We start from the raw sequence: 1150000 nt of genomic DNA on the forward strand, positions 1-1150000 counted from the left end.
GGGATGGTTTTGCTGGCCACTTCCCAGAACCCTCCTCATCTTCCTCAGGGGGCAGTTGGGTGCATGGTGTCCTGAAGAAAGACTACATTCCACATTTCTCAGTCTCCCTTGCAGAATGAAGGTGTACCCATTTCTGGCTGCTGTGACATGGGTGTACCCATTACCCAAAGGAAGTGTCTCCCCCACTGACCCCCATACCCCTATGCACCCTGTGGATCCTGGCTGAAAGGCCAACAATGAAATGTATTTGGCAAAACAAAAGTCATCTGGGAGAGACTGGGATGCAAAGAAAGGATGGTGGGCACAGAGAGGGCAACAATGCATGCCTACACCAAATTCACACTGAGTTGCAAAAACCACCTTTTTTTTTTTTTTTAAGTTGATCAATGTGGAATTGAAACTCAGCAACAAGAGTAAGAGTGAAATAAGTCAAGCAGAGAGAGTCAATTATCATATGGTTTCACTTATTTGTGGAGCATAACAAATAACACAGAGAACATGGGGAGTTAGAGAAGAGAAGGGAGTTGGGGGAAATTGGAAGGGGAGGTGAACCATGAGAGACTATGGACTCTGAAAAACAATCTGAGGGGTTTTAAGTGGTGGGGGGGTGGGAGGTTGGGGGAATGAGGTGGTGGGTATCAGAGAGGGCACGGATTGCATGGAGCACTGGGTGTGGTACAAAAACAATGAACACTGTTATGCTGAAAATAAATAAAAAATAAATAAAAAAAAGAGTAAGAGAAAATCACCTTCGTTGTATGAAGGGATGTGGTAGAGCTACTGAAATAGGAAAGACTAATCCTTATACTCTGTTAGAGTTAAAATGAAATTTCATTGTTAAAAATTTTATTTTATCATCTATATTAAACCCATTCTATGGTTTTACTAAATCTCATAAACTAATAGCTTAATTCTATGCCTAACTCTTTTTGTGAGTTTCATAGAAAAAGTCACATGGTCTCTGGATTACCTAAATTATTCCTTTCTTCAAAGAACTCAGAGGTTTTAGTATGGGTACAGACTCAAGGCACTCCATTACTGCTCATAGAAACACACACACACACAAAGCAGAGAGAGTCTGATTGTTTTCTTTATAGAAGAATTGCATAATTTCAGCTAACACAGTGAACATACATTATACTTTTCCTAAATAATATTTTTGCTAATGGAAAAATCTCAGTGGAAATTATGAAGTAGTTAGAACAAGAGAACTCTACTTGATATGATTGGCAGAATGCAGCTAAAGCAGTATGTAGGTGAACATTCATAGCCTTAAATACTTATATTGAAAATAAGACCAATAAACATGAATGAAGTATTCAATTAAAGAAGCTAGACAAAGAAAAACAAAGAAAAATAAATAAGTAAAATAGAGAACATTTTGATTACTAGGAAGGCCTAGGTGGTTTTAGTTAATGGAAATCTCCACTGCCATAGTGGGTACTGAATTAAACAAATGCAATCTGAAGATTAATATAAATAAAGTGCTATATGTCAAAGGCAGTGATTGCCACACACTATTCTGTATTCCTCCGTTCATCTACAGTTAATATATTGGCTCATGAAGAATGGTGAATTGTTTGGGAATTACCATGGAAACTGGGAATGTTTAACCTGGATAAAAGATCTATGGGAGAATTTGTAGGAGGGTGATTAGACTCAACTTGTTCAGTAGGTTACAAATAATTTCATTGTTCAGAAGTACAGAAAGTCAAATGTCAGGTTGTTGTAAGTAAAGAGGTCCATCTAACAATCAGGAGTGTTCAAAGTGGTGTAGGTTGCTATATCTAGAGCTGCTCTTCTTGGTTATTTTCTGAAGGAGCTCAAGAGGGCTGGACACCCTTTGAGTAATGGAGAGAAGCAGGGTGGGGTGGTCTCTCATTTGTGGGAGAGATGGGGTCATTCTCAGTCCAAAGAGTTTATTAACCTAGAATAATAATTGCATGCTGGTGTGGAGGCAACTCTGGTATTTAAATACTGCTTTCTTCCAACAACACTCTTGTTAATTATAAAAATTAGACAACTCTCCTATCATAGCATGTTCCTAGGACATGAGTCACCTAGGAGTGGGTGACTTTCTTAAGCACCCATCATGATCATAAGTGACCTTGTTTCTTAGTTGTTTACCCATGTACTGTCCTTGTTCTCCTCCCTGAAGGTAGGGACCACTTTATCCCAGACTTTGGAATACTTAGCACCTGGAAATGGATTGGGACATGGTAGGTATTTGATAAATGTTTGACCAAAGAATAAGTCTAGGATTCCTAACCCTCTAAATTATCAGTGGATCGGCTTTAAGGGATTCACAAACTCACAGACTTTCCAAATTTGTGCCTGAATTGGGTTTATGGGAAGAGGGCTCATAGATTTTACAAGATGCTCACATGGGTCCCAGATTCAAGCAAGGTTGAGAACTAGGACTTTAGTGAGGCCAAGAAGAGATAAGGAGAGGTTAATTTGTTTTCTATAGCATTGTGAAGAATTTAGATTTCATGGAGTTACAGCTGAATGTTAATGTGCTTACATTATTGGAAAATCATATGAATTTTCTAAAAGTTGATAATTTTATAGGGTGTAAATTTGATAACTCATCCTTTACCACAATACTTGACTAGATAAATTCCTTCTCCTGCCACATCAGATTTGTTGTAGATTCTTTCCAGTTTTCAGGAATATTTGTATAACATATTTGTTTAGCATATTAATAACATAAAAAATTTAAAGATGTCTGGAGAACATGAATTACCTTTTTCTTTAAAACACTCAAAGATTTTAGCCTGGATTCACTCATGGGAGAGAATTGCTGCTCAGAGAAACACACACACACACACACACACACACACACACACACACACACAGAAAACACACATGCCTACACAGAGTCAATGTACAAAAAAGGGAAAGAAAGTGACTTTGGGCAGTTTTAGACAGCTAATCTGCATCATTTCTATTCCTGAATAGATAATTTATCATAATGTGATTATGGGGATGATTATGGCAAACCCCACTCTGTTAGCAGTTAAATACACACTAACAATGAATCCTAACAACAGTTGTGATTGGCATATAAAATAAATTATTGTATTTATACCTTATTATTATCAATATTGGCATTATTATCATACAATAATATTTATAAGACAGCATACAATCTTAAGGACTTTTTCTCTGCCCAGACCTTAAATGACTCACTCTATGTCTGAGGGTCTCTCACTCTCTCTCCCCTCACACCTATTATTTCCATTACTATAAAATCATGGATAATTGCAATTCAACTCAAGAATATTGTATTAGCCCTAAAAGGCTCAGCTTTTTCCTTCCCGGCACCCTGTTTTCTTCTTAGAAAGTTGTGGGCTCTTTGACACACAACAAAATCAGTCAGGCACACCTCACCTTTCTTCCTAAATATAAGCCCTTGTCTAAACTTGAATTGTAAATATAAAAACCCCACCTGAGATGCTTCTGCATAGTCTCATAGTCTCATGCAGACAGGAAAGAAGGAGTGCTCCCCTACCTGTCCACACAGGTGAGTGTGGGAACCTCCTTACTGTCCAGCATGACATTCATTCAAGAGGGGTAAGAATTAAAAAAAAATGTGAAAATATAATCTCGTAACACCCTTTCCATTTTGTCCTTTGACCAGAGCCAGGAAATTAGTAAAAGTGACTTGTTTTTATTATTCAGAGTGTAGGGTGAAGTGGGGAGTGGGGCGAACATCCTCATTTCTGCTTCCAACTTGGAGAGCTGTTTCCCTACTGGTTAGAAGAACAAACTCTGTTTAACTCAAGGACGCAGCCTATGAATTAGAGGGAGATCGCTTTTCCGCAGACCGTGTCCCTCTCACCCCCCCACAACCATATGTGAATCTCTTTATACGTGGAACATCTGAGGTTTTCAACAGGCTCAGAGCCAGATACTTCCTTGAGGAGCCCAAAGAGACTGAGGCTGCAGGTTCTGTGCTCTCGTTTCCAGTACACTGTCTTAACTCTGGCTTTTTAGGTTTATTCAGTGGTGAGGACTAGCAAGACAAATGCAAGAGGAATACATAAGTAAGGTGCAAGTGAGAAGGGGTTGGCAGGTCTCAGGCACTCTCACCCGGGGACTATGTTTCTTGCAGTCATTTGCACAAACAACCAGAGGACTGCTAGTCAAGCATCTAGCTCCATCACTTGTTCTGGTTGGCCCCTCTGCTGCTTCCCCTGCCCCTGCTGCTGTACCTTCCTCAGTAAGACCCAGATGGCATTGTTTGACCTCACACAGGGATGAACTTCACCAGTGCCTGCTACCTCCCCTCTCTGCCTTTGCAACTAAACAGGCACTTTAACTTGTAGCCTTCCTTTTTTTTCCTATAGGGTCCAAATCTTCTTGCCCCCTAACACTTCTAATAAATGAAGTTTGTGAGTTCATGATCTTCCGGAGCAAGTGGAAATTCCTCTTCCACTCCCAACATCACATTTGAAGGGTAGACTTTCTTCTCCCAGTTCTAATTCATAGAATGGACTTGACTTTTATAGCTGGCCTGTCTGCTGCATTTCAAAGTCTCCTAGTGTGAAAAGGCAGCAAGTGATGGTCGTTCAGAAACCGAGCTACAGGATAGTATATGCATAACATTGCACCAATGCACCACAGCAAAATGGCACCTCAAGTGGGCAGGGCCATCCAGTAGTGTTGCACCCATGGTTGATAAGCAGTTATACCCCAAATCCATTATTATTCCTAGAATTAGGCCCCAGATTCTATGTCGTGTTATGCCACTTAATTACAGAAAGAATCAGGTGGGGAGCAAGCGTGCTGCAAAGCTATCCCTGTGCATGTCAATCATACTTCCCCCAGGAAGTTCTCCCTGCAGGCTCCAGGGGCAGGGGTTCCCGCCCCCTCACACCAGGCTTCCTTCAGAACTAACCAGCTGGGAGTGTCAGACAAGGACAGCCAGAGACCCTCCACTTTGGGTCTTCCTGTTGTTTTCATCTTTATTTCCCAACGAGCATATACTACGTCCCCTTTCTCGTACGAAAACAAGGCAGCTAGTCAACCTGACTAAAGGCAGGTTAAGGCAAAGAGGTAAAATAATGAGCACAGGAAACATTCTTCAGAGCCCAAAGCAAGGAACATATTTACTGTTTGCATTTCTAGAGACATTCAAAACAATTTGTGAATGTTAAATATCCTGCACCCGTTTGGAATAATTGAAATTGAAATGTGGAAGGCGTTACGTTGCACGAATCCATTTACAGTGGTGTGAATTGCTTCTCCGAGCCAACTGCCAGCCGGGCTGCTTTATTTAATAACTTGAATGCTAAGTCCCCTCGGGCAAGGAGGCAGTTTTGCCACCAGCTGTGGCATTCTTCCCCTTTTCCCTTTGTCCTGAGGTGGCCTGGCTGCGGTCCAGACTCTCCCGAGATCTCAGCCCCCAGGAGCAATACCTGCTCAGACGCTTCCCAGCAAGGCCCAGGCTTCGTCCTGCACCCGATGAGGGTTGAGGAGACAAAAAGGGGATAAAGAACACATCCTGTTTTGCGATGGCTCTATTCTCATAATTTGTGGGGATAAAATATGCACGGCTGTGATACCTGAAGAGGAGGAACATGAATCATTAGCAACTTCTCCTCAGTAGAATCATCAGAGAAAGCTTCTGAACCAAGGCCCCCTGCGGGACCTGATGTCAGGAAGACAACTGAGTCTGCGCAGCACCAGGCTCTGGGAATGGCTTCTCCGAAGCACTCAGGGACCCAGCCAGGATGGTCCTCCTGTCTCCTTCTCCCAAATTCCAATCTCCTCCTGCTGATCAGGTTTGATAGTAAGTCCATTTATCTGTCTTGTCCTGAAGGTTTGAGACTATAGAGAAGTTGGGGGGAAGGTATGAGAACAGCAGTTCTCCAGGTGTGGGCTATGGACCTCTGGGAATAGCAGAACCCCAAATACTTTCACAGTACGGTATCACACCATCAGAAGGACTTTCTTAATGCAACACAAAGATGCTATTTGCCTTTTTTCACCGAGTTGACTTTAATGATCCAGAAGCATTAATAGGCATATTAATGCCTCCAGAGAAACAGAACCAATAGGGTATGTGTGCATGTGAGTGAGTGAGTATGTGTGTGTGTGTGTGTGTGTGTGTGTGCATGTGTGCAGAGAGAAAAAGGGAGAAGCAGTGCTGTTTGGTGGGATAGCACAAGTATATGTAATATAGATTAGATAGATGCATATAGAGAACACACACACACACACACACACAGAGCTATTTTAAGGAATTGGCTTACATGATTGTGGGAACTAACATGTTCAAAATCTGTAGGTCAGATCAGTAGGCTGGAGACCCAGAGAAGAGTGAATGTTGCAGCTTGTGTCTGAATGCTGTCTGGAGGCAGAATTTCCTCTTCCTCAGGGGATTGCAGTCTTCTCTCTTATAAACCTTCAACTGATTGGATAAGGCCCACCCACATCATAGAGGGTAAAGTGCTTTACTCATTGTTCACCAATTTAACATTAATCTCATTTAAATACCCTCTTGGGGAGTCTGGGTGGCTCAGTCAGTTAAGCATCTGCCTTTGGTTTAGGTCATGGTCTCAGGATCCTGGGATCAAGCCCTGTGTCGGGCTCCCTGCTCAGCAGGGAGTCTACTTCTCTCTTTCCCTCTTTGCTCTCTCTCAAATAAATAAAATCTTGAGAAAAATAATCTCTAGACTGGTGTTTGATGGGGCAACTGGGAAACATAGTTTAGCCAAGTTGACACATAAAATTAACCATCACAGGTGGGTAAAACTACTGGTGCCTGAGCTGAGTCAAGATCATGATGTCAAACTGGCCAGGAGTCCTTGGCTCCTTCTGTATTGTGCACTCACAGGAAAGAAAGAAAGAAAGAGAGAAAAAGAGAAAGAAAGAAAGAAAGAAAGAAAGAAAGAAAGAAAGAAAGAAAGAAAGAAAGAAAGAGAGTTTCATTTAAGAATATCCTTGATGGAATAATGACAATACTTAATTTTATTAAATCCCAACATTGGAGTTCACGTCTCTTATTGTTCTGTGGGACAGGGTGGGTAGAACATACAGAAACCTCCCTGCTACATGCCCAAGCATGATGCTTGTCTCCAGAACAGCATTTGTGTGATCGAGCTTCGAGCTGGAACAGCAAGCTTGGCTTTTCTCTGGATGCTATTTCCGGCTGAAGGAACACCTGCCAGGCACAAGTCTTTCAGACTTGGGTGTTCAGAAAACCCTGTCATAAAAATGGACACACTGAGCCTTGTCATTCCAAAGAAAAACTGACAGTATTTGTTGCTAATCATAAAATTCACTTTTGAGTAAAAAGTGAGCATGAAAAAAAATGGGAGCTTAACACTTTCCCAATATATAAAAACTTTCCTAATGTTATATTAGCACTTGTGATTTTTTAATGTCTAATGCATCCTTTGGGGAAGTGGCATTTTCTTAGTGACCAGTGCATGATGTTGCAAGAGCGTGTAGGAGGTCCATGGATTTCGGTGTAACTGAGCACAGCAAGGCCACTGCTTCTGATCGCAGCCCTGCAGGGAAGGGATGGCATCACTCCTGGGACAGGACTGTAGTGTGAAGAGTCCCTCGCAGGAGAAGATCAATCAGGTCCTAAGATGTACCACTCAGGACTGTCACAAGAAGCATAATGTGAATGAGACGTGGTTCAGGCCAGGGAGAATGTTCTCAGAGAGGATGTTGGGTTGTCTTTTATCAGATCCCAGGAAAGGCCAGAGAACATCTGAGTCTCCGGGAGCCATGGAAATGATGTCTCACACAGCCACCGGCTCCTGTGTGTTGTCTCTGCCTCTCCCTGTGCACAGTGTCATCTTCCTGCCGGTCTTCCTTCCCTGCTGGCTTTCTTCACACTGTGCCCACATGGCTGCTGACAGCCCATCACTCACCATGCTAGAAAATGCTTCCATAGCTCTAGTTTGAAAAATTCTAGAGAAAAATTAGATTTGCCCTGTTTAGGTCTGATGGCAATCCCTGGATGGATCATTTAAAGACAAAGGTGTGGGGGGATAAGATCGTGGGGTATGGACATCGTCTCTGGGGTGCATTTGTGTCTCAGCATCCTTTCCGGAGAAGGGAGACTCTCAGAGGGCAAGGCTGTGCCTACTTGCTTTGGGCTAAGTATGGTACAGGGTCTCTGAGCCTCAGGGAGCTGGTCTGCCTCGTAAGACAGATTTGGTGTCCTATTACTTCCTGTGACCGTCCCTTTGTGTTTCTCTTGTTACTGAGTTTCAGTTTGTAATCAACTGAGCTATGTGGAATCACGCAGAAGACTCTGTGTCCATGTGAAGTGGGAGGATGGTGGGGGTACACTTGTGTCCCTTGAGAGCCAGTGCAAGGGTTGCAGTGGCTATTAGAGAGTGACCCCACTGAAAGGTCAAGGATAAGTGTCCATGGTTCAGTTGACCTCCATCCTGCATCCACCCAGGGCATCGCTCTACATAGCCCATCTTTCATTTTGGTATGGAATAATGAGGGAGGAGGGGTTCCTTTACTTGGGCATGGGTAGGCATGGTTGGAAGACCCTTCACAGTCTGCCTTGGTAGAGCTTGGAAGCCAGCTGATAGTGAATGATAGGTAGGGAAGGAATGTGTGTCTTAGTGGTCCCCGATTCCTGCATGGACTCACGTGCTGGCTAGTTGGTGGCTCCATGGCATGAATAATGGAGGAAGAGACATGTTTGAGGGGGAAATTATAAGTTCAACATAGGGCAAGTTTCGTCTCAGGGGTGTGTGATATCCATGCAGAGATGTCCTGTGTTCAGCTGGAAATTTGAGGGGATGTTCCAAAAAAGGTCTTCCTGGAGATCAGGTCGCAACAGCGGCATATGCCGGGAGCTGAAGTCACTGCCGAGACGGTGCTTCCCATGCCAGTCAGTGGCGCTTGTCCACCCGACACTGACGGGCAGGCAGGAAGATTCCAGAATCCTTTCCATCCTTGCCACAGAGCTCTATAATCAATATAAAGCATCTGCATTTTATGTCCCTCCTACCTCTTTCTAGCCACACTTACCTGGGAATCTCCTGGATTTATTTTTTTTTAAATATTTTATTTATTTATTTGACAGACAGAGATCACAAGTAGGCAGAGAGGCAGGCAGAGAGAGAGGAGAAAGCAGGTCCCTGCGGAGCAGAGAGCCCCATGTGGGGCTCGATCCCAGGACCCTGAGATCATGACGTGAGCTGAAGGCAGAGGCTTTAACCCGCTGAGCCACCCAGGTGCCCCCCTCCTGGATTTCTTACTTTAGCTCCCACAACAACTCACTTTGCCCCATCGGCAGCCCTACTCTTGGAGGCTGTACCTTCTTTGCCCGGCTGGTTGCAATCAACATATGCCATGCCACATCTGTGGCACCTTCCCACCATGCCTCATACCCTAGGTCCCTTTCCTGGACAGCCTCATTCTTTCCTATTCTTTTCTTTTTTCTTTTTTAAGATTTTATTTATTTATTTGACAGAGAGAGATCACAAGTAGGCAAAGAGGCAGGCAGAGAGAGAGGAAGGGAAGCAGGCCCCCCGCTGAGCAGAGAGCCCGATGTGGGACCTGATCCCAGGACCCTGAGATCATGACCTGAGCCGAAGGCTTAACCCACTGAGCTACCCAGGCGCCCTCCTATTCTTTCCATCATCACCTCTCTGCTGACCATGCTGGGATCTCTAGTCCCAGGCCAGCCTGCCCTGCAGGCCCTCCAGACCTCTAACAAGCCTTCCTCGGGCTGGACACACGTGAATCCAGCTCAGGACCTTCCCGCTTGTTTCATCTGCTAGGACCATCCTGTCCCTGCACGGCTCAGGCTCTCACTCCCGTCCCCATGTGTCCCCATCTCTGAGACCTTCCCTGACCCCCGTGTAAGGGACACATGGCCATTTGCTATTTGCTCTCGCCTCCTTTCATAGAGTCCTTGCGTGTCGTCAGGCTTCCCATGCATTTTCCTGATTCATTCTCTCCCTCCTCCACTAGAGGGTGAGCCCAGTGAGTGCAGGCATTTGCCTGTTTCATTCATAGCTTCCTCTGCTTAGTGTCTGGTGCAGAGTAGGGGCTCAGGAAATGCTTGTTGAATCTGAATTTGCTCACATGGTCTACTCTTTCCTCTCCATGTACAAGCGTGGGTCTTTTGAACATGCCTTTTACAGTGAAGGAAGAAAAAGAACTCTCTCATGTGTAGATGGCCACCTTCCCCCTTTCTCTCCCAACCGGCACAACCCCACTGGACTGATTCCTGTCTCTTTGCGGGGAGGTAGAGAGGGGGTCAGCACATTTGACTGTTTTATTTCAGGGTGACATGGACTCAAGTTCATTCATTCAAGTCCGAGACAACCCCAGTTCCTGCATTTGGAAATTCTCAGGTCGGTGCCTGCGGAGGAAGCAGGGAAGGGAGGGGGCAGGAGGTGTTTTATAATTTATCAGGATTTTAATTCCAAAGTTTAAGCAATTATTTTTATTTTAAGGATGACAGCAATGCAGGCATATCTCAGAAACTTTGGGAAATAATTTAATTTTAATTTTATGACTGATTTTATCCGAAAAGCACTTAAGTAATGCTTACCCTGTGCTGGACACTATGTTAAGAGGTTTCTTCCTAACAACCGCATAAATAAATACTGTTATTAATCTCCTTTTTCTTTTTTTTTTTTTTTTTTATGATGGGGAAATGCAGACACAGAGAAGTTAAGTCATTTGCCTGAGCTCACACAGCCAACCAGGCAGAGGTGGGATGTGAGCCTGAATTTCGGCTCCAGAGTCTGTGCTCTTCACATGACCTGGCAGTAAGAGCGCAGGTCGGGGAGTCAGTTCCGGCGCACGATCTTTAGGGCACTTCCCCACGGATGTATCGCGGCTCCCTGGCTGCTCCGAACCCCTCCCTGGCCCTCCGCGTGGAACCTCGCGGCGCGAGCCCACCCCCGGGCCTCCACAGAAGCCCCCACCTCCGCGCTCCAGCTCCACGGGGACGGGGACGGGGACGGGGACGGGGACGGGGACGGGGACGGGGACGGGGACGGGGCGCGGAGGAGCAGCACGCGGCTCTGACCCGCAGCCCCGACGGCCTCCGTGCCTTTGCTCTTTCTGGGCCGCTGTTAGAGCCCCGTGCGCGTAGGAGCGCGCGCCAGCACCGACGGCCGCGAAGCCAGAGCTCGTTCCCTCGCCGTCGGGCAGCGGCCGCGCAGCGCCGACCCCCCCCCAGGTCTGAACAGCCCCACGGGTGAGGGTGAGGCGCAGAGGCCCCGGAAGGCGGGAGATGCTACTTCGGTCCCCGCCCCCTTCGGAAGAGCATGCGCACTATGACCTCGCTGGTTGCGCAACCTCCAGGACCGGCGTGGGCTGTGCGCGTGCGCGTTGCAGGTAGCGGCCGCGCGCGCCTTTGGCTGCCCTCACCTAGAGCACGTGTGGCCACTTCGGATGGGAAATGTGCTCCAATTCAACTTCTGCAGGGCAGGGATTTGGTCGTCCCAATATCCCCAGGGTCTCGAAGAGCACATGGCTTATGGTTGGGCACCTTGTGAATTTAACAAATACACGAAAATGGTTAAGTTTGCCTCAAACTTCTGCAAAGCGATGCTGCCTTAAGCTTTTTGCATGGTTCCGGGCGACACTTCTCCACCCAGCTGTGCTTCCTCGGGTTTGCTCCTGCAGTTTGTGGTTCGCCCGCCTCCCCCCGTGCCCTCGGCTGCCTCCTTCCCAGTGCTTGTGTCTCGTCAGCGGCAGCTTCCAATCCGATGTGAGATCATCGTTACCAACGAATGTTCCTGAAGAGTACAGTTGGCAAAGCGCTTCTCGCATACCCAGCGGAAAAGAACGGGCCAGAAAACCTATTAGCATTGTAAGGGCATTTCCTGTGATGTCTGAGGAGCACTTGGGCCCACCAAGGACAAACCTGTGCCTGGAGGTGGGGGGGTGCGTGGCCAAGCCACAGGTGCGGTGAGGACCGGCCGAGGACTGTCCATCTGACTCCATCCTCATGGTTATTCATCAGCTGCACATAAATCTTTGCTTTAATTCATACCGAGCCTTGAATGGCGGTATTGGCATTTTCAAAGAAAGAGCGCCTTTATCAGAACGGGAACAGGAGAGGAACAGCAGCCAGAAAGGAAGATGGTCTCAAACATTGCCAGGGGAGGGGATGGCTTCTGGGAGCCTGACGTCTACATCGAGAAAGAGCGGCCTCTCTGTTTTAGGCGAAGTGCGGATCCCACCTGCGGGGTGCTTGGCACAGCTGGACGCCCCGAAGCATCCAATCCTCCCTAGTCCTTGTATGGTTCGTGTTCCTCCAGGAAGCTGTGTCTAGCGAAGTTAGAAGAGCAAAAGGCTTGCTGGGGGACGCCGGTGGGGGGATGAGTGGGAGAAGGAGCACAGACAGACAGGGTGGGCCTCCCCGATGTAGGGCAGGGCTGACCCCTGTGCACACAAAGCAGGAGGACAGAGGGCTGTGTGGGAAGGGCCTCACACTGAGACATGGCACCAAGCAAGTCTTGGCCAGGCTGACAGAGCAGCCCTGTATTTGGGCAGAAATGGCCTGGCTTTCGCCCTTGACTGGGGCTGCCCCAGGGAACCCTTGGGGCCAGCACCACAGCTGACCCCAAATTTGGGGTGGCTGAGCTTTGCGAGGCACCTACACTCCTTGCTGTCCTCGCTGTCAGTTTCTCCTAAAGGCTGAGCTGAGTGGGGCATGCCTGTGGCATCCCCCCCCCACCCCTGTGGCCCTGTGTCCCCTTACAGGCATAGGTGCCCTGGGCAGGTGGAGCTCAGCAGTGACCCTCCCTCCCTCCCCTCTGACTCCTCCTGAGCTGTCATCATATGCCGGCCCTCTGGGTGTGTGCAGATTCTGTCCAGCCTCTCCCAGGAGTGTTCTGGACCAGATCAGAGAAGGGAGAGAAAGGGTGAGAAAGAAGAGGTGGCTGAGGGAGAAGTAGAATCACCAGAAAGGTGCCAGGGAGGAAAGCTTGTTATCGTGACATTATTTTCAAACACTCTGTTACCGGAGAAGGACCTCAGACCATAAATGAGTGACTGAGGGAGAGTGAGTCCTTGGAAACAAGCCGTAACAGGGCTGGCAAACGAGACACATGGAGGAGGGGACACGAAACCCCAGGTGGGTAGACCTGGCATGATTGAACATCCACTGCTGGGTGAATCATTATATATGGCTAATAGCTTTTGTTGGTTTTCTTCTTCAAGGGCACTGGTCAGATTTTTACTGCCTTGCACAGAAAGGCAGTTCTTCAATGCTGGCTGGGCTGAGGCATGGCCCACCACTTTATACTGTACTTCCTGCTGCAATTGTGCAGTGTACTACCTGAAGCACTGTGCCCTGCTGTACCAGGCCATGGGCAGCTGGGGCCGGAGCTGAGGTTAGCAGTCGCAGCTATGGGCACATCTTTAGCTAGGAAGGTGAGGACACATACTGAGAGCCATGACAGCTTCTGGATCTTTCTAGAAAAGGGAGGTAGCCTTACACAGGTAAACCTACAGTGTTTACATACACTGGGCTGTCCTCTGCCCTTGACTCTTAGCTCCTGGGCTTTCATCTATTTTGGGGTCCTGGATGCTACCATTACCTTCGGCCCTACTGGGCTCTACATTCCCACCTGGACTTTGCCCTTGCATCTGGCTCTGCCCTGGTTCATGGACCACCTGGATCTTCCCTCACCTGTGGCAATCTTTATATAGCCTTTCCCGTAGATTTCTCTGTCATTTGCTGCAGATATATAATCCTCAGAGATATCTCTGTAAATCTCCATCTAGCTCTCTTTCTAAATACATATATATTCAATATATGTTCACTTATGTATTTACCTAAAGATGTGTATTTATTCAGCTCAAATTTATTTATTTAAATTTACTGAGGCTCCAATGTTTACTTAATTTGCATTTGAAACATAATTTCACCTTAAGACAGGTTTGCTGTTTCCTAGGAATGTTCTGAGCACATCCGCTCTCCCGATGCAGCACAGAGTGCTTCCTACAGTGGCTGTAGGGTTTGAGCCTGGGAGGGTTCTAGAACCAAAATGTGCATTGTGAAGCTTACTTACCCGATGGTGGCATATCTTTTTCTTGCAAGCTGGAGGTAAGCTGTTTATCACGACGAGCGACCTTTGATGTGCATGTCTCTCACAGTTCCACTACTGGGGTTAAATCATGGTGCGGGGGACGGAGGGGACTCCTGGCTAAACACCTCTCCATAGAGTCTCTGTGATCAGGAACAAATGGGAACTGAAAATGTTCCAGGAAGATTTTCATCCCCCAGATGCCTACAGCTTGGTCAGTGGGGAGACACAAGGATTACGAAATATATAGACCAACTAGATGCAAAATGAGAGGCAATGACATTAAACTCAGTGCAAGAGGGGTGAGTCTCCGGCAACGTTACATCTGGCTTGTGGATCCTCCTCACGTAGCAGAAATTGCACTAATGATATTTAATTACTGTGACAGTGTCTGAGTGGAGGATTGTGGGCAAGGGCTCCCTGTGAGGAAGCGAGAAGGAGCAACATGAAACTCTGCAGGGAACCACACAGAGAGGGGCCGGGTGGCCGAGGATGGGGCTCCGGCCCATCTGGTGAAAGCAAAAGGTTCATTAAGGTGGGGTGGTGAGAAATGAATCTGGAAACTAAGACAGATGCCTCAGAGCTGCTAGTTCTAAGATGAACAATAAATTCTCCAGGTAGTGTGCTGCATTTCAGCAAAGGTGGCCATATTCCGTGACTTTTTAGGGTCTCTGCCATAATTTTATGCAAAAAGTTATAATCCGATGTGCCCACTGCTCCTTTGATTTGGAGTTACAGTGACCCACGTTTTCAGCCAAAAATGAGAGGTGGTGGCTAATGGGAAAACATGCTTGTCCTAGAGGCGTGTACAGCCTGAGCCCGGGACACTCAGGGCTCAAAAGGATTAATACACGCTGGGCATGAGCTTCCGTTCTATAAGGATCTTCTGAAGTCCGTGTCTTAGTCCGTTCAGACTGTGGTGAGAGACTAGAAGAGCGTGGGGGCTTACATCAACAGAGGTCTACTGCCCTCAGTGCTGGAGGTGGGAGGTGGGGGATCCGGGTGCCCGTGTGGAGGGATGAGGGCGCTCTCGGGTGATCCACTCCTCTGTGTGCTCACAGAGCAGGAGAGGGAGGGGAATCTGCGGGACGTCTTTTGTAAGAGCTTGCATCCCCCCAAGGCTCCACCCCCGTGACCTGACCATGCCTCAGAGACACCACCCCCAGAAACCACCACACTGAGCAGAGAGAGGGACGGCAGCTACAAATTTTGTCTGGACACAAATGTCTGGATGAAAGCAGACCGAGCTGGCTATGATTGCCGAGCTTGTGGTTCTCGTCCTGCCACGGGTTAAGGTGATTTCCTTTCCTGAACTCTTCCACTTCCTCTGATTCTCATTTTGACCATATCAGAATTCAAGCGAGTCGCCGGAAAAGCCATTTTGTTTGGCAGATTGGTTTTATTTCCTACAAGGTCTTGCCTCACGACAATTTGATGAGGAAGTGGATGCAACACTGTGAGAAGCTCAGGTGTGGCACCTGCTCCTCTGATCACGTCCAGCTGGGGAGTGAGAGTGCATCCATGTGCCCCGAGGCCGTGACTGGAGATGGGCGCTCTTTGCTCTGTTGCATCCAGAGGCTGACCTCCATGGTGCATCTCCCCAGCACCCTTGCCCTCTGGCTTCTGAGGGGGTCACAGTGGGAAGCAGGGTGAGGGACTTGAAGGTAGAAGGAGAGAGTTGGAAATGGCTTCCAGTGTACTCATCCTCCACCTTGGTTGGCTGCATCTCAGAAGCTGGTTCTTCTATTGAACCCTCTTCCAAGAGACCTAAGAGAAATGGAAGACCCTCAGTCTTGAGCAGGGAGGGACTTCCAATAGAAAGAGCCAATCCTTTCCATGTGCCACAGCTTGGGTTCCAAGCAGTAAGCTCTTCAGCATCACTCACATCGCCTTATTTCCTTCTCTTAGCTACCCCTTGGGTCCTGAGGCCATTTGGTTAAGACGGCAGCAGACCCCAAAACCCAGGATCTCGGGTTCTGGAGATCCCACCCAGCTATATCTGCGCTTCCCTCTACAGTCCTTTCTTGTCCTGAGTTTTCTTGGTTTCCTCCATGAGATTTCCCATTTTCTTCATATCCAGTAATAGCTATGTGGACATCATTTTGAAATATTGACGTATTTATTCCAGTTCAGATATGTGGAACAAAAATACCACTTTGATCCTTTATTCACGAGTTTCTCAATTCTGTTAACTTTCATGTTAAATTGTTCAAAGGACTCTGCCTCATTTGTCACAGTAGCAGACTTCCTTCTGTGATGTTGCAAACAAATAGCAAGGTAGCGTTTCTAAATCTCATGGAGGCATTTGATGAAAAGTTGTTACATGAAGTTAACTAAACAGATTCAAAATATGATATCAAATGAAATACATGCATACTAGGACACACATGTGGGCAATCTTGTAAACTGACTTACGCATACAATTTGTTGGTATAATTTATTTATGAAAATTATTTTTATCAATAAATTGGTCAGTCATTAATGTTTTTAACACTGGGTTCCCTTTTTGGTTTAAACAAAAGATATTTATTTCTATTCTTTCATATTAAAAGATGACACTATTTTTGGGTAATATTGGGTTCTTACTTGAAAGGGTTATTTCTATTGAAATGATGGTTCACATTTCCCTTTTCACAGGTCACCTCCCGAGAACTTGAAACCAACATAAAGAGGAAATGAAATCTCCCTAATACCTTCTCTAAATGTGTCCTTGTTTTCAAACCCATCATGACTGAAAGGACACTTACCACCAAAAATCTGTCACAGCATGGCGAAAGGTGCAGCACTGTACCTTGGCTTTTGACTCGGCCAACAAAACGAATTTACATGTAATAAGCCTGTTTGACTTCACCGTCAACCTTTCTGTTTTTTTGTCTTGCATTATTTACTGTGGTGAAATATACGTAATAAAAATATGTCCTTTTGTGGAGCATAACAAATAGCATGGAGGACATGGGGAGTTAGAGAGGAGAAGGGAGTTGGAAGAAATTGGAAGGGGAGGTGAACAGTGAGAGACTATGGACTTTGAAAAGCAATCTGAGGGATTTGAAGAGGCAGGGGGTGGGGGGGTGGGAGCTTGGGGAACCAGGTGGTGGGTATTATAGAGGGCACGGATTGCATGGAGCACTGGGTGTGGTGAAAAAATAATGAATACTGTTATGCTGAAAATAAATAAAAAAATAAATTAAAAAATCTAAAAAAAGATGTCCTTTTAAAAGATAAAAAAAAAATATATATATATATATATATACAATAAAAAGAGTAAAAAAAATATGCCCTTGTAACCACTTTGGGTGAACAGGTCCATGGGATTAAGTATATGCCCTCTGCCCTGTGACCAACAGCACTGCCCACCTGCAGACCTCCCTCTGCCCCTGCTGAAGCTCCACCCCTGGGGGGCAGCAGCCCTTTAAAAGCTTGATTCTGCGTTCAGCGCAGGGTCACCTGTAACAGCACGTGTCAAGTTGACAGCACACTGTTCTCGTCCAACCTGCTGATGAAATATGAGTGTGGGAAGTCAAAATGATGGTCCTTTAATATGTCGGTAGAGAATCCGCCCTTCCCTGTGACAACCTGTAACGCAGCCCTCCAGAGCCCGTGGACACCTGGCTACCTTTGAACTGGTCAAGGCGTCTTTCTGTTCATAGAGCTCTGCTGTGTCACAAGAATATCATGTCTTTGTCAAAGGACTTGCTGAAATCCACCGAACATCCCCTTGTGATCTTGATCCCTGAGATCCAACAGTGTCTCCTGATCTAATAGACAAGTAATCTTACTTTTTTTTTTTTTTTTCTTAAAGCTGTTTTTGGGGCACCTGGGTGGCTCAGCTGTTTAAGTATCTGCCTTCAGCTCAGATCATGATCCCGGGGTCCTGGGACTGAGTCCCGTGTTGGGCTCCCTGCTCGGTGGAGAGCCTGTTTCTCCGTCTGCTCCTCCCCTCATTCGTTCTTTCAATCTCTTTCTCTCCCTCCCTCAAATAATAAATAAATACAATCTTTTTATTTTTTTAAAGATGCTTTTGGCCAGACTTCCTCTTCGTGACTCCATGCTGGCTCTTAATCACTGTCTTTTGCTTACACACATCTGCAGGGTCTCTCATGCAGCCTGCTCAGTTGTTTTCGTCGGGGAATTAGAGGGGAATCATTTGTGCGTGCTGGAAAATGACAGGTCTGATGTCATCTTCATTACTAGAGACAGGGTCTGGGCCGGACACCTCCTCCAGCACTGCCCACGGCCTGCCACTTTCTGAGACACGCCCCCCCCCCCACCCCTGTCACTGCCCATCACCCCCTCTGCACCCCGGTACTGCCCGACACTCCCTGGGCCACCTGCAAGACCATTAGGCATCTTGGGACCCTCCCAGATGCCACCTCCCCTGCCTTTCTCCTGTGATAGCGTTCCTTCTGAATTTCCTGGGTAGCTCAGATTCAGCACCCTTTGGCCAGATTTGTGTCTGCTTAGTCTCCCAGAACCTGCCACTTGGCAGACACTTGAAAACTTTCAATCGTCCTAGCAATCTTTTGGACTAAGTACTATTCATAACCTTCCTCTTCAGGTGAGGCATTGATGGCGGGAAGACTGAGAACTGCCCAAGAACTGGGACCATGTGAGGCTCCAGTGTCCCTGCCCCAGCCTGCGCTCTGCCGGGACTCCCGAACAGACCAGTTCTCTGCTGGTGTTTGAATTCCATGTCTCCTGTCTCTTCTTACGGCTTCTGAGATACAGTTTTTAGCCTTCCTGGCAAGCCAAGGATGTGGGTGATGCTGTCACTTAGGTGAATGGGACTTCCTTCAGATGCTCACGTGATGGAAACCCCCAGCACTGTGGTCACACAGTAGTACGGACGGTGCTTTCCTCTGACCCTTTTCAGGGGGGTCCCTCCTGGCTCCTCGGCAACAAGCTCTTCACTGTAGAATCACACTTGGATCCTTCAGATAGTCAGTTGTCCTCTGGGCAGAGAGTGCCGCAACTTGATCTTCTCAATAAAATACTGAGTTTGGAAAGGAATAAAGTGCCAGCAAGAGTCACAAGACCCCAAGGAGAAGCAGTCACATCTTTGGTCTAAAATTGTAAGTGCTCCTGATGTAGTGCCTGGAGCTGCTCCCATCTGTCTGCCCTACACTTCCACCTCGGACGCAGGCTGGTGGAAGTAACGGAGCTACATCACGGGATTGCCGTGGATACAATCTGTAACTCTCAACTCATCTGTAAAGTTGTAGCAACAACTGAGGCATAAACCCTCTCACTATTATTTTTTTTCCCCTAGAAATTATTCCCCAGAGAATTTTAACTTATACCAGGTGCATTTTTTTTTTAGCAATTTATTTTTTCTTCAATAAGTTTAAATGGCTGCTTAAGTCAAAAGGCTCTGAAATCCAGTCTCTTTAAGAAGTGATCCCAGTAAAAAGAAGATCGGCGTAGATGCTTACTGCATAAATGCAACAATCCAGAGAGATTTTTAGTGAGTTAAAATTACTCAAGTTTTAAAAACCTCGTAAGTCTTTCAGTCTTGGCTCTGAGAAAGCCTGGACCGAAACACAAAGCTTCAGGAAACCAGCCACTTCTTGATAATAAGGTATTTCCTGTCTTTATAACATGAGTAGCTTAAATTTTTATTACTCATGTTCGTGCACTCAGAAGCCACTATTAGAATGAATGTGGCCCTTCTGATTTCCTTTATGTGAGATTTGTCATAAATGGATGCTTCCTGAAGAATGTTTACCTGCCTTGGACTTCCCCCAAAAGAGAATTCCTGGAACAGAAGAGATTCTTGTGGAGTAGAGCTTTATGAACCCTGAAACTTGTTAATTGCACTCCCAGCAGCTCGGAGAGTTGAGTGTCACCATGGCCCTTTCAGGATTCAAAAATGAAGGTTAGAGATGTTCGTCCAAAGGGGGATCTTACCAAAGTAGACTTTTTCATCGGCCAGGGGCTCAGAGGGGTTGGGGAGCTCTGGATCACTCTCGTTATACTTTGGGAAAATCACGAGTCTCCACCAGACGTGGTCTCTTCATGCAGCTGGAGGTTTCTATGAATGATCTGTGAGTTCACTTCTTGGATCAGTAATCTATGCTTTTAAGCTGCCAGAATGAAAATATTCATGTGTACCACATGGATTAACCTCTTTGCCATTCTGGGTTGTTGTATTCCACTTATCTTTTAAAAAGTTGGGTTTCAAGCGTCTCAGAAACAAGTTCTGCCAGATCTTCTGTGGTTGGATTCAAAGAGGGTGAGACTGACCTCCTGTCCCCAGCCCTCTCAGACACACCGATGTGGGTTTTTTCTCCCCATAAGAAACTATTTTTAAGAACGGTTTTAGGGGGGCACCTGGGTGGCTCAGTGGGTTAAAGCCTCTGCCTTTGGCTCAGGTCGTGGTTCCAGGGTCCTGAGATCGAGCCCTGCATAGGGTTCCTTGCTCAGCGGGAAGCCTGCTTCCTCCCCTCTCTCTCTGCCTACTTGTGATCTCTCTCTCTGTCAAATAAATAAAGTCTTAAAAAAAAAAAAAGAACGGTTTTAGGTTCACAAAAATTTTTGAGCGGGAGGTTCATAAAGTTCCCCCACACCCCCTGCCCCCACACAGGTGCAGCATCCTCCACGGTCATCGTCCCACCCCAGGTGTTTGTTTCAGTCGATGAACCCACTTGTCTTTGTCACCCAGAGTTCATCATTATTTATACTGGAAATCCCTCCGGGTGGCGCATCTTCCTCTAGTTTTGAGAAATGCATAATGCCGTGATTCTTATCATACAGAATTCTTTCCCTGTCCTAAAACCTCTCTGTGTTCCGCCTCATTGTTCCTCCTTCCCCCAACCCCTGCAACCACTGATCTTTTCCTGTCTCCATAGTCTTGCCTCTTCTAGAATGTTGTGTAGCTGGAGTCACACGGTATGTGGCATTTTCAGACTGGCTTTGTTCACGGAGTGACATGGATTTGGTTCCTCCATGTCTTCTCATGGCTTGATAGCTCATTTCTTTCTAGTACTGAGTACTTTTCTGTTGCCTGGAATTACTGGTTTGCTTGTCCCTTCACCTACCGAAGGACATGGTGGTTGCTTGCAAGTGTGACGGTTATAAATACAACTTCTATAAATGCTGTGTGCAAGTTTTTGCATGGACCCAAGTTTTCAGCTCCTCTGGATAAATATCAAGGAGCAGTAGATGTGGTTTTTAATGCCTGGTGATAAATGTTTGGCTCAGCACTGGGCAGAGTTCCTTGAGAAGTGAGAGCCTGTCAGCATCATTGTCTTACCCCTGGGCCATGCTGCTCGGTGGGTATGACAGAACGAGCCCGTACCATGGAAACAGGGCTGTTTAGTGTTGTGGGAGAAAAAAAAAAGTTGTCCCACGGGGAGATCGCTTCTAAGGACCTCAAAGTTTGGACTAGGAAACGAGATGTGGACTCCGTCGGGTACAAAAGCAACAGAGAGTGGCCAACCCAGAGGGCTCTAGGCTGGAGAGGTGCGATGGGCTCGGCTGGAGTGAGCTGGAAGGCTCTGAAAGAACCTGATGTGTGGCTGTGGTCTGAGCATGGGAGCGACGAGGTCTTCATCGTGGAGGATGGAGCACACGGCGAAGGTGTGCTGGGCCATGGGTGACCAGTAGGGAGCCTCGTGGGGAGAATTTTTAAAGGAAACAAGGTGGGAAGGTTGAAGACATCAGCCTGGACCTCCTGAGTGTCCACTTCCCTCCCGGAGTCATCCTCTGGATGCTGGTGTCCGTGGGCTGCAGGCATCACGGTCCTGCCAATGGCATTCAGCCTGATGAGGGGGCTGAAACTACTTGAGTGAGAGGGAGCAGCGCTGGGGAGGGGGATCAGGGAGTGCAAGCAAAATGACAAGAAAGGAAGCAGAACCAAGGGGATAGGAAAACTATCAGAATTGCAGGCACATTTAACACCTGACATTCAGCCACAGTATGAGGGATCCTAGTTTCCTGTCTCATCACCATCCCCCCACATTATTTCTTTTTTTATATTAAATGTTTTCTTTCTTGTTCAGTATTATACATCAAAATGCTAAGACACAGTCCTGTATGGCCCTGGTACAAGGAACGCATTTTGAAGACTCATCTTTGGATAGCTCTCATAACCATGCAGAAGGCGTGATTTCCCTGTTGCACAAAGCCCGATTTAGGACATTGGTTACTTTGTCATCGTCTTCTTTTTCAGATTTAGCCAACAGTGAATGGTCTATTGGTACTGGTCTTGGCAATGCCTTATGTGCCTTGGCAAGGTTCAATCCTAGCCCCATTGGCAGGAGGAGATAAGCCCTGTCCCCGGGGACAGAGCACAGGAGAGAATCCGATCTGGTATCTCTCCTTAGCTGTCTTCATCAGCACTTCCTGGAAACTCTGCCTCCAGGCCCAGGGATGAATGCACCGTGGAAAAAACCCATATTTGTGTAAAACCAAAAAGCTTCCCAGTCACCATTGATGAGGAAGTGACTGCTCAGACAATCTGATGGGATCAGCTGGACTTCGTGGGCTGCCGTGGACATCACGTGATTCCCAAATGCTGCGGGGACAGGAACATCAGAGCCCAGTTTGGGAGCAGGTCAAGTTGCTGGCAGTCTTGGTGTTTGGAGCTAGCATTGGGTCAACTTTTTTGGATTTGTACTTTCTGATAGTTCTGTATCCCCATTACCCTGTTCTGTCTTATATGCTGCTCTCCGAACATTGTGCTTCCTACCTGGTCTGAACTGGCCAACCCCCCCAAGTGATGGCAGCCTGAGGTCTTCCTTGGGGATCCTACCACAAAGTCACCTTAAATCATTTTTGTCTATCTATTTATTTGTGTTTTCTCTACCAGCAAAGGAGAGCCACAAGAGCAGAAACCTCTCTTTCTGGTTGACCGTGGCATGTCCAGGACCCAGGAAGGGCTCTGTGCAGGCGGGATGAAGGAATGATATAATCACTGGCAGGTACTCCCATGTCCCTGAATGAAAGAAGGCAGGACAAGCTGTCACCCCACCAGCTACTGCTACACAAAAATTAGCAGAAAAAACATGCCAGTGATTGTCCTGTCTTTGGTCCAGCTCTTGGATTTGAATGTCTGGAGTTTGAATCTTTTGTTTCTACTCTGGGCTTGGCCTTCTTTCCCAGAACAACACATACACATACCTTGTATTCTTTCTGGTTTCCTGCACTTTGAATACAGGTGGGTTAGACAGTGGAATGGAAATCTCTGAACAAAGACAGGTAAAAAGGAAATCATACCTATCTTTAGAGGGGAAAAACAGAATATTTACACACACACACACACTTTGCACATTTACGTTACTTTTCTCAAGCATTCAACTAGTGAACCCACAGCCTTTTCATCCTATCCTAAAAACCTAGAGAGATGAGGGAGGGAAGAATTCCAGTTGCTGTCAAATCACTTGTGATGGTTAAGCTGCGTGTCTTCATGGGGAAAAAAAGCACGAGACACGATGGACCCCTGTGCCTGGCGACTAAGGAGGCATCCGTTTCCTGGAGATGGTAATTCTGGAGAGGGAGCAGCCTCTGTGGCTGTGAGCCCTTGTCACGCCTGGGGCTGAAGGGGGCGATGACCTAGATCACTTACACACAGAGAGATCATTAGAGGGACCAGAAGGGTGTACAAAAAATAAAAAGGATTATTTTGATTCTAGTTTTAGAGATCAGGAGGGAGGCTGTTGTAACAATATATAGGAGACGTTAGGGAGAGAAGACACAAAGCCCAGATGGTTTAGGGCCCCAAGAGGAAGCTCTGATATATCAATGGGACTCCCAGTTTGGAGGGCGGACCCTAGACGAACTTCATTGACAAGAGCCCTTCTTTTCTCTGCCAGCGGAAATACCCAGGTGGCGCGAAAGGCTTTGTGTCTGATTGTTTGTTCTTCCTTCTAGTCTCGCCTTTATGTGGGTTTGTCCTCTTACAGGTGCAAACAAATATGTAATCACCACGGCGCTCAAATAGACATCCTTTGAAGGCTCCCTGCGAGCAGAAGTAAATGCGATCGGTTTGGGGTTTTGCAAGCCATGCGGCCGGCAAACGCTCTGGTGTCCTGTCCTGGCCACGAAGGCAGGAGCAGCTGGACCTTGAGCCCAGAGTCGGTGACCACAGCAGCTCTTGGAGCCTGGCTCTGCGTTGGCTGGAGTCACCTGATTTCACCCGGACGTCTCTATTTTTGCCAATGTACAGTGACTTCCGATTAAATCTCAGACGCGTTTCAACAGCACGCTGATTTTGGACCCTTGCCCCCCATGCGCGTGTCTGTTTGGGTATGAAATGCTGAGGGGTCTTCGGAAATGGCCCTCTGCCTTTGGTGACTGACCTTCCCTCTCGAGCAGCTGAAGTGAGACAGACAAGGTGAATCTCTGCTGACTTTTCTGTGGCTGCATCTGTGCACAGCGCACGTAGTCCTGCTGTGACCCTCCACCCGCCGCGCCTGGGTGAGCGTCCGCAGGGCCTGCCATGCCCCTGAGCAGGTGGGGTGGGCACAGCAGCCTCAGTCCAGACCTTGGGGAGGCTGCGCTGCTTTGACAGCTCTTCCACTGGTGAGTGCGAAGCCGTGGTGGAGTGTCCTGCACTCACTGACCAGCCGAGCTGAGGACCCTGACGAGTAGATCCTCGCCGCTGGCGTGCACCAGGCACCAACTGTGCGCAGAGCTGTGCCTAGCGCTGCTGCGTGCAGGGTCACTTCATCATCACAGCAGCCCCGGGAGGCCAGTAGCCGGTGGGGGTTGGCCAGGATGGTGGAGAGCTCTCACATGCCTGCCTCAGTGAAGGGCCTAATTCTCGGAGGGATGAGTGGCGGCTGCTGACCGGCCTCCATGCCAGATGTAGCTGCCCTGGCTTGGGCCCCCTTTCGGTTCCGGACAGCCTCTCCGGGGCAGCATCTAACAGGAACCCCCAGGCAGAGCAGGTGGAGAGGGACTCTCTAGGCTTCGTCCCTAGGGAGAAGGGGAGAATTCTGAGGGCATCCTGGTACTAAATGTCAGCACGGAACGTCCAGGTCCCGGTGGGACTGCTGTGGTCTCCGTGGACGGATGTGAAACTCAGGCACAGAGAGATCAACTCTCTTGTAACTTGTCCAAGGTGTATAATCAGGAAGTGGCAGCCACACCCAGGGACCCAGCTGTGTGGCCCGTGTCCTTAGCCACCCTGACCATGCTGTCTTTCCGCTAGATGCCACGTGAGCAGCTGCTGTGGCCAGGACGTCCGCGGCCTCTTCATGTCATCCTCAGAGCAGCCGATGAGGGGACAGCATAAGACAGAACCTGTGGCTGTCCCCACTGAAGAGGTCAGGAGATACCCCTGGAGGCGTGGGCTCACCTGAGCGTGCGGCGGCTTCCTGACAGCGATGGCAGGAGCCCATCCGTGTCCTTCTCCTCTCTAGGCTGACGCTCCAGAAGGAGGCTGGGCCAAGGCTGCGAAGAAAGGGCTTTTGCTGTCATGGAGAGGGCTGGTGTGGCTCGAGCAGCCCCAGAGGAGGTAAGCCATGGTGTGTCGGTCACAGCGGGTGTGAGGCACATTCCTGAAAAACCCGCAAGAGTGGCAGCAAGGGAAAGACCTGGCCGTGGAGTGTCTGCCCTCATGCAGAGCTGCGGACGGCACCAGCAGACTTGAGAGACAGGCTTGTGTCTCCAACCCTCATGCTTCCCTCTTGCCCAGTCCCGGAGGCCTCAGGGAGGCGGTGGTGGGAGAATGTTCAAGGAGGGATGAAGAGACACCCTGCAGATTCCTGGCCAACTTTCAAACTGAAGTTGCGGCTGTACTGGGGGAAAATCAGGAAGATACTAGGATTAAGGAGTTAGATGAGGCTGATCTTTTTTTTTTTTTTTTTTTTTGGATATTATTTATTTATTTGACAGACAGAGAGGCAGGCAGAGGGGGTGGGAGAAGCAGGCTCCCCGTGGAGCAGGGAGCCCGATGTGGGACTCTATCCTGGGACCCTGGGATCATGACCTGAGCCAAAGGCAGAGGCTTAACCCACTGAGCCACCCAGGTGCCCCAAGGCTGACTCTTTAGTATCTGGAAACTAAGCCTTATGAATACGTGAAGAGAATGGAGAAGCTGCGGACTTCCCAGGGGCATCACCCTCTGTGCGGAATAGGGGTCTGGAAGTGGGTTCAAGGATGATGATGCCACGGAAGCTGTAGGACTATTTCCTGATGACCCCCAACCCTCCCAGTTCACCCCCTTTCCATACGCCGGTTGTGTGGACATCATCACCTCAAGCCCCAAAACATTTGGAGGTGTGACATTGTTATTCCCAGTTTGCAGACGAGAAAACCAAGGTTTAGAGCCTTAACTGACTGGACTGAGACACAGGTGAGCCCCTGGATTTGCAGGGTTCAGCTGGACAGAGGCTGCCTGAAGTCGTGAGTGCTGATGTCTCCTGAGAGAGTTCGTTCCTGGCTCGATGCCGGACCCCTGGTGATGGTGTTGAATAAAGCCTCGTGGAAGCCGTCAGACCCCTCCTTACGGTAACACTGGTGTGTAGTTAATGGATCCTTAATATTCTGGTGAAGCAGCCACTCATTGTGGTATTTGGTAAAGAACCAAGTCTAAGGAACTATTAATGCCCCATCTGACGTGGATTTATTCAGAAGGGCATTACAGAGGTGTTTTATTACTTGGCATGAGAGGAACCCGGCCTACGTGACTGACATGGGCAGCCAAGAATGCTTGGGGATCAGTGATTGGCGGGGGAAGAAGAGGAATTGCGGGGAGCACAAGAGGGGAGAGATACTCACGGCAGACTCAGGGTCATGCGGGAGGGTGCCCAGGTGGGAACCGGCCACTCCTGAATGCTGATGCTTCAGGTCACAGACAGGAAGCCGCCCAGTGAAGTCCTTGCCGCCACTGAGGGCCGTGACAGCCCTCGCTTTCCAGCATCTGCTGACGAGTGACTCGGGCATACTCCTCAAGCCAGCGGGGGGTCCCCTCATGCCCAGCTGCCTGCGTGCCTTAGTTTCCCCTCTCTGCCTTCAGCAGTTTTCCTGTTTGCATTTCTAATCACCCTAAAAGTTCACACCCCAGGTTCCAGTTGTCACTACTGCTAACCACTACATTGTAAGTGACCCCAGCCACCAGAGTGTCTGAGCTTCTCTCCCGATCAGATCCCTGCTGGAAATCTCATGACTTCATCCCACAGAACCAGCCCACGACCCTAAGTACAGCAACCATGTGGGTGTGCTAAAAAGCCCACAACTTGAACGTATAAGAAAACACAATACGGTATAAAATAAACCAGCGTGCGTCAGAGCTTTGTCAGAATGAAATACGGGAAAGAGAGTATGGAAGCGCAGAATGGAAGACCGACTATGAGCATCAAGTTCCCTTATCCTGTTTCTTTTTCATTCGGGCTCATATACGTGAGTCCACATGCCCGCAAGAAAGATAAAATAAAAGGTTCATGTCTTTGAGCAAAACTTCCTGACTAGAGCAAAATGGAACAAATTACTACTAAGTGTATCAGTGAATAACCAAAGTTTCAAGGTAACATGAGAATGGCATCTTCCATGATCTAACCCAGAGTGTCGGGGTGCGGTCCTGGAGCCCTGGTCGCATACTGGCCAGGGAGGTGGCTGGCCTCACACCCCAGAGAGCTCCGGGGAGCTCTGCCCCAGGGGATGGAGCCCACAGCTGACAGCCGGATTTGACATTCCTCACCCTTGGGCATGAGTTTCAGGAAGGAGTGGCAGCCTAGAAGTCACTTTCAAAGGTAGCTCGTAAAGATGTGTTAGGAGATTGAGAGCCTGGGGTGTGTCTCAGCATGCTGATGACAGTTGCTGTTAGGAGAAGCCTGTGAACTCCACACTCGGCTGCTGGAGAGGTCGGCCATTCTGTGGCTTATGGGTTTGAGCCCGCTTTGCTTCCAAATCAAATAGAAGCCGTGTGCGATTCTTTGTGCAACTCTTTCTGCTTTAGAAACAGACCGCTTCCAGATGGAGGGTGCTGTGACCCGAAATGAATGGGATCATGGAAGGAGAATCTAGAATACTGATTGAGACAGCAAGACGCTAAGCACCCTATTTCCAGGATATATTTAAGGCTAATTACTGAGCAATGGATGAGTTTAAGATGATTTTCATAATCAGCTTGGGTAGGGACAGGGTACAAATCTTTCCTGTTAATATTATGTCATTCAGGAGCCTAAAATATCTTATTCAATCACTTAATATAGAAGTCAGTAATCTTAATTACATGTCCAATTATGAGTGCTTTGAGCTAAATATTTTTAGGTTTGAGAATCACGGATAATGAATCAATTATTTCAAATAATTTAGATAGGATTTTAAATTTTTGTCATGAGACCCCCAAATCTCCAGCCTTGGCTTTATGAAGCACTGGAGTTTTAAACTCCTATCCAACACCCTTTTATCTAGAATTCTGTTAGCTTAAAAAAAACCATGAATCTCTCCATATGAAAATTAATGTCCAGAGTAATGACCTTGGAGGGGGACAGGTGATGTGGGTTGAATTTGACTTGGAGGGCTCTGGCCTGACCTTCTGGAGTTTTCAGGATGGTGTTTCATTTTTCCCCCCTCTCCTCAGAACTTAAGACTTTTTTTCTTTCCCAGTGAAGTTCTGGTTTTATATCAGTGGGTACACATACTTAAGGAGACACTATGTGCCCCTGCTTTCTGGTGTCACCAAGATCTATCTGCTAGCAGGCGCTCAAATCACAGAAATGAAATACTGACGGAAAATAAAATTCTACATGCTGAATGGTTGGAAACCTATTTGGCGGGGTTGGGTGGGGGCAACCCAGAAATACAATCTGGCATCCCTGAAACTATTCCGAGACTGCTGTCCCATTTGAAAATGCCCTTGGACTCAGGAAGACCAAATTCTATCCGGTGGTTGCGATGTAAGGTACTTAAGCACAGTTTCCTGCGTTTATAAAAAACATCATCCACTTATACAAGATTCCAAGGTTTTTAAGAGTCTGAATCCATGGAGTTGAAGGCATCATGCTGCGTCTTTGCACATGTGTTGTCTCATGCAACTCTGGCACCTCTGGCACCTCCTCAGACCTAAGCACTCCCCTCCCAACTCCCTCTGGACCTTCAGTGACCCTTTTCCTGACCTCTCCTGCCCCCGTGATCCTCAGTGCCACGGATAGCATGCCACTTGTGGTTTCGTATGTTAGTCCAAGGCTTAGCAAACCACTGCCCCTGGGCCAAATCCAGCCAGCCACTAGAAGGACTTTAAGATCTTCAACCGGTTTAGAAAACCCAAAGAGACATATTTGTGACATGTGAAAATTGTGTGAAATTTAGATTTGTGTCTGTGAATGACGTTTCGTTGGAACAGCGTCATATTCATTCACGTCGTGGTCTGTGTCTGCTTTTATATTGAATTATTGAGACGGGGACAGTGTGGCCCTTAAACCTGACATATTTACTCTCAGATCCTTCCCAAAGGAGTGTGCGGATCCCGGCCCTGGACCTTCACTCCCCTAGGCCCTCAACCTCTCAGTTCACACCTTGAATTCTTACTGACTTTCTCACACACTGAGAAGCATAAAAAGGAACATGTGCTTTGGCCTGGGTTCACAGGAGGCATTACAAGAGAAATGCACGATTCAGAGTGGATGGTCAGGATCCGCGTCAATACTGGAATGTGTGCCAAAGTGGTTCATAAAACTGGCTGCATTTACTTCGTGCAGCCTAGGACCTAAACTCTCTACAACTATCTCATTTAATCATCACTTGGGTCCTGCTCTGAAAGTCTTATTGTAACCATTTTACAGATGAGAAAGTTCAGGCACAGACTGGGTAAGCAATTTCCAGAGGTTAGCTAGGCAGTTGTGGAGGTTGACTTTGGAATCAAATCAACCGGCTCTAGAGACTGCAATCCAAGCCTCTTTGCCCTGTTGTTTCAAAACTTTGTTGCAAAATCTAACACAAGCTCAAATCCTTGCTCCCCCAGGGATTAGCTGTGCGACCTTGGACAAGTCCTCAACCTTTTTGGGGGCATGAGAAGAGTTTCCACATAAGCTTGGTGTGTCTGGTGGATCTCATGTACAATGTGATGGTCAAATTTCAATGAGTTATGGGCTTTATAACACGTCCCAGTGCCCAGCGATGTTTATTCTTGATTTTAAATGAACTATCTCCACTAGTTACAGTGTTTAGTTATATCACAGTTTTCACAGTGATGTGTCCAGCAGCTTTGATGTTGGTCTACACTGTTAGGAGAGGCACCTGCTGCAGACCCCAGGCCGTGAGTCTGGTGTCTTGTACCAGCTCCCATGAACCAGGAGCAGGTTGGGGTGTTGGCTTGCAAGTGGGGTCCTGGGTTTTCTCCTTCACAGTGCCTGGTCTTCACGTGCTGCTGGTTCATCAGCATACAGGTGGTGGTTCATAAGTTACAGGGTGGACCTTTCATTAGTTGGCTGTACTCACAGAACAGTTTTCTGGGGGCACAAGTGTGTAATGATAATAATAATCATTATGGTATGTAGATTGTATGGACTGAGTCAAGGACTGTTCCATGAGCTCTGTCTAGATCTCCTTTATGGCTAAAAGCATCCCTTTGAGGTAGGGGTCATCACTACCACTGTTCTGCAGAGGAGGGGACTGGGGCCGAGGAGCTCGGTCAGGGGGACACAGTCCTGCAGCTAGTGGGTGGTAGAAGTGGGATCAAACCCCACTCTCCTATCAGGGGCCTGGGCTCCTGCCCCTGAGCAATGCTGCTGGGCAGCTCTGCACATGTCGAGAAACCAGAGTGAGGGGGAGGGCTGGGTGGCTCAGTGGGTAAAAGCCTCTGTCTTTGGCTCAGGTCATGGTTCCAGGGTTCTGGGATCAAGCCCCACATCAGACTCTCTGCTCAGAGGGGAGACTGCTTCTCTTCCTCTCTCTCTCTGCCTACTTGTGATCTCTGTCTGTCAAATAAATAAATAAAATCTAAAAAAAAAAAAAAAAGAAAGAAAAGAAAAATAAATAAATAAATAAATAAATAAATAAAGAAAGAAAGAAAGAAAGAAAGAAAGAAAGAAAGAACGAACAGAGTGCTGGACCCCAGAGAGACACAGGCAGAAAGTTTGGAGATTTGGGCTCTGGTCGGGCTTTGAGTCCCAACTGTGCCAGGACCTTCTGAAGCCCTGACCTCGCCCAGCCTCCCTGAAGATCCCCCAATTCTTCCCTGGCTCTGGATTCTACAACTTTCGAAAAAGTGTTCCTTGTAACCGTGTGCACACACAACAGTTTTACATATGGAATAGAACCAAGATCTTAAAAAAAAGAGAGAAGAAAAGAGATCTACTGGAAAGAAACTTGAAAAAAAAATCTAAAAACAAAACGGAGTGCAAAATACAGATTTTTACCAACAGTGCCCAGAATGGTTTGACTGGACGAGGAAGAAAAAGTTAAATTCAGTAACACTGTCAGACACGTGGCTCAGTGAAATGGTTTATACTGTCCTTTGGTGGTATTGGTATTATAGATGTAGCATGGGAGAAGGTCTAGCCTGACCAGAAGGGGTCTGGGATGGAACTGAGTCACTCCCTCCACCGACCCTGCAAAGGGGCCACTTCCTGCTCATGGGGGCTTCCAGCAAGTGGGGGTCGGATCCACCCTTTCCAATAATGGGCAAACATTCCCAGGCTGTTGGGATTGGCAGCCCCAAAGGGCATGGGCAGGCTTGAAGTTCGGGCCAGAGGAATCAAGCAAAATGCCTAAGATCTGAGACAAGATTATCCAAGCAGAAAGTGTACGTGGATTGTGACGCTGAGGAGAAGATCGACAGGAGACTTGAACACTGTCCCCGGGGGCATCAAGGGCATTTTATGGACAATGGTGCCTATTTTAGAATCTTGCTGAGTAAATGAAAGCAGATTGTGACAAGGAGCTAAGGGAAGAAAAGAGACAAAACATTTTTTTTTTTTCTGTAAGAAAAAATTTGTTCTAACTGGTGTAAGGCGGTATCTCAATGTGGTTTTGATTTGAATCTCCCTGAGGGCTAGTGATGATGAGCATTTTTCCATGTGTCTGATAGCCATTTGATTGTCTTCATGGGAGAAGTGTCTGTTCATGTCCTCTGCCCATTTTTTGACGTGATACCTGTTTTGTGTGTGTTGAGTTTGAGGAGTTCTTTATAGATCTTAGATACCAGCCTTTTGTCTGTTATTGTCATTTGCAAATATCTTTTCCCATTCTGTGGGTTGCCTCTTTGTTTTTTGTTGTTGTTGTTGTTTGTTTGTTTTTTAAGATTTTATTTATTTATTTGACAGAGATCACAAGTAGGCAGAGAAGCAGGCATAGAGAGAGGAGGAAGCAGGCTCCCCGCCCAGGAGAGAGCCCAGTGTGGGCGGGGCTCGATCCCAGGACCCTGAGATCATGACCTGAGCCGAAGGCAGAGGCTTTAACCCACTGAGCCACTCAGACGCCCAAGTTTTATTATTTTTTATTATTTTAAGAAGTAATGCAGTTACTGTGAGTCGTTTAAAGTGAAAATGGTAATCCTCCTGTTGTGTGCTAGCAGTGAAGAGTGATTATAGAAAATTCAGATATGACGGGAGTGGTGGGCAACCCTGATTGCCTGTCCCTTGGAGGAAGGACTGGGGGGGAAGGTTGAGGCCAGGAGGGAAAATGTCAGGACACCTCAATTAAAAAGTGGGAAGGTAACGGATGGGCCACCTCATTCCCAGGGTTTTCCTTGCTCACCTTCCTTGGATCAAACTCCATTAAGCATGTGACTAGTCACCAGGAGAACCCGGGGATTCCTGCTACTTTCCTGGGAGTCCTGAAGAACGCTGCAAACCCCAGCTGTCCAGTCAGTAGGCAGTCCTGTGCAGACATTGGCCACCGGGTGGTGCCCAACCGCTCAGAGGACCAGCATGGATCTGGCCACGTGCCCAGAAACCCTGGACAGGTGAGCTGGCCTTGGTTACTCATCAGCCCTGAAAGAATGCCACCCCGAGTTGACACCATTGATTTATTTTAAGTACCATTTTTTTAAAAAATGGCATATTACTCTGGCATTCCTGGATTTAAAATATTGTGCTTTCTCCATTTTGTTCTGGAGTAGAGATTGTTTATTGACTTCCTTACTATGGATAACAGGGTTTGGGTTCTCCAACACCTCCTTCTTCCACCTAAGGGACACTTTCTTTCTCTGCTTCCTTGCAGTAGGCTGGGTGATGATTTCGGGTAATTCAGTTCCACAGTTCACGTACCTGCTGTGGACATCACAGTTGAGCCCATCCAAGGCCACGATTACATTTCCTTTCTTCTATCAGTTTGGTTATTCCTGGAGATAAGGGGTGCTCCGTTTCTCCCATTGGCATTTTTTTTCCCCCTCACTGTCATTAATCAGTCCCAGACCTTCAAACAGAACAAATTCTCTCCATGCGCACAGAACCGTCTGGCATGTGTAACTGTTTCTCCCCGGAACCTTGCTCTGGAATGTTGTGTGCCCTACTCCAGGATGGATGGGCTGTACTCACCAGCACTTAACACTTTTGTCCCCGGGTTTCCCTATCAGTCTTTCCCCGGGCCACCTTGTTCTCTGTCTTGTAGGGATCTTGCCTTCTTGCCGAAGGCTCAGGAGGGTGCGGGGGATATCTCTCTCTTCCATGCTTCACTCCCTGGTTTTGGTGGAGAAAGGCTCAAATAAATAAATAAGATCTTTTTTTTTAAAAAAAAGAATTTATTTGTTTATTTGACAGAGAGATACAGCAAGAGTAGGAACACGAGCAGGGAGAGTGGGAGAGGGAAAGCAGGCCTTCTGCCAAGTAGGGAGCCCGATGCGGGGCTCTATCCCAGGACTCTGGGATCATGACCTGAGCCAAAGGCAGATGCTTAATGACTGAGCCACCCATGCACTCAGATGCTTAATGACTGAGCCACCCATGCACTCTAGAGAGAGCATCTTAAGCAGGATCCACATCTAGTGGGCTTCCCAATGTGGGATTCAATCCCATGACTCTGAACCGAAATCAGGAGTCAGACATTTAACTGACTGAGCCATGCAGGTGCCCCTCTCCTCAGATTTTTAGACATCGATCTTCTGTTAGGGGGCGTGCCCTTCTGAACTACTATCCTTTAATGTGGATGATTGTAGGACATTTTATTATATTCTCTTTATCCCTAGCGGTCAGAAATCTGATAATGAGTATTTTGGAATTATTTATTTATTTTCTATATATTTATTTCTGTATGTATGTTCAGGGTACTCGGAGTGCCTTTTTATTCCAAAAGGTCCCATGCTTCAGTGCTGGGACACTTTCTTGGATAATTTCCTTGATAATATTCTTACTTCTAAATTCTTTATTTCTTTTTTGGGAAATTCCTATGATTCAGATATTGGATCTCCCTGATCCATTTTCTAAGTATCTGTTTTCCTCCCCCATTTTCTATCCTTTTCATTTTTGTTCTGCTTTCTGGGAAATTTCCTCACAACTTTTTATCTTCTGATCATCGTATCGACCTTGTGAAAACATTTCTCCATCATAGTTCAGTCCTCAGGAGCTCATTTTTACTTTTTAAGAATTTTTCTCACAACACGGTATTCTTGTTTTATGGCTGAAAATGTTTTGGTTATTTCTCTGGGGTCATTCATTGTAGAATTTTGTTTTGGTTTTACATTCCCTTCTGGTCCATTTTTTGTTTCTGTTTCTTTCCACTTGTCTGTCTTTTGTGCTGGAAATCGCCTAAAAATATCTGTTAACCCTCTGGTGTATATTTATATTTCAGAAAGAGAATCTAGATGTCGAGAGGAAACTCTGTGTATCAGGTGTATGGGGTGGGATGGAGGGTCCTGCTCGTTAGTGGACTTCTCTCTCGAGGCACACGTTGGCTTTACCACTGGGAGCTGTAACGCCAATATCTGTGGGTCTTCGCAACTGTGAAGGTTACTTCCCCAAAGAGTGGTCTGAGTCTCGTGCAGGGAGTGGAGGCGGCAGGCAGGGATGCTCTAAATTTTGCTGCCTGCATTCTGGAGCCTGGGCAAGCAGAACGGAGGATCCCAGATTACAGATTTGGATTTCAAATGAATTTCCTCTTTCTAGAGGGAAGAACCACCTTGGTCCACAGGATTCCTGGTGACTTCCAGAGGCTCTCTAGAGGTCAGCCCGAGTTTCTGTCAGCCTCTGGGAGACACCTACATCAGGCTGCCTGGAGAAGGGGGTCCCTGGGATATCATCTGATCCCTGAAGACTCTACCTCAGGGCATCTGAGTCTCCAGGCCCCTCAGTCATTCGGGGGCCCTAGAGCAGAACCGCCTTGCCTCGTGTTGACCCCCTCCCGCACAGACAAAAGAGCCAAGCCAGCTTCTTCTGGTGCCATCAGCACACAAACCTGCCCTTCCATGCCTGTTCCAATTATATGGGCATCTTTTGCCCATGGACGTCTCTTTCCATTCATTTTGCCCTTTTGAATTCTTCGTTTGTGTACTGTCATTGGAGTGGGGTTCCTGGAGGTGCTTGTGTCCAGCTCTCCACGGTTACTGGAAATCCCTTAGCGTCCATCATAATGCACGTTTTTAGGCCTTTAGAGAGTGAATCCACAAAGAATTTATAGGAGATGCTCCTTAAAAAAGTGAGGGAACACGAGGACAATGTAAGCAAGCCACAGAACACTAGTCAACATTTGGAGAGGCTGAACTTTGCTTGTCAACCACTTGCTTATTTGTGAACAAGTCCCGTTTCTCCGAGTCTGTTTCATCCTCTGGAAAATGAGACTGATCTACTAGTACCTGCATTATGCAGCTACCCTCGGGGATGAGGAGAAACCGGGAATGCTAATGCTCTCTGAAAAATCAGAAGTGTTTTAGCATAAGCAGCCCATTGGATCTTTATCTTTTATCTTAAAGATGGGATGCTTATGAGTGCAATATAGTATTTGCAATATAGAAACAATGATGTAAGGCTAGATTGTGGTAATGATCCCGGACTGCACATAGGAGCAGACGTGCACTTCTAAATTTTTCTAGATTGAGCCTACAGCTCCCAGCTGTTCAGGCCTTCCGGGCGCCCTGGGTTCTGGGTGGCTGCTTTAAGACTGCAGAGCGCCCCGGCGGCCAGAGGCAGGGGAGGGGGTCCCCGCTCGCCTCCGCGCCGCTCGCTCGCTCGCTCGCTCGCCCCGCGCCCGCCCGCCCGCCTCCCAGGCAGGGAAGGTTAGCGAGGATCACTGCGACTCGGGCCGCGCCAGAGGAAAGATGAGCCTGCCCGCCCGCCTGCTGCCTGGATGTGGAGGCTGAGGGCTGGCGCACGGGAGGCCGCTTGCTGCGCATTCGGGGCGCCGGGTGCCCGGGATGAGCTCACGCCCGCGTCTGCGGCTCTGTCCACCTGCCGACCTGCCGGCGGCCCCCTGAGCTGACGGCGCACCTGGGCTGCAGCCCCGCCGGCCCGCTCTGGCCGCAGCGTTGGGCGCGGCGCCCGGGAGCAGGTGTGCAGGAGCGCAGCGCGCGGCGAGCGCAGCCCTCGCCCCGGAGCCCGGCCGCGCCGCGTGCCGGGGCAGGTGGCGAGTGAGCGAGCGGGGCTGGGCAGAGCGTGGGGGGCGAGGTCGGGGGTGGAGGAGGGGGAGTGTGGACACTGGCTCTCGTCCAGAGCTTCGCCCCTGTGAGCCGCGATCTCCCTGCTGGTGTGGCTCGGTTTCAGTTTTCCCGAAATTCAGGAGTGTCCTAAAATGGACAGCGACCTTCGAAACAGCTTTGCCCGTATTTGCCCTGTTTTGTGTTACCAGCTGAGAGACAGCAAAGGGCTGTGTCCCCTTTCAAGCTAGACTCCTAGCAAAGCCGCAGCGAATCTAACTTTCTGTGAATGGCCCTTTGACTTTCCCAACACTGCTGCCCTTCGCCCCCAACCGCACCTGTCCCCTCTCTTTCCTAACATTTCGGAGGAGTCTCGGTTACCTGCCAGGTTCCTTCTCGCGGTGGCTCTATAGGGACAGACTCTGGAGTTGTGCTCAATAGACGCGCTCTGGTATATGTTGTTGAAACAGCTTGGGGTAGAATCCCGTTAAGGGACCAGCCCGATGCTGATGTTTTCACTCGTGTTGGGCTTGAATTAGGACTGACACCGCCTATTGCTGATTTAACTCATTTTTTGGTTGTGTTATTCAGCTGGCCTGGGAGCATCTTTCCCGGACAGAACAGGAAGTGCAAGGGGCTATTTCTGGTCATTCTCCACTAATGCTGATTTTTATGAAAAACACAATGCCACCAGTTTGGGGTCTTTGCTGTCTTAACGCCAAGTCTGGGAAAGGCACCCTGATGAACCAGGTGTTTCCAGGTGTGCCAGAGAACTCCCTCTCTGGTCCCCCTCCTGGTACAGTTGTCCTTTGCGGACAGTTTTCCCTATGCTCTTTCCCTCACTGATATCTATGGACAAACTTGCCATTCCTAAATGACTCACGCTGTTCCCTTCATGTGCCTGGTTCTGAGAAGAGAAGCAGGTTCTTGTCCTCATCCAGAAGCTGCTTCTGTCTGACCACCCCCTGTCTGCCCTAACTTCCTGATACTCTGACAGTGGACCTGACCTCTTGTAGTTATGGATAACGATGAGTGTCTTGTGATTCATATGTTTTGTTTACTTTGGTTGTCTTCCTACTGATGACCAGCCATGGCAGGCCTGCAGGCTCTGCTTGAGCACCTGCTGTGTACTCTGAGCCCCGGGCTGGTATGCTGAAGGGATCAGTTTGGTTGATCCACACATGGACCATATTAGGCAGACACTATTCTCCCCAAGGTCTGGATCCAGCACTGCTGTTGGCAAGTAACATGCCCAAGATCACAGAGCTGTAGGTTCTGAACATATGTAATCTCAGAGAGGGGCTTACCGATGTTCAAAAATCAGCCCTGACCCTCATACCTTGTAGGTGGAAATGTGCAATGGTGTAGCCAGTGGTTTGGGAAGTCTTTGGGGTCCCGAAAAGGTTAGAAAAAGCGTTACCCTATGACCTGGCACTTCCATTCCTGGATATCCACCAAAGATATAAAAAAGTCTCTGCTCTGAATCTTGCATGTGAATGTTCAGAGCAGTGTTCTCGAGAGCAGCTCTAAGTGGAAACAACTCCAGTGTCCATCAACTGATAAACAGATAAACCAAATGTGGACCATCAAAACAATGGAACATTATAGAGCCATCAAGAGGATGAAGAACTAGTACACCTTACAACACGGGGGGTCCTGGAAGTCACTGTGCTAAATGAAAGGAGCTGGTCACAAAAGCACATCCTGTCTGGTTCTACTTACATGAAATGCCCTCATAGGCAAATCCATAGAGAAAGCAAATAGAATGGGGCTTGTCTATGGCTGGGTGGGGAGGGGGGATGGGGAGAGGTGGCTCCTGGGGGCAAGGCTTCTTTCTGGGGTGACAAATATCTTCTAAAATTAGATTTGATGATGTTTGCTCAACTCTATCTATGTACCAAATTACTGAATTGTCTAGCGTAAGTGGGTCAAGTGTAAGATATGAATTATCTCTCAATAATGCAGCTACATAAAATACCAGCTCTGTGGGTCACAGTCATTTGGGTGTAGGGTCCCCCCTTATCGGTGGGGATCTGTTCCAAGACCCCCAGCTGTTGCCCGAAACTGCAAGTAGTACTGAACCATACATAGACCATGTTCTTCCCTATCCATACATTCCTGAGAAGGCGGGGTGGTTCCCAGGAAGAAGACAGAAGAAGGGGAGAAACAACTGTGAATGACTTACGGCTTGGGGGGAAAAAAAAAAGTCCTTGTCCTGAAAAGGGAGGGGCAGAAAAGTGTCGCCCTTTTGGAATTTCAGATGTATTTTGTGGATTTATTGACATAGGAATACGGATTTTGTTTCCTGAGTAAAATATTAATCCGTGTTTGCTTGAACAAATGGGCAATAATCAAGCCACACTATTTGCTTCTTGATTTGGTTCAATGAGGAAACAGCTGCTCCTGGAACGCCATGGAATGAGAAACACCTTCCGTGTTTGAAGAAAACGTTAACCCGCAGAATTTAAATTTAATAGGTAAAACATATTCCCTGCTTTCTGTTTCTTCATTCATAGAAATAAAAGTAGAGAGTTAATAACACTAATCTGACATTTCTATAGGCTTTCATAGGTTCTTGAACATTTTTAATATTCAATTTTTTAACTTTAAAAATATATGAGATATTCATTTAAAAATATATGAGAAAAATAGCACGAGCGATATTATTCCCCTTTGACAGGTGGTTAATATCGAGGGCTAGAGAGGTTGAGTGATGTATGCTTAGTCAGTTTGCCGAGGTGAGCCTAAAATCCAGGGTACCACTCCCCTGCTCTATCAAACTGGGCTGCGTCATTTTAACGCAGAGGGGTGACTTTGTTTCCTCATCCTTATGGCCAGTGAGCCTTACAGGGAGATTGCTTTATATTGCAAGTCCCCTCTCTGATCCTAGTCCTCAATTTATATATGCATTCCTGCTCCTAAAAATCAAGTGCTCCTGGATAAAGTAGGTCCCTGTGGAACACCCTGGCCCTGCCCCATTTCTGAGCCTGGTGAATAGGTTGCCTCTGCGGGATCCTAAGGGTCTGAGATGACAAAGAGAAGAACTTTAAAAGGGAATAAGCAACGTCAGACCCCGTCTCTGTTCATGAGCATGTTGGGCCGTAAGCCCCACATGCAGAGAGGAGGTTCTGTGTGTGTGTGTGTCGGGGGGGTGTGCTCTGGGGTCAAGACACCTCAATTTGATCTGAGCCCCCTTGCCATCTGGCTGTCATCTCAAGCGAACCCCTGTTGGTTCGCGGGTTGTTTGCGCCTACCAGGGAGAGCTGGCTTGCCGAGGGTCTGACCGGAGGCAGGGCCCGGGAAGGTGGTTCGTTAACTCTAAAGCAAAACATACCCAACAGACATTCTGGCTAGTGAACCCGGGGTTGGCATTTTCTGTGATTTGAATAATGTGCACAGCCTGGGGCTAACCAGAGTGGTGGAGGGGCGAGGCTTACCCTGGATGTCCCTGTGTCCGTGTCCTTCTGGTACACAGTGACCTACCCAGCCTCCCACATCCAGCTTCCTTCCTTCTGACTTGGGGAAGAAGGAAGGCATGTGGCGAGTCTACTGAGTTTCCGGCACTCGGCTGACATCTGGTCACCGTGGCTACGGGGTTGATAATGGAGGGTACATCAGGTAACTTGGTCAGGGATTCAGCTTTATTAAACCAAGTGGCAGTCCTGCCAGCTCCCTGGGGGGCCCAGAGATAAGAGGCTCAGACTGTGAGTCTCGTGAGCAGTGCATGATTTAATGCCAGCCTCCCAGGGTGAGTGTGGGCACCCCAGCTGGCCGGCAGGGTCAGTGCCTTGGCTCCGGGGACCACTAGCCATGTGACTTTGGGCAAATTCTGTAACTTTTCTGCATTTTGGGTTCTTGGTCAGTACAATGGGGAGGGGGTTTTCTCTACCTCCTAGGGCATGAGCGTGTTTGTAAAAAGCTTTACATGGGAGGGGCCAGGAGGGCTCAGTAAAGAGCTGACTGACACCTTGATGACCCCCCAGACATGTGGTGGGCACGCAGCCAGCTGTGTAGAAGATGTGGGAGACCAGAGAGGGCGCTAGATCTCAGTCTGGGGGACAGGCGGTGACATTTGACTGGGTCCAGAAGGGTTAAGGGTGGTCTCTCCCCAGAACAGGAAAGAAGGGAATTTTTGGCAGAGAGACCAGCATGATGCGTTTGGTGTGTTTGGAGAGCTCTGGATATCTGGTGATGCTGACTCCTAGCGTTCCTGTGCACATGCGACATGAGAAAGCCTAGTGTCCAGGCCGAGTGAGCCGTCCAAGGGCCTTTGATGCTATGCGAGGGAGCCTGGACTTTGTCAGTGGGAAATGGGTTTAAAGCAGAATTCCCAAAATGTGTTCCCAGCAAACTAATTCTATAGGACTGCTTTTTACCTTATAAATGCTTGGTATTAAATGTCTTAAAATAAGGGTGCCTGGGTGGCTCAGTGGGTTAAAGCCTCTGCCTTCGGCTCAGGTTATGATCCCAGGGTCCTGGGATAAAGCCCCACATCAGTCTCTCTGCTCCGCAGAGAGCCTGCTTCCTCCTCACTCTCCACCTGCCTCTCTGCCTACTTGTGATCTCTGTCAAATAAATAAATAAAATATTAAAACAAAACAAAACAAAACAAATCACTTAAGTAGTACCTCTTGAGGCAACAAGTAAAATGATGTACAATGTTCATAATCTCTCCCCTGCCCAGTCCCCTTCAGCTTCTTCCTCTGAGATCACAGATGTGGTCAGCTTGCCGGTGTCCTGCACACTCATGCACGTGTGGACACACACTTGGAGAAACCCCTGATCAGAGGGATGACCCTTTCATAGCAGAGTGACCGGTGGGGCGGGAGTTGCTCTTCTCAGATAAGGGCTCTTCCTTGAGGCCCCTTGATTACACTGTGCCCTTACTGGCTTCTCTTAAAGTCAGCCTTTGCGGAGGTCACAGTTAGAACCTTTCGGTGGCTCTAGAGAAAAAGCTTCTGAATACATCTTTAGCCAGCATGTTAATGATGAGATCTGCTACTATACAACCTGGAGGAAAAGGGGCACATGGACCATATTTCCAGTTCATTCATTTGGGAGGAAAAACCGGACTTTTAAAATACAATTCTGCTGTTTATAAGAGCAGCTCTCATGGCAGACTCGAAGGGAAGGCCGGCAGGTGGAACCCCATTACACCACATCCTGGTCGGCCAATGTGAATCTGCGAGGCCAAGGGCAACTTGGTGTTTGCAGTCACACAAGTGCCAAAGGCCAGATGTGATGTTATGTGTCTGAACGGTGGAACTAATTCTTCCTTTGACAACCCAGAGGGTTCATGTGGAGGAAGGAAGGGCTGTGATGTGTCCTGTCTCCACTGAGGCACCAGTGGGAAAAAGCAGGCAGGCACCGTGAAGGACAGGGGACTTAGGAGGGGGCCCCAATGGAGGATGCAGACATGACTAAGACATGGCCCCAGTGTAAAACTTTTGCTCTTCTAAGAATGAAGGGGCCAGGGAGCTAGCGGGTGTGATAGGACCCCGAGACAGAACTGTGGAGGACAAGATGGTGGGGAACAGAGGTTCTGGTCACAAGGAACTCCACTATGGAAAAATCATGGTGGGGCAGGGAGGAGGATGCCGAATCAGACCTCTCACTCCCTTTTGTCTCCTCCTGTCTCTGCTGGCTGAGCCCATGGAGTCTGGATGGTTTAGTCCACCATGGTTACCTGCTTGAGGCACAGGGGGTGGGAAGGCTGAAGGAGTAAGTGGAGACCAACCAACATACGCACTACCTGGGAGACGGTCATCAAATCTGGATCCTCATTACATATTTAAAGTTTTAAATAAAAATGAGAACTACATTTTAATTATATTTCTTTTTTTAAATTTCCCAATTAAAGTTTATTTATTTTTTTTGTTATTTTTTAAATTTATTTTTTATTTTCAGCATAACAGTATTCATTATTTTTGCACCACACCCAGTGCTCCATGCAATCCGTGCCCTCTATAATACCCACCACCTGGTACCCTGACCTCCCGCCCCCTGCCCCTTCAAAACCCTCAGATTGTTTTTCAGAGTCCATAGTCTTTTTTTTTTATTCATTTATTTGAGAGAGAGAAAAATCACAAGTAGGCAGAAAGGCAGGCAGAGAGAGAGAGGGGGAAGCAGGCTCCCTGCTGAGCAGAGTGCCCGATGCAGGGCTTGATTCCAGAACCCTGAGATAGTGACCTGAGCTGAAGGCAGAGGCTTAACACACTGAGCTACCCAGGTCCCCACATTTAAATTATATTTCTAAGCTTGTATCTTTTTGAGGTTTAATTTATAAATTTTTAAATTTTTAAAAATTTTTAATTTTTTAAATTTAAAATTTTATTTATTTATTTATTTATTTAATTAATTTATTTTTTATTTTCAGCATAACAGTATTCATGGTTTCACTTAAATTTAAAATTTTAATTTTTAATTTTTTAGTCTCTACACTCAACTAGGGCTTGTTTGAACTTATAGCCCTGAGATCAAGAGTTGCATGCTTTACCAACTGAGCCAGCCAAGTGCCCCATTATTTCTTTAATGTTTACTTTTTTTTTTTTTAATAATCTCGACACCAAATGTGGGGCTCGAAATCATGACCCCAAGATTGAGAGTCACATGCTCTACTGATTGAGACAGCCAGGCCCCCTGTTAAATTTGTATTTTTAAGAGATAATGAGCTATTTTTATGAAACATTTCATAATTCTCTCATGAAGAATATCATGACTTCAAGGTGAAAAAATAAAATACATGTAATAAGCAAAGAGTATTTACTCTCACTGAGAAATTCTGGTAAAAATAGTCTGAAGCAGTTTACCTGACTCCTACTTATGAATTAAAAAATATATATATATAATGACGTATAAACCACATACCATGCCATCTACACACATAAGGTGTAAAATTCAATGGCTTTTAGGATATTTACAGAAATACACATCCATTATCTTATCTAATTTCAGGACATTTTTGTCACTCCCAAAAGAAACAACTTACCCATTACAAGTCAGTCCCCCTTTCCTTACAACACCTCCCCAGCCAGAGGCAACCACTCACTTATTCTCTTTCCAGGAAGAGACATTTTACAGAAATGGAATCATACAGCACGTAGTCCTTTGTGTTAGGCTTCTCTCACTTAGCCCAGTGTTTTTTCACCTATGTTGTAGCATGCATCAGTGGTTCGTGCCTTTTTATTTTTGAGTAATATTTTATCAAATGGATATACCATATTTTATCTATCTATTCATTAGGGTAATTATAAGTGATTATGAATAACATCTCTGAAATGTTTATGTACAAGTTCTTGTGTGGACTTAAGTTTGCATGTCTGTTGAGGAGATACCTAGGAGTGGAATTTCTAGGTCAGACGGTAACTCTGTTTATTTTATTTTATTTTTATTTTTTATTTTTTATTTTTTTTTTTTAAGGAACTCACAGACTGTTTTCCAAAGTGGCTGTACAATTTTACATTTCTAGCAACAGTGAATGAGGGTTTCATTTTCTTGAAATTTGCTTTTGTTATTGAAACTTTTGTTATTATCTCTTTCTGATACTTAGTGAAATGGTTTCTCATTGAGGTTTTGATTTCTATTTTCTTGATAACTAATGATGTTGACTGTATTTTCATGTGTTATTGTCTTTCTGCATATCTTCTTTGGAAGAACATCTAATTAAGATCTCATTAATTTAATTGGGTTATTTATTTTTAAATTATGGTGTTGTAAGAGGTTTCTTTTTTTAAAATCTATTTTGGTTATAAGTACCTTATCAGCTATATGATTTGGAAATATTCTCCCATTCCATGGCTTGTGTTTTCAGTTTTTTGATGGTATCATTTGCAGAACAAAACCTTTTAGTTTTGATATAGTCTGACTTACGAATTTTTCTTTTGTCCATTGTGCTTTTCATGGTGTATCTAATAAGGCTTTGCCTAGTGCATGGTCACAAAGATTTATTCTTCTGTTTTCTTCTAAGAGTTTATAGTTGTAGCTCCTGCATTTATTTTGGACTGTGATTATTTTGAGTTAGTTTTTGTGTGTGATGTGAGGTAGGGGTCCAGTTTTATTCTTTTATATGGAGATATCCAGTTGTCTCATACCATTTGTTGAAAAGATGATTCTTTTCCCCTTGAATTGTCTTAGCATCCCTGTTGAAAATGCAAGAGTTTATTTCTGGACTCAGTTCCATTCCACTGATTTCCAGACCACAATGCCTTCATAACTGAAACTTTGTTATAAGCTCCTCCCCCCAGTTTTATTGCAACATAATTGATATATAGACATTGTATAAGTTAAAGTATATAACAAAATGATTTGACATATATGTATATTGTAAAGTGACAACCCCAATAATTTTAGTTAACCTCCATTACTTTACATAGTTACAGTATTTTTCCCCTTGTGATAAGAACTTTTTTTTTTTATTTACTTAAGTTTTATTTAAATAACTTCTAAATAGATTTTTCTTTTTTTTTTTTTAACTTTTTATTTTTTATAAACATATATTTTTATCCCCAGGGGTACAGGTCTGTGAATCACCAGGTTTACACACTTCACAGCACTCACCAAAGCACATACCCTCCCCAATGTCCATAATCCCACCCTCTTCTCCCAAACCCCCTCACCCCAGCAACCCTCAGTTTGTTTTGTGAGATTAAGAGTCACTTATGGTTTGTCTCCCTCCCAATCCCATCTTGTTTCATTTATTCTTCTCCTACCCACTTAAGCCTCCATGTTGCATCACCACTTCCTCATATCAGGGAGATCATATGATAGTTGTCTTTCTCTGCTTGACTTATTTCGCTAAGCATGATACGCTCTAGTTCCATCCATGTTGTCGCAAATGGCAAGATTTCATTTCTTTTGATGGCTGCATAGTATTCCATTGTGTATATATACCACATCTTCTTGATCCATTCATCTGTGGATGGACATCTAGGTTCTTTCCATAGTTTGGCTATTGTGGACATTGCTGCTATAAACATTCGGGTGCATGTGCCCCTTTGGATCACTACATTTGTATCTTTAGGGTAAATACCCAATAGTGCAATTGCTGGGTCATAGGGCAGTTCTATTTTCAACATTCTGAGGAACCTCCATGCTGTTTTCCAGAGTGGCTGCACCAGCTTGCATTCCCACCAACAGTGTAGGAGGGTTCCCCTTTCTCCACATCCTCGCCAGCATCTGTCATTTCCTGACTTGTTGATTTTAGCCATTCTGACTGGTGTGAGGTGATATCTCATTGTGGTTTTGATTTGTATTTCCCTGATGCCGAGTGATATGGAGCACTTTTTCATGTGTCTGTTGGCCATCTGGATGTCTTCTTTGCAGAAATGTCTGTTCATGTCCTCTGCCCATTTCTTGATTGTTTTATTTGTTCTTTGGGTGTTGAGTTTGCTAAGTTCTTTATAGATTCTGGATACTAGTCCTTTATCTGATATGTCGTTTGCAAATATCTTCTCCCATTCTGTCAGTTGTCTTTTGATTTTGTTAACTGTTTCCTTTGCTGTGCAAAAGCTTTTGATCTTGATGAAATCCCAATAGTTCATTTTTTCCCTTGCTTCCCTTGCCTTTTGCGTTGTTCCTAGGAAGATGTTGCTGCGGCAGAGGTCGAAGAGGTTGCTGCCTGTGTTCTCCTCAAGGATTTTGATGGATTCCTTTCGCACATTGAGGTCCTTCATCCATTTTGAGTCTATTTTTGTGTGTGGTGTAAGGAAATGGTCCAATTTCATTTTTCTGCATGTGGCTGTCCAATTTTCCCAGCACCATTTATTGAAGAGGCTGTCTTTTTTCCATTGGACATTCTTTCCTGCTTTGTCGAAGATGAGTTGACCATAGATTTGAGGGTCTATTTCTGGGCTCTCTATTCTGTTCCATTGATCTATGTGTCTGTTTTTGTGCCAGTACCATGCTGTCTTGATGATGACAGCTTTGTAATAGAGCTTGAAGTCCGGAATTGTGATGCCACCAACGTTGGCTTTCTTTTTCAATATCCCTTTGGCTATTCGAGGTCTTTTCTGGTTCCATATAAATTTTAGCATTATTTGTTCCATTTCTTTGAAAAAGATGGATGGTACTTTGATAGGAATTGCATTAAATGTGTAGATTGCTTTAGGTAGCATAGACATTTTCACAATATTTATTCTTCCAATCCAGGAGCATGGAACATTTTTCCATTTCTTTGTGTCTTCCTCAATTTCTTTCATGAGTACTTTATAGTTTTCTGAGTATAGATTCTGTGTCTCTTTGGTTAGGTTTATTCCTAGGTATCTTATGGTTTTGGATGCAATTGTAAATGGGATTGATTCCTTAATATCTCTTTCTTCTGTCTTGCTGTTGGTGTAGAGAAATGCAACTGATTTCTGTGCATTGATTTTATATCCTGACACTTTACTGAATTCCTGTATAAGTTCTAGCAGTTTTGGAGTGGAGTCTTTTGGGTTTTCCACATATAGTATCATATCATCTGCGAAGAGTGATAATTTGACTTCTTCTTTGCTGATTTGGATGCCTTTAATTTCCTTTTGTTGTCTGATTGCTGAGGCTAGGACCTCTAGTACTATGTTGAATAGCAGTGGTGATAATGGACATCCCTGCCGTGTTCCTGACCTTAGTGGAAAAGCTTTCAGTTTTTCTCCCTTGAGAATGATATTTGCGGTGGGTTTTTCATAGATGGCTTTGATGATATTGAGGTATGTGCCCTCTATCCCTACACTTTGAAGAGTTTTGATCAGGAAGGGATGCTGTACTTTGTCAAATGCTTTTTCAGCATCTATTGAAAGTATCATATGGTTCTTGTTCTTTCTTTTATTGATGTGTTGTATCACATTGACTGATTTGCGGATGTTGAACCAACCTTGCAGCCCTGGAATAAATCCCACTTGGTCGTGGTGAATAATCTTTTTAATGTACTGTCAGCTCTACAGGAAATATTGAAAGGGGTCCTCTAAGCAAAGAGAGAGCCCACAAGTGGTAGATCAGAAAGGAACAGAGACCATATACAGTAACAGTCACCTTACAGGCAATACAATGGCACTAAATTCATATCTCTCAATAGTTACCCTGAATGTGAATGGGCTAAATGCCCCTGTCAAAAGACACAGGGTATCAGAATGGATAAAAAAACAAAACCCATCTAGATGTTGCCTCCAAGAAACTCATTTTAAGCCCGAAGACACCTCCAGATTTAAAGTGAGGGGGTGGAAAAGAATTTACCATGCTAATGGACATCAGAAGAAAGCAGGAGTGGCAATCCTTATATCAGATCAATTAGATTTTAAGCCAAAGACTATAATAAGAGATGAGGAAGGACACTATATCATACTCAAAGGGTCTGTCCAACAAGAAGATTTAACAATTTTAAATATCTATGCCCCCAACGTGGGAGCAGCCAACTATATAAACCAATTAATAACAAAATCAAAGAAACACATCAACAACAATACAATAATAGTAGGGGACTTTAACACTCCCCTCACTGAAATGGACAGGTCATCCAAGCAAAAGATCAGCAAGGAAATAAAGGCCTTAAACGACACACTGGACCAGATGGACATCACAGATATATTCAGAACATTTCATCCCAAAGCAACAGAATACACATTCTTCTCTAGTGCACATGGAACATTCTCCAGAATAGATCACATCCTCGGTCCTAAATCAGGACTCAACCGGTATCAAAAGATTGGGATCATTCCCTGCATATTTTCAGACCACAATGCTCTAAAGCTAGAACTCAACCACAAAAGGAAGTTTGGAAAGAACCCAAATACATGGAGACTAAACAGTATCCTTCTAAAGAATGAATGGGTCAACCGGGAAATTAAAGAAGAATTGAAAAAAATCATGGAAACAAATGATAATGAAAATACAACGGTTCAAAATCTGTGGGACACAATAAAGGCAGTCCTGAGAGGAAAATATATAGCGGTACAAGCCTTTCTCAAGAAACAAGAAAGGTCTCAGGTACACAACCTAACCCTACACCTAAAGGAGCTGGAGAGAGAACAAGAAAGAAACCCTAAGCCCAGCAGGAGAAGAGAAATCATAAAGATCAGAGCAGAAATCAATGAAATAGAAACCAAAAAAACAATAGAACAAATCAACGAAACTAGGAGCTGGTTCTTTGAAAGAATTAATAAAATTGATAAACCCCTGGCCCGACTTATCAAAAAGAAAAGAGAAAGGACCCAAATAAATAAAATCATGAATGAAAGAGGAGAGATCACAACCAACACCAAAGAAATACAAACTATTATAAGAACATACTATGAGCAACTCTACGGCAATAAATTTGACAATCTGGAAGAAATGGATGCATTCCTAGAAACATATAAACTACCACAACTGAACCAGGAAGAAATAGAAAGCCTGAACAGACCCATAACCAGTAAGGAGATTGAAACAGTCATTAAAAATCTCCAAACAAACAAAAGCCCAGGGCCAGACGGCTTCCCGGGGGAATTCTACCAAACATTTAAAGAAGAACTAATTCCTATTCTCCTGAAACTGTTCCAAAAAATAGAAATGGAAGGAAAACTTCCAAACTCATTTTATGAGGCCAGCATCACCTTGATCCCAAAACCAGACAAGGATCCCACCAAAAAAGAGAGCTATAGACCGATATCCTTGATGAACACAGATGCGAAAGAACTTTTTTTTTTTTTAAAGATTTTATTTATTTATTTGACAGTGAGAGAAGAAACACAAGCAGGGGAAGTGGGAGAGGGAGAAGCAGGCTCTCCGCTGAGCACGGAGCCTGATTGGGGCTGGATGTGGGGCTAGATCCCAGGACCCTGGGGTCATGACCTGAGCCAAAGGCAGACACTTAATGACTGAGCCATGCAGGTGCCCCAGTGATAAGAACTTTTAAGATCTACTCTCTTTGTAGTAAGTCTTTGAATTGGAAATGTGACTCCTCCAACTTATTCTTAGTAAGATTATTTTGGCTATACATTTACATATAAATTTTAGGGTTAGTTTGTTAATTTCTGCAAAAAAGCCAGCATCTTGATAGAGATTACCTTGACATTGTCTTCTGGGCACCTTGTTGGCTCAGTGGATTATAGCCTCTGCCTTCAGCTCAGGTCATGATCCCAGGGTCCTGGGATCAAGCGCTACATTGGGCTCTCTGTTCCATGGGGAGCCTGCTCCCCCCCACCCCCCACCGCCTGCCTCTCTGCCTATGTGTGATTTCTGTTGGATAAATAAATAAAATCTTTTAAAAATATTATCTTCTGATTTATGAACATGGGATATTTTCTTCTTTACCTTTTTAAACAATATTTTATAGTTTTCAGAATGAACGTTTTACTTTTCATTTTAAAATGACATTTTAGTTTTTACTTTTAATTAAAAAAAAAAAAAAGAAGCTCTATGCCAACGTGAGGTTTGAACTCAAGATCTCAAAATCTAGAGTAGTGTGTTCCACTGACTGAGCCAGCCAGACACCTCAGCATTTCTTTTAAATACATTACCAAGTATTTCATTCTTTTTGATGCTATTGTAAATCTAATTGTTTTCTTTATTTCATGTTCAGATTGTTTATTGAAATTATATAGAACTCAGTTGATTTTTGTATAATGACCCCCTATCCTGAAACTTGCTCAAACTGTTTACTTTTTCTAATAGTTTTTTTTAGTGGATTCATCAGGATTTTATCTATATAAGGTTATGCAACTTGTAAATAGAGGTAGTTTTATTATTTTCCTTTATAGCCTGGATGCCTTGTGTTTCTTCTCTTGCTCAGTTTCATGAGTAGAATTTCCAAAACTTCATTGAACAACAGTGGTGAGAACATATATCCTTGCCATGTTGATCTTGGAGGAAAAGTATTCAATATTTCACATTTAATTATGATGTTAAACTGTGGTTTTTATAGGTGTACTTTATCAGACTAAGAAAGCTCACTTTTGTTCCTAGTTTGCTAAGTGCTTTCATCATGGAATGGTGTTGAATTTTGTCATATGCTTTCTCTGCATCTGTTGAGGTGATCCTGTGGTTTTTGTCCTTTATTCTATTGACATGTGTTACATTAGTTGATTTTCAGATGTTAAACCAACCTTGCATTCCTGGGATAAATGCTGTTTGGTTATGGTGTATAGTTCATTTTATATGTTGCTGGATTCAGTGTCTGGCATTTGGATATGCTCTTTCTTTCTTTCTTTTTTTTGGATCTGCAGCTTCTTTTCTTGTAATATTTTTGGCTGTTTTTAACATCAGTTTAATATTGGCCTAATATGAGTTGAAAATGCCTCTTCTATATTTTGGAAGACTTTATGAAAAGTTAGTATTATTTATTTTTTAGATGCTTGGTAGAATTAACCAGTAAAGCCACCTGGGTCCAAGCATTTTTTGTAGTATACTGGCTCAGTCTCTTTGTTATAGTTCTCTTCAGATTTTCTCTTCCTTTTTGAGAGTGTCATGGATTGTTTTTCTAGGAATTTGTCCATTTGGTATAAGTTATATAATTTATTGCTATATATTTGTTCATTGTAACCCATCACAATAATTTTTAGATCAATAATTTCCCATTTACTTCCTAATTTTAGTAATTTGAATCATTTCTCTTTTTCTCTTAGTCAATCTAAAAAAAGCATGTCAATTTTGTTGATCTTTTCAGGGAATTTTTGTTTTATCCACTTTAATGTTTTTCAATTTTCTATTTCATTATTTTCTCTCTAATCTTTAATTATTTCCTTCCATCTGCTTGAGTTAGGTTTGCTTAGTTTTTTTTTTTTTTTTCCTCCTTAGTGGTGTGTTTTTAACTGTTATAATTATTGTGGAATTGATATTTTATCATTATAAAATTTGCCTCTTTATCTCTAGAAACACTTTTACACTTTTTAATATTATATTTATATAGCAGCTCCATTTCTATTATGGTTGTTGTACATCTTTTCAACCCTCTTACTATCAACCTGTTCCCATCTGTGCATTTAAAGTGTGACTTCTATAGATATCATGTACTTAGGCCTTGTTTCTGTTTTGTTTAGTCTAATAATATCTGCCTTTGGTTAGATTGCTTAATCCACTCACATTTAGTGTTATTATTGATATGGTTGAATTTATCTGCCCTTTTACTTTGTTTTCTATATATCTCCTGTCTTTTTTTTTTCTTTTTCAGTTTCTTTTTTCCTTATTTGCTGATTTCTTTTGCATTAACTGAACATTTTCTTATGTTCTTTCTTTAACAACTTTTATTATATATTATCTTAGATTTTTTTCTTATTGATTGCTTTAGGTTTACAATACACATCTTATCAGAGTGTAGTTTAGATTTAGACTAATGCAATTCAAGTGAGATTATAGAAATGGTATTCCTACATAACTCCATTTCTTGCTCCTCTTCTTTATGTAATTAGAGGTTTGTTATGTCAACCTTCTTAGTCACTATTCCTGGTTTTCTTCATTTGTTTATACGGCTTTCAGTTATATCATCTTGTGTCATTTTATTCCTCCCATAAAATTTTATTTTCTCCTGTCTCCTTTGTGTTGCTATTGTCAAATGCATTATAATTTTATAGGTTATAAGAACAACAATGCAATTATATGCATAATATTTCATGAAATTGATTTTTAACCAGTTAGGAGAAGAAAGGAGAAGACATAGGAAATTAAAAAATATATACATATACATATATATGTATATATAAAACATTTAACATAAATGATTACCTTTATTGGTACTCTTGTTTCCTCAAATTACTTGTGTCAATTTTTCTCAGTCTGAAGAACTTCTTTTAGTATTATTTCTTATAAGTCAAGTCTGATAGCAATAAATTTTCTGTTTTTTTTTTTCCTTTTCTTTCTAGGAATGTAATTTCAGCACTATCACTTTAGAAAGATAGACTTGGTGGATATAAGATCTTTGATTGACAATAGTTTTTTCCCACTTAGCAATTTGAATACGTCATCCCACTGCTTTGACCTCTATGGTAGCTGATAATCAGCTGCTAATATTTTGGGGGTTCCTTTAGGTGTGATTTTTCTCTTGTTATTTTCAATATTTATCTTTTTTTTGGCACTCAGAATCTTCTGTATAACAGATAGGGGTTTAGATCTCTAGAATTTATCTTGGAGTTCACTGAACTTCTGAAATATGTAGATTAAAAATTTTCGTCAAATCTGAACATGTTCAGCCATTTTTTCCCTTATTTTTTCTCTTAAAATATTTATTTATGTATTTATTTATTATTTTATTGTGTTATGTTAGTCACCATACAGTACATCATTAGTTTTTCTTTTCCAGTGAAACTTTTATTTACTTATTTATTTTATTTAAATTCAATTAATTAACATATAAGGTATTATTTATTTCATAGGTATAGGTCTATAATTCATCAATCTTTTTTTTTAAATTTTAAAAACTTTTTCAGTGTTCCAAGATTCATTGTTTATGCACCACACCCCGTCAACATTGTTTTTAAATATCTTTTTTGTGTTCCTTTCTCTCTCTTCTTCTGTTGTATTAACTACCCTTACATTTGTGGGCTTAATAATTTATCACATTTATGGAGGCTCTGTTTATTTTTCTCATTCTTTTTTCTCCATTCTTCAAATTGTATGATCTCTATTGACCTGTGCTTAAATTCATTGGTACTTTCTTCTGCCAACTCATATCTACTGTTGAGCAACTCTAGTGAGGTTTTTGATTATTAAAGTTTTTGACTCAAGAATGCTCAGTTTGTTTGTTTTTATGATTTCCGTCTCTTTGTTAATATTCTCTATTTGATGAGACATTGTTATCATACCATCTTTTGATCCTTGAAGCAAGGCAACCTTTAACTCTTTGAACATATTTATAAGACATGCTTTGAAGTCATTATCTGCTAAATCCAAAATTGGGGTGGGAAACGTGAGCATCATGTTCTTGGCTGTACCTGCCTGGAGTAGAGCTTCTATCACACTGATGTAAGTGGGGTGGGGAGTGAGCAAATTGTGGCTCAGATGCTACAGACATTCACTGGTTCCACATCTCGGTAAAAACATTATTTTCTTAAATAAGTGTTTCTTCATTTCATATATGTCTGCTGTAGTGCTTTAAGGACAATTTCCAAAGACTTGCTTTTTAAAAATAATGTTTGGCAATTAAGCTTATTTCACTGGGGAGAGAGTATATGTAGCTCCTCATGTCACCATTCCAGAGGTGTTCCTTTATATGTTATTTGTCTATTTTTGTTTTGATTTTTAAATATTTAATATTTTTTCTCAGACTTATACATGTATGAAATTTGAAGAGTCATATAATTTACAGGGTTTGCTACAATAACACTATCCCCATCCCTTTCTTTTCTTCTCCCTAGAGAAAATCATTCAACTCTTTTTAATTCACTTAAAAAAATTATCTCCTTGTTTAGAAGTAACATGTTTATAGACCAACTTTAAAAGATATTCCAGTTTTATTTTCCCAAAGGATACAAACATAGTGATCTAAAGGGGTACCTGCATCCCAATGTTTATAGAAGCAGAGTCCACAATAGCCAAAATATGGCAAGATCCCAGATGTCTTTTGATAGATGAATGGATAAAGAAGATAGGATATAGATTCATATATGTATATGTATACATATATGTATATGTGGAATGGAATATTACTCAACCATCAAGAAATGAAATCTTACATTTATAACAACATGGATGGAACTAGAGGGTATTATGCTAAGCAAAATAAGTCAATCAGAGAAAAGCAAATATCATATGATTTCATATGGAATTTGAGAAACAAAACAGGAGCATAAGAGGAGGGAGGGAAAAATAAAATAAGACAAAATCAGAGAGGTCAACAAACCATAAGAGACTCTCAACTCTAGGAAACAGACTGAGGGTTGCTGGAGGGAAGAAGGTATATTATATACAACCCCTTGTATCATATACAAAGTTGTACTATATACAACCAATGAATCACTAAACTCTACCTCTGAAACTAATAATGTTAATTACTTGAATTTAAATTTGAAAAAATCCAGTTTAAGGCATTATCTATTAACTTCCCGTGATAGATGAGGACTGAACTCTGACATTGGAAATACATGTGTTCTTCCATCACGCCTCTTTCAAGATAGTTATAATGTTGATTAGACCGACATTCCATGTTTATGTTTTCAATATCCACGATCTTGAAGTGCCATCAATATTCACAACTGAGTTACACAGGACACTGCTTTTAGTTTCCTGCCCATTTTTAAACATATTTTCCCCTTAGAATTAATATTCCTTAGGGTCTTTTGTTTGCTTGGTTTCCCATGTGCTTACTACTGACTCCAAACCCTCTTCCATTTGTGTAATTCTCCTCTTAGTACATTCAAACACCCGGAAGTTCTACCAGTTTTATCTCTCTAAGACGTCTCTCCAAGAGCCTCTGACCAGATACTGTCTGAGCTCTTTGCTCTTCAGGCTTGGATATGGCTGCTTCCTAGGGCTCTCACCATCATCGTGGAGACTGCCTGCATCTCTGTCTTGTTTTATACCTCCTATTTCCTGTATGTCATGTCTTCTTTCTTGGTTTCCAATTTTATTTTAGTGGACCTCATCCTTCAGTATCTTATTGATAAAGAGTGAAGGAGAGGTGTATTTTTTGAAGCCTTGTATTATGAAAACCTATTGGTGCTAGTTATTAATAGCTGGTTTACCTGGATATGGGATTGTAGATTGGAAATTATTTTATCTATGGTTTTGTGTGACATATGCTTCTGTTTGCTAACTTCTAACACTAGTTTTGAGAAATCCAATGCTGTGCTGATTCTTAACCCTATGTGTTAAACCTGATGATTTTCTTGTTTTGTTTTGTTTTGACTTGGAGTTTATAGTATCTTTAGTACCATGCTCTAAAATTTTACAGTGTGCTTAGGTATAGGTCTGTTTTTATCTCTTGTGCTGAATATTTGATGGTTCCCTTCAGTCTAGAAGATCATGTCTTGTCCTTTGGATCTAAAAAATATTCCTGAATTATATCTTTGATGACTTTCTTCCTTCCATATGATTTTCCTCCCTCTATATCTCCTTAATTCAGATGTCAGTCTCTATGGACCAGTACTCTAAGTTACAAAAATCTCTCTTTTTCTCTAAGTTTTTGTTTTGCTTTCTACATCATGCTTTCTAGCTCCTCTATTTAGTTTTTTAATTCTCTATCATATTTTAATTTCTAAGAACTTTCAAAGAAGAAATAACACCTATTCTCCTGAAGTTGTTTCAAAAAATTGAAGCAGAAGGAAAACTTCCAGACTCTTTCTATGAAGCCAGCATTACCCTGATCCCCAAACCAGGCAAAGACCCTACCAAAAAGGAGAATTTCAGACCAATATCACTGATGAATATGATGCTAAGATTCTCAACAAGATCCTAGCAAACAGAATCCATCAGCACATTAAAAAGTTTATCCACCATGACCAGGTGGGATTCATTCCTGGGTTACAAGGATGGTTCAACATTCACAAATCAATCAATGTGATAGAACAAATTAATATGAGAAGAGAGAAGAACCACATGGTCTTCTCAATTGATGCAGAAAAAGCATTTGACAAAATCCAGCATCCGTTCCTGATTAAAATGCTTCAAAGTATAGGGATAGAGGGAACATTCCTGAACTTCATCAAATCTATCTATGAAAGACCCACAGCAAATATCATCCTCAATGAGAAAAAGCTTGCAGCCTTCCCGTTGAGATCAGGAACACGACAAGGATGCCCACTCTCACCACTCTTGTTCAACATAGTATTAGAAGTCCTAGCAACAGCAATCAGACAACAAAGAGAAATAAAAGGTATCCAAATTGGCATTGAAGAAGGCAAACTCTCTCTCTTCGCAGATGACATGATTCTTTATATGGAAAACCAAAAAGACTCCACCCCCAAACTACTAGAACTCATACAGCAATTCAGTAACGTGGCAGGATACAAAGTCAATGTACAGAAATCAATGGCTTTCTTATACACTAACAATGAAAATACAGAAAGGTAAATTAGAGAATCGATTCCATTTACTATAGCATCAAGAACCATAAGATACCTGGGAATAAACCTAACCAAAGAGGTAAAGGATCTGTACTTGAGGAACTACAGAACACTCATGAAAGAAATTGAAGAAACAAAAAGATGGAAGACCATTCCATGCTCTTGGATGGGAAGAATAAACATTGTTAAGAACTTTGGTTTTGACTTTCCCTTCTTTTACTCTCTTAAAGATCTATTTATTTATTTATTTATTTATTTGAGAGAGAGCACAAGTGAGGGGAACAGAGAAAGAATCCCAAGAAGACTCCCCACTGAGTACAGAGCTGGATTCCAGGCTGGATCACACAACCCTGAGATCAGGACCTCAACCCAAACCAAAAATCGAGTGCTCAACTGACTGTACCACTCAGGCACCCCAACTTTCCTTTTTGAAAAAACAGCACTTCAGGGCACCTGGATGGCTCAGTTGGTTAAATATCTGACTTGGGTTTCGACTCAGGTTGTGATATCATGGGTCATGGGATCCAGCCCCTCACTGGGCTCTGTGCTCAGCAGGGAGTCTGCTTGAGATTCTCTCTCTCCTTCTCCCTTTTCCTCTCCACCCCTACTCTTTCTCTCTCCACCCCTACTCTTTCTGAATTGTATTTAAGGGCAGAATTCTAAAATGTCAGTTGGAAATTCATCAACTCTCATCTAGAGCTATGATGCTCCAAGTGTGGTCGGTGGACCAGAAGTGCCAACATTCCCAGATGCTTGTTAGACATACAGGTCCTTGAGCCTCTGCAATACCTAGGAGTATAGTCCCAGCCATACTCCTAAATTTCTGGTGGCAGGGCCAGGAGTCTGTATTTTAATGCCCTCCCCCTAGTTTTTATTCATGTTGAAGTTTGAGAAGCACTGAATAGTGTTGGGTGGTCAGGCTGGATGATTTCATTGGAGGAATTCTGCATGTCAGTGTCTTTATGCCCTTTTTCTTAGACTGACCAACAATCCCAGGCTGATCTTTCGGTGCCAAACTTTGGAAAGCCTGAGTAGGGAGAAGCTTGGGAAGTCATCATTCAGGGCACCAACAGTTTTTTAATTCCCAATTTATTCCCAATTTGTACCTAGTTCTCCAACAGAGTGTTTGCTGCCACCCAGCCCAGAGAGGCTGTATCCTTCTCTAGAATTAAGCCTCCAGTCTCCACTTGAATGGCAGAAGGGCTTGTCCCTCTATCCTGTCTTGCTGGTTCTGCTACACTTCACCTTCCATGACCCTGGTTTCCAACTTCCCATCTTGGCTCCCACATTCCAAATAAAGCCAGAGCCTTATAGGACTGGGCTGCTCCCCACCCCCATCCCTCTTCCCCATGCTCACCGCATGCCTGCACCAGCGGCTTCCAGCTGTTCTGCCATCATAGCACCCTCCTGGCCAGGAGCCTTGGCATAAGCTTCTTCTCTACTGATACTTTCTCTCTCCATCCTTCTTCACCTAGTCTAACTGCTTGCCACATGTAATGGGTTCAAATATGAACCCCCCAAAGATATCAAGGTCCTAACCCTCAGCATCTGTGAATGTGACTTAATTAGAAATAAGGTCTTTGCAGATGATAAAGTTAAGATGAAATCATTTGGGTGGCCCGAATCAATAATCCAATAAAATGGGGCAATTTGGTCAGAGACAGGATTGCACATAGAGAGATCACCATGTGAACATGAAGGTAGACATTCGAGTAATGCTTCTCCAAGCCAAGGAACATCGAGGATCACCAGAAAACTATTAAAAGCTGGGAGAGAGACCTGGAACACAGACTCCCTCATGTCCCTCAGAGAGAACCAACCCTGCTGACACCTTGACCTTGGACGTCTGGCCTCTAGCACTGGGGGAGAACAAGTTTCTGTTGTCTGTGTTGCCCAGGTTGTGGTACTTTCTCACAATAGTCCTAGTGACTGATGTGCTACTCTGTGGTCCTCCTCAGCAATGCCTGTTCAGCAATCCCACCCTTAGTTAAGGAATCCTTTGGTATATCTCCAACGTAGGCTTTTTCACCAAAGTACTTCCCTTAGTACAATTATTTAATTGTGATTGAGTTAAATATTCAATTACTTAATTTTTTGTGCAGTTATTGGTTTTATTTGCTCCACATGGGTCTCTTGCATAGAGGAGATGGAGGCAACATCTGTCCTAGTCACTAACATGTCCCAAGTGTCCACCAGCACACGGTAACCTTGGCGAGTGCTGGATAAAGGACTGAATTTGTCTTTTTTCTACCTTCTGCCTCCCCTGGGAGTCTGTGACCATGGCCCGTCTGTTGGATGGGATGACCTGAACCTGCTCTCCGAACACCCTTACTGCAGGTGGGTCAGTCCTCTACTGCACCTGCTGGGCTGCCAACAGCGAAGGAGGGAACTGACCTTCTCTGACACAGCGAGCTCCACTGGCCCATTGGCCTCCTCTGGGCAACTTATGTTGGGGTTGCTGGAGCCTCGATCCCATTCCCGACCAACCTTCTATCAATGAGAACCATTGACTGAGAACCAAGACTGTTTACAACTGCCTTAAGAAGAATAGTAATGTATTTGGTCCCCTGGATTCCTGTCTCATAGCAGATTGAAATAAATGAGTATGGAAGGGGAGATTTACCAGAAACTGGCCCCAAACACCAAACAACGTGAAGTTCCCCAAATGCAACAGGATCGCCAAGTATAGGGACACACAGACCTCTGACCTACATGATGGGGTTCATAATGATGAGTTTAAGTCATCAGGAAAAATGTTATACCTCCACATGTGTTCCATAAGAAGTCAGGATGTGGGGCACCTGGGTGGCTCAGTGGGTTGTCTGCCTTTGGCTCAGGTCATGATCCTGGAGTCCTGGGATCAAGTCCCACATTGGACTTCCTACTCAGCGGGGAGTATGCTTTTCCCTCTGCCTCTCACCCCATGCATGTTGTCTCTCACAGACATGCTTTCTCTCTCAAGTAAATAAATAAAAAATCTTAAAAAAAAAGTCAGGATGCAACAAATCACCATCACCATATTGCCATGTCAAGCATTTCTGACATTTCAAGCACACCTCTGAGCAGCGAGGATGCTCTGTTTAAACCTCAAAAGAACCTTACAGATGAACCTTACAGATTATGTTCTGTTGATGTTCCCACTTTACAGATGAGGTAGCTGAGCCCTTGAGAGATGGAGTGAGCTGCTTAAGGTCCTTTTGAAGAAGTTCCTTTTGCTCATATAAAAGACCAAATTTGTTAAGAAAATTAATTTATGAAGAACATGTCATGACTTAACAGCATCATGTTAATGAACCATTATTACGTTTACTTAAAAATTACCCATAGGAATGGATTGGATAATGGTTGAGAAACATGCAGTGTTCAGCCCTTATTTAACTTACAATCAGAGCAGTTTGGTAGATGAAGAGAAGCCTAGAACGCTCATGTTTCACTCCTTTGCACATTCTACATTGTGGCAGATCCACACCGGGGGTCTGTTCGAAGTCTGAGTCACACTGAACCTCAGAGAAGTGCTGGTTTACTGCATCTTCCATCTGCTGGGCTGTCCCATGTGGTGAGCTCAGAGCAGGTTGCTGTGATAAGCTAACTCTCATGAAAGCAGAAAGGAGAACTTCCAGCACTGGGAGATTTGCATTCTTCTCCTGGTAGTGAGAAGCTCGTTCTGGGAACCTGTGTTCAGGGAAGTCCATGGCTTTGGGTTTTCTCTGCAGCTTCCAAGTTCTGTCCTCTGAGAGAGGTCACCACAGTTTCTAATAGGAAGTCCAAGGGTAGAAAAAGAAAACTGAGTGAAAGAGCATTTTGTATTCATCACCACTTCCTTCCCTGGTGCTTGATTATGGAAACTCCCAGCCAAACAGACGGTTGGGTGTGGGGCTGTATTAAAGATACTGTTAATAATGGATGTTATTAATGGATGCATTAAAGATACTGTTATTAACACATGGCCTCTGTAGAGAGTCCTAGGAAGCCAGTTCTTCAGCCAGATGATGCTCTGATATTTTATTATCCAGAACTAAGGCAGCTCTGCACAGAGGAGAGAGTTCTAGAGTAAGCTGCGTTCTCTCTGAAGGGCAAGGATAAGAACTGATTCTGCACTTACCTTTTCCCTAAGCGGACGAACACTTTTAACGTCTTAAATGTTGCTTCCTTGGCATTTGACCGACCAAGATGCCAGTGTGATTAGCTAGAAGATATTTAAATTCTTACTGGGCTGATTAAGAAGCACAAATGCAGTTTTCAGAGTAGACATGGGTGGGCAATCTCTTCCTGATTTGTTGGCTCTCTGTGTTTTATTGAACCAGATATACTAACAACCCTTAGGGATCCATCTTGACTCAAGATTAACCTTAAGCTGGGAGAAGTTGGGCTTCTCAGAGTGGGGAGGGTCCTCAGAAGCCTAAACAAGTATGAAAGATCCGAGAAGGGGAAAAGGTTCTATAGTTAATACAGTAGTGAAAAAATAGGATAAATTTGGGCTGTCATTTCTTTGTGTTACTTTGTACTTGCAAATAACATCCATAAATATTGACTCATTTAGGTTTCCAGGGGGCAAAAACATCCAGACATTGTGATACTTCATGACACTGTAAAAAGTTGAAGAGATGAGTTTCTCAAGTTCAAGCTTTTTAGCAAGGGGTGAGAGGGGGAGAGATGCACATCAATGCCTGTTTTTTTTTTTTTTTTTCTATAATGCAAAACCTTTTCTGTATTTCTCCTTTGCATCAATTCTACTAGGAAGAGCAAAGGCCGAGATATTTCAGGATCAATTCTCTGGCTTGAGCTCTGTGAAGAGTATCCAGCACTCTCCAATATAACTGTCTGTGATAATGGAAATGTTCTTTTTTTATTTTAAAGATTTTATTTATTTATTTGACAGAGACACGAGGAGAGAGGGAACACAAGCAGGGGAGCAGCAGAGGGAGAAGCAGGCTGCCCGGTGAGCAGGGAGCCTGCTATTGGGCTCCATCCCAGGACCCTGGGATCATGACCTGAGCTGAAGGCAGGTGCTTAATGGCTGAGCCCTCCAGGCATCCCTGCAATAATGGAAATGTTCTATATTTTACCATCAGTGGACTAGCCACCCGCCACACACGACTACTTGAAACATGGGCAGTGCAACTGAGAAAGTAAAATTTTGTTTTATTTTAATTAATTCACCTTTAAATATAAATAGCTAGTGGCTGAGATATTGGTTTTGGCATATTGGACAGAGGTATAGAGAATAATTTCCTAATGCTCATTTATATCTTTTTTATGCTAATGACTTCTAATTGATAAAGTACAAAGATGCGTGGTAGGATGATATAAAATGAATAGGAAAGCATTTGTTTGATACGAAGAGAGGGCTTCGTGAAATTACGTATCCCGTGTTTTACTTCAGTTCCCCGCTCTGAGAAGCAACTATGGACAAAAGCCTCTTTCATCACTCTCTGTTACTTGTCTAAGCACGTATAAACATGTAAATGTTTACACATTTCATTATGGAAGTGAGAGTACGCAGTACCCACTATTTTCCCCACCCTACCTCTTTTACTTCAAAACATCGTAATCTTGGTGTATGGGCTGTAAAGTTGCCTCGACTTTTTTTAACGGCTGCCTAGTATTTCATTAGCTAGTTGTACCATATTTAACTGAACCCAATAACGGATATTTTATTTTATTTTATTTCCCATTGCCATTGCAAGTATCAATTTGACGACCATACATCCTTACATCTTTGCACCTGTGTGTTGGCTGGTCTTTTCTGTGATAGCAAATTGCTTGAGAAGAAAAGCCTCGAAGACAACAACAGGTCAGTGAGGGTTTAAGAAGTGATCATCCTTGTGTCACTCTCCAAGATAAACCAGAGTGAGCATAGTTTTCAAGTGATGGGTGTCATGCTGATTGTCACATTGTCGTCGTGACGCTCTACTGATGGGAAGCGGTTGCTGCCTGTTTTGTTCACTTGTGCCCACAGTCCTAGCCCCCAGCAGGAGCTCAGCAGATCTTTGTCAAATGAGTGAGGAGATGCTCCAGGTGTAAATCATACTCCGAGGTCTTTCTTCTACTTTGGAAAACATTGACTGAAGATTGAACGGGTTCCCTTTGTCATAGAGAGCCTAGGCTATCCATAGCTCTGGCCATCGAATGTTATTTATTTTTTAATTACTTCATACCCATTCCTGGAATAATAACCCCTAAAGAAAGGAATAAAGGAGCTGAAATACTGAGAGTTGTTCTTCAGAAATTTGCTTAACATTTGGTAAAATCCTATGAACATTGGTATGGATGAAGATGTCATTGCCCATTTGTGGACGACGAGTTCTGCTCAGATGCTCCCTTGGGTCTCCCTTGGCTGAAAGGGCCCTGCCCTTTCAGGGAAGCCCAGGCCATGTTCCTGCAAGGCGGTGAACAGGAGCCGTGGCAAAGAAGAGGAAGCTGAGGTTGCATGGTTGCTCTTGGGTGTGATTTCCAAGATCTGGCTTCTCCTTTGCAGCTTTCCCCAGCAAGGAGCTCCACGAGCCCTCCGCTGTCCTTCCATAAGCACCCAGGCTCCTTCCCGTTCCCCAGAGCCACTCGCCTGTGCAGAGGCTTGTGCCAGGGGAGCCCTGGAGACAGACCACCTTTCCTCTGTCACCTTCTCTGGCTGTTGCCTTCTGACGCCTCTTCGACCCTGTGGCTCAGCCTGCCTGGGGAGCAGGGAAGTGAACCTCATTCATGGATTCGAGGCTGTGGAAAACAAGAAGAAGAAGGACCAACAAAACAGGCAGAAGAGACTCCTGACTCCACAATTCGGTTCGAGGCAGGACCAGAAAGGTCAGGCGAGAAGGAGACCAGCAAATTTTGACCTTTACGGTCAGCATGTGTCCTCCCCATGAGCCCCTCATATTAGGCTTCCTAGCTGACTTTATTTTCTTTCATTATCGTCTTTTAATTCCAGATATTCTTCTTAAAATTTAATTTATTTGAGAGAGAGAGAGAGAGAGAGAGAGAGAGCACGAGTGCGGAGAAGAGCAGAGCGGAGGGTGAGAGACAAGCGACTGCACTGAGGGCAGAGCCCGCCAGGGTCCTCGAACCGCTGACCCCGAGATCACAACCTGAGTTGAAACGGAGAGTCCCCTCAGATTGTTTTTCAGAGTCTATAGTCTCTCATGGTTCACCTCCCCTTCCAATTTCCCTCAACAATCTGAGGGGTTTGAAGGGGCGGGGGGCGGGAGGTCGGGGTACCAGGGGGTGGGTATTATAGAGGGCACGGATTGCATGGAGCACTGGGTGTGGTACAAAAACAATGAAATTAAAAATTAAAAAAAAATAATGGAGAGTCCATGCTTTACCAACAACGCCACCCAGGCGCCCCTCAGTGTTCTTATCAAGAAAATGTAAAGTATCATGGAGCACTGGGTGTGGTGCATAAACCATGAATTCTGTTACGCTGAAAAGAAATAAATAAAAAAAAAAGAAAGAAAGAAAATGAAAAGTATCAAACAGCCCAGAAAAGGTCAGAAAACATGGATCTCCTGCTACGTAGATGACTACCGTTACTACTTTCACTGTAACGTATTTCACATAAAAGGGCTTCTGTTAGACGTCGTTGTACGTGCTGGGTTTTTCTAGGTCAGCCTTTAGTTCTCACCGTAACTTTCTCCCTCTCTCTCCCTGGCTCACTTCCTCCCTCAGCCCCTTCAGGTGACCGATGTCTACCTTTGCTCTGTAATATTTCCCCACCCTTATGAGGTTGCTTGCACACATGCATACCTTACATTCACACAGATATGGGATATTTTATTTTGTTAAAAAAAACTTTAAAAATATCTTGTTTATTTGAGAGAGAGAGAATGAGTGAGGGGAGAGGCAGAGAGAGAAGCAGGCTTTCCACGGAGCAGGGAGCCCGATGAGGGACTCGATCCCAGGAACCCTTGGATCATGACCTGTGTGGAAGGCGGATGCTTAACTGACTCAGCCACCCAGGAGCCCCCCAAATGAGATATTTTCTGTATTCCTCTGTATCTTTCTTTTCTCAATTAAACGTGATGGAAATGTCCTCACATCACTGCTCTGTTTCCTTATTTTTTGACTGTGACCTTCCAACATTTGCATGTTCCAAAATTTATTCAGCATCCCTCCTTGATGGGCACTCCAGTGATTTTATTTCTTCTTCATTTTTTCTTTTTTTTTTCTGTCTATTGTCTCAGCAAACAACGCTGCAGTGGATAACATTGTACAAATCGCTTTAAGTACTGGTTGTTTTTCACGTCAATGGGAGAGATTCCCAGGAGTAGGATAGCTAGGTTGAAGGGAAATGCATTTTTTTTTTTTTAGATACTTATCACCAGAGTCTGTTAACAGTAAAGAAAGTTACAAACACATCACATGGCCACCAGCAGTGTCTTCCTCCCTGCAACCTGCCGACCTTAGAATCCCGCTTGCTCACTTTTCCATTTTGTGGTGAGAAGCGATATCTGATTGCTATTTACATTCATGTTTTGTGGCTGTGAACGTGGCTGGGCCTCTCCTCAGGTTTACTGGCTGCATCGTTTGTTTCTTTCTTCTGTGAATGGTCATATTCCAGTCCTGCTTGATGGTCCTTTTGCTCCTGAGCAGTCAGTGTTCTGTCCTCTGTTGATGCCAGGGCCTGAGCTGTACCATGGGGGGTGACTGTGCCCCTGCCCCAGCCTGCATCTGTCTTCCACATGGCTTCGTTCTCTTACGCTGTCCCACGAATGCTTACAGCTGATTCTCTTTTATTCTATAGCTTCTGGGCTTTCTGTCATGTTTACAGGTGTCTCCCAGGTCCCCCAGACACATACGCTCTCCAGGATATTCTACTATCTGAGCTGCTTAGTTCAAAAAACATTTTTTTTTTTAACCTTTCAAATATGGAGACTTTTTTGGTTTGTTTGTTTTGTATTTAAATCAAGCATTGAAATATGCCTGAAATGAGGTAAAAGTCTAATTTTATGGTATCCTGTTTGACTTCTCTAAAGACATTCAGTTTTGGGGTACCTGGCTGGCTCAGTGGGTTGAGGATCTGACTCTGGATTGCAACGTGGGTCATGACCTTGGGGTCCTGTGTCGGGCTCTGTGCTCAGCAGAGAGTTTGCTTGAGATTTTTTTCTCCCTTCCTCTCCCTCTGTCCACCCCAAGTCATGCTCTCTCTGCCCCTCTCTCTCAAATAAATTAATAAATAAATCTTTTGGAAGAAATCAGTTTTGGTTCTTGTAATTCCACCCACTCGTGCTTTCTGTATCTCCCTTTTGCCCGTGTTCCTGACCTGTCCTGTGGCTGGCACTTAACCTTTTTTTCTGCCTCAAGCAAAAATACCAGCGGTGCTTACGCTGACCGGATTGTTTGCTCTCTGCATGCCAGGCACTGTTCTCGGCACTTTGCTGGTTTTATCTCCCTCCGTTGCCGTGGCAGCCCCATGGCATAGGGAAGCCACTTCCCCGGGTCACATTTCATTTGCACTGCATGGGGTCCGACACCACAGTCCCCATCTTAACACACCCCAAGAAGCCAGGCTTGTCCCCTCGCGCTTCCCACTTGTGGTTGGCTCCTGCTCACCCCTGTCCTGTCCCCCCAGTAATGATGGTGGCTCTTAGACCTTCCATCAGCACCTGTCCAGTGTTGTCTGATGTGCTGAAGCCACAGAGCTGAGCTGTGGCTGGGGACGGGGCGTGGGGGGGGGCACCCGATGGCCCAGCCATGGGCTAACCCCACGTCTGATTCCTTCTCTTCACCCAGAACTGAGACATTGCCTGCAGTGAGGTCCAAACCCAGGTGCCCTGAACTTTTCATGTCTCCCGGAATTTTGTGTGAGCGTCCCCTGGTTCTGGACCCAGGCCAGCTCGTAGGGGCTCCGTCCCCCTGGCGGATTCAGTTCTGCTCTCCCATCTCCCCCTCCTCCCAGCCGGCACCCTCCCCACAGATGGGGTGGCTCGGGGAGCTGCTCCCACGGGCCCATGCCTCCCTGTGCGGTGGTCTCCACGTCCCAGATGCTCCTGGTGTGCACCTGCTTTGACCTTCTCTTAACAATTCACATCCCCAGCTCCAGAACGCCCTCTGAAAAATAACCTAGAGCACCGTCAGCAAGCCACCTGCCTGGTGGGGAGTAAAGAAATGCTTGTTTGGATGACTGTTTATGCGGGTGGGAGCTATGGGGCACCGTTCCCTCTGGGTGTCCTTTTCCACTCTTGTCATCCGCCCTCTGCCTCCTGGCAAGTGGTGTGGAAGGGATACACCGAAGGGCTCCTGGGGCGTGCCTCCTGGGCACTTTCTCTCAAAAACCCAGTCTCTGTCGTCATTCAGCGGGTGCTCGTGAGCTCTTCCCACACGCTTAGCTTTTCTGCCGGCATGCTGAGTGCAACAGGGAAGACAAAGACAGGGTGCCAGCCGTCACGGAGGTGGACACACCAGTAATCAATACCTACAGTTATGGGTAACTACGGGCGATGAAGACAGACGGGCCAGGAAAGCTGTGGCATGGGGGTTGTCAGATAAGGCCTGTCTAAGGAGAGGACATTTGAGGAGAGAGTGAGCCCTGGGGGCAGGTGACTGAGCAGTGTCTATATGGAGGGTGGGGGCTTGCAGGTGTGTTTGAGGAAGGTCAAGGACCCACGGGGAGGGTGGGTGTGGGGATGCAGCCAGAGACCTGTACGCCAGAGGAGGGAGGTGGTGGTTGCGGACAGCTCAGGGTCTGCAGCCATGGTGCGCATTGCGTGAAAGATCAGAAGGCAGTGGGGGTTGTGAGCAGAGCTTCCTGGGATCCGGGGATGGGATCTCCCTCACCACTTCCTCCCTGTGTTTAAAAGACCCCCTGCCTGCTTTACAGAGAACAGGCCGTGGGTGCAAGGGTGGAAGACAAGAGAAACATTAAAAGTTCCCGAAAGATGATGGTGGCCCTATTTTTGGGCGGTGGATTTACTGCCCACACAGGCATCCCAGATGTAACCCTGAGAGTCATCTTGGTGTCTTTCTAGTCCTTGCCTCTCCCTCACCACTTCCTCATCTCTCCCTCACCACTTCCTCATCTCTCCGTCACCACTTCCTCCCTCTCTCCCCACCACTTCCTCATCTTTCCCTCACCACTTCCTCCCTCTCTCCCTCACCACTTCCTCCCTGTCTCCCTCACCACTTCCTCCCTGTCCCCTCACCACTTCCTCATCTCTCCCTCACCACTTCCTCCCTCTCTCCCGCACCACTTCCTCCCTCTCTCCCTCACCACTTCCTCATCTCTCCGCCACCTCCTCCCTCTCTCCCTCACCACTTCCTCATCTTTCCCTCACCACTTCCTCCCTCTCTCCCTCACCACTTCCTCATCTCTCCCTCACCACTTCCTCCCTGTCCCCTCACCACTTCCTCCCTCTCTCCCCACCACTTCCTCATCTTTCCCTCACCACTTCCTCCCTGTCTCCCTCACCACTTCCTCATCTCTCCCTCACCACTTCCTCCCTGTCTCCCTCACCACTTCCTCCCTGTCTCCCTCACCACTTCCTCCCTGTCTCCCTCACCACTTCCTCCCTGTCCCCTCACCACTTCCTCATCTCTCCCTCACCACTTCCTCCCTCTCTCCCGCACCACTTCCTCCCTCTCTCCCTCACCACTTCCTCATCTCTCCGCCACCTCCTCCCTCTCTCCCTCACCACTTCCTCATCTTTCCCTCACCACTTCCTCCCTCTCTCCCTCACCACTTCCTCATCTCTCCCTCACCACTTCCTCCCTGTCCCCTCACCACTTCCTCCCTCTCTCCCCACCACTTCCTCATCTTTCCCTCACCACTTCCTCCCTGTCTCCCTCACCACTTCCTCATCTCTCCCTCACCACTTCCTCCCTGTCTCCCTCACCACTTCCTCCCTGTCTCCCTCACCACTTCCTCCCTGTCCCCTCACCACTTCCTCATCTCTCCCTCACCACTTCCTCATCTCTCCCTCACCACTTCCTCCCTCTCTCCCGCACCACTTCCTCCCTCTCTCCCTCACCACTTCCTCATCTCTCCGCCACCTCCTCCCTCTCTCCCTCACCACTTCCTCATCTTTCCCTCACCACTTCCTCCCTCTCTCCCTCACCACTTCCTCATCTCTCCCTCACCACTTCCTCCCTGTCTCCCTCACCACTTCCTCCCTGTCTCCCTCACCACTTCCTCATCTCTCCCTCACCACTTCCTCCCTGTCTCCCTCACCACTTTCTCATCTCTCCCTCACCACTTCCTCCCTGTCTCCCTCACCACTTCCTCATCTCTCCCTCACCACTTCCTCCCTGTCTCCCTCACCACTTCCTCATCTCTCCCTCACCACTTCCTCATCTCTCCCTCACCACTTCCTCCCTGTCTCCCTCACCACTTCCTCCCTCTCTCCCGCACCACTTCCTCCCTGTCTCCCTCACCACTTCCTCATCTCTCCCTCACCACTTCCTCCCTGTCTCCCTCACCACTTCCTCATCTCTCCCTCACCACTTCCTCCCTGTCTCCCTCACCACTTCCTCATCTCTCCCTCACCACTTCCTCATCTCTCCCTCACCACTTCCTCCCTCTCTCCCTCACCACTTCCTCATCTCTCCCTCACCACTTCCTCCCTGTCTCCCTCACCACTTCCTCATCTCTCCCTACCACTTCCTCATCTCTCCCTCACCACTTCCTCCCTCTCTCCCTCACCACTTCCTCCTCTCTCCCTCACCACTTCCTCTTCTCTCTCTTACCACTTCCTCCCACCAGCCCTCACTACTTCCTCCTTCTGTCTCTCTTACCACTTCCTGCCATCTCTTCCCTGCTCAGGGAGACTGATCCTTACCAGACCTCTGGGGGTTGTGCTTCAGTTCCAGCTCTGTCCCTAGCTGACCGGCTGGGCACTACAGTGCACATTTCCGGACGTTCTGAGTGGTGGCTTCCCCATCTGAAAAATGGGAACGACAGTAATAGCACTTCTCACTGACGAGAACTGAATTTGGTAAGCATCCACAGCACATGCCAGGGCTGACTAAAGGTCAGTGATGAAGTAGAGGACCCCCCACGGACGGTGACCGCAGCTGTCATCACTGTTAGTGGTATTACTAGTTCCCTTGGTCTCACCGTCCTACTATCTCCCAATATTATAAGATGCAAACATCTCCATGGCTTTCCTCGGGTCTCAGTTGTTTTCCATCTGGACTCAGGCTAATTTTCTAATAGTCTCCCTGTGACCTTCTCAAATCCCCTGGTCATTCTCCACTGTGTCCCTGGCAGGGAATGTTTCCAAAACATAAATCTGATCATATCACTTCCTGCTTACCATACGTCAGTGGCTTCCTTGTACCTTCAGGATGAAGTCCAAACACCTCCTTGCTCCAGTTCTTCTGTTCCTGTCCTGCTTCCTGCACACCTGTTCCCAGCACACACACACACAAACACGCACACACGCACACACACACACATACCCCCCCCCCACTGGCTGACTTAGATGTGCCGCCCCCCAATTAAGGGGTTTATTTCATCAAATTACTGCAACTCTTATTTGAATCCCCTACTGAACTGTGAGGTCAGTAGGGACTGTCTAGCCACTTTTTTTTTTTTTTTTTTGGTAAATACACAGTGAAGTGTATAAATGCAGTAATCATAAGTGTACAGCTTGATGAATTTCTATATGTGTATGTGTCCTTGTGACTTTTACCCGGATCCAAATAGAGAACACGTCAAGCAGCCCAGAGGCTTCTGAGCGCCCCCCACCTCCTGGTCCATACTTAATCCTCTTTAAGCTCCGGGAGGACTATCATAGCTGCCCTTGGTACAGCAGACCTGGTCTGAATATTTGTGGATGGTCTCCATCAGTTCACTAGAGGAGAAAAGGGATGGTCCACTGACACTCTTGACCATCTATGCCCTTTGCAGTTCTCAGACCAGAGGTATAATAATGCCCAACTTCAATTTAATCAAAGTAATGGCCACCATGATAATGAGTTTATTCAAAATGTTTCCACAGGTCCAGCTGCAGACCGTAGCGATGGCAGATGTGGTTCTCTGCGCAATCCTTGTCACACCAGCTCCATGCTTCATTTTATCACCTCAATGATCTGTAAGGTAAGAAGAGCAGGCATGATTTTTCATGTTCCAAGGGAAGAAACTGAGATGCCAGATAGTCTGAACTCCTCTGGGCATACCAGCCCCAGAGGGGCTTTTGGTGCCTATAGTGCTCGGCCATTTCTGTTGGGACACGTTGCCCATGCCTTCTGTTTTTTGATTTCAGGCTTCTTGGGTCCTGTTATGGGGTCACTTGTGTCTCCCCCAAACCACGTGTTGAACCTCTAACCCCCAGTATATCTGAATGCAGCCTTGTTCAGCAGCAAGGTCATTACAAGTTGCAGATGTGAGTAAGATGAGGCCATACTGGGTCATGGTGAGTTCCTCATTGAATATGACTGGTGTGCTTATAAGAACAGCAGGAGAGACACACATATGCAGAGGGAGAAGCCACGTGAAGCTATAGATTGCAGTGGGGCATCTACAAGCTAAGGAGACTGAGGACTGGGGGCCACTAGAGGCTGGAGAGGCAGGAAGGATTCTCCTATGTGCTTCGAAGGATGGCCCTACCAATGCTGTGATTTTGGACTTCTGGCCTCTAGGACCGTGAGGTAGAAAATTTCCGTGGTTTTACATCATCTGCTTTGTGGTACTTGTTTCAACAGCCTGAGGAGGACCCCAGGTCCCATTTGGGCAACTACTTGTCCTCTTGGTCAGGAAGGAGGAGTAAGCCTTGGTTGACATTTGCACGTGAAGTTCCTCTTCAGCCATCCCATCTATGGGCAACCCAATCCGTCCTTTAGAACATGGCTCAAATGCCACCAATTCAGAGATGCTCTTCTTGATCCCAGAGAACATGGAAGAGTAGACCTCAGAATTCAGATGCTGCTGCTCCACGGATATCTGTTGTTTCTTACTTAGCATAATTCAAGGGGGGCGGAGAGTAGCCTCCTTGACTTTGCTTCTCTTCTGCTGGGGAGGCTGACCCAGATCAATAGGAAGACAGTGGGGGGCCAGGGATCCCCCTTTCTTCTGTTTCTTCTGCCCCTCCACCTGCTTAGGGCCAGTTTCAAATTTTACCTGCAGAATCCCCAGAACTTCTGAGGGAGTTTTAAAATTAGAGCTAAAACCTAAATGTATTTGATAAAGTTCCTGGTGTCTGCTTGATCAGAGGGGAACTTCCCCTTGCCTTGACTCAGTTTTGTACATTGATATATTTTTTTAAAGATTTTATGTATTTATTTGAGAGAGAGAGAGAGAGAGAAGGAGAGAGCTCGCACAAACAGTCAGGGGACAGTGGGAAAGGGAGAATCAGGCTCCCCCCTGAGCAAGGAGCCCGATGCAGGATTCCCCCCCAGGATCCTGGGATCATGACCTGAGCCAAAGGCAGCTGCCTCATCAACTGAGCCACCCAGGTGCCCCAACATCTTTTTAAAAATATTTTGTTTATTTATTTGTCAGAAATAGAGAGAAGGGGACAGGGGGAGCAGCAGGCATAGGGAGAAGCAGACTCTCCGCTGAGCAAGGAGCCCGACACATGGTATTCAATTCCAGGATTCCAGGATCATGACCTGAACCAAAGGCAGATGCTTGACTGATTGAGCCCCCCAGGGACCCCTGCGTGTTGACACCTTAACTGAACCCGAAGGCTCAGCTAGGCTGCGATTTCCTCCAAAGTCTTCTCTGAGGGTGGGTGGGAAGCACTCTCTTTCTCTGAATTTCCCCATGATGTTCTGTGCACACACCCTAGAGTGGGTTTTGCTTTCTCCCCACATTACAGACCCACGTTCCACTCCCCAGCTGTTTACTGAGAGTGCCCGCAGGCCAGGCACTGTGCCAGATCTCGGGGGCCGCTTTTTGAGCAGGACAGATAGAGTGCCTGACTTCATGGAGCCCACAGTTTTGTGTGCTTTTATATTGGAATTTGCGCTGGAAGTATCTGTGAAAAGAGTACCATGTTAAGCACATTCTAGGTCATTGTTAACCTCCTCAGTCTGCGGCAGATGCGTTAGGCTGGCTTCATGGGGTTTGCCCTGGGATCCTGCCTCCTGGAAGGACCTGCCTTTGGGGTCAAAAGTTCTGCTGCTGCCATCTTGAAAATTTTATTACTTTTAAAAATTTAAAAACTTACTACTTTTAAAAATTACTTTCATTCCTTAAAAAAAAAAATCCTGCGTTTGTGGTTCCTGCACTGTCCTGCCTTCTGCCAGCTTCTCAGGAAGGGTTCTTGCCTGCCCCCTCCCTCCGTGGTGCCCTGGGTCATGACCAGGCCACCCCTACCCGCGTCCTGCAATCACGCCACTCTCCCATTAGGCAGCATCTAGGTAATGTTGGAAGAAGAGGCCCGGATTCTGCTGTTGCCCTCAGTCGGCCTGGTAGGGGCCCGGGTGTGCTCACAATGAGTGTTGAGATTCCATATGCACATGGCCTGGTGTTGTAGTGCAGGGCCGAGTCTCCACGGTTCCTGCCCTAGGATGCCCTTGCGGTGGTGATCTATTCTTCGAGAGACTTGAGTAGGGCCAGACCCTTACCCTTTCTGATCCGAGTGCAACTGCTTCCCAGCTTGGAGATGGAAAACCCTGGCCCGTGTGCATTGCCTTAGAAGCCTGTGGGGAAGGGGAAGCCGGGTGGAGGCGCAGTGCATTGGCCCATGGAGGGGGTCATATGCGACCTCTTGGTGCTGTATTGAGTCTCAGGCATTTGCTGGGAACCATTCCCATGCCCAGGGGAGTGTGGCATTAAATAGGGAATAAAAACCACCATGACGGGTTGAGACAAACTGAGCATGAAAGGGCAAAGTTTCATATTTTAGGAGCTTTAAAAGTGCTTTTTCCTTTTGGAGCTCCCCATTCTCATTTTGCTCAGGATCCTGTGGCCAGCCCTGCTTCCGGACAGGTCGACAGCCATGCGGGGGCTGATCACAGTGACCGCACGTGCTAGGGATTTGCCATCAGATCTTCCCAACCACACCGGTGAGGAACCTTGATCATTTCCATCCTGCCTATGAGGCCCGGTAAGTGACCAAATGGAGCCCTGATGTGAGTGTTGTCTGACCCTGGTCCTCGAGCCCCTGGCCATGAAGGCTGAGAGGAGCCTGGCGCAGGCCGGCGTGCAGTTAAGATTCTGTGGACTGAATGCACGGGTGGAGAAGCTGGATGTGGGAGCAGAAATCACGCCATCACCTGCCTTCCGGGACTGCATTCAGGAAAGAGCCGGGCGTGAGCGCCGGACTCGAGCAGGGCCAGAGGACACGGGGGTACGTGGTCTGGCAGGGCTGGGCCTGCGGTCCTGAGTGGGCGGCAGCACGTGACCACCTGCCGCTGCAGAGCAGTGGCGAGCGCAGCCTCCCCGGCTCAGCTGGCCCTTCCTCCCACGCAGGGCCTGGCCATCTTGTGCCCAACTCTGGTAAAGCACCATTTTGTTTCTGCCTCACCATTTGCTTTTCCTGTTCTTTTGCGAGCTGTTGTAGGTGGGCATATTCCCCTTTGGCTCCGGAGGGAAACAGGGGGCCAATGCCCGGGAAGCCCTCTCACATTTCCCACGAGACCGCCCCAGATGCTTCTCCTCAGTCTTTCTTGCCCTGTCTCTGAGCATTCTACCTTGGATCCTAAATTGGGGTGCCTTCCAGCTTTTTTTTTTTTTTTCAAAGTGATAAAATATGGATGCGTGCCCTTTTTAAAGCCTTTATTTTAATATTATTATGACTTCCAGAACCATACAGAACATTCAGGAAATATAATCATGCTGACTTTTCACAGTAATGTGGCAGGGGTTATATGTTTGGAATTAACTCAAATTATCAGCAATTTTAATCAGGTTTTTTTTTTTTTTCACCATTCAGAGAGCAAAATTAGAATTGCCTGTGTTTCTGTTTGACAGTGTATTTGAGATAATTAAAAATTAGCCTGTGAAACCATAGAGATCTTTAGAGGAGCAGGAAGGATTTGGAGGCAGCCTTTCCCTCCAGGCAAATGAACTGGACTTTTATGAGAGTAAATACGAAATCTGAATCCAGCTGCACATTTTATTAAAACTGCTAACGTTTCATGGTCACCTCTGCTTAGCCGGCCGCCTTCCGGAATAGTCACCCCTGGCCGTATCTTATTAGCAACCTGCAAGAAAATAACTAAAAATAATCGGCTGTTGAAATGATTATTTAAGCCTCTAAGAAATGCATCCTGATGACTGTGCGTGACTGTGTGCTGGCTGCGCTCTCCTCCGTCCTGCCTCCAGCCCGGCTCCACTTCTCGGCTGCTGCTTTAAGACCGCAGAGCGCCCCAGCGGCCAGAGGCAGGGGAGGGGGTCCCCGCTCGCCTCCGCGCCGCTCGCTCGCTCGCTCGCTCGCCCCGCGCCCGCCCGCCCGCCTCCCAGGCAGGGAAGGTTAGCGAGGATCACTGCGACTCGGGCCGCGCCAGAGGAAAGATGAGCCTGCCCGCCCGCCTGCTGCCTGGATGTGGAGGCTGAGGGCTGGCGCACGGGAGGCCGCTTGCTGCGCATTCGGGGCGCCGGGTGCCCGGGATGAGCTCACGCCCGCGTCTGCGGCTCTGTCCACCTGCCGACCTGCCGGCGGCCCCCTGAGCTGACGGCGCACCTGGGCTGCAGCCCCGCCGGCCCGCTCTGGCCGCAGCGTTGGGCGCGGCGCCCGGGAGCAGGTGTGCAGGAGCGCAGCGCGCGGCGAGCGCAGCCCTCGCCCCGGAGCCCGGCCGCGCCGCGTGCCCGGGCGGCTCGGCAGCAGCGGCGGCGGCGGCGGCGGCGGCGGCGGCGGCGGCGGGCGGGCGGCGGCCCCCGGGCAGGTGGCGAGCGAGCGGAGCCGGGCGGAGCGCGGGGGGCGAGGCCGGCGCGTCGCTCGCGGGAGGCCGGGGAGCAGCAGGGGCATGTGGATACTGGCTCTCTCCTTGTTCCAGAGCTTCGCGAATGGTGAGCCTTTCGGTTTGTGCTGAATTTCATGGCTTGTACGGACCGGAGTGTGGGGGCATTGGGTGCATGGGTGAAGTCATTCCCTTCTGCGCCCCCCATCTGGGCTTAAATTGTCATGCGTTTCTTTCTGCCTTTTTTTTTTTTTTTTTTAAATATTATTTTTATTTCTTTGGGGAGGACAGGAGGCAATGTAGAGAGGCCGGGAGGGAAAAATTGCTCTGTAATCATTTAAAGGAGCTTACCTAGCAAAGTGACGGCTCGGAGCTAACTCCAGTACTAGACAGCTACCTCATTCAGAATAAACCAGGTTTGGCGAGAGGAGGAGAAACCGGGGAGATCGCCGCTTGCTTTGACACATTACAACCTCAAAGGGACACGACATTCCGAGTGTGGGCAGGTGGAGGGTCAATTAAGAACACTTGCTTTCGCATTCAGAGCTTTGTGGGCTTATAAAAGCTGGGCTTTAAATCTGCTACAATTCATCCCCGGCAGCAATGAAGCCTTCAAGAAAGCTCACTCCTTTCCCCCCTCCCCTCTCCCCAGCCTTCCGGGGTACTACATATTCCTCACAGTCATTTATGTAAAAATATGCACTCCTAAGCATGACATCATCTGAGATGTTGACAAATTTTTAAAAACACCTGTACAGTTGTACAGATGACATCAGTGACTATCGTAAATAGCATTCCTTTCGTCGCGCCTGTCAATATTGCATTTTGAAATGCTTTCTTCCTGGGGATGTGGAAAGCTATCGCTCTTGCCTGAGTCAGACCCAATTAGTAAGTGTGATTGCACCTTAGGTCGCCTGTCACGGCGTACATATGAACTCACATGTATGAATGGCTTCTTCTCATTTGGGAACTGGAGGGGGGAATTGTCATCATTCGGCATTGCCTGGGAGTAGCTAGCTGCAGCCTAAATTCCCAATTCAAATTTTGGATCACCAATCTGCATGAAATTTATGACTTGCTGACAGTTAAAATTAAACCATTAAGCAGAATCCCCTACCCAGGAGAGAGAGAGAGAGAGAGAGGGAGAGAGGGAGAGCGCGTGTGTGGGTGGGGGTGGGAAGGAGGAACTCTCGCCCTGGTGAGAAAATGCCAGAAGCCAAGGGGAGGCTCTGAGATTTTCTTGGAAGATGCACAGGGAAGCTCTGAGTGTTAGCTTCACAGGGGTGCATTTTCTTTGCCTATCTAGATAGCATCCTCAGAATCATCACACTGACAGGCCAAAGGAAACGCATAAACTTTGTAAAATTCAAAAAAAAAATGATGACTAAGAAAAGGTGGAGCTGAAAGGAGGCGCTCCTGAAATTAGCATGGCAGTGATGCTTCGCTCTCTAATATAACCTAAAGGGAGTGTTCAGAACTTTCATTTGGAGGTTTCCCAGCAGGAGAGATTCGCAACAAGTTCTGACATGACCCCATCTTTCCCAGAGGGCACTCTACCTCTTCCGCAGCCTCCTGGGGATTTACCTTGGGGGAGAGATCTGCCGTAGCTAATGGGTGGCGATGCACCAGGAAGGTTGGCCCTTTACGCTGCTCTGCTAATGTGAGCTTGGAGAAGACGCAAAAATCACATCCATCTCTCCCGTGCCCCCAAGCCTTCATGGCCTGTCTCACCTGTCAGGGCATACGTCTCTGGACTCCTTGGAAAGGCCGGGATCACAGGAGGAAATGAAATCTCCATCCTGTTGGGAAGTCCGTGTTTCAGGATGATGGAATCAGTTCCCATTTTACAGTTTTACGGTTAGAGGTGACAAAAATCGTATGGGAGAATTTCTGGTACTGTCTCTGATCCAGGATGCTGTGAGTGTGTGTGACTTAAAAAAAAAAAAATAATTTTCATACTAAAAGAATCATAAGGGAATCAGAGAGTGAGAAATTGTGTAAAACCTCAAATATTCTACATGGAAAATATATGCAAAGAATATGTCTGTGCATATTTATGAGCACTCTCTCCTTTTTTCCCTTGAGCATCATCTTCTTACACCTTTTTCAAGACCTTGAAAGTTGATTGATAAGCACTATTATTGGGACTGCAATGAACACAGGTAGATGTTACAGTATAAGCTGATATGCAAATGCATATTTTACGTGGCTGTGTTGTGTGGCCTGATGCTATCTAACAGAAGGCTATGGAACTCTTTTATATAAAAATGGCCCTCTCTTTATATGACCAAGCGTTAAAAAAAAAAAAAAAATTAAAAAAAGAAAGGCTTGACTGTAGAGCTCTGGGCTCTTTCATTTTGGAGGGGAGGGAATTAGCTTTAAAGAGTTTCTCAATGAATGATGTTCAATGCCTGCCGTGCAAAGGATCATAAAATATATGGTCATGTGAAAATAGACTAAGGGTCCAATTTGGAATGCTGTCTGTTCATAGGACCACATTTCAAAAATGTGAAATCAGATGGTTCTTACCTATCTGAATGGGAAAAAATATTTCAACAACTGTCTTAGTTTGGTCTACCTTAATTTTGAAAAATTCCCGAATGTGTGTGATGAAAGATCTATGAGTTCTAATACCTAAGCTGATGACCGCTAGGCCTCAAACAGCAAAAATGTCTGACATGATTTAAAAAAAAAAAATCTATTTGTAACAGATTAGGCAGTTTGATATCTGGGGGTGCTAACAAAATAAGAACCACACTTGGGCATCTGCGTTTTCATAGTGCGCAAGAGCATTTTTTCCCAGTGATGTAAGGGGATGTACATTTATTTCTTAATAAGAGCATGGTTGCTGGACAGGCTAGAGACAGGGTTTTGGGTGACAAATAGAAGTGAGAAGACCGTCCCTTCATGGGTTAAACCCTTGAATGAATTACCTCACCTGATCAGGTCCTGTCATCATGTTTAAAGCAGTCAACGTGTTCTGCAGCGTTCTGGAAATATTCACGGGAGACCTTCAGTTACAGTGCAAGGAATCGGGGTCCATGAATGTAGAGACACATATCCACACTCATGTCCCTGGATGGCTCTTCAGGGCAGGATCAGGCTGCATTGTGTTTAAGCACAATTTCTCCTGGTTTTGACCCCACTGAGCACATTCGAGTCTAAGATTCTGTTAAAAGCGTAGACAGGCCTCTGGATAAGCAGAATGAGGAACAATAAGCATATTTGTTACACGGAATACATTTTTTGATGGCATCTTTGCATCTCTATGTACGCACGTGTCCCCGACCTCTTCTCCTGAGCCATGGGATCGTGACCTTCGCTGCTTTGCTGTTTTCCTGAAGCTCGTGGGGCTTAGTGAAGGTGGGAGGTGGGAGGGAGACAGGTGTTCCTCAGGGTGGAGGTGGGGTGTCAGCCCCTTTCAGGCCTCACCAGTTCATCTCGGCAGGGTGTCCCACACTGCAAACTGGATGTTTTATTTAAATTTAGGAGTAGACCTTGGTGGGTACAAATGCACCTTGAGGGCTTTTAAAATGACTTATTTTATTCCTGTACATACACACAAGTGAACAGGATCATGAGGCGAATAATTTCAGGGCCTCCTGCCCTCCTCTCCCTCCCCTGTTTTTATTAAGCAGATTCCAATTCTATCTCAACATTTCAGAGCTCACCTGAAATTTCTAGCTCTCTTAAGCTGTGTGCCCCTGCCAGATGCCCTCTGTAGGAAAACAAAATGCCACGCAGACCTTTAATAAATGCCAAGAAGAGCTCTACTTCTTGACTCCCTCCTGTAGGCTCCTTGGCATGACCACCGTTCAGTGCTGCCTCGGGGAATCAGGGACCCGCTGGGCAGAATGGGGACAATACACGGCGTGCTGGTGGGGGAAGCAATTTTGACCCCCACAAATTGCCAATCTAAATGCCTAATTCCTGGGCCTCCACGTAGCTCTCCAAGTGTTTTATCAAGGACGTGTCTGGGATGAGATGCGATCACGATTTCCTGAAGGGACTCATGCAGTGTGCCCTGAGACTCGGTGTCGAATTTTGGGCTAAGAGAGAGAAGAAGAGAAAGAGAGAGATGGAGAAGGTCGTTTTATAAGGAAAGACCTATGAGCACTGCAGGAGGCGAGGTATTTCTGTCTGAAAAATTAAAGGTTGGATTTCTCAGTGGCTGCATTTGCAAAATCGATGGCATTGAAGTTTCCCCAAATTAGCTGAATTCTAGGGGTGAGGTTTGAACGTGCCTCATCAGTAAGGGACAGGCGGGGGAACGAGACATTGAGGCTTGGCTCAGGCAGGGTATTGAGTAGCATTTCCTTGGTTTCCTTGGTTTGTCCGGGGGTCGGGTGCCCGGGCAGAGCCGGCGGGGCTCGGCGTTCTCCAGGACAGCCGCGTCGGGGCATTTTCCCGGCTGCCGGGCCGCACACTGGCCCTCGGAGGCCGGCTCCGTCGCCGGCCTAGGAGACGGAGAGGTGGTGCTACCTGCATGTCAATTGTGTCCCTGCCGTAGGACACTAGTGGGCGGCAAACCTCGCCAGACTGGTGCAGCCAGCCTTCAGCAGAGCAGGCGAGCCCCCGCCTCCGGGAAGCGCGGCTGTGCTGCGTGCGGCGACCGGAGGCTCGCCTCCCCGCGACCGCTCCAGTCCCAGGGCCCAGACTCGGCGGTGGCTCCGTGCACCGGTCCGGTGGGCAGCCCGCCGTCTTTGTTTTCAATTTTACGATGGAGGACCCGGCTCGCAGCACTGTTTTGAGACCTAGAAGGTGCACAGAAAGGAAGGTGCATTTGCATAGCCCCTTCCAAACTGGCGGGGGAGCCCGGCCCAGGCGCGTGTGCGTCTCCTCTTGGAGGTGGCAGCTCCAGGAGCAGCCCCGCGCCTGATTGGCTGACCTTCCAATGTCATTCCGAGAGGCGCTGCCGGCTTCTCCTCCTGCTGATGGTGACAGGGGTCCGCCTCCCTGCCACGCAGGGCTCTGGGCCCAGGGGTCCCCTCCCCGCTCCCCCAGGCAGATCGGCCGGCACCTGTTCCCCTGGCCGGTGTTAACGTTTCCCCTCCGGGAGTAATGGGCACAGAAATTCCCATCTTCTATGCACCCCCCCCCCCCCATATTTGTGTTCTTGTTAATGTTTCGAAAATAGAAGAAAATTCGAAGTTGGCTTTCCCTCCCTGAATTTATGGGTTAAGATAAGACGGTGGGAATGGAAGATTCCAGCAGCCCGACTTGTACTCAGTTCTGGAGCACGACTTCTGCAGGCGACACTCTGCACCAGGGGGGCCGGAGGAAGTACCGTGGGGCAGAAAGATCAGATCACTGTTCCGCGGCTCAGAGGTTAGCTAGCTTCTCCTCAGGACGCTGGGCAGGGCTGGATTCAGAGACCTGCTCCCCCAGATTAGGCCCCCGCGTTATGCTCTGTCATGGAACCGTGGCCATTGTTTGGCAGTGTCTAGGGCAGTCCATCACTGTTCATTTCTTTGGCGCTTATTTGACTGCTGGCTGCCCCCTCTCTAGAAGGGAAGGTCCACCGTTTAGACCCACTGTGCAGAGCGCATGCATGGAGTAAGGGGAGAGGGATGTTGGCTGACCCAGTGAATGAAGACGAATGAGGATGAGGGACAGGCCCCTCCTTCCTTCCCCCCCTGGGCTCCTCTCTCCCACCCCCACCTCCCCCATCCCTGAGACCATGGTGAGGAAGGAACAGAAGCGAATGTTAGATTCCTTGTCTCCTGTCGTCTTGTTCTGATTCACGAACTTGATGGCTGTACAAGCGTTTATTTGCTAGAAATGCTGCTGGGGCATTTTCCTCTCTTTCCCCAAAGGGATTCACATTTGGAATAAGCGCTGGGACTCCACACTGGGCCATGACGGTGGTACAGTCGCTTTGGGTGCTCTTCCTGATGTGGACTGGGTCAAATGTCACCGAAAGTAAGTCCACAAGCGCACCAACCCCCGTGTTCTCAAGGACGTGCTAAGCGCAGGACTCAGAAATCCTATACAATCACCACCCTGCCGTGTTCCGAAAACCAGTCAGAAACATGAAATCGACACAGAGGTTTCCCTGGGGATTCTTGGAAATTCCTTTCTTCACCAAAGAGTCACCCGGGACATCAAAACAAAGCTCAGTTTCTTAGGCCTTAATTGTCTTAAAAAAAAAAAATCGCATTACTATATTTTTTCTTAAGTATCCCATTGATTTATGAGTTTCTTAGCGTTATCTCTTTCTTTCTCATTTTGCAACAAAGTGGAACCAAATGTAAAAGTTGGTTCCTTCATCAAAGGACCATGAAAGGAATGTGTCTTATTCATCATTGAAATTTCAACTTTTGTTTCAATACAAAAATCAGATTAGGTGTCAAAATTTATAATATTTACTATCTTTTGATATTTGATGATCTGTATTTCTGTGTTGATTTTCAATAATCACGATATTTTTATTTACTTATTTATTTATTTTAAAAATAATTATGGTAGTTTTAAAAAAGTCACTTGGCTGGGTGAATTTTTGGTCTCGAAGCCCCCTGGAATGTGTAAATATATGCTTTGGTTTAGCAGCGAGGGGAGGAGCAGAGTTGACAAGATATTTGTTGACAGTAGAGGAAGGAAGGGTCTCCTGCTCAGACAGACAGAGTGACGGACATTAATAAATCTTACCCTCATCCCTATTAAAGTTATTTTTACACAGACAACAGTGAGTAAGATTTAAGAGTGAGCAAGCAGTGCTATTTATAGAACGCCGTTTTTAAATGCAGCGGTTGAGACAGTGAAAGAAAGAATGGGAAAATGCGAGAGATCACCTCCATAACGAATGCTGGCTTCCCCTAACTCCCTGGCACCATACAGAACTTTTGAAGGAGACAAAAAAGGCATACCAACCCTTCCTGAGGTCCCGGGAAATCGCTGGGGACACTGCAGAATGTTCTAGAAATACTCTCTGAGTTGAAGTCTGTGTCTGACTTGGAGGTGGGGTAGGGAGCTGATATATGTATTGTTTGGAAACTGGACCTGGGTAGGTCTGGGGAGGGTGTGGAGCGTGCTGCGTGGCCACAGAGCCTCGCTGGGTAGCACCCACCGCTGCTCTGGGAGGTCAGCCACAGACAGTGGGAGGGCCGAGGCCGCCCGCACGTTTGCAGCAGAGCAAGTACTGAGAGAGGGGTTCAGACTTAGGCTCTTGTAAGATCACAGTCTCCTCCATGTTAATCAGTGACTAAGTTCTGTAGATTTAACTTGTTCCATCCACTCTTCTAGACGGGCAGGCCAGATGGGCGGGCCAAGTCACCACAGGCTGCTTGATTGATGTAAATGCTACCGGACAAAGAAAAGAGAACACACCTGCTCTTAACAATGAACTAGTTTCCCTTCCTAGCTAGCACTGCATCTGTTCCTTGTTACACTTTGGTTTACTAGTCTCAAGTGGGCCTTATTTTCTACTAAGAGTAGGACTCTTGAATTTGTATGGAATCGAATGAATTGTATGCTGGTGTACTGGCGATCTGAACAAAAGCCATGTCCTAACCTACCTCTGAGCACAGATGCTGTGAAAAGCATTTGCCTTTCGTCTTGTGAGGATGCATCTGTAAAATGGGCCATTTTGTGGCCAGCCTCTCCAGACTGGAATGCACACGTTTGCTGAGGTGGCGGAAGGCGTTGTAAACTACTTAATTACTGAGTTTGATTGACGTGAGCCTTGCCTCTTTTTTTTTTTTTAATTTTATTTATTTATTTGCCAGAAAGAAAGAGATAGTGCACAAATAGAGGGAGAAGTAGGCTTCCCACTGAGCAGGGAGCCTGATGCAGGGCTCGAACCCAGGACCCTGGGATCATGACCTGAGCTGAAGGCAGATGTTTGAATGACTGAGCCACCCAGGTGTCCTGAACCTTACCTCTTTTCATATTGAAATGAGAGACCAGGAAATAGTTTTAGCTTCATTTTACACAGAATTTAAACAATTCTTATCTGCTGTGCACAAACACATTGAAAGTGTAGAGATCTTTTTTCTAGGCACCTGAACTCTCAAATTACTCGACATTTCTGTAAAACCTACAGCAGTGATAATACTCTCTGAAGATCCCGATGACCTCAGGGTCTCCAGGGGCCCTCCACACCCTCAGGGACCTCCGTGAGGATCACGTCCAGCTGGAACTGTAACCCCCAGCAGGCAGGATGCTTGCCGAGGTGACCTGTGTCACACACTGAGGAGCCGGGCTGTGTGAAATGGCCGATGGCAGCGGAGACCCTCACCATCCACACCTTCTCCTAACAGTGAGCAAAGCGTGGACGTTCCTCATGAAACCCCTGCTTCCTCACTCACTGATGGACCTTCAGGACAATGGCAAGATTTCTGTGATTATGTCCTAGGACAGAAACAAAGTCAGAAGATAATTAGAACCACTGCAGTCCTGTGTGTTTTATAAATTTTATCCCCCCTCCCATTTTTTTTTTTTTCTACATAAAGGACCTGAGTTATGCTGTGGAAACTTTTGAGTAAACACATTTTCTCATTAGAGAGACCCGAGATTCATCTCTTCTCTCCACTGTGGCCTGACTTGATCGTGGGTTCCCACAGGACCCCGGAAACTCCAAATCCCAGTCTGCTTAATTACACTGTTTATTTCTTAATATTGGCTGTGGAGCACTTTTAATAACCGATTTGTAGCTGCCCGCGGAAGAAAGAACAATGCTTTGTAATATTACATGTGAGACTTCAGGGGTGAGCAGAAGACCCCTGACTGCAACATGGGCAACTTGACACCTCGGGGGGGGGGGGTCCCTGAGTGATTTTCCACTTATCCTATCGCTGGTCATTGCGGTTCCTGCAAAGGGTGGTTGCTGGCCACTCTGGCCATTGAACAAGAAATGCATAGCAAATGTGAAGTGCTCCCTAAGGGAAAGAATTATTCTTTCATAAATTATTCAGTTTGGTGAAACCCAGGTTAGCAGCCCCCATCAGGTACCTTGACGTAAGCATGGAAAGCAAGTGGGATGGTTAGTTACCCGACACGTGCGTGCGTGTGCGGACTCCTCCGGATCAACACCTATTACATCTTCCGTGCCTGCTGTTTTGCATAGACCTGGTGGCTATTTACATAGAAAACTGGGAAGAAAAATTTTGACCTACACGTGACGTTGGTATTTGTCTTGGGCAATTACTTTGATCTGTGGTTCATTTGTGTCTTGTGGCGTCTCACGTCACCACCCCCCTCTTATTATTTATGGTCCCAAGAGATCTCTCATTCTCCCTTTTGCCCCATCACTGATGATGGGGGTGGGAGAAAATGCTGTGGGCTTTGGTGGTGCCAGGTGCTTGGAGGCAGTGGGAGTAGCGCCTATGGGAAGACCAAAGATGCAGAGAAAGGGGCTGCACCAGCCCCCACATCAGGGTGACAGGAACAGACGAGGAGGAAGGAGAGACCAGCCTGCCTCTAGACATAGTCCGTTGACGCCTTGGGCCCTGTTTTGGTAATGTGCCTCTTTCTGGACCTTCTCAGCTACGGATCAAGGGCACTGGTTCTCAGTGCCATGTAGGCTGGGGCAGGGGAGAAGAAGATAAGGAAATTTTTTGGAGCGTCGGTCCCCCCATGAGTCGCACACTGGAGATTCCGAGGCCGGCAGCGTTTTGGGAAAGGGCTCTACTCGGAAGAAGTTCCTCCGGCCCCTTCCACCGTGTGCCTTTGACATCTCCTTCCTGCCTCCAGAGGCCCCCAACTTTGTGCGGAAGACTGAGCTCAGAGTTGTCTAGTTTCCCGCCTCTGACCCCCAGAAGCTCTGGTTTTGCAGCTCTGAGGTCCGCACGGTTGAGGAAACAGTCTCAGTTTTCTAAGCCACCTCTGGAAACACACACATTGGAAAGGAGCTTCCTGGCCCCTGTTGGACATAGAGGGCCAGACACTGGCTAGAGAGCCAACCCGGTTTAGTTTCAAGTGGACTTCAGTTCTTGCTGAACTCTGTGCTGAGCAGCAATTTACTGGCGGGATGAACATGTGTGGGGCTAGGGAGTCCCTGACTATGGATCGTATGGGTTTGGGCAGGTTGGGGGAGGAAAAGCTGGAAACACGGAAGACCCTTACTTAGTGGGGGGGGGTGTGTGACCCCATCAGGGGCACTCCTAATTGGGATGCTAATAGCTTGGGAATCATTTGCATCTAAACATATATATGTTTGCATGTCTGTGCATGCCATTTTTTTCTTACTGGAGTTTCTTGGGTGTTCTGGTGTATTGCCAACATGTGCTTTGCTTTGGGGCCTGGTTCCCTTTTGTTTTGTCACATTGAACCCTTCCTTGCCAGCAGCCGGAGTCCTAGCAGAGAAGCCCTTGGACACCTAAATGTGGTGCCATGGCTCCCAGCAGGAAGCCGATAGCGCGGACCCGAGTGGGTGACATCTATATAGAGCGCCCATCTATCTTGGGAGATGAGCGAGGGCAGATTGAGACAGGAGAGGAAAACGGATCTGTTGGCAGCGTGAGGTTTTGCTTTGGTCCCAACCCAGGAACATGACATACGCCTTCATTCAAATATCGGTGCTCAAGCTCCTTCCAAAGTCAGATAAAACCACTTGGGGATCTTTTGCTCTTTTGGGTTTTCTTGGTCTCTGCCTCCTTCGAGGCGATGACCTCAAACTGACTGTGTTTATCACATGAAGCGAGTGCCATCCTCCCACGTTGTCACGAAAAGAGAAAATGGTGGATCAGGACATATGTGCATTTTTAGACCTTGTCACATGTATGCTAAAATCGAGGACAATTACTAGTGGCAGAATAATCCTTTCAAAACACCGTGTCCTTGATTTTTGAACTAAAATAGACTTGAATATGTGCTGGAGAGAGGCCTAAATTCAGAGCCTTAAAAAATATCCTTTTGTGTCCTGAGATCTTATTTTAGATAATATTAAAAATAACTTTCCCTCCCAGGCATCTTAAACAAGTTTGATGTTATAATGCTTTGGCGATTTTATTGTGATTCACCGCAGAGATCATCTTTCAGAGCGGCTGTTTTGATATTTAGCTTTAGAAGAAAACGGTATGAAAGGCATTGCAGGCTGAAGAAATGTGATTTCTGCTTACTCAGAACTCCAGGAATTAGGGGAGACCCCGTTTCTTTGCAACAATAGGCTCCTACTCCTACGTCCCTTTAAAAGGGGGGCATTGTGCTAGGAAGTCAGCCGCTCTGCCGAGGGAGTTCGCAGAAGAAGATCTCGTCGAAAATAGCTCCTAGTCCCTCTCTGATCTGGAGTTCTCAAAACCGCTGCAGTTTGTACAGACTGTTCTCTTTAAAATTTTGCTCCGGCGTAGGTCACTCTCTTTTGATCTCTCCCCCACGGGAAGAGCATAAATATTTCCATCATCAAGTTTAATGACCTGCAAGAGACGCTTGAGTCATTGTAAACGGTTAAACACTTTCCTTAGAAGAAATACAAATGAGAGCTCGTGTGACTCAAATTTATTATTAGAGTAAATCACCTTAACCCGTAGAAAATATTTATTACATGCTGCAGTTAAGTGTGGAGTGTTTCCCCCTTCGGTTCCTGGCACCTGCCTCCCCCGCAAGTGTGAGCATCCTTCGAGCCGGGGTGTCTAATGGCCCAGCTGCCCAGGGCCGTGTGGGGAGTCCCCCCTGCAGTGGAGATGGGTTTGCTGGGAGCACAGCGGCTTTCTGCCCTTGTCTCTTGTCATTCTTTTCACCTTCCTCTCTCTTTCCTTGGAAACCGGAGCAAATATCTGAACCTCCATGCGCTCAGGAGAGGGAAGAGAGCTGTATGGCCCCAGGGTCCGAGGCCTCCCTGGGGCGGGGGCGGGGGCGGGGGAGGGGGGTTCTTACATGGGCAGGTGGAGGCACCTGTGGTGATCCTTCAGCTGAAGTCTGGATGCAAGGGACAGGGTCCTTTCAGCCTGTGGGGGACCCCCTCGGGGGTGCCCATGGAAGTCTAGAGATCTTTGCGTCGGGGGAAGCTGGTGTTTAGATAATTGTCTGGAAGGTCCAGGCATTGGTATCCTGGGTTCTTGTGAGCTCTAAAAAGAGCCATGAGACAGAAAGGAAACACTGCAGCTATTATTTGAGGCTCATTATTTTTGGCAGATGGAAGTAAAAGACTTCCCCTCCCCCGCGCCCTCTTATGATCTGATCATTTTGAAAAAGGGTAGGATCTTGACAAATGGTGGTCTTCTGTGAATTTAGTGGTTCTAACCAAGGGCAATTTCACTGCACCCCCCCCCCACGGTGACAATGGGCCCCGTCTGCAGACATTTTCAGTTGTCACAGTTCTCGTAGGGGAGGGGTGCCGTGGGCCCTGGAGACCAGGGATATCGCCCACCGTCCCCCAATGTGCAGGACAGACACCCCTCTTCCCCAATGATAAACAGTTATCTGGTCCAAGATGTCAGTCGTGCAGGGGTTGAGTGACCCTGAATTAAATAGTGTGGGGCTCAGTTCCTACACAGGAATATCAGGTTTGTGCTTCTCTGTGGGTGCTGCAGCGGCCCGGGAGAGACGGCAGAGGAAGACGCTCTGAATCTCAGTTGTAACTCCTGGGCTGCTAAATTCATCGCTGCTGATACTTGCCGTTGATTAAGCTTGATTTACTATTTGCTTCTAATTTTTTCACACAGAAAAAGAGGAAATCCAAACCGTATCCCCTTTCAGGCCAAGTCACTGAGAACAGGAGTGCCGAGGTGTTCCTCCAGGCCTCTTCCCCCCCTCAAGTGATTATGCTAATTAGTGTTTGATCAGATGATTAAATTATAATTCGATTAATCCTGCGTGCAAAGCGCTCGGAATGCATTTCTCTCGCCTGGTTACGCTGTGCCCGGAGCGCCCTGTTCTGCGGGCTGACGGAGGCCCGCTCTTCCTGAAGATGTGGATTTCTGTTTTCAAAGCCTTGCAGAGCCTTTGTTGCATGATACCAGGCACAGGGGATATTTCTGTAACCCACTGTCCCAGGCAGGGGCTGGGCTGCAGAAGCCTCTGGGAAACATGGAAATCCTACTTAGGAAGCACCAATTATTTGAAGGCATAGGATGTGGAGGAGGGCAGGGAGCACCCCTGCCCGCCCGGAGAGGTCTATGGGGCTCTCAAGGCCACTAGGCCCGCCTTTGGCCCCAGAAGGCACCTTCCCTGCTGCCTTCCTCCCAGTCTGAGGGGCACGTGAGCTGCCTGTATGTACACTGGTCGTGGAGCCGTGTTCGCTGTGTTTATTTCAAGTGTGTATTTCCTGAAAACGGTGTTGTGTGTTTCCGTTTTTAATATGGCTTAAGGTGGTGGTGTTCATCACGGCCTGCTTTTCCATGCCCGGACTTCCGTGTAGCTGACTTGGAGGTGTGCTGAGTGAAGGCTTGCGAAATGCCCTGTGCTGGGAGGAACTTGAGATGTGTTGGAAACCGCGTGAACGGATTTCGCCTCCGGGACGAGAGGTTCTCATGGGTCGCTTTGTGGTTCCAGGAGCGCAGCGGTGGTGGGATCTCGCTTTACTTGTCCTTTCCGTCTCCCTTCACGTTTTCGTATTGCTGGTTGTCTGGTTACTAGAAACATCACTATTCAGGATATGCTTTTTTTTTTTTTCTCTTCAAAATACCTGTGTTTGGATCTGGCTGGATATTGTGACATTTGCGTTTAAGAACAGACCAGACGATGATCCCTGTGTCATCTATCCCACATACCTTGTCCTGAGAACTGCTGGGGCCACAGAACTAATAACATAGGGTCTAAACACCTACTTAGATTTTCCCATCTCCCCTACTCTGAGAAGTGGGCACTATCACTTCCAAAGGAGTTTATTTATTTATTTAATTAGAGAGCACAAGTGGGGTGAGGGGCAGAGGAAGAGGGAGAATCTCAAGCAGACACCCTCCCACCCCCAACTCCAATGAGTGTGGAGCCCAATGCAGGGCTGCATTTCCGTCATGACCCTGTGGCCACCTCACTCATGGCCCTGAGGTCATTACCTGAGCCGAAATCAGGAGCTGGACTCTCAACCGACCAAGCCACCCCGGGGCCTCGTGTGCCGAATCATTTGTAAGAGAGTACAAGCTCTTGATTTTCTTTGAAGAATAGCATTCTACTTGTAATTCTTCCCATAAAAATTCTTCCCATAAAAAATAAAAAAAATGAAAGGAAGAGGAACTCACATTTACCAAGCATCTGAGGCATGCAGGCACTTGGCTTACTGTCTTATGCACATTTGTCGTGTTGGTAATAAGAGTGATGACGATGTCGGTGGCAATCACGGGTGTTGCTGATTGCCGAGATCCGAGGTATGACTTGGAGAGTTTACGGTAGGGCCCGCAATGCCCGAAGCTGGAAGGTAGGCGTTCTTGCCTCCGTTACCACCGTCAGGTGAGGTTAGACGGTGTGCTGCGGTGCACGGTCGTCAAATGGCAGACCCGGGCCTGGGCGCTGCTTGGTGTCCCTCCTCCTCAGGTGTGCGGTGGGAAAGCGCCTCCAGCGTCAGTTTCGCAGAGTAAGACACCAGGGTTTGCGGATGTTGGACGAGGGCTGTGGTCAGATGGAGCCTGTCTTTCCGGGTCCCTGTTAAGCTGGAGCCTGTCTTTCCGGGTCCCTGTTATCTCCGCATTGTGAGCTGCTCCTGATCCTCCCGACAAAACCCCGTTGACTCGTTTAACTTTTTTTTTTTTTTTAAACTTTGAAAATGATGATGTTAAATTTACTTTAAAAGTTGAGCCATAAAAAGTTGTCTTGAGAAAGTGGAATATCATCTCTGAAGAATGAGTGTAGGAATGGGGACAATTCATTTGCTTTTCCTTGTCAGCGTGGCTTACGCACGTGTGCTGAGGTAGGCGGGTAAGGGACAGGTTAATTAACTTCCATCCACTTCGTGGCAGAGCTATTGCGTGGCATCCAGTCCTGCTGTCGGTGAGCTTAAGAGTGACATTTATATTCCGTTCATGTTTCGTGGTGGGACCTTCCTGAGCCCCCAGATTTAAATTGTGTGCCTGCTTTTCATTTATTTATTTATTTTTAAGATTTTATGTATTTATTTGAATGAGAGAGATCACAAATAGGCAGAGAGGCAGGCAGAGAGAGAGGGGGAAGCAGGCTCCCCGCTGAGCAGAGAGCCTGATGCAGGGCTCGATCCCAGGACACTGAGATCATGACCTGAGCCGAAGGCAGAGGCTTAACCCACTGAGCCACCCAGGCGCCCCTGTGTACCTGCGTTTAAGTACATCAGATTTCATTTGTCCTGAACAGACCGTCCATTCTCACAGGTCAGAATGTTGGACTGAATCTAGTTTTTGAAGCTGGCCATTGAAGACTAGTAACCAGGTGTTGGTTTAGCCTCAACTGGGCTGTTAGGAAAGAAAGATACAGATTAGTTTTGTGCCCACAAGTCTGAATCTTATCAGTGCAGCTGAATTATTTCACTGGTTTGTCCATGGGGCAAGTATCCCAAAGAGCTGAAAAAACACAAGCTGGACATTCACACTCACAGTAAGTGAGGACGGTGGATGGGTGTGCGTGCCTGTGAACACACCTGCCGTGCCGTGGCAATGGTCTTCTTGTTCAATGTTTACGTGACATTCAAACAGGACTTGTAGGAAGATCCACGGCCCAGATATGATGAAAATAGCCAGCCCCATCAGTGCTCAAAGCTTGAATGACCCAAGCGTCCCTTAGATGGGGGAACTGTTTATTGACTGCGTGGCATCTTGGGGTCACGGCTTGAGGTCATTGGTGGGAGGTGCTAATGGAGTCAAGGCCGGGATCCCCCAGTTGGACTCCTGTCACAAAGTTTGCCTGCATTTCTGTCCACTCAGCCACCACGCAAATCACAGAAGCCCTGACCACAGAGAGGTGAGAAGATATCGGGCGTTTGCCTGTAGGGTCACTGTTGGGTGGCGTGCTGACTGTACCTATTTATAGTCATCGCTGATACTTCCGGAATGCTGACCACTCAGCAGGGGCTACGCTAAGTGCTTCACTGTATCATCTCATTTAATTTTCAGTCAGGTCTTTGAGAAGTGGGCACTATCACTTGGGGGGAATCAAAGTGCATCACCTCATAGGAAGGTCGAGAGGCTTTCTGAAGTCATTTGTCCAGCTAGCGGTGAAAGCAAGATCAGAACCCGGGCAATCTCATTCCAGAAGGCCCGTGTCGACTCCCTGCCTCAGCTTGCCCATTAGGGAGCCCTGGATATCTGGGCTGGGTCCTGAGCACGCACACTGGTGGGAGTGGCGACACTTGTCTGGGGAGCTGGGAATATGGGGTATGCTGGGGGCTTGGGTTGGGCCAGACCATTTTCTTAGCATTTTCTTGGAGGAAGATGATGGAAAAATGGGGAAGTGTGGGTCCAGTTTGGGACTTTCAAGGTTGGTCTGTCCCCGTCACAACCTTTCTAGGGTCTCAGCTCTTTCCTGAACTAGGATGCTCAGTTGGTGAGGGACGGCCAAGCCCACGCTGCCTGTCCCGTGCTGCCCAGTGCCGGTCATCACCACGTCGCAGCCTGTGGCACGTGTTCCTTGCCTTCCAAGGTCTATCCCCATGGTGCTTGGGTTGAAAACTAAACCCTCCAGATTCCGGTAGACGGTGCTCGAAGTCTTGTCTGGCGCATCACCTGACAGCTGGTGCTGCTGCTTTCACTCTAACAACGGTTCCTCCGGTCCCTTTCATCCTGGTGCTTGCGCCTACCCTGAGTTCCCCTTGTCTCAGAGACTTTAGGAAACACCTGATGAGACCCAAGCCAACCACGATGCTGCCACAGCAGAGCAGCTGAGCCGGCCTGGAGAGACCCGCCCTGCTGTTCTCACAGGTCCGAGGTAGAGGCCGCACACCTCGAGTGGGCCCTTAGGTCAACCCTCAGTCCTGCATGGGCGCCTGTAGCTTCCTGTTTCTGTGGGTAAACGGTTTTCCACCTTCTCCTTCCTCTGCAAACCTCAAACTGCTCTTTGTTGTCTACTTGCAGCCAGGGAACTGCTTGGACTCCCCCACAGGGCCCCCCGTTTATCACGGTGTCCTGTCGTGGTGTCTTGCCCAGGTGTGATCATTTCCCTTCACCGCGGGAGTGAGGGAGGGGCTCAGTTATGCAGATGATGGGACCCTGACTCTGGACCCTGAACAGAGCAGGTGGACAGCCAGATTTTAGTCGTGGAGGCTCACTGCCCACGGGATGTCCACCGGTGCAAGGCCACGGTCAGGACGGAGGGAGCCACAGAGGAGGCTTCGCTTTGTTGAGGGTGAGAGCCCCTTGCTTCACACAGAGGATATGGTTGGCTTGTCGCCATAACTCTGCAGGCCCACGGGGCGGAAGGCATGGACCCTGGGCTCAAGGGTGAACGGGGACTGAGCCTGGTCCTCCGACGAGGAGGCAGATGAGGCTGGGGGTCTGTGTCTGGGGGAGCAGAGCGAGAAAGGAGGACTAGGGACCTGGCCGTTTGGAGCCCTTGCGACTTTACCGACGTGGAGGCAACACTGAACATGAGCGTCCATTTCAGGTTCAGCACCACAACCCCCATGTATGCTGCCCTCCGCCCCTGACCGCGGAGGCACCTGCCCCGCCCCTCACAGGCTGAGGCCTCCATCCACGGGCAGAAGCGCACTGCCTCCTGTCCACATAAGGGTCTGGCCTCATGTCTGTGTTCCCGCTCTCAGGCACGTCCCGATTTCCCTGTCTCGTGGGTAACGCACCACAGGACCTTCTCTCGCCCATCGGCACACCAACATGCGGACCGACACTACGAACACGTAAAGGCACGGACGTGTAGCGCACACGGACACACAGAACACGCTCCCGGCAAACCCGCCCTTCAGCGCTCCCCTCACCCCCTCCCTTCTCTGACACCGTTTAGAGCAAAACTCCTCACAAGAGTGGCGCCCAGCGGCACTGCTCACGCAGTGAGGTGAGGGTTTGTGTCCAGGGTCGTCTGCCCGGCTCCACTGACACCGCTGGACGGTGTCACCCCCATGTCCCTAGTCTTCGACTTCTTAGATCCCAGATGCTTTCGACACAGGAGGTCCGGTCACTGTCCCTCCTGAAACACCTTCCCTGGGATCCTGGGTGGCGTCGACGGTGAGCTTGTCTTCTGCCTCTCTGGCTCCTGCTTCCTGTCGTCTGTGCAGAGTCTCTTCTGCGGTCAGATGCGAAGAAGGGATGCGGCACCCCAGGGCTCAGGTCACAGACCCTCCCCTACTTACTCCTCCTGTAATTTAGTTTAGGCTGCGGCGTGAAATGCCATGTGTATGCTGATGACGTCCACATTCGTCTCTCCATCCACGGCTCCCCCTCCGCGCCCCCACTCAGACCCTTCAATCCTCTGCCGACTGCACATCTCCCCTTGGAAGCCCTGTAGGCATCCAAGAGTTTCTGGACTTTTCTCCCCACATCTGCTCCTGTCCCAGGTCTTTGTCGTCCTCGGTGAGAATTGCTGTTCACCCCCTGCTCAGGATAGAGCCTTGGCGTCACCCTTGGTGGCCCCTTTCCTTCCCGACTCAAGGACACCACCAGCAGGTCCCAGGGACCTGACTTTCAGAATATGACCGTGTCTTCCACTTCCACATCCAGCTCAGGCTGCTGTGCTCTGTGGGAGGCTCGGCAGGAACCGGACAAGGGGTCTGTCCTCGCGCGCTCCCGCCTTGCCGCGGGATTTCCATCCAGTGTCCACAGGACCTGCTTAAATTATACATGTGACCGCAGTACCTTTCTGTTTAAAGCCAGTAGGGACATCTCCCATCACCCCTAAAGTAAGCCCAGCATTCCTTCCTGTAACCCAAAGGGCCTCCAGGACATGGCTCAGGCTGGACACCCCACGCCACCTCGTCTTCAGCCACGAGGGACTTCTGGGCATTGCTCCAACAGGCTGAAGTCGTCCGTGCTCAGCGACTCGGCTTCCCACTCCCTGCCCCTTCGTCCTGGGATGACCTACTCTTGAACTTTCCACTGTCTGCTTTTCCACTTCACTCCGTCCTCTGCCCGCATGCTGTCTCCTAGGAGCGGCCTCTACGAGGTGAAGTAGAGTGGCTTTCTTTGCCTCACTCTGTTTCCTCTGAGCAGTTATGGGTGCTGGCGATAATGTGGTGATTTGTCTGTGACCTCTTTCCTCTCACCAGGGAAGCAGGGGCCTTGCCTGGGTCTTGGGCCCCAGGAGAGCTCCTGAACCCTGCAGGTGCCCAGCGAGTGTTTGCTGACTGACTGACTGAGTCAGTGAATGTTCTTTACAGGGCTCTAGCTCTAAGGGGCTTGATAGTGCTCTCTTTAATCCTATACTGTTTTTCCCCCGATGGGGTGACAGCATCTCTGCATACCAGGAGCTTCTCCCTGTGGAAGATTTGGACATGCATACTGATAGGAAGCTCAGCAAGCATCACACCCTACGATTTTCAACTCTGACCCATTCTCAGAGGCAGAAAAATAAAAAATACCTTAATTAAAAAAAAAATCATTGTCACCACCAGACTGAGTGAGAATGGTACAAGAAAGAAGACCACTTCTGTAGGTTTTCCGTGGGTCATGGCAAAATCCCAGGGAAGAGAGGATAATTCCCGACTGCGGAAAAGGCTGGTTGCGGTAATGATCACCATGTCGGACACGTGGAGAAGGTTCTGCAGGGTTTGTGGAGGCAGAAACAACTTCTGATATGACTGTTTAAAAAGTGCTTTGGGGAGAAGGAGGCTTCAAGACTCGCCTTTCAAGAAGGTGCATATTTTCACTGGACAAGGTGGGCCGGAAAGAGATGGCAGGTGCAAAGAGGGAAAGCAGGAAAGTTCTGGATGGAGGAGGGCAGTAGCTCCATTCAGCTTTTGTGCAACGTCGGAGGAGAAGACACATCTAAAATGGGACAGGATAGGGGTGCCCGAGTGCCTCAGTTGGTTGAGCATCGGCTCAGGTCATGATCTTAGGGTCCTGGGATCGAGTCCCACATTGGGCTCCGTGCTCCGTGGGGAGTCTGCTTCTCCCTCTGACCTTTCCCCTCTTCTGCTCTCTCTTTCTCTGTGAAATAAATAAATAAAAATAAAATCTTTTAAAAAAATAAAATGGGACAGGAGCAGAACATGGAGGATTGGAATCAAATTAAATTTGTATCTAAGGCTTTTGTGTAAAAATCATAGTCTGAGTCATATGACTGATCGGTGCCATGTGTTGTCTGGGGTGCCCAGGAAGGCAGAGCTGGGAACCCTGATGGAAGGGTGGCCAAGCAGCCTGTGTTGGCTGCCCAGAAAGGGGACAGTCAGGCACTGGGATGGTGGTGGGGGCTGGGTGCTGACAGAGAGGGAGGAGGGTCGAACAGGAACATTGGTAGTGAGAATCTGAGTGTGGCTGCTGGAGAGGTGGGGTCTAGATTATCCCCGTGGACCATCTCACTATGTGGAGTTGCTGGCAACCTAAAGGCATGAATGACGAGTAGGTTTGTAGTCTTGTAAAATCATTGCTGCCCAGATTCCTTCCCTTGAATATTTCTTTTTGTTTTCTTTTAGTGGGGGTACTATATGGAATTTGCCTGCCTGAGCGCTATATGTGGAGTTTTATAGTGTCCAACGAGAGGCATTGCATGATTTGGTTACAACCTGAGAGAGCCTGGAAATTGGACAGTAGTTGGTACAGGTCAAGGGTTCACCCCAAGAGAGGAACGAATACATTCGAACCAGTGAGAGACCCACAATCTTCATTTCATTTAGTTCTCCCATTTCTCCTGAAAGTAAAGCATTCGAAAGTTTAACATTGACCATGAGTCTGGGTTGCAATGTCACTGTGGCAACCACCGCCTGTTAGTTGTTGATAACTAGATACATTTTGGTTCCCTTTCTTGTGAACCTGTTTGGATTCTGTAGTCACCGGTGAAAGAAGGGTCAAGCGGAGGCGACCTCATGTTTCTGTTGTGTGACCTAACTAGATTAACCTTAAGAGGCACCAGATCAGAACGTTGGCACCCAAACATCCATTTTCTCCTATTTGTATACTGTGCGCCACAGAAATCTATGATGGGGTTAAAAAATTCTAAGTTAAAAATTTTATTCCATGTTGTGCGTTTCTCAAAATCTCTCCACTCTTAAATGAGTCAAATTTAGATCCAGCAGAATTCAACTTAGTATAACTTCAACCTCAAAATAATTTATGGCTCAGTTCATAATCCACACTCGTGGTCTCATTTCTTGTGTGACTTACAGGGTCTCTTTTTTGGTTTATCTCTTTTGTCAACTCCTTTCCTTTCTTCCTTTCTCTCCGTGCCTTCCACACGTGTTCACACTTCCTCACATATGCTCTGTGTGTCCTTAGATTAAGCAGTATTTCTTTATTTTTTTTTAACGATTTATTTATTTATTTATTTGACAGAGATCACAGGTAGGCAGCGAGGCAGGCAGGGCGGGGAGGAAGCAGGCTCCCTGATGAGCAGAGAACCATTTGCAGGGCTCGATTCCAGGACCCTGGGATCATGACCTGAGCCAAAGGCAGAGGCTTAACCCACTGAGCCACCCAGGTGTCCCATTAAGCAGTATTTCTTACAATGCATTTATTAAAAACTCCTTTGCTTTTGTATTTACTGATGAAGAGTTGTGCTTTCAGCACTGAAAATTGAAAAACTCAGTCTTAAAAAAATTATTTTATCTTTTCAGTGTTCCAAGAGTCATTGTTTATGCACCATACACAGTGCTCCATGCAATACGTGCCCTCCTTAATACCCACCACCAGGCGCACCAAACCCCCAAACCCCCTCTCCTCCAAAACCCTCAGTTTGTTTCTTAGAGTCCACAGTCTCTCATGCTTTGTCTTCCCCTCTGATTTCCTCCAACTCACTTCTCTCCATCTCCCCATGTCATCCATGTTATTCCTTATGCTCCACAAGTAAGTGAAACCGTAGGATCATTGACTCTCTCTGCTTGACTTATTTCACTCAGCATAATCTCTTCCAGTCCTGTCCATGTTGATACAAAAGTTGGGTATTCATCCTTTCTGATGGAGGCATAATACTCCATCGTGTATATGGACCACATCTTCCTTATCCATTCGTGCATTGAAGGGCATCTTGGCTCTTCCCACAGTTTGGTGACTGTGGCCATTGCTGCTATGAACATTGGGGTACAGATGACCCTTCTTTTGACTACATCTATGTCTTTGGGGTAAATATCCGGTAGTGCAATTGCAGGGTCATAGGGAAGATCTATTTTTAGTTTCTTAAGGAATCTCCACACACAAAGTGGCTGCTGAAAATCATACATATATATGATTTATGCTACAGATTGTGATGAGCTGTGATTATCTCAAGGGACTGAATGTTACTAATGTTACTAATGTTTGATCATGGAACCAACATGAACTTACCAATGGGTTTTCTTAGGAAGAGATTTCTTATGTAACCAGAAAATATATACTGTGCATATCTTATGCCCATTGGGAGTATAAAATAAGAGAAGAAAAATAGAAAAAAAGATTTCTGCCCTTGGAGAACTGGCCATTTCGTTGGGAAATCATGATATATAAATAAGGAAACAAGATCTTTTTAAAATGAAGGTATTGGGCGCCTGGGTGGCTCAGTTGGTTGAGTGACTGCCTTCGGCTCAGGTCATGGTCCTGGAGTCCCGGGATCGAGTCCCGAATTGGGCTCCCAGCTCCTTGGGGAGTCTGCTTCTCCCTCTGACCTTTTCCTCTCTCATGCTCTCTCTCAATCATTCTCTCTCAAATAAATAAATAAAATCTTTTTAAAAAAATGAAGGTATCATAAACTGATAAGAAAATTACCTGGGTAATGTAGTTTAGTCAGATTTAAAAATGAGTTGTTGATGGTCCTGAAAAGGAATGCCTTTAGTACATTTAATAAAAAGGAGGGAGCTTGCTTTGTGCGGTGAAGTCAGGGAAGGCTTCATGGAAGAAGAGCAGCATTAGCCGAGTCCCGTGGGGCATGGATCAGGGCTGGACAGCAATTTGAGGAAGGGGGACATTGGCAGCAATGGTGTGTGTGTGTGTGTGTGTGGGTGTGCGCGCGTGTGCGTGCACGTAGATTGGAGGCTTGGACGTTGGGGTGAGCATTATAAATCTGGAGACTGATTCATGGTTCTGTGGGAGGCGGAGGAGCAGACTTCAGGCTTCCACGAGAAGATCTGAAAGACTCTGGGCATAGGGCCGTGTGGGGGACCCCGAGTTCCCCACCGTAGCGAGCCATTTAGAAATGGTCTGAAGCGTGTGTGCCCGACTCAGACTTGTGGCCAACAGCTGTGGTCTGAAGGCAGCAATGGCTGCAGCTCCTTCCCGAATCCCAGAATGGGCACTAAGTTTTTGCATCATGGACAGGAGAGGGTTTTTGTTTAAGGCCGGAAAAGATGAATAGGAAGAAATAAAATAAGGAAAACGCAGGGAATTCCCCATCACTCATAAACGAAGAGCTTTACAAAAGGTAGAATTTACGACTTCTCTGTGTGCTAACACCAGCCATGTTTTATGATCTTATAATTATCTAAAATATCTTGTCTTGCTGTCTGCACACACAGACGGGTGGACGCTGTACACAGAATGAGTCAAGGCAAAGTCTGTGCTAAGATTATTTGCCCAGAAGAGGATCTTTACCACTCTATGAGGTGTGTTAGGGGAAAAAAAAAAAAAGAAGTTTAATTATTCATCAAAGTTATAACCTAGTTAAATTTAGTCTTATTTGAGACCTTCCCCTTAACCTTTTAGGATATAAATTGGATTTGTATGTTAGTTCTCTGACTCCGTTTCACGATGGGTCTTAGCTTCCCTTCAGCACATTGGAATGTCCAGGGGGCTTGCTATCATTGCCCTTTGATGAGACACCCTTCCTAAAGAGAGACTTACATTTTTAACTTCCTATTTCCCCTCTTTAAAGAGAGTGATTCTGTTTTTTAAATTGCTACTGCAGTGACTCATGGAATGGTGTCTTTGCAAGATCCTTCTGCACGTGGCGCACAGGAGGGGCAGAGTTTGGGGAGACATGGGGGGGACCGGGAGCTGGGCGTGCGTAGTGGTCCCGGGCTGAGGGGTGAGCCCTGGAGGGAGGTGGACGATGGCTCTGACAAGACCCCGGCTTCTAGTATGGGAAGAATAAAAAATTGCAGCTTGGCAAAATCAAAACTTGGTGTCGTTTTGAGAAATTAGAGTCAACATGTTTGCCATGTTGGGGAGAAGATATTTCTCCGATTATTGATAGTGGAGTTTAAAGCCATTTGCTAAGTGGAAGACAAATAGAATAAAGACGGTCATTCTACTTTGGAGAAGTTCTTGGTTTCGTGAGGCAATGGATGCTACTTCGTACATCAAAACTGCAAGGTTCCTTCTTTTCTCCTGCCTCTGGACTTCAACTTGAACGTAATGTTTTTTGTTTTTGTTTTTGTTTTTTCTCACTATACACATGTGACTCTCACCTTTTACCCAGGTGGTTTTTTTACCCTGATGGTCTCCTGCAGAAAGCCTCCATTCATAGATCCTCACGGGCACACTCTTTCTCCACAAATTTCCACCTTATCACAGTCCTGAGAGTGTCACCCTACTTCTCGAATGAGGCGTGAATGCCTCAGAGTCCTTAGAGCCCTGGACAGTGAGACACAGAAGGGACTTCGGTGGCCGCCCCTCCAGCTTCTGTTTGAGAGGCTAGAGGGGAGGGGACCGAAGGGGTGTAGTGGACCGCTCTCCTAAGACACCTTAGGGTTTGGACAGAGCTAGGATCCAGCCAGCTGACCTGCCTCCTGGTTGCAGGTAATTTTCATCATGCTGAATGCATGAAGGGGGCGGAGAGGAGAAGAAACTGGGAAGTCACGTGGAGGTCAAAGCAGATCCGAATGTAGGCACTCTGTCCTGGCTGCTTAGTCCATTATGCTCTCCTGGGGTGACTGAGATGGCTTCTTTGTACTAGAAATTCATCAGGGTTAGTAATTACTGGCATCAGCTCTGTGTTCCTACATGCATGGCTTAACGAAAGCTAAATTTGGCTATGGTGAGGAACATGTCCACGGTCACTACGTGTTTGGTCCTTGCGTTTTTCTCCCAGGACTGCCTGTCTTTTGTGAAGATCCAGAAAGAGGTTCTAGTGATGGGGACAGTCCCCCTCTTGTCTGGGAGGAATGAACACGGGGACAGAAGGCGCCCGTCCCTGGGCTCAGGCCAGTACAATGCTGTGGCTCAAGGCGATCTGTGTTCAGTTATGATACAATGTTAAATTAGCTGAAAGAGAATTTTTCTGGTTACTTGAGTTTGCCTTTTGGACTCCATTAATTATTCACTGATTAAATCGTTTACATTAACTCTTTAGTCGTCTGAAAATAATCAGCCTTTAGGCGGCTTACTGTTCTCTTATTCCTCACTCAGCCTTTTGTGGACGAGTAGCCTTGGGCTTTGGAAAAGAATCCCACATACAGGAAGGTGCTCAATGTCAAATGAATGGGTTAAAGCAAAAATGGGCCACGTACAGCTGATGAGATCCCACATTCTGATTTCTTTTCCTACTTCAGTGAGAAATAGCACAGGTGCCCTTCAGATCTAAGTGTTATTTTAAATCTTGAAGAAGCCCTTTCTTATAAAATAATTGGTCATTTTAAAGTAACAATGTCTTGGGGCGCCTGGGTGGCTCAGTGGGTTAAGCCGCTGCCTTCGGCTCAGGTCATGATCTCGGAGTCCTGGGATCGAGTCCCACATCGGGCTCTCTGCTCAGCAGGGAGCCTGCTTCCTCCTCTCTGCCTGCCTCTCTGCCTGCCTCTCTGCCTGCTTGTGATCTCTCTCTGTCAAATAAATAAATAAAATCTTTAAAAAAAAAAATAAAGTAACAATGTCTCATTGCAAAAAAACAAAAAAACCAAAAAAACAAAAAAACAAAAAAAACAAAGAAAACCAAAAACATCTGTTTTCTTTTTCATATATCCATTTCTTGTTCCCAAGGAGTTTTGGTTGTTACATAAATTTGGTGTCCTCTTAGGGATGATCATAGCACCTCAAAAGAAAGTTTTGGGATAAAGAATGTTTCCAAGGCCATGCCATCCTCGGCCCATCTGAGTGGAGAACTGGAAAGGCAGGGAGGAAGTCGGGGCTCTCCAAACGTTGAGTCACCGACCAAGAGTCCATTGGCTCTTCCAGGAGCAAATCCTTCTGCTCCTGCGTGAGCCCAGAGCGAGATGTGGGCTGTGGCTCTGTTGTATTGTTAACAGAAGAGCCACGTGTGGCCCCGGGAGGTCCGTGTGTGTGCGGGTCCGTGGGGACAACCCTCTGCCTCTCTTCCGATCTGGGGCCCGGGGAGACTTCGTCACCAGGAGGTTGTGAGTGGTGATGTGCTTGGCGTTCCAGTCCCATCACCTTCTTTCCTCTCCTGTAAATGATGACAAATTGCCTGGCTGTAAATTTGAAAGTCCTTAAATGGCATTTTTGTCAAAGCCTTTAGAACAAAATGCTTACTCAGAGAGATTTTTAAGTATTGGGAGCCGGGGTGGCTGGGAGCAGGCCTAATTATTATGCATCATGACACAATGCATTATGCATCACCCTTGCTTTTCTGCTTTTTAAACACTTGTTATGGACGATGAAACTAATTTAAATGGACAAACAGGGCACTCTCCTGCACACTACTCCTGTGATGTCATCTTCTTCTGGGGGGGTTTTGTCACTGCTTCCCACGGAAGCCCCTCAAACATGCACATTTTAATAAGACACTTTAATAATTAGCTTAGAGATAATTGTCAGTCAAGGGAAAATAACCTTTTATCAAAGGTGCCTTGAAAGTGGCATGTTCAGAGAAGAAACAAGTGCTCTCATTTGCACTTACGCTTGCTTCCTTTTCCCTCCTGGCATTTCTGCGGAATAAAATGCTACAAAAGAGAAGGACTGGGAAGGAAGGAAGAGTGTGGGTGTGCAAGGGGAAGGGAGCTGTCACATTGTTAAGACAAATGGGGCTTGGAGAATCCTAATTAAACCTCAAATTGCTTAGAAACGGGAAGTATGTATTCCTAATTGTTGGCACCAGGAAAAAAAAAATCTAATTTACTGCATATCTTTAAATAAGGGTAACCCATTCTTCTGCCGTGTGAGATTTCAAGGCTTCCCTGTTGCACAGGTGACGGGAATGACTTTGAAGGCTGTGGGACCCGCCTCCGGTGCTCAGCATCTGACGTCACAGACACACTGGAAAGGGAGCAGAGCTGGAAAGCAAGTGTAGATTTTGATTCTGAATTTTCCTTTGGAAACATTCTGCTTGTATCCTGGAAGAATTTTAGTGTGTTTGAGGCCTTGGTGATGTTATTTGAGTATGAGTATTGGACAAAGAAAATAAATATGGGTCCCTATTCTCGAGATTCAAAGTGTATGGTCTCAGGAAAATAGGTTTGTTTTGAGGACAATCCTCTTATGCTGCTTTAAAAATCATAAAATGTGGTCCCCTGGACTAGGACTTTGGTTCCTGTGGAGGTACTGATGGTCTCTGATGCAGAGGGTGACCACATTCCCTCTTGTCACTCACTTCTTGATGTGGGTCATCGCCCCTCCCTTTCCATTAGGGAGGCTGGAAGGCTTGTAGCTCTGCAGAATTTTGACTTCATCCTCACATAGTCAGGGACAGAAACCACTTTTTTTTTTTTTTTTTAAGCCTTTGCCCAAGCTTCAAACCAGACTTCTTTTTCTATAGGACTCTAGCTTCCATTTATGTAAATTACACGTGTAACACAAAGCTTCTATCCTTTAATAAAACTTGTTGATTTTTGAAAAGCTGTTTCCACGATCAGAAGGTCTTTCCATGATCTTTCTCTCCAAGATCTTTCCACCATCTTTCCAAGATCAGAAGAAGTGCTAGACTGGGAGTAAGAGCTATGGCTGTGTCTCTAACTTTTGGCTCCTTCTGTTTCTGGTGAGTCTTTGCCTCTGGGGTCTTAGAAGGATCTCAGCAAGTTCCTTATCTGTGGGGTAACAACAACCAGTGACAAATATAATAACAAGAGCGATGGTCTGCTGAGTGCTTGCTAAATATCAGGCACTGTACTAGGACGCTTGTGTTTTGCTCTCGTTGGCAATCCTTTCTTTTATTGCTCTCGGCCCTTATTCAGGAGAAAACCGAATCAAGGAAGGTTGGAACTTTGCTCAACGTCCGTTTGAGCCCGGATCTTCCAACTTAGGCCCAGGGTTAGTAACCGAGTGAAAATACTTTGAGAAAAGTGAAATACTTTGAGAAAGGGTGTTATCCTGGCATCGGCCATGCTGTTCTTAGTACCACTTTCTCTTCTGTGAAGCAGACACAATCTCAGCCGGCCCAGAAGACACTGGTGCTCATTAAGTGGAGGAGACTTGATGAGAGTTGGAAAATGTCATCTTGTAATTTTTCCAGCAGAGGTTGGTGCCAGCTGTATCCTGGGAGATAAAGGGACCTCCCTCCATTTGCTCAGATTCCCTGAATAGGTTCTTGGGTCTGCAGGAGGCACTCTCTGTGTCAGCCTGGGTTGTGGGCCCCAGGACTGGAGCCTGCAGACTGAAATCACTGAGCTCCAATTGGCGGGTAGAAAGAGCCTTACCTTGTGGTGTCTGTTCCTTCCTCTTTGTCCTGAGGAAGTTACCAAGCACCGAAGGATGGGCCCCTCACAGTGTATAGATAGTTCAGATGAGGGCTGCTTTCTAAGATGTAGACTTCTTTTTGTTTTCGGCAACCAGAAATAAACAGCATGGCAGCAGTGGGAAGGTCGAGCTTGGTGACAGTTGGTCCCTTTTCTACAGTCAGCTCTAACGTTCTGTCCCCTCACGCTGCTGTAGTGTTTGAACATTTCCTGCAGGAGCAGGTCAATTCACGTTTCAAAGATTTGATATGTGATTCTTCTCAAATGCTGGCTTTTAATTTATGCGTCTTTTAAACTTGTAAATTGCAGTGATGTTTTTAAACATTGTGATTGGGTTTTTTTTTTTGCTCCTATGAGATAAATAGGCCTTCACAGTGCCCCCTTTTACTCATAAAAGGTCAGTGTATGAAGCTCCCAGGCATTTCAGTTATCTGGTCTACCTCCTGTTAGCTGGATGGCCTAGTTGCTTCTAGTGGACGGTCAATCAGTCTCCAGTCAACATTTCTTCTTGTTCTTCTGTTATATCTTCTTCTCTCTTTACCCTAAGACTGACTAAAATCTCTCGACATCCGTGGGCTATTTGTCAATGCTGCTGCTAAGCCTTTAGCACCAGCACAGTAGAGATAAACAGTATCCTTGCTCATCATGGCCCATCTTCGTGTGAGCTTTTAAAACAGTTCTTAGATGTAACGGAGCAAAAGCAGTACTTCTTTTCATAGCAAGTCTTTTCATGAGAGATTCCAACATTCCTAACTTTGATCCTTTCTCTACTACGCTGGGAGGCGGGGCTCCCACATGGGTCAGTCTTAAGACTTCAGCGACAACTCTGGTAAACCTTCAAGTGGGATAGCCTCCGGTTGAACACTGAGCCTGTTTTCTAAAAAGGGTCTGAGAGGGGCACCTGGATGCGGACACAGCTGGAGAGGTGTCATGGTCTTGTGGCTCTCCAGGTGCAGGGAAACTGTGCACTTGGCACACCTAGACCCTGGTCTGGGGCCCAAGAAAAGCCATATTTCAGAATGTTTCAGTTGCATTCTGGTCACACAGGCTTATTAGTGCCTTTGCTTTCCACTTCCTCTTGGGTATTAATGTGGTCGCTTGGTTGGAGAAGTGGATTTCAGCTGTGTCTACGTGACCGCTGGAAAATTGCAGTGACCAGAAGATCTAGTGAATCAGGCCTGCTTCATGCCCCTGTGCTCCTGTTTTAGTTACTTAGATTGATAGCTGAGTGTTTGGTCTCATTGGCTTCTGTCCTTTTGCCCAGTGATGGTCTTTGGGTCAAAGCAATGTAGCTGCAAATTCAACCAGTTCATCCCCTAGCCTTTTGTGGGATGAAAGCCTCACCTCTTATGTTCTTGACTATATATTTGGCTGCATTTTCATGCAGATTTGCTCTTCGCTGTTTACTCCCTTTGTGCCTACCCCCTTACCTCTCCTTTCACGAGTAGCACACTTTCTCTAAGCACGTCGACACTCATTGCCTCCATGTCCTTACCTTGTACTCACTCAGCGCCCCATCTGTCAGCTCTACGCAGCCCTGTCCCTTCACTAAGACAGACTGCCCCCAGGCCCTCGGGGACTGCCGTCGTGCCACGTTCCATAGCTGGCTGACACGCAGTCCTCACAGTCCTTTTCAGCACAGGCGAGTACCCCTTCCTCACTGTGACAGCCTCTTCCCTGGCTCCCAGGCTCCCTCACTGTCTGGCTTTCTCTTTTCTCTCTAGTCTTTGCCAGCTCATGCTTGGTCTTTCAGCATTAAGATCCCTGAGTGCTCAACCACTCTGTCTTTACCCCCCTGCTCTTTTCTTAGATGATAAGATGCACGCCCATGACTTACTAATTCCTGTTCTATTCTGAGTCTCAGATCAGTGTGCTCCATTGTCAAGACACGTCCACTTGGAACTCAGAGTCACTTCTAAAGTGAATAGTCCTTCGTCCCAACCAAATGCTGTCTTCTTCCTCCATCCGCCACAGATTGCCATGCCGTAAGATGTGGGGGAAGATGGTTCAGATGTATCTGAGACGAGAAAGTAAGGCCAGACCGGAGAAGAGACTTAGAACTGACTAGCAGTCTGTCTTGGTCTCAAGGCTCACCGAGTTTTACCCTATTTCTCTTGGAGGTTGGGATTCATCCCCTGCCTGAAGATTTCCTTAATCTGCTTCCCCAACCCTGGACCACAGGCTCTGCCATCCTGGGGCTCCCTTTCCAGTGCCTGGAGGAAAGAATCTGTCCCTGGTTAGGCCCATCTTTGGGTGAATTCATATCTTTCTAACACGGTTTCTCTTCATGATGCATATTGGTGAACTTGTGGGAACAATGAAGTACATTAAAATTCAGCGATCAGGATTGAGCAGTTGGTAGGTATCTGACATGTGGCTGAGTGAAGTCAGAATTCATTCTTGGAGGGTAAAAGTTTGAAGAAGAGTGTCTCATATGAAGTGACGGCTTTCTAAAACACACAGCAGCAGGTACTAATTTTGGGGTCCTGGCTAAGACATAATCCCCCCCAAAAATCAGTCTGAGTTTCAAATATTATACAGGGCTCTCTTTCTTCCTTTCTGAGACTGTATGTTCAACACGCAAAGATGAATCAGACTCTCTCCTCTCTGGCAGACGCTTGCTGGAAAAGAGTTTTGAAACCCCAGCCAGGGGCACACCTTTGATGACTGGCTGCACCAGCGTCTCTGTTCGTTTAACTTAATGACCTGCTTTTCCCTGGGGGTTCCCAGCACCTAGCTGAATATTTCCCACATGAAACCGTTGGTCACTGTACAGCTCGTTGCCAACCAGCAATGGCCTTGTGCACAAGTGGAACAATAGGTCCAGGGAGGCTGCGGGTGGGCAGCTGGTGACTGATGGGGCCAGGACCCAAGCCCAGATCTGACACCCACAGCCTAGACACTCTATCCGCCCACCTATATTCCGATCAGAAGCTCCCCATCAGGAATAGGTGGGGCCTCCCGGGCCAACAAATCCTTCTCTTTTAGTATACGTCCCTTTGCTGAGAAAGCCCAGCAATTGATGTTCCTCTAGGAGGACTCTCCCCTCCAACCCCCAGAATATTACTGTGTGCACTCCCGGGTGCAGACTATTTGCTACTTGGGAGCCTCTGAGGGGTCAGATTCTGGGGACAGATTCATCAGGATGGAGGTTCTGTGCGTCGCTGTTGTCTGCAAGGACATGCACAGCAACCTTTAGATAAAAATGCAAAACAGCTTCAGCTGTGTTCCTTGCCCCCAAGTTCAGCTGTGTGGGCAGTAATCTGATGGTTACAGCGGATGAGCCAACAGCCTCTGGCACTGAGCATTGGCAGATGCCTGGCCGTCCCTTTTGGGGTGAGCTGGCCCAGAATCAGGAGGCAACACCGTATTCACTGCTGATGGCTGTTGGATCCCCCCCGCCAAAGACTGATTTGCTGGGTCCTTAGCTAAATGTCACGCCTGCTTCTCATGCTCACATCATTGCATTTTTCCTAGATGCAGTGAGTCACTTACAAGAGGCCATTTGGGGAAAGGATTTTGTAGAATCTTTTTTTAAAGCATTACTCCAATGTCCAGAAAAAAAAGCCTCTGCCCTGCTCCACTAGGGTTCCGTTCAACAAATAATTGTTGCGGGGTCACTATAGGCAAGGAACTCTGTGCCGAAGATAACAAAGATGAAAATGCCAGTTGACAAGGAGCCTGAAATCTCACTGGGGACCCAGACGGAGTCTGAGGTGGGGTGGGGGTGTGTGCTGGGTTACCACAGGCTCAGTTTATTTATAACTTACCTACTTCCGGATATATATATATAGATTTTTTAAAGATTTTTAAAAACATTTTATTTACCTTTTTGACAGAGAGAGAGAGATCGCAAGTAGGCAGAGAGGCAGGCAGAGAGGGGGGGTACGCAGGCTCCCTTCTGAGCAGAGAGCCTGATGCGGAGCTGGATCCCAGGACCCTGGGATCATGACCTGAGCCAAAGGCAGAGGATTTAACCCACTGAGCCACCCAGGCGCCCCTTATTTTTAACATCTTTATTGATATAATTGTATAATTTATGTGGCATAGGATTCATTTGTTTGCAGTGTGCAATCCACAGATTTTTTAGTAGGTTTATAGGGTTGTACAGATGACACCACAATACCATTTTAGAATCACCCCAGAATACTTCCACATCACCCCAGATATGCTGCGCTCTCACTTGCAGGCGTTGGCCGCTCCCACCTGTAGCCCAGCCTTGCAGCCATCTCTCCTTCGCCTTCAGTGCAGATAGGCCTTTTCTGCTCATTTCATATCAATCTCTGGTCTGCGGACTGGCCTCTGTCACTTTCCACACTGACGTTCATCCGTGTGGTGGCACATGCCACTGCTTCATTCCCTTTTACTGCCAGATAGTATCCCATCATATGGATGGGCACATTTTGTTTACGCATTCTCTAGCGGAGGGACATTCACGCGGTTTACGCTTTTGGGCCACTATGAGGAACGTGGTGCTATGAAAATCCATGTGGCAGCTTTTGTGTGCACATATGTTTCCTTTTCTCTCTGGTGTGTACTGGGCCAGGCTATCCGGGTCAAGTGGTAAACGTATGTTGAACTTTTTGGGGAAACTACCAAGCTGTTTTCCCAAATGGGTGCGCCGTTCTGTGTTCCCAGGGCCAGTGTGGGAGGGTTCAGGCCCCTCTCCCTCTTTGTCGCGCTGGTTTTGTTTATCTTTTCCGTTACAGCATCCGACTGCGTGCGAAGTGGTAGCTCGTGGTGGTTGTCGTTTGCATGTCCCCAAAGGCAGAGCGTGGAACATCTTCTCTTCTGCTCATTAGTTGCTTGTGTACACATTTGAGGTCACAGGTTCACTCAAACCAGTGGCTCATTTTTTCCTGTCGTTTTTTAAGCAAAGTGCAGAGAAAGTTGAGCAGAGGTGGGTGGTCAGATTTAGAAATCAGCACTGATAGGACTAGCCCTACCTGCCAGCATATTCTGTCTGGGTGTTGACGTCCATCATAGTACCTCCAGACTCCGACAGCCATAGAAGGGAGCTGGCTTGGTCTACACCATTGCAGGAGGGGAGGGGCACAATGGACAGGATGTGGGACACGCTGGTCATCTAAAGGGCTGCCTGCCCTAGCAGATGCTGGACTGACACCCACCCATGTGTCCAGGTCTTACTGTGTCTTACTGTGTCAATGTAGTCTGAAGATTTCCGACTGCCAGTGTCTGCTTCCTGCGGCCCATGGGCTTGGCCCGCAAGGCTGATCATCCATATAGGGCAGGCCAGGAGTTTCAGAGAATTAGCACCCACCTAGCAGCCCTGCACCAGCAAGCAATGACTTGTGCCAGGTCGTAGGCAGTTCAGGTTTCTAAAACAAAGTGCTACAGACACAGTGGCTCATCAGCAGAAAGAACCTGTTTCTTCTGGTTCTGGAGTGGGGAATCCAAGACTGGGAGGCCAGCATGGTCAGGTTCTGCTGAGGGCTCCCATATGGCAGGAGAAGAGGGAGATGGAGCTCTCTGGGGCCTCTTGTATAAGGACACTGATCCCATTCATGAGGGTCCTACCCTTATGACCTAATCACCTCCCAAAGGCCCTGCCTCCTAATGCCATCACACTGGGGGTTAGGATTTCAGCATATGAATTGGGGGGGGGCAGCTCAAATACCCAGTCCATGGCAGGTGTATAAATAATCTGATGCCCTTCAACCCCAAGTAAGAGTTCTGAGTGTGTGATTTGTACTGGCTCAGAGCTGTCCTGCAGGACAAAGCTCTAGACTCACTCTGATGGAAGACTTGACAGTATATCTCCCTGGGTGGCAGGGACGGTAGCTATGTTGCACTTGAACTCTTGAATTAGGATCTGCCTCTGGAGAACCCATACTGACACTGCCCCTTGTCTAGTCTTTTGAGCCACTGGTCCTGCCCTGGGACAAGGGGACACCTGCTTCTTTTTGCCTCTGCTATGGTAGCATTTGTGCTCTCCTGGGCCCCCTGAGCATTTTGGTCTGGATCCCAACTAACCAGAGCTGGCTGGATGCCAACAGACTGTTAGGGAGGGGCAGGGCTCTCACCAGTGAGAGAAGTAACATCAGAGATCATTCAGGGACACTCCAGTGGCCCTGGGAATGGTCAGTGGGAAAGGCGGCTAGAGCAGTCTCTGAGATGGAAGTTAGAGGCTAGACTCAGGTTGAGGAGGGTGGACTCGATGGTCTGGATGGGTAACACCACTCCACAAGGCAGAGGGCCTGCCGTCTGCGGACAGCATGGGCTCTAGGCATGATTCAGCCCACGCTGAGCAGCAGGTGAATGTGTGACCTCCCGAAAACTTTTTCAACTTTAATATTATAGCAGTTCTTGTATAAAAGCTGGGCCTGCCTGGGATCTCAAGGTCAAAAATCAGCTTTAATAAGCATATTTGGGCCTGCTGGTCTCTCTGAGGCCTGGTAAGTCGGAATGCTGATGAAGGACGATAGGACGGAGCCTCCATTGCTTCAGTCTTTTAGCAACGAGGGTTTATTTCTTAGTTCTGTTTATGTTTTAGTTCGGGTCCAGGGAGACAGATCCTGGGAAGATCTGCATGCAGGATATTTGGGGGAAATGTTCTCAGGAGCCACACCTGTGAGGAAATGGGGCCATGAGGATTGGGCAAAGGAGAAGACTGAGTAGATCCCGTGAATCAATCTGCAGCTGAGGAGACCCTCAGAGTCGTCCAGGATTGGGCTGGGCTCCTGCACTGTCTTGGACCAATCGTCGAATAAGTGATGTCTTCCTTTGGATGAGGTCAATTCCCTGAAGGGATTCTGCTGTGAGCTCTCAGGTGTTCACATCCCAGGTGATGTGCCTGGGAAGCAGGGGCCAAGCACCCAAATCCTGAAGTGTGAATCTGGGCAGCAGATCACAGCATCTACTACAGACAACAAAATCCAGTCACACAGAGTGTACGAGGGTCCCTCTTGTGGATGTGAGGGAAGCTGGATAGAATCCAGGCTTTTGTCCCCACCTCATCACCACCCCTATCTTTTCCAGCCTGTTTTTTCTCTGCCCTCTTCGCTTGTGTCCTGGTATCATGGTCACTGTGGCCCTGGTTTCACGGTCCTTCACTATCCACTGGCAAGATGGCCACTTTACTTTTGTTGTTACCTTCAGATCCTGATATGTCATGTCTGTGAGCAAGCCAAAGTTTTCCCCTTCTTGATGTGCTGGCAAAGAGTTGTGAGTGTTGTGACCACATCTCTGGAGAGAGCAGGTCTAAGGAGTGGACCAAAGATTTTTGGTAGAGAAGGGGAAAGAAGAATCATCCCCCAGAGAGGTGTGAGTGTGTGAGTGTGGGAAGACCAAGAGCCTGCAATTTGGTTGATAATTGTGATGAGTACTCAGAAGACCAGTGACAAGAATCAGTTCCTAAGAGGCCATAGAAAGGCTCATCCAAAGGTTGGCCTGGAAGAAAGCAGGTATGAGAACCTATGTTTAGCCTCCAGGTTTATAGGGCATAGATGTGTCCTTATCATGAGGAAATTTTGGACACCATATAGTTAGGTGATCATCCAGCAACAGAGCTCAATACTTATGAGTCACTAATCATATATTTCTGATGCTTTTCATTATATATTACCTGGAGTCTACTATGCAAAACTAATGGGATCCAGCCTTTAAATATGTCTGTACATATTGTAACTTTCATAAATGTTTTGGACCTCATGACAGGTCCAAAATGAAGGTTGAGTGTAATACCTCCTGGATTTAGAAGTAAAGGATGTTGCTCTTTACCCGAGGATATCCAAAGCTGTTTATGTAGCAATGCTACGTATATTCTACAAGAGCTAGAATGGAACTTTAAATATTATCAGATGTTCACCAGAGGATGGTAAACTTGGAGAGATGAGTTTGTCGGTCAACACTATTTATCGAGTTCCTAGAGGGCGCTGGGTGCCGAGTGAGTTGGGTGCCATCCACATGGTCCCTGTCCCTGTGGGGATGATGTTCAAGAGACGCTCAGGAATGGTAGTGTTTCAGAAGGCATTAGCACCAAAGTCGACTGCAGTTTGGGAGCGTGTAGTGAGGGACTTAATCTAGCCTGTGGATCAGGCAGGGCAGAAAGATCAACCCCCATTGTGGCACGGTCTCCAGGGATACGAAACATGGCATGCTAAAGGATCTGAGGAAAGGTCAGCAGGCCTGGATTCAGAGGATGAGATAGACCAGTAGGTTCCAACAGGAATGTAATGGCACTCTAAGATGAGAAAGCACCAGGAATGTTTAACAGAGGGACCACATATGAAGGTGTGGGCTGGGTCTCGGGAGTACACAAATGATGGTGGAATCCCCTGGGTCCTGCAATGGCCAACTTGTCTTGGATGCTTGGTGGGGTCAGAGCGTGATGGACCAGTTCCCAGGACCTGGAAGGAGAGGGCCCCTTTGACAGGGCAGGTGACATTTGGTTGATGGAGGTAACAAGCTTAGGAAACCCCTCGGGGAGTGAGCCAGGGATTCATAAGTGAGTCCATGCTCCTAGTGGAGCTCTGAACTCTGTGGGGGCTCCCGTTGCCCTGAGCCCATCAGAGGTCAGGTGGCATAGGCCTTTCATTGACACAGTCAATACTGTTTGGAGAACCAGGTCGGGGAGGAGATGTGCATGAACAAACAGAAGGAACCTTCCCGAGAAGGAGAGGGACGCAGATAGGAATGGAGGCGTGGGCATTGGACAAATTGTAAAGCTCATATCAAGGATGAAGTTTTGGTCAAATGCAACCAGGTAGTAACTCAAGGAGTTAGCCAAGGAAATAAGGTGATCAGGTTATTACAGGAGGTAGCGGAGTAGAGGATGGACTTGCAAGGAGCAAGAATGGATTCTAGAAGGCCATTTAGGAGGCAGTTACAACTCATGAGGAGAGACAGTGGGAGCTTGGATGAGCTGAGCAGTGCGGCTGGGGAGGAGTGAGCCAATTCGAAATGTATTTAGAAGAGTCTGGTTTGGACAGCAGGGTGGACGTCCCTGGCCCTGGTGCAGAAAACATTGGAGTCAGAGCAGTTTGGGAGTAAGGAGAGAGTGTGAGTTCCAGTGGGGTCCTGGTCAGTAGAAATGCCTATGAGTTCCTTCAAGCAGGCTGTTAAGTAGTAGCTAGAGGGGCAGGTCTGGAACTCAAGAGACACACAGGAGTGGAGTAGACAGTTGGCTTGTACATGGTAATTTAGGCAAGGGGCATGCCTGAGGTCTCCAAAGAGCACGTGTAGGGTGAACTGAGAAGAGGGCCTGGGTTAGAATCCCTAAGAGCACCAGCATTTGGGGATTGGACAGAGAAAGGTGACCCAGTAAAGAAGACTGAGAAGCAGCTTCCACAGATGTTGGAAAATCAAGAGGAATAGGACAGGTGGAGAGGGTCAGACTGTGCTGTGGAGTGACTAAGAAGTGAAGACACGGAGCCTGGGATGTTTGCATCTCCCCAGGGAATGCTTGTTGGGGATGCGGGCAAGAGAAGGCAGTCAGTAGTGGAGAGGGGTGGGGGTAGAGGGAGCACTCCACCTGGACATACTAGAAGGTGACCTGAGTCAGCAGAGAGTCAGCGGTGATGGAGAGGCGAGGAGCCAGATAGTTAAGAGAAAGGGAGAAGCCAATGTGAGACTTCATCACCCCACACTACATCTAACCCCAGGCTTTGTCAGCCTCTGTGAAGGAAGGTTTGCACACAGGGCTTCCTCCTGATTCTGAACCGAACCAAGCATCAGTAAGGCCTTGCCCACTCTCCGAATGGCAGGAGCAGGTCCCCCATCTCTGTGTGGACACAGTAGAAGGAGGTTGGCTTGTACTGGACATGTCATTCTGTCCTTCCGAACCCCCGTGAGGAAGAATGGACCAGACACTGTAGCGTCTATCGGGGGGCTTGGTGAGGCCATGAAAGGGATTTTTTTTTTAAAGATATTTCCCACTTTTCTTTTTATAGAAGGAGGGAAGACTGGTTCCTGAGAATGAGGAATTTGAGGCTTAAAGAGGTTATGGAAGGGAAAGGGGCCATTTTGGAGAGTGGGAGAGGGACCTCTCCTTGGAAACACAGAGGGGCCTGTGTAGGTTAGTGACCACATGTTTTTTATGACACAAGTCTGCCCAGTGGTGTGATTTTCTCCAGCAACACTTAGGGTCTAGATACCTACAGGTGGGAAGTTGGCTTTTTCCCTTTTTCTCTCCCTTCATTCCTTCCTACGCTGTCTAAATTGGAGTTCAGTAACAACAACCACATCACCAAACAACTCAGATGGCTGGTGATCATGGAGACACAGAGTGTTCCCTTTGTAGGGGATGAACTCATGGGGAGAAAGAGGGTAGAAGGCAGAGGCTTAAGGTCGGTTGCGGGTAAGTATTGTGAAGGCAGAAGCATCTCATGATTGGACGTCCTCCGCGTGGTGGCACCGCCATAGTGAAGAGCCTAGAGGTTTTAGATTTTTCTCTACTGGTGTTTCAGCCACTGCCATTGATTGCTTTGGTTGTCCTTGTTTTCTCCAGCTTGGGATGGGTGACTGGGGTGGCTCATGGGTGCTCACACGGCAGGGGGGCCAGACTGTGCTCTCCCAGTCTCTCTGCATCTCAGCAGAGAGGCCATCAGAAAGTCAAAGCCATCATTTGCATTTGTGAAGCCAAAGCTGCCGCTCACATCTGTATCTGCCATATGGCGAACTTGTCGTAATTGTTTTTAAAACACGGGTTTTCAGCTGTGAGGCACTCAGCAGAGATTTGGAGAAAGAGCAGGAAATTTAAGAATGAATATTCCTCTCCCTCTTAGAAACCCACTCATGTGACTTACCTTCAATTTAGTGCTTCTGAAGAGAAGCATAGTTTGTCATAATTCTAGCATTTCGATGATGCGTACCAAGCCATTCCTCTAAGAAGAGGGATTCTGTAGGTTGGGCCTTGCCTCGCTGCCAGGCAGGTGTGGCCTGAATTGTATGGCCACATCTGCCAGGACAGCTGTGTGCTGACCCCCAGAACCTGTGGTTATTATGTGGCCAAAGAGATTTTGCAAATGTATTTATTTCTTTATTTTATTTTATTTTTTTTATTTTTTATTTTTTTAGATTTTATTTATTTATTTGACAGAGAGAAATCACAAGTAGATGGAGAGGCAGGCAGAGAGAGAGGGAAGCAGGCTCTCTGCTGAGCAGAGAGCCCGATGCGGGACTCGATCCCAGGATTCTGAGATCATGACCTGAGCCGAAGGCAGCGGCTTAACCCACTGAGCCACCCAGGCACCCTATTTCTTTATTTAAAAAAAAAAAAAAAGATTTTATTTATTTATTTGCATGAGCAGAGGAGAGGGGTAGGGAGAGGGAGAAGTGACTCCCTGCTGAGCAGGGAAGCCTGATGGAGGGCTCAATCCCAGGACCCCAAGATCATGACCTAAGCTGAAGGCAGATGCTTGACTGACTGAGCCACCTAAGCACCCCTGCAAGTGTATTTAAAGTCAGGTTCCGGGCATGGGGAAGTTAGCTGGATTATCTAGAAGGTTTGATGTATTCACAAGGATCCTTTTAGGAGGGAGGCAGATAATCAGAGGGACGGGAGGAGATGTGATGGTGAAACAAGAGGGTGGAGGGATGTGAGGAGGGGCTATGAGCGAAGGCGTGCAGGCAGCCTCAGAACATGGGAGAAGTCAAGGGAATATATTCTCCCCTAGAGCTACCAGAAGAAGCACAGGTCTGTTGACACCTTCTCTTTAGCCCTGTGAAACTGATCTTGGACTTCTGGCCTCCAGCGCTATAAGAGAATAGATTTGTGTTGTGTGAAGCCACCAAATTTGTGTTGGTGTAACACATTGGTGACAAAACAATAATATTGTAGAATAAATTATTTTTAGTTTTTTTCCCCTTATGTTTCACTGATCAGTTACCCTGATGAATTTGCATGATTGGTTTTCTTGGATCAGAGGAGGTGATGTGGGCAGTGAACTTGAGTTGATGTGATAGTTCCCATCTCAACCCATCCGCAGCCTGTAGATGTAGATGTAGATCCAACATAAAGCATCAGAGGTCTGATCCCGTCAACCCAGCATGCTCCAGGCTACAACTGGTGTTCTGACAGGAGACTGATCTTGCACACACAGACTCTGAATTTAGGAAATGTAATTATCCTTTTGGTCTATCTCCATACATGTATGACTCAACTTTGTCCTCAACATAGCTGCTGATATCTAAAAATATCCATGTGGGTCAATGATATTTGTCCAAAATATACCAGTTTACACTTAAAAGGAAGATATATCAATGGTTTAGATATACTTTAATATGATTGGGAAGTATTTTCCCCATCATGTATGCTAAAATGTTTTATTCAAACTGCTTCAGTTTTAAATTCTTTTAATTTTTTAATGTTTATTATTAATTTTTTCTAACTGGAGAACAATATCTGATTAATGGGCAAAATTTGTGAAACACTTGAATACAAGCCAAAAAGGCAGGAAAACATAGTTATACTATGTGGAAATTGATTCTGTTAATATGTAGGGTACTTTACGCAGATATTAATAATCAGGTGCTTGTCTGATTATTCTATTTTCTGAATATTTCCCCACACCAATATAAATTCTTCTGTAATGTGGCGTTATAATAGCAGCATTCCATTTTATTATATGTATCTTCCACAGTTACTTAGCTAGTCCCCCTAATGGTCATTTACATTGTCCCTGGAATTTTATTTCTGCCTGTTCATGTGCATTGCCCATTTCTTTTTTGATATGTTATTTGAAAAATGGATTTGCAAGCTTTTATGGTTGTATGTATATTAATTTTTAAACATATACAAACAATTTTGAAGGTCATCATTTACATTCTATTTTTTTAATAGTGAGCACTTTTTTTTTTGACATATATGTATTTTTAAATTTTATGTACCCTAAACTATTTGGCTTCTCCTGGCTGTGTCTGTGGTGATTTTAGTTCTCTATTATTTACAGATTTATTTTCTTGAGTGATGATGGTATGTGGGAAGATGGTGCTTTTCTTCAGCAAATGCAAATTTCCTTCCTCATGGTGGAGCAGTGGTGTTTCTAATCCATAATCAACCACTTAATTCATTCTACGTTAAGGATAGTTTTTTTTTTTTTCCTTTAGCATATTTTGACCCTTAAATTCCTCTGTTGGCTAATTTGATTGTTTGACTTTGTAATCTCATATTTTAGCAGCTCTAGTCTGAGTTCAGAATACACAGGGAATCAGTGTTATGTGAGTCTGTGAATGTGCACACATTTATGTTGTGAGTTAAACACTGTGAAAAGTAATTTGCGTCTAATGATAGCCTTTTCCCCTCCAGGTAATAATGAAAGAGAAAATACCTAGTATATGGCTTCCATTTTCCACATTAAAGTGATGTCCCTACTCTTAATAACATAAACAGATAAATTAGAAAAAAAAATCAGATTTCTCCAATTGTATTAAAATTTGAAGAAAAAGAAATGATTTCTTTCTAACAAGGCAGGAAAAAACCCAAGCTGAATAAGCTCTGGGCTTCTGGAATTTCCCATTCAGCTCTTTCTCTGCTTATGTTTCAAACAATTGCATAAAAGCAATCCTAAACAAATGTTTATAGAGGCTGCACTCTGAAATACTGATAATGAATTCTACATAACAAGCACACTTTTCCCCCCGGCTGTTTGAATTTCAAGTATACATTTTGCAGTAATTTTGATGACTTCATTTTGAAACGGTTCTTAACAGACATTTTGGAAATGTCTCATGTCATGAATTTATTCATAAACCAGCCTGTCAAAACCCTTAACTTTCACCGGGGAGAACATGTCTCTGATGCATGGGTACTTGTTCTGCCTCTGTTATCCGCCATCTTGAAAGATTATTATTCATTTCCATGACTACTTGAATGTTCTGGCTCACTGCCACTGGGTTTTAGGATGTGTGGAGAAGAGATCATGGCTGAGTTTTCAGCTGTGTACCACCTGGTAAGGACTATATTCCTCTTCTGATTATTATAATAACTTGTGTTTGGGAAGCTGTGGTGTGTACTGATATGGTCAATGTCACTCATCAAAAGGGTGATAAACCAATAATGGGATCTTAGAACAGCAGAGTAAGGTAAGCACAATGTATCATTTTTTTCCTCACTTGCTAACAATCCCTAATGAGGACTAATAGGCCCTCATGTTTATTTGTTCAGTAAATAAGCCATTGAGTTGTGAAAAAGAGGTCAGCGGAGCCAGCAGTGAGGTGGGAGCTGCTCCATCCGAGAGTGTTATTTGGTGCTTGAGCAGGTACCAGAAGGTATCCAAGTGCTGTCATGCAGTTATTGCACAGACCCCTCCCCCGATCTCTAACCACAGAGGGAAATAAGGTGATGCTTCTGCCCTTTCATTTCCCGTTCATGGCCCTTTGATCTGGCCTTTTCATGAAGGGTGATATTCCTGCGGGTATATTAAACCAGCATTTCTCACACTTTAGTGTGAACATACATCACCTGATGATTTTGTTACAATGCAGATTCTGGAGAAAGAGGCCAAGAGTCTACATTTTTACCTGTCTCCCAGGTTATGTTCATACTGTTGTGGCAGACCCACGGACTGCGCTGAGTAGTATGTTCATTCCAGTTTGAGGGCAAAGGGGACAGAGTCCCACCAAATAGATTTAGGGCCTCTTCTAATAACAGGGCATGTACTTAGGGGGCAGGAGAGTGTACTGGATAATCGTGAAGACTCTGGGTATGAATCCTGGCTCTGTCACTGCTAAGTTTTGGGTAGTAACAATTATAATCAGAAAGAGGAATTGTGGAGTGCCTGGATGGCTCAGTCGGTTAAATGTCTGACTTTGGCTCAGGTCATGATCATAGAATTGTAGATACGAGCCCTATGTGGGGTTCCACTCTCAGTTGGGAGTCTGCTTTCCCTCTCCTTCTACCTTTCCCCCTGTTTGTGCTTTCTCTCTCTCTCTCTTTAATAAATAAATTTTAAAAATCTTCTAAAATAAGAGGAACTGTGATTATGAAAATGGTTTAGGTGAGGCAGGAATTTATGAATTCAATGTGGAGCATGAATCTATGTTGCCAGAGGGAGAACCAGACAAAGAGATTGAAAAAGAATTGGTGACTGTCTACAAACCAGCTAGCCAGATTAACTAGCTGAAGATCCATTGCATAATATATGTTAAAGATATTTCAGTCTCAGTGTTTAGAAGGAAGAGTGTAGACAACAGCATATGCTGTACTTGAATGCTGAAGGGAAAGATCTTTGTTAATGCAATGGCTCATCGTACCAGGTGGGTAACCCCCCGAACCCCCCGAGTTTGACTAAGAATAATAGGCACACTGTATTCAGGACTCTACTTTTGGAGCAGCATGTTGCAAAACAAAGTGTTAAATTTAACTGTGATTTAAATTGATGTTGCCTGAGTCCCTAGGGACCAATGAAACACAAGTAGGGTGGGAAAAGCAGCCACTTCTATTGTTGTCCTAATGACAGAGAAGATTTGAAAATCAAAGGCATTGGGTTAGCCTCACTGTGCAGCAAGGAACAAAACCGAATTAATTATAAATAAGATGAATAAATAATTTAAGTATATCACTTATTGCCTCTTTATTGCTCAACACTTGAAAAATTATTTCAATTAGAAACTTAAACTCAGTTTGATAGACGACGAAGAGTGTGCAGCTCAAGATAAATGTAAATCCTTTTGTGATATAAAAATTTGATTTTCAGTATGAGGTCTATTAAAAAGAAATTAATAATCTTCAGAAAAAAAAGGTAGTGCCAAGAAAGGTTGGCTTCTTCACACAGAGTATTGCTTATTTAAAGAGGAAAAAAAATCAATATGCTTATTGCAGAGATAATTAAAAAAACAAAACTACAAAATCCTAAGTACAACCTCACAACAAAACTAATAAGCATTTGTTTCTCTGGGCTTCACATTAACATCATAGAGGGGATGTGCTACTTATATTACACATGATCTTAATTTTCTTCTATGCCCAAGGAAACAATTTGTATTCTCTGTGTTTGGTGGCTTCATAAAGCACAGGAGACCACTCTTCCATTTGTTGCACCTGCCAAGCAAGAGATTTGTCTGGTTGAAGCCACTGAATCCTTATCAAGAAAAGAGTATCCTAGAAAGTTGGTTTGATTCCTGTGCTTCCATGATCTGGTGCTGCAAAGTTGTGCTTCTGCCATTCTGATAGGTATGGTGAATTGATGAAGCACTATTTTTGTATGTTCAGTCTAAACCTTAGAATTCTTCTCATCACAAGACTTAAGGCAGTTACTTCTCGTTGATCAGAATAGGCATGTGGCATGAAACCTACCTGCCATCTGTGTGAGGATCTAAGAATTTGGTAATATTTATCTAGCACATTAACAATTTGTCAGATTTGTTAACTACATGCAAACATCTGTCACCTTATGCTTTAGTTCAGCCTGTAGAGATGAGTTCTTTCTATTCTATATATGGACAGTAAGGGTTAGCAATAAACTTTGAAGACAATTGAATGATATATGTACTTTATCCTTTGTACCTACATATACATCTGAAGGAACTAAATATGTGCTAAGAATCAGCTTCTCCTCCCCACTCCAGTCCCCATTCCATAAGAAATGGAATACTCATTACTCAACAAAGAGTAAACACAAAATGAGTGAACAACCACTGGGTCACCAGTGCTAGTCCAGACAGTTTTCAACTGATTTTGAAAGTTGCCAGATGACAGTGTAGGAAGATTCTGAACTCACTTCCTTCCATGGACACAACAAATCTACAACTGCAATAATTCTCTCAGAAGGGTGTGTAGAAACTGGATGAACAGAGCTTCTATGAGAGGGGACAGAACTGAAACAGCTAAAAGAGTCAGAGATACAGACCGCCTAAGGAGAAAACTACACTCCAGACATGGTATTCCATGGCTGTGAAGGGTCTCAAAGGTATGGAACTTTTCACTGAGAAGGAAGAGATTTGATTTCTACATCAGGCATCCAATCCATAGATGCTTTGATAGAGAGGTGAGCTACCAAACACCTGGTTTGAAAACCAGGGAGTATGTTTGCAAGGGAATATGCCCAGGAGAAGTATAGAACTACAGGGAAAGGAAAGCTCACTCTTAGAGGGCTCAGTGCAGACTCAGTCAAACTGGAAATCAGCACAAAAATGCCAGAACAAAAAGCACATAGACCATAGGTTAAAAGACCTACTTAATAATGTTGGAGCTCCTTACAGAGAAGTGGGAGGAAGCCATGCCTCTGCCTGGGGACTAAGACTGTTGGCAGCCATTTTTACTATCTCTTTCTGCCAGCAGATCCCAAGGCTGGTGGACACCATTTTGGAATCCTCCCTCTAGGTTGTTCATGCCAGAGGGTGTGTCTCACTGAGATCCTAGCACAACCATGCATCTCAGTTTGGCCTCACAGCTGAAGGAACAATAACCCCACCCACCAGCACACACATAACAGTCATGTCCTTTCATGACAGGAGGCACATGCTGTCCACACAGGGGACACCTCTCAAGCTCCTGGCCATGATGGTCAGGGGAGATTGTGCTTCTGGGTTCCACAGGACATCTCCCACATAAGGCCACTTGTTTAAGATAGGAGACATAGTTGAACTACCTAATGTGTAGAAACAAACAGAGTTACACAAAATGAGTAGAAAGAAGAATATTTTCCAAGTGAAAAAACAAGGCAAAACCCCAGGAAAAGAACTGAATGAAATGGAGATAGGCAATCTATATTATAAAGAATTCAAGGTAATGGACATATAGATGCTTATTGAACTGGTATGAAGACTGGATGAACACAGTTAAAACTGCACCAAAAAGATAGAAAACATAAGAAAATACCAGTCAGAGCTGAAGAATACAAGAGCAGAAATGAAAAATACACTAGAGGGAATAAAGACCAGATTAGGTGATACAGAAGATAACGTCAGTGATCTGGAAAATAGGGTAGTGGAAATCACCCAAACTGAACAGTAAAAGGAAGGAAGAATTTTAAAAAATGAAGGTAGTTTAAGGGAATTCTGTGACAAAACTAAGTTACTAACACGGACATCATAGGTGTCTCAGAAGAAGAAGGGAGAGAGAAAAGGCAGAAAACTTATTTGAAGAAATAATAGTTGAAAACCTCCCAAACTTGGGAAAGGAAACAGACATCTAGCTCCAGGAAGCACAGAGAATCCCAAACAAGGTCAACCAAAAGAGATCCACACCAAGAAACATTACAATAATTGAAATGCCAAACTTTAAAAATAAACAAAGAATCTTAAAAGCAACAAGAGAAAGCAGTTAATTAATATAAAGGGATGCCCGTAAGAGCATAAGTGGGTTTTTCAGCAGAAACCTTACAGGATAGAAGGGCATGGAATGATGTATTCAAAGTGCCGAAAGGAAGAACCTTGCAAGCAAGAATACTCTTACCCAGAAAAGTTATCATTCAGAATTGAAGGGGAGGTGAAATATCTCGAGACAAGCCAAAGCTAAAGGAATTCACAATGAAACAAGCTTTACAAGATATATTAAAGGGGCTTCTTTAAGTGAAAAAGAAAGGACTATAACCAGGAATAAGAAAATACATGAAGGAGGGGTGCTTGGGTGGCTCAGATGGTTAAGTGCCTTTGGCTTAGGTCCTGATCTCCAGGTTCTGGAATCGAGCCCCATGTCGGTTTCCCAGCTCAGCATGTCAGAGTCCACTTCTCTCTCTTCCTCTGCCTGTCCCACTGCTTGTGTACACCCTGTCTCTCTCTCAAATGAATAGATAAAATATTTTTCTTTTTTAAAAAAGAAAATACATGAAGGAAAAACTCACCAGTAAAGACAAATATATAGTAAGTGGGGTGGATAAACCACTTATAAACATGTTATAAAGATTAAAAAAACAAAAGAAGTAAATCAACTATATCTATAATAATTAAGGTGTACATAAAGGAAAAATATCTCAAATATGATGTTAGAAACCTAGAACTTGGGGTGGGGAAAGAAAAAGAATGTAGTGCTTTTGGAAATCATTTGAATGAGCACCAACTTAAAATAGACTGATATATATATATAGGTTGTTATATATGAACCTAGTAGTAATCACAAACAAAAGCCTATAATAAATACACAAGAAGATAAGGAATCCCAAACACAACATGGAATAAAGTAATCAAATCACAAGGGAAGAGAGCAAGAGAAGAAAAAAAAAAAAACAGAGAAGAACTATAAAAACAATCAGAAAACAATTAACAAAATGGCAACAAGTACATATCTCTCAATAATTACTTTATATAAATAGACTAAATGTTCAAGTCAAAGACACAGCATGGCAGAATGGATTGCAAAACCAGATTCATTTATGTATTACTTACAAGAGACTCACTTCAGATATACACAGACTGATGATGAAGAAAAGGAAAAACATATACCATGAAAAATAAAATGTAAAGAAAGCTGGGGTAGCAATACTTATATCAGACAATGTAGACTTTAAAACAAAGTCTGTAATTATCAACAATAACCAAACTACGGAAACAGCCCGAATGTCTGTTGACTGATGAATAGATAAAGATGTGATATGTGTAGTGTGTGTGTGTGTTTGTATGTAAGGGATAGAAATTTTATGTGTGTATATATACACACACACACACACACACATATATACATATACATACATATAATATGTGTATATATACATAAAAATATATATACACATACATATATATACACACACATACATATCTATATATGATAGAATATTATTCAGCATCTAAAGGAATGGAATCTTGCCATTTGCAGTGACGTAGATGGAGCTAGATTATATTATGCTAAGCAAAATAAATCAATCAGAGAAAGACAAATACCATATGATTTCACTCACATGTGGAATTTAAGAAATGAAACAGATGAACATATGGGAAAGGGAAAAAAAAGAGAAAGACCCTTAATGATGGAGAATAAACTGACCATTGATGAGAGGAGGTGGGGGATGCTGTAAATGTGTGATGGGCATTAAGGGGGGGCACTTGTGTTGAGCACTGGGTGTTATATGTAAGGGATAAATCACTAAACTCTATTATGAAACCAATATTACCCTATGTGTTAACTAACTAGAATTTAAATAAAAATTTGAGGAAAAAAGAAAGCAAAAGAAAAAAAAACAACAATAACCCAATGATAACAACAACAAACAAACACCCCAAGAAACAATAAAAAACCCAAAGGCCATAACGAGAGATAAAAAAGGCATTGCGTGATGATAAAGGGATCAATCCAACAAAAAGGTTTAACACTTATAAATATTTATGTTGTCATCATAGGAGCACCTAAACATACAAAGCAAATATTAACAGACTTAAAGTTAGAAATTCAAATACAACAATAGCAGGATACATTAACACCCAACTTAGATCAATGGATATGCCGACAGACATAAAATCAATAAGGAAACATTGACCTTAAATGACACATTAGATGAGATGACTCAACAGATATATACAGAACATTCCATCCAAAAACAACAGAATACACATTCTTATCAAGTGCATGTGGTGCATTCTCCAGGATGGATCACATGTTGGCCCACAAAACAAGTCTCGATAAATTTAAGAAGATCGAAATCATATCAACCATCTTTTCCAGCCACAATCGTATGAAACTAGAAATCCGTAATAGGAAGAAAACTGGGGGAATGCCCCACAAACACATGAAGACTGAAACACTTTCTACTAAATAAGCAATGGGTCAAAAAAATAATTCAAAGAGGAAATAAAAAATACCCCGAGACAAATGAAAACAAAAACAAATGTTCCAACATCTTCGGGACATAGTGAAAGAGGTTCTATATGGGAAGTTCACAGTGATAAAGACCCACCTCAAGAAACAAGAAAAACCTCAATCTAACCTTACACCTAAAGTAACTAGAGAATGAAGAACAAACAAAGCCCAAAGTTAGCAGGAGGAATAAATAATAAAGATACGAGTGGGAATAAATGAGATAGAAACTAAAAAGAAAACTAGAAAGGATCACTGAAACCAAGAACTGGTTCTTTGAAAAGATAAGCACAAATCTGTGAACTTTAGCAAGACTTATCAAGAAAAAAAAAAGTGACTCAAACAAAGTTAGAAGTGAGGAGAAGTTACAGTTAATACCACAGAAATGCAAAGGATCATAAAGTACTACTACAAACAACTATATGCCAACAAATTGGACAATCTAGAAAGAAATGGATACGTTCCCAGAATCATGCAATTTTCCAAAACTGAATCGACAATAAATAGACAAGTTGAACAGATTAATTACTGGTAATGACATTGAATCAGTAATTAACACAACCCCCAAGGCAAAATAAAAGAAAAATCCCAATAAACAAAAGCCCAACACCAAGAGCTTCACAGGTGAATTCTATCAAACATTTAAAAAAGAGTTAGTACTTATTCCCTTCGGGGTGCCTGGGTGGCTCGTGGGTTAATGATCTCAGGGCCCTGGGATCGAGCCCCGCATCGGGCTTTCTGTTCAGCAGGGAGCCCACTTCCCTTCCTCTCTCTCTGCCTGCCTCTCTGCCTACTTGTGATCTCTCTCTGTCGAATAAGTCAATTAAATCTTTAAAAAAAATTTAAAATAATACTTATTCCCCTCAACTATTCCAAAAGAAAAAAAAATTGAAGAGGGAGGAATGTTTCCGAGCTTATTCTGTGAGGTCAGCATTGCTCTGATACCTAAACAAAAGATACTACAAAATAAAAAATTACAGGCCAATATGTCTGATGAACAGTGATACAAAAATCCTCAAAAATTCTCAGTATTAGTGAATATTTGAACAATATATTCAACAATACCTTGAAAGGATTATACACCATGGTTAAGTGGGATTTATTCCAGGGATGCAGGGATAGTTCAATATCCATAAGTCAATCACCATGAGACACCACATTAACAAAGCAGTGGATTAAAATCATATTATCATTTTAATAGATGCAGAAAAGGTATTTGACAAAATTCAACAGTTACCGATGATAAAAACTATCAACAAAGTGGATATAGTAGGAATGGGCCTCAATGTCATAAAGGCCATATATGATAAACCCACAGGTAACATTTCACTTAATGGTGAAAAACTGAAAACCTTTTTTCTAAAATCAGGAACAAGACAATTACAACCACTATTGCCATTTTTATTCAACACAGCATTAGAAGTCCTAACCACAGCAATTAGTCAGGAAAAAGAAATGAAAGGTATCCAAATTAGAAAGAAAAAAGTAAAACTATCACTATTTGTATATAGAAAGCCCTAAAGCTGAATGAAATAAGTCAAGCAGAGTCAATTATCATATGGTTTCACTTACTTGTGGAGCATAAGAAATAACACGGAGAACATTGGGAGAAGAAGAGGAGAAGTGAGCTGGGGGAAATTGGAGTGGGAGATGAACCATGAGAGACTGTGGACTCTGAGGAACAATCTGAAGGTTTTGGAGGGGAGGGGAGTGGGGGCTTGGGAGACCCTGGTGGTGGGTACTATGGAGGGTATGTATTGCATGGAGCACTGGGTTTGGTGCATAAACAATGAATTCTGGGACACTGAAAAGAAATTTTAAAAATAAATAAAAATTTTAAAAAAGAAAACCCTAAATCCTCCACTAAAAAACCTCTTAGATTGCATGGAGCACTGGGTGTGGTGAAAAAATAATGAATACTGTTATGCCGAAAATAAAGAAAAAACTAAATTAAAAAAAAAACCTATTAGAACTGATAAATGAATTCAGAAAGTCACAAGACAAAAAAAATGAGCATGGAAGATTGGTTGCATTTCTATACTGTAATAGTGAACTGTTAGAAATTAAGTCCCATTTACAATCACATCAAAAAGAATAAAATACCAGGGAATAAATGTAACCAGGAGGTAAAAGACCTGTACTTTGGAAATTATAAGACATTGATGAAAATAATTGAAGATGACCCAAATAAGTGATAAGATATACTGTGCTCATGGATTAAAAAAAATAATTTTGTTGAAATATTCCTACACTCAAAGAAATCTATGGATTCAATGCATTCCCGTTAAAATATCAACAGCATTTCACAGAACTAGAACAAGTAATTCTAAAATTTGTTTGGAACCACAAAAGACCACCAGTAACCAAAGTAATCTTGAGAAGGAACAAAGCTGGAGGTATCCAACCTCCAGATTTCAAATTATACTACAGATCTGTAGTAATCAGAACAGTAAGGTGCTGGCATGGGACAGACGCATGGATCTATGGGACAGATGCATGGATCTATGGGACAGAATAAAGAACCGGAAATAAGCTCACTCACACCGATATGGTCATTTAATCTATGACAAAAGAGGCAAGACTATGCAATGGGGAGAAGACACTCTCTTCTCTAAACGGTGCTGGGAAAGCTGGGCAGCTCCATGCCAAAGAATGAAACCGGACCACTTTCTCACACCATACCCAATAATAAACTCAAAATGGATTAAAGACTTAAATGGAAGACTGGAAACAGTAAAACTTCTAGAAGAAAACCATAGACAATAAACTACTTGACATTGGACCTACTGTTTTTGTTTGTTTGTTTGTTTTGTTTTGTTTTGTTTTTTTTCTGCTCCTGGATCTGTCTCCTCAGGCGAGGTTAGCAAAAGGAAAAATAAACATCCACGACTATGTCATACTGAAAGGTTTTTGCACAGTGAAAGTAACCATCAACAAAACAAAAAGGCAACCCACTGAATGAGAGAAGGTATCCATAAATGATATATTCAGTAAGGGGTTAACACCCAAAATATATAAAGAACTCATAAGACTTAGTATCAAAAAATAATCTGATTGAAAAATGGGCAGAGGACCCAAATAAACATTTTTACAAAGAGAACATACAGGTGGTCACAGGCACTTGTAAAGGTCCTCACCATCACTAAGCATAAGGGAAATACACATCAAAACCACAGTGAGAGGTCACTTCACACCAGTCAGAATGGCTAGGATCAAAAAGGCAAGAAATAGTAAGTGTTGGTGAAGATGTAGAGAAAAAGGAGCCGTTGTATACTGTTGCTGGGAATGTAAATTGCTGCGGTTATGGAAGACAGTATATTCCTCAAAAAAAACTAAAAATAGAGGTATCATATAGTCTAGCAATTCCACTTCTATGCATTTATCTGAAGAAAATGACAACACTGAAAAAATCGCAGTGTTATTTATAATAGGATTTGCAAACAAACTGCATGACTGTTGATAGCTGAATGGATAAAGAAGATGCAATATTTATGTACAATAGAATACTGTGTAGCCATATGAAGAATGAAATCCTGCCAGAAGCAATGACCTGGATGGACCTAGAGAGTATTACACAAAGTGAAATAAGACAAAGAAAGGCAAATACCATAGGATTTCACTTATATGTGGAATCTAAAAAAACAAAAAACAAAAATAAAGGAAACACACACAGAAAACAAGACAGAAATAGACTCCTAGAAACAGAGAACAAAATGGTAGTTGTCGGAGGGTAGGCAGGTGGGGGGCTGAGTAAGGTAGATGAAGGGGACTGAGAAGTAGAATCTTCTAGAGCTAAGATAAATAAGACAGAGGGATGTGAGGTACAGCAAAGGGAACCTAGCTAATAATGTTGCAATCATTTTGTGTGGTGACAGAAGGCAACTAGACTTGTCATGGTGAGCATTGTGTAATGTAGATAACTGTCACAGCACTATGTTATACACCTGAAACTAATGCAATTACTGGATGCCAATTATTCTTCAATGAAAGAAAGACAGTTGCCAGAAATTGTACAACAGGGATTGAAAACTGATTGTCTTCAGTCCACGGATGTGTTTTGTTTGGCCGATGCGATGTTTTTTGATTTGCCCTGTGTGTGGGTCCTTATCTGGTCTTGGTGCTGCCTGAAGATAACTGATCTTGTGACTCTTGGCAACAGACTCTGTCCTTCCTTTTTCTCAGTCACACATTTGTCCATGCCTCCTGTCCTGGATTGAAATGTGTCCTCCCCAGATTCATGCATCGAAGTCCTGAATCCTCTGGTGTGATCGTATTTGGATGGGGCCTTGAAAGGGGTACTGGAAGTTAAAGAGGTCATCGATGGGGTCCTAAGTCAATAGAGCTGGTGTCCTTATAAGAAGAGGATGAGATACTAGGGAGGAGTGTGCACAGAGTAGAGGCCGTGTGAGGACACGGTGAGAACTGGCCATCCACAAGGCAAGGGGGCACGGCTCAGAGGAACCCAAAGCTGCTGGCCCTTTCATCATGGACATCTGGTTTCCAGAACTGGATAAGCCAACCACTGTGTTCATTGGAGGAGACTGAGAGACCTCCCCTATTCCCGAAACTGTGGGTGGGACTGTGGTAGTCTCAGCCCAGAGCTGATTTGGGGCCCAAATCAGGTGCTCTGGCCCCAAGGAATCCCTTGGAATTCTTCATGTTTCTCTCTTTCTGTGGGTCTGAAGAACCACTTTGAGCCCTGAGCAAGCAGGGACACCAGAAAGTGCAAAACACCTCAGGGTTTCTTACAAGAAAACTGATTTTTTTTTTTTAAAGGGTGAATTTTTTTTTTTTTTTAACTTGGAAACATTGGCAAGGTAGAAGGAAAAGATAAAGACATAAAAATTAATTGCATTCTTGCCTCCTACCTCCACCTGCTGAGAAGATGCCTGTGTTGGACAGGAAGATAGTGACTTTCTAGGGAGGTATGGACAAGTGAAGCAAAAGTTAGAGAAGCCAGACAACTAAGGTGTTCTCTCGTGGGAAGGGCAGAGAGCTGTCGGGGAAAGGAGAATCCCTGTAGGAAAGGGAGAGAGGTGCACACGGTGGCTCCCCCTGGCCTAGTTAGAGACCATGTGTTTGGAGAACTTGAAGGTGATGGGAGGGGAATCTGGCAGGTCAGCCTAGGTCCATGCAGGTGTGCCTGTGTGTGCACGTGGGCATGTGTGGGTGTGTACCTGTGTGTACACACGTGTGCATGGGTGCACGTGCATAGGTATGTGTGTTTCTACTGGGGAGAATGAGAACTCTAAGTCACTTTGACTTTGCATAATGAGCTCACTTGCCCTTTGGCGTGCTCCCAGAGATTTCTTACAAATTTAATTTTACCCAAATTGTCTTTGTCAGTCAGCCTGCTGTTTTTTTTTTATTCTTTTTTTAAATTTTTTTCCCAGTATGACTGATTTTTATTCATTCACATTAAGTCACCTGAAATTATATCTGTTGCATTTAAATGCTCGTTAATGTAAATGGGTAAACAAATCCATTTAAATGGGTAGTCAATATCCCACATCGTTAAGTCAGCCTAAAATGTGTGTTGGGATTTCTCTGCTCCTCCTCATGTGATGGCATCTTAGCAGGTTACACATGTGTGTGTGTGTGTGTGTGTGTGCGTGCGCATATGTGTTTGTGCACACATACATGGCAGCATATGCACACATACATGCAAGTTTGTAACCATCTCTATACAAAGTTAAAATGTTTTTTGGCTTATGGTGCACTGTCAGTTTGTCAGGGCTGCCCTAGCAAAACACCACAGACTGAGGTTTAAATCAGACTCTGTCTCCTCCATCTGGAGGCCAAAGTCCCACATCAAGGACCAGAGCAGGGTTGGCTCTTTCCTAGGCTGGAAGGGATGATCTGTTTCAAGCCCCTCTCCCAGCTTCTGGTGGTTTGCTGGCAATTTTGGTAATCCTTGGCTTATCTTTGCATGGCTTTCTCCCTGTTTGCGTGTCTCCATGTGGAAATTTCCCCTTTTTGTAAGGATACCACTCATCCTCACCTAGGGTCCCGCCCTACTCCAGACTAATTATACTTGCAATAATCTTATGGCCAAACAAGGTCATTTCTGAGGTCCTGGGGGTCAGGACTTCAACATAAAGTTTTGAGGGGACATAATTCCACCCACAGCACAAGGTCCTCTGCCTAACAGCTGTTAAATAAGGATTTTCACATCTAAAGAAAATCAAATAGACCTCTAAGGAAATAATGAGTATTTTTTTTCCCTTTCTGATTTGTGTTCTTGAAGTATGCATCTTTCAGTTTCCTTTGCTGAGCAGTGTGAGGGGAGAAGGGACAGGATCCACATGGGAAACACGCCTCGGTCACTCCACAAGCTTGAGGAGATCCCTGTGGTTTTGGGCTTCGTGGCCCTGGTTCCTGAGCTTGGGTTTAAGACAATGTGAGCAGAAGCACGTTTATTTCTAGTGCAAAGAGTTATGTGGTCCCTTAGGAGCAGGACAAGAAACTATTTCACTATATCCTGACTCTTAAGAATGAAAATGGCATATATTGATACTTTATTGTTCCATTTATTATATAAACAACTAGCAAGACTATGACTACTTAAGAGGATATTGTCACAGTCCTGCATGTTATCTATTTCCCTCCTTGATTTATTCGGGCCTCTTAGAAGAGAGATGTAAATGCATCCCACCTTCCATCCCTCTATGCAAGTGCTTATAAAGGCTTCTGCTTCCATCAGCCAGTTGGTGTGAAACATATTTCCCTAAGATGTTCTTGCCATTACACGAAGCATCAGGTGTACGTTCTGGGCTAATGACAAAGAAGAGTGGAATATTTACTATTCATTTGTTAAAGGATCCCTAGAAACCCATCTAAGTGTTATCTATCTATCTATCTATCTATCATTTAAGTTATTTGTTATACTTTATCCTATAGCATCCCAAGCATCTTCAGTGTTCCATTGTATGAAATGCACTTAGTCAGTTGTGTACATGCACACATGTATGCATACACACACACATGATTTTCTTCAAGAACCCACCAACCCCAAATGGCCTATTCATCATATACAACAGGATGATGGGAGTGTGAGTCTCAGAAGGCCATGATGAAAATCATTTACTTGAGTTTACCCAATACAGTGTTTAAATTTCAAGCATCTGGAAGGGTGAGGAATTGTGAAAAAGAGCAACACAAGTTGTAAGGACCAGTATGGGATTCATTATGTATAAGAGAAACTGGACTTTAATCAGGGCCTAGGGGTGAGCCCACCTATGCCAAGCGCTATCAAGGTAAACATTCATCTCCTGGGGGTACTTTTTAACTATAAGGGCTGAGGGTCCTGTGAGTTCTGGACAGTGCTTTGTGAACCTCTGATATTGGGAAAAACATGAATCATGCATCCCGGTATCAAATCTTAAAAGCAAAGGCTCGGCTCCAGTTGGGAGGGACTGATAAGAACCAGTGATGCTCGGCCGACCGAGGAGCCCATCAAAGCCACGCAGACCACAGACCAAGTAGGGAGCACTGAGGCTGGGAAGGAACATCTGACTTTAAGAAGTGGAGCAGAAAAAATCAATCTACTCTTCTGCATCATGTGTGACATTTTAATTACCTAGGCAGCTTATCAGGACATAATGAAGCAGCTGCTATGATTATGAAATTTTGTCCCAATTATTTACAAAGCCACACAGCCACTTAAATGTCATTGTTGTCACATCTAGCATGTTAGGTTTTTGAGTTGGTGTTAAACCTGATTTATTGTCCACCTCAGTTAATTATTCCATTGTTTTTTTTTTTTTCTTTTTTGAGCCAAAGGACGCAGATTTGACTTGATTCTCTAGAAGTGTGATTCATTTTTATCATGAATGTCTATGGGTAATCTTCCCTCCTGTTCTGGGTTGTCTCAGTGCTTCTCTGATTTTGTTCTGTCTTTTGAAAGTATCCTCAGCCTCAGCAGGTCTGTCTGTATACTTACAGCAGGTATGGGGGTACGCAAATGATCCCCAGGGGTAAGATGAAGCATTTACAGTAAAATGCTTTTTGCGGGTTCTTTTTTTTTTTTTTTCCTTTATTTTTCTTTTTTTCTTTGCAAGTTCTTAACAATGTGTTGTTGTTTCAGATTTAATGAGTGTCAACTATGTGCCAAGCAGTGACCTTAAAGTATTAGTGTTTTTCTAGTGGGAATTCTAGATTGTTGAGTAGAAACATTCTGATTATTGAGTAGAAAATAATTCTTTTAATGGTAAAATCTCAAACTAAGGGGCTGTTGTATTGTTCCATTACACCATAAAATCATGTAAAAAAAGAGACATTTTTGATCGATGACTCATGCCTTCCTCAATAATCTGCTTTAAAAAATAAGTTGGATTATGGCTTTAGATTTAAATCATCATAGATTCCCCTCCGTATGTTTTTACAGTAAAGGGATTCTGGTATGAAAACAAAATCCACATGCAGTCTTTAGGGAGTTAGATGTATTGTTTGTGTCCAAATCGCTGAATTTATAGGACACTGCAGTTTGGAGAAAGTGTTTAAAAATAGCCATTGGCAGAAATCACTTAATGTGATGAGCTCTAGGACAGGGAAGTTGGAGACCAGAATCAGTGATTACGATTCAAAATGAAACAGGAGTGGGTTGATGTGGGTAAGAGCTGTGCTGTGTTTACAAGTACATGGTTTGACTTCTGTTGTGCCTGGGACTGCCAAGATATAGTATGTCCCCTAGAGAAGCCATGAAATGAAAGTTCTTCATGCTCCACATCAAAGTTACCCTTTTGCCCCCAAGGAGAACCATATTTATTTATAAACAGATAGGATAGGCTGTGTCACATCCCCAGTGCCTGAATTTTCATAATGTCTTTTTGGTTAAAAAGAAATGTGTGCTGGTTAAACATTTGTTTTTATTCTGAACTCAGAAATACAGATGTAGAGAAAAATTCAGATCAATTTGTGTAATGTCATTTGCTTGGGAAATTAACCTGCATTCATGTTAGAGCTAAATACATTTAGTTTATTGTGAATCTTTTAGGAATTCTTGGAGGAGAGGCGAAGGAAGGAAAAAAAAATTGATTCTGGTGTCAGATTGCTTGGTGGTACACACAGATGGACAGTCAGCTTTCTGTAGAGCAGACCCAACCCTTCACTCCGGGTTGACTCTGCTGGCTAGCGGAGGGCATCTTCCCTCCTGTTTATGAACAATAATGTCCATTTTTCGGTAACTACTTTTCCTACTTGAGGTTTTCCACTAATGATCATTTAATACTGTTGTCCTCCGTATAAAATTGGGGGTGCAGTGGAGAAGATGAAGATCATAGTCTGTTTTCCTCTGTATCTTCTGGATCCAACCTTGAATTCTGATCCCTCCACTTCCCTTAGGCTACCCACAGAGAGAATGTTGTATCACCAAGTGCTTGAGTGGCTGCTGTGGCTGAGTCACATTACTTTTGGCTTGAGAAGATCGTAATTGTACGTGCGAAGAGCTTCCTATGACAGTAAATAGCTCCTGGCACTCATCAGGGGCTCAGTATATAGGTTCAGAATGGCAGTGAGGTCATGTATGATTGTGCCATGCTGATAAACACAGATAGCTGAACAGGATGGGATCAGTGCACTGGGTCTAGAGAAAACCCTTACATAGTTTTGTGACCCCCTAAATGTCCAGAATATAAGTCTTACCTTTAAAATTGACATCACCTTTGATGGTGCCCTGGCATCATGCTGCTGGGGACTTCTGCCCCTGGAGTGTGGGTCTGAGGCACTATGGAAAATTTTGTGTCTGGGAAAGACTTTTCCAAACTGTGTTTTATGGACTAGTCATATATGATCTTAATAAAATAGAAAAAGAAACCTATAGCCACATTGGGGGAAGTTCAGTGAAAATACATAAACTGCCACAAATTTCGAATCGAGCCCTAGGGCTTTGGAATCAGGTGGGGCTAGGTTCTCAACCCAGTTGGTGAATTGCTAGTAGTGCCATCTTGGGAAAATTGATTAGCCACTTTGAGCTTCAGATTCCTAATTTGAACAATGAGAACAATAATACCTAATTTTTAGTTTCCTTTGAAGAGTAAAATGATTCTTTCTCTATATTCATATTTATAGTTCTATCTAGAGCAGAGCTTATAATAAGGACTGAACAAATACTAGTTATCATTCTTCTTCTTATTATAATTACTAGTGATTTCTTTCCTTTGAGTATTTAAAATGAGCATCAAAGACTTAGAAAATTCCCATGGTAAAGAAATTGGTGACTTGCTTTAACCAGTGGTTCTCTACAAGATTTGACCAAACGTCCCTCTTGTTAACATAGCACTGAGATGCAGAGTTCCCAGGAAAGCACTTACACTTTGGGTATAGCGTCTGAGTGCAGTGCTCACAAAGTTCAGTGGGCATATAGGTCTCCTGGGGATCTGGCTGGAGCATACACCCTGATGTATTTGGGCCGGGGAGGGGCTCAGGACTGTGTTTCTGAGAAGTTCCCTGAGATGTTGCTGCTGCTAGTTCACAAACTTCACTCAGGGGTCAAGGTCGTAGAGCCTGGGAGTGTGGCAACTGTGTGTTGGCAGTTTCCATCTAAGTGTTATCTATCTATCTATCTATCTATCTATGATCTGTCATCTATGTATTTTAATTTAAATCCACTTAGCCAACTTATAGTACCTCATTAGTTTCAGATATGGTGTTCAATGATTCATCAGTTGTGTGTAACACCCAGGGTTCATCACACCTAAGTGTTTTTTTTAGATGAGACAATCCTGTATCGGCAGTAGGGACAGGGTATCATCTCAGTGGAAGACACTGAGGAATGTGTGCACAGGAGAGAAACACCGAGCGTACTCTTTGGGTGAGGTGTGGGTGATGGGAGGTCTCTCCCTTTCCACTAAGCTCCCTGCTTCTCTTGGCATTACATGGGTAGATCATCACATATTCCATGACTGAATGAATGAATGAATGAATGGACTCTGAGTTTTATTTTCCATGGACACCTCATCAGATACCACACCCAAGAGTTTGGGGGAAGCTAGATGATGGTAATGGGAAGACACAGGTGAGACCAGGATTCAAGTGACGTATAAAAACATCAATTATGTATATCATTTACTGATAGCATGTTCTATTTTCCATCAGTTAGAGGCCTTCACTAATATTCTTCTGGTAAGTGTGCTGGCCAGGGGAGACCATTCCTTCCCCTTATTTTAGAAACTTCCGGAGTCCCAGAGGCAGGTGGGACCATAAGAGTAATTTTGTGGTGAGGCCACTGGAGGTGCATGGATGGGTCCCTTTATTTCTTCACCCCCTCGAGTCCTCTGTGCGAGAGTGCCTTCTTGCTGGTGTGTCATCACTACTGGAGGGCAGTGAGCAATCAATTGGGAAGGTGGCAGAGTTGAGGTGTCCCACGGACTTGTCCCTGTGTATGTGCTGGTTCCTGTTGACAGCTTTGAACTTCGTCAGAAATGGCTGATGTTTGAGGTTCAAAACAAAAAGCTTTGCCCTAATGTGAATTGATTTCTACTTTAATCATACTGGTCTCTACTTCCAAAAAAATTTTTTTTAGTGTGGGATCATTCATTATATTTGGAAATTTTTTGTGTTTTGAGACTTTATGAGCAAGAGGACTAGCTGGTGTATTTTAAGAGGGTAACCAAAAGCATGGAGTTAATACAGTATGCCATGGTATAGCCTTATCTAGAATGACTGTTAATACACAGGTGATGCTAATGAATATTGACTTATTTCTAGAAATGAATATGAAGATGTTTTATATATCCTCTAATAAAATATAGCACATGAATTATTAAAAAAAAAAACCCTGCCTTTAAACAAAGTTTTTCCTTACCTCCTGAAACACTGCAGGTTCATTAGATTATACAGAATCAAATTTGACTTTTCCAGTATTTTAAAGGTGGATGTGAGAAGAAAGAGGGAAATCCATTTTGGCACTACTTTGGGCTGTGACCCCAAACAGAGGTCTGTGGAAAGCAATAGGTTCTTCAAAGTAGGAATTGTCCAAGTGCAACGATCACTTGCTTTCAATAGTTTCATGCTTGTGGATATAGGGCAGACATTTTTAAGCAAGTCGAAGTGTGGTGAGTTTAAAATACCATCCAGGTTCATGCATGCATTCCATTGCTCCAACTTGAAGTATAATTGCAGTGGTTTTTTTGACAATTTGCTCTTTGTGTTTTATGTGACTCATAGTCCTAGAGGCTGGAAGTCTGAGGTCAAGTTGTCTAGTAATTCATTTTACCTTAATTACCTCTTTCAAGGCTTTATCTACAAATACAGTTACAGCCCAAGGTACTGAGGGTCAGGACTTCAATATATACACATTGGGAGAACACCGATCGGTCCATGACACTGCACCTGTCTGGCTTTCCATTGCCTGAAGTGTTAAGACAGAAGAGGGGGCTGTTGCTAAGAAGGAGCAGTTGGAGTGGTGGACCTTGCAAATTGTTGGCTTGGACTGTGACTGTCAAATTCACAGCAGTCATCTCAGGGGAAGGGTCCTCTCTCTGAAGGTCATCGTCTAAAGATAGGGATCTGAAATTTGTTCTGTCCTTGGAGGTGATATCCTTGATCCTTCTTTGGGATAATGGACATAATTCCTTGACTTTCTGATTGTGATGTCCTCCTCTGGTGGAACTCTTTAAAGGGCACCTGGTGCTACCAATATTTTACTCAGCATGCTATTCAATCAGAGCTCCCAGCCCTGGTCATCCATCTCCAGGCTGCCTCGAACTTAGCCATTCGGTAGTGATTGATAACCACCAACTCTCTCCTTGTTGTTACCCCTGAGAAGCTGGGTCCACAACAAACAGCAAATGCATAGGAAAAACAGACTGTTATAAACTCAAGTCATGCATGTAGATTCCCTCTCCCCTTCCTCCGTCCCACCCTCTCTCTGCTCTGCTCCTTAATCTCCTTTCAAAGAGAGAAAAAAAATCAACTGTGCCTCTTTCCTTTCAGTCTGCAATATTAACATGTGAAGCTAGAAACCACGGTTTTATTTTTTTCACAAGGCTAAAGAACATTTTTTGAGCTCAGTCTTTCTAAGTAAGGGAAGCCATCTATCCAAAATATTATAAAATAGAATACTCTGCTCACTGGTGCCTTTTTCCTCCAAGCAGCCCAAGTGGTGGCAGAGGAAAGATAAATCACTTGCCTGTTCACAGGGAGTTGGTAGCAAATTTGGTGATTTGATATCCTCCCATTTTGCTGTTTCTTCAACTCTATTGGGTTAATGTGGACATTTGCTATAAATAATGCATGATATAAATTTAAACTGAGGCCACTGACTTTTTACATAAGAAATGCAGATGGATGACAGAAGATGCTTGGAAGTCTTCCCAGTCTGAGCTAGAGGCAGATTACCGTATTCCACAATCATTCAATGAATGGGCCCACGGAGGACTTGAGGTAGATGGCGAGCGGAAGCTGTAGTCAGAACATGCTGAGGTCATTCTTTTAATGCCCCTCCCCCCAGTCACTCAGGAGGCATTATAGCCTAGGGGTAGAGAGCAGGCCCCTAGCTTCATGAAGATATGTAATACTTAGAATAGTACCTGGCACATAGTAAAATGTACATAAATATTGACCATTCTCACAACTGTAAGCATAATGTCTCACCTTGATGCCCAGACTTTCTGGATCATTCTAGTGCTCATATAGATAGTGTGTGACAAGTCCTTCAAGAAGGATTATTCCTATCAATGTTTCCTGACTTGTGAGGATCACCTTTTGGGATTTTATGCCCTACAAGTAATGAATCTTTGTCATTAACTTACTTCACTGAGTCTGTGCACATGGGGGACAGGCATCTTTATCCCTTGTTTGGATGAATGTGGCTGGGACGACCTTTAGAAAGGTCGAAGGCTGCATTGGAAGAATGCAGCCAGAGCTCAGTTCCAACTGTGTGTGCACACATATGCTTATTAAATTTCACTAACACTTTGAGAAATTAAACTGGAGGTGAGATCCTGGGTAAAATGGGAGTCTGGGTCACAGAACATTCTGCCCCAAAGTAAAGCATAGCAAGGTGAATGTGCACAGAAGCTAAGAATGGGGCAGGAGGTGATGTCTGACTTTCAAGAAATGGGTCTTCTCTTAGGTAACAGGAGGCAGGCAAACTCAGGAAGTAACAGCTAATCCCAGCCTTCATCCCTTGAACAGTAGGGCCAGGGAAGGAGAATAGACAAAGATTTCTGGAAAACTTCAAGAGCATACATGTCCCCACCTGATTTGGAAAGAAGCAGACTGATGGTAATATCTAGTCACCCAAATTAGCCTCCAAAAGAACTCAGGAATGGAGGAGCAGTGGCCAAAGGGGTGCTGTTGAGCTTTTAAGGCTACACAGCTACAGAGTTATGGGTATAGAATTTCAGTGTTATTAAACACGAAAATGTGGACTGATGTATATTACACTGGGGATGAGGAGGGATGAGGAAAGGTAGATAAGCGAGAGCTGATAGACTCTGCTTGAAGCCACCAAGCAAGGTAATGCATGTTTAATATTGTAATCACTAGAAGGGATAATGCTAAATATAAAACCTCAAAATTACCAAAAGTAAAATGCACACAACAAAGCACCATCCATCTATATAGAGAAAAAAATAACAGTGATGATGACTCTCACAGTTGGGGTTCTTGTAACATCCACTATGTGCTTGTAGCTTTAAAACATTCGCTCCACAAAAGAAAGAATCTGATGTAACAGGTTCTCTGCGTGTTACTACTGCACAGATGAGAACAGTAGGGGAAAGAGAGCTTTAGGAACCTACACTTGAGTAGATGCAGAAGAGCTGGGATTTAAACCAGCATCCAGGCCTTTGGGGAGAAGACAGGAAGGTTTTGTAAAAGAAGAGTGAGGTGGGCATTACATGATTGATACCTACTATTCAGCTTGTCTTAGGTGCAGAGGCAGGTGAATAGAAGAGAAACAAGTCTGGAATAGGCCTATTGATGTGTGGGGACTTACTATACGACAAAGATGGCTCAAATCAGGGAGGGAAGGGTGCTTCTATTGTGAATACAAATGGAGCAACTAGCTATTATTTAGGAAAAAAAGTAAAGCTGAGTCTGTACCTCAGTTCTGATATCCAAATCAGTAATAAATGAAATAGATATTTACAGATGTATATGAACCAAAAAGGGATAGAAAATATATTTGAATAAAAAAAAAAGTCTTGGAATGGGAAGAACTTTCTAGGCGTGATGAACATTTGAAGACTGCTTGTATTCAGTAAATGCTATAAAATCCGTAGACACTTGGAATTCTGGGAAAATATTTGTGATGGTAACAAAAAAGAAATATAACAAAAAATGATAAATATAACAAATAAAAAATATAGAAATATAACAAAAAGATATCACAAAAAAAAAGAGAACGTCTTCTCTCATAAGGAATGCTTAAAATGAGTAGGTTATGATTACTAGCCCCATAGAAAAGTGAGCAAAGCATATGAATGGGCAGATAACACCAGATGAAACTGGATGTCCAGGAAGGACATGAACATGGACTCTCACGTTAAAGAATTGCAAATTAAATCAACACCATGCCATCTTTTTATTTACCAGATGGGTAAAAATGGAAATTTGCCATTGCATTAGCATGGATATGGGGACAGGCAGTGGGAAATGGAAGCACCCAGCATGCTCTCTGCTTGGAATGCTCTGTGCTGTTCTCACACGAGAGATGTGTACAACATTATTCATGCAACAATATTGGTCACAATTAAACAGGAAGCAACAATTTGATAAAATAAAATATACTGCCTTTAAAATTAGTGGAATGAGATAGACCTATGGGCACTGATATAAAACAGTGGATCTTCAAATGACAAAAATGAGGAATGCAAAAATAAGCATTCCTTATGAGAGAAGAAGTTCTCTTTTTTTTTGTTATATCTTTTTGTTATATTTCTATATTTTTTATTTGTTATATTTATCATTTTTTGTTATATTTCTTTCTTGTTACCATCACAAATATTTTCCCAGAATTCCAAGTGTCTACGGATTTTATAGCATTTACTGAATACAAGCAGTCTTCAAATGTTCATGAATATTTTAATCTCATTTGTGTATTTCAAATGTACATGCATATTATGTACTTTTAACATACCTGTATACTTCTGATCTGGGAAGATTCATAGGAAAATATTACCTATGGTTTTCTCCTTTTGTACTTGAGGTTGGGAGTTTTGTAAAGGTAAATTCTGGCTCTTAATTTATGCCTTTCCATACTTTAAAAAATATTTTATTGTGAGCATTAAAAAAGTAAATTACCACTTTCAAAAGCATGAATGAATGCATTTTAACTGCTGCTAGTAAGAGATTTCAAGTTCATCCATACATGTTGAGGGTGATCTTAACCTTGGCTGGGGTGGCTTTTGGGGACTATGCCCCAGTGCTGCTAGGGAGAGGCAGTATGCGTCCCATCATGGCTCTGTCTCTGTTCTGTCTCCAGAATTCGTTCCAGCTGTGCCTCTATGATCCTGCAGAGTCCAAAATTCATATCTACCTCCTACAGCCAAAGACAAGGGCTGAGGAGATTTCTTTTCATTGAAATTTGCTAATTCTAGTCAATAATGGGCCCAGATCTTTGTTGAAAAATTTTCTGTTTAATTATGCAAACATTATTCCTTTAATGTGACTCCCAGTGTAGTCAACTCTGCGTTCAAAATGGAAACCTTTGCACGGCCTGATATCACATACCCGTAGTTGGTTGGAGTTTCCTTTCAGATGTTTTCTTGAGTCTTCTTTTCAAATAGTTATGGCTCCCATGTTGTGTGAGGATCCTTCAGAGTGTCGTGCACTGGTGGTCCCCACTCACTTCCCTCTTCCAGCTCATTTGAAGACATTCCAAAGCCTTTGAACTCACCCACTTTTGGCTTGTGTATCCCAGAGGGACCCCAAAGTGCTTTTATAAGCCCCATTTCCTCTTTAAAAACTTACTGTGAAATGGTCCCTACAAGTATTATCACTCTCAATTGAAAGACGAGTTGGTAATTTGTAGAATCCGAATTTATTATTACATGAGGTAGCAAGACTGTCAGACACAACAGTTTCTAGTCTGAATGTAGATGTAGCAGTGATTACTTAATTAAAATTTAATTCTTACCAGTAATGCGCTTCTTCAACATAGGATGCTGCCATACTAAATTTTCTCTGCTCTCTACTTTCTCTTAATCATTATTTTTAGCTTAGACACCTCAGTGGCTCAGGCAGTTAAGCATCTGCCTTCGGCTCAGGTCATGATCCCAGAGTCCTGGGATTGAGTCCTGCACTGGGCTCCCTGCTCCGTGCACAGCCTGCTTCTCCCTCTCCCTCTGCCTGCTGCTCCCTCTGCCTGCACCTCTCTCTCTGTCAAATAAGTAAATAAAACCTTAAAAATAATTATTTTTATCTTATATCTACGATGTGTAATAAATAATGTACATATAATTTGGGAGTAGGTGACTCAGAAAATCCTATGGTCAGTTTAAGTCATGAAAACCTTGTCCCTGTGTTAGTTTTATACACTTGCTGGAGAGGCTGCTTGTTGGTTCCTAAAGCCCCATCCCAACCTTAGTGTGCAAGTCGATGTCCCTTGGCTCATGGTGGCAAAAACAGCAGCAGTGTGGGGTTAAAGCCAGACTCTGCTTCTTGGAAACTGTAAGCTGTGTGGCTTGTCTTGCTCAGACTCTGCTCCCGAATGTGACAATGGAGGTGACGTTGTTTTCATCTGCTGTTCATTGTCATGCTCAGAGAGGTGGTGTGTATGAAGTCCAGCACACATAATGACGCTTACTCAAGGTGAGATCCCTGCCTCCTGGGTAGGAAGACACACTTACGGGTTTGACATGTTCACACTTGTCTTTGTTGCCTCTCCCTTCCCCACAGACATAGGTGTGTATGTGAGTCTGAGCGGTTTCTTTGGAAAGAGCCCACTCAGTCCCTCACTTATCATACACTGGAAGCATGGGCATCTTTCGGCCGCTGGACTGTGTCCTGGGAGTTTCTCTTCATAGCCTGCTCAAGGCCATTCCTCTACCAGGTCCCTCAAGTCCTGGCAGGGAGGTTCTTCTGCCGGGTCCCTCTAGTCCTGGCACAGGAGACCTTCACTGATGCAGACCCTGAAGTCCCTGCCCATCATTCACCTATTTTATTTTTCCCTATTTTATTTGTTGCCAGAAATGATTATTTCTTGATTTAATTTTCATGTCATCTGCCTTCTTCCCCTCCTGGTGTGGAAGGATAGATCCACCAGGACAGGAGTTTTGTCTGTGTCACTCCCTCATGTGATCCAAAACAGTGCCTGCCCTTGGTTCATATGCCACAGGGATACAGCGAGACTATTTATAAATAACGTGGTACCGTTGAAGGGAGTAGACTTCCTGGAGAGAACCTGGAACACTACCTACTGAAAATGATAAACAATGATTCCTGGAACACTGAAAAAATAAAATAAAAAAAGAGAGAGAGAGAAAATGATAAACTCTTTGGCCTCAATTTCTCTTCTTCAGAATTTGTTCCGTGGACACAGTTGAGGATGGCCTTGAAAAAACGGACTCTAGATGTGTCTGTCGTCACTCCCATAGGCCGCCATAATGACTCTTGATATTAGCCTGTGTCTCTCCATTCTCTTTTTTCATACTTAAGCCAAGACTAGTTTTTTCCTCTCCTCTCTTTTTAAATAAATAGTACTTTTATTCACTACTTAATATGGGTCAATAATCAGATTATATATTTTATATTTGTTGCTTCCTTTAACTTCTACCTATGATTTTTTTTAGAAAGCTTCTTTTTTTAAAAAATTTTTTGAAACTTTTTTTTAAGAAAAATTTTTAAAGATTTTATTTATTTATTTGAGAGAGAATGAATGAGTGAGAGCATGAGAGAGGAGAAGGTCAGAGGGAGAAGCAGACTCCCCAAGGAGCTGGGAGCCTGATGCGGGACTCGATCCTGGAAGTGTGGGATCATGACCTGAGCCAAAGGCAGTCGCTCAACCAACTGAGCCACGCAGACGCCCTTTTGAAAGTTTTTTTTTTTTTTTTAATTTAAATTCAGTTTAGTTAACATATTCTGTATTATTAGTTTCAGGGGTAGGGTTTAGTGATTCATCAGTTGAATATAACATGTGTTTATCGAAATGATCCTGGTTAAAAAGTTAAAGTCTGGTGTACTGGAAACCATTGGTTTGCTGTCCGGGTCTCCTGGGCCCTTCTAGAGAGGACTGTGCACTCTAGTTTCGTCCCATTCATTGTCACAATTGGCACATGGGACTTCTTTCTCCTACCTTACTTGTTTTTGACTTTATTGTCTCCAGACTTTCTCTTGTCTTTCTTTGTGTCATGAATTTTTGTTCTTTTTTCTCTGCTTGTTTAGGGTTTATGTTTTCTATTTCTGTATGTCTATTTTATTTTTTAATTTTATTGTTTTGATTTAGTAATTACCGTATGGTGTATCATTAGTTTCAGAGACAGAGTTCAGGGATTCATCACTTGCACACAACACCCAGGGCTCATTACATCACAAGCCTCCTTAATACCCATCATTCAGTTTATCCCATCCCCCACCCTCTCCCCTCTAGTGACCCTTAGTTTGTTTCCTAGATTTAAGACACCACGCTCCTGTCCTCCATGAAACATAGCCCAGTCTGCTTCTTCTAACATTCTCACCACGTTAACCCCTCTAGAAAGCATGCTCATTGTCCAAAGAACACAGACTAGGGTCCTTGCCTTCGTCTCTAAGGTTCTAAGTTGTTCTGCCCTCATACAGGTTTCCAGCCTCATCTGAAATCATGCTCCATCTTGATTCTACTGTTCTTTTGGCTTCCTGTGGCCTCTCAGGGATCTGCATACATCCCATTCTCTCTAAATGAAGGACCTTTCCCCTTGGGCCCTCTCGGCCCCTGACCCTCTCCTCTGACCCCTGAATAGATAAAATTGTCCTGGTGAATAGCCTCCTAGCATCACCCATCCCTGCGGATCCTTTGCGGCACTTACCAGAAGTGTAATTTTACTTCTGCTTCAATGGCCTCACCCACAGAGGCACTGTGAGGACAGTAGATACAACTGGCTTCGCTTACCAGCTTCCCCCCCAGTCTCTATCAAGTGAGCAGACACGTGAAGGAGCGGCAGGCCAGTGACAGCTGCAAGGGACTTTGGATGGGATACCTCAGCCTGTCTTTCGAGACCTTTTAGGAGGTCCAAGGTGAGCTCATTGAGGGATCATGGCAAGACGCCACCTAAACTGGACTGAGATTCGTTGGAGAAACAAGCGAGACTCGGTCAGAATCCACGCGGCTGTGGTATGAAGACACTTTACTGATGCCTAAGGTTCTTAGTAGAGTGCTGGGCATCTTCTGGGCTCTGTAGGGTACTCCACTGGTTCATTATCACACGCTGGCCCAAGACTGACTCCCGTCAATGGCGGTGTGAGGGCCATGGGTCTTCACTGTGGTTCCCACCACCAACCTCAGTGCAGTTCTGGGCGCAGCGGCTTTTGTCCGTGGGTCTCACATTTCACTGCCCGCTGGGAAGTACGTGGGTTCTTCCTGCCCGTCGCTTTGTTGCTCTTTGCCTCTGTGTTTTACATCAGACTTTCAGAGAGAAAAGATGGGTCTTAGAGCCAAGCTGTCACAGTAAGCAAGTCGCAGACTGACTGTCCTTACAGAAGGTGGTGGGCCAACCACGGGGGTCTGAAGGAACTCTGGGATCTGCCTCTGGCATTCTTGACAGTGTCTCTGCTTGTGTTTGCTCTCTGTTGCCAGTGATGGGGGGTTCAAACAAGTTTCAGCTTCCCCTGGGACGGGTGGCTTCCTTCCTATGGGGAACTCAGCTTCCAGAGGCTCGCCGAGATTCCTAGATGCTGCTGCAAACTCACACTGATGGTGGCCTGGGGGCCTAACTTTTCCCTTGCTTATAAGATCCAGTGTCACTCTTACCTTGTCAGGGAGAGCAGCACAGTGGAGGGGAATACCCCTGAAACTCACACACTTCATGTCTGTCACAGTGTCCTGGTCCTGTGTGACTTGCTGTGGGGTCGGGGCAAAGATCAGGGACCTGTGCTTTCTCTTGCTGACCCTGGCTTATAGGTACTTTGCTCAGTTGTCTGAGTGGGTGAAACGGGTTAAATAATATCCCCCCAAATTTGTGTTCACCTAGAACCTCAGGATGTGACCTGACTTGAAAATAAGGTCTCCAGATGGAGTGATGATTTAGAGAGGAAACCATCTTGGATCTTCGGTGGCCTCTAAATTCATTAACTGGTGTCCTTAGAAGAGAAAGCTGGAGGCAGGGGTGGACTTAGACAGAAACACAGGGAGAAGGCCTTGCAAAGGTGGGGGCATCTATGGGGCTGAGACACCTACAAGCCAGGGTGCACCAAGGATTGCAGACAGAACCAGAAGCCGAGAGAGAACCAGAACCAGAAGTGGGGGGATTGTTCTCAGAGCCTGCAAAACCTCAGCTCCACCTCCACCTCAGTGTCAGACTTCCAGCTCCCACGATGGTGAGAGAACAAATTCCAGCTGTTTTAAGCCACTCCCTTTGTGGGGACTTGTCATAGCTGCTGCAGGGACCCAATACCGTTGGTTTCCAAGAAGCAGAGACTGAGAAGGGGTTTCTCGTGCAGGTTACGGAAGGGCTGCTGAGCAAAGGCAGCACAAGGAGCAGGTGTGCCGGTGCTGGGGTTCCAGATGGCCTCAGCCTGACCTCCCAGGAGAGCCCTGGAGCACAAAGTGTCTGCAGCATTTGTTTGGCTGTGGCAGTGGGGTCACCCCTGAACCCCAGGTCAGCCTGCTATGGACCTCAGGCTGCCAGGGAGGAGTGGGGGGCGTCCTCCAGGGGACGCTGGTTCTCAAACCAGCACTTCTTTGGAGGTGAGGGGTGTCTGGGTGAAGTTGAGGGGGTAGTAGCTGCTGACACTCAGCTGGAAGACGGGTTCTTTGATCATGTCAACGATTACTTCCTTATCTAAATCCTGATGTGTGACAAGTGGCAACCACATTGCCTAGCAGGAGACTCCCCCAAGGGTACCATGTTGCACAGCACTTGAGATGCCCACCATTCTTCCTGGTGTCCACAGTCGGGAGGGGGACGTCGCCTTCACCTGCAACAGAGAAGTACCAGGTGCCAGGATCAGCAACAGAGACACTGGGATGGATGCAGGGGTAGCACTTGGGCACCTCCAAAAACCACTTAAGCTCCCTGCACAGCCCGGAGCAGCTGGAGGTGTAGGACCGAGGTCTGAGACACCCTTAGGACAAAGAAAAGTAAGAGGCTGTGATCATTGAATTGCTTTTTCATCTGTTACTCACAAAGCATTTAGTAACAAAAACTAGGAATCAAATTTGCTGTTGATGCAGCAGGACATTGTATCAATCCTTATTAAAAAAATTCTGTATCAATTTCTGTCCATCTTATTTTGCTGTTATCAGCACATGTAGCAAAAATGACTATTTTTCATGGCCTCTTTAATACGAACAGAGTCATAGTTTACAAAATAATAAAAAAACACTCCCATAAAGCTGACACCCTAATCTGGTCTACCAATTTTTTCCCCCTCCTCTCCACTGGGTGTAACATGTGCATTTTCCCTGGACATAAAACATACATGTGAAATGAAATTAGCTGACTATTTTCAGTGGCATTCCCTGTGTGCCCACTTAGAATGCCTTTCTAAGTCAAAAACAGTTCTAGAGGCAGTAACAAAAGCCCCACAAATCAAACAGATGGTTTCAGAGTTTTGTCTGCAGTAATTGAGAGCAAACAGTGTATTGTTCAGGGTTCCCCGTGATATCTTCATCCTTCCTGTCGCCTGTGCTTGATTCCTTAGAGGTGCAGCTTAGGCAGAAACCAGCCCCGCGCCGAGGGACAGAGAAGGCGGACTGAGCTGGTCCCGGTGTTCACTTCCACTCACTGTGCAAATATGCCATGCGGAGATGCGGTCAAGGGTTTGCCCTGTCTTACCCTGTGCAGATGCCAAGAGATAGCTTTCTCATGGGCCTAGGTAGGGACACACGTGATAAACACACTTTCAAGGAGTTCTGCTCTCAAAACTCCCCATTTAAAAAAAAAAAAAAAGCTGTCGAAGGCACAATGCTCTTTGAGATGCCCTTCATGCTTTTCCATTCCAGTAGTACTCCCCTGCACCCTGTTCCCTCCATCTCAGCAGCCTGAGCAGGACCGAAGTCCTTGGAGGACACCTAGACCTGTGTCAGCTCAAAGAGGATGCCTGGTAGAATGAACTCGCAGCCCGTCTATCCCTTCTGCACTCAGCACATCTAGCCAGGCTCTTTCCTACTACCTAGAGCCTAAACCTCTGTCTGCCCAGCCCCATTTACCACTGATGCTCTGCAGCTCCCAGCAGGTGCGTCTGAGGCTGGCCTGTCTGGGACCATATGCTAAGTTCACGGCCATGCCCCCTCCCAAGTTGCCTTATGCCCCTCGACACTTTTCAACCCACTCCCTTGCCTTCCATGGCTGCTTTTCTTCTTTCTAGACATGCTAAATCTTTCTGTGAGTTTCCAGAAGAAAAGCCTCCCTAGGTCCTGATGTGCTCCTCAACTTGGCAACTTTTGTCCTCTTCTTTTATTTTTCACACTCTCCTCATGCCCTCAATATGCTTTTGCTTTTGCTTGGGAACTGCTAAAAGGTTTCCTCCTTGGGTTAAAATATCTGAGGGTTGGAAGTTCTGTTTCTCCTCATACTAGCTGTGTGGTTCCAGCAGCTTCCCTAACTGTTCTGTGCCTCTGTTTCCTCGTCTGGATAGTGGGGATGGTGATAACATCTATCTCCCGCAAGGTTGGTGTGGCTTCGTGCACTGAGGGAAAAGTCTCCTTTAAAAAAACATGAAAGGCAACTTCTTGTATTCCAGGGATAATGAAGATCAGTTACATAATACCTCCTTTTTATTTTTAGGAGGATGTAATTTAGAGGATGTTCCTAGGTTTGACTTGAGAATGAACTCAGGGTTCTCTGGGACTGAACACAAGATGGTCTGAATGTGCTTGAATGGGAGGTGGCTTAGGATTCAGGGCTTTCTGTGGGGTCTTGCTGTGATGACATCAGTATTAGCAACTCTTACTTTGTTCTGGGGTGAGTGTTGGGGGGACTCACTTTCTCTGCCCAGTGGATGCAACACAACAGGCCAGTCTCAGTATCCGAGGTCATCTTTGAGTCTCTGGTCAGGACACCCCACATTCCCCGAGAGGAAAATAGGGTCTGGGCATCCAAGGGGTTGCCCCATCCTTTCTAGAAGACTGCTTAGAAAATCTAAACAATTGAGAATATTTTGGACCCCCAAAATATTCTGCAAGGCTCAGTCGATTAAGTGTCATAATCTCATTGTCTTGAGATGGAGCCCAGAGTTGGGCTCCCTGCCCAGCAGGGAGTCTGCTTCTCCCCCTGCCTCTCCCTCCCAACCCCCAGCTTGTGTGCACGCATGCTCTTTCTCTTGCTCACTCAGTCTCTTTCCAAATAAATAAATAAAATCTTTTTTTAAAAAAGAATAGTTATGGGGCAACAAACAGTTTATCACAGAGGTATAATTGTCACTCTGTTTCAGGAATATTCCTGGGGGGGGATCTGGAACCATAGGACCACTCAGAGCCTTGGTGGAGATTGCAGAGGACAGGGAGAAGGACCCCCAAGATTCTAAGATGTCAACTCCAGTGAGTTAATCAGATGAGCAAACATCCCCCAGCTGCCTCTAGAGATGGATATAATTTTTTAGGGCCCAAAGTACTTCACCCTGACATTGAAGGAGATCTCTAACTTCCATATTTAATTCCAACCCCCGGGGATGTCTGGGTGGCTCAGTGGGTTAAAGCCTCTGCCTTCGGCTCAGGTCATGATCTCAGGGTCCTGGGATCGAGGCCCGCATTGGGCTCTCTGCTCAGCAGGGAGTCTGCTTCCCCTTCTCTCTCTCTCTGCCTGCATCTCTGCCTACTTGTGATCTCTTTCTCTGTCAAATAAATAAATAAAATCTTTTTTTTAAAAAAAATCAACTCCCACGACAACCTTCCCATTTGGAGAAACTTCGGCCATACCCCACGAAGCCCTCACTGTCCCTTCCAAGGAGAAGCTCTACTTCGCTCCTTCGCCATAAGCCCTCCATCCCCAGGCAGTGCTGTGGTTCGGGGCTCCCCTGCTGGCTTCACTTTGATTACAATTAGCACGGATCCTGGTTCCTCGTTCCTCAGGAAGCCTGCTTCTACCTTGAAGCACTTCCAGCCTGGGTGGTCAAGGAGCAGCAGAGCTGCTGCAGCTGATGGGTTTCTACATCGAGCAGGGAAAGACTGTCCTGTGATGTTCTCTGAACCTGGCAAACGCCAGGAGGTGGAAGTTGTGTATGATGTGAATAAACCCAGTTTGAATGCATCCATTAAGCCCAAGACAGTGGCTGGGCCCTCCTTGTCCTCCCCAGGCACGTGCTGCAGGAATGGCAGGGAGGGGTGGAGAGCAACCACTTCCACTGGTGGAAGACGGGATGTCATGGTGAGCAGTGCTGGGTCAGACGATGCCCATACAACCGCGGGGAAACTTGCATAAAAATGCAGGACAAGTATGTACCATGATGCCGTTCTCAGAATGATCACACTGCAGTCCTGAAAGAGAGGGTCACCGTAAACTGATGGAGCAGGTGGGCGGTCCCCTCTAGTGGTCTGGAGCTTCAGTCTGGGGTGCAAAGTGGACCTGGGGTGACCTCATTTCCGTTAGTGGAGACACAGCCTGTGTGCCGAAAGCCGGGTTGGATTTCTAAAATCCACCTCTCTGTTGCGTGCCATCATTAGTCAGCCGCAAAATGTTCTCTGAGCCGTTTCCCCTTAGCCACATTCTTCGTTATTCTTGTTATTTTCTTCTCTGTCCCTGTCGCCAAACCTCTGCGTATGTGGGAAACATGCAATTTGATACATCTCTTGGTGGAAATACAGAGCGAGAGAGTGAGCAGGGGCGCGGGAAGAGGGAGGGAAGAGACGGCAGTGAGGAACGTACCCAAGACCACAACTGGCAAACCAGCAACGGCACGTCACTGTGGGGTCCATCGCTCGTAAGATCCCGAATGTCCCATGGGGCCGCCGCCAGCAGAACTGGCAGTTCTTCCTCTCAATTACCCATGATGTCCAGGACCAAGTATTAGCGAGGCCGGAATTAATACCCAGTGGCCATTTGCATTTGAAATGTGGTCGGGAGCCATTGTGAGATAGCCAGTCCCGAGGTCTCTGTTCTGAACCTCAGCTAGGCTGATACTCGAGAGATCGTTTATGTTCTCATATGTAGGTAGGGCACATGCTCTGTGCATTTTCCTAGCTGCAGAAGCTTGCGTCTATACGTCATCCAAAAGGGCAACACATTCAGGCCGAGGAAGACAACCGGCATGGGTGAAGCAGGCAGACGGGGCTGCTGTGTGTGGGGAGTGAGAGTCAGGGGCACCTCTGTGGGTGCAGGGAGTCGCAGTCATCCCCCGCCTGGCCACGGCTCTGGGCTTGGCTGTGCACCTGCTCTCAGGGATGTGAACCCCGAGTTACCGAGTTACTGGCAGGAGCTGTCCGCCCCCGAGTTTGGCCTGAACTCACTCCTCCCTCCGGGCTGCTGATGTGCTTGAGGTGACAGTGAAACCCCGCCGTGTGTTCCTTTCCCTTCCGTCTCCAGCACGGCCTCTACTGAAAGCCTTCATAGTCCCCGTCGAGTATCTGTGCTTTTAAGAGTGCCAAAGAATGAAGACTCTTATTTTTGTTGATATTTTCAAAAAATGAGCGATGGTGATTAAAACCTGGAAACTGTCATTTCCGTGAGGTTTTCAAGGTTATGTTTCTCTCTGTTTGATGCCTCACCAGCAATCATTTACTCGCAGTAAAGATCATATGGGAAAAGGATTTGAAATGACCTACTTTATCAATGAGATCAAGCCTTACTGCTCATACGCAGTGTTGGTGCCTGTGGTCTCACCTTCCATCAAGTATAAGCATGTGGTACAGAAGATCCTCTGTTCTGGTATTTATGGAGTTCTTTGCTGTGACCCATAAATACGAAACATAAAGAAAGTAGCGAAAGTGTCCTTCGTATTTTCATATATGGGAGAAATGCGGAGAATGTCCCCTTATCTTGTGATTTGGTCCTACCAGTTCATTATTTTTAATCAGTAGCGATCTTACCCGTAGTACTTCCCATCCTAGATTTAATTAGTCCCCCTCCCTTTCGCTAGTTGACAGAGCTGAGAGGAGGGAAGCGGCAGCAATTTGAAACCTTGTTAGAAATTTATGAAGTGCTAAAATGTTTTATTCCCAGAGGCCGGCTTGCCGGCTGTCACCGGAACGCGCTCGCTCTTGGCCTCCCCGCGGGTCTGGGAAGCAGGGTGGGGGTGGGCTGCTCTGCGAGCGGGCTTGGGGTTGGGTAAATGATGCTTTCGTAATTAGTGCAGGGTAGAGGGAAGCTAATTATTTTCCCCACAATTGGCCAGTGGTGTGTAAGATGAGAAATGAGGGGCATCTGGAGAAGAAAATGCGGAGTGAGAAATTAAGACCTTTGGCTGCCTTTAATAAAATGCGCTGGCAGGGCAGGGGGGGGCGGTCAGCTTTGGGTATGGACATCAAAGTACATAAACACCCAGCTCACTGGTGGCTTCCAGAGACTCTTTGTTAGACACACCTAGCAAAATGGTCCTGAATTAAGTGCCCCCCACCTCTGGAGAAAAAGGCTTTTTGCAAATCTCACAAGGTGTCAGGGATGGTCTTGTCAAGTGGCTGTATCCTACCTGCAATGTCTTGATACCCCCAAGTCCTCCTCCCAGCACCTGTCTTGGTGCCTCTGATTTTGTTCTCAGGAGACATTTTTGCGGTTGTTCTTAATTGGAGAGATCACTCGTGACCACGGACACCCTGGAGAGTAAAGATGCCAGGTGGGACTTGGTGGACTGGGGGTCCCAGCAGCGGGACGGCAGACCAGGCACAAGGGAGGGACCTGACTGTCCCTTCAGTTTGCCACCCGGCTGTGCTCTGTGCGGGAGGGAGCCGGGGGTCCTGAGGGCGACCGCCTTGCTGCGGGAGGGTCCGACCTTTGCTTGTCTCCGTGCACTGAGAGATGGCAAGAACGTTGGGTAGGAAGTGGTGCCCTGAGGACTCCCACGCCACCAACCTCCTCTGCATCGCCAAGGAGTGAAATACTTGTGGTGGCATAGAACTTTCTGACAAGTTTGTTTTATTTCAATCTTATTTGTGGGGCACCTGGGTGGTTCATTTGGTGGAGCGTCCGAGCTGTGATTTCAGCTCAGGTCATGATCTCAGAGTTGTGAGATGGAGCCCCGACACGGGTTCAGTGCTCAGTACTGAGGCTGCTTGTCCCTTTCCCTCTGCCCACCCCCTCTTGTGAGCTCTCGTTCTCAGATAAATTAACAAATAAGTAAATAAATAAATAAAGTCCTCAAAAAAATCCCATATGCAGTGTCCCAGGACACTCTTTAATTAGGAGCTTTACTATTGGGCATTAGTTCACTGGGACTGTTGCAGAAAAGCCCCATGGGCTGGTTGTCTTCAAGAACAGACGTTCACGGTGTCGGTTCTCTCTGCGCCCAGAGGAAAGGCTGTGGTCCGGGCCGTTCCCCTTGACTTGTCGGTGGCCATCTTCATGTTCACACGGCCTTCTCCCTGTGTGAGTGTCCAGGTCCAAATGTCCCCTTTTTATAAAGGCACCAGTCTTCTGCGATGACAGCATACCCCAAAGATCTCATTTGACCTTGATTATTTTTGTGAAGATCCTTTCTCCAAATAAGGTCACATTCTGCATTCACGGGGGTTAGGGTTTCAATATATGAATTTTGAAGGGCCACTACACTGAGCATTCAGTTGTCTAAGAATGCATATCAAGTGTCATCAAGGACAAGGAAGGCCCTTCAGGATATAAAACGTTAGAAGCTCTGGCTCCTACCCTGTGAGTCTGCACAGCTCTCCCTGGGGCCTGCGGCCTGCGGCCTGGGGCCTGGCACAGGTGGGTCCTGTTGTAGGCTGAGTGATGGTCACACAGCGTCCCAATCCTGGAGCCGGGGAGTACCAACCTACAGCACGAGGAGGACTTCGCAGATGCAGTTAAGTTAAGGATGTTGAGATGGGAAGATCATCTGGGTCCTGACGAGGCAAGCAGAAGGGAGAGAGGGATAGAGGGAAAGAGAGAAAGCTAGAGAGAGGGTGGAGGGGGCCACACCCATGCCTTACAGGCAGTCTTCTGGAGCCAGAAAAGACAGGCTGGGAGGAGGTAGGGACGCACGGAAGGGCCGTTTGGGTTCAGGCAGGCAGTGGAGATGCGGGAGGGCTAGGGCGCAGCTCCCGGAGGCCGCTGGGAGAGTCGCACCCAGCTCCCCAGGCACAGAGGACAGCCAGGCCGGGCGTCAGTCATGGGGATGGAGCGGACTCACAGGGAAACGAGCTGCCTCCACCTCTGCGGCAGCCACGCTGCGGGTGACACTGAGCATCTGGAAGTGACCTTTTCTCACTTCTTGGAGGGTCTGCTGCTGGGACTTCTGGTGAAAAGAGCATTGTCTCTGGGGTTAAGCGTGGTGGGAAGCAAATCCAGATTCTGTTCTACGTGATCTGCAGGTTTTGTGCAAGCTCAGCCCCCTTTCAGCCTCAGGTTTCCTATCTGAGAAAGGGAGTGATGCTATAATGTTTGGAGCAGGATGGAGGCAAGGATCGATGAGTGGATGGCTGTGAACTTACGGAACCTGGTGCCTGCTTTTCTGCAGGTTTCTAGAGGTGCATGCAGGCCTGGGGTGGTAGTGCTGAGATGGAGGGTGCAGGGGGAGGGGTGGTACTGAAGGCAGGGGTGCCACCCTGGGCTGCAGACTGGCCTCAGCCAGGAAGCAGGCCCACAGAGAGGCCAGGAAGGAGGAAGTGGGCTAGTTTGGGCCTCCAGTAGTAGAGGCAGGGTTTGCTGGTTCTCACCCTCATTTAGCAAGTGGCCTAGGGTCCACCAGCCTCACCAACTAAACCAGCCATCTGCAAATAGGACTGGGGTTGTGCTGAAGACAGCATAGAAGGGTCTGTGTTGGAGCACCTGGGTGGCTCAGTGGGTTGAGCCTCTGCCTTTTGCTCTCAGGTCATGATCTCGGGGTCCTGGGATTGAGTCTCGCATCAGGCTCCCTGCTCAGTGGAGAGTCTGCTTGTCCCTCTCCCGCAGTTTCTCTCCCTGCTTGTGTGTGTTTTCTTCTTAAATAAATAAATAAAATCTTAAAAAGAATAAAGAAGGACCTGTGTCCCCTGGTGTCTCTTAACTAGGGGAGGAAGAGGATGAGACAGGGCCACCAATAGGCTGCCCTCAAGAACATGGATATTTGCTAGACACCGGCAGGACAGAGAGGAGACACACAGCCTAAAGGACTCTAAGGGTTATTCAACTGGTTGTTTTACTCAGATTTCCAAAAAAAAAAGAAAGAAAGAAAGAAAGAAAAAAGAAAAGTCTAATCTAACCCATAGAGACTCCAAAGGGTGAAGAGGAGGCCAGAATGGAGTTCATTAACAGGCGTCCCTGATTTCGGAGGAATTAGGGGCAGTAGGGATACCTGACTAATGGGGTTTTAGGCAGTGGTGGGGCTGGGATGAAGGCATGGGAGAATTTGCAAGCCTGAGGAGCCTAGAACTGAGCCTGGGGTCCACCTAGGCTATTGGTTTTGGTCCCTTCCAGGAAGACTCACCGTGGAGGAAGTGGGGCAGGCTACTGCCCTGCGCTGGGGGGAGCATTTTCCCTCGACCCATCCCTCTCTCCATTCCTTTCTCTGCCCCCTTCTCTCTCCCACATGGCTCCATCCCCCACCCATTCCCAACACTGCTGTGAAAGTACTGTGTAGCCTGGACCCCGCTCCACTGAGTAATGTCCCAAATGCACATCCCGGTTCTTTGTTTGGGGTAGTTTATTCCCTAGGGTAAGTGTTTGGATGCAAGCCAGAGGGAGAGTTACAGATCCAAAGTTTTCCTTAACATCACTGGCTGGGTGGGAGAGTGTCCCAGTCAGGCCCTGTGAAGAAGCCCGTTTCTCCTGAATTTCTGCCAGGTATGTCTCGGATGGAAGGAACACCAGACAACTTGTGATGTACAGTCTTGGGGGCAAGCCTCTTTCAGGAGCTAGCTTAGCACCTTGCTCTCCGAAGGTCACCGAGCTGGTGCTCCCAGTCTTCCAAACAAGCAGCTCATAAAAGCGCAGATTTGGCTCTGAAGAATAGGTGTGACCAATATAATTCATCTGTTTTATGCCAGAAGTTACTGTCTTTCCTGCTTCCTGTGTTTTCGTTTTGGTTCCGTACTTTGTGTTTTTCTTTCTTTCTTTCCCAGAAGATATATGTACCTACCTCCCAGGGCTGTGCCAGAGTACCACAGAGTGGCTTTACACAAGAGAAATTGATGGTCTCATAGTTCTGGTGGCTGAAAATTGGAATTGAGGTGTTGGGAGGATGTGTTCCTTCTGGAGAATCAGAAGGAGAATCTGTTCTACGTGTCCCAGCTTCTGGGGTTGATGGTGGCCCATGGCTTGTGGCCACCTCAGTCTAGTGTGTGCCTCTGTCACACATGGTGTCTTCCTGGCGTCCCTGTCCCCACATTTCTGGCTCTTGGATTACATCCACAAAGACCCTAATTCTGTATAAGGACACATTCACATGTACTGAGATCAGGGCTTGAACAAACCTTTCTGGGGGACCCAGTTCTGCCCACAATGCTGTGTCTACTGAGTCTTTCACACAAACCAGTGCCAGGCACATGGGGAGGACTGGACGAATCCCACAAGACCGGCCATGAGATGGCAAAGGGAAGAGACCGTCGCAGGTCATTCTCGACCCACCGGGTTTAAATCAAGGGATTGTGAATATACTCTGTCACACGGATAGGAAAGTCACATTTGGAAAGTCTCCCTGGGTGTTCCAGTTCCCCATCCATCGCTGGGGCTGAGCCAGCCTCTCAAATGCAGCTCTCCTGTGGTTTCACTGGGTGAGCTTTGCATGCCTCTGGGTGACAATGGTGGCTTTCTCCTTGATGGGACCTTAGTGCTGCCTGCTAGTTAGCTCATATGAACGTCTTAAATACTTCAGCGAGAGTTTAGGGATGCTTCCTGTCCTTTCATTTTCAAATTAGCCTTTTCACTTAGATCTAGAAGAGGGAGCAGGTTCTAAAGCTTTCTAGGTTTTGTGTTTTTGCCTTTGAGCTGCCAGGGTGTGTCTCCTAGCATTTAATGCTCCTTTTAGACGCCAGTGCTTTGCTCAAGGCCTGAATGAACTGTTTGCCTCAAGACTCTTCTAGGTCAAGACCACAGTATTTGTTTGCACAGAGGAATGGCTGAACTCACCACAGCTATTTTTCACAAGTAATTTATCACAGAAGTTGAGTGACATGATCTTGGGCCTTTGTAGAGGAATAAAAATAATGTATATATCGGTTTGTTAACTGTTCTTACAAAGCTACGGAATATTCTAGAAATCAGTTGCACAGGCTTATGGGTTACATTGCCCAGGTTGTAATTTTAGTTCCAGGACACACAAATGGTAGGAACTTTGACCACCTTTTTTTTTTAAATTAAAAAAAAAAAATATTAACATATAATGTATTACTAGCCCCAGGGGCACAGGTTTATGAATAGCCAGGTTTACACACTTCACAGTGACCAGGTTTTCTTGCCTCAGTTTCCTTACCTGCAAAATGGGAATGGTAATACTTCCTTCCTAGGGATGCAGGTTTTAAGGATCAAATGAGTTAAAATTTGGAAAGTGTTTATCAGTATCTAGAATATTGCAACTGTTACACAGATGCCATTTGTTTAATTACTATCCTGTTTTGCTCTTAAACTTGCATGTCAGCTAATGTGCATATGGTGCATGCGCGCACGTGTGTGTGTGTGTGTGTGTGTGTGTGTTGGGTGATCCCCTATACACCACACCCAGGTCATGGCAAACTACGGTGCTACCATAACCCCCCTCTGCTGTGTCCTTCCCTTCACCATTTCCACACTGCTTTGGCCTCCCAGGAGATGGGGTTTTTCCCTTTCCTTTTGGTGTCCCCCTCCACCTACTCAGAGTGTCTGTTGTCTCAAACCACCCAGTTCTCTCTCAAGAACTTCATCTTATCCCCATGTCTCTCCTCCTCCTGCATACTGCCATTCTCACCTCTCTTCAGGATGCTGGGTCTCCATCCTGAGGTCATATCTTTGGTCTTCTCCCCACTGTGTTTTATAGCTGAACTCTATCACTGGACCTCCGAGCTCTACTTTTCCTTGCTATAGGATGAAGATTTTAGGATTTAAAAAATTCTTTTTTCTCTCAATTGCCCCATATAGCCTGGGTTTCAAACTCTTATTTCAGACTCAAGAAACAAAACCAGGAGCTCAGAGATGAATCTAGGCATATCTGTCCTCTCTGAGCCAGTGGCCACCATCTCCTTGGTGGATGAAGGAGCCATGGGGCAATTAGTAAATGAAAATGCATGGTTTTGTAGCAGATACTGTTGGTGCCTGCCCAGACCCTCTCAGACATTAGCATTTCCTGGCAGATAGTCAGATATCTGGCCACACTTTGCCTCATGGCTCCCGCAAGAATGCTTCGGGATTGACTCCTAGGAGAGGCCTTCAACGAGTGACTGTAGGAGTTAATGACACATGCCTGTGCCTCTCAGGCAGGCTAATTGTGGTGTGATTCTACTCTGGGTCTTACAGTGTCCTGAAGATGAGGTTACAGGTGCTCTGAGTGGTGGCTTGTCTGGAAACTCACCCTCCCTGGCCATCTTCCATCTTCTGAATCCTTCGGCCCATGCAGTGCCTAAGGCTCCTGAAAATGCCTCCCAAATAGACTGCTTTCACTTGAATCCCTGTCTCAGGGTCTTCTGAGGGAATCTGGGGGTAAAACACTGTAACGTGTCAGATGGGACGCTTTTGCTGCTGTACCTGTTAGTACAGTAGAGGATGGACCGGAGAGAAGCAACAAAGAGGAGACTGTTGTGGTGGTTCTGGTGGTAGGTCCTGTGCATTCAGGGGCTGGTGATGACATCAGGAGGACAGGATAGTGGTGGGGCAGCATCAGGGTGGGACATGAGTCCAAAGAGTGTGGTGATTGGGAACATGTTGTTCTCTCCAGTTGAGCTGAGCACGGCAGCATGGAGCTGGCCTGATGGCCAGAAAGTCTGGGCCACTTTTTCTTTCCATTCTTGTCCCTGCCATGTTCATGGATTCTATGCCCACACTCACACAATTCCCTTCAATTTGCAGATGGGTATTTGAAGTGTGGAGAGATCGAACAGCAAGCTCAAGGTTATAAAGTTAGCAAACTGCAGAGCCACGAACCATTAAGTGATGACTAGGGCTCTGCTCCAAGGGCAGTTCAGATTTCTGTTTGTCTTAATTCATTCTACAATGCTTCATTTTTTTCTCTTTTCACTTCTTGACTATTCTACTTATCCTTTGTGTGCATATTAGGTATGTGTCCCCCATTAGGTTGATCTATAGCATAATTTCTACAATAGGAAAGGGAGTTAAATGGGACATTTGAGATGACTGCACTCATCTTAAGGTTATTTAAAAGCAATTACTACCATTAGTTGGAAGTGCTACCTCAGGCTACTCTAATAGTAATGTCCACCTAACAATCCAATTAGTTTGTAAATGGATTAGTCTATTTCTTGACCAATGCATTTGCTTTAAACTCTGTACAATATAGGTCCAAAGAGTGTCAGTTTTATCTGTTTATCCTTTGTAAAATTGTGTTGTTTCATTTTTAAGTAGAGAATTTATTCATCCCCTTTCCCATCAAATGTTACTTCATTTATATTTTTGCTTCTTAAACTATAATTTGTGTCTCTATTATTTAATCCTTATTAAATCATTTTAGCCCTTTCTGTAGTTTTAAGGTTTTCTAAAAAAACCCTTATTCTCAGTGATCCCTGGTGAAGGTGATACTGTTAGCTTCAAATCACATGCTAGACCAGTGTTTTCCAATGTAACTTTCCATGGTGTTAGAAGTGTTCTAGAACATTAAGCCATTTAGCGGCTGATAATCACTGGGAAGATTTGACTGTGGAGAACTTGAAATGTGGATAGAATGAGTGAGGAGTGGAATTACTAATTTTGTTTAATTTTGGTGAATTTTAATTCAATAGTTATATGTGGCCAGTGGCTGCCATATTGGAGAACACAGTTCTGGAGCACAGAGAACTGTTGTGGCTGAGCTTGGAAGGTTTTGACCAACCCATAGTCTTTGTAGTCCAGAAATAAAGGTCTTATTTGCCTTGCCACATTGGACTCATCAGGTACAACCATATTTTCCATGGAGCATTGTCATTTTCTTGGACCCAACAGACCAAAGGAAACCTCCATACACTAAACTGGATGGATCTTTGTAGATACTTTCCTAAAATATATATTGATTAAGTAAAACAGCTTGTTCCTTGAGTATCTGCCATAGGACAGGAGCACAGACAGGCTGGCTTCCAAAAGAGCATAGTCCTGTCATACAGGAGACAGAAGCAAAATGTATATTTACCTGAGCTTTGCCACACAGTGGAGGCTGAAGAGCCACTTGTATAGATTCACAATCTTCTTGGTCTTCATGACAAATTATCAGATATCAGTGGAGCCACAGGTCATTTCCCTAAGGAAGATTTTGAGGGAGTCTCTGCCTCATAGATCAGTTTTTGGTTGCAGGAGCTCATGTGGGAGAGAGGCTCAGATGCCTCAGGTAGGAGGAAGATGTGCTGCCTTTTGAGACAATGTGGAGGATGCAGCAGAAAGGAAGCACCCACTCTTGACAAAGGCTTTGGAAACTCATTCTCATAACCTTCATGCTACTAAGTCATAGCTATGATTTGTATAATTAATCACTAGATTTTTTTTTTTTCACTACTGACATGTACAAGGTATTGTCGGGGGATTCAAAACAAGAGACAGCCTTCCCTTTCTTATTGTGACTCTTCTTGGAGGTCAGTCATCTGGGGTGAGATTTGTCATCCAGCTGGACTATGGAACTAAAGACAAGGAGCCTGGTTTGGTTGCACAGTGAGTTTGCATTGCAGCCCCATAAACGACAGAGCAGATCAGTGGTGGGGCCAGTTGTATTAGAATATCAGATTCCCAAGAAGTGATGTGGTTGGATGCACTCTAAATGACTTTTTTTGTCTCTTTAAAATGTGACTTAAAATTTTGTAACCCTAACAGAATGGAAGCTTGCATAGAACCAAGAAACAGGAGTGGATAGGTAATAAAAAGTTATTGAGCAAAAAACAAACAAACAAACAAACAAACAGCAGGAGTGTCCTGGAAAAGCCCCCGTGTGTCCCTCTTTGATCACTTCTCTTCCCAAGGAGGGACGCCCTCCTGAATTCGGTGTCAGTGAGCCCCTGCTTTTCTCTCTCATGGTATCACGTGTGCTCACAGCCCCAAGTGACGTCTTGTCTTGATGTGTGTGACCCTCATGCCATTGCAGTGAAAGAGGAGGTGTCTTTCTGGGACGGGGTTCGTTCTCCGCTGCATTCTTGCTCTGAAATAATGTGTGTCATTTGACCATCCATGTAACAGATAATTTTCTGGGCAATTAACACATGCTGCACATGGATTCTAGGTGCTGGGGAAATAGAACGAACACCACAGGCAAACGCCGTGTCCTGACATAGCTTCATCCTAAGGGGAGAGGTGGGGCAGGACACAAGGTCAGTAGACTATGTGGCACATAACTGGTATAAGGAGAGAGTGAAACCGTGAAGAAGGGTCATTTTAGGGACATATGGAGGCCCAGGTAGGGAGTCTAAAAGGGGGACTTCTGAGTGAGAACCTTACATTGGGGCAAGAGAGAGAATTTGGAGATATTGGGGAGAACACTGTAGGTAGAGCAAACAGCTCTTCAGCAGTCTTGGGTCTGGAGTTTCCAGTGCTATAAAGGGGAGCAGGGTAAGCTGAGGGTATAGAGGGAGGAGGTAAGGACAGAGAGGAAGCAGGACATGGATGCCACCAGAGGGGTGTGAGCCGCGATGTGGTGTCACAATGTGGGCTGGCGTTTTGACACCATGTCTGTGTTGAGAAGAGACACAGGATGACATGCAGCCAGCCCTCAGGGAGGAGGCCCTCATCGCTAATGAGAGATGGCACAACCCCATGAGAGGGGGTCACCTTGTTGGGGTACGTATATAGGGGTTGTGTGTTGGCTTGTTCTGATGGTGGGATTTGGGCTGACAGAGAAAGAAATTGCTTTTTAATTCTAATCCCATTTCTGAATGCTGCAGGCTGAGCAGTAGAATGGCAGAGGTGAGCTTGGGATGTGAATTTCCCATGTCTTTGGAGGTGGGGAAGCATGGAGGGGGCTTCATAGGAGAGGTCTGGGCTAGAATCTGAAAATGTAGGAGACACCAAGCTAGAGACACTACAGAAACCCTAAGCGTGTGTGAGCATCAGGGGAGCAGGTGTACAGATGGGAGAGAAAGGTCCAAGAGCAGAGGGCCTGGACACTCAAGTTCAGAGTCACGAAAGGAACATGAACCAGGCATCTATAGTAGTGGCCAGGATCCCTGCCAGGGGGACGGGCAGTCCCTGGTGATTTCTGAGACAGTGTCAGTGGAGTTGTGGGGACAAAACCTGCTCAGAGTGGGAGACAAAGAGGCTGGAGGGGAAAGTGAAGCCAAGATAGGAGCGAGAGGAGGAAAAACAACACTTTGCGTGTATATATGCACTTTGGAATGATCTAGTAGAGAAAGGAAATTTGATGATTTAAAAAAGAAAAGGAAAATTTGATCTATAGTATCCCTAGGTAAGAGGATATTTGATAGATAGATAGCTGGATAGATAAATGGATAGATAAATGGATAGATAAACAGATAGATATGGGTATATAATCGGTAAACAATATATTCTGTTCTTGACAGGCTGTTGTGTAGAAAACCAATTTGGGTTTTGTACAATTATATACTACAGAGACTTCTTTCCATTTCCCATTACTCAAGGTCCTGGCCAGCACGTGGCATTGTCAGATTTCCGATTTTTTTTTCCAATTTCATGTGAAATCTACACTTCCCTTTTAATTAATGAGGTTGAGAATCTTTTCACGTGTGTGGACCACACATGTTGCCGGTTCTATGAGATGCCTGCTGATGCCTTCAGACCATTTGTATTATTACTGGGTAGGTTATGTTCTTCTCCTCTCTCTCTCTCTCTCTCTCTCTCTCTCTTTTTTTGAGTTGATTATATATTGTTTATGCTAGTCCCTTCTTGGTTATATGTTTATAAGTACTTTAAGTATTTTCCCATTTGTGGCTTATATTTTACCTTTTTAGTTCTTTCCTTGAGGAATAGGTGATCTCAGAGTCATTTAACAATTTTTGATGAGTGTTTTGTACCTTAAAAAATGGCTTCCTGCTGTACTTTTTCTTTCTTTCTTTCTTTTTTTTCCCCCTAGAATGGTTTGTATTGGCTTTCATTTCATTAAGTCCTTAATTCATCTGGGTTGGATTTTTGTCTGGTGAGAGACTGAGATTCCATCTCTTTGGCCCCATTGGGGTAACACACCATCCCGGCATCATTCATGGGCATCTCCTCCTTTGGTTTTCCAAACCTCCCTCGTGCATGTTGGTATCCACATATGAGCAGGTCTTTTCTGGTGTCTCCAGTTTGTTCAAGAGGCTGACTGGTGTGGTCCTACTTCAGCACCCCTCTGACTCTGTGACTATGGCTTAATAATTAGCCTGTGTTTCTGATAGGTTGAGTCCTTTCCCTCTTGGCTCTTTAGGCTTTTGTGTAAATTGTGAAGTAAGATATCCACATTTCTCTGAAAGTGCTTTTAAAACTTTGTTGAGATATTAAAACATTGTGTAATAAGACTCTGGGGCCAATATCCTTAGTGTAGAATTATACCTCTTATTAGCTCTGTGCCTTAGTTCCCACATCTGTAAAACAGAGATGATAGAAGTAGTTCCATATAATGGGAAGAGTAAGGATTTACTATTGGTAAAAGCCTAGAATATGCCTGGTATATGAGAATTACTAAATAAGTGTAAGGTGTCATAACTATTGCTATTTTTTTGGACTTATTTTTAATGTATTAATCCACTTAGGGAACTTTTAATGTATTAATCCACTTAGAGAATTTTTACCTCTTTATATTAGAGGGACAACTACAGATTTTGAGGGGTGAGAGGGAGAGTTCCTTAGATCTAGGACTTGTGAGAGATCTTGAGAATTTTGACCACACAGAAACATTGTATCTGGGTTACCTCTCAGTGTCATGAAGAATTCTTATTTATGAAAGTGTAAATTCTGAAATAAAATTCCTGAAGCCTTACTTATTTAAAAAAAATAATTTTCTTTATCTCAGATTTTACTTCTTTATGTAAGTTACATTTTTCCCTTCTGATATGAGAAAATCCTCATTTCTTTTTGGGGAGATGTGAAATTCAACCTCTCTAGTAGGTTAATCTCCTGTATTATATGTCAGGGTAGGGAACAAGTACAGAAAGATACAGTTTGTGGAGAAAATTCTCTCATTTTCCAGGACTCGTAAAGACCTTATTTGTTCCAGGTGACAGGTCCCAAGTGGGATAAAAGGACGTTGTTTTGAGAAATGGCAACTTAGATAGAGCAAAGTTGCTGCCAGGAGTTGATGATGCAGAAACAATTTCTTCTGGGCAAGATGGTGCTGAATGGGGAGTTATTAATAGCATTTACCATGTTAATTTCTGTATGAATAGTGTCTGTGGGACCACCCATCACATTCATCTGTGGGCTGCTCTTCTCAAGTTGCTACCAGAACATCTGCTCTTTTGCTCTTCAAATGTGAGTGCTTCACTTTGCTTTCAGGCCATAAAGACCATTAATTGGTAACCTGGTATGTCCTAGTTAGAGTAGAATTTTATAACTCGATGCAAAAATATGAAATAGAAATATTGATAAATATTAATGATGATGATGTTGATGATGAAGATGAAGATGGTGGTGATGAAGTTGGTGATGATGGTGGTGATGGTGAAGATAAGATGTTGATGATTGTGGTGATGATGATGATGGTGATGGTGGTGGTGGCCGTGGTAGTGATGATGAAGATAATGATGGTGGTGGTGTGATGATGATAGTGATGATAGTGGTGATAGTGATGGTGATGATGGTAGTGATGATGGTGATGGTGATGATGGTAGTGGTGATGGTGATGATACCACCTTTCTTGTCTTGAGTTTGAGACCTAATCCACATAAAATAACCAGCACAGAACCTGGCCCACTAAAGGGGATACAATAAATTTCAGCTGCTTTGAACTTCTTTCCAAACTCTGTTCTATTCTTGTGGATTTTCTTTATTTGGGTACATATAAATATATCAGTTTTATATTGCTGCTGTATCAAATAATTATGAATTGGATGACTTAAAACATCATACATACATTTGTTCTCTTGCAGTCTGGAGGTCAGAGTTTTGAAATCAGAATCACTAGGCCAAAATCAGTGCGTTGGGGGCACCATGTTCCCTCCAGAGAATCTGTTGTCTTATTGCATGTGCTAGGGTGTGTTCTTTGGCTCCCAGCTCCCTCCTCCATCTTTCAAGTGAGCAGTGTAACATCTTGTTTCAGTGGTCACATTGTTTTGTTCTTCTATATCAAATATACCTCTGTCTCTCTTTTACAAGGATAGTTGTGATGACATCTATGGCCACCCCATCATTTTCCTAATCTCAACCTTTAACTTAATCACATCTATGAAGACTTGTCATCTTGTAAGAAAAATTTCACAGGCTCCAGGGATTAAGGCCTTTGGGGGCCATTATTCAGTCTACCACAATGAGAATAAAGTTAATTCCAATGAAAAAACTTTATATCGGTGCTGGTTTACTACAAAATAAAACCATCATGCTCAGTAAACTCATACTTCATACAATGTCCCTCCTCCATTAATAAATATAAGAGTTGTACATAGCAGAGGGAAATAAATCCTTTGGCCTTGATCCTGCTGGGACTCCCTTTGAAGACTTGGCCAGGAGTTGAGTCTAAACCTCTTGTAATTTATGTCATGTACATGTTATGGTGCCAAGATGACCTTGAGCTTCGATTTTGGATATTGTGTGTGGCTTTACAGGTTGTATATAAAGACGTGAAGGGTTCCCATCAGAGTTGTACAGTGTATAACTTGTGTGGTTGTAAATGGTGGGCTTTCTAGGGCACCAGACTCTATCTAATCTCCAGAAGTGTATGGTCCGTGTCTGTCTTGTATCCCTACTACCTGCTATAGCGCTGGGCATAGAGCAGGCATTGGTATTTAAGGAAGCAAAGGAATGAACAGGTTTGGAGTGTGAGAGCCACCAAGGCTCATTCATGGAGCCCAGAGTGATGGTTTCTCAGCATGGGCCACACATTAGGCTCACCTGAGGGAGATCTTAAAAAAGAAAGTTCTGGACCTTGATCCTATTCACAGAGATTCTGATTTATTTGGTCTGGGTGGGCCTCGGTATAAGACTCTTTTTCGAGGGATCCCAGGTGATTCTACTGTGCAACCAGCATTGTAGTTCTCAAACTTCAGTATGCATTAGAACTACCCAGGAAACTTGTAGGGCTGCAGTTTGCTGACTGCATAGGTCTGCGATGGGGGCAGGCATTTCCAACAGGGCCACAGGTAAGGCTGACACAGGTGGTCTGGGGAGCTACACTTTGAGACTCAGTGCTTTGGAAGTTAGTAGAGAAGGTAGGTCCCCTTGGTATGCACAGGAGCAAAATAGTTGGGGACATCAATTTAGAAGTGTGTGTGTGTGTGTGTGTGTGTTTTATGCAGATGTAAGATGTGTTAATCACCTACTTCAGAATTTAAAATGAGTAATATCATTCCTTCTATCCATTCCTTCTATCTAGCCTTTTAGGGTAGACATTTTTAATCTTTGTGTTTTTGTTTTGCTTTGTTTTGTTTTGTTTTTAGCTAGAAAATTAAAAAGCCAAGCAGGTGAAAAATTTTGCTCAAGCCATGCTTGGTCTTCTAGTGTGTCCCAATGTCACACCCTCTGAGAAACTGGAGGCCACTCTCACTATTTTGTGCTCACCTTTCTCCCTTTCTGATTGCTATTCCTGCTCTGACCTCAGGTGACAGGTGTAGCAGGGTCCTTGGAGCTCCTGCCCGATTTCCCTGCTAACTTCTGTGCAAGGGGAATAGCCCTGGTCCTCCTTCATGGCCCCAGGCGCCTACCTAACTGAGATAGCTTGGATTAACTTGAACAGGGAGGCTGCATGCTGATCAGTGCAGACTTGTAAAGTGACACCAGCCTGAGATTTGCCCACCTTTGCACAATTCTCCACGTCAGATATTTGGACTAGGAATTTGTACATCACATGAGACATTTTTCCACTTATTTCCAAAGCCTCCAGCTGGGATTTCAAGGGAGTTGTTCCTGGCCAGCTGTCCTCCCTGTCCCTCTGAGCCCTCCTTTTACCCTGGTGTCCCTACCACCCAGAAGTCTGTGGTCCCCAGCCTGCCTTGCTTGGGTCAAAGACACTGACTTCATCCAGATGGATCCAAAACTTCTTCCCATGTGCTTTATCAAAACTGAAATCATCCATTTTTGAAACACTCAATGCCAATCAACTAATGCAATAGATGATGGATTAAAGTAGTTTACACCGAGATGTAAGTGAGGCTTGATGCCCCGCGGACATCTCAAAGTTCAAAGAGGAGCTTGTAATGATTCTCGGGTATAGGGAAAATATTGGAGAGGCGGGCATCTGTGGACAGAAAATGCTGTGGGCAGTTTCCTGACTTTCTTCTCTGGGCTACCCCTTACCCTGGCTGGGAAGAAACACACAGCTTGAGGGTTCAGACCAAACCATCCCCACAGTGCCCTTCTGCTTTGCAAGATGCAGGCATAGCTGAGAGCTGACGGTGAATGTTTGGAACGTCACATCTCAGATCTGGAAGGACCATTCCACCCTATAAGGGCTTTCAGCTTCCTTGATAGCAACATTTATAGTGCACTATTTCAGGTGCTTCAAGCAGGTACTTTAAAGGGTTGTTGGCTGCAGTGTGACCTCTGCTCACCTACGTGGGTTACTGCTATTCTCAAGTATGAGGCTCGTAAGCGTTGGCTTAGTCATGGATTGCTGTGGTTTTGGCTCCCCCCACACCCAAGATTTATTTATTTATTTATTTATTATTATTATTTTCAAGGATTTTATTTTATTTATTTGACACAGAGAAAGAGAGATCACAAGTGAGCAGAGAGAGAAGAGAAACAGGCTCCCTGCTGAGCAGAGAGCCCGATTAGGGGCTTGATCCCAGAACCCTGAGATCATGACCTGGGCCAAAAGCAGAGGCCCAATCCATGGAGCCACCCAGGCACCCTTATTTATTTGTTTTAGAGGGATAGCTTGTGTCCATGAGTGGGGGGAAGGGTGGAGGGAGAGAGAATCCCAAGCAGACTCCCTGCTGAGCGTGGACTGTGGGGCTCGATCTTGTGACCCTGAGATCACAACTTGAGCAGAAAGCAAGATTGGTCCGATGCTTAGCTGACTGAGCCCCCAGGCACCCCAGGGTGACTGTGGCTCTTGCTTTAAATGATGGCAAGATGAGGGTACATCTCCCTCAGAGGTGATCTGCCTGATGAGTGTTTCCACCTGTGACAGTGGGCCGGCTGCTGAAAACCAGGTCTGAAAACTGTAAACTGAGGCGAAGAAAGCAAATGAGACTAACCTGTCAGATGTAGATTTTCTTTGCTGGAAAAGACTTGAATCCACATATTGAAAGGGAAGCAGTGATTGTGGGAAGTACAAGCAGTATCTTATCCTCAGCGTTATGGGCTGAGTTGTGTCTCCCCCAGATTCTTACACGGAAATCCCAATCCCCAGCACCTCAAAGTGTGACTGAATTTGGAGAGAGGCCTTGAAAGAGGCCAGTCCGTTAAAATGATGTCACTAAGCTGGGCCCTAATCTGATATGCTTTGCGTCCTTATAAGTCAAGGGGAATAGGACACAGGTACATGCAGAGCGACGAACAGATGAGGACATGGGGAGATGTCATCTACACACCTCGGAGAGAAGCCTTGGGAGTCAACAAACCTGCCAACACCTTGAAGACCGCTTGGTGTCCGACTTTTGGCCTCGAACCGTGAGAAAGAAAATCTCTGCTGCTTAAGACCCCAGTTTGTGGTGCTTTGTTATGGTGTCCTGTAAACCGATACCCTCAGCTTAACTTCATGGAAGAGAGGGAGAAGTTGCTCGTGAACATGCTTCCTTCAGTCACCATTCTCCACACAGGGTCCTCAGCGGCCAGACCCCGAACCAAGCCTTTCCTTCCCGGCATTGCTACAGACCATGGTCCTCCTGTTGGCACCTGCCTAGATTTCGAGCACTCCTTCTTTCCCTTTATCAGTGACTCCAATAAAGGAAGGTGACAAGAGGGAATCCTCAGCCTACATGTGCAAAGCAAGCACCATTGACATAAGATCTGGAAAAAGAGAACACAGCCTTCCAGAAGGACCCATAACAACAACACTAGTTCTGTAAAAGAAGGACCAGATGCTGGCAGGGATGGCCCACTCCCTGCCATGACTGATAGAGTTGGTGTTGCCCCTCGTGGGCAGGGCTTGGAGATCCCTGTGACTAGTCCCTGCAGAACTGAATTGAATTGAACTGATGTCATACCTGGGCCTCAGTTAAGTAGGAGGTGTGTTTCTCTGTGCTGTTGCTTCTCCTCAGCTGGAGTTAGGGCTCTGATTCTCAAGGTGTGACCCCTCACAGCTGTATCAGCATCACTTGGGAGCTCAGAGCCTGCTCCTGATAGACTGGATCAGATACTCTCAGGTGGGGCACAGCAGTCTCTTACCAAGCCCTCCAGGGGATTCTGATCATCCTCTAGTTTGAGAGCCACTGGATTAAGGAGTGAGGGACCATCAAGAAAATTCTGGAAAACCTGAAGAGTGTGAGACACTGTTGTTGCCTTCAAGGTGCGAATCCTTGAGGAGTGTTCTCCGGGACAAGGTGTAGAAGAGCGAGTCTGGGAGCCCAGAGTAAACATGCCAGAATTGGACAAGAACGTACCTATCCTTTGTAAACCACACTGGTTTTGAGTTTGTATTGGGTTTATGCAGAGAAACAGAACCAAGAGTGTGTGTGTATGTGATACGTGTGTGTGTGTATAGTTAGGGGTTTGTTTTAAGGAATTGGTGCATGTGATTGTGGAGCCTTGCTAAGTACATATGCAGGGTAGGTTGGCAGGCTGGAGGTCAGGGGAGAGTTGTAGTTCAATCTAAATGTCATCTGCTGATAGAATTCCTTCTTTCTTAGGGCAAGTCAGTCTTTTTGGGTGATTAAGTCTTTCAACTGATTGGATGAGGCCCATTCACATAAGGGAGTGTAATCTGCTTGATTCAAAGTCCACAGATTTAAATATTAACCTCATCCAAACAAACAAACAAACAAACAAACAAAACCCTCAAAAAACCTGCCTTAAAGAATAAAGTTTAAGCAAATATCTGGGTATTGTGGCCCAGCCAAGTTGACATGTAAAATTAGTCATCACAAGCTTCTTGTATTCTTTTTATTTCTGTTCCCTTTTTGTTGTCAAGGTGATTAAGTGAAACCTTTCCAGTAAATACAGCCTGTCTCCCTGTTATAAAAAACAGCATCTTGATGGTTGTCTTCTTGATGAAGACAAAGGACAACAGTCAGTGACCATGAGTGCCTACCTTACTGATCGCAAAGTCAGCTCTGCAGTGAGCTCGATCTCAAAGACATGGAATGAGAGGCACCCAAAGATCTTTACATTGCCTGAAGTCATGTGTTTGGAATGTGGGGGAGCCAAGTCTAATTCTGGAGTGTTCCTCACCAATCTTGTAGGAGGAATCAGGGGTGTGTGTGTGTGTGTGTTTGGGTGGCCAAAGAAAGGAACAGATGGGTAGAAAGATCCCCTGCTCTTCCAGTGAAGGGGTGGGGAAGAAACAGCTGGAAACAGATTCCTGCTGGTAAGCAACGTCCATCAACAACACTGGGCCCATTGAAATGTACTAATTTTTAACCAGGTGGCTATATAATTAGGAGCATAGTTTTCTTTATCATCGCCATTGTGTTAATGTTAATAATAGTAACTACCCTTCATTAAACATTTATTGGCCAGAAATAACACTATGTACCTAACATAAATCTAAGCCAGTTTCTATCAGTCCCATTTTCATGATAAATAAATTGAGGCTTGGATAAATTAATCTACCCCAAGTCCCACGGCTATTAAGCTAGACAGGGATCAAGCAGAGTGTGCCCTGCATATAACAGAGAAAACTCCAGAAAGCAGTTGGTGAGGGCCATAAAGGTCAGTTGAAGCAGCTGGGAAGCAGCTGCCCCAGGCTCTCTCTTCCTGGTAAGTCCTGGCTTTTCGATTCATCAGAAGGGGAGACCAGGACGATGCCATGGCAGGATCGAGCCAGGATTGTTCCTGCCTCCTCTCTGCTTACTGCCGTAGTCCTGTGATTAGGAGTTGATCCACAACATATGAATTACCCACCACTTGGATAGACTGCTGAGCTTTTAGGTACAAACGACTCCAGTAACGGGGATAAAATAGTATTTCCTTATGAAGCTATCTGTTTTTAACAAGCATCCTGTAACCCTATAATACGCCTAATTTCTGCCTTACTGTGAAATTGAAAGTTGCCTTTATAATGAAAAGTCAAAATTCAAGAAATCCATTAGTGAAGACAAGACACCAGGATAAGGGAAACTAGTTCCCATAATTCTAGAATATCTCTTACAGCATTTTTTCTACATATAAACTTATTTGTTTCAATTGAAATCCAAATGCAAACCAGTTTCTGTGTTATTTCATGGCCTTTTAAAATACAAATTTTGATCCACAGTACCCTGTTAACTGACGTTCCCGAATTAATCGTTTCCTTCTGGGGTTCATTTAGATAATTTCCAACTTTGTCAAAATTTTTTTTAAAGATTTTATTTATTTATTTATTTATTTATCTATTTATTTTTTTTTAAAGATTTTATTTATTTATTTGACAGACAGAGATCACGAGTAGGCAGAGAGGCAGGCAGAGAGAGAGAGGAGGAAGCAGGCTCCCTGCTGAGCAGAGAGCCCGATGCGGGGCTCGATCCCAGGACCCTGAGATCATGACCTGAGCCGAAGGCAGCGGCTTAACCCACTGAGCCACCCAGGCGCCCTAAAGATTTTATTTATTTATTTGACAGAGAGAGATCACAAGTAGGCAGAGAGGCAGGTAGAGAGAGAGAGAGAGAGAGAGAGAGAGAGGAAGCAGGCTTTCTGCCGAGCAGAAAGCCCGAAGTGGGGCTCAATCCCAGGACCCTGAGATCATGACCTGAGCCGAAGGCAGAGCCTTTAACCCACTGAGCCACCCAGGCGCCCAACTTTGTCAAATTTTAAGTAAGACGGAAATGATTCAGCTGGTGCAGAAAGCACATACATTATTAAAGATGGTAACGTTGCAGTGCAATATAGCAGGAAAGGCCCACAGATCTGGTCTGGGTCGTGCTCTGCTGCTCCAGCACGTGGCTGGAGACATTTCCAGAGGAGACGTTTCTAGAGTAGTCGAACCAGCTCTTTAGTGGCTATTAAAGCCAAGAGCCTCTCCTTAGGATTGGTTTCTTTGTATTTGAGATCCTCGATTTTGTCTTCAGGCCTCCTTTGGAATTCTTTTTTTTTTTTTTAAGATTTTATTTATTTATTTGACATACACAGAGAGATCACAAGTAGGCAGAGAGGCAGGCAGAGAGAGGGGGAAGCAGGCTTCCTGCTGAGCAGAGAGCCCGATGTGGGGCTCGATCCCAGGACCCTGAGATCATGACATGAGCCGAAGGCAGAGGTTTAACCCACTGAGCCACCCAGGCACCCTGCCGTACTTTGGAATTTCTGAGGCTGACTAACGTGGTCTCCTGATGACCCCACGTCTGTGTACATCTGAGTACTCACCAGGCTTCATCTACTCATCTTGTATTACACACTGACGTTTGGAGAATTTAGCAGAGGACTGTCATACATTTTAATTAATTAATCAATCAATCAATTAATTGATTCTTATATTTTTAAGATTCTTTATTTAAATTCAATTTCATTAACATACACTGCATTATTAGTTTCAGGGGTAGAATTTAGTGATTCATCTGTTGCATATAACAGGCAGCACTCAGTACATCAAGGCCCCTCCGTACATTTTAGATTCGAGGGTCACAGATAACCGAGATTTTTTCTGGTTCCCTTGCCACACCTGGAACCAATTAAGAGAGATGGTGAGGGGGCCTGGGATTTGTGGGGGAGAACTGTCAGATGGAGATCAAAATAGCATCTTCCTATGACAGTCTTCAGTGTGAACCCCAGAACCAGGCGGTTCACCATGGGGGTGACTGCAGACCCAGAGGGGTGCTCCCTGCAGGCAAACAGAGGCCAGTAGGCGGGGGAGCGAGAGGTAACACGCTCCTTTCTGCTCCCAAACTCACCACTTGTCTGATGGAGGCAGGGTCTGAAAGTCCATGGGTGTAACCCTCCACTTCGGGCTTCTTCACCTGTGGACCATGCGATCTGGGGCTGGGGAACTCTTCATTGTGGGGGCCTGTCCTGTGCTTTGTTTAGCAGCATGCCTGTCCTCTATGCTGTAGGTTCTGGAACACCACGCAGCTCCCTGCTGTGACGATCCACGGTGTCTCCACGCATGGCCAAGTTGCCCCCCGTGGAGAAGCGTTTCTGCAATGCAGGGACCCCCCAAATGGAAGAAAGGGCAGAGTATCCTCCCCAGGACTCCCCCGAATCCCAGCAGGCAGGATCTACTGCTTCCCCTCCCCCATCGGGGCTCCCTGTGTAGGCCTTCTCCCTCCCATTTTCTCCACCTGCCCCCTTCTCGTAATCACTGTCATCTATGGGTTATTGCAAGGGCAGCAGCGACCTGGCTCTGTGTCCCTTGGCACAGTGGGGCCTCGTGTGGAGAGTGGTATTGATTTTAGAGAATGTTTTTTGGATATTGGGAGAAAAATGGATGTGAACGTTTTCCATATAAATATTTAGCTGCCAGTGTTATTCCTCCAAATCATTTAATGCATTCATCTGACCTGCCCGACCCATGGATCTCACCCAGCACAAAAAGGAGAGACTCTTAAAACAGTGGAAATGATAGTAAACCTTAACCGTGGGGCTGGCCCCAAGCCCAGTCCTCGCTAGCACAGAGTACCGTTAAATAGTGATAAGAGTCACACAGATTACCTTCCTCACATGTGATTCCTCCCCAAAAGTGTTTTATAGTCATCATTCTTAATGTTTTTACCTTGGAGTCAAGCTATAATCCTCTGCTTATATGATACACTGCTGATTAGGCCTAGTTTGGGGGCAAAAAAAGTAACTTATTTTGCAAAACATGCTCACTTGAAATGGTGTCAATAATTCTATGAACTGTTTTAGGAATGAAGGCTAATATGCAACGAGTTCCAGGACCTTGTCCCCATCACTCAGAAAAGAAGCTTCTAAGGTGTTCGATAACAAAAATTCAGCTGGGTAAATGTGAAGATCTGACTGGTTTTATTAACCAATTCATGATCTGGGCATGAATTCAAGTTATACACGTGGTAGGTTTTTATAGGAAGGAGCGTGAAACAGGGAAATTATTAGCCAAAGAAAGGGTTGTTTCATTTCAGGCAGGGTCACCTTCCCTCCAGGGAAGGAGCCGGGATCTTATCCCCAGATTCCCTCCTCTTCTTTTGTGGGTAGGGAGAGGGTCCATGGGACAGGTTACCTCCTTGGTTCCCATCAGAACATCCCTCGCTGGGTGATTAGGACTGCATTTCCGGGGGAGGTTGGAACTGCAGTTAGGTTAGGGATGAAGTCCTGGCGTGGCGACTTGGTCTACGTGATTTCATTTTGGCTCATGGTTTTCTTTTTGACAGGGACCAAGTTATGGAATCAACATATCTTTTCCAAGGCAGAGGAATATGCATCTTTTAACATATTTCTTGCTTCTTAACAGAAAGGGGTAAAAATCAGGACATTGTCTAATCACCCTCCACTTCACCAAGACACCATCTCCACCTCCCACCTTCTGAAACATTGCAGCACTAACCTCAGTAGTCGACAGCTCTAATTGTCAGAACATTCCACTTTACACAGAGACAAAATCTTTGCCTCGGGCCTCCTTCTGGAGGGTCCTGGGGCCACAGAGACCATCTCATATTCTTGTTCATAGCAGTGGTTACAAAATATTTAGGATTCTTCTGTCCCATTGTCCCAAATTGTCTCTCCTCGTGCCTCCACCTGTCACAGGCTGAACTGTGACCCTTCTTTTCAAATTCAAATGCTGAAGCCTTAATGTCTAACATCTCAGAGTGTGGCTATATCAGACATATATCCTTTAAAGAGGTGGGTAAGTTGACATGAGGCCTTAATCCAATATGACTAGTGTCCTTGTAAGAGGAGGAAATTGGGACCCACAGAGAGACAGCAGGGATGAGCATGCCCAGGAAAGGCCATGTAAGGACACAGAGAAGCTGGCCATGAGCAAGCCATGGAGAGAAGCCTCAGAAGAAAGCAGGGCTGCTGACACCTTGATCTTGGACTTCCAGCCTCTGGACTCTCAGAGAATAGACGTGTGTTAGTTAAGCTGCCAAGTCTGTATTTTGCTATGGCTGCTGGAGTGACTTACACGTGCTCTTCCCCTGACCCCACTCTGAGTGTGGCCTTAGTGTCCTGCCTCCCATTCCCTCTGTCTCATCAAGACAGCAGTCGCACCCCTCCCTGGGGACTGGTGGGGGATTACGGGAGACAATGAACCCTGCCTGGCGCAGTGCTGGATGAACTTTTCTTCTTGTTAACATTATTATTCCTAGCGTTATGTTGTCTTTGTTTGTGTAATAAATATATTAAGTAAGTCAAGGTTAGGACAAATCTAGTGTCATGATAACCTCAAGATCTCTGTAAGATTGACCTCGACCCATTCCTGAACGTTTCCTCAGATGTTTATTCTCAGGGCTCCCTTCCTAGTGTCCATACATTCCCAATTGGGATTCTGACGTTTTCCCAGTTCACTGGCCTCTTCTGATTTAAAGAAGCAATTAAAAATTTTAAATGATTTTGTTTTTAGGTGTATAATATTGGTCCAAATATGCAAATATGAAAATTATTCTTGTGGTAGTTACTTAGATTTAGGATCATGGGTTTAATGGGTTTACTTTCCATTGGCTTAAATTTTCCTAGTGGTAATAGGCTCACTTTTTAATATTTCCTTATGGCACCCACATCGGGCTTCGGTAATCATGAGTGAGTTGCAGGCACCGTGTTGTAAATATACTACAGCCCTCCCCAAATAGACAAACGAAGACACTACCGACTTAGAGGCAGGAGTTTCGTCTGGGTTCTAGCTCCATCTTTTCCTCTTCTCTTGCAACTTTGAGTTGCACTGGAAACCTCCTCGCATCTCACTCCAGGTTGTTCTCATGTGGTGGCAGATGTAGCAGGATCCCGAATGTGCCAGGCTCGTGGTCCTGGGGGGGGGGGTCTTTGATAGGTTGGGTGGGTCTTATTTCTTCCATATCATACCCTCTGAGGTTAGAACCCTTGTCTTTACAGGTAAGATCTGATTTTTATCCAACCCTGGAAATGCTGGGATTGGCACTGCCCTCATGTTCCCTCTTGGAAATGAGTGAAGCTGGCTTGGTTTAATTTAAAATGTTCCAGTAATAACTTCCAGACGTTACAACTCAATTTGATCTTCTGAAATCATCATGAAGGGAATATTTTAAAAGTCTTACTCCTTTAAGTTTAAAAATGCTCTGCAGAATTAATGTGGCAACAGCCAGCCACCCAGTCCAACCCCAACCTTCTAGAAAAGATATGCCTCCAGGACATTTCTCTAAATGAAGTGTCAAATCCAAATCAAGTCAAATTTCCAGTGCAGGATAATGGACTCTATTTTATGACTTTCTTCTGTGCCCCAGGGGGTGCTTGGGCCCATTACACAGCTGGTTGGTATATATTAGGTCTATTAGCAAAGGGACTTGAGTGGCTGTGGGCTCTTTGCTTGGTGAAGCCCGAGCCGCATCGTACAGGTTCTGGGGTTATTAGCAGTGCCCTCGGTTTCCCTGAGAATGCTCAAACTCGATTCTGTGATGAATACTTAATAGCAAGTCAGATGGGATTCTGCTCTTTTTAGGAAGTTTCTGTGACTCAGCAAATCCATTCCAGGGTGATGGCAAACCATCAAAGTTAATGAATGCCAGCTGATATTTGGTCCCTACAGGGAGGACCCTGGCTCATCTGGAAATGAGCAGTAACACCCCCATGTATTCTGAACAATCTACATTGGACTATGGATTCAGGACCAGCAGATATCATTAGAGGAAACCACTCTAAAAGGCATGTTTTCTGGCTTGGTTGTTTCCATGTGTAACCACAGTTTTAACCTTGGGGAGAAGTACACCAAGGTAGATAATTCAGATTTTATAGAAACCAAATGAAAAAAGAAGAAGAAGAAGGAGAAGGAGAAGGAGAAGGAGAAGGAGAGGGAGAGGGAGAGGGAAAAGGAGAGGGAAAAGGAGAAGAAAGAAGAAGAAGAAGGAGGAGGAGGAGGAGAAGGAGAAGGAGAAGAAGAAGAAGAAGAAGAAGAAGAAGAAGAAGAAGAAGAAGAAGAAGAAGAAGAAAGAGAAAAAGGAGAAGGAGGAGAAGAAGAAAGAAGAAGAAGAAGAAAAGAAGGAAGAGCTACCATCAAAGCTCCAGGGGCCAAGGTTTGTTTGGGGTTTTTGTATGGCCCCAGGTTAAGGAGGTTATTGCTGACAGTAAGGGAATCCACAGATGGTGGGTGACCCAGGCTAAGGTGAGGAGGCTTTGGATCGAGCTCTAGCAAGTGCAGGGCACCGGGACAGGCCCACCCGATAATGTGAATTGCACATTGTTATTCTGTAGCCATCTTTGGATCAAAGGTGTCCGACTTGGGGATTTTTGGCCTTTGAAGGGCTGAACATGGATCAGTAGGTGCCTTTGCCTCCCTTCTGAAGGAAAACACCCGGAAGGTGCCCCTCCTGCTTGGAGGAGTCTGGGCCCAGCCACGGTCCCCGCTTAGATGACTCCTGAGAGCGAATCCCAGTGTGTCTTGCTGCAGAGTTCAAACTTCATATGGTTTCTCATCTCTAACGTGAAAATAGCAGCAACAGCTGCCTGTGAGATTGGTTTTGAGGATTTGTTTGTTTGTTTTTTGAAAGATTTTATTTAGTTGAGAGAGAGACAGAGAAAGAGAGCAGAGTGGGGGTGGGGGAGTAGAGGGAGCGGGAGAAGCAGACTCCCCGCTGAGCAGGGAGCCGGATGTGGAACTGGATCCCAGGACCCTGGGATCATGACCCGAGCCGAAGGCAGATGCTTAATTGACTGAGCTACCCGGGAACCCCTGTGGATCTGTTTTATACTAAAATATTCCATGTAATACATATTCAGTAAATAGCAGTCATTCAACCACACCCCAGAACGAGGGTAGTAAGAGCAGCTTTAACCAAATTTTGAAGTTTAGTTATGGACTTGGTGATTCTGTTTGGTGGAACTGAGGGTAAGAAGCCATGTTAAGTCAAGATGACCATAACGTCTCACATGGTTGCAGCCACTAAGTAAAGGGGACATGCTCTCCTCCTCGCATTGTGCCGAGCACAGATGTGAGCTTTTGTGTAATGGATGCCCTTCCTTCTCTTTGGCCTCTGTCTTCTGATCTTGTACAGTGCGGACCAGTACCCTCTCCGGTGATTTAAGGAGGCAGGGGTGGAAGAAAATGCACTGGTATAGGTGACGTGGTCTATGCATGTACAGGCAAATAATTAACCACTTATCATGAAAGCTAGTTTTAGAATGTTCTATTTCACGGAGATGTATTCCTTTATGTTTGGCGGACTTTGACCAAGCAGCCGTATGTTCAAGAAGCATTTCTCGGGGTTCTACTGCATGCTAGGAACGGTTGGAGGAATTTGAGATCTGTCAGGGAATTCAGCCAACTAAGTGTCTGCCATTTAGGAACTTAAACTTTAAGGAATGGGAGAGAAAGAAAATCCGAAAACTGTAACAAGTAAGTAAACTACGTAGGATGCTAAAAAGTGACAACTGCTGAGGGCAGTTGGGACTTCTCACTGTGGTGGAGGGCAAGCCTTATGGAGAAGGAGGGGGTCAGCAAAGACTAGAGAAGATGGGGGAAACGGCCAAGTGCATTCCGGGGAAGGGGCATCCCAGGTTGAGGGAGGAAACTGCAGGGATGCTGGAGGGGCCAAAATAACTGCAGGGATGCTGGAGTGGACGGAGCAAGGTGAGGAGTAGGAGGTGATAGCAGAGAAGGAACAGCAAGCATGGGCCACATGAAAACAATGGCTTTTATGTCAGAGAAGGGGACCTCGGAGGGTTCTCAGCAGGGGAGAGAGACAGTGTAGCATGTGTGCCTGGATTGCTCTGGGGGATGGATTAGTGGGTATGTGTGCAGGGGACGAAGGGTAGGTGGTGGATGCCAGACAGCCAGAGGGGCTTCTCTGCCCTGCGATAATCCAGGGGCATGTGGGGGTGCTTTGGACCAGGGAAATGGCTGAAGAAATGGCAAGTGGCTGACTGAGCATGTTTTGGACGTGTAGCTGATGGACTTCCTCGTGTTGTGGATGTAGAGGATGAGGAAAATGTGTGTCAAGGGGGGCCGGAAGCGTTTGGGCAGAGGGTCTGTAAGAGTGGATGGCCATTAGCTCTTCTGTTCAAACAGATATTTTATGGACACAATATTTTTGTCTGTACCTTGTGGGATTCTTATTGATCTCTTTCTGAAATGTTAACAAATATGAAAAAGAATCACATGGAAGAGGAGGGTGGTGAGAATTGCATGAATGTGACGTGTTCAGAATGCTGGATCCCAGAAAACGGGTGTCATGGAGGGGACTAGGAAATTAGAGCAACAGCTTACCGGGGTTCCAGTCAACCGATCTTTTCCTCTAAAGTCTTCAGTGTTGGAGACTCCCAAATAATGCTGTATGGATGGGATTTCTACATCCCGTGGTCCATCACCCAAAGCCCATGGGTTGCTGTTAGGCTCAATGCTGGCTGATGTGGAGTGAACACCAGGCACCCTGTGATTCAACACGTGGGGGGTGCTGCTCTACCTAAGGGTTGGTTAGAGCTGCTTCTTAGTGTGATTGGAATGAAACCCTCTCTAGAAATACACTCATCTACTGACTTTGCTTTCTCTATATATTTTTTTTTCCTTTTTAAGCTTTTTCTCTTCCTATTCACACCGATATTTTCAAATTCTCTGTTTACACAGAAAGTCTTCATTTTTGCGGGTTAGATGCCTACTTACATTAATTTTATGCACTCTGAGTGCCTTCCTTCCTTATCTGCTACTACTTTTTTCATGTAATTATATTACCATTTTGGGTTAAATCAATATTTTGGGTTTACATTATTATAATCATGTAAGTATTAGGTACAGCTGAGCCACCTAGCACATTATGAATGCTTTTCCTGTCTATAACAGCTTTGTGTTTTCCCTGGGATTAATAATCACTGACTTTTTTGTTTACTTAGTCTCCATGACATGTGTAACTAAGTCATCCCCTAAATTCTCTGACAGGACTAAGGACTCCTTTTAATACATTCAGATACATCAGGCTCTTTAAATGTTTATTTTTAATTTTTTTTTTGAAACATCTGTGGGAGCCCTCTCTCTGCACCTGCCTGGACTAGTTTCCACTCTACAGCTGTTATCTTGGAAACTTTCAGCCACTTGGAAGTTCCTTTCATGGAATCCTCACCTGTGTCTGAGTCTCTATCTCCTCTGTACGTGGTAGACTCCTCTCCCTTGGTTTGTTGCCTTATTTATTCATTCCAGTCGCTTTCTGAATAGGGTGCGTGAAAGGTAAAATTTTGCGGTTTGCGTTATTTAAAAATGTCTTTGGTTACTGGCTTGATGCTCTGGGTGTAGATTTCTAGGTCAGCCCCATGACTTTTTCTATGAAGAGCACATCAGCTTTCAGAGGTGAAATATCAGGTCTTTGGCCTTCATACTGTTGTATGTCAGATAGCGGCTTTCGAGTGTGGAGAACCCCAAGGACGATGGCACCTTTGTCCAAAGAAATGCTTTTCTATGTCCATGGACATCTGGCCTGAATTCTCTGTAAGTGTCCAATGCATTATCTGTCTACTCAGATCTGTGCAAGCAGATGATGTGCAAGGATGATAATGTGTCCATGGTATAAATGTTTGAGCAAAGAATGAATCAAGTCCCATAAATGAACAGTATCTTGATAAGCAAGGGCAAAAAAGTGAAAGACTAGATCAGTTGATACAAGAATATAGATGATGGTGGAGACAGGTGAGTTCTGTGCAATGTTCCCCAGTGTTCCAGAGAGTTGTATCATACCTGGAATGCAGAGACAGTTTCTTCCTGTCACTGCTTTGGAGACAGTGGACACTGCTGGTAAGACAAGGGACCTGAGCATCTAGACTCTGTCATTGTTCATTCATCCTGCCCCCTGAAACTCCATTCAAATGGCCGTAAAGGGCACGGATTACATGGAGCCCTGGGTGTGGTGCAAAAACAATGAATACTGTTACCCTGAAAAAAATAAATTAATAAAAAAAAACTGAAAAAAAAAATGGTAGTAAAGGCATTTGTACGTAATCTTAAGGAGAAAGAGGAAGTGGGGTAAGATGGTGTCAGCCATGAGTTGGTAATGATGGTAGATGAGTTGTCTGTGATTTAATATACTGGAGGAAGCTGAAGAAAGTCACACAAGAGGAAGCCAATGAGCAGGTCTCTCACTCAGGTTGGTGAACTGAAGGGACCAGCTTAGACTAGAGTCAATCTTCTAAGAGTCCTTTTAATTGAAAAGATTGTGTCACTTACCACTTAGGCTATTTCTGCAGTTATCCAGATGGTCACTCATTTTATTACTGAAACACAAAGGAAAATCTGTGCATTACCTGGAAAAATAAATTACTTTAAAAAGTAGGCTTGACTTATTTCACTCAGCATAATCTCTTCCAGTCCCGTCCATGTTGCTACAAAAGTTGGGTATTCATCCTTAAGCAGAGAGAGTCAACTATCATATGGTTTCACTTATTTGTGGAGCATAACAAATAGCATGGAGGACAAGGGGTGTTAGAGAGGAGAAGGGGGTTGGGGGAAATTGGAAGGGGAGGTGAATCATGAGAGACTATGGACTCTGAAAAACAATCTGAGGGGTTTGAAGTGGCGGGGGAGTGGGAGGTGGTGGGTATTATAGAGGGCACGGATTGTATGGAGCACTGGGTGTGGTGCAAAAATAATGGATACTGTTATGCTGAAAATAAATTCATAAAAAAAAGGAGGCTTATGGAAGTCCTTACGCTGGAGCAAAATGGAAAATTGAGTGCCCCTGAGCTCAGCGACGTTCTAGCAAAAGAAAATGATGCTGAACAATGAGATTAACTAAGAAACATGTGTTGTTGTTTTATCATCATTATACTTTAGTGCTTTCACTGAACACTGTAACTTAAGATTTCACTTCTGGAGTTAGACTTTACTTCTTTCTATTGGGGTCCCACTGCAACCTCATATTTCAGTTTGTTTTGCTCTTTAACCATAGGACAGGTGGTTCGGCTTCAGTTAACCTCCTTCCGCCCCTCACTTCGAGAGTCTCATTTTTTTGCTGCAGGGTTCTGTCTGTTCCTGGTTCACCTTGCTGTGTTTTTGGACATTTGTTCTTGTAATATTTTCACTCTCCCCCAGGCTTTTCATCTTCAGGAAACAATGCTGTCAACATTATGATGTTTTTAGCTTTATTTCCCACTCTCTTTTCCTGATGATTTTTTAAAATTTGAAATTTCTCATGTGAATCTGCTGCGATGCTTTTTTCATTAATTTGTCCTATTTTTGTTCCCAAATTTGTTCCCTGATGCTGCCGAACGTTAAGGAGTCATTGACATCATTTTGGTTTATTCATGTTCTTTATTGCGTGTGGTCATAATTCCCAGAGTGCCTTCTGCTCTTTCCAAATTCCCAGCCACTCTCAAGCCTTTGAATAACTTTGAACCCAAAATGTAAATGCTGGCACATAGCAAACTACATGCAGATTACTCATTACAGTGTCCGTTCGTCCCTAAAACTGTACACTTAACCGCCAGCAATGTTACTGAGAGTGACTTTCATCCATCCAAAGGGATGGAGAGACTTTATTTCTAAAATGAATTCCCTGTACACATATGGAAATAATTCTCTGAAAGGATATTGCAAACAATACTTAGACATTTTTTGAGCAAAAAACATTAACATTTTTCTTACTTTTTTTTCCTCCAGGGATTTGTAAAACACATAGCAAAATTGAACCTTTTTTCCCTTGTTGAAAAATCAGTGCAAATATTGGATGAAAAGAACATTTTTTACACATGGTAGCTAAATCTCATAAATGTGTTCTTCTTATAATATCTGAGGAATTATTCACTGTCCCTTGACATCTATATAATGGAATTTTGATTATAATAGATGATGCATATGAAATACAGATTAAATATGGTTTCTTAAAAGGATAGTTTTTGGCCATATACAGTATGAAAACCATTATATATTTTTTGAACAGTTATTCATTCAGTAAGAGTTTGAGAGCTTCTATATGTCCTAGTTGGCACACGAGGTGCCAGGAATACAGCTGTGTCATCTCTATGTAGTGTACCTCTTGTAAATTTACAATTCAGTGGGGGGTCCACACCAAAAAACTAAGAAGAGAGTTATGAATGAATCATGCAGAAAGCTGAGAGGTAGGACAAGGTGTCTAGTCAGGGAGGTGGAAGACCAGGAAGACATTTCTTTCTTTAGTTTTTTAAAATTTTATTTATTTATTTATTTATTTATTTATTTATTTATTAATTTTCAGCGTAACAGAATTCATTGTTTTTGCATCACACCCAGTGCTCCATGCAATATGTGCCCTCCCTAATACCCACCACCTGGCTCCCCCAACCTCCCACCCCGCGTCCCTTCAAAACCCTCAGATTGTTTTTCAGGAAGACATTTCTAAGATTGATGTGTTAGCTGAAATTGAGAGAGTGATTAGTAGCACATGGAACAAAGGGTGGTGAAACATTTCAGCAAAAGGCCCAGTATTTGTGCAGGCTCTGAAGTGGGAAGAGGTTTGGGGACCCAAGGCACTGGGGGGTCCAGTGTGGCTGGACTCTAGTCAACCATCAGAATGAGGTAGGATTGATTTTTTTCTATGCATAATTTACCAACATCGAAATACAAGAAGGCAGATTCCCTGTCAATCAAAAACACCGATAAATCACCCCTAGAGCAGTTAGTGCTAAAAAAGAAGCCTTTAATTTGCTTTAGCTCACGGTGATTCCAGGAGAATTCCTTCACGTATTCTGGAGTTCTCTTATTAGGTACAAAACATTGAGGATTATTATGTCATTTTGAGGAACTGACCACCTTCTCATTAGAAAATTGCCATCCTAGGAATATTCTTTATCCTGAAATCTATTTTGATATTTTGATATCAATATCCATTGATATTGTGGCCCTTTCAGGGCTTTTGTTTGTTTGTTTGTTTTTGTTTTTGTTTTTGGTAGTGTTAGCAGACAATTTTAAAAATCCTTTTACTTTTAATCTGCCTGTTTCTTTATATTTTATTTTATTTTGTTGCTGTGTGTTTAATTTTATTAGGAGTTGCCAGACTGTTTTCCAAAGTGTGTAGTTTTACATTCTCATCATTATATATGAGAGTTTCAGTTGCTCCAAATCCTACCAAAATTTTGTGTTGTCTTTTTTTTTTTTTTAAGTTTTTACTTAAATTCCAGTTAGTTAACACACAGTGTTATATTAGTTTCAGGTATACAATACAGGGATTCAACACTTCCATACCTTCCTGGTGCTCATCACCACAGGTGCCTGCCTCAATCCCCATCATCTATTCCACCCCCGACCTCCCTTCTGGGACCAGCACTGTGTTCCCTGTAGTTAAGAATCTGTTTCTTGGTTTACCTCTTTATCCTTGCATCTTTGTTTAGTTTCTTAAATTCCACATGTGATTGAGATCATATAGTATTTTTCTTTCTCTGATTTATTTCACTTAATGTAATACTCTCTAGCTCCATCCATGTTGTTGCAAATGGCAAGATTTCATTCTTTTTTATGGCTGTAATGTTCCATTGTGTATATATGCCACCTCTTCTTTATCCATTCACCTATCAATGGACAAGGGCTATTTCCATTAATTTGGCTGTTGCAGGAAATGCTGCTGTAAACATTGGGGTGCATGTATCCTTTTGAATTAGCATTTTTGTATTCTTTGGGTAAATAACCAATTGTGAAATTGCTGGGTTGTAGGGTAATTCTATTGTTAACTTTCTTTAAGTTATTTTTAAAATAAGCTCTATCCCCAACATGGGGCTGGAACCTGTGACGCCAAGAACAAAAATCACATGCTTACTGACTGAACTGGCCAGGCACCACTATTTTAAATTTTTTGAGGATCTCCATATGTTTTCCAGAGTAAAAGCTGCACCAGTTTGCATTCCCACCAACAGTGCACAAGGGTTCCCCTTTCTCTGCATCCTCACCAACACCTGTTGTTCCAGTTTTTTTGGGGGTGTGGAAATAGTGTTAGATTGGGACTTTTTTTTTTTAATCTTTTTGCTTTTAAAAAAAAAGATTTTATTTATTATTTACTTGACAGACAGAGATCACAAGTAGGCAGAGAGGCAGGCAGAGAGAGAGAGAGAGAGAAGCAGGCTCCCTGCTGAGCACAGATCCCAGCACGGGGCTCAATCCCAGGACCCTGAGATCATGACCTGAGCCGAAGGCAGAGGCTTTAACCCACCAAGCCACCCAGGTGCCCCTACCATTTTACTTTTAGTTTACCTGTTTCTTTATATTTTAAAGCAAATTTCTCCTAGATAATTATGGTTAGGTTTTGGTTTTTCACCCATTCTGACAATTTGTTCCTTTGAATTGTCATGCTCAGCCATTTACATGTGATGTGAACATCAGTTGTTTGGATTTAAATCTGCCATCTTGATGCTTGTGTCCTATTTATTCCACATAATTTTCTTTTTTTCTTTTCTTGTCTCCTTTTGGATTAGTGGAGCATTTTTTTAACGATTGATTTTCTCTACCTAAAGGGGAAAATGCCTAATTTCTGTTTTGCTTTACCTTTTTTTTTAAGTGATTACTTTAGGGTTTATAATATACATCTTTAAATTAACATGGCCTGCTTTCAAACAGTATTAGAACACTCAGTGTGTAATAGACAGAAGTTACAGCAGTAGATTGTCATTTCCCTTCTCTTGCCTGCCTTTGTGCCAATACTGTCATTCATTTTATCTCTATATATGTTATAAATCCCCAACACATTACTATCATTTTTGATGTAAACAATAAATTGTCTTTTGACAATGTTTTAAAATGGGGAAATATACCTTTTATGTTTACTTATATACATACCATGTTTTGGGACTCTCCATTTCTTTTGTGAGGTCATAAATATCTATCTTGTATTTTCTCTCTGGCCCAAAGACTTCCTTTAACACTTCTTATACTACCACTGAGTTCTCTTAGCTTATGGATGTGTGAAAAGTCATTATTATTTCACCTTCATTATGAAAGTATGCTTCTTTTTTTTGGCTATGTATAGAATTTTAGATTGGCAAGTTTTTTTCCCCTCATGCTTATTTTTTGCTCCACTCTCTTCTAGTTTGTGTTGTTTTTGAGAAGTCAGCCATTGTTTTTATCTTTATTTCTCTGTCTATAATGTGTATTTTACTTAAAAATCTGGCTGCCTTTAAGATTTTTCTTTTTATCATCAGCCTTCAGAAATGTAAATATGATGTATCATGGTGTGATTTTTTTTTTCATGTTTCTTCTGTTTGGTGTTCATTGAATTTATGGGATATTTGGAGTTCTAATACTCATTAAGTATTGAAAATTTTGGATTTAAAATTTTTCTGTCTCACTTTGTCCTTCTGGAACTCCAATTATACATATATTAGGCATGTGAGATAGCCCCCCACCATCTTGCTAATATTTTTTAAGATTTACTTTTTGAAAGAGAGATAGAGAGAGAGAGAGAGGATACATGCATGTGCATGGGCAGTGGGGAGGGGCAGAGGGAGAGAAAATATCAAGCAGAGTCCCCATGAGCATGGAAACTGACATGAGGCTTGAGCCCACAACCCTGAGATCAGGACCTGATCTGAAATTACCAGTCAGACATGTAACCAGCTGAGCCTCCTAGGCACCCCTCACTAATTTTTTGTTTACTGTCTTAGACTTTGTGTGTGTGTGTGTGTGTGTGTGTGTGAAGTTTCTACTGCTGTATCTTCTGGTTCACTGATACCTTCCTCAGCAAGGTCTAGTCTGCTGTTAATTTCATTTGCATGTTTTCATTTTGTATACTATATATTTTTTTTATCTACAAAAGTAAGCATTACTATTTATTTATTTATTTATTTATTTATTTATTTTCGACATTACAGTATTCATTATTTTTTCACCACACCTAGTGCTCCATGCAATCCGTGCCCTCTATAATACCCACCACCTGGTACCCTGACCTCCCACCCACCCATCAATTCAAACCCCTCAGATTGTTTTTTAGAGTCCATAGTCTCTCATGGTTCACCTCCCCCTCCAACTTCCCCCAACTCCCTTCTCCTCTCTAACTCCCCATGCCCTCCATGCTTTTTGTTATGCTCCACAAATAAGTGAGACCATATGATAATTGACTCTCTCTGCTTGACTTATTTCACTCAGCATAATAGTGCCTTTCTGATGGAGGCATAATACTCCATAGTGTATATGGACCACATCTTCCTTATCCATTCTTCCATTGAAGGGCATCTTGGTTCTTTCCACAGTTGGGCGACCGTGGCCATTGCTGCTATAAACATTGGGGTACAGATGGCCCTTCTTTTCACTACATCTGTATCTTTGGGGTAAATACCCAGAAGTGCAATGGCAGGGTCATAGGGAAGCTCTATTTTTAATTTCTTGAGGAATCTCCACACTGTTCTCCAAAGTGGCTGCACCAACTTTCATTCCCACCAACAGTGTAAGAGGGTCCCCCTTTCTCCACATCCCCTCCAACATATGTTGTTTCCTGTCTTGCTAATTTTGGCCATTCTAACTGGTGTAAGGTGATATCTCAATGTGGTTTTAATTTGAATCTCCCTGAGGGCTAGTGATGAGGAACATTTTTTCATGTGTCTGATAGCCACTTGTATGTCTTCATCGGAGAAGTGTCTGTTCATATCTTCTGCCCATTTTTTTATATGCTTGTCTGTTTTGTGTGTGTTGAATTTGAGGAGTTCATTATAGATCCTGGATATCAACCTTTTGTCTGTACTGTCATTTGCAAATATCTTCTCCCATTCCGTGTATACTGTATTTTTAATCTCAAGATATTCTATCTTGGTTATTTGTATGGTCTTCATTTCTTTCATCAATGTGCCTTTGCTTTTCTCTGCCCTTTTGAAGATATTGGGAGATTACTTATAATAGCTACTTAGGGTTCATGCCTGCAAAGTCTATCATCTCTCATTCTCTGTCTGTTTCTATTGAATGAATATATTCCCAATGATAGATCATATTTTCTTGTTTGTGTTCATTTTTTAATTGACTACTAGACATTGAAAATATTACATTATTGATGATTAGATTTTGTTCTTTTCCATTAACTAGTATTGAAATGTGTTTCTCTGGGCAGTTAAGTTACTTGGAATCAATTCCATTCCTTCTGAGATCCATTCTGGAATCCCTTTTAGGCTTTGTTATGATCCATTTGGCCCTCAGTGTTGTGCTGTTACACTTTGGAGTACTCTATCTGATACCTCAAGCATTGCTTCTTTCCACTCTAGCCAGCTAGAATATGAACCAGTCACTTCTCCATGGGAGCCTCAGGGATTTTCCACCTGCCCTTTTCTGGTTTTTCTTATCCAGCAGTTTCCTCACATACATGCAAATATCTGTACACAGCTAAAGACTCATCAAAGTGTCTCTTTGGGTCTTCTTTTGGTCTCTGGAGCTCCCTGGAGGAAATCTGTGCAACTTCCTTCTCTCTGCTTTGTACATCTATCAGTCTTGGCTTCCCCACAACTCACATTTGGCTCTCTCAGCTCATAAATTCCACCATGTTCTACTTGGGTTTTTCCTTTTAAAAGGCTTTGGAAACTCTCTCTGGGCAGTAAGCTGGGCACATATAGGGCCCAGCTCATTTGTCTCCTTCTTTTCACGGTTTACTGTTCTGCTTTGAAATGTTTACTTATGGGAGGATAAATCCAGTTCCTGTTTTGTTTGTTTGTTTGTTTTGTTTTATCATGGACAGAAACTGAATATCATATTTCAAAATTTTATGCCAATGAGAAGTTCTATCCAGTTGTTATTCATAAGAGGATTTGCACCATTTCTTCAGTGCTGGGGAATAGATAGAATAATTGAAATATATTAGAGTTAAATGCATAACATATGAGCATATTTTTATAGCCTGCTGTGGAATTATTTTATAGAAGTTTGGAATGCTTTCCAAGCCATTATGAGACCATTCATTTATCTGCTTTCAGATCGTCTGATCAAAATGACACTAAATTACAAAGCATTTATTCAAATATAAAAACATTTTGGAGTGTCTGAATCAGTGAAGGGTTTTGCTTTCTAGATAATATTTACTAAGGTGAAGTTATATCCCTTTTCATCTTGGAATACCTTTAGAAAAGCAATGCATTTTACTAAGCACATCCACTCACATATTCCTATAAAATCAATAAAAGTATTTTAGTCCTAAATGACATTTCCATTCAAAATGAATATACCCAATTTACAAATCGAATGGCCTGTTTTGATTCTTATGTTTTATGATCTCTCTGAAGCAATTGATACTGTTGAAAACCACTGGCTGACTTCCTCAAATGCTATGCTTTTCTTTCTAAGGCATCATTCTCTCTCAGATTTTGGCTCCTGATTTCATAATTTTCTCTTAATCTTCAGGATGGATTTTTATTTTTTCCATTTCTTTAAAATAGTTAGCTTCTTAATTGAAGTATAGAATATGTATATAAGCATGTATACATCATAGTGTATAGCTCAGTGAAATTTTCATTAGCTTAGCACATCAGTGTACACAGCCCCCAGATCAAGAAAATGAACATAGCTGGCAGCCTGGTTGCCCATATGTCTTTTCATTCTTTGTGCCCACCAACCTGTGATTCTTAACATCATTGATTAGTGTTTTCTGTTTTTATGCTTGACATCAATGGAATAATATATTATTTACTCTTGTCTTTATTTGCTTTGCTTCAACATTGTGGTTATGAGATTTATTTATTTTTTTTTGTAGTTACAGATTATTCATTCCTACAATTATATAGTGATGCAGAGTACAAATATATCATATTATTTACTACTGATGGATATTTGAGCAATTTCCAGTTGGGGGCATTTACAAACAGTACTGCTATGAATATTCTAGTATGTGTGATTTGGTGAGTGTGTGCATACATTTCTGTTGGATAAATACCTAGCAGGTGAATTGTTGAGTCATAAGATATGCATATGTGAGGCGCCTGGGTGGCTCAGTGGGTTGAAGCCTCTTCCTTTGGCTCAGGTTACGATCCCCGTGTATCAGGATTAAGCTATGCATCAGGCTCTCTTCTCAGTTGGGAGCCTGCTTCCTCCTCTCTCTCTCTGCCTGCCTCTCTGATTACTTGTGATTTCTGTCTGTCAAATAAACAAATAAAATCTTTCAAAAAAAGATATGCATATGTCCCACTTTAGAAGATACTGGTGAACAGTGTTCCATACTGATTTTATCAGTTTATACTCTCACCTGCAGCAAATGAGGTTCCTTTTGCTCCAAATCCTTGAGACACAATGGTAACTCTTTTTTTTTTTTTTTTTTTTTAAGGGTCATGTATTTTTGAGAGTGGGAGAGCAAGCATAAGCTGGAGGGGTGGAGAGGCGGAGGGAGAGGGAGAAAGACTTTCCACTGAGCAGGGAACCTGATGTGGGGCTTCATCCCAGGACCCCAGGATCATGACATGAGCTGAAGGCTGATGCTTAACTGACTGAGCCATGGAGCCATGGAGGCACCCCTCCTCATGTTTTTAATTAGACTTTTCTAATGACTAGTGTTTACATTCAGTATTTTTTCATGTGTACATTGACAACTTGTATAATGGTTTTTGTACATTTAAAAAAAATCAAGTTCTCTTTTTCTTATTAATTTGGAGGAGTCCATTATGGATTGGGGTGCCAGTCTTTGGTCAGATATCCTTTGCTCACCTTAAAAAAATTATTTATTTATTTGACAGAGAGAGAGATCTCAAGTAGGCAGAGAGGCAGGCAGAGAGAGAGAGGGAGAAGCAGACCCCCCACTGAGCAGAGAGCCTGACATGGGGCTCAATCCTAGGTCCCTGGGATCATGACCCAAGCTGAAGGCAGAGGCTTAACACATTGACCCATCCAGGCACCCCTCACTTTTTTTTTTTAAATTAACATATAATGCTGTATTTGTCCCAGGGGGACAGGTCTGTGAATCACCAGGCTTACACATTTCACAGCACTCACCATAGCACATACCCTCCTCAAATGTCTATAACCCAGCCAACCTATCTCTACTCCCCCATTCCCCAGCAATCATCAGTTTCTTTCCTGAGATTAAGGGCCTCTTATGGTTTGCCTTCCTCCCAGTCCTATTTTATTTCATTTTTTCCTTCCCTAACCCTGATGGCCCCCTACCCTGTCTCTCAAATTCCTCATATCAGAGAGATCATATGACAACTGTCTTTCTCTGATTGATTTATTTAACTTAGCATGATACCCTCTAGTTCTACCCACATCATTGCAAATGGCAAGATTACATTTATTTTGATGGCTTCATAGTATTCCATTGTATGTATAGACCACATCTTCTTTATCCATTCATCTGTGGATGTACATCTAGGTTCTTTCCATAGTTTGGCTATTGTGAACATTGCTGCTATAAATATTCAAATGCCCATGATCACTAAATTTGTATTTTTAGGGTAAATACCCAGTAGTGAGATTGCTGGGTTGTAGGGAAGCTCTATTTTCAAGTTTTTGAGGAACGTCCATACTGTTTTAGTGAGTAGTTGCACCAGCTTGCATCCCCACCAACAGTGTAGGAGGATTCCCCTTTCTCTGCATCCTCTCCAGCATCTGTCATTTCCTGACTTGTTAATTTTAGCCCTTCTGACCCATGTGAGGTGGTATCTCATTGTGGTTTTGATTTGTATTTCCCTGATGCTGAGTGATATGGAGCACTTTTTCATGTGTCTGTTGGCCATTTGGATGTCTTCTTTCCTGAAATTGTCTGTTCATGTCTTCTGTCCATTTCTTGACTGGATCATTTGTTCTTTGGGTGTCAAGTTTGATAACTTCTTTATAGTTTTTAGATACTAGCCTTTAATCTGATATGCCATTTGTGAATATCTTCTCCCATTCTGTCAGTTGTCTTTTGGTTTTATTGACTGTTTCTTTTGCTGTAAAAAAGCTTTTGATCTTGATGAAGTCCCAATAGTTCATTTTTGCTCTGTTTCCCTTGTGTTTGGCTGTATTTCTAGGAATAAGTTGCTGTGGCTGAGGTCAAACAGGCTGCTGCCTGTGTTCTCCTCAAGGATTTTGATGGATTCCTGTCTCACATTGAGGTCTCTCATCCATTTTGAGGCTATTTTCATGTGTGGTGTAAGGAAATGGTCCAGTTTCATTCCTCTGCATGTCGCTGTCCAATTTTCCTAAATAGGCAGAGGCAGGAAGGGGGGGAATCAGGCTCCCTGCAGAGCAGAGAGCCCAATGTGGGGCCCAATCCCAGGACCCCGAGACCATGACCTGAGCCGAAGGCAGAGGCCCAACCCACTGAGCCACCCAGGCACCCCTGGGCTCTCTATTCTGTTCCACTAACCTATGTGTCTGGGGGTTTTTTGCACCAGTAGCATACTGTATTGATGATGACAGCTTTGTAATAGAACTTGAAGTCTGGAACTGTGATGCCACTAATTTGGCTTTCTTTTTCAGCATTCCTCTGACTATTTGGGGACTTTTCTGGTTCCATATAAATTCTAGGATTATTTGTTCCATTTCTTTGAAAAAAGTTGATGGTATTTTGATAAGGATAATGTTAAATGCATAGTTTACTTTAGGTAGCATAGACATTTTCACAATATTTGTTCTTCCACTCAATGAGCATGTAATGCTTTTCCATTTCTTTGTGTCTTCTTCAATTTCTTTCATGAGTATTTTTGTTTTCTGAGTACAGATTCTTTGCCTCTTTGGTTAGGTTTATTCCTAGGTATCTTATGGTTTTGAGTGCAATTGTAAATGAGACCAACTCCTTAAATTATCTTTCTTCTGTCTTGCTGTTGGTGTCTAGAATTGAAACTGATTTCCATGCATTGATTTAATACTGGATTCCTGTATGAGTTCTAGCAGTTTTGGAGTGGAGACTTCAGGGTTTTCCACATAAAGTATCATATCATCTGCAAAGAGAGTTTGACTTCTTCTTTACTGATTCAGATGCATTTTATTTCTTTTTGTTGTCTGATTGCTGAGACTAGGACTTCTAGTACTATGTTGAACAACAGTGGTGATATTGGACATTCCTGCCATGTTCCTGACCTTAGCAGAAAAGCTCTCTGTTTTTCCCCATTGAGAATGATATTCACTATGGGTTTTTCATAGAAGGCTTTGATGATATTGAGGTATGTGAAGAGTTTTGATCAAGAAAGGATGCTGTACTTTGTTAAATGCTTTTTTAGCATCTATCAAGAGTATCACATGGTTCTTGTTCTTTCTTTTATTAATGTATTGTATCACAGTGATTGATTGGCAGAAGTTGAACCAACCTTGCAGCCCAGGAGCAAATCCCACTTGGTCCCGGTGAATTATCCTTATAATTCTTATAATTATTCTTATAATTCTTATAATTCTTATTTTTAATCTTTTTAAAAAATATTTTATTTATTTATTTGACAGACAGAGATCACAAGCAGGCAGAGAGGCAGGCAGAGAGAGAGAGAGAAGGGAATCAGGCTCCCTGCTGAGCAGAGAGCCTGATGTGGGGCTTGATCCCAGGACCCTGGGATCATGACCTGAGCCTAAGGCAGAGGCTTTAACCCACTGAGCCACCCAGGCGCCCCTCTTATAATTATTCTTATATTTCTTATAATTATCCTTATAATCCTTATAATAATCCTATTGGTTAGTATTTTGGTGAGAATTTTTCTTCTGTGTTCATCAAGGATATTGATCAGTAATTCTCCTTTTTGATGGGGTTTTTGTCTGGTTTTAGGATCAAGTTAGTACTGGCCTCATAAAATGAGTTTGGAAGTTTTCCTTCCATTTCTATTTTTTGGAACAGTTTCAGTTTCAGAAGAATAGACATTAATTTATTTTTAAATTTATTTTTTATTTATTTTCAGCATAACAGTATTCATTATTTTTGCACCACACCCAGTGCTCCATGCAATCTGTGCCCTCTATAATGCCTACCACCTTGTACCCCGACCTCCCCCCCCCCTTCAAAACCCTCAGATTGTTTTTCAGGGTCCATAGTCTCTCATGGTTCACCTCCCCTTCCAATTTCCCCCAACTCCCTTCTCCTCTCTAACTCCCAATGTCCTCCATGCTATTTGTTATGCTCTAAAAATAAGTGAGACCATATGATAATTGACTCTGCTTGACTTCTTTCTCTCAGTCCTGTCCATGTTGCTACAAAAGTTGGGTATTCCAATGTTTATAGCAGCAATGGCCATGGTCGCCAAATTGTGGAAAGAACCAAGATGCCCTTCAAAGGACGAATGGATAAGGAAGATGTGGTCCATATACACTATGGAGTACTATGCCTCCATCAGAATAGACATCCTTTAAATATTTGTTAGAATTCCTTTGGGAAGCCTACTGTCCCTGGGCTCTTGTTTTTGGGAGATTTTTGATGACTGCTTCAATCTCCTTACTGATTATGGGTCTGTTCAGGTTTTCTATTTCTTCCTTGTTTAGTTTTGATAGTTTATATGTCTCTAGTAATGTGTCCATTTCTTCCGGATTGCCAAATTTGCTGATGTATAGTTGCTCATAATATGTTCTTATAATTGTTTGTATTTCTTTGGTGTTAGTTGTGATCTCTCCTCTTTCATTCATGATTTTATCAATTTGGATCCTTTCTCTTTTCTTTTTGATCAGTCTGGCCAGGGGTTTATTAATCGTATTAATTCTATCAAAGAACCAGCTCCCAGTTTTGTTGATCTGTTCTACTGTTCTTTTGGTTTCCATTTCATTGATTTTTGGTCTGATCTTTATTATTTCTCTTCTCCTGCTGGGCTTAAGTTCTCTTTGCTGTTCTTTCTCCAACTCCTTTAGGTGTAGGATTAGGTGTTTTCTTAAAACCTTTCTTGTTTCTTGAGAAAGGTTTGTATTGCTATATACTTTCTTCTCAGGACTGCTTTTTTTTAAAATCCCAAAGATTTTGAACATTTGTGTTTTCATTTTCATTTGTTTCCATGATTTTTTATTTATTTATTTTTTTAATTTCCTGGTTGATCCATTCATTCTTTAGTAGGACTCTCTTTAGCTTCCATGTACTTGAGTTCTTTATAAATTTCCCCTTGTTATGCTCCACAAATATCATGGAAGACAAGGGGTGTTAGAGAGGAGAAGGGAGCTGGGGTAAATTGGAAGGGGAGGTGAATCGTGAGAGACTATGGACTCTGAAAAACAATCTGAGGGGTTTGAAGTGGCAGGGGGGGTGGGAGGTTGGGGTACTAGGTGGTGGGTATTCTAGAGGGCACAGATTGCATGGAGCACTGGGTGTGGTGAAAAAATAATGAATACTGTTTTTCTGAAAATAAATAAATTAATTAAAAAAAGTAAAGTAGATCTTGAATTTACAACTGGAAAAAACAAACCTTAATAGTGAAAAGTTTTTAGTTTGAACAATTTCACAGTTTTTAAAATTCAAATTCATTTTGAAAGTATTTTAGATTGATATTATTTAATATCACCAATTAAGAATTATACCATGTATTGCCCCCTAAATCTATATTAATAGCTTATATTAAAATATTTTGTTCAACAACAACAACAAAAAATTATCATATGGCTTCACTAACTTGGGGAGCATAAGGATTAACATGGAGGACATTAGAAGAAGGAAAGGAAAAGTGAATTGGGGGAAATCAGAGGGGGAGATGAAGCATGAGAGACTGTGGACTCTGAGAAACAAACTGAGGGTTCTGGAGGGGAGAAGGGTAAGGGGAATGGATGAGCCTGGTGGTGAGTATTAAGGAGGGCCTGTATTGCATGGAGCACTGGGTGTGGTGCATAAACAATGCATCTTGGGGGGTGCCTGGGTGGCTCAATGGGTTAAAGCTTCTGCTTCCAGCTCAGGTCATGATCCCAGGACCTGGGATCAAGCCCCACATCAGGTTCTCTGCTTAGCAGGGAGCCTGCTCCCCAACCCCTACTTGTGATCTCTCTGCCTACTTGTGATCTCTGTCTGTCAAATAAATAAATAAAATCTTTAAAACAAAACAAAACAATGTATCTTGGAACACTGAAAAAATAAAATAAATAAAAAAAATTAAAAAAAAATAAAATTTCCCTTGTGATTGAGTTCTAGTTTCAGAGCATTGTGGTCTGAAAATATGAAGGGAATAATCCCAATCTTTTGGTACCAGTTGAGACCTGATTTGTGACCCAGGATGTGATCTATTCTGGAGAATGTTCCATGTGCACTAGAGAAGAATATGTATTCTGTTGTTTTGGGATGGGATGTTCTGAATATATCTGTGATGTCCATCTGGTCCAGTGTGTCATTTAAGCCTTTATTTCTATATTGGTATTGTGCTTAGATGATCTGTCCATTTCAGTAAGAGGGGTGTTGAAGTGCCCTACTATTATTGTATTAGTGTAATATTGTTGATGTGTTTCTTTGATTTTGTTATTAATTGGTTTATATAATTGGCTGCTCCCATGTTAGGCACATATATATTTAAAATTCTTAGGACTTCTTGTTGGATAGACCCTTTAAGTACGATATGGTGTCCTTTCTCATCTCTTATTATAGTCTTTGGATTAAAATATAATTTATCTGATATAAGAATTGCCACCCCAGTTTTCTTTTGATGCCCATTAGCATGGTTTTAAATTGTTTTCCACCCCCTCACTTTAAATCTGGAGGTATCTTGGGGTCTAAAATGAGTTTCTTGTAGACAGCATATCGATGGGTCTTGTTTTTTTATCCATTCTGATACCCTTTGTCTTTTGATTGGGGGCATTTAGCCTATTTACATTCAGGTTAACTATTGAAAGATATGAATTTAGTACTATTGTATTGCCTGCAAGGTGACTATTACTGTATATTGTCTCTGTTACTTTTAGGCTCTCTCTTTGCTTTGAGGGCTGGTTTGATGTTTGCAAATTTCATTTAATTTTTGTTTGTTCTGGAAGCTTTTATATCTCTCCTTCTATTTTCAATGACAGCCTAGCTGGATATAATATTCTTGGCTGCATATTTTTCTCATTTAGTGCTCGGAATATATCATGCCAGTCCTTTCTCGCCTGCCAGGTCTCTGTGGGTAGGTATGCCAACCTAATATTTCTACCATTGTATGTTACAGACCTCTTGTCCCAAGCTGCTTTCAGGATTTTTTTCTTTGTCAGTGAGACTTGTAAGTTTTACTATTATATGATGTGGTGTGGACCTATTTTTATTGATTTTGAGGGGGGTTCTCTGTGCCTCCTGAATTTTAATGTTTGTTCCCTTCACCAAATTAGGGGTATTTTCTGCTATAATTTGCTCCAATATGCCTTCTTGTCCCTCTCTTCCTTCTTCTTCTTCTTCTGGGATCTCTTTTATTCTAATATTATTTCATCTTATGGTATCATTTATCTCTTGAATTCTTCCCTTGTGGTCCAGTAGCTGTTTATCTCTTTTTCTCGGCTTCTTTATTCTCTGTCATTTGGTCTTCTATATCACTGATTCTCTCTTCTCCCTCATTTATCCTAGCACTAAGTGCCTCCATTTTTTATTGCACCCCATTAATAGCTTTTTTAAAAATTTCAACTTGGTTAGATTTTAATTCTTTTATTTCTCTAGAAAGGGATTTTATTTCTCCAGAAAGGAATTTTTCCATGCTTTTTTTGAGCCCAGCTAGCACCTTGAGAATTGTCATTCTGAACTCTAGTTCTGACATATTACTAATGTCTGTATTGGTTAGGTCCCTAGCCTTTGGTACTCCCTCTTAGTTTTTTGTTTGTTTGTTTGTTTGTTTGTTGTGGTGAGTTTTTCTGCCTTGTCATTTTATCCAGGTAAGAATAGATGAATGACAGAAGAAAATACTAAAAATGTGTCAACAACCCCAGAAAAATATACAATAACCAAATCAGAAGAGACCCAAAACAGGGGGAAGAAGAAAGGGGGAAAAAGAAAATATATATATATTAGACTGGTGAATAGAACAGAGCCACACACTTGATTTTGGGTATATTTTGCCCTGTTAGAAGAAACTACCTCCCAAAATTTTAAAGATAGAAAAAAAAATGTGCATATATATATATATATACACACACACATACTCACCACAAAATAAAATATATATTAAATAATATTTATATAATATATATATATATTATATATATATGTATGGGTAAACATGATGAAGGGATGGAATATGAATGTGAAGATGAAAATTTAAAAATTCTAAAAAAGGTAATTGATAATATAAAAAGTTCATTAAAAAAAAGAAAAAAAAAGAGGAAAGACATGAGCATGCTGGAGACTAGAACAAGGATATGCACTAAATTTAGGGTATGTTTCGATCTATTAGGAGAAATTGTATCCCAAAATTTTAAAGGAAAAAAACTTATATGTATACAAGAAATAAGGTTAAGTACAATGAAGGGATAAAATATGACTTTAACAATGAAGATTTAAAAAAGACTTTTAAAAAGGCATTGATAAGATAAAATAGTTTAAAAAAACATTAAAATAGGAAAGAGGAAACATTTTAAAAAATAGAATAAGAAAAAAATAAAATTAAAAAATTTTAACTTTGAAAGACTAAAGAAATATGGGAAAATAGCCATGAATTCTATACGCTGCATTTCCCTTAGCTCTGGAGTTCCACAGTTCTCATTGGTGGGTGAGTTTGGTCTTGGTTGGATGTTCTTGCTGATCTTCTGGGAGATATGCCTGTTGCTGTGATTCTCAAATGTCTTTGCCTGAGGTGGAATTTCACCACCCTTGCCAGGGGCCAGGCTAAGTAATCTGCTTGGGTTCACCCTCGGGAGCTTTTGTTCCCTGAACACTTTCTGTAGAGCTCTGAAGGACGGGAATGAAAATGTTGCCTCCCAATCTCTGGCCAGTGGAGCTGAGAGCTCTGAGCCCCACTCCTCTGTGTGCCCTCAGAGAAAAGCAGTCAGTCCCTCCCATCTCCTTGGTGGTTGCACTCAGAGCTCACCTGGCCTGTGACTGAGTGTTTCTATCTCTGGTGCATGCCCTGTTTGGAGTCTCCAAACCCAGCAGATTCCTGCAGCACGCTCCCACTCTGCTCCTCCTGGAGGAGGAGGAGGGGGTCTCCCAGGATCTGCCACTTGTGGAGTCCCTGCTCGGGCACTGTGCCTCGGATCATGGTTTAAGGTATCCCCGAGCTGAGAGCTCACTCCTCGGCTCCAACTCTGTCTCTGTAGCCAATATCCCCACTCCAATACATGGGGGCTCTGCCATACTCAGGCACCCCTAGTCTTTTTGTGTCCTTGAGGGTCCTGAGACCACACTGTCCCTATGAGTGCTTCACCCCCCACTTAGCCTCTGGAGCAATTTCCCTCAGTTGAGCGAACTTCTAAAAGTTCTGATTTTGTGCTCCACTGCCCTATCACTTGCTGGGAGCCGGTCCCTCTCCCCACAAACTCTACTCCCATATATTGCCTCGGATTCACTTCTCCACATGTCTTATCTTCCGGAAAGTGGTCGATTTTCTGTTCCTAGAATTGCTACTCTTTTACTCTTTTATCTCCTGTTGACTTTGTAAGTTTTCAGAATGGTTTGATAACTATCTAGTGGAACTCCTGGGACCTGATGATATCTCAGTCTTCTACTTCTCTGCCATCTTGCTCCTTCTTTTGCTCATCTTTTATATATTAAGTATCCCTGAAGATGCATCTCTGCTTTTTTTTTTTTTTTAGATTTTTATTTATTTATTTGAGAGAGAGGGAGAGAGAGAGAGCGCAAGCATAAACAGCAGGGAAGGGCAGAGGAAAAGGGAGAAGGAGACTCCTTGCTTAGTGGGCAGCCCAATGTGGGGCCTACTCCCAGGACCCTGGGATCATGACCTGAGTAGAATCCAGCCACTTAACTGAGCCATCCAAGGCATGCCTCCATTTCTGTTTTCTTTTTAACTTTGATTTTACTTTTCAAATTTTAATTTCAGCATAATGTACAATGTTATATTAGTTTCAGATATACATTATAGTGATCCAACACTTCCATATGTTTACTCAGTGCTCAACAAGATAATTGTACTCTTAATCCCCTCACCTATTTCATCTAGTCTCCGACCTACCCCATCTCTGGTTTTTGTCTCTTCTTGTTTTTTACACTCTCCTTGGTATGTCTTACTGAATGGCAGGCTTCAGATTCCCTGATTAGGACATCTCTCTCTGGGGTCTTAGACCCTTTTTCCCACCTCACTAGTGGGTGTCCCAAAGTCAGTGCCCTCTTAACCTTAGTGAATCTGATGCTATTGTTTTCTCTGCCCAACCAGCTCTGCCTTGTATGTTCTCTATATTCATTCACATAGCAATGATACAGCCAGGCATGAAAACTATTGAATTTGACAATAATGACTTTTCCTCTTCCTCAGTCTCATTCTTTCTAAGGCCCTGCCCACACATTCCAGCAGGATCACATCAGACATGTTCATATAGTTACCCTTTTTCTTCCCTTTGCCAATGACCAGGCAGTTAGTAGTCATGCCCATATCAGCCTTATCGGAATTCCTGTCTCTAGTCTCCACTCCTTGTAAATTCATTGTTTACTTTTTTAAACTACAAATTGGGAAAGTGTCAATTTTTTTCTGCATCAAAACTTACAGATTCTCTATTTTTTTAAACAACTTTGCTGAAATATCATTTACGTACAATAAAATTTACCCATTTGTACAATTCAGTGGTTTTTAGTAAATTTATATATCTGTACAATCTTCACCATGGTCAAGTTTAGACCATTTTAATCATCTCAGGAAGAAAATCTGCATCCCTTAACTACCACCCTATAACCCCCCTCACCCTCACCCACAGTTCTAAGGAAACCATTCCTTTCTGTTCCTACAGAGTTGTCTCTTCGGGGCATTTCATGTGAATTTACATAATTGTTGAGTGTGTGGTCTTTTGTGATTGGCACTTTTTCACTTAGCACGATATTATCAAGGGTCATCTGTGTCTGTATCATGCATCAGTATTTCATTTCTCATTGCTGCTGAATACATCTCCACTCATGGGAGACACCAGATTTTGTTGGTGGGTTCTTCAGCTGATGGACGCTGCGGTTGTTTGCACATCTGACTATTGTCAATGATGCTGCTTTAAACACTGTGTACAGGCATTTTCATGGAAATGTGTATTCATTTCTCTTGGGTATATACTTATGGATGGGACTTCCTGCTGCTCGCAGAATTAAGCTCATGCTTTTTAGCTCATGCTTATAATCCAAACTTATAAGCATCTGAAATGGAAGCTTCCCGAGATCACCCTCCAAGTTTTGGTTGTTCTTGTATTTTGAGCCCTTAGCACAGTGCCAGGTCAATAGTAGGTGATGAGCAAGTGTGTCAGAATAAGTAGTATAAAGAACCTCAAGCTTCCTCTCTCAAATTATGCATCACTCTTAGTTCAGCCATGAAGTTTCTGTTACCCAGAATCTTCTTGCTTCTCTCCTGTCTTTGATGACTCCGTGTCCTAACACTTATAGGCCCTCTGCCTAGCATCTCCTTTCCTCTTCTCTCTGGAGATTTCCCCTCCTCCTCCCCAGGCTGGGGTAGTCTCTCTCCTTTATGCTCCTGTAGAATTTTGTGAATAACTCTGCAACAACACTCAGGGAAAAATTATCAGTGATCTCTTTACTGACTGTGGCACCCTCTAGACCAAAAATTCCTTGAGATCAGTACCCAGACTCATGTGAATTTTCATTCCTGGGGCCTTGCCTGAAGACTGGTATAGGGCAGATTCTCTCACATGAAGGAGAGATCATGTCATTGCATTCTCTAACATTTCTTTCATGTCTCTTCACCTGGCCAGATCTGGAATTTAAAGCAAGCAATATAGACTTATTCTATTTTTTAGTGTAATGTTCTTCTTTACGTTGTCACGGGAGCCCTGCTTATACCATCTGTTATAACAGTATAAACCATGCAGAAATCTGCTGATGAAAGAACAATTCTCCGAAGCCTCTTCCATCAGCGTCCTTAGTGTCCACACCCCAGGATTTTATATGCCACGTTGTGTGGCAAGATAATTCTGAATGTTTTGTTTAGCTTTCTATTATTAAACTGCAGTTAGTTTCAGGGAAATTTCACACACACAGAATTCACAGTGAGATTGCCCATGCCCTTACTGGAGGGAGCAAGTGTTGCTGTGTTTAAAGTGCATGCAGCATGCCATAAAATGAAGTACTATTATTTAAGCAGATGGATAGCCCCTTAGATGGAAGAAACAGAAGCTGCTGGAATGTAGTTTGGGTTTTCTCTTGCCTGTAGCCATATGATGTGTATCTTAGAGAATGAGTTTATGTTACATTATTAAACCCAGTGGTGTGAAGTAGAAAGACTAATGTGAAATACCTTTAAAAAATGTAAGGAGAAGTGACAGTAATCCCCTGTGGGTCACTTATCTTCTTAAGTACTAGGATTAAACATTTATTTTGCATTTTTCTTTCAGTCATTTAAATAATTTCACATTTATATATGAAATATTCCTTATATACATTCACGTTTTCAAAGACTTTCTATTCTTAACAAGGCCACTTTTATGAGACAAGAGAAAGAATTCAAAAATGACTGAATTTTATTTAGTTCGAATTACCCAAATCCAGTTGACAGAAGAGTCATGTGGGGAGGGAACAAAAAAGGATCTGGGTGGAATTAATTAGCCTCGAAGAGTGACAGTTACCTCACTCCTAACAATGTGTTTGGGGTGATGTCAGTTTCCTAGAAAGCTCAAATGTAAAATCATGGTGCCACTATCAGCGTTTTTATTTTAGTTGAAAGCTGTAATGTTTAACTATTAACTGTGCTTCCGATCAGAGCCAATTTCTTAGTTAGCAATAATTTTCATATTCTGATTTATGGAGCATTGCTAAAGTCTTTAGTTATGGTTGGCAGAAAAAGCCATCAAACCGTTACTACTTGATGAACACCCCTGCCTGTCTTCTTTTTGAGTAAACCTATCACTTACAAAATGGATTTTTCTTTGTCATCTTTTGACCCATGGCATCCCCTCTGTTTGTCAGCTCACAGATAGCCAGTGCTGGCCCTGGTGAGCAAACTGGTGAGTGCCTCCCGAGAGAGAGACAGAAGAGGAAGTAGGTGGATATTCATGGGAGCTGGCTAGAGGACACTGAATCACATAAACAGAGCTTCCCTGGGAATTGGCTTTGTAGAGTAAAGGCAACTGTATAATGAGGTTCGAGCTTCATCAGAAAAACTGAATCCTGTATCTGCGACCTCCTAGACCTGAATCCTTGGTCAAGTGACAACCTTTCTGAGGAGGCACATCTTTTTCTGCCAAGGGGAGCCTGTTTTACTCCTGGCAGATCTGCTGTTCACAAGAATAGAATAACAGCTTGAGTTTCATAACATGGCCTGGGATGGTACAGGTTCTCCCTAATATTCTCATCTCTGCCCAATGAGATTAAATCCAAGGATTGAGAGAGAGCTTCTTTTCTCTCTTATGTCTATGTGGTGAGGATTTGTTTTTAGGAAGTCAAATAGAAGTGGTAACATCTGAGAAGTAGGTCTTTATGACATTTTAAAATCTTTGGGTTAATTTTTGGATTCTAGAAATTGTACCCTTTGTTCACATAAATAACTCTCCGTGACTATTTGTTACTGAGTGCAACATGGGCACTCAGTCAATGAATTAAAAAGCCAAATATGTCTGAACTGGTTTGTAGATAGCTTATTGATAGCAATTAAAACAGAAACAATTTAAATAACTAAGACCACTAACTGAGGGTTTTGGAGGGGAGGGGGGCGGGTGGTTGGGTGAGCCTGGTGGTGGGTGTTGTGGAGGGCATGTATTGCATGGAGCACTGGGTGTGGTGCATGAACAATGAATTCTGGAACACTGAAAAGAAATTCAAAAAAAATTTTTAAAAATAAAATAAAAAAATAACTAAGATCAGGAGAATAGTCTAGAAAATCATTAGGGAAAATGTGGATCCAGTATTTGCTTGCAAGGTCTGTATAGAAATACGGAATTTGGTATATGAGATAATGTTAGGAGAAAGAAGCACAGCCTATAACAATTGCGTATTTTGCATGTACACGTTATTACATAAAATAATCATGTGGGTACAGCATGTAGGCCGGTGGACCAGGAGAGGAAGTATAAAAATCAGAACAGAAACTGTCATAGGCTAGTGGAATTGAGTGATACTTCCATCAAAGTTCCCTGTATTATTGCTGCATCTTTTCAATTAAAAAAAAATGCATCATTGATTGATACTGTTTTTAGAAAACTGATTGTGCTTTTAAAAATGTTTTACCTACAGGGGCGCCTGGGTGGCTCAGTCGGTTAAAGCCTCTGCCTTCAGCTCAGGTCATGATCCCAAAGTCCTGGGATTGAGCCCCGCATCGGGCTCTCTGCTCAGCCGGGAGCCTGCTTCCTCCTCTCTCTTTATCTGCCTCTCTGCCTACTTGTGATCACTCTCTGTCAAATAAATAAATAAAATCTTAAAAATAAATAAATAAAATAAAATGTTTTACCTACAAACATAGATTTAATTTTTCAAAGTTGTGACTGATTTCATTCCAGAATATCTCTCAGTGTACCTCCCAACCAGAGCCAGTTAGTCCTAGCAAGTGGACCTCATCATTGATTCCTTTAGCTTCTGTTCGCCCTACACTGGCAGGGTGTTGGGCTCTGGGCTCTGGGTTAGATCATGAACAAATCGTGACCTTGTTCTCCTGGGACTCGGGCTCTAGAGGGGGAGAAAAACAATAGATGAATACAAATTACACAGCCTAAACCCCAGTCATGGTCAGTACTGTGGAGGCAGAAGGGGATGTGGGGAACAGGCTGGTAAGTAATCCATTACAAGTTAAGGTCAGGGATGACTTATCAGTTGGTGTACAAGGTACGAAGTGAGGATGGTAGCTGATTTTTTAATACCAGCTTCTCTGTCCATAGTAGTTGAGCAATTTTGAATTATTTCATTTTAGTCAAGCCTTGTGATTGTTTTCTCAAAACAACCTTGTGGGGCCAGAGTGACTGAAGGCCAAGTTCAGAACACGAGCCTTACTGACCAGTTCTCGTCTTGTTTTCTTGTAGTTTTCAGTGAGGACCTTCACTCCAGCCTCTACTTTGTCAATGCATCTCTGCAAGAGGTAGTGTTTGCGAGCACCACGGGGACCCTGGTGCCCTGCCCCGCTGCAGGCGTCCCTCCTGTGTCTCTCAGATGGTACCTAGCGACGGGCGAGGAGATCTACGATGTCCCCGGGATCCGCCACGTCCACCCCAACGGCACTCTCCAAATTTTTCCCTTCCCTCCTTCAAGCTTTAGTACCTTAATCCATGATAATACTTATTATTGCACAGCTGAAAATCCTTCAGGGAAAATTAGAAGTCAGGATGTCCACATCAAGGCTGGTGAGTACGGTTCCTCTGCTTTGTTCCCTCTATGCCTGCTTGGGGCCGGGGTTGGGTCTGGCGTGGGAGTGGGTTACGGGGTGGACAGTGACAAATGGCAAAGTGCCATCAGCTGAGAACCAATGAAAACCCTATGGTCACTTCATTTTGACACCATCGGGGAATTCTTTGAGAAGTTCGAGCATCCCTTTACTGGGTTTCAAAATGCCTTGTGTTGCTGGAGCTAAGACATGAAATGAGTGATAGCAAGTGGGTAAGATTTAACTGTAGCCCAAATGTATTGTGTTTTGATTTAAAAAAAAAATAAGATTTTACTTATTTATTTGTCAGGGAGAAAGAGTACAAGTGCAGGGGAGGGGCAGAGGGAGAAGCAGACTCTCTGATGAACAGGGAGCCCAATGTGGGGCTGGATCCCAGGATCCTGAGATCATGACCTGAGTTGAAGGCAGGTACTTAACCAGCTGAGTCACCCAGGTGTCCCTGTATTTTGACTGATCAATACTCTAACTCAGACTTCCAGTGTCTCAAACCCAGTGTGTTTGCTTCCTGTTCTTGTTACTCCTCCACCCGACTCTTGTAACCTACCCTAGAGGCTGGCAGTGGGGGAGGAGGGAGGAGAAGGGAAGGAAGGAGGACACACAGGTCACGTGGGATACGACCCTAGCATTAAAGTGTGATGTAACTGAAACAGAATCAGTTGATATTCTTGTCTTCCTTGTGAAGTAAAAAAAAAAGGATCATTTTAACATATTATAATGTTTTGACTATGTCCCATATTGCTAGGATGTTGCCAAAGAGAAAATCCTGAGTTTATTGTGTCCCTTTTATAATGACATATTATATATTTTAAAAATTACATTCTTATATGTCAACTCAGGAACACAGTCTGAGATTCATAGACATAAAAAAAGGTATACATATAGGACATACTGTGTTATTTTACAGATTTAACAAAGCCCTGGAAAACAAGCTCACAGCTAGACTCTAGTTAGCAAACAGTGTTTTAAATTTTTTTACGTTTCACCTTGTAAGTGCTACAGTAGACTGACACAATACAATGCCAGGGCAAAGAGAATGTGACTTTGATTGTTGTCTTATGCACTAGGTAGCTGTGGGATCTTTGTAATAATTTCTGCAGCAAGCAAGTAGGTATTGCTTGAAGACTTCACAACATGAGCAAATTATGAAATGTTTCTGAATCCGTGCATATGATCTCTTTGATGTAAGCAATCAAACATTAGAGTACGGTTCATTCTGCTAGCTAGTCATTTTCCCAACTATATTTTGATCTCTGTGACACGTTCATGAATTCCAGCACCTGAGCAAGAACACACTTAAGAAAGAAAGAGAAAGATCGTCTTTAATCAAGAGCTATGAAAAGTTGATACCCCAAATAATTAAAATAAAGCAAATGAAATTTGTACAGAGACCTCTAAGCCTGACAAACAGAAAGAGTGAGTGCCTTTTACTTGGCAGGCTGGAAATGTTAATGATGTGTTATAGAAACATGTTTATAATCTACAAAGTGTCACTTACAGAAAAACCCGAAACTTCAAACAGCTATGCTTGTACATGTTAATCTGCTATTTCTTTCTTGGGTTTCCTGTCAAATAAAGGAATTCAATGCCTTCTCCTGTTTAAGTGCCATTTTGGAGATTTGTCATGGAATTGAATGCTTTTGTGTGACACTGCATGTTTTAGGGGGTGGAGATGACATCCTCTCATCTGGTGGCTGTGCCACCTTCCACGTACACATGAATATGTTCTTCTCATCAATGTTCTGGGTTTCCTGACCCCAAACCCTACCTAGTGCATGTCTAATAAACACAGGATTGCTATGTCCATGAGAATCTACAAGATGGACAGTCATGTCTTCTGTTTTAATTTTACTTCTTGTTGTGAAGATGTTATGACTAATAATCTTATAGATTTTTGATTGGATGCTTGAAAATCTGGACCATCAATGCATATCACTAAGTGAAAGAATCCAACCTTGAAAGGCTATAAACTGTATGATTACAACTCTATGACCTTCTGGAAAGAGCAAAACTATACAGAGACAATAAAAAGATTAGTGGTTTCCAGGGTCTGCGGGGGAGGAGAGGAAGAATGAATGCATGGATCACAGAACATTTTTAAGCAGTGGAACTTCTGGAGAATACCTTAATGTTGGATACAGAACACTCTTCATAGAACTGCAGAGCATGGAAGGAACCTCTAGGTAAACTGTGAGCTTTACTTCATAATAACATATAAATACTGGCTCCTTAGTTGTAAGAAAGATGTAACACTAAAGAACATGTTAATAATGAGATAGACTGCCTGGGTGGGTAAAAGGAGTGTATCCCTTTGGGGAACACTCTGTACTTTCTGCAAAAGTTTTCTGTAAACCTAAAATGGGCCTAAAAAATAAAATCTATTTCAAAGAAAATTGGAAAAAAATATGTCAAGTAGCTTGATATACAAATAGAGTCCCCAGAGGAATGGATGGTGAAACAAACAAACAAAATAAATACACAGTTGAAATACTGGTCGAAAATTTTCAAATCTGATGAATACTATGAACTCACAGATCCAAGGAGATCTGCAACTCCCAAGCACAAGACACATGAAGAAAACTACACCAAGGCACATCATAATCAGATTTCTCAGGAGCATTCTAAAGACAGAACATGAAAAAGAGCCAGAGGAAAAAGATACACTGCACAGAGAGGAACAAAAACAAGGATGACAGCAGATTTCCCTTCAGAATCAATGTCAGAAAACAGAGAGGAAACATCTTTGAAGTACTGAAAGGAAATGGAATTTGTAAATCTAGAAATGTATATCTATATCAAGTAGAATATTTTTATTTAAAAAATAAAGGTTTTTTTCGAACACACAAAAGCTGAAAGAACTTACCAGCTGTGGTCCTGCACTAGTAAAAATCTTAAAGGAAGTCCTACAATTGGAAGACAAAAGACACCTGATGGAGTGTGGGCTCTACTTGAAGAGAAGAAGAAAATGACAGTGGTAACCATGATCAGTAAATTATATTTTTCTAAAGTTAATTATATTTTTCTAAAGTTACACACACACACACACCATATAGTCTTTATCCATTTATCTATAGACCCATAAGTTGCTTCCATATCTTGGTTATCATAAATAACACTCCAGGTAATGGGGGTGCATATATCTCTTTGAATTGGTGTTTTTGTTTCAGATAAATACCCAGAAGTAGAAGTACTGGATTGTATTTAAAATTTTTGAGGCACCTCCATACGTTGTTCTCCATAGTGGCTGCACCACTTTCCATTCCCACCAACAGTATGTGAGGTTTCCCTTTTCTCTATATCTTTGCCAACACTTCTTTCTTCTTCTTTTTTTTTTTTAATAATAGCAAATCTGAGCAGTGTGAAATGATACCTTATTTCCCTGATGATTAATGATATTGAGCATTCTTGGAAAAATGTCTCTTCCAGTCCTTTGCCCAATCTTTATTCAGATTATTTTTTTGGTGTTTATTGTTGTTCTGATACTAAGTTGTGTGAGTTTGTTATGTATCTTGGATATTAACACTTATCAAATGTTTGATTTGCAAAGATCGTCTCCCATTGAATGAGTTGCCTTTTCATTTTGTTAATGGTTATTTGACTATGCAAAATTTTTTAGTTCATTGGTGTCCCATTTGTTTATTTTAGCTTTTTTCTTCCTTGTATGAGGAAACTGGTCCAAACAAGTATTGCTAAGACAAATATCAAAAAGCTTACTGCTTATGGTTTGTTTGTTTGTTTTGTTCTTTCTCTAGAAGTACTGTCTGTTTTCTTCTAGTTTTATGGTTTCAGGTCTTACATTCAAGTTTTTAATCCATTTTGAGTTGATTTCAGTTTGTTAATATTGTGTGAGAAAGTGGTCCAGTTTCATTCTTTTGCATGTGGCTCACCAGTTTTCCCAGCACCATTTATTGAAAAGACTGTTTTTTCCCCATTGTATATTCTTGCCTCCTTTATCATAGATTAATTGACCATACATGCATGGGTTTATTTCTGGGCTCTCTTTTCTGTTCCTTTGATCTATGTGTCTATTTTTATGTCATTACCATATTTTTGGATTACTATAGTGTTGTAGTATAGTTTAAAATCAGGATGCATGATACCTCTGACTCTGTTCCTCTTTCTCAAATTCCTTTGACTACTCATGGTCTTTTGTGGTTCCATAAAAGTTTTAGGATTCTGTGAAAAACGTCATTAGTTCTGTGAAAATGCCATTAGTATTTTGATGGGGTTCACATCAAATCTGTAGATTTCTTTAAACCATAATTTTTTGGTACTTATAATCTTTTAAAAGATTGTTTAAAAGACTGTTTAAACAACAACAACAAAGTGTATTGTGGGGCTTGAAACATATATATGAGTAAAGTGTATAAAAATAATAACACTTAAAGTCTGGAGTAAAGATGTGGAAGTATACTCTTATAAGGTTTATTTTTTCCTCCTTAGAGTGAGGTGCTATAATATCACCTGAATATAGATTATGATAAGTTAGAGATGTATGTTATAAAATGGAAAGCAATCACTATAGCAAAACAGAGAATTATGAATAATAAACTTCATAATAAAGGAGAAGAAATGAAATAATTAAAAAGAATCCTCAATTCTAAACAAAGAATAAAAAATAGGAAAAATGAACAAAGAATAGATGGTAAAAATAGAAGTTAAAAAAGCAAGATGATTGGGATGCCTGGGTGGACAACTGCCTTTGGCTCAGGTCATGATCCTGGAGTCCTGGGATCGAGTCCTGCATCGGGCTCCCAGCTCCATGGGGAGTCTGCTTCTCCCTCTGACCTTCTCCTTGCTCATGCTCTCTCTCTCAAATAAATAAATAAAATCTTAAAAAAAAAAAGATGATGGTTTTAAACCTAACCCTACTGATACACACATTAAATATAAATGCTCCAATTATCTGGTTTAAAAGGCAGAAATTGCTAGATTAGTTTCAAATACTGCTTAAAAAATGTACTTTAAATACAAAGATACAGGTTTGTTAAAGGTAATAGGATGGGAAAATATGTACTATGCTTAGCAAATCAAATATGTTTAATGAAAAACATCAAAAAATTGGAGTAAGTACATTAATATCAAAGTATATTTCAGAAAAAATAATAATACCAGGGCTAAGATTCATTACATAATACAAAGGAGTCATTGAATTCAGAAGATATGACTATTCAAAATATTTATTCTCCCTACAACAGCACTTCAAAATACATGAAATAAAAGCTGATAGAAATTTGAAGAGAAACAGACAAATGAAAATTTATCAATGGAGATTTCAATACTCCTTTTTTATTAATTAACAGTAGGTAAAAGTGGCAAGGATAAAGAATATTTGAACAACACTATTAAATAGTTGACCATATTAACATTTAAATAAAGAACAAAGAATCCAACAATAGCACAATACACATTATTTTCAGGAGAAAATAGAAATTTACCAATATAAACCACATTATAGGGAATGAAGAAAGTCTTAGATGAATTTTTAAAAACTAAAATTATATAAAATATGTCCTATGACTGCAATGGAGTTGAGATAATAATCACTCACTCCAGGAAATCCCCAAATAGTGAGATATTAAATAGTCTGTGCAAAAGATAAATAGAAGGAAAATTAGAAGATATTTTTTTTAAAGATTTTATTTATTTATTTGACAGAGAGAGATCACAAGCAGACAGAGAGGCAGGCAGAGAGAGGGAAGGAAGCAGGCTCCCCACTGAGTAGAGAACCCAATGTGGGGCTTGATCCCAGGACCCTGAGATCATGACCTGAGCTGAAGGCAGCAGCTTAACCCACTGAGCCACCCAGGTGCCCCTAGAAGATATTTTAAATGGAATGAAGATGAAAACACAATATCAAAGTAAGAATTTTGGGGAGGCCATTGAAACAGTGCTTGGGGGAATATTTCTAGTCTAAAAAACCCTGAATAGAAATTAAAAAATGGTCTCAAATACTGGACTCAGCTTCCATCTTAAAACTAGAAAAGAAGAACAAATTAAAACCAATATAGGTAGAAAGGAAGGAATAATAATCAGAGTAAAAATCAATAGATTATAAAACATAGGAAATCAGTGAAGCCAAAAACTTAGTTCTTTGGAAAAAACAAAACAAAACAAAACAAAACAAAATAATAAATTTGAGAAACATCTGGCCAGATTGAAGAAGATAAGAAGGAAGATAAATTACCAAGTCAAGAAAGAGGAAGGTGATATCAGTATATATTTTACAGATATCAAAATTATAATAAACTATTAAGGACAAGTGTATGTCAATAAGTTCAACAACTTAGATGAAATAAGAAACTCCTTGAAAGACATAAAATACAAATTTTTTTTCAAGAAGAAATAGATGAATTGAAGAGACTTGTATCTTTTAAATAATTTGAATTTGTAGCAAAAAAAATTTTTTTCTACAATGAAATTCCAGGCTCAAATGGATTTAGTATTGAATTCTAGCAAACACAAGGAAGAAATTATAAAAATTCTACACAAACTCCCCAGAAAGCTAACAAGGAGAAAATACTTCCCGAATTATTTTATGAGATCAACACTACCTTGCTACTAAAATAAGATAAAGACACTACAAGAGAAAAATAAAAGCACAAATATATCTAGTGAGTATAGATGTAAAAATTGTAAACAATGTTTTAGCAAACTGAGTTCAACAACAAAGAAAAAGGATAATACATCATGATCATGTTGGCCTTATCTCCAGAAGTAAGAGTACTTTCACATTTGAAAATTAATCCAGATAGTTTACCATATTAACATATTAAAAATAAAAGCCATGTGATCATTTCAATCGATGCAGAAAGCATTTACAAAATACATCATTCATGTATGATAAAATTCTCAGAAAACAAGGAATAGAAGTTAGTTTCCTTATGGTAATATAAAGCACCTATAGAAATCTTCATATGGCTAACATCTTAGTGGTAAAAAATTGCTTTTCCTCTAAAGATGAAGGACACAAGGATGTGGACTGTGTGCTTTCACCACTTCTTTTCAGCATTGAACTGGAAATGGTAGCCAGTGCAATTAGGCAAGAACAATAAATAAAAGACATTGTGATTGCAAAGAAACATGTTCATCTGTTTTTATTTGTAGATGACAATTATATATGTAGAGAATCTGATGGAATTTACAAAAAAAAGCTACTGGAAGTAATACATGAGTTTATCAAAACAGTAGTACGTAAAATAAACACACACACACACACACACACACGAATTGGTAGATAATTTAAAAATACTATTTAAAATAGCATCAAAAAATAAGAAATACTTATGGATCTATCTGATCCCAAAAGTGAAAGATCTGTACACTGGAAATGATAAAGCACTACCTAATGAAAATAAAGAAGATGAAAGTAAAAGGAGAAAATTATTTTTCATGACTTGGAGGATTGATTCAGTGTTATTTAGATGTCAGTTCTCTCTCAAATGGTCTATAGATTCAATACAATCTAAATGGAAGAGACCCCAAATCGCTAAGGAAATGTTGAAAAACAAAAATAAAACGGGGGGCATCACGTTACCTGATTTCAAGCTTTACTACAAAGCTGTGATCACCAAGACAGCATGGTACTGGCATAAAAACAGACACATAGACCAGTGGAACAGAGTAGAGAGCCCAGATATGGACCCTCAACTCTATGGTAAAGCAATCTTTGACAAAACAGGAAAAAATATACAGTGGAAAAAAGACAGTCTCTTCAATAAATGGTGCTGGGAAAACTGGACAGCTATATTTAGAAGAATGAAACTCAACCATTCTCTTACACTGTACACTGTACACTCAAGATGGATAAAAGACCTCAATGTGAGACAGGAATCCATCAGAATCCTAGAGGAGCAAATAGGCAGTAATCTCTTCGATATCCACCACAGCAACTTCTTTCAAGATATGTCTCCAAAGACAAAGGAAACAAAAGTGAAAATGAACTTTTGGGATTTCATCAAAATCAAAAGCTTCTGCACAGCAAAGGAAACAGTCAAGAAACAAAGAGGCAACCCACGGAATGGGAGAAGATATTTGCAAATGACAGTACAGACAAAAGGTTGATATCCAGGATCTATAAAGAACTCCTCAAACTCAACACACACAAAACAGACAAGCATATCAAAAAATGGGCAGAAGATATGAACAGACACTTCTCCGATGAAGACATACAAATGGCTATCAGACACATGAAAAAATGTTCATCATCACTAGCCATCAGGGAGATTCAAATTAAAACCACATTGAGATATCACATTACACCAGTTAGAATGGCCAAAATTAGCAAGACAGGAAACAACATGTGTTGGAGGGGATGTGGAAAAAGGGGGACCCTCTTACACTGTTGGTGGGAATGCAAGTTGGTGCAGCCACTTTGGAGAACAGTGTGGGGACTCCTCAAGAAATTAAAAATAGAGCTTCCCTATGACCCTACCATTGCACTACTGGGTAATTACCCCAAAGATACAGATGTAGTGAAAAGAAGGGTCATCTGTACCCCAATGTTTATAGCAGCAATGGCCACGGTCGCCCAAATGTGGAAAGAACCAAGATGCCCTTCAATGGACGAATGGATAAGGAAGATGTGGTCCATATACACTATGGAGTATTATGCCTCCATCAGAAAGGCACTATTATGCTGAGTGAAATAAGTCAAGCAGAGAGAGTCAATTATCGTATGGTCTCACTTATTTGTGGAGCATAACAAAAAGCATGGAGGACATGGGGAGATAGAGAGGAGAAGGGAGTTGGGGGAAATTGGAAGGGGAGGTGAACCATGAGAGACTATGGACTCTGAAAAATAATCTGAGGGGTTTGAAGTAGCGGGGGTGGGTGGGAGGTCGGGGTATCAGGTGGTGGGTATTACAGATTGCATGAAGCACTGGGTGTGGTGAAAAATAATGATACTGTTATGCTGAAAATAAATAAATGAAAAAGAAAAAAAAAAGGACGAATACCCAACTTTTGTAGCAACATGGACGGGACTGGAAGATATTATGCTGAGTGAAATAAGTCAAGCAGAGAGAGTCAATTATCATATGGTTTCACTTATTTGTGGAGCATAACAAATAGCATGGAGGACATGGGGAGATGGAGAGGAGAAGGGAGTTGGGGGAAATTGGAAGGGGAGGTGAACCATGAGAGACTATGGACCCTGAAAAACAATCTGAGGGTTTTGAAGGAGCAGGGGGTGGGAGGTCAGGGTACCAGGTGGTGGGTATTATAGAGGGCACGGATTGCATGGAGCACTGGGTGTGGTACAAAAACAATGAATACTGTTATGCTGAAAATAAATTAAAAAAATAAAAAATAAAAAAGAAAAGAAAACCTCAGCAGACTTTTTTTTTTTTTTTTTTGCAAATAGAAACTGATGAATTTATTCTAAAATTTATATGGAAATACAGCCATAAGAGCCCTGAAAAATGGATGGTAATTTAAGAAAACTAACACTGCTTGACTTTTAATACTTATTTAAACATAAGTAACATGAAACAGAGTCTAGAAATTGGCACACATATGGACAAAGGTGCAAAACATTTCAATGAAAGGATAGTTGTTTCAACAAATGATGCTGGAAGCACTCTATGTCCATTTTCAAAAAATTGAAAAAATAAAGTGATCTTCAATCCATACTTTGTATCATATACAAAACATAACATGGATCATAAATACAAATATAAACCTATGAACTTTTGGAAAGAAATGATAGAAAAAAAAATCTTTGCAATCTTGGATTATATAAAGATTTTTTAGGTATGATACCCAAAGCACAATCCATAAAAGAACAAATTGCTATATTGGATTTTATCAAAATTTAGAACTTTTGCTCCTCTAAAATAATTGCTACTAGCATAAAAAGGCAGGTTGCATCCTGGCAGAAAATATACCTGTTATATATATACTTGTTAAAGGGCTTTTATCCAGAAATATAATGAAATCTAAAAACTCAATCATAAGAAAATAATCTATTTAAAATTGAGTTAAAAGTTTTAAAGATTTTTATTTATTTATTTATTTATTTATTTGACAGATCACAAGTAGTCAGAGAGGCAGGCAGAGAGAGAAAGGAGGAAGCAGGCTCCCCGCTGAGCAGGGAGCCCAATGTGGGGCTCAATCCCAGGACCCTGGGATCATGACCTGAGCCGAAGGCAGAGGCTTAACCCACTGAGCCACCCAGGTGCCCCTTGAGTTAAAAGTTTTAGAGAGACACTGTAACAGAGGTGATATACAATGGCTAGGAAGCACATGAAATGACGTTTAACATCATCAACCTTTGAGGAAATGCAGATTAAAACCACAGTGAGATAGATATCTCTACCAATCTAAAAGTAAGAACAATGGCCAGAGCAAGTGTAAGTGAGGAGACACATTAGCTGGGACTCTCATGCACTTCTGGTGATAATGTAAGATAATATAGCCACTTTGGAAAATAGTTTGGCAATCTCCTTAAAACATGAATAAATATCTGCCATATATCCTAGCCATTCTATTCTTAGGTATGTAACCAAAGCATATGTCCATACAAAGACTTTTACATGGATGTTCATAGCAGCTGTTTTTGTAATAGCTAAAAATGAGTCAAAGCCCATCAACAGACAACTGAGTAAACAAATTGTGGTTTACCCATAAAATTGGATGAAAAAGAATGGACTACAGTGTCCCTCTTCTTATCCACTGGCAATGTGTTCTGACGTACACAGTGGATGCCTGAAACCATGAATAGTAATAAAGTCTACATGTACTGTGTGTTTTCCTATACATACATTCCTATGGTAAAGTTTTATTTATAAATTAGGCACAGTAAGACATCAACAAACAGCAATCATAAAATTAAAATATTGTGTTGTAATAAAAGTTATATGAATGGTGTCTCTCTCCCCAAATATCTTTATACCAAATATCAAATACCTGTAGCTTATTGCCTTCTTCTTGTGGTGATGTGAGATGATAAAATGCCTCCAGGATGAGACAAAGTGAGATGAAAGATATGTGCAATGTGATGTGGAATGAGGATAGTGTTGACCTTCTGATAGTACGGTCAGAAGGAGGATCCTGTGCTGCCAGACCGCGGCTGACTATGGGTGACTGAAACCACAAAAAGGAAAACCACAGATAAGGAGGGAATAGCGTATTGGTAAACACAGTAGCAGGGGGGAATCTCAAAATAACCATACTGAGTGAAATACGTCACATAAAAATGTATGCCCATTTATGTAAGACTCTAAAATGTGTAAATTAATCTAGAATTATGGAAAGCATGTTAGTTGTTGCCTGTGAAAGGGGGTGCAAAGGACGGGTCACAGAGGACAAGTTAACTTTTCAGCTGATGGGTCTGTTCATTATCTTGATTGTGGTGGTGACCTCATGGGGGTCTACATATGTGAAAACCACCAGTAAATGTGTTATTTTAGTGTATATCAATAGTATCTTGATAAAGTTGTCTTGAGAGAAAGCAAGTAATAATATTGGGCTGACCTAGTCACTCAAGGGTTGTCTTGATGTTCATAGAGTACAGTAGCTGCTCATCTCGCTGCCACTCTGACCAGTCCACGGCAAGCCCCTTAGCCGTCTCTTGCAGCCACATCACACAAGAGTCTGGAACCTCTGCTCCAAGTGGATGGTACTGAGGGAGAGCAACTAACCAGGTTGTTCCATCCGTTTCTCTGCTTTCTGATTTTGAAACAGAAATCTTGGAAGATCACCCATTTTTCCTCAGGATGCCTGGGAACTGTGGGTCGAGGATCCTCCCTCCTCCCACGCAGACCAGGAAAGCAGAGGAAACCTGTCTGTGGGAAAAGAGAATGTGAAGCCGCGATCAAAGAGAGAGAGGCTGCGGAGCCCTTCCCAGGGCTCTGGCTGCAGGTTCCAAAGCAACCGTGGCTTCAAAGAGGTCTCATCTTTCAGCTTCTGGTAGCTTGGATCAGCTCCTCTCGCCGGCAATCATAGAGACTCAGTGACTAAAGCGGTTATGTGCTGGACATTGTGCCAAGTACTTTAAGGCTTTCTGTATTTTAATCGGCACGTCTTGCGAGGTTGCTCTTACTTCCATTTTCAGACAAGGGAGAGGGGATTTCTGTGAACCTGTTGTTGCCTGTGCATAGGAGTTGTGGTTGGAAGCCAGTGTAGCTAAAAAGTGCTGGGTCAGTACCTCACAATCTCTGGAATATTCCCTGCTTGTGTCACCACTGTTCTTCTCTCTCTTTCCTCTCCACCTATAAGTCCTCTGGTCTTTCAGTGCCAGCTCAAGTGCCCCCTTCCATACCAGCTACTCAGGCTCGCCAGTTCCACCCCGCTTTCTCACTTGTGCCTGTCCATCTTTTATTCTTTTCTTCTACTTGTTCTGCCTCCTGAATTTTCTTTCTTCAGATGATCATTCCATAAGTGTTATGATCTCCATAGTCCCTGAGGCAGTGCTTGACATGAGGGTGTGTTCAAGATGTAATTGATTATTTGAGGCACACCTCAATTTATTAAGTTATCAGCTACAAAATGTAATAGAACAAAACCAGATTTATATAAAACGAATGTGCCTCTAGGTCACAATGTGCCTCGGATGACCATTTCCTAAACAGGAAAGACCAGCCTTAAGTCCTCTGGTGTTCCAGAGAAAGCCAACCCATGAGCATTTGCTGATGCTTTCTCACATTGGACATAGGAATCAGAGGGGTAGGCAGAATCTGAGGCTAGCCCATCAGGAGAAGAGGGCCACCCAGACATGTCTCCTCTGCAGGGCCCAATTCTTCAAACTCTCCTTTGACTTACTTCCACCCCATCATCCCCCATTGTCCAATTGCTACATGGGACTGATGTCCCGGGATGGGAGCAGTCTCACAGGGCCCAGTGCTGAGAAGGTCCCGGAGTTCTGGCTCAATGCTCTTCTGTTGCCATCTTGAAACATGAATGCTTTTCTCTTTCCACTTGCATTTCATAACTGAAGATAATGGGACAATGGAACGTGCTCTGGGAGCTCAGTGCCTCAGCTCTTGCAGGGTCCTGCCTCATGCCACCTCCCCCAGATAGGTTCTCAGTGACCCCTTCTCCAGTCTCTGGGTGCCCAGAGCCCCACTTAGCCTCCACCTCCCTAACCCCACTATGACCACTACTGGCTCTCTAATGCTGAGTGCTCTGGCCCTGCCTGGCCTCTCCTCTCTGCCCCTGTCTAGAAATGACTGGCAGCCTCCATTCTGGCCAGGGCAGGAGTGTGGGTAGGAGTGGGTGCACATGCTCTAAAGTGGGGTATGGTGGAAGCCACCCCTTTCCCAAACTAGCATGGAGGCTATAATCCCTTAGAGGTCACCTGAACATCATGGGAGGGGGAATAGGGAAGGGAGATTGCTTTCCCCCACCCCAACTATGGCATGGTTCATCATCCTGATGGTGGCAGGAGGGAGCCCTGCGGCTGGTGGGTTGTGTGTGCCTGAGGAGTGGGGTCTAGGGCACCTGTGCAAGCCTGCTGGTTGCTGACAGCTCACACAGAGAGCCCTTAGAGGATGGTTGGTATCCTGGAGCCACTTCACACACACAGAGTGGGGAGTGCCTGGGAATGCGGGGCCCTGAGACCAGCCCTGAGCCAGTGCCAGACTGCTGTAAGGATTAAGTTCCAGCTCCAGGTATGGAGTGAGAGGAGCTCAAAGTGTAACTCGCATTCACAGCTCTCCTCAGGCTCAGGTAGAGGCTGGAACTGCCCTGAAATCACACCTTGGCTTAGGTCTTGCCCTTCCCTACATCCCCAGCCTCTCCCTCTCTGGTCTTCCTGGGACCATATCTACAGTCAGCCACTTTCCCCCAGTTCCTCACCTCTGACCTGCTTCCAAAGAGAGCCCATCTTAGGACACAAGGTCCTAAGGCTTAGCTCACCCTTCCCTGTAATACAGATGTCAGTCTGTTTTAGTTTTTGCCTGGATCTTATGTCTGTAACTCAGTCTCTGTTACCCTAAGTGGTGGTAGTAAGGACTAGATGCAGCAAGTACCTTGGGGAGGCTTGCTGTGATCCTGGGAGACTTGTGTTATGAGAGGTATATTCTGTTAGAGAGCAGTGTTGGCTTCTTAAGTGGTGGGGCCTCAGGGGCCTACCTTATTTTCATCAATAAGGAAGAGATCTATAATGAAAACTCAAGTTGTTTTTTTTTTTTTAAATAATAGATAGTGTCCCAACAGTTGCACTACTGCATATTTACCCCAAAGGTACAGATGCAGTGAAAAGAAGGGCCACATGCAACCCAGTGTTTACAGCAGAATGTCCACAACAGCCAAACTGTGGAAAGAACCGAGATGCCCTTCAACAGACAAATTGATAAAGTTGTGGTCCATATATACAATGGAATATTACTCAGTCATCAAAAGGACGAATACCCAGCTTTTGCATCAACTTGGATGGGACTGGAGGAGATTATACTGAGTGAAATAAGTCAAACAGAGAAAGTTGATTATGATATGGTTTCACTTACTTGTGGAACATAAGGAATAACATGGAGGACATTAGGACAAGGGGAAAATGAAGAAGGGTGGGAATCAGAGTAGGAGATGAACCATGAGACTATGGACTCCGGAAAACAAATGGAGAGTTGTAGAAGGGAAGGAAGTGGGGGATGGGTGAGCCTGGTGGCGGGTATTAAGAAGGGCTGGGATTGAACGGAGCACTGGGTGTCGTACACAAACACTGCCTCTTGGAACACTACCTCAAAAACTAAAGATGTACTGTGTGGGGACTAACATAACACAATAAAAACATGTTTTATTCTACAGTAGGGTTAGAAGTACTTGCAACAGGGAAGCTCTGTGATTTTTATTTAGTCACCTTCCAAGCATTGATTCAGCACTTACTATGTGCCAAGCATTGTTAGAAGTTCTACAGTTAATTTTTTTCAAGGTTCCCTGAGTGGTCTCTCTTTCTAGAAGAATCTAGGGAGGGAGTGGAGTGTTTCCTTCCCTGCCCCATTCTTTCTGCACTGGGTGGGATGCAGTGCACCTAGTTGTATCCTGGCTTCAAGAAGATCTGGGCTCCTTGGGGCTGACATGGGAGATAGAGGGAGCAGGTGAGACCTATGGGCAGCTGAAGGGGAGAAGGTGCCCCATGGTATGTGTGAGAGGCCTGGACTGAGGAGTTCTGGGCGGGCAGGACTTTGGGTGCAAAAGGGCAAGTCCCCACTGGGCCCCTCTCTCTGGCTCCGGTGACCAGCACTTAGGCCCTCTGGGAAAGTGCTTCCTCTGTCACTGGATGGGCGTCGACTCTTGCCCTGGTCTTCTTTGGCTTTAATTTCCAAGAAATTCGTGTGAAGCCACCTGAGCCATTCGTGTGAGGCAGAGTGCCCTGGAAGTTTGGGGAGATGAAGCGATCTTATAGTTCCCAACCAGCATCACACAAGAGACTTCCACTGGATTCCTGCACCTGCTCCAGTGATCTTCTCCCTGTGCTGATGGAGTCTTTGGCCCTTGGCCATGTTGTCCAGCCCCTTCCTCTTCTCTTCTCGACCCCATCCTCTCATCTGTCTTCCCTCCACCACAATCCAATCCTCATTCCTGAGGGAGTTTGGCTTCTTTACCTCTTTGTCACCTCTTTCCGACCAAGAGTGTGGACCACCGCTCTTCCCGAAGTGCTACCGACTGAGTTCTTTTCCTGTGCAAAATCAGCTCCTGCCCCTGTGTTAATGGCGATGTTCCTGAGGCCAGGCTCTTGGGCACCCTGAGCTATCGCCCTGGGGAGATTTTACAAGCGGTGTGGACTCACCATTTGGCACATGGTGTCAGACTGCTAATGGGGAGTGTGGAGGTGGGGGGTCTCAGAAGAGTCCCAGACTTCCGAAAATCTCTCTGGTTTAAGACAGGAGTGAAAAAAATTCTCCAAGTGGGGAAAATGTTAAATATTGATTTTAAAAGCGGGCTTTGGGGAGCAATACTCTGAATAAGGCCACACTCTATACTAAGATATTCAGCCTGTCACAAAACCAGTGCCAATCTTAAAAATGCTTCTTCTAGAACATTCACCTCTGCCTATGAAGAGAGTTCCCTTTAGAAACTCATTCTTATTTTCGTTGGTATGCTAATTTCTTTAAAAAGTAATTCCATGGCAAGTTTTCTCAACACATCCTTGTCCAGTAAATGACTAAACCTCGAGGAAAGCTGAATGGATGGTGAGAGAAGTTGTCTCTAAGGCTATCATAGAAAACCAGGCTTCTAAAACTCAGACTGTGAGAATCTTCCTGTCTCAACCCCTTCATTTTAAGCTTGAGGAAAATAAAGCTGTGGAGAAGTGAGACTTGCATCCATATTCACCAGCTGGGGTGAGGCATGGTTTGGGTTACAGCCCTGATTTCTTCTTCTCCTGGACACAGAGGTCTTCCTCATGTCGGGTTATGGTGTGGATGCGGTTCTAGCTGCTGGTACACAGAGCCGTATCCCACCTGCTCATGGCGAGCACCACCTTGAGTGCTGTACCCACACTACCTGAGTCCTTACATTCCCCCAGTGGTAGATTTATCACCAAAATCCCTGTTGTCTAGGTCGCAAGGCTACTCACTCATTGTGTGAGTGTTTGGACTTGGCTATGAACCCAGGCAGGTGGGCTTGCAGGGTAGGCTCTGAAATCCACTGCCACCCTGCCTCTCACCCAGACAGCCAGCTCATGGATGGCTCCGCAGAGAGTTTTCAGGGATACTCCTATTTTGGGAGGTGCTGGGGTAGGCTCGCTAAGCAACATCCTTCTGAAGTCACGGGAAGAGGAACAGTTGTTTCCAAGACTGTTTTGCAACTGCCAAAAAAAAAAAAAATCACTTATGCAGAGTTACTTTGTCACGTAGTTTTAAATAAATCTCAGGAGAGGTTGCCTTTCTTGATTTTTTCCAACTCTTTCTTCATAGTCAGAAAATTCTTCCTTTGTCCTTGGGGGACAGGAAGAGCAGTATCCCATGCTCACAACTTCTTTATGAAGCTACTTTCTACCTCCAGGAGCACCGAGGAGGCAGATAGCTGTTTTTAGATATACTCTTGCCCTTTAGAAAACAGTGTCGTTTATTTGTGTATGGGATGAAAGTCTTTAAGGCATGAACCACCGATTTCTTTGATTTCTTCCCCCAATGACTATAGGTGGTACAATTCCTCATGTAAGCCACAGCACCTGTATCTGAATGAGGTTCTCCCACAATGAACTCCTGCCAGGGTGTCTTACCAAGGGTCTTCTTGCCTTCCAGTTTTACGGGAGCCCTATACAGTCCGTGTGGAGGACCAGAAAACCATGAGAGGCAATGTTGCGGTCTTCAAGTGCATTATCCCCTCCTCGGTGGAGGCGTACGTCACCGTCGTCTCCTGGGAGAAAGACACCGTGTCACTCATCTCAGGTAGGCGAGGTGTGTCCGGGGCACAGGGTGCCGGGCTCACCTTCTTCGAGGCTGTTTCAGGTGTTGAATGGGGTTGCTAGATTTTGTGGCTCGATTGCGATACTCTTCTGTGAATTGACTGATAGATAGAAATAAGTTACTGTACATACAGCCATCATGCTACTTCTCTGAGGCAATTTTGGCTTATTTCTGCTCCTGAAAATTGGGCAATAAGGTTTTTGCATCTGTGAGAATCTTCGGTGTTAATACTTAGGACTGATAGCCTGAAACCATAATCTGGAAAACAGAAGCTCTGGTTTTGTCTGCTGTGACCCTTTCAAATGTCTGAAGAGCTATGTGATGTCTCTGAACTCTTTCTTGAAGATTCTACTCAGAATATGTGTATGTGTATATATACATATATATACATACATATTTTGTATGTATATATATGTGTGTATATATGTGTGTGTGTATGTGTGTGTATAATTTATGGGTTTGTTTTCAGAACCTGGAAATGATGCAACTGATATTTTCTTCTAAGATATTATAGTTTAGTCTTATGGTGTTTAAGTAGATTTCTTGCCCCCTTGCTGTCTACCTGGAAAGGGTTCAGTGTTTTTACTTTGTTCATTTTTGGATAGTGAGTGACCTTGGGCTGCTTTTGGAGAACAGTGGTGATAAGTACCCAATGTGCTATAATAGGTTATAAATGACTGCTTTTCTAGACATCTGTGTGGATGTGTGTGCAAGTGTGCACACACACACGTGCTTTCATGCAACTCTTGAATACCACCAAAATTTTGCCCATTCATTGACATGTGAAATTGGAACTAAGCTCTCATGGTGACATAACATTTCTGTTTTTCAGTTTATTGATTCTCTAGACAGTGTAGGTTCCTGTACAGTGACCACTAAAGCAGTCATTAACCCATTTGAAAAAATTGTATCTTTGATCTTTGAAATATATCCAGTAAACTGGCATGTAACAGACATTTTCAGGTTTTCTTAACACCGTCCAGTCAGAGCCCCTTGAACTTTGGTGAATGATAGAGGCCTTGCTGTTATATAGGATAATCGTCATAATTTAAAGTATTGAGAAAATACTGAGCTCAATGACTGAAATGTGATTGCAAATAATCATAATAGACTCACCTGTACACTTGTATTTGTTGTATTTTTTCAAAAATTTTATTTATTTATTTTTAGTTATCTCTAGACCTGGTGTGGAATTTGAACTTATGACTAAGCATCGTGTGCTCTCCTGAGGGAGCCAGCTGGACACCCCTCCTTGTTGTCTCTGATTGATGGTTTTAAGGACTTGTCTTCCGAGGTCACTTTAGTTTCTTAATAGCAGATGGAGAAATCTGATGACGAGTCCCTCTGGCTGAGCCCAGGACCAGAAGGGAAGGGCATTCACACGCACGTAGTGAGGGCTTGTGGGTGCACTGAGCGGGAGGATGGGGGGCAGGATTTGCAGTCTCCCACACTCAGCAGCCTGGGCTGATGGAGGCTCGGCCATCGTAGAACAGACATCAGACAGCCTCTGGGTTTGCCGTGGAGCGGGAGAGAACAGGGGAGGATTACATTCTGCCTCCATGTGCTTCTACTTGAGGAGACCTATGTCATTCCTGTTAATATTTAATTGGCCAAGGTAGGTCACATAGTACACCTTTGTTCAGTGAGATGTTCCTGGAAGGGGAGAACCACTGGAGATCTGGGTGAGAAAAAGAAGTAGCTACTGAAGGTTTTATATACCTATCGATATGGACATCTATATCCATAGATGCTTTGTATGTTCGCAATAGAGGTTATTATATTTAAGAAATACACTGTGTGCGTTCTTATGTTTCTTAGACTTCTTTAATTACTGGTATCCCCATGCAGGTTTCATCTTGTTGCAATTGATGTGAATAAGACTTTTTTCTTCAAACATGAACCTAATTAAATAAAATAAAAGGAATTTTATATCTGGTGAGCAGAGAGGGTACAGATATGCAGACACGGAACTGGCGTCTTGCTGTTGGGTTCTGATGATGCCCACATCTCCTCAGTTATGCATGGGAGTTTTACCCTTCGGCAAAAACTTAAAAACAATGTGGGCCAGGGATAAGCACTTGGCTTTCCTTTTTTGCACAAAAGCATCCAGAAAACCAATATAGTGTAGGCTTTGATCTCATTGAGGGATACTTTAATAGGAAGCTTTTGTTGGTTTGTAAGTAGGCATTTAAGCAAGCATGCTCCATGTGGCTCACATGGTGTGTATGTGTGTGTGCATGCATGTGTGTGTGTGTCCACAGAGAGATGGAGAGAGACACAAAGAGACAGAGACAGAGAGACCGAGACACACCCAGAAAGAGTGTGAGTCCAAGCTGTTTGACTTCTCAGGAGTTTAACCTGAGAACAGTGCCCGGGTGAGGTGTTAGGATCTGAGAACAAGAAATCTTCAAATTATCCTTATAATGCAACTTAGAGTGGCTTACTGTTGAGCCCTGTTTCCAGCCCCCAAGCTCCACCCATCAGGACTGCCAAAAATGCCCAGGGAAGGAGATCAAGAAGTCATTGGAGGTGATAAAATGGTTAAGAGACACTGAGGATCTTAATTAATAAGCTGCTTCTGAATGGTTTCGGTGGAGAAAGATTGCATTTCTTGCTGGCGGCCAGGCCCTGAGTGAGGTGGGACACAGGTGACTACACATAGAAAGCTGCGAGGCTCAGAGGATGAGCCTGGCGCCTCTGTCCTGTAGACAGCAGGAGGACCTCCAGATGGGATGCACAGCAGATGGCCTTAAAAGGTCAATTTGTCTGTGACTTTAAATAAACAGATAGCCCTGGTGCCTCCTTGCTAAACTGATTTAGATATGGTGGTTGGCAGGGGACATGACCTCGTGTAAGTCTTTCTGGGATTCCAATACAGCACAGCCCTCAGTGGATCTGACTGGGAATGTTCCCAGGAAACATGTCTGGTCTGCACACGTCACTTCCTTTGATGGAAGAAGGCAGTGAATCAATCCTCCATGAAAACAGGCTGTGTGAGACTCCACTGTGGTGGGTAGAGTGGGGAGAGAAGACTGGGAGTGGGACTGATCCAAGAAAGCTGGAGCTCCCACAGGCCACACAGGGCCTTGGCCACTGTCCCTGCTCGCACAGGGCTCATGGTGAGAGGTCACTGGCTCAGGGAGAGGTATGTGCCCTGGGCCTCCACTCTTGCCCCTGCACTTAGCCTCCTAGGTCCAAGTTCCCTGGAGGGAGGCCAAAGAGGCAAGGCCTGATTCTGGTCAGCAGGCATCCACTTTCTGCAGACCTTCTAGGCCAGGGCTCTTTGGAAATCTAGGCTAAGGTGAGTGACTATCTGTCACCTAGGAAATCCTTCTAATGGAAAAAAAAAAGTAAATATCAATGAATTCCTATAAAAAGAAATGAAGGGCTTATATGGGCATGTCTTACTAATTTTTGCCCTTTACCTTGGTTGAGGAAATCAATGACTGGGCTATGTTCTTGCAGTGGTAAGAAGCACCGGTCATGTCTGTCTGGGTTTCAACATGATCTGCATGGATTCATTAGCCATTCCAACAGTTGTGTCATTAGCTTATTATACATGAGGTCATGCATTGATTTCTTTCCAGGGGAGGTTTAAGTTGGCCTTTCTCTAGACTCAGGAGTCAAGTTGTGCTTCTCTTGTCATATGAGGTCATTAGATCACCAAATTAAGAGCATAAATGAATTCATCTATTTTAAACGATCTTTGGAAAGAATCTTCCAATGGTCTTATTCTGGATTGACTGTCCATATCCCCTTAAAATTCATATGTTGAGGTCCCAACCCCCAACATGATGGTATTCGGAGGTGGAGGCATTGGAAGAATGAGGATTTGAGGAGGCCATGAAGGTGGAGCCCGCCATGATGGGATCAGTGTACTTAAAAGGAGAGATGCCATCCTTGTAGCCCAGGGATGAATCCCACCTGGTCGTGGTGGATAATCTTTTTAATGTGCTGTTGGGTCCTGTTTGCTAGGATCTTGTTGAGAATCTAAGCATTCATATTCATCAGTGATATTGGTCTAAAATTCTCCTTCTTGGTAGGGTTTTTGCCTGGTTTGGGGATCAATGTAATGCTGGCTTCATAGAAAAAGTCTGGAAATTTTCCTTCTGCTTCAATTTTTTGAAACAGCTTCAGGAGAATAGGTGTTATTTCTTTTTTGAAAGTTTGGTAGAATTCCCCGGGGAATCCATCAGGTCCTGGGCTCTTGTTTTTTGGGAGGTTTTTGATCACTGCTTCAATCTCGTTATTAGATATCAGTCTATTCAGGTTGTCAATTTCTTCCTGGTTCAATTTTGGGAGTTTATAGTTTTCCAGGAATGCATCCATTTCATCTAGGTTGCTTAGCTTATTGACATATAACTGTTGATAATAACTTCTGATGATTGTTTCTACTTCCTTGGTGTTCGTTGTGATCTCTCCCTTTGCATTCATAATTTTATTAATTTGGGTTTTCTCTCTTTTCTTTTGGATTAGTGTGGCCAATGGTTTATTGATCTTATTGATTCTTTCAAAAAACCAGCTTCTTGTTTCATTGATATGTTCTACTGTATCTCTGGTTTCTAACTCATTGATCTCAGCTCTAATATTGATTATTTCCCTTCTTATGTGTGGGTTGGTTTGATTTGTTGTTGATTCTCCAGTTCTTTAAGGTGTAGAGACAGCTGGTGTGTTCTGGATTTTTTAATTTTTTTAATTAAATTTATTTATTTTCAGCATAACAGTATTCATTATTCTTTCACCACACCCAGTGCTCCATGCAATCCGTGCCCTCTATAATACCCACCACCTGGTACCCCAACCTCCCACCCCCCCCCCGCCACTTCAAACCCCTCAGATTGTTTTTCAGAGTCCATAGTCTCTCATGATTCACCTCCCCTTCCAATTTACCCCAACTCCCTTCTCCTCTCTAACACCCCTTGTCCTCCATGATATTTGTTATGCTCCACAAATAAGTGAAACCATATGATAATTGACTCTCTCTGCTTGACTTATTTCACTCAACATAATCTCTTCCAGTCCCATCCATGTTGCTACAAAAGTTTGGTAGAACCAAGATGCCCTTCAATGGACAAATGGATAAGGAAAATGTGGTTCATATACACTATGGAGTATTATGCCTCCATCAGAAAGGATTTTTCAATTTTTTTGAGGGAGGCTTGGATGGCTCTGTATTTCCCCCTTAGGACCGCCTTTGCTGTATCCCATAGGTTTGGGGCCGAAGTGTCTTCATTCTCATTGGTCTCCATGAATTGTTTCAGTTCTTCTTTGATCTCCTGGTTGATCCAAGCATTCTTAAGCAAGGTGGTCTTTAGCTTCCAGGTGTTTGAGTTCCTTCCAAACTTTTCCTTGTGATTGAGCTTCAGTTTCAAAGCACTGTGATTTGAGAATGTGCAGGGAATAATCTCAGTCTTTTGGTATCGGTTGAGTCCTGATTTGTGACCCAGTATGTGGTCTATTCTTGAGAAGGTTCCATGTGCACTTGAGAATAATGAGTATTCTGTTGTTTTAGGGTGGAATGTTCTGTATATATCTATGAGGTCCATCTGGTCCAATGTGTCATTCAATGCTCTTGTTTCTTTATTGATTTTCTGCTTCGATGACCTGTCTATTTCTGAGAGAGGCGTGTTAAGATCTCCTACTATTAATGTATTCATATCAATAAGACTGTTTATCTTGATTAACAGTTTTCTTATGTAATTGGCTGCTCCCATATTGGGGGCATAGATATTTACAATTGTTAGATCATCTTGGTGGATAGTCCATTTAAGAATGGTGTAGTGTCCTTCTGTATCTCTGACTATAGTCTTTAGTTTAAAATCTAATTTGTCTGAAGTGAGAATTGCAAATCAATCAATGTGATAGAACAAATTAATAAGAGAAGAGAGAAGAACCACATGGTCCTCTCAACTGATGCAAAATAAAAAGCATTTGACAAAATCCAGCATCCTTTCCTGATTAAAATACTTCAAAGTATAGGGATAGAGGGAGCATTCCTGAACTTCATAAAATCTATCTATGAAAGACCCACAGCAAATATCATCCTCAATGGGAAAAAGCTTGCAGCCTTCCCTTTGAGATCAGGAACACAACAAAGATGCCCACTCTCACCACTCTTGTTCAGCATAGTATTAGAAGTCCTAGCAATAGCAATCAGACAACAAAGAGAAATAAAAGGTATCCAAATTGGCATTGAAGAAGTCAAACTCTCTCTCTTCACAGATGACATGCATGATTCTTTATATGGAAAACCCAAAAGACTCCACACCCAAACTATTAGAACTCATACAACAATTCAGCAACGTAGCAGGATACAAAGTCAATGTACAGAAATCAATGGCTTTCTTATACACTAACAATGAAAATACAGAAAGGGAAATTAGAGAATAGATTTTATTTACTATAGTACCAAGAACCATAAGATACCTGGGAATAACCCTAAACAAAGAGGTAAAGGATCTGTACTTGAGGAACTACAGAACAGTCATGAAAGAAGTTGAAGAGGACACAAAAAGACAGAAGACCATTCCATGCTCTTGGATCGGAAGAATAAACATTGTTAAAATGTCTATACTGCCTAGAGAAATCTATACTTTTAATGCTATTCTGATAAAAATTCCACTGGTATTTTTCAAAGAGCTGGAGCAAATAATCCAAAAATTTGTATGGAATCAGAGTCACTAAGGAAATGTTGAAAAACAAAAATAAAATTGGAGGCATCACGTTACCTGATTTCAGGATTTACTACAAAGCTGTGATCACCAAGACAGCATGCTACTGGCATAAAAACAGACACATAGACCAGTTGAACAGAATAGAGAGCCCAGATATGGACCTTCAACTCTATGGTCAAATAATCTTTGACAAAACAGAAAAAATATACAGTGGAAAAAAGACAGTCTCTTCAATAAATGGTGCTGGGAAAACTGGGCAGCTATATGTAGAAGAATGAAACTTGACCATTCTCTTACATTGTACACAAAGATAAACTCAAAATGGATAAATGACCTCAATGTGAGACAGGAATCCATCAGAATCCTAGAGGAGAATATAGGCAGTAATCTCTTCGATATCAGCCACAGCAACTTCTTTCAAGATATGTCTCCAAAGGCAAAGGAAACAAAAGTGAAAATGAACATTTGGGACTTCATCAAAATCAAAAGCTTCTGCACAGCAAAGGAAATAGTCAACAAAACAAAGAGGTAACCCATGGAATGGGAGAAGATATTTGCAAATGACAGTACAGACAAAAGGTATCTATATCCAGTATCTATAAAGAACTCCTCAAACTCAACACACATAAAACAGACAATCATAAAAAAATGGGCAGAAGATATGAACAGACACTTCTCCAATGAAGACATACAAATGGCTATCAGACACATGAAAAAATGTTCATCATCACTAGCCCTCAGGGAGATTCAAATTAAAACCACATTGAGATACCACCTTACACCAGTTAGAATGGCCAAAATTAGCAAGACAGGAAACAACATGTGTTGGAGGGGGTGTGGAGAAAGGGGAACCCTTTCTGTTGGTGGGAATGAAAGTTGGTGCAGCCACTTTGGAGAACAGTGTGGCAATTCCTCAAGAAATTAAAAATAGAGCTTCCCTATGACCCTGCCATTGCACTACTGAGTATTTACCCCAAAGATACAGATGTAGTGAAAAGAAGGGTCATCTGTACCCCAATGTTTATAGCAGCAATGGCCATGGTTACCCAACTGTGGAAGGAACCAAGATGCCCTTCAACAGACGAATGGATAAGGTAGATGTGGTCCATATACACTATGGAGTATTATGCCTCCATCAGAAAGGATGAATGCCCAACTTTTGTAGCAACATGGACGGGACTGGAAGAGATTATGCTGAGTGAAATAAGTCAAGCAGAGAGAGTCAGTTATCATATGGTTTCACTTGTTTGTGGAGCATAACAAATAGCATGGAGGACATGGGGAGTTAGAGAGGAGAAGGGAGTTGGGGGAAATTGGAAGGGGAGGTGAACCATGAGAGACTATGGACTCTGAAAAACAATCTGAGGGGTTTGAAGGGGCAGGGGGTGGGAGGTTGGGGGAACCAGGTTGTGGGTATTGGAGAGGGCACGGATTGCATGGAGCACTGGGCGTGGTGCAAAAACAATGAATACTGTTACGCTGAAAATAAATTTAAAAAATTAAAAAAGAAAAAAAAAAAAAAAGGAGAGACACCAGGGCTCTCCTTCTCCACTGAATGAGGACAGGGAGCAAGCAGCCATTTGAATCTCAGAAGAGGGCTGTAACCACAACCCAGTTGTTGAGGCAGCCTGTTCTTGGATGACCAGACTCCAGAACTGTGAAAAACAAATGCCTCTTGTTGAAGCCACCTGGTCTGTGACATTTTACTTACTTATTCATTTATTGCAGCCGGAGCTATGAACACAGGGTGAAAAGTAAGCATCCCATAATTCCCCCAGGGAAGGTAGAGGCACGCAATGTCTGATGCTGCCGTGTGCTCTGCTTTGTTGTCTCCCTGGGCTCTCCGCCTGACCATGGGATGCCATGTGGTCCCCCTTCACTCTCATCCTCTGGCCGATGGATATAGGAACTGGGGAATGTGTGGAGGGAACGCATCTCAGGGACAGGTGCACACTGTGCATTTACTGTCCTCCGTGAAGGGGATGAGCCTGGATCTATTGTCTTCTCACCTAACAGAAAGGAGCAGGAAAAGCAAGAGCAATGATGTTCATACTCGTTTTCCAACATCCTTATCACTTCTCTTCCTCGAAGCACAAATGAGAGCCTTTTAAATATTAGAATATTAATGTAGCCCATAAAAGTGTAGTAGTGTGGATAGCAATGTGCCTTGGGAGGTACTGCTGATAGGAGACACAGGACCCCATCCCGGCAAAGAACAATATCGACAGCTTTACATTTGGGTTTCACTCAGTGGCCCGTGGAGAGTTTCTTTCCGATTAGGGAGGCTGGCAATGAGAGAGCCCAGCATTCTGTGTCTGTTTCCTCTGATAAAATTCTGAGAATCTCACCGGGGGTTTAGCTACATTAACATCAAAGACACAGCCCAAGGGTAACTGGATTTGGAAAATGGAAACAGTGAACATTTTACTATTCCCAGAGAATCTGTCTCCCTCTTTAGCACTGGCCCAATTTTCTGTTACGATATTTCCCATCTGAACACCTCTATTAGTGATGACTCAATGAGAATTTTATCTCTTAGGATCAATGAGTTCAAGTCCACGGACGATTATTTGGTTTCCTGTATTTTGGGTAAAAGTGAACAATTTTCTGCCCACATTAAATATCAAAGGATATTAGCCCAGCACTTCACATGAAATACTCGTGGTGGTTTAGAGATGCAGTCTTTGGGTCTGGTCACCATAGATAAAGCAGGATTTGGACTTGAAGAAGCCCCCCTCCCTTCTGCCCCAAGATGGCTTCTGCTCTCAGGGAGCTAAGGGGGGAGATTACCCCATTGTGTGTGGTGTGACCATGGGGACAGGCAGAGCTGCGGCCATCACAGGAACACACACCTGCAGTGTTTTTTGCCTGGGGAGGAACAGAAGCTTTCCCAGGAGCGGTGGCCATTTAAGAAAATGCTGCTTTGCATTTTAGGATGGGGAAAGCAATTACACTGTAGATATAGTCACTCCAGGGAGGCAAGGTTTTCACGTTTCAGCAAACTTAAACTAAGATCAGGTTTGATGTGCTCTGTTGGCTTTTGGAGTGGGGGGCGCAGCTGCTGGGAGCAAGGAGGGCTGTATGTGGCTGGCTGTCTCTGTCCGTGAAACCTGTGACTCTAAGAGAGGTCACGTCCTCGCCTCTTAAGGCACTCATATTTTTATTTTACTCATAGTCACTGAGCATTTTCAAGGCGACCTGCCACTAAGCTGCTCAGGTTACCATGGTGATAAGACCCAGCTCTGCCCTCAAGGTGCTTGTGAGTAAAGAGAATGAGATCAACATCAAAATGATTTAGGGGACAGGCCTGTTGCCATCTGAAAGCCTGGTCTTGGATTTTAAAAGTATCAGGGAGGTGATGAGCCCTGGGTTCTATGCAACTGATGAATTACTGAACTCTACATCTGAAACTAATGATGTACTGTATGTTGGCAAATTAAAAAAATAAATAAATACAAGCACCAGGGAACTGCAGGAACAAAGAAGTCTTGGTTTCACAGTCAGGATAACTGAAAAATGGTGATGCACACAGGAAGGGGGGGTCCTGGTCTCTTTATTTTTTAAAAGCCATTACTTGATCATACTTTTGCCAATTAAGTCTATTCTCTTTTTTTAAAATTTATTTTTTATTTTCAGCATAAGAGTATTCATTATTTTTTTTTTTTTTGCATCACACCCAGTGCTCCATGCTTAAGTCTATTTTCATTAAATTAGTTTTTACGTGTTACTCCACTGCCCCCTGAATGTAATTAAAACCTGCCTGGGGAGTGCAGAGAAACTGCCGACTCTGGGAATGAAGGTGATGTTAGTGGTTGGTCGGATGGCTCAAGTCTGGCATTTCAGAAATAAGCCACTAGTGAGATTCTGAATGGTCCAGGGTGAACAGAAAGCCTGTGAAGTGTCAGCCTTCAGAGAGAAGACACATTCCCATTCTCATAATTGGAAATTGTATTCAAGATTATAGTGCAAAACAACAACAACAACAAAAAGTTTTTTAGTTTTGAACTTCTGAGACAAGTAGACACATGGCTAAAGACATGTTAATATAATATTTTAAAAAAGAAAGAAAGGAACATGTTAATATAATATTTTAAAAAAGAAAGAAAGGAAGAAAGAGAGAGGAAGGAAGGAGGAAGAAAGGAAAAATAAGGAAAATGTGGTAGCAGATTAATTCTGGAGCATGTCAGAGTATGTGTGTGTGCGTGTGTGTGCATGTGCGTGCGTGTGTGTGTGTGCGCGCATGCGTGTGTGTGTGTGTTTATGAAACACCCCTTCTGCCATGAAGGCATTGGGTCATTCAGTCAGCCTAACACACTGCTTCGTTTCCTATCAAGCATCACCAGGGGATTTGGGCTGCTGATTGCAGCTCCCATAGATTAGCTGGTAACTGGAGAGCGAATGTCTATTTACCCTGTCTCATCTTTATATGTGGACAGAAAATGGTTTTACTGGTCCCTCTCCTAAGAAAATGGTAGAATATTAAAATTCCAAATTGAATATTTCACTTCTCAATCCAGCTTTTTTTTTTTTTTTTGTCTTAGATTTAATCTCATAGAATTTTTAGTTTATGCATGTGCCAGAGGCTCATTGATTTGCTAGAAGACTTCCAGGACTCAGCATATAATTTTACCCCCTCTGAGATTTATTACAGTGAGAGGATACACAGCAAAATCTGCAAAGGGAAAAGGTATGTGGGGAGAAGTCTGGAGGAAACCAGGCGCAAGCTTCCAGGACATTCTTCCTCATGGAATCACATAGGTCACACTTCATCTCCATAGCAGGGAACAGTGACAACAAGTGTAAAATGTTCTCTACCAGGGAACTCATTAGACATTCAGTATTGAAGGGTTTTACTAGAGATCCATCAGGTAGGTATCCTTTGCCTGACATGTACCATAATTCCAGACTCTCAGAAGGGCGACAGTCATTTAGGTATTCAAGAAACCATATTGTTTGTATAGTTTAGACACAGTGAGATGGCAGGAATCCTCCTGAAATTCCAATTACCAGACACCAGCCAAGGGTCAGCCTTGCGAGCAGGCCTGTTAAGGAAAGCAGTTCTAGGCCTATTATGTTAATTGGTTTCTGTACAGGGCAATTTTCTCAGTGATGGTGGCCCCTTGCTTATCACCCATAGGACAATCACTTTTTGAATGTGCCTAGCACCAAATGCTAGAGAAAGCAAGTGAATAACTTCTTCCTAATCTTGCATGGTCTGGTTTCTACCACTTGCATGCTACTGAAATTTATATTTCCAAGGTCACCGAGGACTTCCTAATGTCAAATTCCAATATTCCAATGGGAAGTTCTCTGACTTCCTTGAAGAACCTACACCATTGACCTTCCTCCATTGGTTGCCCTCTTTTGGTTGACTTTCTCCTCTTCGATTATTTCTGCACTATCACTTTCCTTATCTTTTCCTCCCTGCTCAGAAATGTAAATAGACCCCCAAACTCAGTCTTCACCCCTAGGTCCTTTCATCTCCACTTTCTTTATGGGTCATCTCATTTCTTCCCTGGGGCTTTGTCCGTCATGTCTATGTAGATGATCCTAACGTTGGGCCTGTCTTCTCTCCTGGGCTTGCTAATTCTGCGCTGTCTGCTCCCTCCTGCTGCCTCCAACAGAGCATAACTAAAGCAGAATTCAGCATGCCTTCCAACTGCAAATGAATTTGCCTTTGAATTCCTCCATTTTTTTTTTCCCCTCCAGATTTTAACTATTAGTTTCCAAAGTATCACCGGATGGGTGCTAAACAGCATACCTTAAAATAACAGAAATGTGTGCCATCACAGCTCTGGAAGCTAGAAGCACAGGATCAAAATGTAGCAGGGCCGTGCTCTCCCTGAAGGCTCTGGGGGACAGTCTATTCTGTGCACTTCTCCGAGCTTCTCGCTGTTTCGCTGGTCCTTGGTATTCCTCAGCTTCTAGACACCATCACTACAGTATCTGCCTCTTTGGTCACAGGGCCTCTGTCCTGTGCATATCTCTGTGTCTCTTCTCATCTGTAAGGGCATCAGTCAGATAGGACTAAGGGCCCACCCTACTCCACTGTGATCTCATCTTAACTAATTACATTTATGATGACCCTATTTCCGAATGAGGTCATGTTTCGAGGTTCCAGGAAGGACATGAATTTTGGGAGGATGCTCCCAGTATATTAACAAATCTTTCTGATGTCTTTTGATCCTCTATTATACCTATTTTACATCTTTTTCTATCGCCTGCTTGACAGCTGACAAACATCTATCAAATGAGATCCTGAAATAAAAACCGTTTCAAAAGGAAGGAAACAAAAAACAGAGGGTTTCAGTGCAGAGCGCCCATACCTGATTGACTGTTCCCGTGCTGTCCCCTTTGCCCTGCCCAGCTGTGCTAGAACGCCAGCTGGCAGCCACACCATCAGCTGCTTCCCCCTCAGCTGTGTATAGCCTGCCCTTGTGTCAGACTGGGCTGGGAACCAGGATGGGGACAGAAGCAAGATGTTCCAGAGCCAAGACATCAGGGATTATAGGCGAACTGCATGACTTATATTTTCAGATCATGCTATGGCCTGAATTGTGTCTCTACATTCGTGAGCCCTAACCCCCAATATTTGGAGATAGGGTCTTTAAATGGTAATTAAGGTTAAATGAGGTTTTAAAGGTTGGGCTCTATTCTAGTAGGACTATTGCCTTTTAAGAAGAGGTACAGAGCCATGCAAACACCCAGTGAAAAGGGAAGAGGGCTCTCAGCAAAACCCAACTCTACCAGCACCCTAATCTCTGATTTCCATCTTCCAGAACTGGGAAGGTACGTTCTGTTATTTAAGCCCCCCAGTCCATGGTATTTTGTTATGGCAATCTGAGCTGACTAATATAGAGGAAATGCATATAAACTCACTTTCTCAACTGAATTCTGCCACTTCAAAACTCGGCATGTTACATTGCTCCCCCACCCAGCTTTCTGGGTTGCACTGACACATTAGTAGATAACATACATGAAGCCATCTGTTGCTAAAGTGAACTCTCATGCTGTTGATAAATGATCCCATTTTCAGTAGCAGTGGATATTTTTGTAATTTAGAGTCCTAGGCTTCCCTCCCCTAAGGGAAAGGGGGACATTTATTACTGGAAAAATGAATAATAAATTTCCCAAATGGCTAGCCATCTGAAAACTTATATGCAATACAAAATTTCCCATGCGAGTGAAATCATATGGTATGTGTTGTACACTTGAAACCAATGTAACCTTGTGTGTCAACTATACTAGAAAAAAAATATGTGATGAGCATTGGGTGTTATACACAACTGATGAATTATTGAATACTACATCTGAAACTAATGATGTACTATATGTTGGCTAATTGAATTTATTTATTTATTCATTTGTCAGAGAGAGAGAGAACACACACAAGCAGGCAGAGACGTAGGCAGAGGCAGCGAGAGAAGCAGGCTCTCTTCCAAGCAAGGAACTCAATGCAGGACTTGATCCCAGGACCCTGGGATCATGACCTGAGCCAAAGGCTTAATCAACTGAGCCACACAGGCATCCCGGCTAATTGAATTTAAATAAAAAACTAAAAAACAAGAAAAAAATTAAAAATTTCCCACCAGGGATGCCTGGGTGGCTCAGTTGGTTAAGCAGCTGCCTTCGGCTCAGGTCATGATCCCGGCGTCCTGGGATCGAGTCCCATATCGGGCTCCTTGCTCTGCAGGGAGCCTGCTTCTCTGTCTGACTCTGCCTTCCACTCTGTCTGCCTGTGCTCGCTCTCGCTGACTCTCTCTGACAAATAAATAAAATCTTTAAAAAAAAAAAAATTTCCCACCAAAGTATCCCAAATTCAAAAGTCAATCTGAAAGCAACTGTATTTTTGTTGGATAAGCAATGACTTAGGATTGAAACATCTACAGCTGAGCCCTGTTTGCACTGACTATCCTGTGTCGATGTGTGGGAAACGAATGAGAGTATTTGCAGGGGCCCCTGGCTGGCTCAGTTGGTAGAACATGTGATTCTTGATCTCGAAGTCTCGAGTTCAAGCCCCACATGAGTGTTGAGCTTTAAGAAGGGGGAGGTTATAGAATATTTTAGTCTGTTTGGTTTCTGGAAACATAGTGACGATGCACACTATTGACTGTCCAGATCTGGGCTGTTTGAAGAATTGAAAATCTTGCACATGCTGCTCTGTGTGAGCGTCGTCAAGATGTCTTTTGTGGAGAAGCTAAGAAGCAGGTACAGTAAGTAAACAAATATTTTTCAAAATCTCCTGACGGGGTCACTCTTCCAGGGAAGGCTTCAGGCTTCTGTTCACGTTTCATTGTTGCCAACAGTGTGGGTGACATCTTGGGTTTGAACTTAGACCTGGCTTTGGGTCCCCATGTCACAGCTGTGAGAGCGTCAACAATTGATTATCGCTCTGTAGAATTGGACACAGTGTTTTGATGAAGATTAGAAATGCCTGGGGAGGTGCTCATGAATTATAATTCCTGGTCTCTAGCCAATTCCTGGTCTCTAGCCAATTCCTGGTCTCTAGCCATGTATTTGTCTCTCTAGTCAGAAGGCACGAGGATGGGCCCCGAGCTGACGTCTAGGTCCACATCCCCAATCCACCACAGCCCCCACGGGGTCTTGAGCTGATCGCGTAACTTTTCTTTGTATCAGTTTCCTCGCCTGGAAAATGAGAGCAACAATAGCAGGAACTACCTCATAAGGTGGTTGTAATGATTAAAAGAGTTAATCTATTCACAATGCTTAGAACAGTGTTTGACAGAAATGTTGTTGTTGTTGTTGTTGTTATTCATCTTCTGTCTGAAGTACTCCTGGTCCAGAAAGCAGGCGCTCGGGATTGCATGATTTCCAAGCAAATAAGAAACTGCTTGTGTGAGCTTATTAGGGAGCAAAAGCAGAAATTGTCTTATTTAAGAAGAATTACTAAAATGCCAGGTATACTGAATGATCTGGTGTCCTGCAATTTCAATGTAAAGGCATTAGAATGCTATTGAATTAATTATCTCTGGGGTTTATCATAATAAACAATTGCTTTATTAAATGTTTACTTTTCTTAAACAGCAATCAGATAGTGATTAATGAGCCATGAACTAGACTAAGAGGCTCTTTACTTTTACCCTCAGAGAGAAATCAGAAGACCTGTTTGAGGAAAGGTTTGAGCTTCCACTGAAACACTTGGAAAACGTTTGGGTTAGTGTATGGCTGATGACCTATGTCACGTTCTACTGAACAACTTCTAACAGCCCTGTAGGTGGTTATTTTCAGCAGCTCCACTTCCCAAATAAGAATACTGAGACCAGCGTGTTTCACGCCCTCACCTGGGGTCTTCCTACCTCTTCTCCCTCTCTAGAAAGTAGAAGTTCTGCCTTTTGAAAAGTTTTGGTTTTCCATAACACCCAAGTGTCTGAGAGTCAACAAAAGTTTTCAACTGAATGACAAACAACTTATAACAGCCGTAGCTTACTTAAACAAGAAAAACACTTTAAAATATGGTATGACTTTGGATAGTTGACATATCTAGGACATTTCATGTGGTTTGGGGACAATACGCTTCATGTTTTTTGAAAGACTATTCCCCAACTAGAGAAGAATCCAAATACATGAAACTGTCTAGGATACTTTCTTGATTTTGATTTTATTTAAAATTGTACCTTCCCACTGACCTCAAGTATGACATTATAGTCCCCGGCATATAAAGGTAGCTTGATAAATGTTCATTGAAAGAATGTTGAATGAGCAACTGTTCCATTAAAATTATGGTATTTTCTTTCAAATTATTCTTAATGCTTTAAGACGAGAGGGCACAGATTGCATGGAGCACTGGGTGTGGTACAAAAACAATGAATACTGTTACACTGAAAAGAAATTTAAGAAAAAAAAAAAAGAGCTTTTACTTTCCTATCTATTTTTTTCTACTACTCTGAAGCACAACTTTACATCAACTTCTTCTCCCAGTGCAAAGTGTCTGGGCAGGTCAAATCCCATGCAACCTGGTATTTCACAGCTGATTTTCACAAAATGACAATGTTCTAAGGGAAAATGCTATTCCCAAATCCCCAATACTTGTTAGTCCTAAAGCAAAAGCTGTCTCCCATTACTTTCATGAAACGATTTTATTTTTGTCACCTTCCAGTCTTGTTCTGTGACATTTGTTAAAATTTAGCACTGAATAGTGTGGGTGAGTGTATAAGACAAAGGAGATCTGTCCACGTCAAGACTTTAAAGGGCATTTTAGAACACTTTCTAATGCACAAGGTCCACAGCCAAGCTGTTACTCCTTACCTTTTACTTTACTCACTTCTCTAAAGGGAAGTGCGCGTGCACACACACACACACACCTTCAGTAAACACAGTCATCTCTCCTATATAGCTTTTGTGTGTAGAGGCACCTGTTCCAAACATGGATCAGCGTGCTTCCCCAATTTATGATGCTACATCTGAAAACTACAGAATTTCTGTGTAGAGGAGGGTCAGAGTGTCTTTCTGATGTGGATGGTGGGGCTTTAGAAAGGTCACATGACCAACAGCAGAAATGGCAGCTGCCTAGCGGGAGGGCTTACCCATGTGAGTCTGGGTGACAATGGGAATGTTTCTTAGAGCCTCATTCATCTCTATCTCTGGCTCAGATTTTGTGTTGGAAAATTATTTCATGGAGGAAGAAGCAGTCACCTCAGTATAGGTGGCGAAGTGGGGACTCGGTGGGATTTGGGGTGGTTGTTTTGTACTACTAACTTAAAGATCTTTTATTACTTTCATTTAAGCCCTTACTGTAATAAAGCATTATTTTTATTTGTTAAAATACTTTGTTTATTTATTTGAAATAAGGAGGGAGAGCACAAGCAGGGGGAGGAGCAGAAGGAAATGGAGAAGCGGATCCCCACTGAGCAGGGAGCCCAACACCGGCTCAATCCCAGAATCCTGGGATCATGACCTGAGCCAAGGCAGATGCTTAACCCTCTGAGCCACCCTGGTGCCCCACGGCATCATATGGCACATGGGAGAGGTGCACAGACGAGACAGAGGGACCTGGTCAGGGCTTCAGATCGAAGTACTTGACTGCAGTGAAGGACCCGCCCACACCGCTGCGTGCTTGGAACCACTGATTCAAAAGGAGTTCATTGAAAATTGTGCTTCTCTGGATAAGTCACTTGGAAAAAAGACTTAAAATCACGAGTTTTTGAGTTTCATTTCAATATCGAATACTTCAAATGCATTTTCATGCAAACGAGATATTGCATATCTGGGAATGTGTGCTGGTAGCTGCTAAAATATAAATGTATTCCTCTAGAGGTAGAAATGTCCTTAGATTGATGTTTCTAGACTTTATTTTGGATCAGGGACCAGCTGAGGAGGTAATGAAACCTACGAAACAGTAGATCCCCAGGAAACACATCCCACCCAAACCTGCATGAATTCTGGAACCTTTCTGTTCCTCGTCAACCTTGCACCCACCTACACCCGCCCAATGCCACCCTTACGTGCCCTCGCCCAGACTAACTGGGTGTCCCCCCCCCCCCCGGGTGAAACCTTCTGATAGACACATCAGGTAGTGTTTTTTCTTTTTCTTTTTCTTTTTTTAATGAAGTTTGACCTTGAAATCTCCAGCCTCATCCTTTTTCTGATCTCTTCTTTGTCCCTGCTCCTTCTGCTCGCTTTGCCATGCATACATTTCCTCTGCTTCTGTGCCCACTCCATGGCACCGGTGGCTTTCACTGCAATTGTTCCCGTACCAGGAAAAGTGAGGGGCTTTTTATAAAGAGCCTTCATCAAGTCATTTTCAAACTACAGATGATATTAGGAAAGAAAGGCCGTACTGAGATTCCCCCTCCCTAATTAGATGGTGAAATTTTTAGTTCTTGGCATTGTTATCTGTTCGAATTGAAACCCTATCATTGAAAAAGCCAAATGAACTTTGAATTGAGGAGGGCCATTTCCCAAAAGGGAATGCAGCCAGACTTGAGCCCTCTGCAGAAGCCAAATCAACGCGCCATCTGGGTGCACGTGGCACGTTTCTACTGCTCTGGTTTCAAGTAATTTGTTCTTTAAAAAATCATCCTAAGATTCAGGATTAAAAAAAATATATATATCTATGTTGCAAATCCCCACCATGAATAATCGAATGTTGGAGAGGACTGTATCTCGGCCTCACATACATCCTTCAAATGATCCACAAACATTATTCACGGCCTGTACACTTTGCATTGTCTTTATTTTCTGTCCCAATCTGTGTCCCAGTGATGCCCCTCTTCTGCTGAATTCCACTCTGTCTCCTGCCACTGAGGGAGGAGAAAATATCCCAGTGCCCGTGTCACCCGTGTCCTCTTCTGCGGACTCCTGTGCCGTCCTATCAGCAAGTGCAGGGAGCCTGAGCCTCCCCATCGCTGGCCGTGACCTCAGTGACTAGCAAAAGGTTTCCACAGAACTCCGAAGTCAATTTTACACACAAGATGCGCAGAACCTCTGAATTCCTTGGGGCCTGATGAGTGACTTTCATGGGTCCCCTTACATAATTTATTTATGGTTTTGAACACATGAGCCCGGGTTTCTGTTCCTGAATCTCTGGCTCTTTGTTTACTAGATTTGATTCATTGCTGCAAAAGGTGAGTGTGTATATGCTCCTCTCTTCCTCTACCAAAATTGCCAAAACATTGATTGTAAATATCTTTAATTTTATGTTGAGGTTTTCAAAAAGAAATCCTACACGGATGGTAAGGGTGTATGTAAGGATCGTCTTCCAAGGAAAAGCAATGGAGCCAGACGGCCCCTTTCATGTACTTGCGTTCACCGCTGATAATATCAAGTTTTAGACCCGTTTGCTGTATGTGGGAGAAATATATACCCACAGTTGCTTCAGTTTTCAGTTTGGAGTCCAAGATTGAATTACTTCTTACTGATAGTGGCTATTGATTTAGAGATCTTTGGTATGTACCCTCATGAGATAGTTATTTAGAAGTAAGATCGGAAGGCCCAGGGATGTGTGATGTTGGGTATGTCTGTTTTGGAGGGTTGTTAAATTGTGATAGCATGAGTGTCCATGATCCTAAACCCCACAAGTAATAAATAGCAGGATGCTGAAAGTGATATGAGCTTGAACCTCTGTAAAGGTTCAGTAGACTTCTCTGTGTACATGAGGTTGTGACGTGGGTTGTAAAACCCAGTTTTACAGAGAAGTGTATTTGTTAATAATGATCACATGTGACCAGAATTTAAAGCAATTTAGGATGAAGTGCTTTTTTCTTTCATTTAAATTTGACTCATTTATCCTCAGTCTCAAATCCCTTTCTAAGAGAAGTATGTGACACAGAAAGTATAAATTAGGGACAGTGACTGGCGCTCTATCATTGGAGTGGACATCTCCTGTGACGGTGGGCACACCGGGCAGAAACGAGAGAAGGGCTGGGAGAGAGGAAGGCAAGTTGGCCAGATGTGTGCGTCTCAACCTGCACACCTATATTCTCCCTGACAGCCATGTGATTCATTCAAAGGCGTATTGATTTTTTTCTTCTCTGAGCTAGCCTGCTGACCGGCTTTGTTGACAGGTTTGTGTGGATCAGACCGATCTGATGGTCGAAACTGTGCTAGTGGATTAGTCCCTGTGGTCTGGGACAAATATCTTATACCTAGTAGTCCTCATCAACAGTGAGGGAGAGATCTGTGAACGCACCTTCCCGTGCCATGATGTGAATTCAGGGACAGCAGCCTACGGTCAGAAGCAGCTGGGACTGCTTGTTTAGTAAACGTGCAAAGTGTGTGCGTGTATGTGTATGTGAGTGTGTGTGTGTGGATGTGAGTGTGTGTGTGTGGATGTGGATGTGAGTGTGTGTGTGTGTGTGCATACTTGTGTATGGCTGTACAACGGAGTGAGACCTATGGCTTTCTCACTCTTTGCAACAGATATTAGTCAACATTTAACGCTTAAAAAGTACCTTTTGGATACCTGGGATCGGCTTCAAATGAACCTAGTGTGTGTGGGTGGGGGTTGGGTGTGGCAGGAGGGCATCGCTGCTGAGACAGGTGGTGGACCTGGTCCTCACCAGGACCATACGTATCTGTTGTGCACGTCTGAGATTCTCCGTAACAAGAAGTCAGAGGGAAAGCACCTGGATAACAAACCACACCACTTTTTACTTGAACCTTCAGAGTACACAGTTAAACATGACCGATTGTCGCGTCATCAAGCCACCAACAGGCAGATTGGGAACGTCATATTTTAAAAATTAATGACCCATTAAGTGAAGTGTTGTATTCCTCCTGGTTATGAGCTCTGAAATTCTGGGACAACACTAGAACCATTAAAAAAAATGTTCTTTAAGATTAGTGATGCTTCTCTTAGTTGAGAGTGTTCGTTCTCAGTTGATGAGATATTTTTGACCAGCATTTCCTAAGCTGCGTCCATGTAGAGGTTAAGAGGACAGAAGACACTCATGGGGATTCTGGGCTTTAGAGGATTAGGAAAGTACATATTAAACAATGGGAACACAGTTCTTTGCGATAGGGCTGTGCTGCGCAAATCCCAAATGATCATTGCAATTTTTATTTTTGTTTACTTTTATCTTCCAAGACCATCCATGATATTCCTCAGATTACAATTTGGGAAACAGTATGTTAGAATTTAAGGCCACTAAAGCTAATTTATATAAAAGTGGTGTTCCTTTAGACCTTAGGTTCAGTGATTAATGGTTAACTATGGGCCAGATGTTGTCCTAGGACCAAGCACCACCTACGGGTAGAACAAATCTAAGAGTTCTGCTTTTCTAGAATCTGACATATATGTGTCTCAGATTTTATTGGATTTGGATTCTATTTTGTACTTCTCTAGACATAATTTTTGTCCATTGTACTGGAAAGCAGGACACCATCGTGGTTAGCTCTGGTAGGAGAAGGAAGTCCAGTATGGAGAGGGAAAGAGAGGGTGTGTTTATGCTGGGCTGGAGGAGCATGAGAGGACCAGCCACATGGGGTCCTCAAGTGAGGCAAAGGCATCTTAGAAGGACCAGCCTGGGAGGTGAGCAGGGCCAGGGCACAAAGGGTCTTCTCAGCCCATCAAGGGGTTTGGATTTTTTATTGGGATGATGTGAACCTGTTGTAATTTGGGCAGGGGATGGTGTGACTGTGGCTGTTCTGTGCAAAAGAATCATTGGATCATTGGATGGATCATTGGATGAATGAGTGTGAGACATACTGGAGACTCAACCAGATCGGTAGACATGGGGACAGAGAGAAGAAGACAGATCTGGGAGATGTTTGGGGAGGATTTGTTATGTTGGTGGGTAGACTGCATGTGACAGATAACAGATGAAAGAAGGACCACCCTCAAGGATGACTCCGGTTCTTGGCGTAGGGAATTTAGTGGATGAACAAGGGTGAACAAGGTGGAGAGAAACTGTATTATGTAATGGCATCATTCAGAAATTGATTAGCTTTAATAATAAGGAAATCTCCTTATTGTGGGGGTGGGCGGGAAGGCCTGTTAGTCCCTTATGCTCCCCAAAAATATCTTCTGGAAGATGACTCAAAGCCTGTTGCTCACTCCTACATCTTTGTTTTGATCACACTGTGTCCTTTATTCCCTGTCCCCGTGGGCTCTACCTGACTTACTGCACCTCGACCCCATCACTGACTTTACTCTGTTCTCCTTGACGGATTCAGGTTGGTACAAATAAAGGCCAATGAATGGTTTCAGCATCGGAGACAAAAAGGGAGGTAATGGGCTTTCTTCTCAACTGCCCTGCTCCAGACCCCAGAGCTAGTTTTCTTCTTTTGTCTATTTTTCTGCTTTGTCCATAGTCATCACCATCTCTCTTCTTGTTTGTTTAGTGTGTGCAGACTTCTTCTTCTTCTTCTTCTTCTTTTTTTTTTTTTTTTTTTTTTTTTCTTTTCCAGGCTACTCTGTTAGTCTTTTCTTCTTTAGGAGACATTCTTTTACCCTCTTCTAAGTTTTACAATTTCCAACCTTTGGATCATTTTCTTCACTGCCTTTGATCTTCCTCCGAATATTCCTTCATTAAGGGCAGTGCGTAAATTTCCTGCTAGACTCATGCAGAGAGGAAAATAAAGTTCTATATCTCTCTAAGAAAGTAAATGCAGTCAAAAACTGTCCTGGTGTTTCTTTGTAGAAATTTTATGTGCTCATGTTTCTAATTAAAACATGGATATAAATCATGTCCTTTCCATGAAGAACTTGTTTCATGCCTTGTGGTGCAGACGCCCTTCTCGGCGTCCATTTTAAATCAACCGGAGGTGCTCTGTCCTAATGGGATAGCAGTGTTACTCGATGAAAACCTAGCGTTTTCTCTGGTACGAGTTACCTGAAAAACATACATTTGACTTGACCTTCTATTGGTTTGAATTGATGGTGGTTTGAGGAGACGTGCCATCTTTTGTAAAAGTGTTTGGAGACTAATTTTGGAAAGGAGACAATTCTGCACCCATACTTACAGCATAGATAGATATTGAGAGGACATTCTTTCGAATGAAATAGGCCAGTCACAACATGACAAGTACTGCAGAATTCCATTCATGTGTGCTCCCTAGAGAAGTCAAATTCTCAAAGACGCAGACAGTAGTGTGGGGGTGCAAGGGACCGGGCAGAAGGAAACAAAGGGGAGCTGTAGTTTAAAGCTTCAGTTTCGCAAGATCAGAGGTTCTGGAGACGGATGACAGTGTTGGTTTCACAGTAATGTAAATGTACTCAACACTTCTGAACTGTACTCTGAAAATGGTTACAGTGGGGCTCCTGGGTGGTTCATTCGGTTAAGCCTATGCCTTTGGCTCAGGTCATGATCCCAGGGTGCTGGGATCGAGCCCTCCACTGGGGCCCTGGATCAGCAGGGAGTCTGCTTTTCCCTCTTCCTCTGCCTTTCCCCATGACTCCTTCTTTTTCTTCTTCTCTCAAATAAATAAATAGATAAATAAAAATCTTTAAAAGTGGTTACGATTGTAAATTTGATATGACATGTATTTAAGCACAATTTAAACATTTAAAAAGTGAATTCTTGCATCTTATCCCTTTAAATAATTGCAGGGGCAAATGGGAAAATTTGTTTTGTTCATAGATGAGACCTAGGTGAGTCAACTAAGGAGGATCAATGCGTAACCCTCTATTTCACAAACAGCTTCGAAAATCATCCTAGGAATTATTTTGTTCTAGTATTTATTAAAAAGAGTGTGGTCAATGACATTGAATTTGGATTTTTAAAATTATAGCCATATGTTGAAGAAAGTCCTTAGATACCGATAAAAAAGTAAGTGGTAGACTTATAAATTGTAATAACAGTTGAAAAATACGGTAGTAATTTTACAAGTGCCTTTTTTTTTTTTTTTAAACACCATGGTTTCCTGAAGGGCATAGAAGTGGGGAATAAGCTACCAGAAAGCAGGGCTTTTGTTCTGTTTTGTTAATGTCTAGAATAGGAGCCTACACAGAGTATAAGCTCCGTTGGGTTGGTGGGTTCCTCAGCTGGTCCTATGGAACTTCCCAGATGAGGAGATTTCCTGCGTCTAGTGTGTAATTACTTATCAGTGAGCTTCAGTTGCTAAGTATCTTCTGTCTCAGAGTGAAGAAGGTAAGCAAATTATACAGATAAAAACACTAAAAAGCAGAAGGGCAGAGAGATTTGTGTATTGTCTCCAAATAGATGAGTAACAGAGGCACCCTGTCTGTTCAGGATGCTGAATCAGGTGGTATTTAATGAGCACTTCCTGTGTGCAAGCCGCATGTGTGGCTTTCTGAACGTCGCTAGGACTAAGAGAGATGCACAGCCCCCACGCTGAAGGAATGTGTAATTTGACGTGTGTGCGGAGGGGGATTGAACTACTTTCTGAGGTTGATACTGGCTACCCTCTTCTTTAGTGCTTTGTCTTAGCACCAGTTTTGTGCTTTATTTTACAGGCAGCCTCCTTCAGGGCAGTCTATTAACTCAGGGAAGTTTTACCTAAAGCTGTATCCTAGAACAATGTTTCTTAAACTGTTACGTGCACATGAATCACTGGGAAATCTTATTAAAGTTGGTTCTCATTCTCTTGATCAGGGCAGGGTCTGAGACTCTGAATTTCTTTTTTTTATTATTTTTAAAGATTTCATTTATTTATTTGACAGAATGAGAGAGCACATGCAGGAGGAGGGCAGGCAGAGGGAGAGGGAGAAGCAGACTCTCACTGAGCAGGGACCCCAATGCGGGGGCTCAATCACAGGACCCTGGGATCATGACCCGAGCTGAAGGCAGAGAAGTGACTGACTGAGCCACTGAGGTGTGCCCAGACTCTGAATTTCTAATGAACTCTCAGGTGTTGCTGAATCTGCTTGTCCAGGGACCACGTTGTGGGCAGTAGGACTGTAGGTTCTCAGCCCTAACTGTACAGGAGAACCAGCCGGGTGGCCTTTTATAAATACTGGTGCCCTGTTCTTAGAGACTCACTTTAAGTGGTCTGGACATGGCCCTAGCATCTGTAGTTTAAAAGTTTATCTAGTGACTTTAATGAGCTGCCGGTCTTGAAGATCACGGTCCTGCACAAGCCCAGGAGCCACTTGCCTGTCACCCATCTAACCAAGTCCACCGATGAGATCTGGAGCAGACCGGCATTGCCTGGGGCCTGAGGAAGGTGGGGGGTGATTATCGTAAGCCAGCACCCGGCCCAGGAACAGGTGTGCAGAAGTAGTTTTGCTGGGCAAGTGAGTGATCATTTTCAGACGTTGTAGATTACGGTGGGTGTCTTGGTCCCATGGTTGCTGTCTGGTGCTCCAGCCCCTGACTTTGTAGAGGAAGAAGGAGGTCTGGCACTCTGGGATAAACATTGGCAGACGTATTGGAAAGAAAGTGGTTGAAAAATGTTTATATTTGGGGCAGGTGGATGATGGATAGATGGGTGGGTGACGGGCGGAAGGCAGAAGGGAAGGAAGGAGGGAAAGGTGGAGAGACGGACAGACGGACAGACGGACAGACGGATAGACGGATAGACGGATAGGTGGATAGATGGATAGATTATAGGTTATAGATGAAACAAAATAAGAAAGAGACGAGACGAAGATCTACAGCTCCGGACGGAGGGCCCAGCATCCATGGCAACTTGCCAGGCCCTGAAGTCAGGAGAACAGACAGTGCAGCGGCTGCGTCCTTTCCGCAGACACTCAGCAATAGAAACACGCACTTACTTTATGGTAGTATGTTTAAGTAAAAGTAGAACCCAAGCCCGTTTCTCTGGCTAAGGGCTACTATTCAGGTCCCCTCCATTCGCTTCCCAGCTGCGACCGGGTCTCCAAGAAGCACGACCTCGCCCTGCAGGTTGGGGGCAGGGGCGTGTCCTTTTCCATCCGATCAGAACGCGCTTTCGGGCCTTGTCCTGAGCTATTACTTTGACTGCATTGTCAGATCCACGCGGGAAGTGACTTTCACGTGGTTTTATCTTCCTGATTGCGTATATCGCACTACTTTGCAGGGTCTCCCAAGGGAGTGATGACATGATTTTATGCTCTCATCCTATGTGAATAAGTAATCTGAAAAAATGAGACTATCTTCCTTGGACTATTCTGAGTGATAAATATCTCAATCTGATTGTTTTATTTCTTCCATTATTTACTTACTATGTTGTCTACCCTTATTTACCAGCCAAGGAACTTTTGCTCAGAGAATTGTCCCAGTTTTGGAAAATGGCGTAGGACACTGTCTGTTTTCACGTTGCATTCTGTCCTTTTGGGGACATTTAGAGCAGACATCTTGCTACAGCAGAGGTGCCCGTGGTCTCCTGCCCGTCCCTCCCTCCCTTCCTGCCTGATAATCCCCAATGTTTCCGTACAGTTTGAGGATATGTCCATTTTGTTAGGAAAATCTCTTGTCATTAATTATTTTACCAGCCTAAACTCCAATAAAAGCAAATAAGCAAATCAACATTGTTCCCATCTATACTCAGAAAGCTGTGTTTGTTTTCTAGATCTGAGAAGACACAGTAAATTCATATAGTTTTTCATATTAGTCGTAAAACCTTTCAAATTGGGATTTTATCTGTCTTCCCCCTCGTCCGCTCTATGTCTGACACAGGACTGGCATTCGGTGAGGACTGTTTTCGATGAGACAAACAGCGAGTGAACAAACACATTGCAACTAAACAGAAAAGAGAATAACAAAACAAGCTTTTCTGAGACAGAGGTTTATCCTCTGTCACATTTTGTTCATTCTTTTCATAAATAATAATGTTAGAACTAGGGTCCCACTGATATTTTTATGCTTATTTTCATACTGCACAATATAGTTATGAGTCTATAAACCGCAGAAGCTATTACGTGTTGGGCTTAAAAATGTGTAGAAATGCTATCACACACATGAAGACTCACCCTTAGGTTTCTTATAAATCATTTCTCTAAACCCTCTCTATTTTTTCTACAGAAACTGTGCAACCAAAATATTGTGCTTCCCAGTAGAGGGTTGGTGAGTCTGGGGGCACAAATGTAATCAGGGTCCAGAAGTGTCTGTCCTTGGGCTCAAACTACACTGGGTTATGAAATTAGCCTGGAGGGGAGAGAGGATGATGTCAGATCCTAATGCGATAACATTGCCATGAGTTCTCCTGGCAACAGAGCAGGCTCCTTCCCCCTCCCCCGCCCATCCGTTATTGAGATGTCTTCCTTCTGTCGTTAAGTTTCTGTCCTTGCTGGTTTGGCTTTGACAGCAAGTTCTTTCGTGGTCCCTCTGATCGGGAACATTTCAGGGCGGGGGCATTCTTTGGGTCACTGGACACTATGTACATGTTCTTAGCCCTGGTCCAAACCTTGGGAGCTAAATGTGTTTCAGAGTTTCTTGGATTTCAGACAGGCAACACTGTGCCCATCCCCAGTGTTTTCTACACCCCCCCCCGCCGCACCGACCCCTGGGGGAGCACGGGGCCAGACTGCCAATCCTTCTGTGCCGCGGAGCTCTGGAGTTTTCTTTCTGAGTGGGATAAACAAGGACCAAATGGAGTCTCCCGTCAATTCAGGCCCGGTTTTGCTGGCAAGTGAATCATGAGGATTCTTTTCTCCACTTTTGGAGATTTTTTCCACTGTAGAATTGAAGATGAGAGATTGTTGATGTTTGCAATTGTGATTATGATTATTTAATTATAAATTCACACCCTTTCTGGCCAGTTGATGGCCTCATGCCCTATTATTTTCAGATTCCTCCTCCCTCCCTCCCTAACCCCGCCCCCCACTCCCTACCCTTTCCTTCCTTCCTCCCTTCCCCTTTCCTTCAATCCGTCCCCTCTTGTCCTCCCTTCCCGCTCTCTGGTTATTTTATTAAGATTTGGAGAAAGGTAGCAGTGTATATGGTCTTTAAGGACTCAGGTTTGCAGTCAAAGAGCTCTGCGACCCCATTCTGTTTCTGCTACTCCTTGCCTGTGCCTCCTGAGAATGTGCTTCCTGAGATAACCATCCCAGCTCTCTCCTTGGGGGTATCGCGGAGACACAACCAGGTGACAGGTGTCTTCACGCTTAAAATGGTTCCCAGTATACAGCTGGTGCTCAGTGAATAACATTCCTGTTCTCACACCCCATGCAACATCACATCACATTTGTTTGTTCTTTTCTGTTAAGCAATGGATTTACTCACAGTTAATTTTTTTTTTTAAATTTTGAAATGAATTTGGTCTTTGCTTACATGTAAATTATTTTGAAAATATTTTCTGAAAATATTATCCATAGTGGTTATCTTTATCAGCCTTAGCTTTAAATGTGATGTGAGAGGTTATTGCAAACAGCCATGACTGACCACATAAGGGTGCAGAGCTGCCATGGCCTGAGTTATGGATGGTTGGATGGGTGGATGGATGGATGGATGGATGGATGGATAGATGTGGATAAATGATAAATAAGTGATGGGTAGAGAGAAAGATTGATGAGTGATGGTGGGTGGATAGATGGGTAGCTGGACGGAGAGATGATAGATAGGGAGGGGTGGCAGCCAGGTGATGGGTGAGTGGAGAGATGGACAGAAATTCACCTGAATCCCCACTGCTGGTGAACAGGAAATGCCAAGACATACCATGGGATTGTCTATTTCCTCTGAACTGGAGCTCACTGGAGAACCTTTCCAAAAGGGGAAAGGAAGAATCCACATTGGCAGAGGTTATTTCTTTGCTTGAAGATCGTAGTCCTGCCAGAGATTAATTGCCTCCGTTTTTGTCCAATGGTTAGACCCAGGTACGTGTTTTCAATCCTGTAGGACATGTTGGCAGATCTCTGCAGGCACGTGCTGCTGATGGCTCTTTTCCTCTCCAGCTAAAGCTTCCCCCTGCCCCCCGCCCCCCGGCTCCGTTATTTCAAGATGCTTCCTCTCCTGTCCGGAGGAGCACTTAGGATCTCGAGTTGGCTATTGCAGGGGCTTCAAGACAGAGCCTCGTTTGGCCTATTACCGAACAGACGGGGTGAGTGCGTGCAGCCTTGGCGACTCCGTAGTCATGTCTGTAACTAAAATCTGTATTATCTTTAGGACTAATGTCTTAAATTTGTGATTTTATTTGATTCTTTATTTGCCAATTTGAATGTTATGGTTGATTACAAGTACATAATAAGACCCTTTCTGTGATTGGCATTTTCATTTTTCTGGGTAAGTAGAGTGCCTCTTGATGTGTTTTTAGTTGTCTTCCCTTTCCCCCCGAATTCCCTTTCACTGGCCCTTCTGTACACACACTGCTGGGGTGTCTCAGGGGGACCGGCGTCTCCTTGTTCATGTTCCAGACTTGAAAGTAGTATTCAAATGCAGCCGTATTTTACAGATTGGCAATTTTGCTATAATTAAGCTTCATGAATATGAAGATTCTTGCAGAATTCCCACGATGCCCCATGGTGCGGATTTGCAATAAAACTCCTTCTCAGCTCACTGTGCCCTATTAGAGTGTCAGTTTGGCTCAGAGGCAATGTGATGTTTACTCCTAGGAAGGGCACACCACGTATTAGATCATTTTTAAACCTTGGCAGAAGTGGTCGGAGAGGCACATTTGTTCAGAGGGCTTGACAAAACAAAACAAAACAGCCCTCCCCGCAAACCCCCAGAAGATCAGTATCTTCACAGATCTGGGGATATTTGGAAATTCAATGTTGAAGTTATGGACCTGGGAGGAGGCGCCGTTGCGGAATAATGTAACATGGGTCATTCCGCAAACCTGTGCTGTGTTTTCTGCTGCTGGGGTTGGCTTTGCCCCTGCAAGGTCTCAGAAGAAGCCAGCTTCTCCGGAGTGTGGCAAGCCTCTTCTTGCTGCTGGATGGCTCCTTCGTGACAGCTCCCGACCAGTGTGTTCCCAGCAAGGAGCATCTCCTGACTTGGAGATCGGGGTCGGCTTGTTCCTTTATTTTATTTACTTTGCAAATAGGTGATACATTCATAACCCCAAACTCAAAAAAGTATTTTAAAACATATCTAGAGGAAATTCTAGCCCCGCTGCAGATCCTTACTCCCACTCCCAGGTGTGCACGCCCACCCTCAACTAGGTACCCCTTGTGATGCCATTCATTTGTTTTCTGTCCTTCCAGAAGTCCCCATGCACACACGGACAAATACGCGTGCATTGCTTCGTCCCACTAGAGTGTGCCCGTCAGCATGGCGCGGCTCTCAGAGGAGCGCTCCCTAGTCTAAGGGCCGCATTCGAGAAGGCCTCTTTCTGTCCGTCCGTGGGAGCTCCAGGAAGTCATGACTGTGCTGTTGGAGGTTAAATCCTCAGCCGCTTCTTTGCATCTCTCTTGTTCTCAGCCAAAAATAAAACCCTGGACTTCATCCACTTCACTTTTTTCCTTGCCATTTGAAAAGCACTTGAGCTAGCCCCCTGATGTTGCTTTTACCATCGCTTACATTGTAAAGAGAGTTGTTCTCTGGTTTCTTTGCTTTCATTGTCTGCAAAAGTGGCCCGAATAATTAGGCCAACAGAGAATTGCATCTTAAGGGCTAATTATTGATGCATTCCTTACGTCAGTCCAAAAGTAACCTCTGGGGGTAGAAGACAAGGCGGAGCATCCCCGCGGGGGACAGATGCATCTCAAGACTCTGGAGGCTTCAGTCCACCCAAGGTCATGTGGAGGTGACTTATATACCCTCCACCGTGGCTTAGAAAGATGACCACCATGTGTAGATTGCAAATCAACCCACTCCTGCACAAAACTTCCTTATATTGCAACATTTGGCTAAAATAGAGTCATTGAGAAAACTTTAAAATGTTTTATTAAGCAATACAAAGTTTTACTAATAAGATTTTATTTAATTTTTAAAATAGTAGCTTCTATTTTTTTTTTTTTTTTTGATAGGCATAGCACTTGGTGGGGGGCTATCCCTGCATTGAGGGGTGACAGAAAAAAGCATTTCCTAGGGCCCTGACACATAGTACTTTCAACTCAGCTCTACACTGGTTAGGGTAAGACAGCATAAGGGACATCCCACCCTCCCCGCCTTACGTAAACTGAGCCGAGAGGGTCCTGTTGCTTGCTTTCCTCACTGTGGGTGTGGAGTGACCAGGCTGGCCATTTTGTCCTCATGTCCCGTGTAATTAAACTCCGGCTTTTAAATTGCCAGCCCCAAAGACAGTTAGGAAGGAAAATTATATGCTTGCCTCGTCGTTGTCTCGAGGTGGGAGCCACCCCACACGCGGCAGGGGTTGCCCACAGAATGATCCGTTTTGCGCTCCCGCGGGCCTATGCCGACAGTCCTTGTATGGAAGCGTGGAGCAGCATGTTTCCGCTTTCCCTGTCAACTGGAGGCCGGGAAAGGACACCCAGAGCCCATGTGACAGCGCAGCTTCTAACAGGGCAAGTGAAAAGAGCTTTCGCTCAGGCTGTGCCAAAATAGATGGGACGTTTTCACCTTAGGATCTTCAAGAGACTTGGGAGGAACCTGGAAGTCATTGGAGTTTGTGTGTGAAAATAGAATAAAAACTCTAAAAAGGGATAGAAGGTAACCTTTGCAAGGGGGAAAGAGGACAAATGAAATGAGAGTGATATTTTACCTTCCTGACGAAGGGAGCAAGTGAGAGGCATAATCCTCAAGTGTCCGGGTCAGCAGAATGTCGACAGGCATGTGGGATGTCCGGGGTTGTGCACTGCATAAACGCAGGAGCGAGATTCTGTCCTCCTCCACCAGCTTCCAAGTCTGCTTATACTAGTGATCACATCGTATAAGCATGGATTCCTATGGTTACATCCATGTCTGGACTGAGCACCTCGGTGGCAGAGATGATGATTTCATTCCTAAGGTTGCTTCTTAACCCCTGGACCAGATTCTGGTCCTTAACTAAATGTGGTCTGCAGAGTCATTGATCCTAGAGATGCCCACGTCCTCATTTCCAAGACCTGGGACACTGTTAGGTTATACACTGAAAAGGACTTTGAAGATGGAAATAAGGCTCTTGCGATGGAGAGTGTACCCTGGAGTATCTTGGTGGTCCTGTGTAATCACAAGGGTCTGAGGAAAGAGGGAGCAGCAGGGTCAGACTCAGAGGGATCCTTGGTGAGAGGACTTTACTCCCCATTGGGGGCTCTGAAGGATGGAGAATGTGGCCACGAGCTGGGGAATGGGGACAGCCCCTTAAGATTGGGAAAGGCAGGGGACAGACTTTCCTCAGGAATCCCCAGAAGGAAGATCCCCGCCAACACCTTGATCTGAGCCGGCGAGACCCAATTACGAACCAGATCTCTAATTCTATAAGACAGTGAATGTGTGTTGTTTTAAGTCACCCAGTTTGTGGTAATTTGTTGCAGCTTCCATAGGAAACTAATAAACACAGTGAGAAACCCAGGTGGCGCGGGAGCGGATCAATGCGGGGGGTGCTGCCCTTGACCCCGAGCCCACACTGGAAAGGCAGAAACACGCATCCGCCGTCTGTCTAGAAACCCGTGTCTGCTACAGCTGTTAAATGGGCCTTTGTCTTGCTTATTGTGTTCCTTCCCTCTCCGGGGCAGCCTATGCGACGTATCTTTCCCAATCTTAGTCAAAAAACGAGCATCTCTTCATGTGTGTCCTGAGTCTGTCTGGAGCATGTGTGGCTTCCTCCTGGGGGACAGGGCATGCAGACATGGGTAAACCTCGACTAAGTACCTTCAGCTCTGCAAGGTGAGAAGCCTCCTTGCCTGTCTCGTCAAAGCACTTGGGTGGTGAGGAGTGGGAATGTGGCCTCTAGCGTCATGTGTGGTAAATGCTCAGAGAAGCTCAGATGAAAATATGGGCTCCCCCAAAGCAAAAGTTTGTTTTCGGTATTTGACCTCTGGAAGCAGCTCCAGTCAAAAGAAGAGAGAGGCCCCAGCCATGACCTTGTGGCATCACATAAGATGTTTCTTGGCCTCTCCCTTTCTCTGGGCCCCCAGTGAGTCACATTCTTTCTCCTCTGGGCCATTCATCCCTGCTGCTGGGACCTGGAGAGCTGGAAGCGGAATGAGGCTACCTCTGTAATCTCTAGGTGTGCACGTGGAAAAAATGGCGTCTCCCTTTCCAGCTCCCGCTCTGGAAGGCAGAGCCATCAGGCAGCACAGGAAGGCAAAGTGAGGTGCGAAGCGGAACAGGACTGCTCCTGCCGAGAACTCCGGGCCTGGACTGCGGTGGCCTGGGCTTCACAGCCACTCTCTTTGGAGACATAATGGTGCACACTGTTGGTGGGAAGGCAAGCTGGTGCAGCCACTCTGGAAAACAGTATGGAGGTTCCTCGAAGAGTTGAAAATAGAACTACCCTATGACCCAACAACTACACTACTGGGCATTTACCCCAAAGATACAAATGTAGTGATCTGAAGGGGCACATGCACCCGAATGTTTATAGCAGCAATGTTCACAATAGCAAACTATGGAAAGAGCCCAGATGTCCATCAACAGATGAATGGATCAAGAAGATGTGGTCCATATATACAATGGAATACTATGCAGCCATCAGAAAGGATGAATACCTACCATTTGCATCTACATGGATAGAACTGGAGGGGATTATGTCGAGAGAAATAAGTCAGTCAGAGAAAGATAATTATACGGTTTCACTCATATGTGAAATATGAGAAATAGCACAGGGAATCATAGGGGAAGGGAGGGAAAACTGAATAGGAAGTCTTCTATACGATTGAGTAAATGGAAGTAGTCTGCTTATTAGGAATATGAAGGATCTAATGGCATTGCCTTGTGGAGGCCATGGAGGTGGGGAGGACATGGCAGTGGGGATGCTTTAGATGTGGACAGAGTAGAGGTTGGAGGCAGGGGTACATGTGATGCCCCTGCTGCTTGGGGCTGGTTCAGAGACGGTGAAGACTGTGAATGGGCGAGGGGCTGAAAGTGTGGATAGGAACTGGGATTGGGGTCAAGACCAGTGTCCATTGGGGAAACCTGGGTGACTCATTGGGTTAAGCTTCTGCCTTTGGCTCAGGTCATGATCTCAGGGTCCTGGGATGGAGACCTGCATTGGGCTCTCTGCTCGGCAGGGAGCCTGCTTCCCCTCTCTCTCTGTCTGCCTCTCTGCCTACTTGTGATCTTTATCGGTCGAATAGATAAATAAAATATTTTTTAAAAAAATACGCTGATTCATGAAGTCCAGGCCATGTAGAAACTGCTGGCACCCAGCGCATGCCCCACCCAGGTACCTCCTCTGAAACCAGGGGCAGGGGCTCAAAGTCTGTCCACCCTGTGGGGAGGTCTGGAAAGTGTCTGATGCCAAATCACAGCTCATCATTCGGTTGTGACAGAAGCAGCAAACAAACTCTCGCACCAGCCATTCCTAAAATCTGAATTATAGGAACCATTTGGTGCTACAGTTTCGGTCACCAGCTGGGTAGTTGTGCTCTGTGACCAGGGTGTGCGGATATATATCGTCAGGGAAATAAGGTGGGAGAAAATGTTGAATGACATCATCTAACTAATGAGTTGTGCTGTTGGACTGGTTGTTGAGTACATTAGCATCACCCCCTGGGAATCTGAGCGGTATAGTTGTTGCTGACTCTTCGGCTCCCCTCTTTCAAAATCTTTTTTTTTTTTTTAATTGCTGCAAAGATGTGAAATATACCACTTCTGACATTGTTGTTTCTCCATTTATTATTATTTTTTCCCTCAATGCAGATATGTTCTCTTGCATGTACAGCTTAACTCATCTTACTTCTCTAGTAACGTCGATGTCTTTCCCTCCTCTCATGTAGGACATTAGTGTCCGCTGAACATCACTATTGGGCATTTTCAAGGTGCAAGACACATGGGTGGGTTGTTCCAGGGCGTCTGGGTGTTTATAGACAACTGGACGACGCCCAGTGTCTTATTTTTCATGCAGATGTGTCAGATAGTATAAGCCAGCCACATTTATGGTTGGGTTGAAAGTCCTAGTGTTTCTGAGTCGTGAAATGAAAAAAGACTGTCCCTTAGTCTAATCTGATGACTTTTGAAAGTAAAAAGTTTCAGAAGAATAATTATCAAGAGGCATGATTTGTTAAGTGACATATATGCATTCTCACTATGCCAAAGGTTCTGTCTCAGAACTAGGTTGGCACTATTCATTCTTCGTGTGGACCCTAGCAATTTTACCATTTTAGGTGAGGAAACCAGAACTTGGACAATGTACTGGGATTTCTTAGAAGTCAGTCAAATTTATTTACAAATAAAAAAAAAAAACCACTTACATAATGAGGTTGGGGTACCAGGTGGTGGGTATTATAGAGGGCACAGATTGCCTGGAGCACTGGGTATGGTGCAAAAATAATGAATACTGTTATGCTGAAAATAAATTTTAAAAAATCCACCATAATACATCACATATTACTTTATTATTAATTGAAAACTGATGTTGGATCAGATTTTTTTTTGAACTGTTAGATTGGAAACATTTAATGGGCTATGTATGGCTATTTTTTCAAATATGTCTGATAGAGAAACAGAGAAGATTCAAAATCACTTTGCAGAAAGGAGGGTATGATTATCACAGAAACAGTGCATATCCGCATAGGCACTAAGTCAAAGATTGTCGCGTTTATAATTTTGGAGCAAACTGATTGGCCTCCGTAAGCTATAATTATAGTGTATGCATCTTTATAGTAACATTTGGCTGATGTCATTCTTGTGAATTTTAAGAACTGTTACCGTGCAGAAACCAATAAAATGATAATTATAGGATTGGAAAACTTACCTTCACAATGATAAATTAACATCGCTCAGCGAATATTCAGTGGCTTGAACTTTTCCTCCTTGAAAAAGCCAGAGCAAAGTTTAAATGACTTCGTGTCTTTAAAGTGTTCTAGCGCAGAGCTAAGAGCAAAGAGAAGCTTGGAAGAAGACCCAGGGCCTGGCTGGGAGTACAGCCTCCTACCAGCAGGCTTGTGCCCAGATGCTTGCCTGCACCCAGTGGGGAGGTGGACACTGAGCTGCTCAGAAGCCCTGGTGGGGCCTATGGGACTGTCCAGTTTCACCGGGAAAGTCTGGAAGGGCGAGTCGAAGCTTTCGTGCGTTCTGGCCTTCTGAGAGGTCCTGTTCACCCCCTGAAGTTCAGCCACCTGCTAGTTTGCCATGTTCTGTGTCTGTTTCCTGTTCCATTTTCCCTGTAATCCTATCTGCTTCTTCGCCTCTTCTTGTGGATATTTTACGTTTAAGGTCACTATTTCTGTCACCTCCGAACACTTCATCTGATGAGCACAATCTAGGATGAACTCAGAGGAAAGAAGCGGAGTTTGGAGGAAGTTCAGCGGGCACAGGACCGACTCTAGACCAAGCCAATGACTCATCGTTTCTCTTTGGGAACAAGAAATCAGAAGTCAGGGTATCGGGGAAACACCTGCTGCCATCGGGGATTTGCAGGGTAGTTAAGTTCTGGCCTTCTGCCCCGCCATATGTCTCTCTCTTCGGTCGTGATGCTTTCCCAGCCGACTTCCTTCCTTGGCTGGAACGGTGCGGTGGCGCTGGATTCCTGGCCTCCTCCTTGACAAGGGTCTCTCTGTGGTGAACACGGTGAATTTCATGGCCCGGAGCACACACGGTTGTAACAGGCGTGCGGGTTTCATTACACGCTATCCACTCTGGACCCGTTATCCTCTGCAGAGGATACATATTTCATGTCGTTAGGCTGTGCAAATAATCCATGCTTTGGAATATCCCATGAACAAGACAACTTATTTTTTAGTTTAAGCGGCATTTTCTTTCCTTCTTCCCTCCACCTGTCCTCCTTCCCTGTGAATCACCTTTAGTTTACCAAGAAACCATGATAAATACATTTTCATGTTAAATTGTTCCTTTTTAAAAAAGATTTTATTTTTATTTATTTGACACACACAAAGAGATCACAAGTAGGCAGAGAGGCAGAGAGAGAGAGGGGGAAGCAGGCTCCCTGCTGAGCAGAGAGCCCGATGCGGGGCTCGATCCCAGGACCCTGAGATCACAACCAGAGCCAAAGGCAGAGACTTACCCACTGAGCCATCCAAGCGCCCCATAAATGGTTCCTTTTTTAAAAGCCAAATTGAGTGAGATGTAAAAGTGAATGGGATGAGATTCTCTTTTTTTTTTAAATTTTATGTTTTCAGTGTTCCAAAATTCATTGTTTATGCACCACTCCCAGTGCTCCATGCAATACGTGCCCTCCTTAATACCCACCACCAGGCTCACCCATCCCCCATCCCCCTACCCCACTCCCCTCCAAAACCCTCAGTTTGTTTCTCAGAGTCCACAGTCTCTCATGCTTCATCTTCCCCTCTGATTTCCCCCAATTCGCGTTTCCTTTCCTTCTCCTAATGTCTCTGTGTTATTCCTTATGCTCCACAAGTGAGTGAAACATGTGATAATTGACTCTCTCTGCTTGACTTATTTCACTCAGCATAATCTCCTCCAGACCCGTCCATGTTGGTACAAAAATTGGGTATTCGTCCTTTCTGATGGTTGAGTAATATTCCATTATAGATATGGACCACATCTTCTTTATCCATTTGTCTGTCTCTTAATCGCAGGAAACAAACTGAAGGTTGCCAGCAGGGAGGGGTGTGGGAGGGATGGGGTGGCTGGGGTGTAGACATGGGGGAGGGTGTATGCTGGTGAGTGCTGTGAATTACATAAGACTAATGATTCACAGACCTGTATCCCTGAACAGATAATACATTATATATTAATAATAATGGTAAAAAAAAAAAAAAACTGAGTGGGATAAATGACCTATGTGATCACTATGGGGTGTTTAGGCCCTTGACCTAATACCACCAACTGTGACCATGTTTTGCCTGGACCGTGACAAGGCTACACATTTACCTCATGAAAGAGGAAGGGGGGCCCTTTGTGGTCTGTCCCAGTGGCTGTGAGGTTTGGGGGTTCCTCCCTGCTACTTGTTCTCTCTGTGGGATATAAACTAGCAGAGTGAGTGCCTTCAAAGGGACAGCTTGGGAGCGTCACAGGATTCCGTGAATATGGATCTGTTTCCATCTCCACTGTTTCTCGTAATTCCGCTGATGGCCTTCTACACTCCCGCCAAATTTTGTCTTTGTGTATCACCATCTCCAATAAAATCTTTTGCTCTTGGTGCCTGATTTACATGGCTTTTAACCAGGGACTTCATATTCAGTAACTTTGTCTTTGTGGCTCTGAATGCCTGTGCCTGTATTAAATCCCCCAGTCCAGGAGAAACCATGTGGATCGTGATAGTGTCCTTAATTGCTGTAGCTTCCAGGACATCAAACAACCCACTGGTGAAGGAAGAAGGGGGAGAGATTAGGGAGAGAAGTTGTAAAAAGAGAGTACATAAATTCTTCATGAAAGACTCCATTATGTTGTTATCCTAGGCAAATGTCATTGGTTTGACAGCTCCTACCATGTGTTTCTGTGGCCCGATCCAGTAGAAAATGAAGCTTCCCCAACCAGGTATCCCTATTTGTAAAATGTAATAATAGAAAGTGAGGGCCTGGCTTTTCGTTACTTCAAAAACAATTTGAAACATCTTGAAGTTTTTTAACATTTATTTTTGAGTGAAAATATATCATTAATCCCCTCAGATTGTAAACCGTGTGCTCCATTCGTTCCAAGATTTTTGCATTTGTACATGTGCTCACGAGGGTCTTCCCTAAGACAGATTGCCTCAGTCTTGCCCCAAACACTCCTTGTTGCAGCAAGAAATGCCATAAAATCTGGGTTTGGCTTCATACTCTTGTCAGAAAGAGTTGGTTTGCTCAGATTCAGAAAGTAGTCATGGAGTGTGTGCTACGTGGTGGCTTTCTTCTCTCTGTCAGGCTGTGAGATCAAAGCAGAGGTCTGCGGCCACCCTGTTCTGAATCATGTCTTGGACCAGCTGAATCAGAACCTCTGGGCTGGGCCTTGGGAAATTGGGAGTTTAACGAAGTCGAAAGTTCACAATGATTTTTTTTTTTTACTTTTTTTTTTTCCAGTTTGACTAAGACATCATTGCCATACTTCAGTGTCTTGGTTTAAGGTGGACAGCATGTTGGTTTGAGGACATATATTGTGAAATGATCAGCACATGGGCTTTGCGAACATCCATCACCTCACACAGATGCAATAGAAGGGAAAGAAAGATGTCTCCTTGTGATGGGAACTCTTAGGCTCTCTCCACAGCTTTCTCGTATGGTGTGTAGTGGTGTTACGTAGTCTTTGCATTGTGCATTGCATCCCCTGCACACATCTGTGTCATGATTGTAAGTCTGGACCTGTGGACCACAGGTACATTGCAGGGGAACCTCCCTCCAGTTCCCCCTTCCGTACCCCCGCAACTATTCCTATGCACTGCAAGCCTCATAGTCTCAGCAGAGTGGATGTGGACCAAAGGGAGAGTGTTTTGGTTTGCTTGGGCTGTCAGAACAACACAGCACAGACTTTTTGCTTAAAGAGTGGAGTTGTACTGTCTTGTGGTCTCGAGGCTAGATGTCCAAGATCAAGTTGTTGGCAGGGCTGGTTCTTCCTGAGGGCTCTCTCCTTGGCTTGTAGACAGCCGCCTTCCTGTTGCCTCTTCCTCTGTCCACATGTCCCTGGCATCCCTCCATGTGCTCAGATTACCTCGTCTTGTAAGGATATGATCAGATTGTAATAGGGCCAACTCTAATGCCTCATTTTATTTAAAATCTTTGAAGTCTAGATCTCCACAGATCGTCACCTTCTGAGATGTTGGGGTCAGGATGTTGACATATAAATGAGGGTTTGGGGACATAGTTCAGTCCACAACAGGGCAGAAGCACCTGCCCTTGGCTGAATTGGCTGTGTTCCTAGCTTGTGTTTTCATCTGCTCTGTGGAATGCTAGTAGATGGTCTAGGGATACGGTTTTCTTACCCAAAAGCTTCAGGGTTCTGTTAAGGCTCTCAGAATTGCTCCCAGGGAGGCTTGTACAACTGAACTGAACCCAGAGTATCTCAAGCTCTCAGATCAGAAGGCTCCCGAGTTGACAAGCTTGCTGTTGGTAACACATTGCTCACTTATAAAATATGTTCTCTCTCTGAGTTAGAGAAAATAAAACAAGAAGTTGGGCCCCTGACTGAAGGCTACCCAGGTGTGAGTTAACAGTGAGACTATCAACTTGTTTTACTTAATTTAAGACATTGAAAAATGTTAAGTATCTCTTTGTAGCCGCCATGCACATCCAACTCATATAGATATGAGCTGCATTTAAGAAGAATTTTATTATATTCCTCCCTACATGTCCTCCATCTGCCCATGCATCTACTCACCATCCACTGGAAAACATTTTATTCTACTCCAGATCTTGCTACATTCCAGAAGCACAACACAGCCCTAATCTATGAACTCACAAAGCCTAGAGCAAATACAACCCCTGCTGGTTCTCTGGGTGCTTCTGGCACCGTGAACCCTAGGCTCATGGCAGGTGTACCAAGGTCACAGGAGAACTTGTGAAAAGGCTTCCTCTGGGACTCGTCATTCGCTTCCGGAACCAATGTCTCCTGTGAGTGAGGGTGGAGACTGGGGTTCTAGACTGTCACTGTTTATAATTTCAACTCTCATGGCTTCTAATGTGAGCTTTCCTCCATGGCCTGGGGGCAGTCCTTCCCCGCCATCTGCCTCTGCTGCCGTGCTGTTCTCCAGGGCATCTCTTGATCCTGCAGACTATCAGTGGCCTCTCCTCCACTGTGAAGCGCACTTAGTGGCTAAAGCCAATATAGAGGTTTTCATCTCTGAGTCCCTTCTGGGTTGTGGATCCCAACAGTTAGGGCTCAGCTGTTCATTCCAAGACCGTGTGTGACCCTGGGCAAATTATTCTACCTCTCTGAGCCTCCACATTCCCATCCAAGAGCCCAGGTGTGAATGACAATCATTATATTGTAAAGACCCCATAAAGATAACTGAGAGGGCATGTATATATTAGGATGTGCAATATTGGCACATTGTAGGCCCGTGGGAAATGGTACACTCTCCCATGGTGTATGCCTGCATTGGGTTTTGCTACCTTCTATTATTCTCTGGGTCAAAAGAACTAGAATCACCACAACAAGGATTAACAAAAAAGGAAAAAAAAAAAAAAAAGAAGGGGAATCATTTAGAAAAAACAAAAAAATAAATAAATAAAACCTGTAGAACATTGGTCTTTTTTTCTCCAAGTACACTATAAATTCATTCAAAGGAGCAACTTTGGACTTTACTAGTTTGTGTTCTCACAGGGTCTGGCAAAGCATTTGGCATATGGTAGATGGTTAATGTATGTTATCCAAGGGGCTCCTCCTAGAAGCACACCGTGATGAGTCTGACAGAGCCACGGGAATGTGTATTCCCAGGTTGCACTCACCTCTCCAGTTTCACTTCGTACAACATCCTGCATCACTTGACGCTGTGTAATATACGGGCGTGCTTTGGAAATGAAAGCTATTACTTATCCTTTTCAAGGGTCACAGTAGCGACCCAACTATATTATTGCATTTTACTACTGAGCATCCCTGAAACACATATTAACTGGCCTTTTGTGAATCTGTAAGTATCTGTTTCAGAGCGGAAAAATCTACTGAATTGGAACCAAATAAATTCTTTTGTTTTTAAGAGTTTATTTATTTATTTATTTGAGAGAGAGGAAGCATGGGGGAGGGACTAAAGCAGAGGGAGAGGGGGAATAATCTCAAGCAGACTCCAGGGTGAGTGCTGAACCCCATGTGGGGCTCAATCCCTTGAGCCGGAGACCAGGACCTGAGCCAAAATCAAGAGGCAGACACTCAACTGACTGAACCTCCCATGTACCCCAGAACCAAGTAAATTCTTTTATTTTGAAAGATTTTATTTATTTATTTGACAGAGAGAAATCACAAGTAAGTAGAGAGGCAGGCAGAGAGAGGAGGAAGCAGGCTCCCCGCGGAGCAGAGAGCCTGATGCGGGACTCGATCCCAGGACCCTGGGATCATGATCTGAGCTAAAGACAGAGGCTTTAACCCACTGAGCCACCCAGGTGTCCCGAACCAAGTAAATTCTTATCTGAATTTACTTATCTGAATTATTTTAAGATTATTCTAGAACTTCACTTCTAGATATTTTCAATTTGTATTTCATCTTCTGTGATACATTATTTAAAAGAAGGGAAGGAAGGCCAGTGGCCTCTGGTGACCGAAATGAAACACCTAAAGTGAGAGAAGAATTCTGGATGCTTCCAGTGAGTGACTGTCTCCCTGACTTAAACAGGGCCAGTCCCGTGGGTGTTAATACACGAGACGTGAGCCCCTACCGATCATCTGGAGGAAGAGGACGCATCTTTGAATACTTGATCGAGATGCCTTTTCCTCAAGTAGCTTCTGTGTCTTCTCTGTCTTCCCTTTCCTGTGTCTGGCACCTGGGGTGTTGTGGTGACATGAACATAAATGTCCAGCACACAGTCCACACTGATGCTACCACCAAGACAATAACATGGGTTCCTGGATGCATTTGACCCATGTGCCACACCCTCTGTTCATCTGATGAGGAAGGCACTTTCATGTTCCATAAAGGCAAGAGGAGAACTGGACACTGATTTACACATATACAGCTCTGTGCTGAGTTCCTTTACATATTCCTGGAGGCCAGTGTTTTAGGTGAGGATGGGCTTTCTCTCTTCCACAAGCCTAGGGGCTTCCTGCTCTCCTGCTCTAGCCACGTGAGTACAGTGGAGATGCGAACAGTGCCTATTTTTACTTCTTTCAGGGAGTGGAAGTGTTTTCCTAAATTGCTTTCATATATTGTTTGGAAACATTGTAGGAGTTCTTAACAGTTTATCCAACATTTCCTCTTCTAGATTGTGTGTGAGTGTGTGAAATGTGTCTCTTCTAGATTGTGTGTGAGTGTGTGTATGAGATGTGTGTGTGTGACATGTGTGTTCTGCGTATGTGTGTTCTCTGCGTGGTGCATGTGGGTGGCGTGGTGTATGTGTATATATTTTGTGTGTTGTGTATGTAGTGTGTATAATATGATGTAGTCTAGTGAGATGTGTGTGTGGTGTTCATGGTGTGTATGTTTATAGTGCATGTGTGATATGCACATACTGTGTATGTGAGATGTGTGTGGGTGGTGCATATTTTGTGTGTGTGTGTGTGGCATGCATGCACTGTGTGTGTTTTGTGCATGGTGTGGGGTGTGGCATGTATGTGTGTGGGGTGGTGTGTGTATTTTGTGTGCGTTGTATGTGTAGTATGTGTGTGAGAGGTGTGGTTTGCGGTGTTTGTGGTGTGTGTATAATGTGTGTATATGTAGTATGTGTGTATTGGTGTGTGTGGCATGTGTGCACTGTGTGTGGTGGGTGTGTGGTGTTTGTGATGTGGTGTGCTGTTTGTGGTGTGTGCCTAGTGTGTGTGTGTTTTGTGTGTGGCATGCGCATGGTATGTGTGTATGTGGTTTGTGTGTATTTATGGGAGTAGCAGCATGTGTGGTGTGTGTGTGCTGTGTTTCGAGGGGGAAAGGCAGGGAAGCAGAGACAGAGAAAAGGAGGAGCTATTTGGTCTGTTCTTTTTCCGACCTCCTCCTTTCTCTGTAAAGCTTTTTGGATATTTATACAAAGACCAAGAGCAGGTGGGGGCCTTGCCCACAGAGACGTATCTACACAATCTCTCCCACCCACCTTCTTCCTTCTTTCTTGGGCTCCCCTTTGCCTGCACAACCGGCTTCCTCCAAGACCCAGTCCCCGGCGCTCCCCCGAGGCACTCATCCGTCATTGGCCAGCCATGACCCGAACTGACTTTCCTCACAGCTTCCTATCATTCACTTCCTCTAGTCCATTCCCAGCTGAAACTGACGCGCTCTACACACAAGTGAAGATGGGGCGGGCTACACCATTCCCCTCTTCCCTCCTTTGCTGGAAGCTGCAAGTCTGGGAGGGGAGGTGCAGGGTGCAGAGACCAGAGTGGACTCCCCATCGGAGGGGACTCCAGCTGGTTCTGGAGCTTCTCAGGGTGACTGTGGCCGACTGGGGTCTTCCCATCACCCTGCCCTGTCCTCCCATCACCCGGGGAGGAAGCCTGGGACATAGCAAGCTGCCGCCTCCCCTGCAAGAGCAAAGGCGTCATGGCGGCCAGCTCTGCTCTCCGCCCCACCCCTCCCACATTCTTCTGCCACTTGGACTTCTCGGCTTCCCGCTTGATGGCCGCTCTGAGGCGGGTTTGCTCGAGTTGCACGCTTACCCCTGCTTTGCATTCTGCATACCGCTAGCAGCACCATCGGAGGCTCATTAAGGGAACTAATCAATTCCGTGCCCCGCACCAGCACAGCAGATCACCACACGGGCAGAGCCATTAGCAAGTCGGTGCATTAACACATGGCATTTCCATGAATCAATATGGAGCCCGTGTAGAACAAGCCGTGTGTGGGGTTTTTTCCCATTAAGAAAAACTGAAGCCAGTGCTCCATGCAACTGGGTGTCACATGCAAACAGTGAATCACGGAATATGACCTCAAAAACTAGTGATGTACTGTGTGGTGACTAGCATAACACAATAAAAGCATTTTTTAAAAAAGAAAAAGAAACACTGAAGACAGGAACAACTTTTCAGATGTTTTCGAGTATGTCTTATAGGAAGGGGAAAACACTTTTTTTTTTCCCCCATGCAAAATCATGCTTTTGAGTGGGCTGATGGGGTCCTTGATAGTTTCTCTTTTCTCTGGAACTGTGTCATCCAGGATTTAGAATTTGGAGCTGCACCCTCGGCAGTCACAATTCATGAAATGTTTTTAAAACCTCACATGCACACACACACACACACACAAACTGTACAAAAGGAGGACGTGTTAATTTACACGTGGGGGCTTACGCTAAATTAGACATTGTTTTTAAGATGAGCTCACAGGTTGGTAAATCAGCATGGGCTCTTCTGTCGCTAACATTTCTCTTAAAATAGTATTTTGTAGCCCGCATAAATTAAAAATTAATAATGCTGGCTAGAAACAAGGTTGCTGGAAAAATGAGCTCATGTGTATTCCCCCACGGGTGTAACCCATACGGCTAACGGCTGGACAGTAGCAACCGTGTGAATATCACAGGATCTTAAAATGTCGCTGGGGCTGAAGGGCTTCAGAGGGAAATTTGAGTAAGGAACCCAATATTATTATTTACTGGACAATGTCAATTAAGTTATTTTACAAGGGTGGGAGGGAAGTAGACGTTTGGTCCTAAAAGCCACGAAAACAATAGCCATGGTATGTTTTGCATGACTTGCTTTGTCTCAGACACAGGTGAATTTCTGCTTCAGCTGGTTCACTAACCACCCCCGGCAGTGGTGTGAGGGAGACGGCGCCTGGGGGGCCCCAAATAATTGACACACATGATCCCCTTCTAAAGAGCCGTCGCAGAAACGAAAGCTGCCTCCAAGTATTTTGAGGATACTTTACATATTTTCAATAGCATCTAAAATGAGAGTTCTATCAGTATAGATCAGAAGGAAGGACCTACTTCTATTTTTAAAAAAATACCCAACATTCATATTTTTCATATTTTTCTAGCCTGTAATTACTCTTAATCAAAGTACAACAAATAGTAAACAGTAAAAATGAAATAAATGTGGTGACAGTTTGCCAATAACGAGGAGAGAATGTTCCATCTGTCTAGCCGCGAGTAAAATGGGTGTAATTACTGCTCATTTTTCTCGTAATTGCCGAGTTATTAGTTTAAAGCTTACACCCAACTGGTGTACAGTGGGTACTACCCGTTCCCTAATTACACCCCAGCTTTGCCGAGTTTCAAATCAGGGAACACAAGAGCCGAGAGAATGACCCGAATTAACCCTGAGTGCTTGCACAGCATTGTGATTGTTTAATTTGAATTTGATAAACTCCCGGTTCCTTCGCCGCCCAAATATTAAACCACAGCGCTTGTCATTCTGTTCTGAACTACAATTTATTTTTGGCCAATCGTCTTGAATCCATTTCCAGCGACAAACTCACAAGGTTATTGTTGCTAGAGATGATCCAAGCCGACTTCCCCTTTTGCATCGTATGTGTTAGAGTTGTGCATAATTTATTTATATTATGGGGTTACAGTCCCATCTCGCTCTCGAGGAAATTCCATTTGAAAGTTCAGGATTCCATGTGGGTGGGAAGGCCTAATAGTACAGATTACGCAGCAGAACACCTAGAGAAAAGAAGACGCTTCCTCCATCATGTCTGTTTAATACACATTGGAGCACGGAGGCAAATAGAGCTGCGATTTCTTTATTCTTCTAAAACATTGTCTTATCTCTGAGGTCTCTGTAGGAAAGACTAAGCTCAATTATGTTCTCATCAGAAAGAGGAAGGCTGCAGACGCCTTTGCCTGTGACTATTGTCCGAAATCCAAGAGCGGATTTTTCTGGGTAAATTCTATCCAGATCCCTCTTTTGGTTTAATGGGCATCATTACTCCCTTCGGACAAAGACAATGTTTGAGTGACGAAGATAGACTTGATCTGTATTGATCACGGGGGTCCTGGGCATTCTTAATGAAACCTGACTCGGCAGCGTGCTTCTGAGAACAGGGATGACAGGGACATATATATATTGGAGGGGCGGATTCTCAAGCCCTGCAGTATTTGTGGAATGAGATGCTATGCAAAGTAGCCATGAGATTCCTAGAGGAAAATCTTCAGACCAGAGCAATATTTCTTTTCTTAGCAAGTCATTCCAGTTACAGAGGAAGAGACAATGGAGATGCAGCGCATGGCGTTCATTTCCTCCCCCTGAGCCTCGAAAGACAGGGCATACTTGTCTGGGTTAGAGATACAACTCTGAAAAACAGAATCACTACGGTAAGATTTGGTGTGGAACGCTCCCCGGTGTAAACCTCACACTTCGGGAAAGAGGGAGGATGAGGAAGGGCCTTTGTGGTTGTCAGAAAACCTAAAATCAAAGAATCAAAGTCATTTTCCTTCCTGGCTGCAGGAGCAGCAAATCCCAGTCCCCCTCCCCCACCACTCTCTGCAGAAGGGAGAGAATATTTAACCTCTTGGTGGAGATAAGCTGGTGAAAATCATGGAACTGTATTTTAACAATCTTCATTCTAAGCCCCCGAGACCTGCAGTATCCCAGATCCTCCTGAGCTCCGCATAAATGTCTTTGCTGCTGGATCCGAGTGCATTACGCATAATCCGTTGGCTGTGCTTGCCAGCTGCGGAGCAGAGATAGGGAGTGCTAGGGGTTTACAGCTTTAAAATGGTGCTGATACTTTACCCAAAAGCTTCAAAATGAAATGAGTATTTGCATAATCTATCAGAGTTTCTCAGCTTTCTTTCCATCTTCTTATCATGTTTTTAAAAAAATCTATTAACAGAATATTAGAACAAAATGTATTTTCCTCTTCAGAGAATTCATTTTGCCTCCATCTTTGGTCCTATAGGGCTTTTCATTTGTTTTAATTTTTTATGCAGGTTTTTTTTTTTTTTTTTTTTGCTGCTTTGTCCCTACTATTCTTTGTTTGAGTCAATAGTACATTTAGGTCAATTCTTTTGATGTGAAGACTTAGTTCTGAGCTGTCTTAAAATTATTATCTGAAAAGGTCCTAAATAAATGGAAGTATGGGCATTATGGTATCTTATCTCCTAGAACTGAGATAGAGGAACCAAAATTCACCATGTCAAAGGCGTTTTAATTCCATGTTAATTTCTCACCTTTCCGGAGAAGAAAACTTGGTGGGGTCAATTCTTAATGGAATTGAAAGGACTCCTCCTGGGCTGTCCATCAACCTGTCAGTCAGGCACACACTCAAACACACAGGCACCCCCCACACACACACACTTAGACACGCACACCAGTACATGCACACCAATAGACACTCAGACACGCATGCTCTCTCAGAACGTACAGATGCACACGCACTGGCACAGACACACACACAGCACAGACACACACACGAACACACAACTCTGAAGGCAGTAAGCCTTGTTTCTAGATTCCGGGCTGCCAAGACCCCTGGCCAGCCTGCCTCCCTCACTCCCTCTCTCTTTCTCAGTTAGATTATTTCCATTAGCTCTGTCTTCTAAATCGTCCCTTTAACTTCTTAGCACTTTTCAGTTTTGATGGACCATTGTGCCCAAACCACTCTCTTGATAGTCACTGATTCCTGTTTAATTGTGCGATCTGGTAGTGGTCGCACTGTTGGACCTCACTCGAGCGATTGAGCTTGTTTGCTGTCCCACCTTTCTTCTCCTGAAAGCCCTCCTGACTTGGCTGTCTTCTGCCCTTTCTCTTGATCTTTTGGATCATCCTTTCTTTCGTGGGATTCCTCTCCATCCTCCTGCCCTGGCTGCCCACCACCTGCGTCCCTTCCTCATTGGCTTCTGACCTCTATGGGAGCCATCACCAGAGCATTCATTCTTACATTCCCAAATGTATACTGAGCTCCTTGCATGTGTTGGGGGCTGTTCCGAGGTCTGCTGATGTAATAGAGAGCCCCAAGGATGAAGTTCCTGTCCGCAGGGTGCTTGCTTCCCATGGGACAGAAGATCGACCATCATGAGGAAGAATGTGTAGACTGTGGTATACTTGCTGACCTGTGCCCTAGCAGCAAATCGAGGGACCGCGATCAAAGCCTGAGACGGTTTCACACTTTCAGTAGGATGTTGGGTGAAGGCCTCTTGGAGAGACAGATGTTGAGGCAGATGTGCAAGGAAAGGATGTGAGTATGTTTGCAGGAAGAGCCTTCTGGGCAGGCTGAAAGTAGAAAATTGGCGTTCTCCTATTTCGACTGCAGAAGCCACAGAAGGCCCTGTGGCTGTGAAGCAAAGACCATGAAAATGTCACTGTGAAGTCACAGTCCCAGCACGCATGCAAAGACAGGCAGGGACAGCTCTGTGCACAGTGCAGAGAGTTGATCCACAGGTGGTGCACCGACCAAGGAGAACAGCCACTCCCCAAGCATCTTTAAAGAGAGAAGCTCACATTTTATATCTCTGAGACTGTTTTAAAGGAATGTATGCCAATATACTTGAGAAGAAATAGCTGCTGGTTTTCTTTCTTTCTTTCTTTCTTTCTTTCTTTCTTTCTTTCTTTCTTTCTTTCTTTCTTTTTTATTAGTCTCTGTTCTTGGGTCAAGAAAAAGAGGGCAAATCCATCATGTCCTTCCTTTGGAGGAAATAAACTTGTGTTTTCCAGATATGGTTCTTTCCAAGGTACATGCACTCAAAGGTCTTCTCCTGTTGAACATTCCCTCCTACAACTCAGGCCTCATGGTTTTACTCTGTGTGTCCCCATCAAATCATTCTTACCGTACTGTCCTAACTGATGTCTTTTATGGGTGATGATCTCATCCCCAATTTCTAGCTAGTTTCCTCCTTTCTTCCCACTCACTTATTGTCCAAATGGAAGAATCGGTATGTGTACTTGCAAAACACATAAAGATGGATGTAAGATTTCAAACTAATATACTGCAATAAACATATTGGGAGTTTTTGAAAGAATTATTTTAATTATTTTTTTACTGACGCATATTTTATTTTATTGATTGCTTATGTAATTTATTTAGATGCTACTTTATTCCCAAGACTATTGATAGTGAATAGTGGGTGACATGTTTGAAATCATGGTTGCCCTGTTGCACCTGAGCTGTGGGTCTTTGCCCTCCCAGAAGAGATGTGGAAGCAGGTGTTGCTGTCTCATCCTGTGGGGTCATTGCATGCCCCCCAGGGACACTACCATTTGATGGTGAGGGCTGTGTGTTCCTTCATGACTGTGTGACCAATGCTATAGAAAAAAATCATTTGAGGCTGTTGCTCTTTCCTTCCACAGCCTCTGTATTACATTCAGAGGGGCAATCTACTAAAGTAATTGTCATTCAGCATTTTTTAAAATTCTCTGGTGATGATATATTAAATAAGGGAGCCACAGACTGGGAAGATACCAATAAACAATTTAAAGGCTATTTTGAATAACAAATCGACATAGAACGATGAATGTAAGCAATACTAGGAAATGGATGATTAACTCTCCTACATGCTATTTTGCAAAATCCCTGGGAATAAATTCTCTTAGGACAAATAGAAGGGAAAAGTGATGTGGGTGAAAACCTTATGCAAATGATCTAAGTAATTGCACCTAAAACAATTCAAGTACTTGTAGATCAGAATATGCAAATGGAATTCACACTCCCTCTAAGGGGTTCACACCTGGTCACGTTCTCATCTTAAATCCAAGGCTGCTGGGCTTCATGTTGGTCCAGTGCAGTTGTGTGTCTCCTTTCTAAAACCACTGTCCAAAGTCAGGGTTGAATAAAAACTATAGGTTTAGAAATCAAGAATGAGTGGGAATGAAAGCACTTGTATGTTCCAAGTGAGTGGCCTCAGTGCTATCCAAGGGTTGTGTCTCCCAGTGGGCATCGCATCTGACTTCATGTTGGACTTTGTGTCTGATACACTAAGGATGGTTATGATATCCCATGCTTGTGGTGCACCTGCAGGGACTGTTAGACGCTTCATATATTTTACCTCTTCACTGTGTGTATTTGTGTGTCTGAAACAACCCTTTGATGTATGTGTATATATAAGGCAACTCGACTATCTGTATTGTCTGTAGATAGTATGTGTGTTTTCTATGTATGTATGTATGTAAACCCATTGTTAGGTGTATATGCACAAACGTGTATTCATGTTTGCACGCAAGCATGTACATATATGTGCACACAGTTAAGGCAGTCTCTGTGTGTGTATGTGTGAAGTGATCCTGATAAATATCTATTGTAACTCTTCCCATTTTACAGATGGCAACCCCACTTGCTGGGGGGCCCATGTCTACCAGACAGGGACCTGTGGGAGCACCAGGGATCCCTAGCCTCTAGGAACCATACTTGGTCGTTCTATATGGATAAGTCTGATGGGTCACTATGTAAGTGGGTAGATTTTCTCTTTAATTATCCTTTATAGGTGTCTAGTTAAATGTGGCTGTCTATCTGATCAATGCTTGGAAGTATTCCCAAGATGGTCCTGATGAGATAGAAAGAAGAGCCATGTTCCACCTCTTCCAATCACTCAGCATCCTGCACTCCTGCCCCAGGTCAGGACCTCAAGGGCAGCCTTCAGTTCCTAAAGGAGATTTAGGGCTATTCTTTCCTTAGTAGTTCCAGTCTCAGTCTGTTATTCATCATGTTTTTGTGATAAAGTCTGTACACCAAATGAGATTTAAAAGACATTATATTTAATGTGATTTTTCTGACTCAACTACAAATAGCTATAAACCCTTCTGTCCTTACATATTCTATTTGGTGTCTCTGGTTAACATTTCCTTAATGTCTGCTGCATGGCAGTCTGTTCCAGGGTCCTCATGGTTCTTATGGTCTAGGAGACAAATTGCTTCCAACCACACAATGCTGGGTGTACTTGGCCTGTGAACATGGCCATTTGTGACTGCTGAGCCCAGCTCTTACTGATAACAATGTGTTAAGCAGGAAGGACAGAGCGGGAAGGACATTGGGGATGTGAGAGCACTGCTGTATGCAGATTCATGGGGCCATGTGTGTTAATGCACAGTGATATATTTATTCATTCTTTGTTTCAAAGATAATTTAGGAGCACTCACTTTGAACAGCAAGGCCTTGTGCTAAACTTACTTGGGTGACAAAGCTGAACAAAACTTAGTCCCTGTCTTCAAGGAGATCAGAATTAGGTAGATAGAAAAATGGACGCACTCATTAACTATAAAATAAACTACTAAGTCACTTGTATGGGAGGTGAGGAAAGTAAACCATGAGGGGAGCTCAGATGCCACACCCTCACCCCCGTGGGGAGGCAGGGAAGGCATTGGGAAATGTTGTAGGGTTGCTACAGGGGAGGTGGGTGGAAGGATGGGGTAACTGGGTGATGAGCGTTAAGGAGGGCACGTGACGTGATGAGCACTGGGGGCTATGAGCACCGGATGAAGAACTGAGCTCAGCATCCGAAACTAATGATATACTGTATGCTAACTAATTGAGTTTAAATACAATACATTTTTTAAAATGCTGAATTTCTCTGGGCCTTTTATCTCTGCCACAATCCTGCTACCGGATTCTGACATCTCTGTTCTTTGCCACAACTCTGTAACAGTCTTATGCTCTCTCACTTTCTGGGTTCCATTCTCATTGCCATGTGACATTTTTTAGTATAAATTAATTCCATTAGAACTTTGCCTTATTCATTCGCCTCCAGACCCTGACCATTGCTTGTCTGTGGAATGAAGTATTGGGTCAATTAGCCTTAAAAAATAAAACGGCCAATTATCTTACCAGAAAAATGAGTTTATTCAGGAATAGCAGAGGATTGGAATTTGGTACGTGCGAACTACGGCGAATCCATAACCAAGTCTAACAAACAAAGGAGAGGAATTCTGCTTCATGGGGAAGGAGGAGGAAGCTGCTCTGAGTGAAACTCGTTTGGAGAAGAGCAAGTGTTCAGGGTCATGATGGTTTCTCATGGGCTGAGTTACAGGGGTGGCTGGTTGCGGGTAGGAGATGCAGGGCACATCTTTCCCTGTGGGGACCCATAATGGATGATTCTTTCCTTTTGAGGGTTCTTCTGTGGAGTCTGTAATTGACAGGTCTTCCAGTAACTGATGAGGAGTGCTGCAGCTTTCCCTCCCGCCTCCCCTTCTGGCCTTCTAACTCCATTTTAGTGAGGTTTCCTTTTATTCATTTTCACAAGTCACATCAGAATTTGCTTTAACCAATGCGCTTCTAAAAAGCATTTTGATTCAGTATGGAGTCTCAGCTTTGTAGGAGCCATTTACCTTTACGTAGGTTTCTTGGTTTTCCTATAAACTTACTATTTATGTTTGTTTAAAGTGAACTGAGTTCGGGCTGGGGTATTTAGAAATCTCTGAAGTGTATCAAAGTGTGCTCTCTTGGAAATGAACACCGACTTTAGGTTTTTGTTCAGACCAGCAGCAGCACTGTTGCACACCTTTTTTCTTTCCCTGTCTTTGTCACAAGGTGAGCGGTGCTGCAGACAGTGAGGGGACGTTTAGCAGAGACCTTGCAACGCAGGAATGTGTAGAAAGCCAGGCCGGGCCCTTCTTTCCTGCCATGCCTGTGATGGGGTGCACTGAGATTGAGAAAAGCTACCTGGTGAATAGACTGCCTGAGAAGCACTACTGAAAGAAAAACAAAGACCACCAAGAAGCTTCTAGCTTTGAGGCAAAGCAGCCAAGTTTCAAAGCCAGGGACAAGTCAAGGAGAGCCAAGTGCACCAAAGTGCCCCTGGGGTGTCCATGGCCATCGGTGCTCTCGGGTGGCTCAGGATGGGCATGATTGGATGGGGCAGCCATCATGGGGGAAGCTGCGAGGTGAGGAGGTCCCCTCAGGGGGCACCCAGATGAGCCGACTCGGTTGGGTGACACAGAATGCCTTTCTTCTGGGCTGCTGTGCGGGTTGCTGACAGGCGGAGCCCTCTCTCAGTGCTGGAGGGGCGGCTGCTCCCTGGGTGGCCTTGGGCAGGAGCGGCACACGTTCCCAGTATGGGAAGACATACTGTTCCCAGACATTGGAATCATGCTCTTTTAGGAGTTCCTCACTAAGTCTGCCTACTAAGCTCCTCCTGCCTTTCCTCCCTTTCTTGGACAATGTCTTCAAGGGAGCTCTGGCATCTGGGGCCCCCACTCCCACTGACAACCTCTCTCTTTCCATCCCTCCCTCTCTTTCCCTCCTTTCTGCCTCCCTTCCCCTCTCTCTCCCCAGCCCTCACTTCCTTTTAATCTTGTGAACTGCTTTCTCTACATCTTCGTTTATATAGAGTGAATAAGAAATATTAACACAAGCAGGCATGGGCAAATTCTACCACGGGCTACAGTAGCTGGGCTCGTTTGGGGGCGATTTCAGTTATTGCTTCTGCCCTCCTGTGTCCAAAAGGCCTTTGAAGCCTGGTTATTGCAGTCCCAGGGCCTCACCCAGGAGCACTTCCGAAGCACTGGTGTCAGCGGTTCTAGACGCTGGCGCAGCTCCTTGGAGGCCTAGTGTGTGGGGCCAGAGCTACCCTTGCAAACTCAAACCTGTAAAGGGACACCCACTTCCTCTGCATGAACACATGCTTCCAAACGCCCACACCTACAGAGCCTTCCCTATTTTACAAGCAAAGCATTGAGGAGAAGAGAGTTTGAGGAACCTGATCACAGTTGCAGGGCTGGGTCATATCTTAGTTTCCAGACCAGGGCTTCTGTCCCCTTCAGTCCTTTTCCTTCTTCTGCACCATAAGCCTGTGTTTCATGTCAGACTGCAAAGCCTCATGGGCAGTGAGGTCAACAGAGGCTGAATGACCACATGTTGTCAGAAATTCCTGGTTTAGAATAGAGATGATAATCGGGACTTCCCTGCTCTCCCAGCTCTGAGTCTGTCACCCAGTTTCGTTTAGGTAAATATGGAAAACCACCTACCTCATTCCCAAGTGAACAGAGATTATTCTTTAGATGACAGATTCCCGTGTCTCAGCTCCTTCTCATCATTGTCATTATCATGGGGCATGAGAAAGAGGACAAAGAAAAAAAGAATATTGCAAAGTTATTTGGGGGTCATGAAGGTGCAGAGTCAGTTGGAGGAAAACCGTGAATGACCCTCATAAGCAACTTGACCATCGTGTGAGCCCAGGATCCCACCACAAAGCCATGCCCAGGAAAAGCTGATGAATTTCATTAAGAAGAAATAACAAAAGTGGTTGATGAGTTAAATGTGGGGACACGTTACTGGAAGTGATCTGTAAGCTGGGGAAGGGAATGTGAACTAGTAGAACAGGTAAGTCACTGGTTTAAGTGTCAGGGGAATACTTAGCTCCAAGTTTAGCTGGGTGTCATTTAGCTCAATATACAGTCCGTACACAAAAGGCACATGGTTACATATTTTCATGAGACTTAATCCTTCTGAAGAAGTCAATTCTGTTAATTTTATTTCAATCTAATTTTGATTCCCCCAGAATCAAAGGGCTCAAGGAAATGTGTAAGGATAATCTCATTCAGTTCTGGGACTGTTTGACCCATGGTTCCCTACCTCTGGTCCTCTGTGTGGGGGCAGGGACTGAATAATTGCAGACAGCAAACAGGTCTGCATATACCCTAGTACTTCCCACAGACTCACTAGTATCGCGCGCGCGTGCACACACACACACACACACAGATAGGCATGCGGGCCGATAGATTGATTATAGGAGGATAGAAAATAGATAACAGAATACAGCTAACTAGCTAACTGGCTAGCTGGATAGATACATAGATAGTGCTTAGGCCGTGCTGCTGACTGTTGCAAGTGCTTCACATATATTAACTCAAGAGTTAACCAGATTTTTCTGTGAAGGGACAGATACTAAATATTTTAGTTTTTGGAGCCATGAGATCTATGTCTTAACTACAGGACTATGCCATGAGAGAGCAGAAAGCTCTACAGACCCCCATCAACGGATGAGTAGAGCAGTACTCCAGCTCAGACCCACATACAGAAGCAGGCTGTGAGCTGGTTTGACTCCTGGGCTATAGTGCGTCAACCCTGGCATTTGCTTATTTTTTCCTTATGACAACCTTATTGTTGTTCTCATTTTATAGATATAGAAACAGAGACTCATAGAGGTACAGTAGTTTATAAGAGGTCACCCAACTGGTAAGTGGGGGACCCAAGTTTGTGTGGGGCAGCCCGGCTCTGAGGCCCATGTTCCTGACCACTGGAACGCACTGCTTTTCTGTGATACCCACTGCTCTGGTGGGTTCAGATAGGCTGCTGAAGGGTAGATCAGAGACAAAGGGGTTGGCTTCCCAGGTATTTAATAATTTGGTCTTTTAACAGGCGATTCTTTGGCTATCTACACAAAGACACAAGTTATTCAATCTTCCCTCTTGCTGGGGTTGTGTGCCCTGGTTAACACAAACAGGCTAGGCACAAAACTGGGAAATACACAAAGAGGTAGCAATGCACCCTCTGAATGTTTCCCACCACACACATACACACAGCTTAGGGGAACTTCAGGTTTCTTTCTGGGGCCTCTCCACAAGGGGAGATTAAAAGGCAAAAACACCATAGAGGAACTCCATCCAGCAGTGAGGAAGAGTCATTGTGGTAAGCAACTGAGGTTGGAGGTGAGCGGCCGGCAGTCTTTCTGCCGTGGGACTGTTCAAAGCTCAGTGCTTCTCGAAATCTGAGTTTTCTCTTCTAAACAGTAGAGCTAAGATATCTACCTGTTGGTGTGCTGGGGATAACCAAGGAGCTGAGATAAACACAAATGCTGGGTGAGGTATAACACTCCGTAGACAGGTAAGGGATCCTCACCATCTTTGCTGTCTTCACGTACGGTTTTACTTGTGCTTTAGTTCTAGTTTGATTGTGTTTACGGAGGGAAGGCTGCAACCATGTACTCAGTGCAGTGGAGAGCCATTTAATTCCGACTTGTTCATACTTATTTAAGGAAAACAACCAACTCTTTAAATCTCAAGCGATTTCCTAGAAGAGGTCAGAGTGTTCAGGATCTGTAGAGTATCTTTTCTTATAAGGAATGGTAGAAGCTGTCAGCTTTGCTCCTGTGGTTTTTCTTTTATGTGGACAGCTTTCTTTTCATTTTGCTGCGTGTTCTAGTGCCTAATAACTTTTAAGACTTGGCTTGCTCTTGGCTTGACTTGTCACTGATTCTTCTGTTCTTACCTTGTCCTTTGTAATAGCCTCTATTTAGGAGAGGTTACTAGGTTGCCTCTATTTACCAGGGGTTACATTTGTTTGTTTGTTCATTCAACAAATATGAAGTTGTCTGCTATGGGTCAGGCAATATGCTAGCCACTGGGAAACAGAGGCAATGAAATATGAAATAGAAATGACTCCTGTCCTCAGTACACCTTTCTCTTCCCAGCTAGAATTGGAATTATTTGGCACAACAGGCACTTCCTACTTTACTGAGGATCTGGAAACCAAATGTCCAATTTATTATAGTTATTGTTTTCCTGGTCTATAAAGCAAGAATCTAAGAACTCAAGATATTTTTTTATGAATAAAATTTCTAATTTTCATAGTGTTGGCTTTGTATAATCTGTTCTGACCTCACTGAGAGTTTTATTTCCACTAGCTTCCAAATTCCTTATCATTTGAGCAGCAAATACTTATTTAGCACCTACTATGTGATGGTCACTTTGGGAAAATGATGGAATATTCTGATCATAAACTCCTGTCTTCAAGAAGCTTATAGTCCAGTAGAAAAGATAAGAGAAAAAATCCAATAACTGAAACATATAATAAATAAAAATAATGCCATCAATATGCTGGATGAGTTGGAGGGGAGAGAGACAGGGCAAGGCAAGGGATTACTCAGATGGTTTTTGTAGCTAAGGCAGAATGACTAGAAATCATACAATTTTCCAAATACAAAGGTAAAAGACATGACTTCACAGCCAGAAGAGCTACTTCCAGAAAACAATTAAGTAATTAAGGATTATTATAAATATTCCAAAGGAAACAAATGACAAAGAGAGATAGAGTGGTTGCAGAGGGTGGGAGAACACCTATTTTGAGTTGGGGACGCAGGAAGGTCCTTCCATGTCCTGCAAAATGAGAAAGGAGCAGCCACTTGAAGAGCAGAAGGGGATGTCAACGGAGAATGTGAAGAGACAGTGTGGCTGGAACGGAGTGAGACTGAAAAGGAGACAAGGTCACAGAGAGAGTTGATGTAGGTAGCCCAGAGGCTGGGACTCAGTGGGAAGAGTTCTGATTTTAAGTTAGTGGGAAAGCAGCAATGGATTTTGACAAGGAGCATAGCATGATTTGATGTTGGGTTAAAGAGGTCACTTTCACTAATGAAGACAAGGAGAAGTAAGTTGTAGAAGAGAAAGTGTGAAAGCAGAGAGATACATGTTTACCTAAGAGAAGATGTTGACTTGAACTGGGAGTAGAGGCACATGGGCTGAGATCTGAGATATATTTTGTAAATAGAAAGAATGGGTTCTGTTGAAGGATGTGTTGAGGTAGGATGAAAGGAAGAAAGGAACCCAGAGGCAGGAGTATGGTGAAATCAAGAATGATTCCTGGATTGAGGGATTAGGTGAACGGTGATCCATTTCCCCAAGAAGAAGAAATGTGAGAGGTTGTAGGGGGGAAATTAAGAATGCCTTTCAACAGATTACATTTTAAATGTAACAGACACTAATGTAGAAGAGGCAAGTTGGCAGTTAGGTACGTGGCCACATAAATCTGTGAGTCATCAGCTATGTAATTGTATCTAAAGCCGTTGGATGAATGTGATGCTCTATGAATTCCAGAAGAATACTAACATTTAGAGATCAGACAAAGAGAAAAGAGACTTCATGGTAATATCAAGTGGTTTGGGAGGAAATGTAAGAATGTGGGGGTATCATGGGCATCAATCAAGAGAATAATGGTAGGGAGGCTTTGACTGTATCAGATGCTGCTGAGAGGTCAAGCTGAGATCCACGAAATATTGTCAGATTAACACCATCAAGATCATCAGAGACCTGGACAAGGCCAGTTTCTTGGTGGGGGGTGGGTAGGTGGCAGAAGCCATATTGAAGAGGTTGAAGCTAGATGGCTGGTGAGACTGTGCATATTTGATATACATCTTTGAAAAATGTTGTGCATGAGAAGCAAAAAAACAAAAACCAGAAACACCAGAAAGGGAGAGTGGAATAGTAATAGAGAAAACCCAGTGAAGGGAATTTGGTTTTATTGCTGCTACTTGTTTATGTGTTTTTCATAAAACAAAAAGCAAGCATCTTGGCATGATGAGCACGGTGACAGGATAGCGACAGGCAGCTCCGATGGAAGGAAGAAAACAGAAGGACTTAGGTTCCAGTAAGCCCATAAGGTGAGGGCTCTTAGAGCTCCAGCAGAGCGATCTGGCTTGGGAGGTAAATTGGAGATGGGTATAGAGTTGAGGGGGATGCTAACTGACGAGGTAGAAGATAAGGTTTCTGTTCAGAGAAAGGGTGTGGAAGGCCTTGGGGGAGCTTTTAAGAGAGAAAGTGAAGATGAGAAACAAACACAGGATTGTGGACCACTGTTGAGTGGCTGCTTCAGGTAAGGAAGGCTCTGGGAGAGTTGGTGTCAGGATATAAATGTAACTGTACTGTGCACTGTCATGCATCTTTATGTAATATCTTTCTCTCATTCCCAAGGTTTTTTTTTTTTTTTTTTTTTTTTTATTTCCCTTTGGAGAACCTGGACAGATTGGTCTCCACATTTATCTCTGTGGTATTTCCACTCCTAGGTTAATTGTATTTTGGGTTTTGTATCTGTTGAATTTCATAAATGTCTCTCATTTTTCCAGGACACTCATTTTTCTCTCAAACATTGCGTAAATGTTCATTTTGTTAAATTGGGGCACCTAAAAAAATGAAGATTTAAAATAAAACTTTACCTGACTTCAAGACATATATATTATTTGCATCTTTTATAATACACATATATTTGTACTATATATATATACATATATATATATCTTAACAACTAACACAGTAAAAATATTGTTAGATTATGAAAGCTCATTGTTTTGCTAGGATTGCTATGAATAAGGCATTTGGAAAATTGTTCCATTCTGCCATCTCAGTTTTTCAAAATATATTTGAAATATTTTATAATTTGGGTTTGCCTATAAAGTTGGTTTGTCTGTGCGTGTGTGTGTGTGTGTGTGTGTGTGCGCGCGTGCACAAAGATTGCTTCTGACACTTCCTTGGAATGACTAGCTACCTGTTAGAGTCAATAAAAGCCAATGTTTAAGAACACAAAAGGCACCAGCACTGACAGTCATCTTCCTCTGTGCTTCTCTCCTTTTTCCGGACATGTGTTCTGCAGATTCTGCTCTGGGCGTCTGCCGGGGTGGCCATGCTGTTCAGGTGCCCATCACCGATCTGGAGATGAGGCTGCTTTATTTCCTTACTTTCTGTAATCCTCTGCCTCCATTCTAAGGGTCTGGGGGGAAAATGAAAAATCCTGCGAGTGTTTTTTTTTTTTTAATTAGATTATTTCCCAGTAATACTGGGGACATATTATTATAGTTAGATGTTCAGATAAGGCAGATCTGAAAACGGACTTTTGATCACTGTGCCTTCTTCACCTGTTTCTAACTTGTATTACCCAGAGGCTAATGGCGAGCCACTTCTGTTTTGTTCCCTGTGAGCACAAGGGTAGAGGCAAAGACAGGTTTCTATGTTAGTGAGACAGACAATGAGTAGGGAGGCTGAGGGGCAAAGCGGGGTCTGGACAGAAAGCTGGTGAGTCTAGCACTCCATTGGGGTGCTGTGTTCCTGGGATAGGCGGGCACCCCCATGGGGCAAAGCTTGGAATGGGGTGTGTGTGTGTGTTCAGAACATGCCCCCAAGTCAACATCAAGGCCTAGTCCCACACAAATAATGAGAAACTAACAAACCCTCTAAGAGTAACTCATTGGAAAAATCCCGTGCCTTAGAGGATGCCATCCCTTGGGCTGTAGGATGGGTGGTCAAAGTCAGGATCAAGCCCATTGGAGGTGAGCTCTTTGGAGCACAGAGTTGCAGTGCTGGATCATACCTCAAACAACAACAACAAAACCAAACCACAACACTGCCATGCCTCAGCCAGTCTTGACCACCTACACATTCACACGTATGGGTCTCTTCCGGGGCAGGGACAAGGCAACAAATGATTGCAGAGCTGTCCTCAGACCCACAGGTGCTTTCAAGCGGCCCGTGTTTCCGAGGTGAGCCCTCTGCGGCCCTGTGTTTGCAGAGCCTCCAAGGCCCTCTATTTATTCAGTCTCGTATTGGAAAAGAAGCTTTCCTCTTGCCTTGGAAGAAGCTCATTACAGACAGCCTTCACTTTTCTGTTGCCAAAGATGTTTCCTTGAAATGAAAATGTAAAGAATGTCAGATCAGTAGCATGTAGCTGGGAGGCCGTCCCTTTGATCCAGTTCGGAATGCATTTGTTAAAAAGCCGCTTCATTGATTTTTTTTTTTTCTTTTTTGCTGCTTTTTGCTGTGTTTGGATCATTTGTACATATGCACATCACAATTTTTGCTACATCAAAGTGTTTAATAAGTTCGCTGCACTCAGGAAGTAGCGTACCGCACAGAGGGACTTCTTCTCTGTAAAGACTTCTGCCACTTAACCTCCGGTCTGAAAGTTGATTTTAATGCGATCCTTCTGAATCATTTCAAAATATTTGATGTAGTCTTCGGTGGGAGAGTTAGCTGACCCCCCCATCCCCTGCTACTCAGAAAATGGTACAACAGAGAAAAGGGGGAATTTCATAGAGTGTTTCAATTTCAGACACAATTTCAAATGTGTCTGATGTCCCTTCTGTGGGACAGGAGTCATTTCACTTCGATTAATTACTTAATTGGTTACATGTGGGTGGTACCAGCTTCCAGGAAAGTGTCGACAACATTTGATGTATGTGAGGGTGGCTATTAATTCAGTAATAAATTAAAATTTATTTGGGTAACTAATATGATGTTTCTTTATTAGGTCCAATTAGGTGATAAGTTGAGAGTACAATATCACTTTTATTTTATTTTATTTATTTTATTTTTTGTAAAGGGTACATACATAAAAATCAGTGGTAACTTCTTTTAATTCAAAAACAAATATTCCCTGAGGGTTGGCTCAGAGCCAGCTCAGGCAAAAGCAGGAGCAGGAGGACAGAGTAGGGTCAAATCCAGTCTAGTCCCCAAGTAAAAGGAGCTTTATTGCATCAGGGACCTCTCGAGGCCTTCCTCTGAATGGACGGGGTCCCAGGTGTTGGGTTAGGTGGGCAGCTCTGACATACCTATCTGCAGAAGACACCTCAGGCAGGCAGAGGAGTGAACATGTGTTGAAAGTTTTATGTAACTTACTGAATAAGGGAGCAAAGAAGATATTGTGACCAGTTCCAATATTCACCGGGATTACCCGTGTGCCAATGCAGGCAGAGCCGCCTTTCCCATGGGGATGGGGTAGGGGGGATGCCCCAGGGGGATGTCTGGTAGACTCCTCCCAGATAAGGCACTTACATACAAACTACAAAATGGTAAAATAGCTCCAAGGTAATGAAAGCCCAGGTACGTTCTCCGCATTTTGCAGTTTTTCATTGAAGCACAGTTTTTTTCCCCCCTGGCACCTCTGACAGGGTGGCTGATACTCAAATCCTTTATTTGGTTTTTAAAACTAGGAAAGCACCTGACTCAGGGGACCAGCTGAAGGTCAAGGAGTGAGAAAAGGGCAGGAAGGTGTAATTGTGGGGAGCGAAAGAAATTTGGCTTAAAATAAGCAACGCATCCCACTTAGTATTTAAATGTTGTTTTTTTTTTTTTGTCTCTTAGGGACTTTCTATTGCAATGGTAATTGAGGTAAAGCTGGCTGTCCTCATTCCTCTCTCCTGTCTCTCGCACTGTTCCTGTGGCTGATCCCGGACTCCGTGCATGCCCTCACTTCCATGATGATCCCTCTCTGTCTCTCCATAAAAGCAGACCTGAATTGTGCAGTTGGATAGGCACTTGTGGCCATCTCTGTGCCCTGCCTGCAAATAGATTTACCAAATACTATCGATGCAAAATCTCTGTCCCTCCCTCCCTGTCAACCTAAACCACACAAAGAGAGCTCGGCAGCCCAGGCCTGGCACCTGCTGGCCAGGGACCTAGGGATCCTTGTTCTGTAAACTAGAACTTCCTACTCCAAGATCCTTGGGCCTCTTCCAGCAGAGTCCTGGGGATATTAACTTTCCTAAGATGCCTGTCTCCTTGCTGTTTTCTTCTTCTTTATTATTGTTGTTGTTGTTGTTATTTTAAATGTTTTGTTACCATACAATACATCATTTGTTTTTGATGTAGTGTTCCATGATTCATTGTTTGCATATAATACCCAGTGCTCCATGCAATCCGTGCCCTCCTTAATACCCGCCACCAGGCTCACCCATCCCCCTATCCCCTCCCTTCTAAAACCCTCAGTTTGTTCCCCGGAGTCTATAGTCTTCCATGGTTTTCTCCCCCTCTGATTCCCACACCCTTCATTTTCCCCTTCTCCGAATGTCCTCCATGTTATTCCTTATGCTCCACAAGTAAGTGAAACCGTATCATAATCGACTTTCCCTGTTTGACTTATTTCAGTCAGCATAATTCCCTCCAGTCCCATCCATGTTGATGCAAAAGTTGGCTATTCATCATTTCTGATGGCTGAGTAATATTCTGTTGTGTATATGGACCACCTCTTCCTTGTCCATTCGTCTATTGAAGGGCATCTCTGTTTAGCTATTGCGGACATTGTTGCTGTGAACACTGGGGTACAGATGGCCCTTCTTTTCATTACATCTGTATCTTCGGGGCAATCAAGTCAAATAAATGGGCAGAAGACATGAACAGACCTTCTCAGATGAAGACATACAAATGGCTAACAGACACATGAAAAAATGTTCGTTATCAGTAGCCACCAGGGAAATTCGAATCAAAACCACATTGAGATACCACCTAACACCAGTTAGAACAGCCAAAATTAACCAGACAGTAAACAATGTGTGTTGGAGAGGATGAGGAGAAAGGGGAACCTTCTTACACCGTTGGTAGGAATGCAAGTTGGTGCAGAGTGGAGGTTCCTCAAAAAACTAAAAATAGAGTTTCCCTATGACCTGGCATTTGCACTACTGGGTATTTTTGTTTTCTTCTGTGGCCTGGAATGAAATGTCACCCCAGGCGGCAGAACGTTGACTTGACCTCCAGGACAGGTTTTATGAAAGGCTCCTGGAGACTCGGATCATGAACCCCAAAGGCTGAACTGTGGGAAAGGAGGTCTAGAAGAGTGTCTGGTCTGAGGAGAACGCCCCACGTCACTCTTCCTAAACTCACCTCGCCTCGGAATTGCTGGCTTCGTTATTGCATACAGGCTTTTTTTTTTTTTTTTCTTTTTGTGAAGATATAATTACATATAAAAAATTCACTCTTTTTAATATACAGTTCCACAAGTTTTGACAGGTGCATTGAATCATATAACCATGACCACGATCAGAGTGAGAACACTGGCGTCAAACCCCCCAAATACCCTGGCACCACCGTATAGTCAATACTCATCTCTTTATCCCTCCCCACCCCACCCCCCTGGTCCCTGGCAGGTGCCGGCTCTGTGGCCTCTGAGCCTGGCTTCTTTCACTTGAGATTTGTCTTCGTGACTCCGTAGTCTGGAGAGTACTCTACACTGATGAGAAATAGTCCACTGTATGACTGTACGGGCTTGTTCATGATCTCAGCTGCTGGGGGACACTTGGGTTTTTTTTTCAGTTATGGGAGATTATGAATACAACGATTATAAACACTCATTTACAGGTTTTCATGTTATCATCGGTTTCATTTCACTTGGGTAACTACCTAGGAGCAGCGTTTCTGAGTTGGTAGTGTAGGTGAATGTTTAACTTTGTAAAAAACTGTGAGATTGGGGCACCCGGGTGGCTCAGTCATAAGTGTCTGCCTTCCGCTCAGGTCATGATCTCAGGGTCCTGGGATCGAGCCCCGCATCGGGCTCCCTGCTCAGCAGGGAGCTTGCTTCCCCCTCTCCCTCTCTCCCTGCTTGTGTTCCCTGTCTCACTATGTTTCTCTCTGCCAAATAAATAAATAAAATATTTTAAAAAGCTATCAAAATAGTTTTCCAGAATGGCTAACACAGCTTGGATTCTCACCAGCAACAGACGAGAACCCCCCTTGCTCCTTATCTCAAATCCTCACCAGCACCTGATACTGTCAGATTACCCTCCCCCCTTCATTCTTCTCTAACTTTGCCGTTCTAATAGGTGCAATCGGTGTGTAGTGTTGTCTCACGTGATTTAAATTGCCTTTCCTCGATAATGACGAATATATTGGGGCTTTTTCCATCCCAATGCTTATTCACTATTTGTATATTTTCTTTTCTGACATATCTATTCAAACCTTCTGACTGGGCTTTTTTAAAAAGAATGTTCCCAATCAAAATTTATCTTTCACCAAACAAGAAGGCACTGAGTCTACCAACTATGGATTGGCATATTTACAATGCCTATGGACACGACGGGAAAGCAAGCTTCTGGGAACATATTATTTTGTACATCCTTTAGGAGTAAACAAAATCGTAATCAACAGAAGACTTCACTAAAAGTAAGTTATGCCAAAGGGACCTGATTTCCTTTCTTTCTGATGTGTTAATTAAATTGGATATTAAAATAATTTCATAGATTTAACATTTTATTTCAGGCTTGTGAACAAAATGGAGAAATGTGGACTGCATCACAATAAGAGTAAAGTGAATTGTATTCTATTGAAAAAATATTACCCTAAGATACTGATATTTTTTTGAGTCTGTCCACCTGGAGGGATGTTCTTGGTCCATTGTAGCTTACTTATCTGTAATATTCAAGTTAAGTTATCCAAAATTAAGTGCTGTGTAGATCATACCTGACAGAGCGTACACGTGTAGGAAACCCTTCAGCAGAATGAACCCAGAGGTCCAGAATGTGGATTTATGGTCCTCGCACCACCCCCCTCCGGCCCTCCCTAGGTCACCAATGTGAAGGTTAGGGGGTGCGTGCTCACTGGGAGGAGAGCCTTAAGGTAGAGCCTGAGTTCATCCTGATCATACTGGGGCTGCTGCCCCCCTGCCACCCTCCTCCCATTCCTCCTAGACCATGTCCAGCGCAAGCACTTTTTAAGGGCAGCACCCAGACCATGCAGAGTTCATATCTGTGGATTTCACAGGGCAACATTTTAAAATGCATTTATTCACTCTTCGTTTGGATTTTATAAAAAAGTAGCACGCATTATGAGAGGCACTGAGAAGCCTATTGATTTTCTGTGCACTAACTAGCAATTTTCTTCTTATCAAAGATGTTTATTGAAACATGATGCTTTAATTTCTTAAAGCAATGCCATATTTTAATCAGTTCCACACAGCTCCCAATTCAGGAGCCAGAAAGTGAGTAAGGAAAATGTTCTTTGGAAAGCAGACATGAACATTTCTATTGCTTTCATCTCTTCTCTGTAACAAAGGCAGCCATATTGATGGAGACCCTGAGGGGGGCTTTAAGGTGGACGGATGACTCCCATCCAAATGCCCGTCCTCAGTCTGGGGATTTGTCTGTCATGTGCATTTTGGTGGAGGGAGGAAGTTGTAGAAGCTGAGTCGGCAGAGTCTCGGTTTCCAGATGCACCTGTAGCTACCACTGGACCCATGACCTAGCTTCTTCTGAGTCAGTAATTCCCAACCAGGGGCGATTTTGCCCCCATGAGTTCTGTGACAATGTCAGTGGGTCCTTGATGGTCACCACTGTGAGAGAGTGAACTAGAGGTTTACAGAGGACAAGAATGATGATAACATACTATGATGCTCAGAACGTCCCTACAACAAAGAATTATGTGGCCCCAGGTGTCTACAGTGCTGAGATCGAGAATCCCTGAAGTATCGGGGAGCCAGTGAAGTAAAAAATTGGGGATCTCAGGTCCGTTCTGATGGCAGGTCACCAGGTGTCCAGGGCAGCGATGGGATCAGGGCCCCTGGTCTCTAGGGTCCAGTGCTGGTGTTAGGGGGACTGGCAGGGGTGTTCAGTGATGCACTGGTTCTCTGACTTTCTTTTGCCCTGGGTCTTGACTTCTGTTGCCCTTTCTCCCTCTGTTTCTGGTGTCCTGTGATGTCCCTCAAGTAAAGTGAGTCATGGAAAGGACTTGGGACTCAGGGGAAGTTTGTAACAATGAAAACACATCTAGCAGAGTTACTGAAGGGGGAAGAGGCACCAGGAAAAATCTGGAGGAGATGGGGCGCAGCTTCCAAAATCCTCCCCATGTAATTGCTCAGAACCCACTCATGCTACCCAGTTCTGATCTGTGTGGTGGATGGGCAGCATCCCAGGCTGGAGCAGTCCGCTTGAGTCTTAGAGGCCATGGCTTTTTGGGGGGCACATAGGCACGCACGACCAGAGGCGAGCTGGTGACCATCTTTGATCACATTGACAGTAGGGACAATCCAGGAGGGCATGTGCACCATGTTTCCCGTGTACAGGCAGCCTTATTAATGAGCTGCATAGGGAAGATTCCAAGGGCAAAGGCCAAGATCAGTTATGCAAGCAGGCTGCCCCTTGGAAGATTCTGGAGACGAGTGACATCGGCTTCTGTTTCCCACACGTTGCAGTCCTCCATGGCCCCTAGGCCAAGCCCTTGTTTTCAGTCCGACAGGGTTGGCTGCTGGGGCCCGCAGCCAATGAGCAGGAGCTGGCTTGTGCATGATGTCACCCACAAAGTCACCAAGGCCACTTTTGTGGTTTGCTCTGATTTTGTGTGTGTGTGTGTGTGTGTGTGGTGTTATTTCAAATTGATACTTTTATCACTTCCGTCTAAAGTGAGCTCTTTGAAGGCCCCGCTGGGACCATACACGAGTCAATGGGGACGTGGAGTAGGGAATTACATTCACCTCCCTGTGGCTTTTAAAAAAGACTTTTCCTTTTTTTAGGGAGAGGGAGAAAGAGAGCATGAACGGGGGAGGGCAGAGAGAATTTGATTTTTAAAAATGTATTTATTTTAGAGAGAGAGTGGGGGAAGGGGCAGAGGGAAAGGGAGAGAGAATCTCAGGAGACTCCTCACCAAGAACAGAGCCTGACCCAGGGCTCGATTCCACAACCCTGAGATCGCGACCTGAGTCGAAGGCAAGAGTTGGACGCTTAACTCACTTAGCCACCCGTGTGCCCTATAGACCAGAGCCAGCAGACCTGCACAGGCATCGCTCACATCCCACTTAGACCTTTGTCATTGTGCAGCCCTGTGCCTTGGGATGCCTTTAGCTCTTGTGTCTGGGTGCTGGAACAAGTCTCAGGCTCCTTCACAGGTCTACCATTGCTGTGGTCTGAGGCAACCTGGTTTCCTTGTATGCGTACTAACCATGTATATAGTGCATATCATAATCTCCGAGGAAAACAGAATTAGCACTCACAGTAATGAAAGAGTACAGTATGAGGTGTTTGACCATGCCTGGGCTGTATTTGAGTGAGAGTCCTCTCCTTCCAGGACATTGAAGATGATGAGGAGACTACTCTGAAAATACTTTTTCCCACTTCTTTTCAGATTATAAAAGAAATTCAGAATTATTAAAAATATAAAATATAAAATTATTAAAATTATTAAAAAATGTAATGTTGATCATAAAAAATTTGTAATTCCGTTATTCAGAGAATTGCTACGATTTTGGTGTATGGTATTCCCACCTACCTTGAAGGCGTATAGACGGGAATGCTATATGTGTACATGTGTGCCTAGGGATGTGTGTCCATACGGTTGTACTTTGTATGTCATTTATATCATTTGGCTCATGTTGATGTCCTGTGACATGCCTTTCATTTCACGAACATTCTGTATTCATCCGCGTTGTTGAAGAATGTTACCTGGCCTCAGGAGTCTCCCTCCCATGACTGTCACAGTTAGAAGTCCTGGTATTGGACATACAGCTATTTGTATGTTTTATGTCACATATCATGCCATGATGACAACCTTTCATCGAATCCTTGTGCACATATGATGTTCCCTCGAGATGATGTTCTTACTAGAGGAATTTCTGAATTAATACATATGCACCTTTTCCCCAATAGAAACCTATGGCCAGTTGTCCTGCATAGAAGTCATTCCACATTTCACAGAGGGCTCATTTCCTCACCTGTTTCCTGATTTTAGTGATTAGGGCATGTGTGTGCAGAAATGGCTTCTCATTATAATTAAAATGTACAATAATTTTGACTAGTAAGGAACCACCAGAAAACCCTTACATGAACTTCATTGGCTTCTCTTTCAATCAGTATGTCAGCCTGTTCAAATTTACCAAATAACATGAGGAAGTAAACAAAATAGATGGTTTTATGGCCCTAAAGAAGGTGTTAGCATGGATGATCACCCAACATCCCAGACTTCTGTGACCAGGGCTCAGGTACTTCTGCTGGAAGCCTGGGTCTTGTGGCCAAGTGGGCCAGGTGTGGGCCACACTGCAGGCAGGGTCTACACGGCCAGCCCCTGGGACTAGAGTTGGGTTCTGGTTGATGGGGTGCCTCTCAAGTTCTCACTGAATCTCAGGGGGCATCTTGGTTGATGTGTTTTTCTCCCTAGGCAGGACTGATTTTCAGAACTCACAGGGACTTTTTCTTCATGTGCAGGAGAAGTAATTTGTTCTCCAGATTTTGATTATGTCACACTTATTCCTTTTCTAATTATCCCTTATTTGTTCAATATAAGATAATAAATTCTGACAAACAATCAGCGAATGGGCACCAAGTGATGTGCTTCATTTTAATTGGCTTGCTTTTTTTCCTTCTCTGCTAAATTATAGCCCATCAGCATGAGGTTCCCTGTGGTGAAGAGCTAATAATATGCCCAGGTGCAGCCAATTTTACTTCCTAAATAAGAAATAACGGCTATGGATCCTCCAAATGGGAAGTGGAAAAGTGGGCCGTAATATCTCTTCTCCGCGGTGTACATGCTAGGGCAAGTTTTACATCCCAATCTCTATCCTAACAATTTCCCTTTAAAAATGTGATTGCAATTACTTTCCAATACACCGATGAATTCAAAACTGTGGCCTTCATTGATGCACAGAAGGCTTTCTTAGGGACATCCGAGAAATCTCTTAGTTACGTGAGCCGTGGATTTCACAATAAAAACAGCTTCTTTAAGAACTGAGAATATAGAACTCCTGTAGATAAATACAAATGAAAATCTCCCTGTTAAATAACCCAATTAAGCAAAATTCCACCACATTTAATTTCCAAAATGGCTCTAGGAGATGGTGTTGCATTGGTGCTCCGACCCCAGACAGACTTACCTAATGGGGTGCCAGTTGCTGGGGACTCTCTCCTCTTGCCATTTGACACTAGTGATATTACTTAGAGACATTGTGATAGTTCTTACTTAGCTACAATGGGGTGAAGGTCGATGTTTTCAGGTTTTTTCTAGATTAATCTTATTATTTCTTCAGCCACCTGACCATGGAAGTAGAGTTTCCAGTAAATCCAAACATCTTCTTTCCAAGGATGGATTCGCAAGCATTTTATCTACTGTGACATCTAAGTTACTTTCATGGCCATGGGGCCACAGACACTCTTGAGAGCCCCACCCCTCCCTGAAAACATTGGGAAAGGTGGCAAAGGAAAGAGAATTAAACATCCTCATCTTATTTCTCCAATACTGTAAGTAAAGTTATGGATGAGGGGTGCCTGTGTGGCTCAGCCTGTTAAGTGTCTGACTCTTGATTTCAGCTCAGGTCATGGTCTGAGGGTCCTGGGATTGAGCCCAGCATCAGTCTCCATGCTCAGCAGGGAGTCTGGTTAAGACTCTCTCTCCACTGCCCCTCCTCCCCTCTCTAAAATTAATCAACAAATCTTTAGGAAAAAAAAATACAGATAAGAAAGGTAAAATGAAGACAATATTGTGTGTTGCTGATCATTTCCCTCCTTGTCTACAGCAAAGCTCTGGCTTAGTGACTATTTTCCACATGTCCTTGTTCCCTTATGGCCACCTCCACCCTGAGCTAAAGGTGAATTATCAGGAACCATTCAAAGTATCCATTACCATAAAACAAACATTTCCAAACTTGGTGGCTTAACATAACTACCATTTACTTTGTTCACGGACAGGAGATTTTGGGTAGGGCTCAGTAGAACAATTTACTTCTCCTTTAGATGTGTGGACTTTAGCTGTGGTGGCCTGAATGACCAGCAGGACAGAAATCCACTCTCTCCTTGGGGCAAGGGTGATTTGGAAACTAGCAGAGACTTTTCTCATGCACAGATGACCTCTCTCTCTTTAGCTCATCGCCTTGGGCCCTCTCCCCATGGTATGGCTCTTGAACTGGCTCTCTTGCAGCAGTTAGACTTCTTACGTAGTGGTTCAGGGCTCCTAGAGAGAGTGAGTCCAGGGACTAGACTGAAGCTGCAAGGCTTCTTATAACCTGGCCTTGGAAAGTCCACACCTTGGCATCTACCAAATTCTTGTGGTTACGTATATCATAAAGTTCAACTTTGATCCAAAGAGAGGATAGACTCCAGTTTTCAATGAGAAGTGTAGCGAAGAATTTGGATTTGTCTTTAGTTCCTCACAAAAACACAATAGATTTTTTCAGTTCAGCTTAAAACTCTCCAAGGCTTCCCAGTGTTTTTCAGATAAAATCCAGGACTGGTTTGGAGCACTCTATATGTTTGTGTTGACCAGGCTCATCTAACCATGACTCTCTCTGGCTCTGTTCTATTTTAATACATCAAATTTCTGGCATTTCCTTGAACAACAGTGGTTTTTTCCCACCTCGTGTTCTTCTTTGTACATTGTCTGGCTGAAGCTACAGTATCCTCCAGGATCTATTTAAATGTCACCTGGTTGGGGAAGTTTTCATTGACCCCTTGGCATAGTCAGATGCTTCTGTCCTGTCCTTTCCTCGCAGTTAGTATTAAATGTAAATTGTATTAAATGTTAATCTGGTACTTGCATACATCACTGGAATGAAATCCTCATTAGACTAGGGTCTTTTTAAATACTGTTCTGCACTATTTCTATAGCACCTAGCCCAGTGTCTTGCACACAGTAGACATCTAATAAATATTTATTAAGTGAGTCAGCATCATATGAGTTTAAATTCAGAAATAGTGCTTAGCTGTACATCCCACATTACACCAATTCCATCAGACAATTGTCTGCTAAGATACTTGGACCTGCACCAAGTAGGGTGGCCATGGGTGCATGTGATGTCATGCAGGACCCCGGTCATGAGGCTAGTCTGAACTGAGAGTACCCAAAGAGTGAACTACATACTGCATTCCCCAGTAAAAAAAATAATGTAAATGTTCTCATTAATAACATCTTATACAGACTACATGTTAAAATGATAATAGTTTTGATATCTTGGGTTAATGAAGTATATTGCTAAAATTGATTCCACCTGCTTCTTTTTACATATTTAGGGTGACTTTCTTAAAATCTAAAATCACATGCATGACTCTCCATTGGGGATCATGTCATGTATCTATTGAACAAGGTTATCCTAGACAGAAGGTTCTGCAGTGAAATATGCCTGAAGAAATGCTACAAAAAGTCCTCCCTTTTGGAAGGTTTATAATGAATATATTAAAGTTTCTGAGAAGCCCTGCAGGGAGACACCTGTTTACTTTAAGCCAATGTTTTTGGAAGTAATTTCTTTTTAGCACTCCATAAATTCATCTTACATGAAACACACTTTGGGAAAGATGCTTAGGCACCTGTCACCAGAATGCCTGACACTACCATCATGGATGTGGTTCATCTAATACTGAACCTCATTGCAAAAATTAGAAGCAGAGCCTACTGAGAGCCTCCACATTGGTGGTAGGAGGTGTTCAAGAGAAAGCCAGATTTAGGGACCCTCCCAGAATTGCACAACTCCTCTTATAAAGCCACATAAAACATGCATGTTCCCCTGGGTGGTGGAAGTCATGCCCACTCAGATGGACAGAGACTTACCAGTTCCAGAGTTTTGAACAGCCCACACTGAGCTCTTGGCAGAGGTCTGGGTTATTTTTTGTTGTTGTTTTCTTTCTTTATTTAGTTTGCCTTAGCTCACTGAAGAAGCAACTTAAGTTGTAACATACAAATTCCAATATATAATGTGTATGGAGAGGTGTGTCCAAGGGATGGGGCGAAGAAGGAATAAATGTAGACGGTATTATGGTCAAAGTGCCATATTGTCCTGTAGTTTTCTTGAACTGGCTGCCAGATATGTGGGCATTTTATTCTATCCTCAATGATGGATATTTTCTCACTGGGCATTCCACATTTTGTTCTTGTCGGGAGAGACAAGAGATGTAAATGTGCCATTTCTTGTCACAGAATTCTCAAGATTGCCATTTGGACTGGTCTTGTGCCTCATTTTTGTTTTAAAAATGTTTAAGCCTCATGAAATTGTGTTCTGCAGCTCTCTGAACCTGGGAAATCATCCATCTCCCCATAAGGAAGAACTGTAGCTTCTTATAAATTAATCCCCAGAGCACTGTGACACTCTTTGATGGACTGTTACTAGAATGATCTTGATGTAAGAGCACAGAGTGACAAGAATTCCAACCTGAGTTTGAGACAATCTGGACAATCTCACCACTTTCTGCCCATCCTGGGACTAGTTTTTAAAAGCAGGGGCAGCCTGCCATTTGCCAGAGCCCATCCTGGCCTCTCTTGTCTACCTAATTTCAACAAAATGTTTCCATTTTAGAGCTCTCCTCTTCATTCAGCATCTCCAATGTCATTTTCATCCTCTTCCCCAAGATTTTTCTTTTTCATTTTTCTTTTTCTCTTGGAAGTTTGGCTCTCCTCCCCATTGTGTGATTAGAAGGAACATTGCACTGTGTTATTCTACCTGGAGCAGAGATACAAAGCATTCCCTATAAGTGTAAGTCTTTATTGCTATCCTTCCTATAAATCATAAATAACCTTAGCCCAAGTTTCATCCTACATAAGAAGGAGGAAAGCCAGGAAGAACATAATAAAAAAGGTATTAATTGATAACTAACCAGGTGTTCTATCTCACTTCAGTATGAGTTTTATGACAACAATTTTGTGTAAATACTTCTCCTGGTATTGAAAATTCCATATGATGTGCATATTTAACTCATTCTAGATCCAACTGGAAAGAAAACACTGATTTAGAAATCCAAAGCATTTCATCATATTCAAAATATTTTATACAGAAAGAACATGAGAATTTCTCTGGGTGTGGAACCCATCATAGCTTCTAGAACTAGTTGCCTCCGTTTAAGGAAGGAGGGAAGAAAAGGTGGCCTGGTACTCTCATGACCAAAATGGTTGCATCTTTTAAGAAAACCACAAGTTTAAACTCTTCATATGTGAAGTTGTTATTAAAATTTGCCAACAAATAAAATAAACCAGTATTACCCAAATTATGTTCCATTGCACCCTTCTTTGGGAGAATTTATAATTTGTGGACTTGACTACAGACTTTGATGGTCAACAGTTTTGAAAACTACTTCATAACAGAGATCTCTTGCTGAGAATACAATGCATCAAGTGTAGTAAAAGTACTGAGATTTTGTAGTAAAAACACCAGTTTCACTTTATCTAACTTGTATTTTCCACTACATGTTTGGGCACAAAACAACTTATTTTGAGCCACATTTCTTATTTTTTCCTTAGAATATCAACTTGAGAAATGCTAAAATATATAGTGACGGTGTGTGTGTGTGTGAGGGGGGGGTGGGCTGGTGTCTTTTTCTTACTCATTTCAGTAGACCCAACTATTTCTCCCTAATTTTATTGAATACATTGGATTGCAATATTTTGTCTTCCTTTCCTACCTGAAATATATTTTAAAATATCCAGTCCTTCTATCTAACTCCATTGCAAAGTAATTCTATGGCAGTCCAAAATTATAGCAATGAAATATACTGTAATGTCAGCAGGTTTTTAGGATAATTCTTTTTTTACTGTTGATATGAGAATCTTTCCCTTGAGTTCATTATGGTTTTTTTTTTATATCATAATCACTCTCTCTACCAGTTGTAGTGCCTTTCAGAGTTGTTACTTCTCTCTTTTGAAAAACTCCCAGTCAAAGGCTCTAGCTAGAGGGCAACAAGAAATGCAAGCCTGGGGCTTTCTGCAAGTCCCAGGGGGTGAAATCTCTACTTTCCTGCCTGACCCTCCACCCTCCACCATCAGCCTCTATGAAGTGATCTTGGCCTTACCTCTTTGGGCCAACTTCCTACTCCACCTGGGATAGCACATGGTGTGGGGCGGGGGTACATTCTAACCATGCTCTTCCTCTCATTTTGCCCTTGAAATCCCTAGAAAGATGAAAGTTTTTTTTTTTTCCTTAGAGCAGTTCAAAATTAAGCAGGACTGTTTTGTACAGGAAAGTAAGTTAATGAATAACTTGAAACACATTTTTTGAATTCGATGTTCTTTGCAGACTTCCTGTAACTGATTGGAATCATTTATCTTGCTGTGATTTCACAACGTAATTGTGATTGTTGTTCTTCGCTGATTTAAGTGAAATATAATTATACTCTGAAAAAAATGAAGAAAATTATGAAGCTGGTTAATTTAAAAAGCTATGTTAGGAACATGCTTGGGAATTACTGATATCATCTAAGTGGAAGAAAGTGACACAGTGCCAGACCAAACATGGAGCAGGGACATTAGTCCTGTGGAGGCTAAAGGTGCATCTGACAGGAGATATAAGCAGACCCAGAGAAATGGTCTCCTCTGAAGCTACAGTGCACATCACATCCAGCCTCCTCAAGGCTGTGTGACCTTGGGAAATTTCTTAACTCCTAACTTGGAGTCATCCTAGATGGGAGGATGAATTCAAACCAAAGCCAAGTTCAGCCAGCTGGAATATTTGTGTTTAGTGTACACACCATTGGCCTGTATGATCCTTGAAAGTCTATTTTGAATAATTGGCAACATCTAAAATGGTGAGAGTACCATAAAATCTAGATTCCCATCTCTTCTCAAAAAACTAATTGTGGCATTGCAGACTCCTATTTCTATGGGTCAGGAGCCGGCTGTGGCTGCAGTGCCCTGTTCTCCAGTTCATCAATATCCCTACTACCCCCGGTGTCCTTGGCACTGACACAAACTGCCAGTCGCCAATTATATTCATGATGTGTGCTATTTGTTTATAGTAATTTAGAATTATTAAATGATTGGTGGTACCCACATTTCTATCCAAAATAAAATACTTGTTTTCAAGAAAAATGAGATATACCCTATACCTCATGGAAGTAAAGAGTATGTATTTAATATAAAGGCAAAGTATATTTTATTTTTTATTGATAACCCATCCAACTTTGCTCAGGTTTGCTACCATCCTGGCCCTCGATGGCACTTCAGCTTGTGGCCTTTAATTTAGAGCAGGGGTTGCTAAACTGTGGCCCACAGGCCATATCCACCTACTTTTGTAAATAAAGTTTTATTGGAACATTACTTACCTATTCATTCATGTATTATCCATGATTGCTTTCACATCTTAGCTATAGACTTGAGTAGCCACAATAAGGACTGTATATTTTACAAAGCCACAACATTTATTATTTGATCTTTTCTAGAAAAAGTTTGATGACTTTTTCTTTTGAAACTTTAGCTCTGAAATATATAGCACTTGGAAGTCATCAACTTTTTACAACAAGAAAAATGCTGAACAAACTGAAAATTGATGGCTTTTCTTAGAGCCATAAGAGAATTGAAGTCACAGGGCAAACAGCCACTCTGAAATCTGGAGAGATAGGTCCAAACAGAGAATGACAGCTAAGGTCAGTTTACTGGGAGCAGAACTGGTTGGAATATTTAAGTGGTAAGTTTGACAAACTGCTGGCAGCTAAGTGTGAATGGCTAAGGGGGTAACATTTCCTGAATGCTCCCATATACTTTCCTTGGCTTCACCTCCAGGAGTCTCATCAAATTCTCACACGGAGATCAGAGAAAAACCCAGTTTTTTTGAGCATGGGGAATGGAAAAACAACAATTTGAAATAAACCCAGCACATTCTCTATAAAAAAGCCTTGTCTTCTGAGGGGAAATTATTATGCTAGAGCCTTCTCTAATGTGGGGAGGAGCACTTAGCCAGTAGCATCCCCTTCTAGCTTTCTTATCTCACATAAAGGGAGAAAAAAAATGAGCAAACAAACACACATTTGGAAGTTAAAACCCAGGGACTCAAGGTTACTAAAAACTGAGATTTAATCCCAAGATTATAGAAAGCTTCCCCCTCTCAGCCCCTTTTCACCACACCAACAGGACTCCAAAGTACTAGCAGTGTATTACAACTGCGAGAACCATAAGACACAGACTCCAAGGGTTCCTGCAGAAACACATAGAACAAAAGAGAAAAACAGAGAAATAAGAGAAAAATAAGGAGATAAAAATTAAAAAAAAAATAAAGAAAACAAGAGAAAGCTGAAGTCTCTGGCCCCCACAGCTACAACAGCATTAAATATAGCCCAGGTGCTGCTCAGATTGACATCAAACTAGGAATCTAATTATCCCAGTTCCTATGAGTCAATATATCATGTCTGTCTTTCAATAAAAATCTACAAGGAATGCAATACAAGTAAGGACACATATGAGGAAATAAAGCAAGCCTCAGAACCAGACTCAGGTAGGACACAGATGTTAGAATTATCAGACTTGGAATGTAAAATAACTTTGAGTAATATGCTAAGGGGTCTAGTGGAAAAGGTAGGCAACAGACAAGAACAGATGGGTAAGATAAGCAGAGAGATGAATACTCTAAGGAAGAATAAAAAAAAATGCTAAAATAGAGAAGTTTAATGGAAATGAAAGATGCCTTTGGTGGAATGATTGCTAGACTAGGCACAACCAAGAAAGAACAGTGAGTCTGAAGATATGTCAATAGAAGCATCTCAAATTGAAATGCAAAGAGAAAAAAAAATCAAGAGGGACAGAATGTCTAAGACTTGTGGAAAAATTATAAAAGATATAAGGTCTGCGCAGTGTGAATGCCAGAGAAGAAATAAAATGGTGCAGAAGAAACATCTCAAGAAATGAGAGCTGAGAATTGTCCAAAATTGACAAACACCAAACCACAGATCCAAGAAGCTCAGAGAACACCAAGAGTAATAAACACCTCCAAATTCTGCTCCTAAACATATCATGTTATCATATCCAAACAGGAGAAACCAAAGAAAATGAGAAAATATTAAAAGTCCACAGGGGGTGAGAGGGACCTGACCTGTAGCAAAACTAGGATAAGAATTATTTTGTAATTTTTGCTACAAATAACACAAGGAAGAAAGTGGAGTGAAATATATAATGTGTGGAAAGAAAAAACAAAAGCTATGAACATAGACTTCTATATCCAGTATAATTATTCTTCAAAAGTGAAAGAGAGATATTTTCTTAGACAAGCAAAAACTGAGGGAATTTGTCAACAGTAGACCAACCTTGTAAGAAATGTTAAAAGAGATTCTTCAGAGAGAAGGAAAATAAACTCAGAAACTCAGATCCATATACAGAAAGGGGGCACATCACAGAAGGGATTAATGATAGTAGAATAACATTTGCAAGGTAAAGTAGACAAATCCACTATTATAGAGATGTTAACACCTCTCAGTAAGTGACAGAGCCAACAGACAGAAAATGAGTAAGGATATAGTTGACCTGAACACTACCATCAAACAACTGAATCTAATTGACATTTATAGAGCACTTCATTAACAGCAGAATACCTATTCTTTTCAAGTGGAATATTTACCTAAATCACAATCTGGGCCATAAAATACACTTCAACAAATTTAAAATAATAGAATCACACAAAACATGGTCTCACACTACAACAGAATTAAACTACAGTGGAATTACATTTAGTTCAATAACAAAAACATAGTTAGAAAATCTCTTAAAAAAAAAGAAAATCTCTAAATATTTGTAAAATCAGAACACTTCTAAATACATGAATCAAGGAAAAAGTCTCAAGGGAAATTTAAAAACATTTTGAATTAAGTGAAAATGAAAATACAATTCATAAAAATTTGTAGAATGCAATGAGATCATTGCTTCCACAGAAACTTACAGCATTTAACATGTGCATTATTAAAGAGGGAATATCTGAAATCAATTATATAAGCTTCCAAATTTGGAAACTAGAGAGGGAAGTAAAATATAAGCCTAAAGCAAGCACAAGAAAAATAATAATAAAAATCAGAAAAGTAATCAATGAAATTGAAAGTGGGAAGCCAATAAGAAAAATCAACAAAACTAAAATCTAGTCCTTTGAAAAGATTAATAAAATTGGTAAACCTTCAGGAGGTTACCCAAAAAAATTAAAAAATAAAAAAAAATTAAAAAGAGAGAGAGAAGATGCAAATAAGTTACATCAGAAATGAAGGAGGGGTCATCACTAATGATTCCATGAACCTTAAAATGATAATAAAGTACTATTATGAAAGACCCATGCCCACAAATTTGATAACTTAAATGAAAACAAAAACAAAAACAAAACAACGACAACAAAAAAAACCCCGAAAAACGTAATTTCCTGGAGGACACAAACTACCAAAATTCATGCAAGGAGACACAGATCATCTTAATGGGGTTATATATACTAGAGAAATGGAATCAGTAATTAATAACCTTCCAAAAAAGACAACTGCAAGGCCAGATGATTTCACTGGTGAATTCTACCAACCATTTGGGCAAGAAATGATACAAATTTTCTATAATCTCTTCCTAAAACGAAATAGGTAAAACTAAAAGCAGAGGAAATATTTTCTAATTCATTCTAGGAGACTAATATTAGTCTAATATTTTCTAGTTCATTCTAAGAGACTAATTCATTCTAGGAGACTAATGCCAAAACCAAATAAAATGAACCATGAGAGACTATAGACTCTGAAAAGCAATCTGAGGGTTTTGAAGGGGTGGGGGCTGGGAGGCTGGGGGAGCCAGGTGGTGGGTATTAAGGAGGGCACGGATTGCATGGAGCACTGGGTGTGGTGCATAAACAATGAATTCTGTTACGCTGAAAAGAAATTGATTTTTAAAAAATCATAAGAAAATAAAACTACAGAAAAACATTCCCCATGAACATCATCACAAAGTCCTTGATGAAATATTAGCAGATCCAATCCAATCATGTATAAAAAGAATTCTACACCACAACCAAGTTGACTTAGTCCAGGTCTGGAAGGCTGGTTCCACATCTGAAATTCAACAAATATAATCCATCATGATAAACAATTTAAAGAAAAAAAAACACGAGTTGATCATAACAATAGGTGCAGAAAAAACTTTTGATAAAACCAACATTCACTTATGATTAAAAGCTCTCAACAAATTAGGAATAGAAGGGAACTTTCTCATCCTCATAAAGAATATCCACAAAAAAATGTTACACCAGTGAGCATCATACTTAATGTCAAGAAAGTAAGTACTTTCCCTGTCAGACTGGGAACAAGACAAGGATGTCCTCTCTCACCGTGTCTATTCACCATCCTCCTGGAAATCCTAGCTAATTCAGCAAGGCAAGAAAAGGAGACAATAGGTATACATATCTTTGTTCACAGATGACATAACTGTCTATTTAGAAAATTCAAAAAATCAACAATGAAGCTCCTGAAAGTAATAAGTATTTGTGGCAAGGTTTCAGGATATAAGATTAATATACATAGTCAATTCCTTTCCTCTATACCAGCAATAAACAACTGAAATTTGAAATTAAAAACACATCATTTGTATTAGCAAGAAAATTTAAAAAAAAAACACACACTTCAGTATTAATCTAACAGGATATGTGCAAGATATATATGAAGAAAACTATAAAACTGCAATGAAAGAAATCAGAGAGCTACATAAATGGAAAGATATCTCATGTTCATGAATAAGAAGTTTCAATATTGCAAAGATGCCATTTCTTCCCAACTTGACTTATGGATTCAATGCAATCGCAATCAAAATCTTAGCAAGTCAATTTTTGCATATCAGCTAGCTGATTCTGAAGCTTCCTTGGAAAGTCAAAAGACTTAGAAGAGCCAATGTAATATCATCGAAGAACAAAGTCGGAGCACTACCACTACTTGACATTAAGACTTCCAACAATCACAACAGTGTGCTATTGGCAAAGGGAAAGTCAAATACCTGAATGGAGCAGAATGAGGACCCCAGAGGTAGATCCACACAAATGCATCCAACTGAATTCTGACAAATGAACAAAGGCGATTCAATAGGAAAATACAGTCTTTTCAACAAATGGTGCTGAACACAATTGGATATCCACACACAGTAACAATAAACCCCCCAAACCAAAAACTAGACACAAACTTTAACAATAATATTACAGAATTTAATTTCACAAAAATTAACTCAAAATGGATTACAGACTTAAATATAAAATACAAAACTGTTCAATGTTTAGAATACAGGAGAAAATCTAAGTGACATCAGATTTAGTTAGGACATTTTAGATACAAGCACAATCCATTAAAGAAAAAAAACTGATGTGGACTTTATTAAAATTAAAAAGTTGTGCTCTGCAAAAGACACTGATTAAGAACGTCAAAAGACAAGCCACAGGCTGGGAGAAAATCTTTGCAAAAATACATCTGAAAAAAACTTGTATCCAAAATATACAAAGAACTTTAAAAATTCAACAATAAGAAAATTCAGTTTTTAAAAGGACAAACAGAGTTTGTTCTAAACAGAGACTTCACCAAACAAGATCTATATAGATAGTAAATAAGCATATGAGAAGATATTCATCATCATGCATCGTTAGGGAATTGCAAATTAAAACAGCAGAGAGATACTGGTACATATCTACTAAAATGGCTAGAATCCAAGTCGCTGACAACACCAAATGCTGATGAGGAGATAGAGCAACAAGAAACTTTCATTGGTGGTAGAAATACAAAGTGGTAGAGTTACATTTAAAGATAGCCTGTCCGTTTTTTTTCAAACTACATGAAGTTTTATTATACAATCCATTAATCACATTTCTACGTACTTACTCAATGTGTTGAAAACTTATGTCCTAACAAAACCTACAAAAAATGTTTATAGAAACTTTATTCATTATTTCCCCAAACTGGAAGCAACCAAAATGTCCTTTAAAATTGAAAAGATAAGCCTCTCGTGGTGTATCCAGACAATGGAATATTATACAGGGATAACAAGAAATGAACTATCAGACTATGGAAAGACTTGGAGGAACCTTAAATGCACATTGTCAAGTGAAGATAGTCTGTCTGAAAAGGTTATATACTATATGATTCCAATGATATGACATTCTGGAAAAATCAAAACTATAGAGACAGTAGAAGGGATCAGGGATTTGGGGGTATGAACCATAGAAAGATAAATAGGTGAAATACAGAGAATTCATAGGGCAGTAAAACTATTCTGTGTGATACCATAATGGTGAGTACAGGGACTCATGCATCTGCGAAAACCTATCAAATGTACAAGATAGAGTGAAGCTTAATATACCAATGGACTTTAATAATAATGTATCAGTAGAACTTCTACAACTGTAACAAATTTACCACACTGAATCAAAACTTTAACAAGAGGCGCAATTAGGAGGTCGGGGTCGGGGGGAGCAGTATATGGAAACTCTCTGTGCGATCTGCTCAATTTTTACATAAATTTACAACTGTTCTAAAAAATGAAGTCTGCTAATTCTCAAAAGAAAAGTGAAAAAGAGAACAAGTTTGCCAGTCTTGGTCTGGAGCCATGAACTCTTCTCTCCTAGAACTCTATGAGATGCTTGGTAGCCCATTTCTATAATCATGCCAACAGAGGAAAGCTTTCATTTGTTCCCAGATGACATTTTCCCAAGAGATCAGACTTCAGTGTAAGCTATACAAGGTCACTTTACATTGGGAAAGTACCTTATTTTGATTTACCCCATGTGCTGTTCTACATTTGAGACACAATGGTGATGTCTTCTTAGGCAGAAGCTAGTTTAAGCCAGTAAGAGACCAACTGGTGAGACATCAGGGCATAAATATATTCTATGTGTCATGAGTGCTATGGTTTATTAAAGGAGCATTGTGTGATTTGATTGTGGATTCTTAAAATATGTTAAAATATTGAGATTGGTTTAAAAAAAACCCAGCAAATAATATGAAAAAAAACCCCACAGAACCTTAATTACAAAGAAAACTGTGATGTGTTTTGAGGGCAAAGAGAAATGCAGAAGACAATGCTGTTTAATTAATTAACTAATTAATTACAAAGTATTTCGGTGGGGGGAAGGGGCAGAGGGAGAGAGAGAATGTTAGGCCCACTCGCGCTGATGGTGGGCGCCATGCAGAGCCAAAATCAGGAGTCAGAGGCTTCACCGACTGAGACTCCCAGGACTTCTATTTTGTTTAAAACAAAGCCTCATATTGACTTACTTATTATGATGGGTTCAGGAACATGGGGCAACATGAACAGAGGTATATATTCATAGTTATATGTATTTATGTGTATAATTTACATATATTTATATTCATATAACGCATTCAGGAAATGATGCATGTATGAGCTCTTTCATTTTTCCTCAAGAGTGATTTTCATCTATGAAACCGTCATGTGAGCCAGGCCTTACATCACAGAAAAAAAAAAACATTATATTTGCCTTAAAAATGGTATGAATAGAGTTCAGCCGTTTTTCTTAATGCACACGTCTGTATCGCCCAGGTTGTTTTGGAGGGCCAATGTTTCAAGAATATTTTTTTGCTGTGAGGAATTATCCCAATTGTCTACCCTGTTTTCTTTTGTTGTTGCTTTTCTCCCTAAGATGCATACCTGTCAAGTACACAGCATGTTCGGTCTTCCCCACCTGTCCAGGGAAGGCTTTTTGTTTCCTCGTGTTGTAGAGCTCTGAATATGAAAGAGATTTCTTCTTTTTATCTGAACCAAAAAAGTTAATAATGGAAAAGTTCAGGAAACTCTTGGACAAAGAATGGGGAACGAAGACCTCTGATTGTCCAGCTCCCACCCTTCAGTGCAGATCAGGATATTGGCTCTACTGTGCTTTAAAAGCAATCCTTCCCCAAAAGGTTATCATTCAGGGGAGCAGTTTTACATTTGAAAGTATCCAAGCATTTGATGTTGTAATGAGTCCTGTGGATAGAGTGTTCTTTGGGTCATTTTTCTAAAACACCCACTTTCATAGGTAGTGACTATGTCTCTTCATAGAAGAAATGAGTCAGCTGCATTCATAGGATAATATTAGGGGGTTTCTAGCTCTGCACTCCGCCATGCCAAGGCTTACCCTCGTGGTAGCACTCTGCACACCACTGCAGGAAACACGGGGTTCTCAGAGCACCCTGCCTTGTCAGCCTTGTCCAAAAGTAAAACCAGAGGCCAGCTGGGGTGTCAGAAGAAGGTCAGATGCACAGGTACCCAGACCAAAGAGCCCACACTTTGCTGAGCCTCGATCCCATTCGTGGGGGGGTTGACATTAGAGGCCAGCACACTCAAGTTCATTGTACTTTGCTGGAAGGATTTATCGTTGGAGATGTTTGTATCCTGGGACCATTAGAAGTGTACAAGCCCTTTCTTCCTCACTCCCTCCTTCTTTCTTTCCCACGTCCCCCCGTCCCTCCTGCCTTGCTTTTTGAAAATGTTGCACTGGCAGACATTCTTTTCAGTATAACATTAAACAAAATTTGGATCTGGCCCAAATTCTTATAAACTGGAACCCTAAGGTGGTTGACTTCTGCCTTTTCTGCTGATAAGCATACCTTCCTTAGATGGAGTAGGCGGAAGTCATGAATTAAACATTCATTGATCTGAGAAGCAAAATATCGAAGGCTTCCCCCCTCCTGAAAGGAAGGAGTCATTTCACTTAAGAAGTGCCTATAACATTTACAGGCTGTATGGATAAAGTGAAAGTGAACGAATCAAAAAAAAAAAAAAAAATTCCCCTGGGTCACAAAGGCCTCCTAGCAAGTCTGTGCTGCTCTTCGAATGTAAATCAGTGCATGTGCGCACAGATGTGTGCACCTGCGTGGTTTTGATCCTTTCAACAACTCAGTCTCTTTCCCAGTATGTCAAAGTAACAGTACGCCATTATTATGAAAGGATATTCAATGAAAGTCAAGGGTCTTGCACAACAATTTCACATATGTTTGCCAGTGTAGCGGGGCTATCCCCAAAGTAAAGCTTATGCCAAATACTGAGGGATTAAAAAAAAAAAAAAAAAAGTAGCTTTCACCATCTATGGTTAAGAAAAAAAAAGTCATTAGGAAGAAAAAATTACGTGGGGGAGTTTCTGAGGATTTACTGACTCTTGGCTAAGGAGGGCACATTCATATTCTTTAGCCAAGCAGAGCCTACCAGCTCTGGCCTGCGCGGTGGAGCTTGGTAGCCCTTCTGTCGGCGTGAGCTTGCCGTGCGCTGTTGAGTGTAGATGGTCCTTTCAGACCTCAGTATGCTCCCTTGCCTGGAAAGTCCCGAATGCAGAGAAGGCCATATCATGACCGATTCATGCTCTGTGACAAACCATGGGCGAGGTGTTATTGCAGATTAAATTTTAAAGAGAAGCTGTTTCTCGTACCTACAAAGTGGATGGGTGGTTATGGGAAGAAATGGCTAAGGTGGGAGATGGGAAAGTAAGAGGTGAGAAAGAGACAGATGGTGGCACCAGACAGGGCCTGATTGGTGCTGCCTGGCATGGGAACAACTCCAAGAGGTGCCCAGGGAGAAGGCGTGGGTGAATGACAGCCACCCCACCTAACCTGGTCTTCGCAGAGAACACGCAGAGTCAGAGGCAAGGGCATGAAACATTCTCTGGTAGGGTCCTTGAGCACATGGGGGTCCCTCCGGAAGGACTGTGGCTGTCTTCTTGGCATCAGCCCCTGAACAACACCCCCGTCATGGGACTTGCTCCCACACCTTGGTTGCCATCGCTGTCCCCGATGGCTAGACATCCTTTTTGTGTAGACAGTGCAGTTTCAGGGCAACACGCCTCACTCCTCCGGTGGTGACTAGGTGTGTTCCGATGGCCTCTTCACGTTATCGACCCCAGTACTGGCAGAGAAGCTGGCATTTATTCACTCTCCACCCAATGTCAGATACCGTGCCAACAGCCTTACAATGTCACTTCACCCGATACTCCCAATAATCTTATGAGACCATCATCAGTGTTTTCATTTTTCAGAGGGTAAGAAGTGAGTCTCAAAGAGTGAGATGTCTTGCCCAGGGTTGTCCTCTGGGTAGGACAGAACTGGGAATGGCACCCCCGTGAGTGGACTTCAATCCCAGGCTTCTGCCTACCATGACGTTTCACTAAGCTACGCCCCTTTGCACCGCAGTTGCCTGTCCTGGTCACCTTCTACTGACTGGTGGCTCTGCAGAATCTCTGCCAACAACACATTTCCAGACTGCACTGCATGGTGCTGTTTGCTCCAAACCCAGCATGGGCTCCTGCTTCCCTGCTAACTGTCAGCACCCCACCCCTTCTTGACTTTACTCTAATAATGTGGGGGGAAAGGGGCATAGACCATCCTTTACAGATGGAAATAATTCACAGTTTTCAATACCAAAGCACCTGTGTTCAACTTAAAGAGGATTTGGGAGAAGTAGCAGAGTTTCGTATTAAATGTCGTGTGAGGTGCGCAAGAACTGAAATGCTTTGCTGAAGACAAAACCAGACGCAATATTCTACTGGTTAACTTGCGTTCACAGAGCAGTTTTAGGATTCTGTTTCAGAATGTCAGAGTCAATGGAAAACACGCACAGCTTAGCTACTGGATGTTAGCAGCTATGTGAGATCGACGGCTCAGCTTCCTGCTGGATGTCTGAAATGGGTCACTTGGAAACTCAGTGTACCTGTCAGCTGTTCACCGGTGCTAACCGGCTCAGGCTGCTCTCCCCAGGGCCTCTAGCTCAGCATAGTTCAATGACAACTACAAAGGCTCATGAACACATGCAGTCGTGAGCCTGGCTGAGCGGGCTGAGTGCCGCTGGAGCTCTCCTGGAGGCATGGCATGGGATGATTCTTTCAGATCTTTTCAGATAGTTTTGTGAAGTTGAAGCATCTCAGGCAAAGGTGGAGACTGAAAGACCAACAGGTGAGGTTGCCAAATCACGACTGAGTCCAGGAGTTCAGACTTCACTCCATGGGTTAGCACTAAAGTTATCAATAAGATTTAAAATGACAAGTAACTTTTTAATGACATTCTAATATGTAAAACATCCACTTTAACTCATAAATAGTGTGGTTTAAGTTAACTAAAATGTTTCTAAGGCATGCAGTTCTAAACTTCAATTGTGGGCAGAGAATATTTTTTGTTCTAATTTGGAACAACAATTCAAGACCTATTTTGTTTTTTTATTCACAACATTTAAATTAGTCAAACATATTTTGTTTTACATGTTTTCTGACCATATTTCAGTTTAACGGCTAACAAATTATCTGCAGTTTGTTAGTCAACACATATTGAGTGCCTGTGTTGAGTTCCTATGACCCCTTCTTAGGGCTGGGGACACGGATGTATTAGAATGACGGATGTGTCTTCCTGGGGCTTCCATTCTGTGAGAAAGGCATTAATACACAATCAGAAGGGATGCGAAAATTGTGCTGAAGATAGAAGATAACCCAGGGTGTGGGATTAGAGAGGACCTGGAGTGCCCTGATAGAAGAGATGGTCACCAAGAGCTCTCTAAGGGCTCCCTGAGCAAGTGACATCTTTAAGACCAAATGGAAGGGATCTTCCTTTCCAGCCAGCCAAAGGGAACAGCATCAGCAAATACAGAGGCAGGAGGGGCTAGATGTACTGGGTGACAGAAAGAATGTTTGTTTTGGAAAGACCAGTTGAGGAGGAGGATGGTTCAAAGTGAAGTAGGAGGGACCTCAAGGGTGAAATCAAGCTGCGCCATGTGGGCTGAAGGGGGGTATTCACATCTCATTGTAATGGCAACAGGAAGCCATTGACCAAAACCAGGTATTAGCAGTTTGCCCTTTCCATGGACAGCTGGAGTGTCTTCAGCTTATTAAAAATATTGTTAAGATACACAAGACCATGCAACCATGGGATGTCTGATAGACCTTCAGCCAATGGTGTTTCTTTGCCGACGAAGATGGTGGTTTCTAGACTTTGAAATATCCTTTTCAGGACCTTGACTTAGGAGAAACACCAGGATTCCTTGGGGAACAATCGTATTTTAAGCATGACCCCTTGCCTGACAAATATAACATTAATGTATATAATAGTCAGCTATTTAAAAAAAAAATACATCTAGTACAAAAACTCTACTGGAATATCTGCCACCCCCTTCCTGAAGGGCATAGATCTTCCTGACTGAAGCATCTGTAGCAGATCTAAATGCTGTCGGGCAGCTGGGCTGTGAAGGGTCCTGGCTGAGTGAGGTCTGTGTAAATCCTGCCACTTCCTTGCTGTGTCTTTCTGGGGCAGATCATGTAATTTCTCTGGCATATGATGCCTTCATTTGCACAGTGGGGCTAAGCCCTGGTTCACGGACTTAACTGCAATCGAATACATGGGGACGCGACTGGTAAGCTGTGAAATGGCGTACAAATCCAAGGCCTCTTCTCCAGATATCCTGGACCACTCATATTATCAACACGTACTTGGCGTATGATTAAGGGATTGAAATGGAAATTGTTAAATTAGAATTCAATGTGTTCCTACTACCGTAGCTATGCACGGCTCCGCGGAGTGACTCTAGAGCTCATGAGCGTTCACACTCTGTGAGCTGACCTGGCGCTCTCAGAACTCGTGTGGAGGAGAATTACTCCAGGATTCCTCAGCCGGTGGGCCCCTTGCTTCTCTCTCCCAGTACAACCCCTTATGCATCTCACATGCTTAAGGTATTGTCATAGAATGTAAGTTAAATAGTATTCTCTAACTTTGACCAAATTGAATGGGCCCAAATTAACAGGAGGCTTCTAACAACTGATACAGTGTACAGATTGTGTTGTGTCTGGGTGGGGTGTGGGGATCCCATTCCTTGCTGACAATGGCAGCTAATGGCTTTCGCTTATTCGTTGACATCAGAGGTACACATTTTACTATGGAAGATCTGTGGTTTCTTCTCAGTCACCCTTTATCAGGTCTACTGGATGCAAAGCTTTCAAAAATTCTTGAAGTTGGCCAGGAAGTTCCCCTACCCAGGGTCCCATGCACATGAATTCAGTCAGCCCCTGGTGACATCGGCCTTCTTTAATATTTTGTAGTTTTTTTTTTTTTTTCCTTTGAAAATCCTGTGTTGAATTTGGGCTTTCAGCTCGTTCCCCCCTGAGGTGTGAGGAATCCACATCTCACAAATGTTCTCCTTCCTTGCCTCTGTGAGGTTTCAGTCAGTGAGAAAACCTCGACCTTTATGGGGCAGAAGCAGCATGAACCAGCCAGGAATGGGAAGCTTGCATTCTGGCCCCTGCGTCCAGGGACAGATGCGTCCAGCCCCAGCAGATGTGCACTGACTTTACTTCTCCACCTGTGGAGTCACCTGACCCACGAGAGCTGCTGCTGAGCTGGAAGATGGCCACGTCTTTTCTTCCCAAATAACTGCTTGTCAAACCCGAGATTCAATTTCCCTACATCACACTCCCCAAATCCTCCCCACATCGAGCAGGGTGTTTAAGAACTGGTGAAGTTAGAAAACTCTTTACATAAAAGGGGATATTGGAAAAAAATAAAACAAAACAAACCTGGGGAATAACCCCAAATTTCCCCTTTACACAGTGCAAAACCCCTGCTTCATTCCCATCTCACTCTGTCACTGGTTGTCCCCTCCAGGAAGCCCTCACTCACGGCCCTGCCTGCCAGCACCCCATCATACTTCATGCTGCTCCTCGCCTTTTTGCAGAGTGATCACTACCCAGTGGATATGCCACATCTCCGAGTGCGTCCATTTATCCTCCTGAGAAGGGACGCTTCCTGAGGGTGGGGATTGGCTGGCTTAGCACTCACCGTGTCCCTAGCACCCAGGAGAGGAGAGTGGTTGCACAGAGCTCTGTCAGCTGCATGACGGACAGATGAAGAATTCACTTCATCGCCCCCTCCTCGTGGAAGGATGTTGCCGATACATTGCTCAGAGGCAGACCTGGGGATCAAGAGGGGCCCTGCACCCCTGGACAAGAGGTGAACCCTCTAAGGCGATTTCTGGTCTGGAAGTGAGGCTGACACTGTTGCACAGGACTTCTACTAGTAAGAGAACACCCAAAGACTCATACTTAAAAAGGAGGACTGGATCCAGCCTCTTGTCGTTTTTCAGTATTTTTGACTTTGGGACATCTTCTGCAAGGTGATATTAAAGGATACTATTATTGCTGTAGTAGCAGTGCGCTGACTTCCCCCTTACCCTTATATCTGTGAAATCCTCCGTGAATGGTGAATGTGCCTGTGCTTGAGTGAAAAAAAGTGAGCATCATGGCATAGCACCAAATAGGGGATATTAGAAACTCACATTTTTCACACTGTGGTTTTTTTTTCTCCATTATGTTAATATTTTCTATTCACATACTTCTGAGTAAGCTGCAGATTCAGTAAATGAATCTAGGTTTTTGGCTACAGGCTTTGGGTATGAATACTGGTTCATCTTGGATCTATTTCTTAGGTACACTGAAGTTTCATTTCAAGTGTGTGAGCTCCTAATGAGTTGGCAGAAACCACCTGCCCGCCTCTATTAATTCAGTTCTGGGGAAGAGGACTTACATGTTTAGATTTCCTTTTGTACATCCTTAAAAAAAAATGGTCATTCAAGGGAAAGGGGTTAATTTATAATAGTGGTTAAAGGAAAGGCCCATTCATTGGTATAGAATTTTTGGCTGTATTATCCAGACATCAGCCACCAGAGGATGAAAGAACACAATGTATCTATTATTTTTTAAATAGTTTGTATTCAGAAATTTAGTGATGAGAATAGTTTTGTTATGATTATAGGTGCTAGGCTGTAAGCTCTTTATTTCATCATTTCTATGCATTTGATGTCATACTTGCTACTGAAGATGATTTAAAAAATTACAAGCTTATATTTTTTAAACTTGTGTGTAATACCTTCTATCTTAAAAGGATGGTAATTCATTTCTGTTTATTTTTTTCTTTTCATTTTGTTTGGCGAAGAAGCATGAATAAAACATGAATCCAAAGTTTATAAATTGTATTTTGGAGGCAAGAGCCGCAGGCTCTGTTGCTGTTTCTTCATTGATTATTTCTATGGAAAAAGTGACTTGTTGATAGATTGCAATTCTATTGTGAATAATCGTTACTTTCATGGTCTTTGAGAAACAATGCAGAGGAGTAGAAAGGCTGCACTTAGCAGAGCTGTGATGGGTCACATGGTATCAGTTGCCCAGGTCTTCTTTTTTTCCATACAAATGCAGTCCTGAGTTCCTAATTAGTAAGATGGAAAATTCGGCTCTTGCAAATATGACTACTACAGAATAATGATAATTGACTGCGATTTCTTTTTCTTCACATCAATGGCTTCACTTTCTTTTCTATGAGAATGAAGATTTTCTTTCCTTTTCCTCAGTCAGAGTAATCTTCTTTGTTCTTATTCAGTTATTTTCCTTGTTAAACATTTTTCCACATGTGGAATAGCGCCACTGAATAGTACACCCAGAAAAAGAAAATCCTTTTTTTTTTTCCTTCTGTCTAAGTCATGAGAGAGTGAAAGACTAGAATATTTATGAGTGTTTGGTACTATAATTATATATATTAGATTATCATTATTTATTACTTGACTAATCAAACATTTTTATCAATCATTTTTAATGAACCTGCCATAAAACAAAAATAAAGATTCAGCCTCCATGATTTCAACTAGGAGAGTCCATTGCTCTAAAAATGACAGTTTCAATACAATTTCCTCCATCACCACAAGCTGAAACTTCAGGCATCCACTGATGCTTATAAAATCTTTTACCATCCTGTTCCCCAATTGAGAGTAATTACAGACATATCCTCCTTCTTACTTATCTTTTATTTATATTATTTTTTAAAGATTTCACTTATTTATTTGTCAGAGAGAGAGCACATAAGCAAGGAGAGGGGCACGGGCAAAGGGAGAAGCAGTCTCCCTGCTGAGTAGGAAGCCTGACACAGGGCTCTATCCCAGGACCCTGGGATCATGACCTGAGCGAAGGCAGACGCTGTGCCGACTGAGCCACCCAAGCATCCCAAATATTGTCCTAGTTAAACATGTCCTATAAAATGCTGATATTAACCAAGTGATAGTTACAAAGTATTTCTTTTCCTGAGCATATATAATATCATGAGATTATGCAATGTGGGTGAAAGAAAGTGGACTCTGAGGTCTGATGCAGCCTACCAGGGTCCCCTAGTAGAAACCACAGGTCGGTGGCTCAGCCATGATGTCAGCCCACACCTGACAGCCCCACACCAGGTTGCTTTCTCACTAGATCGGTGTTTCCTGGCACGGCCTTCTGAGCACAAGTCTGCATTTTAGATTGTTGTCATACCCATTTTGCAAAATCTCTGCCATACCTGGAACCTAATGCATCCCAGGCAGGTGGAAACGGCTGTATGAAGTCATAACCATGTGGGCAGCACTGTGCCAGGAGTGCTCTTTGTACTCCAGAATCAAATGATTGACTGTTGGCAGGGATTAAAACCGAGGCTCTCTGAGCATTGGAGCTTTGATCTCCGCCAAATCCACTGAGACAGCTGAAATTTCATGGGAAAGTGACAAGGATTTCCTAAACCAAATGCAAATAGATGTTTAACTTTCAACTCAACCTCTTGCCCAAAGGCTTTGCAAGTGTGTGAAAAGAAAACCCTGGTTTGTAAATTAGAACATGTTGATTTTTACAGCATATTCCAACTTGAACAGACTAAAATGGAAATTCTGGCATCCTTAAAAATCTGTTTAAGTTATTACATAGCTGATGGTTCTTTTAATACAATTTCAAGATAGATATCTACGAAGTAGAGAAAATGTTACGCTTGGCTTTATGAAGGTTTGGAAGGGAAGAACTTGCCAAAGGGCAAATTTAACCCTTTGAGATAAAGACCTTGCCTTCTCATTCTACTAGTAATGCATCCAGGTATGAACTACACATCATCTCTTTCTTTTAATTAACTGATACTAATCAATATTGTATAAAGCTTAATAAACAGAAAACGTTTTCTGACATGAATATGTCTTATAATGATATGTGTTATAATGAAGTGTGAGTGCATTAAAAATCAGTGTGGACTCTGAAAAACAATCTGAGGGTTTTGAAGGGGCAGGGGGTGGGAGGTTGGGGGAACCAGGTAGTGGGTATTAGAGAGGGCACGGATTGCATGGAGCACTGGGTGTGGTACAAAAATAATGAATACTGTGACGCTGAAAATAAATAAAAAATAAATTTAAAAAAAGAATTAAAAAAAAATCAGTGTGTAGACTGGTATTCACGTTGGTGAAAATATGTAGTTATGTGAGTCATAGCCTGGATTTTGTCATAAGAATCATAAGCTTTAGGCCTGGCCATGGCCCTAACTTTCTGGTCAGAAAAAAAAAAAAATGAGTAATTAGAAGTTGTGGGATTTCAAGGTAATTTAGTTAGAAATCTGCAGTCTCTGACGCTTGGCATTTTCTCTGCCTTGGGCAGGGTTATCAAAAAATACTGATTTGCTCACAAAGCTATCATTCTTCTTCATGTGTGTGTCGTTAGTATTTGGTGTATTTTTAAGATAAAATGATTTATTAGATTTCTTTTTAATTTTGGACAAGATTGTATTCTCTGGGAGCCCTTCGAATCACCTCTCTGCTCTTTTTAGTTTTTGCATCAAGGAAATATTGCCTGGCTCCTTTTTCTGGACGCCATGTCATGTGGCTGCCGCCCCAGATGTCATTCGTGCTGCTGTTCGGGGTCTAGGCTTCCTTTGTGGTTCAGCTATGTGCTCTTATGATTAGAATATGGGGCCAAGACACAGAAATTTGCTTTGGAGACAAACTGAGGATTGTGTAGATATCAGGAGAGAGTGCCCCGTTCTGCAGTGGCTCATGGAGTTTCGCCCACTGGTTCTGTCCACCCTCCTCCTGCCTTCTTGGCAGATAATCTGCTGCTGTGCTGCCAGAAACATTTCTCTCCCTCAAAGGGTGTCTATGGCTGTCGGCATCACCTGGAAGTGGATTGGAAATGCAGAGTCTCAGGCCCAGCCTTGGAGCTCCTGAATCAGGATGTGCGTGATAGCAAATCCTCTGGCAATCCTTACACACACTGGAGCCTGAGATGTCCTTGTCCTAGGGGTCAGCCTTGGGCCGGGCCTTTCCGAACACTCCCTCTGACCATGTGCAGCTTTCCATTAACCAGTTCTGCTCTGGGACATTCTTAACCAGTTCTTCTCTGGGATCGTTCCATGATTCAACACGACCCTCTCCTTTCATTGTTCCACTGATGATGCACGGGGTTACTCTCCCTTTAGTACTAAACAGGGGGAAACAAACCATCTTCAAAATCATCTGTGTTTCTTGCTGTTGCATTGATACACTGAAAAACAAGCAAATAAACCTATAAATGTATTAATACTTTTATACTATTTTAATACTTTTTAAAAATCTAACTAATATAACACAATAAAAAAATAAAAATATAAGTCTTTTAATATATGTTTTTTTAAAAGCATTTTAAAAAACATTTAGTAGTCTTTCCTCATGGGTCCAATGGGCTCTGATAAGCCCCATCTCTCTGACCCTTTCTGTCTTTTTCTCTCTGTGCATCACCAGAATCACCAAGATTCATTCATTATGTAGGTACAAGAGCCCAACTCTTCAATATGCTTCTGAGACTGTCTGAATGTCACATTGGTTTCATAGAGAGTTTTGGAAAGACTCTAGGATTTCCTTTGGAGCCAGTTGGCCTCCCAAAAGGAAATTTGCATTGTTGAGGATATTGTTTTCTTCACCAGGGTACTCTGTTTCAAATTCTGCACTACTTCCTGTTGCTTCATGATCAGTGTGCAGTCTATATGAAGATCATACCTTTGCCCACTCATGGCCAGTCTCTGTCTCTTCTCACTGGTGTGGCTTCTGACCCAGGCTGTGGCTTCTGCTCATTACGTTTCCTTCTGAATCTAGAGTACTTTGTTCTTAACACTGGCATTTTGTTCCTAGTTATGCAATGGTTATGACACCACCTCAATGTCTAGTAAGTATTTATGAGTAAGGCCATGTGTTACCTAACCAGAGTTTCGTTTTCCCTGGATCTTATCTTCATGTGCCTGAGCTACTTACAGACTCTCAGTGACAGGAAATCCCTAAAATACTTATTCTGAGTCTTCATATCTGTTCCTCCAAATGCCTGCCTCTCTTCCTCTGCTTACTGGTGTCTTTTAAAAACACTCTCTGAGAATTGTCACCAAGGCTATATCTACACATATATGTTTATGATATACAACCTGGCAATATTTTCTTTTGACTCCTTCTTGTTGGGGATGTTATCTTGCTTTGTGAATCTAGAGTGTATGTTATGAGTATGTTTCTTTGTGTGTGTTTTTTCCCATTTTGGCACTAAAAGAAAATAGAATAACTACCAACTGAAAGTTAAAGTGATAACATTTGATACAGTTGCATATTGGTATGTGTCTTTCAAGTATGCATTATCATTACTTAAACACAATTGTGCCTGCTGGTTCTGCTCTTCTTGTCTGACATGAAGATTTGGATTCAGACATGAATATTCTGATAGATGCATCAGAACAGACTTATGAATGAGTCACTTTGTGGGGTTTTGTTACACACAGTCCCAGGACTCTGTGGCCAATCCAAGGAAGTCTTAATTGGGTACCATTGAACTTAGGACCAGAATCCTAAACCACAAAATGACATTGATCTAAGGTAATTACCTGCGACTCAAGCACAGTTCCCTATGATTTGTTCCTCTCACTAGCATATGGGATCAGAGAATTAAAAATAAGATGCTGTTGGAATAAATTACATCCTGCAGTTTCCTTAGTGAACATTATGAGACTCTGGAAATGAAAATACATCTGACTCAGTTATTTGTTTATATTTTTTAAAGACTTACAGTAAATGAATTCTAATGTAAAGGTGTCATCGTTAAGCTTTAAAAGACAGTAAGACTGAATTCACATTAGTTTAATGCCTCTTCTTCTGTTTCCAGGTGAGGCCAGTGTTTTCAGATTCTAGTGCATTCTGGAAGGTATGGGTGCAGGTGGGCACACCTAAGAGTGGGAAAATATCCTGTGCCAGGCTGACAAAATGGGAAGGTCACAGTTTGTCAAGAGTAAAGGAAAACTTCCATCCTGACCTTACGTTTCCTCCCTGTTTCTTTCCCCATCCCAGCTCTCCTACTCTCACCTGTGGGAGAAACTGGGAAAAGTGCTACAGTGTTAGGATTATGAGTTTTGAAATGAGACAAACCTGAGTTTGCAACCTGACTTCTTCACTAACTAGCTGAGTGAGTGTGGATGTGTTCTCTGATGTCCCAAACCCCTGTGTCTTCACCTATAAAACGGGGTGACAGTGCTTACCTCACTGCTGCTAAAGACTTAAAAAGGTGTAAAAAGGTGATAAGTGGACACTTCTGGCTCAGCGTTAAGAAGAAAACCTTATTTCCTGCCACTCCAGGGCACTTGCTGAACTTCAGGAGAGGACTAAAATGTTATCTTCTCCTTTGAAGTATTTGCTGATGATTGAAAAGGAACTGGTTGACCTATAGCCTCCTCCTCCATCCCTATTTATTACTTGTGCCATGTTGAAATATTTTTCTCTATTATTCGTCTCTTTAAAAACATAACTTTTGTTTTAGTTTAGTTTCTTGTTTTGTATTTTATATCTTTCTTTTAGCTTTTTTGAGTCTCCTTTATTTTTCCAGCTTAGAGAATTGACTATTCAGCTACTCTGTTTCCAGTCTTTCTGTCTTTCAAAAAGAAATACGTTTAAAATTATACATATCTCCAATGAAAACTATAGCTTTACTTCACAAGATTTTTTTTTAAAAAAGGTGTTTTTAGTAGACCGCTTAAGCCCTTTTATATTTCCTTGATTTTCTGATACATTAGCATTTTCCATTTGTCACACTTTGTCACGGATTCTCTGCTTACCTTCCTGAACTTCTCTGCTGCTGTTAGATTGCTCATGTTCTCCCTGTTTCTCCTACTGGTGTGAAAGTTGCAAATCCATGTCTAGTATCATTGGTAACCTAGTGACCTTGACATCAAGAGCTCATGTACAAAGCTTGCAGTTGATGAACGTATGTATCTTTCTCCTGAACTTGACTTTACTCTCATCTTTCTCCTACTTTCCACATTGTTTTGTCTAAAATTTTAATTTTGCCTTCTTTTTAACATGCTCACTTATCTTTTTAAAAGCAAATTCTTATTTAAATTTTTCCATGTATTCATGGAGTTCTTTGTTCATCATTGCTTCTAGTGGGATGGTCTGAATAGTTGAGATCTGGCATGGCGTATTGTCTAGCCAGTTGGGACAGAGGTCTGACAAGTCAGAGCAGGCGTGGCTGAATAGGCTGGGCAGAGCAGCAGAAAACCCACCTGTTACTGTGGGTCTCATTTCCTTCTCAGTGAGGTATAATATCCAATAGCTTCCTTAGTGGCAATCTCTCAAAAGATTTCTGTTTTGCTTCATTTGGGACTGATAAAATAGCTAGGAATAGAATTCTATATTGACATCTACTTTCCCTCAGAATTTTTGTGAATATCTTTTCATGATTTTCTTATTATTGTAATAATTTAAAAAATATTTTATTTGACAGAGAAAGATACAGTGAGAGAGAGAACATAAGTATGGGGGGTGGGAGAGGGAAAAGCAAGCTCCCTGCTAAGGAGGGACCCTGATATGGGGCTCGATCCTAGGACCCTGGGATTATGACCTGAGCTGGAGGCAGACACTTAATGACTGAGCCAACTAGGCACTCCATGTATTTTATTGTTGATAAGCAGTCTATTGTCAATGTATCTGTCCTACTCTGCTAGTTTTATTTTCTGATAGGATTTAATATTTTTCCCTAGTTCTGTGATAATATATAGTTTCATATAGTTAAGACATAAATTTAAAAAAAAAATATATAAATTTGTTCCACAATAGCTCAGATGTGGGCTATAGCCTTGGAAAGGGCCAGATGCCCATCAGCAGAAGAATGGATAAAGGTGTGGTGTATATATGTGTATGTGTGGTTATATATGTATGTGTGTGTATGTGTATATATATACATATGACTATTACTTAGCCACCAAAAGAAATGAAATCTTACCATTTGCAATGATGTGGATGGAATTAGAAGGTATTATGCTAAGTGAAATGAGTCAATCAGAGAAAGACAATTATTATATGATTTTATTTTATTTTTTATTTTATTTTATTTATTTGACAGGCAGAGATCACAAGTAGGCAGAGAGGCAGGCAGAGAGAGAGAGAGAGGGAAGCAGGCTCCCTGCTGAGCAGAGAGCCCGATATGGGACTCGATCCCAGGACCCTGAGATCACGACCTGAGCCAAAGGCAGTGGCTTAACCCACTGAGCCACACAGGCGCCCTATATGATTTTATTTATATGTGGAATTTAAGAAACAAAACAGATGATCATAGGGAAAGGGAGGGAAAAATAAAATAAGATGAAATCAGAGAGGGAGACAAACCATAAGAGACTCTTTTAACTATAGGAAACGAACTGAGAGTTGCTATAGAGGAGATGGGTGGGGATGGGGTAATTGGGTGATAGGCATTAAGGAGGGTATGTGATATAATGAGAATTGGGTGTTGTGTGCAACTGATTCATCTCTAAACTCTACCTCTGAAACTAATAATACACTATATATTAATTAATTGGATTTAAGTAAAAGACTCAAAAATATTTGTTCCACATGGTTTATGATATTTCTGGAATCTGAAGATTCATGTGGTTCATAATTGTGGAATTTCCTTCAGGAATATTTTCTCTCTTGTCTTTTTCCAAGATTCCTAGTAAAGATAACAAATTAAAGAATTTGTTATCCTGGGACACCTGGGTGGCTCAGTTGGTTAAGCAGCTGCCTTCGGCTCAGGTCATGATCCCAGCGTCCTGGGATCGAGTCCCACATCGGGCTCCTTGCTCAGCAGGGAGCCTGCTTCTCCCTCTGCCTCTGCCTGCCATTCTGTCTGCCTGTGCTCGCTCTCTCCCCCTCTCCCTCTCTGATAAATAAATAAAATCTTAAAAAAAAAAAAAAAAAAGAATTTGTTATCCTTTTTCAGTTTAGCTCCTCTTTCACAGTGTTGAGTCTTTACCTCTCCATGCTGTTTGTTGGGCCATTTCAACACACCACCTTTTCCCCCATTGTTCTCTGTTCATTTTTATGAAATTGTGTTTAGTTTTGTCTGTTTGGGTTTGGTTTCAGAGGACTCAGCTACTCTGCTGTCATTCTGTGGCAGCCCGTGCTCATTGGTCTCAGAGTCTTGTCTCTTTGGCTGTTTATTTCCTTTTATTCCCATCACCCAATTCCTTCTATGCTCCCCCCTCTTTTGAAATGTGCTTGTATGTTTAAAGTGCAGCTTTTTATATGTATTTCTGTAGACTGTGCTATGTTATTGTGGGCAAATATTGGTTTTAGTTTGTGTAATCATAAGGTGTAATACATCTTTTAAAATATTTTTTTAAGATTTTATTTATTTATTTGACAGACAGAGATCACAAGTAGGCAGAGAGTCAGGCAGAGAGAGAGAGAGAGAGAAAGGGAAGCAGGCTTCCTGCGGAGCAGAGAGCCCGATGCGGGGCTCGATCCCAGGACCCTGAGATCATGACCCAAGCCGAAGGCAGCAGCCCAAACCACTGAGCCACCCAGGCGCCCCTAAAATATTTTTAATATAGTAAATTAAATAAAAAATATTAATTTATTTGAGAGAGAGAGGGGAGAGGGGCAGAGGGACAGAATCCTCAAGCAGACTTCCCTCAAGGATAGAGCTCAACATGGGGCTCGAACTCACAATCCCTGAGATCATGACTTAAACTGAAACCATGAGTCAGAAGCTTAGCTAACTTGATCCACTAAGGCACCCCAAAAGGCGTAATACATCTTGTAGTTTTTGTCAATGCTACGTTTGGAGTTCTTCCATGTTGCTATGTGTAAATTGAGTTTCTTTTTTTTTTAAGATTTTATTTTTTTATTTGACAGAAAGAGAGAGAGAGAGCACAAGCAGGGGGAGAGGCAGGCAGAGAGAGAGGGAGAAGCAGGCTCCTCACTAAGCAGAAAGCCTGACATGGGGCTCCATCCCAGGACCCTGGGATCATGAACTGAGCCAAAGGCAGACACTTAACTGACTGAGCTCCTCAGGCACCCTTCAGTTCAGTTTCTTACACCTTACAGCTGCATTGCATTCTGTGGTTTAGTGACCACATTCATTTCTCCACATTCTGTGGTTTAATAATCATCACATTTCATTTCTCCACTTCCCCAGCGATGGACACCCAGTATAACGTCAAGTCTACCACCACAAATGTTACCACAGTCGATATCTTTTTATTGCTCTCTTTCTGGACTTGTGCCAGTTTTTTGGGGATATACACACAGAGTGATTCAGCTGAATATGGCGAGATTGCTCTGCACCATGGCTGTGATTAGCCTGTACTCTTTCTTGCAAAGCATGGGGTTTCCCATGTTCTCCTACCCTTGCCAACTCTTGAATATATATGGTTTTCTAATTTTTGATAGATGAAAAACTTGTAAAATAATATCTCATTATCTTAATTCTTATTTTTTCTGATTATTAATTAACTTTAGTTTTTTTTTAAATATTCATTTGAGCCTTATAGCTTTTCTTTTTGAAAAATTGCCCTTTCATATTCTTTGCTGTGTTGCCAGTGGGGTTTCTGTCTTTTTCTTTTTGATTTTCAGGAGTTCTATGTATATTGTAATATTAGGTTTTGTTGACTTTAGACATCTAAAATATCTTCTCCCTTTCTGTCACTATTTTAACTTTGCCCATGGTCCCCTGCATTCAACAGAACCCCATTCTTTTTCTTAGTTTATTTTTTGAGTTGTAATCTGTATACAATCAAATGTACTAATGAAAATTTTTCAATTTAGTGTGTTATGTCATTTGAATACACTTAACACCATCAAAACAAAACAAGACGTAGAACATTTTAATTAAGTATCATCATCGAAGGTTTGCTTGGGCCCATTACAGTCATGTTGCCAAATGCAAGCCCTCTTTGATTTATATCAACAGAATGGTTTACCTATTCTTAGACTTTATATAAATAGAATCAAGATGTATGCATTCTTTGATACAGGGTTCTTTTTCTCAGCATAATAATTGTGAAACTCATACATATTATTGCCAGTTTCAGAACTTTGTTCCTTTACTAAAACAATTTTTTTTTCATTCTCCTGTTGATAGACTTTTGGGCTATTCCTAGTATTTGACAAATATGAGAAAAGCTGATTGAAAATTTTTGTAGAAGTCTTTTGGACATATATTAGTATTTGGGGGGGGGTAAATATTTGGAGTGGGAGTGCACGTTTTTCACTTTACAAGAAACTTCAAAAAGATACCATTTAAACTTTTGCCACAAATATATTCTAGTTCTCACTGTTTTACATTTTCCCCAACTTTCAGTATGGCACTATAATTTAATCATTTCCATGTATATGAAATAGTATTTTACTATGGTTTTACTTTGCATTTACCTGATCATTTAATGATACTGTTTCATATGCTCATTTGCTATCATATATCTTTTGTGAAGTGACTATTTTAATTTTTTGTCTAATTATAATTGGGTTATTTGTTTTCTTATAACTGAGTTGTAAGAGTTCTTCCTATAGTTAGGATATGGATCATTTGTGTGACATAATATTTTGTTTCTTAGTTGTAGTATCTGCATTTTGTCAATGGTACTTCTCGATTAGCAAATTAAGAAAACATTGATAAAGTCTAATTCATAATTTTTTATAATTAGTGCCTAAAAAAATATTTTTTTATTTCAAGATTGTAAAGATATCTTCCAAGGCTTTTTTTTTTTTTTTTTTTTTTTAGTTCCAGGTTTGTTTAATTCAGCAGTTCAATGATGTTCAAGGATGTAATTCCCGTATTTTCCATCTTCATGTTTTGCTATCTAAGCATGCCCTCATGGGCTGGTTCCTTTTAGGTTAAAAGTTGCCTGTCTTGATTTCTGGTGATAACATAATGATATCACTGGAAGAAAGATATGAATGCTAATTCCATTGCACATTTTCATCCACAAAGAGAAACATTTTTACCAGAAGTTTTCTATTATTGGATTGTTGGTTGGAATTATTTCTTTTTTTTTTATATATTTTTATTTCTTTTATTTTTTTATTTTTTTATTTAATTTTTTTTTAATTTTTTTTTAAATTTTTTTTTATTTTTTATAATTTTTTATTTTTTATAAACATATATTTTTATCCCCAGGGTTACAGGTCTGTGAATCACCAGGTTTACACACTTCACAGCACTCACCAAAGCACACACCCTCCCCAATATCCATAATCCCACCCCCTTCTCCCAAACCCCCTCCCCCCAGCAACCCTCAGTTTGTTTTGTGAGATTAAGAGTCACTTATGGTTTGTCTCCCTCCCAATCCCATCTTGTTTCATTTATTCTTCTCCTACCCACTTAAGCCTCCATGGTGCATCACCACTTCCTCATATCAGGGAGATCATATGATAGTTGTCTTTCTCTGCTTGACTTATTTCGCTAAGCATGATACGCTCTAGTTCCATCCATGTTGTCGCAAATGGCAAGATTTCATTTCTTTTGATGGCTGCATAGTATTCCATTGTGTATATATACCACATCTTCTTGATCCATTCATCTGTTGATGGACATCTAGGTTCTTTCCATAGTTTGGCTATTGTGGACATTGCTGCTATCAATATCTAATGGATAAGGCATTGGCCTCCCAAGGCTTTTTTAAATAATTGTTTATTTGTGTTTCTTTTATAAGTGTTTCCTTTATAAATGTCTATAGCATTTTTATGTTCATAAATGTGTGGTTCCAGCTTTTCCATTTAAATCTTAAAATTCATCTTCAATTAATTTTTAAATAAAGAATGAGGTAGGTCTTGGGGATCAATTTTTCCCATCTGTTTATCTTATTGTTACAACAATATTTGTGAAAAAATACTTTATTCCCACCCCCATCACCATTTAATTGACTTTGCACCTTGGTTTAAAAAAATTAATTAATCATATAGCTGATCTATCTATGTATCTTTATTCTGTTCTAATAATATCTTTGCCCATATTTACGCCAACTCCTCACTGTTTTAATTAAGTACGATTAGTCTAAAAAAAAAACCATGTAGTTTTTTTGGAGGTGGTTTTGCCTATACTGTCTTGATTACTAAAGCTTTATTTGCAATCTTAAATATCATGTACTCTAAGTGATTTTTTTAGTTTATTTGGGCTTCTTAAATTTTATTTTCTTGCTGTATTGCACGAGCTAATATTTCCAGTATAATGTCAAATGTTGATTAGAAGTGAATCAAAGTAATAATGGTTGGATTCCTTTGCATTGTTTCCAATCCTAGAGGTTGAAAGCATTCAATATTATTTCAGCATTAGATACAAAGTTCTTTGCATCATTCCTGTAGATGCCCTTTATCAGATTGTGGAAGTTCTTTTCTATTCTTGGTTTTCTGAGGTTTTTCTCATGAATGGGGTTAAAGTTTGTCCTATGATTTTTCTGTATATACTGAGATAATGTGAAAATTTCTTTATTCTGTTATAATGTATTATTTTTATTGGTTTTTACATCTTAAACCAATTTTGTATTTCTAGGATAAACTTTGCTTGGTCAAAATGTATTACAGTTTTTTATGTCTTAGCATTCAATTGCAAATATTTTAATGATTTTTTGGATATATGCTCATGATGGATTTTGCTTATTATTTTTTGTCTTATACTGTCTTCACAAGGTTTCAATGCCAGGATTATGCAGCGTCAAAAATTATTTGGGAAATGATCCATCCTCCTCTGTTGTCTCACTTATTCCTTAAAGTTGATATATTACCTGAAGATTTTTTTTTCTTTTAGTTTTGATTTTATGGGAAGACTTTTGATTGCAAATTCAATTTCTTTTTTTGTTTGTTTGTTTTAATTTTTTTATCATGTTATGTTAGTCACCATAAAATACATCATTAGTTTTTAATGCAGTGTTCCAAGATTCATTGTTTATGTACCACACCCAGTGCTCCAAGAAATGCATGCCCTCCCTCATACCCTCCACCAGGCTCACCCATCCCTCAACCCCTCCCCTCTAAAACACTCAGTTTGTTTTTCAGAGTCCACAGTCTCTCGTGGTTCATCTCTGCTTCTGATTTCTCCCCCTTCACTTTTCCTTTCCGTCTCATAATATCCTCCATGTTATTTCTTAAGCTCCACAAGTAAGTGAAACCATATGATAATTGACTTTGTCTGCTTGACTTATTTCACTCAGCAATGGGACTGAGTGAATCTCCTCCAGTCCCATCCATGTTGATACAAAAGTTGGGTATTCATCCTTTCTGATGGCTAAATAATATTCCATTGTATATATGGACCAAATCTTCTTTATCCATTCATCTGTTGAAGGGCATCTCACCCCTTTCCACAGTTTGGCTATTATAGGCATTGCTTCTAAGAACTTTGGCGTACTTATGGCCCTTCTTGTCACTACTTCTGTATCTTTGGGGTAATTACCCAAAAATGCAATTGCCGGGTCATGGGTAGCTCTATTTTTAATTTTTTGAGGAATCTCCACACTGTTTTCCGAAGTGGCTGCACCAACTTGCATTCCCACCAACAGTGTAAGAGGGTTCCCCTTTCTCCACTTCCTCTCCAAAATTTGTTGTTTCCTGCCCTGTTAATATTTGCCATTCTAACTGGTATAAGGTGGTATCTCAATGTGATTTTAATTTGAATCTCCTTGATAGCTAATGATGATAAACATTTTTTTTCATGTGTCTGCTAGCCATTTGTATGTCTTTATTGGAGAAGTGTCTGTTCATGTCCTCTGCTCATTTTTTTTTTAAGGTGTTGAGTTTCTTTAGCAGGAATCGAACTACTTAGATGTTTTTTGGTTCTTGTATCAGTTATGGTGTTTCTCAAGGTACTTCTACAGCCATGTAAGTGTAGAATGTATTGGCATAAGTTGTTTATTGTATCTTCATATTATCTTTTAAATACCTGTAGGAACTGGAGAGGTCTTTATCTCTTTTATTCCTAATATGGATAATTTGCATTTTTTCTGTTTTTCTTTAATAGTTTTGCTAGAGGCATAAAAGTTTTATTAATCTTGGGGCACCTGTGTGGCTCAGTGGGTTAAAGCCTCTGCCTTCGGCTCAGGTCATGATCCCAGAGTCCTGGGATCGAGCCCCATATCGGGCTTCTCTGCTCAATGGGGAGCCTGCTTCTCCCCCTCTCTCTCTGCCTTCCTCTCTGCCTACTTGTGATCTCTATCTGTCAAATAAATAAATAAAATCTTTAAAAAAAAAAAAGTTTTATTAATCTTTTCAGAAAAAAAAACTTTCTACATTGTTGATTTTCTATATTTTTTTATTTTATTAATTTCTGTCCTATTGTTTTTATTATTCTCTTACCTCTGTTTTATTTTAATTTATTCTTTTTGTTGCTCATTAAGCTAGAAGCCTATGCTTTTTATTTTAGAACATGTTTTTCCTATTTGGACAGGCAATTAAAGCTATGTATCATCCTCTAAGTACTGCTTTCATTGCATTCCATACATTTTGATCTATTGTATTCATTATCATTCAATTCAAAATATTTTCTGTTTTTCTTTAAGTCATCACCCATTTAAAACTATGTTGTTTAGCTTCCAAATGTTTGAGTATTTTTAAAGCTATCTTATTATTATTGGTTTTAATTTTAGGGCTTTGTAGTCAGAGAACATACTTTGTGTGAATTATTATAAATTTGAGGAGTTTTTAAATAAAATGTTTTTAAAAACAAGAATATGGTTTATCTTGACAAATGTTTCATGTGCTTTTGGCAAGACTCAATATTATATAGATCTTAAGTGGAATATTAATTTTGTTTAACTGGTTGAAAGTGTTACTCAAATCTATATTTTTTGAATTTTTGATCTACTTATTTTATCAGTCATAAGGAGAGGCATAATTTCTCCACTATGAATGTAAGCTTAGAAAGCAGTTCTTCTCCTAGTTCTGTTGATTATTGCAGCATATGTTTTGAAGGTTCTTTTTTATTAGGTGCAGACAAATTTAGGGTTGTTATTTATTCTTGACAGAGTGACTCTTTTTTTTTAATTTTTATTTATTTTTAAAATTTCATTTCATTGGTCCAGAATTCATTGTTTATGCATTACACCCAGTGCTCCATGTAATGCATGCCCTCCATAATTACCCACCACCAGGGTCACCCACCTTCACCCGCCACCCCTCCAAAACCCTCACATTGCTTTTCAGAGTCCACAGTCTCTCATGGTTCATCTCCCCCTCCAGTTTCCCTCACTCCCTTCTCTCCATCTCCCCATGTCCTCCATGTTATTTCTTATGCTCCACACATAAGCAAAACCATATGATAATTGACTCTCTCTGCTTGACTTATCTCACTCAGCATAATCTCTTCCAGCCCCATCCATGTTGCTACAAAAGTTGGGTATTCATCCTTTCTGATAGAGGCATAATACTCCATAGTGTATATGGACCACATCTTCCTTATCCATTCGTCCATTGAAGGGCATCTTGGTTCTTTCCAGTTTGGCAACTGTGGCCATTGCTGCTATGAACATTGGGGTACAGATGGCCCTTCTTTTCACTAAATCTGTTTCTTTGGGGTAAATACCCAGTAGTGCAATTGCAGGGTCATAGGGAAGCTCTATTTTTAGTTGACAGAGTTACTCTTAACATTAAGAAATATTTCTTTTTATCTCTGGTGTTACAATTTTCTTGAATTATTCTATGTCTGATATAAACATGGCCATTTAGATTAATAATGCATAGTGATTCAGTAGTAGGTTGTTTTTCAATATTTTATTTTCAACCATTTATTTTGTATGTGTGTGTTCTAAGTGTGTTTCTCATAAGAAGCATACATTTGGGTTTGGCTTTTTTAATCTGATCTTTAAGTGGTGCTTAGTCCATTTATACTTAATGTAATTATCAATTCAAATGTATTTAGGTCTTTCATATTGGTATATGTTTCTCTTTCTTAATTTCTGCCTTACTTTGGAATGATCAAGAAATTATTTAAATCTATTAATGTTTTTGGGGTGTTGTTTAGATTGGTTAATCAAAATTTATTTTTTTCTACTGAAAATATCAGAAAAAGTTTCAATTTATAATTAAATTAATATAATTTCAAGTGAGTGGTTAGGGCAGTGATCAAATGTGATACTATTTCTGTCAAGTTTTTTTTCTTAAACGAGCCATCAGATTTCAAGACATTTCAAGATTTCCTTGTACTACTAATTTTTAATACTCAGTTTTCCACTGATGTCCTTGTAGTGACATGAGTTTTGTGTTATGTTTGTAGATATCATTATTTTGTGTCAAAGCAGCTAGAAATTTATGTATTTTTAAATATTCATTATTATGTGTTTTTTAGAGGTTTGTCAAAATTACAATACATATCTTTTTTTTTTTAAAGATTTTATTTATTTATTTGACAGATAGAGAAGCAGGTAGAGAGAGAGGAGGAAGCAGGCTCCCTGCTGAGCAGAGAGCCTGATGTGGGGCTCGATCCCAGGACCCTGGGATCATGACCTGAGCCGAAGGCAGAGGCTTTAACCCACTGAGCCACCCAGGCGCCCCTACAATACATATCTTTAATGGGTTATCATTTCATTCAAATTATGTTAAACTCTTTTTAAAAAGTAAGAACCTCATGGTTGCATAATTCCTTTCCTCCCCCTCGCCCCTGAGCTCTTTTATTCTTCTGTGTTTTATAAACTCCACATGTTGCTATTTTTGTTTTAAACAATTATAGCTAAGTATAGATTATATACATATGTAATATATAAATATACACATATATTGCATACATATAAACACACATATCAAAAATAATAAATGAGTCCTTTGTTTTTAACCATATATTGCATTTCCTGTATTTTCATTTTTTCATGCAAACTGGAGCTTCTGTCTGGTATCACATCCCTTCACCCTGAGGAAATTCTTTTAGTATTTTTTGTAACATGGGTTTTCTTGCTGTAAAAATTTCTGAGTTTTTCTATGGCCAAAAATGTCTTTATTTAGCTCTCATGTTTGATGCATACTCTAGCTATATATAGAATTCTATATTGGCAGCTTTTTCTTTTTCTTTTGGCACTTTGAAAATTCCATTCCATGGTGAGAAATTAAACCATCATTCTTTTCATGCTTCCTCTGCAGATGACCTGGAATGTTTTGGGGCTACTTTTGAGAGTTCCTTTTCATCTTCCAATTTGCCTCTGACGTACGAGTTGTAATTTTAAAAATATTTTTAAAAGAATTGTGTTCATGGTTTGCTGGTCTTTTTGGATATGTATGCTGATGTATTTCATCAACTTGAAAATCATTGAACAATTGTTTCTGAAAATATTTTTTATTCTATATCTCTCTCCTCTCCATCTGGGATTCCAATTGTTTATACTGTTTGATAGTCTATAAAAGGCCTGGGTGGTTTGTTTCATTTTATTCTTTTTTTTCACTTTTCATTCTCATTATATTTCAGGATAGTATCTGATGGCCCATCTTTGATTTCACTGATTCTTTCCTCTGTTGTACCCAGTCTGCTAGTAAACCCATCAGTTGAATTCTTCCTCTCTGGTATTATATAATTTCACTCTAATAGTTCCATTTGATCTTGGTCTTTGCCATTCCCCTCTCCATGTTGGAATTTCTTATCTGTTCACACTTGTCAACATTTTCATCTAGATCCTTTGTCATAGTTACTTTAAAATCCCTGAATGATAATTCAAACATCTGGTCCATTACCACATTTGCTACTATGACCTGTTTCCTCTTAAATTCAGACCCCATTTTCTTTTAAACTTTGTGTATCTTGTGATTTTTATTTTACATTAAACATTGTTTGGGGGTAAGGGATAGTTCCCTCCTGAGAAGGACTTGCCACTCTGCCAGGCTGATGGTGTGAGGCTGAGCCAGGGCAGTGGTAACTGAGCTGGTCCTGGACTCTGCTGCAGAGCTGGAGTCTTTACATAATGCGGTTCACCTGTTGTGAAGGTGGGGCTGAAACCTGCCTTCAGAAGGGCCTGGGATCTGAGCATCAGCCAGATTCTTTAGATCTCTTCATGCTTTGCAGGGCCAGCCACCAGCTTTCTAAACTATGGGAATTCTCTTTCTGCTTTATAGCCTGCCTGCCAGCGTTTTGAGTTTCTGGAGCTTTCTCTTTGCTCTGTAGACCCATTCCTGGCTTTGTGTGTATGGGGAAATCTCTTTTTACCTAATAGTACTGCTCTAAGTCCTTACAAAGCCATTTCAGCATACTTGGTGTATGTCTAGGATCTTTGTAGGATTTGTCTCAATTCCCCTGCTATTCTCCTGGTTTTGGCATTTATTTTATTTGATAAATATATTCTTACCTCCTTGTTTTCCTACTATAAACTTCCTTTTGATATTGGTTAATTATTTATTAATAAATATTCTATGTGTCATTTTTATATTCTGAATTTATGATATCTTCCTATGTTGATATCTTGAATCTGGATTGGAAAGGGGGACCTAAAAAAAGGAAGCAAATAAGTGTGTGATGGGTGGATGAAAGAAAACTTTCATAAACTTTATCTAAAGAGGTCATTTATCATTTATACAGAACTTAAGCTTATGAAAAATATTATGCAGCACTGATGCAAAGTGGTGTACTAGAGGTGTGCAGAGAAACAGAATCAGTAGGCTAGATAGAGATAGATAAATTAATAAATGATAGATTAATGGATTTCAAGGTATTGGCTCACACAGAAAAGTTGGGGCTGGTATCAAGTCTGAAATCTATAGGGCAGGCCAAGGGCTGACTAGAAGCTCTGGGGTAAGAGTTGATGTGGTCCATAGTTAGAATTTCTTCTGCAGGGAAACCCCAGCTCTGTTCTTAAGGCCTTTCAACTGGTTGGATAATGTCAATTCAGATTATTTAAGGTCATCTCCTTTACTTAAAATCAGTTGATTTCTGATTTTAACCACATCTTTGGAATAATTTCACAGCACTATCTAGACTAGGTTTTGACTAAACAACTTGGTGCTACTGCCTAGTTATAAGTTGATGCATAAAAGGGACTGTCATTGTGGTAAAGGACATATTGTACAATATGGCACAGCACATGCTAGCGAATAATTTTTAAGGAAGAAAATAAAAATAAGCTTACAAATGAAAGGGATCTTAATTCATTCATCATCCCATGGGAGGCATGCCGGGGCTGGGTATTCTGGACAGTGGGTAGGTTTGCATCAAGTTGAGGGGCCCCTCTGTATCCCCCCATTCTCCTTTGCTATGAACCTGAGAGAAATCCTAGTAAACAGGGAGACAAGCATCCCATCTACCTTTAGGCATCAGCTGTTACTGGAGTTGTCTGGGACAGCCAGCTGTCCAGCACCTAGAGACTCAGAGGCCCATGGGAAAGTCCTATCCCTCTTGTCAGGCATAATGAAGTCTCATTCAGATGCAGCACCTTATGCCAGCAGAAAGGGGGTTCCTGCTTCCAGTTGGCTTACCATCCGGGCTAGCTTGAGCAAACTCCCAAGGCCACTTCGCATCATTCTGCTCATTGCACCCAGCCTCTGGAGTGCATATCAAAATGTTAACAGAAGGCATTTTGTTTTTGCAAGATGTCATTATGTGATAATAGGTCATTTTTTTCTACCTTTCTGTATTTAGTGAAGTTCTTACAGTATGCATATTTTAATTTTATAATGAAGTGAAGACAACTGTTAACATTTTGGATAAACAAGGAAATGAGTTTACATTCAATAAGGAAGAAAACAGAATTCTTAATATTCTGTTTTTTCTTTAAGTCTCCACCTATAATTATCATAAACATCTATGACTATATTGTGCTTTGTGGTAGCAGTGGCTCACGGGGATGACAAATGACACCCTAAACCTTGAATGAGCCCCCCATGTGGGAAATGAGGGCATTTTCTATGATCAGGATATTAGAAATAATTAATCCAAAGTCATTTTCTTTTCTTTCTTTTTCTTTTTCTTTTTTTTTTTCTTTTTTCTTTCTTTCTTTTTTTTTTTTTTTTAGTAGAGCAGCCATCCTAAAAGAACCATATTCTCAAATGCCTTGTACTTTAATAAAGTTAACCCTATTAACTTTGCTAATGTGATCTCTTTGTTCTTCTTGCTTTATGGGGAAATATCAAATTGGTGTAAAGTTTAGCTAAGAAATTCTGGCACATGAAGAAAAATTTGGCAAGGGAATAAGAGGGTGGTAGACAGGCATTCTGCATCCTTTGCTGAACATTTCAGTCAAAAATAGTTAATGTATGAAATATGGAAAGAAGAATAAAGAGAAAAAATACTATTCTGCATTATTAGGAATACTTGATCAAGCATTGCAGTTTGTAGAGAAGAAATTTTCAAAGAAAGTAACAAAAAATATCTGAAAGGCTAAATTTTCACAATTTCGAAACTAGTGTTTCTGGTAATTTTCAAATCAAATCAATTTAACAAGTAATATTCACTGAGTGCATATGTTGTGACTGACACTGCTCTAAGCGTCAGGAATAATAATACAGCAAGAAGCAAAATGCACTGACTCTTGCCCTTACAGAGCTAATGCTCCAGTGAGGAGAGACAAATGATGTGCAGGATCAACAAATCAGTTAAAAAGTATTTTTAAAGAAATAAGGGAGGGAGGTAAAGCTAGGGCGGTATGAAGTTTGGTATAAAGTGAGAATTATTTTAAGGAAGTGAAATAAAGATCCTACTTATTACATTCCATGTAGTGGATCCTGCTGGTTTTGTGTACTCAGTGGTGGGTAAGCAATGAGAATGGCTTCACTCTCATGGGACTTTAATTTAGTCTCAATGTTCTCATGTCTCCTGAGCTCTGAAGGGGAGATCATCTATGATCTTGACACCCTTTGTGTTCAGTAGTTTTCAGAGTGAATTGTTATTGTTATTGTTTGGAGGGGAAGGGGAAGCAGACGCAGAGTCCTAGCTATGTCCCCGGCATTAAGCCACAAGGTCTCATTCCCATTTCCTGTCTCAGCAGTGGAGATGGGGACGTGAACAAGTGAGCTGTTGTGTGCAAGGGCATTGTGGTTAATGGTGCTAGAAGACTGGGACACTTATGTGACCCCAAAGCCAGGGCCAACTTATCCAAGCACAGTAAGCAGAGCATCGGGGGTCATGACAATTTTAAGAAAGAAAATAAATATAAATGAAAATATTTTAATTTCCTTTAAAACCAGCCAGAAAAATTGAACACAATCTCCCAAGATCATGTTTGTCTTTTTTTTATTGTGTTATGTTAGTCACCATTCAATATATCATTAATATTTGATGTAGAGTTCTAAGATTCATTGTTTACATATGACACCCAGTGCTCCATGCGATACATGCCCTCCATACCTACCACCAGGCTCACCCATCCCCACAACCCTCCCCTCCAAAACATTTAGTTTGTTTCTCAGAGCCCACAGTCTCCCATGGGTCATTTCCCCTTCTAGTTTCCCCCAATTAACTTTTTCTTTCTTTCTCCCAATGTCCTCCATGTTATTCCTTATGTTCCACAAGTAAGTGAAACCATATGATAACTGACTTTCTCTGCTTGACTTATTTCACTCAGCATACTCTCCTCCAGTCCCATACATGTTGATGCAAAAGTTGGGAATTCATCCTTTCTGATGGCTGAGTAATATTCCATTGTATATATGAATTGTATCTTCTTTATCCATTCATCTGTTGAAGGCCATCTCAGCTCTTTCCACACTTTGGTTCTTGTGGCCATTGCTGCTATGAACACTGGGGTACATATGGCCATTCTTTTCACTACATCTGTATCTTTGGTGTAAATACCCAGTAGTACAATTGCCGGGTCATAGGGTAGCTCTATTTTTAATGTTTTGCGGAATCTCCACACTGTTTTCCATAGTTGTCTTTATACTGATGCAGTCGTAAAATATAATATTCTAACCATATTTTATGGAAAAAGGACCTATGAATGTTTTGATGTGGCACTGCCCACAGCCCCATGTCTTTCACTTTGATGGGCAACACCCCCTCTTTTTGTTTTGTTATTGTTTGGCATTTCTCCTCTACACTGAATGAAAGATGCTTATGTGTATAGATTGGGGGCATCTTCAACCCATGTTCATGTGCACGCCTCCTTGTATGCCATCCAGGGATGTCTACAGAGGAGCAATGAGGCCAAGACTGTCACCTTGCACAGTACCCAGCTCTAGGTAGTCGTGTGACATCGTCTATTAAGTGGGTGAGGGTGTTCCTGGGTGGCTCAGTTGGTTGGTGCCTCGGACTCTTGGTTTCAGCTCAGGCCATGATCTCAAGATTGTGAGATCAAGCCCCTTGTTGGGTTCCATACTCAGCAGAGGGGAGTCTACTTGAAATTTTCTTCTTCTACCCCTCCCCCCACTCATGCTTATAATCTCTGTCAAATAAATATTTTTTAAATTATTAAATAAGTAAAAATAAATGGGAGAGTAAATAGTGAATGAACGCTCTGATGAATAAATGAATGTGTAAATGGATAGGCAAATGAATAAGTAAATGAATCACTGCATGAATGCATATGTGAGGGAGTGAAACCCGGGATGCCAGGGTTGGCGCATTGGTGATATTTCTTCTTTTCCTAGCTGACTCCCCCCACCCCCAGAAGAATGTAGCAACAAACTCTCTGAATGTTTCAGACAATGAGGCAGTTTTAAAAGCCTTCTGTGCCGCATAATGCATATTGCCTTGAACTGAAGAAATCATTTGGAACTCAGTTCGAAATAAGTTTGCTAAATCCAGTGCATGATCAACTTAAATTACTCTTGAGCAGTGAAGAGTGGATGTTGAGCCAAATTGTGAAGCCCCTAAGCCTTGCTGGTCTTAAACTGTTCAGGAGCCATTGAGGGTCAGGGGTTCAGCCATTTCTGTCTTTTCATGGAGAACAGATTACATGGACTTCCCCTGGTTGTGTTAGTAAGACTTCCTTTTATGACTTTTGACCTTCTCCCTCTGCTGGGTGTTGGGCTGTGGTGCCTTGCCACCGTCTCAGGACATTCTCCCAGACCCTGTGCTCTCCAGGCTCCAACAGCATCCCACACACTTCTGCTCTGTCTCCTGAAGCACGTGCTTATGGCAGGCTTATTAGGAGCCATGAAATTCAGTGTGATAATAACATGTGAGTGTGTCACAGGGTAAAAGCCAAAGGACCCATTTAGCGGGGGAAATGGAACTGAGTTGAAAATCTGGACTTTTATGTCTACCATTTTTGTTTGAGAACTCACATTTTAGCTTTATTTAGGAGACTTATGTATCTTCCCTCCCCACCCCAGCATCTATTAGTTGGTGTGAATTTTTTCTAAAAGGACCTTTTTTTTAAAGAGTATTTATTTATTTATTTATTTATTTATTTATTTATTTATTTGAGAGAGAGAGAGAGCTGAGCAGGGGGAGGGGCAGATGGAGAGGCAGGCTCCCTGCTGAACAGGGATCTAGATGTGGGGCTCCATCTCAGGACCCTGAGATCATGACCTGAGCCAAAGGCAGATGCTTAACCAACTGAGCCCCCCAAGTGCCCTTAAAAAGACACATGTTGTAGGTGTGTGTACTGGGGATGGGGATATGCATGTGTGGAGCTGACAGGGGGTCTAATGGTCTAATTTTTCAGGGTAAGGTTGGAGCCTGAGGTTTTGCTGGAAGACCTAAGTGTGGGTGAAAGTGATTCAGCAGAATGTATTTTCCCTTTCTTAAAGTTAAATCTTTCCTTTTTATATAATGTGAAATAACAATGTGAAGGAGCCATGAGCTTCCACAGATAAGAAAATCTGGCTGGTGTTTTTGTACATCTTGAAGACCCCAAGGCACTGATTGCAAACATATGGCTGTTGATGATAATTCAGAAGCCATTTACAAGGTAGGGACAGCAATTGAGCTTTGTAGAAATAAATCCCAATTTAAATCAGTTATGTTCCTTATCCCAGGATGTTCCTTATGTGAGATTTATCTCTATGACAAGTGCCACAAGACTTCTCCATGAACACATTAGCATCTTAGCATTTTTTTGGTGGGAACTGTCATCAGGCTGATATCCTGGATTGTGTAGAAACGGGTGGAAGGCCTGTGGTCACCCTCCCGCCCCACCACCAGCCCCTGAGAGTTTATTACTTAGATTATGAGCAGCTTCTTCTCCTTCCTGTGAGAGTAGGACCTCCTCTCCCTTGTTCTCTTCTCCAAGTGGTGCATCATCTCATCTAATTTCCTCAGCTGGCTGCTAAACTATCAGATGACATAAACCTCATTGGGCACATTGGTCATTTAGTCCTAGATGCCAAGTAGCCCTGGGACATGAGATCAGGTATCCCAGGAGAAGAAGCCCATACTTTGGATGGCAGAAGAGAACACACGTACAAAGGCTACACCCCTTGGCTCCCTCGTATTTGTCTTCATGTTATAGACTTAACAATATATGACCTTAAGTATTAATGAAAAGGTGCCACTTTGGTGTAATTTGCTTTAGGGAAGTAACGTTCACCTTGTATTCTGCCCCTGCTCACCCCACCCCTGCCTCCCTCCCCTCCAGGTTCCAGGTACCCAGCTTGGAGGCATGGGGACCAACTGAATCAATATGGTACATCTTAATGCCAAGCAATTGCTCCCCCTAATGCTGTGTCAAAGCAGGCTTGCATATATTATGCATGAAATGGGGTCTTGTAGGGGTATCTGGGTGGCTCAGTTGGTTATGTGTTTGCCTTAGGCATGATCCCAGGTCCTGGGGTCCTGAGCCTAAGCCCGTATCTTGGGCTCTCTGCTCACCAGGGAGTCTGCTGTTCCCCCCTGCTCATGCTCTCTCTCTCTCTCTCTCAAATTAATAAATAAAATATTTAAAAATAAAACTAAACAAAATGTGGTCTCAATCATCTTTAAGTCAAGACACAAAACTGAGAAATTTGGTACCCAGGATGGGACCCTGGAGCCTCTTTCTCTGGCAGTTTCCATTCCTGTCTCAGAGCTGTGTGAGTCTGTCATGGTGATTCCAACTCTTACACCTCTCTCTTGTCTTCCTGCCAAAGCCAGCTCTCTACTTTTCTTTCCTATCAGGGTTCTACTACCCCAGACCTCTGTCTGGCTGCCTTTTAGCTTCTGCCCGATCCGTGCCTGCTGATATCCTTTGCAGGCCACCCATTCTGCCTCACTGAGACAGAGGGTGTGCTATTCAACCTGCCACACGGCACACACCCCTCCACACTGACCTGTCTCAGGTCTGAACAGCCATGGCCAAGGAAGTGAGTCCCATTGTGCAAGGCCTGACCTTCCTGAAGGAAACACTGGGGGCTTAGGAGATCAGGGAGCCTTTCTGAGTTTCTCAGATGGGGCCAGGGAGCTAGAGGCTACATGCATAGTCTGACCAGTAGACTTTGGATTCCATTCATTCCCCCCTCTCCCTCCCAGGGGCTATTACTCTCTCTGTGTTATGTGCCATTTTTAGTATAATCTCTATTTCCACCTGCCAACATAGGCTGCAAATCTCACCCTTGAATAAGCCTTGAGAGCCAAATGCCTTTGTCCCACAAGAAAACAAGAGAGAGTTTCATGCTTTAGGAAGCATGTAAGCTTTAGAATGTGTCCTCGAGTGGGTAATGTGGGAAACCTAGCACAGCGCGGTGCTGAATCTCCCCTTGGAGGCCGATAAACCAGGAATGGACCCATGTCTGCCTTGCAACATGGGCCTGAGCCTGGGTAGTTTATTCAACCTCTCTGAGGTGATTTGTAAGAGACAACATTGTACACAAGGTTGTGTGTGGTGATTGAAAGAAATAACACTACCGGTGGCTCCTAATACTAAGTCCATCTTCTCTTCTGATAACAAGTATTTCAGAATAGCCCTCTACTTCCTGGCATGAAATTTGTAAGTAACATTACCGACCCATGCACCATCGTTGTGTTCCTAGACCTCACAAGCACAGCCATTCAATGCGGGGGCAAACCTCAGGCCTCCTGTGTCTGAGCATCTACATAATGAAATGTGTATTTCGTGAAATAATATTCATATTATCTTGTCTTTAGGTTATAATTCATTATATTGAGTTTTTAATAGGTTTATTCAGGCATGATTTCCCTGTCATTTCACTTCCTTCTATGTGTTCAACTCAATACTGTTTATATTTCCAGAGTTGTGAAACCATAACCAGAAACTTTTTTAGAACATTCCCATCAATCCCAAAGGAAACCGCAAATGCATTAGCAATCTCTCCCCATCCCACGGCCAGCTGTAGGCAACCACTAAACTACTTTATATCCTGTAGATTTCTCTTCTTTGGACATGTCATGCAAATGGAATCATATCATACCCCTGGTCTCTTATGTCTTTGTTTTTACTTTTCGTAGTGCTTTTGAGGTGAAGTCAACACTTTGTTCCTTTTTATTGTCAAATAGTATTGCATTGTGTGGATATATTACATTTCATTTATCTCTTCACAAGTTATAAATGGTGATGCTATGAACACTTATACAAAGTTTTTACAAGTGTTTAAGCATTACTTGGGTAGGAAGGTAATATCATTTATTGCTTTTCAAAAGTGCCACTGGTATGTTTAAAAGATTGAAAGGCCTTTTGGAAAGTTCTGAGCTGAAAAACATACAAACTTCTTTTAGTTGATACCGTGATCACGTTCTTGAAAAAAGTCCCTACAAATTAGAACTGGGTACAAAATACTCATGTTTATAAACCCAAGAGAGTTAGAGTCTAGCCTCTGATAGAGATCATCAGGCTGCTCATCCATATAAATGCACAACAGGTCATTGAAAGACTTGTGAGACTTGGTGCCATTATTTGCCAGGTGGGATTGGCCTGCACGATTGGAACACTGAGAATTCCTGCTTCTTCCTCACCTGGGCAGGCACACTGGTACCCCCGTAATAACAGAAACACCTATAGATCTCCAGAAAACCCCCCAGGATGATACTGCCCCATTGAGATTTTACTGATAGAACTCAAAAGTGCGGATATCTATTGACTGTTTATCATGAGCCAGTCACCATGTTCATGCTCTACGTGTTCCTTCCCTTTAGTCTTGACAACAATCCCATGAACTAGGGTAGTCCCAGAGAGAGAGAGAGGAGCAAAGTGGCTCCAAGGAGCCGGGTCTTAGGAGGCGGGGCTGCTAGGATGCAGGGGACGTACTTGGCACCACCTCCATGTCCAAGAGTGTGTCCACTACAGGACAAAGGAAAGCAGGGGTGCTGAAGGAAGAGGGTGACAGGAGGCTGAATGAGGAAGTCCCCCCACTCCTTCCCTCCCACTTGTCTGTGTGCAAGACTAGAACCGTTTCCTCAAGTTTACTCTGAAGATGACTTACTCAGCTTCTGAGAAGAACTTTGATGAGACAAACTTATTGTGGTTTTCCGTTTTCTTCCTCATGGGGAAATTCATGCTTCACCGTTCTTTTCCCCCTGAGGATGGCCTGTTTGAAAACTATCCCGAGACTCCTTGTTTCTGGTATAACTGTGTATTTTCCTCTGACGTGAGGTTTCAGAGGGGGAAACCCTATCAAAGATGTTTGGGGGGGATTTTGTTTCCCATCTTCGGGACGCCTAACCAAATACTTTTCTTGTGGTAATCATTAAACGCTCGGTATTTAAAAAGAGATAGCAGGGCAGATTTGGGTAGATGGGAAGGCTGAGGATCAGGGCGGTCCAGCCGGTCATTGTCTCACGCCGTGTCTGGGCCTCGGAATCAGAGCTTCAGCCCTTCTCTCCAGCTCCTGGCTTCTCCAGTGGGATGCACTTTCACAGGAGGGTTTTCTGTTTTGCTTTTCCCATTTTTGTAGTCTTTTAAACATGCAACCGAAAACCGTGAGTTACCTAATCAGCTAGAGGTGTTCATCCAGTGGTAAATTTTATAATACATCTATGTTACAGTTCCTCCCCAATTTATGTAAATCCGTCAATCTGGTGGAAGTTTGCCAATTCCTGGAAGGGCCCTCTGCTGCTTTTCTAGCATGTATTGCTAGGTCTCATAGTCTCGGGTGAGTTTAAACAGGATGACTAACCATCCTGGTTAACCAAGACGAAGGAGGTAACCAGGATGCATGACTTGCTGTGCAAAAACCTGGACAATTCTGGGCAAACCTGGACAGGCGGTCACATTAGAAATGGTTTTGGTGAGCAAGAGTACCCAGGAAGCTTCGTCTTTTTAAGACATTGTGCCCCTTCCTCTCCCATGACAGCAGATTATCTTCTACTTCATTGTAAGCTTTTCCTGATGATAAGTCAGCCTGCCCAACATCCACTGGCCACTGCCTTCATATGCCGGATTCATGACATGCTTTATTTTAGCCTGTCTCCCTCTCTGTTGATGTTTAGCATGTGGTTTGCAGAAGTCCCACCACAGGGACCTCTGATGGTCCCTTTTCTAGGGAAGTGTGCAGTAAAAAATGAGGTTCTGTGTGAATTGCAATGAAGGATCCTATCCCCTTTTCCCTTTTAAGGCCATCAAGGTGACCTCCAGCAGAGCTGTGTAGGAGAATACAGTGCTTTGGCTTCCCATGCTCGGACAGTACCGAGCGCCTGGTTTAAGTCTGGTATAATTTTGCCTAATTGTATTCAATTGCTTGCTCAGCCTCTGATCACTGTCTAACAAGCTGTTATTTTCAGAGATAGTAGAAAAATCAGTTCAGGAAGAGAGGAGGATGTGAAGAAGTGACTTGCGAGGAAGCCTGTGCTTTCTCTGAGCAAGGACAGTGTCTGGGTATCTGGGGGGCGGTGCTGCATGTTCGTGGATGTTGGAAAGTGCGAGCTTATGCTAGAGGTATTGAATCTCCCTTACTAAGAGAGGCTAGTATGTGGAGAAAGTTAGCAAAATGGACAGATGGCTAGGATTGCTCAGTCTTTGCAAAAGTCAGCAAAGCCATTGTTCTTTTTTAGACAGTTTTAGGTTCACAGCAAAACTGAGAGAAAGGTATAGAGATTTCTTATATCCCCTACCCCTACTGATACACAGCCTCCCCCTCTCTCAGCCACTATCAGCCCCACCAGAAGGTGCATTTGTTACCAGTGATGACCTGGCCCAGGCATCTCATCACTACCCAGAGTCCACAGTTTACATCAAGCTCATTCTTAGGGTTGTGCATTGTGTGGGTTTGGACAAAGGGGTAATGACTGGTGCGCATCATGATAGTATCACCCTGAGTGTTGTATTGCCTTAAAAATCCTCGGTACTCCCCCTTCTCATCCCTCTATACCTACTCCAAATGCTGGCAGCTACGCGTATTTTCACTTTTCATAGTTTTACCTTTTCCAGAATGTCATGTATGTTGGAATCCTACAGCATGGAGACTTCTCCTTGGCCCCTTTTGCTTGGTGATATGTGTGTCAGCTTCCTTCATGTCTCTTCCTAGCTTGAGCGTCTGTTTCTCCGCAGTGCCGAATCCTACCCCGTTGTCTGCTGCACTAGCGTTTCTCTCCTTTCGCCACCGAAGGGCACCTCGTGTGTTTCCACGTTATGGCGATCAGGATTGAAGTCACTTTTAAATAATGAAAAAAAAAAAAAACATGAATTGAAACATTAAAAGCAAGCTATGCCTGAATGTTATGAAACTTGAAATGTACACGAAAGGTCTCAAATTCCAGGTATGGAATGCATAAAGGTATGCATTTTCCATTGGTTCTGTTTCCCCCAAGCAATATCAGTAATTCCCTGTATATGTCTTCCCATCTCCAAAAACAGAAACAACCACTTTGTCTACTTGCTTTTGTCATCATTACGTTTCACAAAAGAATACCATCACTGTCGGGGGATCTAGGATATGAGCTAATCTTAAAACCAAAAAAAACAAGTAAATGAGAGAGAAAGGGAAAGAGAAAAGAAAACCTTCTCACTGTGACAAAACCTCACACCCTCATTTTATTAGGATGTAAACCATTTGAAGAAAATACAGAGGAACATAGAGGAAAGGAGGTGTTATTCCACCAAAAAAAAAAAAGCTGAAAAGTGACCATATAAATTGTCTCAAATGGCAGCCCAAAAAGCCGTGATTGATCACAGTGGAAAGAGAGTTACCAGAAACCGACTTAAATGAAAACAAGGCTGTTTCTGTTCTTCCTAAGACACCCTTCCTATGAGAAACAACATGTATTCAAAATATGTGCCTGAACACATTCTTGTAGTTTACACCTTGAAAGAGTTTATGTTCCCCTGAAGAGGTCTGTTGCATGAGGGATATGTGGCCACCAGGGGGCACTGGATGTGTGCACATTTAGTCTAAATGACAGGCTTTCCATTGCAGATTGGTTACCCCTGTTAGTCCAGGTCAGTGCATGGGTGTGGGAATGGAGGTGACACTTCCCAGGCTTTAGTTCAGCTCCTCATCTCCAAAGGCTAAGCCCTTGAGGTTCATTGACTTGTGACCCCTGGTGTGATCACCGTAAAGAAAGAGGACTTAGTGTAATATTAACAATGGATTGACTAAAACATCCATGTCTTCACCTGGTTCAGTGTGGGTAGACATCAGTGTCAAGGTGGCTGTGGAGATTAGCAGGAACATGGGGTCACGAATGTGCAGCTAGCCAGGAATTTCTAGATCATGTCTCCCACGTCCCCACCCAATCCTGGAGTCTCCCCAAGGCCGCTGGCCTACCTGACTGCTTGTCTTCTAGTCACGTTCCAAGATCTTCTAGGCAAATCTTACTTCACAGGGAGCTCATTCCATTAAGTGACAGAAGGTCCTTCCTTGTATTGAGGAAACATGGGAGGGTTCCCTGTGAAATCTGCCACGCGGCTCTGACATCTTCTCATCTTACTGGTCTAAGAGCAGTGGTGGATGACAGTGGTTGACTTTATTTATTTATTTATTTATTTATTTATTTATAATTTTTTAATTTTTTAAGATTTTATTTATTTATTTGACAGAGAGAGAGATCACAAGTAAGCAGAGAAAGAGGCGCGGGCGGGGCGGGGAGCAGGCTCCCTGCTGAGCAAAGAGCCCGATGTGGGCTCAATCCCAGGACCCTGACATCACGACCTGAGCCGAAGGCAGAGGATTCGCCCACTGAGCCACCCAGGTGCCCAAGTTGTTGAGTCTAAAACACAGAAATTTTTGACAGCACAAAAGACCTTAATAAGTAGTCAACAAAGTATTTAAATATTGTTGTGCTGCTCCATTTTAATAGATATCGTAATGACTTTTGTATGAGTTGTATGTCCTGAATCATATTTTGTGCTTGCAAATTTTTGTCTGTTATGTAAATGAGACCATCAGGCCCCAGAACTACAACATGAACTTCTAATGAGTTGTTTCTACATACATGGGGGAAACTCATCATTTCCTTTCTACTTCCTACTGATGTCCACAAAGGAAGAGGTATCAACATACAATTCCATCTATGCTTTATTGCAAAGTGGAAAAAAGCAGGACAATTTCAGTGGTGAACACGCACGCACTCATTCTGTTAGCAATGAACTAGTCAAATGTGCCACAGGAGAAATAAGGAAAAATAATAACTAAAAACAATCTTTTAGTATGCTTTCCCAAAACTGGTAGTTCAAGCAATTCCAATTTGTTTCGGCTGTGTCAGGTAGACAATAAATAATTCTCTCTTCTTGACCATATGCTGATACTCAAGAGAAAACAAAGGGTAACAAATTGCTTGTTGTTGCCTTCATGTCAAAGAAAATGGGACCCATACTAATATTTGATTTGCCTTAATTGACTGGCAGGAAGAGACATAAAGAGGGAGGCTCCCTACGATACCCAGTTCATGTTCCCACTGGGAAACTTTCACTCCCCAACCCCACCAACAGAGAAAGGGTCACACTGGGTATCTTCAAAACAGCTGCTGGGGAAGTCCAAAACCATCCCTTTTATATTTTGTGCCCCAGAATTGCTGAAGAGGACATTAGGAGATGTCACTAAGCACTGAGCAGAAGGTGCTCCGTAGCTAAAATCCCAGGCTCTCGTCTGCTCCGAGGACAGCTTGCATTCACTTGTCCCTGCAGGCCACCCTCCCCCCATCACTTGCAGGAACAACACAGCCAGGAATTCAGGGTCAGGTAGTGCATTATCCTCACTAGAAAGAAGGAACCCTTGGGGGGTTGTCTGGAATAGAGCTTCCCTTTCTGTGAGGCAACCTGACTTGCCTTGGTGGGTGGGGAACTTGGTGCTTCTAAAGTGGAAAGCTGCTGGGCATGTGGGTCTTGGCAAAGCTCAGGCGGAATGGTGGACATCTTGAAACATTGATTTTTCAAAGTGTATACCAAGTTCCTTGTGAACTCTAGTGATGCAGACATCTAGATCTCTCCCACCACACACCATACACATTCGCACACATGCACACATATAGCGGTGCCCAGGCACAGAATCAGAGAGCCTTAAGAATGGACTGGCAACATGGATTCAGGCTCCCTGCTGAAACTGAGACTCTGCCCTTGATCTTGTCTGCTGGTTAGGACTTGATTTCTTTTTTCTTATGTCATCTCATGGACCATTTAAAAACTAAACTCACATGTATATTTATGCACATTTATATCCATAAACATATATGTTTTTCTTTCATTTTCTTATTTTATTTTATTTCTTTTCAGTGTTCCAGCATTCATTGTTTATCCACCACACTCAGTGCAACACGTGGCCTCCCTAATACCCACCACCAGGCTCACACAAAATATGTGTCTTTTTTTAAAGATGCATATATGGGATTTGGGAGCTTGTAAGCAGTGGATAGCTCTACCTGCTTCTTAAAAATATAACCAAAAACAGCTGCAATGCATTTATTCGCATGGTTGCCATTATTGAGTAAATAATTTCTTCCCACTCATGTTCCTGGGCTGTCTAGTTCTCCCAAAGCTGTATTTTTTTTCCTTTTTCTTGTTAATGTTTGGCTTTAAAATATAGTTTTCTGTTACTAAATTTTCTTAACTCCTAAAAGAAATGAAACACAATGTCACATTTTTTGTCTCTCTCTCTTTTATTTCCTCCCACAGCAGAAAGTATGATAGGGGCACCCAGCTTGGTCATCTCCACTAGGGTATGGTCTTGCTCATTAAGGTATTTGTTTATGATAAGCCTTGAATTCTAAACATGACTTTGACTCTAAATCTACTGACCTTATGTTTAACTCAGGAAGGTATGGATTCACTCTTACAAATTGACAAGATTGTGGACCCTGTGAGGAACACAAATAGGAAAGGATGTTTCTGTCACTTTCTTATTCTGCTTATAATCAATTGTCTACACTTGTACTGTCCTGAACTGGGTGGGTTTATTTTTTAGATATTCCCATTGGGCATTTGTGGCTTTGCTTAATTGGACCTCTTTAAATTTTAAGGCTTTCCATTTTAAGCTTTTTCTTATAAGGTTACCTTAAAAAAGAAAGCCTATCTTCTGGAGTGACATAGGACAGGTTGTCAGGGGACGATATGGCTGTCCTTTAATCGGGCACTGTTTTATGTGCATAATAAAAATGATTTCTGCCTGCTTATCAGATCTAGGTATGGGCTCATAAATTCACTTCATTCTGGTGTCCCTAGTGAAGGACATTTCTCCATGTACTGCCAGGAACGATCAAGGTTTAAAATCATTTTCAGAGGTGATAAAATCACCAGGATGGTCTGTGGAAAGGGATGGAAACTTGATAAAAGGTAGCATGAAGTGCCTCACAGTATAGAGCGAGAAAGACCGGCTCTGTTAGAATGTAGCTATGCAAGGCTCCAGTATTCCTTTTTATCTAGATTAAGTTACAAAGAGAACCATCAGTGTTTCTGTCTTGCTGTAAGGGAGGTCTGCCCGGTGGGACCAGGACTATTTGGTCATTAGCCTGCCGTCTGGCCTCTCTGTGCTTGCAGACATAGTCACCATCCCATGCCGCTACCGTCTCATCCTACTGGGTAGGAGTGGGGACTGTTTCAACATAATTAACTTAGATTATTTTAGTGATAAATGAGAAAGGTATAATCTGGTGATAAATCATTTCTTTATTGATAGAAATGTATGCTGGAGGAGCACCTGGGTGGCTCAGTGGGTTAAGCCTCTGCCTTCAACTCAGGTCATGATCTCAGGGTCCTGGGATCGAGCCCCGCATCGGGCTCTCTGCTCAGCAGGGAGCCTGCTTCCCCCTGTCTCTCTGCCTGCCTCTCTGCCTACTGGTGATCTCTGTCTGTCAAATAAATAAGTAAAATCTTTAAAAAAAAAGAAAGAAAGAAAGAGAGAAAGAAAGAAAAGAAAAGAAATGCATGCTGGAAAGTTTCTGAGGCTGAAGAAAGGGATATGCACATTCATTTATCTAATGATCCTTGGATACTAGTCATTTAGGGAGACTCATGTCATCAATACAAAGACACAAGATTTTTTTAAAACATTGTCCTTGGGTATATGCCCCAAAGCACGCAGATCAAATACAGCTGTAAATAAGAATGCTCTCAGATCACGAAGCAGGCGTTCCTAGTACTTGGCCGTCAAAGTGTGTGGGTCCATAGTGGATCTTTTTGACGTGTTCCAGTGAGATGCCCATGTGTTTGTAGTCAAGTCCTGAGTGTTATATCGTCGTTAACATCAAACATACCTCTTTCCTTAAAGCTTGTGATTCTGTATAACGATCTTGATTTGGAGGTAGGAAAAGAATAAATGTCTTTGGAACAAATATTGGAAGCAAATATTACATATCACTTTTTGTTCTATACATTCCTTTTTTTTTTTTTTCCTTAAGCACAAAAATATTTCTTTAGTATCTAACAGTATTATCCAGTTGGTACCTCTTTCACCCAGCTAATGAATTTTCTACTATCAGGACAAAAGTTAGTTTCATATCTGTCCGAGTGTCCTGTCTTCACATGTAGAAAAATCATTTTATATAAGAAAGTTTAATATTTCATCTTCTGTAACTCAGTAAAACATTTCAGGAGTTGGTGATCACATTTTCATTCTGATTTTTATTTTGTTGTCAATAAAATTATTATGCAATTTAAAGCAGATTTCAGGAGCTGATTAAATGGCCTTCAGTAACTCAGTCCTGTGCTGGTGGTGTGTGAAAGGTCTCTGCTAGTAGAAAGGGTTACTTTTGACCTTTGGGTTTTAGCATCAAAAAATTTTTCTATCCATGTGCAAAATATTTGCTTAAGCAAAGGTCTGTGTGTTTTAGCACTCAAGACCATGCGCACTTTTATCTTTGTGGGGCTCCCTGAGCAGAGAGTGTTACCTGCATTCACGCTTTGGGTTTCTCTTGTAGAGACTCTACTGAGCCAGGGACTCAACCTCATAGTCTGTCTGAGAAAATGGAGACAGGAAGGCTTAAATATTGAATTTTAAAATCTACACGTCAATAATTTATAGTGTTTTAAAGTGTACGGTATTTATCATTTCATTCAGTCATTAATGGATTCATTAATAGATTCATTGATTCTTTCCTACGTCAACCATTTTTTGAATGCCCTCTGCATACTAGGATCTGGGCTTGCTTCTAGGTACTAAAAAACAAATGAGATGCTTGTAATGAGTTTCAAGTGTCGCGGAGGGAACTGGGACGTAAATATGCAATCCAAGCACAATGTGTTGAGTGATAAACTTCAGCACAAGGTGTTAGAGGCTGCAGAAAAGCCGTGACGTATCTTGGGGGTAGGGGAATCATGCTTGGCATCCTACAGAAGTTTACTAAAATGCACTTCATACCTCTCATATAGTTGGATCTACCACCTTTTAAGAAAACCTAAAAAATAGCAATGACTTGTGTAATTCTTAACAGACATAATTCAGGGGACTGCAGCCTGTGAGGAGAGTGCATACGTGAGTAGAATCATCATCTCTGTGTAGTTCTCGGAGTGGAGATCGCCATGCACATTCTGAAGAGCACATTGGCCACACAATGGAATCCCAGTTACCACTGGCCACATGACTCGAACTTAGTCTGATTTCTTCAGAGTTGCCCACACGGTGAGATCCTTGAGGGGCTTAAGTGGCTGGGATTAGGCAGCAACAAACCCCAGGGACCCTCTGGGAGCAAAAATTCCTGTAGCCGGCGGCAGACATTTCCAAGGTGCATTAAGCCATCCTGTTTTCACTTGTATAAGAGTGACAGCTACCCTGGGTCTTGCATCTCAGTCAGAATTCACCAGAAAAGGGTCCAGTTCTGTTCAGCTTGCATTATGGTCTAGAACTTCTTAAGTTAGTTCAATATAACAATCTGAAGTATCATAAAAAACCAAACCAACAATCAAATTAAGAAACACAATCCCAAACTTAATTCCTACAAATGTGACAATACAAGCACCCTACTGTGGGATTTGGGATTTTTAAAAATTTCCTCTTGGCTTGGCTCTGTCACCTAGATGAGTCATGTCACCCTTTGGGATTCTGTTTTCTCGTGGGAAACTTCCACTTTCAAGTCATGTTTTAGTAATAATTTACGATGGCAAAAAGAAATATCTCATAAGGAAAACACTGCAGGTGGGGCTGGGTTTGAAAAGTGCAATCAGGGCCACTGGCATGAGTGTGCAGGTTACGTCTGGATGCCCAACGGTGTCCCATCTTGAGAATCTGGAGTGGGAACTGTTTCGACATGCTACCACAAGTCTTGTTGAGAGAGGAGGGGCTGGTCAGAGAAGAGGTGACTATGGGTTCAGTTTAATAACCTCAAAAGTATCTCTTATTTGTTTGCAAAATGTTAAAGAAAAGAAATATAGGCCTGTCCCTGTGTTAGCTGTTAGAATGCAGCCCAACCCCCCACTCAGCACCGGGAGGCCCTCTCACACAGAGCCCTGATGGCGGCTTATTGCCACCAGCCCTGCCACGTGGTTCAGGTGCCATGCTTGTATTTGTGCAGGTCTCTGGAGCTCACTGGAAATTATCAGAAGGGAGGAGCGCATTGCAGAAGGTGCATATGCCCTTTCTAAGGTATTAAATAAAGATAAGCCCCTCAGTACTTTCAATAAAAACGTCACTCAAATATAGCCAACAAAAACCTTGGATGGAGTGTTTTGTTGTTGGTGGTGTTAATCTATATGTATTTTTTTTTCTTTTTTTTAAACTTACCTTCAGTTAGCCCGCCTATAATACATCATTAGGTTTTGATGTAGTATTCGATGATTTGGGGTTTTAAAATTGGGAAAGAAATGCTGGGTTGTGTGCTCTTTCTTCTTTAATTTTTGAGTTCCACTGACAGACACGGCTCCTAAGAAGGTTTGTCCTTTAATCCTAGCTGACAGCTACACGATTTGCCTTCTTACAATTAAGTGCAGATGGTTTCGAGCAGTAATCAGATAAAGAAGACGCAGTTTAGGGATGGTTCAATTTCCGGGTCGGATTTGAATCCTAATCCTAGACTTAAAAAAAAAAAAATTAGAAAACTGTTTCCAGATGATCTGTAATGTTCTTTCCCAACACTCGCTTCAGAAGTCCTTGAGTGTGGGAGATAATGCCCGTTGACGGGGTCAGGTGAACAGAAAGACACTAATCGAATCGCAGTCTCGAAACTGCGCAGCTTAAATCATCATGAAATTAGCTCACAGAGGTAGATAAAAATGTGAAGAAAGATCCAGGGTCTGCAAGACCCACTTCCTCCAGATAAGAAAGAGCAAGAGAATTTTCCCCGCAAATCTGGTCAGCTGGAATAGATTTAAATGCGGTCTGAGCTCTGGCTCCCATCGTAAGTTGACAGAGCAGTTGACCTTGGGCAACAGGGTGCAGAAGGGACTGCTGAGGCTGACTACCAGGTTGTGGAGGAAGATAGAAATCCTAAGGACACAGAGGATGGCAGGACATGGTGGCGGGTTCTCGGAGTCGTCCCTGCAGGGAGCAATGGGGACATACACGTAGGTTCCTCGGGGACCTGTTGCTTCACAGAGATGGGAGTTTCTGGTTGAATCGGAGTTGAGGAAGGCACCCAGCCTGATTCTTATCACAGATGTGAGGCCGGGATGGGTCCGGGGCTGTGGGGGTGGGCGCTCTGGTTTTTCTGGCTTTCTTGCTTCGGAACTTCCACTTTCTGTTCTGGCTGTTTGCGTTTCCACTTCTGGAGCCCTAGTGCCTCTCCGAGGACAGATGCTGAAGGCACATCCGCAGAGCTGTGTCTGCTGGTCCCCGTCTCCTGAGCGGTGTCTCTCAAGCTCTATCTAACAGGTAGATGAGAAGAATCATCCTTTAGAACCAGGTCAGGGATCAGCTGATGTAGCACAGTGTTCCCCACCAGAGACGTAGATGTCTGCCCAGCTCTCGTACACACAGATCACGCTGGCACTTCACGGACTTTGCTGCTGTTACTGGGGAACCAAGATATACGAGGTTGGAGTCTTCCTGATCCCACAACTTAATTTTGTATTCAAAATATTCTAAGAGGTTAAAGTTGTTTTTTGGTTTGTTTTTGTTTTTTGTTTTTTGTTTTAGATTTTATTTATTTATTTGAGAGAGAGAACATGCATGAACAAGGTGGAGAGGCAGAGAGAGGGAGCAGCAGACTCCCTGCTGAGCAGGGGGAGCCTGATGCGGGGCTCGATCCCAGGATCCTGGGACCATGACCTGAGCCGAAGGCAGATGCTTAACTGACTGAGTCCCCGAGGTGCCCCTAAGAGGTTAAAGTTTTGATCTGACTGCATTTCTTCTAAGAATTTAGCTTTAACTTTTATCAGAACTTAGCTTGGGGCCTACCTTGTGTGCATGACAAAATTCCCTGGGAATTCTCAAAGTTCTTTTAAAAGAGCAGAAGGGCCGCCCTACATGCTGTTTGTGGTGGGCAGAATTTTTTTTTCCCCCTACCCAAAATGGTTTGTTTATTTATTTATTTATTTATTTACTTATTTTGTTGTTGTTTGCTTCTGGTATTTTGTTTTGTTTTGTTTTGTTTTAATTTTTTAAGTTGCGTTCAGTTAGCCAGCACACGGTGCCTCATAAGTTTTTGTTGTGATCAACAATTCATTAGTTGCGTACTGGCAGAATTCTTGATGACCTCCAAAGACACTTGTCCTTGTAGAGTTTCCTCCCATTGAGAGTTGAGAAACCTGCGAGGGATGATGTTATATTTTATGGCAAAAGGGATGCTGTGGATGTGATTAAGGTCCCACATAAGCTGACCTCAAGATAGGGAGATTACCAGGGTGGGCCAGACCTAAACACACGATCGCTTTAAATCTGAATCCGAGGTCAGAGCATGAAAAGAAATTGAGGGGAGGAGGACATGTGACAAGGGAAGGGAGCAACCTTAGAGGAGCTAGAATGGCCTCCAGGGGGCAGCCAGCAAGAAAATAGTGGTCTCTGTTCCCAAACCACTAGGGGCTGAATTCTGAAAACAAGATTGAGCTTGGGAGATTTTCCCCCAGAGCCTCCTGATGAGAACCCCCACCTGGCTGACCTTGATTCCAGGCTTGTGACATGCTGAGCAGACAAAGCAGCCTTGACCCACAGAGCATCTCATGTACAGATCTGTGCACTAATAAGGGATCATCGTTTTAAGCTGCTGAGCACAGGTCGGGGGTGTCCACCATGATAGAAAACTAACACTCAGGCACAACTATAGTCGGTAGGACACTTTCCTTTCTTTGATTAAGGATTTCAGCTCTGACCCACACCCTCTCTATTCTGTGTGCTGATCCTAAAGCAGATAGTTTGCAAATCCACCTTCTCCTTCACCAGCTCTGGCTCCTGGCTCCTCCATCCAGGACCCTGGTGTCTGGAGGCTGGCAGAGAGGGGAGGGCGGGTTCCCAGCTATTGACTCACGTTCGTCTTGGTGGCATCTACACTTGACCCAGCAGTGGCAGAGGGCTCCTGGAGCCACGGTCAGTTTCAGTTTGCAGCGTTGTCATTTCTGCACCTGCACAATCAGCCTTAGGGCACCCCTCCCAGACACAAACGCCAGCCGGCAGAATCTTCTACTTCCAGGTCCGAATTCATAAGGTCCCTCTTCTGAGCTCCTGAGGTTCAGACATCTGCCAGCCAGCAAGATGTCACCTCATACGTTCCTTGGAGGCTGGAGTCCATCTCTGTGGGCCCTTTCCCCAAGCCTCCAGGTTCCAGTAACTCCACCCGTCCACTTCTGTTCTCTCCACCCCAAGGTCACCAGCTCTCTGAAGGTGCAGGACCTCCCGTGCACCCTTCTGCTCTCAGTACCCGGTCAACAATTCGCCGTGTCCAGTTCTTCCTGTGAAGGTCCCAGAGGGGTTCTTGTTGTTCTGACTCGGCCCTGACGGACCCACTCTTCACTCTCTTCCTGAGGCCCTGTGTGTGGGCAGGAAGCAGGGACCCCGAAGCCCCCAGGAGCCACACAGCGCCCTTGGGAGGAGAGGGGTTTGACCCCACTGGACCTCACGCCCTTGGCGACCACCCCGATGCAGCCACCCCGATGCAGCGTATACTCACGGCTGGTGACACATGCAGCCGTCCCAGAGAAGGGGGCCTGGGGGTGATCCGTCCGCAAGCAAACCTAAGGGAGGGAGTTGAAAACAGCTGCCAGCTGTAAGCCGAGGAGCCCCTCTCGTCCGAGCCAGCTCACCTCCACTGCCTCTCCAGTGGCTGGCCCTTCTGTCAAAGGGTGCTTGTTTTTTATTAAAGATTTTATTCATTTGAGAGAGAGAGAGAGAGAGGGAGCACACGCAGGGGCGAGGCGCCGAGGAGAAGCAGACTTGCGGCTGAGCAGGGCGCCTGTCGTGGGCTCCGTCCCAGGACCGCGGGACCGTGACCGGAGCTGAAGGCAGACGCTCCACTGGCTGAGTGGCCCAGGCGCTCTGCAGATGAACATCGTTGGAAGCGCCCTCCCTTTCAGAAGGGCAGACTCTGATGAACCCTGTGGTAGCCCTGATTTCCCGTCTCATCTGTGCAACCCTGAGTAAGACATCTGAGGTCTGTCTGGCAGCATCAGGCTGCCGCGGAGCCCTGATGCCCCCACCACAGCCCTGCTGCCATCAATCACCTTGTGTGACCTTTTTGGGTAACCCTCAGGCCCCTGAGCTGCTGGCCTAGAAGGACCCTCCCCGCACATCTTCGAGGTCTGCCTGCAGCAGCCATGCGTCCTGGCAGCTGGTATTCTCCAGAAGTGCTCCCCACAGAGAACGTGTGTCTGTTGGGAACCTCTCCTCCAGTGGAAGAAGTGGCATCCTAAGGGGGAGTAGAAGGGTCCATTGTTACTTAGCAGGACTCGTCATGAAAAAGCAATTTTTATATGCAAAGAGATTTACTAGGCTGTGGAAAATTTTATTAAACTTGGTAAAATATTTTTTTGATTTTACTTAATATTTCATTTTATTTTTTAGTTTTATTTTATTTTTCAGTGTATGAGAGGTAGAAGTCACCGGCGGGGCATCTCTGAGAAAGGGTATGAAGTCAGGTTGAGTGTCAGGCCTACGCCTACTTGTTGGTCTGGAGTGGGGTCCTAATGCCCAATTAGCACCTGGTTGATAGTGGGCATTTCCTGTGAACGGGGCCGGGACTCTGATGGGGTTGTGTTCACAGGTCAGTGAGACGAAGAATAAAGAACCAAGCTCAGTCCTCGATGCTTCCTAGGCATCCACAAAGCCAGGCTCTTCACTTCTCATCATTCCGTCCCCTTCGGTACTTGGTTCATTACCGTGTGTGCATGGCCGACATGGCGGGCATGGTCAAGTCTTGTCTTAGCGGGCACCTTTGTCAGCCTGGGCGGTCAGTACCTGTCAGCAGCATCTCGTGCAGGAGACCTACTCCAAGGGCTTTGTCTCCTGTACCCCTCCTTCAGCCCACCCTTGTCTCCAGGGGTGTGGCTGGAGGCTCAGAACCTCAGTATGACAGATACAATGGTCTCTGTTAAATAAGGAGGAACGTCCAGATGACCTCTCCCCAAGTATCAGACCTTATCTATGGATGGGACAGGGCTGGAAGCTGGGCCTTCCCATCCTGGGGGTGAGCCCTCCCACACTGCCACCCACCTCAGTCTCTCCAAACACGTGACCGGATTGACCACAAAGAAGCATAGTGGAGAGCTGTATTTGATTTAGAGAGACAGTCCATCAGGACCACCGCTATCCTCCTTAGCTGCTGTCAGTGCATCAGCCCAGCTTCACAATCTTGGGTCCATTTTGTGATCTCCAACAAAAGGAGCGAAGAACCTGCTGGAATTTTCTAGAATGAATGCTTAATACCGTGACCTATTTGGAGCTCAGTCAATCCCTTACGAGGATTCTGCCAAGCGTGGTTTCATTAAAAATTGAGTTTATGCCTTGATTCATCTTTGTATTTTCCCAAAACAAGAAGATAAAAGTAGCTCTTTCTGTTTTGCCTTATTTTAACTCTTAGGTGGCTTTTGGAAAATGCATTTGATTTTTAACTGTCTGAACCACTTCCAGGTAAAATTACAATGTGTACCACTCTTGACATGTTAATTTATCTTGTAAAAGACAATTACATGTCCCAAAGTTGTGTCTATTCCATGGTACTTTGGAAGAAATGACTAATTTGATGATCACCGAATAGAAAGTGAAGCATTCTTGACCTTACCCTTTCTAAACTCTTCATTCGACTCAGTAAACTGAGAAAGGATTTTAAGAGAAGAAACTCTTCTTGGCATCAGAATTAAACGACTGTCCTAATAAAATTGGAAATGGTTGTAGGAGTTAGCTCCTGCTATGGACTTCTTTCTCTTTCAGAAGAGATAATAAATGTTTAATATATATATATTAGTATATGTTATAAATAATATGTATTTTTACGTAAGATATATTACATTCTAGTAGTATACTTTATATATATGCATATATATTATGCACATGCATATACATACACACACACATTCTACTAGTTGTGTTTTTTTTTTTTTCCAATTGGAAATTAATTACCCCAGGATGCTAAACTGCTCATGGCTCATTACCAGTCACCTACAATCCTGCAGCAGAGCAGGAAATCAGACACAGGCGCTTTAAGCCAAGCCGGTTTGGCATTTACTTACTTAGTTAAAGATCATCACCAAGCAGAACCCCCTTGGGAAGAGTCGCTGGCTCATTGGGCCCCATGGGGAGGGCGGTAATTAAACTCCGAAGGCAGCACTGATGTTCAGCTAAAAGCTTGTCTTTAAATAGTAATACACTCGTGTTGTAAAGTGGTAGGCCCTCGGGTGGCTGTTGACACAGTGTGAGGAGCTGGCACTTTTTTATATAAAAGCCAAATTGAAGAAACTGTGATGAGCTCATCTGCATAAAGCAATATGATTCTGCCTGAGGGTGCAGGCAACGGGGAGTGATTAGCCAACCGGCTCTCTGCCTGTTCCTCCACGGCTCTGCTAGCCCGCCACTTGTCACGAAAAAATTGGAGGCACCATATGCCAGGCTGCCTCTGCCGGGCGCCCCTTCTGACGACACGCCTAGGAATTCCTCCCAGGCTCAGGGCGCTGTGGGAGCCCCTTGCGAAGTCTGCAGAGGGAGTGCGAGCTCTGCCCCCTCCTCCTTCCCTGCCCAAGTTTCCCCAGGACATCCCATTGTCCCGGGGACTGTGTCAGGGACCTCGGGAGTTTGCTTAACAGATCTGATGCCCATCTGAAGCATGGGGAAGCTTTGCTCCTGAACGTTGTCAGGCTTCCTTGCTATGGAGGGTGGCAGTATTGGGAACGGGGTCCCCTGTGACCCTTCGAAGTAGGAGAGGCAACTGCCTCAGATTCCAGGGGTTTCTTTGGAGCTGTATAGGACACGTCAGGACGGCATCCTCTATCCTTCACAGACGGCTTTTCTGTAAAACATATTTTGTGCTCTGGCTCTCCATTTTCTGTGCTCTATTAATTATGCAAACCTCTTTTGCCTCAATGTGTAAACAGTGCATTAAAATTTTAACCTTGAGGAGAATGGTTTTTATGCAGTTTGACAGCTGCATCCCAGGGCTTTGAAAAGGAGATGAGTGTATTTGACTTTTGAGGAATTCCCTTTCAGGTCCCTCCAGGTGATAGGTTTGGGTGCAGGGTGGCTTCTGGGCTTGATCCGGGTGCGGAGTTGGAGCTGCCTTTTCATGACTCCTTCTGTCACCGGGATCAAGACCTTTCTAGTCGCAAGTGCTTGAGAAGGGAAAGGGAGCTGCAGGGGTGGTGTGCAGGGCACAGGGACACATCAGAAATGGCAGGAGCCACCTTCCTGTCCAGCCGGACCTCCACTCCGGTGACAATGATGTCATGTTCTCCTGGGGGTGGTGGGGGTCCTCCCGGAGCAGATGGTAGGATTCCTCTCTGACCAAGAGTTGGCTGCATTTGGGCACCATTTTGGTGATTTTACTTGGTCTTTTGGAGGAGTGTGGAAGGGCCTGGGTTAGGCCTCAAGAAAAAATGTTCACCAGCGATCCTTCCCCCACAGCTGGGTGTCAGTCTTCTTACAATGTCCTCCAGACCCCACCCCTGCCCTGGGCACCAGAACGAAGCCACACACTCACCAATGTTGTTCCGAAAACATACTCTGGGGGAGTGCAAGATGTGACTTTCCTTAGAAAGACTCACACTTGCCTTTTTTCTAGATGAGTTTTGGGGTGAGGCTGGCAGGGGCTTGATCCCAATAACTATTACATGAATCAAATCCAGCATTAGGGAATGCCATCTACAGACTAAAAAAATTCAACTTATCTTTTTAAGTGAACAGGCTGCATCTTGAACAAAACTAATGTGCACACCGAAGGCGAACCTGGGGCCTGTGCAGACACTGGGGAAGGGGATCCCATGTATTTATTGTCCTCCCGGTGCCAGGAGCTGTGCTCCCGAGGACCAGGCCCTGTGGTGTAGGTGTGATCATCCCACTCTCTGCCTGGGCAAACTGAGGCCCAGAGAAGCCTCAGCAACCTACCCAAGGTCAAGAGGCTGGACGATGGCGGTCATTCAGATCCAGGTGTGTCCCACCCAAAGCCTGTAGTCCCTTAGCCACATTCCATTTCGCTTCCAGCTAGAGCTTGCCCAACGTGTTGGTGATGTTCTAAGTGGTCCAGCGCCCTGCACTAGATATTCCATTTGTCCCGGTGACAAGTGGCTCCTGGAAGCCAAGCCCTGCTCCCTTCCATGGTTTCCTACTCCAAATCACTGTCCTGCAGATACCTGAAATCCACATACCACAGGACACAGACTTTTCCTGACCACTCGCCCTCTTCAATGCTTGTGTCCCAGAAGAGAGAGGATCTCCAATCTGAGTTTTATGCAGGAGGTGTTGGAAGGGAAGACACAATGAGCACTCATTCCTGAGCAGGGCCCCGGCACAGCATCCCCTCATTTAAGTTTGAAGACCCTCTTACGGGGGATTATCATGATCTTCATTAACAGAAGAAGGACGCAGGCTTAGCAAGGCCAGGAAAGACTTCCAAGGCCTTATGCCTACCGGGGAGGCCCAGATGGAGCCCCTCTCAGCCCATAAAGCCCTTGACTTGCCGCTGAGGCCACAGGCTCACCCATCACATGAGGTGTTGGGGGGGTCTGAGAGCACTGCAGTGGACAAATGGGAATAATATTCAGAAATGCCGTGGATGCCTAGAGACACACGTGCTGCCTCCGAATTGCTTCTAGTGTCATTCCAAAAGTTACAGAAGCAGTCGGCTCTCTGACCATACTTACCTTCCTCTCCCCTGCGTGCACACAGTAAGGGTGGATAGCGGATGCCTGACCTTCTTCTGCAACTTTGCAGCCCTGCCTGCCATGCTGGGTGGGCTGTGTACCTGTGCATTGTGTCCAGTGTGGTCATACTCCCTGCACAGCCCTCATGGCAGAGGAGACGGAGGCTTCTTGGGGTAGGGAACAGCTGCACAACCCATACTTGTGGCCGCTACTCCACAGTCTCTCTACTTCTCGTGGTGTTCTCTGTCTTTATTGTAAAAACTCTGGAGAACAGGTGGGACTTGCAAGCCAGGCTTTTTCATTTGCAAGAAGGAAGTTCCAGAAATCACAGGACCTGAGATCTCCAGCGGAGGATCTCAGGGAAGAAATAGTTCACCCGTAGTTTGGCTATTGTGGACATTGCTGCTATAAACATTCGGGTGCATGTGCCCCTTTGGATCACTACATTTGTATCTTTAGGGTAAATACCCAATAGTGCAATTGCTGGGTCATAGGGCAGTTCTATTTTCAACATTCTGAGGAACCTCCATGCTGTAAAGGGCACGAATTGCATGGAGCACTGGGTGTGGTGAAAAATAATGAATACTGTTATGCTGAAAATAAAAAATAAATTAAAAAAAAAAAAAAAGAAATAGTTCACTCGATCTGTGAAGAAGAACAATCACTGGGTGGGTTCCTCGGTCTGGAATTCTGCAGCCCCTACCCCCACCATCTGCTTTGCTTTGCATTCTTTTCATGAAGTGATTATGAGCACATGCCTCACTTCTTTTATTTGGAACATTAAAAATGACACTACTTCCCAAGTTCAATTTAAATATCAAATGCAAATCAAGAGATACCTTTCATTTGGGATGGCTCGACAGATCGGTCCACAGCCACACAGCAAAGGCTACTCTATCCGTTTCCCCACAGCTGCCTTAATGCATTAGAAATGTTGTTTGAACTCACAGCTGTGAAGTCCAGAGATCCAACGTCAAGGCGCCAGGCTCCCTCTACAAGCTCCAAGCGAGCGTCCTTCTTCCCGTGTCCAGGTTCTGGCGCTGCACAATCACTGGCATTCCTTGACTTGTAGACGTGTTCCGCCGTGTCTGCTCTGTCATCACGTGGCCCTCCTCTCTGTGTCTCTGTGTCTTTTCTTTTTATAAAGCCTTCTATTAAATTAATCAATTTAAAGAAAAATGAAGAGCTTCCCTCCGAAGGAATAAAAGCCCACGACCCAGAAGCTATGTGAAGCTTTCTGTTCTTCAGTGCACACCAAGGACATAAAATGTCCAAGAACAGAGCTGTTCTGGCGGAATCTCATTGAATTTTCCCTGCCACAGCCCCCACATCCAAAGACCCTCCTCATTTTCCTGGGACCCCTGGGAGCACAAGTTGAAAACCGTTGGTACAACTTCTACCTTGTGGGAGGGAAGGCACCAGTCTAGCAAACGTGCTCCTTGTGACATCCTTACTCCCCTAAACATTTTCTCTTATAATAATAATGATGCTGATGGTGATAATATTTTATTCCGATGCACAGCAAATAGGCCATTTCTACCCATGTCCACAAATGCCATTTTAACTTTTATCTTTCGAGATTATCTATTTTTGCACTGTTCTCTAGAACTTGAGCCTCCCAGCACCACTGCCAAAGTCAGTCAGTCAATCCGAGAGTTCTGGAGAGGTGGTCTCTGGGAGAAAGAAGGGAAACAAAAATGTGTTTTTAGAAAAGTGGTTTCTACCGTTGAATCTCTGAGCCACGGTGCCTTTTCTTCTGCTGTCTTTGTGTGGTTTGCCCTGCTCCCTCTTTGTTTCTGGCTACTGAGCTCTATAGGCCGTGTTTTCCTGAGCATCAGGGACACCACGTTATTGCAGACAGACTTCTCTTGTTTGAAGAGGCATGCACAGCCAGCAACGGTTGTCGTCTGTTGTGAGATGTCCAGGTCCGAAGTAAACATGCCTTTAGATTTACCTCAAGTGCCTGTTCTGTACTCTCCTGAGTTCAGGGCAGTCAATGTTGCTGAAATCACATGCATCTCTTCCAAGTATTTCTGGACATTAATATGCTGGACTTAAGGAGAGTCCTACTGTTTTACTTGTTAAAGTTCAATTTGATAGATTTATTTTTTTTAATATGTTTATTTATTTATTTGTTTGTTTGTTTTCTTTTAGACAGAGAAGGAGCATGAGAAGTGGGGGAGGCACAGAGGCAGAGGGAGAGGGAGAATCTTAATCAGGCTCCATGCCCAGTGTAGAGCCTGACTTGGGCCTCAATTCCAGGACCCGAGGATCATGACCTGAACTGAAGGCAGATGCTTAACCGACTGAGCCTCCCAGGTGCCCCCATTTTAATACACTTAATAACGCTACAACTTTCCTAAAGTTGGCCTTAGGTCTTATAACACGTCTATTTCTGTGCAAACATATATATACGCCTATCTGTATCTGAAAACGCACAGGATTACAGATGTTAGCCCAAAGTATCTTTCTCCTTAACGATGTCCAGATTTTCCTTATTATTCCTAGCCCCCTGTATTCTTTTCTAGGACTTCACAAAACTCATTTATGCAGAGTGCCTCGGACTTAAGACCCTATCGGAAAGGAAAATCCATCCCTATAAATTATATAAACCTATTGCCTAATAATGATAAGCACACATTTCAAAATTTTTTAGCAAGTATGGCTAAAAGGTCAGATCTGGAATATACCTCTATTCATTTAATTAGCAAGAAAAAACTTTTAATTTATGAAGAGAATAGACCAAAAGAATAGCAAAAACAACGGTTTGTGAACTTAAGATTCCTCTCTGAAAATACTTGCATTTAAGCTTTGCAGTTTATTCTCGTGTATTTAGAACATTATCTGATGCTTATTTGATGTGGGTTATTCCATTTTTAAGTTCACCTTCCACCTGAGATGCTGAACGCACGGATAGATTCTGAAATAGACTTCAGTGCAGAAACTTTCAGGTTCGTTAGACTGGAGTCACGTGAATTGCCTTTTCTCTTAGTGAAGGTATATATGTGTTGTTTCTGGAATATGTAGAAGACACAGATAAACAAAAATAAAACATAATGGTGGCCTGTAAAAATAATGACATTGGTTAATATTTCAATGTATAGAAAGGCCTCTCCCGTGCCACGGTGATATTGACATGCAGCTGCATTTTCTTCCAGAACATTCTGTGTTTCCTTTTTCACATATATTTACGATGTCTTTTAGTAAGGTATGTTCTCTTGGTGACTCAGTGGTTCACTCTGTATTATTTGTTGGTGGAGATGATGTGACTGAAAACAGACTGGAGTACATCCAGGGACAGCTGAGAAGGAGGAGGACTCTCTTACGACATTTTGGGAGAAAGAAGGTGCAGTAGAGAGGGGTCGATCGAAGGGTATACAAGTTCCTACTTGCTTATTATCAGTCTCTTTCTGATGAACATTTTTCAGCTTTTGTAACCTAGAAAATTCTATTGTTGGTTCCTTTACCAAGCTTCATATAATCTGGGAGAATGAAGGCCACATTTAATGAGAGTGGAACACACAAAGAAAATAAAACCAAGGTTCTAGTGCTCCAGAAGCTTGGTCCCGTGTGGGAGTGGTGGAGTGGATAGACTTGATAATTAAGATTGACAGGAAGCAGATTGTGCCCTGTGTTAGCGTGGAGTCTCCAAGTCCCAGGGGAACAGGGAGAGAGAGATTGGTTCTATCAGGAAAATCAATGGAGGCTTCTTAGAGGAATTGCTGTTTGATCTCTACTCTACCTACTCGAGAATCTAAATGCGCCTTAATTAATGTTTAGTGAATGAATTAATGAATAGAAAGTGTTTTGTTTCTCTGTGTTTTGGTTGTGCATGGAAAGGGGAGGTGAGTTGGCTTCAGATGTAGAAGGAACAGCCCGTAAGTCTGACAGCTGATAATTAGTCAATATTTGTGAGGAATTCATGAATTCTAATCAGGATATTGAGGATGGATCATACATGAAAATAAAGCATCCCTAAAGGAATAATGCAACTCAGTGTAAAAACACTTGCAAAAAGTTATCCATTCTAAAGTTATAGGTACAATGAGCCTAAAGACTGTTTCTTCTTTATTGTATTTTCCCATAGCGCTAAGAAAAAGGAAAAAAAAAATCTCAATAAAGCCATTAGGCAAAATGAGACACACCAGGAATGCTCTGGATTATGTCCAGATACGGAGAATATGCCTTAGTCTAAATGTAGACACCTATCCCGTATTTCCATTTTTCAAAAAACTCACAAATTGATTTTTATGAATTTACCTATGACAATATCCGTTCTCATACCGTAAAAAGCACATGCACAGGAAAGAAAACAGAGTTCTCGCTCTAGCTTGGCCACTAATTATAGGTGATTTTAGCTATATTCCATCTTGCTGTGATTCTGTTTATTTCATTTACAGAAGGTAATAGGATGGGAGCCTTGTTCTTAAGCAATAAAATATTTTTCTCAAATAAAATCTCATTTGAAATCTCCGTCTTTCTAACGGATAATCCCTAGCTGATGCTCTGGTTGAGCCCGTGTGAACGGCTGGGGATCCAGAGTCCAGTCTGCGCAGCCCCCTGCCCCCCCCACCCCCACCCCACCCCACCCCACCCCACCACAACCTGTTCTATCCCTGGGAATCCCTGGGAACTCCTTTTGTGTGGGGCTCCCTGAACAGCCACTGGACTATGATCATGAAGCTCCTTCCTAGCCCTAAATCCTGATCTATAAGAAGTCCGTGTTTGGATTTCTTTTTGTCTCATGAACGGCAGGCGTTTCTTTTCAGTATATGAGTTAATTTACCTTAATGCCATCTTTATCCTCCACTCCCTTTGCCTGTGTAAGAAAGATGGAACCCAGAGAAATAGATCTCAACCTTTATTGCGTAGAATCATTTGAATAGTTCATTGAAATGCATGATGCTATCCTCTCTCGCCCTCTGTATGCCTTGCTTCCCAGTTTCAGTGAGCAAGTCAGGCTGAGAGGCCATAGATCTGATTTGAAAACAGTACCCCTGAGGAGTTTAATAGCAGGTGGTCCAGAGACCACTTGGAGAAAAACAAACAAACAAAAAAATAAAATAAGATCATTGGTAGGAGTCACAGGATGGCAAAGAGAGAGTAAGCACAGTATCAGAGTGAATCTTCATTTCATACATAGGAATTGTTCCTTTTTTAATTAATTAATTAATTAATTTTTATTTAATTTTTCAGTGTAACAGGATTCATTGTTTATGCATCACACCCAGTGCTCCATGCCATAGTGCCCTCCATAATACCCACCACCTGGTTCCCGCCACCTCCCACCCTCCGCCCTTTCAAAACCCTCAGATTGTTTTTCAGAGTCCATAGTCTCTCATGGTCACCTCCCCTTCCAATTTCCCTCAACTCCCTTCTCCTCTCCATCTCCCCATGTCCTCCATGCTATTTGTTATGCTCCACAAATAAGTGAAACCTTGTGATATGACTCTCTCTTATCATGAGATATTTGACTCTCATGATATGAGAGTCTCTCTCTGTGACCCTTTCGGCTTGACTTATTTCCTCAGCATAATCTCTTCCAGTTGGGTATTCATCCTTTCTGATGGAGGCATAATACTCCATAGTGTAGAGAAAAGAAGGGCCATCTGTACTCCAATGTTTATAGCAGTAATGGCCACGGTCGCCAAACTGTGGAAAGAACCAAGATGCCCTTCAACGGACAAATGGATAAGGGATTGTTCCTTTTTTAGGTTTGGTCCAAATTCTACTTATCACCACAGTGGAGAAATGAGAATCTTTTATTAGGGTGGAAATTTTCTCAACAATGATGGATGCAGGGGTCCAGCTGCATCTATGTTACTTTTCTTCCACCATTCCTTGTTATTCGCTTGGGCTTAGTAAGGATTCCACCATCTCTCTTGGCTAGAAATGAAGGGACATTAAAATCCTTGTTCTCTATCAAAACTGTGGGCTTTCGGAAAGCAGAGGGTTCTCAGGGGTGAGTGACCCAAGAGGGGAGGGGTTACCCCTCATTGTTTAATGAGCATGTAGACCTTTCTTTACCCAGAGGGAAGCCCCTGCTCTGTCCCAGTGTTAGCTAAGCCCTGCCTCTGTCCCCGGAGCCATCCCCTTGCTCACCAGCTCACTTACTCACCTAGCAGTCTGCATTGACTGAGCATTTTCTCTGAGGCCCGAAGGTTCATGGCCCTGGGCCCCACTCCAAGGACCTCTAAAGCCTGGTGGAAGAAAGAAAAGTGCTTGGACAGTGCTTCTGTTGGCTAGGGCAGCTGCCACAAATTCCCCCAAACTGATGGCTTACACCACGGAAATGTCTCATGTCACTATTCTGGAGGCCAAAAGTCCAAGATCAAGGTGTGGGCAGGGCTGGTTTCTCTTGAGGGTGAGGAGGGAGCATCTGCTCCATGCTCTCCCCTGGCTTCTGGTGCTCACTGGCATTTGGGGGTTCCTTGGCTTGTAGCTGCATCACCCCATTTTGCCAGCCTCCTCACGGGGAGCCGGGCCCACCCTAATCCAGAGGACATCCTTTCTGATGACATCTTGGGCAACCCTACTTCCCAACCATGGTCTAAATTACTGGGGATTGGAAATAGAATATTGCTGAACATGAAATGGTGAATAGGTGCTAAAGAAAAGGGAGGTGAGCGTGAGAAAGAGAGGAGAGCAGAGGGAGGGAGGCTGAGTTATGAATGGGGATTATCGCCTTTTGTCCTTGCAAATGTTTCCAGAAATGGGCAGTATTTTTGAAGAACTGTGAGAAAACTAAAATTGTTCTTTCCCTTGTGGCAGGTCTAATGTCACAAGAAGAAATTAATTAAGGGAAGTGAATGCTACCCTGTGAAAGACCGAATTGTGGCCTCTAAGTTCACATGTTGAGAACAGGCGGAGTGATTTTGTGAAAATAAAAGCCAGATCATACTCTCGGCTCATGCCCTCTGATGGCTTTCTCTTTTATTAGTGGAGAAGCCAAAGTTCTACAAAGTTCTTCCTCAGCTGTGTCCCTCACCTCCCTGGAATGGAACCTTAACACTGCTGGACCCAGTGTACACCTTCTTCCTTTCCTCCCTGCCTCCTCATCCTGAAGGCAGGCTGTTCTGTTTACTGCTCTGGCCCCAGCCTGTGGGGCAGATCTTGCCAGGAGTGAGTGTTTCCTCAAAAGTAGCTGCTGTGTCAGTGAGTGCAGCGAGGACTTAGGAACTGGAGGGACACAGATTGACAATGTGTAGACTGTGACAAGCACTACAAAGTGGGTTGCACAGAAAGGGTTTTACCAAGTCATACTAATGTGCAGAGCACACGTCTCACCTGTGTGAGGGGCATGCTGATTCCTCTGGGCTTCCATGCCTTCATCTGGAAAGTGGAGACAACAGTGATACCAGCCCCTTGGGTGATTGGGAAGGTTGAGTCATGAATATTGTGAAGTTCTCAGTCATCTTAGCTCTAAGTCATCTTAGAACTTAGATGATTTAGTCATCTAAGTCATCACATCTTTATTCCTTTTCTGTTTCTTTTGAAGTTTTCTATCATGAACATGAATTGCCTTTAAGATCAGAATTCTAAAAATTTGTATTAAAAAAAAACAAAGGGAATAGTGATCATATGATGTCTGGTTTAAACTCTGGTGCCTGATAGCTTTGCTATGGGCTCAGGTTTGCACCATGGGACTTTGTCACCAATGATACAAGCTGTGGACAGACCAGGGCTCCTGAGTCCCCACCACTCTTCTCCACCCTGGATAACAATACACTGTATAGCAACAGATTATACTGTCTGCACACAGGTCCCTCTGATCAATATATTTACCAATGCATATGATCTAAAAAGCATATATTATCCTTTTGATCCTCAAAAGAATCCCATAGGGAAATTAAACCTTTTTTTTTTTTTTTTTAATAGCATGGAATCTTAGGCTCAGATTTGGGCTCTTATATATCCCTGTATTCAGTGCCCAGGATATAGTACATGTTCAATTAATGTTAAGAATTGAGATGAACAAAGTTTTGAAAAATATATTCTCATACCTGAAGTTAATTGAATTACCACAGTATTTATGGTAAAAATTTATTTTTTGACCCAATCAAATATCATAAATATGTCCTGATTAGCAAATGCAGGGGAAGCTGATGCTGGCGGAGATGAAACTAGCATTGGCCAGTATTTGTTGGGAATGAATCACGAGCTATTACAGCTGACCTCCTCACCCTAGCTCTCATCCTGGTTTTGCCTGATGATGGATGAGGACGGGCGTCCAAGGAATTTATTTGCCCACATTCCTACATGTTATAATAAACAGAATACACATTTCCTTTTAGTGCTCACTCTGCAGGAAGCACTGTTCTAAACCTTCTGACATATATTATCTCATTTACCCCCCCAAAACCTTTAGGATAGGGAGTGTTATTGCATTCACTTTATAAGTAAGTCCAGTTGAGCAAGGACGGTGTAAGCACAGAGGCAGATTAGACTGGAATAAATGGCAGACAATGATCGAAACCCGGTGTCTCAGGGTGAAAGGTCACACTCTCAACCCTGACCACGTCTTGGGGAACCAGGTCCACCCGGGGCATGTCTGTCATAGAAGTCCATCTTTCCCCCCAAACTAGAACTCTCTACTTTTCTTGTCTTATATTAGATGACTCCACATACGTTCAGAGACGTGATGTGATGCCATGATGGCTTTAGCGGTAACGGTGGCAGAGATCATCACGACCACCCGTTATCTGATGCTCTTCTACACATTATTTCCAAATCAGAGAATAATTAAAAAAAATAGATAATACAGAAAACTATATGGGGCTAATTACCTTATAGAAAACTACTGAAGAAAATGATGAATAAATTAAGAAATGTATACCACTCCTAAATAGTTGTCCTGGATAATATTGTTTTTTAAATACTTCCCAAATAAAAATAATGTTGGTCAAGAAACACGTTCATGAGGGGCGCCTGGGTGGCTCAGTGGGTTAAGCCTCTGCCTTCGGCTCAGGTCATGATCCCAGAGTCCTGGGATCGAGCCCTACATCAGGGTCTCTGCTCAGCCGGGAGCCTGCTTCCTCCTTTCTCTCTCTGCCTGCCTCTCTACCTACTTGTGATCTGTCTGTCAAATAAATAAATAAAATCTTTAAAAAAAAAAAAAAGAAAGAAAGAAAAAAAACACATTCATGAAAGCAAGCTCTTGGTGATGAATGCCATTGGCCTGCAGAGTTCAGGTTGGCATCTGGAAACAGGGCCTACGCTGTCAAAGCTCTCAAGGTATCAAAGGCCCCTTCAGCTACATTTAAGGTGCATGTGTTTTCTCGGTGATCTTCCTCCTTTTTCTTTTTTTTTTATAAACGACAGGCAGTGAAACCTTGACTTTCTTCTGCACTGTCACAATGACACTTCTTTTTTTTCCCTGTGGAAACTAGTCAAAATAATTAATAGCCAAGAATATAATCTTTATACAACTACTTTGCTCCTAGAGAAATCTGAAGGTTAGAAAATGTCAAAAAGAATCTGAATTGATTTTGCCACCTGGGGTGAAATTTTCTATTCCTGTTACAAAAGTCAATTTTCATAGAAAAATTTTCCATATACCATAACTTGGGAGTATCTTAATTTCAATGGATAAAAAACCATATAGTTGCCTATTTACATTTTTTTAAAATATAGAACATCGGTATTAAGAGTTTATCATCTACTTTATAAACTTCTTATCTTCTATAGGAACAAAGTCAAAGCAAAGTCATTTAAGTAAATTTCAAAATAATGAGTCATAATGCTTTGAACATAGATAGATGGGTAGATGGGTGTAAGAGTGATGGATGGGTGTATGGTGATGGATGGATCAATGGGGGTGGGTGGGTGCATGGCTAGGTGGGCAGTTGGACGGATGGGTGTATGGGTGGATGGATGGATGGACGGGTGTATGGGTAGGTGGACGGATGGGTGGAGGATGTGTGCATGGATGGGTAGATGGATGGGGGTGTGAGAAGGTGGATGGGGAATGAATAGGTAGATTCATTTCTTTGAACAATGCTTATACATTGGTTAAATGTTAAATGTGTGTATGTTTGTAGCATAACAAAAGAAATAATTTTCACATGCATTTACACATGCATAAATAAAATCACACTCACAGACAGGAGATGAGGGTCTTTTGGATCCTTTATAACCTTTGATAATGAAGTATCCTTGTATTTAGAGTGTCCTGAAATAATTTAGGGATCCTTAAAATCACTTTTTTTTTTTTTTTAAACTCAGCTTTCTTGCCCTTGTTGATCAGCTACAACTGAGATAATTTTCTGTCCTACTGGTAAAGCCAATCAAGTCGAACGATATTCTTTCTGTTACACATACACATATCCAGGCTTGGGTCTAAGCATCACATCCTTAACTGAGGCTCTCTCAGTGGTCCCCAGGGCACTGGGAGATCACCCCTTGTCCTTAGACTCGCCCTCTGTCCCTGTCCCTTTGGCTCACTCCACAAAATCTTCTGGATGTTACCAAATACTCCCCACACACTTTTACCTCATTGTCATTCTGTTTGTAGGTGTTGCCGCTGAAGATGCTTTCTCCCCGGTGACCACTGTCTCTCTCTGTCTTCCTTTGGGTTTGTGCTCCTGGGCCATGTTCTCAGGAGGACCTTCACCATCTCATACCAAAGTACACCCCATCACCCTCAACCTCCCTTCCCTGATTCTTCTTCGGTCCAGAGCCTCCGTGGCCCTCCACCTAAACTGTATGACTGCTGTTTTTAAAATCGTGACTGCATGAGACATTTCTTCTCCTCTCTCTCTTTCTCTGCAGCCTTCACGCTACCTCACACTCCTTTATCTTGTTTGGTGCTTCTGTCCCTCTCGTCCAGGGCATGCGTGTCACCTGCTCTTTCAGTGACGTATCCCCAGTCATAGAATAGAGCCAGAGAGATTTCTGCCTCGTAACAGTTGAGGGGATTTGCGGGTGGGTAGGGGGTTAACTGTTAGTTTTCCTAGAAAATGAAACTGACTTACCTGAGAATCATTAGTATTTCAGCTTCATCATTCATTCTCCGTGTTGCCCACCGCTGTGAATTCTGAAGGAATTTCCTTATGTAAAGCATTTACAACAACCTCTTTTATCTAACAACACTGATTTGGAGCTTCTTGATTTTTATGACCTTTATTCTCTCTCTCTCTTTTTTTTAAGATTTTCTTTATATTTATTTGACAGACAGAGATCACAAGTAGGCAGAGAGGCAGACAGAGAGAGAGAAGAGGAAGCAGGTTCTCCGCTGAGCAGAGAACCCGATGTGGGCTCCATCCCATGGCCCCGGGATCATGACCCGAGCCAAAGGCAGAGGCTTTAACACACTGAGCCACCCAGGCACCCCATGACTTTTATCCTTAAGCAGTAATGACAGTATAAAAGAGTTTACTAAAACTCAAGTATTTGAAAATGTTCACCTTAAAAGTATTACAGGTGTTTTGGTTGCCAGGACTTAGAGTCTGGGGTGGTTAGACACCAGCTCTGCCTCCTGGTGGCTCTGTGTCTTGGACTCCACATTTGTGTCTCCTAGCCCAGCAGCCTGTGGTCGAGTGACACCCATGTCAGTGGTATGGAGGGCCAAGTAGGGTGTCAAATTGCACTTTTTTGTCCGTCAGTTTCGTTGAGTTTCTGAGTGGAATGAAGCAGGGAGGGGGCAGGACCTGCATTGTCTACCATGGGGCTCAGGTTCTAAGGACCAGAGCCCTGCTCCTTCCTATGTGTGGTTTCACTTCTGGTGGAGAGGGCTCAGGGATCAGGGTGGACAGCTCTGCCTGCTTCCCTGCCCTCCCTGGAATTTTGGGTTGAGATTCCCTGGTGGAATCCACTTTGTCCTTTGTTTGCCTCATGCTTACTGAGCAGCCCCTCGGTGAGCCAGAAACCGCCAGGCATGGGGCCCAGGAGTGGGCCCAGGAGCGGGAGACACCAACATGAGCCCCTCTCCCCAGGCTGCAGGGGTGATACCCACAAGGCTGCAGTGGGACAGTGAGGTGTGCTGGTGCTAGGAGAAGAAATGGTCAGGTTTCACGGGTATGTCGGCTGTAGGAGAAGGCAAGCACACTGACACACAGGGGGAGATGTGGAGTGAGATGGATACAATAGCAGGGGCAGTGTGTCAGGCAGAGGGGACCTGGGGGAGAGAGAGCGCACCGTGTGCTTGTGGTGGGGAAGGGCCTGGGGGAGGGGCAGATGCCAGCAGGCACTTACCCTGTGATGTCCTGTGAGCCCTGGTAATGGTCCTGGAGGTATGGAGGAGGAAGTCTCTGCAGAGACTTCATTGCTGGCGAGACACCATCAAACTCACAGTATAAATGTTCACTCTACCTCCACTGTATCAGGTGGTTGGGGGAAAGGGACTGACCTGTTCCGGAAGTGGCCTGACGCTTGGGTCTTAATCCAGATCACAGATAGGGGGAGCTTAATCCAGAGGACAGGACCCTGGCAGAGCTGAGAGATGATGTGCCAGAGAGTGGAATGGACTTGGTGGCATCTGCCGACACAGAGGGAGAAGGAAAAGAGGGCGGGTGGGGTGACCTCCTTACTGGGTACAGGTTGGGTGGTGGAACTTTCCACTCATGGGGAGGAAAACGGGTGAAGTGTGAGTTCTGGGCAGAGAAGAAGGAGTGTGGTTACTAGAGAGGCTGATTTTGAAGTGTCGCCAGGATTTCTTGGTGGAGGGGAGACTGTATATGAGAAAATATTTTCTTCTAGGAAATAGGTTATTTGTTGTTGTAAATCAGACACTTGGATCCTATTATAGGATAGATGTGGGATCATTCAGAAATTTCCTAACACGACATCCCATGTGGGCAGAGGGTTTACTTTTAGTGCAAAAACAATTAGAAGGATCACCTGAAATCAGAGTTCCCAATGGATAAATCGTGGACAACTGGTCAACCAGAGGGACAGGCATTCAGGCATTCTTTCTCCTCTTGACCATGTGAGAGCATTTTCTAGCCCACACTCTCATTTCCCGATAAGGGTCCAGTGGAGAAGGGAGCTGGCCAAGTCTGTATGTGGCTTTACAAACAGAGGAGGAGGATCAAGTCCAGGTCTTCAACAAAAATAAACGTATCGGGAGAACCAGCGGTGCTGTCTCTGAATTCCGTGTTCTAGTGCATATTTGGTCCAGCCCCTTGGAGGGCAGTGTGGAGCTGAGAGGTGGACCCAGGACAACTGGGTCCTTTATCCTTGCAGTAAGGTGCCCCTTTGAAATAGACAGCACCCTCAGAGTTAAAACAGTATTTCTCTGATATAAACATTGCCTCTTCAAAGTAATTTGGGGGCAGCAGGAAGTAAACAATAGCAAACCTGTTTTCCACAGCCCTTATCAACTCCTGTGACTGTGCTTTCCAGGTAAATACAAGTTCTTAGTTGTTGTTGTTGTTGTTTTGGTTTTTTCATTCATAAAGAAAGAGGAGGTATCAGAGAGAGAGATGGCCAAGTGTCATTCTAATCCTCCGGAAGTGGATACTGTAGAGTAGAAAAAAACCAAAAAACTATTTTCTCTAAGAAGCAAGGTAGATTTTTAAGGTAATTACGAACATCCCTCCAAACCCAAAGATAGGTCTGCAACATTCTTAAAGTCTTTTGAACCTCAACGGCTACGAAGCTTAGGGATTTACCTTGAATACTTCTCATCCCACCGGATTAGGGTCCAGTGGGAGCTGATGTGGGAGATGATTGTCAAATACCCAGTGATGGACAGACATGGCCACCAGTCTCCGAGGATCAGCGTGCAGACCTTTGATCGGCTAAATACTTAGTATGAAGGGGATCCATGTGGCTTTGAAAGGCTTTGAAAAGATCCAAGACTTTTAAGATAAGGTTACTCCTAATCTACACAAGCAAATATTAGAACTTGGAGTGAAATCTCTGCAAACATAATTCCTATTCAAGAGGAAAAAAACAAAACAAAACAAAACAAAACAAAACTATTTTAACAGCCACCGAGGAACCCCACCATGTTCTGTAATAGAAACACACAAAGTTCGTGACAGATGCATGTCCGAGCCTTTTAGTGCTGAAGGGTGTTGGTGAGTGCTCTCTGGTGACTCGCTTAAGAGCCCTCCCCAAGGTGAGAGCCACGGCATGCTTTGAGAAAGAGGAAGGCCCCAAAATGGAAAGACTTGACATTGCTAAGAACAAACTATGTCTTTAATTGTACCCATGAAGATCCTCCGACCCTATTCCCCCTTTGTCTTCTGGGATTCGAAAACCAGAGACATTGGTTTACAAGGTGATTTATCAAGACCCACTCGGCGAAGGCAAAAAACACAGGAAGTTTCCCTCAGCATGTGGGGTGGGGGGGAGACATGAGAGGGTATTTCTCAAGCCTGTGGGCCTTAAGGAACAGAGCATTTAATTAAAAAGATGGGGCATAAGCACACACAGTTTATCAGTAATGTGAGTTAGCGGTGCCAACAACTTACAACAATTCTTTCTTTTAGTTCAAGAGAGAATGCTATGTATATATTGGGAGGGGATATTTTAAATCAGGGCTGTCCTAGAAAATCCAGAGCAAATGTTTATGCATATTCTATTTGTAAAAAAAAAAAAAAAAAAAAAAAAAGTTTATTTTTTACACATCCTAAATATGTATAATAAAATATCAGAGGCCGGGAATTAATATAGCAGAATGCTTCTGTGATGTTTTTAGAGGGGCTGCTTTAGTCCTTAATGTGGTGAGTCACGTCTTGTGTCTTACATCTTATTTGAGCTACGTGCAGGAAAGAGAACTCCACATGGAAGGGAATTCTGGAATTCACCACTCATTGTGGCCCAGGACGTGTGTCTGCGGCCACGTCCACACCATGGAGATCTTTGTGAAATGAAATGATGCTTATTTATCAGGTCATCCTGAGTGCTGAAGGATTGCTTTTTGGCTTAGAATTTTAAAACGAGGCCCTGATATTTTGGAACATGAAGATGGTGGCCAGCATGTATCCCTTTACCCTTTGGAAATCTTAGGGATGTCCGGATGAGATGCTCTCATGTTCTCTTAGCTCCGAGGAGAGCGTTCTTAAGCGAGGAAGGAGAACCCATGCAGGGCTCCTGTCTCAGACTCCTGGGCAGTGTTCATCCCTGGGAGGCAAGGGTGGCCCCAAGTGTCCTTTTTTTTTTTTAATTTTTATTTTTTTATTATTTTTTTAACTTTTTATTTTTTATAAACATATATTTTTATCCCCAGGGGTACAGGTCTGTGAATCACCAGGTTTACACACTTCACAGCACTCACCAAAGCACATACCCTCCCCAATGTCCATAATCCCACCCCCTTCTCCCAAACCCCCTCCCCCCAGCAACCCTCAGTTTGTTTTGTGAGATTAAGAGTCACTTATGGTTTGTCTCCCTCCCAATCCCATCTTGTTTCATTTATTCTTCTCCTACCCACTTAAGCCTCCATGTTGCATCACCACTGTGGTATATATACACAATGGAATACTATGCAGCCATCAAAAGAAATGAAATCTTGCCATTTGCGACAACATGGATGGAACTAGAGCGTATCATGCTTAGCGAAATAAGTCAAGCAGAGAAAGACAACTATCATATGATCTCCCTGATATGAGGAAGTGGTGACCCAAGTGTCCTTTGAAGTGGGGGTATGACAGCCAAGATAGGCACTGCAGGATGGGGAGGCTGGACTTATTCCAGGGCACTTCAGTTATCCGTGGCTGTGTGATAAACCACCTCAAAACTCTGTGTCTTTGTACAAGAGCTACTTATTCGGCTCATGCTTCCGTAGTTTAGCAGCTGGGTTAGGCTTGGCTGGGCTTGGGCGTGATTCCGTGACCAGCTGCTGGTCAGGAAGGTGACTCTGCTTTTGGGGTTGGCCAGCGGTGTTTCTGGGTGATGGAAGAAGGTGTGCGGGCTGCCTCTTGTCATCAGCAGTCTGGCCCGGGCAGGCCGTGAGGCATTTCAGCATGTTCTGGGAGAGAGAAAGTGCTTAAGATCTCTAAAACCCCAGCCATGGGCTGGCACATGGTGACTTCTTCCTCATTATATAGGTCAATGCCACACATGGTGCCACCGTGTACAGTTCTCTTCAAACTGTCTCAGTGTCTGACCAGCAAAGTTCCTGGTTCTCGAGGAGGTGCTCACTTAGACCACTCTCCTTGTCTTCCATACCCCAAACTCCGCCCACTTGCTGAGGACCCTCGCCCCAGTTCTCTCCTCAAAGATGCCTCATTTCCATATAGCTAGAAAGGAGAAATAATGGAACAATTCTGCTTCATATTCTCATCACAAGACCAGGGTCCACAAGGCCACGACCCCCGGGGAACCGCTCTGTCCCTAGCCTGAACAAGCCAGAAAAGGGGTGGAGATACTTTGAATTCCCTGGAAGTTTGGCCCTTTGCTAAGCCACACACAGTCTGAACAATAGCCCTCCCTCTCCTCCGCACTCAGGACTCTCCTGAAAAACCTGGTCCCTGCCAAGTGCTCAGGGGCATCTAGGTGAGAGCCACCTAGCTCCGGGGACGTCACAGTTCTGCATTTGGGGCCATTTCCCATTTGAGCAGCTGATGGGGCCTCCCTGAAGCCCCAAGACAAGAAGTTGAGTGCAAGCAATTTAATTCAGAGGCAGTCCCAGAAGGTACCCTAAGGAATTAGGGGAGAGACAGAGGGAGAGAGCGAGGAAATAAGACAAGAACATAATTGCTGTCCAGTGGGTTACTGGACATTTGAAATGGGGCTGAGCCCCACTTGGGACACTGAGAAGCCTGGCAGAGCGTCCTTAAGGAAGGATCCTACCTGAGGGACACAGGACCAGCTGTGTCTGTGGGTGAGGGCTCCTGGGGACTTTGATCCGCCAGCACTCCCCGTCCTGCTTGCTGGCTAGAGGTAGGTATAGAGTGGAGCTGAGTGTACTGGGACCCCTCTGGGCTGGAACTGGAACATCGGTGCCTCAAAGCATTCAGCGAACTCCATGAGCCCACATGGCCAGGAACTAAATCTGACTTTAAAGTCCTCGTTCTTTTTTTACTGGACTAGGCACCATTCCAACCACAAAATGCAATGTCCCCAGAGGAGAAGAAAAGACCAGAGAACAAAGTGTGCTGTGCAAAGGGACAGTGAGCTTGGCAGGGCTGAGGGCCCTACGGATGGAGGAGGTGGACATTATAGAAATGGAGTTCAAGTCAGGAAACCAGAAAAAGATGGGAGAGAAGAAATGGTGATGTACCTGCTGTTGTTGGGGGACCCAAGGGAGTCCCTGGGTGTGCAGAAATCTTGGTGATGAAAAGCAAATTCACTCTAAAAAGTGACTGCTTTACGACCTTAGCAAACCTCTGATACATTCAAGGAAGGGTTTATCAGCAACTGACCTTCTTACCCAAACCATGTTTGCTGCATGGCAGTCTGGGGCCTGCGGCACAAAGCCCATGTTCTGTGATGATCCCTGCGTATACATTCTAACTATGCCCTGCTCGCCGCTATATAGGGAACAGGGAGTCTGCTCCTCCAGAAACTGGAGGCATGGCGTCAATCTTAAGTCTGGTCTTGCATGGCCAAGTATATTTATCGAATGCTCTATAGTATGTATCTACTCATATGAGATAAATACAAGGCACGATCCGCTTTGGAATCTTGGTATGAAATACGCACACTTATTTGTGAAGCTATGATGAGCTTTCCTGAGCTCTCTCTAGCATATTGGTGGTATCAGCCTCATGTGAATGAACATGATGTTTTTGAATTTTACAGGTATCTATGAATTTTTCTTCCCCTCAGTCAACCAAGTGATTCACCTTTCACCAGAAAGCTTCAACAAAAAGAATGAATGGTTAAGTTTGCTAGTCCAAGTAATATGTGTAGCTGACAACTGTATACCAAGAGATTGCACTAATGTTAATACATGGCAACACAAAAAATGCTGGAAAAGCTGAACTCTATGTAAAATGTTTGTATGTATTTTATTGTTTATATTTACATATGTGTATATATAAAATTTTATGTAGAGTTAGGATTTTATATATTAATAGAAGTTAAGGTTTGGGCGCCTGGGTGGCTCAGTGGGTTAAGCCTCTGCCTTGGGCTCAGATCATGATCTCAGGGTCCTGGGATTGAGTCCTGCATCGAGCTCTCTGCTCAGCGTGTAGCCTGCTTCCTCCTCTCTCTCTCTCTGCCTGCCTCTCTGCCTACTTGTGATCTGTCAAATAAATAAATAAAATCTTTAAAAAAAAAGAAGTTAAGGTTTATATGTATATGTAATACATATATCTACAATACAATTTTTATAATTATTAAAAAATTATAAAAAATCTAGTATTTTAAACTTCCTAATTTTATTATGACAAATTAGCTGACATATAGTACATCAATCAGAGCGAAAAAGTAAAAACGAAAAAGGGGGGAGACTTGACTCTACAAATATTTATTGTGTTACTTCTGTGCATTTAGTGTCTACACCAGCAAAATTGGTGAAAAAGTTTAAAAATAAAGAATAGGAAATAAAGAAATAGAAATAAAGAAAAGAAAAAGATAAAGGGACTTCTCATCTGTGGTGTTCTCTCATAACCACACTAGCGATACAAGATTTTGAATGTCTATGTTTACTTTTCCAAATTTTAGGGTTTTTTTTTTTTTTTTGATAAGTTGTGTTGGAAAATACCAAAATTTTAAAAAGCTTAACTTGGAAAATTCGTTCATGAAAATTCAAACTCTAAGTTGCTCATGATCTAAATTTTCTTAGGGACCCAAACTGCTGCTACTATTTTTTTTTTTTTAAGTAGACGTGGCATTTTTGTCATAAACCAAATTCCTTTCATCAGAGCAAGCTCCTACGTTTACTCAGGTTGTTGAGTCACTCTATCATTGGCTCTATTCCCTCCGCTATACCCTTCTTCGACGTGGTATATCTGTTTTACAGCTGGAAGTTTGGGCCCCTTCATCCCCATCACCTATGTTCTCCATCTCCTCTGCCCCCCAGGCCTCCCCCCACTGCCCCGACAACCGCCAGTTTGTTCTTTGTATTTATGAGACTTTCTTTGGTTGGTTGGTTGGTTGGCTGGCTTGGATTTTAGATTTCACACATAAGTGAAATAATATTTGTCGTTTTCTACCTTATTTTATAATACCCTCTGGGTCCATCAGTGTTTTCACAAATGGCAGATTTCCTTCTTTTTTATAGCTGAGTGTATTCGTACATCGTATATTGTACGTATATATCCCACATCTTCTTTATTCACCCATTTCTCATGGACACTTGGGTTTCTTCCGTATCTTGGCTACTGCAAATAATGTTGCAAGAAACATAAGGGTGCATATACCTTTTCTAGCTAATACACGGCCCCCTGTAGATAGAGATTTAATACCTTCCTAAAATGAAATTCACTGTGCTTGTGACTATCAATATCAGTCAGCTGGTCAGTTTTATGGGAGGGAAGATGTTTGGTGTACACCGGTAAGGGCCCACGCAGTCCCATTCAAAAAGACTCGCCAAGGAGAACTGTTCAGATTCCAAACCGAGCAGCTGAAGCTCAAAGAGATAACGTGACTTAGATTTAGTTATCAATATTTATTGTTTCAAAGGCGGGAAAATCAAATTAATGAAGGCATTGAAAACTACATTGCCTTCTTATTAAATACATTTTGTAGGATTTGTGCTTGATGATCGCGAACATCAAATCTGACTTCCCTGTTGAGTGAAATGAACTATAATCAAGTGGAACAAATTGCATTGCTATTATCCCTTCTTGTTGATTTGAGCTAGGACACGATAACTGAGCTGAAATGGGCTTCGTTTGCTTGGCTCCCCTTCTCAGGAGAACGGCACGGATTTTGCACCTTGAGTTCATAGTGGGTCTCTGTCTACTAACTGCCTAGTACGTGCTGCCCTTGATTTAATCAAGAGTTGTGCCTCCCTCTTCAGTTTAATTACAACACATGCCAATGGAGAGCACATACTTTATGCCCGGTTTTGTTCTAGAGTGCTTGTCAACCTCAGCACTGTTGGCATTGGGGCCAGATAATTCTTGCTTTTCGGGGGAGGGGGGCTCTCCTGTGCATTTTAAGATCGTCAGCCGCATCCCTGGCTTCTACCCACTAGATGTCAGTATCATCCATTGTCCCACTCCCAGCTGTGACCAAAAATATCTCCAAATATTAACCCAGTGTCCTCTGGAGTGCAAAATTGCCCCCCAGTTGAGAACCAGTGTTCTAGGTAAAGGAGGGACCCGCAGGAGTTTTGTAAGACCACAGGGAGAGAAGGTGCTTCTAGAATCTCTTGCAATCTTATTAGAGTCTGTTAGAAGCTAAGCAAACAAGGACCCTTTCCGTTCAGCTTTCACGTACTAACTCTACTAACTCAAATTTGGGATGTATCATTTGGGATTTACATACGCACCGTGCATGTCTTCATCCGGTCTCCATTTAACATTGGTGTTTTTGTCAGTGTGTTTGTTTTGCCCCCTCAAGAACTTATAAAAACATTTAAATTGTTGATGACAATCTTTGATTTTGTGAAATAGTTTCATGGGAAACACGTTTGCTGGGATATGGCAGCATCGCGTTTAACCTCTCCCCCCACTTGACTTGTGATGATTATAGAGAATCATTTCATCCAGGAGAGGATTTGAGTAAGGCAGGACTACTGTCAAACCTGACGCACGGGCTGATGTGTGGGTGTTTCGGGCACCCCTGCGAATCAACTTGAAGTTTATAGGGCTCTCGCTCACAGAATTTTTTCTAATGGAAATGTATCCCTGTACAGAGACCTAATGCATTTTGTGCCTAGCATAGGGTCAATGACAGGTGTCACTCAGACAACATACTGGCTCAGAGTCCTTCAGTGTCTTCTAATAGATGAGAAGTCTGAAATAATGCGTGTGCGCTGATATTACGGGTCAGGGGCTACACATGCTGGGGTCCAGACGTGTGGGAAGGTTTGTGATCTAAATTACCCAGGTGATGGTTAAGCTTCAAAGGGGCCTATTTGTTGTTGTTTGGGTTTTGTTGTTGTTGTTCAAATATTAGTAAAAAATGTATCCTCTAAGGATTCTCCAGAGAAACAGAACCAACAGGCTGTGTGTGTGTGTGTGTGTGTGTGTGTGTGTGTGTGCACAAGCACCTGCACCACCAGATCCTGGGCGCGCCTCCTCTGTGTTAAGTATCAGCATCTCTGCGAATGAGAGTTTATCAGCCCAGAGGCTGGGGTGTTAGCTGATGGTCAGGGGCACCTGCAGGGCTAAACAGGGGATTGAGAGTGAGACCAGTGGGCTGGATCCAGGAAAGCAGGAGGAGGCATCCACTCCAGGTTCCCAGCGGCTGGGAATGGAGGGTCCTGTGACATGGGCCACACACCCCCAGCTTTCCTACTGTGTCTCAAGAGCTGAGGCTTTGCCAGCACTGAGCTGCAGGGCCCTGCACCACAACAAAGCTACAACGCTTAGGCAGGAGGAAGGCAGGGGGAGTTCCCTTCTGGTTTGTTATTCTGACATCCCTGGTCCTATGTTCCTGTGCTCACATCATGACATTTCTGTTTAGGTCCAGGCTGAACGGGCTAATGTCTATTTACTGAAAGCAGAACATTAAAGGACAATGTGGAAATGTTCAAATGGGGTGGTTTAGTGTTTGATCTGGGTCACTCACCTTCCTTCTGTGACAGTGGAGGAAATGGGCCCCTGAAGATATGTAGCAGGTGAGCAAAGGTTGGTTTTAGGTTCTGGAGAGAGGGGATGCTTGAATTCACTACTAACAGAAAAGAGAGAGAAAGGAAGAGGGGAAGACAGAGAAAGGGAGGAGAGAGAGAAGCAGAGAGAGAGAGAGAAGCAGAGAGAGATAAGGAGAGAGAGTGAGGGAGAGAAGAGAGGGAGAGATTTGAATTGTAAAGGCAATAATGTGTGCGAATCCTAGCAGAAAAAGCCACTTGGGTTTCTCAGACACCGTAGGGCGCTGCCAGTCCCTCCCCTTCCCCGGCCTTCTCCCTGGAGCTGGCATTTCTTTCCTCTGACTCCTGCCTGGTCGCAGAGAGAGATGGATTTTGACAGAACCAGGAAGAGTTGTTCTATTTCCATGGCAACGTCAATTCACATTCTGCAGGTATATCACGGCCACTTAGGCCATGGACTAAATGAAGGCTCCTGAAGATTCTGGCCAAAAATAACTTGGCATGCCACCGTTTCTCCCCAGCCCCACGGAGATGGGCATTAACTGATGGGATGCCAGCTGTCAGCTCGGCTCCTGTCTCCCTGCTAAAGAGGGAGGAGCTGGGCTTGCCAGTGTTGGGGGAGGGGAGCCAGCCAGCGGCTGCTCCATTGTTTCCCAGCTCCCTGAAACGCTGAATGAAACATGAAATACATTCTAGCTTGTTCACCCCAGGGGCACCAGATACTTTGTATTTCAGAAGAAGTATTATAATTACATAGCTTAGAGTTAGAATTAATCAGCATTTGGGGAAGTAGTGATAAAACCAAGCAGTTATTAAAAAATTAATTTTAATAGAAGCAGTTTGGAGAGTCTTGCTTTTCTTTTGAAGGATAGATTTATTTATTTATTTATCTATGTATCTATCTATCTCTGTGGCAATGAGGGGGAGTCAAAGGACAATACGGTTCAATAATTCCACAATCAACCTAAACCAACAACTCCCCTTATCCCTGGGTATTACCAATGGAAATATGTGGATAGTCACTGTTGGTAACTCTCACTGGATATTAAAAATCCAAAGCAATGGCACAAATGTCCAGCATATTTAAAAATAAGTCAATAGTTAGGGTAATGTTTGAGGGTTTTCTGTGGGGAAAAAAATGTTTAATATTATCCTTTAAAAAAAATATATATATATATATAATTTCCCAAACGTATGGGTTATATCAGCATTTCTGACATAAGCATCATGGAGAATCGTTTTGCATACCTGTTCTAGACACACAAGATACTCAGCAGGCATTAACACGGTTTCAAGAGTGACTTCCGCAGTCAGCAAACACTGTCTATGCATGTTCAAGGTATACGGCTGTCCCCGAGGGCTCCTGGGCACCCGGGAAGAAAAAGGAAGACAGATCATTGCCCTCAGGAATTTTTACCTTGCTTAGTTCCTTGGCATGAGGAGTCAAAAAAGACTAGGTTTATAAAGAAGGAAAAGTATTTTTATACTTTGATTGGAGTTCGATGACACTACCACTTAAAACCAAAGACATTCACAGTAACATCTTAATTTTCTGAAATTGTTCACTGCTCCATAGCTATATAAAAGCCTGTCCTTACTCTTGGAAGATAATGTTGAAGTGTTTGAGGTAAAAGGGCACCAGGTATGCAGCATTTTTTTTTTTTTTTACTTTTTCAAAAAAGATTTTATTTATTTGAGAGAGAGCGAGAGCAAGAGAGAATGTGCCCAAGTGGGGGTGAGGATTCAGAGGAATAGGCAGACTCCCCACCGAGCAGGGGAGTCAGAGTTGCAGAAACAAAGTGAAGAAAACATTGCTTGGAAATGGAGCTACTTCAGAAAACGGGATGCCTTCAGAGAAAGCTCTCTCTTATTTCAGAGGAACAGCAGAGTAGTTACTGCTGTGTTCTGAAAACCCGAGGAGTGACGAACTTGTAAGTATTCATGTTCTAGATTTTAGCAAAGGCTGGGAGCTCCCTCTTCAAGGAAAAACAGAAATACCTTCAGCACATTGCCTCTTCTTGGAAACAAATTTTCACCATCTCTTCCCCCTGCCGTCCCAGACCTCACCCTTGCCACTGTTTGGGAATCAAATGATCAGATGATTCACTCAAATTTCCTTATCTAAGTTGGGTCATTCCCTTCAGAAGGCCCATTGGAGAACAATACCTGGGATTTCATAAGCTCCATCGATAAACCTCTATTAGTCGTGGTTTGACAACCACTGTTATTTAACACATTATGTATTTTCTGAAATTTTTTTATTATTTCATTTTTTGAAGATTTTATTATTTATTAGAGAGAGAGAGAGAGCGCGTGAGCATGAGAGGAGAGAGTCAGCTGGAGAAGCAGACTCCCTGCTGAGCAGGGAGCCCGAGGTGGGACTCGATCGCAGGACTCCAGGATCATGACCTGAGCTTAAGGCAGTCGCTCAACCAACTGAGCCACCCAGGCGCCCTATTAATTGATTTTTTAAGTAGTCTCCATGCCCAGTATGGAGCCCAGTGCAGGGCTTAAACCCACAACCCTTGAACCCTCAAGACCCTCAGGTCTTGAGACCAAGACCTGAGACGAGACCTGGAGTCAGAGGGTCACCTGACTGGGCCATCCTGACACCTCAAGACACATTACATATTTATGTCACGAGACAGGAAACAGGAATGAAAGCAAATTCTTCTGCAGGGTCCATTCGTGCTTGCTATCACCACGCCCCATAAAGAAAAAAACTTGAACATTAAATGCAGGTTGGGATTTTTCATCTTAGTGCTGGAGGTTGCCACAGAGCCTCAGAGTATACGCTGGCACAGCCTTCGCTGTCTGACAGTTCTTTACTGAAAACTCTTACCGGTTTTATGCAACGTCAAGAGGGAAAACAAAGATCCAGGGTTTCCATGGTTTACTTTGAATAGGGAGACAATCTCTTCTGTTCTGACATATTGAGTTGGAGCCTGGGGCATTTTCTTAATAATGCAGAGTTTTAACAATGAGCCACATTTTAAGAGGAATAAGTATGTATCGCTAAAATTAATAAGGGAAAGTTATTCATTTTCCCTGGGACGATGACGCATCACAGGGCTTCCCGTTTCAGCGACAACATAGAGTGAGAGAGAAGGTGATTCAGGAATTGCAAACAGAGCACAGAGGACCGAGGCAAGAGCTTCGCTATAACTCTTTGGGAACAAAGAATATGGTTGGACCATGTTGGATTTTCTTGGTTCTTGTCCTTTTTCTCTTAAATTATTTCAGAAGGTTGCTCTCATTTTTTGAAAGGCAAATTTTTTGAAAACACATGTATGCCTACTCATTCCCACCCAGCTGATGCCTGCCCCCGTTTGCACAAATGTCCTTGGATTTTCCCTGAGGATCCTGTATACCCTCTATCACCACACTGTTTACCTAGTGGTCCTGAGAGCAGAGTGTTGCAAATTTATGAAGTGCCTTTCTGTTTCCTCATCCAATCTATGATCTGGTTTCCAGAAAATCGTTTGACTATTTTCAACTGAACTTATGTTTTCTTCATTGTTACATGCATTTTCCAGTTTTCTAAATTCTCCTTCTAAATATGTTATTTTTCTTGTATTCTCTCCATGTGTTCAACACCCATATGCGTGTTTTTGCTCTTAGATTTTTGTTTGTTCCCAAGATGGAGTTTATTCTCTTAACCACTGTGGTTCCTGCACTCTGATGTAAATAGCGTGCACATATGTTTTGGGGTGGTAATTTCCATCCAGTCTTGGCAAGATGGCCTGAAACACCCACTTCTTTCTTTCCAGGGGCAAACAGCATCTCCTGAGAGTTGATGCATGACCTGAGCGACAAACCATCACTCTCCCCTGTGATGGTGTGTGCTCTCTGTTGTAGGGAGTCACCTATCTGCGCAGGGTGGGATTTTGTGGTATTCATGGCAAAGAGGAGAAAGACAGGGAGAGAAGGCTGGTTGAGTGAAGTAGAGGAGGTAGCCAAAGAAAGGATGCAGCCACCTGGATAGCTCAGTTGGTGAAACATCTGCCTTTGGCTTAGATCATGATCCCCAGGGTATTGGGATCAAGTTTCACATTGGGCTCCTGATCAGGACGTCTCCCTTTCCCTCTGCCCCTCTCCCCTGCTTGTGTACTCTCTCTCTCTCTCTCTCTCAAAAAAATAAATAAAATCTTTTTAAAAATAAAGGGTGCCGGGCGCCTGGGTGGCTCAGTCGTTAAGTGTCTGCCTTCAGCTCAGGTCATGATCCCGGGGTCCTGGGATCGAGCCCCACATCAGGCTCCCTGCTCAGTGAGAAGCCTGCTTCTCCCTCTCCCACTACTCTGCTGTGTTCCCTCTCTTGCTGTATCCCTCTCTGTCAAGTAAATAAAATCTTAAAAAAAAAAAAAATAAAAAAAATAAAGGGTGCCAGAAGACAGACAAACTAATGGGGCGGGGGGTGGTAAGAAAAAGGCAGAGGAGAGGAACATGAGGGTCCCAATGATGCCCTCCTTAGGCTTGCTGTCAGAGAGAAGTTTTGGAGGAATTAGTCAAAATTGGACAGATCTGGGGCACCTTGGTGGCTCAGCGGGTTAAGCCTCTTCCTTCAGCTCAGGTTATGATCTCAGAGTCCTGGGATAGAGCCCCACATTGGGCTCTCTGCTCAGCAGGGAGCTTGCTTCCCTGGCCTGCCTCTCTGCCTACATGTGATCTCTCTCTGTCAAATAAATAAATAAAATTAAAAAAAAAAAAAAAAAAAAAAAAGGGCAGCTCTGAGGTTCCCTCTCTGCAGTTCTGAGGGCAGCCATCAGGGACAGTGTGGCGCTGTTAACAGCACTAATGGAGCTAATAGTGCTGTCCTGGTATAAACAAAAGAGGCTGAAGACTACTACTCCCAAGGCTGATAACTAAAAAATGATATAAATTCATTATAAAAATGTAAAATATGTAGTGTGATGTGAAGATTATGTGCAAGGATGCAAACTGATGCCTGTTTCCATTATTGATAACCAGGTAGTCAGAGGCTGATGCTTCCTAAACACTGTCCAGTTGCAGGAACCCATCTGAGATCTACTTGTTCCTGGCAATCAATGGCATGGAGTCATGTGGTGTGAAGGAAGCCTGGCGCACTCTCTTCTGCCCCTTCTTTTACAAGCTTTGATGACTATTGAATTTTACTGTCTCTGACATCACAAGATGCCCATATTTCCAACAGATGGAAGTAATAGATGTAAGACTGGGAAGGACAGTGGGTATGCCTGTCCACTGCTGTTGTATCTCCCACTGAGCAGCAGGGGGACCACAGTGAGTAGGTGTTAAATTAACACTTGTGAACAGATAAGAAGGAAAATAGACTCACTCATTTTTGTGTGTGGGAAAGAACGGGGCTCATTCAGCGTACACAAAAGCCTTTCTTTTCCTTGGCAGTCACTGAATGGAGTTCAGTTGGAAGGAGATCATTGTTAGGTTGATTCAAACACATTCACCCTCTTATTGCAAAACCATGTGGCCTGTTTCCCTCTCTGTTCTCATTCTGGATAACTTCTGTGTTCAAGATTTTTCTGTGGAAACAAGACCTCAATCTGATACCCGCAAGGAGACAAAATGGTGGCTGATGGGCTGGTTTTGGTGGAAGTGCAGGACCCTGAATTTATTCAGTGAGAGTTATAAAACTGAGCAGAAAGGGACATCAGTGATTTGATTTTGGTACAGTCCTTTCCATTTCTTCTGTAGCTGAAGAATGCTTTTCTTTGAAGAAGTGCTAAAGTTGTCCAACCAAGACTGTGCTCAGTTCAACTATTTTTGTTATGTAGCATGCATTAAATCTATAGCATTTCTTTTTCAAAGGTAACTCTTATATTATCTGATAAAGAAATTCATGTAATGATTTATATTGTTTAATTCTTTTTATTTTTAATTATATTTATATGAGAATATATTTGTTAACATCAGTTCTTAACAGCTGAGTTTCCTTGGGGTCTGTTAGGAAATTTCTTTCTAATTTTTTATCTGTCAAATTGCACAGGATTATTTGTTCTATTCTATTCTCCTTTCTCAAGAGTAACTGAGAAACTGTGAAAACATTTTATAAACTATAAAGAAAAATGCCACATGCAGAATTACAGAAATTGATAGAATTTTATTATCCACCCAACTAAACCCAATCGGTATTAACACATGTGTGCACAATACAAAATTATTTTGATAATTTTTTAAATAAGGATTTTATGAAGAATTTTTTGGATTATAGAACATGACATGATATTATCAAACAAAAATGCCTTGCTTCTATTCTAATACGTAAATAAGCATGATACTAATTCTTAAACAATGTATTATTTTAAAAATTAAGCTATTATTTAGTTCATAAAAGAGAGATTCATTAGAAAGTGGTATCTAGTCATGTTTGATTACACAGCTAGAATATCAGTGATAAAAGTACTAACTCCACTGAAATTAATAAATATTTCCCTTAATTTGATTGCCTGTGATTGAAGTAGAGCCGCTAAAAAGTTTTTTTTAATTGTGTGATGTTAGTCACCACACAGTACATCATTAGTATTTGATGTAGAGTTCCATGATTCATTGTTTACGTATAACAATCAGTGCTCCATGCAGTAGATGCCTTCCTTTATACCCACCACCAGGCTCAGCCATTTCCCTCCCCCTTCCCCTCTAAAAACCCTCAGTTTGTTTCTTGGAGTCCACAGTCTCTTGTGGTTCATCTCCAATTTTTCCCCCTTCACTTTTCTTTTCCTTCTTCTAATGTCCTCCATGTTATTCCTTATCTTCCATAAGTAGGTGAAACCGTATGATAATTGACTTTGCCTGACTTCTTTCACTCAGCATAATCTCCTCCAGTCCCATCCATGTTGATGCTAAATTTTGGTATTCATCCTTCCTGATGGCTGAGTAATATTCCATTGTATATATGGACCACATCTTCTTTATTTATTTATTTGTTGAATGGCATTCTTGACTCTTTCCACAGTTTGGGGACCGTGGCCATTGCTGCTATGAACATTGGGGTACAGATGGCCCTTCTTTTCACTCTATCTATATCTTTGGGGTAAATACCCAGTAGTGCATTTGCAGGGTCATAGGGAAGCCCTATTTTTAATTTCTTAAGGAATCTCCACACTGTTTTCCAAAGTGGCTGTACCAATTTGCATTCCCACCAACAATGTAAGAAGGTTCCCCTTTCTCCATATCCTATCCAACACTTATTGTTTCTTGCCTTGCTAATTTTGGCCATTCTAACTCGTGTAAGGTGGTATCTCAATGTGGTTTTGATTTGAATCTCCCTGATGGCGAATGATGATGAACATTTTTTCATGTGTCTATTGGCCATCCAAATGTCTTCTTTGGAGAAGTGTCTGCTCATGTCTTCTGCCCATCTTTTGGCATGATCATTTGTTTTTTGTGTGTTGAGTTTGAGAAGTTCTTTACAGATCTTGGATATCAGCCCTTGGTACTGTCATTTGTGAATATATTCTCCCATTTTGTGGGAGCCCATATAGAGTTTATTCCTATATTAGATTTAGCTGTATCCCATTAGTGATTTCATAGTGATTTTTTTTTTTTTTTTTTTTTTTTTAGTAACGCTCAGGAGTTCATTTTGGAGTCCTTCAGGAAAAAAAAATAAAACTCTAACCATTTCTTATAAAATCCACTTCATGGTTTAGTTTTGTTTGGTTGGTTGGTTGGGGTTTTTTTGGCTTCAAGATGAACATATGCAATTTTTTTAACCTTATGAAGCATGAAGTCATTGTGCTGGAGCTTCTATTCCTGCATTTTACTGTGATCCTCTATGCTTATTCAACAGAATTTTTACCAGCTAGCTGCTGTATGTGGAGCTCTGCATACTGACCATGTCCATGTTTGTGTCTGGTCTTCCTTATCAATCTGCTCCTACTGCGTGTTGACATTTGCCCCTGGGGTGAGCATGTGCAGGCCCCCTGGGAAATCAGGGACAGGCATCTGGCTCTGGGTGAAATTAACATAGGGCAGACATCTTTCCCCACTCAACACCCACCAGTGAAGAACAGAAAATCCAATCTCTTTAGACCCCTGCATGTTGGCAGGCATCTCCCAGCTGTTTCTCCAGTGCACAGGAGTACCAGTCTTGGAGGAAGACCCTTTGCTAATCAGGAGGTGGCTAGGGAATGGTGGCGAGGTTTGGCATCATCTCAGGCATCACTCCGTACTCATTTTAAGTTTTACTTAGTAGTTTATTTTCTTTGCTTCTGTGGCTACAGATGGCAGTGCTCTTGGAAACAGAGGGTTGAACAAAAGCCACACACGACTCTCACTGGACAACAGTGACTTCCAAAAATAGGCAGAATTCAGGAGAGTGGAGAGCAACAATTATTCATAAGGAAATTTGTTGTTTGAAGAGGAAGTCATGATAACTCTGTACCTCAGACATTAAGCAGTTTACCTGTGTTCAGGCCCTGTTTCATTTTTACCAGATTCTTACTTAACTCAGTAACCAAACCTTTATTTCAGAAACTCACAATTCTGCCATTATCTTTCTAGTGAACTCTTGTTTTTCTGCATGTTTAAATGCCAACTAGTTAACATATTTTAAATTGTGACTTAAATCAATCCATACTTGGCATTCCTTTATCATTACTAGTTTGCATGTAATAATAATAAATAAGTTATTCTAATGATCAGAAACTCTTTGGGGTTAGGGATAGCATGGTAATTCTCGTTTGAAGTATGGGTGAAGCATAAACCTCAACATATTTCATTTTATCAATTTCATCATAGATTGATTTTCCAAAAGTTACAAAAGCAAATGTCCATTTGCTTTCACAGTTGAATGATTCAGAGTGGTGAATACCCCAAGTTAAAAGCCTCCTTCTGTTCCTGGCAGTGTGATCCTAGTACACACACTTCCCTACACCCAGAATAAATAGGATTTCTCAAGCAAGGCTTGTTCCACTGTAGGAAAAAAAAAATAAGTGAAACATTCATCTCTGTCCAATTTCCACAACTACATTGAACAAATTCCTGTGGATTTCTGGCCATGAAGGTCTAGGGGTTGGTGCTTTTATAGAGCAGTTCTCTGAGGATGCACAGAATGGTCTGCCTAAAGGGCAAGTCTGATCAACTCCTATAAATGCAAGGTATTTTAAACAATGGGAAAGCATATTAGAAATGCAGGAGTTTGTGACGCAAAAAGAGCAACATATATGGAAATATGTGAGTGTGATGTTTGTCATCCGTAAGTCAAGTAGCAGAGCTGCATGTCTTCACTATAAGACTATTGTCGAAATCAGGCTGTGGTATTTAATAATGATTGATGTCATCTTAACAAGGGAAGTCTATTTTAAAATAAAAGTCTAGCTTATCTAATAATATGCTCTTTATTTGTGGTTAATGTTTTAGTAACAGTGGGGCAAAATACAGGGTTTTTTTCCTCCTTTAACTACTACGAGATCAGTATCTTCTACATTATACTTGGGGTTAATATTTTGCTAATATAGTAAGGTCAAAAATGTATTTTTCCCCCTATATAATCACCCGTTCCTTTGGCTGTATATATGGATGTGAAATTTTGGTGAGCAGAATGGTGTCAGAAGTGAGGAAAGGGCTACTAACGCTTCCATATTTGCTGTTTTCCATCAGTAATTGATGCTCAAATACAGTTTATTGCTTCATATTTGAATGAAGCAGACTTTGAACCACTTGGATTTTCTAGTTAAGCAAGATGAGAAAATAGGTGGTAAAACCACTTTCGCTTTGTTCATCTTTCCCCTGTGAGGTCAGTGGGTTAGCAGTACTCACTGGCATTTTCTGTGTTTATCAGGGAAGCCATGGGTAGTTGTGGGTTCCGGGAAATGGTGTCAGACCTTAAAATGGACAATCTGATTTGCTGGAATCCCCATTTTTTATTGCTTATCTGGAAACCAGATGCCACAGGCATAGTTGCTGTCCCAGCGCAGGCAAGCTTGGCAGTTGAGATCAGTGGTGAGGAAGCCTTGATAATGCTCATTTGTCTTTGAGATTAACAAGGTAGCTTTTAAAATTGGTTACATATTTTTGAAATGCAAACATGCAATACATTAGCAATGAAACTTCTGTAGTAAGCCTTTAAGATCCTCAGAAGAAGCACAAGTTGGTCCAAGAGTATTATATTCCATTTTTACTTTATGGTGGGTAATTTTGTCTCTCATTTTTCTCTTTTTTACTGGTTCTTATTATCATTTTAAGCATCTTCTTGAATTTAAAAGAGCCACCTATAGCTACTTTGCTCATTTCAAAGATACACTTTGATTAATAGAGTTATTGGAGAAGCGTTAAAGGACGAGGATGCTGTTCCCACCACATGTGGAGGGACGGGGTCCATGAAGCATGGTGGGATATCGTGTGAGGAGCGCTGCGTGTCACAATCACTAAGCAACTCCCTGTGTGAATTTATGTGATGAGCCAAGATCCCCAAAGAACACTTTAATCGACATAGCTCAAGCTAGAAGGTTCTGATGGCCACTTTCTCCCTTAGCTACAGACGGGTATCTCAGGAACATGACCATTCCCATAAGCAGGTGGAGACATTAAGGGACTCCAGTGTTCATCAAGTGGAGAAAATGCACAACAGTATTTGCTGCGTTCAGGCGTTCTCTGAATTCTGTAAGGTGGAGTTGAAGGAAACAACAAATGATTTTAGAGCAATTGAGAAAGGCCTGAGAAATAGAATTTTTCTTAGCGTTTGCCGGACTTATTCTCAGAATGGTATAAATGAATATTACAAGCATCTCTAGACTTCCTTATTCTAGTCAAATGGCAAAGAAACCTGTTAAAAATAACTGGAAGGACGTTTCAACCTGTGAGAATACTTGCCTACACAGAAATAGCTCTATCCCCTGTGTCTATCTTTGCAAGGTAAAATGAGGCAAAGCTGCAGTTTTACAATGGGGCTGAATTTCTGAGAGATTCTGGATTTACCCGCCCATCGTGGTTGGGTCTCACTGCCCTTCGTGCATGATGGCCTAAATCCATTTCCACTCATCCTCAAACTCTTTCTTCTCCAGATGTCTCAAAGCCTTCGCAGTATATCAACTGCTGGTGCAAAGGGAAGCAGGTTGTGGGGGTACAGTTGCAACCCCAGAGCCAAATCATGAACAGGGCCTCACCTCCTGTCTTGCAGAGGAGAACAGGAGAGCTGGTGTAGCATAAGTCTTCCACTACATCTTTATTTTTTTCATAATAGGATCTTGTTATTTTCGCTTTGTATTTCTAAAAAAATAGTTTAAATAATTTTTGTCTGGCAACAAAATAATACATGTGTCATTCCCATATCTGAAAACTACAAAGAAATTTCTCTCGTCTTCCCTCCTCTCTCTCCCTTCCTCTTCTGTCTATCCTCTCCTCTTCCTTTTCCTTCCCTCACTACCCCAGGACTGGGGCCCGTGAACTTCTAGAGCTGGCCAGAGGGGAAAGTGAGCACAAGATGGCTGTGTCCCGGGCCTGGTTCTTCCAACTCTCTTCAGAGATGCTAATGAGAAACTTGAGCTGTTATGGGCTATCCAATAACACCTTTCCTTTGACAGCCTGGAAGAGAAGTTCTACTAGTTAGTGACCCAATGGTGATGGTAAACAGCAGTGGTATTGGAGGATAATCAGGCCACAATGGCAGTAAGTCAGAGCTGAACTCAGAGCCGAATCTCAGTGTGTCCACCAGGCTCTAAGTCACATGGTGAAGGTGCTACCCAGCATTACAGCAACAAGGCAGAGCCAGATCTTAATGTCTGTGGCTTGAACAATCCAGAGGAAATAGAATCCTGATTAAATACTTCAATGAATGAGACCAGTCATCAATGACCAAGAGCCGGTTCCAGATCCCAGTGTACTTTGTTGGGGAGATTTTACAGCTTCCCGAGGGAGGTAATAGCCTGTAAAAGCAGTGGGTATAGATAGTGGAGGGGGCATGCCACAGGCCCTTGAAAGTCTTAACACCTGCTTGCTGGCTCACTCCTGCTACGGCGTTCAGCAAAGGAAACGTGCTGTCTTCTCATAAACTCATGCTTATAAGATCTTCTTTGATAATGCAAGAAAGCTGGTGACAGAAGTGACTGGAATGTGTGTTTTTTTTTTTTTTGAACCTTTTTTCCAAGTGTGTTCAGATGAATTAGGAAGAGAGGGAAAAACACTGTATGCTGATACTGATACTTAGCCTTAGTTGGTAAATGAATATATTATGGTATAAAAAGACTCGAAGGAGAATTCTCAGCTCAGGGGACAGTGAAGTGCTTTGAATTCAGATCAGTCCCTCGTCCGTGCTGTAGCCATGACCAAATCACTCTCTGCTACCTCAGTTTCCTCATCTAAGAAAAAAATACCTACAAAAGCCTCTGAATGTGGAAGGTTGCTGGGAGGTAGGAGTTAAGTAGACCACGTTCAAGATCTCCTGTGGCTTCATTAGAGGAAGTAGTGGTCATCGTTGTCAGCTTCACTTCACTGTCTGGAGGTCAGGTGTTCCTAACCTGGTGAGAGCCACGGAGCTCTTCGGAGGTCTGACAAAGCCCAGGGATCTCTCCTCAGCACAGTGTTGAGTCTCCGTGTGTAGAACGAAGTACATCGTGTTATAATGAAGTCACTTACCAAGTTTGTAGTAATATATGTATATATGGAAGACAGAATAATGACCCCCAAAGATGCTTGGGTCCTACTCCTTGTGACGTATGAGTATGTTGCATCACATGGCAAGGGGGGATGAAAGTTGCAGAGCGAATTAGAATTGCAAATCAGCTGTCCTTTTAATAAAAGGAGGAAAGTCTCACAAAATATACACATGTAATAATTGTTAGATGATCTTCATTACTTTAAGGTTGGGAGAAGGTAGACGTGGGCCGTGGAGGCAGGGCACCTGGGTGGCTCAGTTAATTAAGGGCCATGGGATTAGGTCCTGCATCAGGCTCCCTGCTCGGAGGGGAACCTGCTTCTCTCTCCCCCCTGCTCATGCTCTCCCTTTCTCTTTCAAATATATACATAAAATCCTTAACAACAGCAACAAAAACAACAAAAAAAGGTGGTCCACGGAGGGTAGCCAGATGTCACTTACATACACGAAGATGAGCAGAAGCTTAAATGTCGGTAAATCCAGGACATGGAGCACCTCTCTGGGTGCTTCCCCCAGACCAGGGCTTGTGTATTTAGTTATGGAAAATTCCCTGATGCATCCACAAAAATGTAGAAATACACGAGATAGGAGAATAAGCCTAAATCTAGACCACTCAAATGAAAGATGAATTAACTCAAAAGTGATGGATTTCTCCATCTCTTGATGATCAGTTAGGGACTAGTGGGGAATCTCAGAAAGGCCTCCTTTGAGAAATCAGTGGAGCAAGTAGACCTCTGCTGTCTCAGAGGCAGCTGACTCAAGCCTCCATTGCTTTTCTTACTGTATATCTTGACCTAAGACCAGCAAACTTTCAACAGACTCTTGAGTACGGCACACATAAGATACCAAGTTGATGGAGCACTGGGTGTGGTGCAGAGACAGTGAATTGTGGAACACTGAAGAAATAAAATAAATTAAGATGTTTAGAAAACAAAAAAAGACACCAAGTTGAAAATCTTACACTGGGGTGTGCAGTGAATTCTGGAAATGAGGATAATCTTTAATTTTGAGCTTGAGGAGGCCTAAGTGTTGGACACTAGAAAGTCTCATTTTGGTCTTTGAGCTAGGCTACCCCTTCCCAGAACCACCTGGTTCATTAAGTCTGGGCCATAATGGACCTGATGCGTGCTGTGTGTTGAATTCTATCCCCACATCAAATTCATATATTGAAGTCCTAATCCCCAGTAGTACCTCAGAATGTGACCTTATTTGGAAAATTGGGTCAGTATAGATGTAATCGGTTAAATTAAGATGAGGTGTATTGGGGTAGGTGGGCCTCTAATCTAAAATGACTCATGCCCTTATAAAAGGAAATCTGGACAGCCAGACAGACACGCATATACACACATACAGTGAAGTAAGGTCAAGATGAGTTTCGCCGCCATAAGCCAAGGAAGAACCACAACTTAGGAGAAGGTCCTGGAACAGATCCTTCCCTAGAGACTTCAAAGGGAGCATGGCCCTGTGGACACCTTGATCTTGGACTTATAGCCTCCAGAACTGTTATTAGGTCACTCCGTTTACAATTCTTAGTTCTGACATCCCTAGAAAATCAAGACCACCCCTCCAGCGCGCTCCAGCCAAATTTAACCCATAGGTGCTCAAGCTATTCAGACACTTGGCACGTTATCCCATTAAAAAGACAGGAAAGCTATGGCATCTCATGCAACAGCTAATTCTAACACCTTTATTAATCATTTAGCTTGTCTGGGGCTCAAGGTTTATTCATCTGCTAATTGAGGGGGCTTAGTTTTTCTGAAATCCTTCCATTTGCCTCCCCACGAGGGCAATAGAGCATAAAACCCCAAAGAGTTTGGGATCTGCCCAGAGCAGCCCACCACCAGCTTAAACCATCTGTGAAACCTGTATTAAGTCTTAAACATTCATGCGGATTTAATTCTTTTCCACATTATGTTTTTGGCTTAATATTAAATAATATTTGAAACTGTTTATCACTGAAGCATTAGTGTTACGACTCATATTGCTTTACACACCATCAGAGGTCCCAGTTACTGGGGCCTCTGGAAACAGCGAGGCTATGCTGTCTGTGGTCCCCTCCAGCCCTAAAACCCGGGACTCCTGGGGCTGGTCATGTATGGCTTACATCATTAAAGACCAGATTGTGTCTCTGTGTGTGAGGACCCCAATGAGTCCCCTTTTGTCTTTGTCATTGCCAAAATATGCACTTCCTGAATGAGTCAATATAAAATTAAAGTACCACTCATTGAAACTATTTCACTGGCTCATGTGAAAAATATGTATCTAAGCAGTGTATGTGTCTGCTGGGTGGCTCCCCAGTAAGGCATTTTGATCATGGCAAATTGCTTAAGGGATAGGTTCATTGTGTGTATAGGAAATTAGGACAGTTGGGAAAAATGCCTCAAATTAGATTCCATAATCATATGCCACTGCCTTTCCCACTGAAGTAATTTGTGACCAAATCACTTAAAACCAGATTCATCACACACACAGTCTCACACTCACAGTGTGGGATAAGAGCCCCCTGGAGTTGGGTATAGCCATTGACTCTGCTTCAATCCCTTCCAACTTGGCAAGTTACCTCATCTGTGAAATTGGGGAAACAATTCATCTTGGGTCTGTGTGAAGACTGAATACAATAATACAGATCCAAACTTTTTTTTTTTTTAAGACTTTATTTATTTGACAGGCAGAGATCACAACTAGGCAGAGAGGCAGGCAGAGGGAGAGGAGGAAGCATACTCCCCACCGAGCAGAAAGCCTGATGCAGGGCTCGATCCCAGGACCCTGGGATCATGACCTGAGCTGAAGGCAGAGGCTTAACCCATTGAGCCACCCAGGGGCCCCAGATCCAAACTTTTTAAAATAAATTTGAAAGGGCTGCATGGCTGTCAGGAATTACTATTTTGAGCATTTCTAAATAGACCCAAAAGACATTGATGGGGTTTCCAGTGGAGCTGATACCCCTTGTGCTCAGGACCCTTTAGTTTATGATGAACTTAACCAAGGAGGATGAGACACTGAGAACAAGAGTCTTGAGGCTTCAACTAGTGTAAACATTTTCAGAGAAAATAAGAGTGACTCCAAGATAAGACTTAAGAAATCTAGAGGCCTGTTGGTAAAGGGGTCAATAGAGGTCAAAAACACTTTTCAGTATAGGACGATATAACCAATCATCTTCTGAAGAAGACAGTGAGTTTGTATTGTTGAAGTATCAGCAAAACCATCAGCAAAACTCAAAAGGGATAATACAGTGTAGTAAAGGTGAAATCAAATGAACAACAACAACAAAATTGGTTGGACTAGTTACATGTCTACATGGTGAGATACCAGGCTTTGATCATGGTAGGACCCAACTGCAACTTGATTTGATTTTAATGTTTATTAAAAATAAACAAACAAAAAGGACAGGTGTGGTTCTCTTGGTTATATGGAGGTGAACTCTTCAAGTGATGGAGACTTGCAAAGCCAGAAGGTGAACACAACTTGCATACCTTTAGAATAAATATGTGGTGTGATATTACTCAGAATAGAGACCTTACACCAATTTGTTGGGGTCTGTCTCCATGTATGAGGAAACACTAGTTATACAGAGGTAGGAAAAATAAAAGACAAAAATAACTGGTCTCATGAAGCTTATACTAGATACAGAAGAAGATAAACAAATGATTATCTCACAGGGAGGTAATGGTCTATTCCCAGAAGAAAAATAAAACAAGTAAAGGGTCAGGGAATGAGTATTTTGAAGGGGCTGGCCAGAGAAGGCCATAAAAAATGAAAGAGCAAGGAAATGGGCCCTGTGGAAATGGAGGATCAGGGAGTAAAAAGAGCAGGTCAGGAACACTGTCATGATTTCATACCTAGAAAATTCAGGACCCTTAAGGAGGTCAATGAAGGAAAACAGGTAAGAAAATGAAGACATAAGAGTTGAGGTCAGAGCATTACTGGGCCAAGTCAGGAGAAGTCCTTTGTGGACTTTGGGATTAACTCTGGGTGAGATGGGATTCAGATGGGAGCTACCAAGAGGTAAATGGGAGGGAGAAGCAGACACCATCTGTGTGCCCTTCCACTGCACTGGCTTCTCACCCTTCATCCAGGTCTGGTCATGGGGTCTCCTCTTCTCCCTCAGCATCTCCCACGCTGGACAAGTAGGAGCAGTGTTAGCACCATTGAAGAGTTTCTAGAATGGTCATGCTCTAATCCATCCTGAAGATGGCCTTCGGAGCTGTGGAACCACTGTCTTGCTTGCTCCTATGTTAGTTTCTATAGATTCATCTGTTTCTTATCAGTGGAAGCATACTGAAGATCCTTGAATGAGGACTCATTTTTAAAACCCATATTTCCCACTTGCACACGGAAGACACATAACAAAACTTCACTACCTTGCAAGAGAACACTAAGTTTAATGCCTTTTTTTTTAAAAAAATGTATTCTCATGAGAAAAGAAGCAATTCACGGATGACCTCAATGAGAATAAAATTGGTACATTCTCAATGGAGACAGTCTTTATATATCACAATGAGTAAAAATAGACAGCATAATTTTTTAAAAGGGAGAACCCAAGAATTAAATTGGAAAGAGAAGCAAAAATATGAAACTCACAAGATTAATACTAAATATAACACACTTGATGGAAATTCATCATTTGTCCTCCTCCTCTGGGACAGAAGTCATAACTTTACACAAAGACATAGGGCTGTCAGATTAAATATAGGATGCCTAGTTAAATATGAATTTCTGACAACTAGTAAATAATGTTAGTCTAAGCAAATCCCAAATACTTACACTCAAAATTACATGTTGTCCAAAATTCAGGTTTAACTGGTGCCCTGCATTTCTGTTAGCTAAATCTGGCAGTCCTACAAAAAAGAGGCTATTGAGTCCTTATCTCTAGATTGTGAAGAATCATTGCTGCAGTAGTAGCAAGAGGTCGTGTAGAATGTCCTTGCAACCACCATTCTCTTTGACTTTGCTCTGCTTGGGAAGAGCATCCTTGGCTGCACACCTTCCATATGCCTCTCTGGGTCCACTCTGTCACCTATCTCCATCCTGCTTTGGAACTCCAGTGGCTAGATGCATCAATGGGCTCCCTGATCACTGGCTTCCCTTTGGATTCAGCTAATGCAAGGCACCAGTGGGAGATGGAAAGGCAGAAAAGTGCCAACAATGTATTTTATCTCCCAACAACTCCTTTTTAAGACTCTCTTCAAATTACTGAGCTTAGGGTGCCATCTCTTCCCTGTTGGAAACTTAATACAGTGAAGGCTATGTGATACATATCCAAGGTCAAGTGTATGATGTGTGATCATGAAATCATGAATTAGAAAGAAAAAAAAAAATAGATGTGGGGAGAAAATGGCAGAGTTGGCATTCTGGCTGCACCATTCAAATGATGAGGTCCTGGTGGACACTTACTCTGCATTATAAAATGGATATTTGCTCCCAAAAATTTCCAGGAAGAATTAATGGAAATAGAGATCTTAACCAGCTGGGGCAGAAAAAAAAGTAAGCTCTGTGTAAAAGGGCAATTTATCACTAGAATGCCCATGTCCCCCACAGAACAAAACCATAAATCCTGTGTTTATAGAACCTGTGTTTTTAAGGGAGTTTCTTCAGAAAATCCAGAAATCAAAATGTTGAGTAAGTGAAAAGGAAAAACTAACAGACAACGCACATCTTGGCTCGACCGTTCTTTCCTGCAACCCCGCCTTCCTGCTTGTCCCTCCCTGTGCTAGAGTTCTCTTCCCCCAAAATGGTGCTCAGCAATTCCTCCTGGCTCAGAACTTGGATGACTCTAGGAGGTTTTCAAGAAATATTTGCTAATTTTAATTGCATTTTTGCTCCTTTGACACAATTGTTTCAGATGTGGTTGGGAGAAAAGCAACAGAGAAATAGCTAAATCCCCAAATTATTTCTCTAAACTTTCAAGGTGAATTAGCAGGCATCTTGAAGCATGGCTGATCCCAATACACCAGGCCAGTGGGTGGATTCTTAATTAAGAGCAAGGATCTTTTATTTAGAGTTGGCCCAAATTAGAAGGTTTTGGCTACTATCATCATATATATAGGAGGGCTCCAGGAGTTTGGTTGCATTTGGTTTTACGTTGAGTATTCCACAAGGTGGTAAAAGGTCAGGAGAGCAGTCAATAAAGAGGTGAACTGGTCTTGTCAAAATTTTCAGCCCTGATAAATTTAGACCTGGAATCACTTGTGTTGTTGGGTCGGGATTCCTCAGAGGCTTTCTCCAGATCTGCCATATTGTGTTTGCCTCTCTTATGCCATATGATTACATAAACACATAAAGAGTTTCTTCTCAATCTTTCATAGTTTGCAAGTATCTATACTTGAATTTCACTGTAGTCTGTTTTCTAGCTTAGGTACATTTAGTTGATCTCATTTAATTGAGTTGATCTGTTTTATTCCCAGCTATTTTTTCCTGGAATTATTACACATCCTAATGATGTTCTGTGTAGAGTCTTAGCTCCTTCCTTGGTGCAGAAGGGACTGCATATCATCTTGTTACAATGAGAAGTGCTCGTGTGTTCTAATTAATCTCTCCTCTTTTGACAGGTTTGGGCATTATGTTGATTCTAAAATTCTATTTGAGAATTGCTATAGTGTTTATTTATTCTCCTTTTGATATTTATCTTTTCTCAATACTGGTGATGGATACCTATATAAAATATTTTATATTACAATATAGGTATGCATAATCTTAAAATATAATTTATTAGAGATCTGCTTATAAATTCTGAACAATGGTGGAGAGCTGTTTCTTTTTTTTTTTTAATTTATTTATTTGACAGAGATCACAAGTAGGCAGAGAGGCAGGCAGAGAGAGAAGGGGGGAAGCAGGCTCCCCGCTGTGCAAAGAGCCTGATGCGGGGCTCGATCCCATGATCCTGAGATCATGACCTGAGCTGAAGGCAGAGGCTTAACCCACTGAGCCACTCAGGTGCCCCTGGAGAGCTGTTTCTTGATCATCTCAATAAATTTTCACGAATTTTCTTCTGGTCTTACAGAAATTGTGTCCAAAATAGCCTTGTGTAAAGAATTAGGAAATTCAAGACCCTCTGTCTCTGAACATTCTACCATGGGCCATTCACTCCATTCAGCTCTTTATATGCCTTAGTTTGCTTCATCTTCGTCTTACATAGCAGATGGGCATTATCTCTACTTTTTTATGGTGGCTAACTGAACATAAACAAAACAAAACAAAACAAACCTGAGGCCCACTGAGGTAGGGTCAGCTTTCCAATGTCAATAATGGTAGGATCAGAACACCATCTAATAGTGGTCACAGTCGTCCTTGTGATAACCATAGCAGATATTTCCTAAACTCCCACTGTGGACACGGGCTCCGTGCTGAGCATTTAGGAAACCCAATAATAACCAAGTGTTGCTATTAATCCCATTTTACAAACTGAGGCCAAACAAGCTTGAGTCCCGCTGGATCAAACCCAAGACCGACGTCAAAGCCCACACACGTTCTTGACACTGTGTTATTTGTCCTACCCTGGGCTCCCCTTTATGAGTACATTGGATGACACACCACAGATTCTCTCCTTGAAGATCTATCCATTCACGTTTCACAAGTGCAGAAGTTTGAAAATCAGCGGCACTTTGGCAGAGCTTGGTGGAATTTCCCCAGAGTAGCTGGAAATCCATGTTAGAAATAAGCTTCTGTTTAGTGACACAGAGCGGTGCAAAGGCAAATGTATATACCTGATTTTTATGGAAAGCAAATATCCTAATTATCTTTAGATCTGAGCTCCTTGGAGCACAAGTGTGCAATGTTGAATTTCTGCTGAGTGAAAGAGAAGAGTGACATATATAATAAGTGCTAACTGTAGCAAATTTTGAAAGCATGGTTTGAATTGTTTATGTTTATTCAGTCATGGAGAATAAATTAGTTAAACGCTCACTGCAGAAAGACCAGTTGGAAGTACACCACTCAAATGTGCTCCCACGTAAAGAGAATGATTGCCTTCTAATTGAAATATTACTATTATCTCATGGGCACTGGATGCCCCATGGTTTTGATCTAAAGACAGCTGACTTGGGGACCCTGTACTGTGCCTGTTTGAGCTTCTGTACCCTATGCGAGTGGCAAGGGGGACCCTCACTGATATGCAATGGCAGGGCATGAAGGAAAAATATATCCTGCCATTAAAAGCCATGCAAACAAAGGTGAGGGCTCAAAGCAGCTGGGAGCCTTCAGTTCTGGGCGTGAGAAGTAAGCCTTATGCTCAATTATTCTCCCATTCTTATTTTCATATAATTGTCCTTCACTGACCTGCATGCTTATTCAAGGCATACAAATACAAAGCAAACCAAGTTTTTAATTTAAATGGAACTGATCATCATTATGTGTAATCTAGACCTAATAGTTTATGCATTGTAAAATGGAATTTACCAATGACTCAAGATCTGGATTAATATTTTTTCTTAAATTAATGAAAATTAAAAACCTTGATTTATTCAAAAGACACTATTGAATGCCTATTAAACATGATTCACTGTTCTAGTTATCTGGGACACTTTAGTGAATGAAACAGACAAAAATCTTCACTCCTGTGACTTCTGCCTGTAGAATGGGTATCTCCGTGAAACACCATTGGCATGCAGATGACGCTGCGTGTTGGGAGGAGATAAGTAGTATAGGGGAATTAACTGCACAGAGCTGAGAAGGAGAGCTGGAATGACCCCTAGACCTCAGCAGGTGGCTGTGTTGGACAGGGCGGGTGGTCACAATGGGCATCACTGAGAAAGTGGTACTTGAGACACAAGTACCAAGAGAGGTAGCTGGCAAAAAGTAGTTGAGAGCAAAGAGAAATCGAGGCAAGATTTAAGAGCCAGGGTGTGACAGGCATGTTGCATAAACAGGACAGACACCAGCATGGGGCTGGGGTGAATAAGTGGGGCAGAAGTAGGAGGGTGACAGGTAGCTCAGAGAGGAAAGGGAGGGCAGGGCCTCATAGGGCATGGCAGGTAGGATCTTTGTGGCACTGCAGGAATTCAAGCAGAGAGTTGACTTCCATTTTAGAAACGACCGTAGCTGTGGAGTTGAGAAAAGACCGTGGTAGGGACGGGGGTTGTCAAGACTAGAAGGAAGAAGACTGTGAGAAGGGTTCTGGCAGTACAGGACAGCATGGCAGGGCCAGAAAGGAAGTGGGCAGAAGGGATCACGCTCCTGGTTTACTCTGCATGAATAGCATTTGCTGATGACCTGGATATGAGACGTGAGAAAAAGTTCTCAATGAACGATGACTCCCCGATGCTCTGAATCATTTACTGACAAGTAGAAAAATAGATTTTTCACTAGAAAATATCTATTCTTGTAAAGAGAATTACATTTGAAATGTACATAATCCCAGGGCTGTGGCCAAGAGTCCTGGGCCAAGAGGAGAGCAAAGAAAGGAGATTGAGGGCACTTCCAAGTCCTACATTAGTCCACCCATCTAGTTCCTCGGGGACATCCACATGGTTGTATTCCTCTGGAGATGAAGAATTCCAGACAGAGCTCAGATTTTTTCTCAGCAATGTGGTGGTGGTAAAGTGAGGGACAGGGCATTGGGGGGGTCATGCCCAAGAACACCCTACCCTTTCCTTCCTCCCTCTTCACTCACCATTCTCAGTACATCTGACCAGGAGCTGGATGGTGCACCGTTGGCCTCAACGTGGGAAATTCATGGTGTCAAGATCCATGTAATGGAACCACATTATGGGGGCTTAGTTAGGTAAAAAATGAAAATGCCTAGACTCCAACTGTAGACCTGTTGGGGTTTTTTTTTGTTGTTGTTTTTATTTTGTTTTGTTTTGTTTTTTAAAGCAAGCTACATTTATCATGCACAACATTGCTCTTAGCAAATCAGACCGACCTACAGAATCTCACATTGTATCCTGGCTGAAACAATGTATCTTCTATCTTTTTGACATGTCCAAAATTTAGGAGATGAAAAATTTTTTTTCTTTATGTATATTTTATGGCATTATTTTTTCAGGTGTACATCTAGAGAAGAGTGGGCTGTGGTTTTTGACTACCCAGTTACAGTGAGTATAGCATAGTGTGGTAGAATCTCATAGAATATTCTCTGCACATAGCTGGCAAATCTCTCTGAATTTTCTTTCAAATATTCGTGAACTCTCCTGAACATGTCTTTGTTGCCTTTTGGTGGGGAGATATATAGAATTTAAATTGTGTTTGCTGAGGATGATTCTGGAAATGAAATCAAGGAAAAACAAACCATCTTGTTAATCTTTGGGTGTGCGTGGGAGTTGGAGCAGAGAATAATAAAATTAAGGTTTTCCTTTTCTCTGCTGAAGTTAGAGTCAGAATCATTCCCTCTTCCTTTCAGGTTAGAGGTTTGGGACAGTAACCCTTGAAGGGAGCCCTCGTCAGCATGGCGTCCGTTGCAGGATAATTTACCTTTCCTGTCTTTTTGGGCTGAAGGCTTTCTCTTCTTCTTGATGTGCACATGATTTTCAGTGTCTATGAAGCCAGAATTGGATTAAAAACCTTATCCCTCCCCGTCTAATGCAGCAGAGTCAAATCTGAGAGCCAAGGGGTTTTTGTTTGTTTTTTTTTTTTTTCCCCCAAACTGTCAAGCAATCATGCTGATAGGGAAACTTGGACAAGACTGAGTGTCCAAATAATAGTTAACAGCAGCCAAATCCCCTTCTCCCTGGTCCCCAGGATGGGGAGGAGCCATGGTCTCCATGGAGACCTCTCAGCACCTTTGGCTCTGCCTCAGCAGCAGCAGTATCCCTCGCTGTGGAAACAGGAGTACAGGGAGGGAAGACTTTGTTCCAGGCCCTGGTTCTCTCAACAAAGTTGTGTGTCTCCACCACAGGCCTCTATTGCTGTTCCAGCTGTGGGGAGGGAGAGAAAACACTTGGGGTGCAGGATAGGTTCATTGAGGACAGGTGCCTAACAAGAGGAAGGTTTAGATGAATCTGGAGCTTTAATCTGAATCTGGTCCCTGAACCAGCAGCATCAGCATCACCTGGGAGCTAGTTCAAGAGGCAGAAACTTCCAGACATCCTGAATCAGAGTCTGTGTTTCAAGAGATGAACAAGAGTGCATGGGCAGGAGTTTGAGAAGTGCTGGTCCAGGGTGCACAGGGGCTTGGACTTCAGACTTCGACCACATTGGCGGTGGCAGCCCGTCTGCTCCCCAAGACCCTGCTCCCCCAATTTTCTCACACCTTGAATGCCAAAAGCATCCATTCTTCTCAGTCCCCAGAGCCTGGGTGGCTCTCTGGAAACTTCTGTCCCCTCCCTCACAGCTCTCCACGGGGTCTGTCTAGAAGATCTCCAGAAGCTGCCCAGCCTCATGGCCACAGGCTTGGTTCTCTGTCTCCTATCATTAGCCTTCGCACATCTCTTTGCCTCCAGTCTGGTTCCCTTCCAGTGACGCCCCTACTCTGCAGTCATTCGGATTTTGCTAAAGTTCAAATATGTTCATGTTATTCCTCTGTTGAAAAAAATTGGGGAGGCTCCCCGTAGCTCTGAAGGAAAGTCCACACTGCCTGGTGGCTTCCAGTTTCCAAGGGTTGTTATTCCCCTCCAGCCTTGCCTCGTGCAACACCCCAAACACCCAAACCTACCATAGGGCACTTTACCCGGTAAGTCATAAGGCTACCTGGCATGCTTACTTTTACATGGAGAGAGAGAGAGAGAGAGAGAGAGAGAGAGAGAGAGGGCGCACAGGTGGGCACATGACAGGGAGACAGAGGAAAGATGGGAGGGAGAGAAGAAGGGGGAGATGGAGAGATCTCTCTCATCTTGACATTATTTTGATTTTTTCCACTTTATTTTTTATTATTGAGGTGGAATTGACCTGACACACAATTGATCATTTTTAACGAAACAATGCAGAGGCATTTGGAATATCCATCATGTTGGGCACCCATCCCTCCCCACGGCGGCCATGGCAACCACTGTTCTGTATTCTGTCTTTATAGGTTTATCTGTCCTAGAGGTTTCCTTTACACAGAGTCGAACAGTGTCTGTTCTCCTGTGTCTTCCTTTTGCTCAGCACCCGGCATCCAGACTCACCCATGTTGTGCTTCATTCCTTTTAAGGCTGAATAATATTCCAATCTCTATGCATTTCCTCAGTTTCTTGGACCCCAGGACACTTGATCTTACTTCAATGCACGTGGAGAGTAGGTTCTGGCTTGTGCTTTCTTGCAACCTCCCACGTCAACAGTTCTTCAGGTGGCAGTAGAAAGGCAAGAACTAAGAATTAGAGTCCCCCAAAAGGGTACATGGAAGGGACTGAGACTTTGTGCTGAAGATCCTGTGTCTCAGGCGTGGGAGAGCGCCCTCTGACTTCATCCTCTCATGTGGCAAGCACTTGGAGCCTCCCCGTCTCCTGTGCTGCCTCCTCCTGGGAATAGAAAGTGAACAGAAAGTGAGGATAAGCCTGGTCACTAAAGCAAGTGCTGATGCCATCAAGCCAGGGTCAGGTGCTTCAGAAGGAGCAGAAACCCCGTAAGGAGCAAAGTAGGAGCTCAGAGGAGCCCACGGGGGTGCAGCTGCTCCGCAGATGTCTGCCCTGATGTTAGCTTATTTCAAGCACTGTTTGATGACTGCTACTGAGCACAAGAGCACAAGGGCTGCAGGCTCGTGCTGCTCAGCAGATGTGAGAAGCTGGAAAGAGGGGTGGTGGGGCGCCTGGGTGAGTCAGTGGGTTACGTGTCTGCCTTAGGCTTAGGTCATGATCTCAGGGTCCTGGGATCCAGCCCTGCATCAGGGTCCCTGCTCAGTAGGGATTCTGCTTCTCCCTCTCCCTCTGCCCTCCACCCCCACTCCTGTTCTCTCTCTTTCTCTCACTCTCACTCAAGTAAGTAAATACATAAAATCTTTAAAAAGAAGAAGAAGCAGCAGCAGCTGGAAAGGAAGAACTCTCCGGTCTCCTGGTATATCAGTACTCCATGGAAATGCAAGCGTTTATTTTAAAGCTAAAACTCTGTCGTATTATAAGCCAGAGCACAAGATCTCTGTGTGCATTTCAAGGCAAAAACATAAACTTTAAAATGTCATCTCACACAGTCATAGGACCCTTTTTATATTGCATCTCCAGACTCCCAAATAAAGCCAGGTAACCACAGTAGCCTTCTGTGAGTAGTGTTCAGGGAAATCTGTGTGTCACGCTTGGTGTCATATGAGATGGGGAAAGGTCAGCTATAAAGGGGATGTGGCCAGCAGGAAAGCAGAGCAAAAAGCTACTCACAAACTCCATCAAAGAGTTTTTTTTTTTTTTTTTCTAGCAGGTAAAATCATGGCATTCACACAAACATGAACATGAGTCAGAGATTTTACTTAACGTATTTATAAATGAGCGAACCAGTAAGGGGTGAACTGGTTCAGTTAGGAATTTGACTCACAGGATTTGTATTTTCTACAGAATAAACTCTCCTGCACCTCCATGAACAGACAGAGGATGTTTGTATTTCTGTCTTCTAGTTGTGTCTTCCTCTTTGGAGTTGTAGAAACCTACTGACAGGCAAACAAAGGTATGGGCAGCCAAGGCGGGTGAATGAGATAAGACATCCAAAGCCCATTTAATCATTTCTTGCCCATTTTAATTCCTCACAATTTTTCCTGACAGCATACTTGAATTGATGAAATATTGGACCTGACCATTCATTGTGCCATTAGATTTGGTCTGCCAACAGGTAGGACACCTGCTGAAGGTCAGAAGACCTTGTGGGGTTGGGACATTCTTAAAAGCAAGAATCATGCCAAATCCACCATCCACTAGGAGCCCTCCTACTCCATAGCATTAATAATTCATAAATATTGAGGAATTATGGAAATATTGAGATTAAAATAGCCTGATTCCTGGAAAAATAAAAAGTGTTTGCTTGGTGCCTTGATTAGGGAAAGGGATGCATGCTTAAATACCTAATGTTTAAATGTCCCATTCAAATTTTAAAAGAACCACAGTCATGGAACTCCTTTTCACAGAAAGCTTCCCGGTACTCAAGACCTGTCTTTGGTAGGGTGACCGAAGTGTGTTTCAGCTCTATTATTAAAATGATAAGGAAAGCAGACAAGCTTTCATACCCAACCCAGAGATGAGACTTTCAATGGAAAAAGCAATCCGCATTTATTCTTGGACATTCATAGTTGCTAAATGAATTATATAAAAATGTGTCTGATAAACAGCTTAAGCAGTTTTATTGTGTATGTTTAATTATAGTATGCCTCTATTATGTAGGAGAATAACATGTTATTAAGGATAAAATTTTCATAGTTGTTTAATTGGGTAAAGTCATCGTGGTTTGTCAATTCACACAATACAATATTTGTGGAAAGTAGCTGATAAAGATGTAATTCCCATTGTAATTTCTTGCCAAACTCTTTAGGTCAATGACAGTAAAACCAAACCCACTTAACACTTAAACCACTTTGGCCCATTTAGCTTCATTTTTCTCTTAAAACAAGAAACAGTGGTAATATTTTAAATGGCTAAGACCACGCTTATATGAACAGGTTCCTAATAAATGTCTATTCTTCCCTTTTTACTTTGCAAATAGAATCAAAATTGAATTAAAGTAGACCCTCAGAGCAGTGAAACACTTTCGGAAATTTTTAGATCAATAATTGATTTTATGTTACACAAAACCTTTCAGAATTTGTCTTTATGTGTTTCTGCACATGTGTGTTTGCTTTTCCACAACACTACATTTTATTATGTTTCTAATCTAGAAATAAAGAAGAATCATGTGTTGTTTCAGTCAACTAATTCACTGTCCAATTTTATGAGCTGTCTTTCACTGACCGAGTCGATCAATGTGTAACAAGTCAGTCAGATGTGTTTTTGAAAATAATCCTATCTGCAGGACAGCAGCGCTCCCTTAAATTATATTTTCACAATTAGGCAGGCTGCATGTCATTAGTCTCTCTGATAGCATCCGGAGTATCATCACCTCATTTTCAAGCACTGTCTGTTAGAAGCCAGGCACCCCGTGTGGCCATTCTTCTCTGCCTCACACCTCTGCAAGTGTTGTGGCACTAAGCTGAGGCTTGGATATTGTCTTGCTAAAATGCTTTGGGAAAAAACACGGGGGCCTCACACAGGATGTAAACAAAGGGAATCAAACATTCTAGAAGCAGGTCATTGATTGTCTGCCTGTCGGACCCAACCTCTGGGACCCTGGGACACTTTTTGCTCTAATTCTTTTTGACGTGGCTTCAGAGAATGGGAAAATGCCATGATTTCTCTGGTCTTTCTTCTCAAAACCAATAAAGTTTTCCTTCCTTCCAATTTCAAAAACATGAAATTGTTTCAAGCGATGCTTGAGCTGTAGTGAGGGAAAATTCTGAGCAATTCTCTACTTTAAAAAAAAATGAAAGAAAGAAAAGAAAAGGAAAGAAAAGAAAACAGAAGGAAAAAAAAAAAGTTGAACCTGGAGAAGAAAGAGAGGAAAGGCCAGTGTGAAGCACTCACACGTGACAAAAGCAATTGTTAGTCTTAATATTTTGGAGTTAAATGTGTTCAAAGAAAATGGGCCCAATTTAATGGTGTTCTCCTATAGCTCTAAGTGTGTAAAATTAAGAATCTATTAGAAAAGCTGCTTCACCAAGTGGATATGTATGCAGTAGTTATGTGTAGAATACTGGTGAGAATGGCCACATGAAATTAAGAGAGAATAGGAAGAAATTCACCTATGTGAATGAAGAGACCAGGACTGATCTTCACTTCTATGGAAGCGTGGCCACCCAAGGGTGGTGGTGAGCCATAGATAGGCTCACAGGCAGAAGAGAGGGCTTTCTTGTTCTTCTCATGGGAGTTGTGTGGCTCTAATAATAATAATTAGAGTAATTTCAGCGACTTCTGAGATTTCTTGTTTCCTGCTCAATGGGGGGCTCAGGAATGGACACACCGGGTGAGGGACAGCTTTGTATCAGAAGTCAGGGCAGCGGCTCCTGGTTCTGGTTCTGGTATCATTTGCTGGCAGCTTCACGGCTGCTCAGTTTCCTCTCTCAGCTGCCTCCCTCCGAGGAACCTGATTGCCGTCCTGTCAGCCTCTCGGGGTAGTCAGTTTTGGTGACCCCAAGCCCCAATTCTAAAGAAGTGACATGAGTTAGGATGGTCCTTATTGTCATAATTTACTGTTTGCACTACTGAATGTGGTTCTGGTTCTATTGTACATTTTTTAAAATGGAAGAAAATCATACTCTTGTAGTTTCGTTGGATTACTTTGGGCATTTTCACCAATACTGCGTAATATTGGATATTTTAGTATATTTCCATGTTCCTGAGCAAGACTTCTGTTAAAAGTGAATGTGATAACTTGAAAATAATTTCTTTTTTTTTTTCCTTGGTGAATAGACATTGTTAACTCTTTCCAAATCTGTATATGTGCTAGGTTGACTAAAACGTTTTCCAATGGTATTAGAGGAAAAATATACAAATATTACTTTCTAGAATGTTCTCTGTCCTCGAATCGATATCATCTTCAAGGTCCAGTTATCCAAAGTCTTTGTGCGGATTAGTGGTGGCCTTCCTAGTGTACACACTCTGTATGCATAGCTATAAATTTTTGCCCTCAAAATATACGCACATTGTTCTGGAATAATAACGCAGTGTAGCCCTCCCTGGACCCTACCTTAGTTGTTTTCAGCAACAACAGTGCTAAATTCCTGCCATCAAAATTATACGTATTATATAACCAGACATGCTTTAATATGGGATATATGAGAGAGAAGGAATTTCTCTAACAGCTAAAAATGCATCTTCTTAAAACATTACTCAGCCGTCAGAAAGGACGAATACACAACTTTTGCATCAGCATGGATGGAACTGGAGGAGATGATGCTGAGTGAAATAAGTCAAGCAGAGAGAGTCAATTACCATATGGTTTCACTTAGTTGTGGAGCATAAGGAATAACATGGAGGACATTAGGAGAAGGGAAAAATGAAGAGGGGGAAACTAGTGGGGGAGATGAAGCATGAGAAACGATGGACTCCAGGAAAAAAACGGAGAGTTTTAGAAGGGAGGGGAGGTGACGGGATGGGTGAGCCTGGTGGTGGGTGTTAAGGAGGGCTGGGATAGCACGGAGCACCGGGTGTTATACGCAAACAATGAATCGTGGAACACTGTATCAAAAACTAATGATGAACTGTGTGGGGACTAACAGGACACAATAAAATAAAAAAAAAGAAAAGAAATACCAGGCATCTTGATAAAAACTTGTCAATCTCCCCAAATATATATGGCATGGGAAGTTTTGTGATTAAAAATATGCATTAGATTTTATGGTTTTCACTAAGTGAATTTTTTTAAAGAAATTTGTTGCTTCCAATCAAATAAAAAAAATGTACTCTTTAAAAAAAAATAAAACAGAAAAAATCTTTAAAAAAAATAAATAAATAAAATTTTTCTGTTGCAGTGTAGTTGACATACAATGTTATATTAGTTTCAGGTGTTCAACATAGTGATTTGATAGTCTATACATTATGTTACACTCATCATGATAAGTATCGTCACCATCTGTCACTGTACAACATTGTTACAGTATTACTGACTATAGTCCTATGCAGTATTTTTCATCCCCATGATTTACCTATTTTATAACTGGAAGTTTGTACCTATTACTCTCCCTTCATCCATTTAATCCCCCAGCCCCCTACCCCTCTGGCAACCACCAGTTTGTTGTCCATATTTATGAGTCTGTTTCAGTTTTTTGTTTATTTGTTTTGTTTTTTATACTCCACATTTAAATGAAATCATATGCTGTCTTTCTCTGTCTGACTTACTCAGCATAAGACACCTCTGGGTCCATCCACATTATTGCAAATGGCAAGCTCTCATTTTTCTTTTTTATGGCTGAGTAATATTCCATTATATATATCACATCTTCTTTATGCATTCCTCTATCAGTGGATATTTATTGGGTTGCATCCATATCTTAGATAATTTAAATAATGCTGCAATAAACATAGGGGTGCCTATGTCTTTTCAAATCAGTGCTCTTGATTTTTTCTGGTAATTACCCAGTAGTGGACTGAGTTATATAGTATTTCTATTTTATTCTTTTGCGGAACTTCCATACTGTTTTCTGTATATCTGGTTTCATCATGGAAAATTTGGGGGGACAATAGTAGAACCCAAACACTTACTGAGAGAATAACACATTATTGTGGTAAAGCGGGCAGCACAGGGAGTGGTGCCTAGAAGGGGTTCCATTACTATGTGTTATGTTGTTGTATTTTGTGGAAATATTAGTTGTATTTTGTGGAAGTGATAGTAAAATAGTAATAACCAGTGTTTTTAGATATATAGTTTTTGTTCAAAATCTGTTTAACACCTGAAATTATAAATCTGCCTTATTGCCACAATTTAACTTTTTAAGATGTAACAAAGAAATGGCCATAATTTTAGTACAAAAAGACATTTTTTGTAATTTACTCATTTAGTTGGCACATAAATAGTAAAACAAGTGCAACCACTATGGAAAACTATCAGTATCATATAAAGCTGGTCATATGGTGACTTCTGACAAAGCCATTCCCCATCAAAGTACACCCCTAATAGAAATACTTCTGTTCGCCATGCACAAGGACTAGAATGTTCTTAGCTGTATTCTTCATAAGACCCCCAAACAGGAAGCCACCTGAATTCCCCAAAAAGCTGAATGGAGAGGAATCGAGACATGTTCACACAATACGTAATGCTTAACAAAGAAACAAGGATGAGCGGCCACCAACTAACTACACACAATGCGGATGAATCTCACAAGGGCAATACTGAGTGAAGGAAGCAGGACATAGAAGGATACGTACTGTGTGGTTCTATGTATATAAAGTTCAAAAATGGGCAAAATGAACCTATGTTGTTAGAAGTCAGGGAGTGGGTTACCTTGGAGGGGGACCCCCACAAAGGCATAAGGTTGGAGGAGGGGGTCCTCAGGAGTGCTGGTCACTACTGCTTCTTGACTTAAGTATTTTTCACATGGGTGGGTCAGTTGGTGAAAATCCCATTGAACTCTTCACTTGAAAGAAATGTATTCTTTAAGTGTATTACACTTTACTAGCAAGTTTAAAAAATAATGCAGAAAAATATCAATGTAGAAAATGGATCATTTGTATCTTTTAAAATATTGAGTATAGGGCAGCCTGGGTGGCTCAGTTGGTTAAGTGTCTGAGGCTGGATCTCAGCATAGGTCTTGATCTCAGGATTGTAAGTTCAAGCCCCACATTAGGCTCCATGCAAAACTAAAAAAAATTAGAAAAATACCAAATACAGTTTTAACAGTTTAAATGGAAATATGTTTGGATTTTAAATTAATTATACAATTTTGATAGAATTCTAACATAGTTACACATTTGTGCTCTAACTCTACAGACTAAGTATGGTGGGTTATCATTTCCTTCCAAAACAGAGAAAAGTGAAACATTAAGTTTTGAATGCTCCTTCTAATGGGTAAGTTTGTTGGAAAGGATGTAAGTACATATGATGAAAATAATCCTAGGCCATTCATAGGCATTAACGAAAATTAAACTTTAATTCCTTTGGAATGCCAGTGTTGAACATCAGAGGAAGTACAAAGTTCTGTTGCAAAGAAAACTAGCAGATAAATACCGTCTTAGCCATTATCAAGTTTTGTTTTGTTTTTTAACTTTCTACGCCCCTTTCCCCTTCCCCTCCCCCAACAGGACCCCCCAACCCTGCTCTCTTCCTCTTCCTTCTATGGGATCCCTTTTGTCCCCCATTCCTTTTTTGGTTTTAACTTTCATTAGTTCAGGTTGGAGCTTTTCACATGGCAGACTGTAAACTATTTTATTTTTTTTCGACTGTTAAGTGAAAGAGATTATTTTCATATTCCTTTTAATTTGTATGTGTCAATGAGGTTTGAATATATACATGTATATATTTTTATATATTTTATAGATATATATATTTTACATTCAGTTAGCCAACACATAACACATCATTAGATCCTGATGTAGTGTTTAACAATTCACTAGTTGCAATGAAAATATATTGCTTTTTGATTTAAACTTAAAGATAATATATTTATAAGTAAGTAAATAAATAAACAAACAAACAAATATGGATTTTATGAGGTCCAGGTTTGTCAAAACGCTGGCCCCTGATGCAGGTGAGGAAGTGAACTTCCTCTGCCCTCTCTAAACGTCCCGTCAAATTTGCTTTCCCGTTCATGGTTAATTGATCGTCTAGATCTGACCTCTGTAAACACTTAAAAGCTCTTTGGTCAGTTAGTCCACACACACTGTAGTTGACAAAGTTGTAAGTAAACTCTATTTAACCCCACATTTTATTAAGTGTTTACAACCATCATGTCTACCAACATCATTAAGTGTTACAGTCATCAGTGCACTTCATCAATATTATCATTCTACATTGATTACTCTGTGCCACACACTTAGCTAGGCATTTTGGATGCATTTTCTAAATATTTAAGCTGGGACGCCTGGGTGGCTCAGTCGGTTAAGTGACTGCCTTAGGCTCAGGTCATGATCCCAGGGTCCTGGGATTGAGCCCCACATCAGGCTCCTGCTCAGTGGGAAAACTGCTTCTCCCTCTCCCACTCCCCCTGCTTGTGTTCTCTTTCTCGCTGTGTCTCTCTCTGTCAAATAAATAAAAATCTTAAAGAAAAAAAAAAGATCCAGCTTCACATGCTGATGTTCAGACTCAGAGTCAACTGCTTTCCCCATACTCTATTGTTTTTCTAAAATTTATTAATGTATCTTGACTAAGTGCCTTCTACTGAGGACACTTCAATAGAAATAGAAGGAAGTCCCAGAGCCAGTTCCTTCTCCCCATAAGGTTCCTCATCCAGTCGGTCATTGAAACAGCATTTCCACAAAGATAAAGCCTGATCTGGAACAAAGCAGCCTACGGTGTTCGGTGATTAATTGACAATGAATAGTGGGACTTCACCACAAAATCAGGAATGGATGAAAAACCCAGGAAACTTGCAACTCCCCCAGATTGAATGGGCAGTTGTATGTATGTAAAGGTGAGCACATTCGTTAATGAACACGCGATGATGCACTTGAGGGTAACGTGAACCAAATAGTTAATGGAGTAACAAGAAGGTGGGAGAAGGAGCTTCTGACTCACGCCCGTGACCACAAGTCCTATCCTAAGCGGAGCTTTGCCTGCCACGTTTCATTAAGAGTGTCCAAGGGAAGGATCTGCTTGCTGGGCCAGTCAGCCCTCAAAGATGCAGTGCCCCACCCTCGCGTCCTCTGAAGGACGCTGGTCTGAATGTTAAGACCTAAGTCAGAGCTGAGTTGGAAGGTTTAAACACAGAGTGAACTCAGGAGCGTCCAGAAGGGCTGATGGCAGAGCTCACGCCCTAAGACAGGACGCAGGTCATGAATTGTGCATGGCCTGCTGGAGGAGGGATGCAGAATGCCTCCCTGCTGTGGGCGTTTCTAGAACTTTCAAGGCTCCTCAGAACCCTGGGCGGGTGAGGTAACTGAAGCCCTCTTTTCTTTGGGCTGATGGGCATTTTTTCTCTGTGGCGACGCAGATTTTCAGACGTCCTTGAGAATCTGCAGAGAGAAGCTGGAGGCTGCCCGGCTGGGGTCCTCATGGCCCGTGGGCTCTGGGGGATTGCAGGCCTTCCTGGGGGGAGGGGGTCTCCTTGCAAGGACCCTCAGCGGACGTGTCAAGAGGCACTTCTCCCTCTGTCTCTGTGGACTTGGACCCCCTTAGCACGCACGCATGCACACGCGCGCACACACACACATCATTCTGGCTGCACAAGCCTTAAGGTCATCATTATTTATTATGTCTGGGGGAATGCTACCATCCCCCGTGACAACTGTGATTAATGATAATGTGCAAACCTGAGGTAATTTGCTGACATATTAGATCTTTGTGAGGCACCAGAATGGGAGCCGCATTTTTCAAGCGCTGCTCGGCCAGAGCCCCAGGGGCTGCGCTGGCTCCTGGTGGAAAGGGGAGGGGGCGGCGGCTCCCGTGGCTGCTGCTCTGTGTTTAGCCATTTTATGTTTGTTTATAACTGTTTGTTCATATTTGGGATGAACAAAAGTAAGCATTGTCTACTAAAAAAAAAAAAGTTAGAAAGCAGTGGGATGGGGTCGTATCTGCTACCTGGAAACATAGGAAAGGAGTCCTCAGGCTGTTCTCTAGAATCTTCTGGACCTTTGTGCGTATGTCTGCTTTGATGAGTGTCTATATTTGTGTGCTCAGGCTGCCGTAACGCTGGACCACGGGCGGAGCCTGAACCAACAGAAACGTACTTGCGCACGGTTCTCGCAGCCAGAATCCCCTAGTCCCGGTGTCTGCAGGGCTGCTTTCTCCGGAGGCCTCTCTTCTGGGCTCGTAGACACCATTTCTCCCTGTGTCCTCACATGGTCATCCCTCTGTGCGTGTCTGTGTCCTAGCGTCCTCTTCTTAGAAGGACGCTGGTCCTTGGATGAGGGCTCACAGCAGAGACCTTGTTTTAATCACCTCTTTCAAGACCCTATTTCCAAATACAGTGGCATTCTGAGGTAGTGGGAATTAGGGCTCCCACATACAATTTTGGGGGATACAATTCAGCCCATCACCTGAAAGAGTTGTCTGAGACCCATATGTGATCTGCGGACCGGAGACCCCGCCTCACTTCAGGGCCCTCGCTCTGGTCAGGTTTTACCCCCAGCTGATTGTTTAGTTGGTCTGCTCGGTAGTCAGAGGACGTCTTACTCAGACACCCTTTCCTCGGTGGTGGCGGGAGAGCCTCAGTAAGTTTCGCAGCGAATCCCGGTATTTGTCTCATTACATTCACATTGCACATTTGACATCATCTTCATCACCGGTAGTTCTGCAAGGACGCGCCTCTCTGGCGAGAGCACAGGTCCTTCTGTGTGTCTGTGTCTGTGGGCTGACGACTTCCCATCCATGAACTGAGCTTAGCTGGTGGTCCTGCCGGCAGGGAAACTGAGTGACTATGGCTGCCTTATAAGCAGTGTCTCTGCCAGTTTGGTGAATGGCCTCTTTGTTCCCCCAGAACGACGCGGATACTTCTGCTCCCATAAATTAGTGCCCCATATGCACGGTCTGGTTGGCTGGGAAATAGGCTCATAGCCCACTGTGAGGGCTGACCGGTATGACCTTTGCAGCAAAAATACCAGGTTCACTGCTGTGTTGATGCCAATCAGCATTGGGAAGCCCAGCTTCCCAATGCTCATTTGTCCCTTCTCAGGGGTATACATTAGTCTGCACCCAGCTTCCGCCTCCTGCACACAGCTGGGGAGAGCCCGAGTTCTAGACGGGGACAGGATAGGAGGCATAGCATGTGATTGTTTTGAGAAATGAGGTCTAGGGGCTCCTGTTTTTTTTGGTTTTTTATTCAAAAACACATCAACACACAAAAACTAACCATTTCTCAAATAAACCACCCCTTCCAAACAGACTAATGAGTGAAACCCAATCCACTATTCTTGTGTCTGACTTGGAACTACCTTCCAGTTCCCACAGACCTGGTATTTCAAAATCCAAGAGTTCTATCATTCTTTTTTTTTTTTTTTTCCTGTTTGAGATGCAGTATGTCCAATACAACCAGAGACGTGCGTCTTTCCAGTTAACTTAAACATATTGATGCAAATCAGACCCGATACCCTGATAGCTTAAAAGATGACGATTTCCCAAAAGTTTCCTGTAGTTCAAAATCTGATTTACTTCAGGATTGCTTGAAATAGCTCTTCGTGAATGCAAAATATGATTCAATGTGAAACAAATTCACACCCTTCTCCTCAGAAACATATGTTTTGAAACACGATGTAATCTTGTGTTCTAAATCTCGGAACGGAAGAGTGCTGCGTCCCCATATTTATGCACAGACACACTCACTTCCTTGACACCATCTGAGTGACATCGCGGAACTAAAAGCTGCCCCAGAGAGTAAGGGTCAGAAAAGCGAGTTCCCATCCGGCCTTATCCCCAGACCACAGGTCATGGCGTGACTTGGACGGTCTCTGCTCCTCCAGGCTTTCCCTGTTGGTGAAATGATGGGACAGGTCGCTTCTCTCTCTAAGCCCAGGACCTGGTGGGAGGGTAGCTTTGCAGGGCTGTGGGGCCAGGTTACCTGGAAGCTAAGCTGCGTGTCCTCGGGCAGCTGGAGTGTGTGATCTCAGTGTCTCCATCGAAACAGCAAGAAAAAACAGCGCGCAGTTCATCTGTTTGTTTTAATGATTTAATCCCCGTGAAGCCCTTGGATCAGGACCGGGACCCTGGTCATACACAGTCGCCGTGTGGTTGTTTCACCAACACGGGGTTAAAAATCACGGCAGCTGAGATCTGCCACTCACTAGCCAGTGGCAAGAGGGCAGACTGTCCTCAGTTGTGTCACAGGGAGTGGCTCCTGGCCCTGACCTCATTAAGTCAGCTGGTCCCTGCTTGTGGCACAGAGTGGTTTTGCAGCATTGACAGGAGCTCCGGTCTCTGGCACATGAAATAAACTAGCTTTGGGGCACGTAAGGTCAGAACTTCAGCAAGGAGCTCCAATTGCTGGGGTAATTTGCCGCTAATTGGTCAGAGTTTGTGTGGATTCAGCTAAACCTCTGAAAAGAAAGTTGCCATTTATAGATCTTTACCAATTACGTTTTAGCCCCTCTGATGCATCAAAAGGGAAAATACCAGGAATGAAACGGCGAGATAAAATCGAGTATGACAACCAGAGTCTAGGGAAGGAAGACCATGGAATGTCCGTAATGAAAGCAGAGTTGCTAAACAAAACCAAAATAATTCATAATGAGTTTTCTTACCTCTGCGGGGTTCTGAGGCTGCTTGTTAAGATTAGGAGCTTTTTGTTGGCCTCAAATGAATCCTATCAATTAAAAGAGAACCGAAACTCCCCAGGGATCGTGACTTGGAGGAACCATAGTGCTGGGCTCAAACTGTGGTACCCCTAAGAAGGGTCGACGGGACCCTGACAGGCAGGGCCAAATTGGGGTTGACCCTGATGGAGACCAGGGAGCAGAAGGCTCTTGGATCCTGACAACCGCCTTCATTCAGGGAGCCAACTCTGCCCCCGGCGTAAGCACCAAAGGTGCCTGGGTCTTTGGTGGGACAGAATTGTAAGCCTATCCCAGGCATCACCTGTGGAGTTCAGGGCTCTCAGACATTCGGCTCCATGTTGTTGTTTTTCTGATGAGGCAGAAACATGGACTTCACGGGCCGGTAGAGCCCTGGAGTTTTGTCATAGTTACTAAACTCTAACTGGTCGGAAAGCTCTCCGTACCGCATTAAGTGACAAAGCCGCTAAATCTGAAATAAATAAAATATATCGATTTCATTATTTTATTCATTGCAGCATTTATATTAATTCTGTCATTTTTAGGTAAAAAACAAACAAAAAACAAAAGTAGATGCACTGCAAAACATTTAGAAACAGGAATGATGTTTAAAAAGTGAGGGATTCCTACCATCCTGTTTCTCAGAAATGAACATTTTCAGACATGTTGGAGTGAATTTATCCAGGTTTCTTCCTATGATAATATGTGAGATTAAATTATTTGTTTTTAATTTTTTATTTTTTTTATAAACATATAATATATTTTTATCCCCAGGGGTACAGGTCTGTGAATCACCAGGTTTACACACTTCACAGCACTCACCACAGCACATACCCTCCCCAATGTCCATAACCCCACCCCCCTTCTCCCAACCCCCCTCCCCCCAGCAACCCTCAGTTTGTTTTGTGAGATTAAGAGTCACTTATGGTTTGTCTCCCTCCCAAGTGAGATTACATTATTATACAACATTTACTTTTCCTACAGAACCTATTAAAACACTTTTCCATAGAGTACATACCCCTCACTGGTGGTGTTATTTTTCTTGTATTTTTTTAAAGTATTTATTTTCTAATATATTTTTAAAAGATTTTAGGGGCACCTCAGTGGCTGAGTCGTTGGGCATCTGCCTTCAGCTCAGGTCATGATCTCTGGGTCCTGGGATCAAGCTCCACGTCAGGCCCCCTACTTGGTGGGGAGCCTGCTTCTCCATCTCCTACTCCCACTCCCACTGCTTGTGTTCTCTCTCTCACTGTCTCTCTCTGTGTCAAAGAAATAAATAGACTCTTTTAATAGATTTTATTCATTCATTCATTCCGAGCATGAGCAGCTCTCTGAGGGGCAGAGGGAGAGAATCCCAAGCAGACTCTCTGCTGAGCCCAGAACCCCAGGTGGGGCTTGAACCCATGACCACAGGATCATGACTTGAGCTGCAATCAGGAGTCGGCCCCTGAACCCCCTGAGCCACCCAGGCACACCTCACTGCTATCTTCAGAATCAGATACCACATGCAAATAATTACAGTGTCACCCCATTATAAAGAGCTCATATACAGCATCCCCCCATTTTTGTCCATAGAGGCCACCACTGTCACTGCTTCTAGTATTTTAAAAACTTTTAGCCAATGCATCATAGACATGGACATTTTTTTTTTGTATTGAAGTTTTTTTTTTTTTTAATTTAATTTTATTTTTTCAGTGTTCCAGAATTCATTATTTATGCACCGCACCCAGTGCTCCATGCAATACGTGCCCTCCATAATACCCACCACCAGGCTCTCCCAACCCCCTCCCTCCCTCCCTTTCAAAACGCTCATTTTGGTTCTCGGAGTCCACAGTCTCTCATGGCTCGTCTCCCCCTCCGATTTCCCTCAATTCACTTTTCCTTTCCTGCACCCATTGTCCTCCGTGTTATTCCTTATGCTCCACAGTAAGTGAAACCATATGATGATTGACTCTCTCTGCTTGACTGATTTCACTCAGCACCATCTCCTCCGGTCTCATCCATGTTGATACAAAAGTTGGGGATTTGTCCTTCCTGATGGAGGCATCATATCCGTTGTGTGTATTATTAACTCCCTGCTTTGCCCAGTGACGACTTCCACGCTCCGGAGCAGCCCTGGCCAGATCTGGCAGGTAGATGACCAGTCCGGCTTGTTTCCCCCACAGAGGCATCTCCTGGCCCCCCCACTGGCTTCCCATTGGAGCTGCTTTCCTTGGGCAGCCCGGCCAGCATCTGCCTATGTTCTCCGCACCTCCCCAGAAGCTGCTTCCCCATTTCTTAAGTCATACCTCTTCGTCCACTGTCTCTTTCTCTCTCCTTTCAATGAGGCACAACCTCCAACCAGCCATTTTCAAGAAAGGGTGCATGAGAAGTGCACTTTGAAGAACTGCTGTTTGCAAAAAAAAAAAAAAAAAAGACTTTAAGTTCTAAAATACTTTTTCTCTCAGAAATATAAAATAATTTTTATATGAACTCATTTTCCCCATGGTCTTTTAGCTTTCAGGGTAGTTGTCATTCTTTGGGTGTAAATGAGTTTTTTGTTTTGTTTTGTTTTTTTCTCTTTGGAAACATCTAGGCCCTTCTCTGCTTCCCTGACATCCCATGATGTTATCAGCATGTGTCTGGCTCCTCCTTTGTCTTATCCGTGGGGCTGGTCTTCGAGTGGTCTCTCGTGCGCCCACACTCCTGTCCCTCACGGTGGGGCACCTGCCTTGTACAGCTTCTTCGATGGTTCCCTCCCTGCTCCTTCCACCTTCCGCCCCGCTGGGACTCCTGTCATCCAGGGGTCCGACCCTCGGGATGGAGATGATGATGTTTTAAGTCTTTATTCTTTTGCCGTCCAGATTTTATTGTCATAGTGGTTGGATATCCCACACATTTCTTCCAACTTCTCCTTCTTAAAAGAAATTCCCCACTTAGCTTTTAACGACCCCCAAATTCTGTTTCTGCTTATAGGCTAGAGAACACACCTTTAGGCTCCCGAGCGGGTGGGAGAGGAGAGGTCAGAGGATGCAGGGCAAGGAGGGAGGACCTGGAGGTTTCCAGGCAGCGTCTCCTGGGCGAGCCCCTCCTCACTTCACATCGAAGAAGGATCTGGTGTCTTGGACTCCTGAGGCATTCCAGGGTTCCGTGTGGGTGAAGAAATGTCTCCTCAGAGAAGCTTCCACCACCTCACTCATCCTTTCATGTACACACCCGCTGCCCTTGCATCTACTTCTGGCCCTACAGCGTGGACCCAGTGTGTGTGGACCTTCCACTCACCTCTGCAGAACTCCATGTCTCTGCATGCGATGCCTTCCCTTCCTCCTCATCTCCTGTGGCTCTCCCTCCCTCCCTCCCCCACACCAAAGGATTGCATTTTTTTTTAAAACTACTTTCTCATAATCTATGAATTTCACTTTCCACAAGTATGTACAAGAGTGTTCCCTCCGCTCTTTGCTTCCCAGATGGAAGGACTCATCGTCTTCCGTTGGATAGGTAAATTCATTTCACCAAATTGTCATCACTCGAACTTCTGAACAGGACCCCCAATAGGTGCCTGTTTCTGAAAATAGAGTATTCACTCTTTCACATAAAATAGTCATGTGGCAGTTTCTACAGATATAGACAGCATATCCTATAATTTTAAGCAAACTTATGGATAAAGAGCTATTAGGTATTTGTTCCTTTATGGATTAAATCTGTGCCTGTGTATGTACACGTGCGCAACGAGGACACGGCGTGTTGGGGTGAGGAAACAAGGAACAATCATTTAAAATTTTTTGAGGTCTCTGTGTCAGTAACAGCTTACGTTTAAATTTGATGACTATTTCTACACATTTTCTTTATTTTCTTAATGCTTTCAATTATAAGTCAAGCACTAATGACCAAAATATGGGAGCCCTCTGGTGGTGAATGTGGTGAAAACACCTTCAGAAACAGGCCAACTCGTACTTATCCTAAGGCTTAAATTCTAGATGTATGCGATCTAGTTCTTTTAAAGTTCCTGAAAATGTAGGAAAAATTAAAACAAAAAGTGAACAAAGCTAACTAAAACTTTTGAATATAACTGCATTGGGAAAAAATATTATTTTTAAAGACGATGATCATCTAAATTCAACCAAGTTCTTCTAGGCATTCCTGGAAGCCAACAGAAATCAAGCCTATGTGCTGGGTCACAGAGGAGCCCCAGTGTCTCTGGGGTCTTGCTGTCCACTCTCAGCAGTTCGAAGGCCTTTGAGATGGCCTCAAAGAAGTTACTACTGCCTGGCCTTGAAGGAAGCGAGGGAATGTTAGCTGGAGTAAAGAGTTGTGTTAGTTATCGGCTGGGTTGTCAAGGGACGTATTGGTCCGACTGACTCCACTCCTCACCTGGCCGGTGAAGGCAGAAGTAGAAGCTGGGTATGGGGAAGCAGTTTCAGATCCATATAAGGAAGAACTTCCTATTAAAAACAGTAATAACGAAACAATAATGACATAATAAATAATAAATAGAACAAAAAAAAAATGTAAATGGGCTGCCTTGGGAAGTAGTGAGTTCCTGATCATTGTCAGTTTTCAAGCAGAGGATGGAGACCTGCTTGTCAGAGCTTCCAGGGATTATCCTGAACTCCGTGATCCTTTCAAACCCTCCAACCCTGGGACCACGTTAGTTAATAATCCATAGCCATGTGGGAGAAGCTGAAGGCATTGGAGGCTTTCTGTTTAAATCGGAGTTTTGGGAGTTTCGGGAAGAAGGTATCCGTGCATGTGGTGGGTCTCAGCAGGGGTGAATGTCAGTTGTTTCCAGTTCCAGGAGCATAGATGTATCTGGGCTCTGTGTTGCCGTATTTCTGAAAGGGTAACCGCACACATCACTCCTGATCTCTGGGAACTCTCTAGCCACTCAGGAGCCATGAATTTAGAATCACAGATGGGCTCATGCATATGTCTGTAGGATGCTGGCATTTCTTTCCGAGCAACAGTTCTACTTGCACTGCACTCCTTGTGACCACATCTGCATATTTCACAGCCTTTTTGAGATCCTCGTAGGCATGATTCTGTCACCCAAAACAGCAAGCATAGGCTCCTTTTTTTATTTTTATGCTTTCAAAAACAAACAGACCTTAGAATTTGACAAGCTTGCAGAAAATATTTTTCAACAAATGTGTTTATAATCCCACAAGTTGGTACAGCAAGGGGTCATTGTTCCTTCCTTAAACTATCTCAAGAGTTAGCTGTCATGGCCCTTGAAGAGAGAACATAATTTTATTCTCTAGAAGGGGGATGTGTGAACTCAACTCATCATTTTGGACACAGTTGGGCACATCAATTGGACACAGTTTCTGATGTTAATCTTATCAATTTGAACAGCATATTTTGCTGATACCTACCTTCCACATTGAATCATGCCAGTTCAGTTGGTCTGAGGTGCAACCAGGGCGTTGAGAATTCATCCAAAGCCCACAGTGATTCCAATGTCCTGTGACTTTTGGGAGCCAGGGCTCATGCTAAACCAACAGCTGCCTTGAGTCAGTGGTGCTCCAACGTCCACCCCATCCAAATTACTCCAAGGACTTGTTAAACCACATTTTTGGTTTTCACTTTTAGAGTGTCTGATTGCAGACATCTGACGAGGGGGTCCAAGAATTTGTTCGTGTAACCCGTTCTTGGGTGACCCCACCGCTGCTGGTCGGGGGACCATACCTTGAGGACCAAGCACTGTGCCTGGCTCATAGGGGCCCATGTGTGTGGCTGGAGACTCACATGCGTCCTGCATGAAATCTCATAGAAACTCACAGGAAGGGATTTCCAAGAGGGGAGAAATAGGTTTGAATCCCATCTGTCCTGCCCATCTTCTTAGCTTCCTGCGGTCATTCTTCTGTTCTCTACTATATTAACTCCCTACTGCTTTAAGAAATAAGCATCCATCTCAGAAGCTCAAGACAACACAAAGTTACCCTCTCTCAGTGGTGGACGGGAGCTAGCTGAGTCTCAGTGGGCCCGAATCACGGAGTTGGCAGGGCTGTGTCCTGCTGGAGGCTCTGGAGGAAAATCCCTTTCCTTGCCTTTCGCAGCTTCTACAGACCACCTGCATTCCTTAGTCCATGGCCGCCTCCGTCTTCAGACCCAGCCGTGCTGGTAAGGTCTTCCTAACTTCACGCCACCCTGACACCAACGTTTCCTCTCCCTTCCACTTGCGATTACACCGGGTGACCTGGGATGATCCAGAATCACCTTCCTCCTTTAAGATCAGCTGACTGGGTCACAGCTTCTGGGGTTAATGCATGAACACCTTCAGGGACATTTATCACGTTGTCTCCCCTGTGCTGGGGACACCCGATGACAGAGACAGATGCTTGAGTGTAAAACCAGCTGAAACCAGGGGTGTGTGACCTGGGGCAGGCTATCGAACTTCTCTAAATGTATGGAAGTAAAAGAATGAAAGTGCTTACCTCATAATATGGAGATGCTGTTAAATATATGGATGTTTAATTAGATGGCAGATGGAGAGATAGAGATAGATATGCAATGCTGACAAAGGGAAGTTAGAAAACCTTAGCTGTTCTTACTTTTGTAATAATCGTCATCATTTTTATTAAGAGTTCTGCATCTTTCCTGCTGTCACCCAGGTCCCCACTTCATAGGCGAATACTATTACCAGTTCTTGGGGGATTCTTACGGAGATGTTGTATGCATTTATAAACCTATGCAGATGCCTAATTTATTTGCACATGTGGTAGACCAGAAGGAAATTTTCTGAATAATAATTTGGTTAACGTCTCCTCCCTCGCTTTTTAAAGAGCTGTGACGTTTCTGTTTTCTGAATGTGCTTCAGTTGACCCAGCCAGTCCTTTATGGACAAACATGGAGTGCTGTTTAGTTCTTGGCAATTAGGGATTGGGCTGGAGCTAATATTCTTATAAATGAACCAGTCTGTACATGATCCATATATCTGTTATATGAATTCCTAGAAGTGAACCTTCTGAGTCAAAGATATTCATGTGCATTTTAAAATCTGAGATGCCTATCTACGTACCTACCTCTCTTGTCAAATGTGGCTCTGGAGAGTTCTTATCCATTTTCGTTCCCACCAGCACGTCTGTGTGCATCTGTGTGTGTGTGTGTGTGTGTGTGTGTGTGTGTGTATCTACACATTCTGGGCTGGCTTATATCATGAGGGATCTTTATTTCCCTGTGACAGGTGAAAACAGTACCATATACTGCATTAACATCACTCATTACGATTGAATCAAGCATCTTTTCATATATTCTTTTGCAAGCATATATATTTTTTAAATTACCCATCAATTTATGTCCCTCCTCCACATTTCTTTTGACTGTCAAATTGCATTCCTCAATGGTTAAGTGAAAGGATTTCATCACAGTTCAGGAACTATCTTTTTTCCATGATACGGATTACAAAATTTTTTCTCACTTTGTTTGCTTTTCATTTTTGCCTTACATAAGTATTTGATTTAGTATCATACTTAGAAACATGTTTCCTATCTTGGGTTATAGAAGACAAAGGCTTCCTAATTTTCCTAATAATTACATTATTGTGTGTTGTTTAAATCTCCAAAACTTGTTTTGATTCAATGAATTAAAGTAGGGATATGGATTCAGTTTTTATTTTGTTTTGTTTTGTTTCTCTGGAAGAAAAATGGGACCTCAACAACATGTATTGAATGATTGTTTTCTTTCTAAGGATAGACAACACCATTTTTATCACATGCTACTATATATAGATAGATAGATAGATTTTTTTTTCCCCCTGGTCTCCCCTTGTTTTCCCCCATGCTTCTGTCTACTCATACACTTGGCTAAGCCTCGAAATGCATTTGAATATCTGGGAGAACTACTTCTGCCTTATTTACTCATTTTTTGAGGGTTTTTCCCCCGCCTGTTTTTGCATGATTGCTTTAAAATCAGATTATCTATCTATCTGGGAAAAAAATGCGTTTGGTATTTCGTGAGTGTGGCCTGAAATGTATGGATTAATTCAAGAATTGCCCTTCTCAGGGTATCGTGTTCTCATCTTAAATAGGGTCTGCCATTGCACTTCTCCAAAGGTTCTTTTGAATATCAGAGAAGCAATTCAACATGTTTTTTGTGGGCTCAGACACATCTGTTACCTTTGTTCTTCCTGTCCCCATTGTGAATAGGATCCAGGCCTCAGGAGGGTAGTTGTGGCACTGAGGCAGACTGGCAGCTTTGTTTGCTTTTTTTTTTTTTTTTCTCAGTCACTTCACGGAGTTATCTTTACCGCTTGTAATGGTTTTTCAATTGATCCGCACGGACTTTTCAGTTGTGCAATTGTATCGTGTGCGAGCAATGCCGAGCCCTTTCTCCATCTGAGTAGACGCTGTTCTGATGTCCTCCCCTCGTCACGTTGTAACCAGTCTTGTCACTCTAGGTCTGTCTCAGTGCCATTGTCAGTTTTGTGTGATTTTCCTTCTTTTCCTGATTAGCTGAACCATTTTTTTTCTATTTTATTTATTATTTTAAAACTTTTGATCTGTGTAATAGTTCTCACACCAGTCTGCTCTGAGTACATTGACTCCTGCATTGATTTCTAGCTCATTTCCTCTACTTGCTTTACTTGTATATATCTTATTCCTCTTTTTTCTGATTTTTTTTTCATTGGATACTAAATTCATGTATTTTCATTCTTTCTTGTTATTTATATAAGTGTACAGGGTTTACATTTTTTTCGAAGCATTGCTTCGGGCTCATTACACAGGTTCTAATATGAACTATACTCATTACGATTATTTTTAACTCCTTTTTTATTTCAAGTTTTTATTTTAATTCTAGTTAGTTAACAAATAAGGTAATATTGATTTCAGGAGTGGAATTCAGGGACTCATCACTTACATTATCACTCAATGCTCACCACCAGCGCCACCGTGTTTTAGATGTTCTCCAGTGTCTGCGCTGGTTTCTGTGGGTACTTCGGGGAAGGTTCCATGTGGGAAACCCTGTTCAGTTGCGGTTCTGTACTAAGTCCAGAGACTGCTCTCTTCTGCACCATTCCCACTTACAGAAACTTAGTGATTTTCTCTGTGGTGTCATGTATCTTCAGGACTGGTAATGGTTTTCTGTGGACGATGGAGAGGAGAACAGAGTATCTGTCTTCAGGTTATAGAATTCAATAAACTACATATAGAGCTAACGTCCTCCATGTGTTGTGTGAATCTTCATTATCTTTTTATGTATGTTTGATCAGTTATGGGCTGAGAGAGGTAAATTAAAATCTTCTACTATTTCTGCCTGCTTTTTTTTTTCTTGTGGATTTTGCTTTACGAATTTTGATGTGATATTTGCATTATGTATCTATATTCATACCTCTGTATGTTTGTTGCAGATTATACCCCTTGCCATCATAAAGGGCCATTCTTTGTAACGCTAATGCTCACTACCCCAGTTTTACCTTTGTCTGTTACTTGAGAACTTGACCAGCTCTTCCCTGTTTGCCTTTGCCCAATATGCCTTTCCATATTTTTAATATTCAGTACTTTTAATCCCTCTGAAATTCAACAAAATGGTACATAATTTAATTTGTGATCCAATATGGGAGTATGGTTAGCAAATCAGAATCTAAAAATTCCCAGTTTTACTCCTCATCCTATGGTTAAATGAACTAATGCAGACTCAGTGCTTTTCCCATGATTTCTTGATTCATTTTCCCATCATTTTACTATGAGCATTTTAAAACATATAGAAAAATTAAAGTAGTTGTGTAGCTAACACTTACTAACCATTATCTAGCTTCTACGATTGGCATTTGCTCTCTATGCTTCAGCATCTGACTCTCCACGTAGAGGTTCCTCTACCATCTCTCCATCTTCTTTCTTAATGCATTTCAGGATAATTTGCAGGTATCAGTAGCCTCTTGAACAGTTCAGCCAACACATCATTAACTAGAGCTCAATATTAATAGTCTCCATTCAGTTTTTCCATTAGCTATTTTTTTTTCTGATTGTCAGAACGATTTCACAGCAACTCTAATTTCTGACTATGTTTCCATTTGAAAATGTGCTCTGAAGTCTTTATAGTGAAATGCTATTTTTGATTGGGTGTATCCTTTTATTTCCATGAATATTTTACACTGTCCTATTCTCTTCAAATGGGGAATGTCATTGTGAAAAAGATGAGTGTAATTATGGTGTAGATTCTTCTTCTAAGTGACTTTCTGTTTTTCTTTTCACCTAATTACAAAAAAAAAAAAAAAGTTTATCTTTAAAAGTTATGTGAAATCTTAATAGAGACAAGTTTCCTGTTGACTTTTCTACATCATCTTTTTTTTTTTTTTTTAGATTTTTTATTTATTTGACAGACAGAGATCACAAGTAGGCAGAGAGGCAGGTAGAGAGAGAGAAAGAAGGAAGCACGCTCCCTGCAGAGCAGAGAGCCCAATGTGGGGCTTGATCCCAGGGTCCTGGGATCATGACCTGAGCCACCCAGGCGCCCCTCTACATCAAATATTCTTAGGACAATGGAACCATTTTAACCTACATATTCAAGTCTTCTCCTCCTGTCATTTCTGTGTCATTTTCTAAATGACATTTTGTTTAAAATATTTTATTTATTTATTTGACAGACAGGTCACAAGTAGGCAGAGAGGCAGGCAGAGAGAGAAGGGGAAACAGGCTCCCTGCTGAGCAGAGACACCAATGTGGGGCTCGATCCCAGGACCCTGAGATCATGACCTGAGCTGAAGGCAGAGGCTTAACCCTCTGAGCCACCCAAGCGCCCCCTAAATGACATTTTTTTTTTAAAGATTTTATTTTTATTTATTTATTTGACAGAGAGATCACAGTAGACAGAGAGGCAGGCAGAGAGAGAGAGAGGGAAGCAGGCTCCCCGCTGAGCAGAGAGCCCGATGTGCGACTGGATCCCAGGACCCTGAGATCATGACCTGAGCCAAAGGCAGCGGCTTAACACACTGAGCCACCCATGCGCCCCTAAATGACATTTTTAATACAGTGCACGTATATGCTTCTCTTACTCAGGCATACCAATTAAGTGGACTTTGGATCTTTTTCTCTTCTTCCTTGACCATCTTGAGTCCTTTTAATCATCTCTCTATCTACTTATTCACTTAGGCTACTTTCCTAATCTAGTCCTACCTGTTATGGACGAGGTCTACTTTCTTTGTGGCAATCATGACTTGACAGTCGGTTTGTGATTAAAAAAAAAAAAAAATTCTTCCTTTTCTTTTCCTTTGCTTTATTTTTATTTTTTTTATTTCTTATTTTTTTTTAAAGATTTAATTTATTTATTTGTCAGAGAGAGAGCGAGTGAGAGCGAGCACAGGCAGACAGAGTGGAAGGCAGAGTCAGAGGGAGAAGCAGGCTCACTGTGGAGCAAGGAGCCCGATGTGGGATTCGATCCCAGGACGCTGGGATCATGACCTGAGCCGAAGGCAGCTGCTTAACCCACTGAGCCACCCAGGCATCCCTCCTTTGCTTTTAAGTAGCTTATATTTCATCTCCTTGTCTTCGCTGAGGTTTTACCTCTGCTCAAAGCTTAGTGTTTTCTTTAGTTATTTTCATCCATTGTTGTATGTTTTGTTTAAATGATTTGACTCAGTAACTACCTTTCCTGGTGAAGTGTTGATGTTTTGTTTGTTTTTCCTGTGCTTTTCCTAAACTTGTCTTGTATTGTATTTATATACAACATAAATTGTATATAATTTATATAAATAAATATATACATATATATGTATATATGTATATTATATATGCATATGTATAGCATATTATGCATATGTATATATATATATTATGTATTTTGTGTGTGTGTGTGTGTGTGTGTGTGTATTCCATGCTGGGAACTTTTGGATTTATTTCATATCTTCTGATGGAACACCTTCCTAGATCAGGTACTTGTAAGAGAGGTTTACTCAAGAATGCAACCATAACTGGATTAGCAAGAATTATTCCCACTCTATAATGAAACAACTTCTGACATCAGCTTGTATTCACAGGTGGGTTATTTTGTCTTCACTTCTCTCTAGTTGACGCAAGTCAGCAGGCCCTGGGCTGCTTCTAATGCAGGCTACCCTTTAAAGAATGGAGATAGAAGTTATCCAGCCCCACCTCTCTTGCTGTCCCACTGGGCTGGACAAGCTCCGGAGAAGCTCCCATTAGCGTCCACTGTCTTCTTACTGAAGTTAGTGATTAGTTACGCCATTAATTATCCCTGTAGTCTAAGTCCCACTCTTTGAGAAGGATGCTTTGTTAGCTCTTCCTGAGTTGCTACAGATAACTTTTTTGTGGTCACTTGTCACTTCCCACAGTTTCATCTCTCTCTCCGGCGGCTTTTGAAAAGTCCTTTGAGTTCATGGAAATCTCTTTGGGTTTTTTTTTTTTTTTTTTTTTTTTTTTTAAGACAAATCATATGTGGAAAGCGCCTTTTGGTGGATTTATTCCATTTGGAAACTCTTCTCCTATGGAGAAGTGTGTGCACACCATCCTCCTGGTCTTTCCGGTAGAGCTCTTCTGTTCTCTGTAGTGTCTCTAAAGTGGTTATCCTGGTTTTTCTGTTTTAATCCTACATTTTTAAAGGCAGGGCATTTGGGTAACAGAAAACGGGGTGTTTTCCTTTAGAGAAAACTTCCATATACGCAGTTTGCGTTCCTCTTTTCAACAATCCTTCAAAGTGGGCATCGTCGTCCCCATTTCGAGGCGAATGGGGGAGACTCCGGGAACGCAGCGGCCATGGCCAGTGTCCCCCAGCTCAGACGCTGCACAGTGAGCCCCGGACAGCCCCCTTCACTCCGGCGCGCGGACCCTCGTAGCGGGGAACTGAACGCACACACAAGAAACAGCCCTCAGAACTTGGTGAGAGCTTTGGCATTTGAAATAGATTCGAGAAAATAGAAAATTGCGCTTATTTATCACAAGCAGGCTTTGCTATGGTGACAGACTGTCTAATTGGCTCATCTACATCTTTCCGTTTCAGTATATGATTCCACTCATTAGCATGCAACACTCCCCATCCCCCCTGGGCAGGGATCCGAGGGCGCTTACCGACCTTGTTTCCACCGTGCGGCCCCATCAGCAAGTGGAAGGGCTTTTGTGCGACATGAAAATTCCCAGCCAAGGACTCCCCCTTTCTGCACTTAGACATGATAAGTGCCTTTGCTAACCCAGGGACCAAGGCTCTTCCCTTTTCTTCAGTCTTATTAGCGAGGGATCGTTTGTCTCTTGATCTTTCCAGTTAAGATAATTTTACAGGAGGGCAAAGTCTGTTTGCTCTTTACACACCTCAGTGCTTCAAGATTTTAACTGCTGTATAAATGTTTCTTGATTGACCATTATCCGTTCCTACGGAAAGAGTGTGGCACTTCTGATGTTCTACTTTATTTATATGTCCTCATTATCAATAATACATATTTATTGATGTTGTACTAACCAGTGCTCAGGTGGATGGCACATTTCTCCTCCAAATGTACTCGATCAGGAGATGGGCGATGGTCCCCAAGAATGGCTGGAGGAAGGTGGGGGGCAGATGAAGCTGTGGGAAATGTTTGCAAAAATGCAAAGAACACATACATTTTGTTGTTGCCGGCATTCTGTACAGTGAGAATATAAAGTCATTCGCCATTCACTCTACAGAAGCCTCCAGAGTTGCAGCGATAAGCTTGTCATCATGACCTTTTCTAGCATGGAGTTTTATGTCACACAAAGACAATCTGACAGAAAACCATGCATTACTTTTTCAGTAAGTCTGTCCGTCCTCCTAATCCTCTGAAGAAGGAATGTATTCTGAAAGACACAAAGGCCCATATTCATCACATATCAACCCCGTGAGCTCAGAAAACAGATGGAAAGTACACATTGATTAAGCTCTATTTTATGCATTTTTATGCATGTGTATGTGATAGTTCTTGCAAGTGTATATGTACATACATGCACACACACACACACACACACACACGCTCCCATATCGCGTCCACCAAGTTCAGCAATGGAGGCAGCCATCTTTCTGCCTCATAGTAGAAAAAGAAAGACTGGAAATAACCAGAACTCTTTTTAAATGTCATTCTGAATTTAATAAGAATTATCAAATTAAATCTAATTGAACAACTGAGACATAAATTACTAATTTCAGCTGCATCTAGAATTTTGCAGATTTGTCCCATTTTCCTGTATAGAATATAACATTTGGCACAAATCCTAGATTAGACCTTCTCTGCAGCTGTATAACTAAGTATGAGCCTTGGTGGAGAATTATTTGCACCATGCCTCAGGAAAACAGTCCTGACAGATCCAGTTTCTTCTTTGCTGCTGGCCGAGAGTTCCCACACACAATGATACCCCATAACCTGTTAGCATCCCACTGCTTACCTGAGCACAAAATCCCATATTGTGTGCTTTATGTCAACAAAATATAAAGCCTTGCTTTTACCCATAGTCAGGTCATATATTTCATACTTTGTATCATAGTAATAGGTTGTTAGAGTAACTATTGAAGTCACTTTTTAATATAAAAATGTGTTTACACAGTAAAACAGGCACTACTAGTGATACTGCTCTTAACCAATTTAATTCATTTCATATCTTAATGTCACTAAAATATTTTAAATGCATTTATGTCTATGTGCACGTCTCTCCGAAACCAGCTTGCATAAGATAATGATTTTCTCAAATCCATTTAGAATATTGAATTTACTTCACAAGTTAGATGGATGCATTTACAGGACATGTTCCGAGATAACCTTTTATTTATTTAGTGCTCTGTATCTATATCTCTCCCGCATTTTTCCCCATATTTTAATCATCTTGATTTTGTGTAGATAGATAAAATAAATTCTGTTTATTTTTATTTTATTAAGTTTTTAAATTTTAATTCCAGTATGGTTAGCATACAGTGTTATATTAATTTCAGGTGTACGGTAGCGTGGTCCAACACTTCCACCCAATACCCGGTGCTCACCTCGGCAGGAGCCCTGCTTCACCCCCATCACCTCTTTCCGCCCATCCCCCCCCCTCCCCTCTGGGGACCATCAGTGTGCTCTCAGTACCTAAGAGTCTGTTTCTTTGTTTGACTCTCTCTCCCTCTTTCTTTTTCTTTGTTTCTTTTTTTTCGTTTCCTCATTTGTTTTGTTTCTTAAATTCTACATATGAATGAGATCATAGGGTGTTTTTCTTTCTTTGACTTATTTCATTTAGCCTAATACGCTCTAGCTTCTTCCATGTTGTTGCAAATGGCAAGATTTAATTCCTTTCTTTGACTGAAAAATATTCCATTACGTGTATTATATATAATGAAATAATATTAAAATATAGAATGGGGTATATATATATATGATAAAGAAGATGTGGTGCATGTGTGTGTGTGTGTGTGTGTGTGTACACAAATATGTAAATATATAGACACAGACATAGACACTAGGGTTATTTCCATAGTTTGGCTATTGTAAATAAGGCTGCAATAAACATCAGAGTGCATATATCCCTCTGAATTAGAGTCTTTGTATTTTGGGGGTAAATACCCAGTAGTGTGTTTACTGTGTTGTAGGGTAGTTATATTTTTAACTTTTTGAGGAACCTCCATACTGTTTTCCAGAGTGATTGTCCCAGTTTGCATTCCCACCCACAGTGCACGAGGGTTCCCCTTTTTCTGCAACCTTGTCAACACCTGTTTTTTCTTGCGTTTTTTATTTTAGTTATTCTGACAAGTATGAGGTGATATCTCATTTTTATTATTATTATATTTCCCTGATGTTGAGTGATGTTGAGCATCTTTTCATGTGTCTTTGACCATCTGAATAGCTTGAACAAATAATTCCAAAACTAGTATGGAAACACAAAATACCTCAAATAGCCAAAGCAATCTTGAAAAGGAAAGACAAAACTGGAGGTGTTACAATTCCAGACTTCAGGTTATATTACAAAGCTGTCGTAATGAAAACAGTATGGTCCTGACACAAAAATAGGCACATAGATCAATGGAACAAGATAGAAAACCTGGAAATAAACCCACAATTCTATGGCTAATTAATCTTCAACACAGGAAGAAAGAATGTATACAATGGGAAAAAGACAGTCTCTTCAACAGATGTTTTTGGGAACACCAGTCAGCTCCAAGCAAAAGAATGAAACTGGATCACTTTCTTACACCATACACAAAAATAAACTCAAAATGAATTAAGGACCTAAATGTGAGACCTGAAAACATAAAAATCCTAGAAGAGAGCACAGGCAGTAATCTCTCTGATATTGGCCATAGCAACATTTTTCTATCTAGAAAATAAAAATGTCCCCTAAGGCAAAGGAAATAGAAGCAAAAATAAACTATTGGGACTTCACCAAAATAAAAAGCTTCTTGATCCATTCATCTGTTGATGGACATCTGGGTTCTTTCCATAGTTTGGCTATTGTGGACATTGCTGCTATAAACATTTGGGTGCATGTGCCCCTTTGGATCACTACGTTTGTATCTTTAGGGTAAATACCCAATAGTGCAATTGCTGGGTCATAGGGCAGTTCTATTTTCAACATTTTGAGGAACCTCCATGCTGTTTTCCAGAGTGGCTGCACCAACTTGCATTCCCACCAACAGTGTAGGAGGGTTCCCCTTTCTCCGCATGGAGAAGGGGGTGGGATTATGGACATTGGGGAGGGTATGTGCTTTGGTGAGTGCTGTGAAGTGTGTAAACCTGGTGATTCACAGACCTGTACCCCTGGGGATAAAAATATATGTTTATAAAAAATAAAAAATTAAAAAAAAAAAAAAAAGCTTCTGCACAGAGAAGGAAACAACCAAACTAAAAGGCAACCTATGGAATGGGAGAAGATACTTACAAATGACAAATCTGATAAAGGGTTAGTATCCAACATCTACAAAGAACTGATACAACTGAACACCCTAGAAACAACTAATCTGTAAATAAATTTTAGCCTTGAAGTTTGCCTAGATGAAGTCCTCTCGGGAGGCAATATGATTGTAGCAACACTACGAGGGACCTCGCTGTCATACCCAGAATGCACAGTGAAGCAGTAATCCCTTGTTAAATATCACAGTTGTAATAACCTTCTAGATAGCTTCCAGTACACTCACATAGTGTAGCTATCCCTAACCTCTTAACTGTAGTGATTTTGATTTATCTGTACACTTGAATGAAGTCCAGCTCGTGGTTTACGCTGGAAACACTTGTGGCTAAATTGCTATCATTTTTGTGCTTTACCACATTGATGTTTGATGTAGTTGAGAAAGCAATTTTAATTTAATTTATTCTGACAACCCTCTATACCTGGTAGAGACTTAATACAATTCAAGGCATACATGCTTACTCCCCCGTGATTCTTATGAATACACCACATGGACAAGGGCCAAGAAACACTTAATGTCTCATGCATTTGGTGTGGAAATTCCTTTGTTGCCCCAAGTCTGTTACTTTCACTATACCATGAAAGCAGCTCTACTAATCTGTTATGAAGATTCCCGTCTCTTTCAACAAGAAGGCATGTCCAAGCTGGTAGAAACCATCATGGGGAGCTGGACTATAATACTCTCTTCTCATTAAAATAACATCTGCTTCCTATTACAAACCCTGAAGCCTGGCTTTTTCTTTCACCTTGGCCAGGAGTTTGAACAGTTAAATCTCAACTATTCAGTGGGAGCCCCAAATTCCAACTGGGCAGGTTTTAGATGAGGCTGAATGCCTTGCTAAACATCTCAGAAATCTGCCACATTCCTGCCTCCCCCACCGTACCCTGGTGTGCTGTGTGAAAACCAAAGGATTATTTATGGACCCACACACAAGGCATACAGAGTTTCGTGTATCCTGGAATAGTCCAACTTAGCCAACTGGCCAGAATACCCACCAGTGGGACAGAATCTTAAGAAGGAGACAGTTGAACCACAAAAGATTCACAGATTTACAAAATACAGTTGAAATTCCAAGAAGCGAAAGGAAAACAAAAGATGATAGATAGATGATAGATAGATAGATAGATGATAGATAAGACGATAGATAGATATGGAAATATAGCTGTAGTTCAGATGTTGCCAGAAATTTCCATATGATCTCTACATGAATCAAGCAGCATCCTAAACACTTCCCTTCATACCTGAATGATGTGGGCAATAAAAGAACAGTAGCAATAAAACGTGCCTTCTGTCAAGTTTCAATATGCTTCATAAAAACTATGCATGACCTGAACTTGTGAGCCCTGATACCTTTGATAAACCTAATACATATGAAAGACAAAAGCTCAAAAATTTAAAAAAGCTTTATTTCTTATTTCTTTTTCTTTTTAAAATAAACTTCATTTATGAATTAAAACCTGGATAAAACTATGGACAAATAATCAAATATTTGGAAGTCATTGTCTGTGAAAACCACATGGAATGTTAAATCCAGAGCTATATCTTTGAATGGACTCTTTTTTAAGGCCATCAAGATTGCCTTTCTGGCAAATAACATTTGTTGCATTAACCAAAAAGAAGGCACTGAATATCATCATGTACTGTGAATGAATAAATGAGATTCTGGCTAGAATTCGAAGAGACAATGGTGTATCAAAGACATTTGGGATCTGTTTTCAAGTGCTAGTCTGGATTCAGGACAGTCAAAAGATTTGGACTCTACACACACTTTAATAAAGCAAATCTGGTTTGTTCTGCTGGTTTTCTCAGTATTGGGAACAGTATTCAAAACGAAGAGAAATCCTCACAATATTGTTTTTATGTGGTTTGGTTTGGTTTGGTCTGGTTTATAAACGTACTGAGTTCCATGTATATAAATAAATAAATAAATAAATACTAAAAGCTCCAAAAGAAGTCAGAGTAACTTGTTAACCTGTATAGCATTCTAGAACTTTCTAATACTTTTTGACATCTATGTTGATGTCCATAGAGAAATGTCATTAACCATTTCATTGCCTTGTTGTTCTGTATATCCCAATCAGAACTTGCTTGAAAGAAACCAATAAACAAAAAAATCAAACAGTGTATTTAATTTTATTTCTGCCTTTACGGGATATGATTCTAATTGCTATAGATACCATAGATGTATAGTAAAAATAGGTTTAAATCAAATATATAATAGTAGTCTCACTAGGAAAGGCAAGCTCAACCTTTATTTATTTATTTTTTCCTAAAGGAGAGAGTGGGGATGGAGCTCATGGGGCCAGGGAGAATGAGAGGGAATTCCAAACCAACTCAGCACTGAGGGTGAAGCCAGTTGTGGGGTCTGATTCCCTGACCCTGAGATCATGACCTGAGTCTCATGCTTACCTGACTGAGCCACCCAGGTGCTCCAGAAGCCTAACCTTTATTAAGAAATTTAAAATAGCTCCTTTTATCAGGGAACTTTGAATAGGAAAGAAGATATTAAATTTTAGCTACACGGGTTATTCTAACTCAAACTATTTCATGTCTTTGTGTCTCCAAAGAAAAATACCAACAGAAGAATATGGACATGAGCTTAAGTGAGTCACTAAAAATGCCTTTTCTTTTTACTTTACTGTCTTTTACTTTTATTTATTTACTTAAATTCCAGTTAGTCAGTACACAGTGTATTACTAGTTTCAGGTGTACAATATACAGTGATTCAACACTTCCATACATCACCCGGTGCTCATCAAGACAAGTGCCCTTCTGACTCCCTATAACGTCTTCCCCCCATCCCTCCACCCCCATGTCCCCTCTGGTGACCACCAGTTCATTCTCGATAGTTAGGAGTCTGTTTCTTGGCTTCTCTCTCTTTTTCCCTTTTGCATGTTTGTTTTGTTTCTTAAATTCTACATATGAGTGAGATCATATGGTATTTATCTTTCTCTGACTGACTTACTTCTCTTAGCATAATACCCTCTAGCTCCATCCATGTCACTGAAAATGCAAAATTGCATACTTTGTACAGTTGAGTAATATTCCATAATACAGAATGTGCATACAGATGTATGTGCATGTGTACAGAATGTGCATACAGAATATGCCCCATCTTCTGTATCCACTCATCAGTCAGTGGACACTTGGCTTGTTTCCATAATTTGGCTATTGTTGATAATGCTGCTATAAACATCCGAGTGCATGTATCTCTTTGAGTTAGTGTTTTTATATTCTTTGGGTAAATTCCTAGTAGTACAATTGCTGGGTTGTAGGGTAGCTCTATTTTCAAGTTCTTGAGGAACCTCCATATTGTTTTCCAGAGTCACTGCACCAGCATTCTCACGAACAGTGTAAGAGGGTTCCCTGTTCTCTGCATCCTCACCAACACTTGCTTTTTCTTGTGTTATTGATTTTAGCCATTCTGATCAGTGTGAGGTGTATTTCATTGTGGTTTTGATTTACATTTTCCTGGTGATGAATGGTGTTGAACATCTTTTCATGTGTCTGTTGGCCATCTGGATATCTTCTTTGGAAAAATGTCTATTCATGTCTTCTGCCCATTTTTAATTGTATTATTCATTTTTTGGGTGTTGAGTTTTATAAGTTCTTTTTTTTTAATTTTTATTTTTTATAAACATATATTTTTATCCCCAGGGGTACTGTGAATCACCAGGTTTACACAGTTCACAGCACTCACCAAAGCACATACCCTCCCCAATGTCCATAATCCCACCCTCTTCTCCCAAACCCCCTCCCCCCAGCAACCCTCAGTTTGTTTTGTGAGATTAAGAGTCACTTATGGTTTGTCTCCCTCCCAATCCCATCTTGTTTCATTTATTCTTCTCCTACCCACTTAAGCCTCCATGTTGCATCACCACTTCCTCATATCAGGGAGATCATATGATAGTTGTCTTTCTCTGCTTGACTTATTTCGCTAAGCATGATTCGCTCTAGTTCCATCCATGTTGTCGCAAATGGCAAGATTTCATTTCTTTTGATGGCTGCATAGTATTCCATTGTGTATATATACCACATATTCTTGATCCATTCATCTGTTGATGGACATCTAGGTTCTTTCCATAGTTTGGCTATTGTGGACATTGCTGCTATAAACATTTATATATTTTGAATAATATCCTTTATCAGATATGTCATTTGGAAATAATCTTCTCCAGTAATAATTCCTTTTAAAAAATCTGTTCAACTATTTAGAATGTAACATTAAAGAATACATCATTGATGATTTATGAGATCAGTTATTTTTTCCACATATGAAAATCTGTGGCAGGTGAAATTTTATTTTGATTCCTAAAAAGTGATTGTGATGACTTGATGTTTTCTTTCCTATCTCTGACATCTGAGACTATAACAATACAAATTGGTATAATGAACTAATATTGGGCATTGTGGGATACACAGTTTTTGTAGGTGGGGCATTATTTCAGAGAGGTAATTATATATAAAGATATTGTGGTAGGAAGAAAAACGGCTTCCTAAAAGTGCCTACATCTTATTCTCTTAAGCCTGTGAATATGGAACATTACATGGCATAAGGGAATTGGGGTTACAGATATAATTAAGAGACCTTGAGATGGAGAGATTATCCTAGATTATCCAGAGGGGCCCAATCTAATCACACAAGCCCTTATAAGCAGAAGGCCTCTCCAAGGCATGGTCAGAGGGAGGTGTGAGCACCGAAGGGTCAGAGAGAGGCAATGGGACTGAACTTGGCCATGCAGGAAAAGGCCACAGCCAGGAAGTTTGAGTGACCCCTAGAAGCTGGAAAAGGCAAAAAAACATAATCTCCCTTCAGAGTCCCCAGAATGAACACAGTCTGGCCCATCTTGATTTTTGACCCAGTGAGACTCATGTCCAACTTCTAAGATACAGAAGCATACGGTAATTAACTCCTGCTGTTTTAAGTCACTAAGTGTGTGGTAATGGGTTAGTTACATCAGCAACAGGAAATCTATACAGATGTGAATAAGATTTAGCCTTTTCTCTTTCAACCCTGAGACAAAACTCTGCGTTTTAAAGTTGCAATGGGGAATAGTTGGGACATACAGCCCCTCAGAACATGAGAAACAGGTTTTATGTTTGCAAAGTAAATAGACTATAACACCGTTGTTTGCATGATGAGAGAATGAAGGAACTTTGCCTTCATACTGTCTTTTGTTTGAGACAAGCAAGAAACATTCAGTTTTATTAGGCCAATATTCCAGCAACCATAGGGACAGAAGCCTACATGATTGGGTAGAGGGGTAAAGCAGATGGGTTTTTAAGAGGAGAGCAATCACATAGATTTAGTGTTGAGTTTGTTTTGTTTTCTACCTTAAAAATTTCAGGTAGGTTGAGGTTGGTTGATATGAGTATCAAACACTTGCTTGGAATATCTTATGTGAGAAAAGATTTTGTCACAAATAAGTAGTTTAATTTAGGAGGAAAAAACTGTTAGTTAACACCAACAGGAAAGTGGTTATCCTTTCCAGGATTCTTATTGCCCCTGGAAGTACAAACACATGGCATTTGGGGTGAACCATGAGCACAGTGATGTGTTGTATGAAGAGTATGACCTTGACTAGAAAGGAAAGAGGACAGTTGGCCATGGCATTTAGCTGTGGAGGTTCCAGGAGTTCTGGAATGTCTCGAATATATATATATATATATATTTTCCAATGTAAACAGTGTTCTTGTAGTCATGGGTTATTTCTTACTGACTTCTGTTCTTACTCAGAAGTTGTTAATGATTTTTAAACTATAAAGTACATGAAGCAGTAAGTGATAGGGAAAGAACAAGTATTTCACTGGTCTGTGGGAAAAGAAAAAGAAAAAAAACAACTATTTATTTTCAGTTGTTCTTTATCTTTACTTGTTCTAGACCTTTTAGAGCCAAAACGGGAACTAGGGCTTTTAGAAAGAAATTATGGGTCTTAGGTTTTGTGTTGGTAATATGGAGGCTTTTCATGCCTTCCATGATATGGCCCCCACGGGGGTATGAGAGCCTGGTTTGTCAAGGGGTAGGACTTTATTCACCTACCTTCCAACTTTGACCTGATGAGTGATTGTCCATGCCAAGAAAGAATTGTCATAAGGAAAAAAAAAAAAAAAAAAAAGAATTGTCATAAGGGGTTCCATAGAGTTACGGTTAAGGCAGCCTGGAAAGAGGTCCCATCAGCCTTCCATACTAGCCCTGTCCAGAGCATGAAGAAGTCAATATAACACAAGAGTACAAGGAGATGATATGAAAGGAAGGCGTCCCTAATGGATGGGTTTCCTGACTGGCAGAGAACAAGACCCCAGGTCTTTTGAACCATTCCATCCTTGCCATGTGCTGACATGCAGTGTGGTCCCTGCTACACTGAGGGCTGCTACTGTCACCAGAATTTACCAACAGCATTTTCATAGTCATAAGGATTTATATTTTCATTCTCAGTTACAATTTCCAAGATGAGACTTCCAGGTGTCTATGGTAACACTCAGATGCTCTACCTCATTGGTTGGAGCTGAACATTATGCATTTTGAGGTAGTCAGTGGAAGTATATCCTTTTGGGAAATGCCATATCCATGACTTGCTAAGGATGATTCTTAAACAGGACTCACTATGTGACTTGGTCTGAGTCCATTCTGGCCATTGGAAGCCACACACCAAGTACATTTGCTTTTTGGGCCAATTTTACTGTTTCTCAGCAGCCCCACTGACTGGGAATGGTTCCTTTTTTTTTTTTTTTTTTAAGATTTTACTTATTCATCCGACAGAGAGAGAGAGATCACAAGTAGGCAGAGGCAGGCAGAGAGAGAGAGGGGAGCAGACTCGCCGCTGAGCAGAGCCCGATGTGGGGCTCGATCCCAGGACCCTGAGATCATGACCTGAGTCGAAGGCAGAGGCTTAACCCACTGAGCCATTCAGGTGCCCCTGGGAATGGTTCCTTCTTAATGTAGCTGAGCATGCACTACCTTGCACAGAGGCCCAGGATGTTAAATGGAAGAGAACCAGGAGGATGTTTTGTTGTGTATGAGAACAGTAAGGCACTGCTTGTGGGAAAGATTTCTGGGGAGAACCTCCAAGATCCGCCAACATTCCTTGGCCTGGTGTCCTTAGAACTGAGCCTCCTCTCAGATTCCATATCTTGGCCTTAGCAGATTCGAATGTTTCTCTGTCTGATGAAGTAGTCAAAAAAGTAGAGCAGATAGGCAGGCGTGTCATTTCAGTGCATGCTGACTGTTAATTCAGCCTGACTCTCTGAAGTAGACTTGAGATCCCTAATTTGTATAAACCCGTGACTTTGACCACACTTTCTAGGACAAAGTAGACCACACAATGCATGGAAGTACTGGCATCTTTTGTTACCATCTCTAAATGGCCTACAGAAAAGGCAGAACAGGAGGGATGGTCCTCAGCAAGGTCCGTGGAAGAACAGGTGCTCCAGGACTAGGCGGCAATAGTGACCTGGACCGAAGGAGATTGCACTGCAGTTGCGGGTGGTCCAGCTTCCTCATGTGACCTGACTGCTTTGCATCAATAGTGACCTGGACCGAAGGAGATTGCACTGCAGTTGCGGGTGGTCCGGCTTCCTCATGTGACCTGACTGCTTTGCATGTTGCTGGGGACACTCAGTTTTCTCTTATTACTCATTTGTCTTTGACTGAAAATGGATAGTATGGACACCTCCTCTGTTAAAGGATCAAGCAGGATTCCTAACTGGCCCCGTCTGTGTCTGCAGCCTCTCTCCTGTCCCCCACACTTGGCTCTCAGTTCCATCTACACTCCTTACTCTCAGATCTCCAAATTGACACCTCTTCCTTGACTCAGTCTTCACAAGTGTGCCTCCACCCCTTTCCCTCCAAACCCATCTTCGTCTAACCAACTGCTCCACTCAGCCTGAAGGACCCAGAGACTAAGGCCTTCTGTGACCGCTGAAGCCCAGCATTTTCCTCTTGCCAGTATCATAACCTCTAATGATGCAGTAATGTACACGAGTGCATGTTTACATTCTAACCTGGTTAGATGCTATGCTCATGAGGACAGACCCAAGTGTCTATCCCCCTTTTTGCTAACAGCACAGCACACGCATGAATGGCTATGATGTTGACCTTATCTGCCAGGAACCATATCTGGTGCCTCTCCCCTCGCCTTGGCTTCCAGTAGTGTCCTTCAGTGCCATCACCTCCAGCCAGACTTGGCCTGCTTAGCCCTTGACCGTCCTATCCTCCTGACCTAGGAACACTAAACACACACAGAGGACAGCATGCTAAAATGAGCTTTTGGCCAGAGTAAGCTTCTGGTGACTTCTCAGCAATAAGTATTTCTACATCCTAGAAACATATACGTTTAGACTTATGATAGGTGGCAAATTTCACGTAGTCTAGCTAAGACTCTAGACAAGCAGAGGAACGGAGGTCTTGCCTCTGTAGCTGGCAGTGTGCTCACATTGTCCACCACTCTGTCTACCTCCTTCACTTGTTCATTGCATCCACTCCCTTCCTCTCTCACACTCCCGAGAGTGTTACCTGACCTGTCCCAGCTCCCATATCTGCCTTCTGTGTCCATATACAGTAGTGTGTAAGCCACGCCCTGAAGTTACCCACACCCCCACCATAGTGCATGTTTCTCTGATTTGGCAAACAGACACAGGTGGCTGAAACTGAGAGGGAGGCCAGGTCCTCATGATGGCCCCTCATCCATCACCAAGGCCCCCAACAAGTCCTCATCCAGGCAAGCACTTGTTGGTGCCCCTGGCAGCAGGGCATCATGGGAACATCAGCCACGCCTGCCCCCAGAGATCTGGCATCCACCTGGGGAAACACACAAGTCAATAGGGGACTCCTACAGGCACCAGCTGATGCCTGATGCACAGAATTTTCCTTTCCACTAATAAATCTAGTAGATTAGTGTGCTGTTAACATCATCTAGGACACAGGCTTATTTAGAGACGAAAGGCAAAAACTAGCAAAAAGAGTCAGACAGAGAGGTATAAAATTGAAAAAAGAAATGCTTGCTGTTATTTGCCAAGGTGCTTGAAACATATGAGGTATGGGGTGAAATCAGCTCTGCACAGGCACCTGGGACCCCTTGGCACTGAGCCCCTTGTGGAGGTGTCCAAAATGGTGGTGGCTGAATGGTCCACTTCTTTTTTTTTTTTTTTTTTAAGATTTTATTTGTTTATTTGACAGACAGAGATCACAGTAGACAGAGAGGCAGGCAGAGAGAGAGAGGGAAGCAGGCTCCCTGTTGAGCAGAAAGCCCCATGCAGGACTCGATCCCAGGACCTTGAGATCATGACCTGAGCCGAAGGCAGCAGCTTAACCCACTGAGCCACCCAGGTGCCCTGAATGGTCCACTTCTGCAGGAGCTTCTGGTCTTGCTCCTTAACCACTTTACCCCCTGGGGCCTTTTTTTTTTTTTTTCTTAAGATTTTATTTATTTATTTGACATAGAGTGCGCAAGCAGGGGGAGCAGCAGGCAGAGGGAGGAGAAGAAGGGGAGCCCAATGCAGGACTCAATCCCAGGACCCTGGGATCATGACCTGAGCTACCCAGCACCCCCACCACCAAGAGCCTTTAAGTAAGACCGGGATGTCTCAGTTCTGTCCTGCCCACAAAAGAATAGTACATTATAAATTTCCTTGAGAAAAGTTCACATAGAGCGAAGACATGAAGATTATTTTTTAATTTTTAGTTAAATTAAATTTAGTTAACATTTACTATATTATTAGTTTTAGCAGTATAATTTACTGATTCATCAGTTGCATATAAAAATAGAGCTACCCTATGACCCAGCAATTGCACTACTAGGTATTTATCCAAAGGATACAAAAGTAGTGATCCGAAGGCGCCCGTACACCCCAATGTTTATAGCAGCAATGTCCACAATACCAAACTATGGAAAGAGCTCAGATGTCATCAACCGGTGAATGGATGAACAAGATGTGGCATACACATAGAATGGAATATTTGTCAGCCATCAAAAAGACTGAAATCTTGCCATTTGCAAAGTCATGAGGAGTTTTTGAATCCTATTAAAAAGATTGTCATAATTAATGCAACTTAAGGAATCTAAAGGGCTGAGCCTCAAAATTTTTACATAAATAATACTAACAACCTTGATAAACTGTCTTTATTTTTTAACGTCAATATTCATTATTTGGACTATTGAATACTCTTTCAGGTGCTTTGCAAAAAGCTGTATGCAGCTTAGAAGTATTCTTGGTGCCTCTTCTCTGTGCCTGTTGGGTAATCAGTTCCCGGTCTGGAATACTAAGCTAAGTCTTCTGTTTAACCTTAATCTCCAGGGCTTGAAGGTGTTTTGCTGAGACAGGCAAGTTGACTCTTCATTAAGTAATGTGTTCACACTTCTTTCTCTTTCTCTCTACATATATATATATATATATCTATATATATATATATAAAATCTTACTGCATGTATTTGATATATATATTTTTATATATTTTTTCTCCAGTACAGGAATGAATTTCTTAGACTAATTGGATATCTTTGTATTTAAAGTAGTAGAGTCTGGCAAGGGGCACCTGGGTGGCTCAGTGGGTTAAAGCCTCTGCCTTTGGCTCAGGTCATGATCCCAGGGTCCTGGGATTGAGCCCCACATCGGGTTCTCTGCTCTGCGGGGAGCCTGCTTCCTCCTCTCTCTTTCTGCCTGACTCTCTGCCAACTTGTGATCTCTGTCTGTCAAATAAATAAATAAAATACTAAAAAAAAAATAGATTGTGGCAACAGTTTATGGTAGATATATATATCACATCATCTTTATCCATTCATCTATTGATAGACACTCGGGTTGCTTTGATTTCTTAGCTATTATAAGTAATAACTATTGTAACCATAATAGTTATTATATTTATATATAATATAATATATAATAGCTATAAATAATAACTATTATAAATAATGCTTCAGTAAAAGTAGGGGTACATGTATCTTTTCCAATTAGTGTTTTTGTTTTCTTTGGGTAAATACCTAGTAGTGTGATTACTGAATCATATGGCAATTCTAATTTTTAAGGCATCTCCGCACTGTTTTCTACAGTGGCTGCATCTGTTTACATTCCCACCAAAAGCATATGAGGGTTCCCCTTTCTTGACATCCTCGCAATAATGTGATTAGTTGTTTTTTGTCTTTTTGATTCTAGCCATTCTGACAGGTATAAGGTGATATTGCTTTGCACTTACAAAATAAATAAGTCACAGGGATGAAAAGCACAGCATAGGGAATATATTCAGTAAGATGGTAATAACGCTGTCTGGGGACAGATGGTGACTACACGTACCGTGGTGATCAATGAGTAATGCATAGAATTGCTACATCATTATATTGTACACCTGAAACTAACATAAGACTGTATGTTAAAGATACCCCAATTAAAAAAAGAAAATTAGTAATAGAGTCTGATAATATCCTTTTGACGTGAGCTGCACAACCTGAATCATCAGAGAAAGCAAGACACTTTCCAAGAAATTAAGCACTTTATACATATTCTTAGTCGCAAAGTATTGTAGTTACTGTGCGGTGAAGGTTATGTGAAGGAGATGGGGATTCTACAAAGTAAGGGTTAAGTTAGCTGACATCACAAAAACAACCCATCACAGTTCTAAATCCTGCCTGGGTTTCTGGAGGATGCTCAGGGGCAGCAGATATTATATATGACCTTGTGTGCCAGGCATACATAGCTCAGTTTTGTTCTCCCTTATCTATTAGAAATGAGTCGAAGAGTACAGGACACACCCGTAAGAAAGGACTTTTGTACTGAACTGTAGATTCAACCTAAATATAAATTCAGCTGTGTAGTAATGCTGTATACAGGACCAGTCCCAGGCTTCACAGCTAATATACCCTAAAGGGTTTAACAAAGCTTTCCTACCAGTGCTATAAATTGCTTATCAAAAAGGGTGTTCCATCGTGCCTTTAAATAACGTGAAAGACCAGCGGCAAATCAGATAACTTGGAGAAGGATTTCTGGAAGATGGAAGGAAATTTGCATTTAGAAAGGCAAAGATGTGAAATCAGACAAAATCATCCAACCTTATGGTATTTCAGAGAAGTGAGCCAAAGTGGAGTGAGTCACGGCCCTTGGCAAACCATGGGCACTGGGGACCGAAAAATGGGAGCTGGTGCTGAGTGTTCCAGGATGGACCATGAGCTTCTGGCTGCCAGCTTCCATTGGGGAAGAGAATGCCTGTTAGTGACTGACCTCTCAATGAGGCTGTCGGTTTGGATGCTTCCAAAAACTGCCTCAATATAGACAGGTGTGGGAGAGTGCGCCAGAAAGACATAGATTTTGAACAAATACGAGAAGTTTGACATCATGATCACTTTGATAAATACAGCACAAATGACTTAGGGGCTCTCATGAGCAATCTCATAGCTCCAATAATTCTCCAGGAACACTATGAGACATGGATGCCCAGTTAGAGGGAGGAAACTGAGGGTAAATAAATACTCGAGATCATATTGCTGTTACAGGAGAGTGAAAGACAAGGCTTTCTGCCCTCTCTAACTGGCTGCTTTCCACATTTGGGAAACCCAAAACTGAAGGTTGCTGATGAAAAAAATAAACCTAGTAAAACAAATATTTAAGTAGGAGGGTAGGTAGTGTGTGCTATTGTTTCTCTCTTGCTTGGGGATTGTTTCAAGTTCAAAGTTGGATTTGAGACCCTCATTAAACCAAGAAAGGGAAAGGATCTGTGCACAGAATGATGTGGGAGAAATGGGCTAGAGGCACATGTGGAGTCCTTCACTGATGAGATCACTGGGTGATTCTGTCGGGGGTCAGCACACCTGGGTCGGTCAACTCAAGGGACGGGAGCTGGCCTAAGAGATGCAACGCATGACGTGGCTTTGTTCCTGCACAGGTCAGGGAGCTTCCACAAGGCATTTTATGAGCAGGGGCACCACGTGCAGAGTAAAACTTTGGCTGCACTGAGTACCTTTTTAAAGAGAAGTAATACTTATTTTGGGGAGCCCACTGAGGAGATTCTTGAAGGTCTTGAACTATAAGCTTCAGCCCTAGAGAGAGTAATGAGGGGATCAAAGAGAAGCTGTTCAGGAGATAGAAAAATGTTCAATGGACTGAGCTTTCAAAGCAAGGGAGAGAGAAGTGGCTCTGGTGTGAACAGTATCACTACCACTATACTTACAAAAGAAAAATCTATTTGTGTTGGATTTTTACCAACTTCTAGACATTTTGACTCAGACCTCAGCTTTGTTAAGAACTCTCTCTCTCCCTCTCCCCTAAAATAATGGGGAACATGTGGGATGATGTGCTCTCTAAACCCCATGGAACTGTGAGATTCTGTAATTCTAAAAACTAACTCTGAGATCTGCAAAGTTAGTAAGGGTAAGAACAAACAAATGAAAATCAAACGGGATCGAAAGAGACTGTTCAATTAAGTCGTAGCCTTGGAACAGACCCATCTTTGTGTTATCCCAGAGTGAGCTGAGTCACCTCATGGCCCAGAAGCCAACACACAACAGCGGCTTATGAGGTGACCTAGTGGAAATCACGGCAAACTCTGAGGACAAATATAGATCATTCTATGATGGGGAAGCACAGGGAGGCGAGGGAAGAGAGTGGGATGGACAGAGGTACCATGAAGCAGGGACATAGAGAGTATAATCCAGGGCTCATAACAAAAATCCGTGCTGGTTTGGAATCTGCCATTGCTCAGTCAGCAAAAGCCCTGAGAATCAGGAGACCCGGATCCTACTCTCTTCTTTACTTTGGAGCAAGCTCCAAGTTTGAGCCTCAGTGTCCTCTATCAAAAGAGAAGAGCAGGTCCTGACCATCAATTCAGTCCTTGTTCAGTCTTTGAACAAAGTTATGCTATAACTCTGTTTATTTTTAACAGATACGTATTAGTCAGCTACTTCTCCAATAATGCAGTATAACAAATAGTCCCCCCCAAACCTAAAACTATCCATCTCTCTTTCCCTTGCATTTCTAGTTGGCTGGATATTGGCTGACCTCAGCTAGGTTGGGCTGGGCAGGGCTTGTCTTGAGGTACCAGATGGAGCCAGGTCAGCTCCACTCGATTCTGTTCCTCTGTGAACCGACAGGGTTGTGGGATTTGCTTTGCTCAGAGCAAGTCAGAGTAGCCTCAGGAGCATGACAAACCAGCAAGCACATTAAGAGCCTCTGTTCCAGACACTTTGCTGGCATGATCTTGGCTGTAAGTCACATTTCCAAGCCTACCTCTCGAGGCACAGAGAAATGCATGCTTCCTCCCAACTGGCTGACAATGGAAGGAAACAATAATGGATCAACCAACAGTCTAGTGTCCTGAGTCTCCTACTTTAGCTATCAATCCACCCATGAGCATATTTTGGCATATTTTAAAGTTGAGAAGGAAAGAGCAGCTTCTGTGGATATTATGAAGGCAGGAGGGGAAAAAGGAAAGGAAAAAAAAATTTATTTTTTCTCCAGTTCTGTACATGATCTCTTGTCTGAAGGAAATCATCAATCTATACAAAGTCAAGGTATTCAAGGGTTTTCTTTCACCCACTTCTAAATTCTCAATGAAAATATTAGGCTAATAGCCAGTGAGCTTGACACAAATACCTGTTTGTCAATTTTGTAAAGTAACTAGGAAGAGAAGCTGGATGTGGAGCCACTGTAAATCTGGTAGAATTATGAAAACATTGAAGTATTTCATGCTGTTTTCACTCGTGATGGCTACAATAGCAGGACTGACATGAGGCCAGTGCAGGCAGTACCCACCTTTCTTCTACTATTATTTGTGATGAGGCCATTGCATTTCCTTATTCTTGAGTCTTCCTGGAATTATGTTCACCCAAGGGAAAGGTCATAGATTGCCAGTGTGATTGTACTTTTTAGAGATGATATTGAACACCTTATGGGCATTCAGGTGATGACATAAAATTGGATTTTACTGTGGCAACAAAGTAGCCTTGTAATCAGAAGTCAAACCATGGGGAGCCGGCTTCCCCCAGCAGGGACAGAGATGCAAACACAGACCCCGTGAGTCGAGCCCTATAATCCACTGGTGGCTTCAAACCTCTAATTTATATGGAGGCCGTATGAACATTCTTGTTAATTAGAAGATGTTCTAGTATTCCCAGACATGAGATATTGCCAAAATAAAGAAGGGATTCTCAACAGCTTTACTGATCTAGTACAGTATAAATCCATTGACCAAGAAAGGAACATCATGTGGATTTATGCCCATAGCAATACAAGTGTTAATTAAAACCCTGTTTAAAATTTTTATTTTGAAATGAGTTAGCATTTTATAGCAGCATAAGAAGTTGATTAAATAAAGTACATAAATTAGCCAATACTCGGAAGAGCCACAGTCTTCCTGCCATTAGGACAGATTCCTGTCTTGGACGACACTACTAGACCCACACATGTGTGAGCAGACACAAAGTAGGAAATGAGAAGTCTGCCATTCGGATTGATGTATCTCTGTGTTTCCGCACCTCCTGGTTTGCAATAATATGACTTATGCACCCTCTCTGCTGTTTAATGAGCTTTTGTTTCAGGCTCATACCCACATATACTGAGGGAGAAGGAAGGGGTTCGTAGATGTAACCTGTATGGTTTCTTTCATTAAAACGTGCATATACCATTTGAGAAGTCTAGACATGAATCAAAACTTCAGTAACTCAGGGATTTTAAGTGGCATTTTGTCCTTTAAAACATATTTAATACATGAATAGTGCATCTCCATTACAGAAAACTGAAGAGGTACAGAGTAGTAAATTTAAAAAAAAAAATAAAATAAGATTGCTCTATGCCAACAAACTAAGCTGGATTTTGGTGTCTCCATCTAGACTTATTTTTTTTTTTTTCCACAAATGTCTCTCTAACAGCCTGTAAATGTTCTACACATGGATATTTTACAAATATCTTTTAAAAGGGATCACATAGTCTCTAAGCCCTTTTATAATGCACTTTTTATTCAACAATATATTATGTACCCCTCCCTCTATTTTTTTTAATTTTTTATATAAAAATATAATGGATTTTTAGCCCCAGGGGTAAAGGTCTGTGAATTACCAGGCTTACACACTTCACAGCACTCACCAAAGCACATACCCTCCCCAATGTCCATAACCTCACCACCCTCTCCCAACCCCCCTCCCCCCAGCAACCCTCAGTTTGTTTTGTGAGATTAAGAGTCTCTGATGGTTTGTCTCCCTCCTCATCCCATCTTGTTTCATATATTCTTTTCCTACCCCCTTAACCCCCCCATGTTGCATCTCCACTTCCTCATATCAGGGAGATCATATGATAGTTGTCTTTCTCTGATTGACTTATTTCGCTAAGCATATACCCTCTAGCTCCATCCACGTCATCACAAATGGCAAGATTCCATTTCTTTTGATGGCTGCATAGTAATCCATTGTATATATATACCACATCATCTTTATCTATTCATCTGTTGATGGACATCTAAGTCCTTTCCATAGTTTGGCTATTGTGAACATTGCTGCTATAAACATTCAGGTGCACGTGCCCCTTTGGATCACTACATTTGTATCTTTAGGGTAAATACCCAGTAGTGCAATTGCTGGATCATAGGGTAGCTCTATTTTCAACTTTTTGAGGAACCTCCATGCTGTTTTCCACAGTGGTTGCACCAGCTTGCATTCCCACCAACAGTGTAGGAGGGTTCCCCTTTCTCTGCATCCTCACCAGCATCTGTCATTTCCTGACTTGTTAATTTTAGCCATTCTAACTGGTGTGAGGTGGTACCTCATTGTGGTTTTGACTTGTATTTCCCTGATGCCGAGTGATGTGGAGCATTTTTTCATGTGTCTGTTGTCCATCTGGATGTCTTCTTTGCAGAAATGTCTGTTCATGTCTTCTGCCCATTTTTTGATTGGATTATTTGCTCTTTGGGTGTTTGGTTTGCTAAGCTCTTTATAGATTTTGGATACTATTCCTTTATCTTATATGTCATTTGCAAATATCTTCTCCCATTCTGTCAGTTTGGTTTTGTTAACTGTTTCCTTCACTGTGAAAAAGCTTTTGATCTTGATGAAATACCAATAGTTCATTTTTGCCCTTGCTTTCCTTGCCTTTGGCAATGTTCCTAAGAAGAAGTTGTTCTCCTCAAGGATTTTGATGGATTCCTGTCTCACATTGAGGTCTTTCATCCATTTTGAGTCTACTTTCACATGTGGTGTAAGGAAATGGTCCAGTTTCATTTTTCTGGATGTGGCTGTCCAGTTTTCCCAACACCATTTGTTGAAGAGACTGTCTTTTTTTCCACTGGACATTATTTTCTGCTTTGTCAAAGATTAGTTGACCATAGAGTTGAGGGTATATTTCTGGGTTCTCTATTCTGTTCCATTGATCTATGTGTCTGTTTTTGTGCCAGTACCACACTGTCTTGATGATGACAGCTTTGTAATAGAGCTTGAAGTCCAGAATTGTGATGTCACCAACTTTGGCTTTCTTTTTCAATATTCCTTTGGCTATCTGAGGTCTTTTCTGGTTCCATATAAATTTTAGAATTATTTGTTCCATTTCTTTAAAAAAATGGATGGGATTTTGATAGGGATTGCATTAAATGTGTAGATTGCTTTAGGTAGCATAGACATTTTCACAATATTTGTTCTTCCAAGCCATGAGCATGAAACATTTTTCCATTTCTTTGTGTCTTCCTCAATTTCTTTCATAAGTACTTTATAGTTTTCTGAGTATAGATTATTTGCCCCTTTGGTTAGGTTTATTCCTAGGTATCTTATGGTTTTGGGTGCAATTGTAAATTGGATTGACTCCTTAACTTCTCTTTCTTCTGTCTTTTTGGTGTAAAGAAATGCAACTGATTTCTGTGCATTGATTTTATATCCTGACACTTTACTGAATTCCTGTACAAGTTCTAGCGGTTTTACAGTGGAATCTTTTGAGCTTTCCACATATAGTATCATATCATTTGCAAAGAGTGATAGTTTGAACTCTTCTTTGCTGATTTGGATGCCTTTAATTTCTTTTTGTTGTCTGATTGCAGAGGCTAGGACTTCTAGTACTATGTTAAATAGCAGTGGTGATAAAGGACATCCCTGCCATGTTCCTGACCTTAGCGGAAAAGCTTTCAGTTTTTCTCCATTGAGAATGATATTTGTGGTGGGTTTTTCATAGATGGCTTTGATAATATTGAGGTATGTGCCCTCTATCCCTACACTTTGAAGAGTTTTGATCAGGAAGGGATGCTTTACTTTGTCAAATGCTTTTTCAGCATCTATTGAGAGTATCATATGGTTCTTGTTCTTTCTTTTATTAATGTATTGTATCACATTGATTGATTTGTGGATGCTGAACCAACCTTGTAGCCCTGGAATAAATCCACTTGGTCATGGTGAATAATCCTTTTAATGTACTGTTGAATCCTATTGGCTAGTATTTTGGTGAGAATTTTTGCATCTGTGTTCATCAAGGATATTGGTCTGTAATTCTCTTTTTTGATGGGATCCTTGTCTGGTTTTGGGATTAAGGTGATGCGGGCCTCATAAAATAAGTTGGAAATTTTCCTTCCATTTCTATTTTTTGGAACAGTTTCAGGAGAATAGGAATTAATTCTTTAAATGTTTGGTAGAATTCCTCTGGGAAGCCATCTGGCCCTGGGCTTTTGTTTCTTTGGAGATTTTTGATGACTGTTTCAATCTCCTTACTGGCTATGGGTCTGTTCAGGTTTTCTATTTCTTCCTGGTTCAGTTGTGGTCGTTTATATGTCTCTAGGAATGCATCCATTTCTTCCAAATTGTCAAATTTGTTGGCATAGAGTTGCTTATAGTATGTTCTTATAGTTGTTTGTATTTCTTTGGTGTTGGTTGTGATCTCTTCTCTTTTATTCATGATTTTATTTATTTGGGTCCTTTCTCTTTTCTTTTTGATAAGTCTGGCCAGGGGTTTATCAATCTTATTAATTCTTTCAAAGAACCAGCTCTTAGTTTCATTGATTTGTTCTATTGTTTTTTTTTTTGTTGTTGTTGTTGTTGTTGTTTGTTTGTTTCTATTTCATTGATTTGATTTCTGCTCTGATCTTTATAATTTCTTTTCTCCTGCTGGATTTAGGCTTTCTTTGTTGTTCTTTCTCCAGCTCCTTTAGGCGTAGGGTTAGGTTGTGTATTTGAGACCTTTCTTGTTTCCTGAGAAAGGCTTGTATCACTATATATTTTCCTCTCAGGACTGCCTTTGCTATATCCCACAGATTATGAACCGTTGTGTTTTCATTATCATTTGTTTCCTTGAATTTTTTTCAATTCTTCCTTAATTTCCTGGTTGACCCATTCATTCTTTAGAATGAATCTCCATGTATTTGGGTTCTTTCCAAATTTCCTCTTGTGATTGAGTTCTAGCTTCAGAGCACTGTGGTCTGAAAATAGGCAGGGAATGATCCCAATCTTTTGATACCAGTTGAGACCTGATTTATGACCCAGGATGTGATCTATTCTAGAGAATATTCCATGTGCATCAGAGAAGCATGTGTATTCTGTTGCTTTGGGGTGGAATGTTCTGAATATATCTGTGATGTCCATCTGGTCCAATGTGTCATTTAAGGCCTTTATTTCCTTGTTGATCTTTTGCTTGAATGATCTTTCCATTTCAGTGAGGGGAGTGTTAAAGTCCCCTACTATTATTGTATTATTGTTGATGTGTTTCTTTGACTTTGTTATTAATTGGTTTATATAGTTGGCTGCTCCCATGTTAGGGGCATAGATATTTAAAATTGTTAAATCTTTTTGTTGGGCAGACCCTTTGAGTATGATATAGTGTCCTTCCTCATCTCTTATAGTCTTTGGCTTAAAATCTAATTGATCATAAGGATTGCCACCCAAGCTTTCTTCTGATGTCCATTAGCATGGTAAATTGTTTTCCACCCCCTGGAAAATCTGGAGGTGTCTTTATGTCTAAAATGAGTTTATTCTAGGCAGCATATTGATGGGTTTGGGGTTTTGTTTGTTTGTTTTTGTTTTTTTTTTGTTTGTTTTGTTTTGTTTTGTTTTTAATCCATTCTGATACCCTGTGTCTTTTGATTGGGACGTTTATCCCACTTACATTCAGGGTAACTATTGAGAGATATTAATTTAGTGCCATTGTATTGCCTGTAAGGTGACTGTTACTGTATATTGTCTCTGTTCCTTTCTGATCTACTTTTAGGGTCTCTCTTTGCTTAGAGGACCCCTTTCAATATTTCCTGTAGAGCTGGCTTGGTATTCACAAATTCTTTCAGCTTTTGTTTGTCCTGGAAGCTTTTTGTCTCTCTTTCTATTTTCAATGATAGCCTAGCTGGATATAGTATTCTTGGCTGCATGTTTTTCTTGTTTAATGCACCCCTCCCTCTATTAACAAATATATTTGTTTATCAACTCACTCTTCCAGCAGAAGAGTGGTTCCTTTCAATATGCACTCCCAGTTGTGTTCATGGCCCCCATCTTCTGTACCTACAGTCTGGAGGAGAAGACAGTCACTGATGACTAAACAATTTCATGCATATTTATAAATTTTGCTAAATGTTATGGATCAAAATAATGTGGACCCAACTAGAGAGAACACAGGCAGGGGAGGGGTGGGGAGGGGACAAAAACTCCAGACAGGTTACCAGGGAACTCAGTGGTGACTTCACTGAGGGGACCCACATGTGCAAAGGTGTTACTATTTCAGGAGACCTCCCTTTCATCTGTCACAGAATTATCAGAATACGCAGATTTTATTAGAACCTGCTGCATTATTGCCAACTTTCGGAAGAAAGGTCACTAAACGTCTTTATATTAGGAGGTCAACATCCACAGCGTGCAGGGTTTAAAGTTATAAAGTTTAACTCCACCGGCCCTGCACTCTGCACCTACATTATGTGACTCATGAGAGAGTAAAGGTCTGCATAGTATCAAAGGTGCCAGAAGATACACTAATTTTGAAAGCAGAAATATGCCATCTCCATCAGTCCTCACTTCTTCTGTTGTTGACACCAGATGAAGGCCAAGTGAAGCTTTCCCTTAGACTGACAGGAAAGCATTCACCTCAGAGACCCTGTGTGGATCCTGCTCTTGAGTTCCTGTTCCAGCAAAACATCTAGTGACTAAAAGCTGGTAGGACTTTTGACACTGTAGTTGACCAAGACCAAGTAAAATTGCAGGATTCTATTTGGCGTCATGATTTATGAGGCTTTTTAAAGTATGTAATGTTACTTTGCTGTGTGCTGGATTATTGAGTTCTCATATTTATTTAACTTACTCACCATTCATTCATTCAACTCTGTACACGTTTGAGAGTCTGCTGTGTGTCAGGTGCTATTTTAAACTGCCGATACCAAGATAAACATCAAGGCATGACGTTTGCCCTCAAGAAATTTATATTCTAGAACTAGTTTTCCTTGGACAAAATCACAAAGTATATCTTATTGTGTTTAATAAGAGTTGAAAAGAACCTCAGATATTATTTTGTCTTCCTCATTTTTAAAAATGTTTATTTATTTATTTGAGAAATAGAGAGAGTGAGATAACTTATATTTGAGAGAGAGAGAGTCCCAAGCATACTCCCCACTTGCATTGAGCCTGACACAGGTCTTGAGCCCATAACCCGAAGATCACAACCTGGGCTGAAACCAAGAGCTGGGCACCTAGCCGTCTGAGCCACCCAGGCACCCCCTTCCTCATTTTCAGCTCAGTGACCAAGTGGCTTCCCTAGGGTCACAGAGTCAGTCTGGGCAGAACACAGATTAGACCCTGTGTTCTTAGACTCCTGGTCTTGGGTTTGTTATGACTGCCAAAGACTTAAATTTAATCAGATCTTGGACTTGGAGACCAGACTGCCTAAGCTTCTCTTCCTAGGTGTGGAACCTAGGAAGGTTACTCAGCCTCTCTGTGCCTCTGTTCCTCACTTGTAAGGTGGGGATAAGAATAGAGTTTGTCTGAAAAGATTCTCACCCAGGTTATGAGATTGTTCTGGGAAGCCTTATGCCGGTCCCATAGTCAGCACTTGGTGAAGCTTGTCCAATATTATTATTATTGCCCCTGTGACTGTGTGAACACTCACATATAGTCTAGAGCTTGAGTTCTTCCCTCTTTGGGATTCTCAGGGCAGAAGTTTCCAGTGCACACCTCTCTGTCTGAAATCCATCCTGAGCATGAACATATTGGTGACCATGTCAGAGAGCCTGTTTGTATCCCTCCCATGGAAAGCCATCTGTAGAGCATTCATTAAAATTGTTATTTCCATCCACATTCCTGATTTTGACCATTTTCAGGATTTCTGAAAATAATTTCCTAATTTTTTGTCAAATGTCATCCACTTCCCGTGTCTTGGTACTATATCTTATCACAGGTATAGGGTATATCTGTAATAGTTACAATACAGTGTTTCCCAATACAGTCACAAACACACACACACAGAGTCAAATCTGTCTGAAAAACAGTACAGTCCCTTCCTGGAAATCAAAATTTACAATAGTTTACTAAAAACTCTGGAAGGTACTGAGGGCACAAAAACTGAATTCTGCAGCTTATTTGAACAAGGAATACCTCAGGGCCAGCTTCACTGGGCGTGTGACCTGTTCAGTCACACAGACCATATGCCTGAAAGGACCCAGCTCTTGGCTTAATGCTCTATTGTCATCTTGAATCTCTTAGTAATTCTAAACAAGAGGGTACTCATTTTTATTTTTCACAGAATTGTGCATGTTATGCTTTTCTCCTTGACCTCCCCATTCAGATCACAAAAGCTGGCATTGTGCCAAACAGTCTCTGCTGAGACCCCCGTGTGTCTGCCTCTGTTTGGGGGCACTGCCTCTGTCTGGTCTCCTGGTGTGCACTGCTTCCTGCGTCCTATATGGGAGGCAAACTCAATGTAGAGTCAGGACTTTACCTTGATTGTTAAAAGTATGTACCAGATTTCCAAATCTGAAACATATAGGTACACACCAGGAAATGTCAACATGCCAACCAGGATACTGAATGCCTAGCTGGATAGAATTCAGCTTAACCTTGTTTTGATAACCAGTTCCAGGCTCTTCCCTAAAGGACTATAAGTGGTTACTCAAACCAGACAAATATGATTTAAGCATCGTCCGTACAAGCTAATCTCTTCAAGGGGGTTGTTCCTGGAATTTATCATTACAGAATTGCCGAGTTATAACACTGTTTTTATTTTAAAGAGATTTTATCTATTTGAGAAAGAGTGTGTGAGCATGAGCAGGGGGAGAAGCAGGGAGAGAGAGAAAGGGAGAAGCAGATTCTCCACTGAGCAGGGAGCCTGATGCGGGGCTCGATCTCAGGACCCTGGGATCATGACTGGAGCTGAAGGCAGTTGCTTAAACCAACTGAGCCACCCAGCTGCCCCTATGATACTATTTTTACATAAAGAAATACATTGCCTATAATTGATATAAAAAAAACACTTTAAATTGGCATAAAGGTGAGTTTAAAATTTCCACAAGTTGGTAGAGGCCAGATGCACAGATCAGTGGCACAGAACCTGGAAACAGACCCACGCGTATATGCCTGACTGGATTTCTGACAAAGGTGCAAAAGCAGCGCCATGGAAGGAAGATTGTCTTTTTTTCAACAAGTGTTCCAAGAGCAATTAGACATCTGTAGGGAAAAAAAAAAAATCGACCTTGGTCTAAATCTCCTATCTTATACAAAAATTAACTCACTGTGGGTCACAGGCTTAATTATAAAGAGCAAATGCATGTTCTCAACTAAATTAAACAAAAAGGGTAGAATTTGAAAGCCCGAGAGGACTTTACAAATTATCTAGCCACAAGCTTATACTCTGACCCCAGCAATTATGAACAGGGAACTGTGGGCTCATGGGCCTTCTGCCAGTCAGGGTTTGAGCTCTGAGCATAAAGTGAGGCCACCAGTAGACTATGTAAACTCCTTCTGAGCAACTAAATCTAAGAACTAGAGAATACAGATCCTGGAGTCATCTTGCCCTGTCTCCTGCCTAATGGAAAGTTTTTGTCTGTGCCCTTGACATTCTATGATTGCTGATCCCTCCCATTATTGGAAGGCTTTCTAGAGCATTATGGGGGGGGGGGGGTGGAATGTGAGTCTTTATAGACAGGTAATCAGGGTCAGACTATTTCCTTATGCCCTACTAGCCCCAATTTACAAATGAAAATAATGGTGGCTTCTTTTCAACATTATAAGAAAATAACCCAGTGACTGATAGCCAGAATAAGTCTTGCAGATAGTATTTATAATGGTTATGCTCTGCAGAAGGTTTTGATATGGCTTCTAATCAGGTGTTCCTTGTGATACCTGGTGTATCCCTGATGATCAATATAAGTTTATTGAGAAAAGTAACTAATGACACAAATAAAAAAAAAAAATCCTTTCACTTCTCCATTCACAGGGCATAATGAAATTGCTTTTTGTAATTATAATTGGGGTACTGCCGTGTTAGTTTGTTTAATTATTTCTACTTGATGGCCTGATTAACAAAATTGCTCACACTGTTTTCCTTGCATAATGTGTCATTATGAGGAAGAATTGCTGAATATCCTATGTCCCAAGCTCCAGCTGAGCAACCATCCCAAAGTGAGCACCAGCCTCCAGAAGGATTTTTGAGTTTGACCACTTGATTTTAAGAATCTGAATTCTAATAATCCGTTTTTTGAGCTAGGTATTTTGGTTCACCCCAAAATGCTGGGAAGCCGATCAGCTGTTTTGCATTCGCTGATGGTTTCCCATCTTTTGCAACCCAGTGTTAGACGTGTTGACCTTCTGCCCTGCTTTTGAGTCCTTTGTTCGCATATACTGAAAGGGAAGAGTTCTTCTTGCACATGTCCGTCAGTGTGACTACAAATATATTATCTCCTGGTGGACATCACATGGCATTGGCGTTCAAGAATAAGTACACTATGTGTGTGCAAACACTCTTAAGAAGGAACACAGTGATGAAGTAAGGAAAATTGTGGGATTGGGTGGGCTGAGTAATACAGTGCTAGAACAGGAGTCCAAGGAGAGGCTAGAACTTATGACCCAGTTGGGAAGTAGAGAAAGACAGTCCACATGCATCCTGATGTTGCCAGCCCCTTGGGGTGGAATCCTGTGGCTTTGACTCAGCTGATACCTTCCAGTCTTTACTAACCATTTGCCTAGACTGGGGGACAGTAAGAAAGAGGAATCCTTGTTCTTTCACCAGCCAGCAGCATGAACAAACCAGTTTTCATTTTGCTTCATTGACAATTAGATTTTAGAAAACTAGTTTCTCTGAGAAAACTAAAATTGCATACGGGGCTTAAAGACATGGATAGCCCCAGCAGGAGTATGCTGGAGCCAGCAGGTGCCAGGCTGTCTCTGACAGTGCCATACGGCACCTTGAGCGGCCACCGCCTTGGATGCCATTGACTCTCATCTTCTTTTTGATGGATGCATTAACAAAGGAGAAATGTGATTTTTGTTGAACCTGTAAGGCGCTGGTGACTTGAAACCAGCAGAAGGTGTATAGCGATTACAGGAAAAATTGTGCTCTTCATAACCAGGAACAAAGAATAAACAAGAGGGCAGGGTGTTGGTCTTCTTGATGAGAATAAGCTTCACACCGACATGGCCTGCTTACAAAGCCCAGTCTAGCAGACTTGGAACCTGGGGCAGTGACTTACCCCTCTGGGTCTCTGTTTCTTCATCTGAATGACGGAGATGACCACATCTAAGCCACAGGGTTGCTTTGAGGTTCATCCAGTTGATGTGTAGCCGATGAAAGTTATTTGCTATTGTTTTTCTTAACCGTACCTACTCAGGGCTCATTTTCTGACTCATGATGAAAAAGGGCCTTCTGCTTCAGGGCAAGATATTCAGCTGTGCCCTATCTGGTCGACTGAATAGTGGCCCCCAAATAGGTCCACATCCTAAATTCCAAGAACCTGTGAAATGTTACTTTGTATGGCAACGAGGACATTGTTGATGTGATTAAGAATCTTGATGATCCCATAATGATCCTGGATTATGGGGGTTGGGTCAGGAGAATCAGTGAGAAAGAGAGTGTTGTGAAGACAGAAAGAGAAGAATGATGGCCAAGGAGCCAAGGAATGTCATGGCACAAAGGGAAGAGGCCAAGAGTAGCTCTTCCCCTAGAGTCTCTAGGAAGAACCAGACCTGCCCACACCTTGACTTTAGATTTTTGTTCTTTAGATCTACAAGGGAGAAAGAATTGTCCTTGTGTGAAGCCACTATGTGGTGTTTTGTAACCAAAGCAAGAGGACAAAAATATACCCTACTGCATCCAATTTCAAGTAGTAGGAATGGAAGTTTTTCTGAAAGTTATTGCATAATATAAGTCTTTTAATTTTTTTAAGTTTTATTTATTTGTTTGCTAGAGAGAGAATGAGCACAAGCAGGGGGAGGGGCAGGCAGAGTCAGAAGGAGAAGCAGACTCCTGCCGAGGAGAGAATCTAATGCGGGGTTCGATTCCAGGACCCTGGGATCATGACCTGAGCCGAAGGCAGACACTTAACCATCTGAGCCATCCAGGGATTCCAGTATCACCCTTTTATTTTTTTAAGATTTTATTTATTTATTTGTTAGAGAGGGAGAGAGAGAGAGAGCATAGCAGGGGGAGTGGCAGACAGAGGGAGAAGCAAGATCCCCACGGAGCAGGCAGCCCCATGCAGGACTTGATCACAGGACCCTGAGATCATGACCTGAACTGAAGGCAGATGCTTAACTGAGTGAGCCACCCAGGCGTCCCACAATATTATCCTCGTAATATAAACAATGATGAAGGCATGGCAGGGTAGCTACTTTTGTTCTATTTCCCTCTGCACGGGTTCTGTGTGATGTAGAGATAATTGGGTTGAGTTTTGAGCTGGCAGTCCTGCCTTGGGAGACCTTCCTGGAGTAGTACTTTCCCCACCCTCTCAGGCCTGCCTTTGCTGACCACCAGCCCGGCCCATCAACCCCTGTGGATGTACGACCAGCCAATGAGCAGGAATAAGCATGAGCTCTGCCCAAGCGCATCACACGCTTCATCTCATCTAACCCTTCAGCGGCTCCTTCAGGGGGAGCTGTTCTGACCCTATTCACTGATCCTGAAACTGAGGTCCAGAGAGGCAAGCAGGCACGAACACCCCCGGGTGAAGATGACCCAGAGTGCTGGAAACGTTGCCTCTGACATCCACTTCCCAGCAACGTCGACTGGATGGAGGTGTCCCTGGAAGCTCTGAGCTGGGCTGTGAGTGAGGACAGGGTTACTTCTTTCTCAAATACGTACGTACAGAGCTGTTTAATTATGGTGCAGGTCGGGGTGCAGTAGCCATGCCCCCCCCCAAGCATGAGAAAGCATTCTTTAAACTCTTGGCATGATGGAAATGTTAGTTTTTTTCATCTGTTTTGCACAAGTACTTAATGACTTTGGTCTGAGTTCATCAATTCTTCACTAGGTTTTAGTGCTTTTAATTGTTCTAGGGTGAAATTCCATTCGGGGCAGAGCTCATGGCTCATTGTCTTCTATGTTTCAGCATCCAGAACAGTGCCTAGCATGGAAATCCCAGAAAGTGTTTATCAAATAACTAAAATAGTTAACATACCCTGTGGACCTTCACAGTAGCCAGCTGAGCCCTTACTGTGTGCTGGCAGGAAACCACGTGTCATTCTTGTAGTAACTCATGGATCCTCCCGTCAGCATCACGAGGGCCAGGTACTGGTGCAGGGAGGTAGGTAGACGGCAACCTTGCGGTGGGAGTCTGGGCCATCTGCATCCACAGTTTGCACTTTAAACTGGGCATAAGACCACCTTTCTAAGGTCTATAAATGTTAACACTTCACATGATACTTCACAAAAATTTGCAAAGCTGCAGTTTTGTTTGCAATGAGATAATTTTCCTCAGATGTCACATAATAGCATCTAAAGCCTGGGTAGAATGTAAATTCCGTAGGAGCAAAGAGTTTGTCTTGTTAGCTGGTTTATCTAGTAAACCTGGAAACTGGTATATAGTAGGTGCTCAGTAAATGTGTGTTGACTGTAAGAAAATCCTGTTGCAAGGGGTTCGAACAATACTTGTGAAGATGCCTAAGAATAAAATTTTGAACACACTGTTGTAACTTCTGGGTTATGTTTTATCTTTCTAATGAAGGGGTCACATGATATTGGTTGTGTCTCTGCACGTGTGCATGTGTGGGTGCGGAGAGGGTTGCGTGTGTGTGTGTGTCCGTGTGTGTATTGGGCCACTGTATGAAAAGGGAAGTGTCATGATATTCCCAAAATTAAGTAAGGGTATTTGGGTGCCTGGGTGGCTCAGTTGGTTAAGCCACTGCCTTCGGCTCAGGTCATAATCCCGGAGTCCCGGGATGGAGTCCTGCATCGGGCTGCCAGCTATGCGGGGAGCCTGCTTCTCCCTCTGACTTTCTCCCCTCTCATGCTGTCGCTTACTCTTTCTGTGTCCCTCAAATAAATAAATAAAATCTTTTTTAAAATAGGGGTATTTTCTCTAGAGGGAACTTGCATTCGCCTAGCCTGTTTGGAGATAGTTTGGCCTCCCATTCAGTGCTGAGGTGAATTAGACTCTCTATTAAAGACCCACCCACACCCTAATAATTGATCCAAAAGTAATATTAGTGCACGTGTGCTCCTTGTAGGCCCAGCTGAAGGCACCCTTGTGGGGAGAACAGAGAATCAGTCGATCCGTGGGCAGATATGTATTTGGGATGAACGTACCAAGCCCACCTCTAGAAAGTGAGACTCACGGGAATTTCAGGAGTTTAGGAGGCCAGTGCGCCTCATAATGCATCAGATGGAACCGGAGCTGCGAAGGCAAGTAAGCGAGATGAGGGAGGTGCCTCCTCTGCACGCATGAGACCGTGTGGCTTGAGGCGTCACTGGTAGAAGGCTAGAACCATTTAGCACCAAGACTGAGCAGATTTGTCCATATTATTTGGGGAACTCCTGTGGAAGAAGGAGTGCCCATATTCGCCCAGACGCAATGGCTTGGTTGACTTAATCACATCACCAATCCAATCTCATGGAAAAATAACAGCACTCAGGGCAGCACACAGCAGACAAAAGTCAAGGCTAGGCTGGTGGAACTTTGTCTTGTTTGATCCGATGCAGCGGGACAAGCATCCGTGACATGCTTTCAGGGATGGAGCAGGTATGGGGTGATCGATCATCCCCTCCCTTCTTTCCTGTGTCTCTTGCACTGAAGAGATGTGGAACAGGACACTACAAGGGGGCAGGGGTCTCCGTCCCCACACTGGTTGCTCAGGTGGCCCTGGTGCTCACTGCTCGCGGCCAGTGCATTTGACAAATCTCTTGTACCCGAGGCCTTGACCTCCCCCTTCGAGGATCAGGATACCCATCCGGATATGCCCAAAGTTTGTAGGGATTTGGGAATTCTGCTTCATGGTAACCAAGCTGACAGGAGCTGTGAGCGCTGCAGCACATCAGTGTACGAAGGTTGGACCCAAGGCTGGTAGGCAGCGGAGGCAAAGAAGCCCACTCCTGCTCCTCGTGGGGACTTCTTGCACGGAAGCCATGGGGCAGGAAGGCCGCTTCGCAAGCCTGGAATTACAACACAAGGGCTCCTTGTTTTCTCAAATGGCAGAGGACCCTGGGTTCCAAGGCTCACACCCAGCAGCAGCTTGGTGATGTTTTTCTCTCCAAATATCATGGTGAACTTGGACAATGGATTTCTTCTAAAGGATCAGCTAAGCACTGGTGAAGGAAGACCAAACATGAGCTGAAAAGGCAGTTGGGGTTTGACTGAGGGAACAACGGTGGGGGTTCTCCCATTTGTGTTGCTTCAGGCACCCCCCATGCCATTTTGGTTGTCACATTGACTGGTGGTTCCAGGGCACAGAGAGCAAAGCTCTGAGCATCTTCTGGAGGCCAGTGCTTCCAGCTCATGCCCCCGGGAGGCTATCTGGTTGCTCTCTCTTGTCGTTGTACTCTCTACAATTATCTTTAACGGTATCCACATGTAAAAACTAAATTGTGAAACATGGTCCTTGGAAATGTCAATGATGCTATTTAAATGGTTATTCTTTAAATATTTACAATATATTAGAAGATGCCAAGGGACACCTGGGTGGCTCAGTTGGTTAAAGGTCTGCCTTCGGCTCAGGTCGTGATCTCAGGGTCCTGGGATTCCTGCTCAGTGGGGAGTCTGTTTATCCCTGGCGCTTTGCCACCTCCCCTGCATGTGCTCGCTCTTTGTCAAATAAATAAATAAAATCTTGAAAAAAAAGAAGATGCCAAGTGCCTAAATATTTTGGCAAGTAGTAACAAGTAGTTAATACTCTCCTGTGTGTGTGTTTTTTTTTTTTTTCCCTGTGTTTTCACCATATGTCATTTCCACCTGGAGAAGTCCACATACTCAAGGCCCACTGCAGGGGTGAATAGAGAAAAGGAAGAGTCAGAGGTTTCCTAGAAAACTGCCCATTGGTCTTATGAGGTGGGAACCTGCATGACTATTGTAGGCAAATGTGTCTGGGCTGTGGCTGAAACCAGGAGTGCAGACCTGGTTCTCAGGGACCAGCCCCCCGCCACGAGTCCCAGTCTCTGCACCAGCTTTGCTAGATGCACTCTGGGGCTGCCCTCCTCTCCTTCCAGGGCTGCCAGCAGCATAAAACTGGTCTTGCCCCAGTCCTGCACTCGGGCCCATGACTGCCCACACATATAAAAATCAACTGTAAGTTTCAGAAAAGCTGTTTGGGACCAGCAGGCAAAAGGATCTTTCTGAAGACCTCAAACAATTTGAAAAAAACTAGCATCTTTATCCTTTCTTATGCTGGAAACTCAGTATATATGTGTATACGAATATATATCCATGGATCTATACATAATAGAGCTGACATATATAACATGTATGTGCTTACATGTATACATAAAACCTACAAACATACTGTATAGACCTACAGTGTTTGTATATATGAATGTCTGTGTGTGTATATGTGTATGTGTGGATATATATACACACACACATAAAGGTTGATTAGGAACTACAAAATTTAAAGGAAAGGTGTATCTTATAATTTAGTAAAACAGAAAGAAGATGCTGTATGTACGCCCATTTTTTTATGTTTGAACAAGAAACTTTGGGAAAGAGAACTTTAATTTCATAAACAGCATTAACTTTATTACCCTAACATTCATTTAAGTGACCCACTGCCACTGCATAGTAGGATGGCATCACTGTTGAAGACTTAACTGGCATTATATTCTGGAAGTAGATATTGTATCTGGAATTCCTGGAAAATTCTATGGGTGTCCTGCAGTTTCCAAAACAAGTCGCCACAAACTGCATAGTTTAAAACAGGAGAAATTTATTCTCTCACAGTCTGGAGTCCGAGTCTGAAATCCAGGTGTCTTCAGGGCCACACCCCTCATGGTTCTCAGGGGATGGTAGGTCGGGGGGAAACCTTCCCACCTCTTTGCCTCTCCTAGTGCCTGGTGTTGCCAGCCGCCGCAGCAATCCCTGGCTTGAAGACTGGGCCCTCTGGTCACGAGGCAGCCTTCTCTTCCCTATATCTTCACTTTGTTTCCCTCCGTGTGTCTCTGGGTCCAAATTTCCCCTTTTTATAAAATCATGAGTCCCACGGATTAAAGCCAACCCCCAATGACCTCTAGCTGATAACCCCAGTAAAGACTTATCTCCTAGTAAGGTCACATTCTAAGGTTCTGGGGTTAGCACTTTAACATAGTTTTGGGGGGAGAGGAACACAATTCAACCTACAACAAAAACTCTAAATGGAAAAATGGCATAAATACATAAATATAGTTTGAAAGATATGTCATGTTGCTGAGGTATTTGCCCATGAACAAGGCTCCAGGCCTGGTTGTCTATGTCTAGAGAATTTTTAAATACATTTTTAACTTCATGTTTTTAAAAATAAATTATTATTTTTCATATAAGTTCATTAAACTGGGAAAACTGGTATTTGTTATTCCTTAAAAAAAAAGAACAAAGAACAATGGGGAAGAAGTAAAATATGAAATTCTGTTTACAACATTCTTCTCCATTTTTATCCCAACACCCTAACCTCACCTACCCCCAGAACCTCCCACTCTTAGATGTTTTCCCTATAAGCTTGATAGCAGGAACATTTACATATTGTCATTATTCGTTTTATTTTACTACGGAATGTGGCCCAAATGGAGGCTGTCAAATTGTGTGTACATGTTTTCAGGTGTGATTCTGGCTGGAGACTGAGATCCAGCTGATTCCAAGAGCTCTTCTATAACGGGGAGCCCTGGTGCTTTTGTATTGGCTCTGGTCTTAGAGCAAATTCCTGTCAGTTCAAGCATAGCTGTAAATACTCCCCCTTTGGGATGCTTGACTCCAAAAATGTTATCTGAGGCCTGGGCTGTAGCTAGCACTTCATTAACATTGCTTAATTCTAGTGAGATACTTAGATATACTTAGTGGAATACATTGATTAGGGATATTTATTCTTACAAGTTTCTGAAATGGAAAAATCCACATTCTGTTTACATATGTGTTTGCTTTCTCTCTCTCTCTCTCTCCCTCTCTCATGACTTATGGATGATAAATCAATTAAAAATCGTGATTTTTTTCTTGTTAATGGAAACCTGTGTATAATAGTCTGTTCAAAATATTCATCAGCGGAGTCAACATTGACAGCAGATGTCCACTTGATGTAAAATGCCTCCAGATTCTTGTATATGCTGCTGCCTGGCAAAGTCGGAAGAGGGTAAATAAATTATCCAGGCAATGCCTTCTATGCCCTCTGGACTTGTATGCCTTGTTAGTGTCTAAGGTTACAGAAAAAAGGAATGGAACACCGGGGTTGCCACGGAGACACCCAAGTCCTGTCAACAGCTCTTGTTCTAATAGTGACAGATGATACTTATTACATCAGGACTAATTTCATCGGATTCTGCTCAGATAAAGATACTTAACCTTTACTGATAAAATTGTGTCATTATAATTACTTATTAAAAGACCTTATTAGACAGCAGTAGTCTATGTCGATAGATGCACATTTTATTGAGGTTTATCACATATTATTTTGAGGGCATATTGGAAGCTTGCTTTTTCTGCAACACCTTTAACTATTGGAAAAACCTATAGCAATGAGAGTTTGGTTTCGTAGCTGCCTCATTTGGAAAACATAAAAAGTGTGGTTTCTGCAAGTTCTGCTGAATGTTTTTGTTATTTTCTGTTTTCATTCCCTTCATGTGTCCTTCTTCATTTTTTTTTTTCTATATATGGCTAGTTTTCATAACCACCTTTTCTCTAGAAACTTGAAAGGTATGCATTCTGTACTTACTCTACTAATAATTACTCCCAAATTTTATGTAGAGGCATTCAAATATATTTTTCTGGTTATAAATGCCAAAAATTGTTATGAGTGTCTGTATGTTTTTTGGGTGTTAGGTAATTTAATATGCTTTTAAGTTTGTGATTCTTTTGCCTGTGCCATTTTTTTATAGCAACAGTCTGGAACTTTCCATTACGATGATGGTGATGACAACAGAATCAATTGTTGCCATAACATATAAACATAGTTGGACATAGTTTACATTTAACTGAGTTTATTATAAGTCATGACATATGATACTGAGTTTTCCTCCATCTTTTGATAGGCTGGAATATGATGAATATTTTTCTAGAGGAGGCATGTGGATGGAGTAGCTAATTTGATCCTGAATGCGGACAACAAAAGACAATACAGCTGGGTATAGAAGTTTGCTCACAGAGCTACTCCATTTTTGCTCCATTTAAAGATAATGTGTTTTATCTACCTGTATAGTTAGAAGACTTTCTTTTTCCTTATTTTTTTTAAATGTCTTCAATATATGTTTAATAATTCTTCTATTTCCAATAAAATTGCCTGGTACTTTATGAGCTCTTCCTAGCTGGAAGTGTAGGATTTTGTCAGGTCTTGAATAACATTTTAAACCATTCTTCTTGGTTTTTAAATTACAACAGTGTTTTAATTTCTCTTTATTGTCAGTGGAATTTAACTTTTTTCTGTTATTCCACCAAAACCATTTTATGCAATATTTCATCTTCTGTTTACAGTGTTTAATTCAGAAATCATTTTTTTTTCATCACCAACAAATCAATTTATTTGATCCCAGCTTGTCCCTTCATTTTAGCAGATTGGACTAGTTTTGTATATGTGATGCCTTTTTTATTTATACTGGGATTAGTAAGACATTTTCTAAAACTCTGTACTGTGTGTATGTTCTGATAAAACATTCATACTTTGACCTCCAGGGCTGGCAGTCCTCAGTCCTCAGTAAGGCAGTCTTCACTGAGAAAAATCCCATTTTCCTGTGGCCATAATCCCACTTCACCTTCCTGGGAATGGTACAAAATATGGAGCTGTAAAATTGATTCACAGATATTGCTTATTTGAGCCTCTTTATCTTTAATCTGAGCTTTAATCAAAACTGACTGATGGATTAAACATGAGCTCTTTTATATAGGGTTTTTTGCTCAGGTTGCATGCAAAAGCTGAATTTCCTGGACTCCTTTGCTCTGGTCAATCTTCCTTTCCTGTCTTCCCAACTGGACAATTTGCCAGAATGTCAAATTCAGAATGTGAGGTAGATAACATAAAATCCACTGATGTACTTGATTGTCTGGTCTCATTTAACCTCTGCATGTTCACAGAGATAATAGAAAGATGCCATTACATCAGGGGCTATTCCCAAGGGAGTCTTCTCATCTTTTATTGAGAAACCCTTCTGTGGAAGAAAAGCACACACAGTCAAATAAAAAGTCTAGGTTTCAGTGTGTGTAAGCCATTGAGTCACTGAATGACTCTAAGCAAGAGATTTTTCTCATTTGGAGCCTCATCTTCCTCATTTGTAGGTAGGGATCATAATGGAGAACAGGAATTTTCTTAAGACTAAGTGACATAATATATATGACAAAGTTTGTTATCATTTATATGCCCATTACATAGGGTGATATATTGTTTGATGGGACTTTTTCTTCAAAAATATTTTTTTGTTATGACTAACATTTATTAAGCATAGTGATTATTATTTACTGAGTTATACTGAATTAAATATGCCTCATATACCTAGAGTCATACCAGAAATATCTGAGTGGTGTGTGTAGCTAAATTTCAGTCTACAATAGTAAGATAAAATTTAAGTTATTTACTCTCCAATGTGAATATAATATATGGCTCTAAAATCTCTATATCTTTCTTGTCTTTATCAAATATCAAATCAAATATTTTACTAACTTGTGGTTGTATTTCTGAAATGAATTCTAGTGTTTTCTACTGTACTCAGAAATTCAATATTTCTTTAAAAAATCCTTATGATTATTTAGAAATCACTTACTTCCTTTGTCTTATGTATTAAAGATGGATCTTGAGCAAAAGGAACAAAACTTGTGTGAAATAGTACATATTGTCAATAAAAATAAGAGGAAGCATGAAACATAGAGATATCCACTCAATTCTTACAGCTCTATAATGCTATTGAAATAATAATTTTTGGAAATTTCTATTCAATTAGGGATGGTGACATAGAAAATGAAAATATGGACACCAGCATTATATATATAATTAGACACTCAACCACTCAGACCAATGTCACCTTTTCAGATGACAAAATATTTGATGGAAAAATCCTGAAGGAACATTAAGGATTTCAGCATCCTTTGATTTGCACATACAGTAGTAGTTATGTAAGAAGTACTTGAATTTTAAAATTGTACAGCATTTTTCACAAAATGTTCATTAAATAAAGATATTTTGTTATGTATCTTGCCCTCTTTGCCTTTCTAAAAAAATCCTGCATTTATCCTGCAAGTATCTTGCTCTAAATCCGACCACTAGAGAGTACTGTAATACCTAGACACCGTTAGTCATAAAGTACTGTAATTTTTCAATATGGTGTCTTCATTATTTTCTTTTATTTTATGAGTTCAAACATTTCAGTTGACCTCAGTGTAAGTCCCCACAATTTTCTTTGCAAATAGCTGAATATGATTTCCCCCAAAAACTTCTGAAGTAGGCCAAATTGTTATTTTTTTCATTTTGATCTTACTTTGTTTTGAATTATAAAGTGTATGTTTCATTCCTGCCTCTATAATATTTGTCTGTTTATTTTGGAAAAACAAAATTTATGCAAAAAATGATCAGAAGGATGTCTGTTTTGTTTACGAGATGTAAATTCAATGGGTATCTGTTAAAAACCAAGAACGTACCAGGCACAGGGCACTGCTTAGTGTGTGTGTGTGTGTGTGTGTGTGTGTGTACAAACAATTACAGTGCTTCCTCTCCTTAGTTGATAAAGCATGTAGAGACAAATGAAGCAATGACCTTGGGCTGAGAACATCAGGTCAAGAGTTTGGCAGAGCAGAGGGTAGCCAGGGACGGGATAGGAAAGAATCCAGAACAGAGTGAGGAATCCGAGAAGATACCACAGGAGCAATAGGGAAGTAAGAGAGATCCCAGTCTAGAACAACATGTAGGAATCAAAAAATTTACATCAAAGATGCACAATACAGAAAAAGAATGATCCTAATGTCCAGGCAAGGCAGGACTTCTCAGTTCATAAGTGAAATAGAGTGTGCAGATCATCTCATTGAAAGGAAATATTTGCATGCTCAGTTTGATGGGGTTTGGATAGTGAACAGCCTCCTATGCCAGTTTTAGGAGTTCAAATGCAATCCTTATGCCACAAGGTTGTAACCTTCTTTCTTCCTAAAAGAAGGAAGGAAGGAAGGAAGGAAGGAAGGAAGGAAGGAAGGAAGGAAGGAAGGAAGGAAAAAAGAAAGGAAGAAAGGAAGAAAGAAAGAAAAGGAGAATCCAAGCAATAACACACGAATCATTAATAAAACTGGATGGTACTCTATTACTTAAATATATATATACAATTTTTATTTCTCAGTTATATCTCAATACAGCTGGTGGGGGCAGGAAGTGGATAGGATGATAGGATGACAGGGATGCATGAAAAGGTTGTGTTCTCCTGAGGCTGGGGTAGGGTGGAGGTGTGTATCAGAATGATGGTGGGGGTGAGAAGAGCAGAGAGAGAGGAAGTGGTCTATGGAGCATGAGAAGGCCTCCCGGGTGAGTCTCACCTGCCCACTAGGGAACCTCTGTGAAAGGTGCCTCTTAATGATTACAAGGTTATGGGCTATTGTGCCAATCAGAGCTCCTTTCTTTTTCTGGGTCCTGGACATCTTCCCCGTCCAGGCATGGGTCTATTCCCTTGTCCCCTCAGGACGCTAGACCTCTATTCTGGTATTCCACACAGCCTTCTATTCAACGCAGCCCACCATACTGTGCTCCTTGCAAACACCAGATCAGTCCCCCAGCATCTTGCAAGTAGTCATCCAGTCCCCGGAAGTTCTTTGGTTTCTTCACCATTTCTCCACTTCTTCTTCAAATAGGTCTAGAAGTTTAGTATAGCAACTTCATGTGCAATGTAAACAGTCTAACCACGGGGCTACCAACTCTTGGAGAGCTCTACTGAGGAGACCATAGGAAACAATATCCTTTGGCATTCAGCCATTTGCGTTGCTATTTTGTACTAGAATGTGGGTTCTCTTCTTCCTTATAATAACGGTTATAAAATAATGAATCTCATTTACTTTCAATTATAAAGTGCCTTTGATTGGAAAAAATCAATCTGTTTTTTATAACCATCTTTAGTATTAGTATTAATAAACACATTTCATTGATTGCCTAACATAGGCAAACATGTCCAGATCAAGTTCTAGGTGTTTTCTCTTTCTCCTGAGTAATTTCTTCCTTTGCTTCCACTAATCATACCTTGTGTCTGTAGACTCAATCCTGGAGAAGTTTCAGGTCACAAATCCTGCTATGTGTAACTGTGGATATATATTTTTTATTGAGGGTGAGAAAATTTTCTCTCAGTTACTCAAGAATATGTATAGGCTAAGTATTAAACATTTCTTCCTTCCTTTCCTCTATGCCTTGATAAACCCCTTTAGCTTTAAGGCCTTGGCATTTATGTGGTGCTTTATCTGAGTATTTCGTATCCTCAGGCAGGTTTGTGTTGGCAGGCGAGTAATTTGTTGGAGATCTAACCTGCACTGTGATTATACTAACCTATGATTTTCAACACATGCCTGTATTGCTCACTGGATCTGTGTATTTCATGCTACAGGTTTAACTGAGATATTTGCCCTCTTACTGTAGGTCCTAAGAATTCCTTATTATTGTAGATACAAGTCCTTTATCAGAGAGATGCTTTGTAAATATTTTCTCTTAAGCTGAGGTTGAAATTTTCATTTTTTAAATAGTGATTTTGCAAAAGTGGATTTGGAAATTGTGATGAAATTTGTTTCGTCAATATTTGTTCATTTTTCATTTATTTTGTGTCCTCGATAAAACATCTTTTAGCCCAAGGTCACTTTAGTTGTCTTCCATGTCTTCTTCTAGAAGTGCTACAGTTTCAGCCCTTCCATTTAGTTTGGTGATTCACTTCAAGTAAATTCTATGTATGGTCTGAAATAAGTGTTTAGGCCCATTTTTGGCATATGGCTATCTGCCTTATTTTCATATCAGTAGCCAGATCTTTTAGCACTATTTTCTGAAAACAACTTTTCTTTCCCTATTGAATTACCTAAGTATATCAGTAAAAATTTAACTGACCGTATATGTGGGATGTCCTGGATTCAGTTCCATTGCCCTGTTTTATTTTTATGGCAATAAATCTGTGTAATCTTGATTACACAAATCTATAAATAGTCTGCAGCCAGCTAGTCTAAGTCCTTTAACTACGTTATTACTAAGAGTTGTTTTAGCTATTCTCTATCTTAATGTCTTTATAAATTTTAGAATTCACTTGTCTTCCAGGTTTATGATTGGGATTGTGTTAAATCTAAGGATTGATTTAAGAAGAATTGACACCTTTATAGAAAAATGAGTGTTCTTATTCATGACTGGGATTTATCCTTCCATTTATTTAAGACAATTTTCATATCTCTCAACAATGATTTGTAGATTTTAGTGTATAGTTCTTGTGTACTTAATTTTTTTTCTTAAGTATGTCCAATTATTCATCCTGTTATAAATGGTCTTGTTTTTAAATTTTAGTTTCTGGTTGTTTGCTGCTAGTATATAGAATTAAAGTTTATACTTTCTGGCATATCAATTGGTATATTGGTATATTGACACTCACTTTGTAGTTCTGGTATTTCCTGTGGTAAATTGCTTAAGGTTTTTTGTTCGTTTGTTTGTTTTGTTTTGTTTTTTATGTAGACCATCATGTCACCTATGAATATAGTTTTACGTTTCACTTGCCAATCTGGATGCATTTTATTTCTTTGTTTTGTCTTATTGCACTGGCTAGGACCTCTATTACAATGTTGAATGGAAGTGCTGATAGCAGACATCCTTGTTTCTCCTGATCTCAGGGCAAAGACATTTAGTTTTTCGTTTTTGCATGTTTTGAGATGATCATGTGGTTTTTCTTCAGAATGTGTATCATCTGGGGTCTTCTAAGTAGCTGCCAAAAGAGAAGCAGGTTGAAAAAAAAATGTATTAGGGGAAATGTTTGTTAAAGAAATAGGACATCAGGAATAGGAGGAAGTGGAGAGGCTTTCAGATCACAGTGCACCTGTGAATGGATTGATGGAGAATAAAGAACCACAGATGGCTGTGTTTATCTGAGAAATTCTCAGTCAGGCCAATGAGGAGCCCCAGAACAAACACAGCTTGTCAGAAGTGTCCTACATCTGGCAGGAATGACCCATTTAGTGTCCCCACCTCCACTCCTTTACTGGGAGCAGCCTGAGTACAGTGTGGCTTCAGCATCACTGCTATGCTCTATCTGAAGTCATGTCAGGGGGTGGCAGTCAGTGAGCTACATCATCCATGACAGAATCTCTTGAAAAAAGATCTGACTGGCATGCCCCATCTCTGATATTGTCAGACTGCAAACCTAGCAAATTACACTGGTTAATTTTCACCTGTTAAACCTATTTTTCCTAACCAAGATAAATCTCTCTTGGGTATGGTTTATTATTCTTTGCATATACACCTTTGGAGCCAACTTTCTAATATTTGGGGGGGGGATTTTTTTTTCCTGTAATGTCTTTGGTTTTGGAATAAAATTACCATTGGACTCATAAAACGAGTTCAGAGGTGTTTCCTCCTCTCCTATTTTCTGGAAGACCTGGAATAGCATTGTGTTATTTCTTAAAGGCTTGGTAGAGTACAATAATTAAACCACCTTTGCCTAGGCATTTTGGGGGAGGGTTTTTAATTTTAAATTCCAGTACTTGAATAGTTACAGGATTCTTTAGGTTATGTATTTCATATTAAGTAAATATTGGTAGTTGGTAGCTTTTTGAGAAACTGACCTATTTCATTTAAGTTGATGAAATTAGGTGCATGGTGATGTCCATATTACTCTTACTATCCTTTTAATATCTAGGAGGTCTGAGTGATATACCCCTTTTTATTACTGATATTGATAATTTGTGTCTCTTCTATTAATCATTTGTCAGTCTTGCAATGACATTATTAATTTTGTTTGATATCAATAGTTTGGGCTAGGTGAGTTTTCTGAGGAGTAATGTTTACATGTTTAATTTTAAATTATCTTACTGCTTTCAATCTTTCCCTGACTTACGAGTTAAAGTGCATTTCTTCTATACAGCACATAACTGGGTCTTGTTTTGTGCATGCGTGTGTGTGTGTGTGTGTGTGTGTGTGTGTATGCAATCTCACAATATCTGCCTTTCAACTGAAATATTTATGCTGTCTGTATTTAATGTGACTATTGACAGTGTTGGGTCTAAATCTATCATTTAGCTGTTTGTTTTCTGTATGTCCCATTTATTCTTTGTGCTTTGCTCTTTTATTGCAATATTCTGGATGAGGTGTGTATCTATTTTATTAACTGCATAAAATTTTATTTTATCTTTACTCTTGGATTGTTCTGTTTTGTTGTTTATTTTATTTGTTTTTAATTTTTTAATTTATTTTGGGTGTTTTCTCTATGACTTAAATATACCTGCTAAACACATCACTCTTCAACTAATATTATACCTTGTCATATATGTTATAAGAATATTATGACAGGGGTGCCTGGGTGACTCAGTTGATGAGACATTTGCCTTTGGCTCAGATCACAGTCCCAGAGTCCTGGGATCGAACTCCTGAGTTGGGCTCCTTGCTCAGCGAGGAATCTGCTTCTTCCTCTCCCTCTGCAGCAACCCCTGCTTGTGCTCTCTCTCTCTCTCTCTGTCAAATAAATAAATATATAATCTTAAAAAAAGAATATCATGACAGCATATGTTCATTGTTTCCTTCCTAGGCTTCTTCATTTTCGTTGTTCTGCATTTTATTTCTGTGTATAGTATAAACTTCACAACATCTTCTTATTTCTATTTTAAATGGCCAAGTATCTTTTAAAGAAATTTTAAAGTTAAGGAAAAAATATTTTGTATTTAACCTCATATTTTTCATCTCTGGTGCACTTCATTCATTCATGTAAATACAAGTCTTCATCTGGTTCCCTTTTCCTTGTGCCAGAAAGACAGTCTTTTTCATGCAGGTTTGCTGGCAATGAATTCTCTCAATTTTCATTAGTCTTAATAAATCCTCATTTCGTTTTTTTCTGAGCCTTTTTTTTTTTTTTAATAGGTAGAGAATTCTATTTGACAGTGTTTCTTTCAGAACTTTACAGATCTGACTTCATTGTCTCTGGGTTGTGTGGAAAGTCTATTATCATCCTTACAGTCACCTGTGTGTGCTGCTAACTCTGGCTCTTCTATTTTTTACCACTGAATTTCGGCAATTTGATAGTGCTGTTTCTTAATCTTGTTTTCTTCATGGGTCCTTAACTTCAGATTTCATTGAGATTTTTGTATTTATGGCTTTAGAGTTTTGTGAAATTTGGATCTATTTCTTTCTTTTTCCTATTTGCTTCAAAAAAAAATATATATATATATATATATTCTTTTTGTCCCATTTCTGCTTTCCTCTCCTTCTGGGTCTTCAGTTGCACATATTCCGTACTCCTTCATATTGTCCCACAGGTCATTGATACTTTGTCCATTTTTTTCAGCATTTTTCTCCTGTCTGTATTTCACTTTGGATGGTTTCTACTGCTATGTTTTCAAATTATTTGATGGTTTCTTTGGCATTGTCCAATGCATTCTTTTTTTTTTTTTTTTTTTAAGATTTTATTTATTTGACAGAGAGCGGGATCACAAGTAGGCAGAGAGGCCAGCAGAGAGAGAGAGGAGGAAGCAGGCTCCCTGCCGAGCAGGTTCGATCCCAGGACCTGAGATCATGGCCTGAGCTGAAGGCAGAGGTCTTAACCCACTGAGCCACCCAGGTGCCCCATCCAATGAGCTCTTAATCCCATCCAGTGATCATGTTTTATTTCAAATATTGTATTTCTTATTTCCTAAAGTTTCACTTGGGTCTCAGTTATATATTCCATTTCTTTCCTTTCATCTACTTTCCTGAATAAATGGTGTCCTTTTATAATTATCTTAATTTCCTCATCTACTCTATTCTTGGACTGTTAATATTTTTGCTTTTGGCACGTTCATTAAGTTTTTATTGGGTGCCAGACATTTAAAATTTTACGTTTAGTTACTTAACTTCCCTTTCAATAGCACTCGGCTTTTTTCTGGGATGTAGTTGAGTTACATGGCATCATTATGCTCTCGTTAAACCTTGATTTATAAGTCTTCTTTGCGTGATTTCAGACTAGATCTGATATAGTCATGCTATGAACTGTAAATGCCAGGACTACTCACTTGTACCCATACTTGTGAGTTTCCACAGACATTTCCCTAGCCAGAGCCAGTGCTGTGGCTGGACTGGCTCTTGAGGATCTTATGACTCCAAGGTACCCCTCAGTATCAACAGTCAGAGGACTTTGAAGAACAGGGTTTATTATTCACGAATCCTGGAGGGTACACAGCATGCCCAGGGCCACACAGCAAGACCTTAGGGAGACAGAGAGAAAGAGAGAGAGAGAGAGAGCAGAGACTTGGGGTTCAGCCTTTATTGGGGTTGAGGATAAGGTGCCTAGGATTTGGGGCATTCATTTTAAAATTTTAACATGTAAGAGCAGGAATTAAAGCACAAGAAGTGAAAAGCAGGTCTGGTCCACTTGAGGCCAGCTATCTAGGTCAGTCACAGCTTTCTAAAAGGAGAACTTTGTGGGTGGGGCAGCCTGGCTCTTTCTCTAGTTGTGTAGCAGGTAACATGCTTATTCAATGTCTTTGTCTTTGATGTGTCTTTGATGTGGACACTTGGCAATCAAAAGCTCAATGTCAGGCACTTCCATGGTAATCAGAAAAGCTATTTGTCAGGTACTTCCACTACAGATTCCTCCTCTGGTGTTTTTGCCTGTAATTCCTAGCTGTCTTGGCCTCCTTAAGCTGGGATCTACATGCTTGCAACCTAGGGAAGAGCATTGTGTCATGCATTGTGGTCAGGCAGAAGGCAAGGGCAGTCTTAGAGACTACGTCATTGGAGTTCCTTCTCTTCCTTCTCTTGGGGCTCCCTGGGCTGTGGTGTCTGCTTTTCAGCACTGTAAACCATTGCTTTATAGATCTTGTCCTTTTCACAGGTTTTTGAGATGAAAGGGTAAATATGGACCTTGTTACTCTGTCATGGCTGAATATAGAAGTGATTATTATACAATTTAACACTTAGAAAGTCCAAATAATTTTTAAAAATATTTTATTTATTTATTTGAGAGAGAAAGAAGGTACAAACAGTAGGGAAAGGTAGAGGGAGAAGCAGATTTCCCGCTGAGCAGGGAGCCCAACATGGACTCAATCCCAAGATTCTGGGATCATGATCTGAGTAGAAGGCAGATGTGTAACTGACTGAGCCATCCACATGCCCATCCAAATAACTTCTTAATGCTAAACTTCTCAATATCCAAGAACTGAAAGTACTATCAGCATTCACTCTAAAACTTTTATATGACTGGACATCTGGAAGTAGTATTTAAAACTATATTAAAGTATTAATATTGGGCTATTATACTTCTATTCAAATAAATATTAAGTGACTTCTCAGTGAAAATAAAATAGCCACAAATCAACTAAACACCTAGACAGGTCAGAAGGTAATATTCAAATCCCACTCATAAGTCACAGAGAATGGGCTACTTTAAATTGCTACCTGATAGAGAACCAATACCTCATTAATCAAAATGGCACCAACCTCATGCTAGGAATGTCACTGAAGATGATGAGTGACATCACAGAGCACCGGGCTTACTGTGCTGGATGCAGGAGTGAATGCGGCTGGTGGCCCTCACTCTGCATGTGCTACAGAGCGGTTCCTGTACAAACCTTCCCGTGTGAGTAAATAGACTTGGGAAAGGAAAACACAGAGGAAAACCGATGAGCAAAGCCGACTAAATGTCCATTTTCATAAATTATTTAGCTGAATTTTAGGATAAAGGAAATGTCCAGTCAGCGTTAATACCAGCTTAAGACTGTGGAACATCTGCTGTTATGTCAGAACTGGAAAATATTCAGTGTTCCAATGGCCAGTGTCCCTCATTTTATGTCTTCAAAACTGGGTGTGAGGCCCAGCGGTGACCTTCTGTCCTCCTTCACTCCGAGTTCCAGAGCTTTTTCTGTTAAACATTCCATGACTAATACTTTCCTTCATATGATTTGTAAATACTTTGCAATCTCTGAAACCTGGCCATTCCCATTTTATCACTTCTTTTACTTCTGACTCCGGTCCTTCTTGCTAAGTGACCTTAAAGTCAACCATCCACCTGCCTAGTATGGACCATTCTTTCTTTGTCCTCAGCGACACCACTGATGAGAATTGCCAGTCTTAGCCTAGAGTCCAGGTTTAGTGTTCTTTACTTTTTCTCTCATTTAATATATTCCTTATTCCTTATTAGCATTTATTTACTTTTATTTTTTTTTTAACTATTTATTACTCTCAGGTTGGGTAGTCAAAGTGTCAAATGGCCTAGGGCTCAAAATCTTCCACATCCCTTAGTAGCAATGGAAGCCTACTGACAGGCGTGATGTGCAACATCTTATGTCTCTGTGGTTAATAACTCAGTGGGCAGAAACCCACTAAGTAGTCAAAGAGCCTTGTAAGGAACTGGGTGCCTTGAATAGGGTCCTTGAAAGACACTATTATACTGTTAAGTGGTTCATTTGGATCTGGTTCCTATACAGGAGGGTCATGTGAGTTATTAATACATGCTTACTAATCAGTCTGAAACTTAGTGCCATCGATAAACATTACTCTATTGCTCATGATTCCTTGGGACAGGAAACTGAGGTGGGCACATGTTTCTGCTCCTCATAGTATCTGCTGAAGTCAGGTTGAGGTGTCAAAGGTAGTCTTCCTACCTGCCTAAGTAAGCTTTAGCTTACATGGCTCAAACTGTTCTGGCCCACCTTTCTGTTTATATGAAGTGGCTTGTCCTACAGGATTCCCCATTCCATATGGCCTCTTTCCATCAAGGTAGCTTGGACTCTTTCATATGGCTGCTGGATTCTACCTGGACCAAAGAGAAAGCTGTAAGACCTCTAAATGGATGGCTTTGAAGCTCCCATGATGTCACCTGTGTGGCACTCTTTTGGTCAAAGCAAGTTACAAGACTGTCCCAGATTCAGGGGTCGGGGGGCATAGACTTCCCCCTTGAATCTGGGATTCAAGGCAAAGTCACATCACAGAGTGTTGACACAGAAGCCTGATTTATGGGGGACCATTTTAAATGTGTATCACTAAGGCTTCTCCCAAGACTGCACCAGTGATTATAATTCTAGGTCATGATAAATAGCACAACTTCTAAATTTAAACATAACTATTATACATGTGTGGTCTCAGAAGGATAAGATGATCAGATAGCTTCTCTGGCCCCACTTAGATTGGCAAAGGGCTCCTGTTACATTTTCCCAGTGTCCCTTGTGCTCAGTACCCCCAGAATATAAGTATCACTCAGTCAAAGAATTGCCTTTTTACTTGACTGTCTCCTCCACTAGACTCAGTTTCTGAGGGCCGTGGGCTGTGTCCTATGCTCCTTTGACTCTCCCAAAGTTGGCATGACACCCTTTATATAGGACCTACTTGTTCACTGAATGAAAATAAGTGACTATATTTGAATAATGTATATTTTGCATGGATAAATTAAAATCCTATGGTTCCCAGATTAGATTATTTTTCAAATATCCCAGATCTCAGGTCTAATATTCTAGGACATCAATGAAAAATAATGTTTCAAATGCAGCTAAGATTTTGTTCTGTTTTCTTCATATTGCATAGAGTGAGGTTTGTCTCCTATGACTCAGAAGGTTCTTAGAAGGTTTCTCTTGATCTAAGTGACAGTTGGGGCTGAAATAGAATTTCATTCAGTGATTTTATTCTGCCATATAAAATAAGCATGATGATATGTGCTGGGTATGCCTGCAGATCTCATAAATATCAGTCATTACAGGAAAGATAACTCATTCATTGAATCAAAATGGAAATAAATCCAAAGCAGACAATTCAAGAGTACTAGCTGAAGAACCTTTCCCAGACGGTGATAACATGATAACCTCCAGTCTAAAGGAGACCACACCCTCCTCTGCTCATCCTATTCCCAGCTGCTGGTGCAAAGCTGGTAGATGAGGGACCCTATTTGCTGAATGGAGGTTAAGCAATGTTAGAACATTCTGAAGAGAATATCTAAAAGTTGAATTCCTCCCCTGTTTATTTGTCTAAATGAAGTGCAATTCATAGAGCAGATTTCTAGACACAGCAGGCACTTGGAAAACATGTGACGTCCAAAGGGGTCTCTGCTGTATTGAAGAAGCACCTTGTTTCCAAGGAAACGCTCTCAGCCTTGTGCTCAACCTTTGGCCTCCAGTCCTGAGAGGCCATGTGAGCGCACAATGGTCTCTCGTCAAGAGACTGCTTCTGAGGTGCTTATTTGTGAAATTTTACCCAATGTCACAAACTTCCTCTAAAGCCTTTAATTGAACAGATCTGCAACCTTCCCTTTGTTCGCAGAATCTAAAAGATTAAGGTGGGTATTGTGTCTAAATCCTTACCCTTTTGCTGTGTGTGTACATTTCCCATGTAAAACGTTTTGCAGCAGCATTTTGCTTATGTCACAGATGGATTTCTTTGAAATGAACCCTCAGTGAGACAGTTGTCCAGTGATGGGCAAGGAAGTAGTATTCACAGAAGACAAGAAAGGTGTAAGAGAGAAGTCTGATGTAAGAGGGAGTCAACATGAGAAACACACCCATCTCAGAGCTTTTTCTACTTAGTTTGTGAGATTTTGTACACCAAGGGTTTGTGGCCCCCCATATTCATATCTTAGAACCTAACTCCCTGTGTAATAGTCTTTGGAGGTGGGGCCTTTAGGAGATGTTTGGGTCATGAGGAGCTCTCAGGAATGGGATCAGTGTTCTTACAAAAGAAACTCCGGAGAGTTCCCTTGTGCCTCTGCTACATGAGGACAACAGTGAGAAGATGGTGGTTGGTGAACCAGGAAGCAGGCCCTCACCAGACAATGAGTCAGTAGATGCCTTGATCTTGGACGTCAGCCTCCAGAACTGTGAGAAATATATTGTTGTTGCTTATAAGCCAGCCAGTGTATGATATTTTGGCTATAGCAATCTGAATAGACTGAGAGAGTAGGGAATTAAATTAGATATTCTATGCGCATAACTTGGCACAGTGTTTTTCTGGTAGTTCAATAAATTGTAGTCATCATGATGAAGATGATTATGATGGTTAATGTTATAAAACAGAAATGCCTGCACTTCATAGTATTTTCTAAAATATTTTATTAGTCAAATTTCCTGTGCATTTAAGACTGTAACTGCTGTTCCCTTGAGAAATATTTAAGAAAACATCCACTTCTCAAGCTTTGGTAAAGATCCTATGATGCTTATCAACTTTCACATCTAGGGTCCCCTGTCAGCATTATGGGCTCCAGTGAATTCTGCCTGCTTTGTGATTGGCCTTGTCATGACTACACCTGGGCTCCTGGTAGGAGTAGAAGTACATGTGCATAGGCTGTGTGTGTGTGTGTGTACATTGATAAGAATGATACTGGTGTCACAGCACGAAGTGGATGTCACTGGAAGGCAAGTCATACCTGGAAGGCTTCCCTGCTGCTGGAGGCAAACCTCTTCTATCGACAGCCACCACTGTATTAACGTCAGACTTCCAAACCATCCATGTAAGAACAGGATGGTATAGGGCATAGTTTGGTAAACTACAGATCTGATTTTTTTTTTAATTTTTTTTTTAAAGATTTTATTTATTCATTTGACAGAGAGAGATCACAGGTAGGTAGAGAGGCTGGCAGAGAGAGAGAGAGAGGAGGAAGCAGGCTCCCTGCTGAGCAGAGAGCCCGATGCGGGACTCGATCCCAGGACCCTGAGATCATGACCTGAGCCGAAGGCAGCGGCTTAACCCACTGAGCCACCTAGGCGCCCCTACAGATCTGATTTTTAAGATATCAAATTCCAGTAAAAATTCCAGTGAGCATTGTCTCTAGTTTGTTCTTTGGAAAATAGGTTTACTAACAACTTATACTTTAAAAGTTATTATAGTTTTATGTTAATACATGAATGTGCATTCTCAGAGCATGCTGAGGTACTGATACATTTTCCTTTTTGGTATTTTAAAGGATCATGACTAATATACAATGCAGATTTCTAGATACCATTTCATATACACAGACATAAAATTGTGTCCATTCTGATGATTGTGCATCACTGAGCACTTTATCAAGTACATATCTACCCAGCACGTGTCAGGTGTGAGCTTGATGGACCTGACACAGTGGTGGGCGCATTATAGGAAGTGGCTCTTTTCAGCAGTTAGGTGAAGGAGATGGACAGATAATTAAATGGGCCATGATAGGGAAGGACTATGATGGCAGGACAGAGGCATAATATATTCTCCAAATTTTCTCAAATTTGTTAATTCATCTTTTCTTCAACTTAATGCTCTCAGGTGATGTGAAGAAATGATTTATTACTTGCTACTAGGTTGCTCTGAGTTTTAGCATTTCATTAAAATCAAGCCTTACACTTTTTTACTTCAGAAGGTAAGAAGGAAGATGAATATAATAAAGACCTATTTTCCTAAAATTAACACTCAGGTACATATATAGTTAATGGAACTTAGAACTTTCCCCTTAAGAAATAGTTATTAAACACTAATGGACAAATCTGATGCTAATTTTGAGGTAGTTCCATTATTTATTTATCTCGGTTGCCTGCAGGGAGTCACAGTTGCATAACCTCAGGTAAAGAAAACCAGTACACTTTAAAAATACACAGATGTTTCACTCTCTTGGGAAAAATAATCTTTTCTCCATTTAGAAAATATTTCATATTTAAACTCTCCAGACATATTCTTTTTCTCCAAGCAGATACTTTTTATAATAATCTGAGATAGCTAAAACTACTTTTTAGGAGCCAAATGCCATCTGTCCTAGAAAGAATAAAACTCACATGACCACTGAGATGTTATAATGGCGTCCTGTCACCCACACCGGTAGTTTAAAAAAGGTGAACCAATTGTCTCTTTTCCAGCACCGTTCCACTCTGTGTAAAATGCTGCCAGCAAGGCTGGATAGCCTCTGTAGACAGAAGTAGGAGCCAGCAAGACTGGCTTTTGGTAGGTCACCAGAGATGGAGATGGGGTGGGTCTTGGGAGTGCTGGATTTTGCTCTCTGCACGTGACCTTGATGGAGCCATTCTGTCTGCTCTTCTCATGTCTTCTAATATGACGTGATCCCATAAAAACATTGAATCCTGATGTCCAAGAGCAACCATTCTCAGTATGTAGCCCTAGACCCTGAGGGTCTCCAAGACTCTTGTAGGAAGCTGCAATGTCCCAAATGTTTTCTCAAAAATCCCAACATGCTCTTTGGCTGCTTCACTACTTTGATATTTGCAATGAAGTTAAACTGCTGGTGTCTTCGCACAAACCGAGACCAGCCACATACCTTTCATGCAGGTATTGTGCTGTGTTCTTCACTGACACACTCACGGGAACTTCCCTTATGTAGCCATAAAATCCTTAATTTTATTAAATCTTTATCCTTCAGTACCTACCTGACTTCTTAATGCTCTGTGTGAAAAATGGGTAGTTCCCACAAGATACTTGGGAATGTACACAAACAGGATGTATATATCAAGGAGAGCACAGTACAGTTGAGCTGCGAGCTGAATTATCAGGTTTTGTTTTGTTTTCCTTTTAAATGGGACCATACTGTTACTTAAAAGGACAATGAATAGAAAAACTAAGATTATTGGACTATAAATATCGAGCAGACATTTTCTTAAAAATGGACCAAGGTGAGCCTGTCACTTCAAGGAAAATAACCAACAGGGTTTAGTTCAGTGGTAAAATTTGACCTTTTAAATAAAAATTAAAATTTTTGAAAACCTTTATCCACCATTGTGTGCTTGACAGCCTTCTGATCTCAGAAAGACTTTTCTGCTAAGATCAGTGATGAGATTCATAAGTATGATTTTTTGATATTATATATCGAAATGTGTCAACATCTAGAAGATCGGCATAATTTGGTGAGTGATATATAAATCATTTTATAATGATTTATAAATGACTTTTTCTAAATGACTAATATATGATGATACCAAACTCATGCATCGATGAAAGAGCCACTCAAATCTGAGGTAGAACTTTGGGTGATGAACTTTAATATAACAGAACATGACAAGACCATTGCAACCAACCTTTCAGAAATGAACAAAGAATATCCAACAACGATCCATGAAAGCTATGAGAACACTGCTTTATTTTCCAGCTACACATGTGTGAAGCTGGTTCATCCTGATAGACTTCCACCAGACGGACTTAACATGGGGGACGAATGCAGAAGCAGATACGAGAATTGCACAGTCTTCTATTAGGCAGAGACTTACAAAAGACTTACAAAGACTTACAAAATGGAACAGTGCACTCTTGTCTCCACTTTTTGGTTTTGTTTTGTTTTAGAAAATATAGTTATTTTTATTAAAAGAATGTTTATTTATATTAACATGTAATGGGTACTATTTCATTTTTTAAAGAAAAACAAACATTTTACAACTTTAAAATTTTCTGCCTTACTAAAAATGAGCAAGTCACATAGTGAAAGACTCTTTGAGGTCCTCAATAATTTGTAAGCATCTATAGAGTGGTCCTTACACCTTTCCATGAGGTATCAGAGGAAGGTGCCTCTGGAATGGGGCAACTCCGGCCCATAATGCCCACTTCAATCATAGCAGATTAGTGACTATTTTTTATCTGGGATTCTGTGTTGATCCCCCACTGGAAGAATTCATTACACATCTATGTAAGATTTAGAAATATGTTCTCTAGAGCCAGAGAAATTTGGAGACAGAAAAAAAAAAATCATTACTTAATTTCGCTTGCCATGTCTAACCAAAAAAATGGGTATAATCATTTCACATCCTTCTAAGGGCAGCATCAAGTTTATGTGAGTTAGTGTTGGTAATGCACTTAGAACATACTTGTCACTACTAAGTTTATATGAGTATTTGTTGAATAAAAATGAATGAATAGGTAAACAACAAGTGATGATATATTTGTAGGTTGCATCACCAGGCAGGTAACCAGGTTGACATGATTCAGGAAGTTTGTCCAAGCCAGGCAGATTACGGGAGGACATCTTTAGATGTATGAGTTTCAACAGGCATTCTCTTATAAACATGGTGACATATAAAGACTATAAGAGGCCATGCTAATCAACTACCAGGCACATAAGGAATTAGCAACACTGACTGTCCAGTTTAAGTGAGCTGGTCCTCCCAAGAGCCCTAATTCTATCTAGAAACTAGAAGAAATTCAGTTTCCAATACAGAGCTCTCCATCCCTATACCCTAAAGCTGTGCAAAACACCTACCAGCTATGGGATCCTTGGCTTCTCACCTGAGTCCTTCGTTCCTCAAGCAGTGAGTGCTGACTATGGGAGATGCAAAACCAAACAAAACCAAACACTGTCTTTTTTCTTGAGAGAAACTCCGTACTTATAGGGCAGACTTTAATACGTAAGCATAATTCCAAAATAAACATGGCAGATAGCACATGGATGTTGTTTAACTGAGGTCCAGCTGTAAGGATTTCTTAGTTTGGCCGCCAGGGACAAATTATTTCCCATTTAAACCCAAGACGGGGAATGGGTAGCTTCTGACTTTTTAGGAAAAGGAAACAATTAATGAGAATGAAAGCTTTAGCTTAGGGCGAGAATGTGCAGGGTATGTTGGGGAGTCATTTGGAGGCAGCTGAAAAAGGTTAGAATTTGGGACAAGGTCAAGTTTAAGATGACCTTGAACTTCAAGATAACCATTTGCACTTTGCTCAGAAGCACTGAAGGGCCATTAAAATTGAGTCACAAAAGAAGCAGATAACCAAAGAGTAGGCAAGTGCCTAGAGGGCAGGGGTTCTGTAGGCTGCCTGTGGCCCTATACCAGGGAATTTTTGTAGGTGTATGTTCAGTAACAGCCAGCTGAACACCAACATCCTCAGTAGGCATTGTACATGACATCACTGTAAACTGAATTTGTTATAAAGATATATTGCATTGCTAATGCTGCTACTGATGTTACAGAAGTAGCAGAGCTAAAAGGGCTTGCGAAGGGTGGTAGCAGGAGTGAAGGGCCTTCATTCACCATATTTTCTTCATGTGAAGAGATGCAGCCAATTCAAATTGGGTATTTTACCAGTGGTAGGCACCTAGTTCTGGAACATACCAGCAGATACAGATGTAAGTTGCTCCTAAACACTGTATTTTCAATTGACATCTCCTTCATCACTAGACTGAAACCATAGTGAAACCACCAAAACCAATCAACGCCACCCTTGCATTTGGAAATCGTTCTTATTATAGTGGATTAATGAGCACTAAATCTGATGTAACTAAATTTAACTAATTCCCAAGGTTAGAAAATTTTTGGAAAGTAGGTAAATTGTGAAGAATCCCTTTCATGTAATCTCTGTTATAAGTGATTTTCAGTGCAATGCTGTTCCGTTATTGTTTGCTGTCTGAACATCCTTTTAACCTGTTTTTGTGAACTAAGTATATCATTTAGAATTGGAATTGAAGTCGTCTTTTGGTAAGATGTGGGAACAATGAAGACAAAAATAAACAACATCCTCCTAATAAGTTCAAATTTAAAATTGCAAATATCCTGTTGGTTTAGGAGGTTAACACTGTCAATGCTATTCTGAAGCATAATGAGTTGTCCTTGAGTTGGAAGGCTTGATGAGGGCATTTACATCACGTAGGCACCAAGACACAGCTTTCCCTCACTAATGGCTTAGAAGGGGCTTCAGAGAGAGTCCTGGTAATCAGGTTTGACATTCTGAATTGATGGCTGATGGAGTGTAAGGGCCAAGGTATGGAGTGATCCCAGGGACTTTTAATAAGACTTGGCAAATGATCAGGACACACAGTCAATCACACAGCAAAATCCAATATCCCCCACATCTATTTCTTAGGAGGGCCCCTGAGCAAAAAATAAGTGAGATAAAATAAAATAAAATAAGTCACGAACACATAGAATCTTTAATAGAATTTTGTTTATAGAGTGATTGTTTTATGAACTGCTTTATTGTCCAGTTTCTTTGTGTTCATTAGTTTAGAGAGAACACAAAACTAATAACAAGCTCTGAATATTTCTGTGGGTTTTTTTTAAGTTTTGTGATTTAAGAAAAAGGAAGAGAAATTCCTTGCAAAGACAATTATGGCTCCTACCCAGAAGTCTCCAAATTATATTATTAAACCAATCTTCACTAATTTCAGTGATCCTAAAATATGAACTTAAAAATTGCTCTCACCCTTTCCAACCTAATATAGAACAAATGTTACAGTCTCCAGGTAGAAAATTTGCTTCATATTAAAGCTGGATACCAAAGAGACTGAATTTTTTATCAAAAAAAAAAAAAAAAAAAAAAAAATCTGAAAGTAAGAATAGGCCTGAACTTTGAAGAGAGAAATTTCTTGCCTTCAAAAATGGCTTTCATTTTTTTCCATTAAAATAAAAATAAACATAAAATAAAAAAGAATGTCCCTGAATAGCCTCTTCCCAAGTTAAAAATATGGAGCCACATCAAATTATTTTTGGAACTAGCCATGAAAAGAAAGGGAGGAAGAAGTTCAAATATAATGTATTACCATTTCTTATTGGAATTAGTTCTCATAAAAATTTTGCAAGTCTTTTGGCAAATTAAACTACATGGATGCAGTGTAGTTGTATCACCTGTAATAATGACCATCCCTTGACCTCTCATTCCTAGTTTGTGCATGCTATCTAACTCTTTTTTTCCTTTCTTTTAAATTTGCCTTAGAGTGCCCTTGGGAAGTGAGTAACATGTATTAAAGATCCTGGGGTTCATTGATTTTTAAACCCCTCTCCTATCTAGGACTGTCTGTCTCTCTATCTTAATCTCTCCTACGGCTCCCCAGTTACACACAAAAAACCTGAAGTATGTACTGACATGTGAAAATTTCCCTCTGCCTTTCAAGGTTCTTTGGCTGATCTAAGAATCATTGACACTAGACAGAAAAACAGGAGAAAATCAAACAGAAATTTGATAACTTTCATTCCTCCTGGTTACTTGGGAGAGACCCAGGAAAGCTTGAGTAACTCACTGTAATGGCGGAGGCCATTGCCTTCTACTCCATCTTTAACTAAAGACAGAAGATTTAGGGAGTGGGGAGGTCAGTAATGGGAAGTGACCAAGAAAAGCACCGTGAGCAGGCTAAGGTGGTTATGCAGATTTAAGTCCCTGCCAACTCCACTGGTAGCAGTTTCTAGAGATTTAGTCATTCCTCCCTTCCCAGTACTTGGAGGGAAACACTTTACACATGGAGATTTACCTTACACATGTAAATGTCTCTTACAAAAGGGTGATTTCCACTCAGTTTTCAGAGCTTCTTTTGTGTCTGCAGCCATCAGAAAGGATTCCAAAGAAGCAAAGCTTGGGGTAGCAAAATTTGCTCCCCTACATGTGCCTTCGGTCCCACAGTTTTGTGTTGAAAATCCTCCTCTCACTGTCCTTTGAGTGAAATTCATCCATTTTTTCAAAAATTCGGTACAAGATAGAGGCTCTCCCAATCTGTCCTCCTCTAGGAAATCGGTATCTTTGCCATCCTCTGTTCTCTTTCTTTTGTAAATATTTCTGTCCGGAAAAAGGGCTTGGATTACTCGCTGTGCATCCCCATGTCCCAAATACCTTTGTTGCAGAGGCTCTGGGAGAGGATAGGGTGCTCTCAGGGGCATGGGGGTGATGTGGGTCCATGTTCTATAATTTTTCACTTTAACTGTATGAAAGCCATCTGGTTTGCTGTAGCAGAAAGGATGTGGCACTGAGAGTCAGGCAGACCTGGTGTACGTGACCTCAGTCCTCCTGTTGTATGACTTTGTTAAATGATAGATAGCTCATTCAACTCACAAGAGTGTTGGGGGTTTGAATAACAGAGGCAAAATGCCTGGGACTTAGAAATCAGTAAGGACCCCTTGGTCTCCCTCACATTCACATGAGTGAAGTAGGGTATGGATTTGCTGCAGTAGATAGACCTTCACAGATTGGCCTTCTGTTAAACCACCCAACAGCTAGATTGTAGAATTTACTCATTAATTGTAAAACTTCATCAATTTAATGTCTTTCTTTAGAAAAATGTAGGTTTGGCCCCAGAAACTTTACTTTGAGGAATTAATTAAGGAAATCATTAGAAATACAGATAAAGATCTATGTGGAGAGTTTTATTTTATTCTATTTTAATTATAACAGTAAAATATTAGAAGCACCCAAGAGTAGATAGGTTAATTAAATTATTGTATATCCACACAATGGATTAGTACACAGCATTAAAATTATGTATTCAAACCTTTTAGTGACAGGAAATCATTTCTCAACACTCATACAATATATATGGAGTGCACACATGATAAAAATATTGAGTAAAATAAACCAAATGAAAGCTTTTTAAATAACAATATAATCTCAATTATCCAAATATACATGCATATACATGTAGAAAGAAACATGGAAGGAATAGACAAAAATGTTATTATCAGTCAGTGCTTGTCAGTTGTAGCGGCGAGCTAGTCCACTCTGGGAATTCTGAGGGATTTATATTTTGTTATTTATTTTTCAGATTTTTCAGTATGTCTCAATTATATTTGTAATCAGAAAACAATGTAATTGAAAAACCTCATAAACATGAACATACGGACATCTATATACCTTGATTTTTTTAAATATACGCTGATAAACATAGAAATTGAAAAGCTAGAATTTTCTTTGTGTTTTCTCCTATAAAAATATAAACTCCCCAGGGCTGGGCATATGTCTTTTCATGTCTAAAGCCCAGCTCACTTCTTTGGGAAAATTCATTCATGTTTTTTTTTTCAAATTTTTATTTATTTTTAAAATTTCTTTTTAGTGTTGCAGAATTCATTGTTTATGCACCACACCCTGTGCTCCATGAAATACGTGCCCTCCATTTTTCATTTTTCTTCTAACTAATATTTACAGACTGTCACTCTGGGCCAGACTTTGTGTGCTTTGGTCCTGAGGGATTCTTAGATGTTGAGGGGGGGTTTGGGTGTGGTTTTCAAAAATGGGCAAGACTGAGAAGCCAGTTTATTCACTACATTGCAGTTCTCTGAAGGTAGAACCTGCACTGGAAGAATAAATAAACAATAAATAATTTTTACGGCCTTGATAAATATGGATAACCATTTACTGCTTATGGACACTTTTATGGCATCAGTAGGATTATGGGATTAATAGGATTACATGTTTGGGAAACAAGGGGCACTGGTTATCAGGAATTCCTGTTCTTTATTCCCTGTTCAAGTATGAGATTTGAGAAATGGATGGAATGTTTGAAGATGGTATGCAGAATAGTCCTGGAGAAGAGGGTTTAGAAAATACTTTTGAAGGAGGGATGGTGAAGTGGGGGCTCACCCCGGGGGCCTGTTTGGTACGCATAGTCTGCACAGCCCAAACTCCCTTCTCTGCAGCTTCACCTCCCCTCAGGGGGGAAGAGAGAAGGGACTGGCCACAGTTCCTTTCCTCTGCAAGAACCCAGGCCACATTCCAAGGCCTAGGATACACAATCTGTAGTAACATCCTCCACTCAAGTGACATTATGGAGGTAGCAATTCTTCAATTCCTTTGTGATAAGGAACTTCCAGTGAAATCAATGGCATGATACTTCTCTAAACACTGTGGTAAGCACGTATTTAGTGAGTGAGTATGTGCCGCGCTCTGCGGGGTGCTGTGGGGATGCCAGCTTGGACCTGTTCACAAGGAACATGCATTCTGGGGGTCCTGCATTGACATAGCACTCACTCTCACACTTGCCTAGGAGAAAACTCTGTGGTGAGGATGAGCCTTGGACAGAGGGGTAAAGCTCAGCACAAGCTGATAAAATTAAGTATTCTTCCCGGAAGAAAGAAAATTAAAAGACTGTGAGTTGTACTTCTAAATCACTGGCGGCACATTCTTTCATTCGATTAGACTGAGCTGGGCGTTCTTTGATGTTCTGCATGTTTTGCCTGCAATTTGTCTGAAGAATTATGGCATTCTTTTCTCAAAGAGGAAGTGGGCACATTGTCTAAAATTCAGCACCCATCAAGATTTCTGTGCTTTGTGTTTATGTACCCGTAGACCTTTTACTGTAGTGTTGGCTTTGTGTTTAAAGCTCATTGGAATGAGTAAATGCACATCAGAGCTCATTCTGGGGTAAGAGCGCCTGTGTGTGCACAGCTCCATGGAGGGTGTTCAAGACTACAGTGATTTCATGAGACTTGAGCCATCTGATAGGAATAGCTATATATTTTGAAATAGATTTCCATGATAAAGCTATTATCTTAGGAGAAACTCTCTCTCCACCTTCCCTCCCTTGCAAAGAACTATGGCTATAGTTTGCTCCCTCTTGTTTTGACCTTGTTCTACATGAGATGGGCAGAGGTGAGCTCTTTGAGATACCATTATAGGTGAAACGGTATCATATATCAAATCATATGTTGAAGCCCTCATCTGCCAGTAACCCAGAATGTGACTGTATTTAACAATAGATCAATCAGTTAAGAAGATGTCAGACTGGAAAAAAGTGGCCCTTTATCCAATATGACTGGTGTCCTTGTAAGAAGAGGGAAAACTGGACACAGGCACAGAGGGGACATGGTCACATGAAGACACTGGTAGAGATCAGTTATATGGCCACAAGTGAAGCAGTGTGTGGGGCCATCAGAACCTGGAAAAGGTAAAGAAGGCTCCAAAGAGGCTTTGGAGGGAACATGGCCCTGCTGGCAACTTGATTCCGTACTCCTGGTCTCCAGAAATATGAGAGAAGAAATCTGTGTGGTTTAAAGCATCCAGTTGGTGGGACTTTGTTACAGCTGCCCTAAGAAACTAATACAGATGCCATATTGAAAGATGAAGCCAAAGGCAAGACACAGAACAAGTTGTACTGGCAATCAACTCATCAAAGGCCTTCCGTCTCCCACCATGGGTTATTCATATCTGCTTTTTGCACCTGTCAGTTTGAAAACGAACAATCCCCTTCTTGGTTGCCTATTACAGATCCTTCTAAATTCGTTGCTGTCTAACAGATGACTGATAGACTCCATGCTCTTTACTTCTGTGCAGTAGAGAAAAAAATGAACAAAAACTGAGTTTTGACTGAATATTGAAATTAGGCTCACAGGCCTCCAGAGAAGGTCTGAATTTGAAATGGAGTGAGAGAAGTCAGAGGAAATGTGGTTATGCAAAACTCACCTGAAACACCATCCCACAAATGCTCTCCTTCCCACGTTTGCTTGCAGCTCTCCTCCCCAGGAGATTTCCACAGGGCAGGAACAAGAGTCAGGCAATGAAGGGGCAACAGTGAAAGGGCAACAATTGGGATTTGTTCTCAGTAATACACGGTGGTGATCCCCAGGGCAGTTAACGCCCAAGTTCATGTCAACTTGCCTTCTTTGAAGGTACATTGTCTCCTATTTCATCTCTTCTCCTCAGCTACATAGATGTTCTCTCACTTCCTCATTCTCTCAACAACTCCACTCTCAAGTTTTCCTCTACATGCTGACTGAGCATTGTGTATGGTCAGGTGTGTGGGGGCAATTGGAGCAGACACAACAGTTGGCCAAGGTACATGAAGAAGATCTTTTGGAGAGTGCTTATCCACCTAGTGATTAGAATACAGTGTATTTTCTTTTTAGAACAAAAGTTAAAGGTACGCTGTTCTCATGCCTTTCATTAACCTAAGCCAGCTGAGTCCAGATTTCTGTTGCACTTTAGCTATTTTTTTTAAGTAAAATCAATAATTTTATTATATTATTTAAAAAATTTTATTATATAAATGTAATACGCTGGCTGTGGTTTCGATGGTATGATCCCTGTCAACTTGGTTCATATGGTTGAAATGATTTGTGGAATTTAACAAAGCACTTTGTAAATAAGCCTGTAAAGTATTAATGCTAAAATATCTGTGATGGGGTCACCCTTGTTTTTGTATCATCCTTCGTGGTGTTTGTAACATACATTGGATATCTTTAGAATGAGTTCGCGAAAAAGTAGTACCCAGTCTGTTGTCGTTTTTAAAATATTAGCTTTTTCCTTATGGCCTTCATTTATGCTATTTCTCTCTATAAAATACTGGTTATTTAAAGGGATGTTCTCTAATTAAAATTTAATATCCAGAAATGAAAGAAAGATGGTTTCAGTGCTCGACATTTATAACGACTTTATTATATCCTCGCTCAAATGACAAGTTGAAGTTTTCTCAGCATGACAAGAGAATAATTTATCAGATGGTATCAAAATGAGTAAAATGTATGCTGGAAAAAGCCCTTTTGTACTGTCTTTCAAGAAGAGAGCAAATTATCTTAAAATGCAAGGGATTTTATTCATCCTTTATAAAGGATTATCCTGCTTTGATTAAACACGTGTTGAGTTAGATTGAAGGAAAAGGTGAATTCGCCATGCTGTATATCCCCAGCATCTGAATGGTATAGGATCCTTACACTGTCCACCATATTTGCTGTGAGAAATGTTTATGTAAACAAATAGGAAATGAATGTGTTCCACACAGAATTTGTGAGCAATTCCTAGGTGAGAAAATATGGGAAGAAAATATAAGGAATTTAAGAAAAAAGAAAAAAGAAAGACTTGCTTACCCTTGAGCAATGAATTCATGTAACCATACCTCATTTGCATTGGAATGCATTCTCATAGGCTTTCTTAAGATTGGACACAACTCTCAAAATGTAAAGTTGACATTTCTTAGAATTGTGTCAGATATTTTCAAAGAACACAATCTGAAGAATCGTTGGAGAATGAGGGTCTATGTCTTAAAATGGCCTGCTATGGAGATTCAATATAGTAATGGCCATAAAATTTCTTTGTAAACAGCAAAGCACATGGTTTGGTTTTACAAATAGGAAATAGATGCCTCCCAGTTTAAGACATGGGTGGAGGGGCACCTGGGTGGCCCAGTGGGTTAAGCCTCTGCCTTCAGCTCAGGTCATGACCTCAGGTTCCTGGGGTCAAGCCCCGCATCTGGCCCTCTCCTTGGCAGGAAGCCTCTCTGCCTACCTGTGATCTCTGTCTGTCAAATAAATAAAATCTTAAAAAAATATTAATTTAGTCATTAATATAATGGATACATAATATAATGGATAATGGAATATGTATATATATATATAAACATATATAAAATATGATATATAATGGATAATGGAATAACTGTACCAAGTTATTCCATTATCTGAGGTCTCTGTTGTTTCTTTTGATTTTTCTAGAGTAAATTGTTCTTTACGATGTTCTTGGTTTAGGATTGGGAACTCAGTGTTGGGCTTAAACATCCCTGGTAGCTTGTTTCTCCAGGGAAGATTGACCTTTGCTTCCGTCCCTTGGTCTTGGGAAGTGGGTTACTCTATGCTAATTTCCTGGCATAAAGTTTCTTAGGCCCTGTAGGTAGCGTACATCTAAACCCCAAAGCTAAGCCAGTCTTGTGCTGTGGTCAGACATGTTTCCTACCCAAAGCCCAGGCAGAGACAAGCGAGGGTGTTTGGTAAGAATTGTTCTCTTCTGGTCTGCCCTGTGGGGAAGGTTTTGACTTTCTGCAGATCCTTCCTCATCTCTTCCAGGACTGAAGCCTTTTCTTTCCTTTCCTCATTGCTTCCTAGGAGACCAGATGTCCCACGACACTCATAGCATCAACGAGATCTTTGTTCTAGAATGTTTGAAAGTGTTTGATTTCTTTCTCACTTCTAGGTCCCTAAGGAATTTTCCTTACCCAACAGCTCAGATGCTCATTGAAATGGATGTTTATTATGTTGACCCGCCATCTCTAGTTTCTTCTGTGCAAGCATTTCATAATAATTATTTTTTTACGTTGTCAGAAATGAATGTTGCTGTAATCTACTTTTGATTGTTGACCTTATTAAATTATTTGAAAGAAAAATAGGAAAATATGATTCTAAATAATATGCCGTGTTTTTGTGACATAAATGACCAAAAGGAACTCAAGGAGGAATTTTATTTCAATATTTAAAGGAAAATTCATTATATGGTTTTCTAGCAAGAATGCAGTTAAAAGTAATAATTAATTAAGAGGCTGGTCTGAGTGCAGTGGTGTTTACAATGAATTGATCACAGCCAGCTACAGATTTCTTTGCTCCTTCTCCACTCCCACTGTTTCACTTGATTAGCCTAAGGTAATAACAGTAATAATTAAGAAATACATGTGGAATTGAGAATCATGATTGCTTACATTTGAAATTGAAAAGTAATCTATCTGATAGGGTACCGTTGTAACGGAATTCTGCTGATCACTAGTTTCTCTCTGGGCCCAAGAAAGAAAAGGAATTGGTTAGAGATCAATAAAGTGGGAACCACGTGCCATTATGAGGAGATTTTAAGGTTGCGCAGATCCCACAGGACTCCCCGATTTCATTTCTGATAGCAGTTCTGAGCCTGTGTTTCCCACCACGGGTTCAGTCTCGTCTCCCAGGGCGAGTCTGTGGGGCCTCAGTCAGGCCAGCAGGGGATGCCAATGCTCTCCAAGAAGTGGCCGCTCTAGGGCCTGGCGAGGTGGCCAGGTGGGGTGTCCCCCAAGCCACCCCAGTCCCTGCACCTTGAGTAGAATGTTCAAAGCAAGTCTCGGAAGAGTCTTGTCCTTTCTACATACAGCTGCCTTCAGCTGAGGGCTCAGAATTTTAAAGTCTTGCCGAGACTTAGGACAGTGCAAGTGTTTTTCTTTTAATTGTTCCAAGGAAGTGACAGAACCCGTTAGGAGTTGCTGGACAAAGAAAAATAAATATGCTTGACTCAAGCGTTCCTTTTCAATGGCCTCCTTTCATTTACATTTGCCGGGGAGGTGGCCTAGGGAAACAGGAAGTACAAGCCCCGCGTTGGAGCTACAAGGCTAGTACGTTACCGGGGGTGGGGGAGAGGGTGTGGTGTAATGGAGCGTGAGACTGCCTTTACGCAGGGTTGCTCGGCGGCGCTCCTCCCGGAAGGCCTGGCACGACGGACCGCCTGCGACCCTGAGCTCCTTGTTGCCACCGGCAGCCTTGATTAGAAAGGGACTCGGCTTGCTGGAAGGCCGTGAGCCTGGCCTTGACAACCATACCGCGTTGGCCCCGGAGGAGCCCTGTCCCCGCTGTGAATCATTATTCCCACTTATTTTATATTTGGGATTATGTCATTACTTGGAGTAATTCCACTTTCTCCTTTCCCATAAAGGTTTACCTTTTTAAAAAGATTCATGTATTCATTTTGGGCACAGAGAGAGCACACAGCCGGGAGGGGCCAAGGGAGAACAGAATCTCAGGCAGACTTGGCACTGAGCGTGGAGCTGGGCGCGGGCTCAAACTCACGACCCTGACATCAAGACCTGAGCTGAAACCAAGTGTCGGATGCTAAAACCGACTGAGACATTCCGCTGCCCCAAGGTTTATCAATTTAAAAATGTACACGGGGGAGGGAGAGGCTTTGCAAAACCAACCGCATGCGCTCTGGCCCTGTTGTCAGTGCCTCACAAACACCAGTCTAGACAGCCAGAGCATTGACCCACGGTGTGAGACGGCAGACCTTTCAGAAGTCACAAGGTGGAGAAGCCAGGAAAACTGCAAACACAAGTTCTCGACCCAGTAATTACATATGGAGGAAGACGCGTCTGCGTCAGGACTACCTCTCGGTAAAGCTTGTCTGAGACTCTGTCTATAGTGGACTCTCAAAACCCATCAGTCATGGAACGAAAGGACACGTTCATTTTTGGGTTCATACTTAATGAGCAACTACTGTGTGTGTGTGTGTGTGTGTGTGTGTTGCACTGTTCCAGGTGCTGAGACGACAGCAATGAAAAAAAAAAAAACAAAAAAAACCCAGAAAGACACGTGCCTCCTCTGAGCTCCCTTGTGGTGCTTAGCATGATTCCTATTTAGACAATATGATGCTATACTTATATCAAAAAGAGTGAATTTGATTTCTCTGTATCAACGTGTATAGTTTAAAAAACATAATGTTGGGTGGAAAAAGCAAGTTTTCCCATAGTAAACAGTAAGCTGTTTATGTAAATTTGAAAAAAAGAAAGAAGATACAGAAAAATAGATGTCCACTTCATGGAGGTGGACACGTAGGTGTGGGCAATGGAATAAAAACAGAACAGAATACATATAATAAAATCCTGTGGGGCAGGTGGAGTCTCTCCCTTCAGCTCAGGTCATGATCTCAGGGTCCTGGGATCTAGCCCTGCATCCAGCTCTCTGCTCAGTGGGGAGCCTGCTTCCCCCCACCTCTGCCTGCCTCTCTGCCTACTTGTGATCCTTCTCTGTCAACTAAATAAATAAAATATTTTTTAAAAATCCTGATAATGATGGCATTTTAGGAGGAAAAGATAGGAGAGGAGAGGGAACAAAGAGAGGAATTTATCCTTTTTTTGTAAAGCGTTATTTGTTTCATTAGAATAAGTAGAGCACGTAAGAATGTTAACAGTGGTCAGCTCTGTGTGGTGGGCACGCAGGTGAACATTTTCTGCCTGTGGGCGGTTTGTATTTCTTTAATTACATGAAAAAGGGAAGGAGGATGACGGACTGAGGACATAGCAGCAGGGCAAGTCAGAAGACATAGATCGCTGTAAGGCCGGAACTTCCTCTAAAGCACAGGTCCCTTGTGGACTGGGGACCCCTTGTCATGATGCTGAGCCCTCTGCCCTGTCTCTCTTTGCTCTGGCCTGGTGCTGCCCCAGTGGCTTCCTCTGCCACTGAATGTCTTGTTGCCTGGCTTTGGAAACATCGTCTACATTCGGTTCTGCTCCCTCTCCAACCATAATTGGGTTTAGCTTCACTTGGGTTTAGCTCTTGACTTGCAATCTGGAAATCATCTGCCACTATCTGCCACTATCCTGGCACCAAGCCCTGGGCCTCCCAGCAGCCTACTGTACTGCTCACGTCCTCAGTGGTGTAACACACGGACGGCCTGTCCTGTGCTTTCCCAGGTCACCAGCTTTGTCCTGACTGGGCCCTCTGTGAGTCCAGATCTGTCTGGCCTTCCTTTTCTTCAAGCAACAATGTATATAATTCACTCTCCTTGGAAGCATCATGCACATAGTGCATCTCAAAGTTTGGTCATTCATGAACCACCTTTACAATTTCTGCAGTCACTGAATATCATCTTCTCTGTTATTTATCTGTCTACAGGACTCATATTGTCTGAAGTCAATATAATCTTAAAGAATACGTGCATTGCTGCCTTTAAGTAGTATGGTTAGCTATGTATAGGTGTGTTTGTGTGTATCAAATACAAATATAGTGAAAATTTTCACTCATATGTGGAATTTGAGAACCAAAATAAATGAGCCAAGGGAAAAGAGAGAAAGAGAGACAAACCAAGAACCAGTCTCTTAACTACAAAGAACACACTGATGGTCCCCAGAGGGGCGGTGGGTTGGGGATGGCCACTTCACCAAAAAGGTGATGGGGATGAAGGAGGGCTCCTGCTGCGGTGAGCGCCAGGTGTCCTATGGAAGAGACGAATCACTGCTGCAGTGAGCGCCAGGTGTCCTATGGAAGAGATGAATCACTGTATTGTATACCCGAAGCTAATATCACACCATACATTAACTATACTGGAATTAAAATACAAAACTTAATAAAAAAGATTCTTAAATTAAAAACAATGCAAATATAGTGAAAACACAACAGTAATATTAAATTCTGGCCAGATTCAGCTGCCCTCCAAGGGCTCTTAGCCAGTGGCTTACTTTTCCTGTGATTAAGGAAAAAGAAAAAGAAGATCAACAAGTGTTGGGGGGAGGAGCAGAGATCATTTGTCCTCACAGAACATCCTGGGAATCAGAGCAAAAGGAAGACAGAGGCACACAGCTGGTGGGTAGGTAGGGGCCGCCCTCCAGAGGCTTTCCCTGTGGAAGACTTGGAAGCACTGATGACACGTGTCGGGTAAAAACTTCTCAATGTATGTTCTCACGGCATTTCTTTGTAAAATCTCATCAGCCTGTGTTCCAACAGTGGCCCTGTCTCATCCTGACTCATCATGGACATATTATCTTTCAGTGTTTCTTTACCTCAACACAAATGTATATTGAACTGGCACTGTTTCATCATGTTTTGTATGTCTCATACACTTATGGTGAGTTTTCTTTCCTTATAATTAGAAATTAGCCTTTAGCCATGGGGTTACCTTCAACCCCATTACCAGCTCCACAATTGCTATATGACTGTATTAGTAATGCTTTGTTAGGAAAGACTCTGCCAGGCGATAGGTTTCATGGTCAGCTAGGTGCTGAGAAGCCATTTGGGAAATTGAGTTACTCTTACAGCCTAAGGCTCTGGGACATGGAAACTGGCATAGATTCTACCCAATCCCATTGGATCAGACCACTTGAAAACAAGAGGATATGGTATCCAATCTCCGGGAGCTGTATCCAACATGATTTCTACCATTGTTGCGGGGGAGGGAGATTTGTAACTATATACTTGCATGCAGATTTGCAAGAATGCTCAGTAGATTCCCTGTAATTCCTGTAGACCCTTTCTTGCATGGTCAAGAAACAGAGGTAATCCAAGACTTTCAAATGATGCAGCTGAGAAAAGAAGTCAGTGGCTTCACCTGCCACTGTGACTGTAAGGACCACCCGATCTGCGGCCTTAGAGCCTTGCCAGTCTGCGTCTGTGAAGGGAAGACTTTAAGTATTCCAGATAGATGAAGACCATGAGACTTGCCTGGAGGTGGGAAACCTAGTGAAAAAGAACAGCCAGATTGCCAGATGCTTAACAGTGCTCTTCCAAACTTTTTTCCTTTACTCACAGTAAGAAATACATAGGGAAAAAGACATTTTGTAGGGACCCAGTAAGCACATATGTATACAGAGACGCATGCACACAGACATAGACAAAGGGTCTATAGACATAGACATAGACATAGGGTCCACAATCTGTATGGGCTCCTGTGAATTCAAACAAAGCTTTCACAGAAGACTTACCCGTCCTATTTGTGATGCACGCCAATCCGTTCCATCGACTCTATTTTATTTTTTAAAAACAAAGTTACAATCCATGAAATTGATTTCACAGCCCATTAATAGGTCACTGCCCGCCATGGGAAGAACCATTATCCTGTAATATTAAGTGGCCACTGTGTCTATTTTCAGCCTTAATGGTTCCTATTTTTCTAAATTCTTTCCCATAGCCATATGTCATATGCATGAGGCAGACTAACTTTATGATTAATTTTCAGTGTGTTTCATAAAGAAGCCCAGGGGCTCCCGTGCCTCTTGGGTCCACAGCATGGTCAGCCAGCGTAAGCACAGGCATTGCAGATTGAAGAACGGTGTTTTGTTCTTCTCGTCTTTCTTTTCCTTTCTGAAAAGGTTGCTTTTTAATGAGCACGGTATCACACAGCCACAACTGGAACAGGTGATCAGCATGAAATACGTATGCTCTTCCTACCTCAAAGTCAGAAATCTCATGGGACAGGGAATACTGTTGATGCGTCTTTCCAGATGGGAGTTACCCCGATATGACAAGTAGCCCTCATGGCATTCTTTTTCTTACCTTCCCCACAATCTGTTAAAGCCCAAAAGTCCAAAATAAGTCACCCGTGGACAACCAGTGCCATGCCCCAAGGCTTCTCCTTTCTAGCGAATGTTTTCCTCTCCAGTTGCCAGCACCCCTCCCCCAAACCTACAAGTTGCCTTTGACCTCACCCCAGCCTCCAGGCCAAATCCACATCCAGTCAATTCTACTTTCAAAACTTATTTTATTTCAACTGCTTGAATGTACCACCATTTCCCCACCTCAGGACCTTGGCACATGCTTTCTTTTCTTTCTTTCTCTCAGCCCTACTCTCCCATCCACTGTGCCTCCTGCCAAAAGTACCCTCCACAGAAACCCTTCCTCCCCCACCCTGTCTAAACAGCAATTCTATTCATGTGGATTCAGCCTCCATGCCTTAATTCCCTTAAGAGCCCTTATCTCATTTTGTAATTATTTTCTTTGTCTATTTACTTGTTTTGATTTTCTCCCCCACCAAAATATTTGTTCCTAGATATCAGGGCCCTAAACCGTTCTGTTCATCATATAAATGAAGACATAACAATTTAAATTTTATAAGTTTCTTCGGCTCTTTAAAAAAAAAAAAAATCCTTAAAATAATTCCTTTGAAAATCAAATTCTATTCTTTCCAAGGATTTATTCATTTAAATAACTTGGAATCTAACTAGAGGAAAGATTAATGGCAGACTGCACTATCTGCTCAAGAACGAAGATCTGATCATTAAGAGACTAAATAGGGTAATTAGGTATACAGTTGGAATGCAGTGTGCAGGCTGAAATTAGTAGTGTATAATTGAGCCTCATTTAACTGCAGGAGAATTTCACTGAGAGAATTTTATTTACATAAGAAAAATGTCTTAGATTGCTCTGAGAGAATTTAACATATGTACACCAAATCACTCCTTACTTATCAGATCTAGCCCAGGGTTCCTAGTTTATTCTTCAGGCCCCATGTGCAGGGGTAACGTCATCCTTTATGAGCAAGTGATTTCCTCCAGGCAACCCAAGATCTAGGCTGGTGCTTCAGGACTCCTTTGAATATCTTGGTGACACTTTTGTAAGCACAGCAGATCCTGAAAATATGATGCCCTGTGTACTGAGCCAATTTTCGGGAAAAATCCAAAATAAGTAGGTCATCAGTATTCAAATGAGCATTTGATTCAACACTGAGTGAGGTGGGGGGAAACAGTAGGCAAGTAAGGCAAATGCCGGGATTGACCTGCCTTGGTGACATTGGGGGAGGCAGAGTTACACATGCAAACAGACTAGATTCAATACAATGAGGGGTAAAGCCCTGTGTTACCAAAGAAGGGTTGGGAGATCAGGAGATCCGCTACCCACTGCTGAGACATTGGGGTTGGATTGTTGGAGGGACGGTTTCAAAGATCAGGGTAAATATTGAAAGCCCCCCTTATGCTTTTTGGTAGGCATCAATGTGATCAGATTGAAAACCAACCTTAACAAAAGGCCATCCTTTGACACATTTACTCCAATATAAATATTATCCTGGATTTTTCTCCTTCCTCTCTGTCGTGTTGCTCAAATGAGTTTGGTCTACGCCTGCTGCGTCCATATGCTCACCACCCACTGACACCTTCTTCAGAATAAATTTCAACGGCACAAGCAGTGCACTAATAGAGTCTTCCTTTAAGATACTCAAACACCCGAGACTATGAAATAAAACCTGTAATTCTCCCTTCCCTTGCCCTAGTCTGCTGGTGACTTCAGAGGTGACTACAGCTGACATTTTGGTGGGTATCTTCTGACACCTTGCTCTGTGTTCATTTACACAAATTTATACACAGGCACACATCCATTGCCTTTCATACAGGACATTATGAAGTGTCCTATACTCACTGTATTTGATGTCTTGCAAATCTTCACATGCAGTATTGCAGCCTGCCTACATTTACCTTGTTGTCTATTTTATTATTTTATTTTATTTTTGTTATTTTATTTTAATTTTATTTTTTTCAGTGTTCCAAGACTCATTGTTACATATTGCATGGTGCACTGGGTGTTGTACCTTATTGTCTTTTAAAGGGCTGCATAGTATGGATACACCAGCAGTTCATTTATTCACCCTTTGATTGGCATTTAGGTTTGTTTATGGTTTTTCACATTTGCACAGGCCAAGGTGTACCTCTTCTGCTTGCATTGGTGTGTGCACATGTTTGAGTCTTTCCATAGGACAGGCTCTTTGAAGGGTCAAGCTGGAGGGAACTGTATGCAATTTCTATATTTGAAATGGGCCACTGGAGAGCCCACCAAAAACCAAGACGTCCCCCATTTATGTTCCTACAGTATGTGTGCATTCCCTATGCCCTGTGAAGACTACATATTATTGCATATTTTAATGTTTTCCTAATCTCCTGGGTGAAAATAATCCACATTGACTTTTGTCAAGTTCTAGATAAATTCCATTCAGAAATCAATCAAAATACAATTAATTTCATTTGTGGATGGTGGACATTTTTGCAATATCAGGCTGTCTAATTCTGGGATTCATGCCTCTTCATTTACCCAAGTCTTACACTATTTTGCCCTTTGTTAATGATTTGTAGCAATCTTTAAGCTCATTGCAGACATGCCTAGCTGTCTGTAGCTAGATATTTAATATTTTTATTGACCTAGCCAATTGGGATACTTTATCATTGCATTTTATTGCAGATTACAACTATTTTAGAATGGCTTTCCCTAGCAGACACTCACATGGATGTTCTTACTCAACATTGCAGTATTTTCTGGAAGGTAATATCTCCCCACTGTACAGAAGATGACACGGAGACCCTTTTAGGTCACATGTGAATTCTAGTTTGTGCTGATAGGGAGATGCAATGCTTATGTCTCTACCATCCTTTCTGGAAGTCCTCCCCACCTGGTTTTCAGAATTCCATGCCCTCCTGGGTCTCTGTCCCTCCTTTTTCTTGCTATGTCTTGCTACCCCTTTTCCTCCACTCCTGACCTGAGGGGTTCCTGGGCATCAGTTCACATGAAGGGCTTTGTGGAATGCAGAGTTTGATCCCCAGAGCTCTGTCTCCAGCCTGACTTTTACCACACACCATAAGGAAGCATGCCTTCCCTATGAAAACAGACACCCTCCCCAGCTTCTTTGCCTGTCAGCACCATCACAGTCCTGTTCATTCTTCAGACTGAGCACTTGGAACACTCTTCTCCTAATCCAGTTCTGTTTATTCTTTGGCTTAAATGATTCTGGATGTGTCACTTAGGTTCTACTATCCCTGTTCCTGTGCTTTGTGTCTTGGGACACAACCCAGAGCAGGGCTGTGAGCTCCCAGGCATGATACCAGGGTAACATGCTGGTGGGGATACCGAAAGTTGTAGGAACATGGGCAAGTCACTTAATTTCTGTTCCTTATTGTTCTCATCTATAAAGTGGGAATAATAACAGTGCCTGTCTCGTGGGGTTGTTGTGAGAACCAAATGGGTCAAAACACAGGATGTTCAGACTAAGCAGGTAATACCTGTTAGCTCTGATTAGGACTACTGCCAAAACCTAGATGTCTGTGTCCAAATTTCCACTTGTTCTGACAACCACCACATTCAATTAGAGGTGCACCCTACTTCAGTATGACCTCATCTTAACTAATTACACCTGTGATGAACCTATTTCCAAATAAGACCACATATTTGGAATGTGGTCTTGGGGGTTAGAACTTAACTCCTGAATTTTGGGGGGTGAGAACCCACTTCAACCCACAACACCAGGTTAGAAGTCTTATCTTGAGGACCTACTCCTCTCCCTTATATGCAGCTTTCAACATAATTTTCTTTGAACAATCATTTTTATCAGGCCACTCACCTGTCCAAGTTGTTTCTGTAGCTGCTTCTTCACACAGATATCTAACTGTGGCTTGGCGTCCACCATCACATCACACAACAGATCTACCTCAGAACTAAAGGAAGACTTCAATTCCATTCTACTCTACATCTGAATTAAGAGAAGGCAATAACTTTAACTTTATCATAGATTTTAAATATATATAAATATGCATATAAAATATGCATATTTATATATATGGGTGTGTGTGTGTGTATATATATATAGTATATATATACTATATATATATATTTATCTGCTTCCACTTCTATTTTAGTTAATGCTAATTCAGCTTTCAAACCCCCCAAAGTGTTAAGATATCCATTCAGAAGCTCATCTTGTTTCTGGCACCGTATACTTAGAACATAGCTTTCAATCTTCCTCTTATTTCTTGGAGACTGTTATGGAAAGCGCCCGGGACAAAGCTCAGTTTCATGACACAGCCGGCTGTCACTTGGAGGTGGCAGGCACAGCTGATAAAAGTTTCATTGTGTTACGCTACCAGTTGGCATCCTATTAGAAGAACCATCTGTTCTTTTAATTACTATTAACTCAGTTCAGATTGCAAAAGCAAAAAACCCCTAAGATATATTTCTGACTAAGTGAAAAATCAAATACGCATTTAAAATCTTCCTGAACATAGTATTGTCCCTATTGAAGAGCTTACAGCCCGGCTGCATGGGAAAAAGCCAGAGAGCATAATGAAAGAATAATTAACAGCAAAATCTTAAAATATGCTCATTTTCATAAAAGAATATATTATAGTCACTCCTAGAGGGGAAAAAAAATACGGTATTTATGTATTATACATGAGACAGTTACATGTTGAAACCTAAAAAGAGGTATTTCATCTTGCTTGCTTTTTACCCAGACTTAAGAAGAGACGCATTTGTATACAAGCAATGATAGACCATTTCAGCCGCCCACCTCCTGAACAAATATTTCTAGATAGCACAGCTAGGCACCGCTCTGAGTAATGGAGATGAAAAATTGAGCAAGGCAAATCAAGTTTCTGCTATTCTGGTTGGAGGAGAGAGATGTTATGCCAATCTTAAACATACACGAGGCAACCTCACGTAGATGTAATAAAATCAAGCTCTGTGAGCATGAGTGACCGTGGGTACGTTCATGTGGGTTGGCATTGCTGGGAAGTTGATTTAGGAACTGAGGCTAGAAAGATAAGAAGGAGTCAGCCAGGCAGAGAGATGGGCTCAGGATTCCTCAGGTAGAGCGATTAAGAGGACAGGTTGGCTGGACTGTGGTGGCAAAGGGAGAGAGGGGGTGAATGGCTTTTGGAAATATGGTAAAAGCCTGAGCCACTGTAGGCCACCATGAATAATTCAGTTGAGTGGGATCCAGTGGACGGTAAATGATCTATCTGATCTACTGCGCTGAATGACCACGGCTGCTGGATGGGGAACAGGCTGGGAGGAGCAGTAGAAACAGAGTGAGACAAGCCTGAGACCTCCAGACCTGGGCGTGTAGCGGAGATGGGGAAGCGTACGATTCTGGATGTATCTTCGAAGGAGGAACAGAAGGACCTTGCGTTGGATGAGATACAAAGGGTGAGAAATGGTTACTTTGGAAAACTTCAGAATATCTGTCTTGTGTTTAGATACTGACCAATATACAGGGAATATTCTTAGTCAAATCACATGATGATGATTGTAGAGGAAGACCTTGGGTTTCCACAAATGTCCCAGCTCCCTGCGGGGAGGATGTCCGAGGATGGTGTTGGCACAGCCGTCCTCTGTCCCCAGCCGCACCCTGGAATTTAGCAAGCTGCTCTGCAGGCCTTGTTCAGTCCCTCCACACCCTGCCAGTTCCCTGTTGTGTGATCCTGGCTCACGGGGGTTTGGGAAATATTTTGCCCATGATGACATAGCTTCAAGTGGCAGGAATGTGATGTAAAACTCAGCTGGGCTGTTTCCACTCAGATGCTTTTCCTGCTACATGAGGCTGCTTCCGAGAAGTCAGCAAATACTTGAAAAATTCAATACTGTGTCTGTGGGCTCTTTCCTGTCTGGCCCAGGCAGGCTGATGGCCCTGGCCAGCTTTGTGCTCATGAGGTTGGCAGACCACTGACCAAGCCCAGCAGAACAGCAAAATAACACACATCATGCCTGCTTCTCTAGATACCCCCACTTGATGTGTGACTACCTGAGACACGACAGGCACGCAGTTATCTGAACTTCAACACCGGAACAAAGAGGAAGCTCTTCACCACCTGCCTTTCCTACATACACAAGCCCGAGTTTAAAGAGGCTGAATGTCTTGTCTGGAAGGTGACTTTGACAGGTTGGGGATCTGGAGCCACTGGATTCTAAAACCCAGTTGTTGTGGTGGTGGTTGTTGTCACTGTTGTTTTAGTTACCTTTGTTTTTACTTTTTACTCTTTTTTCATGTTAAGTTTTAACTTTCATTCAAGCGTAGTTAACTTACAGTGTTATGTCATTTTTCATGTGCACAGTAGTGATCCAACAATTCAGTCCATCACTCAGTGCTCATCAGGACAGGTGCCCTCCGGAGCCCCCATCACCTACTTCCCCCATCCCCCCCCCCAACCTTCCCTCTGCTGACCATCAGTTTATTCTCTGTAGTTAAGAGTCTGTTTCTTATTCTCTCTCTTTCTCGCTCTCTCTTTTTTTTTCCTTTGCTCAATATTTTTTTAACAAATTTTTTCTTAACAAATGAGTAAACCCATCTCTTTCTCCCACAATGAGAAATCCTTACAGGCAGGTAAGCTTGTTCTACCTGGTACCAAGGAAAAGATCTTTTAACTTGATTCTTTATAAGAATGAGAAAAAAGGGGGCACCTGGGGGGCTCAGTGGCTTAAAGCTCAGGTCATGATCTCAGGGCCCTGGGATTGAGGCCCCTATTGGGCTCTCTGCTCAGCGAGGAGCCTGCTGTGCCCCCTGCCCCGCCCCCGCCTGCCTCCCTGCCTATTTGCCATATCTGTCTGTCAAATAAATTAATAAATAAATAATCTTAAAAAGAAAAAAGAATAAGAAAAAAGGGGTGTCTGGGTGGCTCAGTCGTTAAGCATCTGCCTTGGGCTCTGGTCATGATCCCAGTTTCCTGGAATCAAGCCCCGCATCGGGCTCCCTAGCTCCCTGCTTGGCAGGAAGCCTGCTTCTCCCTCTCCTACTCCCCCTGCTTGTGCTCCCTCTCTTGCTGTGTCTCTCTCTGTCAAATAAATAAATAAAATCTTAAAAAAAAAAAAAAGAATGAGAAAAAAATTAGCTGAGTAGACTGAACAAGCAGATTAATGAAGGAGGCTTTAACACAGAAACTTAATTATTTATGTTGGAGCCATCTGCAAGGACATAGGCAGGTTTGGTAATAATACAGCTTTCCTCCCTGGTATTAGCAGTTCCCTTCAGCCAGGTGAGACAGGGTTTCCTGATCACACTTTAGCTTTTTCCCTTCCATATCATTTCCTCTCCTTGATGCTGTGTCTCCTACCCTAAGACCGAAATCTCTTCAGGTCATAAGTCCCCTGAAGACAGAGGCTGTGTCTCATTCCTTTTTGGATTCCCAGAGCTCAGGAGACGGCTGGCCCACTAAATGGCATACCCTTCAACTCTGGATTTCCTAGCATCAGCTTCCTTGTGCTTCCTTCTGGACATCTCTGATGCCTGCCTTCTGCAGCTCAGATCTTCAGCTACATGTAACTGGGAAAATGGATGGCTAAGACTGCCGCTGTTTTAATTTCTGCTCTGATGCTATTGCATAAAAAACTTGAAAAGGAAACAGGAAGAGTGTAGCTGCGGGACCTAAACCCTGAGTGTTCCTAGAATACTCTCAATTGTGCGGATGTTCCATTTTCTTTGCTAGCTTTAGGTCTCTAGATAGAAATATCCCTCTAGCCCCTGTGCAGAGCTGGCTGACCTGGACCCAAGCTGTGGGCTTGTTAGTGGCACTGGCATACAAGCTCACATCAATAACACTGGAGAACCACACCAACACTTCCTCGTGACTCACAGATTCTTAGTTTATGCAATGCTCTAACAACTGTGCTGTGTCTGGTTTCCACCTCTCAGAGTACTGAATGTATCACCTTGTGGATGTGTTGATGGGGATATGGGCAGCAGACAGAAGAACTCTTGGTTTGCTTGGTAGCAAAGGAAGGAGCAGATACACTGCTGAGAACAGAACTGGGACTTCAACATCTGGGAACCATTTAGTGCATGTTGAGAACCCAAGATAGCGTCTGAGACATCCCTGTAATAACTCAGCAGTGTAGCTCAATAATTGATATCCATAATGATGACCCAGAACCCCCCAGATCATTCACTATCATTCAGTTGACTGATCTGCCACGTTTAACATGACACCAAGTATGCACTGTGTTTGAGACGTGTGTTCATCTGAAGTGCTAACGGCTTTCCAAGGGAAATAAAATCACCTATAAAATTTTGGCTTTTTGCACAGTTGTACCTTACCAGACAGTTGTGAGTAGCAAAGGGGTGTGTGTGTGTATGTGTGTGCATGTATATGTGTATGTGAGACAGAGACAGAGTTCGTGTGTGCTTCGATTACTAATACCCATATTTTGTATCCCAGTGTTTGCTTATTTGAACAGAGCTACATTCTTCAAACCGTTTCAGGATGTGAACGAACCTTCTTTTCTCTGTGTTATAAAAGGCTCCGATGATAGAAGGCAGGAAATGGCACGTGGTGGCAAGTTAGGGAGCCGTTAAGATGATTTCTTATCACCATGGAGACAAGACATCTGGTGCTCCAAAGACTCTGTGTCCTTGTTGAGCCTGAAAATTCCACTGGGGGTTCAGACTAACCCAGACCCTGGGTCTTCAGGGCTCTCTCCTTGTCAAAGGCTTCCGTTCTCCATCTTTGTTTTGATTTAAAATGTTGGTCGATTTTGAAGCGGGTTTCAGTGGGAAATGAGGCACTAGACAGAGATAGTTTCAATGTGGTACAGTAGCTGGGCCAATTCCTTCTTCCTATGAATATTTGAAACAAGTGAAGTTCAAGCTCTTCTGAAACAACATGTCTTAAGGGTCTTATTTGGCGTACTAAGTGGTGAAAAAAAAAAAAAAAGTGAGATGTTACAGGAGCAAGAAGTGGTTAAATTAAATGTGCCTGGAGAACAGTGCCTTCTCAGAATCGGCAGAGTAATGAGCGCGTGCGGCTGCTTCCTCCCGGTGCATTTCCCGCGCTTCTAAGCAAGCGGTACGCAGAGCACTTCCACTTACATATCACTGCTGCCGATGGAAGGTGCCAGGAATGACACACATGATCTTTGTGTTCCTCTTTACTGTCTGTGGATCAGTACTTTAAAAGAGGTGGTTATTAAAACATCATGTAAGTTTGCAAAATATATTGAAAGAAAGAATGTTTCAATTATACAGAGTATGTATTGGTAAGAAATGCTGGTGTGTGATGACATATGACAAGTGGCAAAAGGTATTTTTAGTTGCTTTCTCTTTGGGGGAGGATAAAGCAAAAATATCTAGAATATATAGCATTTGCTTTTCTAGTTATTCTAATATCTACCATATTTATAATATATCCTGAAATAACTAAAATGGTTTAAAAAGTGAATTTTTTTACTTAAAGATTTTTGTACTTTTTTTTTGTTAATTTGCATTCTTTTAAAAAGATTATTCTAGATTGGTATCTGTTTTGTGAATTTTTTTTCTTATCCATGCCCTTTTGAATTGCTCTTACTTGTGTTAGAAACCATAAACCGTTTTTATTTTATGTGAACAACTGGTTAAGGAAAAAAGTGCAGTCTTTATAAAAATATAACCAAGGGCTGTAGGAATTGTGTTCATAACTTAACTATTTGAGACCTAAAATTATCGAAGTCAAGATGCCTGGTAAGTTCTGACTCAAATTAAAAAAAAAAAAAAAAAAAAGGAAGTTTCAAATGAACCTAAAAACAACAAACAATAAAATAAAGCGAATTATTGGTATATTAGCACTTACCGAAAATCACAAAATTGCATTATCCCCCAACTTGAACTGTAGCAGGCAGAGAAATATTCTGTAAGACAACCAGACAGCTTCAGCGAGTGGGATCCTGAGTCACTCCCCATCTGGGTGCCACAGCTTGCTTCGGGGTTCATGCCTTTGCCTTCCTTTGGTTTATCATCAAATTATAATTGAACAGTAAAAACTGTCTTCAGCTATTCACATTTTCAAAGGAAGAATCATCTTCATCCTTCCTAGAGCAGCACTGGCATCTGGTCTCTTAGTGTGGACAGTTCGGTACGGGGAGACCAGCAAAAGCGTGCATCCCAGAGGGAAAGTGATGGTTGACCATGGTCGGAGTCGTGACTGAGAAACCACACAGGCCTCCAGAACACTGATAATGGGGAACTGGTCTTAGTCTCAGAATCAAGTGTTAAGTGTTGGTTGTTATTATGAGGAGGTAAGACAGTCCTTCTGGGAAGTTTGTGGATATTTCACTCCTTTCCAGCCTAACGTGTGTGAGTTTCATGGAAACACGTCAAACTGAGGTGAAAGTTCATGCTCGTGTGAGGTTCACCGAATGAGGTTAACAGTCCCTTGATTCATCACGTTGTAAGAGAGAAGTAGTCACCAAGAAAAATCTGTTAAACTCACTGAACATCATTGTACACCCGTTCTCCGCTCTGATGATCAAACATGACCTTAAAACTTCATTCATGAGATTAGGTTTTCTAAGTATATATTTACTCGAAACTCCTACTTTAGGGTAATTGAAAATTTAAAATATCTTGGACTCAGAGTAACCGACACACTCCCATCATTAGCCTTTGCCTAGGCTTCCTTCAGGTGGGGAAGACACTGTCTCCGTCGGTGAGATTTGAGTTGCTTTCCTTCTGTTGTAATTGGGCGGTCCTTTTCTTCTGTTGCAGGATCTAGATTTCTCATCACATCCACGGGAGCCTTGTATATTAAAGATGTACAGAATGAAGATGGATTATATAACTACCGCTGTATCACGCGGCATAGATACACGGGGGAGACCCGGCAGAGTAACAGCGCTCGACTCTTTGTATCAGGTAAAAGCCCTTCGAGACCGTGGTTACCATTTCTGTTCTTCCTTCTTCAGAGTCCTGACCCAAGTCAACCAAACTTGTAGAATTCATGACTCAAACAAAGAGTTCTCTTTTTTCCTCAAAATATTTCAGCAACTGAAGCTATTTATTTATTTTTTTTCTTTTTAAACCAATCCTAATACTATACATTACCCATGTAGGTATTCCAAGAGAAGCCATTTCAGGTTTTGTAAAATTCCACAGTCCTGCGACCCGATATGGCTTCTGCTTCGAGGGGAAGGCCTCCTTGCCCTGTGTGTTTGTGTCGTGTCCACCAGCACTGTGAGGCTTTCGGTGACACATAGCTCCGAGGGAGAAGAGCACGGACGCAGAGAACACGGCTCTGGTTCCCCATACTATGTCTAACAATATTGGGGAAAAAACCCACATTGAAAAGTAAAGGGATAGTCACTCCCTCCCACTTCTGTCCAGAATTATTCTCAAGGGAGGAAAACCTGAAGGCCGTTGATTCCACTCTGCTGGTAATATGTCAGTGTTGTGCCTTCCTTTCTAGCATTTACGCTTTGAGAAAATAGCCACCTTTTGCATAATCTTCACCACTGGCCCATCTGTCAAACAAGTAAGCAACCCCCTCACACGGTGATATGCTAGCTCTTCATGGAGCCCAATTAGAATGTGAGATGTCCATCTCAGTCCTAGAAATCTGGTGCAAAATCTGGCCTTTGCCCTTGCAGCTTTAGGAGGTAAAACTGCTTTGTGACCTGAATATCTTTATCTTATTTGTAGTGATGCTTTGTGAGGGAGACGGGACAGAAAGCTGTTGACCGTTGGCATAATTAAAAACATTACTGCCCGAACACCCACTCACTGTGCTTTTGCTGGGCTTCTCATCTGCATTCACATCCTTAAAAGAGCCAGAGTCCACCATGTTTCCAGGGGCTTTGCAAATACAACTCAGAATCAAGAGATTTTTTTTCTCTGCACACAAAAATACTTTTTCTTTACCTCTTCTTCTTCATGCCAGTTGTTACTTTATCCCTTTATAGGTCTACATTGTTACTTCTGTTAAGAGCAAGAGCAGTCAGTGCAGTAAAATTATACCCCATTTAAAAAAAAAAAAAAAGACTGGAGAAAAACAAGTGAGAAAGTGAATGGCCTCTGTGATCTTTGTCTGTGTGGCTTTAATGACAGCTTGGTGTTCTACTTGCTCAGAATATCCTCGAAAAGATCTTGTGTGCAGTCAAGAGGAATGTCGTAATAGTATCGAGACAAGAAAGGGGAAGTGTTACGGGGTAGATCTGGGTACAAGATTAAATTGAATTTTAGCAAAAGAAGCAAAAAACATCTCTCCATCCCCCCAAAATGAAATAAGTGATGGTATTTTGAAAGCCCATCTTTTTTTTTTTTAAGATTTTATTTTATTTATTTGACAGAGAGAGATCACAAGCAGGCAGAGAGGCAGGCAGAGAGAGAGGGAAGCAGGCTCCCCGCTGAGCAGCGAGCCCAATGCGGGACTCGATCCCAGGACCCTGGGATCATGACCTCATTGAAGACAGATGCTTAACCGACTGAGACACCCAGGCATCCCTGAAAGCCCATCTTTCTTGAAAAAGAAACCTGAATAGAAAATCTAAAAAGAAGGAGAAAACTAGGGAAGAAAAAGAGAGAGAGAGAGAAGGAGAGAGAGAAGCCTGAAATGTGGACTTGTTTCTATTCTTAATTATTAAATACTAATTTTCAAATTTAAGTCTTAGGGTTGGAGAGGCAAATTTACTTTTCTTAATTCCAAGTTTGATGTTGTTGTTGTTGTTTAATAGAATGTCTTACTAATGTTTTAAGCATAGACAGCAAGACTCATGTGGAAGGGTGTGGGGTCCATGGGGTCACCCAGTGGGCATTTGTGATGGGAAGTGTGGAGCCTCAGGGCACAATTTCATGAAGGAATGTCTCATGCCAAGATTCTGAGCATTTGGGGTTAGAGGTGTAGCTGTAGGGTCAACTGAGTCAAGGGCCATGGAAAGATCCTTGAGAGAGTCTGTGTATGTAGCACATGACTGTGAGGACCTTTTTTCACAGAAATGTTAATAATGTAGTTGAGGGAGGAAATTGTTACTGTTAGAAAATAGACCATCAACACTGAGTGCAGATGACTATTCTAGGAATCTAAACTTTGAAGGAAAAATAAAAATTAATTTTACTTTAGATTTATAAGCATTTTAAAATGCACACATGGGGTTGGGTCTTGTGGGGGCATGCTAGTGACAAGGTTTTTAATGCTCTTAAACTCCTGAAATGAAAGTAGACCAAATATAATGGCAAAAGAGAAAACACACAGGAACAAAGCCTCCTAGGAGCACTCAGTGGCACGTGGTCATGGGTCGGTGTGTGGACAGAGTGCTGACCACAGTGGGGGCATGCAGGAATGGCCACCGTGTAGCAGAAGCGGGGGGGGCACCAAACGGGTCCAAGCTGCTGGGACTCCTCATGGTCACAGAACTGCAGAATAGTCAATAGATACTCCTCTCCAAAGCAGAAAATCTGCCCTTGAGTGGCCCCTGGGAAATGTATCGAGGAGCATTGACCACCCTCGGGTAGACCGATCTGAGTTCAGAGTGGAAGATGGGTACAGACAGCCATGCGAGCAGTCAGAGATGACCACATCACTCAGTGGTGGCCCAACTCCTCGAAGGTCTCCCAAGTGTCCAACAAATACTCCTCTCAGCGGAACAAAGAGTCACCCCGAGGGAACTGCTGGCCTTAGGAGTCAAATTGAGCCAGAGTGACTCGAGTGACTCAGCATTACTAAGGGTGACAGAGGTGGTCACGAGCCCTGAGAGACCCTGGAGGGCCCCATCCTATAAAATACTATAATGCATAACGGGGTGGAAGGGGGTGATCATGTTTATGCTACTCTTATTTGGAACCAAGACTTTCAGTGTAAGAGGAAAGATAAAACTACAAAATTTCTTAAAATGTCCAATAGAAACTATTAGTGCACACTTGCTATATTCTTATGACTGGGTCCCCAAGGTCTTTACGTTGAAAAGGCCTGGAAGCAATGGGCAGTGGACAGCAGCAAGCACCTCTAATGTCTAGATCCTAGTGTCCTTATAGTACTCCCCCTAAAGGGACCGTGGCTCCTTGGAAGAGTGGTGGATTGTAGTGTCTGAGACAGGAAACGTATAAATGGGCCTGAAACATTAATGGGGTCTTGTCAAAATGATACAGGGGACAACTTCTGAAGGGGTTTTCCTTGGCTGAGAGTTGATGAGATGAATTTCAAAAATAACGATTGTGTTTGATTGATAACCATATAACATTTTAAAAACTTTTGATTTTGTTATGAATACACACATGTACATATGCATATTGTATATTTGTCATGTACATATGCATATTGTATATTTGTATATACTTTGATACACACACATATCTATTTAATAACAACCAAAGCAACAGTAAGAATCTCATGAGCCTTCGTAGGGGAAACTAGGGCACCAACTCTTGATTTTGGTACTTGGTAGGTTAAAGAGAACCGCAATTCTCTTTATCTTTCCTGTGACTATTGTATTTCAAAATAACTGAAGAATCCTATTTAAGGGAGAAAAGTTCTTATTTGCAGAATAATTACATCTACCGAGTGTGAAGGAGCTATGGCATTTAGAAAATGATTTCAATCCTTAATGAAATAAGTGATTCAGATAAACTTTTTCACCCGAACTTGTTGATCAATTCAGCGTCACTGAGTGCAGGAGAGCTTCATGTTGTATGCATGCAGAGAGAGAGGAAAGGGGCTGAGTTTGATCTAATTGCTCATGAGAGCTAAATTGCAGTTTATAAGAAATACTGCCAGAGGAATATGTTCAATGACACCACCAAGAAAGAAATTCAGACTGGAGGTTTCCTATACAACAACTCACCTGGCTTCTTCAACAAGTCAAAGACATGAAAGATAAAAGGGGAAGCCTGCTTTGAATGAAAAGAGAATGGAGAGTCATTAACTGTAAACTGTACAACAAGGCTGATATACTAAGCACAATTACAAATACTAATAATGTAATAATGATGTGTTCTTAGCTCATCATGAAAAGTGAATATGGTGTGGATACTAGAAGGTATCAAGAGGTTATTATAACTCTTGTATGTTACTGATATTGTGGTTTTATTCATTCATTCATTCATTCATTCTTATTTTTTCAGTGTTCCAAGATTCATTATGTATAACACCCATTGCTCCATGCAATATGTGCCGTCCTTAATACCCATCACTGGGCTCATCCATCCTCCACCCCCCTGCCCTCTAAAACCTTCAGTTTGTTTCTCAGAGTCCGCAGTCTCTTGTGGCTCCTCTCCCCCTTGGATTTCCTTTCCTTCACTTTTCCCTTCCTTCCCCTAATGTTCTCCATGTCATTCCTTATGCTCCACAAGTAAGTGAAACCGTATGATAATTGACTTTCTCTGCTTGACTTATTTCATATTGCAGTTTTATAAGAAAACTTTTATTTTTGTTAGAGAAACATACTAATGATATAGTGATAAGATGACATAGGTTCTACAATTTGATTCAGTATGATAGCACCAAAGGCAAAGACTATAAAGAAATAAACAAATACATGATAAAAAAAATTTTAATGCCTCTTGTGTCTGGGTGATGAATAGATGAGATGCATTATATTATTTTTCTACTCATATGTGAGTTTGCAAGTTTTTGTGAACAAAACTTATTTTTAAATTAGATAAACAGGTTGAAGATGAGGGGATGAAAATTAAATACAGTGCTGTTTGGTTGTACTAATTTTGTACATGACCAAATTTCCCCCATAGAGTCTGTCTCAAGCATTGCTTAAATTGTGTATTTAAAATAGAAAAGAAATGTGCCACTTTTTTTTTTTGTTTTGCAAAATAGCTTTATTGAGATTTAATTTACCGTCCATCAACTCCACCCATGTTAATTATCCAAGTCAGTGATTTTAGTAAACATAGAAAGTGGAGCAACGATCAATGTCATCCAAGTTTAGAACATTTGCACCACCCAGAAAACTCCCTGTGACCCATTTGAAGTCAATCCTAATTCCCATTTCTGGCCCCAGGTAACTGCTAATTTACTGCCTGTCTCTACAGATGGGCACCTTCTGAATATTCCCTATAAATCGCATCTCACAACATGTGGCTTTGTATCAAGCTTCTTTCATTTAGCATAATCTTTTGTGGTTCATTTATGTTGTAAGATGTATCAGTAGTTCACCATTTTTGATTGCTGAACAATATTGCTTTGTATGTACACACACATCTCATTTATCCCTTCTCTAACTGATGGACATCAGGTTGTTTCCGCTTATTGGCTATTATGTAAAATTCTGCCAGGAACATCTGTAAACAGGTCTTTGAGTCAACACGATTTCACTTGTCTGGGATGGATACCTAAGCAGTAGACTTCTGGGGCACTGTAGTAAAGTGAAGTTGAGCATTTTGAGAAATAGCTAAACTATTTCCAAAGTGGCCATACCACTTTACTTTTTTATCAATAGTGTATAGGGGACCCATTTCTTCTCCACTTCTTATGAGCACCAGTTCTTGTTTGTGTTTTTTATTAAAACTATCCTAGTGGGTATGAAGTAGTATCTCATTATAGTTTTAATTGGCAATTCCCTGGTGGCTAATGACACTGAGCATCTTTCCATGTGCTTATTTGTCATTTGTATGTCTTCTTTGGCGATAGATCTATTCAGATCTTTTACCTATTTTTAAAAAAAGATTTTTTTTTAAGGATTTTTATTTATTTATTTGACAGAGAGAGATCACAAGTAGACAGAGAGGCAGGCAGAGAGAGAGAGAGAGAGAAGCAGGCTCCCCACCGAGCAGAGAACCTGACGCGGGACTCGATCCCAGGACCCTGAAATCATGACCTGAGCCGAAGGCAGTGGCTTAATCCACTGAGCCACCCAGGTGCCCCTTAAAAAAAGATTTTATATATTTATTTCTCAGAGAGAGAGAGAACAAGCGTGTGGGGGGTGGCAGGCAGAGGGAGAAGCAGAATCCCCACTGAGCAGGGAGCCCAGTGCGGGACTCAATCCCAGGACTCTGGGATCATGACCTGAGCTGAAGGCAGATGCTTAACCAACTGAGCTGCCTGGGCATTCATTCTGTCTTTTGTCAAAATTTTGATTTTTTTTTCTTATCATAGAGATCTCAGAGCTATTTACATTTTTTGGAAAGAGGTCCTTTATCAGAAATATTATTTGCAAATATGTTCTCCCAGTAAGTTGCTCCTTATTTTTTCCTCAGTGATTTCTTGAAAAATGTCAACTATTTTTATTGTCATAAAGTATAATATATTGATTTTTTGACACTTGTGTCCTTTGTGTCATATCTTAGAACTCTGACAGACCCAAGGTAATAAAGACTTTTTCTTATCATTTCATCTGAAAGTTCTAAAGTTTTAACTCACACATTTAAATCTATGACCTGTTTCAAGTTAATTTTTTTTTTAAGATTTTATTTATTTATTTGACAGAGAGAGATCACAAGTAGGCAGAGAGGCAGGCAGAGAGAGAGAGAGAGAGAGAGAGGAGGAAGCAGGCTCCCCGCTGAGCAGAGAGCCCGATGCAGGACTCGATCCCAGGACCCTGAGATCATGACCTGAGCCGAAGGCAGCGGCTTAACCCACTGAGCCACCCAGGCGCCCCTCAAGTTAATTTTTGTAGGTGGTGTGAGGCAAGGTTTCTAAAATGTTCTTTTTGATATGGATATTCAATCGTTGCATTCTTTCTAAAAAAAAAAAAAAGTCAGATTTAAACAATACTACTTTAAGCATATTTGAGAAATTTCTATCAACTATTAGTTGCAGAACAAAAATTTTAAGTGAAATCATTAGGTATTGCGTTTGTGTGACTCACATTAGAAGTGGGCACCTTTTAAAAAAAAAATGGGCACCATTTGTTTTCTGGATTGTAGACCTGTTCTACAAAATAACTAAACAAATAAATAGCCATGCCCACCAAAGGAGTGACACCTTCTTTGGATCACCTTCTCTACCATCAGAGCTACTTCCCACTCTAGGCAAAGCACTAAATTTTGTAACTCTGTGGTCCATAAAAAACTCACTTGCTCTTCAACACTTTCCAAAGTCTGTCTAACTTCCTTTAGGAGAGGATTGAAGCAATAAGGCCTTTGCTGGCAAGGACTCTGCACCTGTTGTTGTGGGTTTCTTAGGTCTGTAATCCCTCTGGAGCCCTGCACCCAGCCATGTGAGTGAGAATATTAATGGGCTATGGAATTCTTCAGTTATAATGGACAATGAAACTGCAGAAGAGTCCTAGAAAGGAGATTCTTAGAGTCCGTCGTCATATCCCATGAGAATATTCACATTGTTCTCATATAGCACCAAGAAGGTATGTTGCTATATAGCAACATACAGGCAGCGGTATGTTGTGGATTTTATCTCCATTGGTCACCAAGGAAAGCTCCGGCAAGAGCAGCTTCTGCTCCGTGGGTTTGCCACTTTCACTCGGGTCTCCTGACTGCCCCCGGTGGCTAACTGTGGAATCACAGCACTTTAAGAGACCATTCCAGAAGGTTCTTTGATAGGATAGAGGATATCCAGTCCTTTGTTTTTGGGTTTACTGTAGGCAGATCACAACAGCCATGGTGCTTTTCTAACCAAGGCAAAGGTAAGAAGAGTTTGGGAGCCAGGAGCCCATATCTGTTCTGTATATACATGTGGAAATCAGTGCTACCACTCATGTGTGTGGTCTAGCACAAGTTCTGAACAGGAAGAGTAACAGAAAGGCTAAGGAAAGGTTACTGACTTTTATGTTGGGCATCCAAAAGTGGACCTCTGTTTTTGCATTCTTCATAATATGCCCTGAGAACGTTGATTCCTCAAAGCAAGCTTGGTCATGCAGGTGCATGGTTTCCACTGACCCAGTTCTTGAGAGCAGTTGGTCCTTTTCTTCAACAGGCTTGAGAACTCAATACGAGGGAAACCTCATTGGGGAGAACAGGTGAACTATATACCGTTGTGTTGTAAAAGCAAGGCTGTGTCATATGTAATAACTATTTGATTTTTGCCACACCTTCATCATCTTCATTCCTTTGTCTGTCCTCAGAGATCGTGAAAGACATCCATGATCACCACCCCTAAATCCCCCTCACCCCACTCCTGACACATCCACCTTCACTCACTGTTATGTCAGGCTTTCCAATTCTTCATTGTACCTACTACAGGCCACACCACCTTTATGTGTTCGTGTGCTTGCACATTGCCTGCCAGCCCCACTCATGGAATTGGTTGTAAGCTCCATGAGGGTCTCCATGAGGGTTTCCTGTCTCATTTGTCACCGTGTCTCTAATTCCGGACTGTATACTGGCCTTGGATGTGAGGCTCAACAATATTGTGAAATGAATAAATAAAACACTTCAAATTCAATAACTCTCTATAAAACTCTCTTTTGTGTGTGTGAAATAAATTTTACTAATGTCAAACCACTATCTCTGCTACTGTTGTTCTTTTGAAAGGGGAAGCCTGATGTTCTCTGGTCACAAGACAACTCAGTTCTTGGCCTGGGCCAGCAGCTCCTGTAGAGGCCTGCTGATTCTGGAGTTCTTAGTTATTTAGTGGGAAATGAAAAGCAGAACCTTTTCTGCTTTAGCTTTTTGAAAATTCTGAATAGAAGAAATTTCAATGAATAGGGTTTTTCTTTCTGTTCTTTAACAAAATCTTAAAGATCTGTTGTCAATAGTTAGCATGATGTATAGATTAACTTATACACGAGGTCCTATGATTCTAAATGACCACTTATACTCATTCACCACATCTAAGAGTTTTTCTTTCTCCTTCAGACCCAGCGAACTCAGCCCCATCCATACTGGATGGGTTTGATCATCGCAAAGCCATGGCAGGGCAGCGTGTGGAGTTGCCTTGCAAAGCGCTTGGGCATCCTGAGCCAGATTATCGCTGGCTGAAGGACAACATGCCTCTGGAACTTTCTGGAAGGTTCCAGAAGACTGTGACGGGGCTGCTCATTGAGAACACTCGTCCTTCAGACTCAGGCAGCTATGTGTGTGAAGTTTCCAACAGATACGGCACTGCTAAGGTGATAGGCCGCCTGTACGTGAAACGTAAGTTGGATGGTAGCTTGGAATGGTGATGCCGACCACCTCTGATGGAGCTCTTATTACAAGATAACTTCCAGACTCTCACTAAAGCCTTCCATTAATCCTCACAACAGTCCTGTTGAGACCAGTATTACCCCATTTTGCAGATGAGGAAATGAATGCTCAGACAGATTGCTCAAGATTACACAGCTGGGGAGGTTGGGACTTAGGATTCGAATTCAGGTCTGTCTGAACGTGCAAGATTTCCATTAGGCCACAGGAGATGCATCTGAGATCACATTACCTAACTGTTGAATTAATAATGCCCACCTTGTCTGAACACTGACAGAAGAGGGGCGGACTTGTGATGTCAATACAAGCAACAGTAGTCAGATCACAGTGTGCGACCTTGGCTGGTTTTCAGAGGCTTTTTGATGTTCCTGAATGGGGCTATTATCAGAAGATGATAAAATAATAAATGATTTTATTATTTATTATTATGATATCATTATTATGATAAAAATGTTAGACTTGGACTCACTATTGCATATCATTTAGTTCAAATATGGTGGATATGTTTCATATATGTATAGTGACTATCTTGAGTAATGTGTTGAGAAGGATGCTGAAGCCAGCCTCAGAGGAAGGAGGGTTATGACTGCAACGGGAAACACTTTATTCTGACACTCTCAATTTTATCCAAGAGCACATGGCCACAGTTGATGGGCAGAACTTTGGCCAAAATAGGTGGCTCTTGGATGTGAATGGAATATTCTTTTCATTATATATAATATTGCATATCACATAAAATAAGATTATATATATATTTAATTTGATGAACTAATTCAACAAGCTAAATCATAAGAGTTGACAATGAAAGAGGAAGTGGTCTGTTATCCTGGCCTTTTGCCAAACCCATGCCTGTTTATGGAACTATCTTTTCAATGTCACCCTGAGCATGGACCATTCTAAACCAACAGAAGTTGTTAGCATAGACATCCCAGAGACTGCCTGGGACCAGCTACCTAGGACGGGTGTTGCAAATATCACATAAACATGCTTAGGCTGGGATTAGAGAGGAATGGAAATAAGATATGCACAACTCTATTTCTGTAGTTGAAGAAACTTCTAGATGCAATGATTCAGCACTAACAGCAGGTAAGAAGTATCCTCCCAAGCTCAGAATCTCCTCTATGTTAAAATACCTTTCATGGTGCCCCATTTCCTGCTGAATAAATTTATATTTAAGGATAGTATCAAACCATCCCAAATATGCCTGTCTGGTCCTATTGCCCATAGTTTTGCTTCAAAGAAATCTACTCCTATTAAATCTAACTTTTTCCTATTCTCTGTACAAACCCATTCCTATCCTGAACATTGCTCCCTTCACATGGAAGATGCCTTTCAAAGACTTGAAGGTCTCAAATATCCCATCTCTCAAAGCCCAGTGTAGTGCCCTCCCCAGAGACATCCCCACCCCCCGCATCTGATGCTCAGCTCTCAGGGTTTAATGTATTGCTTTCTCTATAAAGGCATTTAATCACTGTCTACATTTTAAAACTTACCTGTGGAAAGATCTTAATTCTGACTGTGTTTATTTTCACTACTATGCTTCTTTGCCACATCAGACAAGCCTCAAATGCCTCTTGAATGTTTCCCACCTCTCTCTGACTTCATTTTTGTCTTTCTGTCTCTAGACAGAAAACATTCTCTTGGGTTCCAAATCCAACACCCTCTCCTCTTCCATCTCTTTGCCCTCACACTCTCTTCATTCACATGGCTCCAGAGCCCTCCCCTTTGAGAACAACCCTGGATCTGCATGCTTTGCCTTGGCTTCCTTCTTGAGTGTCAGATGAGCGTATCTCTCAATTTTAGATCAGATGTTTCGCAGGCACTTCAAAACAACAAGACCACAAACCAAACCAAACTCTCTGCCATCTCTACCTTGCCAATGGCTCTTCTTATTCAAAATGTCTCACCCCCTGACCCCTTCCCCCAAATGCAGACTTTAAATCTTGGATTCTCTATAAGCCTTTCCTTTCTGCGTCCAAGTCCTGCCAAGTCCTAGAGACTGTAATTCAATGTTTCTCAGCCGCACTCCCCAACCCCATCTGTCCCAGACTGAGTCTTAATTGTGCCTCAGCTAGAAATTGCCATGCCCCCTTACTGACCAAGTACCCATCCCTAATTTGTCTAACACAGTATGATCAGTCAATTCTCCTAAAAATGTGTTTGACCGTATACTCACTTGCTAAAAATACTTGAATGCTTCCTTTAGTCTCCTCTGAATTAATTCCAAAATCTTGAGGCCTTTTGTAATCTTGTTCCAGGTTGCCTTTGTCATTTTTCTCCCACAATTTTCCACAGAGAGGCTGTTTCATCCACAGTGAGCAGACACAGTCTTCCTACACCACCTAATACACAAAATGCCCCTTCATTGCATCTGGACTTCGGTCTATCCATCCTTGACATCTAAGGACTTTCTTGATTCCTTTCCACATATTAGATATCTCTGATGGATCCTATATCACTGCTTGGCTACTGTGTCTACTCTTATATTTGTCTCCTCCATGAAAAGCTTGAACTTGAAACCAGAGAGTCCTGGTGTGGTAACACAAGATGTCAGGAATAATTGGGGTAAAAAAATGGTTGTTGCCATTTACCTATTGAGTGGATTTGGTGAAGTTAATTAAGCTCTCTGAAACAGCCACTTCCTCTTCTGTAAAATGGATATGACAAGATAAAATATGCAAGACTTAAATAATGTACAAAAGACATTAGCAATTATTTGGCATACGACAGTCATACCATAAAAGTCATCTTTGTCTTACTTGCAAGTTTAACGCTGTTTTTGGCTTATAATAAATGCTCAATAAATGAGCTTGTTACATCCAATTGGGTTTGCTGAATGAAAATGTGGAACCTCAAATGGGAAGTTTCCATCCCTGTCCAAACCAGTTAGCCTCACTTTAAAGAAAAACCCTGTTTTCTTGGGTTTTAAAGAAAAACCCTGTTTCATGGAAACATGAAAAAACCATGTTTCATGGGTTTTTCTTTCTTTAAAGGAAAACCCTGTTTCATGGGAATTCTAATATCCACCTGTTTTCGTACTGCTGTGTATGACTGGCCCTGGTTAAACCACATGGGGGTGGGTGGGCAGTGAGCGAGTGTGGCAATGTGAGAGAATGTCTCAGAGAAACCCATCTGTGCTGCTATATTGGGACAAGGCAATGGGATTTAAATATTCAAATACCTCTTTCCTTACCAGTAACCAACACATGGTGTTTCTTATTGTCAGTGGGTTAATCCTCACACTTACTCATTGGGAAAGCAAGGTGACCGTTGCCCGTCTATTTGCTACATAGAGAAGGAAAGGCGAACAATGAAGAGGGTGCTCCCGAACAAAATGGCGTGCTATGACATAATGCTAAACATGAGAACTGTAGAGAGTATGCTTACCGTGATGCATGTGCCTTGTCAAAAGCTCAACATGTTGTTGAAATGATGTCTACATATGTGATTTTTTTTTTTTACCTTCTTTTTCTTTCTCTTACCAAAATTTCCAGAGCCACTGAAAGCTACCATCAGCCCCAGGAAAGTTAAAAGCAGCGTGGGTAGCCAGGTTTCCTTGTCCTGCAGCGTGACAGGCAGTGAGGACCAGGAACTCTCCTGGTACCGAAACGGTGAAATCCTCAACCCTGGAAAAAATGTGAGGATCACAGGGATCAACCACGAAAACCTTATAATGGATCACATGGTCAAAAGTGACGGGGGCGCGTACCAGTGCTTTGTGCGCAAGGATAAGCTGTCCGCTCAAGACTTTGTGCAGGTGGTCCTTGAAGGTCAGTGGGCCTCATTACAGGGTTCGGCCACACCAGAATGCAAACCCAGAGCACTCAGAGAGAAGAACACTGAAGCAGTACTGCTAAGTCCTAGGGCTAAGATTTCTCTCTGTCTGGCTAGCTAATAACTCTGCCCTAATGCTTCAGGAGAAATCAGGCTAATGAAAGAGCCAGTACTGGTAAAGTTGTAAGTGGTAGACATAACAAAAGTAACTTCACATTAAGTTAAGTAATGGAGATTTGCCCATTCGTGTGTTTAGTTATTTGTCAAGATACAGACCACAAAAACTTACAACTTCGAGTTTGGTTGACATCCATTACCATAGACGGGAGTTGCTCAGTGATGCTTTGTTTGAGGGCCACTTTATATGCTGTGGGGGGGGGGGGGTTGGCAGCATCTCTGGCCTCTGCCCATTAGATGCTAGTAGCGCTCCCTCAGAGTTGTGACAACCAAAAATACCTCCAGACATTGCCAAATGTCCTGGGGATGGCGGGTGGGGGTGGGGTAGGGAGAGGATTGCCCCCAGTTGAGAAATACAATTTGGCAGAAAAAATGTAGAGCAAAATTTCAGCACCGTCCTTGGTGGAAAGGAAAAAGTGGCACCTGATGTGTATAGTTGTCCCCAGTTGGGTCCAGATATTCACAAATTTAGATTAACAAAATTCATGAGGAAGGACCTCGGGTTGTTAAAATAGGTCCTAGGAATGCCATTTTCTTTTCTTAATGGCCTGCTTACATATGCAGGCTGATCAATCAGCCAGGGAACAAAAGCTATCAAGGTAACATTCAAGGGAGACATACATTTATCACCAGATAATTGAACTGACTTTTACCTGTATGTGTGTGCATCTTGTTGGAAATTATGTCTTTACGTATAATTGAATATTCATTTGGTGTACATTGATTAAAGTAATTACATGACTTTCATATAGCCTCAAGAGAGAAAAAAATATTTATGTATGAATATAAGTTTAAATGTCTTGATGCTCTTCAAGGATATTTCTATTATTTTTTTAACCTTAACTAATTTTAAGAAGAAGCAGGCTTAGCAATGAGATTCCTATTTTGATTCAAGCATTTCCTTGCAGACAGTTTCTTAAAGCAGAGGTGAAATTAGCTGAAGGCATGGAACCCATATTAAATGCCTGACACTGCGATCCCCATAATAATTAAGGGCAGAGAGTGATCCATTCGTACAGAGCTGGTTTGCTGCTGCTGATGCGCTGTGGTCCTTACACATCACTATTTTTAGATTCTTTGCAGAAAAAGGAGAGAATACCTGTCTAGGCCTAGTTACCGTGGCAACTATCTTGTGTGACTAAGGAAACCTAAAGAGCATATTGATAATCCATAATAATGTCAAAAGATTTCAGGTTACCAGAGAATGACAGCAAGAAAGATTTCAAAGACACTCGGGTCTCACTGGGAAAATAATGTCTGCTTTCATCACCAAAAAAGCCTGTCACTTGAATGAAAAAAGGAGGCAGAGGACCAGACTGAGCATACTCCCAGATTTATTTACCGCATGTCAGTTTCCATTCAGGACAAGAAGCTTCACCTTTTTTGTTTTTTTCCCTCATCTGAGAGATGACAGTGCTAATGTAGCAAAAGAGAGCAGAAGTGTAATTATAAATACGTATCTAGAATTTGCCTTAAGATGGTGTCTATCTAGTATCCTTGGATAAAGCCTCCTATTATTCCCATTGAAATAGCTTTAGATTAGTGTAAATTTTAAAAACTCACAATACCATGAGCTAAGAATGGCCAAGGATATAATGCAGAATCTGGAAATATTTTCTATGAAGCCAAAGAAACTGGAATTGAAGTCTAAGGAAAATGAAATCTAATAATTTTAGGTTCAAGATCAAACCACAGTAACTGGAAAATGGAATCACAGAAAAGTGTAAGAATAGGTCCTGTTTAAAAAAAAAAATAGGTTCTGTTTTAGGAAATGATAGAATAGCATGTTATCTGACTAAACTGCAAGCACTTAAAAATTATGAACTTGAGGAAAAACAAAACTTGGGAGAGACACCCAAAAGCAGGAAGAAAAGATTGGACCCTTGAAAGAAGAGGAAAGGATTAGGTGATATCTGCCCTGATACCACTTTTCCCTTGAGGACATTCCCCAGTTTTTGTGAGATAGGGAAGGGAGGTACTAGAATACTAGAAGAAAGGCAGATAGCTATAGTCTTATGGGATTTAGGTATAAAAGGTCAGAAGTCTGCACTGTCAAATCACCTGCAAATGAGGGAAGTAAGTTGAAATTCCAGGAAGGAAGGTGGTCCTAAATCCCAAACAGTGGGGAGTTCTAAAATCTAAAAATAAAATTCCTTGAGAAACTTAGTTAAAATCTGAACTGGAAAATGTGGAGAAGAATCCAGTAAAAATAAAAAATTAAAAAAAAAAATAAAAACAACTTAACATACAAAAAAAAAAAAAAAAAAAAGGCCACTGTTAGCAGGGGTCAAAAGACAAAGTAGGCAATAGAAAAAATAGACCTTGAGAGAACCCTGATGAATGAGCAAAGGCTTAAAAGTTTTTATTTAAAATAAAATAAGATTTGAGCAGCTATTTCACAGAAGGAGAGACACCAATGGCCAATAATCACATAAAGACAACATGACTTCCATGATATCCCTGCCAAAAATGTATAATCTGCATCTAATTATGCAGAAATAGGAAAAAAACCAGTTTGAGCACCCGGCTATGGAATACGTCTTCAAAAATGTCAAAGTCAAGAAATGCAAAAGAATGATCCAGATTGAAGGAGACTAGAGAAGCATGACACATAGATGGGGTGTATGGTGCAGGTGGGCTAGGGGAAATCGCTGAGAAGGCCACGGTCAGTCAGCTGGCAGACTGTCAATACCAACACAGTACGCGGTCCTACTTTCCCGAAGTCACATTTCTTAGTTTTGCTGACTGCTGTGGTGATGGTCGAGTACCTGCTGTACAGAGAGTTCACTACTTTATGACTACACGGATTTGTAGCTCGAGAACAGGCAAACTAACCCAGGGTGAAAGAAATCAGGACAGTGACTGCCTCTGTCTGATGAGAGGGGGTTGATTGAAAGGAGCCCTAGGAATGTTCTGGGGTGATGAAATGCTTTACATCGTGCTCATGTGAGTGGTTACACAGTCTAATTATTTAACAAACTCATTCTTACACTTAAGGCTTGTACATTTCACGGTATGTAAACTTCATCTACAGAGAAAAAAGTAATAACTGAAGAAAACTTTACTAAATAGATGAAAAATAGATAAAAAATAAAGATAAGGATAACAATAAAAAAGGTAAAAATAGATAAAAGAAGACGAGTTTTTAGTGTATGTTGTAACAATCAGTGCAGAGAAGTTTGCAGCTTAGCACATCCTGAAAAAAATGTGAATTTTAAGATTAAATGAAATAATATTCCTAAGCATCAATGACGATTATGTACAAAGAATAACAATCACAGCAGCATCTAACTTCTCCATGAATTAAGGCGGGACATGCTGAAGCAGTGTTTACAGTGTTCTAAGGGCAAAGGCACAGGTTCTTCTCTTCCATATTATGAAGTCCTTGTTTTCATCTTTTGTACTAAAGCAAGAGGCTTACAGTCCAAGAACACTGAAATACTCCACTTACCATGAGGGAAAACAAACAAACAAACAAAAAGCATAGATTGGAGGCCTTCTCCAGTCACCCAGGAATTGGAATGGAGTTGACATTCAGGAATTTGCAAGAGGAAAGATGGTAGAGGGCTCAGCACAGCACCCCATCAGGAGAACCCTACATACCGGGCCTCACTGGCCACAGAACTAGGCTTCCAAGTTTCCGGGGGTCTGGGGAGGAGAAACTCTTCGACTCCTTTGGAGTATTAACAGTTACCTTTCTGGGATGGCACTGCGAGGAGGCTTCAGATGTGTTCCTTCATTTGTTTGGCTTTCCAATTTGTCAGTGATGCATTCGTGATTACTACCATACAGTGTGAGAGAGATGGTTCATATATATGATAGATCAACAATGGAGTATGAAAATTTTATCTTTGTTGAAAATATTGGAAATTCCTACGGAAAATTCCCTAAGACTAGAACTTACTTTGCCTGGGATAGTCTGAGACTGTGCCTGTCCTCCTGGCATAATTACTCCTCCTCTCTGTTTCATTCTCAGAAGTGTCCCAGGTTGGATAACCAATTGTATAGCCATCAACTTAAGATACTTACAGAGATATTTAATACACACTGGAAGGCTCAAAGTCTATTTGGCTTTTACCCACCCTCAGAACTTTCATAGACTTTTACATGAACTTAACATTTATCATTAAAACTATAAGGGATGATTTCTTTTTTTATTTAAATTCAATTAGCCAACATATAGTGCATCCTTAGTTTCAGATGTAGAGTTCAATAATTAAAGGATGATTTCTTACAAGAAAATGAATGAGGTGAGATAATCAGTCCCTCAGTCTTTCCTTTATTCCCTGGTGAGCAAGCCCTAATTATCAAAGAAGTGGAAAGTTAACATGACCATATAGAGGGGTGAATTTCCTCTGTGTTTAAAACTTCCATTGGGGATGTAACAGTTCTGGATTGTAGACTTGTTGGGAGCTGACGCTGTGTAACATGGGCGTCTGGATTGCGTAATTGTTCTTCTTATGACAACCAGGAAATATATAAGTAATTAAAGCTTGCTAATACTGTATTTGCCCATTTTGAAAATGTAATCTTGTTCTGCTTGGAATTTAGCTGTATCTCTAAAGCCAGACTTGTTTTTTGTAGTGTTTAATAAGCACTTACACCCACCTCCCAATTGTTAAACAAATAGACTTGGAAGTTGTTTAATTATTTGTATGTGCCACTTCCTTCCATAATTTGTCTTCCCGCAGATGGCACTCCCAAAATTATTTCTGCCTTTAGTGAAAAAGTGGTGAGCCCAGCAGAACCCGTGTCCCTCATGTGCAACGTCAAGGGCACACCCTTGCCCACCATCACGTGGACCTTGGATGATGACCCAATCCTCAAGGGGGGCAGCCACCGCATCAGCCAGATGATCACGTCGGAGGGAAACGTGGTCAGCTACCTGAACATCTCCAGCTCTCAGGTCCGGGACGGGGGCGTATACCGCTGCACTGCCAACAACTCGGCGGGAGTCGTCCTGTACCAGGCTCGAATAAACGTAAGAGGTGCTTGTCAAATCAGCTCCTCAAAAAAACACACATAACTCATTGTAGTGGAGAAGAAGGTTTTTGCATGCACCGAGCTGAGTCTTGGAATGCCAAAACAGATCAACTGTTGCTTCCCATTTCCTCCCCTTTCCTTCTGACTCCAGTATGGCCCTGATTGGGTTAATGTGGGGGGAAAAAATGGCATTTTGGTTTCTTTAGTCAGCTTGCTCTCTTGGTTCCTCTCAGATATGTCCACTTGATCTTTCCTTTCCTGGTTTATGCTCTGCATGCTCTTTCCTTCCTGCTCTCCTTCTGTTCGACTACAGTCACAGTAAACCTTCGTGTACATGGTATTTTAACTGACATTCATAGTGCGACATGACATAACCTCCATCTTCATAACCTACTTACAGAGACAGTTTAAAAATTGAATTGTTACCCATGTTTTCACAAAAACAGCATGACGCTTCAGTGCAGACTAGTTACTTTTTTGATTAAGTCACCTCTTATCTTGTAATTCAAAATGTTTTAACAGAAGTAGTTGATAATGTGCGTTTTTAACACTTCATTCAATTGAAAGTAGTGAAACTAGAAGGAAATAAAGAACTTCTTAGTAGAAAAATCTAAACACAGAAAAAATTGTTTAATTGAAAAAGATGCTTTCCATGAAAATAATCTACACTTTTTTTCCCCTCAAGGAAAAGTGTACTCATTTCCACACATGAGATGTACCCTTAAAGTATTTTCAAGAGTATCTTTGTGTCTCTCTAGGGCCTGCAAGCATTCGACCCATGAAAAATATCACAGCAATAGCAGGGCGGGACACATACATCCACTGCCGTGTGATTGGCTATCCCTATTACTCCATCAAATGGTACAAGAACTCCAATCTGCTTCCTTTCAACCATCGCCAAGTGGCATTTGAGAACAATGGCACTCTGAAACTCTCGGACGTGCAAAAGGAAGTGGATGAGGGAGAGTACACATGCAACGTGCTGGTTCAACCGCAGCTCTCCACCAGCCAGAGTGTACATGTGACCGTCAAAGGTAAGGTTGCACTTACTGTCACCACACAGCCTGTCATGACCGTGCTTTTCCACCAGAACCGTGCTCAGGGGCCGGGGGTCCTTAGAGGATGCATATTTCCAGTAGGACAGTTACAAAGACAGGGATGATAGGGTCCCTCAGAGGTGCTGACCTCTTTATTCTTGCATCTGGATAAGACCTGTAGTTGGTGTAATTTTTTCTTTTCAAGTGGATTTTTGGGTTGGTTTTTCAGAGGTTACGTGTTGTCAGTATTACCATAAAAAAATAGACATCACTGGCGTTGTTATCTAGTGTCTGACAGATCATTTTAAAGCACATACAACTGTTCCTCCACTTACCATGGGATTATGCGCCAATACAATCATGGTAAGTCAAAATGGTAGTAAGTCAAAAATGTGTTTAATACATCTCACCTACCAAACACCGTAGCTTAGTCTAGCCGCCCTGAAACATGCTCAGAATCCTTCCATAAGTCTACAGCTGGGCAAAACCATCCAGAGCAAATCTGACTTTAGAATAAAGTGTTGAATATCATGTAATTTATTGAATACCATTCTGAAAGTGAAGAACAGAAAAGTTGTCCGCTTGAAGAATGGTAGTCAGTATCGGAGGTTTACCCTCCTGACCAAAGGCTGACTGGGGGCTGTGGTCCGCTGCTGCCGCCCAGCATCACAAGAGAATATCTCCTGCATGTCACTAGCTCTGGAGATTCAAATTCAAAAGCACAGTTTCTACAGAATACACATATCACCATCATTAAGTGGAAAAATTGGAAGTTGAACCATCCTAAGTTGGGAACCATCTGAATCTTTCTTTTCCTAAAAACTCCTAAAAGTAAGTTCTTTCAGAATCCAACCGGAAGAGGTTTTCTAATGGATAAGGGCTACAGACAAACTTCTCATCTTGAGTAGTTGAGATGGTCAGAGCAATAATATAGGAATTACGTGATTAAAGGGACCCACCGAAAAATTCCTCGACTTTTAAATGATTCTTTACATCACAGAATCTAACCATCAGATGAATTTGGGGGTCATGCAACTCAATCTCAGTCTTCTTATCGGTAAAGACCACGTAAATGACAAGACCCATCCCAGGACACATGGCCTTGTAGGGACAGACCCTAAGGGGAAGCTGTTTCTTCTATCCCCTAAATCAGTTTCTTCAACTGAATATAAAAAGAATATTTTCAATTCTGGAAATAATCCACATGATGCAGGTCATGAAAATAACTCTAAAACACTACGAAACAATAGCCTTCTGCCTGCTAAGCTATCTGTCTGAGTTATTCCTACATACCGATAATTGTTTTCTAATGTTATAGGTACAGAGTTACATAGGATTCCCTTGGTCATCCCCAACCTTTTTTCTCCCTGCAAACCTCCTCAGTTTACCTCTTCATGATACATATAAACACAGACACACACATACACACGTGTGTACATACAATCTATGTAATATTTTATGTATTCTATGTTATATGTATAATATAATAGATATATTGCACATAAATAATTTTGAATATTTTATTTATTTTTTTAAAGATTTTATTTATTTATTTCACAGACAGAGATCACAAGTAGGCAGAGAGGCAGGCAGAGAGAGAGGAAGGGAAGTAGGCTCCCTGCTGAGCAGAGAGCCTGACGCAGGGCTCGATCCCAGGACCCTAAGATCACGACCGGAGATGAAGGCAGAGGCTTTAACCCACTGAGCCACTCAGGTGCCCCAATAATTTTGAATCTTTTAAAAAGAGCCAGATATCTTTAGAATTTTCTCAAGTCATTAGAATTTCTTAGTAAACCAGACTATGATAGCTACATAAAAGTTCATTTTTGGTTGTATTTATTTCTTTACCATTTATGAAACATCTGCTCGATGCTAGGTTTTACTCTAGGCATTGAGGAAAGCAGGGATGAAAGATAGACAAGCTTCGTCCCCTGTGGCACTCTCCTTCCAATCAAGAGAGATGAACAGTAAGCAAACAGAACAAGTGAATGAACCAGAAAACACTTTATAATACTCAATACAATGTGGAGGAATAAAACATGGTGGTATCTTAAAGATTAGCTGCCCTGGAGAATTAGGAGCGGTATCGGTAAGTGTTTGGCACTTTAGTGTCTTAAAATTCATCAGTCTATCATGCTCTTCGAACGAATATCTTACCCACACCTTGTTTTGTAACATGATAAATTGATCATTTGGAAATTACTGGTTTGCTGAGTTACATGGATCTTTGAAATATCAACAAATTTGTTGAATAAAATCAAATTCTCATCAGAAAAGTCTTTAAGTACTGGGAAGCTAGAGGCTCATAGCAACAGGTACAAGTTTTACAAAATTCTACGTTTTTGCTTAAAAGTTTGAATTTCATTATTTGCAGCAAATACAGTCAGTTGTGATCATAGGAGAGGCAGGCTATATCTTGTGGGTTTTTTGTTTTGTTTCCCTCTAGGACGGTGTCTGCCAGTTGCACAAGCCTGAATAACTATAGCTTTTAGGTAGCCATTCTTGGAGGAAACAATAGAATTCCATGAAAAGAGTGCTTAGAGGAGCTTGTAATTTAAATAAGTCACAAGTGCTTTCCTTCAAGACAACCGTCCTGTGCAGCAGGCAGACAATGCTTTGTGCCTTCTTCCATTTCGTGACACAGATCAGAGAACACTGAAAATGACACCCACTCAAGGTTTAAGTTTTATTTAAAATTATTTTTATGGATTCATCCGAGAAACCAGTTTCAAAAGCAATTAGAATTGGGTGGTGGTAAACAACAGAAGGACGACTCCTGCATTTTGGTGCCACTGCCATGATTTGGGCTAAGGCCCCCGTGGTCTTACCCACTGTGACTTCTGTGTATCCATGCAGAGGTCAAGCCAATGAGAAAACTAAGTAATTTCTTAGTGTTAAAATAACAATGGTTATCTTTTTGCAAACCCCTAAAAATGTTCTCAGGGGTTCCTCGGGGTCTTCAGACTACATTTAAAAAATATCTATTCCAGTGCTATTTCACTTATTTCTAATATTTAACTGTTTTGGATGATGTGTCAAATGAGCTTCTCCACACATTGGCCTTTAACTCCTTGTATGATGATATCTTTCAGGAAAAGTTGCCAGAAGTGTGACCGTTGGATAAATGGATACAGATATTTTAATACCAATTTTTAGGAGACATAAATTCAAACAAAGACCATCTGAATTCTCACTTTTCTTCTTAAAATTTTCTAGACTAGCCTAAATCAATGTATTAACTTGATTCTTTTAACCTCCAGTGACAGAAACCAACTCCAACTAGCTTACACCCCAAAGGAGAATTTATTGGCTTTTATCAACAAAGTTTCCATCATTTTAGGAAACAAATGAATCAAATGGCTTTGTTTTCAGGAATTTATTTTCTTGGGCACCTGGGTGGCTCAGTCAATTAAGTGTCTGCCTTTGGCTCCGGTCATGATCCTGGGATCTTAGGATCAAGCCCTGCATCTGGCTCCCTGCTAAGTGGGGAACCTGCTTCTCCTTCTCCCTCTGCTTGCCACTCCCCCTGCTTGTGCTATCTGTCAAATAAATAAATAAAATCTTTTTAAAAAAGGAATTTATTTTCTTCTAGGTATATAATATATAGAATAATCATTTTCAGGTCCTTGGCAAGGATTGTCAAACAAAAGGAAAATAATATTTTGCACAGTGTTTCATTACAATTGCCTGGCAGGTAATGGCTGGCGGTGGGCAAGGCACTTGTAGGGATTTGGGATTTGCAGAGCTTAACAGGGCAGTCAGGGAAGGCTTCTTTGAGAAGCTGACATTTGATCAAGGACATAGAAGAGGGCAAGAGAGCCAAGCATGTATCTAAGGGAAAGAACATTCTAGACAAAGGGAACATAAAGAGGCAGACTTGGCCACCTGGAGGGCCAGCACAGAGGCTGTGTGGCTGGAACAGAGTGAACACAGGGTAAATTAAGAAGGGTGGGGTCAGAATTAGCAGGACCCTTTCATGTAGGACCCAGTACAGCAGGGATGAACTCTAAGGGGTTGAGTTTTTCCTGAGTGAGATGAAGGGGTTGATCAGATGATTTTAAACAGAGATGTCACAGGGCCTGACTAGATTGCAAAAGGATATGTCTGACTCTTGTGCTGAGACAAAGGACAAGCAGGCCCCTTGCTAGAAAGCTCATGCAGGGGAGAGGTCGGGGCTTAGGCCAAGGAGAGTGCAATGAGGGGGTGAGGAGCAGACAGGTTCTACTCAGTGGGACTGCCTGATGGATTGGATGTGGGTGAAAGAGGGTAAAATTTCAGCCTGAGCAATGGAAAGAAGAGCTCGCCCGTTAGTTGAGTCAGCAGAAGATGCAAGGAAGCCATTTAAGGGAAGAAATCGGGAGTCTACTCTTTGATGTATTGAGGTCGAACTATTAAATGGGTCCACTAAGTAGGCAGTTGGATAGACAGGAGTGGAATTCAGGATGGTGGAATCTGAGCAGTAGATTTGGAGACATTGTGAATAAACAATGTGTAAGTCACAGGCCTATGTGTGACTGTCAGGAGCTGTGGACCTCACTGCAGATTCTCATTCATAGAGGCAGGTTCATCGATGCCTCCGTCGGACTCACATTAAAACCTATTCACCAAGTGTCTGAAGATAAAGTCTGATGAAATTTATACAAGAACTGTTTAAATACAAATCTGCCTTTCCTAGAAGGGGATGATCAATGGATCAACCATGATCCTATGATTGCAAAGAGCAGAAACTCCAATCGGACTGGTTCAATAGCAGTTGTAACAGTGTGAGGAGGGGAGAGGTAGGGATGGAGGTCAAGGTTGCATTACACTAAGCTTTGGGAGGGGCAGATAGCATAAGTCTCAGAAAGGCCTGGTCTAGATATTTTTTTAAATTATTATTTTTAAAAAATTTGTTTGTTTCGGGGGTGGAATCTAGTGATTCATCAGTTGCATAGAACACCTGGTGGTCATCCATCACATGCTCTCCTTAAGGCCCATCTCTCAGTTACCCCATCCCCCCCCACCTCCCCTCCAACAACCCTCAGATTGTATCTTAGAGTTCAGCTTCTCCTATGGCTTACCCCCCTCTCTGTTTTCATATTATTTTATTTTTCCTTCCCTTCCCCTATGTTCATCTGTTTTGTTTCTTAAATTCCACATGAATGAGCTCATTAACATAATACCCTCTAGTTCCTTGCAAATGGAAAGATTTTTTTTGATGTCTGACTAGTATTCCACTGTGTAGATATACCACATCTTCTTTATCCACTCATCTGTCAATGGACATTTGGGCTCCTTCCATAGTTTGGCTGTTGCGGACATTGTTGTTATAAACATTGGGAGGCAGGTGCCCCTTTAGATCACTGTATTTGTATTCTTTGGGGTGCAATTGCTGGGTCATAAGGAAACTCTACTTTCAACTTCTCAAGGACCCTCCATGCTGTTTTCCAGAGTGGTTGCACCAGCTTACATTCCCACCAACAGTGTAGGAGGGTTCTTCTTTCTCCGCATCCTCACCAGCATCTGTCGTTTCCTGACTTGTTAATTTTAGCCATTCTGACTGGTGTGAGGTAGGATCTCATTGTGGTTTTGATTTGTATTTCCCTGATGCTGAGTGACGTGGAGAATTTTTTCATGTGTCTGTTGGCCATTTAATTACCATCTGAAACTTATCTTTGTTCCTTTGGTTTCCCTCTACACATCATTCACTCAGAGCACCCTCTCTATTTGGCAAGAAAACTCTCGTCATCTCTGGATTCACGTGAGCTTTCCCTTATGATTCTGCATAGGGAAATCAGAAGAAGGGACTCTGGGAGTCTCTCTACAGATCACCATCCATTCCTGGACCAATCACTGTGGCCAGAGCCGTGCAGTGTCTGGACAGGCTGCCTGCTTCCACCCATACCCCCTTACTAGGGAGAAGGTTGAACTATTGAAAGAAGGAGGAAAATGAAAATAATAGCCATAGCAAGCTGTCTTAAGATAGTAAATTAAAATATGAACAGGGCTGAGAGTGACTCCTGACTGTGTATTCACTTTACTTAGTAACGGGTGCTCAATAAAAACAAAACAAAACAAAAAAAGGCCCCCACCTGGGTTAAAACCTCAGAAAATAAATTCTATCCAGTGGTTAAGAATTGTCCCCAAAAGAAACCAACCCCAGGGATCAGAAGAATCATGTTAGGTCATGGAAGCCAAGCAAAGACCAGTGATAGAAAGTGTGAGGGAGAGGCGTCTGGGTAGCTCAGCTGGTTAAGCATCTGCCTTTGACTCAAGTCATGATCCTAGGGTCCTGGGATTGAGCTTTGCATCAGGCTCCGCACTCCACGGGGAGTCTCCTTCTGCCTCTCCCTCTGCTCCTTCCCACTGCTTGTGCTCTCTCTCAAATAAATAAATAAAAATATTTAAAGAAAGGGGGAAAAAAAGGAAGTGTGAGGGAAGGTGCCGGATGGAAGGAGGATGTCAGGTGCCGAAACCAAATCAGACGGACAAGGGGACGAAGAAAGTAGAAAGCCCTCAGATGCAAGATGACACTGAAACCAAGCAGATTCCTACGAAACCTATAATAGCCAAGCGAGCAAAGCTGGAGACGTCCCTGGCAGTCTCTAATGGTAGCCTTCTAGATGACAGGTTACATCTCTCCGTGGAGGCCCCCCCCCATAGGAATACCACGCACTAACACAAATTTGATCAGGAAGACTTTAACAGCGGGTTTGCCAGGAAGCCTGGAATACTGTGTTCATTGGTGTTGGTGAGATGTCTATAATCTTTTTTTATGCAGATGTCTGGGCAGAGGAGAGAGCATATCCTTTTGGTGAATCGTTGCTTCAAAACACGATTTAAAAGGAACATTTTCTAAACGAAATACGGTTGTTGGCTACCCCAGCTTACATTTATTCCATCTTTTCTGTGTTGACAGAGGAAACTGTAGTCCCCAAAAGAGGAAATTGCAGGCTGGGTGAACAGGGTTAACCCCACGTAAGCCCGGGACATCCGAGGTGAAAGATTACTGTCTGACATCCCCTTTTATTTATTGACTCACTGGTCATAGTTACCCACTTTGCACCCTAGCAAAGATATTCAATAGTTCAGTTTAAAAGGCCACTTGCACTTCTTGCTTAAGATGGCTTCTAACTTTAAATATATAGTAATAATTATACGCCACGAACAGTTTTAGCCTTTACTCAGATGTCATTAGAAAGGTTGTAACCAGATTGACTTCTGAACACTTACATTTGAATTTTAAAATGTTTGGAAAATGAAATATGTAAATTCAGCCACAGTCCAGTGGCAGGGATTGTAGTCCATACATGCTTCTAAAAGATTAATAACATTTGCTTATTTCAATTATGATAAAGATTATGATACGGGAAAAAATAAGAAATCAACTAAATTGTAGGAAAAGACTGATTTTTTACTCTCTCTGTGAGTCGGTTGGAAAGCAGTCTGTTCTTATTTTATTTACATAAATACAGTTCGATTATCTTTCTGCACAGTGAATATTTTACTCAGATAATTTCAGAGGAGCAAATATGTTGACTCACAAGTTGGTTTCCTTGGAAAGTGGGCCCCTTGTTTCCGTCAGTAATTCCACAAGTGGGGGGAGCACATTGTTTTCCTCTTGCTGCCCAAGGATTCTCTGCTAACTGAACACAGCACTGTGTGTATGTGTTTGTGTGTATGAGTGTGTATTAGATGACATTTGGAAAAAACACTGTTTCTCTTTCTCTCTCTTTTAAGATTTTATTTATTTATTTAAGAGAGAGACAGACAAGTAAGCCCGAGCAGGAGGCAGGGCAGAGGGAGAAGCAGCCTCCTGGCTGAGCAGGGAGGCCGACATGCGGCTTGATCCCAAGACCCTGGGTTCATGACCTGAACCCAAGGCAGATACTTAAACCCCTGAGCCACTCAAGTGCCCCTAAACAATACTATTTTTTAGTTGTGTCCTTTTTGCTAATAGTCTGGGACCTTTGATTATTTTGTAGCATTGACTTACAAAATTTGAAAAAAACCCCAAAACTTCATAGATCAATGTAAACACCATGTCAATTATTGATAATGCCTAAAACTTAAGCAGTTCTGAGTTCTGTTAGCCAACCAGAAGCACAATTTGCTGCTCTCGAACAAGTCGGGAGAAATGAAAGTCAAATTCCCTTTTTTCACTTCATTTCAATTTAACAAGCAGGGTTATATTTAACACATTTCAAAGCATTTTCTTTCTCATTTTAGGTGCCACAGTGAACTTGAACGGTGCCTAATTGAGTGTTTTAATTGCTAGGGACCAGCACTGCCAGGAAAGTTAATTGGCTGCCACATAAAAATGTCACCTTCTATTTATATTTATATAAAACTTTATAGTTTACAAACACTTTCATATGTGTAACCTTAATTAATGCTCACTGTGACTCTGTAATGTAGAGGAAGCATAAGCAGAGAAACAGAACAGAGAGTGAGCGGAAGGCTTGCTCGGAACTGTCCAGTAACGTCGTCAGGATTCAAATACACGCCTTTGGACTCCAGTTCACCCTGTAGTGTGTTTCAGAAAAGTGATTTACGTTGCAGTCGGAAGCCAGGGTGGAAGCCAGGAGGAATTAAGACAAAGAACCTGGGAAGGAAGCTATTACAAGTTTAAGGAGATGATTTAAAAAGGAAGGGAGTGAGATTGTTGATGGTTTGATTTAAGAGAGGGAAAGAGATCTAGTTACGTGGACAAGCAGTAAAAGGGGGAGCGGATTTGGAACGTGAGGGTGGGGTTGGACCCAGGCCACTCCAGAAGTTCTGGTCTGGGTGACGGAGAGGCTGAGACAGGGAACCCGCAGTGTTAGTGGCTTGGGCAAGGCTTACAGACGGTAGGGTTTGGTTAAAAGCATCTGGACCAGCCTCCTGGATTCAGACCATAGGAACTCTGAAATGCAGATTTGGAGGGTTCACATTAGTAGAGAGAGGGGGAGAGAGAGAGAGAGTTGGCACCATAGGTGGTCAAGAGTGTCTGAGAAGCACCAAGCTTTCAGAATTATTTTTCCTGAGTTTTTAAAATAAACGTTTGCCAATAACCCGATGAGACGCTGCTGCTGGACTCACAGCAAGAGCCATCACCAGCTTCAGCTCCTTCCGATTCTGTTTTCACCACGGTCTTTGTAGCACTTTCCCTTCCTGATTTAGCACACGCCTTTCTCGTGTCTTGCTCCGAAGCGAGGGAAGCATAGGTGTCATAGGCAGTATGTCCAGCTGAACACTAGTGACCCTCTGTGTTCAGCAGGGACCAGGTTCTGCGCAGTCTGACCTACGGATTCTGCCCCAGCACGGCACTTTATTGTAGGCAGCACCTGCTCTGTGACCATAGCGGTCTGGCAGTGTTGCCGGGGCTGCAGCTGGGGAGGTTAATGCCCAGTTAAACATGGGGTCCGCTCCCATCTCTGAGTGAGCAACCAGGAGTGCTGTATGCTGATGACATTGCTTTTCAGGAGCTCCTGATGGCTGATGTCACTCAGCCTGGGCAGAGGCACAGCTCCATGCGCAGAAACAACCTGGGCAGCGGATCCCACTCCCACTTCCCGTTCCCAACCCTTGCCCCTTTGCTGTTCCAGCTGGAGGCCTCCCACGTGTCTCCTGTTCTAACCAGGCTCAGAACCAACTTCGCTCAGGGATGGAGTTCTTCTTTCTCTCTTCCACCGGCTACTGGAGTCACTTACACATCTGTTGGTAGAACATGTGGTGTTTCAAGCTAGTTTTCTCTTAAAGGTGCCTCATTAAAATTGAGCAGTGTTTCATTTAGGGTCTTGTTTGTTGGGTCTGGTGTGGCCCAAGTTGTAGTCATTCACAAAATGTTTATGTGGATTTTCAGCAACTCCTTAGGGAAGGTGTAGTTTCTATTATGAATAATATGGGAGAAATTAGATCTGGTAGAGGAATGTAGGGGAAGACATTAAATGTGTAATCCTTTTGTGCAATTTTATGGTTTCAAATGGGAATTTATAGTCCTTTGGTTAGTTGTTTTGAAGATTTTATTTATGTATTTTTGCAAGAGAGCAAGAGAGAGAAAGCACACATGAGTGGGGGAAGTGAGAGAAGGAGAAGCAGACTCCATGTCGAGCAGGGAGCCTGATGCAGGACTTGATCCTAGGACCCGGGATCATGACCTGAGCCGGAGGGAGACGCTTCACTGACTGAGCCACCCAGATGCCCCTTAGTTAATTTAATATTCCAGTGTGACAGAAGAAGGCTGAAGAGGTGGGGGGCTTTCAGCACTCCTCCTTGTGCAACTACCAAGGAGGATCCCTGATTGATGGGCTCACTCCCGTGGCTGAGGACTCACACTCTCAAGTTCTTGCAGGAGAGAACTACTCCCCTTAGGTTAGGGGGTCAGAATTGAGCTCCAAAATCCCCTGGCATGTCTTCTTCAGATGGGTTTGTCCTGGGGGTAGAAGCTCTTATAATTCCCCTTCCACTCTAGAAAAATGAAGCTGATACATTTCTTTAAGGAAATACTTCATTAATTTTATTTATTTATTTATTTATTTTGGAAATAGTATCTCAAACTGTTTTTCTCTAAGTAGAAGAAAAGAAAAAGATTGTGTGTTGGATTTTTTTTTAAGTCAAAGATTGCAGTTTCGGGACGCCTGAGTGGCTCAGTTGGTTAAGCAGCTGCCTTCGGCTCAGGTCATGATCCCAGTGTCCTGGGATCGAGTCCTACATCGGGCTCCTTGCTTGGCAGGGAGCCTGCTTCTCCCTCTACCTCTGCCTCTGCCTGCCTCTCTGTCTGCCCATGCTCGCTCGCTCTCTCTCCCTCTATCCCTGACAAATAAATAAATAAAATCTTAAAAAAAAATTAAAAAAAAAAGATTGCAGTTTCTACTCAGTGAAAATTAAGATTATAGGAGAAATCATGTTTTGCTATACTGGTGCTGGTTAAACATGGAAACTTGGAGAAGGAGACAATTAAGTAGAGATGAGAAAAAGAAAGAATGACAGGAAAATTATTACAACTTCCCTGCCTAACCCATAATCAGTCTTTTTGCAAATATACACAAATGTATGCGTACCTACACACACACATAACACACTGTAAAAGACCCTCAGGTAGTGCTTAACCAATAATGCTCCGATGATATTTCAAGTCAGCGAAAACACTTCTCAATTATTTAAGATCATGCAGTAGGATCTTTTGTGTAGATTGGTACGTAACACAACGGTGTAAGTCTGTGCACACGTGATACATGACATAAATAATATGTGTGTGTTTTATTTGTATATAACTATAAAACAGACTCATGGGTTAATGCCATGCATAAGTAGTGTATTATATCCATACCTAGATAGACATGAATAAATATAGAGATGCCTACATAGCATTAAGAGATGGTAGAAAGATAGAGCCCCAGGGAGGTACGTGAACGTGGAGTTCACGTGCACGAGACAACCATGTGGTACTCACCTTGCCCATTTTTCCAGACTCTTCTCTGCAACCACTCCAGGCACTGAGCCCGACTGATTCTGTGCAGCCCTAAGCTCCACACAGTTCCTCCTCCTGCTGGATACAAATCTGCCTTCTCTCGCGGTTCCTTTTCTCTCTGGTCCCATTTTCCCCTCCAGGGCAGCACTGAACATCAGCTCTCATCCTCCATGTCGGCTAAAGAAGGCCAATGCTGAGCCTTTGCTTCCAGCAGTCTGTCTCTAACGTGAGAGTGGACGGATGTGCCACCTCCTCTCAGAGAAACCTAGCCCTCCAGGCATTTTTTAATGCCCGGAAGAGGGGAATGGGAATGTCGCCACCATCCTGAAGATAAGCATTCTTTCACATAACCCGAAGCCTACTGGGAAGTCACTCCTTTGGGCTCGTGAACAAAATCCCCCAGAGGTGCTGCTGACTGTCCCATTGAGAACTTCGGTTTTGTCAGTATTTGCTTTATGCCCTATCATTATCAGTAGTTTATACATGTTCCACATTTTGCTTTACTTGAATTTATCTTTTTATTTTTTAACTACCCACCAGTTTTGCTATCATTCCTTCTGGTCTTGTCCGCACTTCCTCATGTGCATACTTAATAGGCTTATTTTTTAAATGTATATTTTATTTTTTTAAAGATTTTATTTATTTATTTGAGAGAGAGAAGAGGTGCTGAGCAGGGGGAGGGAAAAGGAGAAGCAGACTCCCTACTGGGAGCCCAAGGTGAGGACGCTCGATCCCAAGGCCCCAGGATCATGCCCCGAGCCAAAGGCAGATGGCTAACCTACTGAGCCACACAGGTGCCCTTAATAGGTTTATTTCAAGTCTACTTTTTATGCCCTTCTGAAGATATACATATAAATGTGTACTAAAGCATGAAAAGTAAACCCTTGGGCTTTCCTCCAGCCCTTTGTCTCTGTGTGTGGTACACGATGAAGATCCTTGTTGGTGAGCCCATGCGTGATATTAACTTAGTGTCCCCAGTGATGGCAGAGCGCTCTCCAAAATACCAGTTTACGCTGCCACCAGCCACCCAGGAGAGGTCACATTTCCCCGTATCTCTGCTCCACATCTCCCCATATCTCTGGATATCATCTGCCTTTCCAAGTGCTGCAAATCTAAAGAGCGTAGATTTTATTTTAATTTGCTTTTGTTCCATTCCTAATGAGCTCGAGCATGACCCTCTTCATATTCTTATTAGTTATTTGGGAGTCTTATCTATGGATTTTCTTTGCTCGTTTTACCATCATTCTTCCTGCTTCGCTTGGTTCCTTCACGTATCTCTTCTTACACAGAAATTGTTGTGAGTATCTTTGTCAAGACTGTCTCTGGGCTCTCCGCTTCACCTTTGATTGTCTTCCGTGGGATCTGGATCAAGAGGTCTCTGAGTTCCTTGAAGATCTACTCCAACATTATTTTCTGTACTCACTCTACGTTTATATTTCCGCTGTCCACATTCAGGTCTTCCATCCACACTGAGGGTGGGAGATACAGTCCAAGTAGGCATCAATTTCTTCCTTCTCTATATAGTGAGCCAGTCTTCCTAATATCATTTATTAAATAACCCACACTTCCCTCTCTTCGTCACCCACCAAGACTCTATGGAGGTGTCATCAGAGATGATTCTAGTTCTGTGGAAGGTACTGAAACTTTCTCGATGCATGTTTCATCTATTTTTTTAAGTTTGTCTTTTTCTTATATTTGTCATTTTCTTATATTTGTGGCAGATAAATATGTCTGTATGTGTTCAATTATGTTCAGTAATTGTGTTATGTCTCATCTCTATGTTTTTTAAGTTCCTTTATTGATCAATTATCAAACAGGTGTTAATGTAACTAAATGTCGTTGTTGATTTACCTATTTTCTGCCATAATCTCTGATTTTTTTGTCTTGACTTATATAATTGAAAAGTTTCTCTTTTTGCCTACCTCCTTTTCACATCTTCCTGGTAGATTTTCCCCATTTCTTCAACTCCTGTTTTTCTGTAGCCGTTTGTTTGAGGATGTTGCATGGATCCAGTTTTTAGTGGTGTGTGTATGTGACATTTGACACATAATTAACACCTATGTGTTTACTTAAATTAATCTTCTATCAAAGCTATGTTAGATTTTACATCTATCAATAGTCCCATATTTTCCATTTACTCTTTTTTTCCTGTTCTCTGCCTTTACCCTGTACCACGTAGACTCACTCAAGTACCGGTAGTTAGATTTACAGTATGATCTGTTTATCCTAAATGGTCACAACTATGTTACAATCGTATTTTCATACATAGGAAGTTCTTTTCCCTAATTATTCAGCTCAGTCACAGAATTTGTTAATTTTTTTCCAGAAAGAATTACTTATTTTTTATGTATATTAATCTAGGCATGCAGAGAAAACATCTTGGTTTTTCAGACCCGAATTTTCACGTCGTCTCGGAGTGATGACAACATGTGGAGGATTTCACTCTGTATCCTTCATTCACTCAAGGACTCAGAACCTGTAACTGCTGAACCCACCTCGCCTGAGTCCTCACCAAGAAAACACTGAAAGGAAGCAGAGAGTGGTGCACTGACACACAGCTATCCTAACTGTCTGGAGAGCCAGTTCTGCAAAATTATGCAGATGTGAATATTGTGTAGAGAGAACACAGAGGGATGATTATGCTATCTGTCTGTTTTCGGGCACTGAACAATACTGTTCCTTCATTATATCACTAACTCAGCGCCCTGAAACTTATCAAAGTAATTGAATTGACTTAGAGCTTTACTGAAATAGTGTATCTACCTTTTTATCCCCTTGCTTCACTATGACATAGTTCAGCATTATTTTAGAGGGACGGAGAGAGAATCCCAAGCAGGCTGAACGCCCAGTGTGGAGCCTGGTGAGGGTGGGGCTCCATCTCATGACCTTGAGATTATGACCTAAGCTGAAATCAAGAGTCAGATTCTCAACCAACTGAGCCACTTAAGTGCCCCATATTTTAACATTTTGCTCAAGAAATGCAGCAACTTGAAGTCAGTTGTAATTAATAACCAAGTTTCTAAAGAAGGATGACCTTTTCTAAGTGTCATGGAAAATAATTCTCAAGTAAATAACCTTTTATCACTGATAATCCTTGTAAGAAAAGCTGCTTGGGAAGCGGAGCTACGTTTTAAAATGAATGCCAGTCCTTTTATGAACCTTGCCTATCTCTGTCATGTAGCCTTTCTGTCATCCTCTCTGGTTAGAGTCACCTGGCTTTGCTTCCATCGACACAAACACAAGTAAAATAATTGCAACCCATCTAGGTGAGTATTTTCTCTACCTAGATTAGTGAAACACAAGCTAGGCTTCATTTTCTTTCTTTCTTTTTATTCTCTTTTCTTTCTTCCTTTTTTTTTTTTCTTTTTAGCATGCTCTAGGATTTTATTTTATTTTATTTTTAAACTTTATTTTATTTTTTTTTCAGTGTTCCAAGATTCATTGTTTATGCACCGCACCCAGTGCTCCATGTAATACGTGTCCTCCTTAATACCCACCACCAGGCTCACCCAATCCCCCATCCCCCTCCCCTCCAAAACCCTCAATTTGTTTCTCAGAGTCTAGAGTCTCTCATGATTCATCTCCCCCTCTGATTTCCTCCAACTCACTTCTCTCCATCTCCCCATGTCCTCCATGTTATTCCTTATGCTCAACCATAAGTGAAAACCATATAATAATTGACTCTCTCTGCTTGACTTATTTCACTCAGCATAATCTCCTCCAGTCCCATCCATGTTTATGGAAAAAAAAAAAAGTTGGGTATTCATCCCTTCTGATGGAGGCATAATACTCCATTGCATGTATGGACCATATCTTCTTCATCCATTTGTCTGTTGAAGAGCATCTTGGTTCTTTCCAAGTTTGGTGATTGTGGCTATTGTTGCTATGAACATTGAGGTACAGATGGCCCTTCTTTTCACATCTGTATCTTTGGGGTAAATTTTCTTTTTAAATATCTTATTTAAATTCAATTAATTAACATATAGTGTATCATTATTTTCTGAGGTAGAGGTCAGTGATTCATCAGTCTTATATAATATCCAGTGCCCATTACATCACATGCCCTCCTCAATGACCATCATTTAGTTACCCCATTCCCACCTCCCTTAAAGCAACCCTCAGTTTGTTCCCTAGAGTTGAGTTTCTCATGATTTGTCTCCCTCTCTGACTTCCTAGATTTCATTTTCTTGACACCATGATGACTCAAATAGCTTTTCTTTAACGTTCAGAGATGCGGGTTAGTTTGGGTTCATCAGAAAACTACTCGGTTTTATTACCAAGTCGTTCTGTGTAAACTTGCTACTGCCCTGAAGCAGGGGAGAAGTAACCTAGCTTCCTCCTCAGTCCAAGGTGACTCTAATTATTAAATACAGAAATTCTCATGAATTCTTAAGTTGTTCGTTATTTTTAAATGTTAAAGAAAGTACTTATTTCATCATGACATAGCTATGGCCATGAAACACCTTCTATGAAGAAACATCTCCCATGACTAGGGATTAGAATCTTTCCCCAAACCACCCAGATCCTTCCACACAGCCTGTTGTAGCCATTGGTGAAAAGAGCAGAGATGACCTGTTCTTCCTGAAAGTGCTTTTGAAGGAAATGCTGTCATCCTTCTCAGAGATAGTTTTAGTGTTTTTCCCTGCCCAAATTCCATGCAATTTGTCTTTCCTCTTCTTTATGTGTGACTTGTAACTTTCCAGCTGATGGGAACAACGGTTCCTGTTTCTCATTATAATTCTACATTATGCCTTAGGATTTTTTTCTTCCTAAAATGCTTTAATTATATTTTCTCCCATGGGCTTAATTGATAATTTTTAGCCATTCTGGGGGTAAAAGTTATTTTTCTTACCTTTCTACTTATGTTGTCCTATTTATGGTTCTATGGTTCTCACAATCTGTAAAGTCCGAAGTACTTTGTTCAGAAAATCATTATAGAAGAGTTATTTGCCCTTGCCTCTGATTTATTCCAAAGTTACACTATTTTTGTGTCAGCTGAACCACTCTGTTGGCTGGTGTTCAGGTTAAGGACCTTATGCTTCAGACCTCATCTGCTGGGAACCCTTTATCTGGCGCATGCAGGGTGTGTATATGGTTGGGCTCCCAGACATATGTGTGTTCTGATTTATATTTACCATGCTCTTTAGTATTTCTGAACTGACACTTTCGGGAGTTCTTGAGCTCTGATTCCAATATTAGCACTGAATTCTTACTTGCTTTATTTCTGTTTGACATATTTTAGTGAGCTTATGAATATGCATAACCTCATATGAAAGACAAAATTTCAGTACTGGACACTGGCTGAATTTGGGACACCTAAATCAGTACAGACAAACCACCAAATAAACACAGCCTTTTTTTTTTTTTTAAGGTAATGAGCAGTAATCTTATTTCTGAGATTTATTTATTTATTTTAGGGAGAGAGCGAACGAGCACATGAGTGGGGAGGGACAGAGCAGAGGGAGAGAGAAACAGAGAGAAAGAGACTCCCCACTGAGCATGGGGCCCAGTGCAGGGCTCATTCTCACAATCCTGAGATCATGACCTCAGCTGAAACCAAGAGTCATATGCTCAATGGACTGAACCCCCCCAGACACCCCAGTAATCTTAAAATTACACTTTCAAACTATTTTTTCCTGGCTTCTATCAATGACAGAATATTTCTATTCTGCAGGAGAATAGGAAAATACTATCAATCAAATACAGAGAGCTCTTATTAAAAGAGAACCCAGCACACATGATGTTTATCCTCTGGTTACAATTTGAAATGAATAAAAACAAGATGGTGGATGGATGGATGGACAGACGGATGGATGGGTGGATGGATGGAACATGTACTGGCAGGGTTACAAACCGATTTGGTTTTGTTATTAACAGTAGATGAATTTCATCTTTTGGTGAGGCAAACTTGCAGGTTCCGCTCTAGGAAGCAGTCTCTAAAAGAGAATTTGGTGTGCAAGGTGTTTATCTAAGAGTACACCCAACAATCAACACTGTGGAAGGAGGGCAGGGAAGAAAGACTGGGCACAGGGAGGAGGTGCAGTATGACACAGTCTGATGATAGCCATAGCATCCCTGCAGGGAGCTCCCAAGAAAGAAGGTTCCTTCAGAGCTGTTGTGAGCATAATTTCCCTCCTCAGTCAGTCATCAGATGTAGCCACCCCAGAAAGAGCCTGTCCTTCCAGAGACGGCTCTCTGTACCTGGAACAGTCTTCAGAGTGGCTGATCACTAAAGAGTGCTACCTTTCATCATTCCCAGAATCTGGGGGACACATCCTCTCCTGAAAAGGAATCTGGGCCACTTGTCTCCATATGCATCAATTTCTGCCACTCACATAGATGCCAAACAGTTAGAGATATGCATCTTAAACACTTTTCCTAAAAATATATTTTCCTTACATTGATCCCTCTTTCCATAATGACATTAGTCCAACATTTCAAATAAGAAACAAAAAGGGGGGCGCCTGGGTGTCTCAGTCATTTGAACATCTGTCTTTGGCTCAGATCCTGATGCGGGGTCCTGGGATGGAGCTCTGCAATTGGGCTCCCTGCTTAGTGGGCAGCCTGCTTCTTCCTCTCCCTCCGCCCCTCCCCCTCATGCTCTTTCTCTTGCTCTCCCTCTCAAATAAACAAAACCTTTTAAAAAAAAGAAATGAAAAGGATCACAGTGTATGATGATAGTCTAATTGAACTAGACTTTTGTCATCAAAACAATTTGTAAGCCAGAGAACTTCTTTAGATTCCTGTGATTTCTTTAATTTATTTGGGTAATATCTGTGCCTTTACTGTTAATGAGCTGGAGTCAGTGGGAGGACCTACAGACCAATAACTATGGCACAGCAGCAGGTAGCAGATGCCTTGAAAAGGAAGCAGCACGGGGTGAGAAATATTTCAGCTCACTGTGGGAGAGCAGTGGATAGACAAATAAGAAAAGCACTGATTTCCACATAACACCATCAGAGAAATATGCATGTGTGAGATCTTTTAGAAATACGGAAGATGACATCTAGCCAGTTCTGTGGGTGAGGTAGGATCGGAAGTCTGGATTTTGGAAAGCTTCCAAGAGCAAAAGAATGGAGTCTCAAAGGGATCTGGAGCTTGAAAAGGTCTCTGAAGTAGCTAACGAATGAGTTGAGTACTCACATCATAAGATGGTAGGGCTGAGAATGGTGTCCAGGTGGGTTGGGGGGCAGAACTAGGGGGTGGGCATAGTTCCCTACATGCAGAGTCAATAAGGTTGAAACAAAAAGTCTCCAGTGGAGACAAGCAGCATGAGTCAGCGCAGAGACAGGCATCAGATCTTGTAGTGTTTGTTAACTTCTATTTGACCCTAAAATGGTGAGGCAGAGGGATATAAGCAGAAGAACAGGCTCACAATTGTGTTTTAGGACATTAATCTGGTTGACGTATCTAAGATGGATTACCATGCAGAAAGATTAAAAAATCAGAGAGCCCCATTATGGCACAGTTGAAAAAGTTTTAATAAAACGTGATGGTTGTATATTTGGAAGAAAAGGAGCCAGACCAGGAGATACTGAGAGAGGAATTTGAAGAGACACAGCAGTCCACGGTCGGTGGCTGGAGAAAAGAGAAATGCATGACTAAGAAGGCTTTTCTCATTCTGAGCTTCCTGCAGCTGGGAGGTTTTGTGACAGGAAGAGAGCATGGAAGATGAAGCTTCAAGGGAAACCCAGTACATTTGGTTTGGGAGTTGAGATGCTTCTGGGACATCAAGATGATGACAGTAGCAGACAACTAAACAAGCAGGCCTGAAACTTGAGAAGGAGTTTGGTTGAAAATGTAGATGGGGGAATCAGAGGCATGGAGCTTACATCCCGAGTGGGGGGTAGATGAGGTCATCAGAGAAACAGGAAGGAAGCAAGGCCAGGACGGGGTACCGGGGAAAGGGGTTTCCACCAGTGTAGGATCAGTAGGCCTCCAGCGAATTGCTGAACCACTTATTTAAGGTTTTTAACCTCTTTATAACTTGTTGTATAAATTTTTGGATGAATGAGGCACCCACCTTCATTGTCCTTTTGCCATGGGATCTATGAACTCATAGTCTCATAAAACACTTGTGTGTGTGTGTGTGTGTGTGTGTTTAAAGATCTTATTTATTTATTTGACATACAGATAGGCAAAGAAGCAGGAAGATAGAGAGAGGAGGAAGCAGGCTCCCTGCTGAGGAGAGGGCCTGATGCAGGGCTCAATCCCAGGACCCTGAGATCACAACCTGAGCTGAAGGCAGAGGCTTCAACCCACTGAGCCATCCAGGCACACACTTGTGTGTGTTTTATAAACACCAATAAGAAGGAGAGATGGTGGCATTTATTATTCCCGAGAACATATTATTGTTTTTTTTAATTAACTTAGAAATAATTTCAAATTATATTTACTATATTAATAATTGAACAAACTTAATTCTAATTATATATATATGATTATATATACATAAAGTTATATATTGTTAATGAAATTACATACAACAGTGTCTATATATATAATTAGAATTAAGTTCAATTATTAGTGTGGTAAATATAATATATATAAATAATTTTATATAATTATTAATATATATTATACATAACATAATATATATTATATATAGAGAGAGAGAGATACAGACAGACAGATACACCTAGAAGGGCTTTTACAGGAACCCACATTTATGTGGACATGTGGAAGACTCTGATTTCTCAAGCATCTTCTGGCCCCAATAACCTTCTTACTCCCACATCATGCCCTCCTGAATTTGGCCTCACACCCATCATTCTCCAGCAGACACAGGCCCAGCACTAGCAATACAATTCATAGTGAGTTAGGAGCAGCTCTAGCTCAGGAGATCAAGCTCACATAACTGTTCTCAATTGGCCCAGATGGCCATACTGAAGAAGCAAGGATAGGTTTGAATTTATCTCCCCAACTCACCCTACCAGTAGGAGGTAGTGAGCTCAGCAGAACCTCAAGTTAGAAGTCCTGAGCCCTTACACTAATCAGACCGTGAAACACAGCCTTACCTTTGTCCTTATCATCATCACATTATTATATTCTGGATCTATTTCCCTTTCCACTCATAACTTCAGGCTTGTCTAATGTCCAGTGTAAACCCACGCTCATTGTCACCTTTACAAGGTATTTTCAAAAACTATTATGCAGTTAAATGTACAAGACACTATTTATTCCTCTAATTGTGGGAAGTAAAGATAAATTCAATATGACTTCTGCCTCCTGGGTCACTCTACTTAAGGAAATACGCATGTGCACAGACTGCCGTACTCACATTATACTCACGTGCCATTCTGGATACTTTCTACTATAGAGTCTTGAACAGGAGACTCTTGGAGTGGGTGGTGAAGAGTTTAATCATGTTGTTGAACAGAGTAGAGAACTATGTGGCATAGGGCCAGTAATCTATAATTTTGGAATCCAAAACATGTTGTCAAATAGCAGAATTGGACAAATAACAGGTCTTATGGGTGGAGAGACGGTTGAGTGATGTACTTAACTCACAAGTCACACACACACACTCATCAACCTTGTGATTTGAGAGCCACAGCTTTCATTTCAGGGGACAGTATGGGCCTGGGAGCCTCTGCCTGTCCTGGGCAAGTCTAGTGGGAGACAGGCACCAAAGATGTCATTGGGACTGAACTCGCAGAAATCAGCTGTGGGATTCGCATTCCCATAATGGGCAGGACTTGCAGATGCAAGTTGTGGACATTTCATGAAGCATGCAAGGTATAAAACATGAAAACTTCTTGAAGGACAAGAGAGAGCTTGTTGAATGGAATGGGGAAAAGGAGCTGGGAAGATGAGAATATCCTTTGCTGTAGCCCAGAACACTGGCTTGAGGCAGGCTCTTTGAGCAGTCTGAGAGCGGGAGCTGTCAACCTGGGGATTATATGGAGGACCAGGGCATTAAGGTACCACTAGAGAAGAGATGATGAATGTGGAGTTAATGAAATTGTACACAACAGTGTCAGTACAGCCTCCACATGTCTCAACTCCATGTAATGTATTTGATTTTTTTCCCAGTGTTCGAACTGTGGGCTCTGGATCAAAAAAAAAAAAAAAAAAAAAAAAAAAAGCGAGAGAGAGAGAGAGAGAGAAATTAGGGAAAGGAAAGAGAGAACACTGCAAACTGAGCAGCTTCTGTGCACCCCTGGTCCTCTGCCTGCATGTTACAGGAAGCCTCCACCAACACTCATGAATTGTATTCCTTGTCATCACTTTATACATGAAAAAACAGAATTGCAGACATAGAGAAAGTGGACCAGGAAGACACTGCAAATTACCCAAGTTTGGCTGACACCCAACTCATGTTTCATTTCCTATGTCATACTTCTCTCTGGGATGAAAATAAAAGCTCCCTTTTTCCCATGTGGGGGAAGAATATACAGTTAATTCTTGAGGGACAAGACATAGAAATGTCTTAGCCTAACTCAACATTCTCGTTAAGAATTGAGAAAGAGAAAGAGTTGAAATGAACATTTGGCTGGATTCACTGGCTCCCAACTGCCTAGGAGAGAGGAGCCCCACTGGCACAGAGAATGGTATCAACAGACCTGGTAATCAGTGACATTTAGCAGGTATTTACATGCTACGTGTAGGAAGGTTATGTCCCAACCTGTTGTAGGCCACACTCCAGATTTTTGTCCTCTGATATTACAAGCTTGCACTGTCAACAAGATTCAGAGGATTTACCTTAAGAAGTGAACTAATGAACGAGATAAAGCCAGCAGTGTGTCTCAAACAGGTTGTTTGGCATTAGCAGCTAGTCATTATGAACACTTTTTAATCACTTGGTTTACTTTTTGCCTTCAATTTTATAACTTAGGCATGCAAAATATAAGATTTGGGGTACTTTATGAAAATTTAGGGGGCACCTGGGTGGCTCACTCATTTAAGCTTCCGCCTCCACCTCGGGTCATGATCCCAGAGTCCTGGTGTCCAGCCCTGCATTTCTGAATGTTGTACAGCCATTAACAGTTTCGTAGAGTTTATGCTTTTGTTTTTTAAATTCTATGCAAGAATTAAAAGTGAATTTACACATAAAAATTGCAATAATACAATATTCTATATTTGCCTTTACTTCTACCAGAGAACAGCATACTTTCATATGGCCTTGTGTTATAGCCTAGAGTCCTTTCATTTCAACCTGAACTAATTCCTTTAATGTCTCTTGTAGGACAGCCCTAGAAGTGAATTTCTGTTATGTTTATCTGGGAAAGTCTGTATTTCAGTTAGAATGCCCAAAATTAAAAAGACAGTAAACAACAAGTGTTTGAGAGGATGTGGAAAAAGAGGAACCCTCTTACATTGTTGGTGGGAATGCAAGTTGGTGAAGCCACTTTGGAAAACAGTGTGGAGATTCCTTAAGAAATTAAAAATAGACCTTCCCTATGACCCTGCAATTGCACTACTGGGTATTTACCCCAAAGATATGGAGTGAAAAGAAGGGCCATCTGTACCCCAGTGTTCATAGCAGCAATGGCCACAATCATCAGACTGTGGAACGAACCAAGATGCCCTTCAACAGACGAAGGAATAAAGAAGACATAGTCCATATATACAATGAAATATTACTCAGCCATCAGAAAGGGTGAAACCCAACTTTTGCATCAACATGTATGGGACTGGAGGAGATTATGCTGAGTGAAATAAGTCAGGCAGACAAAGCCAATTACCATATGGTTTCACTTACTTGTGGAGCATAAGAAATAACATGAAGGACATTACGAGAAGGAAAGGAAAAGTGAAGGGGGAGGAATCAGAGGGGAAAATGAACCGTGAGTGACTATGGACTCTGAGGAACACACTGAGGGTTTTGGAGGGGTGGAGGGTGGGAGGTTGGGTAAGCCTAGTGGTGGGTGTTAAGGAAGATACGTATTGCATGGAGCACTTAGTGTGCTGCATAAACAATGAATCTTGGAACATTGAAAAAATTAAATAAAATTTAAAAAAATAAAAGTTTAAAAAAACTGACTGAAAGTGAAGGGATGGAGAAGCATCTGTCATGCCAATGGGCCTCAAAAGGAGGCTGGGGTAGCGATTCTCGTATCAGATAAATTAGATTTTAAACTAAAGACTGTAGTCAGAGATACGGAAGGACACTCCATCTTTCTTAAAGGATCTATCCACCAAGAAGATCTAACAATTGTAAATATTTATGCCCCCAATATGGGAGCATCCAACTACATAAGACAACTGTTAATCAAGATAAAGAGTCATATTGATATGAATACATTAATAGTAGGGGATCTTAACACACCACTCTCAGTAATAGACCAAAACTTCTTTTTGAATTATAGTTTTGCTGAGAGCAACATTCTTGGCTGGCTGTATTTTCTTTTAACTTTTACAAAAAGATTTTATTTATTCATTTGTTTAATTATTTATTTGTTTATTTAAGAGTGAGAGAGAGAAAGAGAGAGATATGGAGAGAGAGCACAAGACAGGAGAGCATCAGAGGGAGAGGGACAAGCAGGTGCTCCATTGAGCAGGGATCCCAACGCAGGGCTTGACTCCGGGACCCCAGGATCATGACCGCAGACACTTTGGCTGACTGAGTCATCCAGGCATCCCTTGGCTGGCTGTATTGTAAAATGTTTTTGATACACATTTTTTCCATTTAATACATTAATTCTAACTTGTGATTTGGAGTATGTAACAAAGTACTTTCTTTAATTATATACTGTGATTGTGTATTAGCTGAGAACACACTGGCAATGAAGGCACTGTCCCACAGCTGCTGTGCATGTTGTGTTCTTGTGTCTACTCTTTATAAATTTATGTCTGGTCTCCTTGTTTGTAAACTCTGCCTTCTCACTGAGCCCACAGGAGCATGTCTGCATTCTCAGCCTTGGGTTTAGGCTAAGAATGAGACATCTGAGTGTTGTGATAGTCCACAGCATCGTGTTGAAAGGAAGGGATTCCTGTTTGAGAGTTGAGAGTTGAGTCACTCTCAATTCACAGTTGAGAGTGAGCACATGGGCTTCCTGATGCTTGTTTTCACTGCGTTGGAGGTGTAGGTCTTTAGGCATGGGTCATCAGGAGTGTTACTCTGGGGTTCAAGTTTCTGAAATTTACTCCTGGGACTATGATTATATCCCTTAGAATTCTATAAACCAATGAATTCCAGAAATTTTGAAAGGGTAGAATTTGTTTTTGTTTTCTTTTTAAATGATGATTCTTCTTGGAGAACCTGTGTGGCTCAGTTAGTTAAGCACCCAACTCTTGATTTAGGCTCAGGTCATGATCTCAAGGTCATGAGACTGAGCCCCATGGTTGGCTGCATGCTGAGTGTGGAGCCTGCTTAAGATTCTCCCTCTCTCTCTCTCTCTCTCTGCTGCCCCTCCCCCACTCGGGTACACTTGCCTCTAAACTATCAAACAAATAAATGATTCCTCAGTAGTTACTTCTTGCCTCCATTCTTGAAAATAACATACACATGCTCTTTCTCTGTTCTACAACTTTATTTTGCTCTCAGAAGCAGACATCCTTATATTTAATAAGCATTGATATTCTACATCCTACATATTGTGTTCTCATTGAATAGATTTAGAGTATGCTACGTCTTAACTTTCTTTCTTGATCTAAATCCTTATATTTTTCTTCTCCCTACTATAACTGGTAGAAGTGGAGTCCTTTCCCTTGCCAAGTGATCTTTCAACTTGACCGTTTTGTTTTTTCCTCTCCTTAAAGGCTCACAATTTAGAACCTGTGCTAAACAAGGGATTCGGGTGTCCTTGGAAGTTTGTGAACCCCCTGCTAACTCATCCATGCTTCACAACAACCCCTTCCTTCCACACATAAGGAAACAGAGACACAGTGGAGTTGAAAGAGTTAGTTGCACAGCTGGATTTAAACCCAGGTGGTCTGGGTCCAGAGTTCTCATCTTAAAAACAAAAATGATCTGCAATTCAGATAACAAGCACCAAGCTTAGTTTATCTGAGTGCCTAGATTTGTCTAAGTAGACTGACGACCAAGTTTTGATGTGTAAGGAACCAAGCAAGAGGAAATGCATTTAATTATTTAAGAAAAGGTAGTTTATTAAGCGTTAATAATATGTACATCAATAGTAAATATTTATGCCATTTGGGGCAACAGAGAAATACGAGCGCCTTTGCTACAAGTTGGCACTTTTCCTGCCTAATATCAATTGTGAATAATCATAGCCTAATCCAAACTGATCTTTTCTATCAGCCCCAGGTAGAAGCTCATCCCAAGATTTTTTTCTCCTAGTGTCAGATCAACTCACTGCAGATCCAGAACTCTAACTCTCCATTGAAAATCAGCAAACTGTCAGAAGTCAGCAGTTTTGACATGAAATGCACTGGCACCTTAAATTGTTTGTTTGTTTGTTTATTTGTTTGTTTCTCTGGTCAGACCTAACTTGAGCCATTGACTCGCTAGACTAACTCTGACTGTGTTTGCAGTTCTGCGTTCTTACTCCTAAATGCTTTTGAAAGCATATAGTAATAATAGTAGTAATAATAATATTAAATAGCAGAGTAGCCACAGCTCTGCTCTGTTGACCTCTGCTCCCTATGACTGTATATGAAAACTCCACCAGACAGAGGCTGGTGTACTATGTTTATTGCTGTGTGCCCAGCACACAGGGTCGTTAAACACGTACCAGGAGCTCAATGAATGGTTTTCATTCAGATTTTTTTTTTTTAAGATTTTATTTATTTATTTAGTTGACAGAGAGAAAGAGACAGAACGAGTGGGAACACAAACAGGGGGAGTGGGAGAGGGAGAAGCAGACATCCCTTCGAGTAGGGAGTCCAGTGCACCTGGGATCATGGTCTAAATGGAAGACAGACGCTTAACGACTGAGCCACACAAGCACCCCTTCATTCAGATGTTTCTCAGCTTGATCCTTTAAATCTCCCCCAAGCTGATTATTGAAATGTGCCTATAATTGATTAGTGAACAAATTCTGCAGATATCCTACTACTTACTGATTTAATTTTATGGAATCATCTGGTACAGTAACTGGTTTATATTAAGTTATTGCATGCTTAATGATTGCAGTTGACAGTCTTGCATATTTCCAGGTCTCTAAAATAAAATTGATAAGGTCTGAGCTGTCACTCTTTAGTGAACTAGATTTATGGCCAAGGGTAAGGTTGTATCTTTAAGAAGCAGTTTCCCCCTTTACAAAGTGAAACTATGCATAACAACCCCATAGGGTTGATAGGGAGACCATATGGATAACTTGTTCATGACCCCACCAGCCATAAGTGACCAGGAAAGTTGGCTTCTTTGGCTCCATTTTAAGCATGAAATGACTCTGAAATCCTGTGAGACCATCCAGGAAGTTCCTGAGAAAAACTGTCCTGAGGTGAGAAGGTGAAGAGGAGTTTATCAGGGAAATTAAATCAGAAAAAAAGCTTTCCAGACTGAGCTTGGCTGTGTCCATGGATGGCCAGTTTGAAGGCTAGAACCTTGTCCTCATTGACAACACATAACAGCACAGAAAACTGACCATGGATCAGTTCACCATTTAATGTGGAATGTGCAAAATTGAGGAGTACAAAGTAGAGATGTGATTATCCTAACATAAAAAAAAGTCTCTTTAATTTGACAGTTGCTATTTGTTGGATGCTAGTCCTAAGGAAAAAAAAAAAAATAGGTTTAACAATGAAATTAGAATCCCTTCTTGAACAGGCTTAAAGTATGCCTATTAGCAAGGCATGGAATGCATTAAAGGGAGAATGGTAATGATTGTGCTAATATTAGAGAAACAGGAAAGAAATCTTTTCTTGAACGTATAATTTTCAAAAGCTTCTAAGGAAAACCAAATCCAAATGCCTCTTTCACAGCATTTACATGAAGAGTGCAGAGTCAGAAATATTTTCATTCAAAAATGATTATTTTCTAAAAAGTTTATCGAAATAAATTAAGCGTGTTTGCTGAGGTACAAATTAGGCCATGATTTTCATTTAGAACGATGAGAAAAATCAAGTAGCGGGATAGCACAATTTCACTCTTCTCCTACTTCTGTATTTACATCCCACAGCAGCAACTGTGTTCCTCTTTCAGTGCCATGCGAGAGGGCTGAAGGAAGAGAGAGCAGAGAGCATGCACGCGGTTTCTTGCTCACCTTCCTCTCTTCCGTTTTCTCTTCTTTCTTTCAGTTCCACCTTTTATCCAACCTTTTGAGTTTCCAAGATTCTCCATTGGACAGCGGGTCTTTATCCCATGTGTTGTGGTCTCAGGGGACTTGCCCATCACGATCACCTGGCAGAAGGACGGCCGGCCAATCCCAGCGAGCCTCGGGGTGACCATCGACAACATTGACTTCACAAGCTCTTTGCGGATTTCCAATCTCTCCCTCATGCACAATGGGAATTACACCTGCATCGCCCGGAATGAGGCCGCAGCAGTGGAGCACCAAAGCCAGTTGATTGTGAGAGGTAAGGACAAGGACATAGGATGCGTGGCGTCAACGCAGCCAAGTTCAACGATGCTCACAGAGAGCGTTCGCTTGAAATAACAGGAAAGAATAAGAATTCATAGAATTTGCTGTCATCCCACTAAAATAAACCCCACTACAAACTCCACTAACACCAAATCAAGATTTTATTTACCTAAAATATGAAGCTCCAAATAATTAGCAACTAAGAAATGTGTGTAGGAAGAGGTGGGGTTAGGGTTTAATGAACAACCGAGGCTTTTCCTGCATTGGCTGCAAAAGGTCATAAGCTCTTGCTGTATTGTGTTTATTCTATTTAGCACTTTTTATGATATTATGTTTTAGGTTATGGCTTTAAAAGCTTCAAATATTTTTTGTCAGATCACATTTTTTCTAAAGAATAATAAAATAGTAACTTTTTTATTCATTTAACTGAAGTACAGTTGACACATAGCAAAAAGTAGCTTCTTGTATTTTTTTTGTTTGTTTTAGCTTTAGAAATGTGAAGTTACTTTCAATTTAGAAATATGTTTTGCTCCTCTCTTCTGTTTAGCATTATACCTCTCATTAATTTAGGAGACTCAAACAACATTTATTAAATCAAACAAAACAGGGGATTATTTATTTAGAAATTAAAATGGGGGGGTCTAGCTTGTAGAAGATATTGACAGGGGACTCAATGCATCTAAAATGTAAGCATTTGTCTTATTTCAAATCTGTATTCCTGTCACCAAATTCCCAGGAGCACTTTACTCTTCATCTGCAAAATGAGCAGCTAGTATTCTGTAAAGTCCATTGGGCACTGACATGTGGTTTTATGATTCTCTAAGTGCTACATGCATTCATGCCCTAGTATAGTTCTTACCCACATTGCAAAAGCAACTGTGTAAAATTAAAGGCTTATGTTAATGTTAATTATTAAGCATTTTTAAGTCTCCAAATATTGGGCTCTCAGAGTAACTTTTAGAAGAGGTTGATTTTCATTATTTTCCAGATAGTTGATAGATCTGAGCAGATTCTTTCTGAGCAACAGATTCCTATGTCCTTCCTTAATCTTTGGACCATGTTCTCATGACATCTCTCCCTTTCTGGCTGAAGAGTAATGTACTTTCTATGTACTTGCCAACAAAAGAGACTGAAGCATATTTAGATTTTATGTGAAGAAACCAACTTTGTATTTGTGAAAAGAAAAGATTTTCCCTGAGCAAGAAAATATATTTCAGTCACACACAAGCTAAATATACAAGTGATATTTTTTTCTCTATCTACCTTGTGCTTTTGAGTATAAGAATAGTAATACATGAATTTCTTTCTCATTTTTTGAAGATAAATAAAAATGGGAGCCAGTGCGGTATCCATTTCCCAAATGTTTTCTTATAAGAGAAATTGACTCTTACTAGTATTTGTGAAGAGCAAAGCAGTACATCAGCCTGTCTCCTGAAGAATCCGTCTGAGGGATGCAAGTCAGAAAACAAAATGTTGGTCAAAAATGTACACAATGTTGTTCTGTATCACTTGCCCTTGTAGGGAAGGTAACCAAGGGCAAAGGTCAGATGAACTGAAGTTGAGCCCAGCTTCAGGGGTGATGTGTTTGATCACAATCTGATTAGTGGCTCCATGTGGTTATTCTTCAAATATGGCAAATGAACTTCTGTGAGCTTAGCATTAAATCACCAATGAGGTAAGATAATTCTGAGAAAAGGAATGTGCTTCACGAGCAGGTCAGTGGTTGGAGAAGTAGTCAAGGACAAAATGTTGTGGGACAGTAATCCTTAATCTAGATTTAACCATAGAATCTCTTAACAGATTTAAGAAAACACTGATAATTCTTTTCTGGTCCCAGTTAAGCCCAATTGAAACATAATCTTTGGGAGTAGATCCATCTTTCAGATCTCTGAGGTATTTCTTTTGATTCCCCCCCAAAATCTCTTGTTGGTGTTTCTCAAATTTTATCACACTTTAGAATTACATGGGGATATTTAAAATTCTTAATGTCTGTGTTGCAGCCCAAACTAACTAAAGAGCCATCTTTGGAGGTGGGGCTCAGGCATTAGTAGAATGGCCCAAGTGGACTTAGCATACAGCAAAGTCAAGTCCTAACACTCTGAATTATTTGAATATGCTATTTTAGGAGTCTGGATTTTTTCTAAATGTGAAGAGTGACTTTAGTGACTTTAACAAGGTAAGTGACATGGCCTGATTTATCTTTTTAATTATAACACTAACAGTTGTTTGAAGAATGGACTGGTCCAGATAGTAGGGATAGTTATTAAGAGTCCATTTTGGAAGTTCAAGTAAGATAAAAAAGTGCCCTTAATGAAGGTATGAAGGTGGCAATGGTTAAAGTAAGAGGAAGGAACTGAGTTTGAGATATCTTTTGGAGGCAAAGCAAAAAAATAAAAAAATAAAAGATAAAAAGTTTATAAAGTGAATGTTGCAAATAAGAGGAATAACATTTATTGCTTAATAAGATAAACAGAAGTCTTTAACAGAAGTAGAGAAGAAACAAAGAATAGCAGTGACATGGTGAACAATGATGTGGGAAAAACAAAACATTTTAGCATTTGAAGTTCTAGGAATCAGGAAAAGAAACAGGGAAAAGGAGAAGGCTGTAGAGTAAAAAGATGTCCAGTAAGTGGTGCCCTGGAAGCAAATTAATAAATATATCAGGAAACATAGGTAATAATGTGTATAAAATCCCACTGGAAAGAGAAAAAGGAAATATAAGAACTGGTTATTTGGTTTAGGGAGATGGACATTGTTTATGACCATGAAGAGTGGTATGGTTGCAATGAAAGTCTGATTAGTGTGGCTAATGAACATAAAAGGGAGACGAATTAATGTGTGGGAATTCAAGGAAATATGTACAATTATTTTAATATTTTCAGAGACATTGCTATGATGGGAGGCAGAAAAACAGAGAGAGGGAGTTGAAGAGGACATAGGACATGGGACAAGAGAAACTTACATCCAATGGGAATGAGTCAGTAAAGAGGAGAGAAATATGTGGTAAAGATAAAGAGGAGATAATTACAGGATCAAAGTCCTTGAGTTAGTGAATTGGGATTGGATTCTTTGCATCAATAACATATATTAAAAGCACTATAGTAAGAACCATTGTGGGGGTAATCCAAAAGACAGAACCAACTGAAATGATTGGAAATTTCAGGGAGGCAGATTTTGGTTCAAGTAACTTGAAAAACAAAGTATAACATTTATTGAATGGGGCCATCAAACAGTAACAGGTAATGGATTTGTACGCCTATCATGAAAAAAAAAAAACTATAAAACTGGGAAAAAATTTATAAAACAACAATTTCCAGGCAGTGAAACAGGAGGCAAAGGGTTGTGATTCTTGAAAAAGTGGAAGTATATAAATTGAGCTCCAAAATTTACCCCAGACTTCTGCCTGGGGCACATTCCAAACAATGGCAGAGGGATACAGAGCCTAAATAGATAACAGTGATCTTTCTGGGTGAAGAATACGGACAGAAATTTAGAAACTATTGAGGTGTGGGATTTTGCAGGGCAGAATACTGAGAAGTAGGGAGCTGTTCAGAGAAAGATTTCTAAAAATCTCCTTTTGAGTCTTTAGCTGAATACATTTCATGTGCATAGGATGAGACTGCATGACCTCTACCAGGGAAGAAACACCAGGTAAATGTGAGATCAATAAAGACATCAGAGGTTACCCAGGGCTGAGGTATAATGGAGTTCTGAATAGCCAGAGTAAAGAACATACGAAAATTCTATTAAAATCTTAGGGAGGCCACTAAGAGGAGGGCTAATCTATCCCTGGAATAAGGACTACTCTAAACAAGCCCTACAAAGGCCTTAAGAGAGAATTGACAAGATAAAGCTTCACCAGTAAATAAAATGTCTTCAAGACATTAAAGACATTACTCTTTAAAGGAAGTCAACAAAATCATTACTCTCAACAGTGTATTTATAATGTGTTATACATAGTAACTAGATATATGAAGAAGGAGGAAAATGTGAGTTGTAAACACAAGAAAAAACAAAGAAACAGACTAATGGACATGCAGATGTTGGAATTAGCAGACAAGTTTTTCAAGCAACTATCATCTCATTTCAAGGATTCAAAAGAAAAGTTATGTGCAGTAAGTGAATACTTATGGAATGCAAGAAGGTAAATGTAAAATATTTAAAAAAAAAAAAAAGAACCAGAAAGAATTTCTAGATCTGAAAGACATAATATCTGAAATGAGAAATTCACTGGATCTATTTTTTTTTGAATGGCTAATTTTTTATTGTTTTATGTTAGTCACCATATAATATATCTTTAGTTTTTAATGCAATGTTCCAAGATTCATGCTTGGAATGCTCCATGCAATATGTGTCCTCCTTAATAACCACCACGAGGCTCACCCATCTACCCACCCCCCTCCCCTCTAAAACCCTCAGTATATTTCTCGAAGTCCACAGTCTCTCATGGTTCGTCTTCCCCTCTGATTTTCCCTCCTTCACTTTTCCTTTCCTTGTCCTAACATCCTCCATGTCATTCTTTATGTTCCACAAGTAAGTGAAACCATATGATAATTGACTGATATATGATATGATACTGATATGATATGATAACTCTCTGCTTGACTTATTTCACTTAGCATAATCTCCTCCAGTCCCACCCATGTTGATGCAAAAGTTGGGTATTCGTCCTTTCTGATGGCTGAATAATATTCCACTGTATATATGGGCTATGTCTTCTTCATTCATTCGTCTGTTGAAGGGCATCTCAGCTCTTTCCACAGTCATTGGATCTATTTAATAAGATATTAGATACTGCAGGGGCGCCTGGATGGCTCAGTGGGTTAAAGCCTCTGCCTTCAGCTCAGGTCAAGATCCCAGGGAGCCCGCTTCCTCCTCTCTCTCTCTCTCTCTCTGCCTGCCTCTCTGCCTACTTGAGATCTCTGTCTGTCAAATAAATAAATAAAATCTTAAAAAAAAAAGATATTAGATACTGCAGAATAAAGGATTACTGAATAAAGGATTACTGAACTTGAAAAGAGGGCAAGAGAAATTATTCAGGTATTTTCATGGAGAGGTGAAAGATGGAAAAAAATAAACAGTGGCTCACTAAACTTGGGAAAATGTCCAATATTCCAACATATACATAGACTCTTAAAAAGAGGTGGAAGGAAAAAAGACATTTGAATAATAATGATTGGAAATTTTCTAAATGTGAAGAAAAATATAAATCTACATATCAAAATGAACAATAGAACTCTCAAAAAATAAGCATAAAGAAAAACCATTCCATGGCACATTCTAATTAAATTGTTCAAAACTAATAATAAAATGTCAAAAGTAGCCAGAGAATTATGACTAGTTACATCAAGAGGACCAAGTAAGAAAACTTTAGGCTTCTCATCAGAAACAATTCAAGCTAGGACAGAATGGAACAGTATCTTCAACGTGCTGAAAGGAGGGGATGGAAGGGAACATGTATCAGTCTAGGATTCTATAACCAGCAAAATATATTCTTCAAAAATGGAGGGGAAATAAATAAATTTTTAGACAAAAGTTTAGAGAATTAATTACCAGCTAGATTTTACTACAGTAAATATTAAAGAATGTTCTTGAAGCTAAAAGAAAATAATTCCATGGAAACTGATGTACAAGAGGAATGAAGATCTCTTGATATAATAAATTTATGGCTAAAGATAAGATACACCTTATTATCATTTTCATTTCCTTTAAAATATTTAGGAGTTTAAATAATAATTTATAACATGCAAAAATAAAATAGAAAATAATATCACAAAGAACAGGAAAAAGGAAAGTGGAATTTTAGTCTTGTAAAATTTATCCTATGTTATCCATGAAGTGGTATGATACTATTTGAACATAGGTGTTGTTAGCTAAATATGTTCAATACAAACTCTTGAGCAATTATCAAAAATGAAACAAATAGGTATAGATATTAATCCAACAAAACAGATATGTGAACATTAAAATATACTTAATTAGCTGGGGGAAAAAAGTAGGAAAAGAGGGACAAAATACAAAGGAGAGATGGAAAATGGATGGAAAACTTAAATACAACTATATCAATCTTTCATTGGGTATAAATGGACTAAACATACCAATTAAAAAGGAAAAATTATCAATCATGATTAAAAAGCAAGATTCAAATGCATGGTACCTGTTAAATATAAAGACATAAGTAGTAAAAATTAAAATTGTATAAAACACAAATCACAGAAAGCTTAATTGAATGTATTAATATTAAGTAAAATATTAAATTAAATTTAAATCTCAGGGTAAGGAATATTACTCTAGGCAAATAAGGACATGTTAAAATAATAAAGGGGGTTAATTCATCAACAAGACATAAAAATCTGAAATACAGATACTCCTAATAATAGAAATCCAAACACATGGTTACAGAATAGAACTGAAAAGAATAACAGACAAATAAACAATGACAATTGGGGATTTCAGCCCTCCTTTCTTATTAACTAATAGTACAAACACCAAAAAAACAGCAAAAAAAAAAAAAAAAGACTTAAACTATACCAACAACCCAAGTAACCTAGTTGGTATTTATAGATTATATCAAACAACTACAGAATGCACATTCTAGAATTCTGATCACCTGAACAATAAGAATTTAAGCTTTGTTATTTAAAGCCACTAAGTTTGTTGTGATTTATTGTAGCAGTTATAGAAAACTAATGCAAAGACAAACATAACTGCAGTTCCTACAGCCATTAATTAAAAGGACAGTGAAGAACTGTTTTGGACAATTTTATGCCAGCATATTTGATAATTTAGATCAAATGATCAATGATTTCAAAGATATAAATTATCCAAATAGATACAAAAGTGAACATGTGACTTGCCCTATGTCCGTTGTAAGGATTGGATTCATTATAAAAACCTTCCAACAAAAACTGAAGACGGAGAGAGCTTAATTTGTAAGTTTTTATAGAATTTAAGGAAAACAGCACCTTATACAAACTCCTTCAGGTAATCAAGGAAAAGGGAGGAGTTCCCAAATTTTTAGACACAGCATCACCTCAAGATAAAGAAGTTGATAAAGTCATGGCACACAAAAAATTTCACAAACTGTTACTGCTCATGCATATAGGTGCAAAAATAGTGGCGTAATACTACTATGTCAATATAACATTTCAATATAATATTGCTACCATAATACTACCATGTCAAATCAGCAATAAAATAAAATGTAACATCTCATGACAAAGTGGGCTTTATTACAGGAATAAAAACTTGGTTTAACATTCAAAATTAATCTATAGATTATTATATATTATAATATTATTATATTAACAAAATAAAGTAGAAAAATCACACATTAAAATAGATGAAAAGAATTTACTAAAATTCAATATTTATTCTTAATTTAAGAAAAAAAAAACCTCCCAGTTAACAAAAAATTGTAACTCTCTCACTAGAATAAAAGGGACCTAGGAAAAATCCATAGTGTTTTTATTCTTTATCCTCATGATTAGGAATGAGATAAGCAGGTCTGCTCTCAGCTTTTCTATCAGTACTGCTTTAGTTGGTCATAGCCTTTGTGCTTAGACAAGAATAAGAAATAGAAGGCATGACATTTGTGATAGAAGGCACAAAATGTGCCTACATGTGCTGATGATATGGGTGTGTACAGAAAAATGTTAACAAATATACCAGTACCTATACCCCAATGTTTATAGCAGCAATGGCCACGGTCGCCAAACTGTGGAAAGAACCAAGATGCCCTTCAACAGACGAATGGATAAGGAAGATGTGGTCCATATACACTATGGAGTATTATGCCTCCATCAGAAAGGACGAATACCCAACTTTTGTAGCAACATGGACGGGACTGGAAGAGATTATGCTGAGTGAAATAAGTCAAGCAGAGAGAGTCAATTATCATATGGTTTCACTTATTTGTGGAGCATAACAAATAGCATGGAGGACAAGGGGTGTTAGAGAGGAGAAGGGAGTTGAGGGAAATTGGAAGGGGAGGTGAACCATGAGAGACTATGGACTCAGAAACAATCTGAGGGGTTTGAAGTGGCGGGGGGTGGGAGGTTGGGGTACCAGGTGGTGGGTATTAGAGAGGGCACGGATTGCATGGAGCACTGGGTGTGGTGCAAAAATAATGAATACTGTTATGCTGAAAACAAATAAAAAATAAATTTAAAAAATATACCAGTATACAAAAGAAAAAGAGAAAGGAGTCAAAATTAAAGTGTGTCAATATTAAAAAGAAAAAGAGAGAGAGAGAGACACACACATACACACACACACACACACAAAGGAACACTGTAACAGAAGAAATGAGACAAAAGAACAAGACAGAGAAAACATTTTGTTTATGTCCAGGACAAGTCCTTCCCTATCAATAATAATTAGTTTAAATGTAAATAGAATACACTACGAATTCCCACAAAATACAGACAACTCTGAAGAACAGTACACTGAGTAAAAGAAGCCAGACACATAGAAAAGAGTATTGTATTCTATTCATAACATATTTGTCATGTATTCAATTTATATTAATTTACAAGAGCTTCCAAGATAGAAAACTAATCAATAGAGATAAAAATCAGAATGTTGCCAGCAGGAAGGGGGTTGGGGAACTGACAAGGAGAGAACTTTTGGGGTGAATGGAAATATTCTAAATCTTTTTTTTTTTTTAAGATTTTATTTATTTACTTGACAGAGACAGAGAGATCACAAGTAGTCAGAGAGGGAGGCAGAGAGAGAGGAGGAAGCAGGCTCCCTGCTGAGCAGAGAGCCGGATATGGGGCTCAATCCCAGGATCCTGAGATCATAACCTGAGCCGAAGGCAGAGGCTTTAACCCACTGAGCCACCCAGGTGCCCCGAAATATTCTAAATCTTGATGGGATGTGGGTTTTGTACATTTATGCACTTGTCAAAATGTATCAAACTATATGCTTTAAAGTTATGTATTTTACTGTATATAAATTATACTTCAGTTTTTTTAAATATTAAAAGATAACCTTCCTAAGGTTCAAAATTCCTCAGAAATGAAATAATTAAGAAACTTACTTTACAAAATAACAACTTTCTACTAAGAGAATTTTGTTAAAAATGGGATGGTGTTTTGGAAGGGACTATGGAAAAGCAGTAGATGTCACAGGTTAGTGGCTGGCTTCAAACCAATAAATAGTAGCTTCCCTTCTGGTTCCAATCCTCAGTGATTTAAAGTGAAAGGCTATTATTTAAACACTTTCTTCTGTATCATTTTATACCCCATGTGTAACATATTCTAACTTCAACATGGCTTTTAGTAAATCTGGTTTTTTGTTAATTCTTTTTTAAAGATTTTATTTATTTATTTGAGAGAGAGAGCACAGGGGAAAGGGCAGAGGGAGAGGGAGAGGCAGACTCCTTGCTGAGCAGGGATCCTGATGTGGGGCTCAATCCCAGGAACCCGGGATCATGACCTAAGCCCAAGGCAGACGCTTAACCAACTGAGGCAGCATATAGCATATGTTAAATAGCATAAATATGCTATTTAAGAGCATATAGAAGGCACATAGGTATACAAGTTCCTTTAGCTTATGCTATGATGGGGATGGTTTTATTGTTCACTCATCTAAACTTTAGAATTGGGTTAGGTCTGGAGTGCACTTTTTTTTATAAATTCTTAAAAATTTTTATTATGTCCAATTAGCCAGCATGTCGTATATCATTAGTTTTTGATGTAGTGTTCAACCATTCGTTGGTTGCTTATAATACCCAGTGCTCATCACAACGTGTGTCCTCCTTAATAGCAAGTTTTATAGATACCATAAAAGGTCATCATTCTGATTTCAGAAAGTCAGTCACCTAAATGAACCCTAACCAATCAGCTTGAACCTGCTTTTCTTTAATTTCAGTTATCATGGTCATGGCTAAATGAATTAATTAAATAAGGACTACAGGATATCTTGGATAAAGCATTTTCTGTTTTAAAGTCCTTATGTGTAGCCATTTTATTGTGTTTTATTTTCCTTAAAAATTTTCAGTTTGATGAGTTCAGTATTTTCTTGTTTTACTTGCTAGCAAAAGAAAAAAAATATTTTGAGCTGTACCTCTTTGAAGCATCAATAGGTAGATACAAATATATTCTTTTATACCCACAGCCAAATGACAGCATTTTTTTTTTCTGTCCATCTTTCCTTCATCCTTCTCTTATCCCAGCATGAAACAGCAGTGTATTTAGCATATAGTTATAATTTCTAGGCCCTGTAATAGTCCCTGAGATGATGAATGTTTCTTTCTTCACAGTGAGAGCCCCCCATGTAGTGGGAGAGAGACAGGTGACGGTCTCACAGGCTGGTGTGACAAGCTGCAGGGCAACTATGAAGAAGAAAGGAAACTTAACCAAATTTAGGTTAGGAGACACATGAGGCAGGTTCCCGGAGGGAGGGAGTGGGGTTCCTGAGCCATTAGAAAATACAGCAGGGAGTTACAAAAGAGAGAAAGGAAGGTAATGGGTTCCTGGAAGAAAGTCTGTCACCTGTGGTGGTGGGGAGGCTTGAGACAGCAGACACACTTATTTCCCTGATGTGGTAGGATGGAGTGGCTAGAGACCAGCATGGACGAGGGTAAGACACACAGCTCACTTTGGTTCACAGCTGGAAGTTCCTGTGTCCTGAGGTCTAGAGGCCATGGGAATTGAATGAGGAGATCCAAACAAAAGAAAAAAAAAAAATCAACAGATTAAAGTGAGACCAGGAGTCCAGAAGCCCAGAGGGGAGGCTCTGTGGTCCACATGAGAAGTGGTTACGGTTGGAGTTAAAGTGGTGGTAGCAGGGATGACAAAGCTAGGGTTAACTCAGAAGATACTTTGCAGAGATCTGTGGCTAAGTAATTGAGAAAAATGTATGAGAAGCCTTGATGACAGACATTCTCCCCAAGAGTAGCTGGCCAAAGACTGTGCTGGGTGTTGGAGTGGGAAATGAGATATCTTATTGTCTCCTCCATTCTCCCTCTGGCCTCAGTACATAATAGTTGGGACAGGGAGCTTTCTCTGTGGATGGATAATGCCTGCTGTGAGTGACAGCCTCTTGTCTTCAACGGCAAGGAATCAGGCAGCTGCTCTAATTTCAGCTTTTAATTTAAGTGGTCAAGTAGTTGAATTTTATCATCATTTCAGCTGGATCTTGTTATGAATCAACTGAATAGATGTTTTAGGTAAGATGAAGAATCTTATCATTTTATGTCGTTTAGAATGAGAGAGCATTCATATTGCAAAATGTGGACTTAACATTAACTTTGGAACACAGTTGTTACTTGGTTCACCAAAAAAAAAAAAAAAAAAGCAAAGCTATAGTTAGGGAAACATAACCCGCTCAAAAATAGCAATCAGTATTAGAGAATAATTATAAAGGTCTTTATTTAAATCTTTAACTCGAGTTTAGAAATTTTTTTTTCTCTTGGAGGTTTTAAAGTTTTTGGTTTGAGATGTGGTTTGGAAAAAACCAGAATCAGAGTGAGGAGCTTAGAGACCTTGAAATTGCCTTATCACAAAGAGGGTGGTTTGGAAGCCTTCAAGAGACAGACTAGTAATTACAAGAGCAGAATGAGTTCTAATAAGGGAGAGACCAGTGTTTGATATGTTCCATGAAGTTTTCATGGAACGAGTGAGCTCCGTCAGCCTTGATGTGAGTAGGGTTTAGAAAAAGAATAAAAAGGGTGCCTGGGTGGCTCAGTGGTTAAGCTGCTGCCTTCGGCTCAGGTCATGATCTCAGGGTCCTGGGATCGAGTCCCGCATCGGGCTCTCTGCTCAGCAGGAAGCCTGCTTCCCTCTCTCTCTCTCTCTCTCTCTGCCTGCCTCTCTGTCTACTGTGATCTCTCTCTGTCAAATAAATAAATAAAATCTTTAAAAAAAAAAAAGAAAGAAAGAGAATAAAAATGTAACATTTAGTCTCTCAGCAAGAAAATCAAGGTCCACATTTCTGCTTGTTCATTTTTCAGGTGACTTTGAGAACGTGATTGAATCTCTCTGATCCTTAATCTCCTAATCTGTAAAATAGGAACAGTGAGACTTACGCCTTGGAGATGCTGAGACAATTTAATTAGGTAACAAGGTAACAGTCAGCATGACCTTGGCTCCTGGCTGGCAACAGAGGCCTCTGATGACTCTCCATGAATGAGTAGAGGGGACACAGGTGTCCAGGCATATGTTCTGAGGTCAGGGAGGGATAGCGACAGCTAAGATACAGAGGTTGTGCCATGGTCCGAGTTTTACCCATCTGCCTGCTATTATCAACAAATATGGGCTTGATGGAGGAAGTGATGGAGAACTACAAATGTCTTTGAGCAGATTACCTTGAGGCAGGAAGACCAGTCTGGAGGCAGGTGATGGACCGTGCTGTGAGAGCCAAGGGAAAGCCCACCAGCCTGCAAACGTGCATCCCCAGAACTCTTCCCTGCATCTCTTCTTTCCTCTTTTCTTCCTTTCAGTCCTATCATGATCGGGACACCTGTTCGCTGTGTGACCTTGGGTAAATTCCTTAACCTCTCTTTACCTCCATTCTCTGATTCATAAAATGGAATGATACTTCCTAGGAATTTCTGGGGCTTAAATCCTGTATTTATCCCAGTGCCTGGCACATATTAAGCGCTCAGTGAGTAATGACACCTTCTGCACTTTCTGTCTGTCTCTTCGTGCCACTCACATCCACATGATTTTGGAACATGATTGAAGACACATTCCACAGAAGAGGCCATGGGGAAATCTGTGCATTAGGTGATTAATTAGAATGAAGGCCTGGGAATCTAGTCTAAAGGTAAAAGTACAATTTTTTTTTTTGAGGGAACTACAGCAGTTGGGGGTAAATTGCTTATAGGAGATGAAGGTGACAACTAAGATAATTTAGCTGAGATGCAAAATGAATGTGTATGACAATAATGGAGTTTTGGAGCCCAATTCTTAGTCATCCCTTCTATCACAGTCTTATGACCTCAGATCATTATAGAGCTTAGCACAGTTTTTGATTGTTTGGGTCATTGGGAAGATTTATAGAGACTTAATGTAAAATACATTAGCTGTTATCAGAAGGGAAATTAAAAAAAAAAGAACCAAACAACCTTTAGCTTTTATGTGTGTGCCCCATGGCTTACACTTGCTGTGGACCGATGATCTCCCTAATGTCATGCTCAGTTGGGTGACCTTGGCATTAATGAAGCCATTTGGAGGGAAAGTACTAGACTTAATGACAGAACATACGTGCCCTTTGCTTCCTATTATTGGCTCTGCATCACTGAGAAGAAAGCCCCTGATGCGATGATTTTCTGTGATTCCAAAGGAGGTCCGTGTTCTCACACTTCTTTTTTTTTTTTTTTTAAGATTTTATTTATTTATTTGACAGAGAGAGAGAGAGAGAGATCACAAGCAGGCAGAGAGAGTGGCAGAGAGAGAGGAAAGGAAGCAGGCTACCTGCCTAGCAGAGAGCCTGATGTGGGGCTCGATCCCAGGACCCTGGGATCGAAAGCAGAAGGCAGAGGCTTTAACCCACTGAGCCACCCAGGCGCCCCTGTTCTCACACTTCTTTATGTCCTATGAAGTATCTGCTGTTTCTGGCTTTTAATGATGAGCTGCCACACAGAAAACAAACACCATGCCAAAGACTTTGAGCTGACCTTTATTTGGCAAGGAAACTAAAAGTTACATGAGGCCACTACCTTATTGCTATGTTTAGTGATCCAATTTTTGATACCATATTTGTGCTATCATTTTACTTGATCCATTGATTCTTCCAACAAATGTTTACTAAGCATCTATTTTACACCAGATATTCTGAGTGCTGGGGTACAGTGGTGATCAAAATAGTGATCCCAAGTTCCTGTCCCATAAAACTCACATTCCAGTGAAAGAGATAACACACTATGTCAGGTATCTACATGTTCTATGAAATTGGAGGGTTGAGAGTGATATGGATAGGAAAGGTATGTTGGGTTGGGTCAGGTGGACAGCGGAAGACTTTTCCAAGGGATTTTGGAGCAGACTTGAGTAAGGTGAGGGAACAAGGCATAGCGAGCACCAGGCAGAATGACCAAGCATGAAGAACCCAAGTCAGGAAGGAGCTTTGTGTGTTCAAAGAGTGGCAAGAGAACAGTGGGCTCAGTGTTCTGCAAGGGAGGAGGGAAAACGTTGAGGGCAAAGGCTAGGCCATCTTTCTGGTTGTAATGGGAAGCCATTGGATTTTAGTTTCTAGTGTCATAAATTAAATCTTACCGAGGCTTTGTCCAATTACCATCTTGACTAAATGCCATCCAGGAGAGAACGGCAATATTTATGTACCTGCCCCATTCCCCCCACCAAATAGCTTCCAGGTTTGCCTTCAGTAAAACAGAATCCCTGTCTCTGTTGACAGCTTAGGGAAGCTTACATCCTTTGGAAATATATAGTTCCTTGGAGGCCTTGCATTTCAAACATTTAAAAAAAAAATTGCCTCTAACATTGAGAAATACCTGTTCTATTAGAAGCATAGTACTCTTCCTCTCTTAAAAACTACAAAAATAATTCCTTCCTTGAGCAGACCAAGCTGAAGATCACTTTATTTTAAATGGCCCTTATTTTTTTCATTTATTCAATAGATTTATAGCCTCTTCAGAACTTTTTTTGTAAAACTATTAAAAAGGCAGAATTACTTGTAAAAGTTACAAGTTGAAAACACAACATTCAAAAAAATTTTAGTTTCTGCACACTTTTTGAAAAGATTTTATTTGTTTATTTGACAGAGAGAGACACAGCGAGAGAGGGAACACAAGCAGGAGGAGAGGCAGGCAGAGAGAGAAGCAGTCTTCTCACAGAGCAAGGAGCCTCATGTGGGGCTTGATGCCAGGACCCCAGGATCATGACCTGAGCAAAGGCAGGCGCTTAACCACTGAGCCACCCAGGCATCCCATTTTTGCACATTTTTAAGCACAGATTCCAGATAATTTTCAGTATTCAGCTCCCTGCAAGGAATCCCTGGGGTCTTGAGATACTGTCAGACTACATGGGTCTCATGATACAAAGGTGTATGGCAAGAATGACTTATGTTGCCTTTTGGGAATGTGACATAATTATTTGGTTAAATCTATCCCTTCTATTTCCTTAATCACCCTTCTCCTCCACTTTCTATTGAAAAGTCAACAAGATTGGCATATATGCTCACTACAATGTACCAAATAAAGTGTTATACAAATAAAAGGAAACCAAGATATAATTTTATTTTTGATAGATTTTATTTATTTATCTATCTAGTTGAGAGAGAGGGAGAGAAAAAGCACAAGGTAGAGGGAGGGACGGAGGGAGAAGTAAATTTCTCACTAAGCGCAGAGGCAGATGCGGGGTTTGATCTCTTGACCTCAAGACCCTGACCTGAGCCAGTGGCCAAGAGCCATTTAATGAATTGAACCATCCAGAAACAACCCAAATATAATATTTACAAAGGGAACCAGTAACTTTGGGGAACTATAACCCAGACCATACAGAGTGTTATGTCTTCGGGTCCTATCATAAGTTTTAGCTCAAATTGCAACAGTTCCACTTTCGGTGTGTGTTTCCTTGCCCAGAATCCTCCTAGAATGCTTTCTGCTCTCCACCATCAGAAGAAAGTAGATCTGTCCTTCTCAAAGGCTTTGGGGTTTGGGGCCACTCTGATCTGTGGTATTAACTCAGCCATGCTACTTTGGACAAAATCTATTTCTCTATTCTGTAAAAATGGAATAATAATACCTATTTGTCAGTCCATTCCACAGATGTTTTCAGAGAGCTTTCTGTGTCCTATCGCTATGCGCCATGCTGGGGTACAATAGTCTGTGGGAAAGGGACAGTACTTATTCTCCTACAGGGCAGAGCCTGATGAGGGAGAGCAGCAATATCAGACATGCTCAGTAAAGGCAACAGCAGGTAACACAGCATTCTCTGGGGGCACTTGATCTCATCCACAGCATCGGTAAGGAGCTCCAGACAAAGTGGACTTTGCGCTGAGATGTAAATAACCATAAGTGAGAATCTGTTAAACAAAGACATAAGAAGCTTATGTGAAGACTCAGCAGCAAAAGCAGTCATGGGGGTGGGGATAGATGGGGTCTTACAACAGCCAGAGGGGAGTGTCAAATAAGTCATAAAGAGCCTTCAGAGTGTTGTAAGCGTCTGGATTGTATCAAGGAACAATGGGAATGCACTGCTGGTTTGAAGCAGGGATTCACTTCATCCAGTCCGTGTCTTGGATTCTTCCAGCCACTGTGTGAGGAACGGATTGAAGTCGGCCTGTAGGTGCCAGTAGATCTGTTAGCAGGCTGCTCCAGGAACCAGCTAAGAACCAATATGGGCCTTGTTGAAGGGGAGTTCCTCTGAAAGCAGAGTTCGAGGTCCATGATTGGCTGCTGATTGGCTGTCCATGATTGAGATGTGATTCCTGGGTTCGAGAGTGAGAAATGGGGGCGGTGAGAATGAGATCAGAAGGAGAGAGAAGATATCAGTTAAAGTTGTTTTAATGAGCTGGTTGATGCTGTGGGCCTCTGGGACTCATTGGTACTCTGAAGAATCCTGAGGAGACCCATGGAACAGTGATTCTCAAAGTGTTGTCTCTGGACCAGCAGCCTCAGCGTCACTGGTAGATTATTTGAAAGACAGTGTCTTGGATCCCTCCTCAGACCCACTGAGGCAGGACTTTGGAAGATAGGGTTCAGCAACTCATGTTTGAGCCAGCTCTTCAGGTGATTGTGATGCCCTCCAATGTGTGAGAAGCACAGCCATAGAATGTGCCTCAGAATTGTTCCACGGGATGGATTGGAGAGGAGGGGCACTCCCCTCCCCGCCCTCTCATTGTTACATGTTTGTCTCCCACATTTCTGTGTCGCACCAGTGAAAGTGAGGAAGAATGTAAGACTCCCGAGGAGGCCCCAGACAGCAGAGAGACTCGTGCTCTTGGTGGGCACCCTGGCAGGTGTGTGGAACTGTCCAGCCCTTGGTGTGCTGAAACCAGAGGGAGGGAGTGTGTGTGGCACTTCACCACACACCCTGCCTGCCCATTGTGATGAGAGCATGGCAGTGAAGAGATGAAGAGACTTTGAGGATATGTGATAGAGTTTGGAGGAAGAGCCATGAGCATTTGATACAAGGAGATGAAAGAGGAAGATATGAAAGATAATTTGCGGTTTTATGGGCCATTTCCACCTATAATTACCTTCCACTTGCAATATGTCAATGGTTATTTCCCATGTAAACCTCTTTGATCAGTTTTTAAGTAATGTCCCTTTGGATTGGAACCAAATTGAGGGGAGGGTCATGGATCAATTAGAATTAGACATGTTTCCAGAGGAAATACAAGCAATTAGTTACCCTACGCATTTGACAAAGGGTTTTCTTCTATCAGCAGAATTTGAGCCAGAGCATAGACTATAGATGACTGTATATTTTCCTTCCATCTGGCCAGAGTGATTTTGGTATGGTGCCTCAAACTTTGCAATCTATCCTTGAGGTTGATTATTTTTACTAGAAACTTTGCTCTAATAATCTCCAGCATTTTTCCTAGAAATAACTTTCTGAGCATGGAAGAGTCATCCCTTATCACCCAATTTAAATATATTTACATTTTATTGAATATGTGTGTCTCAGGATATCATCTAAATGAAATAAAATTGATTAATAGTTAAGCAATATTGAAGAGACCTATTGGCCATATAAATTATTTAATTTGCAAGCTGGGGTTTGTGTTTGTTAAGGATATGTTAAAGCTGGACATACCCGCATTTATTAAATTAACCAGCACACTTAAGAGTACTCCATAACTTCCAGGCACTGTTCTGAGACATTTGCAATCATAATCCATTTGATCCCCACACCAGTCTGATAAAATCAGTGCTATAATTATCCCCAATTTACAGATAAGGAAATTGAAGCCAAGAGATATTTGATAACTTGCACCAGATCATCCAACTGGAAGAAACAGAGTTGGAGCTCAAGCACTGGTGTTTAGTCCTTGGCTCTGTACTCCTAGCCATCACTGTCATCTCTTTCAGAAACAGCAGAGAGTTCCATCTCCTGCTGCTTCTCATGTCTACCATTTCCTCTTCCTAGGGTGTTTTATGACCACAATGATCTTCACTATGGTTTATATCATTTCATCATGCTTTTAAGCATCTAACTCACCTAGATTCTGATCTTTCTATCAGTCCATTCATGTGATGGTTGGACTCCCTATTGATTTATAACACATAGGCCCATTTTTGTCTAAAGCAAGAATTACAGAATCTGCAAAGCAGACAAGATTAGCTTTTACCAAGAATTATGAAAAGGAGAGGAAGAACACTCATATTAAGGGTCTGACATACAGGGGACACAGTCCATATCCTCTTACATAGTACTGTGATTGCTTTTTTGGAAGTTCATCATATAATTAATCATTTTGGGATGAAGAATTTTCTGGGATTCTGATTTTGATGGAAAAGTTTCTGAGATTCTAATACCTTCACATGCTGCCTTTTCTAGAAGTACCTGTACCATCTCTTTCAGAGGAAGCCCAAATACTCTTAGAATAGCAATAACTTAACAAGGCATTTGCCTTCTCTTGACAGGTATGTTCTACACAGAGGGCATGTGTATGTTTTGGGTAGGGATGCATTTTTTTCAGCTCCTCACAAAAGTTACCAAATACTCAGTTATTTAATCTGGGTTTTTTTTTTTTTTTTTTTTTTTGGATAAGTACACTTATTATAAAGCCATCGTGGTACCTCACTTTAGTTAACCTCCATTGTCCCCTATTGGCCCAGGAGAGTGCTGACATCAAGAATAATGGTCTATGTGTCTTCATCAGATTTTTGGGCAAAGTTCAATACCATGCTATGTTCTTTATTGTCTTTAGGGGATGCCTATTAATTTTCCCTTCATCTTCTGTTAGAAGAAGAACAAACACAAATGCTTTGAGCAGTACACACCCAAGAGGAATACTTACTATCGATAATTACTTTTTGTTCTTCCAATTGTGGTCCTGATTCTATTTGCCATGGATTGGATTGCTGAAGATTTTCTGTAACACAGATAAAAAACAATGTCACATACCTGTGGTTTAGTCAACTTCCACACATGAGCCCAGTTTTTCCAGGTGCAAAGTAACTTCAATTTGAAGAATCTCATTGATTTATTAGGAAAATGATTTATTCCTCATTAGGAAAAATGAGGTCATTTTCCTAATTTGTTCTAGCTCACAAATATTGTTGTCCAATTTTTCATGTATCTTAACATACAAACATTGTTTGTATTTTAATGTTCATTAAAATTCTTGGAGTTCTTCAAATCCATACCTACAGGTATTAAAATAAGTTGTGTTGTTGTCTGAACTAAAGGTGACATTTATCTCTTTTCAGTTCCTCCCAAATTTGTGGTTCAACCACGGGACCAGGACGGGATTTATGGCAAGGCTGTCGTCCTCAACTGCTCTGCCGAGGGCTACCCTGTACCCACCATAGTGTGGAAGTTCTCTAAAGGTATGACGTTACTTGGTTTGCTCATTGCCTGCCAAACATGTTTGAATCTAAAGACTTAGAGGAACATTTCAAATCCTTCCAGACTTGCTTCTGGCAAGGAAATACATTTCTACCTTCACCAACTCTGTCTTCTCAGCTTACCCCTACTGGTCCATCTGAGTGTTTTTAGTTTGGACCAGGAGTGCCTGGTCTTGTATAGCCTGCCCTGGGAAAGATCACGTCTGGGGCAGGGAGTCAGTGGAAGTTATTTCAGCTCCCGGGAAAGGTCTGTGTTGCCCGCTTGAATGGTGTGACCGTGATCTGCTGGGAGAGCACCACACACCCTTCCATATGCGGATGAAAGAACCAATGGTCAGAATTGCTCATTGTTTGAAAAGCATTTCCCCAGAAAGTATACATATGACATTAAGCGGGTTTAGAAGATTAAAAATAAAATTGTTGATTGATTTATTTACCTGGTTATCTTAGAATAGACAAATTCCATATTGTTTGTCTGGTACAGTCTTTTCAAAACACTCACACCTGTGTCCCATGTTGAGCATCCAGTGTTCTTTGTTTGAATGTGTCTGTCATATTTAAATACCATATTTGAATCATGCTTTCTCTGCAAAAGCAAAGTGGCCTCGCCAGTTTTACTGTAAGGCTGTAAACGTTCCAGAAATAGAAACATGTGACATGCAGGCTAATGGGGAACATTCTAGACACCATAGAGATCCTTTGTGTCCATCTTACAGTCTCCTCCAGGGAAGGGTTCTTCCCTGGGCTCACCAGCATTTTAGAGTTCTCTCTCTTTTCTTATTCACTCATCTTTTCTCAATAATTTATGGATCAAATGGTTGAAGGTCAAAGGCACATGGGTGAGATAAACAAGCAAATAAATCACAGTCTCTTAACAATCTAAAACCTACTATGTGTGTTCAATTGTTCTGAGTGTACTATTTATTTGTTCACTTTATCATGGTTTGTGTTCCAGGTGTTGCTTTTTAAAGTAACCTGTTGCATTTCCTTATTATGAAAATAACAGAAGGAAAGCAAAACAAATGGGCCACTTACACCTCCTTTCCGATATATTTCCTTCCAGAGGGAGAGAGAAGGGAGCAGGGGAAGAGGGTGCTAGAAGCTGCTTCCTTACAGGAGGAAATCAATTAAATTTTTTTAGAATTCCCTGAGGCTACTACCCTATAGGCTGCCACATGCATTGTCCATGTATAAGCAGTTTATTCAAAAAGCTAATGCCTATTATTCAGAGTATCTGCCCACATGACTTTTTATTTTAGGTTGTATTTGAAGCCGCATGTTACACATTACAGGAAAACAAACAGCATGCATTTAACTTAGTTTGTATATATGTCATGTCTGGTATTACGAACATTCCCCACAACACTCACCTTCTTCAGAATTATTTCTAACATTTGCCCTTGTGCAAGTCTCCCCCTTTCCCCATGAGATTATTTTTAGTTTCTCCGTACTATGAACTCCACGGGATAAACAGCCTTGGATATGCATATGGGGCAGTGTGTGATTGTCTTCTTTAGGGAAGTCCTCAGAAGCACAGTAGCATGACCACATTTATGCCTTTCCGATCTGTGCTGGCCCAGGGCCCTTTGGAAAATACTGCAGGGTGAGTCGTGTGTGCCCCTGCCTCCCACCAATTCGGAAGTATCTTTTTATTCTTAAACTTTACAGTGTGATAGTTGAAAGCACTTTCTGTTTTAATTTGCATATTTGGATTACTAACAATGTTGAAACATTGTTATCCTCTGTTGACTGATCACTTCTGCTTCCCTTTTGGGAAGTTTCTTATTCGTGTTACTTACTTGCTTCTCTCCATGTCTTATTTGTTTGATAGAGTGTTTCTCATACACGCATAGTGCTTCATCAGTCATGGATCTGATGACATTTTATTCCTTCCCATCACTGATGGGCAAAGTAAGTTACTGTAGCCTTTTTTTATTTTTAACTTTTTTGTGCAATATGAAGTCTCCAAGAAACAAACAAATTGCAACAAATATTTTATAAAGTTAAGTTCCCTCCAAATAGCATCATTCAAAGGTAAAGATAACTACTCTTAGTGTTTTTGGCTAGCCTTTCAGACCTGCCACCCTACAAACATATATATATATATATTTTTCATATAATTTTACAGGCTTTTTTCATTGATCATGATTCTTCCAGACTTATGATCTCCTTTCTTCAGTTATCAATATGCTGTGAATGTCTTTCTGTCTCAATAAGCATGGGTGATCACTAAGACTTTTTAATCCCTGTGTAGTGTTCCCATTAACACTTCCATAGATCCCTCCATTGCTTTGCCTTTGTAAGGATTGGGCTCAGTGACTTGAAGCCACAAGGGTTTACTCTTTCTCTCATGAGGAGTCTGGACAGTTCAAGACCAGTTTGTTTTTTCCTCTAGGGTATCAGGGACCCAAACTGCTTACACCTTTGTTCTGTCCCTGTTGGCAAGCAGCTCCCCCTGCTGAGCTCCGTGGCCACTTCTAACTTTTCCACAGAAGGGAGAGAGCTGCCACCCGACTTGAGTCATCCCCCCACAGGAACCTCTCCAGAATGTCCGTAAATCAGTTCTGCTGGTCTGCTCCAGAGACCAGCCCCTCCGCCACTTCTCTCTGGTGTCTCCTTGGCATCGCGCCCCCCTCCAACTCGTTTTTATGGTGGAACTGCAAACCATGATTCCGTGGGTTCCATGTCCTCAGCCCCGGTGGCCTGGCGTGTGACAGTCCTCATCAGGCACAGAAAGCTGTCCTGGTTAAACACAGAGGCAAGGGCCTCTCTGTGTTGCTGCTGCTGGCCCTGGGGAATAGTTGAAAACCCGCCCCTCTCTCCATCCCTGCCGCCCCTCTCTTCGTTTTACTTCAAAAGGAGATCTCTCTAACAAACCAAGTAATAAGCATCAAAACAAACAAACAAACAAACAACAACCCCCAGAGGTCTGCAAGATGCTTTGTAGCTGCGCACGCGGCAGCCATGCTTACAACTTGGGCTATTTCATGAAATAAAAGGGCAGGATGGACACTTGGCAGCTGGGTGTGCCCGACATTTTGCTGCACAGTGTATGTTAGCTTCCTTCTGCCTTTTCACTATCCTAAAAATGTCACAGTGACTCTATCTCACCGAACTTTGTAGGTGTGCATTCTTTCCCAGGGATACATTTCTACCAGTAGAATTGCTGGCTCAGAGCAAGCAATTTCTATCACTTTCAAAATCCCTTGGCCACTGGCCAGAATTGGATTTCTGTACCAACCTTCCACAGGTCACACTACTGCCTGTTTCCTACAATGAAAATACCACCAGGGGTTATACTTATTTTTATTATTTTTTTTAAAATAAGAGGTCTACTTATTTTTTTTTTAAAGATTTAATTTCTTTATTCATGAGAGACAGAGAGAGAGAGAGAGAGAGAGAGGCAGAGGCAGAAGCAGGCTCCCCATGGAGCAGGGAGCCTGATACAGGACTCAATCCCAGGATCCCAGGATCATGATCCCAGCTGAAGGCAGACACTTAACCAACTGAGCCACCCGGATGCCCTAGGTCTGCTTATTTTTAAAGATTTATTTGAGAGAGAGAGAGGGAGAGAGTACATGAGCTGGGGGAGGGACAGAGGAAGAGGGAGAGAGCATTGCAAGCAGACTCCCTACTGAGCATTGCCTGGTGTGGGGCTTGATCCCAGGACCCTGAAATCAGGGCTTGAGCCTAAACTCAGAGTTGGCAGCTTACCTGACTGGGCCACCCGGGTGCCCCGATGCTTATTTTTAAATATCTTCTGATAGCAAAGAGGGAGATTGTATATTATCACTTTAATTATATAAGTGATAAAGAAGTTTCTTAGGAAAAATTTAGCCTTGCTTATGGAACGTGTTCCCAATAATCAAATATTTACTAAGAACATGAGGGCAGCTTCCTTATGTGTGACAAAAAGATGTAAACAAAAGAGACTTGGGTTGTTCGTCTGAGAGCTGTAACAGTTTAACCCTGAAGCTGCAGAGTTCCAGAGTAAATGCAGTGGCTTGAGGGTGGCTGGTGCAGGAAGGAAGCAGTCTTTGTGGGAAGACAGCATTCTGACAGTTTGACCTTGGACCTTGGGTCTGGATGCACTAAGTCTGAAACATCCAATTCTGTCTGTGACATTTTTGTCCTTTAACATGGACAAACAAGACTTCTTGTCTAAAGAGATTTTTCTTTTTTTTAAATCAGGGCTGAATACCATAGTGGGCCTCATCTGTGTTCCCAGAAATGTTTGGTGGTAGGAGTGAGTTTCAGCAGCTGTCTTGGGGGCCCTCCCCTTGTTAGCCACTCAGGCCCAAGGAGGGGCTGCATCAGCCAGTGCTTGGCCTATGGTCTGCTGGGGCATCCTTTGCTCTCTGCCAAGGGACAAGGGTACTTCTGACCCCAGAAAAGTATTGTCATGGAAACATTCAAGGGCAAGGGTCAGAGCATGCCTGGGTGTGTAAGGGTCGGAGAGGAGTGGGAGAAGTGTGCATTTCAGGTCAAGTTGTTAGGGAAGGCCGGGGAGAAGGGAATGTCAGTGAAGCCTGAAAGAGAGGGGACACGAGATTTGTGCACGTCTGTAGGGCAAGCGGGGAAGGTCAAGGATCCAGCTGGTCCCAAAGGCAGGGGCAGAAATGTGTTTGTGCCCAGAATGTTCCAGAAACATGGAGGAAGACCTTGAAGCCAGGCCAGAGTGAAAGGAGATCTGAGAGTTTCCCGGAGGTCAGCTGTCCCTCAGTCATCACAAGGGTGTGGTGATGCCAAGGTGGGGGTGAGTGGGGGTCACAGTTGGGACAGTGATGCTCTCCCCTTTCTTCTGCTGCCATGCTGACCCCAAACTAGGAGGCTGCTGGAACAACCCGGGAAGGGTGGGGTGTCTGTGCATCAGCAGGATGTGGAAGCAGGACCTGCGGCTGGAGCCCGCGAGGAGCCCCCGAGCCGTAACAGGGCTCAGGTCTGGGTGACAGCAGGGCAGGAGGAGAAGCTGCTCAGAATCTGCCAGGCTGCTGGGCTGGCTGTGGCTGTGAGCCAAGAGGAGAAGACATGGCACACTCCCACCCCTGGAGGGCAAGTCAGACTGCAGTCAGCTCAGAAGTGTGGGCTTCCCTCTCTGTGGACACAGCCCTCAATCCCCAGGATAAGCAAAGAGGAACTTCCCAAGTATACTTTTCTTTTTCTTTTCCTTTTTCTTTTTTTTTTCTTTTCTTTCTTTCTTTCTTTCTTCTTTTTTTGGATAAATGATTTCTGCACTGTCAGAGCTCACACCTTCCACTTGCTGGTCTGCCGCTGATGCCGAACTCTGGATTTTCCTCTGCTGCGACATCAACCCTGTGCTGTCACTGGTCCTTAGCCACCCTTTCCCAGTGAGCCCTCTTCCAAGCTTTGCTCTGTTCACGATGGCTTGTCTGTTCCTTTTGCACACATAGAGCTGGCTGGGCCAGTCGGAGACGGGGGCTGACATTACTTCCTGGGAGGGAATGGGGCCTGCCTGACTTCCCGATAGAAGGGACTGAATCATTCTGCGGCGTGTACCAAAGAGCTGATTTCAGAGCCGGCGGTTGCGTCGTCTGGGCCTGGTGTTGCACCACGGCGGTGTGCCATTTAATACAACAGATTCTAAACATCTTTAATTTAAGAAAACAGGATTTAAATCGCTTCTGTAAATATTGGTTCCCTTCCCTGCTTTTCATTCTCTTCTGCAGGCTCCCCACTGTGGCGTCACCATCCGTTGCAAGAGCTGTTTCCTCTCTGGGTTTTTAGCCGTTGACTCAGTATGGTTTTCCCATGTTTATTTTCTCCACCTTTCACCCCAGCGAGTCTGCTCTTCTTTACACGCGCTCCAGTTTTTCCTTCACGTTGGTGATTTTATTTTTCCTCCACCTTTCGCCACTTCTGCTGGTTCATATTTCACTCTTGCTTGAGCTCTGGCTTCTTAGACAAGCGGCTGTTTGGTTCACAGCTTTCGTCTAACTCACGGCAACGTTTTTCTGGTGCGATCCCATTACCTGGTTGCTTTTCCCGTTTCTATCATAGTGTCGCTGCTACATGCTGGCTTCCTTTCGAGAACTCCCGATTGAGGAAAATTCACAGCCCCAGAAAGAGATGACTTTGTCCAAGGACGTGGCTTCTCCCTTCATCCTGCCGGTCTGATTCCAAGAGCCACAGCAGGTGCAGGGGAAGCTCCAGCCCCACCCAGTCTGGGCACCCTATGGTCCTGGGTGCTGGTTGGGCCCCTTGGATGTGCCCCCACTCTGACGACACATCCTCTGTCGGTGCTTGCTCAGATTCACACCCACGGTCATCTGTCCCTGTCTTTCTGCACATACTTCTGCTCGTTGACCATTTACCTCCTTTGTGGCTGAGCTATTCCATCGCTCTTTTTCCTATTTGTGCTTAAGAGGTTGGTTTTCAGGAAGAGAGGAAATGCTGGTTTTATGCTGCCATCTTTGAACCTCAAACCCTATTGTTTATACACTAAGCTGTATTAAATTTGGGCTTTTTTTCCCCCCCAGAGAAAATAAATGAAGTTGGGAATCTAGGAGAAGTAGTTAGGAAACCATCTGTTAAGAAAGTCAGCTGAGTTCAGACCCCAGTCACAGCATGGTCTGGCTATGTTACTGCACAGAAATTATTTAACCTGTGTGAACCACAGCTTCCTCATGTGTCTGGCAGATGAAATAAGGGGGGTCATGGGATAATTTAGTAAGATGGCGCATAGAAAGCATTAATCCTGGCGACTGGCACATAGCAATTAGTCAGTAACATCAATGGTCATCATCCTAAGCTTATATGGATACCAGTGGTTTTAAAACCATGGGTAACCCAACCTTCCCCCACGAACATGTACCGCTTTATAGTCCATGAAAGAAAAAATGTGTCCACTGAAGTCTGTTTTGTATCTTTTCTTTTACTCTGATCTGTCCACTGGCATCGGGACCATGTATATTAGAGGGTTCTCTCTTCCAAATATATTTTAATATCTAGTACAATGACGCTGTCTTGATTTATTTTCTAAAAATGTCCTGTATTTTTTTCTTTTTCCCTTTTTTAATTTAAATTCAATTAGCCAATATATAGTACATCATTCATTTTTTATGTATTGCTCAGTGATTCATTAGTTGTGCATAACACCCAATGCTCATCACATCCCATGCCCTCCTCAATGCCCAGCCCCCAGTCACCCCATCCCCCCACACACCTAAAATTATCCTGACTTTCTCACATGGAGTTTTGTCTGTTTAGTTCTTCTAGATGAATGTCAGGATAATTGTACCAAGTTCCAGAAAAATCTATTCTGAAAACTTTGGGAGATTGTAATACATTTAAAGGTTAACGTGGAGAACAGGGACCTCATTAAAACATCAGGCCTTCCCAGCCAATGAATTTTTTTTTTTTTAAGATTTCATTTATTTATTTGAGAGAGCACAAGATAGCAAGAGGTAGAGCACAAGTAGTGGGGGAGGGGAGAAGCAGGCTCCCTGCTGAGCAGGACCCCTCACCCCCACTTGATGCCAGGGTCATGGGATCACAACCTGAGCCAAAGGCAGATGCTTAACCAATGAGCCACCCAGGCACCCTATTTAAATCTTTGTAAAATGTCCATTATAATTTAATTGCTTTCTTTCTGTGTGTCGGCAGCTATGAGTATTTTTAAGCTTCTGCCTGCAAGTGTGTTTGGTTCTCTGCAGTTTTCTGGGTGGAAAGCGGCCCATCCATAACCACAGTCTGTCAATCCTCTGTGGCCACCCATGTCTCCTCTTCCAGTGAGGGACAGGTTGCCCTTCATTTGGGAGAGTTCCTGTCTTCTTCTTCTCTCTAGGACACAGAGAGGCCTACGGTAGGGGTGGGGCCCTCCTTGTTCTGCCTGTTTCTCTCAGATTGCCTCCCCCCGCCCCGCCCCTGCCTGTGTCCTTCCCTCCTCAGCAGAGGCTTCGCTCCCCCAGTTCCAGTTTTCCTCAGAGGTGTCTGAGCATCGGCTGCTGCTTAGGGAAGGCACTTTTGCTCGTGTTCAGGCAACACCCATGGTCCACAGAAAGCCGTTCACGGTGGTCATTTCTGCACCTATAGGTGCAGTCTATCAGAGAGCCTGACTGTCCCTTACCACCAAGGTCCCCCAAGTGTCCAAGTGTCGCTTGGCTTCAGCACCCCCTATCCAAACCCTCCTCTCTTGTTGCAGACTCATTATAGGAGCCAACAGGGCCTTAACTCTTTTGTTTTGAAATCTGTAGAAATAAAAACAGACGCTTGCGACAGTTCCCTGGTTGCTTCCATGCGCCATGTTCAGTGTCAGACCAAGACACAAACACTGCTCAGTATCTGATCCAACTGCTCAGGTGACACCTCGAGAGCCTCCTCCTACTTCAGGGGCTTTTCCTGAAATGCCTCACCTTGACCCTGCTCAGCCCTTCTCTCCCAAGATCAAGGTGATATCTCAGGAGTGTCCACAGTCCCCAAGGCCTGTGTCTCAGGATGACAGGAAGAACACGTGTGCATGTGTGCAGGCACTCCTGGCCTCACCACTTACCCTGTTCCTTTTGTGGGCAGAGAGCCCTGAGTCTCTAACCTCACATTCAACCTCTTCTGAGCCACTGGTTTTCTGGACCAATAGCAAACCTCTTAGGTCGGTCCAGCAACACCTGCTTAAGGCTCATCTGCCAGGCTCATCCATTCATCCAGGCTCTTGGGCCCAACTGTTATCCAGTGTCCCTGTCCCCAACAGCACCATAATCTGGAATTAAAACCGGGAAGAGCTCAAAGAACCCAAAAAAGAAGACAACGCCTCTCTGTGACATAGTGGTGAAAATAAAGGCTGGATACTCAACATATTATCTTATTTTCTTCCTTTGATGGTAGAGTAAAATTCACCAGGGATGAAAATCTCCGGTCTTCCTCTGGGCTAAAATAAGTGGCGTCTAGTGGCCCTGGGAGGAGCTCCAAGATACCTCTACCCCTACCCAAAGAATCTGCAATTTCCCTGAGCCTTGGTAGGGTCCCCAGGACCAGAGGCCCCAGGCCTATCTTGCCCGCCCTTCTCTCTTCTTCTCTGCTCCTCCCTCTGCTCTCTTTCTCCTTGTTCTCACCACACTGAGGGCAAATGTTCGGGGATGTCCAGCTCCAGGGACACGGTGAAGGCCTCGTGGGGCCGATGCAGCTGCAGGGGCCCCTGAGACCCACAGTCGCCATGCAATGCGACAGTGGAATCAGCATGAGGGAGTCACTTGAGCTCCCTGCTGACGGTGTCAGTCCATGGCCCTACTTTCTGGCGAGTGAGTGAGGGGCCAGTGTCCCACCTGAACGGTACAAAGAAATCCTTGCCAGTGGGGTGTAGAGTTAAAGTCACGAAGCTGGCGTGCGAGCTAGTGAGCTGGGAGCGGTAGCCAGCCAGGGGCGGGCATGAAGCTGCTCCACCCAAGCGAGGCGGTCTTCGCAGGAGAGGGGCCAGCGGTGCAGACCTAAAGGACTAGAGGGAACAGAATTGAAGGGCGAGCGTACTCGGATTTACAAAGCAGGTAACCCTGACGCTGTCCCACTTAGGGTGTGGTCATTTGTGAGAAGACAACACCAGGAATTAGAGGCGTGAAAAGTTTGGGGAAGGGTGGGAGAAAACCAGCTACCACTTTTAACTCCAGAACACGGGAACTAGGAGAAGCCATTCCTGACTGTGGCTGCAGCCACCGCTGCGCTCAAGAGCAGGGAAAACGTTCTTCTGGAAGTGAGGATGGACACAGGACACAGGAGGCTGAGGATGGACACAGAATGTCCCATGCGAGCAAAGGGACAAATGTCACACGCACGTGTTGTGGAGCTTGGAAGCGTCTTCCTTTGAGCCTGGGTCTGGACCAGAGCCTCCAGCCGGCCTCTGTCCACTTCTGGGCTCTTCCCCAGAACGAGGCACCAGAGCTCAGCACTTGGTCACTGAGCAATGGCTCCATTTGCAGCTACTCCCCCTGGAGTCACTGCTGCTGCCTGCTCTCCATCTCCCCTCCATCTCCACATCTGTCTTTGGAGCTGCTCACCCCCTGCCACCCACCACCTCTTCCCGGAGGAGGAGAGCCACTTCCCTGAGCAAGCAAAACAAACCCATTCCTCAGGGAAACACCACCCCTCCCCCACAGAAGGATAAAAGGGATTGTGACTTCCATTTCTTGGTGAGCCTAAACATCTGGGTGCAGCCCAGGGAGCACAGAGAGATCTCCTTTGCACTGTTCTGTTTGACTTCAAATCAAACAGATTTGGAGACTCTCTGCAGGTAGTCGCTGGCCAAATTCTTCGTTTCTTAATGTAGACATGGATGCTCACATTCACACAGCCTTGCTGCCTTTGGTGAACAAGAACTGACAGAGCATACAAATGCATTGTTCTTCCTGTTTCATATCCAGTGAAGTTAAGGGTGCAGAGAAAATAAGCTATTTTCTCAGGGGCATAGTCTGTAAGTTCCAATTCTGACTCTTAGCCAAGTGCTCTCTTGGCTAGTAATGACTCAAGACCAGTAATGACTCAAGAGTGGAAGAAAAGATGAATCAATCAGCATCTTCACTGCTGCCTTCCAAGTGGGTTCTCTTGCTGGCCCTTGGCTGTTCTCTTTCTTGTGACCACTCCTTCAGTCCTTGGAGACACCGCTAAGCATATCTTTCCATAAATAAGAAAGGTCACACAGCATTAACACACCCAGTAATTCAGTATGTGCCTTACATAATGCTTTAACATTTTCTATTCGTGTAATAGAGCATTAAAATTGTCCCCACTTGACCCTAGCTATCCACATAAAATCGACAGCTTTTTAATTAATGACTTCTGGCTGCTATAGTGTATCTTCTAGCTAATTACCCACAGTGCTTTACCTCATGCCAACAAGATTACAGAATTTTGAATATTGTACACGCCATGTTAAATTTTGCTCTTTACAATAATGATGAACCTAAAGTGGATGACCAATAATTGCATCAAACTGTGACAAGGTCTGCTTCCCCAAAATTAAACAAATACTAACCCTTGGGCTTGCTGTTCTTATGGTAGATGAATTGGTTCACTATTATTCTGTTTAGCAACTATGATCAGATTTATAAATTGTATGACCCTTCAAGTTAGGTTCATTTCCTCATGAAAAAAAAACATTTAATTTTTTTTCCCAAATACATTTATGCTTTATTTCTGTCTTAGTTAAGACCTTTTAGGAATGAAGAGGCTTCTCTCACTCTAGATAGGAATTAATAGATAATCCTTTTCCGCTATTTAATAGAGACAGTTTAGCAACACAGTAAAAGTCTATGTTGTATTTCTTTGGTATAAATGTGTCAAATATTAGATGTATTTTTTTGGTGGAAATTCTTTAAGGAAAGGCAAACATACATGTTTTTGACATGAATGATCCTATAACTGGCTCATACTCTATCAACATTCCATTAGAGTTTTTAGAGTTTTATACACAGTTTTATGTAATTTATATAAATCCTATTACATCTTCAGATTTCCTGTTTTCTGACTTATGGATATATTGCTTAAATCCTACATGTGGCTGAATTTTTGGGTTGTGTGCATTGGACTAGATCTGTCCACTAGATCTGCTCCTTTCTTGAAATTAATGTTGAGAAGGACATCAATAGCCTTTACACGTTTTCAAAATGTGGACCAAATTTAAGCACTTAAAAAATTAAAGGCTTTTGCTTTGGTTATAAGTTCCATAATATCCTCTTATCTTCACCCTAAAGAACATGTGATCCATGAAAAGGAATTTTACAATGTATAACACCAAAATTTTAAAACAAACGGTCAACTTTTATAGGAGAAAAAGCATATGATCCTTTCAACAGATAGTGAAAAATAGTTGCTAATATTTGACATCTATTCATGACTTAAAAAAAAAGAAAAATATTAGATTTGTGTAAAATAAGAGTATACAAATGCTTTTTAAGATCCAAAATGCTTTGGCAAATGAAGAAGGAAAAGACAGAAAGTTGGGTAGACACATAGGCCAAACCTATGGATGGACTGTTCACCAAGAAAACACATAAAAATTGCCAATACATTTGTGAAAAAATGCTCAAAAACAAAGAAATATGCAAAAAATAGTCAAAATGTGCAAATTAAAATAATGAGATATATAATTTATTGATGAAGGTCAAAACAATCAATCACATACATGTGTGACGAAAAAATGAACCCTCAGCCAGCACTTATTGAAATGAAATTGATGTGTCCTTCAGTAAGCATGTTACTCATGCATTTCTACACTAAAAGTACAGATTTTCACTCCAAGCATTAACCTAGGAGATCACCTTCCACTCTGTTAGTGCCTTGATTAATAAATGGAGATATTCCTTGCAACATGGTCCTATCTTGTGGAATAAGAAAGAAAGTCAACTAATCATAAAATAATTATAACCAGAAATCTTAAAAAGCAATATTGTGGGCTCACTATGGTTTAAGATTACCTTATTACCTAGTTTCTCAGTGTATGGGTGATCTGTTGCTCTGTAACAAATTATCCCCAAATTAGTGGCTTGAAATAATGCACACTTATTCTCTCCTTATGTCTGGGTTTAGACATCTGGGTATGGCTTAGCTGAGTCGTCTGGTACAAGGTCTCTCCCAGCATCGCCGTTAAGGTGTTGGTCAGGGATGCAGTCATGCCAAGGATCAACCAGAGAAGAGTCTCCTCCCAAGTTCACTCTTTTTTTTTTTTTTTAAAGATTTTATTTATTTATTTGACAGAGAGAGATCACAAGTAGGCAGAGAGGCAGGCAGAGAGAGAGGAGGAAGCAGGCACCCTGCTGAGCAGAGAGCCCAATGTGGGACTCGATCCCAGGACTCTGAGATCATGACCTGAGCTGAAGGCAGCGGCTTAACCCACTGAGCCACCCAGGCGCCCCCCAAGTTCACTCTTGTGTGTCAGGATTCAGGTCCTCACAGAGTGCTGGTTGGAGGACATACGTACAGGTACCTCTCCATAGGGTAGCTCACATTCCCCACAGTGAGACCGATAGCTTCAGAGATGACTGAAAGAGGGTCTATAGTCTTTTGTGATCATAGCTATGTGCAGTGTCTGCCACTCCAGTGGTTGCTCAGTAACTGTTTGTAAAAACAAAGCACATTTTTATATGAACTTATAAAATATTAAGAAGGGAAATTATGGGATTTGGGTCTTGAGAAAGAAGAGGACATTTATTTTTCAGAAAAAATTCTCAGATGCCGGATATGGGATTCTCAAGTTTGCACCATCATAGCAAGCTGGCAGATAGCTTTCATTAATTATTTTTCAAAACCAATCATTCACTTTCTGGCATGTTCATAATTCATCAAACATTTGTTAAAATCTTCCGTGAATTGTTTTAAAGGATCCATATTATACATGTTTCTAAATTTGCGTTTTCAACATTCTGACAACTTCTTTATTCCCAAAGAGTGAACAGATTTAGGGATAAGATTGGTTTTGTTCATTTTGTCTCACTTTGGAAAATAGTAGCTGATGCTGTGGAAAGTAATGTATTGCAGTAAATAATGTATTTATTTATTTGAGAGAGAGAGAGAGCATGAGCAGAGAGAGGGGTAAGGGAAAGAGAGAAGCTGGCTCCCCACTGAGCAGAAAGCCTGGATGCAGGGCTCAATCCCAGGACCCTGAGATCACGACCTGAGCCGAAGGCAGACACTTAACTGACTGAGCTACCCAGATGCCCCGATGTGTTGCAATTAGAAAAATACTATTATGTCTTTAAAACTTTTCATCCCTGTTTTTGAATTCTTCATGAATAAGATAAATTTAAAGTTTTCTACTTAAAATGTTATGTTATTTCATACATCAGATGCGTGACATAAAACGAATCCAAATGTGTATGCCCTCTGCCTTCCAAAGTTATAATTATAGCCATTTACTTCTTCCATACCTTTAAACCAGATATCAGCCAGATGTGGGGCACAAGTCAAATCCTGCCCACAAGCAGTCTTTCTGAATAGATGTTATTGGGGCCCAATCAGGCAGCTTTATTTGTGTATTTTCTATGGCTACTCTTGTGGCAGAAGTATGTAGTTTTAACAGTGTGGCCTACAAAGCCTAGAATAGTTATTATTTGGCTCTTTATAAGAAAAGATTTCCTCCTGCTGTCTAAAAATATTGCGAATTTTTATCCAGGAGCATGTTGTCATGCTCCGTTTATTTTGGTCTTCATTAATTGCTGGCAAGAACTTTTGTAGTCCTTAGTGGGCCCGTCTCCCACATATCTTTTCAAATGAATTTCTAAACATTTCATGTTTAGAAATGTATTTTTTTAATTTTCATTTCCAATTGCTTGTAACTAATATATGTATAAATAAAATTAATTTTAAATTGTTCATATTGATATGCCATGACTTTGCTAAGCTCACTATGATTCTAGCAATTTTTTGGAAGTTCTTTTTGACTATATATGATTTCTTTATGAGTTTTCTATAGAAATCTTTTATCAGGTTAATTCATTCTGTTCCTAGTTTGCTATGAGATTTTATCAGGATGTTGAATTCTGTAAAAAAAAAAAAAATGTATCTATTCAGTTGGTCATCTTGTGTTTTTATTTTGGTCTGTTGATATGAGTTTCATTGATTAATTTCTGAATGTAAACCAAACTTGCCTTCTTGAAGTAAATCTCATTTGGCCATGATGCATTGTTTTGTGTATGTTGATATATCTGATTTGGTATTGTTTTATTAAGGATTTTTATGTCTGTGTTCATTAGGAATATTGGTCCTAGTTGTTGTTGTTGTTATTTTATATGCTTTTCATCTGATTGTGGTATCAAGATGATGCTGGCCTTATAAAATCAGTTGTAAAGTGAGTTTGCGTTTTCTGTAAGTGTGTAAAATTGGTTTTATTTCTTCTTTAAGTATTAGGTAATATTGGCTACTGAAACTGGTGTTATTTGTGGAAGGTTTTTAAAGTATAAATTAATTTGTAGATATATGACTTAACTTCATCCACTTTTTCCTGATTGATCTTTGATAGTTTGTGTCTTTCAAGAAATGTATCTATTTAATCTAAGTGTTCAAATTCACTGGCACAAAGTTATTCCTGATATGCTGCTGTCATCCTTTCCATTCAAGCAAGGGCTGTAGCAGTGACCTCTCTCATTATGGTTATTTGTAAATTTTGTCCTCTCTTCTCACCAGTCCCTCTCGAGGCTTAGTTATGATATTGTTTGTTTTTTTTTTTTTCCAAAGAAAAAAACTGGCTTTTCGCTTTATAAAATCAATAATCTCTATTGTTTTTCTGTTTTGTATTTTACTGATTTCAGTTGTCCTCTTTATCATTCTCGTCTTTCTCCTTACTTTGGGTTTTCCTTGCCCGTCTCAGAATAGCTTCTTAAAGTGGACGATTAGATAGATCTGTTCCCCCTTCCTTTTCTAATACCATAATTTAATTCTACAAACTTTAATCTATTGCTTTTAGCTGCACCTCACAAATTTTGTTGTGGTGTTTTTATATCTTTGTTCAACTCCAAATATATGTATTTTTCTCATTACTCGGGTAATTTCTTCTTTGACTTATGAGTTATTGAGAAATGTGTTGTTTAATTTTCAAATATTTGGGTGTTTTTCCAGATGTATTTGTGTTACTGGTTTCAATTTTAGTTTGGCTGTGGAAAGAGAACATAACATGTATTATTTTTACCCCAGAACATCTATTGACATTTGCATTATGACTAACAATATCATCTATTTTGGTAAAGTGTCAAAATAGATGCCCTCAAAACAGTATGTCTTCTGCTATTGTGGGATACAGAGTTCTGTAGACGTTGGTTAAATCAACTTGATTAATAATGGTATTCAAGTCTTCTGTACTTCAAGTCTTATTTCTTCTGCCTTTTCTTTTTTTTTTCTTCTCTTTTTGGGACTCTAATTTTCAATGTTAGAAGATTTGGTATAGTTTCAGAACTCCAGGACAATCCATTTTGTATTTTTCACTCTTTTGCACTTTTTCTTTATCTTTGGGTGTTTTCCATTGACCTAGCTTCACATTCACTAATTTTTTCCTCTACTGTGTATAACCCAGTGATTAGCTTGTTTAAGGACTTCTTCATCTCTAATACTGTGGTTTTTGTTTTCATTATTTTTGTCTCTTTTATAGTTTAATAGTTTTAGGATTCTTTCTGAACACCCCACCTGTTTATGGATATTAATCATAATTACCATAAAAGCCCTGACTGAGGAGCTCCATGTCAAATTCTGTTGATACATATCTCTCTGGTCCTTTTTTCTTGCTTTTGTGTGTGTGTCTCCGTATTTTACTCAAGTCGAGACCGTGGTGGGTCACACTTACTGCCAGTTCTTTATTTCCCGTCTGCTTTCATGCCGAGGTCCTTGGCCTCCCACTCTGTGCCAAAGATGCAGCTCTTTATAGACCCACACATCCTTGCCAGACTTTTAACTCTGCAACTGAGTTTACCTACTCACCTGAAACCTTCTGAATTACTCAGAGAAGAGTGATTTGTAGATTAACAGCCTCTCTTTCTCGTTGTTAGAATGAAAGTGGCATTCATTTGTGTCTTCCTCCATCCTTAGCCGTCGGGGAACTCTATTTTTTTAAGTTCACGTTTTCATATGTCCTCTGTAGCGCTTCTGCTTGACAGAAACCACCTGTTGTAGGGATTCTGCTTGTCCTTCTTATTCAGTCTGAAGTGTCCCATTGATACAGTACAGATTTCCTTCATCCCTTTGGTGGGGCTGAGACACTTGGTGTAGAAATGAAGGAAGGGAAGGCACAGCCACAGTCCCTGTCGCTGTGGGCTGAGGGATGCCAATAGGTAAGTGATCAGTTTGGCATAGAGACAAGAGGAGGAAGTATCTTCCTTCTCCATCCCCGGATATAAAGGCTGATGTTTCCTGCATGAGTAGTATGGTGATGGCACATGTGCTCGGCTCCCACACAGGATCTGGGGCCACAGAGACCAGCAGGCCCTCTCTAGAGCATGTGCATGGCTCATGCTATGGGCTTTCTCCAGACACATGCAATTGGTCCTCACCCTTGCACCCTCTCCCCAAATCCACAGACTCAGGCCGCAAAATAGAGAAGCTCTGTCAGCCCTTCAAAGCTTAAATCATACCCTCCTAGTCCCAAACAATGCCCCTCACACAGGGGGAAGCAATGTAGCAGGTTAATCCCTTGTTTATATGAATTCCCTGGGCACACAAGGCTTCTATTTAGTCTCAGGAGAGACAACCACTGTGCTTGTTGCATGGGATGTCTTTGAATAATTTATCAGCTACTTAACACTCATCAAATTTGGGGTGTGTGTGTGTGTGTGTGTAGAAATGACCTGTAAGTTCTCTTCCTCTTTATCCCAGAGTTTGAATTAGTGTCATTTGAAGTAAATGTGTTTCTCTCCAAACAGGGATGTCCACATTGGGGGGGGGGGGGAATGGTGGATCCCATGACTGCCCTCTGGATATAAATTCCCCTCCCTTCTCATTACTCGTCTGCGTGAACTTGAACTCACTGTGCATCGCATTGCATCATTCTCCCTCCTTTCCTTCTCCTCCAGGTGCTGGGGTTCCCCAGTTCCAACCCATTGCCCTCAATGGCCGAATTCAGGTCCTGAGCAACGGGTCCTTACTGATCAAGCACGTCGTGGAGGAAGACAGCGGCTACTACCTGTGCAAGGTCAGCAACGATGTGGGCGCGGACGTCAGCAAGTCCATGTACCTCACGGTCAAAAGTAAGGAAGAAGAATGCTTTGTTTTACCTAAATAGGTCTTTCTGTGCCTCAATTTTCCATTGTCTCCTATACCACTTGTTTAGAAACAAAACAAAACATTGGTTCACTCCAGCTGAGGTTTGAGGTTTTGCTCTCTTGGGAACACTACTGAAGATGAGGGCAGAAATCCAGCCAGACATAATAGCCTGACCGTGTGACCCCATGTCTGGGGCCACATGTTCCTCCCCCTTTGGTTGCCATGGCCTTGGGTACAGGCTCTGGGCAGCCCAACAAGTGAATGGGCCTCTGACTTTAATACCCACATTCCTATTCTGTTGATTTTATTGCAGAAGAGCCTAATGCATGGTGTCATATGTGCTCTTATCAGGGTCTGTTTCCAAGCATTCTATCATTAGCAAACTGCCTTGGCCATGCGTTTCCTTTTAAAGATCCTTATGAAATCGAGCAACTGGAAACCTCATTACCAAAGACACAAAACTATGAGATGGTCACATGTAACACCCTGCCTAGGGTCCATGTTGCTGACCCATTTTATTTGGAAAGCAACATATAATGAAATTATTTTTGTACTTTGGTAACTGAACCATCAAAGAAAGGACATTAAATGGGCCAACTTTCACTGTATGCTGCTTTTTAACAAATGGTTGTGCATCTAATTTATAGCGAATGACTTACATCTTTGTCCATGTATATAATTTTCTGTTGGATAAATTGTGATTTCATCCTGACAAGGCTTTGATCAGCCTTTCCTTTTTTTAATTGTATTATGGATAGACTGGAAAGGACCTCTACCATATCACTTATAAGGGGGATTGAATTTAAAAGTGAAACTGAGTAGTGTGTGTGTGTGTGTGTGTGTGTGTCTGTGTATGTGTGTAATATATTTAAGTTGGTTGCACAAAGACTGGTCTCTGTCCTATTTCAGTAAGAATTTATTCTAGTTAGTCTATTATTTCCAACATAACAATAAAAATATCAAGCTATTTATTTGATATAATTTTTTTAAAAATTTCTCTTTAATATTCCAGAATTCATTTATTTGCTATACTTTTATATCATCAAAAAATTACAGTTCTGAAATAGGGTTGCTTTAAAATATGTTTTATAGATGTCCAGTATATAAATTTGTCTTCTAAATTTATACTATGGAAGAATTGATTTGCAAGAATCTGAAGACAAATGGTTAGAACATCTAAGTCCAAAGTTGGAATGGTAATTAAAAAATAATAATTGATGAGCTACTAAGGAAAACCAAGAGCTGAGGACCAATGTGAACCAATACTGACCCATCTTTCCTCAATAAAAGAAATATATTTTGTAATCTGGTTATATTTAGTCAAATATATTTGTTTTATAAATTTGGTTATATTTTGTAACTTTGATATATTTTAAAATCATAAAAATCTTCCCCATCCATAAGTATGTATTTGTGCTCTAATAGATACAAGGATACAAGATATGGAGGATGTAAATACATCATCCATGGGCTTTACCCTCATGAATGAAAGAGCTTAGGTTTTGGAAGAGGAGATAACAAGGAAGAATGTAGAGCTTACTAATATTAACGCAAGATGGAGAATAATATAATATGTGTTACAGATGGGCATTTCAGAGAAGGATAGAACTGTCATTTGAGGGGATTAAGGAGAGCTTCATGGGGAAAAATATCTTTACAAGTGAGTAGAATTTTAAAAATGCAGAATCTGATTTTCCCCATATTTCTTCTGTCCACACCTGTGGTGCTGGTAGTGGAACTTGGCAGGGGAGGGGCACAAAGATGTCTCTCTGCCCTTAGTGAACATTCTTGCTGGCAGGATGATCAGGAATGGGTGTGTACAATTCCTGTCTAGTAGAATGCACTAGAAAAAAGTGCAGAACTTGGAGGCACACAGACAAGGGTGTGATTTATATTTGTATATTGTATTATTATATATATTATTATATATATTTATATAAGATCAGCAACAAGAGAATGAAAACACATAGCATTTAAGTTCAGTCCTAGAGGATGCCGAGGATTTCAACAGGTACAGGCCCTGAGTGTAGACACAGGTGCGTGAAGGAGAGGGAACTGAGAGGAGATAGGAAAAAAATGAAAATTCCCAAGGCAGGGCACTGGGTGGCACAGCTGGTGCGGCATCTGACTCTTGGTCTCAGTTCACATCTTGGTCTAAGGGTTGTAAGTTCAAGTGCTGTGTTGGGCTCCACACTGGGCATGGAGCCTACTTAAAAATGCATACATTCATATGTACATAAAAACGAAACTCCCAAGGCTGCCCATTTCCGTATGGGATCTCTGTCTGAATGTTGTACCTCGTCCATGGAAGGGGTTAGACAGTGAAATGTTTAAAGTGAGCACACATCAAAGGGAAATGGTTCTTAGAGTTGGCCAGTTTCAGATTCTCTCAAACCATACCATCTATTAGCAGAGAGGCGCATTTATGTGACAGTTAATTTTACCAATTTTAATAGCCCTTGGTGATTTTATAAATTAATTCAGCTTCAATGCCTGGTATTTTTAACTTTTTATAATCATAATATTTAAATTCTGAAAAGTAAAAAAAAAAAAAAAAAAACCTAAGAAAGAGGTATCAAAGCACAGAGACAGGAGATACCCATTAAGTAGGTCTGTTTCTCAAATGACACTGTGAAAACAACAACAAACAAAGGGGTGAGCTGGATTTGTGTGTGTGTGTTTGAGAAGACTATTAAGTGAATTAAAACAAACGTGTGGAGGCAACACATGTAGCATTGGGAGGCCTGCTGCTTGGTGTACAGCTGGTTTACTAAGAAAACAGAAAGGATGTTGGAGCACAGAGCACAGCCAGCTGATTTTACGTCTCTCTGGGTGGGAACAGGATTATACCTGACACTGCAGAAAGGCAGGTTCTAGGCTCTTCTTATCTGAAACTACCAGGCTTTCATCAGGTGCATTCTTTACTGTTTTACTATTACTTCTATGGATGAGAGAAGGGGTGTGCTAAAATGTAGACACGCACCCACAAGCATATGTGCATCTACAGTGTGCATTCACCGGACCCAGATGCCTTCCAGGTAGAAGCAAGAAGAGGAAGAACATCATCCCATCATCCTTTGTTTTAATCTCTCTCTTTTTTTGAGAGAGAGAGAGAGTGAGCCAGCATGGGGCAGGGGGAGAGAGAGAATCAAACAGGCTCCATGCCCAGTGTGGGGCCCACCGCAAGGGCTGGGACCCTGAGATAATGACCTGAGCCAAAACCAAGAATCAGATGCTCAACCGACTGAGCCACTGAGGCATCCCTTCTTTTAATCTCTGAATATGGCCCTAAAAATGGCATGTACCTAAGTCATGTGCGTGTGTGCACAAGCGCGCGCGCGCGCGCGCACACACACACACACACAACATTCCATGCAGACACAGAAAAATAATCCCAAAAGAACTACCCTTTCAAACTGTAGCAGGACAGTAATAACATCCTAACAGAGACACGACTGGCCACCCCCTGAGAAAACCATGGTGTGGGATCACTAAGGAAGGGATGAAATTTTCTCCCCTTTTCCCCAAACGGTTGACTACAATCTTTCAGACTCTAAAGAATTTCTCAGTATTGTTGGAATTTATCACATAAAACTGGCAACAAGTCTACTTTGAAGTGGTAATCACTATTTTGATCCCCTTCAAGCAAGAGACCCTAAATGAAAACCTTATAGGGGAAAAACAGGGAATCCTATGTTCTGGGCCAAAATTTGAGGACTAAAGTCCTCAAAGCCTATGTGTGGTGGGCATGGAGGGGTGAAACATGGTGTAATCAGGGTGCTTGGGTGGCTCAGTGGGTTGGACCACTGCCTTCGGCTCAGGTCACAATCTCAGGGTCCTGGGATCGAGTCCTGTATCAGGCTCTCTGCTTGGCAGGGAGCCTGCTTCCTTCTCTCTCTCTGCCTGCCTCTCTGTCTACTTGTGATCTCTCTCTCTCTCTCTGTCAAATAAATAAATAAACAAAAGCTTTAAAAAAAAAAAAAAAAGGAAAGAACATGGTGTAATCAGTAGGGACGCAGACACGTCTGGGTTCGGAGCCCCAAAGCAGTCTGGTTCTTCTGATTCTCCACTTCTCATGAGTGATCTTGGACAATTTGCTTTACTTCTCTGAGCCTGTAACATAGGAAGAACCACCCCTTCCTCAGGGGGTTATTATGAAAATTAAATGGAATAACATCTGTGAAGATACAGCAAAACACAGAAAGTACTCTGCCTGCGTATGCCAGCATGCACAAATACAGGTGATCCTGTTGTTCAGAGAGAGAGAGAAAACATAGAGGCTGATGGTGCTGTGCACTGGCACATTTCCAGAAAGTCACTCGGAAGAAGAACATTAAAAGTTGGAGGGTAGGAAGAAGGAAGAGGAAAGATGACCTCCAAGAGCCAGGGGCAAGTATTTTCACTGTCTGTGTGACGTTGACCCCCAGGAGTAGTGTTTCTGGAAACTCTGACGGCCACTGTCTTTTCCCTAACTGCAGTTGTTGACGAATCATCAAAAAGTTGATTTCAAAAAGTTTGATTTGAAGTTTGTGCACAGTTGACTTCAAAAAGTTTGGAGATTTCAAACTGAAAAAAAAAATGTTTTGAAAGAAAGGAAATTACACTATTTAAATAAAAAATGTGAAGTACTCTCTCATTTCTAGAAGTCATATAAAAACGTAAGCGGCAAGTATTTCTGAATTTAAAAGGCGAGGACTTTCTGCCTGGTTAAGCGATGTCAGGACATGAAGGGAGGTTCTCAGATGAGAAGTCTGGATTCCCAGGATGGCTGGTGCTGGGTTTTACACACATTTTACAGACCAGAACTCTCTCTCTCTCCTGGGCATCCTGTCGAGGGCTCAGAGGGCATGTGGGGATCCGTGCAGGCTGAGCTTCCTGCAATAGTTTGCACAGTGAACCTTGCCCCACCTCAACACACACACACATTTTTGAAATCAGAGGTGAGGAGGAGTCTGTGGGCAGAGATGAGGCAAAGCAGTCTGTGGGCAGAGATGAGGCAATCACGTGGGGGGTGCACAGTTGGGGACAGCAATCAGTGCGATAGAAAGATAAGCAGAGCAAATCCTTTCAACTTTGTTGGTCTTACTGTTTCTGATTCTTCACTACCATCTCAATTATAGTTTGGTTTTTACCAAAACTCATCCCCGAATAGGGATTCAAAGCATCAGACGTTATTAAGGACTTTGCCAGAAAAGACAGAGGGACCAGGATCCTCTCTCTATTTGGCCTCTGGTGACAATGCCACAGACCTCACCCCAGGCCCACTGGGGACGGCAAAGCCTCTTCCCTCCACACCCAGACCATGTGAGGTCTGGGGCATCTTGTCTTTGTTGTAAGAAAAGAGCTGCCCCAAACACTGGGTCCCTCATGTTTCTCCCAGCTACCAAAATTGCACCCTCCTCCACAGCTCTCTGCCTGCAGGCAGGCACGCTCCCAGGAGTGCTGACTTCTGTATGGATCTGAGGCCTCAGTGCACAGTCTGCTCCTCTTCTGTCTCCGCATGCAGCGGAAAAAGAGCATCCCTTATCGAACAGGAGCAGGAGCTTCCCTGGAGAGCTGGTTACTCTCAGAATCCAGTGAACACCCCTCCCAGAGCTGACCCTCAGGCTCCAGGGGGCCTTGGCCCCCAGGCCTCCCTCCACCAGGCTCATCCTGGACAGGTCCCTGGGTGCGGGGCCCACCTCTCTTGGCTGCCAGAATTTAGGTACATGGGCCTTGCTCTGCGTGTACACCCACCAGCTCACGTCAGCTCTGGTCAGTCTTCAGAAGCTTGGCCATTCCTGGACAAACCTTGGTAATGGGGTGGGACCTCAGGCCACTCATTTCTGCCATTGCCAGGGAGATATTGGAGATGGCATTCATTAATCTACCCCTGCCTCTGAGAATCCTTTTCTACCCCTGGATATTCCACTCAATCTCCATGACTTCCTGTCTTTACACTCTGTCCCCAAGACACTCAGATCTTTGCCTTATAACTAGATTTCTATATAAAAATATCCTCTAGTCCTGGTGATTGCTCTGTGAGATGCCTAGAAGGAAGGAGCATGGTCCTGAGTTGTCCCTCCATGAAGCTGTGATGGCCTTAATCAGTGCCACAGAATGCTCTCTGATCTCCTCACAGTCACTCTGATAGGACACCCTTTCCTTTAAGAACAGGATGAAGGCTTGTTTTGTCTGTTTTGTCCTCACAGAGGAAGGGGAAGGAGGGATTGAATATGGAGCATTACTAAACTACATTTTTTTAAAAAATGTCTTAAATTGCCAAGATAATGGAGTGGGTCTTAATCCATGCTGTTTTCCCCAATATTTTAATTCAGGAGCTTCTAAATCAAGCTTTGACTTATGGGCTCTTGTAGGCTGTGGCTAATCCCAAGAAGGTTCTGGGATCCCTAGATATCATGTGCAAAAATATATGCTTTTTTCTAAGAGGAAACACTGTGACCTTCCTGATATCCTCAGAAGGATCCATGATACAAAGCATCAAGAACTACTGTTCTGGAAAGTCTCAGCCTGGATGACCTTGGTGTGTCTTCCTAGCAGTCCCTCTCAGAGCACTGGACTGCGAGCAACCAGGCTCACGACGAGAGTTTATAGGGGCCTAAGGAGGAGTCAGCAACCACGAGTCACGTAAAAGACAGGGTCCCATTGAAAAGTAGGTTTGGGTATTGCACTGCCTTTGCTTCATGACCACACTTACCGTGGCCTGACGCCCTCCGTGATGCAAATGAATCAGAGTGAGTTAACTCTGGTTGTCAGTTAGGCTCCAGACACGCACTGCCTGGGCTCCACCCCTTCCCAGCTGCCTTACCCGGGACAAGAGACTCACCCTCTCACGGAGCCTCCCTAGACCAAAGACAGCAAGCATACGTCTTTTGTAGGGTCCTTGTAAGACTGGCATGAGCCATCAGTGAAGCACTCGGCAAAATTCCTCATGTCTGGTTGAGGCAGAGCAATGGCGGCCACTTTTGTGGTTGATGTTAGTGCTATTGTCACAGTTATCACCCTCATTCCTGAATTCCAGTCTACTACTCCCCACCAATAAGACAAATTAGTGCTGAGATAGAATATCAGGTGTCCCTGATTCAAACACCCCCAGTTGACACATTTTCATGACTTCAGCATCCACTGGCCCCCACTCCAACTTATTCCACACATATGCTCACACTCATATCCCTTGCCCTTTCCCCTCTGAAGCCCAAGTGCCAAACATATCTGCAGTTTCCATGGAGATGTCTAGCATTCCCATCTAGAGGATGGGAAGAAGCATGGGAAAGTAAGAATGGAAACTCGGGGGCTGTGGGCAATGTCAGCTGGTAGAAGACCCTCTATGGGTGATGACTCCTTCCAGGTAGAGCATTTTATTTCCACCTAACACTTGGATTTCACTGCTAAAATGAGTCTGAAATTCTACCAGTGGAAGATTCTTTGGGGTCAATAAGGAATTTGTAAATTGGGAAGACGGACCAAGAGGCTATAATTTGTTGCCAACTCCGGTTTCAATCTCCCTGTATTGTCTCTCAGTGTTAATTGTTGTATTGTATGCCCCCAAATTCATATACTGAAATCCTGACCCCCAGTGTCTTAGGATGTAACCTTATTGGGAAATAGAGTCTTTGCAGATGAAATTAGTTTGGATGAGATTTTATTGGAATGAAGTGGCCTTTAATCTAGTATGACTGATATCCCTACATAAAGAGGAAATGTGGACACAGACGCAGACCGAATGTGGTAACGTGAGGACAAGCAGAGATAGGAGTGCTGCTGCCACATGCGAAAGGAAACTGGAAGGGGTAAGGAAGGACACTGCCCTAGAGTCTTCAGAGGGAGAACAACCCTCCAACACCTTGATTTCAGATTTTGGGCTTTCCAAACCCTGATAGAATAAATATATGTCATTTTTAAGCCACCCAGTTAGTGCTTTGCTACAGCGGGCCTAGAACACTAAAGCACTCAGTGATAACAGAGATCTTCAGGAAGTCTTGTGTTTGAGGGGAGCTCACGCTCACTACACCTACTGCAGCAGGTGAATCCTAATCTGTCTAAGTCAGTGGATGTGAATTCTAGTCTGAAGAACCCAGGAGCAGCCTATTCCCTTTGTAGGTAATTGATTTCAGGATGCGCATGAGACCCAGTTTTGGCCAATGAAAGGTAAGAAGAGATCTTCTGAAAAAGATTTCCTTTTTCTTAATAGGGAACTCTGTAAGAGATGCTCATTTCTTTTCATTCTTGACCCTATCTGGAGGGGCGTCTTGATCCGTGGCAGCCATTTTGGTATTATCTTGAGGATAAAACCAATACACAGAGGAAGGTAGAGTCAAGAAAACTGGAAAAGTGGAGTTTTACCACTAACGTACTGTTTCTAGAATCTTCAACCTCCGAATTCATAGTTGAATAAGAAAACCAATTACTTGGTTGCCTTTCATCTAAACAATGTGGGTCAAGGTTTTCTCATTTGCATCTGGAGACATCCCAGTGAAATAGGTAAGGGAGAGTATCATCAACAATTCACGGGAATTAATTCAGCCTGAAATGAACATCTCTGAAGGAATAGGAGCCTTCTTTGGGTTGAGGAACTATTATAAGGATTCATAAAGCATGATGCTTTAGGTTGGGGTAGGACAGGTCTGGGGAAGGAATGGCGTTTGAGGGTCAATGACAATGTGTAGGCCTGAGGAACACCTGGTGTCCCAAAGTCAGGAGGGCAGTGCCTGGTGGAAAGAGAATGGCTACTACAAATAGCACTTTTAAAAATGTTTCTTGGAATGGTTGGCACTCCTCAGAGGAAAAGAAAGTGTACTTTTCTCTTTTACTTATTTGCTTCTTCTTCCTCCTCCTCCTGTTTGGAGACTCCTTTCTACCCAGCAGCAGAAAAGTTATTTTTGCCTTGTAGGGGTGATCTCAGCTATTTCAGGGTTTCTCAGTTGATTTAAGATCCTTCCTCCCCCATGGCCTTCTGTGGGTGTTGGCATCAGTGTTCTGAGTCTTCAGTTAGCTGTCACCCCCCCCCATGCGGTTACCCACTGAGATGCTTGCATTCCCATCTGGTCTCTAGTCATGGGGTCACTTCCTAGCTGCCTCCTTTGGTCCTCTGGCTGTCCTTTGTCATATCTGTCCACTTGTCCAGTCAGCAGTACCCACTGAGCTCCCACTAGCATACAGGACTGTCCTATATGCTGCGTACTGAGTGACAGAACTAGACAGAACTAGATTACTGTCATGGAGCTTACATTGCCATGGAGAAAATGGCAGGCATGTAGGTATACAACATAATGCGCAGCAGAGAACAAAATGAACGGAGGAATAAGGTGTGCCTATGCTTGGAGAGAGCATTCCAGGCAAATGGAATAGCAAGTGCAAAGGTTCCAGTAGAAACTGGTTACATTTGAGGATCCCCAAGAAGTCCATGTGCTTGGAACGCAAGGTACACACTGAGACCAAGAGAGCTAGGCAGGGGCTAGACCCGTGGTCAGACTTCGAGCTTAATTTTAATGATGATGAGACACTACTGAAGGATTTTGAGCAGAGGAAAAGGATTAGAACAATGACAGCTTTAATCTATTATAAACACAAGTATTGTCTGATTCTGACACACTCAAATACCTCAGTTGCATCTGCCTTAATGGGAGGCTCTCAGGGAGGCAAGAGAAGCTGCCAGCAGAGTGAGTGGTGGACCTGTTGCAGTCCCAGGAGACTGGAGGAAATGCATCTGCTCTGGGGCTCAGGGATTTGCCTGGATTCTGCTTCTCATGACCTTTGTTTAGAAAGGCTGCCTAATAGAAACCCAGAAGGATCCCTCCAGCCCCCATGTTGAGCTGAGCCCATGGCTCCTTGATGGGACCCTGCTCAGGGACTATCTCTCCTGCTATGCTCCATCTCCACCTCCCACCACCACCCATGTCCCCAGTGTGCTAATCTCTGCAGTCCTTCTAGGAATGTGGTTTTATTTTTGGTTTACTGTGCTCTCCTAGCTTCCACTCAGCCTTCCCTAGCATAACAGTCCTAACTCAACAGTTGGAGAACCATGTGGGCATTCTGCTGTTACCGAGTGCCACATTCCAGAACTGGGGAAATAACCATGGGATAGATTTGAAAACTCACTAGATCTCCTGGAAACAGGTCCTAAGCCAATATGCCTTGATTGTCCCTGATTGATATGTCCCTGATTGATAGAAGCCTCTGACTAGAGGACCAGTTGGAGAACTATTCTTCGGTTCTCTAAGAATTTGAATTTGTGTCAATTCAGGGTGACCCCTCCTACACTGGATGGGTCCTTTTAAGGTTTTTCTCTGGCTGCTTTTAAGATTTTCATTCTCTTGGGATTTCAAAGTTTGTCATGTACCTATATGTTGTTTCCTTTGTGTTTATGTTGATGTGGTTTAAGGATTTGCTTTAAACCTGAGAAGGTTTCAGCCATTATTTCTTCACATAATTTTTTGTTGTTTTATTCTCTCTTGGCTGCCATTCTAGGACGCATGTGTTAGTCCGCTTGGTATTGGCCCAGGACTAAGTTTTCTGATACTTAAATCATTTTTCTTCAGTTTTTTCCTTCTGTGATAACATTCCTTATTAAAAAAAAAAAAAAGATTTATTTGGGGGTGGAGGAGAGACAGAGGGAGAGGGAGCGAGAGAGAATCTTAAGCAGACTCTGTGCTGAGCCTGATGCAGGGCTTGATCGCATGACCCTGTGATCATGACTTGAGCTGAAACCAAGAGCTGGGTGCTTAAATGACTGTACCATCTAGGCACCCCAGACTGCCCATTTTTAAATCTATTTTATCATTACTGACTCTTTCTCCAGCTCTCTCCAGTGTATATGAAGCCCATGAACTAAAGTTTTCATTTTAGTTAGTGTACTCTTCAGTTCTTGGACTTTATTTAGTTCCTTTTTAAATATAGATTCTGTTTCTTTGCTGAATTTCTAATTTATCTAATTTCAAAACCCAGACTCTTCAGAACTATTATGCAGGCCAATGAGAAGTTGTTAAGTATCCTGGGATTTTTTTAAAATTTATACTTTTATTGAGATATAATTCACATATCATGAAACTCATGTTTTACAGTGTGCATTTGGTATGTGAATCGAGCCTCAATAAGGGTATATATTTTTTTTAAATCCTGGTATAACAGGTGTTCAGAGTCTGGTATTTGAAACTGGACAATTTGGTTTCAAATCCCAGTTCTACTACTTCTTAGTTATGTTCCCCAAGTGTTCCAAGGCCCAGGTTCCTTATCTATAAGACGGAGATCATTGCGGGCACTATCCAGAGCTGTGGGCATTTGTTGATAGAATATTTTCCCTGTAGAATGTCTACAGAATGAGTGAGGATGGACTCCTAATTAGTGGAAGCTATTATGCTGATATCCTAAATGCTCATGGATACTTGTGCATAGAGTTTTGCATTATTTTTAAAGATTTTATTTATTTATTTGATAGACAAGAGATCACAAGTGGGCAGAGAGGCAGGCAGAGAGAGAGGAGGAAGCTCCTCTCTGCTAAGCAGAGAGCCCAATACAGGGCTTGATCCCAGGACCCTGGGATCATGACCTGAGCCGAAGGCAGAGGTTTTAACCCACTGAGCCACCCAGGCGCCCCGAGTTTTGCATTTTTTTAAAATAAAGATTTCTTTATTTTAAAGGGAGAGAGCACGAAATGGTAAAGGGGCAGAGAGAAAGTCTCAAGCAGACTCCACACTGAGCTGAAAGCCTGACATGGGTCTTGATCTCAGGACCCTGAGATCATGACCTGAGCTGAAACCGAGTCAGACACTTAACTGACTGCCACCCAGACACCCTGAGCTTTTTTTTTTTTTTTTAATGTCCACACCCATGTCCCTTGGTTAAATAATCATATCTTAATAACCTGTGAAATGTGCGATAGTACCAGCCTTTCCTCTCTCTGACCCCTCCACTTCCAGCCCTTTCCCTTTGCCGTTACTTGAAATTGTCTCTGTTCTGCCCTTGTGTTTATCTTTCCATGGGGTAGGAACCCACATCTGTAAAATATTGAGGCCTCACAAGCAGAAACTTGGGACTGCCCTCCTTCCTCTCGAGGTATAGGTCCCTTACTGGAGATGCACATTTTTTTTTTCTTTCCATTTGGGACCCAGACATATTTTACTATTTTTCCCAAACAGAATTTTGAAGTCTATATGCCATTTTGTATCTATATTTTGGCTTCCTTTGTTACCTGTATAGTAAAAGCCATTGCTTAGGTCTTTCATTCATTCAACAAACACTTGCTGAGTTCCTGCCGTGTGCCAGGGAGTCACTCAAGCATCCGAGCTGGATCCCCAAACCTCTTCCCTCCCACCTCCTTTCTGTCGATGCCCTGCAGCCAGAACTAACCAGCCACACTGGTAGTGGAACATGTTGGGTGTATTGTTGATATAAGGGAGAATGCACGCCATGGGGTGCCAGTGGGGTGTCTCCATAAGAAGGTGCTGGAAAAGATACATTATGTGGCTGGGTCTGTGTGAGGTGATTTGGGCAAAGGATCAGGGAAGCAGAGCTTGGCACTAGATTGGATGTTATTCAGAAAGGGGGCAATTCCTGGATCCGGCATTCTAATGAAGCTTTTCTATACGTGGGCACGGGTGGGCCCAGGCCAAAGCTTAGCAAAGATGCGGCAGCCTCTCACAGTAGGCAGAATAGTGGATATTTCGTCATGCTGTGGTTTATTTGGGCAATGTTCATGCTCTTGCCTGTGTTCAGACATGATGGGGCGGGTGTGTTTTATCTCGATCCATCTCAGCCACAGAGAGGTCTGGTCCGGTGCCGGCATTGTGTGAAATCGTTTACTCTCAGCAAGAGAACACAGAGGCCCACCTGGGAGCGCCCAGACAACCCCTGGACGTCAGGGGCTACTTTTTCTTCCTCGTTTCTCTGAATCATTCCTCCCACCTCAATGGTTTTAATCCAATTCATCTCAAAAAGGATGCAGAAGATATTGGATGATTTTGTTTAGTCACACCTAAAGAAAGTCAGCTCCAGAATGTCCCCAAGGGTACAGGCCAGTTTTGTTGTTTGTTTGTTTGGTTTGTTTGTTGTTTTTGCAAGCTCAGCTGCAGCGAGCTTAGGAATCATCTGACCTTCCATGGACCTCGTGAACAGGTGCACAGACATAAACTTGTAGATGGTGAGGCTTGGAGATTTCCCTTGGATAATTTATTCTATGTAGAATATGATGTCTGGACTGCGATGCTCACTTTTCTCTTGGGGACACCAGGTTTGACCCTCTGCAGGGACAATCCGAACTCCTCATGTTAGGACACATCCAAAGGCAACAACCCCAGAGAAGAGCTTGCTGATGAACATTTGTGATGTCGTGGTAGGTCATGGCGGGATGCCCATGGCCACCAGGGCAGTGACCAGCCATCTGCTCTTTGCAGTTCCACTACAGCCGAAACAAGGAGCCAGGCTGGCTGTTGGCCTTCCAATATACTATTTCCCCACCTATTTAAATATATTTAAATCCCCACGTGCTTTAACATTTAATTCTATCACCTCAAGCTAGGTAGTCCCATGTGTACCTGCCCACTTATCTGCTGACTTTAAGGCCCATTATGGAGGAGGACAGCCCCTATACACATAGGCCAAAAAGAACCTCCTCTGATGATTTTTAGCTCATTCTGGGCCCAAGAGAAAAACCGTAATTGTCAGTGTTGTATATTATACACCAAAGGACCGTATATGATTTTATACACACGGCAGACACATTGGTCAACAACAGCTGTCTCAATAATCTTGTTCTCTCTAAAGAGAATGATATATGGAATGCATCTGATTCTAATTGTCGTCTTTTCTCTTAGGAAATGGAGAGAACCCTTAACTTAGGGGCCAGAGGCACGACTTCCTGTTGTCCTGACCTGATTCTCATCACTGGTCTGGTCGAATCTGGTCTTTACTGGGAAGTCTCAATCTTGTTTTCTGCTTATTACTTAGCTTCTGTATTTGCTCAGCATGGACTCTTAACTGAATAGGGAAGAAGTATGCATTCCAGGAAGAAGGCATAGGCAGTGCAAAGGCCCTAAGGCAGAAGAAAAACATAGTGTGTTCTTCAGTGATGCTGCTGGGAGAAACAGTAGAGTTCAAGGAAGAGGGGACAAAGTCCTTACAGAGCGACAAGGATGTGGCACTGCAGTACAGGTTAATGGTGCAGCCTCTTCTGTTTTTTTCTCGTAGTGGGTGTATCAGTATGTGTCAGCTTTTCCTTTAAAAAAAAAAATTAAAGTACACAACATATTTTGGTCGATTTTTTTTTTTGTAGTTGATAACCTATCCTAATTGTCTTTCTACATAAATACACATAGTTCCTTTTATTCTTTCTAATGGCGCATCAGGTTTCATTGTGTGGATTGGCTTATCTCTTACTGGACATTCAGCATGGAAATGATTTCGTGGGTTCACGTCCTTTGAGAATAGCCTATACTGAGCCCTGGGTCATAGTTTCTTACCACTGCTTACAGTGTGAAACCTACAGGACAGAGGGAGCAGGAGAGCTGAGGCCGGACCACAGAAGACCCTGAGGGGGAAGTTTCAGAATACATGCCCCTTCTGCACATTTTGCATACTGTTGAGTTGTACTAGAGAACAATATTTTCCCCCAAAGATTCAACACAAATGCCCCATCTTCTGTGGCTCATTATAGATTTGATACTGAACGAGACCTCGATGGGAAATGGAAACAGGTCAAATCAGAATGTCCCGCGGGCTCTGAGTCTGTAGCCATTTGTTCAGGATGGTAGAGAGGAGAGAAAGGCACTTTTAGGTAAAAAGTGATCAGCACCAAGGGGAGGGTGCACCCCCCTGGGAAGAGAATGAGGAGAAGGGGCATCCCCTGTCCTTCAATTGCATTAGTGAGTACACAGTGCCCTGCTTGTTGTCACTGTCCTCACACCATGCTGTCAGTAATGACTTGCCTTGGCCATGTTAGGGACGTGCATGACCACTAAGAAAATTAATGCTTCCTGAGTTGTCTTTGCATCCCCTTTGAGGGGAGGGATTAGTGTTTTTGCTCTCATACAGGATAGTCGCATCATGTTAGATGAAAGTATGACCTTGCTATTACCTTTATTTGCAGATGAAGTATGGTTTAAGGAAGTGTGTGGGTGCCATTGACAAGTGGTAGACTTTGATGATTGATGCTACATGTCTGTTTGGCTGGGCCATGAGTAGAGATGTGGCTGTGAAGGTATTTCTTAAATGTGATTGTCATTGAAATTCATAGTGTTTGAGTAAAGCAGATTTCCTTCTATAGTGTGAATAGGCTCACCCAATCCACTGAAAACTTTTAGAGGAAAACAAAGAGTTTTCTGCAGGAAGAAGGAATTCTACCTCTAAGCTGCCTTTAGACTTGAGCCACAATGTTGACTCTCCCCTGGGCCTCCAGACTGCCCTGCAGATTCTAGTCCCCAGGACTGCATGAGCCCATTCCTAACCTCAGTCTGTCTATCCATGTATCTGTCCCATTGGTTCTGTTTCTCTGGAGGACCCGGACTGATACAGATTTTGGAGCAGGTGGTCTGGCTGCTCAGGAAGGATTATATTTCCACACACATGCTTTTCAGCACTTATAACCTAAACATCTCCCTCCACAAAATCATGCATTTTAACGCTCCATGGGAATTCCACATTGTTTACTAAGAGTTGGAACTGAGAATGTTCTCTCTATAAATACTCAGAGTCTGCTGCCTTTTAATTTGGGAATATCCAGGTTTAAAAGCTCAAGTCAGAAATATCTATTGAATGCCTACTGTCTTTGTTCTCTTTGGCCACTATGATAAATTACCAAAAACTTAACTCAAGAGAAAAAAAAAAAAATACCCATTGATTATCTCAGGATTTGCAGGTTTAGAAATCTGGTGGGCTCAGCTATTGTCTCTGCACTGTATCTCCCAGAGCCAAAATGAAGGTGTCAGGGTGCACTGCTTCCTGGAGGCTCTCGGGCAGAAGCTGCTTACCTGCTCATTCAGGCTCTTGGCAGATTTCCACTCTATGTGCCTGTGGGACTGATGCCCTTGTTTCCGTGATGACTGTCACCTGGTGTCACCTTTGGCCCCTAGGAGCCTCTTCTTGTTCCATGCATAGAATCACTTGCATCCCTGAACTAGCAAGTGTGGGTTGAGTCCTTCTCATACTTCAAAGCCCTCTGACTCTCCTTCTACCTCATTCTTCCTGCCTCTTCTGCAGCTACATCTAATTAACTGACCCCTCTTCCACTTTTATGGACCAGGGTCCCAGGACCCATGTGATTACATTGGAACCACCCAGATAATTCCGAGTTTTCTCTCTATTTCAAAGTCATCTGATTAGCAACCTTAATTACACCTGCAAAATATCTTTGGCCTTGAAACGTAACATACATTCTCCAGAGTTTAGGGTGTGGACATCTTTGGGGCACCATTATTGGGCCTGTTGACTTTGCTGTGATCTGGACTATGAATGTCCTCACAGCCCTGACAGACCCACTGGAGGAAGGGGCCATACGCTCATGACAGATGTGTCATAACACCATTGTAGACCAAAACAGCGAGGTGCAGAGTAGCAGCTTGCTTCTGAAATCACACAGTATAACTTTATAACAACTTTATAACTTTATAAATAAATATTATGAGAGAGTGCTAAGTGGGTCACTTGCCACCTGGGGCATTTTTATTTTATTATTATGGGTCAGTTGCCACCTGACCCATAATACCCAGCACAGCATGTTGTACACAGTAGGTGCTCAGTGATTGAGTGAATGGGTGGGTAGAAGGGAATATGGGCCAAAAAATGAAATCTACTGAAATCATCTGCTTAGCGTGGTTTAACATCTTTTGCTGACATGTGCATTCCCTGAAAATGCGCTCTATACGCCATTCCACGCAGGGCCCTACAGATGTGATGGTGAATAAACCAGGGGCCCTCACCCTCGTGCGGGTAACAGGCTGGCACTGATAATACAATCAGAGGCAAACAGGTGTAGTTAAAAGCAAGGATTAATGGCATGAGGAGGTACTAATTGAGCCAATGGTACTCTGCCCTTGGCATGTGCTTCATAAGCGAGGAGACTTTGAGGAAGCTGGTTTTTCAATGGAAAATGAAAAAACAAAGAGTGTGTCATAGGGTGGCTTCCAGGGGCAACAGACTCTAACATGAGAATTTGGGGGCAGAAAGCTGGTGGGAGAGTCTTGGGATCAACACCAATTAGGAGCCATCTTGGGGGGGGATAGGAGAGAGCAGGGACAGAGGGAGAAGTTGGGGTGTGGCTGTACACAGGCCCCGGCTAGTGCTGCACAGCACTCTGAAGCTGGACAGGTCATCAGGAGTCATCTGAAGCTGGGGCTGGACTTCTGGGACTTATGCCAGTTGCCTTGGTCCTTGTGTTAAGTTGCAGTGTGCCTCAAATCCCTTGGAAGCAGGTCTGATGTTGCCCTAGGTAGTTAGAAAACCTTCTGATTATAATAATTAAGAGCATTTAATATTGCCGGCTGTACATATTCTAGTCATGACCATACTGAAAATTCTGGTCTTGAGGTGGGGCACGTGGGAGAAGTAACCAGTTTTTACTGGACGTGGGAGAGTGAACCAGTTTTTACTTTTCTCCCATCAGGGTCTTCAGCTGGTTCTGTTGAAGCTCCTCTGACAACTTCTCAGACAGGTCCCAGAGCTCTCTATTAACTCCTTCATGTGGTAATGGTCAGTTAGTCTTAAACCATTGCATTCTACCCTGCCCCTGGATGGAGGGCTGGGTCTTTTGTTTGGCAGACTATAAGAGGGGAGAGTGAGGGACAAAGGAGGCTTTGTAATCTTAGCTATGGTGATTTCTCTAATACCTGAACCATCAAAGCCTGTAGCCTACATTCCAACCCCTTTCTCTGACACCAACTGGGTGCTCTGTAATTCAGTTCAATTCAAATGCTAATGACCGAGTTGGTGTCTCATCCCAGTCCTGAAGGACTATCCTAACTTCAGAATCTAGCACTAAGTGGGGTCCCCAGGCCACCTATTTCTGTGTGGCCAGCTACGAATTAGGAGTTTCCCATGATCGACCCACTATTTCAGGAGTTCTCTGGAATGACTCACAGAACTCATGAAAGCACTATGCTTAAAAATTAATGTTTTATTAAAAAGGATGGGGATTAACTGCCAGGTGAATGGGTACATAGGCAAGATCAGGGGTAGCCCTGAGTACAGGAGTTTCTGTGCCTGTAGAGTTGAGATGTATTGTCACTCCAGGACGCAGATATTTTCAAAACCAGGAAGTTCTTCAAGCCTTGCTGTTCAGGGTTGTTCTAGAAATTTCATTGCCGAGGCATGACTGATTGTCATGATGGATCTCAAACTCTAGTCCCCTTCCTTCCACAGAGATCAGGGGGTGGGACTGAAAGTTCCAACCCTCTAATCACATGCTCTGCCCTCTTGGCATGGCCAGCCCCTACTTCAGGCTACCTGAGAACCATCAGTCATTAGCATAAACTCAGGTATGGCAGAAAGTAGCAACGGGGGAGTATGAATTTAATTCTCCTATTGGTTTCCACTCCCAAGCTCTAGAAGTTTCTCTAGTAGCCTCTTTTGCTTGGATTTGGGTGGGCAGCAAATGACACAAGTCTTAGCACTCTCTTATAACTTGGGGACAATTTCGTCTTCCTTCTTGATGTTCCCCAATTTTATTTTCTGCACTAGGAAGGAAAGGGGTCTGGCATAATGGTTGTAAGTACCAAAATAGTGGGAAACTGGTTCTGGTATTCCTTTGAAAATTGAAGGACAGGACACCTTGATCCTCAATCTTGAGTCATAGAAATGAAATCTGAGATAAGAGTGTAAGTTCTTCTCAGCACCCACTGGTATGTTCTTGGCCACTTAGTTTGCCTTTTTAAGTAAAAATACTTTTTCTTATTATATTAATTGTGCTTGTTCCCAAATATTTTTAAAATGGAGTGATAAGTGAAAGAAAAATCTTCCCTGATCCCAGTATTCAAATACGGTGTTTTAAAGGAGACCCCATAGCAGTATTTCTCTTTGTCCTGATCCAGCTCTGAAAAAATGTTAAAGAAACAAAGGAGTCAAAAAAATAGCCTCTCATTTGTTGCTGATAAAACTCATATGAGATGAGGCTGTTCATATCTATGGGCAAGTGACTTTCTTAACTTGAGCCAAAAATTCAACAGACTTACACAGTCAGTCCTAAACATAAGGAGATTCCTGACAGCTTTTCTGCCTTACCAAAGCATAGACTTGCCATGCATACCTTAACTGCATGGCAGTTAAGACTCAGCAACTTGAAGCAGTGTACATTTATCATTTCCCAATATTCATGGTCAGGCAGCCAACCACAGCTAATCTGAGCCATCTTAAGTGTCTATCAAGGCCACAGTCAAGGTGTGAGACACAGCTGAGGTCTCATCTGAAGGCTCATCTAGGGAAGGCCCTGCTTCCGAGTTCATGTAGCTGGTGTCAGAATCCATTGCTCCTCAGCACTTGGACTAAGGACCTGAGATCCTTTTTGGCCTATGGCCAGAGCCTGCCCTCCATTCCTTGCAATGAAGATGTCTCCACTGTGGCTGCTTCTTCACCAACACATGCAAGAGAGTCACAAGACGGAAATGTAACCTACACACAGAAGCAACATCCCATGACATTCGCCATGCTCTATTGGTTAGACTCGCAGGTCCTGCCCACCCTCAAGAGGGAGGGATCCCATGGAGGTATGAGCCCCAGAGGCAGGGTCACTGGGAGCTGTCACAGAATCTGCCCATCACAGGCACATGTTTCCTAGGGGCTGCCGGCGCCCAAGAAAAGGCAGAGGAAAGGACAGTTCACCTACCCAGTTCCATCTACATACTGGCAACATTGTTCTCTCATTCAGTATTCTTCTGATATGTGCTTTGTGGGGGCCACCATCACAGGCTGGCCCTGTGTCCACTTGGCCCCGCAGCCAGCTCTACCTTCTTATCATTTCCAAGCTGCATCAACAACCTGGCATGCTGCGCACATTCCACTCCCATAAGCCACAAGATGTGGGGGTCCAGAAATGGGTAGAAAGGCCTGCACTGCCTTTCAAGGCATCACGAGAGGGAAAGCAAGGTGCTCGGTGGCCTCAGCATCCCCAGAATGGGCGTGATGAGCAGGGAAGGACACCGGGAAGGAGAAGGTCTTGTAGAGGCTGGGGCAGGTAACAGCGTTCACAGCCACAGTCACACCCTCACTCTTCCTCCGTTCGTCTTAGATGTGTGGAGGATGGAGCCCGTCATTGAAGCTGCACCTAATTACTTCTGGCAGCCTCTGTGGACATGGCCTGTCAAGACTCTTTCTTTCTTTCTTTTAAGATTTTATTTATTTGAGAGAGAGTATGAGAAGGGGTAGGGTCAGAGGGAGAAGCTGACTCCCTGCCAAGCAGGGAGCCCAATGCAGGACTTGATCCTGAGACTCCAGGATCATGACCTGTCAGGAGTCTTTCAAATGCTCTCATCAGCAGCGAGGCTGGGCACGTTGGCCGCGCCCAGCATAACACAGCAGCTATCACTGAGCTGTACCCGGTGTTGCAAAGGTATCTCAATGTGGGTGTTGCTCTTTCGCTGATCAGCCACTGAGATAAAAGGAAGCCATAGCGAGGCTGTCTGGGGATTCAGAAATTCTGGGTTGATCCATGCAAAGGAAATGTCAAATAACATCGGTTTGCACTGGATTAGCTGGCCCTCCATCATGCATGTCCACTGTGAACCTGGGATGGTAAAGTAATTTGAAACCAGCTACAAAATATGCATCAAGCTAACCTAAAATTTTCATTCCCAGCTCACCATATAGCACCATTTTCCTACCTTGGCCTAGGTTCTCCCATCCTCCTGATATCTTCAAATGCAACGGCCTTTGTCCCCCTTTTTCCACGCTCCTGACCCATGCCCCTGATTTTTCCTTAAATTGCCTTACCCTTGTAGGAATATATTGTAGACATTCCAAGATGCTGCCTGGATTAAGCTCACCAGAGTCCATGAATCCCCAGCCTTCTAGAGGGGGGCATTCTAACCCACCTGAGCTTTGGAACTGCAGGACCCAAACAAGGACAGGAGCACTCTGGGATTTAAATTCAAAGGTTGTGAAGTCAAGGTCACTATGAGCAGAACCTCTTCAAAAACTGCACAAGGCGATGGTGTGCTGGGGCTTAAAAGACAACAAGGAGGCCAGTGCCTTTATTTAAAACCTTTCCACCCAAGCCTGAGATCCAGGTCATAGTGGGGGCCTCTCACCCCAAGGGTCCTGCCCCAGTGCAGTCTGTCTCCCAGAGGACAGCCCCTTGATGCAGCCTCCAGAAGGGGAGGAATCTCTTGCCCACCAGCCAGAGCCATCCCTGGGCTCACTCACCATGGCAGACAACCTGGAGCGGCGTACCTCCCCTCTCCATCGTGCAGCATTGCTGGGGCTGGCTGTCCACCTTCCTGGCTGCACAGTGTTTTCCCAGGAGGTCATGTCCACCTCAAGTCTGGGCTCCCCAGACTTAAATCCCAGCATCCAGGCTGTGCCTGGAAACCTGGAAACCTGGCTCATCTTACACTTCAGAGCAATAGCTGCCTTCAGACAACCTCCTCGAAACTTTAAGAAAGTGCATACATATCCTTGTTCACAGCACACAGACCCTCCCTCCTAGAAGCCCTGGACTCCCCAGAGGGACAGGACCTCAGCGGGTCCCCTGGTCCTGTACCCCTTCAGCCACCCAGGAAGGGTCTCCTCTGGGCACAGCTTACATGCATCTGTTGACAGAGAGCTCACTACTTTTAGAGACATCTTATTCTAATTGAAATATTGTGAATACTATTTTTATAATACTACTGCTGAATCCCTACGTTGTTTTAGGGAACATACCAGACACTTTCAGTACACTTGTATGCTAATTTGCATCACTGCATTTGTCATATTTCAGATGAGATTGGGTTCATCAAGGTCAAAGATGGGCTCAAGATAACATACAGGGCAATCAACCATCCTGGTGTGCCTGGGACTCTCAATTTTAGCATGAAGCATCCAGCATCTTGGGGATTCCTCATGCAGGTGGATTAAGGAACTGAGATATGAACCTTTGGCCTTCCAGGCTACACACTGTCAGTGTCTGCCCGTTCTTCTAATGCTTCTCTTGACTGTCTTACAGTTACTGCTTTCCCTTCGTCTTGGCTCTCATCGACCTTCAGTCCTTCAGTATGAAGCATCACCCACGGCAGAGTCCTGTTCTGCTGGGAACTCCGTTTTTGGCCATCCCTGTCTTTGCTGGGTATTTGGGAAGTGGTCAGGGATTCTTGCTCATACTCACACTGGCCCCTGGACATGCTTCTTGATGAGACATAAAGGAACAGGAACCTGGATCTCACTGGAACTCGGGGACTGTTCTTCATGGGGCCACACCTGTCCTTCTGCCTGGGTCCCCCTTTCCTGCCCCTGGCTGCAGCAGCATGGCAGCTGAAAACCTCAGGGGTCTGTCTAGCTTTAGAACGCTGCAAGGTGCTGAGCCTATAGCATGCCAGAGGTGCACTTACCAGCTCGGAGAGCCCTACAGAATATGACATCCTCAGTCATGGAGCCCTGGGAGGAAGGGAAAGGGGAAATGATGAACTCCACTTGTTCAAGCACGAACCCCAAAGGGAGGGAAACAGAGTGAGGCAGCTGTATTTCCTCTGGGAATTCTCCCTGCCTGCTCCTGTCCTGTGTCCCCTGTCCTCTGGGGTCTCCCTGCAGGAGAGGTGAAGATGGGGGTCCACCAAACCAGGCGAATGCCCAGCGGGCTGTGGCTGATTGGGCCCGCCCGCAGCTCCCCCTTTCTCACAGGTGCTAGGGAGAAACTCGGGTAAATCTGCAAAGAGGAGAAGGTTCCCAGGAGCAGAACTTGCTCTTGTTAGGGCGGCGGTCCCTTTGTTTGTTTGCTTTGTTAGGGTGGCGGTCCCTTTGTTTGTTTGTTTTGTTTTTTGTTTTCCTGATGAGGTCCTCCTGCTCAGAGGGGTAAGCAAGCTCCCAGGGCTGTTTGTTGCCGTCTCTGACCATCGGCACAGCTTTGATTTAAGGACGTACACTTTAATCACCGATCGTGTGTCATTAGCCTGACAGGCAGTAGCAGCCACACGACACAGGTGCCAATAAATTGCATGGAAAGCCGCTGGGGCGACCCACTGCTGATTTGCTCTCAGCTGTTCCACACAGCCTGGCCATTGTTAGGACAGCACACAGCATCTTTTGCAGCTAGGAGGAAGGGTGTGGGTTCCAAGGAGCCAGTAGAAAGGAGGAGTATCCCTCTTCCTCTCTCTTGGTTTCCTTGCTGTGGGCTAGACTCTTATGGGGTCGAGCTGGCAAACAGCAGAAAAATCTCTGTTTTGTGAAGTAATTTCCAGGACAGAAATGCAAGCACTTCTGCGTGCCGGGCATCATAGCACTGAGCTTGCTTGCTTTTTAAGACACTGTCTCCGTCCACCCCACTGCTGGCTGCTGGAGAAAAGCGAGGCATGTCTGGCGCCTGGGGCGTTTCCGCCTGGCACTTCCCACCTCTGGCACCTGATTCTGAGCAAGGCTCCCACCTCCTGGGGCTGCTCCTTTGTAGCCCACGCTCCTGCTTATCGAGATTTGACAGAGCACACCTCTAGCTGCTTTCCTGCACCCCCACTCCTTTGCAGTCTATCTCGGAGCTCTCTTGGCTCTGCATCATGAAGCATGAGAGGCAAAACAGGCCTGGGGTCTTAAGAAACTGACTAAGCAGAGAACAGCCAATGGTAGTGAATTGTAACAACAGTGTGACTGCAGCCCGGGTGTTAAAAGAGGTGGGATATTAGACCCCAGTGAGAGCGGTCCATGCCCAGACAGCAGCATACCGGCTGAGAAATGGCCTCCTCCACATGCTGCCTCAATGTCGAAAGAAGACTTCCTTTGGGCACAGAGGAGCATTTATTTCCTTTTCCCTTTAGCTGTGCATTCAGGGGTCAACATCCCAGCTGGGAACTGCAGGGTAGACCCCTGAGATGTCTTTCCCTTTGCTGCCTGTGTTGACCGTTGTCACAGGAGGCCTTTTCTGGGTCACCACAGGGCATGAGTGAGAGGACAAGAACTAGTGGCTGCTGGACAGGGGGTTCCTCACTTGTTTGCATCATCCCTTTCTCCTCCAGAGGTGCTGGTCTAACAGCTGCACAGTCCCACCCTCTCTGTTCACGGATGATAATGCAGGAACAAAGTGGGTGAGAGCGACACGGGTCCTGGAGTCATACAAGGCTTCTGTGTTGCAGGAGGGGCTGACTCTGCAAGGAAAGGGCTCAGTGCCCAGAAAGGTCTCATGCTTGAGTCAAAGCTCTACTCTTACTGTTTGGAATTCTTTTTTGATTTAGTTTATTTTTTTAATTAAGAGTTTATTTGAGCAAAAATTGATTCCAGTGGGGGCAGTGGCAAAGCAGAAGTGGTTAGGAGCACTCTGTGGACAGGAATCAGGGGAAGCACACACAGGGAAGGTGCAGAAGCAAAGAAAGGAAGGTATTGGATTTGGATTGTCTACAGCTTAATGCCTAGATGGCTATCTGTGTTTGATTGTCCTTAGCATTTTGATTTTGTAACCTTGGGCCATGTCCACGCTCAGGTTCTGGTTTGCTCCTGTAGGCACATCAGTGTAACATCAGTGTAACGACCTCCTAGTTTCATGAATTTGCCAGAAGCTTGTGTAAACGCCTCTTTGGCGGCAGGGCAAAAGGGGGTCCCCACTACTCATCTTGTGCGAGACATTCTGCATTGATGTCCCCCTGCCCACGTGTCAGCCTTAAGGCCTTGGCTTGACTCCAACTTGTTCCTGAACTTTGGAGATGTGGTCTTATCCTCAGCACTCCCCGAGGGCAGCGAGTCTGCGTCCTATCTCTCATTGCAGTGATTTCTTGTCTAGGCTGGAGGATGATCTCATAGTCCAGGCAGTCCCTCTCCTCACTCAGCTTCCTTCTAAGCACCGTTTGGGTTCTGGGAGGCTTTTGGATACTGGTGCATGGCAATCTGGGAACCACGGAGATCCAGGGGTCAGTAGGCTCTTCTCCTAAGGAGATGTTCCTCTCTTCTCTGCGATCGCTGCCCAGTGAGGCTGTCAGGAGCTCCTGGGCCCCCTCAGCTTGCACTTGACTGAAAGATCTCCATTCATGGCTCCCCAAAGTTTAAAGGCCTTCCTACAGCCTCAGCCATCCTGAAATGCCACTTTAAGGTTCTTGTGTATGTCAGGAATGCTTTTGCCTGCAAGAACCTGACAAACTAACAGCAACTTCATCAGGATTGATTTCTTATCACCAGCCAGAGGGGTGCGATGATCCGTGACGTCATTCATGTTCTACGGCAGCGCTGTCCAGCAGAAACACCATGTTAGTCACATGTGTAATTTAAACATTTCTGGTAGCAACATTAAAAAAGCAAATAGAGTTAATTTTAGTAATCTGTATCATTTAACTCAATTTATTCTAAATACCATCTTTTCAATATGCAATCAGATATAACATTATTTCAGAACTATTTTAATTTGTGGGGGTCCTAATTCTTCAAAATTTGATGTGTGTTTTATACGTTTGGCACAGCTTCATTTGGACTAACTGTATTTCAATTGTCTACGAGCCTCATGTGGCTATAGGTCTAAGGCTTTTATCTTTTTTATTTTATTTCCTCACTTCAGTTAACATAGTGTGCTATTAGTTTCAGAGGTAGAGGTCAGTGATCCTTCAGTCTTATACAATCACACGCTCGTTCCAGCACGTGCCCTCCTTAATGCCCATCCCCCAGTCACCCCCTCCTCCCTCCCACCTCCCTTCCAGCCACCCTCGGTTTGTTTCCTACGGTTAAGAGTCTCTGGAAGGCCATCTCAGCTCCTTCCACAGCTTGGCGACTGTGGACATTGCTGCTGTGAACACTGGGGTACATATGGCCCTTCTTTTCACTACATCTGTATCTTTGGGTACTGTAGCATATCTGCATCATGGTCCCTAGTCTGCCAATAGAATTAAATAATTGAAAATGAAATGTCACAATATTTTGCACATTAGGCCAATGTAATTACACTCATAATTAAAACTTTGGAAGAACTGGAGGGGTAACACTTTACTTTTGTGGGCATATATGGAGATACAATATGATTTCTCATATCAACTCAACAATGTGCTACAAAGATGGGGAAGATAAAATAATCATCCAATGGTTAAAAAAAAAAAGTCTCTCATGGTTTGTGTCCTTCTCTGATTTCATCTTGTTTTATTTTTGCTCATTTTTGCTCCCTTTCCCCTTCGTTCATCTGTTTATGATGAAAATTTGTTTATGTTTATTTTTCATCATTAGTAATTTTTGAAAAGAGGTTCCACATTTTCATTTTGCACGGAGTCCTGCAAATTATATCACACATTGTTTGGCAGTAGATATGAAACTAGCCTTTTTAAAAATGTTCATTTCTTTCTTTCTTAATTACCTTTCACTAGTTAAAAAAGAAAAAAATAGCAGTGCCTGAATGGCTCAGTCATCAAGTATCTGCCTTTGGCTTGGGTCAGGATCCTGGGGTCCTGGGACTGAGCCCCACATCAGGCTCCCTGCTCAGCGGAGAGCCTGCTTCTCCCTCTCCCACTCCCCCTGCTTGTGTTTCCTCTCTTCCCCCACTTCCCCTGGGGGAAGTACAACCAGGACTCTGCAGTCTCTCTCTGTCAAATAAACGAATAAAATCTTAAAAAAAAAAACAGTCCTAGGTCTTTTTACCAGAGCCAAATGATCCAAAAAACCCACTGTCTACCACTCCTCAAAATCTCCTCCCCCTAAGATTTATTTTTATTTCTGGGGGAAAAAAAGCACTTTGCTATATTTTTCTCTTTCTCTATGATTTATTCATTTGCTCTAATTCTAAACTGTAAAATGTAACAAGACTCTTGCAGGAAGACCTTTCCTCTCGAGCTGCAGTGTTTCAGAGTAGTCATGAACATTCAAGAACATCAGCTGTATGCAGCACATTGAAATTGGGGGTGACCCCAGAGTTTGGGCCCCCAGGCAGCCCAGATGTGAGCTACAGGGCTAGAAGTGACTAGATGTAAACAGAAAATAAGATGCAAAGCCTGAGACACAAGGGCATGCTGTCAAGTTACCAAACAACAATGGTAAGGAAGGGTCATCACCAAGGTCAGAGGTGGGGGGAAAGATGGATGTGGTTATGGTTAGAAGGGTTGACCAGGAGATGGAAATGAGCAGGGAATAAGAGAGACCCAGAGGCTGATACCAGGGAGGATAGAGAGCTTATGTTCAGTAGGTAGAAGACCGGAGGACTCTGGTGAACAGCATACATGACCCCTGCACAGCCTAAAATATGGTTGTTTTTACCTGAGTGCTTGAGTGTTTTGATCATCTGTCCATCCATCTTTCCCTCCATTCCTCCCTCTGTCTTCCCAACCCTCCATCCATAACTCCCAAGAGTTCCTCTAACAAAGAGTCATTTCCTATGTGCAGGAGGTCCTGCTAAACGTTGCTACAGTTGGGGAGCTACACATACTCTGTCCATGGCATGTGTCCCAGATGTCATGTCTATCATGTAGGCAATTTGCTATGGGAGTTTAGGGGAGGAAGTTGAACCTTTTTTCATAGGGACATCAGTGAACGTGTCATAGAGGAGATGGCTTCAGAGCTTCATATTAAGAACGTGTGCAGTTGCAATAAACAGAGATAAGGAGAAAGATGGGGAAGGTGTTTCAGACATTGGGAATTGCCAGAACAAAAACCTAGAGTCTAGAAAATAAACTATTTTAGCTGGGAAATAAGCTTGGAAAGGAGCACACATATTCTACTGTCAACCTTTGGAAGAGGCTGAATACTAGTGAAAATAGAGAAGGTCTCAGAGAAGTTCTGATGGAAAAGTAGTTAACAGCTGTCTATATGCAAGATGGTTTGGAAGAGTTGGAGTGAGTGGAATAGAAGTGGAGGGAAAGCCAGTAAGGAGGCTGTTGCAGTAATCTAATGCAGGTCTGCTCCCCACAGGGAAAGTGGGAATAGGGAGGGCAGGGCAGGATAAGAGTGTCAGGTGGGGAGGTCAGCGGGAATGACAACGACCAGACAAGAAAGGGGGAAAGGGGAGAAGATAGCACCCATGGAGAGCAGTTCTAGGTCCAGCATGGGGCAACTCTGAGCACCCCATGGACTCTTAATTTTCACAAAGAGGGAGCAGTCATGGGTCCCCTGGAACCTTCAAACATAGCAGTCACTAGAAAGGTAATCACCTGCACAGGGAGTCTAAGTTCCCAAGAAACCAATCCAATAGGAAATAGAGATACCGATGCAGATTAGATATGTAGTCTATCTGTATCTCATAGGCTATCTATAGACAGAGAGACAGACAGACAGATAATGCAATACTGGCTCACATAATGGAGGCTGAGAACTCCCATTAGCTGACATCTGCCAGAAAACCAATTCCAGTCTGAGGGGCAGATTCCTTCTTCATCCACATTTTTGTTCTCCTTAGGCCCTCACCGGAGAGGATGATGGCTCCCACATTGCAGGGGGAATCTAGCTTCCTGAGCCCACTGATTCAAATACGAATCTCATTTGGAACCCCCCGCATTATACACCCAGAAATAATGTTTAATCTGGGCAATGTTTGATATGGGCCAAGTTGGCCAACTATCACAGGAGATGAACGGCTCCCTGGAGGGAGGGTGTGTCTGTCAATGGAGAGACAGAACTTGGAGAACGGAGGTTTCTGGGGGGTCGGCATATCCCACAGCATAAACTTTCCCCTCCTCAGGTTGAGACTTAATGCTGATGGCTCCCATTTATAATCGAGTAAAGTGGGGTCTTGGGACCCACAGCATCACTGGGCTCTGCAAATTCTCCTGGAGTGGGGCTCAGTAGTTTGCACTCTGTCAAGATCCCTGGGCAATTTGTGTGCATACTGAAGTATGGGGAGCTATAGTGTGTTAGTGTGCTGAGTCCACCGGAACAAAATACCGTAGCCTAGGGCATAAACTGCAGATATTTATTTCTAGAGGCTGCAAGTCCAAGATCAAGGTGCTCCAATTCCGTTCCTAGTAAGGGCCCTCTTCCTGGTTTGCACATAGCCATCTTCTTGCTTTGTCCTCACATGGCTGCTTCTTCCTTCTCCTCCTCCTCCTCCTTCTCCTTCTTCGTGCATACATAGGGAAAGAGAAAGAGAGAAATCTCTTCCTCTTCCCCTGCCGATGAGACCACTATGCTATCAGTTTGGAGCTCCACCTTTATGACTGCATTTAACCTTACTTGGCTACGAGCCCTGATACAATCACCCTGGGGGAAGTACAACCAGGACTCTGCAGACAGACCTCTGAAATTGACAGGGATTAGGCAAGTACTGAACACATTAAAAAAGTGGCCAGTATAAGAGCACTTAAGGTCACTATTAAAATGTTTCAAATATCTAAGTCTTTCTCCAATTTCTATTACCAACTTTGAATGCTTTGTGGGCCTTTTCAGAGCTGGATTACATAACTACCCCCATTAGCTGCGCCACTTCCGAGGGAAGCAGCCATATTGAATCTCACCTGTCCTACATCAAGTGCTTTTGTAAGTTTTCTGTAAGATATTAGGCATTTATGTTTAGTTAACTTCTCACCAGCATAGCACAGCTATCTAATCTAAACAGTACCATCCGCCTGAGGCTGGAAAAGGCACTACATTTTGTTTCTTCTCTGTAGGCTATTTACCCACTTAAATGGTGGGGACGCCTGGGTGCTTCAGTGGGTTAAAGCCTCTGCCTTCAGCTCAGATCATGATCTCAGGGTCCTGGGATCGAGTCCCACATCAGGCTCTCTGCTCAGCGGGGAGCCTGCTTCCTTCCTTCTCTCTCTCTGCCTGCCTCTCTGCCTACTTGTGATCTCTGTCTGTCATATAAATAAATAAAATCTTAAAAAAAAAAAAAGTAGATGGTGTCCTTTAGTTCACCATTGCTTTTTGCTGGTTTCATCCTGCACAAAAGCTGACTAAGTCATATTTTGAAAGTGTGTCTTTGAAACACTTACATGAAACATGTCCCCTTCTTCATCTTGTGATCTAAAGCAAAATCATTGTAGGCTCTCATCCAGAGATTTGTGATGTCAAATATTCTGTTTCTGATATATACTGTTGTGATTTCTCCTCAGTTTGGAAAAAAGACTAATTTCTATCTCCTTTACTAGAGCCAAAATGATCTTTCAGTATCTTAACTATCTTAATAGGATTTAGGATTTTGACCTCCTGAAATTTTACACATTCTTCTCTGCAGAAAAGAGCTTTGAAACAGACCTTCTAAGGATGGGGAAATCAGTGAAAACCATCATAATTGCTTGATACCCCTCTGGACACATAACAGCTTTCCATATCTGAAGTCATTCATGGGTATAATTTAAAGGATTATAAATGAGACAGTGACTGGCACATGTGATGAACATATTAAAACTCACTCTTTTTTGGAAAGGTCCTGCTACTCTTCCCAAGTCAAGGGAAGTGGGAAAGTCACCTGGTATGGAGGCTCATATCTCTTTCAGAGACTCGTGAGAAGGGCACAATCATTCTTAAGTGAAAGTTGTAAGGTTCTATTTCTTTGGGTAAATAGTAGTGTAATTACTGGATCAGATGGTAGTCATATTTTTAATTTTTTGAGGAGCCTCCATACTGTTTTCCAGATTGGCTGCACCAGCTTGCATTCCCACCAGCAGTGCACGAGGGCTCCTTTGTTCCCCCACATTCTCACCAACCCTTGTTATTTCTTGCATTCCTTAGTTTAGCCCTTCTGACAGGTGTGAGGTAATAGCTCATTGTGGTTTTGATTTGCATTTCACTGATGATGAGTGATGGAGATACAGGCTTCCAGTTATGGAATGATTAAGTTACAGGGATGAAAGGTCCAGCATAGGGAAACTAGTCTGTGGTCTAGTAATGGTGTATATGATGACAGATGGTGGCTGCCCTTGTGGTGAGTGTAGCATGATGTATAGACTTGTCACCCCACTGTGTACACCTGACACTAATGTAACATTGTGTGTTAACTATACTCAAAGGGAAGAGGAGACGAGGGGGGGAAAGGGAAGGAAGAAAAGTGGAAGAAAGGGAAGGGAAAGAGAGGAAAGGAGAAAAAGAAAAGGAAAAAGAAAAGAAAAGAAAATGAAGGAAAGGGTAAGTTTCTAGAAAATCATGGAAGAACTTCCAGTTCTTCCCAGACACTGTGCGTCACTCCTGGTGGCTGTCCTAAAAACAATGGTGGATCCCCATTACATCCATACTAAGCCAGTGGTTAGATTTAGTTAAGGCATGGGAAAGGAAGGACATGCTACCTGACATCATTGTTTACTTAGACAACACACAAATTAGTTGATTTTCCTTTCTTCCTGAAGCCATGAAAATATCTCATTGAGTGTAGGAGAGAAAACCAAAGCTTCCCCACCTGAAGCATTTTGTTCATTTTTCTTCCCCCTAGAGGCCACCCAGGTCAAGTCCATCTGTTTAAGTTTGGGGGACAAACACCACTACCCTTTCCCCTGCTCACTGTTATACCCAATGTCCTCAAAAGTCATCCATCTCTTCCACCAACCTGGTTCCAAATCCCAGAGACTATGGGTTACCACTTAAGCAAGAGGATCTCCTGAGGGTCAGGCCCTTGGAGACTGTGGTCTCAGGAGACCCACAGCCCCAAACCACTGAGAGTCAGGTGTCCCTAAGACCAAATGAACACAAAACATAAGTAAGGAGCAGTTGTCACTCCCAACTGATCTCTAAGATGAGACTTTATAAATTGATGGCATTTTATTCTCATAATTTAAAAAAAACACCCACAAGAATTATATGATTAGCCTCATCTCGCATGCCATACCCTGAAGCCAGGTCTCAGAGAGGAGATGTGACTTTCCCAGTCACTCAGCCCAAGAATCAAAGTCGGTTTCCAGGTCAGGTTCACTGAAGGCAATTCCATGATGATCATTGTATCAACTGCTCAAAGTCCTCTTGTTCCTAGAGGAGAAACTCTGTATTTGAATCAATCTAGTACCCTTTCTAGGTCTTGCCCCCAATGCTTATGAGTTATTCTTGAACAAAAGTGCTCTCTGACATACGCTCCCCCACCCACCATGCTCCACTGTGGCAGGCTCATGCTTACATTTCCTTCCCATTAATCTACAGATTTGCTGCAGTGAGGATCTGTGACCTCCCTTCTATGATGTGCCTGCTGCATTTGCAGCATATGAAATACATTCAAGATACTACATTATTTCATGCAAGGGGAGATATTCAAGGGGCTGCAACCATACATTCAGGATTGAGTTAATGACATATGCACAGATATACATTGCCTAAACAATCACAAATGTCTCCTGGCTGCTCCTTATCTCTCCTTTCTTCTCATTATTTGGCTTCTCTATCGAACCTGACTCGTGAGGTCACTGCGGGTTTTTGCTTATTTGACCCTAGTTTCTTCATTATCTCTAATTTTTCAAGTCCTGTATTTCTAGAGAAGCCTGGACCCTGGCTGTCAGTCATCATATTGGCTTTGGGGTTAAACTGCACTCCTCGTGCCGATGTAGACCTTCACCCACAGATCCACCAATAAAATCTACAGAAAAAGTGATTTTTCTCTATGACCACTCAGCTCTGGATCATTTCTATCTCAAAACCTCAGCTTTCCAATTTTTACTCCCACAGACCCATACCTTATTTTTTTTTTCCTCTCAAACTTCTAGAATCTTGGTGGTAATGGCCTTTCCAAAGATGTCTATGCCTTAATATGTGGAACCTACAACTGTGATTAAGTTAAAGGTCTTGATATTGAGAAATTCCTGGATTATCTGGGGCGCCCAAGGTAGAAGGACCAAAGTCAAAGAAAGAGATGGGACAATGGAAGCAAAAATTGGAGTGGGGGATTTTGAAGGTGGAGGAGGGGCTGTGACCCAAGGATTGCAGAAGCCTTTAAAGCTTCTGAGCTTTAAAGATGAGGACACAGATTTTTCCCCTAGAGCCTCCAGAAGGAAAACAGCCAGGCTGGCACCCTGATCTTAGACTCTGTACACCCAGAATCGTAAGAGAGTACATTTGGGTTAAATCACTAAGTTTGTGGTAACCTGTCATAGCAGCAGTAGAAACTAATACAACCCGTCATCATTTTTGAAACACTGTTTCTAGCAAAGCAGGATAAACAGTCTTTGTGCATCGGACAACATGCAAGCTCTGGGGGTGAGTGATAGGCACTGGGGCTCTGGTGCTCCAGGCATTGCCAGGAGAATTGGACATGTATCCAGTTGGTGTGACATGTTTGATGACAACGCTAGAATAGAGCTTCCCCATGGCTTCCCATCCAGTTCTTCCAGATGCCCAGCCCAGTGACACCAGTGGCCATTGGTTCTTCTCAGGCATTGCTAAGATGGAGCACCTGTAACACACTGATCTGATAGTAATTCAGTGGACACTTATTTAATGCCTACTGTGTACCAGTCATTCCCCCAAGCTCTTTAACAATATGAACTTTTTTTTAAGATTGTATTTATTTATTTGACAGACAGAGATCAGAAGTAGACAGAGAGGCAGACAGAGAGAGAGGGAGGAAGCAGGCTCCCCACTGAGCAGAGAGCCCCATGCGGGGCTCGATCCCAGGAGCCTGAGATCATGACCGGAGCCAAAGGTAGAGGCTTAAGGTGCTCCCAATTTGAACTTTTTGAATCATTATTCTCTCATGATGTTGTAGGTAGTATTTTTTTTAAGATTTTATTTATTTATTTGACAAAGAGAGCACAGCTGGAGTGGCGGGGATGCAGAGGGAGAGGGTGAGGGAGAGGCAGACTCCCTACTGAGCAGAGAGCTGAATGTAGGGCTCGATCCCAGGACCTTGGGATCATGGCCTGAGCTGAAGGCAGACACTTAACCAACTGAGCCACCCAGGCATCCCTGTAGGTACAGTTGTTAATCACATTTTTAAAACAAGGGAACTGAGACCCAGAGAACTTACCTAAGACCACTGGGCTTGTATGAAGCATAGCCAGGATGTGTGTCCAAGCAGTGTGTTCCCAGCGGTCCTGGTCTACACCCTCACTTGCTGCAACCCCACTGGGCTGCAGCATTTCCTCCCTTTAGCCTCAGGAACTAAGAGGTATACGTTCTTATTTCACATGCTTGTTCCACTGGAAGAAATCAGCCTGCATGCATGGACAATCATTGGAATAGAAAAGGTCCAGAAAGTCATTAACTAAGGTGACCTTCTAACATAGTTGAAAGACCTGGAGGCTCAAGTACTCTTCAGAGTGGGACTTTGGGAAACACATTTTGATTTATCCACTCATCAGATACTGGTTGGGTCTCCACTTTGGGCCAACCCTGGGCTCTGTATTTGGAATACCATAAAGAAGGAGAAGCTATTTCTAGAATGTGGATAGAAAACATGGCAGCCAAGTTCAAGGCTTAGAATCCCTTTGTAATATATGTTGTCGTGTAGAGAGAAACAAGTCAGTTTCTACTTTGGTGTGTAGATCAGAGCAGATGTCCAAAGGAAGGACACCGTTTCCGTTCCCAATAACACTATATTGGGAATGGTACCTCTTCACCTAGGGCTTTGGTAATTTTTATTTGAGCAAAACAAACTACCTTGTGAGTGATGAAAAAATTACTCATGCAGTAGTGAGTTTTCTGTTTTGTTTTGTTTTGTTAGCTCCATTCATGACACAAACATATGTTTATCCTATCTAAAGTGGTAGAGCTCTTAAATATAATGGTAGTGGCCTCCAGTGTGGTGTAAATAGATCTGATTTATTTTTCCTGAAAAAAAAAAAAATACTACAAGCCTGATGTATTGTCTTTAGCTTTTTGGTTGCATTGTTATCCAGAGTGAAGCTGAATTTGCTTGCAAATGAATACATTTGAAGGGGTGACAGATGAGAGGGCCCCTAAGCAGGGGAAGAAAAGATGAGATTTGAATGGAAGGCAGTGGTGGACTCTCGTGGAGGTGGTACCATTTCCTTCTCTCCAAACGGACTCAGTTCTATTTCCCGTACCATCAACTGGGCTCTCTTACTGAAAGGGACAAGGCGAACAAAGAGATCGGAAAGAAACTTACTGAGTTTTAAGTAGCAGCTCTTTTAGTCAGAGTTATTGGCATTTTTGTAACACTGTCCAAATTACATATGAGAGAAAATACATCATATTTGTGAAAGCCTGCCATTTTTTCCTCTTGTGTCTTCCTGCTTCATAAATAAAATGTGTACCTTTTGGGGCTCTTGCAGATGGCTATGGTGGAAGATAAGGCTGCTTGCTGTTTTGAGGGCTCATGTATGTCTTGGTTCTGTGGGTATGTTGGCCCCCAAAAGTGGCCTGCTGCCCCAGTAGGCTGAAGGTGACCTAGTAATAGGTCACCCCAGCTACAGAGCAATGTGAAAATACCCAATCTGCTGTGTGTAGTCAGTCTGTAGGGGGTTCTCCAGCCCTATAGAAGTGCAAATTATCCCTAACATCATCACATTTCTGAAAAGGCTAGTTTCATAAGGGTATGGGCAGGTACTAGTGATCTTATTAACAAAATTGACCATTGATATAGACTTCAGACAATGGATTCATGGTATCTGTGGTGTTTATATAAAGGTTTGGAGCTGGAAGGGGACTGAGAAGTTGAGCAGATTGAAGCCTCTTATCTGAGACAGAGGAGAAGACCCTCACTTGGGGGTCAGGACCTGCCGTCAGTCCCAAGTTTTATGGACACATTTTATTCTCATTGCCCTTTAGGAGAAACAGTTCAGGCATGTGGTTCAGGATATGGGAGGTAGTATAAAAATAGAAACACATATGCACCTGAAGAACTGCCAGTTGAATGCTTTTAAAAGCCCCGGGAAGATGACAAAGACCATGACGTTGCAGAAAATTGAGAGAAGAGTGAGGCAATGAGCCAGATCAAGAGAAACATCCCTGAATAGCAAGAAGCAAAGAGAGGAAGCAGGAGGCAACAAGGCCACAGCAGACAGGAATTTAGACAGTCACAGAATTGTTCATTTGCCTTACTTTATTAAAATTCAGAAATCAACCCCATCTTACACCAACATGACCAAGAACAGAAAAGCATATAATTGCTTGATTTGCTAATTGTCCGGCGAGAGCCAGGCCCAGTGGCACCTGCTCTGCTCCTCTAACCTGCGTATCCTTTCTTCAGCCTCTGGGGTGGGACATGAACATGACGTCCATTTTACAGATGAAGAAACTGTGGCTCAGAGATGTTGAGCAACTTGCCCAAAGCCACAGAGCTGTTCCGTACGGCAGACGGGATTTGGCTCATCATCTTTGCTCACCACAAGTGCCATCCTTCATGCCCATCCCCATCTAGTCCAGCCTCTTTGCCACTCACCTTGACAATTTAACTTGACTGGGTTCCAATCAGCAGGACAACTTAATTTGCCCTGACACCTAATACAAAGTCATCCAAAAAATAACTTCATCCCTAAAAGGGAAAAATAAGCCAAGTGGAGATCATAAGACAAGGATGAGTTTATGGGAACTCAGTCACATTCAGGTCTCCCCAGCTCTGCAGGCAGACTTTGTACAAGGGCTGTTTTGCACAGATATTTAAGCATGGGCCTTCTGGTTATGGACTGTGAGTGTGTGCCACCCGGGAGTTGAGACAGGAGGCATGGAGAGGTGGATGGGGCACAGCGAGGGAGAGACAAGTGTGCAGCCCTTCCCTGAGCTGTCAGATGTTGACCCCTCTGGAAACATCTGAACCTGTAAGGAACATTACACAGCAGTGAATAAAAGGGAATTGGAACTATACCGGGGTACATGGAATTTCCAGGAGCTATTGCTGTGTGAGAAGAGTAATACACAGAGAAATATGTGTAGTATACACCCTATCATCAAATGAGCTATGACCAAAAATCTATGCCAAGTGCTCATGTGTGCTGTGCATGTGTTTGGGGAAGGGGGATTGTGTGAATACAAAGAAAAATGTGGAAGGACATACTTGAGGTTGTGAGCCTCCTGAGGGCAGGGATGAGAGAGAGTGTCCCTATGGAAGGGAGAGAGAGAAATGAAATGCCCGTCATCAGATGAACAGCATACAAGGCGCAGCTCCATTTATGCAGTCGTATGAACGTGTGCATGCACATGTGTGCCTGTATATGTAAAGAGGGCAGTAAACATACCGTCCCCACAATATTAACAGTAATTGTCTCCAAGTAGCTGAATTTTGTCTTATTTTAATTAGTTTTTATTTAAATTCCAGGTAGTTAACATACAGAAGAGCGTTAGCTTCAGATGTACATTCAGTGATTCATCACTTACAGTGAGAGCCCAGTGCTCATCACGAGTGCTCTCCTTCAGGCCCATCCCCCATCTAGCCCATCCCCCGCTCCCCTCCCTCCATCAATCCTGTTCGTTCTCGATAGTTAAGAGTTTCTTTTGGTTTTCATCTTTTCTTTTCCTTCCCCTATGTTCACCTGGTTTGTTTCTTAAATTTCACATATGAGTGAAATCATGTGGTATTTGTCGTTCGCGGACTATCTTATTTCACTTAGCCTAATACACTCTAGTTCCATCCACATTGTTGCAAATGGCCAGATTTCATTCTTTTTGATGGCTGAGTAATATTCCTGTGTGTGTGTGTGTGTGTGTGTGTGTGTGTGTATGTGTGTGTGTGCACCACTTCTTCTTCATCCACTCATCTGTCAATGAGCAATGTTTTTTTTCCCAGAATTTGACTGTTGTGGACATTGCTACCATAAACATGGGGGCGCATGTTCCCTTTTGAATTTGTATTTTTGTATCCTTTGGGTGAATACCTAGTAGTGTAATTCCTCGGTCATAGGATAGTTCTATTTTAACATTTTGAGGAGCCGCCACACTGTTTTACAGAGTGGCCGCACCTAATCTGTATTCCCATCAACAGCTAAAATTAACAACACAGGAAACAACAGGTGTTGGTTAGGATGTGGAGAAAGAAAGGGGAACCCTCTTACACTTGAGATGGCTGAATTTTAAATGGTCTTTATTTTAGTCTTCAAATTTAAGTGTATTTGTTTAAGTTTCTTGCAGTCTTCAGGTACTTTTTATATCTTTTTTTTTAAAGTCAATTAGTGAACACATAGTGGGTCATTAGTTTCAGATGTAGTGTTCCATAATTCGTCAGTTGCACAGAACACCCAGTGCTCATTGCATCACCTGCCCTCCTGAATGCCCATCCCCCTCTTACACCACCCCCCACCCACCTCCCCTCCAATTTGTCTCCTAGAGTTCAGTGTCTCTTGTGGTTTGTCTCCCTCTCTGATTTCATCTTATTTAGTTTTTCCCTCCTTTCCCTATGATCTTCTGTTTCATTTCATAAATTCCTCATATGAGTGAAACCGTATGATACACAGCCTTCAGTTACTTTTGGATGCAGAAAAAAATATTTATATTATTATTTTGTCTTAAAAATTAATGTGGCCATTTATTTAAGCTATAAATGCAAATGCCCCTAATTTCCTTTAACTTTAATTCAACTAAAAAATCTCATTGTATATATATCTAGCAAATTTGAACAAGTACTTTTAAGGGGCCCTTGATTAATGTTTTGTTCCATGTATAAACTTAGTTCATTTTTCATCTTTGTAGACTAAACTATATTTATAAATTAAATACATTTGATTTCCTTTTTTAAGTACTCTAATTATCTGACTATAGCTTGCTGGGCATCCAAATAACTTTTATAAATCAAATAAATTAAACTTACAAGTAAATTTAGCTATTCTCATAATTGTTTAAATGTTATATTATTGTATCCTACCTCAGTAAGAGTTCCACCTACCATTCTAAATCAATTACTCCATTATACATTAAAATTAGAATTACAAATCTGATGTGGAACACTAATACATCTAATAAACATTTAAACTGTACTTCTTACAAAAATAATTATTGAATTTTCTTCTCTAAAACATTGCTGTACGATATTCTAAATCTTTCTGGAGCTAGGAGATATTTATCTGCTGAGAAAATATAACATGTCAACAATTGTAGGGGGCAGTTTCCTCAGCATCTTCAGGGGTATTTTCTCAGTGGACTAAACTTCCTTTAAAATATATATGTGTAAAAAACACATATATATATATGTGTATATATATATATATATAGAGAGAGAGAGAGAGAGAGAGAGGGAGAGAGACAGAGATAGCATGAGCATGGCGGGGGGAGGGTAGAGAAGAGGGAGACAGAGTTTGAAGTGGACTCTGTGCTGAGCATGGAGACTGATGTGGGGCTCCATCTCAGGACCCTGAGATAATGACCTGAGCTGAAATTAAGAGTCAAATGCTCAATCGACTGTGCCAGCCAGGCGCCCTAGTGGACTAATCTTTCTTAATCAAGGAAACCCCTTATAGAGACAGTGGCTGGTTCTGCTTCTGAAACTCAATCCTGAACTGTCCTATGGTTGTTGCATCAAAGATCCTCAAATGGTGTTCGTCATTCTCCATGTACCCTAAAGCCATGTTACTCACTGCCTGACTCCATGGTTCCTCTGGAAGTTTTCATTCCTTAGGTTGCTAAACCACTTACTTTGACACAACAAATCCAGTTTGGGCTCTATTATGTTTTACTTCTTTTCATATCCCTTCTGTCTTTAGGGTTGTAACAACAAATATAATTCTGTGCTTAGTGTATGATGCATGACTTTGTCTGGCTACCATTCAGGGTGTAGATATGTTGATCAACAAAATGGGAAAATTCCATTCTGTAAACATGTGCTATTGCAGACCATTAAAGGAGGAAAGAAAAGAAAAAGGGAAAAGAGTAATGTTGGTATGTCAGAGGAACTCAGGAACCAACCTAGAGAGTACCCAGTGCTAAATGAGGAAAAATTTGGTCAAGAAATTAAAGTAGTTTTGGATTATAATCCAAAGTGTAAAATAAATATCTGTGAGTCCATGCCTATATAAATAAAAATTGAATGAATAAATAAGGCCATCAACAAATTTCCCCAGGAGGAGAATTCTAAATAATTTATGTAGCTACATCACCTCAAAGTCATTGCATGACTCTCATTCCCTAGGTGTAATCTGTAGGTGGTGGGTGTTCCCAAAGTACTCAAGATGGAACATGGAGTGGGGACAGTAACTTCGCAGTGGGCAAACCCAACCCACAGGACCTCAGCCAGGTGTTCAAGGTCAATACCAACTGTTATGAGTTGTGTTGACAGCATGGACACATGACATGCTGGGTGAAAGGGCACCATGCCTTTGCTGCCCCCTACTCCAAAAACCTCAGAACCCCAGTCTGATAAGGAGAAAAGCAGTTGACAAACCCCAACTGGGGGACATTCTACAAAATACCTGAACAGTACTCTTTAAAACTGTCAGTCATCAGAAAGAAGGAAAATCCGAGAAACTGTTAATAACCAAGAGGAGCTCAAGGAGACGGAATGATTGGATATAATGTTCCTGGATGAGATCTTGTAACAGAAAATGTGAATTAAAGTTAAGGAAATCTGAATAAAATTTGGACAGCAGTTAATCATGGGTCAGTAGCCATTTAATCATTGTATAATGTGTGAGGTATATGACTGGGGAGCCTGTATTATCTTCATAATGTGTCTGTAAATCTAAGTACACTCTAAAATGTAAAAATTATTATTATTATTTTTTTAAAAAGCCAGCATAAAAAAGGACACCTGGGTGGCTCAGTCAGTTGGATGCCTGACTCTTAATCTTGACTTAGGTCTTGATCTCATGATTGTGGATTCGAGCCCCACATTGGGTTCTACCTAGGCATAGAACTTACATGAAAAAAAGAAAAAGAGCCAGCAAAGAAGAGGAATCCTCCCCAGGTAGATGAGTCAGGTGGGAGTGGGGAAGCAGAAATGCTTTTAGCTACAGTCTTTAAAACATCTCTCTGATCTCAGGATAGAGGTGGGGCATTTCTAATTCTGAGAGAATGACAGAAGGACCTGGTCACAAATGCTGGACATTTAGCAAACAGTTTGCCCTACATGTTGCTTAGTATTATAAAGCACTCTCTTCCATAAGCTTCAGGTTTGTGATGAGTTGCAAAGATGGTCCTTTTCTGAAGACTTGCTTGAAATGATCTGAGTTGCCCTACACTGTCTTCTGGAAAGTGGGAATTTGAGACTATGTTCTTATGCTGAGGTTGTCAGTCTTCTCTGAAAGCTTGGAAGCCCCCACACACTCGAGTGCTGCATCGTTAAGGATGGAGCCTCTACATGTCCTGTGACTCATTGCCCACGACTCATATGAGCCTGGGTGCTTGATCCCTAAGTGATTTCTTCCCTTCCAAAAAGCCCGAGAGACTGTGTAAACATAAGAAAGAAAAATACCAAATTCACCTTTTAAAATATGTTACTACACTTCACAGAGGCTTCAGGATATTTGAGTATGATTTGGGTTCATGTGTTACAGCTTGGCACAGTTGGGTCTTGGTGGATGGACGCATGGCTTTGGAACATTTTGTTGCCTGCAGGCTTCCTACACTCAGCACACAACTGTCTTTCTTTTATTGTGTAGCCAAGTGGAATCATCAGTGTCATCCTAATATCACATCTTTTCTGCTGCTTGTTATCTCTCAGCAGTGAAATATGGCTCCCTAAAGAAATGTGAGACAGTGGACTGAGCTATTCTAAAGTCAGTATTCAAGGCAAAAATCTCTGTCTCAGCCCACAAAAGCATTGACAACCCACTGAATTACACAGAATTATTTACCAAAGAGTAAGCAAAATGATGTGTCGACATTCTGTCCCCCAGTTCCCTGTGCATTCTATGTGCATGCTTAATTTCACCGGTAGCCAGTATTTTGAGATACAATCAAGGACATAGATTCTAGGAGCCAGACTACCTGGGTTTAGATGTCGTATCTACCACGTATTAACTTTCCCTGCCTCGGTTTCCTCTATTCTACCACAGAGATGATGAGACCCCACCTCCCTGGACTGATGTGTGGATGTACAAGAGAACATGTATGTTAAGAACTTACTAGTAGGTTCTGCCAACATACAAGAGGTTATTATCACACCCAGGCAAGAATGATTGTATTTTCATGCTAGAATCAACATCATTCAAAGGTGGAACACATTGATGTTGTGAGTGGACTGAGGATACATGGCTGGTGGAGGGGCACTAGCATACTTGTCTCTGATTCCAAGAAGGTGTTGTCACAAGTAGAGACTAAGGAGGTCAATGAAGGAGGCAGCTATCTCTGTCTCTCTCCATTTTCCCGGTGAAGATGAAGTGGACCCCAGAGGCCCCAGCGGTAAGGAATGGGGAGGAAGAAGCAATTTGACTCCTGAGCACAGCAGAGATTGTACCCTCACATTCTGCACTTTATCAGAGCTGATGTGTAGCCCTGTAACAGAGGGACATGCAGATGGTTGCCAGGCTCACACACAGTGGCAGGAAAGAAGGTGCCACAGCTTCTTTCACAGAGACTAGGTCTCAGGCAATTTTGAAGATATGGGAAGGTGGGAAAATGAGAATTTGTAGAGTGCTGGAGAGCAACACTGGGAATGGCCGGGAGATGTTTAGGGGCTTGAGTGGAGATGAGCTTCCAAACCAAGGTGGGCTTCTCAGGCTAGACCCAAAGCGCCCCCAGGTGGTAGTGAAGGTCATGTATTGAGGGAAGTTTTTGTAAATGGGAACAAAGACAATAGACAGGAGAGAAAAATGTGTATGTATATGTATGCATTTCCATTTCTTCTGGGCATGGTGGGAAGGAAGATCTGAGTCAGAGAATAGGCAGTGTCTTTCATGAAGTTGTCAGTTGTCCTGTCCAGACTCCCTTGGACTAAGAATTTGCATCATTTATCAACAATCCAACTGAGGGTGTTACGTGTGTATGTCATGCCCAGCACATGATAGCACGTACAGCATGGTTTCAAAAAGGTAGTCTTTACTCCATTCCGACTCCTGTTATCAAGAACCCATGGTCAACAACACTAGACAGCAAATATTAAAGGGACCAACAATATATATAATATAATATGATATATAGAAGGCCAGAGGCATTACTCATGTATCTTTTTGAAGTTGGTGGCATTTTTAGTTTGGAGGTTCTCTGGTGTGATTGTGTATGTTTGTCTCTAGCCCTCAGAGAGTTGTCCTAATTATTGTCACTCAAAGTGATATGAAGTCTCAAATACCAACTTCAGAAAAGATGAAAGTCAGTTTTGGAGTTTTAAAGAACGATTTTATTTATCTATTTGAGAGAGAGAGAGAGCACGAGCAGAGGGAGGAGCAGAGAGAGAAGCAGACTCCCCGCTGAGCAGAGAGCCTGATGCAGGGCCCTATCCTAGAACCCTGAGATCATGACCTGAGCCAAAGGCAGATGCTTAACTGACTGAGCCACCCAGGTGCCCCAAAAATCAGTTTTTAACTTTTTAATTAGTGACTGTATAAAAACTTCCAATAAGAATTTGAGGGATTTCTTTGCTGCCAAATATGGCACTTTGCAAATGTAAACATTAATATTTATATATGGAATTAGACTCACATTCATTGGTGCTGTAGATAATCTTGGTGTATACAGTGGAGGCTGGGTTCTCTGGGTCATTTTTCTCAATCAGAAGAGTCTTCATGGCCTCCATCCTGACACCTAACTTTTTCACAAACTGTTGTAAATGATAAACATATTTATTTCAAAGTAATTGTAGTTGTTTCTGTAGTGGATCAAATCTATTTCTTTCCTTTCTTATTCAAGATCACTTAAACTATTAACAAAACCCAAAGCTACCAGAGATACGTATGTATGTATCTGTGTGTCCCCCAGATGCAGTGCCATATGTAACTTAACCAAATCTAGTTTGAAACGGTGTTAGCTCTAAACCAAGAGTCAGATATTTAACTGACTGAGCCATCTAGGTGCCCCTCATTCTTTCTTCTTTAACCTGAAATCTAGGAAATGCACAGGGACTTCCAGTGTGTTTGGGGGTGAGGAGGTGCATCTTGAAACTTTCCATCCTTCATGTCCGCAGCCTATCGGAATAGGAGGGAAGTGCTACTTCTCTGAGTCCCACCTGTTGCAAAGAAGTCTTTAGGTGTGTTCACATAGATGTTGTCATGTTCATAGCCAGAAATCCTTCTGATCTTCACATGTGACTGAGTGGCATTAATTACATATTAAAGATCTTAGGGTTCACTGATTTTTAATCTCTCTATCTTAATCTCCCTTACTGCTCCCCAGTTACACACACACACAGACACACACACACACACAGACACAAAACCCAAAGAGTGAACTTGTGTGTACTGGCATGGGAAATTTTCCCTCTACCCTTCAAGTTTCTTTGGCTGGTCTAAGAATCAAATTGACATGAGACAGACTAACAGGAGAAAACCAAACAGAAGTTTGATAACTTGCATTCCTCCTTGTTACATGGGAGAGACCCAGGAAAACTGAGTGACTCACTGGAATGGCTGAGGCCATTGCCTTCTAACCCATCTTCAACTAAAGAGGGAGAAATTGGAACGGGAGGTGAACCATGAGAGACTATGGACTTTGGGAAACAAACTGAGGGTTTTAGAGGAGAGGGAATTTGGGGGGACGGGTGAGCCTGGCGGTGGGTATGAAGGAGGGCAGGATTGCATAGAACACTGGGTGTCGTACACAAACAGTGAATCACGGAACACTGCATCAAAAACTAATGATGTACTATGTGACGACTAACATAAAATAATTTTTAAAAAACGAAGTTTTTAATATGATCACTAAAATCACCCAAAAGTCTTTAAATACTAAGAAGTTGTATTTTGTGCATGATGGAGAATGCAAGACTTTCAGAATCAAATTTTGACTTGAGAGCTCAGATTTTTCTCATTGGCAACGAACACGTTCCCTGGTTTGCCTTGACATGACAGCTCAATTCATTCATTTAGGGAAAATGTCCAATACCCCAACAAAAAGGTCTGTCAATTTTCTCTCAGTAAAAATGGTGTTGCATGAGGAAAGCAGCTAACGAGTCACACCCCAGTGCCTTCTCTTGAGCACGTGTGTGTGCTTCGTACATGCTTGCCTCTCTGTCACACGAAAGATGAAAAGGACGTGTCCTCCAGGGTCAAAATAGAATGATGTGCAGTGACTTTTACTATTTTGTCAAGGACACACTTAAGTGGAGATGGCAACTGACTTGTTTGTTTTTACTGGGAATGTGTGGTGGTGAGGACACAGGCCACTGGGGCAGGTGGCCACTGCCACCTGAATCACACCAACACCCCAGCAGTGTGGCCACCGTCCATTCTAAAAGGTGTATACTTTCTTAGCTTTATCCTGAAAACAGCTTTCACCTCGCAGATCCCCTGAAAGATTCCTGGTGATGCCCGGTATGTGCTGACTATACCCAAGGTGGTCTGAGAACAGTTGATAGAGAATAACTCCATGATGACTTTATGTGTGTGTGTTTATAGATATCTTTAAATATCTTTTCAGGTTATACAAATTTCAAATCTGAGTGTTCCAACTAGTTTGAATTTTGAGGTCCCCAGCAGGGCATAGGGTGGAGTGCCCAAGCAGATAGTGTGGTGCTGGAAGAAGCGATCTGTTATTTGTGTGACACTAATGAGGCTGCATCCTTTTGCATAATAATGAACAGGGGCCCTGGAGTCAACACAAACGCACTGAAATCCTGACTTTGCTCCTCACCAGCTGTGTGATTTGTGTGTCGCACGTGTCTGAACCTCTCAGTTTCTGCATCTGTGGAATGGAGATCATACAAAGTTCAGTCCTAGGATTGTTTGAAGATTAATGCGATGGAAGATCCTCTGGGGAGAGATTTCAGAAAACTCCTCATAAAAATAGTCTCCAGCCTCGTGGTCCAGTGACCACAGAAAGGAACACAGGCAGGATGGTCCCTTTCTGGCTGGGTGGTGGGGCGTGCCCCATGAGTGTACAAACACTCCTGTCCACTCTAATGTGGGAGGGAAGAATTGGGTGTTTCCTTGGTGACAACAGTGAACTCTCATGGGAAGAGCTCTCATATCACCTTCTCATCACTGCACAGTACCAAGATTATGGAGATTTTTCATAAATAGAATTCTGAGGTATTAGAGTTTGTCACAGCAGAGTTTCTAAGGCATCATGTTCCTTTATAATCGATGTATACATCATGGGGAAAAATAATCTTAATTAAAAGGTAGAATTAGCTAAATTCTCTGTTGAATACCAAATACGTTAATCTCAAAGCTCAGGATCAAACTGTGCTTACAAATACAGTGTTTTTAGACAAGAGAAAAGAGTGAATTCCGTTCAGATTTTATTCTGCATTCAGTTCAGCATCTTTATTTTACATTTTTAAAATTAAATTAATTTAAGTTAAATTCACTCTAGAATTTTCTGATTCTTGGCTTGGTTATGTTTTGAAAATAGCCGCCTGAGGTCAGTTGCAGAGAAAGAAGGTAGATGACTGTACATAAATAGACATCCGTCCGCTCTTGCTTGAGCGCATGGAGTCCACATCGGGTACCTATCCCCAGGAGTCCAGAGCAGTAAAAAAATGAGGCGAAACTGAAAGCAAATTAATGTCACTCAGTGTTTCAAGCCGGGGGGCAGAGGGGAGAAAGACAGACTCTAAACCCAACAACTATTGTAAACAGTTGACAGATGCTGAGATAATGCTTTAACTCTATAAAGACTTTCTAAGAGATTTTGTTCCATAGATGATTAACGCTAATTTCCCCAGAACTATTCAGTATCTTTTATGGGGAGAAAGAAAATTTATGTCTAATCTGCATCCAGCATATCCAAATAATGTTATTTTCTATATAAAACTAATGGCCAATTTTAGTTTATCAACACTTGTGTTAATTCACAAAAGGTGTATTGTTTATGAAGTAGAATACTATTTTTTAAAATTTACTTAATTTGACAATTTATTGAGCATTGACTTTATTAATAAACATGGAGAGAAACAAAAAATTGGTAAAGTGGGATGTTGGCAGAGATGTACAACGATGTGTATTCTGATATACCATTTGACAGGATGGGTTCTCTAACATATATCAAAAGCCATAAAAATGTTCATCTCTATGGATCCACTAATTCCATCCTTAATTATCCATATCAAAGAAATAAAGAGTGGACAAAGATTTATGTAAAATAAGTCAACATGGTCCTTTATAATAATAAAAAAATTTCTCTTTGCATACATAACCAATTAAATGAATGTACATGTGAATTTTATGGTGCCTCAACATAAGTAAACAGTATGTGGTAATTTTAAATAATGCTTTTAAAAAGTTACCTTAATGTAGGTAAGAGTCATATGATATAGTTAAATTATTAAAAAGCAGGATCTGGAATGTATAAATGGTATAATCTTGACAGTGTGAGGGAAGCACATGAAAAAGATGAACAGGAGATGCCGGTGTTAAAAATGCTCACTTCTGTGGGTCATGATTAAGGATGGTGTATTTTGGTGCTACATTGTGGACTGAATGTGTCTCCCCAAAATTCATAGGTTAAAGTCCCGCCCCGCAATCTGATGGTATGTGGAGGCAGGGTCTGTTGGAAGTAATTAGGTATGGAGGAGGTTAGGAGAGTGGGGTCCCCAGGATGGAATTTGTATCCGTAAGAGGAGCAACAGACCAGAGGGCCCCCTGTCTGCCATGGTGGGGGGATGGGTTGTGGTGAGAAAGGGGCCAGTTAAGAAGGTGGTCCTCACCAGAACTCAGCTTGGTGGGCACCCTGATCTCAAACTCCCAATCTCCAGAACTATAGAAATTGCATTTCTGTTGTTTAAAAAGTCAGTCTGTGGTAATTTTTTTATGACAACCCAAACTATGACAGACTTCTTTATATTTTTCTGCATTTTCCAGATTTTCTAAATCAAGCTTCTAGTTTACCATCAGGGACAATCAATCAAGAAACATAATAAAATGATATGAAATATGCATTGTCCTCGGAGTCATTGAAAATGAAATGATTTTAGAAATGATAAAAATCTTTGTCATGTAGCTTTAAAAAGGGACAAGAAATGTTCTCTTGTTGAAAGTCAGGGTATCTGTCCACTGGGCCTCTTGCCACATGAGGGGGATGTCATTCGTTCTGGTCAATCAGTTCTGTTCAGTTAGTTCAGATCCCGTGATCTTTGTTTTCCAAAATTGGAAACTGACTTGAAAAAATAAGGCAAATGACATTAAATGCTCAGCCAGGGAGAGACATTTGCCCTTTAGCCCCGCTGAGGGGTGTCATCACTGCAGGACAGCAGCTCCAGGTGAGACACCAGACATCATCCCACCTTCTCATCCACAGGCTACTCTGGTCATCTGGAAGGTAGTCAGTCCCCCAGCCATGGCGTCACCCATGCTGCGCTATTATCCAAGTCCTGCCTGCCAGTTGCAAAATTCTGCAATCCTCTGATGAGCTCTTTCCATGAGTGTGCTCAGGGCTACGCAAACCTAGCTCTCAATGGTGTATTGACAGGTCCCTTACCTCCTCCCCAATGGCACTCCCTCTGGTGGTACATCAGACTATAGATTGATAGAAAGTCTGGATTATAAATATCCACATGTAGAAATCTCTGTGATTTCCCGCGACAGTCTAAAGTCAGCCAACCTTCCCTCTGGACATTTTTAAGAGCTTTTCAGGAAGGACCCGATTTCATATAATTTCATTAAAAAATGGATCATGGGTTTGATAGGAAACCAGAAGAAATCATGGCACACCTTGATGTTCTTCCACTTATCACTTATTCCGCAGAAGGAATGTTGGAATGAAATACATTTTAATGTCTGGTTCCTTGTCTAGAAAGTCTTAAATATGAACATCTAAGTTTAAAAAAGAAAGAAAATAGGTAGCTTTACACAAATGGTCATCACTTATCCTTGACTTGGTCTTTTTGCTCAGGTTTGCTAAGGTTTGCAACATCTGAGTTTTTTTTTTTTTTAATTATTATTATTATGTTCAGTTAGCCAGCATATAGTACATCATTAGTTTTTGATATATTGTTCAACAATACATCTGAGTTTTTAATAGACTGCTGTTGGCCACAGAAGAGAGGAGAGGAACCCTACCTAATTTCTTATAAAGAGCTCTGGACTCTTGTCTGAAAATAAAAGAAGCAATATTAAACAGAGTTTGTGCTCTACAGAGACTATCCCGTGAGGCCATGTCACCTTCGGTGAAATGAGTGCTGACCTCTATCCTGTTTGTATTACTCTAGTGCCTACCTCTTCCCCAGGTGTGACCCAGCTCTGTGCCCATGTGAGGGTGGGCAGCTCCCTTTCCCTTTGCTAATATGGTTGCCTTACTTACCCCAGATTTGGAACGACTCCCTCCAGAGTCCCTTCTGACAGGAGGCTCTAAGTGTTCAGTGGAGTCTGAGCATCTCATAGCTGGAAGGGCCTTAACACCATACAGTCAAGCCCCAAATCATACATATGACCAGAGGGAGGTGAAGGGGACCCCTTATAAGTTATTTCCACAGTCAGAGAGGCAGCCTTAACAGAGAGCCCAGATCTCTGGACCCCCGAAGCCAGTGATCTGTTTTTGCCATAACATTCTCCTGGATTCAAGTTAACAAACATGCCTATACATCAGTCTGTGTGTCTTAGCCCCCAGGAATTCATGCCTCACCCATGCATTCATGAGTAGTGAGCCTGGCTCTGTTCTAGATGCTGGGCCATGACAGAGGAGGTGGGGAGCCACTCACTCTCATCCAGTGTCCAATGGGGTGGGGAGTTATGACCAGTTTATGGGGCGTCAGTTTCCCTGAGTTGCGTCCCTCTGGCCAGAATTGCTGTGTTCCATGGGTGCTGCCTTTGAGCCATAGGCACTCTGTCTTCTAAGGTCGAGAGCAGCCCCTTGGCAGAGGTTGTAGTGATGCTGGGGTCTGGGAAGATGAATTGCACATAGCTGAGCCTCCTTTACTCTCTAATACCATGGATGAGAAACAACAGTGCCAGTTTCTTGAGAAAGTGGTATGGACGGGTGGGGGTGGGGGGAATCATGAAGGACCAGAGCTTTGGAGGCTCTGGAAATGGGAGCCTGAGACTCAAGATGGCTCAGTAAGGAAAACAAACAAAGAAACAAACAAACAAACCCAACATTGGAAGTCTTCATAGAAATAGGGAGCCTGTGTTCTGAGGACACTCTTACTCTAAAAGTTTGTAGACAAGATCCAAAACGGTGGGTATGTAGACAACACAACATATGAGATGTGGAGTCTGCGGGACTTAAAAATTTATAGTGAAAGATTGTGCTACAAATATTTAAATTAGCAGTCCCTGTGGGAGGATGGCTCTGAGGTGGCCAGGCTGGCTGACCATTGTGACTGGCTGAGCAGAAGGCAGTGTTTGTCCAGGCAAAATCGGCTGGGCAGCAAACCACCTGAAAAGCGTCAGGAGTGGAATGGAGGCACGGTTTTGCAAACCCAGGTGTCACTGATCACCCAACACCTCACCCTGTGTGTATTGATTATTTCATTGTCTGTCTAGAGAGGGAAGCTGCAGAGAAACAGTGACTCTGACGACCTTGACCACTGCCCAGGGGCCAGCACCTGCTGCAGTGCCCGACACAGTGGGCATTTGATAAATATTGGTAAAACTGAAGGAATGAATGAGGGGTGGATGAAGAACTAAGTGGTTGAGCTAACTAGCTAAAAGGAGGGAGTGCATGCCCAGTAGCCCTTGCACACCACCCCGTACATACTGGCAGAGGCCTAGCAACTGCCCAACATTTAAACCCAAACCAAAATCAGAAAACCAGAATGTCGACAGGGGCCGTGGGCAGAAAAGGCTCAGAGCTCCGGTACATTGTAAGGGAAAGACAGATGCAGGGAGGCATGAGACCCCGAAGACAGGGATAATGTCTTCAGAGGAAAAACTTCCCTGCTCCAACCATAGAAAAATGGGGCAAAACCAAGACAAAGACAGGTGGTGGCACAAAAATCAGAACACAGGTTTGGTAGCAATTAAAAACACCCTAAATCGGTGGTGGTTTAATCAAGACAAGAGTGTATTTTGGGCTCATGTGGCATCTTCATATCTGCAGTCCAGTCTCAAAGGAAGCTCAGAGAGAGAGGAAGAGGATGTTTGTGGAGGGACAACCTTATGTATTAGAGCTGATCGTGGGAAAAGTAAGAGGACAGTGAGTCCCCCATCAGGACTCAGATGAACATCATAGCTAGGCCCGAGGGGCAAAGCAGCTGTGGAGCCAACAAACTCAGACTAAAGTCAAAAGCAAACCGAGTGTCCAGACCCTACTGGCCCACACAAGGTGAGTTGCAGGAAGAAAGGACTGGAAGTTAATTGGATAGAAATAAAAAAAGCATGAATTGCTTCCCTCTCTTCCCTCCACCTACATCTGCCTAAAGGAAGGTTCTGGAAAGAAAGTGGAAAAGGAAGAGCATTGTGCTGTTGTGTTGAAGGCTGGGGTCTGGGTGCCTGCAGTGTCAGAGTTTGCTAAGGAGACTTTGTCTTCCAACATTGTTCTTCCTTCGCTGCCAATTGGAATGACCATCAGTGACCAGGTGAAGGCCCTAAGGTGCCACTAGAGAGCAAGAGCCAAAAGTTAGGGACCCAGGCGTTATCCTTTCAGGGGAGAAACCCTGAGCCTCTGCTGGAGCTGGCCTCCTTACCCCTCTTCCAGGAGCCTGCTTTGTCTCAGCTTATGTTCAAGAGCAGGAGTCCATCCTTCCGTGTCTTCTTTAACCAGTTCTGTCCTACCTTCTCCTCCCCTCCATTTCCAAGTCAGCAAACTACCAGTGTCCCATAGTGTCCACAAATAATCTGTAGTGGCCATCTAAAATGCCTCCTGCATAGAATCCAAGTGAAAACTACAGAGTTAAATGGGGTTTTCCTACAGCCATCACATATTACTCATGTCTACCCTATATAGAGAGCTGATAATGATAGATAGATATCTCTGTATATAGTATCATCTATACAGAGATAGATGATAGGTAATAGATAGGTAGGTAGATAGATAGATAGATGAGTAGAAATATATGGTGGAAACAAATGTCTTACCATGTGCACTTTCATTGCCCTCCTAACAGCAGTGCCTGACTCTAAACCAGGGAGATACATGGGGAAGCAGAGGCCATGAAGAAGCAGTAGGTCTCAGGGGGCACTCTTTAGCCACATCTGTTTATACTCATGATCCTAGGATGAGAAAAATAAATCTCAGAGATCTTGATTCACAAAATAGAGCAATACATACAATATGAAATTAAAAAAAAAATGAAATAGTAAGTAAAGTTTTCAAGACATGAAGTTTCACGTGTTATTTAAATCATGTGGGAATCGCATTTATTCCCTAGGGCTGCCAGAACAAATTCCCACACGTGAGTGCCTTACAACAACAGAAAGGTATTAAATCTCTTACAGTTCAGGGGGCCAGAAGTCTGAACTCAAGATGTCACCAGAGTTGCTTTCTTCTGGAGCTTCTGAAGGAGAGTTCATTCTTACCAGTCTCCTAGCTTCTGGATGCTGTTGACAATTCTTTGTGGTCCTTGGCCCATAGGTGTGACACCCCAGTATCTGTCTCTGACCACATGTGGCTTTGTTTCCTGCGTCTCTGTGTCCTTTTCCTCTTCTGTCTTTTATAAAGACACTCTTCTCTGCATTTAGGACCTACCCTAATCTCAGATGCTCTCATCTGGAGAGCCTTACTTTATTTTTGTTTGCAAAGACCCTTATCCCAAATAAGGTCACATTCTGGGGATCCAGGGTTGAGGATGTAGACATGTATTTTGGGGCTCACAATTCAACCCACTGCAGGGATTGAAAATTAAAATGGAAAATATTGATCCTACAATATGTAAATGCCTCTGTGTCACCGTAACCCAGTGAGGCCTCACAAAGCAAATGTGTGGCCTTGTGTGACATTGGTAGGAAACCAGAGATGCAAGTTACGATGTGCGGAGGAGTGTGTCATCCTGTTGCTGTGAGTGATACTCATTCTCGTGGCTCAGGAAGAAAACAATAGTAGTTGTCTTGAAAATATTTCCCAGGAAGGATAGTGCCCTAAAAACTCCACACAGAATGCTGGAATGAGCGGGACATTTTCAAGCCTTATTTCCTAGTTCACTGTCTCTTCCTTTCTGGCACCGTGATGACTGCCTGAACAATTTAACTTCATTAGGTTCATTGGAAAAATGAGCAGGACTGATTTGCCTTTAGGATACTGTTGGGAGAGAGTGACAGAAGGGCTTACAGTGCATTTACGGTGGCATCCCTGTTTTTGATCTCCAGAAATCCATTGTCATGTATTACAAGATCCCCGTGAATGTCAGATCTATGAGCAGTACAGATTACTATCACTACAGAGCAGCCCTGGCTGTTGCACAGTCACTGAGCTTCTAGAAGAGGTGCCCACTCCACAGTGATGCCAAGCACTATAGGTAGTATCTCCTCACAAGAAATCCCACAGGGCATCACTCAATGCCCGGGTGAGCTTGCTGTGTCCCTCGATCCTCAGTTCAGGACTGCGTTTGGACATTGATGGTGGGCTTGTCCTCAAATCAGCCAAATACCTGAGACTGATGACTTCATGGGAAGTGTAGCTGTCCCCGCTTTCAGTAGATGGAGACACACAAGAAGCCCAAGGGCTTCCAGAGAGGGGTTGGCATGATTAGAATCAGAACAGAGAGCACTAGAAACAGAAACATACCCCCTCTACCAGTAGACAAAGCTGAAGAACTATAACTAGTAGTTCCCTTTTAATTGTTACATACATAAATTAAAATAAATCACACTTAACAAATTTATTTGTGCACAGTCTACTTTTGCATGTGGGAGGTAAGAAAGGAAACTTAAACTATTTTTTGAGAGGATAGTCTAAGAGCTGGATAATCTTTTAGGAAAGGACATTCTGGAAACATGAGAGTTAATAACACTTTCCACAGGGTTCTGAATGGACACGTGTGGACACTTCCTCATCAAGCTTATTATCAGGGTGCAGGGCATGTGCATCATACTTCTGGCCATGGCTGACTGGTCATGAGATCTGAGCATATGCTACAGAGTAGGGTCAGTTCTCTCTGCTCCTACCCACCCTAGTTTAGGTCTATCTGGACAAGTCAGATGGAATGGACTAAGTCCTTGAAAGACACAATCTGCCAAAATTCACTTCAGAAGAAACAGACTATCTGAACAGGCCTGTATCTATTAACAACATTGAATCAATAATAACCTTCCAAAGCAGACAGTACCAGGTCCAGAGGGATTCACTGTTGGATTACATCAAACATTTAAAGAGTAAATTATACCAATTCTCTACAATCTTTTCCAGAGAATAGAGGCAGAGGGAATACTTCTTAACTCTTTCTATGAAGCCAGCATTACCCAAATACCAAAATCAGACAAAGATATTCCAGGAAAAGAAAATTGCAACCAATATGTCTCATGAAAAAATGCAAAGGTTATCAAAAGAACATGAGCAAATTGAATCTCAAAAAATGTAAAAGAAAATAGTATACCCCATGACCATGTGACATTTATCCCTGGTTCAACATTTGAAAATTAATTAATGTACTCTATCCCATCAACAGGCTAAAAGGAAAAATCACATGATCATATCAACAGATGTAGGAAAAAAATGACAGAATTCAACATCATGTAATGGTAAAACTCTCAATAAACCAATACACTAGAAATAGAGGGAAATTTTTTTTAAGATTTTTTTTTTTTTAATTTGAGAGAGAGAGTAAGCACGAGAGAGGGAGGACGAGTTTGGGGAGGACCAGAGGGGGAGGGAGAAGCTGACTTGCCACCAAGCAGGGAGCCCAATTCAGGGCTCCATCTTGGGACTCTGAGATCATGACCCAAGCAGAAGCGAGATGTTTAACCGACTGAGCCATCCTGGTGCCCCTTGGCAAAGACTATCTATAACACTTTCAGCTAACACCATACTTAACGGTGATAACATGAAGATTTCCCCCTAAGCTCAGACCAAGGCAAGGATGTTCTTTCTCACCACTCTTTTTCAACATTGTTCTGCAAATCCTTGATAATGCAGTAACATAAGAGAAGGAAATAAAGAGAATGTGGATTGGGAAGAAAAACAAAATTGCCCTTGTTTGCAGGTGTCATGTTCATCTCTGTAGAAAATCTCAAAGAATGGACAAAATGACTCCTGAAACTAAAAAGTGTTTAAAGCAGAATTTCCGAATAGTATGTTGTTAAACAACAGTCATTACTTTCCGATATACAGACAATGAACAACCACAATTTAGAATTAAAAACACAATGCCACTGAATGATGCAAAAATTACTTTGTCAAAGTGTGCAAAATGTGAAATACTTAGGTATAAATATCACAAAATATGTACAAGATGATAATGAAGTCAATTATAAAACTGATAAACTAAACCAAATAAATAAATGGAGATATATTTTATGTTCATGAATAGGATGATGCAATGTCCGTTTCGTCTTAAGTTCATTTATAGATTCAGTGCAATCCAATACAAATATCAACAAGTTATTTTATAGATACTGACAAACTGATTCCAAAGTGTATACAGATAGAAAAAAGACCCAGAATAGCCAACATAGGATTGTAGGAGAAGAAAAAAGGTTCAGGACTAATACTGCCTGACTTCAAGACGTACTATAAAGTTACAGTAATCAAGTAGTGTGGTACTGGCAAAAATTAGATCACTGGAACAGAATAGAGAACCCGGAAATAGAACCACATAAATAGAGTCAACCAATCTTTGACAAAGGAGCAAAGGCAATGCATGGGAGCAAGATAGCCCTTTGACAAATGGTGCTGAACAACTGGATATTTCCACTTCTAAAAAATGAATATAGACACAAGTCATATACCCTTCACAAAAAATTAACTCAAAATGGATCATAGACCTGAATGTAAAATGCAAAACTATAAAATTCCTAGAAGATAACATGGGAGAAGATCTACATAACCTTGGGTATGGTGATAACTTTTTAGATACAAGACCAAAGGCATGATCCATGCAAGGGATTAATTGATAAGGGAGGCTTCATTAAAGTTAAAAACTTCTTATTTTCTGTAAACAATATAAATAGAATTAAGAGATAAGGCACATATTGGGAGAAAGTATTTGCGAAAGTCACGTTTCATAAGGAACTGTTATCAAAAATATATAAAAATTATTTTTTAAGGTGTGGCACATAAACAATCTTGGAACACTGAAAAAAACCCAAATTTTTTAAAAAGTAAAAAAAAAGTAAAAATGTATATTTTTTTAAAAGATTTTATTTATTCATTTGACAGACAGAGATCACAAGCAGGCAGAGAGGCAGGCAGAGAGAGAGAGGAAGGGAAGCAGGCTCCCCGCCAAGCAGAGAGCCCGACGTGGGGCTCGATCCCAGGACCCTGGGATCATGACCTAAGCCAAAGGCAGAGGCTTCAACCCACTGAGCCACCCGGGTGCCCCACAATTTTTCTTTCTTTCTTTCTTTTTTTTTTTTTTTGAGAGAGAGAGAGCACAGAAGGGAAAGGGAGAAAATCGAAACAGACTCTGTGCTAAAGGCAGAGCCTGACATGGGACTCAATTCCACCATGGTGAGATCATGGTCTGAGCTGAAACCAAGAGTTGGATGCTTAACCAGCTGAACCACTCAGGCATCCCTACAAAGAATTCTTAAAAACCAACAATGAGATAACAAACAACCCATTTTGAAAATGGGCCAAATATCTTAACAGATACCTCACCAAAGAAGATATACAGAGGGTAATAAAACCTATGAAAAGATGTTCTACACCATGTATCATCAGGGAAATGTAAGTTAAAACAACGAGATACCACTGCACACCTATTAGAATGGACAAAATCCAGAAAACTGACAATTCCAAATGCTGACAAAGATGTGGAGCAACAGAAACTCTCATACCTTCTATAAAATATTCATACAAAACCAAACATCCCCTTCACAGTGCTATCAAGCAATATCCCTCCTTTGTCTTTACTCAAGGGAGCTGAAAATATATGTCTACATAAAACCTGCACTTGGATGTGTAGAATAGCTTTAATCATAATTGCCAAAACTTGGAAGCAACCAAGATGCCTTTTAGTAGGTGAATGGAAAAATACACTGTGACAACCAGAAAAGGGAATCTGATTCAGTGCTACAAAGAAATGAGCTACCAAGCCCTGAAGAGACATGGAAAAAACTTAGGGTAAAGGAACCCAATATGGGAAAGCTTCACACTATATGATTCCAACTCTATGGCATTCTGGAAAAGGCAAAGCTATGGAGACAGTAAGAAGTTCAGTGGTTGCCAGGGTTGGGCAGGGGGAGGGATGAACAGGCAGAACACAGAGGATTTTTAGGGCAGTGAAAGTGTTCTGTATGATGTTATAATGGTGGATGGATACCATTTTACATTTGTCCAAACTCATTGAATATATAATGCCAAGAGTAAACCCTTAGGTAAACTAAGGACTTTGGGTGATTACAATATGTCAATGTAGATCTACCCTTGTTAAAAACAACAACAACAACAACAAAAAAAACGCACCATTTTGGTGAGTAATATTGATGATGGGGGAGATTGTGCAACTGCGGGGCAAGAAGTATATGGGAAATCTCTGTACCTTGATCTCAATTATATCATAAACCTAAAACTGATCTAAAAAGTAAAATTTCTTTTAAAAACTTAGCACATTAGAATATAGCAACAATAAAAAAAATTTGTTGTTACCTCTCCCTGTATAGCCCAGACTGAATGACCCTGATGTACTGTTAAAAAATGAGGGTCAGGAGAGTAGAGATGGGCAGTAACCTGGGGCCACATGATGGCAGTGTTTATTCATGAAGGCATATGAATGTTCATCTGTGAGTCTCTATTTCTCTTTATAATGAAGCATTTCCTAATAAATTATAAGAGTACAGATAACTGCATTCAGTATAAAAATATGACAAATTGGGTGAGTGTTCATGTTGTTAATGGAAAATGTGATCATCCACGTTCGCACCATAACTCCCAGGGAGGAAGCCAAAGCTGATCTGTAGGAAAGCTGCTGGCTTACAGATGGGCATCTGGTATACCCTGCACTCTGAAGCCTTCGCAGACAATCACAATAGCAGGTCACATTGACCTGCTACGTCAACTGCTAGGATTCGGATACATTCAAGCCTGATGGAGCACGTCTGCTGGAGGCCCTTCTGTACCACAGACTCAGTAAGGGAAAAGAGACAGGTAAGTTTGATGAGGGAATAAAGCCATAGGCATCTCTGAAAGGACACTCATTCCAATGCCCCACAGATGGAAATAGAATCTCACAAGGCTGGAGTTGTGCTGTTAAAAAAAAAAAAAAAAAAAAGCTATTTTATCAAATCTCTAAGATTTGAGAGTGCAAGGTGATTCATTAATGCCCACGGTGCAGAAACAAGACAGAACAAGACAGTCTTCATCTTTTGGTTAAAAAAAAAAAAAAAAAAAAAAAAAAAAAAAAAACTCGAAGAACCTCAGTGCTTGGAATGCTTGGAAGAATCCAAAGTACAATGTCTTTTCTTCTTCAGAGACTCTGCCATGTCAGAAGCAGAAAGCCTTTGGGGAGAAAACGGCTTCTCAGAAACGGTGGCAAAGACATGTCAGGGAGATGCACACTGAAAAGCAAACAATAGCGCCTTTATCTCAAGCAAAATAGAACCCAGGAAGAAAGCACGTACCCAGAAAAATAAGATGATGCTTTATCGACCAAATGGACAGACGACAATTCACAGAGTGCAGGAGGGAGACTTTACACACTAATTGTTGTATCCGAACATGAAAAAGCAGCTGAAATATAGCAGGAAGTGACCGGATCAGAATGCCGAGGGGTTTCAGCACATGCCTCTCATCAAAGTGGAACCAAAGAAAGGGGCAGGAGTTCTGTGAAGAGTCTCCATACTTTCCCCTCAGATTTGTTGTGAACTTTTAACTGCTCCTAAAAAAAAAAAAAAAAACCACCAACAACCAAACCAAACCAAACCAAACCAAACCAAAAACCCTTAATATAAATAAAATAAATGCATAGGGGACTTAAATAATGGAATACATAACAGAATATCAAAGTCTAAGAGGAAACTCCATTTCAAACTAAAAAATCAAGTAAAATTATACACTCTATGTTCTTTGACGACAGCGTGTCGACTCCTGCTCGGTATGCGTAAGGAGATCTTCATTTCCTTCATGTCAAATCCAAATTCCATGACCCGTGCTAGGAGGTGCTTCGTAGCCTGCCCTAGACCTCAGTCTTCGTAGCCTGCCCTAGACCCCTTCTTGATGTTTACTCTGCAGTCTGGTGACAGAGAAACCCCTTCCATGGCTCACCAGAGCCACATGGTGACACTTCTGTGCCTTCGAATGCCCTTCCCTTCTCTCCCTGCCTTGAACACCTTCCCCTGGATGAAAGTTCTAGTATTTTATTCTCGTATGACAAATAGCTATATTTGTGTAGCAGCTACTAGATGCCAATAATTGAAGTATACATAATTAAGACATAATCTTTGACCTCAAGGAGTTTGCAGTCTGGAGGGTAGAGGGGCAAGAAAGGCGTAAGGCACAGATGAAAAGCTTCCATGATAGAGCATGAACTGGAAGGTGAGGCGGGAGTTCCAGGTAAACCAAAGTCAATGCACAGAAATTTGGGGAGTACTGTAAGCTGCATAGGGCATAGTGCTGCCTTTGGAAATGTTCAGCCCATCACCTGATTTATGAGCAGATCTGTTGGCACATTCAAAATGTAATGACTCACTAGACATTTATAAAAGCAGCACAAATAAATAAATAGATAAATAAATAAATAAAAGTTATAATACCGCATGCTGGCAAAGATGTGGAGAAACAGGATGTCTCACACATTACTGGTGGAGGTGTGAAATGGTGCAGCCGCTCTGGAAAATAGTTTGCCAGTTTCTCATAAAACTAAATGTGTACTGACCATATGATCCAGCAATCACATTTTTGGGCATCTATCCCAGAGACATGAGAATTTATGTTCACAAAAATCTCTGTTCGTGAACGTTCATAGAATCTTTATTCCTAATAGTCAAATTCTGGGACAAACCCAAATGTCCTTCAACAGGTGAATGGTTGAAAAATCTCTGGTCCAACCAGACAGTGGAAGATACTCGGCAGTAACAGGAAAGGGACTATGTGTACACAGGACAACCTAGATGAACTGAAGGGCAGTAAGCTTAGTGAAAACACTGGGTCTCAAAAGGTTCTGCTTGTTTAACATTCTCAAAGGGCACAACTGCAGAGATGAAGAGTGATTTAGTGGTTAATAGGGGGCAGGAAAAGAGGTTGGGGTGCGGCCAGGTGCAAACACAAAAAGGTAGCAACAGGGACTTCTTTTGTAGTGAGGGAACCATTCTGTATTGTGACCATGGTGGCAGGTGTCTGGATCTGTAATTAGATAAAGTAACATAGACACACAGGCATTTGGGTGCACATACACACACACACACACACACACACACAAATGTGAGTTTAACAGTGGTGAAAAATGAATAAGATATATGTATTTTTTTCAGTTAATAGAATTGTTCTAATGCCAGTTTCCCAGTTTTGATATCGTGCCACAGTTATGTAAAATCTCAGCATTGGTAGAAGCTGCGTGAAGGGTGCAGAGGACACAACACTATTCTTGCAAATCCCTGTGAGTCTATTTTTCAAGTTAAAGAGTTTTTAATAAGTAATATCCCCCAAAACAATGCCAGACGCAGAAGGACAGCAGGTAGATTATGGTGAGTGCACGTGATACAGACGTGGCGATGTTGTGGGAGTTTGGAGAAGACAGATCGTCTTGGAGAGGTGAGGTCCGGGCAGGTTTTCAGTGCGGGATGGGACGTAAGTTAACACAGAAGGGTGGACGGCAGTCAGATTGGAAAGACGGAGGTGCTTTGGGAAAGGTGGAAAAGGTAGAGCAGGGCCAACCAGCTGTGCTGGAAATGGGAAAGAGCGTTCCCATAGGGGATCGGGGAGATGGAGGAACACACAAAGTGGGTTTGAGTGCAAGAGCAGAATGTTTGGTTAACAGGTCGATGGAAACACAGGCTGCAGCAAAATTCCAGGTGTCTTGGACTTTTCGCTGTAGAGACAGAGAACAGATAGCGAGAAGCCACTGTCATACTAGAAGTGACATTTGAGGACGATGAACCAGGCAGAGCTTTGGAATAGATTGGAGTGGGGCAGATAGTACGGGGCAAGCAAAGCGATGCGAACACTGGTCCCAGCCCAGCACAGGCTTCCAGATGGAGGCTTGGATTGCGGCGGCCGTTGGGAGACCAACAAGGACACCTCTGATCTGAACGTTTCCGTGAACATTCGCCAAACAGGCCCCTGTCCCTGACGAGCACGGGGACTGGAAGTCAGTCCGAGGTTGAGCTTGGGAGGCAGGAATGGGGAGGGGGGGATCCGGGGGGAGAGTTGCCACATGGAAACCGGGCCAGGCCGTCCACTTGCCAATGTCTGGCTGACTTCCAGCGGTGTGACATGGCAGCCAAAGACGGGTGGGTCACTCCTTCAGAATAACGCATTGCTACGGCCCACGCAGATGCGAGCTGCAAGGCGAGGCCCAGACAGGAGAGAGGGCGATGGAGGAGAGAGGGTCAGAAGCCCCTGTGTGAGCAGACGTCCCGCTACAGGATCTAGAAAAGAAAAATAAAAAAAGGACCTTCTTCCCTTCCCCCTTCTCCTCCTCCTCCTTCCTCTGTCATTTTGTTCAAAGCTTGACATCATCCTAGACAGGTCCAGGCTTACTGCACACCCTGCACAAGCCGCTCACTCGCCCCCACGGCTTCCTTAACAAGCTCCTGCCACAGGCTGTTGTCAGGCGCACGTCATCAGCCTTAGCAACCAGCCCTGAGTGCCCCTGACAGGAGAGATGAGGGGAAAATCGCTCTTTCTCCAAGTGGCTACGGGCAGCCTCTCTAAACCCACAGAACCTCATCTCCACAATTAATCCTGATTGCAAGTTCTCAGAACTGTGCCCCTTCATTTAGCTGCCAGCTCCCTCGCACTTAGAGCTTCCGGAAGGAAATCACAGCGGTTCAGTCCTCTTCCTGGGGGCTGTTTGCTATGAGGGCTTTTTCCTTGGTTGCAGAGGGATGCGTCCCATCACCAGCAAACATTTCTTAGGTCTCCCTAGAGGATCAGATCGGCCTGTTTAATGTTGCGGTTTGGTTTTTAAGAAGGTGGGGGTGGCGGGTGGGGACGTTTCCAAACGGGAGGCCGCAGCTGCCTAACCCACATCTGGGCTGTGTGACCGAAGAGAATTTCATTTGGAGCTAAATCGGACCTTCCTATGGGGAGTGGTCATCTAGGGATAACATCCTGCATGTTCTCACCACGCTCGAAACGTTCCTTGGCAGGTGAGATGTACAGGAGACAGTGCCACTTTTTCCCAGCCGGAGGAGAACCTCTGACCATTTAGCAACATGAGGACATGGAACAATTTGAGCTCCTTGGAAAAAAAGACACAAAACCCCAGCTCTGTGGGACACTGTGTGTCCAGCCGGAGACCTCCTGAGATTTTCTGTCATTTGTTTGACACGGAATGTGGCCTGATTCAGCCCTGCGGTGACACCTCTGGAAGTCTTCCGCCAGGGTTTAAAGGTGTTTTGAGGCACCTTTTTTTTTTTTTTTTTTTTTTTTCAGATGATCTCTGTGCTGCTCACATTTGAATCTGAGATATTTTAATGGGACTTAAGCTCAAGTCATTAAGCTCATATTATGTTAAAAAAAAAACAATACGGGGCGCCTGGGTTGGCTCAGTGGGTTAAGCCACTGCCTTCGGCTCAGGTCATGATCTCGCGGTCCTGGGATCGAGTCCCGCATCGGGCTCTCTGCTCAGCGGGGAGCCTGCTTCCTCCTCTCTCTCTCTCTGCCTGCCTCTCTGCCTACTTGTGATCTCTCTCTGTCAAATAAATAAATAAATAAATAATCTTAAAAAAAAAAAAGATATCACTTACTCTAAAAAACAAAAAACAAAAAAACAATACATTTTCTGCTCAAAAAAATACATTTATTGAAAAAGATTCAGACAAATTAAAGAAGTAAATGAATAATGAAAATAATAAAGAAATAAGTGTAGTGAATATACCTATCATTTTTCTGGTTAATAAATTTATTATCTCTGAGGACTTTTAAATTTTTATTCCTGTGTATAAATATGTAGATTTGTTTGTATACAAAGAGGGAAGAAGAGAGAGTGAGAAAGAAGAGAGATTCTTAAGTACATTTTTTGGAAGATTTCATTTATTTATGTATTTGAGAGACACAGCTCGCAAGCAAGGAGAGTGGCCGTGGATGAGGGAGTGCGAGCCTCAAGCTGACTCCCTTCTGAGCACGGAACCCCACACGGTGCACAATCTCACGACCCTGAGGTCACGACCTGAGTCAAAATCCAGTCAGGTTCCTGACTGAGACACCCAGGTGCCCCTAAATTCATTTTTTTAAAGATTATATTTATTTATTTGACAGAGATCACAAGTAGGCATAGAGGCAGGCAGAGAGAGAGGAGGAAGCAGACCCCCTGCCAAGCAGAGAGCCTGATGCAGGGCTCGATCCCAGGACTCTGGGATCATGACCTGAGCCAAAAGCAGAGACTTAACCCACTGAGCCACCCCGGCGCCCCCTAAATTCATTTTTAAGAACAAAAACTAATTACGACTTCTAGGCATTCTTATTCAATAGATAATGTATTGTTATGGACTGAGTTGTGCCCCCCCCCCAATTCAATTTGTATTTTTTTTAATTAAGATTTTTAACTTATTAATTTGAGAGAGCACAAGCCGGAGGAAGGAACAGAGGGAGAGGGAGACACAGGGAGCCCAATGAGGGACTCCGTCCCAAGACCCCGAGATTATGACCTGAGCCAAAAGCAGACACTTAACCAACTGAGCAATCCAGGCTCCTGTAATTCGTGTTTTGAAGTCCTAAACCCCCAGTGTGACTGCATTTGCGATAAGGCCTTTAAAATATCACTAAGTTTAGATGATGTCTTTAGGAGAGGCCCTAATCCAAAAGGGCTGGTGTCCTTTTTAAGAAGCGGGGGGGACTCAGGGATGTGACACGTGGAACTAGGGGCATGTGAAGACCGCGAGAAGGCGGCCATTGGCAAGCCAAGGAGGGACCCAACCTGCAGGCAACTTTGTCTTGGACTAGCAGCCTCTAGAGCTGTGTGGACGTTGTCTGTGACTTATGTCCCCATGTCTGTGGTGGGCTGTTACAGCAGCCGAAACAAACTAGTACAGGTATGTTTTCACTGTTTCAATGGCTGAGTCATATGCCGTTCTATGACTATGTAATCACTTACTTAAACAATCATGAGTATTTATGCTGTGCCTGAAGGTTTTTAATATAAGCAAGTTGGCAAGAAGCATCCTCATACATGCGCATAAATCTAATCATTTTTCAGGGTAAGGTATGAGAAATGGACTTGCAGGGTCAAAAGACGTGTTCGTGCAACATTGCGGCACACGTGGCCAAACAGGCTGGCATTTCCACTGTGGGACTTAAGTTTCAGCCCCTCCGCTTCCTGATCAACCCGACACTTTCAGTCTTTAACCTGCTCTGCGTTTGTCGGCAAAAGCAATCACTTAATTTCATAGCAAAGAATTTGAGTAGCCTGATAGTTGCTTCCTGAAATTTTCATTTCTTCTTTTTTTTTTCATTTTTTAATTTAAATTCAGTTAATGAACATATGATGTATTATTGGTTTCAGAGGTAGAGGTCAGTGACTCAATCAGTCTTAACAATACCTAGTTCCTGTTACGTCACGTGCCCTCGTCAATGTCCATCACCCAGTTACCTCGTCCCCTCTGAATCCTTCTTCACTGTTTTCCGATGTTTCATTTCTCTAGATATTTATCACCGGATGATCCTTTCTCCGGTGTGTGTTATGATATCTCTTCCCATTTGTCATTTTGTTTTGCTTTATGGTTTGCTTATCAGTACAAATAATTCTTTAAAAAATATTTATTTATTTGAGAGAGAAAGAAGGAGAGAGAGAGAGCAGGAGAGGGGAGAGGTCAGAGGGAGAAGCAGGCTCCCCTCCGAGCAGGGAGCCGAATGCGGGACACTATCCCGAGACTCGACCAACAGAGCCACCCAGGTGACCCAGCACAAACAAATCTTAAATTGTTATGTCGTGGGATCTACTAAGCTTTACTACACAGTTTCTGTCTTGGATACCATGCACCGAATTTTTTTCTTCTTCTCAAAGTATTCCCAAGTGTTTACCTAAATTTCTTTAGAGTAAATATCAAGGGGAAAGCAGAGGTCAAGGATGTTTGCTACATTGTGATGTGGAATTTAAAAAACAACAGTGTTTATATTTTTTGATAGAGCATATCCAATTACCCATGTCAAAGTGGGCGGGGCATACTGGGAGCCACTTACCCATTCCTCTGGCCCAGTGGGTCTCAGCGTGTGGTCCCTGGGAACTTGTGGAACATGCAGACTCCAGGGTCCTTCCCGAGACCTGCAGGACCAGACAGTAAGCGAGGCCAGGTCACCTATGCTATAGGCCCACCACTGATTCAGAGGCGGGATCCAGTCTGAACACCGCTGCTCTGGCTGCTGCAGACAGAGCTGCCCCCAGGACTTTGTGTGCACTTTCCCCCCAGCAGCTTCCAATGGCTTAATCCTTACCCACTGTCCCTGTCGTGAGGGAGACGTCGGCTCAGATGAGGGCATTTTCCTTACTGCTCCTTGGCTATTGACACATGCACACACAAACACACCCGTGTGTGAAAGCCCTCATTACATACGCACGCTGACGTCACTCTTTCTTGGAATGGAGCAGATTTCAGAAAGACACGGTTTGAATGCTGAGGCAGCCTAGGATCCCTCCTCTCATCCAAGGCTCTCTGGGAAGGAAGCAGGTGCCTCTGCGGATGACACTTCCGTGTTAAATATTAAAGGTCAAATGAGGTTGCTTAAATACCCTCCACACGGGATGGAGAGACCACGGCTACCCTCCTTCTTCATGGGAGCTACTAAATATTCTTTAATATGCCCGACTGTCTTGTGACAGACTTAGATACCTCCCATGCCTGCTTTCTATAGGAATGAGGGGAAATGCACAAGATAAACATTCATCTGTACAGACAACGAGTTGGGGCAGTCCTAAAGGAGAGGTGTTTCATACGCGGATGGCTTCTCGTGGCTTTGCAGCTCAGGTGGTGTGCTCCAAGAGACCAGGGCTCCGTGCTTCAGCGCACACTTACTTGCATGAACGAGCAGTGAGTGCAAACCACGGATGTCCCGGCGTGCACCGCCGGCAACGCTCATCTCGCCCGAGCAGAGTCTGCCTAGCGGGTTTCTGCTTCATTTAGAGCCGTCAATACCTCAATTAGTGCCTGCTCGCCTGCCCTGGGAGGCACGGTTCCACATTTCACTTCACGAGCCTCTGAAATCTCAAAGCCCCCTGAGAGGCGCTCGCTCATAAAATGTCTCCTGATGAACAGTCCTGTTGCCAAGCATCGCTGGCTCGGCTCTGTGTCTTCCTTTGCATGATTTATCAGCTGCCAGAAACCGGAGACCCCGAGAGCTGCCGCCTGCCAGCGCTTACACGGAGAATATCCCCCAAGCTTGCCCTGGGAGGGCTCGCTGATTTTACGTCTGGATCCGACTCACAAGGCCACAGCACCAAGTCGGGAGGAGCGCCGATTTGAGCTGCTTGGTTGTGTGTTCATGTCAGTGCGTGTGTGTGTGCGTGTGCGCGCGCGTGTGCCTGTGCACGCACGTATCCTGGCATTTACTTGGGAGCGAGGACGTGACCACCAGCCTTCAGCATCATTAACCCTGTGGTTCAGGGCGTGAAGGGAATCTCCCCCACCTTGAGCTAAGAAAAGCAAAGCAGCTGGCTCAGGCTCCCACAGGCCGTTTAACGGTGCCGCTTGGTCCTTCAGGAAAGGTGGTTTTCTGTCTGCAGAGTCATTGGTGCTATTCTGTATCTCCATAAGCTCCTTTCCAAACAGACATGGCTTTAGCATATCCAAAAAATAGGGCAAAAGACCATCCAAGCACTTTAGTTTTTTTTTATTTTTTTCTCTCCTTTTGAAAGATAAAGTTCTTAAAAAAGAAACACGTAATGGCATATTTATTTTCTGATAAACGTTGTTAAAAATTGTCTTTTTGGCTTTCATATAAAATTTGGAAAAAGAATTTAAGAGGATTCAAGTCCCCCAGTGGCTCAGGCATTGCCCTGTATGCCTCCAGCACACAGAGGTTCAGGTACTCTCACGCCTGCGCGCCTATACACGCATGCACACCGTGCACACGTAGAAGAATGCATGCACATCACACACTCACTCACAGGCAGGCCTGCGTGCACACGCATGCACACATGTACACAGACAGACCCTTCTAGCAACCTACGGCAATAATCCCTTTGGGAATAACACTCAAAACCTTCTTCTTGGAAAGTAAGCAAGCCCTTACCCCATTCTCTTCATATCAAGGGGCCAGAATTTAGAATTTAGAAAACACTCTCTTTTTCCTTTTTGTTTTAACTTATGATGTCAGTTTTAGATGGATACAACCATTATATTATTTACCAAATCCATTAATATTTCATTTAGAACCTACAAACGTGAAATCCACTTTTATACATGTTTTATTTATTGCTCAAACCTTATGAAAACCACATGACATGGTTAGATCTTTAAAATCTCTATAATCCCATCACCCTAATGCTGACTTCTTTTTCTTTTTTTTTTTCCTTCTGGCCCTTGCCTACATATGTATATATGGAAAGCTCTTCAGCCTTAGTGGAATATAAATCAAAGTCGGGAAAATAAGTCATGGATGCAAATATCAGCCAGAGAAAAAGTAACTAACACTATAAGCCTGTGCCGTCTCGGAAGGCCTTCCTGTATATTTGATCTTTGCCGCACCTCTGTACTGAGGAGGCATCACCATGGTACCCACTGAGGAATTGGGCTCAGAGTATAAATACTCATGGAAGCTTATGGTTCATTAATCGGCAGAGCCAGAACCTGGTCAACCCTTCTGATTCTGATCTCTGCGCTGTTCCTGCACGACACTCTCACAGGACCTTAGAGCAAGGCTCCAGGTGACTGGTGGCGGGGCCCATGCCCAGGACAGCCCCAGAGCCGTGCTTCTCATGCTCTGCATGCACCAGGGTCTCATGGACGGTTTCTGAGGTAGCCAGCCCCAGGGTTGCATTTCTAGCAAGTTCCCAGGTGCTGCTCCTACAGCTGGTTCAGGAGCCACTCTTGAAGAACCACTGTTGTTGACAAATTGACCACAAAAATGGGTGGTCAGGTTGTAAATTTGCACAATTCGTTTTCAGAGCTGCTTGGTATTCTCTCTTAAGTCTAAAGAAATACACATACTTTAGCTCTTTTATATGTTCTTTTATATGTTCCCTAAAGAAAGTCATGTATAAGTTTCTGGGGTTCATGTAAAGACATGTTGGTAGTCGTGTGGAATCTGAAACTTCTGAAATAATAAGCCATTGTAAATTCATGCAAAAAAATATTATACAGCAGTGAAAACACTTGAAGGCTCTGTGTATATGTTGTAGACATCATGTAAACTAACACCGAATAAAAGAAGGGAGACACCAAACAGTACAGACGGTATGATCCTATTGGATATATAGTTTGAGAACAGGCAAGAATGGGGCACCTGGGTGGCTCAGTGGGTTAAGTAAGCATCTGCCTTGGGCAAGTCACGATCTCGGGGCCCTGGTATGGAACCCCACATCAGCTTCCTGCTCAGTGGGGAGTCTGCTTCTCCCTCTCCTTCCTTCTGCTTGCCACTCTCCCTGCTTATGCTCTCTCCCTCTCAAATAAATTAAAAAAAAAATCCTAAAAAAAAAAAGAACAGGCAAGATTAATTCAGGAGTTCCTCGATACAGAACCAGGTGGGAGTAGTCTAGGCTGTCTATGTTATAATTCTTGTTCCACTGCTTACTGCCTGTGTGACCTTGACTGAGTCACTCAGTGTGTCTCTGCCTCGATTTCTGCACACCTAAATCGGGGAAAAAATAGCATCTACCTCCTAAGGTTGCTATAAAAATGAAAAACAGATAAAATTCTCAACATAGAGCTTAATACATGTTAACTATAATTATCATCATCTGTATCACACCAGATGTTTTTCAAAGGACATTTTATGTCCTTGAAACTAACACAAACAAATGAAAAGGATGTGCGTGTGTGGAGAGGGTGGGGAATGATAACTCAATAAAATAAACCAAATGTTATAACCAAATCCAGATAACCAAATTAAGAAAAGCATATGTGCATTTATGCAAGCAAACGGAAACATACACGAGGAGCCAAAGAAAGAGGGCTCTGTGGGAATGGATATTGACTCGGGACAAAAACCAGGTGGTCAAAATGGCTTTAGGGAAAAAGCAGCATATCAGAAATTAAACATAGGGTGGGGATTGCAGGGTCAAAGGCAGGCTCAAGGTCCTGGGCACTAGCCTGTCTCGGACAAGAATCCTGAGGCACAAGAAGCCCCTGGGGTGCCCTAGGGAGGGAGGTGGTGTGATCTCAGCTGTAGGAGACACCGCCTGCATCGCTGGGGGCCAGAAGGCAATACGGATCACAGCTGAAGCAGCAGAATGTGGCTGAGTCCACCACCTCGAGTGTCAGTGGGGAGAATGGCTTATCTTCTCTCTGTGTGCTTCTGCGCAAATGCTCAAAAGTTAGAACGTGGCTTTGGACCCAACTGATCTGCATGTGCACCCCCAGCCCCCGGAAGCTGCTAGTTCTGTTTCCATGGAAACTTCTTGCCTTCCAAGAACTCTTTCCGCATACGAAGAGGGAAAGCTTGACTGAAGGAGCATCCACTTCCCAGATCCTACACAGGCGGACCTGGGATCTTTACAGACTGTTGGCCAGAAACCTCCAGTCCTCACGGTCCTCTGCAGCCACCTGCGTGTCCTGGCAACACAATGGCAGGCTTCCCTGGAGCAACACACACACACACACACACACACACACACACACACACACACACACACACACAGATGCTCCCGTGCCCAAGATGGAAGCTGCAGTCTATAACCTAATCTGAGTGATTTACCACCACTTCTGCCAGATGCTCTCGGTCACGTGGACCAGGGACTCTGGTAAAATGTGGGAGGAGCTGTTCAAGGATTTGCAAACCAGGAGGTGAGGACCACTGGGAATCCCCCCGAGGGATGGCCAACACTGTAGGTTTTTTGTTTGTTTGCTTTTTTCTAATGAATATTATAGACTTCATCCAATTTCTCACGATGACATAGCCCATTTTCTTACATTTTAAAATTTATTTTTACCATCACTGTCAGAAGGAAATCAAAGTTTATTTTCTATTTTCCTTCTTTCTACCTTAATAGTTAGGAAATCTTGTTAGCCAGAATGTACCTTCTGTGCACATGGCCAGGCAGGGGGCAGAAGAAGGAAGAAATGTCCTGCGAATTGGGGGGAAATACCGTTTTTAATATCTTTTGCTTAATAGTCACACTTTTCATGTGAAATAAACTAACACTCTTCTAATAATGTCACTTGAAACAAGTACAGAGTGAATATACTATGAATCCTAAATGTTTTCTGTCTTTGCCTTGACACATTTAATCATGTCACGAGGCCCCAGCCGAGCTATCTGGAAGTGGAGCTGCTGCCGCTCTTGTTAAAGTTCAACCTCCAGTACACCCCACGGTAGCTCGGAAACATGGATTTGATTAATGGTTATAATCAAAGTAACTTCATTATGTAAGCGTCATAACCCAGCCAAGAAGATATTTTAGTATGTGTTAAGAACTTATTAATTCCTGGCTGGAGAAATCATTTTCTTTATGGGGATAAGAGCTGCCCAGTAGGTAGCCTCACTTGCTAAAACTTTTATGAACAATAAGTATTTGGACAGGAGGAATTTTTGATTCCACGGCAGTGATAATAGCACTTTGTGTTTTGTGGGGCCTTTCTTCCAACACACTCAGTGGGTTCCACTAACATAATCTCATTAATCCTGATCACAGCCTCAGGAGGCTGGAGGTCTCATTGTTCTTACAGATGAAAAAATGGAGATGAGGCTGAGAGGCAGGGACCCCAGACGGAGAAAAAGCCACTCAGCCTTTGAATGCCTGGAGAACAAGGGGGCCCAGAATGAGAAACCGTTTTCTCTAGCAAAGCGCCATAGACGTTCTCAAGAATAATGTCCAAAATAGCATTATTTGCAGTGAACCAAAGGTGGAAGCCATGCCAGGGTTCCTGGATGGAGGAATGGATAAAGAAAAGGTGGCATAAGCACCCAATAGAATGTTACTCAGGCTCCGCAAGGAAGGGTATCCTGGCACATGCGACAATATGAATGAGCCGTGATGACATGATGCTAAGTAAATAAGCCTGTCCCAGAGGGACACATACTGCAGGATTCCTCTTCTGTGAAGTCCATAAAAAAATCACATCCATGGAAATGGAAAGTAGAATGGTGGCTGGGAGAGAGAGGATTGCAATTGGGTTTTAACGGGGACACACTTTTAGTTTGGGGAGATGAAAATGTTCTAGAGACGGATGGTGGGGAAGGTTGCACAACAGCGTGAGTGTACTTAATGTCATTGACCTGCACCCTTAAGAACGGTTAAGATGGTAAATTTGATGTTAGGTGTGCTGGGGAGAATGTGTGTTCACTGGGACTGGGAGATGGAGTGTGCACTCCTTGATGCCCCCAGAGGATGCCAGGACAGGAACCACATTATCGTGAGAAATAATGTTGACGGGTTCTACTAGATTAGAAAGACTAACCACTGCGCTCCTTAGGATTTGCCCTGTGCGCACCATCTTCATTACGGCAGTAGAGAAAAAGAAGGCTGCCAGCTCCTTGTTCCATCTTCCAGACTTCCAGTCCAAGAGACTGTCTCCTCCCAGCTTCTTTGCCCCCTGGCATGGGCCCCTGAGTTCTCCAGAGCCCTGAGCTTGGGGTTTAATGTTCTTCAGCCACCACCTTGAAATTCTTAATAATTTTGTCTTCAGTTTGTGTTTGTAAGTGAAGTCCGACAGATCAGTGGAGCTTGAACTGGGGAGCTGGGGCCTCAGTCTCAGTATCTTCCACCTCCCACTGCCACCTCTCTCCCCATTCTAACACTCCTGGAGCCCCAGGCTCCCCTTTCCTGCAATCACCCATTCAACAATCCTTGAGGTCCTCCTGGCCTGTGGACCTTAGGGTGTGTTGGAAGATCAAAGTCAGGCTCCACACAGCATCTCCAAGCACCTCCATGCTTGGCCAGGAGCTTTCAGAAGGTGGCTCAGAATACCATTGGGGTCACCCTTCCAAGAGCTGGCTATGGCCGTCACTCTGTGGAAGGGGGACTTGGCAGGTGGTCGGGGTACATGCGTATGCATGCCAAGTTTCAGGCCTTGTCCTGATGCCTGGGAAAGCTGGCACTTGGCCAGCCCCAAATTCAAGGAACTATATATTGGCTAATATAATTCAAATTTCTAAAAAAGGGGAAAAATTAATTAGAAAATATAAACCCTTATGACACATGGAGAGAGAGAGAGGACACAAAAGAATGAAGAAAGCTTTATGTTTTAGAAATTTAACAGCATCTTTTTCCTGCTCTCTTAACAAAGGGCCCCACATTTTTGTTGTTGTTGTTATTGCAAATGGCAAGATTTTTAATGGCTGCATAGTATTCCATTGTATATATATACCACATCTTCTTTTTTTCTTTTTTTATTTCTTTTCAGCATAACAGAATTCATTGTTTTTGCACCACACCCAGTGCTCCATGCAATACATGCCCTCCATAATACCCACCACCATGCTCACCCAACCTCCCAACCCCTCCCCTCCAAAACCCTCAGATTGTTTCTCAGAGTCCACAGTCTCTCATGGTTCATCTCCCCTTCCAATTTCCCCCAACTCCCTTCTCCTCTCTAACACCCCTTGTCCTCCATGCTATTTGTTATGCTCCACAAATAAGAGAAACCATATGATAATTGACTCTCTCTGCTTGACTTATTTCATTCAGCATAATCTCTTCCAGTCCTGTCCATGTTGATACAAAAGTTGGGTATTCGTCCTTTCTGATGGAGGCATAATACTCCATAGTGTATATGGACCACATCTTCCTTATCTATTCATCCATTGAAGGGCATCTTGGTTCTTTCCACACTTTGGTGACTGTGGCCATAGCTGCTATAAACATTGGAGTACAGATGGCCCTTGTTTTCACTACATCTCTATCTTTGGGGTAAATACCCAGTAGTGCAATTTCAGGGTCATAGGCAAGCTCTATTTTTAATTTCTTAAGGAATCTCCACACTGTTCTCCAATGTGGTTGCACCAACTTGCATTCCCACCAATCGTGTAAGATCAAAAGCTTCTGCACAGCAAAGGAAACAGTCAACAAAACAAAGAGACAACCCACAGAATGGGAGAAGATATTTGCAAATGACAGTGCAGACAAAAGATTGATATCTAAGATCTATAAAGAACTTCTCAAACTCAACACACACAAAACATAATCATATCAAAAAATGGGCAGAAGATATGAACAGACACTTCTCCAATGAAGACATACAAATGACTATCAGACACATGAAAAAATGTTCATCATCCCTAGCCATCAGAGAGATTCAAATTAAAAACACATTGAGATACCACCTTACACCACATAGAATGGCCAAAATTAGCAAGACCGGAAACAACATGTGTTGGAGAGGATGTGGAGAAAGGGCCTCACATTTGTGCTTTGCTCTGGGTCCAGAATTCACGTAGCCGGTCCTGCTAAGCAGTCTCAAATATGCAGCAGGCTTACAGGAGAGATGTTATTTTGCAGCAGAGGAACTGGGGCCATCAGAGATGTCATGGGGAGTCTCCCCAATGGATCCAGCCCCAGGTCCAGGAGAATGCATACTTGGGCTGCCCCATGCCCTGTGTTCTGAGGTGGGCCTGTGTCTGGTCCTCCATTATGGTTGGACAAAGAGGATTTGCACTTGGATTCAGGAGATCTACGATCTCCTTCCTTCTAGATTTTCCATTTACTTCCTGGTTGCATGGCTCTAGGCTTATTACTTCACTTCCCTGATCTTCTTTTAGGATGGGTAAATGGAATTAAGGATTCCAGGGGAGGGGCAGCTCAGTCTGGTAGGTGTCTGCCTTCAGCTCAGGTCATAATTCCAGGGTCCTGAGATGGAGCCCCAGATCCGGCTTCCTGCTCAATGGGGAGTCTGCTTTTCCCTCTGGCCCTTCCACTGTTTGTGCTTGCTCTCTCTCTCTCTCTCTCTCTCTTCTTCTCTCTCCCAAAAATAAATGAAAACCCTTAAAAAATGAGGAAGAAGAAGAATTCCAGGGAGGACAGGTTAGGGAAAACTGTTCATGTCAGAAGATAACATTGATGCAGTACTTTTACAGTGAAATGGATGTTTTAAAAATCTTACAAGATGTGGACATTGTTGCTATAAACATTGGCATGCATGTATGTTAATTGAATTTAAATTTTAAAAAAAAATTTAAAGAAAGATGCTTTTTAAGAAAAAAAAAATCCTACAAGATGAGATAGATCTTTGAATTACGGGTTTGCCATTAGGAAAATGGCATAAAGGGCATGTGTCCCAATGCAGTCAGTCTTAAACCCTCTAGTTCTCTGGTCCTTGATTATAAATAAGGCAAAAGGGGAGAAGATGCCGGATATTAAACGAATCAGGGCATTTACTTACACTCTCTTTTTCATTTTTCCCCAATTCAAGATAAGTATTTAGTACCTGGTTGTCTCAGAGCATCTGCATGGGCATATGTTAATATAAATTTTAAATCCAATGAATCTGCTAAAAATATTATTTCTACATCTCTCACATATATTTGTAGCAAAACATAAAATTTATTTAAAGTGGAATTTATCAGTAGGTCTAGGGGCAGAACGTCTATCCCTCAGGTTGTTTTATGGGTAAAATATATGTGGGGCATATGAGAAAGTTTCCAACACAGAATCCGCACTCAAGTAAGTTAGCTATTGTTGTTACTGGTATTCCTATTGTTGTTGCTGAATTGTGAGAGAAAGAGAGAGAGAGAAGAAGGGGAAAAATTAAGGAAGGAAGAAGAGAAAGACAATAAAGTGGGAAGGAAAAGGACAGAGAAAGTGAAGGAGCATTCAAGCTATCAATGGCCCAAGAGATCAACCCATAGAGTTGTTATGGCCCAGGCTGTATATTAGGATCACTTGGAAAGCTTCAAAGAGAGCCATTCCTGAGCCCCACCCCCAGAGACCCTGCCTCTGTTGGTCTGGCATAGGGCCTGGGCAATAGTCTATTAACTACTCAGGTGACTACAGCTTCTGAGATGCAGCCCAGGTTCAGAGTGTCCCGTCCCATTCAGCACCCCTAGGAATCAGGAAGGTGGTCTTGCCCACTCCCTGTCTTGGATGGTGTGAGGTTAGGGCCCAGGCTCTGTGTTCCTAATCCCCTTCACACTTTACCCTCCGATATGACATTTGTGAGAGCAGCACCAGACACCCCATCATATCTACAGAGTCCAGAGTAAGGCACATGCAATGGGTTACAGCCCCGAGCAGCAGAATTCAAGAAGGGGGCTTCCATCTTAGTGCCTTAATGTCTTGGTGATCTTTGAGATGCTCACTGATTCATGTTTTCACCCAGTCTATTTTAAAATAAAATAATGAAAATTCTATATTCAGTAAATTTTGATTTGCTGATGAGGTAACACTGAAATAAATTTAGATTCAAATCTGTGCATGAAATATTCATTGTGGAATCCAGGCAGTGGGTATATGGCTGTTCAACTTTCCATATGCTTGAAATTTTTCCAGTCAAATGTTGGAGGGGGATTTAAAAAAAAAAAAAAAAAGTACTTAAAGGGGCGCCTGGGTGGCTCAGCCAAGCATCAAAGTCTTGATTTAGACCCAGGTTATGATCTCAGGGTTGTGAGACTGAGCCCTGCACTGGGCTCGGTGCTCAGCACCAAGTCGGCTTAAGATTCTCTCTCCCTCTCTCTCTCTGCCCCACCCCCCAAAATTCACACTTCCTCTCTCTCTCAAAAAAAAACAAAAAAAAAAGAAAGAAAAAAGAAAGTACTTGAAGAAGCGGGCTTAAGATATGTCTTCATCTCGTCTGAGAATATCCGCCTCCGTGGCTCTCCCACCCTTTGTCCCTGCCTCTGTTTTCCAGCCTTGTTGCCTCAATCTTGGACCACACCCTCTTCTGCCACCTCTGTTTGGACTAAGTGAAGGACCAAGGGACTGCCCCATCAGGAGTGAGGCAGGGCTTTCCTGCTCAAATATGGGGAGTTCTAGGCACCCAGGAAGGTTGGCCACTCTTTACTGGGGTCACTACTGAGGATAGTATACTGAGAATAGGACTCTTTTTTTTTTTTAAGATTTTTATTTATTTATTTGACAGAGAGAGATCAGAAGTAGGCAGAGAGGCAGGCAGAGAGAGAGGAGGAAGCAGGCTCCCCGCTGAGCAGAGAGCCCGATGTGGGACTCGATCCCAGGACCCTGAGATCATGACCTGAGCCGAAGGCAGAGGCTTTAACCCACTGAGCCACCCTGGCGCAAGAGAATAGGACTCTTTTAAGTCAGATCCTGGTTGACTCCTCTCCAAGCCTTTGACACCCACTTCTCTATTCTTGTTTTCTCTTTCTTCTCTAAAAGGAAGGAATCAAACCAGATGATCATGATGGGCAGGTTGTCTAGTTAGAGATTATCCAGGCTTCTTGGTGTTTTGTTTTGTTTCTTTTTCACTGCTAGTTTCAGCAGAGCCGAGGAGGGAAAAAAGAAATAAAAATGTATTTGAATCCATTTTGTGCCATTAAAAGAGGAGAGTAATGCTTGCAACTAATCTTGAATATCAGCAGTTTATTAATAGAAATGTCCACCGTCCTGTATCCCTGAGTTGAGAAAGCAACATATGCATCAACTCTTTGCTGAATCACCTGTCAAACAGAGTGATGTGCAGTTCACATCCATAGGATTTACTGTTATGAATAAGATTAGCTAATGCTCTCAGGTCAACTCACCACCTCCTCAGTGTCCCTGTATTGTGGGAACACTCCTGAAAAGCATCAATATGGTGACTCACTCCTCGAGGCGGTCTTCTGGTCAGTGTAAAACAGCAAAAGCTGTTGGCAGTGGAGGCAGGGGAGAGAGCCCTGATTTCTAGTGTTTGCCAATGTCGGTGGTGTAAATCCTCCCACTGTTGTCAATTTCAGGTAAAGTAGGTCACGTCCCTCGAGTGTGAGTTGAGCTACAGGGTGTCCCACTTTCCCTGGCTGCTGAAAGGGGCTCCACTACACCACTGCATCTTTCTGCTGCAAGAAAGTAGGTCAGAGGGTACTCCCTTGTGTCATAAGAATGCAAACTTCCAGAAGATTGAGATGTTGTTAGGTGATACCACGGTTTATGAAGGACACTGATAAACCAATGCATCATGGTGTCAAATGGCACCTTGCTTAATGGGTAACTTTTCAGAAGCACTGAGCACACAGTCTCTGAACAAGAGCTCTCTTGATCTAGATTTCCTTTGCCCCCACTGCCTCTGCTTGGTACTAGTCCCTGCTAAATTACTCCCTCCATTTATTATGCTTCAGAAATCCTTGCAAAAAGCACTGCTCTGCTGACATGTTGTCATCTCTCAGCAACCATGACCATGACAGGCGGAAAGGTCATACTTCAAACATTAGCATTGCAAAGAGCCATGATAATGATCCATTTTTAAAAAGTCTTTTTGCCCATTTCTTTACAGGGCTACAAATACTTGGGTGGGATTGGAGAATGTGGGCTGGTCAGAACATTTCAAACCAAATACTGAGTTTATTCACAAGACCCAAAATACCTGTTTTGGTGGGACACTCTTCCAAAGGAGGTATGTGAGTAGAAAAAGAAACATCTTTTGCAGAGTAAGATGGACAAACCACGAACAAGCCAGAGGGTGATGATTTCGGCAAGGCATGGCTCCCACATGGAGTGCAATTAAGCTTTTCTTTATTAGGACAAGGAAAGAACAGAAAACAGGTCCTCAAAGCAATGCTGCATTTTTTCTTAGGGAGCAATAGTACATTCTTCCAGTGGATTGTTTTAAAGAAATAGGAAATTACCTTCTGGTAACAGCAATCTTCAGAGTGCCTTTCCTCCCCTGCATAGAAGCTCATAAGGTAGGACAGAAACCCATTATTTCAGAATTGGTTCACTCTCCTAAGAAGAAGAAGAAGAAGAAATGACAAAATACCCTTGACTTGCCGTGTCCTCACGGGAAATCTCTCTGTTTTCATTCTCTGCCACTTTGCAAATTTCTTCCTCCTGTCTGGCAGCAAACACTCCCCATTGTAGGGCTTACATGCCCCTGACACTGTGAGGCACTAGCATGGACTGATTTCTAGAACCCAGCTCGGCCACCAGAGCTCCTGCATCCTGTGCTCTGCTCAGGGAGCTACAGGAATCAGGCCCCCGACTGGAGAGACCAGGGGGTCACGTTTCAAACTCAATCCTGTGTGAGTTTCACAGTTTCTGACTCATGTTTCCCAGCTCCGAGAGGAAGAATGAAAAGTAAGTATATGCTTCTTGGATACACAACAGATTTGTTCTCAGTTTTGCAAGGTCACATTTGGTGGCTGCAGGATCTTTAATTATCGTGACTTAGCACTTCGTTCTTATGAGAAGAAAAACCTTGGTTACTGGATTGGAGCCTGAGCCAAAAATGTCTTTGGAAAGAAGCTTTAGGAAGGAGATGTGCCCCAAATCCTGAGCAGACCGCAGACCCCAAACGAAAGTCTGCATCCATTTCTCATCTGAAGACCTCTCCCCCTTCAGGGCATGAAGAAGTAAGTGCCTGCCACCAGAGGCATGGAGAAGCCATCAGTCTATGCTTTTATGGCACCAACTCTGTGCTGCGGGCCGGCTTTGCTAATCCTCTCAACAATAATCTTCTCCCTGTGTCAAGAACAAAACTGAGGCACAGAGCAGATGAGTGACTGGGGCCACACAATGTGCAAGGAGTGCATCTGAGAGTCACACTCAGCCTGTGCAACACCAGGTGGTACCGGCTGATGATTACCCAACCTATAACAATGATTTTGAAACTGGGGGTTAGTTTGGAAACTATATGTGCTGTACAGTACATCTTTCTCTGCAAAGCCATCCAATAGAAATTGTGTTGTTTGTTTGCTTTCAAAATGGAACATCTGCCATATTCCCCCCAAAGAGCCAAGACCTGGGATTAAGGTCAGCTCAAAAACAGTTCTTCGTCTCCTATTGTGGAAACACCCAAAATAATAATAATTAATAAATATAATGGTTTATACTTCTTTCTCATATGAAAGAAGTATATGAGCCTGGAGTGAGGCAGGCTAGCTTGGACATGATAGCTTCATGGTGTCATCAGGGACCCAGGCTCCCATCTCCAGAATCATCTCATGGTCCGAGATGACAGCTGGCACTCCAAGTATTAGATCCTGATGTCAGGCTGGAACAGGAGGAAACAGAGAAAGCCCAAAGGGATTCCAACCAGCAAAGCTCGTCTCCCAGGAGACCTAGATGCATCATTGCCTTGAAGTGGCAGTACCCAACTGTAGGAAAAACTTGGAAACACATTCTTATTCAGGTGTATTTTTAATAATGTTCCTTATAATGTCCCTTGATAAAAGCTGGGGAAAGAGGGAAAATGGGCTTCTAGAGGCAACTGGAAATTTCTGCACAGTCCACAGTCCATACTACTGGGCCTCATAATAATACCCCTGAGCCCAAATTGAGCAAGAGAAAGGAACAGGAGTAGGATGGTTTGATCTTGGCTTTCTGGAGAATGTGTGTTTGCAGATGCTACACTCAGAATTTGGGAGATTTAGCTACCCAGTCTCCGCCAGAGCTGGAGACATATACACATCTTGCTTGGACACCACCTCTTTCATTACAGGAAGTTTGTAGATCAGACCATGTGGCCTCTGCCAACAGATAACTGGAAGGGACTGATCACACTTCGCTGTTCCTCTCCACCTCTCAAGTTAGGTTAGTCACTTCCTTTCCATTCAGGAGAAGGGTCAGGAGTGTTGTTTTTATCAACGATCCTCCCACATGGAAGCACGAGTGAGGGGCATTTCCCCCCAAAACCACCTGGTCCATTTTGGCTGCTGGAGCCCCAGTTTTTTAATGATGTTCTTGTTACTATATTTCTGGTTTGCAAATTTTTCTGCATACATCCAACAGTATGCTAGGAAACATTTAACCACCAGATCTCCAAAAACATGTACAAATAATAATAAAATATATCATATTCAGCACTGTCATTTCTGTAGAGCAAATTTCTTCTCATAAAATACTTCAGTTGCCTTTGTACGAATTCTCGTGTCTGGAACCACCATATGGCTGCTGTTCTGAACCAGTGTTGTTCCAACACAAAGGTCATTCAGTGCTTTTGTTTGGAGTAACAGGGAAGATGGAAGCGAAACAGGAAGACTAATTAGGCAATGTCATTCCTTTATCAATGGTGTGAATGAATTGTTTGCTGAATCAGATGAACCAGACTCCTTTGCTAAATCTTGCATACTAGAAGAATCATGTCTCAATACTTGGAGCTACATAAAATGCAATAGCTTCAGACACTTTGTCTTGTTATTAACTTTTTCTCCATCTTTTTCTTAAATCCAAACAATCCACAAGACAATAAACCAAGCCTGATGCATAGCATCTACAAAAGTGGAGCATACACTGACTCATTAACTCCTAAGTCCCACAGGTCCCTGGCAGTCGATTCTACACAAATCCACCAGTATCTCCCCGAGTTGCCAGGCAAGGCCATCCAGGACCCCAAATCCCTGGGGGCCTGGGGCAGCAGTCAGCATTACACATGTCCCCCAGTACTCCTTCTCTTACTCCCTCACCCCAGACACCTCCATTTTTCAATGTTGGTTAGAGTGAGGTCCATGATCATCATCACAGACCCAGTGGGGGCAAAGCAGGAGAGTGACTCCTCACTTTAAACTCAGATAAATCTACACATCGACATACATCCCAGTGAAAGCATAAATATTTTGCTCCTAGGGTCTTCTATAACAATAAGTTGACAATTATGGGCTAAATATAACAGAGATTGCCCCTATCTTGGATACTTGAATTTTTTTTTTCCTATTTTCATCCACACATTTTGCCCTCAGTTTTATCCAGTGAATCTTACAATAGGCAACCAATTCCTATCTTTAGAAGATCAAGTAATTGTAGGAAAAGAAGAAAACATCTTAGGAGATTCTCAAATAATTTAGCTCCTTAAAACATACTTTTTAAAAATAGAAACTCCACTGCATTTCAGATTTGTAACTAATTTTATACTATACACAAATATGGAGTTTACTGTTACCGTGGAAAAGAATTTTTCACCAGTAGGAAAGACCCCGACTTAACACACTGAACATACCTGAATGCATCCTAAATAGCCAGTCCTCCACCATTGAGGACGTGCCAAGAGTCCACTCACCGCTAGCATGACCAGAATTCAACAGTTTCTCCTGATTCTTCCTCCAAATCTCTTGGGGGAAAGTGGCACTTCCACCTTCCTTCTGGTATATTTTCAAGGGATGATATCAAGTGATGTTTATGGAGAGATTTTGAGTCGGTCCTTACCTTCGCGTGAATAAAATGTCCACACAACACACTTCTCCTACCCTCCTAGACACATAAGATGTTTTTCACTAGCAATTCTGGAAAGAAATTTTAAGGAATGAAAAAAAAAGAAAGAAAGAAATAGTTCCGTCTCTTAGTAAACAAACCACACCAGACCAATTTAACATTTTTTTTCAGTGGTTTGAGGATCATCATTTGAAAACCCATGATGACAGTCTTCCGGGTGTGGGGAATGTTGAGTACAGGGTGAGGGGGGAAGGCACACTGTGCTTACCAACCCCAAGGGGCTGTGGCCACCATGGTCTTGAGGTGTGTGCTGTTCCGCCATCTTCTCTCACTTCAGCTTCTCAGTGGCTCAACGAGGACAGTCTGTTGCTCAGGCAGGAAAACCATTTAACCATACTCCTCTGTCCTTCATATAAACAAGAAAAGACTTAGAGCATCTAGAGTTTTCTCCCACTGCTAGAATGTTTGCATTTTGTAACTATCTTAGGGCTATTTAGGAGTTCTCAGACACTATTTATGATTGCTTCATTTTTTCCCCTGGAGAAGTTCCCATACATGTTTCCTATGGTTGAGGTTTGCTGAAATCATGCCACACTCTAAAGACAATTCCCACTTTCTGTTTCAAGGGAAAGCGATAAGGAGACACAGGCTGGTTCAGCCTCTCTCCATAACTATGTTCAGGGAAGTAGTCCCCGACACCATAATGAGCATGCATCACAGTGTACCAGACAGGGCGGGATCACACATAAGGCTCCATGCAAGAAAGCAGATGTGCTCCCACTGCCCCTGGGGCACACATATTCAGTGCTCCTGCTCAGTTGCCTCTTGGTCCTTCCACACACCAGATGTTTAAGTTCCATGCCTGCTATTCAAAGGTTTTCGGTAATATTCAGAACCCTTTGATGGTGGAGGGTGCAAATTGGCAAGCAAGAGTATCTGATGGGGGGGGGTCTTCTCTGCCCCCTGTTCCCCCAGAGCCTCCCTATGGCCTCCTCTCCTACAGTGGACATCCTTGGAGAAGGATGCCATGTCTCCCTTTGGCCTCTCCCAGTGGAGTGTCCATTCAGCCTCCTTTCTGGGTAGGGCCCCTCAGCTTGTGAGAATTGGGACCAGCTAAGGGGGCATTGGTCCTTCTCCCAGTGGGATGGAGAAGTGGAATAGGTTACAAAGGTCCCCATCTGGTGTCCCAGACTCAGAGCTCAGCAGCCCCTTTCTCATGCTGCTGCACAGGCTGCCACAGGAAGCCTTCTGCCTTCTGCCTGATCTCAGAGAAGGAGGAGCTTCAGCCTCTGTATTTGCTTTACTCTCTAAGGTGGCATGTGTCGACCTCTCCCGGCAGCTGACAACTTCCTCACGACCCTCAGCTCCTCTGCAGGGCAGCACTGTATTGGCCATTGGGGTTTCTCCAGCCAGTGAGTATTAAGCTGGCGCTCACCTCCCAGCTTTGCCCTGCATGTGGTTGAAGGGGAATATTCCTGCCCTGCATCATAAACTGAATCCTAACAGCCTCCCCCTTTCCTCTTCTGTGTTGTCTTCTGACACAGACATTGGGAAAATGGTGAAGCCAGCCATTTGGAATGACAGGTGGCAGTTTCTCAAAATGTTAAACAGAATTTCCATGTGACCCAGCAGTTCCTCCTAGGGACCTACCTGGGACAAGTGAAACCATAGGTTCTTGCAAGAAACCGCACCCAAATGTCGATAGCAGCATTGTCCATAATATCCCCAAAGTGGAAACAATGCCAATGTGTACCAACGGTGGATGAGCGAACCGAATGTGGAAATCCCATGCAATGCAGTATTACCCAGCTCAAAAAAGGAACAAAGAACTGGTACACACTACAGAATGGATAAATCTGGAAAATATGCTCAGTGAGAAAAAGCCATGAAGTCAGACACGGAAGAATACCTACTGTGGGGTCCCGTGTACAGGAAATGTCCAGAAAAGACCAATCTAGAAGGATGAATGTCAGTTGGCGATTGCCTAGGACTGGGGTAGGAAAGGACTATAAGTGGGTGGGGGTGCGAAGTCCTTTCAAGGTTATGGAAATGTTCTAAAACTTGTTGTGGTGATAATTATACAACTCTATATACTTGTGTTGAGCTGTTACTGTGTGTGTGTGTGTGTGTGTGTGTGTGTGTGTGTTGGATAATGTAAATATACTTGTGTTGCCCTCCAAAATTCATACTCACCTGAACCTCAGAATATGACTTCATGTAGAAATAAGTTATTTGAAGATATCTTAATTAATTAAGATGACATCACAATGTTTGAAGGTGGGTCCTAAATCTAGTGACTGGTGTCCTTTCAAGAAATGCACACGAAAACACAGCAAAACCCTCAAGGGGGAGCATGATAGGAAATAGGGGCAGAAAAATGGGGGCAGGGGCGCCTGGGTGGCTCAGTGGGTTAAGCCGCTGCCTTCGGCTCAGGTCATGATCCCAGGGTCCTGGGATCGAGTCCCGCATCGGGCTCTCTGCTCAGCAGGGAGCCTGCTTCCCTCTCTCTCTATCTGTCTGCCTCTCTGTCTACTTGTAATCTCTGTCTGTCAAATAAACAAATAAAATCTTTAAAAAAAAAAAGAAAAATGGGGGCAGACACGAGGTGATACGGTCACAAGCCAAGGAGCAGAGGCCTCCAAAAGCCAGAAGAGGCAAGGAAAGACTCTTCCCTAGAACTCGAGAGGGAGTGTAGCCCTGTGAGCACTTTGATTTGGCCTGGCCTCCAGACCTGTGAGAGAACAGATTTCTGCTGTTGAAAGCCCCCCCAGCTCCTGGTGGTCCGTTACAGCTGTCCTAGGAAATGAAAGAAATCCATGTACACTATGGAGTACTATTCCTCTGTTAGAAAGGACGAATACCCAACTTTTGTATTGACATGGGTGGGACTGGAGGAGATAATGCTGAGTGAAATAAGTCAAGCACAGAAAGAGTCAAGTATCATACGGTTTCACCTACTTGTGGAGCACAAGGAATAACACGGAGGACATGGGGAGATGGAGAGGAGAAGGGAGCTGGGGGAAATCGGAGGGGGAGACAAACCGTGAGAGACTGTGGACTCTGAGGAACAATCTGAGGGTTTTGAAGGAGAGAGGGTGGAGGTTTTGAGTGAGCCTGGTGGTGGGTATTAAGGAGGGCACGGATTGCATGGAGCACTGGGTGTGGTGACTAAACAATGAATTCTGGTACACTGAAAAGAAATTTAAAAAAATATTTTTGAATAATAAAAAAAAGAAACCCCATTCAGTTGTACACTTAAAGCGGGTGATTTCTATGGTAGGTAAATTAGTCCTCAATAAAGCTGTTGAGAAAATTCAATTTTCTCTGGAACCGGCTGGAGGAAGTGAGTGATCAGGACGGAAGGCCGGGGCTCACGAGGCAGGCTGGCTCCCACACACGTGTGCTGAGGAGGGATCTCTCCGCAGCTGTGGCTAAAACGAGGGACTCGCAGTGCTGTTCACTCCGTGCCTCTGCCTCTCTGCCACACACATGCTGACTGGGGGTGGGCTCTTCTGTAGGCATCCAGGCTACCGAACTGGGAGACTTTTTACACCACGTTGTGGTACGTCTCAAACCACCTCGGTGCACTGTGGGGGAAGACGGGACTCAGTACTGCCAGTCTGAAAAGAAGACACAGTGCTTCTCTGGTCACCTGCCCAAGGAGCAGTGGAGGGCTTCTGAGGTGGCCAACAAAGTACTCAATGTGAGCTTGACCTTAGAAAGGAAGAAGGGCCTTTCTCCCCATGATCTTAGAAATGAGGCCAAAACCATGTAAAAATACAGCTTTATTTGGTTGTTTTTCAAGCCTCCTGGTCCTTTTTTCAGAGTGTATTTCTTCCTTCGTGTGTGTGTGTGTTTGTGTTTAAATTCTTAAACATTCTGTATGTAACTGTGTCTGATCAGTCTAGCATCAGACATGCTTGGGCTGCTTCTCAGTGATGGTGGGTCATTGTCTCGCCTGTTTCATACTTCTGGTTTCTTAGCTCAAGTTCGGCAGAGGCTTACCTGGGGGAACTGCGATGGAGCCTCCCTCTGGACTGTGTTTGTGTTTCTTGTGCTAGGATCTTCAGGCCTGTGGCCAAAGTAGGGTCACCAGCATCGCAGCCTCTCAGCATGACTCCAACTCCAAACCCACGTAGAGTCAGACCAGCTATGGATTCTCAGGGGATACTTGTTTCCTTCACTCGTAACACGAGCCAAGGCAGTTCCCTTCTCACTTCGCCTGTGTGGCTCTTGTCATTGTTACAGTTACTTGCTCTGAAGGTAGAGCCCTTTGAGGAGCCTGGTTTGAAGGGCCCACTTTTAACTCCCTGCCTCTCAGGTAGTCAGGATCCTAATACTTCTGGTCTTTCAACATCCACTTCTGTCCCCAGCTCCTGGGATTTCTCTCGCTCTCTTATAAGCTCAGCATGCATTCAAAACGATGCACATTCTGTGCTGCCCTGCATTTCTAGCTGGTGTGCAGAATGGGAATAGGGTCTTAAGTCACCCAGCATGGTGCCAAGAATGGAGGTCTTAAGATTAATTTTGAGGTGGGAGTGGGGAACCTGAGAAGTTCACAAATAAAGCTTTCTATATTCTTGGTGAACTGGGGATGAGATTCCCTGTCATGTGGTGGGACAGGGGTGGGTCTGAGGTCTCCTGGTGACCATGACAGTTCCTAACAACTGTGGGAGATGAGCTAGCTAGAAGTCACCTCAGGGAGTGGTCGGCAGTGATCAGGCCTCCAACCTAAGTTGATTAATAAGATTTCAGAGTTCCAGAGTTGAAAATGGTAGTTAGAAACTGTCCTCTAATGGAAGGCCCCTCTCCAGTGTATTCAGAAGTAAAATCATTTCCCTTTGTGTCCGAGAGGACATGGGCTGTGCTCTGAGACCACAGAGTGTGCTGGGGAGGAAACGCCCCCCCCCCATGTGAAATCCTGCAGCAGCTTCTAAATAAGTGAGCTGACGGTTCATTTCCCCAGGTCTCATTTTTCTGGCACCTCCCACTCTCTTCTGTTCATGATTTTTGCTCCGCAGTTTCTTGAATACATTGTATTTCTAAAAGAAACCCCTTGTTCAGCATGATTTCGCCGAGTGTTACGGTGGGGAAATCAGGAATGCCTCTTTGCCAAGTAAGTCGTGTCCCTCTTGGGTTTTCAGTTCCTGCGATGATAACGTCCTATCCAAACACAACCCTGGCCACTCAGGGTCAGAAGAAAGAAATGAGCTGCGCAGCCCATGGCGAGAAGCCCATCATAGTGCGCTGGGAGAAGGAGGACCGGATCATTAACCCCGAGATGGCCCGTTACCTCGTGTCCACCAAGGAGGTGGGCGAGGAGGTGATCTCCACTCTGCAGGTAAAACACGGTGAACGCGAGAGATCAGAGTCCACCTTCACCGGCGGGATAGTCCTGTCCTTCCATCTAAGCGGGGGCACGTGGGGGAAAGACAGCAAGTAGTCTTTCAGGACTTACTGAAGCGCACCACTTCTCTCCCTTTCCTTACAGCGACATTACTGAGTCGCCTGCAAAACTAGGGCTTGACCTTACGTGTTATGAATAGAATGATGACACACATGCCAGGGAACCCAACTGGAATAAAAAAATGGGGTGAATTGGGTCTCTTAATGACAGTTCATCCTGGAGAAATGACCGCCTACCCTGTGCCCCGTTTTAACGTCCTGCAGAAACAGAAGTTAGATGGGCTTTATAAGGAAATACGTTTTGCTGTTTTGGGAAAAATCCAATATAAAAACTTCATTCCTTCATAGAGGATCACAAAAGCTACAAAAAGTATGATAGCCCCTTATATTTTTTAGTACTGTCAGTAATTAACTGAGTGGTGTTTGTAGTTGGGGGAGAAGAGGCTCTGTAGCTACCCGGGGAAAAAGAATGCCCCGTGTTTGAACCACTGACACTGATTCGGGGCAGCTCCAGTCCTGGGGTCCTTCTAGAGAGAGCTCTACCGAGGGTCCTGCAGCACCAGGCATCTACCGCAGGATTTACAGATCCGCTTCTTCGGGCAACGTTGTTTTGGATGCACTAAAGGCACAGCACGAAAAAATAAATGCGTCTGTGGAATACACGTCCACCTGACCATGGCCCCGGCATAAATTACACGTCCAGTTTAATGAGCTGGCAACTGGCACCGATGATGTACGTCGAACCTGTCATCTGTCTATAACAATTGCAAGAAGATCATTTGCTGTCAGGGTTGCGTGTGTGTGTGTGTGTGTGTGTGTGTGCACGCGTGCTGGGGATGTAGGAAGAGTGGGGGTGGAGAGATTTTTTTACAGCCAAAACCCCTTTTAGTTGTCCTGGTTGCATGCTACTGGATAAGATGGATTTCTTTCTGCTTTACACATAGATTTTGCCAACTGTTAGAGAAGATTCTGGATTCTTCTCCTGTCATGCTATCAATTCTTACGGGGAGGACCGTGGAATAATTCAGCTCACAGTACAAGGTAGGAAGGAGACCTAATTGGGGGAAAACACCGCTTTTAGGACAGTAAGAGTATGCCCAGGCTCAGACCTCTGTGTGTGGCTATGTAACACCTCTTGATTCCCAGGAAGTTTTGAATATGTTCCAAGTTGGTGTTAAAACAGTATTTGGCCGTGTGTATGATTGTGTCACGGTGCAGCCCCCAAAACACAGGGAACAGAGTCCTGAAAGGAATTGGGCCAGGTGACCCTGCAGTCCCATTGAAGGCACGAATGCAGGAGTGCACCTGCTTAGCCAAGTGGTGGGAATGCTTGTGCTAGGCGATCCAAAGGAGAAGGAAACCTTCACATTCAAAGCCAAAGTATTTTTTTTTTTGAGTTCTGGATTCTAAACCAGAGGAGTGACATTTAATCCACACCCCACTTGGGCCCAGCACTGCCGTCCAAGGCTGCCATAGAACCCTGCAGTAAACACCGGGCTGTTTGGGAAAGTGGAATTTCTCCTCCTGGAAATGCAATTCGGGAAAAAAAATGCTCCCAGTATGTGTGTCAGCCACCATCAGAGGCTGACGAAGCTCTTCTGAGTGGTCCTCAGCATTTCCACCCACGTCTCTGTCTGAGCCGTGTTTGAACTAAGCCCGGTTTTCCTGTCGATTGCACAGAGCCCCCAGACCCTCCCGAAATTGAGATCAAAGACGTGAAGGCGCGCACGATCACCCTCAGGTGGACCATGGGGTTTGACGGCAACAGCCCCATTACGGGCTATGACATTGAATGCAAGAATAAATCAGGTAAGTCCTTTATTTCCTCCAGCTTCATTTCCACTTTGAAAAACCCTTTCATTGTTTTCCTCGGTTATTCCTGATTACCTGTAAGACTAAGCCCCGACTCGAGAAAACCACAGGACGCTCTTTTCACCAGTTTGTCTTGCCTTGCCCCGAGCACACGAGGTCCCTTGGCGGGTGGGGTCCGTGTGCGGGGCTGACTCTACCTCCGCCCTCCCTTCTTTCCCTCCGGACCCCAGGCTCGTTCCCCGCCCGCCGTCACCTGAACCCTTAGTGGTACCAACCTGCAAGCTTGTGTGTTCTGTTTTCTGTCCCCACCCCCTTCATGGCCCATTTCCCCAGCCGGGGGCTGCTCTAGACAGGATCTTCCGGCCAGAGCCCGGAGGTCCGCTGTGCTCAGAGTAAACGGGGTCTGTGCGGAGAGACAGGAGAGCTGCTCTGTGTGGAGACGGGCACGGAGTCCATAACCCAGGTCTGTGCAGAGACAGGAGAGCTGCTCCGTGTGGAGACCCGCATGGACCCGCAGGGAGGTTCTGGACGGGCCTCAGGGATGGGCCAGGGGCACCTGCTCCTGCTCAGAGCCTCATCAGTTTCCCTGGGGCCAGAAGGGCCGTGAATAGAATAGACCACAGCAGGTGTGTCTGCTTACCCGGTTACAGTGACGGCACCTGCGTCCCGTGGAACTCAAGCCACTCACGCCGAGGGTAGAAAGTCACCACTGTGGCCTCCTCTTGGGACTTTGAGGCTTAGAAAAGAGAGGAGGCGTCAGAGCAGCACTAGCGTGTGTAGGGTTAACAAAATCCTCACAAACCCCCACGTAGCCTTACTTTTCACTTTCTGGGCTCCGTTCCGTTCGTGACCAGGTTGCACCGGGTTGCACAGTGCTGACCGACTCAGGATATTTGGGCTGAGGCCGTAGTGCCAACGAGGCTTGGCAGCTGGAGGCAGGCCCTGAGCGAGGGACGTTTCCAGACCCGCATGTAAGGGGCAGAGCAAGGGCCTGGCGGGGGCTGGAGGGGGCGGCCGAGGGGGAGTCCCAGCAGCAACACGTGAGCATGCTTCCCACCCAGAACGGTGGTTTTAGAAACAGCCCTTGAGTCTTGCAGTACGTACGCAGCTGCGTCGGGAACGCCCAGAAGCGCGACTTAACTGGCCCCGAGTGACGGCAGGGCCCCAGTAGCATGCAGCCACCAGGCCTGCGGGAGCTCCAGCGAGGAGCCAAGGGGCTGCCGGTGACACTATCACCGGGGAACGGGAGAGCCGGCCTGGGCTGGGGGCGGGGGATGCGGCGACGGTGAGCTAGCGGAAGACAGCACTGGCCCAAATGGGGCTCTTTCAGGAGCTAGGACACAGGGGGTCCCCTGGGGGCCACAGGGAAGAGAAGACACCTGCCTTTGTTGTAGACACAGCAGCCAGGAAAGAGCCAAGGAATTGTCTCGGAGCCAAGTTCCGAGACACTCATCTTGAAGTCAAGGAAACCCTTCTTAGGTGAGGCAAGCGCCTTCCAGCAGAGAACGGCCCAGACACAGAGGGTAACAAGGAGGCTCCAGGGAAAGGCAGACACACATCGTGGGGACAGTCTGCAGCGTCCCCAGGCGGGACAGCCCCTGAAAGTCTCTCTGGCTGAGCATCACCACAGGACGGCTGGTTTCTGTGCTCTAGGCGAGCGTGCTCGGGCCTCTCAGGGGAGCGGTTCAGTGCCTGCCTGTCTTCAGGGAAATCGGCCGTTTCCAGGTGCTGGTGATGATCCCTTGGCTCCACAAGCCTGTCTCCACCCAGCAGTGTGTCTTCACCGCCCCCTGCTCTCAGCATTCCCTGCTGTGGAATGGGACACCACAGTCTCTTCCTGGGACAAGAGTCCCTCAGTGGCCACAGGCTGCCCCCCGGCGAGAGCACCCCTTCCCTGGACCCCGTGACCCCTACACTTACTCCCACCTGCTCTCTGGACCCCCCGTCTCATGTTACCTCTGGCCCAGCCCTGAGGCCAGGCCTCCCGTCGCGCCTGCCTACAGCATCATCCACTTTCTTTCCCGGCCGGGCCGTCATGGCTGTCAGACGGTTGTTTCTGTGATTACGGGTCATTGTCGTTGTTTTCCCCCAAATTTATGAACATTTTCTTTTGTTGCATCTGGAATTTGAGCCAAGTTAGAGAAGCTGTTCTGTACGGCCGGGCTCTGGACAACTCCCCCGTGCTTTCTGCTTGTATGGCTTCTTGCTCTCGCCCCTGCATTTCGATCTCTGATTCATTCCGACTTGATTCTCATATATGCTGGGAGATACGGGTCCCACTGGGTCTTTTCCCACATGGGACTCCTGTGGACTTCTCTTCATTAATTTGTCAAGAATGTAAGGTGTTGCTGCACTTGGCCTTCGTAACAGAGTGTGTCCCTACAAGGGGTCACTCGGTCTGTGCTTGAACAGCTCCCGCAACGGAAACTCACTAGCCCCAGGAAAGCACGCATCTGCCTTGGGCCGGCCGTGACAGCCACAAGTTCTTACATTTCTCGCACCAGAACAGACCTCCCTGAGTCCAGTGGAACTCTTCCCACCCCTCTGGTCAAACGAGACCCCTTCCAGGACTGGGAGGCAGAGGACTCTCTTACTTCCCTGTTTGCCAGGAAAAATAAAACACCCCAAGTCCCTTTCTGCGTATTCCCTACGGCCACCCCCTGACCCACTCTGATCCCGTCTTGCCCGCATCATCAGCTTTGCCTCGTGGAGGCCACCGTCCCACTGGTGGCTTTGGCTGCCATGTGACCGGGTTCCAAGAGAGCATTGCTTCTCCTCTCAGTGGACACACAACCCCTTCAGCACCCAGTCCCAGCGTCTCGCCGTGTGTGTGCCTCCAGCTGCTCAGGTCCTTTGTGGAAATCCGTCCCTCACTTCTTTGGAAGGCAACCTGCCTTGTGCACATGTCCCCCTTCCGGCCCTGCCTCCTCCTGCACGGAGCCCCACAGATCGCTGAGGGGGTTCCAGTCCTTCAGAACTTCTCTTGTCCTAGAATGTAACCATCCAGCCCAGGAAGCCCAGACCCGCTTATGCAGCTAGGAGCCGTCTTCCAGAACCTTCTTTCTCAAACCTCTCTTCCCCATCTCACCCTGAGAATATCTCCTCTATGAAGCAGACAGAGGAAAGGGGCTGTACCTGTGCCCTGTCCCTCCCTTCCAGTAACCGATGCCGTAGAAGTGGTCCTTCTCTGAACTGCCTCGTAAATTTTCCACATTCAGAGTCATTTTGTCTCCAGAACATCCTTCTGGTCACCCTCACTCCTCCTGGTCTTTGGCCTCTACAACATTTCTTCAGATCAGATTTACCCTTCTTGTGTTTGTCCTTTGTGATCTGCTGTCCCCCTTGACTCAGGGTAGGGGCCCCCAAGCGGGGATCCCCAGCGAGCACCCAGTACAAGCACCCTGGTCCCTGTGGGCTCACTCAGACCTCCCGTGGGATTGTTGAGCCTTTCAGAAGCAGGAATGTGAGTCTGAACTTCCCCATCCTCTTCCTCTACCCATCTCTCTGGGGCATGTCGGGGAACCCCGCCCACTGGTTCAGGGAACGTCCCTGACATCTTCTTGCTAAACCAGGGGCCACGTCTACCCTTGCACACGTCTCCCCACACCCACCCCATACACTCATAGGGGTTGCAGTAATTCTGCTCCCCTCCCTTGCACTTGGCTGAATTCCTGGTCAGTAAGCCAAATCAAGCCCTTGTCAGTCTGATCCGGACGTAGAGACATCCAGATGTCTGGGAGATTGAACTCCTGTCTCATTAGGGGTCCCATAGGGACTATGTGGAGGTCACGTGCTACCAGAATATGACCTTACGCTTCAGGGTAACACAGGTGAGGTCAAACCCCAGCCCCATGTCATGCCGGGCGTGTAACAGGCCTGCGTTTCTTAGGAAAATAAAAATCCCTACGTCACCAGGATGTTGTAATAATTCCATCAGATAGAGCCTGCAGAACTCTACCTGTGCACCAGAATGGCCCAGAGAGAGGCTTTGCAAAGTGCAGGTGTCTGGGCACCGTCACGTAGTAATTCTGCTTCTGTGGGTCTGAAAGTGCCGGTGTCACAAAACTCCGAGCTGTTTCCCTTGTACCCATTTGGGGACCGCAGGAGTCACGTTTACAAAATGCCCAGCCCGGCAACGGGGGAGCAGATACAACTCTGCAAGCCTGAGCTCCCTCCAGTCCTGGGTTTTCTCCGGCTGCCACTTTGCCCTTCCCCGCAAGCCCACTGTCTGCCCTTCTTTGGGAGCTGAACTGCACCGGCTACAACGTGCAGATTTTTTTTCTTTTTTCCCCCTATGCCCTCCCCTTGGGTTCACCCAGGAGCAGGCACAAAGAATGATTCAGACAAGGATCCTGGCAGTGGTCACGTTCTGTCAGGGGCCCCTCTTCTGAGGTCCCAGCCCTGTCTGGACTCTGGCAATGCTGTCCCTTCCCGTTGACTCTCCTGACCCCAGAGGGAGCAGCTCCCCACTCTTGCTAAATGCTGGGAGCCTTAGCATTCCCTGCAAGTTCTTCTGTAATAGTCCCCTTGTGAAGGACCTTCCAGCGTGAACTATGAGCCCTCCTTGACACTACATCTGTTCTCTGCACCCCCGAAAGCACCATCCCTCCTCCACGGGGCAAGGACACATGTGATACGTTCCCCTGACAATTTCACTGCCTGCCCTTCCCGTCATTCCCTTCCCAGCACCCCCATGCTTCCTCCGGCTCTTGGACTCGCAAGCTTGCATTTCTGCTTGGGACTCATGCTTGAGTTTATTTTGTCTGTGGTCTGCCCTTCCCAGGTGTACTCATATTTCAATCTGCATTTCCAACCTCTTGAGGGTCAGGATCGCTCTGCCCCGTGTTATGTTTTTCAGCATAATTTGCTAATAATCCACATCTTGCCTGCCTTCACGTCAGCATCTACAATCAGAGCAGTGTTTCCAATCCCTGTCCCGACTCTCTTCTCCTGGGTGGTCACCTCCTTGTTTTTATTTCTCCTTCGATGCCGTATCATTTGCCAGAAGGTGTCTGGGGATTTAACAAGATTTGCTTCTCCCTCTCTATTCAGTTACTTTCAAACCCTCCAGGATAAAGCATGCTTTCCCATCTTCTTAAACTTTAACTCAAAATCCATCCTGTGTTGTTTTGAACCTTATTCTAATAATCATGATCGTTGATATCATCTTTTTCAATCAAACTGTAGTAACCGCAGGAAAGAAGCTAAAAACACCACCCCTTCTTAAGCACCTTGCGCTTTTGCCCTTTAACCCTTGCCTTGGCCACGCCCCCATGGGCTCTTCTTGAGTTGACTGGCAGGAGAAGGAGGCAGTGAGTGGACACACAGGCTTCCTCGGACCTTTCTGCCATCTCCCAGACATATCCTCAGTGAAGATGGCCAGAGCCATCAACCACGACAAGTACCTGCTTCCTCCCAGGCTGGTTAGCCGCCCCTCTGCACCTTATGGCTCCTGAGGGTTCCTCTCTTGTCCTAGACATCTTCTCCAGAAGGCTTGGCTTTCTCCTCGTGGGACAGGGTCCATGTTTATGTGTCTTCCCACTGGTCCTAAACCCCCACTACGGGGCCCTTTGTTGGGTCATAGTCTTCTCCTCTCCCACCGTTTGAATTTTTACATCTTCTTTATCTACATCAGTGTTTTCCCACCTTCAATCTTCTTGGCCCAAGTGATACATTTCCTTTTAGGTGGAAGAGTCATCATTAGTCTTGATTATGTTCTGTTCCCTGGTTGGTTACAGCATTCCAAGGCAGCCTGGAAGAGACACATTTTTGTACAATTCCAGAAGACCTCTTAACATTTATGGCTACCTGTAGTAGGCACACCAGTCCTCTAAGCTTCCATGCTCATCATGAATGTGGAAGGGGAAATGAACCATCCTCAGGGCTCAGAAGTCTGTGTATTTGCCCTTTATGCATTCATCTGTTAAACAGCATATATGATGTGTTGTCTGCTAGGCATCGGGCACTGTGCCAACACTGGGGACGTGTCAGTGAACATGGCAAGCATGGTATCTGCTGCCACGGAGCTCAGAACCCAGCAGGGAGCACAGTACCTCAATGAGATTCCCACCGGGGTGCTGAGCACCACCCAAGAGGACACTGGGGACTGCAGGGCTGTCTAAGCCTCATCTCTGTCCACCACCTTCGGTTCTTATTCTCCCGCAACTGACTTCATCTCTTGACCCTTAGCCTGCAATTAACAATGGCCCGAACCTTTCCTGAAAGGAGAACCATTTACTCCTTATGGGCTGAAATTCTAAACGCAGCAGGTACAAATTGTCACCTATTCAATGATAATTCTTCCTATGAGTCTGTGCTCTTGTGAAAATTAGCCGTGACTGAAAATTTTTCCCACCATTGAATATTTGAGATTAAGTGTTTATGCTGGAGACTGAGATTGGTTTTTATGTAAGAATTTCATTTTGACTGCTGTGCTTCTAAAGGAGGAAGGATCTGACATGGCTAGAGGTTTCACTGGTCTTCCAATAACTTTGAGACCCAGAGATTTTGTGTGTGTGTGGGGAGGTGTGGGGCAGTGTCCAAACCATAATTCCTTTTACCGTCTCATCCAATGAGTGCCTTGATGTGGCCACTTCCTAGTTCACTGATGCATGGTCCTATCTCTTGCACCTTCCTCCTTGATACCTACCAGTGCCTCAGATGTTCCCTCCCCGCCCCAGACCTTGGCTGCCCACGGCCTTTGTCCCCCTTAGCATGGGTAATGAGTATGTAGTGTCCCCCTCTGTTGGTGACCCCCCCCCCCAATGCACTGGGAGCATTGCTTTGAGAATTCACTTTGAGTTGTAACTATTCTTTCTTTCCTTCTTCCTTCCTCTGTGTGTGTGTGTGTGCGCGTGTGTGCGTGTGTTTAATTCCTACTTGTGAACTTTCAGAGGCAGAGGAAAAAAACTCACGTCTCTATCTCTTCTTTTTTGAAAAACAAAACCCAAAAGACTCCTGGGATTCTGCTCAGAGAACCAAAGATGTTTCCCCTCAGCTGAACTCGGCCACCATCATTGATATCCACCCTTCCTCCACCTACAGCATCCGCATGTACGCCAAGAACCGGATTGGCAAGAGCGAGCCCAGCAACGAGCTCTCCATCACCGCGGACGAGGCAGGTGCGTGTGAGTGGGTGAGGCCCACGTCCCAGAGCCCTGGTACTGGCCCCTGGGCCCAGATGGCTAATACAGAATCAGGCCATTGGCTGTGCCTAATGGAGGCCTTTTGAAGAATGCCCCCGTGGCACCAGGCCCTGTTAGAGACTCAGACAGCACTCTGCCTTCTACTTTGAAGACACTGTTCTTGCAACTTCGTTCAGGGTTCTCACATACAAGAACTAAAACACAGACATAGGAGACTGCCAGTCTGGTGATATTTAAAGAGCTGAGCCATTTTTACATTTCCTTTGTTTGGGTGCATGGAGTCGGGGTTGACAGGAAACCAGGAGTGTATGTCTTACCCAAGACCCGATGGAGTCCAGGTGTGAGACGGTAGTTTAACTAGGAAATGACAAGAACATTCTGTGTGTGAGGAGTTGGGGAGACAGCGGTAGATGATATTTTATTGACTAGAAATGTCAATATTTCTATAGTAAACTTTATTGTTCTTCCTATTATGTAGAAGTTCATATTCAGTGTTGAAAATTTAGAAGTTAGAGATAAGCATTTTGAAGAAGGCAAAACCACTTTCCCAATCCCACCACCTACAGCTACCTGTGGGCATGGCGCTATCACCTACTGAATCATTCATCGCACACACACACAAACTCTCACACAGGCATGCATGCACATACTGTCCGCCACCCCACCCCGTCCACCACATGGTAGCTCATGGCTACCAAGGGTGAACTGACCAGTTTGTGGGGGTCTGAGCCATTGGGCAGTGCCAGTGAAGTCTGGCTGTCAACCCACGTCCTGGCAGGAGAAGCGGAAGCCGGCTGCCATTGAGCAGCTCTGGAGAAGGAAAGGCAAGGACCCAGGCCTGGCTCATATTTTGGGAGGAAGAGTGTCCAACCTCAAACCTGGCTTTCCATTCCCTAACAGGAATCAGAGCCAATCAACCACTACCTACTGCTGCAGTGAAATCAGAACTTAGTCTCAGATCCCATCTTCATCACCAGGTTTAAGGTGGTCCTTCCCAGATGAGTGAGTGCACAGGAAGATTGTCTCAGCGTTCAGCTGGGGAATGAGTGTTGTTCTGGACGCCTTCCCTCCATCCCCTTCTCTTTAACCCTCATCGATGGCATTCTAAGATGATGTCACTCTATAGACCCCTTAAGTACTTGCTTCCAATTCATAACGATGCCTTCCACCATCTATTTCACAAATCCTATATTAGTAGGCATGTCTGTTGTTTTCCATCTTTTATTACTCCAAATACCACTGTGATGAACATCCTTTGTGGCCTGTTTTGTTGACACTTACGATTATGCTCTTAGGTTAAGTTCCAAGCAGTGAGATTGCTGGGCCAAAACAAAAGCAAACATTCCACTCTACTGCTACGTGTAGTCAGTACCATCCATGAGAAATGGGTGACATGGACAGTTCTCCCAGCAGTGGGGATGAGCCCTCCATTCTCCACCTGGAAACACACCGGTTCTGGAAAATTGTTTTCAAGGGTGGGTGATAGGACAGCTTTATTCTTGAGTGTCTGAGGATGAGCCATTTCTACTGCTTAGAAACTCTACGTGATTCTCATCTGCAAAATGGACATAATGATGCCTTTCTCCTCCACAAACAGATGGGTAATTAGGGGGAGAGGGGGAATGCAAGCTCTAAAAGTACTTCGTATTTCTCAGAGACAAGTGAGAAGTGAACCTCAACAGGCTCCTGCAGAACTAGAATCTTCTTCAAATATTTAAACAGCCCCCGAACTTCCTGGAATTTCACCACGTTGTGTATTTAGGAAGGAGATGCTGACCCCAAATGTAATCTTGGATACACTGCTCAACTGTCTCCTCCTTCTTAACCCTTGCTCTAACTGTGCCGCATCTGGACTTCCTTCTCAAAAGAACAGTATTTTCCAATGTTGCCTCTGGTGGCGGCCTTCGAGATGGCCATGATGAGTCCTGCTGCTGGTGCTCTTTCTTGGGCTCTCTGTGGCCTCTGCTGCATCTGACAGTTGCCATGGCAACATCTGTCTCCCAGCCAGAAGGCCAGGTGAATAGCCACTCCAGGTTCCTGGCCTGCAGGACCATTCCCTAGGCCCTCTGCAGACAGTCTCTTGGCTTCCAGGGCTGACCTCTGGGATTCGCCCTGTGCACAGGCTGCTGGGGGCCCCATGGAGCCTCTCTGATTTACTATTTAGATGAACAAGGGGAAAATGCAAGGAGGGGAGCAGGTAGAGCAAAGGGAAGCTCCAAAACAGAATGTGTCTTTGTCTTGGTGCACAGGCTTTGTGGCTGACATTCAGAAATCAAGTTTTCTGACTTGTGACTCATGGAGAAGGTAGGGCAACTGTCCTGGTCACAGGTCCCCTCATCAGAATTGCTTGCAGTGGCAGCAGATTGCTACTCATGCTTCCCAGCAAGTATACCCCAAGGCACATTTTGGGGGGGTTACTGTCATCTCAAGGTGACCTTTTTTCATCCTTATTGCTCACTTTCCTTAAGAAAAAAAAAGGGGGGTATCTCTCAAGCAGGCCATCTCTCTCTCAAATGGAAGCTATAGACCCTCTTATCTCTAAGGTAATACAGGACCCAGGTCTCAGGCCCAGGGGACATCTCTCAGTACAGGACTGGAAATGTGTCTATGAGGTAGTTAGGTTGGGGTCTTCCCCACCTCTTTGCTTTGAAGCTACGCTCGTCTTCCTACGGCCCCTTCCTGCCCCCAGTTCTCTGCATGTGTGCTGTGCCCTCTGTCTGGAATGCCGTCCAAGGTCCCTGTCTCCCCAGATGACGTTAGTGCCTCCTCCCCCACCACTAAGTAGGAATCATTCTGACAATTGCCTCCGAGGCATTTGTCCTTTCTGCATGGACCTCGGGGTCCTGTGTGATGGGGTGTCCCCCTCAACATCAGTGGCTATAGGCTCCTCCTGTTCCCCTCTTCATGCGTGTGTGGCACAAGGCAGACCTTTCATGGAAATCCAATGTAGGAGGAATCATCATAGAGAGGCCTCACAGGATTGTGTTAGAATAGGTGTAACAGTGATCGTGTGTGTGTATGTGTATAGGATGTATTTGCACTGACATTTTGAAGGGTCTTATAAAGCAGGAAAAGTACAGAAAGGCTAAAGGGAAGGGATTTGGAAGGTAGAAGAAGGCACACCCAACCAGAGCTCCCAAGACCATAGGAATCATCAGGACCAGCCTGAGATTTCCAGCCCTGTCCTGATGGGCTGGCGGTGTCCCAGGGAAACCGAAGCCCAAGCACAGCAGGCCTGAGCCTGTTTGGCTTCAGTCTGCCTACCATAGTGCAAATCTTTGGATTTAGGTGCCAACTTCTGAAATTGGGAAAATTCACATCAAAATCCAAATTTAAAGTTCCTCCTGAGTGTCTGCTTGGCACCTATCAGCTGGAGCCCAGTATATAGAGGTGCCTTTGAGGCTGACCATGGGCTCCCCTCAAGTAATCATCTTCCCACCCTTCCTTCATTTAAGGGTTTAGCAACTTCCAGCCCCTGGGCCAAATGCCCCTTAGAACCCTCAAGCAAAGAATGGGGTTTACATTTTAAAAAGAAGACTATGGGGGCACCTGGGTGGCTCAGTGGGTTAAAGCCTCTGCCTTCAGCTCAGGTCATGATCCCAGAGTCCTGGGATTGAGCCCCACATGGGGCTCTCTGCTCAGCAGGAAGCCTGCTTCCCCCCACCCTCTGCCTGCCTCTCTGAGACCTGCCTGTGATCTCCGTCTGTCAAATAAGTAAAATCTTAAAAAATAATAAATAAATGAATAAATATATAAAAAGAAGTCTGTGTAACAGAGACCTCCCGTGGCCTACAGAGTCTGCATATTCACTGTTTGGCCCTTTACATGAAAAAATTCACAGATCCCTAACTTCGGTCTTGCTCTGGTGGGAATTTGGGTTTGGGATTCCTGTTGTCTCTCCCAATGCAAAGCTTAGTGAAGAAGGAATCCCTGCCATCTGCACAGAATCCTTACCTAATGTTGGAAAACAGTGTTTCCCAATGCCACCACACCTAGGGTGTTTTCATGTGAAAGTGCACAGGGGTGTAATCGTACATGCTGATGCCCTCGACACACAGCGGGGCCCTCACTGACTAGTGCTCTCCTCCCGACTCCCCTCAGCATCCCCTAAGCCCTCAAAGAGGAGAAGGTGAGGGAGGAAGTGGAGACACTGTCAGAAGCCGACAGGATTAGACCCTAACTGACCAGAAATGCACTGACTTGCCAGGCTCATTCAAGACCCATGAGCTTGTCCCATCCCCAGGTGACTGTCACCAAGACCAACTTCCCTTAAAGGTCACATGTCACCTATGGCCTCTGCCCAAGTCTGGAATGGCTGATTCCTTCACTCTTTCATTACGAATCTGCCCCTAGAACCTGGACATTCAGTTCTTCAGGAGCTCGCTGGGAAAGCACTGAATTTTTTCAGACGCCTCAGAGTGGAAGGTCGGAATTACAGAAGAGTCGCCACATGGAGTCTGTGGGTTTCCGTTGGATCCAGCACTAAATTAACATCTCTTTGTACCCTTCCTTATCACATTCCAGAGCAGCAGCTCCAATCTAGAGGAAGTGTCCCCTCTCTGTGCTGAGCTGGGGGGGAGGAGGGAGACAGGATATGATGAGGCTTAAGGAAGAAAAGGCACCCACATGTAACAGTAAATGTGAAGTGTGGCGCACAGTAGGGCCCGGTGTGGCATCGACTGTATTCCTCCAGGGGATGTCAAAGGCACAGGGTCTGCCCACCAGGAAGAACCAGGCACGCCCTGCACCTGAGCCTTCAGCAGTCTGTCTCCGTAGTCATCGTTTCTCTCCAGCTTCCATTTAGAGACTTTGGAAATTAAACCAAACAAATCACTGGCTGCCTTACTGCCCCTCACTGATGCTCTGTATACACTCCTTGGCTAACCTAAGAATGTTCTGGAATGTTTTGGAATTCCTCCCCCTCTTCCCACACCTCCTCAGGTGTTTGCTCAAAGGTCATCTCAGTGAGTCCTACCTTGACCACCCCCTATTTAAAGTCCAACCCACTACCCACTCTGGCACACTGGACACCTCTCTCCTTCAATATTCTCCTTTGTAGGAATAACATCACATCACCATCAACATACCACATAATTTATATAAAAATAACTGAAAAAAATGAGTAAAAACCTGCATATACTTTACCGATTTATTTTGTTTAGGTCTGTTTTGGGTCCCACCCACAAGGTCAGGAATGGTTGCCTGTTTGGTCCATTGCTGTATCCCAAACAGCAAGAACAGTGTTTGGCACATAATACGTGTCAGATAAATAGTTTAAATTAATAAGCTATTTACTTGATAAATAGTTATTACATGAAGTTCTCTTTTCCCTGTCTGGGGTCAACTATTCTTTGTTTAATCTGGTTTTTATCAAACACTGTTTGGTCTCCTTTGCCCAGCGAACAGCGTCCTTCTCACCCCCCTGCCTCCAGCAGAGGAACCCATGATTGCGCCTAGTCCTTGCCGACTTTTGGACCTTCAAAAAAGAGTAAGCCCTCAGTAAATCCCCCAATAAGAGAGAGAAATTTGGGAGTGATTCCCACGGCGATGGTAAATGATGGATTTGGCACCGAGACTCTGCAGAAGCCAGGAGATGGCTTTGTGGAGAGGAGGGTATTTCAAGGGCAGAGGGGAGTTCTGAGGCTGAGGTCTTGCATTCACCGACTGGAAGTGAGAGAGAGGACCATCCGTGAAGAGTGACTGTCCGGGAAGCAGGAGGCAGGAGAGGAGCCCGCTGAGGAGGTGGGGAGGAGAGCCAGGCCCGGTACTTGGGAGAAGAAACAAGAGCCGAGGCCTGCGTGTCGGGCACTCAGGAAGGGTCATCAGCACTGTCTTGACCAAACAGAATTTATAAACGTTGCCTTGCCTGGAAAGAGCGTTAGGAACAGCACATATCATCTTCAGTTATTTCTGTTTTGCAGATTGAACAATTTTGGCTTCTGCAGAAATGCAGAGATTATTTATTTTGGAAAACCACCTTCATTATTAATTCTTACCTCCTATCCTTCTCCTCTCACGAGAAAAAGTGAAATATTCTGGTTTAAAAACAGAAGAAGAAACTACGCTTTCCATATATAGTAAAGCTTCAGCTCAAGAACATAAAAATAAATTCTTGAATGTCAGACGTCAACACAATTTTCAAAGTTAGTTAAATAAGTGAGTACCCAATGGTTGATCTTGAATACTTTCAGCTTTGGGGAATTCAGTCTGTCTTGGATTAAATTTTACAGAAATTGTCTACTTGCCAGAAGATGAGGTCCTGTGGAAAAATTATAGTTCAAGAGCTTTAAGGAAAGCATGAAATTTCTGAAAGCAGACTCATTTTTTTTATTGTGTTACATTAGTCGCATACAGTACATCATTAATTTTTTTTTAAGATTTTTTTTTTAATTTATTTGACAGAGAGAGAGATTACAAGTAGGCAGAGAGGCAAGCGGAGGCGGGGGAGGCAGGCTCCCCGCTGAGCAGAGAGCCGGATGCGGGGCTCGATCCCAGGACCCTGAGACCATGACCTGAGCCAAAGGCAGAGGCTTAACCCACTGAGCCACCCAGGTGCTCCACATCATTAGTTTTTGATGTAGTTTCCATGATTCATTGTTTGCATATAATACCCAGTGCTCCGTGCAATATTATACATATATAATTTTAAAAAGTTTTTCCTCTAATGCTTTAGAGGAATGGAAAATTCAGTTCCCAAACAAAACGCCTCCTAATTATATTGGGCATGACTCTAATGTATGCATATAGATTAAATTCTTTTGGAGTTTCTCTTGGACATTGTATCTATCCCTTTATTTTTGAGGGAGAGGTCTGGACTAGATCCGAAAAACAAATTCTCCCCAATTCATGGCTGCATCATTGACTTTACATTTTCTGATAGGATCAAGGTCATTTTGCAAACGCTATCCTTCGGTCTCTGTTTTTAAGCGTGACTGTATCCTATTGAGGCTGTGTTGCCTACGTTCATAGCCTCCCCCTGCCCCCAAAATGCCCCATCAAAGGCCACAGCCAGAGACACCCAAAGGAAGCAGGATAAGGTACTGTCCCCACTTTACCTGCCGTTCCTCACCGACAAGATCTTTAAGTCTGACTTAGCACAATTAAATTAAAATAATGCAGCATCCATATAGCTGTCAGACCTCAGAATCATTTTCTCAAGAAGGATTTTTGTGAATGAATCCCATGTTTCTCGATGACCACAGAATTATCAACATGAGAGAAATCGCAGATCTCCATGAGAGCTTGTATCCGAAGGCAGACCTGCTTGAAGGGCATGACCCTGGGAGAAGAAATTAGGTACAGAACTATAAGAACAATGATGGCAGATCACTGGATGCTGGCCCCTCACTTGGTCCCTGCTCTGGAGTCGGCTTCAGTGCTAACACTGCCTTCCCGCATGGGGACTCATGGGTAGACCCAAGAGCCTGCAGCACCCCCAGAAAACCAGCTGTCCCCAGGACCTGCCGGGTGAAAGAGGTGTGCTGTGCATTTTGGTTGGCACGTTGCTTTACCCTTCAAAGCAGGGACTTGCTCCGGACCTAGATCCGGAGGCCATGCAACTCGGAGTCAGCTGGGGGAGGACAGCCTGGTGCAAAGGTGTCTCTGCACCAAGTGCCCAGTGCCACTGTGATTGTGATGGTCCCCACACTGAGGTGGGGGAGGCTGGGGGGTGACGCCCAGATGTGCGCAGGCAATGCTGGTAGAAGGAAAAGAAAGCTCGAAGACAGAAGAAGGTCAGATCTGCCTAGGGCAGGTGCGTTTGGGTTCCACTGAGATATTGACGGTGGCTGGGCCCGGGGGTGGAGGGCGTGGTATATGGGGGGGTGGGGTGGAGAACAGAGCATGCAGAGGGAGCATGCAGAGGGAGGCAGGACACAGAACGCAAGAACACAGGGAAGGGAGTGTGATGACCGAGTGGCTTCAAGGGTGCTCTGGGCCCGGGTCTCCTTTAAAAGAGGTAAAGCGGAAACCAGATCAATGCTTAGGACCCAAATAAAAACTGGCACCAGCCATGGATGCGAGACTGGGGCAGGCTGTCCAGTGAGGCTGAGAGCCTCGGTGGGGACACCGACAGACCAAGCACAAAGAGGAGACATACAGAAGAGAGGTCAGGCCGGTGTTAGCAGGACGAAGGAGGTGTGGAGAAAGAAGCTGACTTCCCTCTCTTTCTCTCCCAGCCCTTGGAAACACTTCCTGCCCCAATATCTGCAATTCCCTTCAAGTTCATATTTGCAAGAAAGAATGAACCATCTTTTCTGGCAAACCAGCTTCTCCTCTTAGTCTTCTCACTCTCTCCGAGTCCCGCCAGGCTGGGCTTCTGGAGTCAGCGCCCCCCAACCCCTGCCTTCTTGCTCATGTAGGGAGCCAGAGGGAGGGTCCCGTTGCCCCTCCCGCAGGGGAAGAAGTTGGGCTCCTGTTTCTTCCTGCCCAGTGCCAATGCTTTCCCCAGTCTACCTGCACGCGCCGTCTGCACCTGTCCATGCCGTCGTGAAGGCCCACAGACAACTTCTCCCTGTGTCATGTTCACAAGTCAAACAGGGGCTCCGCGCTCCCTGTGCTGTGCAGGGCACATGTTTCCATCGGCCTCCACCGTTCCCTGAGCCCTTGCGTTCCTAAAGTCACGGTCCGCCTTCCTTCTCCTTCTGATTTCTTGCCTTTGCCTCTTAGGTTATTTTATTTTTATTTTTTGAAACATTTTGTTTATTTCTTTGAAAGGGAGAGAGAGAGACAGAGCAGGAGCCCGATGAATGAGGGGCAGATGAGGAAGCAGACTCCCCGCAAAGCAGGAAGCCCAACACAGGGCTCGGTCCCAGGCCCCTGAGCTCATGATGTGAGCTGAAGGCAGCTGCTTAGCCAACCGAGCCCCCCAGGCGCCCCTGACCTTGTCTCTTGTTATTTGCTAAGAAAACACAACCAGCAAGTTCCCCCAAAGTTCCCCCATTCTTTCCCCCTCCTCCCACCGCAGAGATGGTCACTCTGGTGTCCCAGGACCCCACCATCTCCATTCCCGACAGGACACTTGCCTCTGTGTTCAGACATTGCTCCTTCAAGCATACCTTTTCTTTTCATTCTATGAAATAGAAAAAGAAAAGCAGACCTTTTCTTTTCATTCATCTCTCCTTGTGTCAAACACCCAATGATAATGATTATTATTGCTTGTATTTACTGAGTACATTATTTTCATAACCCTATGACGTGCATTTTATTGTCCTGTTCTACACAGAAGGAAACGGAGACACAGAGGAATTAAGCAACCACACAGCTGCTAAGTGAGAGAGCCAGAATTTGGACTCAGAAAGATGGAAACACCCATCAGCCTAGCAACTTTATTACTCGAAACTTCTTCTCCTGAACCAAGACCATGTTTCCCTTGACCTTGCCTCTCCCCTAATCTGACCTTCACCTCTACCCTTCCACTGATTTCCAGACCCTTCAAACCAGCTCACAATCAGTACTGCCACTTTCTCATCTGCCCTGTGCTCCTCCTTCTTCTGCAAAGGGGCATCTCCACATCCACAGAAACGGCCCTTGCGCAGCTCAGCAGGGATAGCAGGACCGTCCATCCCACAGGACCCCAAAGGGGGTCTCTCCCTCCGAGTCCCGAGTTCCCTCTTGCTTCTGCTTCTTGGAAGATGCTTCCGTGTCCTCCGTGCTGTAGGCTGGCAGACTCTTCTCTCTCACAGTGCATGCATTCTGCTGTTCTGGTAACACGTGAGCTCTCGGTGGACTAAAACGTGTTCTGCCTCTTAGTACTACACTGTGTGCCTGGTGCTCACACGTTTCTGATACCCAGTGACTGACTGGAACCGGCAGGTAATTGGAATCCTACAAGTCTTGGAAATAGGGTGGTGTGAGTTGCATGCTTTGACTCTTTAACTCTGCTTCTGCTTTCTGAGGCTACCACTCCTGGTTCATGAGAGTTTTCAAGCACAAAGCGTGAAAACCCAAAGCCATCAAAGGGACTCAAAAGCAGCAGAATCCTGATTTTTTTCCCCCATGACCCCAATGCCATTTTCCCTAAACATGAGTTCCAAGGGAAAAAGAAGGGTCTTTGATAAGCACCACAGGGTTTCATAAAAGCCATGTTGTCTTACCCCTTCCTGTCTTACCTGGGAACTTGCTCCGACTTGAGTAGATTAATCACTTTGTCAAAGGTGTGGTGAGGAAGAATGCAAGGGCAGGTCCTCAAGGTTCATTTCTCATGGGAGCGAGGACGCACAGGGTGAATTCAGTACCAACAACTTGGCCAGATTGGTCTGCTCACTAAAGCTGCAAACACACTTCTCTGTGCTGCCAGGGGCCTGTCTCCTGGGCCGGCGTGTTGTGTAGATACCAGCCTGTCTAGAACTGGGCTCTAACCTGTGGGTTCTGGTCTTTACAGCTCCCGACGGCCCGCCTCAGGAGGTGCACCTGGAGCCCCTGTCATCTCAGAGCATCAGGGTCACCTGGAAGGTAAACTGAGCCAACCCTTGTATTCCTGCACGGTGTTTGCGGGGTGAGCACGTCACGTACATGCCGTGTTAGGATGCCAAGACAGTGACATTGTGTGAAACTTTGGTTTTGCCACGTTAGATTAAAAGCTCTTTTCTTGATGTCCAGTATATGTATCCACATTCTGAATACTTTTACAGCCAATTGCGTTTGCAGAGAGAGCGGAGTTGGCATGTCTGGTTTTCATTCTTTGAATCTGATGGGGTCCCAAGAGCCGGTTGCTGCACAAGTAGGGGAAGACATGTGCTTGGCACACCTAGCTTTGGTCCAGGCGAAGCTTTTTCCTAAGTGCTTTTCCAAAGTGGCAGATCCGAGCATGGCAGATAGCCCGCGGAACTGGCAGAAAAGATTGTCACCCTCACTGTGCCACCAGCGAACAATGTCCTCGAGAATGCCCTTCCCTTCCTCCTCAGCGTGGTGGCCTGTGGAGCCAGCTGCCACCCAAGGCAGTGGTGCCCACACGTGGCTGCAGATGTGGGCTGGCCACTGGTCAGCCGAGGGCTTGTGGCTGGTCACTGGGATAGACGCTTGAGCGACAGAGCAAACAAATACACAGGCAGCATGGTGACGCCCAGTACGGCCGCCATGTTTCTCACAGCATTGAAAAACTGTGAAAGGCGTTGGTGAAGGAAGCGTTGGTTACGTGTTGGAGCATGCTGGTCACAGGCGGCATGTGAGGTCCCACTGCCCTAGGGATCTTGAAGTCACTCACCCAGCGGGGAAAGCTGTCTTGGGAATTACTCATCCCTGGATGGGCTCCTGCCGACGGTGACTGTGGACTCTACTTAGAATGTTCTTGTTGGGTCCCCACTTGTGTGAGCTGCACTGGCTCTTCCAGTTCTGAGGTCCCCATCCTCTGCTCTCCCCCTTTCCCCGCATCCTCGCTCAGAGCAGAAGCCAACACCCAAGTGGGGTCCTCGAGGGGCTCGCCCCTAAAACCATAAAGGCCTAGCGCATCACCCCTGTTGTTGGTGTTTTCCTTCTGGTGCCAGCCATTTTGTAAAGGGAGCTGCCTCTGTAACAAAAAACTCCTCGTTGTCAGGGTGGCCACCATCTTCCGTGCCAATGCCACAGCCCCTTTGTGCGAGCCCTTATACCCCAGCCGGTGGTTGGCTCTGGAGGACAGCAGGCCGGAGTGTTCGGCCACACAGACAGCACAGGCCGAGCGCGTGTAAGCGTATCCGCCAGCTCGAGCATCACACAACAGACAGTGAGAGGCCCTCAGCGAGCCATAACCCTGGACCCGTCCTGGCCACTCTGCAGATGGAATGCTGACTCACTCCGCCTCAGTTAACGGCTCTGTGAGGCCTCATCCCTGGCTCTGCTCAGTCTCACACGTCGCCAGTGAGGAAGGCCAGCTACTCCTGGGGCCCCTCAAGATTTCTGGGTCCTGCCTGAGAAAGGTGTCTGTTCGCAGAACTCATGCACCTAAAAATGGAAACTTTCAAGACTTTCCGGGCATGGTGTCTTTTCTGTCTCCAGAAGAGAAAGAAAGCTAACGTCAGTAAATCGCTGTTAAAGTATTTCTTTTTAATGTCGTATGGAAAGAAAGCCCTGCTCCCACTAGACCTGAGCCAGTGGCAATGCACGGTTCATGGAGCAGCGGTTTCTCTCGGAGCTGTGGGCGGGTATTGTGGGGCCTGTCAGCGCGGACAGGTGTCTGGGGGACTTAGCAGACTGAACCAGGTAAGGACCCCCCGTTCTCTGGCTTCTCATTGCACATCGGCCTGATTACATCATGAGAGCGCATCCCTGGTTCAACTGGACTTTTATCTACAATCCAAAGTATATGTAAAGGACATTTTCCTGCATGAAATATGCCTAGATTTTATGGTGTAAACACCAAAGACTCGCATTTTGTGTAAGGAAACTGACCAGAGAGGGAAAGACAGAAGGAAGTAAGGGGAGAAGGAAGCATCACATTAACCCAGAGAGGGAGCCGCGCCCCAGTGGACAGGACAGCAACACCACGGTCAGGAGGCAGCGCGCTGGGCGCTCATTCAGGGTCGCGGGACGACAGACAGAAGTGAAAGCTGCACTCGGGAGAGAGGAGACAGAGGGAGAATGGTGCCATGGCTTTGGTGGGAAAACAGCCATTTTAGACTCTTGACCTCTGACGGGTCCCAGGCACTCTGACAGCTTTGAATACTGGAGCTAGATCCTGGTTGTTTAATTATAGTATAAGCAGCCCTTCTGTGACATATCCCTCCCACTGAACCAAATAAACAGCACAACTTCCTCTTTTTATTTTAGCCATGTCTTTGACCACGGAAAAGGTCCAAGCTTTTAAAATTTCAAGCCAGGTGAAGGTTTCCCATGACCCACTGAATGTAGACCAAGACCCACTGGACTCAAGAGGCCATTCAGCATTGGCTGCAGGTGTCCCTCCCCACCTTGCCCCCGTTCCAACAGGCCATCCACGTGCCCACAGGTGGCTTCTCCCTCCTCCTTCGCTGTCACCGATGACACTGTTTCTCACACCCCCCACCCCATCCAGACCTGCATGACTCTGGAAGGAACCCCCCATGTGACCCTCACTCTTGGTGACAGCTCAGTGAGGCCCCGTCCCATAGGTTCTACCTTCCACATGCCTGGACCTCCTCTGTGGTTCAGAGAGCTGTTTAAGGTCAGGGAGGACCTCGTTCACCTCTGGTCCCCAGTGGGTGGCACGCTTGCATGAATGAATGAGAGAGGGAACAAATGACTGGGTGAGGACATCTGTGAGTTGGAATAAAGGAGTCCACAGCCCTACTGTTCCAATCACAGCAGCCTCCCAAGCATTCCGTCTTTCAGGAACTGCCACGGAGAACAACCCGCAGCTGGGAGGAGCTCCGAGCTCCGAGCTCCAGCCTGTACTATCGTGGGGTCTAATTCACGCTGCCATGAAGTTCCCTGAGCCCCCCGCAGTGGGTGCCCAAGACTGCCATCCCGCTCCGTGGAGCCCAGGGACCCACCACTTTGCCGATGGGCTTCTCCTGTAATTTACTGAAAAAATACATGACAGTGATGGTTCAAAAAATCCGTGATAAGTGTCAGAGGAAATGGCCCTCTGCACATCACATCAAATGTCAGCCTTCAGGAAGATGTCCAAGAACCCGTGCCCTATTAAATCGGGCTTTTAATAATTTTAAGTATTTGGAGTTAAATAAAAACCCTGATCAGTGCCTTGACAGGAACTCGAGAGATAGCATATGTGGTTCCAAATAACTAAAAAGGAAGTAAATGATAATAAAGATTCATTTTCTAGCTCTTGTTCCTCCCCTTTGAAAAACAGAAGAGTTTGCATAAGCAAATGCAGTTTCTTGCCATTTTTGCTGGGGTTATTCAGAATCAGAGAGAATATGGGGGCATCTGGCTGGCTCAGTCAGTTCAGCACCTGACTCTTGATTTCAGCTCAGGTCACAGTCTCAGGGTCGTGGGGTCCGGCTCCACGGCGGACTTGGAGCTCAGCTTGGAGTCCGCTTGCCCCTTTCCCACAGCTCCACACCCCTCCTCTGAAACAAAGAAATAAATAAAATCTTTAAAAAATCAGAAAAAGGGCCGCCTAGGTGGCTCAGTGGGTTAAAGCCTCTGCCTTCGGCTCAGGTCATGATCTCGGGGTCCTGAATCGATCCCCGCATCGGGCTCTCTGCTCAGCAGGGAGCCTGCTCCCCGCACCCCCCGCCTGCCTCTCTGCCTACCTGTGATGTCTTTCTGTCAAATAAATAAATAAAGTCTTTTTAAAAAGTCAGAATATTTAAAGCTACTGATTATTGATAATATATTTAATTAAGTACCTCAAAATCATAAACCTCACGGAGAATTTTTTGGCTTTTCAGAAAATCATGGTTCTAGTCTACCTCCCTAAGTGTCGAAATACTGACAGAATAAGTCTCTTTTGACAGTACCTGTCACCTTCTCTTCTGGTCAGTCTCAGAATCAACCAGTCCCATTTTATCGCAAATGAAGGGCAGTTTGATTGCCTGCTATCTGTATGTGTTCATAGCATAAAATTTTAAGTATCTGAAATATTTAATTCTTACAAGTATCTCAAAACATTTCTCCAGAGGATGCAATGTAAGGTAGAGATTTTTTTTTCCTCTTGATGTAAATATTTTCTTTTGTTTTGAATGAGAAGTCTTTTCAGAGCCATATGCTATTCCAAAAATATGAATATTTCAATTGTTTAAATGTTACAGTACTAAAAATGGTTGTCCAGACTGACAGCTCAGGACAACATCTTAGAATAATTTTGCCACTTTCTTGCCCCTCTGTATCCAACCCTTTGGCTGAATTTCATTTAGAATGAACAATGTTGCAGAAGAGATTACCTGATTTCCATAAAATTTGAACATCTCGTATTTAGGGATTTAATTAAATTTCAGTAATACTTTTAACTAAAACACCACATCTGCACAATCCCCAGTAATTCCAACTAATTGAGGCATCATTGCAATATGTTATGTTTCCCAGATGAGCTCTTACAATGGGAAAGTGGCTTAGCTTGTCTTTTTAAAACAGAACCGCCTGATTGCCAGTGACCTTCATCATAATGGTTTAATAAACTGCAGCCTCCACTTGACTCCAGCATCTAAATCCCTCTACCCAGGAAATGGCACGCCATGTTGGGAAAGGACTGTCTTCTAGAATGCGATTTCCTGGCTGGGGTCCCTGGGAAACCAATCTTTCCGAGCACTTGCTGTTAGCCAGGCTTTGTGCTCAACTTTGCGCGCATTAGACCGTTAGATCTGTGCACTGGGTATATCGGGCTTCATACAAACTCCTGACCTAGAAGGGATTTGCCCAAAATCTGAGGGCTTGGGACTGTCAGGTCGAGGACCCTCACCAACGTTTTCCAACTGGTTTCTAAGCAACTGATAAGCTAAGGTACACAAGGTGCCAAGATGGTGTCTTGTGCATAGTAAGTTTCTACAAATATTAGTTTCTTGTCCTGTTCCTTCCAACTTCATGTTATAAATTTTACTCAACCTTAATATTACAGAAAATAAGAAAAACGTAATTTCAACCTTATCCCTCTTTCTTTCCAAATGTAAACTTAGCCTAGCATATGTGCAGTAGTAAGTCAACACCCCTTTTCCTAACATCCACTGACATTCAAAAGGGTTGCCTTGAAATTAATTTTACTTCATTCCTTGACTCTCACTTTAATCCTCAGGGTATGAAAAATTACAAAATTTACATTTCTTCATCAATTTGTTCTAGAGTTGGATTTACAGCAGCTTTATTAAAAATCCCAATGACCAACATGCCTTACAAATATTTAAGGAACCGTCTGCCCTTCTCATATTAGCGAGTCAGCCTCTTCCCCCTCTAACAAGAGGAGGAAAATCCGAACTGAATTCAGAATCTTTCGGTTGTCTGCATACCCTGTGATTCTTCTCTCTCAACTTCTCACAGCTGACTAGCTCTGTGAGGGTAGAGGGTGTGTTTTACTTTGTTTGTCCACTAGATCCCCAGTAGGAGTATATTTAAACATTTGTCAAATAATACATGAGACATTCCCATTGTATACATTCCTGTTAAAATATTTGTATCGATAGGGGCTACCTTTTCGTTTGGAAACCCTTGGACGATATGCACATCTTACTATTTGTGTGCATGTGTAAAATATACAAATCCCTTTAATAAAACCACTCATTGCTCATTTGCCTCACTTGGTATGTATTTAGCATCTCTCCCCATTGATCCCTTGGATTAGCCTTCCTGGTTTAGGCATGGGATTGGCCTTCCCCAGTGAGCCCAGTTCTCTGCTCCAGAGAAGAGCCTCAAGCCAAGCTGCCCAAGGGGTCCTGGCTGGCCTCCCAACCTAAGCAGGCAATTCTCCTAGTTCCCAACCCCCAGGTGTAGTGAAAAAAATGCTGGCCACATTTCCAAAGGCTGCTCAGCCGCCGGGAGCGTGGGTCCAGGTCTGACACCGGGCATGCTGGAGAGGTTGGCTCAGACTCAGTATAAGGAGGCCCATCCCAGTGTACCTCTCCAGCTAAAGACCCTGACAGCACACAAATTGGGCTTGGACTAAGAACTAGGACCAAGGCCATCTCCATTCATCAACTGACAGTCCTTTCAGATGGTTTATTCTGAATGCTTCACACTGAGCCTGGATGACCCTGACAAGGCAAGGCATCTGAGAGCAGGCACTTCCGCTGTTCTCTTTCAGAGCTGTTACATTATAAACTGCTAGGGTACAGTGAGTCAGGAGGCAAGGGCGGTATTTTTGCCTTGAGAGAGAACCTATCGTCAAAGATGCAAATATGAGTAGTGCATAAGAATCACGAGGTCATAACTAAAAGAGCATTCTGGACATGAATTGATGACCAGTCATAGGTCTTCTTTGTCTGATATGTCAACATCACATTTTGTAAGTGAATTAGGTCCTAAAGTTGGGACATCCCACTAAAAATTGCTCATGGTTGAATAATATTGAAAATTACTGTCTATTAAGTACACTGTGCATAATTTTAGCTATGAAGTCTTACAGGGATTGAAGACTATGTACAAAAAATGTCACTGGACATAGAGTAGGATTAACATAAATTAAATCCACCTACAATAAGTAAATTGCTATAATAAGAATATGATATGATGATATGATATGTTATGATATAAAAAGTATTGGATTAGACTTCAGGAAAATTAGATATTACTCCCACTACCATACCTAATAGCCTCAAGCAAGTTACTTTGTCTTTGCTGAAACTCAACACATTTACACTAGTTCCATCACTTGATAACAGGGAGGATGAAGGATGTGAGGGACTTGGGAACCTGAGGGATGGCCTGAAAGGACACACTTGGTTTTGGTGTCCTCCCTGGATGCTGGCCCCCTAGTGGCTCTGGATAGCACAGCCTTTTCTACTGACAGTACATCCCAGTAAATGTCAATCTTTTGAAATTTGCCTGAATAAATAAATAAATAAATAAATAAACAAACAAACAAACTTATCTTAAATGACCTAATAATTGCTGGATAGGTAATGATTTTAAGAAAAATATTCATAAGACCGTCTCGGGTATAGTTTTACTGGTTCTCATAAAACACTGACTCTACTTTTAACATAATAAATCAGAATTCAAGTTACAGTGAATATAGAACTAAGTATTATAAATGCGCTGATTGGCACCCATCAAGCGAGTGAGTAAATGAATATACATTGTTTTGTGTGCCTCGTTTTCCTAGAGAGCACTCATTAAGCCATGTTGCTAATAACACATTTCTCATCAGAAAAATCAAATAATTTTTTTTATAAACATGTATTTTTATCCCCAGGGGTACAGGTCTGTGAATCAGCACTCACCAAAGCACATACCCTCCCCAATGTCCATAACCCCACCCCCCCCTTCTCCCAACCCCCCTCCCCCCAGCAACCCTCAGTTTGTTTTGTGAGATTAAGAGTCACTTATGGTTTGTCTCCCTCCCAATCCCATCTTGTTTCATTGATTCTTCTCCTACCCACTTAAGCCCCCATGTTGCATCACCACTTCCTCATATCAGGGAGATCATATGATAGTTGTCTTTCTCTGCTTGACTTATTTCGCTAAGCATGATACGCTCTAGTTCCATTCATGTTGTCGCAAATGGCAAGATTTCATTTCTTTTGATGGCTGCATAGTATTCCATTGTGTATATATACCACATCTTAGGAGGCAGGAGACAAACCATGAGATACTGTGGACTCTGAGAAATAAACTGAGGGTTTTGGACAGGAGGCGGGTAGGAGGTTGGGTGAGCCTGGTGGTGGGTATTAAGGAGGGCATGTATTGCATGGAGCACGGGGTGTGATGCATAAACAATGAATATTGGAACACTGAAAAAATAAAATTAAGTTAAAAAAAAAGTACTTTGTTAAAAAAAAAAAAAGTGTTCGGTAAAAGTTTTTGTTACAACTGCATCAACTTTGTGGAAATTCAGTTTCTCACGGTACTTAACTTTTCCCTGCTGTCCTTAGTAGGAAAAAAAAAAAATGTGTAAGAGCAGTAGGAATAGCTTCTGAAATATTTTGCTTTCACCCAGAATTCAGTGTTGTTAATGTTGCATGGATAGCAGCCAATTTCTAATCCACAAAGTTGATGCAGTGGTGACAAAAACTTTTACTGAACACATTTTTTATATTTTTTTATTTTTAAAACGAAACACATATGTCAAGGTACAGCTACTGGGGAAAGCAGAATGCTGCTTTGACTGTCAAAAGAATGGCCTGGACACTCATCCTACTTAGACTAAGGATGCAGAGTTTTAAGTTTTGAGCAATATCTGTTTTTCTAGGACTAGGATTTTATGTTAAATAATGATACTTCTGGATTAGAAGCAGCCACTGTAATTGGCAGCCAAATAAATAAAGAGAAGATTCAAAAAAAAAAAAAGAAAAGAAAAATCAAATAAAGAGATATTTAGTAAATGAACACAGATGTTAGGAGGAAAAATCAAAGGAATAATCGAAAGCATGCACAACCAAGAATTCAGATGACACCTGTTATGTCATGGACATGTCTCCTAAGGCAAATGAAGAAATCTGATGTTCCTTCCATGATTTAAAACCAGGCTGGACAAAGTTCCCTGTGGTCTGTTTCAGGAAGAACTCTGGCCAGGACAGCTGTGAGCCAGTGGTTGCAGGAGACTCCCCTGCATCTAGTCTCCACATTCCATTTTCATGGTAACACGAAACAGAACAGGAAAACACACGTATGCTTTCAGATTCATTTCGCCAGTACAAATACATTTAACCTAATGCACTAAGATGTACCCAACTAACTGTATCTCAAGGCAATATTTTAAAAGACCCCTCCTCTTTGTATTAAAATCTTTGAGAACTAGTTTTACGGTCTTGTAACTCTTGTGATAGATTCCTCCCATTAGCACATTCTTTTGAAAATTTTAACGTGAGATATAAAAACTGCTATATGCTTTGAGTAATCATAGAAATACAGGAAATGAAATACATGAAATAATATATCTTTTAAAGATATATTATCATTTCTGGTTTTTTTCTGAAAGTTACAATCTAAAGTTGGAAATAAGCCCTGTTTTTATCTAAACAGAAGAATTCAGGTGTATTCTGATTGACTTGTGGAGGTCAGAATTCCCAAAAAGTAAGGGATGAGTCAGAGAATGGGCAGTGTCACTCCTGGAGGCTCTGTACAGGACCTGGGGCTGTCTCTGCATTTGGGCACATGTCAGGTGCATCCCCCATCTGGGAACCAGAGTGGTCCCTGGGGGAATCCCACACCCAGGATAGCATGTTCCTGACAGGAGAGATGATCCTACTGAACACTTTCTCCATGCTCTTCTCCTCCATTAACCATTTAAGAGTGCTCATGCCTGAAATTCCTTCAGTTGAGGTTAATGCTTCTCATCACCCAAGCACAGAGAAGAGACAAAGGTAGGTAGTTCTATGGAAGCAATGCCCCTCTATGTTTCAATCATGACATAAAGTGTCCATGGTAGATATTAAATCCATGACCAAAAGTCTGCTGTTGAAGCAGACATTGCTGGTCTTCTTCTGACAGAACATGGGTTAGGACTTCTCCATCCCAGCAAGGAAGGGGACTGACTCCATCAAGCCCTCACCCTAAGCCTTGGCCTCTCTCCAACCTTCCTCTCATAAAGGTGCCTCTCCTCCCATCTTCACCCCACCTCCAATCCCAGCCCACCCCGTGAATTCTACCCCCCAACCTGCACGCTGATTCAGTCCACACACTGAGTCCCTCAGGGGTCTGCAAACTTTCTGTCATGGGCCAGAGAGCAAAGATCTCCAGCCTTGTGAGCTCCAGAGTCTCTGTCTTAACTCCTAGCTCTACTGACTATAGCACAGAGGCAGACAGCCAGTAAAATTTACTCAGGCAACTGACATTTGAAGTGCATGTAATCTTCATGTGTCACGAAATACTCTTCCTCCTTCGAATTCTGCAGCCATATCAATACATAAAAAGTATATGCGTTCTTAGCTAAGGGCCATATAGAAGAACAGCCAAATATGGCCGCAGGACCATAGTTTGTCAGCCAGGCCATACTGAACACAACTACACCTGGGAGACAGACATGGGCCGCTGGAATATGTCACGAATAGCTTCCTGTTACGTGGCTCTCCCAGCAGAGAGCTGAAGGACCAGCGGACTCTTCCCAGGAGTGAAGTCAGAGCCTTCCTTCCATTCAGCGTCTCCTTCTGAACTGCGGATCTTCTGGGGTCCTTCTGGACAGAACTTACTCAAGCAGAAGTTAAAAAGAGCAGGACAGTGGTAATTCTTCCTATGGTTGAAGCAGGCCATTCCTTTACGAAGACTCTGATATCTTTGAAAATACTGGCTTTTCTCTTGTTGAGCAGATCTGGATCAAGTGGGACCCCCGGATCTCCACAGCCACCCAGCCATTCTCAGGGGCTCCCACTACCTACAGGGGATCTGCTTCAGGTTGGGTCTCTCTGGAGGAGCCAAGCTTTTTGAGATCACTCAGCTGCTGCTGAATAGTTGGGGTCCCAGTCATGTGCTCACAGATTGGTACACACTCCCTCCTGGCATCCAACCCCAAACCCCTTATCCTCTGCATCAACGCTGTCTGTGCAAAGTCTAGATGCACAGGTGAGATCTGTCTCTCAAAGCCTCAGAGTCTCTAGGTGTGCACTCTTTCCTGGCTGGGCCCTGGCCTCGCCTCTTGGTGGCCCATGGACCTGTCTCCTGCAGCCCCTTCCCATGTCTCTCTGCTTTTTCCCTGGTTTGAACCTGGACAGATCCCCGCTCTGTCATTCTCTTCAACGGACTCCACTCCCAGACTCTGGGACACCCATCACCCTCTGGCCAACTCTGCTTCCCAGAAACATCGGGACATCTAGAGGCCCTGACATTCAATGTGGGATATTCTGGAGACCAGCTCTCAGAGCCAACACCAGTTGCGGTCTGCGGATGTGCTATGCTTTCCTTTGTTAGTTCTCCGGCAGAAACCCCTGGATAAGCCATTAAATCTGGTGAGAAATGCTGTGTATGGTTACCAGAAAGTGTGCTGTGCAGACAACAGTGCGATTCAGAAAAAGGAGGGGACCCAGCAAGAGCAGCTCTTCAACATGTTTATGGGTTGGATGAAGGAATGAATGAGTGGGTGAACGAAACGAGAACTGCCCCACACTTGAGAAACTAATGAAGTCCTGTGATGCAACAGTTAACCTCAATTTCATCCCGCAAAACTGTAAGAGCCTGTTTCTAAAATTCTGCATGTGTTTCCCAAGCCCGAGCGCACACTTGGCCGCCGCCTCCACCCCAGCTGCCAGACCTGATGAGGACTCAGTGACGATCAGCTTCAAGTCAAAGTTCTTGGCTTCTCAATACTGTGCCTCCTTCATCGTTGTGTCACTCATCCTTAATTTCTCAGACCTGGGCAGAGTAGCTCCTGCCATTACTACCAGCACAGTCAGCACAGAACCCTTCCGAAGGGTCACTCGGAGCTGTTCCTCCCAGGGCCAGCCCTGGTTATCTCTCCCGGGTGCAGAGGGGCAGGCTGGTTGCATTCCTGCAAGGCTGTCCCTCTTCAGCACTGGTCGGTCTTCCTAGAGGCTCAGATGAAATGCGCCTTCTCTGGGAATCTGGGAGTCTTTCTGCCACAATGGGGAGAAGGCACCTCTCCCCCTTTCCCTTCCATGATACCCATGCCATCCCTTGGCACTGCAAACACATACTCTGCTCTCGCCATGGGCTCCCTTGCCGGTCTCCCCTTGTGCAGGACGGGCCCCAGTTCCTACCGCTCCAGCGAATGCATCCACTCACCGCGCAAGCTTACCGAGTAGCTTCTATTGATGCTGGGGAACAGGGGCGGGGACTGGAAGGGGGACATGACGGTAAGAAAGACAGTCCACTGCCCCCGGAAGAAAAGGGAAATGAGGACAAGTTACATTTCAAGTGAATTTGGAAGATCCTAAAAGGAGAACGTTCAATTCATTTTTCACCTGAGTTCCTCAACATGCCCCAGTAACACGGTGTTCTTGGAATGCAGAAATCTGCAGCAGAGGCTTTCGCGCTCCAGTTGGTCGGCCGGTGAACCCTAGCATTGAGCCGAGTCCGCTCACCTGCGCTGGGAAGGGAAAGGGACACGTGCAGGAACAGGACCTGGCTGGTGGCTTTCTAGAGAAGAGAGGCCTGCTCTAATCACCCACACCCTTGATGATGCTGTGAGCATTTGCACATCCTCTGCTCGCTAGCTTTTCAAAGACCTCTGTATCTGCCGCAGGCAGCTCCCAGGCTCCTCTGGACGGACACATAAAATGCAGACGCTTGCAAACCACAGATACACTGACACCATGCTACTGTTGTCATGGAGATGGACAGAGACAGTTTCTTAAGGAAGTGGGGGTTGGTGGGGGGGGGGGACCGGAGGCTAGAGTAAGGACACTTGGAAGGATGAAAGAAAAAGCATTTTAGGGGGGACTACAGGAGGAGAAAAATTGCAGGGCTAGAAAGGGGGAGAGAGTTCCCCAGAGGGCAGATAAAGAACCCAGGCTCGTTACCTGCTCCAAAGGTAAATGAAAGGAAGAGTAGTAGTCAACACGGAGAAATAATTAACCCCATATGAGAAGCACAACCATGAAGAGAGAAGGGCTCCTTCCAGAATGGTGGCACACTCACCGTGGCTGGGGGAAGGGAGAAACAGGACACGTGTCAGTCAGAGCCGTCTGTAAATAATGCCATCGGACGGTGGCCTTCTGCAATATGCAGTGAGCCCTAGACGTTTCTTCTTTTTTTTCCTTTTTCCTTTTAATTTTTCCATTCACTAACTGTCCAGAGTCCTCCTTTAATACATAGCAAGAGGACGGGTTGCCAGGTGAGATTTGCTATGAATCTGTGGGTCTGCCGTAAATTATTCTTGATCTAAAAACATGTCACCCATGAGATGGCCCAACAAGTGAACGAACTCCAGGATCCCTGCTTTAATAAGGAAAAGAAAAAGGATGACTTTGTGCAAACAAGTTGGCTCCTCAGATGCTCATTTCCTCCCTTGATGGGTCTGGGAAGGGAAGCTGGACCCCCCTCATCCTGATGCATGAGCTGCCATGCTGAGAGACCGCAGGGAGGCCGGCTTTCAACCTGGATCCAACTGCACGGTGGTCCTGAGCGACCCTTCTCTACTGGCTCGTCCAGGCCTCTGACAGACAGCTTCATCATGGACCTGGAGTCCAAGCATCTCTTCTGTCTTCAAACCAACCTCGTTGGTCCTGTACCTAGTCCGGTTATACACCTGCAATGACGTCATCCCTGACCATCCCTTTCTTTGCACCTCCCATGTGCTCGAAACCATTCTCTCCTGCGTCGACAGTAACATTGCCCGAGAATGTCCGCTCTGCTGAAGCCCTGTTTTGGACAAGGGAGTGGATGAGATTTCAAACATGTTTGTGAGAATCCTTAGGCACTTGGAGCTTACAGTCAAGTCCTCGGAAACCTGACGTTCGATATGGAACAGAGGCCACGGGAGGGGATGAAATTGATCAGTTCTGGCGGAGCTGAAGGCGAATCGGTGCATGTGGGTGGAGGCCAGAGGAGAGAGAACCCCTTGGACGGAGGCAGTTGAAGGAAGCAGGTGAGCCGGAAGTTGAGCCGGCTTTGGAGAATGAGTTGGGCTTTTATAGAGGAGAGAGAAGAGTGGTTTCTGATGAGGGTTTTCGTGAGATGGGAAAACCCAAGAGAGTTGGAATTCCCATGCTTGTTCCAACAACTAGAGAGAATCCTAGGTCACCAGGTAACATCCAGGGGGCATGAGCCTGGAAAGACTTCAACCAGGTTTGAATCTCACTGCAGGTACTGCTGAGATCTGGGGAGAAAGGGACATGGTCAAAGCGGTATCTGGGGAAATTTTCCTTTTCCAGTATCTGCAACACAGATTCAAAGTATGTTCAAGGTCTCTACCTGATTTCCTCTTTCTCTTTTCTTCCTAAACCACCATTAATTTCATTCATTTAGTTTCATGAAACAAATAATTATTTTTGACCCATTTTGTCAATCACAATTTGATGCTATTTAATGGCCAGAGAATTATATTCTAAAACTGCCTTCCCCATTAGGGTTTCTCCCTTACATACACCTACCTTTATCCCAGGTAAACACATGCTCCAATGCATGGATGTTTAAAACATCATCCAAAAATATTTTTATTTTTTTAAGTTTTTTTAAAATTTATTCATGTGAGAGAGGGAAGGAGAGAAAGCACGAGCAGAGGGGAGGGTCAGAGGGAGAGGGCGAAGCAGGCCCCCCACTGAGCAGAGAGCCCGATGTGGAGCTCGATCCCAGGACCTTGGGATCATGACCTAAGCTGAAGGCAGAGGCTCAACCGGCTGAGCACCCAGGTGCCACCCAAAACATATTTTAAAGTAAAGAATATTATACATTGATTTGTCTTGGGATGACATGAAGCCCGTTGCCAGACTGTTCCACATGCCCTGCCCCCACCAGCTTATTGTCCATTCAACTCAGAAAGTCTCAGGGTCACTTTCAGTAAACCTTGGAACTTGCCCCACAGTCCCTACAATTTCCTAGACTGAACGGACAGGATCCCTCTGTTTGTGGACCTTTAAAAAGAGATCTGAGTTTTCAATATGTTCTCAAGGACTTCTTTAATGTAAATATACCCCAAGGGGAAATCGGGCCATCCAGCCTACAAAGTAATAATAAAACATAAACTTTGCCTGCCATAGTTAGAATTTTGGCTTTTATTTATGAAAACAGCACTTTCTCTTCATGTGATTTGTTAAATGTTTCTTTGATTCAAAATGTCTATCACACGGTACCTGGGTGGCTCAGTGGGTTAAGCGTCTGCATTTAGCTCAGGTCATGACCTCAGGGTCCTGGGATCAGCCCCCCATTGGGCTCCTTGCTCAGCGGGGATCCTGGTTCCCCCTCCCTCTGCCCCTCCCCATTGCTCATGTTCTTTCTCTTTCAAATAAATAAAATCTTTTAAAAATGCCATCATAAGTTAGGCTAGTTAGAACATACTTTCATCTACAGGAGGGGGAAAATAAAAAAACTCCTCCACCTGTGCAACCATATCCTAAACCCAAGAAACTGAAAGTCAACAAGCAGATCCCCTTGCTTTTGGAAATTTAGCTACATTGTTTGCCTCTCTAGTAAACATTTTCTGATGGGCATTTGTCTCTACTCTCTTCACTTGCTTCTTGACCTGATGCCATAACCACCATACTGTGATCCCGACTTCGTATCTGAGGAGGTCCTAAGCCTACACAGGGAACCAGTTGAAAAATAAGAATATTTAATGGGCATAAACCAATCTTTAAATATATGTATCATTTATATTTGTTTCACCACAATCTCTTCCAGTCCCGTATTTAACATTTAAAAACTCTGTGAAATCAGCAAAGGTATATGTTTTAAATTTGACTTATAGATGACTCTTACAGGGAAATAATTTTATTCATTAATTAAATGACATAAATGCAAATTCAGCGGTTGTGGTAAGACAATTTCTGTGGAACCAAATTCTCAAATCTAAAATCTTTAGATCTGATTTCATACAAAGTGAAAAGTCACAGCTCATCACTGGAAAAATAAGATTGCCCAGAGATTTGTTTGTAAAAAAGGGATGAGCTCTCGTGTCAGGGTCCAACCGTGCCAGCATGACTAGGAACATGATGATATAGAGGAATGTCTCCTTGATCTCCATTGGAACTGTGTGCATGCATGAAGTCAGTCTCATTGTTGAGCAAAGGCGTTGCAATCCAAGAAAATGAAAAATGGGGAAACTTGATTAAAAATGTGATTTTAGTGCCACTGGGCAGGGGGCATATTAGGCAATTCATACAGCACGCATCACCTCCTCCCCTTCCAGTCCCAGACCCTGGCCATCCTTCCAAGCCCCCGAGGGTTGGGGGACAGCTGGCCTCTTCAAACCACTCTGAGTCTGTCACTTTCTGGATGTGCACTGGCCTTCGCCCCCCAGTGCCCGGCACTTAGACATCTGAGATTCTCTGTGGTTTCTTAAGTGTTTACTCTCTCTCTCCAACTGGCCTGTCAGCACTTTGGGGACAGAGAAAGAAAGCCTTTCATGGTCCTGACAAATCTAAATCTACAGTTTTTAGTTAAATATAAACACACACACACATACATACACACATAGGGGCTCACACACATGCATGTACACACTTGCAACCACACACATGAATACACACATGTATTCACACAGACACAGACATACCACAAATACACAGACAGACACACTTGCACACACTCACATACAAACACACCATGTACTTGCACACATGCACACACAGACCCACCATGAACTCACACACATGTACAGAGACATCACACACATACGCACTTGTCCACACACTCACGTATGTACATATAAACATAACACATGCACACACAGACATCACACACATAACACATGTACACGGACATAACACATACACACATACATGCTTGCACCCACCCACCCACTCACATACATACACGCATGTACTCACAATACACAGAAACATAACACAATACACACATGTACCCACACGTTCAGATAGACATGACACACACGTGCCCTGGTGTGCACACACATGACACACACATGCACACATATACTCTCGCACATGCACACACAGACATAGCACACTTGTTCACACGCTCACATGTGTACACACACTCACATACAAACACACAAGTACCCTCACACATGCACACACACGTCTCTTGACTACCTGAAATTTTTACAGAACCTTTACTTCATCACTGTTGTGTTGTTCTCATAACATACTTGAAAAGAGTTTTGTTTCTTATAAAAACCCACAGTATTGGCAAAAATGTTCTGTCTTCAAGGCAGCACACGCTCTGTCATTAGCAGAGAGTAGCTCACTATCGCCTCAGCCCTGCCCGGTTTAAATCACTGTGAAGTGATTCCAAAATGATGTGTGTCTTCATGTCGGTGGGGGACTCCTTTCGCACGCAGCTTCCTACTGGAAACACCTTGATTATTCTGGAACATTCTATGGGAGTGTAAGCTCCCATAGTCCCTACAAGGGCAGAGGACTTTGTACAAAAGCATTTCCGCTCCCCAGTGCCTTGGACAGCCCGGCAGAGCAGCTCCAGCTCAGTAGGTCCCGCCTGGTGAAGGTGTGGAGATCAGCGCAGTGGAGACGCCGCGAAGGCGCCCAGTGTCTCCGACTTCTGGAGGAAGGGGGCCCGGCCAAGAGCTAGGGTTCGCTGCTTCACACCAACACCACTCTCACCAGGACACCTACTGCTATTATTACCCTGACCTTCAGACTGTTTTCCGCTTTCCCAAATGGGGGGGGGGGGCGCTGGCTTCCCTCTTGTCCCTGCAGGGTTCCTTAGTGTTTTCTTTTTCTTTCCTCTTTAGGCTCCCAAGAAACATTTGCAAAATGGGATTATCCGTGGCTACCAAATAGGTTACCGCGAGTACAGCACCGGGGGCAACTTCCAGTTCAACATTATCAGTCTCGACACCACTGGGGACAGTGAGATTTACACCCTGGACAACCTCAGTAAGTTCACCCAGTACGGCCTGGTGGTGCAGGCCTGCAACCGGGCCGGGACAGGACCTTCTTCTCAGGAAATCATCACCACCACCCTCGAGGACGGTAGGTCTGGAGGCTGCCGCGCGCGCCTTTCCTTCTTCAAGCGTGTGCTCTGGTCGCCACTCGGGCCCCCCACAGCCTGGCTCCTGCTGGCCCTGCTGTGACAACGGTGCCAGGCCTGGGGGGCTGCGGCTCCGTTTCCAGGAAGTCTGCCTTCATTCGCTCACCAGCTGCACACACTGGGTCTTGCCCTTGACAGAGCTTGCATGCAAAGCCCAAATCCTTCCCTTTCCAGCATCTCATTCATTCCAGGCGCGAGAACTGGGCTTTTCCCAGGTGCATCGAAGGCTTTCACTAGGACTGCAGAAGCCTGACCAGAATGCAGAAATCCGATTTCCTAAGAATTTCTTCCAAATCAGTGTTAAGGAAGCTTTCCTCTCTCCCTCCCTTCCTTCCCACCTTCCTTTTTCTTTCTCTTTATGATTGCTTCCTCTTTCCAAGCACTTTGGACCAGAGCAAGGAATGAGCAGCCTTCCTGGCACAAATCTCACGGTGACTGAGCGCCCCCTAGTGACCACAAGGGGTTAATTCGCCTTGTCCCGTGACCGGTCAGGAGGGCTGGAAAAGCAAAGGAGAGCTCTGGGTCCAGAGACCCCCGTTAGAGACAGTATAAGACACAGGCTTCATTGCAGCAGTAAGTGCAGAGTTTAAGGTATGAAATTTGCACCGCCGTGGCCTCTTGTGCAGTTAGCCACGTGGTCACGGGTGTGAGGAGGCACAGGGTGACTTGCCTCCATAATTTCTGACCATTTCTATAGGGAGAGAATCCTCGTCTTAGAAAACTGGAAACCCAGAGACTGGGATTTTCTGTCCAGGATCACGATCTTTGCCGTCATGACTGCATATGCCGTTTGGTTTCCCTCTCAATGCTAATGCTTCACTGATGTGCGTGGTCCGGTGATATTTTGTCCCTTCTCCCAGGCACAGCGTTTAAGGTCTGGATAAACCACGTGAAAAGCATTTCAAAGAGCCCATATCTCAGACCATTGACTCTCTGTCCTCTGACACCACGTTACAGTTTTGCAAGGGCAGCTGGCCAGGGAGGGGCAGTGGGGACGCTCTGACCACGTGTCTGCTTCTCAGCACCTCTCAGGAGCCAGGCTTCCCATTTGTATGCCAGATACTGTGGCCTGTGAAGGGCATGCGCTGTGTAAAGCAACCCTAACCTCCGTCACGAGAGCGATGAGGAAATAAACTAGAGAAGCAAAGGCTTTTGACTTTTGCAGTAAGATCAGAAGTGTTCTCTGCCCTTCCGTGCTGGGGCAACCTTCTTCAACACGAGGCAGTTCAGCTGGGTAGAGAGAAAGTTATACTATTTGAATAGGGAAATGGTATTCATATTTCCCCTTACTTTTGTGGATTGAGTGTGTTTTTTTTTTTTTCTTTCACTTGCATGTTGAAACGTCAAAGTAATGTTGCTTATTCCGTATTGCTTTGCTAATTAAACTACCCACGGTTGTTACAGATTCTAATTATTTCATTTCAGTGCCCAGTTACCCCCCTGAAAATGTCCAAGCCATAGCAACATCACCAGAAAGCATATCAATATCCTGGTCCACACTTTCCAAGGAAGCCTTGAATGGAATTCTCCAGGGGTTCAGAGTCATTTACTGGGCCAACCTGATGGACGGAGGTAAGAGGATTAAAAACGAGGGCTGTGAGTTTGCCCCAGAGGATGTGTGTTGGTATTAGCCGACCCACCTCCTAATGTGGGTTTTAGGGTATGGAGGGCGCATCTTTATCAGTGGACACTGTCCACTCTCCCCCCGTCATTCTGTTCTTACCTCTCGTCTTCAGTGCGCACAGGGGTGTACAGCTGCTTGAAACCACATGTAGCCTCAAGAAGCAGTTTTAGGTATGGGGGGATGGCCCTTTGGCCCTTGGGAAATGTAGGCCTGGAAGTGCTTTCCTAGATGAGTATCTATGCCAAGCCTCTGCAGGCAGCACTAGGACAGTGATCTGGTTCTAGAAAGTTCTATGTGATGTGTATCCTAAAAGGTTGGCCCCTTCCAATTTCCCAGTAAGACTCAGCAGGGGAACTTCCTAAATCCCTGCAGTTGACCCATGAGAGGATTCAGAGGGAATGCCGGACGCCTCGCCGGGAATACTGTCATTCTCGGGAGGAGCGGTTCCACCCCAAATTCTCCATTTTGTCTCCCATCTTACTGTCCTTCCCCTCCTCCTGTTGCTCTTCCTTCGTTCTTCTGGTTTCTGTGTGCATGCGTGCGTGTGCGTGCGTGTGTGTGTGTGTCTTTATTTCAGATTATAGGACAAAATCTGTCTGTGTGTTTGGCCAAGACTGAATGACAGCGTGACCCCTCAGGTAGCGGCGAGATCGGAGCCAGAAGTTTCTGGGGGAGCTCGCGTCTCAGTGTGGCGGTGCTTTCGTGGCGTGGGTGCTGCTGAACCAGACGGAGCCCCGCTCCGTCAGCAGCAGGATCGGCACGCACCCACCCTGCCGCATTCGCAGGGGAGCTGCTGAGGTCCACTCATCCCTGCAGCCCAAGACCCGTGTGGCCCACACCTGCGCCCTCCCCTTCCCTCCTCTCCAGCTGACTCTCGCACCCCTGCCCCAGGGACAATGCCTGGGGCTTCTTTCAACCCCTCTGCCTGCATGTGGACTCCAAGTGCGAGCTCACCTCTGAGTTTGGGCAAACAGAGCCGGCGCCGCCAGATCTAACCCACCCCTGTTCAGGCCACCCAGGGCTGCTCTGTCAAGCCGGTGGCTGTGCCCACCCCATGTACAGAACACACAGGGCCTCGGAGGCTGCAGGGGGGCGCTAATATTGGTGCCAGAATAAAGGAATGAAGGCACTTGGCTAAATAAGATCCACTTGCTAAAGAAAGAGCAGTTTGGGGAGGAGTAGTTCCTGATGTCTATGCCGGACCTGCTTCTCGGGGCTGAGGACCAGAGCCGGTTCCTCCTGCTGTTGGGTATAACACCTCACACAGCACCCAGCCCTAGAGCCGTTCCGTAAAGATTCACCTGCTTGACCCAAGGCAGAGATGCTCGCTGAGCATCTCCTCTGTGTGGGCTCCTGGAAGGCCGAGTCTCCCATATTGGATGCTCTAAACCAGTGAGCCGGGGAGAATCCAGGGAGCCTGGAGCCCAGTAACGCTCGGCCAGCCCCAGAGACGGACAGATCGACACAGAGGACTCTGCAGCAACTTCCCCCTCTCGTGACTCAAGAAAAGCTTTTAAAAATCCCATAACGTAAAGTGCAGAGCAGTGACATGTGTACAAGTATCCATCTTATTGACATGCTGCCGTATGATACAATCATGGGTACTTGTGCCCATCCTCGTCCAGAATGAGACGGAACGAAATGCGTTTGCACGCCCACCTGGAGGCAGTGTGGCCCTGAGACGGTTCTGTTGTTGCTCCTGTTGGAAGTATTCCCAGGATCCGGGAAAAATGGCTCCTCGTCCGTGTCATCCACGTTTCCCCTCATCACTCATACCGTCGATCGGCACCTCAGCTCCACGAAGGCTGATGTGGTTAATACGGTTCTTTTGGCTTGATGCTTCTAAAGCTTGAAAAACGTGAATATTCAAAAACATGAAAGTCTTTAAATAAAGACTGCTTGGAAATGCCTACAGTTCCTAGAGATGCTTTTGCTCACTGTATGAAGATCAAAGTGGTGTGCTTAATGCCTAATGTAAGAGTTCTACACTTAATCTCCGGAAGATGAGAAGGAAACCCTTAGAGACGTAAACCTGCTACGAACACTCTCTCTTCACCTGCTACTTGGAAGAGGTGACATGTATGAGTTAGCAGGTAATTCCATGAGATTACTGGATGCTTCCACAGACACTCCTCAGGCTGCTGCCCCGAGGTCCCCATAGATGGAAAACATGTGACCATGTAAAGCGCCGGACCCACTAACCCCAAGAAAACACCACACACACACTCTCACACTCACACTCACATTCACACACACTCAGACACACACTCCCTCATACAGACTCCCACACAACCCTCACATACACACATCCACTCACACTCACAGGTATACATTCACAGGCACACTCACAGACTCACACAATCCTCACACATATATCTACTCATGCTCACAGACACCCACGCTCAGGTCCACACACGACCCTCACACATACATCCTCTCACACAGATGTACACTCACAGGCACGCACACAACCTTCACACATACATCTGTTCACGCTCACTCATAGACTCACAACCCTCACTCATTCCTCTACTTACATTCACAAACACACACAGGCACACACTCACAGACTCACACTCAACACTTACACCTACATCCTCTCACACAGACACCGACTCACAGGCACACACGCTGACAGACTCACACATAATACCCACACATACATCCCATCACCTCACAGACTCACACACAACCCTCACACATACATCTGTTCACAATCAGACACACAGACTCACAATGTTCACACGTTCATCCACTTACATTCATAGAAACACACAGGCAAATACACTCACAGACTCACACACAACATTCACACATACATCTGTTCACGCTCACTCACAGACACAACCCTCACTCATTCCTCTACTTACACTCACAAACACACACAGGCACACACTCACAGACTCCCACTCAACACTCACACATACATCCTCCCAATCAGACACACAGTCACAGGCACACAGACTCACACACAACGCCCATACATACATCTGTTCACACTCAAACACTCACAGACTGACACACAACACTCACATACATCCTCTCACACAGATGCACACAGGTACACTCAGACTGGGAGACACAGATTGTTACTACCGCTGATTAGAGTTGCCTCAAATACAATACGGGAAGGCGTTTTATTGTTAGTGTGGTCGGATAATAGCGGTGAGTACATGTGACAGGAGAGGCGAACCATCCCGTATGCTGGTGAAACTTCAGAGTGTTTTATCATGATCTGAAAGTTCGATACTTTTCAAGACGTGACAAGGCCATTCATCTGCAGTTGCTAGAAAAGCTGTACGCTTTGAAGTCCCATCTCCATCTGCGTCTGAACTCTGTCATTTCGTCTGCGATTGCCCGAGACAACACGGTGCTTCTGAGGCAAGGCGGCATTTGTGCCAACCGGATGTTTGCTTCCGTAACGGCTCAGTTGGCGGTACTTCAGAAATGTCATTTCCACCCCTGCTTTTTTGCCTTAAGACTCTTGGAGTAGGAGGGAGGGTATGAATACATAAAACAATTTGTTTTAAAACAGCTAAAAATTTTTTATAGTAGAAATAATATGTCTAAATGTATTTTATTTATTCATCTCATATTATTTTATTCATGATTTCAGCAGAATGTTACCCTTTAGTTCCTGGGTTTTGTTTTTTTTTTTTTTTCTTTTTAATAACCCCATGGAGTCTGTCAGAAGTAGATGATAGAAATCCTGCTTAAACCATAAAAAAGAACAAAAGCTTGAAAAAATGACAAATGAAGCATGCTGTTTTGATTGGGCTTTTTGTCATGATTTTCCTTTCTATTTTCTCCGCATCTCCTAAGCATCAAGCACCTGCCAGTCAGCAAAACACCCAGTGTGCCACCCGGACCGTGTCGTGAACCTCTTGGGGGCCATCTTGAATGGGGATTCTGAATAAATCATTTCGTCAAAGCAATATGAACCCCAAGACAAGTAAACATCCAAGTGTTAACTCTAATCCACGTTGCGCTTCATGAGTAGATGGAATTTTTCTGCTTCAGTTGTTTCTTTCTTTAAAAAGATGGGGAGTGCCGACTTCACCTTGTCCCTTGGGGCCCTCCCCCTCCCTATCACGGCGTCTTACCCAGGAGTGGCCCTGATGCATCCGTGCCACCTTCTCCTGCAACCAGCAGGGAGATAGCCCGGGCCCATGCCACCTTCTCCTGCAACCAGCAGGGAGACAGCTCGGGCCCTTCTTAAAGATGAAAACTTAAATACAAATGCAAAAACCCGAAGTCCCCAGAGGTCGATGACATAGACAAGGTCTCATAGCGAGCTGCTGGCCTGCAGCTCTGTGGAACTGTGTGTGAGAGAGAGAGATCGATCTTTGGCACAGTGTGGAAGTTCCTAATCTGAAAAGGTCTTGATGAGACTACACTTACATTTTTCCCATTAGCTTTTGGGTTTTTTCTTTATCCTCATCCACTTGACCCATATTAGATCCATTCAGGAAAACAAGCATCTTAAGTGAATAATAGAACACAAGGCGCGTTCTGGTGGCCACCAGCGGACCCTCCCTTCCGAGGGGAGGCTTCCTGACCCATCAGGCCTAATGGCTGTCCACTCTCTGAATGTGCAGCGACCCCACACATGAGCAAACATCCTCTCACTCTCGAAAGCCATCTCTTGAGGCTTCCAGATTGTGGTCCCGAATAGTGTTCACCCTGCTGGCCTCCCCAGGAGACCCCAGGCCAAAGGCACCTTCTGGGGACTCCCTTGCTCACTTTCCCCCAGCACAGAGTCCGGCCGAAGGACTGGCCCAGGATCTGCTCGAGGTGGTGACGGGCCCTGGGCTCACCCTCAGGCCTGCAGCTGAGTCTATGACCTACCTTGCCTCCCATGCCCCTTCCCCCGCACCCCGCATGCCACCCAGGGGGCCTGGCAGGTGTATGACAAGCCTGGGCCACTCCAGTTCTTTTTGAGCTTCATTTCATCAAAGCAGTATGAACCCCAAGACAAGTAAACATCCAAGTGCTAACTCTAATCCACGTTGCGCTTCATGAGTAGATGGCAAAAAGACAAAAGAGACATTCTGGAGTCGTCACTAATAACAACAAAACAACAACAACAAAAACCATGTTGTTAATTAATAAGCAGCCATCTGTGTGATATGTCGGAAGGACAGGAGGACAGAAAGACAGAGGACGGGAAGAGAAAGCTCGTTTAATCTGGCCAGTGTGACAGTTTCACCAAGTGACCACAGCAGAACGCTGAGACCGTGACCCATGAACATGAGGCCATGCACTGTGGTTCCACGGCCGATGGTCTTGGCCACTCTGCTAAACACCATGACCTGAGGCAGGGCACTGACCCTGCCCCTGCCTTGGTTTCCCTACCTGTAACCTGAAAGGGTCATGGAGATAATAGGATTGGTGCACGGGTTAAATAGGTTAGCTTTGAACCCAGAACGATGCTGACCCGTAAGTGAGCCTGCAGGGATGGCGGCTGTCATCGCCAAGGCAAGAGGGAGAGGAGCCGGCAGACAGCCCTGCAAGCGGCCGTATGCACAGGTGACCTTCGCAACAGCCAGCCACCCAGCGAGGCTGGTTCCCACCCGTCCTCTCAGTAACTGGGCACACAGGCTCGCAGGCAGGGCCAGTACACTGCGGAGGGTCCTGTGTGGGGGTGAGCCGTCCTCAGCCCTCTCTCTCCTGCTCCAAGTGCTCTGTAGGTGGCTCATTGCAAAATCCAGAACACCCATGGAGCTCTCTAACACATCATTGTAGGTTTTCTCAAATTGTCCTGTCTAATATGTCTGAGATGGGAGAGCATAACATTCCACCTTTGAATACGATGAGCTGATCCCATTCCAGGAGATGAAGCATTTTTAGCTAATGCCACGTTTCTGACACATCAGTGTGTCACTTCAGCAGGGAGGCTGGGGGTGGGGGTGGTTCACTCCAGGTAAGAGGAGCAGCTGGCAGTTCAAACATCTGAGAAGTTAGGTCCTTAAAAATGCATGACCGTAAGAGTTGAGTTTGTTTGCTTTTTACACAAAAAACGAAATTCGACTTGCAGAAGTTTCTTAAGGAGCAATTAGAAATGTATGCACGGAGGGAGCCACATGCAGGCTCAGGCTCCGCGGGTCCGTTGTAGGGACGCGCTTGACTGGCTGCTGGCGGATGCTGGGCTCTGGCCGCGGGCACTGGGCTCTAACGCTTCACCTGGAGTGAGTCACTGTGTTTTCCGGAATGACGATCCGCCCTGAGTCCTGGGCAGTCCCATGTGGATGAGGCCGGGCACAGCCCCTCAGAGGGATTTCAGGGGGTGGCGGCTGGGCCCCAGGGCTGGACAGCATGCCCAGTGAGCCCACCGCTAGTCACCAGGTCGTGTTCTCTTGTCCTCCAGAGCTGGGCGAGATTAAAAACGTCACCACGACGCAGCCTTCCCTGGAGCTGGACGGCCTGGAGAAGTACACCAACTACAGCATCCAAGTGCTGGCTTTCACCCGCGCCGGGGACGGCGTCCGAAGTGAGCAGATCTTCACCCGGACCAAAGAGGATGGTGAGAGATGGGGCCGGTGTGGGTGTGGGGGGACACCCGAGGCTCCCTGGGGTGACAGCATCCCGGGCAGGAGCTGGTGTTGAGAGGGCTGGTCCCAGAGTCCGACGTTCCTCCGTGGGCCTGTCCTGGACTTTGCTCTCGGCAAGCCCCCTGCCGCCCTCCCCGAATATGCCAGCACAGTCCAGACCATCGCCGTCTTAGGTCACTGGTGTTCGATGCGTCCATCATTTCTCTCCCCTGGAACTTGTCCTCTTTCTACAAACTGTGGGCTGAGTATTCTTTACACAAAAATGGTTTTTTATCCCAGAGCTGCAAAACACGTTGCACCTGTTTTATATCCCATCCAGAGAATTTCCATTTGACTCGTCAACTCGTAGTGTAGGCTCAGATGATTTCCATCCTTCCCCTGGAAGATTATGTAACGGTCGAAGCCATATTATTCTATGCCGGTTTTAGAACACTTTAGAATAAATCTCTAGTTTGAGAGCTTCTTATTAATTTTTTAATTACTTAGAGGAATTCATAATGATTTAGCAAAATTTTAAATTACGGCTCCCTTTGGTTCAGGCCATTAATTCTTGCTGTTCCAATGTCTTGTCTTCAATGTAGACTTGGTTGTGTGACTCTTCCCCAAACCTGCAAAAATGATATGGCAAGTGGGTTTTGTTTTTGTGTGTGGGGGGGGGCCTTTTTGCATTATTTTAAGGGAAACTTTGAGGTACCATCTCTGAGCCTATTTAAAATGTAAAGTTCTGATAAACACAGCAATAGTGAGAAAAAGCCATCTCCACCTTAAGTAAGGAAGGAGCAACTCTGTCAGACGATACCCTTGTGGAACTCCCCAGATCAGAGCCCAGAACAGTCCCCAGAGATAGGGTGGCAAGGAGACACCAGTGTCCTAAAATTCAGTACAGATTTTGGCTCTACAACTTTGTCTTCTTTCCAGGACTCTGCTCCCAGGGAGCTGGGCAGAGTGTAGTGGGGGACATGACCTCCCGTTGGCAGGCTAGATGCTTATGCACCCTCCTATTCTATGTGGAATCCCAAACACATTGGTTCCCCACAAGTCCATCCAGGGAAAGCAAGGCAGGGGACTCAGGCTCTGAGGTCCAGATCACTCCTTCTTCAGCCTTTCTGCCCCCTTACAAAGCTTCTCTGACACCAGCAGCCTACCATACCCCATCTTACTCTCAGCCATCACCTGTGCAGGCCCAGCCTTACTCCCCCAACCTGTCCCATCCATCTACCCTCGCCCAGTCTTCTCACCATCTCTGGAGTCCTTCTTGCTTCACCGGGGATGCACAAAAATTAGCATCATGACCTTTAGCTTGTCCAGAACACCCAGGTATTGTTTTCCCAGGAATGTGCAGGTATCAACCAATTCTGCTCAAAGCAACTGGATTATTTAGGGAAATCTTAGGGCAAAATGAAATGCCATTAGGAAGTCACACATTAACGGAGAGATCTACAAAGCTATGTCCTAAGTGGAGGTGGTCATAACTTAGTTTTTTAAAAATGCGGTAGACACAAGAGTTTGTACTCATCCTTTCTGATGGAGGCATAATACTCCATAGTATATATGGATGGGACTGGAGGAGATTATGCTGAGAGAAATAAGTGAAGCAGAGAGAGTCAATTATCATACAGTTTTACTTACTTGTGGAGCATATGGAATAACACAGAGAACATGGGGAGATGGAGAGGAGAAGGGGGTTGGAGGCAATTGGAGGGGGAGACAAACCATGAGAGACCGTGGACTCTGAGGAACTAGCTGAGGGTTTTGGAGGAGAGAGAGGTAGGAGGTTGGGTGAGCCTGGTGGTGGGTATTGTGGAGGGCACGTATTGCATGGAGCACTAGATGTGGTACGTAAATAATGAATTCTAGAACACTGAAAAGAAACTTTAAAAAGCAAAAGATATATATTTTATATAAGAAATAAAAACATTCATTTGTTAAGACAAAAGAAAATGCAATAGACAAGAAGCTGTGTCTAGATGTTGGCTGTCACTTGTCCATGGGACTTGGGGCACCTCACCTACCCTCTGAACTGAACCCGTGTACAACATTGCCATTATGATCACTCTGCACAGAGTTAAGACAGAGAAAGTCAAGTGATGTGTGCAAACAGCTAGCTTGACACGTAGTGGGCTGGTTCCTGACACTGGATGTTTGATTATTTGATCCCCACTCATTCAGAGCAGGGGTGACACATTCTTTTGCATTGCTAAGCAATAACATGAATGCCATGGGAATCATTACTTAAAGACCACACTGACGAGCAACATGAATTTTGACACCTGCATTTTTCAGAAGAATGTATGGAAATCCGCGAAGAAGGGAAGGCTCCCCCACGGCGTATTGACTGCTGATTCTGGATCATCTTTAATTAATCCTCTACTTTTAGGAATCATGGGGTTCTCACCAAAAGATTGGCCCTGACACCTAAGGTCTAATTTATCAATCAATTATTCTCTGCTTTTGTATCCCATGCGATGGCGTATGGAGACGCCATTGATGGTGAAAGACCCTGCCTTGGGTCTAGCCGTTCCCCCAGGAAGGAGGTGGAGAATCCCACGCGTGCTGGTGTGTGTCACAAGAGCAATGTGAGGAAAACTGGCATAACAATCAGCTTCTCTCCCCCAGACACACATGAAAACTTCACGACTTGGAGAGGGTGAAGACGTGTGCCAGCCACCTTTATGAACTCAATACCTTACAGAAATAGGCATTTGAGCAGTTTATAAAACTGAAAGCAATTTTGTGTCTAATTGAAAGAAGGGACAAGGCTAATTATCAGAGAAGGAATGCTTAGTCAAATTGAGAATATAGATCCTATTTAAATTTCTGCTACAAAATCGTAGAGTTTGGAAAGTTTGAATTAACCTGACAGTTTCAATTAAAATGATGTAAGGTTGTGGATAAACTTCAAGTAAAATAACAATTTACAACATTCATTAAGTTCTTCCTCAGTAAGGCACTAGTCCAGGCATGGGAGAAGTTTCAGTGTTTATTGATATTCTCATGGGGAAAGAAATATTAGTGCACTGACACCAAACATTCAGTTTGGTCCTCTGTGCCCTATACATTTCTTAAACAAGGTCCCTAAACCCCCAGTGTCAGGAAGCCCAGGGCTTAAGTTGTGTTCTTATGTCACTGATCATCTTAGGAAGGAAAGATGCATATCGCTTGCATATAAAGTGTACAAAAATAGAATAAGGTGGTAACTAACAATAGATAAGATAAATAAGTCAAATCAAAAATTAAAACATTTTTTAAAAGTTTACTTCTGCCAGGGATAATTCTGTTTACTCAGAGAACAAGTTACCTTTGCCTTAAGAAGTTTCTTGGCTTCCATAAAGATTGCTGGGCCAGGAGACAGATTCATAAATCTGTGGACAAATTCTTGGGTCTATAAGCATACTCTTAGGCTCACAGACATGGCCTCAGTTGGGTCTGTGGACCTATTTTCAGGGTCCATGAGAACTGCTCAGGCTTCAGATTCCCTTCCCAGGACTGTTCTATCCATCAGAGCCTGTACCTCCTTTATTATTCTGCAAGAATGCAAAAGAATTCTGATCTGGCTTGCTTTTTTTTTTTTTTTTTTTTAACACAAGACAGCTAATTCTGAATTCTAAAGGGTTTGTGAAATCCTAATACCGTTTTATTTGCTGAGACTATAATCTGAGCAAAGCCGTGGGGAAAGAGAACACAAACAAAACACAATCTATTAATTTTCTAATTGTTATTTTTATTCTGCAGGCATAAGGTACTTACAGCGCAGATCCTTTTCTGCAAAAGTAAACATTGTATATGTATAAATAGAGATGGTTGTGTTTAAGTTCAAATATTTGCTGAGTACATTACTAACGCACATAACTCTGTAAATCATTTTATATGGGAAGAAGGCCATCAGGAGGTGCGGTAGGGATCTGGGCTCCCCGCCCCATGCTTCCCACTCTCCTTGCAGGGAGGGAGGTGCATGGAAAACGGAGCTAAGAGCAAGTGAAGAGTCAACAGGCATCAGGCTCTCTCTGAACCCTTGAAGCCCCCAGATCTTGAGCCATACGTTCTCCTGAAGGCATGGGTCATCTGTTCTTGGGTGATTATGTGATCACACCTTGCTGTGCCTGAAAAGCAGTGGACTCTGAGTGTCTCTTTGCCTGACCACCTGAAGTGCCATTCCTGCATGAACAGATACTGAGCACATGGCAGTGCTGGGCTCCGTGTGCAGTAGGTACCCCGAGAACACAACAGAGCAGGGTGTCCCAGGAGGCCTCCCCCACGCAGATTTCGAGTTCCCTGCACTGCAGCGATAACCAGGCAATGTCCCAGAGGTGCCCCGTGGGGAGTGCCCCACGGCCCACTCTCATGTAAGAAGGGCCACTCACGTCCACCTGTGCCTGCGTATTGGCTCCCCCCACAATGCCACCGTGAAAGGACTGGTCTCCTTTAAAGAATGTGTAGACAATACCGCTCTTATAAGAGCAGAGGCCAGGAACAGCAGCATCTTGTGGAAATGAGACTAGAAAAGAGACGTGTGCGTGGCATGACCGTGATGGCTGTCATGGATGACAGTCTGCGCTTGGCTCGGGGGGAACTCGGCAGCACTGGGCTCAGGTGGGTCTGGCTGCCATGATAGATCACATAAACACAGGCTCACATGCACATGCAGACACCACCTGTGACACACACACACATACACACACACACACACACACACTCCCTGCCTCTGCCTGATCACCAAGGCCAGAGAAGTGATCATGACAATAAAGAAGTTGGCTGAAGCATCTGTGTTCGTAGTCAGACTTATACTTCAAATCACAACAGTATTTTTTCAAAGCACTGGCTTTGACATTTTACATTAAAACACATCATCAGGGGCCTTAACTGTACGGACTCACTTTTTATGCTAACAGATCACCTCAAACTTAGCACCTTAAAATAACACAACTTTATTATCTCACCATTTCCGTGGGTTAGGGGTCCAGGTCCAGGTCAATTGGGTCCCCTGCTCAGGGTCTCACAGGCTGAAGTCAAGGTGTTGGTTGGGGCTAGGGGCTCACCTGAGGTCAGGTCCTCTCCCAAGCTCACTGGATGTTGGCAGGGTTGGGCTTCTTGTGTGTGGGGGACTGGTACCATCAATTCAGTGCCCAGAGGCCACCTTTTGTTCCCTGTCACATAGGCCCTCCCCAGAGGGGCAGTTTACTTCTTCAAGACCCATGGGAGTGTATCACTACTGCTTCAAATCTCTCTGAGTTCTTCAGTCTCTGACCTCTAGACCCTCTTGTGAGAGACTTCTCTGATTAGGTCAGGCCCACCCAGAATACTCTCCTCTTGTTTAACTTGAAGTCAGCTGATTAGGACATTAATTATATCTGCAAAATCCCTTCACTTTTGTCACATAACATAATCTGATCACAGGAATAACCCATCCATCATAGTGACAGTTACCACCCACATACAATAGGAAGGAATTTTACAGGCATGTTTATCAGAGGAAGAGAATCTTGGGTACCATCTTAAAATTCTTCCTACCACACTGTAGTCGATGAAATCATTTTTCTATTCACTTTGAAAGTCTGCGTTGAAGATAAGTATGTTCCAGACTCAGACACTGGAGATACAGTAGAAAACAGGATGGGCCAGGTAGGGCTTGCAGGTTGCTGGAGGAGATTTGAGTGGATCCTGACATGTTCCACAGGGAAGGGTCTTCAGAGATAGCCTGGGAGCCCTGAATGCATCTAGGCTCATGGTCAGAGAAGGTTTTCTCAAGGAAGTAATATTTAGTAGAAACTGCTGGATGCATAAGAGTTGCCAAGGAAAAGAAGAAGAGTAGGAAAAGATTCTAAACAGAAGGAACCTAAGACCCCAGATCATCCTGTGTCAAGTCCCTGGGGTGGGACAAGCATACCACTTCCAGAGACCTAAACAGTGGTCTGATACTGCAGAACGCTAAGCCAGGAGGAGAGCCAGTGACTAACCATGTCCATGTGAAGATCTCAAGGGTTCCCTAACCTTCCACATCCTGCGGAGGATGGTAGGCGAGAAGATTTTGTTCTGGGTTTTGTTCTGGATTTTGCAACTGCGAAGTGGCACCTCACTGTGCCATCTCCTGCAGTGGGCACAGGAGGAGGGGAGGTTTGGAAGGGGAGATAGTGATCCCAGTTTGGGACATGATATGTCTAAGGTGCCTGTGAATCTGAGTGGAGATCTCCATGGGGATTGGCTATGTGAGCTGTAAGAGCTTCTGGAATGCAGCAGGGAGGCATAGGCAAATCAGGAGAACACAGGAGAGACGGTTCTCTGGAGCAGCATTCTTTACTGAAGAGCAGATTAACAAAATGTAACTTGATGACTAAGAATGTTTTAAGAAAATATGTCCCAGACAGACCATCCTACACCATCTGTTTTCTGTAACTCTCAACATCTGGTGTTTATAGTTCCACACTGGGTCACATCCTAGTAAAGGCTGGGATCCTTTAGTGATGTGCAACATAAGGAAATGAAGATTGTCCTTACAAATGATCACTAGGATTTATTTGGTGTCTGCTGTATGCAAAACTCCATATAAATTCTTTAGAGGCAGTATCTCTCATAATCCTAGCACTAAAACTGTAAATAGGTACAATTATTGTTCCAACTTCATAGATGAGGAGACTAAAGTTTGTTGGAGAAATTGATGAATTTGGCCAGGACAGAGAACTAAGAGGTAGAACTGAACAGAAGCCCTCAGGGAGAATGCAGCATTCACACCTTCCTGCACAGTGATATAAAATTGTTTTGTGTAAAATTCTAACAACTCTAGAAGGAAAGGTTACACAAGACAAATCATACATCGGTGTATGAGAAGTCAGATGGGGATTTACACAATAAACGCAGTGAAAGCCCTTTGACCTGATATAATCAAGACGAGTTAATGGAAATATCAAAGAAAGCAAAGAGTCACTAAGGTTTACAGTGACCAAGAGACATACTTTAAGGTACATTTAATGTACATTTATTTTAACTTATCCAAATAGAAATTGATTCTCTATTTATTCCTTTTTTAAAAATTTTATTTATTTTTTAAATTTCTTTTCAGTGTTCCAGAATTCATTGTTTATGCACCACACCCAGTGCTCCATGCAATACATGCCCTCCATAATACCCACTACCAGGCTCACCCAACCTCCCAAACCCCGCCCCTCCAAAGCCCTCAGATTGTCTCTGCTCATTCTTTAATTAAATAACATGGTCTCATTTCTTTAAGTTTTGGGTGAAGAGATCTCTACGTCATCAGTTCCATGACTGTTTCCAGCGTGGATCACCTGCCATTTCCGGCTTAGGCTTCCTGAGTGGGGAGTAAAGCATGCCGCCGTGCACCAACAATCTCTCTGCTAGACTTTTTTTAACCAGTTCATCTTGATTTTCACTATATGTGTCATTTTTCTCAGTGATCTTGGCCCCAAACTTGCCAAACCTTCTTTTTTTTTTTTTTAAGGATTTTTTTTTTTGACAGAGGGAGGGAGAGCACAACCAGGTAGAGGGAGAGGAAGAATCAGGCCTCCCACTGAGCAAGGAGCCCAATGCAGGACTTGATCCCAGGACCCTGGGATCATGACCTGAGCAGAAAGCAGACGCTTAATGACTGGGCCATCCAGGTGCACCCAAACCTTCTTTTTTTTTTTAACTTACCATTGAGAAAGCTTTTCCAAAGAAGTCCCATTAATTGTCACTGAAATGGCTTTCTTTGGCACTCACATTTCATTGGTTTACATACTGAATTAAACCGCGTTAGCATGATGAGGGTAATTGTCACAAACAAGGTCGAAATAAGCATGACTGACTTTTTGCTAAGCAGCCTCCCGTGGTTGCTGCCCAAGCACTTGGACTTCTAGAAGGAAGCTGGCAGGGGTAGTGCTGGGCATGGCAAACCCCAGCAAGGTGGTGGCTTTGCAGAAGGTTGGAGAGTGTTGGTGAATCTGGGGCATCCACTAGGATGAAAAAATCAAGAAAGTTTGCACTCTATCCTTGGTGTTCAGGAGGAGCCCTTGTGGTTCTGATCCAGGTTGCAGGCGGGTGGATGTTTTGGCTGTTACCCTCACCAATAGGAAGCCTGAGCACAAATGCCTTCCCTACTCAGGACAACAGTGCCTTGTTTTTAAGTATTTAGTAATTTGAGTGTCATCACTTACACGCGTCCCCTTTTCTAGACCTCTGCCATCAGCAGGGCTTGCCAAAAACTGCTCCTGAAATTTCATATTTTTAAGTGGTGACGATGTTCAACCCAAGTTAGCTCTCACTGTGTTCGCTGGTTTTGTTGGTATGACTTGGAAGAGTTGAGATGCCCATCGTGAGACACACATTCAACTCCAGAAATGTTTACCAAGCAGTCATGTTGTTACTGCAGCAGGAAGAGACTCAAAGACTCCTCCAAGGGCTCACAAGGGACGTATGTTGGTTGGAATTTAAACACTGCTATCAAGGTGGGAACCACTCTCCACGTGGATATTCAGGCCAGTGAAGAACAAAACAAGATCTTCAAGGCTTATCTAGTAGCAACATTAATGCCCTTTCCCCCTCCCCCTATAGTCTGCCTACCTCACTGCATCCTCCCTCTTCAATCTGGAAAACAGAACGATGGGGGGAGGGTACAGGCATTCAAGCTTGCTCCCAAATTATGCTTAATATTGTTAACACCATATCCTGCCTTCTCAGATGGGTTACAGAAGAGTGTGTGTTGTCTACGCAAGCTGTGAATCTCCGACACAAAAGTCTATCCTCATCAAAAGTATTTCTATGCCTCCCTCAGCCCAAAAGGATGCCATTACCAAGTGTTTGGAGCAAGGAAGAGTGGTCCGTGATGACTGTGGAAGTTTGTCCTCATGTCTCTCTAACTCAGGAGGCAAGATGTACATCCCCAGCCCGTTCAAGGCCAAACTCTGTAGTAGCACAAAAAGTTAAATTACCTAGCTGTTCAGAGGCAGGACATCACAAGGGGCTACAATGGGGAGGGACGGCTCCTTGGAAGACAGTCTTCAACCAAACGTATGAGATCTGTGGAAGGCGTGGTTATTCGTGGCACTTGTTAAAGAGTGGCAAGGCAGACTTTATTCAGGGGAACTGCTGTGAGGTATACGTGTGGGGATCACCTTAGTGGTGATTCCTGGTAGGAGAAAGAGACTGGGCTCAACTTCAAATGCAAATGACGGGGGGAATTTACAGCCAAGAGATGGAGGGAAGGAGTAGGGTCGCTGGGTGGAAAATTATGGACAAGAGATGAGGGGCATTCTGACTAGATGGACCAAACAGGAGTTTTGCTGAAGGCACGCAAGGATGATCAGGTATTACCTGGGATATGGTAGAGAATGAAGATGTTGACTGTGTATCAAGAGTGATCAATTATTGATGGGATTCTGGCTGAACTGACTTAACAGAATTCTTATTAAAGTTGGGCAGAGGACAGAGCTAGTGGGGCTCACCTATCTCTCATCTGAGAGAGACTGTCAGTGCCTAGGGCTGCTGGAACAGAGTACCACAGACAGGGGGCTTCAACAACAGAGATGCATTGTCTCACAGTTTGGAGGCCAGAAGTCCAAATTCAAGGCATGAGCCAGGTTGGTTCCCTCGAGGGCTGTGAGGGAGAGTCTGTTGCTTGTTGATGCCCAACTTCTTCCTCTGTCATCGTTTTATCTTTGTGTTCACATTTTCCCTTTTTTCCATAAGGATCCCAGTCCTCCTAGGTGAGGGCCACCTAAAGACCGTCATTTAACTAGATCATCTCTCAACAGACCCCTTCTCCAAATAAGGTCACAATCTGAGCTTCTGGGGTTGGGATTTACGCATGTGGATTCCGAGGGGACCCAGTGGAGCTCTATCTCCTGTCAGCACTGATCCTCGAAGAGTTGACCATGGGCCCAGCTGGAGCGAGGGTCTTGTCGGGCAGCGTGGGGTGAGCGCCAGGGGAAGCCCCGTCACCGTGACTAAACGCACTGCTCTTCTAGTTCCAGGTCCTCCTGCAGGAGTGAAGGCAGCCGCGGCCTCAGCCTCCATGGTGTTTGTGTCCTGGCTTCCCCCTCTCAAGCTGAACGGCATCATCCGGAAGTACACCGTATTCTGCTCCCACCCCTACCCCACAGTAAGTTGGTAAATAACCAAGTGCCTTTCCAGCACCTTCCAGAAATGAGCTGTGAGGGCTCCCTGGGGACAGTTCCGTTCCTTTGTTTCCACCTACTTAGGTCTTCCAGGGGTTTTATTCTTTCTCCCGTTGTCTCCACCACAAAGCAACATCCTCATTTATGCCTGAATCATTATAAGGGACACAATTGTCTAGAATTATTGTTTATTTGGTGACTTCCCATAAAACTGCCAGCCGGCTTCTCAAAATCAAAACCCAAAGGTCTTAATTGTGCCTTAATTGATAGTCAGTGGACAGCACCTATTGATTTTGCTGTTGGACTCGTCATTATGTGCACTCCAGGCCCCCGTGGGCTTCCCCCCTTCCCTCCGCCCTCCCTCCTGTGTTCCCACCTCCCACCCCTTCCTCCTGCCGAGCCCCATCCCCCACTGAAGGAGAGCGAGAAAGTCCCTCTTGTGTCAGACATGGGGGCCTCTGCTGAGGATCTGTGACCCTGACAATTACGTGGCCCGCCTCATTCATTGTGACAGAATTAAAAGTTAGGGTAATTAATGCTTCCTGGTGCTGTATTTATTTTCATTAATATTATCACTACCATGTCATAATTATAGACCTAAGCTGTATTGCGGACCAGATACAAAAGCAGATCCAAATGGGAAATTTTAGAGAAAAGAAAGCCAAAATGGGACAAAATACTTGTGATATCTACATAGGAATATGTAAGGCATTTTCAGAGGTAGGCACCATGGCTGACCCCTCCTCCGCTGGGCCACACAACCTGACATGCACAGTCATTCAGGAAGCACTTTTGGAAGGAATACGCAAACTAACTTTGGTTTGTATTGTGGTAAAATTCCCTCACATACAACTTGCCATCTTCATCATTTCTGAGCGCCCAGGTCAGTGGCGTTAAGCACATTCACACTATCAGGAGACCGTCCCCACCGTTCACGTCTAGAACATTCTTATCTTCCCAAACTGAAACTCCGTGCCCTTGAACCACGAACTTCCCATGTCCTCTCCCGCCAGCACGGTCAGCCACCTCTCTGCTTTCTGTCTCTGTGAACCCGACATCCCTTGTCTTTCTGCAACCGGCTCACCTCACTGAGCACTGTGTCCCCAAGGGTCATCATGCTGTAGCAGCTGTCAGGACTGCCTTCCTTTTTAAGGCTGACTCATATTCTCAAACTAATTTAATTAATTAATTCTCCAATTAAAGTGATACATTTTCCAAAGTCTGGAGTCTGTTGGGAGCCCCCAGGCCTTGGAGCACCCCAGAGAGTGAGTGTGACTAGCGGCGGCGAGACGGAGAGTGTGTGCTAAGCTCGCAGAGGCCCACGTCTCTGCTGGAGAACGCCGGTCAGCAGCAGCCCCTCTGGAGCTGAAGTAACAATCCACATGTAAATGGTCGAACATGGGCTCCAGGACTTTCTTGCAGGTTCCTTCTTTGGTTTCAAACATGCTGTTAATTCCCACCTGCCATCCTACCCTCACAGCGCGGAGATGCTCACTAATCAGTGCTGCAAGGCAGCGCCCGGCAGTCGTGGTCTGCTGCTCAGAGAGGCGGCTCACGGAGGACCCCTGCACAGACCCTGATTCTCTCCTCAGCCCCAACATAGAACTGTTCTTCCAAAGAGAGACAAAACCATTGCTAGAGTAAGCCGCACCTGCGTTCCACTTGAATCGGGAACACTCCGTTATCTCTCTTTGCTCGTTCATCCATCTACTTCCTGTAGGACCCACACCTGCTGTTCTGAGTCCAACAGCCTAGAGAGAGAGCAGCAGGGTACCCAGAACACCAACAGCACCTCCCCACATCTGCTTTTTATCTCTACGCTAACAACCACACCTGGATCATTTGCAGTTGGTGCAGACAGACCGATGCATGGGGGACAGTCCCACGTGCGGATGCCGGGTGCCACGTTAGTCCTTGTCCTCCAGCCAATGAATTCCGCACCATAGACTAGCAAGAAGCCATGATCAAACTGTCCGCAGGGTGGAGAAGGAAGGGGTTTGCATGGTCTCTCCAAGCACAGGACATTGGAGTTCGACCACCCAGGACCTTCCCAACAAGACCCTTCCAAAAACGACCATCCTAAGATCCGACTAACCAGAAAAGATGGGAAGGAACAATCAGACTTTTCACCTATTTAGTATCTGACTGCCACGAGCTAGGTGTCTCTATGCTGCTTTTGACAATATTAAGGAGCACTATGGACCCAGAAATAGGACCGTTACGAGGTGCCTGTGGTCTTCCAGGCAGCAGCATGTAAGTTTTTGGAGGAAGGTCCAGAGTCCCGGAGCGGACCTCAATGATGTGAAGTGAACCAGAATCAGGCAGTCCGTCTCTCGAGCCACATGGCTGTTCATCTACTTCAAACCTCGCTTAAGACCGCAAGGCCCTGATCTTTTAATAGACATTATTTTTAAAGCTCTTTCAGGGTGACAGAAAAACTGAGTGGGAGGTACCGAGATTTCCCATAGGAAACCGATTTTTAAAATAAAATAATATATTCTAAGGAAAGAGCAGCAAGGACTAATGCATTTCTCTTCGGAGGGAAACACTTGAGAATACGACCCATTATTTATTTTTTTTTCACATGGAATTAGGAAGAGTATAAATTACTGGGAAGAGGCACTTTGTTTCCTCCTGAGCTTCTGTGGTTTGAGAAGTCCGAAGACTGGTTGGGGGCACCCCCTGCGACGCTTTGACGCGTCCGCTATGTGGCCGCATAAACAGCAGAGGGCAGTGTGAGCTCTGTGTATTTCTCTCGCTCATCTCTCCAGCGTTCTGTTCTTTGACATGATCTCATAGTTGAATGTAGAACATGGGGAGGTGAACGAGGACACCACACACTCTGCAATTTGTTGCCCTGTAAGGGACTCCCTCAGCTAACCTCCTCGCTGATACAAATTTCCTCTAAAGACCCCAGGGAAAGGACCTGTGACAAGCCCAAGGCTCTTCTCCATAATACGCAAAGCCTATTGTCTAATCACAGGCACTGGTATCGTTGTGTCCTCTCCGGACAGCTTAGTCAAAGATACTCAGATTGGAAATTGCATATGTGGCCAGACAGAAGCTGCAAATTCACCTCAAGTCTGGTGGTGCTGGGACGCTCACTGTGAGGGACCAGCAGGTGCGCCTGACACGTCGACCTTCTTTCCCAGGCGAAGATTCGAGCTGCAAAATCTTAAGATTCATTTGATGCAGGAACTTACCCATGTAATTTTGGGGCCGTGACTATTAGTTTTCTTTCACAGATGATGGTTGGAATGATCAGTTCACACACTTGAAGGTCCCAGAGAGAAAGGAGCGAGGCCGATCTCCTCTCTAGCACTCCTCCCTGCACGAAAGCAGCCGCGGGAAATCCCGTGTGTTCGCTAAGCGTGAGGATGGAGAAAGAGTCTCTTTCACAGTGTTAAGCGGACGAAACAGTGAAATCAGGCACACAAACATCTCCGCACTGAAGAACGAAGTCCGAAAGCCTGAAATAATGATATCAACGAGCCGTGCCCCACATCAGTTCCTCCGGGTTCAGAGGTCAACATGACCCAGTCCCTGCACCGCCCAGGTGTTCAGCTGACGGTGCTGCCTGAGCAGAGGAGAATGTTCCGGACTCTTCTTATCCAGAAGACGACTTCCAGAAACTAAACTTCCCGCAGTGTAGCCTACAACATAGACGTAAGCAAGTCTCAGGGAGGCAAGGAAAGTAACCTTTGCCAGGTCTAGGTAACTTTTGAGCCAAAGTAGCAGATGTGCATTTGCCCTATACCTGCCATCCCCTCCCTAAGGCCTGGATTTAATAAATCATGGATCTGAAGACAAGAGACAGTGGCTTCAGAAACCCAGAATTGTCGAGTAGTCTCAAGTCAAACAGGAGTGCCACGATGGAACCGTCAAGTGGGGTCTCCTGACTGTCCCTATTTATAACTGTCTGTGTCCCTGGACACTGCTCCTGTCTCTGAAGCCTCCACTGGCTGTCCAAGGCCATTGACCCCTCCCCCTCGACACCCACACTTAAATGTACGCATTTCTCAACACTCTTCCTTCATTCTCTTTTCTTAATCTTTATTATCTCCATTAATCCTTGAATCTGTTCCTATAATTTAATTATCATCTAAAGTTGCGAAGGTCAAAAATGTTTCTCTCCGACCCCAACCATCTTAGAGGACCACTTAGTCCCATATTGCCTACTTACTTCCATCCATGTCTCTGTCAAGACTCCACCATATACAACGTGTCCAGAACCAAATTCATTCTTGTTCCCCTTCTCTCCCTGTTTCCCAGCTAAGCTAATGATGTAACGATACCCTTTGACCTCTGACCAGAGGCCTCGAATCTCAGGGATTTACACAAACAGCTTTATGTGTCTTTCACATCCACATCCATTGTGAGTTGGTGGTAGTTCTCCTCTATATTGTCCACATCGGGTTTTATGGCAGAGAGAAGTACTCCTCTAGAGGGTCTGACAGAGGCATAACATGGGCTTCCCCCAACCACAAGAGAACAAGGAATCCAATCCCAACATACACCCAGAAGACAGGAAAACCAGAGCAGCTTGTAGAACAACTCCAATGGTGACCATGGGACGGCCATGATAAAGAATAGAGTGTCTGCCTTTCTCTGAGGAGTTCCTGGTTCTCGGGAAGGCAGAAAATACCAGAGATGGTCACTGTTCCTGTGATGTGGCAAAGGACACAGCGGGACATACAGAGGACAGAATGACATGGAGCACAGGCAAGGGGCTGTCACTCAAACAGTAGGATCAGAATCATTTTTTTGAGATGTACATATAACCCTGGCTTGCAGGGGAGACATTTTAAAGGACAGAAGGGTATTACAGCCAGAGGGAACAGCATCTGTGAAGTGACAAGTGTTGTGAAAATCCTCTCTCCACAATATCTTTTCTTTTTTTTAAAACCATTTTTACATTATTTTTTATTATATTCAGTTAGCCACTGTATAGTATATAGTTTTTGGTGTAGTGTTCAGTGATTCATTAGTTAGGTATAACACCCAGTGCTCATCACAGCACATGTTTTCCTCAACACCCATCACCCTGTTACCCCTGCCCCACCCTCCTCCCCTCTGAAACCCTCAGATTGTTTCTCAGTGTCCATATTCTTTCATGGTTCATCTAGCTCTCTGATTTCTCCTCCTTTGGATTTCCCTCCTTTCTAATATGGTCAGCTATGCTATTCCTTACGTTCCACATATGAGTGAATCCATATGATAATTGTCTTTCTCTGCTTGACTTACTTCACTTAACATAACTCCCTCCAGGTCCATCCATGTTGATGCAAATGGTGGGTGTTCATCATTTCTGATGGCTGAGTAATACTACGTTGTGTATATGAACCACATCTTCTTTATCCATTCATCTATTGAAGGACATCTCAGCTCCTTCCACAGTTTGGCTATTGTGGACATTGCTGTTATGAACATTGGGGTGCACATGCCTCTTCTTTTCACTACATCTGTATCTTTGAGGTAAATACCTAGTAGTGCAATTTCTGGGTCATAGCATAGCTCTATTCTTAACCTCTTGAGGAACTGGCATACTGTTTTCCAGAGTGGCTGCACCAGCTTGCATTCCCACCAAAAGTGTAAGAGGGTTCCCCTTTCTCCACATCCTTGCCACATTTATTTCCTGTTTGTTAATTTTTGCCATTCTAATGGGTGTAAAGAGATATTTCATTGTGGTTTTGGTTTGTGATGTATTTCATGTGTGTGTTAGCCATTTTTATGTCTCTTTTTGGAGAAGTGTCTGTTCATGTCTTCTGCCCATTTTTTGACTAGGTTTTTGGTTTTTTGAGTGTTGAGTTTGAGAAGTTCTTTATAGATATTGAATATCGGCCCCTTATCTGTAATGTCGTTTGCACAGTATCTTTTCAATCCTCTCCCTTCTCCCGTGTCCATTGCCCAGGTTCAGGTCCTCACCTAGGGAACCAAACTAGGTCAGAAACCTTCCCACTGCCAGTCTCAAGGGCCAGTCCGGTGTCCGCATTGCTGTCATCACCATTCGTTCACATTCTAGATCTTCTCCCATTTTACATAAATCCTCAAGATGACCTGAACAGATTTCCACAGTCCAGCTCCAGCTCCTGTCCAGTCTCCTATCTCCTATTCCATTACCCTACCCAGCCAGTTCTTGAGCCATCCCCGATCTTGCACACGCACGGGGGTGTGTGTGTGTACACATGTGTGCACGTGCGTGTGTGTGTGTGTACATGTGTGCATGTGTGTGTGCATGCCCTGGGTCCTCCTTGCCTTTTCCCTTTCATCCTCCTCTCATTTAAAGTCTTTATCCTGAAGTTTTAACTTAAATGCTATATTATTTATTCCACCATTTTTGAGAATTTGCTATACACTAAACATTTTATGCTTAGGATTTCTAAATGTATTTCTTCATGGCTCACAACAAGAAATGCATCTTACAAGCATAATCTAGCACCCACACACTAAAAGGTTCATAAACAGAGTTTACTCTTGCTCCATGTGATGCACTCTGATATTTCCCTTTCTGGTAGGTTTTTTTTTTCCTTTTCCATTTTATTTTGTAAATGATTGTCATAACTCACAAAATTGCTTCCATGACCCACATCTTAAATGATACTTATTTTCATCAGTTAATCTTCATGATTACCACATACAGGTGGGGTTATTAGGACCTCGCCATAGTGACACTGAAGTGGAGCATGTGCCATCTGGCCAGGACATGCAAGTTGCAAGGCAAAGACAGGGGTTGCAACCCACAGGTGTCTGAGCTCAGAGTCCAGGCCCTTCACCCTGACAGCGGATGGCCTTCTGGGAAGCTGGCTCTGTCTCACCTGAGGGGTCCCGAGCACTGCTTTTCAGCCTCATTTTGGCATAACTACAACCTTTTGCATTATTGTTAATGGAGGTATACTGGGCCACCCAGAGTGGCTTGTCAGCTGAAGGGCAGTCCCCCAGCTAGTCACTGTTCTGCCTTTAGAAAGCCTGGTATTATTCTGAAATAGTGGATGTTCAGCAAATGTTGTGTTGAATTAAATTTTATAGATAATGGCCATGGGTAATCCAATAGAGGTTAAACTGTATAATGAAGTTTCTGGTTCATAAGGCAGGAAAGTATCTTATGTACTTGAAGATGCTTTCAATCTCACAAGGAATTAGGTAAAATGCTGTGCTTTTAAATCACTGACATAGAAATTATCTTTCCATAGTTCTGTCTGAAAGACCTAATGGTGGCCCTCTCTTTTCTGTGATGGCAAAGCTAGAAATTATGGAATAGCCAGAAGTTGGCTAAGAATCCAAGGGCTAAGAATGCAATGAATTGCTTGTTCATCATCAAATAAGTGATAGCGATCAAGTAAGATTAATAAAACATTTTTATAGATAGATCATTTGCATGGCAGGTGGGGTGACCACAGAGAAGAGATGAGGCAAAATTATAGTGAATGAAGAAGATTTTGTTAAAAAGAGCCTGGGAGGGGTACCTGAGTGGCTCAGTGGGTTAAGCTTCTACCTTCAGCTCAAGTCATGATCTCAGGGTTCTGGGATCAAGCCCTGCATCAGGCTTTCTGCTCACGGGGGAGCCTGCTTCCCCCCCCCCCATCTCTCTGCCTGCCTCTCTGCCTACTTGTGATATCTCTCTGTGTCAAATAAATAAACAAAAAATCTTAAAAAAAAAAAGAGCCTGGGAAAAAAAGTACCCTGTGATGCCAGTCTGGCTAATTGGACGGTGCTGATTCTAAAACAGTAATATGAAGACTCTGGCTTCTTCTGTGCTTTTCTGCACATCAACTTTAATCCCCTACAAAATGATAATTTCTATTATTGGAAGGCCAAAATATGTTGTTTGGAAGACTTTCTAAAAAGTATCCAACAGACACAGATATAACAACAATTACAATCATCTCAGGAAAGTTCAGAGGAAACCATCAAAATTGACTTGGATAAAGCAAGTAGCTTGAAAACCCTCTTCCCACTACGCATGCAGACCCTCCCAGTTTACCCCTATGGGGCAGCCTTCATGATCCATTATCTTCTTCTGGAGGTGAAAATAGGGAAATAAAAGGAAAATCAGATCAGAATGTATTATACATGAGAACTTAAAGAACAAAGACAAATCCTAAATTGATCCAGCTAACTCCTTATTCATAACGTCATCCAGGTCATTCCTCTGCCACTAAACAGAAAGATTTTATATGTCCTCAAAGAGTCATTGTCCAATAATTAAAAGAGCTGCCTATTTTGCTTATTCTGCTCAGGGGGAGGCTTTTTAAATCACTGATGTGAACATACTATCCAGAAAATCAGAACATTTGAGTCTTAAAAAAAAAATTAGATATCAGAGCTTTTTAAAGCATCATACTTCTTTGATAGAATTAGTTTTTCATTAAAAAGTTAATTGAAATTTTTTAAGTGGAATTCTTTTTATATCCATGAGATACGCTGAATAATTTGATCTGAGCTGCCTGTGAATCCATAGTCATTCTCTATATAGTTATTCTCGATTGTATTCAAATAATTTCTAGGTCATTAGTCAACTTAATGCAACAGATGTTTCCTCCTTTTATGTTAGTAGCAGGTGAGTCCTGACTCTGCAATGCTGGGACCTACGATCCCCAGGAAATCATAGAGGGAGGGGTGCAGCCAGGCCACCTTCAGGCAGCTTGAAACCCATCCAGCATGGGAGAGATGGTGAGGACATGAGAGACTGTAATCCAAAGGAGAATAAAGATCAGGACCATACATGATGTATAGAACAAGGACAGATGTGGCCAGTGGAGGGGCTGAGAAAAGGCTACAAGCTTTGCAAGTCATCCATCGAGCTAAATAGCATGAAGGATTTGGAAATGAATCCAGCAATTATTGGATAAATATCCAGCTTTATAAGAAATCACTAAAGAGCATTTAAAATAATTAATTGTGTTTAATTCTTATTTATTTTTATTTAAAATAAAATTTATTTATTTTTATTATTTATTTATTTATTTATTCTATCTTATTTACCATTAAGAAGTATCTTAAATATGAAAGGAAGATGATTGCACCAAAACCACGAGGCAAAAATAATTCTGTAATGAAACTAGATGCCATAGACTCGGGCTTTTCGCGAGTGACACTGAGACACAGGGAGAAAACCAACCTTCCAGCAACCTCTCCATTCTTTTAAGGAGCAAACTGTTGAGTTCTTCAGAATTCTGTGACTCCACGCATCAGAACTAAAGCATAATAAGAAAGGCAGAACAAGTGAATGAGAACTATCTGGTCTCAATATTGCAAGGTTTATCTCATGAGCTGCAATTTCCACTCCTGGTACAATTTTTGGGAAGCCAACATGTCTGAAGGTTTATAAAGGAAACTTACTATAAATATTTTTAAAAATCAAATACACAACGTTTTATTTATTTTCTTAGGCATTTTATATATATATATTAATCATATCCTCAACTATGACTGGAGTTTTAGAAAGGGAATTGAAATTATTTTTATTTCTACATTTTAGCAGGAACCTGTCAGGATCTTACTATGCCTCATTCAGTTAATCCTCTGTTTGCCAGGTTATGATATAATCATTTCTTGTTCCTTTGGGGAAGGAACTTAGCTTACAGTCTACACACTGGACTTGAACTCAGTAAATGCCTGTGAATACAAACATTAACTATTTTTTATTAGTTTTTCCCATTATGGGCATCATGCTAAGAGCTCTCGCATACCTTTTCTTTGCAAGATCCAAAGGAGAGATCTTTAGTCCAGTGAGTTCTCGTGGTTGTCCCCTGGTGTCCTATTGCTCTGGCCATCCCTTATCAGCTTAGTTATAGCTATCCATTCAAGATCAATTCACACTGCAGGCATAATCAAATCTTCTAGTGTGGCTAATATCTCTGTCTTAACTTTGAAGATGAGACGACAGAGTTATAGATCTGCCAGCAGAAAATTAAATATTTAGAGATTTAAATATTTAAATATTCAGAAAAGCATCTGTCTCTCCTCCCCAACAATTTCTCTTTTTGCCACTTTTGACTCATTAATCCTAGGAAACTTCTTTTGGGGTGTGCTTTTCTTTAGGTTACAACTTTCTGTCTTGCTTCCCCTGAAGGTCTAGTCCCTGCACACTCTCAATGTTCCAGAGTCTCTGAAACATTACATTAATGTAATGGAAATAGCAGGAGAAATCTGGAAATAAAATAGATCCCTTCTCACTGACCAGAGTTTGGGAGGGAATGGCACATAACAGGATGCACATAGAAATGAACAAATCCAACCATGAGAAACTGTGGACTCTGAGAAACAAACTGAGTGTTTTGGAGGGGAGGAGGTGGGAGGTTGAGGAGTTGAGCCTGGTGGTGAACCAGGAGGTGAGCCTGGTGGTGGGTATTAAGGAGGGCACGTACTGCATGGAGCACTGGGTGTGGTGCATAAACAATGAATTCTGGAATGCTGAAAAGAAATTTTAAAAAAGAAATTTAAAAAAATAAAAATTTTTAAAAAGAAATTAACAAGTCAGCCCCAACATAATTAGATCATTGTGTTTGGAAATTTGGTATCCAATAAAGACATAATTGATGGAAGGTAAATATAATCAGTTATCATAGTTCATCAAAACTATCGAGGAAAATGTTTCCTAAGTAAGCAATACCCATCCTCCCTCTTAGAACAAGTGTTTTTGACTGAGCATTAAGGGAAGACTTTAGACAAATTTGCTTCTTTATTGCACATGAACTTCTGATGCTCTTTTTTTCCATTTAGCTCCTTTTCTCTTACCTGTTGCCACCTCTTGAGCTTGTTAACAATATTTGAATTTTGCACCATCTATGGACGCGTGATTATGAGAGTCGCAGGACAGCCCTCTGCGGGAGGCATCTCACACCTCCGGAGACATCCAGTCCCAAGACATCCAGTCTTGCCCTCCTCTGCAGGGCCTACACAGAAGCATCCTTAACCCACCACACTGGAAGTGAGAGCCAGCCCCAGCACAGCCGGCTGTCCCGCTGAGGGCAGGGATAGCCTTTGCCACTCTGCGTAGCCTCAGGTGTGACTCACCAATCTCTATAAGCTTCCAGACTCCAAGCTCCCCGAGGGGTTTGCTTGGAGCTCAAAATTCCTGGCACCCCTAGGTGGGAATGCACAGAGACTGCTCTCCACAAGAATATCCTATTTCAAAAAAAAATTAAAAAAAAAAAGAATATCCTATTCTTGACTTAGCCTCTACTCGAGCTCAGAGATGGGAGACGGACAAAATATCAGAAAGCCCTGCGTAGGCCCTCACATTTTTTGTTTGGAGAGAAGGTACTGGCATTTGGGGGACTACTCTCACTTGTTAAGACAGTTGCTAAAATTTTAAGACAACAGGAAAAGTCACATTTAATATCCAGTTACACATGTTATAAAGAAAAAAAAAACCTATTCAAATTGTTTAAATGGGTCGGTTGGCAACATTCTGCTTACACTTCTGAGAGTCGAAAAATGGTGCCTAATTATGGCAGCAATCCAGGGAATAGAGTGGCATCAGAGGGCGATAACACCAGTGCAACTAAATTTCCCAAATAGAGAACAGGAACCCCTGGACAGTTTGACTCCTATTTCTTACTCCAATCCATATAGGGAAATTTCATTCCAAAAGCAAGAAGTTTCTATAGATCAACATTTTTACTTTGGCTTTTGGTCGATCTTCTACATAAACAGTGAAACAAATATTGTTGCATTAGAAATTATATATTTTTTTATCATTGATTTTAGGTGCACCTTGGGTTGCAGGTAAAAAATTAAATAAAATGTTTATTTTGGAGGTAGTTAAGTACCAATTGTCCCTTACAGACAGGATGCTTACTGAGTTTTAACTAAAAACTATGTTCTCTTCCCAGAAAATCCTTATTTTCTGAATATATTTTAATGCTCTGTTGATGCTTAATGTTCAATTGGAGTGATTGTTATAATTTGCACATCATTAAGCTTTGTAGAATTAATTTGGCAACAACAGAGCCTTGGAGCATTACAGAATACAAATACACACAGTCTTGGGATTGTCTCCTCAGATTGCTAGGAAGCAAGCCAATTTCCCTCTGAAATTCTAGAAGGATTCGATGTTCCTGTGACTTTCTAAGCACAAGAGAGGACTGGCATGCGTGAGAGGTAGGGTGGTGAAGGGGGAAGGTAGGGTGACAAGGACGCATGCCCACGAAAACATGCACCACATCTGTGGAAACTGTGGAAGAGCCCTATAGTGTCCCTTTATTCATCGGACACTGCATGTACAGTAGTCAAACATTCGACCAGGGGAAATCCTTTCTCTATTTTTTTATTGAGTAAGCATGGGATCTGTGACGAGGAGGAGGCATATTACCATTTGCACTGATTAATTGTAGAGCTGGTATTGCAGCTCATGAAACCTACTGACCTACGTGAGGTCTCCTTAACAGCTTGCAAGGGTCAAAGTAAGCCCTTTGAGTGTTTGGTTGCTTGTAATGGCAGCAGGGACTCAGACCAGAGGCACTGAGCTTGAGCCTCTGTCTGCCTGTCTGCCACTCTGACTGCAGTGAGTCACTTACTCTGTACCTTAGTTTTCTTGCCTGGGTCCACTTTGTTAACAAAATCCCACATGGGGTGGCATAAACAGCAGGTCCTTATTTCTCATAGTTCAAGAGGCCAAGAGGCCAAGAGGTCCAAGATCAAGGCACCCTCAGATCCAGTGTCTGGTGTGGGCCTTTTACCTGGGTTTTCATTGTATCTTCACATGGCAGAGAGAGAGAGAGAGAGACTGACCTCTGGTCTCTTTGTCTCCTTATAAGGGCATAAATCCCATTCATGAGTGCTGCACACTCATGACCTAGCTCCTAGTATCGTCATCTTGGGGGTAGGATTTCAACATACGGATTTGGGGGGACACAGACGTTCCATCCATTCTCCCCCTGGCCCCACAAAGACCATGTCCTTCACAAGTGCAAAATACTCATTTCATCCCAAGAGCCCCATAAGTGTTAAGTTATCCCAGCAGCTACTGTAAAGCCCGAAGTCTTACCTCCATACCACCTGAATCAGGTATGGATCAGATGCAGGTACATTCATCCAGAGGCAAAATCCTCTCCAGCTGTGAATATGTGAAACCACAAGAGTTATATGCTTCCAAAATATAAGGGTAGGACACACATGGGGTAGATATTCCCATTCCAAAAGGAAGAAATAGCAAAGAAGGAAGGATTGGGCTCCCATGTAAGCTCAAAACTTCACAGTGCAAACCGACTAGATCTTTTTTTTTTTTTAATTTCTTTTCAGCATAACAGTATTCATTGTTTTTGCACCACACCCAGTGCTCCATGCAATACATGGAGTATCCTTAATACCCACCACCAGGCTCACCCAACCCCCCACCCCCCGGCCCCTTCAAAACTCTCAGATTGTTTTTCAGAGTCCATAGTCTCTCATGGTTCATCTCCCCTTCCAATTTCCCTCAACTCCCTTCTCCTCTCCATCTCCCCTTGTCCTCCATGTTATTTGTTATGCTCCACAAATAAGTGAAACCATATGATAATTGACTCTTTCTGCTTGACTTATTTCACTCAGCATAATCTCTTCCAGTCCCGTCCATGTTGCTACAAAAGTTGGGTATTCGTCCTTTCTGATGGAGGCATAATACTCCATAGTGTATATGGACCACATCTTCCTTATCCATTCATCCGCTGAAGGGCATCTTGGTTCTTTCCACAGTTTGGCAACCATGGCCATTGCTGCTATAAACATTGGGGTACAGAGAGCTTCCCTATAACCCTGCAAATTGCACTACTGGGTATTTACCCCACTAGATCTTAAGGCAAAGGAATAATCCTCTTCAGTTCAATGCTCTACCCTCAAGACCTCTGGGGATTATAATGCCTCCCTGACTACTCAGTGGGGCTGTGCCCACACTTCAGCTCTCTACAGAGGCTTTGTCCATTTTGTAGTTCTGTAAGCCAGAGTAGAACCCCCAGGGCTCTTTCATGCAGGAGTCTCCCCAACTCAGTTCTGGGAGGTTCTATCCTCAAGGCTTAAGACAGAGACTCTCTGGACTGTTGAAACCAAGGCAGTGACCCAGATGAATATCCTTCAGAGGCATTCTTCCCTTTTCTTAAAGAATAGCACAAGTTCAGGGCTAAATGGCTCAATCATCCTGGCCTATAGAACCGAAGAACTTGGACAACTCTCTTTATCTCTGTCCCATCTCAGTGCAGACTGGCAGTGTTCCTGGGCCTTAGCTCATTCAGTCCAGGGCTCACACCCACGCCAATCTCCTTCTCGCATGGCGGCTGCTCCACACCCTTAATGTTCTCATCCGCAACACACTTTCTCCTCTTTCTTTTTCTTTTTTTTCTTTATTTACTTTTTATTTATTTTCAGCATAACAGTATTCATTGTTTTTGTACCACACCCAGTGCTCCATGTACTTTCTCCTCTTTTTGTGATAGATAGGCTAAGAATTCCCCAAATCTTTAAGTTCTGGTTCCTCTTTACTTAACAATTTATTCTTCAATTCATTTCTTGCTTTTTGCATTTTACCATAAGCAGTCAGGAGGAACCACAGTTGTTAACGTCTATACTTCCCTTAGAAATCTTAGCTAAATGTCCAATTTCATCCCTTGCGTATTTTACCTTCCACAAAAACTAAAACATGAACACAATTCAGCATTGTCAGCAGTATTTGAAATATCTGAGAAATATTTGAAAAAGATTTATTGTAGGCAGGTTATGGTTGTGTATTACTTTTATATCCATTCTTATAATCGCTGCTATCAATTAAGATTTTTAGATCATTTACCCTTAATATAATTAATTGATATATTAATATAAGTTTAAATCTATAATCTTCCCATTTGGTTTTGTATTGTCCTATTTGTTTCCTTTCTGCTTTTTTGCCTCCTTTGAATTAATTGAACACTTTTATAATTCCATTTTGTTTAATTGACTGGCTCAGATTTATTTTCTTCTTTATTTTGTAATTTCCTTGATTCCTTTAGGATTAAAGCATATACATTTAACTTATCACTTTCTACTTTCTAGTGATAGTATACACTGCATATATAAAGATCTTATAACAGTGTGCCTCTGTTTTTTTTTTCATCTCAATATTTGCACAATTGTTATGAATATTTTACTTTTATGTTACAAACCCCACACTAAATCATGATCTTTTGATTATCAATGATCTTTTAATGAGCTTTAGATAATAAGAAAAAATATCATATGTTTTCCTATGCAGTTACCACTTCTGGTACTTTGCATCCCTTTGTGTACATTGATATCTCAATCTGGTATCATTTCCCTTCTGACTGAAAGACTTTCTTTAACATTTCTTATAGTGTATGTCTACTGATGATAAATTCTTTAAGCTTTTTAGAATTTTTAAGAAGTCTTTATTTCTCTTTAGTTTTAAAATATTTGTTTGTTGGGTGTAGAATTCTAGGTTGACTTCTTTTTTTCTTTCAATACTTTAAAAATGCTGTTCCACTGTCTTCTTCCTTGGTGTCTTAGTCGGCTCAGACTGCTATAACAAAAGTACCATAGATTGGGTAGCTCATAAATAACAGAGATTTATTTCTCACAGTTCTAAGGGCTGGATATCTGAGATCATGTTGCCATCATGGTGGCGTTATGGTGAAGGACTTCTTATGCATTGCAGATTTCTCATTGTGTTCTCACATAGTGGAAGGGAGCAAGGGAACTCCCTGGGGTCTCTTTTATAAGGGCGCTAATCCCATGACCTAATTACCTCCCAAGGACCTTACCTCCTAATATCATCACCTTGGGTATGAGGTTTCAGTGTACAAATTTGGGGGAAACATTCATTAGCATTTGGATTTTTTTTTTCAGCATAACAGAATTCATCATTTATGCACCACACCCACTGCTCCATGCAATGCGTGCCCCCATAATATCCACCACGTGGCTCCCCCAACCTCCCACCCCTCACCCCTTCAAAACCCTCAGATTATTTTTCAGAGTCCACAGTCTCTCGTGGTTCACCCTCCCTTCCAATTTCCCTCAACTCCCTTCTCCTCTCCATCCCTCTATGTCCTCCATGCTATTTGTTATGCTCCACAAATAAGTGAAACCATATGATAATTGACTCTTTCTGCTTGACTTATTTCACTCAGCATAATCTCTTCCAGTCCCATCCATGTTGCTACAAAAGTTGGGTATTCATCCTTTCTGATGGAGGCATAATACTCCATAGTGTATATGGACCACATCTTCCTTATCCATTTGTCCATTGAAGGGCATCTTGGTTCTTTCCACAGTTTGGGGACCGTGGCCATTGATCCTATAAACATTGGGGTACAGGTGGCCCTTCTTTTTACTATATCTGTATCTTTGGGATAAATACCCAGTAGTGCAATGGCAGGGTCATAGGGAAACTCTATTTTTAATTTTTTTAAAGGAATCTCCACACTGTTCTCCAAAGTGGCTGCACCAACTTGCATTCCCACCAACAGTATAAAAGGGTTCCCCTTTCTCCAGATCCTCTCCAACACACGTTGTTTCCTGTCTTGCTAATTTTTGGCCAGCAACTTCTTTCAAGATATGTCTCCAAAAGCAAAGGAAACAAAAGCAAAAATGAACTTTTAGGACTTCATCAAGATCAAAAGCTTCTGAACAGCAATGGAAACAGTCAACAAAATAAAGAGGCAACCCACAGAATGGGAGAAGATATTTGCAAATGACAGTACAGACAAATGGCTGATATCCAGGATCTATAAAGAACTTCTCAAACTCAACACACACAAAACAGATAATCATGTAAAAAAATGGGCAGAAGACATGAACAGACAATTCTCCAGTGAAGACATACAAATGGCTATCAGACACATGGAAAAATGTTCATCATCACTAGCCCTCAGGGAGATTTAAATTAAAACCACATTGAGATATCACCTTACACCAGTTAGAATGGCCAAAATTAGCAAGACAGGAAACATTTGGATCCTTTTTGACAGGAAGTCTGCTGACATTTTAATGTTTATTCCTTCACATAAACATATCCTTTCTCTGACTACTTTTAAGATTTTCTATCACTAGTTTTGAGCAATTTGATTACATTTGGTATGGTTTTCTTCATATTTTTGTGTCTAGAGTTCGCTGAGATTCTTGGCTTTCTGTGTTTATAGTTTTCATTTGGAAAAATTTCAGCCTCTGTTCCATCAAGCATTTTTCTATTGTGCCTCCCTTCCCTCTTTTAGTGATTCCAATTATATGTGTGTTATACTGCTCAATGTTGTCCCATAACTCACGATAGTTTGTGAAGTGTTTACACTCTTTTTTTCTGTTTTTTTAAAATATATTGATATATCTACAAGTTCACTGACCTTTTTTTCTGAAAATCTAATCTACTATTAATCTAATCCAGTGCATCTTTCATTTAACATATTGTAAATCCATTTCAAGTTTGACTTGGGTATTTTTTTATCATTCATGTACCTATTTAAATTCTTAATTATCTATAATTAAAATACAGCTATAATACAATTATAGTAACTATTATAATGCTCATTTCTGTTAAATTTAATATCTGTGTCAATAATAGGTCAGTGAGGATTAAATCATATTTTCTTTATGAAAGAAATGTTTCTCCATGTTTTTTTTGCATTCCTGAATTTTTTTTCTAACAGCTTTTTTGAAATATTCACATACCATGAAAGTCATCCTTTAAAAGTATGTAATTCAGTGGCCTTTAGTATATTCACAGAATTACCCACCATTATCTAATTTTAGTACATTCACCATCATCCCAGAAAGAAATTTTATACCCCATAGCAATCATTCCACATTCTGTCCAAAACCTAACCTGCCCCTGGCAATCACTAGTCTACTCTCTATCTCCCTAGATTTGCCTATTCTGGAAATTTCATTAAAAGGGAATGGAAAGTATGTTATATTTTGTGATTGTCTTCTTCCACTTAGTATAATATTTTTAAGATTTATCCAAGTTAACATGTATTAGTACTTCACTTCTTTCTATTGTTGAATAATAGTCTTTAGTATGGATACAACACATATTTTGTTTATCCCTCATCAATTGATGGGTATTTGGGTCATTCTTATTGGAAAATTTTTGTTGGATGTCAAATATTATGAATTTTACCTTATTGAGTACTGGATATTTTTACTGCTGTAAATATTCTGACTTTTGGTCTGAGATGCAGTTAAGTTACTTTATGACAATTTCATCTATATGAATTTTGCTTTTAATATTTGTTAGGCAGTACCAGTTGGTGTTCAGTCTAGGCCTAACTATTCCCCACCACCAAGGTAAGACCCTGATGCATTGTATCCAATGCCCAGTGAACCTTGAGGTCTCCCAATGTGCCTGGTGGAACAGGAAGTATTCCCAGCCCTGTGTAAATGCTGGGCACTGTGACCTCCAGTCTGTTCAGTTAGTTCTTTCTCTAGTCTCTGGTAGTTTCCTCTCATACCTGCACAGATCTACTCTGCTGAATACCCATGTGGAACCCTCTTCCAATCCCCGAAGTTCTCTCTGCATGTAGCTCTGTCCTCTGAGTTCCAGCTTCTTCCCAGTCTCTCAGATGTAAATTCTCAATTCAGGGAAGCCTCTGGGCTCCTCCTGGGCTCCGTCTCTGTGCCATGGCCTGGAGACTCTCCCCAAATGTAAAACCCCACAATTGTAGGCTCACTTCCTCTGTTTCCCATATTTCAGAGAGCTCTGTTCTTCATTACTTGGTGTGCAATGGTTTTGAGACTGGTTTCATATACTCTTGAGTGCTCTAAGGTTGTTTTGGGTAGGAGGGTAAATCTGTTTTCATTACTTTATCTCAGCATAAAACAGATGTGCCATAACCCGTAATTTCAGGGCTTAAATCTCTCCTTGGTAGCTGTGAAAGCTGCTGCATAGAGAAACGTAAGCTCTTTACACGTATATCAATATCTTATATCCCAGCCTTTTAGAAAAGGATTAGCAGCAGCTTTTGTTTCTTATGATAGATAACATGTTAATAACTGTGCCTTTAGGAAATCCACGTGTGCCATTTGCATCCTTGAATGTGGGAACATTTATGTCTCCTCTCACAGGTGATCAGCGAGTTTGAAGCCTCTCCTGACTCATTTTCCTACAGAATTCCCAACCTGAGTCGGAACCGTCAGTACAGTGTCTGGGTGGTAGCCGTGACTTCAGCTGGGAGAGGCAACAGCAGCGAAATCATCATGGTGGAGCCATTAGCTAAAGGTGCGCCACTGTAGGAAAGACCTCATTTCCCACTCTCATTGTACTGTTTTAAATCCCTCCTCTACCAGAAACAAAGCTTATGATGCCCTAAAAATCACCAGAAAATCAGAACACGTGCTATCACATTTCAGCTTAAGAAATAAGGTTGCTGCTAGCTGGCACTGGCTCTTGTGCAAAGCAGAAAAGAATCCTCCTAGAAGTGAACACAGTGCTAAGTGTGGGTGGTTTACAACTCAGAGAGTCTTAAAGAAAGTAAGGGAAATGAGCCTATCTTCACCCCTTGGGTAGGTGAAAATCACCACATAGCAAATTCCCAAGGAAGTCCTTCTTACATCAAAAGTAAGCATCCAACTTCTAAAGCAGAAAATATGGAATTTGGAAATTTATAAATATAATAAAATATTTACTTCTTCTTCTATGGATAGAATACTATACACAAAGGCCTTAATTAACAGTGGGAAGTCAGAGTCACTAAAGAATAAAAGTTCCTAAAAACCAATAAAGAATCTGCACGTTGAGGTGTTATACTGGTCCTAAAAAGCACATATAGGCACAGAATATTCTTATTCTACTTCTGATAATTGCTACCACTCAGTGTTTAGGGTACCACTAAATTAGCAGTTTTCATGAATAAGTGTACTAACCTCACAATTCTAGACCAGCAGGAGATGCCCCCTGATTTTGGAATATACCACACTGGCAATTTATTACTAACAAGCCTGCTAGGTGTCTAAAAGAGAATGTAAAAGAACATTCCAAGATTCCAGTTTTACTTTTAAGAACTCTTGATGTCATTCTTATTAATGTGATAGCTAAGAAAAAGACAGAATAAAATAGCGAGGGGAAAAAGAGAATGCTGCCCATTTTGAATACAATTGCAGATAGAAAGTAAATACATCCGTCTTCACTCACACACAACCCACCATGCGCATAGCTTTTTGGATTCAGTGTGTAGGAAGGGGGATGTCTAAAAGCTTAGAAGCCCCTAACCCTAGCTGGGTTTCCTAGTCATGCCAGTTTTGTTGCAAAAACGTTCCTCATCCTATAGAAGGATAGTCTGAAGGGTTTGAAACGGAAGATGCCAAACCACCAATGGCAGAAATATGATGCTCCCTGGCCAGGGTATTTTTGTTATGATGAGAAATGAGAAGGTCAATAACTGAAAACGTGGTCTTTGCCATCCATGAACCATCTCTGTAGACCCTGCTCCGAGAAGGAAGATCCTGTGGTAATGCTTGCTGCGCAAAACAGACCCAGCTTCTGAGCCCAATGGCATTTCATTTTTGTATCAGCTCTGGTCCAACGTACTTAGAACAACAGAAATAAGAGTTTTGTGGTAGACCTTAATGACCAAGGCTTGTGTTCTAGGTCAGAATGCCTCTGTAATGACTTGGCTCCATCTATGGCCACTGGCCAGTCCAAACCCTTGGGGGTCTGATGATTCAGTGTCCCAACACTGGTCCCATCCTTATGGCTCCAGAATCAGATTGGGGTCACCTTTCATAACTGGTTTCAGTGACTGTTCCTCTGGCCTGGCTGAGCTCCCAGAGGGAGCTTCCCAGAAGACAGTATCCCAATGCGAGGCAAAGATGGGGCACATTGTTTTGCCTCTGGAAAGCTGGGGTCTTGGTGTCAGCTTCTCTGTCTCCCTCAGGAAGGTAGGGCTAAGAATCTCTCAGTGCCGGGCTCCTCAGTCTTCAAGAAAGCCCCTGCTGTTGTAGGTCCACCTGGGCTTTTTCCTCTCTACTACTGCTGCTTTGGGACTGTGCTGGTGCCAGATGCCTCTGGCCAATGCTCTCACAGGAGCCTCTGAAGCACCGTCCCAAGCCAACAGTTGTTCTTCAAGAAAAGCTTCTTGGAAAGCATTTATTTTCCTTAGCGTCTGTGCTGAAGATCAAGCTGACACAATAAAGTTAGGAGCACACCACAAAGTTGATAAAGAGAACTTGTTCCAGGTTACTCGTCCTTCTTTTAGCACGTTATGCCTTGAAAGGTCTATTCTTTCAGATCTTAAAAGTGCATTTTAACAGGCGGTTCTTGGTGTTGAGATAAGTTGTTTAATAAAGGGCTCAACAAACAACTGGGCTCATGGAAGACACAGGTTGGGGCTGCGGGGTGTATGAAGACGCAGATATTTAATTTGGGCTCTTCATGTTTAGTCGAGGGAGGGGGGAGACGCTGCCATAGGGATTCCCAACTATTTGTATGTTCTTACTAGAAAAATCCCTTATACACATCCTGACACCAAAGAGGAGTGTCGGCAGGCGTGTCATTCATTGGCTGTGCTACATTTACCCTTTTGGGGTTGTCCCTATATGGGGGAGGGTCATTTTGGCTTTTGTGTCGATGCGGCTGTGGCTTGATGGGGCTTCTGCTATGTTTGGTGCTCCAGCTCCAGCACGAATCCTGACCTTCAGCGGCACAGTGACTACCCCATGGATGAAGGACATCGCCTTGCCTTGTAAAGCTGTTGGGGACCCTTCTCCTGCAGTAAAATGGATGAAAGACAGGTAACCAGTAACCTAATATATGCCTTTAGTGAAACTCTAAGAGATTACATACTAGGTTGTATGTAATCAGACATCAGACATACTAGGTTGGGTCTGGTGTCTAACGTTGTATTCATTTCCACTCATGAAAATTCCAGGAAACACCAACTCTTCGGAGATGGGAGAGGTGGCAGGGTGGGGGTGTGGGGTCTTAGAGTTAGTGCTAAAAGGGGTCTGGTGTGTTGTGTCTGTCTTCCATAAATTCAGAACCTTTCATTCACAACAGAATACTTGCAGGGAAAATAGTTTAACCAAGCTATAATCTCTGCACTTTTTCATGTAAATTTCCTGTATAACTGAGATGAACATGCCAGACTTCATAGGAGACCTGTACCTGTCTTTCTCCTTCCAACATGACGGTTCAACTAACCCTACCTCAAATGCTCTGAGAAATGACTTTAAGAGATGGAACGCAGTAGGACTTAGCTAATATAAAATCTAGTTTTCCATACTCAGTAGTAATTATTAATATAATAGCAGTCGAGAAAGGAGGCAGAAAGTGGGTGAGATGTATTCTATCCTGTAACTTTTCTAAGTGCTTTCCCTATGTTCAGAGGATGAAATTGGGATAGAAATAAAGAGCTGACAATTCACTAATGAGCATGGAGATTTGATGTAAAATAGATTCAGAAGAGTGCCTATTTTAAACTAAAGCACTTACAAGACATAAACTATTGAAATAATGGTCTTGGTCCAGGGACCACTTTTCGTCCTTTGAAATCAGTTAATCTAAGGAAATAAATAAGCTCCCAGGGTAAAGAGGCATTCTGCCTCTGGGGATGGCTGGACAGCAGCCACCACGGCAGCAGTTATACTGGCAAGGGAATTCTTTGTATTGTAGGACCAATGCCGTCACCCTCCTGAGAGACCACAGTTCACTTTTTGAGGGGTCAAAATCATTAACAACTATAAATTTAAGCAAGTCCACAAGAGACCCCCACATTTAGTTGTCCCTATGTGAGTGGGTCAAAATGGCATTTCTGCCCCAGAAGGAATTCCCAAGAGGAGGTGGCTGGTGCCTGCATGGTGGAGGGAGGAAAGGCAGAACCCAAGCCCCCTCACAGGTCTGACCTCTGCAGAACAAAATCCAGCTACTTGATTGTTTTTGTCATGTCATCATAATTTCGTTCCAAGTGTGCGGTTGACCTCAGAGAGAGTCTTCATGCTTTTCCCCAGCCTCAGCTAATTTGGATTGTAATTTCTTTAATCTGTGCCCTTTTCTTCCTGTGAGGTAGTAACGGGACACCCAGCCTAGTAACGATTGATGGCCGGAGGAGCGTCTTCAGCAACGGCAGCTTTGTCATCCGCACCGTGAAGGCAGAGGACTCTGGCTACTACAGCTGCATTGCCAATAACAACTGGGGATCGGATGAAATTATTTTAAATTTGCAAGTGCAAGGTACAGAGTTTGAAGGCTCTTTTAAATGATATTTTTATATGTATGCCTATATGCAAAGAGTAAAATTGAACAAACTTAAAGATCAGCCTTTCTAAAGAGCTAATTGCTATTTTCATATTGCCATAAGATATGCTCGTTCATCTTGGAAAATGTACTGCAGCAAATCAAAGAAAATAAAAACACTTATAATCCCAAAGATAACACAATTTACAGTTTTGCATATAGAGAGGCTGTTCTCATTTTTCTTGATGCGTGCATCACTGAGAAATTCCTTGATAACTTCTGCTAATTGCACGGTTTATTCTATGTATGTGTAAGGGGAACCCGGAAAACACAAACCAAAAATGAGTCTGAATTGAGGTCTTTTATCTGCTAATTAACTAAACTTTTATATACAATGTATGTTAAAAAGTCTCCAACTGAAACTCTAAGAATATTGCCCTAATATTTAGTTGGATCTTTAATACAGCATATGTGGTTTTTCTTGACATCAAATACAAAATGTATGTGACAAATTCAAGATAGTTAAATTAAAATCATGTGTAAAATCCCAAATGGCCACTGACTGGGTTCAGGTTTGGGTGAAGAGTGGTATTTTATTAGTAGAAAAACCAAAGGGTGTGCTTCTTTGGATTTAAGTGCTGTCACATTAATAAATCACAGTGAGTAAAAATAAAATCAGGTTGTCCTCAGTGGAGGGGAACAGGAGGAGAACAACTATATTTAAAAAGATAATAATGCAGAATTGATCTGAAATTTCAAGTAAATTGGAGTCGACAGAATTCTGTGGTTTTTCAGAAGATTGACATGATATTGTGAATCTAAATAGGTCAGGTTTTCATACCTTTGGGTTCATATATATGGGCCTCTCTCTCAATAAAAATGAGATGGACATTTTACGGGAAGTTTCTGTATAATTTGCATAACGTGATTATGCATTTTTTCAGTGTTTCTGTCCTTGGTGCTGATCCAAGCTAATATTGAAGCCCACTGGTTAGAAGCATGTACTCTTCAAACCTTGTACAAGTGTGCAAGTTCATGGACAGCCTCTCAATGGCACACCTTTGATTTCCAGAGCTGAGGTGTGTGTGTGTGTGTGTGTGTGTGTGTGTGTGTGTGTGTGTTGCATCTTGGGGGAGTAGCTAAAAAAAGTGGAAATTTTTGCAATTCTTTTTTGCACTAGCCACTCTCACCTCCTCCCCTCCGTCCCCTACTCTTCCTTCACCCAATCTCCTCTCCCCCACTCCTCCTTCCCCTGTCACATCCCTAAGAACAGAAGAGCTAAGTGGATGCCATTTATCTTTCTCACTTGGGTCATGGCTGAAATTCAGAGTAATGCAAGCATCCTTAGTTAGTTTAAATCAGTGATGAACGACTCAGAAATTCAAGGGATCAGTGAGGAAATGAGTTAGATATAAATCCAAGTAGAAATGTGGTTAAATTTTCATTAAATAATAGATTCACTCTGCTCTATCTCTTTAACCAAGGACATCAACTAAATAGACATTTTGACAGAAGTGAATTGCATATTTTGGCAACCTAAAACACTTATTTAATAAATGGCTGTTAAAAATGATTTGGTAAATGGCTGTTCAAGCAGATTAAAGATGTGAAAAACTAATTCTTGTTTTCTAAAAACTGTTTCCTATCCAGTTCCACCCGATCAGCCTCGACTTACCGTGTCCAAAACGACCTCTTCTTCCATTACACTCTCGTGGCTCCCTGGAGACAATGGGGGCAGTTCCATCAGAGGTAATGAGCAACACATTGCCCACAGTCATTGACTGTAACAGCCCCTAGGCTAATAAGTGACACATCTCCACAAAATAATTGTTATGTGTTCGTTATAATTAATTCCCCACTACTTAACAGCAAGCCACACATCTACTTTTATGGTATTTACTTAAACCTATCATTCAGCCAAGGCGTCTCATTCACAAAATTGCCATCATTCCTCCAATCTGAGTGAAAGATTAACAAAGGCAGAAAAGAAGGAATTTGGTAATCTGTCCCCCATGATTCTGCATACTGTTCCTTCCCCGTGTTGTTAGTACTCCATCATTCATTCACCCCTGTATTCAATCATTCATTCAAGTAATTAGTAACTACTAATATAATTTAATTACTAATTAAACTGTTATTTTTCTCATTTATAAAGCACGAAAAGATGGGGAACCTAGAGTTTAGGTAGGAAATGATCTATTTGCACCAAGTTTTACATTTAGTCCATAGCAGAAAAGAACATAGTGTGAAAATACTAGCCTGTGTAAAGTTGGAGAAACCTCATTCTGAGCTAGCTGTGGCCACAGGGAAGGACAAGAACCCAGAGGAACATATCAAAAATGCACAGGAGTTGGGGGCTGATCCTAGAGCACATGGGAGGGGACTTCCAAAAGCTGAGGACATCCCTTCTTCTGTGTGGAGAGGTTGAACAGACAACTGGAATTAGGGGGTCATTTCAGGGTGAAGCCAGCAGTGTGCTAGACCTAGCCCCTTACAGCTCATGAGAGCAAGCTAGCTGTCCTATCTCTTTCTCCCCTAATACCCAGTGACACACACAAGGTGGGGATAGTTACATGCCCCCAGAATGAGAAATGCTACTAGTCAAGGCTTTTTTTTTTTTTAAAGAAAACAGTGAAAAAAAGATTTTTTTTTTTAATAGTTGGCTGATTGGGGATGAGAGGTTGTGTTTGTAGGTTGGAGGAGTGTGGGGGAAGATTTGTAACAGCTACCATGTAAAATGCACAGGAAGTCATTAATAGACCAACAAAGCCATTGTCAAGAGGGAGTGAGGCCCCAGCTGTGTATAAACAGCCCAAATTGTGGTGGTCACAATTTCACAGTCTCATGACTTTGTCAAGTGGCGCTGGGCACCTAGGAGGAAGAGTGGATTGTTGCTTACCAGAGCTGCTAACTGGCAGAAAAAATGTGACTAGAGTTAGAGTAGTGTGTGAGAATGGGCTCCTTGTGGAAATGGTCTACAGAAGGTTCTAGACTGATTAGAGAACATCGATATGGAAAAGAAAAATGGGGCATTGAGGCAAGAGTTCAATGGACTTTGGAATTCAAGACTCAACTAGAGTTTGGATTCTGTAAGTGTGAGAGCCTGGGAAAGGTGGTGCAGGAAGTGTCAGAGCAGAAGATCTTGAAGGTGAAGCCATTTTAGTAATGAAGAGTTTCCAAGGAAAGACAACCAGGAGTCCCTGAAACACCGTGGTAGCCAAAGCCATTGACATGGGTGCTCCTATTGCCAAGGGTTACAAGAACTTCCCAGATGTGATTTGGTTAGAAGAAATCATAAGGGAAGTGTTCTTCCCATGATGTTCATGGCAGCAGGGAGGTGGTTTGGACAGAGCTGAAGTGGAACCCAGGTAATGACAGTGGGAGCATGGGGTACCCAGATCCCTCACCCACCTGTCAGGTACTGCAGGAGCTTTGAGGAGTACAGATCAAGGAGACTCAAATAGAAAATGAGGTTTGGAAAAGAAGAGGGATCGCAAGGTAGCAAAGGGCCAGAGGGGTGAGAAGGAGCAAAGAGTAGGGAAGATCCACACCCTGACCACAGAAGAAATGAGGATATGTGACCTTCATATGAGAGGTCTGCAGAACATTTGATGCTGCCAGTGTGGGCTTAAAAGCTTCTGCAGTGTGGAGCTGAGAAGCGCTTTACCTGTGTTTAAAAAAATATAGCCCCAAAGGCCAGAGGGATGTTAGCAGTCCACCAGCGTGAGGATACCATGCACCAGGCAGGCTGGTCCTGGGTTGTCTGGGTGTGAACATGGAGGAGATGGGGACAGAGAAAACTGGACCATCTTCCCCCTCCCAGGAAGTGACTGAGTTAACAGGAATTGTGACTATAACAAGGAGGAATGTCCTGGTCATCACAAGGGCCAGGAGAGCTGGCTTCAGATTCTGAAGGTGGGGTTTGACTCTCACTGACTTACAGGGCCCTTGGATGGTCATCTCACCTATATGGACATCAGTGTCTTGCTCTGCACCATGGGAACAATAATAATTATCTTCTAGGGGGTTATGTGAGGTAATAAATGCAGCGGGCAAAGGACAGAGCAGGCACCTGGTGAGCACTCAAGAAAAGGACACTTGATGTTCATGATCATGTAAATATAGGTGACAGTCATCATTGGAGGGATTTTTCAGACTAAGGAGAAGTCAGGTGACTGTTGAAATGTTAGATTATGCTGAGTGAAATAAGTCAAGCAGAGAGAGTTCATTATCATATGGCTTCGCTAATTTGTGGAGCGTAAGGAATAACACGGAGGACATGGGGAGATGGAGAGGAAAAGTGACTTGGGGAAATTGGAGGGGTACGTGAGCCATGAGAGACTGTGGACTCTGAGTAGCAAACTGAGGGTTTTGGAGGGGAGGGGTTGGGGGGCTGGGTGAGCCTGGTGGTAGGTATTATGGAGGACACGTATTGCATAGAGCACTGGGTGTGGTGCATAAACAATGAATTCTGGAACACTGAAAAGAAAAAATAAATAAATAAAAATTTAAAAAAATTAAAGAAAAAAAAGAAATGTTGGGATATCTATAGGATTTAAAGCCAGTTCCCTTAGGGATTGCAGACTGCGTAGGCTCTGGTTGAGGAGATTCCTACCCCCTTGACAACATACCCCTTTTCCAGAGCTTTGGTACTCTTAAAAATAATTCCACTTCAAAAGCAAAAATAAACTTTTGGGACTTCATCAAAATCAAAAGCTTCTGCATAGCAAAGGAAACAGTCAAGAAAACAAAGAGGCAACCCACGGAATGGGAGAAGATATTTGCAAATGACAGTACAGACAAAAGGTTGATATCCAGGATCTATAATGAACTCCTCAAACTCAACACACACAAGACAGGCAATCATATAAAAAAAAAAATGGGCAGAAGATATGAACAGAGACTTCTCCAATGAAGACATACAAATGGCTATCAGACACACGAAAAAATGTTCATCATCACTAGTCCTCAGGGAGATTCAAATTAAAACCACATTGAGATATCACCTTACACCAGTTAGAATGGCCAAAATTAGCAAGACAGGAAACAACATGTATTGGAGGGGATGTGGAGAAAGGGGAACCCTCTTACACTGTTGGTGGGAATGCAGGTTGGTGCAGCCTCTTTGGAAAACAGTGTGGGGATTCCTCAAGAAATTAAAAATAGAACTTCCCTATGACCCTGAAATTGCACTCCTGGGTATTTACCCCAAAGATACAGATGTAGTGAAAAGAAGGGCCATCAGTACCCCAATGTTTATAGCAGCAATGGCCACGATCGCCAAACTATGGAAAGAACCAAGATGCCCTTCAACAGACAAATGGATAAGGAAACTGTGGTCCATATACACTATGGAGTATTATGCCTCCATCAGAAAGGATGAATACCCAACTTTTGTAGCAACATGGACGGGACTGGAAGAGATTATGCTGAGTGAAATAAGTCAAGCAGAGAGAGTCAATTATCATATGGTTTCACTTATTTGTGGAGCATAACAAATAGCATGGAGGACATGGGGAGTTAGGAGAAGGGAGTTGAGGGAAACTGGAAGGGGAGGTGAATCATGAGAGACTATGGACTCTGAAAAACAATCTGAGGGGTTTAAAGTGGTGGGGGTGTAGGAGGTTGGGGGAACCAGGTGGTGGGTATTATAGAGGGCACAGATTGCATGGAGCACTGGGTGTGGTGAAAAAATAATGAATACTGTTATGCTGAAAATAAATAAATTTAATTAAAAAAAATAATTCCACTTTTGACCATGTTGATACCCAAAGATTCAGGAACATGTGGGCTCAGGGCAGATTTCTAGAGACTTAGTGTCCATCCTCTGCTGTTTGCTACACCTTTTAAAAGGAAATAAGGGAAAGAAGTTTTATTTTCATCATACCAATTAGCAATACACCATAGTAATATCTGGCATGGCCTAAATGCTAATCAGAACATCATCACATCACTCCTCCCAGCCTGGGTTCAACTTCTTGGCATCAGGGAGACTTCAGATGTTTTCTTCCAGAGATGCATCAAGGCTGAGAACTCTCATTCCATACAAAATGCCAACATCCACCAACTCCTAGTAGAAAGAAAATAAGATTCTTTTGAATATTTCTTGTGTTCTGTAGGGTACATATTGCAGTACTCCGAGGATAACAGTGAACAGTGGGGAAGTTTTCCAATCAGCCCAAGTGAACGTTCTTACCGCCTGGAAAATCTGAAGTGTGGTACTTGGTATAAGTTCACTCTAACTGCCCAAAATGGAGTGGGACCGGGACGCATCAGTGAAATCATAGAAGCGAAAACGTTGGGGAAAGGTATGTATGCCTTCTGCTGTCTGCATTTCCTCTGCTTCCCTAACTGAATGGGTCATTGTAATCACAGATAATGCATCATATATTTGCATGCTTGTTTGTGAGTTTGAACTTTGTTATTCCCAAAACGGGTTTGGATGTTTGCAGTGTAATGAGAGAGATAGCTGGTCCTCAGAGGATGTACATGGTTCTCTTCCTTCATTATGCCATTTACAGTAAGAATGAAGAGTGTCATTTGCAAACCACGGGCTTTGGTGCCTACATAAATTGCCCTGGCTGGTTCACCATGAAATACGTCATTTACCCTCTCATCTTACCTTCATACCTTCTAGTGTGAGCTTCTCCCTCCATCACCCCATGCTTCATCTATCCATAACTTTCCCGTTGTCTCCAAGGACCCACTTTTCAGGTAGTAAGGGAATGGGAAAGACTGTTGACCATTAATGTGAGTTGGTTTTTTAATCTGAAACATGAATCTTTGAGGAGATAAACTCCTGGGTGGTGCGAGGTGGGAGGCAGAAATGGTGCTCAACAGTGAAATTGTAGTCCGGGGGCACCAGTAAGGGAAGGGGTACAGTGGCATGGAAGTCTAGGTGAGGCAGTGAAGAGAGGGTCTTTGGAGCTTCCCCTCACATCTGACTCTCATCTGGTGCACAGGGCCACACTGGATAGCAAAAGAGCCAGAGATGGGAAGGCAAAGGTGTTACTTGGGTCTGGCCCCTGAGTTTTGGTTAAGATTCAACAAGGGTTCAGAGGATGAGGGATTAATTTATGGAGAAATATATCCTTTAGGTCCCTGGGCTCCAGTAAGAAGTGCTTGGGCCGCAAGAGACACAAGTTGGAACTTCTCAAATCCAATTAGACTTATCTTGAGTCACGTCCCTCCACACAAGAGTGGAAATAGGTCATCTCAGCACATAGTACGGTTCCTTTAGAATCACTCAAGGAAACACACATATGAAAATAACATTTTTCTTTAGGAACTCTGACATGCATAACCATAACCTCTACCCACCCAATTTTCCCTCTCATACCTAGGTTATTATAGTTGGAGACAGCCCACTGGTCCATAGGTCCCTATAAATAGTGGACAAATTGGGACTGGTCTATGACCCAGATTTGAACTGAGCTCCTCACCCAGGTGGGGAAAGCAGCCAAGGGGAAATGCATGACAATATTGATGACCAGCATTCCCGTATCCCATGAGCTGGTCCCATGAGCTGAATGACTGTGCATTCTCCCACAGAACCCCAGTTCTCCAAGGAGCAAGAACTCTTCGCCAGCATCAACACCACACGCGTGAGGCTAAACCTCATCGGTTGGAATGACGGTGGCTGTCCAATCACCTCCTTCACACTGGAGTACAGACCCTTTGGGACCACGGTCTGGACCACAGCTCAGCGGACCTCTCTCTCCAAGTCCTATATCCTGTATGACCTGCAGGAAGCCACGTGGTACGAGCTGCAGATGAGGGTGTGCAACAGTGCTGGCTGTGCGGAGAAGCAGGCCAACTTCGCCACGCTCAACTACGATGGCAGTAAGCTGGCTGGCTTTGTGGCCCTCCCACACATGCATGTGCTTACAGCCCCTTTCCCATTCAACATTCATGCTGGCCACAGAGTGACCAGTGCCCACAGATCCCTTTAGGCTTCAGAGCCACTCAGCTGGCTCCCTGTGGGATTCCCTAGTTCACTGTGTTCACGGGACCATGGATCTGCTCCAGAAATAAGGCCCTGAGAGCCACTGGGAATCTCCTTAGGGAATCGTGGTGCAGGAGTGATTTCTCTTCGGGCTGAAGGATTCTTTACCTTCCCTTACCAAACACGTGGTTCTGTGCGTTCGTCAATGACTCTGTGCTAACACTGCTTTTGTTGTCTCCCCACCCGTTCCCCACCACATCCCAACCCACATAACTCCGTCTTTGCTCTCATTTAGCCTTTAGACTGCATGGGCAGAAACAGTCTTTATGGTACCAGAGCTTCTGGTAGTCCCTGAGCAGAAATGCAGACACTGATGAAAGTAATATAATATCATAGGATGTTGGTGTGCGTCCTGCCCCTCCCCCCACCACACGTGCAATTTGCTTGGACTTTCTGAAAACCAGGCAAAGTATCTTGTGCTGTTTAGCCCACCAAAAATAAGCAATAGGAATTTTCTCTTTTTTTTTCCTACAACCAGTATCAAGGCCATTGATTGATATCTGCATAAATGCCCAACCCAGTGAAGCTGAAAGACAGAGGGCCATTGATTGTTATGAGGTTAGGGAGCTTTAGAAAGTCTTAAGCACTATATGTTGGTGCTGATTTCTACAGCTTTGCAGTGACTTTCACTCAGGGTAAAGTGGTGACTCCGTTAGGTGCTCAATCACAAGGTAGGACCTGCCACGATTTTTCAGGATGTTGGGAGATCCTGGCTTAGCAGGCCGCACCCTTCCAAGATTTCTGGCCAGTTCCACTGACCAGGTCAGAGCACAGTGTTGGATGGCTTGGCCCAGAAAATCTGCATCCAAGCAAAGACCCTACTGTATTCATCCGTAGGCATGCTAAAGAGTGGTTCCCTCCTCTGCTTGTGTGTACTTTGGGATCTTGCTTAATTAAGGCTCCAGCAAACTCCCACTCACTGGGAGTGCAGTTTATACTATCCCAAGGATAGTGTCTGTGAACCCAAAGACACTCAAGCTAATGAGGTGATGTAGACTGGGCTCCTCATTTGGTCATTTTCTCTGGGACTCTCCTGGAGGGCCCAGAACAAGTTCTTCCTGCTCTGGCACACTGGAAACCCACCCCAAGTCTCCTGCCCAGGGCCATGTCACCACGAAGTTCTCCCCAGCCAGAAGCCTGTCTGGCCTCCAGCATTTCCAACCTCCTGCATGTAGGAAGATCTTTAGGTAGAAGTTTTCTTGATATTGTTGATACCAGCCTGGAGTCCTGCCTCTGCAGTGCACTCTACCTCCATAGCCCTGGAATGGCTTGCCCAGCTTCTGGAATGCAAACCTACTACTCAAGAACCAATGCTTTTTGTGGGCACCCTCTGTCTAATTTCCTAGCCTTCAGTTACAAGTGATGTCACTCAAAGTGTCCCACCCCAAAGCACCACCCATAGGCAGAGTAGCCCTCCCACTGGCTTTCTCTTCAACATGGTTTAATTCTTTAACCTTACAGAATAAAGGACTTTGACTTACCAAACTCTTTACTTTGCATTTAAGTGTTCCCCCAAAGTCCTCTGCTAGCAGGTACACATTTGGGCAGGAAGCATAGCTCTTACTTTAGCTTATTGGCTTACATTAATTGACTTAAAATAATCACATGCCGGCACGGAGCTTCTCTATAATCTCTAGATACCAGAGTGCTGGGCTCTAGTGTGCACACTGGTGACATGGTCATGATAATCTTTTAACCAGAAACCACTCACATGAAGAATTTGAAATGTGATTCAAACTTACAGAGCACACCAAAGAATTCAAATGCTGTCCTCCTAAAAAAAAATGATGTTTGCATTTTATCCATGAACTTAGATTATAACCATGCAAAGGTTCTGTGAGCTACATTTAAGTTCCTGAAGTCTGAAATAATTTTATTACACTAGGAAATAAAAATATGTATTTTTTGATCCTTGAAAAGGATTTTGGACTTCTTGGAACTGATCTCATGGATATATAGCTTTAATATCTCTTTTGTCATATCTGACTGAAGATTTTCCTTTCATTTGGAGGGAAACAAACATTGACGGTTAGCCTCACACCTACACCAGTCAGATCTCAGATTCTTCCATGTCTGTATTTGACTTTTTCTTCTGCCATTTCCTTAGCCAAACATTTGCACATGTCCCTGTGTTGCCTTGGTTTTGCAGACCAGCTTCACCTGCATCCCACTACATGGGTTCTGAGCATCCCAGATGTGGGTTTCCAGCTAAAAATATGACACAGTTAGAAGAGCACTTTTCCTGACCTGGGCTGATAACATAGGGGACTGGGATTCTATTATCCCTGCTCTACTTACTAAGTGCAGGATAAAGATCATTTTTGCTCAGATGGAAATTGCATTATTTTTGCATCGTTTTTCCTGAACCACTGACTTCCTGGCCCTTGTTTCACGTGGAAAATACCGTGGGATGGAGCATCTCACATGAGGGAAGGTGCTGGAATGCACGCTCCGCATAGTGTGGGTGTATGTCTGAGTCTCTGCACCCACCGTCTTCAGCCTCTGCCTAGAAAGCAGCTTCAGAAAGCTCAGAGTTCAGTCTGCATAGGTGTTTCCTGATAATTCTATATAATCCGAATCTCCGGATGCTGTATAATAATGCCTGATCACTCAGGAGCTTGTTTGGAGACCTAGATGCTTCCTCTTTGAAAAGTTGTCTGCAGCTCTTAACCCTAAAATGAGAACTTCTAAAGTAGAAAAAAAGCCAGTGAGTCGCCAGACCAAAAGGGATGCAAAGCTTCTTTAAGCCAGTATAACTGGTATAGTCTCCCTGCAGACTTCTGTGCACTGGCCAGACCTATTGTTCCTCCTTTGATGCACGGGTTTTCAAGCAGTTGTACTCTGGGTGACCATTTCAGGGAAACGCATGTGGCTTTTTTAAGCACCTAGCCTGGACATTGTGCTTTCAATGCCTGCACCCAGCAGTACAGTGCAAAATGAAGTCCCTTTCAAAGAAATGGGCTTCACCCTTGGTGCAAATCCTGATTTGATGTTTTGTCAAGTAAGTTGCAAGTTGGGCAGAGGAGGGGCATGAGAAAGTAAATCAATGAGTCAGGACCTAGATAAAGACCTCCTTTCATATCTCATCACCCTGGACACCCTTGGATCACACAGCGCGCCTCTTGTAACCGTCATCCCTAAACCCTCCACCATGCCGTCTTCATTAATAGTCATCTAACACCATGGCCCTGCTTTCAGGTACAATCCCTCCACTCATTAAGTCAGTTGTGCAAAGCGAAGAAGGCCTGACAACCAACGAGGGGCTCAAGATGCTTGTGACCATCTCCTGCATCCTGGTGGGGGTCTTGTTGCTGTTCGTACTCCTGCTGGTGGTGCGGCGGAGGAGGCGGGAGCAGAGGCTAAAGAGGCTGAGAGGTGAGTGGCGGCCCCCAGTCACCTGCTTGCACCACTCTCTATGGACAGCCAGCCTGGCGGGAGCTACTCCCCAGGAGAAGGTCTTTTATTCTCCAGGCCGGGTCTCCCCATGGCCTGACTCTATGATATGCCTTCAGCAGCGCTGCAGCCCTAGGGGAAGAGTCGTACCATGTTACTACCCAACACAGTCAGACACTGAGAGAGAGTCAGCCTCACACCAGTTTCCTAACCCATAGATATCAATAAGCAAAGACAATTATTTTCTCATGGGTCTTTCAACTCTGCTTGCTTTCTCAGCTATCTCAGCAAGGCCATCAATTATGGTGTCCTTTAAAAAGACCAATCACATTTGCTATGGCAATGAGAACTATTTTATTGCCAGGAAGAGGAAATTGAGGGCTTATAGTAAAGCATTGTGAGGCAAAAAACACACATTTCCCCAAATTAGATATGTGAGCGAGAGCCCAGTGTAAGAGTTTCACTCAAACAACAAAAACACCACGGAAGACAAGAGCCTTGGCCAGACGAGCCCTATTGTGAGCAGGCACCATTATTATCATGTCCAGCTCTGTGAGGTCCCGGTGATGAAGCTATTTCCAGCTTCTGGCCGAGAGCCCTTCCTTGCCTTTGCACCACAGTGTGAGGAAAACGAGCTCTTTCGGACATGACCCCGTCAGGAAGAGCGGTTCTGAGCCCTTCACTTTTCACCTGTCACAGTATTCCACCAAGTCCCTTTTTTGATAAAATGCATGGACACGATGTTCTCATTTAACTAGTCCAGTGTGGACAGAATCATCCAGCATTCTGCATATTTCTAAAAGTTATACCTGAGGAACAAGTCTGGGAACCCAGTCCCAGGACTTATCTCAGATGTCCCCAGACATCACTGATACACACAGAAAACACGGACATCTTCTGCAAATACTTCAGTTCACTGCCATCTCGTGAGAGCAGCAGAACATGGTGGTACTTTCTCCCATCTGCATTTCTGAGAAGCATTTCTCTTTACATGGCCCTAACACATTTTCCTATCAATTTGCTTCCACTTGACCGAAAAATTAGAATACTGAAAGTACATCATGCTCTGTACATGTTAATAGCCCTTCCGTTTAAATTTCCCACAGCCCCATGATTCAGATGGGCTGTCGATCTCACTGAAATATCCTTGCTAAATCCCGTTAACCACTTACTTAATTTTGCAGACTTAACCTTGGTAAATCCTATATATCCTAAGCACCATACTTTGTGCTTTTTGTTTCATCAGAAAGAGAAAGAGCCTTCTGAACTTTGGGTTTAGTGTAGGAGGCAGAGACATGAACTTCTACCAGGAAAAGAACAAAAATGTCATGAATATCAAAATAGGGCTTCAAAAAATCCTACTTACCTACAAAAGAGGGAGCAATTAATCCCAACTGGGGAGAGACGGGGACGCCATCTTGGAGCTACATAAGAGCCACATACTGCTTACTCTGTTGAGAAACCCACTGTAAGGCGAACTGTGTTGGATTACATTCACAAGTGCTCATCACTAAGATAACAAAAAGATGTTTTTCTAACCTTTTCACAGACAACAGAACCCTACATTCTGGACTTTAGAGACAATATTATTGAGGAACCAATAGCTGGCGGACCAGCAAGGTTCTGTCCTTATTGCATTTATTTTTATTTTTTTAATTATTTTTATTAACATATAATGTAATATTTGTCCCAGGAGTACAGGCCTGTGAACTGTCAGGCTTACACATTTCACAGCACTCACCATAGCACATACCCTCCCCAATGTCCATAACCCAGCCACCCTATTCTGCCCTCCCACCCCCCAGCAACCCTGTTTGTTTTGTGAGAGTCTCTTATGGTTTGTCTCCCTCCTGATCTCATCTTGCTTCATTTTTCCCTTCTCTACCCCCCCCCAACCCCCTGCCCTGCCTCTCAACAATGTGGATGGAACTCGAGGGTGTTATATTGCATGAAATAAGTCAATCAGAGAAAGACAATTATCATATGAGCTCCTTGTTACATTTAGATGGCCAGATCTAACTAGCTGTGTTTCAAAGGCTATGAATTTTTCACGTAATATCTTCTAAAACAACAGTAATTTGTTTTTTGTCTTAATCATTTCCACTCGGTCACAAGGGTTTGGCAGCAAGTGCATTAAAAATGAAGGCACTCCTTCCCGGTATTCTTTTTTTTTTTTTTTTTTTAAAGATTTTATTTATTTATTTGAAAGACGGAGATCACAAGTAGGCAGAGAGGCAGGCAGAGTGAGAGAGAGAGGGAAGCAGGCTTCCTGCGGAGCAGGGAGCCCGATGCGGGGCTCGATCCCAGGACCCTGAGATCATGACCCGAGCCAAAGGCAGCAGCCCAAACCACTGAGCCACCCAGGCGCCCCTCCTTCCCGGTATTCTGTCACCCTCTGCCAAGATCGTCGTCCTCTCCCCCAGCCCCCAGCCCTGTTGAATTACTCCTTCCTTCCCAGCTGTGATTTAATTTGCCCCATTCTTTTTTTTTTTTTAACTTTTTATTTTTTTATAAACATGTATTTTTATCCCCAGGGGTACAGGTCTGTGAATCTCCAGGTTTACACACTTCACAGCACTCACCAAAGCACATACCCTCACCAATGTCCATAACCCCAGCCCCCTTCTCCCAACCCCCCTCCCCCCAGCAACCCTCAGTTTGTTTTGTAAGATTAAGAGTCACTTATGGTTTGTCTCCCTCCCAATCCCATCTTGTTTCATTGATTCTTCTCCTACCCACTTAAGCCCCCATGTTGCATCACCACTTCCTCATATCAGGGAGATTATATGATAGTTGTCTTTCTCTGCTTGACTTATTTAGCTCAGCATGATACGCTCTAGTTCCATCCATGTTGTCGCAAATGCCCTATGACCCAGCAATTGCACTACTGGGAATTTACCCTAAAGATACAAACGTAGTGATCCAAAGGGGGCACTTGCACTCGAATGTTTATAGCAGCAATGTCCACAATAGCCAAACTATGGAAAGAACCTAGATGTCCATCAACAGATGAATGGATAAAGAAGATGTGGTATATATACACAATGGAATACTATGCAGCCATCAAAAGTAATTTGCCCCATTCTACCCATAATCTGAGCTCCCCAGTCTCTAAAGATGCTGAAGGTGCTGCTAACTCTTACCAACATGTTGGGTACTGATAGCAGGCCCATACACCTTATTATTATTCTTTTGTTGTTGTTATTTTAGTTTTTATTTAAATTCTGGTTAGTTAACATATAGTGTATTAGTTTCAAGTGTAGAATGACGTGATTTATCACTTCCGTACAACATCTGGTGCTCCTCACAAGTGCAATGCCTTATCACTCAGGGATTCCTTCGCAAGGGCTCCCACCAGACGATATCCTGGGACTGGCATTGTCACTGTGGACATCTCTACTCCTAGACACTGGTATTTTGTAGTGGCTCTTGGTAAAGAAAGCAATACATCACATCGGAGAGCACAGCCTTTCCAGCCCCAGAAACAGTTTTGTTTTCTTTGTGACTGAGGGAAGACAGAGCCTGCACAAAGGTTTCAGCAGGAAGAAAACAAGAACTGTGGGAAAGAAGGTGTACTTAAGCGAGATGCTGGGAAGCAAAGAGTCCCAGGAAGTAGCTTGCTGGAGTACAAAAGTGTCTGTCGTCTTGTGTTTTGCACGCGCTTCACAAAGCCTTCCAAACCCAGCGTCGGACAAGATGGTCGCGAGAGTGCAAAGGACGGGGGCCCCAACTCCAGCTGCTTCCCAAGGGCACATTTTAAAGTGGAGGCACAGAAGTGAATTCAATTCAACAAACCATTGTCGATCACCTGCCATGAGCTGGCCGTCACCATTTTTTAAATGAAACGTGAAATATTCTTATTAACCACTTCTATTTGATCACAAGTGTTTGGCTAGGTCCCAAAGAGAAAAATGAGGGCTACAGCCCTGTCCCAGAACCACAGAAGCTGACGTTCTATTAACTGTGAAAGTGCACATTTAAAAAAAAAAAATCTGTAACCATATCTAGGAGTCCAGAAGCAACATTTTGCTTATAATCGTGCCCTGATTTCTCCCCACTACTAAATCCTTCAAGTGCAAGTTTACAGAACAAATCCCTGGCTGGGTCCATAATCCTAGAAGCCCCAACCTTGTAAAACTTTGATTCCTACGTCAAGTAATCAACACCAGTATCACTAAAAACTTCCTCCTTTAGTGTGAGTCTACCCAAGAAGGTGCAAAGTTATGTTGGCACTAGTCAATTGGGTCTACTGGCGTGCCAAGCCTAAAAGCCACTTTTGGAGCTTCAAATAAGCTACAAATAAAAATCAATGGAGGGTATAAAATTTGTCCACGCTTCTGTGGCAAAATGCCTTTCATCCTGTGAAGAGAAGCCTAGTTATTTTAAGCTTGCTTTGAAATGGGTTAATATTATAAAAACAGATCAGTTCCGGAAGGCCATTCCCAGAGAGAATGTGGCCTCGTGGATCTACATGGTCACAGATGAAGGCCATGAGGGATGGCTATTGTCTGCTAAGCTCCAACATCCCTTTCATCTGGTCTGCAAATGAGCTAAATGCTTTCCTTAATTGTAGGACCAAAAATGTGTTTGAACTTCAATAATCTAAAGAAGCAGCTCAAGCTTCCGATCCCAAATAAACCACAACTTCACCAAGCTAATAAATGTCCAAGTGTGGTCTATCTGGGATCAGAAGCATGTGTTCTGAAACTTTCCCTTCCTTCCTTCCTTCCCTCTTTCCTTCCTTCCTTTTTTTTTTTTTTCTTTTTTTAAACCTTAATTTCTTTTTTTTTTTCAATTTATTTATTTTCAGAAAAAAGAGTATTCATTATTTTTTCACCACACCCAGTGCTCCATGCAATCCGTGCCCTCTATAATACCCACCACCTGGTACCCCAACCTCCCACGCCCCCGCCCCTTCAAACCCCTCAGATTGTTTAAACCTTAATTTCTTAACAAAATTATTATTTCAAAACTCCAAATTTTCAATGGGAGAATGTTGTAAAAGGAGTTTCTGTATCAGAGGGTGGGGATTAAAAGAACATTAGGATGGCCACAGGGTCTAGCCATGGGCAGCTAGCAGAGTGAGGGACAGAGAGCAGGCTGTCAGGAGGGAGAGAGCTGGCGTCGGACCTGGCGCCTCCCCCACCTGGGTATTCTAGTTGGTCCATGTTTGTACTTGCAGTTTTCTCAGATTGCAAGTATATATGGTTTTCTTTATTGAATATTTATTTAGTTGTGGTTTTTGGATTAGCTTTCATAGCACACTGATGATTAAAAGTCCTATTTGTCATCTGGTTAAAAAAATATATAAATGCAGACTCATAGCCCTTATGAAAAAAGCTACTTGATGAGATCCATTTCAATTTCACAGAAAAGCAGGGACTGTTGTCAGGGAGCTTACAAAGAACTCTTGGTAGGATCATAAATCTAGGTAAAATCTGCTACTCCCACGCTGGTGTTCATTTCGGGGGTGTGTGCTAGCCCCTGCCTGACAGCAGGGTAAAGCTAAGCATGCCCCAGTCTACCTAACCAGAATGTCAGAATGAAAGTGTAGACATGTGGCAATAATGGGATTTCTCTTTTTTAAGGAAACATTTGGGCCCATGAAGTATGAGACGGCCCAGACTCTGGGTTGGCACAGCTGTGGTGTTTGAGGCTTGCCTTGAGCTCCCCTGACGCCCTGCGGTGGTGCTGCCTGGTGGGCGAGAACCTCTGTGCTGGGTGCAGACCCATGAAGGGAAGAGTGGTCCACAAAAAAATACGGGAACGGGGCGAGACCACACTGTAGTACTCTTAACCCAACAGGGGTGCCTCTTCCCAAGAGCCCACTGAGTCACACAGTAATCAATAGAGGACCATCTTCTACTTTTTCCCCTTCCTTCCGCTCCATAATGCTTTACATGATGCTGCCTTGTCTCAGTCTCTCCATAGCAGTGCAAACAAGTGGAGTATAAACTTGGTAGTATATTATGCCCTATTTTGCTGATATGGAAACTTAAAGGAACTTGTCCAAAATCACATATCAGGGCGGAGCTAGAGAGAGCACCCAGCTTGCTACTGCCCTATCCCAGCCCTCTTTCCATGAAACTTCCTCAGATCTGGGAATGGTCAAAAAAGAAACGGGACGTCCCATCAACTGGGTTGGCTTTGAAAGGGTTGTCAGTGAAGCCTGAAGTTAGAAGATATATCAACACAGAATCAACAGTTACTTTCTAATTTTATTTTCCCATAGAAAATAATTTGTGGATTTTTTTATTTCTACCGTCAAAACTTCTGTCTTCCATATCTTCTGCCTGATGCCCTTCTCTCTGCTGCTTCTCCTCACTAGATTATTGAAAGACGATTCTATACTCAGCAGCACTGTTTCTAACCAGCTCCTGAACCCTCATGGTCTCACTTCCACATGCTCTCCTGAAGGCAGATGACCAGTTACCTCCTAATCACCAAATTCTCCTTCCAGATACCGTTTGCTAGGACTCATTGCAAATGTTATTTTTTGAAACCCCTTCCTTCCAAATATCCTGGTGATATTTCTCTATCACGCCCAAGCCCAAAAGATTAACGGGGAAACACAGAGCCAAGGCTGGATATGTAGGAGTAGCAAAGGACTTTAGGAAAGGTGTCACAAAGTCTAAATCTCAGATTGAGCTGAAATTTGTGGGGAAAAAATGTGACAGGCAACACAAGAGACTGTTTAGCAAGAACAAGACTTGAGATGATGTTCTCATATTAACTAACAGATGGCAGGTAGAAAGAACGACTCAATGTCTGCTTCGCTTTGATATGCACCAAGAGAAGTGCTATTCAAACCATAAAATGTGGAAGAAGAATTATAAAAAAGGAAGAAAAGGACAGAGAGGGAGCAGGAAGGAAGATAGGTTAGAAGAGGGAGAGAGGGAGGGAAAGAAAAAGACAAAAGGAAGGTAGGAAGGAAGGAACTTTAGAAAATAAATAGAGCCTCTGACTCTTTAAATTGACTTATTCTTTCAAAACCTACTATGTTCTAGTCATTATGGGAGCAAAAGAGGGGAAATTGCATAAAATAATAGTTTTTATCTCTTGCTAGTAGGAAGGAAGGCATGTTTACAACAAACTATCACAAGAATTCTAAATGATGGGCAACATAATGTGGACACCAGTAAATGCTATGATGATACACTGAAGGAGAAGACTCTTTCCCCATAGGAATTACTAGGAAGGATATCATGTGGTACTGGTCCCTAGACCCCAAAGGATGATGACTTAGGATTCTGGACAAATATTTTCCCGACATAATCCCAAAATATTTCTGGATAATCTTTGAACAGTCAAATTAAAGGTGTTGGAAACTAGTTATACTCCAAACCCATTTTCAAAAACAGTAAATTCTAGAAATTACAGATTGAAATAAAGTAGACTAGGTTATAGAAAACCTGGTTTGTGAGCAATCAGGAAATTATAGGGAACAGCAGAGGCCCAGACAAAGTCCACTAGCATTGGGATGGGGCTATCTAATTAGGGAGAGCCAGGTTGAAATCTGGGCAGGCTGAGACCATTTTAGAGGTGGCAGAACTCCAAGGGAGAAAGAGAATGTATTAATGGGAAGACTCCAAATTTGAAGAGTTTTTGAAAGGCTGGAAAAAAAGAGATAAAATGTAATAGGGATCATTGTAAAATCTACATAACTTGTAAAAACTCATTTGCAACCCACATAATGAGCACTGCATCCTCACAGGTGTGTGAGAAAGAGAATTTCAAAAAATGACCAGTTTCTGCACTGGACCTCATTTAATGAAGGACAATAAAAAAAATCACAGGTCTTTCACAGAAGAGAGTCTCAGGAAGAGAATTAGCTAGAAATTATGCCACCTGAGAAGGGACGGAGAAAATTAGAAACTTCAACTTGGAAAAGAGACAGGTGGCTCCCAGCTGTTGGAGATACTCCCATGGCTTGTGAATGGTCCAGGTGTCCTCGTTATGTCCAGGTAGAAATTACATCAAGGGACCTCAGCACAAGAGCACAAAGATGTGTCCCACAATGAAGCGTATCCCCAGGAGAACATGATGTGCCTAGCAGGGACTGGACTGAGCCTGGAGAGGAAGATGACTCAGCCAGTAGAGAGAGGACATGGGAAGAGGAGGCCACCATGTCAAGTGGGAAAGGCTGTGCTGGACATAGTGCAGAAGGGTGCCTGAAGGCCGGAGAACCAAGGCACCAGCTTCACCTGGAGGGGCTTGGGGGGCTTCACAGTGCAAGTCACATCTGAATATGATGCAGTGACAAAGGAAGATTCCCAGGAGCCCCATCATGCAGTCTGCAGAGAATGCAAGAGTTAGAACCTCGGGCTGAAGGCTGGACGTGAGGGGCAGCGGGGCTGGAAAGATCATTTGGGACCAGCACGCGAAGGCTCTTGCTCTGTGCTGAGTTCTATTGGCAGGGAGGTCCCTTTGAGAGTTGCAAAGCACAAGTGTGACACATGAGGGGTGTGTTTCAGGTCCATCCCCCTTCCTGCAGGCTCATGTCACTCAGAGAACTGACACACTGGAGGAGGGGAGGCTTGGGAGGAGGCTGCTAACGTGTCATGAGATTCCAACTGAGCAGAGAGAAAAAAGCAAATGTCCCACGGGGACGTGTTGAGGTGACAGATCAATAGACTTGATAGTGAGTCAGACCTGAGAGGGGAGGTGGGCGACAGCATCGACCCCCTCACTGGAGTGTTCGGTGTCCCAGCTCATTTGAGTATCTGCCCAAGACACGGTGGCAAGAGGCAAATGTTTACTGTAGGGTTGACTTGAAGAGTCTCGTGCTCTTGAAATTTCATGATTTCATGACTGTCAGTGTTCTTCATGTGCCCCAGACTCTCTTCTCACCCCTAAACAAAAATGTGTCCCATGTTTTGTCACCTCTTTTCACTCTCCCTACCTGAATATGAAGACCCTGGGCTCCATCTCAGTCCTGACATCTCTTTCTAACTCAATTCCAGTTCTGCCTTGAACAGCCTCCCCTCCTGTCCCACCACCGACACTAACATGGTCGAGTACTGTGGTGGGATTGAAGCCAAACTCTCCGGCTCCAACCGCGTTTCTGCTTCCATGTCCTTCCAGACTCCTGTGCTGTGGCTTGTGTGACCCTACACCCAGCCCTGCATATCCTCAATCTCGCCATTTCCCTGGACTCCCTACAGCCTCTCCAGTGGTCCCCTCCACACCCAGCAAGCCCCGATTCTTGCAGACACCATCCATCTGCTCAAGCGTCAGATGCTCCCCACCCCCATCCTCACTGCTGCCAATCCTCCCAGCCTCTCACCTTCACTACCAAGTCCCTGTCCCCAGCCCCCATGCCACACACTCTGGATGGATCAGTGTTAGTACACAGCACCCACACCCACCCACTCCTTCCACTCCTCCTCTTGGTCCAGACTATGGCCAGTAACACAGAGTCACACCTCCTCATTTCCTTATGCCTTGACCAACCTCAACTCACAACCATGCTTGGAAACTTCACTCTCCAATCAAACTGACCTACTCCTTGCTTCCTGAAGGAGCTCGAATTCCAGGATTTTGTGCCAAGGAGCTCTCTTCCTATTGGAGTCTATGCTCCCTGGGTCCCGTGGTCCCTTTAAAGTGGGGGCAATCTTGGATTTTTCCAGATTGACGTTGAGTGTCAATGTTCAGGTTGACATGAACTAGATGGCTGTGGCCCTAGTTAAGGATAGTGATGGAAAAATAGTTTGTACCAACAGACATTGGTTATGAATTCCCGCTCACCTACAGCAGATTATGGAATGTATCTGGGTCTCTATTTCCTGGTTTCTGAAGGAGGGCATGGTTATTCCCAGGCATAGACTGACACATCCAAATTCCTAGTGCACGCTCTGTTTTGACCAGAGCCCACCCTGTGTCTACTACTCCCAGGAGATATTCGCACTCAGTCCCCAGTGCCCCTTGTGCTGTTGAACCCCCATCACTGTGAGTGAAATTCTACTGGTGACATTTGAATGTGAACTCACAGAAGAAGTATATTTCAAATAATGGCATTTTTCTCAGAATTTCAGATGAAATCAGGAGGAGGACGTAGTAACCAGACAGAAAGAGAAAGGGGTTTGTTGCAAGATGATAAGCTTAGGGAAGCATGGACCTAAATGGTTCAGGGTGGCTGCAGCTGTGGATCAGCGTAACCACAGTGAAGACGCCTGCTAGTTGTGGATAAAGAGAACTTATAGTTAAAGCAAGGTGGTGTTTGAGAGCTGCTTCTCACCCACATGTCGGGTGCTGCAATTCCTTAGCACATGGATGTAAAAAAAAAAAAATCATGGGACAGAAAATGTGCTGACTTCAGGAACAGAAAAAGCATGATGATAACAAGCAAGATGAGGAAACCAGGTCCATTCTGAAGATGCTGGAGATTAACTTACCTTCCAATCACGAGCTGAAGTACAGTGTGTACTCCTTACATTTCCCCCTCTTTTTTAGACTCTTGAGCTAGCCACTGCTTGGCTGTTACATAGAGCTAATTAATCCCACGCTTTTGGCATGATAATATATATTTACTTTGCAAGTGTTAAATCATTCAGGAAGAGAAGAAACTCATATCTGCTTGGTCTTTGCAGAGAAAGACATGAACTAGGAAGTTAAAAGCTGGTTTGCTTTATTTGCTTCACCATATGGGTGGGGTAGAAGGCAGTGTTTCATTTCCCAGACTGAACCCATCTGTGCACAAAACCAGGGCCCCATCATGAGGTTGGATGGGAGCTGGCATGGCCGACTTGAAGGACAGAGCCTTGCTTCGTGGAGACACCAGCCCATGGGTGGTTATCCCCCTGACTGCCCATGCCCCTCACCCCTCAGTAATCCCATGCTCCTCTAACATGATAATGATTGCGCTTAAATGTCAGCCCCCAAAGATGAAAGATGAAATGAAAATTCTCCAGCATTTGCATTTCTCCACTATAGAGCCAGTCACATAGCTGAATCCATTTCCAGGAAGTTCTGTTTATTGAATACTACAGTTAACATCAAGACTTTTTAAAGAGCAATAGGAAAAAAAAAAAAAGCAAGAAGAGGGCTTTTATATTCTAAGAAAGGAAACATTCATCTTTTGCCAGGACAAAATGTGTAAAAAGAAAAACAAATTATATTTTAAGGGAGATGAGAATTTCAAAGCAATGCCACCAAAAATGTAGAATTTTTTTCTACATAATTTTTAGACAGAATTTCTTTTGTCAGAGTGGTAACCAAATCTTAGTAAACAGTGTCCTCAGAGACAAAAAAAATAGAGAAAATTTCTTATTTTGGAATTTGAAATAAACATCTAGACACAAGATATGCCATTTATGTAATTCTTTAATCAACCTTAGGGACTTACATCTCTATAATAATGCTTTCTTAAAGTGATCTATAGTGTCATACATTTTTAATGTTTTATTTTTTGATAACAAAAAGAGTAGAATATGTACTACATAAATAAACTAGCTTGAAAATGTTAATTTTCTGACTACTGAAATTAAATCGGGTATTAGAGAGGGCACGGATTGCATGGGTATGGTGCAAAAACAATGAATACTGTTATGCTGAAAAGAAATAAAAAAATAAAATAAAATAAAATGATTTACTAAAAAAAAATTGGCAAATAAATACACTGTAAAGAGACTTTAGCAGGTGTCTGAGAATTTTTATGGTCCTAAAGTATTATACTTTTTTTGAAATATATATTTATGTATATGTATATATGTATATACTTTAAAAATATATATTTCAAGTATATATATATATATATAAAATATTAAGTATATTCTCTCAGGGCGAAGAAATCAGGAATTCACTAAACTTTTGGTTCTTAGTGGTATATGGATTTGCAGGTACATTTTTATTGAATACTACAGTTTATTGAATACTACATGTTTATTGAATTCTACAGTTAACATCAAGACTTTGTAAAGAGCAATAGGAAAAAAATGGCTATTGTCATCTGACTGTAAAATATTTCTCATAATGCCTAAGTGAATGTTAATGAGTTGTTTATCATGTACTAATATTAACTTTCTTTCCCCAGATGCAAAGAGTTTAGCTGAAATGCTCATGAGGTAAGAACAAAACCTACCATCTCAGATATCATGTTTAAAAGAATAATGTCCAACTTGTTTTAATGATTTTTTAAATAATTGTCTGAAATTGATAGCACTTTTTATTTTTGACACATAAAGTTTATTCTATGTACCAAATATCCATATGAGGCCTAATAGGATATATAGATACCAAATAATGTACTTTTCCACATGCCATTGGTAGTTTTCTGGTTGACCAGACTCATCCAGTGGAATGTTTCCCATTAAGCTAGGAATAAAAGACACATTATAAGGAAGTAGCTTTGGTTTTGTTTGCACCCAAATATACCACCTTTGAGGTTGAGCTTTCTTCTTTAACAGTTAATCAAATGAAAAGAAAACCAAAAATGGCTTTGGATATTATATACAACTAATGGATCATTAAACACTACACCAAAAACTAACGGTATACTATGTTGGCTAATTAAATTTAAGTTTTTTTTTTTTTTTTAAAAGGAAATGCACTGTGCATTGCACTCTTCTAAGGAGATGGGATGATCAAGAAAGTTCCTCCTTGGGGCGCCTGGGTGGCTCAGTGGGTTAAGCCGCTGCCTTCGGCTCAGGTCATGATCTCAGGGTCCTGGGATCGAGTCCCGCATCGGGCTCTCTGCTGAGCAGAAAGCCTGCTTCCCTCTCTCTCTCTCTGCCTGCCTCTCCATCTACTTGTGATTTCTCTCTGTCAAATAAATAAATAAAATCTTTAAAAAAAAAAAAAGTTCCTCCTTGCCCTCAGCTCCCATGGCACCGTGAGCACCCCTACACTAGAGTACTCACCCACTTCTGCTGCAAGTATCTATTCACTGTCTGGTCTTGGAGGTCACAGCCTGATGTGTCGCCCTCCTGTTAGAACTGCCAGCACTATACCTGATGAATGAAGGATAGTAGTTGAATAAATAAGTGAGTTTTCACAGCTGTAGAAGACACCACAGTATTTGCATTTGAATCATTTTTTATATTGTAATGATTAAACCAAAAGTGAAAAAGGGTAATCAAAGTCTGGAAATCAGATAAGAAAAATGTCAGGAACCCTAATGATGCTGCCATTTTAGTATGTTCACTGTAGGAGAAAAAGAGGATGGGTTATGGGGTCTCTCCTATTCCCCATCCCACCACAGATGGATTTAACATCTTTCCATATTTTTGCATATAAAATTGGTATTTTTTATTATTATTCACAATGATATCCCAGCACATATATCACCAGTATCTTTGAAGACCTAAGGCAGAGGTCAACTGCCGTCATAGGTTACATTTTCCACAGACATCCTTTTGGTCATACTGTGGTTTTTTGTTTTGTTTTGTTTTAAAGATTTTATTTACTTATTTGAGAGAGGTAGTGAGAGAGAGAGATCGTGAGAGAGGAAAGGGTCCGAGGGAGAAGCAGGCTCCCCGCCAAGCAGGGAGCCCAATGCAGGACTTGATTCCGGGACTCCAGGATCATGACCTGATCCAAAGCTAACTGAGCCACCCAAGCACCCTGGTCATGCTGTGTTTTAAAACTACGTGCACTGTATATTGATATGGAGGACTCGGGATTACTCTGAAATATTTGGAGTGAACAATTAAATAAATATAAGTGTCATTTGCTAAGGTTAGGGATTAGGAAGATAGATGCAGTGTAGAGACATTTTTTCTTTCTTTCTTTCTTTTTTTTTTTTTTTTAGGATAGGAAAAGGGGAATGTTAATGGGAATGAAAAGGCTCGGACAGGATATGTTGAATTTGGGATGCTTCCCAAGTGTCCAGTGAAAGTGTCAGAGAGCTGGTAGCAGGAATCTAGACGTCAGAGGAGCACTCAGAAATGCAAATGGCCTGTGATATGTATCTTTTATAATGGGTCTTTGACCCATCCTTCTAGATCAAATTTGCATGAGAAGAATATGAAAATCTATATAAAATGACTTGAGTTGCTCTAATGCAAGTCTATACTTGTTTGCTAAGCAAGTATTGGGACATTTTTTTGTGGTCACATGGGAGGCATCCAAACACACATGCACCTGGTGCAGAGCAAATCTGACAAAACATCTGAAAAACGAATAAACAAAAAAGGCCAATCTTTCAATTTATAGTAGCTTATTTACCAAACAAAATTAACTTTCTAATGTAGACTTAAAAATATGAACTCATTGATAACGTTTAGAAATCAAGAGATTTCTTTTCTCTTTCTTTTCTTTTATGATTATGTTCAATTAGCTAACATATTAGAAACACATTAGTTTCGGATGTAGTGTTCAGTGACTCATTAATTGTGTACAGCACCCAATGCTCATCACATCACTTGCCCTCCTAAGAGATTTCATATAAAATTGTGGTTTTCTGACTTCTGTTGAAAATATTCTGGCCGTACTAGGCACAGCGTAGAGATTAAGGCTGTCCAAAGGTTATCAAGTGACCCCTGTAGACTGGGCATGACTTCTGCTCTGTGTAACAGGTCACCATCCCTGTCTCTACCCCAGTCCACTTCACTGGTGGTTTGTACCACAGCCTACGTCCTGCAGCCCTCCCAGGCCTCTCTTCAACCAGAGATCATGTCTCTGCCCAAAGCCCATGACACTGGAATCTGTGGTTTCTGACATGTTCAACATCTGTTTGGTTAGGATGAGTCGGTATTAGCTTCTCTGATGTCCTAGAATGCATCCCTCCCCCTTCTTATTAGACCCAAGGAAGACATCAAAAAGCATCTTCTTCATTAATAGGTCAATCACTGTGGTTGAAAGACCACCTGCTGAACAAAACAGGAATTAATAGTGGTATTTGAGGTTAACAGTTGCCAACATGAAATTAGGACCGTTCAAGCTAATAATTACTTCCACTTAAGGAGGCTGAGGTGGTTTTCCCCCAGAGGGTACAGTGATTGAAAAGGGAGAGAATTTACAAGCTTCTCAAATAGGTAGATTTTTATGGGATTAATTTAGAAGTAAACACAATGCTTTTCATCATGAAGGGTCAGTTCAATCTGAGTTTGGCAAGTTGGTGGGGCCAAGCATCAAAAGACCCTGTGACCTACCTGGAGATCGAAGGGCCAACCATATTTTGAATGCGGTCCAGAAAGTCGAGGCAAGTCACATCTCTTGGTGTAGAGAAGGCTACAGAACTGCTGTCTCTCATCTTCTCGCTGCTTGCGTGGGAAATGGAGAACTTGGCAGGCTGGTGCAGTGAGAACAGAGAGCCGCAAGCCTGCGTTGTAGACCTCATGTTGCCACGGGCTGGTTCTGTGATCTTGGGCCAGTTGTTTTCCCCCTGTATGCTCTACTTTCCACATCTAAAGCTAACAATTTGCAATTGTTCCTAGCTTTACCATTCTGGGATCTTGGTGAAGATAACATATTCTCCAGCCATGTTCCACAAAAAGTATATCTGCATACTTTAGTGGGATTAGCTGTCCAAGGGCCAGGAAGGCAGATGCTACTGTGGGACAAACACAGATGAGCTGGTGCCAGGGTATCCCCCACACAGTGTCGTCCCCCATCTCCTGTCACGGGGCTTCGTGCTTCTGCATATGCCTCTGTTTCACCCAAGCAAATCACCCCCCACAGAGGAAGAAGAGAGACTTTACCCACCAGGCCTAAGATAGAAAGGACTTTCTTTCTTTTATGATGACGTGAATATAATTTAAAGCAAAATACCAGCCTTCTAAGAGGTAAGACTAGGCTGCTCTGAAGTATTAGCCAATACGTGGTTAACATCCAAAGACCAGTATTATAAAGAGCTGAAAGTGGAAAGGCCTGGAGAAGGGTTCAAACTGTGCATGTAAATGAGTTTAGCCTTTTTGATGTTCCTATTTTAAGACACAGAGTTTAAAAAAAAAAATTGAACTATTATAATGAGTTCCTGATAGCCCTACAGTTAGTTATTCTAAACTTATGGAATGTTTCATATCATATTTGGGAAGGTGGGTGAGGTGCAGACTTTTTCACTAGTTTTTTTTTTCCTCACAAAGCTTAAGGAAATATTAAGACTTTAAAGAGTTTTAAAAACTGCAAGTAATTTATTGGCTAAGCTCGGAAATACCGTACTCGGTGAACGAGGGTCAGCTCTCTGTCATTTTAATCAGACAACCAGAGGGCAAATGGATAGTGGAAGATTATATTTCAATAATAACTAACGTACTTGGCATGATCCCGTATCATAAAAAGATGCGATTTTGTTCCTACAGTGAAAACATCCAGAATCTTTTCACAAATGAGTTTTCCTCAAATAGGTGTTTTTTTGTTTGTTTGTTTGTTTGTTTGTTTGTTTTGTGTGTGTGTGTGTGTGTGTGTGTTTGTGATTTTTTTTTTTTTTTGGGTGGGAGAGAAGTTTTGCTGCTGTTTTAATGACCAATTATTGTAATTTTAGAGATTCAGCCTTCCTAGAACCATAGATTATAGACTATGGCAGCCACATTAAGAAAGCTGAGACCTAATAACCCATTAAATGAGAAGAATATTACTGCCTCTTGGACTTGTCACTCACTCCCACTGTACCCCCCAAATAACAGGATTTATTCAACAAGCTTCAACACACTTATTGAGCACCTATTCCGACCACATACTGCTCTAAATCACAGGGATATATAGGGGCAGAACAGAAAGGGCTACCCCTTGAAGAGCTCCTATCCCAGCAGAAGAGACAGATCACAAATGAGATAAGTCCATTAAACATATGCTCAAGAGTTTTCAGCACTGAGGAAACAAAATGCAACAGAGGGCGGGGAGGGGCAGCATCAGCAGTGCCCAGAGCTGGACCAGCCTGGCTCCATTGAGAAGACAGCACCTGCACGAAGCCCTGAAGCCAGGGAGGGAGGAGCCACATGGCCACTATCTCAAAGCAAAGGGGACAATAGTGAGAAGGGAGAGAGGAAGAATTAGCTTCTGAAGCTCAAGGTTTGTTGGGCCATGTTTATGCCTTTTGTTACAGAACTTGACAGCATGCATTCCTTCAAGGAGGAGGAAAAACTTACTTCCAGCTTTGATTGTCTTTGTCTATGAAGTTCAATCATATTCTAAGTCCTCGTGCCCACCGCAGTGGGGCACAGTGGCTATTTAGCATACTTCCTGTGTGGGTCTGACAGTGGTCCCCTTATTGTTAAGTACAGTCTGCGCTTGGGTTCATAGTGTTTAATAGAGCAGCCGTGGACTGCCTCATAATTATTCATGATGAGCAGAAGGAACTAGCTCACATTTCTATTTTTGGTGCAAGGACAAGCTCAAGTCCCTAGTGGAGTTTCTAAACAGACCTTTCAGATACTCACAGAGGAGCAGTTCCCCATCTGTTTTTGTGGAAATAGAGCTTGTCTAAATGGCAGCCCCCAAGTCACCAAAATGTTCATTTCACACAAGTATTAGAAACTATGCTGTAAAACACACACACACACACACACACACACACCCAGAGTGAAAGTGCAGTTAAGTAAATAATTTCAGAAAGCATATAGACCATGTGAGAAATTCAGGCCAAACGTTTGAATTTGGGCTCTGCATAATTAGCATGCGCTAGCTACGTAACCCAGTTACTCTTCTGCAGAGCAAGAAATCTGGTTCAAGATCAAGTCCTAAGTAGGAATGATGCACCTTTCAGAAGATGTCGTTTCTATAGGTTCTTTGGTTTATACTCAAATGAGGGAAAGGCCATTACAAAATATTCAGAATATCACCCCAGTCTTCAACATGCAAATGTCTATAGGGGTTCTTGTGTGAACTTGACCTTCGGAATATTAACATTCCTTCAGCTACAGGGTTCAAAGGGTTCAAAGGTAGGTGAGTTGTCGTCAATAAGAAAGGATCCAGGACTCCTGGCAAACGCTTAGTTGAGAAAAAGAACATTTCAGACGTAGTATGGATACCCTGTTATTGTTTTCTACTAAAGTAACTAATGAAGAGGTAAATCATCGAGTGAAGTAGAAATTTTTCTCAAAGTCGATTTTAGATTTATGGATGCCATATTTTATCACATCAATGAATTATTTTTAATGATTGTTGGTCCTTAGAAGTTGTTTGAATATACAGGTGACATAATGCAGGCATTACGGGGGCTGACCCCTGCATACAGTTGAAAATCCACACATAACTCTCGATTTCCCCAAAACTTAACTGCTCGTAGCCTACTGTTGACCAGAAGCCTGACCCATAACATAAACACTCAGTTAACACATGTTTTGCATACTCTATGTATTATATACTGCATTCTTACAATAAAATAAGCTAGAAAAAAATGTTTTTAGGAAAACCATAAGGAAGAGAAAATATTACAGTACCAGCCGGTGTTTATGGAGAAAAATCCACATGTACATGGGCCCCTCCAGTTCAAACCTGTGCTCTTCAAGGGTCAGCTCTACATTATTTTGAAATCTTCTCGATCCTTACAGCTCTGTAAAACTGCTCAATCCCTCCCGGGATGCAGATTTCTAATTAAAGCCTTTGTTGACTTTTTTGTGTGCTTTTGTGAAACGTGCAGATTATTATTTTCTTTTCCTGGAGGCTTTGACTGAATCTGATTGTCCCATGCCATTTTACCACCTGTTTTCATTTACTTCTAGAAGACAGCTCACTCTGAGAGTAATTTTCTGGTACACAAATTCTTACAGTAGTTGGGTTTTGTTTTTAATTCTAAAATGTGATATGAGTTAGGATAAACTAGTGTCAGGGAAGTTAACACGGTTTAAGATTTGTCACTGGAACAAAAATAAAGTGACACCAGATGTAAATACAAATCCATTAGTCGAAACCCCACCCAACCAGCAGCCAGCACACATGCTTTCTCCCTTGCCACCACTGGAACATCTCCTGTCTGACAAATGGAAGTGCTGCTGGTTTAAAAATCACCTTTTTTTTTTTCTTGTTTGTTTTACTTAGCGTTACATGAGAAGGGGGAAATTCCAAATGTTCTATCAAAATGAAACCAATTTCTATTGACCGTTTTCATTCTTTGAATCTTGCAACTGACTGTTGAAGGTTCATATTATAAATATCATTTGAAAGAGGGAAAATATTTTTTCCTTCTCCTTTCCTCCTTTTCCTTCCTTGCTTTTTTTCCCCCTCCTCTTCCCACAAGGTATTCAAATAATGTGATGCTAGACCTAGTTGATATATAAGCACCTTCCAGCATCATGTAAGTCTGAACTGTGTTTGTTCATAAATCCCCTCTATTTTATCCCCAGTAAGAATACCCGGACTTCGGACACCTTGAGCAAGCAACAGCAGACCTTGAGGATGCACATTGACATACCCAGGGCTCAGCTTTTGATTGAAGAGAGAGACACAATGGAGACCATCGGTAAGGGGCCTTGTTCATGGCTTCACACAATGTGTCTGCTACAGCCATGCCCTCTCAGCCCAAACCCCAGGAGTTATGGGAACATCTTGAGAGCTACATGAGCAAAGTAGAAGGAAGATGATTGTTATTGAGGATAATAATAAATACCAGCAAATGTGGAGGGGAAATTAACTCACACGTGGCTCAGAGGTCACCTGAATCAGGAGTTCCCCAACCTTGATCCATGTTGGGTCTTTCCTGGAGGCACTATTGGTGATCCTCCAAAGAACAAACACCTGAAATCAAATAAACCTAGAAGGACCACACATTAAAGCCCCCTCTGGAAATCCACTCAGTGCCTTCTTCAGCTCCCAGGCCTTCATTAAAGAAAACATGTAAACTCTACTTAGCATTTAACATACAAGTGTCTTTGCACGAGCCACCTCTTCATCATCTTCCAACACCCTGCAGACACCCTGGAATGGGTCCCTTGGCAGTGCTTTGGGAAACACCCAGATCTGTGTTTCACTTGGAGGACTTCCATGTCTGGCTCTCCCAGAAACCCCCTGTCCTGACTCCTTCCAGCCGTCCCCAGCTCTCCCAGAACCCCCCTGTCCTGACTCCTACCAGCCATCCCATTCAAAATCTGCCATTCCCTATTGCCTTCTGCCTCAGATGTATTCAAGCCAGAATCAGAGACTTCATATTCCCATTGCAATAATGATCAGAACAGCTAACATTTGCTGAGGGCTCTCTAATGTCATCTATTTTATAAGCACTTTATGTGCATCATTTCATTTAACCCACCCAATCAATGTAGGAAAAAGATACTACTTTGTAATTGGGACATTGAGAGATTATGCAGAACCAGGCAGGACACCCGCCCAGCCGCCAGCTTAGCCTCCTGGACTGTCACCACCTGATTCTGTATCAATAAGCTACTTCCCAGAAGCCCTCACCTTAGAAATATCATTCAGCTTTCCAGTATCCATGGAAACAGATTCTGAGACAGGTTGCCCAATCTGGCCCTTTTGAAACTTCACTCTGTGTTTGTTCTGGAAGGTGTTTGCTGGCACTTGGTCCCAGGGCAGCCCTATCCTGTGGTTTGGCTAAAACTACCCCACTCCTGGCACCTATGCTAGAAGCCTCCTGCCAGGAAAACAGTAGTAAATGGCCAGATTGGCAGAACATCTCCATCGCTTTTTGCCCCCTTCCTGCATGATTATGTTTTAATAGAACAGCAGAGACACCTCAGCTTAAAGGCTCCTGAATCCTAAGGCCTGAGCTGCTCTTGCTGGCTTTAAGTTTGGCCCAGGCATAAGAGCTCTTAAAGAAGGTTGGTCAAGCCCTGTATGGCCCTCAGTCAACCAAATTCAGTTGAATACTACCCGTGTCGTCTGAGTGCTCACTACTCATCCTAAATATACAAGATTTTATTCGCTAGCTCACGTCAAGACAAAGCACCATGCTTTGTTCCTTACCATCTTTATCTTCCAGGAGTATGGCTGGAATCTCTCTTATTGAACTCAATAGTTTAGGCATGAAAACCAAAATTTCCTTTGAAACATCAGTTCAAAAATCAAAATATAATTCCTTTGACCTTATAATATAGTTACAACATTTGATAAATCTTCCTCATCAGACTTGTTAACCCTTATCCCACGGTGGTTAAAATAGGTAGTCATTGCTAGCCCAATACCAGAGAAAGGTCTGGCCATCATTCTGTCCAGAGTCACTTCCCTTCACCTGAAATGTGTCCTATTATTTACAGGATCATTGATCACCAAAAATCGTTGACCTCCTGGTGATGCTTGACAGTTGGTCGATGGCATTTTCTAATTATTGGGAAGTAGAAATGTGATGCTTTAAAACACTCTGGGCTCTGACTACAAGAATCCAATAGGAGAGTGCCATTAATTTCTAGCCAGAAGGAAAGGTTAGCCTCACCCACTGACAGGCACCCAAAGTTTCCCATTAAGAGTTTATACCCTAGTGCCACAGATAATCAGGGGTGCTCTCTGCAGGGCTACATGTCGGCAACCAGAGCACATTAGTATTATCAGTGAAAAACAAATGTAGATATTGGGCTTCTGCTGTCAGGTCCAATTTCAGAACCTGTTTCTGGAGAAAGGCCGCCCAGTGTGGGGACCAGGGGAAGGCTGTGGCGTGACCCCCTGCGCCGAGTCGTGGCTCCTACTGCAGCACCCCATGCTGGGATGCCAGCAGACACCTTGGCAGTTTCTCCTCTGTCTTCCTGCCAAAAAATTTTATTCTAACTTCAAGAGGCTTTCCTCTCCTGCCAGAGCCTGAGTAATTGGATTTTGTAAGGTTCATTCTGTTCAGGGCCTTTTTTGGGCACAGAAGTCTAACTGTGTTGTTTATGACTTTCACATCACCATTCCTGTCTCAAGGCATGCCGCAGCGTGGTCCCAGCTGACTGATAAACTCCTATGAACAACATCCTGGGCTACGGTGCTTGAAAATGTATGAATATATCCACATATCCTAACGGAAGCGTCCCTTGGAGTAAAAGAGCTCTCAAGGAAGTGTGGAAAGTATCACAACAAAGTAATGAAAATCTTGAGACAACCAAATAATGACACACAGCTCAACCAACTGCTTCCTTTCCATGCACTAAAATGCTCCCGATCCATCTGAACCCAGTCTCCTGCTTCCCTAACCTTAGGAAGCCAACTAGGGTTGGAAACCTGACAAGTGAGTCACTTCGAGAAGTTAATTAAAGGACGTTCCAGAGTAATTAAAGCTCAGAAGAGGTGAGAAGGAAGGGAACATACCTCAGACTCTCTCAAATGGAGGAATCAATAAACTCGGAAGAAGAGCGCTTCTCTCCCCCTCCACTCCCCCAACCCCATACCCTGGCCGGCGTGAGAGCCCCTCGAGTGTAGACAGCTATGGTGGGGTTCTTCTAAGCCTGCAGACAGAGCTGACTTGCAGTGGAGCCCCATCATGGGGTGGTGCCGGCTTCTCTGCGGACAGCTCCATCTGAGGCTTTGCCAAACACAGAATTCCCGAACTCTGTTAAACAGTCAACAGCAACAAGAAGCCTCCCCAAATCAGTGTTCGCCTCGTGAGGAGGCCCTCTGAGGTGCGTGCCTCTCTCACGTCCACGCTCAGAAAGCCAACCCCTACAGATAACCTCCTTTCAGTATTCTGCAGCGGTTCTAACGCAGCGCTTGCATTTTAAATTGTTTTTGTTATTTTAGCCGAGGTCGTAACTGTTGTTGTAATGAGCGATAACACAAGGGCCTGGGGAGGAAAGGCGAGGGAGACGTGGAAAGAGGGTAAACGTGTCTGGCTTCCTGTGTCCCTGCCATTCTGCAGACGATCGCTCCACGGTCCTGTTAACGGATGCTGACTTTGGGGAGGCAGCGAAGCAGAAGTCCCTGACGGTGACACACACGGTACATTACCAGTCAGTGTCGCAAGCCACTGGGCCCCTGGTGGACGTTTCAGATGCGCGGCCAGGAACGAGTAAGTGGTCAGATGGCGCAGACTGTGTGTGTGTGTGTGTGTGTGTGTGTGTGTGTGTGTGTGCTGGCAGTGCCGACAAGATATTGACGCTCTGTCCCCGTCCGATGGAGGTGGGACTCACTGGCCCCGTGTCTCAGAAATAAATACCTATGATAGTAGCTTTCACTGGGACAGTGCGTTTTTACTGTCCGATCTGAGCTGGTATCCAAATTGTGTCAGTTGAACCCAGTAACCCTTGGTAGTGATTTACTATGAAAGTGCTAGAAATTCCAGGTCAAGGTAATTTTTTTTTTTTTTTTTTAATTTGGATGACACTAGAAAACAGGAAGGTAATTAACATCAGTGAGTACGTACGCTGTGCCAGGATTAGGATTAAAAGTTTATGTCCTATACGTTATCTGTAAGGCAGCCCTGCAAGGTACCTACTTATAATGGATATGAATAGATATGATAGCCTCTGTTTTACAGGTAAAAAAAAAAAAATGGATCCTCAGAGAAGTTAGGTAAACAGCCCAAAGTTGGATACACAATGCAGAATGAAGCCAAGATTGAGCTGTGGGTCTGTCTTTGGACCTTGTGCTTTCCTCCTGCACATGCTTTTTCAGAAAAATTGTAGTCTTGGCTAATCTGGGGATTATGTTTGACTTAGTTATTAATATCTGCATCCATAATATATGGGAATTAATTACTGCAATGAAATTAAATCTCTTAATATGTACCCAGAGCTTATTAATTAGACATTCTCACTCCTTCATAATTGAAATTGTTTCTAAATCTCTTTAAGGACTTTTTGAAAGCTTTGACGTATAGCTTTTAAATCTCTAATCACTCTGCAAAAAGTTACATTCTCAGAGCGTTATAATTAGAAAAATAAATATTAAAAACCGCTTTTCATAAGTTCCGACTCGAAAGGCATTTGTGAAATGCATCAAGCACCATGAAGGAAACCAGTTGCTTTCTAATAACATCATAATTTGAAAATGGTTTGAAGTGTTACTGAAATTCATTTGAAAAATTCTCCTCAAGAACATGCTAAAGATATCTTTTATTTCCTCTTTTGTCTAACCTCTCCCCCTTCTTTCCCTAATGACATCCGCACACACTGAAGACCGGAGCAGCCATGAGAGAGAGTTAACTTTGCAAGGGAGTAGGAGTGAGAGCCTTGCCCTTAGGAACTGCTTCATGGTCCTTGGCATTCTCTCCAGCTACTGGCTTCCCTCTCATCATTTGCCTGGTCCAGGGTCTGGACACTTCAGGAGGCTGCCCAGATGGGTTTCTGAGCCACTGTCTGCTGTGCAGTGGAGGAAAGACTACAGACCCCGGGGGACTAAAATGGATGAATTCGTGACCTCAGAGGTTCACGGCCAGGCAGCATGGAAGCAGATGGAGACATTAGCAGGAAAATAGGAAAGAGGCAGAGGAAATAGGGCAGGTGCCCACGTAGTGGTTCCCAGACTCTTAAATGCATCAGGATCACCCAGGATGTCTGTTCAAAACCCCATTCCAGGGCTCCATCCCCAGAGGTTCTGACCCACTGGGCCCAGGAGTCCGCATTGTAAAGGACATTCTGGGAGATTCTGATGCTGATTGTCCAGAGCCCTCTAGAGAAATACTTCCCCAAGTGTTAGACCTGTGTGTGTCCCTGGCCTTTAATGCCATGGTACAGGACCTCTCAAGCTTGCCACAATCACAGCACTTGATTTCTTTCTGCCGGGAAAAACGAGGAAGCATTCCCACCTCCCCTTCAATGTGGGACTGGCAGAGCCGACAGAGGCCAGCCGTGATAGAGGAGAGGGAACTTATACCAAAGCACTGGGAACCTCCCAGCTGCGTGATCACACCCCCACCTGACTAATGGACGTATTGACTCGTGGACATTTAAAATATCGGCAGAGATGTGAATGTCGGTCCTAAGCAGACACTAGAACCAGCAAGAGGCAAGTGGAAAGCTGGAGGCAGATGGGCAGCACGTCCACGTCTCTCAGACCTGTAACCCCAGAAGCATAGCTGGGGAGCTGCAAGGATGCGGACATTCAGACCCAGAATTACATACTAAGATTTTACTTGACATATGGCCCAGTGATGGGGACACGTCCTGAGACCCAAAGAGACATTGGCTTCATCTTAGTGCAGGAGTCAGACGCAAACAACGAACACCATCATTTTTCATTTACCTGAGAGAACTAGGGGAAAACAGGATATGAGGAAGAGACAGTGAGAGAGTGAGTTGGGGGTGTGTGGGGGAGAGGATGGGAGAGGCGGCTTTGAACACGAGTCTGGGGAGCCCGCCATTGAGGAGAAAATCTGAGTCATGGCCGGGAGGCAGCCTGCCAGGCAGAGGGAATGGGAGGGAAAGCTCCTAAGGCCTGTTGGGGCAGAGGCGTCCAGGAACGCAGGGAGCCACAGGGGAGGTGGGAGGGGAGGCGCCAGCGAGAGAGCTGGCCTGGTCGCCAGGCCTCCTGGGCCAACCTCGGGAGTTTGCTTGTCGTGCTGGGAGACCTGGGAGGCTCTGCACAGGGCTCAGCCTGATGACCCCGTCACCTTGAAGCAACCACAGCTTCCAGAACGCTGCTTCCTTCCTTTGGGATGAACTTCATCCCGCAGTGTTTACAAACATTGGGCAGAGCTCCTCAAACGCATTCCTCAGTCTCTAGTCCAAAGCAACCAACCAACCAACCAACATCAGAGCTATTCCTTTCATAACGTCTGCACAACATTCTCTATCAATAAACAATCTTCGGGATTAGCTTTTCCTTAAATATTCCTCCCAGAACCACATGAGGAGGGACGAAGAAATCGCAATTTTCATTTAGAAGTGGAAACAGTGGGGGGTCCGCCTCCCACACCCACAGATGACCCCCAGCTCTCCGCTTGCGCCCTGTGCCCCCGAGTCTGTCATGGTGCCCACGTGCAGACGCCTGTCCTCTCGGTCCCATGTGGTTGGTTCTCCACACCACAGCTGAGTGCATGTGCAGAGAAGGATCTAGAGTCGGCTTCCTCGGCGGCAGGCGGCATTATTACTCTGTTCTAATGATTCTAGGACGGCGTGGTCAAGGTCAGGCCTCTCTAGTTTAAAGAAGAGCATGTACGATATGTTGTTTGCACACTATCATGACTTCATTGTAGAAGCTATGTTTCTAGGCATTTTTTTTTTTTTTTAGTTTTCCCAACTTGCAATAAAGATTCATTATTAGGTTGGGAGAAATCCCAACAGTGGGCTATGTAACTCTTCAATGAGAGGAAATTGGCTGTGTCTGCAGCTCTGTTTGTGTCCCTGTCTGTCCCTGTGGGTTAGGGTACAGGGCAAAGAGGCGCGTCTCTTGGTGTCTGTGTCTGTGTCCCCCACCCCCAGCTGCAGCTGCAGGGTCTGACACACAGTAGGCACTCAGTACACAGACTTAAATATCAGCCCACTGTCAAGTTCTGAAATCAGAGTAAAAGGGATGGAAAAGAAAGGATGTTTAACCTTTTAGACAGTACGCAGGCAGTCCACTTGGCCTCTCTGTTCTCCATTTCGTAAGACATCTGATAGGCTGGAGGTCTGGAGCCAGCCGATTGGAGGCTGCAGGTATGTACGCAGGGTCTCCCAGCACAGTCCATGGAGACGACCAATGAAATCATCACAGGAGAACTTGAATCAACTCTCTTGGGCACAAACAAATTGTGCAAGGGTACAAAGACATAAGAAGTGAAACGTGTTAGACTTGACCTGGGGTTTGGGGTCATATTTACATGGAAGTCATCCCTTTGTCACCACCCACCCATCTGGACCAAGAGCATGTACAAGCACCCTTGATGCAAAGAGGGCTAGATTGGGAATGACTAGGAAGCACGCCTGTCCTTAACAGCTCTACCCTTCAGCTGAAGCATGGGAACTCTCCAGCATCTGGTCTTGACTTTTTTTTTTAAGATTTTATTTATTTATTAGAGAGAAAGAGAAAGATCATGAGCAGGGGGAGCAGGAGAGGGAGAAGCAGTCTTCCCACTGAACCCCAGCGGGGGCTGGTGGGTTTGATCCCAGGACTCTGGGATCATGACATGAGCCAAAGGCTGACACTTCACCCGTGAGCCGCCCAGGTGCCCCTTGTTCTGATTCTTTAATGAGTGTATTTTTTCTACGAAAGCCTCTCTAAACAGAGTTTCTAACCTTCCTGATCCATGCACCAAATCTCTTCCCACCCTTTTCCCAATAAGCAGGATGTGCTCCAACCCTTTCCAAGTGTCTGTCACCCAGGAACCAGGCCAGGCCCCGAGATCTGTTGAGCTCCTCCCTCCTTGTGTCGCATCAGCCCTGTGGTAGGTGAGGTGATAAGCCTGCTCTCCGAGATGAGGGAAGTGGGCACATCTGAGAAGCTCACCGCCAGCGAGTAGTGAAACTGGGTCAAAGGCAGGCAACCTAACTCAGCCGCTCTGTGTCTCAGTGGGGCGGGTGCTTCTTAGGGGACATCTGGGGACTGAGCAGATTTGCATATAGAAGTAGGGAGAGGTCCCGGCGTGCATCGACTCTTTTTTCACTGAGTCTTTGAAAACCAATGCACACTCTATCACCCAGAGCTGTACTCAACACCATACTATGGGAAAATACCTGGTATAGGCCAGGAAATCCCGTATATAATGAGCTTTTGGTAAATATTTGTTCCTTACATGATGGGAATGCTCAGACCCCTCGGCGTCATCACCACGTGCAGCGGAGGCCACAGTCCCTACAAGATAGGCCAGCAAATGCCAGAGAATAAAAGCAGATTAATACCCAGATCACAGTACACATGACATGTTTTATAACCCTATTAGCCACAAAATCCTCTCTTATCCCAAATTCAGGATGATTAAAATAATTTGATTCACTGGGCAGAAAAGCTTAATGTAGGTTCAGACCCAGTCTTGAAAGGCCAAGAGTTATTTGTGTCACTTATCTTCTAATTTGTTGGCTGTTGAGCAAGCATGATGGCTCATCACTAAGTTGCATTTGTATCAGGATGGTAGGGAGCCAAATAAAATGCTTTCCATGCAGGGGCAGTAAATGTCAACATTTCTTTAGTAGATTACCTGGTAGGGCCTACAAAGGAGACTACCAAGTAGATGCCAAGTCAGATTTTCACTTCTGCTGCTATCTTAGGAGCTACCATACCAAAGAGTTCAGCTCAGGTACAAAACAGCTCCCAAAACCTGATTATAAAAAAAAAAAAAAAAGTGTGTCAACCACCTCAATATTCTACCTACTGAGATAATTCTGCCTCTAGGATGGTTGCTTAGAGAAGAACAGAATTGCAGCCTGTGGTTTAGGGAAAGTAATATCATGACCTATATTTCCAGCATTATCAGGCCACTGATAAAACTGTCCTCATCTAGAAAAAAAGGATAATGAACAAAATTAACTTGAAAAGAGTTCCAGCTTTGAATAGAGGTTGGCATGTATAGCGTGACCATGGAATTTTCCACACAGGGTGATCTCAGTGAGAAAGGGGCTACAGTCCTGCCCCACTATGGGTGGGCAGGTCAGTGGGAGGAAACACAGGAGGGAGTTTGGGGTTTGATAAAACAGCGTCCTTGAGGTGGGAAGATCAAACGGATACCCACCCACCCCACCACCCAAGCATCCGTGACAGGAGTAAATCTGATCCGTGACTGTTGCTGCAAGAAACTTAAAGAACAAAAGTGAGAACCTTCCAAAAAATTTTAAAAAAAATGAGAATCCTCAAGTCTTATGTAAGGGATAGGGTAATTTTTTGGAAAAGTTTCATTAGCATTTAAATAACAAGCTCCATTTATTGAAGCTCTCCTTGGGAAGTCCATCGTACCTGGAAGATACTTAGCCTCCTACCCATGAGAATATTTTTCTCTCTTTGAGGACCTCTCTCTCAGCATTTCAGTGGAGAAGCACAATTATCATTCATGCCTTGCTGTCCAGAGAGCCTGGCACTCGAGCCTAACACATTTACATTCTAATCAAGGCCAAAAAATATTATCTTCCAATAAATTCTTCTGTGGAATTTTGCAAGGAAGGGATGAAACCTGTCTTAAAATCAATGCCCCAAAGAATATGCACTGAGATGAAGCATTTTGATGACCCAGGAAATCTTAAAATATATCGATTTGGCTGCCATCTTAATGCTTCTCTCCAGCACTGTAGAATGATGGATTAGATTCAAAGTCCAATGACTAGAATTCGCAAAGAGGAAAATCCTACATTTAAAAGGAAAGTCCTTTTACCACTTCTAAGTGTCTGCCTCCCATGATCCAAACTGGCATTACAAAGGAGGCAGTGTCACAGGAACACTGTATTAGACACTTAGATGTCCAGGGTGGGGATATCTGTGGTCAAGTAGTCGACAATCTCTGAGCCAACCCATGCCGTCCTGGGCTCCCTATTTACCACTTAATAGCTGTGTCATTTCTCTCTGCCTCCACTGTCTCACCCATAAAATGATCTTGGGCTCTGTGGGTTCATCCAGGGGACTCTGTGTACCGGATATTATTGTAGGCTCTGTGAATGGACCTGAGGATGAACACCCTTACCCCTGCAGGTAAGAGACCTCCAGGTCCACGAAGGCATATTAGTAAGTCACTGTCCCAATGCTAAGGGTTTCCCATCTCAGTGTTGATCTTTTGGTCCTGCTCCATTAGGGCTGACTAGTCAATATTGACTGTGGTCTTGAGAGATGGCCAGACCATCTTGGTGGCAGTTACAAAATCCAGATACCGATTAACTGTGTATGCTCTGCATTGAACGTCCCATGTCTTGGACAAAGTTCAGACAATTCTCTTAAAAAGATGTTACTATATGCAAAGGACTAAGGGGAAGGTGTCATTCTTCTCATCTGGGAAGTTGCAATTTAGTTGATGAGTAAAATAATCCTACTCAAGGCAATGAGTAAATGCAAAACCACAATAAAACTATATTGTTTCCTAGAGCTGCTATAACAACATACCACAAACTAGGGTGGCTTAAAAGAACAGAAATTTTTTGTCTCACTATTCTGGGACCCAGAAATCCAAGTGCAAGATGTCAGCAGAGTTACGCTTTTTCTGAAATCTGTAGAGAAGGGTCTTTCCTCACTTCTGCCTAGTTTCTGGTGATCACTGTGGATAACCTTTGACATTTCTTGGCTTACAACCCCAGCACCTCAATCTCTGCCTCCCTTGTTCCATGGTTGTCTTCCCTCTGAGTGTCTGTCTCCTGTTCTTAGAAGGACACTAGTTCTGTTAGATTGAAGGCCGCCCTACTCCAGTCTGACTTTATCATAACTAATGACATCTTCTGTGACCCTATTTCCAAATAAGGTCACATTCGGAGGTCCTAGGGATTAGGATGTGGACATATCTTTTAAGGAGACATGACTCAACCCATAACAACCCCTTAAGGTATGAGAACTATAAAAAAGAGGCCATGTTGGAGCATATTTGGCCAAACATGGAAGATGGTGGTTATTCTCTTGAAGTTTGGGTGATGTGTGTTGAGCCAGAAAAACATTAAGGACTGAGAGGAAGGTTTGAGTCCATAACTCCTGAGTCCAGATCTAATGTTCTCTATCCAGCAGGACTCTTTAGAATGTCTACATTTCACATTAATGTCTCAGTCCATAAGAGAAAGGAAATGGATTCTCTGGACAGGGGCAGTCAGGGAAGGCTTCCTGAAGGCAAGAGTCCTGCAGGGGTTTCTTAGAGCTGGCTGGAGAGAACCACACTCAACACTTTGTTCATGACTGAGCATACTCCTAGACACTAAGAAATACGTTATTCTTGGCTCTTCGCAGATCCCACCACCAGGAGGAATGCAAAGGCAGGACCCACAGCAAGAAACCGGTATGCCAGCCAGTGGACCCTTAACAGACCCCACCCCACCATTTCAGCACACACCCTCACCACAGACTGGAGGCTGCCGACGCCCAGGGCTGCGGGATCAATGGACAAGGAGAGTGACAGCTACAGTGTCAGCCCCTCACAAGACACAGGTAGGAGTCTGCACACCTCCTCCGCAACCCTGCAGATGAGCATGGCCCACAGATGGGCTTAAGAAACTCCTACTTATGCTCCTTCAAGGTCACTTTCAAATTGTTAGGCCGCTTATGTAACAGGTACCAGTACAACCAGGCAGCATTGATGATGCCCAAGGCCCGGTGATTTCTGCAAAGCAAACTCCAAAGGCATCTGTTTTGCAGGTGTCCTGAATCTCAGGAAAGTTCCTACCCCACTGAGAGACACAGACACTTTAAAATTTTCACCCACACGATTGCAATAATTCCTGATTATATTCTGAGGGCACACATGACCCACTACCATCTCTGGGTTTAAGAGGCTTCACTTGAAATTTCATGGCAAGGTCATAGCACCCTCTATAGGGAACATAGGCTGATCCTCTTGACAATTAAACAGGGGCTGATTATAAGGTAAGTCTTCCAGTCTGTGCCATCAACCACCAAGATTTCATTTCAGAGAGAAGACAGGGCCTAAGAATAGCACTGGCTTGTCCCACCCCCCACCTTAACTTTTGAAAAGAAATTATATCTAAACCTAATAGCTGTAGGAAATTTGCATACTCATTTTCTTTTGTTCTGGCTGATATACTTTAAAAATAGTGTTCCAAAGGTGGAGTGTTACCCTGTACATTTATTTTTATGGCTGTTATTTCTCTCAGAAGAGTCTCAGAGTTCCACAGAGGTGATACAAAACTTTTTAGTGTGTAAAATAGAGATTCCTCTGACCAAGACACTCCTCCTTTGCTCCTGATGGCTCTCTGGGCCCCATAAAGGGTGGTGATCACAAAGGATGAGTCTGAGGGACCAGGGGCAATTCTTCCTACCTGCCAGTTTTGTGCAGCGTCACGGGCTTCATTTCCAACCACCATCATGCCCTCCTTGCCAGCCTGGGGCTGGAGGAGCCTAACAGCAGAGCTCAAATCATTCACGTCAATTAAAGTCTCTGTGGCACAGGCTGATTCACAAGTCAGAGCAGGGGTGGACACTGCCGTCCGTGTACACCATGTTCCCAATTATTCACCATGTTCCCAATTATTTTAACGAAATGCAGAATTTTTTAAAGGTTATTTATTTATTTATTTATTTGACAGAGAGAGAGAGAGAGAGCACAAGCAGGGGCAGAGGGAGAGCAAGAAGCGGACTCCCTGCTGAACAGGGAACCTGATGTGGGACTCGATCCCAGGACCCTATGATCATGACCTGAGCCGAAGGCAGGCACCTCACTGACAGAGCCACTCAGACGCCCTGAAACACAGAAATGTTTAAGCGTGGCTGGCTGACGACAGTGTCCCAGGCTAGGAAAATTTCAGCTGAAACCACGTTCCATGAGCCCAATTTACCAAGGCACACAGGGCAGGCCCCATAGTGACAAAGGCAGTTCTCAGCCAAAGACCCCCCCAGGACCCCAGCCAGGTGGTGCAAGGATCTGGGAAAAGCAGCCACAAGCTAGAGACGACCGTCCAGTGGGTGTGTCCATAAGCCATCACTGACCCGTCTTGTTCTCTCTCTTTCACACGGCAGATCGAGCACGAAGCAGCATGGTCTCTACAGAAAGTGCCTCCTCCACGTACGAAGAACTGGCCAGGGCCTACGAGCACGCCAAGATGGAAGAGCAACTGAGGCACGCCAAGTTCACCATCACGGAATGCTTCATATCAGACACATCATCGGAGCAGTTGACGGCAGGGACAAACGAGTACACAGACAGTCTGACCTCCAGCACCCCTTCAGAATCGGGGATCTGCAGGTTCACTGCATCTCCCCCCAAACCTCAGGATGGAGGTCGAGTGATGAACATGGCGGTTCCAAAGGCACATCGGCCAGGTGAGCAAAGCAGTGCACGGACCACTGGGGAGGAGACGCGTCTTCCTGATTCACACCAGTCCCCTATGAAAGCCCGTCCTGGTGTTTGGACGTGGGGCTCTGTTTACAGGTTGCTGTGTAATGAACCACCCCAAAGCTTATGGGTTTCCAAAAGTGACAGTCACTTATTTTGTTTACAAATCTGAAATGTAGTCAGGGCTTGGCGGGGAGGTCACTGGGGACGCTTGTCACTGGGGACGCTCACTCAGGTCTGGAGGAGCCTTTCCAGACACCTTCCTCACCTGGCAGCCTGGTGCTGGTCGTGTCTTCCCCGGGTGGGTTTCTCCCCAGTGTGTCTCCCGCTTCTTCATATCATGGCAGCTTCGTTCTTAAGCAGGGGTCCCATAGACAAACAGTAGAAATAGCCGGTCTCTTAAGGTTGGGCATGGAAAGTGACACATCATTTCTGTCATATTCTGTTGTTTAAGCAATCATAGAGCTCAGGGAGCTCAGGTTGGAGAGAGTCCCCACCACGGGATGAGAGGAGGCTCAAACACAAGAGGCTTGAGTTTTAAAGCTGTTGTTCTGAGGACTTTGGAGGAGAGAGATCTCACTGGTGGGCTAGTGCTTGGGCCTTGGTTTCATCGAGCTACCCAAAGTGACAATGACTGCCTGGGGTTTGGTCAGCCACTGTTCGGTCTTTGCCTTGAGCACATGAGAGTGGACTGGGTATGTGGGAGTGGACTGGGTGTGTAGATGGCAGCTCTGAGTTCTAAGGTCTCCAGGGCCTGGCAGATCATGTGCATAAGTGAAGAGAATGGGGAGCATGAAGAAGGGAAATGATTCATGAAAGACAGTTTGAGTTCCCAGACTGTCTAAAGGGGAGAGACTCCAGCATGTCCCTGCCAACTCATCTCAAGTGAAAATGGGGGGCCAGGATAAGTGACTTTCTCAAGAGAAGCCAGAAATCTTGGTTTCCTATGAAGAGCCGCAGTTCTCAAGTGTTGGGTAAGATATCTGCAAACCGGGGCGCCTGGGAGGCTCAGTGGGTTAGAGCCTCTGCCCTTGGCTCAGGTCATGATCCCAGGGTCCTGGGATCGAGCCCCGCATCAGGGTCTCTGCTCAGCAGGGAGCCTGCTTCCTCCTCTCTCTCTGTCTGCCTCTCTGCCTACTTGTGATCTCTGTTAAATAAATAAATAAATTTTTAAATAAAAACAAGATATCTGCAAACCATTGTAGAGGACAAATAAACAGGTCTGTATACTGAATCCAACCATGGCAGCCAGTGGTTCTTCTCATCTGAAGACTCTTCCTCTTCACCCTGAAAGAGCTGCCTTGTAGACTTTTCTTTGTGGACTGCCCTATGCTTTCTTGTTGAATCTAGTTTTATTTCCCTTTTTCCCATTTTCTGAACTATTCTACTAGTCCTATTTCAAAAATTTATCTTTGCTTTTAAATTACTGCAATTCCTTTGAGGTTTATGGCAGATAGCCCAGCTGAAATGAGCCTTATAAATGCATAAAAATATATAAAATAAGAATTGTCTATCCAGCAACTAATCTTCCAAACTGAGTCAAAATTCATGCCAGCATACAATAAAGAATGATGGCTTCATTTATTCTCATTCTGTCTACCTCCTCAGGGAGAAGATGAGCTGTTATTTGTGGGTGTTTTTATTTCAAGCATTTCTTGTTGTTGGCATTTATTTGCAAGGCAAATGCAGAAAAACATAGGATAAAAACATAAGCTCTTTGTGGCCGTTAAGCCCAAGACAGAGGAACACAGGAAAGAAGAAAATGTGCCTCATTTGGGCACATTGTTTAACTTTGGTGGGCTTCAGTTGCCCCATCTGTAAAATGGGCATGGCCTTGGTGTAAGATGTGTGTAGCCTAATTTGGGTAAAATGGTTAGCAGTTGTTGTTTTTGTTGTTGCCTTGTTGATGCTGTTGTTAGGATTCTCATGGCGACACCAGGGTGCTCTCCAGATGAGCCGTTGGCTCCTCTTCTCCTTCCCTCTTTTGTTTACTTCTCTTCGGTGGCCACAGAAACCCTGGGAAGCAGCTGCCTCATTTGGGTATCACCCAGTTACATATGCCATGCTTCCATTGGCGGCCATCTTCCCTTGCATACAGTAGCTCCTGGGAGAAATGATGGTCTTACCTGTGCAAACTTTGAATTAATTTAAGGCTTGCATTTCTTTTTTTTTTTTTATTTTTATTTATTTTTTAAATTACTTTGCACTGTTCCAGAATTCATTGTTTATGCACCACACCCAGTGCTCCATGCAATAATACATGCCCTCCATAATACCATAATACCACAATACCATAATACCACCAGGCTCAGCCATCCCTCAGCCCCCTCACCTCCAAAACCCTCAGATTGTTTTTTCAGGTCCATAGTCTCTCATGGTTTGTCTCCCCTTCCAATTCCCCCCAACTCCCTTCTCCTCTCCATCTCCCCATGTCCTCCATATTATTTCTTATGCTCCACAAATAAGTGAAACTATATGATAATTGACTCTCTCTGCTTGACTTACTTCACTTAGCATAATCTCTTCCAGTCCATGTTGAGACAAAAGTTGGGCATTCATCTTTTCTGATGGAAGCATAATACTCCATAGAGTATATGGATCACATCTTCCTTATCCATTTGTCTATTGAAGGGCATCTTGGTTCTTTCTACAGTTGGGTGACTGTGGCCATTGCTACTATGAACATTGGGGTATAAATGGTCCTTCTTTTCACTACATCTGTATCTTTGGGGTAAATACCCAGTAGTACAATTGCAGGGTCATAGGGAAGCTCTATTTTTAATTTCTTAAGGAATTTCCACACTGTTTTCCAAAGTGGCTGCACCAACTTGCATTCCCACCAAGAGTGTAGGAAGGTTCTCCTTTCTCCACATCCTCTCCAACTCATGTTGTGTACTCTCTTAATTAATTTTGGCCATTCTAACTGGTGTAAGGAGGGATCTCAATGTGGTTTTGATTTGAATCTCCCTGATGGCTAGTGATAATGAACATTTTTTTTTCATGTGTCTGATAGCCATTTGTATGTCTTCATTGGAGAAGTGTCTATTCATGTCTTATGCCCATTTTTTGACATGATTGTCTGTTTTGTGTGTGTTGAGTTTGAGGTGTTCTTTATAGATCCTGGATATCAGCCCTTTGTGTGTAATGTCATTTGCCTCTTTGTTTTGTTGACTGTTTCCTTTGCAGTGCAGAAGCTTTTGATCTTGATGACATCCCAAAAGTTCATTTTTCCTTTTGTTCCCTTTGCTTTTGGAGACACATCTTGAAAGATGTTGCTGTGGCCAGTGTCAAAGTGGTTACTGCCTATATTTGCTTCTAGGATTCTGATGGAGTTTCTTTTTCAATGTCTTGTTGTTCCTCTTGTTAGATTCAATTTTTTAAAAAAGTTTGAAATTTTGTTATGACATTGTTGCCTGGATCCATCAGAACAATTGAGAAATCACAATTAACTGAAGTAGCATAGTCTTAAAATGCTATTTAGACTAAAATGATTTTATAACTTTAGGTATGAGTCATTTTTTTAAGTCAATGCGAGACCAAACATCCACAAACTTTGTTTTGTCCACTCTAGATTACTGTATTACTATTATTGAATATTTGATATGCTTTTTGGAAAGCCTTTCTATTGTCCCCTTATAATGAGACTAAATTCAACAACAGGCACAAAAGCCAAGGTTACAATTTATTATTCTGCTAACTGGAGGCTGTGTCAAATTTATCAGTTCCTTGAGCTGCACTTTCAAACCTCATTCCCACCTGTGTCACCATGGCTCTAGATGGCATCAGTCAGCCTGTGCCTCAGTGAAGTTCCCAATCTCTCTGCATCTTTCTCCTCACCATCAGCTCTTCTTGTGTGATGGTCTTTTCTTCCACTTGTAGTCCAAAGCTTTTAAACACTCCACAAATCAAGTTAGGATCAAGCTAAATCAACATGGCCAGATACTTGCTCTAGGAAGACAGAAAACGTGTCTTTATTGCTTTCTTACTTCTCTTCCAGTGTCTAGCAGGTAATGTGGCAACACTCAAGAAATATTTTAAATGACTTAAGCACTGAATATATGCTTCTATCACTGTGTCTGATACATAGAGTAGGTACTTAATAAATATATTGAAGGAGTGCATTTATCACCATTGTATTGATGACAAGACTGGCCAATTTTAAAACGTGACAATTATTAGAAATTCTTAGTAAAATAAAGAGAACGTTTAAGTCAACCCCACCTTCCAGCTTACCTTTAAATAAAGTGACTTATTTTCTAGTCTTGCTCTTCACAAATTAAGAGGAAACCTCTTCTACAGGTAAAGGGGAGCTGCCCATGGCATGTGACACCTCACAGAGAAGGCAAACATCAGAATCTCGCTTTAGATGTTTAACTACACCTGAATTTTGAATTTACTGAATTTGGGGGACTTTTTTACTTTAAATAAAATGCCAATTATTCTGTGGTTTTATTTTCTACAATGGATGGTTGTTTCCAACTTTAATAACAAAAGACAAACCAAACAAACAAATAAAACTCTATCTTCCTCTAAGAAATTTCTCTCTTGGTCAAGACAACTTCCAATACTCTGATTACAGTACCTGTTCTTGGGTTCAGATACCACTCTGAGCCAGCTTTTAACATTCTTGGGATTGTGGCTGCACCTCCATTTATGAGTTTATCCTATGCAATCAAGAAATACCCTTGCACAAAGCTACTTAAATCAATTTAAAGCTTCACATATGCAACCGAATGCATCCTGGCCCCACGAGCAGCAAGAGAAGTGTCAGCCCCTTTATATCTCTGCACTCACACTCTGGGGTCCTAGCCTTAAATATATGTTCATGGCCCCTCCCATGATGAACATACTTGACATTCTCCAGCCGCAGATGATCACAGACTGCTGCCAACTTGTTGGTTCTCTAAACAACCAGGTACCTGAAGCAGTTTTTGGTTACCAGTGTACGTATCCATTCACACCATCCCTCGCACCCTTCTTTAATCAAATGGGAGAGTATGGAGTAAGAGGTGCTTACTTGAAGGACAAGCCGACCTCTGCTCCAGCAGCGCCCTCCAATGAAGGCTGATCTTCCTGTTCTCAGCTGTCTCTGTGATTGTGCTGTTTCACCTCCAAAGCCCATGTGGTTTTCATGCTGGCTCTTGAATCAGAATTAGACTCCAGAGATCTTCACTGCCAAAAATCCTTCTCCACAGACTCATTCTACCTGCATCTACCTCATCACCTGCAGAATGAGCTCTGCTCCCGGCAGGTCACCTGGCACGGACTCCCTCCTCCTGACCCAAGGCACCACAGTGGGTTCCTCTCAAACAGTTCTGTATCCCCCCTCCCCTCACCCCTTTGGGTTAGGTAATGGGAGGTCCTATGTCTCAGGTTTGCAACCTTCTCCTCTTTTTTGCACTCAGCACAATGAGATTTTGAAATTTCTATTATGGATGTTATTCTAAGAACTATGGAAAGGGTCTCCTTTCAAGTGCAAGTATCTTTGATACTTCCACATGGACGCAAACAAATGTGCACACCATACATGCATGCACACATGCCACGCACACTGAGCTTCTCTGGCCTCCATCCTTCCAGAGATGCCCCTGCTTCTTCCCTCACAGACTTCCAGCTTCCTTTCTAACTTCATCATGTCTTTTTTGATCTCCCACTCAATAGGTGGTCCCACTTTCAGAGCCGGAGATACGATAGACAAGATGCACAAAGACCTCATCTTAAGCAAGTTTATATTCCTGTTTAGAGAGACATACACTGATCAAATAAGCAAACAACACAGTTTCAGATCATGATACGTGCTGGGAAGGGAAGTAATGGGGAAGGGGATCAAGTCTGGCAGGGGTTAGGGGTTGGGGAAAATGGTCCAGGAAGTCCTCTTGAAGCAATGAGTTGTGAACTGAGATCTAAGGTGAATGGGGCAAAGAAACTCCGGAAGACATCCTAAGGTGACAGTGGTGTGCACAGAGGAAGAGCAAAGGCAGGAGATTGGAATGAGCCTCACATTCACCACCCATAGCAACAGTTAGCTCTGAGCTGACAAACTTTCAAATACTCCCATAATATTTAAAGTTAGAAAGACCTGGGGGCCATGAACAGCACCTCCGAATCTTGCTCTGCATACCTGCCATGGGTGGACCTAAATATTTCACCATGCTCATCCTGGCTCACTGCTAGGACACTGATTTTTTTTTAATTTTTTTATTTCTTTTCAGCGTAACAGTATTCATTGTTTTTAAACCACACCCAGTGCTCCATGCAATCCGTGCCCTCTCTAATACCTACCACCTGGTTCCCCCAACCTCCCACCCCCTGCCCCTTCAAAACCCTCAGATTGTTTTTCAGAGTCCATAATCTCTCATGGTTCACCCCCCCCTTCCAATTTCCCTCAACTCCCTTCTCCTCACTGATCTCTTTAACGCATATTGGCGATTTCACCTTCTTCAACGGTCTTCTACAAGACTGTCTTGTTATTTTAGTTTGATGTCTCCAGGACACATGAAGTGATGGTAGGACTCCTTATGCAGGGTCCCAAACTTGCAACTCCAAGCCCACTTGCCTTTTGCACTGGCCTCCTCCTCTTTCTGCCTCTGGTTTCAAGGGCCCAAGTCTTCTCAACTTTCTGAGAGCTCTTGTGGTTTTATCGTAGACACTGCTGCTTATATATATCCTCCAATTCCTAAGTGTGTGTTTTGTTCAGACTGCCTTTTTTCCGACTCCAAGCCCCTTAGCTCACTGTTTTTCTTGGTTAGTTTATTGGGGTTCAGCTTCAGTTGCTGGGGATCCCATGGGTGGTACAAGGTAAGGAGGAGGTCTGTGCCTGGTAACTTGTAAGGGAGAGGTAGGAAGCCCATCTGTGTCCTGAAGAGTGGCCAGAAGAAAGTTTCTAGATTCTAGTGGCACAGATGACAAACAAAAAGGCTTAATCACAGTGAAAGTGCATCTCCAAAAAGTCCCTGTGAAAACACAAATCTATTACACTCATTTATGCAACCTATATTTATTGAATATCTTCTCTATAAAAAGATACTGTATCAGGTATTATCCTAAGACATAAAAGTGTTAATAATATTAAACCAATGCTTCCCACAGTCTCCTTAATTCGTCAGAATAGCAGGTAGTATCCTAAACAGCAGAGACCTATAGACACAAAACAGATGAATAAGGAAATCTAAGAAACAAGGCAAAATTCAGCTTCTGGAAGACAGGGACCACACACACACCCCAACACACACACACACACACACTCTCCTGTGAGAGGTCATGATAACCTGAAGGTGCTGGGAATATACAAAACTGCAAGAAAACAGCAAAGACCATCATATTTCCATGGAGCCGTGTGTGGGCACAGCTGGCACCAGCTTCTAATGCATCCTATATCCCAAACTAGGAAGCAACGATCTTTAAATTCCAGTGTGTGGTGACATTCTGGTGTTGAAATCCCTTGTGTAGCTGTCCATTGCTCAGGATAGAGACTCACAGGGTTTTGAGAAACCAGACCTGTCTTCCTCACTGGTCATGACTCCTGCTCTCTGGACTCCTAAACTCCCCAAATGTATATTCCATCTGCCTAGAATCCTCTCATTTCCAGGTTAACTTTGTCCTTCCGTAGGATGACCCAAGGTGCACAGGATTGCTGAAACAGGTCTGCCAGCCCCACGGTGGAGCAGGGGCAGGTCTCCTAGCAGGCTCCCTCCTCAGTAGTCCCCAGTGTGTGGGTCCTCAGAGATCTTAGGTGGGAGCTGGTGCTTCTTTGAACCTCATGGACCCTTTCTCACTGGGTGCTCCAAACACCCAGCTAAGGGATTTTGACCTGGTCTCCACGCTGGGTCAGGTTTTCCAATCATGAGAGGTTATCATGACCTCTCACAGGAGTATGTGTGTGTGTGTGTGTGTGTGTTGGGGGGTGTGTGTGGTCCCTGTCTTCCAGAAGCTGAATTTTGCCTTGTTTCTTAGATTTCCTTATTCATCTGTTTTGTGTCTATAGGTCTCTGCTGTTTAGGATACTACCTGCTATTCTGACGAATTAAGGAGACTGTGGGAAGCATTGGTTTAATATTATTAACACTTTTATGTCTTAGGATAATACCTGATACAGTATCTTTTTATAGAGAAGATATTCAATAAATATAGGTTGCATAAATGAGTGTAATAGATTTGTGTTTTCACAGGGACTTTTTGGAGATGCTCTTCATTCAGAACTATTTTATTTCAGAAAAATCATGAGCAGCAACAAACTCAAAGCCCCACTTTGTATCTCAGTGTAGTTTTTAAAGTTCACCAGAGAGTAGGAGGATCACAATATTGATGAGCTCTTAAAAATGCATGAAGCCTCCTAAGTACAAGCCAAGAATGGTAATACAATCCACGTACATGGACCTCTGGTATCAATCTCTCATTATTTATTTAGGGGTTTTCCTGGGGGCCATTTGGGAGTGAAGATTCATTTACCAAGAGAGATTCGTTTACAAGTTTTCATTACCTTGCTGCAGCATTAATATTAAACTAAAAAAGTGTTAGATCTCTTTTGCCTCCAGAATGGGCAGACTCCATACTCTCTCCCCTTTTAACTAGCTCTTTAATGCTGTCATCATTACAAGTCTGATCTGTGTGGTTCTTATTGAAATTGCTAGAAGTCAAGGTAAGCATCTTTTGCTTCTTACCTTTGCATCAAGACCCAACTCCATCCAAGGGCAGATATGAAGCCTTATTAGAAATGGATGAAAGTTCCTTTTTATATGGCCTCAAAGGAGAGCTAAGACCCAGAGACTCTGATTCATTTTCTTTTTACACGTACTTATACATGCTTGCACAGGAGCTAATGAAGTATTGCATTGGAAGGGGAAGAAAGCTTTTGCCATGTGCCTCAGAATTTTAGACTCCCCAAAATGCATTCATTTGTTTTGTACTTATCCTCAAATTCCTAATGCATTGTTTTTGCTCAATTTTCACAGGTTAGATAGTAAAGAGCATAAGAAAGACTCTTACAGACTTGAGAGTGCCCTTAGAAATGACCGTGCCCCCTTCACCTGCCTAAAGATAAGATGCAAAACTTGAAGGGTGTCACAGAACCATCTACAGGTAAAGGCAGGATTTTAGCAGGAAGCTCAGAATTCTTCAGCTCATGTTCTTATCCCATTCTAAGTTCCCACCTCTTCAGACCAAATAAGAGGAAGACCTTGTGACTGCCGTTGCATGAGACCCATCCCTCACTTTCTCCCAAGAACGGAGGCCATAACTCCTTTTGGATTAGTAGATACTGAGCAGTATAATTACTTATTTGATAGAATGAAATGTTTTTCTAATAAAATTAAAGCAAAATAAGGGTCCACGTGGAATTGTGAACTTTAGCCCCTTTAAACCACGGCTTCTCGGTCAACACAGTGAGCACTGGAGGACCAAAGGCATGGGGGTGAGGGGCAGGCAGTGGCATCCTATGCTTTGTAGGATGTTGGACAGCATCCCTAGCCTGTGTCCAAGAAAAACCAGTGACAGCCACACCCCAGCTGTGATATCCAAATAGTCTTCAGACATGGCCAAACACCTCCTTGGGGCAGAGTCCCTCTTTGCTGAGAACCACTGATCTCAACTTTAGACATTTCATTCCCAAGTGTGTGCACACTGAATGGCAGGAAGCACCATCTGAGAATAGATTCGTGGAACGCACATCCATCATAGATTTTCTGAATGGATGCATTCTTGCTCTTTTTCAATATTGATTTTCGCCATCCTTCTTCCAAAGCTAAAGTGCATTCAGACTTCATGTGTGCCTCTGACGCTTCCGAGAACGTTTAGGAAATTTGGGTCTCCAGATAGGAAGGTTTCAGATGAGTGAGGCTGGTTTACTGTGAGTTTTCATGTGGTGGGGCCAACCGTGGCTTGAAATCTCCCTCGGGGAGGATGGCAAGCTTTGAGCACCTACCTGTTGGTGGATGCGGGACCGTCAGGGCATCTGGGGGTGAGGAGTTAGGAAGGTACCCATGAGCAAGGTAGTTAGGGACAGAGGTAGAAATCGATGCCATTTGTTTCATGTAAACTTTCAGAGACACTAGTGGTACCCAAGGTCCATGGCCCCTCAGCTCAGCCTCTCAGAGCCCCTTCTCCCCAAGGGTATGTCGGCCCCTCCAGCTGTGCCCCCACCCCATGTCTCTGACTCAAGGGCCGTGGGCCTCAGGAGCAGAGCACAGAAGGGTGTTCATGACACACAAGTGCATGAATAAGCATCACAAAAACCAGTGGATGGAGTGTGTCCCAAAGGCTCATCTTGGGCTCCTAGCCTCCGTCACTGCGTTTGCACTCATGCTGGGTTTGGGAAAGTAGCTAATGGGTTTAGCTAACTAGGAAAGTGCTAGAAGTGTAGTTAGTTAGGTATATAGGGCAGAAGGAAAACGTGGAAGGAGGCATTGTGGTTCCCAGATCCTTTCCCTTCCAGCGGTCAGAATGTAAGACTAGGTGTTCCTGCCGCCTGTCGCTTTCTCCTGGATGCCTCATCCTCTCCTTGTGGTGTCTGTCCCTCCACCCAGGGTCTCCTCCCCTCTGTCCTCATGACATACACACAGTCTCACACACACACACACACACACATACACACACAGTCACATGGACACACTCACATGTACACATACAATATACACATACTTACACACACAAACACATGAACACATCATATACACATCATATACACACAAACACATGAACACACATACAGATGGCACACGTGTGCACACACACGTGCATGGAGACACCTACACATGAACACATTTACATGTGCATATGCACAAATACACGTATGCACATACACAGAAACACATATGCATGTGTACACAGATAGACACACAAACACATACACACATGAACAGATACACATACACATGTGTAGACACACAAATGCCACACACTTTCCTTGACATGGTGCCCTGGCATCTGCGTTGCACACGGCTGCCAGCTCCGTCCCCACCTGCTTGCACTGTCTCTCTCACATCTTCCTTCTACCTTCATTCCATGGAGGAGAGTGTCAGCATAAGGAAAACAAAACAAGAAGGAGAGAGAGAGAAAGGGGAGGGGTAAGGCTGAGTAAAGCAGAGAGGAGGAACGCAGATGATTCAATGATTCAATCCTTGCTGAAAGTAGAGGTGAACTCCACTGTAGCTGGTTTTCCAGAACATGCTCTAAGGTCAGGGTTTGGCTCTGCCTATGTTTGTGGCAATAGTGTGTCAACACACAGGATGCCAAGGGCTGTGTGTGCCTGGTAGAGGTGATTATAGAGTTGAAGGCAAAAAAAAAGATCTTTGAATGTCTCCTAGGTCACTGCTGCTTTCACAAGTATGGGACGCCTCCAGAGGGTCCTGGCAGATTAGCTTTAGGGCATGTTGCCTCACAGAGTTGGAGAGGGTTCAGCAGCCAGGGGTGGGTCACCTGGGGGTGGCTGGCAGTGAGGAACCAAGACACCTGTTCCCTGTGGGTTCAGATGCCTTTGAAGAGACTTCTGCTCCCTCCTGAAGGAGACTTCAGGGAAGTCACCTCCAACCTAGTCCTCAGGGGGTTTTGGGGGGTCAGTTGGACAGGTGTCTGCCTCCGCAGGGAGCAGAGGAACCAGGGGAAGAGGTGCTGCCTTGGCTTCTGTAGGGAAGAAGGGCAGGTGGCAGGTCAGAGCACAGGGTGGAGACCCCATAAACCACAACTCCGTTGGCTGCAGTTACTGGTCTCTCAAGAGAAACCCCCTCCTTTCCTGTGACTGACGTAAGCAGACATGGTTCCCATACAGTAGATGCATTCCAGGAGGTCCCAAGTGAAGTTCTCCCAGCCAAGAAGAAAGGACATCTATGTGAGTGTCCCATAGCTGGCGTAACAAAGGGCCCAAAACTGGGTGGCTCCAAACAACACGGATTTATTCTCTCACAGTTCTAAGGACAGAATTCCAGAATCCAGTGTCAGCAGGACTGTGCTCCCTCCCGGGACTCTAGGAAAGAATCCCTTCCATGCCTCCTCCAGCTCCTGGGGGCTCCAGGCATGCCTTGCCTTGTGGCTACATCTCTCCATCCTCTCCCTCCCTCTTCATATGGTTTTCCTCGTCTTCTCTGTCTCTAGTCTCCTTCTGTCTTTCCTTATAAGGACACCTGCCACTGGATTTAGGCCCACCTGCAGTCCTGATGATATCATTTCCAGATCCTTAATTTAATTATATCTACAAAGACTTTCTCCTACAAAGGTGACACTCACAGATTCTGAGGATTGGGACATGGACCTATCTTTTGGAAGTGGTGGACACTAATCAACCCACTGAAGACAGAAACCAAGGTAGAAACCCCTGGCCAGTCTCCAGTCCCTAACTTCAGACCTTCTGAGAAGGGACATGTCTGGCTGAAAACCTTTCACATGCATTACCGAATTAGACCTGCACCACAACTGTATGTGGTAGATTCTACTATTATTCCCATTTTATGAGTGAGGAGACTGAGCCCAGATTAAATGCAGGCAATGCCTCCCAGACCTCTCCTCCTAATCCGCACCATTAGAATCCTTGTTTAGTTTCTCCCATGGAAACAGGCAGATGGAGGGTGGGAGGCTGAGAAAAGCAGATGTGCCAACATCCAGAGGACGGTCGCCACGGTTTCCATTCCTCTTCTCTGGCTGGAGTAATAAGCACATGTGTTGCCTCAGATCTGTAGGCACCTGAAGAACATGGAAGATGCATGGGTGATTAGAGATCCCAGTTTCCCAAGTGGTCCTTGGAGCAGCACATGGGTTGGGATTTTAATGGACATAAAATGCCTTTAATAAACAAAGCTCATGACAGATTACTCTGGTGCTTTTTTCCACATAAGTGCATGAATTATTAAGAGAACACATTTGCAGCATTCACACTGTTGAAAGGGCTAATTAGAGCATCGTGCAACTCAGTAAAGCTTTGCTTGAAAACCTGGATCACTCAGAGATATTGGATATTCAGAGGTTGTCGGCAGACCTGCAGTAAAGTTAGCAAACACAAGTAACCCTCGTACGTGATGTGGGCACCGTAGTGTTTCCATTATTAAGGATTTCTAATTCTCACCCACCTTTTTCAGCTACCCCAGCCCTCCTGATCACTGAACCTAGTGTGAAAGCCCCTGCAGGCAGAGGGCAGCTATCGTGAGATTTGTCTGTAATTTCAAACACATTTGTTCCACCTAATCTAGGACCTGAGCATCCTGCAATCCAGCCGGGACCAACAGCCTATTGTCTTTCCAGAGCTTAATAAGCCCTGTTCATTCCGTGGAGAGTAGCTGGGACAGAGACTCATTTCCAAATCTGTGGCAACACATTACAAACATGTCAAGTGTTCAGAATTCAGTTGGGTCTCAGAAACAGCACGAGGCCCTCTTGACCTACATTTTCAAATAACCCTGGAGGTAAATGAATTCCACATTTTCTCAAGTATGTGAGCAAAATGATAAAAGAGTCATTGTCATGTCAGTAAATAAAAGAGCAAATTCGTGTCATTTGCTCATTAAACTCTTAAGAATGGAAGACAGGTCATTGCTTTTAGGAAATTGAATATATAAAAATCCACACCTCCTTCCCATCACCCTCACACCATCCTCCATTTGGAAGCTAGAGGATGCTTTATACCTAGCTTTATGCCTCACCATTACATCCCCCTGACATTCTGCGGATGTCCTCTGACCTCAGGCCACCGCCATGCCTCCCTCAACCTGTGCATCCTCTTACCTAGAGTCTCAGCTTTAGGACAGCCCACTCCCAGCCTGTTTTCTATCTAGAGCTCCCTACACAGTGTGCCATGAAGGAGTTACAAGTGAGCCGAAGTAGTGAGCCCCTCCAGCCCCAGGTAGCCAGGAGGAGCCCCCTGCATTCACCCAGCTTGCTGCCATCAACACGCCTTGTCTGCATGTGGGAAAGACAGAAGCAGGGGCCTAGCCAGTGAGCCTTTCCTTGGCATCCGTGCCTCTCTCCTTGAGCCCCGTGCTCCACCAAGCACTCCCGATCACATACAGGGTCCGGCCCATCACGCTTTATACCTAGGATGCACTGTTGGCCTTTGATGTACATTTTTCTGTCCCTCGTGAGGTTTTGAAGGATCCTGTTACCTCTCTTTCTCTGGCTGAAGTATGACACTTAAGATTCTCAGTTAATGTGCCCTAGAAAAGCCGGCTCGCCCTATGCCTCATGGGACGGGAGGTGAGGACGGTCCCACCTGTCTCTGTGGCGACCTCTGACAAGGGGTCTTGCAAACACGGCCCGGTACGGTGACATGCCCAGCTCAGACACCCGAAAGGCACTCGGCCCCTGCTTAGCAAAAGCCAACTAACTGCTCTGTGTTTCTTTGCAGGTGACCTCATACATTTGCCTCCATACCTTAGAATGGACTTTTTGTTAAACCGAAGCGGTGCAGGCACAAGCAGGGACCTGAGTTTGGGGCAGGCGTGCTTGGAACCTCAGAAAAGTCGGACCCTGAAGCGCCCCACGGTCCTTGAGCCAATCCCCATGGAGGCCTCCTCTTCCACGTCCTCCACAAGAGAGGGACAGCAGTGGCAGCAGGGGGCTGTGGCCACATTACCTCAGCGAGAGGGAGCAGAGCTGGGACAGGCAGCTAAGATGAGCAGCTCCCAAGAATCGCTGCTCGACTCTCGGGGCCATTTGAAAGGAAACAATCCCTACGCAAAATCCTACACCCTGGTATAACAAACAGCATGACTGGACAGCGGCTGTAAATACAATTTAAAAATTCAATCAAAGCTACCTTTTTTTTACGGAATTCCAATATTTATAATTAAAGAAAATTGCCAAAATATATTAAAAAAAAAAGAGAAAATACTGAAACCACAGACAGTGCAAAGACTCTCCTGCTTTTTTTCTGTCTGAGTGTGAGCTCCATCTGCCTGGGCATCTGATTTTTTGGGAAAGAAGTCCAGTTTTATGATCTTCACAGGTTATTGCATTTTTACTGATTTTCTACAAAGTGCATGGGGGACTAATTAAACCTTCTGACTGGAAGTTCTATCACACAAGATTTAAGAATGAAAACGGGGAAAAAATTACCCTCTTTGTGAATTTAAAAGGAACATTGATTTGGGGGCAGGGGGGAGACTTTAGTCATGTTTGCACACCTTTCTTTCCCATTAGAAACTGGGTCCTCAATTTGACCTCCTTCTGTTGTGAATTAGGATGAGTGCCGTCAGTGAAGGGGTGGGGGGAATCAATTTGATTTTCTTTTCTGTTTATTTTTTAATTTAATGAGACACTCTTTGCATTTTGTCTAAGCGAAATAAAAAAGAAAAGGTGGTCTGCCTTTATTTCGATGTCTACCTCTCTTGTCTCCTACTGATTGCTGGGTCCTTCTTCCTCTTGATGCTTGTGTTTGCAAACACCAGGGCTGAACCCAGAGTCCAATTCAATAAGCCAGAGAGGGCACCAACATTCCAGCCTCTCAGGGATGGCTGGGAAGAGCACAGAAGACACAGCTGGTCCCGACCACAGTCAGGAACGGGCCAGGTACTCTAAAACTCCCAGATGTTCTGCTCCTTCCTTGCCTCTCCACAGAACCTCTTGCCCTAGCTAGACCAGGGGTCAGCAAACCATGGTCTGGGGGCCAAATCCTGCCAACTGCTGCTTTTATAAATAACATTTTATTGGAACACAGCCATGCACATTATTGGCATGTTGTCTATGGCTATTCTGTGCCACAATGGCACAGTTGAGTAGTTACAACAGAAATGGTACGGCCTGCAAACCAGAAAATATTTACCATCTGGTCCAATACAGAAAAAGTTTGCAGACCCCTACTCTAGAGTCCCACAGTTAACACCAGCTTGCTGGAGAAAGAAAGAGACGACCAGGGAATTCGAAGCATCTTACCCTCCAGGACCTATCCTGTCACCACCGTGACCAGTATCTAAGTTTGCAAAAGACCATCTTGGTGTATGTTGTTTCTGGTTCATTCTGTACCCAGAGGAAAACAAGCCAATAGTAAGTTATGTTCCTCTGAAATCTAACTTTTTCTTCTTCTTCCTCCAAGTTTAAATTATTTACCACATGGCTCATCCTAACAGGGAACTTACTCTTAACTACTCTGAACTGCATTCTTCATCCCATGACCCTTACACAATGTGCTTAGGAAAGAGAACCTCTCCTCCCATGGCACCCACATCCCATCTCAGACTTTCTCAGGTCTACATGACAGAAGTTTGGAACTGACCAGAAAACTTGATCATATGCCCATGGCAGCTCAGTTGCCCAGGTAACAGACTACACAAGTACCTTCCTCTCCTAGTATTCTCTGCAGGCTCCCATTTAAGCCACCAGCATAGACTGGTGTCAGTTATTACCATCTGGAGCATTCAGAAATGTATTTCCTGTTATCTTCTTCTCCCTCTCTCTCTCCCTCCTCCTTTCCATCACTTCTTCCTTCCACTTATTTTCCAGGCAGGCACATTTGCCTACATAGATAGGCGACACAGAGCACCTGCAGAATAGGTCCAGGACTCAGTCAAGACCACCTGCTGACATGAACATAGACGACTCCATGCTTGTGAAGTGTGTGTGTGTGTGTGTGTGTGTGTGTGTTTCTTGCCATGGTTTCAGGATTCGATGCATGTCACAGATACTCACAGACTGCTTTTGTATGCAAAAGAAATTAAGTGCTACTTTCCAGGAGAAAATTAAAACTATCTTTCATCAGTTTAAAACTTCTATATTCCCCAAACTTAGAAGTTTAGCATTTTTTTCTTTTTCTCTCAAGCTGTGCAAAAATAAAAATTCTGCATCATACCTGCTTCTGTAATGGATTACTTTCAATAATCCTGCCTTGATGATGTTCATTAAAATGAATTCAAAACACAAGCTTTGTATCAAAAAGTCCAGTTGCCTACATCTCAGGAAGTGGTCCACTCTTGATGGCCATAAAGCTCTATAGATCCATAAATTAAAAGGGGCACTGTGTAGTAAAACAGCCATTATTGGGTGATAATAACTAATTTTCCTCTGGAACTCTATCTGTCTCTAACCAGTTTTATAACATCTTTGAGATGTCATCTTGTTAGGCCAAGTTTGAACACAGACTGATGTATCTTAGAGCACGGGAACTCTGATAAGTTCTTTATCCTCTGCCAATAACTAGAGGGTCAATGAACAATAGACATTGGGTCAATGGAGAATAGCTACAAAGTCAATGCATGATAGCTCTTGGTTAAGGGAGAATAGGTTTAGAGTCAATGGACAATAGCTATAGGATCAATGAGCTGGATTTCCTCTAAGGCATCCATCCAGCTGACAGTCTGAAAAATGTTTATTTATCTGAAGTGAGCAAAGCCTTCTCATAATACATTGGCAGAAAACCACATAGCCCTCACTGCACATACATCTATAGGAACTCCAGTGTTTCCATGTGGCTCACATGTCAGCTTGCTCACTTTCTTGCATCCATATCTGCCATGACCACCCACAAGGAGAAGGGGATGGAGAAGTAGAGGTAGGGAAAGATGGAGGAATGAAATGATACAAAGGTTATCACAAGTGAGAATGGGTAAGCTCTCATCCCATTGACTCTGTTCCCACAATCTTGATAGTACTTCAAGATACAGAAAACATACTGTTCTTAAAATAAGCAGGAGACCACACTCAGTTAAGGCTCCTCTGGTCTGGGACCTTGATCCTCCATAAGCCAAAAGGTTCATGTGATTTTTTTTTTAATTTCTTTTCAGTGTTCCAAGATTCATTGTTTATGCACTGCACCCAGGGCTCCATGCAATAGTTGCCCTCCGTAATACCCACCACCAGGCTCACCCATCCACCTCTCCCCTCCCCTCCAAAACCCTCAGTTTGTTTCTAAGTCCACAGTCTCTCATGTTTCGTCTCCCCCTCCAATTTTCCCCAACTCCCTTCTCCTCTCCATCTCCCCATGTCCTCCATGTTATTCCTTATGCTCCACAAGTAAGTGAAACCATATGATAATTGACTCTCTCTGCTTGACTTATTTCACTCAGCATAATCTCCTCCAGTCCCATCCATGTTGATACAAAAGTTGGGTATTCATCCTTTCTGATGGAGGCATAGTACTCCATAGTATATATGGTCCACATCTTTTTTATCCATTCATCCGTTGAAGGGCATCTTGGCTCTTTCCACAGTTTGGTAACTGTGGCCATTGCTGCTATGAACCTTGGGATAGAGATGGCCCTTCTTTTCACTACATCTGTATCTTTGGGGTAAATACCCAGTAGTGCAATGTCAGGGTCATAGGAAAGCTCTATTTTTAATTTCTTAAGGAATCTCCACACTGCTTTCCAAAGTGGCTACACCAACTTCATTCCCACCAACAGTGTGAGAGGGTTCCCCTTTCTCTACATCCTCTCCAACGTTTACTGTTTCCTGTCTTATTAATTTTGGCCATTCTAACTGGTATAAGGTGGTGTCTCAATATGGTTTTTAAATAAATGGCTGTGGTCTAATTGTGAGCACCAAATCTATTTCTAGCCAAGGTGGACAGCTTGCAGGGACTAGTACTAGAAATCCAAGGCTTGGTTGATTAGACTTGTCACCTACCCTGGGAAGTTCAGTGGGAGCTGATGATATGTCCCTGTTCAAAAGCCTTCCTCAGTTGCCTAAAGAATGTGTCCTGTAGGGTATCACCAGTTCCCTGAAGTTCACTAGGGAAGATTAAGTATCAGCAATTTAGTATCCAGGGGTTCTGTGCTTCATGTTATTCTTCACCCATTGGCTCAAGGTGACCTGTCAAACAACACAGCGAGAGGAATGAAGCTGGAGTGAAGGAAAAGTTTTCTTCAGCTCTTAGAAACCAAGCTGTTGTGGTCTTAACAAGGGCATAACTCAAGAAATCCTCAGGTTTAGGCAGAACTGTCTGTTTGCTCTTATGGGCTGTTTATTTGAGCTTTGTGATGGTAGAGCTCTTGAGCTCTCAGCAGGAATATCTGAGCCTGCCGAGCCAGAGTTAGGATGGAGGCAAATGGTAACTGAGGACAGGTTCCTGGCTGAGTCCCTTTCCCCTCTGTAAATTGGTATTGAAGACTGGAAGGACCTCAGTGTTAGCTGGGTCACTCAAGCATCACTAGGCATGTGAGTGGGGAATAACTATTGAGAAACAATCCTTTGTGAGTCTCTTGCATCCGTGCCTGTCTTTTGAGAGAAGGCATTAATAGATTCTGTTCCATCTTTCCAAGGAATTGCTACCTAACAAATAGCTTTGGAAGATAGACTGATGTCTCCCTGCTGGGCAAAAGGCAGATGTGTTTTCTGACCAAGATAATAAAAACAATGTCTCCCTCCAAGGCAAAATGTGACAGGTTTGCCAGCAACCCCCTTTTAAGTTTGGAGTTTCCTGAGCATCAGACGCAGGCGTCCACATCCTCCAGGTTCCCCATTTATCTACATGACCTCAAGCATGTTCCCTTGTGTTCTCCCATCTTCACTCCAATTCCGTCTTCTCACTGAAGACTTCTCTGAACACCCTATTCCCTACCACATCTTGCCCCTTCCCAGCACCAGCATTCCTGCTCCCACATCTTCTATAGCTCTCAGTCTATCCACTTCTCCTCTTCTGACTTACTATGTAATTTACTTATTTATAATGGTTATTTTTCGTTCTTTATATTTTCTGAAAAGAAAGTCAGCTGCACAAGGACAGAGTTCCATTTTTCTCATTGAGTCCTCCATTCATAAGTCAGCACTTGGTCCATAGGAGGCATCCTATAAATGTTTGTTGAAATGAAAAAGGTGCTTGGTGTTTCTTAACTTCATGGTTCATAAGCTGCGACACAAACCTATTGTGTGCACAGAGTCTACCAAGCTCCTGTGCATCACCCCATGGGCCTTGAGGGCACAAAGGAACTGATGGGAGTGCGGCAGTCATGTCAATCACTGTGCTGCAAGTAATACCACAACCGAGTCTCTGACTTAGGAGACTCGTGTCCTCTTTAAGCACCCATGGAACTGTGGCAGACCAACTACTTAGCTTTGGACGATGGTACAAATCAGACCTTCTACAGATCCTGACAAAGATGAAATAGATGTGGGGAACACTAGCACCCCCTCCACTCTCAAGCGGGACTCTGCAGCTTTGACTTCTGATGTAATCTACTGACAGACCTTTTGCAATTTGATGGGAATGTTGTTGTTATTGTTGTTTTGCTTCTCAATCTCTCACTTTCAGAAAGGGGGAAAGGCTGGGAAAAAGTGACTTTGAGCCCATGGCAAGGAGTGTCTGTTTCATCTCCCAAGACAAACTTGGCAAAGATGGAAAGCTCTTTGTGTTCCAGAAACTTCAAGCCAACTGTAAGAAGAAAAGGCAATGTTTATTGTCACTGGCATTGTGCCTCCCCAGAGAGGGTTGTGTTCTACTTCAAAGAAATAACCCTTCTATGGAGAGAAAACAACTGAGATATACATTCATGTGTGTAATGAAGGGAAGGTGCTCAGAAATGTTCTTGAGACAGTGGGGCCCAGGGCCAAACTACCACAGAGGGGTTACAGTGACCAGCTGGATATCACAGTTGTGGGATGAGGGGCAACATTTCCAACCATGCTGTGTATGAGCAAAAAATTATGTTCTCAAAGAGTTAATTCAGTGTTTGCCTTAACCTATCATTCTCTGAGGTTCCCCTAAGGGCTGAATGCCTCAGTAAAGAGAGGAGACCTCCTTTTCCCACTCCATGCAGAAATATTTGGCAATCTATTAAAAAGTTGCTTCCAGTTTCTACCTCCAAGATTTTTTTTTAATTTTTAAAAATTTCTTTTCAGTGTTCCAGAATTCATCATTTATGTACCACACCCAGGGATCCATGCAATATGTGTCCTCCATAATACCCACCACCAGGGTGGTTGGGTGAGCCTAGTGGTGGGTATTATGGAGGGCAAGTCCAAAATTTTAACTGTCTTACAAAGGTTCAAATTCTAAGATGGAGCAATAATGGTGCCAGCATGCTAGTCTACTAGCTTTAGGTATGTGGAACAAAAAGACCTTTGACCTGAGCAAAAGCACAATCTTCCATGAAATCACTGTGCCCACACTCATTAACACACAAAAGAAACACGTCCCACCCACCACATCAGCAACCCTCCAACATCTATGTTCCCATCAAGGTGGGAAGTTGCTCCGTCATTGACTAGGAAGGTATCCTGACGACAGTCCAAAGAGATGTACTTTCCACCTGCAGAGCAAAGCACAAGCCTGGTAAGTACCGTTAGCCCAGCACTACCTATTTTCCTGACTGCTTGGCCACATGACAAGAGAGCATGCCTGTTCTGTTGAAACTTCCACTTATCTTTTTTCATGACCTTCAGCATAGTGGACCTTGGTGAAGATATTCAGCCCAATCATGTAGCAAGAATTAACCTTCAACCATTGAAGAGATGATAATTTCATTAAGAGTAGTTAAGGGTCTTTTGTATCAAACCAAGCATAATGAAGATGCTTGCAACAAGGGTTATCATAGCAAGCGGCAAGGAGACATTCTAGTGGCTACAGAGCCAACTGGAAACCCTCCAGCTTCCATTCTTGTTCTCAAGATGTCTTTGTCTGTTTGCCTCCCGATGTGCCCATTCTGCTGAACATGAAAAATGTTGTGTGTTTAATGATGTTGGGCCATAGAGGATTTGAGGCTGGCAAGGCACATGGTATAATAGCAAGAACATTGTGCAGAGAGGCTCAGATCTAGCACCAACAAGCCCAGGAACTCACCGTGGTATCTCTTGCTTGGCCATTTGGTTTGGACATCTGCAAACAGACCTGATGAGATCTGCTCTCCAAGGCCCTTCCAGCTCAATGAGGGGATGATCCTTCTTGGTGTCAACCTCATTGGGTAAATATCCGAGTTCCTTGGAAGTGTGTGTGAGAGGCGAGGACTGCACTACATTCTTTTTTTTTTTTTCTTTTTTTTTAAATTCCTCCACCCAGCCCAAGCATCAGCCAAAACTGGTAAATGTTTTTAGATGATAGTTAGGGGGTGCCTGGGTGGCTCAGCAGATTAAGCCTCTGCCTTCAGCTCAGGCCATGGTCTCAGGGTCCTGGGATCGAGGCCCGCATCTGGCTCTCTGCTCAGAAGGGAGTCTGTTTCCCGCCACCCCCCACCCCCACCGCCTGCTTCTCTGCCTACTTGTGATCTCTCCCTCTGTCAAATAAATAAATAAAATCTTAAAAAAAAAATAGATAATAAATAAATAAATAATGGTTAGGAAGTGAATGTAGGTATGCAGATGTTTTGTAGAATGCAAAAAGGGATACTCTTAAATATGCCTAAGCATGGGGTATAAGAGAGATTTTAACCTTTTTAATAAACTCTTAAATTCAGCTAATAACTGTGCGCGTGTACTCTTTATCCTGAGGGAGGGGAGTGTAAGGAAACCTGATTCTGACTGCTTGGCCACATGCCGAGAGAACATGCCTGTTTCACTGAAACTTTCACTTTTGAAGGTTTAGGGTAATAGAGACTTCACTGCGTGTTGCGTAAAATCTCACATACGGGTATTGAAGAGATTGACCTTCCCTTTATTCCTTCAAAATAAAGACTTGTATTTACATAGGCTTTATCCAAACATTACATTCAGCAGATTTCTAAGTTTGTCCCGGTAACCCTTGTGAGAGTCACAGAAAACTGATTTTTGTTGTTGCCACTGTTGGTAGCAAGGCTGATGTCTGTCCTCGGTGGGTGTAGCCCTCATGTGCCAGGAAATCACACTCCCCACTCTTGGAAATGTAAACCGGTGTTCCGCAGCTGAGGCTCCTAGGAGGCCAGCACTGCTGATGCTATCCCAGCTCCACCTGGGTCAGACTACACTGTCAAGTCTTTCTCCAAACCACCATCCCATCTCCTGCCCTCACTTTCAGCAAACAGCAACCAAGAAAACATCTTCCTTTTTCTGTATACCCCCCCCCAAACTCTTCTGAGCCTACAGCCTTTCTCATTCTTGCCTTCCTAGGGCAGTAGAAAAAGTGGCCCCTTCTTCCCCACAGCTCATCTGTCCATCTGTAGTCTGGGACCCAACTCCTCCCACCTTTGTAAGACCCACACTCCCCTGTCCACTCCTATCTTCTCTCATATTCACACGTAAAGACACCCAACTCTTTCACATCAAGAAAAAAATAATCTCTCCTTCCACCCTCCACTCACTAGGGACACTATCCTGTCCCTACTCTCTTTCACAACAAAGCATCTTGAATACGTGTACACACGTGTACACACGTTCAAGGTCACACGCCCTCACCACCCTTCTCCCACCTACTCTTTCCCCTGAAGTGGACCTCCTGAAGGACACAGAGAAATTACTTGTGGTCTGATCCCATGACCCCCTCAGTTTGCTCTTCTGCTGCACTGGAGAAATTGACTTCTTCCTGGTGTCTGGTTCTTCTGCTCTTCGAGATAATTCTTTTCAATTTCATTGATAAGGTTCTCATTCTTCAAAGCTCCTTTCAAATGTGTATTTTCCCATATGTTCCCCCCTTACTCTTGTGCATTTATTTCTCACCCTGGACAATTTTAGCGTCGCAGCTGCCATCATAGCTTTAATTATCATCTGCATTCTGCTGATTTCTAATTTATATCTCTAGCCTGAACTTCTGCTCTGAGCTATCAGTCCACATCCAACAGCCTCTTGGACATCTCCATTTGGATGTCCCATGCAAAGCTCAAATTCAGACAAAGAACACTGATGACTGTGTTTGATCTCATTGCTCCTGGCTCCCCCTTCCTGAGTCCCCATCCCAGTGATGGCTTTACCATCCAATCCAGGACTCTCCTTCACCTCCACAGTCATTAACCATGTCTCTTATCCTCTCACAATTTTCCCTGTGCTTCTTAATCTCTCAACAACTGCTCTGGCTCAAGTCCTTCTTCACATGGATTATTGCAATTACTTCCTGGAATAGGTCTTAGTATCTCCAATATTATACACTTTCCAATCTCATTCTCTACACCAGTGCCATACTACTCTTCTTACCATGCAATCAATTCTCACTGAGTAATTTATTGCTTAACAATTTTCATTGTTTTCAATTGCCTTAAGTAAACTATACAAGCTGTTCAGTATAACATATAAGATCATTCAAGATCTGGTTCTTATCTAGTGTATTCTGTCTAAACTAGACTACTCTTTCATCCCTATCAACACGCCTTTATCCTCCATCATCCTTTCCACACAGACACACACTCAATGTTCTTGTCAGTTTCTTTAATATTTGTACCTGGTCTCTCATCCTTGTGACTTTACACATGACTGTTCATCCACCTGGAACATCATATCCCCTATTCCACTTGTCTGAATAATCCTCATCCACCTTTCTGAGCTCAGCTCAGAGGTCACTTCCTGGGGCATAGCTGTCCTTCTCCCTTCTCACATCCTTAAACCCAAGAAGGAGACTTAGGCTCAGGGACCCTGGAATTGTAGGGTAAGTTATGACACCTACTGCTCTGAATTATGACAGTTTGGTTAGGATCTGCCACAGCTAGCCATGAACTGTAGGTCTGGGGAGGACGTTGTCTGCACTTCATCTAGAACTCCTCACATCTGTTTTACCCAATTCCTCTGTGCCCATCCTCTGGCTTCAAGTGTCTGTTCATGTGACTCTTTTGGGAAAAACTCCCAGGGAAAACTTTTGGGAAAAACTTCCATGAACTCTGTCCATGTGACTCTTTTGGGAAAAACTCCTCCCAGGCAGGAGGTGCCTGGAAGTTTATGTCCCCTGGATGAAGAGGTCTTCCCAGTGACTGGCAGGTACAGGTGTGGAACCCAAGATGCCTTGCCTATGAGCAGGGCAACCACCCTGTTAACCTCTACCTTACTCCAGTTCTCCCTGAGACACAAGTCTAAGCCCAGGACTTTGAAGTTATCTCCTGTTTGACATCTTCCTTATTCTTCTCTGGCTTGGAAAAAGCAGCAATAATGATCAAGATTCACATATATCATTTTATTCCTCCCCCACTGCCAAGGCCCACACATCAGAGAGCTCATGGAGTAACAAACATACCATGATGGAGGTCCCCTATAGCAAAATGTTGTCTAGAACAAAGAGACCACTTAGGGCAAAGAAAGTGTGACATTAGGTACATGATGATGGGTCTACTCACCCTATTATATCTATAATAATAGAGCACAATAAGGGTACCTTGAAGATATAGTCAAGATCCCAGAATGGAGACAACACCCCATGATGTTGGGGTACTGTGGTCCCCCAGGATGCAGCACTTATCTTAAACCAACAGCCATTATAAGGTACTAAGTCCCCATGGAAGAGTACATGGATCCAGAAATCAAACTTTAAAAGCAAGAATGACAATAACCGACCTTCACCTACACCAAATCACAAGGAAATTTGTGATTTCATCCCCACAATTTTAGAGGCCCACTTACCAGAGGATAACTGTTTCCAGCAGGAGACACAGTAAAAGTCACATTAAACTAAAAGCTACAGCTGCTACCCAGTCATTTTGGGGTCTCTCCAACAGCATATCAGCAGGCAAATAAAGGTATCATCATCCTGGAAGGAGTACTTGACCTTGATTACCATGAGAAAGTAGGGTTTCCATGGCCTAGGTGCAGAAAGGAATATATTACCATGCATTTGATTCACTGGGGTATCTCTTGGCATTCTCATGTCCATTTTTAAGAGCATGGGCAGTTACAACAATGACTATCATAGGCATAGTCATCTCTCAGGGATGAAGGTCATGGTGACTTCGCTAAACAAGCCACCAGGCCAGCAGCAGTGATTACCAATGGTGAAGGTTATCTAGAATAGGTGCCAGCAGAAAGAGATAACGAACATCAGATACTGCTTTGGGACCAACTAGAGTACCAGAGGTTATATTTTGTCCCACTAACTCTCCTCTTACATGGCTTTCCACAGAGATTGAACTCAACCCCAATCTTGAAGAAGCCATGACAGGTTGGAGGGAATATAATGTAAGAAGGAAGTAAATCTAGACAGAATGTGGGCTGGACTGTATGAACTTGTTGGTTGCCCCACCCAGATCCTTCAGATATCTTCTTAATCCTTCCAAGTACCCACACACTAGCTTTGGTGAGCTGCTCTCCGAGAGGCAGCCCCTACAACTGCCATCAGTGCACTGCTTCTGAGCTACTGGGATTACCTTTCCTACAAGCATAGAGTCAGCATTCCCGGAAGTTAATACCCTTGGAGAGAGCTTACCCAGTGACTAATGAGCACAGGAGTATGGGAGCTCAGCTCCCTTGCTTCTCTACGGAGCAAAATCCAAATTGCTGTTTACGCTTCAGAACATGAGACCAGCCTAAAGCTGGGACTTTGTCAGAGAGCAGCACATCCTTGCTTCTTCTCTCTTCCAACCTCCCTCCCCCACTCCTGTTTTGTTTTCCCCTGGTAGCGTTGTAGCCTTACCATAAACTATTTGCATATAAAATCACATCTCAAGTTCTATTTCTAGGGATGCATACCTAATGTCAGGTCTCCCATTTTGCTCTACTCCTGTACCTATCCTAGTGCCTAGCATGTATTAGATCTTTAATAAACATTAGGCAATAAAGACATAATTGAATAAGTAGCATCAAAGTGTTAATATCTTTTCTCTTACTATTTTCATTAGGGAACACTATTATTATTATTAATCTTATTATGATTTTTCCTAGAAAAAAAATCTGATTTATTTCTGACCTCCATGTATGATGTGAGTATATCTTGGTCAAAAGTAAGGGACATGTCCTCTGCCCATTTCTTGATTGGATTATTTGTTCTTTGGGTGTTGAGTTTGCTAAGTTCTTTATAGATTCTGGACACTAGTCCTTTATCTGATATGTCGTTTGCAAATATCTTCTCCCATTCTGTCAGTTGTCTTTTGATTTTGTTAACTGTTTCCTTTGCTGTGCAAAAGCTTTTGATCTTGATGAAATCCCAATAGTTCATTTTTTCCCTTGCTTCCCTTGCCTTTTGCGTTGTTCCTAGGAAGATGTTGCTGCGGCAGAGGTCGAAGAGGTTGCTGCCCGTGTTCTCCTCAAGGATTTTGATGGATTCCTTTCGCACATTGAGGTCCTTCATCCATTTTGAGTCTATTTTTGTGTGTGGTGTAAGGAAATGGTCCAATTTCATTTTTCTGCATGTGGCTGTCCAATTTTCCCAGCACCATTTATTGAAGAGGCTGTCTTTTTTCCATTGGACATTCTTTCCTGCTTTGTCGAAGATGAGTTGACCATAGATTTGAGGGTCTATTTCTGGGCTCTCTATTCTGTTCCATTGATCTAGGTGTCTGTTTTTGTGCCAGTACCATGCTGTCTTGATGATGACAGCTTTGTAATAGAGCTTGAAGTCCGGAATTGTGATGCCACCAACGTTGGCTTTCTTTTTCAATATCCCTTTGGCTATTCGAGGTCTTTTCTGGTTCCATATAAATTTTAGAATTATTTGTTCCATTTCTTTGAAAAAGATGGATGGTACTTTGATAGGAATTGCATTAAATGTGTAGATTGCTTTAGGTAGCATAGACATTTTCACAATATTTATTCTTCCAATCCAGGAGCATGGAACATTTTTCCATTTCTTTGTGTCTTCCTCAATTTCTTTCATGAGTACTTTATAGTTTTCTGAGTATAGATTCTGTGTCTCTTTGGTTAGGTTTATTCCTAGGTATCTTATGGTTTTGGATGCAATTGTAAATGGGATTGACTCCTTAATATCTCTTTCTTCTGTCTTGCTGTTGGTGTAGAGAAATGCAACTGATTTCTGTGCATTGATTTTATATCCTGACACTTTACTGAATTCCTGTATAAGTTCTAGCAGTTTTGGAGTGGAGTCTTTTGGGTTTTCCACATATAGTATCATATCATCTGCGAAGAGTGATAATTTGACTTCTTCTTTGCCGATTTGGATGCCTTTAAATTCCTTTTGTTGTCTGATTGCTGAGGCTAGGACCTCTAGTACTATGTTGAATAGCAGTGGTGATAATGGACATCCCTGCCGTGTTCCTGACCTTAGTGGAAAAGCTTTCAGTTTTTCTCCCTTGAGAATGATATTTGCGGTGGGTTTTTCATAGATGGCTTTGATGATATTGAGGTATGTGCCCTCTATCCCTACACTTTGAAGAGTTTTGATCAGGAAGGGATGCTGTACTTTGTCAAATGCTTTTTCAGCACCTATTGAGAGTATCATATGGTTCTTGTTCTTTCTTTTATTGATGTGTTGTATCACATTGACTGATTTGCGGATGTTGAACCAACCTTGCAGCCCTGGAATAAATCCCACTTGGTCGTGGTGAATAATCTTTTTAATGTACTGTTGAATCCTATTCAACATCATCAAGACAGCATGGTATTGGCACAAAAACAGACACATAGATCAATGGAACAGAATAGAGAGCCCAGAAATAGACCCTCAAATCTATGGTCAACTAATCTTCGACAAAGCAGGAAAGAATGTCCAATGGAAAAAAGACAGCCTCTTCAATAAATGGTGCTGGGAAAATTGGACAGCCACATGCAGAAAAATGAAATTGGACCATTTCCTTACACCACACACAAAAATAGACTCAAAATGGATGAAGGACCTCAATGTGCGAAAGGAATCCATCAAAATCCTTGAGGAGAACACGGGCAGCAACCTCTTCGACCTCTGCCGCAGCAACATCTTCCTTGGAACAACGCAAAAGGCAAGGGAAGCAAGGGCAAAAATGAACTACTGGGATTTCATCAAGATCAAAAGCTTTTGCACAGCAAAGGAAACAGTTAACAAAATCAAAAGACAACTGACAGAATGGGAGAAGATATTTGCAAACGACATATCAGATAAAGGACTAGTGTCCAGAATCTATAAAGAACTTAGCAAACCCAACAACCAAAGAACAAATAATCCAATCAAGAAATGGGCAGAGGACATGAACAGACATTTCTGCAAAGAAGACATCCAGATGGCCAACAGACACATGAAAAAGTGCTCCATATCACTCAGCATCAGGGAAATACAAATCAAAACCACAATGAGATATCACCTCACACCAGTCAGAATGGCTAAAATCAACAAGTCAGGAAATGACAGATGCTGGCGAGGATGTGGAGAAAGGGGAACCCTCCTACACTGTTGGTGGGAATGCAAGCTGGTGCAGCCACTCTGGAAAACAGCATGGAGGTTCCTCAGAATGTTGAAAATAGAACTGCCCTATGACCCAGCAATTGCACTATTGGGTATTTACCCTAAAGATACAAACGTAGTGATCCAAAGGGGCACGTGCACTCGAATGTTTATAGCAGCAATGTCCACAATAGCCAAACTATGGAAAGAACCTAGATGTCCATCAACAGATGAATGGATCAAGAAGATGTGGTATATATACACAATGGAATACTATGCAGCCATCAAAAGAAATGAAATCTTGCCATTTGCGACAACATGGATGGAACTAGAGCGAATCATGCTTAGCGAAATAAGTCAAGCAGAGAAAGACAACTATCATATGATCTCCCTGATATGAGGAAGTGGTGATGCAACATGGAGGCTTAAGTGGGTAGGAGAAGAATCAATGAAACAAGATGGGATTGGGTGGGAGACAAACCATAAGTGACTCTTAATCTCACAAAACAAACTGAGGGTTGCTGGGGGGAGGGGGTTTGGGAGAAGAGGGTGGGATTATAGACATTGGGGAGGGTATGTGCTTTGGTGAGTGCTGTGAAGTGTGTAAACCTGGTGATTCACAGACCTGTACCCCTGGGGATAAAAATATATGTTTATAAAAAATAAAAAATTTAAAAAAAAAAATAAGGGACAAAGCATAAGACCAAATTCTCTTAGTTTTATTTTTTCTTTTCTTTTTTTAATTGAATAAATTTTACAAGTAACATCATGTAAATTTAAGGTGTACAGCATGTGGTACATTTATATATTGTACATTTGGTACTTCACATTACCATTGTAATGGTATTTGTCACATTATATACTTATAATACAGCATTACTATTACTGCCTATATTCAGTATACTGTGCATTAGTTCTCTATGGCTTATTGAGTATCTAAGTTTGTACCCTTAAAGGCCATCAGTTTCAACCCCTCACTTTCCATCGCCTAGTAGCCACCATATTTACTCTGTTTGAATTGTAAAATGCTCCTCTGCATTCTTGATGTGACAGAAGCCAGCTTTGGTGAGTCTGTTCCAAAGCTGACCTATTAGCCTGGGGAAGGCAAACGGAAACCAACATGAGAGACCACTGGCATTGTCTCCAATAAAAAGTGAGGCGGAAGCTTGTTCTAGGTTAACTTTCCCTCCCAGGCCTTCTTATCATGAAGAACTGGCTGGACACTATTAGAGCAGGGATTCTGCAAAGGACTTTTTTGTCTGGATTGACAGGCTTGGGGAATAAGTAAATCTGTCAGGGCTTTGAAGTCAAGGAAAGAAAGTCATTGGTTTCTTCAGCAGGGTTGGACTCAGCCAGGAAGCATCCAATTTTATCTTTTGTCTTTTATCCTTGACCACAGAATCCTTTCCAGGTTTATAACCTAATGTGGATTAACATTTGGACCAGCAGTAAAGGTTTTCAAAGATAGAAGATGAGATATTTATAGGTCTTGAAATACATGTAGAACCTTTAACAACATTTCCAGAAATCTGATTTTGGTTTTCTTTTAAAGCTTTTTTTGTGATACCCCACTTTGTGGCTGATTCATCCTCTTAGCTCCCTGCTAAAAGGAGCCCAATGTTGCTAACACACAGGGTGAGAGATTGTTGACTTGAGTTGAGCACAATATTTTAAAAGAGGGCCAAAAAGAGATATCATTTCACACAAAGTTCACATGAGCTAGTCTTTGGAACAAAAGTAATAAATAGAGGAGAATGCACTTCACTAGAACTTGCCCCATTATACAGATGGAAACCACTGAACCCTGAACCCACAACACACCAGGGTCTTTTCATCAAGCAATTCATCTTGAGACTTAATGAAATAGCTCAAAGAAGTCTTACTTCTCTTTAGGTCATTTCAAAGACTTTTGTACTGACTTTGTAGAATCTTAAAATATAGTGATTAAGAGTATGAGATCTACAGTCAGATTACTGGATTCAACTCTGGGCTCTACCATGGATAATCTTGTAACTTTTGTGTCTAAATTTCATTATAGGTAAAGTATGAGAAATAATATTAACTTCTTCCAGGGATATTGTGAGTATGGAATGAGTTGATGCATGTAAAAGGCTCAGAACAACTGTTTGGCACATATAGATTATTAATAAATGTTAATGATTGTGGTTAACAATGCCTTTGACCCAATTACTTAAGACCGTGCATGGTGAGTAACACCTGTCAATGAAAAATGTCCCAAAAAGCACCCCACTCACTTACAAACACTGCTTCAATATTTGGGGTGAGAAGGGTCATTTTGTTATATTTCTATTTTTAATTAAATTTATTTCTTTTCAGCATAACAGTATTCATTATTTTTTTTTTACCACACCCAGTGCTCCATGCAGACAGAGATCACAAGTAGGCAATCTTGATACTAGATATTGGTCTATTCAGGTTGTCAATTGGATCTGTACTCGAGGAACTACAGAACACTCATGAAAGAAATTGAAGAAGACACAAAAAGATGGAAGACCATTCCATGCTCTTGGATTGGAAGAATAAACATTGTTAAAATGTCTATACTGCCTACAGCAATCTATGCTTTTAATGCTATTCCGATCCAAATTCCACCGGTATTCTTCAAAGAGCTAGAGCAAATAATCATAAAATTTGTATGGAATCAGAAGAGACCCCAAATCGCTAAGGAAATGTTGAAAAACAAAAATAAAACTTGGGGCATCATGTTACCTGATTTCATGCTTTACTACAAAGCTGTGATCACCAAGACAGCATGGTACTGGCATAAAAACAGACACATAGACCAGTGGAACAGAGTAGAGAGCCCAGATATGGACCCTCAACTCTATGGTCAAATAATCTTTGACAAAACAGGAAAAAATATATACAGTGGAAAAAAAGACAGTCTCTTCAATAAATGGTGCTGGGAAACTGGACAGCTATATGTAGAAGAATGAAACTCGACCATTCTCTTACACCATACACAAAGATAAACTCAAAATGGATAAAAGACCTCAATGTGAGACAGGAATCCATCAGAATCCTAGAGGAGCACATAGGCAGTAATCTCTTCGATATCAGCCACAGCAACTTCTTTCAAGATATGTCTCCAAAGGCAAAGGAAACAAAAGCAAATATGAACTTTTGGGATTTCATCAAAATCAAAATCTTCTGCACAGCAAAGGAAACAGACAACAAAACAAAGAGGCAACCCACGGAATGGGAGAAGATATTTGCACATGACAGTACAGACAAAAGGTTGATATCCAGGATCTATAAAGAACTCCTCAAACTCAACACACACAAAACAGACAATCATATCAAAAAATGGGCAGAAGATATGGACAGACACTTCTTCAATAAAGACATACAAATGGCTATCAGACACATTACATGTATTTTTTTACCTTCCTTTTTTTAAATTTATTTTTTTAGTTTATTTTTTATTTAAACAGAACAAGGCCTACGGTGACCATCTGTCACTCCTGTGATGACATCTCATAAGACTTCACCTTTCTAAACACCTTGCTTTCACTTTCCTGGGGACCTTCAAGGTATAGATGTCATGCTGTGAACTACCCAGGGGGAGGACTTTGGGGAAGGAGACTGGAGGGAGCCCCTGCAAGCTCGGGCAACTTCCAGCCAGCAGTCGGTCCTCAGTCTTGCACCTACAAGGAAACACATTCTGCCAATAACCTGAACAAATTTGGAAACAGTTTCTTCTCCCCAGAGGGCATTCTCATGAGACCTCAGTCTCTGTCAACTACTTTACAGCAGCATGGGGAGACCCTGAAGCTGAGAACCCAGGTACATCCCACCCCAAACTCTCACTGACAGGAACTGTGAGAATCTGATCATGCATTGTCCTCAGCTACTAAGCTACACAGGAATAAATAACTAATACACATTTTAAGAAGCCTCAAAAGAAATTTTTAAAAAATAAGAAAGAAGAATTAGGGAAGAAAGAATACAGTTCAAGGGGAGAAAAATAGAAGCCTCAGATGTATACAGATGTAACTATCCTGCTCTGGGGTTTAAGGGCACCATGGTGGCTCAGTGATTAAGCATTTGCTTTCAACTCGGGTCTTGGTCTGAAGGTCGTGGGATCAAACCCCACATTGGGCACACTGTTCAGCAAAGACCCTGCTTCTCCCTTGCCTCCTGTCCTTCCCCCATGCTTATGATCTCTCTCGCGTGCGCGCGAATAAAGAAAATCTTTTAAAAAAATTAAAATTTAATACAAGAAAATTGGCCACTTCCATTTTATGACTCAGCCTGCTGGGGATAAGTGGTTATCCAAGTGACGGATTCCTTCCTTCCCCTTTTTTGTGTCTTTGTGGTAAACTAAGTTCTGGGAGGAGGTATGCTCTGGGGAACAGTCACATGGTTCCAGACAGGCTGCCTGGAGTAAGGGTTGGCCTCCAGCCCCTGCTACAGCCTGGGTCTCAGTGAAGCTGTTCCTCATGACCTGTTGGTATTCTATATTGACAGCCAGTGAGCGCTAAGGTCTGTGATCCCTGCCGTGGTCACTGTGTTCCCCTGTTCTGATATAGCAGGTGCTCTGGTCCCTCTGGGGCCCTGGTCCTCCCTAGGATGTGCAGAACCTTGAGGCTGCCTTGGAATCTGTCTGGCTAAATGCCTCTGTCATCTACTTAAGGGTCTGCTTCGGTCATGCTAAGAGACTTGAAGTATTTCCAGATTGTGTTCATTGGGCTCCTCAAACCTCTAGGCATGATTCTTGCCCCTTTAGAGTTTAAAATTACCTCTGGGAGTCTTCTCAGACACCTACTAGCAGCTCTGTTCTAACCTCCCTGCCTCCTAAGCACACTGCTTGTTGAATCCTTATTTCCCTTTGCAAGTAGCTGAAAAGCAGCCATTGCATTACATTCTGTGGCTTCTCCAGAAATCCAGTTTATTTTATTCTCTCTGTCCTCGGCCCTCCAAGCTTTCCTGCCAAAACTCACAAATCCTTTTGTTTTTCAACCAAGTCCAACTCTTACACATCAAAATTCACTTGGCTTTTAGGCGGTTATTTTTACAGGGAATTTCAAGTACCAGTTTTGGAACTCCAAGTCAAGAATTTGGCCTTTGTTCTAGACAGTATCATCTCTCTCTTCCCTTGAGATCTGAGAGATAGAAAGCTGCCTGAACACTTGTGGAAAGATAGGAGGAACGGAGGGGACACAATCAAGATAATCGTATGTCACATACAGCCATGTATAAGAGTACAGTGTGCAGATTATGCCCCTCCCCCCAAAATATGTTGAAGTCCTAACCCTAAATGTGACCTTATTTCAAAATAGACTCAAATTAAAATGAAGTCCTAATCCACCCAGGTGAGCCCTACTGCAACACGATTGGTATCTCTAGACACTGACACACAGGGAAATAACTGTGTGATCCTGGAGACAGAGATTGGGTGATACATCTATAAGCCAAACAACACCAAGGATTACCAGCATCAAGAGCAAACAATAGATTCTCCCCAGAGCTTTCTGGGAACATGACCCTACCAACACCTTGATTTCAGACTTCTGACCTCCAGAACTTTGATAGAATATATTTCTGTTGATGTAAGCCAGCCTGCTGGTATAACTTATTAGGACTGGCCAGGGACACCAATGCAGACAGCTAGACAGAGACTGGTCAGACCATGCAGTGACAGCTCTCCACCTCTCTTCTCTACCACCAGACTCCAAATTCCTTGAATGTATCAGTTATCATGCTTCAGATGCAAGTCAGTGAATATGCAACATATCCTGATTTAAGTAAGAAAAGGATTTTGTTGGTTCAAGCTGAAATTTGCATAATGCATCTGATCAGCTTCAGGAGCAGCTGGGTCCAGGTGCTCAAACACTGTTACTATCACCTTCCAGCTCTGTCTGTTTTTCCTCTTGTCCCTCAACCTTCAAAGCTCAGCCTTTCTACTTAGGCTATGGGTCCCACCCTTTTGTTCATCCTTTGCTATTCTTTTCCAGTAATTATCTTTTCTTTCTCTGTCCAGCTAATCAATCAACCGCATAGCCAATTTTAATCCTGAAAACTCATTTGGTATGAGACAGTGCTACATGGTGATTAGGAACCAGTCTCCCTGACAACCATTAGCTCTCTCTGTGTTCTTGGATGAGTAACCAACCTCTCTGTGCCTCATTTGTAAAATGAAGATAAGAAAAGTAATTACCTCACAGTGTTGCTTTGAGAATTAAGTTGAAAGACATTTAGTACATGCAACTGAGGAAATTAATATACACTAAATGTTGTGAGTAGGGCCTGACAAACAGGAAGCACCCTATATGTGTCCCTACCTATAGAATTCACTGTCTATCATGCTAAGTTCTTTTAAATTAATAGTAAAACTTTTCAAAGCAAGCCTGTGTCTGGCTACCTTCTTGCTGTGTCCTCACATGCCTTTCCTCAATGAGTGGACACAGGTGAGGGGGTAGAGAGCCTCTGGATTCGCTTCATCTTCCTATAAAGGTGCTAACCCCCCCTATAAGGCTCCATACTCATTACCTCACCCAAACCTAATTATCTCCCTAAACTCCATCTCCAAATGTCATCATATTGGGAGTTAGGGCTTTAACATATGAATGGGGGGGGAAACATAGACATTTAGTCCATAACACTAGGCTCCGCACCTAGTGCGGAGGGGAAGGTGTCCCAGAGCCATATTGGCTCTGATATGGTGGGGACTGGAGGATTGAAGAGATATGGGATCCCATCTGCATGAAATGCTGAGTCCAAGGGCACAAGATAGGTTCACAGAGCCCCCACCCCTAATAGATTGGAGAGGAATCAAATGAGGTGGCAGAAAGGGTCAGAGCAGGTGTCACTGTCCTGAGGATAGGGGCATGGTCCAGCCAGAACTGAGGAGCACCAACGGGGCATGTGTGTCGCAGAGTCTGGTGTCTCCAGATGCCAAGTGAGGCCCAATTCCTCCCCTGCCGCGAAGCCATCATGTTGGTCCTTAGAATGAATTTGCCCCCACCTCTGAGAAGAAGGGGAGTGGGCAAGGAGACTGAATATTCACTGTCTTTACTGGGAATGAGGGAAATTGTGCTTTTGCTACTTGCAGAAAATGGCCTCTGGGGAAACAAGGTAAGTTATATGACCCAGGCATGAATCCATGCAGTTCTGGAAACCAGTCCCTGCAAAGTGGAGGGTTTTGTGTCTGATGCCAGTGCTTCAGGTCCACAAGGAAGGCAGTGGGAAAGGAAGGATTGGTATCAGATGGGAGAGAGCAAGGTCCCATGGAACCCACAGGCTAGAACTGGAAGCCCTGTGTGGCTTTCTTTTGAACATGGCCTCTTTACCTCACTGGTGAGGGAAGGACTACAACCATAGGGTTGTGGGAGGATCAAACACTTAGCACCTGACCATGGACATGTGAGACTGGCAGCAGCTTGTTGGTCACATACCCCCACGGCCAGGGAAGGAAGACACCAAAGCTGTGGGAGCAGGTTTTGTAGGATCAGGAGGACATTGTTGGCTTGTTTGAATAATTCTGCAGTCTGGCCGGGAACTGAGGCCTGCTGTTAGCAATGAGCAGGCCCTGTGCCTGCTCCCCATGATGAGTGGTTTAGCTAGGGGACATTTTCTACAGGAACACAACAGGGAGGCAGACGTGGTGAGGCCACTGGACGCTCTCCTGTGTTTTCCCAGGAGTGAGGGATTAGTTGTGTCTCAGTCTGTGATAGGTGGAGGGGTGTCCTGCAAACGAAGGTGGCACTTTTGCTCATGAAGCCAAGCCCACCACCATGCAGGAGTTGGAGAAGCAGAGGAGACTTTCAGTGGGAGCCACCACCACTGAGCCAGCAGGTGAGGACAGTGCGTAAAAGACATGATGGTATCTGGACACTCTTCACGGACCTCCTAAGGGCTGAAGAACATGGCTGCTCCTTCTTCTTCACCTCCAAAACCTCATGCAAATGCCCCATGGCCCAGTCTAACTGGACCGTATGTACGGTGCTGGGTCCTTGGCCAGCACCGTATGTACGGTGCTGGGTCCTACGTAGCTGTTACTTGGCCATGTCACGGTGGTGAAGCCACCATTCAGTCTGCACCTTCCTCCAGGACTAGGACAAGTCCCGTATCCTCCAAGCAAAGGCTTTCCTGATTATCTCAGCTAAAAATGATCCCCTTCTCCTAGGCACCTCCAAAATACCTTGTTCTTCCCCAAATAGTGCTCCTGATTTTGTGCTACAAAACTATTTGTAATGATTCTGCATCACCCCTAATGATAATACAGTCACTGCTTGAAATGTCTTACCATGGATCTCTCCTAATCGCCGCCCCAGTGGCCCAGAAAGCAAGCATCACCATCCCCATTTTGCAGGGGAGCAAACACAACTCAGGGAAGGTGAGAAACTTCCCTAAGGTGGTGAAGTAGGAAGGAGCAGCAGGGACGAGTGTCACAGCCAGACTTCTCTGATTCCAGCCTGGTCTCCTCCCCACTCAGCCCCCAGCTCCCTGCGCTGGGACTGAGCTTTATCTGAGTGACGTTTATAGCAACTGGTTCTGCATCTTGGACAGGATAAAAATGCCCTTGGGATGCATTCGACTCCTTTTCCTGGGTGCAAAGCCCAGCACCCATTTGGGACCAGAACTGCAATTGGTGAAACCCCGAATCAGACCCCTCCAGATTTACACGGCCTCACACATTTCTGATGACACTTGCCACATGTTCCGTCTGGGTCCCCTGACCAAGCCTCTGGCTCCCGGTGCCGTGTTCTACACACTCGCTCCCTTTTCAGGTGTGCACAGGCCCTGCAGTAAGGTGTTACTAGTCCTAGTTCCATGGGAGAAAACCAAGGATCACAGAGAGTCACTTGTCCAGGGGCAGAGATGATAAAGAATAGAAGTTGGGATTTCAGGCAGCCGGATACCTCATCCCCCTCAGAGCTGTTTCTTACAGGTGGCGGAAGGGTTTCACTCCATGCTGCCAGCCGATTCTGGTGGCCCTGTCCTCACCCTTCTCTCCCCCAGACACCTCAGCTCCCGCCTTCAGGGGGTGCCTCCTATCACGGCTCCATAGGAGAGGGATCCCTTCTTTACACAAACAAGAGGGGCTTCCCCTCTCCATGGTGTGTTGCTCGAACCAGCCACCGGGAGCCAGTCTCTTCCTCATATTCCTGCAAAATCTATCCTCCTGGGACAGAAGAACATCCACTAGTTCCTTCACTTAATTTTTTTGGTGACTTCCCATGGCCCCTCAATACCATCTCAGAGGTGCCTCTGACCGGACATGCTCATTGCCCACCTTGTATCAGTGACTCCAGACCCCTCCATGCCCCTCTGTGCCTCAGGACCTTTGTTCAAGCTCCTCCTGTCAATGAAAACACTTTGGTATGGCCAACTCTTACCCCGCCTTCAGAATTCCCTATAGGTGTCTCCCGCAGAGCCCACATCTGGGCAGATCCTTCCAAATACCCAGGGAATCCTCCCTCGAGGTCAGGCTCACCCTGAACTCTCATGGTCCATATATTCATCTGCTCCTTTCAGACCGTAAGCTTCTGAGACTAAGGGACCCATCGTATCCTTTCAACATCCCAAGTGACCTAGACCAGCACCTAGTATAGTAGGGTCTCAGTAAATGTTTCTGTAATAAAAATAACAATAAAATAGCTATTGCTGATGGAGTCTCCTCTCCTGTGCCTGACACCTAGAAAGCCCTTCCCAGGGCTTTAGAATGCTTTCCCAGGCATTACTTCCTGTGATCCTTCTGATAACCATAGGAGATAGGAATCTTTGTTTTACTGTTTTACTGATGTTGAAACAGAGGTGTTGAGAGCTGCAACACTGCTGACAAGTGGGCATAGCAGGAGTTGTGACTCCATGGCTTGGATCCTGACCACCATGCTGGTCCCTGAGCTGATGTGCAGGGACTGGAGCAGCTGACAGGGACCTGCAGCAGTTGGGGGAGCTGGATAACAAGATCTATAGCAAAGCCAGGGTTAACTCACCTGAAAAAAGCTTCTTGAAGGCTCTTTGAGGACAGCAAGGTGTTATTTACTAAGGGATCATTTTTAGGATTTGGAATATAGAAATAAGCCAGCAAAGCTTATCTCTGCTTTTGAGTCCATGGGAGTCTGTCTCTTCAACCTTGAAGAAGATCAATGAACCTTAATGAACAAGGAAAAACCATGCATATTTAACAAAGAGCCCATGGTTAATTGAAAAGATACTCATACCATTTTACTGAGGGAGGAATATATGATCAAACAAAAGTTTCATGGAAGCATTCTAACTGGTGAAAGGTGGCATCTCAATGTGTTGTTGTTGTTGTTGTTGTGGGTTTTTTTTTTGTTTTTTAGTTTTGTTTTGATTTATTTTTAGTGCAGACAAAGAGAAAAGTCATGTTTTTATTTTTTTTTATTTTTTTTTATTTTTTATTTTTTATAAACATATATTTTTATCCCCAGGGGTACAGGTCTGTGAATCACCAGGTTTACACACTTCACAGCACTCACCAAAGCACATACCCTCCCCAATGTCCATAATCCCACCCCCTTCTCCCAAACCCCCTCCCCCCAGCAACCCTCAGTTTGTTTTGTGAGATTAAGAGTCACTTATGGTTTGTCTCCCTCCCAATTCCATCTTGTTTCATTGATTCTTCTTCTACCCACTTAAGCCCCCATGTTGCATCACCACTTCCTCATATCAGGGAGATCATATGATAGTTGTCTTTCTCCACTTCACTTATTTCACTAAGCATGATATGCTCTAGTTCCATCCATGTTGTCGCAAATGGCAAGATTTCATTTCTTTTGATGGCTGCATAGTATTCCATTGTGTATATATACCACATCTTCTTGATCCATTCATCTGTTGATGGACATCTAGGTTCTTTCCATAGTTTGGCTATTGTGGACATTGCTGCTATAAACATTCGGGTGCACGTGCCCCTTTGGATCACTACGTTTGTATCTTTAGGGTAAATACCCAATAGTGCAATTGCTGGGTCATAGGGCAATTCTATTTTCAACATTTTGAGGAACCTCCATGCTGTTTTCCAGAGTGGCTGCACCAGCTTGCATTCCCACCAACAGTGTAGGAGGGTTCCCCTTTCTCCACATCCTCACCAGCATCTGTCATTTCCTGACTTGTTGAATTTAGCCATTCTGACTGGTGTGAGGTGATATCTCATTGTGGTTTTGATTTGTATTTCCCTGATGCTGAGTGATATGGAGCACTTTTTCATGTGTCTGTTGGCCATCTGGATGTCTTCTTTGCAGAAATGTCTGTTCATGTCCTCTGCCCATTTCTTGATTGGATTATTTGTTCTTTGGGTGTTGAGTTTGCTAAGTTCTTTATAGATTCTGGACACTAGTCCTTTATCTGATATGTCGTTTGCAAATATCTTCTTCCATTCTGTCAGTTGTCTTTTGATTTTGTTAACTGTTTCCTTTGCTGTGCAAAAGCTTTTGATCTTGATGAAATCCCAATAGTTCATTTTTGCCCTTGCTTCCCTTGCCTTTGGCATTGTTCCTAGGAAGATGTTGCTGCGGCTGAGGTCAAAGAGGTTGCTGCCTGTGTTCTCCTCAAGGATTTTGATGGATTCCTTTCGCACATTGAGGTCCAAGAAATCCAGCCGAGGCCAAGTTCACCTACCAAGGAGTGCGGTCTCAATACCAAGAAGAGCAGCAGAATTCCAGAGGAGGAGAAAGCCAAGCACGGAACTCATGGCTTTTTCCCTGTGATTTTTTTTAGTCTTGCAGTTAATTTAATTTTTTTCTTTTTCATTTTTTGTTGTTTTTTTTTTCTCACCTTCGGGTAAAATTTTATTTTTACCTTTTACCTTTTTCTTTTTTAACATTTTTTAACTACTTTATCTAATATATATATATTTTCTTTTTTATATTTTTCTAATGTGTTTTCTTTTTTTTTAAATTCTTTTCTTTTCTTTTTTTTTTTCTTTCTTCCTTTTTGAACCTCTTTTTATCCCCTTTCTCCCCCCTCACGATTTGGGATCTCTTCTAATTTGGTTAAAGCATATTTTCCTGGGGTTGTTGCCACCCTTTTAGTATTTTACTTGCTCCTTCATATACTCTTATCTGGACAAAATGACAAGACGGAAAAATTCAACACAAAAAAAAGAACAAGAGGCAGTACCGAAGGCTAGGGACCTAATCAATACAGACATTGGTAATATGTCAGATCTAGAGTTCAGAATGACAATTCTCAAGGTTCTAGCTGGGCTTGAAAAAGGTATTTTTATTTTTTTTATATTTCTTTTCAGTGTTCCAGAATTCATTGTTTATGCACCACACCCAGTGCTCCATGCAATCCGTGCCTTCCTTATACCCACCACCAGGCTCACCCAACCTCCCACTCCCCTCCCCTCCAAAACCCTCAGCTAGTTCCTCAGAGTCCACAGTCTCTCATGGTTCATCTCCCCCACCGATTTCCCCCAACTCCCTTCTCCTCTCTCCCTGTGTCCTCCGTGTTATTCCTTATGCTCCACAAATAAGCGAAACCATATGATAATTGACCTTCTCTCTGATTGACTTATTTCACTCAGCATAATCTCTTCCAGTCCCGTCCATGTTGCTACAAAAGTTGGGTATTCATCCTTTCTGATGGAGACATGATACTCCATAGTGTATATGGACCACATCTTCCTTATCCATTCATCCGTTGAAGGGCATCTTGGTTCTCTCCACAGTTTGGCAACTGTGGCCATTGCTGCTATGAACATTGGGGTACAGATGGCCCTTCTTTTCACTACATCTCTATCTTTGAGGTAAATACCCAGGAGTGCAATTGCAGGGTCATAGGGAAGTTCTATTTTTAATTTCTTAAGAAATCTCCACACTGGGGCGCCTGGGTGGCTCAGTGGGTTAAGCCGCTGCCTTCGGCTCAGGTCATGATCTCAGGGTCCTGGGATCGAGCCCCACATCGGGCTCTCTGCTCAGCAGGGAGCCTGCTTCTCTCTCTCTCTGCCTGCCTCTCTGTCTACTTGTGATCTCTCTGTCAAATAAATAAATAAATCTTTAAAAAAAAAAAAAGAAAAAAGAAATCTCCACACTGTTCTCCAAAGTGGCTGCACCAACTTGCATTCCCACCAACAGTGTAAGAGGGAGCCCCTTTCTCCACATCCTGTCCAACACATGTTGTGTACTGTCTTGTTAATTTTGGCCATTCTAACTGGTATAAGGTGGTAGCTGAATGTGGTTTTGATTTGAATCTCCCTGATGGCTAGTGATGATGAACATTTTTTCATGGGTCTGTTAGCCATTTGTATGTCTCTTTGAGGCAGGAATCCAGAGGCAGATTCCTCCAGAATTCGAGAGGAGAACATAGGCGCTAACCTCTTCAACATCGGCCACAGCAACTTCTTTCAAGATGTATCTCCAAAGGCAAAGGAAACAAAATCATAAATGAACTTTTGGGATTCATCAAGATCAAAAGCTCTGCACAGCAAATGAAACAGTCAACAAAACAAAGAGGCAACCCACGGAATGGGAGAAGATATTCTCAAATGACCCTACAGACAAAGAGCAGGATCTGTAAAGATCCTACCTATAAAGAACACCTCAAACTCAACACACACAAAACAGATAATCACCTCTATGTGGTTTTGATTTGAATCTCCCTGATGGCTAATGATGGTGAACATTTTTTCATGTATCTTTAGACATTTCTATGTCTTTTTTGGAGAAGTATCTGTTCATGTTCAAATCAAGCAGTTTGCAAGTAATTTGAAGACCCTCCTCTAAGAGGAAAATTCTCTCAAAGCAGTAAGCAATGGCTATTTTTAATCAAAGTTTCCCTGCTAATGTTTCATGACTTTCAAGTAACTATTCAAGTTGATACTTACAGCCAAAGGGTGCTCTTAGATTGAGACCTAAATGAGCAATTTTGAAAGACTAAGATTTGCTTTGTTTAAATGCCTCTGGTTTAATGAGTTCTTTTTTTAATTATTTAATTTAATTTTTTTCAGTGTTCCAAGATTCCTTGTTTACACATCACACCCAGTGCTCCGTGGAATACATGCCCTCCTTAAGACCCACCACCAGGTGGGTAATGAGTTCTTTTTAAATGTTTTTCCTTTTTTGTTGTTTTTCTTTTTTCTTTTTTACCTTGGGTCTGGGATGGATTAAGTTCTCCCAAAGGCTGGGTTTCCTTTTCTGAATACTCAGCACTCTTTGTGCTCTGAAATCAGTCCCCACACCAGATTCAGCAAAAAGGCAGGGCTCGTGGCATCTTGGGTACAATGAGAGGTCATGGGGTACCTCATCCCTGCCTTCCTTCAAACTCAAGTGAGGAGTAAGTCCCAGTTCATAAATACCAATAAGAATGCTCTTGTGGAAACATTTTGAAATACTTTCAGGAAAACTCAGTAACAATAAAAACGAATCCAATTAATGGTACATGGGAAAAGATAGGCACAAATGTCAGGGTTTTGTTTCTTTGTTTGTTCTGGTTTTATTATCATCAACATCAATATTTTGATGCATGCATCAGATGGGGCAACACAACTTTTTGGTTTGTTGTGCAGATGAGAGTCACCATAAACGGGCACAAAACAAAACAAAACAATAGTCTTTGTCCCCTCCCTCAATCTTGGGCTGCTGCAGACTGGGGACCTTTGGTAATTTAGCACTCATATGCAAATGGATCCCATAGCAGAAGTCATGTGAAAACATTGTGAGATTAGATGAGTTGGTCAAAGATGAGCTCAGGCACCACTAATAACCAATCATAGAGATGGGAATCCAAGTCTGGCTGATTCCAATTTTTGCTTTTGTCTGCACCCAAACCACAGTGGATTATAGAACCCAGCCACTGAAATCATAAGAAAACAAGAGCCATTCCTGGGAAGGTGTAGTCAGGTAAGGCAGCCAGTTGTGAGGAACCTACACTGGCCAAGGTAGGGTGGCATGAGGTGGATTTATGAATCTTCCAGGTTCTACAAGGGATCTCTATCTTAGCACAAATGCCTTAGCATAAATGGTGGTGGAAATTTAATTTATGAAAACTCTGTATTTTAGAGACAGTAACTTATACCATAATTCCTGGGTAGATGAAGGCTTTGCTGCCATTTTTATATCAGCCAGAACACAAGTATTTGCCCATCCAGTGTAGTTCAGTGAAGGGCCAGAAAGAGGATCAGGGTCTCCACTGAGCTGCATGAGGGGGAAAAGGAGCATAAATGGGACAGAGGTGGAGCCCATCAGGTTCTCCTAATGCTTAGGCAAGAATCTGTTTGTGCTTAGTACCAGAAAGACTGTTCTTATGACGACTTAGGATTTTTTTTTTTCAGTGTTCCAACCCAATGTTTATGCACCACACCTAGTGCTCCATGCAATACATGCCCTCCTTAATACCCACCACCAGGAAGGAAAGGAAAAGTGAATGGGGGTAAATTGGAGGGGAAGATGAAGCATGAGAGACTGTGGACCCTGAGAAACAAATTGAGGGTTTTGGAGGGGAGAGAGATAGGGGGATGGGTAAGCCTGGTGGTGAGTATTAAGGAGGGCACATACTGCATGACCGCATAGTGTTTTATGCCCATATCAAACTGACATTTCCTGCTTATTAAATTACATATACACTTTCCATACTACAGTTTTGGTTCATCTTAATTACATCCTTGGATGTCTCTGTAAGGCACCAATGAGAAATCCTTTCCCAGGGAGATTAGGGGGTTGTAGGACAGAAGATCCCAGCCTCCATTTATAGGTTATGGATCTCAGAAAATGTAGGCCAGGGAATCTTCTCTCTTAGTGCATTTGAATGGGGCCTCACCTTGGTTCCATCTACCAAAGGTCATTCATTTATCAATAGAATGAAAAGGAGATGGAGAGATCCACCAATCCTGGGTCTCTTCGAGTACAAAAAGTTGCCAACAAAAAGGATATAAAGGAATTACCTGAGCTTCTAAAACTAGTGTGAGCTGCTTTTTTCAAGTCAATCAAGAAATATTTTTAAAATACCTAATAAATGTTTAGCATTTTCTAGTCAATTAAAAGGAGAGCATAAGTCTTAGAAGATGTGATTCTCATCTTCAAATATTTCACCATCTTGTGAGGTAAAGAAGAAAAATACATTTGCTAGATAAAATAGGATGAAAATAGATTAAACTTAGTGCCAAATTAAGTATCCAGGAGGAAAGACCATAAAGGTCAGCCTAATCACTGGAGGTTTCGAGAAGTAGTTATTTCTGTCTCAGTAGGAGAATAGATGGATAGTGTGCAAGGATACAAAATGTGTGGGATGTTGTTTCATCCTTACCTTGAGGACCTCAGCCATATCAGCCTTATGAGATTCCTGTGAGAAGCAAATTTAAGTAGGCAGTGTGTTTCCACTCAAGGCTGATGATGGACACAGAAGCCATGTAGTTCACATGAGGATGACTGTCTGCAAACAGTCAGGAGCTTCATCTGGAAGCCTCCCTCCTTTTCCTAAGGAGCCTGCTGGCTGCACCATACCAACTCCACCCACTGCTCTCCTCAGGTTGAGGAGAGGAGTCCATAGACTCCACCATGAGCACAGCTACTGTGTCACCTACCTTCACTCTCCCAACCCATGCAGAGCAGCACCCTTCCTCCACGAACCATGGAGGGTGAGAATTCCTGAAGTGGGGGCTGAAGAGAAAGAAATATCCCTAAGATCCTCCAAAGAGCTACCCAAGGGTCCACCCCATGACAGCCTATGCATTTGGATTCTTAGGAAGAGCACGAAAGTCACCACTGTCCACCAGAGAGGCAACCATAACAAGCAAAGCAGACTGTCATTTCAGCCAGTCAATCCAGGAGAGAGTTCCCTTTTTCTGTCAACCTCCTCACTCCATCATCAGAGGATCCAGTGTCTACAGCTGAGATGAGGGGAAGAAGGAGATGAAGAAGAGGAAGGTGGGGAGGACATGTGACCCATTTTGTGGGGAAGAGAAGAGAGAAGTCATACAGCTTGAATGTGATGTCTGCAAAGGCACAACACTGAGCCTTGAGCACCAGAGTGACACTGTTCTAAGAACCGAAGGGGCTGACACAGACCTGCAGGCTTTGTTCAGGGAGCTGTGCCTGGAGAACGAGAGAGCTCAGAAGGGTGCATATTGGTAAAAATAAAACTATAGATTTCTCATTCATCATCTCAACACACTGACACTTCACAAGAGGCCAATTCCACTGTAAATGTGAGTAAATGGATATGTTCAGATTTCAGAAAGTTATAATTTAGAACTTGTACATAAACCTATGGCTCAAGCTTAGTTAGTATTACCACAAATGTGTCTTACCAAGGAATAATAAAGAACAAGTAACAAATCACTGCCTCAGCAATAGAAGCCTAAGACTCATAATTCATGACGCTATTTTCCTTTCCTGCTGTGTCTCTAAGAAGTTCAAAAGTGACCCAAAAAAGGCTATTTTCCTTCATTCATAGCGACCTCAATTTCAGTTGAGAGAAAATTCTCAAACAATGGTTGTTTCGGTGAACATGACTTTTACCTTACAAAGACATTAAATATATGTGTAAAAAGCCACATTTATATAAATAAGCATCCTCTAAATCCAACCACTTCCTACAAAGCTGGTCCCAGTACTTGTCATTTTAGGTATTTTAATCATAAAAGAATTACTTGAATGGAGGAATCATTACGGCCCACGTATTCAGAAAGTCCCAATTACCTGTAGAAAAGTTGACAAAAAAAAGTTATGATCTATATAATTTTTTGGTTGTATTTTATTTTTTATGTCTAATTTGCAATTTACTCCATAATGCCCTGGCATCCTGAAAACATTAATGAGTACTCTTGAAAGCTCATTGTGAGGAGGGCCCAGCTATTTATTTTTGACATACAGGGAAGCTTTTCTTTTCTTCCTCTCTTTTTTTTTATTAACATATAATGTATTATTTGCCTAGGGGTAGAGGTCTGTGAATCATCAGTCTTACACATTTCACAGCACTCACCATAGTACATACCCTCCCCAATGTCCATGACCCAACCACCCTACTCTACCTCCTCTACCCCCAGCAAAACTCAGTTTGTTTCATGAGATTAAGAGTCTCTTATGGTTTGTCTCCCTCCTGATCCCATCTTGTATCATTTCCCCCACACCCCAATGACCTCCCGCCCTGCCTCTGAAATTCCTCATTTCAGAAAGATCATATGATAATTGTCTTTCTCTGATTGACTTATTTCAGCGAAGCCTTGCTTGTGTGAATTTCCTTCTTGTGTGTGAGCTCCCCTTCACAGCAAGAGAAGCAAGTCAGAGGGAGTGTGATTCTTTTGCCCAAGGTCGTGAAGCAAATGTTTCAAAAGATGAAGTGGACATGTTTTTATCTATTCTGCCATGTTAACATCCATATGGAGACCATCTTAACATTGTGAGGGTCATGAGAGGCCGTCACCCTTACTCCTTCAATGGCAAGAGCATAGAGAAGCCATGCAGAGGGGTCTCCTTGCCTAAGGCTGTGAATCTGGACCCTAGACAGTCACTTCCTACAAGCCATAGATGGAAAGCACCACGGAAGTTATTCCATCTTTTCTGTATGAAATCTCCTAACTCCTAATGAATGCTAAAGTATGTTGTCAACAAAACATCAGTGCTTTTTGCTCGGCTGTTTGACTTCAGTGTTGGTCATGCCCACGCTGCCTGATCACACACAGATGCACAGAGAACTCTTTCACACCCCTGTGATGAAATACGGCTGTGGGTACGAGATGGTCTGGACCATGGAAGTTGGTGTTCACTAGCCCTGATGGCAACAGTAAGCTGAATCAGCTCAAAGCTGTCTCTTGGGCCCCTAGACTAATCCCTAAAATCCAAAACCCATCGTAAAACTTATTTTCTTTTTTTTTTAATTTATTTTCAGCATAATAGTATTCATTATTTATGTGCCACACCCAGTGCTCCATGCAATCCGTGCCCTCCCTAATACCCACCACCTGGTACCCTGACCTCCCACCCCCCGCCCCTTTGAACCCCTCAGATTGTTTTTCAGAGTCCATAGTCCTCATGGTTCACCTCCCCTTCCAATTTCCCTCAAATCCCTTCTCCTCTCCATCTCCCCATGTCCTCCATGTTATTTGTTATGCTCCACAAATAAGTGAAACCTATGATAATTTACTCTCTCTGCTTGATTTATTTCACTCAGTATAATCTCTTCCATGGAGATGTGTGGTCACTGTAAATCCAACCTCAACATCCCAAGGTCAGATCATTTTCAGTACATCCTAGAATTTAACATTCTTGTGATCATGCTTCTGACAACCAAGCAGACAGACTAGTGCAGGTGAGGATGAAAGAGTATATCCTGGGTTGAATTATGACTTCCAAAATGAGATGTTGAAGTTACAAACCCCCATCCCCATGAAGGTGGCCTTATCTGGAAGGAGGATCTTTGCAGATGGAATCAAGATAACAACAGGTCATTCTGGATTAAGTGGGGAGTGGCCCTGAATCCAATGATTGGCATCCTGCATCCTGATAAGGAAAGCAAAATTCAGACATGAGACACTGGGAAAGACTAGGAGTGACACAGGTCCAAGCCAAGCAATCCTGAAGGCAACAAGCAGCACCAGGAGCTGAGAAGAGGCAAGAAGAGTGCCCCCCAGGGTCTCAGAGGGAGGAGCCCCCCTGCCCAGGACCTTGATCTCGGGCTTCTGGCCTCCAGAATCACTATCTGTTTTTTAAACCACCCAGCTTATAGTACTTATTGCCAGCGGCCCCAGGATATGAATTCAGCATTACAAGGGTTCTCGATTATTTTTTGTTTGTTTGTTTTTGAATTTTTCTCATTGGAAAGCACATATTTAAGAGGCTGCAGACCTCACTGACATATCCATGTCTCCTTTGCAGAAGCTCATACATGGGAAAAATGCGATTCCTGAGGCGCTCCCAGCAGCTCCATATCTTGTCTTCTTTAGTTCAAGGCTGCAGTGGGTCTCATTTGGAAAGAGAAGGGGCATCCAGGTCCACCATGCCCTCTGCTCAGCTGTATCCTGCCTACAAGGCCGACAGCAGAACCACTCCAAAATGTCAAGGTTTTGAAAACCCAGTGTGTGTGTTCCAGGGCAAAAATGGATAATATAAAACCCATCCAGTAAAAGTCCTTGAAGGCCTGGTACAAGACACATATCAGAGCATGTACACTGAAATTGCAGTGACAGGTGTCTCCAAATTTGGTCAGCCTAGGCAGAGTATGACTAAAAGCTGGAACACAAGGTCAAGAGTCAGAAACATTGGCATCCCTCTTTCCGCATCCTTGCTGCCCTCAGAGCATCTGTCCGTGAACTAGCCTCTCCAGACCCCAGGTACCCCAATATAACTACACCTGATTCCCCAGTAGGTCAGATGGCCACATTGCCATGAAATGACATGAAAAACAAGGAGTCACATTAGATCTAGCAAATAAAGTAGCTCTAGATCCTCAGAACCCAGGAGAGAAAAGAAGCGTATTCTGAATATTTGGTTCTTTACAAATCCCACGCCTGTATTTCAAGTGAGCAGATGCTGTAGAGAATTACAATTTCGGAGATAATATTGACTCTGAGCATCCACCCTCTGATAATTGTTATTAATCATCAGGCTTTCTCTCCAAGCCTGTAACACCCTGCACATGAGCCAGATCCTGGCCTGCTGCTTACATCTGAGCATCCCAAAACCTCATCCAGAACGCCAAGCATTTGTAGCAATCTGGCTGGACAGGAAAGAAATAAAACCATTAAAGCACAACCGCTCTGAGACGACCTCAAAACTGGAAGTACAGCTGCCCTGTAAAAGCCAGTGAGGAGTAGCCAGCTGCATTTAGGATTCCACATCACAGGAGGCCAAAGGGGGTCCGAGTACAGACGCAAATGTAAATGACCCACATTGGAGAAGCAAGAGCTGATGGAAATCCAAATCTTTTTATTCTTTTTAATTTTTTAATTCTTTTCAGCATAACTGTATTCATTGTTTTTGCATCACACCCAGTGCTCCATGCAATCCGTGTCCTCTCTAATACCCACCACCTGGTTCCCCCAACCTCCCACCCCCCGCCCCTTCAAAACCCTCAGATTGTTTTTCAGAGTCCATAGTCTCTCATGGTTCACCTCCCCTTCCAATTTCCCTCAACTCCCTTCTCCTCTCCATCTCCCCATGTCCTCCATGCTATTTGTTATGCTCCACAAATAAGTGAAACCATATGATAATTGACTCTCTCTGTTTTACTTATTTCACTCAGCATTAATCTCTTCCAGTCCCGTCCATGTTGCTACAAAAGTTGGGTATTCATCCTTTCTGATGGAGGCATAATACTCCATAGTGTATATGGACCACATCTTCCTTATCCATTCTTCCGTTGAAGGGCATATTGCTTCTTTCCACAGTTTGGCGACCGTGGCCATTGCTGCTATAAACATTGGGGTACAGATGGCCCTTCTTTTCACTACATCTGTATCTTTGGGGTAAATACCCAAGAGTGCAATTTCAGGGTCATAGGGAAGTTCTATTTTTAATTTCTTGAGGAATCTCCACACTGTTCTCCAAAGAGGCTGCACCAACTTGCATCCCTACCAACAGTGTAAGAGGGTTCCCCTTTCTCCACATCCTCTCCAACACGTGTTGTTTCCTGTTTTGTTAATTTTGGCCATTCTAACTGGTATAAGGTGATATCTCAATGTGGTTTTAATTTGAATCTCCCTGAGGACTAGTGATGATGACCATTTTTTCATGTATATGATAGCCATTTGTATGTCTTTATTGGAGAAGTGTCTGTTCATATCTTCTGCCCATTTTTTGATATGATTGTCTGTTTTGTGTGTGTTGAGTTTGAGGACTTCTTTATAGATCCTGGATATCAACCTTTTGTCTGTACTATCATTTGCAAATATCTTCTCCCATTCCGTGGGCTGCCTCTTTGTTTTGTTAACTGTTTCCTTTGCTGTGCAGAAGCTTTTGATGTTGATGAAGCCCCAAAAGTTCATCTTCACTTTTGTTTCCTTTGCCTTTGAAGCCGTATCTTGAAAGAAGTTGCTGTGGCTGATATTGAAAAGGTTACTGCCTATGTTCTCCTCTAGAATTCTGATGGATTCCTATCTCACATTGAGGTCTTTTATCCATTTTGAGTTGATCTTTGTGTACCGTGTGGAAATCCAAATCTTAATCATCTGAGATGAGCACAGAGACCAGAATAATGGCTAAATATTGTTATGCATTGAGTTGTGGGCTCCCCAAAAAAACAATGTGGGATTCTTAGTCCCCAGTATCTGAGGATAAACCTTACTAGGAGAGTGGGTCTTTACAGAGGGATTCAACTTAAATGAGACCATTAGGGTGACCCTAATCCAACCTGACAGTGTCCTTGTAGAAGGGAACATTTGGACACAGAGACTCATAGAAGAGAGAGGATGTGACCAAAACCATGGACAAGATAGCTACCTACAAGCCAAGAGTCCTGGAGCAGACACCCCCTCACAGCCTTCTGGACCCCCGAACTGTGAAACCATAAAGGCTTGTGGGACTTTGCTTTAGTGGCCCCAGGAAACTGATATAAATATAAATTCTCCAGAACCTCGATTGTTTCCATGAACCAGAATGATTTTTCCGTCTTACTTTTTTAGGGGGAAAAATGTCTATGAAAATGCATTAACATCCTCGATTTTCTCTTTTATTTTTACACAGGGTTCTTGTTCTACAAGTCACTGTTCCAAACACTATAAAGTTTCAGTCATGCCTTCCCCGGGGCTCCCAGGTGAGGCAGGAATTCTGTCGTCACCTCTAGTGTGTGGGTGAGCAAACCAAGTCCTAGCGGGGGGAAGGAGGATGCCCAGAGACACAGACAGGCCATGTACACCCAGGAGCAGCACCAGCACCAATGGCCTTGGCTCCTAGGCTACCCTGTCTTTCTTAAACTTCCCTCCATCTGGTCGATCAGCTCCAGTCCTGCCCCACACGGATCCCAACATTCAGCTTGAGGGTCCGGGGAAAAATAAGACCCCGTGTCACTCAAAAAAAGAGCCACAGGGAAAAGAGCATCTAATGCAATCAAATAATGCAGTTAAATTGACAGCATCCGGTTTCAAAATGAAAGTATCACCACCAGCATCCAATGTTGGGCAGCCCTTGACATTGGTCCTTTTCCCCAGCACAGTGGGAGGGCAACATTGCAGCAGGGCAAGAGCTTGAGACCCCGACTCCTTTCTCTTTGACTCCTCAAATTACAGAGTGGGCTGAGAACAAGGAAGATCTTCTGTTGGGACACAGAGCTGGAAAGCACCCCCAGCCCCACACTCACCCCTCCTGTCCTGAACGCAGAACTGAACCTGCTCAGGTGAGCTAGGGATTCCCAGTTGGGGGCAGCTGGTGACACAGGGCTGCAAGTTGGGGGTGCTTCTCATGGGACCAAACAAAATACACAGGTCTAAGTGTTTTCCCTTCCCTCCAGATAAATTACCGAAAGGGATGGTTTCAGATCCTGCAGAGTCAGGGGTTTAGAGCCTGGGGTTTCTGGATTAGCTGCAACATGGTAGCTAACTCCCCATAGCATTCCTATTTGACACTTATCTGGGACCCTGAACACAGGTATAACAAGGCATTTGGGGGTTTCCATTCATTAAAATGAAATTCACAGCTGAAATTATGACGCAGTTGCAGATGGAAAGTAAAACTGTTTGCTGAACAGACAGGCTATAAGAATGCAGAAGCATGAACTATAAAAGAAGTGAGACAAGAGGGCAGAAAGGAGTTAGATGGGGTGTGGATCCTGGGGCAGGCCACCCCTCCCGCAGGAGTGTCTGGTGTCCTTTGCTCAAGGTGAAGTGCGTCCCCATAAAAAACCCAATTCCTCTCAACCAGCACTTGGTAGAGGCCTGGTAAACCTGGCAGTTTAACGACTGAGCCACCCAAGCGCCCCCAACCTGGCAGTTTAGTTCAGTGCTTTTCTCAGACTCAGTGGATGAGAATCACCTGGAGGGCTTGAAAGAACACAGATTTCTGGGCCCAGAGCATCTGGGTGGGGCCTGAGACCACATTGAAAACAAGAGCTTGGGTGACGTGGATACAGCTTTCCCGTGCACCCCTCTTTGAGAACCGCTGGTTTGGGTAGTAGCGGTGGAGGGAGGAAGTCCCTCGGGAGCAAGTCAGGGACACCTGTGAGGCTCCTGAGGACAGGTGTGCACGCCCTTATGGAATAGAGGCAGGTTTCATTTCTTGCTTCTCTGCAGCCAGCCCGTCCCCACACAGGGTGAACCTGGTCTTTCCAGAAACCCCCTCCCACTGCTGCTCAGCTGACACTCAGTGCATTTACTGTTGCCCACCTGGGGCCCATGTCCTCATCCCACCAGCCTGGCTTTCCTCAACTAATATCAATGACATCACACATGTTCAGTACTCAGCCTGGCCCCCGGTACATGGTAAAGTGTAATAAGTGTTAGAACTGGTATTATGGCCACTGAGGACCACTAATGAAAAATGACAGGATGTACCCATTCCTGCAGCCACAGGTGCCCCGAGGCAGTCGTTGACCTCCAGCCCATCACACGCTGTACCCACAAAGCAGACATGCATCAAGAGACCCAGGAACCAACCTGTGTCTGCTCCAGAGAGCTCTGTCCTTTAAAGAAGTTTCCGGGACTTACTGCGTTATAGAAGCTGGAAACCCTGTTTTGGCCCAGGGACCATGAGGCCACCACCAGAAATCTCTACTCTCCGACATTGCTCATATCCCAGGCCAAGTGGGATTCTGAGACTTTTTCACTTGAGCAGGAGGTGGAAGAAAATGTATGAAATTGTAAGGACAATGTTTATAATGCCCTTTCCCCTCCCTACTTGTTATGGGTTGAGTTGTGCTCCTGTGTTGAAGTGCTAACCCCCAGAACCTCATAATATGACCTTATTTGGAAATAGGGCCATTGCAGATATAATTAGTTAAAATGAGGTCCCACTGGAGTAGAATGACCCCAATGCAATATGAGTGGTGTCCTCATAAAAAGGACCCAGACAGGTACACGGGAAGAACGCCACATGAAGATGAAAGAAGTCCCCATGTGATGCTTCTAGAAGCCCAGGACTGCCAACGTCTACCCATAAACCCCCAAAGCTTGGAAGTGGCCCAGAGAGGATTCTTCTCCACAGCCTTCAGAGGGACTCCACCCTGCAGACACCCCAATTTCAGATGCTGGCCTCCAGGACTGTGAGATAAAACTTCTGTGACATTCAGTGACAGTAGATCCAGGAAGCCAGTGCATTTACTAAACAGGAGTAGCCCTTTGCTTTTCTCACTCATGCTGTGTCCCTGAAGGAAAAAATTGGTCAAAGGAGAAATTCAGGAGACCAGAAGAGACCAGATGTCCCTCCTTGGCAAAGATGAAAAACCCCCAAGAGAAAAGAGAAAAAGGCTGGAGGAACAAGCACAAGAGAGACAAACAAGGAGGAGAAAAGGGATGTGGGCTGTCCTGGGAGAGGAGCTGCTGGGGAAGAGGAGGCATTGAAAGAGAAGGTGGGTTGTGTGGCATGTGACCTGCATCCTCCTTGTTCCCTGAGATGCCTTCAGCAGAAACACTGACCTCCCAACTTGCAGTGTTAGGACTGCATGCCCATGAGAGTGTGCATGAGTCTGTGAGGGTGCATGCATGGGTGTGTGAGGCCAGTCCCAGAGCATGGCCACACAAGCCTCAGCTCTTCCCTGAGTGCATTTGTGCAGCTCCTGGTGAGCTCAGCCCTCCTCCAGGCACACGAGCTACACACGAAGTTGCCTTAGATTCGAACGTTACTCAAAGGAATGGAGAGGATTTTCAGCAGCGGAACGTGCATGTTTGGACATATTTGTCCAAGGCCCCAGGTGCCTCTAGATGCAGGAGGCAGAGGTACCTCAGGGTTTGGAGCTAAAAAGTGCAGCCTGGAGATGGGATTTGAGCCTCAACATCGTGGACACAGTGTTTGAAGCCTTCGGGGTGGACAGGACCATCCTGGAGATGAGCAAGAAGGGAGGTGATGCTTTCATAGGCAACCAGAAAAGAAAAATCCGAGAGCCAAAGACAGAATGGTAAGTGAGGTACGAAGAGAACCAGAGTCTGGCCTCTAATCACCATGGGGATCTTCTAAACAAAGGAGCAAAAAGAGTCCTGCAAAGGGACTGAGAAGAAATGGAGGGGACTGTCCACTGGACACAGCAACCTGGGAGCCACTGGAGAACTGACCCTCAGTCACGTGATGACCGGGAGCCAGAGAGCAGTGGGCAAGGACCAGGTACAGTGTGACCCCAGTATCTGGGGGGCCCCAATTCCGCAAGCGTGCTAGGCATGCACATCTGTTCTAAATGAAAACGATGTCATTTTTTTGGAAAGATAACATGAAATTGGATCCTGATGCATGTTTCAAAATCTCCACAGGTGATTGGAGCATCTTGGTATGGTTGTACCAGGTTTCTGCTGTGACCTTCTGTGTTTGGGGAAAAGAGTCCTCCCACCCCAGTCCTCTCCGTCTGGTGGCTCTTCTCATAGCTAAGGGGAGAGTCCATGCCGAAGGGGAGTCCAGAATCACCGGTTGTTACTGAAGGGCGTTTGGACGAGATGGGAGAGTGAGAAATTGGCTATGAGTGATGGACGTTGGGAAAGGGAACTTTTTAGAGGGGCAGGAGTCTTGACCTTGCAAACAGATCCGTGGAAAATATCCAGGGGAATGCGGGAAAGACTGAGGGTGGGCCGAGAGAGAGGCATCTCCCAGAAACATCCACAGAACAGGCTGCACCACAGCTCCCGACACCAGCTGGGAAGAGTGTGTTTTGTCTGATGGTTGCTGGGCCCATGGTGTGCCTGCTGTATCTGTACAGATTAACCAACGACAGAGTGCAGAGGACCCCGGGTGTGCCCGTCCGATGCCCCTTGAGAACCAAAGCCCCAGCTCACAGCTGAGGCCCTCTCCAGCACAGGTCGTGGTTGGGGAAGGTGGTGCCCTGCCTGTGAGGACACCCCCTCCCTCACCAACCCGCATCCGAGGACTGAGTCGGGTACAGAGTCCTCATGCTTAGCCCTGACTTGGGAAGACTCCAAGGGCAGCACAGTTCAGGAGCCCCCAGAGTCCAGCTGAGGCCTCTTACAGTTTCATCTCCTGCGTCATCTCCCTCTGCCCTCCTCCCTTTCAGAGCACACCCCAGCAAACCTCCTGCATGCCCCTCCCATCAGACCTGTTGGCCAGGGATTTCCTTAGATGCGAAGTCATGATATTCCCAGTGGCAGGACAGCAGATTGGCGAATGGGTGTAGAATGGATCATCATTCATTTTAGAGCTTGTCCCCCCCCCCCCGCAAAAAAAACTTTCAGATATATATAAGAATGGAGAAGGTAATGCTAATTTCTGAGGGAACTTTGGAGAAGGAAAACCTGTTAGCAGTTTAGATGACCAAGTTAGCTGCTGTGAAGAGGTTTATAGGCTTGGAGAGCCCACGGTGGGGGGCCCTGCCATGCGCCAGCTCTTTGCTGGGGACTCGGTGGGGGTCACCTGGGCGGGGGCTCTTGTCCTGCAGGACTTTGCAAGCCATTGGCCATCATGTCAGAGAAGGTTGGAGGCTGTTCAAAATCCTAGTGTCTTCTGCTTCTCCTGCAAACACGGCTGGCCTGTCGTGACCCTTCACAAAGGGAGCTTCTGTAGTCTTTCCTTTGCAGAGATTTGTCGAGGAACGTGCAAGTCAGCTGCCTGTGGCTAGTCAATGGAGACTACGCCCATCAGCCAAAAGCCACTAAAGCATCCATTCTGGGAAGGAGGGCAGGGATGTCCACTGTTATACGTAGCTACAGGGCTGGACCCACAGGAAGAGCTCGTGGATCCCAGTCCTCTCTCAGCCACAAGGGAGCTGAGTCCCCAAACGCTGGGTGGACATTTTACCTCTCCTTGTACCTTTTTTCTGACTAATGAAATAAGGCATTCAGACTAGACAGTCTCTCCTTCCTGTACTGGTTCTGTGAGATTCTTGTATTTGGAGTCTTAAAGGGTTTTAATGATAAAGGGTGGTGGGTGACTTATGGGTCACCCCCTTCAGGACTGAGAATGTCTCTCCCCCAGCTGCTTAGAGTGACAGTGGCTGAAGGTCTCAGAGGCGTCCAGCTAATGAGCGCCCTCCTGCCAGGAGTCCTGTCCCTCCCCAGGGACAGTTCATGCCCAATGACAGGCCAGTGCAGCATGTGGAGAAGGTCCAGACCCCTTCCCTCAGGGAGACTACTTGAGTACCTACCATTCCCTCTTCCTCATACCTGTTTCTCCGAAGCCCTCCCACTCCCAGAAGCAAACGGCAGTGTTGCAGCAAGCAACAGTGAGCAACAGAAGGGGAATTGACTGAAAAAGGGTGCAAGAAGGCAGGAATCATGGAGGGGCAAAAGGACACAGCCTGATGGTGTCCAGGTCTCCCTGGGGTGTGGAGGAACGAGAGAGGCAACGTTTCCATCACTCATTGTCACCAAGAAGCAAGGCCAGGTGGTGCCAGGTGATGTCCTCCTGCCCTTCTGTGAGAATCTTGGGTGTGCTGAGAGCCAGCACAGGTGGCCGAGTGACCACCAAATGCTCCCCGGGCTAGCATCCAAGGAATGAATGGAGCCAGTCACTGCCTGACCATGGGGCAAGGAAGATGCAGGGGCCACATTCTCCTGGGGTGCTTCATGCATGGGGCTGCCCAGCGCCTCCCCACCCCTTTCCGCTGCTTCCTCTCCCTCATAGCTGATTATTTCCTCCCTCAGTGGACCTGCAAGGAGTAGTAGAGTTTCTGCTTTCTCAGACGGAGTCCCCAAACTTTCTGTTGGCACAAGCCCCTTTCAGTATTCCTTTCCCACCCACCCCACCCACCATGTAGTCATCACCTAAAAGAAAAAGGAGGTCACATTCCAAGTAGAGAGGTCGTTCAAGGGCTTGGGTCATTCCCGGAATGTGTGCTGTGTATGTCTGTGATACGGTGTGTGTGATGTGCATATCCGATGTGGGATGTGTGTATCTGTGTTTGTGGTGTGATGTGATGTGTGTGATGTGTGTGTCTGCACGCTGTGGTGTTTGTGTGTGTGTGATGTATGTGTCTACATGTGGGATGTGTATGCCTGTGTGTGGTGTGATTATCTATGTATGTATCTATGTATGTATCTATGTGATATGCTCTATGTATACCTGTATGGTATAAGGTGTGTGCATCTGTATGTGTGTCTGTGTGGTGTGATGTGTGTGCTGTATCTACATGTGGGATGTGTATGTGTGATGTGTGTGTCTGCATGCTGTGTGTGTGGGCGGGGGGAACCAGTCAGAGCTGTTGCTGAAAAGGTCAGAGTGACCTTGATTAGGAAGCATCATGACTTCTTGCTAAAAGGCTGGATTGTATCTTATGGGCCCACAAAGGTGTCTGAGCAGAGGAATGTGATCCAGTCAAGCCAATCAATACCTCTGAGAACAATGAGGGCAGCAGGTGGTAGACGGATGGTGGGGAAGGGGTGAACCCTATGGGGCCATAATCAGATCTGAGGTGGGGAGATCCTTAACTCAGATATCATGGTTGGAATATGATTAGAGGAGACACTATGAGAACAAAAACAAAATCCCGGACAGAGGAGGGAGAGAGGGGAGTTGAGAGAACTAGGTTGGTGATCGTGATATGAAGCTGTGCCCAGCAGAGAATGTGGCTTTAGGGTTAGGATTCTTATCTTTGGTGGGCGGAGGACGGGGATGTCAGAGTTTGGACCTTACCTTTAACATCCATTAGATGGAAGCGTGGCTACTTACCAATCTCACTATTATCCCAGTTCCCAACACACAAAACTGGGAGCCACTGACACAGACCAGCAGACCACTCCAATAATGACAGGCCACAACTCAAGCAAAGGACTTTCAACAATGCCAGGCCTGAGGAAAGCACTCACTGAACGTTAGCTGTGATGAGTGAAGGGGGCATGGTGGAGGGGGGCACTTTGAAAATTTGATAAAACCTATGTACCCTCTTCCCAGAAAAAAATGCTCATGGACAGATGTCCTGTTGTTATCCCTCGACTCAGAAAGTACCCACACATCCAGGCTGAGAAGTTCCAGTCTCCATGCGGATATGAGTCTGCAATTCCAGAGGCTAGGCAGGACTGAAGAAGGACACTTGGGAGTCTCTAGGTATTTTGCACAAATTGTGAACAATGGAGACATCCCCCAGGAATAAGAGGGAGCAGGAAGTGCAGCAGGCTCAGCAGGAACTTGAAGGAAGTGTGCGCTCCACGGCAAGTGGGGCCGCTGGGGAAGGGGGCAGCAAAGTGCAGAAGCAGCCCCCAATCACAGAGCATTGCATACAGTGAATTCTCACCATAGCTGGGCCATGTCTCAGGAACACAAACCAATACTATGAAATGTCCTATGCATTCACTTCAACTTTTGTTGAACTATACTTCACCATCAAATCCTTCCATCTTATGTAGAGGCTGAATTTTTTCTAACTTGTTTCCCCAGCTGTCCAATTTAAATTTGTCCCTTGTGTCATCTCTAAAAATTGTATTTCCCAAACCAAGATCTTCGTACACATTTAGAAACAAGATTTTTTATGATTTATGAATTTATTTATGAGAAGTTTTACAAGCATACAAAAATAGCATTTGGTTGTGTATTTTTAGCAAACTGACTTTATTGAAATGAGCAAAATTACGTGAAAACATAAGGATTCTGGAAAATAACATGTGCGTTTGGGGAGGTTTGATAAGACTCCAGCATATACCCCTGATGGGCAGAGAATAGCAGCCCAATACGTATTAGTTTCTCTTCTTGGGTTTTGACTTTAGTTTCAGAAAACAAAGTAGGAGGACGGGACCCCTGGGTGGCTCAGTGGGTTAAGCATCTGGCTTCAGTTCAGGTCACAATTTCAAGATCCAGCATCATATCAGTCTCCTTGCCCTGCAGGGAGTCTATTTCTCTGTCTGCCTCTCTCTCTGCTCATGTGCATGCTCTCTCTCTCTCTCTCAAATAAATAAATAAAATCTTTAAAAAAGAAAACAAAGAAAGAAGGAAGGAAAGAAGTGAAGAAGGAAGGAATACAACGATCATGGCAAGTCATGAAGAGCACACGATGAAGAAAAGGGTGGTGTGACTATACCTGTTGACACAGACTTCTGACTCACTAGATGTTAGAATTTGTAGGTTTATCTTCCCATCAAGTTTCAGGGTACTTGACACCCATGGGTTTTTAGTTTTGCTGTCCTAGATGCTCTGTGTGCTCTTATAGGGAAATTAGGGAGTTTCCAACATCTTGCCCCCCTTCTTTCCCTTATGTTTTATTCAATGAACTTGTTAAGGGTCATTTGGTGTAGGAAGTAAGCACCATTGTTAATTAGAGATTTTCCCATGACCCATCCTGGTAAGCACTGCATTAAAACACTCAGAAAATCTGGATACCGCTGCTGATCTCTCTTGGCAGATCTACTGTATCTCCACGGGCACGGAGGGGACATGGTGTTGAGAGTCACAGATATTGATGACTCAGTGCAAGACGATTTAGGCCCTCAGTCTGAAGTTCAGGATAAACTCCCACAGTACAGTGTGGACATTTGTGTCATGACACTTTAAACAGTGGTATGTAATGGGTGGCCTCTCCTACCTTGAGATTAGGAACCCTATCTTAATCATGATTTCATCCCCAGAATACAACATAGTCCCTGACACAAAGACACATTTCTTTTAAAAAATCAGTTAAGTGGAGGGGTGCCTGGGTGGCTTTGTTGTTTAAGCCTCTGACTTCAGCTCAGGTCATGATCCCAGGACAGGCTCCCTGCTCAGTGGGGAGTCTGCTTCTCCCTCTCCCTCTGCTGATCCCCCTGCTTATGTGCTCTCTCTCTCTCTTTCAAAAATGGATAAATAAAATCTCTCAAAAAATCAATTAAATAGAAGAATGATAGTTAAGTTCTGAGTCTCATCAACCAAATCTTATGAAATACTATTCTTTACTGCATAAAATCCAGGCTGCATATATTACTAGGAAATAGGAACAATGTGTTAAAAAAAAAAATGAAATCTTGCCATTTTCAATGACATGGATGGAACCAGAGGATATTATGTTGAGTGAAATAAGTCAATCAGAGAAAGACAATTATCATATGATCTCCCTGATATGAGGAATTTAAGAGACAGGGCAGGGAGTTATGGGGAGCAGGGAGGGAAAAAAGGAAACAAGATGGGATCAGGAGGGAGACAAACCATAAAAGACTCTTAATCTCAAGAAACAGAGGGTTGCTGTGGGAAAGGGGTATGGAGAAGATGGCTGGGTTATGGACATTGGTGAGGGCATGTGCTATAGTGAGTGCTGTGAATTCTGTAAGACTGATCAATCACAGACTTGTACCCCTGAGGCAAATAATACATTATGTTAATTAAAAAAATAGGAATGATGAGTGAAAGCAAAGTTCTCTGACGGAATGATCCCTGAAGTACCTTTGGAGGCACCATTGGCCCCAGCCCCATTAGCATTAGTGGCACTGGAAGGCATTCTGTAACACTCTTCTGCTGAAAGAGTTACTTACCAAGACATGATTAGAGGGTTGGAATGTTCAGCCCCATCCTACTTCTACCTTAAGAGAAGGGAAAGGGTCTGGAGTTTGAGTTCGATCACCAATAGCCAATGACATTATCAATCATGCTTATGTAAGAAAACCTTCATAAAAACTAAACAATGGGGTTCAGAGAACTTCTAAGTTGAGGAACACATCAAGGTACTAAAAAGATGCCAAGAAAGGACATGGAAGCTTCGTGCACCCCACCCCCATACCTTGCTCTATGGATCTCTTCCGTTTAGCTATTTCTGAGTGGTATCCTTTATAAGGAATTAGTAATGGTAAGAAAAGTGTTTTTCCTGAGTTCTGTGAGTCATTCTAGGAAATCATTGAACCAGAAAGGGACAGGGTATTTTAGGAACCCCCAACTTTGTAGCTAAGAAGTGTAGATAATAAGCAATAAGAAATATATTTGGTCTGTGCCCCCATTCTTTTTTTAAATTTATTTTTATTTATTTTCAGCATAACAGTATTCATTATTTTTTTTTAACTTTTTATTTTTTATAAACATATATTTTTATCCCCAGGGATACAGGTCTGTGAATCACCAGGTTTACACACTTCACAGCACTCACCAAAGCACATACCCTCCCCAATGTCCATAATCCCACCCCCTTCTCCCAAACCCTCTCCCCCCAGCAACCCTCAGTTTGTTTTGTGAGATTAAGAGTCACTTATGTTTAGTCTCCCTCCCAATCCCATCTTGTTTCATTGATTCTTCTTCTACCCACTTAAGCCTCCATGTTGCATCACCACTTCCTCATATCAGAGTATTCATTATTTTTGCACACACCCAGTGCTCCATGCAATCTGTGCCCTCTCTAATACCCATCACCTGGTTCCCCCAACCTCCCACCCCCGCCTCGGCACTTCAAACCTGACAGATTGTTGGCACTCAACAGGGCTCCCAAAACACTTGGGAATTTCCTGAGTTAAAAGAGAAGCTTTTTCTTCTGCACAGCAAAGGAAACAGTCAACAAAACAAAGAGGCAACCCATGGAATGGGAGAAGATATTTGCAAATGACAGTACGGACAAAAGGTTGATATCCAGGATTTATAAAGAACTCCTCAAACTCAACACACACAAAACAGACAATCATATAAAAAAAATGGGCAGAAGATATGAACAGAGACTTCTCCAATGAACATACAAATGGCTATCAGATACATGAAAAAATGTTCATCATCACTAGCCATCAGGGAGATTCAAATTAAAACCACATTGAGATACCACCTTCCACCAGTTAGAATAGCCAAAATTAGCAAGACGGGAAACAACATGTGTTGGAGGGGATGTGGAAAAAGGGGAACCCTCTTACACTGTTGGTGGGAATGCAATTTGGTGCAGCCACTTTGGAAAACAGTGTAGAGATTCCTCAAGAAATTTAAAGTAGAGCTTCCCTATGACCCTGTCATTGCACTACTAGGTATTTACCCCAAAGATACAGATGTAGTGAAAAGAAGGGCCATCTGTATCCCAATTTTTATAGGAGCAATGGCCACGGTCACCAAACTGTGGAAAGAACCAAGATGCCCTTCAACAGATAAATGGATAAGGAAGATGTGGTCCATATACACACGATGGAGTATTATGCCTCCATCAGAAAGGATGAATACCCAGCTTTTGTAGCAACATGGATGGGACTGGAAGAGATTATGCTGAGTGAAATAAGTCAAGCAGAGAGAATCAATTATCATATGGTTTCACTTATTTGTGGATCATATCAAATAGCATGGAGGACAAGGGGAGATTGAGAGGAGAAGGGATTTGAGGGAAATTGGAAGGGGAGGAGAACCATGAGAGACTATGGACTCTGAAAAACTGTCTGAGGGTTTTGAAGGGGCGGGGGGTGGGAGGTTGGGGAAACCAGGTGGTGGGTATTAGAGAGGGCATGGATTACATGGAGCACTGGGTGTGGTGCAAAAATAATGAATACTGTTATGCTGAAAATAAATAAATTTAATTAAAAAAATTTAAAAGAGAGAAAGAAGCTTTTTTTTCTTTTTTTTCATCACAAACCCCTTTGAATCACATCAGAAATTATGTTCAAGAGGTGACTTAGGTCAGCACCTGTCCCCACCAATAGTTTATGAGGGCTGGTCACCAGGAAGATCAAGAGATTTGAGGGTTGGAACTTTCAGTCCCACACACAGACTTCTGGGAAAGGGGTAGAGGGGTTGGACATTAAGCTCTGTAAGAACTCGGGAATGATGATGAGCTTCTGGGTGGGTTAACATATCCACATTGAGGTGCTCAGGGAGCAGAAATACTGGAGAAGACTTGGAAGCTTCACATAAGTTTCCCATTCTTGGTCCTGTGCATGGTTTCCATTTGGCTGTTCTTGAGTTGTATCCTTTATAACAAACTAATAAATGGAAGTGAAGTGGTTTTCTAAGTTCTGTGACCGAAGCTAGGTGTCATAGGAACCTTCAATTTACAGATGGTCATTCAGAAGTGCAGATGGCCTGGACTTGGGATTGATTGAAATAGGGGCAGCCTTGTGGGCTTGAGCCCTTAGCTGTGGGGTCTGACCCTAACCCTGGATGGTTAGTGTCAGAACTGAACAGAATTGAGGGCACCTGGCTGGCTTTCTCATAAAACCGAAGAATTGCTTGGTGTGGAAAACCTCACAGATTTGGTGTCAGAAGTTCAGTGAGTAAAAATAGTTCAAACATTTTGGAGAAATCTGTGCGTACTTATCTAAACAGTATGCATTTGCAGGCAAAGTAGGAAGACGTGGCTCTCCATATAACAGAATATGACATAGGGAAGACCACTGGGGGAAATTTTCTGTACTGAAGTGTATAAGGCATACTTCCATGTCTAGGATATTTCAGTTCCCCATTAAGATCCTAGAACCTTTCTCTTCTCTGGTTTTCTTTTGTTAGGGTACTTAAAGGTCTTTTTGGACTTGGTATGGTATGAGCTTCTACTAGTGGGGAAGTACCATTGTCTAAGTGAGTATTAAATAGAAAAAGACAGGGGTGCCTGGGTGACTCAGTTGAGTGAGGCATCCTAACTCTTAGTTTCAGCTCAGGTCATGATCTCAGGGTCATGAGATCAAGCATCAGGCTCTATGCTCAGTAACGAGTCTGCTTGGGAGCTCTCTTTTCCTCACCCTCTGCCCCTCCCCTCCATGCTCTCTCTCTCTAAAATAAATCAACAAATCTTTTTAAAAATAAATAAATATATATATCATAAATAAATAAATGAATGAATAAATATCTAGAAACAACACTGAAAATGGTCTGGCCTAACATCTATGCCGCAGATATGAGGACACTGAGACTTAGCATAATAGAGAACTTTCATCAGTCCAACAACCTAGTTAGTGGCAGAACCAGATCTAAGAGACAGGGAGGCTGATTCTCAGTCCAGGTGGTCTTATTTAAGACTGCCAGTCTCAGTTGAAAAAAAAAAAAAAAAGCAGAAAACCCTCAAGGGATGATTCTCAAAAAGAAAAATCACTATTTTCAGACAAGTTGTATGAGTAGAGGTTCTGACATCTAACATGTTGATTTTGGAAGAAGGCTGGTGGGTCAAGAATGATTCTTATGGTCCTGACAGAAGACTGGAAAAGAAATAGACCATCCGGTTCTTTCTTGCAAATGCTTTCTTTTTGGCTTGTCCAATTACGCAAAGGAGAGCATCCAAACTCCTCACCCCGTCAGGTCTATACATTCTGAAATCTACATACTTAACTGGGAGCAGTGATCAGGATTCTGATCTGCACAACCATGACCTACAAGATTTACTGCCCATCTGTAGGGCCTCATTCTTCTCTGAAGGACCTAATAATGTGCTGTAAGTATTGGACTCTTCAAACCTAATGTAGGTTTTCGTATTGGGGTCCTCTATGGTTAACTGAATAGCAGTAAGTGGAAAATAGCACTTAATGGTTGGAATAAAACTGGTAAACACATTTGGGAGACATTTGGATGCTCAGCATATGTAGGGTGCCCTGGGGCTGGTGCAGGTGAAAGAGAAAAGAATGGTCTCCTTTAATTTCCTTAATGGATGTGGCAATTTGCTTCTTCTAGTCAAGAATCGGGGTAAATTAGTTGCCTTTAACAACTGCCAGCCGTTGAAATTAATTCTTGGTTACTCTCCTTATTTCCTAAATGGAAAATACCTATTAGCATGAATATGCAAATGGCACTACAGGCCGTTAAAACTTCATTTGTTCTACAAACAGAACACTTGAGGATTTTGGAACCAGCCACTTTTAAGTAGCCTCAACAGCAGAATCTTCTAGATCTCTGAAGTTAGTCCTTCCTTTAAGCTCACAATGAGAGACAGGATTGTATCTATTTACTAGAGTAGTTCTGCTGAAGAGCTGGGAATTTCCTCTTTCCTCCCTGATTTCCCAGGATTGCTAGACTTCTGAGCTCTGTAATAAATCCCAACTTTGTAATAGCAGTCAGTGGAGCTTAGACCTAATTTTCTGTCTCCTGTGATTCAGTAGAGATCACCTAGAGATGCACTGGGACCACCAGTGAGTTTCTTGGATTCTGCCTAGATTTGTATGGCTCCAAAAGATGACTTCTGCCCAGAGAAACTCCATGCTTTAGCTGTCTCAAAGGAAAATCATTGCCAGCCATCGAGTGCAGAACATAAAAAGACTGAGCAAGAAACATTAAATTCAGAAACCCCTGGAGAAGAGGCACAGATTTCCCAAGTTGGCTCTCAGGCCATAACCACTGATTTCTTGTCATACTTCTTTTGACTGATGCCATCTGGCTATGTTGTTCCAGGAAGAGCCTGGCAGGGTGAGGAGAAAGACCAAGGAAAGGGGTCTCTGAGACAAAGCATAAGCGTGGTTAACCACAGTGCGCTCTCCTCTCCAGTTCAATACAAAGAATTTTCCCTGTCTTTTATGGCCAATGTGTGGACTAATAAAATGCATGTGACTCTTTGTGGCCATAGAGATGGAAACTGGAGGGATGCAGCCACAAGCCAAGGAACACCTGGGGCCACCAGGAGCTGGAGGAGGCGTGGAAGGAGCCTAGGATGGAGTTTGGGAGGGAGCCTGGCTGTGCTGACACCTTGACTCCGGACTTCTACAGAAAGGAGAGGATACACTGCTGCAGTTATACACCACCTTCCCAGGAACCTAGAGGATACATTGTTGCAGTTTATAAGCAACAAGGAGGATCATTTGTTCTCAGCCCAGGTCACTAACTGATGGAGTGGGCAAAAGACACCTCTGGCCACCATTTTTCCATCAACTCGTTAAGAGCCTACATGCCACTATGGGACATGAATCCTTGTATGTCTTGAAACATTAAAATGTGTTCGTTTAAAATACTAAAATGCTTAGTGGAAATTAGTTTTCCAAATATGACAACCAGCAAAATAACAAGAACTTAGAGGCATTAAATTCCATATAGGTGCCTATAGGGGAGACACAGAGTACAGGGTGGAGGCCAGGGGCCTAGTAGAGGCCAAGACAGGAGGCCTATGAAACAAAGGTCACCCACTAAACATTCTTGCATCACACACACGCAGACACACACAAACACACTAGGACAAATGACTTTTAAATCCATAATGGTGCCTTCTATTTTCCCCAAGAGCTGACTGTAGGCCTTATGATTGTTACATAGTTTCTAATGACTCAGAATCTATGAATCTTTAATTTGCATTTGATGCCTGAGCCCAGCTGGGAGCTCCCTGGGAGACATTTACCAAGGCTGTCTTTGGGTTTTCCTAATTAGATGCTCTGGAGCTCAGATCTCCTACTTAGGACATGCCTCTTTTATGTGAAACCAACCACCCCACAAATTCAGTGCAACTGACACTTCTGTTTATCCACAGACCATCAATGGAAGTTAGCTAAAATAATTTAAAGAGGCAGTTATGTGCTGCTGGCAAAAAATGAAAAATAAATCAGCATTCCATGGCTCTTAGCTACCCTGAGCTAAAAGTACGCTGGGCTGAAGCTGTTTCCTTCCATCTGAAGTTGATTGCACATGCTTTCAAATAGCTGCAGAACCCTCAGGAATGGCCTTCTGGGCAGGAACACTTTGTGGGGAGGGGCAGGAGCACTGGCACCAAGAGTGTTTGTGTATCCTGACTTGATGGGCCACCTCAAGGGGAGAGAGATAAGAGGCTGAAGAAAAGATGACCCCCTCCTGGGAGAAGTGGACCTGGTCTGGGCTTTATTAAAGGTGTGGCTCCAGGCTATAGGGGGTCCAGCATGGCAAGATTTTAGGATTTACCCTTTGGACAGACATGGGATTACTGACCAAACCTCAGGCCATCTGTATTCATGACCTTGGTGTACTCAAGACAAACCAAGACTCCCAGAAAGTGGGAGTAGATAACAAACTTGTGAGTACATGGAACATTCTAGAAACCCACACAGCCAAGCATTCTATTGGATTTTTTTAAAATACATGCTACATAAATAAGCAAATATGAATCTTTACAAAGATATTGGTGACTGAAAGGAACAGAAGTTACCCCATCAGAAGAGTTTACTTGGGAATCAGTTCACGGCATGGCTGAGTTGAGCCGTGGTGCCCAGGAAAGTCCAGAACAGAAAGGACATTTGTGAAATGAAAGAATTATCAAGTTGAAAGGAGTAGCTTGGCCAAGTATAAAAGAGCTAAAGGCTATTTCAAGCCTAAGGAAGTACCCAGATCCATTCCTCCCAGGGGCAAGCATTCCCACTAACAGCCACAACTTGCCACTGCGTGGTAAGCAAGGGGAAATTGAACAGAATCAGCAGAAAGTCTCAACTGCGCCATAATTCCAAAATGGATTTTCAGTGACTTGCAATATCAGACCCAACATTTGTCCTTCTAGACCTTTGGGAACTCTTTGTAAGTCTTTGTGAGTCTTGAAGCCTACTCTGTTTCCCTGGGTTCTCTCAACAGAGGCCCTGACCACAGAGAATGAACTTCTATGTCAAAGTCCAGAGATGCTGGAGATGGGGGCGGATATTAAAAAGGAGCAAATACTGGCTAAAAAAGTAAAACCCCTATGCTGTCATTAGAAAGAAAGAAGTCATGGCTCTCAAGTTCTTAAAGAAACAGTGTTTGACAAATTAACTTTGTTTTTTTTTTTTTGTTTTTTTTTGTTTTTTTTTTTTTAACTTTGAACTTGATGTCTGAGAGCTCGGTACACCATCAATTAAAAGGTCATCTATCCTGGCTATGCCAGTCTTTAGCAAACGTCCTCACTTGAAAGGTTTTCTCTGCATTTCAGAGATTCTGTTTGCACGAGATAAAAGCTGCTTTAGAACACAAAGGTCACATTTTCAGTGACTTATTTTCAGTGACTTTATGACTTAAAAGGAGGCATGCTGAGTGTCTCTTAAATAAAGCAGTCCAGAAGAGATTGTGAAAATATCTTGAAATGGCCAGTTGATGGATGCCGGCTTGGGGAGGACCAACTCCCTAAATGACTTTGGGCACAGCTGGTAATATAGCTGCCATCTTTGATCCTTGCCACGAAAGCTGATTTTATTTTCCTCCTCACTTAATATAACAGCACCCACTTATGGTGGGCCACTACGTGTCCAGCATGCCCCCAGCCCTCTCTCCAATCTTCACAGCAGCTCCAGAAAACAGATGCTATCCTCTCCCATCTGCAGACTTGGAGACCTTGAATTACTTATTTGCAGACACAAGGCTTGAAACCAGACTTTTCTGGCTCTGATGTCCTGGGCTTGCTGGACACAGGATCCCTCACCATAGTTTCTGGGATTGTCCACCCCCACCAGCCACCGTGCACTGAAACTAAGGTCTGGTAAAGACTTACTCAACTTAGCTTGACTGAGTCCTGAATATTCACGGGTAACAAAAAACAAAAAAGAGCAAAAATTAATTCTTGGCTTTAGGGAACTCAAAATACTTTAGAATGTTCTTTTCTTAATTTTTTTAAAATTTATTTTCAGTGTTCCAAAATTCATTGTTTATGCACCACACACAGTGCTCCATGCAATACGTGCCCTCCATAATACCCACCACCAGGCTCACCCAACCTCCTATCCCCCTCCCCTCCCAAGTGCTCAGTTTGTTTCTCAGAGTCCACAGTCTCTCATAATTCATCTTTCCCTCCAGTTTCCCCCAACTCACTTCTCCTCAAAACACTTTCGAAGATTAGGACTTGTGATAGCTAATTTTATGGGTCAACTTGACTGGGGTCACGGGTGCCCTGCATTTAGTCAAATGTTATTCTGGGTGTGTCTGTCAGGACGCTTCTGGGTGAGATCAACACTTGAATTGGCAGACTGAGTATAGCCCATTGTCTTACCCATGTGTGCGGGTCTGGTCCAACCAGTTAAAGGCCTGGATAGAACAAAAAGACTATTAACACATAACTTCACTCTCTGCCGGACTGCAGCCGGGACGCCGGTCTTCTGCCTTCAGACTTGGACTCGGAGCAGAACTACACCATCAGCTCTTCTGGGTGCCCAGCCTGCAGACTGCAGATCTCAGACTCGCAGCCTCCATGATGACGTGAGCTGATTATCTACATATCCTAGTGGTTCTGTTTCCCTGGAGAACCCTGACAAACACAGGACTCCTCCTTATCATTGGAGTGGGCAGCAGTGTCAAGAATGAGCACTGGGAGAAGGCGCTCTAAGACGGAAGGTGGGACAGTTTGATCCACAGCTCCCAGCCTGAGCTGTGGGATTGGCCAAAAGTGGGTTCAACCCTTGACTCTAGGCCTTGGTTTTCCCATCTGAAAATCAAGAGGATAATAATAGTCATAGCCAGCTCAAAGATTGTGACAATTCCATGCCCAGGAGGAGATAGCACATTCAAGGCATTTCCCTCCACACACAACACGTATTCCTATAACATGTGCTTACTTACTGCATTCTCCTTATTCCTGTGGCAGTAATTGTCACTACTAAAGATGCATTCTCTGGGCCTTGCAAACTGCAAGATCTTTGCAAGCTCTTGGTATGAATACAAATAGCTCCGCATGTAAGCCCTTCTCAGTGTAAACTCCTTTAGCAAACATTAGTTGACCACCAGCAAAGAACAAGACCCTGTGTCATGGAGGAAGGGGATCAGACAGCATGGAAAGAGAGTGGGAATGGGAAGGAGGTGGATGGGAGAGTGGAAACTGCAGGACAGGCAGTGTCAGAGACAAAATTCCCCTACTGAACAATTTCACAGACAACCAGCCCACGGACCATTAGTTATTACGCACTGTAAATCTGGGCAAATGCCTATTGCTACTAATGATGAATAATAAATCAGCCATAATAAACAATGTCTATCATGAACCCAACTCTGCTAAGTGGCTCCACAGAAACATAAGGTTGCTTCCTTAGTACCACACCACTTTCATTCCTATAAGACCACATGTGCTCACGAGTCAGCTGCAACATGGCAGTGAGCATCACTGGGGATTTTGCTCACCAGGATTCTGGACACTGGAATCTCCACATTGTGTGAATCTTGGTGGACAGCAATGCTGTGCATGCCACCCTGACTGCTACCGACTTCCATTTGACCACCAAGAAGTTCCTGCCTGAGCCTTGCATCCAGGAAGGTGACCCAGAGATCTGCTAGGATGGTGGAGATAAGTGGTCATGGTGGCTGCAAGATGATGAAGACAGGTGTCCAGGGAAGCCTTGGCCCCTAGGGCATGTCAGGACTGGCATTAGGTATCCAGGAGTGGTGACAGCATCAACATGGACATCCAGACTGGAGCTCCCTGGACTCCAGCACTGCTGCTGAATCTACCTTAGTCCCTGTCTTCTCTGAGCTGGACTCTCCAGGGTTCCCTTCATTCCTGGAAGCTTCCAGTGAATTCCTCTCTGGTTCACCCTAGAAGTATTGAGAGTTGATTTACAGACAAAAAGGCACTCAGAATGAGAAATGAGCATGGTAATATCTGGGTCAACAATGCCAAATAGTTTAAGTCACATGGACAATTGTCCTTCCTGCCGCTCAGTAACTAGTTTATATCTTATATGAGCCTCTATATTACTAACATGTATTCATTTATTGCACAGATAATACCGAGAGCCTCCTCTGTGCTAGTTATGTACCATAGTATGTCTTTTTTTTTTGCAAGTTATTCTCTTTTTTAAATTTTTTCAATTTATTTATTTTCAGAAAAACAGTATTCATTATTTTTTCACCACACCCAGTGCTCCATGCAATCTGTGCCCTCTATAATACCCACCACCTGGTACCCCACCCTCCCACACCCTGCCACTTCAAACCCCTCAGATTGTTTTTCAGAGTCCATAGTCTCTCATGATTCACCTCCCCTACCAATTTGCACCAACTCCTTTCTCCTCTCTAACACCCCTTGTCCTCCATGATATTTGTTATGCTCCACAAATAAGTGAAACCATATGATAATTGACTCTCTCTGCTTGATTTATTTCACTCAGCATAATCTCTGATGAATATGGATGCTAAGATTCTCAACAAGATCCTAGCCAACAGGATCCAACAGCACATTAAAAAGATTATCCACCATGATCATGTGGGATTCATCCCTGGGCTACAAGGATGGTGCAACATTTGCAAATCAATCAATGTGATACAACAAATTAATATGAGAAGAGAGAAGATCCACATGGTCCTCTCAATTGATACATAAAAAGCATTTGACAAAATCCAGCATCTGTTCCTGATTAAAATGCTTCAAAATATAGGGATAGAGGGAACATTCCTGAACCTCATCATATCTATGTATGAAAGACCCACAGCAAATATCCTCAATGGGAAAAAGCTTGAAGCCTTCCCGTTGAGATCAGGAACACGACAAGGATGCCCACTTTCACCACTCTTGTTCAACATAGTATTAGAAGTCCTAGCAACAGCAATCAGACAACAAAGAGAAATAAAAGGTATCCAAATTGGCAATGAAGAAGTCAAACTCTCTCTCTTCACAGATGACATGAGTCTTTATATGGAAAACCCAAAAGACTCCACCCCAAACTACTAAAACTCATACAGCAATTCAACAACGTGGCAGGATACAAAGTCAATGTACAGAAATCAGTGGCTTTCTTATAAACTAACAATGAAAATACAGAAAGGGAAATTAGAGAATCGATTCCATTTACTATAGCACCAAGAACCATAAGATACCTGGGAATAAACCTATCCAAAGAGGTAAAGGATCTGTACTCGAACTACAAAACACTCATGAAAGAAATTGAAGAAGACACAAAAAGATGGAAGACCATTCCATGCTCTTGGATTGGAAGAATAAACATTGTTAAAATGTCTATACTTCCTAGAGCAATCTATACTTTTCATGCCATTCCAATCAAAATTCCACCGGTATTCTTCAAAGAGCTGGAGCAAATAATCTTAAAATTTGTATGGAATCAGAAGAGACCCCGAATCGCTAAGGAAATGTTGAAAAACAAAAATAAAGCTGGGGGCATCACGTTACCTGATTTCAAGCTTTATTACAAAGCTGTGATCACCAAGACAGCATGGTACTGGCATAAAAACAGACACATAGACCAGTGGAACAGAGTAGAGAGCCCAGATATGGACCCTCAACTCTATGGTCAATTAATCTTCAACAAAACGGGAAAAAATATACAGTGGAAAAAAGACAGTCTCTTCAATAAATGGTGCTGGGAAAACTGGACAGCTATATGTAGAAGAATGAAACTCGACCATTCTCTTACACCGTACACAAAGATAAACTCAAAATGGATAAAAGACCTCAACATGAGACAGGAATCCATCAGAATCCTAGAGGAGAACATAGGCAGTAATCTCTTCGATATCAGCCACAGCAACTTCTTTCACATACAGCCTTAGATTTATGTAGGTCTTCACCAGCAAGTAAAAGATATGCCATATTTCACAGAGCCAACTTTTTCTTGCTAGATACTAGAAACGTGTTCAAGGACACAGAGGACTAGCTCTAAATGATGCAGTTAGATCTTCCTTCTATGTCTTTCTTACTTCCCAAAATCCAACTAGAATAACTGATTTGAGTGACCAAAAAGATGCGTTTGGCCGGTGCAAATTTAGAAAGCCCTGGGTCTCCATGGTTGTGGAAACGTTCAACTACTTTAAAGAACAGTGCCAGCCAGAGAGGACAAAGAGATTCCGGTTCTCTTTTACAGACATGTATCCTTGGTCTTCTCCCTGGCCTCGCTCAGATGGTCATCAAGTATGAGAGAAAAATTAGAAGCCTTTTTCCATTACACTCAGCTTCTTTTTGGTGAAACCTAACTACAGGGTAGATGCAGGGTGAATGACCAGCAGAGGCGGCTGCAGAGGCGGCTCTGGTCCAGGGGCAGAGAACACACACACGATCTCATCAACAATGTGGGCCGTTAGACGGATGTGGTAGAAATGCAGCCGTGGCTGTGCTGATGGCCTGGCTCCAGGGTTCCCAACCCCAGAGATTCTGCTTGTGCCCTGTGTTGCTCCCCCTGGGACCAGGCAGCAGCTGCAACATCACAGAGTCCTTTGTTGTGTGATCCGTTCCCTCTGTGATAACACAACAGAACCAGGGTGTCAACTCAGCTTTTGAGTCTAAAATCAACCTTTCCAAGTCACTGAAGAAACTATAGTTGACATAAAAAGCCACTTGAGTGACAGAGACCACAATCCTAAAGGACCCAAAGAAGCACATTTTACACCATAAACAACAAATTTGGAAGAACATAGGATAAAGTGAGAGCCAGTTTTTCCTGCCCCATGTGAGAATTTTTAAATGTCCCCAGGCTGGAGAGAAGGCATGCAATAAAGGATGTCTGATAATTTGAGGTCAGTGGCTGTCCTGAAAAGATACTCCAGACCCAGGCTTGGTCTGTTCTATAGAGCCAAGTCACACAAGAAAGGGTGTCACAGTTAATGTTATGTATGAACTTGGCTGGACCATGGTGCACAGTTCTGCAGTCAAACACCAGCCTAGATGTTCCTGTGATGATATTTTGTAGATATGAATATCATCTAAATCATAGACTTTGAATAAATCCAATAACAATGTGGTTGGCCTCATCTAATCAGATGAAGACCTCCCAGGCAAATATTGTGGCTTTCCCAGAGAGGAAGGAAATCAAAATTGAGTCTGCAGCCTAGGAATTTTGCCTGAAATTTCAGCCTGCTTCCCTGTGTGACTTGAACTGAGGACTCTAATATCAACTCACTTGAATTCCAGTTTGTTGACCTAATCTACAGATTTCAGACTTTGTAGTCCTCACAATTATGCAATGACATGAACCAATTCCTTCAAATAAATCTCTATCTATCTAGCTATCTAGCTATCTACTCTTCTATCTATGGAAGACTCTACTGGTTCTTTTTCTTTGAAGAACCCTGATCTACACAAGGGGAGAATGACAAATGTGCCTTCCCCACCTGGAGAAGTTTAGGGACCCAGGAGCAGAGGTGTCCTATGCCTTGCTTCTTCTGGGGACCAACATCTGCAGCTTTTTGCCCATCCCAGGTAGTGTATTGCAGAAGAAGTGACAGCTGGGATAGGCCCACAAACCTCTGCATAAGATGAGAGTGTCCCATCTATAATAGCCAGGTTCTGCAGAGAATAAGATAAACAGAAATATATATAAGAACAGATGTATTATGGGAATTGGATCCTGTGGTTATGAGGGCTAAAAAGTCCCAAAATCTGTTGCCTGCAAGCCAGGGACCCAGGAAAGTAGGTAGAATAATTCAGTTCAAGTCTCAACCAGATAGGGTGGGGGTCACAGGTGGAAACCCCAAAGTCCAAAGGCCACAGAACCAGGGGAACTGATGTTTAAGGATGAGAGAAAATGAATGTCCCCAAAAGAGGCAGAATTTGTCCTTGGTTCTATTTATTCTATTTAGGCTGCCAGTGGATTGTGTGGTGCCCTCCACCTTAGAGAGGGCAGATCTTTATACTCAGTCTACTGACTCAAATGTTAGTCTCTTATGGAAACACCGTCATAGACACCCCCAGAAATAATGTTTTACCAGCTATCTGGGCAATCCTTAACCCAGTCAAGTTGACACAAAATTAACTATCATAACACTCTTGCTGAGGATCACTTAGGTAATGACAAAACAGAGTGCAAAAACACCTGCCAAGGGCTTCCTGTAGAAAGACCTAGGTGGACCAGTGACCCCCTAACCAAATGGAACATGGAGATCTCAGATGCTCACAAGAGTAGACCATGACAGCCAAAACCAAGATGCCCTTTTCCTCCTATCCTGTGGAACTTCCTAAACCTACCACCCTTGAAATAGACTCACACTTAAGAGAGAAGAGAAGACCCTGAATCTCCAAAGGAAACCCTGACCTTCCAGTGATTATGTCTAATGAACTAGGACCTTCCACTATCACCATCTTCATGGGCTTAAGATAAACGTATGGAAACAGGGCTGAATTTTTTCCATGTTTGAGTTTGAGAACTGAGGCTCGCACTCTCTGCCAAAGCTTGCATATTCAAATTTAAATTCTACATCTTCACTCAAGAAAGTTAAAAAAATTCTTTGTCATAAGTCATGATGTTTTGTTAGTCTTGGAGTCCCCAGATTCATAGGGCACATTCAAATGTTAGAATCCTTTGTATCGTGTCCGTTGTGTGTTCTCACTTTGATGTTAACCTTCAAAGACATGAGCATAGTCCAAGAGCCAGATGCTCATGCTAGTCTCTGGATTTATGATGTTATTAGGCCAGCTGATCACCAAGATGGAAGTATTTCACTTGTGCATTTCTTATAAGAAGGATTCTCCAGTACAAGTATCATACGAGGGTCTGTCCAGTATTTGAGTTTGAGGAAACACTCTTATAATGAAGTGGGTGGATGACCTAAGTCAAAGACTGACCCTGAAGCCCAACCTGGTCATGTTCTCAACTCTAGTGAGTTACTCCCTCCCTACCCGCAGTGATTGTTTTTAAAAATAAAACACAAAATATGAGCTGTAAATTTTAAGTCAAGACAGAACTGTAATATATACTGTAATCCAACCTCAGCACTGTGTAATTAGATGTTCTAGAATTTTTCATCACAATTTGCAATGTGTGTGTGTATGTGTGTGTGTGCGTGTGTGTGTGTATTTTGAAAATGAAGATGAAACTAAGTATGCAACATTACACCCCATGCCTACCCAAAGGCAAAGCAAACACCTATTTTGTCCACTCAGGTCACATCAATTTGTACAAACATATTATTGTTTTGAAAAAGATAATTCATTAATTTTGGAATCCCAGTGAAAATGAGTTCAAAACAGCTGGTAGGGCTGGAGGGTGTGTAGCAGAGAATCTATTCTCTTTCTTTGCTCTGTGAAAAAACTTGATGACTTTGTTATAACAGATCTAGGTTCTGGCTCGTGGCCTCGGGCACTGAGCATGTCATAGCCACTCGGGAGCAAGATGATTACTCTATTAAATTGAGTGCGAAGTCAATCAACTATATATCATCAAAATAAAAATGCAACTTCTAAATGTAATTTAGCTCCCCAATGATATGCTTGTGTTGGAAGCACAGAAAACCTAATCTAAGATGCCTGGAAGTTTCCTAGCCAGAGGCAGAAAAGAGACACCATGGCTTAAAGTAATAAAAGTATTTCAAGGAGTCATTCAGGAGAAGGATGTTGAATGTTCTTTTGCCCCAGTCTTCTGAATATTCTAGTCTTTTCTAATCAAGTAGGACCCATCCTCTCTTCACAAGGTCTTTAAACACATTTTCAAAAGAAGGTGTGATTAACAGATAATAGGATCATGACAGAATTTGCTTTTTTATTTAAATTCAATTAGCCAACATACAGTAATTCATTTCAGATGCAGTGTTCAATGACTCATCAGTCGCGTATAACACCTAGTGCAACACCCAGTTGCATATAACACCCAATGCCCAGTTACCCCATTCCTCACACCCACCTCCCCTTCCAGAATCCTGTTTGTTTCACAAAGTCAAGAGTCTCTCATGGTTTGTGTCCCTTTCTGATTTCTTCCCATTCAGTTTTCCCTCCCTTCCCCTATGATCCTCTGTACTATTTCTTATATTCTACACAGGAGTGAAACCATGTAACTGTCTTTCTCTGACCAACTGATTTCACTTAGTGTAATACCCTCCAGTTCCCTTCACATCAATGCAAATGGTACGTATTCATAGTTTCTGATGGCTGAGTAATAGTCCAATGTGGTGTGTGTGTGTGTGTGTGTGTGTGCGTGTGTGTGTGTGCGCAATATCACATCTTCCTTATCTATTCATCTGTTGAAGCACATCTCTGCTCCTTCCACAGTTTGGCTATTGTGGACATTGCTGCTATGAATATTGGGCTTCAGGTGTCTCTTCGTTTCACTACATCGGTATCTTTGGAGTAAATACCCAGTAATGCAATTTCTGGGTCCTAGGGTAGCTCTATTTCCAACTTCTTGAGGAACCTCCATACTGTTTCCCCGAGTTCCTGTACGAGCTTAGATTTCCACCAACTGTGTTTACATATCGACATGAGTTTGAGACTCTGAGTAGCTACTTGGAGTCACTGGAAGCTGTTCGGCGGTGCTAGAATGTATAAAGCAACATTGGAACGGCTTTCTGAACTTGTTTATAAGTGGCTCCAGAAATTCAGGCTTCAGTGTTTTACCTAAGCCCCATTTCTAACTTGAGGGTGGGTTAGAGAGGGCACATGGCTCTCTTTGCTCTCTCTTCTCAACTTGGAATGATTTTAGACAATTTCAGAAATTCAAATCCACCATCAAAGAGCAAGAATTTGGCAACGGCAAGAAGGACGGGTCTGTCTTTGAAAGAGCATGCTGCTCCCCGCTCTATGCCTCATGCCAGCCCATAGGTCTTTTTAAATAAGCGGCCTTATCTCCAAACTGATTCATGATGGTTTGGAGGTACAATAGGGCACCTTTTCCTCTGTCTATCTTGGGTTCCTGGAATGCTGTAAATTAGACTGACCAAAAAAAAAAAAAAAAAACAAGCAAAAAAAAAAAAAAAAAACAAAGAAAGAAAGAAAGAAAAAGAAAAAAGAAAAAAGAAAGAGAAAAATACTAACAGGAGAAAAACAGAAACTTATTAATACATGCCACATATGTACACAGAAGGGTACCCAGCAATGAGGAACTCAAAGGGATCATTAGAACTTGGGCATCCATAGCATTTTAACAAGAGAACAACACATTCTCAGAGAAGTGATAAGATATAGGAAAAGGACGTCAGCTTCTAGAGGTGGCAAACTCTGGAAAGGTAAATATATGGAGAAACCAATGAAAAATAAGTCTATCTGATAAAACCTGCTATGTAGATTCCTCTGGGGCCATCATAGGGTCAGTAAATGTCCAGAGTTGTCTCCAGGAATTAACTTCTGTCCTTGTAGCAAGTGCAGGAGGGGGCATCTTTACAAATCTATGTCTTCCTTTTAGACAACTGGGCAAGGTCAGAGAGCTTTTCTTATATCTGTTCTGTCTTTAGTTCAGAATAATCCCTATACCAAAGTGGCATATTTTGGGGCAACAATATCATGCTACCTTCAGGGCTGTAAGCCAGGTGTGACTGTTTAGTGGTATGTTTTATTTTCTTTCTGCAAACATACAGATATTTATATACTAAAATAAAAACTGTCCATCATTACAGGAAGGCAATGTATTAATTCCACTGATGCTATTGTTAAACAAGGTGTTTTAAAAGTCCTTTTGTTGGAATTTAATAAATACTATAGGCATCACCAACCTATCAGTTCCCAATTAAACCTTTTTTAAAGATTTTTTTTTTACTTATTAAAGAGAGAGAGAAGATTGAGCAAGAACATGAGTGGGGGAGAGAGAAGGAGAAGTAGGCTCCCCACTGAGCAGGGAGCCTGAGGCAGGGCTGGATCCCAGGACCCTGAGACCATGACCTGTGCCAAAGGCAGATGCTTAACTGCCTGAGCCACACAAGTGCCCCAAATTAGGCATTTATTATCAGAAAACAGAGGACACTGATCAGGAGGTTCAAATAATCTATTGGTTTCTGCACCATTTTAGGGGATGTGGCATGGTACCCAGGAAGGACTCCCGGATTGAGAGAGAGTGAGGGCTATCTGGCAGCATGATTCAGTTTATTCAGGATGAAACACAGCCCCACTCTCCAGAGGCACTGTGCTGGGAGCACTCTAAAAAAACCAGTTAGCCAACCCTGCTCCCAGAGGACTTAGGAATCACTGAGGGAGGTGACAATGGAAGCAAATACACGTACTTCTCCAGAAGAGAGGTAAATGTTCCTGGTGCATTGCTTTAGGAGCATGCAGAAGAGAGAGGAGTCCTGCAGGGGCCGTGACAGACTCCGTGGACTGCTCCTAGTATTCGAGTTGAACCGTGTATAAGATTTTAGTAAACAAAAAGGAAAAAAAGATTTTAGAAAACAAAAAGAGAATATGGTATTACAGAACCTAGAAAAGAAAGCAGCAGAGTGTATTTTTTTAATTAATTTTTTATTTTTTATAAACATATATTTTTATCCCCAGGGGTACAGGTGTGTGAATCACCAGGTTTACACACTTCACAGCAGAGTGTATTTTTTAATTTAATTTAATTTTTTCAATGTTTCAAGATCCGTTGTTTATGCAACACACCCAGTGCTCTGTGCAATACATGCCCTCCTTAATACCCACCACCAGGCTCACCCAACCCGCTAGCCCCCTCCTTTCTGAAACCCTCGGTTGGTTTCTCAGAGTCCACAGTCTCTCATGGTTCATCTCCTCCCCCGATTTCCCCCAATTCACTTCATCAGAGTGCATTTAATGAGTTTCATTTCTTTCCGACATTTCATAGACATATATTGAGTGCATACAGTGAGTCAGACACTGTGGGTTCACAGATAGGAAAACCTGTCACTATTTTCTAAAAGGCTGATAGTGTTAGTGGCTTCTCAGCTGTAGACACGGGTTTCTTTGTTGTGAGGCTGGTTTTTGTAATAGAAGATGCTCAGCACACCCTGCCCCTTACTCCTTAGATGCCAATAGCAGTGTCGGAAGAGTCACACATACAACATCTTCATACATTGTCACATTCCTTAGAGGGCAGGGGAATAGTGTGATCCCCCCCCCAAGTTGAGAACCAGTGCTCTAGGGAGGCAAGATGGACAGGCAATGCAGCATGGAGTGTGAATGCCACACCAGAGTCTCATGGGTGGCACAGACAAAGCTGCTCACCCCACACCCTGTAGCCTGTGGGACCACAGAAGGATGTAGGTGGAAGGGAAGCATGAGCTGAGTCTTGAAGAATAAACAGAGATTCTGAAAATAAAATTTCAAGTTAAAATACTGTATTTAAGGTAATATTGGGCTAGTCATATGGAGATGTCTGATAAGCACTTGAATCCTGGTTTGTGTCCCATGAGAAAGGTAAGAGTTGACAAAAGTGAAATTGGCAGATCACTTGAATAGAAATGGAAGGGAAAGCTCTGGGTTTTAGTGAAATTCAGAGGGAACATCCAACAATGAGAGAAAAGAGTATAGCAGGGGGAAGAAGATGTACCAAAATGGAGTGCATCAAGGGAAATGCCAAAGAACAACAGGTTTTGTTTTTTTAAGGTTTTATTTATTTAGTTGACAGAGAGAGAGATCACAAGTAGGCAGAGAGGCAGGCAGCGAGAGAGAGGAGGAAGCAGGCTCCCCGCTGAGCAGAGAGCCCAACGCAGGGCTCGATCCCAGGACCCTGGGATCATGACCTGAGCTGACGGCAAAGGCTTTAACCCACTGAGCCACGCAGGTGCCCCAGAACAGCGGTTTTTAACAGTAGACACTGCTGCATGTTTGGGTGTGGGGCCAACTGAGAAGAAGCCTCTGGGCTTTGTCACAAGGTCACTAGAGGGGTCGGGTCACTATAGGACTTTATATGGGGGCTTTGAGAAACCAGAGGGTAAGGACCCAAATGGGAGATGAAGCAAAGGAACTCCAACACTAGAGCGGAAGGGAAGTTGGAGGTTGGTTTCAAAGAGATGTCAGGGTTGCAAACACTAGATTCACTCAAGAGAGCAAAGACATAAAGCTGCTTGTCTGTAAAGAACATAAGCAAAGAGAAATTCCAGGGAGAGAGCATATACTTCATGAAGCAAGACCCCAGAGGACGCAGAAACAAGAAAACAAATGGAGACTTTTTCTTCTAAAGGAAGAGAACAGCTTCTGCCTCAGGGTGGGTTGTAGCAGTTGTGGCAGGCCAATGCTTCTACTGTAGCAACCACAAAAAAAGTGAAGAAATTACAAAATTATGTTTGTAAAGCATCTGAGAACTGTGGAAGCAATATGAGGGACTAATGAACTAAGATTCCAAACACAGATTAGTCTCTCAGAGATGATGTGATGATGGCCATCCACTATTCCCCCAGAGCACTTCCCATTCCTGGTGGCTGTTGGTGGTCAGGATCCACAGAGGGTTTCCATCAGGAGAAAGAGAAACAGCTGAGCTTCCAGCAGCACACTAGACTGGGGTGACAAATGGGTATGGAGAGGGGCCTCAGGACATTCTCTGAGTTTTGGACCATGTGGGAGACTTCAGACCACACACTCTAGACAAAAAAACAAATTTTCTTGCATTCTCTTGATGCTAAAAAAGCAAAGAGTTTCAGAGCGTCTTCCTCAAACAAAAGGCAGATCATCCCTCAATATATGTGCCAGGTTTCTAAAGATGCTTGTGGAGGTGTGGTAGTTTAAGGTGTGTTCACAAATGCTTCAATACCCTTCCCTTCAGGAGAGATAGTTTCCTCTCCTTGAGTGTGGACTCTGTTTAGAAACTCATTTCTAAGGAATACAATGTGGTAGGTGTGATGGAGAATGGCTTTTGAGGCCAGTTCATAAAGATATGTGACTTCCACCTTCATCTTTCTGTTGAATCATTCATTGTGGGGAAAACACCCTGACATGTCATACAACACATAAGTGCCCCATAAAGAGGTTACATGGTGAGGAAATGAGGCTTCTGGCCAACATCCAAACAGGAGGAGAGGGCACAACAGCCAAGTGAAGTGAAGTGAAGTGAGCCACAGCTTGCAGGTGAATCTTCCAGCTCTGATCCAGTCTCCATTCTGATGGCAGCCCTAGCCAACACCTTGACTGCAACTTCATGAGAGACGCTCAGCCAAACTGCCCAGCTAACCTGCTCCCAAATTCTTGTCTCACAGAAACTGAGGTAACAATATTTGTTGTTTTAAGTTTCTGTGTCTGAGGTGATGAGTTTTGCAGAAAAAGATAAATAATACATATGATATATATAATATTATAATCATATATAATACTATTTAGTACATACATTTATAATAGTATATATTATGTAATTATAATATAATCATATATATAATTGTATAATTATATAATATATATTATAAATGTTATGTATAAATGACATATGTAACTATACTTGTTATATATTATATATACGTGTGTGTGTGTGTGTGTGTGTGTGTGAAGTTAAAGAACTAAGTTGAAAATCTCTGAAGGGCAGAACTGAATTTTCTTGTTTTTCAAGGCTGAGAAAAAGAACAATTATGTTCTCAGTCAAAGCCTGAAATAGTAATGAATCAGATGTAAACTGAGTCTTAACTACAATTGCCACTCAACACCCAATTGACTCAATCCTGACTGTGTCAAGTTATCAACCCCTCATCCTCCCTGCCCAAAAAAGAAAGAACAAGTCTTTTGAGTAGAAGATAACACCAGGTGTAGTATGTACTCTTTTTTTATAATACAGTATGAATTTAAAAATTAGATATGCAAAGAGGGGAGACTGAATGACTAATAATCAATAGAAAAAACATTCAATAGAAATAGAAACACAGATAAGCTACACACTAGGGAGAGAAAACAAGGATTTAACTTGATTAATATTTTCGCTCTCTAACAGCGCAGCTGCCGCATGGGTCATCCGCTGCTCCGCAGGCCCCTCGTCGCAGGGGAAACGAAGCTTCATTTGAAGCCAAGAGGGGGTTCTTCCCCATGGGGGGTGCCAGCAGACGGTCTGACGAGGGGGCCTGGCTGTACTTAAGCGAGCTTGAGGTCAGGAGTCCAGGAGCGAATCTCGGGGGCGCTGTGTGTGAGAGGTCTGCGGATCCCGACTAGGGAGGGTCCACTGTGTCCGTCGGGGGTGACCTGGGGGCGGTCCTGCTGAGGGCAAGTGGGAGAGCCCCTTCGTGCTGCCTGTGCACGAGTGTGTCTGTCTGTCCTGCCTCTGGGAGGTCCAGCGGCAGACTGTATCCCTGGTGTTCTTGGCATCGGCAGATCGGGATATTCAGAACGGCCTGGCTGGAAACAATGGCAGTGGGATGTTCCTTCTTTTTTTTAAATTCCGTTTTCAGAGACACAACTGCAGGGAGAGGCCCAAGAACACTGCGGGACCAGACTCTCACAAAGCACGTGTGTCGTAGGCGTCAGGCGGTTTTCGCTGTTCATCGCTCCGACGGGAGGCCTAGACCCGCAGGGCACCCCGCGCACCAAGGCTTTCTGGCCTGGGGGAGTTCATGGGGGGTGTGCAAGCCCGAGCACGGGGTGCGCTTCTCCAGCCTCGCCCCACCGGCTGCGGTAGCAGGAGGCTGTTGCCCTGGGTCTTCCGCAGCGACCCTCAGTGCTGGGGGGATCACCGAGACCATCGGTGTCGTTGAACAGCTGGAGGGGATTGATTATTCCTTTTGCTCCTTCATGCAAATGTTTTCCCAGGATCATTCCTGAGTCCATTTGTCTCCTGATCCATTTCCAGAGGCACAGCTTCCCGCCTGCAGGAGCCCTCCGGCTCCACACGGCCCCAGCCTCCTTCCGCTAGACGGTTCACTCCGAAGTCAGGGCTGGGGTCCTGCGCGCAGGGACTCTGCAGAAGTCGTTCAAAATGATGTAAAACCAAATCTTGATGGCAGGAGACCGAACTTCCTGATCTAGACAGACAACTAGGTACTTACAAAGGGGTTTGGGGGTGTCTTCCGTCTCTGTAAATACTCACATGCTTGTGCGTCGTAAACCAAGTGTGTGTTCCCGTGTGTGAATTTATAGAACTGATTTCTGCTTCAAGAGAAGCTGCACCTTTAATTTTGTAAGGCCCCTTCCACCCGTAACCCTATAAATACTTGTAAATAGAACGCCGAAATTTGTAGCGATAGGATCAACTTGGGAATATCTGCTGAGAGACCAAAAAGTTCATTTTTTTAAGTACCTTGGTTAAAGAGTAAAAATTATTCCTCTTATTTTTTAAAAGAAGAATGCACTTTAACTGCTGCATGGGCAGTTCAGGGCCCGTGAGGTGCAGTGCCGTTCAGATATCACACTTCCTGGAAACCGTTCAGAAGCAGAGTGTAGACGGGCTGTTGCACTCACGACCCAGAGGCGGAAGCTCGGGCACCCGCCGGTGTGGACGCCAGCGAGGCTGCCACGTGGGCACAGCCGGAAGCTTCCGACGGGCCTGTGACCGGCAGGTCCCGTGCTGACCACTAACTAGCAAAACTGACAGAAACACAGAGCCCAGAGCTGAAGAGCCCTTACTGCTGGTGTGCACTCCTCACCATTGCAGACTCCGCAAATGGAGTTTTACAGTCTGTATTTAAAAATTGTGTGTTTGATGGGGGCTTAAGTGGGTACGAGAAGAATCAATGAAACAAGATGGGATTGGGAGGGAGACAAACCATAAGTGACTCTTAATCTCACAAAACAAACTGAGGGTTGCTGGGGGGAGGGGGTTTGGGAGAAGGGGGTGGGATTATGGACATTGGGGAGGGTATGTGCTTGGGTGAGTGCTGTGAAGTGTGTAAACCTGGTGATTCACAGACCTGTACCCCTGGGGATAAAAATATATGTTTATAAAAAATAAAAAATTTAAAAAAAAATTGTGTGTTTGTAACAAATAAAGTATGCGGAAACGTGAAAAAAAAATGAAGAAAATAATAATAAGATAGACCAAAAGGTGGAGAATTTTGTAGGAGAACTTAAGTTCATCAATAATCAATGAACATCTAAAATTGAAAAAAGCATAATGTCTGATGTGATGATAGTGTACAGGTTTAATGGCAGACTGGACACACAGAACAAGTGTTAACACATTGGGAGAAGAACTAGAACCCACCCAAATTGTGGAAAGAAAAACAAATAGTGGGAAAAACCATTAAGAACCTAAATGACACGTGGCTACTATCAGAAAGTCCACCATACCTGTGCTTGTGTCCCAGAGAGGGGAAGGAAGAGGGGAAATTGAGCAGAAGTCATCTCAAAGAAATAATGGCTGAGAATTTTCCAGCAGTGAAAAAGGGGGAGATTTATTCCATCTTCTGGCATATTAGCAAAAGAGAAGGGAGCAATAGATGAAATATAATTCTGATATGCAGGTTGGAGAAGCCAAGAGTAAGGGAGAGTTTATACAGCCCTATCTTCTCAGCAGGGCAGGACACAGTTCACCATCAGAGAATGAAGTTTAAGGAGTCAGCCTGAGACTTGAAGACACTGTAAGCAATCCTCTAAGGAATTAACCAAAATAAATGATAAAGGGCACCTGGGTGGCTCAGCCCAATAAGTGTCTGACTCTTGGTTTTGGCTCAGGTCATGATCTCATGGTCATGAGACTGAGTCCTATGTGGGGCTCCACTGTCAGTGGGGAGTCTGCTTGAGATTCTCTCCTTCTCCCTCTGCCCCTCCCCTCATTCAAGCACCACTCCCTCTCTTTCTCTCTCTAAAAAATGTAAATAAATCTCAGAAAAATAAAAATAAAATAAATGATAAGAAATACCAGGTAACCATCGACTTCAGCTAGGATTATATAAGACAATTTTGTGGTATTGAGTATCTTTCTCCAGTAGCATCTAAAAGTTCAACATCAAGGCTATAAAAACACATATATGTTCACAGGCACACACACACACACACACACACACACACATGCATGCATGTATGCACAAGAATTTAATCCATGTTGACCAAAAACCACATGAGTGATGAGGAAATTCAAGCAGATACTGAAACTGACATTAGTGAGAGAACAGTTGGAATGGCTGGCCATCTAACCCAGACCAAGTGCGGGATTTGGGGGAGAGATTGCTGGTGGAATGGGAAGAAATAGTCTACTAGTTACAGGACTAATGGTTTGATAAAGAAAAAAAGAATCTTCTGAGGAAGGCAGTGGGAAAGACCAAAGGTTGTAGCCATGGTGAAGAATTTGCCCTCCTTCAGGTTGTAAGATGCAGAAAAAGATCCATGAATGACAGTTTCTGAAATGAAATGAAAATAAAGATTGTTGATATCAAAAGATAAAAGACAAAAGTCAAAAATTACTGATTTCTCTCAAACTGAGGAAAGAACCCAGGTCAGACCCCTACACTTTGCCCTATACTTCATCTCTGCTCCTCTGTTTCCTGCCCTAAGTGAAATTGTTGTGGTTTTTTTCTGGGATTTTTACAAAAGTTCTAATTTTTAAGAAAAGTTTTATTCTGTAAGCTCCCTTGCTGACATGAAAGAGTCTCTTTAAATGTCTACTCAAACTGTTAAAAATAAAAGTATAGAAATAACATTCTTTGAAAAGTCTCCCTTTTATAAATGCTTTCCTATTTTCTTTTTGAGCCCCAGCTAAAGATAACATACACACTTAGGGAATTTGAACTTCTGAAAAAAAAAAAAATAGAGGGCACGGATTGCATGGAGCACTGGGTGTGGTGAAAAAAATAATGAATACTGTTTTTTCTGAAAATAGATAAATTAATTTAAAAAAAACTAAAAAGAAATCCACATGGCTCTTGAAATTCAAGGTGGAAAACATCAGGTCAACACATTTCAAAAAAATAAACAAGTAAGAACATCCAACACAACTTGACAGCTCAGTTTCTCTATAAACATCAACATTGATAGGAGCAAGTTTTGGGAATGACTTGGAAGAAGGGTGGCCTGGAAAATGCGACAAGAATACTTGTGCAGCACCACCCATGGCCTCACAACATCCCCCTGACCTGGATCTTGCAGTTAAACATGTTATGTGTTCACCCAACGGTGGTCTACACCCATGGGTGGCAGTCTGTGCAAACTCAGTATGCAAGTATTCTAGGGACGGCACTTGCACAGTCAGGTAACGAGTGGAAGGTATGGTAAATGCCTTTCCAAATGGGGCCTTCTGACTTAATCACACATACATGGTAATGTCTTCCTCCTCAGGCAAACTTAACTCTGAGACACTTGGAAATGCCACTTTTTTTCATGAAACTTAGTTTCATACCAGGAAGGTCTTTGAAGTAAGAGACAAATCATGGGAGACTATGGACTCTGAGAAGGAAACAGAGGGTTTTAAAAGGGAGGGGGCGAAGGGATGGGTGACACTGGTGGTGGGTATTAAGGAGGGCACAGGATGCATGGAGCACTGTGTTATAGGCAAACAATGAATCTTGGAACACTGCATCAAAAACTAATGATGTAATAATCCAAAAATTTGTATGGAATCAGAAGAGACCCCGAAACGCTAAGGAAATGTTGAAAAACAAAAATAAAACTGGGGGCATCACGTTACCTGATTTCAAGCTTTATTACAAAGCTGTGATCACCAAGACAGCATGGTACTGGCATAAAAACAGACACATAGACCCGTGGAACAGAGTAGAGAGCCCAGATATGAACCCTCAACTCTATGGTCAATTAATCTTCAACAAAACAGGAAAAAATATACAGTGGAAAAAAGACAGTCTCTTCAATAAATGGTGCTGGGAAAACTGGCAGCTATATGTAGAAGAATGAAACTCGACCATTCTTTTACACTGTACACAAAGATAAACTCAAAATGGCAAAAAGACCTCAACGTGAGACAGGAATCCATCAGAATCCTGGAAGAGAACATAGACAACAACCTCTTCGATATCAGCCACAGCAACTTCTTTCAAGATATGTCTCCAAAAGCAAAGGAAACAAAAGTGAAAATAAACTTTTGGGACTTCATTAAAATCAAAAGCTTCTGCACAGCAAAGAAAACAATCAAAAAAAAAAAAAAAAAAAGAGGCAACCCATGGAATGGGAGAAGATATTTGCAAATGATAGTACAGACAAAAGGTTGATATCCAGGATCTATAAAGAAGTCCTCAAACTCAACATGCAAAAAACAGTCAATCATATCAAAAAATGGGCAGAAGATATGAACAGACACTTCTCCAATGAAAACATACAAATGGCTATCAGACACACGAAAAAATGTTCATCATCACTAGCCATCAGGGAGATTCAAATTAAAACTGCATTGAGATATGGCCTTACACCAGTTAGAATGGCCAAAATTAACAAGACAGGAAACAACATGTGTTGGAGGGGATGTGGAAAAAGGGGAACCCACTTACACTGTTGGTGGGAATGCAAGTTGGTGCAGCCTCTTTGAAGAACAGTGTGGAGATTCCTCAAGAAATTAAAAATAGAACTTCCCTATGACCCTGTAATTGCACTCCTGGGTATTTACCCCAAAGATACAGATGTCATGAAAAGAAGAGCCATCTGTACCCCAATGTTTATAGCAGCAATGGCCACGGTCGCCAAACTGTGGAAAGAACCAAGACGAATGGATAAGGAAGATGTGGTCCATATACACGATGGAGTATTATGCCTCCATCAGAAAGGATGAATACCCAACTTTTGTATCAACATGGATGGGACTGGAAGAGATTATGCTGAGTGAAATAAGTCAAGCAGAGAGAGTCAATTACCATATGGTTTCACTTATTTGTGGAGCATAACAAATAGCTTGGAGGACATAGGGAGTTAGAGAGAAGGGAGTTGAGGGAAATTGGAAGGGGAGGTGAATCATGAGAGACTATGGACTGTGAAAAACAATCTGAGAGGTTTGAAGTGGGGGGGGGGGGGGGAGGTTGGGGTACCAGGTGGTGGGTATTATAGAGGGCACGGATTGCATGGAGCACTGGGTGTGGTGAAAAAATAATGAATACTCTTATGCTGAAAATAAATAAATTAATAAAGAAAAAACTAATGATGCACTGTATGATGACTAACATAACACAGTAAAAATAAAAAAATAAAATAAAAACGTAAAATAAAATAAAGTGAGTGCCCACACGTACTTTTAAAATCCAGGGCAGAGTTAGCAGGTTCACATGATTTTTAGATGCTATTTCTCTTTGGCTTTATCCTATCAAATATTATAACTTCTAAAGGTCAGAACTTATTTTTAAAAATCTATTTTTCAATGTTTTTAATTAAATTTATTTTCAGCATGACAGTATTCATTATTTTTTCACCATACCCAGTGCTCCATGCAATACGTGTCCTCTAAAATACCCACCACCTGGTACCCCAACCTCCCAATGTTTATCAAGAGTGCTCAAACCAGGATAAAACTTTTTTCTGAGTTTAATTTCATGTACATGACATTGGCTTGTGTTTCCAAGATTCAAGGCACTAGTTAGCTGGTAAAAGTATCTCAGAAGTACAGAACAATAGCTAAGAAAGCATGGCCAGTGTTTATCAGAAGGAAGCATGACTATCCTTGGATACACATTTTCTTTTTTAGCACAAGAAGTTCGCTTTACAAAATTCACTTTGGATTTGGGACTTCGTGATAAAGTACTGTAACAATTCCAGTTAAAATTTACAAGGAACTGACATAAAAGTTGTTCTAATTTTTTCACAAGGTGACTAATACAAGATTGTTGGTATTTGAAATAATTATCTTCCCATTGACAGGAGATAGTTTGTTCTATCTTATTTCTCCAGTTTCGAACCTTTCTATAGCATAGCTTCTACCACATTCAAAAATAGTCACCTTCTCTTCCCCATACTGTAAACTCTCAATGAAATCAGTAAATAAATCCCAAAGAAAACATTACCTAAATTACTAATAGCTTTGCAAGCCAAGCATTTTTTAATGTCAGCCTTCCCAAATTAAAAACTTCAATAGCAAACCTATGAATTAAAATCCACAGCATTGTAGCTTACTAACAATTCTTTCTTGATAAAAAAAAAAAGAGAGAGAGAGAGAGAGAGAGAGAAAATGTTGCAAAGCCTGTCACACTAGCCTTTTGTATCTAGACAAATTGCTTCTATATTTAGCAAGAAGCACTTTATATTTTCTGTGAGTTCATGCTGCAACACTAGCTGTAGAGTTATCTGGGAGAGCTAAGTATGAGATCTAACATCTTTCTACATTACAAACTATGCACATCACTTCCTTTTTAAAATCACTATTTTAATACAGCTCCTTACAGTTGTGCTCTGGACCAGTATGTTTGAGGGCAGTGCAAGAAGACCCTGAGCCCCAGATTTAGAAGGAGGTGGAAATAAAGTAATGAAATACACATGACACATCTTCCCTAAAGACTGATTACCTTCCTCCCTGCACAATGTATAATGCAAACACTGGAGATTAGAATGGACATTCATGTTATTTTTTAGGCTAGAACATCAGCTTTCAAACACATTTTGGGCCTTTGGGCTGATTATGTCTTCGGCTGAACATGACGCTAAATGTAACTGAGAGTTTCTCCTCTGCGGTCTTAGAAAAGAAGTCAGTCCCATAAGAAAAGGCATTGCAGAGTTTCCAAACAGATTCTCTCTGGATGCAAAAACACCCACAAAGTATTCTGTTACAATATTTTAGACACTGTTAATTCCCTCAGGCAGCATTCATTCAATACGTAGTCACTGAATGTTTGCAAAGATGCTGGGTACTGAACTCTGCCCCTGGCTCTATCATCCTCTCCCCCACCTGCTGTGTTGATCCTTTACCCTTGTGTTCTAGAACATTTAGCCACATTTTGAGGCCCATCCAGGGGACCCCATTCAATTCACAGCTGAACCAGATTTAGTAATAACAAAGAGAAATAAAAGGTATCCAAATTGGCAATGAAGAAGTCAAACTCTCTCTCTTCGTAGATGACATGATTCTTTATATGGCAAACCCAAAAGACTCCACCCCCAAACTACTAGAACTCATACAGCAATTCAGTAACGTGGCAGGATTCAAAGTCAATGTACAGAAATAATTTTAAAAATAGTGGGAATTGTGAATGCATATATGTCAGATACAATCCCACTGTGTGCTGGTGCCAAATCTGGGTGTTTTGAAAGTAAGAAAAATCAGATGGCCTGATTATTGTCCTTAAATGATTAGTAATCACAGCATGCAGAAGAATGTACATGAGACAATGGATGGACATCTTCAAAAAAATAAACAGAAAAAGCATAACACATCTCAGTATATGCCAGACATATACCAGTATGGGTAACCTGGACAAGTGAGTTTACACATTGGTACATTCACAGGGCAGTCCAGAAGGTGAATATCGGGAAAACCATGACTCAGACCTCAGCAAGGATGTAGAAGCCAGAGACCCCTCAGAAGAAGCCAGTGGACCCCACAGAGACCCACACTGGTTTTCCAGGATAGAACCAGCCCAGGGCATGGGATCCAAAGACTGTTGCAAGAAAACCTGCCCTTCCTGGAGCTTTCTGGATGTACCTTAACCTTCCTCTTCCAAACACTATGAATAAAGTCCTGACAAGTGACATGTAGTTGACAAGTCATGCCTCTCAGAGTGGCCCAGACCTCTCTCTTGGGCTCTGTCTCTATGTGGCCTAATAATGCAAAGGTGCCAATACATTCCCTGAACACAGAAAACCCTTGAATCCCTGACTCTGGGCTGGAAGAACTTTCCCACTGGTCGAGGACATGCTGGCACTCTCCAGGCTCTCCACATGCTTCTCTTTTTTGTTACCAGGCACAATTGCTCCAGAACATTTCTGACAGGATGCCCACAATTGTTGGGCTGCCATATCTTGCATAACAAAGTAGCACATTTAGTATTATTAGATTTTCTATTTACATCATTTGCTGCTTAATGACCTACTAGAGATAATCTTCAGAACTTTTTAATATATCAGATTAGCTGCAATCCATTGGCTTCTAGCCTGTTCTTTCTGGGAAGCATTTTAACAGACTCATTAGTCAATCAGCCAGTCTTTGTGGAGGCAATGTATTTTCCAAAATAGCTCACTTTTTATGGGCACAAGAGACAAGAAACACCTCCAGCAGAGGAATGGTGGTGAAGGCCACTCTATCAATGTCCTGCAGCTATTGTCATAACTTACCATGAATTTGGTAGCTTAAGAACAGGAGAAATGTATTCCCTCACAGTTTCAGAGAAGTCCAAAATCAAAGAGCCAACCAATCCACACTTTCTCCCTCCATAGAAAGTTCTCTAGAAGAATCCTTTCCTTGCTTCTTCCAGCTTCTGATAGCCCCAGGAAATTCCTTGGTTGTGGCTGATTTCTCCAATCTAGGCCTCTGTGGCCACATGTCCTTCTCTTCTCTCTGTAATTTCCCTCCACCTCGTTATTTTAGACACTTGTCATTGATTTGGGGCCCACCCAGATAATTCAGTATGATCTCCTCATCCCAAGACTCTTTTTAATTACATCTACAAAAACCCTCTTTTTTTTCCCAAATAAAATCATAGTTATGGGTTCTGGGGGTTAGGATGGGGACATATCTTTTTGGTAACCCCTTGTTTCAGTTTTCCTGAGACTGAGGGATTTTCCAAGATGTGGGACTGTTAATGCCACATAGAGACTATGGATCAGCCTGATGCTGAGAAGCAGACTCCAAAAGACTCATGTTCTTAGACAGAGTAAGGCAATGGTTCTCAAAGTGTGATCCTCAGGCCAGCATCATCATCACCTGGGAGTTTGTCAGAAATGGAAATTCTTAGGCCTAGCCAGATCTCCTGAATCAGAAGGCAAGGCTCAGAAATCTTGCTTAATAAGTTCTCCAGGAGAGTCTTACATCCACTCAAGTTTGAGAGCCACTACAGTAAGATTTGAGTGTTGACCAAAAAAAAAAAAAAAAAAAAACAGCTGAAACCATGTTTCCCAGCTCTGGCAGCACGTTGGAATCACATGAACAAGCTTTGTAAGAAGACTGATGCCCGAGGCCCATAATTGATCTGGGGTGGGGCTTGAACAATGTCATGCTTCAAGAGATCCCCAGGTGATTACAGTGTGAGCCAGGGCCAACAACCTAATCCACAAGACTCAATCCAGGGTCAGCATAATGAGTGTGTGAGCGAGTGTGGGTTTCAGAGGAGGTTTACCTTACTCCTTTGTGCTCTAACTCACAGAATAAACAAAATTATGCTTTCATTTTGAATTGAACATATTTCTTTGGTCAAGCTATAGATGCACTATAAAAAGTAATTTCAGAGTAATTTGGGAAACAGATGTGAATAGTTTAGGAGTAAAAAAGGTCCCAAATTAAGAAAGGGTAAATAAGGATTTAGTGTGGAAGAAGAGCAAAAATACTGGCTTTTTAGCTGAGGTGGGAGGCTGCTTCCACCCTTGTTGGGATGAACCCAGCAGGTTGGTGGCCCACTGTATACTGCCATATGGATCAAGCCATTATAGCAATATTTTGGGCTACCATCTTTCCTCCCCCAATATAATCTAAAGTCAAAGGGTTACTTCTCTCAGATGTGCTTTATACAGAGTCTGAGCATTTAAAACCTAGAAGCTGGTGATGGAGATTTGAAAGTCAACTGAGAGAAGCCATGGGTATAAATAAGTTTATCCTGAGGTTGCTCTGAGCATTAGTGTAGGTATTTGGTTAGTACTAGTGCAAGAGGAAGACTCAGTAGAGGAGACAGAAGAAATCAGCAAAAAGAAGGAGAAGCAGCAGTGACAAGAGGGAGGAGAAGCTTGGGGTTATCTCAGAAGGTGCAAGGCAAAACTATCCCCAGTGATGTGGAGGGACAGAAGTAAAGGCCAGTCAGCACATACCAGTTGGCTAAGTGTTTTTAAGTAGTGCAGACAACCCGTAAAAAGAAATTTGGTCATTAAGGGAAGGAGAGAAATCTTAGGAAACACCAGGGTCATTTTTAAACCTGTGTCATCTCAGGGAAAAGGGAGGCTATGAGAGAGAAACTAAGGATTCAAGAAAAAAGTGAAAATGTGGGGCACCTTTCCTAAGAGACCAGAGGAGTTAATCCCATACAGGGTTGATGGTGTGCCTTTTCAAGGAAATAGATATTTCTTCATAAACAGGAGTGAGAGATATGGTGCAACTTAGAAATGTCCTTAAGGGGAATGGAGTCATGGGTATACATTGGAATGGCTTCAGTCTGGGAAGTCAGGAAGGAGGTGGGATGAGCCACCAAGAATTTAGGGAACTGCTGGCAGTGAGGTGGGTGTTTAGGAAGTACTCCCAGGGTGCATGACAGCTGCTGTGGAAAAGCAGCAGAGGCAACTCTGAAAGAGCAGATGAACCCCAGGGAGGCTGGGCTGAGGTTAGAGCTCAGGGAAGCAATGGGGGATCCAGTTATCAGCAAAAGCAAAACATGATTGAAAGTCCATGTAAAGGTGTTATGTGCTAAGTTATCTTCCTTGACCCAGCAAAAGATTGATGTTTATTCTCTGGAGAGACTGAGACAGAGGCAAGGTATACAGAGCTGAGGTCAGGGAATAGATAGAAACACAAGAATTAAATAAGTTCACACACTCAGTCCTGAGACCCTGGGACTCTCTCCCTCCTCAGCTGGGTTGCTATTCTTCCTCTGCCTCCTACACATTCATACTTGGGAGAGTTAAGGATTTCTCTTCAGCTCTGCCAATGACCTACACAACAATGAAAATACCCAGCCACATTTCTCTATGCGGGATCCGTCAGTCAACAAGCTCTGCCAATAAATAGTTTGTACTGTGTTGGACTTTAAATATGAACTGACAGCCAAGGACCACCAGACATTTGACAAAAGCATTCAGCAGAATCAATTATCATATGGTTTCACTTATTTATGGAGCATAACAAATAGCATGAAGGACATGGGGAGTTAGAGAGGAGAAGAGAGTTGGGAGAAATTGGAAGGGGAGGTGAACCATGAGAGACTATGGACTCTGAAAAACAATCTGAGGGTTTTGAAGGGGTGGGGTGTGGGAGGTCGGGGTACCAGGTGGTGGGTATTAGAGAGGGCATGGATTGCATGGAGCACTGGGTGTGGTGCAAAAATAATGAATACCATTATGCTGAAAATAAAAAATAAATTTAAAAAAAGCATTCAGCAGCTCTCAACCTCTGCACCATTAACATTTGGGGCTGAATAATTCTTTGCCTCATGATGGGGGGTGGTCATTCTGTAAAATGTTTAGCAACATCCCTGACCTCTACTCATTAGAGGGGTAGCACCCACTCCAGCTGTAACAACTGAAAGTATCTCTAGATATTGCCAAATATGCCTGAGAATAAAATCCTCCTCCTCTTCCTCATTCCCTTCTCTTCTTCCTCCTCTCCTGCCCCTCCTCTTCCTCCACTGCCCACACATGCCCTGTTGAGAATCATGATCTAGCAGGAAAAGAAAAGACAAATTCCAAAACAAAGAGCAAAAAGGAAATAAGGATGACACAAGGATAATAATCTATCTCTGGGGGGAGAAGCTGCAATTAATATCCTGATAGATATGGGTAGATGCTGTTTTAATAAATCAACAATAGAGTGTGATTATAAAATAATTACATTCAAACAACAAAAAAATAACTCTTGGAAACTAAAAATATGATATCAAAATGGAGAGCACAATAGAAATAGTGAAAGACAAAATTGAAAAAATCTTTTAGCTAGTAAGACAAAATGATAGAGAAATGGAAAGTATGAAAGAAAAGTAAATGAAATGGAAGGACTTATTCTAGAAAGCCAATTCTCACACAATAGAGGCTTTTAAAAAATGTGTTCAGAGAGAAACAGAAGGGAATAAATTATTTAAAAAAATAATTTAGGAAAATTTCCAGGAGCTAAAGGACATGAGGCTCCAGTTGGAAAGTCTGCTTTAAACAACTGGTACAGAAGGATGAAAAAACAATGAATACTGTTATGCTGAAAAGAAATCAAAAAAAAAAAAAAGAAGAAGAAGAAGAAGAAGGATGAAAGACACGTATCTCAAAGCACATCACTGTAAATTTTCAGAAAACTGGGATACAGAGAAGGACCTTAAAGTTTCCAGAGCAAATCTTGCCAATTGCAACAACAAGAAGGGATCTAGAGAGTGTTATTCTAAGCAAAATAAGTCCATCAGAGAAAGACAGATGCTATGATTTCACTCATATATGGAATATAATAAACAAAACAAGTGAGCAAAGGAAAAAAGAGACAGAGAGAGAGAAAAAGAAACAAGAAAGAGACTCTTAGCTACAGAGAACAAACTGATGGTCAACAGAGTGGAGGTTGGGTAGGGGATGGGTGAAAGAGGTGATGGGGATTAAGAACCACAGTTATTGTGATGTGCACCAGGTATTGTATGGGAGAGTTGAACCACTATCATGTGCACCTGAAATTAATACAACACTGAATGTTAACTATACTGGTATAAAAATAAAAGCTTAATACAATTGCACTAATGGGTATTTACCCCAAAGATACAGATGTTATAAAAAGAAGGGCCATCTGTACCCCAATGTTTATAGCAGCAATGGCCACAGTCGCCAAACTGTGAAAAGAACCAAGATGCCCTTCAACAGATGAATGGATAAGGAATATGTGGTCCATATACACTATGGAGTATTATGCCTCCATCAGAAAGGATGAATACCCAACTTTTGTAGCAAAGTGGACGGGACTGGAAGAGATTATGCTGAGTGAAATAAGTCAAGCAGAGAGAGTCAATTATAATATGGTTTCACTTATTTGTGGAGCATAACAAATAGCAGGGAGGACAAGGGGAGATGGAGAGGAGAAGGGAGTTGAGGGAAATTGGAAGTGGAGGTGAACATGAGAGACTATGGACTTGGAAAAACAATCTGAGGGTTTTGAAGGGGCAGGGGGTGAAAGGTTGGTGGAACCAGGTGGTGGGTATGGGAGAGGGCATGGATTGCATAGAGCAGTGGGTGTGGTGCAAAAACAATGAATACTGTTACACTGAAAAAAATACATAAATAATTTTTTTAAAAAAAAAGCTTACAGATACAAACGTAGTGGTCCAAAGGGGTACGTGCACCCGAATGTTTATAGCAGCAATGTCCACAATAGCCAAACTATGGAAAGAACCTAGATGTTCATCAACAGATGAATGGATCAAGAAGATGTGGTATGTATACACAATGGAAAACTATGCAGCCATCAAAAGAAATGAAATCTTGCCATTTGCGACAACATGGATGGAACTAGACCGTATCATGCTTAGTGAAATAAGTGAAGCGGAGAAAGACAACTATCATATGATCTCCCTGATATGAGGAAGTGGTGATGCAACATGGGGACTTAAGTGGGTAGGAGAAGAATCAATGAAACAAGATGGGATTGGGAAGGAGACAAACCATAAGTGACTCTTAATCGTACAAAACAAACTGAGGGTTGCTGTGGGGAGGGGGGTTGGGAGAAGAGGGGTGGGGTTATGGACATTGGGGAGGGTATGTGCTTTGGTGAGTGCTGTGAAGTGTGTAAACCTGGAGATTCACAGACCTGTACCCCTGGGGATAAAAATACATGTTTATTAAAAAAAATTAAAATTATTTAATTAATTAATTAATTAATTTTTTTTAAAAAAAAGCTTAATACATAACAAAAAATACCAGGGCACAGATAAAAGATTGAAAATCAAAATCGTATGTGACTTCTCTTCAGCAACAGTACAGACAGTAACATAATGAAAAACATCTTTAAAAAAACTTAGGAAACAATACCAAGTGTTGACAAAGATGTGAGATTAGCCAAATTCCCATACATCGCTGGTGGGAATGTAAATAGAACAGCCACTCTGGAAAACAGTTTAGCCATTTCTTAGCAAACTAAACACAAACCTACCATATGACCCAGAAATCTCACCCACTCACAGAGAAAGAAATGAAATAGAAACATATGTGCACACAAAGACTTGTATGCAAATGTTTGTTGCAGAATGATTAATAAAATCCTAAAACTGATACAAACAAAATGTCCATCAACTGGTGGAGGGACAAATTGCAGTACATATATATTGTGGGATACTTTTCAGCCATGAAAAAGGAATAACGCATTAATACAAAAACAATATACTATAGTAGTTCTGAAAATATCATGCTAAGTGAAAAAGGATAAATACAAAAGTCTATAAACTGTATGATTCCATTCATATGAAATTTTGGAAAAGACAAAACTATTGTGACACAAAACTGAGCAGTAGTTTCCTGAGGACTGACTGTAGAGGGGTAATCTTTAGAGTGAGAACTATTCTATATCTTGATTGTAGCTGTGGTTACATAATTATATATAATTACCAAAATAAAAAAATATATACTTTTCAAGAATAAATTTTATTATCTGTAAATTATGTATTTAAAAAGCTGGGGAAGGGGGCCTGGGTGGCTCAGTGGGTTAAAGCCTCTGGTTCGGCTCATGTCATGATCCCAGCGTCCTGGGATCGAGCCCCACATCGGGCTCTCTGCTCAGGAGGGAGCCTGCTTCCTCCTCTCTCTCTGCCTGCCTCTCTGCTTACTTGTAATCTCTGTCTGTCAAATAAATAAATAAAATCTTTAAAAAAAAAGGCTGGGGAAAATGCATTTATAAGAAATTGGAATATAATGAGAAATATAAGAAAGCTGAAATTAATTATTCACAACCTAGATTTTTATACCTAGCCAAACTGCCACTCAATTGTAAAAGTTAAGAAAAACACATCTTCTATTTTGAGTCTATTTTTGTGTATGGTGTAAGGAAATGGTCCAATTTCATTGAAGGACCTCAATGTGCGAAAGGAATCCATCAAAATCCTTGAGGAGAACACAGGCAGCAACCTCTTCGACCTCAGCCGCAGCAACATCTTCCTAGGAACAATGCCAAAGGCAAGGGAAGCAAGGGCAAAAATGAACTATTGGGATTTCATCAAGATCAAAAGCTTTTGTACAGCAAAGGAAACAGTTAACAAAATCAAAAGACAACTGACAGAATGGGAGAAGATATTTGCAAACGACATATCAGATAAAGGACTAGTGTCCAGAATCTATAAAGAACTTAGCAAACCCAACACCCAAAGAACAAATAATCCAATCAAGAAATGGGCAGAGGACATGAACAGACATTTCTGCAAAGAAGACATCCAGATGGCCAACAGACACATGAAAAAGTGCTCCATATCACTCAGCATCAGGGAAATACAAATCAAAACCACAATGAGATATCACCTCCCACCAGTCAGAATGGCTAAAATCAACAAGTCAGGAAATGACAGATGCTGGCGAGGATGCGGAGAAAGGGGAACCCTCCTACACTGTTGGTGGGAATGCAAGCTGGTGCAGCCACTCTGGAAAACAGCATGGAGGTTCCTCAAAATGTTGAAAATAGAACTGCCCTATGACCCAGCAATTGCACTATTGGGTATTTACCCTAAAGATACAAATGTAGTGATCCAAAGGGGCACGTGCACCCGAATGTTTATAACAGCAAGGTCCACAATAGCCAAACTATGGAAAGAACCTAGATGTCCATCAACAGATGAATGGATCAAGAAGGTGTGGTATATATATACACAGTGGAATACTATGCAGCCATCAAAAGAAATGAAATCTTGCCATTTGCGACAACATGGATGGAACTAGAGGGTATCATGCTTAGCGAAATAAGTGAAGCGGAGAAAGACAACTATCATATGATCTCCCTGATATGAGGAAGTGGTGATGCAACATGGGGGCTTAAGTGGGTAGGAGAAGAATCAATGAAACAAGATGGGATTGGGAGGGAGACAAACCATAAGTGATTCTTAATCTCACAAAACAAACTGAGGGTTGCTGGGGGGAGGGGGGTTGGGAGAAGGGGGTGGGATTATGGACATTGGGGAGGGTTTGTGCTTTGGTGAGTGCTGTGAAGTGTGTAAACCTGGTGATTCACAGACCTGTACCCCTGGGGATAAACATATATGTTTATAAAAAATTAAAAATTAAAAAAAATGTAAACTTAAATAAATAAATAAATAAATAAATAAATAAATTCAGATTGAAACAGTAAAAAAAAAAAAAAAAGAAAGAAAAGAAAAACACATCTTCAAAAATAACCCAAGATGCCCTTAAACAGATGAATAGATAAATAAGAGATGATCCATATATATAATGGAATATTACTCATCCAAGTACAGACAGTAAGTAAGTTAGTGGTTGCCTAGGACTGGGGTTGGAACAGGAATTGACTGCAAATGGGCAGGAGGTTTCTTTCCGGGGTGACAGAAATGTTCTAAAATTGGATTGTGGTGATGGGTGCACAATTTTGTAAACTTACTAAAAATCATCAAATTGTATGCTTATAATGTGTGAATTCTATGATATGTAATATGTACTATACCTTAATAAAAATCTTAACTATAGTAGGTCAAAAAAAAAAAAAGAAAGGATGGATATCCAACTTACGCATCAGCATGGATGGGACTGGAGGAGATTATACTGACTGAAAAAAGTCAAGCAGAGAAAGTCAATTATTATATGGTTTCATTTACTTGTGGAACATAAGGAATGGCATGGAGGACTTTAGGAGAAGAAAGGGAAAAGTGAAGGGGGAAAATCGAGGAAAGACAAACCATGAGAGACTGTGGTCTCTGAGAAACAAACTAGGGTTTTTTGGGGGAGTGGTGGTTGCCTGATGATGGATATTAAAGAAGACATGTATTGCATGGAGCACTGGTTGTTATATGTAAACAATGAATCTTGGCATACCACATTAAAAACTAATGATGTATCGTATGGTGACTAACATAACACAGTAAATTTTTTTAAATACACAATCTCAAAAAAATATGCCTTCCAGGTATTCTTCCTTAGTAGGAATCCAAAGATATGTCCCATCAACCTGAAGGAGTTAACCAAGAAAGAGGGCCATATAAGACCCAAAAGTTTGTAACTTTAACTTAGGAGACATATTAAATGACTTACTGAGGGATAGATGGAGCCTCTAGGGTAAAAGTTGTGCTGCCATCCTAATGAGGCAAGAGGATTGAGAAATATGTCAAGAATGAAGGAAGCTACAGATTACTTGAGGTATTTGAATGGACTGGGGACATATACACTTTGGGTGGAAATTTTGGGATTACAGTAGTGGTAAGTACATAAAACATAAGCAGAAAAAGATAGACAATTATGAACTCAGGAAAGAAAATACAATGGATGGTACATTAAATTATTCAGCTAAATATTATAGTAACTTAATATATCTTATATTATATATAATATATAGCTATATTATATGTTATATAATATATTGTTATAATATATAACATATATATTATATTATTAACATAATAATGAAAATGCCAAACCCAATTAAAATATAATTATATTGAGAGAATAGAAGAAAAAGATTGAGAGGGAGGTAAATACTTGTGTTTGATTTAGGAAGTTCACACAGAATATCTGAAACTGAAATAGTAAGAGCTGTGTAAGCTTGTTTTAGAAATATGGAGGTAAATGCTCAAAGAAACATCTGAAGAAGTTGAAAAAATTTCCTTTGGGAAATAGGACATAGAGATGGGAAGGGTAAGGCAGAGCATTGCTGTTTGTTTTTTTTTAAATAAGAACTGTAGAATTATACAACATTTTTTTTTATTTTTTATTTAATTTATTTATTTATTTATTTTAACTTTTTATTTTTTATAAACATATATTTTTATCCCCAGGGGTACAGGTCTGTGAATCACCAGGTTTACACACTTCACAGCACTCACCAAAGCACATACCCTCCCCAATGTCCATAATCCCACCCCCTTCTCCCAAACCCCCTCCCCCCAGCAACCCTCAGAATTATACAACATTTTTAAAGGTTAAATTTAACTAAAATCTACAGGCAGCACATGAAGAGGGGGAGGGAATGTGTAGCCTGAGAAATGGCTGATCCAGGAAGAGACTAAAAAGAAAGTAAAGTAGAGACATTAGAGACAATGGTCAAGGCATGAATGAAGAGTGAAGTAAAAAAATGATGGTAGCTGTAGAGAGGTAGAAGGAATTAATGGAGGTTACAGAGGAATTCGGCACTCACATCAGAACATTTTGTTTCAAAAACCATCTTCACTTTTCTGTTCCACCATAGGTTAAGTTTCTAAACACCTAATTTTATTTATCCTATATAATTTAATCAAGAGCAAGAGACAGAAGAGTGAAGGACAGTTATCAAAGCAATGGCTGTTGCTGACTAAGTTTTTTATTTTATTTTTTTTTAATTTTTTATTTTTTATAAACATATATTTTTATCCCCAGGGGTACAGGTCTGTGAATCACCAGGTTTACACACTTCACAGCACTCACCAAAGCACATACCCTCCCCAATGTCCATAATCCCACCCCCTTCTCCCAACCCCCCTCCCCCCCAGCAACCCTCAGTTTGTTTTGTGAGATTAAGAGTCACTTATGGTTTGTCTCCCTCCCAATCCCATCTTGTTTCATTGATTCTTCTCCTACCCACTTAAGCCCCCATGTTGCATCACCACTTCCTCATATCAGGGAGATCATATGATAGTTGTCTTTCTCTGCTTGACTTATTTCGCTCTGTTGCTAAGTTTTAAGAAGTTGTACAACACTAAACATTTATATGCTTCAGCACTTTGCTAGAAACTCTTCCACCTGCAGCTAAATGTGCTTTTATTTGAAAACCATGGTCTAGTATTTAATTAACTAAAAGACTACAAGACCCATGGTGAACATGATTAAGAAAACAAAGCCTGGTCTCTGAGAAACAAACTGAGGGTTTTGGAGGGGAGAGGGTAGGAGGTTGGGTGAGCCTGCTGATGGGTATTATAGAGGGCACGTATTGCATGGAGCACTGTGTGTGGTGCATAAACAATGAATTCTGGAACACTGAAAAGAAATTAAAAAATAAATGAAAATGAAATGAAAACAAAACCTAAGCCATGACCTGAATACTATGATTCAAGAATTAATTTCTGCACCACACCCAGTGGGTGTGGTGCAAAAATAATGAATACTGTTATGCTGAAAATAAAAAATAAATTTTTAAAAAAGAATTAATTTCAAAAAAGTTCAAAAGCATAGGTGGGCTAAAATTTCTGAAATCTAGAACACAACTAGTGGTTTTAAAGATATCTTCAAAATGGACTTATCATAGTGCCCACCTCACAGGGTCAATGTCAAGGTTAAATGAGATAGATAAGATGTGAGAATACTCAGAACAACACCTGGTATAGCATGTGCACTTGATACTCCTGTCAGCGGTAATGGCAGCAGTAGAGGCATCATGATGATAGTGATGTAATGGTGGATCTGCCATAGTGGTGGTGGTGGTGATAGTGATGGTGATGGCGGTGATAGTGGTGGAGATGGTAGTGGTGATTGGTGGTGGTGGTGGTTATGACATTAACAGTGATGGTTGTGATGATGGTAATGGTAGTGATGATGGTGATGGTGGTGGTGATGGTGGTGGTGGTGGTGGTAGTGATGGTGTTGATGGTGCTCATGGTGATAGTAGAGGTGGTATTGGTGGTGTTATTGATGGTGCTGGTATTGATGGTAATGTAATGGTGGTGGTTGTGTTGATGGTGGTGGTAGTGATAGTGGTGGTAATAGTAATGGTGGTGGTGGTGGTAGTATTGATAGTATTGATGGTAGTAATGGTGATAGTAGAGGTGGCATTGGTGTTGGTGTTGATGGTGGTGATACTGATGGTAGTAATGGTAACAGTGGTGGTAGTGTTGATAGTGGTGGTGGTGGTGACACATGGCATGGTAAGAAGTGAGGGTGCAGTGGCACAGACTTACCCTTTACCCACCCATGGTGTCCACTCTTCCTTTTCTTGCAGATGCTTCTGCCCCTGTTCCCTTGGTTGGGATTCACATGTCACATAGTCACATATAAGGGTGAGGAAGGCTGGGACGTGTAAAATGGCTGTGTCTCCAAGATAAGGAGAAGACTGGCTGATGGACTAAAAGCCATCTCTGCCACAGGGGCCATCTGTAACCTGGCCTTGCCTTAAACTACCTCTCCAGGCTTTGGTTCCACCCCACCATCCAAATCTCCCTGCACTTTCCCCAAATTGTGATAGCTATTATTCTCCCAAACAAGTATTTTCTCGCCTCTATGTCTGGCCCTCCAAGAATGTCCCTTTTTCTATCCCCACATGTCTAAGCTCTATGCTTTTTTCAAGACTCACACTTCTCCAGGAAGTTTTCTCTTGTTGAAATTGATCTCAATCCTTTCCATTCTTCATCTATCTGCCAAAGAATTTGACATTTTATCTTTTTTGTAAGTATGTCTATCACCTCCATTAAAAAGCAAGCTCCTTGCAGACAGATGGTCATGCCTTAGCAGTGTGCCTAACCACTGCAAACTGTGAGAACTAATCGCATCATTCACTCTGTGTCCCAAGGAGTTGGTACAATGTCTCTTACATAGCAGGTACAAGGTGAAGTGCCGTCAGCTCATGACTTCAGGTATACCCCACATCCATGGATTGGTCTCAGGTCTCCAGCTTCTGTAATGAAGCCTAGTGCATCTGCAGACACTGACAGAGAACTCACAGAACTTTTAGTGGGCATGGATGTACCCTGACTATGCACTTGCCAAGGACATGGTAAGAAACATTTTCTCTCACCTCAAAACCAAGCTAAAGGGAAATCTTTCTTCCTGCTTATGTGTATCTTTTTTCTTCTCTTTCTGCCTCTCTCTCTTTCTCTGATTCCCTTCTTCCTTCTTATTACCCTTCCTCCAACCTCACACCTCTCCTAGACTTTATTTCTTCACAGAAATATTGTTTTCTGTTATGTGTACAAGCCAGATCTGGATCAATAATCAGTAATGAATTCCAAAATTACACTAGCATCTTTTCTTCCTTGGACTTCTGCGAGCCAGCAGAAAATTTTCCAGAACAGAAGGGGCAGCAGGGAGAAGGAAAGTAACCCTGATCTCTTCCTCCCCACACGCCGTGAATCCAAGGCCTTCCTGCTTACAAATATGCTGTGTTCTCTATTCAGACAAGGTAGTTTGGATCCACTTCAAACAAGCAGCCAATTGATGTTCTGCAGCTTGATGTAGGTTATGTGAGAGCTACCGAAATGCCGTCCAAAACAGATATAAATGGACAGTACCCTCTAGCTCAAAAGTCAATAATTGTGCTTGCAAGCCTCTCTTGAGGCTCTACTTGCCAGTTCCTCTTCTCTGGCAGATGAACTTGTCAGCATTTACCTCAGTCAATCTGGGACATCTGCATTGTCCTTCCTGCCAGTAGGTTCCATCCTGTTACTGGGCTGGCAGGTAACTACTTTGGCTGCTATATTGGTGTCCATTGAAATGTCCTTGAACAAGTCACTGTGAGGGAAAGAAGGCTGAGAGACCTCCCAGGGAGAAGAGATGAGCATTTCCTAGGAAAGGCAACACCCAAAAAGCACTTGGCTCCAGCTAGGTCGGTCCCCAGCGATGAGTAAAAGAAGATCAGAGTACAGGCTTGAGGACATGCAAGGAAGGGTAACAACTGTGTTTCACAGAGACAAATAGCCAGGGGTCAGTGCAGTTAGGAGCCATGTCATGCAGGGGCCAAAGGGACAGGCTTTGAAAACTGTCTGCTTAGACAAAAATAGTGCTTCCACCATCCACAAATAACCTTGGGAAATCATTCAAAGGGCTGTCTGCCTCTGTTTACTGATCTGGAAATTGGATAACTGAGAGTATCTACCTATCTACTGTAAAAGTTTCTTGTGAGGATAAAAAATGATTAAAATGAAATTATCATTACAAAGTCCTTAGCAGGGCATCTGACACAGAGTAAATACCCCCTGAGTGTTTGCTGGTGCCAGAAACTGGTCAGGTGCCTCCCTCCTCCATTTCTTCTCTCTGGATACACTAGAAGACTATTTTCCCAGCCTCCCCCACAACTATGGCTGTGCTGCGTGATTAGCTCTGGCCAGTGGAATTTAGGTAGATTTGTGTACCCCTCTAGGACTGACAATAAAACAAACTGCATATGCTAGGTTGAGTAGTGGTCCTCCAAAAGATATATCCAAGTCCTAGCCCTAGAACCTGTGAAGGTGACCTTATTTGGGAAAAAGGTGGGGGGGGGGAGTTATGGATGTAATTAAGTCAAGGACCATAAGATGAGCTAATCTTGGGTTTAGAGGAGGCCCTAAATCAAATGACAGGTGTCTTTTTTAAAAGGAAACAAAGAGAGAGAGGGAGAGATACATATAGAAGACGTCCAAGTGAAGGCGGAGACTGAAGCTGTGTGTCTACAAGACAAGGAAAATCAAGGAAGCACAAGACACTAGGAGAGAGGCATGAAACAGATTCTCCCTCAGTGTCCCCTGAAGGAACCAACCCTCTCAATAGCTTGACTTTGGGCTCTGGCCTCTAGAACCGTGAGATGATAAACATCTGTTGTCATCAAACCCTAGTTTGCAGCAATTTTCTATGGAAGCCTTAAAAAATCAATACACCATATAATTCCTCAGGCTCTTTCTCTCAGAAGCAAATGATCCAAGAGAGCAGAGTCACCAAGAGGTGGAGACTGAGTCTGTGAGTGGCCCCCTGGGTGGAGAGCTGCTCAGGAGAGCTACACAGTGCTCATGAGACCTCATAGGAATGAGATACTCACTTCTTGTGCATCAAACCATTGAGATGTGGTTTTAATTATTAAGCATTAATTATCCTGAGTAATAGCTACTATTATTAAGGGATCTAAAGTGGGACTCGAGAGAGATAGAAAGGAAGAGTGACCTGAATGCCAAAAAGGTGGGAAGAAGAGGAGGAAGGCAGTCTACCTCCTCATCCATGATGGCATATCCAGTTCTGGATCTTTCAAGTGAATCTGGGCCCAGGATAGAATGACTCACACAACAGAAACACACAACCCCCTGCTAGTCTCACCTTATCCCTAAAACCTACTTGAGTCACTCTCAGCTCAGACACCAAGTCAGACCACTTAATCCAAAGCCAGGTTTTAAAGTCCACAAACCCCACAGAGGCACATTGACACGATTTCCTAGGGAGACCTCACATTAAGAATCAGTGCGGTCCCAGAGGAAGCCAAGAGGCATACCCGGGACTGGTTCAAACCAGGTCAGGCATCTAGTTTAAAGCAAGATAAAGATGATATAATCTTTCTGGTAGACAATTCAGTTTGTTAGTTTGCCCTTTAAGAAAACTGGAAGGTCAGTGTCTGAGGCTTAGAAACTATAGAAAAAGTAGAGAGACAGGTCTCAGAAGATCCTGAGGGGCCACAGTGCAATCGGTCACATTCCAAACTAAACTGATTTTAACTGGAGTAGCTTCTCATAGTTCTAGAATAACAGAGGTGCCAGGAGAAAGGCTGAGCTCTGTGCAGGCTACTAGCTCAAGCTTCTCTGCAACCAGGAACATTGAGTGTTTGTGTGCATCAGGGATGTGCTGTCATGAGGCATCAAGGAGCCTCCTGGTAAGCATCACCCCTCAGGCAAAGGGTCTTGAGGAAACAAAGACTGGACCACACACAAGGAATTGTTCTTGGGGAGCAAGAACCTTCTTGAAAATGGTCTGGAGGATAAGGCCCCTAGAGCGCTTCAACAAAGAATAGGTGAGTGAACCTCTGCGAGGAACAGAGAGAGTGGGCAGAGAGTAACACCACCAGGAGAAAGTATGGAGGTGCCTGTGTAGAGAATATCATCCTTATTTTAACCTGAGACGCTGAAGCAGACCCAAGATGTTAGCATATCCCAGGGACCTGAGCACCACGTCATAACAAATCAATGAAGATAGCAGTGTCCCTGCGGTGACATGAAATGCATGTTCAGCTAAGCTGGAAAAGTCAAGAGTAAGTTAATATGCAATGCCCAAGGAACCAGAGGGAGTTTTTTGTGACTGAAGTTCCTGTGATCAAATAGTTGAAGTTGATGCAAGAACATGTGGTCTTGTCACAGACCTTGTGACCCCAGTGTTGGGCTCTTCTCTCTCCACTTTCCATCTTTCCAGTCCAAGAAGCTTCTGCCCCTCACCCTGGCCATGGAGACCCTGCCATTGCATGAGCACACTCTCTCTCATACTAATGAGCTCCATGTGACACATTTGCATGCTCAGCCTTACTTGCTTCCTTATATTCTTACATCTTCAATCTCCCACTGGAGGCAGCCTTCGGAGAGACAGAGAGACCATGTTTCCTTCATTTCCTTCATTCCCACAGGACTCATCCAGAGCCAAAAACAAAGCAGATTGGTTACACTATCCCACTCCACATTCCTTCTCCCTGAAGGCAAGCTTTTTCTTCAAGTAAAGTAACGAAATTACTCTTGATAGATAAAAACTAAACCAATTCTTGCCTGTTTTCATCTTAAGAGGCTGATTTCTTAATAAAAAGAGGTTGTGAAAAATAGGATATAAACAAAACATATGGTCCAGAATCCTTAGAACCTGGAGTTTTAGCTAAAAATGCCCACACGTCTTCCTCACCATATGTCTAGAGTTGGTTTCCCCCAATAAACTTTGAGGTAAGGATTGAAACGTAAGTGGTTTATTTGGGAGGTTATCTAAGGGAGCATGGGGAGGGAAGTGAGGACATGACACAGGAAGGAGCAAAGCCAACCAAGGTTGTTCTGTGCTTAGAGAACAGCCTTGGAATGAGCTCACCCAAGGAGCGAGGAAACTGGTATAGTTGTCCTCCAACCCCTATCAGGCATCAGCTGGGGACTGCACTGAGTGGCAGGAACACCCTGTCACTCCCTTGTTGCCCTGCATGCTAGCCAGGAGAAGCCTCAGGGGAGTCACAGAGGCTCAAAAGAGGAGACTGTCACATTAACTGGAGAGTTCTGGGCAGGTGATAAGAACATATGCTACACCACATCAGTCACATATCCCCAGACCACGCTTGCTGAGAAGAGTGGACTGATGACAACTTTCTGGAAAACTTGGGCCATACATATGCCCATCTCCATAGTTTAAGCCACAAGATGACCCGTGTGGCACAGACCATGTGCTATCCCTCTGTATCCGCCCTCCCAGGTTTCCATCCCCATGTACCCTTCCTAATACTGGAATATGGACCCACAATGATTAGGAAAGGAAGGACCTAAGGATGGTGGAACAAGTGGGTAGAAACACTGTTCCTGACACCAGGAGGTACAACACAGCCCTGGAATGCTTGATGCAGACTGCCCCACATGAGGCAGCCCTCTTATTGGAACCACTATTATTTGGGGGTATTTGGTGAAAGCAGCTGGGCTTATCCTGACTGCCACACCTCCTCCTCTCCACTCTCCCAAGATTTGTACTAAAATAGCTATGGCGTAGCCCACTATTTGTTTGCTTCTGATCTTCCTTCTACTTCCACTTCTAGGTAATGTTAGCAGAAGGTTGTATAGCCTGGCCAGCAAGGGGTCTATAGGGGTCAGGATGTAGTCAGGTACAACTTCATGTGTCTGATGGGAAGTTGGGATGGGCTGCATCTGCTCTCTGTGGTCTAAACTTGCAAGGACACACTGTCCCTGAAGGACTCTGGGCCAGGGTCTGGCCTTGAGGCCCCGGATAAGCCACTCCATTACTCCAAGCTTTGCTTTATTTGTTTATAAAATTCAGGGTAGATGAGACCTCTACAGTGGTTTGCAGCACTGAATGCTCTTTGATTTATGAGCATGAAGCAAATAAGGGGCTATAGTGAGTAAGTAAGAGGTTGATGGAGATACTGGCAATTCCCCCGGGGAACGGGAGAATGCCTTTGTTCATTTAGACCCAGACAGTCATAAAAACCAAGCCAGCCACTCTGTGAACAGCTCCATGGAGGTCCCACACCATTGAATGCCCACCTAAGAGGTTATCAAATTAATAAAGTTGTCTCGCCTCACTGTTAATCTACACTGGGAGGATGGTGGAGATGTGCATCTTTCTTTGCTCAGAGCTCCACTTCTGTGGGAGGATGGGAACACAGGAGGAATATTATAAGTGGTGCAGAGCCTGCATTGCTCCCTCTCTGCACACAGCACTGCAGTGGCAAAACCACTCCTGTGGCCACTATGTTCATCAGCTTGGCTCAGGGCCCTGGTGCTGCAGAGCCTGCTGGCTTGTTGCAAACAAAATACACAAAAAAGCCTGAGCTATACCTGAACCCTGAAAGAACAGGCAGTGACAGCCAGTGTTGGCCCACCTCCAAGGCAGGGCACTGCCATGTGTTGAGTTCAGCCACAGTGGTCTGGTCCCAGCAGCTATGGACCCCGTAGTACTACTGGATCCCTTCAACCATCGACACCTCCCTGTCTGAGAGCCCCACAGAGACTGCAGGGTGATGAAGCTGTGTGTGAAGCTTCTATTACCAGAGATAGGGCTTGGTGACACACTGGTTTGCTGGCCTTCCAATGGCCTTACCAGTGGGCTATGGTTTTGGACCCAAGAGACTTTTTCACAATCCCTCTTTTGTGTCTACAACATCCTTATGGAGAGGGATAAACTGGTCTCCCCCACGCTATCTTCACAGATAGGCTGATAATACTGAACACATGGGTAACAGCTAAATTTACAAGACCACACAGAGTGTTAAGGTATAAGAAAATACCACTGTATTTGTTTCCTATCATACTGCAACAAATTCCCAAAATCTAGTAGCTTAAACAACACAAATTTGCAGTAACAGTTGTGCAAGTCCAAAGTCCAAAATGAGTTTTATGGAGTAAAATCAAGAATTTGGCTGGGCTTAGTTCTTTCTGGAGGCCCCAGGAAGGATCTTCTTCCTCACCTTTTCTAGTTTCTAGAGGCCACCCACACTGGTTGCCTCCCCGGCTCTCTTCCACCTTCCAAGGCTGTCTCTCCAATCTAGCTCAGCAGCCTTATTTTTTCTGACACAACCTTCTTGTCTTCCTTTAATGAGAACTCCATGATGACACTGAGCCACCAAACACCCAGCATAACCTCCCTATCTCAAGATCTGTGATCTAATCACATCACAGCAGAGTCTGTTTTGCCATGTAAGGTAATGTAGCCACAGGTGCTGGGTACTGGACCATGGGCACCTTTGAGGGCCATTGTTCTATCTTCCACCACCACTGTCAGAATTCAAAGTCAAGAGGACCCCCTGAATACCTGAATGGATGAGAGAAGCACCACAGGGGTCTCTGAGGGCTGTAGAACTTGAATGATGCCCTATGTGGGTAAGAAATTTCACTGGTTGTAAGGTACATTCATATTCAGTAACTTACACTGGGTGATTTAGGTTTTAAAAGCCACATTTTCAAGTCAGACCCAGATAAGAAATTCCATCTCACCCCTCACTACCTGCACAACCTTGAGCACCGCTTATCCTCTCTCAGATTTAGTATCTTCATCTAAAAATTGGGGATAAATTACCTATTTTCTAAGATTGCTACAATCACATGAATTAATACACATTAGGTGCTCAGCATCTTGCTTCAGGCTGACACATGGAAAAGAACCCATTCCCCTCCTACCATCCTGGGGGCTTATTATACCCACTTTATAGAGGTATAGACTGAGGCAGGAGAGAGTTACAGTTCTTACAGCATAACACTAATAATAGTAACTGAGTTGAGGTCAAATCTTGGCTACACTGACCCTAGTTCAAGGAGGTCTTCTTTCCCAGGATGGGTGAGTGGAAAGCTGAGGCTATGTCCTATATGGAAGGAATGACATGAAAAAAATATGTAAGTATAATCCTGGACTTGCAGTACTCAGAACACTGTTGTCCTTGAGGCCACCACAAGCTTGGGGATTTGTTTGATTTTTTTTTTCCTTTCCATAAGAGAGGTGGACTAGAAATGTACCCATGCATCAGTGTTCATCTGCACTGGATTCCATTGGATACCTACCCATCATAAACTGGGGTGACAAGAAAATCTACAACAGGGCTGGCTTTCTAAGACCCTCCTTAGAAAGAAAATGAAAAGCCAAAGACTATAGGCTGACTTTGAACTCTGACCAAATCATAGTCTTTCCAGAGTGTTTACTAAATGAAAGCACAGGATTTCTCTATGTCCCTCTGTGCTCAAATACGCTGGGAGAGACATTTTCTGTAAAGCACATGCAACAAACTTGGACACCTATGTATTCACTAATTCTCAAGGTAAGTATTTGCTGAACAACTTAACTGCTCATAAAACGATTATTCCTGACCTAATAGAGCTGAGCAGAGGAGGCCAGCCTTAATCAGAGAATCACATAAACACATGTGAGATTATAGCTGTAGTAAGTGTGATCAAGAACAGGACCTCAAGTGTGAGGTGGGGATAGGACAGAAGTGCTTGTGTCAGAAAACTGCTGTGTGTCCACCAAAACCTGTTTCCTTTACCTCCTGAGCTCATAGCTTCCCTTAAAAATGGGTGTGGCCTTGGGGCACCTGGGTGGTTTAGTCAGCTAAGCAACCAACTCTTCATTTTGGCTCTGGTCATGATCTCAGGTCCTTAGATCAAGCTCTGAATCAGTCTCTGCAATGGTCATGAAACCTACTTAAGAGTCTCTCTCTCCCTCTGCCCTTTCCCTTTTCATGCATACTCTCTAAAAGAAAAAAAATGGAAAAGAAAGGATAGGAAAGGAAAGGAAAGAAGGAAAAGTGCATGTGCCTGCATTCTGGCTATTGGAACTGATCACCTATAGGGCTTGTCAATAACAAACCTTTGAAGCCATCATCCACATGGAGATTGGACATGACTCAGAACACTTGCATCAGGCTCTGAGGTGAGAAATAAACTTCTACAGGGCCCAGGATCCAGGATTTGGGGATTTATCTTTCCTCGTAGGTAGTTTTATCTCAACTGCTCCAGAAAGTAGCATGACAGCCCAGAACTAAAGGATGCAATGACAGAGGAACAGGCTCAAAGGAACTATGGTCGGGGGAAAAGTGTGCTTGAGGAAGAGATACTCCCAGAAAGTGAAGAGAAAGGGCACCATGTAGGTTGTCAAAGGCCGTATCAAAGAAATTGGCTTTATCCTGAGACAAAGTGAAACCCTCAAAGTATTTTAAGTTTGGAAGTGGGAAGGCACGGTAAAGATGACATAATTCAATTTACATTCTTAAATGATTCGCTGACACAAAGGAATGCACTGGAAAGAGGAAAATGGGTACAGAGTAGAGAAATCAGAGAAGTGACTGCTGAAGTGATCCAGGTGTGGAAAGGTATTGATTCTCTCCCCACCATTAGCTCTAACCACAAGTCAACACTTAACAAGTCAGCCAAAGCCTTCTTTCTCAGACAGGATGCATGCCCTGTGACTGCTTTAACCACTGTGATTGGTTAAATGCCTGGGACACAGATGGCCATGGCTGCACCAGAGGGAAACAGTGCAGTCACATTTGGGAAACCCAGGAGAGAAGCTTGGGCCCCTCATTGAACATGTTCTCATGGAACACTCCATGGTCTCACCTGTGTCTGGGTGTTTCTATGCAGGATTACATCTCACTAGTCAAGGACTCAGCCTGGCTTTGGACAAAACAATCATCTAATGGAAGCTCTGATATTCATTTCACAGGTGGGCTAGGAAGTTGTTCTTGAGTTGTTGCGGTTGGAAAAAGACCCCCAACCAAACTCAAGAACCTCTAACAGAAAGGCACTTCTTGAACCTTTGTGAGCAATCATGACTCATGTGATGGCATCTTTTAAAACACTCAAGTGGCAGAGACCCTATAGCAGCAGAGGTACACAGAAATAATGAGAATGGTTAGCTGGGCAGTGGAGGTGGGAGGAGGTGGCTGGTGGGGGAATGGTTAAAATCTCCATATTCAGATCAGCTTTACAGGGCAAGGAGCAGAGAGAGAAGACAAGGTTAGTGCTTCTACTTTTGACAATCTTCTGGTTGTTTGGTTATTTTATTCAAACCCATCATTATCCCTGCCCTATGGACCTCTGTCTCCTGGGGAGGTCACAGAAAGCATAGTAGCATCTCATTCACCCTTAATTCTTGTTCAATTAAGCATCCGTTAACAAATAACAAACTACTTCTGAAAGGGCAATGTGGCACCGAACGGAGCCCACTGTCACAGCCATCAGGGGAATAGAGCCAACACAGTGTCAGGCAGTGGCCGCAAATTGCAGCCCTGCAGTAAATCAGCCAGGCCATGAATAAAGTCCAATGTGTTAGTCTGATCACATTACAGTCAATGGCATCTAGGAGAACTGGCCATCCCTGCACCGGCAAAGGTAGGTGTCATGGACTAAATGTCTCTCTCCCCCAGAATTCATATGGTAAAGTCTTAACTGCCAATATGATGGTATTAGGAGGTGGGGCCTTTGGGAGGCAATTGGGTTTAGGTGAGGCCATGAGGGTGAAGCCCATGGTGGGATTGGTGCCCTTATAAGAAGAGACACCAGAGCTCTCTTTCTCTTTACCATATGAAGAGTCAGCAAAAAGAAGGCCACCAACAAACCAGGAGGAGGGCTTTCACCAGGAACCAAATTAGCCAACACCTTGATCTTGGACCTCCCGCCTCCAGAAGTATGAGAAATAAACATCTGTTGCCCCCCAGTCTGTGGTATTTTGTTACAAAAACCTAAGCTAAGACTGTGAATGTCTCAGACTAACCAGGGGGACCCCAACTCAATGATCTATGACTAACCAGGGGACCCCACCTCAATGATCCATGCCTTGAATTGGAATCGAGTGAAATCTCCTAAACATGCCATCCATGTGAATCCTCACCTTAAGCACCAAGCCTAAACTCTCCTCCCTACTCCTCCCTTATAATTCTACTAATTTGTCCAAACTAGTCTTCAGGATATATAAAATTTATTCCTTCCAAGGTATGACAAGAAGACTACAGGACATGAAAATACATGACCCTCTGAAGTTAAAATCTGTCAACCCAAAATAGATGAGCTGTGAGAACAATACCTCAAGAGGTGGTCTGTCACTGTCACCGAAGGTGCCACAACCCCCAGGTCTCCCTCAAAGTGCAAGGTGAAGTATAAGGAATACTAGGAAAAAATAAAGGAGCTAAAAATGTGAGGGAAAAGAGACAAATTATTGTTCTTTGCAGATGATAGGACTGTCTACTGGGAAATTCCAAAGAATCCACTGAAAAACCATCAGATATTATGCAGTTCAGTAAGATGAGTAGTTATAGACTTAAATATGCAGATTTAGTAGTTTTCCTGAGTAATAGCAAAACCAAATAGAAAAGCTTTGGGCAAAGATTCTATTTAACTTTAGTCTATTTTTTCAGTGTTCCAGGATGCATTGTTTATGCACCACACCCAGTGCTCCATGCAATACGCGCCCTCCTTAATACCCACCACCAAAGATTCTATTTAGAAGGACAACAAAAACCATGAAATACCTAGAAATAGAATAGAAAGACCTTTGTGAAGAAAACTATAAAACTTCACTGAAAGTCATAAAATGCTATAAAGTTAATAATATAAACATGTCAATTCTTCCCCCACCACACTCCAGTTTATTTATAAATTTAATGTAATTCTGCCTAACCATGGTGTTCTATTCTTTACTCGGATGTCTTGGATATTCTATTTCTAGATGTCTGTGAGTCCTGAATAATTCTGTTTTTAGCTCACGTGAATGGGTTTCTGCTCATTGCAACAAAATGACTAACTCAGCCTAAGCTACCCTTTGTCTCTTCTGGGCCCTCAAATACTCTTGACACTCTCTTACATCTCTCTCCAAATTGGCTTTTGTCACTTCCTGGAAAAAAAAGGAGGGGTTGCGTTTTTGTGAAAACTTTTTTTCAGATTAATCTGTCATAATAACAGCTTTGACCCCAACTCAACATCTCTTTCCTGTTAACTAGCTCAGTAACCATGACCATTAGTCCAAACTCATGAGAGAGGGATTCTGATTGGCTGAGCCCACCTCCTCGGTCAGGTGTCACCACTGGCCCAACTGGCTGTCAACAAGAGAAGCTGAGTCCCATGGAAACTCTGCATTGGGTTGATTCAGGAAAAAGCTTGCTGCCGCTGGATCCAATGATGGACTCTGCCACATGGGTCTGCCATTATTGCTTTTCATGTACCGGACATCTATACTCAGCCAGACACTCAGGTACTTTATCTCATTTTAAATTCCTAATATTTTCCCATCCACCTAAGTTCCCTTGATCATGACCTTGATGAAAAGGAAAGCTGCTGCTCCTGTAGGTAACTTCTCTGCAGCCACCCGGCCGACTCAAAGTCAAAGACCAACCCAGTTCCAAGTCTCAAACTTTGAGTCCTGCCTCTGGCCTGCCCAAGTGTGGGTGACAGAACCACATGCCCCAGGCTGAGATGTGGTAATACAGGGCGCCTCGGCAAAGCTGAGCATCTCCTTCTCCTGGACCTTGCCAAGAGCCTTCTCCACCAATCAACTGCAACCACCCACCCTATTTACCTAGTGACTCCCATCATCTTTCCCATCCTTGCTGGGGTGGAAGTTTCTCAGGGAAACTTGAGTGATTCTCCAAGTCTGGATGAGCTGCCTCCAGCATAAATCTCTCCATTTTATCATCTGTTTATTTGGGCCTCTTCACCTCCAGCCAGCCAGCATCTTGACAAGGTTGGCCATAACACCAGTAGATACACATGGTCGGAGTTCAATAAATATGTGTGAAATGAAACTGAGTTAATGATGCTCCAGCTTGCTGACACTCTACACATCCCTCCTTGGGCACACTCTGGGGACGTTCCCTCCTTGGGGTTGAACACTGCAGCCCAAAGAAAGAGATAGGACCTCCAAGCCTGGTACCATAAGCCCGTTCTCCTTCCTCTGCCTCCATGAGTCCAGAAACTCAACATACCAACTCCCACGCAGAGCGGGGTGATTCAAAGTCTTCCCTCTGCTCTTAGCTAGAGTTTGACACTCTTACGAATCTACCTGAGAAACAAAAACTTCATTCCCATGGCTCGAAGTTCAGATATGCCCTTGTCCCATGATTGGGATCAGGGAGGTGTATTGGGGCTGTTGAGGGCCTCTCCAAACATGACATAATGGCCCCCTCTCCTTCTGTATCAATGGGCCACTATTACTGAAGAGTGTTTCCCATCCCTTTGGAACATTGGGGAAGAACCTTGGTTAGATTCTCCAGCTTTGCAAGGAGAGTCCCTCTAGGGGGAGCAAATCACTGTAAAACCAAATTTGCTTCCAGGTTGAGTCATAGCAGGACGAAACCCACCCCAGCCATCAGGTCCAGACACACTCCGGAAGGGGCCCACTCCCTTTATGTGATAATATTCAGATAATGAAGGGACAATGAGGGCACCAGATGGGTGGGACATAGAGGGAACTCATCTGAATTATGTTCCCTACTCTCTTTACCTCCATAAAGACTACTGAGCAGCCCATATAACTTCCATGGCATTTACCCTGCAGTCTCAGGAGGCTTGCTCTGGAGTGTCCCCTTGACCTGCTGTCCTGTTTGCAGTGGGTCCATAGCTTCCAGGAGTCCCTGGCTGTTTGCTGGTACCGAAGCAATACTATTGAGTACTTCTCTAATTAGAAAACCATCAGGGAAACCCAGAGCCCACCCCCTGTCTCTAACAGCCTCAGATAATGGTTCGGTAGAAGGGATCTCCCCAGAAAACACATAAGACACATTTTCAGATGGAGTTTTTGAAACTGTTAATCTTCCCACGGATGCATTTTTTCGGTCCAGACCCTTGTGGCCCCAAACGGGGACCTGCTGGAGGATCAGCATGGGCTCCACCCCAGGCGGCCCCTGGCCCCCTTCCACCACACTTTACATCTGCACTCCCAGGCACAGGTGTGAACAGCCACACACACACACACACACAGAGCCCTCTCTCTCCTCTTTCCACTTTCTTCATGCTCCACCTTGACCCCTGGTTAAAGAGCTGGTGAAGGAAAGAGATCAGGTGCCCCTCAGTAGAACACTGTGCTCTCACAGACCCCCTCAGGATGCTGAAGACAAGATGCAACTTCCATATCATCTTCTCACATGGCGAAGCTCAAACAACAAGATTCAGTGGTTTGGGGCTCCTACCACCTGGGGCCCCAAGGCAAGGACTTAGCCCCCTGCTCTTTACTCTGTGAGGCATCCTTTCCATGTGACAATCCCTCCTCCTAGCCTGTGGAGCCCCTTTGGGGTGTGTGAAACAATTTACCTGCAAGGTTCTCAGGGGAAGATGTTCTCTTAATGGGAGAGAAGCCAGGCAGCTTCTCAAATTGCAGGTTGTGGCAAAAGACTCCAGCAAGTAGCAAATCACAATGTAAGGAGCTCAGGGAGGTTGGGATGGGGAAGGACTCAAGAACCACCTTCCCTCTGGAGCCATACAGGTGCAGAGAGAACGGCCTCAGCAGTGGGGGTGTCCCCTTGGATTTGTGAGATGTGCCTGCTGAGCATATCTGAGGGACACATGCCCTCCCCTTTCTTGTTCTCCTAAGTGAGTCATAATTCCACTGGGAGACTGGCTTTTTGGCACCCAGGATACAGAGCTCTACTCCCATCATAAGAGGAAAATGCATTGCCAGTTGACAGTTAATACTCTTCAAGTGAGACAGGTATGGCAAAGAGTAGATCTCTTGTTCCCAGCAGGAAGCTTCTCACAGAAGCAGTGTTTCAGCCCTACCTCTTAAGACATCTGCTTTGCAGCCATCTCTAACGCTAGTCACTTCCTGGGTTACTCTAAAGGGAGAGTCAAAGCAGACACTTGAATCACGCACCGTAACTCCATTTTATTACAACATCAAGAGTTAGCTGCAGGAGGAATGGTACTAGAGATACACAGAGATTAAGCCACCCACAGTTGAATTGTCTACACCTTCCTATGAGGGAATAAATATCATGGGTCTCTGTACATGCATTGCAGGACAGGTGTGCATGTGTGTATTGTGTGCAGATGGATTCTCTCTAGGGTGTTGTTCTTTTAATTTCTTGACAGATGATGGTTGAATTCAGTGTCTTCTGGCATACTAGGAAGGGGCTTTCCCACTAAGACTGGGACCCAGCCTTTTTCTTCTGGAATTTTCTGAACTGAGACTGAATGGCCACAGCTGCGCGTTCTGTCTCTGGCGCATCCATGTCAATATCGAATTCTTCTTGAACTTTCTTCTGCCCATCTGTAACAAGAGAAAACACAAAGGTGAAGCCATCCATCACGGAGCTGAGAGCAGGAAGGCAGAAAGCCGTCAGTCACCACACGGCATGCACTCACCATCCCCAGCACAGGACCTGGTTTACAGAGTAGAGTCTGTCCTGACCCTCATCAGAGCCCAGGATTTAGCTGTCCTCTGCCTGCCCTAACTCTACACTTGCAAGAAACTGTGAAACTCAAGAACACAGTCCCAACCCCTCAGATACCTTCTGTATGTGATTTTCCATGTCTCATGGCCACATATCACATGGTGTTAAAAATATTAGCTATGATTTGACTTTTTCCTGAAAACCTCATAGAGACGATTTAAATAGAACTACAGATATTGACCCAATGGGGAACTGATATTCACAAGAGCTTTGGGTCAAAGTCACTGAGTTCCTGTATATACTTCTGATGCCAACGCAACTGCTGACTGAATGAAGGCTGCTGTTTCTATCATTGTCACCAATGGATGACCCCATCTGAACTTCACAATTTGGTTGATCTTCCACAGGTCTTACATTATGTTCCAGTGAGGGAGACTTAGCAATATGCTTGCTAAACTGGAAGGATTTAACTAACTCACACTGTAATAATTATAGAAAATAAGATAGAAGCCAAAACAAAGTGAAAGCTCAGACCGAGTGTCCCTTTTCACTGGGCATCAGCATCAACTTCTAGCCAAACATAAAAACAAATAAATAAATAAAATCCTCTAGTTATAAAAAGGAAGCATTGTCAAAACTCCTTCAGTCCAGAGAAAGTTAATCATCACAATTGCCAAACTATCTTTTTTAAAAACATAACAGGTGCGGACTGCCTTTAGCTCTGGTCATCTCAGGGTCCTGGGATCCAGTCCTGCACAGGGCTTCCTGCTCAGCAGTGAGTCTGCTTCTTCCTCTGTTTCTACCCCTCCACCCTGCTTATGCTTTCTCTCTCTCTCTCTCTCTCTCTCTCTCAAATAAATAAATAAAATCTTTAAAAAAAAATACAGGCCCAGGACCCCTCTCCAGACTCAGGGTTTCTGGTAGCAAAACCAAGTCACATGCACCAGCAGCCCTAGGGGAACACCAGGACTCCCTGTTTTCGTGAAAGGCTCTCAGATGATTCCATGATACAGCCAGAGTTGAGACTCAAACTACTTTGTCTACAGATGAAGCACCCAACATGGCCCTACAGTTAGCTCAAGGCAGACCCCAAAGCACTTGGGTCAAGACCTCACTGCCACCTGGACTTGCATCTGGAGCCCAACAGTGTACTGGGCACGTCCAGCTCCGGATGGGAATGTCTGTGGCACTTGAGGCAGGGACAGGGCTCTACCTCCGACTTTGACACCAGGCAGCCTGAATTCGTCATTCACTCACTTCCTTTCTCAGTGATTTTGGATAATAATGTTCAGGCAGCACCCCTCACAAAAAGGGTGGAGGACATGGGATTGTTTCAAGTGAGGCAGGCTTGTTCTTTCCTGCTTGCTCTGTTCTTTCTCTCCTAGATAGAAGATCGATGAAAGATAGGTAATAGAGAGATAGATGATAGATAGATAGATAAATTAGATAGATAGATGATGGATAGATAATATATAGATAGTAGATCGAAAATAGATAGATAGATAGATAGACAGACAGACAATAGACAGATAACAGGTAGATAATAGATAATAGATGATCAATAGATAATAGAGAAGGCATAGATGACAGATAATAGATAGATTGATAGATAATATATAGACAGTAGATAGACAATAGATAGACTATAGGCAGATAACAGGTAGATAATAGAAGATCAATAGACAGATAACAGAGTAGAGGTAGGTGACAGATAATAGATGATAGATAGATGGATAGATGATAGAAAGAAGATAGGTAGATAGAGAGAAAGATAAACAGAAGATAGACGCAGACAAATGATGATAAGGATATAAGGAGAAGGATAAGATAAGGATATACATTACATGAGTTGCACCTTATTTCAGGTGCAACTAGCTATGTGACATCCCCTTTGCAGACCCTAAGCAGACTCCTGTCCGTCTTTCCAGAGACAAAGCTGATCTGCTAGATCCCTCCAACCACACCTTCCTCCGGGAGGAGAGGACAGTGGCTTCGCAAGCCCTGCCAGACGGATACATCTGTGACCTAAACCAATAGACCCATTTTCCTCTACATTGGATTGGCTACCAGTGCCCGTAAGAGTAGTGCACTTAGAATGTCCCAATGTTCAGGGACTATTTGGGGGGTTATGTTTTTCTAACCCATGAGAGCCCAGATGATGCAGAGGACACAGTGGGTTTGTCTGCCCCTGCCTCAGTGCATTCACAGTTTAACAGCACTTCAGGGAACCTGTAAGGGATAGGGCCACTGGGCAGGGTAGGAGTTCCCTGAAGCTCATGTCAGTACCTTAAACACGTTTCTTTAGCATTACTGCATGAGCCTGGGACGGGGCCCTCCCAGCGATGGACCCTCGACACCAACCATGTCGGCAGGTAAGTAGCACCTTCAGCACTAGGAGTCATCATATGACAGTTCAGAGCCCCAAATACTCTTCCTCCCTGAGGGACCCTTGCATCCGATTGCAATGGGGGAGACCAGCTGTCATTCAAGGGTACCCAGAAAACCTCCCTTTTAGATTTAAAACAATGCTGCAACCTGCAGGCTTTGAACAACCTGAGTCCCCTTAATAACCATGACAAAAACAACAATATTATTTTTTGACAAATGAGAAGGTATGGAAAATTACGTACATCTAAGAAATATATGAGATTCTGAGCATGGGTCATAAAAATAACTGTCACAATCATCTCTGAAACTAATATCTCTAGCTGAAAGTGATTTATGCGTTCCTCCCTCTGCTGGAAAAATATCACAATGTTGGAAAAGAAAGCACTAATATTTCAGGAATTGTTACTTTCTGTTTACTTGGCAGAGTCAGGCATTCCCTGGGGAAGTTCTGACACTGTGACTCCTTCCACCAGGATTTCCAGAGCAGAGCAGGAGGCCCCAGAATGTGGTGGAGAAATGGGGGACAACTAGATTGGGGGCACAGGGCTCACTACCACTGAGCAAGGGTCTACCGATGGCTTGGTGTGGCCCTGAGACTAGGAAAGCAGGGCTCAGAGAGCCCCAGACTCAGCAGCAGGAGGCCGGGAGGTGCCCCGGCAAAGCCTCCGTGGCACCGGCAGAGGGGCACAGTCCTTGATGAACAAGATGCAGAGCATGGCTACACTAGAGTGACATAAGGAAGCGTCGTTTAACGGGGAGGGAGGGGTGCCACCGGGAATGGTCAGGGCCTGGGTACGGAGAAGGGACTCACAGCCATCCAGGGGTGGGCACCTTCAGACACACAGCTCCTGAGAAACCCCCACGGAGGGTGAGCTCTGGATGGGCTGTTAAGCCCCTCTGTGCCTAAAACCATGCCTGCCCTCAGCACCTGGCCAGGGACCAAGGGAAAGGCAGCTTCGCCTCAGACAGGCAGTGCCCTCCAGCCTTCTCTGGGATGAGACTGACTCCCTCCCAACCCTCAGGTAGTCCTGATCCCCGTGAGGCAGCTGGCAGAAGCCAGTAGAGTGATTTAGGGATGTGTCTCACGGCTGTGGGACTCTCAGGAAGGTTCATAGCTTCTCTGGGTCTCAGTTTGCTTATCTGGAAAATACAGAGGCAAAATCATTTTTAGAAGTCAGTTCCACGTAGGCCCTGGTGTTCTGTGCAGATGAGGGCCATGCTATAAATTGAATTCCTAGCCCAGTGGTATTGAGCAGGATAGGTCAGAGCTGCAAAGCGTGTGGAGGGAGTTAGAGCAGTCACATGGCTCCCCAGTCCCCGCGCCCTTCACCTGCTCAGACTCTTGAATGCTTGGGGCCTGATGCAGAGGGAAAAGGAAGGGAAGGGGAGGGGAGTGGAGGGAAGGGGTTAGGAGGGCAGGGGAGGGGAGGGGAAGGGAAGAGATGCTTCCCAGCAGGGCCAGCCACACAGCCATCACAGGCAATGAGACCATGGCGCCAAGGGGTCAGACCCTCCCCAGCCTCTTGGACGGCAGGTGGTGTTTGCTGTGCTTGTGACTTCACATCCTTGCTCAGCAGCACAAGGCCCAGAGGCTACACAGAAAGACAGGTGCAGCCCACAACCACAGGTCATGTGAATATCAACTCTGCCAGTCCCCAGTCACCGGCGCTTGGAGGCACTGAAGGGGGCCCAGACCCTGTGCAAAAGGCGTGGTAGATGTAAATGAGCAGAGGGAATACGTGTGCTGTTCTCATCTCCAGACACCCTGTAGCCGTTCCCCAAATGCTTCTACTTGTCACTTCACAAAAATGCGTGCGGGCTTACAGCTGGGCAGGGCGGGCTCTCCACCTGACATTTGTGTCCAGAATCCCGGTAGGCAAAAGGCATAGGGACCCGGTTCCTGGTGATGGTTTTCCACCAGCCTGAGCGGGCAGTAGTGCCCCTGCCCATTACCGCATGGCTGCTATTACCCCATCTCTCTGGAGTACAGGGATTTTATCATTTCTGTGCGTCCCTCTGTGAAGACATTCTGAAGCTGACCAGCAGAATGGTCAAGACGTTATTCATACCAATTAGCTGGTCGTAAAAAGCTAGTGATTGCCGACTCCCCCGAGAATAAGAGGGAACCCGACTTCCTGACCACGTAGCTCTGGGCTGTGAGAGGCACCACCACAGCTGCAACGTCCTGTGAGTTCAGGTGGGCGGGAAGCCCCCACAAGCCGTTCAGATTTCCCCCAGCTCTGGCAGGCCTGGTCTCAATGGTGTGAGGCCGTCTGGGCCATTACTACCCCCACATTATCTACCTGCCCTTCTATTGGCCTCCGTTCCAGTCCGTGTCCACCAATCTTCCCTTGCAGAACCAGCTGCACAACGGTCCCAAACAACGAGACTTCTCTCCCTCGGCAGAAACTTCATCAGACAACCAAGCCATAGCCCAGAGCCCAGCCGCCGGCCAGCACCATGAGCGCTGACGCCCCTCAGGGCTCGAGAGTCTTGGGATTCAGTGCTGCCCTGCCCTGTCCCCAGGAAGAAACCCCGTGCTGTCCGGTAGATATTCCTTATGCTATTTTTCTGAAATACTGCCTTTTCCTTGCAGAAACTGAGACAGAAAGTGGCTCTGCTGTTGTGGATTTTATGATGCCCTAAGAGAGATGTACAGGCAGCCATTCTTAAAGATGTCATTGTCATAAGAGCGACCCTTCGCTGAGCATGAAATAGGTTCTCCCTCATAGAGTTAAGTGGTTTTTCTTCCACAGATCATTTGACGGCAAATGTAAAATAAAGAATCATAAATAGAAAAGGAAGCAGCTACTACCAGTCCAAGACAACCCCAGGTGAATACTGCAAGTCTTCCATATGGCCGCGAAAATCCCTCGTAGGGGAAAATGGTTTGACGTGCCAAAATACCATTTGTGTGCATGTATTCTGATCAACACAGAGCCCGCGCTAGAAGAGTGGTCCTCCAATCAGAGCTAGAGCCCATCAACAGGTTCTTACTGGTCACCCGTGGCCACCTGCCCGGCTGCCATTACAGAGTGCCCCCGACTGGACAATTTGGATGACAGACATCCGTTCTCTCTCAGTTGAAGCTCAAGTCCTCGACTAACACGTGAGCGGGTTCCATTTTTCCAGAGACCTCTACATTGTCATAAACTCAGAAACAAATATATTTAATAGTTCCTTCGATCAAGCATGGGATACTTATATAAGTATATATAAGTATATACTTGTACTGTGCCTGGCTTGCCGACAGCCACCTTCCGGCTGTGTCCTCACATGGTCTGGCATCTCTTCTCCTTCCTATAAGGACACCGGTCAGATACCATAAAAAGCCTAGATTTAACTTAATCACCTCATCAAAGTCCCTATCTCCAAACTTGGCCTCATTCTAAGGGACTAGGTGCAGGGCTTTAGCATATGAATTTGGGGGACAAAATTCAACCTAGAATAACACTTCACCTAACTTTGGGCCCTAAAGGGTTCAAAGGAGCTTTTATTCTTTCCCTTGTCTGGCTGTTGCATTCTCAAGAGCTGCAGGAAATGCCCACTGTCCCCATTTCTCAAAGGCACAGAGACCATGGTGTGCCTCTCCCAAGATCACCTGGTGAGTGCTGGCCAAGGGCTGATCAGGAAGCCCAGCCTTGCTCCAAATCTTGGCTTTAATCAGCAGGGTAGCATTACTTTCAGATCCCTAGAGGCCAACATGACAGACTTTTGTGTGGACCAGCTAATATTTCTTAGGGGGAAAGAAAATTTTAAATGGTCCAAGTTAAACACATGATACAATTAAACAGTTTGCAAAATCTGCTCATTTACTAGGCAGTCCAGGAGAATTTACACCAAATTTTACCATGCGGCAAATGGTGGAGAAGGCCTCATGTCGGTCCATCACTGTTCTAAGGGCTGAGAGAGAGAAAAGAAGAAGCCCAAAGACCCTTTCTGTCAGGGAGAAACAGAAAATAGAAAGGTAAATGTACAAATAAATAATGGAATTTCATAAATTCCAAAAACAATGTGTGTGTGTGTGTGTGTGTGTGCGCGTGTGCGTGCACGTGCGCGCACACGCTGTGTGCCCGCCTGCATGTTATGAGGTCAGTCAAGGGTTCCAGGAAAGAGACAGGGTCAGGGGAGGAGGCTTGTCCCCAAAGGGAGGTGAAGACCCAGCTGCCCAGGGAGGGACGGCAGGGCCTCTGCACTGCCAAGAAACAACACGTTTTGAAAAATTATTCTCCATCCGTGCATCCACAATCTAAGTAGCAGACTTCAAATAATTAGCACAAATTCCTTAGAAATTAACAGACACGTAGTCATCCAGAACATAAGAGCTATTCCTGGATCCTGTGACAGCCCAGGATCTGATAAAAAGTTTGAAACTCAGCATCATATTAACCCCCATGCTTGACCGAAGGAACTATTAAATATATTTGTTTCTGAGTTTATGACAATGTAGAGTCATTGCCTGGAGGTACTGGTAGTAAGTCATGAACATGGGGGCTTGTGCGCGCGCACACACGCACACACGGTCATTTACATACTTATAACTCTCCATATTCTAAGAGGTATTTTATAGAAACAAATTACCTCCCAAGTCCTAATCCTGTAGATCAGAAATTTGTGCATAAGCAGTAAATTGGGATATAATTGTCCTGAGTAGGAGTTTGCCTTGATTAGGAGGCACAGCACAGAGCCTACTATAAAAGGACCTAAATTTTAGCACACCATTAAGAAATAACAGTCATTTAACTTAAGTATGCCTTGCAAATGGGGTATTGTAATACTAAAGTTCTTAGAATGCCCTACTGTCTTTCAGGGTATAATATGAAGGTGGAAAGAATTCACATCTGTCCATTGTGTTGCCCTTGATATACTTAAACTAATTGATACACAGTAACACAGTAACACAGTAACGTGAGCTCCTGGAGCTTCTCAGCTGGGTCTCCGCCCTCTCCGGCACCCAGGTCCCCTACTGGGAAAGGATAGCCAGTGTGGCTTTCTGCACAAGGACACAAACCCAGGCCCTTGAGACAGGGAAAGCAAAGAGACCAGCAAGAAAAGCAAGCAAAGAATGGAATTCTTATCCCTTAAGCCTCAAATTGAATCCAAATGCACCCAGGGAACAAGGGACCTGGTGTTAGAGAGGAGGTCATGTCCTCCCTCACAAAAAAAATACTAAAGATAATTTTGTATGCCTAGTTCCAAAAAATTCTGGCATCAGTATCTTATGAAATGCCAATTTAAAAAAGAAAGCTGGGGACAAACCCAGTCGGCCATGAGTTACAGCATTCCCCCGTGGCTGGGCCTGTGCGTGGAATGCCAGCAAGCCGGCACCAGAGCTCTGAGCTCCAAGCGGCTTCTCGTTCCTGCCCGCTGGCTTGGGATTTATTGAATGGGGGCTGCTGGTGCGGAGAATTGCAATTTTCCAGGTCTTGGCTAAGCAGTGGAGATTAATGAACAAGGTCAGATATTAGCAGCAGCAGGAGCGAGGGCTGCCTGCATCTCCTGTGTTCCCACACCCAATAAACACATATTTCCCACTTGTAACTTTCCACACACCAAGGTAGCACCTTTTTGATTCTCCCAGCTTTTCCAAGAGAGAGAAATTCTCTGGTGTCCTAAAAGAGAGGCATTCTGAGACCCACAGTCTCCACTGTGCAAAACGGGCTGTTGTTAATGCAAAGCCTAATTGGGCCGGCTGAAAGCACTGGCTTACTTCCAGCTCCTACGGCCTCTGCCTCCATGGGGCCACTGCTCTGCCCCCGACATCCATGCATCTTGCTTATAGACAAAGACTATGGGGCTGGGCCCTTTAGGTAACCTCTGGTTACACAGAGGTGTTGCTGAGATCAAATTCTCCCCAAAATTCATTAAGGCCAGGAACAGAACAAACAAGAAGACAGAAATATCATTGAAAAAACTATATTTTTTTTTTTTTTTTTGGAGAGGCAAAATGGCTCCTAGTTGTACTGGTCCGCGAGGGCTGTGGAACACAGCAGGGGACTTCAAAGGCAGAAATGGATTTGCTCACAGTCTGGAGGCTGGAAGTCGGAGATCAAGGTGCATGCAGAGTTTGCTCCTCTGAAGCCCCCCTCCTGGGCCTGCAGACCCATCTTCTTCCTGTGTCCTCCCATGGTCGACCCTTGTGCGAGTCCGGGTCCTGACCTCTTCTTATAAGAACCAGTTGTCCTGGATTAAGACCTATGTTAATGACCTCATTTGACCTTAACCACTTCTTTAAAGACCCTGTCTCCAAATACAATCCCATTCTGGAGTGCTAGGGGATCAGGGCTTCAACCAATGAATGTTGGGAGGGGCAGACGCAGTTCAGCCCATAACACCAGCCACAATGCTTACATTTTTCTAGGAAAAAAAAAATAAAGATAGGCAAATGAGGTATGAAGAAAAAGCTTCACCAGGGAAAGCTCAAATTCAAGTTCCAACCGACTGAGTGTATTCAGATTTGCCTTTCTGGGGTTCAGATGCTTCCCTGTGTTTGCGATGGAGATGATCATGAGTTGAGACTTGTTTTAGAGGGACAAGGAGAAAGTGTGCACTAGCCTGCCTTGTCACATATAAAGAACAGTTACAATTACCACTACCTGAGATGGTGACAGGCAGACGGGCTAAGCCAGGACCCTCTCCTTCCACCAGCTCCACCGGCTCCACCACAGATGCTGACCTGCTGGAGGCAAACCATTCCCAGGTGTCCGAGAAGGACGACTCTGCTCCCCAGACTGAGCGCCAGCCGGGCAGGTGCAGCGCAGTGGGTTCTGAGAAAGCAGAAGTGAGCACTGGCAGTGGCCAGCAAACACAGAAAGACCCCGTCTCTGACAAGCACAGAGGCAGAGGCTTTGGATCTCTCTGGAGCACGAGCCTGGCAGTCATGAGCCAGGCAGCCCCACTGGTGGGGTTTCTGCTGGAACAACCTGCATGGTCAGGTGTTTCTGGATGCAGTGCTCCTGGAGGTGCACGGTACAGGCTGGGCTCCCTGCCTTTCAGAAATTCTGTAGGGTGCTGATACCCTGTAATAACCCCCTTGTGCTGAATCTAGCGACAGTGGTTCTGTTGTCTCTGCCACCATTTGCTGCAGGCAGGCCTGGTTTATAGGGGGGCAGTGATGTTACGTAAGGAAAGGGGGTCATCCCCCATGTGTTTAGGGATCAGAGAGCTGGCTTTCATTTTATTTTCATAGAAAATTCTTTAGTACTTACAGGAGAATAGCTTGAATCAAAGTAGGTAAAGGAGAACCCTTTGAGAGGTGAGGATAACATACCAAATGTCTCTTTCCCTCTTTTAAGCACATGCAAAGAATGAAAATTCCTTCCCAGGAATCAACAGCTAACTTCCCTTACAGCACACCCCCCTGAAAAGCCACAATTTGCCTTTGTCCACATGCTGACAAAGAAAAATGACTTCAGGTTGATTGGGAGGACAGAGAACAAAGGAGTCATCCATCACCTTAGACCAGCCCTCCACGCAAGCCAGCCAGATACGTACGTGCTCGAGAAACTCCATAAGCAGAAATGGACTGTGGCCGAATCTGCTCCTTGCATCCACTTATCCCCCCTTCCTTAATTATAAATCCAAAACTAGGTTTCCAACCTCCTTGCTGTTGGGTATGGCCACACAACTAGTTTCTAGCCAGTATGATGTTGGTGGGAAAAAAGAAATCTAAAAGAAAGCTGACGCTCTGTACTTTTTTTCTTATTCCTACCAGCTTTCTGCTGGGCAGAATGCAAATGCAATGGCTAGCACTTAAGCAGCCATTTTGGGCCATAAATTAAAAGTCTCATGCTGGGGTGCCTGGGTGGCTCAGTGGGTTAAAGCCTCTGCCTTTGGCTCAGGTCATGATCCCAGGGTCCTGGGATCAAGCCCCACATTGGGCTCTCTGCTCAGCGGGGACCCTGCTTCCCTTCCACTCTCTCTCTCTGCCTACCTCTCTGCCTACTTTGATTTCTGTCAAATAAATAAATAAAGTCTTAAAAATAAAAAGCTATAACTTTAAAAAAAAAGTCTCATGCAAAGAGCAATACAGGGGCTTAATGCTCCTTGTAACTATCCTGACTGCCCTCAACTACCTACCTTTTCTATGAGGAAGAGATAACTTTATTGTTTAGGCTGTTGTTATTTTAGGATCTCAGCTTCTTGTAGATGAACCTCATCTACTTACACATATATTATAATGAGCATATAATTCATTTGAATTTATTTCAGGCTAATAACAAATTCAAATATAGATCACTGTATATTGGCTATATTTTCCTCCCTTTTAACTATATGTTTTTTTTTTTCTTCTGCTATGTGCATTTGTCCAATTTCTGATATGGCTGGCCATTTCTTTACAGCACTTAGAACTTTTAAAACCTCAGGGTTTTTAAAGAAATATTTCCAATATATTCAGTAACCTTTGCCAAACATTACTTTCAGGCTTTCGAACCATGGCTTCTGACTCCATAGCCTTCCCCTCTCATACTTTTGGAAGTATGTAACTTGGAATACTCGAAAATACAGGAAACAAATGTGAGTTTTCCTTAATCAGGATGTAGCATCCTCCCTTCAATCTGCTCCAAGACCACTTTTTTCTTCTTTCAGAGCTTTGGAATATTAACTGTTTTCCCTTTCTCTTATATGACCTGGTTTTACCGTTTCAGAAGGGTGAAATCTTCTCGGGCTCATTTGCCCCTACCTGCTAACACTCAAAGTTTCAAAGGTTTAAACTCTGAACATTTCAGCATCACGGAGAATTTTATAAAGTTCTCTGGTGTTAAAATGAAAGAAAATGCATTCATAATGACAGGCCATCTTCAAGCAGCCTCCAAGGAGCACTAGCTCACCTCATTAATGTAGAAACCTGAAGGTCTTCGCTCCCCCTTGCCTATCATTCCAGAGAACGTGCCTTTAGAGGGAAAGGAGGAGCTAAGGCAAATGGACTGCTTTCCAGACTTGGTGAGGCAGGAAGGGAAAGGCTCCCAAGTCTACAGAGCAGAGGAGCCCCGGGCTGTGGCGAGGCAGCAGCGTGGATAGAAAAAGCATTACATGCGCCCCAGAAAGGGACCAACACTGTGTTCAGACATTGGCCTGGAGACCTCTTCTCCCCTGTGCTCTGCGGCAATGCCTGGTGAGTGAGGCCTTCCTCCAGCCATGTGCCGATGGCCGGCTTCAGCCCTGGCATATGTTTCTGTGTTCTTCCTGGATCCCCACAGCAGCTAAGCGGCAGGGCTGCGCTATCTCAGCGGACACATTCTCACCCTGGCTCTCGGCCCTGTGCCTCTAATCCCAGTGGACAGGCATGTTCCTGTGCAGATTTTCAGGAAATACAAGCTTCCTTAGATGTGCAGGACCATTGGCAGATGTGTCCATTGTGTATACAGAATTTGACTCTGGGGAGGCAATGCTCTGGGTGACACCTGAAAAGGGGGTGTCTGTGAAGCGAAGCCAGAGGCAGCTGCATGGCAGGTGCAGCTGTGGTCAGGCTGATGAACATGGCTGCTGCTTAGATCTCAGAGTTGAGGCTGCCGCCAGCCCGGACGCTCTGTCCAGTCATGCATCATGTGCCTCCTTTCCCTCCCTGCTCCTCTCACTCACAGCAAGAAAGACAAGACTACTCATGTTGCCGACTTCCATATTTTAAATATCCTTCAAATGTCCTGAACATGACCATGCATTCCGTGTTGTAATATCCTAAGGACAGGGATGGCTTTGCACAGAGGTGTGAGCCTCTATCACAAAGGTGTAGACATAAATTGGTTCCAGGAACCGTCAGTTGTGGGTTTAAATTCCACGCAGGCTGGTGTCCTGACCCCACTAGCCTCTGCTTCCCTGTTCCTTTGCGTATGCTCGACGCACCGCTTCTGTTTGCTTTTTCAAATGCCACCGTCTTACAAGCTCATGGCCAAGCTGATCTGTTGGAAAGAGCTTCTTAGAGGGCCGTCATTTTAAGCTTTGGATTTGTTATTCTGCTCGCCAGAAAGATGGATTCACATAGTTGTAAGAAGAGAATAAAGTCAAATGCCCAGGACAGAATGAGGTTAGGTGGTATCTGGGCTCAGCAGGTGAGCCACATCTGGTATCCAGACCCAGAAGGACTAGCCAACAGCTGAGTTTGGGTTTTGCTTTAAAGAATTATTTCATGATAATGTTCCAACAACTCATCTGAGGAAGAAAAGGAATAAGAAGCGCTTTCCCAGGTCGTGGTGAAGTTCGGAGTCTCCCCATATCTCCTACTGGTTTCGGAGAGCCAGCCCCTGAGAAAAATTCAGATGTGAACCGTGCTTGGTCTGATGAGACATTGTCACTGTTTAAGCAAGAATTTTTATGTCCCGCTTTGACAGGGGAGCCATCAAACCACCCCCCCACACACACACACACAGAAGTCCTTACAGACCAAAAATAAAGCAGAGTATTTTTATTTCAAGAATTCCAAAAACAGAGAAATTTCCAGTGTCAGGCAACATGATCTAATCTTACTCAGTTTCTAAATAGCCTTTTTTTTTTAAAAAAAAATCATTTTTCAAAGGATCAGCATTGAAATAGCATCCCTTGAAGCATTCTGATGATCAACAGAGGTAATGGAAGCATTTCCGTCTAGATCAAAAATATAAGCAGTGATAAAATATCCATTTGGGGTTGCAGTTGCTCAAGGGAACATTAATAGAGGCAGATATCAAGAAACTGATATGGAAAACCAATTTAGGCAGGATGTTCGGGGAAAATGTCTAACATCGGTCTGTTAAAGAATAGAAGTGCTCCCCAGAGCTGAGGCATCCGACCTTTCACTAAAGTCATTTTAAGCTGAACTGAGGAAATACACACCAGAGATATATTTTGCCAGCTGTGCATGGCCAGAGTGACCTAACAGTCTACTTCCATCTCCGATATGTAATTGGCAAGATGTTACAGTTTTTTCAACTTTGAGATGTGTGAACAGAATAAGATTGCTCATTTTATCCGCAGGTAGCTCCCTGAGTCTTTTAAGACACGATTCTCACTTTCCACCAACTACTCTGGCTCGTAATTTCAAAGTTATAGTTCAAATCCTCCACTCATTGCCATAATTTAGAGTCTCTCTGGGCTGGGTTTATAGAAAATGCAAAGCAAGACATTTTTCCAAGAGTGGCTATAACTCAATGTTCCTTTGCCAGGATCTGGAGGGGCACTTGTCGGTGACCCCACACATGATATCAGTAGTGCATGGCATCGGAGCATTGCCCAAACCCTCAGGTGAAATGGTTACAAAGTTTCGAAGGATAATTAGAATATTTTCTGGAAGCAAAATCGCAGGAACCAAAAAAAAAAAAAAGAAAGAAAGAAAGAAATCACAGGAACAATTTGATTTCAGGGATAGCAGGAGGGCTGATAGCAACCTTTATATGTGTGCGGGTGTGCACGGTTCAGCCGTAGGAGGCCGCCCGCTTCTTTTGTGTTCCTGTGATGAGTGGACTACTGTCGTCTACACCTGTCCACACCGAGAGGCCAGCCGCTGGTCAGGCAGCCTTACACACACCCAAATGCATACCACGGAAAGTCCAAAAAAATGAGCCTCTGTTCGTGTTCTGCAAGCAGCAATGCGGACATGCAGTCTGTCCAATGAAAGAACAAATTTTCCCATTTTGTTGAAATAGTTATATTTGTTATCACAGGCGCTGACAATCCTATTCCGATTCTGCCCGTTGTGTTTTCTTTCCCCTCCACTGCCTCCACCGGGAAATAGCATCGTTTTTCTCCTTCGGTCTCACAGGCACTGTTCCTTCGATGTGTGCAGAACATAAAATCCAAAGACGTCAAACCTCCGCTAGTGTCCCGGAAAGGGACAACCCCAGGATCCTAACGCGTCAAAATAGCAACAGCCCAGAGACAACATTGTCCCACAACGAGGAATGGGGCCAAGAGACGTGAAACAGTTCACCACAGCTGAACCACCTGTCAATGGCCAAGCCACAAATGGCAGGGACCAGAAACAGGATCGCCTCTTTTCCCACCCCTTGGTGAGCAAACGGAGGCGCAGACACGGTTTTCTGGCCAGACCTTACAGCCAGCCGAGCAGGTCCAGGGGTACTGCACACAGGGCAACAGCCGAAAAGCAAAGAGAAACCTAAAAGTAACTGACTAAAATGTCGAAATGCTGCGGAGCTGTCATCATGGTAGCAGCTGATTCCCGGATGAGCTCAGCAAAAGTTCGATGCTGAACAGTTCTCTATTTTCTTCTGAAAATCCTACGAACACTTAGTGAGTGCCACTATCTGGAGGAACATTTAGAGAACTTTCTGTAGCCAGAAAATGCACTATAATCTCCAACTCACCCCTTCGTGGGCTGTTTCTGATGACCTAGCCCATTTGCAAAGCATGCTATAAAAACGCTTGCTTTATGGAGGGGTGGGAAATTGAATCTCGGTGAGGGCACATCAATTCAAACTGCCAAAGGGTTTATGTTTGCACTGAAACGCTGAAACTCTAAAATCTAAGAAAGGTCAGAGGCGAGGAGACGCACCGTCTCCATTGTGATTAGCAATGAGTGCTGTAGGTAATGAGTTGTGCCACGTTCAAAGGTCAATTTGTTGCACTTAGGTCTGGGAGCTCATTATGATAGGAAGAGTCTAACGTCGGAATGACTTGGCTCACATCAGCACCTAGCCAGGAAAGATTCTCTCTGACATCCAAGGACACGTTGCTTTCTAAGTGAATGCTGGAGCACAGTTCAATTTTCAATTATCTTCAGGGTCCGGGGTGGTGGAAGGGTCGAAGGAGAAGAAGGCATTTTAGAAATATTGAAGAGGGCCCTTGCCAAGCACAAACATGGCAGCGAGCTTCTATTTCGCATAATCATAAATTACTGGAAGGAGAATTCTCCTAAATGTGAAAGAGGCAGTGTCTCGGTGTTCCCATGTCCCACCCCCACCGTCACCCCCCGTCTGGGTCTGTGGAATCAATACATCTTTCAGTCGATCGTTGGTCGACTCAATTCCAAATCCTAATAGGAAAAAGGAAAGTGGCTGCTGGCACAGGAGTTCTCTGGCAAGAACTCAGAGGAATCCCAGGTCAGTCAGTTTTCTGGCGGAGGGAGGTAACTTTCAAAGGAAATGGAATTGTTTTAAATGTCTCATTAAATTAGATTTAGCGATGTGCAAATACTTAGACTTCTCGATCACGACAAGCAACCATTTCTGTTAAAAATAATAATTATATGTACACCTTCAAATCAATACTGGAAAAAACAAAGTTTATAAATAACGGTATTTCAAGTTCAGTGATCCTGTAATATTGGTTATCCTTCTTTCCTCTTGAACTTTCGGAATTTGGTTCCTATTAAAGGGGCTTAAGTCCTCATTTCTGTGGGAAACTGTCTTCCCTGACATGCCCAAAAGAGCAATTCTCTCGGCTGTGTGAGGCAGGAGAGGGGGGAAATTTTAGCTCCGGTTTGCGCTGGACTAGAAGGAAGGGATGTTTGCTTCTTGTACTTCTTCACCAGCTGGTCCCGCAGTCAGACAAGTTTGAAACTAAGGACTCCAACCTACCACCTCCTCCCTCTCCAGGACAGTGAAGGCAGATCTCAGCCTCTGCTTCTAGAGAGAGCCCAGGGCTGCGTGCCTCCCTCCCGCCCTCCTGGGGAGCTCCTGGGGTCGCTGCCAGGCCTCCTTTTCCCCAGGGCAGGTGGGTGACTCATCCACAGGCTCAATGGGCCACAGGGAGGCAGCTTTTCTGGAAGCTTCTTTGTGGCTTCCAGACCCACGTCACTGGAGGGTGCCTGACCACGCCCCAGGCAGCCCAAATCCCAGGAGGCTAAAACTGCCGGCGCTCCCTCCTGCCCTGATAAACCTGGCTTCAGGAGGGGGTGATGGTGTCTGCTCTTCACACCCCCCCCACTTCCCAGTTGGCCTGGGCTTCCATCCGGGGCTCTCCTTCAGGCCAGGTGGAGATGTGCGCAGCTTTGCACACATTCCTGGCTGCATTCTATTAAGTTCCCCTCCCCAGTCTTCGGCCACCTCCCTCTGCTCCTGGATGACACCTGAGAGGGCCTGAGACCTTAAACTGACCACCTGGAAAACACACTAACGTTCACGGACTGCCTAACTGCTCTTCCAAAAATAGAGCTGCCGGGCTTTCATCAACCAATGACACTACACAGTTAAAGGGACAATATTAATAAATGGTCTTTCTTTCTTTCTTTCTCTCCCTTCCTCTCTTTTCTTTCCTTCCTTCTTTCCTTCCTCTTTTGTGCTTTTTCTGAAACCAATCCAGAATTTGCTTTCAAAACTCCTGCCGCGGTGTCTGTGTACATCTGCCATCACTCATAGTATAATAAGCTACATTTTTTTAAATTAGGGAACGCTGAGAGGGGTAGCTGATGACCCAGGCTTCAGTGACAAAAGTGCATGGGCAAGACACAATGCAATTCTTTCAAGCTTTGCTCCTCAGCTTTGCTCTCTGCCTGTCCTAACCATCGTCCTGTGGCTTTGGTTGGGTTCCTCCAACCGACGGCATGACAGACAATCCGAAGACAGAAAGACAGATCTGGTCATTAAGTCCCTTGCCTCTTTCTCTGCCAACGTTGCAGATAAAATACAGGCTGCCTATAAATTCCAACTTCAGGAAAAAACAATGAAAAATGTTTAGTATAAGTATGTACCCAATATGGCATAGGACATACTTATACTTTAATTTTTTTTTTTAATTTTTTTTTTTTTGCTTATCTGACACTGAAATTTAACGGAGCGTCCCATACTTTTACTTTCTAAATCTGACAACCCTGTACGTCTGCACTGTTGGGCAGCTCAGGGATGTCCCTCAGCAGCAGGACACGGTCCCTGTCAGGCTGCCTCTCCAGACGTCTTCCCCTTCGCATTCAGACGCCTCTCCTCAGGCTCTGCCATCGCCAGTCCGAGGTGCTGCACTGTTCTGTGTGGGTTTCCCTAAACCCTGTGCACATCTTTGCAAACGGTCCCTTTGTAGTTAACGCTCCTCCAGCTCCTCAGGGGTGGGGTGGGCCCTCCTCTCCCCCACCCCCAGGACCACGGCCCGTCCATTTGTCACTAAGGACTTCTGGCCCCATTCTCCCAGCGCTGCGCTTTTAAAATACACCCTGACTCCTTCTGATAACAATGTCTAGCACAGAGCAGGTGCTGAGCAAATACTTTTTCGAACAAATGTGCAGAAAAAGGCTGGAGTTGATCCTGTTTTGCAACATCTCTGTTCTGGTTTTTGAGAACCTAAAGGTACGCTTCCGGGAAAGATGACAGTCCTACCAGCAAGAAGACAGAACAGTCCGGAATGGCCTCGAAGGAGAGGAGGAGGGAGAGGATCGCTGACCGCCAGGCTAATAAAGAGGACAGGCGCAGGTCTGTGACAGCCGCTGTCCCAGACTTAACAGCAGAAACACAGGAAGTGCTTGTTCTGCCCACCGGTTCTGGAGGAGGGTGAGCTCAGCTGGGCACTTCTTGTGTGGAACCGTCCGTGTGCTGCAGCGAGAGGGTCCTGGGGCCAGAGGCACCTGGGGGGTATTACCACTCGTCTTGCAGTGGGGCTGGGAGAGACGGCGCCATCCCGGGCTGGTCAGGCATGTCAGCCGCCGCTGCTTCGCACAGCTAGCCCGCGCTTTCTCATGATAGGACGGGTCCAGAGTATCAGGCTTCTCAGGTGGCCACTGCCTTCTCCCACAGCAAGCTTTTTCAGGGACAAAAAGTTCAAAGCTGCTGGTTTCTTAAGATCTAGGCCCAGAAACGCTGCGCACCCTGTCTGCTGTGTGCAGCTGGTCTAAGTCACACCTGTCCTGCTGTAAGAGAAGACTTAGAGCTCCCATCTCCATGGGCCAAACACTTTGGAGCCCTCTCCAACCCCCTACAAAACACAATGCAAAACCAGAAATCATTCACCACTACAAAGGGCACACGAAGTGATGCAGGAGGATTCCCCCAGTCCCTTACGAAGTAAAGCAAGCACAGAGAGCCGGGAACTTTTGTGCTCCTTATGTGGAAAATGACTTAAATTCAAATTAATTGTTCATGCCCTAAAACGTTTCCAATTATCTATCTGCTATGCTTAAACCAGGACAGTGGTTTAGAAAGTACGTAAGGAAAATGTATCGTCATATGAACGGTACATATTGAGTAGTTTTAAAGGAAAAAGTTTGTATCTGGCGCCTTGTTAGAGGCTGACTTCCCAGCCAGGCAATGTGTGTAGGGCCCTACACTCAGCACAACGGGCTATCTTCCCCTTAATCATTCTTTAACAAAAGGGCTGTGTTTTCTCTTTCCCTGGACCCTGATGTTGGTGGCCCCATCCTTCACAGAGAGTGAAAAAGGCAAGGAGGTGCCCGAGAACCCCCAGGAATGAGTTCGCTAGGTCTTGTCTTCAGAGCACACGGCTGGTGAACGGCTTTTGCTCACATGACTGCTTCCAAAAAGCCGGCAAAGCCACCTGTCCTCTGCCTTAGCGACTCTGCCAGTCCGCTACACTAGGTTTTGCACAGGCCAAAAATCAGAACAAAAACCCATTATCACAGTTTGAAGTAACTCTTAAGAGCATTCAGAGCCAAACCTGTTCTCAGCTTGCCTGAGTTAATGAACATCAGTCACTTCCCAAAAACAAGGAGAAGCCCACTAAGGAGAAAAGAAAAATGTATGTGGAAACAAAATAGCGCTTTTTCTTGACTGGTCCAAATTAAACCAAATTGTCACAATTAATTAGTATTGATCAGGAGCTCCCACTCGTTACTGATGAAGAATGCGGGAAGAAACCAATCGATAGTGTTGAGGGGAATTTTCATAAGCTCACAACACGTCCGTCCCAGGAGCTCTCCCCAAAGCTCTGTTCTAGAGTCAGTGGCAAAGAGCTTTCTTTTTTATTTTTCTTTTTTCTTTCTTTTTTTTTTTCTTTTTTCTTTCTTTTTTTTTTTTTTCAGCATAACAGTATTCATTGTTTTTTCATCACACCCAGTGCTCCATGCAATTTGTGCCCTCTATAATACCCACCACCTGGTACCCCAACCTCCCACCCCCGCCCCTTCAAAACCCTCAGATTGTTTTTCAAAGTCCATAGTCTCTCATGGTTCACCTCCCCTTCCAATTTCCCTCAACTCCCTTCTCCTCTCCATCTCCCCTTGTCCTCCATGCTATTTGTTATGCTCCACAAATAAGTGAAACCATATGATAATTGACTCTCTCTGCTTGACTGATTTCACTCAGCATAATCTCTTCCAGTCCCATCCTTGTTGCTACAAAAGTTGGGTATTCATCCTTTCTGATGGAGGCATCATACTCCATCGTGTATATGCACCACATCTTCCTTATCCATTCATCCATTGAAGGGCATCTTGGTTCTTTCCACAGTTTGGTGACCAAGGCCATTGCTGCTATAAACATTGGGGTACAGATGGCCCTTCTTTTCACGACATCTGTATCTTTGGGGTAAATACCCAGGAGTAAAATGGCAGGGTCATAGAGAAGCTCTATTTTTAATTTCCTGAGGAATTGGGAGACGTCTGTCCCCGAGTTGAAGCGAGATGTGTGGTGGCTGGAAGGATGCCCAGGGAGACAGGTTACAGGGACCTCAAGGCTCCCTCTTCCTGCGTGTGGGAGGGCAGGTCCCGCCTGAGAGGGAGTTCAGTTTCTAAAGACAGTTCAGCCCACTATCTCCCAAGAACACCCTTTCTCAAGAAGGAACATTAGCATTCCCACATGCCTCTGTAATCACAAACAAACTCACTAATAGGAAACCTACAAATTTAAACCATCTTATCAGAGAGCCCAGGCTGAGATTCAAGTCAGTTCTCTCCTCTGAAAAGCTGCTTGCTGTGCAAATTAATTCTATAAGTAAAATTACGAGTGTTTCATATGCTTAAAAGAGCAAAATGTTTTCAAGCACTTGAGAAATATTATTTCCATACGAATAATTGATGAGCAGAATATGAGATATCCCTGTGTCCCAGTTCAGGCAGGATTCCAGAGAAAAGAAGGATCACCATTTTCCTGCTCCGAGCTGCTTCTTGGGCTTAAAAAGATCTTACATGGCAATTCTTTCAACCTGACTTGTACCTTCAGGTTTCCGCTAAGGCATATGGGCCTTCTCCATAGGATATGACACCGAGTTCTATCTTCAGCTGGTCTAAAGTTATCCAGTGTTCAATTTCACAAAGAAGGAAGGAAGGAAGGAGGGAGAGAGGAAGAAGAAGAAAGATACGGATAAGGCCATCAATTAGCATATCGTTTCAATGCGTTCATTTGAAAAATTAATGTGGCTGTCTCCATAATGAGTCTGACATCACATATATTTCCCAGAGGCCAGTAACTAGTTAACTAAGCGTTGAGGTGCTGGTGCTGAGACTCTGGTTTCTGGATTGGCCAAGATGTAAGCCAGTCAGGCTCATTCTGTTCCAAGGGCTCAGACCACAGCCCACCCTTGGTGCCAGGTTGCAGCAAGACCCCAAGCCCAGAGCCATCTCAGGACCGAGTGTCCATGGAGACAATTTGTCTGCCCTGCTGGCCAGATGAGCACAACTTTCCTCCTGTGATTTGTGTGACCTTGGACAGATCACCGACATCACGAGGAGCATCGCCTGACACGGCCTCCTACCCACCTCCCAAGGCTGCCAGGGAAGGAAACAGAAGGTTGTGCATGAGAGCATTTGAAACTATGCAAATGTACACAGATGTAGAGACTGACAACGAGAAGCAGATACTGGGGTGCCTGGGTGGCTCAGTCGGTTAAGCGGCTGCCTTCAGCTCAGGTCATGATCCCAGAGTCCTGAGATCCCAGGATCCTGGGATCGAGCCCCATCGGGCTCCCTGCTCAGTGGAGAGCCTGCTTCTCCCTCTCCCTCTGCCTGCTGCTCTGTCTACCTGTACTCTCTCTGTGAAATAAATAAATAAAATATTTTTTTTAAAAAAAGGAGTAGATATCAACCTCCTCTCCTACTGATGACCCTTCAAGTGTGTTTACTCCGAAAACTGTGGATTCGAAGCACCACATCTATCCCAGGTCTGACATGCACACAGAAGTCATTAAAAACCTCCACCTGGAGCACCCCCCTGCCAAAAAAAAATCACTGGTACAACTAAGATTAACAGTAGTAAATTTCCTGTCGACACTAATCCCTAAAACAACCCTCACGTGGAATCGACTCACTTGTTGAACAATATTACCCAATGACCAGCTTTGTGTGCAGAGCCTGGTGGTTTAAAGGCCTGGCTTAATCAGCAACTCCAATTTCATTCTTCCTCCCTCTGGGTCTATATCAGAAACAACCTTGTGTGCCCATCCCTTCCTTCTAGAATACAGATCTTCCGTGCGTTGCATGCTGACAGCAAAGAAGGGCACATCCCGCTGTAGTATTTGAACGCTGCGTTAGCGTTTTATCACTCTGGTTTTGAATTTCTTTTTTTTTTTTTTTCTGGTTGCTCTGAGTATGTTAAAAGAAAGAGAGGAAGGGCCCAGAGGCCCCAGATGGAGACCAGAGTCGTTTGATTTTTTCGCCTTGAAAGCTTCATGTGTCTGAGGTGTTCGCGGCAACGTTCGCAATATGTCAGCTCAGGCGAATTCTGGGCTTCCCGCAGCTCGAGGCTTGATCACACCAGCCGGAGACAGATTCAGAGCTTTCTGGCCTGGTGATCGGTGCACACCTGAGAGGTTGAGAACTTTGGGGAGGTGCCTTTCCGACCGCCAGGTGCGGGCTGTAAACATTCTAAACAGCGTATTTCTGATACATGCTGCTGTGCAGCACCCCGAATTCTTTTTCTCCCCCTTTTCAAAGAGGTGTAGCAGAGGATGGCAAGATCCCACCTCAGCTCCCACTGAGGTTTAGGCAGAGTTGGCATACTAGATCTCCATGCGGAGCAGAGCGTCACAGAGCCCGGCTTCCAGATGCCTGCACGCTCCAGACTGTGGGAACACAGGAAGGTCGCAAACCCACGCTACGGGCTACAACCTTCTCTCTCCCAGCCCCAAACTCTGGTCTCTACTACCCCGAACTTGAAGCGGAACCAGGTCACCTCCCTGCCTCATTCGTTGTCTGGTGTGACACCTCTGGAGGCTTTTTCTAGAAATTGCATTTCTTTCTGGTGCCTTCCATCCAAACGTCCTGTGCACAAAACCAGGATCCGCCAGGCAGCACCTCCTGCCAGACTGACTGTCCCTCTCGGTGGCGATGGTGAACACTCAGCCCCCTTTGTTCCTGCACACATCCTATGCCTGGTTCACCGTCCACCCTTGTACATGAGGTCTCAGTCCACACACCTCCCCAAACCGGGAAAGCTGGCAGCTTAGACGTCCTGGGCAAAATCTGCCCACGTCCACTTGCAGATATAAAAGGTCGGTCATCGTACACGAAGAACACCGAAAGAAAAGATGTTGCTTTCTCCTAAGTGATCTGGGGCTGAAAGGAGGCTGCTTTGGGGATAAATATTTGAGTTTCATTTCTTATTTGCACAATCACACCCAGATTAATGGTAGTGAATAAGTCTACGTATGAGCACAAATCCTCCGTCTCTCTCCCCACCGACTCGATAACAGAAAAACAAAATACAGGGTGCGTGTGTGTGTGTTTTCTCAAATCCAAAGGAAAGATAAACTTAAATGTCCATGTGCCTGGGTTTCATTCAAAACAAAGAGGAGAGCACCCAGGACATTTTCTCTTAGTCACTGGTAGCAATCATATGGTCATGTCAAAGCCAACCGAACGCTATGTGATCCTAGAGTATCCCCACACCTACTAGAAGTTTCTCAAACCACCGCCTCTTTCCCATGAAGGGGGACACCTACCGAACACGGTGCCTGAGTTCTTTCTCAAGCACTCAAGCCTCGAAGAAATTACAGCCACAGTAAGCTGTCCAGGTGGTGCCAAATAACACCTTCCTTCTGGACATTTGCTCACAGCCTGGAGGGAGGGATCCTTTTGTTAAATCGGGTGCATCCGTGCCCCCACCCCCAAAGACAGAACTTTCTGGAAACAAATGCGTCACAGCTCACTAAATCAAGAGAAATCCATTTCGGTTTTAGAGATTCAATTTAGCTTGGGTAAGCCTCCGGGCTCTGAAAGTAAGCTCAGCCAGGGGGTTATTATTCGTAAATCTTTCCTTCATGTTGGAGGCCTCCCAGCGGCCACTCTCCTTCCAGTATTTTCCGACTTTCTCTGTCAATAAAACCTTTAACTCCTGGAGTCCCTCTGAAGAACAAGCATGAAAATAAAGATCAGGACATCAAGGAAAATTGCTGTCTTGCCAAAAACAAAAAGCCAAAAACAAAACAAACAGACACACATACACAAACAAACAAACAAACAAAAAAAGAAACAAAAACACCTTTTGCTTTTGTCCCAACTGGTGATTGGAGGTGAATAATCGGTTGTGTCTGTCTTGATGAATGCAGTTGAGTTTAACACCGCAAATGAGTCATAACCGGAGCTGTATGAACTATCATTTCACTCCAGGAGGGTAACAAACAAAGTTCTTGGTCTCAACTAATCAAGTAGTGAAAGTACTTTGTTCATAGAGGAATGAAAATCTCTGGGCCAACAAAAGCCTAATGAATTCACTTTTTTTTTTTTAAGATTTTTATTTTATTTATCTGACACACAGAGAGATCACAAATAGGCAGAAAGGCAGGCAGAGAGAGAGGCAAGCAGGCTCCCCGCTGAGCAGAGAGCCCGACTCGGGGCTCCATCCCAGGACCCTGGGACCATGACCTGAGCCAAAGGCAGAGGCTTTAACCCACTGAGACACCCAGGCACCCCATGAATTCACTTTTTAATTCAAAACAATAATAACCCTAAAATTTACAAACAACCTGTCTCCATACTGCCAACGTGATGAAGACTATCTGGGCTTGCTGGGCTGTGTATGCAGAGGTTGGTACCCAGGGGCATCCTGGATGTGGAGCGGGTAAGTATCCTATCGCACATCCATAAACACCACAGTGGCAACACCACCTGTAAAAAATAATCTTGGAATACCAAGAGCCTAGACTCCCTGTCAGTGGAACTCTTGGGGTAGTGTTTAATGTAACAAAATTCCAACAGAGTCAACAATTAAGATCCCTCTGGATTCTTCATGTATCCAACATGTGTCCTCTGTGATCTGAACTAGAATTTCGATGCACTCACAACTCACTGCCACGCTCTTCGTTACTTTAAGTGTTAAATGGAAGCCTAAAGCAAATTTATAATAGTTGAAATAAGAACACTTTGACTTGTAGACAACGAATGATCATTTCATGATTAATTGACTACTACCCAACTCTCCTGACATTTTGGTGTTCTGTGCTCCATGGTCCCACTCCCGTGGGTCCCTGTTCCTTCCACACATGTGGGCAGCTTCATTTGTGCTAATAGACATTCAGCTAAAAGGTCTCTTGAGACACCTGTGATGACAGAGTAAAATAGTTTGAATTTCAATGGGATGTAATAATAGGTTAAAACAAATTCTTAGATGATATTCTCATATTACAAATTTAAGAACAAGGAAGGAAGTGACTTAGATTTTTAGGGAAAATGTCTTTTAGATCAAGTCTTTACCCCAATCACTGTTGGGTTGTTAGTAATTTTGTCTTTGTCCATTTTTAGAGGCAAAACACAAACTCAATAGCATAATAAAATTTTGTGTACATATATCACCTGTGAGCAATTCTTCTGAAATCAAAGGACAACGGGGACGCCTGGGTGGCTCAGTTGGTTAAGCAGCTGCCTTCGGCTCAGGTCATGATCCCAGCGTCCTGGGATCGAGTCCCACATCGGGCTCCTTGCTCTGCAGGGAGCCTGCTTCTCCCTCTGACTCTTCCTTCCACTCTGTCTGCCTGTGCTCGCTCTCACTCACTCTCTCTCTGACAAATAAATAAATAAAATCTTAAAAAAAAAAATCAAAGGACAACGTATTACAGCATCTTTGTTCTACAATTACTGAATAATCTCTAATTCTAAACATCCCTTTTTCTACTCAGAAGTGAATGTCCTTTAATATCTAGAATTATATAAAGGAAAGCTTTATCCTCGGCACCTTGAGTTTTTCTTTCCATTGATTTCCATACCTCCAGAAAAGACACATTTGATTTGCACTAGAAGGGATCAGTTTGGGGCTAAAAAAATGTCATGCCTCAGAACAGCAGAAAGTCGTGTCTTCTGCAACAGCTGATACGTCTCTCTGGTGCAAAGCCCTGAGCATGTAGACATGCTTCGTAGGACCCATCAGACAGAGGCCAGGATAGAGCTGGGGGGCGGAGGCAGTGAACACGAGGGGTCTGAGCCAGGCCTCTGCCTGATTCTCAGAGTCCAGACTCCTCACACGTGATACGGGAGTCACACCGGAGCAGCAATGCTCAGAGTGTGAACCAGGTACTCTGGGGGCGGGGCCCTCTTCTGAGAAGCGCTCAGATCAGAATTATTTTTTAGAGTACTAAGGTATGACTTGCTTTTTCCAACCTCGTTCTCAGGAGCTCACAGTGGAATTTTCCTGAGCCAACATGACATGCGATACCACAGGATGAAATGCAGAGGCAGCTCCCTGTCTTCTAGTAAAGCCAGACATTAAAAAGATTTGGAAAAAAAAAAAAAAGTAAAACACTGCTAAAACACTATCCTTTTGCTAAATAGTATTTTTTTTTTCCGTTTTGGAAAATGTCATTATTTTTCCACTTAAAATCTTACTTACATGAATATGTCATGGGTTATTATTATTATTATATTATTTTTATAAAATTAATATGTAAACCTTTTTAAAAAACTGAGGGTTGCTGGGGGGAGGGGGTTTGGGAGAAGGGGGTGGGATTATGGACATTGGGGAGGGTATGTGTTTTGGTGAGTGCTGTGAAGTGTGTAAACCTGGTGATTCACAGACCTGTACCCCTGGGGATAAAAATATATGTTTATAAAAAATAAAAAATAAATAAAATAAATTAAAAGAATGGCCAGATTAAAAAAAAAAAAAAATGTCTCCTTTTTAACTTCTAATATGGGAACCAACCCCAAGACCCCATTCTCAGGGTCTTCAAGAATTTTTAAGGATGGAGAAAGCCAGAGAGCAAAAGCAAGCAGGTCACTCGGAAGTCTTCGGACTATAAGGATCCTGAAGCTGTGGGGCCAGCAGAAGGCCTCTGGAAAGACAGGGCTACGAATCCACAAGCCAGGGAGACCAGCAAGCTGCTGGGGGTCCTCTGCCTTCCTGCGTGTGCGCTCACAGTCTCATGTTGTCCCTCTCTGCTCTCTGACATCTGTGCCAGCAGCCCACCCCGACTCACACGGGGAAGCCAGGAAGGGCCCCCAGCTCCCATAGATCGGGATGCACTGACTCATTCGCATAACGACCTCTTACCCTGGGGTCAGCACACTGACCCTGCCCAATGGGACGGCCTGAAGCAGGCGAGTGAGTCGGGAGGCCGCAGAGGAGGAAAGCACTAGCGCAGAAGAACATTCCAGCACCCGAGTATTGTCCAGGCCCCAGCGCAGACCTGGCAGAGGACCCTGAAGGTCCCCAGGGAGTTTCTCACACCTGGTGTGGAGATCGGCATTACCCAGGACAGGGGCAGCAGGCACAGGCACAAATCCCACACAGCACGAAGCAGGACCCGTAGCCCCCCAAAAGCAAGTTCATTTCATAATCAACAAGAAGTACAAACATCCAGAATCTAACTTCACCCGGAACACGAACACGCAACCTCCCTTCACCCCGCTGAAGCTGGGGCGCTGGGCTCACACCCAGCTGGGTCTTCTTGCAAGCCCACCCTCTTCCCAGTCGCAGTCACAGCCAGCGCCCCCTCTCCGAGCCTCAGGCCCCACAAATACAGTGATGGCTCCCACAGGCCAAGGCCAGCATGGAGACTGGCCCCGGACGCACACGCTCTGGCCTCTAGCACCCATTCCCGTTCGCTGGGAACTCATTGCTGCCCCTCCCCGATCCTGATCCCCTGGGGCCCACACTGTGCTCTGGGTCCTAGCGGGGCCTGAAGCAGACTGTAGAGGCTCCCGTCAGGAGTTGAGCACTTCACAGCTTTCAAAGCACTTATCTCATTTGATCTCATTTTAATCTCACAACAACTCTGATGATTCTCACCAGCCCTAATGAAGAAAGCACAGAACTATATTTGCATTGTAATTATCACGCTGCCCAAAACGAGAGTCCTCCTTTGGGAAGGAAACTGCTCCTATCACTGCATTTAGCTGCCTTGGTTTTCTTTGTCAAACCAGACCACGGTGCTCTCTGTGCTTTGCTCAGATCCCCTGTAACCCGAAGCACAAACACGTGGACTAGGCTGGTTTGCACGGAAGGCACCACCCACATCTGCCACGGGCACAAGGCTGCAGACGTGACACGAGGAGATATCTGGGTAATTCATGTCATCTTACCATTTTCGCCAGATGTCTTGTCTTTTCCATTGGTCGCGCCAGCACCTTGTCGCTAAAGGCATAAAAAGAAGGAGGGGAAAGAAATTATCAGATATATTCAGGATTATTTTTGTCACTTCTAATATTTCAAATACCTGTTGCATTATATCATGTTCTATGTTACTGAGCTCAGGTGGTAAAAACATGGGGCACATGAGACCAAGAAAGGGTCAAGGCCAGAAAGGATCTACTGGAGTCCCACAGACCCCACAGACTGCCCCCCTCGCCCACATCCAAGGAACACCAGACGGGAAGCTACTGTTGATGGAGGAAAACCTCATCCGAAAAATGAGGAAAATAGTCAAATGTGAGAAAATGAGAACTGTCACTTTTGTCAGTGATGGCCCCTACACCGTTATGCTCTCATTCCAATCCCAATCCCAATGTCCAGGTCAAAAGAATATTAATCAACTGAAGTCTGAGTTTCTCCTACTGTTGAGTCATCTGTCTGTCATTGTGTAAGCCTACATTGTGCATTTTCATTTTACCAGGTCCACCAGGAGTATGAAAATTTTATGGTCAATCTTGGATCATGGGGCAAGAGTTTCTGTGAGGTCTGGGGAGCTGTTATACATGTCAACATACAAGCATGTTTCCTCAAACCTTACCCAACTACTATCTTTAAATAACATGGTGTTCAGAATGGTTCTAGTTCACAGAGACAGAAGTATAGTGTAAATCCAATTTTCTGCTCATTATTGAAAATATGCTTCAAGTCAAAAAAGATTGCAGGGGCGCCTGGGTGGCTCAGTGGGTTAAGCCTCTGCCTTTGGCTCAGGTCATGATCTCAGGGTCCTGGGATCGAGTCCCACATCGGGCTCTCTACTCAGCGGGGAGCTTGCTTCCCCCTCTCTCTCTGCCTGCCTCTCTGCCTACTTGTGATCTCTGTCTGTCAAAAAAAAATAAAATATTTTTTAAAAAGATTGCAGAGATTATGAAGTCTCTAATTTTCAGGTGAAGAAAATGCAACCAGGAAGGGAGCCTGATGTGTCTAAGATCAGAAGCTAGTTGGTGACACAGTGGAGACTAGAGACAGGACTTTCATGTGCAGAGATGAGAGACCTGCAGGGGTTGTCTTGGTTACAAAACTATTTAAATAAGATCCTGGAAAGAGAAGCAGAGCACTGGACAAGGAGGAAACCATTATAGGTGACTCTCACTAAGGGGTAAAGATGTCCTCAAAATGTATATTTCTGTCCCACATAAAAACAGTATCATAAAAAAATGATTACCCACTCCCATTAGTGTCCAATGTTGTCATGAGACACTCCCAGATCCTTAGTCAACCCTTTATTAACAGTAGATGGGTCATCTGGAAAAATCTTGCTTTCAGGTTCTGGTTCGTGTAAATGAATAGAGTGAATGATAAAGACCCATGTTAACCAGTTAACCATCCCTGTGTACCCTTCCGGCCTTGTGCAGAGGATAACTTGAGAGAATGTGATCAAACCAAGTATCCCGGTGTCATCAAGCCCACCACACCCCCCAACTCAGTCACCATGAAGTGCAAAGGCCCACCCAATCCAGTCCCATTCTGAGAAGATAAACCAACTCTCTGTGGCAGGAGTGGAAGTAAAAGCCACAAGTTGGAAAGGTTATATAAATGTGGGCCCTGTCTTCATATCTAATGTAGAACATCTTGAATTTTCAGAACACTAGATCTGTCCGTGTGTTCCCATGGAGAATGGCTGCAGTTTAGCCAAACACTAACTGTTCTACAAACTTCATTTAGGTCCCAAGTCATGGCATTGTTACCTCAACAGTCAACCAAGAATATATATCATCTTCACTTAAATAAATGACACATTTCTTAAATATAGTAGATTTGCAAGCAAAACACCCCTTTCTTCTTGCCCTGTGTTGAAGTGCCCTCTTCAACTGGAAGGCTGGTTTGGTTGCACTGAAGGGAATCAGGCCACCACTACAGAGGATCCAGCCAGCTACACGGCAGCTGCCAAAAACTGAACACTCCAGTGCTTAAACCCTCCATCCTTCCCCACATAATGCATAGATGAGTTGGGGGGAGAAAAGTGAATTTCAGAGACTAAAAGAACAGAGTTGTAGCGTTGAATAAAGTCAAAATTAAATGGAACACAAATGCAAAATAGGAGCGCACTCCACCCTCACTGTCTTTAAATACCTTAAACAGTGACACCTTTCAAATGTCATGAATACCTTGTTCCATAAAAGATCACATTTTAGAAACCCAAGGAAATCCAACATGAAATGCACGCAGGGGAGAAAAGGAGTTCATTTGTTCAGGATTTCTAAGACAGGGGTTTCTGTGTCAGATCTCATTTGATGGAGGCAGAACGAAACTGATAGATGTCTCAAGGAGACGGTATCTCAGATCAGAAAATGATCCCGATGAAAAAGAACCATTCTCTGGGAGTATCTCATTTCAGAATTCTCTCAGACCCTGCAGTATGTTTAAGGGGAAGGCTGAGTGGAGTGGGGAACTATCTGAGAGCTTGCTTCTTCTGGGGTGGGAGGGGCGTCTCTGGTGGTCATCACATAGGACTGTTTTATCACCATGATTCCATCTGCCCTTCGTCATGGCCCTTGGCACAGATGTTCTCATTAGGTTCTCTCCTGGTGAACTCCAGCCCCACCCTCGCAACTTTATGTTCATGAAACACTCCTGGCTGGGACCCTCCACTACACCTTGTCCCACTCCAGACCCAGCACCTTCTCCCAAGCTTTCCTAAGTGTCTGGAAGAATAACAGTCCCTTCCTTCTTTGGCCATCTGAAATCAGCAACCCTGCAGCTCAGACCAGCTCGATGCCCATCCCCCTCGGGCACAATGACATTCTCTCTTCCAACACGTCAAGATAGTGTCCCTGTCCTCCATCCCCAAGACCTCTTCAAGGGACAGAGGGTCTCATATGAGAAAGTGTATTCCACTCAATTTACTTTTAGAATCAGAAATATAAAAACTACTCCTCTTTTTAGAGCACAGACACATTTGCTTGGAAACTCCGTCTTTCTCTGTTGTCCTCATTTTGTCACTAGGAAATGCTAGATAGCCCTCTAAGGATGCGACACAAGACATTCCGATTCCAACACTGAAGTAACCTCCTCCAGCAAGAGCTGGTGGCAGGCATGCCCGCTACGGAGTCTGCCGAGAGACAGGGAGGAGACCGGAGGGAACAAGGCAGAACCGCAGCCAGAGGACTGTCCCCAACCCTTAAACACTTTCCAAACAACTCACAGGGTTCTCAGAAGGGAGGCGTCCTTCCCCGGTGACATTAACTAATAAGAAGATAGCATTCCATTGAGGGTTGCTGGGGGGTAGCGGGGGAGGGATGGGGTGACTGGGTTATGGACATGGGGGAGGGCATATGCTACAGTGAGTGCTGTGGATTGTGTAAGACTAATGATTCACAGACCTGTACCCCTGAAACAGATAATACATGACATGTTAACTTAAAAAAAGAAGCTAGGACTCCAGAATTTAATAAACTCCCAATAAAAAGGAGCCCAGGTAAAGAATGGGTACATGATAGTTCTTTCTCATAACACGCCACGTATCCATAAAAAGTCAGGATTGGTACTTCAACATGTAAGTTTTGAGGTAATTTTTCTGACAGTCTCACTGCACCAGGGGCTACAGGAAAATAACAAAGAATATGTCTTTCATTTGGTTTCCCAGAACAGAGAGCCTGAGGCAAATGCTACAACTTTGTTAGAGAGGGCACGTGGACGAGGAGGCAGGAGGGAAGCGAGACTCATCCTCAAGTCCGCTTGCCAGCTGCAGCTGACAACGACCTCATCCCCTCCGAGAGTGGTGAGACCCCGCGGACCCCAGCAGGGAAAGGTCAGCGAGTAAGCCACCGGCCGCTGTCCCTCACCAGTCCAGTTCCTGGTGCTTCTCGACTGGGAGATGTCTCACAGCTGGCATCTACCAGGGGACAAGGAGGAAGTGCCGGGCAGGAGATGCAGAGGTGGAGACACGTGGTGTGGCCGGGAGGGGCATGCTGTCACTTCACACCTGCCTGAAGCCTCTGGAGCCCACACGAAGCTGGCCACCCACGGGGTCCTCCCTGACAGAGTCAGAAGTGACATCTGAAGGGTGTCTGACTCAGCACATAAATTTGTCTGAGTGACTCTTTCAACCAAGTTGCAACATCACGGACAACCCGTTCCTATTCAGTACTCCACTAGTGGAACAGACCACGCTGACTTTCTGGTAAGTAAGTGGCTTTGAATCCATTTCTCTCTGCACTTTGAGCTTAACATGGAGGTTGAAACATGTCTGATTATCTGTACGTGTGCAGGGTTCTACACACACCACTGGCACCTATGTCCTCACACGGCCAGCTTAGATAGAAAATGTGGCGATGTGGTGAGCCAGCTGACTGCACACTTGTGGCAAAAGCCACACTTTCTTCGAGAAGGAGCAACTGCATGACTTCTCAGTCCCCTATCCTTCCTTCTGCGATCCACCACAAAATCTTGGCGTTCTGGGAGTAGCCACTACCGGATAAAGTGAGTGAGGCAACGGCCTCGGACACAAAATTTAAGGGGGCACCAAAAAAGCCATTAGCCATTAATTAACCAACACTGCATGGGATCACTTACATATGGGATCTGAAAAAAAGCAAGAAAGGAAGGAGGGAGAGAGAGGAAGGGAGACTCAAAGAAACAGAGTAGAATGGTGGATGCCAGGGGCGAGGGGTGGGAGGATAGAGAAGAGATTGGTCAAAAGGTACAAACGTTCTAAGATGAATAGAGCGTGACGATCTCGTGCGCAACATGATCACTACATTGATAACACTGTTGTATCACTGAAATTTGCTAAGAGAGTAAAATTACGTATTCCTACCAAAAAACAGAGGTAAGTATGTCAGGTGAGGAATGGGGACATTAACCCGATGGTGGGAATCCGTCACAGTGTGCGCGTGTATCAAACCATCACATTGTTCGCTGCAAGCATGTTACAATTTTATTTGTCAATCACACCTCAATAAAGCTTTAAAAAGACAAAAAAAATTTTAAAGCAATATTTTAGAAAATCAAAAGTACCGTAAAAAGTCATGATAAACAAGATGTCCACATTGTATGTGAAGGCAGGATCGACCAGTATTACTGACATTTCCTTTGGCCTCGGGGTCCACACGGCTCCCCCAGGCACTGGCCACTCATTCTCCCCAAAGTAACAGATTCAAGAAGTTATGTAATTTCAAGGATTTGGAAAATTACTTGAGTAAAGTTTTGAGAAACTTCCATTTCCAGCTCTTTCATGGGACACAACTACAGGTTATGAGTTCATGCTGTCATTTTTCGAGTTCTTATTATATGACTTCAGAATACTGAAGTGGGGGGAGCTCACCTTTCATGCTCTGCTATCCATACCTGTAGAATTGGGCATGCTAATCATACATCATGGATGAAAGCAAATTACCAAAACCTCCTTCTGCTTCAGCGCAAACTCGGAACACTGAACAGTATGCCTCCTTGCAAAATTGTTCAGACAGTACATAGGGTTCCATCTTCAGGATGAGACACAGGTTTTCTTATCAAGTATTTACTTTTCATTCCAGAAGTTTGAAGAGAACGAAATGTGAAATGAATTTTAGCAGGTTAAATTTCAGGTCCAAATGACAGTCTGAGAAAGTTTTCTGAACATACATTCACAGCATTTAAATGGAATATTATTCAGCCATCAAAAAGAATGAAATCTTGCCATTGGCAATGATGTGGATGGACCTAGAGGGTATCATGCTCACCAAAATAAATCAGTCAGAAAAAGACAAGTACTATATGATTTCACTCTTTCGTGGAACTTGAGAAACAAAACGGATGAACATGGGGGAAGGGAAGGAAAAATAAAATAAGATAAAAACAGAAAGGAAGACAAACCATAAGGGATGCTGAACTCTAGGAATTAAACTGTGGGTTACTGGAGGGGGGAGGGGGTAACTGGGGGGTGAGCCTTCAGGATGGCACGTGATGTAATGAGCGCTGCGTGTTATACACAGCTGATGAATCACTAAATTCTACCTCTGAAACTAAAAATTAATTAATTAATTAATATAAGTATATGAATCTGTGTTGTATCTTTATTGGTTTGATGTTTAATTTAGTGGCATGATTTGACCAGAGGTTCTCCACTTCCAAAGCCTCCATAGGCTTGGAGAACAAAGAACCTTCTCAAGTGAATGTCCCAGGCCATCCCCAAGGTCAGCAAGGCCTCACCTATTCTTCACCCCTGTTCCCCAGTCCCCCCAAGAGGCTAAACCAGTGACAGTGAAAGAGGTTGCTCACTGGCCTGGCATCAGCCTCTCACTGCTGCCACAGAAGAAAAATACTCCAGTTTAAGAATTTTGATCTCTCCCAGGCTAAGAAATAAAAGATCCTTCACAAAAGCAGATTGTCAAAATTGGGTACATTCACCATTGTGCAGGCCCATCAGCAGTGACAGTTATGGATTCAGTGCCAGACAGATGCCTGCACTCAGACTGGGTGAGAGACTCGTTCCTGGACCGTTCACTTTCTGCAGTGAGCCAGCCACTGGCTGGGCCCAAGTGTCCCAGGAGAAGGGCACATTCTCTGACTTAGTTTGGCTCACAACCTGGGGGGACACACAGAGAATAAACCAATCATGTCTATGAGCTGGCTAAGAGCTTGACCCAGGATGACTAAGATCTGCGCAGAGGTAAGGGACCAGGGCTCACCAGAGTGAGTGGGAGTCAACGGGGGCTTTTCCACATCTTGATCAGTGTGAGTCATGGTGCCCCTACCCCTGCTGTGCATCTCTGGGGACATCCCTTACTGGAGTCTCTGCTCCCACCTCTGAGAAGGAACGGTCATAACCTCTGGCCCCTGCCGGCTGCACGTCAGAACCCGGCTGCAAGGAGGCATGCTTGCATGTTGGCAAAACTTGCATGCTTGCAAGTTTTCCAGAGGTGGTGTAACCCGGTGATATCAAGTAGATGCATGTCTACAACAAAAGAAAGAAGTTGTTTGAAGGCATCTTCATTGCGCGTGCACGTGTGTGTGTGTGTGTGTATGTGTGTGTGTGTGTGTTTTCTTTTTTAAGCACTTTGCTCTCTGTTTCCAACATCCGGCCTCTCTTGGATTCTGTCTACCAAGTAGTTGCAGAGATTTGGCAAAAGAACGAAAGAAAAATCCGTCTCATTCCCATGATGGCTTGGAAGCTCTTGTTAGAAACTGCTACTTAACACCGTCTATCCCCAGGGATACATTTTCATCCAAGTAATTTTTCTCCTCGGGGCTGTCTTCTTTTCGTGCTGTTGTTGTATTCGTATTTCCAATCGTTGCAGGGTTTCTAGTTCCCCTGAAATGGTAGCATCGTGAAGAGCAGTTTCTCAGATGGGTCCTAAATAAGAGGAAAAACACGAATCTTCCCATCTGTGGTGCGGGCCATGCTCAGGGGCCATGACATTTGGAACATCGCAGGTTCTTCCCAGAATCGACGCCTTGCCCGGGGGAAACATCAAGATGGGGATTGTCCCTGAAGATCTCAGCTCACCCTTCCCAGCACTTTTTGTGTTTTCCTTTGCTCACCATGTTAATGAAGAAATAAAAATGTGTGTTTCTATGGTATTATATTTAACATTTTATTGACAGAGTTTCATGAGTCTCTTGAATGAAATATCAGACTTTAAATGAACAGGGAGCAAAACCACGGCCACGGCACCGTGAAGTGGGCTGAGCAGCTAGGTTGACCAGCAGGAAGTTGATGACTGCTTGGGGCCACCACAGTCATTGAACAGGTGGCTTCTCGGGAACATCAAAGGCACATCATTTAAAGCTGATTCTAAATCAAAGTCCCTGAATTTGTCTGAAGAGCAGAAGAGACTTTCAGGCCAACATTGCGTGGTAAGTACAGGACAGATTTCATTTCTTGGCACTGATATTTTAAATCACCTATAATTCTCGAATCCAAAAATGGAGCAGTAAAACTCCACTAATTTAATCCCTGAAGGTGTGGAAACTAATTGCAAACGAGACTTCAGCTGGAAGGGTTTAAAAAAACAATCATTGGTTAAAAGAAAAAGAGATGGGACCCTCACTGGCAAGGGCACTAACCTTTGTACTTCTTCCTCATCCCCCTCCAGGTGCTCGCCAGCATTGGGCAAGACCCACAGGCCAAAATTCCACCCCAGAAGCTGTATTCTGCCCTTAGCATCTTTAGCCTGACCTTTATGGTAATAGAAGTAATTCGCATTGCTGTGGTTTACGCAGACCATTTACAAAAGCACCTTCCTGTTTAGGGATCTGTGTGTGGTTTGTCTTATTGAAATTCACTTTATACTTTGTCCTACAGCCATATTTTAATCTTTTTTAAGATTTTATTTATTCATCTGAAAGAGAGAGAGCACGAGCTGGAAAGCAGCGGGAGAAGGAGGAGCAGAGTCTCTGCTGAGCAGGGAGCCCGCGGCGGGACTCGATCCCGGGACTCGAGGATCATGACCTGAGCCGAAGGCAGATCCTTAACCACCTGAGCCGCCCAGGCGCCCCTCCACCCGTATCTTTTAATTCGTATTTTTCACCCTTAAAAACCTTTCCTGTGCTGATTTTCTTTGTTAAATAACACTTTTTTTTTTCATTTATAAAATAGGATATGGTCATTATGAAAATTTCGGAAAATAAATGTACTTTGCTCTGCGGCAAGGGAGCCTCCCGAGCCCTCTCTCCCAGATGGGCCCCATGAGCAGGTGGCCGGGTGTCCACTCAGAGCGCAGGACAGAAGCCCACTTAAAGACCAGGCAGCAGCTGCTGTCACCGAGCATTCTCTCGGCAGTTTGAGACTCCGGAGTGATTCGCAAGGACCGGAACTGTCCGCATTCCCCTGATCGTTTCCCTACACTCCTACCGCTTCAGCTGTCAGTCACAAAACACCTATGCAGGCCTCGGTGACTGTGGTAATCTCCAGGCAGGGCGGATAGCTTACATCATAAATTGGGATTATTTTTATTTAGGGTGTGATGGTGAAGGAAGTGGGCTCTGGAGCTAACAGGGAGCAAAGAGCAGAATCTAAAGACACACCAAGAACTTTATGGGGCAGCAGGACAGTCTGCGGCAGGACCGTCTGGGATAGGACAGTCAGCGGTAAAACAACAGTCTGTATCTCAGTGCTTAGAAAGCAATCGTGTCAAAACTCATCAGCTATAAACCTAACAAGGTAGCTTTTACTATCTGCAAATTATACCTTTATAAATACGACTAAAAAAAGAAAGAAAGACAAAAGAAAAGTAAGGGAAGTCTCCTGCAATCCTGGAATTACACTGTCCAGACTCTCCCAGTGCTGCCCCTTAGCCGCTGTGGGACCCTGCGCAGGTCACTTGCTTCTCTACGCCCCAGTTTCCACTTCCATGAAGCCAGAACGGTACACCTCCTTCATCAGGCTCGGAGAATTACATATGAAGCAAATGGTCTCAGGGCACAGGCCTGGGCCCTGAAAGGAACCAGAGGGCAAAGCAACAGGAAGCCAGGCTTCAAAAGAGGTCTGCCTCTCGTGTTTCCATTGTGTTCCATTTGCAGTGGGCTAAGGTATGAAAGCACATTGGGCCCAGCAGTTTGGGGACCAGGAGGAACACCAGCTCCTACATGTGACCCTGAACCAGTGATTTTACTCCTCAGAGCTCGGCATCTTCATATGCTCAGCTTCTTCTCCATGAAGGATTAAAATAAATTAAATTAAATTAAGTCAAATTACATGAAATTACATTAAATCAAAACTTAGCTCCCATGGCTATTATGAGAATGTAAAGAGAGAATATTGGGATTGGTGATGATTTTTTTCACCGAGTAGGTAGTCTCTGCTTCTTAGTTATTATTAATTTCAGGTGGGCCTCTAATCCCAGTGTGGATGTGCTTTGTGTGTTGATACAGAGGACAGCTTGTGTTTTTTCCCAGAAAGAAAAGACGTGGGAAGAGGGTAGAATGGTAACCAGTGGCAGAGGGGGGAGGGCCGCCGGGAGGCGGGAGCGGTCCTGCGGGCCCCTGTGTGAAGCGAATTCATCTGCAGAGACCCACACGGCGGAGACTGAGAAGGAAGCATCAGCCGATACACAGCCTCTCTACTGACCCCACCAAGAGCAGAACTAGTCTGCCCTGAGGGTCCTGGGAAGCCCCATGGATCTGTAAGTTTCCAGAAGGATCCATGAACGTGGACGTCATCATTCACCTTCCACATCTGCTCTGCATCCAGAGCAGCGCTTCTCCATCTGCCCTTCCTTCGTTGCCTTCCTATCGTGGTGGCAACTGCTTAGAATATCCTCAGAATAAAGGCCATCAGGGTAAAGGGCAGATGCTTCTCCAACAGCTGCCGTGACCCAGCAAGAGATAAAAGCCGGCTCTCCGACAAAGACACAGATACCCCAACGTGCACTACTTCCCGGAGTGCACCCAGAAGACACCAGAGCCACGTGGAGCAGAAAAGTGCAGCGGACACTGGCTCTGCTCCCCACCCCGGGAGCTACAGCCGGTCAGCCCAAAGCCGTGAGAAAGAAGGAGTTGGAAAAGCATCTACAAAAGATAATGGTAAAGGCAAACCCTGAGATGAGCCTCTAAACTACGTCAGTAAAGGACAAGTCGATCTTGTACAGATGATGATGGGGGCAAAAACCAACAGGCATGGCCGGGACGAAATGAGACCTGGACTGTATCACTGTGAAAACACCAAGCCTGCCCGTCCCTCCTCTAGTCATATTATTTTTAGGGCACTTTTATATTTCAAAGGCCAGAGAAGATGTGAGGTCAGACGGTCCACGTCCCCCCAGGTTACAGAGGCCCCAGAGAAAGACCTCTGTGCTTTGCTTTCAGCACTAAACACCGGCATTCTACCCCTCCCTCCCTTCCCCAGAATGGCTGGTAAAGCCCAGTGCGAGGTGCAGTCAGGTGAAGGCCGAAGACCGCAGGATGAACTTGCCCTCATAGCCGGGAGAATCTTGGCCTGCCGAGCCCTAACCAGCCACCCTTCCCAGGCCCTGCAGGGCCATCCGCCACGGCCACACGTTTCCACCATGGCTGAGCCCCCCATGATGTAAGGCTGCACTCAGCTTCCTCATCAAGTGAACAAAACGCGCTGCAGGAGAGGGGAGAGTCTCATCCAGATCCACGGCTAGCCAAGAGAAGCCCCATTTAAGTGGGCTTGAGTGAGAGATCATGCTTCCGGGTTTGGCAAAGCCTTCCTTCTTTGCACCAAGGCAGCAGGCTCCATCTCTGCAAAGCAACAGTGGAACGCTACTGTAGCAACAATCCTAGGACGTGGAAAGGACAACTAGTCCCATTTAATGGATACAAAATTTCAGGCACAGAGGGAGAGACGCAGTGACTTGCCCAAGGATCTACAGCTGCTCATCTGCAAGGGAAGGAGTGTGGACGTAGGCAGACTGCTCTGGGCGTCTGCACACCTGCTGCTTCATCTTGCCCGTGTAGAGGGTGCAATATTGGCTTGGAAGATGGAAGATCTGACTTTGATGACCCCCTGTGCCATCAACGGCACAAATATTTTATGCCTGGACCCGTCTGGTGGCAGAGTGGGGGTTGTGCTTCCTGAACCTCCTCCTTACTCCCCCTCAGTGTGGAAATCCACATCACCCCACATGCTGTGTGTATGAAATTGCATCGCCAGTTTCAGGGGAAAGATGGGGTGAACATACTTCACAGGATTGCCAGGGAGCCTGGTCACCACGGGGCAGTGTTCAGCCCATTCAGACCCCAGACCTGCAGACGTGCTTCCCACGCCCGTGAGAACGGGGCTTGGGGAATGTGCAGACAGCTCTCACTCCGTAGCTCCCTCTGTCTAGGTGTCCTGATTTATTTCTCACACATTGAACTAGTTCTGCGCACTCCCCTCTGCGCACTCCTCCGAGGGAAGCTGAAGCTCCGGGCTCGTGTGCGGACTCCTTGTGATAAGGCTCAGACGGTAACCCTGCACGCTCCTCGGCGTGCTTCTCCCCGAGGGGGTGTTCTGAGGCTGCAGAAACCGGAGGTTTTCTTTTTTGGTAATGAAGAGGCAGCCAGATTTTCTCCCCCACTCAACTAAAACGAAAATAGCTTCAGAACACGTAGAAGTCTGAGGTTGTGTACTTCTGGAAGAAAGGGGATTGCTTTGTCATAAATCAGCTGTCATGGCTCAGGGAGTGAACGGAGACAGATTAGAAGACCAGATGAAGGTGGACAGGCCATCTGATCAGCTGCACCCCAGGGAGGTGAAAATTCTAGCAATCTCCCCACTGAAGATGAAATGCACGCATACCCAGCACCGACACCAACACCACCTACCAGCTCAGTCTCATGCTCTACCTCCTTCTCGGTGGATAGCGGCTCCCTGCCTTATTTCCAAGTCCCCCCAAGATCCAGAGCCATGTAATCTGCTGGAAAACAAGCCCAGGTGTGACTTAGGTCAAGGTCGTCTTCCTGGGTCGGGGTTGATCCAGGCGACTGACGTTCATGCCATGGTACAGCTTTGTATCTGCACATCCTGACCCGGGCTCCTGCTCTGATGAGACCCTTTGCTTCCCAAGCATGAAGCGTCTCTTTAATTGAACACGCCTCATACTCCTGCTCTCCGTGTCCCTTCCCCCCCAGGGAAGAAAACGTGATGTAGCAGGTACCTCGGCACAAGCTGGCCGCCCACCGCATCCATCTGAATCAATGGTCAGCACTCCATAAAGTCATTTTAAATTGGAGTGCAGGGAGTTTTCCAGACTGGGGTCACAGTTTTGCATTTACATGGTCTTTTAAAAAAATGTATGCTTTCCAAGTGCTTTATAATCAAAGTTATTCCTCCAACCTCGAAGCAGTCCTGGGCAGTCAGCCAGCATCACCTGGTTTCTTGGGCAAGCATGCTGCTAGGTGGGCTTGCTCAGAACCAGCCTCGATGCTCCCTCTGACTCAGCAGGAAGACCCTCCAGCCACCTGCTCCCGTGGGCAGGCATGGGCCATTCTGAAAACATCCTCTAAGTGAGGGAAGAATACATAAAAGTCTCCTGACATTGCCAAGGGATAAAAATGCTTCATCAGAGCACACACTCTCTCCCTCTCCTTCTCTTTCGCTCTCCACTAAAAAGCAATCAGGAAGCCCCCAGCTTCACCCACAGCCAGCCTCCTGGCCATGTGACCTGTGCAGTCACATAGGGCCTCTGGCTCATAAAAGCCCCAAGCTTGGCTTAACACTCTGTCATCATGGTTTTGAAATTCCTTTTATTTTTTTTTTAATATTTTGGAAGAAAGGTTGTTTTTGGTTTTGGTTTTTGTTGTTGCTGTTGTTTTGTGTTTTGTTTGTTTGTTTGTTTGTTTGTCAGAGAGAGAGAAAGAGAGAGCAAGCACAGGAGTTGGGGGGAGGGGCAGAGGGAGAAGCAGGCTCTGCATTGAGCAGAGAGCCGGATGTGGGACTCAATCCAAGGACCCTGGGATCATGACATGCACCAAAGGCAGACGCTTAACCAACTGAGCCACCCAGGCATCCCGGTCTTGAAATTCTTAATAATGTTTTCCTTGGAGCCCCCACATGTCTGTTTTTCCCTGGGGCCCCACACCCGTGCCACTGTCCTGCCCTACTGGCCAAACATGGACTTCCCCAGGACTGTCCAGCTCTGTCTGAGCCACCATCACCTCAGAAGGCATCTTATGAGGAAGTAGACAGGAGCAAACAACCCCACAGCTGCTGCTCGTCTTGAAATTGCCTCATTGCTGGTGGAGATCCGCCTGACTCCTCAGTCCCTGTCTTTCCTCCTTGTGGAAATATGCAAGGGACCTGGGAGAGAGAGTCAGGTGTCCCCCCAAGGGCACTGCTTACAGTACTGAAGTTACAACAGGATGCTGCCTTTATGCGTTTGTCATGTAAGAATTCAAAATCCTCATCCCAAATTCCATGGTCAGGGAGCTCTCGCGTGAATTTCAGCCAAATCTGGCTCTCAGCAAGAACGCAGCAAGAAAAAAGGTGGTGTGGAAATTCACTAAATAGTGCCCCAGGATGAGTCCTCCTTAAAGATGGAACGGATTAAATCCAGATGAAAAGACAACAGTAAACTCGCATGAGGTATTTGGTGGAGGGATTTGACAAATTGCTACATCTATTTTAAGAAAATATTTTCCCGAATAGGTGAAATAGCCCACATTTCTGAGGTATAGAACATTGCCAGAAATAATATTTGCGATGTGGCACCGTATTATCTCTGTATTTTGACAGGACTTATGCATATGTGAGAACAGAGTTATAAATATCAGGATGAGCCCATGCCTTGAATCAACTCCAAAGAGAAGAAGCCACTCAGAATGGTGAGGAATCCACCAGGGGCTCTGAGATACAACGTGAGCTGTGATATCTTGCCCTGGACAAACGTTAATACTCATATGGAAGGAGGGCTACAGGCATATCTGAATTCACTTAGGCATTTCTCACAAGCAGAACATGGAACTTTCAAAATGCAACAATAGGCACAATTTGCACAATTCCAAAAGTCTTCTTGACGATACACATGTAATCTGCTTCCAAAGTCCTAAAGAGATGACTCACTGAACACTTTTAAAGGAAGACATGATAATTTAATAGAACCTAAATATCCATTGATAAGGTTGGGAAAATGACACATTTAAAGCAATTTGTATCATCAGGCAAGAGGTAGAAATCAACTATAGTATCATAATGGATATGTATCTGTTCCTCAGACTTGAAGATTGCTAAATTGTCATGTGGTTCTAAAATCCATAAATTTTCAGACTAACCATTAGCCATGGTGGTTATTCCTCAGTCAATATGTACTGAGATCCTACTTCTAGAAGCATTGACTCTATGGGGAAGGTCCCCTGAACCCTTCCTTCCTCTCCTTCCTACAACAATGGCACTAGTCAGTGTTTCCACTAGTTTATACAGTGACCACATGTGAAGTTGGGTTAATTTCACAGGATTCTGTCTCCCTGGATAGCCTCTAAGCTCCGTGAGAGGTACGGGCCATGTCTTCTTCGTTCACCCAGCACAGCGTGCAACATGTATAGATTCCCCATCCATGTGGGTTGAAGGGCAGGTACCAGAGAGAGGAAAAGTGTAGAAGACATAGTTTCTGTTTTAAAGGTTCCCACTCTAGAAGGCAGGAGGAAACATGGCTGACAAAATATGTGATGATACACACAATGGTTTTGACCAAAGGGCTGCCATTCTCTGAGCAAAGGTTTTTTTAAGAGTTCTATTTGAGGGGTTCAGATGCTCTTTCTTACTCAAACAGAGATGGGGGTAAGGCAAGAAATGAAAGTGATTGATGTAAAGACAAAGTCAAGGAAATTGGCAGGCAAGTCAGAAGACGGTCAGCGTCAGTCTCAACAAGGAACTTCATGGTAGCCGTGCACCAACGCTCACTGACCTCTCCTTACATTATTGGGACAAGAGTTGAGGTTCAGAGTACACACTTGAACCTCTAGAAATAAAGTGGAAGACCTGGGGGCAGAAAGAATGACTTCACCAAGATTTCTGTAGCTGCTCTTTTTTTACTCAAGGCTAATAAAAAAAAAAAAAATCCAGGACAATACTGTTTTTCATAGATTTCATATCTAAAACCTAAATGGAATTGGGGCAGGTGTAAAAGAAATTGGGTTGTATCCAGGATGTGACAGAAAATGAGAAATCTAATAGGAAAGGAAATGTGTAAGTGAAACCCACACTGGCTTTTCCTCAAGAATCTCTGTGATTTTTTAACAAAATTTGCCTTCAGGCACTCAGCTCCCTATTTTAAAATGACTACTTTGAATAAAATGACAACTGTGGTCTCCTTCAATTCCGTGAATTCTAAGTAGGAACATAGAAATGACCATTTTTCTCTAGGTCAGTGGTCTTTAAGCAGGATGACTACGCCCCAGGAAAGGGCAGGACTACCATGTTCAGCTGCACAGGTTGTACACAGCACAATCCCAGGGGGCAGCACTGATACAGACTATAGCAGGAATGGCATCTCTGGAACTGTAAGGTTCTTAACTCTCACGACCAGGCATGGTGAAGGAAACTTTAAAATTTCTATGTATATCTTTCTAGGCTCGGAAATCAATAAGAACAAAATAAGGTTTTATCCATAGCTACTTTCGGGATTGATAGGGACAATGTCACTTGGTGAGTAGGAAAGAATGGGAGTCCCACAACTCTTGACTTGCTCTCAGAATATCACCATGTGCTGCATTGCAGTTCCTTGAGCTCCGGGAGGAGGATTTATAGATTACATAATCTACCTTTAACGAAACTAATCTTCCCGCTTAGTAGGAAAGTGACTTTTAGAAAGTCTTGCATGCCATGACATGGAAGAACCTTGAGGACATCATGCTGAGTGTAATCAACCGGGCACAAAAGGACAAGTACTGAGCCCATGTATATGAGGCCCCTGGAGTAATCAGATCCACAGAGACAGAAAGGAGAAGAGTGATCGCCAGAGGAAGGGGGTTTGGGGGAAGGGACTTGTTGTCTAACGGTGTAGAATTCCGGTTTTGCAGGAGGACCCAGTTCTGGAGGTCTATTTCATAATAAAGTAAATACATGTTACACTACCGAATTATACACTTAAAAATGGGTAAGATAGCAAATATTATGGTAGGCTTTTTACCCAAATTAAAAAAAAAAAAACTGCATCAAATTGCACAGATTGAAAAGAATACAAACACCATCAGCAAAAACAACAAGGAAGCAGCGGGAGTACGACCTAACCTTGGCGCTACTGCTAGAACAGCTTCATGAGCACCAAGGCGAGCTCCTGACCCACAGCCATCAGACTGGAGGCAGTGCCATCGTCGAGACTGCTTGACCAATTCACGGCATCGGGGATTTCTCTGCCTATCAAACAAGCGTTGGAAAATGTGAAAAAGAAAAGCCCAGGTGCGCTTTGCCATTTTGGTAAGCCCAGGAAAAGAAAAGTGATATTTTTCTCATAATCTCTGACAAAGGAGGGATGTTACTTATAAGGAAATTACATGTGTCAGAATCTTCCATTTAAAAACAGGAATGGGGGTTGCACCTGGCTAGCTTGGTCAGTGGAGCGTGAGACTCTTAATCTCAGGGTTGCTAGTTCACGCCCCATTTGGGTGTACAGATTACTTAAAAGTTTGATGCAACATGGGGGCTTAAGTGGGTACGAGAAGAATCAATGAAACAAGATGGGATTGGGAGGGAGACAAACCATAAGTGACTCTTAATCTCACAAAACAAACTGAGGGTTGCTGGGGGGAGGGGGTTTGGGAGAAGGGGGTGGGATTATGGACATTGGGGAGGGTATGTGCTTTGGTGAGTGCTGTGAAGTGTGTAAACCTGGTGATCCACAGACCTGTACCCCTGGGGATAAACATATGTGTTTATAAAAAATAATTTAAAAAAAGTTTTAAAAAGAAATACTAAATAAAATAAAATAAAACAGGCATAATATCTTTTTTTAAAAAGAATTTATTTATTTATTTATTTATTTATTTGAGAGTGAGGGAGATCGAGAGGGAAAGCACGAGCAGGCTGAAGGGCACAGGGAAAGCAGACTCCCTGCTGAGCAGAGAGCCCAATGCGGGGCTCGATCCTGGGACTCCAAGATCATGACCTGAGCCGAAGGCAGAGGCTTAACAAACTGAGCCACCCAGGTACCCCAGGTATAATATCTTATTTAATTTTTAAATAGTGGCACTTAGCGCCTGATGGATATAAAAGAATACTGGCAAAAAAAAAAAAAAAATTCTTGGGGAGAAAGAGAGAACATATTTTCTTGTTCTATTTTTACTTGTCTCATTTGGGCAAGACAATTGTTGATGAGTCTTGTCAACTTCTGGGGTCCTCTTTTCAGGTATTGTATAAAATCAAAATAACCAGGGGTGCCTGGGTGGCTCAGTGGGTTAAGCCTCTGCCTTTGGCTCAGGTCATGATCTCAGGGCCCTGGGATGGAGCCCTGTGGCAGGCTCTCTGCTCAGGAGGGAGCCTACTTCTCGGTCTCCCTCCACCTGCCTCTCTGCCTGCTTGTGATCTCTGTCAAGTAAATAAATAAAATCTTAAAAAAAAAAATCAAGATAACTGATCACTTTGTTAGAACCTTGGCCAAGCCAGTTGTGTGTTATGAGGACAGATGACCATTTCTTTGCTGCGCTGCTACTCCGCAGTTGGGACTGTAATAGCAGGAAAAGTGTAATCTCCAGCCAAGCCAGATACAACCTCAGCTATCAAATAGCTTCCAAAGAGTCATAACCAAATATTCAAAAACTAACTTTCAAAAGGCATTCCATACCATTGGGTAAAGGATCAGAGTACCGATGACTTGAGATATTTCAGTCTTGGCAAAGCCCATGACTGCCCTCAAACTGGGAGCATAAACCTTCCAAGAAAAAGGGTTTTCCTGTTCTGTAGTTTAGTTACATCATGATACGAAAATTGCTTCATTCCAATACTTCTACCAATTCATACTTTTTAGCCGCTTCTCCCCTCAACGTTTTGCAGGGGAGTTTTCAATTTGTGGATGATTACCCTCCTGCTTTATGGTGCTAGTTTGTCTTCTTTTTATTTATAAGGTGGCAGTTCAAGAGTAAAATACAAAATAATGGCATTTAGAGGGTGATTGATTTTTCTGCCGGCAATGGTATAAATACGGCCAAGCATTTCCCTTTCAGAAATGGAATGTGAAGTCATTCAGTGAGATTCTGAAGCATAAATTTCGGGCTATTTGCAAGGCACAAACAATATTCAAGCACACTGATGCCTGGAATGTGTAACTTACACTGAACTGTTCGTGTGAAACAGCCCAGAAATGAATGTTCGATTTATAGGTCTGGACCAGCGGCAGCTGTGGCAAACTCACTTGGTTTATGGCACAAAACAATGATCTGTAGAATATCCTCATATCCATGCTTGAAAGGCACCTGTACCAAATCGAATGGAAAATATTTCTTTCCTCGTTACTTGTACCTCACTTCTTTCCAAAGATGGGATGAAGCCCGGTAAACGGTCGATACCCAGGAATGATAGGAATGCAGAGACAGAGGCTGCTGGACCGCACGGGGGCAAAGTCACCCAGTTCAGTGTCTGGTTTCCCCAGAGAACAGGCAAATGCATCTCTTTTTAGCATATGAATTGTCATATATTTCTATGTAAGATATAAGTTAACTTAAAACACTTGTATATGCAACTATCAATTTAAACATTTGGTTAATGAATATAAACATCGTTAATTTTTAAATATGAATTAAAATATTTGAATACGCAACTTGCTTTCTGCATGTGGGATATACTTTGCCTTCCACAGCATACCAGGATTTGCAGTGTGGTCGACCGTGACTCGACGCGAGGAATTATCTCACTAAAGATCTGCTCAGGCTCTCTCTGATCCCCCCTGAAGCACAATCAGATTGGTTTTCTATTTCAATCCAGCAAACCGTTTTGTAGGGCATTCACGGGCTCTGCCGCTCTGCCTACAGCTCCTTTTGTTTGAATTTCACAGAGCTTATCTAAAGTGAAATGGTCCCAGTGGAGACAACCGCGGACTACAGAATATTAGAATTATCTGTCCCTCCCTCAGCTCCCCTGTTTTCGTTGACATTTTTCCAAATGTCAAGGGTTCTTTCTGTCCAGATTCTCCCCAGATTTTCTCACTTTTTGCCTGCTGTCAAAGCATTTATTTTGCATATATAACAATGTATCCATTTCCAACTTAAAAGATTTAAATGACAAAAACCAGGTTTCAAACCAGGAGTTAAAAAAAAAAGAGAGAGAGAGAGAGAGAGAGAGAATTTTTATTTTCCAAACCCGTCTGGACTACAAATCTCAACATTTAGAAAAGAGGGTGTTCAGTCTGTTGGTCCCATTAACTGAAAAATCCACAAAATCCCCTTATTCGCCCCATAAAGGAATATCGCCAAGTGCCAGACCAGAAGCCAGGTCTTGTGGACAATGTAAATTCGTTCCTGTCCTAAGGAAGGTCACAGCCATAGGCCAACATGACCCATGCCAATAAATAAAATGCAACCCATAGCACTTTCTATGGTCTGGATGTTTGTGTCTCTTCAAACTTCATGCACTGAAATCCTAATCCCCAAGCTGAAGGCATTAGGAGTGGGACTTTGGGGAGCGGGGAGCTACCACAAATGAGACTCAGGCTCTCACAGCAAAGACCCCAGTCTTGGGGCACCTGGGGAGTTCAGTTGTTAAGCGTCTCCTTTCAGCTTCATTCATGATCCCAGGACCCTGAGATGGAGCCCCACACGGGCTCCCTGCTCAGCGGGGAGTCAGCTTCTCCCTCTCCCACTCACCCTGCTTGTGTTCTCTCTCTTGTGATCTTTCTCTGTGTCAAATATATAAATTTTTAAAAATCTCTAAAAAAAAAAAAAAAAAAGACCCCAGGCTCTCCCTGTCCCTTCTTCCAACATATGAGGACACAGAAAGGAGGGTGTCTATGAACCAGGAAGAGGATTCTCACCCGACCAAGCCAGCTCCCTGATCTCAGACTTCCAGCCTCTGGAACTGTGAGCAGGAATTGTCTATGGTTTATAAGGCACTCAACTGTGGGACTTTCTTATAGCAACCCAAACAGATGAAGACAGTAACAGCATGAGCTTGGATGCTGTGTTTTATAAAACCATCAGGCAAACATAACATAGATCTGTGTGTATGTATTTTCTAAAGTCCTTCTTTCCCACCACCCTCCAGCAAGAAGCCCCTTCTAGAAAGCCTTTCTAAATTAGTGAAAAGCTCCAGACTTGGGCTCATGATGTGATTCAGCTGTTCAGATAGTACGGTGAGCCCAGAAGGACAGAGCTGAGGACGGAAGGACCACAGTTTCACAAACGGTGACAGCCTTCCCCCTGTGACAACACCTCTCATGAAGGCAGAAATTATAATTTTAAAAATAACGCCGAAAATATATTCATCATAAATTCAAGGCACTGTCCCTGACCAAAAAAAAAGTATTTCCTTTTCATCTTGATCACACTATTCAACTAAATCTTTAATAAAATCAAGTGTGAGTCATTTTTTTCAATTTTTCCTTCTGAAAAAAAAAAAGTACATCTTGCGTTCTGTCATTCTTAGAATTCAAAAGAGGAAAACAGGGAGACTCCTGTTTGGGACACACCATTCGTTAATGAAATGTAGGATCAGGGAAACAAATTGTACGGCAACCCATGACAACCGTCAGCCCAGCAGTTACATTCCCCGGCTGAACTGTGACTTGTTCCCACTCCAGAAAAGTTGAACTGAGAACCCAAGTTGGGACGGGTGTCTTTCTGGACCTAACATCCCCAGTCAGAGTAGAGCGAGTGCCTAACTGGTATGATCCAGCAGAACGCGGATCCTCTAGACCTTCCTACATCCCTGCTGCTGGTCTACCCCCAAATGAGGTTAAAATTACAGAAGACCCAACTTTTGTAGCAACATGGACTGGACTGGAAGAGATGATGCTGAGTGAAATAAGTCAAGCAGAGAGAGTCCATTATCATATGGTTTCACTTATTTGTGGAGCATAACAAATAGCATGGAGGACATGGGGAGATGGAGAGGAGAAGGGAGTTGGGGCAAATTGGAAGGGGAGGTGAACCATGAGAGACTATGGACTCTGAAAAACAATCTGAGGGGTTCAAAGGGGCGGGGGGTGGGAGGTCGGGGTACCAGGTGGTGGGTATTAGAGAGGGCACGGATTGCATGGAGCACTGGGTGTGGTGCAAAAACAATGAATACTGTTATGCTGAAAATAAATAAATAATTTTTAAAAATTACAGAAGAAATTGAATTGTCCTTCGGCCTTCTGTTGCTAGGCCCTTGCAGCCAGTTGTAAAATCCATCTTATGCGGTTCCCCTCAGAATCTGCGTTTAACTGGTCTAAAGCACACGGTTCTCTGCGAACCAGGTCACCTGCCCGTTAGCATTCGCTAGAGTTCATGATGAAGTCATATTAAATCACACGACTATGATAATTCTCATTTCAGTTCGGTTTCCTACAGTTTGTCTTATCAATGGGTTTCCTCGACGACTGACTAGGTAAGTCCAAAAAAGGGTCATATGATATTTTTTGACCAATGGCTACTTTTGGGGGAAAAAAAAGAATCCTGTCCTTCCTATGCCCCCACCCAAGACTTAAGTGAGCTCATCCTCCCCTTGCAAATCTCTCCAGACAACGTGGTTCACTGTTCCCTTCCTTCTTTAGAGATTTAATGCGTAGCCAGTAGCTTCTGATGCTGTGTTAAGGAAAAGCATGTGGGTCTAAACATTTGCCCTTAAATGTCCGCAGTGTGTTCCTACCATGCCTCTGATGGGCACAATCCTTTTGTGGGCAGTGTCTGGGTGGAAGAAAGGCTCATAACCCTGACACGGAGTTGCCACCTCCCATCCAAGCCTGTGCAAGAAAAGAGCGGTGTCAGGAAAACACTTTCTCTAAGGGGTCTCAGGTCTAATTAAGAGCTGTCATCCGAGGCATTACTCAATAAGGGCTGCCCCCACCCTCTCTCGAATAGGGTGATGATGGGTGTCATTTTTTAAATTGATTCTCCAAATGCGTGCCTTTATTGCATTAAAATTTTGCTCCTGGCTCTCCTAAATAAGTTCTTTTGAAGAGCAACTTAAAAACTCACACCTGCACAAGAAAATAGGACAGACTGTCCTTGTTCATGGGACTCGTATTTGGTGTTTCGACAAGGGGAGTCTTTTTCTTCTCCTGTGCGGCGGGTCCAGTTGGAGAGAGAAGAGGACTTCGTAAAGTTCGGCCTTAGTGGTGAGGATTCCTGACCCAACTAACACACCTTAACCTGCATTGTGATTCCTACTAAATTATCTCCACGCCCATCTGACATACTTTAATCCTGAAATGTAAGTTGGACACCCCCACAAACCACCTCCACTCCCTCAGTGCCCTAAATGTGGACTTGACTTGCCTCACTACACCGGAGCAGCTCTTTTCAATCACCATTCTCTCCGAGAAGCCTTGTCACGGGGGATAGAGATGACACTGCGTCTTCGAGTCACTCCATGGAAAGCCAGCTCAGTCCCCAAGTCCCCACCCCTCACCGCCTTCCCCCTCAAAGCTAGAAGAGCTGGAGCAGTAGGGCCCACTCAGGGACCATTTGGCCCTTTGGGGGCCTCTCCTCGCAGCCCAGCTCCAGCACGGTTCAAAGGAGCAGCTGTGAGCTCGGGGGTTTCTGCCGCGGGCCCCAAACCCTGTCAGCTGGAGCAGACGCTAGTCCCCCACCAGACTCAAACAAATCCCGAAGTCAGAGGAAAGTCTGACAAAATCCATTGCTTTGGCCCTCTGCAGTAATTACCTACACGAGCAAGTAAACGATCATCTGAAATCCGTCCCTGCCTGCAAGCTATTAAAACAAGAAGCCACATGTAATTCAACCAACTAAGGAAAAGCTTTGGGGTGGGGAGAGGTTCAGTGCTCTACCCAGAAAGGAGCTTCTGTTTGACTTTATTAAATGTTTTAAGCAGATTTAAGTTTTAGTGAAAGGACAAATTCCCACTCTCTGAGGGACACGCACCCAGAAACTTGGGGACCAGCCAGAGAGCTGGTCACCCAGCTGGTGGCCAGAGGACTAGGGCTGCATGTGACAGGGGTGGGTGTGGGGGGCCTGGTGCAGGAGGGACAGGAGAGGAGAGAGTTGGAGGAGGGAGTTGGAAGGGGTGTGGTGGGAGCAAAGGGAGGTCAAGGCATCAGATGTGCCTCCTGCAGTATTTTATCAACATTCAAGGAAGCTTTTCCGGTGGCCTGCTAACGTGTCTAAGGGAATGGAAGGGGGGCGGGGGGGGGCAGGGCACAACTGCAGAGCTGCCCTAATTTTGCATTCAGCAGAAACGAGGTTGTGACCCTAATCATGGGCTGAGCTCTGGGATGTTTGCTTTCTCCCTGGGGACCCACAGTTGGGTGAACCCCGCTGAGCTGAGGCATTCTGGAAAGCTCCTGTGTGTGATGCCAGCCACCAGCCCCGGCTAAAGATGCAGTGAGAGCCCCAGGGGAGCCCGCAGGAGCACCACCGCTCCAGATGAACCCAGAGCAGCCAACTAGGGAAAAAAGGCCCCCCAGTGCGCTACTATTTTCTGACTCCCCCGTGAAACTGTTCATTTGTATACCTACTGGCCAACTCTCCCTAGCCATCACTTCTCGCTGGGAGCAGGGTGAGCTGACACAGGGTAGAAGCCTCAGAAATCTCATGGAGTCCAGCAGAAAGCCGCGGGACCTGGAGGCCAGGTCCACCTCGCCCCGTCTCTGCTTCGGGCCCCAGCTCTTCTTCCTCCCCCTCCTTCGGTGGCATCCAGGGCTCAGAGAGCTCCATACGCTCTCTGGACCCTGAGATCCACCCGGCGGCCGGCCGCCAGCCACGCAGCCTGAGTCCTGCCCCTCACTTGCCTCCGACCTGGAACCAGCTGACCTTGAACTTCTCTGTGCCTCAGTGTCCCCATCTGTCAACTGCAAATAATACTAGCACTTTCCTCACACAATTTGGGGAGGCAAATGGGGTAACACAAGTGAAGCACTAGACACAGAGCTGGGGGCTGAGAACAGGCAAAAGGGAGGTGCACTGGCATTTCGGGAGCTCCCAGCCATATCCACGGGGGGAGGCTCCCAGCTTCCCCCCGTCCTTCCACACTGCCTCACCCCCACTCTGTCCCAACCCTCACTCCTAAACCATATATACTTCCCGCACTTCTTCCTGTCACGTTTATGTCAAAAGTCACCCATCAGAGAGAGAGAGATGTAGTGAAGGCACATCTTATTTCTGAAGTTAATTTTACTCTAGACTTCCAAAAAAAGGATCACCCATCTGTCAAAAAAAAAAAAAAAAGATAGAGAATACAAAAGGTCTTTAAAAGTCATTATTGAAGTGCCGACCCAAAAGACATGAAAATGGACTTGTCTGGGTTACTGAGCTGAGTGAGGGGGTGGTAGACCCCCAAACCTGCTTCATTTAAAAGAAAGAAAGAGAACAGGCTCTTTTTAAAAATAAAATGAGCTCTCAGTTTGCCCCCAACAAAATCTCTTCTTTAGAAACATATTCAGAGAAGGGACTTGCAAAGGAACATGGTAGCTGGTCTTCCATCCACGTCTGTCCTGTCTTCGGCCCCGTCCCCACAGGCAGGTTTGTCACGGTCCTGGCAAGCTGCCTCTGTTACCGGTGCTCTGATTGACTGCACAGAGAGTTTGTGCTTCCCCACGGCCCTGCCGTGAGATCCTTCCCCTGCTTCTCTCCCAAGCCTGACCGTCACCGGGTAGCCTTCCTGCCAACATTCCACAAGGTATCCCCAGGCAAACACGTGAGGACAAGCGGGAAGCCACCCAAACCTCCAGAGACGCCAAGACTAGCATCAGCTTTCTCTCTGGAGGTCTTACACCCAAAGCACTTTCCAAAGTCACAGTCAAATCAGAAGCACAATGAATCCCTTTCTCCTTCTAAGGCAATTTTTTTTAAAAAGTTGCAAACTTAACCAGGGTCTGTACCTGCCATACCAACCAAGATGTCCATAGGGTCAGCCCTCAAAGCAAAGAGTTTCAGGGCTGATCTGTGCTCCGTCGCCACTGGGAACCCTTCATATTTTCCGAGACCAACTGTGGCCCCCGTCCCCTCTCACCCCCAAGTCTCCCTCTGCAGCTTACAGGGCCACTCACCTCACTCATGTTGCTCTAACACGGCAGCTGCGGGATCCCTGCGCTCGGCACCGTGCTCAGCACCCAGGATGCTGCTCAGGGGTCGCTATTCCACCGGTCCTGGCTTTTCTCTTAAAAAGGGCTGCCCGGTGGCATCATGCCTCCCGTAAGCCAATGAGCTTCCTGCACCTGCCTGCACGCCTGGCAGACATCTGAGAGCAGGAGGGGCCCCCTAGTGGAATGCAGCGGAAAGCCAGCCAGGTTTCTGCTCCACATTCTGCCAGGGAAGGAAGGAACCGCTTGATTTTTTTTTTTTTTTTTTTTTTTTAAGGTCGAGTAAGAGGTACAAAGATCATCACGGGTTTGCCATTGTCTATTAACTCAAGAGTCCAGGACTTAGACGCATGGAAAATACGTTTTCAATATCAGTGGAAAGAAGGTGTGTTTTTCAAAGGCCAATTCTGGAAACAACAGCCCATGCTCTCCTCCAAGAGCTGCAACCTCCCCTGTTCTTCTGGGCACAAACCTCAGCCTTTGGAGGAAATGTTTTCTGCTGCCCCCCACCCTGCGCCCAAATCTGCCAGGCTGCTTTACCCTGGGATTTCTTCCCTTGGTGGTAGGGCATGTCAGCTCTGGAACGTGGACATGGAGAGTCACACGGCAATGAGAGAGAGGGTCCCCAGCCCTATCTGTGTTGTCACAAGCTCACCAGCAATGGGAAAAGGACATAGTCGGGACCCTGAGCCCTGCTAATGGTTTCACTGCTGCAGCCCGCAGCCTCTCAAAGAGGTTCTGTCCTTCTCCCTGGGCTCAGGAGACCCTAAGAGTCTTCCCAGCATCCAAGTGAAGCCTTGACTTTCACAGCCAGCATCGTGGCCAAAGCAGAGCGTGAGGTCTGAGCCGCGGTCCATCTCCTTGGCCGGAGCTGGGTCAGGACCCCTGCTGCAACTTGCCAGCGCCAGCTCAGCCTCAGGTTCAAACGGGAACTTCGGCTGCAGAGCAGTGAGTTCCCGTCCTGGATACTCTAAACGATGACGAGTAACTCCTCAAAGGACCTATGGGGACATCAGCATATCCAAGTGACAGCTACCAAATAGCTCCTGTGGGTAGATGCGTGAGAAAGTGGGTCGTTGTTACTCAGATGCCTGCCCGGTGGGGCCTCACCCATCCCCCACACGGGGAGACTCGGTTGGCAGCTGCGGGATGAATGGACACTAAGCTCGGCCGTCTCTGCTTCCCTCCTCTGGCTACCGCCGCCCGTTGTGGTGGTGGCTTCTCCTCTCAACTCCCTTGTCAGGTCCACCATGGCGAGTGGAAGGCCAAACACCCCCAGATGGGTCCCAGCGACTACAGGCTGCCCGTGGAAGGCCGGCCTGGCACCCTGGCCCAGAGCCCTTGTCTCCGCGGCATGCACGGGAGCAAGAACGAACACGAGACAGCAAGAAGCCCAAGACTCCTCCAGCTCCTGGGAACCAATCTTCGCAATTTACAGCTGCTTTCCAGGGGAACGTGTCTATAGAAAGCTTCCCCCTCCATGGGAGGATGGGTCTATTCGTTGTAATAACTCCTATTTCAGAGGAGAAACAGTATTTTGTATTTCAGTACAGAGAAACAGAATGTACATATATACACATATTTGATCATCCCAACCGCACAAAGCTCTGCCGGCCGGCACGCCCTGGGATTGTCCTCTCACTCCCTCGTCCCTTCCCTGTCCCCAGTTTCACACACGGAAGACCTAGACAGGATGCCCTGGGGGCTTCCCAGGGGGAGGAGAGGGAGACAGAGGAGGCTGGGTTTGCCGAGGCAGAACGGACCAGAGGAAGGGGGCAGCATTTGCTTCTCTGCATGAAGAACCACCCTTCCACCATCCCCTGTGAAAGCCTGCATGGGTGGGGATTCTGAGCACAGGGTGCTTGGAGGTGGAGAGTGATCGCTCCCAGATACAACCTGGACAGAGTCCCACATGAGGTTTTGCAGGCTGTGCTGAGGCAAAGGAGACAATGCACTCGGCTGTGCTCTGCTGGCCTGGTTGTGGTGCAGACATGAATTTTCTCATGACAAAGATGCACATAGATTAGCAGGAGCTGGAGGTTCGAGAAGCAATGCACCGTTGCTAGAGTTCCCGGGGAGGGGTCTGACACAGGTGCCCAGGCTGGGCCATGGCGTTGCTGCGTGAACCCATCAGGCCATCATAAAGGCTATAGAAGATAGATAACATTATTGGCAGAATTGTGTCCCTCCAAATTTCATATATTGAGGTTCCAACTCCCAGTGACTCAGAATGTGACTGTACAGAGATGAGTTCCTAAAAGAGGTACATACGCTAAAATGAGGTCATATGTGTGGATCCCAATCCAATAGGACTGGCGTCCGTATAAGAAAAGTAGGTTAGGACACAGACTCCTTACAGAAGGAAGATGCTGTGACGACCCAGGGAGAAGATGGCCTTCTACAGGCCAAGGGGAAAGGCCTCAGGAGAAACCAACCCTTGATGTTCCAGCTTCCAGCCTCCAGAACCATGAGAAATTAAGCTTCTGTCATTTAATCCACCTGACCTGTGGCACCTAGGTTGGGCAGCCCCAGCAAACTAATACAGATACCATAGCAAGTTCTGGAGAAGACTTCTAAGAGAAGCAGAGAAGGCTCTTAAGGCGAATTTGATCAGTATTTGCCATGTGTCATGCAACTTAACCCAGTTAATTTCCACATGACACCTTCCACAACACTGTTATCTCCTGCTAAGGAGTTGGGGAGCGGTCTGTCTCAACGATGAGCAAAGGTGAGTGTGGCCACAGAGAGACAACTGGGCAGCCGTGGGAAATCAGCACCCGTGGGTTACACAGCTTGTCTCTGGGGGTGCACGCCTCACAGTCCTGGCTCCATGTCTGCTCGGGGGCCAGCTGTGCGGGCACTTGGGCACTGAGTGCTCCTCCCAACTTGCCCCAGCAAGTGGGCCTCTGCACCACAGCTCCCAGGCCATCCATCTTCTTGGGAGAGTGGTGCCCCCACAAGACCAGCCAACAGAGGAAAGGTTGCAAAGGCTCCCTGGACCACACCTTGGAATCCCAAGGGACAAGGATGGTAAGTGGATGGTCTTTAAACCTTTCCAGGTGGTTCAGGTAAGCAGTTGAATTTGAGAATCGTTGCTTGAAACAGTGATAAGACACACATGCACATACATACACATACACCTCACTCACTCCTTCCAAGCTTCCCAGGGTCTTTCCTACCTCGTGCCCATTCTCCTCCTTTTACCTCCTTTTAGAATCTGTGTGGCCCTATTATATGACTCGTAGTAGCCCAACACTATATGACGTGATAGATGGAGTCATGAGCCAAGAGCCTGGAACTTGAGTCCTTGACATGAACGATGGTTTTCCACGTGAACTGGCAAAGCCTCTCCATTCCTCAGTGTCTCTTCTCCTCCACTGGTGACATAGAAAGAGTAAAATGTTGCATCTGCCAGCCAAAGCAAAAATATATACAACAAATATATTGAGCCAAGAAATAAATTTTGAAAGAACTTCAAGACAATTGGATCTATAGCTTCATATATTAGATCTTGGGAACTACTTCAACCTTGCTGAATTAAAATACAGACATGGGGTTCTATAATTTATGACGGATTATACGGATAGATTATTTTCATCTTCTTGGGGGTGTGATCCTGCCTGAAGTTGCAGGCATGGACCAAGCAATCTTTCTCAACCCTCCTTTAGGGTTATTTATAGGCAACTATGTATTGATGACCTGGGGCTATTCATCAGACTTTTATACCAATTGCATCCTTTATGTATAGTTTTGGGGGGTGTGGGGGCTTTTAAAACATCCACCTCTAACTTCACTTTCCCACCTTTGCTTCTGTACTCTTCTGTGAACTGCCATGTGCAAGCACCGTCCAAGCTTCATTCCTGAATGTGCAATGCTTGGACCAGGGGAGGACGCCGAAGATCCCATCCCTAGGATGCCTCTTAGGTTGGCGGCGTCACGGCCCAAGGTCAGGAGCTAGACTCCTTCCCTCCCTCCTGCCTTCACTGCCCTCCAAACAGAAGCCCCCTGAAGTCCCTGGATGTCTATGAAGCCCCAACCCCAAAGGCTAAGGATATCCCACCCTAAAGGGTGGACCCAGTAAGCTCCTGCCTCTGATCCCCCACCTTGCTTCCTGCTGCCTTTAATTTTAGTCCCCTTTACAGATTCTAGCCTTCTGCCAATCTCTGGATGTCACATGGCCCAGAGCCAGGAAGCCACTCTGGTTATATCCACAGATGTAGAAATGCAGCATAATTCTACAGACCTCTCCCAGAAGGACCTGTTTATTCCAACAACTGATTCAGGTGTGTGCTCCCTTGCACAAGTCTTGTCTCTCCCCTCTGGGACTTTAAGCCTCATGAAAGAGGATGAGACCCTCCCAACCTCTCCTTTCTCCCATCAACCATGGGTGCACTGAGTTAGCTCTCAAAACCACTTCCAAACAAGTAAGCTTTCTACCGCCCACTAAGTGTAGAGCTTCCTCTATAAAGAAAGTTCTTTTTTTTCTATAAAATTAAAAGGTTCCGCTTCTAAAACCAACATATAAGAATTTTCTCTTTTAAAAATGAGAGAAAAGGGGTGTCTGAGTTGCTCAGCCAACTTAACTCAGATGCTTAAGTCGCATTAAGCATCTGCCTTCATCAATTTAGAATTGAATTCCAGTTCCTGGGATCAAGTCCTCCATCGGGCTCCCTGCTCAACAGGGAGCCTGCTCGGCCCTCCGCCTCCCCACTCATGTGCTCCCTCTCATTATCTCTGTTGATATCTCTGTCTCTCTCTCAAATAAATAAAAATCTTTCTTTAAAACAAACAAATTTATAAAACAATAAATAATAATAAAAATAATAAAAGAGGATATTTCAACAGTCTCTATGTTGTCGGATTTTAAGCCAGCTTTTTGAAACGGTGAAATATATAAATGAACTTGTTTTAAACCTGGATGAGTGTGTTTTTGTGACCTTTTTTTTAAGATTTTATTTATTTATTTGACAGACAGAGGTCACAAGTAGGCAAAGAGGCAGGCAGAGAGAGAGGGGGAAGCAAGCTCCCTGCTGAGCAGAGAGCCCGACGCAGGACTCGATCCCAGGACCCTGAGATCATGACCTGAGCTGAAGGCAGAGGCTTAACCCACTGAGCCACCCAGGAGTCCCTGTGTTTTTGTGACTTTTTAAAGGAAAAATAGATTAACAGGAATATTAGGCCATGGAGTCCCAAGGTTTTAGCAAATAATATTGTACAGCTGCTGCTGTACTCCTGGCTTGTCATGCCCGTCCCACACGAATACCTCCCCATCTCTTCTGTCACCATTAACTGGGTTTTCTGCATAATGGATGTGTACATTTTATTATTTCTCAGAGGTATGGAAAATTCATTATCCCTGAGCACTCGCTCTTTCTCCCTCTCTCCCTCCACCTCCACTTTTCATACTCTCCTAAAACAACTGTGTTTCCAGATGCAACTTCCACCCCACCATGAAACTCTGTGAAGTCGTGTTTTCTGTAAAAAGTCACCAGGCAGAAGGAGAGAAGAGGGGATGGTGTGGGAGAGAGACACGGACGCATCCAATCTACCTGCCATGGTTCGGGGCACCTGTCTTGTCTCACTTCCAGCGTCAAGGGCTACAGTCTCACCAAAAGCTGTTACTGTTCTTCTGGCTTAAATTATTCCCTGTTTATGGATGAAAAGGTCACTTTATAACCTGCAGTCCCTTTTAGCTCAATTAAAGGTCCAAGGCTGTCCTGGGGATAATGTCTGCCTGGAGAGTTCCCAGAGCCGTGTGTCACCCTCTGCAGCTCCCTCTTTGATGAAAAGGTCAGTGGTGTTTGCATTCAGAGAGCCCCGTCTCTGACTCCTCGATTCTGGGTCCATCGCTAAAGGCCACATCGGGAGCCCGCTGGTAGGGCTCTCTGCTCTCAGCAGCCACGACAGCTCTCAGAGCGACGTTTTGTTGAGTTTTTAATTAGTCTCCCTGCATTCACGTCCTACACAGGTGAACTCCAATTCGCTCATCAGCAACTCCTCCCAAAATTTCAAACCAATGATTCTGCAGAGCCAGCCCACGGGTCTGGTATTACAGGCTGACTCGTGTCCCCCCCAAATTCACATTTTGAAGGCCTAACCTCTGGTGTGACCATATGTGGGATGGGGCCTTTAATGAGGTAATGAAAGTTCAGTGAGGCCCTAAGGGTGGGGCCTACTCTACTAGGGCTGGTGTTCTTGTAAAAAGAGGAGGAGACTCTAAAGATACCCAGACAGAGAGAAAAAGCCACTAGAGGACGGGGAAGTAATGCAGCGTCCCCAAGCCAAGGAGAGAGGCCTCGGAAGAAACCAGCCCTGCTGGCTCCTTGATCTTGGGCCTCCAGCCCCCAGGACTATGAGAAATAAGTAGCATGGTGGCCTGGGACTGGGACATCTGGCCTGTGGCTGAGGTTCTCTCTAGAGGACACTCTAGAGGAGCCCCCAGGTCCCCACTCCCCCAGGACTGAAGTGCTCATTCCCAGAGTGCTGGGTGTTGGTGACGGACTCAGCCCTCAGCTCGGTTCTCCTGGGGAAGCCGCTCCGGCCAAATGGCCCTGCTTGCTCAAAGTCATCATGCATCAGGTGACCTTCCATACCCAGTTCTGTCAGTTCCACAGCCAAAAACGGACAGCTCTGCGGGGTCGTCCGGTGCAGCTCTAACACTTCCTGTTGGGTCAACTGAGGCAATTTCTCTGCCGGAATCACAGCCCAAATCCCTCTCTGCCCAGGGAGCCCGTGGAGAGACAGGTCGGAAAGACAAGTACAAAGACAATGGAATGAGAAGACTTGCTGGGAAGACAAGGCCATGGAGCAAAGTGAGGCAAGGCTGAGAGTGACTAACCAGGAACGAAAGACTCAGCGTGAAACCCCGGGCCCCTGGAGCAGCACACAGAACTTCTCGTGTCTTAGAGGATCACAGGGGAAGGGAGGGGAAAATGAAACGAGACGAAAGCAGAGAGGGAGACAAACCATCAGAGACACTTAATCTCAGGAAACAAACTGCGGTTGCTGGAGGGGAGGGGGCTAGAGGGATGGGGGGCTGGTGATGGGCACTGGGGAGGGTATGTGTATGGTGAGCGCTGTGAATTGTGTAAGACTGATGAATCACAGTCCTGTACCCTGAAACAAACATGTTTATAATAAAATAATAAAATCTGCAACTAGGAAAAATAAAAAAAAAATCCTTGTGTCTTACGGCTAGAGCAGAAAAAGCTGAGGGACAAGGCCCAAGAGGGACCATAGTGTAGCAAAACCCCAGAGAAGGCAAGTTCTCCTACTCAGTGCAAAGCCAGCATCTGGCCGGGAGGAGACAAGATCCTGAGTCATGGGTGGATGCATGTGAACATCTGGAACCTCAGATCCCCTGATCACTCCAGGCCTAGGGCACTGGCCTCCTCCTCCTTGCTGAAGGCTAACGCTCTCAGTACTTGAAGATGACGTAGACACTTCTGTCTTGCAAGACAGCGCATACCGATCACAGATCTGCCCACCTCCCCACCTGACTGCCAGACTCATACCTAGAATCAAATCCCTGTAAAAGCTGGCCCAAGTGTTGAGCTTGGTAAGGGAAGAACCTAAAGGAAGCTGCAGGGCTTGGCCAACATGTTCTGGCAGAAGCGAAGATGAGAATGCATATATGGCTGGTTCTGAGTGTTGGATCAAGGCAGAAAGCCACAGGTGGGGGCAGAAAATAAAGTTGGACAAGAGAAAGTTTGTTGATACCAGACATCTATCCTAGGATATAACACTTACGTTCCAGGCAAGCCCCCAAGAGATGGTTCCAACAAGCTGCTAGGATAGCTTTGGAACCTTGCAGAAAGTAGTAGTTCACACTGAAAGAAGTAGAAATGCCAGAACTTCTATGCCAAAAACTGAAAGGGGGATTGAAAGGTCCAGAGATGAGGGCATGCTAGAGTGTGTATACCATAAAATTCTGGAAAAATTTGCATTGAGGGCATTGCCTTCATCAGAGGGACAAGGAATGTGCTGCTGAGAGGGACTGCAGTGCCCCTGGATGGCTCAGTGGTATCTGTCTTCCTCAGGCCAGGACTGATGGTAGGGGACGTCAATACAGAACCAGGCTTCCTAAAAGCAGCAGGGATGATAAGATCCAGAAATAATAGGGGCCAACTGGAATCATCATCCGTTGAAAGCATGTCGGTGCAATAATCCAAATGAGCAGAAAGGTCTGAGGGTAGTCAGGGGGGTTGACTCACAGAGCCCTGTGTTGATAGATATTAATCAAGTGTCCATAGATGCAGAGTAGAGGGGCACCAACAAGGGCCTTGCTCAGTCCACACTAGAGGTTCTCAAAGGGAAAGCAAGAGGATCCCCAAGCCCAGGGGACACTGCAGACATTTTAGGGTGTCACAACTGTGGGAAATATTTGTGAGTGTCCTAGCATCGGGTCAGGGAGAGTCTTATGACATCATGTACATAGAGACGAGAGTCATTACTAAGTTTCCCACAATATTACAATGTCTCCTGCAACAAAGAATCATCTGGGGCAAAATGTGCTGAGGATAAGAAACCCAGATCTACACCAACTCATCCCTACAAGGATCTACACAAATCTGTACAAGAAACTGAAGATGAAAAATGAAGAGGCTGAGCACAAGCATCCCAATAAAAAGTCCAGATTCCCCACCCAGTGTTCACTCTGAGCCCGTCTCCAGACTCAGGAGCAATCACCTGAAACACGGATTCCTAAACAACAACGGATTCCCCCACAACAAAACGTGGGTCTGCTGGAAAGAGACATACTGGGCTGTTCGTAGAATCTCCACAATGGATCCATGGCCTGTGGAGTAAGAGCTTTCATTGTGAGGAAAGCCAAGTAAAAACGCTGATACCGCCCCCGCCTCAGCCAAAATGATCATTAAAAACCAGCATCACAGGCCAATGGAATGGCAGAGGTCATTGCCACCCTTAAAGAGCAAAAGGATGCCAGGTTGGTTGTTTCTAATTTATCTTTACTTAGTTCACCATCTTGGGCTCTACAGAAGCCAGACAGACCCTGGAAGATGTCCGTAGAATTGCATGATCCCAACCAGATAGCAGCCCAAATTACAACTACTGTGCCAGACATGGTATCTCTACCAGAGAAGATAAACATAGCCTCAGGTACGTGGTATGCGGTCATTGATCTGGCAAGTGTGTCTTCTTCCTTCTTTACTTGGAAGGAGGATCAGAAGGTGTGAGCCCCTGATAAGACAACATCCCTCAAGGAGATCAGCCCTTTGGTTGCAGGCCAAAACCTTAGACCCCTTCTACCCTGGAAGAGACAGTAATTTGCCTTCAGTGGAATAGGCATATATTCTGGTATGAGTTTCCTTCAATGCCCATAGGCCTCTTTCTATCCAATTCCATCACCACTGGAGGCTTCAAGAGATTCTGACCCACTGACAAGAATATTACATAACATCACCTTGAACAGAGTCCCATCTCATACCAGCCGAGGTTCAATAGAGGGCTAGGGTGGGTATACCCTTAAGTCTGAAAAACACATCGAGGACATTGCTTTCTTCAGGGGGCACCAGGGAGACCACGACTGGCTAGCAGAGCGGCTACTGCAGTGAGAGAGCCCTAGAGGGGTCCCCTGTGCCTGGGACTGAATACCGATCTGTGCGAAATAGACCCCCTGGAGCCAAAGTGGAGGACACTTCCCAGTTCTGGGGAGAGACGCTGGACCGTTCCTGGAGATCTCACAGAACTGAAGTCATTCCTGTTCCCACTAACAAAAATGGTTTGACCTTGAAATACATAGGCATTGGATTGAAGCCCTGCCTTAAGTATAGGGTTCAATTAGTCCCAGAGTAAACCACCCCACAATATGGCATTCATAATGTCAGGCATCCAAAACTTACCAGGCATGCAAAACTAGGAGGAAAATACAATCCCTTCGTTTCATGGGCATGAACTGCAGAGATTGTGGGATCGGTAGCGCCTCTTTCATATGTCCCCAGTCTGATTCTACGCCTGGGATTCTGCAAACCACACTTCAGGTTGGCCAGTCCCTCCCTTCCAGAATCAGCCAAGAGAGAGCACGTAGGTCAGGATTCCTCGAGGCTGGAGGAGGAAGGACAGGTGTGTTCCTTCCTGTTTCCTTCTTGCTCCTTCCTGCTTGATCTCTGTTCCCATTGGTGGCAGCACTTCTTACCTCCAACCTAGATCTAGTTTGTGGTTTTCCCCAACATTTGCAGAATCAACCTCACCGCACTTCCCCCAGAGATGCCCGGAGTCTAAACTCCAGCTTCTTGAGTTCTTCCCTTTAAGCTTCTAAATTTTAATAATCCCGAATTCTTCCCTCTGTTCCCCAGCCCGAGGGGAAGTAGCTGCCTTCAGCTTCCACCTCTGTGACAACTTGATGTTCTCCTTTTGCCCCTTCAGTCAGCCATTCAGCAATTTTACACCTCATTATCAACTGTTCTGTGGACTTTTTTTTTTTTTAAGATTGATTGATTGATTGATTTGCAAGAAAAAGTGTGAAAGGGGGTATGGTCAGAGGGAGAAGCAGACTCTCTTGCTGAGCAGGGAGGCCGATGCCAGACTTGATCCTGGGACTCCAGGATCATGACTGGGCTGAAGTCTGTGACTTCTACCTCCCGATGACCCAACCGGCAAAGCCCCTGATGTAGGTGCCTTATTACATCTCATTCTTACAAAATTGAGTAATATAGGCAATTTTATTAACCTCATTTTTTTTTCAAAGAACATGCAGTTCAGAGAAGTTAATAATTTGCCCCGAGTCCCACAGTTAGTAACCGTGAAGTCTTATTTTTGGAAAGAAGCAGTCTGGCTTTCGAATTTGTGTGCTTGACTGCACAGCAGCATGCATGGTAATGTGCGTGGACTCAGTGATATCAACGGAACTGTTCATTCAGGGGCTAGGAAGGGATCTGTAGAGTCATAAACATCAGTGTCCGTCCATGCTCATGAGAGTGGCCCAGAGAAGGCAACATGGGTCATGTGGAAGGAAATGAATCTCACATCTCCCTGTCTACGTGAGAATCTCCAAGTGATCTGGAGATAAAAACACCAGAGAAATGAGTAACGTAGCTGTTGTTACCCACAATATTGACTTCCAATTCCCTGAATTCAGACAATCCAACTCTTTCCCCTTAAGAACAAGTTTTTATGGTGATCAAATTTTATAAAACTTATTTCTTCTTGGGTGTATTAAGATGTGGATTCCACTGTTCTTGCTCTGCTCATTGATAGAATCGTCCCTGTACGAGGGGTTATGCACACACAGGACAAAGTTTTCGGGGTATTTGTGTGTGTATATGTGTGTATGTCTTGGGTGGAAGCTGGGGAAGGGTTAGACAGAAAGTAAATGACCACAATGTATTCCCAGTGGCACTTTCTGCTGTGTTAAATTGTACAGCATTTAAGTGGGTCATGAGAGAAGAATTTATATATGGCCCCCTATCTAGACCTAAAGCATGTGTCAATAGAATGCTATTTATTTGTGCTAATATCTTTCCAAATGAGAGCAAAGATGATGTCCAAAATCAATCTGCAAAACCTTCATGTCATTTTGCTTCTTTCAAGGCTATAAAACATTAGCACAGAAAGTGATAAGTTCATTCCATTTAATATGAATGCTTGCTTTAAATAATTTCAAATGCTAGATCATGCTGAAAAACTTATTACCAATATTGTAAAATTAGGGAAAATCTCAGTCAATTAAACTCAGGGAACGAAAAGTCTTTGGAAAAAATTTAATTCCCTAATTAAGCAGCTGGGGTGGGGGGCAGCAAGCAAAATGTTCCACCAGAGCAGCCTGAGCTACTAGCCTCATAAATGAGATATTTTGACAAAACCATAATCGTGGTGAATGAAGCTTAAAAATGCATGATGCCATCATATATTTGGATCCCAAAAAGCAAGGCCATTTTCATCATAGAAATTGACTGGAAAAAGCCTTTATTACTTTCTGAGAAATACCTTCTACAGATGCTCCTGGGTGGTTCAGTTGGTTAAGCATCTGGCTCTTGATTTGGGCTCAGGTCATGATCTAAGGGTCGTGAGATCGAGCCCTGCGTCAGGCTCCACACTCAGTGGGGAGTCTTCTTGAGATGCTCTCTCTCCCACTGCCCCTCTCCCCACCTCTCTTTCCCTAAAAAAGGGGGGAAATAGATTCTGCAACCATGTACCTACAAGTCAAAAACATCTTGGGTGATACCATTCCATTCAGTGACCCTGAACAATAAGAGTCAGAATGTCATTCACAGCAACATCTTTACCCAAAACACTGTAGTGTGGACAAGCTCGCTGTCCAGTCCTGCATGAACACATGTGCCTTAACTGTAATAATCCTGCCTTTAAAAAGAACCTTGGAGACAAGTAATGCTTCAGGGTCCTGTGCATCCCTGATCTCTAGTGCCATTTAAAACTACTTAGAACTACGTAAGGCATGTGAACTACTGGAAGAGTAGCCAGAAACACATGAGAAGACCAGCCGAGGGTGGTAGAGATCTAGGGAATAGGTGAATAGCTACAGGAAGGGGCTTTATCCCTGGGAGAAGGGAGGGGCCCAGCAGTGAGAAGGGACAGTGGCTCTGTGCCAGGCCAGTGACACTCACCATTGTAGTTTGGCATGGGGGGACTAAGGACCAGAGGAGATGGGAGGAGTCCAGACACCATAAGGGAGGAGCCAGGAGATGTTTCCCTGAAGTTCTCCCAAAGAACTGCTGAGTGCAGGGGACAGAGAGGCCCAGAGCCAAGGAATAGAAATGGCCTCAAATTATGAGTAAGTGAGTCATGTTTCAAATGAGAGGAGGTAGGCAGTGCCAGCTAGGTCAAAACATTAGAGTCAGGAGGCCAGGTTGCTTCTCAAGGTAGAGAAGGGAAATAATCATGGACATTGGCTGAAGAGGAAGACCTGCGTTTTTTGAGACTCTGGATGACTTATTACACGTGGAGAATTCTTACAGATGACTGAACTAACAGGTTAACTGGGAGGGAATCCATGGGTACTAAGACTGGCTGAGAGCTGACCCAAGGCACATCTGCCAGAAATGCACCTTCTGTGAGTGGCCATTGTACCTTTCCAGTTGAATGCCTGGTGTGGTAATTGTATCAGACCAGGATATCACTGAGGTCACTCACCTCAGGAAGTGAGGAAAACCAGAGCACAGTTTCCAGAGTAGACAAGAAGGAGTATTTCCTCTCAATCTGGACACAAAGGCATGGCCAATGAGGAGGTTTTGCCTGGCTGTGTTAATCCCTGCCTCCCTTCAATGGTGGCTAAGTTTTGTTCACCTCACGCATCTGTGAAGGGGCTTTGGCTTGAGACTCCAGAAGGAGGGAGAATTTTTGCCATGAGGAGGGACTGAGGAAAGATGGGTGCTGGATGAAAGAGTGGTGTGAGTCTGTCCCTCTTGGGTCCAGTGGAGCTCTGATGGTCTAAAGGCCTGAGGGAGGTCAACAGATGGAACTGCACTGTCTTCCCTGTGTGCTTGTTAGAGACAAACAAGCTAGACACTATAAGAGCTAAGGACAGATTTCACTCAGTAGTAATTATTGAAAAACAGAGAAAAGGGTCCAACAAGAACTGAACTCAACTTTACAAAGACAGAAATCAGGAGACTTCTTAAAGGCCTGTAGGTGCTAAAAAGAGACACTAAGTGGTATTAAATGGGGTTGGTCCATGTGACTAGACCACTCAGATTTTTTCACTGGTGCTTATTTGCTGAGAAACAAACTTCACATGTCTTCAGGACAGAGGGCCTTGGTACAGGTTAGGGCAGGTCATCCACTAAAGTTAAGACCCTACCCTCCTGCAGGGACCGGAAGAAAGAGCAAGCAAAGAGTTATCTCCTTGAGTATTGCTCCAGTACAGCTTGGAGGTCCTTGAGAAGACAGCTCTGTCTGATAGAAGACTTGTATGTAAAAGGGGACAGAGAAAGAATTCATGAATGGCAAGATTTCTAAAGTAACAGCTCTAGCAGGAGGTCCAGAGGCCCACCTGCCCATCACCAGGTTTTGGCAGCCTTGAGCTTTCTCAGACAGGACTTAAGAGGGTGCAATCTGAGGATTTTGAAGGGGGGGGGGTGGGAGGTTGGGGGAACCAGGTGGTGGGTATTAGAGAGGGCACGGATTGCATGGAGCACTGGGTGTGTGGTACAAAAACAATGAATACTGTTACACTGAAAAGAAATTTTAAAAATTTTTAAAAAGCCACTTTAAAAAAAGAAAAGAGCATGCAGTCATCATCCTAGAGACACACCCTTGAGCTGTTAGAAATTATGTTAGTACTTATTCAAGTCCCTTAGTGTGGCCTGCCAAGGGAAATCATCTGTGCTGAGAGTCTGTACTTTTTATGATCCAAGATTGAGGCAAAGTCAAAAAGAGGGCTTGGAGGGCCTGACTAGAGTTTGATCAAGGAGAGCATCTGTGTCATTCTATCCATAAGACTCGCCATCCTCGCCATAAACTGTCTTAGTAAGATCCTGGAGGACCTTCGTGATCACATTGGGCCCATAGGGATAATCCAGGAAAGTCTTCCCACCTCAAAATCTTTAACTTAATAACATCTGCAAAGTCCCTTTGCCATGAAAGGTAACATATTCACATGTCCTGGGAATTAAGACACAGATATATTTGTGGAAGTTATTATTCTGTTGAGCTGTCTCTCTGTGTGTGTATGTGTGTGTCTCTCAGTCTCTCTTTCTCTCTCTCTCTCATACACACACACACACACACACACACACACACACACTGCCATCACTAGACTTTGGGCCATGAGAAATCCCAACTCCACTCAAGAAGCTAACCTCTTGCTTCCTGAGGAAAGAACAAAGATAAATGAATGAAGTGGGTTCAGACACAAATAATCCAGACTGAAGCCTGGGGTGCATCCAGAACTTTGCAGGAGCTGGATTATATCCAAAACATTAGAAGTTATCTAGAACCCTGTTGAGTCACCTGGACAGTCGACTCCAACAGAAAAGAATTCCAGGAAATTCTCAGATAAAGAATTCCCCCCAAGTTCCTGATAAGCTGAGAATCTGATTTCCATTGTGTAACAGGCACATTCCATTTTTTTAATAAAAGAAGTATATTCTTGTTCCATAATGATGGGATCTAATACTTATAATTATAAAACATAAAAGAAGAGTGGTATAGGTGTCACTGCTGTCATGGTTCCTTTCAGCATCTAAGAACAGGATTTTTTTCATACATAATTCTATTAGTTGATGTTGGAACTATTATTTCCAAGTTGCTCAGTAACTTTGATGAAGATAAAACCTTGAAGATAATTAAGCTGGGATACTTAAGCAATGATGATCTGAACACAAGGCAAACAGCTGCTCTTACTGCCCACAAAAAATCCACAGGATAAAAAGCGTTCATAGGCAATAGTTATTTGATGTGGGAAGCACCCATGTTCTTACTTTGAAATGGTGAAGTTCAATTATTATAATGCATTTCCATTTTATGAAAATTAGCTGCACAATAAATTGGTGAATATTGGATAAACTTCCAGACAAATAACAAGACCAATTTCAAAGAAGAATTTCAAAGGGGGGAAAAATGTTTTTAAGTAGGGAAACAAGGAAATTTTCCTTTGGAAATTGTTGAATTAATAACAGCTGCCAGTTTCACAGGTAATTTGCCTTTTTCATTATGGAAAATTCACCTTGAACAATGAAAGCTAAGTTTTTCTACTCTAAAAATATTAACCTCCTGTGGAGTCAAATTAAGATGAGTGTCTTCTCATTTGCATGAAGGATAACTTTATCTTCTAAAGAGGGAGTCTGAAGCAGGCCTCCTTGTTCACATTCTGTCATGTGTGGACAAAAGCAGAGCAGGTGTCACTCTTGCTTGGGCTTATCTTAGTTTCACAACTAGCAGACATTTCCAGCTGGCTTAAGCCAAAGAGAAAGACTGATTGCAAGGAAGCAGCCTGCCTCCTAGAACTTAGACAAGAAGGCAGATGATCAACAAAGTAGGCTGGACCTTCCCCCAGGGCACCAGGAGGTATGGAGAATCGGCTTCTACCCTCTTTCTTCATGAACTGGCTTTCCCAGCTCCTGAAGATCACATATGAATAGAAGATGACCACCCACAAGCCCACGTTCACATGTGTGGTTCCTGCCACCGAGGGTTTCTGTGTGTATATGTGGTTGTATCTCCTAGAAATTAGCCCAGCTTGGCCAGGTGCCCACCCCTGTATGGCTTGACTATGTCTGGGAAAAATGGTCCCATGAGAGAATCATGGGCCTGGGGGAAAACCCAGCCCATCCTCAAAAAGGGGCTGATCATATGGTTTCACTTACTTGTGGAGCATAAGGAATAACACGGAAGGAAAGGAAAAATGAAGTGGAGGAAATCAGAGGGGGAGAAGAGCCATGGGAGACTGAGGACTCTGAGAAACAAGCTGAGGGGCTTGGAGGGGAGAGGGGGTGGGGGGTTGGGTGAGCCTGGTGGTGGGTATTAAGGAGGGCAACTATTGAATGGAGCACTGGGTGTGGTGCCTAAACAATGAATATTGGAACCCTGAAAAAATTATTAAGTTAAAAAGGGTGGTGCTGATCAGACAGCTTATCAACTACACACAGAAAGAAACTTTCACCTTTGAAGGCTCAGATTCTATTGTCTGAAGAAACCTGGCCTTCATTTGGGCCATGTCCCTAAAAAGAAGCAATTAGCATTAGAGCAGAATGACTGATCATTATTAGGACCTCCCCACACCTTGCAGGACACTCAGTGTCCTTGTTCTATCCAGTAAATGCCCAAAGCTCCCCCCCTTCCCAGTCACTGTGACACAAACCAGCCCCCTTTAAGTGTCTTCTCAGCAGACAGCACTGCATCCTGTTGAAAATCCTTGAATTTTGGTCCAAACTTTTTGAAACACACAGGTGTGGGTCCTGAGCCCCAGAGCAAGGTGAAAACAGCACAGGCTATTTAGAATAAGACCACGGGCTCTGCCAGCCTACCAGCCACACAGCCTGAAGCAAACACCAAAACTTCCCTCAAACCGTGGCTCTTCACCATCCAAAGCAAATTAAATGATGCTTCCCCCCTTAGATGTATTGTGAGGACTAGATGACATCAGGTATTCAGTTGAACCATACAGAAAATGCCCAGTTTTATAGGTCTGACACTTGAATATTTGCAATTTCAGAAGGTTCAAACCAACATCTCAGGGCTTTAGCAAGCTGCTTGGCACATAATAAGGGCCAATAAATGGTAAATATGAATCCTACAAGGAATTAAATTAAACTTGGGTGGTGCAAAATACAATAAAAAAATAACTTCTAGGTAAGAGCATTGTATGTTCCTCCTGCTCCCCGACCTTGGACAGAACACAGTATGTGTCATTAACTAAGGTATAAACAATGATGGGAAGGAAGTATCCTTTGGGGAAATTTTAAACACCATCTGTGACAGCTCATGACAACCGGACAAAAAAGAGGTATCATCCCAATGGAGACTTTGAGCATGGTGGCCAGCTGTCCTCCACTTATAGAAGATTCTGGAGAAAGCTGTTATCCACGATGACTCATCAGTCATCCTCAGGAAGACAAAGCAAAGCTTTTCTCTCCTCTCCAGCAAGCAGGAAGCGGGCTGGGATTGGTATCTCAAGGGGTTATGGACTTGGACATGCCTTTCATTTTAATTATTTCAACCTTACCTTTTGCATAATTTTGCATGAAAGAAATAACTTCTATCTCAAGCTCCCCAAGTCCCTAACCTGGGACTTGCAAACAGATGCCACCGCCTGGCCTTCCAACTGGCCACGGGTCAAGAAAGCACAGAAGCATTAACTGACTGGGTACAGCACAAGAATTTTCCTTGGCACTTTCCACTGGCAGTTAACTTTAAATTAAAAGGTAAAAAAGACATTAATTATCAGTTAACAAATTTCAATCTCTATTCAGACAAGGGAATTAATGTGTTTAAAAAAGGCCTCAATAATTATTTCTTGCAGTTTAGAAAGGATGATGATAAAAGTATACCTCTGCCTCCACTCTTCCTTTCTAGTTCCGAGACACTTGGTGCAAGGAAAGCCGTTGCCAACACCTGCTCACCAGGGCTCTGGATTTAGGGGCAGTCCTTCCAAATAATTTCAGGGGGAAAGGCACCTAACCCCAGGGCAAAAGGAAGCTGCTGGCAAGCTGGCCACCTTTGGAAGTTGAATCCTGCCTAAGACCTCCTTCTTTTTTTTTTTTTTTAATTTTTTTATTTTTTATAAACATATATTTTTATCCCCAGGGGTACAGGTCTGTGAATCACCAGGTTTACACACTTCACGGCACTCACCAAAGCACATACCCTCCCCAATGTCCATAATCCCACCCTCTTCTCCCAAACCCCCTCCCCCCAGCAACCCTCAGTTTGTTTTGTGAGATTAAGAGTCACTTATGGTTTGTCTCCCTCCCAATCCCATCTTGTTTCTTTTATTCTTCTCCTACCCACTTAAGCCTCCATGTTGCATCACCACTTCCTCATATCAGGGAGATCATATGATAGTTGTCTTTCTCTGCTTGACTTATTTCACTAAGCATGATTCGCTCTAGTTCCATCCATGTTGTCGCAAATGGCAAGATTTCATTTCTTTTGATGGCTGCATAGTATTCCATTGTGTATATATACCACATCTTCTTGATCCATTCATCTGTTGATGGACATCTAGGTTCTTTCCATAGTTTGGCTATTGTGGACATTGCTGCTATAAACATTCGGGTGCATGTGCCCCTTTGGATCACTATGTTTGTATCTTTAGGGTAAATACCCAATAGTGCAATTGCTGGATCATAGGGTAGCTCTATTTTCAACATTCTGAGGAACCTCCATGCTGTTTTCCAGAGTGGCTGCACCAGCTTGCATTCCCACCAACAATGTAGGAGGGTTCCCCTTTCTCCGCATCCTTGCCAGCATCTGTCATTTCCTGACTTGTTTATTTTAGCCATTCTGACTGGTGTGAGGTGATATCTCATTGTGGTTTTGATTTGTATTTCCCTGATGCCGAGTGATATGTGTCTGTTGGCCATCTGGATGTCTTCTTTGCAGAAATGTCTGTTCATGTCCTCTGCCCATTTCTTGATTGGATTATTTGTTCTTTGGGTGTTGAGTTTGCTAAGTTCTTTATAGATTCTGGACACTAGTCCTTTATCTGATATGTCGTTTGCAAATATCTTCTCCCATTCTGTCAGTTGTCTTTTGATTTTGTTAACTGTTTCCTTTGCTGTGCAAAAGCTTTTGATCTTGATGAAATCCCAATAGTTCGTTTTTTCCCTTGCTTCCCTTGCCTTTGGCATTGTTCCTAGGAAGATGTTGCTGCGGCAGAGGCTAAGACCTCCTTCTAGACTGTTCTCCCCAGAAGTCTGTGCCTTCTCTGCCCCTGACAGAGCCTGGTTCTCCAAATGCAATTAGGAATGGCTTGTGCTGCTCACCTCCAAGTCAAGATGGGTTTCCTGCACCCTCAAATATCTCGAAGAAAAACATTCCCTGGTGAGAAAACAGGGGCTTCTCCTCTCTCATGGCCTTACAGCTCCCATGTTGGCAGAGCTTCCCCGTGAAGAACAATGTTTTTCCAATGCTCTTATTGAGTTCTTTATAACTCGTCATTTCTCTCCCAAAACCTTCTTCTAGAATAGCCTCCCACTTTTTTCCAGGATGGCCATTTTCTTCCCTTCCTTTCCTGGAAGGGAAACTGAACTGGTAACTCTTACTTGATAAGAGTCAGTCAGCCACTGGGAATGGAAAGGAGAAGGGGGTCACTGGCTTTCAGCTCCTCAGATTAAATAGTGCTCCCAGATAGCCATACCAGATGGACAACATGCTGGGAAGCCATCAGCCCTACGAATAAATTAAATTAAATTTATATATAAATTTAAATATAAATTATATTTGAGTTAAATATTGCTAAAACGTTTTGTTTGTTTGTTTGTTTGTTTGATAGACCCTAATACAGGTTGCTTTTTAGCTCCTCTATTGGACCACAAGCACTGAGGATTCCCCATGGCTCACACCTCATAGACCAAAGGACTGAGCAGGAAGATTTGCGGAGGTGAAGCAGAAGTGCCAACCCACTCTGGTCAAAAACGCTTTACCCTCTGCCCCCACCTTTCTGCCTCCATCTTTCCCGCCTCCCCTACCACTTCCCCAACATTTTTTTCTCTCTGGCCCCCAAATATCCTGGTGTTGAAGGTAGATTTGAGGGCATCCATACCCAACCACAGATTCCCTCTCCCACTGAATGGGATCATATCATAGGAAAGCAACCTGCCTTCTATCCACCCAACACACACACACATGCAACAGGTATAAACAAAAACTTCATTAATTCAGGCAGGACTAGAGCAGGAGAGAAAGGAGAGAGGGAGGGAGAGAAGAAAAAGAAGAAGAGAAGGAGAGAGAACAGGAGGAGTCTCCTTATGCACGGACATGCTATACCTCCAGGATATACTGTCCGGTGAAGAGTGTGCTGCCTTCTATCTAAGAAGGGGAGTAAGATTGTATATGCGTATGGCCTCCGGGCTCCCTACAGCACTGTCCCACACCCTGTCAACATCTTCCCCTGGCAGATGGCCAAAAAGCCTCGTCAGTGCACTCCAGAGGCAGTTTCTGGGCTGAGTGGGAGAAAGAGAGTGTAGAATGGACATGGAGGGCAAGTGGAGAATCACAGCACAAGGCAGGTGGGAGATGGGATGGGTGGAAACATTTCCGTGTGCAACTTTCACATTGCTTTGAATTTTGAGTCTTGCAAATGTATTTCCTATTCAAAAAATGAATATAAAGTAAAATTTAAATATTTAAATAAATCAATCATTGGGACACAATGAGACACAGGATAAGAGACAACAGTGTGCCCTGTGAATACATCCATCAGCCCCCTCCCAAACTGGTCCATGAACTTGGGAGAGAAGGGGAGGCTCTTTCCATGTCCCAGACTAGAATTAAAAGAAATTCATAAATTTTTATGAATCATAAACAGTAACAAAAACAAAACCAGATACATAGGATTTAGTATGAGGTTATGGTCTAATTTTATTACACCCCCCAATGACTTACGAATTGGGAACCACTGCCACTGTTTCAATCACTGGGAAAGATTTGGAGGTAAAACAACCTCTTTAGAATAGTGTCCTCCTCCCTGTGGACAAAGACAAACTCATTCACAGCCAGCAAAGAGGCTCTTGTAATGGAAGCTGGTCCTGGAAAGAAGCCAAACACTCCTGGGCAAAATGATGCCAGGGTTTATTGTTTTCAAGGGAACAACAACAAGGTCACGTAATAGGGGTGGCATCCCTCTCATTGGGTGAGACCAACTGCCTTGTCTCCAAGAAGAAATAGTGCTCACCTTGACAAGGTGTGCCTGCTTTGCCAGTGAGCTAAGAAGACGGTCAGCTGGCCATCCAGCTGATAATGGGTTTGAACTATGTGTGGGGTGCCTGCTTTCTCATGCACCCCTAGGAACAACAGTGCTGGCCCTTCCACCTGGAGCCTGCTCAGCAGCAGTAGGAGTCCCCGTCTGCCTAGAGTCCAACCTGGAGGTGCTCAGAACTCAAGACTCAAGACTCATGAGGAGATCCCACTAAAGAAAACCCCATCCTCCAAAGAGAAGGGGAGTAGTCCACCACTGACTGGTCTGACTCTTCACTAATTAAGCCATATGCCTCCATCTCCATCCAGGATGGGTTCAGAAAAGCAACAAACTATGGAGTACCCAAGAAAAATACTGTGAATGTCTCAAGACCTTGTTGGGATCTGATGGGAAGGTCGAGAGTCCAACCTCACCATCACTGAGCCCCTTTATAAAATAAACCAATGCTTCCCTGTTAAATGAAAATGAGGGAAAAAACGCAAGGTTCCTAAAACTTGAATAAATGAATTATTCTGAAAAAAATTAACCTCTCTGACTTAAATGTTCTTCTCCTTTCTATTACCCATGTTTATATCCTTAAAACATAACTTCATAAAAACTTTATCATCTAAAAGCTTGTGTCTCATCTCTCCTCTATTATAAAAGCCTTATTATTGCATTATTTTCAAGTTATTTGGGCAGCTCTCTCATATAAGCCTCCCACACAAAAATTCCCATCATCTTGTATAGATGAAGGTTAACCCTTCATTCCCAAAGATTTCATCCCCAAATATTTCTTTAAAAAAGGGGACATTTTCCTACATAATTTGAGTATCATTTTCACACCTGAGAAATTTAACACAGATAAATATTATCAAATATGCAATAATTCAAGTATACAATAATATTAACAAATATACATACAAATAACAATAAATCATATTATCAAATGCCCCAATCATCTGAGACCATATCAAGGACCAATGTATTTAATCTTCATGCCTCTTTTGTTTCCTTTTTTTAAAATTTATTTTTTATTTATTTTCAACATAACAGTATTCATTATTTTTGCACCACACCCAGTGCTCCATGCAATCCATGCCCTCTCTAATACCCACCACCTGGTTCCCAAACCTCCCACCCCCCACCACTTCCAACCCCTCAGATTGTTTTTCAGAGTCCATAGTCTCTCATGGTTCACCTCCCCTTCCAATTTCCCCCAACTCCCTTCTCCTCTCTAACTCCCCATGTCCTCCATGCTATTTGTTATGCTCCACAAATAAGTGAAACCATATGATAATTGACTCTCTCTGCTTGACTTATTTCACTCAGCATCATCTCTTCCAGTCCCGTCCATGTTGCTACAAAAGTTGGGTATTCATCCTTTCTGATGGAGGCATAATACTTTTGTTTCCTTTTACCTAAGAGGTAGATCCCTTTTCTCTGTTTGTGTTTTTGTTTTCATTAACAACATATTTGTAAGTCTCCGAGCCAGTTGTTTCATAGAATGTTGGTTGAGCAGTCTGATTTTGCCCATTGTGTCCCCATTATTAGATTCAGGTTCAGCGTGCTGGGCCGGATTAATAATATCTGATGCCGTGCCCTTCTCCCTGCATCAGAGTGGGAGCCCATGATGTCAGCTCCTCCCATGACTCTGTGGCTGACAGGTGGCTGGGCTGGACAAGGAAGTTACTCCTGTGATTAATAAAGAGCCTGAGAGGTGCTAATCTGAGGTAGTGTGAGGTCGCAGCTCCCCAGCTTTCCATCCCATGGTTTTCACCTGACTCAAGTGAGTGACAACGACAAAATAAGGATTCTCTAATTCCATCCCTTTCCCTTTAACTCTGTCTCCTCCTTTGGTTTTGTTGCAACTTGCTTTTGCCAGCGAATAGGAAGGAGGGGATCCCCACTCTAGCTGGGGGAATAAGTGGAGCCTCAGGCAGGAAATGGCATTGGAGATGTGAAAGGATATTGAAAAGGCTTGCATCTGGCACCTTCTCTCAGGAAGGAGATACAGCCCACAAACGCAAATGGGGCCCTGGTAAGGGCCAGGTGTCGGTGTCGGTGTCGGCGGTCCTCCTTCCTCCAGTCTCCCGCTGGTTCTTGGGGCACACTCGAGGAGCCACGTGGATGAGATGAGGGAGCAGGGCTCTGTTCACAGCAGGACTTCAGGTTGCTGGGTCCTGGGGCGACATGAGATGAGGCTCGGTTTTCACCCACTGCCTGGAGCATTCATAAACCTTGTGAGTCCCATATCCAGATGCTCTGTGGCTCATCTGGGCCAGGTACCCACTGTTCTTCAGACACACAGCTGTAGAACACGTGTGCTTAATACAGCATCTAAATACATCAAGGTTACTTGAAGGTTTGGAGAAATAAACATTTTAAAACAAGTAGGAATATAATACAAATGCAAATGTAGGGAAATGTGAAACTAAATATGAGGTCACACAGAAGTCTTGTGCCTTTGGTAAGCATCCCTGTGCTATCCCCAGAACCCAAGGGACATGTACCTTGTCCCTCTACCTCAAAGACCACTCTGACAGAGACATTCAGGAAGTACTGTCCCAGCCAAGGAAGCAGCAAGTAGCCCAAATATCTGACACCACAGAGGAAAAATAGATAGTGGGAGGACTTGATTATATACAAGCAAATGGAAAATTGACTGAATATTGACTTCCTGGAAGTCAATATAATGGTCCCATGAAGGGAAAATTACTAACAATTAATCTTTAAACCTTGTGTATCCTTATTTGTAGAGAAGGTTCTAAAATGCTCTCTTTTGTCTTACCCCAGCGATAACTAGTAAACTTTGTAGAGTCTGTTAGTAAAGAGAAGATGGGATCTAACTTCTTTTAGGGTTTAATTTTGAGGGGTCGGTTCAAAGTCTATATTTTGCAGACAGGGAGAGAACGGGAAGGAAGGGGGGGGAGGGAGGAAGGGAAGGCGGGGGGGGGGAGAGAGGGGAAGGGAAGGGGAAGAAAGAAAGGAATGGGGGAGGGAGAAAAGAGAAAGAGAGAGAGAGAGCAGGGAAGGAGGAAATAATGAAGCCAATCAAATAGAATAAAGATTCCAGAGTCTTACCAGGATTTGAAATCTGACATACAATTAAAATTGTTTCATAAAATGGAGAAAAGAAATTAAAACTTTAAATAGAACAGAATGAAGTCACTATTTTTATGGATTTTTTTTAAAAATCCAAACTCTGAGGGCTCAGATTTAGTTAAGCCACCATAAAGTGAAAAACCAATAAACCCTGTAAGAGTACATTTTTATGAAGTGGAAACTATGCTAATTTTTATAATTACAAAGTAGGAGACTTTTTGGAGCTGTCTACTTTAATCGTGGGTCCTCTTAAATATTTAGTTTATTGCCTCCTTGGAACCAAAGTCTGAGCAGATGAAATTTTAATGATGTTGGAAAGCTCACTAGGATCCCACCGCCGGTAGAGCATGTTAGATAACAGACCGCATACTCATGGAGGAGAGTAGCTTGCTCTAAGAACCCAGGGGCCTTGGATGCAAAGAGAGCGGCACGACACTGTGCTTCTTGGTCCTTCCTAGTAGAAGTATATGTCACCACTCAGAAGACCTCCTGGTGAAGGACTGAGTGCCAAGCTTCACCCCGCCTCATCATCAGCCAACACTTACACCCCATCTAAACCGCACCCTTCCTGAAATCTCTCTCCTCTAGTATTTATCCAGTTTGTAGCTCTCTATTTATTTGTTGAAGGTATGTCACCTCAATGAGACTGGAAGTCCCATGGGGTTGGGGATCCTTCTCCTGGTCTTCTCCAAGTACCCAACATGTGCAGAATGAAGAAATGCATGAATGCAGGCCTGAATACACAGCTCCCAAGTAGCAGTGCTATCTGGGAGCTTTCCTGCTGGCCTGGGAAGCAGTTACTTGGTAATTGTACTACTAATTGTCTACCTGTACTCTTATCTAACCAAATGGGTAGGCTAAAGACTCTGGCCTCCTATAAATTCAGTCATTCATTGAGCTAACGTTCTCTGAGCTCCCTCATGTCTCAAACACTAGAGTAGGAGCTGGAGGTACACAGACGAACAGAATACAAACACTTGTGTGAACAAATCAATCAAAAGCCTGCAATGACATCTCTTCAGAGATGAGCACACTGAAGCTTTGTCTTTTTTTTTTTTTTCAAAGAAAAATTATAAACTTGAGAGGAAAAAAGAGGTGGCAACTTTGACTCACCAGGATCCAAGTCCAGAGGAAAGCAGCCTCTCTGTCTTCATTCCCTGAAGCACCAAAGTTTCCTTTCCTCCAAGCAGCAGACACTAATAGAGACCCTTAAATTTGGGAGACCCAAATGGAAACCCTCAGCAACCAAATAACAAATGGGTTTAATCCACAATGCCAACTTTATTGACGGAGTTGGGAAGCTACCACTGGGCTAAGTGGGAAAAAGTCACCATCAGTTAGTGATGTCTGTCATAAGCACCATATGTCATACTTTTGTCAGTCTCACCCTAGGAGGTGGACTTACTATGGAGCTGACATGGAGAAGATCAGAGAAGAATTTTCTGCCCCTGCCTTAGCACAATATTGGGCATCCAGTAAATGCTCAAGAAAAATTTAGTTAGATCAATTAGTCTCTACTCCCGTGACATTCACTTTATGAATTCATGTCCACCGTTGTACCATTTCGTAGCTGAAGAACCCATAAGAAGGTGACTGGGATGGAAACATTGAAATAGCCTTTGTTCTGGTTCTAATTTATCGTTATCTGATAGAGTGACGGTCCTCTAAGTCTTCTGACGCACGTGATAGAGCCCAGGACATTCCTAATCAGAGTAATGCCAAAGGACACTCCCTGCATTCCCCATGACCTACAGACCTTCCACCTGCTCTTACAATCATGTGTTTCTTTATCTACAAGTCTGTAAAGACAGTGACAAGTTCTAGTTCATTTTTGTTTTGTCAGCTGCAAAAACAGCGTTCATATAGTAGGTCTTTATTAAATGTTAAATACGTGAACTAAAAATCTTACACCAAGAAGTCAGAAGCCTTGGCTCAACGATATGTAACATTTGAACGTTTGCACCGCAGCTGCCTCCTCAGTTTTCCCTGTACTGCAGAGCAGAAGAGTCACTGAGACAAGACATCTCTGAGCTGGAAAGGAAAGGATAAATTCTGCTTATGTGAGGCAGAAAAGTAGTTATGTTGTAACTACTGCCTATTATACATGGCACAATGTGCGGTGGTGTTTAAATATATAAAAAGCAATTATGGAGGCTTTACAGCAACAAAAAGAATCCCGTTAAAAAATGAGCAAAAACTTGAATAGATAGTTCTCCAAAGATGGTATGCAAATGGCCAACAAGCACATGAAAATAGGTTTGATATCATTAATCATTAATCATAATGAGATACCACTTCATACCACTAAGATGGATATTACCAAAAATCAGAAAATAACAAGTATTGGTGACGATGTGGAGAAATTGGAACCCTGGGGCACTATTCATAGGAATGTAAAATGGCGCAGCCACTCTCACTGTGAGAACAGTATGGAGGTTCCTCAAAAACTCAAACATAAAATTACCAAATGATGCAACAATGTCTCTTATGAATATTTACCCAAAAGACTGTAATCGGGGCCTTGAACATGTATTTGAACCCTTGTGTTCGTAGTAGCATTATTCCCAAGAACCAAAGAGCTCAAAATTCTATTCATAGGTGATTGGGTAAACAAAATGTGGTCTCTACATGCAGGGCGATGTTCTTCAGCCTGAAGAAGGAAGGAAATTCTGACACCTGCTCCAACATGGGAAAACCTTGATGACATCGCGCTAATGAAAGACACCAGACACAAAAGTACAAAATGGTATGATTCTACTCATATGAGGCCCTATAGTGGTCAAACTCATACAAAAGGAAAGTAGGATGGTGATTTCCAGGGTCTAAAGAAGCAAAATACTGGAAGCCACCTAAGTGACCATCATGAGAGGACCAGCTAAATAAATCATCATTCCAAGCACACAATGGAAAATTTTGCAGCTGTAAAAACGGATCAAGATGCTCTTTATATATTCATATGGAAAGTTTTCCAAGATAAATAAAAAAGTGAAAAAGCAAGGTGCAAAGCAGAGTGTATAGTATGCTATGATTTGTGTTTTGAATAGGGGGAGAATATGTCCTTGATTTACTTGCATATGCACAAAATTTTCCTGGAGGAATACATGAGGAACTAATAAAAATTGTTGCCTATAGGGAGGAGAAAAGGGAGCAGAGGAAGGAGGTGCTTTTCACACATTCCCAGATTGATTTTTCACTTGAGCAACATGTGAATGCACTGTCTATTCACATAGATTGGTAGAAACCACTTTTTAAAAAAATAAAATAAGGGGCGCTTGGGTGGCTCAGTCAGTTAAGCTTCTGCCTTCAGCTCAGGATGATCTCAGGGTCCCTGGTTCGAGCCCCTCATCTGGCTCCCTGCTCAGCAAGGAGCCTGCTTCTCCCTCCCCCTCTGCTGCCCCCCCACACTTGTGCTCTCTCACTCTTTCTCTGTCAAATAAATAAAATCTTTTTAAAAATTAAGTGGTGATGCAACATGGAGGCTTAAGTGGGTAAGAGAAGAATAAATGAAACAAGATGGGATTGGGAGGGAGACAAACCATAAGTGACTCTTAATCTCACAAAACAAACTGAGGGTTGCTGGGGGGAGGGGGTTTGGGAGAAGGGGGTGGGATTATGGACATTGGGGAGGGTATGTGCTTTGGTGAGTGCTGTGAAGTGTGTAAACCTGGTGATTCACAGACCTGTACCCTTGGGGATAAAAATACATGTTTATAAAAAATAAAAAGTTAAGATTTAAAAAAAAAAAAAAATTTTTTTTTTTTAATTTTAAATTTATTTTTTATTTTCAGCATAACAGTATTCATTATTTTTCACCACACCCAGTGCTCCATGCAATTCGTGCCCTTTATAATACCCACCACCTAGTACCCCAACCTCCCACCCCCCACCCCTTCAAAACCCTCAGATTGTTTTTCAGCGTCCATAGTCTCTCATGGTTCACCTCCCCTTCCAATTTCCCCCAACTCCCTTCTCCTCTCTAACTCCCCATGTCCTCCATGCTATTTGTTATGCTCCACAAATAAGTGAAACCATATGATAATTGACTCTCTCTGCTTGACTTATTTCACTCAGCATAATAATCTCTTCCAGTCCTGTAAGAAAACCTTTTTAAAAAAATTTTTTTTAAAATTCTTTCATTCAACCTTAATGGTGCAAAAAGGAAAAAAAAAATAAAAAAAAAATAAAAATTAAGTAAAATAATAATAAAAGTAAGCTCTTTAATAAGAAAAATTTACTTATATTGAGCTTCTGATAGTAACCAATTATTGAGAGGCTCTATATTGGTTTCCTGGTGCTACCACCAGATAACCAAATAACCACAAAGTAGATAGTTTATAAAACAGAGATGTATTCTCTCCCAGTTCTGGAGACCAGATGTCTGAAGTTAAAGCATCAACAGGGCCATGCTTCTTCTGAAGACTCTAGCAGAAAGTCCTTACTTTTCTCTTTCAGGTCTGGTTGTTGCCAGCAGTCCTTAGAGTAGGTTGCCTTCTAGCTGCTTTACTCCTGTCTCTGCCTATCTTTGCACAGCATTCTCCCTGTGAGTCAGCATCTCTGTGTTCAAATTCCCAGCTTTGTAGAGACACTAGTTATTATGGACTCAGGACCTATCCTAACGACCTCATCATAACTTGATTACATCTGCAAAGACCTTATTTCCAAATAAGGTCATATATATAAGTTCTAGGTGGACATAAATTCAGGGAGGAAACTATTAAACTTGGTACATGCTCTAGAAGAGTATGCTGGTATCTGAGTATATAAGAACCCTGTTTCTTGGCACCTCAGAAGCATCTGTCTTTCTCTCTCCCAAGGTTGAGGTAAAGATCACCCAAAAGGAGCACCTAAGTGACCTAACAGAGAAGTTGATACAGCCACTCTTTTCTATTATCATTCCCATCATCATTTCTGATTCCAATCCTGTGATAAGGTTGCCAAAAATGCTCTTGGGCTCACTTCCTCCTAATTCATCTCTTCTGCTTCCTTCCATCCCTTGTATCTTCTGCAAGTGCAGCTCTAACTAGCTCTGAATCATACTATATTCTCTGCCCCTATTATGAGAAAGCAAAGACAGAGACAATAGCAGTCACCATACAGGTGACCACACTCCACAGGAAGTGGAATCAGGCCACCTGAGCTCAGACTCACACACGTTGCATTACCAGCAGAGCAGCCTCATCCAAGTTACTGGGCCTCTCTGAGCCTGTTTCCCAACCAGACAAGAAAAGCTTCTCTGAGAAGGTGGCATAAATCTGAGATCTGAATGGGATATATGGAAAGAGTGTCCAACACAGAGGACCAACAAATACAAAGGCCCTGAAGTGGAAACAAATTTGACCAACACAGAAAGAAAAAATAGGCCGGGGAGTCTGCAGCATGGTAGTCCAGTGAGCTTGTGCATGGGTGGGTAACATAGGGGCAGCGAGTGACAACTGAAGTCATAATAATAAAGTAGAGGCAGATTAATTTGACCTTGGATGACTTTGTTTTCCTTAAGCATAATGAGAAGTTCTTGGATAGTTTTAACAAAACAATAAATAAGATCTGACTTAATTTTTAAACAGTCTGTGTTGTTTAGACTGGAGCTTCAGTGAAAGTGAGGAGACCGGTAAGAGGCTAAGGCAGTTATCCAGGCAAAAGGTGATGGTGGCTTGGACCATGATGGGAGCCATAGGCATACACCCAGTGGATGAGTTGGGGAAGTATACCATGGAGGCGGAGCTGGCAGGACTTGCTAGTGGATTCAGATGTTGCACTAATGCAAAAAGATGCATCAAGAATTGCTTCTAGATTTTTTTCATTTCATAGTGGAGATCACTAAAAGTTCTATTTGGGGTTTTTTTTGGTTTGAGAGGCATAGTAGCCAGAGCTCAGGGAAGAAAATGAGGGTGAAGATATATTTGTAAATCATCAGCATATAGATGATGTGTAAAGGCACAGGACCCTAGTGAATCACCTAAGGAAAAAAAAAAAAAAAGTAAATAGGAGAAAAAAGATCATGGACTATGCTTCTCCAAGATGACATCTGGTAATAACAAACAACAAAAAAGCAATTTGAGGGAGGAGGAAAATCAAGCAAATGAAACAACATGAAAGCCAAAGAAGAAAATGTTTCAGGAGAAAGTGGTCAGTTGGTTCAGATGCTACCAAAAGGGCCAGGGAGAGAACCCACATGGCTCTCACGGATCTTAACAAAATGGCATCCACTGATGACCTTGACATGAACCGATTCCCTGCTGTCCTGGGGACAGAAGCCAGACTGAAGTGAGGAAATTGGGAGATGAGGGACTATACCTATAAAGTGTTTCTCTTAACACAGAGCCAGGTACACAGTAAGCTCTGCTAAATGTCATCACATACCATTACCCTGTGCATTCCACATGACTCCTTTAAGTTGTAGACTGCTACAGGCAGAAACACAAAAGTCAACATGCATGTCAAAATGACATCTCAGCCAGGAAAGGGTATCTGCAGAGTAACTTGACCAAGACAAAACAACTATTTTTGAGTAGGTAAATAAAGATAAATTTATATTTCTATCCTAAAATTTCTATTTTGCAGTTGGAGTTTCCTCAAATTTGAAAATAGAGGCACCATATAACCCAGCAATTGCACTACTGGGTATTTACCCCAAAGATACAAATGTAGTGATCCAAAGGGGCACACACACCCCAGTGTTTATAGAAGCAGTGTCCACAATAGCCAAACTTTGGAAAAGCCTAGATGTACAACAACAGATAAATGGATAAAGAAGATGTGGGAGATATATATATGGAATATGATGCAGCCATCAAAAAAACTGAGATCTTGCCATTTGCAATGACATGGATGGAACTAGAGGGCATTATGTTAAGCAAAATAAGTCAATCAGAGAAAGACAATTATTGATCTCACTGATAGGAGGAATTTGAGAAATAAGACAGAGGATCATAGGGGAAGGGAGGGAAAAATGAAAAAAGATGAAACCAGAGAGGGAGACAAATCATAAGAGACTCAATCTCAGGAAACAAACTGGAGTGAAAGGAAGTGGGAAGGCTGAGGTGGCTGGGGGATGGACACTGGGGAAAGCATGTGCGATGGTGAGCACTGTGAATTGTGTAAGACTGATGAATCACAGACCTGTACCCTGAGACAAATAATACATCATATATTAATAAAATATATACATATTAAAAAATGTTTGGTCAAAACTATAAGAAAATTCATGATGTACACAAAGAAGACTACAGGAGCTTGAACCCTGCTGTGCCATGGGGTCCTGAAGTGTAGGTGGAAGGATGCGGACAGTGAGATACAAGAGTTCTGCGGGTCATGTAGGCCCAAGGACAAACCTGCTGGAGTTTTCTTCCAATGTGAAAGAGTTGTTCAACGAATAAGTTTGCTTTTCTTTTTTTTTAAACATCACATGCCCTGATGCCTCAGCACTTCAACAATGTCATCAGAAATGAGAGATGCTAGATGTGTGACTTAATTGGAAGGTCATGCTCAGTGACATTTCCTGTAGGCTGTGACAGCATGGTACCAGCTCATTTTGTAAACAGGAGGAGGGAAAAACCTTCTTCAGCCATCATTATACTCAAAAACTCTGTGAATTCAGCAGAAAGCCAAACGAGCAAGCAAAATGCTATGACCTCTCACACTCTGAGCTCCATCACCCTGAGCAAGAAGCTGACTAGCCCTATCAAATGATCCCCTGTTTGATTTGCCCCTTGGCTCTGATTCTGCTGTTAGGAGATGTGCAACATGCCAGCTTAATCCAGAACCATTGTCTTCCACAACCTTAAAAAGACCCTTCTTCATCCAGGGAGCCTGATGACATGTTGATCTGTCTGGTAAATAATTAATTATGTAGAATATTAAGAACATCTCTCTCTATTCCTTCTCCTTGCACTTAAGATACATAGGGAAGAAATGGGTTTATCAAATCCAAGTCTCAGATACTGCCCCTCATTTATTCATTCAACAAAGATGTATTGACCCCTATTATATACGAGAAGCTATTCTAGCCAGCAACACACAAAACAGCAATACATAAGACAGACTTTTAGGGACCCTCAAGAAGCTTATTTTCCAGTGGCAGAAAGAGACCATAAACTAGCAAAGAAAGGGCTCTGTAATACTCATTTTGAATACTAGTAAATGTTAACAACAATAATACAGCAGACAAAGGAATAGAGATGACAAGAGTAGGAGAGGTCACAATTATAAATATGGTTGGCAGAGAGGTCCTACCTGTGGTGGTACTGTGTTAGCATGACCTGATGAAATGAGGAAGTTAATCTGGTGAATATCTGAAAGAAAAGCAAGGATTCAAGAAAAGGGCACTGGAAGCATAAAGCTCTAAGACAGGGGTAGGCGTGGCATATTTTAGAAACTGCAAGTATACCAGTGTACTTGTAGAAAAATGAGAAGGAAGGATCCTGGAAGAATTCAAGATTGTAAAATTACACAGGTATTAGACATATAGAGACTTGAGGACCCTGGTGTTTTTTTTAATAGATTTTTTCCTAAATGTATTGAGAGGCTTTTAGAAGAGCAGGAGAAAGGCATGATTTGATTTATATATTAAAATATCACTTTGGGGCATGCATGGATGGCTCAGTTGCTTGAGCATCCAACTCTTGATTTCAGCTCAGGTCATGAATTCAAGGTCTTGGGATCAAGTCCTGCACTGGGGCTCCATGCTCAGTGTGGAGTCTGCTTGGGGATCCTCTCTTTCCCTCTCCTTCTGTCCCTCCCCCTGCTTGCAGTCTCTCTCTTTCTCAAATTAATAAATAAATGTTTAAAATTTTAAAAAATAAAATATCACTTTGGTTATCTTGTGGAGTAGAAGTAAGTAGGAGACTATTGCCAATGAGAGATGATGGTACATCCCACAGGGTGATAGTAACAGAGGCTGTATTTGTTTCCCAGTGTTGCTGTGACAAGTTAACTCAAACTTAGTACCTTAAAAGAACACTAATTTATTATCTTATAATTCTGTAGGCCAGTAGTCCAGGACAGTTTCATGATGCTGAAATTGAAGTGTTGATAGGGTGGCGTTCCTCTCTGGATGCTCCAGGGAAGAAACTGTTCCATGTTTATTTGAGTTGTAAGAATTCAGTTCCTTGTAGCTATAGACCCAAGGTCTCTATTTTCTTGTAGGCCGTGAAAGGAGGGCTATCCCAGCTTCTAGAAGGTGCCACATTCTTACACTCATGGCTTCTTTTTTTCATCTTCAAAGCCAGCAGCAGCAGTTGACTCCTACCCACATCAAATCTCTTTGACCCAACTTTCAGCTTTCCTCTTCCATTTTAAGAACTCATGTGACCCAGATAATCTAGGACAATCTCCCCCTATAGTCTGTGACCAGGTCCCATCTGCACAGCCCCTGTTGCCATGTATGTGACATTCATAGGTTCTGGAGATTACAAAATGGACATATTTGGGGGGCCACTATTCTACCAACCACAGAAGTGGTGACAACTGAATTCCAGATGTCTCTGAAGGATACATCCAAAAGACACTGAATGAAAGATGTGAAGAGAACCAAAGCATATGGCTGGACTACAGCTGGCATCATTTCTGAAATGGGGAGCAGTGAAGTTGGGGAGAAATCTAGTACTTATATGTATATTTGAGGTGCCTATTCCACATTCCAGTGTAATGCCAAGTAGTAAAGTGGATAACAAGTCCGGCATCTGGGTGGATGGTCAAGGATAAATATAAACTGTGGAACTCTCAGCCATGAGACTAAGTGAAATGTGAAGCCAGCTAGGGAGAGACTGTACATTGGGAATCTAAAACTCAGTCCAGAATGAACCAAAAACATTTAGACAGCACAGGAAGAGGAGAATCCCAAAGAACAAACAAAAGCAGAGAAGTTAATGTGGTGGAAGAGGAGAATGGAGCTTCACTGAAACCATGGAGATTTCAGGAAGTGACCAACCATGTCAAATGCCACTAATGGGTCAAGGAAGATGGAGAGTGCTGAGTGTTCCCTGGGTTTGAAAAGATGGCATTTGGTGGTGGCCCTGACCAGCATGAGCTCAATGTGGAGGACAAAAATCTTGATTGGAATTGAGAAAAGTGATTTGGAGCAACTCGTATGAGGACTTTTGTTAAGGGGGTTGGTAGCTAGAGGGGGTGAGAAATCAAACAAGAATAATGCTTCAGTGTAAACAATAGAGTGTGCTGGCTAATGGGAATGATCCAGGAGAAAAGGAAAAGCCAACAATACAGGGAAGCCAGCTGGTATGGCCAAAGGAGACAGGATCTGGGACACACTAGAGAAGTCAACATAGCTACAGCAGACCCTTTACCACAAGAGAGGAGGCAGAATATGAGAGTCAGACCAAGGTGTTGGATTCATGAGTTGTTGGGGGAAAAGTAAGGTGGTTCTCTTTCACCAAGAACACCGGAGCAGTGCTGAGGGCAATGTTCTGTGTGCAGTATCCATAGCTGTTAGCATTCAGTTGAAGCTGCTGTGAGTTTCCAGAACAAGGACAGATTAATTATTACCTCTAATAACCACCCTTCTTCCTCGCACCCTAATTCTTGCCCCTGAGGTAATACAATGAGATGCAATTACAGCTGCTTCAGATGTCCCCCTACACACACTGTGGCCCACAAAATACATATATATATATATATATATATATATATATATATATATATATATATATATATAAATATATTTATATATATATATATATATAAATCTGGGTGGTGATATAGGATGGCTTGTGTCATAGTCCTCCTCCTGTTCTGAAAAAGGAAAATAGAACTTATTTCTTTTCTAAGGAAAACCAGAGTTGGACAGTAGGTTAAGCAGTAAAAACAGATTTTATTCAGAATGATTAAAATAGGGGGAAATATATTTGACTATAGGCCAGGCTCAATGCTGATACAGCATAAGCAAGTAGAAATTATGGCCAAGGAGCACGTGTGAGACAGTGGATAAAACATTCCTAAGAAGAGACCCCAGGGCTAAGGGGGATTCTGGCAAAACTGACCTCATGGGATTCTTGCTGAAGGCAGGCCAGGTGATCAGACCCCACCTGGGGCAGAAGAGGAGGATGAGCAACCTGACCAGACATCCAGGGTGGGAGCTGCTGGTTAAACTGTCTGGGCAGTTTCCTTGATAAAACTAGATTTTACAAGGAAGCACACAGACGGGTCCAGGAGAAGGTTCAGGAGCCTGACTAAAGTTTGGTCAAACAAAGAATCTTTGTCACTCCCTAGTGTAAATAAATTCTCCTTGGAAAGGATCCTGGGTTCTCACCCTTTGGAATGTAAATAAATGACTCCAAGAGGAAGAGATTAGTGTCTCAGGGATAGTCCTGGGTCTCATCCCCACCTTGAACTATAAACATACACTTCCAGGGAGGCAAATCTCTCTGGAAAGTTCTCCCTGTCTAATCATACTTCAAATTCCCAGGCTTGCTCTTTCAGCCCAGGCCTCAAGGTTAGTGAAATGTGCTCAGAATACTCTAACTGTGCAGAAACATAAAAATATTTTCTCTACGGTTCCCCAGGGAACGATAGGGATGAAGGGTCCAACTTTTCCACGAACATGGGGAAGTGACCAGGAGATCAGCGGAGGACAGTGACAGGACAGTATGGTATGATGCTTGACTGTACATGTCATGGGGCACCCCAGTATTTGTCTAACCCTTACTCTGGATGTGTCTGGGAGGGAGTCTGCAGGAGACTCGCGTCTGAATCAGCGAGCTGAGTGGAGCGCCCTCTCCCATTAGGGTGGGCCTCTTCCAATCCACTGCGTGTTCAGATAGAATAAAAGACAGAGTAAGAATCTCTTCTCTCTCCTCACTGTATTTGAGCTGGGACATTGGTCTTCTCCTGCCTTCAGACTCAGATTCGGACAGGATCTCACACACAAATTCACTCTCCTGGTTCTCAAGCCTTTGAACTCAGACTAGAACTAGACCCTTAGCTCTCCTGGGTCTTCACTTGCCAATTACAGATCTTGAACTCCTCCATAATCATGGGATCCAGTTCCTTAACATCAATATATACACAGTACATCCTATATATAAACATAATATTATAATATAACATAATAATGTTATCTATTAGAGGAGACTGCCTCTGTTTCTCTGGAGAACCCAGATGAATACATACAGTAATGGTAGCTATCTGATAAGGCCAGAATTTTTGAGGGAAGTAGGAAGGAAATGGTGGGGAAGAGGCCATGAGAAGCAGAAAGGATGCCCACCCTCTTCCCAGGCCTGTGCTCCATGGGAACTAGAGAAGAATACTCAAGAGGCCTATGGTTCCCTCGGGGGAGAGCAGATCCCATTCTGAGAAAGAAGGAAACTTTCTGAGAACAACTTGAAGCTCCAGGGGATTTTGCTGGTGACAGACCAGATGGCAGAGGACACAGTAGAATGTTTTGAGTGGTAGGGAAGAGGTGGGAGACAGAGTCCTCTTAAGGAATATAAAGGATCTGGGCACCTGGTTGGCTCCGTTGGTTAAGCAACTGCCTTTGGTTCAGGTCATGATACTGGAGTCCCAGAATCAAGTCTCACATCAAGCTCCCTGCTCAGCGGGAGTCGCTTCTCCCTCTGACCCGCCCCCTTCTCAAGTTCTCTCTCTCTCTCTCTCTCTCTTTGTCTTTCAAATAAATAAATAAAATCTCTCTTTTTTTTAAGGGAATATAAAGAACCTTAAGAGGCACAAATCAGGGTGGGAAAAGACCAGCTAAAAGACTTGGTTCTCTAATGGATACTGACCTAAAAAGAGATATGCATACAGAGCAATGGAATTATTCTTGATGGTCTCTTAGAGAAAGTAGGTAAATAGCTCTCATCTCATCCTCAGACAGGGAGGCTGGGGGAGGTGAGGTCTTGTCAAGATTGCCTCTCCTGCACGGTCCTCCCTCTTAAATGCTGCAATGAGATGCATGCTACAGACAGGTAGTGTCACTTGCAGAAATCTGTGGCTGAGCACTCGGCCACTGCTGGGGGGCTCCTACCAGGCCCGTTTCCATACAGATTCACCTCAAGTCACCAGCAACCATCAAGAGAACGAGAGGTAAAATTCAGCACTTTGGTTACATAATGGAGGATGATTCATGGTTAAAGTCCTCCAAAGAGAATCTGGCCATTCAGAACGTCTCCCTCAGAAGATCCTCAGGAACCCATCACATACAAATTATGGAAAACCCAGCCAAGGGTAGGTCCTTTCTTATGTTTCCCACTTTCCCCACTCTCAGTTTCACTCCTCACTGACTCCTGTTCCTCACTAGACCAGTGAGGTCTGCTGCTTAGAATTCCCCTGGGCTGTCCTCTGACCCCTGGTAATGTTTCTTCCTCTTCCGGTGACTTCTCTCCCCTTGGTGCCCTTCCTCCCTTGCACAGTAAATTGGCACAAAACCCACCACCTCACCATTGTCTTCCAGCCTTCCCTTGGGCTTATGCACGTCACACACCATGTCTCTTTAGCCATTCCTCCAACATTACTAAGAACCCACCTTACAACAAAACTCTTTCAACTTGCAAAAATGTGTGTTCTTCTCTAGAAATGTACTCATTGTAGTGTTTGCCATAGTTCCATCTCCAGGTCATCCCAGGAGTCCCACTCTAGCCATGGATGATCTCTCTTATCATTACCTCTTCCTAAATATAAGCAGTCCTTGAAACCCATTTCTCCCAAAGAACTCTCCACTACAGGAAAACAACAGCAAAATCTCCCAAGCACCCTCCCCAAAACAAGAACTCATAAGCACACTCACAACCTTGCCATTTGGTAATGAGGCCAATGGCTCGCTTTTTTAAACATTCATTTAATTGTTTTCTTGACTGACTCTGCATTATTTAGCCTCTCCCCTAGTGGTGTCTTCTATATCTTAAGCTTTTAAGAAGGCAGAAATCACATCTTTATATTATGTAGTACCACATTCAGATAGACATTAGTATGTTTATCTTGATGATGAAATAAAAAGTCAAGGGTATATTGGTGCTGCCCTAAAACATGGCCAACTGTAGCCATACAGTTGCCCTCCACCACAGTTAGCCATTGGTCTTGAAACTCAGAGTTTGCATTTTCCAGAGAACAGACCTAAATTTTGCATTTTGCAGGTTGCAAGTAATTGTACTTGCCCTTGTTTGCTCTGAAAAAAATATATGAGTTTAAAGCATGTTTTTCTGGTTAATTTTTAAGTCTATTTGGTCCTATAGGTCTTTAAGAGAACCACTTGCATATCTGTGACAATGGAAGAATGCTCGTCAGTATCTCCAGGCTTCTTCATTAATTTGTTTCCTTATAATTATCATGATCTAAGTGCAGCTGCAAGTATTGCACACTTTCTCAGCAGTTTGCCAAAAAAGCAAGACTTAGACTGTTCAAGTCTTAATATCAGAAGCTTGAATCCTCACTCTACGCTCTCCTGATCTTCCTTTGTTTGGTTACAGGGTCAGATAAGAAAAGGAAAGGGAGACAAAGTCACTGAGGCCAATGCCGCCGGCTCCCCAAATCCCATCTCCCCAGCACACTGTCACAGATGTGGTGAAGAGTTCCCAGTGTGCTCAGACTAACCCTGGACTCTTCAACATCCCACCTCAGGCAGCCCCTGAGCCTCCCCCATTTCTACTCCAGCATCTTCTTGGTAGTTGGGAGAAAGGGAGAAGGACAGTAACGTCCCCAGTCAGTGGGAATGAGCAGGAGAATAAACCTGCTGTCCTTCAGGTACGCCTTTCTGGGGGCACCCAAGCTTCTTGTAGGAACAGCCCCAGCCTGAGCCCTCACAGCTGCAAGTCCTGTTGGTTTGTGCATATTAGAGATAACATCCATACCTGCTCTCTTCCTCCTCCCCACCTCACTCTCCTACTCCCTAACTCCTGCTTCCAGGAGTCACCTTCTTCAGAGTTGAACTAAAGCCTCCCCCACCCCCATCAATTTTGCTGTGTGTGTAAGTCAGGAATTTGAGTGAGGGGATAATGGGATGGATGAACCCATTTTAACGTTAAGTGACAATCTGGAATCATCTGAAAATTTCCCTCAAAAAGTCCTGATCTATACTTTGGCTGCGATATAAGCAGTCTTTAAGGAAATGTAAAGTAGACAGACCTGAGAAGCAGAGATGACGTGTCTCTCTTTCAGATGATATAACTCATGTGAAAACCCAGGGCAGGTCCCCAGGGCACCATTGTGAGCAGCAGTCAGCCTTAGAATAGCACTTTGACAAAACCAATGACTCAAAAAGTCCAAATAGGCAGTATCTTATTCTTTGCCTCCTAAGAACCTTAAAAAATCAATAAATGTTCATTGACTGACTCCTTAGCTTCAATTGAAGACAGCAAAACAAAGGCCCTAAAACAAAATTTGCCCCTCTCCCGTGGTCCCAGAGAACCCACATACCAGGGGGAACAAAATGTTTGGATGATCAGAGAAGTCAGATCATCGAGCGATGGCCGATCTTTCCTTGGTTACTCATTCTTAATTTTTACATGATCTCACTCCCAGTATTTGCTGACACACATGACAGAGGAGTATTTCATCAAAGTTTTCCTGTGTCTTAAACTAACATAAATCATATTAAAGCAACATGTATTCAGATAATACTCTTGTGTATGAAGATACAAAAAAACATACTTTAGGAAATGGCTATGATAAAATAATTATAAAGTTTATGCATGAATTTCTTTAACTCCAGGGGCTTTTCAATTTGGGGGGCTTGGGGCTTTATTGGGTTTTGGTTTCATTTTGGTCATTTGGTCATATGTATATTTCCCAGTACATGAAAGGGCTGATCTAAATATAAAGAAAGAAATGTTGGAATTAGTGTATTGCTTTGTTATTGATAAGCTGAAAGATACAAAATTCATGGGGTGCCTGGGTGGCTCAGTGGGTTGAAGCCTCTGCCTTCGGCTCAGGTCATGATCTCAGGATCCTGGGATCGAGCCCCACATCGGGCTCTCTGCTCAGCAGGGAACCTGCTTCCCTTCCTCCCTCTCTGCCTGCCTCTCTGCTGACTTGTGATCTCTGTCTGTCAAATAAATAAATAAAATCTTTTAAAAAAAAAGATACAAAATTCATGACTTTCAGTTGTGGGATATCAGTGTTGGGATCTGACATATATCTGCATAAATTATTTAAATGAGGAAATGAATTTGAATATCTTAAGTTTATAGACTTTTATAGAAGTCATTCAAAGGGGGTCACACAGAGAACTTTATGTAAATGGCCAGAAGAAAAGGTAGATGACTTTCCTGGGGGAAAGTAATGCACGTGTAACATGTCAAAGAGGTTGTAGTAGTCGGCTCTGTCTGTGTGCTCACATGGCCTTTCTTCTGTAGGCACACACTAGGGGTGAGGTGTGGGGAAGGGGCACTGGTGCCTCCTCCTCCTCTTACAGGGACACTGATCTCATCAGATTAGGGACCTACCCTCATGACATCATTTATCCCTTATTACCTCCCAAAGGCCCCACCTCTAAATACCATTATAATGAAAGTTGGGGCTCAATACATGAATTTGCAGCGAACACAATTCACCACATGAAGAGAGTCATCCCCTTCCACGCACTAATTTCTCTTTTTAGAATCTATCCTAACACACTATTCCGAATTATGGAAAATAGGTGCAAAAAATTTTTCCTGGCAAAAAAAAAAAAAGGAACTAACCTAAAATGCACAACAGTAGGAAAGAACACAGGAATGACAAATATCCACTGAAAGAAATATTATCTAGCCTTTAATCATGGCAACCATAGTGACTACAGCAATATGGAAACACTAATAATAGGATGACAAGTTATTTTTTTTAAGTGGTGATGCTTGAGTAAATTAGTTAAGATGGAACTGGGTTTGTGTTGTTTTAGTTATTGGTATCATTATGGATTGAGTTGTTTCCCCCCAAAGCCATATATGTTGAAGCCCTACCCCCAGTACTTCAGAATGTGACTGACTTTGGCAATGGAAGTGTCTTTATGGAAGTAATAAAGGCAATATAAGGTCATAAGGAATGGACTCTAATCCAATCTGACTGCTGATTTTATAAGAAGAGGAAGAGACCAAGAATGCATATGCACAGAGACACAACCACGTGAGGACACAGGGAGAAGGTGACTGACCGCAATCCCACAAGGCTCTCTTCAGCCTCCCACCCTGGTCTTTCTGGAGAGTCCCTGATGGAGATGCAAGGGACAGAGTCTGTGAATGAGTGTGAATCCTTTTGTGTCTGCTGCTCCCAGGGGCTCTCTGCTGGCATGCTACTCCACACCAGCCTAGGAGCAATCACTTAAAATTTTAGCTGATTTCTTTGAAACTTGTATAGTACAGGGGACTTCCTCCTATGTTCTGTCCCACTGCTAATGTCCTGCCTTTCCTAGGGGAAGGGCTCTGTCTCTTTGGATTTCGGGCTATTCTGTTGCCCTGTGATCTTAGATCTCTGACTTCTATGACTTCAGGAAAGGCCACAATTTTTTACTTTCTCCAGCATTTTATCATTGAAGTCTGACTGACTGTTTTTTCCAGCAGTCTCTACCCTGAGCAAAATTAGAGTCCCTATCCAATGTTAAGCAGCCAGTTTGCTGCATGTAAATGCTGACTTCAGCACAAGAAGAAATGTATCCTGCCAACAGACAAATGTCAGCATAGTGCTAGAAAGCTCTCCAACGGGGCTCTGATGTCACTGGTAATTCTCCATCACTCAAATATTTTCAAGTAATTACATGTAAACACATAGGTAAGGGGAACAATAGATTTAAAGAGAAGAAATCCATACCCAAACATGGTAACATGGAGAGTTCCTCTTCTTGCCCTTTGCCAAAGCTCCTCCGGAAGTCAAATGTGATGCTGTGGGGATGGGGGAGATGCGGTGATGCCATGAAGCTAGAAGGACATTGACAGCTAGTCTGAAGGCTCCTATCCTTTTGAATGTAACACCATTTTGAATAACAATGTTTTTGTAGGGCACCTGGGTGGTTCAGTCAGGTAAGCATCTGCTTTCAGCTCTAGTCATGATCCCAAGGTCCTGGGATCCACCCCTGCATCATGCTCCCTGCTCAGTGGGGAGTCTGCTTCTCTCTCTCCCAGTCTCCTTGCTTGTGCTCACTCTCTCTGTGTCAAATAAATAAAATCTTAAAAAAAAACAATTACTTTGCAATGACTGTTCTACTATTCTGAAATTAAATTCATAGACAACATAACTTCCTTAGATGCCTCAGTTTCAAGATACAAAAAAAAATTTTAAAAAAACCTCCCACATAACGCCCTATGTATGGTATAAAGGAGATTTAACAGGGAAGCTGTTTATAAGAGAGCAAAGGCAATGCTCCATGGAACTCTATCCAGGACACTGGAAGCCGTCCAGTCCCAGCCTCCACACTGAGAATCACCGGGAACACCACAGCTCTGATTCTGGCTCCATCCCTGTGTTTCCTGAAAGCAACTCAGAGACTACAGGTGGTGGTGCTCTTGGTGATGCAGCTTGCCAAAAGGGCAAATCATCCTGGATGAAGCCCCTCCCAAAACCAACTGCAATCTTTCCAAGCCATTGAATTCGTGGAAAATTTGGTGCCCTCCATGCACAACAAATTTTATGCTTTTATTTACTGTGAAATATTTACAGTAAAACATAAGCTCATATAAACAGGTCTCTCACTATCCATCATTTGAGAGTTTTGCAGGGTTCTCCCGAGAAAACCTGCCCTCAACTGAAAGCCACTGGCACCTGTCAGTCATTAAGCATCCACCCACACTCACACGCTTTCCCAGTGTGATATGGCTCACGTGAGTCAGGTGACATGACCAAGGTCACCTGGACAGCAAGTCCCATTGCCTCTCTACAGCTCTTTCCCCTGTATCATGCTAGTGGGGTCCTCCAGACCTCCAAGAGGGAAAATGCAACTCAACAAGGATCCCCTGACCAAAACACTCATGGTGATGACCTTAACGGTGTTGTGTTTTAACAGCAGGTGGGAGCTTGTGGCCCCTTCGTTTCTGGCACCAGGTGAGCCAATGAGTGGAAAGTGGATGCTAAAGGGCATTAGCCCATGGATCTTGAAAACAAAAATCAGTGTTCACATGCTCTTGGCATAAATCGTTCATTGTACAAGTATGTACTGAGCACATGGAATGGGCCTGCCCAGGCTACACAGGGAACAAGGCAGACATGGAGATGCCCACCTTCACAGAACTGAAAGAGGAAGGAGGCATTCAGTAACTTGTCATACAAACAATCATGCCCCTAGGTAGCACAATGTAGAAGTCTAAGGTGATATGTTAACATAGTCAGGGCATTAACCCAACAGGGAGTAGGTTTGTTAGGGTTCCATCAGGGGAGCAGAACCCTCCCAGTGACATAAGGGGTGAGTACGGGGTTCATTATAGCGACTCAAGCTTCACACAATCATAGGAGATGCTGGGGAAATACAGGCCCAGAAGTGAGAGGTGAGAAGATCAGGAGAGTCTCTCACCGGAGACTGTGAAAGGAAGCCCATGAGAATCCACAGCGAGCTCCTACCTCTATGTCCAGGATGGGCCTGTTTTCACTGCCATTAGCTAGAATAGCAGGACAGCAGGAATGCAAACTTGGACCTGGGAAGAAAAACTGGGACCCCTGGTTTTCTCCCAGCTCTCCTGACCCCCATGACATAGGCGCCCTGCAGAAGGCAGCTCCCTGCCCCTTAGGGCCTGCACATATCCTTGTCCAGGATCCAGAAGAACAGAAGGAGGTCAGGAGGTCCAGGGTGCTGGAGAGCCAACATGTGTTAGCTTCAAGGCATCTGGGCATCATTCATGCTCAGAAGAGCATGTAGTCACTGGGCCTTCATATTTACCTTCCACATCTTGGACATGTTCCTCTGCTGTCAACTCCCACCCAGAACCATAGTGAGAAGAATAACAAGTGGACCCAGCACAAAACCATGCAGATGGCTTCACCAAGGACAGTCCAAAAGATCAGGTGGAGGTAGACAAATAAAGAGGGAGGAAGTGAATGTTCCAGGCATGTGCAAAGGCCCTGAGGTGGGCAGCACCATGGACCACTGTGGAATCTCCTGCTCTAGAGTGTGACTTGGAGAGAGTGGTAAATGGCCGAGGAGAGTTGGGGTAGAGCCAACTGGGCCTCAGGGCATGATAGGATTTTAGATTTTATCCTTAGAGTGGTGGAGATCTGGGGGAAGATGTCACCCAGCATGGAGAGAAGACAGAGAACTCGTTTTGGAATCAGAAAGACCTGGGATCAGAAGACAGGCATGTCACTCTGGGAACGTATCATACGACTTCACTTTGCTCATTGATACAATGGAGACAAAAGCACACCACAGGATTAAGTAAGGATTAAGTGAACTAACCCATGAAATTGCCCATGTGCAGAAGACCACACTTTCTGCAAAGTGCCACGCAGTCATTACTTCACGCTCTGTGGGCCACACAGCCTCTGCTCCATGCTTCTGCCCCTGCAGCCTACAAGGAGCCACAGACAATCCATAACCATGGCTGCATCCCAACAAAACTACTACAGACACTGAAATTTAGATTCCATATAATTTTCACACATAATGAAATATTATTCTTCTTTTGATTCTTTTCAACCATTTAAAAATTAAAAACCATTCTTAGTGTGGGGCCATACAAATGTAAGCATCAGACTGAACTGGACTCACGGGCTTTAGTCTACCAGCTCCTGTAGCTCACACTGAACAATTACCTCTCGCCTGTCCTTGCTCCTTCACACACACATGCTTGCACACCACACATGCACATCACACAATGAACACCAAACACAGGCATATACACATGCACATGCATGCAAACATATTACACAGAGACATAGACAAATGCATGTACACACATGCACATTATGCAATGAACACCTCACACAGGCAAACACACACACAGATGCACACATACCACACAGACACAACCACTTACATGCACACATATGTACGTCACATTATGAATACCTCAAACATGCACACACACAGGCACACACATGCAAGCATGCACACACAGCCACACACCACATAACTCTGAAGATGCAGAAGGAATGGGCACTTCCTTCCATCCCCTGCTACTGCGAGGATACAAGCATTCAGGGTAACCACATTTCACCTAACCCCACACTATTTGCACTTTCTAAGGAAAAAACTAGACCAACTATAGTGTTTAAAATTAGTTTTTGATTTAGACAATAATTTGCTATTATTTGAACTACCTCAGACTTTATGAGCCATGAAATTGAGGCATAATATTACCAATTGTTCTCAAATTAAGTTATGCTGTAAAATAGCATAGATTCTTAAGGTTTCTGAACAGAACAATCATCACTATATTCTCCACCATATTTCCCCCACAGACTTTACTGGAATCCCTCATTATCTGCTCTGTCAGCCCAGTAGGATTACATGCTGGTCACGAATCTCTCAGTCCGAAGCCATTGGCAGGGCAGTAAGTCTCATAAATCTTCTCGTCAGTCTGTGGGTTCCAAATCGCATTGTGTTGCAAGAAATAACATGCCTCTGCCAACAAAGGAGGGACGGCAAATGGGTGGTTCACAGCCCAAGACCCGGCCTGCCACCTCCAGCTCTGCATGTCACCCAGGTCCAGGGAGACGTCAGAGCACCTGTTTCAGAAATGCTGGAGACGGTGTCTCACCCAAGGCCGTAGCCCATAGCATGATTTACAGGCTGAACTAGGTGAGAGTTAAATATTTGCCATCTGCAGACGAGCATAGCTCCCTCCCCGTGCAGCAGGGACCAGGGACATCTGCACACACTCAACCTAGGAGCAGTTTTGGTCCCGGCAGCTGGGCCGTGTCAGGTGAGGATGGGGCAGGTGTGTGTGTGTGTGTGTGTGTGTGTGAGAGAGAGAGAGAGAGACACACACACACAGAGAGAGAGAGAGAGAGAGAGAGAGAGAGAAAACATCTTGACAAAAGCAAGTGCCAGAAGAGACTTCATGGGTCTGCCATCCACTCTTTTGTCTGCTGATGTGTCACCAAAGCCATGACCTACTCAAGTTCAGTGTTTCAAATTCCTTTTTCCCAAATGGTGTCCTCTTTTGGTCAATGGATTCATCCCTAAGGGAAGGAAAGAGTGGAACGCTACTCAACCACACATCTTTCCCAATGAGTTTACAAACACATTCTCCCTTCCTTGATTTCCGTTTCCCAAATGTTTCCAGATCCTCTAGGCTGGACACCTTCTGCCTGCCTGCTGTCCACATCCATTTTCTGCCCTTCTCTGTCCTGTATGGACAACATCAGAGGGCCCCATGGATCTCTGGTTCTGGTAGTGCTTGGCCAACGGGAGATATGAGCAGGAGCGTGAGGAGAAGGGTCTTGGTACCTTCCTCCCCACTGCCAGGCATCCAGGACTTGGCAGCGTCCCTTCACCTAAGGGCCTCTCCATCCCAGTCTAGACACCTCTCCCTGGCCCGTCAGCTCTGAGGATGATAACAGCTCCTCAGGCCTGCTCCACCCTCTGTCCTATCCTGCTGCTCTCCAAGCCCTTCTTTACTGTCCTCCCACACCCTTCTCATCTCTGCTGCGAGATCTCAGGTGCTCCACGGGGAGGACTTCACATAAGATGGAGCACTCTTCCCCAACGACAACGGGAGCACTCCCACGGCAAGGCTTGGTTGTGGACACAGTGTCTTCTATATGTTTGGCAGCATCCATTCATGCTTTTGGTCATCAAACTCCCAGGATCAGGCAAGACAACTTTAATGCCTCTAATGGTTTCCAAGGTCAGGGTCACATAGAACAAAGAAAACATCTCTATCTGAGGTCTCCAATTATCTTCTGTGTGTTGATGTTACTACTTACGTCCTACTCCAAGTAAGCTGTGGAATGCCCCTGAGTTCAGGGGGCAGGCCTGGAATCTGACAGAGGAACCAAGCAAGGTCAAAGATGCCTGGAAGGATGGACAGGTGTGGTTTCCACAGTGAGGCTTTTATGACACACACCTGTGAGAGATACTGGTTTAAGGACACTTGCACCTCACAGCCACTCCTTAGCAGCAGTCCCATCTGCCTTTCTGAGGAACACCCTTGGCCATGACATTTTGCTGTGACTGATCCCTCTCACTGCATACCCCTGAGCCTGCTTCAGCTCTCTGGAATGAGGAAGGAAGAGATGAATTTACCAGACCAGCAAAATACCATTTTCAGTGGAGAGCTTCCTTGGGGGTTACAGGGTTCCTAAATAGAAACTGGCAAGTACACAGACAGAAAACACCAATTGACTGTGTGTATGTAAAAAAGCCCATCCTTGACACATCAAGGTCATTTCCAAGCAGCTAACTCTAGGTCAACACTGTCCTGTAGAATTTTCTGCAGCAGCGAAATCTTCCATCTGCACTGCCCAGCTGGTGGCCACTAGCCACACGTGACTACTGAGCACTTGACGTGTGGCTTGTGGGACCCAGAAAATGGATCTTACATTTTATTTCCTTTCAAATAATTTAAATGCAAACAACCTCATGTGCAAAGGCATTGGACAACACAGCTATGGATAATTCTGTTCAAATAACTTGCCACATCTTGTGCAATAAAAACTGGCTGAGAAATCTTAATCTGCAATAAGCTACTGAAAGGAAGTCCTGAGTTGGAGACATTTCCATGAAATTGCTTTGGCATTGTTCTGCAGAGTTCAAAACTTAAAGTTCAATGACATTCTACATGCAACTCCTACTGTCTCCTAGAATCACCACAGAAATACAATTCTTACAGCAGGCAGATGGTGAATATTCGTTACACTTCGATATACGGTCTTTCTCAATATTGACCTGTTTGATCTCAGTATTTACTGAACGCCTACAGAATGCTAGCTTCTGCAAAGGTTACCAAAGGCATAACTGACATGACATTTGCCTTGTTTCTGGATCGGGGAGCTGTGGTGGTTTAAGGAGAGCAAATCATGAAGTGAAGAGTATGGAGTTTGCTCATTGACCAGCTCTGCCCAAAGGGTCTCACGATGCCCTTACCTTTCTGCTTGACTTTATCCACTCAAGGATGGTGCTGGGAGAGAGACCCACACTGGCACAGAGTAAAGAAGTTAGGATAAGCAAGGGTCTCATCGTTAACCAGGTGAATTAGCAATGTTTTTGCCCATAAAAGTACCTTGGGAAAATAATACAGCAATAATCATGGGTTTTAAACATTTTGCATTTTAACAATGTGTATTCTTCCAATCCATGAGCATGGAATGGTCTTCCATCTTCTTGGGTCTTCTTCAATTTCTTTCATGAGTGTTCTGTAGTTTCTCGAGTACAGATCCTTTTTGGTTAGGTTTATTCTCAGGTATTTTATGGTTCTTGGTGCTATAGTAAATGGAATCTGTTCTCTAATTCCCCTTTCTGTATTTTCATTGTTAATGTACAAAAAAGCAACTGATTTCTGTACATTGATTTTGTATCCTGCCACATTGCTGAATTGCTGAATGAGTTCTAGTAGTTTGGGGGTGAAGTCTTTTGGGTTTTCCATGTAAAGATCATTTCATCTTCGAAGAGAGAGAGTTTGACTTCTTCATTGCCAATTTGAATACTTTTTATTTCTCTTTTTTTTTCCATTTTAATTAATTTTTTATTTTTTTATAAACATATATTTTTATCCCCAGGGGTACAGGTCTGTGAATCACCAGGTTTACACACTTCACAGCACTCACCAAAGCACATACCCTCCCCAATGTCCATAATCCCACCCCCTTCTCCCAAACCCCCTCCCCCCAGCAACCCTCAGTTTGTTTTTTTGTTTGTTTGTTTGTTTTTTTAATTTTTTATTTTTTATAAACATATATTTTTATCCCCAGGGGTACAGGTCTGTGAATCACCAGGTTTACACACTTCACAGCACTCACCAAAGCACATACCCTCCCCAATGTCCATAATCCCACCCTCTTCTCCCAAACCCCCTCCCCCCAGCAACCCTCAGTTTGTTTTGTGAGATTAAGAGTCACTTATGGTTTGTCTCCCTCCCAATCCCATCTTGTTTCATTTATTCTTCTCCTACCCACTTAAGCCCCCATGTTGCATCACCACTTCCTCATATCAGGGAGATCATATGATAGTTGTCTTTCTCTGCTTGACTTATTTCGCTAAGCATGATACGCTCTAGTTCCATCCATGTTGCCATTTTTTATTTCTCTTTGTTGTCTGATTGCTGTTGCTAGGACTTTTAGTACCGTGTTGAACAAGAGTGGTGAGACGGCATCTTTGTCATGCCCCTGATCTCAAAGGGAAGGCTGTCAGCTTTTTCCCATTGAGGATGATATTTGCTGTGGGTTTTTCATAGATCGATTTAATGAAGTTTAGGAATGTTCCCTCTATCCCTAGACTTTGAAGTGGTTTTTGTTTGTTTGTTTTTTTAATTTTTTTTATTTTTTATAAACATATATTTTTATCCCCAGGGGTACAGGTCTGTGAATCACCAGGTTTACACACTTCACAGCACTCACCAAAGCACATACCCTCCCAAATGTCCATAATCCCACCCCCTTCTCCCAAACCCCCTCCCCCCAGCAACCCTCAGTTTGTTTTGTGAGATTAAGAGTCACTTATGGTTTGTCTCCCTCCCAATCCCATCTTGTTTCATTTATTCTTCTCCTACCCACTTAAGCCTCCATGTTGCATCACCTCTTCCTCATATCAGGGAGATCATATGATAGTTGTCTTTCTCTGCTTGACTTATTTTGCTAAGCATGATATGCTCTAGTTCCATCCATGTTGTTGCAAATGGCAAGATTTTATTTCTTTTGATGGCTGCATAGTATTCCATTGTGTATATATACCACATCTTCTTGATCCATTCATCTGTTGATGGACATCTAGGTTCTTTCCATAGTTTGGCTATTGTGGACATTGCTGCTATAAACATTCGGGTGCATGTGCCCCTTTGGATCACTACATTTGTATCTTTAGGGTAAATACCCAATAGTGCAATTGCTGGGTCATAGGGCAGTTCTATTTTCAACATTTTGAGGAACTTTGAAGTGTTTTAATCAGGAATGGATGCTGGATTTTGTCAAATGCTTTTTCTACATCAATTGAGAAAACCATGTGGTTCTTCTCTCTTCCCTTATTGATTTGTTCTATCACATTGATTGATTTGCGAATGTTGAACCACACATGCAACCCAGGGATAAATCCCACCTGGTCATGGTGGCTACTCTTTTTAATGTACTATTGGATCCTATTAGTTAGGATCTTGTTGGGAATCTTAGCATCCATATTTATCAGGGGCATTGGTCTGAAATTCTCCTTTTTGATGGGATCTTTGCCTGGTTTGGGGATCAGGGTAATGCTGGCCTCATAAAGAGTCTGGAAGTTTTCCTTCTGCTTCAATTTTTTGAAACAGTTTCAGAAGAATAAGTATTTTTCTTCTTTGAAAGTTTGGTAGAGTTCCTCAGGGAATCTGTCAGGCCCTGGGCTCTTGTTTTTTGGGAAGTTTTTGATAACTGCTTCAATCTCATTACTAGATATTGGTCCATTCAGATTGTCAATTTCTTCCTGTTTCAGTTTTGGATGTTTATAGTTTTCCAGGAAAGCATCCATTTCATCTAGGTTGCTTAACTTATTGGCATATAACTGTTCATAATAATTTCTGATTATTGTTTCTATTTCCTTGGTGTTGTGATCTCTCCCTTTTCATTCATAATGTTATTAATTTGGGTCTTCTCTCTTTTCTTTTGAATTAGTGCCTAGAGCAATCTATACTTTCAATGCCATTCTGATCAAAATTTCACCAACATTTTTCAAAGAACTGGAACAAACAATCCTAAAATTTGTGTGGAATCAGAAGAGACCCCAAATTTCTAAGGAAATGTTGAAAAAGAAAAAACTGAGGGCATAACGTTGCCTGATTTCAAGCTTTACTACAAAGCTGGAACACCAAGACAGCATGGTACTGGCAGAAAAACAGATACATAGAACAGTGGAACAGAGTAGAGAGCCCAGATATGGACCCTCAACTCTATGGTCAAATAATCTTTGACAAAGCAGGAAAAAATATACAGTGGAAAAAAGTCTTTTCAATAAATGGTGCTGAGAAAATTGGACACCTATGTATAGAATAATGAAATTCATCCATTATCTTACACCATATACAAAGATCAACTCAAAATGGATGAAATACCTCAATGTGAGGCAGGAATCCATCAGAATGCTAGAGGAAAACATAGGCAGTAATCTCTTCAACATCAGCCACAGCAACATCTTTCAAGATATGTTTCCAAAGACAAAGGAAACAAAAGCAAAAATGAATTTGGGGGACTTCATCAAAATCAAAAACTTCTGCACAGCAAAGGAAACAGTCAACAAAACAAAGAGGCAACCCACAGAATGAAAGAGGATATTCACAAATGACAATACAAAGGGCTGATATCCAGGATCTAGAAAGTACTCCTTGGGGCACCTGGGTGGCTCAGCGGGTTAAAGCCTCTGCTTTTGGCTCAGGTCATGGGATCAAGCCCCGCATCGGGCTCTCTGCTCAGCAGGGAGCCTGCTTCCCTTTCTCTCTCTGCCTGCCTCTCTGCCTACTTGTGATCTATCTGTCAAATAAATAAATAAAATCTTTAAAAAAAAAAAAAAAGAACTCCTCAAACTCGACACACACAAAACAGATAAACATGTCAAAAAAAAAAAAAATGGGTAGAAGACATGAACAGACACTTACTTCTCCAATAAAGACATACAAATGGCTGTCAGACACATGAAAAAATGTTCATCATCACAAGTCATCAGGAAGATTAAAACCAAAACCACTTTACACCAGTTATAATGAACAAAATTAACAAGACAGTAAACAACATGTGTTGGAGAGAACGTGGAGAAAGGAGAACCTTCTTACACTATTGGTGGGAATGCAAGTTGGTGCAGCCACTTTGGAAAACAGTGTGAAGATTCCTTAAGAAATAAAAATAGAGGAGCACCTGGGTGGCTCAGTGGGTTAGGCCTCTGCCTTTGGCTCTGGTCATGATCTCAGGGTCCTGGGATCAAGCCTCGCATTGGACTCTCTGCTCAGCAGGGAGCCTGCTTCCCCAGCTTCCCTATAACTCTGCAACTGCACTAATGGGTATTTACCCCAAAGATACAGATGGAGTGAAAAGAAGGACCATCTGTACCCCACTGTGCATAGCAACAATGGCCACAGTCACCAAACTGTAAAGCACCAAGATGTCCTTCAACAGACTAATAGATGAGGAAGATGTGGTCCTTGTACACTATAGAGTATGATGCCTCCATCAGAAAGGATGAATACCCAACTTTTGTATCAACATGGATGGGCCTGGAAGAGATGATGCTGAGTGAAATAAGTCAAGCAGAGAGAGTGAATTATCATATGGTTTTGCTTATTTGTAGAGCATAACAAATAACACAGAGGACGTGGGGAGATGGAGAGAAGAAGGGAGCTGAGGGAAATTTGGAGGGAGAAATGAACCATGAGAGACTGTGGTCTCTGAAAAAACAATCTGAGCGGGCGCCTGGGTGGCTCAGTGGGTTAAGCCTCTTCCTTCGGCTCAGTTCATGATCTCAGGGTCCAGGGATCGAGTCCTGCATCGGGCTCTCTCCTCAGCAGGGAGACTACTTCTTCTCTCTCTCTCTCTCTCTGCCTGCCTCTCTGCCTGCTTGGGATATCTGTCTGTCAAATAAATAAATAAAATAAAATAACAATCTGAGGGTTTTGGAGGGGCAGGGGGTGGGGGATTGGGTGAGCCTGGTGGTGGGTGTTGTGGAGGGCATGTATTGCATGGAGCACTGGGTGTGGTGCATAAACAATGAATACTGGAACACTGAAAAGAAATTTTAAAAAATTAAATAAAAATTTTTAAAAAAACATTTTGCATTTTACCTCTACTTCCAAGGAAATAGGCAGCCAATTCCCTCCCTGTAGGGACACAGTCCTGGAAGAGATGACATTTTTTTCAGGATCCTCTAAGTAGTGGTGATCCTCAAAATATATGACAACCCATACAGCAAGAGAACCAGCCCCTCAGAACAGAAAATGTATGAGCGCCAGTGAATCAGAATGAACACCTGACGCAGCCCAATGTGTGTGCCAGCAACCAGCCCTGGAATTAGTGGTTGATTCACACGAGGGGACTCAGGGTAGAGGCAGAATGTGATTCAAGATCATAAAAATATTTTATTAATCATGGTGGTATGTAGGTCTGCCGACCACTGAGTGGATTCGCAAGCAGAGTGTTAAATGAGGAGAAACATCACCATGAGGAATTGACAACTTTTACTCTGAAGAATCACTAAGATCGTAACACATTTTAAGGAAACTTTGAGAAAGGTTACCTTTGAGGAAGGGGCAGACAGTGGTTTGAGGGACATGGGGAGGTTGGGGTGCTAGGGCGCTCCCGTTCTGCATGTCCCCACTCGAGCCCCATATGCATTGTGAACAGTAACCAAACTACACACCGACAGTTCGTGTACTTTTCTGGACTTACACTTCAGGAAGATATTCACATTTACTTCAGCAAATGAAGTAAAATGTTGTAGGCAAGTATTTATTAACAGAAATAATCCTCAGAATAGTGTCAAGTGAGAAGAGCGAGCTATGAAGTAAGGTTTACGATGGTCCAAATTCCACAAAATATGTATGTGTGTGTAACCATGTGAACATATGTGTGTGTGAGCAGATATAATCTTACCTGGTAACACCTGCTTCTGAACAATAGAATTGGGGGTGATTTTAAAATCATTTCTTAACACTGTATTTTTACTTTTTTAATAATAAACATGCATTGATTCTATAGGAAGAAGTATGTCTATTATTTTACTGCAGAAGGAGCCTGGGAGCAGCTGGTGTTTGCACAATGGAGACAGTGCAGGGAAAGCTGGTGGGGCATGGGGGTCCCAGTGAGTCGCCCCACCTTTCCTCCCCAGGCTTAACATATGTTCGGCACTCAGCACATACTAGCGACTGTCATCGCTACTGCCTAATTCTAAGGCAGCACTAAAACCTTAACACATTGTAAAAGTCACATTCCATGTTAGCAGTACCAAGGTTGGGTATGTTGTTAATTACTGAGCAGTTGCTAATTACTAACCATCAAAGAAATCTGTACCAACTGGCTCAGCTCTCTGCCAAATAACAGCCCTGCCTCTGGGGTAAACATGAAGAGACGGGTGGGCAGGAAATTCACTGACAACATTCACATGAAAAAATATATATCTGGAAAAGGCAGCAATTTTATTCTTTATAGCAACATTCATATTAACTTCTATGGGATAGATGTACAATAATCAAAGACTAATATGAAAATGTGATTTTTTTTCAAGGAGTAGAACAGACTGCATCTCTTTTTTTTTAAAACGAATTTTATTTTTGTTATATCAAATCCATTTTATTACTCTTTGTGGTGCCATTAGAAAATTTTTTTTTAATTTCTTTTGAGCATAACAGTATTCATTGTTTTTGCACCACACCCAGTGCTCCATGCAATCCGTGCCCTCTCTAATACCCACCACCTGGTTCCCCCAACCTCCCACCCCCCACCCCTTCAAAACCCTCAGATTGTTTTTCAGAGTCCATAGTCTCTCATGGTTCACCTCCCCTTCCAATGTCCCCCAATTCCCTTCTCCTCTCTAACACCCCTTGTCCTCCATGCTATTTGTTATGCTCCACAAATAAGTGAAACCATATGATAATTGACTCTCTCTGCTTGACTTATTTCACTCAGCATAATCTCTTCCAGGCTCATCCATGTTGCTACAAAAGTTGGGTATTCATCCTTTCTGATGGAGGCATCATACTCCATAGTGTATATGGACCACATCTTCCTTATCCATTCGTCCTTTGAAGGGCATCTTGGTTCTTTCCACAGTTTGATGACCGTGGCCATTGCTGCTATAAACATTGGGGTACAGATGGCCCTTCTTTTCACTCCATCTGTATCTTTGGGGTAAATACCCAGTAGTGCAATCACAGGGTCATAGGGAAGCTCTATTTTTAATTTCTTGAGGAATCTCCACACTGTTTTCCAAAGTGGCTGCACCAACTTGCATTCCCATCAATAGTGTAAGAGGGTTCCCCTTTCTCCACATCCTCTCCAACACATGTTGTTTCCTGTCTTTCTAATTTTGGCCATTCTAACTGGTGTGAGATGGTATCTCAATGAGTTTTAATTTGAATCTCCCTGATGGCTAGTGATGATGAACATTTTTTCAGAAAAAGCACTTGACAAAATCCAGCATCCGTTCCTGATTAAAACGCTTCAAAGTATAGGGATAGAGGGAACATTCCTGAACTTCATAAAGTCTATCTATAAAAGACCCACAGCAAATATCATCCTCAATGGGAAAAAGCTTGCAGCCTTCCCTTTGAGATCAGGAACACGACAAGGATGCCCACTCTCACCACTCTTGTTCAACATAGTATTAGAAGTCCTAGCAACAGCAATCAGACAACAAAGAGAAATTAAAGGTATCCAAATTGGTAATGAAGAAGTCAAACTCTCTCTCTTCACAGATGACATGATTCTTTATATGGAAAACCCAAAAGACTCCACCCCCAAACTACTAAAACTCATACAGCAATTCAACAACGTGGCAGGATACAAAGTCAATGTACAGAAATCAGTGGCTTTCTTATACACTAACAATGAAAATACAGAAAGGGAAATTAGAGAATCAATTCCGTTTACTATAGCACCAAGAACCATAAGATACCTGGGGATAAACCTAACCAAAGAGGTAAAGGAACTGTACTCGAGGAACTACAGAACACTCATGAAAGAAATTGAAGAATGTGATTTTTTTTTTTAATAGACGTCTCCTAAATGTCATGATTCCTTCAGCCACCACCTGAATAGTTCAGAACTCAGAAAGGCAATAACATTCTTTGGTGTTTTCTCTTTTATTTATTAAAGAACATGTTACCCATTTCCAGCTTTTTCACGGCATTTGTAGCATGTAAGGTACGTCCCCCACAAATCATAATCCACATCTAACTCATCGGACGACATGAGAGCAGCCTGATAAGGAGCAGATAAAAGTGAATGACTTCACATAAATAACCAATAATGAGATATTTCATAGTATGCCCATTGGCTTTGAATTTAATCTTATTCTTAATCTATAAGTTCTGATTTTCCAGGAAATCTTACATTTCTGATTGATCCTAATGCATATGCTCCTTTTTCACAGATAATATACAGTAATGCCCCACGTGCTAAACACACATAAATATTGTCTTCATAGGACATAACAGAACAAAAATATTTTTTAAAAGTCGTGGTAAGATAGAGGTTTATCCGCCATTGATGGGATTGGCAAGAAGGAGTGTCGAGTGACAAGTAAATTAAGATGATGAATTTGCAGCTTTACTTAGAAACTTGGTGGAATTCATGAAAATCTTGAAACATTTCAAAAGCCAAATTTTACCCTGGAAGGTGAGGAAATGGACTCTTTCTCCCCACACGAAGTGTCCATTCTGATCACTCCAGTCTCGCTCTGTCCCCGAAACGCTAGTGAAGTGGGAGCCCAGCCTCCGGACAGAGAGGAAGTCGAAACCGTGTCGGCGTGAGGCAGGGCATCAGCCACGGGCAAAATGGAACCTGAGGGACATCTTGGCTAGACCAGAGTTGCATTCCTGACAGTCTTGGGACTGGTCATGATGAAGGAAACCTGTGGACGACCTGCGGGTCCCGGCGACCGGTGGTCAGGTCCCTGGGGACAAAGGGAGGAGGGTGGGTTTTATCAGTGGAGAGCGACATAAAAGGAAAATTTGAGCCGACAGCTCCACTCATCAGATAAGAAGACGCATGAGGGCCCAGAGAGGAACCAAAGATGTCAACACACACCCTTCCTTTCTTGCCTTATTTCAATAACCACACGCTCCAGAGGTGTCCAAGCTCAGGGCCTAACGAGTAATGCAGTTCAAAGAATCCAGAATTTGTTTGTATGAAGACAAATGACAGGAAAGATGCACTCTTCTGGTTTGTTGTCTTTTTTTTTTTTTTCTTTTTTTCAATCTTCCTAAGGAAATTCTAATCGGCATGAAAATATAAAATATTTCCAACCTTCTTTAAAAACAGACTTTCATTCTAAAGGCGAGGAGCAAAATTGAACTGTCTGTACAGGTCAGCCTGCTCTCTCCCTGGGAGGCCATGCAGCTGCCTCCTCTCAGAAACGTGGTCTTTGCCATTCCCCTTGGGAAATGTGTCTGCAGGCACTCCGCACACTCCTCCAGACGGGCCAGTGCTTGCCCAGCAGTACTACCCTAGTGCAAAGCATGCGCTATGTTTTCCTGCCAGTTCTGAGACTGTCAGCTCAGATTCCAGGGCACTGCAGCTGCCTTGCACATCCTAAATAATGTAACGGGGCACCATGCATTATTTATGTCGCAATGGAATGTTATTAAGTCTTGAGGATAGAATCACTCTGGCTCTGGGGCTTCACTGAGCGACTCCCAGTCCTGCGGGGAGAACAGGAAGCTGGGGGAGCCACCTCACCACCCTGCTCTAAGAACTGGCCTTCTGCTGTGAATAGGCTTGACATTTTTGCATTTGTGGTTTGCCTTTTGTTTTCCCTGTTGCTCTATGCTAAGGCATTGCTGTTTTCTAAATTTAGCAAGAGTGTATTTCTGTTTATCTCAGAAGGGTGGTGATTAGCGGGGAAGACTTGATCTGCGTTTCAAGACCTCCATGCGCTCACCGTTCAAAACTGACAGACTCTGGAGAGAAAGAAACATTCTGTTGCCCAAAATAAACAGAAAAATTGACTGACAGGGAGTTGAGCCCTGGAAACAGGAAAGGAAAAGGAGGACCCTTTGTGTTAACTAGTCACCAGGATGGGAAACATTTGCAAAGCCCATGACTTCATATAAAACAAAGATGTGGTCCATATACACTATGGAGTATGATGCCTCCATCAGAAAGGATGAATACCCAACTTTTGTAGCAACATGGACAGGACTGCAAGAGATGATGCTGAGTGAAATCAGTCAAGCAGAGAGAGTCAATTATCATATGATTTCACTTATTTGTGGAGCATAACAAATAGCATGGAGGACAAGGGGAGATGGAGAGGAGAAGGGAGTTGGGGTAAATTGGAAGGGGAGGTGAACCATGAGAGACTATGGACTCTGAAAAATAATCTGGGGGGTTTGAAGTGGCGGAGTATGGGAGGTTGGGGTACCAGGTGGTGGGTATTATAGAGGGCACGGATTGCATGGAGCACTGGGTGTGGTAAAAAATAATGAATACTGTTTTTCTGAAAATAAATAAATTGAAAAAATTTAAAATAAAATAAAATAAAATAAAACAAAGGGTGCTTGTCCTTCCCGTTAGCTGTAATTGTTAGTGAGACTTTCTAATTTTATTTATTAATTTTGTCCTCATGTGCTTCACGGGCAGTTACACCTGAGTTTCCTGCACTTCACCAATAGAAACTCCTTCCTAGAAACAAAGTTGGTATTACATATCCTGAACGGTAAGTCCAGCCCGGATGGGAATCATCAGTGGAGAGAAGCATCACATTTTGGTATGCATCCGTTTGGAACATCACTCTTGTTTTCCTTTCTGACCCTTATAGCTTAATGCATGCTCCAGGGTCTCTGCAGCCCAAAAGCCCCTCGTTTCCATCTTGTTATAAGGTAGTCAATTACCCATAGACCTGGTCACCTAGACAATCCCTCCATGTTGTCTTAAAATTCAGACACACTCAGGCTGCACCCCAAGTCCACTGAGCCAGGAGTCTATAGGTGGGATCAAGAATCTGGGCATCATAAAAGCTGTATCAATAATTCCCATATGTCTATGGACTCTGAAAAACAATCTGAGGGGTTTGAAGGGGCGGGGGGTGGGAGATTGGAAGAACCAGGTGGTGGGTATTGGAGAGGGCATGGATTGCATAGAGCACTGGGTGTGGTGCAAAAATAATGAATACTGTTATGCTGAAAATAAATTTTAAAAAAATTTTTAAAAAATAATAATTCCCATACGTCACCCCTGGCCCTTCAGGCTTTCCCTTTCTTGTATCATGTCTAAACAGGAATCCCTTGGAAAAAAAAAAAAAAAAAAAGTGCCCAAGACTGCAAACAAGCAAAGTGACAATCTGACGTGGAATTATATACCTTTCCTCAATGACCCAAAACACAGCATTTTTATGTAGCGTATTCATCTATATCGGTCTAATAATACTGCTTATCATGACTAGATTGTGATTCTCCGCAAAGGGACTGTGTCTACTGCATGCACATGTCTTGTATCGCCTGGCCTGTGACAGCAGAAGTCGAGGCACTGAAGACATTCTCGACTTTAACAAACAACTTTTTAATGAGCACCCGGGAATGCTGCGCTAGACTGCATGTGGTCCATGGCCACCCGTTAGTTAAGATCTGAAAGTGCTGAGCGAAAATAAGACCAGCAGGTTGAGCAGATGAGAAAGCCAGCATGAAGAGAGAACGGGAGCACAGACTCTACAGTGGCTGTGCGGTTGGCAAAGCCAAGATCGCCCCACTGTGAGACCTATTAATACAAAACGGGAGCCTCGGTCGTGGACGTACGCACCTCGCCTCCACGGATCGGACGTGCATCTGCCTCTACCAGCTCCGAGGTGCTGGGGCTGGAAGAACTTTGGCTGAAGGCTGCCTACCAGCTGGAAATCTCTCAGCTGGAGCCACAGGCTATGCAGGACCCGAGGCTGGTGCAGATACTCTGCAAAATCGTGTAGTCTGGGTCAACAGTCCTAAACTCCCGCAAGCCAGCTTCTTGGGCAGGAGCCCCACTGGAGCCCATGTGCATGGAAGGACCCTGCAGCAGCCCTGGCGGCTCTGTCACAGGCTGGAGGCACACTGAGGCCCAAGAGGAAGAGGCTGGGGTGAAAAACAGATGAAGGAGCTCTAAGAAGCTCTCAGCTGCCTCTCCTGGTCCATTAAGGGTCAAGGCTCCCTACAGAATGGAGAAAGGCTAAGAGAAAAGAAAACATTCTGAGGAAGACGTCTTCCACCTGCACAGAGACATCATGGCAGCCTGGACCAGGCACGGCTACAGGTCTGGACCCGGGGTGCCGCAGCTCACCTTGACCTCTTCAGTAGGGAGTGGCTTGGCCACTTGGCAGCTCTCAAGTGGCCAGCTGCCCACATGCAGGACTATGTCCTCTCTGGGCCACGAGCTCCAAAGCCCAGCCACTTTCTCCACCATCCGTCTTGCTCTACCCCTTCCGTATGTGCTCACAAAAAGCATAACCCACATCTCAGGTTCACGTTCTCCAAATGAACAACCTACGGACAGGGCCTAAGCCTGTCCCTGAGAATCACGATCAGAGAGGGGCCTCTTCAAAACTGTCTTTGCACTGAAGTGCCCCAACTCTACGCAGAAGAACCCAGCTATTTAAGCAGCCCCCACCGGGCTTTAGCCCAGGCAAAAACAGCTATTCTTCTTTGTCTTCTGTTGGTTTCTTAAGGACCTTGATGTTCTGGGCCAAGATAAACCCTTCCCTAGAAGACTGACAGACTCTTCAAGAAACACAAGTGTGCGTGACCATTCCCCAGGGCCCAGCAACTCTGGGCCACTGTTCTTTTTCCACCAATAGATTATTTAGCTGGTTACATATTTAAGTAGCAGAAACTTCTTAAGTTTCTCTCGATGCGTATTTTCAAAACACTTCAAGCCTAAGAAGCATCTACTCCAAGCTCCAAAATGTCATTCTCCATTCCTGTATCCAAAAGCATCTGGAGTTCCCCCTTTGTCCTCATTTCTACTTCAGGGGGAGATCATCTGACATGACCTTTCTGACTCCCTCCCTGCTTACCCCATGCCCCCAACCCCAGAAATAAGTACATCAGCTTCTCTGATGGAAGCACACATGACTGTAAAAGGTAACCATAGAAAAGCCACAGAAATAAAGGCTGGAGGAAATGTGTTCCTGGGTGACCATGCTTGGTACTAGTTGAAGAAAACCCTTCCATCAGCCACAGCTCCCACTCAGGTCCAGTTGTAGAGATTTGACAGGAAACATCCTTCACTCCCTTTGGCCAGCCGCCCCTTACTCAAGAGATGGCCCCTCGGAAGAGAATCGGTTGTCTCTCTATAGCCTTCCCTCCCAGGGCAAGACTGATGCATCAGAAGACATATGTGCCTGCTATGGTGAGTGCTGTGAAATGTGTAAGCCCAGTGATTCACAGATCTGTGTTCCTGGGGCAAATAATGCATTATATGTTAGAAGAAGAAGAAGAAGAAGAAGAGGAAGAGGAAGAGGAAGAAGAAGAAGAAGACATTGTGTCAAAGACAACAGCCTTAATGGGAGGGAATTTTCCTCTCCATTTTCCTGACACCAGCCTAAGGACATAGCCTGAACTTGTCCCCAACAATGTCACTTGGGCCAATGTTCTTTGGTGCCATAGATCCTTATATGTCTTCCCATCTGGCTACCACTGGTTTTCCAGTAGTGACATCACTTAGGTCCTCCCAAAACACAGCTGAGCATCAATCGAAGTTCACCCCTCCCCCCACAAAGGCCTAGAAGGCACACATCACTGGCAAGATATATGGATTGAGCTGAATCCCAACTGCAGGGAGGAGTATTACGGCCTGGAGTGGTCCAGAAACCCAAGTCGATATCTAGCTCAAGAGAGAATGATGGGTCTGAGAGGCATTCCCAGCAGCAGCACTTCAGACTGATGGCGATTTGTAGGCAGAACACAGCCAAGACCTCGGGAACTCACTTGCTTCAGGAGCCCAATCTGCAAATCTGCCTTTTCTAAAAGCTAAAGAGGAGAATACCCATGCCTATGAGGGGCAGCATCGCAGAGTCACATCAAAGTGCTTCTCATTTGAAGGTGACTTTGTGCAGGTCAGAAAATGCGTATTTTGCCTAACATGACTGTGGATACGAAGAATCGTTTTTTCTGTGTATGCGCTCCAGTTCACTCATCTGTGGCAACCAACACTGACTCTGTGTCAGAAAAATAACATACCATGTCCTCATGGTTCCTGGGTGACTGTGTTCTTCATGTTCTTTGGAAAGAAGGGGCCCATCAGAGTTTGTCAAACAACCAACAGTATCTACAACTAGCATTCCTCCCCTGGAGCTCCAGACCTGTACATCTAACCGCCCGCTCATCATCTCTAGGTGGGCATGTAAGAGATACCCCAAGGTCTACAAGCCCCCACCTACACTTTTGTGCAAGAGATGTGTACGTCCTCCATGCTAACGGGTTAACCAGTGAGCACAGGTTATAAGCACCATTTTATAATCACCTACCACCAGGCAACGGTTTTTAAATGGCAAAAAAAAAAATCTCAAAATCTGGAAAATGATCTGAGTCACCTGATAAGGTTGTCTATTTCCTTGTTGTTCCCGAACACTGGATTCAGAGGACTCTCGAGCGAGAGAAGCAAGCTCTGCAATGGAAGAGTGATTTTAGAGTGATAAGTAACAAAACCCAAATAATAGTCCAGCAATTCTGATTTATAAGGAAACACATTTGCTTTTTATACAGTAACCCAAGCATAAAGCAATCCTTAACCATAAACAGACTTGTCTTCAGAGTTTCCTTGAGGTTATATACTTTCAAATCTTATTCTTCTAATGAAATAAAAACATGGAAAACTCACAATGCAGTCCTTCCTGACTCATTAGTCTCATCCAGAGACAAGGTGAATCTGTGGCTTTAATGCTGACCAAGGAAAATAAACACATGACACAAGAGGACAAAAAGACAGAGAGGTTTGGTTTGGGCCTAGATTTTGGTCAAACTACTTAATTGCTCAAAACACTAATGAATAAATATTCGCCCCCAGGACATTTTGTAAGCTGTGATCAGAATATAAAAGGACACAGTCATGCTTCGTAGACTTTTTAAGAATCTGAAGTGAGCCATTCGGAATGGACATGGGAGACCACCATGGTGAGGGGGGAACGGGCTGGGAGGGCGGCCCCAGTCTTAGTGAAAACAATTTGCAGGAGGGGTGGGGGGGCTCTCAGCAAGAACTGATTAATGAAACATCTCTCCAAGGAATTTGTTCTGCCAGGCAACTTGTGAGGGTCTCCCTCTCCAGACCATTCACACTCGTCCCCTCTCTCATCTACCTTCCAGAAGGATCTCAGATCAAACCAGATCCCTGCTGCCTCCCAGTGGCCAAGCCTTCCGAGATGTCCCTTCAAGGACTCTGTCCTCCAAAGGGAAGACATTCCGGCACTACAAAGACTTTTTGAAATTGGGTTTTGTTCTTCAACATTGCACACAGTCCAAAGCTCAGTAGGAACAGATTTCTCGCTGAGTTGCAGTTTTATCTGACATTTTGGGAAAGAGACCCTCAATATATTAAAATCCCTCCTCAAACGCTTTTCTAAAGCTAGATGGCTTTAACGAAAGAGAAAGCATTAAAAAAAAAAAAAAGAATATTTATTTTAAAGCCCTTAAATTATCATCCCACTCTATTTTAAACTTTGGAGAAATAGGTAGATTTTTACTTTTTATAGAATATTTCTATATTCTAGAATATTCCTATATTCCTATATTCTTCCAGCCCTGAAATTTCTCCTTCTTCTGAAAATTTCTCAAAAAAGAATGACCAGCAAGGGCTGAGTCCCCTCCCTTGTGCAGCTGGTGCATGGTCAGGGTCAGCAAGCCCCTCCCCCACACTCCCCTTCAGGTCTTCCGACAGCCCCACCCACTCACTCACTTGCCATCCTGGGCTCATCTGGGCTGTAGGCATTGTTTTCACTCCCACTTTTCACATTTGTCTCTAAACTTTCTTTGTTTGTCTTCACACTTGCGGATTTTCTGGAATTAGACCATTTTATTTTATTACTTAATTTTATTTTACTTAATTTAAATTTTAATTTCATTAATTAATTGTACTTAATTTATTACTTATTTTTAAAAAGCCAAATGTTAACCAGCCATGGATGTTGGGTTCACTCTGGTCCGCCCAGAGCACTCTTGCCTCTTAAACCACAGCATCGGGATGGAAACGTATAGGCACCAGCACGACTGTGCAGGTGGTCTGCCTGCACACGCTCCCATTGAGGTGGACAGAAATACGCCCATGGACCCCATTCCCCCATCTACAATCAACCCCCAGAAGCCAGTGACCAAATTAAGCAGGTTTGGCAAACTGCGACCCATAGGGCAAATCCACCTCCTCCTGTAATTAAAGTTTCACTGGAACACAGCCACACCTGTCTGCTTCCATATAATTTTGGCTGTCTGCATGGTACCACACCAAAACTGAGTAACTGATAGAGAGCATGCGGCCGGCAAAAGCAAAATATTTACAATCTGGCCCTTTATAGAAAACATATGCCAATCTCTGAAATAAAGTAAAAATTTGGGCAACGTCCAAATTGGCAGTAGAAATCCAAAGAGTTAAAGATATTCATGTTTGACCACTGAGAACTTCTTGGGAAATAACCAGGTATGTGTAAAGATTTACTTGAAAGAATATTGTAATAGCAAAAACTGCAAATGACACAGGTGCCCCACCATAGAGGACTAGTGAAATAAATGACAATATATCTCTAAAATGAAACTCCATGCCACCTGTAAAAATTATTACAGATGAGAGCTCTCACATACTGTGGTGGAAGTATACACTGGCACACCCACTTTAGAAAACTGTGGGGTATTGATTCCACCTACCCGGCGCTCACTGGTACACCTGCACCCACCCGGGTAGAATACAGAGAGGAGTACTAATGAGCATGTCACCAAAGATCCATAACTGTTTAGTGCCACAGAATTCATAATAACTCCAAAAACTATCCAAATGCCTGTATAAAGGAAAAATCAATTGCATATATACCCACAGTCTGCTATTATGTAATAGTAAACCATCTACCTCTTCACTGAACAATATGGACCAGTCTCACAGTGTGATGCTTAAGAAAACCAAAATGCATGAGTATACACAATATGATTCCATTTACTTAAAGTTCATATGAACCTAATCTCAGGAGATGGGGGCATAGAGGTCAGAAGACATAACCTTTGGGATGCCTGGATGTCTGACTCTTGATTTGGCATCAGGGTTGTGAGATCCAGCCCAGTGTTGGGCTCTGCACTGGGCATGGAGTCTGCTTAAGGTTCACTCTGTCCCTCCTTGGCCCCCTCTCTCTCACTCTGCCTCTCTTAAAAAAAAAAAAAAAGACATGACCTTTGAGGAAGGGTCAGACAGTGATTTGAGGGGCATGGGGAGTTTGGAGTGTTGAGGGTACTCTAGTTCAGCATGTCCCCACTCAAGGTCCATATGCTTTGTGAAAAGTAATTGAGCTACACACCTACAATTTGTATCCCTGAACTCATACTTCAGTAAGATATTTTTATTAAGCAGAAATTTATTTTTACCATTTATTAACAGAAATGTATTTATTAAAGAAATTTATTAACAGAAATAATCTTCAGAATAGTGCCAAGTAAGACAAGCAAGTTACCAAATTAGATTTATGCTGATCCAAATTTCACAAAACGCATATGTGCATGTACCTATGTGAGCACATGTGTGTGAGAGCAGGTAGATACTTACTTAACAATACCTGCTTCCGAACAGTAGAATTAGGGGTGATTTCAAAATCATTTCTATGTTTTTAAAGATTTACTCATTTATTTTATGGGGGGAGTTGCAGAGGGAGAGAAGGTCTCAAACAGACTCCGCGTTGGGCACGGAGCCCCATGGAGGGTTCAGTCTCACGTCCCTCAGATCACGACCCAGCAGAAATCAAGAGTCGGATGCTCAACAGACTGTACCCCCAGGGCCCCTCAAAATCACTTCCTAAAAGTAAATTTTTAATTTTTTCTATAATAAACATGCATTAGTTCTATAGGAAGGAATGTGTGCATGATTTTACTGCAGAAGGAGCCTGAGAGCAGCTGGAGTTTGCACAGAGCAGGGAAGCCAGGTGGGATACGGGGGTGCCAGTGAGCCGCCCTGCCTTTCCTCCCTGGACCTAACAAACGTTCAGCACTCAGCGTGTACTAGCGATTGTCATCCCTACGGCCGTATTATTGCTGCTGTTGTCCTTATTCTTCTTATCCTCTATCTGTGACCCCAAATAGCTGCTGACCACTGTTCTATGTCCTGAAATCATCTAAGATCCCAGAGAATAGAGATTAAAAAATACTACAAAGTCAATAACGGTGAAAGGAAGAATCCAGGCTGCCACCCTGCTTGCTGGAGGCAGCCATCAAGAGAAATGCTAGAATAATTACTGGAGTCCATTTTCCGTCCTCTCCTCTTGCCCCAAGTCAAGCTCCAAAGGAGGTGGTTTCAGACTGCAGCTCTGTGGTGTTCTGAGAGAGACCACAGCCCGCTCCCCCAGCACCACATCATCACCAGTAAGCCTCTGGGGTCAGAGGGAGTATGGCTAGTGTCTGTTACACGATGACTGTACACATCTTCGTTCGCCATGGATAGCCAAAAGGTGTTTTAAAATCTCAGCATTTCAAAAACTAAAAGTATCTAATAAAATACTGAAAATTAGCCATGGTTTTGTTATAACACCTCCCAGCAAAATGAGCTCTGTCTAAAAATCCCTCCCCTTACTGCGTTTATACTTGTGTAAATATTGAGACATTTAAACTGGTTATTGTATTATTGTAGGTCCCGGACACAGCTTCCTTAAAAGTACTTGCAGCCATTTCAGGACAGCCATGGGAATGCCCGGGGTTTTTCTGTCCCCTCCCACATTAGTTGCACAAGCAGTGAACACTACCTAATTTGTCTTCCTGTTCAGTTTCATGTGCCTAAGCCATTCAGCTGGCCTCACTGCTCTCCACGGTCCCAGAAATTCCAGCAGGGCCTCTGCCTTGTTCTTTACCCTTGAAATAGTCCTCAAGTCCCCTGCATTGACTCAGAACAGGAGGGACAACAGTCATGGTGCATAGTGTCCTCTTGTGGAAAGAGCTGCGAATGTCAGACACTAAGCAGAAAATCTGTTTCCAAAGTGAGCTAGAGCAAGTCAGATGTAGGCAATAGCTCCATCCCTTATTTTATTCTACAGTTGTTTTTGCCATATGAGTTTGTGTTTGGCATACATGTTTTTCAGAGTTGTCCATTTTTGGTATTTTATTTTGAGTAACATAATCCTGAAATCCCACAGCTGTATATGTTAGTGGTAGTACGGTTGGTGTTGTTTGGTTATTTTTCAGTTGTTTGTTTTTGTTTTCAGAAAATTGATGTGATTTCAAACTTACCTTATTTCACTTTGATAACTAGACTCTGAAAAAAAAAAGGAGGGGTGGGGACAGAAATCACATTAGCAAAATCAAGATAGCTATTCTGAAAATATCCCCCTGATTTTAAGTACATTGCTGAGTATTTGTGACCCCTTAGAGTATTATTAAATTCCCCCATACCAAGTTACCAAATAATTTTCAAGCATGAGGAAAGTAGAATTCACTATTAACTATCATAACTACTGCACCTGAAGTATAGTGGGTACCTATTAAGTATTTAATAGTGAATTGATTAGGGAAATACAAAGACTCTATTCACTAGGAAGAGGCATTCGGCATTCCCAGTACCTTCTGCCATTCGTTCAGTACTCACTGTGTGCCAGCACTATCACAGAGATTATTTCATTTTTATCTTTACAACAACCCAAGAGGTAGGTGTTAGCAACATCATATTTTTAACAAAGTAGACACTATTATATTTTATTACCATACTATAACAAATAAGGAATTACATTGTATAAGCACCATACTTCCTTAATTCTAAGATACATTTTCAATCAGTATGTAGTAATGGTATTAATGCATGGAGTTGCATCCACCCCTAGAAGCTGTCATTAAATTACTAATGTTTTTAATCAATGGATTCTTGGACTGGAGGGGACATAGAACCTGGAAATAGGGAGTAAGAGAACCACACACCAGTCCCCAATCATCTGTCTCAAAAGCCAATGTTCTTTGCAACTCTGCTTTCCTGTCTAGACCTTCTATTCATCAAGATTTACTGAAATCTAAAAAAAAAATTCATTTTCCTCATTTTTAGGTATGTTCTCACTTCCAGTTGAAATAACATCTGCCAATTCACACCCCAAAATGGACCTAAGAAGCAATCTTATTTGAAATGAAAGAGAATGACAGTCTGAAATGTCACTAGCAACCCCATAAGGAACGCACTCCAGGAGATGGCTCTCGGTTTCTCTGCTCTATTAGCAGAAGCAATCCCAAAGCCTTCAGAGCACACTGAGTGGGGTCCTCACCCCTCCTCGCCAGTCCCCAGTTAACCAGTCAGAGCACTGAGAATTCCCAGGCACTGGCAAAGCAATGTGCCAGAAAATACTTCTGAAGAAAACTGATGTTTGTTGCTTTCAAGCATAGAGATAATTACGGGGAAATCCAGACTTCCCTGATCTTTTACATTTATGTCAAGGGGAAGTGTAGTGTCCACTGTGAATTCTACCCAACGCAGTGGACCTGTAAGTAGGCTGTCACAGGCGCTGTCCATAGCCCTTACCTAGACTTGTTTTGAACAAGGGCAATAAAAACAGCTCACTCTTACATGAGCTTTTCATCTCAGTGTTAAATAAAGGATAAAATCGAGGGTAGAAACAGTTTCGTATACCATTTTATTTTATTGTCACAACCAGTCTATAGGATGGAACTTATTCCCAGCTTGTAAATGAGGGTGCTAAGAATCAGAGTCACCCTGGTGCACATCTTAACGTGGGCCACCAACCCTCACAACCATCTTATGAGGCTGTTGTGGAACAGACAAAAAACAGCGGAAGAGAAGCAGCAATCCAAACAACCAGAAAGTCCTCAACACCACAGCAGCTGATGTTGAAAATAATAATGTGAAGGCACGGAACAATCCTAGTCACTTCTCACTTAAAATTTAAGTTATCCATAGTTTTCACTTAAAATCCAGTGTATTTTATTTGAATAATCCGTCTGTGGCGTATAGGGTAACTCCCAGGTAAAAGCAAATCCCATCAAATCTGGGCCGACAGAGGCTTACTACCTTTCATGTTCTGTTTCCTAGGGAATAAAGTCGTATGACAGAATTAATTCCCAATCCCAAAGCAAATCCACGCATGGGTTCAGGCTCGACAATTAGCCTAGATACCGCGTAACCATGCACTTTACACAGAATATCTCAGTAACAGAGGCATTCCATGTAAGGTAATTAACACGGTGACTGACAGCCACAAAAAGTGCTCATCGGATGGCAATTAGCATTAATAAAATTTTAAATGCAATTGAACTGACACATAGCCTAATATCATAAGTCTGATTTTAAGAAAAATACCTTAACTGTAGAAAATATTCAAATTGGCATATAGGTAAGCTTTTAAGAGACAGAGAAAGGTAAGGCTGGACATATATTCAGCACTTGGAAAGTCCTAAGACATCCACATAAAAAGATCCTGTGGTTCCTGGAGTCATAGACAGCTGAATTCTACCACAAGCCCACCCCAACCTCGAATTCAAGCCTGACCCCCAAACAAGGTCACTGCTTTGAGTACTCCAAAAGACCTCATTCAGAAGAGATGCATAATTACCTTTATTAATTTTATCTGTATTATTTTTACTTGACAGAAGACCTTCTTTTTCTTCCTACCAACTACAACATTTTCCTACAAAAGGCAATTTGGAATTACACAAAATAGGAAATAATCTTTTAATGTGCTCAGATAGGGAAAAAAAGCATAGCACCTGAAAGGCAGATTATATTGCCCTTACATCCTCGAAAATAAGCACAAAATTCAAGTAGTCGATGTCTTTGCTCAGAAAGGTGCTGTCTCTTCACCTTCCTATAAATGTGAAGATCTAGGTCTTCCCCGGAGGGGTTACACCAGGCCCCAAAGGAATGTAACCCTTTTCAGAAAGTCCTTTCATTCTCTGAAGCTCAAATGTCCACTTCCAAGTGAAGGACGCTCTCAAGGTCAATGCATCTTATGAAATTGCTAAGGAGCTAAAGGATTTCAAGTGCTTGTACCAAAAGTTGAAAAATATACACAAATCTATATGAACCAAAAATTACCTTTTTTCCCTTGTCTTGAGGAGACACAGCAACAGCAGAATATTATAATCAGAACAATTATCAGGATGAAAAGCAATGACAGGGATACTGCAAGCAGAGCTATGGCCCAGGTAGGCAAGGCTGTCCCTGCTTTATCAATGCTGCCTATAAGGTTGAAAAGAGAGAAAAAAAAATTAATTTACTGGTGCTTGCCACTGTCTAGAGTATGTAAGCACTGATTCTGCTACCCTGTAAGTCAGACTTTTTTTTCCAATAATATAACTCTGTGGCCCACTACAGGTGGTTGTCATAGGCCAACTTCTCTTAAGCGTGCTCAGATATTCAATTCTCTACAGGATCTTCCATTACAATACTTAGTGCTGCCAATAAATACCGCTGAGCACCCCAGCCCCAGTGTCCATTGGTTGGTGCCTCTACCAGTCCTTCAGGGAGGGTAGATGGCAAGGGGAGACAGCTCCCAGGTTGAAGTAGAAATTACCACACTCCAGTATCCTTTATTTAGCCACAGAATCCTTACTGAGCAGCTACTGCTGGACAAAGACTGCAAGACTGGTGTTTGGTTCTCCCTCCCATGTCCCCACCCTTCAGGAATCCAGAGTCCAAAAGAAATGAGGACAAGCTGTAGAGGTGTCACATCTAAAGGAGTGTCCTACAAGCCTTTCTGCCCCAGCCCACCTAGACCCCACATACAGAACGCTTCTCTCATCAGCTGATTGCTGTTTCCCATGGCTCTTCAGGAGCCACCTTCTTTAATGTCCGCTTTGCCCTCTTGCTGTATGCAGTAGTTACGGAGTTGAGGGAGTGGGGAGTGGGGCAGGAGGGAAGGGAGAAGAGAAAGGCATTTTGAGTAGGGCAGTCCTGTCTTAGCCAGAGCTGTCCAGCACGCTCCATGCAGTTATCTAAATTCGAATTAAATGAACCAAAATGATAAGCACTAAATACTCAACTCCTCAGTCGCACTCGTCACATTTCAAGTGCCCGATTCCAACAGGTGTAGAGCATTGCTCTCGTCACAGAAAGTCCCGCTGGACTGCACCACCCAGCACCGGGTTTGTGAGAACTGCAAGGAGGTCTTATCCAGCATTGCGTTTCCCCTCCTGAAACATGCTGAGGTCAAGTTGCATCTAAGTCGATCTGTTCAAACGTGAAGTGCTTCTCAGTAAAGTCTGTCACTCAGCTGAGTGCTTGGTTGGACTCTCACTGTGGATGAATGCTATTTATTAAATGCAAATCATCGGGAAATACTGAAACCACAGACTTCTTGTGAAGGAAGATACAGTCTGTAAATCAACAACCTTTCCAGCTCGCTGGAACTAGCGGTTATAGGGGAAACCCATTCTTATGTGTTTTCCCTTAGAGTTTTCCATGAAAATTGACCTTGAAATCATAATTTGCTAATCCTGTGTCAAAGTGAAAAGCTCAGAGTACCTTGTGGCAATGGTTAGACATGATCACGAATGCCCTGGTTTTTGTGACCATCAACCAGCTGGATTATGACTCATGGACAAGTAAGGATTCCACTACAAAGTAACACAAGGACTAATCTCCAGGCAAGTGCTAAAACTCAGAGAACTCTGTGCTTTGAAGAATTACATAATATAAAAATATATGCATCTTCTGCTCTTGGTGCAAAGCTCCTCTGCATGACCTGTGATAGCTTTTTGTTTAATTTCCTTTAAAAAAAAAATCTCCTATTCATCTTCACCTTAAATGTTTGTGGAATTGCTTGCTATCACTTCCAGCTCTCCTTACACATCTGCTACTCTCTAAATGAAAGTTAGTCCCCTCAAAGTCAAGGACTGTCTTATTTTCCTTATATCCCAAGCACCTGACACGTCCTGGGCACATAGGATGAATGTGGGGGGGAGGATGGGTCTCCACATCACCCACCATTTTTCTGAGATGAGTTGGGACAGATAAAGATTTAAAAGAGTTCCCCAGGAAAGGTAGGAGGTGCTGGGGACACTACTCCGCCCTTCCTATATCACCCCTCCTCAGCCCCAGAACTAGAGCTTTAAGATTTTATTTTTATCTATTTATTTGAGAGAGAGAGAGAAAGAGCCGGAGAAAGAGCAGAGGGAGACGGACAGGCAACACTCTGCACTGAGCTCGGAGTCCAACGCAGGGCCTTATCTCACAACCCTGAGATCATGACCTGAGCCAAAATCAAGAGTCAGACACTATAAACGAATGGAACCACCCAGGCGCCCCACAACTGGAGCTTTCAAACAAGCCAGCGTCTTTACACGCAGAGAGTAATACAAGTTACCCGCTTGCTACACAGACAGCAAAATTCCCAGGCATCACCAGGAATGGTTGTTACACAAGCAGATTCAGAGGCTGCCTGCTGTGGTGCCAAGTCAGGGGGTCTGGAATGTATGTGTTTGGTGGACTCACACACTAAGAATGCCCAAAATGGAAACGCTTCCCAAGCAAGCTGCCACATTACAGGATGTTCCCATAATCTCCCTCTTGTGGATGTGATTAAAAAAAAAAAAAAGAAAAGAAAAATTAATCCAAAACCACGTTTATGATAATCACAATCTGGAGTTAAAACTCAGATCACCGCACAGAAGCTTTGTGACTGACAAAGAGCTTTGGGCTCAGTGGATCCAGGGAAATTTCATGGCCACTGTTTCTGTGCTCCCTCTGGCCACTGGTCACTCATCCGCAACAATTCCTGCCCCCACCCACCCCCCAGGCTGTTCAGAGACTCAGGCTGTGTCTGAAAGTGCTGAGAACACTGCAGGGTATGACACATTCAAGACGGCTAACATCATCCTAAATCAGTCTGATGAACTTGTCACGAGCTGAAGTTTGCAAATATTAGAACGCTTCATAATAAGGGAGACAGCTGGTGTTAAGCATTAAGGTCTGGCTCAAGATTCCAGAAATGGGATGGAGATTCCTACTGGAAAAAGTCAACACACATTGTTGACTTACTCAAACGTTCCCTCTCCGGGCATTTTCCTCCCTTACTGGAGAAAACGTTGAGTGTGCCAAGCGTCTGTCAATCATGTCTTGACGTGACAACCTTTCCTCTGATCTAGCACAGAAACAGCTGCTTCTCATCAGGGAGGAGTTGTTTAAAGAGAGGGAAGGGTCATCTCACTGGATTTGGTACTCAAACCAAGGAAGACAGCAGGTGATATTGTGACCTCATAACTCTCTTGTCTCTTCATTTAACTACCAAGTTTAGCAAAGTGATGCCGCTCTCTTCTAAAAGCCCAAACTCTCACCAAAACAGCAGTTTATCTCAGAAGCCACATGGCTCTTTCTTTCGCTTCCAATGTGCTGTGACCACAGTACGCTGAGAGTCTCAGTGTAATCTCCCTGAGTTTCACACCAAGAGAAGACTTACGTTCTCTCTCTCCTCCAGTGGAGCTCTCCCAAAGAAGCATGGCATATGAGCCATGAGGAGGTACAGTTTGTAACCAGAGCTGCACAGAAGAACCGTCCTTATTTTAATAATAATTTTTAATTCATCATATATGATATATACACGAATACACGCCTGCATATATATCATAGATGATTCAGTGTGATGCTAATTTTTAAATGAGTACATTTACAATGCATTGAAATAAAAATAAATAATGATCATATATTGATAAAAAGCAGGGCAGTGGACAGAAAGCACGGAATCTTGGAATGACCTTGCGCGCAATCCAACCCCTTTACTGTACGGATAAGATTCTTGGGACAAAGAGGCTCAGTAAACTGGACAAGGGCACTCAGAAAAAGGAGAAAACCCGGGGTTGTGACTCTTGTCTTTCTACTCATTTTGTGTGTCCAACTTGGAATATCTTCTGGGAAGATACATCCCAGGTTTTATGGGAAATGGGGAGTCTGTGGGCACTGGTCCCTGACTTGTGCGCTAGCGAAGGGTGGGGAACATAATGGCTCAAGGCAAATGCTTGAGTTGCTGGAAAGGATGCATATGTGCACCTGAAGACCACGGAAGATGATCTCCGCATTCAACACCGCTTGCCTTCCTCCCTGTGTTCCCTTACCCATCTGTGCACGTCAGGACCACACAACTGAATTTTGCAACTTTTAGCATCAGGACTGCCCTTTTTCCATCTGTGCAGAAAAGGAAGAAGTACTTCCCAGACGCTCTCATAGAAATGCTCAGAGTTTTAAAAAGGCCACATGGAGAGGTGCCTGGGTGACTCAGTGGGTTAAAGCCTCTGCCTTCGGCTCAGGTCATGATCTCAGGGTCCTGGGATCGAGTCCCGCATCGGGCTCTCTGCTCAGCAGGGAGCCTGCTTCCCCCCTCTCTCTCTCTGCCTGCCTCTCTGCCTACTTGTGATCTCTCTCTGTCAAATAAATAAATAAAATCTTTAAAAAAAAAAAAAAAAAGGCCAACATGGAATTTCTTGAAACCAACTAGATCAGTACAAAATGTCACCAGCAGCGTGTGCAAAGTGTGCTCCTATGCTCACTGTGGGGGGACACAGGAGGTCTCTGAATCAGTGAAACAAGGGATCGCAGCCACCCCCTCACCTGCCCTGTGGGCTCTGTGGCCGGGACTGTCCTGAGTGCCTCAGACATGTTAACCCGCTTACTTCTCACACCAACAACAAGCCCGGAACATAGATATTATTATTATTATCTCAGCTTTACAGATGAGGAAACTGAGGCACTGAGAAGTTAAGTAACTTGCCCAAAGCCACAAAGCAAGTAAGTAGGTGAGCTGGGATCGGAGCCCTGGCTGTCTGGTGTCCAAGCACCTGAAGAGGCTGGGCCAGGAGGCTGGGCCAGGAGGCTGGGTCAGGAGGCTGGGCCAGGAGGCTGGGCCAGGAGGCTGGGTCAGGAGGCTGGGTCAGGAGGCTGGGCCAGGAGGCAAGGCCTTCTTCACGATCTCCGTGCTGGGCAGCCCCCAGGTGTGATTGCCCAGTGATCAGGGAGTTTTCTTAAAAATGTCAATTTTCAGGGCTGCCTGGGTGGTTCAGTGGGTTAAGCCTCTGTCTTCAGCTCAGGTCATGGTCTCAGGGTCCTGGGATCGAGTTCCGCATTGGGCTCTCTGCTCAGCAGGGAGCCTGCTTCCCCCCGCCCCCCCCCCCCCGCCCCTCTGCTTGCCTCTAGGCCTACTTGTGATCTGTCTCTGTCAAATAGATAAAATCTTTAGAGGAGAAAAAAAAAAATGTCAATTTCCAGGCTGCACACAAACCAATTCAGTCAGAACCTCCGGGGAGGAGCCTGAGCCCCATCCTGTGTACTGAGGGTCCTGGAGACTAACAGCAGCCGGGAGAGAGAGCTTCTGCCCTATTCTTCTCCCTCTCATTTTACAAGCAAGGAACTGAGCCGCGGAGGTCAGCGACTTGCCCAGAGTCTCACAGCCAGACCCAGGGCTGTGACCCAGGACTGTGATGCCTCCACTCCGTCTGCCCTCAAAATTGCCACTCCTCACAAAACTAGGTTATAACCAGGAATCTCTGTGCTCTAGAGACCAGGTGCTTCCCCGTCCCCAGAATGTTGTTTTGCTCTAACGATTCACAGCCTGTACACCTGAGCGAGAAAACAAAGCAAGGCAGCTGGGAGCAATGAGAGTGGACAGTGCTCGTCCCAACGGGGCAGGGGAGGGGGTCCCACCTTTCACTGGTACCCGTGTCTGCAGGGCTTGAAGTCTGTGCTGCTTCTGGAATCAAGAAAATCGGTCTTTTCAAAAACATTAGCAGTACCCTTTGCAGTATGCTTTTCTTTCAAGAATCAGTGATTGTTTGGCTTGGACTAATTAGCCTTCCTAAACTGCTGGTGTCCTCCCTGCAACGACTCACGGGGACTGTTCCAGAAATGAACACAACGGACACAGACTCCTTGCACTTTCAGGAGGAGATGGGTGGCAAGATGGATGCTTATCGGTTGCTGGAGAAGCCTGCACAGCACAGGCGGGCTCCTTCTGGGCTCTCTGGATCCCCAGCTGTGCTCCTGGAAGCCTCCCAGACAGGAGCAGCCGGGGCTGTAATGAGGTCTTCAGCTACTACAACTTGCATAAAATACACAACACGCAGCCAGCCACCAGCTGCTCTGGATCTTGATGAATAATTTAGAAACAAATTACCCTTTTCCAAATGGGTCCAATAAAGTAAGATTCATTGCAAGGCACCCGATGAGCTCCCCTTTGAGGCGGTGGGGACTGCAGCTGCCATCATTAAGGCTGCTAACTTCCCTAGTCCGAGCCGACCAAGGAAGCACTCCGCTGAATGAAACCTGGTCAGGGGAAAGTAAGTGCCCCTTGCCCTTCCCTACAAAAGAAGAACTTTGCAGGCAAGTGAATCTCTAAAATTCATCTCTACGGGGTATCATCAATCAGACCAGACCTCTTTGTTGCACGGTTAACCTTGTTAAGATGTGTGGTTTAAACCATCGATTTCATTCCATTTGGTGTTAATGGAACTTTTTTTAAATCTTTCCTTTCAAAGCTTGGACCATACTTTAACATAATTGAATAGCTCCAAAGCCAGCTGGATTGGCTCCTTGGAGACATGGCTGATTCCGGGATAGAACAGGAAAAACGCAAAGGGAGTTCATAACATCATTTTGGGCCAAGTGCTTGAAAACTAATAGGGCCAGGTCAAAAGGACACCAGAGCCAGCTGGAAGGGATTCCCACTCGCCAAATCTGGAGCATTCTGAGCATCAAAATGAATAAGGACAGGAGGAGTTCATAGTGTATTGAATAAAAATGAGCCCATCCTAAAACCTTTTGAAAAAAGAAAAAGAAAACGTGGGAGAAGTTTCTTCTTACAGACGACTACCAACCAACAAATATGAAAATATGATGGAGCCGGAAAATCCTTCTTTCACAATCACCATAGAAACAACAGATTCAGGCAGTGACTTATTGATGAATGCAAAAACTTTTAGGGGAAAGACTGCTGGGAAATAAACTACTCGTACAGTATTCAATGAATACATATTAGTTACAATGCAGAAAGGGACCTTTACAATGGAGAAATCATTAACCGAATGATCAAACTTATTACCAATGATAGAAAAAATCGGCATCATGAGCCCACGTGACATTACCCATGACTTGCCTAGAATATTTACCCTCAAATCAAATTATGTTGGAAAACCTCAGACAAATCCGAATTGAAGGGCGTCTTGCGAAAATGGCCTGGACCCTTCAAAAATGTTTATGTCAGGAAAGACAGAAAAGGTGAGGGAAGCATTCAAAGTAAAGGGAAGAGACTACACCTGACAGCCAAGGGCAATGCATGGTCCTTGACTGGACATTGTTTTAGAGAAGAAAATTGCTATAAAGGATACTTAGTGACACTTTAATAGGGACTGTGTATTATATAACAGTCTTGTGTCAATGTCACATTTCCTGATTGTCAACTACACTGGGTGTGGTTAAATAGAATGCCTTTGATCTTGTGATATACATGCTGAGGTATTTAGGGGTAAACTGTCGTAAACTCTGAAATGGTTCAGAAAAAAAAAAAAAGCTGAGAGAAAGGCAAACATGACGAATATTAACATTAGTTATCTAGGTCAAGGTCCATGGGTATTCATTGTACTAGTCTTGCAACTTTGCTAAATGTTTTAGTTGTTAAAAATAATAAACTGGGGGGGGGGGCACCTGGGTGGCTCAGTCAGTTAAGCATCTGCCTTCAGCTCAGGACATGATCTCCAGGTCCTGGGATTGAGCCCTGCTTTGAGCCCCCTGCTCAGTGGGGAGTCTGCTTCTCCCTCTTCCCATGGCTGTCCCCCTGCTTGTGTTCTCTCTCTCTCTTTCTCAAATAAAATCTTTAAAAAACATTTTTAAATATGCTAAAATAAGTTGATCTTGACTTAAAATAAAAGAAACACAGATTTCTGCATCCTTTAGCCTCAAAAGCATTGATGTTCACCAGATCCATGTCAAAGATCTGGCAGTCCTGGACCCCTTTTCCTGCTAGCGAAAGCTGGTACTGGTACGGCTGCTCCATGTGGATGGAGTTTGATGGCTGTGTCCCAATGGGCCCATGCACTCTGTCTTCTACCTGACACATGTATTCATTCACACTTTCATTTCTGTTGTCTACCTGGTCTCTGGGAGCATCTGAGTCAGAGACAGGAGGCAAAGTCCTAACAACAGGGGAGCAAGCTTGTGCTTACTGCACTGAGGATCAATCCCTGCAATGCAAAGCACAGAATCCCTGGTATTGACCACAGGGTAGACTCTGAATGGATTTTTAGAGGTTCATGGAGACATTATCATGGGTTGACTTGTGTCTCCCTAAAATTCATATGTTTAACTACTAACCCCCAGTGCTCCCAGAATGTGAGCTTACTTGGAAATAGACTATTGCAGACATAATTTAACTAAGATCAGTTTATACTGGATGGGATGGGTCCTCTAATCCAATATGACTAGAGTCTTTATTTTAAAAAAAAGAGAAATTTGGACACAGAGAAGCACACAGGAAAAACCATGTGAAAATGAAAACAGAGGTTAGGCTGATGCTGCTAGAAGCCAAGAAACACCAAAGACTGCCAGAAAATACCAGAAGCTAAGAAAGAGGACTAGAGATCGTTCCCTTATAGTCTTCTGAAAGAACCAACCCTACCAACCCCTTGATTCAAACATCTAGCTAGATGAGGATCCACTCATAGTCCTGTTGTGCAGGTCAATTTGGTTAACATCAGAGAAGCACTTAAAACAGAGTCTTTACTTGGCAAATGCTGTAAAGCACTGTTTCATCTTCTTCTTCCTCGTCCCCCTCTTCCTCTCCTCCTTCTCCCCCTCCTTCCCCCTCCTTCTCTTTCCTCTTCTTCTGTTTCTCCTTCTTCTCCTTCTCCTCCTCCTTCTTTTTCTCCTCCTCCTCCTCCTCCTCTTCTTCTTCATCATCATCAGTCTTGCTCTGGCTATAGCTTTGTTCTGAACTTCTAATAAAGTTGCTTTTGTAGTGGGACAATCTTTGCACCAAGAGGGAACCCTTTCCTGGCTTCTGGCCGCTGTTCCACCCCAACCCAATGCATGACCTGGAATAGAGCACAGCACATCTCTGGGCCTCCCTTTCTACCCTCTTGCAAAATGAAGGACTTTAAGTAAATCTCCAGCTCTGGGTCCCATGTTTTCTCATTGGCCTGGGCTGACCCCGAGCTCAAGCAGTCTCTGCAGCCCTTTAGGCTGCGTAATTAAAGGTTTTGGTATGCCGAGTACCCTACAGTGGGTTCTCCTGGAGATCTAAACTTTGAATTATTTTTATTTAAAATCAATTAATTAACATACAGTGTATTGTTAGTTTCAGAGGTAGAGTCTAGTGATCCATCAGTTGCATACAACACCCCATGCTCATCACATGAAGTGCCTTCCTTAATACCCATCACTCAGTTACCCCATTCCCCCACCCAACTCCTCTCCAGCAACCCTCAGTTTGTTTACCATAGTTTAGAGTCTCGTATAGTTTGTCTCCCTCTCAGATTTCATCTCATTTATGTCACTTTGTTGGGTTTTAAGGAGTATAAGACTTGGTACATTCAAATACACTGTGGATTTGCCAGTTTAAAAAAAGTGAAACCATAATCTACTAAGATTGGAAGGAATCCAATAGCATCTGTACACCCCCCTCAAATATTAGAAGAACTTGTCTCATACTGGCCCAGGGGATGAGATTAAATGAAACAATGATTAAAAGATACAGAGAAACACTGACTTCAAGTATTTATCACTGAACTGATGCTGTTTTGTGATAAATAATCGTCAAAGTTCTTAATGGTTTCCACAGTGAGTAGAAAAGAAAGACACACCGAAGATGAAATTTAAAAGCAAATGGAATCATAGGGTCATGAAGCCGATGCTGATTGTCCGCATTACCATCCCTACCCAAAGTCAAGGTCACTCTACAATTGTCCTAGGCATTGTTGATTAAGAGCACCACATATAAAGTATAAGCATGCAACAATAATTTTTTTTATATAAAGCAAAATGTCTTCACTTACCCCAAGAAGGCTGAACCACAGTAAGATTCACAGTTACAGACTTGTGGGCATTCAGGCCCTTCATGTTAGCCAGGCATGTCAGAGTCCCGTTGCCCTGTGGCGTGAAAGTCAGGACGCTCACTGCACTTTGGAGGTCGTCGGGCTCCAGACCAGAATAATAGCTTGAGTGGCTCACCGGAACGCCGATCTCCCAGGAAATATCCGGGAGAGGGATCCAGCCCAATGCATGACAAGTCACATTACAGGGTTTATCCTCAGTGACTACAAGGTTGCCTCTGGGAATGAGCAACTCCCCCATAACTAGAGAAGAAAAGAGAAATGTTCTGAAGGAGTGACCATGACTCTCTTGGTTCCAAGTTTTCTTTACTTTTTCCTTCAAATCACAAATCACTAGCGTTATCTTCCCAAGTCCAAACTGGCTGTGTCTGTATCGAGAAACTTCACTCAGGTTTTATCTGTGTTATTGATAATTGATACCCACCAAGTTCATGAAAGAAGGTGAGGTTGCTCATCAGAAAACAAATAATTCCAGAGAAAATGTATAAATAAAAATCAGGATCCAGGGGAGTATAAATTATATGGAAAAGAGGGCAAATGTGCCTGCCCTAAGAGGCTACAGAACCACAACAAAGTAGGGTTGCCAAGTTGTCCTGGGAGCCAAAGCAAAAAGGGAAAAACCTTTACATTCTTCTCCATTGAAAGGAGATCACATCTCAAAGTCTTATGGAAAAGCAAGTCTCTCCTGGCCTTTGGTCAGTCAGATTCATTTTATTTATTTTTTGGGTCACACATTTTGAACGTAGCTTCTTATAACAGTTCCTTAAAGTATATTTCCAATTACAAATTGAATCAAAATCAAATCTAATGGCAAAAATGGTTCCCCTAAATCACATATCAGAATAGAATACTCTGATAAAGTATTTTCAGGATTTTATTAAAGTCCCACCTGCCCATGCCAGTGTGAACACTGTGGGCAAGCCGTCTGGACGGAGTGCTTGTGCGTGCTGCTATTAACCAGGTCCCCTGAGGACTGGCTCCGGTAAAGACACAGCCTTAGTGAAACACATAAATATTGGAACATCCCAAATAAAACAGCCTTCCTGTTGTGTAGTAGAACGGGAAGAACACTGGACTGAGGATCCAAAACTCTGTACTCACTCCTGGACACCACACACAATCGCCAGCAGCAAGTCACTGACATTTTCAGGCTCCGTTTTTCACTGGACAAGTGAAATAATTTGACTAAATCAGAGGTTTTCCAATGTTTAGGTTTCAGTATCTTTTAAAACCTTAAAAATCATGAAGACTCCAAAGACTTTATGTGGATTCTTCCTACCAATATTTACCATACTTGAAATCGAAACTTTTAAATATTTATCTTATAACAACAATGATAACCCACATGTATTTGTGAAAATATACCTCTATTTTTAAACCAAAATAAATTATTTGAAAAATCATTGTTTTATATTTATGTGAGTCTCTTTAATCCCTGGCTGGATTCTCATATCAGCTTCTGCATTCACTCTTTTGCAATATATTGCTTTAGTTGAAATATATTAAAAACATCTGACCCCCCTGTGGATATATAGGTGGAACAGTGAGAAGGCTTTTCAGATAATCAGGATAGTCTTTGATCCTGTACCAAAACTTCACAAGTAGTGGTTTCTTACAGGCTAGTCACATTGTGGAAACTGAACCTGTATAAAGGAATTATCATTTCCTTTTATGTTAAAATCCACTCTTCTATCTGGCACTACTATTGATCTTTCACTCTTGCATTCCTTTGTATCATTATCCCTTGATAATTTAGGGAATGAGGGTCCACAGAGTTATGCAGACTTTCCGAATGTACAGTGAGAGCCTCCCTGTGCACCTACTACAATGACAACAGGAAAGGCAACTCACATCTTAGTATTATTATGGGGCAGTTGTGACCTCACAGACCCTGAAAGGGTCTAGGGGATGCCCAAGGGTTCCCCAACTACATGGAACTGGGTCAGCTCTGAAAGCTCTTCTTACTCTGAGACGTTACATTTCCGATTATGACTTTCCTCAGCAGTCTCTTGGAATAAGTAGAGCATCTTTGCTAATGCAAGGATTACTACAAATGCAACAATGAGAGGGATTAGATTTGTCCTTCAAACTGGATTTTGTCCTTATTCCTTTTCCTCCATTCATTGTTTCATATGATGGACAGGTTTAAGATGACAGAAAACGGAAGGAATGGTATTGCCTCAATTAATAACGGATGATCTTGAACTGAAGTCTAGTGTCCCTCAAAACACAAGAGGTCTGGGCACCTAGGTGGCTCGGTCGCTGGACATCTGCCTTCTGCTTGGTTCATAATCCCAGGGTCCTGGGATCAAGCCCCACATCGGGGTCCCTGCTTAGCAGGAAGTCTGCTTCTCCCTCTCCCACTCTCCCTGCTTCTCTCTCTCACTGTCTCTCTCTCTCTGTGTCAAATAAATAAATAAAATTTTAAAAAAACAAAAAGAAAAAAATACAAGAGAACTAGAATTTGGTGCATGGTTGATAGACTGGACAAGTGAAAAGTCTGAAGCATTTCCTTTTTCTATATATATTTGTGATTCAACTTTTCCCATTGGCTTTCACAGAACTTATCAAGCAGCACGACAAACATTTTATACCAAGGTGATGACTAGAACATTCACATAGATTTTGGATGACTCAACATGGAGTTATGCAAGCTGTCTTTATTTTTATTGCTGATACACGAGGAGGAAAAAATAAATCTTTGGATAATTCGTTTTAAAAATAAAATGGATGCCTCCTCTTTTTTGAAGATTCTTTTTTCTTGAAAGAGATCCTGCTGTGCGGAGAACATTTGTTCCTCTAGGAACAAAGTGCCATTCCGGACACTGCAACCTGGGCAGTGCGACCACGTTTGGTCCCTGCTGTAAGGTTTCTTCTGCATGACCTTGGGAAAGAATTTAATCTCCATAGAAGCTTGTTTTTCCATTTGTATTAAAGCCAAAAGCTACAATAATTACCAACAAATAAAAATGCTTGTGTGGGTATATTCAGACAACTTCATAGATGCATAGCTTTGAGAAAGCTGCTATAAAACCACATGGATTGATGAACTTGATAGGCTATAAGCATATCAAGAAGTCATGCCTTTGACCCTGCTTTCTTGACCGAGGGGCGCTCGCTTCCTCTCTCCCTTTTCCATCTTACCTATCATCCTCAGACCCCCAAGCACAAAAAGGCACCTCACTATGGAGTCATCCATGAAATCTTGGCTTATACTCTCTTCCCCCTTCCCAATTTAAACCTAAGCTTGTCTCCCACTCAGGGTCCTTGCCAGTCTCTCCAATGCACCAATGCTATTCATGCCTTTGCTTTATCTACTCTTCATGTAAGGTCCTTAAGGGCAAGACTCTGCCTTATCCTACTCATCTCTGAGACCCCCTTCAGATGCCTCACACAAGGGCATGCTCTTATTGGGCAGGCAATAAGTAATAGCAGTTAGCTATATGGAGACTGCTAGAACCCAGGAGCTATTTTATAGGCTTTACATGAACCTACTCATGTGATCCCACAACTACCCTATACTGAGAAAACTAGGGCATGAGGCATCAGATAACATGGCCAAGGTCACACAGTTAGTAAGTGATGAAGCTGGAATCTTCATCTAGCATACAGGTCCCAGCCTGCATCATGAACCACCAGACCACTCTGGCTCCCAACTACATGTGCAATGAGCTGAACCAGACAGGACTTTGGAGTCTTCAAACCATCCTCTGTCACTGTTTCATCAAATCCTCACAGTAAACCAGCAAGGTGGACAGGGAAGCTCTATCCCCATCTTAGAGATGAAGAAGTGGAGCTTCCTCAGGGGTCACCAAGCTGGTCATTGATGAAAGCCAAATCAGAACTCAAATCTTTGATTCCCTTTCTCCTGTGTTCATTCCCTTATACCACAAATTATTATAATAAGAATTTAGTCGTGCAAACTAAGCCAATAATCTAGGTAGTCTCAGAAAAGCACTATTCAGAAAACGTCATCAAACCTCATAAAATTGAAGACACATAAACATAGAGAGACAACAATTTGACTAACAATTGACAACAATCACTAAGAAAAAAAAAAAAAACTAGAAATAGGTAGGTATGCATCTCTACCAAGTGTTATCAAACTGGATTTGATGCAACATTAACACAAATCCAACGTTTGGAAACTTCTCCTAGATAAGCAAATAAATAGACATAAGAAAACTTTCAAACATATGATGTGGTCTGCTGTAAGAAATGCTGCCACAGAAATCAGAAGCTCTACCAGCTCCAGTGCATCTAAAAATATCACCGAATTACAAAAAGAATGCAAAGTGATCAAACTTTGACAAAGATGTTCTGAATTCTTGTAAAACATCCTTTTTTTCACTATATGGAGTGTTTTGGAGCATCTCACAATTGAGCATCTCACAATTCCCTCTAAGAATGAAAAATAAGTCATCCATTACAGTAAGTTTCATTCACTCTTCTCTAAAACACTTGGTATACTTAGTGAACACACATCTTTGACTATAAGGACTTCTGGAGGCAGGAGAGAAGAGAAGATGGGCAGAGTTCAGCTGGAAAGGGGTAAAGGGTAAAGCATGATTCAAAGTGCATACAGGACGTAAGGCAAAGAGACAAAGTCAAGTGCATAAAAAACTAGAGAAAAGGCAGGGATTGGCAGTCCTCCCTAAATCAAAGAGCAGTGACCACAACTGGCCTGGGGAGAATCCGGGCTAAATGTCACAAAAGCTATCAGCACTGATACAGTTCAGATGGAAAGGGGTAAGATCTGTGTTTAAGAATCTTAGTGAGAGAAACAGGAAAGGAGACGAGAGATGAGAGAAACAGCAAGAAGGGAAGTAGAAAGAGAATCAGTGAGGGAGGGGGTGAGATCGATACTCGTTGGTTTGGGATCATTCCAAGTGTAAGTCCAGGAGCCAGCAGACCCATCATCACACGTACATGAGCTCCGAAGGGTCCTTCCATTCCCCTGGTGTCTGACCCAGCAGGTGCCACCTGCTCCGCTCAGGGGCCCCTGTGTACCCACCTTGGACGGAAAGGAAGGCAGAGGCATCCCGGTCGCTGTTCTGGAGGCTGCATTTGATGCGCCCGGTGTCCCCGAGCTGCACGTCATGGATTATCATCTCAGAGATGGAGTTGCCGCCCTCTTCATAGCTGGCGGAGGTAAAGCGGTCGTTGGTGATGATGGGCTCTGTGGGCGTGACGCTCAGCACCACCGTGTCATTCAGAGCCCACATGATGAGCCTCCAGCCCGGCGAGACGGTGCAGTTGAAGCGAGCCTCCGAGCCCTCCAGCACCGTTGCATTCTTGGGGCCTTCTATGATTTGATAGCTGGATCCAGACGCTAGAAGGCAGCCAGTTTTTCAAGGAGGTAAGTGAGCGGATCGATGTAAGTCAACCGTACGGTTTAACCCTTCTGTATTTACCAGCTGTGACCTCTGGAGACCCAGTGGTCAGACTCCATGTCTTCCTGACCCCGACACCATGTGACAGGAAGCCACACACCCCTCCTTTCCAATCCCTCCCTTCACAGTTCTCAGCGCTCCCACCAAACTGGAAGCAAAAAAAGATGCTTTCCTCAACCTCCAGAGATATGTTACCTGAATACCCAGAGCCCAGCTCTGCCAAGAAAAGTGTTTTTCACCTTTACTATGAAATGGGAGTTATCTTCCCAGTAAAAGGGGAAGGAAGGATCTTTGATTCCCACCTCTGAGGAAATCCCAAGGCTTCTCTTCACAAAGAGAATGGGGAACACAGTATGCGGTGATCACAGCCCCGTGTGTACCCTGCACTATTAGAGCCCCCAAGTGGGATGCTCAGGACAGTGTCTGGGCTGGAGAATAAACAAGGTCAAGAGAGAAGGAATCCAGTTGGGAAAAGACAACAGCTGCGTCCTGAGTACGCTGTCATGGAGTGATAGGTCCGTCAGTCACCAAGTATCAAGAGAACCGGACTATCATGAGTCACACTTCTCCTCTTAAGGTCCAGAAGAGACCTCAGTGGGGAGATACAAAGAGAGGGAATAGGGTAGATAGAAGGATGTGGGGATGGGCTTTCCTATTGCGAACCACCAAGCGATGCGTCCGGCAGCCTCGTCCAAGTCTCACCACCCTGAGCACTGGGTTTTAAACCCCAGCAGACAGTCAGGTGCTCACAAGCGTAAGACCACGGTCTCTCAGGTAAGACTCCTGACTCAATGGACAAGCAATCTCAACTTCTCCATGCCCCACTCCCCTCAGCTGCAAACACAGTCACTAATACTACGGCAACTTGTTTCAAAAGCCAAATATGATAATCCACTTGACGTCCTTCAGAGGACCCCCAAGCCCTCAGCAAATGTCATTTCTATGCGACAAGCCAAGGATGTCACAGATTGAAGTAAAATTTCTTCCTTCACCCTTTACACCACATTCAACCCTTAGCTCACCAGATGCACCGTGACTCCAGTGAAATCTGGAGTGACAGCTCCTGACTGGTATTCCACATGGGGTACACCAAGGGCTCTCCAGCTCACGTGACCTCAGCCATAATCACCTGAGATGGATTGCTCTACACCAGAAGAGCTCAGGATATCTTCTGGGCATTTAGGACCGAAGTTCTGATCATCTTAGAGGAGCCAACCAGCAGTGAAAGTTTTCAACGCCTTCCCATGTTTGTAATAAAAATTCAAAGTAAAACTTGCACAGCAAAGGATAGTCTTCAAAATCTCTGAATGCTCATGTTTTTACCACCTATTGTTTAACAACAAAGAAGTAAAGAGCAGCAATGCCCAGGACTTGGACCACAGCAGTGAGCTGAGACCCAAACTCGGACCTTCTCTCTTTCTTCCTTTCCCTTCTGATCTCACTCAGGGTTTACAGCAAAAAGGACCCCTGGCAGACCATGCCTGGTGGTTTCTTCTCAGCCCTACCTGCTTCATCAGTAAGACAACAATGGATTCCTCTGACTTTCCGGAGCTTTATGATTCTGGTGGGTCCACCAGGCAGCCAGCTATATACACTGATGGCCCCAAATCAAAGCAGCCCCCCGCCCTTCCAGCTTCATAAGGTCAACTTGTATTACAGGTTCTAAAAGAATCTCATTACAGCCCTACAGCTTCCTGGGGAGACACCACACCCTGGACAGGCATTATCATGTTAACACATCACCTGAGCGCCCAGGATGCACTGTCTGCTGCACAGACAGTGTCCCAGAGGCAAACAGGACTCACGGGAGAGGCAGCCAGGATCAAGGTCAAGGAAGGGATCCTGTGGAGTCCAAAGAGGCAGAACCGAGGGCAAATCAGAATTAACTAAAAGGGTTGCTGTGTTTGGGTAAGCATGATGGCTATTCATTTTTTTTTTTCTTTTTGGAGGGAGGGGTGTCTCTGGGTGTGATAGGAAATGAGAGATGGTGAGATCCTAAAAGAACAGCCACTACTGGGTATCCTCCCTTATCCCTGGACAAGTGCCTCTGATCCAAGGATCCCTTTGATCTGGGATTTTAGAAAAAGAAAAAAGCTTGAGGAGGGAAATCAGAATTGATTCCCCAGGGAAGCCACATCCTCTGTGACAACTCAGCTCTTTCTACAAGCCCTGAGCTGCACCTTAAGAAGAAGGACAAAAGAAAAAAAAGAGCCAAATCTACACCCTGAGGAAAGACACACACTCTCTCCACCCCACAGTGTGACAACAGTGCTCTTCTCCTGTTCCTGATGCAGGTCACAAGAGCTAAGTGGACAGAACCCAGGTTTGGATGTGGACAGAACTCGGACGGCTGAGACCCTGGCTTCCCCGCCAGGAGCTCGGTCCAAGCAGTCCCACTGAATACGCAGACCCGTTCAGAACCATGACTCCCTCATGGCCTGGTGGGGGTAGACAGCTTATTTCACTCCAAGCCAGCAGACTGCTGCGTGTGACCAAGACAACACGTAGGCCACATACCTTACTTCACAGGTGGGAGGTGAGGCAGAGGAAGACCAAATGGGAACACCTTGAGTTTGAGCCTGCCCTCTAAATTAAACAGGAGGCACCCCGTCTTAAGCACTCCATTCCCCTGACAGCGTCACCCACAGTCTTGGCTTCCCACCATGGGTAAAGCCATCGTTAGGCCTGCCTCGTGACTCAGAAGCTATATCCCGATAATGTGAGGTCCTGGAGCCTCCTTCCTCTCCCTGAGTCCTATCAGCTATGGTGTGTGTAACCCTGCCCTGTACAGAACAAATAGGAGAAAACTGTAAATAAGACCTTCATCAAACACAAAACCTCCCTTTCCTTCTCCTCCCCCTTTCATTCTGTAGAGCAAACAGGCAAATTGGGGCAGAGCCACAGCAAAGATCAGGGTCCCCCTCCCAGACACTTCCCTGGCTGCCAACTGTGGTGGTCGCCCAACTCAGGAGTCAATCCACTTCCAGGATCCTCACTCACACGCACACTCTAATTTCCATCTTAGCATCCCAACACCTTGCTTCCTCCCCTGCCGTGGATCCTACTCCACCAGGCATCTCTATGAATGACGGGCTGCAGCCCCGACTGAAGTGCATCTCTTTGAGTCACTGCATCTTCCCATCTGCAAAATGGGAATCACTCCAACAGTAGCTCCTCTGCCTGCTTCCGTGCCTCCCACCAGCCCTCCATCACTTGATCCTAAACATGGATGATACCAACCTTCTGCAAAAGCGGTCTCATAGCTCCCTGTGGGAGCAGCTGGCCGTCTCCCTGGCAGGAGGTTAGACCCCCCTATTCTTCCACTCTCCTCCAGCAGGCTCCTCACTGTACCTGAGGACCCCTCACCTTCCCCCTTCTCTTACTCAGCACTGGAAAGGAATCAAAAAGCAGACAATTAAAAGCAGAAGGGTCAAAGGGAAATGAAATGGATTTAGCAGCAGAGAAATGGTTTGGTATGACAGCTCTGAGAAAGAAAACGGGAGTCGGAACACATCAGCAATCGGGACAGCCGAAAGGAAACTGGAAAGTGAGGGAGGGGTTCTGAAACACCTGCAGAGTCCCCGCAATCACTGCTGTGCCACCAGCACCCAGAACTGTTATCTACATGACAACCAACCAGTGGGATCTTCTCAGCAAACCAGTGTGATCACAGACCCCTCCTCCACCTCCCACCTCCATACTCAGACTTTGTTTAAATATTTTAAACACATCCACTTCAGATAAAGAGCAGATAACCCTTACCATTACCATATTTTAAGACCTTGCTTAGTCTCACACTAACCTCCTTCTGCCCCAAACTCCAGACTCCGGCCACCAGACTATCCTAAATTTATCAAACTTACCAAGTCTTTCTGGCCCCAGGGCCTTTGCACAGACAGTGATCAGCCTGGCATACCAGTCTTGCTTACACCTCAGCTCCCAGTCTAGTTGTCTCCTCCCCAGGGAAGCCTTCCCAGACTATTAGGTTGAATTATCCTATAACTGGCTTTCAAATTGTAGAAGCAATTATCACAATGGTGATTTTATATTGATTTTTCACCTAATGCCTGATTCCCCTGCTAGACTGTAAGATATTTGTTAGCAGGGACTATGCCTGGTTTTGCTCATCGCCACATCCCAGTGCCTGCAATTAAATGGCACCGAACAGGCCCTCAGGGAATACTCACTGAGTAAATAAGTAAGGGTGTTGGGTTCTAAATAACCCATTACACTGGGGAAGGTAGAGAGGAGAGAGCTGACAGGAATCCGTTGGATGCACAGAGACACATGAAAGTGTCTCTACTCCAAGACTTTCCAAGATGAAACATCCAAGGGGCTCAGGCTTTTGTGATGGACCCCATCTCCCAGGGGGCATAGGAATTAGCCCATACCCTCTTCCCTCCTGGAACAACCATCTCCACGCCTCAACCAGAGCCATCCCTTTGTCCAAAATAGAGAGTCAGGGAAAAATACCTCAGAAAAACGGTAGACCCCCTGGCATATCAGTTTCCTGCTGAGCTGCTAGAAGAGATCTTTGCTGCTGTGGCTGAAATAGCCACGGTAGAGTCTTGTCCTTAAAATGTGTGCTGAGTGTGTGGTCTACTAGCCCCAAGATAAGTTCTAAGCTCCACACGAGTGGGGACAGTGGTCACTCTCCACTCTACAAACAAATGTTTATCCAGCAGCTACTAAACATCTCTCACTGTGCACTGTAAGCCAGGAGTTTCCAAACATCTTGGTGCCCAAAAACTTGTAACACCACAGCCTGGTCTCCTGGGTTTAATGTCTCCACACACCCAAACCAAAACTCACAAAACAGTCCCTACTGCCCATAACACACCCCAATAGTCCCTATACTGTTTTATGTCTTTTCCGTTTTTTCAATAAATATTGAATATTGGGGGAGGGGATATCAGAGTGTCTGAAAGGGGGCATTCGTGGGAGGTGCTTGATGTCACTGTTGATACACGAAGGTATTCAGTTTGTGAAAAGTCATCAAACGGCACCTCTATGACTTGTGCGCTTTTCTCTATGTTTATTATGCTTAAGTACAATGCCTTAAAGTCACCACATAAGGAATACAGCGCAGATAGCTTTGCAGTTTAAAACCTAGTTGAGGGGTGCCTGGGTGGCTCAGTGGGTTAAGCCTCTGCCTTCGGCTCAGGTCATGATCCCAGGGTCCTGGGATCGAGCCCCGCGTCAGGCTCTCTGCTCAGTGGGGAGCCTGCTTCCTCCTCTCTCTCTCTCTGCCTGCCTCTCTGCTTACTTGTGATCTCTGCCTGTCAAATAAAAAAATAAATCTTAAAAAAAAAAAAAAAAAACACCTAGTTGAGAAGACAAGACAAACACACCCGAAGCAAAGAAATCTAGACAAGACATAATGAGAGAACGCTGGGGGAGCCAACTCCACGGCCCCTAAGGACCCCTTAGTCTGCTCGCTCCTTCTCCTGCAAAGTGAAGTCAGATCAGGAGGCCCTGGCCAGGGATACCCTGGAGTCCACGCCAGCTCACACCCTGAGGGAGACCCAGGATGAGGAGAAGCCGGTGGGAGAAATGTCAGGCCTCACAGGCATCCGCATGCCCCTCCCCCCGCCGCCCCGTCAATAAACAGGAGCTGGGATTGTCACCCTGAACACTGCCAGGTCAGGAGGGCTTCAGGCAGGAGGAATTGGGCCTTCCTTGAAGGCCAACTATACATGGAAGAAGAGAAAACCAGGAAGAGGATGGGACATTTGAGTAAGAGCATGAGCATGGGAAGGTACAGAAGGCAAAGACCCACACCAGCCACAACCCAATGAACAGGACTAGTGGGCCAGATGCCCATGAAGGACTTCTCCCACAGCTCAGTCAGCAGAGCTGGGAAATGGGCCCACCCGGAGAGACCCCACTGAGGGAAGGGCCCAAGGCAGAAGCTTCTGGCAGTCACCTGTCCAGGCTGCCTCCTCTGGGTTCCCTTCTGCCCACTTCCGCGGGTGCCCATGAAAGTTCCACCGAGCTCGCAAGAGCCCTACCTGCCAGCCCGGCCAGGACAACCAGTGCGGCCGGGATGCCTTTCCAGCTGCTCTCCATCCCCACACGTTTTCTTCACCCCTGCAGAAACAAAGCAGGCAGGTCACAGTCTGCCACGGATGAACATCTGCCGTTCCGAGCACACAGAGCCCCTCCTAGCTCATGGGTCCATGGATGGGTTAGAGCTTCTCGGCATGGTCACGGCACCAGCCACCCCCTTCCACCTGCTGGATCAGAAGCTCCAGGGGCAAGCCCAGAGATCTGTCTAAGCAATGCAACAAGGAGCCAGCTCTGGCACGTGCTCAAGTTTGAGAATCACTGTATTAATTGATCTTACTCCCAAGCCCAAGTATAAATTACGGAATTCAGATGGTATACCATTACCGCGGAAGCCCTCACCAAGATGCAGGGGTGCGGGCTTACTGCTCTTCATTTCAATCATGGTGTTTTAATCACTGGGAAAAAGAAATCCTGCCTATGAGAAGTTCACATTATCAAAAAGAGGCAACAAAATAGGAAGAAAAAAATAGAACATAAGCTTATTAGAAGGTGCCAAAGCTATGAAGAAAAATAGAATAGGAGAGTGTGTACAAGTGTGCATGGGGTGGGCTGACTATGACCACAATTAGGGAAGTTGGAGAAAGGCTCCCGAGAAGCTGCCCTGTGAACAGTGAAGGAGGCGAGGTTGACAGCCCCGGGGGCATCTTCAGAGGAGCTTTCCAGGCAGCGGAGCAGCAGGTACAAAGGCCCTGGGGTGGGATGGTGCCTGGCATGTTTGAGAGGGCTCCAGGGCTGGGGCAGAGCGAGGAGCGAGGGAGAGGGGGAGAGGTCAGAGCTAGAGGAGGCCAGGGTAGACTGAGTGAGGCCTTACTGGCCCCTTGACAGCACAGGGAGACCCTGTCATGTCCACCTCTTGGCCCTTCCTTTGAATCTCGTGTTCTTGGATAACCCTCTGCTCACCCTACACCCCACATGCTACCTTGTGATTTTCCCCTTCTCCCCTGCGACCAGCCTATGTGATGAAGTCACACGCTCCAGGAGGTCCCACTGGAGCGTTTAAAGGACATCACGCACTGAACAGGCCGGGAACTGTCCGCAAAAACGACAGACCCTTAGCCGCAGAAAGGGGTCTTTTTCTTTCAAACATGCTTCAACACCACCATGTGGCACACAGCTCCCTAACCGGGGAATGGTTTTCTGTGGCTTTGGCATGGACGGAGATTTCAGGGCCCCATCAGCCAGTGGGGAGAACCCGGGGGAGCCCAACCAAACCCTCCAAAATGTGGGGTGCTGGGTTCTGGGAGAAACACCTCCCCAACCGTGGGATTTTGTCGCGAGCTGACACCTGTCCAGGGCTTCAGTCCCCTTTCTTCTGGTACAGACCAAAAGAGACAGACCTCACAGCAACACACAAGCAGAAATACAAGCAGGGAGACAGGGCACAGACTAAAACCCGCCACGCCTCAGTCTGCAGAGCACACAGCATGCAGGTCGCAAAGACACCTGAGCGGTGGTTTGAAGCATGGCAAAGATACTCAGCCCTGTGACCCACTTTCCCTCCTAGCGAGATCCTGGGCATTCACAACTCACGAGGAGGAACATAGGCTTTCTACCCCGTTTGTTTCTCCGATGTGTTGGGAAAGCAAAACTGAGCATGTGTGCTCAACCATAACCATTCGTGGGCTTAAGGTAAAATTCAAAGAATGTGTGCCACGGCCCCAGCGGCGGTGGACCCCGCCCCGGCCGTAATCTAAAACAGGCTTAGGGATCCGCACAAATACGTCTCAGCAGCAAGTGCACAAACACCCGAAGTGAAATCACAGCCTTCCCGGACCGGTTCCAGATCCCGAATCATGAAGCGCCAAATAAATCATTTACTAACTGTCAAAGTTCGATGAGCACAAGGCAGCAGGCCAGGCACCGCACCAGTCCACTGCGGGTGTAGCCCAGAGAGCTGCACCCCAGCAGCAGCTGGAGGCGAAGCTGAACCATCACGTCATAGAAGCTTACACATTTCACCGAAAGCAATAAATGCCAAGGGCGCAGCCAGCGCTATTGAAACTGCGGTGGTGGCATAAGATCCACCGCGGATGCTGATAACCCAGCTGAATGGGGCGCCGGCCTGCGGCCAGAGGGCTGCGTTTGCTGCAGGCTCCGTTCTGCCGCTGTCCTCTCGGGCCCTGGCCTCTCCGTCGGACGGGCACTTGGTTTCCACAGAGCCCAGCGGAACCCCCAGGGCGGGCGGGTCAGGAGCTCCCGAGAGCTGCAGGACCTCGAGCGGGATTCCCGCAGACGCTGATGCGCGCCCGGCTCCCTGTGAGGGTGCGTGCCGTCAGGAAGCCGATTTCAAGTTTTAACTGAACTCAGACATTTCGCTTTAATTAAATTAGAACCTACGGCAAGTAATTTGCAAGTTAATATCTCTAGGGAGAAGCGGGACAGATCCCTGAGTTGATCTCATTTCTTTTGTGATGGAAGATTGGAAGTGCCCCCTTCCACCAAGAACCATAAGATACCTGGGAATAAACCTAACCAAAGAGGTAAAGGATCTGTGCTCGAGGAACTACAGAACACTCATGAAAGAAATTGAAGAAGACACAGAAAGATGGAAGACCATTCCATGCTCTTGGATCGGAAGAATAAACATTGTTAAAATGTCTATACTGCCTAGAGCGATCTATACTTTTAATGCCATTCTGATCCAAATTCCACCAGTATTCTTCAAAGAGCTGGAGCAAATAATCCAAAAATTTGTATGGAATCGGAAGAGACTCCGAATTGCTAAGGAAATGTTGAAAAACAAAAATAAAACTGGGGGCATCACCTTACCTGATTTCAAGCTTTACTACAAAGCTGTGATCACCAAGACAGCATGGTGATCACATAGACCAGTGGAACAGAGTATAGAGCCCAGATATGGACCCTCAACTCTATGGTCAAATAATCTTCGACAAAACAGGAAAAAATATACAGTGGGAAAAAGACAGTCTCTTCAATAAATGGTGCTGGGAAAACTGGACAGCTATATGTAGAAGAATGAAACTCGACCATTCTCTTACACCGTACAAAAATAAACTCAAAATGGATAAAAGACCTCAACTTGAGGCAGGAATCCATCCGAATCCTAGAGGAGCACAGAGGCAGTGACCTCTTCGGTATCGGTATCGGGTGAGAAGATGCAAAGCCTCCTTAAGATCTCACACCTGGGGCGCTTGGGGGGCTCCGTGGGTTAACGCCTCTGCCTTCGGCTCAGGTCATGATCCCAGGGTCCTGGGATGGAGCCTCCAATGGGGCTCTCTGCTCAGCAGGGAGCCTGCTCCCCCCCCCCATCCCTGCCTCTGCCTGCTTGTGATCTCTTTCTCTCTGTCTCTCTGTCAAATAAATAAATAAAATCTTAAAAAAAAAAAAATCTCACACCTTATTAAACAGTATGGCACAGGCAGGGCTGAACCACCGACCAGCCCCCTACTGCCCAGACAAGGCAAAAACAGAAGGCGTGGTCTCAGGGAGGGCAGTGCTGGACTTTACCATCTCACTCGACGCCCCACACACAAGCCCTTCTTTCTGGGGCCTGGGAAGTAGCTTGAGATGGTAAAATCCGAAGGCGCCTGCCGACGTTCTGTTCCAGGCAGCGGCCTGAAGCCGAGACCCGACAGGATGGACAAGGGCCCCTCAGGGTGACTGAGACTCAGCCGTCGCAAAATCCGTGCAAGGGGCGGCCTGCAGCCGTCGGGGCGTTCCGGTGACTGGCACCAGCTCAGCCCGGCGTCCGGCGGCCCGCGGGGACTTCAGAGCGGCTCCCCTTCCCTTCCCGCAAACGGCGTTTGCAGGTGCGCGCGCTGGACAGCGGAGCCGCCGGCGTTTGCCCGCGCGGGAAGCCTGAGCCCAGACTGCGGCGCCTCGGCTTGCCCTGCGCGCGGAGCGCAGCGCGCTGTGACAGGGGCTCCCGCTCCAGGAGCAAGTCTCCCGAACTCCGAAACGCCCAGGGCAGCCCCCTTTTAATGTTTAACTCTGTGTCCCTTGGGCACACACAACGAGTGTGTGTTTGCTGGCGGGACGCTTTTCCCGGGACAGCAGCCAGAGGCCTGCGGCCCGGCGACCCGCCCCTCAGCCGAGACAGGTGCCCGGGGACCAGCCCGCTGGACAGACAGACGCCCGGCCGCCGGCCGGAGCCGCCTTACCTCGGGCAGGAAGGCCTCCTTCCTCTCCGGGGCTTCAGAGGAGGTTCTCGGATCCCCGGGGCTTCTGGCCGGGGCTCGGCCTCACTCCGCGCGGACGCAGGAGCGCCCCTGCGCGACCCCCCGAGGATCCCGACCCACGTCACCGCTAACAGGAAGTTCCCGGCGAAATGGCTCGCCCGCGTCACAGGCCAGGCTCTAAACACAGAGGTGGCCTCTGCCTGCCACCCGCCTCTCGCTCCCGGAAGGAGAGCGTGCCCCAGAGTTGACATTTTTCCTGCTAATCATTAGCCAGCCCCAAACAGCAGCCTGGGCAGTGCGGTGGGGCCGGACACGCCACGGCCGCCTCGGGGTCACGGCCGCGGGCCCTGGGCCTCCGCCCCGGCTCCTCCCCGGGCCGCTCTCGGTCCTGGGCCCGCAGCCCTGCCTGCGCCCCGGGGGCCTGGCCGGTGGTCCCTCTTGCCCAGGCTGGGGGTCCTTCCCGCCCCAGGACGCGGGTCTGGACAACCTCGCCGCCCTCTGGCGTCAGTGCAGGCCCGGGGCTGGCGGAGCCGGTTCCTTCTCTGGGCCTGGCACCCGCACCGCTGCAAGAACAGGTTTTTGGCTGAAAGGAAAGAAGCCCCGAGGGGGGAGCCTTCTGGAATGTGGCCACTCTGCGTGAACAAAGGAACTTGGCTTCTCCAACCACTGTGGAAACTTCTGGAAAAGGCCACCACCTGGAATCCGCTGCGTAGCCCGGTCCTGAACGGTTTGCTCTCTGCGGTTCTCTCTGAGCGTCTGGCTTGTCTCCCTCGATGCGTTTTCATCTTGTCAGGGGACTCGGGGTCAAGGGCCTCTAACAGAATAGCCACCGGCATGTGGGTCATGTACTCCGCGGAAGACACCGACACAAATCAGTCCCGGTGGGGAGGGGATGTTCTCCCCGGCTGAACAGGATCAGAGTACGTTCCAAAACATGCACCTTTGGCATGAAGATTACTTTAAGCTGAAAATATTTGACATTTAACCAACTTTTTTGGAAAAAGCCTTCTCAGAGCTTCCCTTTGCTGACTGACAGCAGTCACTACTGGGAAATAAGGCTGCCATAAATTCTTCTTCAGGATGGATCTACCCGCAGAAGGGGGAACACTAATAAAGCCTATTCCAGACCCCTTCTCCACAGGGAGCTTGTGACCCAGAATAAGATTGAAAGACCACTCTTATGTATAGATAAGGTATAGATAAACATTATCACAAATTTTCCCATCTCCTGTCGCTTCTCCTGAAAATCTATTTGTCCTTCCAAAAACAAAAACAAAACCAAACAAAACCTGCTTGTTTTTCCCATAAGAAGCCTTCCTTTGTCCTCTTCACTTTCCCCTACTAAAGTATGTAAGTCAGTAACTAACCACTTAGTAAGCCAGAAAAATCCTTTGTTATGCATGCAGAATAAACCTGTATCTTGTTAACCTGTCTTCTGTCCATTTAATTCTCAAGTCCCAGGCATGGCACCTAAGAGGGTTAAGGAAAGCATTTTTTTTTCCTCCTTCCCTACAAGGTCCTGTGCTGAAGCTGGTCATAAAAAATGGTGAGCAAAACAGATTCCAGGAGGCCATGCATGAGTCAAATAATCTCCCCAATACACCCAGGGCTGTAGCCTTTTATTTATGAGTTATGTCCTCAAAGGCCAAGCATAGTTCAAAACTCAAATAATTCCAGAACAATGAGCCACAAAAATGAATGACTAAGAAAAGGGTTAAGGTATAGGCAGGGAGAGATAGGAGGTCCGCCTTCCCCTGACTAGACCCACATAGGTGGCTCTGTGACCAGGCTCACAGAAAACCCAGATATGGAAATGCTGAGGGGTCCGAAACCAGTTTGTCACAAATGTCATAGACAGGTATTTTCATCATAGTTACAATCGGACCACTGAAAGTTACCAAACTTTCACTCAAAGTAGTCAACGGTGCTACCAGTGACTTGTCAAGATTTAAATTCCTTGATCAGTTTTCTAGAAAAGACTAACCATAGTGGGAACCCACTCAGGACCTCTGTCACTCTAAAGAGCTTTCCTTCTCTGCTCTCACCTTCATTTAATAAACTTTCACTTCACATCACCCTATTGTCCACGAGAAACTCATTCTTCAACTCGGTGAGACAACTCTACAATCATACAACATGAAAACCCAAGACCAGTGTAGCTGATTTTTCCCCCTGATACACCTTTTAAAATTTCCTCAGTTCCAATCCTACTATTTAGTCTCAGTCAGTACCAAGAGTCAGGAAGACTGGCCTTCGGAGCACAGTCTTAGCCTCAGCACGACTACTGGAGAATATGGTTAAGACCTTCTAGAAACTTTAAGTTACGATAACAATGTGTAGGAGGGCGAAAAAAATGTTCTTACATCCTCCTTGGTTTTGTGGCATGGGTTCTGAAAATTAAACTGACAAAAGACAGGTTAACAAGAGAAAGACAAGAGAATAGTGAGAGTTTATTGATCTAGACAGCCTGCATACAGACAGGGGAAACTCAGTGCTGAGAAACCCAAAGGAGTCTTCACAAGACAATACATCTGAAGAGAACTGACAGGACCAAGGAGAAGAAATGTAGGCTTCTACACATGGCAAACCGTGGATAGGTGAATGCTTGGGGGAGACTTAAAGGAAGAGGAGGTTGTGCAAGGTTTGTTTTGTAGAACCTGGTAAGAGTGTCCCATGGTTAAAATCATAGCTTTGCCCTTCTCCATACAGGAGAGGAGAGGGCACACTTTGTTTGGGGTCTTCTGTTCCTCAGTACTTGTTATAAAGCCTTCCAATCTTGAATGTGTGTGTACGCGCGTGTGTATATCTATGACTGTGTCTACATGTGTACGACGAGTATAACTTATAACTTTTTATTGAAGTATTATATATCATCTTATATACAAAATCTGCTGTTTGTTTTTTACCTAACCCACTAAACTGGATTGGATAGTGTCTCCCCAAAACTCCTATCTGCCGAGAACTTCAGAATCTGTTCTTATTTGGAAATAGGGTCTCCGCAGATATAACTGGTTACATTAGGTGAGATCATATTGCATTACAGAGAGCCCTAATCCAGTATGACTGGTGTCCTTAGGGGAGGAGAGAAAGGTGGACCCAGATACACACACAGAAGAACATTTGCGTGAAGACACACACAGGAATGTACCACGTGACAACAGAGGTGGAGATGGGTGTGTTGTACCTACTAGAAATACCAAGGACTGCTGGTGACCCCCAGAAGCTATGAGAGACAAGGAAGGCATCTGCCCTAGAGCCATCAGAGGGAGTATGGCCAAGCCAGCACCTCGTTGTCAGACCTCCAGCCTCCAGAACAGAGAGAATTAATGTGTCTTATTTTGCGGTACTTTGTGACAGTAGCCCTAGGCAACTCATAAAAGCACTTTACCACATAGCCTAAGTGTCTTTCCATAAATGTGTGCCCTTACAAAACAATTTTAGGTGCCTAAAAAGTCTTGTCTGTGGCTGTACCATCAGTTATTTAAAGAATTCTTTATTATTAAACATGAACTTGCATCTACATTTCAGCTACTAGAAATCTTTTACCTGAAGAATCACGTCTTACTTTCATGTATTATATAGTAGAACGTAATTTTATAGCTTCTTAATTTAACGCTACATCATAAGCATTGTTCCCTATCATTAAAAACCATTCATGAGCACCATCTTAATGTCATAATAACATGCTCTATTATGATACAGAATACAGCATCATTACAAGTGTATCGTAATGACAATAAGAATACCCATGTGGTTAGACCTCATGTGGCTTCCATCTTTTTAGTGTTGCAGATAACACCGGCATGCATGTATTTATATACAGAGAGGGCGGGGGATGCATAGCAACATTAGACTCTTTTCATTTAGGATCATGTGAAAACATTAGTCACTTTAAAATGACTGATAAAGTTATGAGAGTTTCCAGAACCATGCCAACTTGGGATCCCATATGAGTTTTGAAGATGACTTATTTCACCCCACCCTCCACATCATGGGATGCGGCCATATTTATGAGTGTGGTTAATTGGAATAATTAATAATTAAATGATAATTAATAATAATTAATTGATAATTAATAATTAATTAATAATAATTATGAACCCCTCTTGGTTCATTAGAATGCAAAGTTAATAAACCCCTCTTGTGACTAGGAATTTGCAAAATGCTGCCTGTCCTTGATTCATAAAATCCAGGAGGAAAGTCGGTAGAATAATGTGCCCTTGAAGTTGCAGGGCTATTTTCTCTCCCTCGAGGTAGAAATGTGCTAGTGTCTTTACCTTCTTTTTAATGTCATTCATACCATGGAAAAACAATTAACAATCCTGGCCCAGGGCCAAGAGCCCCAAAAGTTTGTGGCTGGAAACAAGGATAGTCATTGATTTTGAAATCTGGGCAGGACTCAGTGGAGGTGGCCTGTCTGCTTGGAGCTGGGACGGATCAGCTGCGGCTGCAGGACCCCCACCCCTGCTGCTCCCCTGACAAGGCATCTGGTTCCCAGGCTGGGGAATGGTGGGAGCAGGGCTGTGGTTACACAGAGGGTCTTCGTTCTTCTCCAGGTGGGCATCTCCTTGGAGCTGCTGAGCTTGCTCACAGCACAGCTGCTGGGGTCCAAGAGCCTTTGGTCCATTATACAAAAAATGGAAGCGGCTAGTCTTTTAAAGCCTGGACCAGGAAATTCGCACACTGTCGCTGGATTAGTTTTCTGTGACACACTACCACATACTTGGTGGCTTAAAAGAGCACCTATTTCCTATTTATTTCTTTTCTTTTCTTTTCTTTCTTTTCTTTCTTTCTTTCTTTTTTTTTTTTTTTTTTTTTTTTTCCCGAGTACCTATTTATGTCCGTAGGTCAGAATTCTGGCCAGGCTCCCCGCTCAGTGAGAAGGCTGCTTCTCCCTCTCACCCTGCCCCTGCCGCCCCGCTCATGCTTTCTCTCTTCCTCTCTCTCTCAAATAAATAAATGAAATCTTAAAAAAAAAAAAAAAGGAAAGAAAAGAAAAGAAGAAGAAGGAGTCTATAGGTAAGTGGTCCTGAACCAGTTCCAAGAGCCCTTCTTTCTTCTCTGTCCTCAGCATGAAGCTCTCATTCCCAGCATCCTCTCCCTGCCCAGCTGGAGGCTGGAGCGTCAAGGCAGAAAGCTGAAGAGGACATGCAGGCGGGCTGGGCCACCCGGCTGCAAGGCACCTCCTGGGAGCCCCACATAACACCGTGGCCAGACTTCAGTCAGATGTCCACGCCGCCCACAGAGGATGCGAAATGCACTCTTTTGCATCTTTCAGCTGGACACATTGTTGGCCCAAATAAAAAGACAAAAAGGGAGTGAACAGAAATAGGTCCACTGGCTTCTGTGACCCGTGTAGGGATACAAACTTATTACATTTCCTGAAGACACAAAGTACTTTTAGGTTTAAGAAATTTGTTTTATCATTTCAGACCATTAAAAACTGATTTCTTTCTTAAAGTAAGTCTAAATTTTTTATTTCATATTTTTTAAAAAAAAGAAAAAAGAGGATGCGTATTAGTCAAAGCCCTGATTCTGACCCTCATGGGAACAACGTGAATATTTGCATCATGCTTCAGGGCATACAGTCTTTTTGATCCATCATAACCAATAGTTTTTGTTTTGTTTTGTTTTGTTTTGTTTTGTTTTGTTTTGTTTTGTCTTGTTTTGTTTTGTTTTTAAAGACAGAGCATAGAGGAGCAGGGGGTAGAGAGAGGGAGAGAGAATCTCATGCAGGCTCCATTCTCAGCACAGAGCCCAACCCCAGGCTTGATCCCACAACCCTGAGATCATGACCTGAGCCAAAATCAAGAGTCGGACTCTTAACCGACTGAGGCACCCAGGTGCCCCTCACCTTTAGTTCTGCTACCATCTCAGTAAGGTAAGTTCTAGGGAGCAAGGTCTTTACCAATGCACCTGCCACATGGCCTTGGGCAGGTGACTTCTCCTCTCTGATCTCCCAGATGGCTCCAATGGCCCTGCATTCTGGTAATCATGCCTTTGTGGTACATTCCTCTCATTGGGCATGAGTGGGATTTCTGAGTAGCTTCTAACCCACAAACCACAGCAAAAGTGATGGGACATCCCCTCCATAATCATGTAAGATTGTAACATCCATCTTGCCAGCAGAAGCTCACTGCTGCCTTCTCTGCCAGCACCCTTGATGGAGAACACAGTCAGGCTGGGGATGTCCGAGGGCAAAGGACTGTGACTGAGGCCAGACTCCAGTAGTCAGCAGTCAGCTAGGAACCGAGGCCCTCAGTTCAACAGCTTACAAGGAACCGTATCCTGCCAGCAGCCACGTGAGCCGGGAAGAGGACCCTTCCCCAGCCATGCCTTCAGATGAGACATCAGTCCTAACTGACTTCTTGACTGCAGTCATGCAAGGACCCTGAACAGAGACCCAGCAGGCTGCGTCTGGATTCCTGACCCACAGCAACTAAGAAAATAATAAATGTGTGCTGTTTAAAGCTGCTGTGGTGGTCATTTGTTACACAGAAATAGCTAACAAATACATTACCTGTACATAAAATGAGAAAAACTCACCTATAAGGAAAAAGAAGCATAACAATACTCAACCTCACCCCGCTTTGTGAGGACTGACTGAGATACTAACTAACTATAAACTCCTTATGCAACACCTGGTACTTGTGCTTCTTTATATTGTTGATGATCTCGATAATGGTTAATTCACATAACACTTACGTACTAAGCTTTGACAGTGATGAACAGAAATCTCCCCTTTGGAGAAGCTCGTATGCTTGAGAGGGAAACCACCAATAAATGAACAGATAAGTGTATGTTGGATTGTGGTATATGTTATGAAGACAAGAGAGGGTACAAAAGACAGTAATGGGATACTCTTTCAGCCAAGGGTGTGGTTGATGTTAAGTATATCAGTCATGGTGGGCTAGGCTCTGTGTACATGAATGAATGACCCCAAATCTTGGTGGCCTCACATTGCCAAAGTCTACATCTCACCCACATAACATAGTCTGGTCACGACATCTGCCCTTCACCTGTGAATCTGATGCTATCCAGGCAGATAAATCAGAATTGAATCAAATCAGAAGACACTCAGCTGGTGTCACAGAACTGTTGATGTCGGGGAGAAACACCTCGCAGTAGTGTTCAAGGTGAATATTGAGTAGAGGAGAAACAAGGAGAGTTTGTCATAGATAGATATGAGAGAGAGAATGGAAGCAAACTAGCAAAGCAGAAATTGCTTAAATGTAGTATAGTGATCATTTAACTAAATAAATAAAGAATGGGAAATTCTTTAATGGAACTTTATAAAGTTGATAAGAACCAAGTTGCAGAACCATGTCATGAGACGAGATAGACTCTAAACTAAGGAATCATTGAACACTACATCAAAAACTAATGATGTACTATATGCTTGCTAACTGAATATAATGAGAAAAAATTTTTAAAGAAAAGGAAAAAATAGAGAAAAATTATGCAATATAATTACAATTTTTAAAAATGTATGTATATGGACGTTTATGGGGGTGGGGAGTGAGAAAGAGAGACTGTCAGAGAGAGAGAGGGAAGGAGAGGGAGAGGGAGACTGTCTTAGTCTGCTCAAGATGCCATTACAAAATTCTAAATACTGGGTGGCTTAAACAAATGACAACTGTTTCTCACAGTTCTGGAGGCTGAGTTTCCAAGACCAAGGCGCTGGCAGGGATGGTGTCCGATGAAGGCTCTCCCTTTCTTTCCCAGATTTACAGTTGGCCACCTTCTGGCTCTGTCCTCATATGGGAGAAAGCAAAAGGAAGTTGTCTCTTCCACTTCTAAGGACGTGGACACCATCCTGGGGACTCCACCTCATCTTATCCTGATCACCTCCCAACGTCCCCACCTCCTAAGAGCATCACAGGGATGTTAGGGCTTCAACACGTGACTTCTATGCAGGATACAAACATTCAGTCCATAACAGGAACTAAAAACACATACACCAAAACACTGACAATGGTGATCTCTGGACAGTAAAATTAGATTTTTCTAAAACGTTGGTTCCTTGTCCTTATTTGCATATTCCAAGGTTGCAACAATGAACACACTACCTTTGCAATCTGAGATCTCAAGGCTGAAAACCTTGTATTCGGAAACTATTCTGAAAGCCCTGTATCCGTATGTATATGGCTCTACCCAGCTCCTTTCAGGTCTTCCTCACAGAAGATCTACTCAGCCCCTATAGACATCCTCAGCATGCTTCTGAATATCTAAAGCATCATCTCACCCCAAACCCAAACAATGGAAGCTCTTTTTTTATTTGAATTTAATTAATTAATATATACTGTATTACTAGTTTCAGCGGCAGAATTTAATGAATCATCAGTTGCTTGCAACACCCAGTGCATCCTGTGCCCCCCTTAATGCCCATCCCCCAGTGACCCCATCCCCCCACCCACCCCCCTTCCAGCAACCCTAAGTTTGTTTCCTTAAGTTCAGAGTCTCTTATGGTTTGCCTCCTTCTCTGATATCCTCTGATTTTATTCATGGAAGCTCTTTTAAAACCGCTGTGGCTGGCTGGCTAGCTGGCTGTTTGTTTGTTTTACCACATCATTCTGATTCCCTTTTTGTCCTTAGAACACTTTCTGCAATGTTCCTAAAGTAAATGTCCCTGCTCCCCACTGGTGAGTATGTCATCTGGTTCGGCAGTAGGGGAGAAGCACATTATTTATATTTAATGCTGCCTCATTAGATCCAGGATCTGACACTGTCAAGAGAGGGATGTGGTCCATATGAGGAAGGACACCACATGTTTTAAGCACCTGGTTATTTTAACTTTAAATTAAGACCCCATAGATTTAGATTTCTTTAATTCAGAATTCAAGATAATATCAAATTTTAATTATTTGAAACTATTCTGAATCAAATGAACATTGCAAATAAGATCCTGGTGTTTAATTTTCAGAGGATTTAATTTAATCAATTATATCTCCATGCAAATCTCAATTACCTACAATAGGCAAGAAAATTTCAGATTCGGTGTTCCTGCTTTAGATAGTATACGCTCTTGAATTAAAACTAACCTCCTGAGGGCGCCGGGGTGGCTCAGTCGGTTAAGCGGCTGCTTTCAGCTCAGGTCATGATCCCAGGGTCCTGGGATCGAGTCCCGCATTGAACTCCCTGCTCAGCGGGGAGCCTGCTTCCCTCTCCCTCTGCCTGCCGCTCTGCCTGCTTATGCTCTCTCTGTGTCAAATAAATATATAAAATCTAAAAGTTTTTAAAAATAAAAAAAATAAAACTAACTTCCTGGAATCACAGACCTGTACCCCTGAAACAAATAATACATTATATGTTAATAAAAAAAAAAAAACTAACTTCCTGAACTAAATAGATTCTATAAAGAGTTTCCATGTTCAAATAAGGCTTCACTGTGCTTCATGTCCATTCGCAGACATGGTGGAAGGTGAAGGGACTTCTCCCCCTGTGACAGGCACTGTGGAAGGGCTTGTTTCTACAGTCTCATAAATCAACTCAACAGTCATGAGAGGTGAGCTTCAGTATACACATTTTACAGAGACTGAAACAGAGGCTCTCAACATTGCATTATGTTGTCAAGAGCCACACTGCCCGGAAGCCAGCTTTGCATCGGAATTTGACCCCAAAGATACCCCATAGTCTTCCCATGCTATTGCACTGTTTTTCCATTAGGATATTCATGAAAAATTTGTAAGATGCCTCCCTAACCTAACCTCCCATTTGGAAAACTCTCCTAACAATGAAAAATGTGATTTCAAACATCCAATCCTGTTGATTAAATTATTGCCTCCTGCAGTTCAACTCATCAGCCCCTTTATATCACTTTTCTGTTGAAGGTGATGGTAGCTTGTTTTGTACTGCCTGGATTTTTTTTTTTAATAAATTTTTTTTAAAGATTTTATTTATTTATTTGACAGAGATCACAATTAGGCAGAGAGGCAGACAGAGAGAGAGAGGAGGAAGCAGGCTCCCTTCCGAGCAGAGAGCCCGATGCGGGACTCGATCCCAGGACCCCGAGATCATGACCTGAGCCGAAGGCAGCGGCTTAACCCACTGAGCCACCCAGGCGCCCTCTGCCTGGATTTTTTAAATGGAGATATAATTGACATAAAATATTATATAGGCTTCAAGTGTACAACATATTTGTTTGTATTGCTGGGTGACTGACCAGATAAGTCTAGTTAACCTCCCTCACCTCCCATAGTTACAGAAATTTGTTTCTTCTGGTGAGAACCTTTAAGATCTACTCTTCTTAGAAATTCCAAATATTTCAAATATACAGAACACTGTTAACTATATTCACCATACTGTACTTCACATCCGTGGGACTTACTTATTTTATAACCAGAAGTTTGTACCTTTTGGTCACCTTCAGCTGCCTCCTGCCTCTACCAACCACCAATCTCTTTCTTATCTATGATCTCAGGGGTTTTTTTGTCTTTGTATTTTTTAGATTTCACATAGGTATTTTTGTTAAGTAAACTTCCTATTTTAGAGTAGTTTTAGATTTAAGAAAAATGCAGTGATAGACACAGGGTTTCCATGTGTATTATTATTAATCTTCCATGAGTATGGTACACCTGTCACAGTTCATGGCTCATATTGATACCTTCTTAAGAATCAAAGTCCGTAATTTATTTAGATTTCCTGTTTTCCCCTAATGTCCTTTTTCCTTTCCTGGATTCTGTCCAGAAAATCACATGTGTGATATTTAGTCACCTTGTCTCCTTAGGCTTCTGAGATTTTCTTTGGCTTTGATGACCTTGACAGTTTTGAGGACCAGATAGATATTTTGTAGAATCCCTCAATTGGGATTTGCTTCACATTTTTCATGTACAATACAGGTGTAAGATGTTAATTATAGGAGACTACAGAAGCTCACTGTACTATATTCACAATTTTGCTATAAAGATAAACCATTCCAAAATAAAAAGTTTGTTTAAAAAAGTCTAAGATGGGGCACATGGGTGGCTCAGTTGGCTAAGCGTCTGCCTTCAGCTCAGGTTGTGATCTCAGGGTCCTGGGATCAAGCCCTGCATCAGGTTTCCTGCTCAGCACTTGCACATGTGCACTCTGTCTCACACTCTCTCTTGCATATAAACAAATAAAATCTTTAAAAATACAACAATAAAATAAAATAAAAAATCCTAAGACAAATAATGTAAGGTTGAAAGTTAAATCATCGAGATACCATTTGCTCAAGTCAAATTGAGAAAGATTGTTTGTGATTGTTAGGATGACGTTCAGCTTTGAGGTTACCTAGGGCCGATGGAGAGGATGCTTCAGTCAGCTTCACTAGCTCTCAATGGTGTCAATGCAAAACGAACATCATTTTAGAATCTCCAATAGAAAGAGAGTTTTCTTTGAGCCCAAGTTAAGATAGCTGCCCAGAGATACAAGGTCTTCACAGTAAAGAAAGTGCTTCAGAGAATAAAGAGTCTTTACATCTTGTGAAAGCTCAAAAGATTATAGATCAGCGTACAGGTAGGAATCACCAGTTTTAATGTCAGGGAATGCAGGAAACAGAAGGAACATTGAGCAATACAGTAGAGACAAATGACTTTCCTTTAGGCTACGAACAATGTATGCTTGGCGGGCTGTAAATCAGGTTTTTGATCTAAGTAAAGTTTATGCACAGTCATGCTGACTTAGAAAGAAATCTAAAATGCCATCCCATCTCTATCAGACCTCAGGAGGGTTTCTCTCAACACTGACCAGCACACGCTATGTCAGAAATACACATTAACACCAAACCAAATGGATTGTTTCACATATTCTCCATTTAATGCTTGTAGGAAAATATTTTAGGAACAAATGGCATTAAGCAGTACTCTGTGGGGCAGCACGAAGCAAACTTGCTGGCTAATACATTCACAGGAAACGCACGGACTCTGTTTCCTGTCTGTTTCATGGGTCTCGCCCCGCATCGAGTAATCACCCTGGCCCTGGCCTAGAAGAGAATAAACCAGACTGGCCCTCAGCCAAGCCAGTGTCCAGGCGGAGAGGGCCTGGGATTCATTCTGTGCCTGAACTGACCCAGGGGAGGCCTGGAAAAGTGAAGTCGCCTCTAGAATTTTGTCATTGACTGTACAGGGAGTCCTGCTCCTGCTGCCTTCTCCACACATATGCAGCACTTACTGTATGTCAGGGGTCGGTTTTCCAGCTGCAGGTGCATAAAACAGGGTTTCTGGCTTTGTGGAGCATACAGTCAGGGGGAAGAGAAAGGTGTTCAATACAAAGAAATCCCACAAGCAAGTTCATAGTCTGAACCACGGTAAGGGGTGGAGGTTCACGGTGTCAAAAACCAAAATTCAACTGAGTAAATGTGAAGTTCTGGTTGGCTTTACAGGTGATGCACAAATCGGGTAGCACCCTGTCTAGCAAGTAGAGGAGGGTTCGGGGTGGTTAAAGAAAAGAATGGTTTTTATAAGAAGGACAGTGGGCCAAGGAAGTTATTAGCAAAAGAAAAGAAAGAATTGTTGCAGGCAAGGTCAATTTCCCTTGGGGAGAAGGGCAGGGGGTCTTGGGTGAATTCCTTCCTCTTCCTCCAGGGGATGGAAGGGGCCCATGGGATAGGCTACCTCATTAGTGCTTAACAGAAAATTCCTGACCTGTTAAAACTGAGATTTAGGGGGAACATTGAAACTGCAGCTAGGTTAGGTATCAAGCCCCAGGTTCGTGACTTGGCCTCCTATGGTAAGTGACTCCATATATCCGGCTGCTTCACCTGACCCAAGAGAGCACCACCTCTCTTCTGGGCAAGATTTCTCCACTACCACACCTGGCCACTAGGTGGCGACAGACTTCGCAGGGCAGGCACAACTACCTGGGTATGATGTACTCTGGGACACCAAACCCCCCAAGTCCTTCAAAGGGATACCTGGAAGACTGGAACATCCAGCATGTCCCCAAGTCAGGGATGTAACAGACGCCTCATGGACTCAGGGAAGGACTCATGCAGGGAGAAGATGGGAAAACCCTGAGTTAAGAGCGGGAGCACTACAGCTCAACCAGGAGGGCATCCCTCCTGACGCACCGGGAGGTAGACTTAGCATGAGGCCAGGATCCAGCATTTCACTTACAGGGGAGTCATCCTGGGGAAATAGTCTACAAAGAAATCTGTTTCTGGGTAAACTGGTGATAATGCAGTGTTTCTCCATACTGCATAGGAGAAGGGGAGACCCAGTGGGTGGGAGCTGTGGTTCTTGGACCACATGCTGGATGTCATCTAGGAGAACAGTGCTGATAGTGGCATGCTCTGTGCGCAGGAAAGCTGAGGGGCTGCTAAGAGCACATGGAGGTTTCTGGAGCTTCCACAACTAGGACATGAGGTTCATTCAGACAAAAGTTTCTAAAATTGGGAGCTGGAGGTCACCAGGAAGCAGGGCCTGGGCTCCCAGGTGCAGCTGAAGCCACAGGGTCCCGCTTCTCTTTGTGGTTCTTTTTCCTTCCCCCTCCTTTTTCTCCCTTTTTTTCGCCCTTCCTCCCTGCCCTATCTCCACTGTCAGGACCCTCCTGCTCCCAGATTTTTATCTCCTCATCATCAGAGACTAAGTAGTGCCTCAGGTTCCAATTCTAAGTTCCCAGAGGATGGATTCTAACCATCCACCTTGGTCTGGTGTCCCCACTGCCACATGCTGGTATGGGCAGAGGGACGGCTACCAAGTATAAAAACAGATGCCAGAATCTGTCTGAGGGTTGGAGGGTAGATTTCTTCCTTCGTAAGAGAAACTTGTGAACCAGGAGATTCCTCAAAATGAGAAAGGGACAGGTGGGCTAGGTAGGGAGAGATAGATAAAGGGCTCCATGATCAGGCTCACAGAAATCCCAAAAATGTGGAGGTGTAAGAGAACACACCAGACTACCCTGTCCTAGGTGTCTAGGGGTGGGGAGGGTGGGGAGAGGTGGTTCTTATTTATGATAGTCTTTTGTGGTCAACAGAAAATAACCAGACCCTAAAAAAAAGGAAGCTATTAAAGATGTTATCACTCATCCTTAATCAATGGTGCAGCCAGTAGAAAAGTCAGAAAGATTTCTGTAAAATCTTAGCTTTCAATAAAAGACCAACCTTTAAAGCTCTCAGTGGCAACCGTATTGAGATCCCTCTCACTCCTACAAGGTTTTTTCTATGTCCTTGCCTAATAAACATCTGTCGCTTCACTCACTCTCCTTGGTTTGCGAGATTCATTCTTCGACTCCATGAGACAAGAACCTTGCTCTCCTGCTTCAAAAACATACATTCTAGAAGTTGGCAGCTCAGCCCTAGGCCCAGGGATTACAACCACCAGCTGCCTCCAGCTGGTGCTGGCTGCCCATGGGTGTTGGTCAGAGAAGTCCTCCCTCACTGGGGGCCTTCATGTGGGTCCATCCTCTGTGACACCCTGTTGGGACATGAGCATGAAAATGCCTCTTAAGAATTCCCAGAATCCCCCCACGATCGTGCGGCCACGTGTGCCCTTCCAGACTTCACTCCCGCTGCCCCACACCCAAAGTTCAAAGCTGGTGTTTATTCTCTTCACCACGTGAAAGTTTTCCCAGTCTTCCTGCATCGTCTGGTCCCTGGGTCTAATTCTTCCCATGGCCCTAATGCACTTGTACTAAAATGTCGTGAGGTTTACTAAATTAAAACAAACAGCACTCTTAATGATTATGGGCCAGACAAACCTTCATGGCTATACCGTCTCCGCATGCCTGTGTATGGAGTTGGAAGTCCCAGTACGATTAAATCATGGGGCTTCTGCCTCCCCACCCAGCAGTGTGCTCCCTGGTCAGGAGTAGATTATGGTCAGACAGCGGAGGGTCTGAGCTTCATTCTGAGCAAGAGCTGGTTTCAAAAAAGTCCTGCTACTTATATCATCTCATGTGCATTTCTTGACCTCTGTGGGCGAGGGTTACCAGACATAGGACAACAACAGCAGCAGACCATCGAGTTAAGTTTAAATTCTAGACAAGCCACAAAGTGTTTTTAGTATAGATATGTCTCAAGTGTGACATGAGATATACTGAAAAATTATCCATGGTTTATCTGAATATGTGGGGCATACTTTTACCAAAATATTTGCTGATTATCTGAAATGAACCAGAAGTTCTAGATTTTACCAGGGAAATCTGAAAGCTCCCTCTTTTCATCAGTAAAATGAAGATAATAATTGAACTTACCAAGGTGCCTGGATGGCTCAGCCGGTTAAACTTCTGACTTGGTGTCAACTCAGGTCATGATCCCAGGGTTGTGAGATCCAGCCCTGCATCGGGCTCTGCTGAGCAAGGAGCCCACTGAAGTTTCTCCCTCTCCCTCTCCTTCTGCCCCGGTCTCCTCCCTCCTTCCTCTGCTCACACTTTCTCAAAAAAAAAAAAAAAAAAAAAGCCGAACTTGAACTTTCATTGGGTTATTGCATGGAAGTTATGAAATAATGCCTGTAAAGCAACAGTGCCCTGGAAATGCCAGTATATTATCATTACTACTCTTGTATCTGATGTAGGTTGGCCTTGGACAGCCTTACTTGACACATGTTGTCTCTGGGAAATTATTAGTACTTTCCCTTTGAATGTTCAAAACTGCCCCAGTTTGGACAATAAATTATATGCCCATCACAGGCACAGGGACCAAATATTTACAAAATTGTCCGCATAGGTGGAAATGTTTTCCTCCATTTTTTTTTTATTTCTTTTCAGCATCACATTATTCATTGTTTTTGCACCACACCCAGTGCTCCATGCAATCCGCGCCCTCTAGAATACCCACCACCTGGTTCCCCCAACCTCCCACCCCCTGCCACTTCAAACCCCTCAGATTGTTTTTCAGAGTCCATAGTCTCTCATGGTTCACCTCCCCTTCCAATTTCCCTCAACTCCCTTCTCCTCTCTAACTCCCCATGTCCTCCATGCTATTTGTTATGCTCCACAAATAAGTGAAACCATATGATAATTGACTCTCTCTGCTTGACTTATTTCACTCAGCATAATCTCTTCGAGTCCCGTCCATGTTGCTACAAAAGTTGGGTATTCGTCCTTTCTGATGGAGGCATCATACTCCATAGTGTATATGGACCACATCTTCCTTATCCATTTGTCCTTTGAAGGGCATCTTGGTTCTTTCCATAGTTTGGCGACCATGGCCATTGCTGCTATAAACATTGGGGTACAGATGCCCCTTCTTTTCACTCCATCTGTATCTTTGGGGTAAATACCCAGTAGTGCAATTTCAGGGTCATAGGGAAGCTCTCTTTTTAATTTCTTGAGGAATCTCCACACTGTTTTCCAAAGTGGCTGCACCAACTTGCATTCCCACTGACAGTGTAAGAGGGTTCCCCTTTCTCCACATCCTCTCCAACACATGTTGTTTCCTGTCTTGCTAATTTTGGCCATTCTAACTGGTGTAAGGTGGTATTTCAATGTGGTTTTAATTTGAATCTCCCTGATGGCTAGTGATGATGAACATTTTTTCAGAAAAAGCACTTGACAAAATCCAGCATCCGTTCCTGATTAAAACGCTTCAAAGTATAGGGATAGAGGGAATATTCCTGAACTTCATAAAGTCTATCTATGAAAGACCCACAGCAAATATCATCCTCAATGGGAAAAAGCTTGCAGCCTTCCCTTTGAGATCAGGAACACGACAAGGATGCCCACTCTCACCACTCTTGTTCAACATAGTATTAGAAGTCCTAGCAACAGCAATCAGACAACAAGGAGAAATAAAAGGTATCCAAATTGGTAATGAAGAAGTCAAACTCTCTCTCTTCACAGATGACATGATTCTTTATGTGGAAAAGCCAAAGGACTCCACTCCCAAACTACTAGAATTCATGCAGCAATTCAGCAATGTGACAGGATACAAAGTCAATGTACAGAAATCAGTGGCTTTCTTATACACTAACAATGAAAATACAGAAAGGGAAATTAGAGAATCGATTTCATTTACTATAGCACCAAGAACCATAAGATACCTAGGAATAAACCTAACCAAAGAGGTAAAGGATCTGTACTTGAGGAACTACAGAACACTCATGAAAGAAATTGAAGAAGACACAAAAAGATGGAAGACCATTCCATGCTCTTGGATTGGAAGAATAAACATTGTTAAAATGCCTATACTGCCTAGAGAAATCTATACTTTTAATGCCATTCTGATCAAAATTCCACCGGTATTCTTCAAAGAGCTGGAGCAAATAATCCAAAAATTTGTATGAAATCGGAAGAGACCCCAAATCACTAAGGAAATGTTGAAAAACAAAAATAAGACTGGGAGCATCATGTTACCTGATTTCAGGCTTTACTACAAAGCTGTGATCACCAAGACAGCATGGTACTGGCATAAAAACAGACACATAGACCAGTGGAACAGAGTAGAGAGCCCAGGTATGGACCCTCAACTCTATGGTCAAATAATCTTTGACAAAGCAGGAAAAAATATGCAGTGGAAAAAAGTGTCTTCAATAAATGGTGCTGGGAAAATTGGACAGCTATATGTAGAAGAATGAAACTCAGCCATTCTCTTACACCATACACAACAACAAACTCGCAATGGATAAAAGACCTCAACGTGAGACAGGAATCCATCAGACTCCTAGAGGAGAACATAGGCAGTAACCTCTTCACTATCAGCCACAGCAACTTCTTTTCCTCCATTTCGACCACCAGATGGCACTGCAGGGCGACAAGCTGAAAAAGCAAGCCTGGAATGTAAAATTTTACCCTAATTACTTCAGAATGGGTTCCCTCCTCACTCTACCCACACTCACAGCGACACACACACCCCCCTCACTTTATTCAGCAAGATTGGGTGACTCAGGAATTCTATGCTCACCCTTAATTTGGAACACACAAGAAGAAGACTATAAATTATCCTAATTATTAAAATCTATGAATGATTATTCTCTAGCCATATTTTTTTCTTGAATAAAATGAAATTGTTAAAAAAATGAAATTGTATTTCTACTTCATAATTCAGGCTAAAATTGTGAAAACATTCTTTTTACTCTACAAAAGCAGGGATCTATTTTCTTACTTGTTACAGTGTATCTTTATTACAATGTACCTTTAGTACCAGGAATAGATAAGTTCTCAATGGAGAACGAATGAATGAATGAATGAATGGCATGCATGCCAAGGGTTATCATTAAGAAAATAAACCTGTGAACCTCTCTGTAGCTTGGGCTGGAACTTTCTGGAAGTTGGAATGACATGGCCCAACGAAAAACAAAAGCACATTTATTTGCCTTTAGAAAGAAGTCTTTACATCACCAGATATTATCGACTATATGTCTTAAAAAACAAAATGAAATGCTCTTCCTAGGAAAAAAAAAGTAAACTAAAATAAAGAGCTCATATTTTCACCAGCTGTTTTTGCTTATTCTATTCTCAACATGAAGACAAAGGTTCTATTTTCCCTCTAGTGAAGAGTAAAGCACACTCCAGGGGGGATTTTAAGACCTAGTGCTCAGAAGACAGTAGACACTAAGCAACAAACTTGCCAAAGATAAAAATATTTTTCCAGGCCAATGCATCAAGAAAAACATTCAATAATTTATTTTTCACTTCTATTAATAAGTAAGGCACAGAAAAAACATCCATCAGCAAAACCGAGGAGGAAAAGGAGCATTTTCAAACACTGAGTCCTACTTGCCTTTTGAAGCTTGACACAAAGAAAATTCACAAGATCACAAAATACATGTATTGTTTCAGCACAAAAGAGATTCACGATCGTAATAAATCACCGCAACATCACAGGGATAGACACACTCACTTCCCGGTGGCGGCCAAGATACTGAAAGCAGAGAGAACCACCTTCAGTGTCCATGGCCAACACCAGAACTATCTACTTTAATTCCTGAAGCACAATTTTCACAGCTTAAATGAATGATCTAGATTTATCACAAAAACAGAAAGCTATTCATGAGAAAGAACTATTTAGTTACAATGACACTGCCCTCTCTTTGAATCTGTCTCTTTTTAAGAAAACTTGCCTTGGGTTGCCTGGGTGGCTCAGTCAGTTAAACGTAGGCTCAGGTCATGATCCTAGAGTCCTAGGATTGAGTCCTGCATCTGACTCCTTGCTCAGTAGGGAGTCTGCTTCTCCTTCTGCTCCTTGTTGAAAGAAAGAAAGAGAGAGAGAGAGAGAGAGAGAGAGAAAGGAAGGAAGGAAGCAAGCAAACTGGCCTCACCCTGTCTTCCCACCTCTCAGAAGTGTTTTCCCCCAAACCACCTGGAACTGGTAAATGAAAGACGAGGTCCACATGGCAAATCTGCAGAGGAACCAGGATGGATTTCTTAGCCCACACATTAGTAGCTGGTAGCCAGGACCACGTCCGTGAGAGCCACCAACTCAGGTTCTTCGACTGAAAACGTCATCTAACTCTGGGTCACAAGCAAAACATGGGGGAACAGCTGCCAGCTCAAAGAACGGACAGATCTGAGAACTAGGGACATGGTGTCCATGCAGGTCTTAACCTTCCGGTTCAGGCCCCGTCCATGGAGTAAACGTGCTCCACACTGTCGTCTGTCCGTGGGTGATTCCCCTCCAGATGGGAGTCCCAGCGAGAGTCGGCTGGGCCAAATTTGGGCCGCACACCTGCCCCTGGGCTACAGCTGGCAGAACACCTTGACTGACAGGTGCACCAAGGCCACACATGTGTAGAAGTATTTTTCCAAAAGGAGACTCTGTGTTTTTAAGGAGCACGAATGGATACTGGGCAGCCAAAACATCAACAAACACGCGGCTGTGCTGAGTTGAGGAAACCACATTCTCTTTCTCCCCAGAGGCCTGCCTGCCCGTAGAGCAGACATTCCGGCCTCCTAGAACTGTTCCACAGACACGTCCACCTCTCACACATTCTTCCCCGAGGGAAGGTGAGAGTTTTGGGGCGAGAGGGTGAGGGAAGGATGCAACCTGCTTGGCTCTGCCCCATCAGAACAGATTTTCAGCTGGCCTGATCCCAGGCACCTGCGTTCCCCGCACACTCCCGTCTTCCCCGTCGTAAGCTCACCTGGATCTGGCTCAGGCCACATCTGGGGCCTCTCAGCTCTTGTGGGGTGTTGGTTGTGGACTGTCTAACTGTCAGGACATAAAGCAGAGCAGGGTTCTTACTGAAACCGGCCAGGGGCATGTTGCCTTGCATGCTTCTCTCCCAAGGCAGCCTCGTCATGGATGCTGGCGTGAGCTCCCCGCGTCTCCCCCAGCTGCTGGGAGTGCTGCTGCGTGGCTCACAGCTGCTGCTGTCCCCAGCAATGGCCTCAGCCTGAGGCAGCTGCCTCACCCAAGGCTTCATCCCCTTCCCGGGGCAGCCTATATCCAATGGCCCACAGGGGCAGAGGGACAAATGTCTAGCCCCAGGCCTCAATTCAGAACACCTGTGAAGGGCTATCCCACTTTCCTGGTGCCACAGGTTGGCTGCAGTTTCTGTGATGACCACATTGCTCTCAGTATCCCCCTGGACCCGGTCCTGCTCCCCCCAACTCCCGGCCAGCGCAGGTCCAGACAGCACCCAGCAAAGCCATGCACACAGGCCTCCATCTCTGCACCTGGCTGAGGACAGCTGGAACGGTAGTGGATGCCAGAAGCCGACTCCAAAGGGGAGCAGGAAGTTGTATCGTCCACTGTCCACTGCCAGTGTGGCCTCCTCATGGTGGTAGGTGGGGCCAACTCTTCCTGGGACAGTTCAACGTCCTTGGATGGTTCAATTCTGGATGCAACTCTGCTACCCTTCATGGGTGACAGGATGCGATCCAGGAGGACAGAAGCACTGAGAGAAACCTAAGGACTATGGGTTCAGGGCTCTGGCTGGGAATCCTCAGTGACTGGAGAAACACAGAGAAAGCCTGATGGTGATTAGTCATCAATTCAAGATGAAGAGAAAGTTAGAGAGCCTCCTTGAAAACATAGGAAGACACTCAGATCTCCAGTAGCTGAGAATCTGGCCCAGGAATTAAATATAAGTTTAACAGAGTCCAGGAAAGGTTACCCTCAAACTCTGCAAACCTGGTTCGCCAAGATAAGGGCCCTGGTTGGGAAAGACCATGACTCAGAGATCTGGGATGGTGACAGCTGAGTCAGTACATCTAGAAATCCTTCACCTCTGGGATCTATACAAAAAGCCAGTCCTCCCCTGATTAATGTGTCCTCCAACCTTGCTTCAAAGCAATGCAGAAGCCCTCTTCTTGTAAGAGAACATTCCCCAACCTTCATTCCAGGACCTACTCCAAACTCACCATCAGACCAACAACCTGTCAACTTGCAACACAACCCAGCAGGGCAAGTGTTGGGTTGGCTGAGGGAGAAAGGGACCCTACCCCCTGGCAGCTGCAGGCTCCAGCTGCCATGCACCTGCAGGGGTTGGGGAAGCACGTGTGGGACTTGTCCCCAGAAGTGCTGGATCCAGTGAGGGTAGAGCACAAGTTAGATGAGGGAGAATTTATAAATATAGAGACGCCCTGCTGTGGTATGGAGTTCAATGCTCTGGCAAGCAGGATGCGTACTAGCCAGGACAGCTTTTGGAGAAGGCGATGGTCCATATTAAGTGAAGTCAATGTGACAGATCTGCTGAGAGCAGAAGACAGGAGAAGAATCAAAAGGCTCAGAGAAGCGTGTGCTCCAGAATGTGCAGAGCATGGGAGTCCAGAAAGGTGCCCCTCACCGGCTGTGCACCTCAGGATTCCCAGACAGATGCCACGTTCACAAAGTAGTGAAGAATTCACAGGTAAGAGGCCACCAGCCATGTTAGGAGGCTAAGTGGCCACCGACAGCTGTGGCAGGACTGTGCTCCATGACAACAATGGGGAGAGGTGATCCGCAAACCACAGAGGCCAAGAGGCAGTGTTTCCCGTCAGCAGCCAGCCAGGTGCAGTTCCTGGGATGAGCAGTGAGATGGGAGGGGCGTCAAGAGCACCCGCCTCTCACAGAGCCCGGGAAGTAGAGCCTGGAACAGTGCCCCTAGGAGCACAGAGAGGGGCAGCCAATAGGGTAGTGCTTTAGCTCTGTCATCAGCCAAAATCCAGGATGAGTTATGGGGACTCTGAGGGCAGCTCCCCTGATGACAAGTCGGAGCCCTTGCTCAGCTCCTGTACCTGAGCCAATTCTCAGGGCTGATGCCCAGGGACTAAAGGAGACATTTGGTTCTCAACAGCATAGCAAGTGCGACTGGTAATGACTCCATGGTCATTCCCCAGAGGTCCTCTAGCCTCTTGGGCATCCGCACAGAAAAGAACGGGGTAACTCCCAGGTGAAGCATTATTGCATGTGATTGTTAATACTCAGGGACTCAATGTGTTGTCAGGGGGGTGGTGTTGGACTGGAGCACATTGGGGCTGAACAATAAAAACAGACTTGGCCCACGTCCAGCAGGTCCAGTGGACATTTCCTTACACTCCATGTCGAACTGGAACAGACAGACTTGGTAGTTGGCCAAATTCACATGTTATGGGTTGAATTGTGTCTCCCCCCAAACTCATATTGAATTGAATCTCTATTGAATTCAAATTGAAGTCCTCATCCCAGTAGCTAAGAATGGGACCTTGTTTGGAATGGGGTCAACACAAATGTAATTAGTTAAGATAAGGTCATTAGGGGGATGCTTGGGCGGCTCAGTGGGTTAAGCATCTGCCTTTGGCTCTGGTCCTGATCCTGGAGTCCTGGGATCAAGTCCTGCATCAGGCTCCCTGCTCAGTGGGAAGCCTGCTTCTCCCTCTGCCTGCTCTGACTGCCACTCCCCCTACGTGTGCACTCTCTCTTTCTGTTAAATAAATAAATAAAATCTTTTTTAAAAAAATAAGGTCTGTACTGTCATTTGCAAATATCTTCTCCCATTCCATGGGTTGCCTCTTTGTTTTTTTGACTGTTTCCTTTGATGAAGTCCCAAAAGTTTATTTTTTTAAAGATTTTATTTATTTATTTATTTGACAGGCAGAGATCACAAGGAGGCAGAGAGGCAGGCAGAGAGGGGGGGGGGGAGCAGGCTCCCTGCTGAGCAGAGAACCCGATGCGGGACTCGATCCCAGGACCCTGAGATCATGACCTGAGCTGAAGGCAGCGGCTTAACCCACTGAGCCACCCAGGTGCCCCACCAAAAGTTTATTTTTGCTTTTGTTTCCTTTGCCTTTGGAGACATATCTTGAAAGAAGTTGCTGTGGCTGATATCGAAGAGGTTACTGCCTATGTTCTCCTCTAGGAGCTGATGGATTCCTGTCTCACGTTAAGGTCTTTTATCCATTTTGAGTTTATCTTTGTGTATGGTGTAAGAGAATGGTCGAGTTTCATTCTTCTACATATAGCTGTCCAGTTTTCCCAGCACCATTTATTGAAGAGACTGTCTTTTTTCCACTGTATATTTTTTCCTGTTTTGTCAAAGATTATTTGACCATAGAGTTGAGGGTTCATATCTGGGCTCTCTACTCTGTTCCACTGGTCTATGTGTCTGTTTTTATGCCAGTACCATGCTGTCTTGGTGATCACAGCTTTGTGGAGCATAACAAATATCATGGAGGACAAGGGGTGTTAGAGAGGAGAAGGGAGTTGGGGAAAATTGGAAGGGGAGGTGAATCATGAGAGACTATGGACTCTGAAAAACAATCTGAGGGGTTTGAAGTGGTGGGGGGATGGGAGGTTGGGGTACCAGGTGGTGGGTATTATAGAGAGCACGGATTGCATGGAGCACTGGGTGTGGTGAAAAAATAATGAATATTTAATTTAATAAAAAAAATTAAAAATATTTTAAAAATATTTTCTGTTAAAAAAAAATAAGGTCATTAGGATGGGACCTAATCTTCTCTGATTGGTGTCTTTATGAGAAAGAGAAATTTGAACACAGAGACACACACTGGGAGTACACCACATGAAGATGCAGGCAGACATGGGGATGGTGATTGCTCAAGGCACGGAACACCAAAGAGTGCCAGAAACCAACCAGAAGCCAGGAGAGGGGCCTGGAACGGGACCTCCCTCTCCACCCTGAGAAACAACCAACCCCATCCATACCCCGATCGCATACCTCTTGCCTCCAGAACTGTGAGACAGCCCCGCGCTGTTGCTTGAACTACCAGGCTCGTGGTGCTTCATCACAGCAGCCCTGGGCACTGATGCACCACGTGGATTCCGTGGCCATGGGGAAGGCCAAAGTGGAAACATGAAATTGCCTTCAGGACAAGTTAGTAGCTCAGAAAACCATATTTCCCAGGAGAAATGACAGATCCTGAAAGGCCTCTGCAGGGGGTTTTGGTGTAGGAGCCTACTTAGCCAGAGTGACTCCATTTCAGTTGAACAACCATTTTGTTGTTTGTGCAGTAAAACTCAAACTGACCCTGCCCTCTTCCCCCAGAGGAACTTACTTAAAAGCAAGTCTGGGAAACCAGTAAAATATGGTCAACCAGTCCCTGATAACAGAGCCCAAACATAAGGATGGGTCAGGTCAGGTGGAGATAACAGAGCCCAAATACAAGGACGGATCAGGTCAGGTGGAGATAATGCAAGGACGAGTCAGGCCAGGTGGAGACAATCTCATTGGCCAGACTCAACCACAGGGCCTTTGCTCTATAAAAGCTAGTCTGTGAAGCTGGGGGTGGTCTCTCTCTCCATAAGAGATGGCCCAGGCCGGTCAGTTTGACTCTCAAAATAAAGCTTTGCTTAACCTTCGCTTTGTATCAGTCTCGCTCCTTTGATCACAGACCCCAACAATGGATTCTGCTATCTCCCCCATTTCACTCACTGCTTGGGACCCTTCAAAATCACAGAGATTTGGGGAGGTAAAAGCGAACTACTGCAGGCTCAACCCCACAGTGGCCTGAAAGACAGCTGTCATGCCAGATGTGGTCTCTTTTCTAGAGCCAGTGCGCATTGATGGGATACACAGCCACAGATTTGATGGGTGCATTTTTTCCCATCTTAATCATGAAGGAGGATTAGAAGCAGTTTATATTCACATGGGATGGATCACAGTAAGTATTTATAGCTCTGTCCTGGGGCTCCATTAATTCCCTTGCCCTCTGCCATAATATAATCCCAAAAGAGCTGGGCCATCTGGACATTCCCCAGAGCATCACATTGGTCCATGATTTGGATGACACATTAAGTAGACTGAATGAACAAAACTGGCAAGTGTGTTGGAGTTCTTTGTACTATGTATGTGTTTAGAAGGTAGGAGAAAATGCTATGAAGATTGAGGGACCTAGGGCATCAGTAGATTTTTAAGAGCCCAGTGCTCTGGGGCTTACTGGGACTTCCCCTCTGAAGTAAAAGATGGATGATTGTATCTTATACCTCCCACCTCTAAGAAGGAAGCACAGGTCTGGTAGACCTCTCTGGGTTCCGAAGGTAGTATTCCAGAGTATTCCAAACTTTGGAATATTGCCCAACACGTTTACTATGTGACAGGGAAGCTAGAGAAGGAAAGGGCACAGCAGCAGGACTGGCTGTGGCACAAGTGTGTCCATACACCTGGTAGACCCTATGTTTCTACCATGTGCCATCTAGGACAAGTCCCAGTGGGAGAATCACAGCATAGACCCATAAGATCTTAGAGCAAGAAAGTATACACTAAGTGAGGAAAACTTTTGTCCTGCTTCCACATTCTGAGAGACTGGGAACCTGGCCATGGACGCCACAACTACCCATCATGACTTGGGTTCCATCAGGACCCATGAACTCACAGGGTCAAGCAATCAATTAACAAACAATTCTTATGATGAGAACGGAACCCGTAGATGAGGTGTCAGCATGGGCTGAAGCCAACAAGGCTGATCTAGCTACAGCTGCTGCTAAATGTCCAACCCATAGGCAACAGAGACTAGCCCTGAACTGTCAGTATGGTACCATCATTCACAGACCAACTAACCATCATGGAAAAGAATGATTCACCTTGATGGGCATTGACTCATATATCCAATGGGTTTGCCTTTCCTGTCCATAGGGCTTCAGGCAGCATCAATAGCTAAGGGTTTGTGGAATATTTGACCCATCAGTATGAATCCTACGTAATATTTCATTGGACCCAGGAACCCCGTTATAGAAAAGCAAGCTAGACTGTGGGAAAATGACTGTGAATTCACTGGTCCTACCATATATTAATCCAAGCTAATATATGGTAGTTTATGACCCCATAATGCAATGGAACAGCCCTTTGAAAGGACAGGTAAAGTATCATCTTGGTGATAATAGATTGCCGGGGCAGGGGTGCACTCCCTCCAGGATTTAGTATTTTCTCTAAGTCAGCAACCAAGGCACAATATGTGTTCTCAGTAGGTATTGCCTATAAGCATGGGAATCAAGGGCAGAAGTCCATCAACCCTACATACCATCACTTACAGTGCCTCCCTTGGGAAACTGTATTTACATCACTGCAACTTTGGACCCTGCAGGAAGAGGTCCTTCTTCCCAGAGGCACTCTTTCCAAGAAGGGACACACAAGAGTCTCAGTAAACTTTAAGCTATGACTGCCTCCCTGATAACTCGGGCTTTTTGTGCCATAGGACCAGCAGACAAAGAGAAGCATCACTATTCTGGCAGGAGTAATTCACCCTCATTATAAAAAGGGGTCTTCTGTTACACTCAGAAAACAGGAAGAATGTCTTGTCACTCACAAGACCTTCTGGGGTGTCTGTTGGTACTCTCTTATCCAATTTTGTTAGTAAAGGGAAAGGTGCAGGAGGATTGAGGAGATCATGGTGATGAGGGGCTAAAACCCTCCAGGGCTGAGAGTCTGGGTCACCACCATTCTAGACCACATTGGCCTAGACCTAGAGGTGTTGGCTGAGGGTCAGGAGGGAGAATCAAGGCTACAGAAGAGGGAAAGATAACCAGGATCCTCATGTTCCAAGTCTGCCTCAGCATGGGGACAGAAGTTTATCCTAACAACCTTCCCATTGTAGGTTTCTCCAGGAAGTCACCAATCAGAATCCTGGAGGAGTCTCTCCCAGCTAGAGTGAGCTTATTATTTAGTGCAAACTGACCCAGTGGTGCAACAGGACTGTCATAGATGCTGTAGTGTGCTGGCTACCACCTGTTTTCCATTCAGGGCATTCATGCCCTCGGCTCCCACAATGCTCCCAGATCGTGGCTCAGAGACTGCTTCCTCTTCAAGTTTGTCCTTGTCCAAGGGAGCTACCTTACCTAAGACTTGCCTCTTCCCTAGAGGCAGCCAGCACCCAGTGGCTCACAGATGCTAGAATATAAAGCCCTGGATTCCTTATATTAATTCCAGGTATCCCTTAAACGCCTTCCAGACCCTCCTGTCACCACCTGGGCACAAATATCCATCTCAAAGTCTGTCTCCTGGGCATCCTGACCCAGCAAGATCTACAAGCCAGAATTTAGAAAGGTAACAGGTGAAGGAGCTTGGGGATTGAATTTCAGGCTCATCCCCAAGACTCATTCCCTCAACCCTACCAACCAGTAAATAAACTAACAGCTTGGTGTCTGTTTGATGCTCCTTTTTGTTTTTCAGTCATGCAAAATTCAGGAGGGAAATGCAACTGAGAAACCCCAACACAGCTGACTCCCCCATTTGCTGGTTCCATAACCTTGAGGAGGTGGCTTGACTTTTCAGAGCTTCTCATCTAAAACAATAATGTGATGATGGTCTATAACCCATTCAGTTGTAATTATTTGATGGTACATTCAGTGTTAATTGCTAAACACAGTGCCTGGCATATAGCTAGACTTCTCAAAGTGCCTGTATCTCAATCCGTAAAGCTCAAGTGGGCAATGGATTTAACTTTCCTTACTTTTAAGTTTGTTATGTCTGAATTTAATTTCTATCTTGAGTGCTTCCCTATCCCCTCCTAGAAGAATATTCAAGCTTGGTAATTTAGGGTTAATTCAGTTACGTCTGGGTAAACTCAGTCAACCAGGGATTCATTCCCTCTTCCCTCTTCCCAGGGTGGCATCTGGTTTCTATGGGTCTTCAAGAGCATCTTGGATAAATGGGAGAGTCAGGGGCTCCCGAATCACCCTCTAGGGCTGGTATCTGCTGAGTCATATGATGCCTACCTGGTCCTTGGCCTCATCACCCTGAGTGTCTTCATTCTCTGTGGCCTCTGATGGTTTGGGACCATATACTTCTTGAGGTCAGTATTTGAGTCTGAGCTCTGCTGTCCACTGAGAGATTCCAGCCATGCTTTTTAACTTCCTGGTTTTAGATTTCTCATTGATAAAGAGAATTCCTCCTCATTAGTTGTACAGATGAAAGAGATAGCAAGGAGGTAACCCAGCCTGGAAGAATAACCAGGATTCGAGATGCATGATGTGCACTCTGAACATCCATCCCAAGGCCCACGCCCAGCAACACTCAGACTGAAAACTCTCATCGGATGTGTCATGTTTTGCTAATGTGGCTTAGTTCATTGACATTCGTTTATGGATGCATATGAGTGTGTGTGTGTCTCAGAATTTACATTGCTTTTCTAAGACCCTTGACCTCCCTCGGAAGGTACCATGGGACAGATAGGAAGGGACCTTTCCCATGTTAGAACATTGGTGCATGGGGCATCTGGGTGGCTCAGTGGGTTAAGCGTCTGCCTTCAGCTCAGGTCATGACCTCAGGGTCCTCGGATCGAGTCTCACATGGGGCTCCTTGCTCAGTGGGGAGTCTGCTTCTCCCTCTCCCTCTGGGCTTGCTCTCTCTCTCTCTCTCTCTGGCAAATAAATAAATAAAATCTTAAAAAAAAAAAAAAGAACACTGGCCGAACTGCACATAAATCTATGTGTGCACTAAGAGCAGCATTGGGCTGTTTGGAGACTTTACATCTTAAAAGTGACATGCTTTTCAGCGTTAGCTCTGAAGCCCACCTACCCACAGCACCCCGTGCTGGCACTCCAGGAGAATGTGAGCTAGAAGCTTGAGTACAACTAACGCTCCTAAAACATATCTTCGTTTCTCATAGATATGTCTGCTGATGTCATAAAGCCATGGCTAGCCAGTCATAAATTCAGTGCCCACAAATTTTTTCTCTAGTCTTGAAGTTTAGAGTGCCAAGGTATCCCAAACCTCTGAACTATGAAGTCTTTCCAAAATTGTGCCCCCCTTTTTCTTGGTAGGGTGTTTTCATTCTCTGTTAGCAGAATATTTAGGAAAATAACACTTTGTCTTCAAATGCCTTCCTTCTAGTTATGCCTTAACAAATTTCTCTTCCAACATCTGTGATTTTAAAATGAACTTCTGCTCCTCTTGTTTGTCTCTCCAGGTTACTTGAATTATCAGCTGAGAAATGAGTTTTAACGGTTGGATTTGCTTCATGAGACTACAATTTGTAGGGTGAGCTCAGGACTTAAACACACAAGGCAGACTCAGGAAGAGGCATGAAGCGCTTCTCCATACCTTCCCTGAACTCCTTGTGCTTCCTCCATTCATCCCAAAACCTCTCAGATGTCATCTCCTTTTCTTCCTCTCCAACTTGCTCTGCTGTTAATTTTTTACAATTGTTACTATTAATTGCACTAGTAGCACATCAGATGCAGTCTCATTGAAAATTCAGACTTTCAGATCACACCAAAGTCACCTTCGTTCATGACCCCCAACATGATGATAGCTAATGCGTTTGGAGGTTTTACTAAATGCCAGCCCACTTCTCAGTTCATTACACCTATTAAATTCATTTAGTTCACTTAGTGGCTTTATTCCATACAGATACTGCTATTTTTATCATATTGAGATGGGAAATTAGAGGCCCAGAGAAGGTGCATCAGCTGCCCAAAGTCACACAGCCAGTAGAAAGCAAAGCCTGGGTTTGAGACCCAGGGAGCGTATTCCAGAGGCCATGTCTTAGCAAACAAACTGACCTCCCCAAATCCAGCGCCTTTCTTAGAGGATCACCGTTACCATGTGGTCTGATTTCCTTCAGACATTTTCCTCGCAGTCACATAAATCTCAGGACATCTCTTAAAAGACAGAACCTTATTACAACCTACTTTCTTGCTCCCAAGGGCATTCATTCCTCCTCATTCTTTGCAAATCCAGTGGCGAGTTCCATCACATGGATGTGTCTGGTTTGTTTAGGCTTCTGTTGCTGGTGGACATTTAAAACTTGTTTTTTTCCAGTAAAATTAAAGCTTCAGGGGAACATCACTGGACATCACTCTGTGCACAGGGATATCAGGTAGACGCCAAGAGACACGACACCCCCACTTAAGCAGCACCGGTGGAAGTCGCCAGGAGCCACCTGGCGGGCACCGACATTCTGCTGTCTTCCTGGCATCCCAAGGCAGAGTGGAAACCCTCTCTTTCCCAACGCCCTTCCATGATTCCCAGCATCCTGCAGTGCCTCAGTTCCACCTCCCTGCTTTTTCTCAATCTCTTTTGTCTAGTATTTTGTCTAGTCTACATTCTGTTTTGTCTAGTATTCTCAGACTTTGGTGAGAATCACCTAGAGAGTGCAGGAAATGCAGGACCCAGACAGGCATCTACCCTATGGAAAGTGCAATGTAGTTGATCCTCATGGAGACAGGAAATGTGTATTTCAACAAGCCCCGGGCAATTGTGGTGCATACCAAGGCGATTCTGGCACAGGGAACCCACAGCGAAGTGCTGGGCTAGTTTGTGAATCCTGGCAGAACATGATATGTGGCTTCCTGGAGCTAAGTACTCCCATACTGACCTCCAAGTCCTGCTCTCTGATTACTTAGCCTCAACAACACAGCACTGTAAGCAAGTGTTTCCCTCCCCTTTAGAGAACCACATGAATCATATTTGCATGAATAATGGAGGAGACACCACCACCTTGAGCTAAGGTGAAGATCCCATTAGTTATTCTACCAAATTCAGAGTCTCAATGTGGAGCCCCCATACAGGCTTAATGTCAAAAGGCCAAGCGTTCTCCTTGCTTTACTGCATTTTGCATTTGAAGCCACAAGAAACAATGCTTTCAGAAGTGCTCACCAGCGTTAGTAAGCCATGTGAAATTCAGTTTGAAATAAGAAGGATGATCTTATCTGCGATGACAGTAAACTATAGTAGTGATTATAGTACAGATTCCACATGTCCCATGACAATGTTCTTTGTGACATTTACGCCACTTAACTCTGAAAACATACTTAGTGACAATATGGCAAGGAAGAATTACATTTACTTTAAAAAATCAGCTTTATGAGGGCATAATTTACATACAATGAGATGAACCCATTTTGAGCACATATTTTAATGCATTTTGACAGATTTATATGTTTGTGTAACCACCTGCAATAGGCTGACCAGTGGACCCCCCAAAGATGTCCGTGTCCTAGTCCTTGAAACTGTCACTACATTACCTCCTGAGGGAGAAAGTCCCAACTTGGGGGTAGACAAGATGGCCTTCCCCAAAAACAAGCTGTGGATTTATAGTGCAGCCTCAAACCAGAGGCTTCTTAAGCTTGTGACCTAATGGAGTTTGTCCCACTGTATTCTAAATTATGTGGGACCGGTGACTCCTCTTTTCCTTTGGTTTTCTCCCCTTTTGAATAGGAGTCTCTGTAACTGTCACCCTACACTTCGTCCACTATAGTACTATGGGAACAGACAACGCATTCCCTTCACAGGTTCACGGTTGGAGGGGCATTCTACCGCAGGATGGATCCTACCCAGAGTCTCAACCATACCTGACTTCAATGATTCAGATCACCTGATGAGACCGATGAGATTTTGGACTTGAGTTGATGCTACAGTGACTTGAGAATGGGGGACTCTGGGGTAAGGTGACTGCATGGTGTATGGGGGACATCCGTGAGTCTTCAGGAAGCCTGAAGGCAGAGATGCCAAAACCCTGAACCTGTAGCCAGCCACGCAATCATCACTTTACCATCAGTTACTATAGGTGAGATTCATCTTTTTTAGAAAACACATCAGCAGAATCATACAGTATTAGCAGTCTCGTGCCTGACTTCTTCTGCTCAGGATCCCATTTTTGAGAATTGTCCGTGTTGCCCCTGTGAGGAGTGTGTTCCTTTCTTATTGCCAAGTAGTACTTCATCGTAGGAATATACCAAAATGTAGATCCCTTTTCCTATGGATGGACATTGAGTATTTCCAGTTTGGGCTACTTCAAATAAAAACAGCTACAACATCATGTCCAAGTCTTCATGTGGGCAGATAAATGCTATCTTTAAATTTGAGCAAACTTAACAACAAGAAATGACCTGATTAGCAAATCATCCCCTTTTAAACTGGAATCACTTGGGAAGATTACAGATCTAGTTTAAGGCTAAAAACTAAGGGTGCCTAGGCGACTCAGTCAGTTAAACATCCAACCTTTGATTTTGGCTCAGATCATGACCTCAGGGTCCTGAGATCAAGCACCAAATCTCATGATTTCACTCCGTGCTGAGTCTGCTCAAGATTCTCTCCCTCTCCCACCCCATCTGCTCCTCCTCCCACTTGTGCACTCCCTCTTTCTCTCAGATAAATAAATAAAATCACATATGTAAATGATTCATATATATACATGGCTAAAAACTAATAAAACCCCTTTGAAATATAACTAGTGTTTCTGTAAATTCTCCTTGAAGTACATTCAAAGCTCTCACCCCCATCATCCACAGAGAAGTCGCGTCAATCTGGATTGTAGAACAATGAAAAAAATCACATTTTAGGATTCCTAAGTGTATAAAATAACGGAGATGATTTGCCTCAAAGATGTTTCTAGGGAAAAACCCTATTGTACTTGCTTAAATAGTCAATTATACTCTATTGTAACTTACCTTTGACTCTTAACCACTTGAACATTCCCTCTGGGATTTTGATTACACTGTTAATGCGCTTCGCAAACACTTCCTTCAGCGTACAACCAGGAAACACAAGCTAGACACTTAAAGGTAGAACAAATCCCTAGCTAATGAGACCCAATTAATGAAGTCTTAACTTTAAGTGAGCTTAATCAGGAGGTCGTCAGCCCAGCCAATGAGAAGCCACCACACTTTACTCCAATGGGCGTCCTGTTCACAGCCGCTGCTCCCCCTCTCCTGGGCACTAGAGCCTCCTGCCCTCTGTTCTCCACACTCACCTACGGTTGCTTGCTTGTCCTGAGTTGCAATTCTTTGCTATTCAAATAAACCCACTTTTGCTGGTAAAAGAACTGACAGTTTTGTTTTTGGCTTTGTTTTGTTCTTCCCCACAAAAGGATACTTCATTTGCAACAAATAAGTAGATCCAGGGACTAATTCCCAAAGCCGTGACCCCCTGAGCAATGGTGAATGGATTCCTTTTATTTAGGGGGAGGATCAATATTTAGACAGGGGAGATTCTGACAGTTTTATTTTTAAGGTTAACTTTACATTAACCTGAAGCAAGCTAGTTTTAGGTTAATGTAAAGTTAATCTTAAACTCTCTCCCTTAATTAACCAGAGGTGTGAGAGAGGATTTTCCGCAGGGTAGTGAAGGGTGTCAGAGTACGCCACTCCAAAATACGCCACTTTGGCATATTGATTATTTTTAATTAGAGGTACTCGAGAAACAGCTGGGGTGAGAAGGACACTCCAGCTCTCCTTTGTCCCCCTGCAAGCAGGGTACAAATTTGCTGGTGACAGCTGTTTACTCTCTGTATCGGGAGGGTGGAAGGCATTCTTCTCACCAGAGACAAGGAATTTAGGGTCAAGAAAGCTATATAAACAAAACTTGTTCCTTCTTTCCCAGTTTACTACCCCGAACCCAAATCCCTTTGTTCTTGCCAATTCTTCATAAATTTATTGTTTCTTCACCTAAAAGGTATTAAAGCTTTTTGCTTTGGTCACTTCTTTGGGTCTCATATTTCTATGGGCCTCCCATACATATGAAATTAAAATGTTCTTCTGTTAATTACTGTGTTATGTTCATTAATTATGAGACCAGCCAAATAACATAGAGGGGAAGGGAAATTTTTTCTGCCCTTACATTAGAGATATCAGGCCTCTTTCTTTCTTTGCTTCGTTTCTTTCTTTCCTTCTTTTCTTTTCTCTTTCTTTCTTTCTTTCCTTCATTTTTCTGTTTTGCCAAAACAGAGAACTTGACAAAGAATAGCTTAAGCAAATAAAGAGGTTTATTTTCTCATGTAACATGAAAGTTAGTGGTAAACAGCCCAGGGCCAATGCAACCTCTTGAGGATATCTGTAGTGTAAGTGCCTGACATCAAGCTTGGGATTGCTGAGACATCCATTTCATCCCAGGCATGGGGCTACCATGTACCCTCCAGGACTTATGAGTAATAAAGCTTGTTCCTCTGAGTTCCCTGGGAACTCTCCTACCCAATAGCATCACTGTGGATAGGCTGAGACCAACCCCAAACAGCATCATCATTACTGTGTGTGACTCTAGGGGTCAAAAATGGCTGCTGCTGCTCCAGCCATTATGCCTACATCCCAGGCAGATGGAAGAGGAGAAGCCCAAGGGAGGCCTCCACCAAGGACTTTTGCCTACATCTCCTGAGCCAGAGTTCTATAGAGAACCACCCTAGCTGCAAAGAAGTCTGGATATTAAATATTTTTATTTTGCAGTCTCCAAAATGAGAGTAGAGCAAGAAAGGTATAAAAAGGTTATGGGATGAGTGTTGCCAACAATTCAAGTCTCATTGCTCCTAGAATTCAGATTTAGAATATATCATCTCATGTATTCGCATTTCCAGAACATCTGCTTCAAAGACGGTCTCTCATTGCTGGCTTCTGAACTACAGTGCACAGAGGATGATTTGAGTGGCTATTTTTAACTCTCCCTTGGATAGTATACCACTCATACCATTTTAGATGCACAGGAGACCAGGTCACACATCACATATAATGGGGGGAACCCTTTCTACTAGGATCTCTCAGTCTCAATGGAATGGGGGTGTATATATATATATATTATATATTTATATTATTTATAATTATATTATATTATTAATATTATTAATTATATTAACTTAAATATATTAATTATTTATATTATATTTACATATTTATAAATAACATCTTTATACATATTTAGAGAGAGAGAGAGAACACAGGCAGACTCTGTGAGTGTTTCCTGGGTGTAAGCAATATACTGTGGGGGAAAAGATGAGGTTCATTAAATAATAGATGGATCCAGACGAGATCGGGCGCGTTCAGGGTGGTAGAACCTAGATGTCCATCAACAGATGAATGGATCACGAAGATGTGGTATATATACACAATGGAATACTATGCAGCCATCAAAAGAAATGAAATCTTGCCATTTGCGACAACATGGATGGAACTAGAGCGAATCATGCTTAGCGAAATAAGTCAAGCAGAGAAAGACAACTATCATATGATCTCCCTGATATGAGGAAGTGGTGATGCAACATGGGGGCTTAAGTGGGTAGAAGAAGAATCAATGAAACAAGATGGGATTGGGAGGGAGACAAACCATAAGTGACTCTTAATCTCACAAAACAAACTGAGGGTTGCTGGGGGGAGGGGGTTTGGGAGAAGGGGGTGGGATTATGGACATTGGGGAGGGTATGTGCTTCAGTGAGTGCTGTGAAGTGTGTAAACCTGGTGATTCACAGACCTGTACCCCTGGGGATAAAAATATATGTTTATAAAAAATAAAAAATTAAAAAAAAAAAAAATAATAGATGGATCCAGGATGCTTTCTCAGAGGAAAGTTGGGCATTCACAGAAGAGATTCTGAAAAGGTGCCAGGCAAGTGTGGAACTGATGGATGTGTACCTGGCTGTGTGGGGGCACTGGGCTCTCCAGTGATTGCAATGTATGCTTAGGTTGAGAACCGGTATTCTAGAGGTTGGGTGAGGGGGAAGCCCCAGAGCTTCGTGACTAGCTGGAAGGGGGAAAAGGAAGGAAGAGCTGAAAATGCGTCCCAGTGATCAATTCCAAGACTGTAGAGGAGGTGATGCCCTGAGATGGGAGCTGAGGAAGAGGAGAAGCTGCCGGAGGTAGAGCAGTGCAAGTCAGGTCAGAGGGCCTGAGGACACCCGATTAGAGATGGAGGCTGGAAAAGGGGCCAAGACATTCACCTCCCGTTGGCCTTGTCTCCATCATGGTTTGCCGAAGGGGCCCCTACAGAGCAAAGAGGGTTAAAAAAAAAAAAAAGTCTTCTCCACCCTCACCCTGGTAGGACCTGTTGACTTTATGCTTTAACAAGAAGAAGACACTCTCCGAGGTATTTCTTGGTGGCTCAGGTCCAGACACCACTACTTTGCATTTTAACTACAAAATAGAATTTGGTGCCAGAAAAACATCAAACCCATTCTTGAAACCCTTTTCTGACAGAGTAGTTGGTGCGTTCCTGAAGTGCTTTGGATGTGCACCCGGTTCTGATTTCCCTACTTACCTGAATCATTTTGGAAATATGTACCTATTTGGGGGAAGTGAAAACCACAGGGTCATTTTGATTGAAGATACAGTTTCAACATACCCACACAAAGGAGTGAAGTCACAGGATTTCTTACTTACACGTCCCAGAATTGGTGGAAGGTATTACAATAAGCCATGATGAAGGACTGTCCTCTACCCCAGGTCACAAGAGCAGAGAGAGAGCAGGGTAAGAAGTACCTCTTACTTACAAAGTTGTTGAGGCAGAAGTCACTAACTTCTCAGCTCTACTTTAGAAGGTGCCCCAGGAGGGGTGCCTGGGTGGTTCAGTCAGTTAAACGTCTGCCTTTGGCTCAAGTCATGATCCCCGGGGGCCTGGCATTGAGTCATCCTTGGGGGTTGCTGTTTCGGGGAGATGTCTGCTTCTCCCTCTGCCCCTCCTCCTCACTATGTGTCTGCTCTCTCTCTCTCTTTCTCTCTCTCTCTCTCTCAAATAAATAGATAAAATCTTTTAAAGAAGAAGTGGGGAGGGGAGGGGGGAGAAGAAGGAGGAGGAGATGGGGGGAGGGAAGGTGGAGGAAGGGGAAGAAGGGGAGAAGGAGGAGGAGGGGGGGAGGAAGAGGAGGAGGAGAAGGAGAAGGAATGCCACCCCAGGAAAAGAAAAGCAGAAACATGCGGCAGGAATCCTAAACTCAGCTCCCTGACTACATGTCCACACTCGGGGGAGCAGGGCTGTCCTGTCATAAAATGCCAGGGCAGCTACTCTAAACAGCTCTTTATTCATCACACTTTTGCAAACTTCTGAGCAGTTCATAGGGAGCTTTTTTCCCCTAAAGAGTATGGATTTGATTTTAAGCCTTCTCGTCCACGTAAGTCACCTATAGAAAAGCTCACAAGCTGTAGTTAGACAAATTGATGGATTCTTGCAAGTGATCACATCTGTGTCATCACCCAAGTCACAGAAGAAGAATGCTGTCAGCATCCCAGAGGCCCCTGTCAGGACCCTCCCAGTTACTTCTTATCCCCTTCCTCTCAATGGCCACCACCACTCTCCACACTTCCAACACCACCGACTACTTTTGTTTATTTGGGGGCTTAATGTAAATGCATTTTATTCATGTTGCTTTGATTTTCACTCAAAATCGTGTTTGGGGGATTCATCCACATCGCTGCACATAAAGCTAGTTGGCTGATTTTCCTGGTCATATGGTCTTCTACTATATGAGCACATCAGAGGTCATGCATTATACCACTTGGACTGTTTCCCACTTAAGGCTAGAATGAATGGTGCAGCCGTGAACCTGCTTGTACATGTCTTTAGGTGAAGATGTCGATTACTGAATCCCACTCAAGTTTCTCGTATGTAGGTTAAGAAGACAACATTTCTTTGTAGTCAGAGGGATTAAGGGGAGGCACAAGTCTTAGGGGAAAGAAAATAACTGAATGAGAAAAAAGAAAATGAAAACTTTGGTTTTCTACACTCGCCTCCTTTCTGTGTAACCCCAAGATCTTCTCCCAAGGGCCAAATGTGGTGGAACTGAGTGGGAGAAAGTGGGGCATGACAAGTGCACAACCTTGGTATCATCCTGTTACCCAACATGGTTAAACACCATTAAGTTGACCATCTCTTGAGGTCAGCATGGCACTAAATTTGAGATTTCTTAATACAGGTGACATCATTTCTTATTTCCTTGATTTTCTGTTCAAAAACTTACAGTGATGACATTCTTCTCTTCCATTAGCAACACAGCTCATCTTGGACAATAGAAAGTTCATTTGGTATTTAAACCTGAGGATAATGCCCACTAAAAACTATGGGAGAGACAAAGGGACCAAGAACTGTACTCAAAGAAAATGGGTAAATGGGTGTTTACCGCCCTACATTACTTCAAAGCTGGTGTGTGAAAGACCCGCGGATCCCCTTACCCAAGAATCCAACACTGCCACTGGATGCAATCAGCAAGAGGTTCTTTATTGTTACGCAGGCGCCTGCGGGTGGTCAGCGCGCGCCTGCGGGTGGTCAGCAGCTCCTGCTAGCTGAGCACACCCGGCTGGGGTGGTGCCGGGTTTTTAATAGACAGGTACAAACAAGTTTTGGGTGGGGCGCAACTGATTGGTTGACAGTTAGAACTTTTGAAAAAGGCATACTTGGTGTTAGTGGATTGGCCCTGGAAGACCCCCACGCGCGAAGAAAAAGGGCGGGAAGGGGAAACAAAGAGGAGAAGCTTGACCCCATCACTCAGCAGAAAGGCATCCTGTCTACGTGACCTATGTGACCATGCAGCCCCCTTGCCTACGTGACCATGCCCCGGCTATTAGGAGAGGGTATCTCGTTCAAACAGGAGTCAAGTGTCATGCCCTAAAAGCCAAGCGGTTACAGAAAGGCAAAAGAGCAGTTACATTGAATTCAACCCTGGGGGAAGGGTCTTTTCATTGCAAGGGGAGGAGGGGTACTTTTACATAACAAAAGAGCAGTTAATTACTTAACGACGAGGGGGGGGGTCTTTCAGTGTGCACTGTATTTCCTCTGACCATGCCCCCCCCCACCTTTAAATACAATTGAAAATAAAAAGTGTCAGTTGTGAGTAGTAGAAACCCATTTCAGGATAGATGATGACAGAATAGTAATTTATTCAAAGGGTGCTCAGCTAGTTCAAAGAACTGAAAGAAACGCTAAGGAATCAGGACTACTCCAGGGACGGCAGAGACAAGGAATGGGTGTGAGCACCCCCAAAACCCTCTTCCACCTCTCCTGCCTCTTGTCTCTGCTTGGAGTCCTCGCCTCCACTGGAAGGCTTTCTCCAAATGAGAATATGGCAGAAAGCAGCCTGGAACCCGTCCTTTGAGTTCCCTGACACACGCATCAGAGGGCTTTCCAGAGTTCTGATACAGACTCTCCCAAAGAATTTTGGTGGGTTTAGTGTGCATAATATTTCCATCTATGAACAATTTGAGGGAAGAAGTGGCTCTCTGATTGGTCATTACTGGATCACATGACCTCTCTGTCCACCAGCAGGGGTAAAATTTGTAACCAGAGAAACAGGGAGAAGGATGCTGGCAGCCAAATGCAGTTGGTTTACTGGAAAGCATATAATCCTCTAGAATAGTGGAGGAAATAATGATTCTGTACTGTTTCTGTTATTTTTTTTTAATCATTATAAAACCATTGTACCAAAATCACTTTAGCTGGGAAATATTTACTGTGCAACTGTGTTTTATCAGTTCATAGTTAGGTTCTGGAGAATGGTACAATGTAAGAGAAGAACCCCATCCTTTAGGTGTTCTCTTTTCACTTCAGGAAACAGTGTGACCCTGCGAGACAAGTAGGAGGAGGGGACACTCTCACATGGAACATGCCATCCTCCTCCTCCACACACCAGCTGCTGCCTGCACTGCATGAGCCATGATGGAGGCAGCCAGCCACGCGGAAGGTTGTTCCATATGTATTTTGTTTTGCTTATTGCTTTATTTCTCTAGATAAATATTCTTATCTATGGAATAATACAGAAATATACTAATGATACACACATAGATATTTCTCCAGACAAGACTAAGTATAGGGCTTATGTGCTTTGAGGGCGGCCTCAGGATGACAACCAAACTTAGTTCCTTGTATTATTAGTTACATCCTTGGGATTAGGGGAAGCTGCTCCTTTTCTCTCGTGCACAAAAGGCTGTGATATTGCCTTTGGGGCTTTGTGGATCAGAAAAAGAAAACATAAAAGAAGAAGAGGAAAAAACAAAAAGGGAAAAAAATCTGTCACCAAACAGGCAGGTGCTGGGCAGATGGGAAGCCCAGACTTGCCCCCCAGGACAGTTCAGGGAAGTGCAAGTGCTCTGAACTGGCAGAGCACACATGTGCTGAACTGGAGGAAGGCGTTCTCCTCCCAGGCCTCAGGGAATCCCACAGGTAATTTTAAGGGCAATGAGCAGCCTACAGTCAAAGCAAGTCAGCCAGTAAGAACACAGCAATGTAACACAACGGACATAACAGATGGCTGAAACAGACCCACACATACTTCAGACACTGGGATTATCAGACACAGATTATAAAGCATTGTGCTTCGTTAATTTAAATATCAAAAGACAACCTTAGAAATAGAACCAGCAAACTGAAAACTATAAACAGTGGCCTAGCAGAACTAACAGCTACATAAGAAGAACCACATTAAATTATGAAAAAGAAAATGGAAATACAATAACCAAATTGAAACTAAATCGATGATACCATATTAAACTATCAGAACAGAGAATTAGTGATCTAGAAGTTATATTAGGAGAAATTATTCAGGGGCACCTGGGTGGCTCAGTTGGTCAAGCGTCTGCCTTTGACTCAGGTCATGATCCTAGGGTCCTGGGATTGAGTCCCGCATTGGGCTCCCTGCTTGACAGAAAGCCTGCTTCTCCCTCTCCCACTCCCCCTGCTGTGTTCCCTCTCTCACTATCTCTTTCTCTCTTATTGTCAAATAAATAAATAAAATATTTTTTAAAAAGGAGAAACTCTTCAGAATTTGACACAGAGACAAAAAGATAAGAAAGGAGGGTAGCATGAGATAGTTGGACAGCAATTTAAGAAGGAGAGTGATTGAAATAACAGTATTTCAATATTATGGTATCATCGATTTAGTTTCAATTTGGTTATTGAAAATAACAGTGATTGAAAATTGATGTAAGAAACAGATTCACAAACCCCAAAAGTCTGACAATTCCCAAAGAGGATGGATAAAAATAAATCCATATCTATAGTGAAACTGCAGAAGACCAGCCAAGGAAAATAACCTGGAAGCAAAGCAATGACACCAAAAGCTGCTTTCTCAGAAGCAAGAGTGGAAGCCAAAACTGTCTGGAATGAAGAAGACTTCAAAATACTAAGAGAAAACAGGTGTTAACATCATATCCTCTCTCTAGTAACAAAAAGTGGTCTCAGATAGATAAAGGTAGGTAAACACTGACTATGAAATAATATTAACTAATGGGGTTAAAATGAGAGAATTAAGACCCATGACAACCTAAACCTTCACCAGGAAGGGAAGAAACATAATTAACATGTTTAGGTTCTGTCTTATTATCCAAGAGGAAAGTAAAGGTATTGATTAACTCTAGATTTTGATCAGATAAGTCTCTGTGTTGTGGTTAGTAGCATTAAGACTAAAACTTAAAACTAAAACAACTGAATCAGAATTCATAATTTTCAAACTATTAAAAGAAAAAAATCATTAATCAGACCCAAAAGAAAATGAGATAGAAGATGAAAGGAAACAAGATAGTATGAATGAAAAGCTCAAAATAACATGGAAATCCAAATATGTCAGTAATTATATTAAATGTAAACAAACTAAATGCTTCAGTTAAAATATAAAAAAAACTGTCTGATTAGGACAAAGAAAATTGAGCTCTGTGATAGTCACAAAATATACACCCAACATATAAGTATACACAGGGGCTGAGCATCAGAAGATGGGGAGCTACCTTACATGAAAACACTACCAACCAAGATAAAGCCTCAAAATATAGATAACAAGTCCACTATCATGGTGGGAGAAACTTAACATGCCTCTGTCAGTAACCAATAGAATAAGCAGGCAGGGAAAAAAAAAAAAAAAAAGAAAGAAAGAAACAAACAAACAAAGAAACAAAGAAGAAAAGAAAAGAAAAGAAAGGGAGGAAGGAAGAAAATTAATGAGCTAGGAATCAATCTCAAGCAGTAAATAAAGGAACAACAAATGACACCCCAAAACAGTAGCAGATGAGCCGGCGGGGGGGTATAATGTGGTGCAGCAAAAGCCCAGGCTACACATTCCTTGTCTCATCATAAACTGAGGAAACACAAGTTAAAACATCAAGGAAATACCATTATATACCCACCGTACTGGGAAACAGTTCTGTGGAGGTTTTGGAGCAACACACTTTCTCACAGACTGTTTGTACAGCTACATTAGTACAACCAATCTGGAAATCAATTTTATATTTTCTACTAAAATTGAAAATATGTTGAAATTGAAAATTGAAAATTCTCCACATTTTCCATTTTCTCTGTTTTCTATACCAGATGAGCTGGCAATTCCACACTAAGCATATATATGGGCATCAGGAGACAAAACCAGAGTGTTCAGAGTGCACTGTTCTTAATAGCCAATAGATGCATGCATTCCAAATTTCCATCGAAGGAAGAAGGTCAAGAAGTGACCTTCTTGAGTCACTTCTTGAAAGGAAAAAGTGGTATATCCACTCAGTGGAATATACTAGGGCAATGTAAATAATCAAACTACAGATATAAAGCTAAAATATAAAAAAATAGAAAAACTCAACTATATTCTTTGGGAAACTTGCACATAGGTAGTACAACTGGTGGTGCAGGGAGGGTGGAGGGAGAGAGAGAATCTTCAGCAGGATCCATGCCCAGTGATGAGCCACATGCAGGGCTCAATCTCACGACCCTGAGATAATGACCTTAGCCAAAGTCAAGAGTCAGAAGCCTAACCAACTGAACCACTCAGGCACCCCAAGAGTTATTTCTCAAGGCAAGGGCTCAAAAGAAACTCTGGCATGCCAGTTGACCCAATATGGTTCCCTGAGTTCACCTCATAATTATTCATTAAACTTTATGTACATTTTGTGTTTTGTGTATATTTCAACGTTTTTCTAACATGAAGAAGTAAATAAAAGACAAAGAACATACACCAAAGTCATAATAATAATTTAGCCTGAGAACACTTAGCATGTATTTCTTCTGTAAGCAGAAATAAAATACAATACATATTTTTTAATTAAATTAACTTACTTATTTTGAGAAAAACAGTATTCATTCATTATTTTCATGACACCCAGTGCTCCATGCAATCCATGCCCTCTATAATACCCACCACCTTGTACCCCCCCGCCACTTCAAACCCCTCAAATTGCTTTTCAGAGTCCATAGTCTCTCATGATTCACCTCTCCTTCCAATTTACTCCAACTCCCTTCTCCTCTCTAACAGCCCTTGTCCTCCATGATATTTGTTATGCTCCACAGATAAGTGAAACCATATGATAGTTGACTCTCTATGCTTGACTTATTTCACTCAGCATAATCTCTTCCAGTCCGGTCCATGTTGCTACAAAAGTCGGGTATTCATCCTTTCTGATGGAGGCATAATACTCCATAGTGTATATGGAGACACAGAGACCAGTGGAACAGAGTAGAGAGCCCAGATATGGACCCTCAACTCTACAGTCAATTCATCTTCGACAAAACAGGAAAAAATATACAGTGGAAAAAAGACAGTCTCTTCAATAAAGGGTGCTGGGAAAACTGGACAGCTACACGTAGAAGAATGAAACTTTACCATTCTCTTACACCGTACACAAAGATAAACTCAAAATGGATAAAAGACCTCAACGTGAGACAGGAATCCATCAGACTCCTAGAGGAGAACATAGGCAGTAATCTCTTCGATATCAGCCACGCAACTTCTTTCAAGATATGTCTCCAAAGGCAAAGGAAACAAAAGCGAAAATAAACTTTTGGGACTTCATCAAAATCAAAAGCTTCTGCACAGCAAAGGAAACAGTCCAAAAAACAAAGAGGCAACCCATGGAATAGGAGAAGATATTTGCAAATGACAGTACAGACAAAAGGTTGATATCCAGGATCTATAATGAACTCCTCAAACTCAACACACACAAAACAGGCAAACACATCAAAAAATGGGCAGAAGATATGAACAGACACTTCTCCAATGAAGACATACAAATGGCTATCAGACACATGAAAAAGTGTTCATCATCACTAGCCCTCAGGGAGATTCAAATTAAAACCACATTGAGCTATCACCTTACACCAGTTAGAATGGCCAAAATTAAAACAGGAAACAACATGGGGAGAGGATGTGGAAAAAGGGGAACCCTCTTACATTGTTGGTGGGAATGCAAGTTGGTGCAGCCTCTTTGGAGAACAGTGTGGAGATTCCTCAAGAAATTAAAAATAGAACTTCCCTATGACCCTGCCATTGCACTACTGGGTATTTACCCCAAAGATACAGATGGAGTGAAAAGAAGGGTCATCTGTACCCCAATGTTTATAGCAGCAATGGCCACGGTCGCCAAACTATGGAAAGAACCAAGATGCCCTTCAACGGACAAATGGATAAGGAAGATGTGGTCCATATACACAATACATATTTTTAAAATAAAAAATCTTTATTGAATAAATTATAAAATATCTGAAGACAAAAATAATAAAATAAAAGTCTAGGGGCCCCTGGATGGTTCAGTCGGTTAAGAGTCTGACTTTGACTTAGGTCATGGTCTCAAGTGTCCTGGGATTGAGTCCTTCATGGGGTTATGTGCTCAGTGGGGAGTCTGCTTGTCCTTCTCTCTTTCTCTCTCTCTGCCCCTTCCCCTTTCTCAAATAAATAAAATCTTTTAAAAAAATAAAAATAAATTTCTGAGACGTAAATCAATTATCTATCAGAGATAAGCAAGGACCTCACATACTTTCTGTCTCTAGACGTTGGCAGCAGCCCTGAAGCAGAGGCTCTCAGGCCTGACTGCATCTGAGAATCACCCAGGGCGTTTTAAAACTCCCAATGCCCAGGATGTGGCAGGACCAATTAATTCAGGATCTTTCAGGAGAGATCCAAGCATCAGTATTTCTAAAGTTCCCCAGGGTAATTATAGTGTTCAGGTTAGGCTGAGGACTCCTCTCTCGAAGAAGGTCATCTGGAAGAAAAGGTCATCACCTTTTCTCAGTACCCTTTAGATGTGTGTGTGTGTGTGTGTGTGTGTGTGTGTGTGTGTGTGTAGCGGCTCCTCACTGGTCATTTTCCACAACTCCTGGGGAGAGCAGGAAACATTAACAATTAATATCTGCATAATTAAAAGTGTTCTCATGCCAAAGGTCAAGGCTAAGAGCTTTTTATAAACAAAAATCTATCACAAAAATTTTATATTTAACTATTCCCCCTCACACTCTCATTTAACCTTGAGGTTACTCTAAAATGCTATGGGTATTTAGGAAAGCCTCAAACCAGTATCATCTTTCTGGTTTTGCATTGTGCATTGAGAGGCCTAGTTTTCTACATACTTTTATTTTTAGTTGAACTATGAAAATCCAAGAAAAGCCCCGTAAAAGTGCACTGATTAACATGGAGATGATTTTGGGTGGTGTTGGAAATGGGAATGGTGAGAATTTCAGTATATGGGAAGACTCTAAAAACCAATTTACTGGGGCACCTTGGTGTCTCAGCCAAATAAAGGTCCAACTCTTGACTTCTCCTCAGGTCATGATCTCAGGGTCCTGGGATCAAGTCCCACAACAGACTCCCTGATCAGTGGAGTCTGCTTGAGGATTCTCTCTCTCTCTCTCCTTCTGTCCCTCCCCCTGATCTCTCTCTCTAAAATAAATAAATAAATCTTTTTTTAAAAAATTATTTACTACAAATTTTGATGGCCAAAATTTGATTTAAACGTACACTTTCCCCCTAAAATTTCCAAATCTTCATTTAAAAAAAAAAAAGCTCTGTGATAACAAGATTATGAGATTACATTATATCATGCAATTATTATCATTACAGTTGGAAGTATACAATAGCATAATCTATAATAACCCCTCCTTAACATTAAAATTACTATATTTTACTGAACACATCACTCACTTGATTCCAACAATGTTAAATATAATGTAATACATGGTACATTCAAGGGAAGTTTAAATTCTCCATATTTGCCATGTTCTGTTTTCTAATGTCTTTTTCTTTAAGTTTTATAAAACAGTGTTTACAAATGGTTTTTAAAAATCATCAAAAGCTTCTTCACAGAAAAGGAAAAAGTCAACAAAACAAAGTGGCATCCCATGGAATGGGAGAAGATATTTGCAAATGACAGTACAGACAAAAGGTTGATATCCAGGATCTATAAAGAGCTCCTCAAACTCAACACACACAAAACAGATAATCATATCAAAAAAAACTGGGCAGAAGATATGAACAGACACAAATCCAATGAAGACATACAAATGGCTACCAGTCACATGAAAAAATGTTCATCATCACTAGCCCTCAGGGAGATTGAAGTTAAAACCACATTGAGACATCACCTTACACCAGTTAGAATGGCCAAAATTAGCAAGACAGGAAACAACATGTGTTGGAGGGGATGTGGAAAAAGGGGAACCCTCTTCCACTGTTGGTGGGAATGCAAGTTGGTGCAGCCACTTTGAAGAACAGTGTGGAGATTCCTCAAGAAATTAAAAATAGAGCTTCCCTATGACTCTGCCATTGCACTCCTGGGTATTTACCCCAAAGATACAGATGGAGTGAAAAGAAGGGCCATCTGTACCCCAACGTTTATAGCAGCAATGGCCACGGTCACCAAACTGTGGAAAGAACCAAGATGCCCTTCAACGAACGAATGGATAAGGAAGATGTGGTCCACATACACTATGCAGTATGATGCCTCCATCAGAAAGGATGAATACCCAACTTTTGTAGCAACATGGACGGGACTGGAAGAGATTATGCTGAGTGAAATAAGTCAAGCAGAGAGAGTCAATTATCATATGGTTTCACTTATTTGTGGAGCATAACAAATAATATGGAGGACAAGGGGAGATGGAGAGGAGAAGGGAGTTGGGGGAAATTGGAGGGGGATATGAACCATGAGAGACTGTGGTCTCTGAAAAACAATCTGAGGGTTTTGAAGGGAGGGGGTGGGAGGTTGGGGGAACAAGGTGATGGGTATTATGGAGGGCAAGTATTGCATGGAGCACTGGGTGTGGTGCAAAAACAATGAATACTGTTATGCTGAAAAGAAATAAAAAATTTTAAAAAATCAAGTAGTACAACATGAAAAAGTGCTCAACATCAGCCACTTTGGAAAACAGTGTGGAGATTCCTTAAGAAATTAAAAATAGAGATTCCCTATGACCCTGCAATTGCACTACTGGGTATTTACCCCAAAGATACAGATGGAGTGAAAAGAAGGGCCATCTGTACCCCAATGTTTATAGCAGCAATGGCCACGGTCACCAAATGGTGGAAAGAACAAAGATGCCCTTCAACGGATGAATGGATAAGGAAGATGTGGTCCATATACACTATAAAGTATTAAGCCTCCATCAGAAAGGATGAATGCCCAACTTTTGTATCAACATGGATGGGAATGGAAGAGATTATGCTGAGTGAAATAAGTCAAGTAGAGAGAGTCAATTATCATATGGTTTCACTTATTTGTGGAGCATAAGAAATAACACAGAGGACATGGGGAGATGGAGAGGAGAAGGGAGTTGGGGGAAATTGGAGGGGTATATGAACCATGATAGACTGTGGTCTCTGAAAAACAATCTGAGGGTTTTGAAGGGAGGGGGTGGGAGGTTGGGGGAACAAGGTGATGGGTATTATGGAGGGCAAGTATTGCATGGAGCACTGGGGGTGGTGCATAAACAATGAATTCTGGAACACTGAAAAGAAATTTAAGAAAATAAATAAAAAAAATTTTTTTAAAGTGCTCAACATCACTTGGCATCAGGGAAATCCAAACCAAAACCTCAATGAGATACCACCTCACTCCAGTCAGAATGGCTAAAATCAACAAGTCAGGAAATGACAGATGATGGTGAGGATGAGGAAAAAAGGGAAACCCTCCTAAACCATTGGTTGGAATGCAAACTGGTGCAGCCACTCTGGAAAACAGTATGGAGGTTCCTCAAAAATAGAGCTACCTTATGACCCAGCAATTGCATTGCTGGGTATTTACCCTAAAGATACACATGTAATGATCAGAAGGGGCACATACACCCCAAAGTTTATAGTGGCAATGTCCACAATAACCCAACTATGGAAAGAGCCTAGATGTCCATAAACAGATGAATGGATAAAGAAGATGTGATATATATATATAATGGAATATTATGCAGCCATCAAAAATGAGATCTTGCCATTTGCAATGATATAGGTGGAACTAGGGGGTATTATGCTAAGTGAAATAAGTCAATTAGAGAAAGACAATTATTGATCTCACTGATAGGAGGAATTTCAGAAACAAGACGAGGATCATAGGGGAAGAGAGGGAAAAATGAAATAAGATGAAACCAGAGAGGGAGACAAACCATACAAAACTCTTAATCTCAGGAAACAAACTGAGGGTTGCTGGAGTGGAGGGGAGTGGAAGGGATGGGGTGACTGGGTGAAAGACACTGAGGAGGCTATGTGCTATGGTGAGTGCTATAAATTGTGCAAGACTGATGAATCACAGACCTGTACCCCTGAGACAAATAATACATTATATATTAATAAAAAATAAAAATAATCAAGTGGTATAGAAGGTTATATAGTGAAGAAGGAAGTCCTTTACCCCCCTAAACCCCAGTGTTCCTGTGCAAGGGCAACCACTCTTAGCAGCATTCGGGACCTGCTTCCCGAGACAGACTAGAAAGGAAATTGTTTTCCACTCTATTTCCAAATCCAACCAAATTATCCACACCCACGGGGGAAACTGAGTGAGATATCAAAGAAATGATATCACACAGCAAGACAGCAAAAATCATACCTCTCATGCATCCTTTCTCCGAAAGCTACAGAAATGTGAGCTCCATCAACACAAGAGGGCAAACCAAGCAGAAAGAAAACATTGACTCCAGGAAGCAGGATCCAGGATGCCAGCTGTGTAGCAAGACTAGGGAGCCATCAGCCTGACCAGGTCAGAGTTCCAGAAGAGAAGGCTTCGGTACAAATTACAGGAAAATTATCCATTACCTTTGACCATTTGGAAAATAGCATTGACAGACAGTTGAATGAGGAAGGAAGAATTATTGACAGCTATATATTTAAACTAAGCAAATAAAAATACGGATGAATTTTTTTCTTTCCCGTGAGTAGGAGGAATTTCACAGGGAAAAAAAAAATGGTGATAGATAGATAAACCAAAGAGACTCTTAACTTTAGAGAAAAACTGAAGGGTTGCCGGAGGGAAGGGAGGTGGGGGATGGGATCACTGGGGGATGGGCCCTGGGTGTTCTATGCCACTGATAAAGTCACTAAATTCTACCCCAAAATTAATAATACACTATGTGTTAACTAACTTGAAGTTTTTAAAAAAGCAAAGTAATAATAATAATAGTAGTAATAAGAAGTAGTAGTAGTAGTTGTACTAGTAGTAGTAGTGAATAAAGATTTACCAGAAATTGTGATTTAATGAGAGGATGAGGGAGGTAAAGCCATGATAGGACATGCGAGTTGGCTAAATCCTTACCTGTGGCAATAGGAAGATGCCAGAAAATGTCTAGCAACCTAGGACATGCAGTATGAGCCTATCATCTAGAAATGTAGACATAAATGCCCAAGGAAACTGCAGAAGGGATCAGGTCTGGGAAGGGGAGAGCTAAGGCCAAAGCCTGCTGTTTTCATTACATAAAGCCGTAAAGCACCAGTGACCTTTTACTCTGTGAACATGTATCATTTGGATAAACATAATTGATTTTTTAAAGTCTGCCTATAGCAAAATTCATGTAAATTTAAAAGTAGAAATGATACTGCTAGCCTTCCACTGTGACTCAACATTCTAATTTCAGAGCTACTGATTTCTCTGGATTCGGCGCACAGCTTTTTTTTTTCCCCCAAACACACAGCTCTTACTGATACCCTTAGAAGAGCTTATTAATCAGGATGGGTTATGATGAATCAACAAAGTAAACTGAAATGTCACCGACTTCATACAGTTCCTACTGAGTCTCCATCAAATTCTTCAAATGAAAAAGGGAAGAAAATACACTTGTCCTGCCCAACTCAGAGGCCATTGTGAAATTAAATAAAATTGTGTATGAGAGTGTTTTGTAATAAAAGTACTATTTTTAATTAACTTTTTTTTAGCAATTAGCTTCTTTTTATATAACTTACTACATTACAGTTTCGCTTTGAAAACAAGACAATAGATTAGGGAGATCAAATTGTCCCTGTGGCACCCCGTTGTAATGCTTCCTCTTTCGTGTAATGCTTGCACAGTAATGACACCACAATATCTATATTCTCCTTGGTGCAGTACATGAGGCAAAAAAGAATCCTCACATAAAGGGAGCATGTTCAACTGAAAGTTCCTTTTTCTCCAAACCTAACTGATTTTGCTGCTGACTTATAAATGCAGTCTAAAGAAACAACAAAGGATAATTATTCTCAGGTGGTTTTCTTTACTTTTTATCATGGAAAATGCCTAACATATACTGTGTGGGAGGTAGAGTAATGGTCTCCCAAAGATGTCCACATCTTACTCCCTGGTACCCATGACTATGGTAGGTTACATAGTAAAGGGATTTAAGGTGCTGATGGAATTAAGGTTGCTAATCAACTAATCTTGAGAAGGGGAGACTATCCTGGATTAACCCAGTAGGTCCAAAGTCATCACAAGTGTCCTTAAAAGTAGAAAATTTTTCCTGGCTGGTGAGACCCAGACAGATGGCAGCATGAGAAGGACTCCACCTGCTCCTAATGATCTGAATATGAAGGAAGAGGGTCACAAGCCTAGGGCTACAGGCAGCTTCTAGAAGATGAAAAGGCAAGAAAACAGATTCTCCCCCAGAGCCTCCAGAGAAAAAATGCAGCCTGCCTTGCCAGTACCATGATCTTAGCCCAGGGAGACTCATGTTGGACTTCTGACATACAGAACCATTAGATAATAAATGCACATTGTTGTAAATCACTACATCTGTGGCTATCACATTGACTGTAACACATGAATTTTGGAAGAAGTAACATCCTACAATATTGGGTTTTTCCAAACATGAATATGCTATGGCTTTCCATTCACTTAATTCTTATTCTGTTCTCCAATTAAGATGTGTAATTTTCTTCACAAAGTCCTTACATATTTTTGATAAATTAGTCTTAAATAGCACAGATTTTGTTGCTGTTGGTAAAGGATGGTCTTAAATCATTATATTTTAAAAACTTTTATTTTGGAATTGGTATACACTCACAGGAAGTTGCAAAAATAACAGAGTTATTATTACCTTTTAAGTGGTCGTTGTTGGTATGTTATTGACTTCTGTGTGCTGATTCTTGTTTTTATTAACATATAGTGTATTATTGCCCCAGGCGTACAGGTCTGTGGATCATCAGGCTTCCACACTCCACAGTGCTCCCCACAGCACACACGTGTGTTGATTCTGTATCCAGGAACCCTGATGAGCTATTTGTGGTTTTACTAGGGTTCCTGAAATTAGCTTCAGATATTCAGTGTATCACCAGCAAATAACAAGCATTTACTTTTTCCCATTTCAGTTCCTTATCTCTTTTGCACTTGTTTTTTTTTTTAATTTTTTAAATTTTTTTTATTTATTTTCAGCATAACAGTATTCATTATTTTTGCACCACACCCAGTGCTCCATGCAATCCGTGCCCTCTATAATACCCACCACCTGGTACCCCAACCTCCCACCTCCCACCCCTTCAAACCCCTCAGATTGTTTTTCAGAGTCCATAGTCTCTCATGGTTCACCACCCCTTCCAATTTTCCCCAACTCCCATCTCCTCTCTAACTCCCCATGACCTCCAAGCAACATGGATGGGACTGGAAGAGATTATGTTGAGTGAAATAAGTCAAGCAGAGAGAGTCAATTATCATATGATTTCACTTATCTTTTGCACTTGTTTTATTGTGCTTTCTGGGTCCTGCAGTATAATGCTGAAAGGAAACAGTGAAAGCGAGCCTCCTTGTCCTGTTTCTTACTTTAAAGCAGGGTTTCTCCATCTCAGAACTATTGACACCATCTGGGAGGTTTGGAAGAATCCTTGGCCTCTACTCCCTAAATGATAGATGATGTCACACAGCCCCTGCCCCTGAAGGCTGTGACAATGATAACTACCTCTAGGCATTGCCAGATGTCCCCACAAAAGTGGTATTTCCTTTGGCTCAGAAACATGCCCTAAAAGATAGTGCTTCTAACATTTCATCATTAAGTTTGATTTTTGCTGTAAGCTTTCGTGAGGTTCCAATTAGGGTTTATTGGTTTATTACAAGAGAAACTGACTCAGGCTAAATTTATCACAAAAGCAACAACAACAACAAAGAGATATCAGGCTCCTAACATAATGAGAAGGCTGGAAACGCAGGCATAGAGAATGGATGTGAACTAAGGGAAGTTATGTGGAAACCCAGGGTGTAGGGAATGTTCCAAGAACAGCCCAGTGAGAGCACTGGCCAGATGCTTCAGCTCCTGCCACCAGAGAGGACACCAAACCAGACTTGCTTCTTTGTGAACCCCATGTCTAACCAGGGTCACTGGCTTGAAAGTATGCACAAATATTGAGTAAAAGATACCAGTATGCACTACAATTGCCTTTATCAGGTTGAGGAAACACCTTTCAAATCTTTTTTTTTTTTTTTCAATTTATTTATTTTCAGAAAAACAGTATTCATTATTTTTTCACCACACCCAGTGCTCCATGCAAACTGTGCCCTCTATAATACCCACCACCTGGTACCCCAACCTCCCACACCTCCGCCACTTCAAACCCCTCAGATTGTTTTTCAGAGTCCATAGTCTCTTATGATTCACCTCCCCTTCCAATTTACCACAACTCCCTTCTCCTCTCTAACACCCCTTGTCCTCCATGATATTTGTTATGCTCTACAAATAAGTGAAACCATATGATAATTGACTCTCTCTGCTTGACTTATTTCACTCAGCATAATCTCTTCCAGTCCCATCCATGTTGCTACAAAAGTTGGGTATTCATCCTTTCTGATGGAGGCATAATACTCCATAGTGTATATGGACCACATCTTCCTTATCCATTTGTCCGTTGAAGGGCATCTTGGTTCTTTCCATAGTTTGGTGACTGTGGCCATTGCTGCTATAAACATTGGGGTACACACCTTTCAAATCTTAATTTATTTTTTGTTTGTTTGTTTGTTTGGCATGAGGGTTATAATGATTACTTCGATATGTCAGCCTAACTGGGCCAGAGTCCTCAGTTACCAAATACTAGTTGGGGGCACCTGGGTGGCTCAGTCGGTTAAGCATCTGCCTTGCTCTGGTCATGATCTCGGGGTCCTGGGATTGGGCTGATATGGGCTCCCTGCTCAGCAGGGAGTCTGCTCCTCCCACTCTCTCTGCCCCTTGTCCTGCTCATGTTCTCTCTCTCTCTCTCTTTCTCAAATAAATAAATAAAATCTAAACACACACACTAATCGAGATGTGGCTGTGGAGGTATTTTTCAGATGCAGTTAACACCTACAATCAGTTGACTTTAAGTAAAGTAGATCACTCTCAGTAATGTAGGTTGTTCCCATCCAATCATCTGAAGGCCTCAAGAGCAACACTGAGGCTTCCCAGTGAAGAAGAAATTCTGCCGTGTGACGGTAACACCAGTTCCTGCCTGAGAGTTTCCACCCTGCCAGCCTGATTTGCCAGCCTGCACAATCATGCAAACCAATCACTCGAAATAAATCTGTGCGTGTGTGTGCGTGTTTTCTGTAAGTATACAGATTTGAGTAGAAATATACACTGGTTCTCTTCCTGTTCAGAATGCTGACTAATGCCAAGGTATTTAATTGTGTTAAATACTCTATCTGCATTTAATGAGAGAGTCTTTTTTTTTTTTTCCTTTGAAGCAGAGGCAGCTAGTTTTCCCCCATTATCTGTTCTTTTCTTCCATAGCAATAACATTACGGGAGACACCTTACCACTCATGATTTTCCCAAAGTCCCTTGCAGCAAAATGTGGCCATGTGACCACGTTCTGGCTAATGAGCTGTGATTTGAAGAAGTGTGTGCCATTTTCAAGTCTTGTCCTTCAAGGTGCAGAGGAGGGAGAATGGGGGACATGCTCTTTGCTTGACCATTCTTCCCTTCTTGCTACTGGAATAGACCAGCTGGAGTAGCCATCTGGATGACAAGATGGAAGTTGTGTGTTGAAAGGGGCAAGGCAACAAGTGACTCTGTGTCACTATTAATCCTGAGCCACCATACCAGCTTTGGACCATCACCCTAGAGTTCCATGTGAGACACAAAATCTATCTTTTTTAAGTTGCTCTTATTTCAGTTCTTTCTGTTCCAAGAGTCAAAGGGACATCCCTTCAATGAAAATAACACCAACATATTCTCTACATTAAACAATACTCTCATATTTTTAATGTACTTCAAATTCATTTCAGTAGTGGGTTTTTTATTATTTTTACATCTATTTCCATAGGTGATTGGTCTATAATGTTCCTTTCTTTTAATGTGCCTGTCAAGCTTTAGTATGAAGGCCATACTAACGTCTTAATGCTCATGGGAAAATGATGTCCCCCTTAATAATACATGCAATAAAAGTTGTTGAATCTTGGAAGATAAACTACTTCCGGTAAGTGCTTGTTAAGGGGGTCCTATGATTGATGAGTGACCCAATTTTTGTAATTGAGTCATATGTTTATATATGTACATAATTCTATTTCTTCCTGGGTCAATTTTTTAATAGTTTTCCTAGAAAATCATCTCAGTTCTTAGATGTTTTCAAATATTTTGGCTCATGCTTTCTCTTTCCATATTACATTTTCTACTTAATGTATAGTTGGATTTCTTTTTTTTTTTTTATTTCCTTTCAGTGTACCAGAATTCATTGTTTATGTACCACACCTAGTGCTCCATGCAATACGTGCCCTCCATAATACCCACCACCAGGCTCACCCAACTTCCCACCCCCCGCCCCTTCAAAACCCTCAGATTGTTTTTCAGAGTCCATAGTCTCTCATGGTTCACCTCCCCCTCCAATTTCCCTCAACTCCCTTCTCCATACAGTTAGATTTCCTCTTTAAAATTTCTAATATGTGTGCTACTTCACTCTCCTTTTCTTAATCATTTATACCAAAAATATATACCTCTTTATAAAAGTACTTTCAAAATAGGTGTTTTATTCTCTAAGTGTTTTTTACTTATTTATATAATTTTAATTTTGTTGCTTTCTGCTCTAATCCTCATTATTTTATTATTATTACTTTTTTTGCATTTACTCTATTATTTTTGTACTGAGTGTTTAGATCATTTTCGGTCCCTCTTTTTAAATACGTGCTTCTGGAGTTACAATTTTCCTTCTTAGTCCTGTTTCAGCCTCACCCAGGCCTCTACGAGCCCATAGGGCCCCTTTGGGAGAACTTTCAAATGTTGTTCTCTCTGGGTAGACTCAAGTTTCTAGATGCAGAGTTTGGTTGGTGGTGCTTTCGTTTGGAAGAGGAAGAGCTGCTCTTCATCTGGGCAGATGTCATTTGGCATCTTGGGGCACACCTGATGATGATGCTTTAGTGTCCCAAGCCCCTGCCCAAGTCCCCTTGGGCGCCGCTGCCCTAGTTACATCCAGAAGTTTTAACAGATTACATACTTTTTCATTCAGTTCTGTAAGTTTGTGATATCCATTTTGGCCTCTACAACACACAAATTCTTTAGAGAAATGTTTTTCAGTTTCTAAATACATAATAGGAAGGAAGAGTGGGGTTTGGGGGGGGTGAATTTATTTCTTTTTATATTACTCTATGGTCAGAAAATGTGGTCCATATAACAATCATTCTTTTGGTATTTGTTAACAATATTTATCAATGTTCCTTCTCCATGAAAAAGAAAAAGAGAGAAAGAGACTTATTACTTATTCTTCCCTCTGTCCATGTAGGGCTTCACAAATGTCTATTAGCATGAGTTATTAATTGTATTTACTTTTCTGGGTTTAATTTTCTTTTTGCTGGCTCCGGTGTGCAGTGATGTTTTCCTCCTTTAGATATATCATAGTAAAATCCCAGGGGTTTTTTTTTTGTTTGTTTTTTGTTTTCTATTTTTACAAAAATGCTTTTATTTCCCCTTACATGTTTAAAAATATCTTTCTTCTGTTTTTACACTTAGTGGATAGTTTGGCCAAGTGAAAAAGGCAAGGTTGGAAACAATAATCCCTGAAAGAAAAAGTCCCTCTGGTACTGATACTGATGCTGAGAGATCCAATACAACTCTGAAACCCGTTGTTTTTCCCTCCAAGGCTTTTAGGATCTTCTCTTTGTCACAAGTGTTTCAAATGTCCTATGGTCAGTATGACTCTGTCATCATCCAGTCTGATGAGCACCTTGGTGGCCCCATAAAATTTGGAGATATGTGTCTCTCAATGCTGGGAACTGTTCTTCAATAATCTCTTAACAGGTCTCTCCCCTCCCATTTCCCCCCTTTTACTCTGGTCCTTCTCTCGGGCTCTTCTGTTTTAAGGTGTGATCCAACCTCTCATTTTATGGTCTGCTCCTTCATCCTCCACCTTTGTCTTGTTGCCCCATTACTAGATTTCCTCGCGCCTATCTTCCACCTCCTCCCAAGCATTCCCCTTCTCTGTTGTCATATTGTTAAGTTCAGAGAAGTCTTTTTGGTTCCCTAATTGATTATTTTTTAATAATCTCCTTCTTCTGGTTCTTCTGTCTCTAAGGACAGTCTGGGAAGATTGCCCTTCTCCTGCTCTCTGGGTCCTCCAGAAATCCCTGCTAGAAGTACTTGGACTCTCAAAAGACATCATCTTCTTGTTTCTCAGATAAAGTATAATCGTTTTTAACTTGGCTTGAGCATAAGTTTTCTACTGCTATGTAAACCTAGCACAGACTACTCAGTACCTCATGGCTCTGGCCAGGGCTCTACTAAGCCCCTCATCTGGACCAAGTTGCCAGCTGGGATGGACACTTATCTGGCAGCTTGGGGAAATGTCCACTTCCAAGGTCATACAAGTTATTGGCAGATGTGATTCCACGTGCTTGGAGGACCAGAGTCCCGCTTCCATGCTGGCTGTCAGCAAAGAATCCCATGTTTCCTGACATATGGCCCCTCCATCACTAAGCCAGCAACAACACACTGCACCCTTCCTGAACATGGCGTCTCTCCCACTTCTCCATCTGCCACCATCCAGAAAAAACTACTTTTAAAGGGCTATGAGTAGAATGGACTCACCCAGATAATGTCCCTTTTCATGAACTCCAAGCCAACTGGTTAGCAACCTTACTTACATCTGCAAAATCCTGTTTGCTGTATAATGTAACATACCACGGCCTTGATGCCTTACTATGTTCAGAGACATGGGGATTAGAGTAGGGAACCCTGCAGGACTGCTTCAGGATCCTGGCAATGTCAGAATATTACAAAGCCATGCATCCTCTGGCTCTAAATTATCTGTTCTGTCCTAGTCAGCTCATGCTGGCATAAAAAAGAAAAAAAAAAAAACACAGACTGGGCGACTAAAACACAGACATATTTTTCTCACTGTTCTGGAGGCTGGGAGTCCAAGGAAAGCAAGGTGCCGCTGGGCAATTCAGTTTCTGTTGAGAACCCTCCTCCTGGTTTTCAGGCAGATGCCTTCTGGGCCTTTTTACCATGTCCTTGTGTGGCAGAAGGAGAGAGATCATCTTGTACATGGCACTTCTTGTGGGGCACTAACCCCATTCAAGAGGGCTCCACCTTCATGACCTAATCTCCCAAATCCCACCTCCAAATACCTCCACACTGGAGGTGAGAATTTAACATATAAATTTGGAGTGGACACAGGCATTCAGTCCATGGCAAGTCTTATTCTTGGTCCTACCCCTTTAGACTCTGCTTCAGGTGCCAGGCAAGTGCCCAGCTAAACAATGCTCCTCCTCACATCCAGCCTCTCTTGGGTTTTTAATCTGAGCCATCCTGTTCCTCCCATGTAGCTACTCGGGTTAGAATTCACTTTTTTCTGGAGAGCTTTCCTGGTCCCCCGAGAGTATACTAAGTGCCCTCTCTGTGCACCCATTTCCCCTAGCATGGAACTGATCAAAGCCTTATCACACTGTTCTGTGAACACCTGTCTACCAACCATTTTCTCTAATAGAAAGTAAGCTCCATAGGGCAGGAACTCTGGCACACAATAAACATTCAACAAAAATTTGATAAACAAATGTGTAGTAATTGTCACTAAGTAAAGTATTAGAAAACTCCTTTAAAATGCATACCTCTAGCTCTGACTAAATTCCAGACTTTAGGCAGTGGAGTCAGAGAACTCTGGGTCAGTTTCTCGCTGTATGATTTTGCTATAGATGGAATGTCTATGTCTGTCCCCACCCACCACCCCACCACCTTCTCACCCAGCCTCAAATCCTTATGCTGAAGCCCCAATCCCCTGACATATGGCCCCTTCAACATGACAGTGATAGTATCAGGAGGTAGGCCTTTTGGGGGGATGGTAATTAAATTTATATGAGGTCATGAAAGAGGAGCCCTCATGAAAGGATCAGTGTCCTTATAAGAAGAGACACCAATGAAATAAGACTTCTCTCTCTACCATATAAAAACATGACCAGAAAGCATGCCTTGCAAGAAACTTATCTGCTGGCACCTGGATCTTGGACTTCCAGCTTGCAGCATGGTGAGAAATCAATTTCTGTTGTTTAAGCCCCCCAGTTTGATATTTTTGTTATGGCAGCCCTAGAAGACCAGTACACCTAGAAACAGGTGATTTGACTTAGAGCAAGCATCAGTGGAGAGGATGGGAAGATGTCTGAGGTCTCAGCCCTGCTGTTCTCCAAATGCTGGGTGGCTAGGTTGAGAAAAAGAAGTTGACCCATGGAAGGAAATAGGAAAGAGGGACCAGGAGGTGACCTGAGAGGGAATGCTGCAGGCTGTAGGGTTCTGGAAGCCAGGGGAGGGAGCCCTAGTGAGAAGGATGGGCCAAGTGCCCTCAGCAGCAGCTGCTAGCCAGGAGAGCAGTGCTGCCTACACCAGAACTCTTTCAGTGCAGCATAGCGGAGAGGGGAAATGGGAGCTGAGGAAAGGTGGTCAGCAGAAGGTTGCTTTTGGGAGAAATTTTCCTATTAAGGAAAAATAGAGATAGGGAACAGTACTGGAAAAAGAGAGAGGTCTAGAAGTTCGTCCTTGAGTGGGAAGTGATTCCATGTTTATGTGCTGTGGGAATATTCTAGGAGGGAGTTGCAACTGGAGTTTCGGATGGGAGGTGGGGTGATGAGTGGGTTCTGTGAGGGAAAGCAGAAAGGAGAGACCTCTGAGGGGACCACAATACCCCATGTTGTCACTGGCAAGAGGGCAGGCTGGCTGGAGGACTGGGAAGAGCAAGTCATCTATCCTTTGAAGACATTCCCTTCTCTGTCCACCGCCAGGCATCCCAGCCTCCTTGACCCACAGCCTTGAACCTCCTCCCTGGCCCCCACAAATTCTACTTTGTGTCTGAGAAGGGGTGCGAGGAGCAGGGATGGACAGTAATTTCAGGTGTGCAGTACCACAAGAATTGTGACAAATCCACATTGAAGTCAAAGAAAAAAGCATCCGTTGCATTTTAATTCCATTAAATGACACTTTGAAAGACCAAGGATCCAACCTATACCTCAGAGATAAGTTACTATGAAGATTCTAAAGATCTTAATTCACCAGGCCTGATTTCTTAAACTTGAATGACAGCTTTCAAAAAATATAAATGTACAGGAGAGGAAGAACATTCAGAAGGATGCCTGCCTCCTCCTGCCCTGGGATTATGGTTCCCTCAGGATACCTCAGCCCTCACCACCCTCCCAGACACTGTCCCCCTAAAGACCCTCCAAGAGTCAGAGCCTCTTTTCTTTCCTTCCAAATTCCAGGGAAGCAAGAAATCCCCAAATCTTACAAAGATAAGCATGTCAGCATTGTTCAGCACATTTTTCTAAAATCATAGTCAAATTTTAAAAATATTTTCCCAAACACAAGATATAGGAAACATCAACGCAAAAAAATATAATAATCACATCTAACTACAATTTAGACCTAACCAAGTTAAATGAATGATGCCATTTTAATAACTTTTTATTAAGATGAATATTAATAAGTTATAAATATCTATGCTCACTCCCAAAAAATGACTTTAAGAATCTAGTACTCCCCCTTAAAATACAGAGAGACATTTTCAAATATCACTCAGTAACATATAAATTAACTTTCATTTCTTGTCTTTGGGAAAAACAAAATTTGACCACAAAATCTCCTTGGTTAACAGTAGAAATTTCTAGTCATTTTGGATTTTCCTTGATGTCTCATATGGCCATGTGTAAAATAAGTAAATTCTCCCCCAACCTGATGGTTTCTATAGCAGAATTTAATGAAGGGCTTCACTATTTCTTTGGTTGATGTCTTTGGGGCCTAAAGCACTGGCTCCTTGAAACAACAGACCTAGCACTGGCCTCCCAGGAGCACAGGTATGACAGGAGCTCTGGACCAGGCTGAGGAGATACCCAACCAGCCATCTCCACTCTACACATATCAGGTACTCATTTCTTAAACCAGAGAATGGAAGTAGTAGAACAGACAATGCAAAACAATGGAATGCCAAAAACCACATTTGGCTCTGTAAGTGACTTGTGTACTTATAGCTAAAGTTGATCGGGTCTGATAAAGAAGGAATTCTTTTAATTAAAATCTGATTTTTTGTTAATAGGTATTCATGATGGCAGATGCTAGACCACATTCCTCCTTCCTCCTCTTGTGTGCTCACCAGCCCTTCGTGGTTCTTGGCCCCATACAGGGGGTAGGTGGCTTCCCCCTCGGTTTCCAGGCCAATTGGAGAGTGAGGACTATCACTGGTATTACTACGGTATTAGCACTTGAAAAGCAGGAAAACCATGAGGAGCTCATGCTTCTGAGTTCCCAAGGGCCACAAGCTACAAATCTTTCCATCTATATTCAAAACTGAGAAGGCAATCACGTTTTATATCCCAGAGACATAACAGAGAGTTTATTTGATACACATCTCAGCTCACGATGAAGTTCCCTAGTGTTCACATACAGATTTTTTAGCCCTGTGGCACCAAAAAGAAATATAAATAAGCGGCAATAACAATCTATAAAAGAGGCTTCAAGAATTGGTGTTGAGGGGCGCCTGGGTGGCTCAGTGGGTTAAAGCCTCTGCCTTCGGCTCAGGTCATGATCCCGGAAGTCCTGGGATCGAGCCCCGCATCGGGCTCTCTGCTCAGCGGGGAGCCTGCTTCCCCCTCTCTCTCTGCCTGCTTCTCTGCCTACTTGTGATCTCTCTCTCTCTGTCAAATAAATAAAATCTTTAAAAAAAAAAAAAAAAGAATTGGGTGTTGGAAGGGAACTTACGGTTCACCTAATTCCTGTATTCCAGCTCACCATTCTGCCTAAGCATGTCCTTCTGGAAATCAACTTAAAACCCACTAGATAGGGCACTGGGTGGCTCAGTTAGTTGAGGGTCTGCCTTTGGCTCAGTCATGATCCCAGGGTCCTGGGATCGAGTCTCATGTCTAGCTCCCTGCTCAGCAGGGAGTCTGCTTCTCCCCCTCCCTCTGCTGCTTCTCCCATTTATTTTCTCTCTCAAATAAATAAAATAAAATAAACCCACCCAATAATTATTGGTATATCCTCTCTACCATGCATGGTGCCAGAGACTTGACAAAGCAAAGAGTAAGCCTAGGAAAGTTTACAGTCTCCAGGAAATAGCTAAAACATCAGTCCTGTTGTGAGAAGTATAGAAAATTAATTCTTTAAAAAAAAATGAGAAAACAAATATTTTCAAAGGGAAGACATGAAGCAAAGATAAACATCTTCTCATCTATTTTTAAACTGAGAAGGCACAGCAGCTGTTATAGTAAAACAGACTTGTTAATTATTTAATCTATCACAGAGCCATAGGATCTTAGTGAGGCAAGCCCACAACCATCACCAATGCCAGGCTGTCCCTTCAGCCTGTGTCTCAGACCAGAGGACTCTGGATGGCACTGCACCCGGTTCTTGCATGTAAGAAACACATCCATAGTCAATAGGCTGCTCAATCTCTTTCACTGTATTTCACACTTTTTAACTTTCTGCCTGGAATTTGGAGTCCAGGACAACCTCTAAACACTGTGACTGCAGTATCTCACAGCCCATGTTTCCAGCACCCCAGCACCCCACATGGTACATACTGTGTAACAGGTGCATAACTGATTGTACAATATTGAGAACAAGTGACTTCTCAAGCTCCATACTGGTGTCCCAACACTGAGGAGGACACTAGGGGCACCTGTGGCTGCACATCCCCCATAAGCAAACACCAGATTGCTCTTTTATTGAGCTTCCCTAACTCTTGGGGAGGGCAGATGACCAATGGAAACCAGCTGCTGTGGAGCATGGTGCCTCCACTTAGAGCCTTGGATCACACACACACACACACACACACACACAGGGAGAAGCAGCATGTCTGGAGTGTTGACAGATTACTTATTTCACCAGGATTTTAGGTAGTAAGAAAGTGGAACCAGAGGCTTGACTAGTCTGGAGGGTTCATGTTCTGGAACAAGATACTTGTTTGGGGGGAAACCTGAGGGACTGGGACAGGGCAAGTCAGAGGACTCAGCTAAAAAGAGATTCTTGGGAACACCACAAATGACAAAGGCCCAAGTTCCAGACGGTCAAATAGGATGGGAAAGAGCAAATGGAGACATGTGTCAACACTCAGAAAAGAAGTGTGCTATCGTAGGCAAAGGGACAAGATGGCAGACCCTTTGGGTGGGGCCAGCCCTGGGTTCCTGTGGAAGACAGGGAAGACCCTGTCCATCCTTGGCCCTGTGGGAGGACTTGCCAGCCATGCCCTGGTGAAGGGCAAGGCATTGAAGACCATGCTGCCAAGTCTCTGCCATGTCTAAGCCCCACTGAATCACTGAGCTACCACTCAGATTCCTCAGTTCAAATCCAGGGCATTAATTGTGCTAACAATGGAAACCCCCACACATTGTTGTGAGGGTTCACTGGAACAGCTTCTATGGAAAGAGACCACAATGTCTGCCCACAAAGAACAAGTGATTTTTCTTTCAGTTGCCAAGAGAATGGATGCCCCAATCACCTTCTTGACATTGTGTACTTACCAAATAACTAAATCTGTTTGCAAAACCCACAGCCAAGAACCCATGGCTTGACTCTCCTTCCTGACATTCTGTAAAAAAAAAAAAAAACACTGAGCATATATGACCAAGGGATAAATAAATAAAGAATAAATTACTGACATTAGCTTTCCAATGCTAACGTCTGACCCGGGCAATGCCGCTAACTGAAGGTCTTGGAAAAGCCATCCCATTTTCCTTAAACCTGGTTTTCTCATCAGTAAAAAGGAGGCTATTGTTTAAACCACGGATAATCTCTAAGGCACCTTCCAGCTCCATTTTTTTAACCTATTCAGATTTATATACACTCTGAATTAACTGAGTCTAAAACATTATGCCCTGCAATTTTGAAGAACTCCACAGATACCAGAATTTTTCCAAAAGTGCCAGGGAAGACTCAATGAGGAAAGAAAAAGTCTTAAAGACCAAACCCAAAGATTTCTTGATTTGTGCACAGATCACTACAAATATACCATCATAGTCTTTGCCAAAACTCACCACCCAAATACTATCATCAAAAACACCCATGTTACTAAATTTACACACATTGTTGCTGAGACACACATTGTCTCAGCAACAATGTCTTAACATTGTCTTAAAAACAATGCTATGAGCCACTGTTGTCCCATTCTTCAGATGAGAAAACTGATGTCAAGTAAGTATCTTACTTTTGGAAGTGAAGGACAAAGGTAAAATTCAAACTTAGCCACCTGGACCCAGAATAGCCACACTAAGAGATCAAAGAAATTGCTTAGAATTGATTCTCTAATTTCCCTTTCTGTATTTTCATTGTTAGTATATAAGAAAGCAACTGATTTCTGTACATTGATTTTGTATCCTGCCACATTACTGAATTGCTCTATGAGTTCTAGTAGTTTGGGGGTGGAGTCTTTTGGGTTTTCCATATAAAGTATCATATCATCTGTGAAGAGAGTTTGACTTCTTCATTACCAATTTGAATACATTTTATTTCTCTTTGGTGTCTGATGGCTGTTGCTAGGACTTCTAATACTATGTTGAACAAGAGTGGTGAGAGTGGGCACCCTTGTCCTGTTCCGGATCTCAAAAGAGAAGACTGTCAGCAGCTTTTCCCCATTGAGGATGATATTCGCTGTGGGTTTTTCATAGATAGATTTTATGAAGTTGAGGAATGTTCCCTCTATCCCGATACTTTGAAGAATTTTAATCAGGAACGGACGCTGTATCTTGTCAAATGCTTTTTCTGTATCAATCGAGAGGACCATGTGGTTCTTCTCTCTTCTCTTATTGATTTGTTCTATCACATTGATTGATTTGCAAATGTTGAACCATGCTTGCAACCCAGGGATAAATCCCACCTGGTCATGGTGGATAATCGAGTTAGGATTTTGTTGAGAATCTAAGCATCCATATTCATCAGAGGTATTGGTCTGAAATTCTCCTTTTTGGTGAAGTCTTTGCCTGGTTTGGGGATCAGGGTAATGCTGGCTTCATGAGCCATGAGAGACTGTGGACTCTGAGGAACTAACTGAGGGAACTTTTCCTTCTGCTTCAATTTCTTGAAACAGCTCAGGAGAATAGGTATTATTTCTTCTTTGAAAATTTGGTAGAATTCCCCCAGGGAACCCATCAGGTCCTGGTATCTTGTTTTTTGAGGGACTTTTGATCACTGCTTCAATCTCATTACTAGATATTGGTCTATTCAGGTCGTCAATTTCTTCCTGATTCAGTTTTGGAAGTTTATAGGTTTCCAGGAATGCATCCATTTCATCTAGGTCGCTTAACTTACTGGCATATAACTGTTGATAATAATTTCTGATGATTGTTTCTATTTCCTTAGTGTTAGTCATGATCTCTCCCTTTTCATTCATAATTTTATTAATTTGTATCTTCTTTTTTTTTTCTTTTGGATTAGTTTGGCCAGTGCTCTATTTATCTTATTGATTCTTTCAAAACCACCTTCTAGTTTCATTGATGGGTTCTACTATATCTATAGTTTCTATCTCATTGATCTGCTCTAATCTTTATTATTTCCCTTCTTGTGTGTGGGGTTGGCTTAATTTGTTCTTGATTCTCTAGTTCTTTAAGGTGTAAATACAGCTGGTGTATTATAGCACCAAGAACCGTAAGGTACCTGGTAATAAACCTAACCAAAGAGGCAAAGGATCTGTACTCAAGGAACTACAGAACACTCCTGAAAGAAACTGAAGAAGACACAAAAAGATGGAAGACCATTCCAAGCTCATGGATCAGAAGAACAAACATTGTTAAAATGTCTGTACTGTCTAGAGCAATCTATACTTCCAATGTCATTTCAAACAATCTAAAAATTGTATGGAACCAGAAGAGACCCCAAATTGCTAAGGAAATGTAGAAAAAGAAAAACAAAACTGAGGGCTTCACATTGCCTGATTTCAAGATTTACTACAAAGCTGTGATAGCATGGTACTGGCACAAAAACAGGCACATAGACCAGTGGAACAGAGTAGAGAGCCCAGATATGGACCCTCAAATTTATGGTCAAATAATCTTCAACAGGGCGCCTGGGTGGCTCAGTGGGTTAAGCCGCTGCCTTTGGCTCCAGTCATGATCTCAGGGTCCTGGGATCGAGCCCCACATTGGGCTCTCTGCTCTGCGAGGAGCCTGCTTCCCCTCCTCTCTATCTGCCTGCCTCTCTGCCTACTTGTGATCTCTGTCAAATAAATAAATAAAAATATTTAAATAAATAAATGGTGCTGGGAAAATTGGACAGCTATGTGTTGAAAAATGAAACTTGACCACTCTCTTACACCACCCACAAAGATAAACTCGAAATGGATAAAAGACCTCAACATGAGGCAGGAATCCATCAGAATCCTAGAGGAGAATATGGGCAGTAACCTCTTCAACATCAGTCACAGCAACTTCTTTCAAGATATGTCTCCAAAGGCAAAGGAAACAAAGCGAAAATGAACTTTTGGGACTTCATCAAAATCAAAAGCTTCTGCACAGCAAAGGAAACAGTCAACAAAACAAAGAGGGAACCCACAGAATGAGAGAAGATATTTGCCAATGTCATTACAGACAAAAGAATGATATCCAGGATCTATAAAGAACTCCTCAAACTCAACACACACAAAACAGATAATCATATCAAAGAATGGGCAGAAGACATGAACAGACACTTCTTCAATGAAGACATACAAATGGCTAACAGACACATGAAAAAAATCTTCATCACTAGCCATCAGGAGATCCAAATCAAAACCACACTGATATACCACCTTACACCAGTTAGAATGGCCAAAACTAACAAAACAGTAAACAACATGTGTTGGAGAGGATGTGGAGAAAGGAGAACCCTCTTACACTTTTGGAGGGAATGCAAGTTGTTGCAGTGACTTTAGAGAACAGTGTGGAGATTCCTTAAGAAATTAAAAGTAAAGATTCCCTATGACCCTGCAATTGCACTACTGGGTATTTACTCCAAAGATACAGATGGAGTGAAAAGAAGGGCTATCTGTACCCCAATGTTCATAGCAGCAATGGCCACAGTCACCAAACAATGGAAAGAACCAAGATGCATTTCAATGGATGAATGGATAAAGAAGATGTGGTCCATATATACTACGGAGTATTATGCCTCCATCAGAAAGAATGAATACCCGACTTTTGTATCAACATGGACGGGACTGAAAGAGATTATGCTGAGTGAAATAAGTGAAATAAGTCAAGCAGAGACAGTTGATTATCATATGGTTTCACTTATTTGTGGAGCATAAAAAATAACATGGAGGACATGGGGAGATGGAGAGGAGAAGGGAGTTGGAGGAAATTGGAGGGGAGATGAGCCATGAGAGACTGTGGACTCTGAGGAACTAACTGAGGGTTTTGAAGGGGTAGAGGGTGGGAGTTTGGGTTAGCCTTTTGGTGGGTATTATGGAGGGCATGTATTGCATGGAGCACTGGGTGTAGTGCATAAACAATGAATTCTGGAACACTGAAATTTAAAAAATAAATAATTTTTTTTAAAAGACGTTGCTTGAAAAGGGATTCCTTTTGTTCTAAAACTCAGTTTCAGGACTCTATGCCAGACTTTAAGAATAAGTGCAGCTGTACCAGGATGCCCAGCTGGGACAGGGGGCCACTGCTCTGGCCTCTGCAATGGCCTGCAGCTCATGAACAGGAAGGCAGGTGTCCAGCAACAATTGCTCAGCTTCCCTGGGTCTCTGAGTTTCCCAATGAGATCTGCTTTTTAAGAAATTACTCCAGATGTAAAGTGGAGGATGGGTTGGCAGGCGGCATGACTGGATCCATGAGACCAACCAGGAGAATGCAACACGCATTCATTAGAGCCAAGATGGTGGCCCAGACTGGGATTTGAATGGTGGACATGGAAAGAGGCCAGATCCACAGGGAGCACCAACCACAAGACATGCATGGTGAAATGAGTGAGAGGAAAGTCACAAGGGTGAGCCCTGACTTGAACTGAATGGACAGATGGGTAGTGGCCCATTTCCTGAGAACAGGAAGTTCTGACTTTGGAGACCAGGTGCAGGGGAGGGACTCATGGAGTCTGGTTGTACCTAGGCATGCATCTTGGGGGTACCCAGGATATGTTTATCAGACTACTGAATGGCACTCTGGGAGAGGGGGCCTGACAAGTTCTGTTAGAGTTTTCTTTCCTTTTTACACAGAGCACTATGGGGCTGCAATGGTGTGTTTTAAGACAAATAGGAATTAAGTACCTTTAGAATGAAAAAATAAAAAAGCAACATGTCACAGTAGGTATGGTGTCAGACTGAGGGTCAGGAGGTCCCACTGAGTGCAGAGCTGAAGCACCAGCTGCAAATCTTGGTTTTCACGCACAAACTGAGGGATGGAAATGAGTTCCAAATTCTCCTCATGTCTAGAAGCCAGAGATTCTACTTGCATTGGAAACTGTTTTCACATCTTTTATTCTAGGTATCATCGCCTGGAGAACAAGGAACATAGGAACAAGGACTGTCACTCCTGGCCATGCAAGCCCTGACAGCAGGAAAGAAAAGCCAGAGAATCTTAGGGCTCCCAGAACGAGAGCTGCAGCACAGGTGATCTTGTCTGAGAAGGTGGCCACCCCAGAGTGCACCAGCAAGTGAGAGCAGTGTTCCGAGTCTGAGTTCTGTGCAAGGACATGGTTTTGAGAGACAGGATGTGTGGACAACATTGAAGACGAATAAAGGTGTCAAAGAGTTCAATAGTTTGCAGGAAAGAGGAGCTGAAGGATCAGGATAATTCAGTTAGAAATTAGGACAAAAGTGCCATCTACGCAAAGCAGAAGCAGTATCAGGATCTCCACCCAAATGACTGATGTGATTCATCTTAGATTCTCTGAGACTGGAGATCAAGGGAACAATATCAGTAATTCAATAAATGGCAGGCACTGCAGCTTGTAAAGTTAGGATGCCCTACAATTTCTGTTGCTGTCATGTGAGAATGATTTATTCGACATCACAACATCTATGTAGCTCCTTAATTCAATCAGCATGTACGTGATTAAACTCCAGTCTTCTGCTATCAAACATGGTCCTTGAAATCTGTGCAACAGGTTTGTTGACCAGGGAAACTGCCTCCTGAGCCAGGACCAGCTTTCAGCAACTAAATCCCTTTCAAGGGGTCAAAGCAACCCCATGAGATACAGGAATCCAGTGACACCCTTCCCAAGTAAACTATGGGCCATCCACATTCCTTATACCTGGACTGACCATGGAATAACCCCATGTCCCGAATGCATCTGCACAGCACAACAGAGTGGACATTGCTTTATAGTCATGGTTTTGGAAAATTGACCTCAAATCCAGAGTGTAGTTTTTCGCATCCCGAAGATGCTATGTATGTAGTTATTCACATACAGAAAACAGTAGGACTAAAAAGTCATATTAGTGATCCTGTGTGAGTTTCCTGACAATTTGGTTTACTGTTTTCATTCTTCTGGGACTAAAAATGGGATATAGTTGAGGCACCTGGGTGTCTCAGCTGATTAAGCATCCAACTCTGGGTTTCAGCTCATGTCATGATCTCCGGGTCATAAGGTCGAGCCCTGCATCAGGCTCCACATTCCAGGGGAGTCTGCTGGAGATTCTCTCTCTCTCCCTCTGCCTCTGCCCCTCTCTTATACATTCTTTCTCTCTCCCTCAAACAAATAAGTAAAATCTTTTTAAAAATTAAAATAAATAAAAGTTCGATACAGTTGAAAAGATTTCTATAATCATCAAAAGAAATGGAAGGGAGGTGTCAAGGGGGTGTCAGGTGAGAAAAGGCTGGTGTGTGAAGGCTGAAGGGCAGGCACACAGAGTGCATTACAGAGTCCCACCGGCTTCCCAGTGTCTGAGGCTTTCCACTACCAAGAGAGGGGGGCATGAGGTCAGGAAACGCTGCTGTAAAGCCCTTCTAAGCTTTCAGGTCATAGTTTCCAGTAGAAGTGTAATCCTCATTTTATAATGCCTTGGGAGCCATAGTGTTGGATGTATTTTAGAATCCTCCCCCTTTCAGGCTAGGCTTTCCGACTCTCCTCCAAAACCATCTCCCATAAAGACCATTTCAGTTTCATTCAACAAATATTTGTTGAACATCTACTATATGCCAGGAGCTGTGCTAAAGCAAGGTGCACTGCGGGGTGGGGGGGTGGGGGGCGGGGTGCCTGGGTGGCTCAGTTAGTTAAGAGTCTGATTCTTCATCTCAGCTCAGGTCTTGATCTCAGGGTCATGAGTTCAAGCCCTGAGTTGGGCTCCATGCTAGGTGTAGAGACTATGTACCTCAATGTGCACAGCAGCAATGGCCACAATCACCCAACTGTGGAAAGAGCCAAAATGTCCTTGAATGGATGAATGGGTAAAGAAGATGTGGTCCATATATACAATGGAGTATTACTTCTCCATCGGAAAGGATGAATACCCAACTTTTGCATCGACATGGACGGGACTGGAAGAGATTATGCTGAGTGAAATAAGGCAAGCAGAGAGTCAATTATCATATGTTTTCACTTACTTGTGGAGCATAAGGAATAACATGGAGGACATTAGGAGATAGAAAGGAAAAGTGAATTGGGAGAAATCTGAGTGGGAGATGAAGCATAAGTGACTGTGGATTCTGAGAAACAAACGGAGGGTTTGGAGGGGAGAGGTGGTGGGTTGGGTGAGCCTGGTGGTGGGTATTAAGGAGGGTATGTATTGCATGGAGCACTGGGTGTAGTGCATAAACAATGAATCTTGGAACACTGAAAAAATAAGATTAAATTAATTTTTTAAAAAAGATTTAAGGTACATCAATGAAGGAAACAAAGATCCATGCCTGCACAGAGTTCTCATTAAAGTGGGTTGAAATAAAACAATAAATAAAAGATATTATAATAGCACAAGGTAAGGGGACATGGGAAGGGGTAAGGTAAACCTCACCAAGAAAATGATATCTGACCAAAGGCTTGAAGGAGGCAAAGGAGTAAGCCATGAGACACTCTGAGGGAAGAGTAATCCTGGAAAAGGAAATAACCAGTCCAAAGGCCCTGTGGTGGGTGAAGCATGCCTTGTGGTCAGGCAAGGTGGCATCAGGAACACAGCTGGAGCTGGAACCTGGGTCCCCGGCAGACAAGCTCTGAGGACGTGGGCACTAATTTTACTCAGATGCCTCCCAAGGCTGGTTGTAAACATCTTCCTGTGTCTGGAGACATTTTTACTGGTTAGATAGAGGCTTTCTGTTCAAGGACAGAGAAGGCTACTGAGGTGTGCAAATGTCTTCTAAAAGAAATCATTCCAAGACCTGGGGCTGCCCAAGTCGCTTCAGAGCGACAGCGGGACCTCTTTCCCCTCTAGGGTAACTGAAGCAAAACTCAACAGGCCCTACAACAATGTGGCAATAAAATCCTGCCAGATCCCATGGGGATCCCTCTGTCCTCCCAAACCAAACGTTGGGCCCTGGGGACAAGCAGGGCTTAGGACATGGGAAGAGGGATCACAAAGGACCAACTCTGACCCAAATGGAAAGGACCCAACCAGGGAATTCTGGCGACTCCCACCATCACAGAGCTGGAAGGAGTACCTTGCTGGGTCCATCTCACCAGGATTAAACTTGTCCATCCCCCTCCAAAACTTCTATAGGACCCACTGGCCAACCACACCTACACCTGGGAACCAATGAAAGCTTCGATAAATACCTGTTCAAAAGACAGACATTGGGTGCCTTGGTGGGGAGGGACTCAGTCAGTTGAGTGTCCAACTCTTTGTTTCGGATCAGGTCATGATCTCAGGGTTGTGAGATCAAGCCTTGCACAGGGCTCTGCATTCTGTGCAAAGTCTGCTTGGGATTCCCTCTCCCTCTCCCTCTGCCCCTCGTGCTCATTCTCTATTTCTCTCATATAGATAAATAAATCTTTAAAAAAAAAAAAAAACCGTCATCACCACAAACAGGCAAGGAACATGGTGGACCACTGTCCCCAACACCTTCTTATCTTACATCTGTGTCTCCCATAATTTTGCTGCTTGGAGCAGCCCCACCCCCTGTAAAGCACCTGGTTTGTCCCTGCTGGATAAGGGGTCCAGTTCAGTCTAACATTTCCTGGGATGGATCTGGATCTGTTCTCTTATCCTATTATACCTCTTTTGTCCCTGCTAGGTGAAGGAAAAATAAAACTTAACTATACCCCTTCTTGTCCTGGTGCTTATGTCTTCCCTGATCGTAATAGGGTATAAAGTAAAATGTGGGGAAAGGGGAAGAAAATTTTTTGCTCAAAATTACTAAAACACTGTAAAAACACTGTCTCAGACCACACTAGAAACTTATCAGACCACTGGGTATGTCATGAACAAGACCCTGGAGAGGCCCATAAAGAATGTTCGGTGGGGCAAGCCTGCAGAGTGGTCCCAGGTCCAAGCCCGCCCCATTTACAGAGCCAAACCTCACACAAACCCCATCCTCTGCATCCACCCAACGCCCACTGACCTGATTATAACAACATGTTTCTATCGATCAGCCATCACCGGTATACCAAAGTAGATCCCAGGCCGCCCCCACATGACCCTTCTTATGATCCTTTTGGGCCCTCCACCGATAACCTGACTGCCAAAGGAGCCCGCATACTTAGTACCATTTCATGCAGCTGCCCCCCAAAAAGTGTGATTAACCCCACCCCCAGTCCTGTCCCCCTTTATATGCAGCAATACCCTCCACAGCTCAAACATGGCATATGGTCTAGAACATATGGCCTTGGTGCCCCGGTTACCCAGACTGTCACACAGGGCCACAGGTGTATGGCATTGCTGATAAAGGAGACCCGGATAATAAAAAGTGCTCCCTGTGGACACCTCACCACCACTCGCCCCCTCAGTGCCCACCCCCCTCCCCAGGACTTCTTGGTCTAGCTAAAGGAACAGTCTTCTTATGAATGGCAGATGGGAAGGGACAGTAGTTCAATGTCTTGATACCAGTAATACTAGTGGCGGCTGGGCTGTGAGACATGTAGCACCTTCCCCTGCCAATAACCCTTCTAACACTCAGCTATGACCACAAAGGTCCAGGGGAGCCGTAGGACTGCTGATCGGCAGAGGATTCCCCTGGTTTGGATCCTTGATAGGATCAGGCAGGAGAATAATGTACAATGATGCTGCCACACAAAATGTCACAGCCCCTGTATCCACAGTTGGGACTGAAACCGGACAGGAGTTTGAGCTTATCTAAGATCATGAGACTCTGGCTTCCATGGTTTTAGATCACCAGTTAGCCTTAGACTCTCACTGGCTGGACCAGGGCAAGTATGCACTATTGCAAACCCATCTTATTGTTTCTACATTCATGTTTCTGGAGAAGAGAACAAAGGGATGACATCATCCTCCAAAAGGCCTCCTGGCTCCATCATTTTAAGACCCCCACATTCAAACCATCTGGGACTCCATCAAGGGGTACCTGCCAAGTGTTACCTGGTTCTTGCCTTTCCTCATGACCTTAGTAGCCATTTCACTGCTCTTCCTATTTGGACCATGTTTCTTTAATTTACTTGTCAACTTTGTGTCCTCGGGATGACAACAGCCCCAGATCCAGCTGATGCTCACACAGGGATTCAGCCCATATCCGCTGGGGACCACGTTTCCACAGCAGAGTTAAATCAGAAGGCGAGACATTGCCATGACCTCCAATGAGAGGCAGCATCTACGTCCTTGATCGGCAGGATGTAGACACAAAAGATGAGACCTCCAACCATGTTCCCCATAAGCATCAGGTGGATGAAACCTCTCTGGGGGGAACATAAGGCAGTCAGGGACCATAGGAACAAGACTCTAATGAAAAACATTATGCACGTGGGACACTTCCAGTGGGCTGTTCTTCCTGAACTGACTTTCTCACAGAGCAGAACCAGGGTCCAACCCACAACCAGCAGAACTTCAAACAAAAGCCGGGCCCATATCCTGCTGAGGCAGGAACAAATGGAGACACCATTAACCTGAAAGACCACAGCTCCAAAAACACCGTGAGCTGCTGGGTTGCCTGCTCACATCCACCAACTGGGACAAGGCACTTTTCCGTCCCTTAGCATAAGAGACAGGAGTGGGAACACTGGTGGGACCTTTGTCCAATAGAATGCTGCCTGTGCCTTAGACTTTTGGATCCTGCCTCACTTCTAGAGTTGTTGGACCCAAGAACCCGACTCAGGTGGCAGACCCACACCTGTGCACATGGTCCCTGTGACTGAATTACAGGCTGATGAGAAGCCCGATCCTGAGTCCCCACACCTCCCACAGAGCCCAGTGGCCACATGGGCACCCACCCACAAGGGGTGGACATCTAGGCATAGACCCCGCCCTGCTCCCGAATAAGTTCCTTCACCCTCGACACCCCCTACCACCATTATCTACCGAATCAGGGGACAGCCCTCCTGCAGGACCAGGGCTCCAGCAAAATCTGGGCTTCCAACAGTAATCTCAGTCCCTGACTGTCCCAGCTGAGAAGGAAGGTTTTCTGAACATGGTCCAGCATGTGCGAGCAGCCAGGATAAGGAAACACATCTGCAGAGAAGCAGCAGATGTGAGAAATGCTGTTGAAGTTCATGTGGCCACAGGCATTTTGCAGCAAATACCTCCTCCTTGGCACAGGTAGGAGCTTGGCCCCGCATCTGTGGGTTATCCAGGCATGTGAGGCCTTCACTGTGTGTGCTGGTAAAGTCAAGTCAGGTCAAGTAAAAAATAAGTCTGAATCATTCCTAGGACCAGAAGAAAGGTGACTTTGCATCTAATCCCACAGCAACTGGATGGGTGAAGACCCCTGCCAAGCAAGGTCTCGCCTCCACAGCCTGAATGCAGAACAGGCTCCTACAAACTTCTGGGCTGAAGGAAATAGAAGGTCAACCTCCACTCCACAAACTCAGTTCTTCCCTGGCCATCTGAGAAACTCCAAAAAGATGAGCTTGGGCCAGGCATGGGAAGCAGGCTCAGGAAGACAGCACCCCTTGACCAGAGTTCCTTTCAGTGAGCTCACACAGTGTCCTTGGGGACGCTGGCCAAGAAGTGTGATCAACAGGCCAGGCTTTGCAGTTATTTCAAAACCAAAGCTATAACCACGGTTCCTGCCTCAAGGTGGCCGTGTCTTAGGGGCGATGGTGGGGAATGGGCTTGTTCTGCCTTGAGCTGAATGCTGAGTGCTCACAGGGACTTAGCATCCCGATTGGGTCCAATGCAGTGAGTGAAGCCTTGCAGATTTCTCCAGGGACCGCCCTGAAAGCTCAAGGCCTGGGAGCTGAAGCGGACGGGACTCTTGAAAGGAACCGAAGGGGCCACCATCAGGCCTGCTTCTGAGCCCTCCTGGCCTCCACTCCCTGCCAAGGGAGGCAGGACCAAAGGGTGGCCTCGAGCCAGGGGCTGTGCCTGGGTTTTTACAGCACTGGATTTCCATCCCTGCCCCAGGATTTGATGGCTGGGAGACGTGGGACAAGGCCCTGTGTTTCTGTAAGCTACTGTTGCCTGGTGTGTAAGGGGGGGATGCTACCACCCACCGTGACATGGAGACACTGATCCTAGAAATGGGAAAATGGAGGCATGCATCAGGCACTCAGCGCAGAGGTGCATCAAGAGATGGCATCTGTTATTGCTTGGGCACCAAGTAGTTTCGCTCAGGCTTACAGACTCCGCTAGACAGGCAGCCCTACAGGGAATCACCCTCACCTGACTCCCCCTCCTCCCTCCTCACTCCCCCCCTGCCCGCACAGTGATCCTCAGCGATGCCGCCTGAAGATCTTCCGACACTCTCGGTGCGGGCTGCCTCAAGTGTGTCCACGTGGGCCGCTGGGCTCCCCTCAGACAGCTGGACACTCGTCTTCCAGGGAATTTTCCAGAGCCTGCCAATAGCTGAGCATGTTGCGAGGCTTGACGAAATGGCAGGCCACAATCTTCTTAAAACGACACGTGGAAAAGGCCAGTCCGTTTGGGAAAAAGGTCTGCTCCGAGTGGAGTTCCTCCAGCCTGATTTTCAGTTTCGCCAGGCAGAGCCCCACGAAGACGTCTTCGAGTTTAATGAACGGGACGCTCTCGGACACTTCATACACCTGACTCGCCACATCGCTGGAAAACACGTAGCCAGTGCCCGAGCAAAAGGGCGGGTACTTCTCCCACGGATACTCGTACTTACTGACAAACCACTTGTTGTGCTTGTCCCTAATCGGAAACTCGTTCAGTTTCAAGAAGCCGGTGAAAAACCGAGTGGTTCTGTTTTTCCTGAGGAGCAGCTCGGTCAGGTAGTAGATGTTGACAAACATGTCCGAGTCTGTTTTCATCACGAAAGCCGCCTGAGGACAGAAGCGG

The 1150000-nt window shown here is 43.5% G+C and overlaps 4 protein-coding genes across 17 annotated transcripts in view; 1 reads left to right on the forward strand and 3 right to left on the reverse strand.

Moving 5' to 3' along the window:
- Positions 1-75159: 75159 nt before the first annotated feature.
- On the forward strand, positions 75160-820854 carry DSCAM (DS cell adhesion molecule). 2 transcript variants are annotated; one of them, XM_082722200.1, is made up of 33 exons: positions 75160-75315; positions 204791-205108; positions 222333-222488; positions 511890-512036; positions 520875-521153; positions 524696-524971; positions 529844-530140; positions 530894-531169; positions 558750-559028; positions 578379-578498; positions 596009-596182; positions 682782-682978; positions 683988-684084; positions 684724-684852; positions 691809-691976; positions 702382-702452; positions 719827-720067; positions 721551-721697; positions 728117-728272; positions 738257-738390; positions 757433-757586; positions 759979-760096; positions 761371-761534; positions 763188-763286; positions 767657-767845; positions 769089-769379; positions 772741-772917; positions 784967-784997; positions 792156-792271; positions 795593-795742; positions 803497-803694; positions 805240-805542; positions 819879-820854. In XM_082722200.1, the coding sequence occupies exons 1-33, from the start codon at positions 75273-75275 to the stop codon at positions 820229-820231; spliced, it is 6048 nt and encodes a 2015-aa protein (XP_082578326.1). In that variant the 5' UTR covers positions 75160-75272; the 3' UTR covers positions 820232-820854. The 2 variants fall into 2 exon arrangements, with proteins under 2 accessions (XP_082578326.1, XP_082578325.1); XM_082722199.1 differs by having other exon boundaries at positions 75182-75315; positions 222333-222479.
- Positions 820855-924423: 103569 nt separating this feature from the next.
- PCP4 (Purkinje cell protein 4) lies at positions 924424-978452 on the reverse strand. The gene is made up of 3 exons (XM_082744931.1): positions 978260-978452; positions 952655-952706; positions 924424-924827 (listed from the first exon to the last, which is right to left on the reverse strand). The coding sequence occupies exons 1-3, from the start codon at positions 978266-978268 to the stop codon at positions 924700-924702; spliced, it is 189 nt and encodes a 62-aa protein (XP_082601057.1). The 5' UTR covers positions 978269-978452; the 3' UTR covers positions 924424-924699.
- A 22376-nt stretch (positions 978453-1000828) lies between these two features.
- Positions 1000829-1075634, reverse strand: IGSF5 (immunoglobulin superfamily member 5). 12 transcript variants are annotated; one of them, XM_082697546.1, is made up of 12 exons: positions 1074180-1075634; positions 1070001-1070079; positions 1067230-1067378; positions 1063611-1063928; positions 1058540-1058839; positions 1048605-1048748; positions 1045805-1045829; positions 1042296-1042396; positions 1040938-1041011; positions 1031507-1031558; positions 1003817-1003921; positions 1000829-1001791 (listed from the first exon to the last, which is right to left on the reverse strand). In XM_082697546.1, the coding sequence occupies exons 4-12, from the start codon at positions 1063819-1063821 to the stop codon at positions 1001544-1001546; spliced, it is 1260 nt and encodes a 419-aa protein (XP_082553672.1). In that variant the 5' UTR covers positions 1063822-1063928; positions 1067230-1067378; positions 1070001-1070079; positions 1074180-1075634; the 3' UTR covers positions 1000829-1001543. The 12 variants fall into 12 exon arrangements, with proteins under 12 accessions (XP_082553672.1, XP_082553673.1, XP_082553677.1 ...); XM_082697540.1 differs by lacking the exon at positions 1067230-1067378 and having other exon boundaries at positions 1000832-1001791; positions 1074180-1075631; XM_082697549.1 differs by lacking the exon at positions 1067230-1067378 and having other exon boundaries at positions 1001671-1001791; positions 1003827-1003921; positions 1074180-1074565.
- Positions 1075635-1143095: 67461 nt separating this feature from the next.
- The window catches only part of B3GALT5 (beta-1,3-galactosyltransferase 5), a 37260-nt gene continuing 30355 nt past the window's right edge, over positions 1143096-1150000 (reverse strand). For both annotated transcript variants that reach the window (XM_082697761.1, XM_082697762.1), the window contains exon 4: positions 1143096-1150000. This exon is cut by the window's right edge and continues 431 nt beyond it. In XM_082697761.1, the coding sequence (XP_082553887.1) occupies positions 1149496-1150000 (505 nt within the window). In that variant the 3' untranslated portion in view covers positions 1143096-1149495.

This window comes from Mustela nivalis (assembly GCF_964662115.1).
Source record: "Mustela nivalis genome assembly, chromosome: 1".
In the NCBI taxonomy this organism is placed as follows: domain Eukaryota; kingdom Metazoa; phylum Chordata; class Mammalia; order Carnivora; family Mustelidae; genus Mustela; species Mustela nivalis.

Excerpts from the sequence above, each read along its gene's own strand:
- DSCAM (XM_082722200.1), top strand. The coding sequence starts at position 75,273 with ATGTGGATACTGGCTCTCTCCTTGTTCCAGAGCTTCGCGAATG. Across the intron at positions 578,499-596,008 it reads AGTGTGGAAGTTCTCTAAAG|GTGCTGGGGTTCCCCAGTTC; the intron begins GTATGACGTTAC and ends CTTCTCCTCCAG. Across the intron at positions 763,287-767,656 it reads TGGGGGCAGTTCCATCAGAG|GGTACATATTGCAGTACTCC; the intron begins GTAATGAGCAAC and ends TGTGTTCTGTAG.
- PCP4 (XM_082744931.1), bottom strand. Across the intron at positions 924,828-952,654 it reads CAAGACATCTGGCGAAAATG|ATGGGCAGAAGAAAGTTCAA; the intron begins GTAAGATGACAT and ends CTCTTGTTACAG.
- IGSF5 (XM_082697540.1), bottom strand. The coding sequence starts at position 1,070,058 with ATGGAGAGCAGCTGGAAAGGCATCCCGGCCGCACTGGTTGTCCTGGCC. Across the intron at positions 1,048,749-1,058,539 it reads TGTGGTTCAGCCTTCTTGGG|GCAGCATTGATAAAGCAGGG; the intron begins GTAAGTGAAGAC and ends TCAACCTTATAG. Across the intron at positions 1,003,922-1,031,506 it reads CTATTTCCTTGGAAGTAGAG|GGTCTCTATTAGTGTCTGCT; the intron begins GTAAAATGCAAA and ends CCCAAATTTAAG.